This window comes from Rhinatrema bivittatum, chromosome 1 (assembly GCF_901001135.1).
Source record: "Rhinatrema bivittatum chromosome 1, aRhiBiv1.1, whole genome shotgun sequence".
Classification (NCBI taxonomy): Eukaryota; Metazoa; Chordata; class Amphibia; order Gymnophiona; family Rhinatrematidae; genus Rhinatrema; species Rhinatrema bivittatum.
The window spans coordinates 81,511,247-82,664,679 of NC_042615.1; the positions used below are offsets into that span (position 1 = coordinate 81,511,247).

The following is a 1,153,433-nucleotide window of genomic DNA, read 5'->3' on the forward strand; positions in this document are numbered from 1 at the left end:
GCTCTTTCCACATGGAAGGTAGCAGTCAGCTCTGGAAGATGCAAGGCCTCCGGAAGCCAGCTCTCTAAAAAGGCGCCCAGATTGCTTTCCACTAGAGATTCCGGGAGGCCCATCACTCATATATTAGATCTTCTTGCACGATTTTCTAAGTCCTCAAGTTTAGAGGTGTGCGCTTCAACCAATTTCTCCAGAGCCGCGATTTTGCCCGTGAGCGCTAGTGTGTCATCCTCTACTAGGCTGACTCTGCCCTCCAGTCTGTCAAAACGCGGGTTTATTTCGTCCAGCACCGATTTCACATCCGCTATCTGAGTGGAGATGGCCCCGAGTTTAGAGTCTAGAGCTTCCATAAGAATTGCCTTAAAGTTTTCCGTCAAGTCCGGTTCTGGGCCTCGCTGCCCCGGCGGCGCTGAAGCCGCCGCCATTTTGGGTTCCCCAACACTTGCCTTATCCTTGTCTCGTCTTCCGGATCTGATCGGCATAACCGTGGGCGAACGATTCATACGTGATCCAACCCTTCAGAATTTTTACACCATATAACTTCAAAGGGCATGGAACCACACAAACTCAAACTGAAGGAAGGAACATTTATAATGTTGCTATGAAACTAGAATCCTAAAAAAAGACTTTGAAATGGAACAAGACTGGTAGTTAGGAAGTTGTTTTCCATGATGATAGATCCTGAAATTACAGGCAGCTTTCAAAGAAATAGTGTTTATTCCTGAAATGACATAGAGCCCATCAGATGCATATCTGATTTTTTTCAATAGGTGAAAACAAATCCCAATTAGACTTTTATATTCTGTTTTATTCATAAAAATGTGATATTCTGCTTTTTCCTTAGGCACAAAGCAGATTGAGGCATGAGTATATAGGTAGTAGCATAAAGTATAAACTGATCACAAGGTGGATTACAGACAAGCTAGAGAGATGTGCACATAGGTAATGTTGAATAAGCTAATCACAAAGCTGATTACATTCAAATAAGGATGTAGTTGGTCACAAGATGGATTACATAAAAGAATAAAAAATATGAGTACATAGGTGATGCAACTATACATAATGACCTAACTATAGGCCTGATTCAAGAACCATTTTTCCCATAGACGCAGAATGGGAGAAAAACCTTATATGAGATAGGTTGCAAGTATGTATTTTGGGTGTAGATAACACAACCAGTTGATAGAAGATGGTCCATTCGGTACATTGGGAAACAGTAAAGGAAAAAGACTAACAACTGTAAAGAGGGTACGGATAACAAACGCATGGGGCTAAATTAGCACCTGGTTCAGAGATACTAAGGATCAATTAAGTAGAAGTGGCCCAGAAGAAGAAATTATGGGTTCCTGATCCAGAAGAGTTCAGGTAGTTAAGTAGATGATAGAGTCTTTGATGTGGAGTCTAGGGGAAGGCCTGGCTTCAAGCAACAACTATAAACAAATTAGAAGGCCAGACTATTGACCAAATTTGTAAGCCTCTATTTCACATGGATAGCATTACTTAGCTTTTCCTAGAGGGAGACTTTTTGATTGTGATAAAGTCTTTGATGAAAACTAGAAATTCTGTATTAAATAGGGATGTGAATCATTTTTATAATGAATTGAAATATCGTATGATATTTCTTAATTCGTTATATATCGGTTAAAACATGAAACAAACACTTTTTCCCTCAAATTTTCATGAAAATCATTTTTCAGGTTAGTGCGCATTAACAAAATAACATTTATTTTTGTTATTTTTAAAAACAATTTTTTACTAAAAAAAAAAATGCCGATCTGCGGGAAAATGAGATTTTCCCATGGCCACACAAACCCAAAACCGCAAACGATCGGGCACCTGATGCACATCCCTATTATTAAATAAGTAAATAAAGATATTAATAAATAAAGATATTGATTTGACCATGGATGTTTTATAGGTCTCCGTTAGTATTAAGTGATTTACAGTAATTAAAGTAGATACTTGGCAATAAATACAGAGTAGAAGTTGCTTGGGCACAATGTATGTTCTGAGATAGCACCTTCCTAACAGAAAATAGCAGTTGCCACTAGAAGTGCTTAATGCTTTATTTTGTGCATTTGAAATGTACTTATTTGGATTCAGATTCAGGAAATGTTAATTTTATGACAATTTGTACCTGCATTGCCAAAGTAATACAAAGTACTACTGCATTAATATCAATACTTTATTAGTTATGACACATTGCGATGATTTTGCAGCTTCTTCTCAGTTGCAAAAAGCAGTAATACATTCCTACAACAACTGTGTGGTTTGTTCTCTTTGTCCAATGAACAAATCCTTAAATGGGAGTAATTTGATATGTTGACTGGGGAAGAGCTGCAATGAACTCTTCGACTTGTTCTTGGAACCCCTGTGCCACCTTGTTGTTAAAAGCCATTGACTCCAATATTAGCAATATCTTGACAACTATTACAAATTTATCATTTTCAGAAGGGTTATGCCAGTGAGATTGAAACAGACAATTATTTGGCCAATCTTAAAAAAGCCTTCACTTGAACTGCCATGTTTTAGTTACTAGCGCCCCCATATTTTCCCTTCCTTTCTTTACACAATCAATTGAAAGTGCCCTACTGAAACAATTAAATGACTTTATTGAGGACAACTGTATATTAGGTGAATATCAGTTTGGTTTCCTCAAGTCATTTATAGAGTCATTCTTTATTCTGCGATGAGCCGTTATCATAGAAACATAGAAATGACGGCAGAAGAAGCCCAAACAGCCCATCCAGTCTGCCCAGTAAGCTTTGCACTTTTTTTTTTCTCATACTTCTGTTAGTCTTGGCTCTTAGTAACCTTTTGGATAAGTGTAAGGTGATGCATATAGGGAAAAATAACCCATGCTATAATTACACAAAGTTGGGTTCCATATTAGGTGCAACAACCCAAGAAAGAGATCTAGGTGTCATAGTGGATAACAGATTGAAATTGTTGGTTCAGTGTGCTGTGGCAGTCCAAAAAGCAAACTGAATGTTGGGAATTATTAGAAAGGGAATGGTGAATAAAACGGAAAATGTCATAATGCCTCTGTATCGCTCCATGGTGAGACCGCACCTTGAATACTGTGTACAATTCTGGTCGCTGCATCTCAAAAAAGATATAATTGCGATGGAGAAGGTACAGAGAAGGGCTACCAAAATGATAAGGGGAATGGAACAGCTCCCCTATGAGGAAAGACTAAAGAGGTTTGGACTTTTCAGCTTGGAGAAGAGATGACTGAGGGGGGATATGATAGAGATGTTTAAAATCATGAGAGGTCTAGAACAGGTAGATGTGAATTGGTTATTTACTCTTTCAGTTAGTAGAAAGACTAGGGGGCACTCCATGAAGTTAGCATGGGGCACATTTAAAACTAATCGGAGAAAGTTATTTTTTACTCAACGCACAATAAAGCTCTGGAATTTGTTGCCAGAGGATGTGGTTAGTGCAGTTAGTATAGCTGTGTTTAAAAAAGGATTGGATAAGTTCTTGGAGGAGAAGTCCATTACCTGCTATTAAGTTCACTTAGAGAATAGCCATTGCCATTAGCAATGGTAACATGGAATAGACTTAGTTTTTGGGTACTTGCCAGGTTCTTATGACCTGGATTGGCCACTGTTGGAAACAGGATGCTGGGCTTGATGGACCCTTGGTCTGACCCAGTATGGCATTTTCTTATGTTCCTATGTTTGGTTCTATTTCCCTTCCACCCCCACCATTAATGTAGAGAACAGTGTTGGAACTGCATCTAAATGAATATCTAGCTTAGGTAGGGGTAGTAACCACCGCAATAAGCAAGCTACACCCATGCTTTTGTTTACTCAGACTATGTAATTCAGTCCTTGTTGGTTGTTGTCTGGATATAGATCCACTTTTCTTCATTCCCCCTGCCATTGAAGCAGAGAGTTATGCTGGATATGCGTGAAGTATCGGTCTTTCTCCCCTGCCATTGAAGCAGAGAGCTATGCTTGATATGCGTGAAGTATCGGTCTTTCTCCCCTGCCGTTGAAGCAGAGAGCTATGCTGGATATGTTTGAAGTATCGGTCTTTCTCCCCTGCCGTTGAAGCAGAGAGCTATGCTGGATATGTGTGAAGTATTGGTCTTTCTCCCCTGCCGTTGAAGCAGAGAGCTTTGCTGGATATGCGTGAAGTATCGGTCTTTCCCCTGCCATTGAAGCAGAGAGCTATGCTGGATGTGTATTAAAGGTGACGTATCAAGCTTATTTGGTTTGGGGTAGTAACCGCCATAACAAGCAAGCTACTCCCCACTTTTTTGTGAATGCAAAATGTCCAATGTCCGTAAATGAATTAGTAATACCTGGTAGTTCATGGAATCAAAAGCTGCTATGATATCAAGTAACATTAGAATGTAACTCAGGCTACTATGAAAGCCATGTCTAAAAAGGTCCAGACTGGAGAACAGCAAGATCTCCAATCTAACCCCTAGATTCATCATTCTGCTATATTTATAATGAATCACGAAAAAAAGAGCTGGGGGGGGGGGCAATAGTGGGCAGCTGGCCGCATTGCGGTGGTGCAGTTTCGCCCGCTGTGGTGCAGCTGCGTCACACACTATTTCCCCTATAGCACCACGGGAAAAGCTGGTGTTATTTCCCATGGTGCTGTGCTGGCAGGCCATAACTCTGCCCAAATCCCACCCAAATCCCACCTTTTTTCCACTTTTCCTCTTGCCGTTGAAGCTTAGAGCATTGTTGGAGTCGCATTAACTGTGTGAATGTTTATTGAATAAGGGTATTATCTCCAGGCAGTAGCTGTTATTACCGCAAGCCACTCACTCTTCATTCACGTCCTTTAGACTTTATGGATCCACAGTGTTTATCCCATGCTCCTTTGAAGTCCTTCACAGTTCTGGTCTTCACCACTTCCTCCGGAAGGGCATTCCAGGCATCCACCACCCTCTCCGTGAAGAAATACTTCCTGACATTGGTTCTGAGACTTCCTCCCTGGAGTTTCAAATCGTGACCCCTGGTTCTTCTGATTTTTTTCTGACGTAAAGGTTTGTCATATTCTTTGGATCATTAAAACCTTTCAAGTATCTGAAAGCCTGTATCATATCGCCTCTGCTCCTCCTTTCCTCCAGGGTGTACATATTTAGATTCTTCAATCTCTCCTCATAAGTCATTCGATGAAGACCCTCCACCTTTCTGGTCGCCCTTCTCGCATGTGTTAGGGCCTTTTCGCACGTGATAAAGCCCTACCGCACATGATAACAGCCTTATTGCGGCGATGCCATACTAATTAGGGGAAGGGGAGGAATGTGGGTGGGATTTGGGCAGAGTTATGGCCTGCCAGCACAGCACCATGGCAAATAACACCAGCTTTTCCCGTGGTGCTATGGGGGCAATAGTGTGCGGTGCGGCTGCACCACAGCAGGCGAAACTGCACCACCGCAATGCGGCCAGCTGCCCACTATTGCCCCCCCCAGCTCTTTTTTTCGTGATTCATTATAAATATAGCAGAATGATGAATCTAGGGGTTAGAATGGAGATCTTGCTGTTCTCCAGTCTGGACCTTTTTAGACATGGCTTTCATAGTAGCCTGAGTTACATTCTAATGTTACTTGATATCATAGCAGCTTTTGATTCCATGAACTACCAGGTATTACTAACTTGATTTACGGACATTGGAATTTAGCACAGTTTTAAAATGGTTCACATCTTATCTTTCAAATGAGTCATGTCAAGTGAGAATTGGTTCATCATCATCATTATCATCATCATCATCATCCTGATGACAGGCCAACTCTGATGTTCCTCAAAATCACCTTATTGGCTCTGCTGTGTAATATTTATTTATTTATTTAGATTCTTTTATATACCGAAGTATAGCAGGCTGCCTTCACTCCTGTTTACAATGTAACCAACATCATACATCATACATAAAAAAATATGTAAAATACCTATTTGTAAATTACATTCAGAATTAGGCGTGGGCTATTGTATGTGTGCAGATGACATACAGTTTTTGCACCAACAATGTCCACTTTGTCATCAACAGTTAGTATGGTCTCCATTTGTTCAGGCAAGCTTTTGATAAAGCTGGTTAAACATGCTTGCAATTTAGAATTTTAATATTGTACATTTACACTCATGTCCATCTATTTTTGGCCTGCTGATCGAGAATGTAGTGATGTATTACATTTATTAGTTTGGTCAGTTTGCATTGAATTTGCTCAAAAGATTGTAATACATTTTGGTGTTGATCATATGGATATAATACTGTGTCCCGTACTGAACTTTAGACTAGTGTGGGCATGGGCAATAAGGTCTTTTAAATAAACAAACAAACAAACAAACAAATAATCATCAAGAGCCCATATTAAAAAAAAACCTATCAATTAGGTAAGATAACAGGATAACTTTATCAGTTGTCTTTATCCAGATACTCAGTGGAACTTATCCAGAAAAGTATTCTACTGAATATCCAGATAAAGTTATCCAAATAAGTTATGCAAATAACTTTAGGCCTGCTATTTGTGTGGACCATTTTGTCCGCACAAATTTAGCCTGAGAGTGCTCAATATGGCACTATGTGGCCAAATTTGTTAGCTTGCCCTTACCATAGCTCCAGTCTTGCCTCCTTTTTGTCCAAATAACTGTACAAAAATTTTGCATGGACAAAGTTACCTGGACAAAGGGTGTAGGAAAGGGATGCTTTTAAAGGACCAGATTTATATGGTTAAAAACAAATTTTCTCTGCATACATCTTTTGATTGTGGATCTCAGTGTAGTTGAAAAAAAAGAGAGAAAACTATATAATAGTGATAACAACAATAACATAAAATTACAGAGTACAGAAAGAAAAATAACAAGGCAATTCCAAGGTTCTGGTGCTGGTCCATATTGCCCTGGCCAGATCACGTTTCTGACTTGGTAGCAGGATACAACATGTATTGCGACTAGAGCTGCTGTTTCTATTATTTCTCCAAGGATTATACATATTTTTTCCTGCTTATTTTGTTGATGGAAGACTGATTTTTTGGGAAATGGGCATTTTGTATTTTACACTGCACAGGAGGAAATGTATTTCTGTTTCTCTTTCTCCAGTGCTGCATTTCATGCAGAAGCAGGCTTTTTGGGGTTTCCTTTTCAGTTTTTATCTGCATATTTCTATTTGTAATTTGTGATCACTTATATATTTGGTGAAGATTTGTCTATATGTTGCATATGTGAACAAGGTGAGGTATTCTTTTCTGAATAGGGATCTATAGCAGTCCAGATGGTTCTGTTTTCCAATCTGCACGTCCCAATAGGAGGGATACTGGTGTTCTAGGGCATGTTGTAATATGAATATATGTGTAGTCTTGATGCTGTCTGAGCCCTGGAAGTTAGTGCCTTTTTAGTGTGGCAGATTTTCTACATAGGTTCTGAGTCTGGGGGTATTTTTGTTGGGTTTTGTGTTGCTTTACAGTTTGTCAGGTAGTAGAGGAATTCACTATAACTGAGATGACACCAACATTTGAATATAATATTTTTGCATGGTTAGTAGTAAAGGGAAGCATCTAAATTCTGCTCTGCACTATCTGACAGATTTCATTGCTTTAAATATGAGGGTAAAATTATTTACTGTTGCCATGTCTCACTTTAATCTGTCAGTCTATTAGCTTCTTATATAAAAGTTCTCAGTTTAGTATTTAAAAAGCAGCCACTGAATTCTCAGAACATCACAGGGCACTTTCTTCTTACTTCAGTTGCTCTCAGCTAATGATGATAGTAAGTGTTTGTAACTAGCATCCTCTTTATGTAGTGACACTAGTGGTTTAGTCAAAAGACTGAAAATGCAAGTAAATGGGCAAGTTATAGAACAGTTGGTGATTTATTTTCAAATGACATCCAATATCAAATGACTCTTATCTACAGCACACACATGTTTTTAAATTGACAAAGCAACAAGTGGAAGGCATGGCAAGGCTAGGCTAAAATGAGAGGACATTCCTTTCTGATAAAAGTGGTGACATCAACAGCCATGCTTGCTTTGAACATGGCAATTAGTAAAAGAATGTCACTTTGTTATGTATGTTTCCCTATAGTGTAGAACTGTTAGGTCAGAGAGAAAGCAACAGGAATTGGTGGTCATTCTTTCATTTACTGGGCAAGTTAATGGAATAGATACTAGGAAAACACCTAGGTTTAGCAAAGAAACAAGTTAAAATGTAGGGGTTGGGAAATACAAGAACATCTTAGAGACATTGGTGCCCACTTTAAAAAGAAAAGCAAGTCTGAAAAACTGTTTTCATCTAGGATGAAACATACACGGGAACAAACAAAAGGCAGTAGATCGCATAATGCCAATTAAGAGGGACATAGCTTTTATCATAAGTACAGTAACGGTGGTGTCAGCATGGGCAAGCATCATCCCCAGGATGGAATGTGGGTAGGTTAATTAAAGCTGTTAAAAATAATTGTGCTAAGACAATGCTATAATTGCTGGAGTATTTTAATCTCAAATTACAAAATACAATAGAAATAATTTTGGGGAAAACAATAGCAAGTATTATCTGGGTTGAGAGGATGGAATTGAGTAAATTGCTAATCCCACTCAAAGTAGGGCCCCACCACAACTGACAGCTAAGAAACAAGGGCGCAAACCCCAAATTTGGAGAAATGGCAGGCCTAGGTTTAACATAGAAGAACATGGGGCCATCTGCTCATTATAGTAGAGGGCAAAATGGGGAAGATGGCAAGCAGGCTTGTTTGCTACGGGGCACTCATAGGAAAAGGAGACAAAGATAGCCAGTTCTGTACAGGGGAATGGCTTCATTATATTCTCAGGTATCATATGAGGGAAGATGGGAAGTCACTCAATTTGTACAGCAAGATGGCATCATTATACTTATTTTAATAGCAAAAGTATATGGAGTAACCATCTGTAAGCAGTTGTTTGAATGAATGGCAGCTGCAAGAGCTCCTGTATGGTTAAGGAATGAATGAACTGGTTGCCATTGTAAGGTTCACTACATTGTTGGGAGGAGATAGTGCTGATAGGGCGAGCAGGGCAGGCCAACATGCAATGAGGAGATCCTACCAGCCAGGTTCAGCACCAGCACAGATCCCTGTGGTGCATGCATAAGTGGCAAATCAGAGTTTCTTAAATGTCCGTGCATGCCGCATCTCAAGCCTTGCAGACCCAGACTTGGCCACAGTAGATGGGGAGGAGCAGTGGGAATCCATACCACCATTATTGCTGCTCCTCCCTGACAGTGCCAGCCCTGTGAGAATGTTTAAAACTAACAACTGGCATTTCCTGTTGGGAGAGGCAAGAGAGAGATGGACAGAAAGGGAAAAGCAGAAGGCAAATGCTGAGGATGGAAATGAGTTAAAAGGCAGGAGAGACAATGCAGGAAATGTTAAGAGGCACAGGGAGGATGCTGGGAGTGGAAGTAAGAGGAAGGGAGTGGATGCTAGTGGAGGAGACATCACCGCTTCCACTGCTCTCTTGAAAGGTTGCGAACAAGCCCTATCTTTGCCCCTTCTGCCCACCAGTCCACACTAAGGAGAGTAGGATGAAAATAATTTGGAGTGAGGGAGTGCCATCAATAATTTTTGCTCAGGGTGCCATTTGCCCTAGAGCTGATCTTGGGAAAGATTATCTTTTTTGCAAGGTGTTCTATATTTATGCTGTTCTTAAACAACAGTATCTGTATAATGGTAACATAGTAGAAGATGGCACAAAAAGACCAGCCCATCCAGTCTGCCCAATTATTCATGTTTACACTGTCATTCAGGGGCAGTTCTATAATAAGGCAGGGTAAGACAGCTGCCTCAGGCGGCAACATTTTGGAGCAACGAAAAGTGCCCCCCAAACTTTCCTCTGGTGGCTGCCTCACCTTGCCAGTAGACAGATTTTTCGTTATGCCCATGTGGTTCCTATCCCCCATGTGGATGGAAGAAGAGGCATGGCATGCCGTGTGGTTCCCACCTGCAGGTCAGCGGTGTAGGAAAATGATGTACCCACGAGGATAAGAAAGAGCAATGCTTACTAGTCAATAGTGGTTCCTAAGCTGCCAGCAGCCGAAAAAGAGAAAAGGCCCAGTGGACTGCCATTGGAACCCAGCCTGATAGCGATGAAGAAGAGAGGATGTCCAGCTGACTGCCAGCAGAGTCCAACCTAGAGGCAGATAAAGAATGAAGGATACCCAGTGGGCCAACAACAGAGCCCAACCCACTTGTGGCTGGAGAAGTCCTACAGGCCGTCGGCAGAGTCCAACCTCCCAGGAGTCAAAGAAGGAAGGATGCCCAGCAGCTGCCGGCAACAGAAGAAAATGAGGCTACCTGCTGCCTGCTGAGCTCATCGTGCCCAAAGCTGAAAGGGAAAGGCATGTGTGAGTAAGGTGGAAGGAGAGTGTGTGTGTGTTTTAAGAGAGCATGTGTATGTGTATAAAAGAGTATGAATGGGTGAGAAAGCATGTGTGAGAGTGTGTGTATGTGTTATTATGTGAAAGCATCTATGTGTGTGTGAGAACATACATATATGAGAGCATCTACAGATGTGTATAAAAGAGCATGTGTAAACATGTATGTATGTGAAACAGCATCTGTGTGTGAGAACATGTGTGTGTGTGTGTGTGTGAGACATAGAACATAAGAGCATAAGCATATAAGATGTTGCCATACTGGGTCAGAACTAGGGTCCATCAAGCCCAGCATCCTGTTTCCAACAGTGGCTAATCCAGGTTACAAGTACCTGACAATTACCCAAACATTAAATAGATCCCATGCTATTAATGCCAGTAATAGTAGTAGATATTCCATAAGTCGACATAAGTCAATTTATGGACTTCTCCTCCAGGAACTTATCCAGCAACTTACCTGAGAATATAACAAAGCCATTCCTCTGTACAGAGCTGGCTATCTTTGCCTAATTTCCCTGGGAGTGTCCCTCCCAGGGAAATTAGGCAAAGATAGCCAGCTCTGTACAGCAAAATGGGGAAGATGGCAAGAAGGCTTGTTTGCCATAGCAAACAAGCCTTCTTGCCATCTTCCCCATTTTGCCATTTTAGCTACACTAACTGCCCTAATCACATCCTCCAGCAATGAATTCCAGTGCTTACTTGTGCGTTCAGTGAAAAAGAATGTTCTCAGATTTTTCTAAATGTGCTACATGCTAACTTCATAGAATACAACCTTCTATTATTTGAAAGAGTAAATAACCGATTCACATTTATCTATTCTAGTCCTCTCATGAGTTTATAGACCTCTATCATATCCCCCTTCAGCTGTCTCTTCTCCAAGCTAAATAGCCCTAACCTCTTTAGCCTTTCCTCATAGGGGTATTGTTCTATTCCCTTTACAATTTTGGTTGTCCTTCTCTGTACCTTCTCCAATGCAACTATATCATTTTTTAGGTGCTTCAACCAGAATTTCACACAGTATTCAGGGTGCAGTTTCACCATGGAGCGATACAGAGGCATTCTGACATCCTCCCTTTTATTTTCCATTCCCTTCCTAATAATTCCTAACATTCTGTTTGATTTTTTGACTGCTGCTGACAATTTCAAAGTATTATCCACTATGACACCTAGATCTTTTTCCTGGGTGGTAATTTCTAAAATATGGACCCTAAGATCATGTAACTACAGCATGGGATGGTTTATTTTTTTCCTATAATTATCACCTTGCACTTGTCCACATTAAATTTAATCTGACATTCAGACACCCAGTCTTCCAGTCTCGCAAGGTCATCCTGCAAATTATCAAAATCACTTGGGATTTAACTACTCTGAATAATTTTGTCATCTGCAAATTTGATCACCTCACTCGTCGATCCCTTTCCAAATCATTTAAAATATATTGAAAAGAAGTGGTCCAAGTATAGATCCCTGAGGCACTCCACTGTTTACCCTTTTCCACTGAGAAAATTGACCATTTAATCCTACTCTCTGTTTCCTGTCTTTTAACCAGTTTACAATCCACAAAAGAACATTGCTTCCCAACCGATTACTTTTTAGTTTTCTTAGAAGCCTCTCATGAGGGACTTTGTCAAACACTTTCTGGAAATCCAGATACACTACATGCAGCACATTTGTGAGACAAGACTTCCCTTGGGTAAATCCATGCTGTGTCCCATTAAACCATGTCTATCTATATGTTACATGATTTTGTTCTTTAGAATAGTTTCCACTATTTTTCCCGGCCCTGAAGTCAGGCTCATCAGTTTATAGTTTCTTGGATTTCCCAGAGAAATATTTTTAAATATAGGAATTATATTGGCCACCCTCTAATCTTCAGGTACAATGATTGATTTTAATGATGGGTTACACATTTTTATTACTAGGTCTAAAATTCCAATTTTGAGTTCTTTCAGAACCCTGCTATGTTTACCATCCGGTCCAGGTGATTTGTTACTCTTCAGTTTGTCAGTTTGGTCTACTACATCTTCCAGGGCCACCATGATTTGGTTCCGTCCATACAAATCATCACCTTAGAAAACTGTCTCCTAAACTGATATCTCACCAACATCTTCATTAGTAAATCAAAAGCAAAGAATTCATTTAATTTTTCTGCGATGGCCTTATGTTCCTGAAGTACCCCTGTTTTTTCACACTTACAGGGGCAGCTCAAGGGAATCTGCTACCTGAGGCAAGGGATGAGACGGAGCCCCCATCTTGCCCTGCCCCCTTCCCTCCTCTCACCTTGCCCCCCTGCCCCCTCATCCTGCCCCCCTGCCCCCTCTTCAGCCACCGCTGACCTGGCCGGCCCATAGCAGCATCCCGTCTGTTTTCAGCCACCGCCATCCTGGCCTCTGGTGGTGGTGTCCTGCAGCAGTGTTCCTCCTGTCCAGCCCACAACAGCCTACAGCATCTCTCAGCTGCGGTAGGGGCAGGCAGTGTGAGGCGGGTACCACAGCGGCGTTCTAAAAGAGGCATTTTATGCCACCTCAAATTTCTGCCACCAGAAGTGGCCGCCTCACCTTGCCTCATTATAGAACTGCCCGTGCACACTTACCTCAGTTGTCAGTAGTCTAGACTATAATGCTATTGACATTCTGTTCCATACTCCCACCCACCAACCCAATATATTTTACTCACCTCTGTACTATACTTTATGTATCTGACAAAGTGGACTCTGTCCTCCTGCCTCAATAAATTGGTTAGTCTATAAGGTGCCACCTGCCTCTTGTCATTTCTGCTAGTGTGTAGTTTCTGTATAGGGATCGATAGCAGCTACACTGTTCTATTTTCCTAATAGGAGGTATATTGGTGTTTAAATTCTGGTTTAATATTTGCAATGTTGCCTTTTCATTATTAAGAATTTTACTGTTGAGTGCTGACAGTTAGTTTTCTTTTAGAATGGGAGGTTTATTATATTCTAATTGTAATTCAGTTTACTCTTGGCTTTCTGAGGGCACTCCAAGTGTGTTTATTGTAGGGTTGTAATATTTTTACCTCAGAAGACTATATTTTCAATGTCCTTTTTCATGCAAAATTGTTTATTATAAATGCTGAGTTTGTAATTGTGTATAGTGTGGGCAGAGGGGCGCAGGCAACAAGGCTATAAAGTTTGTCTATGGTGGCTAATGCCCTTGCAGCAACCTGGACAGTGTGTCAAACACAAACACCCACCATTCACCCATATCCCACTTCTCCAAAGGAAAATCCTGGGGAAAAGGTGGGAGGCAGGTCTTAGAGTTCCTGGGAGTATGGCAGGGTTGCTAGCTTCCTAGAAATATCACTGACACCTTGCCATTCCTCTGGGAATTCTGATCCCTTATTTCCCCCCTTCTGCAGCATTTGAAATCACCAAAATGGCCAGACTACAAAGAGACATCCCCCCTTGCCCCTCTTGATGACTTAACCCATGCTGTGCCTTGAGGGGGGTGGGAGGGGTGGGGGGAGCACTATCGCATCCCTCACCTCAAGAAACAGATTGATTTGAGCCATCCCTGCTGACATTGATACATCCCAGCTGCCAGCCACAGTGTGTGGCAGCCTGCAGGATTTCTCTCCTTGTCTAGGATAATTTTTTTTGTCTTTCTTCTTGATAATCCATCATTTCAGGTAGCTGACTATAAAATATCCACTTTTCGTTCCCTCCTGCACCCCATGTGTTTCGTATCTAACCTCAAAACACCATCTGCTCTGGAGGAAGGCAACACATTGGTGACACAGAGAAGTGTTGTCTAGGCCAAGAATGTCAATTTTAGTTGACAGAAAATTAAAGATCCTGGAAGGCCTATTTCTGGGCCTCTCAGCCTCTGGGCCTAGATCTCAGGCCTGGGCCTAGGCCTGGGCCTAGTCTAGGCCTGTTCCCAGGTGATTGAATCCAGCTTTAGCTAAGCCTTGGTGACAGGACCCAGTGCAAGCCAGGCCCTGGCATCAGGCCCAAGCCTAGTTCTTGGGCCTGGGCTTTGGCAACGGGGCCTGCATTTGCCGGACCCCAGTCTTTGGTCTGGGCCCTAGGGTACTCAGTCAGATAACCAAAAAATAGACTGAGAAAATAGTATAAACCAAAACCAGAGAAAGGCAGATTGGACAAAACTTCCTCCTCCAAACAAAAGGTTTCCCACAGACATGGTACATTTGGAAAAGTCACTCTTTCTTCTTTACTCTACCCTAAGGAAAACTAAACAAAAACAGGTGCAGCAAAGGGATATGCTATCCCTAGAAGAGCTAACTGAAAAATCCTCAACCTAAGATGGTGGCAGAGGTTTATATACTCTGAGAGCTCACCATCTCAGTCTCCCACATGGGGGAGCTAAAATGTGCAATATTAATGTTTCTGTTCCCCCCTATAAAGATGGACTATTTCTCTTAGTAGTGTTCTCTACATACAATCAAGGATCCTCTGTGCTCTTAAATTCCATTACTGTTTTAGCCTCCACCACTTACCCTGAAAAGGCATTCCATTCATCCACCACCCTCTCTGTGAAAAAGTATGTTCTGACAATGCTCCATAGTCTTCCACCTTGGAGCTTCATATGACCCCTTGTTTACAACTTTCTTTCCCTTGAAATAGGTTTGATTCTTGTTCATTATTAATGCCTTTCAGGTATTTAAATGTCTCTATCATATCTCACATATCCCTTCTCTACAGTATCTATGTTTAGATTTTTAATTTTTATCTCATAGGGCTTTTAACACAGACCTGCACTATTTTCATAGCTCTTCTCTGGTCACCCTTTTCTGGTTGCCTCCACTCTATCTATATCCTTTAGGAGGTAAGGCCTCCAGAACTGAACACAATACTCCAGGTGAGATCTCACCAATGGCCAGTATCATGGTATAATAATTACCTCCTCTTTTCTACCACTTATATCTTTTCCTATGCACCTGAGCATCCTTCTAAATGGAGTGGGTTGGGGAGGTTGTTGGGAGCTTGGGATGGGGACTGTTGAGTATTTTAATTTACTTATGTTTATATGTTGTTATTAATTATGTTTATATGTTGTTGTATATTGTTATGCAATCTGTTTCCACTTCCTAGTAAGAGTAGTGAAGAGACAGTCTGTAATAGGAATTTATAGGAATTGATTTCTTACTTTTGCCAATATATCCTACTTACTAGTTGGTATTCTTAGAAAGGCTTCCACTTTGCCATTCATTCTGGCATCTCCAACACCCATTGTTGAATTAGACTAGTATGGCATTATAACCACTTAAACATGTGCAACCAAGGACCTTGTGTGCTCATCCCAATCCCTATTCCATACACACCAGGAAAATGTGCAATTGATCTTGTTGTATTATGCTTAAGTCATTATAACATGCATTGAGTACTGGTTGGTTTATCTGGAGAAAGGCATGACTCAAACTGAAATTGTGAGGTCAAAATCCAAAGGCTTTGCCAGGTAACTTTTGGAATTACCCGTACAAATTTGAGATTTTAACATTTCCACTGCTTCCCAGCTAAATTTTATGCAGCTATGTCATAATCCACACAAACTGTTGCTGGTAAAAAGAGGCAGCATTGGTGGCATTCCAGGGGCTAAACTTCAGCCGGTGAGCCCTGATATTCATAAAGTTAGCTGAGTAAGTCTGATCAGAAAAAATGGCTGTCCTAAGGTTACCTGGATAACTTTAGGTGGGTATATTCAGCCAAACACTTATCCGGCTATGCTCTGCTGAGTATCAGGGTAAAGCTATAAGTTACCTTATTTTATTTATTTATTTGCAGTTTTTATATACCGACATTTGTTTAGTAACCTCACATCGGTTCACAATTAATAGAAACATTGCAGCTGTGCCAAATAGAACGAACATGTGCAACAGTGCTTTACAAAAAATAATAAACATTTACAATAAACAATAAACTTTACAATAAACTTGTTAACGAACATACGCAATAGTGCTTTACAATAAACTTGTTAACTGGGGGGGGGGAGGGGAGAGAACAGTAGAACAATGAAAGGGAAAAATTATATAGTGGTACAAAGCAAATTGATATCTCACTGAATTTATAAGTCTATAAATAAATAGAATGAATTTTGTAAAACACAATTGGAAAAGAGAAAAGCTGGGTATGAGAGAAAGAAATGGGATAGAAGTCTTATATACAATTGATATACAATCGATATACAATCGATATGAATAATTGCCAACAAAAAGTTAGGTGTGGTGAGAAAGAAATAGGGGATGTACATTTAAGTACATTAGTGGGCAAGGCTGTAGGAGTAAAGGAGAGAGGAGAGCGTAAGGGTTAAGTATAAGCCTGTAGGAAAAGCCATGTTTTCAGTTTTTGCTTAAATTTTATTGGGCATGTTTCTTGCCGTAACTCCGGTGTCATATTGTTCCAACAGTTCGGTCTGGCTATGGTTATTGCACGCTTGGGTGTGTAAACTATCGTGAAAAATCGTTAAAATCGTGAGCCGGCACACTGAACCCCCCCCCAAATGCTTTAAATTACCTGGGGATCCGGCGGTGGTCCAGAACGGCGGCGGTCCGGAACGGCCCCCTCAATAGAATCGTGTTGTCTTCAGCCGGCGCCATTTTTCAAAATGGCCGCCGCAAAATGGCGGCGGCCATAGACAAAAACGATTCGACGGAGGAGGTCATTCCGGACCCCCGCTGGACTTTTGGCAAGTCTTGTGGGGGTCAGGAGGCCCCCCCAAGCTGGCCAAAAGTTTCCTGGGAGTCCAGCGGGGTTCCGGGAGCGATTTCTCGCCGCGAATCATTTTCGTACGGAAAATGGCGCCAGCAGGAGATCGACTGCAGGAGGTCGTTCAGCGGGGGTTCCGGACCGCCGCTGAACGACCTCCTGCACTCGATCTCCTGCCGGCGCCATTTTCCGTACGAAAACGATTCGTGGCGAGAAATCGCTCCCGGAACCCCGCTGGACTCCAAGGAAACTTTTGGCCAGCTTGGGGGGGCCTCCTGACCCCCACAAGACTTGCCAAAAGTCCAGCGGGGGTCCGGAATGACCTCCTCCGTCGAATCGTTTTTGTCTATGGCCGCCGCCATTTTGCGGCGGCCATTTTGAAAAATGGCGCCGGCTGAAGACAACACGATTCTATTGAGGGGGCCGTTCCGGACCGCCGCCGTTCTGGACCACCGCCGGATCCCCAGGTAATTTAAAGCATTTGGGGGGGGGGGGGGGTTCGGGAGGGTGGGGGATTTAATTTAAAGGGTCGGGGTGGGTTTTAGGGGGGTTTAGTGTGCCGGCTCACGATTTTAACAATTTTTCACGATAGTTTACACACCCAAACGGCAACAATACGATTCCCTCCCCATCCCAGCCGAAATCGATCGTTAAGACGATCGAGGACACGATTCACATCTCTACTAGACAGCTCATGGTGTCCTCTCAAATCATCTGCTGGGAAAAATATCCACATGAGCCATCCAGTTCATCCCACACAGCCCTTTTAAAATTTACCTCACAGCTGGGTCTGTCTGCCAGGCTACGCAGGGGACCCAGGAGATCTCAGGTTTAGGCAATAACCTTCTAGTATTTAGATTATTACAAAGATTTGATTTTAGACATGGGAAGGAAGGGTACTATTTGTGAACTATCTAAATATCTACTCAAGTCGGTGAAGTACAAATGAAGAAAATATAAGATGTCCTGGATAAAGAGAGATATCTTATGGGAATTGCAATCTAATTTTGTGTGTGTGTGTTTTGATTTTTTATGTTGTTTGCTTTTCATTTTTTGAGTTTTTATTTTACTTGTTTTTATGTGTTTTCTTTTTAATTTTTGGGAAATAAGGCACACAGTGCGGGGCGGATTTTCAGAACCCTGCTCGCCTAAATCCGCCCAAAACCGGGCGGATTTAGGCGAGCAGGGCCCTGCGCGCCGGTGAGCCTATTTTACATAGGCCTACCGGCGCGCGCAGAGCCCCGGGACTCGCGTAAGTCCCGGGGTTCTCCGAGGGGGGTGTGTCGGGGGCGGGCCCGGTCGTCGCGGCATTTCAGGGGCGTGTCGGCAGCGTTTTGGGGGCGGGTACGGGGGCGTGGCTACGGCCCGGGGCGGTCCGGGGGCATGGCCGCGCCCTCCGTACCCGCCCCCAGGTCGCGGCCCGGCGCGCAGGAGGCCCGCTCGCGCACGCGGATTTACTTCTCCCTCCGGGAGGCGTAAATCCCCGGAGAAAGGTAAGGGGAGGGTGTAGACAGGGCCGGGCGGGTGGGTTAGGTAGAGGAAGGGAGGGGAAGGTGAGGGGAGGGCGTTAGAGGATTCCCTCCAAGGCCGCTCCGATTTCGGAGCGGCCTTCGAGGGAACGGGGGTAGGCTGCGCGGCTCAGCGCGCGCCGGCTATACAAAATCGATAGCCTTGCGCGCGCCGATCCAGGTTTTTAGCAGATACGCGCGGCTCCGCGCGTATCTACTAAAATCCAGCGTACTTTTGTTTGCACCTGGAGCGCAAACAAAAGTAGGCCTATTCGCGGAGTCTGAAAATCCGCCCCTTTGGTAATAGTGTGACTCATTTGCAAATAGGTCTCACTATTTTACAAATAGGGGGTCTCATTTACTAAACATTTTTTCCATAGACACAGAATGAGAGAAAAGCTTTAGTAAATCAGGCCCAGGGCATCCTATTTGCAAGAGGGGCAAAGTATTTCCCCAAAACAAAAAATGTATTCAATTTTGTAAAAAGAAAACAAATTTCAGTGCATTTGAAACAAAATGAAAATAGGTTTATCCATCACATTTTATGTTTTTTGTTTCAAAAAATGCACATCCCTAATATCTTAAAAGTGGCCATGCTCTATAACTGGCAGCTGGGATATATCCTTGCAGTGTAGACAGGAATAGCTGAGCAAACTGGATGGGTCTTTAGACCTTTTTTTCAGTCATCTACTATATTACTGTGAATTGACCACCTCTATCTTGCCTTGGATGCCGTGTTATAATTTTTTTTCACTAGCTTAAAATATCGAAGCAAATTTATCCTTGAAATGTGCTGAATATTTGAAACCTATACAATGTGTGGAAGCCTGTACAACAGCAATACAGACTCCCACACATGGCTCTGGGAATCACTTTGACTCATCCGGCATACAAGAGTTCCAGTTGTGATGCTAGAATAAGGGAGGTGAACACCAATGCACTTGGAATTGGACTAAGATAGATAACTATTGTAAACAGTTCTTTGGAAAATAGGGTTGTTCTGGCTCATATTTCTCATTGTGTATTGATACTGCTGTGAAAAAAAAAAGAAAAAAAGATCTTGATGTTGCCATCTATGCCACTTATAGACCAGTATTCAGTATTCCATTTTTGGCTAAATTAATTGAATGAGAAGTTATGATCCAATTAACAACATTTTTGGAGGAAAGTGGCTCTCTTGGTGCTTTCCAGCAGCATGGAGTCAGTGCTTATAGCAGTGGAGAATGAGGTTCTGCACTGTTTGGATTAAGAAGAGAATGTTCTTCTCATTCTTCTGGAAGCTAGCCTCTACATTCAATTTAGTTGACCACTCAATTCTTCTTAAGACATGTCATCAATGAGAATATTACAGTGGCTGGTGACTTTTCTATCTATGATAATTAGGATATCTTTTCCTTTTTCAATACCGTGTGGTGTGCTGTTTGGGCCAGCATCATTTTTTAATATAGTTTGTTGGGCATGAGCAAACAGGCATCGTTGCTAACCCTTTCTTCACTAGCCACACCTCGTAAGTGAAAGCCATAGCGGTCCCTGGCTCTGGCAAGCATTAGGAAGGAGGATCAAAGGGGCCCAGTGAGGTCCCAGCTAGGCTTGGTTTAGCTCAGTCCAACCAGATAGGCCCAAGCCCTGAAGCTTGTGTAGCAGGCAGGAATGGGAGTCAAAGGGGCCCAGGGAGGCCCCAGGTGAGCTGGGCCTAGACCCCAAGGCTCCTCCTTCTTCCTCCCCAAGGCTCTCTTGGGGAGGAAGAAGGAGGAGGGATGGAAGGCCAAACTCTCTTCCTTTTTTATTTAATTATTTTTTTTTTTTTGGGGGGGGGCAAGTGTTATATTTATATTTTGGTTTTGGAAACAGAATTAAAAAAAAATTATTAACTGACCTGAAAAAAAACAACCCTGAGACAAAAAAGCAAACCAAAAAAATGTGTGTTTGGCTTGCACATCCCTAATGTGGACATTACATTGAAATAGCTCAGTGTACAGTAACAGTCAAAAAAATCAAATAGAATATTATGCATTATTCAAAAAGAAATAGAAAACCTGGGAATATAACATCTCTGTATCAATCAATGGTGTGATTGCACTTTGAGAATAGTGTGCAGTTCTGATTGCCACATCTCAGAAAAGTATTCGAGAACTAGAAAAGGTATAGACAAGGAAAACAAAAATAATAAATGATGAAATGGCTCCCTTATGAAGAAAGGCTAAACAGGTTAGGACTATTCAGATTAGAGAAGAGATGACTGCTAGGGGATATAATTGAGGTTTATGAAATTATGAGTGGTGTGGAACAAATATATATGGAACCATTATTTACCCTGTCAAATTGTTCTAGGCCCAGAGCACATGTCATGAAACTAATTGATTTCAGATTTTAAAAAATTTAAGAAAGTATACTTTGAATCAATGCACAATTAAATTGTGGAATGTATTGTCAGAGAATGTGGTCAAGTCTAATATTACAAGTGAGTTTAAAAAAAAGTTTGGACAAGTGTCTGGATTTGCTGGGTGTTTCCAAGATACCCAATCTGGCCATTGTCAGCTAGGATGCTGGGCTCAGGAATATGTATACTTTAAAAGAGAGATGAGACGTGGGGATATTATACTAAAGAGATTTAGATATCTGAAGGATATTAATGCAGAGCAAGCCAAGCTTTTTCAATGGAAAGAAAGATGTAGAACTAAGGGGGTCACAAAATGAAGGTCCAAGGGAGTAGATTTAGGAACAATGTGGTTTCATCAAAGCTCAGATGTACACAGTGCCTTGATTTTGTTGCTGCCAGATATGGCAAACAAGTTTTTTGCATGGATATGTTGACCCAAAAGGGAGTAGAATAGTGATAGCTTTACCTCCAAGATGAGCATTATCATTTCGAGCTGTAGTTTAAAATTGTGACAGGGATTTCCTGGAAGTTCTGTTTGATTTCAAAAGAGCTACTTTGAGGTTGTTTGGGAGATCTGCCTTTGCAATAAGTCTGCTGCATCAAATGGTGAACAAATCATTTTTACCTTCGAGTCTTCAGTCAAGAAGGAGAAATATGATTCAAATTCTAACTGTATTGTCTCCAAATGAGTGATGACAACATTTTAGAATGAATTTTAAAAGCCTGGCATGCCAAAGCCGGGAGATGCATGCACAAGTTGAGCCAGTGTGCGTTACACGGATTTTTAAAGGTGCCCACATATGCATGTATTTATAGAAACATAGAAATGATGGTAGAAAAAGACCAAATGGTCCATCCAATCTACCCAACAATCTTAAGGAAGTACCTGCTGCCCACATGCTTATCAGTTTCCCAGACCATAAACGTCAGGGCGCTTGTTGGTTGCTGTTGGAATCCAATTCCCCATTATGCCTTGCCATTGAAGCAGAGAGCAATGTTGGAGATGCATCGAAGTATCAGGCTTATTGGTTAAAGGTAGTAACTGCTGCATCAACAAGTTACTCCCATACTTACTTGTTTCTCCAGACCATAAAGGTTGGAGCCCTCTTTGGTTGCTGTTCAAATCCAATTCCCCTTTTCCCCCTGACTTGGAAGCAGAAAGCCATGATGGAGTTACATCAAGAGTATGAAGGCTTATTGATTAAGGGTAGTAATCAGCTCACCAGCAAGTTACTCCCATGCATTCATTTCTTCATTTCCATCCTCTCACCTTTAGGGATCCACAGTGTTCATCCCATGCACCTTTGAATTCTTTCACAGTTTTCATCTTTACCACCTGTTCCGGAAGGGCATTCCAGGCATTCACCACCCTCTCTGTGAAGAAATATTTCCTGACGTTGGTTCTGAGTTGTCCTCCGTGGAGTTTCATTTTGTTATTTTTTGATATTTTCAATAAGTTAACTGATTTCTTTCCAAAGGAAAAGGTTTGTAAAATGTGCATCACTAAAATCTTTTAGGTTTCTGAAGTTCTGAATCATATCTCCCCTGCACTTCCTCTCTTCCAGGGTATACATATTCAGATCTTTCAGCCTCTCCTCACAGGTCTTCTCATGCTGGCTCCATCCTTATTTGTCTCTCTTGAGATACGGACTCTAGAATGGAGCATAGTACTCTCAATGAGACCTCATCAAGGACCTGTACAAGGGCATTATCACCTCCTTTTTCTTACTGATTATTCCTCTTTATTTGCAGCCCAGCATTCTTCTGGCTTTAGTAGGGGTGTGCATTCGTTTTGAACTTAAATGGAAAACGCAACTTATTTTTTTTTTAACTTAAAAAAAAGATGAGGCTTAAATGATCGGATTTCCAACTTATTCAACATAGCTATGTTGAATACGTTGGAAATCGCGATTGTTGATCTAAATAAAAATTTAAACCCCTCACCCTCCTTAATCCCCCCCCCCAAGACTTACCAAAGCTGGCCAAAAGTTCCGGGAGGGTCCGGGAGCGGACGCGTGGGGAATCACGTGACGTCCGCGTCACTCTGACGTGGCGCCGACGTCACGTGATTCCCCTCGGGTTCGCTCCCGGAGGGCCAGCTTGGGGGGGTCAGGAGGCCAGCTTGGGGGGGTCAGTTGGAAATCCGATCATTTAAGCCTCATCTTTTTTTTAAGTTAAAAAAAAAAATAAGTTGCGTTTTCCATTTAAGTTCAAAACGAATGCACACCCCTACTAAAGCCAGAAGAATGCTGGGCTGCAAATAAAGAGGAATAATCAGTAAGAAAAAGGAGGTGATAATGCCCTTGTACAGGTCCTTGATGAGGTCTCATTGAGAGTACTATGCTCCATTCTAGAGTCCGTATCTCAAGAGAGACAAATAAGGATGGAGCCAGCATGAGAAGACCTGTGAGGAGAGGCTGAAAGATCTGAATATGTATACCCTGGAAGAGAGGAAGTGCAGGGGAGATATGATTCAGAACTTCAGAAACCTAAAAGATTTTAGTGATGCACATTTTACAAACCTTTTCCTTTGGAAAGAAATCAGTTAACTTATTGAAAATATCAAAAAATAACAGCTTGGGGGGGCCTCCATTCAAAACGAATGGAGGCCCCCCCAAGCTGGCCAAAAGTTCCTTTTGAGCCCAACGAGGGGTCCGGGAGCGAACCTGAGGGGAATCACGTGACGCCGCGTCACTCCGACGTGACGCCGACGTCACGTGCTCCTTGCAAAGGAGTTCAGGAATGGCGTCCTGACCCCACTGGACCACCAGGGAGTTTTGGTAAGTCTTGGGGGGGGGGGGGGATTAAGGCAGGTGAGGGGTTTAAATTTTTATTTGCACATATGGACATAGACTCAACTTATGGAATTCTCCATATGTCCATATTGACCGCAAATGGGACCCCCTTTCGACTTATGGACTTATGAACTTAAACTTTTGGTCTGCACATCCCTAGGCTTTAGCTATCACCTTGTCACATTGCTTTGCCATATTCAAATCTCTTTGTCTGTGCATATCAATTTTTCACTCCTCATCACATACAGCTCTTTTGGATTATTGCACCCCAGATGTTTAACTCTACACTTCTTGTCATTGAATCTGAGCTGCAAAATCTTTGAGCACTCTTCCAGCTTTCTTAAATCCCTTTTCATTCTCAATAGTCCTTCAGGCATGTCCACTCTATTGCAGATCTTAGTTTCATCCACAAATAGACAAATTTTACCTTCTAACCCTTCCACAATATCGCTCACAAAGATATTGAATAGAACCGGTCCCAAACCGAACCCTGTGGCAAGTAGGTTCCATTTACCATTATACTCTTTCTCCTATCAGTCAACCAGTTTGTAATCCATGCTACCACCTTGGCACTTACTCCCAAGCTTCTCATTTTATTCCCAAGCATCCTATGTGGAACCATACCAAAAGCTTTGCTGAAATCCAAGAAGATCACATCAAGCACTCTTCCTGGATCCAATTCTCTTGTCACCCAATCAAAAAAAAACCAATCAGATTTGTCTGGCAGGACAATCTGCTTCAGGTCCAGCAACCCAACAGCTTGTAGATAGTTCTCTATCCTTTCCTTCAGCAGAGTCTCCATTAATTTTCCCAGCATCGAGGTGAGGCTAACCAGTCTGTAGTTTGTGGCCTCCTCTCCACTGCCACTGTTCTTCCCCAGTTCTGCAGCACCACTCCTGATTCAGGGATCTATTGAACAGATCCTTCAGTGGCCTGCCAGCACATCTCCGAGCTCTCTCTTTATCCTGGGGTGTATCTCATCTGGCCCCATGTCCTTGTCCACTTTCAGTTTGCCTAGCTCCTCCCATATATTCTCTTCTGTAAATGGAGTTTCGTCTACTCCATGTCCATCTACTGTCTTATTAACTTGCAATGGTCCTTCTCCAGGGTTTCCTTAGTGAATATCAAACTGAAGTATTTGTTTAATATCTCTGCCATGTTTTGTCATTCTCTACACATTGTTCCTTGTTACCTTTCAAATTCACTATATCACTTTTGACCTCCCTTCTTTCACTGATATATCTGAAAATTGTTTTGTGTCCTCACTTTACTTCATTGGCCATCCTTTCTTCAGCTTGACATTTTGCTTTCCTTATTTCTTTCTTTGTCTCCCTCAGTTTTGACAGATATTCTTCCTTGTGTTCTTTTTTTTTGGGATACTTCATACTTTTTGAATACTATTTTTTTTTGCCTTTATTTTTTCAGTCATCTCCATAGAGAACCAGATTGGTTTCTTTTTCCTCTTACTCTTGTTTACTTTTCTAACATATAGATTTTTTGCCTTTGCAATAGCTCCTTTTAACTTGGCCAACTGTTGTTCAACCTCATTCATTTTATCCCAGTCTTCCAATTCTTCCTTCAGGTACGTCCCCATTTCGGCAAACTCAGTATTTTTGAAATTCAAAACTCGGGTGTGACTTCTCTGTGTCTTATTCGCAAAATTTAACCACACCATCTGATGATCGCTGGTGCTCAGGTGAGCCCCTACCCAAGCATTAGAGACATTACCATCATTTGTGAGCAACAGATCAAATATTATACCTTCTCTCATGTGTTCCATTACCATTTGTTTCAGCAGAGCTCCTTGAAGGGCATTGACTATCTCTCTACTTGTCACAGATTCCACAGAAGGGATACTCCAATCCACATCTGGAAAATTAAATCTCTAATGAGCAGCAGTTCTCTCTTTTTTCCCACCTTTTGGATATCTTCAATGAGTTCACTGTCCACTTCTTCTGTTTGAGTTTGTGGCCTGTAGATCACACCAGTAAAAATGGAAACACCTTCTTTTCTTAGGACAGTCCACAATGCTTCTTTTCTACCCCACGTCCCTTGCAATTCAGTTGCTTGTATATTTTTTTGATATAAAGAACTCCTCCTCCCCCTTTTCTGTCTTCTCTGTCCTTTCTTAGCATGTTATAGCCCAGAATGGCCATATCCCAATCATGAGAATCAGTGAACCAGTTCTCCATAACAGCAACGATGTCCAAGTCTGCCTCCACCATTTGGGCCTGCAGGTCTGGGATTTTGTTGCCCAGACTTTGAGCATTTGTAGTCATAACTTTCCAGCTCCTCTTCACATTCATCTTTTCTGCTTTTTTGAACTGATTGATTTTACTTCCTCTTCTCTCTTCCTGTTTTGTTTGGGGGGGACATGCCAAATTCACTGGCAACCTTCTGCCACCCTGCTCCCTAGTTTAAATGCCTGATAATGTATGATCTGAATTTTTCATTTAGCATCCTTTTTCCTGCTATTGACAAATGTAGGCCATCCTTACCATATAATATTTTATTGATCCATACATGTCCCCAGCCTCCAATGTATCCAAATACACATTCTTTACACCAGGTTTTGAGTCAGGCATTTCTTCTGAAAAGGTATTAGCCTTTGCACATGTCTAATCTTTTTCCCTAGATTTTAGAAATCTTTCTGTACTTTATGGACACCGTTTCTAGCAAGGTCATTGGTCCCCAGATGGATGATAACAATGATATCAGAATTCTTACTTTCTTTTATAATTGTGTTCGTCACCTGGTTTGCATTTCTGTTAGCTGAGGATCCTGGAATAAGTGTTGTGTCCTCATCAAAATAAGTTCCCAAACTGGTTCCTCTGATGATTGAATCTCCCAACAGAAGCAGCTTTCTTTTATGACATTTGATCGCATTGAAGGGTTTGTAGGTGCATTGGGTGACTATTTCCCTTTCAGACCTCATTTCATATTCTTCATTCTCCAATGCAGAAAATGCATTATGTAAGGGTAACAGCGGGAAGAATGGGTGTACATGCACAACATTTTTTTTTCTCAGTAAAAGGGCAGGGTGTGGGTGGGGGATGGCCTTTCCAGGATTTATGAATGAAACCAGTGCATAAATACTTACGCCCACAAGCAGGTGCCGGGTTCCCTACAGCGTAACTTTACTTCTGCTATGGATGGTGTGTAAGTCCTAAAACAAAAAAAACTAGGCTAATCAGCAGGGTTGTAAGGATAGGATCTAACAGGGTAAAAGGGAGGCTAATTAACTAAGTGGGTTAGTAAATCCTATCCTTTACCTGGGCGAACTGGGAACTAACTGGAGAAACTGGTAATTGCATCGGTGCACATCTGCTATAATCCCCCCCACTTACACGGTAGAGGCAGCAGTTGTGCACACATGCACATGTGCATATAAAATTGTGCGTACAGCCTATTTTATACCATGTGCGCACATACGCACATATATTATAATATTCTTGTGTGCTTTGGTGCAAGCCAGTATATGTGTACATGTGCACCTGTGCAGCTGTCTCAAATTTACCCTCCCTGTATATGCTTGCTTCTTTCATTCTCTTCAACAAACAATGCCAGGATAGAGAAGGATGTCAAATTTATTGAAACACATTTTTATTACCAAAGAGAATTTATTTTTGGGAAAAGCATTATTTTATCTCCTCTTGAGAATATGTTATTCTAAAAGCCTTGTTAGCCTTTGAAATGCACCTGCCAAATAGGCACTTGTATAATGTCACACACAATCTTTGAACTTTTGTAGCAGGGCTCCCAGGTCCGTTATGCCAATGTTCAAACAATCTCAGCATTTACATTTCCCTAGGATAGCTAAAGGACCTCGGCGTGTAATATCTCTTCTTCACTTGATCTTGAAATCTGAATTTGGCAAAGCAAAAAAACATGCTCTGTGATGTTATCCTTGTCTGGAACCCAAATGAAAACCAGCAGCTGTGCAAAACCAGATACTTCAATGCTCTCATCTAATTGCAATAAGATATTGTTCTGCTTCCAAAATATTTCCCGAAATTTGGTCAATCACATCAGCAGCAATTCTTCATTGCAGAATGATGCCCAAACAAGGGCTCCTCTTGATTGCTAATGGTATTTTGTTATCAAATATAATAGAAGCAATTGTAAGTGCAGATGTAATGATTAGCTCTTTCTAGTGTGCGATTTGTTATTTTGGCTACTAACCAGAAAGCTTTTTGATTAAATAGATGCTCCTTTCTTGAGTAGAATTTGTCTTTTTAATAATGTGGCCTTTTTTGACTCAAACAATGCTATTGGCTTTCTGGCAAGCTCCTTATGTGTCTGAAGAAAAGAGGATTTCTTATTCTCATTATAATTGCACAGAACATGCTCACATACTAGAAACATGATAGCATACACACAAAGGAGTTGAATTACCACCGTATTCCTGGTTCTTCTTATTGATGAGAGCATGACATGAGCAAATGAAAGGTTCACGTTAACTTTTGAAAGATTTTCAGTTTTATTTTTAAAGTAATTGATTAATAAAAGATTCACACTACTACTCACGAGTTTCAAGCTTGTGCTAATTCAGCTCCTTTGTGGGTAACACTCTGGTTATATAAAGCTTACAGAGGCTGTTGTCAGCCTCCAATTTCAAAAGACTAAAGTCATATTTCAGATTTGAGGTAGAGAATTTTATTTTCAAGGGAAATTGTCCCACTTTCACTAACGACTCTTTTAGTGATGATTCACTCTTTTTCTAGATTGGGATTCTCCAATTTCTATTACAAAAAATTTCTCTGAAGTCTGTTCATTAGGTGGAAGGAACTGCAACACAATTTTGTTCAATCAGGCTCAACTTTAAACTTCAAAACCTAATTGGTCAGAATGGCTGTCACTTAATTTGGGGATTTATTTTGCTCTGGTTTCTAGGTGGCTGTGCTCCCTATTTATTATCTTCATGCTACTCGGCTCTAAGAATTTTGCACTGCACTGTTATAAGAGACAGACATGCTTACAGCAGAGAGTGAATGTGCTCAGCTACCTGACAGAAAGACAGAGAGCAATTTTTCATAGCACTGGGGAGAGCTGTTGATCACCCTTCTTACAGCTACAATTGAAAGACAGAGGAAACTGATAGGGCCATTTATCATTTTGCCATAAGGGCTTAATGCCTGCATTGGGACCTTGATATGCACATTCATTATTGCAATGCTTATTAATATGCAAATTATGCAATAGTTATTCATGTGGGAGGAATGATAATGTGTTTTATCACAGTAAATAACTACACCTAGTTCCCCTGCATTGCGGCCATGATAGGACCAAAAATGCTGTCACTTTGCTATTTATAGCACTATTATAGGGTGGACTTAAAACACGGGATGAGGGGTCGGGGATGACGAAGGCTTGGGGGGCAGTTTTAGATACACCGTCACAGGTACAAACAGCACAGTAGACACCTGTGATTGGATATCCATTGAGAGTTGAAAGAAAACTAGATTTGTACACTGTACTCTCTACCTATCCTAACTGCATGCGATAACGCCCTAACACACGTGATAATGGCCTCTCTCCTTTTAATGAATGACCCTGTATGTTTGAAGTTATCTGGGCAAAGGTACTCTGATAATTTTAGTCCTGATCTTCACCATAACCAGATTTATCCACCTAAAAGCACATTCACCTCACTGGGCAGTTCTGACTAACGGCACTATCTGGCTAAGCTGAAATTCTTCCCCTGGAACTCCCCTGAACCACCTCAATTTTATCCAGGTACGTTTTAGCAAAGTAATGATTTATCTGGTCAATGGTGGGAAATGTGTGAAAGCTAAGATTTGTCCAGCGAAGTCCCTGTCAATATGTACTTCTCAATGAACATGAACTTTTTTTTATACTGACCTAAATATACCACATGATTGCCTCTTTTTAATGTTGTTTAAAGTACACCCACTATGGAACCCCTACATACTTTTAGCTGCCTTTGAGGAAGGAAATTTTCTGTCGGGCCATTTTACCCGGGTAAAGCCCCATTTATTTATATATTTATTTAACTGAGACAGACTTTCCTTGGTAAAAGAACAGGTCATTTGCCTCTTACTGACATAGATGTAGCCATATCAAAAAGAATTTAATGGAGTGCCCCCAATCCTTCTCTTATCTGAGAGAATAAATACCTGATTCACGTTTACTCATTCTAGACTGCTCATGATTTTGTAGACCTCTATCATATCCCCCCCTCAGTAATCAGCACATAGTTAAGCTCTGGAATTCATTACCAGAGGAAAAATCCATAAACTACTATTAATTAATAAGCAATAGTAGCTTGAGATTTATTTAATGTTTGGGTACTTGCCAGTAGGGATGTGCAGAGCAAAAGTTTATGTTCATAAGTCCATAAGTTGAAAGGGGGTCCCATTTGCGGTCAATATGGACATATGGAGAATTCCATAAGTTGAGTCTATGTCCATATGTGCAAATAAAAATTTAAACCCCTCACCCTCCTTAATCCCCCCCCCCAAGACTTACCAAAACTCCCTGGTGGTCCAGCGGGGTCAGAACGCCATTTCTGACCTCCTTTGCAAGGAGCACGTGACGTCGGCGTCACGTCGGAGTGACACGGCGTCACGTGATTCCCCGCGGGTTCGCTCCGGGACCCTCGTTCGACCTAAAAGGAACTTTTGGCCAGCTTGGGGGGGCCTCCTGACACCCCCAAGCTGGCCAAAAGTTCCTTTTGGGTCGAACGAGGGTCCCGGAGCGAACCCGCAGGGAATCACGTGACGTCGGCCCCCCCAAGCTGGCCAAGGATTACATAAGAACATAAGAACATGCCATACTGGGTCAGCCCAAGGGTCCATCAAGCCCAGCATCCTGTTTCCAACAGTGGCCAATCCAGGCCATAAGAACCTTGCAAGTACTAGAGATATGCAGTCGTTTATCACGAATTAGGCAATTACAATGAAATTGCCTAATTCGTAGTGGTTCGGGGGCCCCGAAACCCAAAAAGGATTTTCCCCGAACTTCGGGGAAATTTCGTTTTTCGGGTTTGCATGGGGAGAGGGGCACATTTTTTTTAAAAATTAAAAACCACCCCAAACCACCCCAAACATTTAAATTAACTATAATACAACACACCCCCCCCCCATCCCGATCCCTCCCCAAGACTTACGAACATCCCGGGTGCCATTTGATCCTCCGTGCCCATGTGCGCCATTGCCAGGCTTGCTCAAAATGGTGCCGAATAGCCTGAACTACCATGTCACAGGGGCTACCGGCGCCATTGGTCAGCCCCTGTCACATGGCCATTGGCGCCATCTTGTGCTCCTATCATGTGACAGGAGCTGACCAATGGCGCCGAAAGCCTCTGTGACATAGTATGGGCAAAGGCTATCGGCGCCATTTTGATTACTGGCAGCCGATAACAAAATCGCTCCCGGACCCCCGCTGGACCCCCAGGGATTATTTGTAAGCCTTGGGGGGGTCAGGATGGGGAGGGGAGTTTGTATGTATGTACGAAAATGCTTTTAAATGCTTGGGGTGGGTTTTTTTTTAGGTTCATTTCCCGCTTCGTTTTTTGGCCCGGTTTCGGGTTTCCTCGTTTTGTTTTTCAAAAAAATTAAACGAGAAAACCCGAATTTTACCACGAAGTATCCGAGTCAAAAAACGACCCGGTAGAAAAAAACGAAGCACATCTCTAGCAAGTACCCAAAAACTAAGTCTATTCCATGTTACCGTTGCTAGTAATAGCAGTGGCTATTTTCTAAGTCAACTTAATTAATAGCAGGTAATTGACTTCTCCTCCAAGAACTTATCCAATCCTTTTTTAAACACAGTGGACCCAGATAAACTCCAATGTATTTGTGACTGGCCTCAGCCGGTTGGTCTGTGGGCCTTACAAAGGTTCTTAGAAATCATGAACTATTACTGTCACTTTATCGCAGACTATTCCACACTGACAGCTCCACTCACCACCATGACTAAAGATGTGATCTCCAGGAGTGGATTTCCAAAGCCCAATCCACCTTCCAGGCACTTAAAGAGGCCTTTCTTACCGGCCCATGTCTCCGCCATCCAGATCCGAACCGCCCCTTCGTCATTGAGGTCGACGCATCTGCCATTGGCATCGGGGTGGTCCTTAGTCAATACTCCTCTAAGGGAGCCCTTGTTTCATGTTCATTTTACTCTCACAAGTTTATACCCAATGAATGCAACTACACAATTGGGGATCACTAACTCCTGGCAGTGAAGTTGGCCCTCCAAGAGAGGTACCCCTGGTCGAGGGGGCCCAGCACAAGTTCACCATTTACACCGATCATAAAAATTTGGAACATCTAAAGGAGGTCCAACTACTAAACATTAGGCAGGCCCACTGGGCTCTCTTCTTCGCACATTTCAACTTTGCACTGCACTATCACCTGGCTGAGAAGAATCTCCGGGCTGACGCACTTTCGTGGTCAGTAGAGCCAGAAGGACCAACCGTTCTCTGAAGGCCTTCCTCTAGTCCTACATTAATGACCAGCAGGATAATTGGGTGAACCTTCTTCCATGGGCGGAATTGTCACATAATACCCACACTGCCTCTGCCACCTGCATGAGTAACATGCAATGAATAGCCAAAAATACACATTTCTCAGGTTGCATGAATAGCCAATGAATAGCCAAAAACATGCAATGAATAGCCTAAAATACACTGGATTTCAAGTAGACTCAAGATTTAAAGTTATCTGAAACAAACAAGTTTTAAAAAAAGTTTCTTAAAAGCCTAAATACACATTACAGTTTAGGTAGACTGTTCCAGAACCCTGTCATGTCATCTTAATAGAGGGGACTACAAGTGTGTGTGAAGAGCGAAGTACGTGTGGACAGTTGTATTTTCAACAAAGTGCATACCAAGAGGAAAGTCAGGTTGTAATGAGGTGGTGACCTCATTAAGGAGGAGGAGCTACAGACAGAGGGAACCCTGGTGAAAGTAGACAGTGGTGAACCAAGAGGGATGCTGTGCTTTGTTACTTCAGTGATATTATGTGGCATACACCCATCTACAAGGAAGTGGGAGGCTTTAATATATGCATGAAATATATTTGTATGCACTGCCTCCATTGTATACAAATATATTTCAAGCATATTCATTATGAATATCCAGAAAACAGGACCTGTTTCTGGCTCTTGAAGACCAGTGTTGACTACCCCTGTTATAAAAGGTAACACCAGGTGTCACCGACCGGGGTGCTGGAGAGAGGCAGCAAGTGCTTGTATTCTCTAGGGCTCCAGGAAAGGAGAGGGTAGATTGCCTTTTCCCTTCACTGAGAGAATGTGTTTACTTTTTCAAACTGGTTGAAGTGAGTTTCAGGAGGAACTTGGTGGACAGTGCTCCAGAGGATACTTTTTCCCAAGTCTGACGGGGAGAAGGAGACTCATTTGAGAGGGTAATTGCAACCAACCAGATATTTTGATATCAGATATCTGAAGGAGAAGAGAATTTCAAGTTGCAAGTGGAATCCTAAAGGAGAGGAAGCCCATAGGGAGCAGAGAAAGTCCCACTTCCCTCATTTATCACTCATGCAGCCTGAGAAATGTGTCTTTTGTGATTTTTTTTCTTCTGATTGATTGAGAATGTCTACCATTTGGGTTCTGTGTAAAGAACTATCTTGCAAGTGCCTTTCTATTTTTCTGCCACTGAAATTTCTGGTTTTAGTAAAGTAAGTTTTGTTTTGGAATACAATTCACTGTGTGGACAGTTTCCATAAGACACTTTGAGGTAGATTTTTAAAGCGCTGCTCGCGCAAAACTGCCACAAATGCACGTATGCGGTCCACGCGCAAGCCACGCACATTTTAAGAAGTCACGAAATACAGTGTACATACCTGTGCAGGCGTCAAGAATAAGGGGGCAGAAAAGAGGCAGGGAATGGGCGGGGCATGGGCATTCCGAGGTGGGGCCAAGACTTATGCATGTAACTCTGAATTTTACAAAAGCTGACCTTGGCACATGTCCACCTTAAATCCCATAGGAAGTGGTGTTTATGTTTAAATTGTGTTTGTTGTTATTTTCAGATATGTTGTTGACCAACCCCTTTGAAAACTAATACAAGTTCAACACAGCTCATACACTGCAGCTATGTTACTAGACAGTAGACACATTGAATGCACTGAAGTTATTTTTGCAGAAGTGGCATATTAAAACATGCTGTATATTATGCAATTGCAGTGATTTTACATTGATGTGCTATTGTGTCCCCTGAAGAAGCCAGCTTTGTCGACAAAACTAGGGTCCTTAGTTGGGAAGTTTTAAATCTGCAGTATTGGATATTATAGTGTACATGTGTTTTATGTAGTGTAAATAAGTGTGTTGATATGCTTTTTTAATGAAGTATACATTAATTTAATTCAGTAACTTTTTGTTTGTCATAAATCCCTAAGCCATGATGCTTTGTTATGTATTAGTAAATTATTGAGGATTGATAGACAGCTGCAAGCAATTAAATCATGAGGCTGTAGATGTAACCTCACCTCAATTATCTTGACAAGATGCATGAGCAAACCTTCTCAGTTGTGGGCCAAGTGTTGTTAAATTCTCTCCCTGAGGCAATAATGAATGAATCTTCCCTGGGCACATTTTAAAAATCGGCTGAAAGCATTCCTGTTCAAGCAGGCATGTGAAGCAGGTGCAGACTAGTTGTATTTTATTTGCTAATTACTTGTACATTGTATCAACTTTTTTAAGCAATAGGAGATATAATCAGTTACCTAGGCTTAAGAGATCTCAATATTAATTAGCTGCGGGCAGGCAGGTTCGTAGAGCTGTAATTTTACAGCCCTACTGTCTTTTTGTTTTGTTGGTTTGTTTTTATGTTATTTAGATGTGTTGTTTTGGTCACTATGCATGTTCCTCTTCTACCTCACATAGTACCTTTGAATAGAATGAGTAATAAATCGTTTAATAAATAAAAAAATACATTACAGCAACCAGCAACACTAGCTGAGTGTCCAGCTACCCAGGTCCCCTCAGCCTTGCTGAACAGTGCCTGGCCACCACCAATCCACTAGCACTGACCTCTGGTTTTAAACTTGTCTAGCTAATTTATCCTATATATAAAGCCTATATATTCACCGGATATGTTTTCCAGCTAACTCAGTTCCTCCCAGTTACGCTCCCCAGAACACCCCTGACTTATCTGGCAAGATTTTAGCTGTATAAAGAGTTATCCAGCTAGAATTTAGCTGGGTAAGTGCCCAAATATTCATTGAGCTAGGTATCTTCTGAGTTATCCGGCTAAATGTTTCTGAATATGGACCTCTGTGTGTCCCAAGCATGTTTAAACCATGTCACAGATTTGGTTGCCACTACCTCTGCCAGTAAGCTAATCCACCACCCTCTTGAAAGTAGAATGTTCTCATTTTTCCCCTAGTAAGTTCACATCATGATCCCTAGTCCTTGAATTTCCTTTTTTATGGAAGATTTTACCTTTCTGTACTTTATTAATGTTGTGTCGGAGGTGGACCCTTGGGCCGAGGTGGGGTTGATGCAACTTGTAGGTAGGGGCCTATGGGTCCCCACCATTGGCAGGTGGCATGGGCTGAAGATAGAGGACACTGGAGCTTCACCTATACCAGCCTTTGTTCCCCGCGGGTTGAGCCTTTGGGTGCTGGGGCCGGCAGGACTTAGGTGGGCCTCGAGGTTGGTTCGTGAAGTAAGGCCCAGAGACAGCAGTTGATAGGTGGCGTAGTCCTACCCTGGACTGGGTTCATACAGGGACTCAGGCAGTAATGGAACAGAAGGTAACTGGAGGCGCCTGAGCAAAGAGAGGCCAAAGCCTTGTAAGTCCACGTCCAGGAAATAGGCTGGAGGAGGTGTCACTGACAGGCTGGAGTCAGGGCTGGCGGCAAGCGAAGGTCATGGCAAGTAATGTAGAACTCTGGACATGGAGTAATCTGTAGCGTAGTCGATCAAGGCAATGGTCAGGACATGGAGAAGGCAGGCCTAGTCAATTAAGGCAATGGTCAGGGCACGGAGAAGGCAGGCATGGTCAAACGTAGCAAAGGTCCGGGGTTGGAGATAGGCTGGTCAAACATAGCAAAGGCTGAAGAGTAGTCAAACAAAGCCAAGTTGAATCCAGAAAGTCAGTCCAACACATAGACAGGGCAGGAACGAAGAAGACAGGAACCAGGAACCACAGGAGACAGGAACAGCAACAAGTACGAGGAGAACAAGGAGACCTGTTGCAAAGGCAATGCTATGGAGCAAGGCCTGAGCTTATATACGCTGAAGAGTCTGATTTCAGCATTCGGGGCCATGGCCAGGTTCCCACCGCAGGCCCTTTAAAAGAATCAGTGATGCGCGTGCGTGACCAGGGTGGTGTGCGGCGCCGATGGCAGCGTCTCTCCGCAGGCTACATGGAGAGGCCCGATGAGCAGGGACATCTTAGCTGGCAACACTGGGGACCATGGCAGAGCCAGAGGCACTGGAGGCAACCCGAGGTCGGAGCTGGCGGCCCACCACCGCCAGTGAAGAGGAACTAGGGGAGTCCATACAAGAAGGTGAGAGGGCCACACCATGGGTCTGCCGCAGGCGGCATGCTTAACAGTACCCCCCCCTTTACACCCCCCTCTTGGAGGTCGGGGTTTGCCCAGATGGGCACGATGGTAAATTAAGAGGAGAGTCTTGTCTAGGATATTTTGAGCTGCTTCCCACAAAATTTCTTCAGGTCCACATCCTTCCCAGGAAAGGAGGTATTCCCACCGGCGTCCCCTATGGCGGATGTCTAGGATTTCATGGACCTTATACGTCGTATCGGTTTCTGCCACCAAAGGAGGTGATTCAGGGGCTTTCTGGGCAGGCCAAGATAAAATCACAGGTTTTAAGAGTGATACATGGAATGTATTATGTATTCCCAGTGTAGCAGGCAGCCGCAGCTGATAAGTAACAGGTCTGATGCGTTGGGTAACAGCGAAGGGACCGATGTATCTAGGAGCGAATCTCTGAGATGGAATTCGAAGTCGGATATATCGAGTACTTAACCAGTCTTTCTGGCCAGGGAGAAATTCAGGAGCTGAGCGACGTCAACTATCAGCAGTTCTCTTAGCCCGGGAAGTAGCCTGAAGTAAGCGGAGATTTGTCTGCTCCCATAATGTTTTAAGGGCATCCACAGTAGCCTGTACTGCAGGGGATGTCACAGTTAGAGGTATGGGCAGTGGTGGTCATGGTTGTTTCCCATAGATGACTGAAAATGGAAGATGTTCCAGTAGCAGTGGCAATGTGGGAGTTGTAAGAAAATTCCGCCCAGGATAAGAGGTCTGATGAGTTATCTTGTTGGTCATTGATGTAAGTGTGCAGGAAGGCCTTCAAGGAGCGATTCATCTGCTCAGATTGCCCATTGGCTTGGGAATGATAGCGGGTTGTGAGGCTGATGTTAATGCTGAATTTTTAGCAAAGGGAGCATCAGTACCTGGCAACAAATTGAGGACCTCGGTCTGCAACAATGTCCGTGGGTAAGCCATGCAGTCTGAAGATATGGTGGAAGAATAATCGTGCTAGCTCTAGAGCAGATGGTAGGCCCGGTAGAGGTACAAAATGGGCCATCTTTGAAAAACGGGCTATGGTGACCATTATTATGGTGTGACCCTTAGAAGGTGGTAGGTCTACGATGAAATCCATAGATAAGTGAGTCCACAGTTCTTCAGGTGCTGGAAGTGGTTGTAAAAGACCCCAAAGTCATCCGCCTTGTGGTTTTTGCTGTGCACATACATTACAGGATTCGCCGTATGCATTCGCGTCGTAGACCATGGTAGGCCACCAGAAAAACCACTGGAGCAGTGCCACAGTTCGTGCTTGTCCTGGGTGACCAGCAAATTTGGAATCGCGAGCCCATCAGAAAACTCTTTCTCAGAATCGTCAGGCACAACTGTCTTACCAGCTGGACCTGGATGGGTGGCAGATAAGCAAATACAGGTCGGGTCGATTATATGAGTTGGTTCTTCCGGAGTGTCTTCAGGCTTGAAGGATCATGATAGGGCATCTGCCCAGAGGTTTTTATCGGCTGGGCGATAACGAAGTTCAAAGTCAAATCTGGAGAAAAGAAGGCCCATCGAGCCTGGAGGGCGTTGAGTCGTTGTGCTTGACTTAAACGTTCCAGATTCTAATGATCAGTGAACACAGTGAATTTGTGTGTGTGCCCTCTAGCCACGGGCGCCACTCTTCGAGAGCCAATTTTATGGTGAGCAGCTCACGATCCTCGATGCTGTAATTTTGCTCTGCGAATGAAAATTTTTGGGAATAGAAGGAGCAAGGAATTACAGTACCAGAGGCAGTGTGTTGACTCAGGACCGCCCCAGCTCCCATGGCGGAGGCATCAACTTCAACTAGAAACGGGCGGTTTGGGTCAGGATGGTGCAGACAGGACCCCTTCTGGAAGGCTTCCTTCAGATGATGGAAGGCGGTAATGGCCTCAGGGGGACAATTTAGCATGCCTTGGCCTTTACGGGTCAAGGCTTCAATGTAGCAGCCAAGGTAGAATAGTGTGGGATGAAGTGACAATAGTAGTTGAGGAATCCCAAGAAGTGCAGGAGTGCTTTGAGGCCCACAGATTGTGGCCAATCCCTGATTCCCTTTAGTTTGGCTGGATCCATAGAGAAGCCCTGCCAAGAGATTATATAGCCAAGAAAAGGTAGACTAGATTTCTCATACAGGCATTTGTCCAATTTTGCAAACAGATGGTTTTCATGGCGACACTGGAGGACGGTTTGTATGTTGGCACGATGAGCGTCAAGGTCTTTGAAAAGACGAGGATATCATCCAGATATGCCACTATTTGGTGTATAGTAGGTCTCTGAAGATTTCATTCATCAATTGTTGGAATACTGCGGGCACATTACAGAGGCCAAAGGGCATCACCAAGTATCCATAGTGCCTATCCTGGGTATTTAAGGCAGTTTTCCAAATGTCATCAGGACAAACTTTACCAGGTTATACGCCCCACGTAAATCCAGCTTGGTAATATGGAGGCACCCTGGAGATGGTCAAATAATTTGGTTATTAATGGCAAAGGATATTTATCTTTACGAGTGATGGTGTTGAGGCCGCGGTAGTCAATACACGGCCTAAGTGACCCGTCCTTCTTGGTCACAAAACAGAATCCCACCCCAGCGGGAGACGTGGATGGGTGAATGAATCCCTTCGCAAGATTTTCCTGAATATATTCCATCATTGCTTTTTTCTCGGGCAGAGACAGAGGGTAGGTGTGTCCATGAAGAGGCGTGATTCTTGGAAGGTGGTCGATTGGACAATAAAACCTTTAGAGAGGTGGAAGGAGGTCAGCCTTCTGTTTAGAGAATACCTCCGCAAAGGCCGCAAACAGAGCAGGTATGCCAGAGGACATAGTAGCCAGAAGGACCACAGGAGGTGGTGTCACTTTCTGAAGACAGGACTGGTGGCAAATGGGACCCCACTCCACCAGTTGCAATGAACCTCAGTTGAATTGGGGAGAATGCTTCTGTAGCTAGGGGAGTTCAAGCATTATGGGATGGATGGATTTCTCCAATACAATAATTCAAGTTCCTCGGTATGTAAGGCCCCAGTGCATAACTGGACGGGTTCCGTAGTCAAGGAAATTCGGCTGGGTAATGGCTCTCCATAGATAGAAGCAATGCACAGTGATGTGTCAAGTGAATGGGTCTTTATACCCAAAAGCTGAACAAGGTCCTTGAGAATAAAATTACCTCCTGCTCCGGAGTCTACCAGAGCAAGAACCGGGAAGGATCGAGAATCCCAGATCAGAGTAACTGCTACAGATAACTGAGGGGGCCGGCGAAGTTGCACCCAAATTCAGGACCCCTACTGAACTTGGGCCAAGGAGTTTCCCAGATGGATCGGGCAAGTCTGTAAATGGTGGCCAGGTGCTCTGCAATACAGACACATACCGCCAGAGACGATCTTCCAGTGTCAGTCGCCCATGACCCAACTGCATAGGCTCTTCCGATTTGACCTCTCTGGTATCACTGCTGAAAGCAGGGTTGAAATGGGTGGTGAACGGGAATGAACCCACGAGGTTTCTTGGGCATCCGACTCTCCCGGTGAGGCTCTTGAAGACGATGGTCAATTCGGCCTGCCAAGTCTATAAGGTCCTCCAAAGAGGAAGGGAGCTCCCGTGCAGCCAGCTCATCTTTCAGCTATGGGGAGAGTCCATCCAGGTAGATAGCTTGGAGGCAGTCTTCCTGCCACGTGAGCTCAGTAGCCAAAGTCCGAAACTCAATGATATAATCAAAGAGACTTCCTTGAACTTGTCAAGGTGTTGTAAGCTGGTGCTTGCCACGGCATGTTGCCCACGACCATCAAAAGTTCATCTAAATAACATATACGTGCATATATGTGTATGTCATAAAACAGGCTGAACGTGCACACGTGCACGCAGTTTTAAGTGGGTGCACGCCTATGTGCGCAAGTGCTATGTCTACTGCATAAATAGGGGGATTTTAATAGATACGCGCTGACGCAATTGCCCGTTTTCCTAGTTCATTCCCAGTTCGCTCAGGGCAGGGATAGGACTTCCAACCCCCTCTGCTTTAATAGCCCTCCTTCTCTCCTCTTAGCCCCGACCCTTAAAATCCTGCTGAACTGTGTAATTTTTTTGTTTTATGTCTTACACGCCACCCAAAGGGAACTCCAGTGCTTGCTTGTGCACGGAAGTATTTATACTCTGGTTTCAATGTGAAATCCATGCCCAGACCACATCCACACCCCGCCCCTTTTTTGAGACAATGTTTTGTGCATGCAACAGGAGATACGTGCATACGTAGGCACCTTTTAAAATCTGCTCAGTGACCGCTGGTCTGACATATTCGCATATCTCCTGGTTTTGGCATGCGCAGCACTTTTAAAATTCACTTTTAATAATTGATTATCTTACTCCAACTACAGATAAGATAGGCAGAGTAAGAATTTAAAGGATTCTGCTTCTCCTTAGTTTTCCTAATGAAATGATCTTTTAACTCATTTTCTAACATGTATGCCCTCCACATACACATATACAATTCTGTAGATCCTTTGTGTCCCAAGGTTAAACTATGAAAAGAATTTCATTCAGACTCACAGTTCCACTTTTATAGAAATTGTAGAGATGAATGTAATTTCGTAGTCCTCCCAGGAGCTAAAATAAACTAGTCAGGGAGCTCAGTCACCACTCATTCTGAATTAAATCAGGAGCTTCTTCCCTAATCTCACCAGTGCTCTTCACATAATCAATACTTACTAAACACAATTGCAAAACATAACATCTCCCACTGAAGAATACTCACAAAGATGTTTGGACTTTACCCCTAGGATCTCAAAACAAGGGGTTCACTCTGTGTGGGACATATCACGTGGTATATGGGCCACAAGGAAAATTTGACATTTATGAGAGTAAATTATGCCTACATTAGCTTAATAAAGATTTTAAAATGGAAGCTTTGGGGACTATTAGGATTTATTCCTCAAGAAATGCCTGCATTTTATTTACAAGTAGGATTATTATTTTATTATTATTTTTTTTATAATTAATAGCATTCAGCACTTTTCTACACATCTACAGAAAAATCCATGCACAATAAAAAAAAAATCAGTAAAACAAGAAGTTCCACCCAGAATTAAAGACAGCATTCTATGAAGCACACATGTGTGTGTCTGCGACCCACGTAAATCTATAAATCTGTCAAAGTCCTCATGTTTCCCCTGACATTCTGAAAATATGGTGTAGGATAGGACACTAAAGAAAAATGTTATTAAGGACACACGTGCACAAACACATACACAAATGAATCTTCCTATATAGAACAAGGAAATATTGTTCCCTAATTTTTATTTCCTTTTGTTACACAATAATTATCTGATATTAACAAATAACTGTTGTCTTTCATCTTCCAGAAGCCTGCTCTAGTACATCATTGCTTATAATACATAATCAAACCATCTTCTTTTATAAATAATATAGTAAAATAATTTAGAAAAAGCTTTTTTTCCCCAGTATTTAACATGGAACCTGAATAATGATATGTCATTAAAATGACAATGATTTCTTAGTTAGCCAGGGATTAAATGTACAAATAACTACAAAATTTTGCAAAGGATCTTTCAGAAATCTTTAAAATCATCTGTTTTTCAGCTTTCAAATTAGTAATGAAATGTAGAATATTGCAATGCCTAAATGTAAAGACCTTTGTCCTTTTAGAAGTAAAGGTCAACAGATCATTATCCTTAATTACATTGAACAAGCTACCTTCCTCTTGAAGGTAACAGGATCCTCATGGTTTATTGATGGATTCTAGAAGCTTAGGCTTTGCAATTACAGGCACGACTTTCTTCTTTGTGCTCCAGAGAAATATATATATATATATATATATATATATATATATATATATACTTTTTTTTTGATGATTAGATTCAGGACCTATATACACAATATTTGTGCTGTAGTTTTTCAAAGTCCAATACAATACCTAGCATGAAAAATCAATGTAACTTGCAGCTTATAAGCAGAAGTCACAATCATCAAGAGTGAATCCATACATTGCATAGAAAAAACAGGTGATAAAGAGTAGAAGATAGTGCACCAGAGTAAACAATGATTAGAGAAGAAAAGAAATCAGAGTGAAGGGTAATCAAAAAAAAATCATGAATAAAAATGAAAGAGGTGTAGTTATTGGCCGTGTTAGGAGCCGCGATAACACTGCGGCTGTTTCATGGCACACGATAAATTCTCCCTACTTTACATTTGCTCTGCCCCAACTCCGCCCCCTGAATAACAAAATTAAAAATTTGCATTCACAAATCGCGTTAATGGCTGTTAGCGCGATTTGCGGAATTATCACCCGCGGTAACTCCTTGGAAAATGACCCCCTTAGTCATATTGTCCAAATGCTCCCTTAGAAAACTGTATAAAAAAAAGGGGTACTTAATCCTACTTATACAAAGCAAAAGGGATTAGTACACAATGTACATGCTGCAATTAATTTTAAACAGTGCAAGATTATCATACTTTAAGTCTAAAACAGTGTTTTTTAAAATTCCTTCCAGGGTCTAGGCAGGTAGGTAAATATTTTCACCTTTAATAGTGATAGTAATGAGGAGCCCCAGCTGACTCATTGATTGTTGATGCCACTGTCCTACCTCTATTTGCATTGCCATTTGTACTATATTATTTCTTTAAAAAATATTTATTTAAATCTTATATTCCACAATTTTGAACAATGTTGTACAATATAGATTACAATTAAAAACATTTAGCATTATGTCCACAATTAGAAATTAGACATACATTACTAACAAAACAGATAGATGGTATTATTGCTATGATATATTGTGATCAGCCACACAAAGGATGTTGAATGCTCAGAATGCCCTCCTCGAGGATGGAATAAAGGATTGCCCATGAGATAAAGAGAGGTGACAAAACATTTTTCAGATATATAAGAGAAATACAGAAAGCCCAAAGTGGTATAGTGAAATTGAAAGGTGATGCAGAGACAGACAAGGAAATGGTGGAAATATTAAATAGATTCTTCAGTTCTGTGTTCTTCAGTTCTGTGTTCACTAAAAAAGACCCTGGAGAAGGACCGTTGCTGGTTGACAAGATCATAGAAGGGAATGGGCTATATACAACTCCTTTTACAGAAGAGTATGTATGGGAAGAACTAGGAAAACTGAATGTGGACAAGTCCATGGGGCTGGATGAGGTAATCCCAGGATACTACAAGAATTCAGACATGTCCAGACAGGTCCACTAAATGACCTGTTCAATAGATCCCTGGAAACAGGAGTGGTGGCGTGAGATTGGAGAAGAGTGGTTGTGGTCCCGCTTCATAAGAGAGGTAGCAGAAAGAAGGCTGGAAACTACAGCTAGCCTAACCTCGGTAGTGGGAAAATTAATGTAGATGCTGCTGAAAGAAAGGATACTGAACTATCTACAATCTGGTAAGTTGCTGGACCCAAGGCAGCATGGATTCACCAGAGGAAGGTCCTGTCAGACAAATATGATTGATTTTTTTGATTGGGTGACTAAAGAATTGGATCAAGAAAGAGTGCTCAATGTCATCTATTTGGATTTCAGCAAATCTTTTGATACCATTCCACATAGGAGCCTTGTGAACAAAATGAGACGCTTCAGAGGGAGTGCCAAGGTGGTGGAGTGGATTACAAACTGGTTGATTGATAGAAGACCATGTCTTTTGGTAAATGGAACCTACTCTGAAGAGAGAGAGCCATATTAAGTGGAGTGCTACAGGGATTGGTATTGGGACCAATTCTGTTTAATATCTTTGTTAGCGTCATTGTGGAAGGGATAGAAGATAAAGTTTGTCTATTTGAAAATGATATCAAGATCTGCAACAAAGTGGATATGCCGGAAGGAGTAGAGAGAATGAAAAGTGATTTACTAAGGCTTGAAGAGTGCTTGAAGATTTGGAAGCTGGGGATCAATGCCAAGAAGTGCAGTCATGCATCTGGGAGCGGTATGAGATGGGGGAGGGGGGGGGAAGGCTGTTGTGCATGGACCAAGAACGGGATCTCTGGGGTGATAGTTTCTGGCAATCTGAAGATGGCAATGCAATGTAACAAGGTGATAGCTAAAGCCAGAAGAATGCTGGGCTGCATAGAGAAAGGAATAACCGGTAAGAAAAGGGAAGTGGTGATGCCCTTGTACAAGTCCTTGGTGAGGCCTCACCTAGAGTATTGTGTTCAGTTCTGGAGCCCTTATCTCAAAAGGGATAGAAACAGGATGGAAGCAGTCCAGAGAAGTGCTACCAAAATGGTGTGGGGTCAGTATCAGAAAACCTATGAGGAGAGACTGAAGGATATGAATATGTATACCCTGGAAGAGAGGAGGCATAGGGAAGATATGATACAGACCTTCAGATACCTAAAAGGGTTTAATGATGTGCAAATGTCAAACCTTTTCCATTGGAAAGAAATCAGTAGAACTAAGGGGTCACAAAATGAAACTCCAAGGAGGATGCCTCAGAATCAATGTCAGAAAATATTTCTTCATGGAGAGGGTGGTGCATGCCTGGAATGTCCTACCAGAGAAGGTGGTGAAAACCAAAACATTGAAAGAATTAAAAAAGGCTTGGGATACTGTGGAACTCTAAAGGCTAAAGGCTAATGAAGAAAAGAGTGCATGGAGTAACTTGATGGTGCAGCAGTTATTACCCTTAACCAATAAGCCTACATACTGTTAATGCAACTCTATCATTGTTCTCTGCTTCAACGGCAGGGGTAAAGGGAAATTGGATTCATTCAGCAACCGAGGGCCCCAACTTTTGTGGTCTAGGGAAACAAGTAAGATAACTGGGCTGACCTCCTGCCATGGGCAGAACTATCCCATAACACTCATATCACCTCTGCCACAGAAATTTCACCCTTTGCGGTAGTCTTTGGCCGTCAACCACACCTATCCCTTTCGGTTCCACTCAATGTACCCTCACCTGCAGCCCAATCTACAGCACAAACCATACGCCGGCTCTGGAACCAAGAAAGGGAATGGCTCTGTCAAGCAGCTGACCGGGTCAAACGTTTTACAGACACCCATCGTTGGACTGCGCCTCTGTTCCGGCCTGGACAGAAAGTCTGGCTTAGTACTAAGCACATACAGCTAAGATTGCCTTCCCAACGGCTAGCCCCCAAATTTATTAGTCCATTTCCCATTCTTCGATGCAAAGGATCAGTCACCTACCAGCTCCAACTTCCAGCTTCCATGGGAATTCACGATACGTTCCACGTGTCATTACTTAAATCTTTGGTCCTATCCTGGCCTTCCCAAAGGCGTCCTTCACCTACACAATATTCAGCAGAACCTGAAAACACCTTAGGAAAAGAAGTCCTGGATGTCTGACACCATTGAGGCCACTGGGAGTACCTCCTGTCGTGGGAGAACTTCGGCCCGGAAGAAAACTCTTGGGAGCCCTCTCACCACATCCTTGTCAAAAACCTGCTCCAGGAATTCCATTGAGACCACCCAGAAAAAACCCATACCGGTAAGGGAGAGGCCTAGAAGGGGGGATACTGTTTTATGTCCCGGCTGCATGGGTAACGTGACCGGGCCTGGTCTCGCTGCTGCTGCTAGTTCCTGCCGTCCCCATTGCTCACCACGGCCTCTCTGGCTTCCTCCACACTGTAGGCCTCGCAGCAGAGCTCCCGCTGGGATTCCACATCTTTGGCCGCCTCGGCCCCACCCCTAGGCGTGCACGCAGCATACGTCTTGCTATTTAAAGGGCCAAGCAAGGGAAACCCGATCTGGACACGAAGTGATGACATCACTTAGCATGACTATAAATAGCGAGGCCCTGTCCCCAGGACTTCGCCTAGGCAATCGGGTTGACACCGTGGTGTAGTAATCTTGCCTAACCCTGCGTTCCAACTGTCTCTTTGTTCCAGCATCTCCTTGTTCCAGCATCTCCCTGTATTCCTGTATCTGTACTCAGGTAGTACCTCCTCGGACTGATCTCTGGTACTGACCTCTGCCTGCCTGACCATTCTCTTTGTCTGCTGCCTGGAACTGACCACTGCCTGCCTGACCATTCTCTTTGTCTGCCGCCTGGAACTGACCATTGCCTGCCTGACCATTTTCTTCATCTGCTGCCTGGAACCGACCCTCACTTGCCTTGACTACGCTCGGACTGACCTTGGTATTTGACCCCTGCTTTGGCTGACCACTTCTGGACTGATACTCTGGCTCTGACCCTTGCACTTCACTCGGACACTCTCTTCTGGCCTACTGAGGCTACCAGACTAACCTGCTTGGAATCCACCCGTGGCCTTCACCTGACTAGACTCGCAGGTGCTGCCTGCGAGTCTGTCAGGTAACAGTTCAGTTCCTGAACTGTTACCTCCCTGAGGTCTCCGGAGCTTCCAGTTCGGGTCTGATCCATCACCTCTACATCAGCCACACATCCTTGCTTGTGGTGGGCACACCCCTCCGCTACCTCTCTGGGAGACCATCCGAGGCCCACCTAAGTCCAGGCGGTCCAGGTACCCAAGGGCTCAACCTGTAGATACCCCGACTGTTATTGGTGAAGCTCCAGCTAGCCTTGTGTGCTCCACCTCCTGGTGGCAGGTGCTCTCTGGGTCCGACCAGAGGGCCGTACCAATCCTGCACCAGGCCAAGTGTCCACCTCCAGTGCAACAGGTATAATCTTCCCTGGAATGATATTGAAGAGTATACTATAGACAAAAATCTTGGCTGTAAGGGCAGAATATAATAGCTTCATCATTTGAATAAATTTAGGACCAAACGCAAAACAATGTAAAACATAAATTAAATAATCCTATTCAACCCGATCAAAAACATTCTCAGCATCCATCCAATGAGAAGGCAACCAAAGGTGTTACTTGAATATTGGAAAAATAAAGTATGTTACATAGTAATCTGGAATAAAGCCATTCTGGTGTTGGTATATGATAGTGTCAATAACCTTAGCAAGCCTTGAAAGTATTTTCTTAGCAAAAATCTTACAATCTAAATTCATGAGAAAACTAGGTTGATAATTTTGAACAAATTTTGGATCTTCATCAGGTTTTGGAAGAACAGTGAGGTCAATATTCAAAACTAAAGATTTAAATGGAGTTAGATGGATAACTTGTGAGTTTGATGGATAACTTGGAGTTAGATAACTTCTGAGTAAGATGGATAATGTGTAAGTTAGATGGAAAACTTTAGAGTTATCCATCTAAATGGCTTTGAATATTGACCTCAATGTTTCTATCTTCTGCAAATTAACCTGCAACTTTGCCTGATTGTTGGAAACCCTGGAACAAGATTAACAATTTAAGAACTAACAGTATGCAAAATACCTTATAGAATTCAACAAAAGACCATCTTATCCTGGTGATTACCAGAAAGCAGTGCATTTATCATAGAAATAATTTCCTCCTATGTAATGTCACAATCCAATGCTCTCAAATGGTTAGCAGAAATCTTAGGGTGATCAAGGTGGTCCAAAAACTCTTCTAACCATGCACCTGAAGTAGCAGATTCTGATGGATAAAGTTCAGAGTAAAAGATACTAAACTGCTATAAAATATCCATATCCTTAAACAACCTCTTCAGAAGAATGTACACTCTTTGACGAGCTTTCCTGCTTGTGTAAAGGTCTCAGGTGCCCTAGGTGGAGCAGAGTGCTCACCCTCGTGTCTCTCTCTCTCTCCTTCCCCCCCCCCCCCCCCCCCCCCCCCCTCCGATGCTGCTTACTTCCAATGCGTGCATCCAGCCACCGCTCTTACTCTACCTCCATCCAGCCCCATGACACAGACTTCTTATGACCGTGCCAGCTGATCATTATAGGTAGGAGTTCTAGGCCACCCCACCCAAACTTCCCATGCTCTAGGCAGTTGCCTAGTTCCATCAGCCCTGTAATAACTGAAAGCAAAACTTGTCAAGGCCTAGAACATCTAACAGCAACCTTTGAGTTTCTATCCAATATTTATTTATTTATTTAATAGATTTTTATATTTCACTTATATTGGATAAACCATGCTAAGCAGCTTACATTATATACATAGAAATAAATAAGACAGCACTAAACCATGCTAAAACAAACAAACATCAATGGAAAATTAAAATTCCTGCCAACACAATGGAGTATATCCCAATCTCTGTAATACATTGAACAAGTCCCTTAAAAAAACCCAGGAGAGTCAGCAGTTGGAGCATAAATGTTAACTAAAACTAAAGTGACCCTATGTATTTGAGCCACTATTCTCCCCCAGTGACCTTGATTGTCCATCTTTTGCAAGACTACTTGAACACCAAGATTTTTATTGCATAAGATTAGGACACCATTTTTCTTACCTGAAGCAGAAGAGAAAGCAAGGATTGTAAAACCCATACTTGCTAATTTGAAGGATTTCATATGATTTAAATGTGTGTCTTGGAGATAAACAATACCAGCTTTGGGATTTTTAAGATAAATCTCTTTCTTTTGATTGGATTGTAGAGGCCTTTGACATTTAAAGACAAAACCTATATATTACAAACCATATCGGAACATATATTCTATGTTTAGTAACTGAAAAGAGTCAGGAAATAGAAACCAACATCATAATAATTCTGAGAACTTCTGACTTCATTATCCACCCCTGAAAAGTATACATGTGGCATCCTCAAACTGCAATGCAAGATTACCAAACTGTGTGCTGTCAAATAGGGATGTGAATCGTTTTAGGACGATTAAAATTATCGTCCGATAATTTTAATATCGTCTTAAACCGTTATGGAACACAATACAATACAGATTCTAACGATTTATCGTTATAAATCGTTAGAATCGTGAGCCGGCACACTAAAACCCCCTAAAACCCACCCCCGACCCTTTAAATTAAATCCCCCACCCTCCCGAACCCCCCCCAAATAACTTAAATAACCTGCGGGTCCAGCGGCGGTCCGGAACGGCAGCGGTCCGGAACGGGCTCCTGCTCCTGCATCTTGTCGTCTTCGGCCGGCGCCATTTTCCAAAATGGCGCCGAAAAATGGCGGCGGCCATAGACGAAAAAGATTGGACGGCAGGAGGTCCTTCCGGACCCCCGCTGGACTTTTGGCAAGTCTCGTGGGGGTCAGGAGGCCCCCCACAAGCTGGCCAAAAGTTCCTGGAGGTCCAGCGGGGGTCAGGGAGCGATTTCCCGCCGCGAATCGTTTTCGTACGGAAAATGGCGCCGGCAGGAGATCGACTGCAGGAGGTCGTTCAGCGAGGGTTCCGGCGCCTCGCTGAACGACCTCCTGCAGTCGATCTCCTGCCGGCGCCATTTTCCGTACGGAAAATGGCGCTGGCCATACGCGTATGGCCGGCGCCATTTTCCGTACGAAAACGATTCGCGGCGGGAAATCGCTCCCTGACCCCCGCTGGACCTCCAGGAACTTTTGGCCAGCTTGTGGGGGGCCTCCTGACCCCCACGAGACTTGCCAAAAGTCCAGCGGGGGTCCGGAAGGACCTCCTGCCGTCCAATCTTTTTCGTCTATGGCCGCCGCCATTTTTTCGGCGCCATTTTGGAAAATGGCGCCGGCCGAAGACGACAAGATGCAGGAGCAGGAGCCCGTTCCGGACCGCTGCCGTTCCGGACCGCCGCTGGACCCGCAGGTTATTTAAGTTATTTGGGGGTGGGGGATTTAATTTAAAGGGTCGGGGGTGGGTTTTAGGGGGTTTTAATGTGCCGGTTTTTCGATTTTTCGATTTTTCGATTTTTTAACGATTTTTCACGATTTTTCACGATATTTTACCCCCCCAAACGGCAACAATACGATTCCCTCCCCCTCCCAGCCGAAATCGATCGTTAAGACGATCGAGGACACGATTCACATCCCTACTGTCAAACATTTGGAAGGCACGCCAAGAAATCAATATATTCTGTGATTTCCCATCCACAGTAGTCACTGCACATTTTCCCAATAAATAAACGAAAAGAAAAAAAAATAAGAAAAGAGGCGCAACACACTATCCCAGTCATCCATTTCCTGAATGCACCAGGGATGCATTCAAACATTTATCTATTTATTTAGTTAGTTAGTTATTTTATATACTATCATTCCAAGTGAAGATCACAGTGGTTTACAAAAGTAACATTTGTCCTTTAGGTCCTTATATTATGGTGTAACACATATTGGTGTAACGCATACTTTAGTAAGATACATTTTGGTATTACATATACTTTGTAAGGTAAGACAGATTCACTAGAAGAACTTTATAGGGTCATATGAATCTGGGGTGAAGTTTTTATATGTCTCAACTGAGGAAGGGAGCAAAAGGTTAGCAGGATAGAAAATCTGTTTTGTGATTTACAAGGCTGAGGGGAGTTGTCATGAGTTACTTTGTTCTCTCATTATTTGGTATTGTTTTTTATTCTTGTTATTGTTAACTCTGCATCCAAACAACTTGAGGTCAATATTCTCTCTGCATCCAAACAACTTGAGGTCAATATTCAAATGGGAACCCGTGAACTGCAGTCATTGGAGAGGTAGCAAAGCAATCAAAAAGGCACAAAAAACTCAACATTGCAAGATAAACATCAGACGCATCCAAATTGTCACAAAAAGTACCTTCATTTATTCATTGTTAAAATACACACAAAGGGATTCTTACAATCATGACATTGCTATCCCAAGCACACAGTCCTCCTCCCAACTTCCATGTGCTCATTATACAACAAAAGTGACCAGAATTATTGACCAGTGAATAAAGCACAAGTTACAGCAAACTATACAGAAATATAATATTCCAGAGATAAATAAGAGTATCATTGCAGAAACATATCTTAAGCAGATTAAATATGACTACCTCATCATTGTAGCAAGATTGTTAACAAAACCCTATGGAATCTATAGAGAAGAACTTGAGATAGTCCCATAAAGTCATCAGTATAAACTTAACTAAGACAATTGTAGAAGTAAACCATGATAAATTCCCTGAAACTAAGGAGTAATGGCAACGAGCACTGCAGCATCTTTGTTCACTTGTGTTACAGTTCCGGCTGCTATGCACCATCCCCTCTACCAGAGGACACCGGTGAGCCCCGCTCTGGATCATACTCTCCAATATGTCCCTGGTTTCAGATCCCAGCCAGTCTACAGCCTCCACTTCACCAGGGGACCTCCACAAGCACACTCCCCTGGCTAGTCAAGCCCCTCTTGCCTGCCTGCAAAACACCCAGACTCCAGCCCTACTTAACCCTGTCTGTCCCTTGCCTCAATGCTTCAGCATCAGTTCCATTTAGCTCTAGCCACTTCGGCCTTGCGGCCTTTTCAGGCAATTCCTTGTTTTTCTTTGCAGGCTTTGGGCCTTTTGACAACATCCTTGCCTTGTCTTACCTTGTGGCTTCTCGTACTTCTGTTCCCAGTCTAGCTTTGCTATGTAACCTTAGGGTTCATGGCCATTTCCTTTTTTGTGGCCTACCTAGGACTTCCCTGATTTATGGCCTAACCAGGCTTTGCCTAGCCCTGATGCTACTCTTGGCCTTTCCCTGTTGCTAGGCCTGTCCCTGTCCTGCCTCTCGGTGCCTTCCTGCATTGTTGCTCTCAGGCTTGTGTTTCATGTTCTGTGTTGTCTTTATCCTGTCCTGTCCTATTTTAGTCCTGAGTTCCAGTTCACTCTTACCTGCATGCAGTTTCAGTCTGTTATTGAGTTCCAGTTCACTCTTACCTGCACTCTGTTTTAGTTTTCCAGTTCCACTCCCACCTGCACTCTGTTCCAGTTTTCCAGTTCTGCTTGTATCATAAGAACATAAGAACATGCTATACTGGGTCAGACCATCAAGCCCAGCATCCTGTTTCCAACAGTGGCCAATCCAGGCCATAGGAACCTGGCAAGTACCCGAAAATAAAGTCTATTCCATGTTACTGTTGCTAGTAATAGCAGTGGCTATTTTCTAAGTCAACTTAATTAATAGCAGGTAACGGACTTCTCCAAGAACTTATCCAATCCTTTTTTAAACACAGCTATACTAACTGCACTAACCACATCCTCTGGCAACAAATTCCAGAGTTTAATTGTGCGTTGAGTGAAAAAGAACCTTCTCCGATTAGTTTTAAATGTGCCACATGCTAACTTCATGGAGTTCCAGTAGTCCAGTTCTGTTCTTATCTGTCTTTACATTCCAGCGTTCCAGTTTCACTCTTACTGGCACTCTGTTCCTGAGTTCCAGCCTTTCCTTCATACTGTTCTTGATTTCCAGCATTGGTCAAGCCTCACCGGACTGCTGAAATCTAGCCCTAGCCTCATCATGCCATCCTGTGCCATGCTGGAGGTGGTGTCCACCATGTTCTTCCAGCATCAGAGCCAGAACAAATTGACTTCCATCTATGTGGCTAGCAGGCCTTCATTTTACTCCTGCAATGACTTTGGATCCTCAAAGGTTTTAGTGGAGTTATTAATGATTGCTGGATAAAACAACCAGTATTATGTAGAGATTTCAATTGATCCTTTGTTTAAATCAGGTAAAAAAAGAATGGTTTTCCCATCATATCTCAGTGGTGCTTTGAGCTTTGCTCTCTAAACATCTGAAATGCCTAAAGGTAGCACAAAAGATGGAGCATGATAGGCTGCAGAAACTTGGAACCAGGAGCTTGCATGGATGGTGACCAATATGCCCTTTCAGTCTCAAAGTATTTATCAAAATTTAAATCCAGGAGATTAACAAGAAATATTTTAATAACCACAGATTTCTCATCCTGATACTACATTATTTTTCTAATCTTCTATGCTGGAATTCGCAGGAAAATATGGCTATGAATAGACTTGTAAAGAATAACCTGTCTAATGTGCTACAACAGAAGTTCCTAGGGGACCCCCAGCCAGTCGTGTTTTCAGGATATCCACAATGAATATGCATGAGATAAATTTGCCTGCACAATCTCCATAGCATCACATTTTATCTCATGCATATTCATTGTGGATATTCTGAAAACCTGACTGGCAGGGGGTCCCCTAGGAACTTCTGTTGTAGCACATTAGACAGCCCATTCTTTACAAGTCTATTCATAGCCATATTTTTCTGCGAATTCCAGCATAGAAGATTAGAAAAATAATGCAGTATCAGGATGAGAAATCAGTGGTTATTAAAAGGTTCTTGGGAGGAGATTTCTCATGCAGCCATTCCATGAAATATTCACCAGAGTCCCCCAGCTATTATATTTGGACAATGTTAGGTTTTGCTGGTTTTATCTGATTTTAGGTTTTATGTATATTCTTATGTTACTTGCCCAGAGCTGCAGATGGAGCGATATAAAAATATTTAATAGAAATAAATAAAATAGCAATTACCGCATGTAGTTTGGAGCTCCATCCTGTATGTCCTTTCTCGCCCCCCCCCCCCCACACCAGTAAAATGTATGCATGAAATAGATAATATGCTCATACTCTTGACATTTATAAAATATTATATACGCAAATACATGTTACTTATGTGCATATAAGCATGTGTTGTTTATCCTGCTTTGTCTAAGATGGTTCCTACAGCATGAAAGACTGTTGCAGCAGAGTCAAGGCTACAGCAGGTGAGGATTATATCCCTCACAGACTCAGAAGGCAACAAGGGGAAGCTAAGAGCAAAGATCAGGATGGATACCTTTGCACCTTTGATCTGGGAACCTCTGAGATGGCTGCTCCTGAATAATGTAGCTGGAACAGACACAGTGGAAGGAATCAGGTATTCTGATGAATGGGGTCCAGGGTGATAGTTTTGATCCCCTGAAATCTATTAGCTGACCTACTCTGATGGTCATTCCTGTCATTGCTGTGGTTATTCTGTTTAATGACTACAGTAGGTGTTGAAGACTTTAGTATGACAAGAAATCAGGGCATTTATGGCTTTTTAAAGTTACAATTGTTTGAGTTTGAAAGTGTAGCTCTTTTTGTATAGGTCTGAAGCCCTCACTGATTGTGACATTGTACCATTACTGATTCAGCTCTACAGGAAAGTCATACAGGAAGTATGCTTAGATGATGTTGCTCTCCTGATTTAGGGCTGTCAGATTCCTCATAGTCATAACTGGGAGAGATCTGAAGGGGCTGGATCAGACCAGGTAATATCTGAACCCAGTCCTTCTCTTTCTTACACTATCTCCAGGGCATGGATAAGGCATCAATGGTATATTTGGTACAGGCTACTGGATAAAGCCATTGCCTGCCTCCTTTGATTCCTTTATCTCAGTGGCAGTTTTGGAGTCCATTCGCTTACATGTGGGAGACTGGGATGTTTATGGCAGCCACAAACTCTCCTGTCTTGTAATCTATAAGTGGCCCACTAGCTCTCCCACCTTCCTAAAATATCTAGGCCCAGTTTTCTCCCACCCTTTCCAAAAGGTCCCACACTTACTAGGCCCCCAAATCAGCCTAAAGTTCCTCCTTCTGGTAGGCATGTAACCTTCTACAGCCTCCAAAGACTGGCTTATTTTATTTATTTATTTATTTATTTATTTATTTATTTATTTAAAAGAATGTATAAGCTGCACTATGCCAGGGTTCAAAGAGGGTAATATCAGTGAATATTTAAGTTATTGAATATAACATGCTAAGAACAATGTTAAATGAATGAGGCAGGCTATGCATTTTTAAATAAATAAATCATAAAAGTTATATTAAAAAACAAAACTACATGTAACCCTTTTTTGGTGGATTGCCTATAACTAAAGAGCAATAAATCATTTCTTCTTTGGGGCTCTATCCAATTGTTATTCTCCCAAGATTCTTGTCCCAATGGGTGGGTTCTTTTCTCCTGGGGAGAAGGATGACCTTCTAGGCCCAGGCAGTTAAAGGGATCCGCAGTTAGTTGGGTCTTACTCTGGCTCTTCAGGATAGGTACATGAAGAAACCAGGATGGACTCACTGGATGGGTGTTCAAATAAATGTTTACTGTGATTTGTTGTAAAGTAATAGAAAGGTATAAATAAGAACATGCCATACTGGGTCAGACCAAGGGTCCATCAAGCCCTGCATCCTGTTTCCAACAGTGGCCAATCCAGGCCATAAGAACCTGGCAAGTACCCAAAAACTAAGTCTATTCCATCTACATCCAAGTATAGTAATGGTAGGAGAGTACAGGTTTAAAATCTCTCTATCCTTGTATAAATGTCTCTCTGTGTAGAGTGTTAAGATTTGCTTATCCTCCAAGAGATTGAATGATACATGTCCCAATGTGGCTCGGGTGTCCTAGAAGTAGTTACAGTCCATTTTTCCCACTGTACCTGAGGTCTACAGAGTAATCCCGATCTCTAGTCTGCGTCCCAGGGTGGAAACTCAGTTGGGATGTCTCCAGGTGTCTTCCTCCTCTTCTCTCCCTTGAACTCCTCTTCACAAACGGATATGCAGGGTAGGGATGTGAATCGTTTTCCATATCGTCTTAACGATAGAAATCGTGTGGCAGGGCAAGAAAATCGTGTTAGGCACGATTTTTTAGTTAAAAAATCGTTAAAAATCGTTTTTTCCGATTAGTGCGCACTAACGGAGAGTTAGTGCGCACTAACTGAAAATGATACAATTTGACACTTTTCAGGTCAGTTAAGGTCAGTTTAGGAATGAATATGTATTCCTATTGGCTGCCCTCTTATTTATTCATGTTACCAAGCTTCCCACTGACAGTATATGGGGGATGGGAAATGGAAACAGTTGGTAGCTTGACAAAACAAGTAATGTGATCAGTCAATGTGACTAGAACTTGTGCCCTAACCCTGATACCAGGGGTATTGTGATCTTCCTGCACACAGTGCCCTATTCCTGATACCGGGGGTGTTGGGATCTTCTTGCACACATCCCGGTATCAGGGATAGGGCACTGCATGCAGGAAGATCACAACACCCCTGGTATTAGGGATAGGGCACTGCGTGCAGGAAGATCACAACACTCCTGGTATTAATAGGGATAGGGCACTGCATGCAGGAAGATCACAACACCCCTGGTATCAGGGATAGGGCACTGTGTGCAGGAAGATCACCCCGGAGGAGTGAGGGTCAGGCAGCTCCCCCCTGTCTGTGAAGCCAGCCTCTCACTAGTAATGCAGGGAGGGAGCTGTCTCAGACTTCACCATCCTCCCCCCCCTCACCCACACACCATTCACTAGCTGGGACATGGGGGAAGTCAGGAGTGAGGGTCAGGCAGCTCCCCCCTGTCTGTGAAGCCAGCCTCTCACTAGTAATGCAGGGAGGGAGCTGTCTCAGACTTCACCATCCTCCCCCCCCACTCACCCACACACCATTCACTAGCTGGGACATGGGGGAAGTCAGGAGTGAGGGTCAGGCAGCTCCCCCCTGTCTGTGAAGCCAGCCTCTCACTAGTAATGCAGGGAGGGAGCTGTCTCAGACTTCACCATCCTCCCCCCCCTCACCCACACACCATTCACTAGCTGGGACATGGGGGAAGTCAGGAGTGAGGGTCAGGCAGCTCCCCCCTGTCTGTGAAGCCAGCCTCTCACTAGTAATGCAGGGAGGGAGCTGTCTCAGACTTCACCATCCTCCCCCCCCCTCACCCACACACCATTCACTAGCTGGGACATGGGGGAAGTCAGGAGTGAGGGTCAGGCAGCTCCCCCCTGTCTGTGAAGCCAGCCTCTCACTAGTAATGCAGGGAGGGAGCTGTCTCAGACTTCACCATCCTCCTCCCCCCCCCCCCCCCCCACCCACCATTCACTAGCTGGGACATGGGGGAAGTCAGGAGTGAGGGTCCGGCAGCTCCCCCCTGTCTGTGAAGCCAGCCTCTCACTAGTAATGCAGGGAGGGAGCTGTCTCAGACTTCACCATCCTCCTCCCCCCCCCCCTCACCCACACACCATTCACTAGCTGGGACATGGGGGAAGTCAGGAGTGAGGGTCAGGCAGCTCCCCCCTGTCTGTGAAGCCAGCCTCTCACTAGTAATGCAGGGAGGGAGCTGTCTCAGACTTCACCATCCTCCCCCCCCCCTCACCCACACACCATTCACTAGCTGGGACATGGGGGAAGTCAGGAGTGAGGTCAGGCAGCTCCCCCCTGTCTGTGAAGCCAGCCTCTCACTAGTAATGCAGGGAGGGAGCTGTCTCAGACTGGTATCAGGGTTAGGGCACTGTGTGCAGGAAGATCACAACACCCCTGGTGTCAGGGTTAGGGCACTGTGTGCAGGAAAATCACTTAAAATCTACACTTACCAACAATCAATTACATATATTTGAACTGTGTACAGTTCCAGCCAGGACCACCTTTCTAAAATGCACAGTGATTGGCAAATTCAACATGCACTAGCATTTCAGGTGCCTGCTAACAAAAATAATAAACAAACAAGTTCTAGTCACGTGAGTGCTGATCATTACATTACTTTTTTTGTCAAGCTTCCAACTGTTTCCATTTCACATCCCCTCAACCATTACCTCAGTGTTAGCCTTGGCAACATCAATAGATAAGAGCACAGCCAGCCAATAGGAATACATATTCATTCCTAAGTGACCTTTACTGACCTGGGAAGTGTGAACACTTTGTTTCATTTTCTGTTGGTGTTCGTTAGTTTCCAGTTCCATTTCCCATCCCCCCAACCATCACCTCAGTGGTAACCTTGGTAACATCAATAGATAAGAGGGCAGCCAGCCAATAGGAACACATATTCATTCCTAACTGACCTTCAGTGACCTGGAAAGTGTTTATTTGTATCATTTTCAGTTAGTGCGCACTAAATCGAGTTAGTGCGCACTAACTGGGAGTTAGTGCGCACTAACTCCCGTTAGTGCGCACTAACACGATTTAACGATTTTTAACGATAAATCGTTAGAATTTCTATTGTATCGTGTTCTATAACGATTTAAGACGATATTAACATTATCGGACGATAATTTTAATCGTTGAAAAACGATTCACATCCCTAATGCAGGGATCTTCCTGGAGGAAAGGTCTCTTATGGAAGCAGCTATTAAAGTTTCCAATTCTGGATAAGGAAAGGAGCGGTGGGAGGCGGGGGGGGGGGGGGGGGAGAAAAGTACTTCCTTCCCACTTAGAAGGTAAAAACACAATTTTAGAAGAAAAATATTAGAGCTTCATGTTGGCCTCTGCAATCTCCTTTTGCTGGGGTGAAAGGATGTATAGATTCCCCCTGCACTCCTGGAGGGAGGGTTTTTGCCTCCCTGAAGGCACAGATGTCAAAGAACAAAATCTCACTAATTTAGCCAAAATTACAAAAATCTCTCTCTGTCTCCCTTCCTTCCAGTCTTTAGCCAAAGACCTGGCAAGACAGTATCTCTCCCTTCCCTAATTAGACAAAAAGTATACAAAAACACTCCTCCAAAACAAAATCTACACTGCCACACCATCCTAACTCTTAGGTTCCACGTCTTTATTGGGATTCTACCATCTCAGCCATCTTCAGGGGGAGGTACTGTAGGGATGGTATCTACCTCCTAGATGACTAGGTCAAGGGCAGGGATCTAAGGCTATCTAGTGGAGCCCTAGGGCTATCTATATACAACAAACTGCATAGCTCCTTTGCATACCTCTAGAATTTATAGAAGTAAAATTAATTATAAATTTGACAACTACATTCTTCATCTTCAAAGAAAGTAATATATGTCTAATTTTGTCTATTACATTCCTGAGGGACAATCCTGCAACAACATGCTACCAGATTTCTGCTGTGTTTCTTTTTAATGTACTTATAATACAAGTAAGTTCAATTGGACAAAGTTGAATTTATGTAAAATGCTAGATAAGGAAGAGGCAGCTTAATAACATATGTCTTTATGACACATTCAGGCCTAGCAGATCTGGCTAGCGAGGCTAATCAAGCTGCTTTGTCCAACTAATTTTATATGGGTCTGCCTGCAAAACTTAGAGAGAAGGTTCAAAATGCCTGCATTGGCCTACAGAAAAAATAGCAAAAATGTGAGGAGTAGTGCAAGCATGTTATGAGTAGATGAATGTGGCTAAAGCTGCTCAGATAGACAAATGGATGGCTCTATAAATTCAATTGTTCAGTATGAGCACAGACAGGGATCCCACAGTAGAGGTGTATAGAGATGCAGAGGTAGAAAGAGAGTAGGTGGAGCAGCTCCTCAGGTAAATGGAGGCAAGCAGTTGATTTGTTTTCATTGTAAACAGGTGGGGCATGGGATTCGCAAATGTCTTTCTTGCCCCCACCCCCCCCTGCCTCCACATGCACTATCATCTCATGCACCTGAGTTTGCTTCACCACCATCACCCTAGGACTTTGCCCCTTACCTGTAGTAAACTTTTGTCCTGAAACAAACCAAAGGTAACCCTGACAGCCTCTGGAAATAAGATGCAATATCTTGTAGATACCAGGGCTGTTTGGTCAACATTACAGGTGGCATCTGCTCCTCTCCTACCAATTTCTACAAAGAGCCTCACAAATATTACAGAGACATTGCCTTTGTCAGATCCTGTAAGTGCAATTGGATCCTTTACAGACTTCTCATGCTTTTTCTACATCATCTCCGGTAAATCTATTAGGAAGGAATTTGTTATGCAAATTAAATTATACTGTCCATTGCACTCCACATGGAGTTTTTTTTATTAGTTCCAGAACACAATCTCTGTTCAAGCTGCCTTGGACAAGGATATTTTCACTTTCCCTTTTTCAGACGCTGAAGCCATTTGTTTCATCCAGACAGAAGAACTCAATTTTGATTTGTCTGACATCCCTGACTTCCTATGGGCAGTGGGGAATAATATGTTGGACATCTGAAAATTGATCGAGTTACCATAGCAGTGAGTCCTGCAAAATATTTACCTGGAAGCTGCAGTTTGATTTAAAACCTGAGGCTACAGAGGGGATATGTCAAGTGATTAAAGATTTACTTCAACAAGGTGTGTGAAATTTACTCTGGAAGCTGCAATTCCCTGAAGTTCTCAAAAATTGCCAGTTTTGAAATCTTATTCTAGAAAGTGGAGGTTGTCCAAGATTTGAGGGCTATTATTTTTATTGTAATTCCTAGTATTCCTATTGTGCAGGATCCAAACGTTATTGTCTCATATTCCTCTGGATGCCAAATTTTTTACAATTATTGATTTGTGCTCCGCCTATTTTGCTATACCAATAACAGAAAAATCTCAATATTTGTTCTGTTTTTTGTTGGAGGGACAGTGCTATATGTGGTCACACCTATCAAAAGGATTTGTTCACTCTCCCTCTATATTCTCTCAAGCACTACATGCTGTTTTGGAAACATTTGACTTCCCATATAACTCTGTCTTTTTGCAATTCATTGCTGATTTGTTATTATGTTCTTTGACCAAAGATGATTCTTATTTTGAGACTTGACAGCTTCTCATGCAGCTTGCTGCTACAGGTCTGAAGGTATCTAAGTATAAATTGCAATTATGCTCTCTCACTGTAGTTTGTTTGGTTTTGCATTTCACAAGGTTCCTGTGACATGACACAAGACCGCATACAGGCTATTCTCAATATACCAAAACCTAATACAGTAAAACAGTTGCAGTTATTCCTGGGGTCAATAAGTTTCTATAGATTCTGGACTTTGCATGTAAGAATCATCCCTTGCATGACATATTGAAAGATTCCCAGAGTCAAAATAACAAAACTCTCAAATGTAGGGAATATCCCAATTCTTGCTAACAGGACAAGCAATTAAGATGAACTCCCTGATGTCAGAAAAATGGACATTGGCCTGTACAGATATCTAAAGTCAAATGTAGATATGATATAGAGACTTTGCAGTTGCTGTGTAAATGACCAGCTTGACAGATTTACAGGATCTGCCCATCTGGATGCAGCCAGTGAGGCCAAGAGAAACATAAGGACAATTGGTACTCTGTGAATCTGTGTAGCCAGAATACTAGGGATCTCCTTTTTATGGCTCTGGGGCCAATCATAGAGCAGGTCTTATCAGTTCACTGTTAGATGTGAAAAACTGGCAGTTGTCATGCTGACTGCTCCCTGAACCTGGAGAAAAAAACAAAGGACTTATAAAAGGGTATGAAAAACAGCCTATCAAAACCTTAATTGTGCATTCACCTGACTCTACATGAAGCTGATGATTCATGCATAGGTAAGCCCTTAAAGCAGCAGGGAGGAAGCATTCAGCTCATCAATCAATCGTTACCTATCCAGAAGAAGAAAATGACCCATCCAACTGCTGCTAGCTCCCCTCTGCTTTGCCTTTCTGCACCTTGGGCAGAAGCAACTTGCAGAGACATGGACACAGAAAAGCCAGTCCTGCACGCTACAGATACACAAGACTGAGAGATGAACAAACCCTGTTGATTCAGTGACAGAGGCTGCCCTCTTTAGTTCTGTGCTGAAGATCTGAGAATGGCCGAGAACACCAGAGCAAGGACTCAGACAGTGTAAGTCACTGTAAGTCCCATATTGGTGAGAAACTGTGGGCTCCAATCTCAGTTTAGTGGGTTATGTTTAACCCTTTACATATGCAAGTCCAAACTAGAGAAATAGTTTAGACTTGCATATGGACTTGCATAATATAGTCCAAACTGATATTAGCATTAATTCTGTAATCTGATAAGCACCAGTTGTCAAACATGTTTTTGTAACTGCTGTCTTCTTATTTTTTTGTTTTCCTAATGATAAGTACTGTCCCTATTTTAGTGACCTTATAGTAGCTCTGGAATAAATTACGATTTTACTCAAACAAATGCTCAGGATGTATTTCTCATATTAATTGAAAAGATCACTGGAAAAAGGAAGCAAGGTATAGGGGGGCAAGACCCAGAAATCCCCCTACATCTAGAGTTCCCACATGAGATTGATTTATGCATGCAGAGTGTCCTGAGAAAGAAATCATAGTAGCTAACAGGAAAGAGTTAAACCATTAGGAAGCATGGACAATGCAGAAGCATTTGCCAGCCGACCAGGCTACATGGTGGGAGACTCTAATAGATTGTAATGAAGGGCAGGAATGTTTGATGTTTGAAATACAAAAAGAGAAACCTTACAGGAAGTCCTAGTTAACCAACAGAGAGAAAAAGACATCTTAAAAACATTACAGGAAGCCCAGGATCAATTAAGCAGGTCTGATGAGGTATTTGATTTGTTTATGCAACAGCTGTTAAAGGTTCAAACAGATCAATCTGAACTAAGGTACACCAGCAGAGTCTTATAGAAATGCTAGAGTCCTTGATCAGAAAAGTGCAGAGGGGTGGAGGCTTACCACCTCATCATAATCAGTTTGAGACAGGATGAACCCGTAATAACAATTAGAGCAGGTTCTGCCTGGCTCCCCCCCCCCCCCTCTTTGCAGCCAAACTTTGGTGGCCATGGAGCCCTGACCAAGGGGGAAGGAAGACAGGAGGCTCTCTCCTGTACCACCCAGCCCTAGAGAATATAAAATAGAATCTGATGGACAGAGGTTAAATCCCAGGGTCATTGATCAGGAAATTAGCTGCAGCTTCCAGCAAACAGGTAAACACTCTTTCCTCATTCCCTGAGAGGAAGGACAGAAGACAGGGGCATAGCTCTCCTGGTTACAGAACACAGAGGCCAGCGAGGTTACTGGAAGAGCTATCTAGGAATTGGTTTGGAGTCCACTCCCCAAGCTACCACCCTACCAGCAACCACTAGAGGGAGCTGAACCACACCAAAGTTTAGTTAAACAGATTATGGTCATGAGGAAGCTGGTCCAATTATTTCAGGAGAGGTCTGAGCTTATCAAGTTTCCTGTTCAGGTCCATGGTAATCCTTTCCTGAAAGATACCACTGAAGCCTTGTGTGGTATATCCCCTGATAATATCTGAGAAAAATATAAGATTACCATGACAAAGATTGATTAATTCTTTGAGACCAAGGTTACTGTAGTGGATAATGTTGGTTGGTTAGTGCCCCATTGCAGGAAATCACTATTTCTAACAAACATGATGTTACCAGCAAGGTTCCCTTGCTAAACCATGTTCTCTAATCATTGTGCCAAAAAACTCCATAGTCACTGTGTGTGTGTGTGTGTGTGTGGGGGGGGGGGATATCTCTATGCTACCTTGAACCTGACTTTGTCTCCACAGAAATAGAAATCCTAGCTGTGTTACTGGATATGACATTAACTTTGATGAAAACATGGTATATCTTCTAGACTATAAAGAATCTCACACTGACTGTGGACCATTGCAGACTACAATTAAGATTCCATGGATGTGTATATTTTGCAAACAGACTTTGACATCACTTATGCTCTTCCTGCCCAGCTGTAGTTCACTTGTTTCCTCTTTAGGAAGGTTATAACTCTAGTCAGAATCCCAACGGGAGATTCTCCCACTGAGGTCAGACATTTGTATGACTTATCCCCACCGGAGTCTCTGGAAATGTATTTTAGCTTGGCAATTATATGTATCATGTAGGGTTACTCAGGAATGAGCCATGTACAATCATGAGATTAGATTGCATAATATGTAGATTAGGCCCGTGGCCAGGCCCTCTTACCCTCTGCTGCCTACTCCAGCGTCTAGCTCTACTTCCCTCATGGCTATCGGCCGCCGTCTCCATCCTCTGGCCATTTCCGCCGCTCCTGTTTCTGCGATGGACTCCTGTGCTCCACAGCGGGCCTCCCAGCATGGTCCACGGAGAGACGCCGCCATCCCGCGCCACGCCCCTCTCATCTCAGTTCCTTATGAAGGGCCTGTGGCGGAAACTTGGCTGCGGCTCCGGATGATGATGTAATTGAAGCTCCAGTATATAAGGCTGGGCTCAACTTCTGTTAGTCGCCTTTGCAACAGGTCTCCAGCTGGACGTATACTTTGTTGCCTCCTGGTGTTTCCCTCATGTTCCTGGTTCCTGTTCCCTTCGAGTTCCTGTTCCTGGTTTTGTCTTCTCCATTCCTGAGCTTCGTACTAACCAGCTTACCTCTATGGACTGATCTCCTGGACCTGACCACTGCTTTGCCTGACTACGGTATTGATCTTCTCCTGGACCCGACCACTGCCTTGCTTGCCTATGCCACTGATCATCTCCTAGCCCTCACCTCTGCTTCATCCGACCATGCTACTGACTATCTCCTAGCCCTGACCTCTGCTTTGTCTGACCACGCCATTGCTTATCTCCTGGACTTGACTTCAGCCTTGCCTTGCCACCACTCCTTGATTGACACCTGCCCTGTCTTCAGCCTGTTCTATGATGCCTCTACAGTCTTAGGTCCTGGACTTGGCCTTTCAGGCTTCAGCCTGCTCTTGTTCGGGCGCCCCCTGTCTGACTTGTTCCTATTGGCGCCCAGATCTCCGGGACTCCACCTCGTCCAATACAGACTCTTCAGTTCTGCAGTTGCTTTCCCTAGGCTGACCTGTCCATCTTCTCATCAACAACCATGCATGGAGGCCCACCTCACTCCAGCTGGCCCTGATACCCAAAGGTTCAACCCGCAGGGAACGAGGGCTGGTATTGGCGAAGCTCCAGCCGGCCTCCGTCAGTCAGCCCACTCCGCCTGCTGATGGGGACCTGTAGGACCTCTCCTTAGTGTAGTGTCAACCCCACCTCGGCCCAAGGGTCCATCTCCTGTGCAACAAGATCTAAGATTGACCTCACTACATCATGGCCATACACACATGGTGTGACCTATTATTTTTATTTCTTTGTTTTCTTCCATATTGCTGTTACTATCCTTTCTTATTTCCTTCTTATTTCTATTATTATTATTGTTATGAATTCCACTATTATTAGTATTATTATGTCAATATTGTTATTATTATTCACTAGCATTATTATTTAATTATTACCATTCACCAGTATTATTTTCTATGTATTATTGCCTTATGGTCAGAACTATGGCTTGTTGGCTCATGTAATCTAGCCAAGACTTGTGCAGTTATTCTGGTAGTTAGGTTTAAACAGTGATGTGCTCTCTTGCCAGCACCTCCCTGTTTAAAAACGGTAAATATGAGGAATATCCCAATTCTTCTAATAATACAAGCAGATAAAATGGACTCTCTGATGTCAGAAAAAGCACATTGGCCTGTATGGCTATCTGCAGCCAAATGTAGACATGAGATAGAGACTTTGCATTGCTATGTTTGTGACCAACATAAATTTACAGACCTTACCTACCTGGATAGAGCTGGTGAAGCTAAGAGAAACACAAGTACAATTGGTGTTCTGTGAATCTGCACAGCCAGAATTCTAGAGGCCTCTTTTTATGACTCTGGGGCCAATTACTAAGCAGATCTTATCAGTTCACTTAGATGTGAAGTAGCAGTTGTTATGCTGACTGCTCCCTGAACCTGGAGAAAGAAACAAATGTCTTGGAAAAGGATATGAAAAACAGCCTATCAAAACCTTAATTATATATTCACCTGACTATTCTTGAGAGGAAAATAGCAGGGTGGATATTGATCATTGTGGTGGGATTGGTAGGACTTCTATTATGCTGTGTATGTTGCCAGTGTATTTGGTCCCCGTATAAGAAAAATGTGACTACTACATCTCTCATTATGGCAATGAAAATATATGAAATGAATATAGATTTGCTTAAACAAATAAGGATTCAGAATTGGCAGTGGCCATAGAATTTGGAGATGGAGAGAATCAGTGTTCAAATTGTGGGATGCCAACATCTGATTTGATTGAACCTTGTATTCATTGGGGGCTGTAGTATCTGACCTACTCTTTGAGATCTAAGAAAAGGGAGGAACTGTAGAATCAAAGTAGAAGTGGCTCTCAAATCTAGGGCCTTGCAGGTTCTTAGATCTCTATGTAGGCCAGCTAACCAAGGGTCACATGATGGCACAGCAGTTCCAGTTAGTGCAAAAAGAGCTGTTTATTTCATGTCTTATGATCTAATGTTGCAATCTTGCTGTCTGCAATGTGGATCAAATTTAGATTTGCACCTGGGATCCAATAAGAGTGAAACTATCAGTCTTCTGTTTTATGGAGATGAAAACATGTTTTTGAGTTAAGGTGAAAGAAAACATCACATGATGCCTTATTTAAAATGGATAAATAGAATAAAAACACTGGCAGTTATATCAACATATCACAAAACCAAACAAATTATACAAAAATAGTGACATATAATTAATTGTAATAATCTTTATTTTATACAAAAAAATTTAAATAAAACATTTTTACAATGTCTTCTTTTCTTCGGATACACAGAGTAAACTTATATTCCAAAAAATAACATATCACTTAAAACAAACATTCATACACTCATACATACATATTACATTTTTTTTCTTTTCCCCTATTTCTAGTGAAAGTTCTTTATAATGCTATTCTATCAAATCTTGACACTCCCAACATGTTTCGCCATTCAATAGGCTTCCTCAGGGGAGCATAATTCAAATCACTACTATTCCCAAATCTTCTGCTGCTTTGTCCCTTTATCAGCGCCTTGCGGTTTTTTCTGACACTCTTTCTGCTTGCTGTGTTCCCCCTTCATTATGCTGTAGGATGTTGATGCCACTTGTCTTGCAACTTTGCCTGTCGTGCTGCCTTCGAGGGTTCATGCAACTGTTATCAGTGCTCTCTTTTGAAGCTGTGGTGTGTTTTTGACACTCTCGCTGCTGTTTTGCACCTCTGTTAAAGCACTCTTGCCACTCCTGGTACCCCTTTGCTCCTTTACAGTGCCTTAGGCTATTCATGCCACTTTGGTGCTACTTTGCCATGTAAAAGGCACACTCCTCTCTGCCTTAGCCAGCAGCGCTTGGATATGACTGCGACACTGGTTGTAGAGGCTGGGGATGACCTTTCTGCTAAATGTTTTTCTGAAGGGGACTTTGCAATTTGGAACTAAGACCTTCAGCAAATGCTTGAAACCCACATTCTCCACTATCTGCAAGGGCTGGTCATCAAGGACAATAATTTCCTGAATGCTTCTGGTTACAACTTTTGAGGCTGCCTGCCTCCTATTCTGGGATAGCGTTACTGAACACCACCCCATTTCCTCCATGCTGGGTTGTTGCTTCTGCCACATGGAAGGGGGCTGCTGGCCTGCCACCTGACTGCTAGAAGGGGCTGAGGTGTGGAGTGACTATGTTCCTTTTCAACCACTTTACGCTGCCTGGAAAAAGGGGTCCCCTGACTGGTACTGCCACCATCCCCAGATGACAGTACTGTTGGGTGTTGCTTCTGCATATGATGCATCATGCCAAAATTAGTTAGATGTCCCATTTTCATGCCTCTGCTAATAGCCCTGGCACAGTAATTACACTGATCAAAATGCGGGTCCTCCATCACTTTAAAGTGGCTCCAGATCGCAGATTTCTTTTGTGATCTCTTCTCTATAGTCTTCGGGTTGATGCTGGCACTGGAGCTGAAGTAGTGGGTGCACCCTGAGAAGCAATGCCAGGGGCATCAGTCCCACTCTGTGCCTGTGCTGACTGCTCTTCCTCCTCCTCATCATCAGTTTTATCTCTCCCCTACAGCACTGAAGTGGAGGCTAAGACAGAACTAACTAATCCTCCTAAGCCTTCCTCAGCTATTACTTCTTCCATTTCTGATGATGAGAATCCCACACTTCATCGGAATCAGAAGCAAACAGTGCCTGCGCTACATTTTCAACTATAAGTCGAGCCTGCTCTCACACTGCTGCTTTTGGGTGTCGACATTTTGTCTTGCATGACTCAGCCTCCCCCACACCTACAAAACTACAGGGTCAGAAACAGGTGGTGGCGATGCATCATCTTTAAATTTCATTTTTTTCCAGATGGAACTACCTGCTCCTCCAGAGATTTTAGATTGGAACAGGTCCCTTTTTAACTTTAATGGGGGACTGACACTGCCTTTTGAAGTGCCTCCTCTGCCAGTGCCTCCTCTGCCAGTCCCAATCACTCGACCATGTCTAGCTTTCCCTGACATTATGGATTTAATGTCACTGCCTACTAGGAATTTCAATTAAAAGAATTATTTCCAAAAGAGGCCTACTGGGGATTTGGCTTCAGAGAGCACCGCTGTCCCAATATACATGAATCTGCAAAACTGCCTAGAGGTCCACGAGGCAGTGCCTGGATGTACACTACAACTGGGACTGCTGTATGTGCACACACTAAACTTGTAACTACAAAAGAGGCCTACTGGGGATTTGGCTTCAGAGAGCACTGCTGTCCCAATATATGTGATTCTGCAAAACTGCCCACAGGCCCACTGATGCGCAGTGCACTGCTTTCTTGGCTTAAAAGAGCAGTGCTGTCCCAATATATGTGAATCTGCAAAACTGCCCACAGGCCCACTGATGCCCAGTGCACTGCCTTCTTGGCTTAAAAGAGCACTGCTGACACAATATATGTGCAAAACTACCCACAGGCCCACTGATGTCCAGTGCACTGCCTTATTGGCTTAAAAGAGCACTGCTCTACCAATATATGTGAGTCTGCAAAACTGCCCACAGGCCCACTGATGCCCATTGTACTGCTTTCTTGGCTTAAAAAAGCACAGAGAGACAGTCTGAGTTCAATAAAAGTCTGAGATTGGAACAATCGACTCCCACCTTTAAAAAGAGACTCAAGACTTGGTTGTTTAATCAAGCATTCTCCTAATCCCAATAACTATTCTGATCTTTTCAATATTCGACCTCAGGCCCGACTCATTCAATTCCGAACATATATTCTCCTAAATTATTTTGTTATTTAAATTGTACTCTCCTTGCTCCATTGAAGTTATTTATTGTTCTCATTAAGTTATTTTATTTTATTTTTCCAAGTTAAATCTTCCCTGTTCTCTGTAAGACATTATTCTACATTCTGTCAATTTTATTGTTACAATGTAAACCGAATTGATTAGTAACTTTGTTGCTAGAACTTCGGTATATAAAACTGTTAAATAAATAAATAAATAATAAAAAAAACTGCATTTAAAAAAAAACCCTGGCTTGGCACAGCAGCAAAAATGAAGAAATATATTTTTCAATGGAAAATTCTATTAAACTAGCTAGAAATTGAATATATCTTCCACCCACAACACCCAAATCCTGCTGGCAACCTACTCCAAGGGGTAAAATATAAAAATAAGCAGCAAAATGCCACTGCTAGCAGCTTGTCTCAGTGGGACAGACAGAGAGACCGTCTGAGATCAATAAAAAAAAAGTGTGTTCAAAAAAAGCCTGACTAGTTGGCACTGCAGCAAAATCGAACAAATATCTTTTTCAATGGAAAATTCTATCAAAGTAGCAAGCAACTGAATACAGATTTGAGACACTCTTAGCTCTGAGTAAAGCCACATCCCCGGACCACCCCCGCAAAGAAAGAGCATCATCAGTAACAGCGTCACAGAGCACTGAGTTAGAGCAGCGATTGGCTGCATTAGAAAAATGCTTAGCTCTGATAGGTTGCATTCTCATCTCCTTGGCACCTGTCTGACCCACTCTATGACAGGGCTGCGAGGTCACTTATGACTCACAGGAAAAGGCTGGTTTTTGCTATGGATACTCCCACATGGCCTTCTCCAGTTTCAAACGGCCGCTAAGAAATCACTGTGAACCAAAAGAAAGAAACTAATATGATATGTTTTATTCATGGGGGATCACGATGCGTTTTGCGAACCCATGAATACAACAAATAGGGATTTATGCGAACGGATTGCCCATGCGTTGAAAATGAATGCACATCCCTAGTGGCCAATCCAGGGCACAAATTCCCTACAAGATCCCAAAGAATAGATGCAGTCATTCTTGTCATAACCAGGAATAAACAATGGCTATTATGACTGTATTTTTGTAACCCACCCTGAACATTGGAGGGCGCAGGTAATAAATTATTTTAAATAAAAAAATAAATAAAATAAATACATGGCTAATAATTCATTAATTTTTCCTCCAGGAACTTGTCTAAACTCTTTTTAAACCCAGCTATGCTAACAGTTTTCAGCACGTCATCTGACATCAAATTCCACTATTTATTTGTATACTGTGTTGCGGTCTCCACCGCTTCCCCTTCCTTAGCTCTGAACAGGGCTCACCTCAGCTGCTGGAAACGCCGCGTTCCGCATGCCCGGGACTCCTGCGGCTCTGCCGGTTCCATGTGGTGGCCGCCATTGCTTGCCCGTCTCCCCGCTGCCTCGCGCGCGCGTGAGGACGCACACTATGTGCGCACAGGTCCCGGAAGTCTGGCCCCGCCTGTGCTAATGACGCCACGCCCTAAGCCTGATATAACCGGCGTCCGGACGCCTTCTCTTTGCCTTGCAACGAGGTTCACTACTGCCTAGTAGTTCTGAGTTGCGCTTCATCTGTTCCTCGTTCCTGACTTGACCTTTGGATTGCCTTTGACTTCGCTTCAGCCTGCCGCCTGCCTCCGACCTTGGTCCGTTCCTGACTTCGCTTCAGCCTGCCGCCTGCCTCCGACCTTGGTCCGTTCCTGACTTCGCTTCAGCCTGCTGCCTGCCTCTGACCTTGGTCCGTTCCCGGTTCCGCTACAGCCTGCTTCTGTTCCGAGTCAGCCACAGACTCCATTCCAGTCTACAGCCTGCTCCAGCTCAACAGCCAGCTACAGACTCCATTCCAGTCTACAGCCTGCTCCAGTTCACAGCCAGCTACAGACTCCTTTCCAGTCTACAGCCTGCTCCAGTTCACAGCCAGCTACAGACTCCGTTCCAGTCTACAGCCTGCTCCAATCCGCAGCCAGCTGCAGACTCCCTTCCAGTCCACAGTCTGCTATCGATTCTACCTCAGCCTTCAGCCTGTTCCCGGTCCAGTATTCTACAAACCCTGCCTCACGGTCCGGCTTACTACAGGTACCACTGCTGCCCGCTGTCCTGTCATCAGCTGGCCCTCGACCTGCACTGCCGGCCTACAGACTCTTTCACTCTTTGGACTTTTCCTACTACACTCCCTGCCCAGGCTTTTATCTGCTATTGACTCTGAGCTGATATCCCAAGTCCCAAGGTTCCAGGACCCTACGGGCTCCTCCTGGGGGGCTCCTGGTTCCCGGGTGAACACCGCCAGCCTGTGGCTCTGCCTCCTGGCCTACCCTGTCACCCTGGGTAGTCCGGCCCAAGGGTCCACTATCCTGCCTGCAGCACCCAACTGCAACATACTGAGAGAAAAATATACTTTCTCAGATTTGTTTTAAATCAGCTATCTATTAGCTCCATGGAATGTTCCCTAGCCCTGGGGGTAAATAATCATTCCTTGCTAACCTGTTCCACCCAAGATTTTAAATAATTATATTATATCTCCTCTTAGTCATCTGAAGACCCCTCACCTGTTTAACCTTACCTATCCATAGAGATTCCACTTTGCATTCTGTCTCCTGCAGGACTTTTTTGTTGATTGACTCCACACCATCCTTAACATATAGCACCACACTTCCAGCAATCTGACCTGACCTATCATTTTGAACTAATTTGTAGCCTTCAATTTGTGATGCAGCCTGCTGCTTCTCCTCCTCCTTTATCTTTTCTTCTTTATTCTATTCACCCTGCTGTACCTCCCCAAACTCATAGGAGACACATTTTGGGATATGCTTGACTCTTTGATGTCTCCTCCCTTTTCTTCCCCCCATCCCTTCCTTCCCCTCTTCTACCTGGTATGTACCTCCTCTACCTCTGTCCTAACAATTCTGACTGTGCCACAGCCCCACTTCTTCCTTCTCCTTCTCTGTTTCTGCCTGTTGTAGATCTCTTTCTGCAGCCTCGACTTCTCCTTCCTGTAGCTTCCCCTTTCCTCTCCTCCCTGCTTGACTTACCCACATGTTTTACTCTCGTGTTCCTTCCGTACCCATGCACACCCCCCAGTCACTCAATTCTTTCCACATTCCATTCTCTCCCCAAACACATTCTTTCGTTCAAGAACCAAATTTACACCTAAGGCAGATGGTGATGTTTTGGGTCTTGTCTTCCTCTTCTACTCTGTATCATGATGGATGTTTCGTGCTTTTAAAACTGGCAGCCTACCTCTGGGTGGCAGGGGTGGAGGATGCAGCCCAATGAATTGCTGCTCCAGTTCTTCTCTACTTGCAGGCCCAGATCATTGGTGAGGTGTGGAAGTATAGGAAGGGGATCATGAGGGGATGAAAGCAGGATCAGGGTGGGATGAAAGAAGGGGATGAGAGGGGATCATGGGTGGAATGATGAGGGGATCATGGGGTGAAAAGGGGGATGAGAAGGGAGATCGTTGAGAGAGGTTAGGAGGGGCCGAGAGATGGATCATTAGTAGTGTGAGAAGGAGATGAGAGAGGGATCCTTGTGGGAGCTGAGGAGAGGAAAGAAGGCACAGCAGGGGGGATCATTGGAGGCTGAGAAGTGGTTGAGAGGGGAATTGTTGAAGCTCAAGGAAGAGCTGGGGTATGAAAAGGCAATTATTGCTGAGTGGTAAGAAAAGGCTGATTGATTGGAGGGAATTCAGCTTGGGAGCGGAGTAAAAGAGGGGACTGACTGGGGGGATATAAGTTTGTGAGAGAGAGAAGGGAAGTGAGGAGGGAAAAATATGTGCGAATCAGAGAGAAGGGATCAGTGATTGTGTATATGTGTATGTCAGTTTGGTCGGGAGGTTTGCAAGCAAGAGGGAGCAGATCTAAAGTAGCAGTAGGGACACCACCCTTCCTTGACATGGGATTCTATCCCCCAGATCTTTGAACTTCCTTCTTTCCCTTCCTATTTTTCTTTTTTTCCCCTCCCAGATCATAAAACCCTGTCTCCAATGCCAAATCCCAAATCCTTCCCCTCCCTTTTTTCCTCTCCTCAATCTCAGAATCTCCTCTCTCCATTATCTTCGCTATCCCAGGTTACCAATGTTCTCCTCTCCCATCCTCCCCATCCTCAGTCATGTCTCTCTCTCTCTCTCTCAACCCTCGGTCCTCTCTCCTGACTCTTTTCCCCTACCCCTGGACCTCTGTCCTTTCTCCTCTCCATTTGTGTTCCTCCTGCTCTCTTCTCTCCATCTTCAAATGGCCTTTACCCATCCCCCCCCCCCCAATACTCGCTCCTATCTGCTCCTCTTCTCTTCCTATTCCCCAGATTCCTGTACTGAACTTTGATACTTGGGATACCCTTATGTCACCCAATAGAAACAAAAAATATTATAAAGACACACAAGAAACATTGGAAAAGTACTTTCATCATGAAATAGCAATAATGCAAATGTTTCCCATCATGCTGCAGACTCTTTTAATTCTTCCTGCAGAATCTACTCCTGAGCTGCAAAGGGAAATGGGAGCTCTGATTTAGACCTTCTACTCCCTATTGATCAATCTTTTGGGGGACATGGGGGTGGGGGGGGGGGGGGGGTGGACGGACAATGGCACCAACAGTGCCAAAAAGCAGCAAAATCCTAAATCCATCCTTGACAATATATTCTAGATGTACTCTCCAGTATTGTGTCTTACTGACAATACTGTAATTGTCTTCTCTTTCAAGGCTGTCTTATGTAAAGCAATTATTACTGATGCTAGTTTCTATATCTTGGTGTGTCAAAGTTTTAAAACATTAAAATATTTAAACTCTTATAAAAGCAGCTCCAGTTATCACAGTCCTTTCCTGCTGCATGTGCTTTGTACTAAATCACTTTTGTATAAAAATAATTATACATTGTAGCATTAGGCTATACTATAATAAATCTCTCAAAATCAATTATTTTGCTCCTGAATTCAAATCACGACACTGAGACCTTGTCTCTGAAATACCTAGAGGAAAAGCTTTCACAGTGGCGTAGCCAGAACTGAGTTTTTGGGTGACCCCAAGGTTATAAAGGGTGGGTTATAAGCATACAGGTCTGAACCCTAGTAGTTGTACTCTTATTGATAAATAATACCTTAGCATACTCCTTACAATGGGTTCCTAAGTAGTCTACAACAGCCCTTATCCATCAGGAGTGAAACTTTTTAGAATATTTTAACTCTTTTATTTCAAGCACTTACCAACATTAAAAATTCCTTATTAATCCCTATTAATTTATTTTATAAGAACATAAGAAGTTGCCATACTGAGTCAGACCAAGGGTCCATCAAGCCCAGCATCCTGTTTCCAATAGTGGCCAAACCAGGTTACAAGTACCTGGCAACTACCCAAATACTAAGTAGATCCCATATTTATTGCAATTTATAAATACACAAGAATAATAGGTAAAAAGCAAAGAACACATTAAATATCAGATCCAATCAATCATGTCATAAAAGAAATATCAATATATTATTTCACAAATCCTCTTTCCAGAAAGGCAGAGATCACCATAACTACAATAAAATAGTAAAACTATGACAGTTCTCATTACAACTCAACATGAAAAAAAAAATCTATATTCAAATTCTGGAGTCACCTCAGCAAAAACCAAAAAATAGACTCCCTCCACTGCTAAACATTTTGTGAAGTAATACAAACACCTGGTGCTGCATAAAAAAAAGGCACCTAGATCCTTGCCATACCATATCATAACAGCACTGCCTCTCAGAGATCATATAACAGCTTCCTTATGAAAAAGCAGCAATGTGAATACTACACCAGGACCTAGAACATTACTACACCATCTATTGGGATAGTAGAACAAGCCAGACTGCTACAAATCCCTTCAGAGAAACTACATATTAGCAGCAATACTGCACCATAGTCACACACAGGCAGAACACAGACCAACCCTTATCTAATATAGAAATAAGGGACTACAATTTAAAAATAGAAACATGCAAAGAAAACCAAAATAGAAAGCCTGAGAAACCAGACTCTGGACAGTGGAATGATAAATACAAAATTATAAGAAATGCACATACCCAAAGATGGCATATTCCAATTATTAAAAAAATAAAAAAAATAAAAAATGCTACTTTTGATTTTTCTAATCGTTTAATTCCAATCTCTTTTTTTCCACTTTCCTTTTGTCAGTCTTTTCCTAATTCTTTCTCCAGGGTCACTCTTCTCTTTCTGTTTCTTCTCTCTCCTATCTTCTTCCCTTTCTCTCTCTCACATACACACAAAGGCTCATGTTTTCTCTCACAAACTCCCTTACACACACAAACTCTCTTTCACAAGTTCTACCACACACACAAGCTCTCATTCACCCACCCAGCCTCCCATTCACACACACACACACACACACACACACACATACACACAACATTCAGACTCCCATTCTTACCCCCGCACACACACACACAGGCTCACATTCTCACATGCACACACCAGGCCTCACTGCTAAACCCCTTCTTCTTCCATCAACGGGATGGGCTCACGCCACGGCTTTACACCAGTGGGCGTTCTTCACTGCAACGGGGATGGGCTCCTGTGGCAACCTTGCTTCAGCAGGACTTCTTCTTTGCCACCATGTGGATAGGCTCCCTTAGTGGCCTTGTTTGGTGGGACTTTTTCTTCACTGCCACGAGGATGGGCTTCTGTGGCGACCTTGCTTCAGCAGGACTTCTTCTTTGCCACCATGTCGATGGGCTCCCTTAGTGGCCTTGTTTGGTGGGACTTTGTCTTCACTGCCACAGGGATGGGTTCCCATGGTAGCCTTGTTTGGTGGGACTTTTTCTTCACTATCACAGGGATGGACTCCCATGATGGCCTTGCTTTGGCAGGACTTTTTCTTCATCGCGACTTTATCTTCACCGCCATGGGGATGGGCTCCCATGGTGGTCTTGCTTCAGCGGGTTTCTCCTTCAATCACTGAGGATGGAGTCAGTGGTGCCTTGTGTGACAGCCCTGATTGGGTGGGCCATGGCCCACCCATGCCAACCCGTGTCTACGCCACTGAATCAATAATGTCAAATGCAGCAGTGATATCTAGAAATATCATTAAAAAGTGGTTACTCCAAAGAAACAAGATTAATCGGTGGAGTGCCCAAAGGTTCAGCTTTTGGGCAGGTTCTGTTCATTAGTTTAATAATTGAAATTTCAGAGGAATAAGAAAAGAATGTATACCTTTGGCAGATCACACTAAGATCTACAAAAGATTAACATTCCAAAGAGAATAGAAAAAACGAGGAGGACATTAAGAAAGTCTTGTCAAACATCATATCTAAAATGAAATGCTAAAAAGTGAAGAATAAACAGTTGAGGTATTACATAGAAACTCCAAGGATAGATCTGGCGGTAACCATATCTGGTAACCTGAAGGCCATCAATCTGTGTGACAAAGCAGTGAGGAGATTCAGTGGAATGTTCTGGTATATCTGGGTATTATAACCAGCAGAAAAAAAAATGATAATGGAACTCCTTCACAGAAAGGATGGTGAATGCATGCAATGACTTCCCAGAAGAGGTAGTGAGGACAAAGATGGCAATGGAAGTTAAAAAGTTATGGGATAAACACAGAGGATTCATAGTGGCTAGATGATGATGACGAAGAAAAAAAAAAGCCATATTTACTGGAGGAACCTGCACAGAGCAACAATTACCCTAAGAATAAAAGAAAAAATAATAATAATGATTGCTGGGCAGACTGGATGGACTGCTTGGATTTTTTTTCTGCTGACATTTACTGTGTTACTGTATTACTGGTTTATAAATCATTGATAAGATATGATCTAGAATATTCTGCTCAGTTATGGAGGCTATACCTTCAAAAGGACAGAGTAAAGGCAGTGCAGAGGAGGATTACCAAACTGGTGTAGTATGGACTATTCTTCCTATGATGAAGTATGACAGAAATATCAATAGCCTGAAGATGGACGGGAAAGGAGGCTATAGATAACATATTAAAGGCAAACATTTTTCAGTGGAAAAAGTTCTAAGACAAAGGGATATGAGCTGAGGCTTATGTAAACTAGACGTATGAGTATTGTAAGGAAGCAATTCTTTAAAAAAAAGAGTGATTGCTCTGTGTATCTATCGCCAAACAGAGGTGGTGAGGGTACAGGTAACAAGAACAGAAAGTATATTCCCACTGAGCGTATACACATGGGAGTGACATTCTAGTCCTTACTATTGCTTGTCCGTTTCTTTTAAGATTCCCAATGCCTCTGTGTCTCTTCTCACAATATGTTTTCCTGCAGTCCGTTCCAGTGGCGCTTCCCTTCTAGCATGGAATGTATCATCCCACGCTGTAGTGTCTTTGATGGTATAATGTCAGTGGCATGGCTTTTAGGTGCCCATGGGGTCCTAGAACTGGTCTGCAGCTCTGATCCATACCTCCCACAGTGGTAACATTCTAGGTTTCCAGCAACCAAATTACAGTATCTACCATTTTGAAACTTCAGGATGTGTTGAGTCCAGTACTACTGCTATTGTATGCTTTAAACCAGAACACTGTAGGTGCTGCAGTTTGGTGGGGATACTGAGTCACAGATAGACAGATGGAGGCAGCATACCCTTAAGGCATTCTTTATTACTCTCTTGAAGAACACCTAAAGATAGTTTCAGTATTCAAGAAGGCTTGTAAAAGGCTTAGAGGATCCTTAGCCATGGAAAAGCAAAGGTTATGCTGGAAATCAAGCAAAAGCTAAAGTATTGCAGTAGGTAGAGAAAAAAGTAGGCTGAGCAGGGCTGGATTCTTAAGAAAGCACTGAATATTTCAATGTAATTCCTTCATTGTGATTGTTTGCTTAAGGTTGTGTCTGATACTTGCATCCCAGTACAAAGGTATAATTTAGATTCCAACTCTCTAAATTTACATACAAAATAAATAATTACTGGGGGTAGGCCAACAGGATTACTGGCAGCACTGTAAAAGGACTCAGAGCTTTTTTTCTGTTCATTATGCTGTCAGGAATGGATCAGGAGATACTATGAAGGCAGTATTCATAGTCATTGCTCAATAGGGATGGGCATTTTTAAAAAATTGGTTTCAGTTTGTTCATTCATTTTGTAATTCATAGTTGATTATTAGGTTTGTCTCAAATGAAAAAAAAATCATTTTTTCTATTTGGTTTTAATTTTATATTGAAATCACTGGGGAATGCAATTCTTAGGCCTTATTGACTACACAGTAAAACAAAAAATGGACCAGGGCAGGTCCTGTCACCAAGGTCTGGATCTAGCCTCAAGTACAACACAGGGACTCTCTCAACATGGAGGTCCATACCCGATGCTCATTACCAAGGCCTAAGCATAAGCCTAGGCCTGATGCTGAGACCCAGCCCAAGGCCAGATCCCTGTTGCATCCGTCGGTCTCAGACGGACTCAACCTTTGTGCCTCACCTTTCTTCCTTCTCTCTCCTCAAGCCTTGGGAGGTTGGCTGCCACCACGTCTTCATGCCACTCTCCCCAGCGTCCCCGGATCGGCAATGGTGATGGCGTTCGCCATGTTTCTCATAAGGGCCTCCTAGGGTGCGCGCGTGCATGCCACCCACGTCTTTATTCACGTCATGGCGGGAACCTCGAGGGCGTCCCCTCTGAGTGACATCAGCACATCCTGGTATTTAGCCTGCCCTTCGTTTGCTAACAAACTGAGGGCCTTATTTTCCAATATCGCATTGGTAACGCATTAGGGGGCGTTACCAATGCAAATGAGGCTTCTTTCGTGCAGTGGGGAAACATCGTGTGCGGCGATGTTTTCGCCATTCGCGAAAACATTAGCGCCGCACGCGATGTTTTCCCACTGCACGATGATTCGTTCAGTGTTTTATCGCGGTGCACGATATTTGGCACTTTTTGGAGAGAGAGAGAGAGAGAGAGAGAGAGAGAGAGAGAGAGCCTTACTATAGTGCCTATGCCCTACATAGGTATTTTAACCCCTATAGGAGGGCCACCTACTAACTCGGGGTGGGGATTAGGTATGAGCGTCGGGGGTTGGGGGCCACTTTCGCATTCCACATGAGACCTACGGACTGAACAGTGGTCTCTAGTGCAGATTTTCTGGCTGTCGGAGTGAGGACGCTCACTCCAAGAAGTGGTTTGGGCAATGTTCTCTCTACCTAGCTTGATGGACACTCTACCTGTGCAACAACATGCTAGGTGGAGAGAATGTTGGCCAAATCTCCGCTTGGAGTGAGCGTCCTCACTCCGACGGCCAGCAAATCTGCACTAGAGACCACTGTTCAGTCCGTAGGTCTCATGTGGAATGCGAAAGTGGCCCCCAACCCCCGACGCTCATACCTAATCCCCACCCCGAGTTAGTAGGTGGCCCTCCTATAGGGGTTAAAATACCTATGTAGGGCATAGGCACTATAGTAAGGCTCTCGCTCTCTCTCTCTCTCTCTCTCTCTCTCTCTCTCTCTCTCTCTCTCTCTCTCTCTCTCTCTCTCTCTCTCTCTCTCTCTCTCTCTCTCTCTCTCTCCTGTCCGGACCTACCGTGGATGGCGATAATCCTTTTCTGGCCCGTAGCGCAGTCCATAACGCGAGGGTTGGAGTTGTAGTTAAAATCCGCGATAGCAGCCGCGCTACCACTGCGGTTGTTTCGCCGCACACGATACACAGGTTCCCGCTTTACATATGCTCCGCCCCAACTCCGCCCCCTGAATACCAAATGACTAATTTGCATTCGCGAATCGCGTTAACAGCTGTTAACGCGATTCGCGAATTTATCGCACGCGGTAAAGTGCTTTGAAAATGAGGCCCTGAGTTAGCAAGGATTGGATTCGCTCTGGTCTAAGCTGCTCTGCCACTTCCCAGCAACTGCTGGAAGCTCTCTCTCTCTGCCCTTCGGGGTAATTCATCACTAACCTGGGTACCCGCTCCTTGGGGTCCCATCTTCTCTCTTTCAGGTACCTATCTGGGAAACCGGGTACTCACTCCTCGAGGGCCTGTGCTCCCTACACTGGTGCCTGCAACTACTTCACTTCTGCCTGCCAGGATCTCCATCAATACAGCTATTACTCTGTGAGTACTAATTCAGTTTGTTCCACCTTCAGCTTCAGCGCTTGGAGTCTACATCCGGGTCCTGCCCTTGCTACCCTGCACTGCCTTTCATCTACTCAAGAGGGGGACTGGTCTCCTCTGCTGAGGACCCCTGGACTGTCCACCCCGGGCAGTACCATCAAGCTGCATAATAAATACAAATTATCTGTGTCTGCGTGTATAGAGTCTAGCCTAGTACTGCGGTTCCTCATGGGGCTCCTCCCCATGGGAGTGGCCATCTCCGCAGTACCCAAGAATCCACTTCAACACCTCAAAACGCTAACAATCCCACTCCAAGGCCAGGTCCCTTCTCTGAGACCCAGAACCGAACCTGGGGCCCAGCATGACTCCAGGTCCCATCACCAATTCCAAGGCCCAGCTCAAGGTTGGGTCCTATAGACAAAACTGAGACCTTGGCCTAGGCCTGAGGCTAAGACCTGGTACCAAGACTCGGGTCTAGGCCTATGCCTGACACCTGGGTCAGGCCTGAGGATGGGTTCTATCACCAAGGCCCATGACTAGGCCTAGGTCCAGAGGTCCAGGACCAGGTCTTATGATGTCTTCTTTATTCTTGAATCACCCAAATATTATGCTGTCTGGTGAAAGGATGTGCTGCAGTGATGCCATTGTGGCACCTACCTCCTGAGAAGATGGCTGTATATTGATGTATGGCTGTCAATGGCCATATATAAAAATATCTCCATCCACAAGTATTTCATTAATGTACACCAATAAAGGTTAGTAACAACACATGATGAGACTTTGCAATTTATAATCTACATATCAACAATCAAAGGCAATGCAGGAATGGTAGGGACTATGAGGATGGCTGCCTGGTCACAAGCAGCAGCAGACTTCATCACTTTCTGCTTGTAGGCAGTGTGTACTCTCTATTCTCCACAGCTCCTTGACTCCTCTGTTGTCACACTGACTTTCCTGCATGACACTGTATTCTAGGAGGTGACAATTACACTGAGGTCCATATTTATTAGGCTGGCTGGTTGCCAAGTTATTCGGCTACAGTTAGCAGCAGAACCTGTCCCATATATTCAGTGGCATAAATGTGCTGCATTATCTAATCACCATAAAGTTATGCAACTACGTAATGTTGGGTAACTGTAGGACTAACTGGGCAGCATGTAATTACAATATCAGCATGTAATTACAATATCAATTTAGTCTTTGACCCCCATCCCCTCTGTATATAAGTTCCTGAATAGTTCGTTATCGAAACTTAATTAGTCATGATTGTTTTCTGTAAGCTCCTCTAAGCTCCTTTATGCTCCTTTATGTTTCTCTGTTAATTGTTACAATGTAAGCCGCCCACGAGGCAACAGTTTTACTTCCTTGTACACCGGTGTGATATGTATATTATACAGGAACATCGGTATATAAAAACTATAAATAAATAAATAAATAAATAATTATGACATAATACGTCTAAACTGATCCGGCCTTGTGTGGCTGGCTCATTGTCTACTTACCAGGCTATCTTCTCCATATATGTGGGTAAGTGGCACTCCTTACAGAAAAACATTATATAAAATGGTGGTCCTTGCAGACCTCCTCCCATCCCCCCCCCCCACCCCCACCAAGGTCTCCTTGACCCACTGCCCCAGACTCCACTCACCATGGCTTTATCATGTGAACACGATCACTTGACAGCGCCATGCCAAGACTGGCCCTCCCCCTTTCCTCCTTCCCTGTTTAATATTACAAATAGAAATAATTTACTGCTTCCCCAAACCACCACTTCCTCCCTGGCACCTGATGCTCTTCCACCCACCCATCCAGTGCCAAAACAAATAGACCCACATAAGGGACTGGATGGGAGAGGATCAGGTGGCTGTGTGTGTGTGTGTGTGTGTGTGTGTGTGTGTGTGGTGGGGGTTGAAAACTCTAGCCAGATAACTACTTATGAGGCTGAGATAAATGGCTGAATATGCCACATGAGACATTTAGAGCAGTACCTTTTGACTTCTCCATCTAGATGGCTTTTAATTATGGACCTCAGTATATATATTATCTAGTAGTACAGAGAAGATGGTGTATAGTATACCCACTAGTCATACACCCAGCTGACTGTTATACAAGCAAATCTCACAAGCTTTCTATGTGTTCCTCAGCAGCAGAACACCACACAAAATAGTAGCTGTGGTGGGTGTACAGTTCAGTTACATTGGAACACACAGAAATCTTTAGCTACCGATGTGCTACTCCCACAGAGTAGGCTTGCATTGCACAAGTGAAGTTAGGGCTAATTGGCATAGCAGGACATATTGTGGGAGCAATGTGTGAGTCCCAACACCCATGGAGTTTTGGCATTGGCTGCCCAGTCACATCCAAGCAGCGCCTTTCTGGCCTGCTCACCTTCAGCTCACCAGTATGCATGATGACCCAGTGCGGCCTTCTTTGCCATCTGGTGCAGCTGTAGCTGAACCAGCAGAGTATACATGTAAAGCAAGGTATTCATTAGGTGACCTCCCCCAAGAGTGCACACTGCGCTGAAAAGCCATAAGATGCTTGTAGACTTTCTGGGAAACGTCTGCTTACAAAGACAGGAACAAAGTAGCTGATGAGTAGGTAGAAAATTCCCCAGAGTTGTATTAACATTGTCCTGACATTTGTATTATGTTCAGAAATGTTGTCTTCAAAATTATAATCTAGATGAATGCTGATAATGTATCAATAAGATCCACACCACTAGTTTTAGCTATTTAAATGCAGCTGATGCTGTATGTTCAGCTGTCTTATTCTGAGTTAAGCAATTAGACTTGACAGAGTGTATGTTGCTGGTAGATATCAGCATGAGCCATGTGATATCTACCATGTGATATCTTAAAGAATTTGGATCTAACCTGAAACATTTTGCAGGGATATTGGCAGTCAGTCACAGCACGAGGTTTCTTCTTACCTAAACAAGTAACAAGGCAAAAAGAAATGTAAGCATTTTTTGATGAGTTTCAATGTCTTATTTTTTTTTTGTGAGGCATGACAGCAAAGGTCACAAATTGGCATGATCTATTTATATATTTATTTAGTATTTATTTAAGCGCTTATGTACCACCTTTCCGTGCTTTGGAAGGTTGCTCAAAGCAGTGCACAAATTTAAAACCAATAATGTACAAAAACACAAAATAAAATCACATCCTAAAATAACAATTTCAATTATAAAAAGATTATTTATTTCTTGGACTTGGGTCCTCTTCTGTCACCTCTGAAAGGGCAGGCCTTTGGTTTCTCTGCCAGCATTATTAATGCAATCTTCATTCAACATTTCAGGATTCCAGCTATCTACAAGAATTCTTCCATGCCTGTAGAGACCATTGATTGTTCTGCCCTGTCTTCTGGACCTGTTATATTTGAATTAACTGCACTCATCTTATTCAGCATGCATGAAAAATAGGAGTCCATTTGCTTCAACTTGATTTGCATACCATGCATTCCTGTTATCCAGCAATGGGTATGATTACATTGGTATGATCCAATGTTCACCTGCAAACACTGTCAAGTTACATTCCAATCTGCCTTCTGCTGTCAGAATTGCTGCAAGCATTGCCACTGGAAAGATCCCTTCCTCTGCAACCCTGCCAGTTAGGGAAAGTGTCTAAGGTCATGTCAGAGTCATCTGCTAAGTAAGAATCAGGTTTAATGGTGCATGTCTGTCTTGACTCTCTCCTTCCCAGTTTGAGCTCAGTTTCATGCATTAAGGAAGTTCACATCCTTCTTGCCTTTCCATTTGTCAAACAAAGCATATTTTCATTTCAATAGTATTTTTTAGTAACTAGTCTCTATTTTCTTATTAGCTTGTGTCAGTTTTAAGAGTTGCTCTTGTGCAATGAAAAGGAGTACTATCAGACTGACTGGGTGGTCTGATCCAGCAGTCTGCAGCTTCCCAGCTCACAGTTCTACATAATAAACTAGCCAGCTCTTCTCTTTTCCTGAGAGTTTTCATTTGGAATCTCCCTCTGTAATGTGATTGGTCCACTAGAAAAAGATGATAGTGTACACAATTAAGCTCTGGAATTAATTGTCAGAGGATGTGGTTACAGTGGCTATTTATTTATTTATTTAAATCTTTTCTATACCGTCGTTAAGAAGGGTCCGTCACATCGGTTTACAATAAGGCACATAAAATAAGGATGCTGAAATATATTAATTTACACAGGTGCCATAATGGTTCGGTACATAGTTTTTTAAGTTAGGTTAGTGTAACTGGGTTTAAAGAAAGATTGGATAAGTTCCTAGAGGAAAAATCCATAAAAAATCCATAAATTTCTATTAATTAATAAGCAATAGTAGCTTGAGATTTATTTAATGTTTGGGTACTTGCCAGGTACTTGTAACTTGGATTGGCCACTATTGGAAACAGGATACTATGCTTGATGGACCAAGGGATACCATTTGACTTCTCCATCTAAATGGCTTTTGATTATGGATCTCAGTATATATTATATAGTAGTATAGAGAAGGTAGTGTATAGTAGGGATGTGCATTTGTTAAGGATGAATTAGGCAATTTAATTGAAATTGCCTAATTCATCCTGGTTCGGGGACCCCAAAACCCGAATTAATTTTTCCTGAAATTTCGGGTTAGCGCACATAACGGGAGTTAGTGCGCTCCAACCCCATTAGTGCATGCTAACCCGAAATTCAGGTCCCCCGAATTTCAAAGGCCTGAACCGCAGGAAATACGATATTTCCTGCAGCGTGTCAAAAGCTTCAGGCTTTGCACATCACAAAACTCATAAGAACATGCCATACTGGGTCAGACCAAGGGTTCATCAAGCCCAGCATCCTGTCTCCAACAGTGGCCAGGCCATAAGAACCTGGCAAGTATCCAAAAATTAAGTCTATCTCATATTACTGTTGCTAGTAATAGCAGTGGCTATTTTCTAAGTCTATTCCATTCAAATTCAGTCCATCCCTCTCCTCTCTTCAACACAAAGGGACAGACTAACAAGTCAAGTGCACAAAAACTAACACTCTTCTTTCACACACTGATAAACACAATAGACAAAGGTAGAGGGAAACAGATAATAAACAATAAACAGGACAAGTCACTCAGGTAATTGCTAGAACTCTCCTACTAAACTTCAACTAGCTCTCCTCTCTCTCCAATTCCTGACACACCCTCAAAGAGGCAGCAGCATGAAGTTGGCTATATAAAGAAAAAAATATTACACAATGCATAATCCAGAGCATAAACTGGCATGCAACACAACAATGTATCACAAGATATGACCATGAAGTGCATCAAACATAGATTGGTGCGCAATGCGAAAAGATCTCGTGAAACGTGATCTTTTGGAAATGTCCCTAGCCATGCCCGTATATTTATTGCAAGAGGCTAATGCATCATAAATCTTTATTATTTACCTCGGCTTGATTCATCTAGGGGTAAGTTTGTACCCGAGGTAAATTTGATCACCTGTGCATGAAGGTAGCCAAGTTAAGAAATGTATTAATTCTTTCATTTTTTAAATTTCCTTTATATTCTGCCTTTCAGCCACTTCAAAGACGATTACAATCATGTGGCCAAGGATGCTTATTGTCATGCTAGGTGATTTGCCATCTCCCCATGATTATACCATAGCTCCAACCTAGGGGACCCTGCCATTTCTTACTGGGAACTTCAAGCAGCTGTTTCACCAATTTGTGCAAGTCAATTTTGTTGTCCCTCTTTGGCCCTCTAGCATTCTGGGTAAATGAATATATTAGTTTCCATTCCTAAATTGACACCCAGACCCTCATCCCTATAACCCTTCTTTTCCATCACACATGCTCTTGCCATTACACTCTGTAGCTGACTCGGGCATGGTTACAAATACATTCTATCACTGGTTTGGTTACTATCACCTCTGCTGGGAGGCTATTTCAGGCATCTGCCAGTCTCTCACTAATGAAAAATGTCCTTATATTCCCCTGAACCTCCCTCCTTCAAACTTTAGATCTTGACCCTTCATTCTTGGAATTTCTTTTTTTTAATGGAAAATTACTATTTGTATTTGTATTTTATTTTCTTGAAGCATGCTAGATAGTTTTAAATCAGATACACATTTTAATCATATACCCAATGGGTTATTTTTATATCATGTATCCCTTTTCCTTCTTTCCTCCAATGAGTACATTTTAAGTTCCTGAAGCCTCTTTGTGTAGGATAGGTGATACAGACCTTGTGCCATCTCTTACTCGTTCCATCCTCTAGAACTGATCACAGTACTGAAGATAAGAGTCTCAGTGGTGACCTGTACAAGGACAATATTTAATAATTGTTTTATCTTTCTGGTGAGACCTCTCCTTATGCACTCAACCATACTTTAAGCGTCCCCAGAAATTTTAATGTGCTGACTGGAAATGTTCAGGTCATCTGTGATGATTGCTCCTAGGTCCCTTTCCTGTTTGGAATTTGCTAGTTCGAGTACTCCTGAGAAGTGACTAATGGATTTATGTATCCTGATGCATGATTCTATACATTTTTGCAGTGAAGCACAACTTCTAAACCTCTAACAATTCCTACAGTATTTTAAAGTCCCACTTTGGTTTTTCACCCCTCCTAGAGCAACTACCTTGTTACATATTTTTACAAGCAGAACTATTTTTCCATAAGTATCTCTGCAATATTGCTAATATAACTTAAAGAACCAACTTAGCACTGTACTCTGAGATACCCAACTGGTCAGTTTATTATCACCACAGTGGAGTTCATTAACCCCCCACTCCCTGTGTTTAACCTGTTCCTCACAGATGGTCAGATGTACTAAAAGGGTTGTTTTTTTTCTTTTTCTATTTTGTGTCTTTGAGAAAAATACTTAGTACCTCTGCCCCACAGTTGGCAACTTTGAAGTCCATATTGAGTAGTGTGTAGTGAGCAGGAAATTAGCCAGGTAAAGTTTGGGGGAGCACAGCCTATATTAGGGATGTGCATTCGAGTTCGGCTTCGCGCATCTCTAATATTTATCCATATAGTGCTGGTAATCAGTGCTACCTGAATACATTTAGCTGGATATGACTGGTTAAGGAAATCACTGTCCTAAAGTTACCTGGGTAAGTCTACCACTGAATACACCCACCTAAAGTTAACCAAGTAAAGTTACTACTATTACTACTGCTTACTACGTCTAAAGCGCTACTCAACACATGTGGCGCAGTAAAAAACATATAAGAGTCAGTCCCTGCTCAGTAGAAGTTATAATCTAATCAAAACAAATATACAGGGCAAAAGAGACTTGGGGAATTTCTTTTATTAAGGTAACCCCTGGGCTAAAGTCCTCAATGAGGAGTCCAAGGGTTTAAGCTTTCCAAATTTCCTATATCTTCCATAAATTCACTACTTTCCAGGATTCCCTGTTAGGGGGAGAGATTATTGTCCAAGGCCCCCCCCCCCTCCCCCCTTAACATTTACAGAAATAATCATGCTGGATGATGAATGTGGTTCCAACATAACTGTACTGATGATAATCAATGTAGAAATGAAATGAATGACAATATACAAGCCTTTGTTCAATGCAGTCCATTATATAGTTTATAGTTTATTGACTTTCTAGACTGTCACATCAGCCGTAGCCTTCACAACGGTGTACAATTTATAATTAGAATAAGAAATACAATAAATTTATAAAAGATAACAGCTAAAAATACTAAAAGATGAAGCACAGAAATAAATTAGCTGTTAAAATTACTTCAAAATAGTAAAATATCTAAAATAAACACAATAAAATTCATAAACAAAGTAAATAAAATAAACAACCATCAGCTCTTGTACATATTAAAATTAAGGGCCTCATTTTCCATCCGGATTGCATGCGATACCAAAATGGGGGTGGAGTCGGCCCCGGAAGAGGAGGAGTCGGGGCGTCACCGGGGCCGACTCCGCGAAGACGCCGCGGACGACGAAAAGGTAAGGTCCTTTTCGCGTCCGAGTTCACGCCCAATAGCTACACCTTCTATGGTGGCGCGATTGGGTGCGAAACCGGCAGCGATTGCACCGCGACGGTGCAATCGCTGCCGGCTAGCGCAGGCCCGCCCCCCCGTTTCGGCCCCCCGCCCCTTATTCCCTAAAGTATCGCAGGCCTGCGATACTTTAGAAAATGAAGCCCTAAGAGAGAAAGTAAAAGCGAATTAGAGATCTTGTATATTTTCTGCATATGCTTGTTTAAATAACCATGTTTTTAACTCTGCTTTAAACTTTTTCTTATCTGGCTGTAATCTCAATGAAACGGGTAGAGAGTTCCATACTTTTGTTCCTGCTATTGATATAATTTGTTCTCTTATTTGGCTAAGCTTAGCAGATTTAATGGTCGGTACTGTAAGTAGTCCTTTGTTAGCAGATCTTAAGTTCTTTTGAGGGATGTGGAGGCGCATAGTTGTATTCAGCCATTCTGTGCCATCTCCATGAATGATGTTATGGATAATAGCTGCAGTTTTATATTGGATACGATGAGATATTGGGAGCCAATGCAGTGAGATCAAAGTAGGCGTTATATAGTCGTACTTCCGTTGACCTGTTAAAATCCTTGCTGCTGCATTTTGTAATATCTGGAGTGGCCTAGTTGAGGACGCTGGAAGTCCTAAGAGCAGAGTATTGCAATAGTCTATGTTTTCAAAAATCAATGTTTGTAGTACAGTTCTAAAATTATTATGATATAGAAATGGTTTTAATTTTCTTAAGGTCAATAATTTGAAGTAGTCGTTTTTTAATTTGTTGGCAATATGTTTTTTCATGGAAAATTCAGTATCTAATATAACTCCCAAATCTCTGGTTAAAAAAAAGGTGTAATCCTAATATTATCATCCAATTACACATCTGGAAATGTTTTATGACAGCATTTCCACTCAAATAACAAAATTTCCATCTTATCCATGTTTAAAATTATCCGTAAATGTTGCAGTAATTTTTTTATAGCACTTATGTAAACTTTAATAATCTCGAGAGTATGTTGTAAGAATTCTCAATGGGGACTAGAAATTGAATGTCATCCGCATAAAGGAAATATTTTACCCCTAAACCATTAAGCAAGTGACAAATAGGTAAAACGTAGATATTAAACAGCGTCGCTGACAAAGTTGAACCTTGGGGTACACCAGTATAAAGAGGTATTCTGTCAGAGGTTGAATTTTTAATGCTAACTTGATATGAACGATTTGATAGGATTTAAACCATTTGAATGGTATGTTGGTAATCCCTAGTTCTGATAGGCGAGTGTGTAAAATCTCATGATCCACTGTATCAAAAGCGGAAGAAAGATCTAAAAGATCTAAAAGAAAGATCTAAAAGAAAGATCTAAAAGATCTAAAAGATCTAAAAGATCTAAAAGTGTGTTTATCAGTGTGTGAAAGAAGAGTGTTAGTTTTTGGCCTACATCAAAACCTCTTAAAACAATATCCATAAGAGAAGTAAAAGTGTTTCCGTGTTAACATTTTTTCTAAAACTGAATTGGTTTGGCAATAAAATATTGTTAGATTCTAAAAATGTGTCAAGCTGTTTTTGTAGAACTTTTTCTTGTGGGGGGCGAGGGACGTTATGATGAAGCTGCTGAGAGAGAGAGAGAGACAGACAGACATTGGAAAGAGCATGGGAGGGAGAAAGAGAGGGAGGGAGATACTGGTCAGACTAGTAGGGATAGGATTGGGTAATTGAGAGCAAGGTATGGCTGTGGGAGGATTGGGATAGGTTGAGACAGAGAGAGAGAAGTTTGGAATGGGGTGGGGGTATTGAGAGAGATTCTGGTAGGGATGAGGAGGAGTTGCTGGAAAAATGTAACAGTGGGCAAGGGTTTCTTTGGCACCACCATCCCCTTTGGATTTGGATGCTTGCAGACCTTCTCAAAATGACAGTGAGGTGTTCCCCCCAGCTTGGCATCCTGGGTGGTTGCCTTACTTGCCATCCTTTGCAATGGTCCTGCTCCTCGAATTGGCCCCTCCCGTCTCTTCAAAACATGAGGCTCTTTGGTATTGTGCAGTCTGATTCCTTGCCTCTTGGTGCATGAAATGTTGGCCACCCCTGTTCTATTTGGAGGCATTATGGTATTCACAGTTCTATTCTTCATTCCTTTCCGAATAATTCCTAACATTCTAGTTGCTTTTTTAACTGCAACAGCACACCAAGCTGAGGACTTCAACATATTTTCCACAATGACTCCCTCTCCTGGGTGGTTACTCCTAATTCAGAACCCAGCATTGCACTGAGATACTTTTTCCCCTTTGTGCATCACTTTGCACTTATCCACATTAAATTTCATCTGCCATTTAGATGCCCAGTTCCTCAGTCTCACAAGGACATTCTGCAGTTCCTCACAGTCTGCTTATGTTTTACGATGGTAGCAGAATACAAGAAAGCATAGGAAAAACACACAGAATCCCTTTATTGGCAAGACGTCAGGGGGGGGGGGGGGGGGGAAATACTGGGCAATGGAGCAGCAGTTCGATGCAAAACCAGATGGAAATGATTGTATTGTGCTTCCAGGAATGGCGCAGGGCAACCTGCACAGATCTGCAGTTTCAACCCTAAGCTGATGGCACTGGGGTAGTTGCAATCTTAAACGGAAAGCACAGAAGTAACTTGCATTATGTGGCAGTTACAACCCTAAACAGAAAGCACAGTGGTAACCTGCACCAAGTGGCAGGCAGAACCCTAAACGCCTTGCTTGGCAGAATGGATGGGTAAATTGGGTCTTTTTCTGTCATCATGTTATAAATTACTATGCTTGTGTCATCTGGAAATTTGATCACTTCATTTATTTCCCTCTTTTCCAGATCATTAATGTATAAAGAAAATATATAAATAAAAAAAAATCACCAATTTACTATTTAGCCAAACGTTTTCATCATTATTCATTGTATATTTTAAATCCTTGCCTTTCAGAATATATTTACCTCTGTCTGGATGCATGCAACATTCTTAAAAGCATAGAAAGTATCGAAAGGGGCACATACATGGTACCCACTGCGTTAGACAGTATGAGCAAATTATGCAGCAGTCACTAAATAGTGATATTTATTTAACCTTTCTCATTCGGTTTTCAGTGATGAAGAGGCTCAAGGAGCAACATTGAATTGTTATCTTCGTTTTACTTTAGTATTTGCGTCACGGATTCCCAAACGTGCCCCACCAGTGCCAGGTTTTCTGGATATCTACAATGAATATGCCTAAGAGAAATTTGCATATACTGAGTCTCCAATGCATACAAACATATCTCATGCATATTCATTGCGAATATCCTGGAAACCAGGCTATAAATTACCAGGACAGATTTGGGAAGCCCTGATTCAAGCAATAGTATTGTATTCTCTTTTGTTTTCAAAATACTGGGTTGAGAATTAACCACACTGAGAAGGTTTTGTGGCTCATTAACCACCAATTATCACTGAACTTCAGCATCTTCAGATTCATAATAACAGTTTACCTAAATGCATCCACCTACGGGCAGTTTAATAATAATTTCCAACAATCACATTACATATAAGTAGAACCATGAAACAATATACACCTATATGTGAATTTTGCAATTATCATTGTAAGCAAGGGCTAGAGATCATTGTAAATATAATGGAGCTGTTGCTTCCTAATTTAACTGCTGTACAGTACAAGAATATTTTGGGGGAGAAAACGACGGCTTTTTCTAATTAATGTTAAAGAGGGATCACTATGCTTGGTGTTCTTCCGAACAGCTTGGAAAGAGTTAATCTTTTAAGAGTCTAACTCTTAGCTGCAGTCCTCGCAGCCCTATGAAAGTCAAGCCAGTCCAACAGGAGAAGAGCCCTGAGAGAAAGCAGCTGTTAACCTCTGGCTTTCACTAGGGGTCGCAGGATGTCAAAAAATCGATCAGCTAACAAGGACAACCGTTAAAATTCCATCCCCAGAAAGCAGGTTCATTTAAAGCAGTTGCAAAGAAAAAAGAAAGGGAGTCTTAAAATATCGCATTTTGGAAAAGTATTATCGGTTTTGGAAAATGCTTCCAAAAGATAAAAGAAATCTGGTTTCACACATAAATTTCGTTTGCCTTGATAACAAGTTCTTGCAAGATCGTGATTTACACATGCATGGTGCTTAGTAAATGTGGATTGGGAAGGCTTGCTGTTCATAACTGAGCCAATTGCTTTTGTTTTTGAATCAGGCACAAGTCTTAATAAAGTCCATGTTACACTCTTGAGTGTTTCAGGGTGCAGTGACAAATCACAGAAGCTGTAGTTGTTTTAAAATGTAACTGTTAATGCAATTTTCTTTTCCAGTACAATTTGTTTAAAATCTGATTTTGCACCTAAGGTGGAGCGATCAGCACCTTAAGAAAAGCTTAATGCAAGGTACAAATTCAGACATTTTTTTTAAAGAAAAAAGGATAGGATTAATGACACACACACACCCACACAACCCTCTTCCAATCCAGGAGCTTGACCACAGGGAGCAGAAGGTCTAAGCACAGTTCCCTAGTTTTCTGTGGCAGGTCAGAGGTAGATCCTGAGTCAAAAATAAAAAAAAAATTCTGAAGGAAATTGGCAAACATTTCCAGCTTTTACATTAAATTATAAAAATAGTCTTCTACTGTAATTATTAATATAAGGCATTTTTATTTTATTGGGACAAGAATTTAAGTATCAGAACAGGAAGGAGTCTTCACTGATGGGGAGAGGAAGGGAGGAGACTCTGGAATGGAGTGAGAAGAAAGGAAGGAGAGTGAGAAGGAAAGAGGACTAGGGATGGAGAGGATGGGAGATGGGGAAGATTAGGAATCTGGGATAGGGAAGAGGGGGGGGGGAGAGAGAGAGAAACTCTGGACTGAGAAGGGAGGAGGGAGTAGAAAGGTTGAGGAATGGGTTCCAGATTCTGGGAAGGAAGGAAGGAAAAGAGGTTCCAGGATCTGGTGGGTAGAATCCAAGATCAAGGGAGGGAGGATTTGAATTGAATTGGGTGGGGAGAGGAGGGAGGTATTTCTAGTCCTGCTCATCCTTGCATCCCCTCGCTATCATCCTATCCAATATGACACTCACACTTGACACAATCCTTTCTGCCTCACACATAGGAACACTGTCCTCCTACCCTTGTTCCCCTCTCTCTTTCAGCCAAACCTATGCCCCCCAGTGGATCCTCCTCTCATCCTCTAGCCGTTCTTCCCACCCTCTAATGATCTCTACTCAGCCCCCCCCCCCCCCCCCATCTCCCCAAAGTGATCCCCCTTTGCCCTGTCTGCTACAGGCTTTCCTGTTCCCGGCATGTTGCCTGGAGGGGAGGGGCTGGATCAGGAAACAGAGTTCTGTCCGTCCCCCCGTCCCCCATCTCTAGCATTATGTGCCTATTGACAGATCTAGGCCTGGAGCGGAGCACTCTTGTGACAGGCTGGGCCCGCTGAAAACACTGCTTGCACTTTGAAAGAACTGATATCTCAATCGAGTCACTTCGACAAAACCTAGGAGATCACATCAGCTCAGGGCCATCAGGCTTAACCTTCTTCCTGCAAAAATAAACATAACAAATCTTGAAGTCAATTTCAACAGGTTGTTTTTTTTTTTTTTTTAACAAACTGGAACTATAGTTACTGGTGGTTCTGCTGCACTTCCTTGCCAAGTCGAAGCTGGACCAACCGGCTCCTGCGGAGGAAGGAGACCCGAGTGAATAGTAGCTCCCCTGGCATTTGTTTGCCTCGAGATGGCAGGGGTTCCATCTAAGCAAAAGCCAAGATAAGAAGGGGGGAGAGAGAGAGAGAGCTCCTGGGTGGCGGGAGGTCTCCAGGCCCAGCTGCCCCCTTCCAGTCCGCTACCTGCTGCTGCTGCTGCTGCTAGCGGTGATGCTCGGGTCAGGGGCAGAGGTGCCGGCTGGAGGCTGAGGGTGACGTCAGCGCCTACCTTGCTGCGTGAATTAATCTCCCGGGAGGGAGGGGAAGAGAGAGAGAGAGAGAGAGAGAGAGAGAGAGAGAGACTGTGTAATCCTCATCTCACTGGGGAGATGGGCACGTTTGGCATCACGCACAGTCTGTATACTCTTCTCATCCTGCAGCCAGCCAGCTAGACAACAGCGGGCGAGCACCACCATTAAAGGACACTCCTCCCTGCCAGAAGTAAACACATCTGTTACAGGTCCAGGTGTGGGCTCCCGAGCAGCGGCCGCCAGCAAATTAATGCTTCTAAGGTAAGGTCGAATTGTACAACTGCATTTCATCAAGCCCCGAATAATCATGTGTTGTCTGCAGCAGTCAGCTTGATTGAGAGAGGGGGCGGAGAGGATTTGTTTTACAGATTCCTTAACTAAGCAGGGAACCGGGATCTTGCTTCTTTGCCCCAAAGAAAACTTCTTTTGTGTACTATGTATTTATGTCCAAGAGACTGGGTGGTTGTTTTTTCTGCTTAAAGAAACTGCCTTTTTTTTTATTCGGTACCATATATAATAAGCACGTCCAAACCATACAGGAAAGAGCAATATTTTACTTATAAAATATACCTGGATGCTGTGCCAGAAATAATGAATTAGAATCTACTGCAACAAATATTTGCTGTTGTTGTGCAGTCAGGTGTCTGGAGTTATAGCCCCAAAGCACGGTTGGACCTAAAGTTTAGCGGAGCTGTGGGCCGATTCCTTTCTAGCCTTAACATGTTAAAATACTGCTCGCAGATAGGAGCAGACGGTGCAACTAACCCAGCCTGCCAGCTCTCATGAATTCCTGCCCGTCATTGCTTAGAGGAAAAACACACAATTCCTACCCAATTAATTTCTGCATAAAGCATGCAAATTTATGCGTGGCTGTAAGATTAATAATGTCTTCACTAAAAGACAAAATAAAACTTTTGAAGACAATTAAAAAAAAAAAAAGCCAACACTGCTGTATTCTACACTTGAGCAAACATCAAACAATGGCGGTGGATCTTTGAAATAGGCTGGATGGTGTCCAGAGGTTGTTTATATTATTAATTGCACAGATGTGATATCTTATTCATACAGAGGAGAACCTTGGCTAGTAAAACTGGGGTCTAGGAACAGTCCCCTGTTTCCATCAAACTTTTGTTTGCTCGACGTTTTTCCTTTACTAATCAACCCACATTGTTCCATCTCTACTTTTATCCGTCAGAGCTCATTTTAAAAGGGGGGGGGGCAACATTTTTTTTTTCAGTTACAGCACAAACGTGGGGGAGCAGATTACAAGGCTAGTCCTCCATCCATTTAGCAAACCCAGCAGCATAAGCTTTTAAAGAGGATCGAAATACTGCAAGCAGGGAGAAAGCAAGCTAGAACAGATCGTTCCAAAGATAAGTTTTTTTTTTTTTCTTTTCTGCAAGCCAGGTTGTGCTTTACTAAACATATAGGCAACGCACAAGCTGTAAATCCCACTTACAGATCCGTATTATTATTATTAATAGTATAGTTTTTGTTTATCATAGGTAGACATGGGAGCCTGGTGGTGGTGCTGCTAATGAAGTCTGATTCTCTCCCCCCACCCTTCCCTACACAGTCAGGGGTAGAAGCAAGAATATACCGTCCCTATGATCTGAAAAGAAAAAAAAATAAATAAAGATGCAGCAGACAAGAAGAGATTTTAAACTGCTTGTGCTAAATGTGACACCCCGGCGGGATTAGAGCAGAGCCTCCTCCCGCCACTGGATCTGGGGGAAAGGAGGAGGAGCAAAGAACTGATTACTGCAAGTCTCACCTCAGGCTGAAGCTACTTTCAGAGGACAGGGCTCCAGCTGGTTTAGTATGCACATATGTGACGGTTTGCATTCAGTCCTCTTTCAAATGTATTAGAGGAGCATCTTTTAAAGGTGACAAAAAAAAAAAAAAAGAAAAGAATTAATATCTCTTGATCCCATCGCATAAAATCGCATTGGCGTGCTGATGCTGAATTTATACGAAGTGGCATTTGAAAAAGTAGGAGGGAGAAAAGTTTTCTTTTAAGGCAGACCTTAACCTTGAGCAGTGCGGAGGCAGCGAGCAATCACAACAGATGCTATAGTGTTCACTTTTTCTTAAACTGACAGCGACTATTTATTTATTTATTTCTTTTTTTTTTTTTTTTCATCGTACATTCCCCCTATGAAACTGCTCCGTCCATGCCCTTTAGTGGAGACGAGAAGGGGGGTCCCTTTTCCATGCCCTTTCCCTACTCGGTGTGCGCGTTTTTTCGCGCGCTGCTTAACAGTAAGGAGCATAGGTAAAGCGCGGCAGACAGCGCACCTCAGCCGGCAGCCTCCAGCGCCCCCCCTTGGAGTGGCTTCCAGAGAAATGATCTGCGCGCGTGGATGTGTTGTCTTAGTGCTCCCCGGGGACCAGATCCTGGGCAGCCCCCATCCTGACCCCGTGACTGGATGAAAAAAAAAAAAAAAAAAAAAAAAGTGAGCAGGATGCTGACGATGGCTATTAGATGCCTACGAGAGCCGTTTATTATTTATTTAAAAGGAGTTAAATGACAAGGGCGCGCGAGAGAGAAAAGATCCGGAGCTTTCATTAGCCCGGCAGTGCTTTCCGATGTTTTGATCGCAAAAGGTTTCTCTGGTGGCAAAGCCATTACTGAGTCCACTCTTTCTGTTTTGTTTTTTTTCTCCCTCTTTCCCTTCTCCGGCAGTTCAGACGGTGCAGCTCGGATCCCCGGGTTACAGCCGGATCGCTGCGGAGCGGGTTGTGAGAGAGCCGCGCTAGCCCCGGAGCGCTGCTGCTATAGCCGGGAAACCCTCCTCCGGCTCCCTCAGCTCCGCCGGCGGCGGCGGCGGCTGCTGCTGACACTCATCAATCAACCAATTGCAGATCGGCCCTGACAAGCCCGCGGGGGCGGCTTTTTTTTTTTTGTGTGTGTGTGTGTGTCTTTTCGGGGAAGAGTCTGCACCGCTACATCCCTCCACCGGCTCATCTTCAAACTTGCCTCCTTTCAGGAGATGTGTGGATAGAGAGTTGATGCGTCCCCGATGCACCCGAGCGCCGATCAGCTCCAGCGGGTGTAAGGAGAAAAAGAGAGGACCGACCAGCCCCCCCCTCCCCCCCCCTGCCGACTTCTCTTGCCCGCGCTGTCCCGTAACACTTTGCTAGAATGAAAATGCCGCCCTGGGTCGCCTTTTTCTTGGCGGGATTGACTTTCCGTGGGACGCTCCTTTCCTGCCACGGCCTTGATTATGATTACACGGACGATCCCGGTGAGCAGGAGAGAGCCGAGGGCATCGATTACAAGGATCCCTGCAAAGCCGGTAAGTGACTTTCCCCCCTCTTCTTGCTGTCGTCAGGCAGTCGGGATGGTGTCTTGTGCTTGTGAGAGGACTGGGGAGGCAGAGGGGGAGAGGAGGGAGCTCACCTGTCTCGTTCCTTGCTGAACTTTGGATTGTGTAAAGTGCAGAAAAAAAAAAGAACCTGTGCCTAATGTGACCCCTTGGGGGGAGAGAATCGCCGGGGAAAGCGGCGCATGCACTTTGGAAAGCGCAGGAGTGGAGGAGTAGCCCAGCCCAGGCAGATGCAGCGGCAAGGCTGAGAAGCAGGCAGAGGGCAGCTGCAACTGCTTGGGCAAGTCACTTCACCCTCCAGTGCCCCACGTACGACTTTACTGAATATAACTCACCTTGCGCTACGAAAGAGAAGCATGGGCTAAAATTAAGTTGTGATTTCAGTCATAGCTGATGTTTCATAGGTTCTATGTAAATCACTGGGAAAAGCTCTTGTGAGGTTAATGAAATGCAAAACCTCATTACATACTTTTTTTTTTTTTTTTTTTTGCTTTTCACGGTTTTTTTTTTTTTTAACACCAGAAGTGCTGAATTCTCCTATCAGTTATCTCCTGTTTCCTGCATGTTCAGAAAACGGTAGAACTTTGGCAGAGGGTTGAACACAAATCTCTCCCAGTGCAGGCTTGGGCTTCTGTGATCAGTTCCTGATCCGGGCACCTTGCATCCTCCTGCTGATTCCCTTCTTTTATTTGTTGCTGCTCTCACCTGTGTTCTGACATTGTCTTAGTGCCAGATATGCACCTTTAAGAATATTTTTCAGCTATTCCAGGGTTTAGGTGTCACTGTAAAACGTGAAGTAATGAAAGTCAGAAAAACAAATTACAGATGATCTTTTATTTATTTATTTATTTATTTATTTATTTATTTATATATTTTTTTACTAACCTGACACTTTTGTGATTAATCTTCTGGCGTTAAAACTTGAAGAAGTTGTGCCCTGCATGATGGAAATTGTGGAAAGTAAAACCTGTGCTCTGCTGTGTCCTGCCACTGGTTGTGTAAGGTTTGCTGTTGACCTTCTTGCAGGAGTTCTTGGATTTAGCTCCTTCAACTCTGGATGGCTTTCTCTAGGTCCCATTCCCCAGTGCCCCAATAATAAGGAAAAACATAGGCATGCATGGGGGACATCAATGAGATCCATACGTCTGAATGCCTCAAATTTTAACTCTTCAAGCTGGTCCTAGCCTTCTTCATAAACCACATCTGGATTATATATTCCATTATGAAAAAAAGTAGGGAAGCATTTAATGAATAAAATGAACTTTATTAGAAATGAAAGTGCCTCTATTGCCCCCACCAACCAAAAACATCCATGATAATCAAAATAACATTTACAGGGGGCTGATGATCTTGTTCTGGGCTTGAACCTACTCTCCTGTCATGCCATTAATTCTAGAAGGCAGCACATTTTTCCTTGGGGAACTGGAAAAAGCAAAGAGCAAATTCCCCAAAGAGGCCAGCTAGATCATGATAATTTCTTCTGTAGGAGTTCTGCCTCTTCCCCTTCTGGCCACAGGAGACAGAACCCAGTTTCCTCTCTCTCAAACCCAAATCTGAGTTGGTTGGATTTCCTCAATTCTGTCATGATCATTACCCTCAATAATGTGATTGCCTTGGTGTCAGGGGGTCTTTTGGGACCAAAATAACATAATATAAGGAACTTAAAAAAAAAAGTACTTAGTGTATGTGTGTATGGGGGGAGGGAGCTCCTCTTAGCTGGATAGCTCGCTCAGCCAGTGCAGATCCTAGTCTCCGGAGAACACCTGGGAAAGGAATCCTGTTGGAGTAAGAGGCTGACTTGACTGTCAATCAAACCAAGTGCATGGGTTGGGTCAGTAAGGGGAAGGGAGTGGACACAGTTACCTATGCTATAGAGAAACTCTGACTGGAACATAGCATGGGAGAATCTGCACAGACTACGACCTGAATAAGCAGACTGCTCTTCTCCGCCAGACATTAAGAGGTCCATGAAAAAGATAGGAGGCTGGGTCCCCTCTGGCACCACCGTAACTTGATCATTGTCCTGTCCCCTCTTCTACTCCCTCATATGAAACAATCCCCAGATAGTGGTTCTTTTCCCTGCATCTTTCTGCTTCTCTTAGGATTATTTTTTCCACTGTTTTAATTGTGCTGTACAGTGGTCTCTTGTTTATATAAACCCCCTTTATAACAAATTGAAGTCAAGGGTCCCAAGGTATATTTCCTTGGGACCCTTGACTTCAATGTTATGATGGTATAATATGGCTCTGTGAGACTTGGGTGTCTGGTAATGTGGCTTCCTGAATGTCAAGGGTTGGAAATCGTTGCTGTAAGATGAGAGAGAGAGAAAGAGAGAGCACTGTCTGACATGGTGAACAAGTGTCATCACCTTCAGAGCAGCAAAAGCATAGTGTTACTGTCCATACTGTGAAAGATACACTTATTAGCAACAGCACATATGGGAAGAAAAGAAAAAAATCATAAGAAGAAGCATGACTTGGAGTAATCTTTGGTTTCTCCTCTCACTCTTTCAAATTGTGAATAATGCCTTTGTTGAACTGCTCTCCATGGCATCTTGGAGATTAGAAAAGCAGTAGGAGTCCAGCTGGTCATATATTGCTGAATGAGTTGCAAATTCCTTACACTTATGTTGCGTACAGTGTGTGCTTTTGTAGGGGGCTGGAAAAGAGCTACATAATTTAACTGCCATGGTAAAATTCACCACTGATTGTTTAAAATATAAGATGTTGTAAAGCCCTTATCAAAATGATATTTTAGATGTGTCATAATAAGCTAATAGTTGAAGTCATATACTGAATGTCATTATATCGTTTTTAGCAATTTGTTGATGTAGACCGTGATATAGGTTGAAAGATACGAGCTTTGGATTGGTGGGTCTTTAGGAAGAATGGAGGCATGCAGAAACAGTAAACCAATCATTCTGTACCCTGAAAGAACATTTTCTGTGAAACTGATACTGGATCATTGTGCACCTGTTGATCTGAATACCAAATCATTTTGTTAGCATTTTGATCGGTAAAAAATGTGTGAATGACAATGATGTCCTAAATTTATCATTCATGAGTTTGGCACCACTGAAGTCCACTCATGTAGATGCTGTTGGGGGTAATAATGATCATCTTAAAATTAATATCAAGCACAAGATGTTAGTGAAATGTGCTACTATCAGCAGATGACTGTAAAACTAACTGAATATATGACTAAGTCCTCCACCCACGTCAGGCTAATTTTAAAAGAAAGCTTTGCCCCTCTCTATATGTGCTGTTTCAGAAATCAAATGGAAAGTAGCAATACCCATCTCATGTCAATGAAAATTGTTACTATACATTCATTATTTTGATATTTTTCAAGTTAATAATATTACTCCATTTGAAGCTGCCAAGTTAACAAAGAATCACACATTTTTTTTTTCACATGGATTGTATTTAATTTGACCATATTGACTAATGATGTTATGAAAATCATCACACACCCAAGCATGAACCATGTCTGTGAATGCGATTAATGACATGCACAAAGACAGTTCAAAGGAATTGCAGTGGTTTATCTGCAAGGCAAAGTTCTAGAAGGTACATTGGTCCTGGAGTAAATCTGATATTTTTTTGTAATGATGATACCATTTATCAGTTCAGCATAGGAACTATATTGCTGTATACATAATCATTCAAGGCCACACAGATCACTGCTTTAGATGTCACGGTTCATATTAAAGACCTTAACATAATAATGAATGAATTGGTAATGTTCCTTTTTAATATTCTGTATAACATTCGGGAAGCAGAGCTTTCTCCTAACTAAGACACCACACCCCTCTTCCCCGCAGAGAAATGAGGGGTGCTCCTTTTCTTGCTAGAGTCTTTGTCTTTTTAAATGTCTGATGAAGGAAGGGAATTTAATTTTAGTTTCTTCAGGTTAGCTGAGAAACTTGGGAAAAGAAATTAAAAAAAAAAAGAAACTTTAAAAACAATTATTTTTTACTTCACGCCTTTCATAAAGACCTGTATCCCAAAGTGTTTTACAGAGAGGCAGACAAAGCTGTCATTTGGTATGGAAATCAGGTGTCACCGCTGTATGTGCCAGGCCTTGCACTTCCCTAGATCATGTGGTTAATCACAGTACTACAGGATGGGGACTATGCACTCGCAAATGGTAGAAGAACTCTTTTATGCAGTCCGCTCTGCAGGAGAGAGGCACTCGGAAGACCGAGACCTATATTATTTTGTTTCAACCTCACTGGGCTCCCTGTCAAATATAGGTTTCAGTTTAAACTTGTACATAAGGTTCAAAACTCTGTTGGTCCTGTTTCATTGACTAATAAAATCAATAGATAGGTCCCATTGTGGGCCTTACGCTCAGCAGGTAAGAGCTTACTTTTTGTCTCTACCGTTAAAACTTACCATCTTCAGACCATCAGTTCCAGGGCCTTTGCTGTCTCTGGACCTACATTATGGAATGAGCTACCAGTGTGGACCACTGAGGACTCTTTCTGATTACAAATCTTTTAGAAAAAAGTTGAAAACACCCTTTTTTTCATTTGGCCTTTCCTTGACATTTCTATTGCAATGTTTTTTTTTTAATTATGCTCTGTTTGTGTTTTTTTGTTTTCATATGATTATGTATTGTTTTGCTTATCCAATGTTCACTGCTTAGAACAGTATCTCTGCTATAAGTGGTATAGAAAAACCTATAAATAAATAAATAAATAAATAAATAAATAAATAAATAAAAAAGCACTGCATATCTGTGTGACTTTCAGTTGCTTCCAAGAAATGAAAAGTTCAAAGATTATTTTAATTTGTCGTTCCTTGCTCTCCAAAGAACTTTCTTTGTCAGTGTAAATCAGATAAATATGTCTTGCATGCTCCATAGAAGTATGTGGGCTACAAATGGTAACACCAAGTTTGTTGAACAAAGCTTACCTTTCTTAAATCATGAGAGCATACACATTTCATTTTGAAACCTGCGCCGCAAATTACAGGTATCACAGCAGCAGATTTTGCATCATCTGATGTGGCTGTTCTGTCAGATTTGTTTTTGTCCTCTGGACAGAGAGCAAGTCCATACAGTGCAACTAAGACAGAAACAAAAGAATAAGTATTAAGGGCCATCATTAAGTACTGGGCATAAAAGTTCAAAAATCCTATGAGACAATATGAAAATGGTGCATCTGAAACCCAAGATTTTCAGTGTCTTGCAGTTTAAGGTAGGAAATAACCATGCAAGTAAAATCTTCTACAAAATGCACTGTGGAGACTTGTGCCATGAAAGAGAGGCAAAGATCCCACAGGGCTTTCTTTCCTCCTTGGTTTTTCTTCCTAAAACATTTCATGATGTGTTAAAGATTTGGTGGAGGAGGGGAAATTGTGCTTCACAATTAGCATATTTAATGTAGCAGTTTTCTACTAGCATTTTGCTTTTGCTGAATGGATGCAATAAACAGTGGCTACTTACACCTCTTTGAAGGAGACTTCCTGTAAGATGCAGATGTGAAACCTTCTCATTATGTTGATATAAGAGGTGTGAGTACTGCTCAGGTTACCAGATGGTCCCAGTTCATGGAAGGCAAGCTGAGCCAGTCCTGTGTTTTTAACTCTCACCCAACTGCATGGACAGTGGAAAGCAGAACTACCATTCTTGCCTTAGGGAAAATCCCATATTGCAATGTTGGCAGAAGTAAAAAAAAAACAAAACTAAATGAATAAAAACAGGACTGGCTTAACCTGTCCCAGATGATATAGAGTCATCTGGTAACCCTTGCACACCCACGACAAGGGCTTAACTGTGGTGTAAGTAGATCTACAGGTATGGAATTGGGATACTTCTGACACTCATGTGTTTTTGCTAAAGAAGGTGAGCATTAAAATCAAAGTTTAAATAGTTTGGTATCAGCCATATTACAAAGTTTTGGGCCGATCCTGGGGATTAGTAAAAATGAATTCTAATTTCATATAATAGATATGGTGCTTTCTGGAAGAAAGGTGCTGGTACTCACAAACAGGATGTATGGGGTTTTGTTTTGTATTTTTTGAGGGACCACAAGGGTAAATCAAGCAGGTAGAGGAAAAAGGTGCCAATATGCCATCCTGACAAGTACCCCCTGGAAAAAAAAAAGCCCTGTCTGTAAGAGAGCTTATATGTTCTTGCTTCTATTAGGCACAGTGCAGAAGCCTTTTCCCATAGGCAGAGAATGGCAATAGGGTGACCTGTAATCAGTGCTTTTATATATATTTTAGAACAGGCAGATCCATTCCTAGTTTTATCCTACAGCATGCATGCACTTGTAGCTCTGATTTCCTTAATGATATCAGGATTTACATTTCCATGTTTGTAATGGGGTATACCCAGGACTGTGTCTGCCTGTATTAAAAACCAAAACAAAACAAGTCAGCTTGTTATGCCAATTATGGGAAACGGGTCTCATGAGGTTTTTTTTTTCACAGTAACACTTTTCAGGTATCTGCTCATCCAGAAAAGATCCTTAAATTATTTCACATCTCTTTACTTCTTGGAAAGAGCAGTGGATGCATGGTATTAAGGTAGTGGAGGCAAACAAGTTTACTGAATTCAAGGAAGCAAAGTGGATGCCTACTTATGAAGAAAATGCCAGAGATCAACTGGGGCATTGTACCCGGAAGTGAACTGGGCAGATTAGATGATCATCCTCTGCCATCCTATTCTGTGTCTGTGTTTTGGTTTATCTTGTAGAGGGAACTTAGGGACAGTGAGGTGTCCCAATATAACCATCTAAAGACTCACACAGTTAGACATTTTGGTGCTCCCTGTCCATCGCCTTCTGGCACTCGTAGCAATAAGTTATGGAAAGGTGACCAAAGCTGATGTTAAGATACCCGTGCACAGCCAAAGTGGAGAAAGATACTTTCCACATCTCAGTTTACCAAATGCCCATTAGGATGGCTGCATTTCTTTCTTTCTTTTTTTTTTTTTCTTGATTTGGGGAATTTATGCATTTTGTAATGATATAATCTGTGTTGATAGATAATTTATTTTATGCTCAAGCGTTTTGCATTATTAGCTTTTTCTGAATTTTTCTACTTTTGCTGCTGTATCTTGATTTATGACATAAAGCACTCTGGGTCCTTGGTGAAGAGCAGTATTGAAACAGAAATAAAAGATGCTTAGTATATACAGGCAGACACAGATTAAGAGGTTGGTTTACAATATACATGTGTCGGAGAAGTTCAGCTTGCTATGTAAAGAAAAAAAAACAAACCCACACTTAGCAGAGGACCAGATATACCAGAGGATTCTTTTTCCCCCATTTTATGTTTATGGGAAGAAATAAGGGCCAACACACAAGTTGTAGGTGACACCTTTTTATTGAACTAACTGAATACATATGTGACTGTCTCTTGTGTCTGTGGGAGAAATGGTTAGTACATTTGGCCTGTCGCGAGGGTTTACTGCTCCCCTTTCTCTTCATTCTCATCTTGTAAAGATCAGGACCCAGGGGGCCCATTCAGCTTGGAAGACTGGCTTGCAGCTTTTCGTGGCTTTGAAAACATCGATATATTATTACAAGAAACACATAACCCCGTGCTTCACATTTTGCCAGTGTGTGCATATTGGGTATAGCATAAAGGAAACCTGCTTTCCTTTCACTGCCAGGACTGGCTTTACAGGTGTGCCACCTGTGCGCAGCACGGTCACTTCAGGGGTGCAGCTGCCCACAGCAGTCTGGGGAATTCCCCCCCCCCCCCCCCCACACTGCCTATGGCGAACAGAGTGTATGGTGGCAGCTTCTAGGGATGTACAGAAGGACGCCATACGTTGCATTCGTGATTCGGATTCGTCGGGGAGCAGATACATTGCATTCGGCCATATGGCAGCCTGATGCGTTAATACAGCGATTTCTATTCGTGTCCCAGCTAAAATTAAAATTAACTACAACCCCCCACCCTCCTGACCCCCCTTTCCCCAAGACTTACCAAAACTCCCTGGTGGTCCAGCAGGGAGTCCGGGAGCAATCCAATGCACTCTCACACCCTCGGTGCCGGTTTCATCATGGGGCCGATAGCCTTTGTCACAGGGGCTACCGGTGCCATTGGTCAGCCCCTGTCACATGGTCATCGGCGCCATCTTGTGCTCCTACCATGTGACAGGGGCTGACCAATGGCACCGGTAGCCCCTGTGACATAGTATGGGCAAAGGCTATCGGCGCCATTTTGAGTACTGGCATCGGGCGGCCGGCGTGCAGGAGGTCGCTCCCGGACCCCCGCTGGACTTTTGGCAAGTCTTGTGGGGGTCAGGAGGCCCCCCCAAGCTGGCCAAAAGTCCCTGGGGGTCCAATGGGGTCCCGGAGCGACCTCCTGCACTCCGGCCATCCGATGCCAGTACTCAAAATGGCGCTGATAGCCTTTGCCCATATTATGTCACAGGGGCTACCGGTGCCATTGGTCAGCCCCTGTCACATGGTAGGAGCACAAGATGGCGCTGATGGCCATGTGACAGGGGCTGACCAATGGCACTGGTAGCCCATGTGACAAAGGCTATCGGCGCCATGATGAAACCTGCACCAAGGGTGTGAGTGCAGGGGATGGTTCCTGGACCCCCAGCTGGACCACCAGGGAGTTTTGGTAAGTCTTGACGGGGTTCAGGAGGGTGGGGGGGGGTTTGTTTAAATTTTTATTTAGGTGGCTGTATAATTCAGCGAAGATTCGTGTATTCGTGGGGAATCGCGATACGTTTCACTTGTCCATGAATACTACGAATAGTGCAATATACATTGTGGATCGCCAATACGGTGAAAACGAATGCACACCCCTAGCTGCTTCAAAGAGAGCATTATAACCTGTGGCACTGCAGAGGGAAGCCATATCCACTACCTCAAATCAGGAGGCTGTTGCTCCTTACACATCTGTATTTATTTAATATTCTGCTCTTTCAGGCACCTCAAAGCAGATTACGCTCCGATACTGTTGGTATTTGCACAGTGCACCACTGGTATTAAAGCCAGCCCGGATCACTGCTTTGCTAGAAATTTGCTGCATTTAGCTCCTCCAAGCATACATATTTGGGGCCTGATGTATAAAAGATTTTCTCCCATTTTGAGGCTATCAAAAAAAAAATTTCCTTACATAAATCACGCTTCCAAGTGCCTAACTTCAAGAAAAGACAGGAATGTGATATGATTGCTGCAAAACCCTTTAAGTGCCATTTCATCAGCATCGAGATGTGCATCAGATTAGATATCTCAAAAGATTTCATTATGCTACTTTAACTGATTGCAAATGCTGCCTTGAGTTATTTTTATAGTACTCCCTGGTTGGATAAAAATGCAATATGCCCATAGTTTGAAAAGTCTTAATATTTCAGGGCTGGTGCCTGCTCCTCTTTTTCCGTTATGGGATGGAAGCCTGCAAACCGGTAACCTCATGCTGGAACAAGCCTGTGAGCCCTGGGCAGGAATAAGCCCTTGGGAACGTGAAGGGGAGGGGTAATGGGCATGTGTGAAGGAACAATGGAGGAGAGAGAGTGAGGGTGGACACAATAGTCATGTTAGGCCTGATTTGGCTGTGACACCAGCCCACCAATCCCCCTGGAGTATCTCTACTGACCTGCCAGCACTCATTCCATCTCTTGGATTGAAACATTGCAGCCTGGCTCCTACATTGAAAAATATTTTTCAGCCACTAAATATATCGTTGTGATGACTGAGAAGAAAGTGTTGAACTCAGATTAGCTTGTTTAGTTTATAATCTGGCATTATTTCTTCCTCATGTGCTCTTCTAAACTCATGCTGCAAGGCTGTTGTCAGGCATTGTCTTGGAGATGTATTTTTCAGTGGTGTCTACATGATAAACATTCTTCTTTCTGGTCTCGTGAGCCTGGAAAGCACATTTTGACTGTGTTCTGGCCTTGCTCCTGTCAGTTCTGCTGCTCTGCCAACTTCCTTCCTTATGCAGACATAAGTCAAGAGAAGAGGCAGCTGGCTCCCTTACAGGGTAAAGGGCTTTCATCTTTCATATCATTTTATTGGCATAATTATGTTATTGGCTTCATTCAATGATTTCAATTTGATCAGGCAGGATTTCCTTGATGGTGATAAGACTGGGAAAAAATAAACAAGTTGGGAAAATCTCAGGAAGCTTTACAAAGGATCATGTTGGGGACTTTGTAACATGCCCTGTGATTTTTCCCAGATCATTTAATTTCCTTCAGTATGAGTCAGCAATGCCATCTGGCAGGTATGACCCTGATAGTAGGCGGTGCTTCAGAGCACAGTCACACAAAACCATAGAACATGATGGTAGTAGATAAGGCCTTGCTAGTCTCCCAAATTACTTGCTGTTGCAGTACCATAGACCATGGAAGGGGCGAAAGTGACTGACCAAGTTGTCAGTACAGCAGCATGGGCCTGGGTCCCAAACCAAACCCCATCCCCAAAAAGGGCCAGGGCTGGGAACCATTCTGTCCTCCACTTACCCATTCCATGGTGGGGTCCTGCATAGAAAAAGGGGCAGGAGGGATGCTCAATCGTCACCTGCCCCTCTGACATCCCTTAAAAATAGCACCAGCTGACTGTGAGAATGGTGCCATAGTGACATGAAAATTGCGCTCGTCTTAGGGCCGCCCAGCGCCATTTTGTTGTATGGCTATGCAGAAAATGGAGTTGGCTATTCTTGAGACCAGCACCATTTTGACCCAGGAGAAGCTCCAAAGAGGCATCAGGTCAGGCCCAGGGCTGGTGCAAGGGCTTTAGAAGACCTAGGTGAACTTTATGGCCTTATTCACACTCCCTGCCCCCCACCCTCAGTTGCACCCTCCTCACACACAATAAAAATATTATGCATTTATAATAATAGATTTTTACGTAAAATAGGACAGTCAAAGTACAGTATTCCGAGGCAAAAATATCACTTAATAACATATATTTTCAGGTCAAAATTCAATAAGGTTAGTGGACAAGTTATCCGGCTAAAGTTAACCGGATAACTTGTCCTGTATATTCAGCGGAATAAATGTCCCGCTGAATATACTTGTTTAAAGTTATCTGGCTTCATATACCCGGATACTTCAACCCTAACTGGCCAGTGATTGAATATAGCCGGTTGGGCCTAAAGTTTTCCGGCCTCTTGTGGCTGGATAACTCACTACTTACCCAGATATTTTCAGAGATATCCAGGTAAGTAGCACCTCTTAGAAAAAAATATTCCAGTCGTGGGTCTCCTGGCCGAATGCCCATGCCCCCTACACTACCTGCATGTATCCCCTCCCCCATTGGAGGTCCCCACAAGCTGGCCCAAACTTTTCAAATTTGAAAAGTTTAAAAGTTTCATCCAGCGATCGTCACCAGCATGGGCCTCCCCCTCCCTCCTTCCTCTCACCTCCCTGTTAAAAATATTTTAATTGCCCTTCCTCTGCCTCCCATCATCCCCTTCCCCCACCCCTGGCTGATACCCTTCCACCCACCTATTACCTCCAAAACTGGCCCCTCTGTGCTGGGATCATTCTTCTCGGTGATCCTGGTCGCTTGTAGCGTAACGTCAGCGATTACCTAAGTAACGTTTCCGGTGTTATAAAGTAATAACTCTGGAAGCATACCGTTTAGTGTAAAACTATGCTTCCAGCATTATTACCTATGTAACATGCTTTAAGTGGCCAGGATCGAGCAGGTCTAAAGTGATGCGGCTAACTTAGCCGGATATACCTGATATTGGGCTAAGTTAGACAGAAAATGGGACCTTTCCCTGGAATGCCCCAGAATGCCCCTTTCATATGGTGCTAAATTAAAGTCAGAGAACAACATATCCAACAATAATTTAGGAGGATAAGAGGTTGAATATGCTGTATAAGCCATTTAGACAGATAATGTTTGAGTTATCCGTCTATAAGCTTTTGAATTTCTACCCCTATATTTACATGCACTGTTGTGGTGCTATTCAGAAGACCCTGCAAAACAACACTTGCGACTCATATAGTATTAGGCTTTTTGTTAGGTATGGGCTTATCCCTTAGAAAGTGCAGAGTAAATTGAATTACAATTACAATATAGCAAACATCCCATGCTGAAACAGCACTAACAGCCAGAACTGCAAATATTACACCAGGCCCTAAACACCAATACACCTCCTATTAGGAAACTCAGAACAAGCCAGACTGCTAGAAATCCCTACTAGCAGAATACCTCACATCAGTTCATCATGTAAAACAATGACTGACCCTTAGCTAATAAAGAATAAAGACACCATAAAACATAAATAGAAACATGGAGACAAAATAATCTGAACTATTAAGCCACAAGCCATACCCTGCATACAGTTCCTCAATGAAAAACAGAAACATCACTAATAGTAAAAACATGAAATAAAAAGCCTCAGTCATAATACTAGAACCATACTAATAAAAAGAGCAAAAACTTTAAATCAACTGACAAATAGAATAACATCCCATTTTATACCTTTTGGAAACAAATTTTTCAAGTCTTGTCCAAATTATTTAGGACAATTATTCACCTATTCTAAGTATTCTAGGCAAAGATCTCGATGTCCACAGTGCTGGGACTTCATTTCTTTGTTTTTGAGTAAGTGTTGCTTAATTGCTAAGAGGTGCATGATGTTGAAATGATTATGTATTGATATGTGGAGAGCAGAAATGATTGAGTTATGGGGTATGGAATTTAAAGCCTTCTATCCAAAGCCAAAGGCTTATGCTGGTAAACTTTTGAACATTTGGGCTACCTACATTGGTTCTTTATCTGTTGATCTGCATTCAGTGTTACTGTGGAAATTTGGAGCTTGAAATTCCTCCTTTTGTTTACCTAACACTCAAAATGAAAGATTACTACTTTGTTACTTGATAGCTGTAACTGTATTTGTTTATGGTTGGTTTAAAAATTAATAAAAATATAATGGGAAAAAATCTTGTAGAAAAAATTTTCAAACATCTATAAAATTATTCAGACCAACAGACCCAAATAACATCTAAAAATTAAAACAAAGCTTTAAAAAAAATCCCTGATCTCCATACCTGGGGACTTCTGATTTCCACTTGCCATGAGATTATCTTGGAATAGCAGAAAAGAGAGAGGGTTGCTGTGCACAGACTTTCTCCTCTCTCTTTCACACACATACACACGCACTCACAAGCTCTCTTGCATTTACACACACACACACATGAACTCTCGCTTTCACACACATACATGATCTCTCTCTCTCTCTCTCACACACACACACACACACACACACACACACATGCACATGCTCGCACACATGCTCTCTTGCTCACACACACACACACACACACACTCTTTTGCTCACTCACGAGCGTCTGTTTTCCCCTGCCACCGGCACAAGATACACGGCGTGGACCATCTATCTTGGGTGTCCAGATTTTTTTTTTTTCAAAAAAATTGTTTTTTTTCAAATTTCAATCTGCTTTCCGTGGTTTCTCCTACTTAGTATCATGACGATACTAAATGGAGGAATCACAGAAAGCAGGAATTTTTCTTTTTTCCAGCGAGCTCTTGAGCGCAGCCTACCCTTTACGGGGTGGTGGAAAATTTGCCGTGTTGCAAGGGGCGCATTGGCTGCGCAGGAAAGTTTTTGTTTTTTTTTAAATTACTGGGATTAGCTAATTGCCTCGTCTACATGGAATTTACATGTGATGAGCGCTATTAGCTATGTGCTCGATTGGACGTGCGTTTTGGATGCGCTGATCCCCGTATTGCATTGGGGGGTTATGGACACGTGTCCAAAAAGCGCATCCCTTCGCGTGTTAAGCCATGCGCTGGCCGCAGCACATGGTATTGCATTGGCCTGTTTATTTGCTCAGAGTTATTCTGCTCTCTGGCTATATGCACAGCAGCTGCAGTGGAAACAGTGATGCAGAAAGCTGAGCAAGGCATTTTGTAAGCAGTGGAGATGCTTTTAGAAACCAGCCCACAAAGGATGCCCCTAGAACAGGGGTGGATATTGTCTGCATCATGGGCCTAGGGAGGAGAGGAGTCCTTCTCAGAACTTTGGTCAGGGATCCGATGAGGGGGGGTGGATTGTCCCCCAGAGCACCAGAATGGGGCATATCCCTCCCTCCCGTTACTCAACTGTTGCAAAGTTTTAATTACAGGCTCTTGCCTCAAGAAAAGACACTGCTTATAATCTCAAACTACATCATAAAACAAAAATTGAGGCTTTGCAATACTTATTATACTCACCAGAATTGTAGCTGTAGAGGAACATTTTTTTAACAAGCATTTTGAAGTCTCAAATGTTTTTTATTATGTAGCCTGGAAGTATAATAAAAAATATACTGAGCTTTTGCAATTAAACCTACAGGCTAAAGAATCAAGAAAACCTATCAAACTTTTTTCTAGGATCTTGCAGTGACAGCAATGATTTTTTTCCTTTTGCTAGCTTTTTTTTTTTTGCAGAAGAGTGAAGCACATCATTCATTCCACCCCTTCCCCCCACTTTCTGATACTTCCTCTTTTTAACCCAGGTGTCTGGCTTCCTCCTTCCTGCCTTGTGCATGGAAACTGTCTCCCCGCTATTTTGCTGCATGTTGGCTGCCTCTGCCTTCGCCTCAAGCCACTGTTTCTTCCTTATCCTTCTACAAGATGTCTTATCTCCTGCTACTATCACTTGATGCCTTCCTGCCTCTTCTTCTGCCCACACAGCCCCTACCTAACTCTTCTTCTGCTTGTACAGTTGTTGCCACCTCCTTCTGCCATTTGGCTACTCCCCTGGTGGAGAGAGCAGGGAAACATGGATGTCGAAGCTCTGTAGCTGTTCCTGCCAACATCATTATCAAAGATAGCAATGTTGGGCCTTTGATGATGTTGGCAGGGACATCCGTAGAACTACAGACTGGCTGACCAGTATCCTCATTCATTCAATCAGAACATTTTTAATGATAAGTGTGCTCAATTAAAGTGTCCCATGGGTTAATTTGCCCATCCTTGATATAGAAAGTTCCTATTCTATTGGCAGTAGAAAGCTATATCTGCTAAATATCTCTGATGATGTTCTATGCTGTTTAATAACATAGTGAATGTTTGCAAATAAAGACCAAAATGGTCCATCCAGTTTGCTCAAAAGGTTTTCTTTAAAAAAAATTAACATTATTATTATTAATATTTTAAGGGTAGTAGCAACTGCCACTCCATGCAGGCTATCTCCAAGCAGAATTGTGAATTTTAGGTGTAATTGTAAAATTACCCCATGACTTCATTTCCATTCACTAGCCAGCAGAGATCTTCTGTGTTTGTCACATACCCTTTTGAATTCCATTACCATTCTCATCATCACTACCTCTTCTGGGAGGGCATTCCATGCATCTACCACCCTTTCTTTAAAGAAATATTTTCTGATATTGTTTTTGAGTCTTCCTCCTTGGAATTTCATATCATGACCACTAGTTTTGTAGCCTCCTTTCCATTGATTAAAAAAAAAAACAAATTTTTTGTACATCATTAATTTCTTTCAGGTATTTGAAGTTCTGCATCAAACCTCCCCTGTATCTTTTCTCCTCCAGGGTATTCATATTAAGGTCCTTGGGTCTCATTTCATATGGCTTTCCATACAGATCTCACACCATTTTGGTTGCCATTCTCTGGACCAGTTCCATTCTGTCCTCATCCTTTTTGAGAAGAGGTCTCCAGAACTGAACACAGTATTCCACGTGAGACCTCTCCAAGGAGTGGCATTACCGTCTCCTTTTTCCAGTTGGTTATGTCTCTTTGTGTTACATTTAGGGCAGTGGTCCGGTGTTGTGAACACCACCTTCAGGAGTGACTCCAGGTGGAGAGAGACAGAGACAGCTGAAAGGTCTGTGTTAAATGGCTGGGAAGGAATGAGATGCAGGCAAGAGTGAATGGAGCTGGGCGATGGCTGAGATATGGAGCAGAGTACTGGCTGGGAACAAAGTCAAAGTTCAGGCAGGGTCAAGGCAGGCAGCAGGCAAACAGAGTCAATGCCCAGGCAGGGTCAAGGCAGGCGGCAGGCAAACAGAGTCAATGTCCAGGCAGGGTCACAAGAACCTTATAGCAAGACAGAGAGCCCGAAGGTCACACACACACACACGACTAGGCAGAGAGCCCGAAGGCCACACACACACACGGCAAGGCAGAAGGCCCGAAGGCCACACACACACACGGCAAGACAGAAGGCCTGAAGGCCACACACACACTGCAAGGCAGAAGGCCCGAAGGCCACACACACACACACAGCAAGGCAGAAGGCCCGAAGGCCACACACACACACACAGCAAGGCAGAAAGCCCGAAGGCCACACACACAGCAAGGCAAGGCAAGGCAGAAGGCCCGAAGGCCACATACACACACAGCAAGGCAAGGCAAGGCAGAAGGCCCGAAGGCCACATACACACACAGCAAGGCAAGGCAAGGCAGAAGGCCCGAAGGCCACACACACACACACACAGCAAGGCAAGGCAAGGTAGAAGGCCCGAAGGCCACACACAAACAGCAAGGCAAAGCAAGGCAAGGCAAGGCAGAAGGCCCGAAGGCCACACACCCACAGCAAGGCAAGGCAAGGCAGAAGGCCCGAAGGCCACACACACACAGCAAGGCAAGGCAGAAGGCCCGAAGGCCACACACCCACAGCAAGGCAAGGCAAGGCAGAAGGCCCGAAGACCACACGCACGGCAAGACAAAGCAAGGCAGAAGGCCTGAAGGCCACACACAGCAAGGCAAGGAAGGCTAGAGCAGGGAGCCCAAACGAGCTCGATGCCGAAGCACTGGAGTCTAGGGTAGGCAGGGTTATAAAGGAACATCCAGGACATAGAGCAGATGGATTGGGCCAGCCAGGAGAGCCTGCACTTGAGGGACCCCTGGTGGTGAGGTGGTTGCACAGCAGCCATAGCCGTAACACTTTGAATGCAGCCCTGCATCCCTCTGACATTAGCATTCTCTTGTAACATTGCTTTGCCACCTTCAGATCATCAGACACTATCATCCCAAGGTCTTTCACCCAGTTCGTGCACATAAGTCTCTCGCCCCCAATACATACAACTCCTTCAGATTGCCAGCCCCCAAATGCTTGACTCTGCACTTCTTGGCATTGAATCCCAATTGCCAAACCTTTGACCACTTCTCCAGCTTTTCTAGCTCATTCTTTCCACTCTTTCAGGCATGTCCACTCTGTTGCAAAAAGATAATATTACCTTCTAATCCCTCTGCAATATTGCTCACAAAGATATTGAATAGAATCAGTCCTAGAACAGAACCTTGAAGAAATCCACTTATCACTCTTCTCTTTTGAGTATAGGTTCCATTTACCATTATTCGCTGATGTCTGTCAGTCAGCCAGTTTGTAATCCATTCCACCACCTTGGAATCAACTCCCAGGCTTCTCATTTTATTTATGAGCCTCCTATGCGGGACTGTATGAAAAACCTTGTGGAAATCCAAGTAAAGGTATTTGCACAAAAGGCAAATCATTTAGAATGGAAAGTAAGTTCTGGATTTAGGGGTCATGATATGAAGTCCCAAGGAGATACACTCAGGACCAACTTCAGAAGGTATTTTTTTCACAGAAAATGTTTAGATTTTAATTAATGTAAATATTAATTGTATACTCATTTTTATTTTATTTATTTGGTTGTAAACTGGTATGATTGATATATAGAATATTGGTCTATAAAACAATATAAATAAATAAATACCTAATTTGGTCATTGCAACAATGGTCCTGGGCCAAGAACCAAGCACCAGGGCTCCTCCCAAAACCCTGTGGTTCTGAGCCCTGAATCTGGCCAGTAAGTGTCATCCTTAAGCAATGAACATGAGCGCCTCCCTCCCAGAGGGCAGGGAATGCTGCTTCTGCAGCTCCCTCAATCCCAGCTGACATGAAGAGTAGAAGGACCAGAGGCAAGGATTGAACCAGAGACCTTTCTCATGGCAGCCATTGTCGGCCATGGTGATAACTTTTAATTGGGCTTAATACATTTCTGACTAGCTTTTGAGCATTATCTTCCCCTCATCAGGTCAAAGCAAAATGAGTTGGTTAATGCAAAGCAAAAGTTGCATGAATGTGTTTGTTCACCTTTATTTCGACATTTCTTGAGAACTGAAGGGGTATGTACAGGTTAACTGCTAGTCATGTATGCTCTGTCATTATTTAAGTACTTAGCACCTAATTTAAGAGTCCTAATTCAGGTTTTTGGGATCTCCCTCACAGTACCCCTACTTTCTGTTGCTTGCTGTCTGTGCAATACAGGGTAGCAAAATGAATGGGAACGTATCTGTGGAAATAGTCTTTTTTTCCCATTGCATCTAATTGTAAAATCTGTTGCAGAAAAGTTTATTAGGAAGGGGTTATACGTCTTGTTGCTTTGGATAGTTTGAAAAAAATCAAAAGTGCATTAATAAGTGAAATCTGAGTTCCTGTTTCTTGGTAAACTGCATATATTTTATTTGTGGCTTCACATTTACTTGAAAGAATGTATATGGAGCCTGTTCTGTTTCTTTCACTTTGTCCACTCTGTACCTTTAAGCTACTTTAATAAAGAGAAATTTTCTTAAAAGCTGTTAGGCTTCTGTGTACTCAGCCGAGAGATGCTAAACAATCTATGAAAATTGTTCATTTATTATTTGATTTCAATCTTGTCTTTCCTAATAGCAACAGAGATAATAACATCAATAAAAAAAGAAAACATTAAGAACAATATAATCCATACAATACAACACAATGCAAAACAAGAACACTTCACAATGCAACAGCACAAAACCAGCACAATTATACCAGTCTTGCAAAATTAAACATAAACCATGACCCACCCCATTTCTGACCCTATGAATAATCCAGGTATGATAAATCAGTAATATAGATCAAACTAAATGAAAATAACTTAACTTCTAAGCTGCATCCTCTCATCAAATAACTCAGCAACTCTAAAGTTTAATTAGTATTAAAAAGCCACATCTATAAGACACATCAAAAGGTCATGAGATCGTTGAAAGAATGAATATCCTGTGGTAGCACCTTCCAGAGATATGGAACAGCACAGGAAAATGCCTGATCTCTAAACTTAGATGATCTTTTGGCTTTTAAAAATGGAATCTTAGTAAGCTGTCTCCTTGTGGGTTACAAGTATACTTTTACATGCACTGAGCACCATAAGAACATATTAACATGCCATACTGGGTCAGCCCCAGGGTCCATCAAGCCCAGCATCCTGTTTCCAACAGCGGCCAATCCAGGCCATAAGAACCTGGCAAGTACCCAAAAATTAAATCTGTTCCATGTTACTGTTGCTAGTAATAGCAGTGGCTATTTTCTAAGTCAACTTAATTAATAGCAGGTAATGGACTTCTCCTCCAAGATCTTATCCAATCCTTTTTTATACACAGCTACACTAAGGGGTAGATTTTTAAAGTTATGTGCGGGCGTAGATTTGTTTGTGCAACCCGGTGTGAACAAATCTATGCCAAATTTTATAACATGCGTGCGCTGCAGCGTGCATGTTATAAAATCCAGGGTCGGCGCGCACAGGGGGGTGCACAATTGTGCAATTTGCACACGCCGAGCAGCCTGCCTCAGTGGGAACTTTTCTTCTGGCCCCCCCCACTTTCCCCTTCCTTCCCCTACCTAACCCACCCCCCAGCTCTAACTAAATCCACCACCCTACCTTTGTTACGAAAGTTACGCCTGCCTGAGGCAGGCGTAATTGCGCATGCTGGCCGGCTGCCGGCGCACCATTCCCCGGCCTGGGGGCTGGTTCAGAGGCCTCGGCGACACCCCTGGAACGCCCCCGGGCCAGCACCATGCCCAAGGCCCCACCCCCAGAATGCTCCGAATGCTGCACCGCCCCTGACATGCCCCCCAAGTAAAGCCCCGGGACTTACGCACAGCTCGGGGCTTTGCGCTCGCCGGTGGCCTATGCAACATAGGTGCGCATGTCCCCAGCACGCGTAAATATGGCTAGATTTACATGCACAGGGCTTTCAAAATATGCCCCTAACTGCACTAACCACATCTTTTGGCAACAAATTCCAGAAATTAATTGACCATTGAGTGAAAAAGAACTTTCTCCGATTAGTTTTAAATGTGCCACATGCTAACTTCTAGGGCTGTGCATTCGTATTGAACATAAATGTAAAACGCTACTTATTTTTTTTTTTAACTTAAAAAAGTGATAAGACATAAACGATCGGATTTCCAACTTATTCAACATAGCTATATTGAATAAGTTGGAAATCGCGGTTGTTGATCCAAAATAAAAATTTAAACCCCTCACCTTCCTTAATCCCCCCCCAAAGACTTACCACAACTCCCTGGTGATCCAGCGAGGAGGGAGGACGCCATTTCTGAAAGCCTTTCCGAGGAGCAAGTGACGTCGGCGCCACGTCGGAGTGACGCGGCGTCACGTGATTCCCCGCGGGTTCGCGCCGGAACGCTCGTTCGGCCCAAAAGGAACTTTTGGCCAGCTTGGGGGGGTCAGGAGGCCCCCCCAAGCTGGCCAAAAGTTCCTTTTGGGCCGAACGAGGGTGCTGGAGGGAACTCGAAGGAAATCACGTGACGCCGCGTCACGCCGACGTCACGTGATTCCCCGCGGGGTCGCTTCCGGGATCCTCATTCGGCCCAAAAGGAACTTTTGGCCAGCTTGGGGGGGCCTCCTGACCCCCCCAAGCTGGCCAAAAGTTCCTTTTGGGTCGAACGAGGATCCCGGAAGCGACCCTGCGGGGAAACACGTGACGTCGGCGCCACGTCGCAGTGACGCGGCGTCACGTGATTGCCCGCGAGTTCCCTCCGGCACCCTCGTTCGGCCCAAAAGGAACTTTTGGCCAGCTTGGGGGTGTCAGGAGGCCCCCCCAAGCTGGCCAAAAGTTCCTTTTGTGCCGAACGAGCGTTCCGGCGCGAACCCGCGGGGAATCACGTGACGCCGCGTCACGTGCTCCTTGCAAAGTTGGTCAGAAATGGCGTCCTGACCCCGCTGGACCACCAGGGAGTTGTGGTAAGTCTTGGGGGGGGGGGGATTAAGGAGGGTGAGGGGTTTAAATTTTTATTTGCACATATGGACATATACTCAACTCATTGAATTCTGTTTATGTCCATATTGACCGCAAATGGGACCCCCTTTGGACATATGGACATATGAACTTAAACATTTGCTCTGCACATCCCTACTAACTTCATGGAGTGCCCCCTAGTTCTTCTATTGTCTGAAAGGGTAAATAACTGATTCACATTTACCTGTTCTAGACCTCTCATGATTTTAAACACCTCTATCATATCCCCCCTCAGCCATCTCTTCTCAAGCTGAAAAGTCTCAGACTATTTTGTAACAGCTTTTACATACATAAAATCAGGCCAAAAATCTGCAAAACTGAAATGCTACTGGACAGTCTATAGTACTAAAACCTAAGATAAATGTGCTCAGAGAGAATGATTTTTACATTTAAAATGTATTTCTTTATTGTTTTATGACTTGCGTCTCGGTTTTATACACCTTGCTATCTTTAACCCCCTAAAACAATGTCTTAGGGAGTCACTGCTCAGGTAGGCAGCTCTTTGCCAAACACCCTAGAGGGGCTAGGAGCACCACAGAGGAGAGAATAAGCCTTCCTTGATATTATCCAAGTTCTGCATCATACAGAAAATGGTACATCTGAAAGCTATTGTATCTATTATATTAACACACAACTGGAGTCTGAAAGCATTTCGACTGTGCCAACATTGTGGGTCAACAAAATTGAAAAACTACTTTAAACATGGTTTGAAAAACCACAGTACTTTAATTTCTGTCCCATAATTCAATAACAAGTTAACAAATAAAACCAAATATTTATAGCAGATGAAACCTTTTTATTGGATTAATTTAATACATTTCTGACTTGCATTCAAGCACTAATACTCTCTTCTTCAGGTCAGAATTCAATGACCAAAAGATGACATTTTACCATAAAATACAGAGTAGTGTGCCTGCCATAAGTGAATCGTAAAAGGCATTCCAGTGATAGGAAAGGGTGAGGGGGGTTTGATGGGTAATCAGAAAGTGACAAGCAGTAGAATGTTATAGCACCTAGTTGCTTCATCTATAATTCAAAGGAATGAATACACAGGGTAGGCTTGGTGAATCACTGCCATGTAGAAAATCTGGGTTAAGTTTCAGGTTCAGGTCTTCTGCTTTCTGGACCATCCGGGGATGATGTAGAGGCAGCATTTTCAGTCCCTGAGTTTCACCTAGTGACAGATTTAGGGCCCATGGTTGCAGGGTTTCGGAAGGAGTGCTGGTGCATGGCCCAGTGTGAAGAGCTGTCACTGGGATAATTGGGCTAGAAGAGTTGGGAAGAGATATAAAATAGGAGGAAGAAAGTCTTCGCTGACAGGGAAGAGACCTATCCCTATTCAGCACTCACTGACAGGGAAGGAACCAATCCCTGTTCAGAACTGGGTTCTGAATGGGGATTGGTGTATACACCCCGGAGTGAAGTAAATAAATGAATACTAAGTACCAGTACCTGCCAGCTATACAGACTCTTAGTATTCAGTGGAACAGAAAGAGGTTAAAGGAGAATAAAGAAAAGAGGAATTATATTCAGACAACAACCAACAAGGGCTGAATGACACAGGCTGGGTAAACAAATAAGCGTGGGAGTAGCTTGCTTATTGCAGCAGTTACTACCCCTAACCAATTAAGCTAGATATTTCACTTAGATGCAGCTCCAGCACTGCTCTCTACATCAATGGTGGGGGTGGAAGGTAACTAGAACCAAAAAGTTACTAATAAGGGCCAAGAATAACAGATAAGTATGAGAAAAAAAAAGTGTGAAAGCTTGCTGGGCAGACTGGATGGGCCACTTGGTCTTCTTCTGCTGTCATTTCCATGTTTCTATGTCCAAAATGAGGTAACTTAAGTTTTCCAAAAACTGAGAAGCAACCCATTTGTATTTTTAACAGAGATCTTGTTCCTTAAGACCCAAGTATTCTCTTCTTCAAAACAGAAGGAACAAAACCCTGAGCAGAAAAACCTCTATCCTGCCTCCTCAAAGGTGAACTAAAGAATCCAAACTACTGTCTTTGTTTTTGTTTTTTTTTTTTTACAAAGTTAGGAAATTTCCATTTCAGCAACCCTCATGGGGGGGTTATACACCAACTTCTTCTCTACCCACATAGTTGGAATATTCCTTCTAGCAGAGACCCAGTAGGATTCTCTAGACATGCACTAAATCCACATTCAAAAAGAAACTTAAAACCTGGCTCTTTAAACAAGGTTTTACAGGACCATAAGCACTTTTTTCCCCTACAGCCAGTAAGAGTTCCTCACCATCGCATTCCCCAGGTTCTATACTTCTTCTCGACTCTTTATCCAATCTTTTGCTACAGGACTCATGTGGCATTTACTGTTTTGCTTTTATGTTTTTGTTTTTACTGCTCAATGAGACTTGTTAGCCAATATGTTTACATCACAATGTTAATTTTGATCTAGTTTACCCTGTTCCAAGTTCCATAACCTTGTTCTATGTAATGCCTCTAGGCAAAAATTTATGTTCTGTTTCAATGTAAACCGATGTGATCTGCATTTCATACAGGAACACCGGTATAAAAAAAATAAATCTAAAAATAAATAAATAAATAAAACTTACAGTCATACTGTCATACAAGCATGTGCTGCAGTCAGACAGCATATGATTTCAAACTAGCAGCCAATTACATATAGTACTATTACTATCAATTACATTTGATACAAAGACAGAAATGCCTAACACCCATAACATGTCAGTTTTGTCCCCACCCCTCCAGGTGAGGAGAACCCTTTGGGGCACACTGACATCTTGTCAATCTTAGGCCCAGTATCCTAGAGGCAGAGTGTTCTTACTACTCCCCTAGACCAGGAAGATGTTTCTTGCCTTTCTAGTCTGGGTTTGAAAAACAAAAACAAGGAAAAGGTTTTCAGGCAATGTATATTCACAAAATGCACAATCTAAGATCAAATGTAAAAAGTGACAAAGATACTTAGCAGGGGTAGAGAGGAGATCTCGTCCATAGTACCTCCTCTCGGTATCAGTGTTCTTCTCAGAGAATCAGCTGGAGTGAGGAGGGCAGCTTTGGCCTTGGATAGTTGAACTGGCAAGTCCTGTTGCAACTGACTTCATGATCAATCAAGCAATGGAGACGAGAGTATGACTGGTGTGGCATGAGTACTCTGTATGTGACCACAAGGGTGGTACTGCAGAGACATTTATGTAGCCTATACCTAATTTGCACAGCTGATATTGATGATGGGATAATGAATTTCTGTAAAGAAAGCCCAAGGAATGTGATCTGAAGTTCTGCCCACTTGGTCTATTCACATTTGATTCATGTTTGATGTACATGAATTTGACCCTGCAAGTGATTTTCAAGTTTTATCAGCATTCTAAGAGATATTTATTTATTCGTAAGCAACCTTTGGTTTTCTTACCAGAAGGAATGTTCTGTGTAGATGGGGAGGTTCAAAGAGATTTAGTGAAAATCCCCCATGTGCAAGCTGCAGATGGTGTGCTCTAGCAGTATACATACCAATTGCCACCATCTTAAGGTGTGGATTCTTAGTTGGATGTTTTAGTTCACCTTTCAGAGTGCAGGAGGTTTGTGTCTCATATTGATATTTTGTCAGTTTTTTGGAACCCTGAGTTGTCCTCTTGGGGATCAGTCTTTTGTCTGCCTTTTTTGGCTTATTTACTCTTTTTGATCTATTTTAGAAATCTTCCCTGTGAGATCCTTGGTACCACTTTACAGAAGATTTGGGGAGGCCATGCATAAGTTTAGATCGGGGGTAGGGAAGATTCTGCTGCTCTCTAGCTCACCTCAAGTGGATAGATCAGTCAGTGATCCTGTGCAGCGGAGTTTCACTTTGAGTTGTTGTTCTTCAGTGACTGTCTTCTCTTTTTGGGACTTAAGGAAGTTTTTCCACCTTCTTGTTTCTTCTTTAATTTTGTTCCTTTGGGACTAAGTGCCCTTGGTACCAGAGACTCAGTTTCTAAACCACTGGACGAAGAGGTGTCTTTCACCAAGGAAGAGACTGAGAAATTTAGTTTCATCAGAGAGGAATGAATTCCTGTCCATTGCTAGAGGGAAGGAGTTGAAGGTATTGTTCAAGAGCTGTTTTTTTCTACTCTCAAGTGTGCTGCACTTTGGTGCCCATTGGTGCTTTCACAAGGAGATCTAAGTTATTTAAGAAGACTACAGGAGAGGTATGGGAACTGGGACTTCTTGTGCTCTGATTAGTACTTTGCAACTAAATTAAAACCATTCTACATTGATTGAGATACATTATATAGAAGATTGAGATAAATTTGGGAGTTGAAAAAAAGGCTTATGCTTTCTTCAATCTGAGTAATTGAAAGGAGAAGGAGATAAATTACTAAGGAATTGGCTTCCATAAATTCAGAGACTTTAATAGAAGAGTGGTCACAAATTTATTAATCTTTCTTCTTTATTATTGTTCAACAACTTCATTTCAAATTTATGTGCTGTAAAGACTCTTTATCCAAATGATCAACTATTAGTGAAGCATTTGGAAACCACATTGCTTCTCAGTGTGATTTTGCTGCAACAGATTGTAGAGCTTATCAATGCTGTTTACAGAGCCTGGGAAAAGGGCTGTGGTTAATGCAAAAGGTCCTTGAAGCTATGTTTCCCCTCCAGGGAGCCCTGGACCTCAGAAGTAAAAGCTATCCATGGAGAACTGATTGCAGACAGGGTCTATTTTATTTCTATTTGCCTTTGGGGACAGTATCAGGGCTCTGTCTCACCCAAGGGTTACATATTTATTTGATTTCTATTCCACGTTAGGGATGTGAATCGTTTTTTGACGATTTAAAATATCGTCCAATATATTTTAAATCGTCAAAAATCGTTAGGGCCACGATACAATACCAATTCCCCCGATTTATCGTCAAAAAATCGTAAATCGGGGGAAAGGGGAGGGCAGGAAAACCGGCACACTAAAACACCCTAAAACCCACCCCCGACCCTTTAAATTAAATCCCCCACCCTCCCGAACCCCCCCAATGCCTTAACTTACCTGGGGGTCCAGCGGCACACTAAAACACGGCACACTAAAACCCCCTAAAACCCACCCCGACCCTTTAAATTAAATCCCCCCCCTCCCGAACCCCCCCTCAAATGCCTTAAATTACCTGGGGGTCCGTAGCGGCGGTCCATAGCTTAAATTACCTCCGTAGCTAAATCGGGGGAAGGGGGAGAGCAGGAAAACCGGCACACTAAATCGTGTAGTCTTCAGCCGGTGCCATTTTGCAAAATGGCCACCTCAAAATGGCGGCGGCCATAGACCAAAACGATTCGACGCAGGAGGTCGTTCCGGACCCCCGCTGGACTTTTGACAAGTCTTGTGGGGGTCAGGAGGCCCCCCCAAGCTGGCCAAAAGTTCCTGGGGGTCCAGCGGGGGTCAAGGAGCGATTTCCTGCCGCAAATCGTTTTCCGTACGGAAAATGGCGCCGGCAGGAGATCGACTGCAGGAGGTCATTCAGCGAGGGTTCCTGACCCCCGCTGAACAACCTCCTGCAGTCGATCTCCAGCCGGCGCCATTTTCCGTACGGAAAACGATTCGCGGCAGGAAATCGCTCCTTGACCCCCGCTGGACCCCCAGGAACTTTTGGCCAGCTTGGGGGGGCCTCCTGACCCCCACAAGACTTGCCAAAAGTCCAGCGGGGGTCTGGAACGACCTCCTGCGTTGAATCGTTTTGGTCTATGGCCGCCGCCATTTTGCGGCGGCCATTTTGCAAAATGGCGCCGGCTGAAGACTACACGATTTACTGTGCCGGTTTTCCTGCTCTCCCCCTTCCCCTGATTTAGCTATGGACCGCCGCTACGGAGGTAATTTAAGCTATGGACCGCCGCTACGGACCCCCAGGTAATTTAAGGCATTTGGGGGGGGGGGGATTTAATTTAAAGGGTCGGGGTGGGTTTTAGGGGGTTTTAGTTGCTGTGTTTTAGTGTGCTGCTGGACCCCCAGGTAATTTAAGGCATTTGGGGGGGGGGGGGGTTCGGGAGGGTGGGGGATTTAATTTAAAGGGTCGGGTGTGGGTTTTAGGGGGTTTTAGTGTGCCGGCTCACGATTTTAACGATTTTCACGATACTTTACACACCCAAACGGCAACAATATGATTCCCTCCCCCTCCCAGCCGAAATCGATCGTTAAGACGATCGAGGACACGATTCACATCTCTATTCTATGGTCCAGGCCCAGCGTTATGGGCAGGCATTAGGAGGCATTGAACTCACCCAATTCCTCTGCTTGCAGGATAAGTTTACTCTCAGCCTGTGTCCCTGGCTGGGCAGCAGTATTGCCAAGTCCTTTCAGAAAGAAGCCAGGGACTTGCAGCAAAGAAAAGTTATGGGGGTGTTAAAATAGAAAAAGAAAGACTTATAAGGAGAAGCATAACAGTTTGTTAATCGCTTCATCCTCTAATGGCTGTGACTGGCAGAGGAAAGAGAAGAAGAGCAGTCAATGAGAGAGTCTTCTACTCTCTCCCTTGCCAGAGGGAACTTAACCTCAAGCCCCACTGAAAGGGGAGAGAGCTGAAGGGCAGATCTGAAGATTACCAGCTCAGGGGCCTGTCAGAGGTGGAAATTCCCACTATTCGCCAGTCCTGCTTTGCAGAAACAAGAGAGAGAGCCTTCTCTGTGGCAGCCCCAGCTACAAATTGTAGAACTCTCTTCCTCAGGAGCTGTGGCTTACAACCTGTACCAAGACCTTTAAGTCTATGTTAAAAACATTTGTTCAGGCAAGCATTTTTGCAAGTATTCCTGTGGCAATGGCTATTTTTTTCATTTATAGGATAGGGGATGAATCAAGTCAAAATTATTTGATAGATAGTAAGAACAGAAGACTGAGTTATCAAGAGTAGAGAAATGCCAATAGTGAATTATTACATATGTATTAAAAGTAATGTATGTGGAATACATTATTCAATAATTTAAATGCTAAATATTCTGATATCTAAACTGAAATAGAGTATTTGTCCACTATTATTTGTTGTTAAAAAAATGACTGCCTGTGTTTCAGGATGGGCAGGCAGAGCTTTTTATATCTTCTGAGGGTTTAGATGTTTCAGAACTACAAGTTTTTTCTCAAAAAGAGATAATATCAAGAGGGAATTTGTTACTTCTGCTGTAAAGATTGACAGAGTCTTGATTATGAAATTTTACTTTAAAATCAGAATTTCTGAATTTGTCAAAGCTAATTTGGACTACTAGGAAAGTCTTTTTGGGTCTAAAGGGGCAGGTGTTAGTGTTGTGATTGGGGCACAGTGAGTTAGCCGTATAAGTTATGCGACTAACTAGCACTATTTAGTCTTAGCCATATAAGTTAATGTGCCATAGGGCAGGTTTAACTTTGCCTATATAAGTTATTCGGCTAAGCTTGAATTTATATGTGTATATTCAGTGGTTTAGCCATTCCGCTGAATATCGTGTCATAAGTCTATGTGGCTAACTTAGAAAAATAGCTGACTCATGAATATCTACCCCGCTACTTTTAATGTTGCTCTGTTAGACCTTGCCTGTAACATCATCTTCCCTTTTTTTATGACCTTGAGGCCATTTCATGCTTATTTAAATTGTGGCGCCCCCTTGGGTCAACCACTAGATGGCATGAGGTCCTTGTTTAGAACCCTAATATCTATGTACCTTCCATCCCCCTCTGCCCCTCCCAACCTGGAGTGCTTGGATTGGACATCTCAGCCATGTTAGTGTTCAGTGTAGTCAGTTTTAGAAAGACTTGTAACAGTGAGGATACCTTGCTTCTACTCTCTGGTGAGGCCTCCCAGCATCACCCTGTGCCTCAAGTTTGAAGGGACTCCTCACTGTGCACTTCTTGCCAGAGGGTCCTGCTTCTATTAATTTCAGAGAGATAGATTTTGAGCCTGATTCCCTTTTATTTTATTTATTTATTTCAAACTTTTTCTATACCGACATTCATTTGCTTATCATATCGGTTTACATGGAACAGATTTAACAACCAGGTATTAGAATTACATGGAACAGTATTTTAACAGCAACATATAACAGTTTTTTAACAGCAACATAATACAAAGTTAAATTGAACTGGTGTAACAGTGATGTGAGCATAGATTGAACAGGCAGGGACATGGAGCTAGAATAAAAATAGGGGGATATAAATAAGGCATGTTGAAGGGGGGAGGTCAAGTTTCAAAGTCCATGAGGCAGGTTGCAACAGCTTACACTACAGAAGTTAATTGGAAGGGGATAGGTTAAAAGGGTGGGAAGGCATAGATGAACTGTATGCAGCAATTGTGTAAAGAGGGTTATAGTAGTGGCATTATTTAATGTAATATTGAGGAGTTAAAAGTGTGGGTGGAGTCATGCGAATGCTTGCTTGAAAAACCAAGTTTTCAGGGTTTTTTTTTAAATTTCGGAGTGCAGTGTTCTTGGCGTAGATCAGGAGGCATTGAGTTCCAGATGGATGGTCCTGTAATGGATAGAGCACGTTCTTTCGTTGCGTTCCTATGAGTGAGGCTGGGAGAGGAAGTGTGTAGAGTTCCCTTGTAGGAGGGTCTGATAGGTCTGCGGGAGGTGTGGAAGTGAAAAGAGTCATTTAGCCAGTGCATGTTTTTGTTTTGTGTAGGGTTTTATGTATGAGTGATAGAGCTTTGTAGAGGATTCGGAATGAGATTGGGAGCCAGTGGAGATCTCTGAGGATGGGGGTGATATGGTCTTTTTTGCGAGTTTTAGTGAGGATTCTAGTGGCAGCATTTTGAAGCATTTGTAGAGGTTTAATGGCAGCTTTAAGGAGGCCTAGAAGTAAGGCATTACAATAATCAATTTTGTCTCTCTATCCAGGAGACTGAAGACTCGTGAGCACCACCTCTGTTCCCTAGGTGGGCAAGACTGGTAATAGCTCCTTCTGAGAGAGCTTGTGATGGCTGAAGATATATCTAGCTTTACCTTTAAAAATGTTTTAGGAAAATTGCTTTGTGGGGAGGTTATTTCTGACTCACCTCTTCCCATGGGATGCAGAGCTAAGGCAGCCTGATCCCCCCCTCCCCTCTTTTTTTTTTTTTACTTTTCCTTCAAGAGAACTCCCCAACAACAGAACTAAGGAGAAAGTGCAAGATTGGGAGACCCCAATCGGATCTCCACTTATGGGACCAGGATGAGCTTGGGGTCCATGAATGATATGGATTCAGATAAGACTGTTTTGCTGTAATTAAGGGGACCCTGGTTAGCTGCTGGATGAGCTTTGTGCAATTATAATCACCATGGGAAGCTCTACTTAGATGTCTGAAACAAAGGGCACCTACATAAAAAGGAATACACACATGTACCAACAGTCAGATGTACCTTCAATTTTATGGACAAATGGACTTTAATTTAATTGTTGCATAAACAGTAAACTTTTATTTAACACCCAGTGCCTTGCCCTGCCTTTGTTTGTCCCAGTATGCCACCCCTTGGGGTGCAGCTACTAATAATACATACAGGGGGAAGAACAAACCACTGTCTGGGCCATAAGCGAGAGCTTCCCCCCACAAAAAGAATCCATCCTAGGATAGCGAGTTGAGCATGGGAGTTAATTGCTAGCTGGAGCAGCCCCAAAGAGAACAAATAAGTTTGTGTGCCCTTGGGTTACAAAATATTTATTTTTTCCCGTGTTGTTTTTCTACATGGATTTTGGTATTTCTTTAGATACATATAATGGATGTATTTATGAAAATATTAGCAATAATAATACAATTAAAATACTTCTCTACCTTTGCTTTCTACTTTTCATTATACTGTTCTTGATCTCTCCTACGTTTACTTTGGCTGTGCCTCCTGACCCCTTTTTATGTTTAAACAGTTTTTATTGAGTTTGCACAGAACAACAAAGAACAACATTGGTAGGGGAGGGTGGTTTCAGATCCCCCCCCCCCACCCCAAGCCTCAACAGATACAGCAGTTTTTTTTCCCCCAACCCCTCCCCCCCCCCTCCCCCCTACCCCCACAGTTAGCAGGTCACAGTGATGAGTGGATAAAAGAGAAGAGCCAATCCAGGTGAACACCGAGAGCCGCCGGGTCTGTGCACACCTGTGACCTATAAATCGTTCAGCACAAGACTTCGCGCCCTGGGAGATAGCTGTTGAAGATATAAGGTCCAGACACTTAAGAAGAGACGCCGTCGCTGTGGAGAGCCTCGCGCCGCCATGCTTTCCATCGTCATCAACGAGTGCAGTTGGTTCCTCCACACCCAGAAAGACGGGACATCCGGGGAGCGCCAAACCAACAATATGGACTTCTTTCCCACAAGGCTCGCCTTCTGTAAAAACAGGCGCGAACCAGGATCCCGGACTCTAATCGGGGAGATGCAGCCAAATAAAAACCACATGGGAGAGACGGGTAACACTATATCTAGAAGATCTTCCAAATAGGCGATCACCTTGCGCCAGAATCTATAAACCTTGGGACACGTCCCAAAAACGTGGGAAAGGGTACCCACGACTCCCTGGCAACGAGTGCACAAAGGTGAGGGGGCAATAGTCAGCCTAAAGGCCACTTGGGGAGACACGTAGGCCCGGCTTAAAAATTTAAATTGCATCTCCCGAAAGTACATGGTGGCCGAGATCCTGGTGATACGCCGAAAACAGGTGCGTAAAATACGAACTGTTAAACAAAAATCCCCATCCCGATTCCAGCGGGCCACAAGGCACGAAGCGACGTCCACCTCCGTGCGACGCCGCAAGGCCCCGTGATAACCGGAAAGGGAGGGGGCACGAGCACTGGCAAAATGGAAAATGCTGTCCAACGTTTGAAACTGGGTGATGGTCTTAGAAGCTTCCGGCAGAGATCGGGTGTAGTGGCGCACCTGCAGGTACGGGAAAACCTGACTAGCCCCCAAGTGGTAGACGGCCTGAAAATCAGGAAATGGCATGAAAGTCCCCTCCGGAGTCCACAAGTGGCCCAAGTGAGTAATGCCCTTGGTCTCCCATCCCCTAAACAGGGCAGATTGTGAGCCCGACGGAAAGTCGTCATTCCCACGGAGTGGTAGGAGATAAGCACAAATCGGATGGATCCGCAAGAGCTTGGTAAGACGTACCCAAGACTGTCGCAAAGGTTGAAGGAGTGCGGATTGAGTGAGACACGAAGGAAGGCGACCAGAGCCCGCCTGCACCACGTAAGAGGGGGTCCGAGGATACATAAGAGCGTGGTCTACTGACAGAGAAGCATAGTGCGAAGTCCCCAAAAGCCAATTACGTAAAAGCCGCAGATTACAAGCTAAGTTATAGCGAGCCAGGTCGGGAACACCCAGACCCCCCGCCCTCCAATCATTCTGTAACCACCTTAAGGGAAGACGAGCCCTCCCGCCCCGCCACAAAAATTTACGCAACGCGCTTTCCAAGGTAGCAAGGTCCCGCCGTCTGAGCCATAAGGGCAAGTTTTGCAAGAGGTATAGCCACTTCGGGAGGAGGACCATCTTGAATAGCGCAACCCTCCCCGTTACCAAAAGCGGCAAGGACCGCCAACGAGCCAAGGTCTCCTGGGTCTGACGAAGTAAACGGGGGATATTAGCCTGATAGCGTCGGGAACTGCCGGAAGATATACCCCCAGATATCGAAGGCTATCACTCGCCCACTGCAAAGGAAAAGGGGTTGGCCAAGAGTCCCTCAAGCCCGGCGGATAGGCCAGCACCGAAGACTTGGATTCGTTAAGTTTCAACCCCGAGAAAGTCCCAAAGGTCCCAATTAAGCGGAGGAGCGGAGGTAAGGAAGAATGGGGGTTGGTAATAAAAACTAGTAAATCATCCGCGAAAGCAACGTATTTAAAAATGTCAGAGCCCATACGAATACCTCGAATCTCCCGAGTTTCATTGATGGCGTGTAGTAAGGGTTCCAATTGTAGGAGAAATAACAAGGGCGAGAGAGGACAGCCCTGTCGGGTGCCCCGTTCTACCAGAAAGGATTCGGATTGGGCACCGTTAGCAATGATGCACGCCCTGGGTGCGGAATAAAGGAGCTGGACAGCTTGAAGAAAGAAACCCTCAAATCCCAAACGGCGCAACACAAAAAAAAAGGTAATTCCACTCCACCCGGTCAAACGCTTTCTCCGCGTCGAAGCTGATAGCCAGGTAAGGATGGGACATCCATTGGCTCATGGACATTGCCGACATAATTTTCCGGATGTTTGCGAGGGCATAGCGCTGGCGGACGAAACCAGCCTGGTGGGAGCCAACCAGCGCAGGCAGCAGAGGCGCCAACCGATCCGCCAGTATCTTAGCCAGCAACTTGTGATCGTAATTAAGAAGAGAAATTGGGCGGTAGGAGTCTGGCAGAAGGGAGTCCTTACCGGCCTTGGGTATTAAAATGATGTGTGCTAGGTTAGAGTGCTCTGGAAAGGACCCCTGAGCCACCAGCGCCAAAAACATAGAAGCCAACGGCGTGGCCACGTGGCCCACTAAGGCTTTAAAAAATTCCGCGGTAAAGCCATCAGGTCCTGGGGCTTTAAAATTCTTAGAGTGTTGAATGGCAAGACGCACCTCCGTGTCGGAAATGGGGGCATTTAATAAGGCCCTCTGGTCCCACGTCAACCGAGGGAGGGGCAAATCATCGCAAAACCCTTGGCAACCCTCTGTGTCCCACCCTCCCGAAGCATAGAGAGAAGAATAATAATCCCGAAAACTTTGGAGAATAGAGGGGACCGACGTACTGCCGGGATAAACCGACGTACTGCCGGGATAAACCTACTGGACCGGGAAGATTTGATGAGGTTGGACAGCATTTTCCCCGCCTTGTTACTATGTTGGTAAAGTTTGAACTGATAATAAAGGTAACTTTTTTTGGCCCGCTGGTGTAGAAGGGAGTTAAGTGCATGTTGATAAGACATATAAGAGGCTCGTGCTTCCTTCGTACGTAAACGAGATAAGTGGGCCCGGGCCTGAGTCACCTGGGAGTTTAGCAGCAAAATGCGACGGTCCAAAGCCTTCCGCCTGTGGGAAACATAAGAAATTATTTCGCCCCGTAATACCGCCTTAGCAGCATTCCAGAATAAAATTGGTTGCGAGACATGATCCTGATTATTTGCCACATATTCCTTCCATTTGTCCGTAAGAAATTCCTTAAATTTGGCATCCTGGACCAAGAAATACGGGTAACGCCAAATTTTAGGTGTAAACGAGGGGGGGAGCCATCCCAATAGCCACCCACACAGGAGCGTGGTCGGAAATAACAATATTGCCTATACCCGCGTCCAAAACCCGGTGAAAGGCATGGGCGCTCACAAGAAAGTAGTCAATCCGCGAAAAGGAAGCATGAGCTCTGGAAAGATGTGTGAAGTCGCACTCAGTGGGGTGCAAGGTCCTCCACACATCTAACAAATGTAGGTGAGTTTCCAACATAGCTGGCCCCTTACCCATGTTCACGTCCCAGGTACGGCCTTGGGAAGCATCTAGGTGCGGGTCCCTAATAGTGTTGAAGTCGCCCCCCACAACTAAAATATCCGACAAATAGGGCAATAAGTGAGAGTACAAGTCCCGATAAAATCGAGAAGTATAAACATTGGGGGCATACACGTTGCAAAACACCACTATTTGGTTATACAGTGTAGTAACCAGGATTAAGTAGCGCCCCTGGGGGTCCTTAATTTCCTTACTGATAGTAATAGGAAGTTGCTTACGGAGTAAAATTGCTACCCCCGCCGATTTAGACGTTGCCGACGCGTATCGCACCTCCCCCACCCAGGTACGTCGAAGCTTCTCATGTTCTTTATCAGTTAGATGGGTTTCCTGCAAGAAAGCCACTGCAGGCGACTGCTTGTTCAAGAAAGAAAGCACTTTAGTGCGTTTGATTGGGGAGTTAAGGCCACAGACATTCCATGACACAATTCTGGTAAGACTACTCATAGCAGAGAAGAAAAAAAGGATAAGTACCACTCGAAGGACGAATGTTGGCGGTGACGACCCTCCCAGCCGAGACCCCCACCACCCACCACATAACCCAAGCCAAGTCAGCCCCACAGCGACGGACTATCGCTAACCGGACCCAACCATCCATCCACTCCAGCCTCATACAAACATTGACACTTCCCCCTGCCATCCCATGATTCCCCCTCCACCTCCCCCCCTCCCCACCCCCACCCCTATCCCCCCCCCTCTTCCTGAAACGTATTAACTTCCCCCCCCCCCAAACTCCCCCCCCCATCTCGTTCATCTGACTAGGTCCTCCAACTAAGGAGACCATGGGGATCCAGTATTGATGTGTCAAGGACCCCACTCTAACAGCAGAAATAACAGTCGCGTTAGCAAAATAAAAACAGACAACAAGGTGCAACGCTATACGGCTAAGCCCAGGAAACAGGTAAATGTAACCAACAAAAAGTATAACGGTCCCCCACAAAAGAACCAGAGCAGTAAGGCAGCTGTCCTCGGATTCCGGAAGCATCACATCGTCACCAGGCGGCGGGCCAGAGGAAAGAAAACAAAGCCAGTCCAATAGCTGGAGGTGAAGTGGGCAGGGCCACCCCGGTAGCCTTAGACATTACCTGACCCCTTTTTTTGGTTCTTCATTCCATTTTTCCTTTCTTTTTCATATATGCCTCTTTTTATCCCATTTTTCCTTCTGTCTCTGCCTCTGTAACATCTTTCTCTCCCTCTTTCATTTCATATTGTTCTCTTTCATCTTCTTGCCTTTCTTTCCATTTCTTACCATTCTATCTCATCCTCTCCATTTTTCTCACAGACTGAATATTTCTCATGGGACATTCATGGGCTGCCTGTCCTCCATCCCAACTCAAGATATCTAAATTGGACTTTCCAAGAGCCTGAGCACCATCAGATCGCAGTCAGAGATAAGGGCAGTATGAAGAAAGCCTCTTCCCTTCTCATTCTTTCATTTTCCATTTCTACATTGCCAATTCTTCAGCTATTCCTCCATAGTTCTGAAACTTGTTCATTGCCCTGATCAGAAAATGGTCGATAGTTGTGATACGTAAGATGCAAAATCAATTCATTATTTAATTAATTTCTTAATTGCCCTCTTCAACTTTCCTTCCCCTTCTCTGACTGTGGGCTAGTGGTAGCAGCAGTATCTCAGATGTATGAAATTTTCTTTATTCTGGAAGTGTGTACACATCACTCAGCTCCAACTAATTCTAAGAAGTCAGATCCAATCAATTGATTATATTTGGTGACTGTGAGAAACTGATTTTAGGGTTCATTCATAGAATTTGCACACCCAGGTACTGAGCATACAGTTTGGTGACTGGCTGACTGTTTATCCAAATTTGGTGATGTGGCTTTTTTTGGTGCATGTCACGAGAATGCCTAACTGTTATGTGATTTTCCAAATATTAGGCTTGATTTACTAAGTGACTGTGGAGAAAGTTTAGTAAACCAAGCCTTTATGAATATGGTCCCTTTATAATGAAATTAATTGCAGCCCCCAACTACAATAATTTTCGTGCTTTGGATGAGTCAGTTCATGTTTTAGTCTACTTTCAGTCTCTATTTAGGAATTTGGTTTTGATTTTATGATTGGCAGATATCAATATTGTGCAATAAATTAATGGACTGCATCGGTTTATGAACTCAAAATAAAGAATAGAATTCGCCTTGTTCCTTAAACTGAAAAAGTTCCAGCATTTTGTCTCTCTCCTGTTGTATAATTTTTTCCTCAATATTCATCTTCATTAAATGACTATCTTTATTTCACAGTTTCTGGGAAAAAGTAGATGTAGCCAATTGATTAGAGCAAGGGGCATTTCCACTGGCACTTCTTGGGCAAGTCGCTTCACCCTCCACCCTTAGATTATTTTATTTATTTAGATTTAGCTCATACCTTTTTATTGGTAGCTCATGGTGAGTTACATTCAGATACATTAGATATTTCCCTGTCTCCAGAAGGTTTACAGTCTAAAGAGCATATTTACTAAAGGCTGTCTTCCATTGTGTGTCTACAGCCTTGGTAAATCAGGCTCGAAGTAATATTATATGCCCTCTGGGTCAGGGAGTTGCCTATTATACCTGATTGTAACTCACCATGAGGTGCTATTTGGAAAGGTAATTAAAGCTAAGAAAACATTGTTCACCTAATTTTGCAATTCCAAAACTAAAATCTTTGTTTTAATTGTCTTTAACAGATGATATCTCTGCTCAAATGTGATTTTCAAATACTTAAATGTTTTCCTCTTTTCTTGTGAAGATTATTGAATCCTCAGTACTAAAACAATAAAATTATTTTATCGATGAAAATGTTTTAGACACATAATCTAGGTTTCGTAAGTAGTACGGAAACATTATTAGTATCTATTGTTGACTCAATTAGAAGTGTGTGCAGGAGTGTACAGAAAACTCCCTCAGACTACCTTAAAGGATGGGGCACAGTTGTCTTGCCCAGTCCTCCTTGAGACCTGCAGGGAATCCTGGGTGAAGGGAGGAGCCCGTCACCAGACTATAAGACTTCAGGGCCTAGAAGTGTTAGACAGGCCCTGGGAAGCAGAGAGAAACACACCAGACGTTAAAACCTGTTATGTCTAAAGGTGAGCTGCACTAAACGATTTTGACCTGAAGTTAAGGTGAACTGCACTGTATGTTTTGAGACTTGAAGTTAAGTTATGCTGCCCTTTTCATTTTCTGTGTGTGTTTTTCCACTGTAAATAAAGTGAACTGAAGGAACAGCCAGAGTCTGTATCCTATTTTCTCTGACTGAGTTACCACAACTTGGCTTTGATAGTGAGACCGGCAATATTATGGTTCTTTTAAACATATTAGCTGCATTTGACACTGTTGATCATTATATTTTATGAATACGTTTATGAGAAACTGGGATAGCGGGGACAGTTCTGCAGTGGTTTGAATCTTTTCTTTATGACAGGGGTCAGCAAGTTAGGATTGGTCAATGTACCTGTTCACGGTGTTCTGGGGTCCCATGGGGTTCCGTCCTATCTGTTATGCAATTCAACATCTATTAGACTCTCTCTGTAAACTCTTTTTGGGATTGGGAATTAATTATAAGTTGTATGCTGATGATATTCAGTTTTTTTTTTATACCTAATTCTTCATTATGGTATGCAACATTAGATCTGGCCTCAGTTTGTTTATCTGCAGTTAAGTCTTGGTTAAACAACAGACTGATACTAAATGTAAGTAAAATTGAAATATTCATTTTGAGTAGATTTTCAATGTTAGACTGCCCAGGTAGCTTGAACTTTGAAGGTGTGGATATGCTGATTTTTGGCTACGTACATAACTGGGAGTTTTACTAGAGTCTGTCTTGTTTATGAAAAACATAAAACAATAGTTAAGACTTAGAATGATTTCATACTGTACTTCAAATGCTTGTACTCACTGCATTGGATTATTGTAATTCTCTTTTTAATGGATTACCTTCTAGTATTATGAGAGCTCTACAGATTACGCAGAATACCACAGCCAGGGTTTTAACTGGGATCACTTTTCACAAACACATCGTGCTAGTTTTTTGATCTCTCTTTAGGTTACCTATCCAGTGGGGAGTGAAATATACTAGAGATGTGAATCAGAACCGGTATCGGTTCGGATTCCGGTTCTGATTCGCATCGTGAAATTTTTATCTTGCAGTCCGATCGGGATCTTTTTTATCGGCTGCGCCCGAGCCGATAACCAAAAAATACAGCCGACTCTTTAAAATGAGTTTGTTAGTATCCCCCCACCCTCCGGACCCCCCCCCCCAAATTTTTTAAATAACTGGTGGTCCAGTGGGGGTCTCGGGAGCATTTTAAAATGGCACGGGCCATCCAGTGCACCTACCATGTGACAGGGGCCGACCAATGGTACCGATAGCCCCTGTCACATGGTAAGAGCAAAGGGCCATCGGCGCCATTTTGATTAGTGGCAGCCGACAGTCCGAGCGAGGGAGAATGCTCCCGGGACCCCCGCTGGACCACCAGGTATTTAAAAAATTTTTGGGGGGGTCCAGAGGGTGGGGGGATACTAACAAACTCATTTTAAAGGGTCAGGTTGTGTTTTTAGGTTGTGTCCTTTCTTCCCACCCACCCCCCCTTAATGATAAGAAAACCCACTAAATTAATCGAGGGGTTTCCTATCGCTATCGGGGACCCCCCAATATCTGACGATATTTTCAATCGTCAGATAAACGATTCACATTCCTAAAATATACAATGGCGATGTTAATCTATAAATTGATACACAACACACTCATTTGGGTTAGTTCTGTATTACACATTTATGTTCTTTCCCAAAGGTTGAGATCAGTTTCTCATAGATTTATTGAAGTTCCATCTCCTCAAGTAGCTCTCCTGTAAATACCTACAACAGAGTTTTTTCTGTCACAGGTCCATTATTGTGGAATTTTCTCCCTGAGGAATTACACTCTACTATCTCTAGTCAAACTTTTAGGAAATATTTTTCTTTATAATCTTTTCTTTATAATCAAGCTTTGAAAGGAATGGTGTGAGATTATCCTGATGGTACATGTTCTTGATTTGTTTGATTGAAATTATTTGCAAGATGACCAATGAATCACTGTTTCTGAAATTTCTAGGTAAGGCTTTGTAAAATCGGATGGAAGATTGAGAAGGATATTTATTTATACCAGTACCTGAATGTAATCTGCTTTGAAGTGCTAAAAGGTGGAAGATAAATATATTAAATATATTTATAAAGAAAAAATAATGCAGCATTCAGCTTTATGTATTGGTTTTTAGTTATGTCTTTTTATTTATGTTATTGAGTTTTATGATTTTTATTGTAACCTGCCTTAAACTGTGCAAGAGATGGGCTATAAATGCTAAAGAAAAATACATAAATAAATAATACCCATAATGAATATGCATGAGATAGATTTGCATATATTGAAGAAAGCTTGAAAACCCAACTGGATAGGTTTGCCTCCGGGAGAGGGTTGGAAACACAGACTAAATAGATTGCACTTAAATCAGTTTTTGTTTTTTCTATTCCTACCATAATCACCTAACATATGAGATTCATATGAGTCCATTTCTTACTAAATATATGAGAATATGCATCATTGTAAACACTGCTGCCACATCTGTAGACAAAAAAAGTATAGCAGCAAAAATATTCAGCCATAACTCAAGCTTGTTAGAAAAGAGGTCTGATGTGATTGATGGTTAGACCTCCTCCAAGTGAGTACCTGGGCCAATTTTAGATGCACTGAGGCCCAGGTTAAACATTTGGGAGGGGGCCCCCTCTTCTTCCTCTTTCCCCCTCCTATGGCTCCTTTCTCCAGCAACACTGATCCCTTCAGTCCTTGAGTCTCTCACCTGTTAGATCCTTTCCCACTGCTGCCACTCCCTATCCTGAGTCCTCTCCCTTCAACTTCTCTTCCCCCTCCCTGTGGCTCCTTCTCAGATCTTCTTCTTCCTCTCCCCCTTTAGCCTTTTCCTGGGTTCTCTCACTCATATCCCTACTATGGCCTTTTTCTGAATCCTCCTTTCCTATCCATTCTCCCCACCATGGCCCTTGCCTTGGTTCTCGTCCTCCTTTCTCATTCTCCATGGCTCATTCCTAGGTCATCTGCTCCAGCATGGATCCTCTTCTTCTCCTCCTTCCTTCTATCATCCCTTCCTGGGTCTCCTACCTCCTATCCTTTCTTCTTAGCTCCTTCCTGTGTATTCGGTCCTTTTCAAGTATACCCTTCCTGAGTTCCTTCCCTGTTATTCTTCTTTGTAGCTCCCTCTTATGGCTCCTCTTTCTCCTACCCCTTGCATGAACTCTTTCTGGCTTCTAACCCCCCCCCCCCCCCCACACACACACACACACTCACATACACACAAGGTCCCTTCCCAGCTCTTTTTCCTTACTCCCCCATGGCCCATTCCCAGGTCCCTCTCTCCATCTCCATTCTTCGTCTTCACCTCATTTGGTTGGTTGGTCTTTGGGCAAGCAGAGATCTTCAGGCGATGAACATGGCAGCAGTAGAAGAGACCATGAGCATGAGGCCTGTGAACTGATTTGCAGGCACTGTAGCAGATTAGCGACCCTTTCCCTCATATTGGTTTTCTCAATAACAGGAGGAAGTCCATGTAGGAGGAGGGGATGTAAGCATGCCAACTCACAGGCCCTGCACTGATTTCTCTACAGTAGTTGCACTCTGAGGTTCACTGCCAGGAACAGGCTGGTCTTAGACTGAACAGTGTCTATTTCTGCTCTAGGCAGGCCTATGGGGCTCTGTGTGAAATGGGTCTATGTAGTTATCTGGTTTCTGCAACTCCCCTTCAGCTTGAAAGAGAGACAGGTGAGAGGGGACATGATAGAAGTTTATAAAATCATGAGTGGGGAGGAACAGGAAAATAAAGGACAGTTATTTGCCCTTTCAAATAATGCTAAAACAAGGAGATATTCCATGAAACTAACAACCAGCAGATTCAAAACAAATCACAGAAAATATTTTTTCACTCAGCGCAGTATCAGGCTGTGGAATCTATTTCCAGAGGAAGTGATCAAGGTGATTAGCATAGTGGGGTTTAAAAGAGGTTTGGACTAGTTTATGGAGGAAAACCCATAACACATTATTAGTCAGGTAGGCTAAAGAAAATCCTGGGAGTGAGTAACAGGAATTAGATCTCCTTTATGGAATCAGCCAGGTACATGTGACTGGGATTGGCCACTATTGGAGAGAGAATGCTGTGCTCAATGAACCTTGGTCTGACCCATCATGGCAATTCTAATGTTCTTAATACTGGCCATGGTGGGTACTGAGATACCTTGAGGGCACGAGAGTGTTCAGCAGTTCAGGGGGAGAGGTACTGCAGCATGATCTGTTTCTACATTCCAGCCTGACAATAGAACATGCTGAAACTGCTCAAGTGGCCTGAGGTAGAAGCACCTTTCAAGAGAAATTGTGAAAATGAGTGAAAGATTAACAGAGAGCAAGTTGTTGGACTGGCAAATCCCAGCTGAGCTTGAAATTTTTCTAAATTTGCTATAAATTGAAAGGCAAGAAGGCAAAAACAACATGAGTTTGCCTTTTCAGGCTTGATCTTCATGGTTGGCAATCATGTTTTGCCTGAAACTTTCTCAATCTAAGATAGAGCAATGGTACAATATTCTAACTTAACAATGCCAGCTGCTTCATTAGATAAGTAAGCCAGTTAGAAAAGATTTTTATTTCTGAGGAGCTGTCATTGTTTACAGTTTTCGAAAGCTCTTCCTACTTAGCTAATGCCATTGTTATGAATCCAAATAAATGATGGTGCAGTGGTGCTGAGTCTTGGCATCCCAGTAATAAATCTGCAGCCGTGGTGTTTGAACTGGTGCAAGGTTCCCCATCCCCCAACCAGTTGGGCTCTCAGGATATCCCTAACGACTATGCATGAATATATATTTTTGTACACTGCTTCCAATGTATGCAAACATATCTCACGCGTAGTCATTCTGGATATTTTGAAAACCTGAGGGGCTAGGAAAGACTGGTTTGAGCACCACTTATCTGAAGTATCAGTGTAGCCCAGCCAGCTGAAGGGTGATTTTAAAAACAAGAGGGCATATATTTATACAAAGAAAAAGAAAATGTATGCAAGTATAAGAAATGCAATATATCAGAATAGAAAATAGGGGGAACTTTACGTATAGGAACATCAAAGGAGTAAGAAAGTGAACCAAGAAACAGCAGGCAGTTAATAGTTTGCACACCTAGTTAATTTAATACTAGATATTTGCATGTCCTCTCATACTGTCTGTGCTGTGAGTTGTCTAGTTTGCTGGCCCTGTTAGTGGTTGGCGTATGACGCAAATATAAATAACATTAGTGATTTCTTTTTAAGCTACTCCTCTATGATCATAAGCTGAAACATTTTCCTGCCAGTTACAATAATAGGAGCTAGTGTCAGAGTTTGAATTACTATGATTAGTGGAGCAGTTTTCTGAACATTACCACAGTCCGCAACTAGCAATCAGTTTTTACAATCTTAAACCAGCAACTGCATATTCTACTATCTAGAATCTCCAGCTTGCCTCTTGTCCATGGGGTAAACTTTTCTTGTGGACATTGCTCTGTCTTAGCTTGTACTTGGTATTCTGCAACTCAGCTTCCTATTACTAAGAGAGAGTCATCATCATGTATAAAATAAACTTCTTCTTTTTTTTTTTTTAATGTGTTACTTTTGAGGTAGGGACCGGGTGTCAGAAGCATGTCTCACTTTCCACCTCCAAGTGTAAGTGCATCACAGATTTCTTTCATCAATTTGTGTTTGTATGGTAGTTTTGATGCTGAGCTGGAGTGAACATATTTCAGCGCAGCTTGAGCGATTGTCATACTGTTCCTGAGAGGTGCTAGAATTCAGATTGCTGTAATTGCTTCTCAAGGCCTAGAGGAACAGCCTTCTTTATAGACCTCGTAATCATTTGCATCTATTAAAAACAACTTCATCCAAACAGGAAAGCAGCATGATTTATAATAAGAATGCATTAAAACGATAGGCGGACAGCCAGCAATCAGGTTGATGGTCACTGCACAGATGCTTCTGAAGGGGTGAGGGAATTAATAAAAAACCTCATCCTCCATTTACACCTGAGCTGAACTCAAGCAAATGGAGATAAAATGATGCAGTGGAATACTCAAGTGTTGACCCTGTAAAGTCCTGCTTCCATGAGTTCCCCACAAGCCCAGACTGGTGATCAGCATAAAAGCTAAGATTTGAATGGTCTGCCCATATATTTTTCTACACTACTTATTATGCTGAAAGTAATTAACATGTATGTATTTTAATGACATATGCCATCCTATGAAACTAAAGAGAGGGAGGTTCAAAAGGAATGCAAAAAACTACTTTTTTACTATCAGGGTGGCAGACACCTGGAACAGGCTTTTAGCAGAGGTGGTAGGAGCCAAAACAGAGACAGAATTCAAAGAGACCTTAGTGAGGGGGGAAAAGTGGGAGAAGACCATAGAACAAGTAGAAACTGTGGCAGCAAAATAGGCAGGCACATGGGCAAAGTGTGTGGATCCTTCTCTGCTTCTCTATCTTTTATATGCTGGAAATAGCTGTATTTGTAGATATTAAAAGCGGAATGACTATTGCATAGCTGATTCCAATAGTTTTAAATCTCAGATACAAAATTTGCGACAGCAAATTTCTGCATTATCATCTGCAAAAATGGACACTTTGAAGTACATATTCAATTGGTTTGTCTGGCTAAGTTTGGGATATGAATTTTCCACTGTACAGACTCCCTTCAATTTATCTGGGTAAGCTTTATCCATCTAAAACTTACCTGTATAAATCAGAGGCATTCTGGGGCAGGGCTAACTAATCCAGATAACGCTGAAGCATTTACTGAGTAAGTTGTCTTGGTAAGCCTGGTCATGCCAGGCATCAAGCCTAAAGTTACCAGGATAACTTACCTGATTGCCAGCTATCTGAATACAGACCTCTTTATTATTGCATATAATCACAGAAGCATGTCAGACCTTTTCATAATTCAATATTTTTATGTTTTTTTTCCAAGTCAGGCTGCTTGAAAAATACTATTTCTCTTTGATTAAGCATAAGAAATTCAGAGGAACATTTAGACAATTTACAAATAATTGTTTTCCACTGTAAGAACATAAGAACATGCCATACTGGGTCAGACCAAGGGTCCATCAAGCCCAGCATCCTGTTTCCAACAGTGGCCAATCCAGGCCACAAGAACTTGGCAAGTACCCAAACACTAATTAGATCTCATGCTACTGATGCTAGTTATAGCAGTGGCTATTCCCTAAGTCAACTTGATTAATAGCAGGTAATGGACTTCTCCTCCAAGAACTTATCCAAACCTTTTTTAAACCCAGCTACACTAACTGCACTAACCACATCCCCTGGCAACAAATTCCAGAGTTTAATTGTGCGTTGAGTAAAAAAGAATTTTCTCCGATTAGTTTTAAATGTGCTACATGCTAACTTCATTGAGTGCCCCCCTAGTCCTTCTATTATCCAAAAGTGTAATTAACCGATTTACAGCTACTCATTCAAGACCTCTCATGATTTTAAAGACCTCTATGATATCCCCCCTCAGCCGTCTCTTCTCCAAGCTGAACAGCTCTAACCTCTTTAGTCTTTCCTCATAGAGGAGCTGTTCCATCCCCTTTATCATTTCGGTTGCCCTTTTCTGTACCTTCTCCATTGCAACCATATCTTTTTAGAGATGTGGCGACCAGAATTGTACACAGTATTCAAGGTGCGGTCTCACCATGGAGCAATACAGAGGCATTATGACATTTTCTGTTTTATTCACCATTCCCTTCCTAATAATTGCTAACATTCTGTTGGCTTTTTTGACTGCTGCAGCATACTGAGCTGACAATTTCAAAGTATTATCCACTATGATGCCTAGATCTCTTTCCTGGGTTGTAGCTCCTAATATGGAACCTAACATTGTGTAACTATAGCGTGGGTTATTTTTCCCTATATACATCACCTTGCACTTATCCACATTAAATTTCATCTGCCATTTGGATGCCAAATTTTCCAGTCTCACAAGGTCCTCCTGCTTGTGATTTAACTAATCTGAATAATTTTGTATCATCTGCAAATTTGATTACCTCACTTGTAGTATTCCTTTCCAGATCATTTATAAATATGTTGAAAAGCTCGGGTCCCAGTACAGGTCTCTGAGGCACTCCACTGCTCACCCCCCTCCACTGAGAAAATTGTCCATTTAATCCTATTTTCTGTTTCTGTGTTTTAACCAGTTTGTAATCCATGAAAGGACATTGCCACCTATCCCATGACTTTTTACTTTTCTTAGAAGCCTCTCATGAGGAACTTTGTCAAATGCCTTCTGAAAATCCAAATACACTACGTCTACCAGTTCACCTTTACCTACGTGTTTATTATCCCTTCAAAAAAGTGAAGTAGATTTGTAAGGCAAAACTTGCCTTGGGTAAAGCCATGTTGACTTTGTTCCATTAAACCATGTCTTTCTATAAGTTCTGTGATTTTAATCTTTAGAACACTTTCCACTCTTTTTCCTCACACTGAAGACAGGCTAACTGGTCTATAGTTCCCAGATCACATAGTGAGTTAGTTTAGTTTGATTTGTGGAATATCCAGATGCCAACAGCTCAAGATTACATATTGTATGATTCCTCCTCCTGCTGCAGACGTTGACTGCCTTCCTCTTAAAATTGGTCATTTCTATTGTGCCAAGCTTTTGGGGTTCTTTAGCATTACCATAAACCTCTCTGGCTCTGAATTTTTAATTGCATTTTTTCACTTGTATTTATTTCTTAGTTCAAGATTGCTTGCAATCATTTCTATGGCCTGTAATGATTTTGACCTATGTAAGGGTGCCATATTAAATCAAAATAAAGAAAAAAATAAGAACCATATATTGTGAGGTGTGTAAAGTAACAATGGCCATATCTAGGAATGTTTGATTTCCTGTCACCCTGAGATTGTCGCAGATTAGCAGGGGGTGGGAGTGAGGGGAGTGCATGCACACAAAATTTTTCATATATGTACAGACACTAACACACTCACATGTTTGCTCTCATACTAGACTTTCAGAATATACAAGGTCACTCTCACTTCTCTTATTATCCCACACATGCTTGCTCACTAACTCACTTCACTCCCACACACACACACACACACACACACACACACACACACACACACACTCTTCTCTCCCTCTTACACCCATACCCTTGCTCACTCACAATCTCATTTCTCTCCCTGTCTCACACCCACTCTCACTCCGTCTCGCTCACTCACATGCTCACTTATCTCTCCTCACCCCAAACCCACTAACAATAGTGGCTTCCTCTTCCAGGGTGGACGGATCTCCTTCAAATTCTTCCCCTATGTGGGCTAAATGAATCTTCTTCTCTTTCCTTCTGTCATAGGGGCCCATGTTTTTACTCCTTGCAGCCATGTGACCCGCTGGATCTCTATCTTATTCGGGTATGAAGGGACACACAGTCCTCATCCTTGCATACATGCAAATACTAGGGATGTGAATCGTTTTTCAACGATTAAAATTATCGTCCGATAATGTTTATATCGTCTTAAATCATTATAGAACACGATACAATAGAAATTCTAACGATTTATCGTTAAAAATCGTTAAATCGTGTTAGTGCGCACTAACTCGAGTTAGTGCGCACTAACTCCCCGTTAGTGCGCACTAACTCGATTAGTGCGCACTAACTGAAAATGATACAAATAAACACTTTCCAGGTCACTGAAGGTCAGTTAGGAATGAATATGTGTTCCTATTGGCTGGCTGCCCTCTTATCTATTGATATTACCAAGGTTACCACTGAGGTGATGGTTGGGGGGATGGGAAATGGAACTGGAAACTAACGAACACCAACAGAAAATGAAACAAAGTGTTCACACTTCCCAGGTCAGTAAAGGTCACTTAGGAATGAATATGTATGTATGTATTCCTATTGGCTGGCTGTGCTCTTATCTATTGATGTTACCAATATGGTTGGGGGGATGTGAAATGGAAACAGTTGGAAGCTTGACAAAAAAAGTAATGTAATGATCAGCACTCACGTGACTAGAACTTGTTTGTTTATTATTTTTGTTAGCAGGCACCTGAAATGCTAGTGCATGTTGAATTTGCCAATCACTGTGCATTTTAGAAAGGTGGTCCTGGCTGGAACTGTACACAGTTCAAATATATGTAATTGATTGTTGGTAAGTGTATTTTTTAAGTAGCCACACTGGCACCAGTATGTTTACTTTTCCTCCTACTTAACTCACTAGCTCAGCTTTGTAAGAAGGGCTTCTCTGCTTGTGTGTTGTTTTTGTTTGGTGTGAGGAGAGCAGAAACATCAGATCTTTATTCAATCTACTACAGTCATCTCTTACAGTGCCCTATCCCTATTAATACCAGGAGTGTTGTGATCTTCCTGCACACAGTGCCCTAACCCTGATACCAGTCTGAGACAGCTCCCTCCCTGCATTACTAGTGAGAGGCTGGCTTCACAGACAGGGGGGAGCTGCCTGACCCTCACTCCTGACTTCCCCCATGTCCCAGCTAGTGAATGGTGTGTGGGTGAGGGGGGGGGGGGAGGATGGTGAAGTCTGAGACAGCTCCCTCCCTGCATTACTAGTGAGAGGCTGGCTTCACAGACAGGGGGGAGCTGCCTGACCCTCACTCCTGACTTCCCCCATGTCCCAGCTAGTGAATGGTGTGTGGGTGAGGGGGGGGGGGGAGGATGGTGAAGTCTGAGACAGCTCCCTCCCTGCATTACTAGTGAGAGGCTGGCTTCGCAGACAGGGGGGAGCTGCCTGACCCTCACTCCTGACTTCCCCCATGTCCCAGCTAGTGAATGGTGTGTGGGTGAGGGGGGGGGGGAGGATGGTGAAGTCTGAGACAGCTCCCTCCCTGCATTACTAGTGAGAGGCTGGCTTCACAGACAGGGGGGAGCTGCCTGACCCTCACTCCTGACTTCCCCCATGTCCCAGCTAGTGAATGGTGTGTGGGTGAGGGGGGGGGGGAGGATGGTGAAGTCTGAGACAGCTCCCTCCCTGCATTACTAGTGAGAGGCTGGCTTCACAGACAGGGGGGAGCTGCCTGTCCCTCACTCCTGACTTCCCCCATGTCCCAGCTAGTGAATGGTGTGTGGGTGAGGGGGGGGGGGGTGGATGGTGAAGTCTGAGACAGCTCCCTCCCTGCATTACTAGTGAGAGGCTGGCTTCACAGACAGGGGGGAGCTGCCTGACCCTCACTCCTGACTTCCCCCATGTCCCAGCTAGTGAATGGTGTGTGGGTGTGGGGGGGGGGGGGGGGAGGATGGTGAAGTCTGAGACAGCTCCCTCCCTGCATTACTAGTGAGAGGCTGGCTTCGCAGACAGGGGGGAGCTGCCTGACCCTCACTCCTGACTTCCCCCATGTCCCAGCTAGTGAATGGTGTGTGGGTGAGGGGGGGGGGGGGGAGGATGGTGAAGTCTGAGACAGCTCCCTCCCTGCATTACTAGTGAGAGGCTGGCTTCACAGACAGGGGGGAGCTGCCTGACCCTCACTCCTGACTTCCCCCATGTCCCAGCTAGTGAATGGTGTGTGGGTGAGGGGGGGGGGGGAGGATGGTGAAGTCTGAGACAGCTCCCTCCCTGCATTACTAGTGAGGGGCTGGCTTCACAGACAGGGGGGGGCTGCCTGACCCTCACTCCTCCGGGGTATTGTGATCTTCCTGCACACAGTGCCCTATCCCTGATACCAGGGGTGTTGTGATCTTCCTGCATGCAGTGCCCTATCCCTATTAATACCAGGAGTGTTGTGATCTTCCTGCATGCAGTGCCCTATCCCTATTAATACCAGGAGTGTTGTGATCTTCCTGCATGCAGTGCCCTATCCCTGATATCGGGATGTGTGCAAGAAGATCACAACACCCCCGGTATCAGTAATAGGGCACTGTGTGCAGGAAGATCACAACACCCCCAGTATCAGGAATAGGGCACTGTGTGCAGGAAGATCACAACACCCCTGGTATTAGGGATAGGGCACTGTGTGCAGGAAGATCACAACACTCCTGGTATTAATAGGGATAGGGCACTGTGTGCAGGAAGATCACAATACCCCTGGTATCAGGGTTAGGGCACAAGTTCTAGTCACATTGACTGATCACATTACTTGTTTTGTCAAGCTACCAACTGTTTCCATTTCCCATCCCCCATATACTGTCAGTAGGAAACTTGGTAACATGAATAAATAAGAGGGCAGCCAATAGGAATACATATTCATTCCTAAACTGACCTTAACTGACCTGAAAAGTGTCAAATTGTATCATTTTCAGTTAGTGCGCACTAACTCCCAGTTAGTGCGCACTAATCGGAAAAAACGATTTTTAACGATTTTTTAACTAAAAAATCGTGCCTAAGACGATTTTCTTGCCCTGCCACACGATTTCTATCGTTAAGACGATATGGAAAACGATTCACATCCCTAGCAAATACAGCCTGATGTATCTCTTTGTTCCAGAACAGGGCCCATGCTCCATCTCCTTGCATGCATGCAGGCATGGCCCAGTAAATCTCTTCCTTCCAGCACAGGGTCCATAGTAGGGATGTGAATCGTGTCCTCGATCGTCTTAACGATCGATTTCGGCTGGGAGGGGGAGGGAATCGTATTGTTGCCATTTGGGGGGGTAAAATATCGTGAAAAATCGTTAAAAATCGTGAAAAATCGAAAAATCGGCACATTAAAACCCCCTAAAACCCACCCCCGACCCTTTAAATTAAATCCCCCACCCTCCCGAACCCCCCCCCAAATAACTTAAATAACCTGCGGGTCCAGCGGCGGTCTGGAACGGCAGCGGTCCGGAACGGGCTCCTGCTCTGAATCTTGTCGTCTTCAGCCGGCGCCATTTTCCAAAATGGCGGCGACCATAGACGAAAAAGATTGGACGGCAGGAGGTCCTTCCGGACCCCCGCTGGAATTTTGGCAAGTCTCGTGGGGGTCAGGAGGCCCCCCACAAGCTGGCCAAAAGTTCCTGGAGGTCCAGCGGGGGTCAGGGAGCGATTTCCCGCCGCGAATCGTTTTCGTACGGAAAATGGCGCCGGCAGGAGATCGACTGCAGGAGGTCGTTCAGCGAGGCGCCGGAACCCTCGCTGAACGACCTCCTGCAGTCGATCTCCTGCCGGCGCCATTTTCCGTACGAAAACGATTCGCGGCGGGAAATCGCTCCCTGACCCCCGCTGGACCTCCAGGAACTTTTGGCCAGCTTGTGGGGGGCCTCCTGACCCCCACGAGACTTGCCAAAAGTCCAGCGGGGGTCCGGAAGGACCTCCTGCCGTCCAATCTTTTTCGTCTATGGCCGCCGCCATTTTTCGGCGCCATTTTGGAAAATGGCGCCGGCTGAAGACGACAAGATTCAGAGCAGGAGTCCGTTCCGGACCGCTGCCGTTCTGGACCGCCGCTGGACCCGCAGGTTATTTAAGTTATTTGGGGGGGGGTTCGGGAGGGTGGGGGATTTAATTTAAAGTGTCGGGGGTGGGTTTTAGGGGGTTTTAGTGTGCCGGCTCACGATTCTAACGATTTATAACGATAAATCGTTAGAATCTGTATTGTATTGTGTTCCATAACGGTTTAAGACGATATTAAAATTATCGGACGATAATTTTAATCGTCCTAAAACGATTCACATCCCTAGTCCATAGTCCTCCTTCTTCCAACCATGCAGACTCAATGGACTTCCTTCCAGCTGTGGACCCAGGTGACGTTTTTTCTTCTGGGATCTGCTTCTGCAGCAAGACCTGAAGTTTTCTGATGTTGGCCTGGAGATCCAGCAATTCCTTTAGAATTCTGGAGTCTCTGAACCAAATACATAGAGTACCCAGGTATGACAGTGGCTCAAACTTTGATACCATATTTTAGATGCTGAAATTCTCTTCACAAATACCAATTTATGTGATACAGGAGAAATTTATTAAATAAATCCCATACTCGCTGTTCCAAATCTGTATAAAGTTGGTTGAATAAACCTGTCAGAGTTGGGATGATTATTGTGGATCACTAGGGTAGAAATCTTCTTCCATAGTGATACAGGAGGTAATGGCAGAAGAAGACTGTTGCTGTGGGCCAAGAGCCCATTCTATAAAGCTGACCGCCAGCATGGAGTTGTGCATGACCATGGACATTGTCCCTCCATAGGTGACGCTCAAAACCTAGAGACCTGGTCAAGCAGCCACGTCATTGCTGGGTTTCCCACAGATCTTGCTCTTATTTAGAGTCATGGACTCTGGAAAGAAACCCACAATAATTCTTTCTCAAAATGTTTTTCTGGGCATGGCGTATATGGCTGTAATTAGGTTCTGTTGAGAGAGTTTCTCCAAATTTTGCGCATACCTTACAAGGAATGAACCTCATTCATAAACCAGCATATGCTGGGAATAATCTCAATCTCTCAAATGTATTGCTAATGCCTTTAATATTTGCATTGTGCCAAAGAGAGCCTCCTTCTGCAGGTCATAGAGTGTAATTTTTATAGGCAACATAACATACTATACTTGGAAATTCTTTAGTTGGGACTATTTTTGTATCTTTCTGTCACATTTTCTTGGACTCTGATTGCATCTCTTGGTATTTGAGGATCTTAGCTTTCTCCTTCCGATTCACAGAACCGTCACTGGGTAGTGACACCTCAGCAATGCTTTTTCTTGTGTGTTTTTCTCCTTCACCACAATAACTGGTTTTACAGCATCAATCTTCCTGTTGGTGGGAATAGGAATGTCCCAGGTGATCACAATTTCTTTGTTCATTTCTATCCTATTAAAGTTGCTTACCAATGTTATAATATTTACACTGTCTCCAGTGAATAAGCCGTGCCACCTTAAGTCCTCTGACATCAGCACATCACAACCAGCAACGAGATATATTTATCGTTCTATTTTTCAGAATCTGAATTTGTCCGTTTTACCAGTCTTTTCTATCCTGGCTGTAATCCATTTTGTCCATAGTCCACTATCCTGTGCTGCAATTACCAGTCTCTCATCTATAGATCTGAATTCACCAATCCTTACCCACTGCTGTGTCAAATCTTGATCCATATGGGGTTTCTGCAGTGGCTCTCGATACAGCCCACTGTATTTGTGCTTCTGCTAGTTATCCTTGTTTGCTGATCTGATTCTTTAAAGTTTTTTTTTCTCTTGTTTTGCTAGATCTATAGCTTCTTTACCTTTGTGTACTGATGGATTTTCAGCCATTCACTCTATTCGCTGGAACAATTTCCTAGCTTAAGGACTGAGACAGATGATGCTTGCTGATTTTTGCACTTCGGCACTATTTAGGTTAGTTGATGCCATTAAGTATGCCTGAAGGCCTATTATAGTAGCTCTATATGTGTAATCTATTTCTATAAGACCTATACTGCCTTCAACTCTAGGGATGTACAGTCACTGAATGCACTGGCTTTTATAGATTACTTGATGAATGTGGAGAAGCTTTTTTGTTTTTGCATCCAATTATTCAAGATACTTATGGAGCTAGTCTACTATTCCAAAACTGTATGATAATGTAGGATTTGCAAGCTGATTAATAGCTTGTATCTTATTTTTTGCTTTTAAGGCACTCTTCAATATCAGCTTTACTCTCCTATATTCTTTACTGATCATTTCTCTTAGTACTTTATACTGTATTTTTCCACCTTCCTCTATTCCTAGATATGTTTATTTACCTTCCTGCTCCAGTTCCTTTATATTGCATTCTTCATAAAGGAAAGTTGCTTATGCATATTTAACCAGGCCAAATACTCTTATGTGCCAGCAAAGCAAAATCTTACACATAGTCCTTCTGTAGCCTCATGATTTGAAGATAGATTTTATCAGCAGTTCTGAGGCGAGAAATACCATGATGACGCCAACTTAAGAAGCTGACCAGTGGTTACATTGCAACTATGTAACCATGCTTACATTCACCTTAAACTTTCATAACTGTGTAAAAGAACTTGGCCTTCGTCATTAACATAGATCCAGACATGGACATCCAGACACCTTCACCGTGATGTTGGCAGAATCATACATACAGTATGCTGACCAAATCCAAATTCTGAGGCTCCCATAATGTTCCCATTACAGAGACACTTTCAGAATAAAACTTCAAAATCTTGTTTTGTCTGTGCATTTAAATCATAGATTGTCATAGGCTAGTAATATTTGCCTCATGATCAAGGGTGGACAAGGCCCATTATCAATTATTACTTAGGTAGATGAGGCTAGCCATTTAGACTGAACAACATGGAATGATGGATGTCCCCTTTGGGATCTGCCGGGTACTTCCCAGTGACTCTCGGACTGGCTACTGTTGGATTCAGGATGCCGACCTCAATGGGCAATTGGTCTAACCCAGAATGGTACTAATGTAAATTATTTTTAAAAACAGAAAATGGTTTATAGAAGTTTGGGGCACAAAATAAAAAACCCAGCACTGTAATATTTTCTTTTTAGGGTTCTACTTTTATTTCTCTTCACATTAAGGCTTTGGTACAGGTGCAGACTGCCCAAATTATACCGTAAGTGCATGGACTTGTACAGCCTGCACAGCACCACTCTTGCCAGGGAAGGTAGCTGGTTTTTCATTTAAGTTGCAAGCGTATGTAAGGGCTAGTGGAGATGCTAATTATATTAACTAGCCCTACACTTTAGCCTGAACAAGTAAAGACTTATTCAATGAGAATTCCTGTTCTCCACTCCTTTGTTTACACTAGCCTGGCTTGCTGAAATATGCAAGCTCATCCACCTCAGGTGAACACATAGGCTGTGTGAAAAAAAAGAGATTCAACTGTAAAACACCAAAGAGTCAAACCTGGATGGGAGTCCCTAGTGTTTGGATGCATGAAGAGCTTGATTTTTAGAGATAATTTATTTAGGGACTGGTGGAGCCAGTTGAAAATGCAGTATACTCTTATTCTGATCTCTGCATTTCCTTTATACTGTCCTGTCATTTGGTGAGTGCATGCCATGTAGCTCTTTGGACTCGTGCTGGTGAAGTTCCTTTATTTATGTTTTTCTGCTCTGAGCATCCATATCACCAAAGTGTTTTTTGGTCACATGCCACCAGAAAACACTTATACTGTACATTTAAAAAAAATGTATTGACAGTGGCTTTTTCACAATGTGGAAAAATGAATTGGTTTCATGAAAAGTTATTGCAATTTCATTCTCAAATGGAAGAGACCAAGTTGCCTAATTAGAATTAAAGATTCACATGCCCCCAAATGCTGTTTCTTTCCAAGTGCTAGAAAGCAGTTCATATTTACATATGTTGTAGCATTAGTGGCTGCAAACAGCCTGCTGTTAAATACTGACTTTTATTGTCTTGTCTTCCTCATTCTCCATAGTTTCACATGTAGATTTTGTATGTAGAATATCTTTGCTTATATTGTATTGTGTGTGTTTGAGACATTTGTTAGCCCATAGGAATGAGCTAGTAGTGAAGTTACTCCATCTTTGATGACTCTTAGAACATAAGAAGTTGTCATAATGGGTTAGACTGAAGGTCCATCAAGCTCAGCATCCTGTTTCCAATCCAGATCACAAGTACCTGGCAAATACCTAAACATTAAATAGATCCCATGCTACAAAAGCCGGTAATAAGCAGTGGCTATACTTTGTCTAATTGATTAATAACAATTTATAGACTTCTCCAGGAACTTATCCAAACCTTTTTTAAACCCAGCTATGCTAACTGCCTTAACTACATCCTCTGTTAATGAATTCCAAAGCTTAGTTGTGTATTGTGCTTCTCGCTAACTTCATGGAGTGCCCCCTAGTCCTTGTATTATCTGGAAACGCAAATAACTATTTCACATTTACCTGTTCAAGTCCTTTATGATTTTGTAGACCTCTATCATACCCCCCTCAGCTGTCTTTTCTCCAAGATGAACAGCCCTAACATTTTTAGCCTTTCCTCACAGGGGATTCATTCCATCCTCTTTATCATTTTGGTCACCATTCTCTATACCTTCTCCAGTGTAACTATATCTTTTTTGAAAGGCGGCAGCCAGAATTGCACATTGCATTCAAGGTACAGTCTCACCATGGAGGATACAGAGGCATTATGACATTTTCTGTTTTATTAACCATTCCCTTACTAATAATTCCTAACATTCTATTTGCTTTTTTGATCGTGGTGGCACATTTAGCCAACAATTTCATCCATTATGAAACCTAGATCTTTTTCCTGGGCGGTAACTCCTAATATGGAACCAAACATTGTGTAACTATAACATAGTTTATTTTTCCCTATATGCATCACCTTGTACTTGCCATATTAAGTTTCATGTGCCATTTGGATGCCCAATCTTCCAGTTTCGCAAGGTCCTCCTGCAATTTATCACAATCCAATTGTGATTTAACTCTAAATAATTTTGAGTCATCTGCAAATTTTATCTCCTCACTTGTCATATTCCTTTCCAGATCATTTATAAACATATTGAAAATCATCGGTCCAAGCACAAATCCTTGAGGTACTCAACTGTTTACCTTTTTCCGCTGAGAAAACTAACCATTTAATCTACTTTCTGTTTCCTGTTTTGTAACCAGTTTGCAATGCACAAAAGGACATTGCCTCCTATTCCATGACTTTTTAGATTTCTTAGAAGTCATTCATGAGGGACTTTGTCAAATGTCTTCTGAAAATCCAAATATACTCCATCTACCTGTTCTCAGGTATGTCAGTAGTCTGTGCTTTACAATTATTTCAGCATTAATATGCCATAAAGAAATAGCTTAATCTCCAATCACTAGATGCTGGAGATGAGAGAGCATTTATTTAGCATTTTTCAGCAAAGCATATTTGCAAAATGTGTAAATATGAATGCATAGTTGTAGGGTGGAAGTGACAATATCTGTTAAATTACTGGTTTCTAGCTTTTTTCTAATTGAAGTCAAGACAGCACAATCACAAGGCCCACCTTAAATCAGAAACTGTGATTTGCAGCAAATATACCTGTTCCTTTCTATAGTTAAGAACATAAGAAATTGCCATGCTGGGTCAGACCACGGGTCCATCAAGCCCAGCATCCTGTTTCCAACAGAGGCCAAAACCAGGCCACAAGAACCTGGCATTTACCCAAACACTAAGAAGAACCCATGCTACTGATGCAATTAATAGCAGTGGCTATTCCCTAAGTATAATTGATTAATAGCCATTAATGAACTTCTCCTCCAAAAACTTATCCAAACCTTTTTTGAACCCAGCTACACTAACTGCACTAACCACATCCTCTGGCAACAAATTCCAGAGCTTTATTGTGTGTTGAGTGAAAAAGAATTTTCTCCGATTAGTCTTAAATGTGCTACTTGCTAACTTCATGGAATGTCCCCTAGTCCTTCTATTATTTGAAAGTGTAAATAACCGAGTCACATCTACTCGTTCAAGACCTCTCATGATCTTAAAGATCTCTATCATATCCCCCCTCAGCCATCTCTTCTCCAAACTGAACAGCCCTAACTTCTTCAGCCTTTCCTTATAGGGGAGCTGTACATTCTCCATCGCAACTATATCTTTTTTGAGATGCGGTGACCAGAATTGTACACAGTATTCAAGGTGAGGTCTCACCATGGAGCGATACAGAGGCATTATGACATTTTCCGTTCTATTAACCATTCCCTTCCTAATAATTCCTAACATTCTGTTTGCTTTTTTGAATGCTGCAGCACACTGAGCCGATGATTTCAAAGTATTATCCACTATGATGCCTAGATCTTTTTCCTGGGTGGTAGCTCCTAATATGGAACCTAACATTGTGTAACTACAGCAAGGGTTATTTTTCCCTATATGCAACACCTTGCACTTGTCCACTGCCATTTGGATGCCCAATCTTCCAGTCTTGCAAGGTCCTCCTGTAATGTATCACAGTTTGCTTGTGATTTAACTACTCTGAATAATTTTGTATCATCCGCAAATTTGATAACCTCACTCGTCGTATTCAGTTTCTTGTGGTGAATTCTGTTAGTCTTGAAATGCTCATACTTTTAGATGATTACATGTCTTTTGATTTTTCTGGATAGGCATCATCTTGCGAACCTCTTTTAAATGTTGACTTTTGTAGCCCATTATGCTTAATGGAGTTTGAATCCACAGCCCAGGGAGAATCAGGCTGTTAATTTATTATATAGCTGAAGAGAGCACTGTCTTACCAAAGAAACTGAATAGGTTTACCTTCTACACTATGGAGAGCTAGCTAAATCGCTTCAGCAGTCCAGTTGGACCAGTGTGCCCCAAAATAAGGCCAACATATAAGGCATGCTCAGAAGCACACAGTGCTGGTCCAACCAACTTCCTTGGCATCTGTCTGGCCTCTGATCCTGACTCTGTTTCTAGTATGCCTGCCTAGTAACCTTTTTTTTTTCTAGTGCTCTTGCCTAGTAATCCTGTTCCAATGTTCCTACTGTTCTATCTAGTTCCTCTGCTCCTGGTCCCAGTGTTTCACCACTGTGCCTCAGTCTGCCTCTCCAGGTGCTCTCCTTCCTGCTGGGAAGGCCTTTGACTGCTGAGCCTTGATAGCCTTGACAGTTTGGAGCAGCCCAAACCAGAGGCAATGTTTGGATGGAGCAGTCCTAAAATTTCAAGAGACTTCATGAAAAGTAGTTTTAGAATTTTCCATCTAGTCCCCTATCTTTGAGTGAAAGGTGGTCCCACTCAGTTAATTTTTTTTAGAACCATATATGCTGTTTTCAGGAAAAGTTAAACCATTTGAGAAAAAAAGTATCATGAGTTCCTTTCTGGTGCCTGTGGCTCTATATGAAAGCAAGATCTGTGCGGAACACAGCAACAACGTGGCTGCCTGTCTAGACCTTATACTTATGATTGTCACCAAGGAAGAGATGAGGGACAAATGGCCATGGTCATGAATGACTCCATGCTGGTAGTCAGCTTTATAGAATGGGCTCTAAGCCCACAGCAACAGGTTTCTGTGGCTCCGTTCTGGGTTATGCCAGCAAATCTACTCTGAAGAGAGAACTGTATTAAGCAGAGTGCTACAAGGATCGTTTTGTTCAATATCTTTGTGAGTGATATTATGGAAGGGACATAAGGTAACATTTGTCTATTTGTGGGTGATACTAAGGTCTGCAACAAAGTAGACATGCCTGATAAAGTCAGTGCTTTCTGTCTGTACAACTTCAAATTATGTTCCTGCATCCATGAATCCAGCTCCAAATGATCTCTATAGCTCCAGTGCCTGCTTCTGCACTGATAAATTCAGCATCATCCTTCTATATAGTTCCTGGCAAGGAGTCTTCTTACCTCACTTGCCCCAGAAACTGCAACTATTTCAGATCTCATTCCAGCTCCAAACCCCAGGCCAGGCAATGATTCCAGCCTGGCAAAATCCATTCCCATGTCTACTCTTAGCTGTGAATTTCTGCATTGGGTCTGGGACCCTGGAGGTCACTGGGGTGTCTGGAAATACCCATTGGGGTAGAGGCTTTCTATCAGGGTTGATGGGGGTTTGAACTCATGGCCCTAAGAGTTTCAGGCTGGGAACCTGCTGCAGAGCTAGCTGTCTCTCCAGGTGTTCTAGTATTCATACTATACTATACTATACTATACTATACTATACTATACTATACAAAACTGAACATGCCTCTGCAGCAATCCAATTGGATCAGCACTGGGTGCTCCCCAATTTGAGCCCAATATATAAGGCATGCTCAGAAGACAGACAGTGCTGATCCAACTTACCTTCTCGACATCTGCCCCGCAGAAATGCTATGTTACTAACCCAGAGGAACTCGGCTCAATTTAAAGCCAACCATATATTTTATATATATTTATTTCCAAACAACATCTCATACAATTTAACAGAAAGTGCTAAGTGCAATACATAATATCCCCGTTAAAAATCTTCCACACCATACTCACATACACACCATACATACCATCATATCCCACCTCATACTAAAAAACCCAACTGGTACATAAACAACGCTGGTACCCCCCACTATATACCCCCAATGTTACAATACATCCTTATTTCCAAATAAACATTCACTGTTGTTACCGATACCAAGTATCTGTTATTAATTAACATGTATTACATTGTATCATTTTTAAAACACAAAAAAAACTCTTAGATGTCATATCAGATACGAAGTATCTACCATGTTAACACAATCATTGATTCAATTTATACAATATGATATCTGATGTTCTAATGCCCGACGGGACATCTGATATGACATCTAAGAGTTTTTTTTTGTGTTTTAAAAATGATACAATGTAATACATGTTAATTAATAACAGATACTTGGTATCGGTAACAACAGTGAATGTTTATTTGGAAATAAGGATGTATTGTAACATTGGGGGTATATAGTGGGGGGTACCAGCGTTGTTTATGTACCAGTTGGGTTTTTTAGTATGAGGTGGGATATGATGGTATGTATGGTGTGTATGTGAGTATGGTGTGGAAGATTTTTAACGGGGATATTATGTATTGCACTTAGCACTTTCTGTTAAATTGTATGAGATGTTGTTTGGAAATAAATATATATAAAATATATGGTTGGCTTTAAATTGAGCCGAGTTCCTCTGGGTTAGTAACATATAATGAGATTAACAGAGGATGCACTTTAGCATACAACCTGATCAGGTTACCCCATGGTGCGGGTTGTTAGTGGTAGATACCAACCAGTAGACTTAGTTTCAAATATTAATCATATTGTTGCTGAATGATTAACATAAGATAAAATGGATAAGATGCATAGTTACACTGAGGAAGCTTCCGCTGAAATTTTGGCAGGATTCAGATTATTAGATACACCAGTAGTGACAACTTCCAATGAAGGGGATTGGAATGTTTTAATTAAGGTGAAGAGAAAATTAATACGCATGGAACTCCATGCTGCGACTTTGGCTGAGTATTGCCACATGAACAGGATACCCAGAGGGCTTAGGATCAATAAAGAACCTCACCTCTTTTCTAATGAGGACTCATTCGTAGAATGTTGGAATGCTATTCTCAACAAATGCAGTCATGACCTTATGGTCTTAATTGTATCCACCACTAAAGTGCAATTAGAGGGTGTGCATAAGGAAATAGATGATGAAGTCCTTAAATTACAGACCAACTTGTCTATGGAGGAATTTGATACCCAGTTAAAAGAACATAAAAAATTATTGGACACTTATCGGAATGAGATAAAGGAGATTAAGATAAGTAAACTGCAATGTGATGAGAAAGATTATACTAGCGGCTATGTCTATCCCTGGATGCAACCAAAAAGGTTTAGATATAGGAGCAAGGGAGATTTTTTGTCATCTTCAGAAGAGTCTTCTGACGAAGATAGACATAGTTATGAAAAAAATGCACATGATAAAAGTTCCACCCAAAGAGACAGTGCTAGACAGGTTCGATTTAATGTCCCTTCGACATCACACGATGAGAACCGTCCCAATAAGGACGGACCGTCAACTAGAGGCAGAGGATCTAGAGGCGATTTTAATTACAAGTCATACTACATATAGTTATCGGGAACCTTATAATTTTCATTGCTAATGCACAAAATTATAATTCGGATAGTGAAGAGGGAGACGAATTGAATGTGGTTAATTTATCTTCCAAATCATTCGATGTTTCTACTTTGCAGTTTTTGAGTAAAGGGTTATCGTTCGTGCCAGTTACTAGACATGACAGTTTTTCCACACGCATAGACCTCAAAAGATTTTTCAGACGTTTGAGGTTGCGGGATTTTTTCGGTGTGGAACAACAAGAACATTTTAAGGATAAACTTTATAAACCCTCCAGTTGGATTCCTCCTGATCCCCCCAACCCATTGATTACAGCTTTTGAAACAATAGTTATCCAGGATGTTGAGAATATTGAAGCACACAATGAATGGATTAACTATAATACATCGAGAGATGATATGAGGGTAATCCAAAATTTGAGGAATGACCCTAGTATTAGCATTAAAGGGGCAGACAAAGGGGGTGCATTGGTCATCATGGATATGTCTGCGTATGAAGAGGAGGCATGGAGACAATTGAATGATGTACAGTTCTATGAACCTGTAGATCAAGATCCGGGATATGACCTTAAGTTGCATATGAATGAGATCGTTACGAATGCCAGAAGATTGGGACTCATTAGTAATAAAGAGGCGAAGTTTTTACAGGTTGATACGTTTTCTACTCCTTATATCTATTTCGTCCCTAAGATACATAAATCGATGGTGAAGCCTCCCGGTCGGCCCATTGTTTCAGGTCGCGGATCAGTTTTTGAAAAGGCTGCTAAATACATTGACAACATCTTACAGCCTTTAGTGACCAACATTAGGTCATATGTTAAGGATACTACTTCCTTTATTAATATGGTTGAACAATGTGGTGAAGTTGATTATCATAGCATTTTGGTTACAGCGGATATTACATCCCTGTACACAAATATCCCGCAACCAGCTGCGATGTCCATAGTAGAAACATCTTTGGACCAATTAGGAATCCGTACTTCTAAAAAACATTGTGATGCAGTTAGCGGAGATAGTGATTACCAAATTTTATTTTCAATTTCAAACCAAACTGTTCAATCAAATTAAAGGTATCCCGATGGGATCTCCTCTAGCACCCTCAGTTGCATGCTTGTACGTGTCCCTGTATGAAGATAAATACGTGTACACTTCACGATATTTCTCATATACTTGTTTGTACAGGAGATACATAGATGATCTTTTCTTTATTTGGACAGGCAATGAAGGAGATTTACAGCAGTTTGAACATGACATGAACTCCTGCGATCCAAATTTGAAATTTACCATGCAATACAATAGGCAACAGTTACCATATTTGGATATGTTGGTAAAAATTTGTAATAATAAACTTATTACATCTGTGTACATTAAACCTACAGACAGGAATACCACTCTCCACTTTCAAAGTTTCCACCCCAAAAAATTGAAGGAGAGTATACCTATTAGTCAGTTTCTGAGGTACAGACGCATTTGTTCAACAACAAATGAATTTAAAATCCGTGCGGAAGAGCTTAAAGATAAATTTAGGGCACGAGGGTATCCCCTCAAAATTATTAAACGCGCTTACAAAAGAGCGCTATACGCCAATCGCGATAATTTATTGCTCCCGAGCCCCCGGCACCAGCTGAGTAGAACTATATGTACTTTACCTTTTTCAACGAAATCCCATGCCATTAAACAAAGTATCCTTCAACATTGGCGGATTTTACAATCTTTACCAGGGTTTGAGGAACCGCCAATTTTTTCCATGAGAAAAGGCAAGAATATAAAATCTTTATTGTCTAGAACCAGGTCAGAACAAGAGCAAGAGGATTGGGGACAGACCAGGTGTGGATCTTGTTCGGTATGTCAAAATGTGTTAGACATCAAAGAGTATAAAGTACCACATTTACCTTACCCACACCGTTTAAGAGGTTGCTTTACATGTTCTTCTACGATGGTCATCTATGCTATTATTTGCCCATGCGAGCTGGTATACATTGGTTATACCAGCAGACAGATCAGGCAACGTATCATCGAGCATAAAAGTAGATTAAGGACACACAAGAGTGGAGCGCCACTTGTATCGCATTGGGAGTCCGCTAAACATCGTTTAGATGACCTTAAGTTCTTTGTTATCCAACAGTGTTATGTGCGCCAGCAAGGTGATGTGAGTAATATACTCAGAAAAATAGAACAAAAATATATTTATTCTTGGCAAACCGTACATCCGCTGGGATTAAATGATAATATAGAATGGGACGCTTTTTATAGCGGGTAAGAGTTGTTTGATAGATGGTTCCACAGTGTGGAGCAAAATGGTAATTTCCTGCCTAGGGACTGATGAGTTTGCTTATTTTAAGGGTGTATAGTTTAAAGCAGGGATGGACGATTTTTTATTAAAGTTGAGTCCCTATTTGAAGTTTAGTACGCTACGGGGTGCTGCATTAGAGAGGATTTCCTATTTGAAGTTCAGCACGCTACGGGTAGTTTTTCATCAGTATCACGTCAGGGACGTCGTGACGTCAGGGGAGAGTTAAAAATACGGATATTACGTTTCCAGGATAGACTTCCTTGAGAAGTTTAGGACATGGCGGCGGCGTCTGGCGTAGTAAATTTATTGAACTGAGTGTTGCGATTTGTAGCGACTGTTAGGCATCATGATGGGCAATAAGTTCTGTTAAGGTAAGTTTGGAAAGTTTACAGGTTATCCATTGTGGTGAGGGTGAATTGAAGTACAGACAGCAGTGGTATACGGGGTCTGACTAAAGAAGTTAAATGGTGAGGTTGACTTGGAGTATAGATTAACGTTGTATTATAGGTTGAATCCGTGAGGTTGAATGGGGAGATAATCATTACAGTGTGGATGAATTGGAGTACAGATAATGTCAGTATATGAGGTTGTGTTGGTGAGGGAGAAGCATAGATAACTTTAGTATATAATGGTGTCATTAGGTTTGCCGAAAGAGACAGGGGGCGTTAATTGATAATTTTAATAAGTTTGATTCAAAGAGCCGTATATGTGTAAGGTTCCTTTTTTTGATATTACTAATGATGAGACACATGGGAACATGAACTATTAAAGGAACTATTGATCTGATTTTACACAGATATTGAGACAGTTCGGGTCTTTGTATCGTGAGATCAGCAATGATGAAATGATAACGCATGCCCTGCATTTACAATTACGAGTACCTTTGGCAATCAGCGGGAAACAGTTTCGCCGGTTTGAATATATCTGGTTGGTATGGTTTAAGGTGATGGTGTAGAGGGTGGTTATCCCTGACATAAAACAGACATTCTTTTTTAATTTTATGAAATATATTCTTTTGTTAGCTGGAAAATTGACGGCTGCGTGCAATTGATATCCTCCCAATGAATTGGAGTTCAATATCACTATATGAAAACATGGACATTGATCAATACATATGAGGAAGATGATGATAGAGGGGGTATGTGTATAATACTGAATTCCATCCCTGAAAAAGCCCCAAGGAAGGGGTGAAACGGGTGTCCCGTCGGGCATTAGAACATCAGATATCATATTGTATAAATTGAATCAATGATTGTGTTAACATGGTAGATACTTCGTATCTGATATGACATCTAAGAGTTTTTTTTGTGTTTTAAAAATGATACAATGTAATACATGTTAATTAATAACAGATACTTGGTATCGGTAACAACAGTGAATGTTTATTTGGAAATAAGGATGTATTGTAACATTGGGGGTATATAGTGGGGGGTACCAGCGTTGTTTATGTACCAGTTGGGTTTTTTAGTATGAGGTGGGATATGATGGTATGTATGGTGTGTATGTGAGTATGGTGTGGAAGATTTTTAACGGGGATATTATGTATTGCACTTAGCACTTTCTGTTAAATTGTATGAGATGTTGTTTGGAAATAAATATATATAAAATATATGGTTGGCTTTAAATTGAGCCGAGTTCCTCTGGGTTAGTAACATATAATGAGATTAACAGAGGATGCACTTTAGCATACAACCCGCAGAAATGCTATCCATTTGACCTCTGATCCTGATTCTAGTGTTGCTACCTAGTAATCCTATCTAGCTCCTGGCTCTTGTCTAAACCTGGGGCTGCCCCACTGTACCTTGGCCTTTCCTCTTCAGGTATACACCTTCCTTTTGGTGTGGCTTCTGATTGCTGAACCCTGATAGCCCTTAAAGGTTCCAGCTCAGATCTGTGATTTACATGAATCCAAACCAGTCAGAGTGAACCTGGCAAAATAATAATAATAATAATAATAATAATAAATTATCATGACTGTATTCATTTCAAAGCTGATTCTTGATCATTTAAGAAAACTCAAGTCAAATATTTGCCAGTCTGAGCCTCACATTAAACTGGATTGGAGGAAGTTCAGCAACCTTGTTAATGGCACATGAAACACCTGTGCCACATGGAATGTCCCAGAGAGAATGAATCCCTGTATCCTGAGTCCTAGTGGTAGCGACCAAGAGATGTTTTGAGTACACTTTAGAAGGAGAGAGTTCAGGCAATCTGGAGTTGGATTTTGGTGAGGCAGGGCATATAAACAGCGGTATCGAGTGGAGCAGAAAGAAAAATTCATGGGAGAAATAGCTGTGAGATACTTCCAACCTCCTAGTGAAGCCTTGAGCTCCTGGAACAAGTATAGAATCCCAACTTTTGAGAATTTTCAGTCGGAGAAGATAATTGGAAGGGTGAGTAAAAGGGGATCCTTCCAACACCTTCCCCAGGAGAATGTGAAACTCTATGTCTGAAATAGAAGGATTCGCTGGTTAGTACCTTAAGGAGACATTCAGTAGAGAATGAGTCAAAAGATCTTTTCTTTGGTTAAGCTGGGGAGGGGGAACCAGAGAACCCATATGCTTACAACTCCCTTTGCTTTACTCTGGAAAAGAACATCTGAAGTTTGAATACATGTATCAGTGATATGTGTATCGAATTGATATCCATGATCCCAAAGCTGTGAATGAAAGCCATAACAGTAGAAAAGTTTTCAAAGAGGGGTCATTTGTACGATCTGTGAGCTGAGAAATGGGTTGTTGAAGAGGAATCCACTCTGCTTGGTACAGATAATTTAGACCTGTGTAGCAGTTTGTAAGTATTTGGCTTGTAAATGAAAATCATATCAGTTGGAACCACGGAGTTGTCAGAAATCATTCCAGGCCCTGACTAACGTGCATTAGAACTGCCACAGAGAAGATTTGATCACTTTTGAGTACTTTTTCCCATGGTTCACTACACTATTTGCTCGACTACACTCCAAAAAAAAAAATAGCTCTTAAATCATCAGGAATTGACTCCCCCTGAGCGAATGGTTACATGCCCACGCTGCTTCAGTCCAGCTACATTATTAATAAACTGGACACATACTGTCTGTTAATTAAAATGAATAATAATTAAAAACCTGACTTAAAAAGAACAGTAACATGAGGAATACCTCCGCAAGTTTATTCACCCCCCCCCCCCCCTTTGGTTTTTCATATTCTGGTTTTCTTTTCCTTATTACTCATCCTGCGGTGAAATAATGGTGCAATCTCTGAGATATCAGTATGTTGAATTAAGGTCACAGTCGGTCCGCGTTTCAAGTTGGAACTTCTCATCACTTTTCAGCAGCAGCAGCAGCATTCTTGTTTGAACTTGCTTAGTGCTCAGATTGGTTTTCCTCTGTTTGTTCCTCCGATAAAAACCTTGTCATCCTGATCCAGGCTATTAACCATTGCCTGGTTTTGGAGGCTTGCTTGTGCAGGCTCCTGTCTTTCTGGGCATTCTGAAAAGGGTATTCACATTCTTGCATTTATGAGTTGGAGGAAGGAAGACGAAGGCAATACTGCCTTGTACCAAATGGTTAGGATACTTTGGATACAGATATTAGTTTATGAAAGGAGAGTTGTTTTGTTTTTTTACAGCATATAAGATTTATAGACCCATGAATAATCTGTTCAATAGAATCAATTAAATATAGATATTCAACTCTAAAAGTAAGAATGCATGAAACTATTAAGACCTAGCTCTAGGAAAGAAGAACAATTATCAGTATGGCTTCAGCTGCAGTTAAGTAAAGAAACTGCCAAGTATGCAACAACTGGGAAGGATCAGATATCTCTTTGACTCCTAGGCTATGCAGCATATGGTTAATAAGGACAAAGGCAATGCCTCTCTCCTTTTCCCACTGTGGACCAAATGTACAAAACTGTGATAACATCGTCCAGTAATGCAGGTAAAACCATTGTTTTTTGCATGTATTAATAGCCAGTGTTAATGAGATGCAAATGGTGCACCCATTACTGCAGATAATAAAGTCTATGTTTACAAGTACATACATATATGTGGATAGTTTTGCAAAAATGTAAGTACGCCTCTACAAGGTGTAGTCATTTTTCTTGTTAAAAGTGTCTGAGATATAGTTTTTGTGTCTGAGGGGCTATTTTGCATACTTTTGTATCTCATGACCTAATTAACATAAAGGTGAATTTTAAGGCCTGCATGCAGGAGCACATGTATGTGTGTTTCCCGGCTCACGCATACGATTTTATAACATACGTGCGTATATGTGCGCATGGTATAAAATTGGCTATATGCGCGTACATGTGCGCACAATTTTACATTGACGTGTGCATCTGCGTGCAAATGTCACCTTGATTGCGAAAGTGTGTATGGGGGGATTTTAATAGATACGCTCGCTGACGCAATTACCTGTTTCCCTAGTTTGTTTCCCTTTTGCCCCAGTAAAGGAGAGGACTTCCTAAACCACCTAGCTAACTTGCCTCTCTTTTACCCTATTAGCCCCAACCCTTTATACCCTGCTGAGTAGCCTAGGTGTTTTTGTTTCATAACTTACATGCCATCTATAGCAGAAGTAAAGTTACGTGGATAGGGACCTCAGTGCGCGCTGGTGTGCGTAAATACTTATGTGCTGGTTTCTTTGATATTTCCTGGGTCGCCCATGCCCCATCCAGATCACGCCCATGTCCCATCCCTTTTATGAAAAACAATTTTATTTGCATACCAGGAGATATGCACATACCTGGGCCCCACTTAAAATCTGTGTATTGTGTGCTGGGCCGATATACAGCTTTGGTGTGTGTAGGGCTTTTAAAATTCACCTGATAGATTTCATGTTATCACTGTCACAAGCCTGTTTAGGTGCATTATCTGGGCTGAGAGAGAGAGAGAGAGAGAGAGAACCTAGCCATAATGCCCTCATACTACGTAGGTATTTATACCTCTATATGAGGCCTACCTAGTCACTCGAGGTGAGGTTTAGGTATTAATGTAGGGGGTTAGGGGGCCACTTTCACATTCAAAGTGAGACGTTAAGATTTGATTACCTTCAGAGTGAGAAAACTCACACAGAGATGAGATTTGTGCAATTTAGCTTGATGTTATCCCGGTAGAGAGTCCATCAAGCTAGGTTGAGAGAACACCGCACAAATCTCATCTTTGTGTGAGTTTTCTCACTCAGAAGGTCATCAGATCTTCACAAGAGAGCATTGTTCTGTTCATACATTTCACTTTGAATTTCAAAGTGGCCCCTAACCCCCTACATTAATACTTAAACCTCACCTCGAGTGACTAGGTAGGCTTCATATAGAGGTATAAATACCTACCTAGTATGCAGGCATTATGGCTAGTCTCTCTCTCTCTCTCTCTCTCTCTCTCTCTCTCTCTCTCTCTCTCTCTCTCTCCTCAGTGGTTGTAGAAGGCCCCTGTTAGGCTGGCTCTCCAGGAATATAAAGCCCTATCACACAGCTTTACACAAATGAAAAAGGTGTAGAAAGCCATGCAGTATGGCTTCAGAAATCATGGCCAAACTCCTCCCCTTTTTCTAATTTGCATCACATTATGGTGTTTTTGCATGCATTAAAGGTGTTTTTTGCATGCAAAACCACCATATAGCAGTTTGATAAATGACCCCCATAAATAGTTAATGAGGTAAAATGTGGACACCTTATATAAACAGGAGCATACAGTAAAAATAATAAAATAAAAGGTACATGATATAAAAAGGTACATAACTCAAACTATGATATCCAATTGAAATTACAGAAACAAAATTAAAATTACCATAGAAAGCCACACATAAAAAAATACCAATTAAGAAAAAAACATCTCTGCAGGTATAAAAACTGTTGCACTTCCTACCGCGGCTAGAGCCATGGGAGGCCACTTACCTTCGCGGCTGGAGCCACCGAAGTCCTGGATCCCTGCGGCCCAACCATCATCTTGCCGGAATGGCAGGAGCCGTGCTGGGCTTCTCCTGCATGGCAGAGGCCACCGCCACCGCCGTTATTTGCTTCGTGGCCCAGAGGCCGCCGAAGCCAGGACCTCTGCTGTGCCCTACTGCCCTTGCCGCCCTCGGATCTTCTCTTCATGGCAAGATGCCGTTGATGACGTCTGGGCCTGCTCCATGGTCCTCCTCCAGCTTCAGTGCTTCACCAATGGCTGCAGGCCACTGTCCAGGGTCCTGCTTCCTGCTCACTTCCTCCTAGGGGCAGGCCCGCAGCTTCCTTGGAGATTTAAAGGGCCCACGGCCAGATCCGCCCCAGGCCCCACCTGCAAGCTCCTCCCAGGGAGTTGCCTCCTTAGCCCTACAAAAGGGCTTGGTAGTCAACCTTTACCTTGGAATCAGGTTGTTCCTCCTAGGACATGGGTCACTCATGCCTGACTGCTGCTCGCCCTGGATCATCTTCTCTGCTGATTGTTCCCGGAGTGCCATTCCGTCCATTGACTCCTTTCCAGGTAGTGGGAACACTGGTCCGGCAGGACCTTCACCGAGCTCCCTCGTCAGGTCGTCACACTTGTGCCTCCTGTTCCAAGTGTCTTCTATCCCAGCGTCTCCTGTTCCAATTTCCCTGTTCCAGCATCTTCTCCTCCAGTGTTCCTGTTCCGTGTCTTCCTTAATAGTACTCCCTGGACTGATCTCTCGGTACTGATATTGCCTGCCTATGGACCATGTTGGATTGCTGCCTGACCTGACTTCTGCTTATGGCCTGACTTCCTGGACTGACCTCTGGTAACCGACCTTTGCCTTGGCTAACTATTCTGGACTGATCTCTGGCTCTTGACCCTTGCTATCCATTGGACTCTCCTTGCTGGCCTCTCATGACCTCCGGCCTTTCTCCTCGGATAACAACCCCGCACCCTTGTATAGTGGGCACTCTTCTAACTGTCTCTTGCAAGATCCCATAAGGCCCACTTCAGACCATCTTCTCTTGCACTCCACCTCCTAGTGGCAGGCGCCCTCCGGGTCTGACTGGAGGACCATACCAACCCTGCACCAGGCCAAGGGTCTACTCCGTGCGCAACAGAATTCCAAGGCCATGGACTCGGCAAAATCTCCCGCCATTCTTCGCCAGCTCTTCTGGAGCATCTCTAGCATTCCAGGTTGGGGTTCCAAGACCTGCAGGAGGCACCTGCACCCCATCTGATGATTTCTGCTACCGGCTAATCCCACCCTGAATTCCCTCCCTGGTGTTCTCTGTTTGTTCCATTGTTCCCTTGTTCCTTTGTTCTTTGTTTGCTCTCTTGTTGTTTTTTTGTTTGTTCTCTTCTTCTCTGTTTGTTCTTTGTTCATTCCTTTGTTCTCTGTCCTTGCTTGTTCTCTGTTCTTGCTTTGTTCTTTTGCTCTGTGCTCTGCTCTGTTTCTTGCTCTGTGTTTCTTTTGCTCCGCTGTTCTGTTTCCTGTGCTCTGCCATTTCTTGTTCCCTGTGCTCTGTTGTTTCTTCTATTTGGTTCCTTGCCTGTTCTCTTGTTCCATTCCTTTGTTTCCGTGTTCCTCTGTTTCCGTGTTCCTCTGTTTCCGTGTCCCTTGCTCTGTTCTGAGTTCCTTGCTGTGTTTCCATGTTCCTTCGTTTGTTGTTCCTGTGTCCTTTTTTCCTCGTTTTATTGTTTTTTCCCATGACCTGCAGGAGGTGCCTGCACCTTGCTCCCAGTTCCAGATGTTTGTTCCTGGATCCTCGATCTCTCTTGGAGGGGAGGGGACCCCCTTTAAAGGGGGGGGGTGTACTGTTGTGCTTTCTCCTGCGGACGGAGCCACGGGAGGCCACTTACCTTTGTGGCTGGAGCCGCTGACACCCTGGATCCCTGCAGCCCGACCGCCATCTTGCCTGCATGGCAGAAGCTGTGCCGGGCTTCTCCTGCATGGCGGAGGCTGCTGCCAACGTTGTTCAATTTGCGGCCCAGAGGCCGCCCAAGCCAGGATCTCTGCTGCGCCCTTGCCGCCCCAGACCTCCTCTTCAAGGCAGGATGCTGCCGATGATGTCGGGGCCTGCTCCGCGGCCCTACTCCAGCTTCTGTGCTTCACTGATGTCTGCAGGCCGTTGTCCAGGGTCCTTCTTCCTGCTCACTTCCTCCTAGGGTTGGGCCCGCACCTTCCTTGTAGATTTAAAGGGCCCACGGCCAGATCTGCCCTGGGCCCCACCTGCAAGCTCCTCCCAGAGAGTTTCCTCCTTAGCCCTACATAAGAGCTCTGTAGTCAGTCTACCTTCGCCTTGGAAACAGGTCATTCCTCTTAGGACATGGGTCACTCCTGCCTGACTGATGATTGCCCCAGATCGTCTTCTCTGCTGACCGTTCTCGGGGTACCATTCTGTCCGTTGACTCCTTTCCAGGTAGCGGGGATACCGGTCTGGCAGGACCTTCACCGAGCACCCTCATCAGGTCGTCACACTTGTGTCTCCTATTCTGGTGTTCCCTGTTCCAGCGTCTTCTCCTCCAGTGTTCTGGTTCCGTGTCTTCCTTGGTAGTATCCCCTGGACTGATCTCTCAGTACTGACGGGTCGGAGTCTGGGTCCGACTGGAGGACCATACCAACCCTGCACCAGGCCAAGGGTCCACTCCGTGCGCAACAGAAACATCATATCAAGAAAGTTTTATAAAAAGACAGTAAAATCTATTTCATGATTGAGACCATTTGGTATTAAAGTATTAAAATAAAAAATTAATTTCTGTTCGAGGCATAAAAGGTTATTATCAAAGTTACCCCCTCTCCAACTAGCTTTAAGTTTTTTGATGACACAGAATCTATAATCCTCAAAACTGTGTCCAACTTCAATACTGTGAGCAACTAATGGTTTACCATCTACTTTCCTATTGATTGCACTTCTGTGTTCAATTATCCTTTTATGAAGTGGTCTCACAGTCTTGCCCACATACATCTTTTTACATTGACATATGGCAACATATATCACACAATCGCTCCTACAGTTAGTAAAACAATCCAAATGAAATTCTTTATCACTGCCACCAATTTTTATACTTTATACCATATTTACATTGCATACACTGCACCGTCCACAGGGTCTATGTTCAACTGGCCTAATGTCTTTGGGTCATTGTATGGGCAGGGCTGATGGTGAAAGAAAATCCTTTAAATTTTTATCACACTTATTGGCGATCATCACCTCTCTATCTCTGAACACAGGTAAAACCTGCAGAACATACCAGTGTTTCTTCAATATTTTACTAATGTATGTTATCGGGCAAACAATTTTAGTATTCTTAGGTTTAGTCTTGGGAAGCAAGAGTGTGCATTGATTACTGTCAGATACACGGGTAAAACCAATGTCAATGCAAGTTTCTGGGTAACCTTGAGCAATGAAACGTGCTTTCATTTCAGCAGACCTTTGCTGAAAAGTATTTTCTTTTGTGCAAAGCCTTTTTAATCTTAAAAACTATGTATATGGTAAATTACGTACCAATGGTCTACTATGGCAGCTGTCATATTTTAACAATTTATTTGTATCTGTGGGCTTTCTATAGATATCAGTTTTGAACCCTTTTTGAGTGTGAGTAATGAGTATATCTAGAAAAGGAATCTTGCAGCGATCGTATGCCATATTAAACTTCAAATTGCTGTCAAGATTATTTAGCCAATCTCTGAATGAAAGCAGTTGATCTTCTTCACCAGCCCAAATCATGAATATATCATCTATGTATCTTTTCCAAATAACTACGCATCTTTCAAATTTGTGACTGCTAAGATATAACTCCTCGAATTTGGCCATATATAAATTAGCGATTGAGTGGGCCATGGATGGTAAACCATTAGTTGCTCACAGTATTGAAGTTGGACACTGTTTTGAGGATTATAGATTCTGTGTCATCAAAAAACTTAAAGCTAGTTGGAGAGGGGGTAACTTTGATAATAACCTTTTACGCCTAGAACATAAATTTATTTTTTATTTTAATACTTTAATACCAAATGGTCTCAATCATGAAATAGATTTTACTGTCTTTTTATAACTTTTTTGATATGATATTTTTATACCTGTTGAGATGGTTCTTCTTAATTGGTATTTTTTTATGTGTGGCTTTCTATGGTAATTTTAATTTTGTTTCTGTAAATTCAATTGGATATCATAGGTTGAGTTATGTACCTTTTTTATATCATGTACCTTTTATTTTTACAGTTTTTCATTTTTTCATTTTATTATTTTTATTATTTTTACTGTATGTTCCTCTGTTTATATAAGGTATCCACATTTTTTCATATGTGACCGTTTTTATTTACTAGATATTTGCATTTTATTGAATCCTTTTTCACTCATCTGCCTTCATATACAGCATCTTATTATTATTTTTTATATAGTTCCTAATTTTTATAGAATTTTTATAGAATTTTTCAATGATTTTAGGTTTTTATTCATAAACTATTTCTAGTTTTTGCCCTGGTTCATTTTGAAGCATACTCCCGATTTTGGCCTGAAACACAGCCATTTAAACAGTAGTAAGCTGCACGCAGTTCCTCAGTTATTTAGCGGCGGACAGCCTCTAAACGGCGTTTGAAACTCCCAGTATGTTGTTGTCAACTCGGCTTAATGAAATATATATTTTTTAAAATAGTTAGTTGGGGGATAAGGATCTATTATTTATTACTTTTTAACTGATGTGAGCCTTTCTTTATTATTGCTAGCACACAGGTAGCTGACTTAAGAGATTTTTATAATTGTAAAATGACATTTATGTAGGTTTTAGCTATATGTATTTTGTATGTGAGAGGTTGTCATGTAATACACGAGGGTATTTTTTGCAAGCGGGTTCCCTATGTTTTTACTTTTGCCATAAGGAGGTTAGATAGATTCTTAAACTTAGCCTTTTTTGTGTTTCAGTATGTAATTTTATGGTTATGATATATGTGAGGAGCTTTGGTTGTGTAAGCTTTTTTATAGATTGTATGATCCAAGTACTATAACTTTAGTAGTGCACCATTGTCAAATGGAGTATGTTATCGGTAAGCCTTAGGCTTTATGAAGCTCTGTTGTACATCCTGGCTTGCAACTAAAGCATCAGGTGTTGATCTCCTTTATATTTATTAAGAATTTTAAATAGTCTAGTTTAGTAGTGCATAAGTATAAGTCTTATAGCATACTTTCTAACCGGGTTTGATATTGTTTCCTATTTTTAATACACTTGTGTGTTTTTGGCCTTTGAATTGATTTCCTTTTTTTCTTCTAGTATCTCACATTGGAAATGAATGGAGTTTTAATTGGCAGTTCTAAGGAGCTCTCCATTTAGGCTACCACCGGCATTATACGGATAATAGTGCTTCTACATTAAGAGATGACAACTTGCAGAAATCATGAGTACCCAGTCTTAGGCCTGGATTCACTAATGCCACAAGGCATAGTGAATCCCGGCGGTAATGGGGGGCGAAGCAGGGGGCGGTCCTGCACTAACCGGCAGCGATCGCACTTCTGCGGTGCGATCGCTGCCGGTGTCGGGCCGAATAACTACACCATAAAAGGTTTAGTTATTCAGCACAAAATAGGCAGCGATACGGAAGCTTACCATTTCACTGTCCGCTCTGTGTTCGCAGAGTCGGCCCCGGTGCCACCCCAACTCCTCCTCTTCCGGGGCCAACTTCGCCCCAATGTTGCTTTTGCACACGTGCGATAACTTTAGAAAATAACCCCCTTAGGGCCTCATTTTCTAAAGTATCGCAGGCCTGCGATACTTTAGGAAATGGGGGGCGGGCCTGCGCTAGCCAGCAGCGATCGCACCATCGCGGTGCGATCGCTGCCGGTTTCGCACCCAATAGCGTCACCATAGGAGGTATATCTATTGGGAGCGAAATAGGACGCGAAAAGGATCTTACCTTTTCGTTGTCCGTGGTGGCTTCGCGGTGTCGGCCCCGGTGACGCCCCGACTCCTCCTCTTCCGGGGCCGACTCCACCCCCATTTTGGTATCGCATGCGAAAAGGGACATTTTGCGTGTGAAACGTCCCTTTACCACGTGCGATTTATTTATTTATTTATTTTAGATTTTTTTTTTATACCAGTGTAAGGCCCTTAGTTTGGTTAGTATTACTTCACATTTAGATCGAATTCTCTGAGTAGCCGCATCCCTAATTTTAATTTATATGGAACCATCTCAATCATATATTTCTTGGATGAGGGTTTTTAATGTATTTTTTTGAGATATTTACACTTTTTAATGAAGGTTTCTAGTGTTTGTTTTTAAGATATTTATACCCTTCAAATATACATACACTATTGGTTGGTCTAAATGTTGACACCTGAGTTTTTTCTTTTTACAACTATATTAAGGTATGTGATCGAGTTCTTTCTACTCTGAAGTCATTGCATAAGATCGTTATAAGGATTCAACCTATTTAACTACAATACCATCATAGGTAAACCCTGCTACATTGTTATTTTTCCATCTTCTGTATGTCACAATTTATGCGTTTTTCATTTTTTTTGGCTTATATTCATTTTTTTTATCTTATATTCATGTTTTTATTTGTTATGTCTATTAACTTTTATTATTTATTTAATTGTGTCTGTGCATTTTAATGTTTATATGTATGATTTTTATCTGTTTATTTACAATAGCCCCTGAAGCAGCTCATGTATGAGCGAAACTCGGCTTGAGTCGGGCTGTTTATGACGATTTGTGCTAATAAAGAATCCTTGGTGTTCCACCGGTCTTCTACTTTTGGTTGTGACTTGCAATATTGGATTGGTTTCCGGTTTGTTTCTTTGGCAAGGTGCAGTGTCATAGTGTGGGTGTCTTTGTGAAAATAAACAAGATAGTTGGACACAAGTGAGACGTCCCATGTGTTTACTGAATCTCATATGCATGAGAAGTGCAGTGGCTGACAGCAGAAAGGAGAACACCTGTGGTTCACCCTTCAGACTGTGAGCTCTTTAGAAGATAGAGGGAGTGGTTACACTAAGAAAATGTTTTGAATAAAACTATATACAATACTAAAATGGGTAAGATGATATGCAGTATATTTTTTTGTAACTTAGGGGTCTGTGTAGTAACCAGCATGTTAACATGTGTTACCTGTCGGTTTTAATGCCAAAAGTACATCAGGCTTTTAGGCTTAGTCCCTAAGTATGTTAACACATTTTGTTTGGAGGAATTCACCATCTGTTTAACAAATATTGTATTACATTGTGCATTGTTTAAGCATAAAGCTCAAATGGACTCTGACTGGAACTGTTAACCCTGTATATCTCATCCGAGCAGACATCTCACATCTCACATTTTATGGCTTACACACACTTTCACTCACTCTTTCACACACACACACAACTGAAGATCAATGTAAAGATCAGTGCAAAGAAGACCTTATAGTGTGTGGCAAGTGGGAATGACTACCCCTGACTCAGTAGTCAGAAGGGCTTTGCATTTTCTTCTGATCATCAGTGAGCGTTTATGGGGAGGCACACAAGGCAGCCATCAGCTTCTGCTCTGTTGCTAGCAATTTTCAGATGTGTTACAGCTGCCACCACCACCCTTCCTGTTCCACTTGATAGTGCCCCTCATGGATGCACTTGAATGGTCCTGCTCCACCGTAGGACCTTCCTTGGACCCATATTTTTACCAAAATCAAGTTGATGGGAGCTGCTGCAGTGATATTCCCCTCCTAGGTAATGTCTACCCGCACCTTTCACTGCTCCCTTCCTGAGTCATTAGCTCGCTTCCACCTTCCAATGAAAGCAAAGAGCATCCAAGGCTATCCAGCTTGCTTAGAGACGGGAACTCTGGATGTTCACATCAAAGATTTTCATTTTGGTTTGTTTTTCTTTTTTTCTGGAGATGTGGTTATTTTATTCGGGTTGTGGTTTCTTAAATGATTGTTTTGGCTCATTTCATTTGCCAAAGCAAAATAAATGTTAAAAACAAAACAAAACAAAACAAAAAAATTGAACTGAAATGAGGACTTCCAGAGCCCTCCCTGCACTGCCACTGCCGCTGAGAGTCGGGGCCTATCCAAACGCTCCTTGCAAGTGAGTCAGGATAAGGCTGACCCTCTGCGTCCCCCCACAAGCAATCCAGAGCTGGGGCCTCCCCAGCCCTCACTTACCCCTTCTGTGGGGATGTCAATGTAGAAAGGGGCAGGAACAATCCAGAGTTGCTTCTGCTCCACCAGCTCCCACTGAATAATGATGCCGTTGGCCCTGAGATCTGTGCCAATGTTTCACTGTTGTAAACCATACTGCTATTTAAAAAAATGGCGCTTGACTCAGGGCCAGCCAGCAGCCCATACAACAAAATAGCACTGGCTTCGTGACTGGCTGGTGCAATTTTGCACTGGGAGCTAGAAGAGCATAAGATACTGGGGATCATTGTTTCACCTTTCTACATTGAATCCATGTAGAAGGGGTAAATGGGGGCCAGGAAGGCTCCGTTTCAGTTCTGGCAGGACAGGAGGCCCTGTATTTTTTTTTTTAATGTAACCCTTAGCAGAGTTGTTAATCCCAAGGGCCTACAAACAAATTTATTTCTCTTCGGGGGGGTTGTATGGCTAGCACACTACATCCCATGTTGAATCCTAATCCCTGGGGGGGATTCTTTTTATGGGGGGAAGTTCTCGATTATGGCCTAGATGATGTTATGCTGCTCCCAGTATGTATGTAGATTGTAGGTTCATCTCCTGAGGTAAGAGGCTATGAGAAATCAGACAGGACCAGGTTCCGGGTGTTAACTAAATTTTATTGATTGGTAATCATAAATTAAAGTCCATTTTCCAGAGGTGTGAATTTACATTTGACTGCTGGTACATTAGTGATTTTTTTTTATAGGTCCTTTAATCAGACCTCTGGGTAGAGCCCATGGTGATATTTAATGCGCTAACTCTCCCAATGGTTGTCTGGGAATCTTATTGGTGGTGTCCCCAACTTTATTGCAATAATCCTACCTTAGTTCATATTCTTCCTTAGACACCCAGCTCATCCTGGTCCCTTGGTGTATGTGTGAAGATCCAGTTGGGGGTCTCCTAATCTTGTTCTTCCATCCTCAATTTATAGATATTTCTGGGGGATGGGGAAAGGCCAAGTGGGATCAGGCGAGTTCCAGCCCTGCAATCCCAGTGGGGAAGAGGGATCCAAAAACTCTCCACGCTGCTCAAGTCCAAAAAATATTTCTTAAAGTTAAACTGGATACATCTTCTGCCCTTACTGTCTCTTGCAGCAGGATCCATCACTAGTGCTTGTCTTTGGTCCCCTGTAGAGAGCCCTGTAGAGAGTCCTTTTGCCCCAAAAGGGTATTAGGCTTAAAATTCTATCTCTCTACAAATTAGTAAAAGAAGTTCTTATGTTCTTAAGGACTCTCTGGCAGGGAGTGCTAACAGAAGCTCTATTTGGGTGAAGCGGGGAGGCCTCACCAGAGTGTGAAACTGAAAAATCCTTACTATTCAAAGGTTTCCTTAAACTGATCCCACTGTGTCTTAAAATGACTGGGCTAAATAGTGTTGAAGCATCCAATCCAGACCCTCCAGATGGGAGAGACTGAGGGATATGGATGACTCTTGTTGAGTGTTCTAATACAGGGACAGTGACATCTAGTGGTTAGACCGGGAGGGTCTGCCACACATAGAAACAAATATACATGAACATTTTCAAATAGTTTCTGATAAGTTGATTCTCAGTTCATTCCATTCATAAAACCAATTTTTTCATTCTGGAATGTGCATTAGTTTTAAATAAATGTACATCTCTAATGGGAATTCCATAGACATTGGACCTTGCTACCTGGCCATGCAGTTGTGCAATTGTATCCAGCTCTCCTGAGAGGCTGAGGATGGCTTCAGGTCTTGTGATGGCACAGACCCTTTTGTCAACTCTATTGAGATGATTTAGTTAATGACCAGCTCACATAGTCTTACCCTAATGTTGGCTGCCTTCTCCCATGGCAAACTTGCAGTCCTGGGATCAGCATTTAATGTACTTGATGGTTCAGGGTACCACTTGTAAGCTGCAGGCTTCTGCTGCTATTAATTTCCAGTCATGCTGCTTCACAGACAGGGACTTGAGTGATGAATCTTTACCAAACAGGATATAACTGTCTTGAATGTGTTCCAAGATCTTGTCTTTTCTCTACTCTTGGCTGAGGTGGAATATCTACAATTGTGCCATTACATTGCTGGTCGTGCTGTTAGGCCTTTCTGCTTCCTGTCTTCTCCTCCTGTGCCCATATCTACTGGGCCTTAAAAATAGACTATTTCCTCTCTTTACTATTTCCTCTTTCTCCACACTGACCTGCATTCCACTGCTCTTCCTCCTAATTATGACTTATCCCTTCATGTTCATCTTGCTCTCTCATCTCACCACTTGTCCTTCTAATCAAATTCTCCACACTTGATCTGCTATCATTTCCATCCATTATAGACAGTTATGAGCATCCTGCCATAATGCCATGCTTTTCACTTTCACACGTTTGCATTCCTGTTTTGCAAACTTTTATACAGACACTGGCAATATTTGACACAGACAGAGATCAACAGACAGACACTGACCCTCACAAAGACCAAACAGTAGGAAGGAAACAGAAGAGGAAGCAAGAAGCACAAGACATAACACAAAACACTCTTCCCAAATCTCCTGTCTCTATGCCAGGGTACAGTTGCTTTCCCCTGCATGTCTGTATCTTAGTGAATAGCACTAGTGTTTTATATGGAATGGGGCCAGAATATTTGTATATTAAATTATGTTGATATGACCCAAATTGGCAACTGAGATCAGGTCAGAAAGCCTTGTTATTCCTTCCTGGATTCAGGGAAATAAGATTAATTAGATCTTGGGCTAGATCATGCTCCATGATAGTGCCTGTCCTCTGGAATATACTACCTATAGATATTAGGCTGGAGACAAACTAATTTAACTTTTCATAAAAAAGAAAAGACCTGGCTTTTTTTTTTTTTTATCATTGATTTTATTTATTTATTTCAGATTTTTATATACCGGCATTCGAGACAGCAGTCACATTATGCTGGTTCACATAAAACAGGGGTGCATAGTAAACATAACTATAACAGTGGTGCTGAAAAGGCAGTTACATATAACAGGGTGATAAGAACTTGGCTTAGAAGAGAAAGGACAGGTTATTAATTCACACAAGTAAACGATAGAAGATAAGGTTAACCATGGTGTAGGTGGAGATTAGGGGTGGCTTGGAAGTGTTAGATCAATTAGCGTCCGGGAAGGCTTGTATGAATATCCAGGTCTTTAGTCTTTTTTTGAAGGTTGAGATGCATGGTTCTATTCTGAGATTTGAGGGGATGGAGTTCCATAACGGTGGGATGGCTGTAGAGAAAGCTCGGTCTCTTAGTGTGCTGTGTCTGGTGGATTTGGGCGGTGGTACCTGTAGCGAACCCTTGTATGCATCTCTTGTCGGTCTTGACGAGTTGTGTAGTCGGAGAGGGATCTGTAGGTCAATGGGAGCCAGTTGGTGGATGTTTTTGTATGTGGTAAGAATGGCCTTGTATATTATTCTAAAGTGTATAGATAGCCAATGGAGGCTCTTTAGAATGGGGGTTATGTGGTCCCTTCTCCTGGTATTTGTCAGAATTTGTGCAGCTGCATTTTGCACCATCTGAAGCGGTTTGGTATATGAAGCGGGAAGGCCAAGTAGGATGGTGTTACAATAGTCTAATTTTGCTGTAACACTGTGATTTTGCTGTAACACTGTGATTTTGCTGTAACACTGTGATGGTGAGGCACAAATGTATGTGAACTTCTCAAGTGTAGTTATGGGGAAGTTTATAAAAGTGCTAATTATTTTTTAAACGAATTTGAATCTGCTGGGTTGGTTTAGGCTGAGATAACTATTAATGCTTCTCTTAGTATGTGTAATGTAGTCAGTGTTTTATGTTTGGATGATGCTTTCTGATTTGATAATATGTTTTATGGATGTGTTGATTGTACACTGTTTTGAATGGATCTTTTTAGAGTTCAGAAATTGGTAAGTACGTAATTTTAAATAAATAAATGCTGTAAAAACAAGGAAATGTGAATATTAATTACTTTTGCAGGCATTTTCTACTTGTTTACAGCCAGTAGAGTAGTACTCCATGTGTTTTAAAAGATGTTAAATTTTCCCTTAATGTTGCTGATTAAAATACTTTGGTTTGACTGTTAGTATCAAAGTGTGACATCATTGATCTCCATGAAAGCAGTTTTCCTTGTAATCTCAGTCATGACTAATTGATCCGAGATGGCCTGTTTTATTAGTGCATTCCTTTTTTAAAACAGTAATAAATTCTAGAAATATAACTATCTGTTTTTACATCTTGGGGATAGTAATGGTAAGTAGTGAGCTGCACTGATAGTTCTTTAAAATCACTGCTCACAGATGGGAGTAGTTCTAGAGGACTAGAGAAGGGCAAATGTTCCATTTCAACGAAGTGGAAATAAGGAGAAGGATGGTACCTACAAGCTAGTTAGTCTGACTTCAGTGGTGTTAAATTAAAGGCAAGGATTGTGGAATGTCTTGAATCCAGCAGGTTGCAGGTGTGAAGGCAGCATGGCTTTTATCAGAGACAGAACATGTCATGAATTTTCTAATATCAATTATTTTGTTGTATAGACTTGATGGACCTTGCAGTCTTTATCTGTTTTCATATTCTGTTTCTGTTTATTTACAGGTTGCTTAGATAAATAAAGGCTTGCTATATGATAGGCCATAGACTGTGTGAAAGGTTTTATAAAATAGGCAATATAAACTGAACTTTCAGGTTGCTTGTGAGCTCCTCCTTATGGAGGTAATTTTCAAAGGAGTTGCACATGTAAATGTGACATACTATCGTAGCGATTTTCAAACCCATTTCCATGCTTAAAGTGCATTTACACATGTAAAACCTATGGACAATTCAATGCCATATATTGTAGCAATTTTCAAAAACCCACTTACACACGTAAAGTGCATTTAAGCGTGAATATCCTTTTGAAAATGACCCTGTGTGTATAGATCTGTATCACTGCATAGATCATTTCTCGTTTTCATTCCTGCTGTTGTCCATCAATCCTATAGCAACAACAAAACAATCCAATTGATCAAAATGTTCACAAAGCTATAAAATGTTTAGTAACCAATTAGAAAAACTCAGAGAAAAAATGTCACCCCCTCATTTTTAATTTTCCTATATTTGATTTAGACATTTTTATTGTTTTGCAGCTATTTTAATTTGTAGGCTTTAGGTCTCTACGGAGCTACTGGATGCTTCAGGAGACTTTTTGTTTATACTTCTTAGGGATAGTTCTTAGGGACACTCATCTTTGTCTCACCAGTAAGCTGCAATAACTTATTGCAAGAGGGGCCAAATATCACAAAGTGGAGGACGGACCCAACAATATTTGGTTGCTCCCCGACAAAGTGGTGTGATTTTATCGTGGCACAAACACGTGACAAAAAATTGCACCACAGGGCCTTCCTGTACGATGATGACCCACCTCGGCCGGGGTTGCCATTTCTTAAAGGGCCCAAGGCCCTAAAAATAGCCTCCCCCAAATAGAAAAAAATACCCAGGGGTCTTTGGACACCGCCACCCTCCTCCCACTGCCCTGGCCCCCAAAAGTAAAAAAAAAAAACTTAGGAAGTTGCGTAGCAATGACCTACTCCCTTCCCCTAGTCCTCCCTCAAATTCCAGAAAAGTATCCCATTAGGCTTTAGGCCTCCCACAATATCTCCATCTCTTCTTCACCCCCTCCAAATAAATTAATATTCCTGGGATATAGTGTTCCCACCCCATCCCCACTACAAAAAAATGTCCCTGGTGTTGTGGGGAGGGGCAGGTGGACCTCTCCCACCACTTATACCCCTCATTCCTCTAAAAGCAGTCTTTGGTAGTCCTTAAGGGCCTAGAGCACCCCTAGCTCTTGGCCCATTGATGTCATTTTTCAAAATGGCGTCTACCTGAACCTTGCTGCTATCACATGATAGGGTATGAAACATAGAAACATAGAAGTGATAGCAGAAAAGGACCAATGTACCATCCACTCTGCCCGTCAAGTTTATCGTAGTTTCTGTTGAGTCATACGTCCCCTCATTCTTATCAGTTTACCATGATTTACCATGTCAAACGCTGCACTGATATCCAGTTGTACTAACATTCCTGAGCTGCCTCACTTCAATTCACAATAAAGAGTTTATAATAAAGAAAGCAAGAGGGTTACCATGATTCTTATGAAATCTATATTGCGATTATCTAAAATATTATTTTCCTCTAAACTTTCCTCCATCTGTAACTACAGACATTTCTGCATAATTTTACCTAAGGTAGGAATATTAGAGATGGGACAAAAGTTGGAAATAATTTCTAAAGATACTGCAGGAAAGTTTTGTATAGGGCGAACCATTGCTCTTTTCAATCAGTCTGGGAAAAATCCTTAAACTCAACATTTTGTTCACCATATCACAGATTATGCCATAAGTGTAAGCTCTGCGGGGATAGGGAAATACCTATAGTACCTGAAGGTAATCTGCTTTGATGTACACTTTTAAGTGCTGAAAAATGGAATATAAAAATCTAAATAAATCTAACATTAATTCAAATAGTCACTGATCTAAATGATGTCCAATTGGCACATTGGACCAAGGCAACATTTGCAATTTCTCTAATGGGATCAAACTTTAATATTATATCATAATGTTTTCTTGAAAGTAATTGGCCAAAAAATTACATCCTGCCATCCCTTATACATTTCTTAATTTCTTGCTCATATAATTGCTTTACTATCGTAAAAAGCTCCAATGGAAGATTTAGCAATTCATTTTTTTTTAATCTTAACAAGAACCACAGACCTCTGAGTTTCACAAAAATAACTTTTATACTTATTCAATTGAGACAGATAATTCTGCTTGGTAGTCCTAGTAGGATTCTTCATTCTTTCTCAGTCCTGTGTAATAGGAGGTTAGGGGTGTACCACCAAACCCTCTCTCACAGGTGCGTGCTACATTATCATAGCAGAAGTTCAAACATTATACCATAAGTCACACATTTATCACTAGAATAATTATATATGAAACGTTGTAGTAAGGTAAATTTTCATTTCCAGGAGGTGGGGGGGGGGGGGTAACATTCTTCTTAACCACTCCCAACATCACAGCCCCTTTCTTTAGTAAAAGTCTGAAACAAAACTCAAGGAATGATCACACCACAGAAGCTCAGAGACAGGAGGGAGAGTGAATTGATGCCTCCAAGATTCATGGTAAAAGACAAAACCTTAAATATACCCCACTTTATGGGTTAGAGCATGCACAGCTTGTACATAGCCTAATGAGGGCATGTGCTCATTTAGTTCTTTTACATTTTTAGATGTACCATCATCCATATGAACATTAGTGTCACCACTTATGAGAAACTTCCAATATCTTAAATGCAAAACAGCCAGCTGCTCACTTAATTGAACAATATAGGGAACATAACCTCCTGGTGGGAATATAGCAAGCAAATAACTCAAATATGAAGATTTACAACCAACCAGGACTTCACAGCGGGGCACAAATTCAAAGTCCACAGCACGTATCTTCAATAGGGTCTTATAAATAAGCAAGAATCTACCACCTTGACCCATTACACGGGACTCTTCCAAATAACTAAACTCAGAAGGGCATAGCTGAGATAGTAACATAACATCGTAATCATGATGTCAAGATTCAGTAATTAGCAAAATATACAACTTATACTGAAGAATCAGATTGACTATAAGAGACTCCTTCCATCTCACAGAATGAGTGTTGCAATAGCCAACTTGCAATGTGCAATTGTGGGATTTTGCTGTAGATATTAAAGTAGGTCTTATGGGGATTAATACAAGTTCCCTAAACCCAAAACTTTATTAGTACTTAAACTCCCTTACCTCTCTTGCCCCATTTTACTAGATATAGCCATACCTAAAATAAAAACATAAAAAAATAAGAAAGCAAGGAAGCAATCTTCTGGTCAACTTCAGTGAAATAAAATCTTTATCATGGTATTCATGCAAAATACATTTATAGTCAGATGGCTCCTTTTGTCAGACAAATCAATGATTTGTGCATCCCCTGACACGGTTCTGTATTTTGCCTGTAGGCTGCATCGGGAGGGATGAGAAGCAGCACTCCTAAACCATTCTATAAAAAGACAAAAACGCAAGAGGTATGTAAAATAATAGGAACCCAATAGGGATGAACAGCTAGAGGAATGTATAAAAGGAATCAAATATACATACCAGAGAAATATTGAAACAGCAATAAAAGGAGCCCTACAAATTAGAACATAAGATGTGCCATCCTGGGTCAGACCAAAGGTCCATATCAACAGTGGTGAATCATTAGGAAGTATCTGGCAGATGCTCTTAAAAGATAAATGGTGGCTTTCTCTTAGTGTACCTGGCTAATAATTATTTATAGGCTTTTCCTCCAGGAACTTAGTATCTAAATCCATTTTAAGCTCTGCTATGCTAAATCATTTTTCTGACCATGGCAAGAGCACCATCTGTTGTTCCAAAAAATATTTTTTTGATATCTACTTCACATCTTTTAAAGTGATTCATAAAAGTTTTCACAAAACCTTCTCCCTTTTTTGTGCCATGCAGAGGTTTTAGTCAGCAAAATTCTTCTTTGCATTTGTCCGAAGCACAATATCTTGAAACAGTTGTCAAATATGCATCATCATTTCTATCCATGCTCTCATCAAGTGCCACATTAAACATCACTCTATCTTTTAGTGCAGTCATTAACGTTTTATAACATTTTCACTCATGCATCTCAACTGTTCTGGTGGATAACAATATTTGGGATACATTCATATCTTTGTTTAGAAGATCACTAAACACTTTTAAATGATGAGGAAAGCTTTTGTATATATATATCCCAATCTTTAAATGTTTGTCTGTTTTTTTGCAATGCACTCTGTAATTTTGAAACTTCCTTTTTTGGCTCAAGTTTTATTTACAATTAAGCACTAGAAAACACTAGTTTGCTTCTTGTATAAGAACATAAGATATGCCAGACTGGGTCAGATCAAGATGTCAGTTAAGCCCAGCATCCTGTTTCCAACATTGGCCAATCCAAGTCACAAGCATCTCGCAAGTACCCAAACATCAAATAGATCTCAAGCTACTATTGCTTATTAATTAATAGCAGTTTATGGATTTTTCCTCTAGGAACTTATCCAAACCTTTTTTAAACCCATTTACACTAACAGCTGTTACCACATCCTCTGGCAATGAATTCCAGAGCTTAACTATGCTGTGAGTGAAAAATAATTTTCTTTGATTTGTTTAAAAGAGCTTCTTGCTAACTGCATGGAGTGCCTCCTAGTCCTTCTATTATCTGAGAGAGTAAATAACTGATTTATATTAATCTTTTCATTATTTTGTTGACCTCTTTCATATCCCACCTCAGTCATCTCTTCTCCAAACTGAACAGCCCTAACTTCTTTAGCCTTTCCTCATAGGGCAGCCATTCCATGCCACTTATCATTTTGTTGCCCTTCTCTTCACTTTCTCCAGTGCAACTATATCTTTTATGAGATGTAGTGATCAGAATTGCAACAGTATTCAGTATCCTGCTCCTGCCCTTTCGGTTGATTCAATCTTGTCCGTTTTTGTCAAACGTTTTTCATGCTTCATTTCAAAATATTGAACACTAAGGGGTAGATTTTCAAAGTCCACGCATGCGTCCATGTGCACATGTTTCCCAGCATGTACACATAGACGAGGCAATTTTATAACATGCGCATGTCGCCGCACGCATGTTATAAAATATGATTCCTGCGTGAACATGTGCGTCCGATTTTAATATCGGCACACGCATGTGCAGGTGGGTGGCGTCTTGAGCATGCAAGGGGGGGCAATTTAAAAAAATAACGCACAGTGACATGATTGGCTGTATCCCCCTACCTAGCCTTCCTCCCTTTTCCCCTCTTTATCGACTCCTAAACCTACCCTAAATATCATAATTTTTATCTTTTGGAACTTATCCACTCCTCTGAGCTGACTGTCACATGCTTCCCTGGGTCAGGGCCTAATGTCCACTGTCCCGGTCGGCCCCCTCCCGACCCTGCCGCTTTCAAGGAGCCCGGCAATTTGGCGCATATCAGGAGATGTGTGAGTGGCCGGGCTATTTTTAAAATGCGCTTGGAGCGCGCATGGCCCAACCACGTGCATATCCCCTGGTTTTTGTGTGTGCTGGGCTTTGTAAATTTGGGCTTTAGTGTATGACAAACATTATTTTCACAACACAAATAGCAAGGTCCTTTTGAATGAATCCAAATTTGTCTGTCCAAGAAGGCTAATTTGAATGGAATTCAAGAAGGTATGGGTAAACACAGAGGATCCCTGAAGGAGTTGTAGAGATCATAAATCTGAGTAGTTGAAGTGGCTGGGCATACTGGATAGGCCATAATAATCTTTTTCTGTCATCATGTTTTTATATTTCTATCTGCCTTTGCTTTTTTAGGAACTGACATCTTCAACTTAGTATAAAAAAAAAATCAAATGTGGTATGCTACTGATGTAAGCAGGAAATCAAGACATAAACTCTCCTAGTAGTAATTAGTGCTAAGTAATGAAGTTCCTGCTGCTTATATCACAACAGGCACTGGGAAAAGGAATGGTTAGTTAAGAATGTATGATTCTGACTCTCCATGTCATCTTGCAGAATTCATGACATAAGCAGCAGGTACTTCCTGCTCTTCAGACTTCAGGAAATTTAAGCAACATAGGGAGGAGGGGAGGTGTCACCAGAGGAGCAAAGGACAGGAGATGCCTGTCATTTATATCACAGCAGGGTCTGGGAGAAGGAATGGAGTCCACCTTGGCAGAAAACATGTCACAAAATAACAGAGCAGGTCTGGGAGGCAGGGTTGTTGTCACAGCGCCTAAGGCACAAATGTTAGCTGCACGGGGTAGAGGTAGGCTTAGCGTCGCCATTAGCTATAGCTACCCCTAGGATCATGCTGTGATGGACTGATGGCAGAATTGTTCACATTTGTCTTGCTACTGAATTGGAGCAGCAGTGGGTATACCAATCAAAATCATCTTGGGTGCCACCTTTGGCACCTGTTCCCTAGGTTGCCTATCCCTGTGTTATCGGTTATAAAGATACTTGAGGTGTACTGCTATTGCCCAATTAGTTCTGGTTTTCCCATCATTGACCATATTGCACCAGTACTGGAGAACCTATTGGTTACCTGTTGCCAAGAGAGCAAAATTCAAGATGTTAACTTTAAACTATAGGGCCGTGTGGGGGAGGCTGGAGAGGGGGAGATCCTATGTGTCTTTATGATTTACTTTCTTCTATGGATCTGGGCTTGCTTTCTATTCTAAACATGAAAGATGCACCTCTGCAAGAAATGCATGAAAGTGCATTTGCTGTTGCAGGTCCAGTCCTTTGGAATGGTTTTCCTTCTGAATTGCATCAGATACAGGATTATGTGGTGTTTATTTATTTTATTTATTTATTTATCGAGTTTCATATACCGTACGTTTGGTTTTGCCATCACAACGGTTTACAAAGTTTCGATGTTTAACAGAGAGTTCAAAAATTCAGACGCTTGTTAACATAGTTCTCTTATTCGTTATAAATATAGCTTGGTTGTAAATTGTACAGTTAAATTATGTGTTTTGGATTGGGTCTGCATGTTTATCTGGGTCGATAGGGGGGAAAGATGTATCAAAGAGTCATAGGGTGTTTTGGTAGGCTTTGGTGAACATCCAGGTTTGTAGTTCTTTTTTGAAGGTTTTTAAATTTTGTTGTGTTCTCAGTTTGGTTGGGAGGGTGTTCCATAGTTCGGGGCTTCCTAGGGATATGGCTCTCTTCCGAGGTGAGGTAAGTTTGTGACGAGCAGGTGGAATTTTTAATAAACCTTTGTTAGCTGAATGGAGATTTCGGTTTGGTGAGTGTAGTTTTAGGGATGCACTTACCCAATTTGTTTGTTTTCCATATATTATTTTGTATATTATGGATAGTATTTTATAGTCTATCCTGTATTTTATTGAGAGCCAGTGTAGTGATACAAGTGTCGGAGTACTGTGATCATATTTTTTCGTTCCTGTGAGTTTTCTGGCGGCTGTATTTTGAAAGATTTGGAGTGGTCGGATGGTGGTGAGAGGTAAGTTGAAAAGCAGGGAGTTGCAGTAATCCAGGTTGGAGAAGATGAGTAGTTGGAGGACTGTTCTGAAGTCGTTGGGGGAAAGGAATGGTTTTAGCTGTCGTAGGGTTAAGAGTTTGTGATATCCGTCTTTAAGAACATAAGAACATGTCATACTGGGTCAGACCAAGGGTCTGACCCAGTATGAGTGAAAAAGAACTTTCTCTGATTTGTTTTAAATGTGCCACATGCTAACTTCATGCAGTGCCCCCTAGTCTTTCTATTATCCGAAAGAGTAAAAAACAGATTCACATCTACCTGTTCTAGACCTCTCATGATTTTAAACACCTCTATCATATCCCCCCTCAGCTGTCTCTTCTCCAAGCTGAAAAGTCCTAACCTCTTTAGTCTTTCCTCATAGGGGAGCTGTTCCATTCCCTTTATCATTTTGGTTGTGCCCTTCTCTGTACCTTCTCCATCGCAATTATATCTTTTTTGAGATGCGTCGACCAGAATTGTGCACAGTATTCAAGGTGTGGTCTCACCATGGAGCGATACAGAGGCATTATGACATTTTCCGTTTTATTCACCATTCCCTTTCTAATAATTCCCAACATTCTGTTTGCTTTTTGACTGCCGCAGCACACTGAACCGACAATTTCAATGTGTTATCCACTATGACGCCTAGATCTCTTTCTTGGGTAGTAGCACCTAATATGGAACCTAACATTGTGTAACTATAGCATGGGTTATTTTTCCCTATATGCATCACCTTGCACTTGTCCACATTAAATTTCATCTGCCATTTTGATGCTTAAATTTCCAGTCTCACAAGGTCTTCCTGCAATTTATCACAATCTGCTTGTGATTTAACTACTCTGAACAATTTTGTATCATCTGCAAATTTGATTACCTCACTTGTCGTATTTCTTTCCAGATCATTTATAAATATATTGAAAAGTAAGGGTCCCAATACAGATCCCTGAGGCACTCTACTGCCCACTCTCTTCCACTGAGAAAATTGTCCATTTAATCCTACTGTCTGTTTCCTGTCTTTTAACCAGTTTGTAATCCACGAAAGGACATCGCCACCTATCCCACGACTTTTTATTTTTCCTAGAAGCCTCTCATGCAGTCCATGTACAGGTGCATATCTTCAGAAGGACACGGATGTTCACTGTGGAATGAGCCTGATAAATGTCTACTCTAAGAATGATATATTTTACAGTCAACCTGTAGATTGACACTGTGCCTTAGTGTTTCTTAGCTACCTGGGTTTGACATGATGTTAAGATGTGCCCCTGCCACAGACTTACCCAGGCCCCGATGCTCCCTTGATGCTCCAGATCACCGTCACTGATAGCGGCAGCGCCTCCACTTAAACTGCGTGCTGGCACCAGCACGCTGCCGAGGCGCGCCTTTATGCGCTGGCCTTGGAAGTCTCCTGAGATGGATATCAGCAACAGTGGCCCTTTAAATGGCCTCTTCTCCTGCTGCTCCTTACCTCAGCAATGGGCTTTGTGAGTTCCTGCTCTGTGTTGCTGTTTCTGCGATTCTGCTCTGTTTTGTCCCTGCCTTGTTCCTTCTGCCTCCTGGCTGCTCCTTGCCTGTTCCTGGTGGTTCCCCTTGTCTGTGTGCTCTGGTATCCCCGTGCTTTCTCCCTCCAAGCTTTTTTGTTTTGACTTCGGCCTCCCACTGGATCTTCTGATCGCTGCCTACCAAGACTGTTTGCCTGCCCTCTGGATCTTCCGTCTGCCGCCTGTCTTGACTATTTCCTGCTTTCTGGATTTATCAGTCTGCTGCCTGCCTTGACCATTTGAGTGTCTCTGGACCTAAAGGTAAAAGTTTCTGACTGTCCTCCGGTGAGGTTTATCCACCTGTGGTAGAGAGTCTCTACCACTCTAAGGTCCATGCAATCTAACACATGATTTCTAGAGCTGGTGGCCTCCATGTTCCAGGCCCTGCTGGAGTCCCAGCATAGCTATGCCACTATGACTGCCACATGTCAGGTCTGAGTCCAAAACCTAGGCCCAGCCAGCCAAATGCAGCAAGCCAGGGCAAGCTATGTACGCTGTGTTGGCAGGCCTAAACGGACACTATGTAGAGACCTGGTTCTTTTACAGTCACAATCATTCTGAAAACCTTTGGCCAGACTCATGTATTTGTTGTTCTCTTTGCTTGGTGTACTCTTTTTATAGTACATTGTCAAGATGAACCATAACTAGTCCAACGTGATTTCTTCACACATGGCACCAGACAGAGGAAGCTTGAGTAAAAGAAAGATTGTCAGTAGGAGAGCTGATGAAAACACTCTGCTTGGCTCTCTTACATGGAAGAAGGGGTAGTTGATTGCTAACAGGCAAAGTGGCATTGTATCAGGCTTTGGCAAAACTAGCCGCCACTCAGCGTGGTGTCCTGGCCTTCTGCTGGGTGGACATGATGGATCCTGGGGTAGGTTCTAAAGTATTTCTATTGGTAGATCATGATGTAGGGTGAGATTATGGAATACACAGCATACGAGCTCCATATTCGCTTCTCTGGGTGGTGCATACATTAAAGTTCCATCCATTTTGCCCAAACAGTAACATCTACTTTTGAGAACTCTGAAAGTGCATTCTATTACACAGTGAGTTGAACATAGGGCCTGACTGTACCTCATCTCAGCAGGCGTGTTAGGAATAGCAACGGAAGTGAGAAGCCAGGTCTGGAAACCATATCCTAAATCTCCTGCGGAAAACACAGAATGACTGTATCATGATAGAAGGAACAAGGCAGGGACAAAACAGAGCAGAATTGCAGAAATTGCAATGCAGAGCAGGAACTCACAAAAAGCCCATTGCTGAGGCAAGGAGCAGCAGGAGAAGTGGTCATTTAAAGGGCCGCTGCTGATATCCGTCTCAGGTGACTTCCAAGGCCAGCGCATAAAAGTGCGCATTGGCGGCGTGCCGGTGCCAGCATGTGGTTTGAGTGGAGTTGCTGCCTCTATCGGCGATGGCGATCCGGAGTGTCAAAGGAGCATCAGGGCCTGGGTAAGTCTGTGGCAGGGGCACATCTTAATGTCATGCCATGTCCAGGTAGCTGAGAAACATTAAGGCACTGTATCAATCTACAGGTTGACTGTAAAATATATAATTCTTAGAGTAGACATTTAAAAGGCTCATTCCATAGTGAACATCCGTGTCCTTCTGATGATATGCACCTGTACATAGGATGCATTGTGTCAAAAGGGCCTGTAAAGACACTGATGCCATCGCTGCATCAGCTGTGGCAGAGCCACTGCACACCTCAGAGTTGGACATATGAATAGCAAGCCACAACATGTTATAAGATGGTGTAATGTTATCTCTCTCTGTTAGCTGGGCTTTTCAAATACTGTTTCCCTACTCTAAGTCCATGCCACTTTGTTGACAGTATATGGACAGTATAGGACTTGCACATTCTGTGTCAGCTCTTCCCGAATGGGTAACTGCATATGGGGTTCCTATCAACTGTGTGCCCGTCACTCTTAAAGAAGCAAACAGTGCCACTTTGTAGGAGTCATCAAACCATGGAGCTGTACCTCACAGCTGCCAAACATGTCCTAGGAGAAAAGCTTCAGGTCCCTGGGATGACAGTGAAAGTCCCATGCTGCTCGCTATATGTCCTCTCCAAATACACATTGTTCTGACCCGACACAGTGAATATGCTAGTCCAAATAATGTGCATGCTGTAGCTTTTGTTTTACCTGTGTCATGGTCAAGACAAACTGCGGATGAGATCCTTGCTGACCGATGACTAACCGGCCACACAGGCGATCTAGCAGAGTAGATACTAAAAGCATGTGAGTAAAGAAACACATTTCTACTGCTAGAAATGTGAGGCTTGGAAAGGACAAATGTTTTAAGTGAAGCCTTTGAAACTGTGTAGTGGCTGCCCACTCAGAAAGCTGAAGCTGCTCTGTGCCTGGCCAAAAAGGGAGGGCCGCCCACGCTGGCTCTCCCTTTTCTACCCACTCCCGCCCCTCCCCCGGCCCCCGCCTAGCCCTGCCTACCTTGCCTTCCACGCCCCCATTGTGTCCTGTTTCCTTAGCTTTGAGTCGCAGGCTCTTTAGCAGGCCTCTCCAGCATGTGGAGAGAAAGGCACACCCTGGTGCTCTGGTGTTTCTACACTTAACAGTACAAGCCATTTGGCAGGTAATCAAGGCTGTTACCTCCCCCAAAGCCCCACCCCCTTTTTCCAGTGGGTTGATGCAAACACAGAGCCAGAGAGTAATTATTAAAAGAAGCATGTGTCTTACCTACAAGCCAACCATCACCGTAGAGGCCATCCTCAAAATCTTCAAAGAAGCCTGATTGCTTAAATATAAAGGAATTATGCGCAGATCCCGGGTACCTGGCCACGACATCGAGGATGCGCAGTTGTGCGTCACAGACCACTTGTACGTTGATAGAGTGGAGAGCTTTCTATGCAGTAGATCTCCTCTCTATTATGTGGTGGGATCATGGTTATGTGAGTGCAGTCTATAGCTCCCATAACATTTGGAAATTGTGCAATGGTGTAAAAGGCACTCTTGATATCCATCAAGTGCTGCCTGTCCTGAGGGAATCTATGTAGGGATCAAGGGAGTCTAATACAGCTGTTATGACTTGGCCCAGACAGCGGGAAAAAGTGTTTTGGGACATTCCCCCAACTATCCTGACTGTCATTTGGAAGGAGCCAGATACCAGGAAATGCAGGGTGGCCAATAGCTGGTGAGGCCAGGTATAGCATGAGACCGGTCCATGACCGTATCCAGATCCCCTCTGATTTCATCTTATAATTCCATGATAGCTCGAGAGGTGAGGTGATATCTGCTTACCACATAATCTTCTGGCATGCCCAGCAAAGAAGTTTGTGGAGGGAAGATGCGCTCCCCTGTATCTCCTGTGCTGTGGCTGCCTGCGTGGCAGATGCTGTTGTGGGCCCCTGATGATCTCTCTGCAGGGCCAGTGGCTCACACCCAGCTGCTGGGACTTCCTGAGAAGGGGGCTGGATATTCCCTTTCCTGTTCTGGTTGTGTTAAGCTCTCCTCCTCCTGAGGGAAGGAGTTAGTAGTCTGCTAACTCCTTCCCTCTGGAGGAGGAAAGTGTAACAATCTGCTGTCGCTCACCCTGCCAGAAGGGCGGAGTTAGCAAGCTGTTCTGCTGTTCTCCTGAGAAGGGACAGAGTAGCGATATGACATGACCTGCTCCTCCAGAGGGGAGGAGTTAGCTCTGTAGATCTGTAGCGAGCTGCTGTTAGATGCTCCTATAAGAAAAGGAGGTAGCAATCTGATACCAATCTGTTAAGGTGTAGCAATCTGTTATGGATCAACTCTCCAAGGAAGAGGAGTTGGCAATCTTGTATAATGATACTCTTCTGAGGAGAGGAGCTAACAATAGGTATACTGTACTTCGCTACTGAGATAGCAATCTATCATGCCTCCACTACGGAGTAGCAATCTGTATATATATAAGTTGCTGGCAAGTCTCAAGTAAGAGTAGTAACTGACTATATAATACTTCCGTGAGCGGTCTGTAGTGGTTGGCTCCCACAGGGTGACAATAGTGAAAGGAATGACCACTTGGAGGAAATGGTGAATCCCTGGGATGATGGCAGATGACAGCGCCCTCAGGAGGAGATCCTGAGAGGAACCACCAGCTAGGCTAGAATATGAGATAAACACAATAGTTCTTTATTAGACTGGAAGCTGGACCACCAGGGGCGGCAGTAGTGAGTCGCTGTGTTTGGCAAGGCTGAAGTCCTTCTAATACTGGAATATAATCTCTGGGTCGATGAGCTGTAGAGAGAGACTAGAAGTAGTGAGTAGACAAGGTTTACTGGATACAAGATGGTACACTCACAATAGTAGATGTCTGCAATGGTCTCTATGCCACAGAGAGTCTTCAGTACATTCAGGAACAGGAGCCGTAGGCGAGCGCTGGTTCCCACAAACAGTCTGTAATATGAACTCACAATGGCTGTATATGAAATGGCTTCTAGAGTAGAAGAGAGTCTGAAAAATATTTTAGGAACAAGGGCCCTCATGGATCGAGTACCGGTTCCTATCTGCAATCTTGCCAATGTAACTCTAGATCTCTGTACCTGCGATACTGTCTTGGACGGAAGAGAGTCTTCAGAGTAATAGGAATGTAGGCTCTCGTGGAGTGAGTACCGATTCCTATGTAATAGAACTCACTGTGTTCACGTTCGCGATTGCTTCCAGGTAATTTATTTTATTTTATTTATTTAAGGCTTTTATATACCGAATTTCTTGATACAGATCAAATCAACTCGGTTTACATCGAACTAAGCAATTAACAGAAACAACAAGAGACAAATTTGAGGAAGCATAAAGTTACATTGTAACACAGGGCACGTAAATTGGGGAAAAGAAATAAAGAGGGGAGAACAAAGATAAATTACTATCTTTGTTATGAGGAGTAATGAGGTATCTTTGTTATGAGGAGTATCTTTGTTATGAGGAGTAATGAGGAGGTAATGAGGAGTCTTCCAAGTGTTCTGGCAATCTGAAATCAAGAAGAGAGAGTGGAGCCCCTGTGGAGCGGGTATTCCTGGTAAGTTTGAAAAGGCCGAGCAGTGGAGAAGGATTCCCCTCGCTGACGCGGATCGTTGTTGCAAGTATTGTGGACTGCCGAAGCAAGTCCTGTTGGAGTTCCTTGCTAACTCATTAGAGGTTAGCAAACAAAGACCTTTTAAAGTACAAATGGATGATATCACTACGGGGAGATGCCCCCGAGGTTCGCACCCTTGCTGGTACAAAGTCTGGAGCGCACGAGTGCGCCCTTACGTCGTCGGGAACATAGCAGATCCGTACCGTCAGGCCAGCCCGGGGGAACCGGGAGCAAGAGGCGGAGAGAAGCCGCAGCTGCATCTGTCCGTCAGAGCCGAAGGGAGTCGCATCCCAGGTAAAGAGGGTGGAGCGAGGGGCGAGAAGAGGCACAAATGCAACAGGTTGTTGTTGGTCTTCTTCTTCGTCATCCTCTTCTTGTTGTTATCTGTGGCAATCCCTCTCAAGCATCCAGTATCCCATCACAAGTACACTTGCCATAAACATAATGAATCTAGGAAAGAAGGCCAGGTGGGAAAAGCTGTTTTTATTGGCCCAGGAGGGCCTAGTAGGTATGTTTGCAATAAGGCCCCAAATTATTGTGCAGAGTAATAGGTGCGAACCACGGTAATGGCCGAAAGTGTGCGACAGTTACTTATCCCTAAGAGAAACATGGGGGTAACCTGCACAGAGTGGCAGTTACTACCCTTAAGAGAAACGTGGGGGTAACCTGCATGGAGCGGCAGTTACTACCTTGGGAAGCTTGCTGGGCAGCCTAGATGGACCATTTTGGTCTGGTTCTGCCATCATTACTATGTTACTATAAAACCTTTTTTCCCTGTACCATAAAAAAAAAATAGGTGTAGTTATTTCTGACGTTAAATCCTGAATTATTGTGCATTAATCAGCTGTGGGAAGCGGTAGAAGACCCTCTTTTGCATTTACTCCTCCCACTCTCCTCAACTTGCATACTCAATTGTATATTTGCATATGCATTTTTGTTGCAATATTTATCATGTTATCACGTGCATTAGGCCATTATCGCGTGTGTTAAGGCCCTATCACAAAATGCTAAATGACCTGGTAAGTCTGGAACACGCTAATAAGGAATGGTTACTTACATTATCAAACATTTCTAGGACTACGGACACCCCCCTGTAATAGGTAACAGATTTAAAACAAAATTATAAAAATATTTTTTCATTCAATGCACAATTAAGCTATCGAACTTCTTGCCAGAAAACATGGTTAAGGCTGGTAGTATAACTGAGTTAAAAAAAAAGGTTTGGACAAGTTTCTGGAGGACAGGTCCATAAATAATTAGCCAGAAAGACTTCAATTTTTCCACTTCTTAATTCTTGGAGAAAACAATATGAAATTAGACTGGTCACTGTTGGAGACCGGTCACTGGGATTGATGGACCACCTGTCTGACCCAACATGGCATTTCTTATGTTCTTACTTATGTGCAATATACCGAATTTCATGACAGCCCAGTCTCCCAGAAAAAAGTCAGTTATAGTAGAATTATTGCTGGGATATATAATCGATAAATGCAGGACTCGATGCAGCATCAGTCTGCGCATCTGTTCCTCCCATGCTCTAAACTTTATGGTATTTGGTGATCCTGCACGCAGAGGAGGTGGAGCGTCCAAAACCTCCACACAAAAGGCTGGGAAACAAACTTTGTAATCTACCAGTTTTGCTGATCAAAGAATACATTTATTAAAGTTTATGAGAGGATTAAATCAGCAACAAAGTGAAACTAAGAGTCCCCCAACACGGAGCGTGTTTCTCCAAAATCTGTCGGGGGACCGCTAGTTTCACTTTTTGTTGCTGATTTAATCCTCTCATAAACTTTAATAAATGTATGCTTTGAACAGCAAAACTGGTGGCTTGCAAAGTTTGTTTCCCAGCCTTTTTTGATTTGATTTGGTGATCCTGCCCATAAATGGGAGCTTTTCTTTAAGTATACGAGGCATAGTTTGTCCAGTTCTGATTAAACCCCAGGGTTCTGATCTATAAGTTTTTCCTCCTAATATTGCTTATGGGAAAATGTCCCTTACTAGATTAAGCTCTGGAATGCTCCTTGCTAATCTTTTGATTGCTTCATAAAATGTTAAAACATTATTAAAGCAAACTAAAATTTGCCTTGGGGGTTCCTTATTGTTAAAAGAAGACTTGCTTTTAAGTAACCTTTTTGCCTTCTCTTATACAGTTTTGCCCTGGAAATAGATGGAAGTCAGTATTCAAAAGTTATCCATCTAAATGTCTAGCTGAGGATATTCAGTGCCATATACACCTAAATTGTAAGCGCACATAACTGGCTAACTCTGAGATAGCCAAGGATATTCAGTGGCGCAGCCGTACCGCTGAATATCCCAGTTACATTAGCCAGATAGTTATAACTAGCCACTCCGCAGCTGAATATTGACCTCATTATGTTTTAGTTGCTTATTTAGTTCGACCAATTCTGTACATACTCTGTAAACTTTACTGTTTAATTTAGTTTGATAAAGAAATAATTAGAACAATATTAGTTGATTCATTACATCTTTCTACTTTTATGTGGCTAGCTTCCATCTAACCATGGCTCTTATCCAGAATTTCCAATTCTGAAATATCTTCTCTGTGGTTTACCTAGCTGGATGAATTACTTCTTGGCTTTAGACTTCGATTTTAGGACAGCAGTTTTCAACTTATTTTGGTTAAGGGACTTTTGGTTAAGGGACCCCTTGAAACCACAGTGAGCAAGTTTCCCCTTGGAATGAAAGAACCCTATAAAATTCCCCTAGTCTTAACCATACCCTTTTAGTGCCCCCTCTCACTAGTCTCAATCATCCCCCAGCCTCATTCATCCTCCTCAGTGCCCCTACAACCTCATTCAGTGCTTCCCCAGCCTCAGTCAACTCCTACTCAGATTCTACTAATCTGTTCCCATCTCAGCCTACCCCAGTGGTGTAGCCAGAAATTATTTTTTTTTTTTTTGGGGGGGGGGGGGCAAAATTAACATGGGTGGACAGTTGACTTACTGGTCTAGGCCCTACTAGTTGTACTCTTATTGATAAATAATGCCTTAGAGTGCACCTGACAATGGATTTCTAAGTAGTTTCATCATGACTGATGCTTTAAAATAGTTTAATTCTATTATTTCAAGCACTTACCAGCATTAAAATACCATATTAATCTGTATTAATTTATTTTATATTTATTGCAATTAATAATGTTACGGCCACTGGCCGTGGCAGTCCGCGACCGGGGCCAGTCATCTACCCGTGACGTTGGGTTCGGCCGGGGATGCCCGCAGGAGCCGGCAGCCGCCGCTGAAAGTCTCTTCGCGGCTGTGCCATGTCCAAGATGGCCGCCGTCCTAATGACTCTGCCCCCGCCAGGCCTCCTAGAGCCGTGCGCGCGGCTGAAGATAGGATTTAAAGGGGCCACGACAGGAAGTTTCGTGGCTCCCTCATGAGACTCCTCCTTCAAGTTTAGGTATTTAAGGCAAGGTCTGCTCCTCAGGCCTTGCCTTGGTATTGAGGCTTGTGCCTGGTTTCCTGTTCCCGCTTGGTTCTTCATCCCGCTTCTGCTTCTCCTTCCTCGCTGGATTGATTCTTTGGCTCCTGACCTTCAGGCCGGCTGTGGTGAGTGCTTGGCATTGACTTCTTCTGTGTTGTTCCAGGACTGGCTTCGGACCTCTCTCCCATCTGTTCCTGGACTGGCTTCAGACCTCTTTCCCGTCTGTTGCTGGACTGGCTTTGGACGGCTTTCTGGACTTCAACCCCTGGACTGGTTTTGGATTCTCGTTCGACTTCTACTCCCGGACTACTTACAACCAGCTGGAGGCGCCAGCCGTCTGGAATCCATGACCTGCAGGAGTCGCCTGCGTCCAGACCTTCAGTAGTCTTCAGGGAGTTCTGTAAGTCCCAGTGGCCAGATTCCTACAGGCTCCTCCTGGGGGGATCACGAGCTTCCAGGGTGAAATCTTCTTTCAACACTCATCTCACCGAGCCTTGTCCTCGGACGATAGAGACCTAATGGGTTCTCTGTCTGTTTGGGTAGCACCAACTCTACCTTGGAACAGGGGTCCACCTTCTGAATTCATAACAGAATACCAAGGCCATGGACCCAGCAAAGGCTTCCATTTGTCAGGCCATAACTGGACTAGCCCAAAAGGTCATGGAGCAGCAACGTATCCTTGAATCTATGGCGTCTTCCCTGGAACGACTCAATGCCCGGCTCGATTCTATGGCCGTGGCTCAGGCTGTTTCTGCACCTGTACCCTACTACCAGGGATTCAGAGCAACACTCGGACCATGATTCCGTTACCTATTCCTCCACGTTATGAGGGCAAGCCCAGGTTATGCCAAGGATTCCTTGATTAATGCAGTATGCATTTCCACCTTCAAGCTTCATTGTTTCCGGGCAACCTTACAAAAACCACCTATATCCTGTCTCTTTTAGAAGGCAAAGCCCTGGCCTGGGCTTCTCCTTTCTGGCAATGGTCTGACCCAGTCTTACAAGACCTTCTTAAGTTTTTGGACTTATTTCAAATAGTATTTGACGATCCAGGGAAACAAGTGGTTGCTGGTTCCAAGCTTCTGCAACTTCGACAAGGCAATCGGCCATTGGCTGACTACACTATTGAATTTAGAACTCTTGCATCCAAACTCCACTGGGAGGAGAATTGTCTTCGGTCTATATATTTGGAGGGTCTGTCATCTCGAATAAAGGATGAAATGGCAGCCCAGGAGTTACCATCCTCATTGGACTCTATCATGGACTTAGTGACTCGTATTGATCGCCGGCTACAGGAAAGAGCACGAGAAGGATCAAGCAAGAGAAGGCATTTGGCGGTAATGACCCCTTCTCGCTCATCTGCTCCGGTCCCTCGAACCTCATCTTCCACAGAAGGGACTATGGAGGAACCCATGCAATTGGGCCGGGGCCCCCTCTCTCCAGAAGAGAGGCAAAGACGGCGCAAGGCAGGCTTATGCCTATATTGTGGAGGAGCAGGCCATCTCATCGCTTGATGCCCTACTCGTCCGGGAAACTCCCAAGCCTAGGCTCCATTGGGGGAGTAACCCTAGGCATCGCGTCCCCAGCTCCCCCACTAACCCTGCATGTCACCCTGTGTTCTGGAGATCACAGACATCAATGGTATGGAGGCACTTTAGACTGAGGGAGGACTAGCATATTGCAGAATGCCTTCACTATAGTCAAGTTATCCATCTAACTGTTAACCATCTAAAGGCTAGTTATTCATCTGGTATCATAGGAAAACAAACTTCCTCCAATGCCAAACATTTTGGGGCGGATTTTAAAAGCCCTGCTCGCGTAAATCCGCCCGGATTTACGCGAGCAGGGCCTTGCGCGCCGGCGCGCCTATTTTCCATAGGCCTGCCGGCGCGCGCAGAGCCCCGGGACTCGCGTATGTCCCGGGGTTTTTTGTCGGTGGCGTGTCAGGGGCGGGGCCGATCGACGCGGCGTTTTGGGGGCGGGACGCGGCATTTCGGGGGCGGGCCCGGTGGCGTGGTTTCAGTCCGGTGCGGTCCAGGGGCGTGGCCGCGTCCTCCGGAACCGCCCTCGGGTTGCGTCTCGGCGCGCCAGCGGCCCGCTGGCACGCGTGGATTTACGTCTCCCTCCGGGAGGCGTAAATCCGTGGACAAAGGTAGGGGGGGTTTTAGATAGGGCCAGGGGGGTGGGTTAGGTAGAGGAAGGGAGGGGAAGGTGAGGGGAGGGCGAAAGAGAGTTCCCTCCGAGGCCGCTCCGATTTCGGAGCGGCCTCGGAGGGAATGGAGGCAGGTTGAGTGGCTCGGCGCGCGCCGGCTGCCCAAAATCGGCAGCCTTGCGCGCGCCGATCCAGGATTTTATAAGATACGCGCGGCTACGCGCGTATCTTATAAAATCCAGCGTACTTTTCTTTGCGACTGGTGCGCCAACAAAAGTACGCAAACGCGCATTTTTTAAAAATCTACCCCTTTGTGAAGTAAGACAAATCCCTACAAAAAAACACAAAACAATGTCTAGATCCTTGCCATACCATACCATAACATAACAGTAGTAACTTTCAGGACTCAAACAGCAGCAACCATATCTATAAAAAGCCAGCAAAGGCAAACTTTACACCAAGCCCTAGAACACTAATGCACCACCTACTGGGCAAACAAAACAAGTTGAACTGCTACAAATCTCTACAGAGAAACTACATGCTAGCTAAAATACTGTACATCTGTTATACATGTATAATACAGACAGACCCCCTACCCAATACAGAATAAGGGACTACAAATTAGAAACAAACATGCAGACAAAACCGAAGTGGAAAGCTTGAGAATCCAGATTCCGTGAACACTAGAATACTGAACAAAGAGCAAAATAGAAATATATAAGAAATGCACATTCCCAAAGATGGCATATTTCAATCACTGAAAGTCAAAATATATATATTTTTTACCATAGTTGTCTGATCTTATTTTTCTAAACGGTTGGTCCCAGTCTCTTGATTCTCCTTGCCTATCTTTTCCTAATTCCTTTTTCAGAGTCTCTTTTATTCTTTCTGTTTCTTTCTCTCCCTTTTTGTCTTCTTTTCTTACTCCTTCATACACACATACACACAGATTCTCTCTCACAGGTGCTCTCTCACACACAAACTCTCTCTCACTCAGGCTCCCACTCTCATATGCTTTCTCTCACATGCAGGCTGGACTCTCACATGCTCGCTTTAACATTCAGGTTCCACTCCACACAGGCTCTCGCTCTCACATGCTGTTTCTCAAAATCAGGCTCCCATTTCCCCTTACAGATACACACAAGCTGTCACTCTTAGATTCACATTCCTACACAAACACACGTTCTCATAAGGTATCTCAAACATGGAGGCTGCATGCACCACACACACACACACACACACATACATATGCTCTCAATCTCATAAGCAGGCTGCCACTCCACACACACAGAGGCTTCAATTCTCATGCTCTTTCTCAATATTCAAGGTACGGTCTCATCATGGAGCGATACAGAGGCATTATGACATTTTCCATTTTATTAACCATTCCCTTCCTAATAATTCCTAACATTCTGTTTGCTTTTTTGACTGCTGCAGCACACTGAACTGATGATTCAAAGTATTATCCACTATGATACTTAGATCTTTTTCCTGGGTGGTAGTTCTTAATATGGAACCTAATGTCGTTGACAGCAAGGGTTATCTTTCCCTATATGCAACACCTTGCACTTGTCCACATTAAGATCATCTACCATTTGGGTGCCTAATCTTCCAGTCTCACAAGGTCCTCCTGCAATATATTACAATCCACTTGTAATTTAACTACTCTGAATAATTTTGTATCATCCACAAATTTGATAACCTCACTTGTCGTATTCCTTTCCAGATCATTTATATATATATTGAAAAGCACCGATCCAAGTACAGATACCTGAGGCACTCCACTGTTTAACCTTTTCCACTGAGAAAATTGACCATTTAATCGTACTCTCTGTTTCCTGTCTTTTAACCAGTTTGTCGCCTTCTATCCCATCCCATTTTCTTAGAAGCCTCTCATGAGGGACTTTGTCAAACGCCTTCTGAAAATCCAAATACTGCAAACATTCCCGCTACATTATGCTGTAATAATGTGCTAGAGACAGCTAGGGACAGCAGCTGAATTAAGACTAAGAAGGGACAGGCATTGAAAAGGTTCTTTGCAAAATAACAAGAAATATTGATGTGTTTAGGGGACAATAATTGAACTGAGGACATAGGGAATAAAATAAGAAATTCTTTGAAGTAATATGTTTACATTGTAATTAAATTAAAGGGAAATGTTTACATTGTAATTGGGGTTTATTGCAATATTTGTGTAACATTTATGTGTTTGATGTTAACTTTTAAAGGATTGTATATAATATGGTGTTTAGTTGAATGAATGGATGAATGAGTGTATGCAAACGTAGGGTATATTTTATGTATGTTTTTTTAATAAATACATGGAATAAAATATGTAATATATTTAAGATGTGAATACGGGTATATTGTTTGTGAATCTATCATATAGAATACCTGTATTGAACCAAGTGCAGGGAAACATACTTTTATTCCCTAAGTAAACCTGATTAATAGCAGTCAATGGACTTCTCCTCCAAGAACTTATCCAAACCTTTTTTGAACCCAGCTACACTAACTGCACTAACCACATCCTCTGGCAACAAATTCCAGAGCTTAATTGTGGGTTGAGTGAAAAAGATTTTTCTCTGATTAGTCTTAAATGTGCTACTTGCTAACTTCATGGAATGCCCCCTAGTCCTTCTATTATTTGAAAGTGTAAATAACCGATTCACATCTACTAGATCAAGACCTCTCATGATCTTAAAGTCCTCTATCATATCCCCCTCAGCCGTCTCTTCTCCAAGCTGAACAGCCCTAACCTCTTCAGCCTTTCCTCATAGTGGAGCTGTTCCATCTCCTTTATCATTTTGGTTGCCCTTCTCTGTACCTTCTCCATCGAAACTATATATTTTTTGAGATGCGGAGATCAGAACTGTACACAGTATTCAAGGTGCGGTCTCATCATGGAGCGATATAGAGTCATTATGACATTTTCTGTTTTATTAACGATTCCCTTCCTAATAATTCCTAACATTCTGTTTGCTTTTTTAAATGCTGCAGCATACTGAGCCGACAATTTTAATGTATTATCCACTATGATGCCTAGATCTTTTTCCTGGGTGGTAGCTCCTAATATGGAACCTAACATCGTGTAACTACAGCAAGGGTTATTTTTCCCTATATGCAACACCTTGCACTTGTCCACATTAAATTTCATCTGCCATTTGGATGCCCAATCTTCCATTCTTGCAAGGTCCTCCTGTAATGTATCACAATCTGCTTGTGATTTAACTACTCTGAATAATTTTGTATCATCCACAAATTTGATAACCTCACTCATCGTATTCCTTTCCAGATCATTTTTATATATATTGAAAAGCACCAGTCGAAGTACAGATCCCTGAGGCACTCCACTGTTTACCCTTTTCCACTGAGAAGATTGACATTTAATCCTACTCTCTGTTTCCTGTCTTTTAACCAGTTTGTAATCCACAAAAGGACATCGCCTCCTATCCCATGACTTTTTAGTTTTCTTAGAAGCCTCTCATGAGGGACTTTGTCAAAGTCCTTCTGAAAATCCAAATACACTACATCTACCGGTTCACCTTTATCCACATAGTTTATTAACCCCTTCAAAAAAATGAAGCAGATTTGTTAGGCAAGACTTCCTTTGGGTAAATCCATGTTGACTGGGTTCCATTAAACCATGCCTTTCTATATGCTCTACAATTTTGATCTTTAGAATAGTTTCCACTATTTGTCCTGGCACTGAAATCAGGCTCACTGGTCTATAGTTACCTAGATCACCCCTGGAGCCCTTTTTAAATAATGGGGGTTTCATTGGCCACCCTCCAGTCTTCAGGGTTATAGTTTCTTTTTTATTTACTTTTGGATCCTAATATCTACAGCATTTCAGAGATTACATATAATTAATGATCCCACAATAAGGGAAAAGTCAGCACTCAAATGTACTCACTATTAATAACACCAATATGCTTACTATTGCTTCTAACCTGCATCAGAATTCACAAAGATTCACACACATGAAATAGTGCAGTAAGAAGGTCCATCATAACACCCATGTGGGGAACTATACATTTTTCTTCTTTGTATCGTGCCTGGGTCATAATTAAGCCTCAATCCGGGTCGAGGCCCCATTATTGGGACCCAGCCTCTGGGCCAGGCCATGATGTCAGGCATGGGCCTGGGCTCTGGTCTAGGCCAAGGACCAGGCATCAGGACCTGGTCTCAAGGCTGAGCCCCAGATTGAGGCCCCATTATCGGTACCTGGAGTCCAGGCTAGACTGCGGCATTGGGCCTTGGCCTGTGCTTCGTCCTAGGCTGAGGCTCAGGGGTCATGACTCATCCTCCAGTCTGGGCTCTGGCATCGGTCCTGGATCCAGGTCAAGGCTGAGGCATTGGGACCTGGCCTGGCCACTTCTGCAGATAGCTGACAGATAAGGTACGTGATTGTTTGGGAGGGTGTCTCAGGTCTCGGCTGAGGCCCTGGTATCAGCCTAGGCCTAGGCCTAGGCTGAGATCCCCTTGTTGCACTCGGGCCTAGGCCATGACCCCTTGCGAGACCCTGGCTTTGGGCCTAGCCCTGATGCATTCATTAAAAATGAATGCAATAAATAAGGTTTGTTTAATTCGGAGGGCCCCTTGATTCATTTCGGGACCCTCTGAATGAAACAAATTGTCCTTATTCATCACAGTTTATGCATTCATTTTAAATGAATGCACCTCCTTAATAGATAACTCCCTTATCCGGAACTCTTTCCATTATCACTAAAACCTTATGAATCCCTGAAAGTTAATCTCTCTAATTCTTCCATTCTACAAAAGTCAGCAAGAACAGTCACCAAACTATATGTTAAAAATTGACCAGCAAAAGACGGAACATAATATTGCAACTAAGAAATGGAAAATGATCCTGAGACTCTAATCCAAACTGGACCTGCAGTTCTGTGAAAGATAACAGATGACCCTCATCACTCAACACATCCAAAAGCTGACAAATTCCTTTTCTGTTCCAACTACGAAAAAGCTTAATTATTTTTTTCTCTGGGCTAAAGTCCAAGTTTCTATTTATTGGCAGAAATGGTGTTATCTTAAAGTCCCAACAAAGCACATGGGTGCTATAAGCAAGAGCATGGGTGATATGAGCAAACTTCTCTGATTAGTGTTTGGCAGCTTATCAGATGTTGCATGTAGTATGTAACAAGGATGGCACAGTTTAACCCACCCTGCTTTCCAATTCCCATGCAACATAACAAGAAATACCAACAATCTCTCAAAATAGGCTAACAAATCCTCACCGTATATTTGTACACTGAATCAACAACAATAATGAGGAATTTCAAGCTATTTAAAAATATTTGTTGACCATTTTTTCATTTAAATATTTAGGGAATTAGTATCAGATTTTGACGTGTTCTCATATGTACAGTCGTTTGGTTCTTGCCCGCAATGGGCTACAGCCAACTTCTTGTGTAATGGCACTTAATTTTACCTCATTTACTATTTCCCAACATTTTTAACTGCTTATTTTTTTTAAATTATTAAAAGTGCATATGTTTCAACTTATCTTAATTTTTTCTCGTGATTTCACCGACACCCCAGTGTTCTTCTTGCCGTGACTCAACATACACCGCAGTGTTCCCACACTTGATGAAAAACATCATTTTCATTCATTTTTCTTTTTTTCTTTCAATACTGCCCTCCACGTTGCCGGCATTAAAAAATGATGTTTTTTGTCTGAGTGTGGGAACACTTAGTTGTATGCTGAGTCACGGCAAGAAGAACACTAGGGTGTCGGTGAAATCATGAGAAAAAATTAAGATAAGTTGAAACATATGCATTTTTAATAATTAAAAAAAATAAGCAGATAAAAATATTGGTAAATAGTAAATGAGGTAAAATTAAGTGCCATTACACACTTACAGGCCGATACTGTAAAGTCTGCGGGAGAGCGGGCAAATGCCCGCTCTCCCGGCGCGCGCACCGGCCACTCATCGGTGGGCATGATGCAGTATTTAAGTTAGGTCCAGCAGTAGATCCGGGCAAAAGGAGGCGCTAGGGACACTAGCGAATCCCTAGCACCTCCTTTTTGACAGGAGCGGCGGCTGTCAGCGGGTTTGACAGCCGACGCTCAATTTTGCCGGCGTCGGTTCTCGAGTCCGCTGACAGCCACGGGCTCGGAAACCGGACGCCGGCAAAATTGAGCGTCCGGTTTTCGGCCCGACAGCCGCAGGCCGAATTCAAATTTTTTTTTTTTTTTACCTTTTTTTACTTAATATCGGATATTAAGTCAGAGGGTGCACAGAAAAGCAATTTTTACTGCTTTTCTGTGCACTTTCCCGGTGCCAGAAGAAATTAGCGCGACCTTTGGGTCGGCGTTAATTTCTGAAAGTAAAATGTGCGTCTTGGCTGCACATTTTACTTACTGTATCCCGCGTGCATACCTAATAGGGCCCTCAACATCAAATGCATGTTGAGGGCTAATAGCGCCCTCAACATGCATTTGCATGTTGAGGGCGCTATTAGGTGCCGTGGGTTGGACGCACATTTTCCTCCCCTTACTGAATAAGGGGTAAGGGAAAACGCGCGTCCTAGACCAGGCTAACAGTGCGCTCCAAAGATCAGGTAGAAAATTCCTCCCTAATTTCCAATCATTTCACAATGTCTTCAACTTTATTCTTGGCTTACGTCTAGTTCTTAAAAAGCATAGCAAGAACCTCTCATGTATTTTAATATTGCATTTTAAGAGGAGAAACAGAAGGAGCTGAGGAGCTGTAGCTTATGTAGCCATTTCAGAAATAAAACAATTTTGTTTAAATTTACTATTCTTGCAAGAGAAAGAGGCAAAAATTGGCACTGTTGAAACCTTGTTCTTGTATATTGCATTAGGTCTGCTACATTCAAAACATAAATCTCACCTGGTTCTTTATCTAATATAACCCCTAAATAATAAAGGGCCAGGTATTCCTGGATTCCTGGATTCCAGGACCTCAACCCTCCCATACTGCATCTGGAATAGGTAAAGCCTTAGATTTATCTAAGTAAAGCTTATATCAAGAGAATAAACCACTACCTATTCTGCAAAAACATTCCACGATTTTAACTTCTTTTAAGCGCACTTTTAATATTTATTCTCTTTTAATTCTTAAATGTAACCTTATCATGAATATTATTGTCTTTTTATTTATTTTTACCATGTATAGTTCTTATTTGTGTTAGAAACTGCTTTTCTCATGCTTTGTTAACCGTTGTGATGGCTACACCGAACGACGGCACACAAAAAACAACAAATAGATATGTTTGTTTATTTATTTATTTATTTATTTATTTATTTATTTATCAAACAGCCCAAGAATTGTTTTGGATTAGTTAAGTTTACCAAGATGTCATCCACAAATACGGTGATCTTAAAGTGTGTACAAAGGACATCAAATCTCACTTTTTGCTCACCTAAAATATGATGAAGCAGGGTAAGCAAAAGCAGGCACCCCTGCCTAGTCCCTCTACATAGCTCAAATCTGTCCCTTTTCTCGCGCCTTCTTTTGTGGACGCATGCGCAGATACGTGCGTATTTTTCTGGTTTTCAAATAAGTGTTGCTCACACTCGGCCGTATATGCTCGCATATATGGGTCTTTTAATGTGAGTGACTATTTTAAAATGAATCCCTAAGCGCTTTACGTGCTAGAATTTCCACTCCCACCTTTTCTCCCACTTCTGAGTCAAACCATACATTCCCCAACCACCATTTTCTCAGCTTTTCCTGCTCAATTATTGTAAGACTCACCCTTTGCTGCTTCAGCTGACTCAAGATCTTTTGCAGCTTAATCACTGAATTTATCCCACCCATATTCTAAGATAATATTTTAAAGTCTTTCATCATCACCCCATTTAAAGGACAAATAAACAATTCATGATAGTGAGGACCAATAAACAATACATGACAGGTGTTAGTGGGGCATATCCAGCATAGCCCTCTGCTTCAATGGCAGGGGAGCAAGTCTGATATTTCACTTTCAATGCAAAGCCAGCATAGCTCTCTGCTTCAACGGCAGGGGAGGAAGTTTGACACTTCATGCATATCCAGCATAGCCCTCTGCTTCAATGGCAGGGGAGCAAGGCTGATACTTCACTTTCAATGCATAGCCAGCATGGCTCTCTGCTTCAACGGCAGGGGGAATGAAGAAAGGTGGATCTATATTCAGGCAACAATCAACAAGGACTGAATTACATAGTCTGAATAAACAGATAAGCATGGGTGTAGCTTGCTTCTTGCGGTGGTTAATACCCCTAACTAAATTAAGCTATTTCACTTAGATGCAGTTCCAACACTGCTCTCTACATTAATGGCGGGGGTGGAAGGGAAATAGAATAAAAAAAGGTTACTAAGAGCCAAGAGAAACAGATAACTATGTGAGAGAAAAAAAAAGTGTGAAGGCTTGCTGGGCAGACTGGATGGGCCGTTTGGTCTTCTTCTGCCGTCATTTCTATGTTTCTATATGTTTCTATATGACAATAAACACAATTTTAATTTACCAAAAAGGATTAGCTGAGAAGAGTATTAGGCAAGATTTTATAACATGCGCGCGGGCATAGATTTGTTTGCGCAACCCAGCGTGAACAAATCTATGCCCGATTTTATAACATGCGCGTGCAGCCACGTGCATGTTATAAAATCCAGGGTCGGCGTGCGCATGGGGGTGCACAATTGTGCAAATTGCATGCGCCAAGCCGAGCAGCCTTCCTCCGTTCCCTCCAAGCCCGCTCTGAAATTGGAGTGGCCTCAGAGGGAACGTTCCTTCCGCCCCCCCCGCACCTTCCTCTCCCTTCCCCTATCTAACCTGCCCCCCAGCCCTAACTAACCCCCCCGACCTTTGTTGGAGAAGTTACGCCTGCCTCTGGGCAGGCGTAACTAGTGCACGCCGGCTTTCCATCTCCCGGCCCGGTGGCTGTTCCAGAGGCCTCAGTCCCGCCCCCGGAACGCCCCTGGGTCGGTGCCCCACCCACGGCCCCGCCCCCGGAATGCCCATTTTTTCAAGCTCCGGGACTTACGTGTGTCCCAGGTCTTGCGTGAGCCGCCGAGCCTATGCAAGATAGGCTCGGGAGGCAGGGGTAGGTTTTCGGGGGTTGCGTGTGTATTTTACGCATGCAACCCCCGAAATCACGCATGTGATTTCATAGGTCCTGAAATCACAAATCCTTTGTATGCAATTTTTTAAAAATTTTTTGTTGCAATTGCATAACTTAATTTAAAAGTGAGTGAATGCACAACTTCTTAAATGTTGACACTCTCTTCTCTTGAGCTATGCAGTTTGATCCACTGGTTAAAGGCAGTATTGCCTTCCAGTCAACAGTCTAATTTACTGGAGGGAGATGCTAGTAGCTAGGGTGCAGGCACAGAAGCACCAGAGGCAGAGGGGCAGAGGTGATGCAATGCAGGAAAGAGTGGTTTGCCGCCTTACCTCTCACGTTGTCCCTTGGAAGTTTATGCCACTGTTCTTACTGCTTTATGCCCTCACTCCATACTTTGGAGTGTTTATGCCACTATTCTCTCTGCCTTATCCATCACTCTATGCCTTGGGATGTTTATTACACTCTTCTTGCTGCATTGCTCTATGCCTAATGTGTAGAATTTGAATTTTAACCCCAGTGTTACTATTGCTTAGAATCTCTCTTCGTGCCTGGGGATATTTTTGTCTCTGTTTCTGCCATCTTCAAAGTTCTTTTCAAATTCCCTTACTAACTATTGGTCCTACCATGTTGATCCAAGGCATTATGAAATTGCAGCACCTGTCAGGTTCCCTAGGCAGAGCCATAGCCAGGCCATGTGACAGCGATGGCCAAGTGAAAAAGTGAGCCGTCATCCTGAGCACAACACACAACACCACGAGCTGGGAAACTGTCAAATGGAGGAGGCTTTGAGTTTTATTTTCACCCAGCAGTTTCCTCTGGTTCCTTTGGGCTTCCAACTCACACAGAAACAGTAGAGAGATCCTGGTGCCAGGAGCCTTCATTCATGACTCCCGGGGATCTTTTTTCACCTCAACTTTCTTTAATCCAGTCATTCCAGTATCAGTCCTGGGCTGCGAGGCCTTGCACCAGGGCTCCCTTCAGAACCCTTGCAGTCATGGGCCCCCAATCCAACCACTAGGTATTACCCCCTCCTAGTCAGGTCCTCCCATCACAATTAAAGATTATTCAGATTTTACATGAAAAAGGCCATTCTGAGCCGGCCAACGGCACGGATACCCTGTCACATGGTAAGGGCAAAGGCCATCGGCGCCATTTTTATTAGTGGCAGCCAATGACCCGGGAGTGGGAGATTGCTTCCAGGACCCCCACTGGACCACCAGGTACCTGTAAAAAGTTTTTGGAGTGGTCGGGAGGGTGGGGGAAGCTAAGGGATTAGTTTTAAAGGGTCGGGGTGGGTTCAGGGGTTATTTTTGTGTGCAGTTTTTCCCGCCCTCCCCCAAAATGATAAGAGAACCCCCAAGAACAATTTTGTGGGGTTTTCCTATCGTTTTGGGGGAAGTCCCCGATTTCTGACAATTCTGAAAATATTGTACGATATTTTCAATCGTCCGAAGCCCGATTCACATCCCTACTAGCTACAGCTCTGTCTCTAGGATATTTTATGCCAGTCTTGATACTGCTTTGCCCCTCTTTTGGTGCCTTGGGCTTTTGATGTCACTCTTCTTCCTGCTTTAGCCCTCTGGGGATGTTGATACCACTGTGTGCTCTTGTTTTTCCTAACAAATGTGACTGTTTGCTGTGTGTGTGTGTGTGCGTGTCCATACTACTGTGTGACCTGTGCTGTAACACTAAAATCCCCTAGCTTGCTGCTGTCCCCTTCACTTTAAGCCTTGGGATGTTGATGTCAGTCTTCTTGCTGCATTGTTCTGCACCTATGGCGTGGGGTTTTAGCCCCAGTGTTCCTGCTGCTTTACACCTGTTTTGGTGCCTTGGGTTGTTTTTTGCCTCTGCTTCTGCCATCTGCAAAGTTCTTTACAAGTTCCCTTATTATTACTCTTGGCATGCCGCTGCAATGCTTTACACACTTGTTACACTTCTCACGGTATCGTGGGGGTGCTTTTGCCACTGTTGGGACCTCTTTCCCCCCTCATTTGTTGCCTTGAGGTGTTACTACCACTTTTCTCTCTGCCTTGCTCTGCACCTATGGTTTAGGGTTTTAACACCAATGCTCCTTCTGCTTTCCCCTATTTTGATACCTTGCTATATTTTTGCCTCCACTCCTATTTCCTTGTCTTTTATTCAACTTCTTCTTGGGTGTCAGTCTTGGTTACACATGACACAGGCTCTAGTGATCTGCTATCCCAATCTGACCAAATGCACCATCTGTTTGAAACCTCTGGGCATACTGCATGGACCTTACCCATTTACCTTCAATGTTCTCATGACCTGTAGGACTCTTTCCTCAAACTTTTTTTCAGTACTTACAGACTCTATGTCTCATTCAGTATTTAGCCTTTATAAGATTATACCACTCATTGTAGGCTGCATTTCCAAGCAAACCAACTATGAGAAGACCTGATCCTTGTTAGCCATGGGCCATTATTGGCCTAACATCATCCAAGATTTGAGCCTCAGTCTGAAGGACTTGGGCACCACAGTGGCATAGAGGAGACAGTCTTCTCTGTGCTATATTTCTTCCACCTGCTAGATGGGAGGGGAATTGTCACTGGGCTTTCTTGTTGTTTTGAGGTGCTTTTATCTCAGCATAGGCATACTAATGGGAAACTCTTACTTCAAACCTGATTCCCCAACCCCTTCCCCCATTGACACCAAAGAGAAATTATTTCAAGACTGCCACAGATGTCTTTCAGAGACTTCCTCTGCCTTCTTCCTACTCAAGGATAGTAACTTTACCATCATATCTATGCTAGATGGTTTGGTTAGTCTCTTGCCCCATACATAGATCTGAGGTCTGATTTGCACATCAAGACCACTGTGAGCTCCAGAGATTTCCTCTGGCATTGCCCTGGCCAGGGATAGTAAATTCACCATCTTCCAGTTTCTAAATGGTTAAATTAGTCTTTTACCCTAAATCTAGATCTGAAGACTGATTTGCATATCAGGTCTAATATGGGCATTCTCTGGACTTTTCTCTGGCTTGAAGTAACTGTGATGCTTTGCCCCCCTCTCATAATACCACTTTCATGTTCTTTGCCACTTATTTGGAGCCTTGGGGTTCTTGACACTATGGGTGCTGCTTTGTTCCTCTCATGATGCCTTGGAGTGTTCTTGTCACTATTGGTGCTGTTTTGATCCCCTCACAGTGCCTTTAGGTGTTGATGCCTGTGTTGGGCTGTTTTACACTGATATGTTTCCTTGACTATTCCTACCATTCTTGTTGCCACTTTTCCCCAGTTTTGGAATCTAGTAGTTTTTCCTTTGATTCTGATGCCTGAAAGTTTCATTAAAATTAGATAGAACAATTTTAGTGTTAAAATATAATGCATTGCTCCTTGTATTCATTTTAATGGAAAACAAATGACATGAAAAAATGAATACATTTTATGGCACAAAAAAAAACTGAATTGATAAACTAAACCAAAAATCTTTTCCACGCACATCCCTAATGTAGGTTCATTAACGTTACTGATTGCCTAACATTTTTCAATACATGGTAATCCCAAGGAATGCAAAAGAATACTGTGAATCCATAACCAACTCTTGAATCTTTTAAAACTATCCATCCAATTAATTTGGCATTATAATTCTCATCTCTTCCTTAGAGATTCCCAATATTTATCCCATGCTTTCTTGAATTCAGATACTGTTTTTGTCTCTACCTTTCCACCAGAAGGTTGATCCATACATCCACCACACACTCTATAAAGAAATATTCCCAAAGATTATTCCTGAGTCTGCTCTCTTCAACCTCATCTCATGACCCCTAGTTCTAGAGTCTCCTTTCCATTGAAAAAGGATCACCTCTTGTGCATGGAAACCTTTGAGATATTTAAATGTCTATATCATATTTCCACTATCTTGCTTTTTCTCTAGGTTATACATGTTTAGATCATTAAACCTATCCCATTATGTTTCTGAATAAAGACCACTGACCATTTTAGTAGCCACTCTCTGGACTGACTCAAACTCCATCCTGTTTATATCATAAGAACATAAGAACATAAGAAATTGCCATGCTGGGTCAGACCAAGGGTCCATCAAGCCCAGCATCCTGTTTCCAACAGAGGCCAAACCAGGCCACAAGACCCTGGCAAGTACCCAAACACTAAGAAGATCCTATGCTATTGATTCAATTAATAGCAGTTCCTATTCCCTAAGTCAACCTGATTAATAAGCAGTTAATGGACTTCTCCTCCAAGAACTTATGCAAACCTTTTTTGAACCCAGCTACGCTAACTACACTAACCAAATCCACTGGCAACAAATTCCAGAGCTTAACTGTGCGTTGAGTGAAAAATAATTTTCTCCGATTAGTCTTAAATGTGCTACTTGCCAACTTCTGGAGTGCCCCCTAGTCCTTCTATTATCTGAAAGTGTAAATAACTGATTTATATCTACTCGTTCAAGACCTCTCATGATCTTGAAGACCTCTATCATATCCCCCCTCAGCTGTCTCTTCTCCAAGCTGAACTGCCCTAACCTCTTCAGCCTTTCCTCATAGGGGAGCTATTCCATCCCCTTTATCATTTTGGTTGCCCTTCTCTGTACCTTCTCCATTGCGGCGTCCAGAATTGTACATAGTATTAAAGATGTGGTCTCACCATGGAGCTATACAGAGGCATTATGACATTTTCTGTTTTATTACCAGTCCCTCCCTAACAATTCCTAACATTCTGTTTGCTTTTTTGACTACTGCAGCACACTGAGCTGATGATTTCAAAGTATTATTCACTATGATACCTAGATCTTTTTCCTGGGTGGTATCTCCTAATATGGAACCTAACATCGTGTAACTACAGCAAGGGTTATTTTTCCCTATATGCAACACCTTGCACTTGTTCACATTAAATTTCATCTGCCATTTGGATGCCCAATCTTCCAGTCTTGCAAGGTCCTCCTGTAATGTATCACAGTCCGCTTGTGATTTAACTACTCTGAATAATTTTGTATCATCTACAAATTTGATAATCTCACTCGTCGTATTCCTTTCCAGATCATTTATATATATATTGAAAAGCACCGGTCCAAGTACAGATCCCTGAGGCACTCCACTGTTTACCCTTTTCCACTGAGAAAATTGACCATTTAATCCTACTCTCTGTTTCCTGTCTTTTAACCAGTTTGTAATCCACAAAAGGACATCGCCTCCTATCCCATGACTTTTTAGTTTTCGTAGAAGCCTCTCATGAGGGACTTTGTCAAACGCCTTCTGAATATCCAAATACACTACATCTACCAGTTCACCTTAATCCACATGTTTATTAACCCCTTCAAAAAAATGAAGCAGATTTGTTAGGCAAGACTTCCCTTGGGTAAATCCGTGTTGACTGTGTTCCATTAAATCTTGTCTTTTTATATGCTCTACAATTTTGATCTTAAGAATAGTTTCCACTATTTTTCCCGGCACTGAAGTCAGGCTCACTGGTCTATAGTGATCACGCCTGGAGCCTTTTTTAAATATTGGGGTTATATTGGTCACCCTCCAGTCTTCAGGTACAATGGATGATTTTAATGATAGGTTACAAATCTTTACTAATAGATCAGAAATTTCATTTTTTAGTTCCTTCAATACCCTAGGATGCATACTATCCAGTCCAGGTGATTTACTACTCTTTAGTTTGTCAATCTGGCCAACTACATCTTCTAGGTTCACAGTGATTTTGTTCATTTTGTCTGAATCATCACCCTTGAAAACCATCTCCAGAACTGGTATCTCCCCAACATCCTCATTAGTAAACACGGAAGCAAATAATTCATTTAATCTTTCTGCAATGGCCTTATCTTCCCTAAGAGCCCCTTTAACCCTTCTGTCATCTAATGGTCCAACTGTCTCCCTCACAGGTTTCTTGCTTTGGATATATTTCAAAAAGTTTTTATTATGTGCTTTTGCTTCGGTGGCCAACTTAATTTCAAATTCTCTCTTTGCCCGTCTTATCAATGTTTTACACTTAACTTGACAATGCTTATGTTTTATCCTATTTCCTTCAGATGGATCCTTCTTCCAATTTTTGAAGGATGTTTTTTGGCTAAAATAGCCTCTTTCACCTCATCTTTTAACCATGTCGATAATTGTTTTGCCTTCCTTCCACCTTTCTTAATGTGTTGAATACATCTGGTCTGCGCATCTAGGACTGTATTTTTAAACAATGTCCATGCCTGTCGAACACTTTTAATTTTTGCAGCTGCACCATTCTGGTTTTTTTTTTAACTATTTTCCTCATTTTATCAAAGTTTCCCTTTTGAAAGTTTAGTGATAGAGCTGTAGATTTACTTATTGTCCCCCTTCCAGTTATTAGTTTAAATTTGATCATATTATGATCACTGTTGACAAGTGGCCCCACCACCGTTACCTCTCTCACCAAATCCTACATTCCACTAAGAATATGCAGTCTCCAGAATTGTACACGGTATTCCAAGTGTGATCTCACCAGGAACCAATACAAGGCAATATCACCTCTCCTTTTCTACTGACCATTCCTCTCCCTATGCAGCCAAGCATCTTTCTGATTTTTATCGTCATTTTATCCACCTGTTTGGCCACCTTAAGTCATCAGATACAGTTACCCCCAGATTCCTCTCTTCCTTTGTGCTTAGAATTTCACTTCCAATACTGTACATTTCCCTTCGGTTTTTGCATCCTAATTGTGTTACTCCACATATTTTAGTATTAAATATTAGCTGCCAGACCTTAGACCATTCCTTGAGCTTCACTAAATCCCTCCTCATGTTTTCCACGCCTTCCTGGATAATTCATTGAAATTGTTGGCTCAGTGTGCTGTGGTGGTAAAAAAAGCAAACAGAATGATAAGAATTATTAGGAAGGGAATGGTGAATTAAATGGTTAATGTAATAATACCTCTGTATCGCTCCATGGTGAGACCACACCTTGAAAATTGTGTGCAATTCTGGTCACAGCATATCAAAAAAGATATAGTTGCATTGGAGAAAGTACAAAGAAGGGTGATCAAAATGATATAGGGAATAGAATGGCTCCACTATGAGGAAAGACTAAAGAGGTTAGGGCTGTTCAGCTTGGACAAGAGAAGGCTGAGGGGGCGATATGATAGAGGCCTTTAAAATCATGAGAGGTCTGGAATGGGTAAATGTGAATCGGTTATTTACTCTCTCAGACAATAAAAGGACTAGGGGGTACTCCATGAAGTTAGCAAATAGCTCATTTAAAACAAATTGTAGAAAGTTCTTTATCATTCAATGCATAACTAAGCTCTCAAATTCATTGTCAGAGGACATAGTTATGGCAGTTAGTGTAACTAGGTTTAAAAAAGGTTTGGATAAGTTCCTAGAGAAGAAGTCCATAAACTTCTATTAATCAACAAAGAATAGTAGCTTGGGATCTATTTAATGTTTGGGCACGTGCTAAGTACTTGTGACTTGGATTGGCCATGTTGGAAACAGAATGCTGAGCTTGATGGACCCTTCGTCTGACCCAGTATGGCATGTCTTATGTTCTTATGTTGTTGGCTGTCCACCCTGTTACAGATTTTGATATCACTGGCAAAAAGATAAATTTTTCCTAAAAGCCCTTCTGTTATGGCTCTCATAAAAATGTTGAAAAGAACCAGTTCAAGGACCAATTCCTGAGGCACACCACTAGTAACAACCCCCTCCTCAGAGAAAACTCCATTTACTACTACTACTTTTATTGCTTCCCTCTCAGCCAGCCAGTCACTCTAGGATGCATACCACGGACGCACAATTTATTTATAAGTCTTCTATACAGAACGAGGTCAAAGCACCTAGTTCCCTGTTCCCTCCGAGGCCGCTCCGATTTTGGAGTGGCCTCGGAGGGAACAGGCAGCGTGCGCCGGGCTCGGCGCACGCAGGTTTCACAAATTTGCACCCCCTTGCGCGCTCCGATCCAGGATTTTATAAGATACGCGCGGCTATGCGCGTATCTTATAAAATCCAGCGTACTTTTGTTCGCGCCTGGTGTGCGAACAAAAGTACGTGCGCGCGTAAATTTATAAAATCTACCCCCCTGTCTAGCACTCTTCCTTGATCCAACTCTTTGGTTACCCAATAAAAAAAAAAAATTGATCAGAGTCATCTGACAAGATTTACCTCTGGTAAAACCATACTGCTTCAGATATTGCAATCTATTGGAATTCTGAAATTGCACTATCCTCTGTTTTAGCAGTGATTCTATTAGTTTGCTCCCCACTGAGGTCAGACTAGCTAGCCTGTGGTTCTCAGCCTCCTCCTTACTTCCATTTTTCTGAATAGGAAACACATCCGCTCACAGTCCTCCAGAAATACTCCTAAACATTGAAAAGGTCAGCCAGCAGAGCTGCCAGGATATCTAAGTTCCCTTAGGACCTTCAGGTGTATCCCATCCGGCCCCATTGTCTTATCTCCTTTAAGTTTAATTAGCTCCTCACAAACACACTGTTCTGAAAATTGTTTGAGGTTTACCTCAATTCCAATCTTATTTGTGTTGTTTTATGTGGTCTTGCTCCAGGTCTTTCCACAGTGAGCACCGGACAGAAATATTTGTTAAGCAATTTTACATTTTCCTCATCAGCCTCTACATAATCCTCCCCTTTACCTTTGAGTCTCACAATGCCACTTTTGCACTTCCTTCTTTCACTAATATTTCTAAAAAAATGTTTTCTCTACCCGTTTAACCATATATACTATTATTTTACTATTTCAATCTTTGCATTCCTGACTACTTTCCCAGCCACACTTAATTTTTCCAGATATTGTCACCGGTCTTCCTCTTTCTGTGATCTCTTGTAGTTTATGAATGCAATCTTTTCTCCTTTACCTTTTCAGATATTTCTTTAGAAACCCATAAATGCCTCTTTATTCTCTTCCCTTTATTTACATTTCTAGCAAAAATATTAGTTGCCCTTATGATATCTCCATTTAGTTTTGCCCACTGATCTTCTACTATGCCTACATTTTCCCATCCAGTTAATGACCCCTTGAGGGCCGCTACCATTTTGAGAATGATAGTTTTCCTGACGTCTAGGACCCTTGCCTTAGAATGAACCTTTTTCTGTTGCATCCCAATATTGAACCATACCATCCCATGGTCACTCCCAGATGATCATCCACTGCAACATCAGAAATACTGTCCCTGTTGTTAAGCACCAAGTTCAGTATCGTCCCCTCATGGTTGAGTTCCGTTGCAAGTTGACTGAATCCTGTATTCTTGCAGAGAATACAGGATTTCTCAGCTTCTAGAAGATACTGCAGTTGGAATGTCCCAGTCAACATTTAGAAGCTGCACCTCCCACTTCACAGCAATTCTGTGAACTGAATTGTATGACACATTTCTGTTTACAACTCAGGAACAGTTAGCCATTTTTGGTATTAAAGTTAAATAAAGGAATCAGTAGTCAGCAATCATACCTTTCTGTAAAAAGTACTTACACTTTTTTTTTCTGCTTTATATGGGTCACATTTTTTTTTTTTTTAAATCTCAAGATGAATAAAGATTTAGCACCTTCTAGAAATTCTAACGGTCTCATTGATTACTTTTCCCTAATTACAAATGTTGTTTGTCAGCAATGCATTAGGTCTTACAGTTCTGGGATAGAACCAGGATTTTGTTTTGGGAGGAACCAGCCTCAAGTGAGGCAAATAAGCAAAATGAGCTTGCACCACAGGAACCTGAAAGGCCACATGTTTGACATTTGTATTCTTTCCCGTTTCTCTCTATCTAAAACTGCTGTCCATTTATTTTTCTTTTCTCTTTCATGTTGATATCATCATGATGTCATGGCTCCATTTCCTCTTCTCATTTTCTCTACTCACCTCCACCCTTCTTCCTTTTCTGTATCACTCCCTTTTCCTCTCTACCCTATTCTTTATCATCCCTCCACATCTCTTTACTTTCTTATTCACTTTTTCCTTTGTCTCTCCTTACCATTTCTTTTCATTGCCCATTTTCTCTGCTCCTCTTTCATACTCCATTCTACATCCATTTCGCTCCCCCTTACCTTTTTATAGTCCCTCACTGTTGATCTCATTTTCCTATTAGAGACTGGTTCCTTTTTTTTTTTTTGCAGTGCCTTGAGTACACAGAGGAAACACCTGATAATAAAATATTTCAATTCCAAGAAAGTTCATGTTCTAAATTGGTATTGTACATGAAGCACATTGAGTTCATAAATTATATAGGAAATAATGTCAAAGAGATGATATATAATTTAAATACAATTAAAAGTTGTATTATACAATGTTGCGAGCTCTGAAATGCCAGCATAAGAATTAGTGGGAGGATACTGAACTGACAAAGGCAAAACTGTTGATAGAGCTATCATCAGTTCAGAAAACCGTCATTTTTTTGTATTTTACAAATATCTAATTGGTAGAAGTAAAACATTTTAGTTTTTACAGAAACTGTTAATGTAATGATATGGTTATTGTTGCGGTTCTGGCCGCGAGCGCCGTGACCAGACCCTTACCTCCGTGCTCCTGGACCTATTCCCGCTTCTGGAGGCCTGGTTTGCGCCCTGTTTGGCGGTGTCCCCGCGGGGGCTGCGCCGCCGGGAAGCTTCCCATGGACGCCCTGCTTCTAGGCACGCACGCGCGCCACTTGGGCGCTTTTCTAGGCCGTTTCCCACCAGTGGTGACTCCGCCCAGTCCCTGATGTCAGACGCTGCGGCCTTGATAAGCCGGCCGCGGACACTCAGTCTTTGCCTTGCAATGGGTTTACCTCCTGGTTCCCTGTTGCGTCGTGCCCCTGAATGAGCTGCCTTGCTACTCGCTCCGTTCCTGCTTGCCTGCTACAGTTCCTGCTTGGTTCCTGCTTGCCTGCTACAGCTTCTGCTTGGTTCCAGTACCTGAGTCTTGCTACAGTTACAGCCTGGTTCCATTACCCAAGTCCTGCTACAGTTCCTGCCTGGTTCCAGTACCCGAGCCCTGTTACAGTACCTGTCTACTGTTCTAGTCTGGTTCCAGTTCTTAGTCCTGATCAAAAACCCGCCTAAGTCCCAGCTGCTGGGCCCCTATGGGCTCCTCCGGGGGGGGGGGGGGGGCTTCGGCTTCCAAGGGTGAAGCCGCCTAAGTCCCAGCGGTTGGGCTCCTACAGGCTCCTCCCGGGGGAGTACCAACTTCCAGGGTGAAGGGCACCTCTACGTCCTGCCTGAACATCTGCCTCCCGGCCTGCCACATACTAGAGACATTGACCACCTTTCCCAGTCTCCTGCAGGTCGGCGCAAGGGTCCACTAAATTGAGACTCCATAACAGTTATAACAAGTGCACATTAATTAAGGCTTCTGAGTAATGGTTGCCATTGCATTCATAACTCAACAGTCTTTTGCACATATTGATATCATGAATGACTATCGAAGACTTCAGTTTGCAGGGTTTCTGCAGGTCCCAAGTGTTTTATAGACTGTGTTTCATGATAGCAAAAGTTATCTTATTCATTAGAGTAGCCTCATTTCCAAATTTTGGACTTGATTTACTAAGCTAAACACAGAAACGGAGAAAAGCCTTAATAAATAGGCCAATTATCTTTTGATCTTCATTTTGAGAAGAAGAAACATGGAGTTAGGCTAAGTTGTGAAATACAACTTAGCCAGTGCAATAATTTAAAAAATGATAAGGGAGGCACTCAGTAAGATCTCAAAGATCCAATCCCACAAATTTGAATTCCCTGATCCTTTCCTATTGGTTATCATAAGCCACATCTGAGATCTATACATTCTAGTATGGGAAAAATTAAGGAAGCATTTAATGAAAGACAAAAACATTGAGGTCCATATTCAAAGCATTTGGTCATCTAGCTCAGAAGTTAGCTGGCTAAATGAATAATTGGATACATATTCAGCTAAATTCTAGCCAACTAATAAATAAGGTAGATAGAATTTAGTTGGCTAAGGTCTAGATTAATCATCAAATTGCTATAAATATAGTGGAAAGAGTGCTATTGCTAACAAAATGGGAATGAATATTCTATTTTCATGTATATCAGATCGCATAGGAAATTATCACATGTTGCTTGCTTAAGTGTGTCGTGCATTGCGTCAGTGTGTCACATGTCATTTTATGCGGCGTGCATTGATTTGTACATGGCACATTATTTTTCTTATATATAATGGCTTCCTGCAGCTGCCTCTTTGAGGGTATGTCAGGTGTTTGGAGAGAGGAGACTAGGTGGGTTCTTGGTTGGAGTATAGTGGATTTAGTGGATAGTGACTTCTGAGTGAAGTGTCCTGTCTTCTGTACTCATCTGTTGTCTTAACCTTTGTCTCTGTGTGTGGAAGTGTTTGTCAACTTTGTCAGTTTGTGTATGGGTGAGGAGGAGTGGTGAGGCAGAGAAGGAGTGATGAGTCATGGTGGTGAGGCTGAGGAGTGGTGATGAGTAGTGGTGCAGCATGGTGGTGAGGCGTGGTGTTGAGGAAGAATAGAGAGGCATGGTGGTTTAAGCATTGGTGGTGAGGCAGAGGAGGAGTGGTGAGGCAGGATGGTGAGGCAGAGGAATGGTGAGGCATGGTGGTATTGAGGAGTGGAGAGGATGGAGTGTGAGAGACAGGGGAAGAGAGGAGAGGAAAGGTGTGAGGAGAAGAGGGGAGGAGGTGGGAGGATGAGGGCGAGTGCTAGGGGAAGGAGTAGGAGTAGGGGGAGGGACAGGAGTAGAGATAGAGAGGGGGAGGCATAGGAAGAGGCAGGAGGGGGAAGGAGATAGGCAGGCAAGTCTGGTGGAAGGAAGACGACAGGGGAGGGATAGACAGAAAGGGCAGAAGGGAGGGAATTTGGAAGGGCAGGTCCAGGAGGGGGGAAGGGGGGAAAGGAGTGGGAATGAGATTCAGGAAAGGAAAGATACCTTTCCAGAAGTAGAAGTGGCACCCCCTTCAGGCAGCCAAGTAGCAGGGTGTGTTTGTCTGAGGGCATTGAATTTCAGCCCAGAGGACAACGAGATGATCATTGCTGGGGTCCTGGAACATTATGCCATGCTCTTTGGCAATCGTACAGCCAAGACTTTGAGGGCAGCAATGGGCCAAATCTGGTGCACCATTGCCCAGGCTATCTCAAGGTGCAGTGGCATGAGATGCAGTGGGGAGCAGGTGGCCCACACATACCAGAACATAAAGGCCAAGTTTAAGATAAAGGTGGTTAACTGCAACACAGTTAAGCTCCAGGGACCAGCAGTGAAGAGCCAGGGACCAGGCATGCAGCAGCACTTTTCCATGCCCCCTTGCTTATTGATACTCAGACACAGCTCAGCGAGGTGAAGGAGCAGCAGCAACATCTTCATCAGCATAGCCAGATCCTGCAAGTCCTTGGTTCAGCAAGCCTACTGAATGTGAGCTTAAACCTTTCAAGCTTCATGGAGGAACCCAACCTGCAGTGGCACACAGATGAGCCAGTGCAACCTCACTCCAGCACACCACATGGGCAGCACAAAGGAGCAGACAGTGAGCCAGAGCAGCCCACCAGTCCCCTCATGCCACTTTGAGGCTCAAAGCTCCACTCCAGCCATGATGAGCACAGCACTAGGACCAGCTCTAGCACTACCACTGGCACTGATTGAGGCCTCAATGCACAAGCAGCTGGATCAGCTGAAAAGGAGCCATGGTGTCCACCTGCACATCATATAGGCTGAGCTAGTGCACCTGAGGAGGGCTGTGAATGGGCAGACGCGGGCCCTGTGTGACCAGATAGCAGCTCACACACAAGCTCTCATCACAGTGGCTACATCAATAAATAACCTCACCAGCGCCCTCATCCAGTTTCTCCAACGAATGGCGGAGCCTCCACCAGTGCCTTCCCCAGCATCCCAAGACTCAATGCCCTGGCCCAACAGACATGCCACATAGCAGTCCCCAGGCCCCCCAGACATGCCACTCCTAAATGGCAATCCATGGTGTGGCAAAGGGCCATGAAGGTTCGCAACTGATGCCCTGTAAGCTAAAAACAAGACTTGTTGAACAAGCGAGGCTGGGCCTCTGGAGACAGTTCCTGAGCCGGCCAGATGGAAGGAGACTGCTGGGCCCATCCTCACCTCAGAGTTCCTGTGCTGGTTTGCTGAAGGGGATGGCCCTCTGTCTGCCACTATTGTCCTGCTGTCTAGTTGTAAAGCCATTGATTTTAGGGGACAAGTTTACCAGCTGGTTTTCCCTGCATCACTTATCCTATAGAGGACTGTGATCAGGGATAATGATATTTGGTTGCCACTGACATTTAAAACCAACATTGATCATTGATTTTCCCATGGATTTTCATGTTGCGCTGGAGAAAACATTAATATGTAAAGTTTTTGAAAGAACCTTGTGTTTAGCCACTCCCAACACTATGCATTTCACTGTATTTAAGTGCTACTGTCCTAATTCTTACCAAAAACATTTGCAGGTTGATACATGTAAAAGGACTATAGCAGGAACAGCTAAAAATGGTACTGTCAAGATTATTTTTTTCAGTCAGTGGCCAGAGCTGTAATAAGAGCTGCACACCTTTTATTAAAAAGGATGTAAAATAGAAGATTCCATAAGCATGACATAGTAAAGGGTTCCCTCTACCCCACTACCTTGTGTCCATGGGAAAATTAATTAGTAGACATGACCCATTATGCTAAGACATCGAGAGAGGACAAAACAGGCGTATGCATGGATTTGGAGCATTTTTCAGCTTTGGGTTTATTAACTCTGTTTCTGAATGGATGGATTTAATTAGCACAGAAGCTTTTTTTTTATATGAAAGCTGAAAAGTACTAAAGAGGAAAGAGTAGAACGAGAAGAGAAAACATATAAGTCAAGAAATAGGCAAGCAAGTTGATATTTTGATTGATCTAACAAGTACTACTGCTATAATTCACTAGCTAAAGTTATTTTGGTTTATTCCTGTAACTTTCAGAGGCTGGAAGTGTGCCATTCCAAAATACGCATGTTGCAAATTTTGTAAATTGGTACAGTTCAGGCCCTGCTGATTATTTGTGTGCTCATTTGGTACAATTTTCTTCTCACTGCTGTAATGCTGTTGCTGGATTAGGACTTGCCAGAGTGGTAAGGGTAAAGACCCATTAAGCATGTTTGTTTACCTCTGTTGGTTAAGCAAACATTACCAAGCTTATCTCCCTAAGGCAGTATTTAAACTGAGTCTTATTTTTCTTGTTGTGGAAAATTAGATCTTAATGAAGTTTGTTTTTATTTGTTGGGAAGCCAAGGCTCTGCAACTTGTTGTTTTAAAAGAAATTAGCAAGTGTGGTAACCTCATTGTTCCTAATAAAAGGATTAATAAAGATATAAGAGGATTAAGTTTTTTTCAGCTCTTGTGACTTATGCTTAATTTAGCAATAGTAGTCTAAAGCCAATACACCTTGTATGTAAATTGCTGAGATCTAAGCTTTGATGTAATTCCAGAAGTAGTCTTACATGAAGATTAAATTGTTCTCACCTATGTGGTATTTGAAATTACTGCTCTGCCTCGTAAACCAGAATTCATCATGTTTGTGGGTTTTTTTTTTTTTTTAATTGCTGGACATTCAAGGGCACCTGTTTACTAGGACTAAACTCTTTGCATCTTCAAATAAAAGTACAACTTTCTGAGTTTGATAGTTCTCTTTATCATAAAATCTTGAGACCTGATGTTATGGGTTTGCCATAGTATGTGACAAAGTAATTCAGTGTGCCTAGACCGGACACATCAATTTGCACTAGAAAACAGGATATCACCTGAAAAGGCCAAGAAGATTGAAGGTTGACATTTCAACTATGCTGTCTTCAGGCTATGAAAAGGTGAAGATTGTGGTGTATTATTGTGTTCCAGTTTTGAAAGGTCCTGTAAATTCTTTATATAGCCATGTGTTTGTGCAGTTTACGTTTTGATAGTTTTAAATGAAGATGTAGGGTTGACACTAAATTCAGTTGTACACCGATATTCTACCTTTTTTTGTTAAGAAATTGATGAGAGGATGGGTGGGGGTCCCTCTCATAATAAAGTGTGTGTCCCTATAAAAGCCTCACAAGCCTCAACTGCCCTCCCACCAGCCTTAATCACCTACCATCTGTGTTCCCTTCAGCCTCAAACATCCTCTCTCAGGGCCTTCCCTCAGCCTAAATTATCCTCCAGACAAGCTCCACCAGCCTGTCCCCCGTTCACACCAGACCAGTTCCCTACCCTTCCACCCCAGCAACTTTTCTCCAATGCTTTTGCCACCTCCGCGCTCTCAGAACAGCTCTTCCCTTCCAGCACCATGTGGCTTCTCTGTGATTCTAGCCTTCTGGGCCTGGACTCTCACACTGCTCTCATTCTAATGAGAGCAGCGTGGGATTTCAGGCACCGCAACACTCAGTCACTGAGAGCTGCGTGATGCCGGAAGGCAACTGCTGTTCTAGGGATGGATCTGGCAGCACTATGAAAGCCTAGGGGTAACCTCATGGAACTCTTGAGTACCATGGAGCTTTGGTTGAAAACTGGTGCTACATAGTCAAGGAAACATGGCAAAGAACAGTAGAGAAATAGAGGAAGGCATTTGACCTGGCATGGGATGCTGGCATCATGCAGGTCACATAGCAGAGGTGGCTGTTATTCATGGAAGCCCTTTGTGGCATCCTAGTCATGAAGTAGATTGAATGACGTTTGAGCTACTTATTTGGATATAGATATGCTAATATATGAATATGAATCATACTTTATTTGCAAACAGTGTAAACAGCTGAAAGGGTCACCACCAATTCTGTTTTACCAGAAAAATAGGCAATTGTGCCAGACTTAATTGTTAGTGACTGTTTGAGTCAGTGTCAAGCTCTTAATAATTTTCTCTCCAGTCTTCTGCCAGGAAAATCATAAAAAAGTAGCATACAATAGGTTTAAAATAAAAAGTACTGGCTTGGCATAATTCCAATTATAAATAAATATCAGCAAACACTTGTATAAACAGGGTGTTAGGCTACCCAACTATTGAGCTATTGGAAAAAAGCATGTAAAACTTAGCAAAGGAGCACTACTTTTTTGGTGGCCCAATTTTTGGCCTTGTTTTTATCTCAGTGTTTTTTTTTGGTTTTTTTTAAATCATTCACATTCAGCTGAGAGCTACCCTTCCCAACTAAAGCTTTGGATTTAAAACTTGATTTTTAAAAGATCATAGGGCTCAGGATACTTCCAGCCAGAGACTTGGAATCCCCCAGGCTTAACATGTGGCTCCACACATCTGGGGGGAGAGGTCTCTTTGGACATATCTTTTTTTTTTTCAGAAAAATTGGAACTATAAATCCACAAACGCAAAAAGGTGAAAGCAGGACTGGATCATCCTAAGCTGCCTTGAGTCCCTCTGTTGGACAGGTGGATAATGTAAGAAATAAATGAATAAATCATGTCTAGATGAATGAGCTGATAATCCTAGTCTTGCGACATCAGCGGGCATCCTCTTGTTTCCTCCAGCTCTCGGCCTTTTGACACCGCAGGAAGCAGGAAAAGGCGCATCAGGGCCCTCATCTAAATCAGTCGGTGTCCCTTACTCACCCTGGCCCAAGCTGCATGGTTATTTCTATCTTTTGTCACCAAATGTTTTTTTGTTTGCTTTAATTATTTCATTTCTACTTAGTTTTACAGGATGAGGAGCAGCTCCGAATCTGGAACTTACTGAATTTTCTCAAGAATTGTTAAGAAATTTAAAAAAGAGTTTAAAGATTTAGGGTACATATATGGTGTTGGGGTGCATGACAGGAGGCAGACAAGTCCTTCCTTAAGGAGTCAAATCGCTCCCACAGTCTTCAGCATCCCTTAGGTGAATAACAGGGGCTATTCTTATATTCCTGAGTAGGAATTGTTATAAAAGAGTCAATCTGGCAGCTATTCAAAAGGATAGAGAATAAGACATTTGGTTAATCCATAGCCTTCTTGCCAGGTTCACAAAAAGGATATAACAGTAATGACGGCAGAAAAGGACCAAATGGGTCATCCAGTCTGCCCAGCAAGCTTCTTATGGTAGTATCTGCTGCACCATGCAGATTACCCCATGTTTCTCTTAAACAAAGCAAATGCCTCTCTGTGCAGTTATTCAATGAGCCTTCTTGAAAATTCAGACAGTGCTGACGTGTTTTGCTTATGGACTTGGCCTTAGAAGCAGTCCTGTCTTTTTTCACTAATGTCTGTGTACCAGTACCCAGACTGTAAAAGTCAGGGCCTGTGTTAGTGTTCATCTGAATCCAATTCCTCTTCTCCCTCCACACCACTATGAAAGTGGAGAGTGATGTAGTTGCATCAAAAGCATCAAGGCTTATTGGTTAAGGGTAGTAATCCCTTGCCTTCTGTTAAAGGTAGTAATTGCTGCTCTGTGCAGGTTACCACCATGCTTATCAGTTTTCCAGACCATAAAAGTCAGGGCCCTCAGTTGTTGTGTGAATCCAACTCTATACATGTTATCATGCTAGGAGGACTGGAGTAGCCCATCTGCAGAATCAGTAAGAAGTAGAGAGAGTTTGGATGCCCTTCAAGGGCCTCTGTTCAAACAAATGGTGATGAAATTCACAAGGGTAGGGGTAATACTAGACCTAGTACTCACAGATGTAGACAGTGTCTCTAATGTCCATGTAGGTGCCTACCTGTGCACCAGTGTTCATCATATGGTATTGCTTGAAAAACAAGTCAAGGTGGCGAGAAGTCGCATGAAGCTCTGGATTTCATAAATTCTGACTACATAATTAATCTAAACTAAACTGATATATCAAGTTCTATTAAACTAAAATGTGGTACCTTGAGGATGAACTGACAGGTGATGTGGAAGAACAGTGGGCTAAAGTAAAAGGAGCTATAATAATGGCGACAAATCTTTCTGTAAGAAAAATAAATAAGAGTAGGAAAAAAAGGAAATTGTTATGGATCTCCAAAGAGGTAACTGAAAAAATAAAAGCAAAAAGATCAGTATTCAAAATGTTCAAAGGATCTCAAAAAGAGGAGCACAGGAAAGACTTTCTAATGTAGCTGAAAGAGACAAGGAAAGAAATCAAGATAACAAATAGGAGAGAGGAAAACAGATTGCTAAAGAGGTAAAGTGAAATGATAAAACCTTTTTCAGGTATGTCAGAGAAAGAAGGATGGCCAGAGGTGGTACTGGAAGACTGAAAGGAGATAATGTTTGGAGAGAGAAGAGGAAAAAGCAAAAATGCTAAACAAATTCTTTTGTTGGGTTTTCGCTGAAGAGATCCTTGGAAAGGAACCACTGACAGTACATTTTCCAAGGAGAATTCTGCACACAAAAATTCAAAATTCTGGGCAAATAAAAATCAAAATCCTGCAACATTTTGCAAACATTATTTGTTAATGAAACACAATATACTCACTGTCTGAGTAATACATTTAAAATTCAGTACAGAAATAATTATTACTCTGATACTCGGATTCCTCTAGGAATAAAAAGCACATCATAAGATCCAGCCTCTCTCTCCAGCTTAGTCTCTTTTCTCCCCATCTTTGGTTCAACCCCCCCACCCCCAGCTCTCTCTCTCTTTCTCCCCTTCCCTCACACCCTCCAGCTTTCACTTTCTTTCTCCCAATGCCTGGTCCAAAGCACTTAATCCCAGCTCTCTCTCTCCCTCTCTGGCGTTCCGGGGAGCGTGGCAGGGCGTGGCGCCGGCCTGGGGGCGTGGTCGAGGCCTCCGGACCAGCCCCTGGGTTGGGTGATGGCGCGCCAGCAGCCTGCTGGCGCCCGCAGAGTTACGCCTGCCTCTGGCAGGCATAACTTTCCCAACAAAGGTAGGGGGAAGGTTTAGATAGGGCCGAGGGGGTGGGTTAGGTAGGGGAAGGGAGGGGAAGGTGCGGGGGGAGGGTGGAAGGAAAGTACCCTCCGAGGCCGCTCCGATTTTGGAGCGGCCTTGGAGGGAACGGGCAGCGCATGCAGGGCTCGGCGCACGCAAGTTGCACAAATGTGCACCCCCTTGCGTGCACCGACCCCAAATTTTTTAAGATACGTGCGGCTACGCACGTATCTTATAAAATCCGGCATACTTTTGTTCGCGCCTGGTGCGAAATTTGTAACCTATCATTAAAATCATGCATTGTACCTGAAGACTGGAGGATAGCTAATTAACCCCAATATTTAAAAAGGGCTCCAGCGGCGATCCAGGACACTATAGACCGGTTAGCCTGACTTAAGTGCCAGGAAAAATAGTGGAAAGTGTTCTAAACATCAAAGTCACAGAACATATAGAAAGACATGGTTTAATGGAACAAAGTCAGCATGGCTTTACCCAAGGCAAGTCTTGCCTCACAAATCTGCTTCACTTTTTTGAAGGAGTTAATAAGCATGTGAATAAAGATGAACTGGTATATGTAATGTGCTTGGATTTTCAAAAGGCGTTTGACAAAGTTCCTCATGAAAGGTTCTAGGAAAAGTAAAAAGTCACTGGATAGGTGGCAATGTCCTTTCGTGGATTACAAACTGGCTAAAAGACAGGAAACAGAGAGTAGGATTAAATATACAATTTTCTCAGTGGAAGGGAATGGGCAGTGGAGAGCCTCAGGGATCTGTATTGGGACCCTTACTTTTCAATATATTTATAAATGATCTGGAAAGAAATACGACGAGTGAGGTAATCAAATTTGCAGATGATACAAAATTGTTCAGAGTAGATAAATCACAAGCAGATTGTGATAAATTGCAGGAAGACCTTGTGAGACTGGAAAATTGGGCATCAAAATGGCAGATGAAATTTAATGTGGATAAGTGCAAAGTGATGCATATAGGGAAAAATAACCCATGCCATAGTTACACAATGTTAGGTTCCATATTAGGTGCTACTACCCAAGAAAGAGATCTAGGCATCATAGTGGATAACACATTGAAATCGTCGGTTCAGTGTGCTGTGGCAGTCAAAAAAGCAAACAGAATGTTGGGAATTATTAGAAAGGGAATGGTGAATAAAATGGAAAATGTCATAATGCCTCTGTATTGTTCCATGGTGAGACCGCACCTTGAATACTGTGTACAATTCTGTTCGCCACATCTCAAAATAGATATAATTGCGATGAAGAGGTACAGAAAAGGGCTACCAAAATGATAAGGGGAATGTAACAGCTCCCTTATGAGGAAAGACTAAAGAGGTTAGGACGTTTCAGCTTGGAGAAGAGACGGCTGAGGGGGGATATAATAGAGGTGTTTAAAATCATGAGAGGTCTAGAACTGGTAGATGTGAATCGGTTATTTACGCTTTCGGATAATAGAAAGACTAGGGGGCTTTCCATGAAGTTAACATGTGGCACATTTAAAACTAATCGGAGAAAGTTCTGTTTCACTCAACGCACAATTAAACTCTGGAATTTGTTACCAGAGGATGTGGTTAGTGCAGTTAGTATAGCTGTGTTTAAAAAAGGATTGGATAAGTTTTTGGAGGAGAAGTCCGTTACCTGCTATTAATTGTTGACTTAGAAAATACCACTGCTATTACTAGCAATGGTAACATGGAATAGACTTACTTTTTGGGTACTTGCCAGGTTCTTATGGCCTGGATTGGCTGCTGTTGGAAACAGGATGCTGGGCTTTATGGACCCTTGGTCTGACCCAGTATGGCATGTTCTTATGTTCTTATGACTAATACTTTTTGGGTGAGCATCAGCTTATCACTTTTTATATTTGGACATTGATGGACTTCTGAATACGATTTTTGGACTTTGAACTTGACCAGTCTGAAGGGAGGGGTATACCCACAGTAACCGAAAGGATTGGGGCAAGGATCATGTTTCCTGAGTGACCTGAAAATGCAAAGGTAAGAAGAAATTGTGATGTTGTGAGATAAAGACTCAAAGGGCTAACCCCTATTGAGAGTTTTCCCAGTTGAGAAAGAAGTTGAAGAATTTGACCAAAGTAGATTTTTGGATATTTTTGTACTTGGGGACAGTAACTGCAGTTTTTGTGTCTAGGGATATTCTTCTACCATGTTTTGACTTTATGCTGGAACCCCTTTCCAGTTACCCAGCATTTCAGGGTGAGAAATTCTTTTTCATAGATAATGTTGCAAGGGAAGTGAGAAGAGAATTGACAATAATATTCATTGCCATCATATTTCTGATGCTGTTTTTTATTTTTGGTTTTGTGGCCTGGCTCATCCTGGGTTTTGTTTTCTACCATTTTACCCCTTTTTGCCTTACTAGAGGATGGAGGGACCACTTTCTTTCTCCAGGTTTCTTCCTGTTCTGATTTTTACTTCCCTGCTATTGTTCCTCACTATTTGGCACCTCCTGGTGAACTTTGAATTTAATCATGAAGATGTAGCAGAGGTGATGATAGATGCTAGGTGTCATAGAAGGAATATCTTCCTCCAATCCAGACCTAAATGTGGACCCATAGCACCCATAGTCTAGGATAAAGCACCAAAATGGGGGAATTGTTACATTTATTTACCCTTTCAAACAACACATTGTTGTTGATTAATGGCAAGGAGGAGGAGGGGTGGTATGCACACAAATATTCTATTGTCTTATACACACACTCTTACACTATCATACAGATACACACACATTCTTACTTACATGCTCACTTACACACTCAATAGAAATATAATACTCTAATGGAAGCCAAAACTCCACGACAATCAAACAAACGATGATTTGGCTGGGAAAAGAACTCTATTTGTGTTCTCTAGCAACCGTCATACATGGCCACAGTGAGCTGAGTGGCTTATATATGCAAGCTCGTATAGCTACTGGGCTTGAATAATCATAGGTTGCAGATAAATTTTAGGAGTGCTGACACTGTGTGCAAACCAACTACTGTGTGAGCACTTATCTGTTTCCACATGTAGCAACTTGATGCGTGTAATCCTGAAGGGCTGCTCCAACACTGCGGTGTTTCGGAGTATTGGACTCCTTCCTCAGGGATCCTCCAGGTAGAAATATACTTATAATTCTGTGTGGAAACAAAAGCAGTTCTTAATTATGCCTGCAAGGCTAAGAGTAACAATGGGACATTATCAGGCTGGTGAGAAAAACTTACGGAGCCTTTTGGTTGCAGTCATTATGTGCGCTCGTGGAATATCGCTGAAAATGCAAAAAGTAATGAATGTCCAGATATTATTCCGTACAATAGACAAAGGCACAGTAGCTACGAGAAACATCACTGAAAATGCAAAGTGAAGAAAATGTCCTGAGTTGTTATAATGTCTGCCCACACTGGGCTGACGACAAAAATCGCTAAAAATGCAGGGTGCGGGAAATGTACGTCCCAAATTTGTTATAATGTCTGCCAACACTGGGCTGGAGGGCAGAGCGCCTTTGAAAAAGAATTGTACTAGGATATGCTAAGAATGCCTTGTGAAATGAAGTACTTACGTGCACTTGGGTAGTGCAGCCTCACGGCGACTGTGCTGCAAAATGACAGGCGAGGCGCTGGGAAAAAACGCCGGTTTTAAAGGAGAATCCTCCGTGTTGAAGTGACAGTAACCGGAAATGACGTGGGTGAGCCAATTGCAGGGATGGGCCTTAAACTCCATATAAGGGCAATGACGTAAAAAAGGAGGCCATTTTGAAAAGGAATTGCAATGGGGAATACTATGTGTTAATAAACTCACCATATAAGGGTAATGACGTCGAGAAGACGGCCATTTTGAAAGTGACGAGAGAAAAGGGGGAATACTGTATATGAATGGACTCCCTGAATATGGACAATGACGTGTAGAGGATGAACACAAAAGAAAAAAGATACAAATTTAGACTATCAATATCTGGAAAAGCTATGTGTGGATGTATAAATGGCTCAATCAGGCTGATCCACATCTCAAATTCAGTATAACGTATCATCATGATACTGCATTTTATATACCTGAAAAATATTAAAAATGTACAAGAGACAAACATTTTCTAATGGAAAGGAAGCCTTAGAACTAGGGCTTAGGATATGAAACTTCAGGTGATTAGACTAGGGAATTTCAAGAAATATTTTTTCATGGAATGGGTGGTGGACCCCTGGAATACCCTCCTGGAGGAGGGTGATGAAGACAAGAACAGTGACGGAATTCAAAAGAATATAGGATAAACAAAAAGATGGAAATGAAGCACTGAGGTAAATGTGGTAACTTTTTTATATAAGGTTGACCTGCATGGAGCAGCAAATACAACTCTGAACATCTTGCTGAGCAGACTGGATGGACCACTTTGATCTTTATCTGCTATTATTTACTACTATTAATAAAATTACAAATAAAATTGCAAGGATGGGGAAATATTGTGAAGTATAGGAAGTGCTTTGAGATTTGTGGTGGTAGAGAGTATACACTGAGCTCTGTTGTACCGTGTGATAGTAAAGAGGGTATCATCAACTATTCAGAGAGATAGTGGGATGGAGCTGGAGAGTACAGCTAGAGAGAAGGGTGGAGCTCAATTTCCATATGTGCTATTAGTTAATGATCTAACTAAAGATCGTACCATACCCCATTGAGCTAAAATTCATACTCCGCCATTAACGAGTAATTATTTTGCAAGCTTTTTTAAAGAAAAGATTGCAAAATGAACTGAGGGTTTACCACCTCCATGTTTCAACAATAATCCCTCTCACATATTTGGTACTACCAAGTGGCCAGAATTTGAAGCAATTTTTCAATTTGAAATACAACAAATTATCAATAAAATGAATCTGACAATGCACCCTGATGATGCTTTTCCCACCAAATCAATAAGATTAATCTCAGAAATTCTCACCCCTTGAATAACAAACATTGTGAATCTCCTGTTATGCTTAAATGTGCATCAATTAAACCCATCTTAAAATCAAACTATACCGATAAATATAATTTAAACAGTTATAGACCATTATCCACCTTAATACTATTCGCAAAAACCACAGAAAAAGTAGGCCATATGCTATTATCAGAATTCTTAGAGGACCACAATATTCTTTTCTGAAATCAATTCGGATTTTGGAGAAAGCAAAATATGGAAACTTCACTTTTATCTATGACTGATTCAATATTACAAGGATTCAACACTGGTCAAGCATACCTGTTTATTTTATTAGACATATCAGCTGCATTTGACACCGTAGACCACCTCATTCTTGGTCAGAGATTAATTGAAATTGGTTTATGTGGGAATGCATTAATCTGGTTTAATTATTTTCTAGAAAATAGAAATTTTAAAGTAGAAACAAGTAATAGTGTGTCAAATAGTACAACTATGAAAACTGGTGTTCCACAGGGGTCCTCACTACCGGCAACATTATTCAATATATACCTACTTCCACTCTGTGGATTACTTGCAGGTTCAGGCATACATTTTTATGTTTATGCCAACAATGTTCAATTTCTAATACTAGTTGACACTTCAATTTATCACACGCTTAACAAACTAAAAATTTACTTCACAGTTATTCAGAAATTTCTAGCACACACAAGATTGATTTTCAACTTACAAAAAACAGAAATCTTGTGGCTAGATAGGAAAAGACAATAAATTCCTCTCTGTCTTTTCCTATTCAATCACAAAATATCAAAATTGTTGACTTTTTAAAAGACTTGGGAATAGTAATTGATTGAAATAGTAATTGAATGAAAAAACACATCAACAATGTGATTAGAACAGGCGATAACAAACTGCGACATTTAAAAACTTTGTTGTTCCAAGAGGACTTTTGCAATATTGCTGTTGTTGCAATTCTCTATTACTAGGACTCCCAACTTCCTCCATCAGATCCCTGAGGACGTTACAAAATGCCACGACAAGGGTGCCTACAGAAAGCAAGAAATATAATCACATCACTCCAGTTTTGAAATACATTGGTTACACATAAAATTTTGCATCCACTATAAAATATTATATTTAATACACAAAATAATAAACCAAAAAGACAGATTGGCTGACTGCTACAATGCACTTTCATACCCCACAACACAATCTGAGATCTGCGAATAAAGGCTTACTGAGTATACCTTCACTCCATAGTGCTCACTAAAGTGAGGTAAGAAAGAGAGCATTGTCAATAGGAGGCCCAAAACTGTGGAACACCATGCTAATGGAACTAAGGGTACAAAAGGAATTTAAAAATTTTAAAAAAGATCTAAAAATATGGCTTTTGCTTCAAGGTTCAGAGAGTGAACCAACTAAATAAGGAAGGGAGAAATAGAATTGGTATGAATTGTAGTTATTTCTTGATATGTATTTAGTTTTCTTTTTATTGAATTGATTATTTTATTTCAATTTTTATGTCAATTTTATTTTATTTTAAATTCTATGTTGTTATACTTGCCAGTTGATAGTTATTTTATTTAACTGGTTGATTGTAAACCAGCTTGATTGAAAATAACAGAATGATGGTATATAAAATAAATAAATAAACAAGTGAGGGAGAGTTGTCCTCTCCTCCACTCCCTGTTATATGTATTTTCCATCTTTTGTTTGTGTAAACCGATATGATGTGCCTACTAATGTCGGTATAGAAAAGCTGTTAAATAAATAAATAAATAAAATAAATAAATAAGCAAGCAAATAAATAAATAGAGAGTGGATTGGACAATACAGAGATAGAGAAGTGGCGTTAGAGAATGGGGTGGACCTCAAGGGTAAAGGGAAAGAGGTGGAGCTAAATTCCCATACAGAGAGAGAAAGAGAGGGGTGGAACAGGAGAATACAGAGAAGGAGAGGAGTGGACCTCAATTTGCATACTGGCTATGCAGATTTGGGGCAACTTTCTTCTTTATTATAGTTATATGTTACTATGGAAGAGCTATCAGTGAAACAAATGTGAACATTGTGTTATTTAGCACATCATTTTATACACACAGTCACACAGTTATTGTCATTTGATGTACATCTGCCTTGTCAGTTGTACTACTACATAGTTTTACAGATTAACTCAAAGAGATGTTTCATACAGAAGCTTAGAAGACCATATGTATTTCTTCCTGAGTTGAAAGAGAAACAAACATCATAGACTTACAAAGCGTCATATAATGAGAGCAGACATGTATCCACATGTTTGCACTGTCCATAAAAGGAGAAACAATTAGAGGTTTTGCTTTGTGTTGTAATGAGTTTCCATGATTTATGCAACATTTTATCCTTCATTTTTTAATGAATTCTGCAAGATGTTGTTGCTTTTTGCCTTTCTATGAATATTATTTCAATTTTATTTCTAATTTGTGAATTTGTCCATTTTATAAAGAAAGTAAATAATAAATAATATTTGGGTGTTCTGTTCTATGAACCACATTTTTTAGAAAATGCAGAAAGGAACAAATTTTCTTGGATTCAATCACAAGAAAAGAAATGTGATTTTTGTTCATTTTTAATGAGAGGTGCATCCTTTTATATTTTTACACACATATTCTCTGTAACTATAGTAGTGAAGTGTTGCCAAACATCTAAGGAAGAGACCTTTTTTATTTTTGTAAGTTTTTTTTTTTAATAAAATAACTTTTTAGCTAATACAACAGAAGATTATATCTGTGAAACATTGTACTGCATTTTGCTAAAGACATCTTCAGTGCTATATTTTCAGTTTTTAAAATTTGCTTGAAAAAAATTAGTGTTCAGTTGTGTTCAAAAATTCACAAGGAGGGTAAATGAGATGGGATATATGAGTTTGGGTGCAAGGGGGTAATTCTTGTCATTGTCTGTTTAAAGACAGGTCCTGAAGTGTCCTGTCCAACCTTTTATTTTCTTAACACAATCATTTAAATATTTTTATGGCACAATGCATCAGGGAAAGGAAGAGGATGGTGCTGACTAAGGTGATTACATTAAGTTGGCAGAGATCCTTACTTTAGCAATGACTCTGACTCACTGCCACACAATGACATAAAAAGCTTTATCAAGGATACTAGGAGCATATTAAAATTAAACAGCAAGTGCATTCCCCAAAGCACGCTATGTCAGAGGCAAGCTTAGTTCAGATCGGTTTTGGAGAAGGCTTCCCTTTTGACAATTTGCCAGCTAGGGGTTCCAGACTGGACAGTGTAGCCACTACATTTCATGTGGTGGTAGGGAAGAGAGAAATGTAATCTAGGTTTCCTAACTTGACCCTCACATACTGCTATCCTTTTTCAGTGATTATATATATATAATGAATATTAACATGTTGTAACTATTATTTATATAATTCATCAGAGAACATAGTTGTAATCAGCACAGACAGTTACAAACTTCAGATAACCCACAGGCCATCTGTTGACAATCTGTGGGCACCTGAAGGAAATCCCAGTGCTTTAAATGAAGCCATCTCTAGTTTGCCCAGAGCTGCCTGCTAGTCTACAAAGATTCACATAGATATGTGATACATTGTAGTACTAATATATATATATATATATATATATATATATATATATATATATATATATATATATATATATATATATATATATGCTATTTTTTCACAGGATTTAAAGACATCAACTCTTTTCCTTGGATAGTTTTAGCACTTTAGTTTCATGTTGTGAAACTATGCTCTAAAATACTTTATTTCATTTCAAGATTAAGTCATAACTTACAATCAGGCTGATGCAAAAGCGTGCGCTAGATCTCACGCATGGCTTAACATGCGATTGGACGTGTGTTTTGGACGTGCTAGGAGAAATTGTGCATCTCCTAGTGCCTCCTTGGCACCGGACAACCAGGAAAGGTGGCTGTCAGTGCAGTTTAGGAATACTAGAGTCTGTTTTCTCCTGCTATCAACACAATATACACCCACAATATACACAGTCTGGACCAAAAATATTGTGTATATACATTGGGCGTCCAGAATTTTTTTTTCACAACTTTTTTTTTTTTTTAACATGATTCCACTTTCTGTGGACCGGGAGAGGTGGATGGACGCGCCTTAGGGAAGTGGGTGCTCAATCATGAGCAACCATTTTACACGTGCCTATATTGCATCAACCTGATAGAATATGCTAGTCCCAAAGGCCAATCTAGTCCACCCATGTTCCTTCTTACTGTGTTACCAGAGACTCTATTTTAAGTCTGACTTTACATTCAATTTCGAACAACTAAAGAACCTAGGCTTTCTTAAATTCACATTTACATTGGAAGGCTGTTCCATATACCCAGCACCTCTTTTGTGAAGAAATATTTACATTTATTACTTCTTTGTCTTCACCCTTTCAGCCTCCTGTGATTATCGCTTGTTCTAGAATTTCCTTTCCACTAAAAAATGTTTGACTCTTGTGCATTATTTATGCCTTTGAGGTATTAGAATGTCTTTAACATATCCTCCCTTTTCCCTTCTCCCTCCTATCCTCCTTAGGTTTCTTTATTATGTCAATGAACTGTAAAATGCATCATCCCTGCACTTAGATTTGCTTTGTGAAAAATGAGCATAGACCAACAAGAGAGAAAGAAAGCAAAAGGCGTGTGTTAGGGGACTGGGCAATAGCAGCTGGTAAGAAAGGGAAGAATTAGAGGTGTTGGACAATTTTGATGCTGGAAAGGGGGCGTGTACAGAAGGGGGAGTTGAGTGGCGATATTTAATTTAAAAGATAGTCCCATTGTGGCCCCATGGGTGCCGCAGGAAGTATCGGGAGGGAGAGAAAATATTTAAGGAGTGCAGGCCAGGGGGGGGGGGGGGGAGGGTGGCTTTCTTCCTGCTCCCAGATCTTGGCAGAGCTGCATCTCTCCTACCCGCCCTTGTGTTTTTATTTTCTAATATGGGTTGCTAGGTTTTCCTTTCGCAGCTTGGTGAGGGCGGTTTGCCCAAGCCTCATTAGTGCAATGTGGTGGCTTGATGGGTAGCCAGTTTGGGCATTAACAGGCTAGGGCAATACCTGTTTGGTGAAAGGTTGTTCTGGACTTGGCTCCTTGCTGGTTGGTAGTGGGGGTTGGAGGTTAGGTGGCGGGTTGCTGCCTAACGGAAGTTGGCCAGTTGGTCTGCGGTGGGGTAATCTTGCTGGCTTATGGTGGCTCAGGCTGGTTATTTGTTCTGTTTAATAAGGCTGCAGCCTTGTTGATTCCCATCTCGGAGTATGCTGTATTTATTATGATGTGTTATTGTGAAAGGGCAGAAAGAGAGGCGACGTGAAGTCCTGGCTGCGCCTGTTATAGTGTGACCATTATTGCTTCCTGATGTGGGTAGGTTACAACAGTGTTTCTCAAGGCAGTCCTGGAGTACCATTTAGTCATTCTGGTTTTCAGAATATGCACAATAAATATGCATGAGGTAGCTTTGCAAGCACACTTTCTATTGCATGAAAAGCTATCTCCATTTTATTCATTGTGGATATCCTAAAACACAGACTGGCTAGGGTGCAGTGCAAGACCAGCTTCAGAAACACTAGGCTACAGTATATGAAGACACTCTACCTATCCGGCGGAGTCAGGTTAAATGACAAAGATCTACACACATAGCATAAATAGTAAAATAGCAGATGATGAAAGATAAAGAACAAATTGGCCCATCGATTCTGCCCATTTGAGATTCACATACTTAGAGAACAGAGGCAATTAGCAAGAACCTTTAAGAAATGTATTCAGTAGCAAACTACAGCAGCAGGTAAGGGAATTAAGGGCCATTCTATGATCTTTGATGTTTGTCAGCTATAATGTTTTTGGATTTAAGACTGAATTTCCTGTTGCAGTTAATGACAGGAATTAGAGTAGCAACTCTATTGTACTTCTTTTACTTATTATGAGGGGGGTTTTTGTAGCAATTTTTGAGCCATGAAGCGAAATCAGAATGAATATGATTTTTGAATAAGTTTTCAAATGTAAGTTGTGCTTGTTAAGTACTACTAGAATTGGAATGCAGCAGGAGCTACCACCCAGGAAAAGGACTTTGGAGTCATGGTGGACAATATTTGAGATCCTCAGTTCAGGGTGTGTGGATGCCCTTCAGAGAGCTTTGCTCAAACAAATGGTGATGGAACCCATGAGGGAGGAGCGCTAGTGGATCTGCTACTCACAAATGGAAATGGTATTTCCAATGTCCAGGTAGCTGCCCACCTATGCACCAGTGGTCACAGACAGTATGGCTCGACATATCAGCCAAGAGGGAGGGAAGTCCTGGATTTCAGAAACACAGTTTTTGGTAAAATGGCAACATACCTCAAGGAGGAGCTGGAAGGCTGGGAGGAGATGAGTGAAGTGGAATAACAATGGTCCAAATTAAAAGGAGCCACAGTATAACAAAGGTGTCAAACCCTTATGTATAAAAAATAAATAAAAGTAAGGAAAAAGAGAATCTGATATGATTCTCCAAGGTGGTAGCTGAGAAAATAAAGGCAAAAGGAGTGGTATTCAAAAAGTACAAAGGAACACAAAAAGGCACAGAGGAAAGAATATCTGGTAAAGCCGAAAGAGACAAGAAAAGAAATCAGAATGGTGAAAGCTCAAGTAGAAGAAAAGATTGTCAAAGAGGTGAAGTGTGGTAACAAAATATTTTTCAGATATATATTGTATAAAAGAAGGAAGACCAGAGATGGCATTGTAAGATTGAAAGAAGACAAGGACCAAGGTGTGGAGAAAGATGAAGAAATAGCAGAAATATTAAACAAATACTTCATTTTGGTTTTTACTAAGGAAGACATTGGGAAAGGATCATTGCTGGATAGCAAGAGTACTGATGAGAGTGGGATAGCTACATCCCCTTTTACAGAAGAGAGTGTTTGAGTGGTACTAGGAAACTGAAATCGAATAATGCCATGGGGTTGGATGAGCTACATCCCAGGATACTGAGAGAGTTCTGAGAAGTGCTGGTGGGTTCACCGAAAGATGTGTTCAAAAGAGCTTTGGTTATGGGACTGGAGTAGGGTGGTTGTAGTCCCATTTCACAAAAGTGGTAGAAGGGAGGAGGCTGGAAACTACAGTCTTTTTTAGCCTTATCTTGGTGGTGAGAAAGTTAGTGGAAGACTGCCAAAGAAAAACATAAGGAACTATTTGCAATTCAATGGATTACAGGATCCAAGGCAACATGGATTTGTCAAAGAAAGGTCCTGTCAAACAAATCTGATTTTTTTCATTGGGTGACTAGAGAATTGAATGATGGAAGGGCACTTGATGTGGTTTACTTGGATTTTGGTAAGGTTTTTGATATCGTTCCGTATAGGAGGATCATAGCTAAAATGAGAAGCCTGGGAGTGGGTCTCAAACTAGTGAAATGGATTACAAATTGACTGACTTACAGATGTCAGTGAGTAGTGGTAAATGGTACCTGTTCTGAAGAAAGAATATGTCCAATTCCTCAGGAATTGGATCTGGGGCCAGATTTGTTCAATATCTTTGTGAGCAATATTACGGAGGGATTAGAGGGTAACATTTATCTTTTTGCAGATGACACTAAGATCTGTAACAGAGTGGACACACCTGAAGGAGTTAGAAGTGACCTAGAAAAACTGGAGAAGTGGTCAAAGGTTTAGCAGTTGGGATTCAATGCTAAGAAGTACAGAGTCATGCATTTGTGGCATGGCCATCCAAGAAATTGTATGTGTTGTGTATGTGTGTGTGTGTGGGGGGGGGAGGGGGGGAGGAGGGTTGTGTGTGTGTGTGTGTGTGTGTGAAAGACTCATGTTCATGAAAGGGAGAGAAACCTCGCAATGTTAGAGGCTGATGATCTGAAAGTGGCAAAGCAATGTGACATGACGGTGGCTAAGACCAAGGGGATTCTGGACTGCATTGAAAGAAGTATACTAGTAGGAAAAAGGAGGTAATAATCCCACTGTACAAATCATTGGTGAGGCCTCATCTGGAGTACTGTGTTCAGTTCTGGAGTCCACATCTCAAAAAGGATAAAGACAGAATGGAAGCAGTCCAGAGAAAGGTGATCAGAATGGTGTGGAGTCTGTACAAAAAGCCATATGAGATGAGACTGAAAATCCTTAATATGTAATGTATACCCTGGGAGAGGAGACAGGGGAGATATGATACAGACCTTCAAATCCCTGAAAGGAATTAACGATGTGCAAAAATCAAATCTTTTCCCAAGGAAAGGAAGCTACAAAACTAGGGGTTACAAAATGAAATTCCAAGGAGAAAGACTCAAAAACAAGAAATATTTCTTCATGGAAAAGATGGTAAATGCATTCAATGCCCTCGCAAAAGAGGTAGTGAAGACAAGAACAATAATGAAAATCAAAATGGCCTGGGACAAACACAGAGGATCCCTGAAGGCTAGAGAGTGGAAATAAACAAATAGAGTAACTTTACTATTACATGTAAAGTTTACATTTCTGCTTAGGGATGGCCTGCATGGAGCAGCAGTTGCTACTACCCTAAAAAAACAAAACAAAACTGAATAATAAAAAAACGTACTGGGCAGACTAGATGGACCGTTTTGGTCCTTATCTGCAATCATTCACATGTTACTACAAGGGCCATATTCAGATGCATTTAGATGGATAACTCAGAAGTTGTTTGGCTAAATGAATATTTAGACACTTATCCAGCTAAAATGAAGCTGGTTAAATTAGGGGCATTTCGGGGAGGAGTTACATTAGCCGGCTAAGTTATAGAGTTACCCGGAAAACTTATCTGGCTAAGTGTGGTTGGCCCAAACAGCTCTTCTAAAGTTGGCCAGTTAAGTAAAGCTGTCAGGATAGTGACTGAATATGGACCGTTCTGTTACTATGCAACAAAAGGACAATAGTGTTGAGTAACTCACTAGGTAATGTGTACATGACACACTAAGGTTTGATCCAGAGCAGCGATAAAGAACTGCTGGATAGCAGGTCTTCAGTCAATGGATAAAAAGTACAGCGATACTGCACAGAGAAGAATGTTAAAGGACTAAAAGTTCATAAAGGTGAAAACATATTTTAATTCTGGTACTGTTTTGAGAGATCTCTTTCTGTATGTACTTGTCCCTGGATGTTGTATTGCTTGCTTTTGTACTACATCATATTGATCTTGGAGAAAACTGGAATTTTTTGCAAATTATGATATCTTTTATTGGACCAGTATAGGAATTATGCAAATATAATATTATATATAAGCTTTGTGGATTACATGTGGATTGAAAAAAGGGCCTGTTTGGTTTTGAAAGCACATGTATAGATTCTGTGGATAATTTTTATATTGAACCATAAAAAGCTATCATAGCCTCCGAAGACTTCAGTTTAATGATATTGATATATATTTTGCATTGCACAGCCCATTTTTTTCAGTGCAAACACATTTTGACTGCTTATTAATGACTTTGCCTCGTTCTTGTCACTCAAAAGCTCCTGTAGACCTTTCAACCAAGATTTCAGTTTGGAGTTCTTCATCATTTAACTGACAATCAACACTACTTTTCATCTTTGCTTGACAATACAATGTTGCCTTGAGTTTATAATTGTGGAAATGATGTTATAGTTGGAATTTGTGGTTTGGCTATAGCATGATGCGCTGCAGTGCCAGGTCTTGGGTTCTGGTCTGCTTTCTGTAAGTGTTCGGACTGATGGGCATGTCCCTGAGATGACACACTTGTATTCCTGGATGGGAGTAGTGGTCAGAGAGAGCGGCCACCAGAAGAGGCACTAGTACAGAACCTTATTGGAAGCTTCTCAACTAGCCCTGAATTGCCTAAAACAATGAATTCAGAGCCTTGTTTCTGGCATGTTATTCCAAAAGTACACATAGAAGCTATTTTGTTATAATACACTGAATATTTTTAATACTTTAATATTCAAATTGTATCCTTTCAGCCTCATGAGCACACATAGCCAATGGCATGTAGGAAAGAATGAAACTATTGTCAACCTCTGTGTAGGCTTGTAGATAGGAGGCAGAAAGGTTTTCATATCGCTTAGCAAATCCTAACAAACTTTTTCTCATCTTCCATTTTGAATCAGTCACTGGAAATTAACCCTGCCTAAAATAGCAAAACATGAGCGCACCAAGTGGAATGTCCCCAGACACTCCCATACTGAGGGCAAAGATTGACTGTGGGTCCTGCTGTTCTTTCCTCCATCAGCAAATATTCAATTTTGTCTGGAACTTTAATCCCTTATTTGGTAGCATAACTCATTTCCTCCATGCCAGTGAACCAGCCCATAGTTCACAATTTCTGATGTAAAAAAATATCAGTGCTTTCATTAATCATGCCACAGTTCATTTTTCTTACATGTATACCTTTTCAAGTGAGCCAAAATACAGTACAGTTTTAATTTCACTTTTTTATAATGCATTCAAATCAAAACACATTTCAAACTAGTTTTAAATGCATTGATGACAATTCATTAAAATGGCTAAAAAACTGGCTAAAAAAGTAAATGACTATTGTATTTTTTTTTTGATCGTCTTTAACCTTGAAAGTTGAACTTGTTCTCAAATCAAGGTAAGTCACATAGCTGTCTAATGGAAGCAGAATCATTTGGATGCATTGGAGGAAAAACTATTCTGGGGTTTGTCTTCATGGCAGTGCATCTTCCACTACTGTTTGGCTGTGTGCATGGATGAGCAACATGAAAATTACTTCCTTCCTGGCTGCTAGAACTGGCTGATGGACCCTTGCATGCTCACACCATGATGCATGACTTTATCAGACCCAAGGAAGAGTCCTAAAATATGGCTGCACCGAGGGCTAATTTTGTTAAAGTTTTCTCCCAGAGGCATAAAATATGTAGTCCAGTCATTTTTAAAGGAAGTGCCAGATGTCCTGCAGGATACATTTGTGTATTTTTTGAAGCGGGAGAAGAGACAAGTTTGCAAAATATGACTTAAGGAAAATGGATCACCACTTGCAAGAGAGAAAACTGAGATTTTGCATTGAATTGGAAAGATGACTCATGATTTTAGCAGCCAACCCCATCTTTCAAGTAGCTCCCTTCTTAGTTTCTCACAAGTAGATATGTTCAGAAACAGTGTCACAGCCTGCAGTACCTCATTTGTACTAGACCTGATTGGTTCTTATAGATTTTTATAAATGCAGAGGAGTTTCTTGTGTACATTCAGTGAACCCACTCAGTTTTGCTGGCAGGGAGAGATCCTTAAAGTTCATTCATAAAAAAAAAGCAAGTTTTTTTTCCCTCCCCATAAAGCCACTATTCAAAATGATGGACAAAAAAAAGAGCAGCAGTAGATTAATGAAGGACATTTAACATCCCAATAAATCTGTAATCTGAAAAATGTTATGGCAATATTATCTTTACAGAAAGACGATCAAGAAAATAATTTGAAATAAATAAATATTCATCTTAGAGAGCAAATGGTTCAAACTGGAATCAGTTCCAAAGAAAACAGCATGAAATCTTTAACACTGCCAGGTATTCCTGTTCATGTTATTGTTAGGAAAGACATGATGTGAATATTTGGCTGTTTGCTTATCTGATAGCATCTCTTCTATTAAAGAGCAAAATGCACATTGCCAACCTTTTGTTATCTAATTTCCCAACTGCCGTACAGTATTAGGTCCTGCCAAAGTTGCTTACATTTTACAAGCACTCGCCATTGACTTAGTTATCTCTTCCTGGTAGTCTGTATCCTGCCTCTTAGCTGGAAATGTCACACACACTTGCTCATTCATGCATCCTACTAACAGTGTTCCTTCAAAGTGGTATACAGAAAGATACAACATTGAAATGAGTTAGCACTGTCCTGCTTGATTTGTTGTTGTTGTTACTATTGATTTAAACTTTCTTAGCAAAAGCACAGGCTCAACTAAGCAAAACGTTATTAAGACTGGCAAACAATAGAAAAAAGGGATAGACTGATAGGAAGGAAATGCAGCAGCACTGTGACAATCTGAATGCAATCAACTGATGAAAGTTAAGTTAGCTGGCTGAATTCTGTAAAGTTAGCTGCATTCTGTGAACTTAGCTGCAATGATACTAATACTATTTTATATAGATTTTTAGGCCTACAACCTGCCCGGTGGACATGTGTCTTTCTTGGCTCATAAAATCAGCCAACAATGGCTTAGTGGGATTGCTTAAATTGATAGTTAATGCTTCTTTGAAGGTGAGGATTATGCTTTGTATGCTAAAGAAAACCATAATCTGTTCTTTGTTACAAAAGACCATACAGTAAACCCTGAAAGGTTAAGAAACTATAAACCAGCTTCTAATATTTCTTTCATCGAGAATGTGATCAAAAGAGAGATGGCCATGCAATTATTGGAATTATTATCAAAAAAGTAGAAGGAGGAGGCTGATAACTGCAGACCGGTTAGTGTTACCCTCTGGGGGTGAGCAAATTAATATAAAACCACAAAAATGGGACGGAATAAATGCACTCCAATTAATATAATCAAATTAATATAATCATTGCAAAACAGAGGAGAGTGCGATTTGCCGATTTCTAAAATAAAATGGACTGCATGATCTGAGGCAGCATGGTTTTACCAGAGGTAGATCTTGTCAGATGAAGCTGATCAATTTCTTTACATGGATGACCAGGGAGTTGGATCAAGGGAGAGCACTAGATGTAGTGTACTTTGTTTTCAGTAAGGTCTTTGACATGGTTTCCACAAAGATGACTTATAAGTAAATTGAGTGCTCTTGGTATGGGCCCTAGTGTGACTGACTCGATTAGAAACTGGTTGAGTGGGTAGCAACAAAGGGGAGTGGTAAATGGAGTTCACTCTGAGGAGGGAGGCTTTACTAATGGTGTACCTCAGGGATTGGTCCTTGGACCTGTTCTTTTCAATATTTTTGTGAGCGACATTGTAGAAGGATTGTTGGGAAAGTTTTGTCTTTTTGCCAAGGATACCATAATTTGCAAGATAGACATCCAGGCCCTGAAAAAGGGGTGGGCGGGGGCATGGTCTGGGTGGGGAGGGGTGGGGTTTGTCGGAGGCCAGCCGGGACAGTGGCCATTAGCTGCTGTTCTGGGTAAGCACGCACTGGCTGCCAGCCGGCGCGTGGAAGTTGTTTCTGCTCTGACGGAGCAGTAAGTAAAAAAAAAATAAAAAATGGGGATAGTTAGGGTTAGGTTAGGGGTCAGGGTGGAGAGGGGAAGAGGTAGGAAGAGTAGGGTTAGGGATAGAAAAGTTCCTTCCAGTCCACTCTTTAATTGGAGCGGACTGGGAAGGAACTAGGGAAGGCCCGATTGCATCACCGCACGTAATTTACTAAAATTCACCGCCCGCACATGCGCATGCAGATTTTTAAATCCGGTGTGCATGTGCATGCAGCCAACAGATTTTATAACATGTACATGCTGGCATGCACATGTTATAAACTCAGCATGTCCATGTGTGCGCACTGGGAACCATGCGCAAATAGATGTGCGTCTGCTCCTTTTAAAATCTACCCCTTAGGCTGCAAAAATCCAAGGGAAAGACATATTATTGGTTGAAATTCTTCTAAGAACACCAGAAGAGAGGCATTTGGGTGTGATTGTATCTGATGATCTTAAGTTGGCCAAACAGGTGTATAAAGCGATGACAAAAGCCAAAAAAGATGTTTGCATAGGGAGAGGAATGGTCAGCAGGAAAATGGAGGTATTATTGCACATGTATAGATTCCTGGTGAGACCTTTTTACAATTTTGGAGACTGCACCTTCAAAAGGATATAAATTGTTTGGAGTTGGTCTAGAGAGTGGCTACTAAAATGGTCAGTGGTTTTCATTCTAAAGCATATGTGAACAGACTTAAAGATCTAAACAGGTATACCCTGTTTAGATCTAAACAGGTATACCCTGTTTAGACCTGTTTAGATCTTTTTAGATCTGTTTGGTGAAGTGGTGAAGACCAGAACTGTGAAGGACTTCAAAGGGGCGTGGGATAAACACTGTGGATCCATAAAATCAAGAGGCCGTCAATAAAGAGTGGGTGGCTCGCCAGAATGACGGCTACTGCCTGGAGATAATACCCTTATTCAATAAACATACACATGGTTACTGTGACTCCAACATCACTCTAAGCTACAACAGCAAGAGGAAATGTGGAAAAAAGGATTCACACTCACAAAGTGGGGAGTAGCTGGCTTGTTACGGCGGTTACTACCCCAAACCAAATAAGCCTGATACTTCACTTTCAATGCATATCCAGCATAGCTCTCTGCTTCAACGGCAGGGGAGAAGAAAAACTGATACTTCACGCATAGCTCTCTGCTTCAACGGCAGGGGAGAAGAAAAACTGATACTTCACGCATATCCAGCATAGCTCTCTGCTTCAACGGCAGGGGAGAAGAAAAACTGATACTTCACGCATATCCAGCATAGCTCTCTGCTTCAACGGCAGGGGAGAAGAAAAAAGGATTCGCACTCACAAAGCGGGGAGTAGCTGGCTTGTTACGGCGGTTACTACCCCAAACCAAATAAGCCTGATACTTCACTTTCAATGCATATCCTGCTTCAACCGCAGGGGAGAAGAAAAAACTGATACTTCACACATATCCAGCATATCTCTCTGCTTCAACGGCAGGGGGAGAAGAAAAACTGATACTACACGCATATCCAGCATAGCTCCCTGCTTCAACAGCAGGGGAGAAGAAAAACAACCAATAAGGGCTGAATAACACAGTCTGGGTAAAACAAATAAACATGGGTGTAGCTTGCTTATTGCGGCGGTTACTACCCCTACTACCCCTAACTAATCAGCTTGATATTTCACTTGGTTGCAGCTCCATCACTGCTCTCTACATTAATGGTGGGGGTGGAAGAGAAATAGAACCAAAGAGCAAAGAGAAACAGATAAGTATGAGAAAAAAATGTGAAGCTTGCTGGGCAGACTGGATGGGCCGTTTGGTCTTCTTCTGCCGTCATTTCTATGTTTCTATGTTTCTATGTTACCCTAGAGGAAAGGTGAGATAGGAATGAAATGACAGACATTTATATACCTCCAAGGTTTCTATGCACAGGAGTCAAGCATCTTTGAATAGAAAAGAGGCTCTAAAATAAGGGCTTATGGAATGAGGGTGAAATGGGGTAAACTCAGGAGTAATCTTAGGAAATACTTATTTACAAAGAGGATAGTGGATGCATGGAACAGCCTCCCAGTGGAGGTGGTGGAGAGAAAAACAATATCTGAATTCAAGAAAGAATGGAACAAACACAGGAGATCTCTGAAGGTGGGAAAGGAATTGTAAAGTTAAGTTAGTTGGGCAGATAGGCAGACTAGCTAGACCATACGGGCTTTTTCTTACCTATTTTCCAATCTCATTTCAGACCAAGATGTTGTAATGAAACAACACTTGTGGCTCTGGGGGATGTCCTCCCTGAAGATTTGGATAGGAAAATTGACTCCATCTAGTTTTCATAGCTCTAATAGCAGGATTTGAGACTGTGGGTCATACCATTTTGATTAGTCACCTGTTGGAGTTAGGCATAGGAGGCACTTCCCTATAATAGTTTAGATTCTTAAATGTGAGAGTTCCGGACATGATTTTAGGACATTTGTCTTCCTTCTCATGGCCATTATTTATGTGACGTTTCACAGGGCTCCACCCTTTCTCTAATTTAAAACTACTAGGGTAAATAATCCAGGAATTTTGGATTCAATACCATTTTTATGCAGACGATCTACAGTTTATGTTGCAATAGACTCACATTACACATACACAATAAATAAGTTGAATTCATATTTAGAATCCATTACTTATTGATGGGTTTCAATAAACTAAAATTAACCCTGTTTAAACAGAAATGCAGTCAGTGAATACCCTTCAATTTTGGTTCTGAATATTCCTCCAAAGATTGATGGAATGACTCTTCCATCAAAGAACCAAGTGTGCTGGTTAAGACTAATCCTTGATACTGGATTGAAGCCCAGATTTTAACTGTATCTAGGAGTTCCTTTGCACAATAGAAATAACTTCATCAACTACACCTTTTCTTTGAATAGTGCTATTTTACATGCATAATCCAAAGTCTTATAATTCCCCAAACAAATATTATAATGTACTAGGTTTGTCATTTCCGAACATCTGGACAATACAAGTAATACACACACAATGCAGCAGCTCACTTACTGATAGAGTCTGGATTTAGAGCTAATATTCTGCCAATCAAAGACCTGCATTGACTATCAATTTCTTTCATATTCAATTTAAATTATAGGTATTAGCCTTTAAGACTGCATGGACTAGGCACTAGCTATTTGAAGGACTGGATATTGCATTATGTCCCATCTCAGTCAGAGCAAAGCCTTTTTTTGGATCCCAACATTATATGAAGTGAGGCTTTCTGGAACACGTGAATTGGCTTTTTCAATTATTGCCTCACATCTTTGGAATCTGTTACCAAAATAAATTGGTCTATCACTGGATTCTGTGACATTTAGACATAGGGAGGGTAAGTTTCAAAGCCATTTCCATGGTTAAAATGCTTTATCTGTGGAAAGGGACTTTTTAAAAATTTCCCACCTAAAATGTACATAAAAGCCTGTGCAAAGAGACTATTCACCTAATTTTACTCACAGTAAGCAGAGGTTGGGGAGAGATTTGCATTTACACGCTTGCTTTTGCATTCTTCCTTGAAAAAGCTATGGGCAGATTTTCAAAGCCCTACGTGCGTTGGGCCTATTTTCAAAAGGCCCGGCGGCGAGTGTAAAACCCCGGGACGTGCGTATGTCCCGGGGTTTTTCTGAATGGGTGGGCAGGGGGCGGGACGGGGGCAGGGCAGACGGTCTTGGGGCATGGCGGGGCAGTCTGGGGGAGGTCCGGGAGGCGTGAACGAGGACTCTAGCACAGCGGCCCTTTGCCCTTTGCGCGCGCATGTTATAAAATCGGGCGTACTTTTGTGTACGCCAGGTAGCGCGCACAAATGTAATTTGCGCGCTTAACTTTTATAATCTGCCCCTATATGTACACATTAGCAGGTGTAAAGTCTGGGGGTAAAAAGTACCCTGACTTTACACCAATACAGACAATTTTAAAATTACCCCTTAACAAAATCCTGATTATTTTAACAGGCTTTTCTTAGATAATTTATTCTATTATAGATATTATGACTAGTTAATATTTTACCTTTTAAAATAACAACAGTACCTGAATTGTAAGTGCCTTGAGCTCAGGTTTGGAAAAGGTGTGTAATTAAATCTAAAATTCATATCCAAATCCAAATTCAGAATTCTTAACTTTTTAAATATGTATTTTATGATTGTCAGGTCCTTATATGTATATATTTTTTTTGCATATAAATTACTAACTTATTTTTATGATTCTAATTATTTATTTTAGTGATTTTAGATTTTTCATTGAATTTATTGTATATTCATGTTTTATTTTTTATATTCAATCTGTTATTCCTTGTCTTGAACATACATTGGAAGGTGGTTGAATATTTAAAAAGACAATTGGAATTTTAAAATAAACTACTTTCAAATAACCATCTACCATGAATAGATGTTAACAGCAACAATGTCAGGGCCAAGGTCAGTCTGAGTAACTGATGTATGGAAAACAGATAGGGGCGGATTTTAAAAGGCCCGCGCGCGTAAATCCGGAAGGATTTACGCGCGCAGGGCTCTCGCACGCCGGCGCACCTATTTTGCATAGGCTGCCGGCGCGCATAAAGCCCCGGGATGCGTGTAAGTCCCGGGGCTTTCGAAAAGGGGCTGGAAGGGGCGTGTCCAGGGGCGTTCCCGAAACGACGCGGCGTTTTGGGGGCGTGCCCCGGTGTTTCGGGGGCGGGCCCGGGGGCGTGGCGCCGGACCGGGGGCATGGTCGAGGCCTCCGGACCAGCCCCCAGGACCGGAGGACGGAGTGGGGCTGCCAGTCAATGTGCGCAAAGTTATGCCTGCTGAAAGCAGGCGTAACTTTGCCGACAAAGGTAAGGGGGGGTTTAGATAGGGCCGGGGGGGGTGGGTTAGGTAGGAGAAGGGAGGGGAAGGTGGGGGGAGGGTGAAGGAAAGTTCCCTCCGAGGCCGCTCCGAAATCGGAGCGGCCTCGGAGGGAACAGGCAGCTCGTGCTGGGCTCAGCGTGCGCAGGTTGCACGAATGTGCACCCCCTTGCGCGCGCCGACCCCGGATTTTATAAGATATGCACAGCTACGCACGTATCTTATAAAACCCAGCGTACTTTTGCTCGCGCCTGGTGTGCAAACAAAAGCACGCACTCGCGTATGTTTTAAAAATCTGCCCCATAACTATGGGAGCTTGCTGGACAGACTGGATGGGCCATTAGGTCCTTTTCTGCCATCACTTCTCTAATTACCTATGTTTAGGGTCGGTGTAAGGGTATTAGTCACCCTAGGTGAACCTTCTGCCTTGCACCCATCCTCCCTCTCCCCCCAGTCCAGGACCCAGCTCAGGCCCCAACCTCATTCACTCAGACAGGCCCCATCTCTTACACATACTTAGGGGCTGATGCAATAAAAAGTGCGGAAAGCAGGCGCTGAAAAGTCAGTGCCTGCTATCTTAATGCATGCATGGAGCCTGAAAGGGGGGTGCCATGCTATATTATAATTAAGGGGTCACGTTAGCAAGGAGGTGCTAGGGTCGCGCAAGCGCGGTTATCTGCGGTCTACCGGTTATGAACACCGATGCCGATAAACTTGGCATTGGTTTTCATAACTGCAGGCTGCCAGTCATGAAAACCGACGCTGAGTTATCGGCATTAGTTTTTCATAACGCAGCTGGCTGGTTATGAAAACTGACACCGAGCATATCGGCATCAGTCTTCAATGCGTTGGCTGAGGTTTTTTTTTTTTAAACTCACATTCATCCCTCAACATGGAATGTAGAAAGGACCCCACGGCAGACCGACAGAATCGGAGTTATAAAAATCTACATACAAACCACATGATCCATCCACGGAGGCTCATCACCATACCCAACAAACCATTCACCAAACTCACAGCACTCACCACAGTAACCCTCCTGCTACTCAACGCACAATCTGTCTCTAAAAAGATTCCTATAATTCATGACCTACTAGTTGATACTTGACCCAATGTATTCTGTCTGACAGAATCCTGGCTCAAAAACTTGGACATTGCCCTCATCACCCAGCTATCCAAATCAACCTACGATATTTTCTCCATTCCCAGACTGAAAAGAAAAGAAGGCGGCCTCCTTTTCATGGCATTAAAAAAACTCAAACTCAAAATCTATACCACCAACCTACCTCCCCCTATTGAACTCAGCCTATTCAAATCCAAACCACTACAAATCCTCCTACTTTATGCCCTCCCTGGTGCACTACAACACAACCTATCTGCACTAATTGAAACCATTACATCTAACCTCAGCATGGACATCCCCGCAATAGTTCTAGGTGACTTTAATCTACACATGGATAAAACACCCCTTCCACCCAACTGTGAACTCCTACAAAATACAATGACAGCGATTGGCTTCACACAAATAATAAACACCCCCTACCCACAAGACTGGACACCACCCTAGACCTGACCTTTATCAATGACCAGATCTCACAGAATGCACCACCTAAGGTCTCCCCTATCCCCTGGTCAGACCACAATCTCATCCAGTCCAACCTACATCTGAAACAACAATGAACAATGAATAATAATCACAACAAATACATCAAATTCACAAAGCTATGCTCCATTGACGACCTAAATGAAATACTACCAGACACACTAAAATCTATAAATATGAATGATGCAAACTCCACCGTAAACTCCTGGATCTCAATCAACTCACAAATAGTGAAAACCAAGTATCCAACATCAAAAAGAAAATCACCACAACCCCTAAATACAAAGGCCCCTGGTATACCCCAGATCTAAAAAATACCAAATGTCTATTAGGACAAACCAAAAAGAAATGGAGAAAGGACCCAAGCCCCCAGCTCAAAGATAAATACAGAACCATTCTATTTATCTACAAAACTGACACAGAAAAAACCAAACGTGAATACTACACCAAAAAGATTCATGATTATCAATTCAATCCTAAAGAACTATTTGCATTTGTTATGGATTTGACTCAACCTACAGACAACACACCCTCCCATGCAGCCTCCATGACCAACTGTGAAGATCTCACCCAATACTTCAAGGACACAATTGACAAAATAATCACATCAAACCCGACCACAAACAAACCACTACTAATCTACCCCACCCAACCACTACTACATGGTCTCAATATGAAACAGTTGCATCAACCGAAATTGAACCAATCATCCAAAACCTTAATCCCGCAGTGCACTCCCTCGACCCCATCCCAATAAAACTATTAAAAAAAATCCCTAACACCATCTCCAAAACTATAAAGTATAATCAATCTCTCCCTCGAATAAGGCATCTTTCCAGACAGGCTCAAATGCGCCATCATCAAGCCAACCCTCAAAAACTTGACAATACTGACCCATCAAACTATAGACCTATTTCCAACCTTCCATTTATTGCCAAGATCTTTGAAAAGATCGTAAACTGACAACTCACTGAACACCTGGAAAACCATAATATACTATCACTAGCACAACATGGATTCAGAAAGCATTTCAGCATGGAAACTCTACTCATCACCCTCACTGACACCATCCTCAAAGGTCTTGATAGTGGTCACTCCTACCTACTGATTCTACTTGCCATCTTGGCAGCATTCGACACCGTCAACCATGAAATGCTCTTAACCAGACTGAAGGATATCGGCCTATGCAATGCCACACTTAATTGGTTTAAATCATACCTATCAGACAGATCCTATAAAGTCAAAATGAACTGATCAGAATCTAAACCAATCCCCCTTCCACACGGCGTCCCTCGGCTCCTCCCTTTCATCCACCCTCTTCAATATTTACATCCTCCCCCTCTGCACTCTCTTATCCGAATTAGGACTATCATACTACATATACGTAGATGATGTTCAAATTCTGCTCCCACTGAATGAAATTCTTGAAACCACCATAAAAATCTGGAACACACACCTGTAGAAAATAACCCAACTACTATCACAAATATCTCTCTCCCTCAACCATAAAAAAACTGAGAGTCTACACATAAAAAAAAACCAATCACGACACATTAAACACACAAAACTGCACAGGTCTTGAAACAAAGAAACAAACAATTACCACTGCTAAAGACCTTGGCATTATCCTTGACGATGACCTAAACTACAAAAAACATATTAACAAAATACTACGAGACAGATTCACATACTACAAATACTAAAGAAAATCAAACCTCTTCTATATACCCATGACTTCCGAACTGTCCTCCAAGCACTTTTATTCTCCAAATTGGACTATTGTAATGCCCTCCTGCTTGGCCTCCCAACAACCACTCTCAGACTGCTGCAGCTACTTCAGAATGCAGCAGCAAGACTACTCACAAACAGCAGAAGATCGGACCACATCTCACCAATCCTCAAAAACCTATACTGGTTACCCATTCAATTCAGAATTCATTACAAAGTCCTCACCCTCATCCACAAAGCTCTCTATACTGACCAGTTCAACTGAACACATCCCTCTACTCCTGCAACTCACAAAGGAATTTCCGCTCCAACACTGGTCTCATCCCAATCCCATCTCCAAAAATATTCCACCTGATCACAATAAGAGAATGCGCTCTTTCCGTAGCCATCCTTATCTCTGGAATAACTTACCATCACATCTAAGGCTGGAAACAACAACGCAAACCTTTAAAACAAAACTAAAAACATGGCTTTTTCAAAAAGCATTCACAACAACCACCTAATATCCCTTCCGATGCCACCATACGAAAAGACACTGTCTAAGCACATACAAGTTACAATTCAATATTCACTTTTAATACAACAAGACACACCATAAGCTGCATTGTTACAAATGATCCAATTAATGTCATTTACAAGAATTAATGTTAAAGCCACAATTATAAGATGCCACTTAGGACATACTGGCGACAGTCTCAGGTTTAATCTCCTAACAAGAATTAATAAAGTTTAAAAATACAATGTTAAATAAGTTAATTACAATATTAAATAAGAGTTAATTACAATGTTAGTAAGAACTAGTTACAATGTTAAATAAGATCTACTGTAAAACAAGAAGAAGTTATAAGTTATAATGTAAAACAAGAAGACTCTTCTTCTTGTTTCTTTATTTATTACCAGTTAAAATATTATTACTTTATTTAGCACTATGTTAAATTGTCAACCAGTTATACTGTTCCATATGTTATACGGTTCCATGTAAAGCTCCGCTCTTTGTTGAGCAGTTCTTTGTTGTATGTAAACCGGAGTGATTTGTAGTCCCTACAAGAACTTCGGTATATAAAAAATTAAAAATAAATAAATAAATTCTTGAACACAGTTACAATGTAAACCAATGTGATATTACAAATTGAACACCAGTATATAAAAACTAATAAATAAATAAATAAATAAATAAAGCCGGGCGTACCTGCAGCAATGGTAGTGGTGGCTTCTCGTTCTGAGCCTCCTGCAACAGCAGTATCCATCACAGCTTTTCCTTCCATATTAATGGAAGCTAGGGATGTGCAGAAGGAAAAAAATCATTTTGATTCGGTTTTTGCTTTACCGGGACCCAAATTCATTGCATGTTTCATAAGGGGAAAACCAATTCATTGATTAATTTCATTCATTGTCCGTTTTCCCATTAAAGTCAATGGGGGAAGTATTTGCAGCCTATTTTTGGCTGCAGAACTGGGGTTTTCTTATCAATTCTGATGAAACATCTGGGAAGCAATCATCAGAACGAGAAAAGAGCTCCAAGGCAATTAGGCTGTGGCAAAGTGGCACCAAAGTGGCATGAATAGCCTAAGGCACTGTAAAGGGGCAAAGGGGTACCAGGCGTGGCAAGAGTGCTTTAATAGAGGTGCAAAGCAGCAGCGAGAGTGTCAAAAACAAATCATAGCTTCAAAAGAGAGCTCCAATAACAGTTGCATGAACCCTCGAAGGCAGTACAACAGGCAAAGTGGCAAGACTAGTGGCATCATCATCCTACAGCACAATGAAGGGGGAACATAGCAAGCAGAAAGAGTGTCATAAAAAACCACAAGGCACCAACAAAGGGACAAAGCACCAGAAAGAGTAGCACCAACACACTGAGGAACTAGAGATGTGGTTCATTTATCACGAATTAGGCAATTTCAATGAAATTACCTAATTCGTCGTGGGTCGGGGGCCCCAAACCCACAGGGGCTATCAGCACCATTGGTCAGTTGCTCCTACCATGTGACGGGGCTGACCAATGGTGCCGGTAGCCCCTGTGACATAGTATGGGCAAAGGCTATCGGCGCCATTTTGGTTACTGGCAGCCGATGGCCCGAGGGCAAGAGATCACTCTGGGACCCCCGCTGGACCCCCAGGGACTTTTGGCTAGCTTGGGGAGGCCTCCTGACCCTCCAAGACTTGTCAAAAGTCCCTGGGGGTCCAGCGGGGGTCCGGGAGCGATCTCGTCGTTGGCTGCAGTAATCAAAATGGTGCAGATAGCCTTTGCCCATACTATGTCACAGGGGCTACCGGCGCCATTGGTCAGCCCCTGTCACATGGTAAGAGCACAAGATGGCACTGATGGCCATGTGACAGGGGTTGACCAATGGCACCGGTAGCCCCTGTGATATAGTAATTCAGAGGCTATCGGCGCCATTCTGAGCGAGGCAGGCACGCTGGGCACAGAGGGACAAATTGCTCGTGGGACCCCGCTGGACCACCAGGGATGTTGGTAAGTCTTGGGGAGGGATCGGGATGGGGGGCTTGTATTTAATGTTTTATAGTAAGTTTTAATGCTTGGGGTGGGTTTTTTTTAGCTTCATTTTCCCACGTCATTTTTTGAGCCAGTTTTGTTTTGCTCTCTTAGTTTTTTATTCGTTTGTCAAAAAAACTAACCAAGGAAAACCAAACTTTACCCCGAAGCGTCCGACTCAAAAAACAACCCAGTAGTAAAAAACGAAGCACATCTCTGTGAGGAACCATGATAGTGGCAAGAACACCACAAGGAGTAGAGTGAGTCATCTGGTGTATGGCAGCAAGGCAGAGTGGAAGAAAGTTGATAGGGGCAAGACAGGCTTGCAGAGTGGAGGTAGTCTGGTCCTTGCGGTTTTGGTAGGGGCAAGACAGGCTGGCCCTAGGGAGAGTTCTTTTTTTTTGTGCAGGAAAGGGCTCCCTAGAATGGGTTCACCCCCTAGAGAGGGGTGTTTCCGTTGGCGTCTAGTGAGCTCTCACTGGTCTTTTAAAATCTGGTGAACGTAGCAGATTAATTTATTTTTATTTATTTATTTGTTTTTATATACCGACATTCAACATATGTTATCACATTGGTTTACAGAGAACAAGTTAAAAAAATATGTTATAATGCAACAGGGTGTAGTAAGTTGGAGAGCAAAACAGGGGGAGAGAGATTTAGTAGATAGATAAGGCAAATAAAGATAAGTTTAAGAAGCAAATAAATCAGGTAAAGAAAAACTTGAGGGGGTTCTTTTATGTTCATTTAAGTATGCGGAGGATAGGCATTCTGTGTTATTTTAGTCACATAGGATTGATGTAGGAGTGCATTGGATAGATAGGGGGGGATTGGAGACTGGGTATTTCATGGAGGAGATGGGTTGGTGAGTGTAGTAAGGGGTTAGTGGGCGATTGAAAGGGAGGGAGGATACGATAGGGGGTGGGGGAGGAGTGAGTGTGAGTGAGTTGAGTGGTGATTGTTCTCATGATGTTGTGAATGCCTTTTGGAAGAGCCATGTTTTAGTTTCTTTTTTAAAGTTTGTGATGTTGGCTCAAGTCTTAGGTTGGTGGGGAGGGTGTTCCATAGGGGTGGTCCTGCTATGGAGAAAGCATGTTCTCTGGTTGAGTTGCCGTGGGTTAGTTTTGGGGTGGGAGTTGTGAGAAGACCGGTGTTTGTGGAACATAGATTCCTTTGTGGATTTTGGAAGTGAAGTACGACATTCATCCATTCCGTTTTGTTATTGTATAATGCTTTGTGGATGCGGGATAAGGTTTTATATTGTATTTTGTAGGGGATCGGTAACCAATGAAGCTCTTTGAGAATTGGGGTGATGTGGTCAGACCTCTTGCTGCTGGTGAGTGATCTTGCCGCTGCATTTTGTAGGAGTTGAAGTGGTTTAAGGGTGGAAGCTGGTAGATGTAGGAGTATTGCATTGCAATAGTCTGGTTTGGAGAACAGGAGGGCTTGTAATGCTATTCTGTAGTCCTGAGGGTTTTCCTTTCATTTTGTCAGTCCCCCGAAATGCAACGAAATAGGAAATATCGTCTTTATTTACTATTTTGTTGCAAATGAATGCACATCCCTAGTATAAAGGGCATCATTCAAAAAATAGAAACTGACACAAATGAAAAAAATTGACAAGGACATAAGTATTGGCAATAGTAAGACAGACCAAGAGAGAATTTGAGAAGAAGCTTGCCATAGAGACAAAAACGAATACAACCTTTTTCAAGTACATTTGAAGCAAAATGCTTATGAGGAAATAATTTGAACCGCTAGATGACTGAGAAGTAAAAGAGTTACTAAAGAAGTACAAGAAATAGCAGAAAAACTAAATGAATTATTTGGTTTGGTTTTTATTGAGGGATATATTGGAAATATTCTTTGATTGTGATAATTATGAGCAACTAAACTAAATCTATGTGATAATGGATGATGCAATAGATCAACTTGACAAACTAAAGAGTAACAAATCACCAGGACTGGATGGTCTGCATCCCAGAGTTCTGAAATAACTCAAACATTAACTAGTAATCTGTAACTTATCATTTAAAACAGGCAAAAACCATGAAGGGAAGTATTGCCTTACAATTCTATTAAATGTGTTTGAAATTGCAAATAAGTAGATAAAGTTGAGTGGGTTGATATAATGAATTTGAATTTTCAGAAGGTATTGGTCAAAATCCCGCAAGAGATACTCCTCAGTAAATTAAAAAAGTAATGGGACAGGAAGCAGTGGTAACTGGTTAAAAGATGGAATACAGAGGATAGGACTAAATGGTCAGTTTTCCAATGGAGAACGCTTATTAATGGAGTGTCACAGGCATCTGTACTGGGACCTGTGCTGTTTTAACATATTCATAAATAATCTAGAAAACAGAACAACAATTGAGGTGATCAAATTTGCAGATGACACAAAATTATTCTAAGTTGTTAAAACAGCAGAAGAATATAAGGAACTGATAAAGGACCCTAGGAAACTAAGAGACTGGCCATATAAATGGAAAATGAAGTTTAATATGGAAAATGCATACAGGGAGAAATAATCCCAATTACAGAAACACATAGGTTAATTTTCTCATCATCTATAAGAGATGGCTAAGAATAATATGAGGAAAAGTCCATTAACCGTTATTAAGGTAGAATTGTAGGAATCCACTGCTTATTCCTGGGATAAGCAGCTTGGAATCTGTCTACTCCTTGGGATGCTGCCAGGCACTTGTGACCTAAATTGGCCACTGTTGGAAACAGGATACTGGGCTTTGATGGACCTTTGGTCTGACCTAGTATGGCAAATCTTATGTTCTTATGATACAAGTTTATATAATCATGAACCTGGTGGAATTGGTAAACAATGGATAGTTATTTATCCTTTCAAATAATCCTAAAACAAAGGGACACACCATGAAACTAACAACCAGCAGATTTAAAACAAATTGGAGAAATTACTTTTTCACTCAACACACAGTCAAACTGCAGAATCTGTTGCCAGAGGACATGTCAAGGCAACAAGCTTAGTAGAGTTTAAAAAGAGGTTTGGACAAGTTCCTGGAGGAATATTACATAAAACAGTATTAATCGTGTAAACTAAGGAAAGCCAGGGCTATCACTGGGAATACAAGAAATGGTAGGGATGTGCAGCAGGGATGGATTCGTCCCATTCGGTATTCGTATTCGTCAGGACCCAAATCCGTTGCATCTGTTCTTGGGGGAGCCCGATCCGTTCATTAGTTACATATGTATTTGTTTCAAAAAAAAAAAAAACCCATCCCAACCCTTTAAATTTAATTAGCTACAACCTCCCACCCTCCTGACCCCCCAAGACTTGCCAAAAATCCCTGGTGGTCCAGCGGGGGTCCTGGAGTGATCTCCTGCACTCGGGCTGTTGGCTGCTGGACATCTTGTGCTCCTACCATGTGACAGGGGCCGACCAATGGCACCGGTAGCCCCTGTAACATAGTAAGGGCAAAGGCTATCGGTGCCATTTTGAATACCGGCAGTCAACAGCCCGAGTGCAGATCACTCCAGGAACCCCGCTGGACCACCAGGGACTTTTGGCAAGTCATGAGGGGGTCAGGAGGGTATGGGTTTATTTGTTAGTGATACGTTGTATTCGTGTGGGTTCACCATAAGTTTCGTGATCCCCACGAATACAAAGAATATGGCATATATGTTGCGGATTGCCAATACGTTGCAAACAAATGCACACCCCTAAGAAATGGGTTCTGCCAGGTGCTTGTGACCCCGACTGGCAATTGTTAGAGACATGATGCTGGGCTCGATGGACCTTAGTCTGACCTAGCTTGGCATTTTTTATGTTTCTTATGATTACTGTTTATTTAGAAGTGCATCTTCTACATTCTTCTTTGAACCCTTACAAATCCTTGGGAAAGCAAAGTTTAGGAAATGTGGCCTTGATTCATTTGGAGACTGCATGTGTACCTTAATTTCACTTACCCACTACTGTTATTCTTTATGGGTGGGTGGTTATTCAGCACAGGATAGCATTTGATTGCTATGCCTTTAAGTAGGTGTGTTGGGAGAACTTACCTCTAGATCAGATATGGCCTTGTATATACTGTATGTCTGAGTTTCTGTGTGCAAAGTTTTGTTTTGGTTTTTTTGGGGGGGTGTGTGTGTGTCTGAAAAGAGTCTGCAGTCAGAACTCAAGGGAACAGGACCTGTTCTGGAATTCTGATCATTGCTCTAAGATATTCTGGTTTTCCCAGTCTAGAGTCAGTCTTAAGGGTCTGGCCAGTTATGACGTGGTGCCAAAATCCTGTTTGTACGTGCTAAGGTCTAATCTCTACCCAGGTAGACCAGGAGGAGAAATAGACACAGATCTCAGCAAGAATCATTTTCCTGCCTGGGACTTTCCTCACTTGATCAAATCAGTGATTATGAGTGAGTAATCCTTGTGCTATTTATCATTTATTTATTTATTTATTTATGTGTGTATTCCTTCTGTGCTACCAGGGAAGACAGTCTAGATACTTTATTGTTTGATTACAGCTGAGGGAACATTAGAGCTGAAGGAGCTCTAGTTGTTCGCTGTTAAAGGACTAAGTTATTTTTTTATTGCTCTGGCTATCTGTGTTATGTGATCCTTTGAATTATGGTTCCGTATATTTCACTGCTGATTTCTCAAAAGATGTAAATACGTTATTTCTAAGTTGGAACCACCAAAACTCTGTGTGGGCATGAGTTATTGAATCCCAGGTTATGGGTTCATGACCCAGCATCTGACCATGAGAAGGTGAAGGTGGATGTATAGATGTGTTTACTTGAGATCCTTTGTTATCTTGCTTTCCTTTGTGGTAATTGGATCTTAAGCAAACCAATCCCTGGTCTTTCTTTTCCTGCCTAGAGTTAGTGATGTCACAAAGGACAGTAATGTTCGCTATTCTTAGAGAAGCTGCTTTAAAGCAAGAAAGGCAGTAGGAAGTGAACTAAGAAAGTAAGAATCTCTAAAGATTGTAATTGATCCTTTAGAGATCAGGCCCTTTATAGACATTTTTAATTCAGTTACCGAATTGGAATTTTTGCCACAGCAGTACCTTTTTTTTTTTTTTTTACCAGCATCACTGCATAAAAGTAAGACAATGATAGATAATGTACCTCTCCAAAGAGACAGAAGAAGGATTAAGCAAGTTGCTTCAATTGATTTTTCTTTAGTGAAAAAACAATCAGATAGCAGTTTTTAAAACTGCTCTCAGAGTAATAGATTCTTGCCTTGGACATCAAAAGAGTGAACCCACCACTTTCTCAGAGGAAACTGGCAAGACATTAATCTAAAAATAATTCTAGTTGAGCAAGGATTTCAGAACGATTATTTGCCAATCAAGTGTCCAGTGAATTATTTGAATGATCCTGGGATGTGTAGGAAAGTGAGACATACATATACAGGGAGGATAACTTTCAAACAAGTGCATGCAGCACCTTTTACACACATATATGGTGCCACATGAAAGTACTCTTGTATTTTTTTAATCTGCACATGTACACATGTGCAGACTATAAAGTACATAAATCTTTTATATAAAATATAAGCATGTATATGAACTACTTGTGCACATGTTGCGTGTGTAGGAACTCATACACATGCACATTTGCACAAGAAAAGGTAACATGCACGTGTACATTTTTCTGCGTACTTGTGAACTTCTGATTTTTCTGGGGTGGGCTCATTCCAAAATGGCTCACCCCATTCACCAGCCAAATTTTACCACTAGGTTCATCTACTGACTGGGGTGCCTGGTAGTGAGGCATGAACATCTGTTGTTCACCAGGATGGGGGATAAGGTAACACAACGCCAAGATGAGAAGGGCTTGGAAAGACTTCCAGACCCTCTACAGTCACGGAGCAGACTACCCCTGTGGGGTAAGTGTATAGTGGGAAGTAGACATGTGGGTGGAGGTATGGTTGGGGTGGATGTGAGTTAGCTTTCTTTGGGAGCAAATTGGGGGTGGGGATGGGGTGTCAGGATGAGTAGGGTGGGCTAAAGGGCAGTTGGGGGCTCAATTGGTGGACTGAAAATGAGGTGAGGGTGGTGGGAAGGGGTTGGGCAATAGTGGTACATCAGGGGGATGGGGTGGGTAAGGGGAATAAATAGGGGTGTGGCTTTGGTGGCAATAGGGAATGGTTGTTAGTGGTGGAGTAAGGTGATGGGAAATAGAAAGATTGGGTGAGTTGAGGGTACATTGGAGGCAACTGGAGGATGGATTATGGGTAGCAGGGGAAAACGGGGGGAGGGGTCAATACTGAACAAAATGCTTACTATTCCTATTTCTCTATATAGACTGAGGACCTCAAGAAGAAGGACTGGGAGCTCTGAAGGAAAGAAAGAGAGTAGCTGATCTAGGTGCCTTCTTGCACCTCCTCCTTGGGAGGAGGCGCAAGAAGGTAAGTTCATAGTATTACCATCAGGGATTTATCTATTTTAATGTAATGCTTACATCAATGGTCCCATTATTGTGAGGCCATGCTACAGAGTCCTGTCTTTGCCTACTGCTCATGCACACTAGCTTTTTTTGCTTATTCTCTGGCTCACAGGGAGCACTTGTTGTGTACTCACCAGCCTTGCATTGAACTCCTCATATTTTTACCAGCCACACTGAGTGCCTATCATTCTACAAACATCTAAAGATTAGAATAGTGGCAGCATCCCAGCCATTGATGTCCCAAAATAAACTATGATAATCAAGATATATAAATAAATAAATAACACCCCAGTGAATTTTAAGTTTTACAAATTATTAAATTATTAATAACAATTCTCTGCTCGCAACCAAGTCTTTGTTTAAATAACCACTAAAAGATTTTTTTTGAAAGGTCAACTGCAATGTGTAATGAAACACTTGCAAGCTACCTAGTTTGCTGAGACCGCAAAATTTTTAGACAAGTAGAGGAAGGGTTTCATATATAATTGTTTCAGCCCAACACAAGGTCTGATCGGTTTCCATGTATAATCATCAACCAATCCTGGTTATTTAAACAAAGACTTGGTTGCGAGCAGAGAATTGTTATTAATAATTTAATAATTTGTAAAACTTAAAATTCACTGGGGTGTTATTTATTTATATATCTTGATTATCATATTACCAATTCCCCAGAACATTTTGGTGCTGTTTTGAAATTTTTGGTATCTTACCAAAATAAACTATGACACTGAGCCTACCAGTGAGCCCCCAACATTCCCTAGCCATCATGTATAACAATACAGCTTTAAAGAACTTTATGTATTACAGGGAACCGATTTATGGTTTTTCACCCTTTATAGGACATGGGAGTCACACTGCTAGCACAGTACTTATCATCACTTCCACCTCTCCCACTAATGCAATGCCCCCTGCTATTAGATCAGGCACATCACACCCTGGATCATATGAGATGAATTGACATACAGTTTTGGTCTTCTTTCAAGAACATCTGCATGTACTTCTCGGAGGAAGAGGAAAAGGAAGAGGAAAGGAAGAGAAAGAACTGTAGCTGCGCCTGCACCAGCTGTTGGGGAAAAGCAGCCATCCCATCAGAACTACCCAAGATGGCCCTAGCAGCAGTGGACCAGCCACTCCTCCCCCTGTGAGTGGCCCTGGGTCACCACCACAGCCATTCCTCTCCCGTACTCTGTAAGGCCTCTTCCCCTTTTGGTCCTGGGAACTCCGGACTTGGTCCTGAGCTAGGCCAGCCCTTACTGGCTGAAGAAAGTTTGAAGGTCCCTGGAGATCCTCTCCTAGATCTTCTGCATCTTCTGCATTGTCCCTTGGCAGCAGAGGCTGTCTTGGGAGCAGGAGCTCCCACATGTGTGTCAGAGTGGACTCTAAATGTCATAGGGAGAGCTGTGGTGAGGATGGGGATGGAAATCCTTGGCCTGCAGACATTTTGGTCTGCTTCCCCATTTGTAGTACCACAGAACAGTAAGACCAGGAGCAAACATGAAGTGGCCATTTCCACCTCTACACATCTTACAACAAGAAGATGTATCATATAGAAGTAATGATAAGAGCTCCATTCATCTGAAGCTGGCTGCTGCTGCTAATTTACCTAAATCTCTTCAATATCCCATAACATGTAGATATGAAGAAAAAGACAAACAATTGTTCAGACTCCACAGAAATGATGGACTATCTGGATGACTAAGGTGTTTGAAGTATCTATAGCTATAAGCCTAATCTTTTCCCTGATTACACTGGTTCTCTTCACTTGTAATGTACTTCCACAAGGCTCTCTGCTTCCACCTTGTAATGCCTTCATTAATCCCACATTTCCCATACTGTGAAAGATGACCCACCTTTCACTGAGAGCTGCCTGCAAGAAGACTGGTTGCCCTATATGTTGCTATAGATGTAGGATTGTGTCTTTTTTTTTAAGGACTCTCAGTCAAATGCTCCAAGCTGTAAGCTTTCAGGGACTCTTGGCATTTTCCATGACTTTGCCCCCTCACCCACATCTACTACCTGTAATCTATTAGGAACTCACACTGCCCTGTATGCAGCTAGTCATTACTCATTAGAGCTTTCCTATCACCTGAACCTAGGTATGAACTGTAATTTCCCCCAGCTGCTGACCTTTGCAACAATAAGTACTAGGGATGTGAATTGTTTTTTGACGATTTAAAATATCGTCCGATATATTTTAAATCGTCAAAAAATCGTTAGGGCCACGATACAATACCAATTTCCCCGATTTATCGTTAAAAAATTGTAAATCGGGGGAAGGGGGAGGGCAGGAAAACCGGCACACTAAAACCCCCTAAAACCCACCCCCGACCCTTTAAATTAAATCCCCCACCCTCCCGAACCCCCCCCCAATGCTTTAAATTACCTGGGGATCCGGCGGTGGTCCAGAATGGCGGCGGTCCGGAACGGCCCCCTCAATAGAATCGTGTTGTCTTCAGCCGGCGCCATTTTTCAAAATGGCCGCTGCAAAATGGCGGCGGCCATAGACAAAAACGATTCGACGGAGGAGGTCGTTCCGGACCCCCGCTGGACTTTTGGCAAGTCTTGTGGGGGTCAGGAGGCCCCCCCAAGCTGGCCAAAAGTTTCCTGGGAGTCCAGCGGGGTTCCGGGAGCGATTTCTTGCCGCGAATCGTTTTCGTATGGAAAATGGCGCCGGCAGGAGATCGACTGCAGGAGGTCGTTCAGCGGGGATTCCCTCCCCCTCCCAGCCGAAATCAATCGTTAAGACGATCGAGGACACGATTCACATCTCTAATAAGTACATCTTGAAGAGTTTATAGGGTAGAAGAAGTTACAGATACCCACTAGAAACTGTTTTCCATACATACATACATACATACATACATACATATATATATATATATATATACATACACACACACATTCCCAACAGGAACACTTTCCTTTTGTACTCTCTCTGTTAGCACACTATGAATGAATGTCATATTACATAACAGCTATTTGTTGGTTCATTCTGAGTTTTTTTTTAAAGAGGTATTCAACTTGCAGCAATCGGAAAGTTTGTACATCATTGTATGTTATAGAAATATCTTGGATATTAATCACACAAAATATGCCCCAAAAACCAAATGTATTCCAGAACCCTCACAAACTGTAAACACACATCAAAAAAAGGGGGTATAACTGGTCAAAATTCATATGCAAAGAGATCACCAACCACATGTACAACACTACAATTGTTTATTTGTAGGACCTATAACTGATGAGTTTGACTGGCATCCAAACTCATGCCCAGGTAAACAGGTCCATTTTACTTTATTATCAAACAACAAATTTGTGTAGTTTTTTTTATTTTTTTGGACTCACACCGAGTTCATTTGTGATAAAATACTTCATCCATAAACTGAAGCTGGCACACAGACTTAATGTCCCCATAGGCTCACTAAGAAGAAACTCGCAAAAATCATATGTCTTCTTAAAGTTGCATAAATACATCCAATTGCCCAAATATTTTTAATATTTGGGCAATTTTTGGACTCTGTGTGAGTCCAAAAAAATAAAAATACACAAATTTGTTGTTTGATAATAAAGTAAAATGTGTGTTTATAGAAATATCTTGCCCATGTATAATTTTGGCTAACAGTCTATGTAGCTTTGTATTCCTACATCTTGGATTGTGGAACTGCATTCAAAGTATAGTATCTCATGTGGTTAGATTAATTATTGTATAGATAAAAAGTAACATGTTTCATGATGCTAATAATGTGAGACATTGTTTCTAATTTTCTCAATGGAACATTAGAGTCACCTTATATTAGGTTCAATTAGGTTCTCATTGTTAGAATATCAACATTTAGTATTTTATCTTGTGTGTACATATATGAATAAAGATTTGTAGTAACAACATTATTCTTTAACTTGCATTGTAGTTAATTGATCCCATAAGTGTTTTTGTCCCTCTCTTCTAGGAGTGTATTGTTTGTTTTATAACAAGCATTGGTTAGTGGTACATATTGCCTGGTTTTGACAGTTACTTCCCTAACTATAGGGTTTATTGTGTGTATATATATTATACACACACACACACACACACACACATAAATATATACATTAACAGCTGTGTATGTGTATCAAAAGCTGTGAATTTTCTGACAGCTGGCACCATCTTAAAAAATGGCATGGGCTATCCATTGCTCCTACCATGTGACAGGGGCCGACCAATGGCACCGACAGCCCCTGTCACATGGTAAGGGCAAAGGGCCATTGGCGCCATTTTGATTAATGGCAGCTGATGGCCCAAGAGGGGGAGGTCATTCCTGGGACCCTGCTGGACCACCAGGGACTTTTGGTAACTCTTGGGGGGGGGGGAGTTGGGCAAGTCTTGGGGGGTCAGGATGGTGGGGGGGTACAATTAATTAAATTTAAAGGGTTGGGGTGGGTTTGGGTTTTTTTTTAATTTTTTTTAATGTGCCCTTTCTCCCCCCTGAAATATGATAAGAAAACCACACGAAATTTTGTGGGTTTTCCTATCATTTCGACCCCCCAAAACGCGACGAAATAGGAAATATCATCTCTATTTCCTATTTCTTTGCAAATAAATGCACATCCCTAATAGAGAATGCCCTTTCATATGTCTCTGTTAGGTGTGCCTCTCTTGGGGATAAAACATCCAGTATCTTTTGATTGGCAGAACAGAGGGACTGAATGGTAGTTTAAATTCTGAGAATTTCATCGATCCTTGGTGTATTTACATTCATTAGTAAATTGTTTATGATGACTGTTATTTTACATGTTAATCTCCAGTGCACTGGGAGCCAATGGAGTGACATTAACATGAGGGTTACATGATCATGAGGGCTCTTTCCTGTTAGTACAGAATGCAGCATTATGAATTCTATCTGAAGAGGATGCAATGTGTTGGCAGAAAAGCCAATGTAAAGAGTTGCAATAATCTAAACTAGTGGTTACTTACAAATGATTGAGTACCGTACAGAAATTTTCAAATCAGAGAGCTTGAGCAAAGTTTAATGATGTCTTAATAGATGTAGTTTGATGAATGATGACTGTATGATGGTCTTGACATGTGCTCACATCAACAGTAGTGAATCAAGAATAACCCCCAAATTTCATTCAGCCTATAGGGTGGCTATATTGTGAGTGTCAAAGGTGAAAACCAGGGGTATGTTTGATGATGGAAATTTGCTTAGAATTAAGATCTCGGTCTTATCTATATTAAGCAATAAATGGTTATGATGCAACTAGCTACGAACTGAAAGTTAGCGAATGGTTGAACAATGAAATATAGCTGATCAGGATGTTTTTAATGGGGAAAAAAACCTAAATATCATCTGCATATAGTTATATAAACTCTGAGATACTCAGAGCAGCAAGTAGTTTGCATAGTGGAGATATGTATAAATTAAACAAGGCCGCTGAGCATGGGCATTCCTGGGGCATATCGGTAAGCATTGTATGCCAAGAGGATACTTCAGACTGTAGGGAAATCTGCTGAGACCTTTCATGAAGGTAGGACCTGAATCAGTTCAAAACTACTACTCCTATTCCAGCCTGAACCAAACGCAAAAGTAAGATAGCATGTGTATCAAAAGCTGTGAATATATCAAGTAAAACTAACATGTATTTTGCACCAGAGTCAAAATTGCTGTCAAGGCTGAGAAGGAGGGTTTTGGTGCTTATAAAATACAAATTGATGTTAGTCTAGAATGTAATGGTTCTAAAAAAAAAATCATAAAATTATGTGAGAACTGTGCTCTCTATCACCTTTGCTAGGAGGGGTAGAGATGAAATGGGACAATAATTATTAAATTCTTTAGGATTGGCAAATAGCTTCTTTAAATCGGGCAAACTGAAGCTTGCTTCAGTGATTTCAACAGAGTTAGATTTACATTCCTGGTAATAACCTCAAGGATGTCCTCCTGGATAAATTTTAAATAAATGGTAGGATAGGGATTATTTATTTATTTATTTTTTTAATATACCAACATTTGATCTGAGATATCACATCGGTTTACATTCAGGTACTGTAGGTAGGTATTCCCCAGAGGGCTTAGAATCCAGATTTGTACCTGAGGCAATGGAGAGTAAAGTGACTTGCCTAAGGTCACAAGGAGCGACAGCGGGACTTGAACGCTGGTCTCCTGGCTCATAGCCCACTGCTCTAACCACTAGGCTATTCCTCCTCCAAAAAATAATAATATAATGCACCAAATAAGAACATAAGAAATTGCCATGCTGGGTCAGACCAAGGGTCCATCAAGCCCAGCATCTTGTTTCCAACAGGGGCCAAACCACGCTACAAGAACCTGGCAATTACCCAAACACTAAGAAGATCCCATGCTACTGATGCAATTAATAGCAGTGGCTATTCCCTAAGTAAACTTGATTAATAGCCGTTAATGGACTTCTCCTCCAAGAACTTATCCAAACCTTTTTTGAAACCAGCTACACTAACTGCACTAACTGCATTAATAAAAAAATATACAGTAACAGTTCATCCATAAAAGTGTCCTCCCCATCCCCTGCTCTGACTAGAAGAGCAGTAGGTCAGACCACTAAGAAATATCACTCTCTCTCAGCAATATCTACCTAGCAGTATTCAATTTCTGTATAATCTCTTGTATTTCAGTTTGAGTAACTGGAGAGAATTGGTCCCTTTTCACTTCAGCTGTCCAACCATATCAGGAACAGAAACTGTAGAATTTGAAGAAGTACCACATATCTTTGTCACCTTAGCAAGAATGAGGCAAATGCCTCACTAAGGGGGTCATTCTCTAACGCTATCGCACGTGATAGCTAGCTCAGGGTGGAGTCAGCCCCGGAAGAGGAGGAGTCGGGGTGGCACCGGGGCCGACGCTGCGGACACATCACTGGCGGCGAAAGGTAAGATTCCTTATCGCCGCCAGTTTCGCAGCAAATAACCTTTTATGGTGTAGTTATTCGGCATGAAAGCCAGCAGCGATCGCACCGCGGAGGTGCAATCACTGCCGGCTATCGCAGGACCATCCCCTACTTCACCCCCCACCCCGTTACCGCCGGATTCTCTAATGTCTGCGACCTTAGAGAATCCAGGCCTAAAGCTCATGTTGCAATTAAAAATAGGAAACATTACCTCAGGTACAGTATGATTGGTGAGATGTCTAATTTTAGCAAACAGTTCATCTGAATATGAGGCCAAAGTCATAATACAACTGATAAAATGTTTTTTTAGAATCATTGGTGGATAATCTATACTGATTTAGTTGGACTTTATAGTCAATTAAAACACAAATCAAGACACCTTTTCTCTAGCAGACTTCCAAGTTGCAGAGAGTATAATTTTGAAGCTGTTATTCATGAGTAAACCAAGGTGCATTCTTTTTTTCATTTTAGAAGTGTTTGCGTTAGAGGAGCTAGAACATTTCCTACTATTTCTAATGATTCATGCCAGGAGTTTACTAAATCAGAAAGATTTATGTCAGAAATCTCAGCAAATAATGGCTTTATCTTTTCTTCTCTAAATTTATCAGTAACAATGTGGCCCCACCTAATACAAGTTGATAATTCGGCCAGTATTGCCAGAGATTCATCTGCTATCCCAGTTGTTAACCGAATCAAAAAGTGGTCAGACCATGGGACCTTTATTTGTAAATTACCTTGATTGAATATAAAAGAAGACTGATTCAAAAAGACAAGGGTCAGACTGTGACCTGCCCTATGAGTGGGACGGGTGATAATCTGGTCCTACTCTTAGGCTGTCATTGTATCCAGGAAGGTTTTACATGAGGTCATGAGCAGAATTGATTGACATGCATGTTTAAATCTCCTAGGACCATGATCTTCATAAGGTTTATATTCATACATGCTATTTCAAATAATGGGGAAAAATTGTAAGCCATTAAACCAGGGAGAACATGTCCTATTTTTTATATTTTGGCTTTGCTATATTGTATCACTTTGTACATTTTTTTATTGGTATATGGGTTTACTATATTGTATTACCTTTTACATTTTTACTGTTACCATTTTGATGTGATTGCAAAAATCAGTTTATCATAAATAAATTACCATTACCTAGAAAAAAATAATTTGATTTGACATTAGAAATAAGATCTCATAAGCAGCAGGGGTAATAGCTAGTATTTGAGTAAGTCTTAAAGATTCCTGAAATATAGCCAGCAACCTTCCTCCTCCATATCCCAACCTAGGCTGAGAAATATAATCAGGAATGCAACAGAATCTTGACCTGTAAGATCAATTTTTGCAATTAAAAAAAAAAATCTGGCTTCTGAGATTGTAAAATGTCATAGATCATGGCAGTTTTCTTGGATACCAACTGAGCATTTAAAAGAAAAATATAAAATGCAGTAAAGTCAGCAAATCTGTAGGAAAAGGTTATATTGATGAGTGAAAGTACCTGCACCATGGAAGAGCATAAGAGCTATATCTTATTTATTTATTTATTTATTTTAAGTCTTTTCTATACCGTCGTTTGGTGGGGACCGTCACAATGGTTTACATTAAGCACATAAAAGTAATGATACTACAATTTGTCCGTTTACATATGTGCCATAAGGTTCGGTAACATAGGGGGTCGTTTATCAAAATGCGATAAGGCGTTTTTGCATGTGAAAAGTCCTGTTAATGCATGTGATAGCACCATATCGTATGACGCGATGCAAATTCCGAAAATAGGAGGAGTTATGGGTGGATAGTGGGCTGGGTTAGCCTGTCTGTGAAGAGCTATTGCACAGCCATAATGCTGATTTTAACAACACCTCTTTGAATTGTGTTAGGCTGAGTGGTAAGTTTCATTGCTGTTTGTGATGTCTCCTGTAAGGCCTATTTCAGGTGAATGGAAGGGCTGAGAGAGAGCGAGAGACAGTGAGAGAGAGAGAGAGAGAGAGAACCTGGCCATAATGTCATCCCCATAGGTAGGTATTTCTATCCCTATGGTAGGCCCACCTAGTAACTCGAGGTGGGGTTTAGGTATGAGTGTAGGGGGTTAGGGGCCACTTTGACATTCTACGTGACACGTACGAACAGAACAGTGGTCTCTTCTGAAGATTTGATGGCCCTTGGAGTGAGGAAATTCACTCCAAGATGAGATTTGGGCAATGTTCTCTCCACCTAGCTTGATGTTACCCAGGTAGAGAGTCTCTCTCTCTCTCGCTCTCAGTCCTGCCTAGTAACTCGATGGACTCTACCTGGGTAACATCAAGCTAGGTGGAGAGAACATTGCACAAATCTCATTTTGGGTGAGTTTCCTCACTCCGAAGGTCATCAACTCTTCACAAGACAGCACTGTTCTGTTTGTATGTCTCACTTTGAATGTCAAAGTAGCCCTAACCCCTACACTAATACCTAAACCTCATCTCGAGTTACTGGGTGGGCCTCTGATAGAGATATAAATACCTATCTAGTGTGAGGATATTATGGCTAGGTGCTCTCTCTCTCTCTTTCTCTTTCTCTCTCTCTCTCTCTCTCTCTCCCTCTCCCTGGAGGGCCCTGACATGCTTGGCCAAAAATCCCACCCCAATATCCTCCCCTTTTTGTCATTTGCATTGCACCATGCATTATGGTGCTTTTGCATGCGTTAAAGGCGTATTTTGCATGCGAAAATGACCCTCTTTGTTTGAACAGCATTTTTATTAATATTTCTTTGACAGCACTAATTGACTTTTTTTGTATCCTTTTTGTGAAACATTATCTTCCATTTTGGCTCCCATTGTTATTGTACATCTTAAAGTAGGAAGCATAACCCAGGATAAAGACGTTGTTTGTCACTAGAGACTAACATTATATGCATGAAGGAATCTGAAATGTTGATGCTTTAAATTAAAAGCTTTCATAGAGTGTCCTAAAAGAGCCATTTAATATAATAAATGCTATGTGGCATCTCCACTTCATATTAGTTGTTTGTCTGCAAACTGTTGAAAGGGGAGTAAGAAGTGGAGCAATGCTCTAGAGTCATTATGTAGGAAGAAGGTCTCATGATTGGAGATCATCAACCGGGTGCATCAGGAAAGGATACTTTAGCAAGGACCTGCTCTCCAGGTGATGCATTGTCCTTTCGCACTGAGGATATCTCCCCAAGGCCTACTGCCCAGGAGGGAAGGGTTAGGTCAGCCGACATAGTTGGTGATTCGATTATTTGGAATGTAGACAGCTGGGTGGCTGGTGGGCATGAGGATCGCCTGGTAACATGCCTACCTTGTGCGAAGGTGGCGGACCTCACACGTCACCTAGATAGGATTTTAGACAGTGCTGGGGAGGAGCCGGCTGTCATGGTACATGTGGGCACCAACAACATAGGAAAATGTGGGAGGGAGGTTCTGGAAGCCAAATTTAGGCTCTTAGGTAGAAAGCTTAAATCCATAACCTCCAGGATAGCATTCTCTGAAATGCTCCCTGTTCCAGCGCAGGTCACCAGAGGCAGGCAGAGCTCCGGAGTCTCAATGCGTGGATGAGACGATGGTGCAAGGAAGAGGGATTCAGTTTTTTTAGGAACTGGGGAACCTTTTGAGGAAGGGGGAATATCTTCCGAAGGGATGGGCTTCATCTTAATCAGGGTGGACCCAGACTGCTGGCGCTAACCTTTAAAAAGGAGATAAAGCAGCTTTTAAACTAGAACAAAGGGGAAAGCCGACAGTCGCTCAGCAGCTCATGGTTCGGAGAGAGGAATCTTCAAAGGATACTAATGATGCATTAGAATTAGGGCATCCCGACAGTGAGGTTCCAATAATAAGAAAAGTAGTCCAAGTGCCTGTAACTAAAAACTCACTTGAGCTAAAAAATTCTAACTTATCCCTATCAATTAAAAAGCAGAATGAAAATACAAACAGAAAACAAACTTTGAAATGTTTGTATGCTAATGCCAGAAGTCTAAGAAATAAGATGGGAGAATTAGAATGTATAGCGGTGAATGATGACATAGACTTAATTGGCATCTCAGAGACATGGTGGAAGGAAGACAACCAATGGGACAGTGCTATACCGGGGTACAAATAATATCGCAGTGACAGAGAGGAGCACCCGGGAGGCGGAGTGGCGCTTTATGTCCAGGATGGCATAGAGTCCAACAGGATAAACATCCTGCATGAGACTAAATGCAAAATTGAATCTTTATGGGTAGAAATCCCTTGTGTGTTGGAGAAGACTATAAAGATAGGAGTATACTACCATCCACCTGGTCAAGATGATGAGATGGACAGTGAAATGCTAAGAGAAATTAGGGAAGCTTACCAAATTGGTAGTGCGGTAATAATGGGAGACTTCAATTACCCCAATATTGACTGGGTAAATGTATCATCAGGACATTCTAGAGAATGGAATAAATGATAGCTTTATGGAGCAATTGGTTCAGGAACCGATGAGAGAGGGAGCAATTTTAGATTTAATTCTCAGTGGAGCACAGGATTTGGCGAGAGAGGTAAAGGTGGTGGGGCCACTTGGCAATAGTGATCATAATATGATCAAATTTGAATTATTGACTGGAAGAGGAAAAGGTATGCAAATCCACGGCTCTCATGCTAAACTTTCAAAAGGGAAACTTTGATAAAATGAGAAAAATTGTTAGAAAAAAACTGAAAGGAGCAGCTACAAAAGTAAAAAGTGTGCAAGAGGAGTGGTCATTGTTAAAAAATACCATTCTTGAAGCACAGTCCACATGTATTCCACACATTAAGAAAGGTGGAAAGAAGGCCAAACGATTACCGGCCTGGTTAAAAGGGGAGGTGAAAGAAGCTATTTTAGCCAAAAGATCTTCATTCAAAAATTGGAAGAAGGATCCAACAGAAGAAAATAGGATAGTGCATAAACGTTGGCAAGTTAAATGTAAGACATTGATAAGACAGGCTAAGAGAAAATTTGAAAAGAAGTTGGCTGTAGATGCAAAACTAACAGTAAAAACCTTTTTAAATATATCCGAAGCAGAAAGCCTGGGAGGGAGTCAGTTGGACCGTTGGATGATCGAGGGGTTAAAAGGGCACTTAGAGAAGATAAGGCCATCGCGGAAAGATTAAATGATTTCTTTGCTTCGGTGTTTACTGAAGAGGATGTTGGGGAGGTACCCATACTGGAGAAGGTTTTCATGGGTAATGATTCAGATGGACTGAATCAAATCACGGTGAACTTAGAAGATGTGGTAGACCTGATTGACAAATTGAAGAGTAGTAAATCACCTGGACCAGATGGTATACACCCCAGAGTTCTGAAAGAAGTAAAAAATGAAATTTCAGACCTATTAGTAAAAAATGTGTAACCTATCATTAAAATCATCCATTGTACCTGAAGACTGGAGGATAGCTAATGTAACCCCAATATTTAAAAAGGGCTCCAGGGGCGATCCAGGAAACTACAGACTGGTTAGCCTGACTTCAGTGCCAGGAAAAATAGTGGAAAGTGTTCTAAGCATCAAAATCACAGAACATATAGAAAGACATATTTTAATGGAACAAAGTCAGCATGGCTTTACCCAAGGCAAGTCTTGCCTCACAAATCTGCTTCACTTTTTGAAGGAGTTAATAAACTTGTGGATAAAGGTGAAGCGGTATATGTAGTATACTTGGATTTTCAGAAGGCGTTTGACAAAGTTCCTCATGACAGGCTTCTAGGAAAAGTAAAAAGTCATGGGATAGGTGGTGATGTCCTTTCGTGGATTGCAAACTGGCTAAAAAACAGGAAACAGAGAGTAGGATTAAATGAACAATTTTCTCAGTGGAAGGGAGTGGGCAGTAGAGTGCCTCAGGGATCTGTATTGGGACCCTTACTTTTCCAATATGGAGAATCACTCATACGAAGTTTGAAAACAATCAATCCTATTTTAAACAAAATACTTTCGGTAACTGATTACCAGTTTCCGAAAGGATTTTGTTTAAAATAGGATTGATTGTTTTCAAACTTCGTATGAGTGATTCTCCATATTGGTTTAATGCTCTTTTGAGAATTCACAAACCAGCTAGATGTCTGAGATCTTCACAACTGAACTTTCTTGAAGTTCCTTCTATTCGTCAAGCTCGTTTGTTCAGTACTAGAGAGACTTCTTTCTCAGTTGCGGCGCCCTCCCAATGGAATTTGATTCCTCTGGATTTAAGATCTCTGGATGATGTTAAGAAATGTAAAACATCCTACAAAGATTTTCTTCTTACCCGTGTTTTTGAGACGTAATGTAATGAAGTTAGTCATCTAACTGATTAAGAATTTCTTCCTAACCGTGTACTTGAGATGTAATGTAATGAAGTTAATGTCATCTGACTTCATATACAAATGTGACAATGGTTTGTTTGTTAGCCTTATTTTGATGATTTTTATTGTTTATAATATTTGTTAGTTTAAATTTTATTGTTGAGTTTAGTTTCTGTGAAACTTTTATATTTAATTTTATGTGTGTAATTATGTACATCGCTTAGGCCAATTGTGTTAAGCGATTAATAAATTAAAAACAAAATATATATATATTTATAAATGATCTGGAATGAAATACGACGAGTGAGATAATCAGATTTGCAGATGATACAACATTGTTCAGAGTAGTTAAATCACAAGCAGATTGTGATAAATTGCAGGAAGACCTTGTGAGACTGGAAAATTGGGCATCAAAATGGCAGATGAAATTTAATGTAGATAAGTGCAAGGTGATGCATATAGGGAAAAATAACCCATGTTATAGTTACACAATGTTAAGTTTCATATGAGGTGCTACAACCCAAAAAAGAGATCTAGGCACCATAGTGAATAACACATTGAAATTGTCGGTTCAGTGTGCTGCAACAGTCAAAAAAGCAAACAGAATGTTGGGAATTATTAGAAAGGGAATGGTGAATAAAACAGAAAATGTCATAATGCCTTGGTATTGCTCCATGGAGCGACCGCACCTTGAATACTGTGTACAATTCTGGTCGCCGCATCTCAAAAAAGATATAATTGCGATGGAGAAGGTACAGAGAAGGGCTACCAAAATGGTAAGGGGAATGGAACAGCTCCCCTATGAGGAAAGACTAAAGAGGTTAGGACTTTTCAGCTTGGAGAAGAGATGGCTGAGGGGGGATATGATAGAGGTGATTAAAATCATGAGAGGTCTATAACGGGTAGATGTGAATCGGTTATTTACTCTTTCGGATAATAGAAAGACTACGGGGACTCCATGAAGTTAGCATGTGGCACATTTAAAACTAATCAGAGAAAGTTCTTTTTTACTCAGCTCACAATTAAACTGTGGAATTTGTTGCCAGAGGATGTGGTTAGTGAAGATAGTATAACTGTGTTTAAAAAAGGATTGGTTATGTTCTTGGAGGAGAAGTCCATTACCTGCTGTTAATTAAGGTGACTTAGAAAGTAGCCACTGCTATTACTAGCAACGGTAAAATGGAATAGACTTACTTTTTGGGTACTTGCCAGGTTCTTATGGCCTGGATTGGCCACTGTTGGAAACAGGATGCTGGGCTTGATGGACCCTTGGTCTGACCCAGTATGGATGTTCTTATGTTCTTATGTATGTGTCTGGGCTCCCCCCCTCCCCCAAAGCCAATCAAGACAAGAATGCTTTATTATTTTCCTTAGAGATGAAAACAAAAGCAAAACAAGAAAGGGGAACCTTAATGCTTTTTGGTTCTCTAATTAGTTCATTAAGGACCTTATTTTCCAAGGCTATTGCAGACTTGCACTAACAGCGCAAGCCTGCAATACATCGGTGCGTAGTCGGCCCTGGAAGAGGCGGAGTCAGGGCATCACCGGGGCTGACTCTGCGACGACGGTGTGGACAGCGAAAAGGTAAGGGCCTTTTCGCTGCCTATTTCGCACCCAATAACTACACCTTCTAATGTAGAGTTATTGGGCACGATGCCGGCAGCGATCAAACCGCGGAGGTGCGATCGCTGCCATCTAGCGCAGGACCGCCCCCCCCCCCCCCTCATTACCACATTTTTCTAAAGTATCGCAGGCCTGCGATACTTTAGAAAATGAGGCCCTATGTCTTGCCTATCTGAACTAGCGCTTTGGGCAAGTTACATCAAAATAAAAAATAAAAATTAATTATTTGACATGCCATTTTTTGTACTGCTGCTTTCAGGTGTGTACCTTCAAATAATATTTTGGAAGTCAGGAAGATATATAAGAAAATAACGTTTGTGAAGAAGTATGGTTAAATGATGTGTAAGGTTAAGGCCAATGAACAACTTCTCTTTGGCAGAGTGCAGATGGAGTACTTCCTTCTACCCCAACCAAGCAGCATTTGCCTAGATCAGGGTTTTTCAACTTGGGATCCACAAGCTAAAGAAAAAGCTATTTATGCTTCATTCTTTGAATATAGATGCATTTTCTAAGAATGAGCATCTAGCACACTCTGAAGACCAAACAAAAATCTTTTTAGAGTAGCTACTATATAATATTTTGAAGAACATCTTTTAATTACCTTCAGCTCTATTGCATTATCTCAAGTTTTTAGAGAAATTCACTTCCTGGTACAAAAATTCAGCTACAGTTATTCAGTGCGCCTGTTATTCGGCGCTCTTCCTAGCAACTAAATTATGAGCAGATGGGCTTCCTTCTACCATTACAGCAGTTGCCAAAGCTTTTAAATGATATTTGTTAAATGAAAACCAACAGCTTCTACTTCAGTAAGAAATAAGACATAATAGTGTGTGAATTATATACTGTAATAACCATTCACCGTTGCTCTGTCATGGAACATGGAACTGGAATTGTTGCACTACAACTCATTAACCTGGAAGTAGGATGACTGCAATACATCTTGTGTGCTACCATATTTGATTGCATTTGTAAAATATTCTGAAGCCTAGAGAACACAGAACAGCTCATGAATATTTCCTTTGGAGGTAGAAGTTTAATATAAGGAAAATTTAAAATCCTTAAATTGAATCTTTATAGAGAATTTTATAGAGAATTTTCTAGACTTTCCATTTTCTTTGTCACAACAACATCTGATTGAACTAACTTTTGTTGAATCTTTTCAACTTTAGTAATTCTTGTTTCCAATTCCACAACTTTAATTTTCTGTTGCTCAGCTTTGTTTTCTATTACTTGCATTCGATGGTTATTTTCCATAATTATATCAGTTAAAGATAATATAGCTTTTTCCTCTGCAATTAACGCTGTCCATACATTTTATAATGTGATTTCTTTAGATTTTTCAAACCTAGAAATCAGCTTAAAGAATACCTGAGACTTCTCCTTCTCCCATAGTACTGCCTCTCTTTACAGCATTTTCAGGCAGCTTTATTACATGAGATAGGCCCTTGGAATCCATCTCAAATGGATTTTTCAAAGGTAAAAACGCAAAAGTTTCCCTTCTCAAGACTGTAGTTGTAGAGATGTTACTCACATCCAAATTCTACGATAGTAAGGCTTCAGGAAGCGGAGGTATGTTCGGTTCACCCGGGCTTAATGATATTGCCTCAGACAGTTTAGACGGTGAACGCTTAACATCAATCTGCACAGCAGCTCTCCCCTCCGGCGTCGATATTAGAGGTGCTGTGAAAAAGGTTTCAATCTGTGATTGTAAATGCTCAGGCATGGGGGAGAACTTGATACTTCTCTCAGATGAGCTTTCCTCTTTGTATGCGGAATTATTCCAGGAAAAACAAGTAGCAAGAAAAAGGGCAGAGAGAGAACCCTCCTTCAGTGTGTGGATCAGTTGGCGGCTATCTTGCTTTCCCCATGGATGAGTTTTTATAAAAGATTTGTTCAAGTTTCTGGAAGATAGGCCCAGTAATAGTTGTTAGGCAATGAAATTGCCTAATTCATCGTGGTTCGGGGGCCGCGAACCACGAAACGGTTTTTCCCTGAACTTCGGGGAAAATTCGTTTTTCAGGTTTGTTTGGGGGGAGGGGAACATTTATTTAAACAAAATCCTTCACATTTACTATATTACAACCTCCCACCATCCCGATCCCTCCCCAAGACTTACTAAAAGCCCTGGTGGTCCAGCGGGGTCCTGCGAGTGATCTCTCTCTCTGGGCCATTGGGCTATCGGGCCTGCTATGAATCAAAATGGTGCCAATGGGCCTTTGCCCTTACAATGTCACAGGGGCTACCGGTGCCATTGGTCGGCCCCTGTCACATGGTAGGAGCAATGGACAGCCCGCGCCATCTTGTGCTCCTACCATGTGACAGGGGACGACAAATGGCACCGGTAGCCCCTGTGACATAGTAAGGGCAAAGGCTATCGGCGCCATTTTGAATACTGGCAGCCGACGGCCCGAGTGCAGGAGATCGCTCCGGGACCCCTGCTGGACCACCAGGAACTTTTGGCAAATCTTGGGGGGACTACCAGTGCCATTCATTGGCCCTTGTCACATGGTAGGAGCACAAGATGGCACCGGCCGTCCATTGCTCCTACCATGTGACAGCGGCCGACCAATGGCACCAGTAGCCCCTGTGAAATCATAAGGGCAAAGGGCCATTGGCACCATTTTGATTCGTAGCAGGCCTGACAGCCCGATGGCCCGGAGGAAGAGATCGCTCGCGGGACCCCGCTGGACTACCAGGGCTTTTAGAAAGTTTTGGGGAGGGATCGAGATGGTGGTGGTGGTGGTGGGGGGGGGGCGGGGGGGTTGTAATATAATAAATGTGAAGGGTTGGGGTGGTTTTTTTTGCGATTCGGATTTTTTAAAATTTAATTTGTTTTTCCGGTTTTGGGTTCCAGCTTCATTTTTGCCGAAAAATGCCCGAACTGAAACCCGACCCGAGCCAGAAAAACGAAGCTCATCTCTACTGTATATTGATCTGACCCAGCATGGTACTTCTTCTTAAATGTGCACAGCTGGTAACCTTTAAGAAGACATACTTCCCTGGGAAAATATTTAACCCTTTGGGTACTATTTTTTACTATTTTCATGAACTAAAGTAGTGATTTACTAAGAGTATTTTCCATTTTTTTTATCTATGGGAAAGTACCCATAGAACCCCCACCCAAAAACCTCCAGAACTGTGGGGAGTCAATCAACAAGCCAGGTTTTAAAATCGTTTACCAAGTGGCCTTGGCTCCTGCAGCAGAGTGCTCCTCTACTCTTACCAAACCTAAACTCACCTGAGGACTTATACTCCTCCTGCCACCATGTTAATGGTGGCAAGGGCAGACTAAGCCCCACCCAGCCTTGTACATATTTTACTTCTGTTTTTGTGTGGACAGATTTTGCAAAGAAAATAATGCTTGTAGAATAGTCTTCAAATCTGTGTCATGCATATCTCCTGGAAATGCTTCCCCTAAATATGGCTAAAAGGAAGCATGTTTGTGCAGCAGGGTGCCACATTTAGCCATATAATACAAATAAGTGCAGAAGTCCAAATGCATTTAGGGTGTAGAAATCCAAAGGAGCAGTACATTATGGCAGAAAGTGAGAGACTGTTGTGCACAGTCTGGGAGAGAAGCCTCAACATCATAGTGTCTGATGATCTGAAGGTAGTGAAATATTGTGAAAAGCAGGTGACCAGTACCAGAGGGATGCCGAGCAATAGGAATGTGATTTTGTTTGAAACAAATGGGTAAAATGCAACAAATAAGTACATTTTTGTTTCATTTGTGGACCCCTGAAACTAATGGAGGATGGTCACAAATGTAAACAACATTTTTTGTCTTATTTGTTTATTTTTCCCATTCAATTTTATGGCTTATGTAAATCTATGGCCGAGCTGAGTAAACAAAAATTGTTATCTATAGCAAACAACTCTTCCCGATATGACATCATAGCCTCCTCGGCACCAAGGCAGGACAAATTGGCAAGGAGTCCAGATAGAGGACAAATCACAGTGAAGCTTCTTTTTAACTAGCCTATAACTGCCACATGGATCAAATAATTCTGATATCCTCCTACTGAAAGGTTTGAGCATGTGCAAGAAACTCTCTATTTTCTTTCTGGCAGTTGGCAGAGAAGAATTTCTTTCCAGAACCTCTCTCAGAGTTAAAAAAAACAAAACAAAAAAGCTTTTCAAAAAGCTTTACAAAGTAGGCTTTGGTTCTGGTAAAGGGCTATTTCTGATCTTCTCTGCTGCAATGGTCTGTCATTCACTCTGTCAGAAACAAAGAGAGAGAAGCCCTTTTTTCTGTGTTCTGTGTAGGAGTGGAATGGAGTGGAGGTTGAAATAGTGTCAATATTTTTTTCTCTGTCTGACGTAGCACAGTGTTGTTCAGTGAGGTTAGCAGACAGACTGAAGTGAAGAAGAGCCTGCCAGGCTGCCAGCCTTCTTGGTTTTGTTTCAGTTTTATTTGTGTAAAAGTAGTCAGTAAGCAGTGCACACATATAATGTATATGTATTTGTGTGTGTGTGTGTGTGTGTGTGTGTGTGTGATGGACATTTTAGCACACACTATAGTGGTACTGTGAGTATTAATACAGTATCATTAAATTCCTTTGTGATATGAAAACCCCAAATAAGCACTTCAAATTCCATCATTCTATTGCAAGGAAAGGGCATAGGATTTGCAGCAGATCATTCGCAGTTTACTAGTAGAAGTGAGAAAAAGGCAGTACTGTCCCTAAACTGAAAAAAGACTTTTTTTTAGCTGCAGACTACTAATTGTGGAAGCCAGCTCAAGCCATAAGAAATGGAAATTTTAAGAACATGTGCCACTGCTTCCTCTAATTTTGGAGCAAGTCAAAAACTGGAGAATCATCTAATGTTAGCATTAGCAGGGCAGGGGTATAGACAGGTGTATAGGAAGTACAAAGTCAAAACCTGTGTGCTCCTTTATGTTTACTGCTCTCAGGAAATGGAGGCTTAATTTTCAACAATTGATTGAGGAAGAATCGTGTCTGGGATTTTCTGAATCAGAAACTGAAGAGCTAATATCTGAAGAAAATTTGGGAGTTTAGTCAGTAGCATCTTAGCCTCCAGTGAGATGATGGAGGAGATAGATGAAACTGAAGGTGTTGAGGGCAACCACCAGGAAGGGCAGGCAGTGCAGGTTGAGAGCATAACTGATGTCCCTAGCCTTTTTCCTCACAATACAACCTCAAATTCAACTCCAGTGCCAGCATGAACATAAGAAGTTGCCATGCTGGGTCAGACCAAGGGTCCATCAAGCCCAGCATCCTGTTTCCAACAGAGGCCAAAACCAGGCCACAAGAACCTGGCTATTACCCAAACACTAAGAAGATCCCATGCTACTGATGTAATTAATAGCAGTGGCTATTCCCTAAGTAAACTTGATTAATAGCCATTAATGGACTTCTCCTCCAAGAACTTATACCCAAGGATACAGAGAAAAGATCACACAAGACATCCATCCCTTGTCTGGAATCAATTTAAAGTGATGGAGGACCCCTGTTTTACTTAGTGTATTCACTGAAGTAAGGCCATCAATCAAGGAAATGTACTGGGGCATCTGACAAATGCATGCCATACAGCATCACCTGCAGAAGCAGCACCCACTAGCATTGCATCAGGGAACAGTGGGGACCCCCTCTGCCATTCAATGCAAAAGTAAGAGGAAAGGGGTTGCAAAGGAAAATACTTTTCCCAATACTGAATCCAAGGCCCCATCCACCATTCAGGAGCTAGGCCAGCAGCCCCCTACCATATAGGGATATGCATCATTTTTCTGATGGATGAAAATATCATACAATATTTTCTAATCCGTCAAGTAACAGGGGGGGTCCCCGAAAGCGATAGGAAAACCCTACAAAATTTTTGTGTGGTTTTCCTATCATTTTTTGGGGGCAGAAGAAAGGGTACACAGAAAAAAAACCCCAAACCCACCCGACCCTTTAAATCTAATTATTTAGAATCCCCCACCCTCCCGACCCCCCCAAAACATTCCTAAAATACCTAAGGGTCCCAGGAGCAAGCTCACGCTCTTGGGCCATTGGCGCCGGCCATTCATTGCTCCTGCCATGTGACAGGGGCCGGCCAATGGCACCAATAGCCCCTATCACATTGTAAGGGCAAAGGGCCATCGGCGCCATTTTGTTTACTGGCAGCTGACAGCCCGAGAGTGGGAGATTGCTCCCAGGTCCCCCGCTGGACCACCAGGTACGTTAGGAACGTTTTTTGGGGGTCGGGAGGGTGGGGGATTCTAAATAATTAGATTTAAAAGGGCGGGGTGGGGTTTTTTTTCCCGGCTCAGGACAGCTGAAAAAAAAGCGGTCAGAACTGCAGGAAATGAAGATTTCCCGCGGTTCTATGAACACGATACCGGAAATGATTCCTGAACTGATTCACATCTCTACTACCATGTATCTGAAGTGGCAACCCATCATAGATGTAAAGAGGTGGTGTTCTGTATCACTGACCTGGGGCATGAATAGGCAGCATTGAAAGAAGTAATGAGGTGTATTAGGGAAATGATTGCCCTGAATAACAAGCCCCTGCAGCATCGAGTGTAGATGGCTTGTTTTTACCTGGAGATCCCTGAGGAAGGAGTATAAGACTCTGAAACATTATAGTGTCGGAGGCAAACTTCAGGACGTCTTAACCCACCTGCATCTACGTGGATTCAAGTTAAGTGCACACACTAGTTCACCTAAATTGTACAGTGACTGTGCTTCGGCTTTCTATATCACCATATGGTGCATAATGAAATACATATGCAACCTATGATTATACCAGCCTAAAAGTATTATAGGCTTTGCCAATAAGCCACAAGTACATTGAGGCCATTTATGACGGTTGCTGTATACACCCTTTAATGAGTTCCTTTCCAGCTGAATATTTATATTGATTTAAGATGCTGGCACCTTCTGGAATTCCACCTATATAATCCTGCAGAGAATAGTGGAGCAGCAGATATCTCTTCATGATATGTCTCTTGAAACAGAGATATGTGTGGATTGTCTCCTGGGCATCATGATTTGGTAGTGATGAGGCAGCTGATACAAATCCTAAAGTCCTTCAAAGATTCCATGAAGGATCTGAGTTTGAGAAGCTCCACCGTTGGTAGGGAAATCCCTATAGCAATTATTCTGGAAGGAAAGTTAAAGGGTTTCCATGAGGAAGAGGGAATAGAGGCAGAGGTGTTGCAGTTTGTTGATTCCTTGTAGAAGCAGGTGCAAGTGAGACTGAAACCTCTGAAAAAATACACACAAGCTTGCCACAAGCTTTACCCATGGATCACAAGCTTTGTGATCCATGGGTAAAAGGGAGTCTTGCCCTCCAGTCCCAATATCTCACATACATGAAGGAGATACTGAAAGCTAGGATGCATGAACAAGAGCACTAGAGACAGAGGAGCAATGGGAATGTAGTACACAAAAGAGTGATCACCCCAGAGAGTATTGCAGGCATGAGTAGTACTCTGTCAATTAGCATGTCCTCCATAACTCAAAATGCCTAAATCATATCACCCCACAGTACTGTCTTTCATGACACAGGCATTAACTATAGTGAATGTGGATTCTCAATGGCAGGAAATTTCAAGAGTCATCATCATTCAATGTTGGCACCTGATTTGATAAAAAAAAAAACAGCTGGTGTTTTTGGAAATTAATCTGCCTTTGCTGAGTTATCCAGATTTTCCATGCAAGTGGCAGGTTGAAAGCATCTTGGGGATCTTGCTGTCATTCTGCCAGTCCTTTATGGTACTCATGGGGGGTCAGGCTGCCAATATGACTAATTGTCTTACTCCAGATGTACCACTTTGGGGGTCTTGCTTTCACTATTTCTACCTGCCATGCCTCCTGATATAACATCTTGGGGATCTTGCAGCTACTAAACCTACCTGCTGTTCCCCAAATGGACAAATGAAGAACATTGTTCTAAGTATGCCTAGATGCCATGCCCCTGATATACCTCCTTAGGGATATTGCTACTATTATGCCTACCTGCCTTGCCCCTGATGTGCCGCCTTTGGGGTCTTGCTACCACTATGTGTAGCTGCCATTCCACAGATATACAACATTGGGGGTCTTGCTGTCACTATGTATAGCTTCTTTGCCTATGGTATACCACCTTGGGAGCTTTGGTGCCTCCATGTTGTTTGCCATTTAGGTCCAAGCCTAGTTCTCCAACCCTACTTCTTTCTTTGTTATACTGGTGTGTTTTGTTTGTAAAACAAAAATGTGAATAAAAGAAAAAACACATCTCTTCTCCTACCTCACCTCTTTTCTGGTTTTCCACCTTCTTGTCTAGGCCTCTTTATGCCTTTTTGTGTTTGTGATTTTGAGCACGTTAAGCTAGGGGGTTAACGTACACGTTAACCTACGGAGTTTTGACACATTTATGCTACTTGTGATTGACTGTAATCTATGCTTTGTGAGTTTTGACACCTTTTTTTGTTTACAATTGGCTACACATTACACCTTAGTGAATTTGATACTTTTGTGCTGTTTACAATTCTTTACATCTTGCGGGTTTTGACACCTTTTGGCTGTTTCCAATTCCCTGCACTGTACCTCTTGTTGGTTTTGATACCTTTGTACTGAGTGTGATTCTCATACTCTAAGCCTTGGGATTTTCATGTTATTGTGCTGTCTGTGATATCTCACAATCTAACCTTTGAGGGTTTTGATGCTTTTGTGCAGTTTGTGATTCCCTGCACTGTATACTTTGGAAGTTGTGATACCTTTGTGCTGTTTGTGATACTCTGCACTTTAAGCCTTGAGGGATTTGATGCCTTTGTGCTGTTTTTGATTCCTTGCACTGTGTACTTGAGGCTTTTGATGCCTTAGTGCTGTTTGCAATTCTCTGCACAATATACCTTAGATGTTTTCATGCATTTGTGCTATTTGAAATTCCTCACACTGTACACTTTTGATGTTTTCATGTATTTGTGCTGTTTGTGATTCCTCAAACTGATGCCTTTGCACTGCTTGCAATTCCCTATACACTAAGCCTTGGAAATTTATTTTCAACTCTTTGGGGTAGATTTTCAAACCCTGGCACACGGCTGGGCCCTATGCATTCCAGGCCCATTTTCAAATGGGCCTGGCCACACACATAATCCCCAGGATGCATGTAAGTCCCAGGGCTTTAAAAAGGTGTGGTCTGGGGGGTGGGGAGGGGTGGTCCAGGGGTGGGGCGGGGTTAGAGGCAACCGGCACAGCATCCATTTGCTGCTGTACCAGGGGATTGCGCGCCAGCAAGGTGCTAGCTTGCACAACTTGATCTTGCTCCTTGGCAGGAGCAAAAGGTAAAATAGAAATATTAGGTGTAGTTATAGGGATGGGGGAGGACAGGATAGGGGAAGGGGTAAGGAAGTTAGGCTCTGGGATTGGGAAGTTCCCTCCCAGTCTGCTCCTTAATTGGAGTGGGTGGGGAGGGAACTGGGGAAGAACCCGATGTGTCACCATATATATTTGCAAAACTATACCCCCCTTGCATGTGCCGATCCAAAATTTTATAACATGTGTGCCAGTGCACGCATGTTATAAAATCACACATCCATGTGTGATTGGATGTGCACGTGTACATTTTCAAAATCTTCCCCTTTATTTATACAGTTTTCACATGGCACAGAAATAACAAGGATGAGTCCACCAAACATTGTATACTTCCACTGTTCATAGTTCATCCAAGTCTTGGGGATTTTGTTGCCTTTGTGCTGTTTGTGATCCCCCCACTCTGTATGCTATATATACATTTTTTTTGCCTAGTACTGTTTCTAATTCTGCACACTTTAATCCTTGTAGTTTTTATGCATTTGTGCTATTTGTGATTCCCTACACTGTATACATTGAGGGTTTTGGTGCCTTTTTGCTGTTTGTGATTCCCTACACTCTATGCCTTTGGAGTTTTGATATGTTTGTGTTGTTTGGGATTCCCTGAACTGTATGCCTTGAGGAATTTGATTGTTTTGTACTGTTTATATGTTTTCATACTCTACACTTTGTGGGTGTCGCTGTCACTCTGCCTGCTACCATACCCATGATGTATCACATTAGGGATCTTGTTGCCACTAGATAGGGCTGCCATGCATCTCAGTGCCTCCTTGTTGCTTGCCTTTTGAATCCTAACCTATTTCTCCCTCTTTACATCTTTCTTTGTTTTACTGGGATGTTTTGTCCTCTAAAAATATGGAAAAAAAAAAGAAAAAAAAACAAGTTTCTGCTCCTACCCCCTCTCTTTTCTGGTTTTCTGCCTTACTGTTTTCTTCTACCTCTCTACAATCACAGCTTAGTTCTCCCACCCTGCTTTTTTCTTGGTTATACTGGGGTGTTTTGTCCCAATAATAAAAATGTGAAAGAAAGACAAGTTTCTCCTTCCACCTCACCTCTTTTTTGGTTTTTTGTCTTCTTGTCTAGGCCTGTCTAGGTCTTTGTGCTATTTGTGATTTTCCGCATGCTATACATTTGGTTTGTTTGACAATTTTGGGCTATTTGAGACTGATTATGCTCTATGCCTCAGGGGTTTTGACACCATTATGCTGTTTGCTATTGACTACACTCTGTACCCTGGGGATTTTGAAATCTTTTTGCTGCTTGTGATTGAACTCACTTTACATCTTGAGGGTTTTGACGCTTGTGTGCAGTTTTCAATTAATTACATCTTGGGGGTTTTGAGACCTTTGTGCTGTTTGTAATTGACCGCACTTTACGCCTTATAGATTTGACATGTTTGAGATTCCCTGCACTGTATGCTTTGCAGTTTTTGATGCCTTAGTGCCTTAGTGCTGTAGGGCAGCAGCAGTAGTGCAACAGCAGGCTACTTTTATGTTTCAATGGCCAGGGTAGTCCCTCTGTATAACACAAGAAGGAAAGAATAAATAAAGTTGGGAAGGTCTCATCATAATCAGCTTTGATGGCTTTGATGGGGCCTTTTTACCCTTAGGATAATTTGCACTGAGGAGGGAAATTTTCAGACTGCCAATATTGTCACATACATGACTTTGAAAATTATTCTCTGGAAGGGCAATTTCCAAATCCATTTACCCAGGTAAATTGGCTTCTTGAAAACTGCCCACTCCTTACCAGGCACATGCAGAGAGCAACACAATGCATGCTTTTACCTGCATAGTGAGTAGGTGTTCCTGGGATTATGCACCTGATATAGAGTATAATGTTCAGTAGTTCAGCATTTGTAAAGTTCTAATGGTCTGTGATAATAAAGTTGTAGGTAAAGATTATAGGGCACTAAAGGATTCTGTCATAAATAATAAACAAATTTGCTGTTCCTGTTCAGACTCTGTGGGTGAATATTTCTTGGATGGGGCCTAGGTTTACCTAAATAAAACACACAGGTGTACCTAAATAAAACACACGGAGGATAACTCAGAGAACCTCATGCGACTCCAAATACATGCATATGACCATGTAGATGACAGCATTTTATAACCTGTATATATAAGGTTAGTGTAGACTATAAAATATTCATATGTCTACCCACCAAAATATGTGGATTTGTTTGGTTATGCACAAACACCTATACTGAATTGAAAGCACATACTTTTGCTGTTTTATAAACATACAGACTGTGTGTATATTAAATGCACAAAATAATTAACTTGTTCATGTCAAATCTTGATTTATATGTGGAAGTCAGTATATTTAAAAGATATGTGTGTAATTGAAATCATCAGTTTGCCGATACCTCCACCAATTCACCCTTTTTGGGGTCATTAAGACCCTCCTAGTGCTTCACTTTAAACCCCTTCCCCCCCAAGTTTACCTAGACCTCTTACCCAAACAATAGCAAACATCAGATGATTCTGATATCAATTGTGTGAGATAATGAGCAGGGGTAAAGTTGCACAAATAAGTTTCTAAATGTACTTGTGTAAGTTTATTATAAAATATCAACTTATTCATGTAACTCTTAACTGTCCTAGAATTCCCCTAATTAATCTGGCTAACTTACATCAGGATTTTATGTATGTTTTTCAGGCTATATTCCTCTCCCCCCAGGTAGTTCATTTACCAAGACAGAAATTTTATTTTTTATTTTATTTTCCACCCCTGGAAAATGGCCACCAGCCTTCAAGACATACTTTTGGTTTACTCCATCCAGTTTAAATAGAATGACTTAGTTTGATGTTGTTTCTTACCACTTTTAAAGTGACAGTACCACAATGATTGTCTTTCTACTCCACAACATCTCCACATACTATCCACATATGGCCCCCCAGTTTCCTGTCATTCATATTTATGTCTTACAACCGCATGCACTAAAAACTGTGCACTAATCAAAATGAAACAAAACTAGTAACAGCACATTTGTTACAAATTTTTGAATCATCCTCAAAAACTTTTTCCCATAGCCCTTCTGTAATATTGCTGACAAAAAATGTTGAATAGAACTGGACTAAGGACCAATCTTTGTGGCACACCATTGGTTACCCTTCTTTCCTCACAGTGAATTGTTTACTACTATATTTTGTTGCCTCCCATTCAACCAGTTTCTAACCTAATCAGGCATTTTAAGGCCTATTTCTAGGGTACTCCGTTTTGTTTATAAGTCACCTATATGGGACTGGATCAAAGTCTTTGCTAAAATCCAAATACACTACATCTAATTAAGTCCCTTCATCTGTCTTTCTGGTCACCCATTTAAAGAAGTTGATTAGATTACCCTGACAAGACCTACATTTGATGAAATTATGCTGCCTTGGATCCTAGAATTCTCTGTTTTAGCAACAATTCCAATTATTTACTCTTCTTCATGCAGCAAACTAGCAGTCACCTAGAGAGCGAACATTTTGGGGCACAAAATCCTGCCGGCATAAAGTTCAGAGGGGGTTGTGCCAGATCAATACTGACAAACAAAAGATCACTGTGCTGGAGCCAGTGCTACCATAAGAGGCAATGTTGTACGAGATCTGCTGCCAATAGTTTAGTTGGGGGAAGAGGGCATGACCGAAGGTTCACCTAGGATACCAATGCTCTTGCATCAACTGTGTTCATCATTGAGGTAAGACTAAGAAGCATATAGATCTCTTTATTCTTCTTTTGTGAAAAGGAACCACATCTGTCTTTCTCTAATCCTTTAAATCACTCTGAACTCTTAAGAAGCATAGAAAAGGTTAGAGAGTAGAACTGCTAGAACATTTCTAAGATATCGTGATACCTTCAAATGTTTCCCATCCTGTCCTATTGTTTTATCCACTTTTAGTTTTGCTAGCTATTTGCATACACAGTCTTCTTAAAATTATTTGAGGCTACATCCTTTCCATTTCCATTTGTGACATTTATCTGTGCTCCTATTCCAAGCTCTTATTCCAAGCTCTGTGAACCCTGAACAAAGTATTTGTTAAGCAATTCTATTTTCTCCTTATTAGCCTCTACATATCACTCCTTTAATTTTAAGTCTTATAATCTCATTTCCTTCTGTCACTAATATATCTAATAAGAGTTTTGACCATTTACTGTAGTTCCTATTTTCTATTCCATTTGAATCTTGGCTTTCCTGACTACTTTCCCAGTTTGACTAAGCTTCTATAGATATTTTTGCCTTTTTTTCTTTCTGCAATTTCTTTAGTCTATCAACACAAACCTTTTTCCCTCATCTTTTCAGCCACTTCTTTAGAAAACAAGGATCTCTTTTTCCTCTTATCTTTTATTTACATTGCTAATGAAAAGATGTGTTGTCTTTACAATATCTCCTTTCAATTTTTCCCACTACTCTTCTTCTTAATGACTCCTTGAGATACTCCCCCATCTTAACAAAGTTAGTTTACCTGGATTCAAGGCGCTTAACCCTTTGAAAATCTACCCCATTGTGCATATTCTGAAAACCCAATTGGCTCATGGCAGAAAAGAATTGCCTACTCTTATATTAGTCTTTAAAGAATCTGCAACCTTCTTTAACTCTAATACTGGCTCAATTAAGTTTCAAAACATTGTGATACTGTAACAAAATGCAAAATGAAAATTGTATGAAGGGAGTCTTATACAATTGTATATCCTTCAAAATGGCATCAGCAGGTCTCCATGTTTGCTGAACCATTTTATATATTTATTTATCTATTTATTTATTTAGGACACATTTATTTTTTTATTGTAGACATTTCTAAACCAGCTTTAACAAAATAAAATTGACCAAATGGTTTACAATGGTACTTTTCTAGGAATAAATTGCAAGAAACACATCACAGAATCATTTCAAAGGGTATGTCCCTGTATTCTGTTGTTCTTGAAGGTGATCTAAAGTCAAAGCTCTTTTAGGGTATTACTGAAGATCCATGTGACCTATAAGAAAAGACAGTTGGCAATACCTCCAATTACGATCTTCCACAAACAAAGCAAATCTAGTATGAAAAATGCCAGGAAACCATGGAAGACAATATATACTGTGTCTAAAACATATTTTGCTAGGTCTTCTCATAAGATCCACATCTTCGACCCAACTTCCTGAACCACCTACAAAGGACTATGTTATAACAACAGAGACACAACTGGGTCTTAAAACTCTACCCAAATGGGATTTATTAAACGGGATCCCAGTGTTTCATTAATTACAAATTCAGATTTGATGATAAGCTGTTCTATTGTCTCTGTTTATTTAAATTTATTGTAATCTACCTAGGGAGACCAACTTTGGGAAAAGGTAGAATATCAAATGGTCATAAATCAATGAATAAAACAGAATACACTGCAGTCAGAGCCAAAATTATGCAATTTACCCAGACAATGTCCTAAGGAGAACAATTTTCTCAAGAACTTTCTGTTGATTTCCAGGTATCATTTTTGTTATTCCAGGTATGACCATGGTATTACTAAGCTTCATTTTTATAAGGAAGGATATTTTAAAAGCCATTCCTGTAGAATGGGCTTTTGAAACATTGCCAGCCCTATTCACAGGTAAAAGCACTTTTGTAGAGCCTCTCTAAATGCAAATTTACCTGCAGTGAATAGAGCTTATATTAGGAGGTAAGGCTGAGGAAGGGGTTTGGGGCTATACACATGGAGTAGATTTTCAAAACTAGCGCGCGCGCGCTACCTAGCACGCACACATGGACACACGATTTAATAACGTGCACGCATGTTATAAAATTGGGGGTCGGCATGCACAAGGGGGTGCACATTTGTGCAATCTGCAAGCACTGATGCCCGCGGCCTTCCTCAATTCCCTCCCAGTACACTCCAGTTTAGGAGCAGCCTGAGAGGGAACTTCCCTACCTCCTACTCTAACCTTCCTACCCCTTCCTCTAACCTTCCCACTTTCTAGTCCTGTCCTAACCCATCCAAAAAAATCTTATTTTACCTGTTGCACCTGCTTCATTCAGGTGTAGGTTGTGCGCGCCAGCACGCAATCCCCAGCACAGTGGCAAATGGCCACTGTGCTGGGAGCCTCTAGCCATGCCACGCCTCACACCCGGACCTCCCTTCCCCTTTCCCGAGGCCCCTGGACTTACACGCATCCCAGGGCTTTATGAGCACGGCCGAGCTTTTGAAAATAGGCCCGGTGTGCATAAGGCAATTTATTCATTTAAGGTTTTTAAAATCTGGCCCATACTTTCAGCATTTTAAAAAGTATGATAGAGTTTTTCTCTGGAAAATTGCCCAAATAAATTAGTCGATTTAAATGTGTGCAGGCAGTTTTATTGGACTAATTTTCCAAGTGAAAGAACATATGTACTTTCACTTTGAAAACTGGTGCAAAGTCAATGGGTTACAAAATTAGCCCCTGAATGTTTAGCTGATAACACTAGACAAGGGAAAGTGAAAACCAAAGAGGGAGAACTCTTTTAGCCAATCCATCTTTTAAAGGCATCTCTTTGAAAATTGCTTGGATTGTTACTTCTGGATCCAGGGTTATTCATGTACTGCAGAATTTCTTCTGTCCTGCATGGAGTTAATGCAAGCTTATGCCTTATTCAGCAACAATGATCTTTGCTATCTAGAAACGATCTTGCTACAATTTTCCATTCATTAGTTATTACAAGGATCAATGATTATAATAGTCTGTATCACAGATATTGTTAGTGGTCCCCAGGTTTGGTAATTTTAAATTGGTTTCCTCAAAACAAGGGTTTTTCTCTTATTACACGCCTGTAATTTGGAATGGAGCCCTTCTTGAGTTATGGCAGGAGTTCAACTATCTGAATTTTAGCTAAAAATTGAAGTTTTTATACTCAAGCTTTTGGGTAAATGATCTGGATATTTTTTTGTTTTTTTTGCCTGGTAGTCACTAGGGTAGGTTTTACAAAGTTATGCACACGCGTACTTTTGTTTGCGCACCAGGCACAAACAAGAGTATGCAGGATTTTAATAGATACGCGCGGCTACGCGCACGCAAGGCTGCCCAAAATCGGCAGCATGCACATGCCGAGCAGCGCAGCCTGCCTCCATTCCCTCTGTGGCCGCTCCGAAATCGGAGCGGCCACAGAGGGAACTTTCCTTCTGTCTCCCCCCACCTTCCCCTCCCTTCCCCCACCCCCCCCCAGCCCTATCTAACCCCCCCACCTTTATTCCAGAAGTTACGCCTGCTCGAAGCAGGCGTAACTTGTGCGTGCCGGCTGCACGATTCCCCGGCCGGGAGCTGTTTCGGATGCCTTGGCCACGGCCCCGGCCGGAACAACGCCTGCCGCCCCACCCCCGAATGATGCGCCACCGCGACATGCCCCCCCGAAATGCCACCAACACACCCCCCCCCCAGGAAAGCCCTGGGACTTACGTGCTTCCCGGGGCTTGCATGCGCCACCGAGCCTACTCAACATAGGCTCGGCACACGCAGGGGGGACTTCAGGCAGGTTTTCGGGGGGTACGCGCGTATCTTACACACATACCCCTTTGAAAATCTGGCCCTCAATGCGAAGATGTTTTATGGGATGATGATTTTGTTTGTATGGGGGAGGATGTTATTTTTTATGCTTGATATTCCAATGCTAACTTGTACTGTATCATTTATTTAGGTTGTATTTTATACAATATGTTATTTATTGTAGCCCATTCCAAGCTTTTTAGATGAAGTGGAAAATTAAATATTAATAAACATAAAACAATGTGGATACAAATTTAAAATGTGAAGCACAACTATTTAGGAAAGATATATATAATAACGAAATATCTAGAGCTGTTTCAAAGGTTTTCTATTGTCCTTAGAAAGCTTATAGTTATGTATACATGCAGTCACAGGTTTATTATCAATCATTGTAAAAGATAGCCTTATTCCATAGGATGTAACCTTTTTTTTTTTTTTTTTTAAATTTATTTTTTATTGCATTTATTATAATTATTACATACAGTAATTTTGATACAGAGGTAAGGTATGAAATAAGGAAATTCAGTTACAATTTAAAGTGCAAAATTCCCTCAAAATAGTATCAAATCTAGGATAATACTTAAAGTAATATTAACAAACGTTATCAAGAATTAAGTATAATTTTGGAGCAAAACCAGGAATTTTAACAACTTTGGATTTCTCATTGTACTCCCTCATATAATCCTTTATTTCCCCCTAAATACAACTTTTAGGAGTGTGTATCAAGAAATATTCGTAATTGGTCTGGAAAATTAAAAATATAAGAGTTTCCTTGATATTTTATATAACACTTACATGGATAACGTAGGGAGAATTGTGCTCCTCTATCTTGTACTTCTTTTCGAAGTGCTATGAAATTTTTACGCCTAATCTGTGTTTTACGTATGATATCTGGGAAAATTCTCACTGGGGCTCCATAGAAGTTTAGTTTTTGTTGTCTAAAATGAAGCTTTAACACTTCATCTCTATCAGAATAGGATACAAACTGTACCAGAAGAGTTGCTCTTGTCTCAATAGATGTTTCAAACGATTTTTCCAGAAATTCTGTCAAATTAATACTTTCTTTAGATTTTGAATCAGTTTTTTCTTTATTCTGCTGTTGAAAGTAATACGCTTTTGATATTTTGGGAAGTGAATTTTCAGAATACTTTAATATGTTCTTTAAGTAACTATTAAATATGTCCACTGGGGTAACCAGATGGACTAATGGGAAATTTAGTATTCTTAAGTTCAATTTCCTGTTCTGATTTTCTATCATTTCTAACTTCCCATCATGTTCTTGAACTGATTTTATCAAATTCACCTGTGTCTCTTTTATTTCAGCCATTTTTACATCTACCACAGTTATATTTTTCTCTAAACTTTCTATGCTTCCTTGCATACAGACATTCTTATTCAATACTTCCTGCACATTTGAAGTTAGATTATTTATAGATTTCTGCATTTTCATAATCATCAGTCCCAGTTCCTCCAGAGTAAGCTTCTTAGGGATAAACTCTTTTATTTCTTGCAGTTTACTTCCTGATACCCAATCTCCAGGTTGTAACAGAGACTCAGTTCCTCCTCCACGATCAGGGCCTTCCCTGAATACCCCGGACTTTTGATTTTCACTGTCCTCAGAGTTTTTCGTTGGATTTCCAACCTCTGTATGGGTATCAGGTGACGCTCCAGCTGTTATTGGAACATGCTCCAGTTCTATAAAAGGAGGAGCCGGTTTCTGCGGGGCACCGGGGGTTAAAGATATTTCGCTGGCCAAAGCAGAAAGCTCCTGCTCCTGAGCTATATTGCTAACGGCCCCCTCCGGTGTTCTTTCTGAGGGAGTTTGAAAGCAGTCCGGAATAGTAGACTGGTATAACTTAATAGGGGTAGAGGTCATAGATAAATCTCTTAATTTTGCCTTCCTCTTAGAGTGGGGCATGGCATTTAACAGTAATAGTCACTTTACCCAGAGGCAATTAACCGTCGCTGTTCTCAAATTAAACAATGAAAACTATTTACTTATCTTGTTGTCGTTTGTTAAGGCCGCAACTTCTCTTTATCGACCAAGTCCAGTGGCGCCCGATACGTCCGATCCGGACGGAGCCGGACAGAGCCAAGCGCGCCCCTTCACCGCGCGTGGCTTAACCGTCGCGCCGGCGGCGTCGCGCCGGAGTAGAGAGGATGTTATACTCTACCCGGCTCCTCCTTCTCCGACGTCACCAGCGGCAGCAGATCCGGAAACAAGCAGGAATGAATGCAAAACGGGCCTCTCAGCCAGGCAGGACCCGAAGAAAGGTGCGGCAGCGTCTACCGGGGCAGAGAGGATGTTATACTCTACCCGGCTCCTCCTTCTCCGACGTCACCAGCGGCAGCAGATCCGGAAACAAGCAGGAATGAATGCAAAACGGGCCTCTCAGCCAGGCAGGACCCGAAGAAAGGTGCGGCAGCGTCTACCGGGGCAGAGAGGATGTTATACTCTACCCGGCTCCTCCTTCTCCGACGTCACCAGCGGCAGCAGATCCGGAAACAAGCAGGAATGAATGCAAAACGGGCCTCTCAGCCAGGCAGGACCCGAAGAAAGGTGCGGCAGCGTCTACCGGGGCAGAGAGGATGTTATACTCTACCCGGCTCCTCCTTCTCCGACGTCACCAGCGGCAGCAGATCCGGAAACAAGCAGGAATGAATGCAAAACGGGCCTCTCAGCCAGGCAGGACCCGAAGAAAGGTGCGGCAGCGTCTACCGGGGCAGAGAGGATGTTATACTCTACCCGGCTCCTCCTTCTCCGACGTCACCAGCGGCAGCAGATCCGGAAACAAGCAGGAATGAATTAGGATGTAACCTTTTAAACTATTATAGGAGGGAAGCTAATGTGGCCACGTAGAAACAGAAAATATTGCTTAAAAAGGAATCAGAATATTTGTATGCTATCATGAAACAACTAATTTATAAAAATAACTCACATGATTTGTAAAACCAGTAATTACTTTTTATCTTTTTCTAGCACATTATTGGCAGGTGTACAGTCACAATCACAGCATCTATTATTGAACATGGGATTATGGTATATAATAACATAGTAAATGATGGCAGAAAAAGACCAATTAGCTCATCCAGTTATTCTTGTCCACCACATCCAGCAACCATCCCAATCTCGTTTTCTGGTTACCTAATCAAAGAAATAGATCAGATTAGTCTTACACGATCTCTCTCTGGTAAAACCCATTGGATTCCAGATGCTTCACTTTAATTTCTTTCAGAACAGTCTTTATTGATCTTTTACCATGGTTACACTGACTGGCTGAAATTTCCAACTTACTTCCTATTAACACTTGTATAAGGAGAGGCAACATCTACCCTTCACTAGTTGCACAAACCACTCTGGTAACGCACCAGTCCATCAGTGCCACTGGCTATGGATTCAATAGAAGATTTTACCCCATTTAGCAGTAGCATAACACTAAGTCAGGGAAAAAATCTAGAATAAATAATGAGAGAAAAGCAAATGGGCAGATTTTACTATAGAACTATGAAAGGAATGAAAGTTAATATAGCTTGCTTAGAGTCATTAGAGAAGTAGAAGCAGTATTGCACAGAACTAGAATAGAACCAAAACCTGAGTGCAGTGGAGATCTATAGGATGGGTGTTACCACTCTGTATAAATATACCTGGAACATTATAGTACCCAAGATTCTAAAAATCAATAAAACAAATGCATTGAGTTCAGAGATGATTTCTTTTTCCAAGGAAATAGCATTTGGAAGAAAGGGGAATGGCCATCATCATCCAAGCAGGCTAGATGAGAACTTATCTATGCACATAGCAACTGGTGAGCACAGTATAGTTCTGCCTGAAAACTAATTTTAGATGTACTAATTCAACATAATGCACATCTACATTTATCAACCACGCATATCAAACAGATGGCCTGGTGAGCTGTTTAAGAAAATATCAAATCTAGAGCAGATACCTAAAAAAAGCGCACTTACTTCTGAGAAACAGCTACATAATGAATCTTTCATGAACAAATCTGATGTGCAAAACCACTTTATTCATAATATTAATGCCAGAAAGAGCCTTACAGAAAATGGTTTAGTCAATCAGAGGTTAACTATCATTTTTTCTTCTTTCTGAAACATATGAAAAATTAAATTCCATTTCCCAACAATATTCAGTTGTGTTATGCTAAGCACTAAGCAAGTTAATTCACGTTGCAACCCTGTCCTATTCTCAAGAAGCTTTCAGCTTTTAAAAGCCCGGTGTATGCCAAAACCAGGAGAGTCTCTCTCCTGGTTTTGGCATACATGTCTCGTGCAAGTTGGGCCGGAGCATGCCGAGCAGATTTTAAAAGCCGCTTGTATATGCGCGTACTTGCCGCTACGCACACAAATGAAAAGTTCAAAAAAGGGGCAGGGTATGGGCATGGTCTGGGCAGGGCAAGGGCATTCCTGGATTTTAACTTGAAATTATCATGTAAATGCCACGTAACTTTACTTCTGTTATGAATGACGTATAGGTTATAAAGTAGAGATAAATACACAAATCGGCAGGGTTTTAGGGGTTGGGGCTAACAGGGGAAAAGGGATGCTATTAAACTAGGGGAGTTTTGAAGTCCTATTCCTTAGCTGGGTGAACTGGGAACAAACTGGGCAAGGTGGTAATGGCATTGGCATGCGTCCCTTTTAAAATCCTCCTACTTATGCAACAGAAGTGGCATTTGTGCACATAGATGCGCATCCTGTTAAAATTGCATGCACATGAGCAGACGAACATGCATATATGTGTGCATGTTATAAAATGGCCGCAGCCCTGATCATAGGCTGATGAACATGCACACGTGCTCCTGCACGCTAGTTTAAAAGTTGTTGTCATAGCATTTTTGTGTAAAATGTCCAAGGTCGACTACTAAAATTGGTGAATAAAAGAATGGAACCAAGGTCTCCTGGTCTGTAAGGATGTGCTTTATCCACAGCTAGACCATCAGCCCAGCATGAAGGGCTCAGAAATAAATGTGGAGAGGAGAGGATCACCGTACTGGTAGCTGAAAAGTATCAGTAAGTACTGCTTGGTAGGGATATGAATTGTTTTTCTGACGGAGGAAAATATCGTACGATATTTTCTCATCCGTCAGGATATCAGGGGGTCCCCGAAAGCGATAGGAAAACCCCATGAAATTTTCATGGGGTTTTCTTATCATTTGGGGGGGGGGGGGGCGGGAAGAAATGGCACACAGAAAAATAACCCCCAAACCCACCCAGACCCTTTAAATTGAATTATTTAGAATCCCCTACCCTCCTGACCCTCACAAAATTTTCTAAAGTACCTGGTGGTCCAGCGGGGGTCCTGGGAGCGATCTCCCGCTCTTGGGCTGTCAGCTGCCACTATTCAAAATGGCGCCAATGGCCCTTTGCTCTTACCATGTGACAGGGGCTATTGGTGCCATTGGCCGGCCCCTATCACATGGTAGGAGCAATGGATGGCCCGCACCATTTTTTAAGATGGCGCTGGCCGTCCATTGCTCCTACCATGTGACAGGGGCCAACCAATGGCACCGATAGTTCCTGTCACATGGTAAGAGCAAAGGGCCATCGGTGCCATTTTGTTTACTGGTAGCCAACGGCCCAAGAGTGGGAGATCACCAGGTATTTTAGAAAAGTTTTTGGGGGTTAGGAGGGTGGGGGATTCTAAATAATTCAATTTAAAGGGTCGGGGGTGGGGGGGGTTTGGCTTGGGACAGTCGAAAAAAAAAAGCGTTCATAACCACGGGAAATGAAGATTTCCTGTGGTTCTATGAACCCGAAACCAGAAATGAGTCCAATACCAATTCACATCTCTACTGCTTGGGGAAATTTTTAAAACTTAAAAGTATTGGGGAAATGTAAACTATTGGAGTATATTATTAAGTGTGTTTGTGTGTCTGTATTGAATAGCTAATCAGAGGGCAGGCAAAAACCAGGAGTTTTATGTGTCTTGTATTAAATAGGTAGTCAGAAAGTCAGGGAAAAACAAAAGTTTGTGCGTTTTGTATTAAATAGGTAGTCAAGCAGGCAAAAACCATAAGTTTGTGTATTTTGTATTAAATAGGTAATCAGAAAGGTAGGCAAAAATCAGACGTTTGTGTGTTTTGTATTAAAAGGAAGTAGGCAGAAAAAATCTAGGAACAGTGTATTCCTAAGTGAAAAGGTTGAAAAGGATCAGTTACTCACCTTGGAAATGTGTTAGGGTAGTGTGATTGACTTGATTAGGTACCAACATTTGTTAATCAATGAGTTATTCAGGCAAAAAAAACAGAAGTTTGTATTAAATAGTTTGAAAGGCAGGCAAAAAAAAGAAGTATGTGTGTTTTATATTAAATTGTCAGAAAGGCAGGCAAAAAACAGAAGTAAGGATCTGCTGTCCAGGTGGTGCTGACAAGAGGAAAAGGCGGCAAGGTTTGAAAGAATTTAACAAGTTATGTGGAGATGATGAATCTAACCTTTCAGTGATCAGTACAGAAGCAATTACTTTTGTTACAGTCCCTGAAGCAGCTATGTGAAACGTGCATTGGACTGGATTTTGAAAACAATTACCTTCTGAATGAATCAGCCTTATGAAGTGCAAAACTCCAGCTTGCCTCTGTCTTCCCATGTGCTCTGCCTCCTGGCAGCAGGAGCCCTCTGAGGCCACCCAGAGGGTAGCACCAATTCTGCTCCAGGCCAAGAGTCCACCCCGCAGTGCAACAAAACTATTACTAGCATAGCTAAAAAGTGAGGTGAAAGAGGCTATTTTAGCCAAAAGATCTTCATTAAAACATTGGAAGAAGGATCCAGCAAGTTAAATGTAAGACATTGATAAGACAGGCTACGAGAGAATTTGAAAAGAAATTGGCCATTGAGGCAAAAACTCACAATAAACGCTTTTTAACATAAATCTTAAGCAGAAAGCCTGCAAGGGAGTCATTTGAACTGTTAGATGATCGAAGGGTTAAAGGGGCATTTAGGGAAGTTAAGGCCATCGTGGAAAGATTAAACAATTTCTTTGCTTTGGTGTTTACTGAAGAGGATGTTCAGGAGATACCCATTCCAGAGATGGTTTTCAAGAGTAATGATTCAGATGAACTGAACCAAATCACGATGACCCTGGAAGATGTGGTAGGCCAGACTGACAAACTGAAGAGCAATAAATCACCTGGACTGTATGGTATATACCCCAGGGTTCTGAAAGAATTAAGAAATCAAATTTCAGACCTATTTCAATTAATTTGTAACCTATCATTAAAATCATCCATTGTACCTGAAAATTGGAAGATGGCCAATGTAACCCCCATATTTAAAAAGGCTCCATGAGTGATCCAGGAAACTATAGACCGGTGAGCCTGAAAACATTTAGATAGACATGGTTTAATGAGACACAGCCAGCATGGATTTACTCAAGGGAAGTCTTGCCTCACAAATCTCCTACATGTTATTGAAGGGGTGAATAAAAATGTGGACAAAAGTAAAGCAATAGATGTGGTGTATTTGGATTTTCAGAAGGTGTCCGATAAAATCCCGCATGAGAGGCTTCTAGGAAAACTAAAAAGTCATGGGATAGGAGACAATGTCCTTTTGTGGATTTCAAGCTGGTTAAAAGACAGGAAACAGAGGGTAGGGTTATATGGTCTGTTTACACAGTGGAAAAAGGTAAACAGTAGAGGGCCTCAGGGATCTGTACTTGGGTCGGTGCTTTTCAATATATTTATACATTATCTGGAATGATGAGTGAGGTGATCAGATTTGCGGATGACACAAAATTATGCAGAGTAGTTAAATCTCAAGCGGATTGTGATACATTACAGGAGGACCTTGCAAGACTGGAAGATTGGGCTTCCAAATGGCAGATGAAATTTAATGTGGACAAGGGCAAAGTGATGCATATAGGGAAAAATAACTCTTGCTGTAGTTACACAATGTTAGACTCTATCTTAATAGTTATCACCCAGGAAAGACATCTAGGCATCATAGTGGATAATACATTAAAATCATCGACTCAGTGTGTTGTGGCCATCAAAAAAGGAAACAGAATGTTAAGAATTATTAAGAAGGGAATGGCAGAATGATGGATATCATAATGCCTCTGTATCGCTCCATGGTGAGACTGCATCTTGAATACTGTGTGCAGTTCTGGTTGCCGCATCTCAAAAATATATAGTTGCACTGGAGAAAGTGCAGAGAAGGGCAACCAAAATGATAAGTGGCATGGAATGGGTGCCCTATGAGGAAAGGCTAAGGAAGTTAGGGCTATTCAGTTTGGAGAAGAGATGACTGAGGGGGGATATGATAGCAGTCTACAAAATCATGAAAGGACTTGAACAAGTTAATGTAAATTGGTTATTTACTCTCTCAGATAATAGAAGGACTAGGGACACTCCATGAAGTTAGCAAGTAGCTCTTTTAAAACAAAAGAAAGAAAATTATTTTTCACTCGGCACATAGTTAAGCTCTGGAATTCATTGGCAGAGGATGTGGTTACAGCTGGGTTTAAAAAGTTTTGGATTAGTTCCTAGAGGAAAAATCCATAAACTGCTGTTAATTAATAAGCAATAGTAGCTTGAGATTTATGTAATGTTTGGGTACTTGCCAGGTACTTGAGACTTGGATTGGCCACTGTTGGAAACAGGATACTGGGCTTGATGGGTCCTTGGACTGACCCAGTATGGCTTATCTTATATTTTTATGTTCTTAAACCACCTTAATGCCATCCAAAAATAAATAATTGGTGATGTTATCAGGTTCATTTGGATAAAAAGCAAACTTTTTCACCACAAGGAAAGGAAGTTTAAAAATGAAAACTTAAAAAGTAGTGTACTATATTTATTGTGCTTTGTTTTTATACACTGTAAAGGCAGAGTTCACTGTGGGAGAATATTCAGAGGAGTCTTCACATTTCCTTCTGTACCAGTCTGGTTGTAACGTGAATCCATTTCCTACAGCAGCCCATAGGCATCAGAATTTGAAAAAATGAATGGTAAAATTATTCACATACTACAGCAAATAAGTAGCATGGTTGTATGAAATTTGCATACAAAGAACATCTGTACAATTTTTGGACAATTTTTATTGAAAATCCAAGTTTAAAATATTTTCTTTGAAAAGAATTTCCTATCCTTTTGGTGTGTGCTTGAATGATTTGTTTTGTTCTTTATTCATTTTTTATTTTCAGTTTTTCATTATTTCCTTTTTCTTTTTTCTTTTTCTTTTCCTTTTATCTTTTGACCTACTGTCTTTCTTCTTTACATCTGCTGACTCCCACTTACTACTGTTTCTCTTCCTCCCGAAGGTGCTTTTTTTTCCCTTACTGCTTCATCTTAATTAGAGATGTGCAGCCCATGCAATATTCTTTATTCACATTAACAGCATTTTCAATGTGATAAATTAGCTTGCAAAAACCTTAATGCTATTGAAGCATATCCGATATATAAGATAGATGGATAAGACTTAAATAGTTAGAATTTAAAAGCCTGGTGCAAGCCTGACCTGTGCGCACATCCCCCAATGGACCAAATTTTAAAAGCCGACCAAATTTTAAAAGCCACCCACATGTGTGCATATCTCCCACTGTGTGCACATTTCACTCAATTTCAAAAAGAGCATGGTGTGGGGAGTGGTCTAGGCAGGGCGTAGGAATTTCAGGGTGTGGCCAAGAGATGTGTGTATAAATACTTATGAACCCAGCTCATCTGCTGTATAACTTTGCTTCTGCTATGATGGAGGTGTAACTGTAAAAAAACAAAATAAAAAAAACAACCATTTCAAAGGGGTTTAAAGGGTCTGGGTAATTCAGGGGGGTGGGGGAGGGGGAATACAGTCAAACCAGGGGGTTTTGGGAAACATTGCTCAAGAGTGAGCAAACTAGTGGACAAATTAGTGAAATTGGTCTTGGCATGGACATGCACTGGTTTTAAAATACCCAAACATACACAGTTGAAATCCAATTTAAGCGCCTGGATGTGTGTATGCTTAAAATTGTGCACAGCCATTCTATTTTATAACATATGCCCATACATGCATGAAAGTTATAAAATGACTGAGTATCTGGGCATGCTCTAGTATACAAGTGCAAAAGTGTGCCCGCGTGCCAGTTTGAAAGTTACCATCCCTGTTGGCTAACTTACAAAGGATATTCAGCAGCATGGCTCTGCTGCTGAATAACCCCATAAAAGTCAATATTTTACTAATTTATTTATTTATTTTATTTAAAATCTTTTCTATACCGTCATTAAATACCATCACAACGGTTTACAGGAAGGCACATAAAATAATGATGATAAATGTATAGAAACATACGTTCTAGACAGGTGCCATTAAGATTTGGTTACATAGTTTTATGATCAATGCTATTTGGTGAATGTGGTAAGTCTTGTCCTTTAATACAGGTATCATTTTATTTACAAGCATAATTTTATAAGTTGTATATTTTATGTTAGCAGTAAGGTAAAATGATAAAATGCGCACAAATTAGGAGCTGTGTGCAGATGTTCTACTGCCTGTCCCCTTCTGCTTTCTTTTCCCCATTCTCTTTGTGATAAGCTTGTTTAAAAGCCAAGTTTTTAAACTTTTTTTTTAAATATTTTAAAAGATAGGTTTTATCTGGCTAACTTTAGTCCTGCTATTGAGCAGGTGTTACTTATTTGGTTAACTTAACTGGATAAGTCTAAATATCTGGCTAAGTTAACCAGATAAGTAGCTACTCCACAATACTCCCATATCTCTCCCACCACTTATCTGGCTAACTGCTTAACCAGATAAGTGGTGATTGGTGACCACTGATTGCAATATTCAACTGCAGCTAACCTGATCTTCCCACCCCTTCCCCTAACCTTTCCTCCCCCTAGCTCTACTCTAACCCCGCCTCTGGGCACAAGTTGTGCTCGCCGGCAGGCTGCCGGCACGCGATCCTTCGACACAGTGGCCGCTGTGTCGGAGGCCTCTGGGCCCACCCCCGGTCCGCCCCTTTAGTAAAGCCCCAGGACTTACATGCATCCCGGGGCTTTACGCGCGTCGCCGGGCCTTTTTAAAATAGGCCTTGGCGCGCATAAGACCGGTTACACACGTGTAACCTTTATAAAATCCGGCCCATGTAGTCTTGTGTTTTCTTGAGCCAAGAATCTGCTCTATACACATAAAGGTGGCAGTCTGGCTGATTCTAGTTGTGACCCCCCCCCCTAGAGGTGTCTGGAAGGTGCTGGTGGCCAAAAATGTCAGGGAAGCAGTGACCTTGATGTGTATTAGCAAGGTCCTGCATGGGAACAGTATGTTTTCCTTGTTGAATCTGAACCTGTGCATGAATTGTTCCACCTACAGATTTAAAAACTGTGCTCTAGTCCTGTATATTCTCTATAAGATATACCTTCTCCTCCTCCTCCTCTGTTCGCTCTGCCTCCTCAACCATTGTGCCATAAGTATCTATAAGGCAAGGCTTCCCAAACCTGTCCTGTGGTCCCCACAACCAGACAGATTTTCAAGATATCCATAATAAATATGTATGAGATAAATTTGCATAGCGTGGAGACTCAGTATATGCAAATTTATCTTAAGCATATTCATTGTGGATATTCTGAAAACCCAACTGGCTGTGGGGTCCCCAGGGCATATTTGGGAAGCCATGCTAGAAGGCAATTAGAGACATTTTGAAAAGGTTATCCCCACTACTGACTCTCACCCCCTTGTAGGTCCCAGTATGTCCCAGTAACATGCACTCCCATCCCCTGGCATAGCCCTGTATGTCCCATTTCCTCCCAGTTTGTCTCGTTTATCCCCAGTATGAGCCAGTGTGTCCCAGTTACCAACCAGTATGGCCCAGTCTAACCCAGATACACCTACTCCCATCCCCTTTTTTGACACAGTTTGTCCTAGTGACCCCCCCTGAATGACCCAGATATGATCCAGTTAGCTCCCAGTTAGCTCTCTGGTTCACTCTCTCCCCTACTCCCTTGCTTGCTGCTGTGCCTACTCGCTCAGAGAAGCCAGCCCGCCAAACACCAAATTCAAAATGAAAGTGTGACCTTGAGTGCATAAATGAGCAGCAGTAAATGTTCTCGCATAATTTTGATGATGTTCATGAATATGTAGCTTTTAAATTAGCTCATTATGCATGTACGTGCATACCCCTCCTGACACTCCCTAACAGGCCTCATTTTTACGTGTGCCCTTTTACTCGCGAACAAGCATACATGCGCATATGTGTACCTTTTTAAAAATGCACATCATGGGCCACATACCTATGTATATGGCCTTTATTCCATACATAAGTCTTTGAAAATTCACCTTTAAGTATCAACCATTCTAAGTAATCAAGTGTCTGTGTAAAGGTTCAGCACTTTGGAGAGCTTAGGGAGCTTTCACATTCAGGATGGAATGTTCAGCTGGTGTAAAGTCGGAAGGAACTTTTTTATTTTTACTTGCATTCCTTACACTAATTTTCAAAGAGAAAGTACATGCATACTTTGCCATTGAAATGTATCCCTGCAAAACTCATGTACACAGTGACACCTGCTCTTTGTTTTTTTGAACTCTTTATTTATACAATTTCAAATGTTAAGGAAAAAAAAAACTTTATTGGAAATAGTACAAAGAGATCAAAATATACAATAAAGAAAAAGCATTTGAGGAAATAATAAATCTCAAGTTCTTTGTCAGACCACATAAATTGGGGAATCCAATACATAGTAAGAGAAAAAATAAACTACAACTAAGAAATCAGTCGAATGCTAAGGAAGAATCTTCAAATTGTTTCATCACCCTAAGCCAAGGAAATTATAGACTAATTGCTGGAGGCAATATCCTATTAATGGACAAATTTTCAAAGCCCGGCGTGCACAAATATTGGGAGATACGCGGATGGCCGGGCCCTGCACACGCCAAGCGCATTTTAGAAAAGGCCTGACCATGTGCGTATCTCCCTGTATGCGCAGAGGTGCTGAGCCAGTCAAAAGGGGCAAGTTGGGACGGGGTCTGGGTGGGCCGGGCGGGGGCATGGCAGGGGCCAGCCGGGACAGTGCCATTTTGCACTGTCCCTGAGACGCACACACTGGCAGCTGGCCGGTGCACACAACTTACTTCTGCTCCTTACAGGAGGTAAGTTGAAAAAGAAAAACATTTAAAGGAGTTAGGGTGGATTTTAGGGGTCAGGCAGGAGAGGGGAAAAGGTGGAAAGGGTAGTTAGGGGGACAGGAAAGTTCCCTTGCAGTCCATTCCTTAATTGGAAAGGACTGGGAGGAAACTGGGAAAGAACTATTCGCATTGCTGCACATTATTTTTTAAAATCCTCCCCTTGTGTGCATGAGAGGCCACCCGCCTGCACATGCATGCGCGGATATTAAAATCCGGAGTGCATTTGTGCACAGGAATCAAATTTTATAATATGCGTGCGGTAAAGTGCACATGTTATAAAATCACCACATCCAAGTGTGCGCCAGGAACTGCATGCACATGGATGCACGCATGCTTCTTTGAAAATCTACTCTTGTTGGGAAGCATCAAAGAAGACATATTAATACCCTGGTATTCAACAATACACTTGCAAGGAAAAAACAACCAAAACAGAGCCCCCGAATTCAAAACAGCAGGACACATCGATAGAAAGCATTTCCTCAGATTGGGTGACTTTAGCTACATCTGGAAACATATGAACTTTAAGCCCTAAAAAGAGAGTATCTCTCTTACGAAAAACAACTTCAAAATAAAGACACGATCAGAGTCTAAAGCAAGAGTAACAATCAGAGTTGAAGGATGAATTTCTTTATCCACTGATCCTTCAAGAATTGAAGAAAGATGTGAAGAGTCTAATAAAGTAGCAGCAGCGGGTTCTTCTTTAGCTTGAGTATATTTCTGACTCACTGGAACATAATAGGCTTTCGATATAGGAGGAAGCAAATTTTCAGTGATAGCTTGATTTTCCAATAAATATTTGTGTAGCATCTCTACAGGAGAGGTCATCTTCTTCTTAGGAACATTAATAATCCTAATATTCCAGCGGTGAACCACATTTTCAAGATTTTCAATCTTATTTTATAAATATAAATGACCAGAGAAAACCAGTTCAATAGACTTTTGCAAAACTAGGTCCTTAGTTTTCCAGGAATGAACTCTAGGTGAAATATCAAGTAGTTGAGAATGTGAAGCTTGAACTGAATTAGAAAGATCTCTTTGCTGGGAAAGTAGAGAGATTTGCTATAGCTTCCCAAATAATATCCAATGTAATATTCGGTTTAAGCAAAGGAGTAAACTGTACTCTTTGAAGATAGTCCCTTCCATAGAATTAGTAGAAGAAAAGGAGGCAGGTAAGGATTCAACTCCCTGCACATCCCAGCTGGAGAAACCATGACTCAGCTCCATTATTCGGGCACCTCCCAACACTGCTGGAGCAGATGTTCCGTTGTCATCCACTCGTAATGGAGGTGAAACACTCCTGTCGGCAGCAGTGAGGGGAGGCCCAGGTTGTGGAGGAATTTGGCGTATCTCTGAAGCTAGAGATGATTCCAAGCCTGGGACTGCCTCTGGCAAACCTCTGTCCGGCAAGCTGTCCAATGATGCCTCAACAGAAGTGCATGTCTTTAGAGCTCAACTTTCAAAACAGTCTGCGTTTCACCATTTGCACTCATAAGTCGATGTGCAGAGATGTATGTACAGCTTATAAAATAATACATATTTCTGCCCCAAAAGTATGCAGCTATATTGCAGTACACACTTATTTTGTAAAACAGAAACATGTCCACTTTTTCAACCCATTAAAAACCCCCCACACATATATTTTAGCACAAAATACTGTCTCAGCAGAGAGCTGAGAGCGGGGAACTAAGAGTATACATTATAGCAGTTTTACTTGTTTTTTTGCTTTTAGGGAGAATTTATCCTAATGTAATTAACATACTTGTATTTTCTGAATAAACATGTGCTCACTTGTGCTCACTTTTAAAATATCAGTTTCCCCAATGAAAATGTTTAAATTTATCAAAAACATAAAAAAATCATTAATGACTGATTTTCAAAAGCATTTACATGGTTAAAACTTGGTTTTACACATGCAAATCCTCTTTAACAATGTAAGTGGGCTTTTGAAAATTGCTACAATATATGCCATTGCATTGTCTATAGGTTTTACTAGTGTAAAGTGTACTTTTGGGGGTAAATGACTTTTGAAAATTTCTATGAAAGTATGTTAAATTTACATGTATTACTCCTTTTAAAATTTCACCTAATGAGGTAATTTTCAAAGGAGTTACACGTGCAAATGTAAAATACTATATCATAGCATTCTTCAAAATACATTTCCACATATAGGGGCAGATTTTTAATCTTACGCACGCAGGGTACATTTGTGCGCGCTACCTGGCGCACACAAATGCACACCTGATTTTATAACATGCGCGCACTGCCGCGTGCATGTTATAAAATCCGGGGTCGGCGCGTGTCGAGCCCTAGGGGAGGCCTGATGGCTTTCCCCGTTCCCTCCGAGGCCACGCCGAAATCGGCGTGGCCTCAGAAGGAACTTTCCTTTCGCTCCCCCCACCTTCCCCTCCCTTCTCCTATCTAACCCACCCCCCTGCCCTATCTAAATCCCCCCCTACCTTTATTGCCGGCGCGCCAACCCTTGGCACAGATGCTGTGCCGGAGGACTCGGGACTGCCCCGGACCGCCGCCCCATCCCCGCCCTGCCCCTGGACTGCCCCTTTTTCAAAGCCCCGGGACATACGCGCGCTGCCGAGCCTATGCAAAATAGGCTCAGTGTGAGCAGGGGTAGGTTTTAAAGGGTTACGTGCGTAACCCTTTGAAAATATACCCCATAAACTACACTTACATGTGTATAACCTATGAACATTTCAATGGCATATATTGTAGCAATTTTCAAAAGCCCACTTACAAGGGTAAAGTGCAATTACATGCGTAAAACCCTGAAACTTTACAACATATGATTAAGCTATTATCATCTGAAGATATTCACATTTGTTATGGACACATTTTCTCTGATTAAAAGGATATGCAATTGAGTTACAAGATAGTTCCATTTTAATAAGTTTGCTGAAATTTTTTGTATGCAACCACCGTGAGTGTTAACACAGCCCACGATTTGTATTTTTTGATTCACTTGGTAGCTTGTCTGCCTGGTGTAAAGATAGCAGCTTTCTAGTTAAGATTTTAGAGAGTGCTAGGAATGAGACAATTGTCATAATACATGTGGGCACCAACAACATAGGAAGGGGCAGGAAGAAGATTCTGGAAGCTAAATGTAGGCTTTTAGGTAGGAAATTGAAATCCAGATCCTTCAGAGTTGTATTCTCCGAAATGCTTCTTGTTCCATGCGCAGGATTCCAGAAGCAGGCTGGGCTCCAGAGACTCAATGTAAGATGAGACAATAGTGCAAGGAAGAGGGCTTTAGATTGTTAGGAACTGGGGAACAGTCTGGAGAAGGGGGAGCCTATTCTTTGCCCAGGGTAGAATCCAGCAGCTAGTGCTAGCAGTTGTGAGCATGGATACTCAAGAGCTTGAGCCCCGGTGCCTTGACACGGCCAACACAACCCTGGGGCTGGGCAAGGTCCACACCACTGGTGGACCAGCTCATCCAGGCATGGGCTGGCTGAAACAGGAACACTCTTGACTTGGAACAGGAACAATGGGGCATCCAACACGCACCAGGAACTGAGAACCAGCAACCCTTGCTGGTCTCTGGAGTAGCCCTCCGGCCACTCCAAAAGCCCTGTCAGACTACTGCTTAGGAGCGGATGTGCATGAGGACAGATGGAGGCAGAGGATTCAGAAGGTTACTCTGGAGATATGGACAAGAGACTTGGAATTAACACTGAAGACCTGGACGTGATGGAGGCTGAAGACGTGGATATAATGGAGGCTGAAGCATGACTGAAGCATGGCTTGAAACTGGAGTAAGATGAGGGCTCAGGGCTTGAAATAGGCAGGTGGCTGGAACAAGGAGACCAGGGACAGAACTCAGAGACAAGATGCTGGACTCAATGGACCTGGAACTAATGGAGAATGACTTTTCTTTTTTTTTTATGTTCTCAGTCACCTCATCATCCTTTCCCTTCTGTGTAATTCTTCCTAGTCTATTGTTCATTCTTCCCCTTCTATTAAACTCCCACCCAGTCATCCCACAATCATCCTTCACTGTGTAACTTTCTCCCATTCTCTCATTCATCACCTCACCATTCTGTAATTTCGTAGTTTCTCTTTAAGTTTCCCCACACCATTGCAAAGTCAATATTTTCTTCATTCATTTTGTTTATGATTCAATCACAACTCTTGTTAAGAAGAAAGAATATTCATTCATGTCATTAGTAGCCTAGCAGATGACCTCTTAGTTCAGAGAAGAGCCGGGTGAACTACCTGCACTTTGTGACATGCAGCTCTGAGATGACCTTGCTCATAGCACATGAAAGCAATGCAACAGTAGAAAGTTTCTTGTACATGAACTGATTCTACCCTTTTTTTGTTCTGCCTGTGGATATGGTATGCAGAAGAGAGAACTTTCTTTGCTCTAACTCTATTCACATTTACGACTTTACTTACGACCAACCTAGAAGTCATTTCAAATCTATGCATTAGAAGCCTCAGTGGTGTTTTTTTTTCCCATCTCTCTCTCTCTCTTTTTTCCTTTTCATCACTGTAAGATGATCAAATAGTTATTTTTTATTCTTTCATAAAGACAGTCCCACTCATCCTTAGCTTTCTAAAACATGATGATTGCTTTGGATGAAAACTGACAGCTAAAATAATATGCATTACAGGATAGTACAATATGACAAGTCTAAATCAAATAGATGGAAATTCAGTAAATTACTAGCAGCTTTCTTAATCATTTCCATGAAGGATGCCCTGCAGTTGGATAAGTTCAGCTAACCTATTACCATCAGCTGCTTTGTTTGGGACCTGAATCATCACCACCATCAGTTTCTTTTTTATTCACACCATCCTAATATATATGCCCTTGGCAGCTTGCCAGCCTTGTACCAATCAGCACCTTGGACCTATTTCTGATGCTGCCTCAGGCCTGCCACTGCCTTGGACCTGCAGCTGGTGTAGATCTGCTGTTGCCTCCCCCACCACTGCCCCCCTTGCCACTACCTTGGACCTGCTGCTTCCTCGGGCATGCCGCTGCCTCAGACCTGCTGTCATCTGTATTTTAACTCTTTCTGATTCCCGCATCTTTCATTCTTTATTATTGTGGCAGTTTTCATACAATTCATGGGCCTGCAAGTCATTGTTGAAAGGAAACCCTGAGTGATTTTCTCATAGAAAACTGAACTGAGCACAGGAATGGAGCAGCTTCTCTCTACATACGTTTGCACCTGCTTTGAAGCAGGTTTAAATTCGCCAACCTCTCTCTTCTCCTTCCCTGTCTCTTTTTGGATGTGGGCAAAAGTACCCAGGCTGTGAATAACACCACATGAGGGGGGAGGGTACAATTTTCAGCAGTGCTTTTTCCAAGGGTAAACAGCTATTTATCAATGGGAAAAGCTTTGGAAATTGCCTTCCCAGTGCTTAATATTATAAGTAAAGATATCCAACTTTTCCCACTATCTGACCTATCCCAGGTCCCAAAATGGTTGGATAATGGATTCATTACAGTAACTGAAAACAAGTTTTAAAGCATGCATACGTTGAGAAAAATGCAGAACATGCATGTTTTTAAAATTTAATAAATATAGGGACAATTACTTTCAAACCGGCGCGTGGGCGCACATTGGCACACGTACATCAGCCCATGCCTAGGGATGTGGCCATTTTATAACATACACATGCATATACACGTGCATGCACATGTACGCCAAATTTTAAGTGGGTGCATGCAAATGCCACTTCTACTGCGTAAATTGGAGGATTTTAAAAGGGACACATTGTTGAGACCGTCGCTGCCCGACGTCTCCACTCCGTCCACCTTACCTCTTTTGCGACTCCCTCTTGGTTTGATGGAAATTTGGCTGCCGCGGCAACATCTTACCATTCTCCTCCGGCGTCCCTGGACTGACTGGATGTTGCCTTCTGCCATGTTCTCCTTAGGCCTAAGGGCGCACGTGTGGCGTGGCCACGACTCAAGTACCAGCAGTGGTGCGAACCTCAGGGGCGTCCCCCTGAGATGACGTCATCAAGCCCGGATATTTAAGATCTTCGTTTTTACTAGCTATTCGAGTTAGCAACAGTTCAGTTACGGGGGATTCTTCCAGGTATCGCTGCGGATGGGATTCGCTCTCTGCATATCTTGCTACTCTGCCTCCTCGGACTTTACCAGGGGTACCCACTCCTCGGGGGCCTCGGTCTCTCTCTTGCTTTTCAGGTCGCAGTCTGGAACCGGTACTCGCTCCTCGAGGGCCCACGTTCCCGGACCTGCTACCGATTACTACTTCTGCTAGGAAGTCACCGCTGCCTACAACACCAGTGAATTACCATTTCTCTCTCAGAGCTTTCCCTGGAACCAGGTACTCGCTCCTCGAGGGCCTACTTCATTCCAGCCTCTGGGCTGCTTCAAGAGACTATTGTGTGAGTGTTACCATCAAGGTTCTGTTCCTGAACTCTGCATACCCTGCCTACTCACTATATCTAGTTTCTCTACAGCTCAGCCATCCTGGGATCGCTGTTCCAGTGCCTGAGGGACTACAGCCCACAGTCTAATAAAGATCTAGTGTGTGTCTGTCTCCCAACTCTGAGCCTGACCGGTGGCCCCTCTCGGGATCTTCCCCCGGGGGCGTGGTCATCTGCCACTGGCCCAAGGATCCACCCAGAATTATCACAAATAATAAACCACATGCTGATGTTTTTCCCAGTTTATCCCCAGTTTGCCCAGTTAAGAGATAGTCCAAAACCTCCCTATACTATAATAGCCTTCACTTCCCCCAGTTAGTTCCGATACATAAAACCCTGCAGATCTGCCTATGTTTCTTTATTTTTTTACATGCCATCCATAGCAAAAAATAAAGTTACACGACAGGGAGCCTTGGCGCACATAGGGAGCCTTGGCACAACTGGATCATGTAATTAATTACATGCACATCTCAGGTTCATGTCTCACCCATACCACACCCATGCCCTACCCCTTTTGAAATCTTCTGAGATGCGCGCACTCTAGTAGATACATGTATATCTTGGCAGCTTTTAAAATTCACTCAGTGCATGCAAGCCCGATGAATTGGCGCATCCCCTAATTTATTTGCATGTCTGGCTTTTAAAATTCACCTTGTATTGTAGAAATTTTAGTTAGAATCTGGTGAAAGATTCTTGGCATGTTGTTATGTTGCAACCATCCCATCTTTTTTTAAAAATGAGATCAACTCCGATGACCTATGAACAGAAATGTAGCTGTCATGGGCTTTCAAATTAGGATTAGAACAGTCCCATTCCTTACATTTTTTTAAATTATATTTTTTGAATTGTAACCAGGACACTTTTCATTTTCTGTTTTCAACCTGTGTCCTTTGCTCTGTCTTACCTTGTACTGACCAGCTGGTCTGCCTAGATACTGAAAAAGGTGGCGTCAACACCATGTTTAACTGTAGAAATAGTTTGGAGATGCAAGACCAAAGCAATAGAGTTTGAGGAAGCTCAGAGTTGAAGTGGGTTCTTGTGCTTGCATTGCCTTTTTGGATGCAGAAGTTGAGAACTGTTTAGCATACTCTATTTATTATGATGGTGTTTGAAACTTTAGACTCAATAAATTTGTGCATTGCAAGGTTACCATGCAGCCCACAAATTCCAGAGCTCTTTTGTGATGTCCCTGTGGTGAGGGGGAAAAGTGCCATGGATCTATGAAAACTATTTTTCATCAAAAAGCTAGAAAACCTGTGCAAAATGTGACCTCATCAGTGCAATTGAAGTTTTGAGGTTGAATATCACATTTCATGATGTTTTGACCTATGAGCATGGATGTAGATGTCATGTACTTTTGGTGATGCCTAATTTATCACAGTCAGGACAGTAGTTGTGGAGTTATAGTCTGAAAATGGAGACTATTTTAAATGTATAGAATGCAACAATGCTTTCATTCATGCGTGGGGAACACCCCCATCAAGAAGTACCAGAGCTTTGTCTCTAGTTGCACTAATGAATGTCTGCAGAAATAAGAATTATACAGTCACTAGGGTTTCACACGGGCATAAAATTTCACTAAGGCACCCTTTGCTAGTCTTCATGTAACTAAATACTCTGTAATTATATAATGGCTTCCTGTTTAAGTGAATTTTTTAAAGAAAATCTTATACATTCCCTGTAAGAAACTTTGAGAATTCATAATTTAGATGTAAAATATATTAGTTCAAATAAAATTAATTTTATGAATTTAGAACTCTGTGCTTTCCACCTTGCTGTACCATGCTCCCTCTCTAGCCTTATTCAAATCCATTTGCAAAAACATTTTTTGAGGCTGATTTTAAACTTAACTCTTGATTATCTTGCTCACAGCCTTATTCTTTATATCAGTGGCCAATCCAGGTTACAAGTACCTGTCAACTACCTAAACATGAATAGATCCCATGTTACCAGTGGCTATTCACTAATGGGTAGATTTTAAAATGACCACATGTGCGCTCATCTCTTTGCAAATTATGCACTTAGGGCCAGATTTTCGTTTCTACGCCCAATTTTATAAGATGCGCGCGCAGCCGCACGCATGTTATAAAATCCAGAGTCGGTGCGCACAAGGGTGTGCACACTTGTGCACCTTGCTTGCACCAAGCCCTAGGGGAGCCCCAATGGCTTTCCCCGTTCCCTCTGAGGCCGCTCCAAAATCGGAGCGGCCTCGGAGGGAACTTTCCTTCCGCCCCCCCCCCCAACTTCCTTCCCCTATCTAACCCGCCCCCCAGCCCTACCTAAATCCCTCCCTACCTTTATTATTTAAGTTGAGCCTGCCTCCGGACAGGTTGCGCGCGCTGGCTAAGTGCCAGCACGTGATCTCCCGGCCTAGCAGGCCTTCGGAGGCCTCTGGCCACGCCCCCATGAAACCCTTTTAAAATCCACCACTGTGTCTCTAAAATATTATTAGAGAGAGAGAGAGTCTTTATAAGGCTCTGACTGACTCTATATATGGATCATCATAGGGGAGTACTTTGATTTGGAGTGAGCTTTTGGGAGGTAGTTGGAAAATTAGGGGCTACACACATCAGTGCTGGCCCCACCTCTGGGACAACCATGCCCTACTACTTTTTCTGGGCGCATGTACTTGAATGTATGCGTGGCCTTCCTGGCTATTTAAAATTCATATAGGGGTAGATTTTCAGAGGGTTACACGCGTATGTTACACGCGTAACCCCCAAAAACCTACCCCAACCCCCCCCTGTGTGCGCCGAGCCTATCTTGCATAAGCTTCCGGCGTGCTCAAAGCCCCGGGACGCGCACAAATGTACGCCCGCGCGTACGTCTTAAAATCCGGCCCTTAATGTGCCCTGACTAGTTGCACTGGAGAAGGTACAGAAAAGGGCAACCAAAATAATAATGAGGAAAGGTTAAAGAGGTTAGGGTGGTTCAGCTTGGAGAAGAGATGGCTATGGAGGGATATGATTGAGGTCTTTAAAATCATGAGAGGTCTAGAACAGGTAGATGTGAATTGGTTAATTACTCTTTCATATAATAGAAGGATTAGGGCACTCCATGAAGTTAGCAAGTAGCACATTTAAAACTAATTGGAGAAAATTCTTTTTCACTCAATGCACAATTAAGCTCTGGAATTTGTTGCCAGAGGATGTAGTTAGTGCAGTTAGTGTAGCTGGGTTTAAAAAAGGTTTGGATAAGTTCTTGCAGGAGAAGTCCATTAACGGCTATTAATCTAGTCAACACTAGCATCAGTAGCATGGGATCTACTTAGTGTTTGGGTACTTGCCAGGTACTTGTAGCCTGGTTTGTCCACTGTTGGAAACAGGATGCTGGGCTTGATGGACCCTTGGTCTGACCCAGTATAGCAATTTCTTATGTGATAGTATTTGGTGAGCTGAAGGCAATGAATTAATGTGACAAAAGCAAGAGGGATGCTGGACTGCATAGAAAGAGGAATAACCAGCAGGAAAAAGGAAGTAATAATGCCCTTGCACAGGTCTTTGGTGAGGCGTTACCTGGAGTACTGTGTTCATTTCTGGAGATCTTATCTCAAAAAGGATAAGTATAGGATGGAAGAAGTTCAGAGAAAAGTGACCAACATGGTGTAAGGTCTGTATCAAAAGCCATATGAGATGTAACTGAAGGACTTGATATGTATACCTTGGTGGAGAGGAGGTGCAGGGGATATACAATACATACCTTCAAATACCTGAAAGGTATTAATGATGCACAAAAAAGCCTTTTTCACTGGAAATGAAGCTGCAGAGCTAAGGGGTCATCTTATAAAATTCCAGTGAAGGATGACTCAGAATCAACATCAGGAAATATTTTTTCACAGTTAGGGTGGTAGATGCATGGAATGCCATTCTGGAAGAGGAGGTGAAGATGAGAAAAGTGATGGAATTAAAAAGGAGCATAGTATAAACACTGCAGATCCTTACAGGGTAGGGGATGGAAATGAAAAAAAACAGGGTAACCTATATTAACTTTAGGTTTAACACTTCTGCATGGGGTTAATCTGCACAGAGTGACAGTTACTACCACCCTTAACAGAAGGCAAAGGTGTAACCTACACGGAGTGGCAGTTACTACCCTTAACAGTAGGCATAGAGGTAATCTGCAAGGAGCGGTAGTTTCTACCCTTAACTGCTGCTCTGTGCAGCAAGGAGTAAACTGCACAGAGCAGCAGTTGCTACCAAAAGCAACTTGCTGGGCAGACTGGATGGGCTTTTGGTCTTTATCTGCCATCATTTACTATAGGTTACTATGTTGCGATATAGTATGGTGTTCCTTTCCTGTTCCTCCTTCAAATTATTTAGAAGAAAATAAAAAAGCTTAGCTAAAATATCCTAAATATTTTTGGGACTTCAAGACTCGTATTTTCAAAGCACGTTCATTCTCACGTTATCAACTTTGAAGATTTCCCTTCCATTGTACAGTCTAGGAAATTAAATTAAACAGTTGCAAACAACAGTTTCTGAAAGGGGAGAACAGGTTATTTGAGCTAAGAGGCAGACTTTTCATTTAGGATAGGCCTGGTAAGGATGGCAGACGTAGGATTTTAAACCTTGCCCTCCAGGTTTCACAGCACTGGACCCAGATCCTTGGACAACATTCTAAGCAAATATTACACCGTAATTAATTTGTGATACTCACTGACATCTAAAAACACTTATTGCAAACTTAGATGCAATTGTTTAGCATATACCTGATGGATGTATTTAGTTTATTCAGGTAACAATTATCATGGATGAACTGGGTATTAAATTATAAATATGATTTCTGAAATAAATATGCTGTATTTTGTTACACTCAATAAAAAAGTAATTTTTTTTCAGTGTTAAGTGGCAATAACCAGTAGAGATGTGCATTGTTCTTTAGGTTTGTTGTGGGCTTTCTTTTCGGGGAACCGCGGGAAACTTCGGTTTTCCCGTGGTTTGTTTTTTTTTACCCTGGGCCCCCAATTTTCAGATTAGCGCACGCTAACATTTTAAAGTTAGTGTACACTAACTCCCCTTAGGGCCTCATTTTCTAAGGCTATCGCACACTGGTGCTACCAGTGCCAGCGTGCGATAGCTAAAAATCTTAGCACACGCCTGCGAAGGGGACATCGGGGCGGAGTCGGCCCTGGAAGAGGAGGAGTCGGGGCGTCACCGGGGCTGACTCCGCGAAGGCGCAGACAGCAAAAAGGTAAGGAGCCTTTTCGCTGCCTATTTCGCGCCGAATAACTACACCTTTTATGGTGTAGTTATTCGGCGCGACGCCGGCAGCGATCATACCGCGGAGGTACGATCACTGCCAGCTAGCACAGGACCGCCCCCCGCTTTATCCCACCGCCCACCGTTATCGCCAGGATTCACTAAGCCTTGCGGCATTAGTGAACCCAGGCCTTAGTGCGCGCTAGCCCGAAATACAAATGTTTCCGAAATTTCAGAAAAATTCTTTTTGGTCTTCATTGTCCCCCGAACCCTGCTGAATTAGACAATTTTGTTGAAATTGTCTTATTCGGCAAAAACAAATGCACATCTCTAATAACCAGAGAACACCTCTATGGGTAAAATTGTGTTTTACCTAAGGGAATGGGTTCTTTGATTGCTACCCATACAGTATGCAGGTAAAGCATGCACATTTTTCATCAACATACATACTTTTTCTGCATACTGCAGAGATACTGAACATAAGAAATGCCTTACTGGGTCAGACCAAGGTCCATAGAGCCCAGCATCCTGTTTCCAACAGTGGTCAATCCAAGTCTCAAATACCTGACAAATTCATAAAGTAGACCTGTTTCCTATTATTCCCAGGGATAGCAATAGTTTTCCTGAGTCCAGCTGGCTAATAATGTGCTATAGACGTTTCTTCCTGGAATTTGTCCAAACCTCTTTTCAATACCATCATGTTAGTCACCTTGACCACATTCTTTGGCATCAGATTCCACAGAGTGTTTTATTTATTTTTATTTGATTTTTTTATTCTGCTTTTTGACACTTCAAAGCAGATTACATTCAGGTACTGTGGGTATTTCCGGGGCAGGGGATGGGCTGAGAAGAAAGCAACATATGTAATTTCAAAAAAATCCTCACAGAAAAAACAGGTGCAAATCTTTGCAGGTACATTTTTTTTTGCAATAATCAAAGCAAAACTGCTGCTGCTGTTGTGCTTTGCTTGTTGGTGCACACCCTGTGGAAAAAGTACATATAGAGTTTTTTTTATCAACGAAAACCCTTTTGATCATTGCCCAGTAAAGGTGGCATGCACCAAAATCGGGAGATATGCGCTCATCTAGCACATGCACATATCCATCTGATTTTATAAGCCATTCACATGCATGCACAATTAACAATGCACAAATATCTCACATCATGAAAAAAAAGAACGGAATGTGGGCAGGATATGGGCATTCCAGGGCGGGGCCAAGAGATATGCACGCAAGTATCTACACACCTGGGCGCACCCAGGTAGTTTTCAACACACATCTGCTGTGGAGGAGGTGTAAGTCTGTCTAAAACAATTTCCAGGCATCTATGAAGTGTTTGAGGAGTCTGGGTTATCTGTGGAGAGTGCAGGCTCTAGAATCAGGGGGGTTTGGAGGGTCTAGCTCTACACTGTGCAAACTGGTGAAACTGGTCATGACCTGAATGTGCGTCTGTTATAAAATTCCCTCATTTGCATGTCCCAAAGCTGACTTATGCTGCTGTGCCTGTACAAGCTTAAAAGTTAGGTGCACACATACACAAGCCAGGGTTATTTTATAATATGTGCATGAATGTATGTGCAGGATATAAAATTGCCGCATATCTAGCCACATGCCCATATACATATGTATATGTGCACTCATGCCAGTTTGAAAGTTCCTGTCCTTGTGTTTTAGTAAGGTTTTCTGGGTTTTTTTATGCAAAACTTGTATGAATAGATTTTCTAGGTACTATTCACAGCGAGTTCAATTAAATAAATTGTATTTAGTAGGAATATGAGTTTATGTGTGATCACTGATGTAAAAGATCTTGTATATCATATATTTACAAAGAAATAATCTTGGTAATAGTGCAATATATTTTTAAACTGATAGTGTGATTAAAGTTTCATATAAAATTGATCAGTTACTGATTACTGTCAGGCACATGAAGAATGCATAATGGGTAAGTGTGGTTTGTAGGGTGATTTGTAGATTTATTCTCAATTATTCCCTCTGATCTCTTTATATTATTTTTATTTTATATTAAGGATGTGAAGCCATATTGTTTTTTAGTACTATTAGATTCATTTGTATTCAGGTCATTTTTAAATTCGAATTTCATTTTGTGGCATTCTTTTTTCATGTATGTCATTTGCAAATAATACATGCTGTTTGACAATTATGCATACTATTTTATAAAAATTAAAGACTCCAAATTTATTTTTCAAAGAGGTTAGGCATTCATTTTGGGATAATATAAACCAAAATGAAAATGGCCATTTCGGTTTGGATTTCCATTCATTTTTAAACAAACTTATATCTGTAGTTTGAATATCTCTAACCAATGTGGTAAAATAAATAATTAGTATTATTTAAAAGTTACTTTGAACATTTGTTTCTCATTAGTTATGATTGTGCAGCATTATTTTCTAAGTAAACTTGCAAATGTTAAGCGTGTGCTTTAAAAAAAAATGCTATAGTACTAATTCTTACCATACTTTCTTTATTTGAAGCTGTCTTTTGGGGAGATATTGCGTTAGATGAAGAGGACCTAAAAATGTTTCAGATTGACAGGACTATTGATCTTACACAGCACTCAAATGAAAGATTGGGGCATACCACAGGTAAGGTTTTATTTAGTTGTGATTGATTTTTAATGTCTTTGTTTAGTTATGGTCAGTATCAATAAATGTATTATTTTAACAGGGTCCTTGTCATTACACAGTTGGGTTTAATTTGATAGTGCAATATTGTAGGAATGTGGAAGCCTTTCCTCACTGATATTTCTTATTGTCATTCTGCAAATGTTTGAATATAAAGAAAAAATATGTAGTTTTAAACGTCTCAGAAGTGTAGCAATAGGCAATATAATCTATCTGTTGAAAGAAGGTCTAATATTTTAATATGTAGAATCATCTCCACAGGAGAAAATTATGATCAAACAGCACTGATAAGGAACATAAGAACATAAAGTAAGCCATGAAGAGTCAGACCATAGGTCCACTGAGCCCAGCCAATCAGGGTTACAAGTTACCCAGTAGATCCCAGAGTAAATCCATTCTTTGTTGCTGACTTCCAGGGATAAGCGATTGCTTTCCCAAAATCTACTGGGATAATGGTTTATGAACATTTCCTTCAGGAACTTGTCCAAACATTTTTTAAACCCAGCTATAATAAATGCTATGGCAACTAATTCTACAACACAATTGTGCACAAAGTGAAAAAATGCTTTCTCTGATTTCTTTAAATCTGCTACCTGCTAATTTCATGGAGTATTCCCTTATCTAGGTACTATTTGAAATGGATAAATGCTATTGATTTTTTTTAATCTATTTCAGCCCACTCATGATTTTATGCCTCAATAATATCCCCTCTCAGTCACCTCTCCTCCAATCTGAAGAGCCCTAACCTAGGCCTAGATTTAAGGCATAGGCAACATAGACAACTACCTAGGGTGGTGGATTTTGAAAGTTCCAAATAGATGATATTTCTGTCACCATGACACTCAATGAGCACCACAATCTTAAATCTGACCCTGCCCAAACCTGGTTAACTTATTTATGTATTTATTTATTTTCTATTCCACTTTGTCCTTATTAAGGGAGTCATTATCCATCCCCCCTTAATATTTTTGTTGTCCTCTTTGTACCTTTACTAGTTCCAATTGATCTTTTTTAGGATGGGGCAACTTCAATCTTTTTTTGAGAACTGCATACAGTCCTCAAGGTACTTTCGCACAATAGATCTGTATAGATGTAGTATGATATTCTCCATTTTATTTTCCATTCCTTTCCAAATTATCCTAACATTTGTTTTGTTTTGTTTTGTTTTTTACTGCTGTTGCACACTGTGTTGAAAACTTTGATGTATTATCAACCCTATTTCCTCCAGCATCAGAGTGAACAGGGCTGATTTATCCCCCATGAATGCTGCTAGCCACGAAATGGAACAAGTTGTTATTGGCACATCACTACCCTATAGTTTGGCATACCTAAATGTGAGATCAATTATGCAGATTTAATTTTCATTTTATTATCTGACTGAGATATTGATCTTTTATATATTACTGAGTCTTGGCTTTCTGTAGTGGACAATGTTTTGTTTAATCGGTTGTGTCCATCTAGCTATACATATCATTCTAGAGACAGAAAAAAAGGGGAGTTGTTTAATACAAAAGCAAAGCATTCAAATGGTACAAGTTTCTGTGAAAATGGTGTTGGGTTGAAAAGGCTTAGTGATTAATCTTTACTTATTGTCCTCTTGACACAATTGAAGATAATTTTTCACATATCTTGGAGTTTCTCATTCATCTGTGTCTTCAGGATGATAACCAAATGATTCTTGGAGATTTTAATGTTCATCTGGACAATCCATCAAAGGCTGAAACCCAGGAGTTTTCTACTTTACTAGCAGCCTATAACCTGACACAAGTTTTCAAGGGGCCCACACATTAGAGGTATGGGGGTGGGGGGGGGGGTCATGAGCTCACGCTAGTAAATGTTCCCCAATACTTGGGCATCTGAGGGGAAAATTTGTAGCCTAACTCTTGAAGCAGTAGGATGGCCTGACCATTGACTTATTAGGTTTAAGTTAAAAAGGATGTTAGCTAGAACTATAATGAAGATGATAAGTAAGGGCCCTAGTCACTCTTCTTTTGATTTAGATAAGTTTGCACAGTACTGGTCTACATCCCCTTTGGCAAATGATGTATCTTCAACAGAATCTCTAATATTGTCCTTGGATTCCAAATTGACACCTGTGATCACTATGGGGGTCATTCATCAAATCACGTTAGGGCTTTATCGCCCTAATGCCTACAATAACTATTACATCTCAAATTGCATATGCAAATTCATTCAAATGGGAGGAGTTTGGTCAGAGTAAATGGAAATGAGGGCTGTTTAATGCTGTGTGCAATAATATATCGTACTCTATCACAGGGTTTAACACTGAAAATAACTACATCTTTTTATTTGATATTATGCCTGCAATAGCTGTGTATTACAGCTGAAACAAGATTTATCATAAATTCCATTGAGAGAGAGACAGAGAGAGAGAGAGAGAGAGTGAGAGAGAGAGAGAGAGAGAGAAATAGAAAGAGAGAGGGAGCCAGCCTCTGTGGAGGCCCAGTGATTTTTGAACTCTTTATACCAATGTAAGAGGGGGCATTATGAACTTGTGGTGAGGTTTGTGGGGTGAGTTAGGGTTTAGGGGTCAGTTTTACATGCACATTCATACTTACGAAAGGACAGTTACTATCAGTGAAGATTTAATGTGATTTGGAGTGATAAAAGATGAAAGAAGAGTAGATTTGCATCATGTTCTCTCTAGCTTGATGCACTCTCTACCTAGCTGCAATGAAGCTAGATAGAGAGAACATGGAAGAAATCTACTCTTCTTTCACTTTTTATCACATGAAATCACATTAAATTTTCACTGATGATGACTGTGCATGTAAAACTGCCCCCTAAACCACAGTTATTTGGACTTATCAGGTTATGTTAACTGGTTAACTTAGACCTGCTCAATAGCAAGTATAAAGTTAGTCTGATAAGACTCATCTGGCTATCTAGCAACTTATTTGTGGATATTCATCAGCATAGCTGTGCTGCTGAATATTCCATGTGAGTTAGCCAGATAAGTCTTATCTGGTTAACTCATTTAAATATTTACTGTTGAATATCTACCCCATTATATTTAGCCAGTGTGGTTGCATAAGAGGGCTTGGATTCCATCCAAAAAAATACAAAAAAAGTAAAACCAAAAAAATGCACAACAAAGGAAAACATTTGAGTCTGTAAATGTCAGAGCCAAAGCTAACAAGGAGAGCCAAGGGCAATAAAACACATACCTGATGAACCCCCCCTAAAAAAAACAAAATTCATGGAGAAGAAGAGACTTCCAGGAATGAAGTCAAATCGAACAGAATCAAAGAAAAAAGCATTATATATATAGACATCAACATCAGTTAACATAAGAAAATAAGACTTGCCATACTAGAGCTGACCAAGGGTCTTTCAAGTCTATCCTGTTTCCAACATTGGCCAATCTAGGTCACATAAACAATACATAGATCCCATGCTGCTATCACCCAGGGATATGTATTGGCTTTTCCTAAGTCTGATTAATAACAGTTTATGGACTTCTCCTCCTAAAACTCTCCACATGTTTCAACTTGTTAGAAATAAGTTATGCAGTATATAGGAGAAACAGTCTTTGTGAAATCACACATGAATGTGGTTGAGGGCTGGTAGCACTCATCCAAACAGTAGTACAAGAGGCCTACTCACCCCAGAACAGGGCAATCCCAGCCCCTTTAATCAAAGATGGCTACAGGACAGCTCAGTTAAAACACACTGCTCCCAATTATAGCAGCAGGAAAATTCATGGAAGCAATAAAATGCCCTCTCAACCCATAGGCCTGTACTTAGCTGTATGTAAACAATAGTATAGCTGCACCCAGGAAATACAGGTTTAAATATACAGCAAAATGGCAGCTCAGGAGGAAATTCAGGCTCCGCTCCAGCAAATCACAATAAGGAGAAGTCTTCATGCTGCAGGACTAAGTGAACAATGCGATGGAAATATAAAGAAGTAGCATGTCTGTGCCATGAGCGGGGTGTGTTGTATGTCAGGCTCCACTCAAGCATGTCACAGTGATAGCAGACCTCCACATTGCAAAACAGACTAGCATGCACAAGTTTCATCCAGTGGATCATCCAGCACTATTTAGCCCATCAGACACCAGGTGAAATGAGCACACCAAAAAGCATATCAATACCCAACTAAAATGAGAATTATCCAATTCTCTGTTGGGAGGCAGGAGATAAGGATTCACATCCATCTTGGGTTTGGCCCTCTAGTGCTTCCCCCACCCCACCCCCCTTTTTTCTTATGTATGTTTATGAATATGAAAATATTTGAAAATTGTTGGTTTGTTACATTTGGAACAAATCTAAAATGGTCTCATTTGCTGAATATTTGGCATTTGTTAAAAACAAATTTATTATCACTACCATCCAGTTTGCCCCGTTTTTCCAGTCTACATTGCTAATGTAGCGGTTTCCCCGTTTGGGCAGTGAGGATTAACCAGAAGTGCTATGAGTCCGGGTTCCAGACCACATGGGCGGGGGGTGGATGCTATTGCCCAGAATAGATGCCTGGTAATTTGGCAGGTAAGAAATTACTGCAACTAAATGAATGAAGACCTATCTTCCTGGGGCCCCTGGCACAGTCAATTGATAATGAATACAATGACTTACACTCCAGCTGGATGAGGTTCCAAAGGTGCAGCAAGCCCCAAAATAGGATCACAGAGGAAAGAATCAGCAAAAGGATTAGGTAGTAATCATCCCAAAGTCCATCCATTCAGCCATGGGTACTAATGAAAAAATAACCAAACCAACCTTAAAGATAAGTATCTAGGCCAAAATAGAAAAAAATAAAAATAGCATCAAAAATAAAATAAGAAAACCAAAAGATTCCTTATCCATTCCAGGTCTTTTCACTAATCTCCCTTCTCCTGCATTTCCCTCCATATCAAAGATATCCTCCCCACTGAGGGTCGGATAAGTGTAGTTCCAGCATACACTGTTCCAAAATAGGAAAAGATCGCCAAGTTCAAAAATATTAGAAAATCCAACTGGTAAAAAAATTCTTAAACTAATCCAACTCTTAAATTTTCTCTCTTGCCAAGAGTCCTTCTTCTCACCTTTGCTTTCTCTGGTTGCTCGGGCAAAAAGATCTTTGAAACAGCCTTTCAGGATCCAGGGGGAGACCCTTCCCTCCAGACTGAATAAATATTTTCACAAAAACATCTCCAAAATCTCCAAAATGAACTCTACTCCAAAAATCCAAAAGGTCCAAGCTATAGATCCTACCGACCAGGGATGAGGAAAAAGATCCCACAGCCTAGCTCCTTCCTCTATCTCCAACTTCTTGCCTAACATCCAAACTCCTCAATTGCTTAACCCACCAAAGTCTGAGCATGCCCATGAGGATTTTCATATCACACCAAAAGTGGGGGTTATGGCAAGGGGAGAACGCAAAAAGTATCAAAACCCCCACCCACTTCTCATTGCAGGAAAATTACTAAGGGAAAAAAAACTTAGTGACTGGCAAAGCCTCACCACACTAAGATATATACTGTATATTCCAGCTGCAGGCCTTAAAAGCTTGACAGCCTGCAAGATGTTGCTCCTTCAATAAGTCCATTTTTTTGTATTCCTCCTTTGTTGTCCTCCATACATAAATGAACACTTACGTCCACCATCCTCTTGATTTACCACCATGCTATGTAAAACTAGTGAAGCTGTTGCTAACAAACCAGTCCTTTCTGTTCAATGAACAAAACTACTGAAAGGACACCATATACTAATACATTGAACCAAAGGCTAACACATTAAAAAACAATTTTATGTAAGAAAAACCGCATCAGCAAGCCTGACAACGAGCAGTGCCGTAGGCAGAGCCGCCGGTCTTCTAATCATTTGTGGTATTAAATAGGCATATGGAAATGCTTCGAAAAATATTTTAAAATTATTTTAAGGATTTTTAGTTGGATAAGTCCGTCTTTGCCAGTGTAAACAGAGTATTGAAGAGATCCGACAGCGGCCGGTGTTTTGCAACACAGAGGTTGCTTCTTCAGGAGTCACAATGAAAAATGGGAATTCAAAAAATTGCACAATGTAAAAAAGGGGAGAGCAGGACTTAATATATCATACCAAAATATATTAATACTTAACTTATTATAGCGGCATCGCCAACCTTTGCATTGCTAGATGATACATGGCCACCAGAAAGCTGTCAGCATTGACCCAGCTAGTTTTTGGGGAGTTTTAACCTGTTGGTTCCAACCTGGCTTTCCGTGGCCTGATAGGAATTAATCTATCAGACGATCATTTGAGCACAGTTGAACACTTATTTTAAACATTGTTCCCATTTGATGCACCAAGTCCAGTATCACTCTCTCCCTTCTTGATTCTGATCAATTGCCTGGCGAGATCTTATTGAAAGGTGCCAATATCTTTGCAACTGATTTCACATAGGGAAATTAACATTATCCAACAGATTAAAATTTCCCATCACCAATAGCTTCTCCTTCTTTGCAGTCCCATGTATGTCATAAGCTGTTTGTCTCTTCTGTCTATGTTTGAGGTCTGCAGCTATGGTAGATAGAAATTCCATCTCCTTCTATTTCCTTATACCTTTTGCATGTCAGTGGTTTTAATACTGAGGCCAATATTCATTGCCACTTAGCCAGATAAGTTCCAGCTTATCTGGCTAAGTGGCACAGTTTAAATATTTGGTTGCAAACAGTGACCACCATTTATCTGGGAAAGTATTTATCTGGCTAACTTGCAGAGGGAGAATGGGCATAAAAGGGAGGAGTTGAGTTAGCTGGATAAATTATCTGGCTAACTTCAATATTCAGAATTAGTTGGATAATTTGTCTGACTTTATCTGGTCAACCCATACACCTGTGCTAAAGTTAGACAGATAAACGTATGGCCATATCTCAATCATGAGGCTCATTGAATCACATCACAATATCTAGTAGATCTTCCTCTGCCATTAGGGCTTGCAATTCTGGAATTTTAGGGCCAGATTTAAAAAGGGTTACTCACGTAAACGGGTCTACGCGCGCCGGGCCTATTTTAAAAAGGCCCGGCGACACGCGTAAAGACCCCAAAACGCATGTAAGTCCCGGGGCTTTACAAAAGGGGCCGTCTGGGGGTAGGGCGGGGCCAGAGGGCTCTGACAGAGCGGCCATTGCTGTTGCGTCGGAGGATCTTATTTATTTTATTTATTTAAGGGTTTTTTATATACCGAGGCACGTTTGCAAAACATCACCTCGGTTCACAATGTAACATAACTTAGCAACTAGCTTTACAATAAAAACATTAACAGGGAGAGGGTTAACAAGGGCAGGAGATGATAAAACGAGAATTATATACAAATGTACAAGTTAGATTTAACAAGAGAGTTAAACAAAGCAGTCAGGATAATTAGGAGGGTGAAGTAATGAAGGGAAGGGGACGGGGGGGAAGGAAGTGGGGAGTATACCCACTAGGGGTGTGCATTCGGATTGACCGCATTAGTAAAACGCAACTCATATTTTTTTTTTACTTAAAAAATTGATTCGACATAAACGATCGGATTTCCCACATATCGAACATAGATATGTTCGATATGTGGGAAATCGCGATTGTTGAGCCAAAATAAAAATATAAACCCCCTCACCCTCCTTAATCCCCCCCCCCCGACTTACCACAACTCCCTGGTGATGGAGCGAGGAGTGAGGACGCCATTTCTGCAATCCTTGGTGAGAAGCATGTGACGTCGGCGGCACGTCGAGTGACGCCGGCGTCACGTGATTCCCGGCTCGTTCGCGCCGGACGGCTCGTTCGGCCCAAAAAGAACTTTTGGCCAGCTTGGGGGGGCCTCCTGACCCCCCCAAGCTGGCCAAAAGTTCTTTTTGGGCCGAACGAGCCGTCCGGCGCGAACGAGCCGGGAATCACGTGGCGCCGCGTCACTCAGACGCGACGTCACGTGATTCCGGCAAGTTCGCGCCGGACGGCTCGTTCGGCGCGAACAAGCCGTGAATCACGTGACGCCGACGTCACGTGATTCCCGGCAAGTTCGCGCCGGACGGCTCGTTCGGCCCAAAAAGAACTTTTGGCCAGCTTGAGGGGGTCAGGAGGCCCCCCAAGCTGGCCAAAAGTTCTTTTTGGGCCGAACGAGCCGTCCGGCGCGAACTTGCCGGGAATCACGTGACGTCGCGTCTGAGTGACGCCGGCGTCACGTGATTCCCGGCTCGTTCGCGCCGGACGGCTCGTTCGGCCCAAAAGAACTTTTGGCCAGCTTGGGGGGGTCAGGAGGCCCCCCCAAGCTGGCCAAAAGTTCTTTTTGGGCCGAACGAGCCGTCCGGCGCGAACGAGCCGGGAATCACGTGGCGCCGCGTCACTCAGACGCGACGTCACGTGATTCCCGGCAAGTTCGCGCCGGACGGCTCGTTCGGCGCGAACAAGCCGGGAATCACGTGACGCCGACGTCACGTGATTCCCGGCAAGTTCGCGCCGGACGGCTCGTTCGGCCCAAAAAGAACTTTTGGCCAGCTTGGGGGGGTCAGGAGGCCCCCCCAAGCTGGCCAAAAGTTCTTTTTGGGCCGAACGAGCCGTCCGGCGCGAACGAGCCGGGAATCACGTGACGCCGCGTCACTCGACGTGCCACCGACGTCACATGCTTCTCGCCAAGGATTGCAGAAATGACGTCCTCACTCCTCGCTCGATCACCAGGGAGTTGTGGTAAGTCTGGGGGGGGGATTAAGGAGGGTGAGGGGGTTTAATTTTTTTTTTTGCACATATGTACATATACCCAACTCATTGGATTTTTTTTATGTCCATATTGGCCGCAAGTGGGACCCCCTTTCGGACATAAAAAATATGAACATAAAATTTTGCTCTGCACATCCCTAATACCCACAGTGGGTGGGAGGTAGGGAGGGAGAATAGAGAGGGTGAGTGTCAGAAGGGCAGTTATGTCGCATCTTTGGGGAGAGTCAGTTCGTTAGTCAGGGTACGCTAGTTTGAACAGCCATGTTTTAAGATTGTGCCGGCAGGCTGCTGGTGCGTGCAACTTGTGCCTGCCCAGAGGCAGGCACAAAAGGTAACACAAGAGTCGGGGGGGGGGGGGGAGGGTTAGAATAGGGCTGGTGGTGGGGGAAGGTTAGGTTAAGGGGAAGGTTAGGTTAAGGGGAATCAATGTGTAGGCCACTCGTGCTTCTTTAAAAATCTACCCCTGTCTAGTCTGTAAGCATTTATGCTTATAACCTTCCAGGAACATCTGTTTTCCTTGTCTTCCCATGGATTAAACATCATAGAAGCAAGTGTACATAATTATGTTGCACAATAGATAATCAAAAAAAGACAAGAAACCTCGACAGCATATTTAGAAATTAAAATTATAGAGTCTCTGGGTTAAATACAAAAGAAAAATCTACATAACACTATTATTTAATCATTGTTACTCTTAGGATAAGTATTAGTTGCAAATCCAGAGTACATATAATGGAAAAACGAATTGTTTTGTTTTGCTAGTGATTGCCAAGCATTTTTGGGAAAATCAATTATATTTATATATATATATATATATATATATATATATATATATAGTTGCTGGATAGGTCTTACAATCTCATGGGAATAGCAGTGTTAAGTTGGCGTCCTCCGTGGCATCGGCCCTGCCCCTAGGCATGCGTGCGTGGACTGCCTGGCCCCTTAAAGGACCAGGGGCGGATCCCAGCTCCGCGGTGCTCCCTGATTGAGTCTAGTATAAAGGAAGCCCCTGCCATCACTTCCTTGCCTTGGCATCAGGTCCTTATCTGGTGTCATGTGTCGTTCTACAGCTCCCTGTTCAGATGTTCATTGGGACACTCTCCAGTCAACCACTCCCTGGAACATCTGTTCTGTCCAGTGTCCGGTTCCACGGTGGCTGGGATACAGGTCTGGTGGGCACCTCACTTGGGTCGATCACACTGTGATATCAAGTTTGCCTCTGCATTCCAGTCTTTGTTTCCAATCTCGTTCCAGCCTTGTTTCCAGTCTCGTTGCAGCCTTGTTACAGTTTCATTCCAGTCCTGTTCCAGTCTCGTTCCAGTCCTGTTCCAGTGTCCTTCTGTTCCAGCATCCTTCTGTTCCTGCATCCTCCTGTTCCTGCGTCTCCCCAGGTAGTACCTTTCGGACTGTCTTCTCAGTACTGACCTCTGCCTGTTCTTGACTACATTGATCGCCGCCTGGATTTGACCTTTGCCTGTTTCCTCGACCATGTCTGCATGCTGCCTGGAACCGACCTCTGTCTGAACTTTGACCACAACCACACGCTGCCTGGAACCGACCTCTGCCTGACCATTGACCACGTCTGACTGCTGCCTGGATCCTGACCTCTGCTTGCCTGACTACCCACAGACTGATCTCTGGAACCTGACCTTTGCTTTGGCTGACTACCCAAGGACTGACCACTGGTATTGACCCCTGCTTTGGGGTCTGATTCTAGCCATTCATTCCGAGACTCTCTTTTGGCCCTCTCTGGCACCCCGGACTCATAGCCTGAACATCGACTGCACACACTTGATCGTGGTGGGCACACCCCTGAACTTTCCCTCAAGGAGATCCTGCGAGGCCCACCTAAGACCAGGTGGCTCGAGTAACCAAGGACTCAACCCAAGGGAACCCTGGGTTGCTAGTGGCGAAGCTCCAGCTAGCCTCTGTCTCCTCCTGTGCTCCGCCTCCTGGTGGCAGGCGCTCTCTGGGTCCGACCAGGGAACCTACTGATCCTGCACTAGGCCAAGGGTCTACCTCCCGGCGCAACAGAAATAGACTTTATAATCATGATTATGCAAGAGATGTAGCATTCAGTAGCATTTCAAACCACTTGGTTGCTCCAATCTACATATTTGATTTTGTAGTAAAAAAGATATGATTTAAAAATTGTCTTGTTGACGTATACCATGTTTTTAATTGGTTTTAAACAATGTTTGTTTTACTGAGAAGAGCTCAGGAAGCAGGGTTGATCAGCAAAGTGGAAGCAGGAGAATGAATTGATTAGTCAGTAAATTGTTTCTTATAAGGTTTGTATGTATCTTCAGCATAGAAGGGTAACATATGCTGCTGAAAATAAAATTAGCCAATGATATTCTCCACTTTAGCATTTTCAAATGGGTAGCAAATGATTGTGAGGAAGATACACAACCAGGGGCATTTGCTTGGGATCTTAAATATTTTTTCAAAGCCAAAGCTGAGAAAATCAACTACTATTACTACTACTACTAATAATATTTATCATTTTAAAATGCTACTAGAAATGCACAGCACTGTACAGCCCCTGCTCCATGGAGCTTACAACATAGTCAAGGCAAATGTACAGCGCAAAGAAGAATCTGTGAGAAATGTATTTATTGTAGAGAAGTATTTAGGATTTAAAAGCAACTTCAAAATGGTAAGTTTTTAATTTGAATTTGGATTTGAATACAGATAGAGAGGGAGCATGATGCATAGACTCCAGAATTATATTCTAGGCATACAGCATAGCAAGATAGAAAACACAGAGTAGTGTATTTATGGTGTTGGAGGAGAAGGTCAAACTTAAGATTGACTTGTTGGATAAATGGAATTCACAAGGAAGGGTGCAGGGAGAGGGAAGAGAAGATAGATAATGAGCAGTTGCAAAGTGAATGCATTTATAGATGAAGTTGTATGTACAAGTGGACAAGAAGCAGGTATAGCAACTTGAGAAAAATAGTTACATGGTCGTAATAACGCTGAAGATAGATAAGTCATGCACCTGTATTTTTTATAGAATGCACTGGAGAAAGATGGTTCAGCAGGTGCAAGTTGCAGTATTCAAAGTGGCAGGTAAATGAGTGTTTTCGTAACATGCTCAGAAAAGAAGGGATAAATTATTGCACTTACAGAGAAAGATTCAACCACTTTAGCAGTGTACAGAATGTGCATATAGAAGAAAAGAAAGGCATTAAAGAAGATCCCAAGAGAATCGAGAAGATGAGTGTGTCATCCACCGAGATAGAAAAAGAGGGAAGAGAGGAAGTGGGTTTTGGTAAAAAACAAGAAGTTCCACTTTGGTCATGTTAAGGTTACAGTGGGACATCCAGGTAGTGATATCAAACAAGCAGGTTGAAATTTGGGACTGGATTTGTGCTGAATTATCTGGTATGGAGAAGTAGATCTAGGAGTCATCAGTAAAAAAGTACTAAGGGAAGAAATGTATATAGAAAAGCAAACAGGGCCCAGGACAGAACCATGAGATACACAACCAAAGATTAGCTGTGGAGGAAGAACCATCAGAGGATATAGTAAAGCATGTAGTAAAGTATGATCAGGAAAAAGTAAGAAGAAAACCAAGACAGAAGAGAGTCACAAAATCCAATAATGTACAGCAAGTCAAGGCATAGACAGTGATGAATAATGTCAAAAGCAGCAGACAGGTCAATGAAGATGAGGACTGAGTAAAGGCCTTTGGTCTTGGCCATAAAGGGATCACAGAAATGTCTATTTCTTCCTTATTGTCTATATTATATGTATAGGTCCTTTACTCGCGCCAGAAGAGGAGCTGCAGGAGTAGCCGCTTGTAATGCACGGAGCTCCACAGACCGCTAAATACAGCGGAACAGTCCACATTAAATGAATGAACATTGTCATTACAATACTGCCATTATAGCACAATCAATCTTAGTTCCACAAGTCTCTCTTGAGAATTTTCAGCCCTTGAAGAAGGAGCCAGTCTCCGAAACAACTGGATGTCGGCTGTGCAAGACCGACTACAGAACAGAAGATAAGTGACATTAATGGCTTTATTTCAGATGCCATCAATGCAACAATTTGGAAGTGGACTCATCAGCATTAAGAGCTACATTACTGAGGTACCTAATGATTTTGAAGCCTTGTTCTAGGCTCACAGACACGATAGCTGCATCACTCAAACAGCATCGTATGAAGGTACACTCAGACTTCAAACTGACATCCATATAACAGGTCTTTGTTCATTTGGTAAATTTTTGTATGCACAAAAAAGCATACACACAAAATGTATGCATTTAGAAGGGGATATATTCAAAACCTTTTTGTACCTGAAACTAGAAAGTCACATACACAAGGCTTTGAATATTGTCCACTCTGTTATCACTAGCATCGGATGAGTATTTATTTTATGTCAAATTCAGTTTATAGAGACTGATACATTGCAAGATCTATAAAATTTCCCCGTCTATTGCATATCATTGAGAAATAGAACATGGAAACTCTCACGAAAATTGTTTCAGGTATCGATGAAAATTTACCTCTAAATTTCCAAATGTGGGTGCAGCAGTGGCAGCCATTCTCCCATCATGTATGTAAACCCTGATCCAATTCTTCTCCTGACTCTGGGGCACATCTGGGAGCTGAGAGGCTATTAAAAACTCCATGGGCTCTTTCAGCAGAAGGGAAAGACAAGCTTTTGAGGCCCTTAGGCTTTGGATGTCTTGTGGACCTCTCGGTACAAATCACACAGCTACACAAGTGAACTTTGTTCCATAAATAAAAGATTACTGAGGTACTTGGTAAATTTGGATGACTTGACAGGTAGCACATTTTCATGCAGTGCAATATCTATACAGAAAATAAAAAAGAATCCAACACACAATAGTTTATAATCAAAGAATCTGCAGACTTGAGGATTTTCTCCTCTCACCCTAGCACAGTACACTTTAGATATGCTCCTTCCATTGGGAATTTCTCTTTATTGGTACCTGAGTAAAGTATGCAAATTTTCCTGTCCTGCACAAAAAGAGCTTGAAATTTCTTCTGATTAAAAATGAAATCCTCAATTTACATAATACTCAGAAACACACTTTCTTTCATTTTCTTCTGCCTCTTCTTAGAGCAATAACTCCTGGAGTAAAACCACAGATCTAATAGCATTTTCTGTTCCTGACTACAAATCCACCTCAGGACAGACAAGGTAATCACCTCTGGAGTCAAGGAGGTCCACATTCATGCCACTTACCCAGATAACTTTGACTTATCCGGCTAAGTAGTGGCAGCTGAGTATGTGTCTGGGATGAGCAGTTGCCACTTAGCCAGATAACTACTTATCCAGCTAGTTAGCCAGCAAAATGGTGAACAAGGTGAGGGTGCAATTGGAAGGAGCTGAGTTAATGGATAAATTATTCTGCTAACTCTGATATTTAAAGTGAGCTGGATAACTTAGCTGACTGAATCTGGTCATCCCGCAGATCTGTCCTAATGTTATCCAGACAGACATAGTATGAATATACTGGATATATTCAGTGGTGCATCCGTGTTGCTGAATATACAGGCTATGTTGTCTGGATAGGTTTATCTGGCTAACAAGCCAAGCAGAACAGCGGCTGAATATGAAACATAAGAATATAAGAACATAAGAACATGCCATACTGGGTCAGACCAAGGTTCCATCAAGCACAGCATCCTGTTTCCAACAGCAGCAAATCCAGGCCATAAGAACCTGGCAAGTTCCCAAAAACTAAGTCTATTCCATGTTACCATTGCTAGTAATAGCAGTGGCTATTTTCTAAGTCAACTTAATTAATAGCAGGTAACAAACTTCTCCTCCAAGAACTTATCTAATCCTTTTTTAAACTCAGCTATACTAACTGCACTAACCACATCCTCTGGCAAAAAATTCCAGAGTTTAATTGTGCGTTGAGTGAAGAAGAACTTTCTCTGATTAGTTTTCAGTGTGCCCCATGCTAACTTCATGGAGTGCTCCCTAGTCTTTCTATTATCTAAAAGACTAAATAACCGATTGACATCTACCCTTTCTAGACCTCTCATGATTTTAAACACCTCTATAATATCCCCCCTCAGCCATCTCTTCTCCAGGCTGAAAAGTCCTAACCTCTTTAGTCTTTCCTCATATGGGAGCTGTTTCATTCCCCTTACCATTTTGGTCACCCTTCTCTGTACCTTCTCCATCACAATTATATCTTTTTTGAGATGCGGACACCAGAATTGTGCACAGTATTCAAGGTGGTGTCTCACCATGGAGTGATACAGAGGCATTATGACATTTTCTGTTTTATTCACTGTTCCCTTCCTAATAATTCCCAACATTCTGCTTGCTTTTTTGACTGTCGCAGCACACTGAACCGACAATTTCAATGTGTTATCCACTATGACGCCTAGATCTCTTTCCTGGGGGGTAGCAACTAATATGGAACCTAACTTGTGTAACTATAGCTTGGGTTATTTTTCCCTATATGCATCACCTTGCAGTTATCCACATTAAATTTCATCTGCCAATTTGATGCTCAATTTTCCAGTCTCACAAGGTCTTCCTGCAATTTATCACAATCTGCTTGTGATTTAACTACTCTGAACAATTTTGAATCATCTGCAAATTTGATTACCTCACTCGTCGTATTTCTTTCCAGATCATTTATAAATATATTGAAAAATAAGGGTCCCAATACAGATCCCTGAGGCACCCCACTGCCCACTCCCTTCCACTGAGAAAATTGTCCATTTAATCCTACTTTCTGTTTCCAATCTTTTAGCCAGTTTGTAATCCATGAAAGGACATCGCCACCTATACCATGACTTTTTACTTTTCCTAGAAGCCTCTCATGAGGAACTTTGTCAAATGCCTTCTGAAAATCCAAGTACACTACATCTACTGGTTCACTTTTAGCCACATGTTTATTAACTCCTTCAAAAAAGTGAAGCAAATTTGTGAGGCAAGACTTGCCTTGGGTAAAGCCATGCTGTCTTTGTTCCATTAATCCATGTCTTTCTATATGTTCTGTGATTTTGATGCTTAGAACACTTTCCACTATTTTTCCTGGTACTGAAGTCAGGCTAACCAGTCTGTAGTTTCCCGGATTGCCCCTGGAGCCCTTTTTAAATATTGGGGTTACATTAGTTATCCTCCAGTCTTCAGGTACAATGGATGATTTTAATGATAGATTATACATTTTTACTAATAGGTCTGAAATTTCATTTTTTAGTTACTTCAGAACCCTGGGGTGTATACCATCTGGTCCAGGTGATTTACTACACTTCAGTTTATCAATCAGGCCTACCACATCTTCTAGGTTCACCGTGATTTGGTTCAGCCAATCTGAATCTGTTATTACTTGTGATAATTGTGGGTGGTTCCTTGGGCCAGTGGCAGATGACCATGCCCCCGGGGTAAGATCCCGAGAGGAGCCACCGGTCAGGCTCAGAGTTGGGAGACAGACACACACTAGATCTTTTATTGAACTGTATAGTAAACCACCAGAGGTAGAAGTAGTGAGCTGGAAGAGCCCGGCTGGGCTGTAGTCCCTCAGGCACAGCAATCCCAGGATGGCTAAGCTGTAGAGAAACTGAAGATAGTGAGTAGACAGAGTTCAGGAACAGAACCTTGATGGTAACACTCACACAATAGTCTCTTGAAGCAGCCCAAAGGCTGGAATGAAGTAGGCCCTCGAGGAGCGAGTACCTGGTTCCAGGGAAAGCTCTGAGAGAGAGATGGTAACTCACTGGTGTTGTAGGCAGTGGTGACTTCCTGGCAGAAGTAATATTCGCTAGCAGGTCCGGGAATGTTGGGCCCTTGAGGAGCGAGTACCGGTTCCAGACTGCGACCTGAAAAGTAAGAGAGTGAGGCCCCCATGGAGCGGGTACTCCTGGTAAAGTCCGAGGAGGCAGAGTAGCAAGGTATGCGGAGAGCGAATCCCATCCGCAGTGACACCTGGAGGAAGCTAGGTAAACCATAACCGTTGCTAACTCGAATAGCTAGCAAAAACGAAGACCTTAAATATCTGGGTTTGATGACTTCATCTCAGGTGGACACCCCTGAGGTTCGTGCCACTGCTGGTACTTGAGTCGGGGCCGCGCGCACGCCCTTAGGCTTCAAGAGAACATGGCGGAAGGCAGCATCTAGCCGGTCTGGGGACACCGGAGGAGAACGGCAAGATGATGCCGTGGCAGCCAAACTTCCATCGACCAAAGAGTGAGTCGCAAAAGAGGTAAGGTGGGCGGAGTGGAGACGTCGGGCAGCGACAATCGCAACTGAATCATTATCCATGAAAACCTTCTCTGCAACAGGTAACTCCCCAACATATTCTTTAGTAAACACCGAAGCAAAGAAATCATTTAATCTTTCCGCGATGGCCTTATCTTCTCTAAATGCCCCTTTAACCCCTCGATCATCTAACGGTCCAACTGACTCCCTCACAGGCTTTCTGCTTTGGATATATTTTTAAAAGTTTTTACTGTGAGTTTTTGCCTCTACGGCCAACTTCTTTTCAAATTCTCTCTTAGCCTGTCTTATCAATGTCTTACATTTAACTTGCCAACGCTTATGCATTATCCTATTTTCTTCTGATGGATCCTTCTTCCAATTTTTGAATGAAGATCTTATGGCTAAAATAGCTTCTTTCACCTCCCCTTTTAACCATGCTAGTAACCATGCTAGTAATTGTTTTGCCTTCTTTCCACCTTTTTTAATGTGTGGAATACATCTGGACTGTGCTTCTAGGATGGTATTTTTTAACAATGACACACTTTTTACCTTTGTAGCTGCTCCTTTCAGTTTTTTTCTAACAGTTTTTCTCATTTTATCAAAGTTTCCCTTTTGAAAGTTTAGCACGAGAGCCGTGGATTTGCTTACTGTCCTCCTTCCAGTCATTAATTCAAATTTGATCATATTATGATCACTATTGCCAAGCGGCCCCACCACTGTTACCTCTCTCACCAAATCCTGTGCTCCACTGAGAATTAGATCTAAAAGTGCTCCTTCTCTTGGTTCCTGAACCAATTGCTCCATAAAAATGACATTTATTCCATCCAGGAACTTTATATCTCTAGCATGTACCGATGATATATTTACCCAGTCAATATTGGGGTAATTGAAGTCTCCCATTATTGCTGCACTACCAATTTGGTTAGGTTCCCTAATTTCTCTTAGCATTTCACTATCAGTCTCACCATCTTGACCAGGTATAGTCCTATCACTATATTCTTCCCCGACACACAAGGGATTTCTACTCATAAAGATTCAATTGTGCATTTAGTCTCATGCAGGATGTTTATCCTGTTGGACTCTAAGCCATCCCGGACATAAAGCGCCACACCTCCTCCCGACTGCTCCTCTCTGTCATTGCGATATAATTTGTACCCCGGTATAGCACTGTCCCATTGGTTATCCTCTTTCCACCATGTCTCTGAGATGCCAATTAAGTCTATGTCATCATTTACTGCTATACATTCTAATTATCCCATCTTACTTCTTAGACTTCTGGCATTAGTATACAAACATTTCAAAGTTTGTTTTTTGTTTGTATTTTCATTCTGCTTTTTAATTGATAGGGATAAGTTGGAATTTTTTAGCTCAGCTGAGTTTTTAGTTACAGGCACTTGGACTACTTTTCTTATAATTGGAACCTCACTGTCGGGATGCCCTAATTCTAATGCATCATTGGTATCCTTTGAAGATACCTGTCTCCGAACCATGTGCTGCTGAGTGACTGTCGGCTTTCCCCTTTGTTCTAGTTTAAAAGCTGCTCTTTCTCCTTTTTAAAAGTTAGTGCCAGCAGTCTGGTTCCACCCTGGTTAAGGTGGAGCCCATCCCTTCGGAAGAGTCTCTCACTTTCCCAAAAGGTTCCCCAGTTCCTAACAAAACTGAATCCCTCTTCTTTGCACCATCGTCTCATCCACGCATTAAGCCTTCAGAGCTCTGCCTGCCTCTGGTGACCTGCGCGTGGAACAGGGAGCATTTCAGAGAATGCTACCCTGGAGGTTCTGGATTTAAGCTTTCTACCTAAAAGCCTAAATTTCGCTTCCAGAACCTCCCTCCCACATTTTCTTATATCATTGGTGCCCACATGTACCATGACAGCCGGCTCTTCCTCAGCACTGTCTAAAATCCTATCTAGGTGACGTGTGAGGTCCGCCACCTTTGCACCAGGTAGGCATGTTACCAGGCAATCCTCACGCCCACCAGCCACCCGGCTGTTTACATTCCTAATAATCGAATCACCAACTATGATGGCCGACCTAACCCTTCCCTCCTGGGCAGTAGGCCTTGGGGAGATATCCTTGGTGCAAAAGGAGAATGCATCCCTTGAGAACAGGTCCTTGCTACAGGTTCCTTTCCTGCTGCATCAGGTTGATGATCTCCATCATGAGACCTTCTTCCTCCAAGGCAGCACCAGGGCTGCCAGTCTGAAGTTGGGAGTTGGCTACTATGTCCCTGAAGGGCTCATCTATATACCTTTCTGTCTGCCTCAGCTCCTCTAGGTCTGCCACTCTAGCCTCCAGAGATCGGACTCGTTCTCTGAGAGCCTGGAGCTCTTTGCATCGCATGCACATGTACAATTTCTCACCGGCCGGTAAAAAATCATACATGTGACAATCGATGCAAAAAACTGGAAAGCCCCCCTCTTGCTGCTGGACTGCTACCTTCATCTCAAATTTGTTCAGTTCCTATTTAAGTTTTAGGTTGCTATGGGAGTAGGAATGTGTCTAATTAATGTCCTTTAAATATATTAGTGAATTCACTATATGTCTAGTAGTGGCCTACACGGGAATGATCAAACTCTCAAGAAGGTGTTTTTTTTTTAAGTGACATCTGCCTATAAATTAAAGGATGAGCTAGGGCGGGTGGCTGAGGGGTGGGAGGGTTGGGAAATACAAACAGTCTAACTTCAGTTAGTCAGCCAGAATGACTCACTGCTCTCTTGATTAACAAATGTTGGTCCCTAATCAAACCAAATCACACTACCTCAACACCTTTCCAAGGTGAGTAACTGAACTGAACTTTTCAACCTTTTTACTTAGGTATACACTGCTCCTAGCTTATTTCTAGCTTCTGGCTACTTTTTTTTTTTTTTTAATATACAAACACTCTAACTTCTGCTTCAAGAAGTACAGGATGTACATCCTTTCACTAAGGATCATCTTTTGAATCTTTCATTTAGAATCCTCCTGGACTCCAAACGGGGGATCTCTGCTCTTCAGACCCAACCACCTTCTTTGGAGGCATGCTAGAAGGAAAGAACAAGGAACCTTCTGGGCTCTTCTGCTATATAGAAACCTCTTCCCTCTTACTAAGACTACTCCCATAGAAATGTCTGAAACACCAATGCACACTCATTGTCACTGACCTCAAAACACATAATCTATTAGCACGTGGCACTTTTGGTACACACATGTAGGTAAGATGCTTGATACTGAATAATTCCCCCGTCTTTTCACAATTAATGCATGAACAGCAATTATTTATAAATACATATTTGTGGTGTATTGAAACTGGATGCAAATTGTTAACATTTTTATAATATGAAGGGTAATTTTATAACAACCTGCGAAAGTTATGCATTTCTACATGCATCAACAAAAACCTTGCAAGACAGTGTGTCATGCACAATTTTGAGTTTGTTATCTACGGTCTATGGGTTTCATTATCTGCAGCTTCATGGCTGGGAAACATTTCAGAGAAAATTGTGCAAGCAAAATCTTACACAACCATAGGAATTTTGCATTCAGGGACTAAATATAAGGAGAGGACAGAAGGTCCACAGTGCTTCTTGTGTAGCTGTTTTTAACTAGTTTACTACCAACATTTTTAGCAGTTTTGTGTTTTGATATAAAGTTTTCAAACCACACCCATATAACATCTGTACTTAGGAAAATTGTACCTTTTCAGCACAACCGGGAATGCACAGTTCTTCTCTAAACCTTTTGACATTTCTGATTTTGTCTGGTTCCCCTCCACACATTGCTTCTTATTCTTGGGGTGGGCAATTTTCAGATGCCCTTCCTACCTGATGAGTACTGATGTAGCTGGTTAAAAGGCTCATTAAAGTTGCCCACCCTTAGCCCATCAGCTATATACTTGCGTGGAGTTGTAAAATCTATGCACCTATAGCCAGGAGGTGGCATTCTCGGAGATAAGTTTAGGGAATTGATGCACAAAGATTGCATCTTGTAGTCTATGTGTGTTATTAACTGCAGGGATAAACTTTAATACAGGATAGTAGCTCTGCTACTTAGACATGCTTCAAATACTAATTGGAGAGGAACCCAGCAAACTTCACATCCAAACCACTTCAGGAGTGGAAGACTTGGTCCAGGAAGTAACATAAAATTTCCTCTGACCTTATGGTGAAAAATTTTACACTCATTCTATCCTGCTGATTACATATACACAAAATCACTTGAACTATTGTACAAAGCAGAGTATCTTTACAGTCTGCTTCATTCCTTTTTTTTTTTTTTGTTTTGTTCTCCTGCATGTCTTTCACGGGCAAGTGCAAGCGAGGCTGCAGTCTATCTAAGGAAGCCTACCATCTAACTAAGCATCAACAGAAACCTTTCCTTCCCTAGAATATATCTGAACCCTGTTTTTGTTCCTATTGGATTGCAAGCCAATTTTCAAAAGGATACTCACTGCTGTGGGATTCTCTTTGAAAATCCCACAGCAGCTGGTACCCTGCCCCCTGAGCTGTCCTTTTACCCATGGGGAAAATATGTGCGCTGTGAACAGTGTGTGTAATTTTCCTACTCAATAGGACTTTCTCTTGCAGGTAAATATCCATATACTGATGGGGAATTACTTTGAAAACTGTCCCCATTATAGACACATATACCCCATTATAGACACATAAAATAGGTCCCTTCCCCAGAGAGCTTACTTTGGGGCAGGCAATAAAGAACCTTTGCTTTGAATTATTATGAGACTTAACATAAAAGCAGGACTGACTCTACTTGCACCTGGTTATATTAAGGTATTTGGCCCCTCAGTGTAAAGAGTGAAGAAAATGTTACCTCTGAAAGTCAAAGTGCAGCCAGTTTCGCAAAGGGCATGATAATTGTCCCGTTAACACATTTTAACAGATGATATTAATGAGGGAACTTAATAACTGATCTACTAAAGAGTGGAGCACTTCCAAACTATGAACATACAGCCATACAAGCCAATGGAATTGGCTGGCTGAGTAGGTCCCTGGCCCCAGTTGATATGCAGGGGATAGGAGTGGAGATCGGAGGGGTGGGGAAGGCCCGGCTGGTATTGGCTCAGCCGAGTCAGATAAACTCAGACCCTGGCTTTTTGGCAGTAGGTGGGAGGGATCAGAAGGGCCCTGGGAGGTCCCAGGAAGTGGTGGCAGGAGTCCAGGGAGGGGGCCTTGGAAAGCCCCATTTTGTTTTTTGTATAATGTTGTGTCATCTGCAGTTTTGATCACTTCACTCATCATTCCCTTTTCCATATTACTTATAAATATATTAAAAAGCACTGGTCCCAGCACAGATCTCTGGGGCACTCCACTATTACCGTTCTCCATGGAGAGAAATGACCATTCAGTCCGACTCTCCGATTCCCATCTTTTAGCCAGTTACCAGTCCACAATAAGACACTGCCTCCTATCTCATAACTCTACTTTCCCAATGAGTCACTCATTAGGCAATATTTACACAAGCTTGCCATAGTCATTTTGCAAACCTGGATAGAATGGCAGGGTTGAGTAGAAGTGAGGGTTCCCATCTCCCAAAGACCAATTGAAATGCAATGGTATTTCAGTTCCTCAGCCCTTAACATCCAGTTGCATAAATACCCCAGCTTTCTGCTGGGTTACTTTAAAACATGGAATCTCCAAAGGAAGAAGAGGAAGAATGAAGTATAAGAAATTCAAGTTAAATTAAAGCAGGTAAGTTATTCTGGTTTACAGCATCATTACTTTCACATTAGTTCTATTTCTGCTATGTAAGTCAAAAAAGACATAATGTGGATAAAATAATTGTTTGTATTTTTCACAGGAGCACTTCAAAATTTTTTTACAGTTTCAAAGAATATTTACCGGTGAGTATATAATAAGTTTTTCTATATACGTTAATACATTTGAAAGTGTACTTAAAGAAGACAATTTACATGGATAAATACCTGTTTACCTGCATAAAAAAGGGCCACTGAGAATTGACCTCCCTTGATTCAGTATAGGTTCGTCTTCCCACAGCAAAAAAGGGGGTGGGGGTTAGGTCAGGGGAGGGGAGGGGAGGGAGAGTGCATGCTGGGCTTTCATTTTGAAAGGCCCATGCATACTTTCTGTGTGTATCTTTGTATCTGCTTCAAATGTACATGAGCACCACATAAACGCTGGAGGATATCTGCCCAGCTTTCAAAGGGGAAACCTGCAAGGATTGGGGAAAGGCTCCTTTGAAACTTATCTTGTAAGCCTACAGGCACATGCAAACGGGAAGCAGCAGCTATATAGCCATTTAAGACAGTACTTGCATGGCTATCTGGCACAGTTCACCATTACTAAGCCGGATAAAGTAGATATCTGGCTAAGTAATGGTGCACTGTATAACCCACAGTTGGACGTGGTTTGTGTGGGCACTAACTAATCCCCTTATGCAATAAGGGGAGTAGCGCCTCTACAATGCACGTCCAACACAGAGTGAAACTAATAGCTCTCATCACATGCTTTTCTGTACTGCCTCCTACTTAATAGAATTGGGATATTAAGTAGGAGAAACATCTCTTTAAAAAAATTTTAAAAAAAAAGTTTACAAAAAGTGTTGGCGAGGTTAGGAAAATGGACGCTGATAAATTCAGCATCCATTCTCCAAACCTGACTACCGGCACCAGAAGGAGTTAATAAATCAATATTAAAGTGTCGGGCACTTAATATTAATTTATTCACTCCTTCACTTATTGCCCATTGGTCCTTTCACTGACAAATGGAAAGCCTTCTGAAAGAGGATTGGTCTTTTCACTGACATGTGACAGTAAAGGGACCAATCAGCAATAAGTGAAGGAGTGAATAAATTAATATTAAGTGCCCAACACTTTAATTTTGATTTATTAACTCCTTCTGGTGCCCATAGTCAGGTTCAGAGAATGGACGCTGAATTTATCAGCATCCATTTTCCTAACCCCTGAATGTGCGCTGGTTAGGAAATTCAGAGTCCGTTTTCTTAACCGGCGGACAGCCACCGACAGCGGACCTCTCTCCGGCTCGCGCTGTCAAGGAGGCAATAGGGGTGTGCAATCGCCCTTAATGCCTCCTCGACAGCACGAGCCCTAATTTAAATATTACATCACGCCCCCAGGAGAGGTGCCTGGGGGCGCATTATGAAAGTGGGCGCTGAACACACAGCGGCCGCTTTCAGAGCAACTTTTTTGCATCAGCCCCTAAGGAAAGTAGCATTATAAGTACTGATTTATGCATCTATCTGGGGGATTTTTTCTGCTGCCAGATAAATAAATCAGTAGTTATCCAGGTAAGTGGCAGTAGCGGATGTTGATAGCCTATTAAGAATGCCTCCATCCCCTTCCCTAGCAAGTATGAGTTTAACCTGTGCCAAACATACATTTTACAGTTTTTTACATGTTTGTTTCACTCCCGATGCATTAGCATATCATTAGCTTACTGCATCAGAAGTTAACAAAAAAATAATCTTGATGCTAAAAATGTGCACTGAAAACCAGCACACATTTTATTAGCACCAAGATTATTTCATGTGCCTGAAAGTACAGTAGTGAACTTTTAAAAACACCCTAAATGACAAAAACTGGTAAAAAACCACCAGAATAAATAATTACGATCATTTTAAAAACAGTTTTTGAAAACTTAGGATAAAAATGATTGTGCATGTGCAAAATTAAAAAAATGTAATTAAAAATAATCTGATCAGATGAGGTTTAAAACATGTTTAGGTGAATCCATGTGACGCCTGTTTATTCTTTTCCAGATACTACTCCAGATTTGTAAACTATGCCACTGGAGATCCATCGCTCGGATACGTAGAATGGTGCAGGCCTTCACTGCCAGATTATGGACTACCTATCCCTTTATACTAATAAATAAAAATAAAATTAGCTATTCTTGACTATGCATGTGAATCTTTCGCTAATAGTCCCTAACATGCTGTAAGCTTCTCTATGTGTTTGTATGTGTGCTTAGTACCAAATGCAAGTAAATCTGGAAAAGACCAATTATGATTTTCATGAAAAGACCAAAATAATCTCCAACACAAATTCAAATACTTTCTAAATAAACAAGAAGTTGATCTGCTCTAGAATATACATTCCTTGGCCTGAAATTAAGTGCCCCTGGGAGTTAAAAACCTGTTTTAAAGACAGGAGTGTCCTAGCGGTTCAAGCAGCAGGCTGAGAATCAAGGAAACCAGCATTCAAATCCTGATTATGCTCCTTGTGACCTTGTGCAAGTGACTTTATTGCCTCAGGTGCAAACATATTGGCCTGATTTACTAACCTATATCACAGAATGAGAGAAAAGCCTTAGTAAATCAGGTCCTTACTGTTGCGGTTCTGGCTGCGAGCACCGTGGCCAGGCCCTTACCTCCGGGCTCCCGGTCCCCCAGTCCTGCTCCTGCTTCCAGAGGCCTGGTTTGCGGCCTGTTTGGCGGCGTCCCCGCTGGGGCTGCGCTGCTGTGAGGTCTCCCATGGACGCCCGGCTCCTAGACGCGCGCACGCCACTTGGGCGCTCTTCTAGGCCGTTTCCCACCAGTGGTGACTCCGCCCAACTCCTGACGTCAGACGCCGCAGCCTTGATAAGCCGGCCACGGTCATCCAGTCTTTGCCTTGCAATGGGTTAGCCTCCGGTTTCCTGTTGCGCTGTGCCCCAGAGTGACTCGCTTTGCTTCGTCGCTCCATTCCTGCTACAGTACCTGTTTGGTTCCTGCCTGCCTGCCACAGTACCTGCTTGGTTCCTGCTTGCTTGCTACAGTACCTGCTTGGTTCCTGCTTGCCTGCTATAGTACTTACCTGGTTCCAGTACCCGAATCCTGCTACAGTTCCTGCCTGGTTCCAGTACCCGAATCCTGCTACAGTTCTTGCCTGGTTCCTGTACCCGAATCCTGCTACAGTTCCTTCCTGGTTCCGGTACCCGAGTCTTGCTACAGTTCCTGCCTGGTGCCAGAACCCGAGCCCAGTTACAGTATTGCTACTGTCCTAGTCTGGTTCCAGTTACCTGTCCTGATCCACAACCCACCTAAGTCCCAGCGGCCGGGCCCCTACGGGCTCCTCCCGGGGGGGCTTGGCTTCCAAGGGTGAAGCCACCTAAGTCCCAGTAGTTGGGCTCCTACGGGCTCCTCCCGGAGGAGTACCAGCTTCCAGGGTGAAGAGCATCTACGTCCTGCCTGAACATCTGCCTCCCGGCCTGCTATTCATTAGAGACATTGACCACCTTTTCCAGTCTCCAGCAGGTCAGCCCAAGGGTCCACTAAACAGAGACTCCCATAACACTTAGATTTTAAGCCCTCTGGGGTCAGAGAAATGTTACAGTACGTGAATTTCACTTACTATGAGATACCAATGAAAGGCATGAGCTAAATAAATAAATACAAGAAAAAACTGTAAGGGCCCTATATGCAGCAAAGAAACCTCTGGACTGATATAACTCCGCCACTGAAACTACTATTGGTATTATCTAATAGGGATGTGAATCGTTTTAGGACGATTAAAATTATCGTCCGATAATTTTAATATCGTCTTAAACCGTTATGGAACACAATACAATACAGATTCTAACGATTTATCGTTATAAATCGTTAGAATCGTGAGCCGGCACACTAAAACCCCCTAAAACCCACCCCCGACCCTTTAAATTAAATCCCCCACCCTCCCGAACCCCCCCCCAAATAACTTAAATAACCTGCGGGTCCAGCGGCGGTCCGGAACGGCAGCGGTCCGGAACGGGCTCCTGCTCTGAATCTTGTCGTCTTCAGCCGGCGCCATTTTCCAAAATGGCGCCGAAAATGGCGGCGGCCATAGACGAAAAAGATTGGACAGCAGGAGGTCCTTCCGGACCCCCGCTGGACTTTTGGCAAGTCTCGTGGGGGTCAGGAGGCCCCCCACAAGCTGGCCAAAAGTTCCTGGAGGTCCAGCGGGGGTCAGGGAGCGATTTCCCGCCGCGAATCGTTTTCGTACGGAAAATGGCGCCGGCAGGAGATCGACTGCAGGAGGTCATTCAGCGAGGGTTCCGGCGCCTCGCTGAACGACCTCCTGCAGTCGATCTCCTGCTGGCGCCATTTTCCGTACGAAAACGATTCGCGGCGGGAAATCGCTCCCTGACCCCCGCTGGACCTCCAGGAACTTTTGGCCAGCTTGTGGGGGGCCTCCTGACCCCCACGAGACTTGCCAAAAGTCCAGCGGGGGTCCGGAAGGACCTCCTGCCGTCCAATCTTTTTCGTCTATGGCCGCCGCCATTTTCGGCGCCATTTTGGAAAATGGCGCCGGCTGAAGACGACAAGATTCAGAGCAGGAGCCCGTTCCGGACCGCTGCCGTTCCGGACCGCCGCTGGACCCGCAGGTTATTTAAGTTATTTGGTGGGGGATTTAATTTAAAGGGTCGGGGGTGGGTTTTAGGGGGTTTTAATGTGCCGGTTTTTCGATTTTTCGATTTTTAACGATTTTTAACGATTTTTCACGATATTTTACCCCCCCAAACGGCAACAATACGATTCCCTCCCCCTCCCAGCCGAAATCGATCGTTAAGACGATCGAGGACACGATTCACATCCCTATTATCTAATACCATCATTCAACCAATCCTCTAAATAGGAGTGAGGTCTGGGGTCTATCTTTAACCCCAAACTATGGAGACTGGGACAGAACCCCCAACAAAAATCCCATACCTCCAGTTCTGCAAAGCACGACTTCATTAACACATAAACACCCCTAATAATGGATACAGAGCAGAATTAGCATGCTTCCGCTTACTGCTTACTATACAAAGAAGAATATTCAAATTATGGTTTCATCTCAATAGCATCAGTACAAACTCCCTCCAATACCGGACACTCTGTGAAATACCAGACCCTGTAAAATACCAGGTACACTGAAAAAAACACACTCAACACATATATAGTAAACATGCAGTATGAAACCAGCACCAGTAAACATGCAGTATGAAACACTCAAAACTCAACAGCTATAACCCAGCCTGTGAAAAAACAGAAATCCAAATATTGCATTGTGCCCTTGAACACCAATACACCTCATGTTGGGAGGTGCAGTTTGGAAAACAGAATAAGCTGGATTCCCAGAAACTTAGAAGCAGAGAAATATGATGGCAGAAAAAGTCTGCCTATTCACCCAACTAATTCAGTTTTACAATTCCTACCACTCAGAGATCCCTTCTTCAGTTCAGATACTGTTCTGGTTTCCATCACCTCCATGGGGAAGCTGTTCCATGCATCCACTACCCTTTTTATAAAGAAATATTTTCTAAGATTACTCTTGAGTCTACCTTCTTTCACCCTTATCCCATGACCTAAAGCCTCATTTCTGTTGAAAAAGGTTTGCCTCCTGTACATGGAATTCTTGAAGATATTTATAAATTGACTCTCATATCTCCCCTATATTGCTTTACCTCTATGTTTAGATCTGTTCTCATATGCTTTAATAAGAAGACCATTGACTATTTAGTAGACAACCTCTAGACCAACTCCAACTGGTTTATATCCTCTTAAGGTGCAGTCTCCAGAATTGTATTCTAAATGAGGTCTCAACAGAGACCTATTCAAGGGCAGTCACCTCCCTGTTTTGGCTGACCATTGGTCTCCCTATGCAACCAAGCATCATTTTGGCTCTTGCTGTTGCTTTATCCACCTGTTTGGCTACCTTAAGATCATCAGATATGTTCATGCCAGATCCCTCTCTTCTTTCTTGCTTAGAAGTATTTCACTCCCTTTAATGTTCCTCTCTGTTGGGTATTTGCATCCTAAATACATAACTGCATTTTTTTTAGCATTAAATCTTAGCTGCCAGACTCTAGATCACTTCTTGAGCTTCACAAGGAATGATCTAGAGGAGCTTCATATTTTCCATACAATCCTGGCTGTCTAACCTATTGCAGATTTTGGAATCATCAGCAAAAAAGACAAAACTTATCCCAACAATCCTTCCACAATGTTGCTCATGAAAATGTTGAAAAGAACTGGTCCAAGGACTGATCCTGAGGCATATTGCTAGAAATGCCCTCCCTTACTCAAAATGAACTCCATTTACCATTACCCTATGTTGCCTCCCGCTCAAGCAGTTTCTAATCCAGTCAGTCCAAGAAATCGATCAGATTCACCTGACAAGACCTCTGCTGCCTCAGATCTCACAATCCATTTGGTTCTAGAAACTGTGCTATCCTATGTTTTAGCAATGATACCATTAATTTGCTCACCACAGAGGTCATACTAAATGACCTGTAGTTCTCAGCCTCCTCTTCACTTCCATATCACTACACAGAGCCACAAACTAGGAGAATATGTTACCTTAGCCACACATGCAAAACACAGACCCTCACTAAATGCAGAATAAGTGACCACAGACTAGAAATGAAAAATAATGACAAAATCTGTAAGCAATGGAACATCAGAGTGTTACATATACTGCAAAGAGGCATTTTGGGGGACGGATTTGGGATGGGAAACAGAACATTTTCAAAAGTATGCCCATAAATACATGCACACACATTTACATCATTGCTGTTCAAAAATTTGCACACCATAGCCACGAACGTGGCTCTTTTTAGTCAATGGAAATAAGCTGTGGTGGAGATACTCGCTGTTGTGCAAAATGTTTTGAGCAGCAATGATGTACACAGCATACCATTTGGAGTTTAATGTTGCGGGGACCCTATCATTTTTTAAAAGATCAGAAATCGCATCTAGTAAAATTGATTCATACCAATATCTTAAAAAAAAAAAATCCCCTGATGCAGTCGATGTGCGAAACTCTGCCAGAGTTGGGCTCTGTTTGAATTTTAATTATATATGTGCAAAGGTAAGGCACCTGGTCTGTGTTGCTTCTGCCTTCTGGCTTCAACAGACCATCTTCCATTCAGCTTTGTGGGACCCCCACTATTTCAGACAGTGCACATTATTACAAAGCCAGATAGTGCATACGAAGGGGCAGATTTTCAAAGGGTTACGCACGTAAGACACGCACGTAACCCCTGAAAAGCTGCCCCTTCCACCCTCTGCGTGCGCCGAGCCTATCTTGCATAGACTCGGCGGCATGCGCAAGCCCCGGGATGCGTGCCAGGGCGCGTCAGGGGGCATGTTGCGGCTGGCGCATCATCGGGGGGCGTTCTGGGGTGGGGCCGTGGACGTGGTTCGGACCCAGGGGCATTCCGGGGGCATGGCCATGGCCTCCAGACCGGTCCCCAGACCGGAACATGGCGCCCCGACAGCCAGCCAGTGCGCACATGTTACGCCTGCCTTGGGCAGGCGTAACTTGTAAAATAAAGGTAGGGGGGGAATTAGTTAGGGCTGGGGGATGGGTTAGATAGGGAAAGGGAGGGGAAGGTGGGGGGGCTGGAAGGAAAGTTCCCTCCGAGGCCGCTCCAATTTCGGAGCGACCTCAGAGGGAACGGAAGATGGTTGCGCGGCTTGGCGCGTGCAGGCTGCCAATTTTGGGCAGCCTTGCGTGCGCAAACCCTGTATTTTTTAACATGCATGTGGCTGCATGCGCATGTTATAAAATCGGGAGTAGATTTGTTCGCGCCGGGTTGCACGAACAAATCTACTCCCACGCGCACCTTTTAAAATCTACCCCCATCTCAATTAGTGCCCATAAATTGAAATATTGTTCACAAAATGAAAACATTTAAAAAAACAAAAAAAAACCTGTATGAAGAAACATAACACGCAAAAAAAGAGGAAAAACGAAACTAAACAGCAGTTTTATTGACCCTTAATAATTGCAGAGAATTACTCAGTGGTTCAGCCATTAAAGCATACACTTTCTTCAAGCTCTGACTTCCAGCAACAGCTCAGTAATCTGCAGGTCCCTTAATTATCTCTCAGGGCAGACTCACTGGAAGTTTCAAAACACTCACTGCTTTTGTTAGTTTTTACCTGAGTTTCTTTAGACCGTGTAGCAAGGAAATGAGACACTTTTTTCCCCCATAGATTTCCCTGCAAATATTTGATATATTTTCAGATAATAGATGATCTATTTGTGATATCTTACAATTAAGATCTTTTATGGAAACTATGAGCATTTCTCCTTCTAAAGGTGCATCTTCGTCTCCTGTTTATCACAGGTTTGATAATGGGGGTGAGGGCGTGGTTTGACCTTGTTCTTGTTTGTGTAATGTTAATAGTGTTGTACTGGGCAGGCAGTTGTCTATTTCCTCATTATTTTATTGTGGGGCTGTGTTAATTTGTTCTACTGATCATTGATTTGCTTTGCTTGGACTTTCACTTATAGATGATGGAGAATCTTGCATTTATTTGCTTTTTTTTTCTTGTTTCTTAGTGATATTTTAAGTAGAAGAGCTTTTCCCTTTTTCCCATGATATTTCATTTCTTTTTCAATTTATGTTTGAATTGTAAATTTATATTCTTCTGTAAACAGAAAGTAAATAAAAATATTGCAGCACAATACACAGAGATCTGATCAAATGCTGATAGCTGAGTTCCTTTTGATATTACTCTGAATGTATTTACATTCTCTTTCTTAAAATACATGACATAAACATTGATATAACCAAAGTATGCTAAAAATGTAAGGCTTTTAGTGACTTTTTTATTTAGCAAGGACAGATGTTTAGGTTTCATATCATTTTTACAGAGTTTTCTTTTTATGTGTGTAGTTTTTCAATAAATCATGGACTTCAAAGGCTATTTAATTCTGCATGTTCTTTACTAACAAAGTATATACAGCTTTGCTAGAAAAAAACCACATTGAAGTATTATCTCATTCTTTTTCTATGCAAAAACCCCAAAATACATTCCCAAGGGTTATAGCAACTATTTGATAAAGTAACCCTGCAATTAGGCACATAATTATTTGGTGAACAAGCTTTCTTTAACATATTTACCTTATATGGCATTATCTATTCTGTCATCTCTTTACAACGGCATCGACTTGGAGCCAGTTTGATGGTGCCCTGCCCCACAGGAGACCCAGATTCAGTTCCTGCATCTGGTTCCCACTTCTTTGGCTGGCCTAGCCTGGGAAAGTTGTAGAAATTTTATTCATAGCTCCTATAGAAGGGGTGACCAATTCCCGTTCTCAAGGCCCACAAACAGGTCAGACTTTAGCATATCCACAGTAAAAATGCATGAGTGAGGTTTGCAGGTACAGTTCCATTGTATGTAAATATACCTAATGCATAATCATGCAGGTATTCTGAAAAGCAGATCTGTTTATGGCTCTTGAGGACTGGAGTTGTTACGTATTAGTAATAATGGATGATTGAAGATTGCACATACTGATCTTGAAAGGGAATTGTAGACCAAGGACCATCATAGCAATTGAAAGGCTGGGGAAGAAATAGGAGGGATAATTTTCAGTAGTGTACCAAAATCAGCACATACATGCATGGTTAGATGTGCCTAAAGTTATGCCTGCATAATATAAACTGAGTAGCCGGTGCCACAAAATGTATAAAATGCTGCTTATTACCACCCTGAAAGTACCATGGGGCGATGCAATACAGTGCAGTCGGACGTGGGATAAATAGGCGCTAATCTACCCCTAATGCAATAGGGGATTATCGCCTATTTAACATGAGTCTGACGCAGAGTGAATAAGATAGCGCTCATCACATGCAAATGCATGTGAATGAGCCTATTACTCATTCCGCCGCATGCACAAAGATAAATGTGTGTCTCAGATGCACATTTATCGCTCAGCTAGTAACACTGTACTTCTTTTACCTGGCCGGCACCATCTTGTGCTCCTACCATGTGACAGGGGCCGGCCAATGGCACTGGTAGCCCCTGTGACATAGTAAGGGCAAAGGCTATCGGCGCCATTTTGAATACCGGCAACCGACAGCCAGAGTGCAGGAGATCGCTCCAAGAACCCTGCTGGACCACCAGGGACTTTTGGTAAGTCTTGTGGGGGTCAGGAGGGTGGGGGGGTTTATTTGTTAGATACGTTGTATTCATGGGGGTTCACCATAGGTTTCGTGACCCCACGAATACAACAAATAGGGACATATACGTTGCAGATTGCCAATACGTCGAAAACGAATGCACACACCTACCAACTTCATCCCTTAATCCCCACTCTTTTTTTCCATCCCAGAGCTCTCAGATTCCACTCCTCTTCCACTCCCACCTCATCCCCCCCCTACATACCTGAGTTCCCAGCTAGAAGGCTGCTCCTCCAGTCTCCTGGTACCTCAAGCTTTCTGTCTCTCCCTCTCTTTAGCTTGTTCAGCAGGCGAGCAGAGCTGGCCAATGGGTGTCTCTAGCTGGTCCTGCTGCTGCTGGCTCCTCTCCCTCTGCTGATCAGATCAGCTGACTACAGCAGCTAAAGTCGGTTAGAAGGCCTGACCACCAACCCTCATTCTCCCCTGTGATTCTGCCTCTCACTTTGGTGATTCCAGCAAGCTGCAGGGAACAGTGGCAGTAATGGTGATTTGATCCCTTCCAGGTTGGCTCAGAGGGAAACAAGTGTAGTGGCATGAAGGGAGGGGAAAAGATGATAGTAGTGACTGTGGTGACTGCGGCTCTAGTGGCTCTGTTTGGCCCTGCTGTAGGATCAGATTGGAGGCAGGGAAGCAGTAGGGTTTTTTTTTTTCTTAATTTGCTAAGGGCCCCATCAGGCACATGGTCAGTGGCCATGGCAGGGCTTCCAAAACCTGTCCTGGGGATCCCTCAGCCAACTGGGTTTTCAAGATATCCCCAATGAATATGCATGAGATAAATTTGCATATGCTGAGCCTACATAGGTCAAACCACATTTTATGGGTGCAAATTCTTTATAAAATTATCAATAGTGAGACGACAGTCTTAGTTCTTAATCAGAAAGGTCCATGTGTTAAAAATGAACAAAATAAATGTTTGACAGTTGGCCATTTCCTTACCCATTTGCACACGTTGGACAATATTTCAATTTCAAGCAAAATTAGGGAAAAACATTCCACAGAAAATATGTGTGCAAGCAAAAATCTTCCAACTGCTGCTTAAATTAGCCTTTTCAGGTAAAAGTCCCATAGTGCTTTATGTGGCAGATTTTTTTACACAATTTTTTCTGTGGAAGTTTTTTCACTGTTGCCGGAAGTGAATCCTTGGGACAAGAAAACGACCAATTGCAAAATTGTCCCAGCAAGCAGACTTGTATGCTGTTTGCACATTTTTGTCCCACTTCTGTTCAAAATTTAAATCTGATCCCTATTGGTTTCATAAATTCAGAATCTTGGAATTTAAATAGATGCAAAGTTAATAAAACTGTGGATATAGCAAAAAAAGAATGCAAAAAGAGCTGACAGAATTACCTTGGTTGGCCAAATGCTTCATTTCTTTTTATTTTTTTGCAAACAAGAGCCCAAAACTTATGGAAATGTTACATCGCTTAAAACCTGTAGTGAAGCCACTGATTTTAGTCACATTCCTGATTCAGTCACCCCCCCCCCCCACCCCCTAGCATGCAGAGATGGCATTTTCCTGTCATTGTTTTAATCTGACGTTATGAACTGCCAATGGGTTGTCAGAAGCTTGTAAAGTTAGAAAACAATGTTGCAGGCTTTTTATTTACCATATGGTTTTCTATTGGTTTGGTGATGGTTGGTTGAAACAGGTTTCCTTTCATATAGAGGGCTCTGTGTCCTCAGTCTGAGGGGAGGGGGTGACTGAAATGCTAGTTTACTGCACAGCTGGAGTCTCATCTGTCTCTCACAGGAGCTTCATCCCTGCCTCACTTACCCTGCATCTCCAGCAGTCCTGTAATGAAAGACAGGATTCTGCCTTCATCCATCTCACTTCAGCAATCACTTTGCCACCTTCAAAGAAGTCCACAAGCATGATAAAAACATACTGGGATAAATGGAATGGGCATTTAATAATAAGACCAAAAGGACATTGCAGAATCAAGAAACAGATAAGCTCATGTGCTGATTATTCTTGGTAGCGGTGATGTTTATATGGCAGATACATTTCTGGATGTCTTTTAAACTTAAAATAAAATCTAATGTTTAATTAAAGTTATCAAAAGCTCCTGAGGCAGATCTAGAGGAATTTAGTGAATGGATATATGTCAGAACACAGATTTTAAGAAGACAATGAAACTCTGGCTGTTCCTTTGGGTGGTTCACTTTTCAGCTTTCCTCTTACTTATTGATTATTGGGTCTACACAGTCAGGAATGCCCTCAAGGTCTTATTACAATCTTGAAATATCTGCTAGGTTAGCAACTACTGTGTGATTAAAGGCTGTGTGTGTGTGCTTTTTTTTTTTTTTTTTTTAAAGGTCTGTTGCAAACCTAAGAGAAGATTCAAAAATCTGTTGGAACATTTTACATGATCTTCATTGCTAGCATTTGTTCTATTATGAAATTCTTCTTGGGTGGGAAAGTGTATTCTGAGGAGATAAAATAAACTGATATTGGTATGCATGAGAACAGGCTTTCTGACTGTCAATCAATGTGGTGCAAAGGGTGTCAAGTTCACAATGAAGAAGAAAATGCTTCAAATAATCATGAGATGATGCAACTGTTTTGACTTTGTCTGGATAGTAAAGATGTTAAGGTTGCAGCCTGCTGTGCATTTTCAGAAAGAAAAAAAAAACATCCTTGCAAACAGATTTTGCATTCCTGTTTTAAGAAGTTGCAAATAATATGGGTGTGGGCAACCAGATCAACTCTTACAACCTCATTATTATGTTATTATGTTAGAAGGGTTGATCTGGTTGCCCACACCCATATTATTTGCAGCTTCTTAAAACAGGAATGCAAAATCTGTTTGCAAGGATAGGTTCCAACTTCCATGGAGCAATCCGTGATCTCTTTCTTTCTTGCACACAGGCTGAACAGTGTGATATCTGTGAATAAGGTAAATTGTTTTCCACTCTCTCAGTATTTTATTTTATTTTCAAGGTGGCCTTGGAGAGCAGGACCTGTCAAGAACAAGAGGTGCCCTCTATCAACTTATAGACAGGATACGAAGATTTGGCTCTGGTATTTTCAACTGTACTATTTTAATTGACAAGACCGACTGAAGTCGTTTACAGCCAACATTATACTCTGGAGGGTTTTATCCATTTTTATTTTATTAGCCTACTCCACAGCGGAGACCTCGTTCAACTTCCGCCCTCGGATGGAAAAGCATTCCATTAAGGTTTCAAAATCCTTTCAGCAAGCAGGTTTGAAAGTGAAATGAAATGTTTTCAGATTCATTTGAGGGAAAGATAAAAAGGAATGGTGGGCATGGAGGTATTGTAGAGCACCATATCTCCATTTCAGTGAAGAGGTCTGGGATGCTTCCCTGTTAGCAGTGTTAAGGATAATATAACTTTTTTTATCAATTTATATTATACAATGCTCATGTGAAACTTGACAGCTTTTACCAGATAAGTCACTGGTATTGTTAATTGCTCAAGAGTTATATGAGTTTGGTTGCTGCCTTAGTCCACTTCAATGCATACAAATAAAGGCCAACAAATAATTTGGAGATGATACTTTTGCACTGAACTAATTTAATATATCTGTGACTAGTTTTCAAGTCATCAGCTCAGTGTACTCTCAAAGACCCTTGTGCAGGTCAGTAGTGAGTGGGATCCCTGACTTGAACATCGCATTCAGTCCTGAAGGCCATATCTTCATAAGGTCATTGATGAGAGGGGAATGATATAGAAAATGGCCACTAAAATGATTCAAGGCAAATCCTATAAAGAGAGGCTTAAGGCACTTTCCAGGAAAGAAGTGGTAGTGAGCATTTGACAGAAACATTCAAATAGTTGACAGGTTTCAGTAAAATAAAGGAAGGTGAAATTTTCTTAAGAAAACTCAAGGACGAAAGGAGATGATATGAAATTGCAGTTAGGAAGGTTCAGCACAAGCATGAAAAAAAAATGCTTCTTTCCTGAGGAGGCCGGTAAGAGCTTGCTGGTAAGACAGGGGCCTGAGTGTTGGATTCAGCCTGGATCAGCCCAGCAGAGGTGGTAAAGGCCAGCAGTGTAATGAGATGTAAACATGCTTGGGACCATATAGACGGGTTGCGAGATTGAGTGAAAGACAATGGGGAAGAGAGAGAAGCTGGTGCTCGGTATGAGAGTTTATATTCTCCTCTACTCTGAGCGAAAGAGGACTGGAAAGGAAGACCACTGGGCAGACAGATTGGGCCAACTGGTGCTCATCTGCTGTCATCTATTAAGTTGCTTGGTTATTCCAGTAAAAGGCTTCACCAGCAACTTATTTGTTAACCTTATTTTCAAGATTTAAAGAAACTTTCGGTGCACCAAACCCTGACAGTTCTGAAGTGCTTGCCCATGGCTTTAGAGAGCAAAAGACATGGCAATATATTCCTTCCTAAGGCAAAAGGTACATTTTTAAACTATTTTGCTTACAATTTGGAGGGTTTCTTACAGTTGCCATGATTCATGCCACATCTCTCAGGGAGCAGAGCCAGGAGAGCGAGAGGGAATCAGATTACTGCCTGGAATGAAAGCTAACAATTCATGCTGTGCACTAAAAGCTTCAATATTGTAATTACGATATTTTACAAATCAGAGTCTCAGGAGATTTGATTTTAAATGTCTTCTTACTAAGAACACACTTGGGGCCTAGTTCACTAAATCTTTTCTCCAAATTTTGGGGCTATATGGGAAACCATCTTGATGAATCAGGCCCTGGGAATTTGCTAAAAGTGTCTATTAAATGTACAATAAACATACTGAGATTTTGCAATACATGAGAACTTCAGTGCAGTTTTTCTGTAATAAAAATGTTGCTGGGAATGAACCCTATAATTGCTTATTATTGGAGCCTGTGATTTAAGCAGCAGCAGGGATTATTTATTGAAAATGTATACCAGTTTTGCTGTAGTGCAAACATTGCTGCAGACTGAGCAGCACAAGCATCCCATTATTCTCCATGAGAGGGTGGGGAAATAGCAAACAAATGAACCCCCTTTTTTGTAATAGATTTCAGAATGAGGCTTGCAACTGATTGCAGCGGAATGGCAATGGTGAGAAGTGAGCTGCTGATGGCAGAGTAGGAATGCAGCTCCATATATGGAATTGCAGTGATGCCAATGCAGGAATTTCATGCTAGAGGTTTGAAGCTGGGCTGCCGCTACTGCAGCGAGGCATGAAAATATTTAGAAAGGAACCCATTTTTAAAACTGCTGCTGCCGCCAAAATCACAGTCTCTAAAATATCTGCCATGATTCTCCTTTAATAGTGAAGGCATGTGCCTAATCAGGGAGTTTGGGCAAAGAAATGAAACGACATAGCGGGCCAGAGCATGGCTGACACTGGATATTTAATGTGACACATTGGTAATTTACTATGCCTTCATGTAAAATGTATCTATTTATGTATTTATTTACAGCAATTTATAACCCACCCAATTACCAGACCACATTGTATTATGCCGAGTTCTAACGCTTTAAGTGGAGGAGTGGACTGAGAACTTGGGAATCCAGGGTGTAAATCCCACTTCTCCCACTGATAACTCCTCTGACCTTTATCAAGTCATTTCAACCTCCATAGCCTCAAGTACCAATAGGTACTTGAGGTACTTTCACTTGGGGGGGGGGGGGTCAACTTAGGGCCACCACAGGCCCTTTAAGAAGCATCCTTGCGATATTGGGATGCATGTTAATATCCTGATGCCCCTGGGATCAGTTATCTACAACTCCTGAGTTATTGTTAAAATAACACAGCTGGCTTGTTATGAGGGAAACCACATTATTTTATTACCATAAAATCGACTATTAGTGAATGTTTTGCATGCATTTTAAATATTATGCACACAAACCGCATGCAAAGCAGCTCCATTTTAATAGGGACTGCTTTAGGCCTAAATATCAAGCTATATCACAAATATATGGGTACATTGTGCTATAAACAGCATTTCATGCATGATAAACACTGTTTTTCATGCATTATAACCATATCATAGCTTTTGTAAATGAACCCCTTAGATTGTAAGCCCTGTGGAGCATATAACTGCCTACTCTACCTAGATTGTAAATTGTTGTGAACATAGTTTAGGAAAGGCAAGTAATTCAATCCCAAATCTAATACAGCATATTGGTTTACATTTAGAACAGAGCTGATCTATGGCACACAAAAAATGACTTTGCACAGTTATATCATTCTGGTAATCAACTTTCCTGGTACATTCTTAATTTTGAGAATGTATTTAAGATCTGCTTAGAATTGTCATGATAAGGTCTTTGTAAGGCAATTGGATTATAAATGAACTCATTCATTTAGAGGAAAGATTCATACTATTGGATGCTAAAGTCCTTTATTAATCAATAATAGATGCAGCAGGGGCTAAGTCAGTGATAGCTTCTCTGTATTGACCTTTTTCCGGTCAGGACACACCTGACAGATGGTTCGCACATGTGCACACTGAACATGTGACCGCCACGGGACTAAATGTAAATATGCACTCTGTATCTACAGGAACCCCCCTCGACCCCCAGCAATGGGTGCAGAGCAGAACTAGAACATTCCCCGTTCAATTTACCATACAAAAAAAGATATTTCTGGTGACATCTCAATAACAGCAACATAAACACTCTCTCCTACCAGGTGCAATAGCCCTCCTTATGAAAAACAGTAATTTACCACCAATGCATGTTCTATTGAGAAAACACAACAAATAATATTGATACAAATGCCTACATGCTTGTAAAATACTTCATCTCGGTCACACACAGAATCAACCTTCAACAAGTACAGAAAGAGCACAAATTACAAATATGGAAACAGAAACTGGAATGGAAACCCAAAAAAGCCACTCTGCATTCTCTGCAAAACAAAAATATAGCACCTAACAGACTTCCAGGATCTGCAATAATGCACACACAAACTAATGCGCACAAAGTTACACCTGCATTATAGAACTCAAACAGTTAGAACTCTACCTATGAAAAGGCAACACTGCAAAAATTACATCAGGCCCTAAACAGCAATACACCTCCTATTAGGAAAACAGAACAAGCCAAGCTGCTATAGATCCCTACCAAGAAACTACAAGCTCGCAGAACATCCTTAGCTGGGTCACACATGCAGAACACAGATAGACCCTCAACAAATACAGAATAACGTGACCATAAAGCTAATGTTTTTGTTTTTGCGTTATTTTACTGCATACAGAGTTTGGCTTCTTGCTGTTTCTAGTTCAGTTTTTGTCTCCACATTTCTATTTATACATTCCCTGAGAAATATAAAATAATTCTAAAACTAGAATATAATAAATTATTCAAAACAACTGATAAATGGAACATCCAATCATTAAAAATTTTCAAAATTATTAAAAATTCTCCAGACACCAATAAAATATTTCTCACATAATACCTAATAATTAAAATGGCAGTCAATCAAGAAAGATAAACTTAAAAAGCTACCTTTACTTCCCTCTCCAGTAACTCCTGTACTCCTTTCCCTTGTAAGCCAATAGCACATACCAGTAGCAGGAAGGGCTGCTGTAGCTCTGTCCTCTTGCTTTTCTTCCTTAGGGCACATGACTAGTCTTTTTCTCTCTCTCTCACACACACACACACACACACACATACCAGTCACCTGCCTGACCAATCTCCCTTTCTTTCTCTCTCACATACACACACACACACATACACACACACCAGTCACCTGCCTGACCAATCTCTCTCTCTCTCACACCAGTCACCTGCCTGAACAATCTCTCTCACACACACACACGTCACCTGCCTGACCAATCTCTCTCACACATAGACCAGTCACCTGCCTGACCACACACACACACCAGTCACTTGCCTGACCAATCTCTCTCTCTCTCTCTCTCACACACACACACATACCAGTCACCTGCCTGACCAATCTCTCTCTCTCTCTCTCTCTCACACACACACACACACACACACACACTAGTCACCTGCCTGACCAATCTCTCTCTCTCTCTCTCACACACACACACACCAGTGACTTTCCTGAGCAGTCTTTTGCTCTCACACATTTCTCTTAATTACACACGTATTCTCTCATACACTTACACACATGCTGACTCACTCTCTGTCTCACTCACCCCCACCCACAGCACACATAGCAGCTACAGCACAAGGTAGCCGGTATGCTGCTATTAAAAGCAGAGTCCTGACAGGTTGGAAACTGCAGCAGGAGTGACCTCTCCAGCCTCAAAATGCTAAGAAGGCAGCACTCAGCTGCTTGCTTGTGCTGTGATCGATCGTGGCACAGAGCAATCAGCTGAGAATGTAATTTTATACTTTTCTCCCCACCCCAGCCTTTTTTTTTTTTTGCAGTTTGATTATTATTAAATTTATATTTTATTGCTGCTGGCGAGAGAAGGGGAGGTCGGAGCCGGGGGGGGGGGGGGGACGGACGGACAGACGGGGGGACAGTGGCACCGTGCTCCTTCTGCAGCATGCAATGTTGGGTTCCATATTAGGTGCTACTACCCAAGAAAGAGATCTAGGCGTCATAGTGGATAACACATTGAAATCGTCGGTTCAGTGTGCTGCGGCAGTAAAAAAGCAAACAGAATGTTGGGAATTATTAGAAAGGGAACGGTGAATAAAACAGAAAATGTCATAATGCCTCTGTATCGCTCCATGGTGAGACCGCACCTTGAATACTGTGTACAATTCTGGTCGCCGCATCTGAAAAAAAGATATAATTGCGATGGAGAAGGTACAGAGAAGGGCTACCAAAATGATAAGGGGAATGGAACAGCTCCCCTATGAGGAAAGACTAAAGAGATTAGGACTTTTCAGCTTGGAGAAGAGACGGCTGAGGGGGGATATGATAGAGATGTTTAAAATTATGAGAGGTCTAGAATGGGTAGATGTGAATCGGTTATTTACTCTTTTGGATAATAGAAAGACTAGGGGTCACTCCATGAAGTTAGCATGGGGCACATTTAAAACTAATCGGAGAAAGTTCTTTTTTACTCAACGCACAATTAAACTCTGGAATTTGTTGCCAGAGGATGTGGTTAGTGCAGTTAGTATAGATGTGTTTAAAAAAGGATTGGATAAGTTCTTGGAGGAGAAGTCCATTACCTGCTATTAAGTTCACTTAGAAAATGGCCACTGCCGTTAGCAATGGTAACATGGAATAGACTTAGCTTTTGGGTACTTGCCAGGATCTTATGGCCTGGATTGGCCACTGTTGGAAACAGGATGCTGGACTTGATGGACCCTTGGTCTGACCCAGTATGGCATTTTCTTATGTTCTTATGTTCCCGCATACCCGGTAAACATCACTTCCTTTTCCGGGCCACAGGGGCGGGAAGAAGAAAAGGTCACAGTCCTGTTGCCGGCTTCCACAAAACCCTGCTGCCGTTACCCCTTGGGGCTTGAATGTGCTGATAGCCCGGGCAGGAATGGCAGCAGTGTTCGTCTCGCTGAGGTGAAAGGGTTGGCGGGGGGGGGGGGGGGGAAGAGCAGCGGGTGCGCGACATACTTGCCGGTGCTTCACAACACACCAGTTGAGAACCACTGGTCTAGAGGGATCTGTAGAGATTAATTCAGTTCTCAAATCCATTCCAGTTTTCAGTTTTCTACTTCCTAGTGCCATTGGTGATGGTGATGTCAGCCATGTCACTTCAACATAGGCTTCCCATTTGACTTATAAAAAGCATCACCTAAAGTTTGTGAATTGACCTTTATTGGTACCCCATAAAAGAATAAAGGAGAGTTATGAGATACCTTAGTAGTGCAATTTATTTAATCAATTATTTGCAATTTTTGATCCACACAGCCAACATTAAAATAACAGCTGACAACCATTAAAATTGTCACTTTCAGACCAGTGCAAATGCTCTCCATCCCCTTATGACACAAAAGCACAGTCTCATAAATTATCTCTATTACTTCATGCATACAGCCTTAGCTAAACTGCAGAATAAACTTCAAATAATTGAAGCTGATTAACAGACAAAACACAAGATATATGCTGCTAAAAGATTTGACAGAACTGAAGGGGGCTCCAAAAGTTGAAAGAATTGACTAAATAAATTGCATTTCCAATGTGTTGACTTAACTCATGCTGCATCAATACTTGATTAAAGGAGAACTTTAGCATCCAATACTACAACAGCATCAACTTTCACAAGTACAAAAATTAAATCAGAGAAAATATATGAAAAAGGTAAATGCTTATTTATTCAAACTGGTTTAATTCATAGTTTTAGAAAAGAAAAGTGAGCTGCCATATTCCCATGTATAATTCGGGCTTTAAAGCTTCCATGTAGGTTTGAAAGAATTCCAAAATATATAGAGTGTGTTTACAGGATATTAAGCATTGAGTCATTGAGAGATATACTCAACGCATCCAAGATGCTTGCTTTTTGTTCCCCGCTCTGCTACATGGAAATTCTGATGCTGTAAAGGCTTTATTCTTTTCATTTACCCATCTTTAAGAACTTTCAAACTATAGCCCAGATTTTAAAAGGCCACACATGCAAAAACTGGGGTTTATGCGCGTGGTTGGGCCTTGTGCTAGTCGCTCATATTTTAAAACGGGCCCAGCCATGCGCATAATCCCCGGTATGAGCACAAGTGCCGGGCCTCTCCAAAGGGGCGGGCTGGGGGTAGGGTCTGGATGGGGGTGGGGGGGGGGGGCGAGCCGGGACAGCACCATTCTACGCTGTCCCGGGGAAGCATGCGTCAACAGTTGGCCGACACACGCAGATTATGTCTGCTCCAGAGGAGCAGTAAATAATAAAACAAAAAAAGTAAGTTGATAGGAAGAGTTTAGGGGGTGTGGAGGAAATGGGAAGAGGGGAAGAGAGAGGAAGTTTAAGTAGGGAGTAGGGAAGTACTCTCCCAGTTCGCTCCTTAATTGGAGCGGACTGGGAGGGAACTGAGGGAGGCCCGATTGCGTTGCTGTGCGTATTAATCAAAAATTCAACCCCCTGCATGCGCCGCCCGCACATGCGCGCACAGATTTTGCAGCCATCTAATTTTATAACATCTGCATGCACCAGCATGCAGATGTTATAAAATGATTGCGTCCATGTGCATGCGTCGGGAACCGCACGCACATGGACAGCCACACACACTCCTTTTAAAATCGACCTCTATATGTATAGAGATATGTTTATCTTTGGTCAGAAAGGAAGTTGTTTTCATGTGTAACTATTTTGTCTCACACAATATTTTGTCTCACAAAACATCATTTCAGGTTATGAGCAAGCTAACACAACCACGGAAAGATCAAATGTAAAAAACTCAGGAAAGAGCGAGAAAAATCGATTTCCTAGAGCTGCTACTTCACGAACTGAAAGAATATGGCCCGGAGGCGTCATTCCATATGTTATTGGAGGCAATTTCACTGGTAAGATACAGTACTACTTTGTAGTTTGACAGGAATATCCTAAAACAATTTACACAATAAAACCCACTACCAATTTACTAAGTGTTCATTTTCTGTTCCAGTTTGCCTTTGCTAAATGATTAACATTTTATATTCTTCAGTTCATTTTTTCCATTTAAGTTTCTCCTTGCTTGCTTTCATGAGCTACATCACACAAGCCTGTGCATGCATTTTATATTTTGTGTTGATTACACTCTGTTTAACAAAAACAACAACAACAAAATTAAATGCATATTGTTAGTTCCTATTAAAGATGACTTTTTCTGTGTACATCGATGGGGTCCATATTTAGTGGCATTTCGCCGGATAACTTGTGAGCTATCTGGCTAAATGCCAGCTACTAAACATTTCAGCCACATATCCAGCTAAAGTTTAGCCAGATAATGTAGGGGCATTCTGAGGGCGTTCTGGGGAGGAGTTAAATTAGCTGGATATGTTATCCAGCTAGCTCCCATATTCATAGTTAACTGTGCACTCTGGTCATACTGTAGAGTAAGTCCTAAAAATAGCTAGATAATGTTATCTGGCTAACTTTAAGATAGTCAGGTATATCTAATGGTGCAGCTGCACCGCTGAGTATCCTACCAAAGGTAGCCAGATATGTTTATCCGGCTAACTTTGCAAGCCAGCCAGTGGCTGAATATTACCTCCATATATTTATTGAACTCAAAATAATTTTTTATATAAAATTTGAACAAAACAATAGCTCATCTGGGAAGGCACTGTATACACTCTTCTGACATACATAGTAACATTCTTTAATATAAACATTCTTTAATATAAACATTTTGGCTTGTTGCTAACACTTTGAACCTATTTTGCTTGCCAAAATACAATAACATATTTTTGAACTTTATGGACATTGTGGAACCTTTGAAGCCCTTCTTCTTTTCATTGGTTATCCAATGTTGATGGTTGGACTGTTGCCTTAGACTATTATTAGCTGGGATTCAATGCCAAGAAGTTAGATTGTGAGCCCTCTGGGGGCAGGGATATACCCATAGTACCCGAATGTAATCCGCTTTGAAGTGCTGAAAAGTGAAACATGAATCAAAATAATTAAGTGCTGAGTCATGCATCTGGGGTGCGGTAATCTAAAAGAGCTGTATGTGATGTGGGTTGAAAGACTGATGTGCACATACCAATACAGGGATCTTGGGGTAATAGTGTCTGGTGAACTGGAGATGGTGAAGCAAGGTGACAAGGCAATAGCTAAAGCCAGAAGAATGCTGGGCTGCATAGAGAGAGGAAGAACAGTTAAGAAAAAGGAGGTGATAATGCCCTTGTAGTGATCTTTGGTGAGGCCTCACTTGGAGTACTGTGTTCAGTTCTGGAGACCGTATCTCAAAAAGTATAGAGACAAGATGACAGCGGTCCAGAGAAGGGTGACCAAAATAGTATGGGGTCAATATTGGAAGACTTTTGAGGAGAGGCTGAAGGATCTAAATATGTATATCCTGAAAGAGAGGAGGTGCAGGGGAGTTATGATACATATCTTCAGATACCTGAAAGGCTTTAATGATGCATGGACTTCAAATTTTTTCCATTGGAAAGGAAACAGTAGAATGAAATGTGAATGGTAGGGAGGAAATGTGAATGGTTGGAAAGGAAACAATAGAACAAAACGAAACTCCAGTGGGGACAACTCAGAATCAACGTCAAGAAATATTTCTATATGGAGAGGGTGGTGGATGCCTGGAATGCCCTTCCGAGGCATGAGATAAACACTATGGATCCCTAAAAACTAGAGGATGGAAATGAAGAAAAGAGTTTATGGGGGTAACTTGCTGGTGCAGCAATTACTACTCTTAACCAATGCTTTTGATGCAGCTGCAGCTGCATCATTGCTCTGTGCGTCAGTGGCTGGGGAAAAGTGGAACTGGATTTACACAGTAACCAAGGAGAGCCCTGACTTTTACAGTCCGGGGAACTGATCAGCATGGGGGTAATCTGCTCAAGCAGCAGTTACAACCCTTAACTGAAGGCATGGGATTCCTACCCTTAACCAATAAGCGTTGATGCTTTTGACTCAACTGCAACATCACTCCTCTCTTTGACAGTGGGGTGGGGTGAGGTGGGGGGGGGGGAGAAGAGGATTTGGATTCAGATGACAACCAACAGGGTTCCTGACTTTTATTGTCTGGGGTATTGATATGCAGACATAAGAGAAAAAGCACAGGACTGCTTCTACAGCCAAGTCCATAAGCAAAGCACATCAAACAGCATTGTCTGAATTTTCAAGAAGGGTCGTCTACCTGTAAAAATGTTTCTAGCAGTAAATTTATTATGGGTTGTCATGACCCTTGGGAATAAATGTATGGAGTGGCAGTTGCTACCCTTTGGAGAAACATGGGGGTAACCTTCACGGCATGAGAGATACTACCTGTTGCAGATTTTACTATCATCTGCAAATAGACAAACTTTACCTTCTATCCTTTCCACAATGTAGCTTACAAAGATAGTGAATAGAATTGGTCCCAAAACTGAACCCTATGTGGCACTCCACTTAACACTGATCTCTCTTCAGAGTAGGTTCCATTTTCCATTACACACTGTCTCCTATCAGTCAACCAGTTTGTAATCCATACCATCACCTCAGCTCTCACTCCTAAGCTTCTCATTTTATTCACATGCCTCCTATGCAGGACCATATCAAAAGGTTTGCTAAAATCCAAGTAGATCACATTGAGGCCCTTCCTTAATCCATTTCTCTAGTCACCCAATCAAAAATTCAGTCAGATTTGTCTAACAGGATCTTCCCCTGATAAATCCATGCTGCCTTGGGTCCAGCAACCCACCCATATATGAAAAATGTTTAGTTACCTTGGCTTTATCACTTTGGCAATCCTTTCTTCAGCTTGACCTTTTGCTATTTCCTGATTTCTTCCTTCATCCCTCTCAGTTTCACCAAGAATTCATCCCTGTGCTCTTGTAGTTCTTTATAAATTTAATTTCCATTAATTGTGACAGAAATGTTTCCATAAATGTCACTGGATCATCACCATTCATTTCCTGTAGAATCCCCAGAAACCGCAGACTGTTCCTTCCACTATTATTATTTGAATATTTAATGTGTCATTTCAGTTCAGCAATGATTTTGACTTTGTACAGTAGCAGTGTCAAAGTATCTTCCAACACAAAAGCCCATTCCTTCATTTCCTTCAGTTCATCCACTCTTGAAATAATGAGAATTGCACTGGAAGGAAAGCCACCTCCATTTTAATTTTTTGGGTTATATCATGAAAATCTTTCATTAGTACTGTTACAAATGGTGGCTCCAGCCTGTCCCACTGCAGGGTGCGTCTGCCAGCTATTGACATGGGCCTAACGAGCTCGCCCACTAGGCAGTGCCAATCATGCCACAGCACTAAGGCCCACCAATACCAAGCTTGTTACAAGGATTGTATCTCCTTTGTGATCATGTTAAGGGAGATTTTAGTTTCAGTTTACTTGCCATCGGTCTTTTTCTGTGATTATTAAGGGTCTTGTTTTGACTTTTTGACATTTGTGATACTGCAAATGTCTACTTGTGATACTGCAAATGTCTGCTTCTGCAGCATCACACAATCTACTTCTGTTAATTACTGTTATTTCTTGAGATAGGTTTTTGGAAAAGACAACAATTTACCTTGATTTTTTGCTTGTTCTCCAGAGAGAAGATCTCTCACCTACTTTTCTGGCAGAAATCTCTCTATCACCTTCCCCTCCCCCCCATTAAGGACGACAAGTAATACTAGTGTAAAAGTAGGAAGTAAGGATTTAGAGTAAAAGCATGCTATGGAGACAATATAGTAAATGTCTGCTAATATTGGTGCACATTTCTTGGTGCATCTATTAAAATCTAAAATAAGTATCAATGTACTAAAGAAGGCTGAGAGCATGCACTCTGAAGATCATTACCTTAATACATGTTTCCAAGGGCTGTGGTAAACTGCTAGTATTCCAGTTCAGCAGTTTAAAAATAGTAGAGGGGCTTTCCTCCCAACAATATGGCACTCCACCACATTTCCCCGCCTGGTTCTGATTTTCTTCCTCGCAGCTACTGCACCTCCTGCCTTTCACCCACCCCACACATGACCCCACATATGATCCCTCCCATTCACAGCCTCTCTCTCTCAAACTCACCAGGCCCTACCCGGACCTTCCAGTACCTCTCTCCTTCCAATCAGTTGGAGAATCTTCTCTTATCTCCTGCAAAATCCATTGCTAACTGAGGGGGTCATTTTCCAAGTGGATCGCACGCGATAAGGGATGTTTCGCAAGCGAAAAGTCCTTTATCACGTGCAGTAGCAAGATGGGGGCTGAGTCGGGGCGGCGTCAGTCCCGGAAGAGGAAGAGTCGGGGTGGCACCATGGCTGACACCGCGAAGACTGCGCCGACAGCAAAAGGTAAGCACCTTTATCGCTGTCAGTTTCGCGCCGAATAACTACATCTTTTATGGTGTATTATTCAGCGCGACGCTGGCAGCAATCGCACCACGGAGGTGCGATCACTGATGGCTAGCGCAGGACCGCCCTCCACTTCGCCCCGCCCCCCCATTACCGCAGGATTCACTATGCCTTGCGGCATTAAATGGTGCTGATAGGCAACACTGGGCACTATGACCACACAGTGCATCGTCCTACTACATTCACCATTTGACAGTTAAAACTGGAACCAGAAGGAGGTAAGAGAAAATTCTCCTTTCAACAAGGAGGGGCATAATAGTGGGAGGTTTGTTAGGAAATGGTGCTGGAGAAATTGCAGGGAAGGCCTGGGAGGGTCAGATATTTTGATCAGGTGATTGAACTTGGGATTTCAAATAAAGGGGAAGCAACAGGTCTAATTCTGGAATGAAACCTCTATCCTAAAGCTGAAAGATATTGCAACATAATTTTTGAATACTTTTCTCTGCTATTTGTCCTCCTTTGTACTGTATGAGGACAATTTTTAAAAGTTATTTACTATGTGCAGGGATCTCCAATGCATCAGCTTTTAGCAGTGGTAAGAGATCAGAGGCAGGGATGGGAAAGAGAAGTCAATAATGTGCATAATTTTGTATTTTCAAACTATGCAAATTTTCTTCCAGAGAAAAGCAGATGCACATCTCTATGGTTACATTTTCCCTAGGCAATTTTTCAAAAGGAAAATATGTGCAAACCTTCCCTTTGAGATCTAATACAAAGTACCCACAGACTTTTCAACTACCTATGTATTTTTGAAAATTGCACCCCCCTACACACCTTGGGGGTCATTTTCAAAGGAGTTACGCATGTAAATGTGACATAGTATCGTAGCAATTTTCAAAAGCTATTTACTCGAGTAAAGTGCACTTACTTGAGTAAATCCTATGGACAATTCAATGGTATATATTGTAGCAATTTTGAAAAGCCCACTTACTTGAGTAAAGTGTATTTACTCGAGCAAAAACCAGTTTTGCTCGAGTAAATGCTTTTGAAAATCTGGCCCCTTATGCATAGTATACATACTCCAACATAGTAAATAACCATTTAGATGTAACTATAATATTTTTGGTACAGTAAAGGATATTCATTAAGACCACTGTTGGGTGATATACTTTTTTTACATTTCTTTTAATACCTGATTTCCTTTTTTTATGCAGTTATTATCCCTGACATGAGGCTGGTAGTGGAGTATCTCCTCTAAGAATTACCCTCAGTGCCTTTCCTTTGACCAGCAGAGTTTAGCACTGTAGTATCAGTCATTTTTCTTCCCTCCTCAGGATAAAATATGTCACCCTCATGGCAACTCATAATATTTAGTCTCCTGTGCCGCTGCACACAGAGCTGCAGGCTAAGCTGAAAGACAAGACCCATTAAGTCAGAGGTTACTGGTATTTATTGATTGAGGCTTTATTATAGTGCATGTGTGTTGCTAGAATTTAGCTCCTAACTTATCTTCAGCTTTCACTGTTCACACTTAGAAGTAAAATTTAAGATGAGAGAGAAAGAGAGAAAGAGAGAGACCAATATGTAATAGGGATGTGAATCATTTTTTGACGATTTAAAACAATCGTCAGATATATTTTAAATCGTCAAAAATCGTTAGAGCTGTGATACAATAGCAATTCCCCCGATTTATCGTCAAAAAATCGTAAATCGGGGGAGGGGGAAGGGCGGGAAAACCGGCACACCAAAACAACCCTAAAACCCACCCCGATCCTTTAAAACAAATCCCCCACCCTCCCGAACCCCCCCAAAATGTTTTAAATTACCTGGGGTCCAGTGGGGGGGGGGGGGTCCCGGCGTAATCTCCCGCTCTCGGCCACGGCTGCGTTAATAGAAATGGCGCCGGTGGCCCTTTGCCCTTACCATATGACAGGGCAAAGGTAGCGCCGGCGCCATTTTGGTTCCTGTCACCCGACGTCACGAGTGCAAGAGATCGCTCCCGGACCCCCGCTGGACCCCCAGGGACTTTTGGCCAGCTTGGGGGGGCCTCCTGACCCCCACAAGACTTGCCAAAAGTCCAGCGGGGGTCTGGGAGCGACCTCCTGCACTCGCGCCGTATTGCCAATATTCAAAATGGCGCCGGCACTACCTTTGCCCTCACTATGTCATACGACCCGGCGCCATTTTTATTAACGCAGCCGTGGCCCGAGAGTGGGAGATCGCGCCGGGACCCCCCCCCACTGGACCCCAGGTAATTTAAAACATTTTGGGGGGGTTCGGGAGGGTGGGGGATTTGTTTTAAAGGGTCGGGGTGGGTTTTAGGGTTGTTTTGGTGTGCCGGTTTTCCCGCCCTCCCCCGATTTATGATTTTTTATGATTTTTTAACAAAAAAAAACATGACGATCAGATTTCCCTCCCCCCCAGCCAAAATCGATCGTTTAGACGATCGATCACACGATTCACATCCCTAATATGTAACTTTGCTATTTAATACTTTAGTAAGGGGGGGGCACTTTTAACTCAACGTTGACATCACTGGAGATTTTCTGTCATTTGGAGCCATGTAAGGTAAAAGAGGAGTTGCAGCTAGGTAGAGAGTGCATCAAGCTAGGTAGAGAGTATATTGTACATATGAACTCCTCTTTTACCTTACATGGTTCCAAATGACAGAAAATCTTCAATGATGTCAATGTTGTTGTTCATTCATCCCTCTGACTGTGTATGTAAAACTGCCCTTCCAAACCTACCTGACCCCCAAACCCCACCCTGAGTTAAAAGTGCCCACTCTTATAGTGGTATTAAAAAGCAAATTTACATATTGCTCTCTCTCTCTCTCTCTCTCTCTCTCTCTCTCTCTCTCTCTCTCTCTCTCTCTCTCTCTCTCTCTCTCTCTCTCTCTCTCTCTCTCTCTCTCTCTCTCTCTCTCTCCTATTTTTACTTTATTTACAGCATTTTGATAAATCTAGGGGATAGAACCCAGCATTGTGTAACTATAGCTTGGATTATTGTTCCCAGGGATGGTAGCTTTCATACCAGCGTGCGGGTGCACATGTACGCACATTTGTTGGCCTGTGCCCAGGGACATGACCATTTTATAACATACAGGTGCACATGTTATGGCCTGTCCACGCACTCATATGCGCCCAATTTCAAGCTGGCATGCGCCTGTGTGAGTAAATCCCGCTTCTTCCATGTAAATGGGGGGATTTTAATAAACATGCATTCTGACGCCATTGCCAGTTTTCCAAATTCTGTCCCAGTTCTCCAAGTTTAGAGATAGGACTTCTAACCCCCCCCCCCCCTAGTTTAAGACCATTCCTTCCCCCCAACAGACCCAACCCTTAAAACCCCACTGATCTGTCTAGATTCTTTTGTTTTATTACTTACTCGTCACCATAGTAGAAGTAAAGTTATGCGTGCCAGCATGCGTAAGTATTTCCATGCTAATTTCAAGTTAAAATCCAGGAATGTTCCTGCCTATCCCACACCATGCCCCCTTTTTGGAAACTTTTCATTTGTGTGTACACTGCAGTGGCATGCACAAATCTGGGTGCCGGCCTAACATATTAGCGCATCCCCTAATTGATGTGCACGTTGGACTTTTAAAATTCACCTGTACATGCATCACTTTGCACCTTGTCCACAATACATTTCATCGGCCATTTAGATGCCCAGTCAATCCCCTCAGTCTTGCAAGGTCCCTTTGCAATTCCTCACAATTGATTTGTGATTTCACAGCTTTCAATGATTTTGTCTCAGCTGCAGATTTGATCAGCTCATTCATCATTCCCTTTTCGAGATCATTTATAAATATATTAAAAAGCACTGGTCCAGTGCAGATCTCTGGTGTGCTCTACTATTCTCCTTTCTCCTTTGAGAATAATGAGCATTTAGTCTTCCCTCCTGTTTCCTGTCTTTTAGCCAGTTACCAATCCACAGTAGGACATTGCCTCTTATCCCATGACTCTTTAAATGCTAATCATTCACAAGCAGACCACGAAGCTGTAGAAACATGCTTTTTTTTTTCTTTTACATTGTGTCTGTTACTTAGATGTTACGTAGATTTACGCAGAAATAAACTTTTTATGATTCTAAACAAAATTAAATTATAAACATTTGCAGACTTAGAAAAAGGATTTGTAATAACATATTTTGTACTTATTACAGAAATCTTTAGTAAATCTGATTTTAAGAGTTTACCCATGGTTAATCTCTGTACTAGTAAACCGTCTAACAAGGGCAGATCCTTGTGCAATTAGAAGCCAAGGATTAGCAAATAAAAGAGGTAGTTAGTCTCTTTTCACTTCTCAGTAGGAAATATGTGTGTGCTAATGCCTCCCTTCCCATTGGCTGAGGCACACATATGATTTTCCAGCCATATTTTAATTATTTCAAATGAAATTGGGATTTTAAAAGTAAATTAAATTGTATAATGTATTGCTTTACTTCTGCAATGGCATTAACACTCAATAATGACAAATGAGTAGAGCAGTAAAGGTGCCCAGATTCACAAGCATGTTAATAGCACTTTGGTTTCATGGGTCCAGCCTTAAGTTTTCAAAGTTTTTCCCTGTAATGTAGCTCCTCTTTTCTTCATGTAATAATGATCTAAACTAAGGCAGTAAAGACATGGAGGTATATACTCAAATGGTAGATAGCCAGAAGTGCAATATACGATCTATTTATTTATTTATTTATTTGTTTAAATTACTACTATCCCTTGCCCTCTAATGTTGGGGCCAGGTTACATAGGTAACAAACACAATTAAGATCACTATGAACAGATAAAATTAACAACAACTAAAAAATGATCTTCAGGGTACACTGCCAGAAAAACATAACATAATATTTGAAAAGCCTGCGTGAATAGGTAATGTCTTTAGGGCCTTCTTGAAATCTTTTTGGTTTTGAATGGAGTACATTTCTAATGGAACTGAAATCCAAGCTATTGGCCCTGCATTGGAAAAGCTCTTTCCCGTGTAACTTAGCCTGATATATTTTGCAGCTGGAGTGTCAAGAAGCAGTACTTACTACCTGGCTATCTAGGGCTGCTGAATATCAGGTTTTGCTCAGCGCCCGCTAGATTGCAGATAAGTCACTTATCTGGATATCTGGTTAGCTGGATAAGTAGTGGACAGGCAATGGGCGGATCCAGGTGGTGCTGTTTAGCCGGATAATTTATCTGGCTAAGGCCTGGATTTATCAAAATGCGATAAGTATCGCATGCGATAGCAAAAAGGGCATGTTTTAGTTTATCACAATTTACACTAATACCTATGCGAAGAGCTAAGTTAGCGCAAATTGCGATAATGTTTTCACACTTTGCGATAAGTTTCCTGCAGACAACCACTGGGGACCATTTTTGAGGGAGAAAGAGAGAGAGAGCCTAGCCATAATGCCCTCTCTCCACCTAGCTCGATGTTATCTAGGTAGAGAGTCCATCAAGCTAGGTTGAGAGAACATTGCACAAATCTCATCTTTGAGTGAGTTTCCTCACTCCGAAGGTCATCAAATCTTCACAAGAGAGCACCGTTCTGTTCATACGTCTCACTTTGAATGTCAAAGTGGCCCCTAACCCCCTACACTAATACCTAAACCTCACCTTGAGTTACTAGGAGGGCCTCCCATAGGGATATAAATACCTATCTAGGGAGAAAGCATTAAGGCTAGTCTCTCTCTCTTTCTCTCTCTCTCTCTCTCTTTCCCCCCCTCTAGATGGCTAGGCTGGTGCTCCAGGAGCTTCAAACCTACTAAAACGGGTCTTTGAGAGACATCATGCCCAAACACCACCCCTAACTCCTCCTCTTTTTCAGATTTGCATCGCACCATACAATATGGTGCTATCGCATGCGTTAAAGGCTTATTGCATACAAAAATGCCTTAGCACATTTTGATAAATGAGGGGGTAATTTAGAACTGCTCAATAGCAGGTCTATGCTTAAATAAGGCTTATCTGTCTAAGTAGCACCAAATATGGGGGATATTCATTTCATAACTGTGCTGCTGAATATCCCCTCTATGTTAGCCGGATATGACTATCCGGCTAACATAGATAACTGGCTAGGGTTTTAATATTGACCTCTCAGAATCTAAAGACTAGGCATATATTTGCTGTTGCTCTATAGATGTTAGTCTGGTCAAAGTTTAGCTAATATATGTTTTGCTTTCCAGTTTTCTTTTTTCTTTTTTTTTTTTTGCAGGGAGGGGGGTGGGGGGCTCTGTCAGGTTTTTCATCTGCTCCTTTGGGCTGCAGCTCAGTCAGAGCCAGCCTTTGCTGGGCTATAGCACCAGGAAATGTCATTCACAGCTACCCAGGGATATTGTTTTGCCCCTTTTATAACCCCTCCCAGCTCACACAGCGGAGCAGCAGCAGCAGTCATCAGCTGCAGACTCAGGCATCAGGAATGGGCTCAGATCTAGACACAAGGTGTCACTCTGGCCCAATGACTGAGACTTCCTCCCCCAGGTTCTGTGAATGCTGCCTCCGCAGCATCCCCAGCTCCTGTCACTTCAGGAAGTGGAAGGTGTGACCTGGGAATTGAAACCCATGTCTTTTTCCTGGTGTATTACAGCATCCTCACTGAGCCACTAGGCCAGTCCACAGTTGCTTTTTTAAGCCTCCAAATGTCCTTTTTTATTGATGGCTAACTTGTGCTATCTTCAATCTAGGGGATAACGGTTTCTACTGCTCTCAATCTTGCAACTTTCATGAACATCAAATTCACTAGAAAAAAATATATATATTAAAAAAAAAAAAAAAGATTGATTCCACAAGAGAAACTTAATTAAGGCTAATTAATAGATGCTGCCACATGATGAGACCAACCATGGCAGTCTGATTCAGGCATAGTTATTTTTCTACTATTTTTGCCCTGCATTCTGTATCTTTTTCTTTAAAAAAAAAAATCACTGCAAGTCCAAAATGTAATGGAATAATTAAGATAATGAATACTTGATGATTCTGGTAAGAGTGATCTCTTGCTGGCAACAACATTGCAAGTACTTGGAGTAAAAATCTTATCCTCTAGGTGGTAGTGCTGCTTTAAATTCAATGCAAGTCAAAAAATGTATTTTTAAGGTGCTTTCTTATTTTTTCACAACATGCATTTTTTCTAGGCAGCCAGCGGGCGATGTTTAAACAGGCCATGCGGCACTGGGAAAAGCACACATGTGTGACATTCATTGAACGCATAGATGAAGAAAGTTACATTGTGTTTACATATAGACCCTGTGGGTAAGTATTTGATGGGAATGTGCTTAGTAATGTTCCTTATGTAGCTTTCTGTAAATGTGGCTATTTGATAGAATTCAAAATACTAAATACTCGAGCAGGTTTATTGGCTTCTTGTATAAGGCTAACACTGCATATATAATTCACTCAACCTGTTGATTTGGCTGTTTATCAGGCATCTGGTTAATATTTCAGCTCTGAGAAAATCTGCCTTTTTACCCAGAGCAAGAGCAAGTTGTACCTATGTGCACGTATTTTTCATATGACTTGTTTCCCATAATACTGTAATTCAGAGCATTGCAAACCTGGTGAACTCACAGCTAGTGATATCCAAAATGAATATAAATGAGATAAATTTGCATACACTGGACCTCATACATATTAATTGTGGATATGCTGAAAAACTGACTGGAAGTGGGGGGGGGGGGGGTCATCAGACAGGTTTGGGAAGCTGCTGCTCTAGCTCTACATCTACATTCAATCACTGTCTTTTACCTAAAGCAATATGACTCAGTCTTGGAAGAAATGTCAATGTGACTATTCATTTGTTTCAATTGTTTGGCAAACAGAAGCTGATTATGACTGTGTGAACTTTCAGTTACAATTGCTGCAAATATTAACGCAAAATATAAAGGATAAAAAGTGCAGCCAAGAACCACATTAACAGGCCGATTTGATAAAGCAGTGCGAAAATGGGCACTCAGTTTTGAGCGCCTACTATTATAACGCATCCAGCCACCTCTCCGGGGTGCGCGATTGAATATTTAAATGAGGGGTCGCACTGCCAAGAAGACGTTAGGGACAAATGTGTGCAGTGGTTGCCCACAGCCATGGGTTAGGAAAATGGACGCTCGTTAATTGATCGTCCTTTTCTTATCCTGACCGTGACATTTTTAAAAAAAATGTTTTACATTTCTGCCCTTTTTGTTCCTCTGACTGGCAGGTGTTAATTTATGAGGGTAAAAATGAGCGGGTTGATGGGGAGAGAGAGGAGGACAATATCTTCTTTCCACATTACCTGACTTTTGGGTGAAGGGAAACTTGGCCTGAATTGTCTTCTTTACCTTTAACTCTCAGTGGGTGAGGAGGAAATCCCAGCCCCATACCGAGACTGCAGCATCCTGACGTCATCGGGGGAGGGACTAGTAGGTTCAAAACCGGCCCCCCCCCCCGTGGTGCAAACTTGGGAAGAGAGAGGAGGACAATTTCTTCTTTCCATATTACCTGACTTTTGGGTGAAGGGAAACTTGGCCTGAATTTATTTCTTTACCTTTAATTCTCAGCGGGTGAGGAGGAAATCCCAGCCCCATACCGAGACTGCAGCATCCTGACGTCATCGGGGGAGGGACTAGTAGGTTCAAAACCGGCCCCCCCTGCGGTGCAAACTTGGGAAGAGAGAGGAGGACAATTTCTTCTTTCCACATTACCTGACTTTTGGGTGAAGGGAAACTTGGCCTGAATTGACTTCTTTACCTTTAACTCTCAGTGGGTAAGGAGGAAATCCTGGACCCATACCAAGGCTGCAGCATCCTGACGTCATCGGGGGAGGGACCGGTAGGTTCAAAACCGGCTCCCCTCCCGCGGCGCGCAGACGCTGCCGGCGCGCTGCTGAAGCCACACGTGCCAAAGGGGCGCGCAGCTTTCTTTGAATTCTTTCAATTCTAACATCTTTTTCTTTTATTATCTCGGAGTAATATGTTGTAATTACATATTGGATATTTTTCTGATATTGGTTTCTAGTAAGGAATTATTTTTATTATCTTTATTGTCTAATACCCCCTAACAAGAGATAATAAAATAGATAATTGATTCAGAGATAAGCATAAGGGTAAGAGGATATTTTTTCTCTAGTTCTTTGTTTTTAATACTTTAAACTGTTATGCCTCATACTAAGAGGAAGGCTCGAATTAGGGAGACTATGTCTTCGTCTCCTTTAATCGGTCCATCTCAGCCTCAGATATCCTCATTCTTTATGGCTGCAGCAGAATTGGTGCTGGAGGAGAAGGCTGCATTTGAGTTGGTTCCTGAGCGAGAAACCAACTCACAGGCTGAAGTCATCTCATTGAGCCGCGGCACTCCCTATACCCTTTTCCCACTCCTTCCTTTGTTAACTGATGTTCTAAATCCACTTTCTGCTGAAGAAAGTTCATTAGAAATTAATACTCAACCTATAGAAGGGTTGGGAAATGGGGACCAAGCTGCAGGGGGTGATAAAGAAGGAATGCCTGTGTTAGAAATAATTATGCCTTTAAAAACAACAGAAATTACCATGGATACACTATGGGCTGTGATTAAGTCTCTAGAAAATGCTATTATAAAATTGACTAATATTAATGTAAATTCACAACAGAAATTGTTAAAAGTGGAAACTTCAGTATCTCAACATAATAATGAAATATAAGTACATGAAGAGAGGTTAGGAAATGTTGAGACTGTACAGAATAACTTAGTCAAGACAGAACTTTCTAATTTTAAAAAATTAGAATATTTAGAGAATAATTTAAAATATGCTAATCTTAGGATTATAAATTTCCCATGTCAGAAATTGATCCCTGCCAGGGAAATGTTTAGGGAATATTTACAGAATATACTTAAAATACCATCTCAGTCTATCCCTGCTATTGCTAAATTTTATTACTTACCTAAAAAACCAGGAGTAAGAGATGCACAACCAGAGTCTTCCATGAATATTTCTGAAGTTTTAGAAACTACTTTAGATACTGATATTCCTGTAAGAACACTGATATTGGTATCATTTATGTTTCCAAATGAAAGAGATTCTGTCTTCCGTCTATTTTTGAGACATAGGATGGAAACATTTCATGGGCAACAGATCTGGATTTATCCAGATCTGGCCAGAGAAACCCAAATTAGAAGGCAAGAATTTCTTAAATTAAAATCTAAAGTTCTTGCCAGAGGTGCTAGATTTCTGTTAAAATATCCCTGTAAATGCCAGGTGTGGTTTAAAGAACATAAATATGTTTTCTTTGAAGTAAAGTCCCTTCAGGTATTTCTGGAATCTCACCCCATGGATGCAGAGAATGGTTAGAGAGCATAAGTAAAATACTGCTGATATCTCTGTTTGTAAGGGAGGAGATAATTTATCTTCTCTTTTTTTCTTTTACTTCTTTTCATGTCACTCATTAATACATATTATATATCTCTTGGATTTCTTTTAAGAAAAAACTGATATATATATATAAAAAAAAGTGTTAATAAGTAGAAATTAATGATATGGATACATTTTTGTGATTGCTTATGTATCAGTATACATTATTATGTTTATGTATAAAACATATAAATGTAATAAATTATAAAATAAAAAAAAATGAGCGGGTTGGGCTTACATTTTTTTTTTTTGGATTGAGGGAGAATAGCTAATAGCCTCATCAACATGCAATTGCATTTGATGAGCGCTATTAGTTTCATGGGGGATTGGACACATGTTTTGGCTTTGCTAATCCCCTTAAGGAATAAGGGGTTGTGGATGCGCATCCAAAATCCGCGTCCAACTGCGGGTCACACAGTGCGCTCAGCTGAGCGCACTGTAATGGATCGGCCTGAAAGAATGATAAACTGTAGATAAGGTCTTCAGTTTGTACTGATTTTGTAGCTGCAGCACCTGCCAGAGATTTTGCTCATTGCTGCAAAATAAAGGTAAACAAAACAAAGGCAGCCGAAGCCCAGAGATCTGCAGAATTGTTCTTCCCACAGTACCTGGGCCCCCGCTGCCTTTCTGTCTCCCGTTATGTTTTACTAAGGCTCAGTACTGCTACTTGTCTCCCATATCTGTTCTCTCTCTCCTTTATCTAACTTCCTGCAACTTCTCCCCCATGGCATAAGCTCTGTACTGTTCCAAATTGTGGTTGCTGTGGGCCAGGGCTGCAGGTTCTCTCCTTCAGACCTCCATGGGCATCCATTTCAGGGTTGCTTCTGCAGGCCACCTAGGACCACTATACAGCCTCTTTGCTGCTGTTACCCACAGCAAGTTCTCTTGGGTTAGAGTCTCCACCTGGGTCAATTTTGCACATCGACAGCAAATAAGAAGTGGAGATGGGATAGAGCTAAATGTTCACAGATCCTTATATTGGATTAATCAATAAATGAAGCGAAGAGAACAGTAAACTAAGCGTTTCCACCTTGACCGAAACCTCCTTTCAATTACTCATGAATAATTCATTGGATTGTATATGTTTGATGATGAATAATTCATGAGTAAGGAGGTTTCGGTCAAGGTGGAAACGCTTAATTTACTATTCTCTTTGCTTCATTTATTGATTAATCCAATATAAGGATCTGTGAACATTTAGCGTTATACCATCTCTATTAGTTTTCACATACCATGACAAGAATGAAGTCACTTGCCAGCCAGCCTATGTTGGGCATGATCTGAGTCTTTCAAAGGTACTGCTAGTGCTCTTCTTAATATTTGACTTGTGCCAAAGAGAGCTCTCTGGGTGTAGTGCCTCGAAATAGGTTAGCTTTGGGCAAACCATGATAGGAATGAAGCTCATTCATAAACCAGGATTTATTAGGTACAATCAAGGCTCTCAAATTCACTGCTAGTGTTCTTCCTACTACATGCATTCTGCCATATTCATCATCAAACATACACAATACAATGTAAATAATGAAAAAAAACCCCAAAAAATAATACCAAAATGAATTCTGCATAAAAATAAATATCCTATACAAAATATTCATTACAGTTGCCTCATTTAACAGCCCTCTCTCTGAACCTCATCTATCAAAGAAGAGCCAGGAAAACTCACCACTTAATGCAAATGAAAGCTCCATCCCTATCACTATTCCTAACACCCCCCCCCCCCACCCCACGTAGAATTCCTAATCAATTGTTACTTCACCCAACAGCCCTAGCCAATGACCCAATGGACTCAAGCATCTCCCCAAGTAGCTTTCAAAACTGTCCTTTCCCTTTGGATCACCCCTTTGGAGGTGATCTACCAGTAGTGTCAGTAGGTGTCTTTTAAAGCATCTGGGGCTCCCATTGGAGGAGGTGGAGCCGAACCAGTTGGGGTTACTTGGGGCTCAGTGAGGGAAAGAACACTAGCATCAGAATCTGAGCAGGGTGAATGATGACAAGAAGCCCTACTCCTGCTGAGGCTGTGAGCTCTTCCTGCTGACAAGGACAGGTCTGAGGCTCATATTTGGTAGGAGGCAAGGTGAACAGTGGTGGGCACAGACAAACCAGTTGTGGTTTCTCAGGGTTCAGTCTATTATTGAAGGAAAGAACGCTTTCATTGGAATCTCAACAGGAAAAGGGTTCTAAGCAGGGCCAAAGATTTTAAAGAAAAACCTTAACTATTTTTTCTAAAGAAATACGTCTACTATGTATTTAAAGTTTTTTAAACAGAAATAGCTTTCATGTTCATATTAATATTCAATCATATGTGCATATTCTGCAAATGTACTTCCGAATCACTGCAGGATCTAAAACAGATGCTGCGGAATTTTCAATTCCTTGCCGCTGATCCTACCCTTGTGCTGCAACAGGAAACCAGGAGCTTTGATTATAGTCAGCTGGAAACATTGTTTTCAGTGGTGGACATGACAGATATGGTGTTTTCCAGTATTTTATATTTTAATCTGCAAATTGGTAAATGAGTTAGCATGCTGCATTAACTACTAATTAGAATCAGTAAGCTGATTTGTTGAATGATAAAAACACTTTGGCATTCAGTGACTCTAGCTGAACCCAAACGAGGTTCCACACTTCCAAATGGCATTTAGTCATATGGCATTAACAAATAATACTGAGGAAGTGGAACAGAAGAATTAGTCTCATGGTTTTGGCAGTGCAACATGTCTTTGATCTGACTTTGCATGGCACTGTTCATTATCAGCCAGCTTATTCACATTTTCCGTGACAAATTTCTGCAATACATGATTTATTATAATTGTTGTTGATTTCCAGTTGTAGAGTACTGGCAATAATGAAAACTCAAACCACTTTCACATGCTGCATTACCATCTTTAGCCCCCTATATATTCATTGACCATTTGAACCAAATGATGAGCTTGGACACAAGAAGCCTAATTTATCAAAGCCATTTCCCATCAACTTAGCCTGGGAGACAAAACTTCCTTGATTAGACTCTAAGCATATGGCAAATAATCTTTGCAGGCACATGCATATCTTTTATGAAGCTACATTTTGGCTTCATATTGAGTTTTGTGGGCTCTTTTGTGGTTTTCTGTCACACAAAGGAGTAGTGTGCAATTGATTTTTTCTATTTATTTATTTAATTGCTTTTATATACCAACATTCGATCGAGATATCACATCGGTTTACATATAACTAAACAAATAAGGTCGGAACAGCTTATTTTACATTGTAGCAAGGTAACGTGGAAACATGGTAACTTGTAAAAAATAGACATTGTAACAAGGTAACTTGTATAGGGTGCCAGAGGGAGTCTCTTATGTTAAGTAATTAGAACATATAACATTGTAGCTAGGGGGGGTTTTGGGGAGGATAACTTGGGTGGAGACTTGGTTAGGGGATTCATATGAAGCTACATGAGTGATGTGAATTAATCTCTTTGCAAACAAGGTGAGAAATTGTACATGTGCATGTGATGCAAAGAGCTCCTGGCTCTCAGAGAACGAGTCCGATCTCTGGAGGATAGAGTGGCAGACCTGGAGGAGCTGAGGCAGACAGAGAGGTATATAGATGAGACCTTCAGGGACATAGTAGCCAAGTCCCAACTTCAGACTGGCAGCCCTGGTACTGCCTTGGAGGAAGAAGGTCTCATGATTGGAGAGCATCAACCTGATTCAGCAGGAAAGGATCCTGTATCAAGGACCTGCTCTCCAGGTTGTGCATTGTCCTTTCACACTGAGGATGTCTCCCAAAGGCCTACTGCCCAGGAGGGAAGGGTTAGGTCTGCCGTCATAGTTGGTGATTCGATAATTAGGAATGTAGACAGCCGGGTGGCTGGTGGGTATGAGGATTGCCTGGTAACATGCCTACCTGGTGCAAAGGTGGCAGACCTCATGCGTCACCTAGATAGGATTTTAGACAGTGCTGGGGAGAAACAAGTTGTCGTGGTACATGTGGGCACCAGCGACATAGGAAAATGTGGGAGGGAGGTTCTGGAAGCCAAATTTAGGCTCTTAGGTAGAAATATTAAATCCAGAACATCAAGGGTAGCATTCTCTGAAATGCTCCCTGTTCCAAGAGCTCCTGGCATTTCAGAGACATGGTTAAAGGAGGACAACCAATGGGACAGTGCTATACCGGGGTACAAATGATATCGCAATAACAGAGAGGAGCACCCGGGAGGTGGTGTAGTGCTTTAGGTCCAGGATGGCATAGAGTCCAACAGGATAAACATCCTGCATGAGACTAAATATTTATAGGTAGAAATCCCTTGTATGTTGGGAAAGAGTATAGTGATAGGAGTATACTACCATCCACCTGGTCAAGATGGTGAGATGGACAGTGAAATTCTAAGAGAAATTAGGGAAGATAACCAAATTGGTAGTGTGGCAATAATGGGAGATTTCAATTAGCTTGGTCGCACACAATGCTGCTATGGCGAGCTACAGGAACGGGAACCAATGAACGTGGCTATCAGACCCACGTCATTGGTTCACCTGTAGCCTTGGCGCCATTGCCATTCTTTAAATACCTGACAGCGTTCAGAGTAAGCGCGCTCCCTGTCAAAACCAAGCACATCAGCTGTCAGGTAAGAGTGGTGTTTAAACCTGTTTGTATTTCTTTTTCGGTTGTAAGTCCTATATAGCATCCTGACTTGTGATTGATTTAATTTCAGTATTTCATATGTGAATTCCTGCTGGCGAGCCCTCCCGATGCAGCCCTAGGCGAAACACGGGACCGTGTCGGGGGACGCCGTAAAGCTACTTGCGATTTAAATCAGTGGAGCTGCCTAATGAATTAATAAAAACCCATTTCACTTTTGGAAGTCCGCTTTGAGTCCTTTGTCAGGATTGTCAGTTTACCTGCACTTCTTGTACTATGTGATATTGCCTCAAAGTGCAGTTTGCTCTAGCATGTACTTTTGGTCCTAGATTTCAATTACCCCAATATTGACTGGGTAAATGTATCATCAGGACATGGTAGAGAGATAAAGTTCCTGGATGGAATGAATGAAAGTTTCATGGAGCAATTGGTTCAGGAACCAGCAAGAGAGGGAGCAATTTTAGATCTAATTCAAAGTGAAGCACAGGATTTGGTGAGAGAGGTAACGGTGGTGGGGCCGCTTGGCAATAGTGATCATAATATAAACAAATTTGAATTAATGACTGGAAGGGGTACAGTACGCAAATCCACAGCTCTAGTGCTAAACTTTCAAAAGGCAAACTTTGATAAAATAAGAAAAATAGCTAGAAAAAAACTGAAAGGAGCTGCTACATAGGTAAAAAGTTTGCAAGAGGTGTGGTCATTGTTAAAAAATAACATCCTAGAAGCACAGTCTAGATGTATTCCACACATTAAGAAACTGGAAAGAAGGCAAAACAATTACTGGCATGATTAAAAGGGGAGGTGAAAGAAGCTATTTTAGCCAAAAGATCTTCATTCAAAAATTGGAAGAAGGATCAACAGAAGAAAATAGGATAATGCATAAGCATTGGCAAGTTAAATGTAAGACATTGATAAGATAGGCTAAGAAAGAATTTGAAAAGAAGTTGGCCATAGAGGCAAAAACTCACAGTAAAAACTTTTAAATAAAATATATCCGAAGCAGAAACCCTGTGACGGAATCAGCTGGAACATTAGATGATTGAGGGGTTAAAGGGGCACTTTGTTGCGACCGTCGCTGCCTGACGTCTTCACTTCGCCCTCTTTACCTCTGTGGTGACTCCCTCCAGCTCTGAAGGATGGCTGGCTGCCGCGGCATCTCCCTGCCATCTCTCTCCGGCGTCCCCGGGCCGGCTGTATGCTGCAGATCCGCCATGTTGCCTGAAGCCTCGGGTGCGCACTCCGAGTGAAGTATCAGCAAGGGTGCGAACCTCAGGGGTGTCCCCCTGAGATGACATCATCCGCTTCCCATAATTAAAGATCTCTGATGTCACTACTAGTTGAGTTAGCAAGGAATGGACAGGTTTGGGCTAAGGTTCAGATTAGGTTCCCTGCCTAAGCTACTCTGCCTCCTCGGACTTACCAGAGGTACCCGCTCCTCGGGGGTCTCGCTCTCTCTCTTTGCCTTTCAGGTTACAGACAGGAACTGGTACTCGCTCCTCGAGGGCCCTCGTTCCTGACTATCTGCTGATTCTCTTCTGCCTGGAAGTTATCATTTCTACATCATTGTGAGTTACCATCACTCTCTCAGAGCTTTACCTGGAACCAGGTACTCGCTCCTCAAGGGCCTATCCTTTCCAGCTCCTGAGCTCCCTGAGACCAATATGTGAGTGTTGTCATCTAGTTATGTTCATGAACTCTAGGGATGTGAATCGTGTCCTTGATCGTCTTAACGATCGATTTCGGCTGGGAGGGGGAGGGAATCGTATTGTTGCCGTTTGGGGGGGTAAAATATCGTGAAAAATCGTGAAAAATCGTGAAAAATCAAAAAAACGTAAAATCGCAAAACCGGCACATTAAAACCCCCTAAAACCCACCCCCGACCCTTTAAATTAAATCCCCCACCCTCCCGAACCCCCCCCCAAATGACTTAAATAACCTGCGGGTCCAGCGGCGGTCCGGAACGGCAGCGGTCCGGAACGGGCTCCTGCTACTGAATCTTGTTGTCTTCAGCCGGCGCCATTTTCCAAAATGGCGCCGAAAAATGGCGGCGGCCATAGACGAACACGATTGGACGGCAGGAGGTCCTTCCGGACCCCCGCTGGACTTTTGGCAAGTCTTGTGGGGGTCAGGAGGCCCCCCCCAAGCTGGCCAAAAGTTCCTGGAGGTCCAGCGGGGGTCAGGGAGCGATTTCCCGCCGCGAATCGTTTTCGTATGGAAAATGGCGCCGGCCATACGCGTATGGCCGGCGCCATTTTCCATACGGAAAATGGCGCCAGCAGGAGATCGACTGCAGGAGGTCGTTCAGCGAGGCGCCGGAACCCTCGCTGAACGACCTCCTGCAGTCGATCTCCTGCCGGCGCCATTTTCCGTACGAAAACGATTCGCGGCGGGAAATCGCTCCCTGACCCCCGCTGGACCTCCAGGAACTTTTGGCCAGCTTGGGGGGGCCTCCTGACCCCCACAAGACTTGCCAAAAGTCCAGCGGGGGTCCGGAAGGACCTCCTGCCGTCCAATCGTGTTCGTCTATGGCCGCCGCCATTTTTCGGCGCCATTTTGGAAAATGGCGCCAGCTGAAGACAACAAGATTCAGTAGCAGGAGCCCGTTCCGGACCGCTGCCGTTCCGGACCGCCGCTGGACCCGCAGGTTATTTAAGTCATTGGGGGGGGGGGGTTCGGGAGGGTGGGGGATTTAATTTAAAGGGTCGGGGGTGGGTTTTAGGGGGTTTTAGTGTGCCGGCTCACGATTCTAACGATTTATAACGATAAATCGTTAGAATCTCTATTGTATTGTGTTCCATAACGGTTTAAGACGATATTAAAATTATCGGACGATAATTTTAATCGTCCTAAAACGATTCACATCCCTAATGAACTCTGCATTGTCTACAGTTTCTCAACATCTCAGCCTTCCAGGGATCGCTGTTACAGTATCTGAGGGACTTCAGCCCTACCGGGCACTTCAGCTCACTACTGCCACCGCTGGTGGTTTCAAGACCTGTTTAATAAAAGAACTAGTGTGTCTCTGTCTCCATTCTCTAAGCCTAGCCAGTGGTCCCTCTTGGGATCTTCCCCCGGAGGTGTGGTCATCTGCCACCGGCCCAAGGATCCACTTACTACTATCTCCGGCAGTCTATAACAACAGATTGCTAAGTCCTCCTATGGAATACATCAGATTGACATTTCTATCTGATTGCTCCTCCCATCAGCATAGTGGATCATTACAGATTGCAAACTCCATGGACCCGGCTTAACTCCAGGACCCGGCATAATCCATGGATCCGGCACAACTCTCTGCTTTGCAGGCCATACCGGGCCTGGCCCTGCACATCTCGGAGCAGCAAGATGCCTTGGAGAAACTTACTGCAGCATTTCATCAGCTACACACACAGAAGGTTCAAGGCACAGCTTCCAACCATGAAGGTCAGTTACAGGAGGTAACTTTGAAGACTGCTGTACCACTGGCAGCTCCAATCCGTTTTTCCTGAGAAATCCAGAAGACCCAGTGCTTTTTGAACCAGTGCTGCATGCACTTTAGAGATGTGAATCGTGTGATCGATCATATTAACGATCAATTTTGGCTGGGGGGGGGGGAGGGAATCGGATTGTTGTGGTTTTGTTTTTTTTTTAAATCATGTAAATCGTAAATCAGGGGAGGGCGGGAAAACAGGCACACTAAAACATCCCTAAAACCCACTCCGACCCTTTAAAATAAATCCCCCACCCTCCCGAACCCCCCCAAAATGTCTTAAATTACCTGGGGTCTAGTGGGGGGGTCCCGGTGTGATCTTCCACTCTCGGGCCACGGGTGCGTTAATAGAAATGGTGTCGGCGCTACCTTTGCCCTGTCATATGACAGGGCAAAGGTAGCGCCGGCGCCATTTTGGTTCCTGTCCCCCGACGTCACGAGTGCAGGAGATCGCTCCCGGACCCCCGCTGGACTCCCAGGGACTTTTGGCCAGCTTGGGGGGGGCCTCCTGACCCTTACAAGACTTGCCAAAAGTCCAGCGGGGGTCCGGGAGCGACCTCCTGCACTCAAATCGTATTGCCATATTGCAAAATGGAATAAAGTCAGCATGGCTTTACCCAAGGCAAGTCTTGCCTCACAAATCTGCTTCACTTTTTTGAAAGAGTTAATAAAGATGTAGATAAAGGTGAACCGGTAGATGTAGTGTATTTGGATTTTCAAAAGTCATTTGACAAAATTCCTCATGAGAGGCTTCTAGGAAACGTAAAAAGTCATGGGATAGGTGGCGATGTCCTTTCGTGGATTACAAACTGGCTAAAAGACAGGAAACAGAGAGTAGGATTAAATGGACAATTTTCTCAGTGGAAGAGAGTGGACAGTGGAGTGCCTCAGGGATCTGTATTGGGACCCGTACTTTTCAACATATTTATAAATGATCTGGAAAGAAATATGACAAGTGAGGTAATCAAATTTGCAGATGATACAAAATTCTTCAGAGTATTTAAATCACAAGCAGATTGTGATAAATTGCAGGAAGACCTTGTGAGACTGGAAAATTGGGCAGATGAAATGTAATATGGATAAGTGCAAGGTGATGCATATAGGGAAAAATAACCGATGTTATAGTTACACAATGCTAGGTTCCATATTAGGAGTTACCACTTAAGAAATAGATCTAGGCTTCAAAGTAGATAACACATTGAAATCATTAGTTCAGTGTGCTGTGGCAGTCAAAAAAGCAAACAGAAAGTTGGGAATTATTAGAAAGGGAATTGTGAATAAAATGGAAATTGTCATAATGCCTCTGTATCGCTCCATGGTGAGACCACACCTTGAATACTGTGTACAATTCTGGTTGTTGCATCTCAAAAAAGATATAGTTGTGATGGAGAAGGTACAGAGAAGGGCGATAAAGGGAATGGAACAGCTCCCCTATGAGGAAAGACTAAAGAGGTTAGGACTTTTTAGCTTGGAGAAGAGACGGCTGAGGGTGGATGTGATAGAGGTGTTTAAAATCATGAGAGATCTTGAACAGATAAATGTGAATCGGTTATTTACTCCTTCAGATAATAGAAAGACTAGGGGGCACTCCATGAAGTTAGCATGTGGCACATTTAAAACTAATTGGAAAAAGTTCTTTTTCATTCAACGCACAATTAAACTCTGGAATTTGTTGCCAGAGGATGTGGTTAGTGCAGTTAGTATAGCTGTGTTTAAAAAAGGATTGGATAAGATTTGGAGGAGGTCCATTACCTGCTATTAATTGAGTTGACTGAGAAAATAGCCACTGCTATTACTAGCAACAGTAATATGGAATAGACTTAGTTTTTGGGTACTTGCCAGGTTCTTATGGCCTGGATTGACCACTGTAGGTAACAGGATGCTGGGCTTGATGAACCCTTAGTCTGACCCAGTATGGCATGTTCCTATGTAAGGTCCTACTGTCTAACCTTATATGAGCTTGATATACAGCATGCCAACAAATGGGTAACTTCGCTAAATAAAGTTATCTGGATAACACTCTCAAGAGATTCAGCAAGACTTATCTGGATAAGTCTGCCACTGAATATATTCAGATAAAGATATATAGATAATTTAGTTTATCTAGATAGCATAAGGAGAACAAATCTGCCCAGCCACAGAACTTTAACCAGACAGTGCTGAATATTATCACTGTCCTGCTAAAATTTCACCACATACCAGGAACATCTCCATATTCTCTTCTTCTTATGCAGCTAAATTTTGAGCCAGCAGTGGGGTGGGTTTGGTGTGGGGCGGCTTAATTTTCTGCTCAATGGGAGGGGGGTCAGGGCTTAATTTCAACTCTGTAGACCCTGCACCATTTTTGTATCCTTTCTCTGGACTGACTCTAGCCCCTCTATCTCCTTTTAGAGGTATGGCCTCCAGAAATGGACACAATATTTTAGGGGAGGACTCACCAATGGCCTGCACAGAGGCCTGATACACCCCAGCCACTTGCTTTTATCTTATCACACAATTTTGCTACCTTGAGATCATCAGGCATGATCACCTTGAGGTCTCTCTTATGGTGATCCGTTTCTCACTCCCTTCCCTGTAACCGCTCCCTTGGATTTCTGAATTCCCGATGTGTTATTATGCTGTTCTTACCTTGAAGTTTAACCACCAATCCTCAAGCTTTTCTGACATGGCTTGTCATTCTGTCTGCTCCCTCAGGGATGTTATCTGATAGAATATAAGAGGAGGGTTTATTGTAGATAATGTTCTTGTTTTTTGCCAAACATAAAAAAAACATTTCATCATGTCAAAATCATTCACCTAGTAAGTAATGGGAGCTGTGTAATTGCTGCAGTGCTTTGGACTTATGGGAATGGGAAGAAGGAAAAAAATATATTCAGGTTTAAGAGCTGTAAGAAGCAATAAAAGGCAGGAATGTATTTGGGTGAACTATTTTGTAGCAGATTTGTGGATGGAGTGGGGGATGTGAATGGAGTGTATATGGTGGTGTGTCCTGCACATTTCAAATGATCTTATTTCATGCTAAACATCCCTGGAATATATGCTTTTACAATGTTTGCTATTTGTTGTTTATTTGGTTTTTTGTCTGCTAGTGGCCCTCCACATCTCAAAAATGTTTTGTTGTCATTGACTGATGCACCTCTACAGAAAGATGACATCTCCTAATGCTCACCTTCTGACTCAGACTGAGTTTTCGGGCAATTTTATTCACAGGAGCTTTATACACAAGATTTTTATCAGAAATAGGAGCAGATGCTAATTAGCAAAAAACTATTAAATAACTTTGTGATTTTTTTTGGTCGTATATCCCAGAGCTATATATGTTTTTCCACTTTGTTGCCAGATAAATGATTGCGTAATGGTAAAGCACAGGATGTCAGTTATCGTTGTACATAGTATAATTATAATACCTTGCAGTTTGCAACTTTGTAACATAGCAGTTTCACATTATTATAGGATAAAGCAATACCTCCAATTACTGCCTCTAATTCCCACATTGAAACATTATGATTCCTTGACTCCATCAGTTCTGAAAAGTTTGGAGTTAGAGTCAGGGAAATGGGCCATAAATTCAGTCACACCTCTATCTCCTGGCCAGGTGCTTTTTTTCCCTTTGCTATTACTGATCAGTTAAATGGATTAAGTGGAATTAAAGATTCATAAATAGTTACTGACTTGAAGTGCTGTCTGATGCAATAAAGATTAAAGAGATCCAGGAGCTTTAAAGTCCATCCATATAGACTCCAACTGATGGGAATGACAAGCAATTGCATTTTTTGAGAAAAACCTGGCCCAGAGACATGCACACCTAGCGATATGGTTTCAAAAACAAGTTTGTGACCTGCTCCTTTGATTTATTGCTGATCCTTTGACTGGCAAGGAGTTCAAATCCAGCTTGTCTCAGCAGGTAAATCACAAAATATCATAACATTCCATTTAGCTATTCTCCTCCTAAAATAGTTATGGCATTTTTTTAAATAAATTGTATATGGACATTATAAATATGATTAGATTTAAGTATCAATGGTTATTTTACAGAGATTGCTTCCATTCAGTAGGGCAAAATTACTGAGAAAATATGAATCAAATAATTAAATGCTAATTAGCTTTAAAATACAGGAAATGCTATTAAAGATGTGAGGCCTTATTTCTTGCATTATTGGCTAGCAAAACCCTTCATTTATGAAGCTGTAGAACATTCAAAAGATAGAGAGAAACACAGAAATCATGCATGCAGTGGGTATATTCTCTCCCTTGCATCTTTACTTTCCACTGTTGACCTCATTGGTATTTTTGTACTTCTATTATTGGTGTTTATACTGGGTCATATAAATAATCTTGTCTGCCCCAATGAGAGTTGTAATTACAGTTCTGAAAATAGGCCTACACGTTTCAAACCAATGAAGTTGTGAGGGATCAGACACAGTCTCAAATTAAAGTGAAGAAATGAGATTAGTTTTAGCTAGTAAAAGCGTGGTTGTGGAACTATTTATGAGATGTTTCAAGTCTTTTTCTTTTCATATAGGGTATATTAGAGAAATATCCCGACAGATATGGGGATTCTTACAGTGTAGTACTTGTTGACACCCAGACACTGTTTCTTCTCATGTTTTGAGATTGTTATGAGTGGAAACTTTGAATAGTTCTCTTTCCCTAGAGTTCCCTGTTCATGCATCTCTTGAACTAAGCAATGAATTTATACTAAAAAGAAATGATTATTTAAGTGTAACTAATCAACAATCAAGGAAAATGGACATCTAATTTATAAATATATTTTACAGGCCTAAGAGAAAGAACTGCAATCCAGCTCACAAAAATTGATTGGGATTTATTAAAATCTAAAATAAGGTTTATGCCAGAGGTTCCCAACCCTCTCCTGGAGGACCCCCAGCCAGTCAGTGCATGCAAATGTATCTCATGCATATTCATTGTGGATATCCTGAAAACCTAACTGGCTGGGGGTCCTTCAGTACAAGGTTGGGAACCACTGTTTATGCAATTATTCTAAAATAACTTTCACGAAAGACTGGCAGTGCATGTTTTGACACAGTTATGCTTCCTGGTGATTTTCAACCTGATTCCTCTAATTGGATGACAAGTTCCAATTCAAAAGTAGTATTTTTTTTTTTAAATAAATGCATTGTAGGCATATAGATATAAGGAAAAGCACTTAAACATTGCAACGCTGCTGAAATTGTAATGTAATTTAAACTGCAGATGTCAGACTTTCAAGCTTATTGAATACTGATGTGCTTAAAGTCATACATATTTATGGAATGATTGTTCTTTGTTCTAGGCATATTGATCATCATTCATGCACCTTTTCAATCATTTGATGTAGTGAATAGTTTGTCTTCTGCTTGCTAGTCAGCAATAAAACGGATGTGTTTTTGGCCAAAGGTGAAACCCACTGGACAGAAGTAAAGTAGGTGCATTTAGTCCCTGACAGGAGAGGCTGGTCCTCGGGCATTGATTTTACATACCCTATATTTCTTCTTCACAGCAGCATGCAACAAATCTCATTTCCTTTGAAACCTGGTAAATGAATGGAATTTATATATGTGTCACTATTATGCACCAGCTATCCCTCCCCGAAGAGGGTTGTAAATGCTCCTATTGAAGCATCTCCATCCCTGCTGACATAGGACCTAGAAGCCAGGATCAGAAATCTAAACCATTGGCACATATATTAGAGTCCAATGTTGGTTTTTTTTAATAATCTTTTTTATCATCCCTGGGAATATACCTTCACTTAAAGGTGTGTTAACAATCAAGGTTATTCTATTCTCTCCAGCATTCTTTACCAACCAAGATAGAACATAGGCTTAACCTTTACCAGAATTTTTCTTTTCTTTTTTTTCTAACACCAAACATCTAGTCACTATTTACACAGAGGCATTAAAGATCTCTCTAAAATCACTCTGATCAGCATCTTTTCTAATATCCACAATTTTTCTCTTAAAGAATTCCATTAACTTATTACTAATATTACTACTACTTAACACTTTTATAACACTACTTAACGTACGCAGCACTGTACAAAAACATATAATAGACAGTCCTTGCTCTATGGATCTTATACTCTAATCAAGACAAACAATAAACAAATAGTCTATCATCGTGTGATAGAGTGGGGTTATTCAGTTTCCTTGCCACCTAGAATGGTTGCCTTGACCCATTGTGAGCAGAGGAAATAACTGAATCAAAGTATTTCTTTTTCTCTTTAATCATATCAGGTTTACACTGCAACTTATATAATTCAAAACATTTCTAAGAGTAATTGAATGCTTTGCCCTTAAGATGCATTGCAAAAAAAATGCACAATCATGCATTTGGGTTGGACCTAACCAAAAGCCCTCTGAAATGACACTTAAGGACCTAAATATGAATACTTTAATGGAGAGGAAAGATGGGAGAAATTGAAGAGATATTTCAATTACTCAAAAGTGTGAATGTAAAAGGAACAAATCTTTTTCTGAGAAATAATGCTTTAGAAAAGTGGTCTCCAAATGAGTAAAGTCAGGAAAGCATCAAAAATTATTTTTTCATGGAAAAAGGTATAGAGGATGCATGAAAAAGCCCTACAGTGGATGTACTGGAGGCAAAACTAGTAAGAGAATTAAAAAAAAAAAAAAAAAAAAGCATGGTATAAGCACAAGAATTCTTAGATGCAGATTTCAACTAGGGTTTATGGCATTGCATTAGGAAACAAAGAAGCACAGAATATGATGACAGATGTTAACCAGATGGTCTAAATACTCCGATCAATGTCATTCCTAATGTAATATCATGGGCAAACTAAATGGGCCTCATGTTCCTTATCTGCCATCATATTTTATGACTCGAAGCTGCATCCAAGGAGGAAGAGAGAGCTTTTCCCTGTGCTAACCATATCAGAGCATGATCATGCTCTTTTGAGAGGGTTCTTCTATATGCCCGTACTCTGTATATAATCAAAGCCTACCTACTGTAAGCTTTCAAAATAATGTGGACTTCATGGTAATGTTTATAATAATTTTTTTGGGTGAAAAGCATTTTAGCCGCATTATACGTTGACTGTCTGAAAATGTCCTACCCTTGATATACAGAACACATAGCTTCTTAGCTGTGTTGAAAAGAAGCATGTTTGAGTTCGGTGAGGGAATGCTACATGTATAGATTGCATTTTCAAATCTATGTGCAAAATTCTGCCCTCACAAAGGGCAGGTGCAAGTGAGAGGACATACTTTGTACTCATGGCAGCTTTCAAAGAGAAACTACGTGTATACTTTTGCTTCGAGAATGAGTTCAAAGGCCGTAGGTAAAAAGTACAGGTAATCTTCATCCCTATGCAGACAGTTTGAAAATTACCCCCCTCCCCCCCCCCCCATTCATTGTCCCTTTATCTTAAAGGGGACAATTTTCAAACTGCCCAGTTAGGTGCAAATTCTGCAGGTATTTATTTTTTTTTTTACCTCTGGACCTCATACTATAGATAATTTTCAAAGCAAAAGTTACACGTGACATTAATGAATTGGTACACAGAAGAGTCCAAAACAATGAATATTTACCTAAAGATTCTCCACTTAAGTACATGCATTAGGCTCTAGGCTGTGAAAAACCTCAATGTGTAATTATATGGACCTTCATAATAAAGGCACTCAGCTCATCTGTGCCAACAAAGGCATATCGAGGCAACAGTGCACTCGTCCAAAATGTTAATGTTTCTTTTTCTTTATAGATTTTCTAGTATATGCAATTTAGAACAAAAAATATCAGCAAATAGTAATAACAGCTTCACAAGAATTTCACAATAGTCCAACACGATACTGCATTCGAGATTTTTAACTTATCTCTGCATCAGGGTGTTGAAAATGTGCAGCATGAAACTTCTTCCTGTAGCTCAGGAAAGGAGACCACCATCTTGCAGCCAGACAGTAAATACAATGCTGTATTCCAGTTCATTTAAAAAAGGAAGAAAGTAAATTGGTGCAATATTCCAGCTTCCACCCAATATCAAACTCCACCACACTGTCCAAATTCTTGTAGTCCTACCAAACAACTAAAGGACTACTTCGAAGAGACTTAGGGGTAGATATTCAGAAGCCATTTAAATGGATACCTGAAAAGTTATCCATCTAAATAGCTAAACCATGATTTTAAAACTCTTACCTGGCTATATATATATATATATATATATATATATATATATATATATATATTTATTTATTTATTTATTTATTTTTAAATGTCTTTTCAGTATCCTTTGAGTTAGATGTTGTGTCTTTAAAGACTGATGCAGTTGTTGCTGTTGACAACTTCTCATCAGCCTCAGATTCTCTCACAGTAATAACAGGGCAATATTTTTATTCATATAGCTCAAATTGCCACAAGGCAAACATTTTATTGCAGCAGTAGGGTAAAAGTCATTAGTTTATATGATCAAGCACCACAGTGAATGCACCTCCTATTCTAGCATTACTGTTGAAAATCATATATTATTTGTCTCCCGAAAGGCAGAACATGACTCAGTTCTCTCTTCTGCTTTCATGTAGTGAAGAGCAGACACAACTTTTCCACAAGATATCGAATTTTAATTCCAACTGAACTGAGGTATGAAATGAAAAGAGAGCTGAATTGGGAGCAATCATATATTTATTTATATTTAATACTCCAAAATGAATTTGATTTGTGGGGCTAACCAGCATAGTCCTAGTTTAACTAGAGATATCTCAGGATATGAGCTGTCCATTTTTGAATTTTGAATTATAAATCACCAACAAACTATGGGGGTCATTTTCCAAAGCGATCGCACGCGAAAAGGGACTTTTTGCGTGCGATCACTAAATCGGGGCGGAGTCCGCATCGGAAGGGAGGAGTCGGGGCGGACTCCGTGACGACTTTGCTGACTCCGAAAAGGTAAGGGCCCTTTTTGCTGTCACTAGCGCGCCCAATAGCGCCACCATTTATGATGGCGCTATTGGGTGCAAAAGCCTGCAGCATTTGCAACGCTGCTGGCTTTCGCAGGCCCCCTCCCCCCCGCTTCGCCCCCCCCCCCCATTACCGCCGGATTTTCTAAGGTCTGTGACCTTAGAAAATCCAGGTCTATATGTGCTTAAAAAAGAACAAAGACATGCTAATTCACTGTGTGCAATTGGATTTAAAAGGATTATGTGCCTTTCCTTGGTAAGCATATTTGTCACCTTTATTTTTTATGCTTGGAAGACTGGTGATGTATCTGGGTAAGTTTATCACATTTTAACTAACAGATTGGGTTAGTTTAGAACATTTTAACTAACTGATGAATGGATAAACCTTTGATAACAACTTCTCCAGAGGGTGAACAGTGACAAGCTCCACAATAAATACAAACAGAACAATGTTTGTTTTTTTTCCTTTCGTTCTTGCTGTGGCAATGACATTTTCAAAATGAGTTAAATGGAAGGAAGGATGCTGGGATTGGGCAGTATTATGCAAATTTAGAGATTGGGTGGGGATTACGGGGACAGCAGGGATTTAGGAGAGTGGGAATTTGGGGATATAGGATTTGAAGATTGTGTAGGAACTCAGGAACTGGGAACAATGGGGTAGTTGGATGGTAAAATGCATGAGGGGTGCATTAGATGGGCTAAAGAGTATCAGAGGGGTATGTGAGACATGGCAGAGATAGGTGGAGAGAGGCCTAGAAATAATATGAAGGATATGAATGCCTGGTGAGGGAATAAGAGGGAAAGAAAGTAGATGAGATCTTGAGAGGGTGTATCTGTGTTCTGCATGTGTGATAGACATGAAATATTTACAAACCAAAAATCTATACACCTACAAGATGTACTTCCAAGACACTGTGCGATATCAACAATGTTCCAAACTCAAATATAAAGTGTCCGTATATTTTTACTCAATGATATATTGAATACTTAGGGAAAAAAATTCTCCTGTATTGTTATATACTGCTTATAATAACAAAACTTATAAACGACAATTTTTAAAGGGGGAAGTGGAATGTTTCATAAATTTTTCAGGCATTACTGGCTTGTAATGCCTTTAAACAGCGCACTCTATAAATTTTTAAAAAATTCAAATAAGGTCGGAGGTGGAAAGTTTATGATTAAACCAGTTTAAAGGCATTACAAGCCAGTAATGCCTGAAAAATTTATGAAACATTCCACTTCCCCCTTTAAAAATTGTCATTTATAAGTTTTGTTAATTTAAGCAGTTTATAACAATACAGGAGAATTTTTTTCCCTAAGTATTCAATATATCATGAAATATTTACAAGCATTTAAAGGTGAATTTTAAGAGCAAGATGCACGCATCAATTAGGGGATGTGTGCACAAGTTGGGCTGACATGCGCCCACCAAATTTTAAAAGCCTCCAAGATGCACGTGTATCTCCGGTGGTGCACACATCTCACTCGAATTGAAAAAGGCTTGAAGTTTGGGTGGAGTCTGGGTGAAGTATGGGCAGTTTAGGGTAGAGCCAAGAGCTGTGCACAAATACTTATGTGCCTGGGCGTGCACCCAGGTCAAGTGCCGCCTAAATTTACTTCTACTATGAAGAAGGTGCAAGTTAAAATTACAAAAAAAACTAGTCATCCAAGAGGGATTTTAAGGGTCGGGTAGCTGGGGAGATTGTAGGCTATTAAACTGGAAGGGGGGTGGGATTGGAGGATCTAGCTCTTAACTTGGTGAAGTGGTGGATGACTTGGTGAAACTGCTAATGGTGTGGGCACATGGCCCTTTTAAAAGACCTTGACTTATGTGGTAGAAGTGGGGTTTGCATGCCTCCGTTCACATGTGCATGCGCCCAGGTTATTTTATAACATGCGCACATATGTGCATGCTAGTTTTAAAATGACTATGAGCTGGTTTGAAAGCTATCATCCCTATTTCTATGTATGGATCTATAGCAGTCTGACTGGTTCTGTTTTTCCACTGGGAGGTGTATTGGTGTTCTATGAACTGTTTCTACATTTGTGGTGCTGACTTTTCATAGATAGGGTTGCTGACATTGTGACATTTGAGTTGGTGTGCTTGTGCCATAAGGATTGAACAAACTGAAAAGTGTGCCCTGAAACTAAAAGGTTTGAGAAGCATTGCTCTAAGGAAGCCAGCAAATGCAGTTTCCAGGTAAGTCATGCTTCCTTGTTTGTTTTGAACTTTCTGTAAGTGCAGTAAAATTCACAAAATGAATCTTGCACATGGGATTCAAGTTCACAGTTCAGTTTTGTTAGTCATTATATACATTTACCACCTCAAAGATAAACATATACACTGCTTAATTCTCTATTAATGTCAAGAGTTCTCTCTGCTTTTGCCCTTGCTTCCAGCCAGGCAAAAGAAGCAGAGTGACCAGCCATAGTAGCAGGTGCAGCAGCCACTACAGGAGCTTTCAATGAAGAGCTAGAAGCACAATAAGTACAGAACTCCTACCAACTTCCCAGCACCATGCCATTCCTGCCAGACTTGAGTCATCCCTTGATCACCCTTTTCCTGCTTCACTACCTGTCATCTCCCTGCCAGGACGAAGTCTATCAGAAAGGGTAATCACTGAAGGGCAAGATCACTTCAGGATGACCATCCAACAGAATCTGGAAGCCCTCAACCAAAAGTGAGACAACCAAAATGCACCATGAAAGAGGTATGATGAGTTTTCAGCCAAAATGGAGACAGCATTGTAGCCTTGGCGGGAACCATTCAAAATCAAATAGGGAGCTGGTGACTAGCCAGTGGCATTAAGGCCATGAGCAGTTGGAGCCTTCTACACCATCAGTGGAGTCTTCCCATACCCCGAAAGGCAGTCTAAGATGGCAAGGACTTCAATTCAGGGGTGGCAAGGTGGGCCAATCAAAGGTTATTTCACTTTGGGTGGGGGAGGGGACAATAGACCCCACCTCCTCTGAAGCATGTGAGGAAAGAGAATGCAAGGAATGTTATGTCTCCCATGATTGGATTTGTCGCTGTGCCTGTACAAGTTGTGCAGATACATTGTAGGGAAGACTTTTGCTTTCACCTACAGTAGGCACCTTTAACCTCTGCCTTAAATGTATGATGTTCCTTCTTCTGATATATTTAGTTCTTTTTGTAGCTCTTGAAATGTTTGTGCTGTGTAAGACATGCATGCAAAAATGTAGTACATACCTGTACTCTTTGTCCTACAGAGTAACAGTTGATGATACTTTTTTTTTTTCTGTGAAAGACATTGTAATGATTATATTAAAATGTAATAAGACCCAAGGTGAAATTTGAGCTAGTTGTCTGCGTGTATTTTTTAGCGTGTACGGCAAAAGCAGGTGCCTCCACAGGATGTAATAAAGGCTGGGTATGCAAATGAGATGTGTGCAGAAAATCCACGCAAAAGTCAAACGCGTAAGGCACTATTTAATAAACCGAGGAGAAACCCACGCTGAAACCCACATTAATGTGGTGACCCCCTTTCATAAAACAATGAAGACGGTTGTGGTCCAGGGGTGGGATTAAAGTTGGCTAGAGCAATATCTAACCCCTTCATGTTCTGTTTCTGATTGCATGGCAGTTGTACCGGCGGATGCTGGTAAGCGCAGGAAATGCAGCAGAGATTTTTTTCTGCTGACCCGCAAAATATACCATATCATTCAGAAAAAGTGAAGGTAATCCATGATTATCCCAGAGCTGCACGGACACCCAACCAACACTAATGCCAGCAATGGAGTAAACCAGCCTTCAGACATAGGCTTTAATTTAACCCCTGCCCTGATCCATGCACTAAAAAACCTGCATACAAAAACTGCACTAACCGATGCATGACTCCCTGCATAGCCCATGAATAATTAATAATTGCCTCCTTTGCATTCCATTTGCAATTTTGCATGCACTCGTGCGAAACCAGGTTCTAAACAGGTTTATGCGTGCATTTTTCCTGCACTGACTAAGTTATTACATACAGTTGTAAGACTAGCACAGGAAAAATACAAGCAAAAACCCTTGCAAGTACGCGCAAAATCCCGCGGCAGCTTTAGCGCAGCTTATTACATCAGCCCCTTTATCTCCAAACAGCCTTCTGGGTGGAAAGTTGCAGCCCCTGCATATTGGCTGCTTCCATACTGCATCAAAACTTGAATGTATGAGTAGTGGCTTTATTTTTTTTTTTTTAACATGTTGAGCCTCCTGAGGTAATATTACCCTTTAGGCAATGAGATGAAAATTGCAATCAAACATACACACAAAATAAAACAAACAACTAAATAATTATTTGTAATTTCTAGCACAGTTTATTATAGTACATATCCTAGGAATACCTAATCAGCTCATTATACATCATTAGCATGCACACTGATATATTTACATTGGAAATCACTTCAACTCTTATCAAGAGCACAAAAACCCATTTATCATGCTTTAGTAGATGCAATAAATGATTCACACATAGGATGATGTGTTTATAGTTCAGTAAATGTGCTGTTGCCTTTAGTACATTGACCCCTTAATGCCTTCCAGGCTTTGGATGATGTGGCAATAAACATAACTCACTTATCAAAGGGAAAATGAAACACATCTTTTCAACACTTAAAATAGCAAAGATATTTTTACCATTGAAAATATTTTATCTTGTGGGAATATTTGAAATTCAAAGATTTGGGGGTAACTATTCAGCCGCTAAGTTGGTAGTTAAGTTAGTCGGATACCCATATCTGGCTAACTTAACCATAGATATTCAGCGGCATGGCACATCTAGAGAGCCTGTTAAGTTAACCGGCTAACTCAGGTCCTCTCCGAAATGCCTACATCCTGCTCCTGGAATGCCCCTGACTTACTCAGCTGCATTCTAGCTGGATAACAAATTATCTGGCTAGAATTTAGCCAGCTAAGCATTTTTTAAATGTGGTTAAGCCATTTAGATGGATAACTTTCCTATCTGTCTAAATGGCTTTTATACCGCTTGGTTTCTAAATATGACTTACTTCCTTCACAATTTTAAGCACATTCAACAATTATTTTTCTTTTTTTGAGTAACTGTCTGTTATATATTTAGCAGTTCAGTGTTCCATATGAAATTCATTTTCTTTCAATAGTTTTTTTAATTTAGCCTACAGGACCATGATATTATCCAAACTACTGCAATTAAGGAATCCCTATTGATAGCTCAGGCTCTTCATATTTGGAAATATGTATTTTTTTATGATGTGGATGCTGAAAATTGACCATACTTTTTGGAACAAGTCCATAATTACTTCTTAGTCACCAGCTGTAACCAATGATTTATACTTCTATGTTTACAGATACCATATTATGGAATAGTGGCTAAATAATATGTGTCTTCTTCACTATTTGAGATCAAGCATGAAACATAGAAACATGGAAATGATGGCAGAACAGGTCCAAATGGTCCATGCAGTCTGCCCAGCAAGCTTATGTCAGTATCTGCTGCATCACAATTCATCCCCATACTTAGTTTCCCAGACCGTCAAAGTCATGGTCCTTGTTGGTTGCTGTTTGAGTCCAATTCCCTGTTACCTCTTGCCGTTGAAGCAGAGAGCAATGTTGGAGTTGCATCAAAGGTATCAGTCTTATTGGTTAAGGGTAGTAACAGCCACATCAGCAAGTTACCCTCATGTTTATTTTTTTTTTTCCCAAACCGTGAAATTCAATGTCCTTATTGACTGGTTTCTGAATCTAATTCCCCTTTTCCCCCTGCCATTGAAGTAGAGAGCAATGATAGAATTGCATTAACAGTATGAAGGCTTAGGGCCAAATTTTCAAAAGGTTACACACTTAAATCCGTCTTACATGTGCCAGGCCTATTTTAAAAAGGTCCGGCGACACGCACAAGTTATAAAATCAGGTGTACATATGCATGCGCTGGGTAGCACGTGCACATGTACGCCCACGCGCTCCTTTTTAAAATCTACCCCTTATTGATTAAGGGTAGTAACCGTCACACCAGCAAGTTACCCCCATGCACTCTTTTCTTTATTCCATCCTGTAGCCTTTAGGGATCCACAGTGTTTATCCCATGCCCCTTTGAAATCTTTCACTGTTTTTGGACTCACCATCTCCTCTGAAAGGGCATTCCAGACATCCACCACCCTCTCTGTAAAGAAATATTTCCTGATGTGGTTCTGAGTTCTCCTCACTGGGGTTTCATTTCGTGCACCCTAGTTCTACTGATTTCTTTCCAATGGAAAAGGTTTGTTGTTGATTGTGCATCATTAATATCTTTCAGGTATCTGAAGGTCTGTATCATATCTTCCCTATACCTCCTCTCCAGGTTATACATATTTAGGTCCTTCAACCTCTCCTCATAATTCATTTGATGGAGAACACCCACCTTCTCTGGACCACCTCCATCCTTTCTCTGTCCCTTTTGAGATACTGTCTCCAAAACTGAACATAGTATTCCAGGTTAGGCCTCACCAAGGACCTGTAGAAAGGGATTATCACCTCCTTTATCTTACTGGTTATTCCTCTCTCTATGCAGCCCAGCATTCTTCTGGCTTTAGCCATGCTGCACCACCTTCAGATCACTAGATACTATCACCCAAAGGTTCCTCTCTTGCTCCATGTACAACAGCCCTTCATCCCCCATCACATACAGCTCTTTTGGATTAATGCATTCCAGATGCATGACTCTGCACTTTTTGCATCGAATCCCAGCTGTCATATCTTCAACCACTGTTCAATCTTTCTTAAATCATGTCTCATTCTCTTTACTCCTTCTGGCATGTCCACTCTGTTGCAGATCTTAGTATCATCCACAAATAGACAAACTTTACCTTCTATCTCTTCCACAATTCGCTCACAAAGATATTGAACAGAATTGGTCCCAACACTGATCCTTGTGGCACTCCGCTTAACATATTCAGAGTAGTTTCTGTTTGCAATTACTCACAGTCTTCTATCCATTAACCATTTTGTAACCCATGACACCATCTTGGTGCTCACTCCCAAGCTTCTCATTTTATTCACAAGCCCCCAATGCTTCAAAAGCTTTGCTGAAATCCATGTAGAACACATCGAGTGCTCTTCCTTGATCCAATTCTTTGGTCAACCAATCGAAAAAATCAATTAGATTTGTCTGACAGGACCTTCTCCTAGTGTATCCATGCTGCCCCTGACCAGTTGAGCTGGATGCTTTGCTTGAGTGCAGCTCTGGCACTGCTCTCTGCATCGATGGCGGGGGTGGAGGGAGACTAGAACCGGGGGGTTGCTGATGGGGGCCAATAGTGACAGATAGGTATGAGAGAAAAAAAAAGGTTTGGGGGCTTGCTGGGCAGACTGGATGGGCCATTTGGTCTTCTTCTGCCTTCATTTCTATGTTTCTATGTTTCTGTTTCTATAAATCCTCCAGACTGTAGATAGTTTTCTATCCTTTCCTTCAGCAGAGTCTCTATTAATTTTCCCACCAGCTCAGTGAGGCTAACTGGCCTGTATTTATTTATTTAGTGATTTTTTTTTAATATACCGCGGCACGTTAATAACATCAACTCGGTTTACAATAAACAAAAAACATTAGCAACAAGCTTTACAGACAATTAAAAAAAAAAAGTCAGAACACATAACTCCTGTTCTGAAGAGCCTTCACTGGCTACCGGTCAAACAATCCTACACAACGTGATTTACAGATCAGATAACACCATCCTCGATAACATGCTCCAAACACACAAACCGCAACGCACGACAAGAACCTCAAGCAAACTGCTCCTAGCCATACCTTCCCTACCATCAGCTAAGCACTCCAACACAAGGAACAGAGCCTTCTCCATTGCAGGACCAAAAGCATGGAACTCCCTACCTGACTACTTAAGTTCACTCAGAGACATAAAATCCTTCAAAAAAGAACTCAAAACATGGATATTCAGACAGACTTTCACTGATTTATTTATTTATTTATTTATTTATTTATTTCAGATTTTTATATACCGGCATTCAAGACAGCAGTCACATCATGCTGGTTCACATAAAACGAGAGTGCATAATAAACATAAACTAGAACATTGGTGCGGAAAAGGCACCAATGTTCTAGTTTATGTTGGCTAAGCATACATCAAACATACACACCAGAGACTCACTGACTTTACCCTGTTTTTCATGGAACTTATGCATCAGCACTCGTTTATACCCTGATTAGACAATATTTATACATAGTCAGAATTGTTTCCCTCAAATCTTTCTATGATGTTTCCGTTATGTCTACTTAACATGATACCCGTTTTATTGTTCGTTGTCTGTATCAAGTTCTTTACCTGTATCAAGTTGTTATACTGTAAACCGGAGAGAAGGCAGATTGCTATTCTTCGGTATATAAAGATAGACTATTGTAATTCTTTGCTGCTTGGTTTACCCGCAAACGCTCTGAAACCTCTGCAAATGTTACAAAATGCCACTGCGAGGATCCTAACTAAATCTAACAAAAGGGACCACATTACTCCCATCTTAAAGAACCTTCACTGGCTCCCTATCCAACACAGAATCCTCTATAAATCCCTATCAATAATCCACAAAGCCATCTATAACTCCACTCCAATGGACCTCACCATCCCTTTACAGCTTCACTCCACCTCCCGTCCGACAAGACAAGCTCAGAAAGGCATGCTAAGAGCCCATCCTCTCAAGACTTCACTTAGCAAAAGAGCTATTTCCACTGCCGGTCCTAAACTTTGGAACTCTCTCCCACCAGATCTTAGAATTGAACAATCGACTCCCACCTTTAAAAAAAGACTAAAGACCTGGTTGTTTAACCAAGCATTCTCTTAATCTTAAATTCAATATCTCAGCTTTGATCTCCATGACGGTCCACTACTTTGTATATAATTACTCTCCTTCCCCTTTTTAAGTTATTATTATTTATGTTTTCCAAGTTCTATTTACCTTGTTCATTGTAAGACATTATTCTATATACTGTCAATCTATTGTTGTAATGTAAACCGAAGTGATTAGTAACTTTGTTACCAGAACTTCGGTATATAAAACTGTTAAATAAATAAATAAATAAATAAATAAATATAAAATACTTTAAATAAATAAATAAAATAAATATGAAATAATGCGAACGTATTATATATCAATTAAGAACAAACATAGTAACCGAGAACGATAAAACTAATGATATTAATATTCCAATGTTCAAGGTCATTTTAGTAGTAAATTGGAGGTAAGAGGTCGTAAAGTAAAGATTAGCAGCGGGATAAAATAAATAGTCGAGTGATAAAATAAATAGCCGAGTGATAATGGCTCAGTGAATAAGTAATTGGCGTTTCAGAAACAAATGTAGTTTCCAGCTTCCTCTTTGCTACCACTCTTGTGGAGCAGGACTACCACCACACTTCTCCAATCCCTTGGTACCACTCCTGTTTCCAGGGATCTATTGAACAGGTCATGCAGCGGACCCGCTAGCACATCTCTGAACTTTCCTCAGTATCCTGGGATGAACCTCATCCGGCCCCATGGCCTTGTCCATTTTCAGTTTTCCTAGCTCTTCCCATACATTTTCTTCTGTATACGGAGTTTCATCTACCCCCATCTCCATCTATGATTTTTGTCAACCAGAAGGTGTTATAGGCCATATAGGGGACAAGCTGAGGGACAGCCATTGAACCTGGGGAATGGTGAGAGCAATCTAGAGGGGCCCAGGCCTTATGATGGAAAAATTCTGCACAAAACATTTAAAGTTCTGCAGTTTATAATAATAATAATTTTCTGTATTGCATTATAAATTAATTATTACTCAAAGACAGAGATTATACGGTGTCATTTGAACAAATAAAGTCTGCACAATTTTAAATCTTTGTGCACAGAATTCCCCCAGGAGTACATCTTAGCCTCAGACCTCCTTCCTTTACTATTAAGAGTAAGAAGAGTCGGGGGCAAGATTGTGGGAGAGAAATTTTCAAAATGTATTTTAACAGCCCATAAGAAAACTATGTGAAAACTACAACAGCTAAGTGGAGGTAGAAAGGGCAGGAGGGAAAGAACAGGAAAGATTTCATTATGAAACCCCTACATGTACTTTAAAAAACATGTGCTTTGCACCTTCTTAAAGGAGGTGCAAATTCTGCAAGCGGGCCAGGGCTAGTTTTGAGCCTGTGTTGTTTGGGTTTTGGCGCTAGGTTTAGGGGGAGAGTCATTTGCACTCCAGGGAATCCATAGTGTTTCTCTGTGTTCTGGTTGGCCCAGCAGGGACCAGCCCTGTTTGGCCAGGGTATCTCTTCCCCACCTTGGACTGTGTTCCCTGGCAGGTTCATTGACTGGTAATGTTACTTATTCCATGGATGCTCTGCTGTACTGCCTTTCTCTTGAGCAGCTGGAGCCCTGCACCAATCCTGGTTTTCCTTGTAGTCCTGTGCCATATGGTATTTGGCCCATTGTAAAGTGTGTGCGATATGAGCTTGGCTCTCAGAAAGCCATGAGTAAACTGAATTATTATAATATAGTAAATCTCCCATACCGAAACAGAACTTAATGCCAGCACTCAAAAAGTAACAAACCTACCTATGAAAAGACAACACTGCAAATATTACACCAAGTACTAAGACACAAATACACCTCCTATTCCTAACAAGCCAGGCTGCTACAGATACATACACAGACCACAGATGGACTCTCACCAAATATAGAATAAAGACACCATAAAGTATAAATAGAAATTTTCAGACAAAAGCAGAACTTGAAATTGCAAGAAGCCGCTCTATGCAGTGCAACAATGGAAAAACAGAAATGCTGTCATTCCTCATAAAATAAAGAACTATAAATGATCAATCAGAATAGTAGGAATAAATATTTCAAAACAGCTGATGAACATAACATCATTCAATAATAAAATCCCAAAAGAATTTTTAGAAAGTTCTCAAAAACCAATAAAATGTATCAAAACAACAGACATCAAATAACACACAACAATTAAAACTAATAAGAATAAAAAAGTGATATATTCTCCATATATGGGATCTTTTGATGTCCAGTCACCCTGAGATTGTTGTGGATTTGGAGAGGGGGCCACACAAACTTTATCCTCTCTATCTCTCTCTCAGATGCACCACTTACACATATCCTCTCTCTCATATACACATATGCATGGCCTCATGCATATTCCCTCTCTCTCACAAACACAGGTTTTTACTCCTTCATATGCATGCACTCACAGCCCTTCTCTCTCTCACACACATACACACACATGCATACAGGCTTTCACACATAACCTCTCTCTCTCACACACACACACACATACATACATACACGCAAGCTCTCATGTACACCATCGCTCTCTTTCTCACACACATATGCACACAGGATCTTACACAAACCCTCTTTAATATATACCTTCTCTCTCTCTCACACACACTCACATGCACTCACACAAGTATACAGGCTTTCTCACACTCTTTCTTTCTCTCTCTCTCTCTCACACACACTCACACACACACACACACACACACACACACACTCACATATGCATTCAGGTTCTCTCTCTTTCTCAACAACAGACACACACACACACACAGACACACATACACATATGCTCTCTCACGCACATATTATTACTTTCACACACAGATGATTTCACTGTCTCTTACACACACACACTCTCTCTCACGGTCTCTCTCTCTCTCTCTCTTTTCAGGCTGCAGCAGGATGGGCTCTGCCAGGTCTCTGTCTTTGGGACGGGAGGATGGGGTCAGTCTTGCTGGCCTTCCTCTTTGGGCTATGGCAGGATGGGGTCTGCTGCAGCTTCTTTTTGGAATCATGTGGCAAGGTGAAATGTCTGACAAGAGTGTTTTGTGGGGGAAATCTTTTGCCACCTTCATAATTTTGCCACCAGAGAAGGCCACCTCAACTTGTCTAATTAAAGAACTGCCCCTGGTAGATACTTAGAGACCGTCATTTTCAGTTTCTATTATATTTTTCCCTAAAATGTATTGGTATTTATTGTAACAAACAAAAACAGAAGAAAAATCAGAGGAAAAAAATGATTAATGTTTTCCACTAAAGTTCTCTCCTTTATTCGTTATAATAAATAAATAAATACTGAAAAATTCCTGGGAAAAATAAAATAAAAACTGAAAAAGATTCCTAATTATATTTGAGCACCTGCATTACAAAATATGCTGTGCTATTTACCCATTATAAACCAGATCTGATATAACACAAATGAACTCTCTGGCTGGAAAATGTGCCATTAATAAACATTGATGATGATTATTTCAAAGACGACTTTTACCAGCATTGATAGAAGACTTTACCAGAGGCGTGATTAGGTCAGAGGAGGAAAAGTTCATATGCGGATGGCATTTAGAAAGTTACCTATGTGTTTTCAGCAAAATTCTCCCTGAAGATACAGCAGGCACAAGTGGCTGCATGTGCTTTATACCAGTGGCATGCTCTTCCCATTTGAAAACTGGTGCAAAGACTGTGGATAAAAAGTACAATTCATGAAGATGAAGACAATTTGAATATTGTAACTTCATTTTAAAAGGCATTTTGGTTTTGTAGAATACATGTTTGGATAATTTAGTAATTGTCAAATGACTTTGTATACCTTTTTACAATTATTTTAATAGGTAAGTGCATGGAAAAGATTTTTATTTCATTTGTTTTCAGTTCAAATGAAAATTTCTGATATTTGTTCTGAAAGACCCATTCATTTCATTTGTTTTTGAAGTTTATACATGGAAGTGTCATTTTACATGCATAAAACTGAATTCTATGAATAAGGTGCACGTATACATAGGGAGATTAATATTTGTAACAGTGTGTTGCTTATGGCTGAAGTCTGCATGTTTAAATTACATGAAGACCTCAACTCAAATTTTCAAAGCAGACACTTATGGGAGTATGTCCATTTTTGAAAATTAGGAGGTAACGGGTACCTAAGCATGGCGAACCCAGACACCTTTAAAACTGTTAGAGTGCAGGTGTAAATATGAACACATATATTTATGCTCCTACTTTTATAAATTGAAAGTAGGCACTTAAATGGTTTCCCTTTCCCAACTCTTCTCCCTGGAAAGCATTTTTGCAGTGCATGTAAAAGTACACAATGAATCCCTTTTGCATATTCTTGTATGATAACAAACTCCTGCTGTACTAAAGATAGATTTAGTCTAAAATGATTAACACCAGGTTGTTATAAAATCTGTAGTCTTGTATGTTAAATATGAAATACTTCTTTTGAGATCAAATATCATATTAAAATCCTGATTTCACTTTGTTCTGCTTATACCGTAAAGCAGAGCATATTACATTTCCATGCTCTCTGTTTTTTTGATATCTATTCTCAGCTGCATACTTTGCAAATGCTTTTATCTCTGTTCTTACATTACCAACAGATGCTGTTCCTACGTGGGTCGAAGAGGTAATGGGCCTCAGGCTATTTCTATTGGCAAAAACTGTGACAAATTTGGGATTGTTGTTCATGAACTGGGACATGTGATAGGCTTTTGGCATGAACACACACGACCAGACAGAGATGATCATGTGGCCATCATTAGAGAAAACATCCAGCCAGGTAAGAGATAAGGTCTCAGAGCTTTAGAAAAATGCCAGTAGTAACTCCATTCTGTGCTTCAGATTTCTATGTGTACTTTTAGGACTACTTTCACTAAGTTGGACCCAAAAAAATAGAATGGCATCCAAACCGGGACTTTAAAATATAAATAATAATTTTTTACTATCTGTAATAAAAGCAATCCAAAAAATTCATAATAAGGAACAAAGAATTACTTCTTTCTAATAAAGCAGGAAATATATATCAAGTATAGTTTGACTTTTTTTAAGGTGGATGTTAGGGAATGTCAGTTTAGTGGACCCTTGGGCCAACCTGCAGGAGACTGGGAAAGGTATTCTAAAGTCTCTAGTATACCATAGGCCGGGAGGCAGATGTTCAGGCTGGACGTAGAGGTGCTCTTCACCCTGGAAGCTGGTACTCCCCCGGGAGGAGCCCGTAGGAGCCCAACCGCTGGGACTTAGGTGGCTTCACCCTTGGAAGCCGAAGCCCCCCCCGGGAGAAGCCCATAGGGGCCCGGCCGCTGGGACTTAGGCGACTTGTGGATCAGGACTGGGAACTGGATCCAGACTAGGACAGTAGGTCAGTACTGTAACGGGGCTCGGGTTCTGGAACCAGGCAGGTACTGTATGTAGCAGGTAAACAGGAACCAAGCAGGTACTGTAGCAGGCAGGCAGGAACCAAGCAGGTACTGTAGCAGGCAAGCAGGAACGGAGCAATTAGCAAAGCAGGATGCTCCGGGGCACAGCGCAACCGGTAGGTAAGCCCGTTGCAAGGCAAAGACTGGGTGGCTGTGGCCGGCTTATCAAGGCCACGGTGTCTGACGTCAGGAATTGGGCGGAGTCACCACTGGCAGGAAACGGCCTAGAAAAGCGCCCAAGTGGCACGTGTGCGCGCCTAGAGATAGGGCATCCATGGAAGGCTTCCCGGCGGCGCGGCCCTCTCCGGGATGCCGTCGAACAGGACAGGAACTAGGCCAGTGAAAGTGGGAACAGGTCCAGAAACACGGAGGTAAGGGTCTGGTCGCGGTGCTCGCAGCCAGAACCGCAACAGTGGACATCAAGATGAAGTGACAGAAAAGGTGAATTGTATTTGAGATCCAGCCAAGATCAGTGTTTTCCTGGAGAAATAGTAAATCCTGTTAAATTCTTGAAGAGAGACTTGATTTCTGCTAGTCATGGGATCACTTCTTCCAGCATATTATAAAGATACTGTCATTTGGATGTATTTAACTAAAAGGATTGATATATACTAATTGCATCATGACATGGCTTCTTAAGAAGTCAAATCATTTTATTGGATGTTGGAACTGCTGACATTGCAGTCCTCAGTCTGATCCCAGGAACTGAGTAATAGGCTGCACTACTTATATATTAATTTAAAAGTTATTCAAAGACAAATTAACTTCTTCCAAAAGCTTTGCTGCGCTGTTGTAAAGAGTCGTTTTAACAATTAGATTAACTATACTAATATGTCTATATTGACTGTTCTTCCAGTGAACATGAAGATGTATTGTCCTTTGAGGGAAGAATAAGCCTTGGTTTTGCCTCTGTCAACATTTACCTTTTCAGTCAATACATATTGATGTTAACCGCAACAAAAGTCAATACGGTATTTGCATAGTGTTTACTGAAACAGATGTCAAAATAACTATATTGTTATACATTCTGTTCTTTTATTATTTATTTATTTTTAAACATTTAGATCCTATTTCTTTCACTGTTTGAAGTGGGTAACAATTAAAAAAAAACAAAAACCTCTACTGTATTTAATAATGAATGAATTTTCAAGTGCCAGCAGAATTATAGGTTTTTCTGAATCCAATCAAAATCCAGCAGAAGAATGAAAGGATGGATCGGTTAAAATGGACTTTATTGAAACTTGCCCGACTCTGGCCGAGTTTCGCTCTGCCGAGCTGCCTCAGGGGCTGTGGCACATAAATATAAACAATTAAAAATACACACAAACATAAATATTTGTATCAACATATAAATATGATATAAAACATATTTAAAAAAATATATTAAAAAAATATATTAAATAATACAAATACACAAACGCTTAAACAAGGGGACAATACATGTTTTGTGTGCATAAAATGATGATGTTGCATAAAAAATTACGTGTTTGAAAGTACAGATACCAATATCTGAAAAATCAATTGAAAACTGCGGAGAAGAGTGAAAACAAATCTTGCAAAAGAAATGGTCTATGACAATCATCACAATGCATAATGCACTTCATCAAACAGCATATGGCTAATACATGCAAAATTTGTAGTAAAAGGAAGGTGAGAAAACGAAAAAAATATGAAATGGAATGTATTGTTGAGGAGATCAATGTATATAATTATTAATAAAATAATTGCGTTAAAAATTCATATAGATTGTAGTGTATAAGGATAGTAAAACTTAGTCTTGTACCTTGTTGAACCAGAAACTTGGCTCTATATACTTTTGCTGATTTTCAAGGATGAAGGAACATGAGTAAACACACCGAATCCCGACTTGTCACTTGTGATTCATAAGTCACTTGTGTGAGCAGTGTTGATGCGATTCTTATGGAACAAAAATTCTTAGTTAACTTAATGAACTCGACATGTTCAACATCATTATCGGGAGTTGGTATAAATGAAAGATGAACTCATACATTAATTAGCCTCAAACTTTGAATGCCTTCATTCTAAAATTCTTTTACATACAGAGCGCAATGCTAACATCTTATATCATTATTATCAGGCTATTATATATCTCCCTATAGAACATGCTCATCTAACTGTTCACAAATCGATAGAGAGTTAACAATAAAATAATAAAATCTCATCACATCGTGAATTAAATGAATGGTAAACCTTACTACGTATAAATACAAGCAGTAATTTTTAACACAGTGTGTTAAACCTTGATCTGGTAATTTACAGGGGCTGTTTCCACAAACGCCCGTGAGATCATTCCAAACGTCATATGGTGACGGAAGCGAATCAAATATAAAGTAAAAGCTGGATGAAGGATCACTATATTGTTCTAAGAGAAATGACATGCAGTGACTATTCACAAGGTACATAAAAGTAAAGCCAGCAATAAAACAATACAATTCTGACACTCGCCAAAAAATAAATAAATAAGTAAAATCCGCTCCAATTCAATGCAAGCAATGATTCTTATAAACAGTATATAAAAAATTAATCGGGTAGTATACGGGGGGACATATATCAAACCGATTCAATTGTCGTGTGATAATGAAATTAATACACCAAACTATAGTTAAAATTCGCTGCATTTCTAATATATAATGGTGCTTAAGTCGAGCGGCATGCTGTGGCTGTCCACAGGTATGCATCCAATGGAAACTGTGTCACGTTGAATACAAAGTGTACACTTAGCAAAAAAATAATAATGAAATCACTAACTATTGAAACTAGTATATGATGGTGCTAAAGTCGAGCGGCATGCAGTGACTGTCCAAGCACATGTATTCAATAACAACTGTGTCATGTTAAATACAAAGTATACACTTTAGCAAACAATTAAAAATGAAATCGCTAACTATTGAAACTAAAATGAACATAAGCCAATAATATTTTACCTTTGTTGAACTAGCACCCGGTCACATACCGCTCTGACAAACGCTGCAAGAACCAATCTATACCTGTATTGAACCTTTATCTATCTTTACGTAGCCAAATTCGAGGAACTATATCTTACCAATTGCAAGTACAGTGAAAACATCCTATTGTGGAAACGTTATATCGACGACGTGTTCCTTGTATGGAAAGGCAGTGAGGAGTCTCTGTTGGAATTCAAAAACTGGATAAATAGGTTGGATAGTAATCTTAAATTTAAGATGGATTTCAATAGGGAGAAAATCGCGTTTCTAGATATTTTAATTACGAACACTCCTACAGGGTTCATGACGGACATATACCACAAGCCCACGGACATGAATAAACTCCTCGCATATGACAGTTGTCACAATAAATCTTTAATACGCAACTTGCCTTACAGTCAATTCCTCCGCCTAAAAAGATTGTGCACTGACGACAAGACATTCAAGATTAGGTCATCTGAAATGAAGAATAGGTTTAGGGAAAGGGGTTATCCGCAAACTTGTGTGGAAAGTTGCTTGAACAGGGCTAAAGCACAGGAATGCTCTGGTTTGTTGCAACCAAAAAAGAAGATCACTAAGAATGAGAAGATTATTTGTCCCCTTACCTTCACAGGACTCTCACATGACATCATTAAAATCATCAAAAAACATTGGTACATCGTACAGTCTCTCCCACAATTTAAAGGAAAAGAAGTCATGGTTGCAAACAAACGCGATAAAAACATAAAGGAATATATTTCACCTTCAGCCTTACCATCCATTAAACACATTAGCAATGATCAGACAGGACATGGTCCTTGTGGGAACTGTAGCGTATGTCCAGTTAATCTCAAAACACGATCTATACTCATCCCTAATACTGGTAGAATCTTCAAGCTCGGTAGTCGTACTAATTGCAAAAGTGTAGGCGTGATTTACATAGCTAAGTGTCCATGTGAAAAAATATACGTAGGAAAAACTGTAAGACAGTTCAGTAGAAGAATTATAGAGCACAAGAGCGCTATTAATAGAAAATGCGAGGGTAAACCATTGGTCACACATGCAATAGAGATGGGCCACAGTTTCACAGACTTCAGATTCTGTGTCATCAAACAGCCGCTAAGGAATTGGAGGTGGGGTGACTTTGACAATTTGTTACTAAGATTGGAACAACAATTCATTTTTTATTTTAAGACCCTTTCCCCCATGAGTCTCAATGGTGAAACAGATCTCAGTGTATATCTGTAGACCCCCATCTTACATTAATTATATCCCCTCCTGTAGTCAATCTATGGCATATATTTTATATAATTTTTTAATTTTTAATTTTGGAAAATGGTGTTCTCATATTTACATTCATGTTTACATGCATTTTTTGTCGTGCTTTTATTTTTTTGTTCCCTTTCCCCTCCCCTCTCCCATACCCTGCCCCCATTCTTCCCTTCCTTTCATCCCCTTCCCCCCTCACCCTTTTCCTCTTTTTTCCTTTTCCCTCCCTCCTGTCTCCCCCTTCCCCCCCTTCCCCTTTTCTTTCCCCCCCGTCTGTTCCTTATCCCCTTCCTCCCCTTCCTCCCCCCCTTCCCACTTTTTATGATTTTATCTAATTAATCTACACTTCATGCTTGTTTCCTTCTTAATGATGCAGTCTTTAAGAGTGTTTGTGATTATACATGTTTACATTATTATTTGACCGTATATCTGCTATCTAGCAGTTGTATAATTGAAGGAATATGAGTCAACCGCAGATATTTGTTTATTATATTTTTTTTCCTCTTGCCAATATATTTTACATGCTGTACTTTTGCATCACTTCATAGATTCGATCAGTACCAATTGATCAATTCGTTTTAGACACACAAGAGTTGTTACGAGGGGTTGAAGTTATGTTTCTCACTATTCATTATGTCTGTGAGCCAATCTGTCCACACATGCGTCTACTCTCGCGAGATTTTAATAGAGAAGCGGGATAGATAAAGGTTCAATACAGGTATAGACTGGTTCTTGCAGCGTTTGTCAGAGCGGTATGTGACCGGGTGCTAGTTCAACAAAGGTAAAATATTATTGGCTTATGTTCATTTTAGTTTCAATAGTTAGCGATTTCATTTTTAATTGTTTGCTAAAGTGTATACTTTGTATTTAACATGACACAGTTGTTATTGAATACATGTGCTTGGACAGTCACTGCATGCCGCTCGACTTTAGCACCATCATATACTAGTTTCAATAGTTAGTGATTTCATTATTATTTTTTTGCTAAGTGTACACTTTGTATTCAACGTGACACAGTTTCCATTGGATGCATACCTGTGGACAGCCACAGCATGCCGCTCGACTTAAGCACCATTATATATTAGAAATGCAGCGAATTTTAACTATAGTTTGGTGTATTAATTTCATTATCACACGACAATTGAATCGGTTTGATATATGTCCCCCCCGTATACTACCCGATTATTTTTTTATATACTGTTTATAAGAATCATTGCTTGCATTGAATTGGAGCGGATTTTACTTATTTATTTATTTTTTGGCGAGTGTCAGAATTGTATTGTTTTATTGCTGGCTTTACTTTTATGTACCTTGTGAATAGTCACTGCATGTCATTTCTCTTAGAACAATATAGTGATCCTTCATCCAGCTTTTACTTTATATTTGATTCGCTTCCGTCACCATATGACGTTTGGAATGATCTCACGGGCGTTTGTGGAAACAGCCCCTGTAAATTACCAGATCAAGGTTTAACACACTGTGTTAAAAATTACTGCTTGTATTTATACGTAGTAAGGTTTACCATTCATTTAATTCACGATGTGATGAGATTTTATTATTTTATTGTTAACTCTCTATCGATTTGTGAACAGTTAGATGAGCATGTTCTATAGGGAGATATATAATAGCCTGATAATAATGATATAAGATGTTAGCATTGCGCTCTGTATGTAAAAGAATTTTAGAATGAAGGCATTCAAAGTTTGAGGCTAATTAATGTATGAGTTCATCTTTCATTTATACCAACTCCCGATAATGATGTTGAACGTGTCGAGTTCATTAAGTTAACTAAGAATTTTTGTTCCATAAGAATCGCATCAACACTGCTCACACAAGTGACTTATGAATCACAAGTGACAAGTCGGGATTCGGTGTGTTTACTCATGTTCCTTCATCCTTGAAAATCAGCAAAAGTATATAGAGCCAAGTTTCTGGTTCAACAAGGTACAAGACTAAGTTTTACTATCCTTATACACTACAATCTATATGAATTTTTAACGCAATTATTTTATTAATAATTATATACATTGATCTCCTCAACAATACATTCCATTTCATATTTTTTTCGTTTTCTCACCTTCCTTTTACTACAAATTTTGCATGTATTAGCCATATGCTGTTTGATGAAGTGCATTATGCATTGTGATGATTGTCATAGACCATGTCTTTTGCAAGATTTGTTTTCACTCTTCTCCGCAGTTTTCAATTGATTTTTCAGATATTGGTATCTGTACTTTCAAACACGTAATTTTTTATGCAACATCGTCATTTTATGCACACAAAACATGTATTGTCCCCTTGTTTAAGCGTTTGTGTATTTGTATTATTTAATATATTTGTTTAATATATTTTTTTAAATATGTTTTATATCATATTTATATGTTGATACAAATATTTATGTTTGTGTGTATTTTTAATTGTTTATATTTATGTGCCACAGCCCCTGAGGCAGCTCGGCAGAGCGAAACTCGGCCAGAGTCGGGCAAGTTTCAATAAAGTCCATTTTAACCGATCCATCCTTTCATTCTTCTGCTGTCCGCTACATTGGATCGGTTACCGGTTTGTTTTCTTTGTCCAATCAAAATCCATGCATTGAGAGAGAAGGCTGTATAGTATTAAAGATTTTTGTGTAGCCCATACAATGCCTCTGCTGTCTTTCCTCCTCTCTTCCAAGGCAGTACCACCATTCTTTTTCCTCCTTCCAATCTGGTTCTGCTGCTATGTATTAACCCATGTTCATTTTTTATCTAGTGCCACTGCCCTCTCTTTCTTCTCCCTCCAAATGGAGTCACTGTTCTCTCCTCCTCCCTCTGCACCCCACCTGATATCACTGATAGCTTAACTCCTCTCCCCATGCAGGAGTTCCATTCTCTCTCTTCTACCCCATCTGATACTGCCACTCTTCCTTCCCTTGCACCTGCTGTTGCCACTTTCCACCTGATTTCACCACTTGCTATCTTCTTCCCTGCCCCTACACTGGATGCTGCTACTTTCTCTCTTCCTCCTCCGTTTTGCTGCTACTGCCTCTGTTTCTTCCCGCCCCACCCTGTGAAGACACTTCTTTATCCCCACCTGGTGTTACCATTGCTTTCTTTCCTTCCTCATCCATAGTTCCCAGTACCATGGAGCTCAGCTGAGCAAGTCTGAATCATGTAGCGAAAATAGTCTTGTGCTGTTCTCCCAGTGCTGAGGGAAATCCAGCATTCAGTGCTGCAAGTGTGGAACTTCTAGTACTGTTTAGTTCAAACTTACTCACTTAGGGGTAGATTTGTAAAAGGTTGCGTGTGGGCGTACATGTGCGCTCATTACCCGGCGTGCACACATGTATGCCTGATTTTATAACATGGGCATGCAGGCACGCGCATGTTATAAAATCCTGGGCCGGTGCACAGAAGGGGATGCACATGTTGTGTTTGTGGCATTGTGGACCCTTGGTCGCTGTGGAGATGACTCAGCTCATGGGGAGGGGCCCCGTGGGGAACCACAGTGATAGGCTAAACTCAGATAGCAGACACGGAATGAATGGAAGGCTTTATTGTACTGCTGTAGACAGATGGTATGAAGCAGGAAGGTAAGGCACTGAGGTTCACGAGGTGCCAATACGTTCAACAGTCTCAGATGTAGAATCTCACCCAGATGTTCGAGAGGTGGGGACCCGCAGTGCGGGCAATGCCGAGCCTGGTGGGTGGAGTTGGAGCACCGGATCGTAGAGGTACTCACAGGGGTGTAGGTGTCTTCCTGGTAGTGAGATAGTGGGACCGAAGGTCCGTGATACAGGATACATAGACTGGTAGGCCCTCGAGGAAACCTGATAGTCCAGAGATCCTGAAAAGAATACCCCGAGGAGCGGTTGTCTCAATTAGGTGAGGCCCCGAAGGGTGATGGAAGCGAGAGACCCCCGAGAGTGGGTGTCTTTAGTTTATAAAGGAGTGAGGCGCTTGGAGTGTAGAGCGGCATCTAAGCGTGCAGCTTAGAGCGGTCAGAGTAGCTTAAACCAAAATCCTTGCTAACTCAAATGTGGTAGCGAAGTGGAGGCTTTAAATACCCGGAGGTATTGACGTCATACGGTGGGGACGCCCCCAAGGTTCCCGCCATGATGTGTATTTGAGTGTAGGAGATGTACATGTGTGCGCCCTCGGAGGCCACAGGAGTGAGCATGGTGGACTGGAATGCCCATGCCATGCTGGAAATGCCGAGGCCCTCGGCACTCGGCACCGGAGGCAGCCATCTTGCCCAAGGAGGAGGAAAATAGAAGAAAAGAGGTAAGGCAGAGTGGTCGCAGCCATCTACGACCGACGGACACAACAGCACAATTATGCACCTTTCGCACGCTGAGCCGCACTGCCTTCCCCCATTCCCTTCCTCCTAGCCTGACTTTCCCACTCCTTCACCTAACCTTCCCCCCCAGCCCTACTCTAATCCCCCCTGACCTTTATTTTACCTTTTGCGTCTGCTTCTGGGCAGGCGCAAGTTGTGCACGCTGGCCAACTGCTAGCATGGGATCCCTGGCACGCGGCAAATATATCCGCTGTGCTGGGAGCCTGGCCCCGCCCATGGCCCGCCCCTTTAGTAAAGCCCCGGGACTTACATGCATCCTGGGCTTTACACGCATCGCCAGGCCTTTTGAAGGAGCCAATGCAATTATGTGCACTGAAAGTGGGTGCTGTCTTTTCAGCGCCTGCTTTTTTAATGCACACATGGCACCCGCAAGGGGGGCGCCATGCAATATGGAAATTAGGGAGCCGCACTAGGAAGGAGGCGCTAGGGTTGATTGCGTGACTTTAGTGCCTCCTTGCTAACACGACCCACCGTGGCTGCCGGTTATGAAGACCGACACCAGTAAACTCGGTGTCGGTTTTCATAACCTGCCTGTCTGCCAGTAATAAAACTGGCTGCCAACAAACTCGGCGATAAACTCAGCCGATAAACTCGGCTGAGCGCACTGTACTGCATCGGCCCTGAAAATAGGCCCGGTGTGCGTAACCTTTTTAAAATCCGGCCCTTAGCGTGTGGTTTCAGGATCCACAGAAGGGAACCAAAAGTTCAGGGAAAAGCGAGTGAGAAGAAGGCAGGGGTAATCAAGCCAGGAGAGAGAAAGAGAGAGAGAGAGAGAGAGATGAGAAAGAAAAGGATCAAGAAGAAGCAGAAGATAAGCAAGGAGGAAAGAGGAAATGAAGTAGCTGTGAAGGGAGAGAATAATGTCAGGAAGATTGACCTAGAGAAGAGGGACTGAGGGAGGGGAAATCAGGAAGATCTGCTGCAGCACAGTATGGAAAGGATGTCAGTGAGAGCTGGTGCAATCTGTCCTGCTAGTCCCCATACAGGGTTAGATACTGGGGAGGAAAGAGGAGCTGCTGGCTCCTGAAGAGATCTTTCTTACCAGACACCAGCAGAAGCAGATGCTATCAGAAGCCTAAGCTGTGCCACATTTATAGTGAGGGCTTTGATTACTTATTGTGCCAGATGCCAAGCACTTTTGAAATAGTGCCTGATGTATATCACATTGGGGGCCAAATTTTCAAAAGGTTGCAAAGAGGTCAGACATCTAAAATCTTCATCAGTTAGTTGTCTAACAGATTGTCAAATGTCCCCAGTTTTACAGCACAGAACCTTCTAACTTTATTCATCTAAGTGTATGTTCTAGAGACGTGATTTCTGACAAGATATAATTTAGCAAACATTGAGGGCATCATTTTTTAAAAGGATTTAAATGCATAAACCTGGGTTTTTGTGAATAAATTGACTTTTAAAAATTATCCTGGGGGTTGTGTGGGAAAAAGTAGGCATACACTTGCTGAAGGCATTCCAGGGAGGTGGAGCTGGGGCAGGAAAAGCATTCATGCACATAACTGTTTATTTGAAAGTATGAGCACAAGTATACATGCAGAAAGTTACACTGGCTTGGGAGGATGCGTTACTTCCTGCGCATACGCATGTTACATACCAGCACAGCCCAGGGATTTTCAAAGTGCACAAATCCGCTTTGGAAAATCAGGCTACAGAACCTACAGACTTTAGCCATATGCTCGTTGAGGAAAATTATCCTCCCTATGTTAAAACATAGTGACATTTATGTGCCTAAACTTGTTGTGAGTATTACAGCATCTAAGTAGGATTGGTGTTTTACTTGTTAATGTTTCTATTTATTTTCATTTATTTATTTAAAATAATGTATAAATTGCCTTCCAGATTATAATAAATCCCCCAAATTGATATAGATCGATAGCTTTTTATTTAATTTCTAGCAACAATCTGCATCTACTTAAGATGAAACTGTGTTTAAATTTCTAAAGTTTGTCAATAATTCCCCTAGCCTTTGCTCCGACAATGTGGGGCAATTTTTAAATTACCTGCAGGCCTTGACATGCAACTGCAAGCGCATTTTCCTAAGGAAATTCTGCATAAGATTTCCTTTGAAAATGTGGGCCATCAGGGAACAAGGGTGCAATTTGTGTGCATAAGGAGCCCCTGCTTTGGGGTTGTAACAGAAATGGTGCAGAGGACACACTCAGCCTCGGTGCCAAGTCCTCACACAGTCTCACAACAGCCCTGGCGGGTGGATTCTCCTAATTGGGGGGGGGGGGGGGGGCAGGGAGGCTGAACCTCCAGGCCCAAGGCTTATCAGGGGAATGTCTCTCTTTTTCTCTCCCTTGGATGTACTCATAGTTTGATGATTCTTTCCATACAGTCTCTGCACCAGTGCCAAGGATTCCCAGGACACTCAAGTGGGATGTTCCAAAACATAATTTAATCTTCTAAGTCAATCACAGGGATCCTCTTTGTTAATCTTCTAAAGCTCAAATCCAGGTAGAAAACAGTCCCAGTCCTGTTCCTCCATGTGAGTGACCCTAAGGTTGGCAGAAACTAGCAAAATCCTCCCTTCCAGGTGGTGGAACCAGGCTCTAGTGGGGGCTACTATTGTGATCAATGTGCCAAGGGGACCTCTCTGGTAGAAAGTCCAACAGGCAGCAATGTGCCCCTCAGCTCCTTCTCCCAGGCAGGAATGGTGGGCAAAGATTCATCCCAACAAAAAGGAACACAATTCCTCTCCAAATGCAGCAAACTTCTCTGATGGCAAGGCATCTGCTGTCCCTCATTGTGCTACATATAGGGAACGATAGCTCTTGCCTTTGACCTCCTCCAGGCAGGGGGAAGCATCCTCTTGAAGCCAGGCAGAGATTTTCCTCAAAGACAAAATTCTACAACAATCTTTCCCTTTACTGAAACACCTCATTCCAGACTGGTTGGGTACTAGATAGGGATGTGCTTCTTCCCTTTCTCCTGGGTTTCAGGCTGTGGGGCCTAATTTTGAAGTCTGGGGGAACTCCAATCAATACACCCTCCTCTTTCCACAAAACTAACTTAAAACTCCCACACTGATTTCTCTCGCTGCTTGCTTTCATACATGCTGAAGCCCTGGGTTAGGATTTAGGGATAGGAAAGGGGAGACCGTTAACTGACCAGCACCTTCAATAAGGCTGCTGGACTGGACCACCCAATAGGGATGTGCATTCATTGGGCGGTTCATTTTATGTTTCAGCGGTACACGTGTATTTCACAAATGGATAGTAGGCGTGCAAAAAACTGATGGTATTCCTGTATGTGAATGGCTGCCTACATTCACGTATGCCATCCATGTTGCATGCCTACTATCCTTTTGTGAGATATGTGTGAACGGCCGAAATGAATGAAACAAATCGACCAACAAATGCACAACTGTACTGGGTGGTCCAATCCAGCAGCCTTATCGAAGGTGCTGGTCAGTTAATGGTCTCCCCTTTCCTATTCCTAAATCCTAACCCAGGACTTCAGCTTGGGACTTTTCGTGGAGATGTAGGAAGTCTCTACACAAACATTTACAACTGCTTTGAAGCAAGTGCAAATGCAGCTGCAAAATGGCCATTCTGGGCTTTCAAAAAGAAAACTCCATGCAGGCAGTCCCGCCCTAGATTACCCTCCACCCCCAACCTTTCCCCTTTATAGACAGGGTTAAAAGTACACTGTGAATAGCATATGTACCAGCAGTGGGGGAGGGGCTGAACATTTCAGTGGAGCTTTCCCTACAAGTAAACACTATATTTACCCACGGCGAAAGCTCCATAAATTGCCATTTCATATAATATTTTATACAATATGCTTTTTTAAAATAATTGTCTTGAGTCAGGTTCTAATAGGTTTTATGGGATTTTTGGTTCAACATCACTTAATTTAGACCTTGAATTTGTGGGTATAATAATAGATGGGAAATGGTTTAGCTCTTTGTTAAAACCTTCTGTTTGAATGAGACAATACTTATTTTAAAAATGGATAGTCATTTCTAACCTGTACCAATTAGTATATTGGTTTTATAATAGTTTTGTGCTGCTCTGAATTGAGACAGTATTTAATAACCTATGCAACAAAATGCCAGGATATCCAATTTTAGTGAGGGTTTGCAAAAACATTAATGGGCACATTAAAAAACAACTTAATGTTTGAAAAAGATTTAGTGCACGTGCATTTAAAAATGTCAGAAATAGTGCATGCTGTTTTCATACATGGAAACCGGAAAATATATTGGCAAAATAGCTTGATTTATAAAGGACATGCTAAATACTGAGACAGTGTTAAACTGAGCATACTTAGTTCTCTTTTTCTTTTCCTGGCTTCCAAGAAATATATAACGGTCTGGAATATGGGGGTTAGTTGTCATTGCAAACAGAAGAAGCGAGAGAGCTAGTACATTCCAGATAGGAAGTTCAAAGGAGAGCAGAGAGTTCCAGGAGATTGGAGAGCAGAAAGTTGACATGAGTGCTTGCTTTCATCCAACTGTATTATGTGTCATTAAGAATCTTCAGAGTTTGGTGTAAGAGGATATGAGCGGGGACTGAAGGGAGTATACTAGAGGGAATCCCAAGAGGACTTAAGGGCAATGACATCTAACCATTCCCTCATTTATGACCACCTTATAATGTAAGCACCTTAATGGCTGTACCACCCAGTCTGATACTGCCCCTTGATTTCTACACTGCAACTAAAAGAAATGATCAGTAAATAATACCTTTCAGGCTCAGTCTGATCTTCAGTCTCTTGCCTGTGAAAGATCTTTGGCCACAGCAAAAATATCAATGGCAGCAAGGATCTTTTTCATTTGGTAGCTTATTGTTGGGAAATTGATTAGACTTATGTAAAGAAAGGTAGATTTATTTTTAAAGTGCTCAAGTGTGTTCCTTCTGTCATCTCCTTTTCTCCATCAACCTCTCTCCCCTTCAAGTCTCATCTATAGTTGGTAGATTGTAAAAAAACCATTCATTCACATTAGAAAGGGAGTGGATAATGGACTGGGTTGCCCACTAACTAGTCATTTGCTTCAGGTGAGACCCCCACCCTGTATGGGAGGTCCCCTGTTTTTGTGACTAGACAAGGTATGGGACTGAGACCCCTATAAACACTGCTATTCAGGATGACATATCTTAAACTTGCAGTGCTTAGTGGGCCCAACTAACCACAGCAAGGATCCAAAAAAATATGTCAAAACTGTGGAGTCTGTCCATCTCCACACTAGTATGAACCATCTGTGTCTTGTACATTGTGAGCTGTGAAGCAATGCTAAGAGTCCCTGTGATTTCTCATTGTTTTGTCTGTGAAGAAATATGTGTTATATGAATATGTGTATATGTGTAAGAATTGCTTCAAAAGTGTTTGTGGTCAAATATATTCGTCCCGAAGGGCCTATGGGTAAAATTGTACAGTGTCATTTCCTGTCCATAGCCTTCATTTTCATGACAGCTGTTCCCAATTAGTTGAACTCTCTCAAAGAAGCTCAATGTAGTATGTTACACTATTTAGCTTGCCCTTGTTAAGTATCATGTTTATATTAATAAGTTAATATAAGGTCCTAGCAGGTATAAAATAGCATCCAATCAAAAGGAGCAATTGTGTGCTACGATAACACTTATAGTGGATTATTTTGAAAACAATAAATAAAGAAAAGATATTAACAGAATAAATATATTACAACATACAACATCTTGTGTTATGATAGTTTTAATTGAAAACAGTTTTCAACAGATCTAATCAAATTTATAAAATAGTCGCCTTAATGTTAAAGAATTCAGTCCCCCGACATGGGACCATCTTTTACAGAGCTGCACTGGAGAGAAAAAGGCTGAGTCTAAAAGTGTAGAGTATATTCTGGATTAAATGATGTGCATAAAAACATTGAGAAAGTAAAAAAAAAACTATAAAGCAGTATATCGCACTGGGGTGAATTGTCATCTGGGCTTACAAAGAATACCAATGTGAGTTGTTTGAAAAGCTTGGAAATGGAGCTATGTCATATCCGCAGTGATTCATTTAAGGCAGCAGTGGAGCTGTGCCATGATTGGCTTAGAAAATATATTGGGATACTTTGTAAAATCACAAAGGTTTCAATGTGAGATGTCTGAAACACTATAGGCAAGGTAACACTATCCCCAGAGTGATACACCGGGCAAAGAAAGCAACTTGAAGCAGCTTTGAAGTCATGTTCAGAGCAGTTTGGAGAGTGGATGTCTAAATATTAAGGACTCACGCCCATGTGGAATTATTTAGACGTGGCAATACTGAGCGTTTCAAATAGGTTCAGCGTCCAGCTTACAAATTCTTGCTAAATAGCGTGGTCTAAGCATATTCTATTTAGCATTAATTCAGTAACCCCTCATTTGAATATGATCTTCCTTCATTTACATGTTCAAGCAGACAAATTTTGCATGCTCTTCTTAATGGCTTTTTAGACCATTTTGACAAGAATGGTAGGGCCTTCCTGCATAGCTCAACATTTTTGTGTGCATATGATGGTCTTGCAGCTGAATTTTGGATAGACTGTAGCAGAGAAAGGCGGTTTATCAGCAGTCCTTCAAGAAAAAGGTTGCAGCAGTTCAAGTGAGATATGACAAGCATGGATAGGGTCTTAGTATGTTCAGAAAGGAACAGCAGAATTTGGTGATGTTATACAGAAATAAATGACATGTTTTAGCAATATTTCAAGGAGAGTAGAGAAGGTTGGGGACAAAGAACCAGGGGGATGACAATGTTATCTACTAAGACAGAAAAATGTGGAAGTGATAAAGTGAGTTTGGGAGGAATAGAAGTTCAGTCTTCTCCAAGTTATTTTTAAGGAAGCAGTGGGACATCTAGGCGACTTTGTCAGATAAACAAGTCAAGATCTGATACTGGATGCCAGGTGAAAGTTCCAGTACAGAAATAGATTGTGATTCTCATCAGATAAAAATGGTATTGCAAGCCACAGGAGATCAGATAATGAAGGGAATGAATGTAAAAAGAGAAAAGAAGAGGTCCCATAACAGAGCCTTTGGGCATACTGACTGATAATCAAATAGCTGTAGTGGAGGATCCACTAAACGTACACTGAATGGTGATGGAAGGGGTAAGAGGTGAATCAAGATAAAATGAAGTCCCAGAATTCAAGTGAGAACAGAGATTCAAGGAGAAGACTGATTAACAGTAATAAAAGCAGCATTCATTGAACATGACAGTTGAGTAGTGGCTTCTGACCTTAGCCATGAACATAAGGACATAAGAATTGCCATAATGGGTAAGACCAAGGGTCCACAAGTCCAGTATCCTGTCTCCAACAGTGGCCACAAGTACATCCTATCCTGTTAATGCCCGGGGATAAGCAAACACTTTTCCCCAAATCTATCTAGTTAAGAACAGTTTATGGACTTCTCCTCCAAGAACATGTCCAAACCTATTTTTAAGCCCAGCTATGTTAGCCACCTTTACCACATCCTCTGGCAATTAATTCCCGAGCTTAATTGTCTGTTGAGTGAAAAAAATGAAGATGTCAGACTATACGGCACTGGATGGCTGGCGCCATCTTTAATGGCGCCGGCCATCCAGTGCTCCTACCATGTGACAGGGGCCGGCCAATGGCACGGATACCCTTTCACATGGTAAGGGCAAAGGGCCATCGGCGCCTTTTTTTTTTTAGCGCAGCTGATGGCCTGGGAACGGGAGATCGCTCCCCGTGGCCCCCCCTGGACCACCAGGTATGTGTAAAATGTTTTGGGGGTTGGTCGGGAGAGTGGGGGAGGCTAAGGGGGTAATTTTAAAGGGTTCGGGGTGGGGTTTTTTTTTTTATCAGCGCGGGCCTCACTAAAAAAAATTAGTGATGTGAATTGGAATCGGAACTGATCCCAATTCACATCTCTAACGATCAGATTTTTCCCCCCTCCCAGCCGAACCCGATCATTAAAACGATCGGGCACACGATTCACATCCCTAGTCTGTACTACAGTGTTGTAAGAAGATGCTGCCTGATTATCAGAATGTGATTGGGTAGCAGAGAAGAGAGATTTAACCAAAATAGAAAGGTTGCATGGAGCAATAAATAGTCTAGAGATTCCTAATGGTACTAGATGCAGTAACAGTGCAGGTCTCTTGGGGAGAAAGATTAAAAGTAATCAAATGATGGCCAGAGAAATGAAAATCTGAGGTATAAAAGCTAGAGGTGCCATTTGGAAAAAAGGGCTATAAATCAAGACATAGTAACCACAGTAACTAGTAGTGCAGCTGCGGACATTAGCTTAGGCACAGTAGCTCAGTGCACATTCTGTACACAGATTAAAATCTCAGCTAACAGGAAGTCTACTGTATTTGATCACCGCAGGAATTTTAAATTTACAGTACAGAACAGCACAAATGCACAAGTCAGCGTCTCAGCATACTGGAAGTAGCTGCACTACTAGTTATTGTGAAGGAATTAACATTATTTGAATGGTTATCTTCTTTTTCATGTTGTTCTTATATATGTAGCCCTGAAGCAGTCCAAGTTGTATAGGCAAAACTCGGCCCGAGTCAGGCATTGGTTTTTTCCTTTTAATTAAAGTATTTCCTGAACCGATCTAATTTTGTTCTTGTTGATTTTTCTGCTACATTTGATCAGCTTCTGTGTTGTTTTCTGGGACCATCCCTAAATCAAGACACAGGCTATGCTGGTGAGTGGGAACAGTAGAGCGTAGTTGGAGGTTGAACAAAGAGGTTAAGACAAGGAGCTTTGCAACAAAGAAGATGGGTCATCAGGATGGAGGTTAAAATCCTCAGGAAAAATGGAAGGGGAAGATGGGTTATGGAAGAAGGAAAGCCAGGAATCAAGGTTAGTAATGAAAGGTGAGGGGAATTTGTCAGGGGACAATAGATAACAGATATTAGGGGTGTGCATTCGTTTACAACGTATTGATAATCCGCAACGTATAGGGCAGTATTCGTTGTATGCGTGGGGAAAGAAATGTATCGCAAATTTAAACAAACCCCCCATCCTCCTGACCCCCCCAACTCCCTGGTTGTCCAGCGGGGGGTCCAGGAGCCATCTCCTGCACTCATGCCATCTCCTGCCGATATTCAAAATGGCACCGATAGCCTTTGCCCTTACTATGTCACAAGGGCTACCGGTGCCATTGGTCGGCTCCTACCATGTGACAGGGGCTAACCAATGGCACCGGTAGCTCCTGTGACATAGTAAGGGCAAAGGCTATCAGCGCCATTTTGATTACTGGCAGCCGATGGCCCGAGTGCAGGAGATTGCTCCTGGACCCCTGCTGTACCACCAGGGACTTTTGGCAAGTCTTGGAGGACCCTTTTGACTCCCACAAGACTTGCCAAAAGTCCCTGGTGGTCCAGCGGGGGTCCTGGAGCAACCTCCTGCACTCAGGCCATCGGCTGCCAGTATTCAAAATGGCACTGATAGCCTTTGCCCTATGTCACAGGGCCTACCAATGGCACTAGTAGCTCCTGTGACATAGTAAGGGCAAAGGCTATCGGCGCCATTTTGAATATTGGCAGCCAGTGGCCCGAGTGCAGGAGGTCGCTCCCGGACCCCCGCTGGATCACCAGGGACTTTTGGCAAGACTTGTGGGGGTCAGGAGGGTCTACCAAGACTTGCCAAAACTCCCTGGTGGTCTGGACCACCAGGGAGTTTTGGTAAGTCTTGGGGGGTCAGGAGGGTGGGGGTTTGTAGTTAATTAAATTTTATCCGGGAAACGATTAAGAATGAATGCATGAATGTATCGGGGGCCCCCCCCTTGCCGAATGCAATGTATCTGTCCCTCGACAAATACGAATACCGAATGCAACGTATTCGGTCCCTCTGCACATCCCTAACAGATATCTGAAGGGATTGGGGGGAGGGGCAAATAGGTGGATGGAATGAACTTCATAGGAAGAAAAGGAGTGGGTCTGAGGAGGGAAAAGGAGCGAAAATTTGGAGGAAGCTAGAGTAAGAAGCCAATATCACCACCACTACCAACAGAGTGAGGAATATGAGAAGTTTATTGCCTAGGCCCCATAGTGTTTCATTACTTGAGAATAGAAAAGTTGTTCTTTAGGAAGATAATAATCTTGCAGCATATGTCCAGAAATGTCAAGCCTTATAGATTTATAGAATTGGAAAATGGAAAGGGTGGTTTTGTAATTCCATGCATAAGGCTGAAGTCTGTGTTTAGAAAGTAAGGCTGCTATGAAAATTATAGGTGTATGCGGAACCCAGCACGTCATATACTATATGTGCACATTAATGCCTGCTTCTCAGCAGCTGTAAATGTGCATGCTTACAGTTGCGTGCATTCTTTCAAAAATCAAAATCATGAGGTGAATTTTCATAGAGTTACATACAGAAAAATCAGCATATATGTGCATATGAAGCCTGCATTTGTGTAATGGGTATTTTTTAAAAGTTGAAAGTATGCTTATATTTTACATTTCACACACACAAATACATATATATAAGAAAGGGGTGGTATAAGAGCATTTCAGGACATAAGTCTCTATTTTAAAAGACACATTTGCATATTTGTCAACTTACTTGCATAATTTTACCCCTGCTTATTATCTGGTGTAATTAATATTAGACTGTTTATGATGTATTGTTGGCTGGGTGGAAGGTCTGGTTGACCTGGGAGAAGTTCAGGCTGAAGAACCAGGAAGGTCTCATGTTCTTGGGAAAGGACTGGGAGAATGCTGGAATAAATGGTAAACTAGACATTTTAATTACACACACATTATAAAATATACTGACTTAGCGTGTGTAAATTAGGATTTTTACGAGTAGGTCCTACTTTATTTTCACATATTAAATAAATATATGTCTATTTTTTAAATAGCTAGGGAAAGCAGATACGATCAATGCATTGAAATACTCGCTTTCAATGCATTGTATATATTTGTGTATAAGCGTACATATGTGTGTATATTGCGGAGTAAAGATACACACCAGTTATCTACGTGCAGCCATAAATATTGGTATATAAAATGCCAAATAAATAAATAAATAAATAAATATATGCACATACATGCAGCTGTGCACAGTTGTTTAAAGTTATCCACCCTGTGCATAAACGGTTTCCCTGCCCCAACCCCATCTCTGGGAATGCCCATTTCTAGTTCACGTAAACGTACATGCAAAATTGTTTTTACGTGCACAACCCCAGGGCAATTTTCTAAAAGGCTATTTATGCACATAAAACTACATTTTATGCCTGTAAATGCTTCCGAAAATTAGGCCCTATATTATAATAGTCCATTGTTTTCAACAACTTTGATATTGTTTTCCTCCTTTAATAAATGATCATTTGAACATTAATCAACTAAAACATATTGCATTTAAGGACCCATATTTTCTCGTATTTATCAAGTTCTTTTTACTTGTGTTTATTAGCGATTCAATAGAAAATAATCTTCTTATTTTTGGCATGCACTGAAGTATGATTGTAGAAATAAAAGGAAAGTTTATCTTATGGTGTGACCAAATTGCAGTACAAATCAGCCAATCTGATCTCCCCTAATGGATAAACTAGGAAGAACCTAATATGACTCACAACAATCTTTGCATTATTCCTTTTTTGATTGTACAGTGTTTTAAACTGAAGTACTTTTTTCTTGTACAAAGACACTCCGTACAGCTAATTGGCAGACTTTGCTTTTTCCAGTGGAATATAAACTAATATGCCACTTTCAGAATGAAGTATAATTGATTATCACAAAATTATAACTTATTTTTTAAAAAAAATTGGGCCCATCAATCTGCAGTCATAAGAGTCTTCCACCTCTGGAAGAGAAAAAGTTTCAAGGAATGTAACTTATTTTCCAGGTGGAAGGTACTTGACCTTTGGTTTCATGTTTTGCCACACATCCGGGCATGAATCCAAAACCAAGAATGCCTGCTCTACCATGCATAACTGTTTAATTTGTGTTCACTTAATTATAATGCCCAATTTGTCCTGTGTTACTAAATATTTAATTAGTCCTTTTTTAATTGTAAGGAATAAACAAGAAGTGAATATTCTTGAGAAAGCTAGCACCATGAAAGAGTTATCAAAATATTTTCTCTTGGAACGATTACAGGTCAGGAGTACAACTTTCTGAAGATGGAACCTGGAGAAGTGAATTCCTTAGGGGAATCATATGATTTTGACAGCATTATGCACTATGCCAGGAACACCTTCTCAAGGTTGGAATCTCAGGTTATACCTTTTGACTTTTAATTCCATTTTTCTGTCTGACTGCATTTGGTTTATGTGGGGCACCGTACCCTTTTCCAGGATCTAAGTTAACATTTTTTACGCTTGTAATATTCAAATACCTTAAAGATATATACAGTAAAAGAAGGTGGATGAAAGTACTGGGAGCACAGGGAGGGCAACAGCACCTAGGCACTGCAGTGAAGGCTCATGTGCAGGGCTCTGGCAGAAGAGAGGAGCAAGCAGAAGGACATTGATTAGATTCCCTCCGTGATGCCTTCTCTCTTGTTTTCTCTGGCTTCAGTCAGCAGAGAGGAAGGCCTGTTAACAGCTGCCCTGCTTCCCATAGCTGATTGGCTCATGCAAACAGAACAAACCAATCAGCTGTGAGAGATGGTAGAAGGAGACTTATGCTAGGCAGGGCTTTTTTAAATCCCTGTATCCGTTTGCAGGAGTTAGAGCAAGAAGAAAGAACTATAGGGATCACTACATTGGGGAGAGAGAGAGAGAGGGGGGAATTGAAGTGAGAACATAGAGAGAATGGAATGCATTGTGTAGAATTGCTGAGAGAGGGGGAGGGAGGAGGGACAAGAGGTATCAGAACAGAAAGGAAGGAGTGCACTAGGGGAGGGATTGGAGAAGTGTGAACGTACTGGGTGGAGGTCAGAGAGAAAAAGAGCATTAGGTTGGGTTTGGAGAGAGAGAGAGATGAGAACACATAGGAGGGAAGACAGGAGAGTTATAGGGGGTAGCGAGTGATGAAAGCACTATGAGAGGGAGAGAGGGGTGAGAGCACTGCGCAGAGAGTGTAGGGTGAGAACCATGAGCATGTGGGGAGAGCAGGGAGAGCACATTGGCTGGGAGCATATGAGGTGAGAGCATTGTGTGGGGTGGGTGGGTAAGAGCATTGAGCAGAGGAAGAGAGATATGAGATCTGATATAGGGGAGTGTTGGATGAGAGCACTGAGCAGAAAAAGGGTGAGGTGATACATGAGTACTGGGCAGGTGGAGTGCTGGTTGTGAAGACTGGGCAGGGAGAGAGAGGGGTGAGAGTATTGGATATAAGAGGAAGTTTGGGATGAGAGCACTGGGTGGGTGAAGAGAGAGCCCTGGGCAGGGGAAGGAAGAGTAGGGTGAGAGCATTGAGTAAGGGGGTGAAAGCATTGGGTAGAGGGGTAGTGTAATCTTAGAGCACTGGATGGATGGGGAGTGTGGGTTGAGAACACTGGGCAGGGGGAGAGAAGTGAGAGCACTGATTGGGGGGGGGGGCTGGGGTGAGAGCACTGAGCAAGAGGGGAATATAGGGAGAAAGCATTGGGTGGGGAAAGAGAGTAGTGAGAGCATTCACCAGGAAGCAAGTGTAGGGTGAGAGTCATGTGGGAGCTTGGGGCTGAGAGTGGTGGGCAGAGTTGTGTATGTGTGAGGTTAGAGCACAGGGGCAGGAGTGGGAAAATGTGGAGATGGGATCCCTGGGCAGAGAGGTGTGGACTGAGGATGAGAGCACTGAGCCATGGTATGGTGAGTGTGGGGAAAGAGCACTGCTTGTGCTGGGGGTAATGTGGCCTCAGCACACGGCTTGAAGGAGAAGCTGATGTAATGTATTTGAGTTGGAAGGAACAACATGAAAACTTGTACCAGTGTCTAAAAGATCTTTGAGTCACCACTGAGTAAAAAACCTCATTATAATGTCCGCAACTATCTGGAATTGTCAACAAACCAGTATCTTATCTCATCCAGGATTTCAAAGATGAAAGGCTGGGGGATGACAGGAAGAGAGGGCTTGGTCTAGGGAGCAGAGTAGTTTTCCTCTGCTCTGCTCTGTGCTCTGTCCACTCCCTGCATCACCCCCTCCTCTCTTGTTTCTTGCAAGGTGAATGGGGGAGGGGAAGGAAAATAATAGGGGGTGGGAGTTGGATTAGGGAACAGAGAGGTCTGTTTTCAGCCACTGTCTGGCTGACCAAGTTAGCCGGATAAACATATCCGGCTAACTTGGCTGGGATATTCAGCACAGGCCCAGCACAACTGGGTGTGCATATCATGCATTTGCAGGGTGGCACACCCGGGGGGACGGTAGTACAGCGGCAGCAGGAGAGGCCGTGGTACCACTGAGGGAGTTCAACCTGTCAGTGGCTAAAGAAGGAGAGAGACCGGCGACGGGATGAGCTCTGCCAGCAGCCTCTCCTTCAGCCTCCAGCAGCCTGCGGCCTCTCTCCTTCCTCACCACTGGTGGGTATCCCTTAATGGCCAAATCTCTGCCATTGTCAGTTTTTATTTCTATTGAAGTCTGGAGCTGGTAGAAGCCACCTAGAGGGGTGGTGTGTGTGGGATCCTATGTGTGTGTTTGTGTGTCTGTGTGAACACATATGTGTGTGCGTATGAGAGCCTCTGTGTTTGTGTCTGTGTGTGAGCCTATGTGTGTGTTTGTATGAGTGCCTATGTGTATGTGTGTGTCTGTGCGACAGCCTATGTGTCTATGTGAGCACATATGTGTGTGCAAGAGTGTATGTGTGTGTTTATATGTATCTGTAGGAGAATCTATGTGTGTGTGTGTCTGTGTGAGAGCCTTTGTGCCTGTGAATGTGTCTGTGAGAGCCTGTGTGACATGTGTGTGTTTATGAATGTTTGTGTGCCTGTGAGAGCCTATGTGTCACATACAGCTCTCACAGGCAAAAACACACACACATACATAATGTATCTGTGAGGGAGAAGGAGCCTGTGTATGTGAGAGAAGGAATGTGTGAGAGAATAAAGTTGTTATTTTGTGTGTGTGTGAGAGGGAAGATGCAATTTATATAGCCCTACCTCCCCAATCTACGATGATTTCAGGGGGACTGGAAATCAAAAGATCCCAGGTATGGAGAGCAGGAGATTTTTAAATCCTTATTTGTTTTAATTATTGGGTGTAATTTGATGTTTCTGATTTTTTGAAATATTTAATTTTTGAGGGGCAAATAGATCAATTTTTAATTATTGGATTTTTTATTCATCAAATGTTTTGAAATATTTGACTGGCATTTGGGAAATTTTGGATATTCTTATTCATTAACTGGTTTGAAATATTTATTCTGTTTGCAAATATGATTTTACTATTATGATTGATGCTTTATATTTCTTAATTTTATTTTTTAATGTTTTATGAAGAATGGTAATGTTCCTGTTTTTCCACTGTTGCTCTGCATGTAGAGGCGGGCTTGTTGTGGGTTCCATTTCACTTCTTCTCAGCATGTTTCTGTTTATACTTTCTGATCTCTTCATTCTGTATTCGGTGAGGGTCTGTATGAGTTCTGAGGGGGTGGGGGCATGTCAGTTTTTTAAAATATAGATTGTAGGAGGGAACTTGATGGGCTGAGAAGGAGACTGGGGGTGGGGGGGATCAGCACAGTAATTGTTCTCACAGGGCAGCAAAAGCCTAGCACTGGCCCTGATTCAGCGGCACTGCCATGTCACTTAATATACCCAGCTATCTAATAAGCCATATAAGGTTATCTGGCTAACTTTAGACCTGCTCAATAACAGGTCTAACTTACCAGCCAGCTTAGCTGGATAAGGCTGTATATCCACACTTATAAGTAGTTCTGCCATGGAATACCCCTGTCTTGCCTCCCACTTAGTTGGTTGTCTGTGGCTAAGTGGTGGCCAGTGAACACAGCGAATATTGAATCAGTACCACTTAGCCGGACAAGTTTGAACTTGTCCGGCTAAGTGGTGCTTAATATTAATCTTAGAGTAACTCTGCTCTGCTTTGTTCCCTACCCACTCTAGCGTCATTCCTTCCACTCCTCTTCCCTGCAGCTACTGCCTGGAGCAGGAAGCAGAAGGCTCTCAGATAACTGGCATATTCAATCAAATGGCACTGCTTATTCCCCATGCATGCCACTAATGGGACTGTTCGATGCACAAGAAGTAAACATTTGTCAGCAGAAAGGTTAACAAAATGAGGCTCCAAGAGGGTAGAATGAGAAGCAACACGAGGAAATATTTCTTTACTGAAAGAATAGTGGATAGATAGAACAGCCTCCCTGCAAATTAGTAGCAAGTAAAACCTATACTGGAATTTAAGAAAGTAAAGGATAAGCATTGAGGATTGTTAGTTGCAAGGAAGTGAAGATCAAAGTTGCAGAGAGGGTAGCTTTCCTGCTGTAGTTGGAAGGATAAATAGACTGACAGCCCCTATCTGCTGTCAAATTCTTTGTGTTTCTAATTAGGGTATACAATGAATAATTAAATTCTAGTCTTGGTTTGTTCCTTAATGTAAGTAAAAACTACCGACTAGATATAATCGTTGCCGAAGCGTGGGTCTCTTCTGTGTCATAGCCTGTCGATTGCTGTGCTACCCTGCAGTCCTGTGGCTGTGCTTGTCAGAGCCCCATGGCTTTGCAGACTGTACTAGTGCTTGTGCTATTCGCAAAGTACAAGCACCGTAGAGCACACAGCACCCCCTCACAGCCAGGTGCTGATGTGAGAAGACCTGCATGCAGAAAGGCACAGTAAGGTGGCATGACTCATCCACTGGAAACTATTTTAAACACTATAACATCACCATAAAGCACTGGGATCATGGCCCTGAGAGAATTATAGAGACTGAAGATGTTGTGATCACCTGGGACAGTCCTATTCCAACAGATAAAAAGCTTGGTGCAAGGAAACTGGATAGCATGGTAAAGGAGAAAACCACAGGGAAAGGATTGTTCATAGATGTGTCAGTTAGGGATGTGCAGTGCTTTTTTCATTTTGTTTCTTTTTAAGCTAGTGCACAATAATGTGAGTTAATGAGCGCTAACTCAAAATTATTGCAGACTAAAAATGAAACAACATTTTAAAAAAAGTGAGAAAAAATAGCAAATGAAACGAAAAAACGTTATGACATTTTTTGGCTGCACATCCCTAGTATCAGTACCAAAAGACCATTCTGTAGACTGTAGGGAGAAAGAGAAGATGTTCAAGTTCCAAATAGGAAACCAAGAAAATGTGGCAGAAAGATACAGAAATTGAACCAATTGTATTGGGAGCCAGTGGCCTGATTACAAAGAACTTCCAGGTACATCTAGCTGTGTTGCCTGAGCACACCATGAACTCTAGCAGAAAGCTCCCTTTGGCAAAATGCATATATTAGGAAGGGAATTAGCAGTAAATCTGAGAGACTGAGATCAGATTCAACATTACCCTGGCTTATGAGTGAGGTTCATTCCTGTCAAGGTCTGCACAAAATTAGCTCATTTGGAGACATTACCTCAAAGTCCCAACAACACACATGACAGGTTCTTGACAGACAGATGCCACCATCGATGGCTAAGTGTACTTTATATATAGATTGTCCACCTAAAATATGTCGACGGCCTGGAAAATATAAAATCTGGTCTAAAGTAAGATTTAATATTACTTTCATGTCCACCTAAGGGCAAATTAGGGTTGCCAACTGTCCGGATTTTCTCCAGATTGTACAGTGTCCGGAAAGCAGGAGGGGAACTAAAATGTTCAGAAATTGTCCAGATTTTAGCCCTCCAGGTGCAGCTGGAGGGGGTCTACCCAGCATCTCTGTGTCCTCCAGGCTGTTCCTCCTCTTCCTGCCCAGTGCCAGTGCCTCGTCTCTCCTTCCTGCAAAGCTATTTGACCCACTAGTACCTCTCCATAGCTATGAAGCCCCCTCGTGGTTCAAATAGTCAGCGTTTGCTCTGTGCGCGACAGAAGAGACAAGAGGCCTCAGCACTGGCTGGAGGAGCAGCACCTCATTCATCCCGCCTGAGCGGAGGTAGTGGCCGCAGGCCAGCAGGATTAAGATGATGTCATTGCCAAGGTAGGAGCCAGGTGCAGCAGCTGTGGAGCAGCCTTGGAATGCAGGGATGAAGAGGAGCAGAGGCGCAAAAGGCCAAGCCATGTCGGGCTCGGAGACGTAGGAGGCTGTGAGGGGTCAGGCCCACTGCGCAGAAATAAGGCAGAGGAGCAGGAGCTTGATTGGCAGCAGCCTCAGCCCGCCTGGCTTGCTGCCGCCCCAGCTTGAAATACATTGCATCAGGTTTGGTTAAACAAACGTCTTCCCAATCCGATGGCATGAAAAATCCCACAGCATTCCTCCCGATCCTCCCCTGGACTGGAAGCAGGAGCAGCAACAAATTGGATCTCTTATTGCCACAGGACCTGCCTCGCAGTATAGGCTGCGTGGTTGGCCCCACAGCAATAGAAGATGAGGCCCAATGAAATGCTGCTCCTGCTTCTGGCCCAGGGGAGGATCGGGATGAGGGCTGCCACAGAGGAAGAGTCACTGATGGTTCAATGAAAGGGAGGGAGGAGGAGGGAAAATGAGCCCTGGGGTGGCATCTGGGAGAGGGAAGGGGCTGTGAGAAGGCAAATGAGCCAGGCTGGGGTGCATCTAGAAGAAGGGAAGGAATGTGAGAAGGAAAAAGAGAGTGAGGGGCAGAAAGCATGTAGGAGGAAGGGATGAGAGCATGGGAGAGGTGGGTGAGAATGGAAAAATGCCTGAGTGTGAGGGTGAGAGCATCTGGAGGAAGGGAGTCAGAAGGGGGAAAGAAACTCTGGAGAAGAGGGAAAAGCCTTGGAAGAGAGATGAGAAAGTGTATATGCCTTTTAAGACAGCGTTAAAAAGGAGGGTCAGACAAAAGGGCCATTAGGGTCAGTATCCTGATTCAAACAGTGGCTAATCTAGGTCACTAGTACCTGGCAGGATCCCAGGGATAATCAATGGCTTTCCTCACATCTATCTGGTTAATAACAGATGATTATTTTTTAACCCAGCTATGCTGACTACATTTCCGATATCCTCTAGCAATAAATCCAGGGCTTAATTGTGTGTTGAGATAAAAACATATTTTCCTTGATTTGTTTTAAATGTGCTACTTGTTAACTTCATGGAGTGTTCCTTAGTCTTTGTATTTATTGAAATTGTATACAACTGATTTGAAATTACCTGTTCTATAAAATCATGAGTGAAGTATTTCCCCCTTACATCTCCCCCTCAGCCTTCTCTTCTCAAAGCTGAAGAGCCCTTATCTCATTAGGCTTACCTCATAGGGGAGCCATCCAATCCTATTTATTATTTTGGTTACCCTCCCTTCTCTGTGCATAAGGAATTTCCATATTGGGTCAGACCAAGGGTCCATCAAGCCCAGCATCCTATTTCCAGCAGTGGTCAATCCAGGCTGCAAGTATCTGAAAAGTACTCAAAAACTAAGTATATTCCATGATACTGATGCTAGTAATAGCAGTGGCTATTTTCTAGGTCAACTTGATTAATAGCAGGTAATGGACTTCTCCTTTAAGAACTTATACAAACCTTTTTTAAACCCAGCTACCCTAACTGCACTATACACATCCCCTGGCAACATATTCCAGAGTTTAATTATGCATTGCGTGGAAAATAATTTTCTCCCATTAGTTTTAAATGTGCTACATGCTAACTTCATGTAGTGCCCCCTAGTCCTTCTATTATCCGAAAGAGTAAATAACTGATTCACATTTACCCTTTCTAGACCTCTCATAATTTTAAATACTTCTATCATATCCCCTCAGCTGTCTCTTCTCCAAGCTGAACAGCCCTAACCTCTTTAGTCTTTCCTTATAGGGGAGCAGTTCTAACCCCTTTATCATTTTGGTTGCTCTTCTCTGTACCTTCTCCATCGCAATTATATCTTTCTTGAGATATGACAACCAGAATTGCACACAGTATTCAAGGTGCGATCTCACCATGGAGCGATATGGAGGCATTATGACATCCTCTGTTTTATTCACCATTCCTTTCCTAATAATTCCTAACTTTCTGTTTGCTTTTTTGACTGCTGCAGCACACTGTTTCAAAGTATTGTCCACTATGACTCCTAGATCTGTTTCCTGGGTGGTAGCTCCTAATATGGAACTTAACATCGTGTAACTACAGTATGGGTTATTTTTCCCTATATGCATCACCTTGCACTTTTACACATTAAATTTCATCTGCCATTTGGATGCCCAATTTTCCAGTCTCACAGGGTCTTCCTGCAATTTATCACAATCTGCTTGTGATTTAACTACTCTGAATAATTTTGTATCATCTGTCGTATTCCTTTCCAGATCGTTTATAAATATATTGAAAAAGCCCAGGTCCTAGTGCAGAGGCACTCCACTGTATGCCCTTTTCCACTGAGAAAATTGTCCATTTAATCCTACTCTCTGTTTCCTGTCTTTTAACCAGTTTGTAATCCACGATTTTTATTTCTCCTATATCTTTTTTGAGGATGCGGTGACCAGATTTGCACAGATTGTGTGCATCTTGGTGTGGTCACACAATGGAACAATACAGAGGTATTATGATATTCTCTGTTTATTTTCCATTCCTTTCTTAATAATTACTAATATTGTATTTGTTTGTTAGACTGGCACCACACACTGAGCTGAGGATTTCAAAATATTGTCCACGAGACTTCTACATTCTTAGGTGGCAACAATATGGAGCCTAACATTGTGTAGCTACAGTTTGGATTATTTTCCTTATGTGTGTCACTTTGCACTTGTCCACATTAAATTTGATCTGCCATTTGGGTGCCCAGTCTACCAGTCTTGCATGATCCTTTTGCAATTTCTCACATTCCACTTGTGATTTAACAACTTGGAATGATTTTGTGTAATCTGCAAATTTGATCACTCACTCTTTGTTACCTTTCCAAGTTTATTTATAATCATGCTAAAAATCAGCAGTCCCATTATACATTTGTGAGGCATTCCATTGTTTACCTTCCTCCATTGAGAAAATAGACCATTCAGCCCTACAGTCTGTTTCTTCTCTTTTAACCAGTTCACAATCCACAATAGGACATTGCCTTCTATCCCATGACGTTTTAATTTCCTGATGAGTGCCTCATGGTGGACTATATCAAAAGACTCTGAAAATCCAAATGCACTATATCCACCAACTGGTTATTGTCCAGATATTTATTATCCCTTTCGTGCTAATGTACTATTTTCTTTAACATATGGTATTTTGTCAGCTTAGTTCTCCTTTTGATCTTTAAAGCTCTCCACAGTCTGGCCCCTCCAGCCCCTGTGTCTTCTATAAGCAGACACTGCCCCATCCACTGCCTTCACTCCTCATCAGAACATTTGATTCTGACTCCATCGTTATCCCTTAGCAACTTCTCGCAAGCGGATCTTTTGTATTGCAGGCTGCTCTCTAGAATAGCCTTCCTGCAGCTATTAGAGCAGAGAGTGATCTTTCTCAGTTTAGGAAGATCTTAAAGACATATTTCTTTTCTCTAGCCTTCCCAGTCTTAGTATTGCTCGATCTTGTTATGTTTTCTTTTCCCCAAGAGATTTATAGCAATGCTCTTTTTAGTTGTTTTGGCATGGTTATGTTTTGTATTGCGTAAGGTTTCGTTATGCTTGACTATAATCCACTGAGATTGGTGGATCAATGGAATAGAAATTGTGGAAATAAATAGATAAGAAGGGTAGCAGATTGATGAGCTACTTCCGTTGGGTAAATCTATGTTGGCTACGTCCTATTAAGCCATGTCTAGCTATATGCTCAGTAATTTTATTCTTTAGAATAGTTTCTACAATTTTTCCCAAACTTATATCAGACTCATTGGGCTATAGTTTCCTGGATCACCACTGGATTCTTTTTAAAATTTGGCATTACATTGGCCACCCTCCAGTCTTCAGGTACATTAGATGATCTTAATGATAGGTTACAAATTACTAGTATAGGTCTGAGACTTTGAAAAACAAGAGCAGTGGCTAATATAAAATATAAAAAGTGAATTCATGTTACCTTTATTAATGTGAAAATTCTAAGAAAAATATACTAGTAGAAGACATGAAACCTAGAAATAAGATAAAAAAAGATAGAGGAATGAAGACAAAATTTGATAAGTTGATACTTAAAAGATTATAATAGTGCTGCTGCTTCCTTGTTTAAAAATGTAAATAATTTTAACTTGTGCATTGTGATCACTCTCCAAGTGCTAGGGACTAAGTTTTTATTCTAGATAAGGGAAGGAATTCTTGCACTCCTGCCTTGGGTGACTAGGCCTCACAGCCTGATAGGACCAGCCCTTATTCCAAGACAGGATGTAAAGTCCTGAAGTTGTGAGTGACTCCTTTTTATTTATTGTCTTTGACCTATGAACTCTTGTTTAATGGGACACAGCCATACAGTTAGCCCTTTGCTACACAGGGCTCAATGTGAACTCAGGTTCCATCCACAGGGACAGTCCTAATGGACTGCAGAGTAAGAATCACTGTGTCCATAGAAAAAGAAGCAAAGCAATTGGCAGCCTTGCAGCAGTGGCGTAGCCACGGGTGGGCCTGGGTGGGCAGGTGCCCACCCAACTTAGACCCAGGCCCACCCAACTGGCACCGGAACTGCAAGGGTGTCGCGGGATCCCATCCCCGCGACAGCGAACAAGAGAACCCACGCCTCGCGCGCCATCACGGCACACGTGGGGAAGCGCTGCTGCGGCCGTATGGCCAACCGGTCTTCCTGTTCGGGGGGGGAGCGGAAGCGCCGCGCGCAGCTTCAGCTTCCTCCCCCCAATGCAGGAAGATCAGCTGTCTCTCCTGCTGCCACCCGTTCTCCTGCTATCTTTGGACCAAACAGCCCGCCGAACTTCCTGTTTGGGGGAGCGGAAGCGCCGCGCACAGCTTCCGCTTTCTCCCCCAAAGCAGGAAGATCAGCTGCCTCTCCTGCTGCCACCGGCCTCCTGCTATCTTCGGGCGTCGGGCCGTACTGCCCGCCGATCTTCCTGCTTGGGGGGGCGGAGGGAGGAAGCGGACGTTGTGCGCTGCGCTTCCGCTCCCCCCCCCGACAGGAAGTTCGGCGGGCAGTACGGCCCGACGCCCGAAGATAGCAGGAGGCCGGTGGCAGCAGGAGAGGCAGCTGATCTTCCTGCTCTGGGGGAGAAAGCGGAAGCTGTGCATGTGCTTGAATGTGTATGTGTGGATGAGAATGGGAGTGTGTGTGGGTGAAAACTGGAGCCTGGGTGTGTATGTGGGTGAGAATGGAAGCTTGAATATGTGGGTGAATGGGAGCTCGAATGTGTGTATGTGTGGTTGAGAATGAGAGCCTGGGTTTGTGTGGGTGGGTGAGAATGGAAGCTTGAATATGTGGATAAGAATGGGTGCTTGAATGTGTGTATGTGTGGGTGAGAATAGGACCTTAAATGTGTATATGTATGGATGAGAATGGGAGCTTGAATATGTGTGGGTGAGACTAGGAGCATGGGTTTGTGGGTGAGAATGGGAGTCTGGGTTTATGTGTGTGGGTGAGAATGGGTGCCTGGATGTGCGTCTGTGTGTGCATAAGAATATAAGCCTGGGGAGGGGTGAGAAAGTGAGAACTTGAATGTGAGCTTGGGGGGGGGGGAGAGCATATGAGAGTGAGAGCTTGAGTGTGTGAGAGAAAGCGTGTATGTGTATGTGTGTGTGTGTGTGGAAGGGAAGAAGACAGTAATAGAAGAAAGACACTGAAAAGGAATTAGGAAATGAGCTATAAGGGAAAAAATGGGAAAAAGAGACCAGGACCAACTGATTAGAAAAATACAAAGATCAGACAACAAAGGTAAAAATATATATCTATATTTTGAGATGTTAGCAATTTAAATATAAGCAACACAACCGCTCTCTCAAAATTTATGAACAGGTAGGAGCCGTGTATAAAATCGTAATAATAAGAAGGCTAAAGTACCACAAATCACCGTGAATTATGTTTGTATCATTAAGTAAACCTCATACTTAGGCGTAGATGTGAATGCTATGCTGCATAATTTGGCATTATTTATCAGTAAAAAAAACAACTAGTAGACCTGCATGCCTACAGCCCACCCATGTTAACCTTGTGCCCACCCAAAAAATCAATTCTGGCTACGCCACTGCCTTGCAGGCTGCTTTGTACTTAGGCTTGGCACAGTTGAAAAATATAGCAGTTTAAAGGAGCTGAAAGCGTGCAGTAGTCCAATGAACCCAGAGCAATGGAAAGCTTAAAAGTTACAGCAGTTTAAACTCACGTGAAGACAGCTCTCTCTGCTTTCTAGCTGCTGTATTTTTGTTTAGGCAGACCTTGACCCTAGCTCCTGCTCCAGTTCCTAATTGGAGGCAGCTGGATCTCTGTAGCCAGCCCAGGCTTATTTGCTTGAAGTTTTCTCCAGCAGGTTCCAGTGTCTTGAATCTAGTGGGTTTTCTTACTCTACTACAAGCACAAATGGGGAAAAGTCTTTTAGATACAAGTCAAGTCCTTTAGCGGTTCTATACCAATGGACATTAGTGCTAAAATCCATATTAAGCATGTGCTAAAACAGACATTAGTTAACGCAAATGTACTATCTTCTTTAACATATGGTATTTTGCACAACTTAACATTACTGATGGTTCCCCAATGGAAGAGCTAATGTACATGCAAATGACCTTAAAAATTTAAAATTTTCTTATTAGGCAATAATTCTGGAGGTGCTATCCAGTGTTAATACCTAAGACAATTAACATAATGCAGTAAAGTAAACTACAGTCAGTTAACACTGCCACCCTTGAAAGACAAAAGTGATCTTCCAGGCTGTAGTACCCTACACCCCCTGAAAACTGTAAAGGTCTCCATGCATTGAAATGACATCTCAGTCCTTCTCCTTCCATCCATAAAAGACAAGTTAGGGCCTCGGGGCTCAATAATCCTCCCACCCCCACCTCCAAGATAGAAAATGGTTACAGCACACAGAGCTCCCTTCAAAATGTAAATGATGTCCCCCATGTCCCCCCAGTACGACCCCAACCCTTTGTCAGACAAGACCTCCAGATCCTATACCGTCCTCCCACACTCCTGCCCAGCTTAAAAACTCTCCCCACATCCATTCCCTCCCTGGAAGAAAAAAACAAACACCTGGAACCTTCTCCAGCAGGAAGAAGTTTGTCCCCCTTCAGGCAGCAGTGACACTTCTTCCAAAATACTGGTCTGTGCACCAATGTAAATGTTTTCTTGTCACGATATAAAGGAAATGGTCTTCTATGTTATTTTTAGAATTTACTGAGTATGTGTGTCCACCACCCTACAGGCAGAAAGACAGACAAGCAGACATGAGAACTAGGTGTAAGTATAAATATTATGCGGCCTTCCTTACTGTTCTTCAACTGTTGTGAAATGAAACATCACATTTTTAGCAGCAGTGCAAAGTCAAAGCAGTGTTCATACAGCAGTACAGAAGTCAAGTAAGCAAAGCATTTATATTAAAAATGGAGCAAACGTGCATTTCTTATTAACAAGTCCATGAAATCAAGGGGAACTGTCTAATATTTATAACCAGTTCCAAAAGTTACCCGGCATGGATTACAACTGAAGTTCTGTGTGAATTGGAGGAAGGCAGAAAAATGGTAAATGGGGCACTAATGCAATGGCAGACAAAGCATGTTTTCAGAAACGCAATGCTTCTGCTAATTGGTCTGTTCTACAGCTTTATCAGTCAGTGGATGAATTAGAGCAGTGAGCCGGAAGCATAAAGCAAAATATGTTTTCCCCAACAAAAAGTAAGCAAAAAGGTCAGGGACAAAAACTTGTCCTGACAGAACCTGGGAGTGATAAATACAGAACTGGAGAGAACGTAGTCAGACTGAACTATTTACATGTCAGTTGCTATCTTAGTAAGCAAATGACATACATTCAAAACTACCTTTCCCCGAGATTCATCATTCCACTATAATTATAACGAAAAAAATGGGTGGGTGGGGCAATAGCATGCAGCCGGCCACATCGCGGCAGTGCGTTTTCGCCCGCTGCGGTTGCAGCTGCGCCTCACACGATCGCCCCCTTGCCGCCCCTGCAAAAGGTGCAGTCATTTCCGTCACTACTGCCGGCAATAATGTGTTAAACATTATCACCTGCAGCGCAACGGGGGCCCCACATTTTTTAAACCCCGCCCAAACCCCGCCCTAATCCCTCCCCCTTTCCCTCATTTAAATGTTATCATCACGAGGCAGTAGTTATTGTGTTTTGATAAATGACTCTGTTAATTCTGAAAACAAGCTTTGTCATCCGTGTTCCATATCCTGCTTCACCTTTCACCATGACACTAAAAGATTTAAGAAATATTAAAGATATTAGAGTACATCTGAGATAGCTACAAGTCCCTGAAGATGCCAGACTGTGGTAAATAAACTTCAGATTTTTACATTCTAAAATTAAAAGGTGGCACTGCCCACACGGTTCACACAGAGTGAAAGCCAAGAAAGATCTTTATATCTGTCATAATGATGTTTCATTGGATTCCAATTCAGAACAAACCAACAGATGGGATTATGAACAACACTGAGCTTCCTGAACGTTTCTTTGAGGGTAGTGGCTGTCCATAAATTACATCTCCCGAGTTCCAAATCAGTCAGCAGTGATTTTATTTCTGCTGCAGTGCTCTTGTTACAAATTGGAGGCAATGAGCAGCTTTATTGGTCTTCGAGCATTTTATGAAACAGATAATTGACTATGTCACACTGCAGGGTATCGACATTAAAGGGAAGAGGTTCTAAAGTGTGATGCATTTGGTGAAGTTACAATCAGCAAATTATGAAGATTATTTTGCAGAAGAATCAGTCATATCACAATATCATTGTCAGTGCTGTGAAGATGGTGTTGATGATTATTAGACTCAGATATAGAGGACAGGTTTGTCTTTAGATAGAGAGAGAGAGTGAGAAGTGAGATTGTTTTTTATTGTGCTGTCTATGATTTCTCTGATCCTTTTAGTGTTTCCTTTCCTTTTGGCTTGTCTTTGCTGGATTACTTGAGTGTGTGAAAGTCTCTGTTGTTTCCTCTTCATGTGTGTGCATGGATGGAGCGTGAAAGGTCTAATCATGACTGTGTGTGTGCATGGAGTGTGCATGGGGAGATAGAGGAGAAGAGAAGGGAGGAAAGGAGGTGGTTAATAGAGATGTGAATCGTGTCCTCGATCGTCTTAATGATCGATTTCGGCTGGGAGGGGGAGGGAATCGTATTGTTGCCGTTTGGGTGTTTGAAGTATCGTGAAAATCGTGAAAATCGTGAGCCGGCACACTAAAACCCCCTAAAACCCACCCCCGACCCTTTAAATTAAATCCCCCACCCTCCCAAACCCCCCCCCCCAAATGCCTTAAATTACCTGGGGGTCCAGCGGCGGTCCGGAACGGCAGCGGTCCGGAACGGCTTCCTGCAATTGAATTGTGTTGTCTTCAGCCGGCGCCATTTTTCAAAATGGCGGCGCAAAATGGCGGCTGCCATAGACCAACACGATTCGACTGCAGGAGGTCGTTCCGGACCCTCGCTGGACTTTTGGCAAGTCTTGTGGGGGTCAGGAGGCCCCCCCAAGCTGGCCAAAAGTCCCTGGGGGTCCAGCGGGGGTCCGGAAAACGATCTCCTGCCGCAAATCGTTTTCCGTACGGAAAATGGCGCCGGCAGAAGATCGACTGCAGGAGGTCGCTCAGCGGCGGTCCGGAACCCCCGCTGAACGACCTCCTGCAGTCGATATCCTGCCGGCGCCATTTTCCGTACAGAAAACGATTCGCGGCAGGAGATCGTTTTCCGGACCCCCGCTGGACCCCCAGGGACTTTTGGCCAGCTTGGGGGGGCCTCCTGACCCCCACAAGACTTGCTAAAAGTCCAGCGGGGGTCCGGAACGACCTCCTGCAGTCGAATCGTGTTGGTCTATGGCCGCCGCCATTTTGCGCCGCCATTTTGAAAAATGGCGCGGGCTGAAGACAACACAATTCAATTGCAGGAAGCCGTTCCGGACCGCTGCCGTTCCGGACCGCCGCTGGACCCCCAGGTAATTTAAGGCATTTGGGGGGGGGTTCGGGAGGGTGGGGGATTTAATTTAAAGGGTCGGGGGTGGGTTTTAGGGGGTTTCAGTGTGCCGGTTTTCCTGCCCTCCCCCTTCCCCCGATTTACGATTTTTTGACGATAAATCGGGGGAATTGGTATTGTATCGTGGCCCTAAAGATTTTTGACGATTTAAAATATATCGGACGATATTTTAAATCATCAAAAAACGATTCACATCCCTAGTGGTTAAGGAGAGCAAGAAAGGAGAGGAAAGAAGGAGAAAAGAGGAGGAGGAGGGAGAAGGAGCAAGCTCCCACATCAGCTTGAACTGCTGTATGTGAAAGTGGCATCGCAAGCAGTGACCATCACAGAGAGACCCCGACATCCAAATCAGGGTGGATGAGAATGACTTTCTTTTCAGCAAAGTATTGGAGCACTGACAGAGGCAAGCAAAAGATCCATTCAGGCAAAAGACACATTGTGGCAGAAAATCACCTTGGCTATCAGCAGTTTAGAGATGTCCAGACATATTGGACATCATTATAACAAGAGGTGCAGGGACCATATAAGACGGTAGCTAAGATTCAGGCCCATGAAATGAAGATGGGAGGTGAGAGTGTATTGCCATAGATGTTGAACACTGTCCTGAGATTTGAGCAAGTTGAAGTATTCTTAAGAATATAAGAACATTACAAATTGCTATGCTGGGTCAATCAAGGCCAACATCCTATCTCAGGTAGTGACAATATCCAGGACTCAGTACCTGGCAGATCCGATAAAGTAAATCTAATTCTTCTTACTCACTCCTAGGGTTAGCATTAGCAATAGCTTTCTTTAGTTTACTTGGCTAATAAGGTGTTATGGAATTTTCTTCTGGGAACTTGTCCAAATGTCTTTTAAATCTTGATTTGTTAATTGCCTTGTTCACATCCTCTGGCAATAGGTTCCACAGCTTGATAATACATAGAGTGAAAAAGCACTTTTGTAGTTTCATGGAGCGACCCCTTATATTATTTGAAAGGGTAAATAGCTCTCCTTTAAGTACCAGTTCCAACCCACTTGTGATTTTATAAACTTCTATCATGTTCCCTCTCAGCCATCTTTTATCTTTTATCATAGTGCTGAACTACCTTAATTCTATAGGTGAAAGTATATAGAAAAAGTTAAGGGCCCCTGTGACATAGTGAGGGCAAAGGGGATCGGCGCCATTTTGAATACTGGCAGCCGATTGCCTTTGCCCTCACTATGTTACAGGGGCAGACCGTTGGTACCTGTGACATAATGAGGGCAAAGGCGATCAGCGCCATTTTGAGTACTGGCAGCGGTCGGCTGGCATGCAGGAGGTCGCTCCCGGACCCCTGCTGGACTTTTGGCAAGTCTTGTGGGGGTCAGGAGGCCCCCCTAAGCTGGCCAAAAGTCCCTGGGAGTCCAACGGGGGTCCCGGAGCGACCTCCTGCACTTTGGCCGTCCGATGCCAGTAATCAAAATGGCGCCGATAGCCTTTGCCCATACTATGTCACAGGGGCTACCGGTGCCATTTTGATTGCTGGCATCGGATGGCCAGAGTGCAGGAGGTCACTCCGGACCCCCATTGGACTCCCAGGAACTTTTGGCCAGCTTAGGGGGGCCTCCTGACCCCCACAAGACTTGCCAAAAGTCCAGCAGGGGTCCGGGAGCGACCTCCTGCATGCCGGCCGACCGATGCCAGCGGGGGTCCGGTGCCATTGGTCTGCCCCTGTCACATGGTAGGAGCACAAGATGGCGCTGATGACCATGTGACAGGGGCAGACCAATGGCACCGGTAGCCCCTATGACAAAGGCTATTGGCGCCATGATGAAACCGGCACCGAGGGTGTGAGAATGCAGGGGATGGCTCCTGGACTCCCCACTAGACCACCAGGGAGTTTTGGTAAGTCTTGGGGGGGTCAGGAGGGTGGGGGATTGTAGTTAATTTTAATTTTAGCTGGGACACGATTAGAAATCGCTGTATTAACGCATCGGGGCACCAAATGGCAGAATGCAAAATATCTGCTCCCCGACGAATCCAAATCACGAATGCAACGTATGGCGTCCCTCTGCACATCCCTAACCTCTATCATATCCCCCCCTCAGCCGTCTCTTCTCCAAGCTGAAAAGTCCTAACCTCTTTAGTCTTTCATCATAGGGGAGCTGTTCCTTTCCCCTTATCATTTTGGTAGCCCTTCTCCAATTTGATCTTCCCTAACATACTGATATTATTTATACCCTACTATCACAGTATCTTTTGATACATGAGACAAATATATGCAGTCACAGGTGAAAACAGGTGAGAATACTTGCTTTACTTACATGCCGCTAGATCCATGGGATGGGGAGCTTCTACCTTATACAAGTGGGTGGCAGAGTGAGACTCAAATGTCTTAGTGGCCTTCAGTTTCAGAAGCCTTCACATAGAATAAGAGCACACTGTTAATGCAGACAATCAAGAAACACTACTTTGGCTTAGGGACACACGTTTCAGGAGAACATTTATAAAATTTTCCCTCATTTATATCTCCAAATCACGATGAACACAACCATACACAGATATTAGGCTTACAGGAGAAATGGGCCCTAACATTTTCTTTATACTTTCACCTATAGCATTAAGGTAGTTCAGCACTATGATATATCACTAATAGGCTCAACATGTTAAGAAATCAACAAAATTTTCATTTTACATTTATAGTCGCCTTTGTTCCTTAAGGTTCAAAGTAGCTAAAAACATTATAGAAGCATAAAGTATATAATAATGCAAAATATGCCGGAGATGGAGTTCAACTATGGAGCTGGAGGAGTAGTAGCAGGAGCAACCTAAAGAGCATGACCTATTTATCTTCAGGCTGTTCCTGAGTGAGCCTCAGCAGGAAATGGAGAATGGAGGATGGAGGATGACCTTTATGCCCTCAATTGAGCCAATCCACACCTATAAGAAGGCCAAAATGTAGGAGTCCCCAAAACAGAGGTAGTTAGGGAGTTTGAACAATCTTATGATGCACTTATTGGAGACAAGCACTGGAATCAGAACTCTGAGATAACTGTAAAGATTAGAATGAAGAAGTTGTGATCACTTGGGACATTCCTATTTTCACTCATAAAAAGCTTGATGCAAGAAAACCAGACACTGAGGTAAAGGAGAAAAACAGAAGAATATCATTGATAATAGAAGTGTCAGTATCAAGTATTCTGTATAACCTGTGGAAAGAAAGAAGATCCTCAATAATCAAAAGATGAAATCAGAGACCTAGAAAATGTGGCAAGAAAGATATAGAAATAGTCACACCTGTATCGGGCACCACCGGCCTGACTAAAAGGAACATTCAGATGCACCTTGATATCCTGCTTATACATATTATAGCTTATGAAATCCAGAAGGAAGTAATGAGGTGAAGAAAACTCTCTCTGTTTTCTAGCTGCTGTGTTTTTATTTAGAAAAACCTTGCCCCTACTTCCTACGTAAGTTCCTAATTTGAGGCAGATGGATCTCTGTAGCCAGCCTGGGCTTATTTACTGTAAGTTTGCTTGAGATCACATTCATTATATCCTGGCTTATCTGTGTGGTTCATTCTGGTCATGGAGTGTGCAAAACAAACCAATTTGGAGACTTTATTCCAAGAGAAAAGGTTGTACCATTGATAAAACCATTACAGTTACCTTTGCTGCAATTACTTACCATGGAATCTCCGCTGGGTGCTCTACCTCTCAAGTTTATTTTGTCACAAACTTTCTGTTGAGGACCCAGTCTCTCAGAACCATCATTTATTGTACTTTGCCTAGCATGGCTTTGTTATAAGCAGATGCTCAATATTTTTAATAAATAAATAAATCATGCTATGTGGTGCCACTCCCAGGTTTTGAAGCTGCTGTACCTTGCTTTCTAACGGGCCAATACAGTAAAGCGCGGCCATAGTTACCCGGTTTTTAACCCGCTTTGGATGCACGTTTTGGACGTGTAAGGTGTACCCGTGATTCAGTATCGACTTTTATGCATCCTTACCGCTTGCCGAAAAGGACGCGTATCCATTTCCGCCCGCCGCATGTATATGATATGTTAATGATCGGATTAGCTATTCCCTCCGATACAGTAACGTGCGCCCAAATTATCGCCCTTTTAACCAGCTTATTTACCGCATCTTTAACCTGAATACTTACCGCCTACCCTGTCCCTGGCGTTAGATGGGAGTCGCGCCAGGCTACGTTTAAACTGTACGTCTCTGAGGCTCCGGACATGGATGCCTCTACGGACACTGGAGAGATGGGCATCTGCTAGGGATCCGCTAGGTGTCCTGAGGCTCCAGGGGTCCAGCGGAGACATGGACACCTATATGGATGTCTCTACGGATGCCTCTACGGACGCCTATATGGACATCTCTACGGATGCCTATATGGACGTCTCTATGGACGCCTATACGGAGCCTTCCTCCTGTGTCTAGAATAAGGCTGTAGTAGATGCTGAAATAAGAATGCATAGCTGAGTTGAGAATGCAAACTTGAGAATACACAGTGTTGCAAATCCATGTATGTACTGTTAAATAATTTTTATGTGCTGCCAGTCAAACTGTACACCAGAGAATCCACAGTGTGGCATATCCATGTATGTACTGGGAAACTTGGACGTCCGGCCGGGTGCTCAAGGCAGCGGGGCCTACAGGCGGGAAGGTCTATGAACGGATGCCGTGACCTCGGACATCCAAGGTCACGGCGTCCGTTCATGGACCTTCCCACCTGTATCCGGGTGTCCATGATTGGAGGCACCGCTGCCTTGAGTGCCCAGCCGGACGTCCAAGGTCGCAGCTTGGACGTCCGGCCGGGCGCTCAAGGCAGCGGGGTCTGTAGAAAAGAACCATCCACTTACCTGGTGGAATGACATTTGAAATGACATTTGAAATGACAGGTACCAGCGCACCCTGGATACTGTATAGGCGCTGCATACCACTCTATACAGTAAAATGGATTGCGAACGACTACCGCTTCATTGATGCACTTTGGACGCCGCTTGGATTTGCGTCTAATTTGAATACTGAATCGAGCGGTATGTGAACCAAAATATGCACGCGGCAAACGAGCGGGCGCCCGGCACTGCCACACTGTTTCTTACTCGTCCTTACTGTAACGGCCCGTAAGGCAGTAGTTCCTGATAATAGATCATCACTGATTATGTACCAGTAGATTGTGCCTTGTATCTGCTTCTATATACCTTATTTGTTAAACATACTTTACATTTCATTTGTATGCCCTTTGCCATTGTTTTAACACTCTGCCATGCAATAAAAGATGACTGTTGTGGAAGGTCATATAGTGGACAACTTTCAAACTGTGCAAACTTCACATCAAGTTTCAAATGGAAAGCTTTCCTGTTGAAACCTGGGTTAGAAAAAGTAGTACATGCCCAGATTTGCACCTATTATTTGTACAGGTACATTTTTCCAACAAAATTCTGCACATATGAATATGTGTATGTAGGTTACAGTGTGCATATGTGCACACTGTAACCTACATAGTGTTCCTTGGCTCTGCCCACGCATAACCTACATAGTGTTATGCATGAGCAGCGTGGGCAGCTCATGCCCACACCGTAACCTTCATAGTGTTCCTTGGCTCTGCCCACGCATAAAACAGTTTTACATGCAGAATTATTTGCCTTTGAAAATGGCCCTAATGTTGTCAGCATATCTTGGGGGTTTGAAGGAACGGGCACCCTGACAATATTGGATGGGAACTGAGGAAACATTAGTACCTTCATTGGTTATGACTTGGCTTACTTACACCAACCCTGATTGAATGATAGACTGAAGATCTCATCCTTGATGGGGCAGCAGCAGAATCGGGAGGAGATTGGAGGAAATATGCAGCATACTGTGAAGAAAGAATATTCAATTAAACCAATAAGGCTTTTAGTTTTTCCACCCCTTCAGTCTTAGATATATACCTTGAACATTCATACACATACAGGAGCAATATTCCACAATCATTTGTGCTTGCAGCTGACTCCCACACATTGCGGATTCCCTAACTACAGCAAAAGGCACAGGAAATCATCTTCTAGACCTGAGTTCATGGCTGTTGGAATGTGCTTCTTTATTGCAGTATTATAAAGCAGGCACTTTGGCATTAGGGTCAGAGTGACAGTGGCACCGTTTTGATTTTGGAGACAGCAAACTTGCTTGGAGTGGTGGGGGGCACAGAGGCCCATTCAGTTTTTCAGGGGTATGGGTAACGAGGGCGATCAACCCTGAAACCCGAGACTGTTTTGGAGGGGAAGGGAAGTCCCCTTTCAATTTGGGTCTGCTGCATGGAGAAATCTGCTATGTAGAACACAAACGCATTGCTATAGCTGTTCTCTCTTTAATGTGGCCATGGTATGCATATCATCTATTTGGTACCTTGGGTGCTAAAATCTGATATACCGTCAACGTTAAAGCTGTCAGGGAACTCACATTATCATGCTGGTTTTAACACAGCTTAGTTTACAGCCCCCTCCCCCTCCTGCACAGTGTTATTGTGGTCATGATACTGCCATTTGTCACGTTTTATGAGGAGTGACAAATGGTTAATATAATGGTAAATCACCTGGTAAATATTTTTTACCATGCTATAAATACCTCACTGCATTTTAGTACCTATACCCTTTCATGAATTATTTTGAAAGACTTTCACCATTTTGAACCCCACCATGCTAACACTCTTGAAATGATTTACTACTACAATATTCAAAGAATTAGCTTTCCTAATTTTGGCTTTTTTCCTCTCGGTTTCTTGCTCTTAATTGTAGGATTTATTTCCTCTCCTATTTATTTATTCTATACCTATATTAACATTTTCTTAAACTAAAATGCATTCATTTTTTTTATTCTGATCAGTTCCCCTTGTTTTCAGCCTCTCCTTCTATCACAAGTCTCTCAGTTGCCACAAGCTGGATTATTCAGGGCAATCCTGGTACAATTGTTTGACGATAATTAGTGCAGAAGTAGGCTGGCTTACCTTTCAAACTGTGGTCCATGACCCCAGATGGGATCATACGATCAATGGCTGCTGCCCCCTTTCCCACACCCGCACCTGGACGTCCACTCCTCCTTCATGCCAGACTCCCACTGCAGCCTGCAACCAGCAGCAGCAGCAGCAGCCTGCACCGAGCCTGGGAGCTGGGGCTGACTCGCAGGCCCTGCACTGACTGCTTCTGCTTTCCTACTTTGCCTGGGTAAGGAGCAGGAGCTGGAGTGCCGTTGTTTTGATTTGACCTTCATCCAGGGTCATATGAATTTTAAAATGTTAAAATGGGGTAATTCTGGATAAAAGTTTGGCAAATGTTGACTTATTTACCAATATCTATAGTGAGGAAGGGAAAGAGTTTCAGAAACGTCACATTTCATTTCTGGAGTGAAATAAAAATTAGACGTGGAAACGAATATAGTAAAATGTCTAATTTTTCTAACTGATGACTGAAGATTTAAACTTTTTTTTTTCTTTTCTTTTCTTGTCATTGAGGTCCTGTCTGTATTGCAACTTTTAAACTGATCTGGGAAGTTTGAATCAATTTATAGTTGACAATAAAAAAGTTCAGATGTGAAGCAGTTTTTGAGGACTGTTTACCAGATCCGCTTAATAGGAAATGAAGGCTCAGAAATGGTTAAACTGAATACATCTTATTACACTCTGTTGTAAATCAAGTGCAGAGAGGGCAAGAGCACCATAAAATGAACTTGTTCCTCCCTGAAGGCTAATCCCTACTCCAACAAAACACTTGGTTGTGCCCCTTGCAAGCAAGAGTTCTGAGTCACATAAATCTGTTTAGCAAAACCAGCTTTGTAACATTGACAAGGCCTAAATAACAAAGTGGAATGTAAGTAAACACCATCAGGTAGAAAATATGTAAGGAAAACATTAACCAGTGGCCTCTTGTCTGGGTCCACACAGGAAAAGTCGCAACAATGCCCCCTGCCTCTAGCCTTGGCAGGGGAAGGGGTGGCAGTATCTACTTGGCCAGATGGAAGAGGAATCTGTGCACCACGTCTGGGCCAAGGAGAAGTCAGAGACTGCTGGCTAGTTTTTTTTGTTTACTATACTGGCCTGAATATAAGGGAGACTTTTAATATTTGGTCCAATATGATAATTTTAAAGAAACAGTCATACTTAAGGGAAGCAATGAGAGAGAGAGAGAGAGCTAGGTAGAGAGTGCATTGTACAAATCAGCTTCTCTTGTACCTTTCATCAATTCAAACAACAGAAAATGTTCAGTGATGTCAACTTTGTTTTTTGTACCTCCTACTGTGTATCTACCTCCCCCCCCCCCAAACCTCACCCCGAGTCAAACGTGCTCCCTCTTACAATGGTATAAATAGTAGAGTAATCAAAAATTATTTCTATATGCAGGCTTCAAAGTCCTCTCTTGATTTTTATTTCTATTTTCTATTTTTTATTCTATGTAAACCACTTTGACAAAACCGATTTTATAAAGTGGTATATAAATACTCTTAAATAAATAAATAAATAAACTATTCAAAATTAACCATCGCTTATGAAGAACCAAATCTTGTATACTAAATTAATTTAAATAATATATTCTTAGGGAAATCTTATCAGAAAATAATGTGCACACAGTCTGGCTCTTGCCCACAAAGAGCTGCAACCAGTATCGTGTATATGGCACTTAAGATCACCTCATTTACTCTTTCCCAATAGGTTTTTTATATTTTTTTAAAATTGCTTCAATCATGCATAGTGTATCACCAACTTTACAATTAGAAGAGTTGTTTAATGTGAGAGTTTCAATAGGACTGGTCAGGTCTTTTACATATGAGAATAGAGCTCTAGGGTTATATTGAAATTTATTTATTTTGTTAGAATTTTTTTCTTTATTGGTGGCTTTGTTGTATTTATGTAATAGAGATTTGTAGTTAGCTAGTGTTTCGGTGGAAAGAGAAGTTCTCCTATGTCTCTCAGCTTTTCTTAGTGTTGTTTTGAATATCCTTAATTCATTGTTGTACCATGGGGTGTGGTGTTTTTTGTTGATGGAAATATCTTTTTTATAAGTGGGCAGCACTTATCAGCTACTTTTTTTTTGTTAAAGAGAACCATGAATTGATTGCGTTATCACTGTTTGATGTGTCTATGTCATTCAGAGCTTTTGAGAGATGATCAGTTAGGGTATCTAGTTGCAAAATTCACCTAGTTATTAGTGTGTGGGCACCCATAAAGTTATCTACTTCTAGGAGTTGCTATCTCAAACGGAAATGATTATTTAAAATTTATAAATTTTTAAACAGCCATGTAATTTAGTGAAATTTTTATTGAAAAGGAGTAGACCTCAGCACCGGCTCAATCATTCTGTTAACAAAACAGTGATTAAATGATTGCAAAGCCGAGTTGGTACAATCACTGGTCTGCTACCTCAATTTTTATTCTGAATTTATTGAAAATATATTTTTTTAAAATTTTTGACTTTATAACTCTTGATTTCTAATATTGTGACTCCATCAGAGCCTAATAATAGTTTTCCAGATGAACAACTCTTGATTTCCAATGTTATAAATCAATCAAAGCCTGACGGGCTTCTAATGTTGTAACCAAACAACTGCAGTAGTTAAAATGAATTTTTTGTATTTAACTTGAATTAAGAGCCTGCCGGCTTCTGTTCTTCTGCTCAAAAACAACTGCAGTATTCAATGGTGCCCGACAGAGTACAGACAGTAACCTGTTCAAAAGGGGCAAAATAGCCTCTCGTATCCCGACTTCCACGTTCCAACAATTTCTAGTGACTTAAACCAAATGTCTTATTGGCTAATAAAAACTTATCTTGAAATTTTTTTTTGCCGATGGTCTTTTCGGCCGAAAGCCGCTTCAACTCCTCAAATTGAAGCTGCTATAACCGCTTCCATTTTCTTTCCATCGGCAAAAAAAATTTTCAAGATAAGTTTTTATTAGCCAATAAGACATTTGGTTTAAGTCACTAGAAATTGTTGGAACGTGGAAGTCGGGATACGAGAGGCTATTTTGCCCCTTTTGAACAGGTTACTGTCTGGACTCTGTCGGGCGGCACCATTGAATACTGCAGTTGTTTTTGAGCAGAAGAACAGAAGCTGGCAGGCTCTTAATTCAAGTTAAATACAAAAAATTCATTTTAACTACTGCAGTTGTTTGGTTACAACATTAGAAGCCCGTCAGGCTTTGATTGATTTATAACATTGGAAATCAAGAGTTGTTCATCTGGAAAACTATTATTAGGCTCTGATGGAGTCACAATATTAGAAATCAAGAGTTATAAAGTCAAAAATTTTAAAAAAATATATTTTCAATAAATTCAGAATAAAAATTGAGGTAGCAGACCAGTGATTGTACCAACTCGGCTTTGCAATCATTTAATCACTGTTTTGTTAACAGAATGATTGAGCCGGTGCTGAGGTCTACTCCTTTTCATTAAAAATTTCACTAAATTACATGGCTGTTTAAAAATTTATAAATTTTAAATAATCATTTCCGTTTGAGATAGCAACTCCTAGAAGTAGGTAACTTTATGGGTGCCCACACACTAATAACTAGGTGAATTTTGTTGCTTTGATATTATACTAGTTATATTCCCTTAATTTCATTAGGGTATCTAGTTGACAAGGTTTCCTGTATTCAATTCTGGTCTTGGTTGCTGAGGGTGTTACGGTTGAGTATTGGATATTTATATCACAGGTAATTAATTTATGATCAGACCATGGGACTGGGGAAGTAGTAGGACTGAGAGTGGTGTTGAGAAAAGAGTTTATGAATATTAAGTCTAGTGTGTGTCCTGCTTTGTGGGTTGATTGACTTACTATTTGATGAAAACCTAATGCTGAAATTGAGTTTAAGAATGTGTCACAGTTGTGGGATAGAGGGTCTTTATCGACATGTAAGTTAAAATCACCGAGTATGATGGTAGGAATTTCAGTTTTAAGTTAGTAACAAAAAACTAAATTAATGGAGAGACATCCGCAAAAAGACAAACCTTGCCTTCTATCCCGTCCGCAATGTCGCTTACAAAGATATTGAACAGGACCAGTCTCAACACCGATCCTTGTGGCAATCCGCTTCACACCGCTCTCTCTTCAGAGTAAGTTCCATTTATCTTCACACATTGTCTTCTGTCCATCAACCAGTTTGCAATCCAGGCCACCATCTTGGCACCCATTCCCAAGCTTCTCATTTTATTCACAAGCCTCCTGTGCGGGACTGTATCAAAAGCTTTGCTGAATTCCAAGTAGATGACATCGAGCGCTCTTCCTCTATCCAGTTCCCTAGTCACCCAATCGAAAAAGACAATCAGATTTGTCTGACAGGACCTTCCCCTGGTGAATCCATGCTGCCTCTGGTCCAGCAGTTCTTCCGAATGTAGATAGTTCACTATTCTTTCTTTCAGCAGCAACTCCATTACCTTTCCCACCACCGAGGTGAGGCTAACTGGCCTGTAGTTTCTCTGCTCCCTCTCTTGTGAAGCGGGACCACCACCACTCTTCTCCAATCACTCGGTACCACTCCCGTTTCTAGGGATCTGTTGAACAGGTCACTCAGTGGACCCGCCAGCACATCTCTGAGCTCCCTCAGTATCCTGGGATGGACCTCATCGGGTCCACTTTTATTTTTCCTAGCTCTTCCCATATATTCTATTCTGTAAAAGGAGTTACATCTACTCCCCTCCCCTCCAGTTTCTTGTTAACTAGCGACGGTCCTTCTCCAGGGTCCTCTTTAGTGAACACCGAGCTAAAGTATTCATTTAATATTTCTGCCTTTTCTTCTTCTCTCTCCACACATTGATCCTTTTCACCTTTCAATTTCACTATACCACTTGGAGCTTTTCTCCTTTCTCTGATGTATCTGAAAAATGTTGTCACCTCACTTTACCTCTTTGGCAATCCTTTCTTCCGCTTGGCTTTTTGCTATCTTGATTACTTTCTTCATCTCCCTCAGTTCCATCAGATATTCTTCCTTGTGCTCCTCCTTTTGGGATCCTTTATATTTCTTGAACGCTGTTTTTTTAGCTTTTATTTTGTCAGTCACCTCCTTGAGAACCATATAGGTTTCATTTTTCTTTTGCTTTTCTTTACTTTTCTGACATATAGATTAGTTGCCTTGGTAATTGCTCCTTTTATTTTGGTCCTTTGTTGTTCCACATCTTCGTTGTTCTGCCATCTTTCTAGTTCTTCTTCCAGATACTTCCCCATTTCATCAAAGTTTGTGTTTTTGAACTGCAAAACTCAGGTCTTCGTGTTACTTCTCCATATCCTATTTGTGATATGAAACCATACTGTTTGATGATCACTGGTGCTGAGGTGGGCACCCACCTGGACATCAGAGACATTATCTCCATTGGTGAGCACTAAATCGAGTATAGTTCCCTTCCTCATGGGTTCCATTACCATTTGTTTGAACAGAGCCCCTTGCAGGGCATCCACTATGTCTCTACTATTGTTAGATTCCACTGAAGGGATTCTCCAGTTTACATCCAGCAGATTAAAATCAACAATTACCACTTCTCCCTTCTTTCCCATCTTTTGGATATCTTCAACCAGATCTCTGTCAAGCTCTTCCATATGATTTGGAGACCTGTAAACTACTCCAATAAAAATGGATGCCCCATCCAAGTCAGTGAAGGATAATGTGACTTTTGTTTACAAATATATAAAAAACAAATGAGCTTTTTTAAAATGAAACAATAATTTAAAAGAACTCATCTTTTGCTCAATTGTTACCATTCATTGGAAACAATGTCTCATGATTTTCAATATGGAGAACCTCAGGGGGAAGCCCTTTTCTGTAGGTGCTATTCATAATGAACCTGTGATGTAAATATGTGATGATGTCAACCTACGTCAACAAATTCATAATCTGGGAATCTAATCAGCTGATCGTGTTTTGCAGTATAATTCCAAAAAACGTTTCAGCCCAGAAATACATTTAAATCAAGTTTGCAATTTTAAACCCCTGGTGTTACAGTTTACAATTTAAAACCCCTGGTGATACAGTCCTCAGCCTGTATATCCAGCATTGTTCCAAATGTAATAATTTCAAATCAAGGTTGCCACCTCACCAGTTAGGAGTGACCTGATCAATGACACAGAAGTGAAGATCCACAAACACATGGGTAAATTCATCACAGTGTGAAATCAGAGGAGCAGTTACCCAGTGATGACCCAAACTGGATTGATGTTCTATCATCTTTATCATTCTTTTAGTCTTCCCCACTTAAAATGTATTGCATGGGCATTTTATGATGTAGATCACTCCCGATGAGATGCATATAGTCAAAAATTTCAGTGATAATGTAAAACTGGCCGAGTCAACAAAATTAGATTAAATATGCATGGAAACATGACATACAGAGCAGCTTCCACATGGTTGATGACATTTGACTAGAATTGTAGAAACAATGGGAAGTTTCTTAGAAAAATCTGAATATACCAATTGAGCTCTTTATCTGGATCTTCTTGTACATGTAACACGGGGAAGATCTTCGAATCTATCTTGTATTTGTGGAACTCTCCAATTCCTCATAACAGACAAGTGAACAAAACAGGATTGTGAGGAAAATGGTAATTTGCATGTCATGCACTATGAATTTTCCCAGACCTGCAGGACAAACAGCCACTCATGATGGCAGAATTTTGCCCATAGATTAGCTTCATTACATATGATCTTGGGTATCCCCTCACACAGAATTCTTTCATCATTGGTTTTGCCTCATACTGATAGTCTACAAAGGAAGAACATAGTCTCCTGAATCAAAAAAATTGACTTAGGGGCAAACTTTGTTTAAGTTCCTGTAGGTGAGCACTATAAACGTTTAATAAGGTATTTGAGCATACCAGCTTTCAGTACAAAGAAGTGGTGAAGCCCGTTGAAGTCTTGAATATACATATATCTAGAAAGGATATGTGATGTTCTTGTATGTCAACAATAAATCTCAGGTGTTGATTCAAAGAATCAGGCAAGTCACAAAATCAAAAAACAGAATTTATGGCTCTTTCCACTGCAAAAAAATATAATCAATGAAATACTTCCATGTCAGCACATGAGATTAAAAAGAGTGATCTGTTAACCAGTGGGCTTCAAATGATCCCATGTAAAGGTTGGCTAAGTCTGGGGCTATAGTGGCCCCCATGTCCATATCACATATCTGCTGGTAAAATCTCAAACCAAAAGCAAATTTTTTTGTCAAAACAATTTCAAGAAGGCTTATCAGGAACGAAGTCGGTATTCTTTGGGGATGTGGGCATTACTCAAGTAAAGCAATAGCTACTGAAATTGCTTCTTGTTGTGGTATAATTGTGTAGAGAGCTTCTACATCAGGGATGGCCAAACATAAATCCGAAGTGTCGAGGTGTATTTGTTCCAGATAAAATATCATATTTTGTGAGTCTTGTATTTATTTAGATTTATATTCCACTTTTTGCACTTTTTTTCAGCACTTCAAAGTGGATTACATTCAGGTACTGTAGGTATTTCCCTATCCCCAGAGGGCTTACAATCTAAGGGGGTCATTTATCAAAGGCTTATCGCACGCGATACAGCCGTGTCGCGTGCGATAAGCCTCTATCGCACGCGATACAGCCGTGTCGCGTGCGATAAGCCTCTATCGCATGCGGAAAGGGCCTTTTTGCATGTGATATCATGCAAATTAGGGGGTAGGGAGGAGTCGGGGTGGGGAGGGGGGCAGAGTCGGCAGTGTCTTCACTAACATTATCGTCGGCAGCAGCACGCCGAATAGCACCACCTTTCATGGTGGCGCTATTTGGTGCAAAAGCTGGCAGCCAGAGTACCACCGTGGTGTGAAGGCTGCGGGCTTTTGCAGGCCCGCCGCCCCCCCATTTTTGCAGGATTCATCATTCTCCGAAGAATGATAAATCCTGGCCTAAGTTTGTATACTACGACAGAGATGGAAGAAATCGAGCTATGAAAAAAAATCAATGAATTGGAACAATGATTCAAGAAGCAAATCTTTTCCCAATACTATTGAGCATCCTGGTGGATCAATCAATCATAAATTTATTTTTGGTTACACATAAAAGACAGGGTACTTTCGGATATGATTTTCTAATAACAGAAGCCTCCTTAGAAGCTAGAAAACCAGTCATAAGAACCGACATAACAAGGCCATCAATCTCTTCTTGTAAAACCGGTGTGGGATCTTGTGCTAAAGGCTTGTAATAAGAAGTGTCACTTAATTACCGAAGAACTTCAGCCTCATATTTTTCATGCTCCATTGCAATGATTTTCCCACTTTTATCCACTGGTTTTATGATAAAAAATGAGGCCCTCTGTAATTCTTATACCGCTTTAAATTCAGATCAGTTTAAATTACAATAATCATTTCTATTGTGATCAACAGATAGCTGTTGTATGTCCTAAATAACCAATTGATGGAAAGTCTTAATAACTGGATATTCTAGTTCCGGTGGTAACCATTTAGAAGGATTACTTATAATCAACAAATCTGGAGATGTCTCTTGTGATGCAAAATATGCTGAATATGTTAGGTACGAACAAAACCTCTATTGCAAATGAATCAAATCAGAGTGTAGGGACAAAAGGCAGTCCCTTCTCCAAAGCCTGCTGTTGCATGGGTGAAAGATCATTTGATGAAATATTTCAATATTAGAGTCCTGGACAACTGAGATTGTGCCCCTCTGTGCAGGGGTTCTGTATTGTCATTCTGATGTACTCTGTTCTATCGGTTCCTGTGTAGAATGATCTCTGCCTACTCTGATTAGCTGACCTAAAAAATCATTGTTTTTATGTACTCCTTCTCTAGTATACCAATTGCTTTCCCATAAATCTTCATCTCCTGAGAAATCCTCACCAGTGAAGTCAAAGGTGAACTGTCTCCTTTCAGTCCCATGGTCCTAATTCTTCCAGGGATAAAGTGTGCCTCTAGAATAATCACATTCATCTCTACTCCTCCACTAGAAACTCCCATAGTTTCAAGAGACACTCGTGTTTGAGGATAAGTGGCCTCTTAGTTGATCAATATGATGACAACAAATCTGTCTATAGATGGTCTGGATCTTGTATGACAGATGTCCAGAGATCTCAATGATGGAAGCAGGGACCCACTTTAATCCTTCCCCCATAACCTCTAGGAAACATAGGGCCTTGTAGTGTAAATGAGAACAAGGTAGATGAACCCAGATGGGAGTCTAGCTCCTGATCCTGCCTGAATTGTAATGCCTCAGTGAGGTCAGAATTGAAAAGGTTTAAGCATGACTTCATGTGATGTCCCATAAGCAGTGTTCCAAAGCAAGAATGTGTGAATAAATATTAAACTGTTCAATCTTTAAATATTCCACAATTGCAAGTAACAGTTTCAAAAGTACTGGCTATTTATTTTAAAGATGATTCACATCGAGATTGTACCAACTATGGAATATTTAAAGACTGAACAGTTGAATATTTATTCACACATTTTGTATTTGTTTTATTGTTTTATGTGTGATTTTTTTTTTACTCCATCTATGCTTTATGCCATAAGCAGTATTGCCATACTTGAGCCCCATTGTTGATTAAGGCGCAACATATTGCAAGATGAGGAATCACGCATTCTCTTTAATGTATCTTTTGTTGACTGTTCCATGTGTTCTGCATCAGTGAGATGCAATAGTGACAGCTGTAATGAGGTTGCTTTGTACAAAGTCCTTGAAGTCATTGGATGTGAAAGCAAACCCATTCTCGCACATGATTTTGTCCAGTAGCCCATGAGCTACCAACAGCTGTCAAAGTACTATAATTGTTGCAGCAGTTGTTTGTGAGGATACTGAGATCACCTTGAAGCTCCTCAGATAAGAATCTATCAAAAGGAAGTTATTCCCTTGAAATGGACCTACCTAGTTAATGTGAACGCTTGATCACATTTTTGTAATCATTTCCTAAGGGTATGAGGGCTTTTGAAGGGATGTGTCTAGACATCTGGCAATGTCACATTCTTGACAGCCTTTTCTATGTCAGCATCTATCCTTTGTGCTTCAATTGAGCATCTATCCTATCCCAGGCTATCAGACTTAGATCCTGGCCCGGACCTTCATGCATAAAATTCCAGAATGTGTGTCATGTGACATGGTTAGAGTGACCTGATGACCTTTCCTTGAAATAACAACACAATTTTCCCAAAGGAGATATCCCTTATAGGCTGACAGTGATAGTGCCTGCTTGAAAATGGTCTGAATTGCTCAGGCAATTTACTCCTTTGACCATTCTCTCCCCAGTTCAGGATATGGGTAGAGATAGGGTAAAATGATAATTGTAGTGAGAAATATACCATTAGTAGTGCTATAATTTTCTTGTACATCATAGTGTTTGGCAAGGCTGGTGAGACCAATGAACATGATGGTGGATGTTTTTTCCCTACACAGGTTCTAGTGAACAGTCCATTTCTGTTCAGGGATCTCAGTTTTATTTGCTTCCAAACAATCTAGCTGTATAAGCCTCTCAGGCATTGGGCTGTCCCTCATCAAATAGCTGAATGTGACCAAGAGTAGCTTTAGCTGCAGGTGAATGTGTTGCTTTAATTTCTAAACACGGTTCTGCCCTCTGAGTGCTGGCTCATTGTGCTGGCCCCACTAATCAAGAACTATACACTCCTCCTTCCCATGCACATCAGCAGTAGCAGGATTCCATCCTCGTGGGTATAAAATATTATGTGGAGCCAGCAGATATTAACCATCTTGATTATGTATACCAGCATCCGCCTAGAGGGGAGCTGCACAGCTAGAAAAGATCAAAGTCAGGAACAAGAACCATGGTAGTGTCCACTACAGAAAATGAACATTGTATACAACTCACTACCTGGTGTATACATAACATGAATGAGTTACCTTCAGTTGTTTTGCTCCAAACATTTGGAATTTAGTCCCATTTTAATCTAGAAACAAAACTATCTAGATGCCCATATTCGAAAGAGTTTGGTTAAGTTCAGACTTAGATGGACAACCTCAGGTTTTAAATATACTTCCTCCTCTCCCCAGTAGATATATTTTGGCTGGCAAAGTCATTGCCCAGCAAAAACATATCTGGATAAAAAAAAAAGGTAATTTAGGGGCGTTTCAGGGCCTGGGCTTAAATTGGGAGGTCATATGCTTCCAGTTCTTCCAGCATCTAGCATTGCTCTGACAGCAACATTAATAGCTATTCTTTATCTCAGGTATGATTTCTTGGAAGTGAAGGGAGTGGTGATGGGAATTGGGAGGGGATGGAAAGGGGATATCATCACTGCAGCCAAATGTGGATTCTGGCCAGAGGGTGGATGCCTGGCCTCTCTCCCATCATTTTTAAAGGCACAGGTTTCAAGGGAGGAATGCTGGGGGCCTGATGGTTCTCCCTGGCAGAACGTTTTTACTTTATAAAGAAGACTTAAGTGCTTCTCCTCTTCCTGCTGAGATAATGCAAGACTTTGGGAGTTTTGTGAGGAGATGGAGGTAGTGCCTCAAGTTTTGTGCACAAGGAGGTCTTTCGTTTTGCTAGCTATTCGAGTTAGCAAGGGCTTTCTCCAGGTATCGCTATGGATGGGTTCGCTCTCTGCATATCTTGCTACTTTGCTTCCTCGGACTTTACCAGGGGTACCCACTCCTTGGGGGCCTCGCTCTCTCTCTCGCTTTTCAGGTCACAGTCTGGAACCGGTACTCGCTCCTCGAGGGCCCACGTTCCCGGACCTGCTACCGAATACAACTTCTTCCAGGAAGTCACCACTGCCTACAACACCAGTGAGTTACCATCTCTCTCTCAGAGCTTTCCCTGGAACCAGGTACTCGCTCCTCAAGGGCCTACTTCATTCCAGCCTCTGGGCTGCTTCAAGAGACTATTGTGTGAATGTTACCACCAAGGTTCTGTTCCTGAACTCTGCATACTCTGCCTATTCACTATATTCAGTATCTCTACAGCTCAGTCATCCTGGGATTGCTGTTCCAATGCCTGAGGGACTACAGCCCAGCCGGGCTCTTCCAGCTCACTACTGCCACCTCTGGTGGTTCACTTTACAGTTTAATAAAATATCTAGTGTGTGTCTGTCTCCCAACTCTGAGCCTAACCAGTGGTCCCTCTCGGGATCTTCCCCCGTGGACGTGTTCATCTGCCACCGGCCCAAGGATCCATCCACAATTATCACAAATAATAACAGGGTGATAGTGTCTGGTGGTCTGAAGGTGGTGAAGCAATGTGACAAGGCAATAGCTAAATCCAGAAGAATGTTGGGCTGCATAGAGAGAGGAATAACTAATAAGAAAAAATAGGTGATAATGCCCTTGAACAGGTCCTTGGTGAGGCCTCACCTGGAGTACTGCATTCAGTACTGGTGCCCATATCTGAAAAAGGATAGAGGCAGTCCAAAGAAGAGTGACCAAATTGGTGAGGGCTCAGCTTTGGAAGACTTATTAAGAGAGGCTGAAGGATCCACATATTTATACTATGGAAGAGAGGAGGTGAAGGGGAGATATGATAGAGATATCTAAAAGATTTTAATGATGCACAATCTTCAAACCTTTTCTATTGGAAAGAAATCAATAGAAGAAGAAGACATTGAAACGAAACTCCAGGGAGGGCAACACAGAACCAATGTCAGAAAATATTTCTGACATCGGTTCTGTGACATTTCATCTACACCACTTCCTCCATGGTGAATCCATGGAGGAAGTGGTGTAGATGAAAACAATGAAGGAATTCAAAATGGCATGGGCTAAACACTGTGGATCCCTGAAGGCTAGAGGATGGAATTAAAGGAAAGAGCGCATGAGAGTAACTGGGGGTAACTTGCTGGTGTGGCAGTTTCTACCCTTATCAAATAACAGTATCAAGGCTTAATGCAACTCCATCATTGCTCTCTGCTTCCATGGCAGGGGTTAGGGAAAATTGGATTCAGACAGCATCCAAGGGCCCTGAATTTTACGGTCTGGGAAACTGATAAGCATATGGGTAACCTGCACAATGCAACAGATACTGGCATAAGCTTGCTGGGCAGACAAGAGGTTTTATTTGTCCTTTTTTGCTGTCATTTCTATGTTTCTATGTTTTTATGTTTCTATGTGCGTATGGCCAAGCTATTTTTATCACACAACAAAACCCACCCACACCAACTGGTGTATTCTAGTACACACCACTGTCAACAACCAAAAATAAACTGTGTACTAGTTACAGAGCTAACATAACACCCAAAAAAACGCCAAACAAATTTTAAACAAATTTTGTAAGACCCTCTATTCACGAGAAGACATATTATGTGTTCAACTCGTTTCTCATAGGGGTCACTATTGCTTTTAATCATTCAAATATTCAATTTTTGTTATCTTTTTCAAAGTTTTTTATAACTATTATAAGCTATTTTTATAACATGCATGCATATATGTGTGCAAGTTATAAAATAGCTGCATTCCTGGGCATGGGCCGACACACATGAGCAAATGTGTGCTTGCACGCCTGTTTGAAATTTACCATCTTTGGTTATCAAATTTACGTTCAGTCGTTTTTCACCTCTCTTAAGACTCCAGCAGCATACCTATCCTTCTCACATAGAACAGGAGTTCAATCGCCAAGACTTTCATCTCCTGTCTCCTTTCTTCATCCTGCCTCCTGGCCTGACCCACCCCATCCACCTCCTGCCACAATGTACTCCCATCCCCCAGGGACACCATCAGTTGCCTCTCCCACCTTCTCTGGCCATTTGGGCACCCCTAATTCTGTGGACTTCATTTATTTGGATACCTTGCTCTTCACCTTCGTGCTCTTCTTGAAGCCCATGCCCCAGGGTCACCTCATCAGTTGCCTTCCCCACACTCTCTGACCTTTTGGGCACCCCTACTCCAGTGATCCTTGTTTGTTTGGGTGTCTCATTTTCTTTTCTCTTCCTTCTTCTTCCTGGCCTGTTTTGTACTGGTCTCTGGTACCTTTACTGTGATGTCCTTTAATCACTCTGATACTTCGCCCCTGAGGTTCCTATCCACATTTACTTCTTTTTCAGCTTCATCCTTCAGTTGTGTTACGATGTCGTCACTTTAGTATTTATGATCTATCATCTTGCCAAATAAAGACCTACAGTTTTTATCTGTTGCTTTTTGCAACATTTACTTTCTTCCATTTTTTGGTGGGCTCACTTTGTTTACTCCAGAGGCTTAAAAATGTGGCATAAAATAACAGTTGTCTTCGGGGGGGGGGGGGGGCATCTAGTAGTTTATAACTCATTTAATTTTTTTTTATTACCTTCTGTGGTTTATTGGCTGCTGCAGAGAATCCTTGGACAGCATGACCATGGCCTAAAGCTGCACCAGGGATTGTATCTTTTTTTGTGTGTAGATTTTTGCCTGAAGATTCAGCACTATGGCTACCACCATCATTAGTCCTAGTGCTTATACTAAGGGTGGGAAACTTTTTATCCTGGGTGACGTGTGGCCAGTATGAATTTTTCTTTTTGCTGCATATCATACTTCAATGTTAGTAGTCACCTGACTGAGCTTCAGTTTAGATATTGGGGCAGATTTTAAAAGTTACACGTGTGGCCTACATTTGTGCGTGCTACCCGGCATGCACAAATGTACGCCCGATTTTATAACATTCACGTGCAGCCGCGCGCACATTATAAAATCAGGGGTTGGCACATGCAAGGGGGTGCACACTTGTGCAACTTGCGCGTGCCAAGCCCTCGGGGAGACCAGCTGGCTTTCTCCATTCCCTCCGAGGCCGCTCCAAAATCGGAGCGGCCTCGGAGGGAATTTTCCTTCCCCCCCCACCTTCCTCTCCCTTCCCCTACCAGTCCCGCCCCCCCAGCCCGAAACCCCCCCGTACCTTTGTTCTTGAAGTTATGCCTGGCAGAGGGAGGCGTAACCTTTATGCGCAGGCCAAGTGCCAGCATGCGATCCCCCAGGCCAGCGGCTGTATGGAGGCCTCTGGCCATGCCCCACCCCCACCCCGCCCCCCTGGACCACCCATTTTTTCAAGCCACAGGACTTAAACGCGTCCTGGGGCTTTACGTGCACTGCCAGGCCTTTTGAAAATAGGCCCGGGGCCCGTATCCCCCCTACACGTGTAAATCCTCCTAGATTTACGCGCATAGGGCTTTGAAAATCTGCCCCATTATGTAACAGGTTCACCATGTGAAGGCACTCAGAAAGTCTTGGTGAGAGACATTCCACGTCATATGATTATTCTCCCACCTCTAGACTCCATTCATTGTTTACAGTGTTATTATACCAGTGTCTTCCTGCATGCTGTAACTTGCTAATTCACCCAATTAGCAAACAGATGAAAGGTTCCCTTTGATCAGCCCTTGTTACAGTTCAAATGTATTTTTATGGCTACATTTTATCAAATCAAAGAACATTTATTATTGCAGCCACCTGAGAGCTTTCTATTTTATATTGCTGTTATCCCAAAGGAACACAACATTTGAATGATGACAAGCCTGCACGGTTTCAGATTTCTTCATGGTGCTGAACACCACTGTGGAATCTGAGTATAAATATGTTTATTCATTAACTCTGACTGTCTTATGATTTCGGTTCATACCTATATTTGCAATTGCAGAAACAAGGCTCAGATTTTCCAGTAATCTAGATCATTGCTGGAAATGAGAACAATGAGAGGGGAATACATTGTGATAACCGAAATCTATGAGCAAATTTAGCAGTTACTGTATATTCATGATTCTGTGTTTCAAAGGCTGAATAGCATCTCTGAATTATGCTGATAATAATTAAAAAATGAACATGTTATTTGTTGAAATAAAACTGATGTTTTTACTTCAATCTGTCATTTTAGGGGTATGTTTCTGGATACGATTCTCCCTTCCCGTGATGAAAATGGTATACGGCCTCCCATTGGTCAGCGTACACGCCTGAGTAAAGGAGACATTGCACAGGCAAGAAAGCTGTATAGATGTCCAGGTATTGCACTGTAAGAAAAATATGCAAGCATCGGTGTGATGTGCTTGACTTTAATATTCAAGATAAACAAGCATTCCATCTCGGCAGTCATTTCTCAGTTTGTTACCATGCTGGCAAGTACACAGTTCAACAGTCAAGGGTCATAAAAAATTACAGGTGAAGACTGGAGCACAACAAGCTGGGGTAAAGGTAAACTGCCTGAACATAACACTTTTCTTGCTAGTTTTATATATTAATTTGATAACTGAAAAAAAAAAAAAAAAGATCCTGTATGTATTCTGTGTATCTTCAGTGTCTTAGGCTATGCTCAGATAGAAATGGCAGGGACATTTTTATTATGTTGAAAGCAAACCATTTGTGCAATCTTAAATACAAGTAGAGGTGTAAATGTATTTATTTAAATTTAGCAGGGGGTTTAATCCTTCTGCTTTTGCAATGATTATAACATATTTAGGTCCCCGATGGAGTTGGATGTCAAAGGCGTTAATGCCTCTCCTCCATATTGTAAAGGTTTGAAATCTCAGCCAAAATCCATACTTCATAGCTCCAGCCCTGTAGTTGGATCTTGGCCAGAAAGGAGTGCTTACAGCATGGCTAATAACATTCTCCCTGAAAGGTAGACAGTCCAGGTAGTGACTGGAAGATGAGAAAGTTCAGAAAGCTTGCTTCCCAGAGTATGAATTCTAAGACCCACAGGAGCCATATTTCAAAGGGTTTATGTGCCTAACAATGGGACTTAGCACCTATTTATTGATTTTCTGCTTGACAGGCACTTCAGAACAGATTACATTCGGTGTTAGCTTTTTTGCTGCCCTGTACGAAAAATTAGCCCCCGATTCATTCACTGTCTATCCGGGGGCCCATCAAATAAAGCCCAGCTCCTCCAGAAATCTATATCTTTACAAACTGACACTCCCCCACCACCCCAGAACCCATAGGGAAGGGTATTAGGTACCCTTGCACACACACACCCCACCCCACACACCCCACATCCTTTACAGACACACCCAATTAAATTATGCATTTATAATACATTTTACATGAAAAAGAACATTCAAAAGTACAGACTGCTGAGGCAAAAATACCACTTACAACCTGCATGTTATATTTACATGCAGTCCTGTGGTGTGAACCAAAGAACTCTGCAAAAAAGACACTTGGAACTCCTATGGAATTAGACTTTTTATAATGTGTATTGGGTGTGAGAAAGCCATGAACAAACAGAATTACCATTACAATATAGTAAACATCCCATACCAAAACAACCCTAACAACCTTATCTATGAAAAAGCAACACTGCACACATTACACAAGGCCCTAGAACCCCAATAAAATGCTTATAAGGAAATCAGGCTGCTATAGATCCCTTCACAGAAATTACCTGCCAACAAAATACCTCACCTCAATCATAAATGCAGAACAGAGACAGATCATTACCAAATACAGAATAAAGAGTTCAATAGGATGCTGAGAATAACTGAACTGGAACCCACAACAAGCCAATCTTTACATGCAGAGCAACAATGGAAAAACAGAAACATTACCATTCTTCATGAAAACATTAAATAATAAAATCAAGAAATATAAAACAATCATAATAGTAAAATCATGTTCACAAAGGGGCAGATTTTAAAACCTGCGCATGGGCGCAGATCTGTTCGCGCAACCTGGTGCGAACAAATCTACGCCCGATTTTATAACATGCGCGTGCAGCCATGCGCATGTTATAAAATCCAGGGTCGGCACACACAAGGGGTGCACAATTGTGCAACTTGCGCATGCCGAGCCGCGCAGCCTGCCTCTGTTCCCTCCGAGGCCGCTCCGAAATCGGAGCGGCTTCGGAGGGAACTTTCCTTCCACCCCCCCACCGCACCTTCCCCTCCCTTCCCCTACCTAACCTGCCCCCAGCCCTATCTAAACCCCCCCATACCTTTGTTGAAGAAGTTATGCACGCCGGCCAACGGCCGGCCTGCGATCCTGGGCACAGCGGAAAATGGCCGCTGTGCCTGGAGACTCAGGCCACGCCCCCTCCCTGCCCCTTCCCACCCATGCCCCGCCCCTTCCCGCACACACCCCGCCCCTTTTTGCAATCCTCGGGACATACGAACGACCCAGGGCTTGCACGCACCGCTGAGGCTATGCAAGATAGGCTCAGCGCGCGCAGGGACAGCTTGGGGCAGCTTTTCGGGGGTTATGTGCATAACCCTTTGAAAATCTACCCCAAAACATAGAAACATAGAAATGAAGGCAGAAGAGGACCAAATGGCCCATTCAGTCTGCCCAGCAAGTTTCGCACTTTTTTTTTTTTCATACTTATCTGTTTCTCTTGGCTCTTAGTAACCTTTTGATTCTATTTCCCTTCCACCCCCACCATTAATGTAGAGAGCAGTGTTGGAGCTGCATCTAAGTGAAATATCTAGCTTAATTAGTTAGGGGTAGTAACCGCCGCAATAAGCAAGCTACACCCATGCTTATTTGTTTACCCAGACTACAGTTAATGAATAGAACATACAAAATTTCCCAAACACCATTAAAATATTTCAAAACATCTGATGAATTAAAAATTCAATAATTAAAAAATGTTCTATACCCCCCAAAAATTAAATACTTCAAAAGAGCAGAATTATCAAATTACACTCAGTAATTAAAACTAAAAAGGATTAAAAAATATCTCCCACTCTCCTGATCTTCTGATTTCTAGTCACCCTGAGATTGTTGTGGATTGGAGGAGGTAGGGACGCCCACATTTTAACTTCTCTCTCACATATTTGCACAACACCACATTCATTCTCTCACATACTCCTTCTCTCTAACATACACAGGCTCCCTCTCCCTCACAGGTAGGTTATGTGTATATGTGTGCCTGTGAGAGCCTATATGTGACACACTGGCTCTCACAAGGACACAAACATACACAGGCTGTCACACAGACACACACATACACACAGACACACACATACATGCACAAACACACAGACTCTCAGACACACACATGTTCTCAGTCACTCACACACATACACACTGTGCCTCTTGGTATTTTCAGGCTGTGGTGGGATGAGCTCTACCACAGCCCCACTGCAGGGCAGATTGCGGGAAAATATCAGCCTGGGGGATTTTTTTCAAAACTTGTGCACTTTCCCTGCAGCGCATGCTTCGACAGCTCCCAAAAGCAAGCCAAACTGACCTTTAGGAGATATATCATGTGATCTAGAGCCTGACAAAATTGGGTGAAAAAATTTCCAAGATAAATATCCTAAATAACTAAATAGGACAGCTCACCCTAGAAAGGGGCGAGTAAACAGACGCAGTCATCGTTCCACCCATTCAATTGGTTGGTCCCCTCCCACCCACAAAGTTTGGTTACATCTCTCATATAATATCCTGGATTCCTGGTCTCATGTTAAAGCGTCTTGCTAATCATTCAGTTCTTGAACTAGTTGCCAATTCGTGAAACAACCATGCTGCCAGTCAGTGTCAGACACCCACCCATATTGTTTTCTTAGATACAAACACCCACTTATCTGTATCTGAAAGTGTGTGTGAGCATCTCTCTGACACAAAGACACACACACATTCTTGCTCTCAATGTGTGGTCATGACTTTATGTCACAGAGAGAGAGAGAGACAGTGTGTTACCCCCCCCCCCCCAACACACACACACACACACACACACACACATTGTATCAGAAAGAAAGACACTCACCCACACACTCTCCCAGAAACTATTTGTATGTGAGCAGATTTCTATGACACACACACACACACTCTTTTTCTCGGACATGCACATGCCACTGTTGTGCTGCTGTTCATGTACTCAAACAGTGAATACCCCAGCTCCAGCACTGTCATGTAAAGTTTTTGCTTGCTGCCCGACCTTCCTCAGCCCACAGCGGTTCTCCTTTTTCCCATTCCCATCCTTCTTGGCATCCCTACTCTCCAGGAAGCTCAATGGGTTCACAGCCAGCTGCCACCTCTCAGAGCTCAGCCCAGTCCCTTCAAATAGGTGCCTCCTCAACACTGCACAGGGACTTTCTCGTGGACACACCCTCCACTTCTCCATGCCCCACCACCCCCAGGGCATTCCCATTGACTGTATGTTTTGCAATGCCTGCTGCTTTTATGGTTCCCCAGGCTCTGTTCTGCATACCTACTCCATCAGAGAGGGGGAAAGAAGTGATTCATGCTGTCCTCCAGGGCTATAAAAAGAAAAAATAAGCCCTGGCCAAGACTGGGGAGAGCTATTGAACCCAAAGTAGTACAGCTCCACATTGAATCCTGCATTCCCACATGGAGATAGTGCAGCCAGGGCTGATGCAAGGGTATTTGGTGCCCTAAGCGAACCTTGTAACCTTGCACCCTCCCAACCCTCCTCTCTCTCTCTCACATAAACAGTTAAAAATTATGAATTTATAACAGATTTTACATGGAAAAGGATATTCAGTTTTCTGAGGTAAAAATATCATAGTATGATTATTATCATACTATCCTTATATTAAGGAAATACGCAATGTAAATTGAAAATTGTAAATTGTTAATTGTTTTTTCTCTTGTTATGACTTACTTGTTTTTCTATCTTTCTTACCCCATTGGTTACCCCATCGCCCAGTTTTCTCTCCCTGTTGAAATGTACTCTCCAAGCCTGCAGTTATTATGTGAACCGGTATGATGTCCCCACAAATACCGGTATATAAAAGTTTCTAAATAAATAAATAAATAAATAAATATTTAAATGCGCTTTCGTGATACCAATCTAAAAATCCTGCAAAACCCCCCAAAAAGGACACTTGGACCCCATTTCACATTAGGTGAAATATAATGAGTGTTGGGTGTAAACTTGACCCTCAGAAAGCCATGAGTAAACTTAACTACAATTACAATATAGTAAACTTCCCGTAACAAAACTGCACTAACTGCTAGCACTTAAATAGTGATAACCCTACCTTTGAACAGGCAACACTGCAAATATGACACTAGATCCTAAAACACCAATACACCTGCTATTAGCAAAATAGAACAAGCCAAGCTGTTATAGAGCCCTACACAGCAACTATATGCTAGCAAATTACCTCACACATATGCAGAATGCTGAAAGACCCACACCAAATACAGAATGAAGAAACCATAAAGTATATATGGAAACCTGCAGACAAAAACTGACCTGGAAACCACAACAATGGAAAAACAGAAACATCACCATTCCTCACAAAACATCAAAACATCAAATCAAGAAATATAAATCAATAGTAAACCCATATTAATAAAAAGAATAAAGATTTCAAAATAACTGATGAAGAGAACATCCATTAATTATAAACTCATATATACATTTTTTAACATTTCTCAAACACCAGTAAAATATTTTGCAACAGCAGACACATGAAAGAATACCCAGTAATTAACTAAAGATAAAAATATACCCCACTCTCAATACCTAGGAGCTTTTGATTCCAGTCACCATGAGATTGTCATGGACCAGGTAGGGGCGGGAATGAGGAGAAGACACACAAACTTTCTCCTCTCTCATATGCTCAACCATACTCTCTCTCTCACTCACTCACACATACACACACACACACACACTCTCTCCCTAACACATAAACATTCTCTCACACACACATGCTAGCTCCCACACATAACGCACTCGCTCACATGCTCTCTCTCATGCTAACATACACATGCATGTTCTCTTTCAGGCAGACAGACATGCATGCTTGCTCACACACTCTCTCAAATTAACACACATGCCTACTCACTCACTTGCCTCTCTAATTCACACACACATGCAAGGTCATTCACTATCTCACTAGCATTCCATCTCATTTTTTGCCCCCTTGGCCACTGAATAAATAAAAAAAACCCACTTTTACTTACACTGATCTGCTGTTGTTAATCCTGGCGGTATCCATAATGTGGGAAGGGGAGGGCTGAAAGGCCCCGATGCTTTGCGGGTGGGGGGGGGGGGTAAAGACCTAATTTTTTTGCCATGGCCGAGCATTACGAGGGACTGACGGAAGACAGCAGTGCAAGAGATCTGCTGACTGCATCCCGCCGGCATAGGAAGAGACAGACAGAGAAATGAGAGGAAGCTGTAAGCATGCTGTCGCAGTTCTTTAGGGGGGAAGAGCACCTGAGACGAACAAGCCCAGGCCCTTGCTACAATGATCCTGGTTGGGGAAGAGAGTGGGCAACTGGCCCATGTTGCCATGGTGCTGGTTGGGAAAAGGGAAAGACAGCAGGAAGCCAGCCCAGCTGCCATTGCTGTTGCTGTTGCTGCCTCAGTAAGCATTAGAAGCAGTCCACGAGACTCAGGGGAAGCTCCAGCTGCCTGAGAAGAGATATTGCAGGACTGGTATTGGTCGCAGCAACTCCACGAGCTGTGGTCAACACCAACCCACGTGATTGGCCAGATTGGCCCACCGGGGCAAGCCTGAAGCCCCAATAGGCCAATTTGCCCCTCCTGTGGGCCTCCTGACGACTTCAGGCCATGGAAGGATGAGCTCCACCAAGGCTCCGTGGGCTTTCCTGATTGGGGGGGGGGAGAGTAGAAGCTGTGTGTATGCGCAAGCATATGGCACATGGCCTCTCCAATGGCGATGGTGGCTTCAGTGCCAGCGGCTTGCAACCTCCTCATGTATGGCTGCCGGTGGCCCCATGGCCTTCCTGCTGCCGCCGGCTCACCACCTCCTTTAAGTGTACCATCCCAAGCAAATGCTGGGCCTGTCTAAGGTATCATTTACTGAGTGTTCTTCCCAATGACACAGAGGGGCCAATATTCAAAGCATGTTCAGCGCTATTTAGTTGGTTAAGCAGGACTTATGCGGCTAAGTAGTAGCCGCTGAATATGCGCCTTTGTACCGCAGCCAAAGATTAGCCATATAAGTCCCTTATATGGCCAAAGGTTACATTCAAAGACAGTAAGGATGTACTGGGTAGATCAGGGGCTGAGCAAGTTAGCCTATGGCTAACTACTGATATTCAGAGTTAGCTGCATAAGTTGTGGGTATTTTTTTTAATTTATTTAAAAGTTCTTCTATTCTGCCTATTCAAATATAGGTCTAAACAGTTTATAATATTAATGTACATATTAAAAACAAGGTCAAAAATAAAAATAGTAAGACATATAGGTTAAAATAAAATATAGACTACAGATTGAATTATTAACAAAAAACATAATAGTGACAAAAAGGTAAAGCAACACAAATAGTTATGGAAAGAATGTTTTCAGGTTCTTTTGAAATTATGATTGAAAGTGGAGAGAATATTGCGATTAGAACGTTTTAAAAATTGTGGAGCATAAGAATGACTTTAAGTTTTTTTGAATTCCTTTGTGTTGCTTAATAGACGTAAGGGAGTCGGGAGTGAATGTCATAATATAAGTCCAGCCAACAGAAAAAGCACGTCTACGGGTGAGATCTAATCTAGCTATTTTAATGTTTGGAATCTCAAGGTAATTTTTATCTATAGAACGTAAGTGACATGGAGTTGATAGAGGCAAAGAAAATGGCATAACCAAATTGCCAATGGATTATAAAGTAAGGTGTGAATGATGGTAAGAATCTTGTATAAGATACATTGGCATATCGGTAGCCAGTGAAGATGTTTAAGAATTGGGGTGATGTGATCTCTTCACTTAGAATCTGTCAGTAAATGGGCTGCAGCATTTTGAACTAATTGCAGAGGATGTAGAGTATTGTCAGGGAGAATGAGATAGACAGAGTTGCGGTAATCTAGATTGGTTAAGATTAGAGTTTGTAGCACTGAGAGGAAATCAGGTGGGTGAAGGTTTTAGTTTTTTAATAATTGTAATTTGTAAAATGAATTTTTGGTTACAAAGGAAATATTTCTGGATATAGATGTCGGCATCAATGATGATGCCTAAATTGAGAACTTCTCTAGAAATCAGAATTTGAATGTCATCAAATGTGAAGACAGAAGGTGGAGCACAGGAACTTTTTGGAATGGTTGCTAAATATAGGATTTCAGTTTTGGCAGAGTTGAGAGTCAATTGATTATGTGACATCCACATTTTTATTGTGTTTAAGTAGAGACAACAGTAAAAATGTATTACTCCAATAAGTGTTATAAGGTAGAATGAATTAGATGTCATCAGCATACATTTTGAATTTGATATTACGTTCAGATAAGAGATGGCAGAGAGGTAACATGTAAATAGAAGGGCAGATAAGGCAGATCCTTGTGGGACTCCAGTATCAGTGTTATACCCCAAAAAATGGCATTGTCCTATATTGATTTGTTGTGGCTTGTGAGAGATAAAGTATTTAAACCAGTTGAGTACGGTACCCTCAATGCCAATATGTTGAAGATTAGCACATAGGGCCAGATTTTCGAACCTATGCGCAGGCATAGATTTGTGTACACAACCCGGCGCACACAAATCTACGGCCGATTTTATAACATGCGTGCGCAACCATGCGCATGTTATAAAATCTGGGGTCGGCACGTGCAAGGGAGTGCACACCTGTGGACGTGCCAAGCCCTAGGGGAGCCCCCGATGGCTTTCCCCATTCCCTCTGAGCGGCTTCAGAGGGAACTTTCCTTTTGCCCCCCCACCTTCCCCTCCCTTCCCCTATCTAACCCACCCCCCAGCCCTACCTAAATCCCCCCCTACCTTTATTATTTAAGTTGCGCCTGCCTCTTGGCAGGTGTAGGTTACGCGCACCGGCCGGCCTAGCAGGCCTTTGGAGGTCTCTGGCCACGCCACGCCCCGGACCGCCCACTCACTGCCCCTTTTCTCAAACCCCGGGACATATGCGCATCCTGGGGCTTGTGCACATCGCCGAGCCTATGCAAAATAGTCTTGGCGCGCGCAGGAGGGGTTTAAAAGGGTTATGCGTATATATTACGTGCGTAACCCTTTTAAAATCTGCCCCATAGGATGTTATGATCTAAGATATTAAAAGCAGCTGAAATGTCAAGAAATATTTTAATATAATCTGTATTTGAATGAAAATTACGAATTATAGAGTCAAAAGAAGAGAGAAGCAGGGATTCTGTACTATATCCTTTACGGAACCCATGCTGATCCGGATGCAAAATATTATTGTCATAAATGTATTCAGTTAATTGGTGTAACACTACAGATTCAAATATTTTTGCTAATGAAGTTAAGGAAGCTATTGGATCAGAGGGGTCATTGGATTTTTTTTTTGGAAAAGGAAAGATCGAAGTTTGTTTTAATATATCTGGGAAAAGACCTGAAGATAAAGAGGAATTAACCAAGTGTGCCAATGGAGGAGAGACAAGTTCTCTGATTTCTTTTAATAGTTTTCCTGGGCATGAGATTTTGAGTTTTACATGATTAATGGTGGTAGGGGTGTCAATGAAAATTCAGTCCATGAGCTGATTGCTGGCGGAAGGTTACTTATAGGAATGGGTAGTTGCGAAAATTTTGATGAAAGTTTTAGAATTTTGTCGTTAAAAAATTGAGCTAAAGTATCACAGAAGGAATTGAAGAGATGGTCTGAAGATGGATTTTTTTATGGTATTAAGAGATTTTACAATGTTAAATAAAACATTACAGTTGCCATTGGCAGCTTGTTTTTTGTCAGCATAATATGATTTTTTTTGCTTGATCTATAAATTTTTTGCAATTATGTAGGTATGAAAAATATGCATTTTTCCTTTCAGGCAGAGGATTTTTGCGCCAGCATCTTTCCAGACCTCTTAATTTAGTTTTCATCATATGGAGTGTGGTTTAGTAGAAATAGGGGTAGATTTTAATACCTATGCATGTGCGTCCATGTGCACGTGCTGCCCAGCGCGCACACATGGATGCACAATTTTATAACATGCACACGCAGGTGCACGCATGTTATAAAATCGGGGATCGGCACACAAGAGGGTGCACAATTGTGCAACTTGCATGCGCCGACGCCCACGGCCTTCCTCCATTCCCTCCCAGGCCGCTCCTATTTCGGAGCAGCCTGGGAGGGAACTTCCCAACCCCCTAACCTAACCTCCCTTCCCCTCCCACACCCTAGCTCTCACCTAGACCCTCCCAACTTTTACATGTTGCGCCAGCCTCCGGGCAGGCACAGGTTGCGTGCACCAGCAGCCTGCTGGCACATGATCCCCCAGCCCAGCAGAAAATGGCCGCTGTGCCAGGAGCCTCTGACCATGCCCCGCCCTGCCCCCCACCCCACCCCTTTTTTGAAGCTCCGGGACATATGTGCTTCCCGAGGCTTTACGCGCGTGGCTGGGTCTTTCTAAAATAGGCCCGGCATGCGTACGGCCTCCTATGTGGTGTGCATAAATCCTCCAGATTTACATGTAGGCATTTTAAAATCTGGGCCATAGTGCATAAATGTTTGTGGGGCTAACTTGTCTAATGCTTGTGAGAGTAATTTATTCCAGTTTTCAGTTTCTAGAATTGATATTAACTGACGGGTCAGTGTTTAAAAAGGAGGGTATTTTGGGAAGAATTAAACGAAAGAAAGATTCAGGAGGAAATGTTTTCGTTTATAGATTTGTTTTGGTGTGGAATTGATACTGGGATCAGTTGTACAGAGTTTATCATTGGCTTGAATTATGAAATGATCTGACCATGGTACTGTTTGCATAGAAACAGTTAGTGAAACATGTTCAGGATTCTAGAATAAAAGATCAAGTGTTTGTCCCAGTCTATGGGTTGGTTCATTAATTATTTGAGACCATCCTAATCCTAATAAGGCTTCAGAAAGATGTACTACAGCTAAAGGATGAGGATTTGCAGTGTAATGTAGATTGAAATCCCCAGTTATTATGGTTTTGGTTAGGTCCACAGGTAAAGTAGTCAAAGATTCAGGAATGGTGGATGTATCATGTTTGAGAAGTCCAAGTGGACAATATACAATGTAGAAGTTTAGTAATGTGGTAGTTATTAACATAATTTCAAAAGAAGAAATAGATGTTATCATTGCTTTTTAATAAGAATTAGGGATTCACAAAGGATTGCCAGCAAACCTCCACCAAATCTGTTTGGACAGGGTTCAGAAAAATAACAGTAACCAGTGTGACATAAATTATTAAGAATAACATTGTCTTAATCTCAAAGCCAGGTTTCAGTGATGATAACTGCATCGGGGGAGTGATGTGTAAGCAAGCCTAAGTTTAGATGCCCTATAGAACAGATCTAAACTTAGCCAGATAGACTTATCCAGCTAAAATGGAATTTTAAAAGCTTGGCGCGCACCAAAACTAGGAGATACATGAATATTTATTGGATTTTAAATTGGATTTTAAAAGGCACCCGCATATGCATGTTCTTGCCGCTGTGCATACAAATGAAGAGTTCTGAAAAGGGGGCGAGGCCTGAGCGGGACCTGGGAAATCCTGGATATCACATTGAAATTAGCGCATAAATACTTACGCACACAAGCATGTGCTGGGTCCTCTGCTGCATAACTTTACTTCTCCTACGGAAAACGTGCAAGTTGTGAAACAAAATAATATAGTCAGATCAGCAGGGTTTTAAGGGTTGGGTCTAACAGAGGAGAAGGGATACTATTAAACTAAGGAGGGGTTGGAAGTCCCATCCCTTAACTGGGCAAAATGGGAACAAACTAGAAAATTGGCTAATGGCATTGGCGCACGTGGCTTTTAAAATCCCCCCACTTATGTGGTAAAAGTGGAATTTGCGTGCCTAGGTACATGTCCACATTTGCACACGATCAGGCTAGTTTATAATTTGCACACATATACACGCATTTGTTATAAAATGCCTGTGACCCCTGGCGCAGGCTGATGAATGCGTGCACAAGTGCTCCTGATTAAAAGTTACAGTCTCTGTACGCACATGTACATTCAGTGTCTTTGCTGTGCCACTGAATATACATCATAACTTAGCTGGATTAATCATATTTGGCTAAGTTACTTCTGGCCAGCACTGAATATGGGGCCCAGAATGGGAGAAAAGCCTTAGTACAACAAGCTCTAAATTTGTACTCGAGGCAATGAAAGGTGACATGGCTTGACCAGATCACAAGTAATAGCAGAGGGATATGAGCCTTGGATTCCCTATTTCATAACCTGCTGCTCTAACCACCGACTAGGCTACACCTCCACCTAAATGTGCCCCTTTGAAAATTTACTATGACCAGTATCTAAATTCCTCCCCTAAATTAAGAACCCTAAAATGTGGGTGGCTATAGGGTGAAGTTAGATCTTATAAAAGGAAGTTAACACTGATTTTCAGTGCTAGGCAACTAATAGGGGCATGCAGGCAATCCATTTACAGTAATTTGTTTCATTGGGTGTGGGGAGTAGTTCTGGACAAATTTAATTTTGTTGGGTTTTATTTTATTTTTTTCATTTTTTTTTTCGGGAGCGGGGGGGTTATTTGTTTCAGGAAAAAAAAAGCATGCACTAGTTAGAAATACTGTGCACTAGTTTCACATAAAATATATTATTTCCTGAAACAAATAACCCCAAAGTATGGGTATTTTCCATATTACCAGGGATTTGTTTCAGAAATGAATCAAACTGAAAAAGGGTATTTTTAGTTTTAAATCCCTATTTGTTTCAAAGGAATGCACATCTCTAGCCCTTAACATACAGGGTAATTCATCAAATTGCTTTAGGGACTTATGATGCGATAATAGGCTCTAATGAACATTATAAGAACATCACAAAAAACTAGAAGCTATCACCTCTCAAATATATCTCTAAATAAGAACAATTCAATCATGGATCGTTTCAGACGCTTTGGTGCCATGATTGAATTTTGTGAGAGACGTAAAACTAAGTCCGGGATTACAGAATATTTTGCCTTCATGTAATTTGCAATATTCCCCTGAAGAAGAGTGATGTGCAGACGAAACATGATTCATGTCGGGATGAACATGTAGAACATATAGAAAGACATGTTTAATAGAACAAAGTCAGCATGACTTTACCCAAGGCAAGTCTTGCCTCACAAATCTGCTTCACCTTTTTGAAGGGTTTAATAAACATGTAGATAAAGGTGAATCGGTAGATGTAGTGTACTTGGATTTTCAGAAGGCATTTGACAAAGCTCCTCATGAGAGGCTAATAGGAGAAGTAAAAGTCATTGAATAGATGGTGATGTCCTTTCGTGGATTACAAACTGGCTAAAACCAGAGAGTAGGATTAAATGGAGAATTTTTTCAGAGGATGGGGGGAGAGGGGGCAGTGGAGTGTCTCAGGGATCTGTACAGTAGAGATGTGAATCGTGTGATCGATCGTCTTAACGATCGATTTCGGCTGGGGGGGGAGGGAATCGGATCGTCGCGGTTTTGTTTTTGTAAATATCGTGTAAATCGTAAATCGGGGGAGGGCGGGAAAACCGGCACACTAAAACATCCCTAAAACCCACCCCGACCCTTTAAAATAAATCCCCCACCCTCCCGAACCCCCCCAAAATGCCTTAAATTACCTGGGGTCTAGAGCGGGAGTCCCGGTGTGATCTTTTACTCTCGGGCCTGCGGTGCGTTGTAGAAATGGCGCCGGCGCTACCTTTGCCCTGTCATATGACAGGTCAAAGGTAGCGCCGGCGCCATTTTGTTTTTTGTCCCCCGACGTCAGGAGCATAGGAGATCGCTCCCGGACCCCCGCTGGACCCCCAGGGACTTTTGGCCAGCTTGGGGGGGCCTCCTGACCCCCACAAGACTTGCCAAAAGTCCAGTGGGGGTCCGGGAGCGACCTCCTGCACTCGAATCGTTTTGCCGTATGGCCGGCGCCATTTTGCGCAAAATGGCACCGGCCGTACGGCAACACGATTCGACTGCAGGAGGTCGTTCCCGGACCCCCGCTGGACCCCCAGGGACTTTTGGCCAGCTTGGGGGGCCTCCTGACCCCCACAAGACTTGCCAAAAGTCCAGCGGGTGTCCGGAACGACCTCCTGCATCTAGTGGGGCATTGGATTTGACCAATGGTCAGGGAAACTCAGTCAGTCATGAGGTGGGCTACCTTCTCCCTCCTGAATTCTGAGCAGAATTTCTAATAAAGACTTCTTCCCACTAACAACTTAGGTCCTGGCAGTCAAATAGACTTGTAAGGCTTGAAACATGAGACTCACAATCATACAGCTTATTATTAATCTAATTCTTCATACAGCAAACAAGAAAAGAGGAGTACAGAACTTCTCTCCAGCTTTTCGCAAATCTTTCACTGAAGGCTATACTCTAAAGCCAAAGTACATAACAGCACTTATCAAGCTAGTCCCAATTAGAGCCAGGTTGGGGATGCATGCAAGCATGTATCGCGAGGAATGGGCTGATGACCCATGCTTTAGCTGAGTCCAATCATCTTATTTATTTTTTTTGCATGCATTTAAGACAACACACAGAGATTCTAGCTAGGAGGTAGTTGATTACAATTCAATAGAATCCCAAACTGCTGAAGCCTCAAAAGATGTTAATTTTGCCTGATGCAATTATGTCATCCAACATCAGGCATATTGTTTATTTAAACTGAGATTTCACTAAACAGTACACTAAAGCAATGTTTCCCAACCCTCTCCTGGAGGCATAGTTATCCAGTCGGGTTTTCAGGATTGCTTCAATGAATATGCATGAGCTAGATTTGCATACTTTGGATACTCAGGGAATTCAAATCTATCTCATGCATATTTATTGGGGCAATCCCGAAAACCTGACTGAATAGGTGTGCATCTTGGAAAGGGTTGGGAAACACTGAATTAAAGTAACCCATGGTGCTTTCAAAAATATGGCTTCCTCCAAGCCTCAGTAAGAGGAGTCCAATTAAATTTGTTGGCATCTTCCTCCTTGAAGCTTACAAATGTTCTGCAGGGAGCTGGGTCACCTAAGGCTGCATGCTGGAGAGAGATAGCTTATGTGTTCCTGAGCTCTCAAAAGAATGACTTCACTAAAGTTGAAGCATGCTCAGATAAAACAATATAATACATTAACAATATCACTAGGGGCACTAGATTATCATTTTAATTAGTTACCATGGGTAACATGTGCATAGTTTGAAAGTTGCCCTCTTGATTTTTAATTCACTTTAATTTAATTTTGACATTTTTAGGCACCCTTTCCATATCAGTGGTCAAGGTGGAAATACAATTAAAAGAAAAACTATTACAATTAGATAATAAATATACAACACATAAAAATATGTAGATTGTGAGTACTTTTCAAACAGCTTGCATAGGGGCAAAATCTGTGGGTGCATTGTACCCATAGACTGTAGCCCAGATTTTCAAAGTGGACCTCTGTGTAAACATTTGCTTTGAAAATTCACTGGTCTTTGTGTGAGTGTGGACGTACCCAGCATGTAGACATATCCTTTGTGCATGAAGATTTATGTACATATTTTTGAAAATTGAAAATATACATGTAAATGCTTTCTCTGCCCCAGACCCTAGAATGCCTACTGCGTGTTTGAGTAACATATTCACAAAATCATGTTTCATACATACTTTTACATGCGTAATCCCCTCTATTAATTTTGAAGCCTCCACTTATGCACATAAAATAAGCTTTTATACATATGTCACTTTGAAAATCAACCCCAATAAAATAAACAATCTTAATACAGATACATTTAAAGTGAGTATCTAAAATGGAAATAAGACATTAGTTATGGCCATCTTGGATTTTGGCAAACTAAGGGCTGGATTTACTAATGCAGCAAGGTATGGTGAATTCGGCGGTAACAGGGGGCGGGGGGAAGGAGTGAAATGGGGGGGGGGGGTCCAGTGATAGCCAGCAGCGATCGCACCTCCGTGGTGCAATCGCTGCCGGCGTCCCGCCAAATAACTACACCATTGCGTACAATCCGCTTGGAAAATGACCCCCTAAGTCATGAACATTCAAATACATCCTGAGGTACATCATATCAGAATCAACCGGGCTTATGTAATTAATTACAACTAACCCAAAACCCCAGTTTGCAGGGGCCTGGTATTAAATCGTTGTTTTTTCCATCCCTTAATTCATATGGTAGAATCTCATATACAGTATTTTATTCTGCTGGTTAAATAGATAGTTCCTCATTTTGGCCTAGATTGTCTCCTGTTAAGTGTCGGATACTCTTATTTTGCCCTCCTTTTTGGCAAGAGCATTGCATCTTTAAATGTTCAGATCATGGCTTCCTTCTGTTGCAGTTGGATGAAATATTGAATGCATTCAAAGACAGCCCCTGACTGTCTTTTACAAATGCAGTCTTCTCCCTTGTCCCCTTTTTAATCGAAGATTTGTTGATCATTTATCATGCATTCGGATTCTAATGATATGGTGCGGTCACTTGCCAGCAGCCACAGCCCTGCCTTTTCAAAGTGGTTCAGCTCTGATTACAGTGTCTGTCACGGATGTATTATTCTCAAATTCACATCTCTCGGGTCACAAGTATGACGTTGATTAAATATCACGTGGTGATGTTTCTGCTTGTGAAAGCCTACTAAAATCAGCTTTAATGACAGGGAATGGCAGCAGCCTACCTATGATGATAAAATACAATGGGAAGAAATAATTATTAATCAGTTCCCCAGCATCCAGTCATATGACTGATGACTGACGAGTAAAATATAACTGATAGCTTTTCTGCAACATAAAATATCAAAGTGTCAGTGTTGTGGGTCTTTATAAGTGCTTCCACATGTAAGCAAAACTTAATTCTTGAAGTTAAGGTTTATGTAGATTTTCATTTGTGAGTATGAATGCATAATAAGCTTTATTTAGAAATTAGCTCATTGAATTAAATCACCTTGCTGTGTTCTGTTGATTTCACCTAAAGAAACAGTTTGGGATTTGTGTTCCTCAGAGACTGTTGGCACTTGGAGGGAAACTGACGGCTTCTCTTTCTCAGTTTTATTTACCCAAAGAAAAAGATGATCACATGCATGAATTCTGTAGCAGAAACATAACTTCATTTTGTTTTTTTAAAGTCAACAATGTTTAGTCAGAGCCTCCTATTTTTCTTCAAATTATTTTTTTCATTTCTGAGGCGATGGTGTTTTAAACATGTTTTTTCTTATTGCTGGTCATCATTCAACATCTAATTAAGTTAAATGCTGCTATGAAGACTCTTATCAAAACCCCTCACACAGATATAAGCACAGGTCAAACATATGTAGGGCCCCACTCTAGATCTGTATGAATAAATATAGCCTAGTAGTTAGGTCAAGACAGTGTAGAGTAGAAGAATGAACCAGCCCTGCCACAGCACCCCCATTAGAAGCTGCTGCAATGTTTTTTTCTTGCTTGCATATAAGCAAGTGATTCCAAGTGTCTGTGTGGATGTTTTAGTTTGGATATGAAAGAGTAGGAACTTTCTCTTTTATTTCCTGTAAGTTTGAATAGTACAGGTTTTCATGAGCTTCTCTCTCAGAGAGAGATAATATTTATCTTTCTAAGGAGAGTTGGTAGAGATTTGGGGATTGGAGGAGTAACCAAGTGGTTATAGCAGTAGAGTAAAAACCAGGGAAGACAGAGTTCAAAATTCTCTTAACATAAGAACATAAGATTTGCCATAGTGGGTCAGACCAAAGGTCCATCAAGTCCAGTGTCCTGTTTCCAACAATAGCCAATCCAGGTCAAAATATCATAGCAGGATCCCAAGGGGTAGATAGATTCCATGCAGCTTATCTTAGAGATAACCAATGGATTTCATCAACTCCACCTTAATAATGGTTTATAGACTTTTCCTCTACGAACTTGTCCAAACCTTTTTTAAATGCAGCTATACTAATAGATTTTGCCACATCCTCTGATAACCAAGGGAAGGTCCTGTCACACAAATCTGATTGATTTTTTTGATTGGATGATTAGAGAATTGGATTGAGGAAGAGCACTTGGATTTCAGCAAAGCTTTCGATATGGTCTTGCATAGGAGGCTTGTGAATATGTTGCGTCGGAGGTGGACCCTTGGGCCGAGGTGGGGTTGATGCAACCTGTAGGTAAGGACCTACGAGTCCCCACCGTCAGCAGGTGGCGTGGGCTGATAGACAGAGGCCGCTGGAGCTTCACCTATACCAGCCCTCATTCCCCGCGGGTTGAGCCTTGGGTGCCGAGGTCAAGAGGACTTAGGTGGGCCTCTGTGTGTAGTCAAAGTAAGAGTTGGTTCAGCCCAGAGACAGCAGGTGAGAGATGGTAATGTCCTGGAAATTCGGACACTAATGGAACGGAGGCAGACAGCGTGCTCTCAAGCAAAAGCAGGCCGAAGCCTGAAGAAACTGCATCCAGGGAGTAAGCTGGAGAGGCGTCCAAGGGCAGGCTTGAGCCAGGGCTGGCAGAAATCCGAAGGCAGTGGCAAGCAAGGCTGAGGTCTGATCATGGAAATAGTCAAGAGTGTAGTCAGGCAAGGCAGATCTTGGAGATGGTCAAGAGCGTAGTGAGGCAAAGCGGAGGTCTGGGTATGGAGATAAGCAATAGCATAGTCAGGTGAAGCAGAGGTCCAGGTCTGGAGATAAGCAGTAGCATAGTCAGGTGAAGCAGAGGTCTGGTTCTGGAGATAGGCAGTAGTGTAGTTAGGCGAAGCAGAGGTCCGGGCTTAGAGAGAATCAATGGCGAAGTCAGGCAAAGCAAAGTCAAAGTCCATGTAGTCAATCCAAGGTATGAAACAAGGTGGGAACGAAGAGACAGGAACCAGGAACAACGAGGAGCAGGAATACAGGGATGAGATGAATCTCTAGGAGGCAATGAGTACTCGACCAGCAAAGAAACATGTTGCAAAGACAACGCTAGGGAGCAGAGCCTGAGCTTAAATACTGTTGCTAAGTTGACATCATCATCTGGGGCCACGGCTAGGTTCCCCTACTTAAGGATCAATGGTACGTGCTCGCCTAGGGAGTGGTGCGGCACGAGTAGCAGCATCTCTCTGTGGGCCACACGGAGAGGCTTGAGGAGAAGTGGTAGCAAGACTGGGAACGCCATGAACTGTGGCAGAGCTGGAGACATCAGGGGAGGCCTGAGGACGGAGCTGACGGCCCACCGCCGCCAGGGAGGAGGAACCAGAAGCTGGAGTCACTGTAGAAAGGTGAGGGGGCTGTGTCGCGGGTCTGCCGCGGATGGCACACATAACAGTACCCCCCTTTACGCCCCCCTCATGGAGGTAGGGGTTTGCCCGGATGGGCACGATGAAAATTCAGGAGGATGGTTTTGTGCAGGATGTTCTGAGCTGGTTCCCAAGAGTTTTCTTCGGGTTCATAATCCTCCCAAGAAAGGAGGTATTCCTACTGGCGGCCCCCTACGGCGAACGGCGAAGACTTCATATACCTTGTACATCGTATCATTCTCAGCCATCAGTGGAGGTGGTTCAGGAGCCTTTCGGGCAGGCCAGGACAAGACCTCAGGTTTTAAAAGAGATACATGAAATGTATTATGTATTCCCAATGTAGGAGGCAGCTGAAGCTGGTATGTAACTGGTCCAATGCGTCGGGTGACCATAAAAGGTCCAATGTACCTTGGCGTGAACCTTTGAGAAGGTATTCTGAGTCAGATATATCGAGTACTTCACCAGAATTTTTGGCCAGGAAGGAATTCAGGAGCCGAGCGTCAATGACTGTCAGCAGTTTTCTTGGCCCGGGAAGCGGCTTGACATAAGTGAAGATTCATCTGTTTCCATAAAGTCTTGAGGGCATCCGCAGTAGCCTGCACTGTAGGGGATGGTACTGACAAAGGTAAGGGCAGCGGTGATCATGGTTGCTTTCCATAGACGATGGAAAATGGTGATATACCTGTAGCAGTGGCATTGTGGGACTTGTGAGAAAACTCCGCCCAAGGGAGAAGTTCAGACCAATTGTTTTGGTGGTTGTTGATGTAAGCAGCAGGAAGGCCTTCAAAGAGCAATTCATTCGCTCGGCTTGTCCGTTGGCTTGAGTGTGATAAGCAGTTGTTAAACTGATGTTAATACCGAATTTTCAGCAAAGAGCGCGCCAATATCTAGCAACGAACTGTGGACCTCTATCAGAGACAATGTCCTTGGGTAGGCCATGCAATCTGAAGATGAGGTGGAAGAATAGGCATGCCAGTTCTAGAGCAGATACTAGGCCCGATAGAGGGACGAAATGGGCCATTTTTGAAAATTGGTCTATGGTTACCCATATAATGGTATGACTCTTAGATGGAGGCAAATCCACGATGAAATCCATAGACAAATGGGTCATGGTTCCTCGGGAGCTGGAATTGGTTGCAGAAGACCCCATGGTTGGCCGACCGGAGGCTTTTGCTGTGCACAAGTGTTACAGGATTTGACGTATGCTTTAGTGTCAGAGACCATAGTAGGCCATCACAAGAACCGCTGGAGCAGTGCCAAGGTTCGTGCTTGCCCTGGGTGACCAGCAAACTTAGAATCATGTGCCCAGTAGAGGACTCTTTCTCTGAGTCGTCGGGGCATGACAGTCTTCCCAGCAGGGACTGGGTGAGTAGCAGACAGACAGATACAAGTTGGGTCTATTACATGACTGGGTTCTTCTGGGGTTTCTTCAGGCTCGAAGGAGCGTGATAGGGCATCTGCCTGGAGGCTTTTTTCAGCTGGTCGGTAATGAAGCTCAAAATTGAACCTGGAAAAGAACAGGGCTCATAGTCCCTCACGGGCATTGACACGCTGGGCATGGCTCAAATGTTCCAGGTTCCTATGGTCAGTGAACACAATGAACTTATGTTGCGCACCCTCTAGCCATGGGTGCCATTCTTCAAGGGCTAATTTTATGGCAAGTAACTCGCAATCTCCAATACTGTAGTTCTCTTCCACAGATGAGAACTTGCAGGAGTAGAACGAACATGGGACTGTAGAACCGGAAGCAGTGCATTGACTCAGGACCACCCCAGCTCCAATCGCGGAGGCATCCACTTCCACTTGAAAGGATTCAATGCCAAGAAGTGAAGAGTCATGCATCTGAGGTGAAGTAATCCAAAAGAGCTGTATGTGATGGGTGGTGAAAAATTGTGCACTAACCAAGAGAGGGATCTTAGGGTAATAGTGTCTGCAGATCTGAAGATGGCAAAGCAATGTGACAAGGTGATAGCTAAAGCCAGAAGAAGTTTGAGTTGCATAGAGAGAGGAATAACCAGTAAGAAAAAGGAGGTGATAATACCCTTGTACAGGTCCTTGGTGAGGCCTCAGTTGCAGTAATGTGTTCTGGAGTCCATATCTCAAAATGGGCAAGGTCAGGTTGGAGGCAGTCCTGAGAAGAGTGACCAAAATAGTGTGGGGTCTGTATGAGAAGACCTAAGAAGAGAGGTTGAAGGATCTGAATATGTATACACTGGAAGAGAGGAGGTGCAGAGGAGATATGATACAGATCTTCAGATACCTGAAAGGTTTTAATGATGCACATTGAACAATAGAACTAGGGGTCAAAAAATGAATCTTTGGGGAGGATGACTCAGAACCAACGTCAGGAAATATTTCTTCACAGAGAGGGTGATGGATGCCTGGGATGGCCTTCCAGAGGAGGTGATGAAGACGAAAACATTGAAAGAATTCAAAGGGGCATGGTATAAACCTAAGTGTCCTTAAATGCTAGAGGATGGAAATTAAGAAAAGAATGCATGGGGTACCTTACTGCTTCAGCGGTTTCTATCCTTAACCTATAAGCCTTCAAATATTTGATACAACTTCATCATGGCTCTCTGCTTCAACAGCAGGGGGAAAAAGGAAATTGGATTCGAACAGCAACCAGTGAGGGCCCTGAATTTTACAATCTGGGAAAACAAATAAGTATGGGGGTAACTTGCTGATGTGGCAGTTATCACCCTTAACCAATAAGCCTGATACTTTAATGCAACTCCAACATTGCTCTTTGCCTCAATGGCAAGGTGTAATGGAGAATTGGATTCAAACAGCAACGGACAAGGTCCCTGACTTTTACAGTCTGGGAAACTGATAAACATGGGGATAAGCTATACAGTGCAGCAGATACTACCATAAGCTTGCTGGGCATACTGGATGAACCATGTGGACATTTTCTGCCCTCATTGATATGTTTTTATGAATTTTGGTACTTAATTATGTATTGAGTAAAAAAAAAAATATTTTCTTTTATTAGTTTAAATGTACCACCTAGTAATTTCATTGTGTATCCCCTGGTCTTTAAATTCTTTGAAAGAATAAACAATCGATTAATGTTTTCTTGTTCCATTCCACTCGTTATTATATAGACTTCTATCATCTCCCCTTAGCCATTTCTTCTCTAAGTTGAAGAGACCTAAACTCTTTAGTCTTTCCTTAGAGGGGAATCATTCCATCCCCTTTATCATTTTGGTTGCCCTTCTCTGTACCTTTTCTAATTCTGCTATTTCTTTTTTGAGATGTGGTGACCAGAACTGCACACAATACTCAAGCTGAAGTAGCTTCATGGAGCAATACAGAAGCATTATCATATTCTGTTTTATTTTCCATTCCTTTCCTAATAATTCCTAGCATTCTATTTCCTTTCTTGGCTGCTGCTGGACACTAGGGATGTGAATCGTTTTAGGACAATTAAAATTATCGTCCGATAATTTTAATATCGTCTTAAACCGTTATGGAACACAATACAATAGAGATTCTAACGATTTATCGTTATAAATCGTTAGAATCGTGAGCCGGCACACTAAAACCCCCTAAAACCCACCCCCGACCCTTTAAATTAAATCCCCCACCCTCCCGAACCCCCCCCAAATGACTTAAATAACCTGCGGGTCCAGCGGCGGTCCGGAACGGCAGCGGTCCGGAACGGGCTCCTGCTCCTGAATCTTGTTGTCTTCAGCCGGCGCCATTTTCCAAAATGGCGCCGAAAAATGGCGGCGGCCATAGACGAACATGATTGGACGGCAGGAGGTCCTTCCGGACCCCCGCTGGACTTTTGGCAAGTCTCGTGGGGGTCAGGAGGCCCCCCACAAGCTGGCCAAAAGTTCCTGGAGGTCCAGCGGGGGTCAGGGAGCGATTTCCCGCCGCGAATCGTTTTCGTACGGAAAATGGCGCCGGCAGGAGATCGACTGCAGGAGGTTGTTCAGCGAGGCGCCGGAACCCTCGCTGAACGACCTCCTGCAGTCGATCTCCTGCCGGCGCCATTTTCCGTACGAAAACGATTCGCGGCGGGAAATCGCTCCCTGACCCCCGCTGGACCTCCAGGAACTTTTGGCCAGCTTGTGGGGGGCCTCCTGACCCCCACGAGACTTGCCAAAAGCCCAGCGGGGGTCCGGAATGACCTCCTGCCGTCCAATCGTGTTCGTCTATGGCCGCCGCCATTTTTCGGCGCCATTTTGGAAAATGGCGCCGGCTGAAGACAACAAGATTCAGGAGCAGGAGCCCGTTCCGGACCGCTGCCGTTCCGGACCGCCGCTGGACCCGCAGGTTATTTAAGTCATTTGGGGGGGGTTCGGGAGGGTGGGGGATTTAATTTAAAGGGTCGGGGGTGGGTTTTAGGGGGTTTTAATATGCCGGTTTTGCGATTTTGCGATTTTTCGATTTTTCACGATTTTTCACGATTTTTCACGATATTTTACCCCCCCAAACGGCAACAATACGATTCCCTCCCCCTCCCAGCCGAAATCGATCGTTAAGACGATCGAGGACACGATTCACATCCCTACTGGACACTAGAGATGTGATTCGGCTGAACCTTTCGATTTGGCCTTCGTTATCGACCTGCCGTGGGAAATTTTGTTTCCTGTGGTTTGGGCCAATTTTTTTTTCGACTGTCCCGAATGAGACATTTCCTTAACAAATGGCACGGGCCATCCATTGCTCCTACCATGTGACAGGGGCCAGTCAGTGGCACTGATAGCCCTTGTCACATGGTAAGGGCAAAGGGCCATCGGCACCATTTTGATTAGTGGCAGCCGATGACCCGAGAGGGGGAGATCGCTCTTGGGACCTCCGCTGGACCACCAGGGACTTTAGGCAAGTTTTCGAGGGGGTAGGAGGGTGGGGAATTGCAATTAATTAAATCTGAAGGGTTGGGGTGGGGTTTTTTTATGTGCTCTTTCCCCCCCCCCCTGAAAATGATAAGAAAAACCACAATAAATTTTGTGGGTTTTTCTATCATTTCGGGGACCCCCTCGAACCGTGACAAAATTGGAAATATCACCTATATTTCCTATTTCGTCGCAAACGAATGCACATCCCTACTGGACACTGAGCAGAAAATGTCAACATATTATCAATGATGACACCTAGATCCTTTTCCTGACTTCTAATGTGGAACCTAGAATTGTGTAGCTATAATTTGGGTTATTCTTCCCTAAGGGGTAGATTTTAAAAGAAGCGCGATCAGCCTACTTTTGCTTGCGCATCAGACTCAAGCAAAAGTACGCTGGATTTTAGTAGATACGTGCGGAGCCGCGCGTATCCACTAAAATCCTGGATCGGCGAGCGCAAGGCTATCGATTTTGTATAGCCTGCGCGCGCCGAGCCGCGCTGCCTCCCCCCGTTCCCTCCAAGGCCGCTCCGAAATCGGAGCGGCCTCGGAGGGAACTTTCCTTTGCCCTCCCCTCACCTTACCCTCCCTTCCCCTACCTAACCCCCCCCCTTACCTTTGTCGGGGGATTTACGCCTCCCGGAGGGAGGCGTAAATCCCCGCGCGCCAGCGGGCCTCCTGCGCGCCGGGCCGCGACCTGGGGGCGGGTACGGAGGGCACGGCCACGCCCCCGTGCCGTAGCCACGCCCCCGTACCCGCCCCCAAAACGCTGCCGACACGCCCCCGAAACGCCGCGATGACCGGGCCCGCCCCCCGACACGCCCCCCGACACGCCCCCCTCCGAGAACCCCGGGACTTACGCGAGTCCCGGGGCTCTGCGCGCGCCGGGAGGCCTATGTAAAATAGGCTTCCCGGCGCGCAGGGCCCTGCTCGCGTAAATCCGCCCGGTTTTGGGCGGATTTACGCGAGCAGGGCTCTGAAAATCCGCCCCTAAGTGCATTATTTTGCACTTTACCATATTAAATTAAATTTTCTATTTGCATGCCTGGTCTCCTAATTTTGGAAGGTCCTCTTGCAATTTCTCACAATCCACTTGCGATTTAACAACTTTCAATAATTTTTTGTCATCAAAAAATTTGATCATCTCACTCGCTGCCATTTCCTGGTCATTTATAAATATATTAAAAAGCAGTAGGACCAGGACAGATCCCTGAGGCATTCCACTATTCACCATTCTCATTGGGAAAATTTACCATTTAGTCCTACTTTCTGTTTTCTATCTTTTAACCAGTTCCCAATCCTCTGTTTTATAACTCTTTCATTTCCTAAGAAGTCTCTCCTGAGGGAATTTGTCAAACACTTTCTGGCAATACAGATATACTGTATCAGCTAGGTTACCTTTCTCCACATGTTTATACCTTCAAATAGATTTAGCACATTGGTCAGGCAAGATTTCCTTCGGCTAAATCAATGTTGGCTTTGTTCCATTAAATTATGACTAGTATCTATATGTTCAGTAATTTTGTTCTTTATGATAATTTCTTCGATTTTGCCTGGGACAAATGTCAGACTCCCCGGTGTTACATTGACAACCCCCCAGTCTTAACGTACCATTAACAATTTTAATGATAGTTTACAGATTACTCATAGGGGTAGATTTACAAAAAGGGCGCCCTCGCGTACTTTTGTAGGCGCATCAGGTGCAAACAAACGTACGCTGGATTTTAGTAGATACGCACGTAGCCGCGCGTATCTGCTAAAATCCTGGATCGGCGTGCGCAAGGCTACCGATTTCGTGTAGCCGGCGCATGCCGAGCCGCGCAGCCTACCTCCGTTCCCTCCGAGGCTGCTCCGAAATCGGCGTGGCCGTGCCCTCCGGAACCGCCCTCCGGGCGGTTCCGGAGGGCACGGCCACGCCCCCGGACCCCCCCGGGCCGAAACCACGCCCCCGGGCCCGCCCCCGAAACGCTGCGTCCCGCCCTGAAAACGGCACGCCGCTCGGCCCCCGCCCCCAACACGCCCCCCTCGGAAAACCCCGGGACTTACGCGAGTCCCGGGGCTCTGCGCGCGCCGGTAGGCCTATGGAACATAGGCGCACTGGCGCGCAAGGCCCTGCTCGCGTAAATCTGGGCGGATTTACGCGAGCAGGGCTCTTAAAATCCGCCCCATAGTATGTCTGCAATTTCATTTTTCAGTTCTTTTAGCACTCTGGGATGTATACCATCTGATTAGTTGATTTTCTACTCTTTAGTTTGTCAATTTACTCTATTACATGCTCCAGGAACTCTGAGATTTGTTTCAGTTCTGTTGAATCATCACCTTTGAATATCATTTCTGGCATGGGTATCTCTCTTACATCTTCCTCAGTGAAGACCAAAGCAAAAAATGAATTTAATCTCTCTGCTAAGGCTTCTCCCACTGATGTTCCTTCTGATGTTGGTCACTTCATTGATTCAGATACAAGGTTAGGGGGTCATTTACTATCTTGTAACCCATACGGTTACAAGATATCTTGTTACTATCTTGTTACTATCTTGTAACCCACAAGGTCCAACACCCATCAGTAGCGTCTCATTTTTTCGCCTCATGGAGAAACTGTTTTCCGGTTAATTTACGCTCTCTTGTAACTCGCCTTATCGACTTATTTAAACAGTAACTCGCCTTATTGACTTCACTGCAAATATAGTATTCATTGTATATATTTTTACCATGTTCGCAACTGCTTTTGCTTACATGCGCTGCTCTCCAATTAGAAATTGTTAATCTTTCCTTTTACTTCTCTTCTAAAGCCTTGTTGTATATTCCCTGTTGTAATGTAACTTTTCGCTCTCAATGTTTTTTACTGGTTTAAATGGTTTACCCCCTAGTTTATTGTAAACTCGTACGATAAGACCTGGTCTTGAGCATCGGTATATTAAAATAACTTAAATAAATAAATAAATAAATAACCTATGATATTTTTCCATGGAGGGAAAAATTACTCGGGGAATTCCAAAGCTGTGGTACTGGGTACCAAAGTTGTGGGACCTGTGTGATTTTTTGCCCCATAGAAAAATTTGCAGGAAAAATATATTGCTGGGAACTACCTAAAATATCACATAATGGTGGTCCCTTTCACCCAGGACCACCATCGTTTTAAAGAGCCATGACAGCAATAAAGCCCCCCAATACATAAAATCCCCACCCAGTGGTCTTGCAAGACCCCTGCCTACCACCTGCTGCCTCTAGAGCTGTCCTACAATTGAAATATGTAGAGAAAAATAAATGTAAAAATTTGTGTGGTGATGTCCTGCCCCTAAGGAAACACCCTCCTTTCCACAAAAATGGTGGCCAGCTGGCTCAGTTTCAGATTCAGCAATTGACTGGCCTAGAGCCTAGGAGGCACTTCAGGCCCCACTAAGCCAGGGAGGTGGGTTAGGGTGGGTTGGTATTGCAGAGGGTGGCAGCCTGCTTTTGTGGAGGGAGTGTATTTGGATTGGTGGTTTGCCTTTTTTGGAAAAGGGAATATTTGGATACGGGGCAAGGCATAGCCTCTTGACTTTAAAATTTATTTTCTCTGCATTTTTCAATTGTGGGCTGTCTCTAGAGGTGACAGGGGTGGGTGGTGGTCTCTCAAGACCCCTGGGGGGCTTTTACAAGTTAGGGCCTTTGTGGCCTTTTAAGAAGCATCTTTGGTCATTAGAATGTGTATTAGTGTCCTAATGCTCCCTGGAAAGGTTAGCTATAACTCCTGAGTGTAGCTAACCTTCTGGAACATAACATGGCTTGCATTTTTTGAGGCAAGCAGTGTTATTTTATTTATATAAAATTAACAAATAATGAACTGCTTTGCATGTATTTGCAAAGGTTATGTATGCAAAGCAGCTCATTAACATACCTGTGATATTTTAGATAAAACTTTGCACATTATTTAAAATATCATGTGATATTGCTGCAATATGTGTTTATCACATATTGCAGCAATATGCATTGCATTGTCAATATAAGCCTCAGATTCTATGCTCTCTATGGCAAGGAATTTGTTACTATACCTGACTGTAATTCATCATGATTTAGAAAGGTGAGTAATTAAATGTAAAATAAAAATCTTTTACAACTATATTCCAATACCTGCACTCCGCCAAAGAAAACACATTCCCTTTCCATCAACAATTTAACTTCTGTAGGTGATAGAATCCTGAGAAGGACGCCATTTTTAGATCTTAGTATTCTCGCTCGAGTATTCCAATGTAAGTGATCCCACAAGTAGCTTGGGCCAACCCATGAAGAGCTTTGAAGACCAAAATCAGGAGCTTAAAATGAGCCAATGAAGCTTCCTCAGCATAGCTTTAATGCTATCTATCTTCCTCAGCCTTGTTAAAAGATGAGCCTCAGAATTATGGGTGAGCCATAATTTATGCATTGTTTTATGTGGATACCCAATATATAAGAGTTTGCAGTAATAAATTCTAGAGCAGATTACAGCATGAATGATGGATGAAAACCTGTCCTGGTCAAAGAAGGGACATGTTTGGCATAATAACTTTAAAGCAGATATATAAAATACAATCAGTCCAGCATCAGCTTTCTCTGTATGTATCCAAATCAGCTCTCTGTGCTATGCTAATCTACTTATTCTTTTCAGAAAGGCAAATGCTATCTGTCTTCAAGGGAGAACCTTGTCAGAGATCAATAATCTCTGCAGAGATTGAGGCCTGAACTCTGTGGCTTTGCTCACAAGGTCAATCAGCCTATGGCCTCTTTCTATTACTGGAAAATGCAAAGCATATAGGATGATCTATGAAAGAGTGCAAACTTGTTTTTTGCGCATGCCATTTTTCTACCAGGACTTCCATGCTAATAAGCCCGGCAAAAAATAGCACAAGTAGTTTAGCAACAAATGTTTTCATAAAACTTTAACTACATCCATTGTATGTAACATTTTGACAATTTACGATTTATGAAGCTGTTTTTGTGCATAGTTTTACTCTGCACTTATAGTTCATGAGCCGCTTTGTTTAGTTTTGAATCACAGTCACTAATCAATCAGGCCGATACAGTAAAGCGTGGCCGTGGTTACCCAGTTTTTAACCCGCTTTGGACACACGTTTTGGTCGCGTAAGGCGTACCCGCGATTCAGTATCAGCTTTTACGCATCCTTACCGCTTGCCGAAAAGGACGCGTATCCCTTTCCTCCCGCCACATGTATATGACATGTTAATGATTGGATTAGCTATTCCCTTCGATACAGTAATGTGCGCCCAAATTATCGCCCTGTTAACCAGCTTATTTACCGTGTCTTTAACCTGAATATTTACCGCCTACACTGTCCCTAGCATTAGTGTGGTGTTCAGTCAGCTTTGTACCGGACAGCGCCATGGACAACATGTATATGCCGGCTCTGGCGTTATTTTTCATTCGGTTGAGAAGCAGAATGAGAAATGCTCGGCAGATTGGAGAGGCGAACAGGGATGCCCAGCAGCAAGGAGAACCCATCCGACCGGAGAACCCAGCAGCAAGACCAGAGGAGGTATGTGTTCTGTTTCGGTTCAACTGTACTATCCATCTCTGGGCGTCTCTGATGCTCCGGACATGGATGCCTCTATGGACATGGGAGAGATGGGCATTCGCTAGGCATCCTGAGCTTCCAGGGTCCAGCGAAGACATGGATGCCTCTACGGACGCCCATACGTGGCGTCCGTTCATGGACCTTCCTGTCTGTATCCGGGCGTCCATGATCGGAGGCCCCGCTGCCTTGAGCGCCCGGCCGGACGTCCAAGGTTGCAACTTGGATGTCCGACCGGGCGCTCAAGGCAGCGGGGTCTGTAGAAAAGAACCATCCACTTACCTGGTGGAATGACATTTCAAATGACATTTGTAATAACATTTGAAATGACAGGTACCAGCGCACCTTGGATACTGTATAGGCGCTGCATACTGCTCTATACAGTAAAATGGATTGCAAACGCCTACTGCTTCATTGACACGCTTTGGACGCCGCTTGGATTTGCGTCTAATTTGAATACTGAATCAAGCAGTATGTGAACCAAAATATGCGCGCGGCAAACAAGCGGGCGCCCGGCACTGCCGCACTGTTTCTTACGCGTCCTTACTGTATTGGCCCGTATGAAAATAAATAACATTTTTCACAGTACAGACAAAAAAATAGCAATTTGTTAAGCAAATAGCAAAATGTTGTGTGCTCAAAAGGCAAATGGGTGTGCTATCATAAATAACATGCACTATTTGTGCTTTTAGGAGGCAAAACATGCTTTGTGCAATTTTGTGCTCTTTAATACATCAGCTTCTCAATGTTTATGCCAATATTGCTATTTCAGAAAAGTTCCAGTAAAGTTCTTTGAATCCTCTCTAGAAGGAGAGGAGGTAGTTTTAAAACAGCTATATTATATTTTTATTTATAAACATTTATGAGTCACTTCCCTGGTCCCTAAAGGCCCGCCCCCCCCCCCCCAAAGTTGTGTAGAACATTGATGGAAATAAATGGTTTATTATTAGTACTCATTCCCTGAAAGAAAGACTGGATAAATACCTATGCCACATCTGTAATTGTCCTTTAACTTTATCTAGGATTCCCTCCCAGCTATGTTGAAAATTAGCATCATTCCCTAAAAGCTCATGCTCTTCTGTGCTTGGTTGGTGGCCTGATCCTTTCATGACCGTTTTCAGTGTTTTCCACGGTTTTGTGAACTGTTTCTGGGCCCCTGATGCTACCAGGTCTAGGTCTGAAGTCCTGCCTCCTGTAAGTCATTTCTGGGCTGGTGCTATTAAAAGCCAGCTTGGTTCTAAGCAGCGAGTTTGTCGTTGGCAGGTTCACCGCCTTAGTGAGCCCCTTTGGGTAGCTCCATAGCACTTTGTGTATATGTATGTGTCTGTGAGGGGGGTGGAGGGATAGTGGGAGGAGTGTGAGTGTGATATATTTGGAGAGGTTGCTTTTATCACCTCTCATTCTATTATTATATCATGATTTTGTTTGGGATTGGGGGTACAAATTAATGATGTATACCAAGCTGAATATTATTTCTGTACTGGAGGGGAGAAGGAGATTGCAATTCAAAAGGATATGTTTCTCTAGCATTTTATCACAAATACCTCAGCTGCCACAAAAGGCTAAGACCACATTAGAGATGACTGTATAGGAGGTATTAAAGTGGGATTACTAAATATAAGATCACTAAGCAAAAATGGATGCCAAGTCCAGATCTTATCTTTAAATATAATCTTCATATCTAATGTTTGACCAAGACATGAATAGGAGAAGGAGATTTAATTAGTTTAAAGGAGATGTACCCCCTAGGTTATTTCTGTTTTCACAGGTCAAGGGATAGGGTTAGCGGAGAGGGTTCAGCTATAGATTTTGCCAATTCATTATAGATTAAGTTGGTGGTGTCTTCACAAATCCCTCTGCTGCCACAAAATCTCACAGGTGAGGGATAGGAGAGAGGGTTTAGCTATAGTTTTTGCCAACTCATGTCTGACAGATTAAGGTGGTGATGTTTTCTCAGGAGGGAGACACTGAATGTCTGGTTTTAAATCTTCCATCTCAGGAGATTATAGACCTGCCGATAGCCTATCCCCATCCATCTTCTAAATAATTCTTCATTCTTGAGCTGGCAGAATTTATCTCTGGGTTTGTGTTACAATAAAAAGAGTGCTTGTTTTGGGGGGATGTTAATTTGGCTTGGGAGGGTCCAGTTTAAGTGCACTGGAAAATTTAAGTGTTATGCAACCCATCAATGGGCCAAACCATGTGAAAGGCAGCATCTGAATTTGATTTTTAGATTTGATTCTACTCTGGAAGAAAATGCTAAGATCGTTTCTATTCCCTTGCCCTGGGCAGGCCATTTTTTAAAATTGAAGTTGAATTACATTATAGCTGGGGCCACTGGGGTAAAAAAAACCAACCAAAAACAGTGCTTCCTCGGTGTATGCAAAATCTGACTCCTGAAAGTGAGCGTAGCCATTTGGAAAACTTGAATCTGTGTTTGACTGTCCTTCACTTGATACAATAATGGATTCTAGGAATAATAATCAAATTTATGAGACACTTGCCCTTGAACAATTCTAGGAGATTACATTTGTTAGAAATTCCCTATGGTTTTACAAAGGCCTTTTTCTTCCTAAATGCCAGGTTTGACAATGGGAGAGGAAGTGTCAAAAATGTAAGTCTGAAGAGGTTTGAGAAACATTATAAGGTCTCAGGGGTAGATTTTCAAAGGGGTACGTGCGTATCCTACACGCGTACCCCCCGAAAACCTACCCCAAACCCCCCCCCCCCGCGTGGGCGAGCCTATTTTGCATAGGCTTGGCGGCACGCGCAAGCCCTGGGATGCGCGTAAGTCCCAGGGCTTGCATGGAGAGGCGTGCCGGGGGGCGTGGCGGTCGTGATGCGGCATTTTGGGGGCGTGGCGCGGGTGACGCGACGTTTCGGGGGCGGCACCGTGGGCGTGGTTTCAGCTTGGGGGCATTCCGGGGGGCATGGCCCCGCCCTCCGGAACAGCCCCCAGGTCGGCAGGCTAAAAAGCAAGTTTTTTTCAGCATACTTGTGTCTGCTAGTACCCTCCTAGAATTTTATTCCAGTTGGTTAGATCCCCATCTGGTAATCAGAATTCTTAAGTGATGAGTCGGGATGTGAAGATTTTCCCAAATATTTTAGACAAAGATTCGTAATATATACAACTCCTTGTAAGCAGAGATCTATCCCTCGTACGGTTAGGCTTCTGGGATAAATTAGGCAAGAGAAATATTCTGAAGAGTGTTTATCTCAGTTAAATACAGTAACCAAGTAGGTGATATAGAGGATTCTTCACAGTGAGGATTTTATTATGGTTATGCCTTATATAATTGTGAGAACTGGCACAGGGTCTCTTTTCATCTAACCCTAGAGCTGAATTAGCTGATTTGCTGGAGCAAGGTTCCTTCTTCATAGAACATGAATTCTCTGACGAAGCTGAGCTATATTTGTCTATTACATCAAGATGAGGGGAAGAAGTGGAGTATGTAGATAGTGAGGGAAAGGTAGCGCCGGCGCCATTGGCAATACGGGGCCGTATTGCCAATCTTCAACATGGCGCCGGCGCTACCTTTGCCCTCACTAGGTCATACGGGCCCTCACTATGTCATAAGGGCAAAGGTAGCGCCGGCGCCATTTTGAAGATTAGCAACACGGCCCGCATGCAGGAGGTCGCTCCCGGACCCCCGCTGGACTTTTGGCAAGTCTTGTGGGGGTCAGGAGGCCCCCCAAGCTGGCCAAAAGTCCCTGGGGGTCCAGCGGGGGTCCGGGGGTGATCTCCTGCACGCGTGACGTCAGGAGCCAGGAACCAAAATGGCGCCGGCGCTACCTTTGCCCTGTCACATGATAAGGGCAAAGGGCCACTGGCGCCATTTCTCAATGCAGCCATGGCCAGAGGGCTGGAGATCGCGTCGGGACCCCCCACTGGACCCCAGGTAATTTAAAACATTTTGGGGGGGTTCGGGAGGGTGGGGGATTTGTTTTAAAGGTTTGGGGTGGGTTTTAGGGTTTTTTTGGTGTGCCGGATTTCCCGCGCCCTATTTAACGATACAATACAAATGCCCCTGACGATAAATCGGGGGCATTTGTATTGTATCGTGCACTCTAACGATTTTGGACGATTTTAAAATTATCTGACGATAATTTTAATCATTCAAAAATGATTCACATCCCTAATGGTATATACTCCAGAGTTCTGAAGGAACTAAAAAATGAAATTTCAGACCTATTAGTAAAAATTTGTAACCTACCATTAAAATCATCCATTGTACCTGAAGACTGGAGGATAGCTAATGTAACCACAATATTTAAAAAGGGTTCCAGGGGTGATCCGGGAAACTACAGGCCGGTTAGCCTGACTTCAGTGCCAGAAAAAAAATAGTGGAAAGTGTTCTAAGCATCAAAATCACAGAACATATAGAAAGACATGGTTTAATGGAACAAAGTCAGCATGGCTTTACCCAAGGCAAGTCTTGCCTCACAAATCTGCTTCACTTTTTTGAAGGAGTTAATAAACATGTGGATAAAGGTGAACCGGTAGATTTAGTGTACTTGGATTTGAAGAAGGCGTTTGATAAAGTTCCTCATGAGAGACTTCTAGGAAAAGTAAAAAGTCATGGGATAGGTGGCAATGTCCTTTCATGGATTACAAACTGTCTAAAAGACAGGAAACAGAGAGTAGGATTAAATGGACAATTTTCTCAGTGGAAGTGCCTCAGGGATCTGTATTGGGACCCTTACTTTTCAATATATTTATAAATGATCTGGAAAGAAATACGATGAGTGAGGTAATCAAATTTGCAGATGATACAAAATTGTTCAGAGTAGTTAAATCACAAGTAGATTGTGATAAATTGCAGGAAGACCTTGTGAGACTGGAAAATTGGGCATTGAAATAGCAGATGAAATGTAATGTGGATGTGCAAGGTGATGCATATAGGGAAAAATAACCCATGCTATAGTTACACAATGTTAGGTTCCATATTAGGTGCTACCACCCAAGAAAGAGATCTAGGTGTCATAGTGGATAACACATTGAAACCGTCGGTGCAGTGTGCTGCGGCAGTCAAAAAAGCAAACAGAATGTTGGGAATTATTAGAAAGGGAATGGTGAATAAAACGGAAAATATCATAATGCCTCTGTATCGCTCCATCGTGCGACCGCACCTTGAATACTGTGTACAATTCTGGTCGCCACATCTCAAAAAAGATATAATTGCGATGGAGAAGGTACAGAGAAGGGCTACCAAAATGATAAGGGGAATGGAACAACTCCCCTATGAGGAAAGACTAAAGAGGTTAGGACTTTTCAGCTTGGAGAAGAGATGGCTGAGGGGGGATATGATAGAGATGTTTAAAATTATGAGAGGTCTAGAACGGGTAGATGTGAATCGGTTATATACTCTTTCGTATAGTAGAAAGACTAGGGGGCACTCCATGAAGTTAGCATGGGGCACATTTAAAACTAATTGGAGAAAGTTCTTCTTCACTCAACGCACAATTAAACTCTGGAATTTGTTGCCAGAGGATGTGTTAGTGCTGTTAGTATAGCTGTGTTTAAAAAAGGATTGGATAAGTTCTTGGAGGAGAAGTCCATTACCTGCTATTAAGTTCACTTAGAGAATAGCCACTGCTATTAGCAATGGTAACATGGAATAGACTTAGTTTTTGGGTACTTGCCAGGTTCTTGTGTCCTGGATTGGCCACTGTTGGAAACAGGATGCTGGGCTTGATGGACCCTTGGACTGACCCAGTATGGCAAGTTCTTATGTTCTTAACATAGACAATGTCAACAATATTGTCTATGTCAATTCTTGTCAATTTCAAAACAAAACAATAAAAAATCATATTTTGTGCTTTTAGTTCTCACGATTTCTGAATAGTGCGCTCTATTTCCAAAACTTAAAAAAACCAAACCCAAAAACCCCCAAAACATTAACGGCAATGAAGACAACATGACACAACGTGAAATGACTTATTTTGCTAGCACATCCCTAGATGCTTACTTCTATTTAAGGATTTACAAACTTTATTCAATATTATAGTCTGTACGATTTTTGTTTGCAAAACTCTGACATTGATGCTTTGCTTAAAATGTATTGAGCAGAAATCAGAAATAAATTTAGGTCTGTGAAAGTACTTTTTGGATCCATATATGATTTCCTTTTAGCCCCATTGAGAAACATATGTAGATTATATATATATTTTGTAGTGAATAACTGCCATTGCTCATTAGTTAAATCAGAACTCTGGGATTCAGTGACCTCCTCCTAACACTCAGACTGCCGAACTTTTGGCCGAACTTTAAAACAGCCACGTGCGCAAATATCATCACTTATGGGCGTGGCTGGGTCCTGTGCAAGCTGCATGCATTTTCAAAAGGGCCCTGCCATGCGCGTAAGTACGACATGCGCACAATAGCCGAGCCCTGAAAAGAGGGCAAGCTAGGGGGCATAGTCTGGGTAGGGAGGGGCGGGGCAGGGCGGCATGGAGGTCGGCTGAGTGGCGCCATTAGCTGCTGTCCTGGGGAAGCACGCACTGGCAGCCAGCCGGCGCGCGCGCGCAAACTACTTTCTGCTCCAGGGGAGCAGTAAATAGTAAAACAAACCAAGGTAAGTTTCTGGGACGGGTTAAGGGGGTGGAGATCTGATGAACACTCCAAGCTAAATCCTCTAGTACAAGAAAGAAGTAAGTTAGTCTGAAACCAAAGATTAAAGGACAAAGCTTCTTAGACAGAAATATAGCTGTGTAATGTATACTTTGCTTACTTCATGTGTGATTTTGGAAAAAGTTGATACATTTTTTAACTGCTAATTTTTCTGCAGGTACTTTGTGAGGAATAAAATTGTAAAAACTGAGTTTGTGTTCAATTCTTGTATTCATCTGACCTATCTGTTATACTTACAAGACCCTGACTTCACTTTCTACTCCTGGGAGGCTAGTTGAGTGGGTTCTATTCCTCTAGGTTCCTTCATAAGGGAAACCCCCAACAGGAAGGAGGGCACTTTTATTTTCTTCTCCTCGCTTTTGTGGTAATGGTGATTTTTGGAATACCTCCATACTGCCATTATATTGCAGCCAACGAACAAATAAGGATTTGGCTGAAGCAAGAACTCTATGTATGTTCTCTAGTAGGGATGTGAATCGTGTCCTCGATCGTCTTAACGATCGATTTCGGCTGGGAGGGGGAGGGAATCGTATTGTTGCCGTTTGGGGGGGTAAAATATCGTGAAAAATCGTGAAAAATCGTGAAAAATCTAAAAATCTAAAAATCGCAAAACCGGCACATTAAAACCCCCTAAAACCCACCCCCGACCCTTTAAATTAAATCCCCCACCCTCCCGAACCCCCCCCAAATGAGTTAAATAACCTGCGGGTCCAGCGGCGGTCCGGAACGGCAGCGGTCCGGAACGGGCTCCTGCTCCTGAATCTTGTTGTCTTCAGCCGGCGCCATTTTCCAAAATGGCGCCGAAAAATGGCGGCGGCCATAGACGAACACGATTGGACGGCAGGAGGTCCTTCCGGACCCCCGCTGGACTTTTGGCAAGTCTCGTGGGGGTCAGGAGGCCCCCCACAAGCAGGCCAAAAGTTCCTGGAGGTCCAGCGGGGGTCAGGGAGCGATTTCCCGCCGCGAATCGTTTTCGTACGGAAAATGGCGCCGGCAGGAGATCGACTGCAGGAGGTCGTTCAGCGAGGGTTCCGGCGCCTCGCTGAACAACCTCCTGCAGTCGATCTCCTGCCGGCGCCATTTTCCGTACGAAAACGATTCGCGGCGGGAAATCGCTCCCTGACCCCCGCTGGACCTCCAGGAACTTTTGGCCAGCTTGTGGGGGGCCTCCTGACCCCCACGAGACTTGCCAAAAGTCCAGCGGGGGTCCGGAAGGACCTCCTGCCGTCCAATCGTGTTCGTCTATGGCCGCCGCCATTTTTCGGCGCCATTTTGGAAAATGGCGCCGGCTGAAGACAACAAGATTCAGGAGCAGGAGCCCATTCCGGACCGCTGCCGTTCCGGACCGCCGCTGGACCCGCAGGTTATTTAACTCATTTGGGGGGGTTCGGGAGGGTGGGGGATTTAATTTAAAGGGTCGGGGGTGGGTTTTAGGGGGTTTTAGTGTGCCGGCTCACGATTCTAACGATTTATAACGATAAATCATTAGAATCTCTATTATATTGTGTTCCATAACTGTTTAAGACGATATTAAAATTATCGGACGATAATTTTAATCGTCCTAAAACGATTCACATCCCTATTCTCTAGCAACCATCATACATGGCCACAGTGAGCTGAGTGGCTTATATATGCAAGCTCGTATAGCTACTGGGCTTGAATAATCATAGGTTGCAGAGAATGTTCAAAGTGCTACCACTAGGTGCCAAACAACTACCATGTAAGCACTTATCTGATTCCACCTGTAGCAGATTTATGCATATAACCCTGAAGGGCTGCTCCTCAGGGATCCTTCAGGAAATGTGCTTGTGGTGAGAGCCTTTTGGTTGCAGTCATTAAGTATGCTCGTGGAATTTCAAGGCACTTGAATAGTGAAACTTCACGGCGACTTTGCTGCAGGATGACAGGCCTGTGTGGACTTTTGGCTTTTACAAGAGTATCACAATTCTATTATATTGCAGCCACCATAGTGGGGAAGTCACTGCCTCTTCAGGAGTGGGAGTTAGAAGAGGGTACTTCATATTTGGAACTCCTTCGAAGCTGCCATAATTCTCCACTGGCATGTCATCCCGGTTGCCTGTAAATTCTGGTGGCCAGAATGGAGCCAAGATGTAACAGAATATGCCACCTCTTGTGAAGTATGTGCCTGGAACATGATACCATGTCATCATCCTCATGGATTCCTCTTTCCATTACCAGTACCCTTGAGACCATAGAAATGGACTTCATTACCAATTTACCATCTTCACAAGGAAAAATCACAATTCTGGTGATGGTGGATTCATGTACCCAGTTGGTCTATTTAATAGCCACTGCAGGTCTTCCCTCTTCTGCTGGATGAGGCGCTCCTCCATAGGTATAAGCATAACTGGGCATGGGTCTCCTCCGCCAGTCAGTCAGAAGTACTTATTTCTGCTGTACCCCATCTTTAATTAGGCATTTATTTATTTTATTTATTTATTTATTTAAATTTCTTATATACCGGCATTCGCGATGGGAGTCGCATCATGCCGGTTTACAAATAACAAGGTGTGACAACAGAATAAATACTTAATAACTTAAAAACATTAACATGTGATAGAAGAATAAGGTAGCAGTTACAATAAAACAGGGATAAAATGCAACTTGGAATGAAGAGAAGGCAAAAGAGAGATTAACACTGAGATAACAAAAGAATGACCAAGGTAAATAAAACCAAGGTAAATAAACCTGCCTCATTAAAAAAGAGAGAACATTATTGAGTTGTCAAAGGTTGTTGATTTATGTCCCAGTACCTGTGGCACTGTGCTGGACACCGCTCCACCATGAAATTGCCTCGGAAATGGTGTGCCAGATCTAGCCCTTGGATGCCTTGGAGGTCTTGTTGGCACAGATTGCCTACTGCAACCCAGAACCCCAGCAATAATCATTCATTGTCCTGAATGTTGAACTTAAAAGCCCTCAGGCAAGAGCGTTTTGCTGCCTGGCTGGCAGAGGAAGGTGCCACTTCTGCTTCTGGAGAGGTGTCCTCCTCCTTTTCCTCACTCTCCCTCCCACTCCCCTCTCCCCTCCCTTCCTCCACCATCCTGCCCCTGCCTTGCCAACTCCCTTCCCGTCTGCCCTCTCTATCCCTTGCCTGCCATCCTCCTCTCTCAATCCTCGCCCGCCTATCCCCTTCCCCTCCTGCCTCCTCTTATCCCTTCCCTCCTGCCTCTCTCTACTCTTGCCCCTGTCCCTATGCCTATCCCTCCTTCCCCTTGCCCTTCTGCCCTTGTCCTTAGCCTCCTATCCTCCCTCCTCCCCTTCCTCCCCCTCCTTTCCTCATGCCTCTTCTCTTTCCCCATGCCTCTCACGCGCCATCCTCTCCACAACCTCCACTCCTCCACTCACCTCCTCACTCCTCCACTCCTCCTCCACATGCCTCCTCACTCCTCCACTCCTCTCCTCTACATACCACCTTCACAGAAAAAGACAGACTGAGAAACATAACAAACAAACAAAACGTTCACACACACAGATAGACAAAAGACAACGGTCAAGGTAAACAGAAGAAAAACAGTAAAGAACAGGACAACGCACTCAGAAATCTCAAGAACAACTAACTTCTTATCCTCTAACCACCAGTCACCTCCTTTCCTCTAACCCATGCCTTGACACACCCTCAAAGAAGCATGTATTTATAAACTGAAAAAAATAATACACCATGCACTAATTTTTGCTAGCCGCATAGTGACGGAACATACAATGCACTAATGCAACGCCCCGAGCGCTGACACAATGCCGAATGCGCTATTTACCGATGCGATGAGGCAAGCTGCTAATTTTCCTAATCACACCTCTTTTTGATCGCGGATGCTAGCTTTGCTATATTTATAGCAATTTCATAAATCTAGGTTTAAGTTAGTTGGATAAATAAACCCATCCCAGAAATGTCCCCAGAACACCTATTTTTTGCCTGGCTAAATAATAACAAGATAAGTCATTATCCAGCTATAATTTAGTTGGACAAGTGGCTGAATATGGCAAATCTTGCCATTTTGACAGATAATTTCTGAGTTATCCATCTAAATGGCTTTTGAATATTGTCGTGTCCCCCCCCCCCCCCCCCCCCCCCGACTACCAGAAAAAAAAATGTCTGCTTCAAGAGGTGTAGTTACATTTTTGTAACGGTATCAGCAGGAATATTTGGTAACATGCACATTAGTTAACATGCCTGTTGATATCCTGACCCTGATTGCCCCACTCACCAAGATATTGTAGCCCACTGTGCCCCAATGACTCCTCCTTGGATGGTGCACTCCTCAATTAGTAATTAGGCATCTCAAAATGATTAAACACTTTTAAACGAAAATAAGGGGGACTTACTTCAGAAATTGGTTTCCTCACCTGTTACCAAACATAGGGCCTGATTCACTTAGACATAGGGGCCGATGCAATACAGTGTGCTCAGCCGAGTGCAGTTTAACCCGCTGTCGGAAGCAGGTTAAATAGGCGCTAATCCACCCCCTAATACAATAGGGGGATTAGTACCTATTTAACGCGCGTCTGACATGGAGTGAATGAGTTAATGCTCATCACAAGCAATTGCATGTGAATAAGACTATTACTCATTCACTCCAAATGCAAAAAGATAAATGTGCATCTCAGAAGTACCTTTGCTCAGATATTAACACCTGCCTGGAGCAGGCAATAATCGTTGAGCACATTGAAAAGACGTACAGAAAAGCAGAAAAAACTGCTTTTCTGTACTTTTTTCTTAAAGTAAAAAAAATAAAATAAAATAACTTTGCAGACCGCCGAGTTATGAAGACTGATGCCGGTAAACTCAGCGTCGGTTTTCATAACCGGCCGTCTGCCTGTAATAAAAATGGCAGCTGAGATTTTCATTAGTGGCAGACAGGCAGGTTATGAAAACCGAGGCCGAGTTTTCCGGGGTCGGTCTTCATAACCGGCAGCCGCAGTGGGTCGCGTTAGCAAGGAGGTGCTATGGTCGCTCAAGCGACTCTAGCGCCTCCTTCTTAGCGCGACCCCCTAATTTACATATTGCATGGCGCCCCCCTTGCAGGTGCCATAAGTGCATTAAAAAAGCAGGCGCTGAAAAGTCAGCGCCCACTTTCCACGAAGATTATTGCGTCGGCCCCATAGAATGGGAGTAAAGCCTTAGTGAATCCAGCTCATAGTTCTCCGTAATTGTAAATTCTATTATTTGCCTCCTTCAGCTTTTGCCAGGCTTTTGTTAACCCATCAACTCCCCAAATCATTATTTTACTTTATAACGTTTTACAGCTTTGAAAATGAACATGAACACCAACACCATAACATGAACACCAACTGCCTATAATTTACTCGTTTATTCAGGCCTCATCATCCATATATCACCCTCCTCAGGTAAGGGGACCACACTTCCCAGTCCTGAGGAGCACTGGACAACTCGATGCAGGGTGAGGGAATGTGAGCTCTGTGAGTTGGGGGCAGGAATACTGTCCACTCCAAAATTTGTGCTCCAATAAAGAAGGAAAATTTACACTATAAGTAGTCAGATACAAGAACAATTGTAAAGACAAAATCCCACAATGTAGATATCAGAATATTCCATTCTTTCTCCCAAAAACCTTTTGCTTCTAAGCCCCAGGGGGACAAAAAACAAAACAAAATGAATAGGGGGGGGAATGGGGATCACCATTCATCCTTCACCTCAGGCAGCATATTGCCATAAGCCACCCCTGTATGTCCCCCTGCTCCACCCCTCATAGCATGATTCCCACCTATTCCTTTGGAAACAGGTCTTACCAGTTTGGAAGGGAGGGCTCTTCATGGGCAGGAGGGATATCTGACTATAGCACATCTGTTGGTGAATGATGCCACTAGGGGTGCTTTATATAGAGGGGTGTGACTCGTGTGGTGTTCTTGCTATTCTGGGGTTAGGGATGATGCTTAGGGGCTAAGATTTAGGAAGGAGTCATTTTGTGTTCATGGGTTTTGGGGGAAAAGGACTGCCCCAAGCTATCCTGGTCATAGTGAAAGGGCTCATTAGCATGAAGGATTTTGGCCTGCATCTACATGGATGTTAAGCAGTTTTGTGCTAATGGCTACATCAGTATTCTAGCCATGCTACTGAGGGCATGTTTTACCATGCACTCAGTAAATATTATTGTAGAACTTAATAAAGCTCATTTTAATATGCATATGAACATTTTACTGAACTGTAAAGTAGAATATCTATCTAACTTATCTTGGATATTCAGCTGTACAATCGTGCCACTGAATACATCTGAATAACTTTGAGTTAGCTGAATAAGTTTATCCTGCTCACTTTAGACCTGCTCAATAGCAAGTGTAACTTACCCAGCTAACTTATCTGGCTGAGTCTGAATATCGCCACTTATCTGGCTAAGATACCTGGATAAGTAGCTCCTTCCTGGAATATCTCTGTCCCACCTACCACTTGGACAGATAACTATTTAGTGGTGGCCACTAAACACAGCTGAATATTGAAACACTGCTAATTAGCCACATAGGTTCCAGCTTATTCATATGCGCTGAATATCAAACCCATTCATTTCACATTCATTCTTTATGTGAAATATTCTACAAAGACAACTATGTATAGACTTTAGGAGTTAGGTACCTACATTGAAAATTGAGTAGCGTTGAGCATCTAAATTAAGGAACCAAAAAGTGGATATCAACAGGGGTAGGTAAAAATGTTAGGTGCTTAGCTTGGTTTTCAACTAGGTTAGGCTCCTAAATCTAGGCAAATAGTGGTCAATTTTTAAAAAATGGTCAGCTTCTAAATTAGATACCAAAATTTAGGGAGATTTTCAGCTTAAAGTAGGTGACAAAATTTTCAGTTGATTTCACCTATATTTAGGTTCTTAAAGCTTAGATCCTACATTTAGACCTGCAATTAATTTGCCTAGATTTAGGAACATGTTTGGTACCTACTGATGAAAATCAGTGCTAAGTGCCTAGTTGTGTTTAGTTAACCAGGCTCCTAAGTTTAGGCACAAGCCCTAGTACGTTTTCAAGAAGGCTAATTTAGGTACCTACCTCCCAAAGTTGGGCACCTATATTCTTGGAAATGTGTCCCCACAGAGGTCAATTTTCAGACTCCCCATGTAGCTGTTATGGATAAGCAGTGTTTGGGTGGATTCTTGGGTATTGTGGCAGATGACCACGCCCACGGAGAGGAGCCCCGTGAGGCACCACAGTACTGGGCTAAACGCAGGACGCACAAAAACAGAGTTAATTCTTTATTTATACAGCTTGAAGTGTACCACCAGAGGTGGCAGTAGTGAGGTAGTCTGGAAGTAGTAAAGTAGCAGTCTCAGGACCCTCGGCATAGGGGATCCTTCTCACCCCGTTGGTTTAGGGGGATTCCAGTGTAGGTTTCCCAGCAAGGCAGTACTGTGGATGAGCTACCAGGTTTTAAAATTGTGCTAATAAGGCCAGTAGGATCTCAGTCACACTGGTGCCCTGTGTTTTTATAGGATCTGTCTCGGGGGGGGGGGGGGGTGAGAGCTGATCAGGATAATTGGATTTAATTATCAAACAGTCTGGACCCAAGCCCCTTGAGCCCATGCCCTGAGAATTTTTAGTGACAACAATGGAGGTAATTTTAAAAGGACTTACACGTGTAAATGTAGTATACTATCATAACAGTTTTAAAAATCCATTTACGTGCGTAAAATGCACTTACACTTGAATATCCTATGGGCAATTCAATGGCATATATAGTAGCAATTTTCAAAAGCCCACTTACTCGTGTAAAGTGTTTACCACTATATTCCCTTTCTTTCCCCTTTTCTCCTTCCCCTCTGCGATTTACCTTAACTTCCTTAGGTGCGCTTCTGCACCTCTTCCTCAATCCTTTGAGTAGGGCCTTGACTTTTCCTCTCTGTGTCCCTCTGTCCTATTCCTCATGCTATCTCTGTCCCTCTCCTCTTCTTACTTACGTCACCCCTTCCCCATGCCCCTCTATCCTTCCATCCTCCCTCCTCTGAATCCCTTTGACCTATTCCTCCTTTACTTCATTGTCCTCTTCTTTCCCTGTTCATCCTGTTGGTTCCTTCCCATGTTCCTCTGCCTTTGTCCATCCTCTTCGTTCCTTCCCGTGTTCCTCTGCCCTTGTCCATTCTCTTCCTTCCATTGTGCTTCTTTGTTCTTCTCCCCTTCCCATGCCTGTGTGACTGTCCCTTCTCAGTGCCCTTGCCCTCTTCATTTCTCCTTTGTGCCTTTCTGTCCACTCCACCCCATACACATTGCTATGGGAGAAGAAGACAGCCTCATCCTGCGTGCTCTAATGGCAGTTGCTGCGCAGGCTGGGAGAGAGAATAGGAGAAGCAACAATACATGCAAGAGAGAGAGGCTTTTTCCTCTCACATGATGCTTTTAAATTGCTGCATTGCATGAAAATTTCCATTTTTTAAACATGCCTTAGTCTTGTATAGATGCTGTTTCTGTCTAGTATACACTTTTGTTTACCTTTAAGCTATTAAGTCCCTCTCTCTATTTTTATTCTCTGTGTTCTTCCTTGTAGGTTGTGGGGAAACACTACAGGATTCCACAGGCAACTTTTCATCTCCAGGTTTCCCAAATGGTTATCCTTCATATACACACTGTATATGGCGAGTGTCTGTCACACCAGGGGAGAAGGTACTGAAAGCATTACATTCTCTAATTTTCTACACTTTTCCTCACTTCACTCCTATACATCCAGACATACACTTAAAAATCTTATTTATATAATAATGTATATGTGTTTACTTTATTTCTCCATGAACATATACATTCATCTGTTTATGGAACTATTTCTGTGAAAGCTTTATTTTTTCTTTTTAACTTCTATACTCCCTTGGAAATCCAGTGCCAGTTTCATTTTTATTAATCAAAGAATGGTTATGTCATAACATTTGTCAAATCATCTGTCTGGAACAGGAAGGACCATTAGCTTCATCACATACTAGCTTTCAGTTTTTGAGGTAAGATTGACATGCGGTAGATGATTACAAAGGGAAATCCGGGTCACAGAAGTGCTTGCACTCTGAAATAATTTTGGATGAAAAATAGGAGAACTGAGAAGATGACAGCTGGCATAGGATTGACTAAGTCTTTTAGGGGAGAATAAAATATTTTATTACTTTAACTAGGAGTGTGCAAAGGAAAACTTTTTGTTTTGGTTCATTCATTTGTTTTGTAGGACAACACCATTCATTCCATTAGTTTCAAACAAAAATTTTTTGTTTGCTTTATTTGTTCATTTCTTAAGGCTCTGAAAGAGAAGCAAAACAGCAGAAAAAATGGCCAGATCTCCCCAAGGCTTCAGAAATGGGCTAAAGGGCACCAACAACAATGACATAAACCTCCCCAAAGCTGTATGAGAGGGGCAATGTGGCACCAAGTATGGTATGAATAGCCCAAGACACCATGGATGAGGAAGAAAACATCAAAAGAGGCAGAAAACCCTCAAAGGAAGTGATAGAGGATCAAAGCAACTGAAAGAGTAGCATGAAGACCCCAAAGCTTCATGAGAGGCACAAACCAGCCACCCAGAGTTGCAAGAACATCCAAAGGCTCCAAATGAGGTGCAAAGGGCACAATGTATAAATCTCTAGGCAGGGAGAAGCCAGAGGAAATTTCTGGAGGAGGTCTGATGTCATTTCTGAAAGAGTTGGCTTTTTGGAATCGGAGTTGGTCTTCACTTGAGGCTAATATGATACTGATGAGAGACACCAAATGCTTTTTAACCACTAGCTGTTTAATATCCTGTGATTCAGAGAATCCAGGACATAATTCTTCTTATGAATCGGTTTTTGCAAATACTGCCTCAGAGGTTGCCTCAGATGTAGTAATCATGAGGAAGCATGGCCCTGGTTATTCTGGGTGCTTCACTTCTTCAACCCTTGCCTTTTGTTGTGGTATAATGCATCAAAAACTAATAATTTCAAGAACCATAAGGGAACAGACTTTGAAGAAAATGTCCAAGAGAGAATGAAACCATTAAAGATGATTGGCTGATAAGATGTATATAAAGTATCAGATGTAGAAGGCAAGAGCAAGTGTCAGTAAGTACCATGTAGAAAATAGAAAGTAAATGTTGAAGTAACCTTGTAGACAGCTGGAGAAGCAGAAGAAGTACCCTAAACTGCCAAGACTAGCATGGAGCTGCGGTGGCAACAGTTGTATTGGTTATTATTAAAAACTGAAACAGTAGGAGCAGAGCAACACAGGATGAAGACTAGCTTTAAAACCCTCAAGGTGTACCCTTGGACAGAATTGGGAATAGAGATCATAGACAAGTGCCTAGAATGCCAAATTCTGAAGGCACACAAAAACCGCTGCTGTTTTATTTCTGGGGTGAAATTTACCACTTCCAGTATTCTGCGTTTGGGCACCATAATTTTATATCCAGCCTTGGATATACCTCAAGGTTTGAGGTGGAGGAAGAAGGGTATCAAAAGGTTTGAGGTGGAGGAAGAAAGGTATCAAAAGTGGTGCAGCAGGTTTGCAAGCAATAAATGGCCAGGTAAGAGCAAGGGTAGGCAAGGGGATTTGGAAGAAATCTCTTGGATAGCATGAGCAACAGAGGAAGCACCCTTAGTTACCAAGCTGGCTTGGAACAATGGTGGTAGCAGTGGTACTGGTGATTATTAAAAACTGAAATGGTAGGAGCAGAGCAATGCAGCTAGAAGAGTAACAGTAGAATCCCCAAAATATACCTGGAAGGTTAAAGTAGAGGAAGAATGGTATCAAAATCCTGAGGAGTGGTACAGCAGGTATGCAAGGCAACAGATGGTCAGGGCAAATAACTATTTGGTAAGGACTTTATGGAAAGTGGATTTGGACAGATGTTCAAAGACAGCTGGAATGAGAGATTACTGTCTCAGTAGGAGGAATGTGGTTTATCCTACGAGTAGACTAACAATTCTCTGTCAAATTGTAAAGATCGAGCCGTGAATGTGTTATATACATATGGCTGGTAAAGGGAAACTGTAAATGGCTCAATAAATCAGTTATGGGTCCATCTGTTAATAGTATAACTGTGGTGGTTGAATATAGTTCTAATACATGCTGACAAGCACTGACCCACAAGACATAGTGTGGGGAATCACAAACTCATGCTTATTTTATTTATATTCCACTTTTTGACACTTCAAAGCAGATTTCATTCAGGTACTGTAGATTTTTTCCTGTCCCGAGTGGGCTTACAATTTAAGCATATCTCCTAAGGCAGTACATCTGAGGCCTGACACATAGGCAGAGTAGTAGTAGCAAAACACCTAAGGTGGTACATCTGGGCATGGCAGGTAGGCAGAGAAATAGCAGTAAGACCCTTAAGGTTATATATAAGGGGCATGGCAGGTAGGCATGTGGTAGCAAAACTCCTAAGGTACATGGCAAGTAGTAGAGTAAGAGTATTAAGATCTCTAAGAAGGTATATAAGGGATATGGCAGGTAAGCATGTGGCAACAAGTCACCTAAAGTGCTACAGGGAACCTATATGGCAGGTAGGCACAGCAGTGGCAGAAGCATCCCTAAGAAAGCATATAAGGGGCACGGCAAGTAGGCAGAACAGTAACAGCAAGACCCCTAAGGTAATACATCCGGGGTATGGCAGGTAGGCAGATTGGCAGCAAGATCTTCAAGTTGCTTTCAGTCATGTTTCCACTTGCATGGAAATTCTGGAAACCTAACAAATGAACATTGGGTTTGAAAAATACTAGCTTTTCTATTAACTATGACACTAACCTTGAGCAATGAGGGTTCATGATGTCCTCTGCCATTGAGAAGACATGTTCACTGGGCATGCTGGTTGGTGGGCAGGAAAGATGTGGTAGATCTGGCCAGACTGGACTTGTGTGCAGTGCATCAGTGTTCATCTCCTTGATGGGCTCTGTGAGATAGCATTTTACAGAATTTATGCTGTGATCTCCTTTGCTGGGGTGGGGTGAGGGTTTGTGTTGCCAGCTGTTTCTCCAGGTGATATTGCATACAAATATTTATTTATTTATTTATGTATTTATTATTTAAAAGTATTTATATACCGTTTTTTAAAATGTAAGTTTTATCAAAACGGTTTACAAAAATTATAAAATAAACGAGATTAGAAAATAAATTAAAAAGAGTAAAAATATACAAATTGGTATATAAACAATAATGTAACTAATTTTAAAAAGAAAGTCTTAATAGAAAAAGATCTGTGCCATAGTTCGCCTTAACAAATAAGCGGGGAAAAAAGTGGGAGAGGGGGTAGAAGGTATCTGGAGGGGGTATTCTAGAGGGGGGGAAGGGATGAATAAATTTGTTTTGTTGAAGCGGGTCATGAAGGGAAGTACTATAGGGAGGAGGTGAAAATGGGGGAGTTGTTTAGTTGATGTTAAGTATTTGGTGAGGTATTAAATGCTAATTGGAACAGATATGTTTTCAGGGATTTTTTAAAGTGAAGTGGATTTGTTAATAAACGGAGTGGATTTGGTAAAGAATTCTAGAGAGAGGGTCCTGCTACAGAGAACGCTCTCCTTCTGGTGATGTCTAGTCTTGCCAGTCGAGGTGATGGAATGTCTAATAGATTTTGTGTTAGTGATCTTAAATGCTGAGTGGGTTTATAGATACGAAGCATAGAACAGAGCCAGGTAGAAGAAGAGTTGTGTATTAGACCATGGATGATGGTGAGTACTTTATATTTTATCCTGAATTTTATGGGTAACCAATGAAGGGATTGGAGAGTAGGTGTGATGTGATTTTGAAGAGAGATACCAGATAAAATGCGAGCTGCACTGTTTTGAACTAGTTGGGATATCTGACAATATTTGTCAGATATCCCATTTTCTTCCCTTGACTGATATCTTTACTGCTGTGAATACACTGAGCAATACACAATTCCTCAGTCAATTTAAAGTACTCCAGATCATAGATGTCTTCTACAATCTAATCTCTACATCCTTGGGAGCTGATGCTGGTACTGAGGAAAAACGCAAAGGGAATTGTTCATACTCTCTACTTGAACTGCCTACTCTTGCTGGGGGTTGCTCTTATTACTGTCAGTATCATCATCATCATCATCTAGCTTTCCCAACACTGAGCTGGAGGCTAGTATGCTAATAACTAATTGTTGTGTTTGAGGCATTGTGGACCCTTGGTCACAATGGAGATGACTCCGCCCACGGGGAGGAGCCCTGTGGGAAACCACAGCGATTGGCTGACACAGTTAGCAGACACAGAATGGATAGTCTTTATTGTACTGCTGTAATAGATGGTAATGCAGGAAGGTATGGCACTGATCCACGAGGTGCCAATACGCTCAACAGGCTCAGTAGTGTAGTCTCACCCAGATGTTCATGATAGGCAGGAGCCCACAGAGCGGGTAATGCCGTGGCTGGTGGGTGGAGTTGGAGTGCCAGTTCGTAGAGGTACTCACTGAGATACGGCATCTTCCTAATGGTAGAATGGTGGGACCGAAGGTCCGTGGTGCAGGATATGAAGAGGATAGGCCCTCGAGGAGCGAGTGCACAATGGTCCAATATCCTGGAAAGAATAAGAGACAAGACCCCTGAGGAGTGGTTGTCTAGGTTAGTGAGATCCCGAAGGGTAGTAGGAAGCGAGAGACCCCCGAGGAGCACGTGTCTAGAGCTTCTGCTGGAGCGAGGCCCTTAGCGATAGGAAGCATCTAAGCTGGCAGCTTAGAGCAGGCAGAGTAGCAAAGCAAAGTCTTTGCTAACTCATTTAGGTAGCGGAAGTGGAGGCTAGGTATACCTGGAGGTACTGACGTCATGCGGTGGGGCCGCCCCCGAGGTTCCCGCCATGACGTGTATTTGAGCGTCAGAGATGTGCGCGCTCGTGCTCTAGGAGGCCACGAGAGTGAGCATGGCAGATGGGTCAGGGAACCCCAGAAAAGATTCTTCTTCAGAATTAGTTGTTGAAAATATTGTCTTCATTGCCTGAGTACTAGTAACCAATGCAGAGAAGCATGCAGCTGGTTTTAGATGTTGCACTTCTGTTGCCCCAATCCATGTCCCTGCCCTGTTATTTTCAAATTTGGATGGCTCTCTCATCTGTTCCCTCTGCTCCAAAACAAGAGGAGGAGGAACAGGCCGCGGTGGCATTTGTCCTTCAAATTTCAAATGATTCTGCCTTGAGCTGCTAGCACTTTCCATTCCTGCCATTCTATTTGGAGGCAGGATTAGTGCCTTTTTTATTGCTGCTACTAGAAGAGATGGCCCCACCACTTTCTCTGCCCCTGCCAAAGCTGCCAACCCTGCCAACATTCACTCCTCTTCCTTTTGATGATATGATGGAATCTGTTGAAGTTCACTGCCTACTGGTGGGTTTGTATATTTTAAATTAATCTATTGATACTGTAACTGTACCCCCACTCACAGTTCCACTCACTGTGTGGAGAATTGTCTGTCACATACATATTCACACTCAGACGCATATACAGGGAGGTCAGTATTCAAAGTGCATTCAGTGCTATTTAGCTGGATAAGCGGGACTTATGCAGTTAAGTAGTGGCTGCTAAATATGCACGTACATTCAGCAGCCCCCATTTGGCCGTACAAGTCCCTTATATAGCTAAAATGTACCAACAGTAAAAGTGGGTGTGTGGATCGGGGGTGGAGTGAGTTAGATGTATATCTTATATGCCTAACTACTGATATTCAAAGTTAAATGTATAAGTGTTCATCTAAGTTTAGATGCCCCATAGAGCTTGTCTAAGCTTAGCTGGGTGGACATATCCGGTGAAGTGCGCACATATACGAGTATAATCAGTGGCTTCACCATGCTACCAAATATACATCATAACTTAGATAAGTTATATCCGGCTAAGTTACTTAAACATCCAGCTTTGAATATTGACCTCAGGGTATATGTACTGTGCTGTATGCACTAGTGCTACTGCTTCCACATACACACAAAAAATTGTTAAGCACTAACATAAAAAAATGTTAGCCTGGTAAGACTCTGCTCTACATTCTGAGTGCACTGCTCACCTCACTAATGTCCAGATAGGCAGAGACAAAAAAATGTTTCCAACCCTGAACTTCCACCAGTAAGGAAAAAAAAAATCAAAATCCATAGTAGTGCAGTACATCTCTTTCTGGCACAGTGAGGGAGAACACTACAGTGCAGAGAGGACCAGAAGCAGGGGGGGGTGGCCCCTGAAAGAAGCAAATCTTATTCATTCATCTTGTTTTAAACTAATGATTCGGGCCTAGGTCTAGGCCCAAAACAGAGTCCATGGCTTAGGCCTGATCATGTCGCCAGGGTCTCGGTAGAGGCACAGCTGACACTGGGGCCTCGGCCAAGACCCCCAAAAACAAAACAAACAGAAAAAAACCTTACCTTACCTATTGGGTATCCTATGAAGGCCGGATCCTTATACCAGAGCGTAGATCTGGACCCAAGCCCAATGCTGAGACCCAACCCGAAGGCCAGGTCTCAACGCTCTGGCCTAGGCACAAAGCTGGGTCCTGACACAGGGGCCTCAGCCCAGACACAAGCCTGATGCCTTGACCCGGCCCAGAGGATGGGTCCCGACGTTGGAGCCTCAGCTCGTACCCAGGCCCGACACCATGACCCAACTTGGTGCCTCAGCCTAGGCTCAGGCCCAGGCCTCGGAGGCTCTTCTTTATCCTCTTCTTTATTTGGCACTTGCAACCTAAATATTGCCATCCCCTCGGTTTGTGCAAGGCCTGGGATTGGGCTGAGAACCCTGGGGGTCAGGTTACAACATCAGGCCTGGTGCCAGGTCTAAGCCCTGGCATCATGATACAACCTCCCGGTGAGGCAAAGGCTGAGGCCTTGAGTAGGCCAAGGTCACAGCGATCTACTGTACCGTCGGCCTAGTTAAAGAGCTGTGACATAATACTGTGCAATTTCAACATCCTAATGTGAAATTCTCCTAAAAGAACTCGTTCACCAATCTCATTCCATAATGTCAACATTCATTTGACTGCTTGCACAGTAACATTCCACTACAACCAATCCTTCTTAGAAAATAGCAAACTGATTTGGAATAGGGACTAGGAGGCACTCCATGAAGTTAACATGTGACATATTTAAAACTAATCGGAGAAAGTTCTTTTTCACTCAACGCACAATTAAACTCTGGAATTTGTTGCCAGAAGATGTGGTTAGTGCAGTTAGTATAGCTGTGTTTAAAAAAGGATTGGATAAGTTCTTGGAGGAGAAGTCCATTACCTGCTATTAATTAAGTTGACTTAGATAATAACCACCGCTATTACTAGCAACAGTAACATGGAATAGACTTAGTTTTTGGGTACTTGCCAGGTTCTTCTGGCCTGGATTAGCCACTGTTGGAAACAGTTGGAAACAATATTTTGAGAGCCCCCCAAATGAAACAAATCTTATTTGTTGCATTCATTTAAAAAGAATGTATCAGGCCTAGACCTAGGCCCGAGGCCAGAACCTCCCAGGGCATAGGTCAAAACCCAAAGCAGAGGCACTGGCCTACTCCTGAGCATGATGCTGTTGCCTCATCCTAGGCATAGACCCGAAGCTAGGGCCTTCCCTAGAGCACTGGCCATGGCTCAAAGCAGAGGCCACAGCCTATACCTGAGCGTGACATTGGTGCCTCAGTCTAGGCCTACGTCTGAAGCTGAGGTCTCACCTAGGACATAGGCCAAGGCCCAAACCAGGAGCAATGTCCTGGGCTCAGGCATGAGGCAAAGGTTTCAGCCTAATCCCAGGCCAATGCTGTTGCCTCTTCCGAGAACTGAGCCACAAAAAAATTGTACTTACCTGATCCGTTGGATATCCTAAAAAGCTGGCATGCTTTGTCCTTATGACAGAGCCTCTACCTGGACCCATGTCAACGCTGGAGACCAGCCGGATGCCAGGGCTTTAGTGTAGGCTGGAGCATGAGCCCATGTTTAAAACTGGGACCTAAACCTGGAGCCAGGCCCAATGCTGCAGCTTGGCCCAGAGGCCGGGTCCCAACACCTGCACCTCGGCTTAGGCCCTGACGTCGCTGCCTTGCCCAGATGCCAGGCCCCGATGCCAGGGCCTCAGCATGGACCCAGGCCCAATGCCGGGGCGTGGTCCAGATGCCGGGTCCCAATAACGGGCCTTGGCCCAGGGTCAGGTCCAGGCCTGGAACCCAAGCCTCAGAATAGTGACAATTGCATTCTCTAAATGTATTTATTTATTTATTTATTTAAAACCTTTTTTATACCGGTGTTAGTGTGAACATCACATCGGTTTACAATATAACAAAATGAATAGAAAATACAATTAACAAGGGAATAAAACAGGTGGGCGAAGAGAAATGCGGGAAAGCAGCATAGAAAGATAGTACAACTGGTGTAGAGTTCTTAACATAGGTAACTATTGGAACATATCATGTTGGATAATATCATGAATGCTAGTTATATACATTATATACATTAATAGAACATAAAGCTCACAGTGTACGATGGTAGAAGAAGATGATTGATGGTTATAGCAGGGGGGTTTGCTAGTCAGGAAATGCTTGTTTAAATAACCATATTTTTAGTTTCTTCCTAAATTTGAGAGAACATGATTTGAGACGGAGTGCTGAGGGCAGGGTATTCCAACGTGAGAGGCCTGCAGTAGTGAGGGCACGTTCCCTTGTGGTGGAAAGGTGTGCTGTTTTTAGAGAGGGCACGTGAAGGGTTCCTTTGTTCTAGTGGGACGATTAAGGTGTGCAGAGGTGAAAGGAAGGTCAAGCCAGTTGGAGTGGTGGGAGTAAATGGCTTTGTGGATGATAGTGTTTTGTAAAGAATGCGAGAGGGGATGGGGGAGCCAGTGGAGGTCTTTGAGAATGGGGGTTATATGGTCTGTTTTACGGGCATTTTATATGACTCTTGCCATAGCGTTTTGGAGCATTTGGAGAGGTCTTATTGTGGAGTACGGGAGGCCCAAGAGTACAGAGTTGCAATAATCCAGTTTAGATGTTAGTGTGGTTTGGATTACTGTCCGGAAGTCATGGGAGTGTAGTAAGGGCTTGAGTTTTTTTAGTACATTAAGTTTAAAGAATCCTTCTTTGAGGATGGAGCTGACGTATCTCTTGAGATTTAGTTATTGGTCCAGGAGTACTCCAAGGTCTCTTACAACTGGTTGCGAGGAGATGAGCTTGAAGGCTGTGTCTAGAGCAAAGGGTGGTTTAGTGCTGGTGTGGTGGGAAATGAAAAGTAGTTCGGTTTTTGTGGTCTTAAGTGCAAGGTGGAGATTGGTGAGGAGAGAGTTGTTAGATTTAAGGCATATTATTTAAGGCATAGATTTAAGGAATATGGAGATTTAATTCTCCATAGAGGTTGCAGTGACCTACCAAATTGACTTGAACAACTTTCAGTGATCAGACCTCGGCCACATGGAATTTAACTCTCTTTCTCAATGGGTTTGAAAGTTGTCAACATAGTTACCTTCAGCATTTGTAGAACACATCTAAAACTGGTTTAGAACTGATTTCAGAAATAAAGCACAGTTTCCTTGAGTTATAAGAAAACTAAATGAAAATAGGGCAATACTTTTAAAGCCACAACCTCCACTTTCTTCTTTAGTCTTGACTGCATTCTGTGTGGTTGGGCACTGTTCTGTAGTTTGAAAAAGTTGAAAAAGAAATTTAGCGCTTCATTCTCGAAGTATATGTTTGCCTATTCATCTAATCTGAGTGGTTTGAAATCCTTTTATAACCTTAGAATTGCAGATAATAAAATTGCTTCCTATAGGACAGCAAACTGCCTCATGCTAATGATACTACTGCCTGGAAACCTGTGCAGAAAAACAAACTCTGATAGTAGCTGTTTTACACTCTCTTCCATTGCAAAAGCAAAGAAGTGCAGAAAATAAGTCTTTGACGGGTGTACGTTAGCAGGTGCAACCTCATTGAGTAGCATGCTTTGCTCGCCTCCATGTGTTATATACCACACACCCACTAAAAGGTAAATTTTAAAAGAGATGAGTGCACACATAGTATCAGAGGTGCGCATATAGGGCACATTCGCGGAAGTGGTGTTTTATAAACCTTACACATACACATGCAAGTAATGATGCGTGAATAATTGTGCTCATGTAAAAAAGGGGTGGGCAGGGCATTCCTGGGTGGGGCTAACATTTATGCACATAATTTGCTATTTTATGACCATCGAAAGTGGCACACGTTCAACTGTTACCTACGCATATTTACACCTGCTATTTATCTGGTGTAAGCCAGAATAAAGCTATTTATAGACAAGTAAAGGGTGAGGGGTTGGAGTAAATTGGGGGAGTCCAGGCTGAAGAACCAGGGGGTCTTGATGACCTAGAGATAGACTGGGAAATTGGTGGACTAATTGGTAAAACTAGTACTTTCCTTCATGAGCGCATGTTATAAAATTGGATGATTTGCACACATAAAAGCCAACTGAGAAGGAAAACATGTGAATTACATTTCCTCGTGTAAATGATTGAAATTTGGAGTAGAAAAATGGGCATAGCAGAAGTCATCACTTATCTGGATAATTTTTAGGGATGTGTATTCGTTTAAAACAAAAGTTCAAAATCCAATTAATAAGGCCGATTTGTTTCATTTGGGCCTGGAAATGAATCAGGTCCCTGAATAAAACAAACTATATTTGTTCAATTTGCTTTAAACTAATGAATCGGTTTTAGGCCCAAAGCCGAGGCCTTGGCCTATGCCTGAATGCGATGCCAGTGCCTTGGCATTGGTCTAGGCCTGAAGCTGGGGCCTCATCTGGGAATATGTCGAGGCCTATAGCAGGGGCCACAGCCTAGGCCTGAGCACTGTGCCAGGGTCACAGCAGAGGCCTGGGCTGATGCTGGGGCATTGGCCGAGACCCCTAAAATTGAAAAAAAACCAAACCCTTACCTGATCCATCAGGTATCTGACAAAGGTGAGGTACTGACGCCTTGGCCCCAATACCGGGGCCTTGACCCTGACTCAGACCTGAAGATTTAACCTGAACCAGAGGCCAGGTCCCAATGGCTGGGTCTTGGCCTAGGCAAGGGCCCAGGCCCAGGGCAGATGTAGAGACAGGGCCTCAATGCCAGGGCCTCAGACTGTATCCTTGACCAGCTCTGGTTTCCAATCCAGAGGCTGGGTCCTGACACCTTAGCCTCGGCCTAGGCCAGAATCAGAACCTAGGACCAATGCCACGACCTAGCCCGGAGGTTGTATCCCCATGCTGGGGCCTGACACCATAGCCTGACTCAGAGGCTGGGTCCCAACGCCTGGGCCTCAGCTTAAACCAGAGGCCAATGGAGCCATTTTGATGTACGGCAATGTCATACAATTGTCATACATCATAATGGTGCCGTCCGCTGGGGTGAATGCACTGGAATCAGTTAACTTTGGCATGACCCCAGAGCACGGTGTCAGAAGAGAGAAGATGATGATGTGGGAGTTGCTATGAGGCCTGAGCTCTGGGCCTGGGCCTGACATTATGCCATGGCCCAGGTATTGGGATCCAGCACACCTGGGTTAGGTGTCGGCTGGGTCATGGTATTGGGCATGTGTCCAGGCTGAGGCCCTGTCATCTGGACCTGGCCTCCAGGCCAGGCTATGGCATTGTGCCTGGGTCCGAGCTCCGGCCTATGCCGAGGTCCAGGCATTGAGATCCGGCCTCCAGGACAGTTCATGTTGGTGGGTCTGGGTCCTGGCTGATTCCCCGGTGTTAGGACCCAGCCTTCGCACTGGGTTGTGGCATCTGGCCTGGGTCTGGGCCTCTAGGTTGAGTCACAGCATGGGGACCTTGGCTTGAGCCTCGACCTAGGCCGAGGCGCAGGCATTGTGACCCATACTCCAAGTCAGATTACAGCATCTGTCCTGAGTCCTGACCAAACCCCTGCCATTGGAACATGGTTTCCGGGCTGAGCCTTGGCATCGGGCCTGGGTCCATCTCAAGGCCTCGGTGTCAGAATCTGGCCTCTGGGCTGGGCCGCAGCATCGGGCCTGTGCTCTGGACTTGACTAAAACCTCAGTATTGGGTAGGCTAAGGATGAGGTTGTGGCAACCTACTAAGCCCTTGGCCTATGCAAAGGCCTGGACCTAGGCTGCGGTGTCATGCTCGGGCCTCAGGTGAATCCTTGGCATTGCATAGGCCAAGATGGCAACAAACTACCAAGTCCTTAGACTACACAAGGCCGAGGCTTTGGCTTGGGCCTAGTCTTCACCAGCAAATCATCATGTGGGAGCCAGGGATAATCTTGTCCCTGTCATTTTTCTTAGTGGGACGGTGGGTTGTAGGCCCATTTGGTCCCATTTTTGTCTTCTGGTCTGTTTTTTGGGTTAGTTTTATTAAAATTTTTAATTTGCTTTTTCTCACAAATAAAATTAATTAAGCATTCCAAGAACCAAAATTTCTGGTAAAAAAATCTCCCCAAAATGAATCGAAAATGAAAATGATTTTTTTTTTCCCTGCACACCCCTAATCATTTTTTACTTATCCAGCTAAATTTTAAAAAGCGTTAAATAGCCAAATAAGTAAGATAGCTGGATAAGCCAACATTTATGTGGGTATGTTTAAAATACATGCCGTGTATCACAAACATGTTATTGGGTAGACTTGGGTATATGTTATATAATGTGAATGCATTTGCACACATGATACAAAATATGGGTGTATCCATATGCATGTTTTAAAGTTATCATCCCTGGCTTCAATTTTAACACCTTCCTTGGTCCCAGTGTTAATTTTTTGTGTGCTTGCTATTTCAAGTACTCAGTTAATAGCATGCTTTCAGAATTACTGATGGAGAACATGGGCTGTTAGAGCAGGAGATATTGTGGGAGGTGTGCAGCAGAGGATGAGGGTGATGGAGAAAAAGGAAGAGGCCAATGAGAGAAAGAGAGAGGAGGAAGAGGCCAGAGAGAAAAGACACTAATACTCAATTGAGTATTTTTTAAGATGGTGCCGGCCGTCCATTGATCCTACCATGTGATAGACGCTGGCCAATGGCACCGATAGCCTGTCATATGGTAACGGCAAAGGGCCATCGCCGCCATTTTGATTACTGGCAGCCGACAGCCTGAGAGTGGGAGATCGCTCCCGGGACCCCCACTGGACCACCAAGGAATTTCAGCAAGTTTTTGGGGGGTCGGGAGGGTGGGGGGGGGGGGTTTGCAATTAATTAAATTTGAAGGGTTGGAGTGGGTTTGGGTTGGTTTTCTTTTACAAACCCATTCAAATTAATTAAATTGGAAGGGTCGGGGTGGGTTTCGGATATCGTTTCGGGGGCAGTCGAATTAAAATCGGCTCGAACCATGGGAAAACAAAAGTTCCCGCGGTGGGCCGATAATGAAGGCCAAACCAAAAGGTTCGGCCGAATCACAACTCTATTACTTGATATGCAAAGTTAAGAGTACTGAATCTTGGGCAACTAGTCAATAGAGTTTGATGTCAAAAGGCGTTAAAGGCAAGGTTAGAAACAGGAAAGTAGATTAGTTAAGAGGGCCAATTATGAATCTGCTTGCAGTGTGAATCCCTCAGAGGAGATTGTTTTTGAAGAATTTTTGTTTTAAGTAATTACCTTAGAAGCACAGATGTATAAGAAAACAAAAATTGAGTAATCCTCATTCCAGAGGGAGTGCTGATGCTAAGTAGGACTAGCTGAGAAAGAATGCTTAAAATATTTAAAACATTTCTTAAAGGGTTAAACTATCACTGGCTATGTATACTGTATGTAGATTTTAAGGCTTGTATTTGCAAATGTTAAGAATTGTATGTGTTTAGGGAAAACAGACTTTGTATAATTTTGAGAGCTAGTAAAAGTTAATATTTGCAAGTGTAAAGTATTGTGTGTGTTTTAGATAATAGACTTTGGATTGATTTGTGAGCTAAGGTTAGTATTTGATTGTGTGTGCTTAGGGATAATAGACTTTGGGTTGATTTGTCAGCTTATAAAGTTCAGTATTTGTTTGAAAGTATAAAGAATTGTTTGTTTAAAGATAATTCATTTTGTGAGTTAGTAAAGTGGAGTAGAAGCCTAGTGTTTAGTAGAGATGTGAATCGTGTCCTCGATCGTCTTAACGATCGATTTCGGCTGGGAGGGGGAGGGAATCGTATCGTCGCCGTTTGGGTGTTTAGATTATCGTGAAAAATCGTTAAAATCGTGAACACACACTAAAACCCCCTAAAACTCACCCCCGACCCTTTAAATTAAATCCCCCACCCTCCCGAACCCCCCCCCCAAATGCCTTAAGTTACCTGGGGGTCCAGCGGCACACTAAAACACCCTAAAACCCACCCCCGGCACACTAAAACCCCCTAAAACCCACCCCGACCCTTTAAATTAAATCCCCCACCCCAAATGCCTTAAATTACCTGGGGGTCCGTAGCGGCGGTCCGTAGCTTAAATTACCCCCGGGTCCGTAGCTAAATCGGGGGAAGGGGGAGAGCAGGAAATCCTGCACAGTAAATCAGCGGCGGTCTGGAACCCTTGCTGAACGGCCTCCTGCAGTCGATCTCCTGCCAGCGCCATTTTCCGTACGGAAACGATTCGCGGCAGGAGATCGCTCCAGGGGCCCCCGCTGGACCCCCAGGAACTTTTGGCCAGCTTGGGGGGGCCTCCTGACCCCCACAAGACTTGCCAAAAGTCCAGCGGGGGTCCGGAACGACCTCCTGCGTCGAATCGTATTGGTCTATGGCCGCCGCCATTTTGCAGCGGCCATTTTGCAAAATGGCTCCGGCTGAAGACACCACGATTTACTGTGCCAGATTTCCTGCTCTCCCCCTTCCCCCGATTTAGCTATGGACCCGGGGGTAATTTAAGCTACGGACCGCCGCTACGGACCCCCAGGTAATTTAAGGCATTTGGGGTGGGGGATTTAATTTAAAGGGTCGGGGTGGGTTTTAGGGGGTTTTAGTGTGCCGGGGGTGGGTTTTAGGGTGTTTTAGTGTGCCGCTGGACCCCCAGGTAATTTAAGGCATTTGGGGGGGGGGGTTGGGAGGGTGGGGGATTTAATTTAAAGGGTCGGGGGTGGGTTTTAGGGGGTTTTAGTGTGCCGGTTTTCCTGCCCTCCCCCTTCCCCCGATTTACGATTTTTTGACGATAAATCAGGGGAATTGGTATTGTATCGTGGCCCTAACGATTTTTGACGATTTAAAATATATCGGACGATATTTTAAATCGTCAAAAAACGATTCACATCCCTAGTGTTTAGAGCAGTGGACTGCAGAAAGAGAAGCCAGGATTCAAATCTTACTTTTGCTCCTTGCAACCTTGGAAAAGTCACTTCACCATTCATTGCCTTAGGTACAAGGTTAGATTGTAAGCCCTCTGGGGACAAGGAAATACATTCAGTGCCTGAATGGAATCCACTTTGAAGTGCTTGAAAGGTGGAATATAAATAAAATGGCATTTGTTTGTAAGATTTAGAGTTATGAGTTTGCAAAGGTCACTTACTTGATCTGAAAAGTATTGGTTCCTGGGCAATTAGTCACTGGTTTGATTCCTTCCCATCCCAGTCACCTTTTTGTTACATAGTTTATTTCCCTCCACCCATCCACTCTAGTTAGAAGGAAAGTTTTCAAAATTACAAGCAAATAATAATTTAGAATAACATAAAATTAACCCTGATCTTAGTGATTGACTAACTTTAGTCTTGTTGCTGATCTTTCACAAATTAACATAATCTTCTATTTATTAAAAAACTTAGATTTATAAAACATTAAATAAAACATTGAAAAAATTAAATTGAGAGCTGTACCTGCGCCTTAATCAGCTTTTATAACTTTATTAACTCAAAAAAATTAAGATACAGACAGAATTCCAGCAGTGATTTTGGGCTTATCCAATCTTTTGCACCGAGTGCCACAAGTATATTAATCTACATGTTGGTGTGAGGTAGTGAGTATGCACCCAGCGCAAAGAGCTCCTGGCTCTCAGAGAACAAGTCCAATCTCTGGCAGACCTGAAGGAGCTGAGATACATGGAGGAGACCTTCAGGAAAATAGTAGCATGGTCCCAACTCCAGTCAAGCAAACCTTGTGCTGCTTTAGAAAAGCAAGCTCACCTGGCAGGTGACTCACACCTTGGTATAGCAGAAAGTGATCCTGTAGCTAGTACTTGTCCTCCAGTTGATGCTTTATCTTCTTACACTGAGGATGTGCATTCAGGAGCATGTGACCAGAAGGGAAAAGTTAGGACGGCTGTTGTAATTAGGCATGTAGATAGTTGGGTGGCTGATGGGTGTGAGGATCACTTGATAATTTGCCTGTAGCAGACCTCATGCACCACCTAGATAAGATTTTTTTTTTTTTACTTTTTATTTATTATCATTTAAATTTACAAGTCAAAGAAAACTTGACATTCAAGAAAAATGGGATAGTTTTAGAAAATAAAAACCCTGAGAAGAAATAAAAAAAATATAACCATAACTCAGACCACATCAAGTGGGAGGGGAGTTATCTGGAAAGAGTGATGCCCTGCCGAGGATCAAATCTAAATGAGAAAAACTGGTGAGTCAGAACATCTCAGATGAACACGGGGGGGCACATTTTTTCTCGATTATCAAAAAGTAGTTCTATTTGTGTTATCTGCCAGGAGTCCAGTTATAAAATTTTGCATCACTGGTATTACTGTTTCAAAGGGGGGTGTTAGCTTAATTTGTCATAAATTGGTGGCAGTGAGAAGGAATATAGCATGCCACTGGAGATCTTCTTTGGTTCCCCCTATGGTAGAATGGGTACATCTACTGTGGAGATTATATAGTATGGAATGGATTACTTTTCAGTTTAGGATTTCTTTTCAAATATACCAAAAATCTGGGAACCCTTTTTGCTTAATGTACACCTGTTCCTTAAAGAAATGCATTGACTAAGTTTCATTAATATCCTCACCTGCAGATTTTAATGTAATCTGGTAAAGGACTCAGGCTATTATTTAATTTAATTATGGTTATTAGCTCTGTGTCAATGTGTAATTGACAGTGTGTTTGACTTTAGAAAAGAGTAGTGTGAGGATTACCATATGATGGAAGAAAAGTTAAGAGTTCTTGGTGCTATGTTATTTATATTATAATTGTTGAATTGTAAATATGATCTAATCTGGTAGTCCTGTAATTTTTAATGTTAAAATTTTAATAAAAATAAAAAGGCAATTAAAACAAGGCATCAGAGGAATAGCCTGTCCAAAATTGCTAGTATCAAATTAAGCCATGGCAATGCTTTCTTTATGCATGACTCTCAATTTGAGGCAGTTCTAATTTGCAGAAGCCCCTCCAACTGAATAGGATCATAAAAAATATATATTTGCCTCTTTCCCACCTAACCAGACATTTGCAAGGAAATCTTACGGTAAAATTAGCACCAAGGGCAATAACCCTAAAAAATAATTATCATCTTTGCTGGGTGGTTCTAGCAAATTCTGAAAATACAAATACTTCTGGTCTAAAAAGAAACAACTTTTAATATGAAGAAATAACTTCAAAGTCTACTCCTTATTGGGCACAAAAGCAAAAAAATACTAATAAGTTTTCCCAAGTTGAAACTTCCAGTTGAGAGTCTTGCAAAATGGAGGTAAAATCTAAACTATTAGAAGTTATATCTACCTTGCATATATTTTCCTTATCATCCCTAACTGTGAAAATAAAAAGAAATTGATGGAAATGACTCAGCTGGTACTTTCAATACTTCCAAATAAAATATTTTCAACATGTCTAAGGGAGATATCAACCCAGATTTAGGGAACATTAAAAAAATCTAACATGTAATCAAAAGTAATTGTCCAGGTTCTTAAGCTGACATTCAATTCATTCTTTACCTTTAATTAAGGATGTCTGATACTTCTATTTTTCTCTACAACAAGAATCTAATTCATGGATCTTCTCCTCATGACCCTTAAGAATCTGATCACGAGAAGCAACTTACTTTTTTAAAATACCATGGATGCCAAGATAAGATTTTAGAGAGCACTGAGAAGGAACCCACTCTCATGATACATGTAGGTATCAGTGACATAGGAAGTTGCAAGAGAATGGTTTGGAGGCTAAATTTAGGTTCTGAGACCTAGATTCATCAGTTTGCTATAAATATAGTGAAAATAGTGCCCATGAGAAAAAAAAAATAAAAGGGGCATGTTAGGCTAATTTTCCTGATACTGCATTGCATGATACCATCATTGCATCGCAGCTGCATTACCAGCTGAAAAGCTTTTTATTGTGAATGGTGGTTCAAGAGAGAGAGAGAGAGAGAGAGAGAGAGAGAGAGAGAGAGAGAGAGAGAGAGAGAGAGAGAGAGAGAGAGAGAGAGAGAGAGAGAGAGAGAGAGAGAGAGAGAGAGAGAGAACACCTTTGTAGAGGCTCCCAAAAAAGTTAACTAAGTATACCACTGTACGAGGGAGCACTAGTAACTCAGGGTGAGGTGAGGTGGGTTTTGTGAGACAGTTTTACATGCACAGTCATACATATGAACAGCACAATTATCATCAGTAAAGATTTAATCTGATTTGGAGTGCTGAAAGGTGAAAGAAGAATAGATTTGTACCATGTTCTCTCTCCCTAGCAGCAATCAATCTAGATTAAGAGAAATGGTACAAATCTACTCTTCTTTCACCCTTCATCACAACAAATCAGATTAAATCTTCACTGATAGTAACTGTGCTGTTCATATGTATGACTGTGCATGTAAAACTGCCTTCCAAAACCTATCCCACCCCAGAAACCTCACCCTGAGTTTGTAATGTCCCCCCTTACAGTGGTATAAAAAGTTCAAATGTAAGTGAACCTCCACAGAGGCTCTCTCTCTCTCTCCCTTCCCTCCCACCCTCTCCAAACTGGCATTTACAATAAATACCATTTTGGCCTCTAATGCAGGCATAACACAGAGAAAATAGGTGTAGTTAAATCTCATGATAGTGTGGGCCACTTTATTGCACACCATGTTAACCATTCCTCATTTTTATTTACTCCACCCAAACTCTTCCCACTTGAATACTCATTTAAAATTTGCATATGCATGTCACAATGCAGTATTTATCACATGCATTATAGCATTATTGTGGGCATTAGCGCTCTAATACATTTTGATAAATGATCCTGTTAGGTAGGAAACTGAAAGGCAGAACCTCCAGGGTTGCATTCTCAGAAATGTTCCCCATTCCATGTGCAGGACCCCAAAAGAAGGCTGACCTGCAGAGTCTCGATGGAATCTGGTGCAGGGAAGAGGGTTTTAGATTTGTTAACAACTGGGAAGCATTCTGGGGAAGAAGGAGCCTATTCCAACAAGATGGTCTCTACCTTAAGCAGACTGAAAAAAGGAGATAAACAGCTTTTAAACTATACTGGAGGAAATCTGTCAGTTGCTTGAATGAAAGCATATGGTTTGGAGTGATGTATCTTTCAAAAATACTTGCAAAACAGGGAAGTTAGAATATTCCAGTAAATAAATTTGATTAAGGATGAAGTAGCCCAGGTGGACTTGTAAAAAGATTACCCAGATGTGAATGACTCTAATCTGCCTGCAGCATTTGTTAACAAGCAGAGCAATGATGGAGTTGCATTAGGCCTTGATACTGTTATTTGTTAAGGGTAGCAACTGCCACACCAGCAAGTTACCCTCTAACCTCTGCCCCTTTCAATTCCTTGACCGTTTTCACTTCACCACCTCTTCCGGAAGGGCTTCCCAAGCATTCACCACACTCTCTGTGAAGAAATATTTCCCTGGAGTTTCATTTCATGACCCTTAGTTCTATTGATTTCTTTCCAACAGAAAAGGTTTCATGATTGTGCATCATTTAAAACCTTTCAGATATCTGAAGGTCTATATCATATCCCCCTGCACCTTCTTTCTTCCAGGGTGAACATATTCAGATCCTTTAGCTTCTCCTCATAAGTTTTCCAATGCTGTCCCCTCACCATTTTGTTCACTCTTCTTTGGACCACCTCTATCCTGTCTTTATCCTTTTTGAGATATGGTCACCAGTATTGAATAGGGATGTGCATTCGTTTGCGACAAAATAGAAAATATAAATTATATTTCCTATTTCGTCGCGGTTCGGGGGGGGTCAACGAAATGATAGGAAAACATGAAATTTTTGGGGTTTTCTTATCATTTTTTTTTGGGGGGGGGGGGGAGAAAGGACACATTAAAAAACAATCCACCCCAACCCTTCAAATTTAATTAATTGCACCTCCCAACCCCCCAAGACTTGCCTGACCCCCCCAAGACTTACTGAAAGTCCCTGGTGGTCCAGCGGGGGCCCAGGAGTGATCTACCCCTCTCAGGCCATCGGCTTCCACTAATCAAAATGGCGCCAATGGCCCTTTGCCCTTACCATGTGACAGGGGCTATCAGTGCCATTGGTCAGCCCCTGCCACATGGTAGGAGCAATTCTCTCTACTCCTTCAGACATGTCCACTCTGTTGCAGCTCTTAGTATCATCCAAAAATGTTGCATTGGAGGTGGACCCTTGGGCCGAGGTGGGGTTGATGCAACTCGTAGGTAGGGACCTACAGGTCCACCATCGGCAGGTGGAGTGGGCTGAAGATAGAGGCCCCTGGAGCTTCACCTATACTAGCCCTCATTCCCTTCCCCGGCACCCAAAGGCTCAACCCTTCAGGTTGAGCCTTTGGGTGCCGGGGCCAGCAGGACTTAGGTGGGCCTCGAGTTTGGTTTGTGAAAAGAGGTGGTTCAGCTCAGAGACAGCAGTCGATAGGTGGCGTAGTCCTACCCTGGACTGGATTTGATACAGAAACTCAGGCACCAGTGGAACAGAAAGTAACTGGAGGTACTCAACCAAAGAAAGGCCGGAGTCTTATAAGTCCATGTCCAGGGAATAGACGAGAGGAGGCATCACTGACAGGCTGGGATCAGGGCCGGTGGCAAGCGGTGTTCGTGGCAAGCAATGTAGAATTCTGGACACAGGGAAGTCTGTAGTGTAGTCAATCAAGGCAATGGTCAGGGCATGGAGAAGGCAGGCATACTCAAACTTAGCAGAGGTCCGGGGCTGGAGACAGGCTGAAGAGTAGTCAAGCATAGCAGAGGTCCAGGGCTGGAGATAGGCTGAAGAATAGTTGGGTGTAGCAGAGGTCCGGGGCTGGAGATAGGCTGAAGAGTAGTCAAACAAAGCAGAGTCGAAATCCAGAGAGTCAGTCCAACATATAGACAGGGCAGGAACGAGGAAGACAGGAACTGGGAACCACAGGAATCAGGGAAACGAAGTAGAGAGGATTCTCTATCATCAACGAGTACGAGGAGTATGAGGATACCTGTTGCAAAGGTAAAGCTATGGAGCGAGGCCTGAGCTTATATTCACTGAAGAGTCTGATGTCAACATCCGGGGCCATGACCAAGTTCCCGCCGTAGGCCTTTTAAAAGGATTATTGATGCGCATGCACCTAAGGAGGGGCATGGGGCCGATCGCAGCGTCTCTCTGCGGGCCACACGGAGAGGCCCGATGAGCAAGGGCATCTTGACTGGCAACACTGGGGACCATGGCAGAGCCGGAAGCACTGGAGGTGACCCGAGGTCTGAGCTGGCGGTCCACCGCCGCCAGTGAAGAGGAACCAGGAGCTGAAGTCCATGTAAGGTGAGAGGGCCATGCCATGGGTCTTCCTCGGGCGGCATGCATAACAACAAACAGACAAACTTTACCTTCTATCCCTTCCACCAGGTCGCTCAGAAAGATATTGAACAAAACTGGTCCCAAAACATATCCCTGTGGCATTCGACTCAACACCATTCTTTCTTCAGAGTAGGTTTCATTTACCATCACACACTGTTTCCTGTCCGTCAACCAGTTTGCAATCCATGCTACTACCTTGGCTCCCACTCCCAAGCTTTTCGTTTTGTTCTTGAGTCCCCTATATAGGACTGTATCAAAAGCTTTACTAAAATCCAAGTGAATCACATTGAGCACTCTTCCCTGATCAAATTCTTTAGTCAACCATTAAAAAAACCCAATAAGATTTGTCTGGTAGATCCTTCCCCTGGTGAATTCATGCTGCCTCAGATCAAGCAATCCACCATATTGTAGATAAGCCATTATCTTTTCCTTCAGCGGGTCTCCATTAATTTTCCCATCACCAAAGTGAAGATAATTGGCCTGTAGATTCCAGCCTCCTCTCTGCTCCCACTCTTGTGAAGCGGGACCACCACTGCTCTTCTCCAATCATGTGGCAGCACTCTTGTTTCCAGGGATCTATTGAACAGGTCCTTCTTGGACCCTCCAGCACATGTCTGAGCTCCCTCAGTATCCTGGTATGTACCTCATCCAGCCTCACGGTCTTGTCCACTTTCAGTTTTCCTAGCCCTTCCCATACATTCTCTTCTGTAAATAGAGTTTCATGCACAGTCTTGTTAACTAGCAACATTCCTTCTCTAGGGTCTCTTTAGTGAACACTGAACTGAAGTATTTGCTTAATACAAGGGTAAGTCAGTAAGTAAGTCACAAATATACATGGGATTAATATTCATGAAATTTATTTAAATGCAAAAGATGAATTATTCACTGTGAAATATACAGAATATAGTCACAAACAGTTTTTCTGGAAAAACCAACTACTTTTCAACGTAATCGCCGCGAACATTTATACATTTGTCCCAGCGTTTGAAAAGTCCGTCAAAACCTTCTGGGTAAAAGTCTTTTGGCTGGCATTGTAACCAGCGCTTCACCTCTTGTTCCACTTCTTCATCGCTGGTGAAATGTTTATCACTGAAATGGCTTTTCAGTTTGCCAAACAAGTGAAAATCGCTGGGTGCCAAATCTGGACTGTATGGTGGATGTTCAAGAACTTCCCAGTGCAGGTTCGCAATTGTCTGACGAGTCTCATTCGAAGTGTGTGGTCTGGCATTATAGTGAAGAATCAGCTCTTTTTTCCAGATCTGGGCATTTTCTACAAATAGCTCCTTTAAGCTTTAATAGAGTAGCACAGTAGGAAGCCGAATTAACAGATTCACCACGCTTCTGAAAACTGGTTAAGAGTATCCCATCTCGGTCCCAAAACACAGTCAACATCACCTTTCCTGAAGGCACAAGCTTGAACTTTCTCGGTGTCGGTGATAGTGGATGCTTCCACTGCATGGAATCGCGTTTCGCTTCTGGTTGATAGTGGTGCACCCACGACTCGTCACCAGTAAAAATACATGCCATCATTGATTCACCTTTGTTTGCATAATGGCAGAGATTTTCCAAACAGACACCCATCCGGTTGTTCTTATTGTCTTCGGTCAGCTGTTTGGGAACCCATCTTGCACAGACTTTGCGAAAGTTCAATGCATCTTGCACTAAGGAATATGCTAATCTGTGAGAACACCCAATTTCTTTGGCAACTTCGTCAATTGTTACCCTCCGGTTAGCGCGAACCATCTCTTCAACCTGCTTCACAGTTGCCTCTGTCGCAATCTCTACAGGTCGACCAGGTCTGGTTTCGTCGTTCATGTTGGCACGTCCTTGTGCAAATTTATCGGTCCAGTTATAAATTGCTTTACGCGAGAGACATTTCTCTCCATATACTGGATACATTTCTTTATGAATGTCTTTTGTCACTAAGCCCTTAGCGCATAAAAATCAGACAACAGCACATTGTTCTTCGACCGTACAATCTGTCAACATGGCAGCCATTTTCCTTGTGTACACAGCCCCTGCGCATGCACAATTTAAATAACTATTTATGTACATAAGCACTTCTAATGTGCTGCCATCTATGGAATATGACATTACAGATATATGTTTTATTACCTTAGTAGAGAGATTTGTGACTTACTTACTGACTTACCCTCGTATTTCAGCAATTTCTTTGTCTCCACACATTGATCTTTGTCAACTTTCAATTTCACTATACCACTTCAGACCTTTCTCCCTTCTCTGATATATCTGAAAAATGTTTTGCCACCTCTCTTTACCTCTTTGGCAATCCTTTCTTCCACCTGACTTTTAGCTTTCTTGATTTCTTTCTTCATCTCCCTCAGATTAACCAGATATTCTTCTCAGTGTTCCTCATTTTGGGTTCTTTAATATATCTTGAACGGTTCTTTTTGCTTTTATTTTATCAGCCACCTCCTTTGAGAACCAGATTGTTTTCTTATTTCTTTTACTTTTGTTTACTTTTCTGATATAGAGATTGTTGCCTTTGTAATTGTTCATTTTAATTTTGCCCACTGTTGTTCCACCTCTCCCATTTTCTCCTAGACTTCTATTTTCACCTCCAGGTACTTCCCATTTCAACAAAGTCCATATTTTTGAAATTCAAAACCTGGATCTTCATGTAACTTCTCTGTATCCAATTTGTGATATCAAACCATACCATTTGATTATCACTAGTGCTGAATTGGGCACCCACCCGGATGTTAGAGACATTATCCCTGTTAGTGAGCACTAAGTTGAGTATCACATCCTCCCACATGGGTTCCATTACCATTTGTTTGAACAAAGCCTCTTGCAGGGCATCCACTATTTCTCTGCTTCTTGTAGATTCCACAGAAGGGATTCTTCAGTCTATGTCTGGCAGATTAAAGTCTCCAACAATTAACACTTCTCCCTTTTTTCTCACCTTTTGGATGTCTTCGACCAGATCTCTGTCTAGTTCTTCCTTTTGAGTCAGAGGCTGTAAACCACTCCAGTAAAAATGGATGCACCATCATCTTTTTTTTTTTTTAGGATGGCCCATAATGCTTCTTCTCTACCCCATATTCCATGCAGTTCAGTTGCTTGGATATTGTTTTTGACATAAAGAGCTACTCCTCCACTTTTTCTGACCTCTCTGTCCTTCCTTAACAAGTTATAGCCCAGTATGGCCATATCCCAATCATGAGAATCCGTGATCCATGTCTCTGTACCACTGTGACCACAACAATGTCCAAGTTCGCCTCCACCATTAGTGCCTGCAGGTCTGGGATTTTATTGCTCAAACTGTGAGCATTTGTAGTCATCACTTTCCAATTTTTCTCTCTTGATTTGTTGCACTTTCTAGTCACCTTTTCTGCTTTTTTTTGTGCTGATTGATTTTGTTATTTTCTCCTCCCACTTCCTGTATTGCTTGGAGGTGACATGTTAATATACGAAGTGGGAGAAGGATGTTGGGAACATATCCATACCTGGAGATTCTGAGCAAATAAAACAAATATCTATGACAATGGAGGATGTAAATGATCAGATGACAAACAAAAGAATAACAATTCCCCTGGACTGGATAACATCCATGCCAGTGTTCTTAAATAATTAAAACATGAAATTGCTAACATGTTAATTTTAATCTGAAACCTATCAATTAAAACAGCAATGAATCCTGAAGATTGTAAGGTGACCAATGTGACACCAATTTTTTAAAATTTAGAGGCAATCTGGGAAACAATAGGCTGAGCCTCACACTGGACAAAATGGTAGAAGCTATTCTTAAAAACAAATAGACATGGCTTCATGATTAAGAGTCAACATGGATTTAGCAAGGGGAAGTCTTGTCTTAACTTTCAGATATTTTTAAGCTGTAAATAAACATGTAGGTAAAGGTGAGCCAATTGACATAGTGTATTTGGATTTTCAGAAGGTATTTGATAAAGTCCCTCATGAGAAACTCCTCAGAAAATTACAAAATCATGGTTTGGAGGTAGTGTACTATTGTGGATTGTTAACAGCTTAGAAGATAAGAAACAAGGGGTAGGACTAAATGATCATTTTTCAAAATGGAGAAAGGTCATTAGTAGTGAACCACAGAGATTGATACCAAGACGTATACTATATAATATATTATAAATGATCTGGAAAAGTGCCTGAGTGTAGTAATTAATAGGGGTGTGCAGAAGTAAAACATTTGTTTCATTTTTCATTTTGTTTTTTTGGAGGGGTTCCCAAAAATTTTGTTTTGATTAATGTTTTATTTGTTTCTTTAGTTTAAAAAAAAAAAAAAGCAAATATAAAAACAAAAACAAACAAAAAAATAAGAAATGGGGTCTCCCAAGTCCTCCTGTCACTAGTAATACCCCTCCCACCCAGAAAAATGCTAGGGCCAGGTCCACTGGTGAGGCCTATACCCTGTGTAGGCCTAGGCTGCAATAGGTCACCGAGACTTCGACCTAGACCCTACAAAAGGCAGAGGCTTAGAGGCCTGGACCTGATACCCTGGCCTAGGCCCAACACTAGGCCTAGGTACTGACTCCTGGACTTTGTCCAAAGCTAGAGCCTGAGCCCAGGCCTGACACTGGGACCTGATCCAGAGACTCCGAACCAACGCCTGGGCCTTAGCCTAGACTTGACGCTAGAGCTTTATAATGAATCCCAGCCTGGAAGCTAGATCCTGATGTCTGGGCCTGGGCTTAGGTCACAGCTTGGGACCAAGCCCAACATCAGGGCCAGGCCCAGAGGCCAGGTCTAACATCTGGGCCTCAGCCTAGGCCAGGGCCCAGACCCAGGATTCATTTACATTGGGGGTCCTCTCAATTTGTTTTGTGCCTCCCCTCCCCCAAAAGAAACAAAGTGTCCCTATTTATTTAGTTTTCCTAATTCATTTCAAACTATTGCATATCCCTAATGATCAAATTTATAGATGATACAAGATTATTCAAAGTTGTTAAAACAGTGTTGCATTGCGAGGAACTGCAGAGGGATATTATGAGACTAGGAGACTGGGCAATTGAATAGTAGATGGAATTTGATGTGGAAAGGTGAAAAGTGAAGCAGATAGGGAAAAATAACCCCAATAAGGAATTCCATATTGAGGTTAACAACCCGGGAAAAGGACCTTAGAGTCCTTGTAGACAATATGCTGAAATTCTCAGCTCAATGTGCAACGGTGGTCAGAAAAGCAAATAGAACATTAGGAATTATCTGAAAAGGAATTGAGAATAAAACAGAAAATATCATATTGCCTCTGTATTAAGCCATGGTATGACCACACCTTGAGTATTGTGTGCAGTTCTTTTCGCCCAATCACAAGAGAGACATAGAAGAACTAGAAAAGTTGCAGGGGATGGAACATCTCTCCTGTGATGAGAGGCCCCATATGCTAGGGCTGTTCAGCTTGGAAAAGTGATTGCCGAGAGGTGACATAAAATTATGAGTGTGGGGGGGGGGGGAGGGAGAGGATGTTTATTTACTCTTTCAAATACAACAAGGGGACACTCCACGAAATTAACAACCAGCAGATTCAAAACAAATTGTAGAAAGTACTTTTTCACACAGCGCACTATCAAGCTGTGGAATCTGTTACTAGAAGACATGATCAAACCTGCTAGAACAGCAGGGTTTAAATGAAGTTTAGACAAGTTCCTAGAGGAAATGTTCATAAAACATTACTAGCCAGTAGATTAAAAATAACTATTGCTATCTCTGGAGTGAGTAACAGGAATTAGATATATTTTATGGAATCTTCCAGGTACTTGCAACCTGGATTGGACACTGTCACAGACAGGATGCTGACCTTGATTCACCTTGGTCTGACACAGCATGGCAATTTTTATGTGCTTATGTTCTAATATAAAATACAAAAATCTAAATTAATAAATAGATTCTTATTATAAAAGGTTACTAGCCATATCTAATCAGGTTTAAGGACCTGAAATGGTATATTTTCAACTTGCCCCTAAAAGTAAACTAATCCTCTGATAGTCAAATATGCAGAGTAAGGCTATTCCTTAGCTTTGGAACCTGACACCTAAAGGCTGTCTGTCTGGTCCTAAGCAGCCTAATCTGCTTCATGGAAGGCTCAACTAATAAAGTTTCCTGTAAAGAACTCAATGTCATGTTGGGTGATACCACTGTAATAATTCTTCTAAATATGCTGCACCCAGATCCCTCAAGGATCTAAACAGCAGGCAAAAAAAATCTTAGGCTTCTTGTACTCCACTGTAAGCCAGTAAAATTCTGCTAATTCAGGACTTATTCTCTGCCTCAGCTCACAGTCCATAATAATTACCTGGGCTACTACATTCTGTGCCATTTGTAGACTATTACCCAAATAAGGAGAACCTTATATCATATAACAAACGTCATTTAAAACACACATTTATTTAAGAAAGACACCACTTGATATAAACCCACATATACAATCACATATTTAAAAACATCACAAACATGAATGTCATATAGGCAGAAAAATATTTATAAATATGATATCATCATAAACATTATAACCTCCAAAGAAATTGTGTTAAAGTGCTTCAGAGTGCCAGTTCTCGTAGCTTTCAACTTCACAGATTGTTTCCATTAAATTCTCATAATATTTGAGCTTCACAGTTCTTCTTCAATAATCGCTGCCATAATGAAATTCACTCAAATACTGCCCGTCACCACTCCCGATACTGATCCCGACGAAGATCTCCGTTTCACCTGACAAGCAGGCTTCTTCAGGGGAAACGTCTAATATCTCTGCAACAATCAGACATAACCATTTACCTCCTCCACATAAAACAAATAACCCCATATCGTTTAAACTATAAATCCTTACCATGTGAATCCAACCACGGGACACACAAAAATCGTTTATCCAAAACACGAATTTCTTCAAAATTCTTTAATTCACTTAACTTCATCAAAACTTCATATCATTTCTTCAAGCTGGTCACAAAACTGCAAACCAAAAACGTTATTTCCAATCATCAAAACTTTAGAAATATAAGAAATGGAAGACAGCATACAACCTGAGCCAACGCTACCACCACGTACCTTCAAAAGTGGAAGTGACATCATCACTTCCTTTCTGCAAGGATCTCCATACTGCACACCCAATGCTCTGCCTACTCTATATATAGTCCTCAACCACCGCGATTACCAATTAAGGAACTTAAATGAATTCACTCACTCATCAACCCTATTCCAATGCTGCAAACACCAGCGAAAACCACACAATCAACTTATGGCAACAAATCTGCACCAAAGCCCTTGAATAAGATAGACAATAAACTTCAACAAAACCAGAATAACTTCCAACCCTTCAATTATTTAATGAAAGCTCCCCACTCAATTGGACCATTGAGTCCATGTGGACTCACAGTGCCCCAATTGAAAATATAACGTTGTTCAAACCCGTCTTAGAATAGCTGATAAATCACCCCCAAACTGCAATTTAATCTTTTTAATAATAAAGAATTTTAATTCTTCTATCGAATGACTATTATCACTCCAATGTTTGACTAATGGAGCATTCTCAACACCTAACCTAATCCTGCTTCTATGTTCCCCAATACGTAATTTAATAGCTCTGGTAGTTTGCCCAATATAAATGAGCTGACATGGACAAATGATTGCATAAATCACGCCATTAGAAGTACAAGTAAACCTTTCTGGAATCACATAAGGCTGACACAAATTCGGATGATGAAACACTTTCAAAGGTAACACATGTTCACAAACAGAACAAGATCCACAGGTAAATTGACCCCATTCAGAAACCACTCCACTATCCAAACTCCCACCAAGCTTTAAATTATCATATAAGTTTTTCCGTTTTTTCAAAGAAAAAATAGGTTCCTCAACAAAAATATTTAATGGAGATAATACATGCCAATATTTTTTAACAATGTCTCTAATCTGGGCAGCCTTAGTTGAATAAGGAATAGTACAAACTAATCGGGAAAGAGGCTCCTTCTGCGAATTGATCAACAAATTCTCCCTGTTAGAAAACAGAGCACGTTTGTATGCTTTCTTTAAAACAGAGTTTGAATAACCACGGTTCTTAAATCTGGTCTTCAATTTTTCAGATTGTATTTTAAATTCATTAGTGGAGGTACATAGGCGTCTGTATCTGAGGAACTGTCCCACAGGTATATTATTTTTCAACTGCAGCGGATGAAAGCTACGAGAATGCAAAAGTGTGTTTTTTATCCGTGGGTTTTCTGTATACAGAAGTCATTATCTGAAAATCCTGTAGAAATACCTTCATATCTAAAAAAGAAACCACATGTTTATCCATAGTCACTGAAAATTTCAAATTTGGATCACCACAATTAATGTCATGAAAAAAATTTTTAAGGTCCTCAACTTCCCCTCTCCAAACCATAAAAACGTCATCTATATACCTTCCCCACCAAAGAACCTGTGTATACCAATTGGACGAATAAACTACTCGTTGTTCAAATGCTGCCACATAAAGACATGCTAAAGTGGGCGCAATAGGTGAACCCATAGGGATTCCTTTGATTTGCAGAAAAAATCGAGATTTATATGAGAAATAACTGTTGAATAATGTAATCTCTGCTATAGTCAACAAAAATTGTAATTTTTTCCCCGAAAAATCCATGGCCCCAAGTAGATCTTTAATAATATCAAGGGCAGCGGACTGTGGAACATTAGTATAAAGGGCAGTGATATCTGCTGTAACCAAAAGCCAATCTGATTCAACCTTGGGCAGTAACTTTAATTGGTTAAGAAAATGAATCGAATCCTTTATATACGAAGGAATAAGAAGTGCTCGAGGTTGTAAGATCTTATCTAGATATTTTGACAGTGGCTCAAAAATTGAACCTATCCCGGACACTATAGGTCGACCCGGCGGGGACTCAAGAGACTTATGAATTTTTGGCAAAATAAAAAAATGTGGAATACATGGACAAACCACTGTAAGATAATTAAACTCTTTGCTAGAAATAATCTTTTCCTTAAATGCTGTCTGTAAAATATTGTTAATCCGCGTGTGAATGTCACACGTGGGATCGGTATCTAAAGCTGTATAATATTCAGTATCTTCTAACTGTCTGAGCACCTCAATGTCATAATCCACTTCATCTAGCACCACAATTCCTCCTCCCTTGTCTGCTGAAACAATTCTAATGGAACTATCTTTCTGTAATTCTTTTAAGGCTAACCATTCATTCTTAGACAAATTATATTGTGGAATTTCCCTAGTTTTATCCAAATATTCCAAATCATTCAAAACCAAAGTTACAAAAGCTTGAATCAAAGTACTAGGAGGTGTTGGTGGAGACCATCCCGAAGGTTTAAACAAAACATTTCTATCAGGGGTGTAATCACTTGGTCCAAAAAACTCCCTAATATGGAGTCTACGAAAAAATTTTTGTAATTCAATACGAGTCTGAAAGGGATCATATCTAGCAAATGGCGCAAAAGAAAACCCTTTATCCAACACATTAATCATAGAGGCAGAAAGTTGTTTCGAAGATAAATTCACAACAGCCTCACAACCATTGTTGTGACATACAACAGTGTCTCTCGCATATCCATCTAAATTTGGCCTCAACGACGTAGATTGTAATTCGTCTGCGTCCTTGTATTTTTTGGTGTACGAAACGTTTTTAAATTTTTGTTGCCTTGGGTCCGGGCACCTAAAAAAGACGATGAAGAATGTTCATCTCTATTCTCAGAACCAGAGTCCTTAAAATGAACATGCCGAGAATCTAATTTGTTTTTCACTATATTTTGGCCACTATCATCTCCTGAATCATCAGAAGATGAAAAGTCCCCCCGTTTCTTAAAGCCCTTCTTTCTATTCACATTCATCCACGGATAGACATAGCCACCCGTGTAATCCCTTTCATCTTAACCAATTAAAGTTACTGCCCAAGGTTGAATCAGATTGGCTTTTGGTTACAGCAGATATCACTGCCCTTTATACTAATGTTCCACAGTCCGCTGCCCTTGATATTATTAAAGATCTACTTGGGGCCATGGATTTTTCGGGGAAAAAATTACAATTTTTGTTGACTATAGCAGAGATTACATTATTCAACAGTTATTTCTCATATAAATCTCGATTTTTTCTGCAAATCAAAGGAATCCCTATGGGTTCACCTATTGCGCCCACTTTAGCATGTCTTTATGTGGCAGCATTTGAACAACGAGTAGTTTATTCGTCCAATTGGTATACACAGGTTCTTTGGTGGGGAAGGTATATAGATGACGTTTTTATGGTTTGGAGAGGGGAAGTTGAGGACCTTAAAAATTTTTTTCATGACATTAATTGTGGTGATCCAAATTTGAAATTTTCAGTGACTATGGATAAACATGTGGTTTCTTTTTTAGATATGAAGGTATTTCTACAGGATTTTCAGATAATGACTTCTGTATACAGAAAACCCACGGATAAAAACACACTTTTGCATTCTCGTAGCTTTCATCCGCTGCAGTTGAAAAATAATATACCTGTGGGACAGTTCCTCAGATACAGACGCCTATGTACCTCCACTAATGAATTTAAAATACAATCTGAAAAATTGAAGACCAGATTTAAGAACCGTGGTTATTCAAACTCTGTTTTAAAGAAAGCATACAAACGTGCTCTGTTTTCTAACAGGGAGAATTTGTTGATCAATTCGCAGAAGGAGCCTCTTTCCCGATTAGTTTGTACTATTCCTTATTCAACTAAGGCTGCCCAGATTAGAGACATTGTTAAAAAATATTGGCATGTATTATCTCCATTAAATATTTTTGTTGAGGAACCTATTTTTTCTTTGAAAAAACGGAAAAACTTATATGATAATTTAAAGCTTGGTGGGAGTTTGGATAGTGGAGTGGTTTCTGAATGGGGTCAATTTACCTGTGGATCTTGTTCTGTTTGTGAACATGTGTTACCTTTGAAAGTGTTTCATCATCCGAATTTGTGTCAGCCTTATGTGATTCCAGAAAGGTTTACTTGTACTTCTAATGGCGTGATTTATGCAATCATTTGTCCATGTCAGCTCATTTATATTGGGCAAACTACCAGAGCTATTAAATTACGTATTGGGGAACATAGAAGCAGGATTAGGTTAGGTGTTGAGAATGCTCCATTAGTCAAACATTGGAGTGATAATAGTCATTCGATAGAAGAATTAAAATTCTTTATTATTAAAAAGATTAAATTGCAGTTTGGGGGTGATTTATCAGCTATTCTAAGACGGGTTGAACAACGTTATATTTTCAATTGGGGCACTGTGAGTCCACATGGACTCAATGGTCCAATTGAGTGGGGAGCTTTCATTAAATAATTGAAGGGTTGGAAGTTATTCTGGTTTTGTTGAAGTTTATTGTCTATCTTATTCAAGGGCTTTGGTGCAGATTTGTTGCCATAAGTTGATTGTGTGGTTTTCGCTGGTGTTTGCAGCATTGGAATAGGGTTGATGAGTGAGTGAATTCATTTAAGTTCCTTAATTGGTAATCGCGGTGGTTGAGGACTATATATAGAGTAGGCAGAGCATTGGGTGTGCAGTATGGAGATCCTTGCAGAAAGGAAGTGATGATGTCACTTCCACTTTTGAAGGTACGTGGTGGTAGCGTTGGCTCAGGTTGTATGCTGTCTTCCATTTCTTATATTTCTAAAGTTTTGATGATTGGAAATAACGTTTTTGGTTTGCAGTTTTGTGACCAGCTTGAAGAAATGATATGAAGTTTTGATGAAGTTAAAGTGAATTAAAGAATTTTGAAGAAATTCGTGTTTTGGATAAACGATTTTTGTGTGTCCCGTGGTTGGATTCACATGGTAAGGATTTATAGTTTAAACGATATGGGGTTATTTGTTTTATGTGGAGGAGGTAAATGGTTATGTCTGATTGTTGCAGAGATATTAGACGTTTCCCCTGAAGAAGCCTGCTTGTCAGGTGAAACGGAGATCTTCGTCGGGATCAGTATCGGGAGTGGTGACGGGCAGTATTTGAGTGAATTTCATTATGGCAGCGATTATTGAAGAAGAACTGTGAAGCTCAAATATTATGAGAATTTAATGGAAACAATCTGTGAAGTTGAAAGCTACGAGAACTGGCACTCTGAAGCACTTTAACACAATTTCTTTGGAGGTTATAATGTTTATGATGATATCATATTTATAAATATTTTTCTGCCTATATGACGTTCATGTTTGTGATGTTTTTAAATATGTGATTGTATATGTGGGTTTATATCAAGTGGTGTCTTTCTTAAATAAATGTGTGTTTTAAATGACGTTTGTTATATGATATAAGGTTCTCCTTATTTGGGTAATTGTGTATATTGGGGAACCAATTTTTGATTATTCTCCCTCAGTTATTGTATACCATTTGTAGACTATGCACAATCTGTTTAGAAATACCAACTAGAAATGCATTGAAATAGTATTACCTGCAAAGTACTAATGCATGCATTACTAGCAAAGAATTTAATATGAAGTTAGGAATTATAGAGGTAATACAGGCATCCCGGTGGTAGGGGTGCCTGACAGCCTGCCATACTAGCTGTTGTTTCTCTAGGTTCGTTAGTTTTGGACATTCCATGACAGAAATGAATCTCACTTGTAAGTCAGGCTATTTTAGGGGGTCATTTATCAAAATGCACTAAGGCGTTTTCGCATGCGTTAAGGGCTTAGCGCATGCAAAAAGCCCCGTTAACGCATGCGATATGCCCTTACCGTATGCGAAAACGTTTTTAACGCATGCAATAGCACCATATCCTATGGTGCAATGCAAATATGGAGGAGTTAGGGGCGGGGAGTGGGCTGGGTTTGCCTGGCTGCAAAGAGCTATTGCACAGACTTAACAACACCTTTTTGAATTGTGTTAGGCTGTGACCGGTTGGTAAGGTTTTATCACCTTGCATGATAGCTCCTGCAAGGCCTATTTAGATGACTTGAAGCCCCCAGAGCATCCAACTAGCCTTCAGGGATATATGAGAGAGAGAGAGAGAGAGAGAGAGAGAGAGAGAGAGAGAGAGAGAGAGAGAGAGAGAGAGAGAGAGAGACTGACTTGCTATAAAGCCCTCATACTAGGTAGGTATTTATACCTCTATATGAGGCCCACCTAGCTACTCGAGGTGAGGTTTAGGTATTAATGTAGGGGTTAGAGGCCACTTTGACATTCAGAGTGCGACATACGAACAAAACAATGCACTCTTGTGAAGATTTGATGACCTTCGGAGTGAGGAAACTCACCCAAAGATGAGATTTGTGCAAAGTGGAGAACATTTGTGGAGAACATTGCACAAATCTCATCTTTAGGTGAGTTTCCTCACTCCGAAGGTCATCAAATCTTCACAAGAGTGCATTGTTTTGTTCGTACGTCGCACTCTGAATGTCAAAGTGGCCTCTAACCCCCTACATCAATACCTAAACCTCACCTCGAGTAGCTAGGTGGGCCTCATATAGAGGTATAAATACCTACCTACTATAAAGGCTTTATAGTAAGTCTCTCTCTCTCTCTCTCTCTCTCTCTCTCTCTCTCTCTCTCTCTCTCTCTCTCTCTCTCTCTCTCTCTCTCTCTCTCATGCAACAATTCTGGCACTTAGTGCAAAAAAGTTATCATAGTTTGCACTAATACCTTTACAAAGCACTAAGATAGCACACTTTATGATTTTATTTAAGGGCTTTTAATATACCGGCGTTCGTGAAGCACATCACGTCGGTTCACAGTAAACTCAAGAAAGGAGGAAATTACAAAAAACAGGGGAGCAGGTGAGAAAGGGATTAGAGGGGGTGGGATAAAAAGAGCAAGGAGGAAGAAAAGGGCAGCTGAGAAAGAAGAAAGGGTTAACCAAAGAGCAAAAAAGGGAACTTATTTACAGCAATTATATAAGATACATCACAACATTGTTTAGCATGAAATTGTAGAGTTACATCCAATAAAATACATTGCATCCAGAAACGTGAGTTGCATTTCAGCAGGGGGTTTGCTCATTAGAGGGGGAGACAGGGGTGGGGGGTGGTGGGAGGGGGGTCTAGGGAGGATTTTCATCAGAGTAGGCCTGCTTAAATAGCCAGGTCTTGATGCCTTTTTTGAAGGTGTGTAAAGAGGGTTCAAGACGGAGGTGTGTGGGGAGAGAATTCCAGAGGGTGGGGCCTGCAATGGTGAATGCTCTTTCTCTGGTGGTGGTACGATGTGCAATTTTAAGGGGAGGTGTATGTAGGATGCCTGCAAGAGTGGATGTTGAAGGACGATTAGAGGAGTGGAAACGAGGCATTTCCTTGAGCCAGGCGGGGGTGTTTTTGTGATGTTATGAAGGATGGTGAGGGTTTTATATTGAATACAGAAAGGGATGGGGAGCCAGTGCAGATCCATAAGAATAGGAGTGAAGTGTTCTCTTTTATGGGAGATAGTATTCTCGCCATAGCGTTTTGTAGGATTTGTAAGGGTTTGATAGTGGAGTATGGGAGTCCTAGAAGCAGTGAATTGCAGTAATCCAGTTTCGAAAGTATGGTAGACTGCAAGACTAGGCGGAAGTCCTGTTTGTGTAGTAGCGGCTTGAGCTTTTTAAGGATGTGTAGCTTGTAGAAGCCCGTCTTTAGGAGGGACCTGATGTGCAGTTTGAAGCTGAGGTGTTGGTCTAGGGAGACTCCGAGGTCTCTTACAGAGAGGGGTTGGGGATGGGATAAGGTAGGAACAGGAGAGGTGGAGGAAGGTGTGTATATGGATATAATGAGTAGTTCAGTTTTAGCTGTATTGAGTGCGAGGTGGAGATTGGAAAGGAGGGAGTTGATGGAGACTAGGCAAGATTCCCAGACTTGTATGGTTTCTATGAGTGTAAACAGCCTATTACCATAAAACATGCCCCGTTTCCTATCACGTGTGATATTTAGTGCATTTTGATAAATCCAGGCCTTAATTAGATCAAACTAACTTCTAACTCTGTCTAAATCCAAATCATGCTAAAAAAGTACATGTAAAAGAAGCAGAAAAACATATATCATTCATAGCTCACCTGACATTGTTGAGACAACCAATTCACTGTCCAGATCCAGTTCCAGTAAAGAACTTCAGAGAAGAGACTGGAGGTAATATTACCAATGAATTTTTACAATAAGATGAAATTTCATCATGGTAGGAAACTTGATCTGAGAGCATTTTGGCAAAGGTGAGTACCAGCTATGCTTTGTGAATTTTTGTTAAACATGCCAAGGTTCATCATGTTTGCCGCAGAGATGAACAGACTGGAAGGTTCAGCGAGCAAATAATGTGATACTGTCTCAGTGAGTATGCAAGATCTTGGATTAGTCAAAGATTTGTCCTGTAGGCAGGGAGTGAGATGAATTAGGTCTCATATATTATAGTAGCTAATGACAAACTGCTTTTTTGCATGCAGGTTGCAATCATTTATGATCTTTTATAGTTTTGGCTTGCTAAACTCATTAATGAGAACTATTGCGACAAATCTGTTCAAAGTTTAGCATAAAGAATGCATGCTAAAAATGTCGGTGTACTTTGCATATTGCTATTTTGTGCAGGCGACCCAATGAGGGCATGTCTTCTTTTGAAAATGTGAAGTACCTGCGCTGTTTTTCTTTGCGAGCTAAACATGCCTAGGGAAATGCTGTTTTCAGCTACAACTTAAAGAAGGTATACCAGGGAAGTCCAGGCAACTTTTCAGCCAGACAGAGGAGAGCAATTTGCAAACATGGAAATGATTCACTATGGGTTTTACCCATAGACACAAAATGTGAGAAAAACTTTAATGAATCTAGCCCTAAGTGTGTTACTCCTTTTGAAATGTGATCTCATATTCCTGATGTTCGATGGCAGTAAATTATCAATTGTCCAGAAGCCTGGGACCTTGGAATTATTCTTGAGAGTAATCTAAATATGAGATCTCATATCGGAAATGTATCTTGCTCTACTCTATTTAAAATTTGGATGTTGAGGCATTTAAAACCTATATTATCGCGCAAGGATTTTCGTTCTGTGTTCCAAATGCTTGTACATAGCAGCTTGGATTATTGTCGTTTCTTATATCTTAGTGTGCCTGACTCTTTTCTTAAACCTCTCCAGCTTGTGCAAAATATGGCAGCTCGGGTTCTATCTTGCACAGGCCGTAGGCAACATATAACACCAATTTTACAAAGCCTGCACTGGCTGCCAATTAAATATAGAAATAAATTTAAAGTCTTGACTATAATTCACAAAGCAATGAATTCTCCAGAAGTAACCAGTCTGAACTTCATTCTACGTATCTATCATCCTGGAAGATCTCCACGCTTCACTAATAAAGGACTTTTGGAAGTACCATCTTTACCAGGTGCACAATTCAATAAAACCAGAGACTGGGCATGTTCAATTGTGGGACTTGTTGTCTGGAATTCTTTTCCTGAGCAGTTACATTTAACCAGCTGTCCTAACCAATTTCAAAAGCAGCTAAAGACTTGCTTGTTTCAAAAAGCTTATTCTGTTTGATAGTCTACACTGTGATTTTCGGTAACTGTTTGTTATTCTGTCGTCAAATAATGTAACATGGTATTTTTATTCTGAATATTTTTTGTTAGCTGCCATGAGTATAAAGATAGGTGCGAGATCTAAGTTTGAAAAAAACAAAACAAAACAAAAACAAATAAATAATGTCGAAAGGCTCTACGTTAGCTTTTTTCTTTTTTCCCCAGTTCCCAAGACGGCTCTTGTTTATGCTTTCTTTGGTTTTCCTCACTTCTTAGTACGACAAACAGAGTTCCCAGAGAAGCTAAGCATAATGTTTTAATTTGAGTGCCGATGAAGTTTTATATCCTCTGATCCTTGTAATGCCTTTGCAGCCATGCCAGACTGTGACGCTCGTGCAGGGTGCTGCCCGCTGAAAACAGAAATTCACAACTGAACTAGAAAGTGGCAAATGTGCTGCCCCAAGTTTGTTACTGAAATTGTCATACTTATTATGGGAATACCTTGGAACCCCCTCCCCTATTTGTGGCAGGGGGCACCTCGGCATCTCTTTCTCACTCTTGTTAGGCTGCAGTAATTATAAATGCATTACAGATTTAACAGCTACATCAGCACATGACTGCATTAAGGCAGCATGTTTGGTTCTGACTTTGGAGCACCGTGCAGTACAGTAAATCTCTTTTACACCCAAAGGGAGTTTCCTCCCAAGGAATCAGCTGCTTCCAAATGGAACAACAGGAATTTTGGTGAACTTGCTCTGCAAACAAGCTTGTGAACATTTTGGAAGTTTAGACCAAAATACTGGCGCCATAATGTTCATGGAGATTAGGTGTGGCCAGTCAGATACTGGCAGATACTCTCAAATGTTGTTTTCTTTACAGTTTCTTCCAAGTTTCTATTTGCCAAATATATTGAATTAAAAAAAAACAAAACATACCCAAAGGCTGCTTAGAGGCATTTCACCTGCTTAATGCTTTCCTATGTATGGTATGTCATAGAATGAGCACAAATCTACTACTCAAGCTTCTGATTTGAGCTTAGACAATCATTTGTATAATTTTCTTTATCCCTAGAAGCAGCTGTCCAGAGCTTAAACATGTAAAATACCTGGTTATTAACTGAGGATAATGATGTTTGGGTTGGTTTTTCAAAAATTCTCAGTTGAACATGGACTCACTTCTCTGTCCATTTTTTTTTTTTTTTGCAGATTGTTCTGAATTTTACTACAATGGACCTATACAAGAGCAGTTTGTGCTGGTATGACTATATCGAAGTGCGGGATGGCTACTGGAGAAAATCACCTCTTCTGGGTAGGAAACTATATTTGGAAAAGTGTTGTCTACAATTACCATGAAGTCAGGGCTGGCTCTTCTGGTCATTCCTGGTTAATCCGGGTTTGGTTTATGCAGATGTTTTGGGTCTCCATGCCCTGCAGCCAGCAGCAGCTGCAGATCAGTCATAATCCCTGTACAGTACATGAATAGATTTTCTTTCCAGAAAAGGGAAGGCTAATGCATTCATTAAGTAGAGAACAAAGTCATTAGCAAGAAGTTTGAGAGGGCTTGACAAACAATGGCAGCCTGAAAGCACATGTGCTGGTAATGACTGCCTTACCACTGTGTTTAATTAAACATAATCAAAAAAATCCCCTCAGCAATCCTAACTTTCATGAGAGAGAGAGTTTGAGAACTAAGCCTTGGTCCAGACAATGGAGTATAAGGCAGCCAGTGAAAATGTATATGCACTATGACATTAATCAGGAAATGTAAATATCTGCATTCAGTTTTGTTCTGAGCTTCACAGTAATGAAAAACATTTTTCTGTCTCATTTATTTAATTGAGAATGGAATCATTAAAGGAAAACACATTTGTTTTTGTCAAAATATTGTTTTGATGACTTATAGTATCATGCCCTTGTAAAATCATGTAGTAAAACATCAGGACCTCGCTACTTACTACAGAATTTAAACTTGGCTGAGAACAGCATAAGGTCTAAAACATTTCAGATGGTTTTATTTTCTTTTTGTTTATGGGAAAGCTGGAAAAAAAAAAAGCTTTATTAACTATAGAAGTGTTAAAACATTTTTTGCGGGAACCAAGAGCTTGTAAATTAATTATATTTGAAAATAACACCTTGCTTTTATGCATAAGCAATCTAAAATAATTATTGGATAATTTTCTAGTACAGGGGTAGGCAGTTCCGGTCCTCGAGTGCCACCAACAGGTCCGGTTTTCAGGACATTCACAATGAGTATGCATGAGATACAATAGAAACAGTGCATGCAAATATACCTCATGCACATTCATTGTGGATATCCTGAAAAACAGACCTGTTGGTGGCACTTGAGAATAGGGGTTGCCTTCCCCTGTTCTAGGATCAAGGGTAACACAGAGCACTTTTTGCTACTTTTTTCCATTTATGGGAGGACCCCCAGCAAGGATGTCTGGGTGCCATGAATAACCGGGTGCCCGATGAATCCATGTGGGCACCACCCCGCCATGCTGGGCTTACCAGTAATGTGTGGTGGGGAGGGGGGTTCCTTGCCCCCACTGCGATGGTGGTAATGGCACCAGCCGCATCCACCCTGCAGCATGGGCGGAGCTCTTTCATCCATCGGGGTGGTGCGGCTGGTAACGGCGTTCCTCCTGTTTGGCCCGGCGTCGGGTAGGGTAAAGTCATGATAATGTGCCCCGATGCCAGACTACTCAATTTGTGCGGAGGAGCGGCGTGATTACATTGGGGGGGGGGGGGGGGGGGGAGATGACCGGTGAGAAATTTAAAATACGCTGGCTCCCCTAAGTCCATCCTCTTCCTTGGCCCGACGCAACGCAATTCAGCACTACTTGCTGCAATTGCACGATTGCGACGCTGGTTCAAAGTCCCACTGCAATCACCTGTGTGAGTAGTGTTAAAGCACTTCCCCACTTTAAAACATTTAGAAAATCTTTTATTACATTTAAAAAAAGGAGAAATGTGGACTTTGCAGGCAGCTGACACTATTTAATATAGCTGCATGCTTAGTTTTTCCTGGCTTCCCGCGCAATTCCTGTTTCTCGAGACTTTGAGCTCCCGCATCTTGCACGCTCCTAAAAAAAATCTATTAAAATAATAATAATAAATAATTTAGGATTCTGCCGATCCGGAGTAAGTGAGCACATGGTGAAGCCAAGGTACTGCCAACCTTTGTTACGGATGTCCCTGAGGTCCAACTCCTTGGCTGTGGCTCAGCAGGTGCCAGCACAGTGCGTTATGGAGGTTCTAGGCAACCCTGTCCTTGAGGTTCCCATTCAGGTCCCCTTCCTATGGCCCTCCCACCCGCTGGCATTTCTGACCAGAGGGGAGCTAGAAGCTGACGGGGCCACTTCAAGGAGCGAAGGCGGATACGAAAAAGTCAGGGAACGGTGGGAATAAGATAGGAAGGACTCTGAAAGGCAAACAGAATTTGGATAATTCTGCAAAGCAAGGGGACCAAGGAAGAAAGCACAAGGGAGAGTCAGCAACAGTTCTGGCACAGTCAACACAGAGATGCCACAGCCCATGGCTAACACGATCAAGGACCATGTGGTTCTCTTGTCAAAAGTCGTTCCGCCATTCCTCCCTACTCCAGTACCAGAAATAGGTGCACAAAACCTGGTTAACTGTGAAAAACATGCCTCTGCACCTTCTCGTGAGCCCAGCATTAGGAGCATGCACGAGGAGCCATGGTACAGATCCCCATCCTAGCCAGATTCCTGCTCATCTTCTGAGCATTTCCATAGAAGTCCTAGTTTGCAGCTGTTGCAAATCCCCGACACTGATGCTGTCAGCAGAGGTTCCCACACCAGTGCCACGGCCAACTGAGGAGCATAAGTCTGCTTCGCAGAACGTAGATAAGGTTTCTCAAAAGGAATGCAGAGGAAGGGATAGATGCAAGCGAATGAGGCACAGGCAGTCTTCGTCTTCCTCATGCAGCAGTTCATCCAGTTCATCTTCCTCGTCATCCAGAAGTTCATGTTCCCCTTCTGTGGAAAGTAGATTAGACAGATTCCCCCCCACCCCCCCATCCCGAGAACTGCCCAGAGTAGAGCATGAGCTTTTGGAATTTGTTTCCAAAACTCTTAGACATTGCATCAGACACAGGCATGACATTGACTTGTTCTGGTTGCTGGAGGGGCATGGGAAGCAAAGCCAGACTAAGTGGGAGAGGAAAAAGTAACTGGAGGCAGCTAAACCCACACAGAGAGAGACTGTTAATTGGGTACATGCATTCACTCAAATGGCTTCTGTAGTTGTGCGTGCAGAACCTGCTGCAGTGCAGCTCCTTGTCACATACTTGTTCACTATTTTGGATGCTTATAAAGAGCACAGTGGATTCACATGGCTTAATTATAATGAGGCCTTTTGGGAGAAAAAATGGCCAGTAAGTCTGATATGTCTTGGGGAAGATAGGATGTCAGCCTTTGGCTCTCAAAAATGATGGTATGGGCATTTGACTCCAATGCGAGCTCGCAGTCCTTTCGTAGTGAGCAGGCACATGGCAGAGAATCCAAATGCACCCAAGCCTCTGATTATGTCTGCTTGAGGTACAACTGGGGGGGCCTGCTTTGCTACCAATTACAGATATAAGCACATCTGCAATCAGTGTGCAGCACCTCACCCGGAAAACAAATGCTCACGGAAGGATAAGTAGAGGGTGGGGACAGGTTATTGCCCTGACCCCTGTAAAATGGCAGGCAATGCTTCCATGGTTGGCGCAGTACCCTAATAGGGTGGGGACGAATACTTTACTGAGCAGTTTCCAAGATGGTTTTCTTATTCCCCACATAGGTTAGCTGCAATGTGTCAAAGTGGTCAATACCCCTTCAGTGCGCAGTCTGGCCGGCATTGTCAGGGAGAAACTCAGGAAAGAGGTTTAGCTGGGGTGGATTGCCAGTCCTTTCAGGGAGCCCCTATTGTAGCATCTTGTGTTGTCCTCTTTGTAGTCATTCCAAAAAAGGAGCCTGGAAAATACAGGCTTATACATAATCTATCTCATCCTGTGGGGGCTTCCTTTACTGACCATATTCCCTCGGAGTACAGTGCGGTACCATATTCATTCTTTGATGTTGCATTAGAGCTGCTAAGCTCCTGTGGACAGGACGCTCTTATGGCAAAAGCGGACATCGAGTCTGCTTTCCGGCTACTACCAGTTCACCTGAGCAGTTTTCCACTACTCATTTTCCATTTCAAGGGGGACTTCTATTACGACAAATGTCTGCCAGTGGGATGCTTAATTTCATGCACCTACTTCAAACATTTAGTTCCTTTCTACATTGGGCAACTGCAGATGCAGCTGTTTATAGGAAGGAGAGGTACACATGAATGTGTCAAGTTGTTTGACATGTTTCACAAGCTTGCATACAGGTTTGGCATCCCTTTGGCAGAGGACAAGTCTCGAGGCCTGGTAATGGTCCTTACTTACTTAGGTATCGAGCTTGATTCCACCCGAATTGAATCCAGATTCCCTGACAAGTTAGTGAAACTGGCCGATCTGGTGTCTGTCACCATGAGCAGCAAGAAAATCATGCTGAGGCACATGAGATCCCTCGTAGGCATCCTGGCCTTTGCCGTGTGAGTTATTCCTATGGGCAGAATTTTTTCTGCACCACTTAATCCAGTCCACGGTGGATGACCACCACCTCTTGGGGATAAGCAAGCCAATTAAGGAAGACATAGCTTTATGTAAGTTTCTCAAGGACTTCAATGGTGTTTCAGCATGGCTTCCTAGACCAGTCAGCAGTGATGACCTTCAGCTATACTCTGATGCGTCAGGAGGCATTGGTTTTGGTGTTTATTTCAAAGGAGCTTGGTGCCCAGAGTACTGGCTGGATCACTAGACAGCGAGCGGCTTAGCCAGGAACATCACATTTCTTGAACTGTTTCCCATCATAGTTTCCGTACACATCTGGAGTGAGGCGCTTAGTTGCCAACGGATGGTGTTATGGTGTGACAAAGCAGCGGAAATCCGGTCAATAAACAAGCATACTTCCAAGTGTCTATTGGTGTCAGAGTTGCTGAGGAGTTTGTGATATGCTACTTGCGCAAGAACATTGTGGCATAAGTGAAGCATGTTCCCGGAATGTGCAATGAGATAGCAGATTCTCTCTTTCATTGCATTTGGTCCCTGTTCAGGAAGCCGGCCCCACAAGAGAATCTTATCAGCAGAGAGGTCCCAGAACAGCTATGGTCATTCGGAACCAGATGGCGTGCGAGGTTCTGTGAAGATCACTCACTCCATACACATGGAACACTTACATTTTCAACAACAACAAAGTAAAGGCACTCCACATTGCGAACAGCTGGTCTAGTTACCGGGTACCTGAGGATCATTTGATCAGCTACATAGTATACGCCAAGCAGCAAGGGCTGTCCATGAACATGGTTCATTCACACTTAGCCGCTCAAGCTTTCTTCTCAAAGCTGGAAACGGGATGTGCAAAACAGTTTTTTACCATCAAAAGGATGATGCTGGGCTGGGCAAGGGAGTTCTTACCTCAGCAAACATGGAGACCGCTGACCCATGACCTCCTATTATTGCTTTGGTGCATCCTGCCCATAGTAGCTGCAGAGGAGTTTGAGACTACTCTCTTCCGGGTTGCCTTTGCGCTTGCATTCTTTGGAGCCTTGCGCATTAGTGAGTTCACAGCACCATCTCAGAATGCATCACAGCTATGGGTCTTGCTGCAGGAGGATATCAGTGTATCAAATGGCACACTATACCTAAGATTGAGACAGTCCAACACTGATCAAGGGGAGTGTGGTCAATTCATCACTTTAACAGCAGTTAAAGGTCTGGTAACATGTCCAGTTGAAGCCGTGACTCCACATTTGACCTTACGCCCAGAAGGGGACGGCTTGTTTTTACTGCACCAGGATAAATCCCCATTAAGCTGAATCCAATTTTCGGCAACTTTCAAGAAAACACTGGTGAAAGCTGGGCTTCAGAATGAAAGTTTCAGAATTCACTCACTCCACATCTAACGCTGCCACTGCTGGTCTCCCATAGGCTGTCATACAACAGATATGGAGGTCAAGAGCTTTTGCATCATACATTAGGTATGTTGACAGTTCCCCTGCACTTACGCCAGATTGGTTGCACACCAAGACTTAAGTTCTCCTTTCACTTGCAGCTGCCATCTGTTGTTATTCTGCATGGATCGTTGGCCCCTCATTCCACACACATACACATAGAAGGGCTAAGAGTGGGAAATTTGGGCCCGACCTTGTGTTGTCAGGAAGAGGCTGGACCATCAAATGGCTGGGTCAAGGAGGCATGCGCTGGCACCAGCTTTGGCCCATGCTGCAGTTGAGAGGGATGGGTCTGGCCCTGCTAGACCTTATTGTCAAACACCTTGGTGCAATGATTTAGGGAATAGCACTTCTCACTCTGCTGAACACAATCAGAGATAACTTGAACTGATTTGCCTCATCATGACCGTCTTAAAAAATCTGCTGGTCTGAAATTATACCCCATCAAAAAATGTTGGTCTTTGGATGGTGGGGAAGATACCATGCCAAGTTTAACTGGAAGGTAGTCAAGGCCATTCAGCTCATGGGGAGATATCATCTGAGGTATAAATGGGTGGACATGCATTGTACAGAATTGTATGCTCTGGACGAGTGCATTTGTCAAATATGGGAAATAATTTGTTTCTGCAGGCTTTGCAGAGGTTATTCATTGGTTTCATGCAGGAGCCGTAGTCATTTGGTATGGGGGGTGCATGTCCTGCATGGGCGCAAGGATGCTTCCTGGCCCTTGAATGATGGGATCCTTGTGGCAGCGGCAACTGAGTCCAGGAAAAGCTATTGTAATGCTGGAGGTATTAAAAGGAAGAAGGGAGGTGCCAGTAAGGAATGGAGGGGCCTTGGGGCCACCACTCTTTGAATGGCCATGAATGACGAATGTCAGGCCTGAGGATTGGGCCTTGACGGATCGACGGCCAGGCATGTATGAGAGGGGTTCTTGTAGGGTCTGCTGCATGGTGGCCTGACTGGACCGCTCCAGTGATGGCAGTCCAGCAGTCCGGGGGTTCAAGGGGAGTGAAGGCCCCCAGTTCCGCTTGGATGGAATGAATCACAGAATTCGGCACCTGCCCAGTGGTTGAGAATAGGCAGTGTTGGCAGGACTCGGCACCTAAATTAGACTCTTCTGTTAGGGTATTCTAATAAACGGCTGTGGCCATTTGCATCCCAGCGATGTGTCATGTTTTCTTTGTGTGTGTATTGTTTGGTTACCAGCCGGGATGGGAGGGGGCAGGATAGAACTACAGGTGTCTGGGCTTTCTGGTTATGTCAGGAGCTTTTGGCTGAGATGCAACATTTCTTTGATGCCTGTCCAAAAGGGGTTTCCCATGCTCTGCTTATGGCACAAAGGGTTTTAAATGAAAGCCAGGATGATTCTGGGAATTTCATGCGATGACTTTTTCCCCTCAGAGTGGGTTTAAACCTTTTTTTTATGCTAAAAGCAATTAAAGTTCATTAATAATCAGTAATAAACAAGTGGGAACCAGGGATAAATAATGGAAATGCTTTCCTTTTTTGAATGCATGCCCCTGCTTGCTCTCCCTCCTGCTGGGTCCAGGGATGGCATGGAATTTCCTGGTCTTCTGCCCTCTCGCTCTCCTTGGTGGGGAAGAGAAGGAGGGAATGATTCATAGTGGAGTTTTACATAAATCATGTAACTAATAAGCAATTTTCACACCTCACTTGTTGGAAACATGAGTCTTTCTGTGAGAGACGAGTCTTCTGGATTAAGAATTCTACCTGGTCAATCTTTTGTCAAACACCCTGAAATTGCTTATTTAATTATGTGCAGAAAAGACAGGAATTATCTTTTGTGATTATATTTGAATAAATATATTTGTATTCACAATATTTACACTTCATCCTATTTTAAGCTTTCCACTAGGCTCAGTGTGTCCCTGATCTAAGTCATGTTTTCATGCTGAGCTGCTGTCTTGTGTTTTGCTCCCTTCGTTGTTTACTTTTAAAAGGTAGTGCAGACTACAAAGATGCCAGTAGAGATTCTTATGTCTAGCGGAAACTTGAGAGACCGGCATAGCCTTAGTCATGCTGCTCTTGAATTTCACTTCCCCAGGCCCAGTGCTGGGAAGGAGCTGGCAGAAATCTCTTTCAGTCACAATTAGTTATTAAATTGGAGGATTTTTTTTTTTTTGTCAATGTTTGACTCATTAGGATGCTATTCTTCTGTAATCACTTTTATTGGTAGCAAAATACAATTTCTTCTTTATGTAATGAAACATAATGGAACATGTTTTATTAGCCAAAGAACACATGCTCACAGGGAGTTTGGCAGTCCAGTGGGTTAGTTGTAATATCCACCAGCAGGGTGGCATTGTATTCTAACTTGCTTCACCAGTGAAACAAATCTTGTGCATTAAACTTAGTGGTCTTAATCCAGCTACGGGCTGTATTTGCTCACATCACCAAATCACCATCAGAGGCCACGTACTAAAATACGCTGGATTTCACCAGTCCGCTTCGTATGTAAAAATTGGCATATAGAGCACATAAGTTTGACTTTGGTGCACAGTTTTCCCATGTGAAGAGGACTTTGTGAATTGTTTTGGTTTTGCATGTAATAAGCTTATGTGCGTAAGTTTACTCTTGTCAACTTTTAGGAAGATTCAAAGTGAATGAGCTGCTGAGCTGCAGATTCATGCAAAATAGCTCATTAACTATGTTCGCAGTGCTAAAATACACGCAGAAAAGACTTAGACAGTTTTTTGCAAAAAAGATAGCACCTTTTTTGTGAAGCTATTTGTAGGAAACTTCTGTGTGTAAGTTTTCTATCTGTTTATTTGCATATGAATCACAGTAGAAATTTATGCACATAAAATCATGACTTCAGCATGAAACTTGGCACCCAGTAGTATATCAGCATCTCAGCCTTTGCTAATTTCTGTTTATAAAAAGCCCAGGTCTAAAAGGAGAGAATTTTATTTAAAACAGAAATGAGGTACCAGGACAGAGCTGTGTCAGGAAGCCCAAAAAGGGAGAAGGAATAGCCTAGTGGTTAGAGCAGTGGGTTATAAACCAGGAGACCAGGGCTCAATTCCTGCTGTTGTTCCTTGTGGCCTTGGGCAAGTCACTTTACCCTCTATTGCCCTCTGGGGATAGGGAAATACCTACAGTACCTGAATGTAAACCAATTTCAGTATATAATAAATAAATACAACCAGTACTGCTAGTCCCTGATGAACACTGAAGGTCATTATGTATTGTGTAACATTAAATACACTTTGAAGTGTGTTATAAGGTACCAGGTGAAAAGTTAAGTGTCTTCAGCTAAGAAAAATGTCATAAACCATGGAAACTGAGCGAGGAAGTATGTTAACATTATTACACTATAAGAAATCAAGCTAAATGAGGCTGATGTGAGAGGGCAGAGGTTTATGGTTTAGAATGTGGAGTACCCCAGGGCCCGCCTTTATAGCCATGGGTTTTTAATATCTTTCTACAACCATTGGGGGCTTTGATTCACAGTTTGGGGTTTACGGGTTATATCCATGTGAACGATGTCCAGGTAGTTTGCCCTTTGGAAAAGGATCCAGTAATGAACCTGGCTAGGGTTCAGGATGCTTTGCAAGTTTTAGGAAAATGGTTGGAGGAGAACAAGTTGAAATTGAATGAGGATAAGATGGAGTGGATAGTTTTTGTGAATGTAGCTCCTGAGTGTAGTTTACAATTAAAGGTTGGGAATAAAGTATGTATTAATACTCAGGAAATTTGAAATTTGGGAGTAATCTATGATGATAAATGGATATTTACACTACATATTTCCCTGAAGGTGAGAAGGATATTTTTAAAGTGATGGCAATTAAGAAAGATAAGGAATAAAGTGAGTGTGGGGGTCTTTTGGACAGTAGTCCGGACACTGGTTTTACTGCTTTTTGACTATTGTAATGGGGTACTGGTGGGGATTACAGGGAAAAATTTGCAATGACTTCAAGTGATGCAGACCATGGAAGCCGACTTGTTTTTCGACTGCCCTAGAAGATATAGTGTTAATCCGTTGCTTAGACATCTGCATTGGCTTCCAGTGAGAGAGAGAATAGTATTTAAAATTGTGACTATCATGTATAAGATCCTTCATGCTAAGGGTGTGGTCTGTTTGATAAATAAGATGCAGAAATATGTTCCTAGGTGGATGTTGTGTTCCTCAGTGGATCCGCTTTTTGTAGTAGCAGGGCTAAAGCAAGTGAGAAAAGAGAGGCTCGGGAAGAAGATATTCTCAGGGGGGGCCTAGAATATTGGAACTCTATTCCTTTAATTATTGGATTGGAAACTAATTATTTGGGCTTCAGGAAAAGGGTAAAGTCATGGTTGTTCTCATGTTTTAATTAATTTTATGTGATATGATTGTACGTATTTTATTGTTGTAAGCCACCTTGATCAGTTTATTGTTAGTGTGGTAAAAAAGTTTATAATAAAATAAATAAATAAATACATCTACTAAAGTGCGATGAATTTCGTGCAGCAGTTGCAATTTTTCATGCCCAAAAATTACACAAAGGAGTTTCCTACTACAATCTCATTTAGGTGTAGTTAATTTTTTTTGCAAAAACCATCCTGCAGAGCACTTTTTACATGTATGTTAGCATTGTGAGCATAGTTATTCAGCTGCTTTACATGAATTTGCAACACAGTAGCTCCTTCATTTTGAATTTGCATTAAATTTCACAAGCTTATATTTACATGCATAAGTTTACTACATGCGAAACCAAAAGAGATTGCAAGTCCATTTCATGCATAAAGAGGAATAATTGTGGTCGTAAGCCCAGCAGTGGCGCACAAGTTGCCATTTTTATGCATGAAGGGAACTTTGCTAAATTTGGTGAACTTTGACATTCGTTTTCAGGTAACCCACATCCAGTCTTCACACTTTTTTCTTGCAGGAAGGTTCTGTGGTGACAAACTGCCAGACTTCCTTACAACCACAGACAGCAGGATGTGGGTAGAGTTTCGTAGCAGCAGCAACTGGGTAGGGAAGGGCTTTTCAGCAGTTTATGAGGGTAAGTCACTTAAAATGTAACTATTGCACTGTTGCATTGCTTTGATTAAGCTTTCTAATTGGAAATATATGTTTCAAAATTACCTTTGGAATTGGAACAATCATTACTTGAAAGAAATGTATGAAAGAAGAATGCCCCTTGTAGAAAATCAGAATTATTTCATGGGAGCAAAGTAAAATTAGAATAACATAGCATTCCTTCCAAATTTAATTGGTAAAACACTAGATGTTCTGAATCTCTTTGGACCAAATAAAAGTATTCTTAAAACAAGAACTTTTATGAGTATAATCTACTGTATGTCTTTATAGAATCAAATAATAGCAAAAAGATAGTTGGAAGAGGATTGGTAAATCTATTTCAGTATTTAAAATTTTTAATCTAATTACAAATGTTTATTAGAGTTGTTCATGGGTGAAAAAATTTCCTTCGTTTTGCTGTTTTTTGTTTTTTTTTGGCGGGGGTTCCATGAATTTAGTTTCATTTAATATTTATTTCATTTCTTTAGTTTAAAAAGGCTGGATCCTGACAAGTGAATCAAGGCAAAGCCAAGGCCAAGGTCCGGGCCTAGGTCCTACGCCAGGGCCCAATGCAGAGGCCAGGTCCTGATGCCTGGCCCTTAGACCAGGCCCAGGCCTGATGTCGGGACCCAGCTCAGAGGCTGGATCCCAATGCCTGGGCCTTGGCATAGGTCAAGACTTGGGCCCAAACCCGATGCCAGGGCCTGGTCTGGAGGCCAGATCTCGATGCCTAGGCCTTGGCCTAGACCTAAGCCTGGGCCCAGTTCTAATGCCAGGCCCGGTCTGGATGTCAGGTCCCAACACCAGGGCCTTGGCCTAGGCCTGATGCCAGGGTCTAGCCTGGAGGCAGGTCCTGACGTCTGGTCCTTGGCCTAGCCCATACTTCTTTGTTTATATATTATCAATATATCCACAAGGGCGGAGCTCCAAAGCCATTTTAAAAAGTCATCTGTTATAGAAAGGTGTACACAGAACTAACATGGTCTTAATATATTTTTCCAATAAAGATCTGTCTTTATAAAAGGGACAAGAAGAGTGGCAGTAGTCATCTTCCTGATGTTTTGTATCTTTTCTGCATCTTATGCTTGCCTACTTTAAATGCAGTATTCCTGTACATAGAGAGCCGGATTTTAAAAAGCCTACGTGCATAAGTGGGGTTACGCGTGCCGGGACTATTTTAGAAAGGCCCAGCGACGTGCGTAAAGCCCCAGGATGCGTCTAAGTCCCGGGGCTTTGGGGTGGGAGCAGGGAGGGGCAGTCTGGGGGGCAGGGCAGAGCAGGCACAGAGGCCTCCGGCACAGCAGTAATTTGCCACTTTGTCAGAGAATCACGTGCTAGCTGAGTGCCGGCGCGCGCAACCTGTGCCTGCCCCTAGGTAGGCGCAGTAGGTAAAACAGTTTTGGGGGCCCTAGATTATGGATAGGGATGGGTTGGTTAGGGGAAGGGGAAGGGAGGTTAGGGTAGGGGGTTGGGAAGTTCCCTCCCAAGCCAGTCTGAAATCGGAGCGACCTGGGAGGGAACGGGTGAAGGCCGCGGGCCTTGGTGCTCGCAGGGTGCACAATTGTGCACTCCCTTGTGCACGCTGACCCCCGATTTTATAACATGTGCGCAACATGATTTTGCAGATTTGAAAAAGGCTATTAAGGTTCAAATATACTGTAATGAAAATGATAATGAATTGCATGCCAGAAAAAGAGAGCCAGCCTTAATTGTCAAATAAGAGTGGTATATTCAGTTTTACTGGGACACATGGGATCTCATTAGACTTTTTCAAACTGAAGTTATAAATATTTTTTCCTGAAGTGCATATAACTCTAACTTTAAATTGTTCTAGGTCTCATATAGGAGTGTATCAAGCCCTAAATAATCAAAAAACTGACAAAAATCATCCAAAAATGAAAGCATTGGGAAAAATTTGATTAAAATAATATAAGTAATATGCTATTAATTTGTCAAACATATACAAAAACATAAATAACTAAGCAATTAAAATGTCAAAAAGTGATCATAAAATCTATAGGTTTAGTGTACAGGATATCAAAGAAGGTAGCATAAAGTAGCCCAGACATGCTATTTAAAGAGCTAACAGCTAAATAATCATTTCATCATATGGAAATACAGTTTCAGTAGTAGTCATTGGTTACACAGTTCCCATGGATGTTGTTTTCTGAAAGTGAAGAACCAATCACCCATTTGTTGACTAAAATCGAATCATTTCACCAAAGTACTATTGGATGCCAGGGATTATCTGAACTCTATCCATAAAGAAGTGTTTTGATGACTTTAAGTTTACTAGGACTTGAAAATGCATACTCTTCAGGTTGTATATATTCAGGTCCTTCAGTTTCAAAGCCATATGACATGAGATTGAAGGATCAAAATATGTATATCCAGGAGGAGAGGAGAGACAGGGGAGATATGATACAAAATTTAAATACCTAGAATGTATTAATGTAATGATGCACAGCAAAAAAGCTGTAGAACTAGGGGACATAATATGAAGCTCCAAGGGAGTAGACTCAGGACCAACTTCAGTAAATAGATCTTCATGAACTGGATGGTGGATGCATGGAATGCCCTCCTGGAAGACATAGTGAAGATAAGAACAGTAATGTAATTCTAAAAGTCATGGGATAAACACAGAGGATCCCTTGTGATTAAAGAATGGAAATGAAGGAAAGCTGTATCTTATGTTAACTGGGAGTAACCTGCATGGAGCAGCAGTTACTACCTGGAACAGAAGATATGGAGGTAACCTGAACAGAGCGGCAGTTACTACACTTACATTAAAAAAAAAAAAAGAAGCTTACTGGGCAGACTGGGAAGACCGCCTGGGCCTTTTTTTGCCAAATAAATAAGTAAATAAATAAATAAACATTTACTATGTTACTTTGTTGCTATAGTGACAAGACTTTGCCATAGAGGAAATTGCCTGTTGATTGAAATAGTAAGTGCTTAGTGATGTGGAACAAATAAGTTTATTCTCATAAATTTTCTTTAGAGCATGCTGACAGAATGATTAAAACAACACTTCATTAGGATATTTTGCTTGTTTAATTCTTCAGATTCCTTTTGAAATCTAAATCAAAATTGGATGAGTTATGTGAAGGCAGCCTTTATTATATTAGTTTTGTTAATCATTTTCATCAGTGGATACAGAAAAAAAATTTTTTTTCAGAGTTTCCAATGAAACATGTAATAGACAGTCAATTTACTCTTGAGGGCCCATATTCTGAAGATTTGTCTGTGTAACTTTAGGAGTTGCCCAGACAAATCTTTGGTTTTAAAAATCCCCCCACCCTCCCTGTACTACTCTCTGTTTAAATTTTGTCAGATAAATCATTGCCTGCACAAATGTTTAGCCAGATAAAAAAGAGGCGTGATGGGGAATTAAAGGGTGGAGCTTAACTTTAGCTGGATAGCACTGATATTCAGCCTCAGCACTGTCCCAAAAAGGTTATCTACATAAGTCTGCCCTTGCCAAAGGGATGACCTAAGGTTATTCGGATAACATTATCTGGGTGCCTGATTTTATCTAGGTATACTCAGGAATGTTCTGCTGAATATTTGAGTAAAGTTATCCTAGTAACTTTTCCTGATAACTTTCCTGCTCCCCAACTTACTTAATATGGACCTAATTTAATTAATATGGACCTAATTTATTACCAGTTGTTAGCTGATGATAATGTGGTAAGTTTCTGCTTGAAACAGAGCTTTTCTGCTTGAGACACATTTGACTCAGGAGTTATGGCCCTGTATTCATTTTTATAACTACTATTTAATTTTAATTGGCGCTTCTATATGAGGATTGTTTAAAAATGTGACAACCATTTGGTGAACTAATTATGTAATCACTAACACCTTAACCAGTAAGTTGGTACTACTTTGTCTTACCTGGTATGATAAATTGTCCACTAAAAAGCTGTACATTTTGTGATCAATTTTTAAAATTATATAATTAGTCACATTTTGTCTTTATTTGAGAACATGCTGCTTATTGAAGGAATTTCCTATGGACTTAAAACCTATGGATTCTTTAAAAAATGTATATTAGATCAAGCAGTCTTTCTATGAAATGTTTAACAATGACTGACAAACTTTCTCAGATACTAAGCATATAATTACAGAAAACCATTCACTGAACAAAGAAGACAAAAGGGTGAGGATTAGCAAGAGTAGGTGTAAACTAAATTTGAAGAACCTTAATTGTCCCCAATGCTTGTCATTTACTCTGTTATATATTAAAGACACATGTCAAACTACTTGGTATTCTTTGACAGTTAGAAAAAAGAGAATTTCATAGGTTCCATAGAACAAAACCTTTCCCCCACTAAAATTAGGGAGAAAGTAGTCCAGGGCTTGGTAATTGAACTATGAGGAAGGATTACTCTTGCGATTTAAGTTCAAATCCCTTTTACCAAGTGTGATAAACTTGTGTGATGTTACAAAATTACCTACTTAATGCATCAGGAAAAATAGGCAGCCAGATCTTGGTTGGGTATACTGTCCACATAGAAATGCTATGCTAGAAATGCCTTAAAAGGAGATGAAGATGTATACTTGTTCAGAAATGGCTTTTCGGTAACAAACTCTCCTTGAATTTTTCTAAATCAGAAATTGTTTTCTCCAGAAAAACATATGCAGAAGAGTTTCCTCCTTTTTCATTTGATGGCAAGAAGATTGCAGTTTCCATAATCTTACAGGGTCATTCAACAAAATGTGTTAGGGCCTTAATGTGGGGGTTAAGGTCCTAATGAACATGAAAACGCCTTGACACATGCATTATTTTTCACTTCGTAAGATGCTTATGCAAAATTAAAAAATTTAGTAACGGGGGAAGAGTTTATAAAATGAGGGGTGTTTAAAATTGCATGCGATAACATAACACATGTTTTAATGCCAGAGATAACTGCACCTTTTTTCCTGGCGTTATTTTGTGCAATATCCCAAACCAGGATTTACAATATTTATCACAAATCCCGTTTCAGTCAGGAAAGTGGACAGAGAGAGAAAGAGAGAGAGACTCTGGGGTGGCACCCATATTAGTCAACTTTTTATACCACTGTAGGAGAGTCAACTAGTAATTTGAGGTGAAGTTTTGATGGTGGTCTAGGGTTTGGGAGACAGTATTATATGCACAATCAGAGGTATGAACAGCACAGTACAAATCAGTGAAGATTTGGTGTGATTTGAAGTGAGGAAAGGTACACAAAGATGTATAATATACTCTCATTCTAGCTTGATAGCAGCTAGGTACAGAGTGCATCAAAGTAGGTCGAAAATACAATGTACAAATCTCATCTATATTTCCTGGATTGCCCCTGGAGCCATTTTTAAATATTGAGGTTACATTGGCCACCCTCCAGTCTTTAGGTACAATGGATGATTTTAATGATGGGTTACAAATTTTAACTAATTGATCAGAAATTTCATTTTTTAGTTCCTTCAGTACCCTAGGATGCATACCATCCAGTCTAGTTGATTTGTTACTCTTTAGTTTGTCAGTCTGGCCTACTACATCTTCCAGGTTCACAGTGATTTGGTTCAGTTTGTCTGATTCATCACCCTTGAAAACCATCTCCGGAATTGGTTTCTCCCCAACATCCTCATTAGTAAACATGGAAGCAAAGAATTAATATAGTCTTTCTGCAATGGCCTTACCTTCCCTAAGAGCCCCTTTAACCCCTCGGTCATCTAATGGTCCACCCGACTCCCTAACAGGTTTCTTGCTTTGGATATATTTTAAAACATTTTTATTATGAGTTTTTGCCTATACAGCCAACTTCATTTCAAGTTCTCTCTCCGCCTGTCTTATCAATGTTTTACACTTAACTTGACAATGCTTATACACTATCCTATTTTCTTCAGATGGATTCTTCTTCCAATTTTTGAAGGATTTTTTTTGGCTAAAATAGCCTCTTTACTTCACCTTGTGTTGTGGTGACCTCTGGACTCCTCTCCCGGGGGATGTTGGAAACAGTATACAGATGAGCCTTCTAGTCCCCTTCTACTGCAAAGAGTGCAGGGCCTAATTGAAGCTGGGGCTGTGTAATTCACTCCCTGGATCGCTTGCGGTGACTTCTGGACTCCTCTCCCGGGGGATGCTGTGACCAGTATACAGATGAGTCTTCCAGACCCCTTCTACTGCAAAGGGTGTGGGGCCTCTGGAAGCTGGGGCTGTGGAATTCACTCCCTGGATCGCTTGCAGTGACCTCTGGATTTCTCTCCCGCGGGATGCTGGGAGCAGTATGCAGATGAGCCTTCTGGTCCTCTTCTACTGGCAGTGTTCATTTTTATCTATGTAGTCATTCTAGCTGAAATGCATTTACCATATCATTTTTATGTATTTATTTTAGTTATGTGCCCCAGGATGCCTGTATGTCCCAGGGCTTTCAAAAAGGAGCGGTCTGGGGCGTGGCAGCGATCCGGGGGCATTCCCAAATCCTCTGGCACAGCAGCCAGAGGTTCGCACACCAGCAGCCGGCCGGCGCGCGCAAGTTACGCCTGCCTCAGGCATTGCCAGAGAATGTGGTTATGGAGGTTCATGTAACTGGGTTTAAAAAAGGTTTGGATAAGTTTCTAAAGCAGAAGTCCATGAACTGCTATTAATCAATAAGGATAGTAGCTTGGGATCTATTATTTATACCCGAATTTTAAAAACCTGACGTGTGTAAGATTGGGGGAGTCATGCATGTGGCTTGTCCTTGTGCACACCACACACATTTTACAAAGGGCCCAGCCATGTGTGTAACCCCTGTTACGCGCCAAAGTGCCTGGCCAAAAGAAAGGGGTGGGCCAGGCAGGGGGCGGTCTGGGCATGGAGGGATGAGGCGGGGGGGGGGGGGGCGGCTGGGACAGCACCATTTGACACCGTTCCTGGAAAACATATGCTGGTAGCTGGCCGGTGTGTAGAGATTACTTCTGCTCCTGGGTACTTGCCAGGTTCTTATGGCCTGGATTGGCCACTGTTGGAAACAGGATGCTGGGCTTGATGGACCCTTGGTCTGACCAAGTATGGCATTTTCTTATGTTCTTATGTTCTGAGGAGCAGTAAGTAGCAAAAAAATAAATAAATACAAATAGGTGATTGTTATGATATTTTAGGGGTCAGGGAGGAGAGGGGAAGAGGGAGGAAGGATAGGGTTAGGGATAGGGAAGTACCCTTCCAGTTCACCCCCTGCTTTGCCTCCCCATTCCCCTGTAGCACAGGGTTCATCATTCTGCATGGAATGATGAATCCTGGCCTAAGATGGAGGAAAGTGGGTGTACTAATCACTAAATTTTTATATAAGAACATAAGAAATTGCCATGCTGGGTCAGACCAAGGGTCCATCAAGCCCAGCATCCTGTTTCCAACAGAGGCCAGACCAGGCCACAAGAACCTGGCAAGTACCCAAACACTAAGAAGATCCCATGCCACTGATGCAATTAATAGCAGTGGCTATTCCCTAAGTAAATTTGATTAATAGCAGTTAATGGACTTCTCCTCCAAGAACTTATCCAAACCTTTTTTGAACCCAGCTACACTAACTGCACTAACCACATCCTCTGTCAACAAATTCCAGAGCTTTATTATGCATTGAGTGAAAAAGAATTTTCTCCGGTTAGTCTTAAATGTGCAACTTGCTAACTTCATGGAATGCCCTCTAGTCCTTCTATTATTCGAAAGTGTAAATAACCGATTCACATCTGCCCGTTCAAGACCTCTCATGATCTTAAAGACCTCTATCATATCCCCCCTCAGCCGTCTCTTCTCCAAGCTGAACTTCCCTAACCTCTTCAGCCTTTCCTCATAGGGGAGCTGTTCCATCCCCTTTATCATTTTGGTAGCCCTTCTCTGTACCTTCTCCATTGCAACTAAGAGCCCCTTTAACCCCTCGGTCATCTAATGGTCCACCTGACTCCCTAACAGTTTTCTTGCTTTGGATATATTTTAAAATATTTTTATTATGAGTTTTTGCCTCTACGGCCAACTTCATTTCAAGTTCTCTCTTCACCTGTCTTATCAATGTTTTACACTTAACTTGACAATGCTTATGTTTTATCCTATTTTCTTCAGATGGATCCTTCTTCCAATTTTTGAAGGATTTTTTTTGGCTAAAATAATCTCTTTCTCCTCACCTGTTAACCATGACGGTAATCGTTTTGCCTTCCTTCCACCTTTCTTAATGTGTGGAATACATATGGACTGCACCTCTAGGATTGTATTTTTAAAAAATGTCCAAGCCTGTTGAACACTTTTAACCTTTGCAGCTGCACCTTTCAGTTTTTTTCTAGCTATTTTCCTCATTTTATCAAAGTTTCCCTTTTGAAAGTTTAGTGCTTGAGCTGCAGATTTACTTATTGTTCCCCTTCCAGTTATTAGTTTAAATTTGATCATGATATGATCACTGTTGCCAAGTGGCCCCACCACTGTTCCCTCTCTCACCAAATCCTGCATTTCACTAAGAATTAAATCTAAAATAGCTCCCTCTCGTGTTCGTTCCTGAACCAATTGCTCCATGAAGCAGTCATTTATTACATTCAGGAACTTTATGTCTCTAGCGTCCTGATGTTACATTTACCCAGTCAATATTGGGGTAATTGAAATCTCCCATTATTATTGCACTGCCAAATTGGTTAGCTTCCCTGATTTCTCTAAGCATTTCATCATCTGTCTGAACATTTTGTCCAGGTGGACGGTAGTATACTCCTATCATTATACTCTTACCTAACACACATGGGATTTCTACCCATATAGATTCTACTGAGCATTTAGTCTCTTGTATGATCTTTATCCTGTTGGACTCTTTACCCTCCCGGACGTAAAGTGCCACACCCCCACCAAGTTGATCCTCCCTATCATTGCAATCTAATTTGTACCCTGATACAGCTCTGTCCCATTGGTTATCCTCCTTCCACCAAGTCTCTGTGATGCCAGTTATGTCAATCTCATCATTTGCTGCTATACACTCTAACTCTCCCATCTTATTTCTTAGACTTCTGGCATTGGCATACAGAAATTTCAAAGTGTGTTTTTTGTTTGTATTAACAACCTGCTTTTCAGTTGCTAGGGATAATTCGGAAATCATTAGCTTCGGAGATTTTTTACATATAGGCACATGAACTATGTTTGCTTTTAATGGAACCTCTCTGTTGGGTTGCCCTAACTCTCCTGTTTCATTAGTATCCTTCAAGGATACATTTCTCCAAACCATGCACTGCTGAGTGATTGTTGGATTTCCCCCTTGTTCTAGTTTAAAAGCTGCTCTATCTCCTTTTTGAAAGTTAGTGCTAGCAGCTTGGTTCCACTCTGGTTAAGGTGGAGCCCATCCTTTCAGAAAAGTCTCCCCTTTCCCCAAATATTTCCCCAGTTCCTAATAAAGCTGAATTCTTCTTCCCTGCACCATTGTCTCATCCACGCATTGAAACTCTGGAGCTCTGCCTGCCTCTGGGGACCTGCACGTGGAACAGGAAGCATTTCAGAGAATGCCACTCTGGAGGTTCTGGATTTCAGCTTCCTACCTAAAATCCTAAATTTGGCTTCCAGAACATCTATCCCACATTTTCCTATGTCATTGGTGCCCACATGTACCACAGCCAGACGATCGAAATCGTCTGGCAGGAGAAGAAAATCGTGTTTGGCACGATTTTTTAGTTAAAAAATCGTTAAAAATTGTTTTTTCCGATTAGTGCGCACTAACTCCCGTTAGTGCGCACTAACAGAAAAAGATACAAATTGACACTTTCCAGGTCAGTGAAGGTCAGTTAGGAATGAATATGTATTCCTATTGGCTGGCTGCCCTCTTATCTATTGATGTTACCAAGGTTCCCACTGAGGTGATGGTTGGGGGGATGGGAAATGGAACTGGAAACTAACGAACACCAACAGAAAATGATACAAATTGTTGACACTTCCCAGGTCAGTAAAGGTCACTTAGGAATGAATATGTATTCCTATTGGCTGGCTGTGCTCTTATCTATTGATGTTACCAAGGTTCCCACTGAGGTAATGGTTGGGGGGATGTGAAATGGAAACAGTTGGAAGCTTGACAAAAAAAGTAATGTGATGATCATCACTCATGTGACTAGAACTTGTTTGTTTATTATTTTTGTTAGCAGGCACGTGAAATGCTAGTGCATGTTGAATTTGCCAATCACTGTGCATTTTAGAAAGGTGGTCCTGGCTGGAACTACACAGTTCAAATATAGGTGGTAATTGATTGTTGGTAAGTGTATTTTTTAAGTAGCCACACTGGCCACCAGTATGTTTACTTTTCCTCCTACTTAACTCACTAGCTCAGCTTTATAAGAAGGGCTTCTCTGCTTGTGTGTTGCTTTTGTTTGGTGTGAGGAGAGCAGAAACATCAGATCTTTATTCAATCTACTACAGTCATCTATTATATTAACCTACTCAATTTTTTAAAATGATTTATTATATCACTGAATTAATAATTAATTATTATTAGGTGGTTGTGAATGTCTGACTAGGCTACTAGCCTAGTGTCACTGGTGAGGCTAGTGGCATTTTAGCAGAATTATAATTTATTTTTATTAGTACTGCAGCATTAATATATTCAAGCCTAGGTAGGCAGGCAGTGCACCACTCCAGCAGTCACATCATTGCTTCCTGTGCATTGCATTATGTGCACACATTGACTCCAGCTTGGGGACAAGGCAGGTCTCCTTTACTGCACACATTGACTCCAGCTTGGGGAAAATGGCAGGTCTCCTTTACTGCACACATTGATTCCAGCTTGGGGATAAGGCAGGTCTCCTTTACTGCACACATTGACTCCAGCTTGTGGAAAAGGCAGGTCTCCTTTACAGCACACTGACTCCAGCTTGGGGACAAGGCAGGTCTCCTTTACTGCACCCATTGACTCCAGCTTGGGTACAAGGCAGGTCTCCTTTCCTGCACACATTGACTCCAGCTTGGGGAAAAGGCAGGTCTCCTTTACAGCACATTGACTCCAGCTTGGGGAAAAGGCAGGTCTCCTTTACTGCACACATTGACTCCAGCTTGTGGACACGGCAGATCTCCTTTACTGCACACACTGACTCCAGCTGGGGAAAAGGCAGGTCTCCTTTCCTGCACACATTGACTCCAGCTTGTGGAAAAGGCAGGTCTCCTTTACTGCACACATTGACTCCAGCTTGTGGAAAAGGCAGGTCTACTTTACTGCACACACTGAATCCAGCTTGGGGACAAGGTAGATCTCCTTTACTGCACACACTGACTCCAGCTTGGGGACAAGGCAGGTCTCCTTTACTGCACACATTGACGCCAGCTGTGGAAAAGGCAAATCTCCTTTACTGCACACATTGACTCCAGCATGTGGAAAAGGCAGGTCTCCTTTACTCCACACATTGACTCCAGCTTGTGGAAAAGGCAGGTCTCCTTTACTGCACACATTGATTCCAGCTTGGGAAAAGGCAGGTCACCTTTTCTGCACACACTGACTCCAGCCTGGGGATAAGACAGGTCTCCTTTACAGCACATTGACTCCAGCTTGGGGAAAAGGCAGGTCTCCTTTCCTGCACACATTGACTCCAGCTTGTGGACAAGGCAGATCTCGTTTACTGCACACACTGACTCCAGCTGGGGAAAAGGCAGGTCCCCTGGTATCAGGGTTAGGGCACTGTGTGCAGGAAGATCACAACACTCCTGGTATTAATAGGGATAGGGCACTGTGTACATGAAGATCACAACATCCCTGGTGCCAGGGTTAGGGCACTGTGTGCAGGAAGATCACAACACCCCTGGTATCAGGGTTAGGGCACAAGTTCTAGTCACATTTACTGATCACATTACTTTTTTTGTCAAGCTACCAACTGTTTCCATTTCCCATCCCCCATATACTGTCAGTGGGAACCTTGGTAACAAGAATAAATAAGAGGGCAGCCAATAGGAATACATATTCATTCCTAAACTGACCTTAACTGACCTGAAAAGTGTCAAATTGTATTATTTTCTGTTAGTGTGCACTAACGGGAGTTAGTGCGCACTAATCGGAAAAAATGATTTTTAATGATTTTTTAACTAAAAAATCGTGCCAAACACGATTTTCTTCTCCTGCCAGATGATTTCGATCGTTAAGATGATAGGGCACACGATTCACATCCCTACAGACCAATATGCATTCAGTACATTGCAGTCTGTTTCTATGCATATGCAAACTGACTAAACCTTATGATATCAGAAAAGCAGCAGATTGGTAATCATCACTGATTACAATCCAAGTCCTTGAAGAAGTGGTCAACTGATCGCCACATAGCCAACTGTGCAATCGCTGATATCTCCTAGCCGCCTCCTTCTCATACCGACAATATAAACAGACAGTGTGCCACCAGAAAGTTGCATTCAAGTTAGTAGGCTTTTTCCAATTGAGAAACACCAGTTGAGAGCTAAAGATAGCAAAAACATGAGTAACTTCCCACTTGAAGGAGATAAAGGTGGCTGAATGCAAGAGATTTAAGAATGACAAGATTATAAGACATGGCCATGTTATATTTAACATTTTGGAAATCATATACCATACACCTTGCCAAAAGGGAGTTGTAACTTGATAATGATAAAGAAGATGGGATAAGGCAGTCTTGGGAACTCCACAGGACCAACAGTGATGAGTATCAGAGAGGACGGCTTTATATGGTCAAGGTATCCAAACTGCACAGTAGGCAAGAAAAAACATGCACTGAATGAGATGAGAACAAAGAGATACTCGTATAGATTTATCCCAACATATAGTCCAATTTACAGATCATGGCACAGACACCTTCTAGGCCAGTGCAATATGGGAAGGAGTGAAGTTTGAAATATTTATAAATGTGTGATGCTCTATGACCATTAAGGGTTAGGGATTAAGAACTTTAATTACATGGGGTATTTGAGAAATCAAATTATAATCTAATAAAATATTACTAAATCAAGAAATTAATTCGGCCCAATAAAGAAATTGAGAAGAAGGGAATTGATTCTTGGCCTGCAATTGTGCAAATGAAAGAGGCAGATCTTTCTGAAATTGATGGGTAGGAGACCATATACCTGCAACGTGCCATATGGGCCAATTAATTGGTTTTCGGGCAATCTTGAATTTGGAATTCAGTCATAATGATACCAATGCCGATGACGTCCATGGCACAGACAAGTGTGGAACTACATTTTGCAAAGTGTGAAAGGCTGTATAAGTAGTTAACAGGATGGGGTGAGAACAAAGGAAGTCATTGTGGCCAACCCTGGCACAGCAGATAGAGGGACTGGATTAGTTATAGCTTGTTCCAATGGAAGACATACTGGGAGAGAAGAGAGATGAACACCTTCTGAGATCCAGGCAAGAACCTGCTGCAAGATGAACAAAAGGTGATAATAACAAAAATCTGGAAAGTTAACTCTCCCTTTTTGCCTAGGCAATTTGAGAGAACGCAATTCTATAGATGGAGGTTTATTATTCCATAAAAAGCATGATAGTAAATCATCTGCTCTACAGTAGAATTTACAAGAGAATATAATTGGTAACATGCTAAGCATAAAATTGATCTGAAGGGCAAGCACCATCTTAATAGTGTCCAATCGACCCTGCCATGAAAGGAATAGGGGTGACCATTTAGTAACACTCTCAGTTACAAGAGTGAGGATGCTGTCTTCTGTTTTTGGCAATTTCCGAGGCAAGGAAGTATAAAAATACATACAAAGGTATTTGAGACCGTCAGGGAGCCATCAAAACTGGTGAAATTGGGAAGCAATTTCAATGGCTCATCTGTTGAGAGGCATTAATTCAGATTTTCTCCAATTAACATGATATTCAGAGATGGATGAGAAAGAAGAATTATGCTCCATGAAATATTGGAATTGTATCTAGAAGTTGGCTGATAAACAAGAGAACATCATCAGCATAAGCTGTCAATTTAAATTCCACCCCTCAAAATCAAATTCCGGTTATGGCAGGGTCTTGCCGAATAGCTAACATATTCAACATGTTTGAAAGCCTTTTGGCAACAAGCGATAGAGCTGCTAGGGGCTCTGGGATACACTTGGATATTTGCAATAGATTAAGAAAAAGTCACGCATTATCTGTAATGAGTTGAACTTTCATAAATCTAGATTGAGTTACATGCAATAATTTATTAACCGCACTACTGAATCTTAACGTAAGCAATTTTATAAAAATGTTGTAGTTAACATTAAGATGGGAGATTGGCTTATAATAAGATACCTGTAATGGATCCTTGCTCGGTTTTGGTGAGGGGCAGCCAAGCCAGAAGTTTGCATGATCGCATATAGAGACTCCAAAGGAGGCAGGAGCGGAGAGACAGAAGCTTTATAAAACTCCACTGATATCCTATTCAAGCCCCGTGCCTTCCTTGATTGGAGTGAAGAAATGGTTAGCCATATTTCAGACTGTGTGATCGGCTTATCTAACCTTTCTCTATCTGCAATAGTGAGATATAGAAGCTCTAGGGAAGAAAGAAAATTAGTAATAAGAGAAGGATCTTTGCAGGATTCAAAAGCATAAAGGGATAGATGATACTCTTGAAACTCACAAAGAATTTCAGCTTTCATGGAACGCATTGCACCATTCTTGGATTTGAGAGCAACAATCTGTTGATGATCTTTACAAGCCCGGAGATATGTAGACAATAGTCTACCAGACTTATTTTGCTCTGAATAGTTCCTAGATTCTTAAAGAATATAGGGCCTTATTTTCTAAGGCTATCGCAGGCTTGTGCTAACAGCTCAAGACTGCAATAGCTGGCGAAGGTAGCGCACGCCTGCGCTACCTACATCGGGGCGGAGTTGGCCCCGGAAGAAGAGGAGTCGGGGCATCACTGGGGCTGACTCTGCGAGGATGGCGCAGACAGCGAAAAGGTAAGGAGCCTTTTTGCTGCCTATTTCGCGCCCAATAACTACACCTTCTATGCCTGCAGTGACTGCATCATGGAGGTGTGATCACTGCCGGCTAGCGAAGGACCGCCCCCCGTTTCAGCCCCCCGCCCCTCTTTACCGCATTTTTCTAAAGTACCGCAGGCCTGCAATACTTTAGAAAATGAGGCCCATAGTCTTATCCATCTGACTACTTAATAAAGTATTGTATTGATACTTCAATTTGAATAAATTTTGCAAGAGGGAATTATCTAATGAGCTAATATGCACCTGCATCAAAAGGGAGATCTGAGATTTTAAATCAGCAAGTTAAGTCTTGAAAACTTTACATGCAGGCACTGAGTAACTAATGATTTTGCCATGCAAAGTGGATTTGAATGCTTCCCATATAGTTTGCTGCAGCATATCTTGAGGGTTGTTAAGAGTAAAAAAAACTCCTCTATGAAAGCTGTGATTCGTGATTGAAAACTGGTGTCTTATAACAGAGTTGCATTACATTTCCAGCTGAACATATTGGATGGGGATAGATCCCAATGCAAGAATAGAGATACCGTAGCATGATCAGATATTAGTATTGGGAAAATTGTAGAGGTGAAAGCAAGCTGCATTAAAGAGCTGGAAATTAAAAAATAACCAATACAAGAGTAGGAGTGATGAGGAAAGGAAAAAAAGGTATAATCTTTATCAGTAGGATGCAATAACCTCCAGGGCTCTACTAAACCAAAAGTAGAGATAAGATTGTTGACTGCCTTGTGAGAAGCAGTGGAACTAGCGTGGTGATCAGATTGACGATCCATGATCAAATCCACAAGTTGATTAAAATCACCTCACAGCAGTACAGGAATATCAGCATGAGTACATAACTGAATAGAAATATCCATATAAAAGGCATGCACATCTGTGTTCAGAGCATAAATAATTAATAGTAAAAGTTTGGTATTATGGATTGAAACCACTGCAGCAATCCATCTGCCTTCGGGGTCTGATTCTTGTTGAATTAGTTGTAGAGACAGGGACTTATGGACTGATATGGCAATTCTGTGTTTCTTGTGAACCTCTGGAGCAGAAAAGACGGCCAACCCAACCCTGTTTAAGCCTGAGGGATTCAGAATGGGCCAGATGTGTTTCCTGTAGAAAAACTATGTCAGGATGGAGAGATTTAAACTGAGTAAGGATTTTTTTTTTTCTCTTGATGCAGTGGTTCAACTCATTAACCTTCAAAGTGAACATTTTTAAGTCAACTGCCATTGTACAGTAAGGGAAAAGGGATAGAACCTATTGGGAATACAGAACAAAAAGAGAAAGAGACCAAGGAGTAGAGGTCCAATTGGACAGCAAGGTAAAATAACTCCATGGACAAGGTAAATATAAAGAAAAACATAAAAAACAAAAAAATCAGCACACAAAAAAAAGTGGTATGCTTCCACCCACGTCGACTTTGGGCCTTCCTAGGTGCACATGCATGCCACTGGGCCCTCCTTTGAAGCCTCTTCGTCGGGAACCTCGGGGGCATCCCTGATTGATGATGTCATCGGACCTAGATACTTAAGCTCCACATTCACCCCCAGCTAGCCAACTTGGCAACAAGTTCCATGCATCTCTACAAACTCCTGCCTTCGTGTTCCTGTGGCTATGCTATCGGACTCCTTGGACTTGGACTCTGTCTGGTACCCACTCCTCGGGAGCCAGTGTGCGCAGTTTACATGGTTTGGTCTCCTGGCCTCCCCCGCTCCTTGGGCTGCCCTGTGCCTCTTGGAGTTCTACCCTGCAAGGCTCCCTGCTCCTTGGGTCTGCCTCTGGAACACCTCTGCCACTCAGGAGTTCTACCTCAGTGCTTCCCCGCTCCTCGGGGCTGCGCCTACGTGCTACTCAAGACACTGTCAGTACTTCCCCACTCCTCGGGGCAGTGCTCTCATGCTAAACTGTGACTGTCCATGCCTCCTCGCTCCTCGGGTTCATGCCTACGTGCTGTACTGAGACTGCCAGCACTCCTCCGCTCCTCGGGGCAGTGCTTCCATGCTATACAGAGACTGTCAGAGTTCCTGCTCCTCGGGGTTGTGCATACATCATCAGTGGAGACCTGACTCGGGCTTCCCTGCTCTGCTGGTTGGCCTACGTCATTACATCAACACCTCCTACATAGCACAGCTCCACCTCTTGGGGTTGCCTCTCCGAAATACCTCCTGCATGGTCAGTCTTGTCACCCACTTTGCATCTGTCTGGCGCCTACCCCTTCAGGGTCTCTGCTCTGGTATGATCTCCAGCCAGTCACCCTACTGGGGTAATTCTCCTAGCTCCTTGGGACATCTCCATAGCCTCACCCAGAGCTCCCCACTGTGCCTGACCTTGCCTCTCCATGGATTGGACCTGTGGGGCTCCTCCCCACAGGTGGTAACAACTCCCATCTCAGGCCAAGGGTCCACATACCCACAAACCATAACAAGATTCCCAGGGACATGGGAAAAAAATAGGTAGACAAATGTGGTGAGGCAAGGAAACAGGCCTCTCAGTCCTCCAGCAATGAGAAAAGAAACATTAAAAAAAAACAAACTCAGTTGCCTGAGTAGGATAGAGAATCAACAGACATCAATATCAACAAGTAATAGGAGAATGAATGCTAAGGAAACACAAACATATGGTATATATAATTTATAGATTGGAAGTTGTCCCATCAGAAGCCAGGCCTGAATATCCTTTGAGAAAAACAAGTAGATGGTATCAGCAAAATTGGGGCCACAGTGTCCAACACCTCCAAACCGGAAGTGGGGAAAAATAAATTAGCAAATACTAAAAATAAAAAATAAAGTTGTAGAATTATATAAAAGATACTATATTAGTGTCAGCAAATAAAAAGAAGTGAAGAGATGCAACAAGAGATGGGACCCAACAAGCCAAAATGAGGTGGCAACCATCTTCCACCACAATGCAGATGAAAAGAGAGAAAAAGGCATAATGTAGAAAGCCAAGTAATCATGAGAGGACAATTTGAGGCATTCCAAGTAGGCAATTAGCTCCTTATGGTCCTCATAAGAACAAGTTGAGTTATTATGGGTGACCCTCAACCTGGCAGGGTAGAGCAGGTTGTACTGAGCTCCCACCTCTCTCAGACGTGATCAAAGTCCCAGAAAGGCCTTCCTACAAGCGGCTGTGATTTTAGCTAAATCCAGTATGAAGGTGAGATGCATTGAGTCATGGGTGATTGGTGCCTTGGCTTTGGTAGTCATCAGAATTGCCAGAACTTGTTGATAACGTAAGATCTTCAGAATTATCGGTCACGGGTGCATTGCCTGGGGTGTTGGCCTTGATGGAACGCGATGGGCACATTCAATCTCTAGCAGCAAGTCAAATTGAAGGCTCAGACTTGCAGGAATCAGTTGTTGAACAAAGAACAAGATATCAGGGCCCTCTCTACCCTCCGGTATGCCGAGGATAGGAATATTGTTGCACCGGTTATGATTAGACAAATCCTTGAAATCACGCTGAAGGGAGGTGAATTTCTGCACCATAGCTTGACGCTCAAAACTACCGCTTTACACAAATCCATCCTTTGTTCTAAGGAGTACAAATGGGACGGTATGGCACTGACCGTAATGGCCAAATCTGATAGCTCTAATTTTATGGCGTAAGTAATTTCGGTATTATGGTGCAGAATTTCTTTTAGCTGCTGTAGCTCAGCCAGAATTGGATCACAGTCCATCAGCACCTTCCCAACAGGGCTTTCTCCAGTGAGGGGGGATCATGTTTTGTTCTCTTTGACCCCAAAGTGACAGCAAAAGCTGCCTCAATCTTCCCAGATTTTGGCACAGACATTATATAAGACCATCCAAATATAGCAGGAAGGAATGAAGCAAAAAAATAAGGCAACAGTAGGCTGAAATAAGGCAAAGAGTTCCGAGGAGCTGAGTAACTAAGCAGCCATCTTTCTTGGTGCTCACCAGCGCTCATCCTCCCCCCTCCCTCCAAGCTACTAATCTTACAAGATCATCAGCCAGGGAGTGATGGCCAGCTAGTTCTGAAAATGTTTGCAGTACCTTAAGCTAGCATCAGGTATCTTTCCACTCTCTCCAGAGCTTTAAACTGGCAAAATCATGAGAAGAAAAAAAAAAAAAAGAATTTACTGCAATTCAAAAAAGTTTGGGGTAGGTTACAAAGTGTGATCCAACAAAAAATCATCACTGTGCCTATTTTCCTTCTCTTCCCTCTTGTTTTGTGAGGCAGGTATATCTGAGATAAAGTGCTTTTAGGGGCTAATATTATAAGTTGGCTGGTAAATACATGCTTAAGTTTCACTAAATTTCAAAGTGGATTTAACACTGCATAAGTTTGCTTTGAAATAATCCCACCAAATGTACTCATTCACAATCACTCTTGTTTTGTGCATGGAAATTTTTTTAGGAAAATGTACACGCATAATTTAAAATAAAATGTGAACGTATGCATACAAGTCTAACCCCTCCCCAGTTCTGTTCCTGGTAGTGCTTCATTCGATCCAGGTAATGTTGTGCATGCAAACAAGCAGTATGTGTATACGTTTACCTGCATATTGGGTAGGGAAATTTGTAAAAGGTCATTTCTATGGGTAAAACACTCTTTTACCCTCAGAAATTCCTCAGAAAATTCCTGTTTTAATAAAGGAAAGCTGGAAAATGTGAGTTAGCCCTGAAAGCTTAAGCTTTGATGCATGCCTGGTTAAGCCATACAAATCTATGAGTAAGGATGCACTGAAACGAGCAGGACTCATCCAGGTTGCTGTGTTTTACCACTCTACTTGTAGTGTTGATACAATGCGCTAAGAAAAGATATTGAACAGAGGACATTCCTCCCTTAGCTCCATGAGCTCATCCAGTTGTCATTCCCCTGTGTGAAGTGACACTGTAAACAAGATCTGGGAGGGGGAAGTTCATTCTGCACATAATGGTGTTTTTACTGTACAGCAGTACATTAGTAAGTACATATATCTAGCAAAACAATGGAGGTCCTTTTCCTCACAACTCGTGAAGACAAATTATAATCTTTGGGGGCCGTCACTTTTCAATTAAGATTGAAAGTTGGATTTTGGTCTGTCCCTGCAGGTTGCCCATGTCTTCCACCTTGTCTTTATGACTAGTCAGCTCTCAGATGTTCCTCTCATGGCCTCCACTATACATTACCCACATAGTCTCCAGTATTTTCAGCACTTAAGGATCCATTTAATATATCTGAGTATGCAGGAAAATCAGCAGGTCTGTGGTAAAACTTCAAAAACTCTTCTGCATAGTTGTTTCTGGCAGAAGTGCTAATTGGTGGTCAAAAGGTGCTATTAATCAGAGCGATTTTTGTGATTTTTTTAAAGATAAATATTATATTTTGCAGTTACAATAAAATTGTTTTAATATTAAACAGAATTGTATCTTTATTCAGTATGGATGCTGAAATGTCATAGGTATAACTATGTATTATATTACCCTTTGATAAACATGACCAGTCCTTTAAAACCACCACCAGTCTGCAGTAACAGTGGATATTTGTAGTAACCTGCACTTATTTACAGCATGAATTTCACCACTGAAGTGTATGGAACATTTCCTGAATATGTACAAATTGCTGCACATATTAGAAGCTTGAGTGGAGATTGCTGACATTTTTAAAGGCCCAGCAATGTAATACATGTTTACAAGGCATTGCCATCACTATGCCTACCTCTGGGCAACCCATTAATATCTAGTTATTGACTGGTTGTTGGCTCCACTAGTTTCTTGCATTTGTCAGTGCAACTTCAGTCTATGGACTGATGTAAAGGCCTACTAGTTCTTACTTTAACTACATTGTAATTTCTCTGTAAAATGCCTGCAACACTGCCAGTCAACAGTCATTTTCAAAAATAACTTTTCCCTGTTATGTGCCATGAAAAAATACCCAAACCTTTATTGACTGGGATCTGAAATTTCATAGCATTGAAGGCAGTAATGAATAGTCCAGATTATAATGGTTTGCAGTAGTTATTCACTAATATACTATATACAGTGGAACTCATGATTATGTTGATCGTAGGTGATATAGAAAAGTCATAAAAATGTTAGCTAAAGAACCGATGGAAAATGAAATGTCATTTCTGACTTCCTGCTTAGTCTGAATTTTCTGCTTCCATTAGCAATCTGTGGAGGTGAGATTCACAAAGACGCCGGTCAAATCCAGTCTCCCAATTATCCAGATGACTACAGACCAATGAAGGAATGTGTGTGGAAAATAAAGTATCAGAGAACTACAATGTTGGATTAACCTTTCAGGCGTTTGAGGTAAAGCTTTTTTAACTGATCTCAGCACACCATTCAGGGGATAGATGGCATTGGCATTTACGAGCCTCCTCCCAACAATGAAGCACAGCATTGTCTATAAAAAAAAACAAAAAAACTCTAGAGTCAGTTTGGCTTTCTCCAGACCTTTCCTCTTGCATAATTATTCTAGAAGATTAAGGGGATTTCACCTTATCTGTACTTTTTGAATCAGAATGTTTAAAACACCGACAATATTTTCCTTTGTCAAATGTAATAATCTGGTACCACTGGTTCCTTGTGGAATCCTTTAAATAATGGGGCCATTACTACTTTTCTAAATCTGTTTGTTACAAAATGGAATGTTGTAAACAACAACAAAAAAAAATCGTACTTTTAATATTTCAACAAACCTCAATGAGACAAGCATTGATGATTCTTACCTAGGTGAGCTCCACAATAGAGAACAATCTTTAACGAATACAGAAATACACAGTATTTGAGCAGTGGAGTACAATAGTGAAGCTTTTTTACGAACTTTAAATACATTACTTTAGATTTATGCTGTATCTGTGAGGCAATTCATATAAGCATCTCTTGTGGCTCTCTGGCAATGTGTAAAATATAGAATACAAGCCGTTAAGCCCGTTAAAACGGGCTACATCCCTCTGTCTCTCACCTCCCCCTCTTTCTCTCTCCCCTCACTCTTCACCACCCCCTCCCTCACCCACTCCTCCCCACCCTCCCTCTCCTATCACTCAGTCCCTCCCTCCCACTCAGTCTCACTCACTCCCTCCCCCTCTCTCCCTCCCTCTCACTCATTCAGTCCCACTCACTCTCACTCAGTCCCCCTCCCTCCGTCCTCTCCCTCAGTCCCACTCCCTCCCTCCTCTCCCTCAGTCCCACTCCCTCCCTCCCTCTCTCTCCCTCAGTCCCACTCCCTCCCTCAGTCCCTCCCCCCTCACTCAATCCCTCCCTCCCCCCCCCTCCCTCTCACTCACTCAGTCCCACTCCCTCTCCCTCAGTCCCACTCCCTCCCTCTCTCTCCCAGTCCCACTCCCTCCCTCAGTCCCCCCTCTCCCTCTCACTCAGTCCCACTCCCCCTCCCTCGCACTCAGTCCCTCCCCCTCACTCCATCCCTCCCTCCCACTCAGTCCCTCCCTCTCACTCAGTCACTCCCTCCCACTCTCTCTCTCCGTCCCTCCCTCCCACTCAGTCCGTCCCTCCCTCTCTCTCTCTTCTCCCTCCCTCGCTACCGCCCGCTACCGCCGTCGCTACCGCCGCCGCTCGCTACCGCCGTCGCCGCCCGCTGCCGGTACCGCCGCCGCCATTTTTTTTTCTTTCTGAAGCTGCCTCAGAGCGACGTGCTCGCCCGCACATGCGCGGTAGAGCTGGTCTCTACTGCGCATTTGCGGGCCGTCGGTCACAGGCCATTTATAAGGTAGATAATGCCCGATACAGATTGTAAGGGCAATCTAGTCTCCTTAAATTGCTACTCATTACATGATTCATCTATGGCTTACCTTCATTGTTTTGCAGCTGTGCTTATCCCATGCTTTCTTGAATTCTATCACTATATTTGTCTCTGCCACCTCTTGGAGGCATTTCCATGCATCCAATACCCTTTCTGAAAAGAAGTATGTTCTAATATTACTTCCATATTTGCCTTGTATCGTGACCTCTTCTAGAACTTCCTTTTCTTTCTTTGTGTATTATTGATACCTCTGAGGTATTTGACATCTGTATTATATCCTCTCCCTCTCTTCTCTGCTCTAGAATCTACATTTGAGCATAAGTTTAGCTACATGGGACTAAAGTCTGTTTGTATGTTCTGCCTGCAGACTTTTGCCTGAATTTTCAGAGCAAACATACGCATAAGTTCACTTTGAAAATCCACAGGTGGCTTCAGTGCACACGCCGACTCACGTGTGGAGATTTATATGAACATTTTCCAAATCTGAAAGTATGTGGGTAAATGTTTTCCCTGCCCTTCTCTCCCCATGCCAGGTTGTATGTTTATAATTGAGTTATGCGCATTCTTTTAGTTCACACAACCTCCTGAGATGATTTTCAAAAGCCAATTTATGCGCATAAAGCAGGGTTTATGAGCATACATCCTTTTGAAAAATACCCCCAAAAGGTATGCAAAGTATAGCAATAGAAAGAAGAGGGATGCTATGTTTGTATATAGCCAGAGTTTGTAAATATGATCGTGTATTCCAGTCTTCCAAATTCAAGGCTAAAATACAATTGAATGCATTTTGTTACCAAAAACAGGAATGATGAAACATTTCAAATACAGTAGTCATGTTTGCCTTAATTGCAATTCTGCATCTTATACTTCATGGTAACTAACTATTACATCATTGAAGTCAGATGCTCACCACTGTAAATTTAAATCAACCAACTTTATTTATCCTATTTAAGAAGCAGCTTGGAATCTAGAATAAGCGTCTAGTCCCCAGGCATGTTTCACAGACATCTCTACTAACTTGAAGGGCCCACTTGTCAACTTGGCACTAAACAAGAATATTACCCATTACTTGCACAATAGCATAAGTTTTATATCCAAGCAGATTATTTGCTTTTTTATACTGAAGATGACTCTTTCCTATCTCAAAGAGCAGTGATTAGGTAAATTCTAGTCATGGACAAATACTCTGATTTAGATGGAGTTTAGGATTATTCTTCAAATTTGCAAATTTTCTTTCCCCTATCTCTGTTGTATAATAACTGTAGGGGTTTATTTACTAAGCTATGTTCTAATTAACACGTGTTGTTTTGAGCAATATTATTTACTTTTTTGATATTTAGTTTATGCCTTTCAGCATTATCATGGGAAAAATCCAGTCCAATGTAAAGCTAAATATAAGGAGCTGCATTACATGCAAATACATGCAAAGCAACTCATTATATAAAAGGAATAATCTTCACAAGCCTCATTATTCAGCGAACATTAATTATATTTCCATAGATCTAATTAAAGTTCTCCAGGTAGTACTAGCATGAATCCCACCCACCTCCATGTCTAATAAACTCTAGTGGTCCTCCCATCATCCCCCCCCATACTTAAATGTCAAAAAATGTATGCCCCATGTAAACCCCACTCTCCCAATCAAATCCCTAACTTCACCCTCCCAAATCCCTCCATGCTTACCAGAAACTCCTTAAGAGTCTAGTGAAGGCAGGAGTGATCCCTACTAGATCCTGTCCTATCAGTAGTACCATCTCTCATCCTCCCCATCCATACACAGAGAAGCAAATATTGCTTCTCTGTGTATGGAGGGGGAGGATGAGAAAAAGGGTACAGGAACTTCTGGGGGTCAGTTGATGTTATTTTAAAAAATGTCACCAGTGTACCTGAGTGAGTGGGGATCACTCCTGCTTTCACTAGACCCTCATGGAATTTCTGGTAAGCCTAAGGATCCAGAAGGGTGGGGATCTGGAAGAGGGGGGCACTTCTTTCTATGGAAGTAGGGCTTAAGGGGGGGGGATCTAAATATTTTTTAAATTAGCATGGATGGAATTTGGAGGAAGGTGGGAAGGCCTCTACACCTCTAGGGATTTTGAGACACAGGCGTGGGTATATTTTCATTAGTGTTGCAGCTACTTTAATAAATGATATCCATGAATCTGGCTGTAATTTACTTACAATAAAGTTAAGATATAAGTTGGTTGGATAAGTTAACTCAGATATTCAGTGGGATAGAAGTCTGAATATCCCTGAATAAAGTTATCTGGCAAAACCTACCTGGATAACTTGCAAACTAGCCAGCTAGTTTTGAATATCACTTTTAAGGTTGCAAAGTTATTCAGATAACTTAAACTTAACCAGTGATTTTCAAAGAATATCGCTGAGTAAGCTGTTGTAAAAAAAAAAAAAAAAGAAGCTCCTACAAGGATCTTTTGGCCCAATCCAGCAACTCACACTCTGAAAGAACCTCGAGTGCCCCCAGAAAACAAAATAAAGTTATGGGCCACCAAGCACAATAATTATCCCACCCCTCCCACTTCAAAATTTACAAATTTTTGTGCTGCTGCTTTGTTATCCCTCTCCTCTCCCATCCTTACTACAAGCTTTGGGGCAGATTTTCAAAGGGTTACGTGTGCAACTTATGCGCATAACCCCGAGAAAGTGCTTCTGAGTGCGCTGAGCCTATTTTGCATAGGCTCGGCGATGCGCACAAGCCCCGGGACACACGTATGTCCTGGGGCTTTGAAAAAGGGGCGGGAAGGGGCGGGGGCGTGGGTGGGACGCCAGTCTGGGGGCGGTCCGGGGTCGGGACTGAGGCCTCCGGCACAGTAGGGGAGGTTTAGGTAGGACTGGGGGGTGGGTTAGATAGGGGAAGGGAGGGGACGGTGGGGGGGAGCGGAAGGAAAGTTCCTTCTGGGCCACTCCGATTTCCCTCGGAGGGAACGGGGAAAGCCATCGTGGCTCCCCTAGGGCTCGGCGCATGCAAGGTGCATAAGTATGCACCCCCTTGCGTGTGCCGACCCTGGATTTTATAACATGCGCGCGGCTGCATGCGCATGTTATAAAATCAGGCGTAGATTTGTGCGCGCTGGGTTGCGTGCACAAATCTACACCCGCGCGCATGTTAGAAAATCTGGCCCTTTATGTCCATTCACAGTCCCCCTGTTAACCTCCAAACCTTGAAGGTGGGCCGGGAGTTTGGATCTTATATCCGGCTTCCAGTACATCCCCTGTCCCTTTGATGGCCCTGTTGGTTGTGTAAACTATCAGCATAGCGGTCAAAGCAAATACAGGAACACCTGTACGGAAATGATGGGTTACTGAGCTCACTCTAAATACCATGGTAAACTCACCCTCTGCATAATTTTGCAGTCATTCACTATTTAATACCTACCTAGAACTGATGTTAATGTAATATGAGCCTGTTATTTACTGAGGGGAAACCAAATAGTGTGATCATTCTAAACTGAACTTGCTCAGTTTTCTTCTTCCCTTGACTCTTTCTGCTAGCTTCCATGGGGTATATATACTAAATAAACCTGAACATGGTTGGAACTTTAACTAGAAAGCTAGATGAGAACACCACTTGTACACCATGTTCTCAGTGCCATCAGAGCTTTTTGATTTACTTAGAATCATGTATGGTAGTATCATTGACACCCATATGGATAAATAGCATGGGGTAATGGTCATAGGATCTGCTGAGTTTCAGCAAACATTTGACTTTCTTGTATTCAGGCTCCTGGCAGGCAGCATACCTTGCTGCATAGTAGGTCTGAACAACAGATGGGTCCCTCTATCTCACATAGAAAGAAGTCACTAATAGCAACATCCCTTCTATTTCCCTTTGTTATGACCTCTTGAGTAGTCTGCTTTCCATCCTTTGTGATCCTCCTCATCCTCTGATTCTAGGACAGTGCATCAGTTCTGTCATTGAATCGATGCAGACTCAGTAGTAGTGTGCTTTCTTTTGCTAGAAGAGACTATGCTCCAGTTTCCATGTATCTGGAAAACAATGTTCTCGTGTTTTATCTCTTGTCTTCTCTAGCTGACTCTTCATCATAGACATTGAGGTCTTCCCCGAGCGGTCACTTGGCTTTAGTCCTCACTCTTGACACAAGTTATCTCTGTAAACAGGTAGAGAGATGGTATCAGTACAAACCTGGGATTTCATTTTCACTTTTCAAAACAAAACATTATAGGTAGGCACTAGGGATGTGCAGAGCAAAATTTTATGTTCATATTTTTTATGTCCGAAAGGGGGTCCCACTTGCGGCCAATATGGACATAAAAAAAATCCAATGAGTTGGGTATATGTACATATGTGCAAAAAAAAAATTTAAACCCCCTCACCCTCCTTAATCCCCCCCCAGACTTACCACAACTCCCTGGTGATCGAACGAGGAGTGAGGACGTCATTTCTGCAATCCTTGGCGAGAAGCATGTGACGTCGGTGGCACGTCGAGTGACGCGGCGTCACGTGATTCCCGGCGAGTTCGCGCCGCACGGCTCGTTCGGCCCAAAAGAACTTTTGGCCAGCTTGGGGGGGCCTCCTGACCCCCCCAAGCTGGCCAAAAGTTCTTTTTGGGCCGAACGAGCCGTCCGGCGCAAACTTGCCGGGAATCACGTGACGCCGTGTCTGAGTGATTCCCGGTCAGGAGGCCCCCCCAAGCTGGCCAAAAGTTCTTTTTGGGCCGAACGAGCCGTCCGGCGCGAACGAGCCGGGAATCACGTGACGCCGGCGTCACTCGACGTGCCGCCGACGTCACATGCTTCTCGCCAAGGATTGCAGAAATGGCGTCCTCACTCCTCGCTCCATCACCAGGGAGTTGTGGTAAGTCGGGGGGGGGGGGGGATTAAGGAGGGTGAGGGGGTTTATATTTTTATTTTGGCTCAACAATCGCGATTTCCCACATATCGAACATATCTATGTTCGATATGTGGGAAATCCGATCGTTTATGTCGAATCAATTTTTTAAGTAAAAAAAAAATATGAGTTGCGTTTTACTAATGCGGTCAATCCGAATGCACACCCCTAGTAGGCACCATTGAACAATAATTTAGACCAGGGCCCTACTGGTCTGGCAGGATGCAAGAACCCTGTCCTCATCATCACGGCTAATTCCTCAATTTTAAGTAGGAGTTGTGTCTAGAAAGCTTGCAGTTAAGGGTTTTATCCTGTGCAAAGAGTCTGGGAGTTCAACTTTCCTCCTCCTCCTCTGGTCTGGGTTTTAAACCTTCAAAAAGAAAACTTTACTTTCTGAATCAGCTACTTTTCTTTTTTTTTTTCAGTCCAAGATGTTTTATTTCATAAGTAATACAGTGAAAAATACTAATACAAAAATAACCCAAGCCCAGGTAAATACTCACAAGGAACCAGTAAAAACATCAAAAGGTTTCTGCCATGTTTTGCTTTCAGTTAAGGTGACAGGTCTAGTTCTCTTCTGTGGTTCTTTAAATGTGAAGCAGCCTCATTTCCCTTCCTGTTCCTTACAATATCCAGGCAATAAAATCTTCATCCTCCTGGATAGTCCTAATATGCTGTGATAAGAGGAAGTACACCCAGTGCAGCTCTACAGAGCTGTCAGTATTACATATTGTAGTAAAACTGATAGTATGAGCACATATTTGATTGTGCTTTTATGTTTGAAGCCATGTGAAAACAATTCCACAAAACTGAGCAAACAAGAATCATGCATCCAACTTATTGCCAAATTCATATCAGAAGCATTTAATCAAACAGTGATGAAGACAATCTTCTGAAACCTTTCATCAACTTTGTGGCACCAAAATTGAGAAAATACCCTACAGAAAAACATTCCATGTGCATACAATATGAGGTTTCTAGTTTATATCAGAGGAAAACATTTGAATGATTCATTCAGGAGGTATTGGGAGATGCAAGAGTGGCGGGGGAGCAAGCTTACCTCATTGCTATGTCCTTATGTCTATTCCTTGTTCTGCCTGTCTGACGGTACACAAAAGACATCCTTTCTTTTATACCTAATTTTAAAAGGTTCATTAACAATCGACCACTTACTCCTCATTGGCTCTGGTCCGGGATTACACCCCCAAGTTCTGTTTACAAGAATTGTCATAAGTCCATTCAGCTCAAGGTTTTCCTTCTGCCAAAATATTCAGTTAACCTAAGCAATTGTAGCCAGGTCCACTTGGTGTCAATGCAGTCCAAGAGATAATACCACCGGCGTCTGGCCATGTCACTCCCCTCCCCCCCCTTGTAGTGAAACCAGAGGGTAATTTAACATTTGTATGGTGGAAAGGACTTCTGTGGGCTTGAAAGGAAAGCATTTGCGAGGCTACTCTCTGTCTGACCACCAAGGTACTGTCACCATTTGCCAGTCAGAGCAAGAACAATCTCTTAGCTTCTGGTTTAAATTCCTCCCTGCTAAGAATTAATGTTGTCCCCAACATTAACCCTAAAACTCAACATGATAACATCATAAACAAATCCACAACTCTTTGGCATACAAAGAACAAACACAGTCACTCTGATTGCACTTTCATCAGAATAACTTCACAGAAAAGCAGCTTTATACCACTTATCAACATAAAGGGGTAGATTTTAAAAGATGCATGTGTCCATGTGCGCACGGTTCCTGGCGTGCACATGTTTTAAAATAGGGAGGCTGCGCACACATGTGCACCAGATTCTACAATCCATGCGCGCATGTGCAGGTGGTGCGCGCATGGGGGGATGGACTTTTGCAAATTACACGTGGCAAAGCAATCGGGCCTTCCCCAGTTCTCTACCCTCCTAACTGAACTCCCTCCCCACTCCCTAAACTCTACCTATCTATCCTTTTTTTTTGTTTTGTTTTGCAACTTACTTCAGTACTGGAGCTGAAGTAAGCTGCGTGCGCCGGCCGGCTGCCGGCGCATGAGTCATCTGAGCAGCATACAATGGTGCTGTCCCAGCCCACCCCTTTGGAGAGGCCTGGCAAGTGTGCATTTCCCAATGTTCGTGGCTGGGCCCCTTTGAAAATTCCTGAGGCACCCCCGGGTGCGTAAACCCCAGGTTTTACACATGCAGGCCTTTTAAAATCCAGCCTTTAATGTTTACCTTCAGAGAGCAACACTGATAAACCCAATAGTGTTCCTTCAGATAACTGGACATTTTCCCTTGGTTGAACCTGTCTGTCTTTCTGACATTTGACTGTGAAATTGGCTCAGAGCTCCCAGAAGCCCTGTCTTCTCTTGGGGTTTCACTTTCAAGTTCCATCTCTCCCTCTGGGCCTTCAGATTCTATGCCATCAGCACTATCAAGTTCAGTTCCTGGCTTGCCACCTGGATCTCCTGAGTCTCTTAGTACTAACCAGATTTGATCAGAATCTGAATCATCCTCCCCTAACATCCCAGAATTTTGTGTCTGCCAGGTGGGTTTTATGTTATCACTTATTGCTCCAGCCTCTCCTCCCCATCCCTGGGAGGCCCTTTAGTTGTGTGGGTGGATTGCATGTGTCTGCTGCTAAACATACATCTGAGAGGTGGAGTCCTTTTGTCGCCCATCCCGCACAGGGGAGAGGTTTACAATGTGTTGACCTAGAATATGTATGCATATGAACTAGAATAGGCATTTGCTGTAATGTTGACCTAGAATAGGAATGTTGACAAAGTATGTGAATGTCAACCAAGAATTTTAATGCTGATTTTGTAAACCCTTGTGAACTTCTTTTGGAACGATGGTATACAAAAAGGACTAAATAAATAAATAAAAATAAAGAGTGGGGTCTGCAAGCAAATCTGTCTTTCTCTTTCCCCTGAAAAAGCTGGATTAGACCACAGCTCAGTAGGACTGAAATATTAGGCAAGATTCCACAAACATTTTGTAGGGCTAATAGAATATGCTTTTTGTAAAATATATGATCTGGCATTTGGACAGTAGTTTTGAAGTTATCCTTTTCTATGTATGTATTCACAGGTTGAGCGCCATGACAACTGTGCTTATGATTACCTTGAAGTCCGGGATGGAATCAGTGAAAACAGCCCTCTAATTGGCCACTTTTGTGGCTATGATAAACCAGAAGATATCAGATCTACCTCTAACACCCTCTGGATGAAGTTTGTTTCTGATGGAACAGTTAATAAAGCAGGCTTTGCCGCTAACTTTTTAAAAGGTGCAGCATGGGACATGATGAACAATGCCGTTTATTTTCTAAATTGTCCTCAGCTGATATTGTTTGAATAAGCCCCCTCAAATCTATCAGAAAATATGTTAGAGATGTTTTTAAATTGCAGCATAACAGCAATATAATTTCATAATTTTCATCCCAAAAAATGCACTTTTGTTTTTTTTTTCATGGATAACCCTCTCCTTCTGGGGCAGATTTTATAAAACTACGCGCGCGCGTACTTTTATTTGCGCACCAGGCACAAACAAAAGTACGCGGATTTCAATAGATACACACGTAGCCACGCGTATCTGTTAAAATCCGAGGTCGGTGCACGCAAGGCTGCCCAAAATCGGCAGCCTGCGCACGCCGAGCCGAGCAGCTTGCCTCCATTCCCTCCGAGGCCGCTCTGAAATCGGAGCGGCCTCGGAGGGAACTTTCCTTCCACTCCCCCGCACCTTCCCCTCCCTTCCCCTATCTAACCCACCCCTCCAGCCCTATCTAACCCCCCTACCTTTGTTGCACAAGTTACACCTGCCCGAGGCAGGTGTAACTTGCGCGCACCGGGCCGGCTGCCGGCGCACCATGGTCCGGTCTGGGGGCTGGTCCGGAGGCCGCAGCCAAGCCCCCGGTACACCCCTGATGACACGCTGGCAGTGACACGCCCCCCCCAGGAAAGCCCCGGGACTTACACGCGTCCCGGGGCTTTGCGCGCGCCGGCAGCCTATGCAAGATAGGCTCGGCGCATGCAGGGGGGGTTTGGGGTAGGTTTTTGGGGGTTATGCGCATAACCTACGCATGTAACCCTTTGAAAATCTACCCCAATATGTTTAGAGCTAAATTTTACAACATAGTACTTTGGGTTGAAAGCTGTGTGTACTTTGTACTCACAAATTTCAGTCATAATTTTCAAAGCAAGTTTCCACATGAAATTCTGCTTTGAAAATGAGCTGGTATGCGAGGCATACACGTGTACATTTTGGTCTCCATGGGAGCAGGTGTACATGTTCATGTTTACATTTATATCCATGGTTTTGATATTAGAAAGTGCGCACATATATAGATTCCCCACCCTAATTCTGCCCCCAGGACTACCTCTTTCAAGTATGCATAAAACTACATATACTTTTATGCTTATAACCCTAAGACAACTTTCAAAAGTCATATTTACCTTGTGTAAAGCAGCATTTTACACTCACATATGATTTGAAAATTCATTCTTTATTGAATTGCAGAGGTCTCAGTTGCGATCCATGCTAATCTCCACTTTAATTTGGCAGGCAGCGAGATCACTACCTACATCTGGAAATGAGCAGCAGGGAAGGAATCTTCCCATTACTATTTGCTGGGTACTTCCAAGATACCCACATTGGCTACTGTCAAAAACAGGATGCTGGGCTGGATGGACCATTGGTCCTACCCAGCATGGCACCACTTCAGAGATTTATCATCCTTAAACCTGATGCTTTGCACAATGTATTAGTTTATTTATTTAAATATGTATTGCTTTATAACTCACTTTTCCAAAGACCGCCCAGTATGACTCATAACAATGTACCATAAATGAAATTATCAACAAAATCTGCAATATGCAATAAAATAGTAGCGTAAGAAAGTCATTCTGTTATACAATAAAGATAACAACAGGTATTAAATAGTTTTAACAAATAATCTTTTAATACTTCATATAAATACAATAACATACTCATAGAACATAATAAACATTTAAAAGAATAATTGTGTTAAGTTGTGGAAGAAGTCTTAATCGCAGGCAGCGTATTTTTGCCTTTTCTTTCTAAATATATTTTCTTTCATTGGGCCATGAAAGTTGCTTTCTTTTTTGCATCAATTACAAGAAATTTTGGAAAACACTTTATCTTAAATGTTCCATAGAAACATAGAACCTGATGGCAGATAAAGTCCATATGGTCCATCCAGTCTATCCAACCACATCTCCTGCTCAGCTTTGGAGTCCCTTCCTCTCCCTCAGACGTCCTCCTTGCTTGTCCAGTGCTCTTTTGCATTCAGATTCTGTCCATTCCTCCACTTTCATGGTGAGGTGATTCTTTGCCCCCACCACACTATCCGTAAAGAAATATTTCCTTAGATTACTTCAGTGTCTATCCACTTTTCACCAAAATTCCATGATCTCTTGTTCCAGAGCTTCCTTTATTTTGAAGTAGACCTGCATTGTGTGCATTTATTATGGGAGATTTTTAAATATATCCTTCATATCTTCCCTTTTCCTCCTTTCCTCCAGGCTATACATACTCAGATATTTAAGTCTATCCCAATATGCTTTATTTGAAGACCATTGACCATTTTAATAGCTGCCCTCAGGTCTGACTCTATTCAGCTTATATATGCTTTTGAAAGTGTTGTCATCAGAATTGTACACAATACTCTAAATGTTATGCTGAGTTACTGCAAAACCAATGGCATTTTAAATGAATGTGAAAGAGCAGCCAGTCATCCAGCCAAACACACCTCTAAAAGAAATTCCACCTTTCAAAAGCTGTTCAATGGAAATGATGTTTATTTCATAAAATATGATAATTTTATTCCAATTAACTGATAACTAATGGGAGAGTTCTAAAAATGTTTTTTGAAGTTTAAGAATTAAGAGTAAGCTTTGTTTTCCTTTCGAGGTATTGGACTTTCCATTTTTCATATGTGTTTTAATATAAAAACGCAGAGTCTTTTGATCAGTAAACCTTCACAATCGTATTACTCTGCATGCCTGCAGTTTATTGTTCCCTCAATAACAGAAGAACGAGGAGTTTACATTTAAGGAGTCCATTAATTTATTTCGGTCTACAAATTCAAGATAACGCACAAATCATTTTGCCAGAGATAAGATGCCCTCCAAATGACCCTGTTCAAGTTTTCTACCATTCTTTCTGTAGCTTGTACAACCTTTAGAGTGACACTGTCTAAATTATTCTACACTGTCCATAAGGTGCTTATAAATTAAGTTGAAGCTGTCACTTGCCTTTGTTGAGAAAAGAAGATATGGGTCTTATTTTCTCAGGTTGCATGTATTTAGCATTTTAAAATGTCACAATCATCAAAATTAAATAATCCCACACAGTAGGAATGATAAGCATGCAGCAGTTTGCTTCTGGAACTGTGCCTGTATATTGTTTCGCAATCAGAGGTGAGGGAAAATATGGAAGTTTAATTAATGTCTTCCGATTCCTCCCCGTTTATCACAGAGGAAGATGAATGTGCCAAAGCTGACAATGGAGGGTGCGAGCAGCGCTGCGTGAACACACTGGGCAGCTACAAGTGTTCTTGTGATCCTGGCTACGAACTTGGACCAGACAAGAAAAGCTGTGAAGGTATATGGCAAAACTTTGCAAAAAAGTGTTTACAGCAAATAGAAGACCAGTTCATGTCATGCCCCTGCTACTTGATAAAGTAGTATCAGCATATATTAGTGCTAAGATTATTTTAGCTGTACTGATGTAGAAACTGTATCACTGATGCACATTATGCAACAGAAAATATAGTTTGCATTGATGTATTTTCTTGGGTTGATGTTTTTGGTTACATTGATACCTGTTACACAAGCAAATGACCTGTTGGCAATAATCAAAACTTTTTACCCATGTAGAAATGGGATTAGATTGTTGACCCTTGTGAATGTGGCTAAGAGTAAACACACTGGATGACGGCACATACCCATAGCTGCACTGAAAGTGAGTGGTGCTGGGGGCAGAGTTAGATTGAAGTCAGGAAAGAATTCATGGGGATTTCATTTTTTTTTTAAACAACATGCTTACTTTCAACATATACTTTTTGCAAGTGCACCAAAGCAGGTACAAACTACCCATGGCTAAAAGCCTGGCCCAGATTTTCAAAGGAAAAACTCTAAGAGAAATTTCCCTTTGAAACATGCTTACTGTCCAGTGGCAATTTTTAAAATCTTCAGTAGCCCACCTTTATTGAAAAGTACATGCTTACCCACTATATCTATGGACCTTGTGGCCAGTCTTTATAATGAAGCAACCTAAACAGTTTCCCTCTGAGAACTGTCCACAAGAACAGACAAAAATGTGCATGTATACTTTGCACCTCCTATGTCCACTGGCAGAGGAATCGGGGGGGAAACATTGCATATACATTTGAAAATCCAAATGTGCTCATGTGTACTCCCCCTACCAAAACACACCTCCAAAATGCCTCTTTTTAATCCAGCTAAAAGTATGTAAATTGTGGAAATTCACAAGTACTTTTAGCTGTGCGGATGGAGACAATTTTAAAACAGGGCAGTCTAACCAGATAACTACTTAGTTATGTAGCTAAATCCCTTTGAAAATTGTCCTATAAATATTTTTGATGCACATATTTTGGAGTCCATATTCAGCTGCTTAGCAGCTAGATAAGTTACATCAATCTGGCTAACTTAACCAGGATATTCAGCGGCACAGAAGCACTGTTGAATATACCTGGCTTTCTTAAAAGTTAGTCGGATAAGTATATCCGGTCAGCTTTAGACCTGCCTGCAGCACAGCCAGAGTTAACGGTTAGGTTCACTGGCTAACTCTTTTCAGTTAAATGTGTAAATGGCGTGTGAATATCTACTCTTTTGAGTTTTAAAGCATGGATCTCATACTTAGGCTCCTCCATTCCTTTGAAAGAAGAGGGAAAATGGGAGTCCAGGAGTACATCGTAAGCCTTTATTGTTCTGTTATGTAGAAACGTAGAAAATGATGGCAGAAAAGGACCAACAGTCCATCCAGTCTGCCCAGCAAGCTTATGGAAGCATCTGCTGCGCCATACAGGTCACCCCTTTATTTAGTTTCCCAAGCCTTCAAAGTCAAGGCCCTTGTTGGTTGCTGTCTGAGTCCAATTCCCTGTTACCTCTTGCATTGAAGCAGAGAGCAATGTTGGAGTTGCATCCAAAGTGTCAGGCTTATTGGTTAAGGGTAGTAACAGCTGCATTAGCAAGTTACCCCATGCTTATTTGTTTTCCCAGACCATAAAATCCAAATTCTTTGTTGGTTGCTATTGTGCTTGGAGGTGGATCCTTGCCCTGGAGCAGTGGAGAATGTCTCCCTGTTATGGACCTGGAAGCACCTGCCCCCAGGGGGAGGAGCACAGGAGAAGCAGAGGCTAGGATGAGCTTTACCACTGGAAGCCCGTGGTCCCCCCTGGTGGAGCCCATAGGGACCCGGGCCACTTGGACTTAGGTGGGCCTCACAGGGAGGCATGCCCATGAACAGCAAGGGAGTGCGGTCAGTCACTAGGCTGTAGGTCTGGAGGAGCAAGGAATGCCCATACAGCGTAGGTGATGACAAGGCAAGGAACAAGCCAGAATCAGGAGATGTGGTCAATGGCAGCCGGGGTCAGAATCCGAGGATCAGTCCGAGGAGTAGTCAACGAAGCAGGGGTCAGGTTCCAGAAGTCAGATGAGGTCACAAGAGGCAGAGGTCAGGATCCAGGCAGTGAACAGAATGGTCAAGGAGCAGGCCGAGGTCAGTACCAGAGGGTACTACCTGGGGAGACAGGACAGACAGACGCTGGAACAGAAGGACGCTGGAACAAAAGGATGCTGAACAAGACTGGAACAGTAGGATGCTGGAACAAGGCTGGAACAGTAGGATCCTGGAACAAGGCTGGAACAAGACTGGAACTAGACTGGAACAAGATTGTAAACGCGGAGACAAACTAGTACACTTACAGTGCCGACCCGATTGCCAAGGCAAGGAAGTGCAGGCAGAGACTTCCTTATAACGTACGTTCAATCAGGGTGTGCTGCGAAGCTAGGACCTGCCGCTGGCCCTACAAGAGGCTGGGTGGTCTGCACACGCACATGTAGGGGTGTGGCCAACGCCACTGGGGACGCCTAACTCCGGTGTGATGCCTGGTGTGCAGTGGAAGGCCTGGTGACTGCCGCTGTGGGACGCCGAGGCCTGGAGGAGCTTGTGGCTGCTGCTGGGGAGGCTGACCCATGACCTGCAGAGGAGCTAGCAAGGTGAGCAGGCCTGTGCATGGTCCAGGTGTGGATGGGTGTGCAACAGTTGCTGTCTGAATCTAGTTTCCTTTTTCCTCTCTTCCCCCTGCCATTAAAGCAGAGAGCAATCATGTAGTTGCATTAACAGTATGAAAGCTTGTTGGTTAAAAAAAAATCTAAAAATAAAATAAATAAAGGGTAAGATCATCTCCAATTAGTCGACTTCCAATGCAGCCCATAGAGAATTGCTGCTTAGAACTGAGGCAAATTCTGCCCTGTGTATCATACTTATTGTGGTGAGTTGTGAACAGGCATTATATTGGTGGTAGCAGGAAACTTCCAACAGGATATCCTTGGTATTCTCAATATATATCCATTTTATTTTCTCATAGAAAAGCACAAAAGGGTCTATATTCAAAGGCATTTAGGGAGGTGACTTGTGAATTATCTGGCTAAATGGCAACTTTAATTTTTTTGGAACTTATCTAGCTAAGGGGTCATTTATCAAAGTGATATATGGTGTTTGCACATGTGTTAAAGTGTTTTCACATGCAAAAAATGCCTTTAACGCATTCAAAAACACCATTCAAGTGTGTGAAAGCACCATAACGTGTGATGCGATGCAAATGAGAAAAAGGGAGGGATTTTTGGCCAAGTGGGCTGGGCTTATAGTTTTGTGAAGTTGTATTGCTTGGCTTTAATGTGAACTGTAATTACACCATTTTTATTTGTGGTTAAGTTCCTGGAGAGCCAGCCTAGCTAGCAGGACTCTCCTACTACCACTGGGGGAGAGGAGTGAGTGGGAGAGGAAGTGAGTGAGAGAGAGCCTACATGTAATTTCCTTATACTATATAAGTTTTTATATCTCTATGGGAGGCCTTCCTAGTAACTCGAGGTGAGGTTTAGGTATTAGTGTAGGGGTTAGGGGCCACTTTGACATTCAAAGTGAGACGTAAGAACAGAGCAGTGCTCTCTTGTGAAGATTTGATGACGTTAGGAATGAGGAAACTCACCCAAAGATGAGATTTGTGCAATGTTCTCTCAACCTAGCTTGATGTTACCCAGGTAGAGAATCTATCAAGCTAGGTTGAGAGAACATTGCACAAATCTCATCTTTGGGTGAGTTTCCTCACTCCAAACGTCATCAAATCTTCACAAGAGAGCTATTCATATGTCTCACTTTGAATGTCAAAGTGGCCCCTATCCCCTACATTAATACCTAAACCTCACCTCAAGTTACTAGGTGGGCCTCCCATAGAGATATAAATACCTAGCTAGTGTGAGCACATCATGGCTAGTCTTTCTCTCTCTCTCTCTCTCTCTCTCTCTCTCATATATATCCCCCCAGTGGCTGGATGTAGGAAATACAACAATTCTGGCAGTTATCACACATTGCACAGGTATTAGCATAAACTGCCTATTACCCTAAAACACACAGTTTTTCTATTGCATGCAATAAATCCAGGCCTAAAGTTTTACTGGATTTCTAATTTTCCACTAAAATGTAGCCAGATAATGTAAGGGTGTTCCAGGGCTGTTTCTGGGCAGAGAAAGACAGGCAACAAAATCTGGAAAGCTAAGAGAAGCTAGAAAAGTAGTACAAAATGCAAAAAGTCAAATAGAAAAAAATAGCAAATAAGGTAAAAATGGATACAAGACTTTTTTTTTTAGATATATTAATGATAGAAGGAGGTACAAAAAGACATTTCAAAACTCAAAGGGGAAAGGGAGGAAATTGTAGATGTTGATGAGGAAAAAGTGAAATTGCTTAACAAATATTTATTTTTGGTGTTCACTATGGAAGGACCAGGTGTAGGACCACATAAAATGAACACAAATAAGACTGGAAGAGAGGTAAATATTAATCAATAGCTAACTAAACAATTTAGTTAAGGTAATGGGGCCAGATGGGATATATCTGAGGGCTGTAAGGTAGGGATGTGAATCGTTTTAGGACGATTAAAATTATCGTCCGATAATTTTAATATCGTCTTAAACCGTTATGGAACACAATACAATACAGATTCTAACGATTTATCGTTATAAATCGTTAGAATCGTGAGCCGGCACACTAAAACCCCCTAAAACCCACCCCCGACCCTTTAAATTAAATCCCCCACCCTCCCCAAACCCCCCCCCCATAACTTAAATAACCTGCGGGTCCAGCGGCGGTCCGGAACGGCAGCGGTCCGGAACGGGCTCCTGCTCCTGAATCTTGTCGTCTTCAGCCGGCGCCATTTTCCAAAATGGCGCCGAAAAATGGCGGCGGCCATAGACGAAAAAGATTGGACGGCAGGAGGTCCTTCCGGACCCCCGCTGGACTTTTGGCAAGTCTCGTGGGGGTCAGGAGGCCCCCCACAAGCTGGCCAAAAGTTCCTGGAGGTCCAGCGGGGGTCAGGGAGCGATTTCCCGCCGCGAATCGTTTTCGTACGGAAAATGGCGCCGGCAGGAGATCGACTGCAGGAGGTCGTTCAGCGAGGCGCCGGAACCCTCGCTGAACGACCTCCTGCAGTCGATCTCCTGCCGGCGCCATTTTCCGTACGGAAAATGGCGCCGGCCATACGCGTATGGCCGGCGCCATTTTCCATACGAAAACGATTCGCGGCGGGAAATCGCTCCCTGACCCCCGCTGGACCTCCAGGAACTTTTGGCCAGCTTGTGGGGGGCCTCCTGACCCCCACGAGACTTGCCAAAAGTCCAGCGGGGGTCCGGAAGGACCTCCTGCCGTCCAATCTTTTTCGTCTATGGCCGCCGCCATTTTTCGGCGCCATTTTGGAAAATGGCGCCGGCTGAAGACGACAAGATTCAGGAGCAGGAGCCCGTTCCGGACCGCTGCCGTTCCGGACCGCCGCTGGACCCGCAGGTTATTTAAGTTATTTGGGGGGGGGTTCGGGAGGGTGGGGGATTTAATTTAAAGGGTCGGGGGTGGGTTTTAGGGGGTTTTAATGTGCCGATTTTTCGATTTTTCGATTAATGGGCCAAGCATAACGATTAGCGACGTGTAAGAAAAGACTAGGTAAGGAATTTAGAGAAGTTCTAACAGCTCCCCTGGCTGACCTTTTCAGGGCTTCTTTAGATTTGGGACTAGTTCTGGAGGACTAGAGACAGACAGATATGGTTCCTATTCATAAAAGTGGAAATAAGGAAGAGGCTGGGAGCTACAGGCTGGTTGGTCTACCCTCTGTGGTGAGCAAATGAATAAAATTGTCATTAAAACAGAGGATAGTGCAGTTTCTGGAATCCAGTGGATAGCAAGATCCAAACAGCATGGTAGTACTTGTCAGGTAAATCTGGTTAATTTCTTTTACTACGTGACCAGAGAGATGGATTAAGGGAGAGCACTATATGTAGTATACTTAGATTTCAGTAAGCCTTTAATATGGTTCTGCATATGTTACTTATAAATAAATTGAGCACTCTTGGAGTGGACCCTAGAATGAAAGACTAGTTACAGTCTGGTTGAGTGAGAGGTAACATAGTGTAGTAGTAAATGGAGTTCACTCTGAGGTGGGAGGGATTACTAGTGGAGTTCCTTAATGATCAATCCTTAGACCAGTTCTTTTAAACATTTTCATCAGTGATATTGTGGAAGGATTATAAGAAAAGGTTTGTCTTTTTGCAGATGATACCAAATTCTGCAATAAGGTAGACAGCCAGGAAGGTGTAGAAAATATGGATCTAGCGAACCTTGAGGAATGGTCTATGGTCTGGAAGCTAAGATTTAATGCTAAAAAGTGCAGTTATGCATTTAGGATACAAACCCCCAAGGGAAATGTACAGTATTGGAGGTGAAATTCTTTTAGGTATAAAAGAAGAGCAGGATCTCGGGGTGTTTGTATCTGGTGATCTTAAGGTGGCTAAACTGGCGAATAAAGTGACAGCTAAAGTCAGAAAGATGGTTGGCTGCATAAGGAAAGGAATATTTAACAGAAACAGAAGGTGATATTTCCCTTCTATCTGACCCTGGTGAGACCTCATTTAGAATATTATGTACAATTTTGGAGACTATACCTTCAAAAGAATATAAACCAGTTAGAGTTGGTCCAGAGGATGACTCTTAAAATGGTTAGTGGTTTTCATTCTAAAGCACTAAAGCATATGGGGACAAACTTAACGATCTAAACATGTATTACCATTGAAGAAAGGTGAGATAGGAGAGATATAATAAAGACATTTGAATATCTTCATGGTTTCCATCCACAGGAGGTAGGCCTCTTTCAATGGAATGCAGGCCCTAGAAAGAGGGATCATGGGATGAGGGTGAAAGGGGGTAGATAGATTCAGGAGTAATCTTAGGAAATATTTTTTAAAGAGAGGGTAGCGGATATATAAAACAGCCTCCCAGTGGAGAGGGCTGAGACAAAAGTGATATCTGAATTCAAGAAAGCATGGGATAAACACAGGGGATCTCTGATGGAGTGTTGGGAATTATACAGCTAAATTAATCGGGGGTATGGGCAGACTAGATGAGCCATACATTTTTTTTGCTGCCGTCATGTTTCTATATGGTAAAGTTATGCAATATTCAGAACTAGCTCGATAATTTAATCGGCTAACTCTTATGCCATTGATAGCCCTAACGTCAACTGGATAAATTTATCCGGCTATCCTTAAGATTGGCATGTATGTTCAATAGTGCATTTGTATCACTGAAGTTTTCACCAAAGTTAACTGGATAAGTTTACTGGTTAACACTGAAAGCTAGCCAGTGGCTGAAAATGGACCCCATGGATATTAACACATGTGCTTTCAATCTGGCCAGTAGGTGTTACTATTAAGTACTGGATGAACTCCTTTCATCTGAAGGCAATGAATGTATACCCTGAAGCATCCCAGCCTCTACTGCCCCAGGAAGTAACCCAGACCCCATAGCTGGTAGTGTACAGTACTGCTACTAAGCTATTGAACTGGCCCCCTAAAATAATATTAACATTTCCTTTTGTATAGCCAGATAGACTCAGGACCAATGGGTATAGTGCACTCCTGATAGCAGATGGGAGACGGAGTCAGATTTCAAAACTGATGTCAGCCTACATATACCTGTGCAGGAAGCTCAGCTCTTCAGTATTTCTCCGTCTCCTAAGCAGATAGGGACACTACACACACTAGAATAGTGTTAGAAACTTTAAACCAAAGAAGAAAGAAAACTTACCACTAGAAGAAGAGCCCCGCTCTCCTGCAGTGATACCTAAGGGGCCCTCCCCCAGTCAAGGTGATTTCTGAGATCCCTCAGAGGCAAGCCTAGGTCCGGTAGCCGGCTCCCAGCATGGACTTAGCCCCCTGGGTGGCTGAGAGGCAGTGGGTGCAGAATCGAGCGTGGCGGTAAAAGTAACTCCCTCTCCCCCCGCAGCAGGAGACTGCCGGGCACGAGACCGGGAAATGCCGAGACCAGGTAAGGTAGAAACCTCTCTTAAGTCTCCGGTCTCGAGGCTTGAATAGCTGCACAGATCATAAGAACATAAGAACATGCCATGCTGGGTCAGACCAAGGGTCCATCAAGCCCAGCATCCTGTTTCCAACAGAGACCAAACCAGGCCACAAGAACCTGGCAATAACCCAAACACTAAGAAGATCCCATGCTACTGATGCAATTAATAGCAGTGGCTATTCCCTAAGTAAACTTGATTAATAGCCGTTAATGGACTTCTCCTCCAAGAACTTATCCAAACCATTTTTTAACCCAGCTACACTAACTGCACTAACCACATCCTCTGGCAACAAATTACAGAGCTTTATTGTGCGTTGAGTGAAAAAGAATTTTCTCTGATTAGTCTTAAATGTGCTACTTGCTAACTTCATGGAATGCCCCCTAGTCCTGCTATTACTCGAAAGTGTAAATAATCGATTCACATCTACTCGTTCAAGACCTCTCATGATCTTAAAGACCTCTATCATATCCCCCTCAGCCGTCTCTTCTCCAAGCTGAACAGCCCTAACTTCATCCTTTCCGGTGTCTGTTAAATCGGATTGAGCAGCCCCATCTGGGCTAGACCCTGATCCGGTGCGAGGGTCCACAAACGTGGAGACCCTCCGTGGGGTCGCCATCTTGTCCATGTGGTCTTCGGTGCTATTTCCTCCTCTTGACCACCGTATTGTCTGATCAGCTGAGCCGTGCGCACAGCGGCTCACTCAACCGACTTGTGCGCACAGCTGTGCGCACATCTGTGCTGTGCACACAGCGATGCGCATAACGGTGCTGGGTGCATAGCAGTCCACATAAATGGCCCGAGCGCACAAATATTGCTGTGCACTCAGTGGCACGCACATCTCAGCGGCGCGCACATCTTTACGCATTCCGCATGCGCATTCTTGGCGTAACTGGAGTGCACAACCAAGCCTCCCGGCGTGCACACCTACATGCACAGACGAGTTTTGAAGCTCCCCACAAGCACAAACCATGGCACCAGCTGCCAAGAAGGCCAAGGGACAAGCCCTCTGCCCAGCCTGCCACCTGAGAGATGTGCAACCTGAAGTGGCCTCCTCCCTATGCCAGCAGTGCAAAGAGGCTCAGAGGAAACGAAAGCAAGGTCCTTCATAGCCAGTAGAGGGATCCGGATCCACTAATGATAGTACCCCTGACCTCTGAATCTCCAACTCGGCATCTACACAGGAAGGCACCTCTGGGGCCTCCACTATAACGCTGCCTGGAATCAACATGGACCCAGGGACTTTTACCTGGTTGGAATTCTTCAAAGGGCTATAAACCCTTGTCCAAGCGCACTCAGTACTGGCTGTGACTCAGTCCCAGTCACCACCAGAAGTGCAAGACATTCCAAGCACCTCTCGGGTCCTTCGAGACGTGCCCTTCCTAAGCAAGAGCCTCCCTACCAGGGATACAGACACCTCGGAGGACGAGGCTGACTACCTGGAGGAAGTAGAAATCCCCCCAGGGATGGAACCATATCGAACCATGCTGCAATTCTTCTCCAAAGATGAGTTACCAGCTCTTGTGTCCAGACCCTGAAGACGCTGGACATTCCAGGCACTGACACTACAGTGGAACCAAAGATAAACCCCATCTTGGTCTCCCTCCATCAGGCCTCATGCTATTTTCCAATATTGCAAGCCATATGGCAACTGATTGACCTGGGATGGAATGCCCCAGAGGCCAGCTGCAAAGGAGGATGGGCCCTATATCCCCTGGTACCTGCGGCTAAGGAACTCCTGCGGTTCCTGAAGGTGGACGCCATGGTCTGCACAACCTCCAAGTGCACGACCATTCCCATTGAGGGAGGAGCGGCACTAAAGGATGCCCAGGACAGATGACTGGAATCCATCCTTAAACAGTCCTTTGACGTAGCAGCAATGATTCTTCAGATCGCTTCCTGCTGCGCCCTGGTGGCATGTTTTTGCTTGTTCCTCTCCAGAGATGCAACCACGCCCAGTGAGACTATGGAATCTTCGGTATCCTTCCTCATGGATGTGACCTCAGACCTAGTCTGCACCTCAGTCAGGAACGTCGCCTCAGCAGTGGCAGCCAGAGGACATCTATGGCTCCGAAATTGGTCAGCCGACGTGACATCCAAAGCAAACCTCACGAGGATGCCCTTTAAAGGATCTTTCTTTTTCGGAAGCAAATTGGAGAAGCTAGCCAACAAATGGGGTGAATCTCCAGTACCTCGTCTACTGGAGGACAGGAACAAAAGAAATAAGCTCTCCTCCCTCTTAAGAACCAAGGGCAGAGGAGCTCAGCGCTTTAGACCATACAAGAACACACACTACCAAGCACCTCACCCCGCAGGCAGGGCTCAGTCCTTTCGGAACAGACACAACAAGAGGGGAGCAGGCTCAGGTACAGGCCCCGGCCGCACCCCACAATGAGAATCAGCAGACCCATCCACAGGAAGAAGTCATAGGGGGCAGACTTACCCTCTTCTACCAAAGATGGGTCGAGATAACATCAGACAAGTGGGTCCTAACCATCATTCGAGAGGAATACTATCTGGAGATCCACAGCATCCCTCCAGACAAATTTGTGAGATCACCATGCCACTCCCACTCCAAGAAGACAGCAGTGGAAACCACACTGGCAAGGCTACTCAGCTTAAAGGTGATAACCTCAGTTCCCTCACACCAACAAAAGTCTGGTCACTATTCCATCTATTTTATTGTTCCCAAGAAGGAAGGAACATTCCGGCCCATCCTGGACCTCAACACCATCAATCATTAACTGAGGGTACCTCACTTCCACATGGAAACCCTATGCTCAGTCATAAGGGCAGTACAGCCGGAAGAATTCCTGACCTCAATGGATCTATCTGAAGCCTATCTCCATATCCCGGTCCATCATGACCATCAGCGCTTCCTACGCTTTGTGATACTGGACCATCATTACCAGTTCCAAACGCTACCCTTTGGACTAGCTACCGCCCCTCGGACCTTCACCCCTTACAATCCCTCATTCCTACCCCCTCCTTCGGAATTCCTTGTTACCCCTAAAAGCCAACTCTTATCAGTTCTTACCAGTTTTGACACGTTACTCCCCATGCTTAAGCTGTATCCAAGTTTTTATCTCCCCCTGTTCTATGTAAGACAACTTTGTCACTGTTTTATGTTGCAATGTAAACCGGAGTGATAATTAACTCTGTTATTTGAACTTTGGTATAGAAAAGTTATAAATAAATAAATAAATAGATAGATAAAATCATGGTGGTAGTGGCGGCAACACTGAGGAAAGAAGGAATCCTCGTACATTCTTACCTGGATGATTGGCTGATCAGGGCAAAATCTCCAGAGTCAAGAATCTGCTGCAGAATCTCGGGTGGGTCGTCAACACAGCCAAGAGCTGCTTGCAACCCTCCCAATTGCTAGAGTACCTGGGAGTCCGGTTCGAGACCAAGCAGGACAAGGTTGTCCTTCCCCCTCCAAGGAGAAGGAAACCGATGGGTCAGCTGCAAAAACTGTTAACTATGCTCATCCCAAGGTATGGGACTACCTCCAAGTCCTCAGTCTCATGACATCAACCCTAGAAGTTGTTCCATGAGCAACGGCCCACATGTGCCCACTACAACATTCCCTACTGTCACGAAGGAACCCGATGTCCCAGAACTACTCCATTCTCCTCCAGCTACCAGCAGAGTTTCAGACCCAGCTCCAGTGTTGGCTTCAGGAAGACCATCTGAGCAAGGGAGTAAAACTATCCCCACTGAACTGGATCTTGATCACCACGGATGTGAACCTGCGAGGATGGGGAGCCCATTTTCAGGACCTGACGGCCCAGGGACAATGGGACAAGGAGGAGGCGGGATGGAACATAAACTGACTGGAAGCCCAAGCAGTCAGACTAGCCTGTCTATGATTTGGCCACAAACTCCGGGGCAAATCTGTCAGAGACATGTCAGACAACATCACAGCCGTTGCCTACATTAACCACCAGGGAGGAACCAGAAGCTTACAGGTGTTCCTGGAGATAGTCCCACTCATGGCGTGGGCAGAAATAAACCTGCAAGTGATCTCAGCCTCCTACATTGCGGGAAAAGACAACGTCTCTCCGGACTACATCAGCAGAGAGAGCCTAGACCCAGGGGAATGGACGCTGTCAACCACAGCCTTCCAATTGAGAGTAAACTGCTGGGGAACCCCAGCCATGAATCTACTAGCAACACTGTTCAACGCCCAAGTTCTCAAGTTCTTCAGCCGCAGACGAGAACCACAATCCTGGAGAATCGACACCCTCATCCAGACCTGGCCACAGGAAGACCTGCTGTATGCCTTTCCCCCATGGCCACTACTGGGAAGGATCATCCACAAGATAGAAAACCACAGGGGGCTAGTACTCCTAGTGGCCCTGGACTGACCAAGAAGGCCATGGTACGCAGACATGCGAAGACTTCTTGCTGGGAACCCTCTGTGCCTACCTCCACACGGGGACCTTCTCCGGCAAGGACGATCCTCCACGAAGACCCAACTCGATTCTCTTTTACGGTCTGGCCCTTGAGAGAACTCACCTGAAGAAAAGCGGATACTCTAAGGCAGTGATTGACACCTTGCTTCTAGCATGCAAGTTATCCACATCACTAGCTTACATATGAATATGGAGAGTATTCGAAGCCTGGTGTGAGGACCGCGAGATCCTTCTGTGGACAGTCAAAATCCCCATGATCCTGGAATTTCTGCAGGACGGCTTGAAGAAGGGGGCTGTTTCTTAACTCCCTCAAGGTCCAGGTGGCCACCCTGGCCTGCTTCAGAGCCAAAGTGGACGGCATCAGTCTATCAACCCATCCAGATGTTTCTCCCTTCCTGAGAGGGATAAAACAAATCCGACCACCATTAAAGTAGCCAGTGCCCCTATGGAATCTCAATCTGGTACTAGACTTCCTAGCGGGAACTTCCTTCAGACCAACACGCGGACTGTCACTACGGCTCCTGATCTTGAAGACTGCACTCCTAGTGGCAATTTGATCAGCCCGTCGCATCTCCGAGCTTCAAGCACTATCCTGTCAGGAACCATTCCCCAGGTTCACACCGGGAGCCATACAGCTACACACTGTCCCCTCCTTCCTACCGAAAGTGGTTTCTCAATTTCATCTAAACCAAACCATCTCGCTGCCATTCCCAGACGAACATAAGGACTCAGAAGTCTCATGCCTTCTTTGCCATCTAAATGTCAGCAGACTCCTAGACTGATACCTGGAAATATCGTAATCTGTGCGAAAGACGGACCACCTATTCGTCCTTCACAGTGGGAAGAAACAGAGGGAAGCGGCCTCGTGGGAAACCATAGCCCGCTGGATCAAAGAAGTAATCAAGGCGGCCTATGTAAGGCAGGGAAGCCCCCACCTCTGCAAGTCAAGGCCAATTCAACAAGGGCCCAGGCAGTGTCCTGGGTGGAAACCAAGATGCTGTTGCCCGCCGAGATCTGTCGGGCAGTGATGTTGTCCTCCATACACACCTTCTCCAGGTTCTACCACCTGGATGTCCAGGCCCAGGAGGACACAACCTTTGCAAGGGCAGTACTAAGTGGGCCATGGGCAGCCTCCCGCCCTCTTCGGGAGTAGCTTTTATACATCCCATTGGTTCTGAGTCCATCTGGCTACATGCTAGGAAATGGAGAAATTACTTACCTGATAATTTTGTTTTCCTTAGTGTAGACAGATGGACTCAGCACCCCACCCAAGGCTGACCCAGAATCCGGGAACCTCGAGTGACAAACCCCGAGAACAAGACAAGCACGGGTAAGCCAGATATTACTCCTAGTTCAAGACACCCATAGTTGCCGGGTGTCGGTGTTACCCGATTGAGTGCACTGGCGGTCCACAATTTGGAAATCAGTGGAAACAGCCCTAGTTAATGAAGTTAATCAAGTCAACCAAGTTAATCAAGTTATGAAAGCACACATATATCCACAATTGCTTTTTGAGGAGAATACTGAAGAGCTGAGCTTCCTGCATGGATATATGTAGGCTGACGTCAGTTTTGAAATCTCACTCCATCTCCCATCTGCTATCAGGAGTACACTATACCCATTGGTCCTGAGTCCATCTGTCTACACTAAGGAAAACGAAATTATCAGGTAAGTAATTTCTCCATTACAATTATCTTGTTTAGCTTTATCTTATTTTAGAAAACCCAAATGAGAAATTTATAACAGTAGTGATGACCTTCAAAGATAAACATTTCCTGTTGATAATGCCCTGTCAAATTTAGAGCCTTTGGCTTTTCTTCTAGCCCTAAAATCCTTCCACCATGACAATAACAGACAGGAAATGTCATTTCTAATGATCATTGTGATTTAATTGTTTCATTTTTTTCTGGGCAGTTTTGAAAGATTTGTGATTTCAGAAGGTCATTCAATGAGCTCTGAAGAACCTCAAGTCACTCCTGTTTCCCCAGTTGAATAACACTGCCCAGTAGAATATAATATTGGGTAAAAGACAGTGATAATGCTTAAAACAGATTTATGCTGCACAACCAATAAGAATCAGGGGTGATTTTTTTTTTTATAGTGAATATAGTGTCCATCCAGTATCAAGTTCTTGCATTTTGTAGGTGAAGTAAAATTATGATAGAGTATTGACTGAGTACTTGTATAGAATGTTGTTACCTATTCAAATTCAAGGTTCCTTGATAACTGATGTGCCCACACAATTTTTCTTTGTAGCCGTCATAGACTGGAAAGAATGTAAATGCATCCTTGTACATGTTGGTAGAGCTTGCATATGCCTTGATGTTGATAGACAGCTCGTTATGTTTAATTTATGCTTTACAAGACTTGATGGTGGGGAATGGAGAAGGGTCCTGGCTAGGAGCTGAGCTGGTAAGAACCAAAGAAGATGACAATGCCTGTAGAAAGGGCAGAAGTCAATAATCTTAACAGAATTTAAATTTGCTTAGGACTGATATTGAGGACAGAGTGGGAACAAGATTGGGAGTCTGGGAAAAAAGATGTATGTGTGGTATGTGTGTGGTCAAGGGTGAGTTGATGTTTGCTTAAGCATGGAAATGTGTATATGCTCACCTACCTAAACTGGTAGAGAACCAGAGAGGAAGATAACTGGGAAGATTGGGTGAGTCATTTGGTAATTATATGGCATCATCTACTTTATTTCAATATTACTGTTTTATGCCCTCCTCCACCAGCATTTTTAAAGAATCACCATGAGATGGCAGTCTACAGTGTACCTCTGTGTTTCTGTTTGTAATAATCAAGGGAAACTGGCAAAGAGATGATGCCTTTCTTCCTTTCAATTTGATTACAGCTGCTTGTGGAGGACTACTAACAAAGATGAATGGGACTATAACTACGCCAGGGTGGCCTAAAGAATACCCTCCAAACAAACACTGTGTGTGGCAGGTGGTGGCTCCCAATCAGTACAGAATTTCTATGAAGTTTGAACATTTTGAATTAGAGGGCAATGAAGTAAGTAAACACTGGCTGGAACATCAGTAACCAGATTAATTATACTGTAGGATAGTTGTGCAGTTAAGCTGCAGGGTACAAACTCCACCTGTTCCCTGATAGTACACTAAGACATAGATAGGTTTACATTTTGCAATTTGCATGTACAATTGTTTGTTTAATGAAGCATTATTTCACAATAGCTGATCTGATTTTTATTACATGGAAATAATACTCAGGCATGGGCAGATAATACTAAGTAATTTGTTTTGAGCCAGTTTATAACATCTCACATTTTTGGACAGATTTTCCATTCTTGAATTCAAATCTCATGTTTGATCCTTACTGGGCCCTATTAAGAAGCAGCTCCTGGAAGCAGACTGCCTGCTAGGGTCAAGAAAGGGCCAGTCCAATGCGAGTTTGCTGCTGTGAGTTGTTCTAAAGGCAATAAAGCAAAAAAACAACAGATTGCCTTTGACAAATATATTTATTTATTTACTTATTTTATTGTGTTCTATACCACCACTACTGAAGCCCTGGATGGGCTAAGTAAACACTCGTGGGGATTGCTACTAGAATTGAAACATTTTACTGGACAAGAAGCCTTTTGAACACATAGGAGCCAAGAAATCTATATGTAAGTCAGTTTTGCTGAAATGATTGTCTAAATTTAGCTTTCTTACCGGGAGATGCATTAAGCTACAGCTGGGCTCTAATATGCATTAAACAGCATATATCACACATTTTAGCAGCAATATCATGCAATATACGTGGTATTTTGCATGGCCCTGCCTAGATTTCCTCCCCTATTACAATGAGCTGCTTTGCATACAATTTGCATGCATAAATAATGCAAATGTATGCAAACCTGCACATTACTAGATAATTTCATGTTAATATTTTATTGGGTTGGACTGAGAAAGTGGACAGTCGTGATAAAATACATCCTGGGGAATTAATAAATGTAACATGGGACCTCTGGGACCCTAAGATGGGTCCCGAGGCTCCCACTTTACATTTAAAGGCCATGCAAAAAAACCAAAAACACAGAACTGCCACAGCAAAAAATAAAAGTTGATCGGGGTCATGGAAGACCCTCGGCTCAATCTGGGGCCACCTTGAATGTAGCCATGCACCCCAAAGTTTAAAAAAAATGATTGAACTTCACATGTGATGATGGACCTGCCCCCTGCCCCCACACCCACTAACCCTGTCTTCACAGAATACAGAGTGCCTCATTCCCCTTTCCAAATATCGAAATCATGACAATGGTACCCCCTCTTCCTACCTCCTCACTCCAATAGTGATCAAAAATGGTTTGGGTTATTGTGCCCTCCCCCAAATTTATAAAAAAAACCCAAACATTGAGGTTCAGTGGGACCCCCACCCCTTGAATCCCCTCCTCTACCTCCCAAACCTTCAAAGCTTGAAGAAGGTTCCTTGATGAGGTTCAAGGTGCCCCCTAGCCCCGGACCTGGTAGTCACCATTTTTCAAAATGGCGCCAACCTGACCTTGTCCAAGCCCCATTGAGGAAGCGTCTTCAAGTTTTGAAGGTTTAGGGGGCTGTGGTATGGGAGTCGGGGTGTGGAGGAGAGAGGTCCCACTAAACTCTAATGCTTTTTTTTTTATACATTTGGAGGTGGGGGAGTGGGCCACAACACCCCCAATGATTTTAGATCATTATTGGGGTGGGGCCAGTGTCAAGATTTCTGTATTTGCAAAGGGGAGTGGGGACACTATTTATTTTGTGAAGACAGGGTTGGGGATGGGTGGTCCATTGCCACACATGAAGTTCAATCTTTTTTTTTTTTTAACTTTGGGGTGTCAAGGCCTGCTCGAGTCACAGCCTCAGGATGAGCCAGGTGTCTGCCTTGACACCTGCTCAACATTTCTTTTGGAGGCACCTTTTTAAGCAGTTGGCCCTTTAAGGTTGGGGCTGCCATCACATCTAATGGGCCACTACCCACATTCTTTTGTCCCACGGTGTTTTGCCGTGAGTCAAAAAATGCGCCATACAGCAGCAATATTTTTTCAGGGGAGGAGCCCACTAATGTAGCACCCCTCCCCTGCGATAGTGGGAACCCTCTCACAAAAAAATATAGCAGCTTAGATCACCCTTTAGAGGAAAAATATATAATTTAGTGGGAAAAATACTTTTCAAATAATATCCACTTTAAAGTTTTAGTAATTTTAAGGGGGGGTTTTTTGTCCTATTCCTATATCACAGTTTAATAAGATGTTTGCGAAATGGTAAAGAGCTTTTAGTAAGTAACAGTTATGCACATGAGAGAGACTTTGAGCCACTACCACTTATTAATCCCATCCCCCCACTAAGCATTTGTGCTGACAAAGAAAAACAAAACAGAAAGAAAAGAGTGGAATAGAACTTTATAGTAAGCGCAGGAGTGGGATCCAGCACATGCTCACAGTATCTGCAGGAGCCCCATTTCCTTCTTCCTCAGGTGCAAGTTACCTTGTCAAACGAGAAAGGAAGGTGCAGGGCTGCTGCGGGGATTGTGCTCGCGTATCAGCTCAAGGTCCTATGCCCAGAACAATCTTCCTATTGGCTCTGTTGCATAGAGTAGTGCCCTATACACCTTTGCCAGGATGCAATTGGAGGTAGAAGCAGCCACAACCAGGGCTCAAGAGTGCCACCTTGCAGTTTGTGACCTTGCAAAAGGGGATTCTTGAGAAGGGGTGAGCATATGAAAACGAATCATTTTGTTTTGTTTTTCACTTTGTTGCCTCTTTAGTCCATTCTGTTCCATTTACCCAAAACGAAACCAGACAAACTGGAAAACAAACTGAAACAAGTCACCCCCTCCTCCCTCCATTCCCCAAACCTACATAAGGAAAGGTTCTCTTCCACTCCAGACCACCAAACTCCCTGACCTCCCCTCATTCCAGCTCTGGCTCTTCCAGGTGCAGAAGCAATCCTCAATTGCTCCTGCCTCGCTTCTCTGGATTTTCAAAATGGCCACCGTCAATCCCAGGCTGGAGCCATTACACTGTATGGCAGAATCTGATGGACAACAAAATGGCGCTGGCATTGGATTGACCAGAGGCCATTTGAAAATTCAGAGCTGCGGGGCAGAAGGAGCTGGGAATTGCTCTTCCCCCTTGGAAGATGCACAGAACTGAGATGGGGTAAGGGCTGGGGTAGGGGAAAATGGGGTTTTCTTTAAAGCATGTTTCGTGGAAGAGGGGAGGGATCAGGACCCAGCGCAGAGTTGTTTTTAATTGGCCACAGTTAAATATCCAAAATGAAGCAAAAGCAAAAGAAAAAAAAAACAAAATTTCATTCCTTTTTTGTTCTATTTTGAAAATGAAATAGGAAATGTCATTGTCAAATGACAGCACATCTCTTTTCTTCATTGTTGTATTAGTTCTTGAGTGGTTTAGGATAAAAGGCTTACAATTTTAAGATTTAGGAATACTGGATAATCCCCATTATTAACCATAGATCTTCTAAAGCATCATCATTCCACTAAGAGATCCCACTAATGTATACCAGGATTACACAGCATGTTTTTGAATTCACACACAATCAGCACTGCCAGGATTTCTTTGCTAGCTGAAAAAAGAGCAAATTCCTGACAGACAGAGACCACTTAAAAGATGTGTGTCTGTCTCGTATTAACTGTTTTCAACATCTGTGAAATACAAAATATGATTCCAATGACCACATACACTTTCATCATCACACAATTTGATTAAATAAAAAAAAAATGACACAGTATCACAAATCATTTTAATAGAAACTGAAGGGAAGCTGGAGTATTGGTCATACAAGTCTTTATTGTAAAAAAGTATTGGTTTTTTTCTGACATGTTCCATAACTGTAAAAATCATAATTTGGAAACGTTAACCTTGGATCTAAAGCAGCAGTTCTCAACCTGTGTGTCATGACATGGGAGGTGTGTCACAGACCAGGCTGAAGTTCACTCACTGCTAAGAGCCTGAGCAGGACATGGCAAACTCTTACTTCAACCTGGCTTAAATTGTGGCTGACATAACTAACCTACCTCTCTCCTTCCCTAGACTGGGGGTACATGCCTTGTTGGACATGCTGACACTTTCAGCCATGCAGGCACAGAGCTAAGCATGTGCAGAATGGATGCAAGGCAGGCAGGGAAACAGGAACCGCTGCCTGCCCAAGAAGTATCCCAGCATATCCAGTCAGTGCCAGCATGTTGATGCACAGCTGGCTGTACCAGGCGGCGAGAGAGGATGGAGGGATTAAAGAACCTGCTGACAGGCTTCTAACTGTTGGGGTGAGGCTGCAGCACTCATCTAGCCTGCTGTCACATCTGCCTCCCTTCCTCAAGCAGTCCCTGGAGCTTGAGCTAGATCTGAGGGCCTAACAGACTGCTGCAGAATACATCCCATGGCAGCCGATGGAAGGCCTGACTGGGCTGCCATAGAGCCCATCCTGCAGCAGCTAAAGACAAGACCCAGAGAGGCTGCCATGGACCCCATCTTTTGGTGGCCAAAGACAAGACATGGTGGGGCCACATCAGAACCCATCCCACTGCGGCTGAAGACAAGGACCAGAAGATAGAAGGCCTTGAAATCTTGTGTGTGTGTGTGTATGAGAGCCTGCATGTGTGTGTGAGAGCCTATATATGGCAGAGAGCCTGCATGTGTGAGTACCTGCATGTGTATGAGAGACACAGCCTCTGTGTTTGTGTGCATGTGCGTATGTGTGCGTGCGTGCGTGTGTGTGTGTGTGTGAGAGAGAGAGAGAGAGAAAGAGAGCCTGCATACGTATGAAAGCCAGTATGTTTCTGAGTCTGCATGTGTATGAAAGAGAGAAAGAGAGCCTGTGTGTGTGTGTGAGTGTGTGTGAAAGAACCTTCATGTTATGTGAAACAGAGAACCCACATGCATGTGAGTCTACGTATGTATGAAAGAGAGAGAGAGCCTGTATGTGTGTGTGTGTGTGCGCATGTGAGAGAGAGCACCTTCATGTGTATGAGAGACAGAGAGTCCAAATGTGTGTGTGAGCTTGCATATTTAACATAGTAACTTAGTAATGATGGCTTAAAAATGCCAGATGGGAAGGAGAGAGAGGACTGAGATTTGTTCTACCCGGGGAAGTGCACCTCAGCCCTAAGAGACGATTACCTAGACAAATTCCTGGAATCGGAGGGTGAAGAGAAGTCCCGGCCCAGATTCGACGCTGTCGCACCTCTGACATCATCAGGGGAGGGTTAGGGAGTTTAAAAGCCGGCCCCCCCCTCAGCGCGCAGATGAGGAGAGAGAGGACTGAGATTTGTTCTACCCAGAGAAGTGCACCTCAGCCCTAAGAGACAATTACCTAGACAAATTTCTTGGAATCGGAGGGTGAGGAGAAGTCCCAGCCCAGACTTGATGCTGTCGCGCCTCTGACGTCATCAGGGGAGGGTTCGGGAGTTTAAAAGCCGGCTCCCCTCGGCGCGCAGACACCGCCGGCACGCTGCTGAAGCTGCTCGCGCCAAAGGGGCGCGCGGCTTTCTTTGAATCTTGGACTATTTGAAATTTTATTTCAACTTTTCGAGGAATAATGAGACTTCTCAATTTAGTAAGTAAAATTTTACTTTGTTCTCCTCGCTCTCCCCCAACACCAAAAGATACTAGATTTTAAAGGAACTACAGAGATATCCATTAAGAAACAGAGGCACCGATTGGTGTGATCTTTGAATTAACACTTCATTTGACTAATATGCCCCACACCAAATACAAGGCCCGAATCAGGGAGGCAACAACCTCGTCTCCCCTACCCGGACCAATTCAGCCTCCAATATCATCTTTCTTTATGGCTGCAGCTGGAGTAACACCGGAGGAGAGAGCCGCAGTGGTGATAGTTCCAGAGCGAGAATCTATACCAAAGGCTGAAGTCATCTCACTGAGCCCCAGAGCTCCGAATACCCCTTTCTCTGCCGATTTCTTAAAAAAAAAAGTGTGTAGACCCCTTCCTAGGTGAAGGGAGTTCTCTAGATTTAAATGATTTACCTAGTGGTGTGAGAGATGGGGGTGGTAATGAGGATAATCCTGAATTAGAATTATACCTCATACGGCAGAAATTACAATGGATACCCTTTGGGCAGCGATCAAGTTGCTAGAAACAGCTATTATAAAATTGACCAATGTTAATGTAAATTCACAACAGAAAGTACTGGAATTGGAAAATTTTACAACTCAATGTAGTAATAAGTTGGTAGAAAATAATGAAAGGTTGGAAAAATTAGAAATATTTCAAAAACATGTTGCTAAATCTGAGTTATCTAACTGTAAGAAGTTAGAATATTTAGAAAACAATTTAAAATATTCCAACCTGAGGATTTTAAATTTCCCTTTCCAGAAACTGATTGCACCTAGAGAAAGGCCCTTTGCCCTTACCATGTGACAGGATATCCGTGCCATTGGCCAGATCCTATCACATGGTAGGAGCACTGGATGGCCGGCGCCATCTTGTGCTCCTACCATGTGACAGGGGCTGACCAATGGCACCAGTAGCCCCTGTGACATAGTAAGGGCAAAGGCTATTGGCGCCATTTTGATTACTGGCAGCCGATGGCCTGAGTGCAGGAGATCGCTCCTGGACCCCCGCTGGAACACCAGGGCTTTTGGCAAGTCTTAGGGTACCCTCCTGACCCCCACAAGACTTGCCAAAAGTCCAGTGGGGGTCCGGGAGCAACCTCTTGCATTCGGACCGTCAGCTGCCAGTATTCAAAATGACGCCGATAGCCTTTGCCCTTACTATGTCACAGGGGCTACCGGTGCCATTGGTCAGCCTCTGTCACATGGTAGGAGCACAAGATGGCGCCAGCCATCCAGTGCTCCTACCATGTGACAGGATCTGGCCAATGGCATGGATACCGTGTCACATGGTAAGGACAAAGGTCCATCGGCGCCATTTTGATTAGTGGCAGCCGACGGCCCGGGAGCGGGAGGATGGCCCGGAGCGGGAGATCGCTCCTGGGACCCCCACTGGACTACCAGGTACCTGTAAAAGGTTTTTGGGGGGGTCGGGAGGGTGGGGGAAGCTAAGGGGTTACTTTTAAAGGGTCGGGGTGGGTTTTTTGTTTATCGGCTTGGGCGCAGCCGATAAACAAAACCGTGATTGGGCCCGATTGAAAAAACCCCACATGTGAATTGGAACCGTAATCCGAACTGATTCCGGTTCCTATTCACATCTCTATTAACTAATATTTATTTATTTATTTATTTATTTATTAACTTTTATTTACCGACATTCGTGAAACACATCATGCCGGTTTACAAAAAACTCAAACGGAGGAAAGTTACAATATAACAATAAAACAATAAAACAGTAAAACAGATAAATAGATAATAAAACAATAGCACAATAGAGCAATAATACAGGGGGAGGGGAGTGGGAAGCGAGGATACCGGAAGGGTGGGAGAGGGGGAGCTAGAGGGGAGGGCAAGGCTGGACTGAAGGAGTGAAAAAACACAAATAGATGCAACTATATACAGTTGACGATAAGTACAGTTACAATCAGATTGTAGAGCTAATGAGGTGTTGAGAGACATTTGCTTAACAGTATTCACTTAAATATGAGATAAGAGGGGTTAGAAGGATTTAACGGGCGGCATTGGAGGGAAAAGGGGGGTCAAAGGTTAGCAAAGGAGGGTAGAGGAGAGGCAGGGTGAGTAGGGCGGGGAAGGGGTACAGAGGCTTAAAATATACAAGGATCTCTTTAACTACGTAGAGATACGGAGGGGTTGATGGTCGTTGGTCATTGGGAATCACAAGAAAATAAGTTTTTCTTTTTTGTTTTTGGGTGGTAAAAGGGAGTTGCGGGGGAGGGGAATACTAAGGGTGGAGAGTCGGCTAGGTGACAAGGGATAAGGGGAGAGGCTGAAAGGGAGGAGATGAGGGAAAAGTCGAGCGGAGGGGGTAGGGTGAAAGGTAGGAGGCCGAAAAGGGAGGAGCTGAGAAGGGGGGGAGTAGTAGAGGTCGAGCAGGGGGAGCTGAGGGGGGAGATGTTAGGTTTGGTTTGTGTCGGGGTAGGCCTGTCGGAAGAGCCATGTCTTGACTCCTTTCTTGAAGTTGTGAAAGGATGTCTCTTGGCGTAAGAAGGTGGGGAGGGAGTTCCAGAGGGTGGGACCAGCAATGGAGAAAGCTCTCCTTCTGGTGTGAGTTGAGTGCGCTGCTTTGAGGGGTGGGATGTGGAGGGTGCCTGTATGGGTTGTTCTTGTGGGTCGGTCGGAGGAGCGGTGACGAGGCATTTCATCGAGCCAGGTGTGATTGTGTTTATGTAGGGAGTTGTGAAGGATGGTGAGTGTTTTGTATTGAGAGCGGTAGGATATTGGCAACCAATGTAGGTCCTTTAGTATAGGGGTGATGTGATCCCTTTTGCGTGTACCGGTTATGATTCTAGCCATGGAGTTTTGTAGAATCTGAAGGGGTTTGATGGTGGATGCAGGGAGTCCTAGTAGCAGGGAGTTACAGTAGTCTAGTTTCGTGAGCATGGTGGTCTGTACGACTGTACGGAAATCGCGGGTGTGGAGGAGGGGTTTGAGTTTTTTTAAGATGTTGAGTTTATAGAAACCCCCCTTTAGGAGAGATTTGATGTGGGGTTTAAAGTTCAAGTGTTGATCTATGAAGACGCCCAGGTCTCTTACAAACTGGGTCTGAGCGAGGGCTGTGGTAGGGGTATGGGGGGTGTCCTGTTGCAAGGGTATAGTGAAACGTTCGGGTTGATTGGAGATAACGAGTACTTCTGTTTTGGAAGTATTTAGAGCTAGATGGAGCTTGGATAGCAGGGTGCTTATAGTGGTGAGGCAGGATTCCCAGCGTTGCAAAGGTTCGTTTATGGACCCTTGAAACGGGATGAGGATCTGCACGTCGTCTGCATACAGGAAGAATTTTAGGCCTAGGTCTGAGAGGAGGTGGCATAGGGGTAGGAGGTAAATATTAAAGAGGGTGGAGGATAGAGATGAGCCTTGGGGTACACCTTGCGTGATAGGTATGCGTGAGGATTCGTGCTCGTCGAGTTTTACTATGTATTCTCTGTGTGTGAGGTAGGAAGAGAGCCATGAAAGGGCTGTACCGGCGATACCTATTTCTGCTAGGCGGGTCATTAGTATTTGATGGTTGACTGTATCATAGGCAGCTGAAATGTCTAGTAGGGCGAGTAGGTACGAGTTTCCATGGTCCATACCTTTGAGTATGGTATCTGTCATGGATAGTAGTAAGGTTTCGGTACTTCGGGCTTTACGGAAACCGAACTGTAGGGGTGTGGAGGATATTGTGGTCTTCTAAAAAGTCCGTCAGTTGTTTGTTAATAACCCTTTCTAGGACTTTGGATAAGAAAGGGAGATTGGAAATTGGGCGGTAATTGGCAGGATCGGTGGGGTCGAGGGTGGGTTTCTTTAGGAGGGGCTTAACTATGGCCAGCTTGAGTGGGTCTGGGACACTGCCTGCGGTGATAGAGCAGTTGATAAGGTCTTTAATAGGTTTGGTGATGGCGGGTGTAATGGAGAGGAGTGTTTTTGAGGGAATGGTGTCAGAGGAGTGCGTGGCGGGTTTCATCTTCTTTAGGATAGCTTCTACTTCTATGTTGTGGCGGTGTCAAAGGCTCTGAGAATGATCTTTTGTCATTGGGAATGGGGGTGAGGGGGGTGGTGTTGGCAGGGAAGCGAAGTAGGATATTGTCGATTTTGTTTTTGAAATAGGTAGCTAGTTCTTCGCATCTATTGTTGGAGATGGTTTCGTTGAGGGTGGGTGTATTAGGGTTGGTGAGTTCTGTGATATAAGTGAATAAGGTATTTGCATTGAATTGGTAGTCATGGATCTTTGCTGCGTGGAAATCACGCTTGGTTTGGGTGATTGCATGACGGTATGCGTGTAGTGAGTTGTAGTAGGTAGCTTTTAGAGTGGCGGATGGTTGTTTGCGCCATGCGCGTTCTTTAGCTCTTAAGTCTTGTTTCATGGTTTTTAACTTGGTGGAGAACCATGGTTTCCTTTTCTCACAGTGTGCAAGGGGTACTTCTTTGTGGATAGTGGGGCATAGGTCGTTGGCTATGGTCGTTGTAAGGTTGTTCCAGGAGTGAAGTGCGGTGTCTGGATTGGTGAGGTCGATGTTGTTGGTTATTTTGTCGAAAGCTAGGGTAAGCTCCTCTGTACTACAGTGTTTACGGAAGGAGATAGTTTTGCGGAGTTTTTGTGTGGAAGGCGTGGGGGATTTGGTTTCGAGGGTAGCATTAATGAGGAAGTGGTCGGACCACGGTACTGGGGTGACTACAGGGGGGGTGGCAATGGTTATTTTGGAGTTCACAAAGATTAAGTCAAGTGTGTGGCCCGCTTTGTGTGTGGGTTCGGTGATGATTTGATTGAAACCCAGGGCTTTGAGGGTGTCCAGTAGGATCTCGCAGGTAGGGGTGGTGGGGTGGGAGTCCACATGGAGATTGAAATCCCCTAGTATAATGGTAGGAAGGTCTGTTTTGATGTTGACTGTGAAATATTCGGTGATGGGTGAGGGATCTTGTTCAATTAGGCCTGGGGGGGCGTAGACTAGGCAGATTTGTAGGGATTTAGATGTAAATAGTGCAATTTCTAGTTTGGGTGGGGGTTGAGTAGATTGGAGTTTGAGGTTAAGCCTTTTTTTGGCAGCCAAGAGTAGGCCCCCACCTGTCTTTTTGGTCTTGGGATGGAGAGGAGGTCGTATGTCTTTGTTGGGAGCTGGTTGAGGAAAACCTGGTCGGTGGATTTTAACCAGGATTCGGTAATGGCACATAGGTCGGGATTGTCGTCTGTAAGTAGGTCATTTAGTATAGGTCCTTTTTTTTGGATGGATTGGGCATTGAAGAGGGTAATGGCTAAGGTAGTGAGACCTAGGAGTTGTGAGAAAGGTGGGGTCGTGATAGGTATGAGGGATTTGCGAGGGTTGGGTGGGTGGGGGGGTATTGTAGGGGGCTTTCGTAGTAGCGGGCGGTGCCGTCTTGGGATGGGGAGAAGGCACATGGTTCTAGTAGCAGGGAGGGGACTAGGGTAGTGTGGGCTTGAAGTAAGCACCAAAGCACCGGGGGGGGGGGGGGGGGGGGGGGGGGGGCGGTGGTGATACTTGGAGTGTTAGGGTGTAAGAAGCACAGATAGATTACAAGGCAATTAGGTTATAACGATACGTTGGGTACACTCAAAAGCATGGTACGCTCGAAAGGAAGCGTTGGATGATTCAATTGATTGACTGACGATAGTTTGCTTAGGGCGGATCAAAGATACAATGACAATACAGAGTGATCAAATGTAACGACCATTCAAAGGAAGGGTGCTATCCAGAGAGACTGTTTTAGAATGTTGTTAAAAACACCATTAAGTTATATCCCCAAAACAGGTAGTATGGTGATCGAGGTGGGTCTAACGCTGTGGGCGGGTTAGCAGGAAAAAGGCTCTTACCCCGAGTGGGTGGCGCCGGCCGCGCGAGCCCTAGTAAGAGGAGTGATGAGGTGTAGTTGTGGTCGGGAGGTGGAGCGTTGCGATACCCGTTGCAACCCGCCTGGTTTCGGATATTTTCTTGTTGGTCACGGATTGTATTACGGTTAGTCTGTAGTCTCTTTGTGGTGATGAGTTGGGTTCCTATGGGGCGCCGACGAAGGGGCGAGACAAAGGGGCAGGCCCCTTTGTCGTGCTCCTTCGTGCGCGCGACGCCCGGCGCGCGACGCCAGGGAGAGTGGTAGTTTAAATATCCCGCCGGTCGCGCCTCTGACGTCACCGCCGCGACGTTGTTTGTGGGCGGTTCGGGGCTCGGCTTGCGGCTCGGGGCCCGTTGGAGGCGAGGGCTCGTGGTCCGGGTCGGGGGCGGCTGGATGCGGCGAAACGCGGCTCCGATCTCGGCCGGCTGGAGGCGGGGATTCGCGGCCCTGCAGGTAGGAGGTAGCTTTAGGGCCAGGCCCACGGTCAGCGAGGGAGCCCGATCGGGGTGAGCGGAACAAGAGGCCTTACCCCGACGGGCTTCAGCGCCGATCGCGCAGGCCTAGTTCACCGCTGGGACCCCGTGGATGGTAAAGGAGTTTGTGGAGCAGAGCGGCAGTTTAAATATCCCGCCGGTCGCGCCTCTGACGTCACCGCCGCGACGTTGTTTGTGGGCGGTTTTTGTGCAGAAAAATCATTCACAGAGAGAGCAGCTCCATATACTAAAAAGCAAATGTTCTGAATCTTGTGAACTATATTCTACCTTCAGGAAATATTTCCCTGAAGCAGTAATCAAGTGTGCTGAATTTTGTGGATCACATTCCACCCAAAGATATATTGCACTGAAGCAACATTTATTGCAAAACGCAGACCACCGTCGATATGGCGGTTTAATTCAACATAAAAGGAATTTGTACCTATGAAAGAGATGAGTTCTTAAAAAATTATTTTATTATATACCAAAAAATTCTAAAAATTTGTTTGAAATAAATAAAACATATGGTTGGTATTGGAGGTTTTTTGACCAGTGATAAGATCATCTTAGGCAAGTTTAAAATTTGATGTGCCAGATTCTGAGGTCTTTTCCTCCATAGTGTTTTCAGCATATAGCGGTAGAACACTTGGTATCTCACTAACAGGACCTTCTCCTTCAGAATCCATGCTGCCTCAGGTCTAGTAAACCACTGGATTGTATATACTTCACTATCCTTTCCTTCAGCAGAGTTTCCTTTAATTTTCCCACCACAGAGGTGAGGCTAACCATCCTGTGGTTTCCAGTTTCCTTTCTGCTACCACTCTTGTGAATTGGAACAACTGCCACTCTTCTTCAATCTTGTGGCAGAACTCCCATTTCCAGGGATCCATTGAACAGGTCTTTTAATGGACCCACCAGCACATCTTTGCACTCCCTCAATATCCTGGGATGTACCTCACTCGGCCCCATGGCCTTGTCTACTATCAGTTTTCAGCTCTTCCTTTACATTCTCTTCTGTAAATGAGGTTGCATCTACCCCACTGCCATCCATAGTTTTGTCAGCCAGCAACGGTCCATCTCCAGGGACTTCCATAATTAAATCCAAAAAATCAAACTGCATTCACCAAACCACTTTACATTATCTGCAGAAAAATATAAGCATCAGCAAAAGAATAGAAAGATCATCATAACACCCACCAGCATACAAGCAGATTTTTAAATCAAATGCTTAAATGGGTCATCAATAATCATTGTTCTTATATCACAGATGCTTTTTAAACTATTTTTTTTTCTTTTTGCACATAAAATTTAAAGAAAACTCACTTCCCTTCATAGAAATTGCTTCTTCTTCTTCTTCTTAAAGTGGAGGAGTGAAGATTAAGCACTTGTCAGGGGCAACCCGTAAAGATCCAACATAACGTTATGTTTTGAACTACTTCTGCATCAGCGGTACACCTTATACTCAATGTCACTCTTTAAACTAGAAGCAAGAAGAGAAAATGCAAATATAAATCATACATTTAAAAAGAATATTCTCACCCACATCTCACTGTACCGCCATAAGTTCTTACTGGCATCTCAAGTTTCTGTGCTTGTTTATTTATTTATTTATTTATTTATTTATTTATTTAACATTTTTTATATACCGAGGTTCTGGTAACAATGTCACCAATCACTTCGGTTTACATATAACATTAGGATGACTAAACATATGAGTCTTACATAGAACAGGAGAGTGAACTTGGAAAAAATTGAATTAAAAATAAGGCATAATAATACAACAAATAAGGCATAATAATACAACAAATAAATAACAACAATCTTATAGACAGGCAATTAGAATGAATCAATCAAGTATCTAGTATTTGTAACTTGTCTAGATGGATAAGCCATTGGCTATAGTATTATTGAACCTTGAACAACACCACAGCCATAGTAAGATAGTATTGTTGAATATTGAACAACACCACAGCCACTGGCTATTGTATTATTGAATCATGTGATATGAAATGAAATTGACCCGGAAAAGGGGGGAATTGAGAAAGGAAATGTTTAATTAGGAAATGTAGGCGTTCCGCCATTATTGGTTTTTAAAGAAAACTCACTTCCCTCCATAGAAATTATCTGGTCTCCTGATCCTGACATGGCATCCTACTTAAGTTTAGCTATAATTTTTTGTTATTTGTACCCTTAAATTATGTTATTTGCACTCTTTGATACCAGTTCCAGTATCCCTTGTTCGATGTAATGCATTTGTTTAATGCTGTTTCTCGTTTCACTGTAAACCAATCTGATATGTTCTTTGCACATGAATGTTGGTATAAAAAAAGTTTAAAATAAATAAGTAAATAAATAAATAAATATTGACTAGTTTTTAAAGAGGAACATATACATGATGACATCAATCAACGTCAACATGTTGTCAGCTGGAAGACTCCAGGCTGTCAAAAGATACAACTCACTCTATATCAATGTTCAGACCATGAGGAAAAATGGAATTCATAGCAAAAATCCATCGTTGCTCGCGTTGCAATAACATTTTTTACTCTTCCTTATTTAAAACTGAATTGAAGTATTTGTTTAATATTTCTGCCATTTCTTCATCTCTCTTCACACATTGCTCCTTGTTACCTTTCAATTTCATTATACCATTTCAGACTATCCTCCTTTCTTTGATATATCTGAAAAATGTTTTGTCACCTCACTTTACCTCTTTGGCAATCCTTTCTTTCACCTAACCTTTTGCTTTCCTGATTTCTTTCTTTGTCTTCTTCACTTTCACTATTCTTCCCTGTCTTCCTCTTTTTGGATCCTTTGAACTTCTTGAATGCTGTTCTTTTTGCCTATATTTTTTCAGCCAACTCCTTTGAGAACCAGATTGGTTTCTTTTTCCTTGTACTTTTGCTTACTTTTCTAACAAAGAAATTTCTGGCCTTTGTAATAGCCCCTTTTAATGTGTCCCACTGTTTTTCCACCTCACACATTTTCTCCCAATCTCCAGGTATGTTCCCATTTTGACAAAGTCCATATTTTTGAAATTCAAAACCAGGATCTTCATGCGACTTCTCTTTATCCTATTTGCTAATATCAAACCATACCATATGATGGAGCTCAGATGGGTGCATACATAGACATTAGAGGTATTATCCCCATTAGTGCACATCAGGTTAAGTATCACACCCTCCCTCGTGGGTTCCAATACCATTTGTTTGTGCAGAGCTCCTTGAAAAGCATTCACTATCTCTCTATTTCTTGTACATTCTGCAGAAGGGATACTGTAATCCACATCAAGCAGATTAAAATCTCCAAAGAATAACACTTCACCCTTCCTTCCCACCTTTTGGATGTCTTTCATCAGATCACTGTTGTTAGGCTTACCGCTCTCAGACACGGGCTGCTGCAGTCGTCCCTGTCAGCTGCCAACATGCTGGCTCCCTCCCAGCACGGGCCGTGCTCCCCGGGTCCCTCCAACAGGGACAACTGCCCTGCACTCTGCCAGGGCTGTGTCAGCCTCTCCCTGCCTCAGAACACCACCGACTTGAGTCCTCCCTGACTTCTTCCTAGGCACGCACGCACGCCACCTAGGGCTTCTTAAATGGTCTGCGGCAGGAAAGTGCACTCAGCCCCTCCTGATGACATCATTTCCACTGGTATTTAAACCTGTCCAGCCACTGTAGCAAGCGACTTGGCTACTGGTCCGTTTTCTCGGTGTTCTGCTTTGGTCTCTGATCCAGCGTGTTCCTGTGCTCCTGTTCCTGTGCTCCGCTCCTGCTCCAGCTCCCTATTCCGGATCCTGCCCATTCTTCTTCCTGCCCTTATTGCTTGGGACGGATCTTCAGGCTCTTGAACTCAGACTGGCTTTGGATCTCCCTCTGGCTCTTGACCTCGGACTGGCTTCAGATCTCCCTCTGGCTCTTGACCATGGACTGGCTTTGGATCTCCCTCTGGCTCTTGATCTCGAACTGGCATTTGGACCTTCTTCTGGCCTTCTGACCTTGAACTGGTGATTCTCTTCTTCTTCTTCCTTCTGTTGTCCCAGGGGTCCACCTAAGTCCAGCCGATCCTGGCACCCAAAGGCTCGACCCGCGGGGAACGGGATTGGTATTGGTGAAGCTCCAGCTGGCCCCTGTCTTCATCATCCTTGCCTCCTGTCGTTGGGAACCTGTGGCATGCCTGCCTCCCAGGTAGCATCAATTCCAACACAGGTCAAGGATCCACATTCCACCAAGGTTGTAACAACTGTCAGGTTCTTCAGTTTGAGTTGAAGGCCTGTAGACTACATCAGTATAACTGGAAGTGCCATCTTCTTTTTTAAGAACAACCCATTATGCTTCTATCCTACCCTATGTCCCTTGCATTTCAGTTGCTTGAATATTGTTTTTGACATAAAGAGCTACCCCTCTCCCTTTTCTGACCTCTCTGTCCTTTCTTAGCAAGTTACAGCCTGGGATGGTCATATCCCAATTATGAGACTCAGTGAACCAAGTTTTTGTAACAGCAACAATGTCCAAGTCTGCCTCCACCATCAAGGCCTGCAGCTCTGAGATTTTATTACCCAGACTTTATGAATCTGTGGTCATAGTTTTCCAACTTTCATGCCTTGGCTTTCTGCTCTTTGTAGTAATCTTGTTTGCTTTTTTGAGCGATGTCCTTTTGTAGATTACAGACGGGTTAAAAAACAGGAAACAGAGAGTAGGATTAAATGGTCTGTTTTCACATTAGAAAAGGGTAAAGGGTAAATACAGAGATCTGTACTTGGACTGGTACTTTTTAATATATTTATAAATAATCTGGAAAGGGGTACGACAAGTAAGGTGATCAAATTTGTGGATGTCTCAAAATTATGCAGAGTAGTTAAATCTCATTCAGATTGTAATAAATTGCAGGATGACCTTGTGAGACTATAGGATTGGGCTTCTAAATGGCAGATGAAATTTAATGTTGACAAGGACAAGGTGATGCATATAGGGAAAAATAACTCTTAGCATAGTTACTAGAGATGTGAATCGGAACCAGAATCGGTTCTGATTCCTGTTCCGATTCACATCGTGCATTTTTTTTTCGTGCGGCCCAATCGGGGTTTTTTTTATCGGCTGCGCCCGAGCCGATAAACAAAAAACCCACCCCAACACTTCAAAACAGCTCCCTTAGCTTCCTCTATCCTCCTGACCCCCCCCAAAAAAACGTTTTAAATCACCTGGTGGTCCAGTGGTGGTCCCGGGAGCGATCTCCTGCTCTCGGGCCGTCGGCTGCCACTAATAAAAATGGTGCCGATGGCCCTTTGCCCTTACCATGTGACAGGGTATCCGTGCTATTGACCGGCCCCTGTCATATGGTAGGAGCACTGGATGTTCTGTGCCAAGAGTCGGGCCTTCAGCGGGCCATCCAGTGCTCCTACCATGTGACAGGGGCCGGCCAATGGCATGGATACCCTGTCACATGGTAAGGGCAAAGGGCCATCGGCACCATTTTTATTAGTGGCAGCCGACGGCCTGAGAGCAGGAGATCGCTCCCGGGACCACCACTGGACCACCAGGTGATTTAAAACGTTTTGGGGTGGGGGAAGCTAAGGGAGCTATTTTGTTGGGGTGGGTTTAGGGATTGTTTTTTGTGTGCCGTTTTTCCGCCCTCCCCCAAAACGATGAGAACCCCATGAACAATTTCGTGGGGTTTTCCTATCGGGTTCAGGGAGCCCCCAATTTCTGACGACTTTGAAAATATCATACGATATTTTCAATCGTCAGAAATACGATTCACATCCCTAATAGTTACACAATGTTAGGATCCATATTAGGAGCTACCACCCTGGAAAGAGATCTAGGCTTCATAGTGGATAATACATTGAAATTGTTAGCTCAGTGTGCTGTGGTGATCAAAAAAGCTAACAGAATGTTAGGAATTATTAGGAAGGGAATGGCGAATAAAATGGTGGATGTCCTAATGCCTCTGGATTGCTCCATGGTGATACCTAACCTTGAATACTGTGTGCAATTCTAGTTGCCGTATGTTAAAAAAGACATAGTTGCATTGAAGAAAGAACGATGAGTAAAATGATAAAGGGGTGGATGACTCTCCTATGAGGAAAGGCTAAAGAAGTTAGGGTTTTTCAGCTTGAAGAAGAGATGGCTGAGATGGGGTATGATAGAAATCTACAAAATCATGATAGGACTTGAACAGGTAATTGTAAATCATTTATTTACTCTCTCAGACAATAAAAGGACTAGGGAGACTCTCCCTTCTTTCTTCTATCATTGCTTTGACTACCTGATTTTTCATTTCTATTTGCTGAGTTTCCTGGTTTGCATTTAACATTTGTGTCCCCATTGAAATGAATTCCCAAATTGGTTTCTCAGTTGATCGAGTCTCCCAACAGATGAAGCTTTCTTCTATGACATTTGATAATGCTTAAGGGTTTCTGGGTGCAATGGGTGACTACATGCCTCTCAGAAATCACTTCATATTCTATTGCTGGAGCTTCTGTGTTTTCAAATAAGAGAGAGAGCCTGAGTATGTATGTGGGTGTGTGAGATGCTTCATGTGTATGAGAGAAAGAGAGTCCACATGTGTGTGAGCATGCATGTGTATGAGTGACAGCCCACTTGTGTATGAGAGAAAGAGAGAGAGAGAGAGAGAGAGCCTGTATATGTGAGTGGGTGTGTGAGAGCCTTCATATCTATGAGAGTCCACATGTGTTTGAGCCTGCATGTGTAAGAGAGAGAGAGAGAAACAGAGAGAGCCTGTGGATGTGTGTATGAGAGAGAGGATAACGTTTGTGCAGTTCCCCTTCCTCCAATCTACAGCAATGTGTGGGTGACTGAAAATAAAAACATCTGAGGTATAGACAGCTGGAGAATTTTTAATCGTTATTTATAATTTTTGAATGTTATTCCATGTGTCTGATGTTTTGAAATATTTTATTAGTGTTTAGGAAATAGAGCAAATTAATGTGAGTTTTCTTAAATTATTGGTTGTTTGTCAGCTGTTTTGACATTTATTCTTTTTATTAGTGTAACCAGTCCCTAGGTTGGCTGCATTATCTGTTCCTTTGGGTGGTACGGGTCCAGGTTCAGTTGGACAAGGAGGATGAATAATCTTCCAGGGCCCACTGTGTGTCTATCTACTCTTCACTCTCAATGCTCACACTGGAGGTAGAAGACCTCATAAAGGTGCCAAACTGCCATAGGAGAAACAAGGAGGTTATTACCAGCAGAAAGAAAAATTAACTTTTATTTTAGCTGTTATTACTATTTTATTGAATGTTTTATTGTATTTCTTAAATGTATTTAAAGTACAAACCGTTGTGAAGGCCTCGGCTTGTCATGGACCCTACCCGCGGAGCTAATCCCCGTGAGCAGGCACTCTCTTACCCTTTGCTGCTTCTACTGCCTGACGCGGCTGGTGCCGCTGGAGTCGGGCCTTCAGTGCAGCCAGAGCCGCGGACTGGAGTTCCTCACGTGGCCCGGAGGCCGCCCCTGGTATCAGTCTTCACGGCGGCCGGAGCCGCGGACTTCCCTGCTCCTCTTCGCGGCACAGGAGCCGCCGCTGACGGTGTTTCCATCTTCACAGTGGGAGGCCACATCCCCGGGCTCAATTGACGGCTGGAGCCGCCCCCGGGGCTTCCTGCAGCGGCTGGGGCCGCTGCCGTCATCGGGGTCTGCATTCAGGCCCAGCCCTGCTGCTACGCTACAGATGTCAGTGCAGGACCACTGTCCACTGTCCTGCACAGTCCTGCTTCCTGTCTCTAGGTGTGCGGCTGCGCCTCTCTATTGAATTTAAAGGGCCAGACACAGGAAGTGTGCTGGCCCCTCCTATGGACTGATTTCCTGTGCTAGCCCTATAAAAGGGCTGTCTTCATATTACGTCTTCGCCTTGTATTGGAGTTACTTCACTCTGGAGGCTCCTGCCTGCCAGAGCTCTGTCAGGTCTTCTGTCTTCTCCATGGAGTTCCTCGTCTCGTCTGTTTCTCGTCATGCCATGTCTTTGTGTTTGAGGTCCTCGTCCAAGTGTCTTGGTGTTTTGTCTCCTGGTGTTTCTCCTCCTGGTGTCCTGCCCTTCTTGGTGTTCGCTTCAGGGCTCCTGAGCCTTCTGGTCCTGTCAGGCCTTGGTCCCACGGATGACGTCTTTCCCGAGCGTGGAGTGGCCTGCAGGTGGAATTCATTCTTGTGCTCCTGAGCCGTCATGTCCTGCCAGCCTTTGTGGTGCTTCAGACGACATCTGGCTCCGTCGTCGGAGTCCCACCTCGACTGGATTCTTCCCTGTGCTTGTCCCTGCTCTCTGCGTGGTCCATGACCAGCCTCCTCGGGCTGTGTAGGGTGCACAGTGGGACAGGGTGGTCTGCAACCAGCCCATTGGGTCCGCCCCTGAAGGTGGGCTGAGTAGGGCACCCTGAGAGACAGTGCCAATGTCCTCCTGCCCAGCTTCTCGTCTCATCTGGACTTTGTCAAGTTCCTCGTCATGTCTCTGATGCCATTGCATTGACCCTGGTCCGGGATGCCATCGCATCAACCCTGGTCCATGATATCTTCGCATCAGCCCTGGTGTCATGTCTTCAATAGTCCTGGTGTCATGTCTTCAACAACCCTCGTCTGTGATGCCGTTGCATCAACCTTGGTGTCATGTCTTCATGTCAAGTCCCGTCTGCCCTCGTCCTCAGGCCAGGCCTGCTGCTCCATGCCAATCTAGCGGCAGGTCCGAAAGGGCTCAGAATGGTCGGAGGACCATTCAACTTCAAACATCATGTTGTTGGCCTTGGGAGCTTGCAGGCCTGGCAGAGGGTAAGACCGTCTGCCATGCTCGAACACGCCGTCAACCCTCAGTTCGGCCCTGGATCCATCTGGGGTCGGGCTGAGGCCCAAGGGTACACTAAAACACCCCATTATGTAACACAGCTAATGTGACGGTATATAAAACAATAAACCATAAACAGATTCACTGCAGGGCTCAGTCATACAGTTGAGTTCTGACAATAGATGGAGCAGCAAAATAGAATAAATCATTCTCAGGAGCCTACATGTATTATTCAAATAAAAATAGTCTTTACTGTAACTTAAATAAAATAATCCAAACCACAATGCCAAAAATAAAGGACAGCATGAAAAATATATTAGGGATGTGCGAAGCCTGAACATATCGGTTCAGGCTTCGTTTTTGGCCCACCGCAGGAAATTTCATATTTCCCGTGGTTCGGCCCTTTAAAATTCGGGGAGACCCGAATTTTGTTTTAGTGTGCACTAACGGGGTTAGTGCGCGTTAACATTTTTTCGTTAGCGCGCACTAATGGGGAGTTAGTGCGCACTAACCCCATTAATGCACACTAAACCTGAAAACAAATTTTTCCCGAAAATAGGGAAAAATTCCTTCAGGTTTCGGGATCACCGAACCAGGACGAATTAGGCAAATTCTATGAAATTGCCTAATTCATCCTGGATGAATGCACATCCCTAAAATATATTAACAATAAAGATGATTGTTAATTTTCCATCTTAAATGTTACCTCCCTTCTCACTTCTCTTGCACCATTATCCCTGGAGAAAAACATCTCCCCTTGCAATGTGGGAAAACTGGAAAGGGGTTCCAGCATGAAGTCAATCAGCAAATAGAAGAAAATCCCCAAGCATAAAAACTGCAGGACAACTGTCCCCACATACAAAAAATATCCAGCTTTAATTAGTCCAAATTTTAACTTTTCTTTAAACTGGAAAACTGTATCACTATGTCAATGAGGTATGAACATCGCCTATCAGGTGTGCCCCCAACAGAGAAAAGGTTGAGAATCACTGGTCTAAAATGCTGCTTAAGCTTTGAAAGAATGCTTCTCACTGTTCTTAATCTCTGCGAAGTTTGAAATGTACAGACAGCTGGATTGTTCTGCTTAAATGATTTATATCTCAGTTTCAGACAATTATATGTTTGAGGGAGGGAGGGCAGGTTCTAAGGGGCCATAGGATTATGCAAAAATGCATTATTTTAGGTTTCATATCCATTAGTGGATTTTTCATTAAGGGGTGATTTCTTTGTCATACAGTATAGTCTACCAATATGAGTTAATTCTTTATATATATATATAGAGAGAGATATAAAATATCTATAACTATGTGGACTAGTTGGTAGGGGGCACTAGGAAGTTGTACTTTATCAAATCAATTGCAAACCTGATTTCGATTTTCGCAACCAGCCTCTGCTCATTGAGATAGCATGGCTAGAGATACTGTCCAGGCAGTGCTCACAGACCCTGTGGGAAAAACAGTTTAAGCCATGGCGTTACAGTGCCATCTATGGTTGAGATTCAGGATGCATGCATACTGGGTGCTGAAGGGAGCTCTGGTTTGTGGTTAGGTTACAGAAGGATAAGGGTGGGGGCCTATTCAAAGGGAAAATCCTGGCAGGCTGCGTCATAGTCCCCATGGTAAATGACAGGGTTTGGAGCAGGTTCTATCTAGGCCAGAAGCTCAGGTACGGAAGAAGGCATTTGAAGGGGATATGGATGTTAATAATGCAAAAAGATTGGAGACAGATTTATTTGAGGATTGCACAGAATTCCTTCTGTGCTTTTTTTTTTTTTTTTTGGCATGTTTCAGTTTTCACAATCTTTTCCTTTTTTTTTTCATTGTTTTGTGGCGTGGCAACATTATTACTTAGGAAAAATGTGTGCTATTGTTAAATTTCACAAGTTTGGGATTTTGAGTTATTTTTTTTACAGGATTTGCTAAAGCACTTCAGTTTTAAGAAAGCTCTATCTGGCTTCCAAATGCGATTTAAGCCTTGAGAAAGAGCTGAGTAGCATTCCATTAATCATCTTTTATTTTTTATTTTTTTTAAAGTTGCTCAGAGTGACAGCTTCTTAGGGAAATCAGTGAATTTTGCAATTTTAGCAAATTTTTCATGACAAAACTATACTAATTGAAAGAGAGAATTTAAACAACATTTTTCAAATGTTTATTTTGAATAAAATTTATAACAGCCTGATTCCAAAATATTATTATTAGCAGGGTTGACTATGTAGGCCAACCTTATTGAATATGTAAATAATGTTATCTTCTTTTGGAAAAACAATTCAGAATTAACTGTGTGCATAAGATGTTTTTATTGAAATCTGATACTTTTTTTTTAATGTACCACTGCTGGTGAAAATAACTGCTAAATTACAAATTTATTAATAACCTGCTAGCTGCATGCATAAAATCACCTTAAGTAGCAACAATAATTAATAGGATGGGGGTGGGGGATGGCATTGGGGGGGATCTCTGTCACTTGAGTAGTTGGGGGGGGGGGCGGGGGATATGACAGTGAGGTGGATCTCTGTCACTTGGGTGGGTGGGTGGGAAGGATGGCAGTGGAGTGCCAGGGCCACATTTTCTGTTTAGGTTTTGGTGAAGATTAAGGGGGGGGGGGGGGCAGGGCCATCGCCTCACATTTCCTTTTTTTTATATTAATATTTCGGGGGAATCAGGGGCTGCCTCAACTGGCGGCCCTGAGTTGAAACGAGGGTCAGCACTGACTCCCGCTCTACCTCCCTATTTACACACAACTTTTTTTTCTGCCACTGTGAATGTGTCAGGTTTCCCGCCTCACGTCTAATGCATTTCAAATAGGTTTTGTTATTTTATCATATCTTACCATTTCTTGGTCGGCTGCACTAACATATTTACAACAAATTGACTAGCAATGACCTTCTCTGCATGCATTTGTATTATTCGTGCATGCAAATCACATGCAAAGAAGGTCATTGTAAAGGGGAGGGAATCTGGGTGGGGAAATGCAGATTCTTGCATTTGGCAGCCCCTGTCACAAGATAGGGGCAAAAGGCAGTCAGCATCATTTTGAATAATGGCAGCCGCCAGGCTGGGAGCAGGAGGGCACTCTCGGGCCCCTTGCTAGTCCACCAGGGAAATTTTGGTGATTCCTCGGAGGTTCGGGAGGGTGGGCTAGTATTTTAATAAACAGGTAGGGTTGGGGTGGGTTCTGGGTTGTTTTTTTTTTCATTAAACAAAACAAATAAAAAAAAATACAATCCAGGGGTGGACCTGAAATGGCTTACCTCCGCAACAATAAAAAATAGGAAGTGAAAAAATGTTTGCCTACCACCCCTAATCTCTAGGTCATCAAGACCCTCTGGTTCTTCAGCTTGAAGTCTTCCCAGTTTACCCTGACTTCACCCATTCAGTGCTTGGCTATAAAGAGTTTTATTTTCACTTACACCAGATAATTAGTAGCTGTAAATATATTCTGGTAACATACATTCGTGCATTGCTTTCGCAGGTTATAAAATAGCAAGTTATAGGTGTAAATGTTGGCCTCACCCGAGAACACCCCTGGCCTGACTTTTTTTTATAGAAGAAAATTTATTTGCACAATAATACTTGCGCATGTATGTCAGAGGTTTATAAAATAGCATTTACACAAATATATGCTTTGTGTGTGTGCATCTGCTAATTTCTACATGTGCAACTCTTTCAAAATTCATACTCCAACCTCGCGGTATGGACTGCGCTACGGGCCTGAAAAGGATTATCACCATCCACGATAGTCCCAGACAGCCTGTTTCAGAGAGAGAGAGAGAGAGAGAGAGAGAGAGAGAGAGAGAGAGAGAGAGAGAGAGAGAGAGAGAGAGAGAGAGAGAGAGAGAGAGAGAGAGAGAGAGAGAGAGAGAGAGAGTTGTGCCTATGCCCTACATAGGTATTTGAATCCCTATGGGAGGGCTACCTACTAACTCGGGGTGGGGGTTAGGTATGAGCGTCGGGGGTTGGGGGCCACTTTCGCATTCCACATGAGACCTACGGACAGAACAGTGGTCTCTAGTGCAGATTTGCTGGCCGTCGGAGTGAGGACGCTCACTCCAAGAAGTGGTTTGGGCAACGTTCTCTCTACCTAGCTTGATGGACACTCTACCTGGGCAACAACATGCTAGGTGGAGAGAATGTTGGCCAAATCTCTCTCTCTCTCTCAGGCTGTCTGGGACTATCATCGTGCAGTGGGAAAACATCGCGTGCGGCGCTAATGTTTTCGCGAATGGCGAAAACATCGCCGCACGAAAGAAGCCTCATTTGCATTGCGATATTGGAAAATAAGGCCCCATATCTCCTAGGAATTTATGGGGACCCATTTAAAGAACCAAAGATGGGAAATGGCCTCTTTTTTATGGACAATATTAAATAATGCACATTTTATTTGAGCTCTTTAACTGAATAGGTCCCATGTACAACCAGGAGACAATTTTACAATAGCCCGCACTGGTGCAAAGTCCACTGGCACTGTTTATGCACAATTCTCAAAGGGAAAGTACAAGCATGCTTTTCTGTTGAAAATTGCCACAGGTAATTTTTGCCTTCATTTTCTGCAGGTTCTTTATCCATAGAAAATAACAAGTGTTGATTTGAAAATGCAATCTACTCACATTATTTTCCTCCCCCAACCTAAATCTACCACCCTGGAATGCCGTTTCTCTATGCAGATAAAAGCATGCACTTCATGGAAGAAGGAGCACTCTAGTGGCTAATTGAAGGAAGAACAGTTTTCTGATGACAATTTTACCACTTGATACTTTGACAGGAACGAACCTTAGACATAAGCCAGATTGGGCCGGATTTTCAAAGGATTTACGTGCGCCGAGAGGGTAGGGTCAGAGGCTCCAGGCACAGCAGCCATGTGCCGCTGTGCCAGGGATCGCGCGCTGGCCGACTGCCTGCGTGCGCAACTTACTTCAGCCCCAGGGCTGAAGTAAGTTTTGGAATAAAAGAAAAAAAAAGGTAGGGGGGAGAAGTCTATTAACGACTATTAATCAAGTTTACTTAGGGAATATCCCTATCTAAACCCCCCCTACCTTTGTTAGAAAAGTTACTCCTGACTGAGGTAGGTGTAACTCGCGTGCGCTGGCCAGCTGGCCGGCGCGCAATTCCCCAGCCCAGGAACAGTTTTGGAGGCCTCGACCATGCCCCTGAAACACCCCTGGACCGGAACCATGCCCGCAGTCCTGCCCCCGGATGACATGCCACCGCGACACGCCCCCCCAGGAAGGCCCCGGGACTTACGCACATCCCGGGTCTTGCGCGAGCCGCCAAGCCTATTCAACATAGGCTCGGCACGCCTATGCATACCCCTTTGAAAATCTGCCCCTTAGCATATAACCAATGGGCTAAAATCTATTTATGTATATACATTTCTTATCTACCACTTTCTCGTCCAAAAAACAATCAAAACAGTGTACATTAGATGAAAAATACAATACATAAAACACAATAAACCATAATAAAATACAATACATAATACACATTAAAACAAAATTAAAAAAATAACACACATCCATTATGAATCATACAAATTCATTCACTACAGATAATTAATTTAATCTAAAAGTCTAATACCAGCCATTCTTCTCACAACACAGGTCACCAGCCTCCCAACCTATCCAGATATAAAACATTATCAGTTTACATCAGGGAGAAGCCAGGTCTTTAATTTTTTATGAAAAGTTAAATAATATAATTCTTGTCAGATATCCATTGGTATAGGTGCCACCACAGAAAAAGCTCTCAATCTAATTAGCCTTAATAATAAGCTTTAAAGACAGGAGGGATATTAACAACCTCCATTAAATATATTTTAAAGATATCCAAAGAAGATATTAACCTAAATTGTGGAAAATTGATCAAACACAAATGTTTATATTGAATAACATTTCCAATGCTTCAACTTTGCTGTACAGAGCAAGATTATTCTTAATCAAAGCTCGTAAAAGTACCTCATCAAAGCTGAAAAAGTACCTTCTAGGTACACCTGGCCAGAACCTACATCACTAAACATTTGTACTTATTTTTTTATGATTTAATGTAACCGAAACTTAATGGCACCGGTTAGAATGTACTACTGTACGCTTACTCCAAACTTAATTATGTGCCTACATGTAAACCGTTGCGATGGTATATAACTTAGTGATGGCATAGAAAAGACTTTAAACAAACAAATAAATAAATAAATAGTAATTGACTTTCCCATTGAAACTTAACTGCCTCATCAGTGGTAAACGTGCATAACTGAGTCATACATCCTGAAAGAATATCCTTCTTTCACAAAACTATCCACACTTTCTCTAAGGACATTCTCCTAGGCATCACTTGAGTCTTCCCCATTACTTCTTTAGCAAGACTCAGGAATAGGAAGGACAGCATCCAGAATCCTGGCCTATGAAGCACCCAAAATTTCATATCCCAAGCTGTAATCGCTGCCCAATGAAACTGCAGACAGCACAGTTCCCAGAGGCCTACCAAAGACGGCTTCTGGAGAACTCACATTTCCAATCCCTTTTGTTAGTACTCTTGACTTCCCTCTCACCAAGCAATTGATATTCCTCCCTCCTATTAAACCAACATCTTGGTCACCTGCATTAGAGGCAGGTATAGAGGAGACACTGGATCACTGAATACTTTCTGGAGTCAATGGTGAAGGTCATAGGTCAGGAGTCAGAGATACTTCCAGAATTGAGAAGTCTGCAGTATCTCCAGACTCACTTGGCCTTCCTACAGTCAGACCTTGTGGCACTGAGGAGCTCACAAAAGGATCCATGGGTCCCTGAACTTAAATCAGAGGGTCTGCAAGGTAGGTTTGAGATTTACCTTTGCATTTCACTATAATAATGGAAATACTTAGAAAAAAGAAAGCAAAAAGACATGAAGATTTCAGAGCTCTTTCAGCATACTAATTCTGGGTTGACACACTCTTGGTACCTGACCTTTTTAAAAGTTGAATATCATGCAGAAAAGTGGTAATGTCTCTTTAAAAATAGCTTTTCCATTAAGAAAATACAATCCCATTTTTGTTTTCAAAAAGAATGATTTTTCACATTTCTCTTTCATGACATGTGATAGAGTAAACCAGCAAAGATTATTGAAACTATTTTCCTATTTTTATCAAGAGAGTAAAAATAAAAAATTGTTCTCATTGACAATAATGAGAATTGTACAGCTACAGCAGTGTTCCATCCTGGAGGTAATCTAATCTGAGAGGGTATTTGAGTTTAAAAGTTCCATGGAGTCAATCAAAGGTGCATAACTGGGTGAATAATCCTTTGTAGGTTGGTTTGTGGGCAGAGCAAAGGGCATTAATAAAGCATCTATGATGGTTCTGCCTCTTGAGCGATACAAATAACTTGTTTTAAGCTATGCTGAATATCTTTCTGAAACTGTAATCTAAGAGATCCCAAGTAGCCCAAGGTAGTCATCTTCTGGAGCCAAAAAAAGATAAGAGGTAAATAAAGTCCTTTGGGATAAAAGGGACAATGAAGGTCACGGGGATTATGGTGTAGAGGATGAATCATTAACAAATTCAGAGGGGGCTGCCAATTGAAAAACCCACATAATTGGGGGTTTCACAACTCTTATGTGTTACATAGAGATTATGCTTTTTTTAAACATGGGTTGTGATTAGTTTTATTTGTGAAAGCTAACAAAATTTTTGAAGTTCAGAATTTTGGTAAATCAAACCCATTATCAAGGCTAAACTAGCACCAGCATCTCGAAATAATAAAACAGAAAAAAATCTATTAACATACCTAAAACACACGATTTTTAATAAGGATCTTCATGTTAAATCTAGGCTATTCAATATTACGATTTTCCTTGACTGCATTAAACAAAATCATTGATTCCTATGTAGCAGAAGTAAGCAGCACAGTATAACACTTATACCATGAATATTTCTGAAAACCACTCACAGTTAAATGAGATGCCAAAAAATTTTGAAAACAAAAAAAATGGTAGTAGAGTGCAAGTTATAATCCCACATAAATCTGACATTCAAATTTTACTCACTGACAATGATGGTTAATGCTTTCTGCCACTGTGCTAGTGGTTATTGTGGGCTGGATTTTCAAACTCATTTACGCCTAAAGAACCTCAGTTTTATATCCGTGAATGACCTCACTAAATTAGCCTGGGATGCAGTTTGCATAAAAATATGAACATAATCCGAATACACGCATGCTTTAATGTGAATTGAGGGGAGACCTTCCAGAGGACAGAGTTGGAATGGAGTTTGGACCTATGTGCCTACTTCGTGATTTTATAGAGTATGAGTGTAAGTTTCCCCACATAGGTTTTTCTCTCCGAAGAGCAGGAGTAGCATTCTGCAGTGAGTTTGTGCATATAAAATGGCACCTCTGTGCATATTTTGAAAATCTGGGGTAAAGTCTGCATGTAAAAGCTGTATGTAAACATTACCCTACTGCACATAGTTATACACTTGCCCTCCCTATATTTTGTATGTACATGCAACGAAGGCAATTTTCAAACTGCCTGCAGAAAGACAAAGGCCAGGATTCATCATTCCATGTGGAATGATGAAGCCTGCGCTAAAGGGAGTGGAGGGGCAAAGGAGAGGGTGGGTGGGTGATAGCCCGCAGCCGATTGCACCAATGTGGTACGATTTTGCCTGCTGCGGTGCGGCCGGCTACAGGCTATCGCGGGCATAGCGCCAGCGTAAAAGGTGGTGCTATTCCCCGTGCTACTGCCGGCGATAATCTTCGAAACATTATCGCTGTGCCGCCGCCGACTCCTTCCTAACTCTGCCCCGATTCCACTCCTCCACCTAATTTTAATGTTACTGCCATGAAAAGGCCATTTTCGCGTGCGATAGGGCCTTATCGCGTGCATTAGTGTTTAGAAAACGTGCGATAGGGCCTTATCGCGTGCATTAGTGTTTAGAAAATAACCCCCAAAGTTTGCAGGTACCAATTACCTCTAAACCTTTCACCAATTTTCAAAGGAAAACTTTTTTTCCTTTGAAAAATGCCTATCAAAACGTATTCGCAAAACTTTGCACCTCCTTTTTGTGCAGATACATTTTTTGAGTAAAACAAGATATATACTTTTGAAAATTAAAAAAAATATGTATGTTGTTTCAGTCCCTGTACCCAGGAATGCCTCCCCCAAATGTGAGTAAAATTGGGCATGTAATTGCACCATAAGTATACCTTTACCTGCTTAGAGGATGGGCAATTTTTAAAAAATCCATTTCCTCAGGTAAAGCACTGTGTTGATGACAGAAATAGCATTGAAAATTGCTCTTGAATACGATTGTGATTCAAAACATGGATACCTCAGTGTTGACAGAGGATTTAATTTATACTGCCTTTTGTACAAATAATATAACAGCCAGAAGAGCATTCACATACGTGTTAAAACAGTTAATAGTTTGAAGAAAATTTTGTGTCCTGATATGGTTTCCCTCAAGAATTAGAGCAGGGTGGAGGTAAGTCTTATTATCACTTCCATATGTGCTTACTAAGCATGAGAAATTTGATTTTCAAATGACGCTCACATTATTTATTTTGATATTATCTGAGAAGAAATGAGTAAGGTTGCATTTAATAAGGATCGCTCCTATAAGCACAAATGGGAGGAAGTGTTCTGTGAAGAGGACCCAGAAGACTGGGAGGAGGCAATGGAGGCTTCCAGAGAAAAGACTGTGCAGGAACAGAAAATAAAAGCCACCACCCTTTTGGAAAGGGAGGAGTAGGGTTGTTTGTTTTGCTTTTCTTTAAGTACAAACTACTCACTATTCAGTTGGTTGAAGTCAATCAACCTTCCATCTTATGCCTTACGATGTAGAACAACAAAAGTATTTTTGCCTTGTCACTGTAATATTTTATAATGTCAAAGTTCATATTTTAACCAAAACAATGTAACATTTTAGATATTAATTTTCTTGTAAAATTGTGGTTAGTATATCTGAAGGGTCATTGAACTCAAGTGAATGAATCTAGTATTGCTATATATAAAGAAGCTGATGTTTTACATATGGAGTGAGTTTCATTAATGAACTGGGTAGATATGAAATTGTCCATGCTATATGAGAGAGAGAGAGAGATGTAAATTTACTATTTATACCACTGTAAGTGGGGGCGCTTTTAGCCTGGGGTGAGGTTTAGGGGATGAGGTAGGATTTGGGGAGCAGTTTTACATACACAATCAGAGGTACGAACAGCAATGTTGACATCAGTGAAGATTTTCTGTCATTTGGCATAATGAAAAGTAAAGAGGAGTGAATTTGTACAATGTATTCTCTACCTAGCTTGATATACTCTCTAACTAGCCGAAATAAAGCTAGGTAGAGAGTACATTGTATAAATCAACTCCTCTTTTTCTTCTCTCTCTCTCTCTCACATTTGTCGGTAGGCTAAGTTTTGGGGGACAGTTTTACATGCACAGTCAACACAGCACAGTAGACATCAGTGAAGATTATATGTGATTTGGAGTAATGAAAGGTATAAAAAATGAAATTTGTATAATGTACTTTCAACCTAGTTTGATGCACTCTCTACCTTGTACTGACCCAGTATCGTAGGCCAATTGATATAATTGGATTAGGAAGGAATATTTTTCATAAAGCTGCAATGCTGACTGCAGCAGAGGTGCTTTTTGGCTTCTTCTGGATTATTATTTATTTATTTATTTATTTAACATTTTTTCTATACCGACCTTCATGGTTAAATACCATATCAGGACGGTTTACATCGAACAGGGGTAAAATAACTAGATAAAGGAAGAAAAAAACAAAGTTACATTACAACGAGGACTGTGAACTTGGAAGCTTAGGAAGCTAGAAGAGAAATATAAAGTTAAGTTAAAGGGAGAGAAACAAATTCCGGACTAGAGGTAGTCCAGACTAGAGATAGTCCACATGTTAGAGTCGGTATCCATGCTGTCAAGGTATTCAGAGGAGGGGAGGATCCATTAATCATGGGTAGATAACGCCTAATGTGTATCCCAGGGTTCTGGGAAGGCTTGGCGGAACAGCCACGTTTTGAGTTTTTTCTTAAAAGTTAGCAGGCAAGGTTCCAGCCTAAGTTCTGCAGGGAGGTTGTTCCAGATGGCTGGGCCTGCTGTCGAAAATGCTCGGTCCCTGGATGCGATGAGTCGTGTGGCTTTGGTTGGAGGGGCTTGTAGCGTTCCTTTGGATATTTCTCTCATTGGCCTGTTAGAAGTATGGAGTTTTAATGGAATTTCAAGGTCGAGATAAAGGAGATTATAGATGAATTTGTGTATTAATGTTAAAGATTTGTGAAGGACTCTGTAATTGACTGGTAACCAGTGTAGATTTCGGAGGATGGGTGTAATATGATCATTCCGGTTGGTGCTTGTCAGGATTCTAGCTGGGAAAACAGGTAGAAAAAGGATAGACTCAAAGGTCTTCTTCTATCTTAATCAACTATGTAGACCAGAGGTCCCCAAAATTGGTCTTTGAGGGCTGCAACCCAATCAGATTTTCAGGATGTCTTTAATGAATATGCATGAGATCTATGCATGCATGTCCTCCATTGAATGCAAATAGATCTCATGCATATTCATGAGAGCAATCTTGAAAACTTGATTGGGTTGTGGCCCTCGAAGACTGACCCCTAAATTTATCAAATTGCTATAATTATAGTGGAAATAGACCATACGATAAAAAAGTATATGGTAAGGCTAATTACCCTCCTCCTGCAATTTCCGCAAGGTGCAGGAGAAAGAGAGAGAGAGAACCTCTGTATAGAGTCAGTCTGACACTCTCTATATATGTATCACTGAAGAGGTTTACTACAAATTTTTAGTGATGTCAATTTTACTATGAATACCTCAGAATGTTTCTGTAACACAACCCCCTTAAACCCCCCCAACCTTCCAAAATCCACCCTGATTCAAATTGCTCCTCTACAGTGGTACATATATAGAGTGTGAGATTAGCTCTATACAGAATCTCTCAGTCTTCTCTGTCTCACTCACTCTCTCAGTCTGATATAGACTATGGGCTGATTTATTAAAGCCTTTGGGCATAACATTTATAAAATCAAGTCCTATGTAAAGATCCTCCATGTATCAAGAGCAATTCCTTTCTGTATAATGCACCCAAGCACAGTCTTTTTCAGATTAAATAAACATCTTATTTTATTGTAGGTTTGCAAGTACGATTATGTGGAGATCCGCAGTGGTCTTTCATCTGAATCTAAGCTTTATGGCAAATTTTGCGGTGCAGAAGTACCTGAAGTTATCACCTCACAATACAACAACATGAGAATTGAATTCAAGTCCGATAACACAGTCTCAAAGAAAGGTTTCCGGGCCCAATTCTTTTCAGGTATTTCACATCAGTTTTCTGAGAACATGACTTTAGAGCGTATTTTCAAAAGCATTTTCAGAGGTAAAAGTGTGCTTTATTTCTGGAAATGTTTTTTTTTTTTCTTTTAATTGTCCGCCGGATATGTGAATGAAGTTATGTGCATACTGCCTGTTGGCATGTAAGTTTGCCTGGACTGAGCAGAAGTATTCCCAGGGGTTTAGTTGAGAGACGTTAGGATTTATGCACATACTTTCGGAGTTTCAAAAGTATGCACATAAATTTTCAAGGGAAAATTTTTGCGGACTTTTTAGTAGGTGTGAGTAGATTTGGTGGGGAATTTGCAAAGCAGACTTATGTGCATAAATCCACTTTGAAACTAGTATAAACTGTGCACATATTTGCTGGCTAACTTACCCAAAATATTACAAAATGACCCCCTTTCTTATTAAGGAATTTTGCAAATGCCATAAATGTACTTGCTCAATAGTGTCTATTTATAATACAATTGTTTAGTACATACTGGCTAAATGTAATAATTGTTGTTTTTAATTCCCTCACATTTTAAAGATACACAGAAATGAATGCATACATTTTTGAAACCAGGCTGAGATGTGACACTATGAGCCTTCATTTGTAACTACCTTGGGATTTTTCCCCCCATTTTATATCCCCTCCCAACTGTCAGTCCTTAGATGGGGAGAGTGCACTAGGGGTCTTCTGACATCTTGCAATCATAGGCCCTAAATCCAGCCACTAGGTGTTGCTATTGCATGTTGACTATGAATTACTCCCTTCCAGTGGCTGCAAACACTTCTTCACAGCATCTCCATCCCTACCCAACCTTAGAAGTAGAAGACCTGAGCCAGGAATTGAACCTAGATCCTTCTGCATGGCATTATGCAACACTACTAAGTTGGCTACTGAGCTCTGAGGCTGACCTTGGTTCCTATTTTGAATTATTTTTGTTTTGTATGTTATATAAACCATATCTCATTCCCAAGTGATATAGCATTTCTGTGACTTCTAGGAATCGCATTATATAGTTATATAACATAATTCCTTTCTTTGGATTAAATTCAATAAAAGCATGTATACACAGAAATCTGTGAGGTAGAAAGGATAGATAAACCAGTACTAAGGATGTACATGTAGGTTTTTGTGAGGCAGAAAGCCTATACATGCATACCAGGTTTTGCATAATGATACCATGCTTTAAGTGTTTCATATATGGTAAATATGAGCTGCCTGTGAGAGTAATAATAGAAAGTACTGACCTGAGGAAGGGAATAGTGGCTGATGGGACTGTATTGCTGAAAACAGAAAAGGATTCTACAGCCAGTGGAGGTTATTATCCTATCATTGTTTAGTCTGAGTAGAGAGCTAATTTCTCTGAGCTTTGAGAATATTGCAGACTGTATGTTGCAACCATTGTGGTGCCTATACTACAGGGTGTCTGTAGAGGAGGGATGGTCAGATATTGAGTTAGGGCAGCCAGATTCCTCCCTGGGTATCCCCCTTACATACGTTCTTCTATCCACAACCTTGTCTTCTCATACTGCCCTTTGAAGATCCTTACTGACACAAAAGACAGATGGTTCTTAACATGCAATCTTGTTAGTTTTCTGCTTAGATAAAACTCTCTGCTCTCTTGGGAACTCCTCACCTTGAGCACACTAGCTCTTCCACTTTTTTCCCTCTGCACTGACAAGTAAATCCTATGTGCCAAAGTTACTTGTACTCCCCTTGGAAGCCAGCAGGAAGAGTCAAAAGTAAAAGAGAACTGAGCCTGCGCAGTTTATCATACTCATCAGGGATGTGAATCATTTTTATAACAAATTGAAATATCATACGATATTTCTTAAATTCGTTATAAATCATGAAACGGACATTTTTCCCCCGAATTTTCGTGAAAAATAATTTTTACTTTTTATTATTTTTTGTTAGTGCATGCTAACTCCCGTTTGTGCGCCCTAAGCCAAAAAATGATTTTTTACTAAAAAAAAAAAAAAAAAAATGACGATCCGCGGGAAAATGAGATTTTCCCACAGCCACACGAACCCGAAAGTGCAAACAATCGGGCACCCAATGCACATCCCTAATACTCATGGTACTTAGCTTTCCCTCAGAAAGCCAACTATTTGTGCCACCACACTTAGGAAAACAAAGTTATCTGGTTAGATCTGAATACCCTGCTAACCACATAAATTCAAAAACCTTCTCCCGGGAATGCCCTCACCCTGTGGCCACTTTTTTATTCAGCTAAATCTGTGCCCGCAGTGATTTTTTGCACACAAATTTAAATGGACAACAGAGGGATTTTGAACTGGTGAAATTTAAACCGTATTCCTCTTTTAAATATCAACCCCCTATACTACTATGCTATTATGTGAGTCACAGGGTTACAACAGTATCTGTAAAAGAATTATCTGTCCTGCATAATAATGTTTCCACTCTTACAGTCTTTTATAGTGTACAATATAGCTTGAAATCACATGGCATGACTGATATGAAATTGAAATGGAAAACACAAGTAATTTAGAAGATGTGACTAATGATAATGATTGTCTTTTATAATTTTGAAACTCAAAGCTCCTGCTTCTAATGCTTTCTTTATAAGGTTTATAAATTGTATAAAAGATGCCATTCAAGAAGGGGACAATGCAAGTGTTCTGTCCTGATTGTTGTCAATAAAATGAGTGCAGATAGAACTGTACAGATTAACTATTGATCTTTGCAATGGGGAAATTCTATGGCTGTGCACCTATGGATGGACATTTTCAAGCCATTTACCTGGGTAAATTGTCCTTTTTGAACATTTCCCTTCTCTCTCCAGCTAAAAAATATGTGCTGGTGTCCATGGTTCACCTACTTTTCAGCCAGGTTAAAAAGAAGCATCTAAGGGGCATGTTTAGGTCAGAGGAGAAAAATACCTTAAATTCCTGCAATCTTCAAAAAGAATCAGTGAGCAGGGGATTTTAGCACAAATGTAGGCCGATGCAATATCAGCACGTGTTAAACGGGCACTCGTGATTGAGCGCCTGCTCCCTTAAAGCATAGCAATCCACCTCTCCCAGGGTAAAAAGAAAGCGCTAGGGGAAATTGCGCACCCCTAACGCCTCCTCGGCAGCAGGCGCCTGGGAGAGTTGGCTGCCAGCCAGTTAGGAAAACGGACGCTCATTAATTGAGCATCTTTTTTCCTAACCTTACCACTGGCACCCTTTTTTTTTTTTTGGGGGGGGGGGGAGATTTCTAATGTTATTGTTCCTTTTACTTAATATCACCACGATATTAAGTCGGAGGAAGTTACAGAAAAGCAGTATTTTCTGCTTTTCTGTACAATTTTTGAGCTCCTCCAAAATTAACGCCTGCCCAGGGCAGGCGTTAATTTTTGCGAGTAAAAATGTTTACGTCAGACGCACATTCTTTTTTGTGTCGGGGAGAATAGATGATAGCCTCCTCAACATGAATTTACATGTGATGAGAGCTATTACCTACGTGCATGATTGGATGCGTGTTTTGGATGCCTGATCTGCCTGGGTAGTTTTTATTTAAACAGTAGCTACAAAGTCTGCATGGTAAGTGTCCATGTACTTTGCAAATATGTGGTCTACCCAGAATTCTCCCCTTGAATACCTAATAAAAGGTAATTTTTGATAAGTCCCATAAGCCTTAATAAAACAATTTGTTCCAGGGGTTCTAGTTGAAAGGCTGCATTACTAAGCATTTTTTTTTAAACAGGATGGGCTCAATGACTTCATTTGTATAATTATATTCTAACACATCCAATATCCTAGCAAGTGTTTTTACATATTCCAGTGTTTGCAGACACTAATGCAAAGTTTATAGAGGGATGGTTATTATGAAAGAATGTGAGATTAAAGTATAAAATTCATTATTACAGTATGCCCAGTAAAAAGTATTACTTTTTAATCTTTTAAATATGTTTTTATGAAAGAACTCTGTGTGTCAAGTGTCTCATGAACAAACTGGGAAGATGATAGCATAAGAAAGAATAAGTTGATTTTAAAAAGAAGGCAAACATGCATATGGCTTCAGTTTCTAATGTGACATCATCATTCAGTATTGTTTCGACTTCTGTCCTCATTCTTAGCTCATTACTGTTATTGTGATTGTATTAAGCAGAAACAGTATTTTGGCAGTGCTGTGGCTTTAGGGAAAATTTCTTGCATCCAGAAAATGACTAGAATTTTCGAAGGATTAGTCAGATAGTTGCCTGGAATGTGTTTGTATCTGTGAGGCAAACTTGAATTACGTGTTCTTATTTATTCTAACTAAGGTTATACATGGGACCAAGGTTTCTGCAATTGCTTAGGAAGTAGAATGCTTTTTGTTTGCATACTGAAATGCAAATGGAAGAAGAGCAGGCATATGTTTAATAAATAAGATTCCGTGTAGACACAGAAAGGTAGTTATACATCCTCCCCCACCCCCACCCCCTCCCACCAATTCCCAAATCAGCAAAGGCCATGGGATCAAGAATCAGAGTAAGATGCTAGACCATTTAGGCAGGAGGCCTGAAGAAGATCACTAGGCCCATGAACAACTTCAGCATTCCATGGCATTCTGAAGGTAGCCACGATCCATTTAAGTTAATGGAACCACAGTAGGTTTACAAAGCATTCAGCAGATATGCCATGGTGCAAGCCAGAGCCATTGGCCAAAATTTGTTAACAGACTCTACTATACGAACAGTTTTAGGAAATTAACCTGAGAAACAACAAAGGTGTCTGGGAGTTATAAAAAATGCTCAGGCAATCTCATACATTGGGCATTCTTGGAAAACTGCGTAAAGTGACAAGTTAGCTACATAAACTCACACTGGCCCATCCCAAAGCCATGAGGATTCACTATGCTTCAAGACTCGAAAGATGCAATTGACCTTTTGCCTGAGAGTGAGTCAGCCTTCTCTAGGGACCCAGCTAGTGATATACTATTCACAGAAGTGGAAAGCCTAAAGTACAAAGGCAGCACATAGATAATGAAAAATAGGCAATGAAATTCTCACCAATTGTAATATTGCTTTATAATTATGTGTATACCCAATCAAACAGACTGAGACATTTGATGTTAAATAGGGTATAAACATAGGAAAACAAAGAAACCAAGGGCTAGAAATCTGATGGCCTAACTAATAAAAGATCCAGAAGCAAGTCTTCAGAAGCTAGTTGTGGTATTTGAGAAATGGCCATTTGAGAGACCACAAGCAAAGGTCTGATGTTGCTGAGAAAGTTTCAAGAGTATTGCTTTCAGCTCCTTAGTAGCTTACAGGACATTTTTCAAAAGCCTCTTACCTGGGGAAAATGCCTATTTAACTCGGTAAACCAGCTATTTAAAAATTGCCTACCTCTTACCTAGGTAAATGTACGTGTGGATCAAGAACGCGCATACTTTTATCCACAGAGTATACGTTCCTGGGGATGTGTTTAGGTCAGAGGAAGGATATAATGCATGCAGATTTCATTTTAATTTACATGTTATTTTGTATGGAAAAGGTCCCAAAGATAGAGAATTGCAGGAAAATATCAGCCCGGAGGAGAATCTTCGGTTGACACCCTTTTGCTCTTTCTCTTGCAGGATATATTTCAACAGTTCCCAAAAGCACACCAAACTGACCCTTCAGAGGTACCAAGTCAAATGATGTACATAAATTTCACATTTTTCCTAAATAACTCTAGACCTGAGGGTGAGCAAACAGAGTTGTGGGCCCTCTTCCATCCATTCATTTGGTTGTCATATGCCCCAAGTTTTGTTATCTATCTCACATACAGTATATCTTGGATTCATGGTCTGATATTAAACTCTTGCCAATCAATCAGCTCTTGAACCAGTTGCCAAGTAATATGGCAAACAACTGCCAGCCAACGTCAGACACAAACACCAACACACACTCTTTCAGACACCACTTTGTGCTTGAGAGTGGGGGTGTATGGGTGTCTCTCTCGGTCTTTGACTTGAAGACACTCACATACACACTCTCACTTTCAGTGTATGGGTATGTTATAAAGAGTAGGTGTGGTTATCTTTCTGTGTCAGGGAGAAAGACACCCACACCCACTCACTCCTCCTCTCTGACACACAAAGTCCGTCATTATGCTGCTGTTCTTAGGCTCACACAGCGAATGCTCCCACTCCAGTACTGCCACAGCATTGCTTGCTTCCAGCCCTTCCCCAGGCTGCAGCAGCCCTCTCCCTTTCTCATTCCCTCCCCGCACCCTTCTTGGCACCCCCACTCCAGGAGACTCACTGGTTCCACAGCTAGCTAATCCTTTCAGAAGGAAAGACCAGCCGACAGAAGCCACTGCACGTGCACTTCCTCTTGGTTCACTCCATTTCTTTTTGTGACTGTAGCTTGCCTCCACTTCTCCGTGCCTCCGCCACCATTCTGGCACATTGCCATTGACTGACTGCTACAGAATCTGCTGCTGGGGTGTCTACCCACTCTAGGGGAAGGGTGGGGAGAGCAGACATATTATCTGTTCCTCCAGGGCTTAAAAAGAAAAATGAAACCCTGGAAAAGACTGGAGAGAGAGCCACAGGACCCAAAGCAGCGCAGCTCCAAAATCTTGCTTTCCTACGTGAAACCAGTGCAGCCAGGGCTAGTGCAAGAGCATTAGGCATCATAGGTAAACCTTATGGCTTTTTACCTCCAACGCCTTCCTCCCCATACACAATTAAAAATAATGCATTTATTACTGTTTCTACATTGAAAAGGACTTTCAATGTACAGTCATGAGGTAAAAATATCACTTACAGCATATACATTATATGCATGCACTGCTGTGATGCCAAACAAAATAAAAACTAAAGAGACATTTGGATCCCATGTTGCATTAAGCCTATTGTAACAGATGTTTGATGTGGGCTGTAGTCTCCGAAATCCTTGGGTAAACTGAATTCCTATTAAAATATAGTAAAACCCCAATATCAAAACAGCAATAACAGCCAACATTCAAAAGTGCCAACTCTACCTGTGAAAAGGCAACACTATACCAGGCCCTAAAACACCAATTTGGAAACCAGAACAAGCTAAGCTGCTATAGATCCCTACACAGAAACTACATGCTAGCAGAACATGTCTGTCGCACATGCAGAACACAAATTGTTCCTCACCAAATTCAGAATAAAGAGGGCATAAAATATAAATTGAAATGTACAGACAAAAACTGAATTGGAAACCACAACAAGCTAGATCCTGTATGCAGTGCAACAAAGGAAAAAGAGAAACATTAGCATTCCTCATTAAATATCAAATAGTGAAATCAAGAAATATAAATCAGCAATAGTAAAGCCATATTGATAGAAAGAATAAATATTTCAAAACAGCTGAACATCCAATAATTAAGCTCATATAATTTTTTTTAAAATTTCCCCCCAAAAAGTAAAATATTTTAAAACAGCAGAAACATCAGAGAACACCTAATAAAACCAATAAGATTTTTAAAGATCCCCCCACTTTCTGTACTTTCTAGTCACCCTGAGATTGCTCTAGGGATGTGAATCGTTTTAGGACGATTAAAATTATCGTCCGATAATTTTAATATCGTCTTAAACCGTTATGGAACACAATACAATACAGATTCTAACGATTTATCGTTATAAATCGTTAGAATCGTGAGCCGGCACACTAAAACCCCCTAAAACCCACCCCCGACCCTTTAAATTAAATCCCCCACCCTCCCGAACCCCCCCCCAAATAACTTAAATAACCTGCGGGTCCAGCGGCGGTCCGGAACGGCAGCGGTCCGGAACGGGCTCCTGCTCTGAATCTTGTCGTCTTCAGCCGGCGCCATTTTCCAAAATGGCGCCGAAAAATGGCGGCGGCCATAGACGAAAAAGATTGGACGGCAGGAGGTCCTTCCGGACCCCCGCTGGACTTTTGGCAAGTCTCGTGGGGGTCAGGAGGCCCCCCACAAGCTGGCCAAAAGTTCCTGGAGGTCCAGCGGGGGTCAGGGAGCGATTTTCCCGCCGCGAATCGTTTTCGTACGGAAAATGGCGCCGGCAGGAGATCGACTGCAGGAGGTCGTTCAGCGAGGGTTCCGGCGCCTCGCTGAACGACCTCCTGCAGTCGATCTCCTGCCGGCGCCATTTTCCGTACGAAAACGATTCGCGGCGGGAAATCGCTCCCTGACCCCCGCTGGACCTCCAGGAACTTTTGGCCAGCTTGTGGGGGGCCTCCTGACCCCCACGAGACTTGCCAAAAGTCCAGCGGGGGTCCGGAAGGACCTCCTGCCGTCCAATCTTTTTCGTCTATGGCCGCCGCCATTTTTCGGCGCCATTTTGGAAAATGGCGCCGGCTGAAGACGACAAGATTCAGAGCAGGAGCCCGTTCCGGACCGCTGCCGTTCCGGACCGCCGCTGGACCCGCAGGTTATTTAAGTTATTTGGGGGGGGGGTTCGGGAGGGTGGGGGATTTAATTTAAAGGGTCGGGGGTGGGTTTTAGGGGGTTTTAATGTGCCGGTTTTTCGATTTTTCGATTTTTCGATTTTTCACGATTTTTAACGATTTTTCACGATATTTTACCCCCCCAAACGGCAACAATACGATTCCCTCCCCCTCCCAGCCGAAATCGATCGTTAAGACGATTGAGGACACGATTCACATCCCTAGATTGCTCTGGTTTAATCAGGGTGAGGGAGTGCATACTTTCTCTTCCCTTATACGCATGCTGACACACACACACACACTCCTTTGTACATGCTAACACATTCACTCACTCACGCTCACATACACGCATGCACCTGCTGATATACAATCCTACACACACACTTCCTCACACTTGCTGACACATATACACACACACTCTTCCTTGCACCCACTGATCCACACACACACACACACACACACACACACACACACACACACACTTCCTCGCACCTACTGACACACATGCTCCCTCACACCCCCTAACACATATACACACATCAGACACATCTACAGGCTCAAACAGACACACACACACACATATATTGCCTTGCACCCATTGACACATATGCATACATGCATGGTGCCTCACACACTCCCAGTCTCTCCCTCTCTTTTCCACTGCCACCTCTATGTAAAAAATATGTGTTTTCACTGGTGGGCAGGAGGGATCAAGGCAGGGCTACCAGCTGATGGCCCTGTTGTGGGAAGAGGGAGATATAAAAGCCTGATGTAACAGGGCGGTGAAACATTTTGACTTGGTCCCAACATAAGCGGGGGCCATTGACAGAAATCAGTCAGAGGCCTTCAGCTGTGGTGAGGCAGCAGCGGGAGGTCTGCTGGCTGCCTCACAAGGCAAAGAGAATGACTGGGCGGTGTGAGGGAAGGCCTTGGAAGCATTTTCTGCCACCGTGGTAGTGAGGGGAGGGGCGGAGAGCATTCCCACAGAGTTTTAGTGATGTTGTGAGAGAGAACCCCCCCCCCCCCCCCCCCAAATGTAGGCCTATAGAGCCACAGTGCAGCCATGAAGACAACAAATAAAAGAGAAGCCACGGAATTGCGGCTGCAGCCACTGGAAACAAAACAAAAATAGAAATGAGCGAGAGCCTCAGTGGAGGCTCCCGCTGTGCTATAATAGCTTGCTGTGGGGCCGAGTGTTAATTGCAGTGAATGCGTGGGAGAGCACTTGGCTGGCTAGCACTGATTTTCAGCACTAGTGGGCTTAATTTAAGACCCTCAGGTTTAGGCACCAACCAAAATTTAAGGCCCCTAAAGTCAGCTGAATTTAGGATGCTAAACTAGATCCCTAACTTGAAGACCTAAATTGTTGTTCTGAATGTCCTTGAAATATTGGGCTCACTATTCTTTAGTTGTCTGCTTTTCAGGGCTGGATGTAAGATTCTGTCTTTGTAGGCAGGACTGAAGAGCGAGGCTGGATGGACTGGAGTACTGTGGGGGTGGCCCTTTCAGACAGGTTCTTCTTCAGTCTGGGCATTTGGTGCCTTTAAATGTGGTGTCCTAGGCAGTTTCCGATGCCTAAATACAGGCCTGCTGGTTCGGTTTCAGATCCCTTTTTGTAAAGGCACCACATATGCTTTATTCTAGCCCTCATGCATCTTGACTGCTCTGAGGGAGAGCTGGAAAATTAAGAGCAATTTTATTTGGTGAACAAAACTGTAATCTGAAAACTCGTAATGCTTTTAAACTTCATTGAGTAGTACTGGGAGACTACAGCCAACAATGCAGTGCCCAGTATTCTGATTGTAATCGCAGAATATCTAACTTGGTTTATTCTTGGTTTCTAGATCCAAACAATCCCCTGACTGATATTCTCTGTTTTGGCCCTACCTCTGAAGAATTTGACATGCTTGTCTCTAACTTGTAACATAATAAATAAGCAACAGTAATTTTAAGCTCATTAAATTCTATTTTCCAGCAAGGTAATGATATGCATGATCAATTTTCTAAGAAATATTATCTTATTTATTTATTATATACCAACATTCAATCTGAGATATCACATCAGTTTACATTCAGGTACTGTAGGTATTTCTCTATCCCCAGAAGGCTTATAATCTAAGTTTTTGTACCTCAGGCAATGGAGGGTAAAGTGACTTGCCCAAGGTCACAAGGAGCAACAGCAGGACTCGAACGCTGGTCTGTAGCCCACTGCTCTAACCACTAGGCTATTCCTCCTCCTTTGAAACAGTCTTTGACTGAAAGCAGAACATCTTTGCTTTGTGTGATGAATTTATGAGCAATAATTCAGTTAACAATGTTTGTGCCCTTGAGCGGAAACATCTGAGTGCCCACTCACTTCTGGTGCCATTCTGGTGTATCTTCTTCCACAGACAAGAAAGCTGCCTGCAAAGAGAAAATATTTGTTTTTGAATCTTGCAAGGACTTGATACAGGTTGGCTCTCCAGGCCAAGCACATAGGATTGGCAGATTCGTGGCCTCTGAGGGTCTCAGAGGTATGGCAATATAATCTCCAATCGGTTTTAATCTAGCTTTTGGGAATGGTTCTTGCCTTACTCTGTGAACTAAAAAGATAACCATTCAAAACTGGGAGACTGGATTCTGTCAGACAGTACCACAAATGGTTTTGTTATCTCGTAACAAAATATTATTTTCAAGATCTAATTCAAAGGAAAGACAAGGTATTTTGTTGTTTTTTTTTGGGGGGATACACTTTTTCTGTATTTGGAAGCTTTGACTTAGAAACATGAGGACAACATGTGTGGTTGCCTTTGCAAAAAATGTGCTTTAGGAATTTTCACTCAGTATTAACATTCATTATAAATCCGAGTGAAACATTCAATGCAAATCATATCTGCTCATTGTTTGCTATTACAAGCACTATTTTATTGACCTATTGCAACAACCTGCCTATGAAAATTAATGTTCCTTTGGTGCCTGGAATGTATCTCAAGCTACACGAAGAATGTAATTATCCTATGATCATTTTTTTAAAAAGGGTTTATAATAGCAATAATCAACTTTGCAAAGGGTTTTGTCTCAGATCTCAACTCCTTCTGACTCAGGGCCTTGCTTCATCCACAATTTTTTGTTATGTATATTGCAACTAAGCTATGGTGCAGACTGCTTAAAAACTACAAATTTGAGGGTCATAAGCATCCACAGCTGAATCTACTGCTTTTTAAGGGTCTCTACTCTTTTTCTCTGTTTCAGATTTTGCTTTTCTGCATTGCAGTTCACATTATTCCTGCCTTCAGTTTTTCACACACCACTGCAAAACCTTTCCTTTTACCAGTCTGTTGTATTAAAAGATAATTCCACATAGTAATTACTTTTTTTTTTCAGGGAAAATTATTTTCATTTTATTTGGAGAGATTTGGTAGAAGAAAAAATGATTGCGTTTTTAATTTTTTAAAATTTTAATAGGCCCAGCAGTTTTTCAGATCACCGATCACATTTCTGAGGTCATTCGAGTTTCCCTTCCATTCATTTTATTAGCTTGATGGAGAATGCTTATATATTCTGGAGGGCAATATACTACAGGGTTTGGGTTGATTCCTGTTTCAATCAGTTTTCTCTTTTGCTATTACTTCTGCAAGTTCGCAGAAGGAAATGACTTACTAATGCATGTCTTCTTACATTATAAGAAAAATAACTTAATTTAAGATAGAGACATATGCTACTGATTTTTATTTTTGTGCAAATTAAGTAGTGACCACTTTAATTAGTAAATATTCCCTCACATGATGGAAATATGATGAATATTATAAAACTGTCGTGTAACCCCTATATGGGACATTAAGGGGGCAATTTTCAAAATAGCACTGGTACTTGCAAAATCTGCAGGTACTTTTAATCCATGGACTTTGCGTCAGTTCCAAAGGGTAAGTAGATGTGTACTTTTTCTTTGAGGATTGCTTAGGGAAAAAGTACAAGTAGAAATTAGCACCTGATTTTTCCCTTCCAGACAGCACCTGGATACTTTTCCCTTCCAGACAGCTTTCCTTTCGAAAATACAAAGCTACATGTGTTGTTGTATTCCTTGCCATAATTCCCGCTCCGGGAACGTCCCCACTCAGTGCGAGTAAATGTGTTCTTTTTGTAGAAAAATGTGGTTGCATTTACCTGCAAAAAGGCTGGGAGGTTTTAAGAAAGGCACGAGAAAATAGCCATTTATGTTTCAATGGAAATGGCTTTAAAAAATGCCTTCCAAAGGAGAGCTTGGTCTCCTAAGGGGCAACCAATGAACAATAGCATTTATCCAGGTGGAAGACTCTAATTGGCTAGGTGTTTGGTTTTAATAAGAGATTGGAAGTAAAGTGCCAAGGATTACTAGCTGCATCCATTTTGTGCATAGCAGTGGCGGCCCAGAATGATATTGCCTCATTTAGCTGAAGGGTAAGGCGTTCGTCTTACCCTTCATAAAAATCAACCATTATCTGCTATGGTTGATTTTTATGAAAACACTTCCTGTGAAAGCTTGTAGACCATAGGGATGTGCAGAGGAGCCGCATACGTTTCATATGGCATTCATATTCGTCGGGGCCAGATACGTTGTATCCGTTCAAAGGAGCCCCCCGATCTGTTGATACGTGCCATTCTTATTCGTTTCCCTTTTAATTTAATTAACTACAACCACCCCCCCCCCCCCAAGACTTGCCTAAATTCCCTGGTGGTCCAGCGGGGGTCCCGGAGTGTCTCCTGCCCTCCCTCCGTCGGCTGCCAGCGCCATTTTGTGCTCCTACCATGTGACAGGGGCCGGCCAATGGCAGCAGAAGCCCCTGTGACATAGTAAGGGCAAAGACTATCGGTGCCATTTTGATTACTGGCAGCTGATGGCCTGAATGCAGGAGATCACTCCCGGACCACCAGGGACCACCAGGGACTTTTGGCAAGACTTGGGGGACCCTCCTGACCCCCACAAGTCAGGACCCCCATATTACTGACAGCCAACGGCCCGAGTGCAGGAGGTCACTCCTGGACCCCCACTGGACATTTGGCAAGTCTTGTGGGTGTCAGTAGGGTCCCCCAAGACTTTCCAAAAGTCCCTGGTGGTCCAGCGGGGGTCCAGGAGTGATCTCCTGCACTCGGGCCGTTGGCTGCCAGTAATCAAAATGGTGCTGATAGCCTTTGCCCTTACTATGTCACAGGGGCTACCGGTGCCATTGGTCGGCCCCTGTCACATGGTAGGAGCACAAAATGGCCCCGGCAGCCGATGGAAGGAGGGCAGGAGTCACTCCGGGACCCCCGCTTTACCACCAGGGAATTTAGGCAAGTCTTTGGGGGGGGGGGGGGTCAGGAGGGTGGGGGGTTGTTTAAAATTGCCATTTCAACAGCCGAATGATTCGGCCGTGATTCGTTGTATTCGTGGAAAATAGCGATACGTTTCGCGACGCAACGAATACAACGAATCTGGCCATATATGTTGCAAATGAATGCACACCTCTAGTAGACCATATTATTCGGGTTTCTCTTCAAATAGCTGAAAGTACTATACATTTGAGCCTGCTATTTCAACATATCTCTCAGGCGTTAAAAGCACTCAGTTTTTCACCTGACTCTTCATAATGCATTTGTCATTTTGAGCAAAATTCTTAACATAAGAACATGCCATACTGCGTCAGACCAAAGGGTTCATCAAGCCCAGCATCCTGTTTCCAACAGTGGCCAAACAAGGCCATAAGAACTTGGCAAGTACCCAAAAACTAAGTCTATCCTATGCTACTGATGCTAGTAATAGTGGCTATTTTCTAAGTCAATTTGATTAATAGCAGGTGATGGACTTCTCCTCCAAGAACTTATCCAATCCTTTTTTTAAACCATCTACACTAACTGCACTAACCACATTCTCTGGCAACAAAATCCAGAGCTTAATTGTGTGTTGAGTGAAAAAGAACTTTCTCCGATTAGTTTTAAATGTGCCGCATGCTAACTTCATGGAGTGCCCCCTAATCCTTCTATTATCCGAAAGTGTAAATAACCGATTCATATTTACCCATTCTAGATCTCTCATGATTTTGAACACCTCTATCATATCCTCCCTCAGCCATCTCTTCTCCAAGCTGAACAATCCTAACCTCTTTAGTTTTCCTCATAAGGGAGCTGTTCCATACCCATTGCCTTTCTCTGTATCTTCTCTATCACAACTATATCTTTTTTGCGATGTGGCGACCAGAATTGTACACAGTATTCAAGGTGCGGTCTCACCATGCAGCGATACCGAGGCATTATGCCATTTTCCATTTTATTCACCATTCCCTTGCTAATAATTCCGAACAATCTGTTTGCTTTTTTGACTGCTGCAGCACACTGAATCGATGATTTTAATGTGTTATTCACTATGACGCCTAGATCTCTTTCTTGGGTGGTGGCTCCTAAAATGGAACCTAACATCGTATAACTATAGCATGGGTTATTTTTCCCTATATGTATCACCTTGCACTTATCCACATTAAATTTCATCTGCCATTTGGATGCCCAATGTTCCAGTCTCACAAGGCCTTCCTGCAATTTATCACAATCCGCTTGTGAATTAACTATTCTGAATAATTTTATATCATCTGCAAATTTGATTACCTCATTTGTCGTATTCCTTTCCAGATCACTTATAAATATAATGAAAAGCACGGGTCCTAGTACAGATCCCTGAGGCACTCCACTGCCCACTCCCCTCCACTGAGAAAATTATCCATTTAATCATACTCTCTGCTTCCTGTCTTTTAACCACTTTGTAATCCTCGAAATTACATCACCACCTATCCCATGACTTTTTATTTTTCCTAGAAGCCTTTCATGTGGAACTTTGTCAAATGCCTTCTGAAAATCAAAATACACTACATCTACCATTTCACCTTTATCTACATGTATATTAACCCCTCCAAAAAAGTGAAGCAGATTAGTGAGGCAAGTCTTGCCTTGGGTAAAGCCATGCTGACTTTGTTTCATTGGACCATGTCTTTCTATATGTTCTGTCATTTTGATATTTAGAACACTTTCCACTATTTTTCCTGGCATTGGAGTCAGGCTCACTGGTCTGTAGTTTCCCGGATCGCCCCTGGAGCCCTTTTTAAATATTGAAGTTACATTAGCCATCCTCCAGTCTTCAGGTACAATGGATGATTTTAATGATAGGTTACAAATTTGTACTAATAGATCTGAAATTTCATATTTTAGTTCCTTCAGAACCCTGGGGTGGAAACCATCTGGTCATTGCTTACTTATGGCATAAAGATCCCCCTTCATCAACATTTGTTTCCATATAAAAGGAAATCTCTGGTGAATCAGGCCCAAGAAGCTATATTGTTGCACGCTAGCTTAGCTGCTGTATTTTTTGTACACTATGGGGTAGATTTTAAAAGGGTTACACGCATAACTTATGTGCGTAACCCTTTAAACCCCCCCCTGCACGCGCCGAGCCTATTTTGCATAGTCTCGGCGATGCGCGCAAGCTCCGGGATGCGCGTAAGTCCCGGGGCTTTGCTAGGGGGGCGTATCGGGGTGTGTCGGGGGGTGGTGCAACTTTTGGGGCATTCTGGGGGGGCATGGTTCTGGCCCGGGGGCATTTCGGGGGCATGGGCAAGGCCTCTGAAATCGCTCCCAGGCCGGGGAATCGTGCGGCGGCGGCCAACCAGCATGCGCGAGTTATGCCTGCCTGGGGCAGTCGTAACTTTTGCGATAAAGGTAGGAGGGGTGTAGATAGGGCTGGGGGGTGGGTTAGGTAGGGGAAGGGAGGAGAAGGTGGGGGGAGGCTGAGGGAACGGGCAGCGTACGCAGGGCTCAGCGTGCGCAAGGTGCACAAATGTGCACCCCCTTGTGCGCGCCGACCCCGGATTTTATAATATATGTGCGGCTACGCATGTATCTTATAAAATCCGGTGTACTTTTGTTTGTGCCTGGTGCACGAACAAAAGTACATGCAGGCGTACTTTCCTAAAATCTACCCCAGTGTTCAAGAGTATAGCAATGAACATATAATGGGAATAAGCATTATGGGAATAGGATTCCTGTATAATACATTTAAGTCCTTTGTTTTCAATTTTTATTTTATTTTTCCTGGGAATTTTAATGTTATAACCGAAAAAAAATCAGTGAGAAAATAGATTTTTTTTCTACTCGTATCTAAGCTATATAGGAATCCTATATAATTGTCCCAATATGGACAGCTTTGTATGGCATCCTTCTAATTAAAAAAAATGTATACAGTGTTAAGGAATTTAAAAAAAATTTGCAAGCAAATTTGCCTCTGCTTTTATGTGCAGTACCTTGGTAACGCAAAAATGGTTGCAGGGCATTTTATTTTGCAAATAACATTATTCAACTTGCTTGATAGATCCTACTTATATTAAAGTAAAGATCCATCTGTAAGTAACATATTTTCATCACTATGTAAGATTTCCTCTCAATTAAAACTAGGGGCCTACTTAGTAAATCAAGATCAAATACCACATTTCTGCACTATTTTACCACAAGTTAGTTCCTGTGGAATAAATTGTGGTACCTCAGTACTGCAGTTTAGTAAATGTTTATTTATTTATTCTCCCCATCCTGGTTTTAAGTTTTTACCGCCTTTCTGTTACATTGTAGACCGACATGATGTACCCATGAATGTCGGTATATTTAAATAAATAAATAAATAAATAAATAAATAAATAAATAATAAAGTGATAATTGCCAAAATCAGAATCTCTGGCATGCAAACTACTTATCACTACTTAGTAAATCGGTCTCTTAAAGCATTGTGATAGAGTTTATAAATTAGATTTTACTTTTTGTTCCCTAGCCATTCTTATTGTGCCAGAGCAAATGAATTGCAAATAAGCCCCACAGTCTTTATGCATTTTAATGAGATGTTGTTTATTAATTTTATTTGTTTCTTAACTGATTTTATATACCGTCATTCAGTAATCCATCACCACGATTTACAAAGTAAAACATAGTGTTATAAAAGAAAACAGAGTTCATTTCTATCCCTAAAATAATTAAAATTAAAATTACAAAGATAAAATAAAAGATAATCAAGAACAATAATTGTATTACAAAAAATCAAAAAGTACTAAAATATGGGAAAATAAATCTGGTGCTGCCTACAGATTATTTTTTTATTTCTCCTGTTCCCTGCCTACAGATTGTTTTTATCCTGTTTCATGATAGGCTGTTGTAAAGAGCCAAGTTTTTAAATCCTTCTTAAAGGTCTTAAAGTTTGATTGTAGTCTTAATTCAAATGGCATTGTTTTCAGTAGAAAAGCACTACCAAGGTAGGAAAAGTGCCATGTAAAAGAATAGCTATCAAATTAGTTACAACTTTGTTGGGGTCTGGAAATTCAGGCATACTTTGTACCAGGTACATTCATTTTCAAACTGTGCCACTATGTTTCAATTTTCTACACAAAAGTAAATGCCTCCAATGGCTTTGATAGTTGCCATGGATAAAAATTATTCACAGCAATTTGCCCCTGTTTTTTTCAGTGGGTCATTTTTTATTGCAAGATAATGCACCTAGAATTGAAAATGGAATCCACACCCATCCATTTTCTCTCCAGGCCTATATAAACCCCCAGGAATGCTGTCTCCAAATGCAACTAAATGTATATTTACAATGGAACAAAGTGCAAACTTTTAACTACATTGTGGGAAAGCAATACTTAGACCACCATTCTATGAAGGTGAATCACTATCCCCATGCATAAATGACTTTGAAACTTGTACTCGTCAGGAATAATGGCACATTTAGTATACACAGAAGATAAGGGACATGTGTTTTTCATAGGGAAGGGTCTAGGCTGTAACATCCATTTTCACATCTACTTCCCTGTTATATGATTGCAGTTCTTATTTATGTTTTTTTTTTAATGTTGAAGCAACAAGTGGTCTGTGCAATTTGGTGTTTTGTATATATGTTAAGAACAGTCTGCCAGTTTTGATTTAATGGACCAACCAACTCTTAACTAAAATGACAGCTGGCGTAAAGGAATGGACGCCGACGGCCCTCTCTGGAATGATCGCCTACTAATGGAGTTTGGCTTTTTTCCCCCTGTAGTGAATTTGCTGACCGCTTTTAGTGCAGCTCATCTTTCATCCATTAACCTCCTCTTTACATCTAACACACTAAAACCTCTTTCAAAGTATTATATGTTAATATACAGAAGTGGCTGCTGTTACAGTTGCTTTGAATGGTAGACAATGACATGCCTTTGTATCTCACTGGGTGTTCTGAAATGTCCAGATTATATAAAGCATATTTGTCAGACAGGTGAAAAATAATAAAGAAACAATTCTAAATTGTTATCCTGGCTAGAATTTGAACAACAATGCAGAGTCTGCAGCCTTGTTGTTTTGAGTTGGCTCCATCTGTACTTAACTGTAATTATGTAACACTTACAGTTAAAGTACCATTGGGCAACAAAAAAAAATAGAGGTCTCTTAGATATGTGGCATGGGGTTATTTTAAACCAATTTTTTAAATATAAGGATTTTGTTTTCGGTTGAAAAGAACCTCAGTAACTATGCCAGTCCAATTTGACGTGATCTGTGATGCCATGGCTCAAGGTTGCAGACTGAGCAACAAAAGGGTAGAACTAAGTTGCAACATGGCTGCCACATCAAGAACTCTGACATAGAAGGCATGCCTTAGTTTACCCAGATCTGCTACAGTGAAGCTCTTTCCTGTCCTTAAGAAGTAGTCAACAAACCTTTAGGGCCTGATTTACTAAGGCTTTTCTCCCATTCTGTGTTTATAGGGAAAATGTTTAGTAAAGGACCCCCCCCTTAGAGACTGATTTATTAGCTATTTTGCCCATAAGACATAGAATTGGGAAAAAGCATTAGTGAATCAGGTCCTAAAACAAATTTGTATTTGTTTGTTAATTGCCTGTAGACAAAGATGAGTGTTCTAAGGACAATGGTGGCTGCCAGCATGAATGCATCAACACCATAGGAAGCTATGTCTGTCAGTGCCGCAACGGATTCGTGCTCCATGAGAACAAACACGACTGCAAAGAAGGTAAGTGGCAGAACATTTGAATAGGGTATGTAAAACATATGTTTAGCCTCTTCCTATTCATTTCAAATATATTTGTGTATACAGTCATCTCTGGAGACATGCCCACTCATACAGTCTTTCTGCTTTTCTTTGTTAGCAGTTGCAGTACTGCGCAGTCTCTAATAGTTTGAATGCTGCTGCAGGTTTTATGGTGGTGTTTTATCTGAAGATATCAGTTAAATATCTTGAGAGGAGAAGTGAAAAATAATCCTCATTTCACCAGGAAGAGGGAAGAGTACTCACTCCTCCTCTCCAAAAAAAAAAGTATCCAGAATAATCTCTGGCAAGCGAGAGACAGTTCCCCTCCTGCAGGAAGCAGCTGCAAAGGTCCAAGTGTTATCAGAGCCATTTTGGATTTTGTGCTGCTGCTGCCAGCGGGAAGGAAATCAATTCCCTTCTGTTGGTGAAGAGTCTGCATAGTTTATGGAGGGCCCGTGGGTTCTGTGGGTGGATGTGACCCAAGAAGGATCAATGCTACCCGTTTTGCTTCATTGTGCAAACAATTATTGTGCTGGCCCCTCTTGTGGGGTGGCATTGGCCGCTGGTGGCAGAAGTCAAGGAGTACGTAGCCTTTGAGCCACTGCTCGCTCAAGAAGAATGAACAGAAAGGGTACAAATGTACATGAGGAGGAGTGAATGGAAGGGGAGCAATCGACTGCAGGAGGGGCGGGCAGAAAAGGGTTTGGTCAGCATGTGCTTCTAAGCTCTTCAGTGCCCCCCCCCCCCATTCCTTCCATTTGCATGGGCTTTCTCTTCATTAAGAAAACCTGGAGGCAGGGCCACTGAAGTGATTTGGGTGCATGGTGGCAAAGAGGCCCCATGCTCCATGATGTCTGCCACCACCACCAACCATGCCTACACTGGCCAGTGATACCTGAAGTTCTGAAATAAACACATAATATTAAAGACAGCATTAAAGAAGTGCTGAAGCCAATTATTTTTTAATAATGAGTTTGCATTCATATAGCATCCTTTATCTTTTAAACTTCATTCCAAAATGCTTTGTAGTTAAAACATTTCAGAAACATGCACACTGTTATCCTAAGGAGGGGATAGCTTGGCAGCAGTTATTGCAACTATTAAAGTTGGAAGGCAGACGAGACAATGCCATTGATATTATTTATTATCCCTACTCTTATTATTCATTTACAGATAAACTGAGGTACAAAGATTACATGAATATGTGGACAAAGTTGCAAAGACAATAGAGTAACATATCACATTCAAACACATATATTTTGAAACTCTTTTGATTCTATAAACACTAGTTTACATTTCCTCCTATCTTAGGGTGAAGAAGAAAAGTATGCAAATACTTGCCTAAATACAACAGTTCTGTATTATGCTATATTATGCTACACTCATTTTACATACACAATATATAGTGTGCTTATGGAAGTTCAACTCATCCATTGTGAATAGCTAACATTTCTTGTCATTAACCCTGAGAACAACTAAGCCATGATTTTTTTTATTTCAGGAGACATCCCACTCTTGTGGGGAAGCATTACCACAATACTGAGGCCCCTCCCTGAGAAATGATTGCAGCTCTATGTCATGTTCTTTTGTCTCGTGGCCAAATACCATAGGACAAAAGAACATGGTGAGCGGCCCTTTAGATACGATGGTGGCTCCAAGCTAAAGGGACTGCCATCACCTTAAAGGGCCGGCCGCTAAAGAAGTTGCCCACTGAAAATAAAAATCTGAATGAGGAGCAGGTCTGACTCCCAGCTCAATGTGAGGTGGCCCTGACTCCTCAAATAAAAAAAAAAAAAAAAGAAGTGTCATGTTCACAAATGGTGAGGGGTCCCCTGAAAGGTTATAATAAAAGTCATAGGGGTTTAGGATTCCCCACCACCTCAATAGTCAAAGAAACCTATTGGGGTATGGTGCTCACCCCTGGACACCTCACTTCCCCCAAAGATATAGTTTAAATTGATTGGGATTCAGTGGGGGTACCCTTTCTCCCTCTCTCTCAACCTCTCCCTCCCCACCAAATGTAAAAAAAATCTAATTGGGTTTCAGAAAGCTCACCCATCCCAATCCCTGACCCCCATCCTGCACCTACAAACCTTAAAAATGAGCTGAAGGTCCCATGATGGGGCTAGGATACCCCCCAGCACCCTGCTCAGTTGACACCATTTTTCAAAATGGGCGCTGAACTTACTTTGCCCCATCATATGTCAGGTTGGCGCTAGGAAGTGCTCCAGCCCCATCGTGGGACCTCTATTGCATTTATAAGGCTTTGGAAGTGTGTGTGTGTGTCTGTGGGGGGGGGGGGTGTCAGGGGGGGGTATGTCGCAGTTTGGGGGTGGGGGTGAGGGTGGGGGGGGCTCCCTGAACCCAATGAGATTTTTTTTTACATTTTGGAGGAGGGGGAGGGAGAAGAGGTACCCCCACTGAACCCCCAATGATTTTTAATTATACTTTTGTGGGAGGTGTGCCCAGGGGGCACTATACCCCAACACGGTTCTTTGACTATTGGGGTTGGGGGCGGGGAGAGACCATAAACCCCAATGACTTTTATTGTAACCTTTAGAGGGTAGGGGTGGGCTGTCACCACATGTGAACATGACACCTTTTTTTTTTATTTCAGGAATTTGGGATGCCTCGAGTGGCAGCTCTAGGTTGAGCTGTTCAACTTTATTTTTTAGCCATGGCCATTTTCTTTTCACCTTTACATGGCCCTTTAAATCTAAAATGGGATCCTCAGGGGTCCTGGGGCTCCCACAGTTCATTTATCAAAATCCCAGGAGATGCTGTTATTTTATTACATCTGACCATTTTCTTGGTTGGCCACCATAGAATATTAACATAGAATTACCTATTAATGACTTTCTTTACATGCAATTGCCTCATTCATGCTTGCAAATTGCATGCAAATCAGGTCTTTAAAATAGGGAAGGGAACCTGGGCAGAGCCATGTAAATTATCACATATGTCATGCGATATCGCCACTGCAGTATCACACAATTTTCACTGTTTAACACATATTAGAGCACTTCCACGGCTTGATGCATCACCAGTAAGAAATAAAACACTGAGTAGTGATGCTTTCTGTATATACTGAAAGCTATGAATATAATAGAATATATTATTAGAACTATAAAAATAGAAAGATAGATTATCTAGATTTTGGAAACACTCCCATTTCTTTGATACCTAACTGATTTTATCATTGTCCATACAGCTGAGTGTGAGCAGAGTACCCATAGTCCGAATGGAATCATTACAAGCCCAAACTGGCCAGACAAGTATCCCAGTCGGAAGGAATGTACATGGGAAATCAGTGCTACTCCTGGTCACAGAGTTAAATTAGTAAGTGTTTCAGCAATATACCTGGGCTCTTTACTTGATTTCACACAGTAAAATGCAATTGCATGAATGTTGTTGAAGATAATGCATTTGTAAGCCAATGCATTAATCTATGTTAAAAATCAACCATTAGTGCATGTTAATGGATGATTTTAATATGGTCATTATCTCTCACAAAACACTTTTAATGAAAGTCACTAAGCCCAAGGTTTTATGGGAGATAATGCTGATGTGTTACCACCAGCATTATTACATTGAGCCCAATATTCAAAAGCTACTTAGCTGGATAAGTGGCAGCTGCTGAACATCTGGATACATTCAGCAGTTGCTACTAAACCAGATAAGTCTCTTATCTGATTAAGTAGATAGCTAGTTACTCAGTGGGCTGTAGGAATAATTGGGTGGCATTGCTTATCCAGCTAATTTACCCTTACATGCATCAAGCTGTGATGTTTTATCACAGGAGGAGTCCCACTCTCATGGGAGTGGGGTCTCCACAATAGTGGGGCTCTGCCCCTGAAAAAATATCGTAGATCTATGGTGTGAATTTTTGTCTCACGGACAAACACTGCAGTACAAAAGAACGTGCCTAGTGGCCCTTTAATGTGATGGTGGCCCCATCCACAAGGGACCGCCATCATCTTACAGGGCCTCTGACCCAAAGAAAAAAAAAAGTCATGGCCACAAGGGAAGGCTGAGTGGGAATCAACCAGCCAGTTGAGGTGGCTCTAACTCTCCCAAAATGTTAGAAATAAAAAAGAACAGCAATGCAATGGCACCATCTCCCTTTGACCTCTCCTAAGCACAAAAGACAAATGTGCCCCAGCCCCTGATTCCAATACCCCCCACCCCCAAGTGACTTTCCAATCCCAATAACATCCATCCACCAAGTGCATCCGATCCTGATTCCACCACCCCACAAGTGACATCCCAGGCCCCACCCCACCCTCTTTCCCAGCCCCTCCAAATGGAAAAAAAAAAAAAGTTATGTTCCAACCCCCACACCCTTTCCCCCTCTCCCCGGCCATTACCCCCTCCCACACACCCCCGTACCTAAAAACTGATCCCACTTCGGGACCGGGTCCACCCTCACACCTGGCCCAGTTGGCCCAATTTTACAAAATGGCACCAACCAGACCTTACCCGAGCCATGTGACAAGGGTAAAGTCTGGGGACCAAACCTAGGCCATATTTGCCTAAATTTTCAAGGCCATTTTTTGTGTATAAACCCGTGTTTTAAGCACATAAATGGCTGCTAGAAATCAGCCCAGTGTTCTGTGTGCATAAATGTTTGCACATCACCAGGTCACATGTGTACTTTTATGTTAACTGGCAATAGGCATTGTGGAACTTACACACATATGTTTTAATTTTAAAATGCATACACATACAGGTAAGTTTCCCTGAACAAGTTATAGCCTCTAAAAAAGGCAGCATAACTTTGTGCAAATTTAATCTGTGTATATACTAAAACAATTACCTCTGAATTTTCATAGTGGACTTATGCATATAAGTTTGCTTTAAAAATTTGGGGTAAAGTTTAGGCTAAGCATACATTTTATAACTATGTATATTCAGATAATGTCCTGCACCGCTATCCCCCCCTCCAAATTTATCCTTCTACCAATTCCAGCCTGCGATTACTTATCTATTGTCCTCTCTCTCTTCACATCCCCACTTTTCCTCTATCCCCATCCTCCCTTAAGAACATAAGAACATAAGAAAATGCTATACTGGGTCAGACCAAGGGTCCATCAAGCCCAGCATCCTGCTTTCAGCAGTGGCCAATTCAGGCCACAAGAACCTGGCAAGTACCCAAAAACTAAGTCTATTCCATGTTACCATTGCTAATGGCAGTGGCTATTCTCTAGGTGAACTTAATAGCAGGTAATGGACTTCTCCTCCAAGAACTTATCCAATCCTTTTTTAAACACAGCTATACTAACTGCACTAACCACATCCTCTGGCAACAAATTCCAGAGTTTAATTGTGCGTTGAGTGAAGAAGAACTTTCTCCGATTAGTTTTAAATGTGCCACATCCTAACTTCATAGAGTGCCCTCTAGTCTTTCTACTATCCGAAAGAGTAAATAACCGATTCACATCTACCCATTCTAGACCTCTCATGATTTTAAATACCTCTATCATATCCCCCCTCAGTCATCTCTTCTCCAAGCTGAAAAGTCCTAACCTCTTTAGTCTTTCCTCATAGGGGAGTTGTTCCATTCCCTTTATCATTTTGGTAGCCCTTCTCTGTAACTTCTCCATCACAATTATGTCTTTTTTGAGATGCGGTGACCAGAATTGTACACAGTATTCAAGGTGCGGTCTCACCATGGAGCGATACAGAGGCATTATGACATTTTCCGTTTTATTCACCATTCCCTTTCTAATAATTCCCAACATTCTGTTTGCTTTTTTGACTGCCGCAGCACACTGAACCGACTATTTCAATGTGTTATCCACTATGACACCTAGATCTCTTTCTTGGGTTGTAGCACCTAATATGGAACCCAACATTGTATAATTATAGCATGGATTATTTTTCCCTATATGCATCACCTTGCACTTATCCACATTAAATTTCATCTGCCATTTGTATGCCCAACTTTCCAGTCTTACAAGGTCTTCCTGCAATTTATCACAATCTGCTTGTGATTTAACTACTCTGAACAATTTTGTGTCATCTGCAAATTTGATTATCTCACTCGTCGTATTTCTTTCCAGATCATTTATAAATATATTGAAAAGTTAGGGTCCCAATACAGATCCCTGAGGCACTCCACTGCCCCTTCCACTTAGAAAATTGTCCATTTAATCCTACTCTCTGTTTCCTGTCTTTTAGCCAGTTTGCAATCCACGAAAGGACATCGCCACCTATCCCATGACTTTTTACTTTTCCTAGAAGCCTCTCATGAGAAACTTTGTCAAACGTCTTCTGAAAATCCAAGTATACTATATCTACCGGTTCATCTTTATCCACGTGTTTATTAACTCCTTAAAAAAGTGAAGCAGATTTATGAGGCAAGACTTGCCCTGGGTAAAGCCATGCTGACTTTGTTCCATTAAACCATGTCTTTCTATATGTTCTGTGATTTTGATGTTTAGAACACTTTCCACTATTTTTCCTGGCACTGAAGTCAGGCTAACCGGTCTGTAGTTTCCAGATCGCCCCTGGAGCCCTTTTTAAATATTGGGGTTACATTTGCTATCCTCCAGTCTTCAGGTACAATGGATGATTTTAATGATAAGTTACAAATTTTTACTAATAGGTCTGAAATTTCATTTTTTAGTTCCTTCAGAACTCTGGGGTGTATACCATCCAGTTCGGGTGATTTACTACTCTTCAATTTGTCAATCAGGCCTACCTCATCTTCTAGGTTCACCGTGATTTGATTCAGTCCATCTGAATCATTACCCATGAAAACCTTCTCCATTTCGGGTACCTCCCCAACATCTTCTTCAGTAAACACCGAAGCAAAGAAATCATTTAATCTTTCCGCGATGGCCTTATCTTCTCTAAGTGCCCCTTTAACCCCTCGATCATCTAATGGTCCAACTGACTCCCTCACAGGATTTCTGCTTCGGATATATTTAAAAACGTTTTTACTGTGAGTTTTTTCCTCTACAGCCAACTTCTTTTCAAATTCTCTCTTAGCCTGTCTTATCAATGTCTTACATTTAACTTGCCAATGTTTATGCTTTATCCTATTTTCTTCTGTTGGATCCTTCTTCCAATTTTTGAATGAAGATCTTTTGGCTAAAATAGCTTCTTTCACCTCCCCTTTTAACCATGCCGGTAATCATTTTGCCTTCTTTCCACCTTTCTTAATGTGTGGAATACATCTGGACTGTGCTTCTAGAATGGTATTTTTTAACAATGACCACGCCTCTTGGACATTTTTTACTTTTGTAGCTCTCCTTTCAGTTTTTTTCTAACAATGTTTCTCATTTGATCAAAGTTTCCCTTTTGAAAGTTTAGCACGAGAGCCTTGGATTTGCACACTGTTCCTCTTCCAGTCATTAAATCAAATTTGATCATATTATATTCACTATTGCCAAGCGGCCCCACCACTGTTACCTTTCTCACCAAGTCCTGTGCTCCACTGAGAATTAGATCTAAAATTGCTCCCAGTACTACCACAAAATCCCTTTCCCTTTAAAAAGAACCACATATATTAAATGGACACTGGAATGTCGGAAAATAACTTTATTTTTATAAAGTAAAATACACATATTAATATGCAAAAAGATGGAAAATTATATACATTTGTGACAGAATTTGCTTACTGTTGCCACAGAATCTTGAAACCTTTGCCACAGGAAACTAGGAACACTGCCTATAGCATACTATTCACAGCTTCCTACACAGTCAGCATATTGGTGTGGGGCCACATGCTACGTGTTGTCTAATCTACCCATAAAATATACATTGGAAATATATTCAGAATGTTTAGTTTTACAGTGTGCCTGAAAGGGAAATGGAGAATCTGATCTCAGACACATTTTGCTTGCTTTGCAGACCTTCAGTGAGTTTGAGATTGAACAACATCAGGAATGTGCTTATGACCACTTGGAGGTGTTTGATGGCGACACAGAGAAGTCACCTATCCTGGGACGATTATGTGGCAATAAGATACCAGAGCCCCTTGTTGCCACTGGAAACAGAATGTTTCTGCACTTTGTTTCAGATGCATCAGTACAAAGAAAAGGCTTCCAAGCCACACACTCTACAGGTCAGCAAACATTAGGCACTTAACTCAGTTTCCCCTGGCACAGATATGCATTGCTAGCTTCCTACTTTTGCAGAACTGTCTGGTAGATAAACAGCATTGCTAATAAGTCATTGACGTCAATAAGTTAAAACTAAACTTAGCAATGCAGGAAAAACTTCAGAATGTGTAAATTTCTATTTCTCATTAAATTATAGTTTGTTTTTTTTTCCTTCTGGATGCTTGAACTCTACTGACACTTTGCTTTCCGTTGAATAGATATACTAAAGGGCAGTAAAGCATTTATCATATGCTGAAGCCATTTACTGCATGATAAATCCCTCCCTCTTTGTGCTAACCATTTATTATGGTTCTCTATGTAAACAGGGTAATGGCAATACAAATGAAGAATAGTGAGCTGATTAAGTATTCTGTGGGTGTATACTAAAGTGTGACAAGCAGCATGGTATTTATTAAGTTGAAAAAAATCTTGCCTGCAATAAATGCAGATTGCATGTGCATTTGCAACTTGCATTAAGTAAAATCCCTCATCTGAAAGGATGACTTCTTTTACCAACATGGAATCCTTTCTTGTGTTCTGATGCAACAGCAGAGGCAAAGGGAGAAAAGAGACAGAGAGGTAGGGGAAGAAGAGAGAGAGTCAGAGTGGAAAGAAAGACAGAAATAAACAGAGACCAATAGAAACATAGACATATCTAGTCTGCCCTTTCACACCAACTACTCAGCTTCATAATCCTTACCACTCCAGAAGTTATCTTCAGGTACAGAATGAGTTTAAATGTCATTCTGGTCAGATATGGCAGACCTCCTGCCATACTTGTCTTTGTCAAGCTCTTGAGCTCATTACATTTCCTATCATCTGGAGTCTTTCAGTCTATTATGGCTGTAGTTGGTAGAATGGAATAGTCTCTCTTCCTCAAATGTTTCAGGCAAGTATTATAAAGCCCTGAGATAAATTCGGAATTATATCAGTTTTCCTTACCAGAGGAAATGGCAAGGTTTCAAAATGGGCATGCATGTTTTTAGCAGCTTACCTAATGTGATGGGTGCTCTCAGTTATATATATATGCTGTGCTGCTGACATATCATGAAAGAGATGTGGCTGACAGAATCACTTTCATTCCTTGAATATTGAAGTGGTTTGGCACATATGCATGAAAATTCTGATGGTGGTCACCAAGCTCCTAAAGTCATGCCATGATTTTTATATCTTGCACAATGCCATTCTTCTTAAGTAATTTGAGGAAGGCATGTGTGGTGTGAGATGACTCCTTGGTAAGTATGCTTTATTTTATATTAACACTTTATCTCACATACTGTTTCTTTGGCCAAAAGCAAGACATAAGCCAACACCATGCATGAACTGAGATATTGCAAAGACTACATGCTTTGCAATAGTCAGATTTTTTTTTAGTTATTTAGATTTATATTCTGATTTTCACACTTTTTTCAGCGCTTCAAAGGTACTGTAGGTATTTATCTATCCCCAGAGGGCTTCCAATCTGAAGGGGTCATTTATCAGTGCTATATGGTGTTTTCGCATGCGGAAAACACCTTTAACGTATGTGAAAATGCCATAATGCATAGTGCGATGCAAATTAGGAAAAAGGGAGGAGTTTGGGCTGGCTTTGTAATTTGTGAAGCCATATGGCTTTAATGCACTTTTGCAAATAGGATTTTTAGTATTTTAAGCTGCTGGAGAGCCAGCCTATCTATCAGGGTCCTCATACATGTGTGTGTGTGTGTGTGTGTGTGTGTGTGTGAGAGAGAGAGAGAGAGAGAGAGAAACTAGCTATAAGGCCCTTCTAGTAATGAGGTATTTATACCTCTATAGGAGCCCCACCTAGTTACTTGAGGTGAGGTTTAGGTATTAGTGTAGGGGTTAGGGGCCACTTTGACATTCAGAGTAAGATGTACGAACAGAACAGTGCACTCTTGTGAAGATTTGATGAACTTCTGAGTGAGGAAACTCACCCAAAGATGAGATGTGTACAATGATCTCTCAACCTAGTTTGATGGACTCTCTATCTGGGTAACATCAAACTAGGTTGAGAGAACATTGCACACATCGCATCTTTGTGGGAGTTTCCTCACTCGAAGTTCATCAAATCTTCACAAGCGTGTACTGTTCTGTTCGTACGTCTCACTCTGCATGTCAAAGTGGCCCCTAACCCCTACACTACTACCTAAACCTCACCTTGAGTAGGCCTCCTATAGAGATATAGCTACCTAACTACTAGAAGGGCCTTATGGTCTCTCTCTCTCACTCTCTCACTCACTCACTCTCTCTCTCTCTCCTTGCAATGTGAAAATATCACAGGTGGAATTAATTTAACACATATTGCAGTAAAACAGGTATCAGGAAAATTGCCATGCCTGTTTTTTTAATCACGGTTGGTATTTTAGCTATATTTATCGCAAAATGATAAATCTAGGCCAAGTTTGATGATGTCATCAAGATAAATATTGGTCAGTTCATGAACTATTGTCCCTATGGCCATGCGATTCAGATGATCCAATATAAAGCTTTTACAAATATAAATTTTATGAATATATAACTTAATAAAAGAAGGCATGTTATCTATCTAAATTCATTCTCTCGTTCATTCTATTTTTTTTTCTTCCAACAGAATGTGGAGGCAGATTAAAAGCTGAAGCAAAACCAAGAGATTTGTACTCTCATGCTCAGTTTGGTGATAATAATTACCCAGTCCAAGCAGACTGCGAGTGGCTTTTAGTGGCAGAAATAGGATACCGAATAGAATTACATTTTCTCACTTTTGAGGTTGAAGAAGAAGCAGACTGTGGTTATGATTACATCGAACTTTTTGATGGGCATGATGCATCTTCTGCGAGGCTTGGTCGATTCTGTGGTTCAGGGGTAAGAAATGGAAACTAAAGTTTGATTGTTCACACTGTTCACATATGCTAAAATAACCATGTGCTAAGGAAACAAAAATGTCCTAAGAAAACTAGGAAGAAAAGTGTCACGAAGTCTGATGCTCAAAGTAGAACAATTGCATTTCAAAAGCTCTTTTATCCAACAGAATATTCGGTATGAATAAATTACAGTAAAATGCAGACTGGAAATGGGTTTGTTCTTGCAACCCAGTAACTCCAGTCAAGGACTTACATTTTTATGGCCTGGTTTACTGGTCTCTAAAATCCAATGGTGACACTAACCTTAAAGAGGAGGGGCCAGCTGTAAAGACATAGGTAATGCCCACCCCTTTGACTTATTATTGAAGTAATCAAAAAAATGCCCCACCTCAATGTAACAATCCTATGAAGCAATCTGTATTTATGTTATTGAACTTTGTGAAAGGTTAGTATGACATTATCATTTTCATATGCTTGTCTAGAGGGTAATTTTCAAAGTCATTCACTTACGTAAATTGGCTGTCTGATAATGGTCCCCACTCTATTTGGCTCAAAGGAATAATGTAATTAACTTTGAGAAATTAAGTATAAAAGTTTATTCAGGTTCTTTTTATTAGAAAAAGGGATCTGATTGTCTAGAGTAAATGAAATATTTGTTTAATTTGATCAATTAAATTCAATAATAGAGTTTTTAAAAGATACAAATTAGGCAATTGTTATGTTTGGCAAAATACGTTTTGGCATGTTCTCACATGTTTCAAATTTATACCCGCAGGTTAAATAAAAGCTAAAATCGTGCCTCAGAAATTACTATGCCTAGTTAGATTAATTCTCAAAGCTTAAGACATCAGATATTGAGTCCTGCAGCATCTTTTGTATCCTGAGAAATTTTCCTCTCAATCAAAGCAATTTGGCAGCTCCTCAGCTTCAAGCAGAGTCAGATAAGATAGATTGTTTTTGTACAGCCCAGACTTCAGACCTCAGATCTTGGCTACCCACAAAGGGGCAAGAAGATGGTAAAAAGGTTTTCTTCTTTTTTCGTCCTTTTTTATAATAAGTCTTGACATCAGATTTTACATATGTATGTAATCAGACTTATTTTGTTGGTTCACAGCTTTCTTTTCTCAATCATTCTTGAGTGCTAAAGGTTTATTTCAGACACTTGTTTACTAAGGAGCCAATATTCAAAACTCTTAAAAAGAGTAATTTATCTGTCTAAAGCCGGATAACGTATCCGGCCTCATATGGACAGATAACTTTAGACTTAACTGGCTAATTCAAACGAATAAAGCTGGTTATGTAGCCATATGCATTTTTTATTTTTTATTTTTTGCTGGCCTAGCAGCTCAAATCACAGCTCCCATTCAAAGTTACAAAATGGGTACTACTGGGCCAAGCCCTCCAGCCCATCAAACCCCTCCAATTAATGTATAAAATTAAAAAAAACAGGGTAAGGTTGCCAGACTACCACCCTTCCTCACCCCGTCCCTAGTTAGGCAACTCTGAAAGTAATCCTCTCTCTGTGCCTCTCCTCTCCCTCCCTCCCATCCATCACCCCTGCCTCAATGCTTATCATTCCACCCACTTGGTAACTTTGCACAAGATTGCTGTACATTTGTATGTTGATGCTGATAGCTCCCAGCGTTTCTTTGACAGTAATACCCACAATGTAAGCTACCAGTGTTGCTGTAGAGAGATTCTTTGCATAGCAATATTCTTAGTTAAGCTTCCAGAGTTGTTGTCAGAGTAGCACTGAAAAGCCCTCAGGATCACTGGCTTTGAACCGTCAATAGAACACTTTAGAAGAAACTCGTATATTAAAAAGTCAGTGTATAACCAATTCATTTCACTTTAATGACCTAAAAGAAGAGCTATATTCTGCTATGGAAGTAAGCACCATTTGATTCCTTGGCCCTTGCTGTTCCTTGAACTAGCTTGATTGGGGAATATTGTAGTGAGTCTTATTCAGCTGAAGGGCATCTACAGTCATTTTTCTGTGACAGATTGAGGCTGAACTTGAAATGGTGCTTGCAGAAATATGTGATTCATGCATGACACATTGGTTTGAACCCAAATGATGAATCTGCTCTGGATGTTTTAGCAGGACATTGACTTGGTAGTTGGAAGGTAGGGAGAATATGAGTGAGATGGTGAAAATAGAAAGCATTATATAAGGCCTGCTGTGAATATAACTTCATTAGATTAACAAGAGGATTCAGATTACTCAGGGATAAGGATCAGAAAACCTTGTTCTCAAATCTGAAAACAAAAATGTGAAAAAGAATCAGGTTTTGGACATTTCATTTAAACTTGAGTATGTAGGTGCACCCGTGAGTCTCTGAAAATTTGACCCTGATGATCTTTTGTATAATTGACAGTTGAGATCAGAGAGGATTCATGTGTTCTACAATTTATATACCAAATGATATACTATGAAAAGAAGAACATAAAGCACATTAAGATATGGCAATAGAGAAACAAATACAGGTTGGAGTAGTTACTTATTGAGATCTCCCAACTATCTGTAATGTTAATGGTGTACGGAAAATCATCTTTGTTGCTAAAACCTTTTGATTCTTTTTTAGCCACCAGAAGAGATCTCATCAGAAGGGGATGCGGTCTTTATCCACTTCCACACTGATGATACAATCAGCAAGAAAGGATTTCATATACGATACAAAAGTATAAAGTTTCAAGACACCTTCTATACCAAATAATACCATCTCCACCTCTATGTCAGAAATTAAAAAGAGAAAGAGATTAAGAGGAAGGAAGGACAAATGGAAGATGCATTTTTTACAGACGTTATAAGTACCAATGTTTTATATAAGTACAAATGGAAGGATACTAGAAGACCAGGAGCATCTCAGCTTAAAAAGTGATGTTCTTCTATCCCAGGGGCACAGTGGGATGGTGGTGGTGGAGGTGATGACGAAGACAATGATAATATGCACACATCATTCTTGAACTGTGTCTAGAATGGTAGTGAAAGAGCATTGCATGCTTTCAGGGAAACTAAAAAAAAACTTTTGTTCAGAATTCAACATTGGTGAGATACCTGCAGACTCAATCCATTCAATACAGGGGACATGGCCCTGCATTTGCTCTTACTTCTGATAGTTTGGTGTCCAAGGATAAACTATAAAAATAGCCTGCAGGTCATACTATTAAATTGCTGTCCTTATACCTTAGTCAGGATGATAAAGGTCTTCTAAGGGTGGCCTGAACTTGCTAGGAATTTATCTGTTCAATCAATTTCTTATAGATGTTTGGGAACTGGAATATTTTGGATTCATTGTTTTCATATATATGTCAGTCTTACCTCCAAGCAATGAACTGATCTTTTGTGAATTTTGTTCTACCAACATTATGAAAACTATCACCATTGTTACTTTCTGAATTTGGATGCTTTAAACACGTAGATATGTTCAATTTCTCAGTCAAGTATGTCATTTGGGTAATGTGCAGTTAATTCCTACCAGACCTGATCAGGGACCGGCTTGCATTCTACATATTTGTTTCACAAATCAAGCTCATTAACAATTGGGAAACAGAAGATGAAAAAGTGGTAATGAAATAATTCTTAAAAAAGCAAACTGTGGATTGAATTTTCAGTATTATGATTGTAAACGCTGCTACAATATATTTCTTTCAGGCCTTTTGTGGAGAAATGTGTCTGCTTTTTTTTTTTTTTTTAAGCTAATGAATAAAAGGAGCAGATCAGGAGGAATAACCCCCATGATTGGACATAAATGAAAAAGAACTTGTTTTCTGGGAAAAAATTAAAGGATTGTTGAAGTAACAAAGGAGTATATGGTTGCAAGAGTATTCATATGGTGCTATTCTGTGAACACAACAAAGGTTTTTAAACGTTGAGCCAACAAAACTGCAAATCATGAATGTCTCACTACGTCTGATTGCATATGAAGAAAAAAGACTTACCAAACATATGAAGAGATCATTGCAATGACAGCAGTAAGTCCTGTGGAACAACAACTATTATTGCCTTAGTAATCTTGCACATGATCAAACAGAACTTCCTGCAGAAACATATTTGATTTGATAAATAATTTGACAACCTGAACGTTTATATGTATATTACAAAAGATCTTCAGACACACCATTTGCATAGTTAGATGTTTGCTGTACATATAACAACCTGAGTCTGATGTAGGAATAGGTTCTTACTGGAATGAACAATTAAATGTGCTAGGTCTTACATGATGTGTGCTATGTAACTATGTATGAATGAATACTCCTGAAGGATGAAATATGTTGTACGGTTGCCCAGTTAAATTGTTGCTTGATGTGCCAAATTCTACCAAGACCTTATGCTTTTTTTTTTCAAGATTTTGGCAGCAGATCACAAGAGTTCAAAGTCATTAAGTATCACTTTAAATGAAATATTATATTTCATGTACAAAAATATTATTTTAATATCCTTTGATGTAGATTCCAACCCAAACTAGCATCAGTTTATCTGTTATCATATAATGCACATTCACTGGCACTAATGACATTTTTTAAACAAAAATAAAAATTAGACAGATGTATAGCCTGTTCTGGCTATCTCAACACCAGATGTAGTGTTTTGCTCTTATTATATGCTCACATGTGAAAACTGCATTCTGTTCATTAGGAAAATCCTGTAATACATTTTTTAAAGAAAGTTTTAAGTAAATATTCCAAGGAGAAATACCAATTTCACAGTTGCTTCATAGGTCTTCCTTTTGTGTACAGCACAGCATATTTTTTGGCATAACATAACATATGCTAGCTCAGGGGTGGCCATCCTTGGTTTTCAGCAGCCACAAACTCCCTGGTTCACAGGATATCCACAACAAACATGTAAGAGATAGATGTGCAGATACTGCCTCCATTGTATGCAAATATATCACATGCATATTCATTGTGGCTATTCTGAAAACCAGGTCTATTTGTGGGCTCTGCAGACTGAAGTTGGCCACATCTGCTCTAGCTTTTGAAAAAGCATGTTTCACCTTGAAGTTTTCATTATGGTGCAAAATCAGAGATTAACACATAATTGTGCAGTACCAAAAACACAACACAGTTATGCTCAATGTGAAATTGTGCACAGGCAACAGGATTCAGAGTTTGTCAGTTAGGCATTATTTGGTGTCATAGCTCCCACACTGGGCTTGTCTTCATGTATGTGTTTTAGGGAAAATGACCTCTGCAAAAGCTTTCCATTGCACATTTAGCTAAAAAAGACAATTTCCAGAAAAACATTTCTTATTAAAGAGCATTGAAATGGTATCCAGGGTGCAGATGAATCTTTAAAAGTACAAAAGTGCCATCTTTAAATATTAAAGATGAAAAAGGTGTTAGAAATTTAATCCAGTCAGAAATTCAGAAATACATGGACAGAAACAGTGGATCCTTAACAATAGGAAAGTAAGAAGAAAACAGTCGAAGTAGTGCATAAAGATAAGCAAAATGTGAAGAATACATAAGCATTTACCTTGGCGACCTTGTGGACAATATTTCCACAAGGTACCCACTGCTCACTGCTCACTATCCAGAACCCAGCCAGAGGAAAACAAATACTCTCTTCTGACACTTTAGGCCCTCTGCCACTCTCTGCACTCTCTCCCTCCTACACACAGACTTGCTGCACCTTCACCCAGAGGAGAAAAATCACAGCAGCAAAGCACTTGTTTTCCACAGCAGTGCAGCACTATTGAGGCAGCAGGCCAGGCAACCCAATAAGTTTTAACTAAAATTCATGAAGAATTGACCTGTGAGAACAGAGCACAATATACAGTCTCCTCTCAGAAGAAAGTCTGAGAAGAAATGATACAGCCCACCAGTACCGGCAGGATCAGGATCACTGGATCCAGAGAGCATCTATAGGTCAGAATTGAAAAAAACTTCACTCTGATTATGTTGCGTCTGTGGTCTCCTTGGCAAGAAGTCTGACACAGTGTCATTCAGGCGATCACAAGGCTGTGACGTCACGCATGATTCACAGGACAGGGTTGGTCGCTATACAAAACTGCTATTTAGCTGGATAAGTAGACATTAGGATAAGTGGCACACTACTGCTTTGCATGTATATTTTTACTTCCTACTTTAAAAATGTATGCAGGAGTATTTTACAAGTGTTGCAGTCATGGAACCTTGATCTGAAGTGAGGTTGGAACTGCCCAGAGGGAGGAGCCCTGCAGGTCCTCACCATCAGCAGGCAGAGCTGGCTGGAGCAGAGGCCCAACAGAAACCTCACCAATACCAGGCCTCGTTCCCTCAGATCAAGCCCTTTGGTGCCGGGGCCAGCTGGACTTAGGCACCAAAGGGCCTATATGCATCATCTTCACTTGTCCACATTAAATTTCATCTGCCCTATAGACATTCAATCTTCCAGGCTTGCAAGATTCTCCTGCAGTTTATCATAATCTGCATGTGATTTAACTATGCTGAATAATTTTGTGTCATTTGCAAATCTGATCACTTAATTTGTCGTATCCCTTTCCAGATCATTTATAAATATATTGAAAAGCACCGGTCCAAGTACAGATCCCTGAGGCACCACACTTTACCTTTGTCCAATGTGAAAACTGACCATTTAATCCTACTCTCTGTTGCCTGTCTTTTAACCAGTTAGCAATCCACAAAAGGACATTGTGTTGCGCTTGCCGGCCGCGGAGTCCTGCAGCCGGCTTCTCTTACCTGACACTGCTCCATGGCAGGATCAGGCCCGGGCTCCTTAGCAATGGCAGGAAGCCACTGCCAAAGTGCAGTGCCACCTCCAGTTACAGTCCACCTCCCAGATGCAAACCCCACTGATGCTGCCAGCCCTTCTCTCTCCAGGATTTGGATGCCACCAAGATCCTCCAGTGAGGGACCTCCATCTAGGTGCATGTCTTTTAAAGGGTCCGCAGTGGGGAAATGCAGCCGGCTCTCTCTCTGATGACATCATCCCTGGGACAATATATAAGGCTGGATCTTGCTTCCAGCCTTTGCCTTGACAACAGGTCTCCTAGCTTCCTGCAACCTGCGTGTTGTTACTCAGTTCCTGCATTCTGACCTCTTTCCTTTAGTTGTTGGCTTTGACTTCAGATGGGACTTGACTATGAGCTATGCCACCTGCTATGACCTTTGCCTGGACACCAACTACGAGCTACACTGCCTGCCACAATCCTTTCCTGGATACTGACTACGAGCTTCGTTGGCTGCCTGCCTATGCTCTGGACCTCCATCTTCATGGAGACCCCACGTAAGTCCAGCCAGCCCCAAGGGATCAACCTGAGGGGAACGCGGGCTGATAAGTGTGAAGCTCCAGTGGGGTCTCTGCTAGTCTTCTGCCACACCTACCTATGGTGGGGACCTGTGGGGTTCCTCCCCACAGGTGGTGACAACTCCCCCTTGGTCCAAGGGTCCACCCTCAGAACACATCATCTCCCGTTCCCTGTCATTTTAGATTTCTTAGAAGCCTCTCATGAGGGTCTTTGTCAAATGCCTTCTGAAAATCCAAATATACTACATCTACTGGTTAACTTTTATGCACATATTTATTAACATCTTCAAGAAAATGCAGATTTGTTAGGTAAGACTTCCCTTGGGTAAATCCATGCTGGCTGAGTTTCATTAAACCATGGCTTTCTCTATGTTCTGCAATTTTGTTCTTTAGAATAGTTTCCACTATTTTTCCAAACACTGAAGTTAAGCTCACTATGTTGTAGGAGTCTCAGTTTAGTGGACCCTTGGGCCGACCTGCTGGAGACTGGGAATAGATGGTCAATGTCTCTAAAGAATAGCAGGCTGGGAGGCAGATGTTCAGGCGGGATGCAGATGCTCTTCACCCTGGAAGCTGGTACTCCCCCGGGAGGAGCCTGAAGGAGCCCAACCGCTGGGACTTAGGTGGCTTCACCCTTGGAAGCCGAAGCCCCCCCCGGGAGGAGCCCGTAGGGGCCCGGTCGCTGGGACTTAGGCGGGTTGTGGTCAGGACAGGTAACTGGAACCAGACTAAGAAAGTAGCAATATTGTAACTGGGTTCGGGTACTGCAACCAGGCAGGAACTGTAGCAGGTAAACAGGAACCAAGCAGGTACTGTAAATGGCAGGCAGGAACCAAGCAGGCATTGTAGCAAGCAGACAGGAACCAAGCAGGTACTGTAGCAGGCAGGCGGGAACCAAGCAGGTACTGTAGCAGGAATGGAGCGACGAAGCCAAGCGAGTCACTCCGGGGCACAGCACAACAGGAAACCGGGAAGCTAACCCATTGCAAGGTGAGGACTGAATGACCGCGGCCGGCTTACCAAGGCCGCAGCGTCTGACGTCAGGAACTGGGTGGAGTCACCACTGGCGGGAAACAGGCTAGAAAGGTGCCCAAGTGGCGCGCGCGCACGCCTAGGAGCAGAGCGTCCTCAGGCACCTTCGCGGCGGCACAGCCCCAGCAGAGACGCCGCCAAACAGGCTGCAAGCCAGGGCTCCGGAGGCGGAAGCAGGTCCAGGAACAAGGAGGTAAGGGCCTGGCCGCAGTGCTCGCGGCCAGGACTGCAACACACTGGTCTATAGTTTCCTGGATCAATTCTGGAGCCCTATTAAAATATCGGAGTTACATTGGCACATGTTGGAAAATCTGATGATATATACATGGAAAAGCCACATTAAAGGGATAATTGCATTTAAATTATGATTGCTGTTGCATTTGGCTGGTTGTGGGTCTGCCCTGCAACCGGCCACTCTCACCTCTGGTCCTAGAGGAGCCAGACAGTGCCACAGCAGGTGAAGACATGACTGACTGCTGAGCAGGGCCGATGCGATGCCACTCAGCTGAGCAAGCCTCCCTAGGCCCGTGCATGCATAGCTCAGCGCCTTTTAAAGGGCTCACAGCAGGAAAACCATTGCAGCACTTTTGGATGTTGTCACAAATCTCCTATGTTTTAAAGCCTGCCCTGCATCAGAAGCTTCATCAGAAGGTCAATCTCCTTGGAGAATCTTTGCCACATTGTTCCTGATTCCTGTTCTTGCTTCCTCGGAATTCCTGTGTCTTCATCTGGTAATTCCCTCAACTGTCTTCATTCCCTCCTTGATGTTCTGCCTTCCCTATCTCCCTCTGAATTGTCACCTAGCTTAACCTCGGGTTGGACCCAGGCTCCATCTTTGTTTGGATTCCTGGCTTGACTTCAGACCTTCTTTGACTTCGGTGGATTGCTACTTACCTTGACCTCGGTTTGTTCTTGTTTCTTCTGTCTGTTCTCTTCCCTGAACTCTTTCTGGATTGTCCTTGTCTTCTTCTTGCTGGCCTATTACTTCTGTGATGGAATCACAGGGCTCAAACTGAGGGGCTCAAACTGAGGGGGCTCAAACTGAGGGGAACAAGGGTTGGTATTGGTGAAGTTCCTGTTGGGCCTCTGCTCTAGCCAGCTCCACCTGCTGAAGATGAGGACCTGCAGGGCTTCTTCCTGTGGGTAGTGCCAAATTCACCTCAATCCAAGGGTCCATGACTGCTACAGATTGCCGAGGCCATGAATCCAGCGGATCTCTCAGACCTCCAAGCCATTCCCTGCCTGGCACAGAAGATTCAGCAGGAACTTTTGGCAGGGTCCATGGAGCATCTTAAAGCCTGTCTCAATGCCACTGCAGCCTCCACAGTCTCTCTGCCTCCTGTTATACCAGCAGCTACAGTGGTCCATGGTGCACCTCCTGGTACCTCCCCAGTATGCGGGAGACTCCAAGCAGGGCCATGGTTTCTTAAATCAGTGCTACATGCATTTTTCACTCCAGCCTGCACAATTTCCCAGAGACACTATCAAGACCACCATCATCCTCTCCCTTCTGGACAGAAAAGGAGCATTGGGATGTACTTCTGAACGGGAGAGGAGAGTTGGGACACATTTATCCAGGACTTAGAACAGTTTGTCAAAGCATTTAAGTTGGTGTTTGATGAACCTGGCCAGCTGGTTATGGTAGGATTGGACATCCTACAGCTCCCGCAGGGCCCTTGACCACTGATGGATTATGCCATCGAGTTCCACACCATGGCCACTGAGTTGAATTGGAGGGAGGACAACCCATGGAGTATCTTTTTGGGGTGAAGGATGAGCTAGCTGCATGAGAGCTTCCCAAGTCCCTGGATGCACTCATTGATCTGGCTGGGTGGATCAACCACTGCCTCCAGCAATGTACTCGGGAGCTGCAACCTCTGAGAAGGCCTTCTTTCTTCAGTACCAGCAACACCTCCTACTGCTGTAAGGCCTGATGAACCCAATCAACTTAGACAAAGTCACCTCTTTCTGGAGGAGAGGCTCCACCATCACACTATCTACTGTGCCTGGAAGGGGCACCTATTGACACACTACCCTCAGAAGCTGGGAAACTCAGAAGCTGGAAAACTAGGAAGCCTAGGAGCTAGTGTGGAGTTGATCCAAGGCTATACCACTTCTGCTCCCCAACTTACCCTTCCAGTGATTTGCGCTGTGGGCAACCACAAGTTTCCCACTCTAGCATTGATAGACTCCGGCACGGCAGAGAACTTTATCATGAAGGCCCTCATGGACCATCTGAAGCTGCCTATGGTCCCCAGAGAGACACCATTAGTTATCTCTTCCATCCACGGAGAACCACTTCCCAGTCAGCCACAGCTCCTCTGCAGCTCCGCACCAGCATCCTGCACATGGAAAATATAATCTTTTACGTTATCAAGAAAATGGTGCATCCCATCATGTTAGGGTTGCCCTGGCTGAAGCTCCACTCTCTTTAATTCAACTGGGGATTGCTTTATCTGATGAGCTCGGGGGCTCGTTCCCATGATTCATGCCTTCTCCGAATAGATCCCCCATCAACTGTTCTCCTGGCCACGACCTCATTAGGACTGCCACCTCAGTATTTGGATTACACGGATGTGTTTTCCAAAAGCAAAGCTGAGATGCTGCCCGCTCACTGAGTGTTCGATTGTACCATTAATCTGATACCCAGTGCCAATCCTCCACGAGGAAGAGTATATTCCATGTCAATTCTGGAGACCAAAGCTGTGTCTCAGTATATCAAAGAAAACCTTGACTGAGGTTTCATTAGTTCTTTTATGTATCTTGCTGTGGCAGAGTTCTTCTTTGTGTCCAAGAAAGATGGTCCCCTGAGCCCTTGCATCGATTATCAGGACCTGAACATGATAACAAAGAAAGATCATTACCCCTTGCCACTCATTTCAGAGCTTTTTGACCGCCTCCAGGGAGCCAGAGTGTTCACGAGGTGGAATCTCCAGGGGGGGCTACAATCTCATTCGAATAAAGCATGGTGACGAATGGAAGATGGCGTTCAACATGCGGGACGGCCATTATGAATATCTAGTGATGCCCTTTGGCCTGTGTAATGCCCACATGGTATTACAAAATATGATGAATGAAATCTTCAAGTGTCTTCTATACATCTGTGTCATGGTTTACCTCAATGACATTCTCATCTTCTCAAAGAATCTCTCATCTCATTGCCAAGATGTTCTTCAAGTCCTCCAATGACTATGGACATATAAACTATACACCAGACTGGAGAAGTGCATCTTAAAGAAGGAGAGCCTATCCTTTCTGGGATATATAGTTTACAGCAGCACCTTCCATATGGATCCAGAAAAGGTGAGCTGTATCCAGGATTGGACACAACCTTCTGGCCTCCAGGCATTTTCGAAGTCTTTTGGTTTTGTGCACTACTATCAGCAGTTCATCCCCAATTATTCCCAGATCATGGCCCCACTCATGGGACTCACCAGAAAGGGAGCCAACACCAAGGTTTCACCTCCTGAAGCATTTGCTGCCTTCCTCGAGTTGAAACAGGCTTTTCTCCAGGAACTATGTCTCCACCATCCAGACCCCACATGTCCAATCATCCTAGAGGTTGATACCTCTTCCTTGGGCATAGGTTCCATGCTGATCCAACACTCCAGTATAGGGATTCTTTGTCACTGCTCCTTCTTCTCCTGAAAGTTCTCTTCCGCCAAGTAGAATTATGGAATTGGACACAGGGAGTTGCTAGCCATTGAGATGGCAATCAAGGAGTGGTGACAGTGGTTGGAAGATTCGAAACACCATATTATGATATACATCAGCCACAGAACTTGGAACATCTCTGCCATGCCCAATTTCTGAATGCTCTCTATACCCGATGGTCCCTGTTCTTCGCGCATTTTGACTGTGAGGTGCGGTATCGGCCTGCAACCAAGAATGCCCGGGTGGACACCCTCTCTCGATATTTTGAGGCAGAAGACATGTCTTATCCCCCCAGGTACATTATCGATCCAGCCCAGAATTTCTTGGCCTCCTCATTGACCATCCCCTTAGGAAAGATGGTCATTCCACGTCATATCCGATAGAAAGTATTGGAATGGTCTCCCAAGTCCAGTGTCACAGGTCATCCTGGACAGGTCTGGACTCTCACACTGCTCCAGCAGTATTACTGGTGGCCCAGATGCAGAAATATGTCAAGGCTACTTGGACTCTTGTCCTACCTGTGCATAGCAAAAAACACTGGTGGGATGATTTCGGGGGCTGTTTCAGCTGTTGCTGTCCTCCAGGGAATCCTGGACCCATCTGTTCACGGAATTTGTGGTGGACCTTCCCCTCTTTAACAGCTGCAGCACCATTTGGGTCATTATCAACCTATTCTCTAACATGGTGCACTTTGTTCCTCTCCCGGGCCTTCTCTCTGTACCTGAACTGGCATGGCTGTTTACAACCCACATCTTTCACCTGCATGGCTTGCCCAAGCATATCATTTTGGATTGAGGTACCCAGTTTACTGCCAAATACTGACACTCACTTTGCTGGAAATTCAACATCACATTGGATTATACTACTGCCTACCACCCTCAAACCAATGGGCAGTCGAAGCAAACAAATTGGACTCTGCAAGGCTTCTTGAGGGCTTTTACCAATGAATGCCAGGACAATTGGGCTACCCTCCTTCTGTAGCAGAATTCTTCCACAATTCCCACACATTAGTTCTGCCACAGGGTCTTCCTATTCAATGCTGCTCCACCAAGGGGAGGAGCTAGCAATTTGTAATACTCCATAGGCAGAGTTAATGATCTATTTTGGGTGGCTCCCACAGAGTGGCAGTCTGTATGATACCGCTCAGCAGTGTAAGGAATAAACACAATAGGGATGTGAATCGTGTCCTCGATCGTCTTAACGATCGATTTCGGCTGGGAGGGGGAGGGAATCGTATTGTTGCCGTTTGGGGGGGTAAAATATCGTGAAAAAATCGTGAAAAATCGTTAAAAAAATCGAAAAATCGAAAAATCGAAAAACCGGCACATTAAAACCCCCTAAAACCCACCCCCAACCCTTTAAATTAAATCCCCCACCCCCAAATAACTTAAGTAACCTGCGGGTCCAGCGGCGGTCCGGAACGGCAGCGGTCCGGAACGGGCTCCTGCTCCTGCATCTTGTCGTCTTCGGCCGGCGCCATTTTCCAAAATGGCGCCGAAAAATGGCGGCGGCCATAGACGAAAAAGATTGGACGGCAGGAGGTCCTTCCGGACCCCCGCTGGACTTTTGGCAAGTCTCGTGGGGGTCAGGAGGCCCCCCACAAGCTGGCCAAAAGTTCCTGGAGGTCCAGCGGGGGTCAGGGAGCGATTTCCCGCCGCGAATCGTTTTCGTACGGAAAATGGCGCCGGCAGGAGATCGACTGCAGGAGGTCGTTCAGCGAGGCGCCGGAACCCTCGCTGAACGACCTCCTGCAGTCGATCTCCTGCCGGCGCCATTTTCCGTACGGAAAATGGCGCCGGCCATACGCGTATGGCCGGCGCCATTTTCCGTACGAAAACGATTCGCGGCGGGAAATCGCTCCCTGACCCCCGCTGGACCTCCAGGAACTTTTGGCCAGCTTGTGGGGGGCCTCCTGACCCCCACGAGACTTGCCAAAAGTCCAGCGGGGGTCCGGAAGGACCTCCTGCCGTCCAATCTTTTTCGTCTATGGCCGCCGCCATTTTTCGGCGCCATTTTGGAAAATGGCGCCGGCCGAAGACGACAAGATGCAGGAGCAGGAGCCCGTTCCGGACCGCTGCCGTTCCGGACCGCCGCTGGACCCGCAGGTTATTTAAGTTATTTGGGGGGGGTTCGGGAGGGTGGGGGATTTAATTTAAAGGGTCGGGGGTGGGTTTTAGGGGGTTTTAGTGTGCCGGCTCACGATTCTAACGATTTATAACGATAAATCGTTAGAATCTGTATTGTATTGTGTTCCATAACGGTTTAAGACGATATTAAAATTATCGGACGATAATTTTAATCGTCCTAAAACGATTCACATCCCTAAAACACAATGTAAATTGGTGAATCCTTGGGCCGATGGCAGATGACAGCGCCCCCAGGAGGATATCCTGAGAGGGACCACTGGCTAGGCTGAAGTATGGAGACAAACACAGATAGCTCTTTATTAGACAGGAAGTAGAACCACCAGAGGTGGCAATAGTGAGCAGATGTGCCTCACAGGGCTGAAGTCCCTCAGATACTGGAATTTCAATCTCTGAGTTGCTGAGCTGTAGAGAGATACTATAGTTAGTGAGTAGACGGGGTATGCAGGATATATAACCAGTAGTAGATGATACACTCACAATTGTAGATCTCTGTAATGGCTTCTATACAACAGAGAGTCTTCAGTATATTCAGGAACAGAAGCTGTAGGCGAATACTGATTCCTATATGCAGTCTGGAATAAGAACTCACAATCTCTGTACCTGCGATAACATCTTAGACATAAGAGAGTCTTCAGAAATTAGGAACATAGGCCCTCGAGGAGCGAGTACCGGTTCCTATCTGCAATAGAATTCACAGTGTTCACATCTGCGATTGCTTCCAGGCAGTAAGGAGTCTTCTGAGCATTAAGGAACGTAGGCCATCGAGGCACGAGTACCGGATCCCGTCTTAGCAATCCGAAATCAAGAAGAGAGAGCGAGGCCCCCGAGGAGCGGGTACCCCAGGTAAATACAAGAAGGCAGAGTAGCTTGGGCGAATTGTAAAAGAGAAGGGTATGATTCAAGTCCTTGCTAACTCGATTCGTAGTTGCAAACAAAGACCTTTTAAGTTGGAAGCGGATGATGTCACTATGGGGGGACGCCCCCGAGATTCACGCCCGTGCTGGTACAAATTCTGGAGCACGCACGCGCGCATGCCCTTACGTCATCAGGAACATGGCGGATCCGCAGCATCAGGCCAGCTCGTGGATTCCGGATAGATGCAGAAGGGAGACGCTGCAGCAGCAGCTGTGCTTCAGGCCTGGAGGGAGTCACCACACAGGTAGAGAAGGTGGAGCGAGGGCAGAGAGCAAGCACGAATGCAACACTTCCCCATTTCAGATTGTATATGGGAAACAGCCTTCCCCTCCATGCCAGTCCCGTTATTCATCCCTTCTTCAGTAGCCCAATTAACTGCATGAGAGCTCCAGGAACTCTAGGTCCATAGTAAAGAGATGATTCAGAAAGCCACACAGAGTGCTAAGAAGGTGATGGATGCCCACCGGTGACTGGCACCACAATTCAAACCTGGGGACAAGATTTGATTAAGTACCCACCACATCCAGCTCAGAGTGCCTTCCATGAGGCTCATAACTCTCTACATTGGCCTTTCCCTGTTTCTCGTCAGGTGGGCTTGTTACCTACCAATTGTGCTACCCAATTCTCTGGGAATCCACAATGTTTTCCACATCTCCCTCCTCAAGCCTTTAATTCTCTTATGTCCATCCTGGAGGATACCCTAACCCCAAGAGGTATCCACTGAAGAGGACCAGTCTATCAAGTAAGCCAAATACTGGATGTTTGGTGTTGGAACAAAAGGTGGGAATACCTGATCACCTGGGAGGGGTATGGCCCAGAGGAAAACACCTGGGAACATGCCTAGAATATCTTGAACAAGAACCTCCTAAGGGCATTCCATTCACATCTCAAGAAATCCAGGCCCCTTGGAGGGGCGAGTTAAAGGAGGGGGTAGTGTTGCATTCTCACCTCTGGTCCCGGAGGAACCCACCGACACCTCAGCAGGTGAAGACATGACTCACCACCAAGTAGGGCTGAGGTAATGCCGCTCAGCTAAGCGGGCCTCCCTAGGTGCTTGTGTGCATGTGGCTTGTACCTCTTAAAGAGCCTGTGCGGGAAAACCACAGTGGCACCTCTGGATGAAGTCACAGGGCTCCTACTATTTAAAGCCTGATCTCCCCTGCCTCAGACATCTCGCAATAGGTCAATCTCCTTGGAGAAGCTGTTGCCACCTTGTTCCTGTTCCTGCTTCCTTGGAATTCCTCTGTCTTCATCTAGTGGTCCCTCATCTGTCTTCATTCCCTCCTTACTGTTCCACCTTGCCTTCCTCCCTCTGAATTGACTCCACGGCTTGACCTTGGTTTGGACTCCGGCTCTATCTTCCTGAATTCACTTCAGACCTTCTTTGACTTTGTTGGATTGCTACCCACCCTGACGTCGGTTTGTTCTCACTTCTTCTATCTGCTGCCTGCCCCGACCTCTGCCTGGACTGACCTTGTCTTCTACTTGCTAGCCTAATAACTCATGCTGACTTACATAATGTTAGCTTCCATATTAGGAGTTACCATCCTGGAAAAATATCTAGGCATCTTAGTGGATAATACATAAAAATTTTTGTCTTAGTGTGCTGTGGCAGTCAAGAAAACAAACAGAAAGTTAGGAATTATTAGGAAGGGAATGATGAATAAAATGAAGAATGTCATAATGGCACTTTATTGCTCCATGGTGAGAGGGTTCTGTGCAATTTCATCTCAAAAAAGATATAGTTTCACTGGAGAAAGTACAGAGAAAAGAGATCAAAATGATAAATGGGAAGGAACAGATCCCCTATGAGGAAATACTAAAGAGGTGAGGGCTGTTCAGCTTGGAGATGAGAAGGCTGAGAGGGGATATGATAGAGGTCTATAAAATCATGAGAGGGCTAGAATGGGTAAATGTGAATCAGTTATTTACTCTTTCACATAGTAGAAGGTCTAGGGTGCACTCCATGAAGTTTGCAATTAGCACATTTAATCAAATCAGAGAAAATTATTTTTCACTCAATGCACAAGTAAGCTCTGGAATTTGTTTCTGGAGGATGTGGTTAAGGTAGTTAATGTAGCTGTGTTTAAAAATAGTTTGGATTCATTTCTGGAAGAGAAGTCCATAAACTGCTATTAATCAAGTTGAGTTAGGGAATAGCCACTGCTATTACTGGGATTAGTAGCATGGGATGTATTTCATGTTTGGGTACTTGCCAGGTACTTGTAACCCGGATTGGCCACTATTGGAAATAGGATACTGGGCTTGATGGACCCTTGGACTGATCCAGTATGGAAATGTCTTATGTTCTTTTGTTCTTAAGAATGGTATCAACATCCTATGGTACAATGAAGGGGGGGGGGGGGGAGGAGTGGGAGAAAGCAGAAAAGGTAGCAGTAAAAAAAACTCAAGGCATGGATAAAGGGACAAAGCTTCATAAAGAGTGGTATTACTATACCAAAACTACATGAAAGGTGTAAATCAACTACCCAGAATGGCAAGAATACTCCAGGTGTAGAGTCTGGTGTATAAGAGCAAGGTAAACTGACAGCAAGACATTCCTGGTACAAAGTCTTTGTATGGCAGTAATGCTGAAGTAATACCCTTAAGGTGTAGGATAAGGGGTAGCAAGGCAGAGTGGTATGGGAGATGTCTGTCTTCCTATAGAAGCATATTCCACTTGTCAGATTTAATACAAGAGAATGATAGGTCATCAGTATCACTTTTGTTACATATTCTTTTATTATATTCCCTATTTGAAATTGATTTTGATGCCGGGTAGAGTTTTGGGTTTCTTGTGAAATTTGCTTTCTGATTGAAACTCTTCTGACAATCAGAAGATTTAAATGGTTTCTCTTCAGTGTGGCCTTCTTGGTAACTTGTGATGTTTGCTTTATTAGGAAAGTTTTTCCCATATTCTGTAGCTGAACAGAATCTCTTCCTTTAGGGCTGTATTAGTGTTGCTTCTTACTGAAAACTTTACCGCATTCATAATATAGAAAACATTTCTCCTCTATATCTTGTCTCTTGTGGCTGTATTTCTTCTTTCTGATTTAGAGTTTTTGGGGATAACAGAACCCAGTATAACCAAGAAAGAAGAAGGGTGGGGGAACCAAGATGGATTCTAGAAATTTACAACAAACCAGTATGATAGAGAACCAGAAAAATATGGGGTAGGAGGAAAAATTTGTATTTTTTTCTTTTTCAAATTTTTTTCTTGGAGACAATGCACTCCAGTAAAACAAAAAAATGAAGAAAGGTGGGATAACCAGGCTGGGATTGTAAAATAAAACAAAGAATCAGAAAAGAGATAGTTCAATAATATACTCTAAATGATAAGTGGGTTGAGGTTACTATTTATATGATTGATGGAATAATCATATATGTGTATACTGTTTTTAATTTAATATTTAATTATGGGTAAAATAATAAAATTGCCAATTCCTCCTTTTTATGGTAACTTTCAGCTGTATGTTGTTAGTCAGTGCACTCGTGAAATGCTTTTTTGAAAAGCCAAGTTTTTAGGCCTTTTTTGAAGAGTTTTAATTCTTTCATTAGTCTCAGTTCAAGTGGTAATGCGTTCCATAATAATGGCCCTGCCAAAGATAGTGCTCTCTCTCTAACTTGGGTCAACTTTGCTATTTTGACTGAGGGAATGGTTAGTAGTGCTTTATTGGCCGACTTGAGATTTCTTTGAGGGACATGTAATTGTAGTGCAGTGTTTAGCCAGTCGGCGTTTTCGTCATTTATTAGTTTATGAATTGTGTATAGTGTTTTGAATTGTACTCTTTGTTCTATTGGGAGCCAGTGTAAATCCGCAAGTGTTTGGGTGATATGATCTCTCTTGCCTTTTCCAGTAAGTATTCTGGCAGCTGAGTTCTGTAGTATTTGCAGTGGCCTGATTGTGGTATATGGTAATCCTAGGAAAAGTGTGTTACAGTAGTCCGTGCTAGCAAATATTAGTGCTTATAGCTGGATAAGTGGCATTTTAAGTCTTGACTGGATAAGAATGACTTTGCTGCTGCTTAGCAGGATAAATTGGAACCTTCCAGATAAGTGTCAATACTTAGCCGGATAGGTCGGAACTTACCAGATAAATGCATGACGTATTCATGCGTAATTTTTCACATGTGTGTGCATTAAAACAAAAGGGTGTCTTGAAAAATATTAGTTCATTTCCTTTGAGGGAACCTGAAATAAATGGAGAGGGACCACTGAATTTAACAAATCCTATATGTATCATTTGTTTTCAAATTAATGATTTCTATGAGTCATAATGGCCTCATAGAAATTAATGGGAGATCAATAGGTCTGCAGTTAGCAATTGTTACAAAGTAATTATAGAGCAGCCAGCCAGCAGACATGGATAAGATGGACATGTTGTCAAGGAGATAACAGAAATCTATCACAGTGAATCATTTTTCCAATCCAACCTATCTCTGCACACTGGAAACCGTGACACTTATCTTGAAGAGTGAGCATATCTGAGATTTGCTGTGCATTCCTTCTGAAGAAATTTTCTGTGAAGCACACTTTTGAACTCTTTCTGAGTTCCTAGTTAACTTTTCCCAAACAATTTTGTGGCTGCAGCCCATTTTAGGCTATCACTGTGTCAGTCATTAGAAAAAGTCAGCCAGGCACTGTTGCAGCTATTCTCTGTCAGACTCATGTTGCTGTTTTTTCTCTCCTTGTGGAATGTAGAGGCAGTGTGTGAAGAGTTACTTGCAGAGCTGCTGTTGATTATGTCTCTGTTTGTCTGGGCAGTTGGCAGTAGGCAGTAGGGATGTGAATCGTTTTTTGACGATTTAAAATATCGTCCGATATATTTTAAATCGTCAAAAATCGTTAGAGGCGATATATAATAGGAATTCCCCCGATTTATCGTCAAAAATCATAAATCGGGGGAAGGGGGAGGGGAAGGGGGAGGGCGGGAAAACCGGCACACTAAAACAACCCTAAAACCCACCCCGACCCTTTAAAATAAATCCCCCACCCTCCTGAACCCCCCCAAAATGTCTTAAATTACCTGGGGTCCAGTGGGGGGGTCCCGGTGTGATCTTCCACTCTCGGGCCACGGGTGCGCTGATAGAAATGGCGCCGGCGCTACCTTTGCCCTGTCATATGACAAAACAGCAGCTCACCCTTCTGTCCTCACTAGAGGTGAAGTAATGAAGGCAATAGCATCCTCCACTGATTCAGACAAAGGGTCTTTGCTTGGAAAGTCTGAATCAGAAGATATTGAAGAGATACTAGAAGTAGAACATTTGGGAGACTTATACAATAGTGTCCTAGCATCATCCAGTTCATCAATGGGGTAGATAGTGCAACATGAGGATAGTGATGAAGAGCAGGCAGCACAGGTAGAAAGTGCATCTTACTTTAGCTGCAATGCCAGCATCCTCTGCCAAGCATGTAAAGGTGGGATTGCAGAAGAAATCCGTGATCTGGAACTATTTCAAAATTAGGGAAGACCCTCATTTTGTGAAGTGTAATCATTGTGCAAAGGATGTCAATTGAAGAGAAGAGAAGCAAATGCGGCACCTGACAAACACCGGTATACACTATCACCTGCATCTAATAGTATTGGCATCTGGGGAGGGTGAAATTACTAGTAGTATCCCAGGGACCCCATTTTCCAATAAGGGAAAAGTGGTGGACCCCAAACTTATCCCATGATCTCAACCCCTTCCAGCAGTCAGGTATCAGGCAGCAGCCCCCTGCCAAGCATCAGAAGTGATAATCAAATGGATGGCGTTTGGTAGCACTGTCCTGGGTTAGGAGACAGGCAGCATTAAAAGTTATAACAAGAAACATTACTAAAATGATTGCCTTGATGGCCAGTCCCTGCATCTAGTGCAGAATGTGGGCTGGCATTCCCATATTACAAAGCCCTCTCTAGGACGATCTTTAATAGGAAGGACATCCCTAGCTTGTACAACCACTCACATCCAGGTACTGCCTGGCTAAGGCAGAGGGTAGTAGCAATCATTTACTAATAATATCTGGACCTCCATGAATGCTCTGCACTCTTGTCTCTCTCTGACAGTACACTGGTGGGATCTGGTGGAGGCTGGGGCATGCAGCAGCTCTAGCAGGGACAGAGCATCAGGGTACAGGTGGGCTTTTCTGCACAATGGATGAGTCCCATACCTCTGCCAATATTCTATCAGCCATAAGAGAGATGTTGGAGGATTGGCACCTAGACAGGAGGGCTAAGAGTTTAATGCAGGTTTGCAACAGACAATGGCATAAATAATGTTAAAGCAATACACAATGGGGAATTAGAGGGTAACTGAGAATTTGCACACTCTGCATCTAGTAATGAAGGATGCCCTTTGGCTGGGGTCCAAGGCCTATGTTAATGAATACTTGGCAGGTTTTTTAGAGAAGTGCAGGGAAAATGTGGGGCACTTCCACAGAAGTGTAAATGCAGGGCAGCTTCTTTGAGAGAAGCAAGAGGAAATTGGGATGCCTCTCAAGCACCTCATTGTTGATAATGGCACCTGCTGGAATTGAATGGACCTGATACTGAAGAGATTAGTAGAGCAGTAGACACCTATTCATAATCTGTCTCAGGAAACAGGGATAGGTGTGAATTGCCCCATGGGTCATCTTGATTTGGCAGATATGAGGCAGCTGGTAGATATCCTGAAGCTCTTCAAGAATGCCACTGAGAACATGAGCTCCAGAAGCACCACCTTTGTTGATCTGGTCCCAATGGTGAATTGATAGAAATGTTGGAGGGCTTCCAGCAGAACATGAGAATGAAAGCAGAGGTGTTACAGTTTATGGACTGCTTGCTGTATCAAGTGTATGAGAGACTGATACCTCTGCCGGAAAAAAATGTATTCAAGCTTGCTACAATACTTGATCCTGGAGTCTGAATGTCTCACACTGATGAAGCAGATGCTGGAGCAGTCAATCTATCAGGAGGAACACCAGAGGCATGACAGAGCAGGAGAGTAGCACAAGAGAAAATAGTGGCTACCTCAGAAAATAGTGCAAGCAGGAGCAGCACCCAGACAGCTAGCACTTCCTTCTCCACCAAAATTTGCCATAGCCATGTAACCTGCAAAGAATCACTATTCCTGGCACAGGTCAGAGTGAAAACAGCTGACTGGAAGAAAGGCTTTCGATTCATCCACACAAAGAACTCAGTGCAAAAGGTCCGTGACATGCTATCTTACAGAGTTCCTAGAAGACGCAGTCATAGAGGTGCTTGCATATTAAGCACATAAGTCCACAATCTGACCAGACCTAGCCAAAGTGGTGAAGTGGTATCTATCTTGCCCACCAACCAGTGTCCCTAGTGAACGTTTTTCTTTATGTTTTTGCAAAACAATTTTTATTGAATTTTCAAATAAACAGTACAACATCTTTCAAGTATCCAGGTTCTTTACAGTCTATACAATAATACACTAACTGATATCCAAATAAAAGAACCATATATCATATCACAGCCAGCAACATTTTTACAGGATTCCTGATACCTGCCGATTTTTCCTGTTTAGCCATAACTTACCCATCACTACCCTGCACCCCCACCTTCCCCCTTCCCCATTATACCCACTTAATACTCTACATTCCACCAACTGTCTCTTCATATTATACACAATTGGTCTAAAACCAATAGACTAGAAAATGGTATGGAAAATGACAAAAACATCACATTGTAAGTATGGCTTCAAATAATTAAGAATGCTATTATACACTGTCAAAGACTAAACTGAGCTCATATTTGTAAATTAATTCTTCCACATTTTGAATGGTTTCCAAATCAATTATTTTATTTATTTAGATTAATATTCTGCTTGTCTTTCAGCACTTCAAAGTGGATTATATGGAGGTATTGTAGGTAATTCCCTATCCCCAGAGGGCTTACAATCTAAGGGGGTAATTTATCAAATTGCTATAAGGTGTTTTTGCATTAAGGCGTTATCGAATGCTAAAAGCACCATTAACGCATGCAATAACTTGTTAACAAAAGCAGAAAGGGCTGTACTACAGATCGCGATGCAAATTTTAAAAAGGGGAGGAATAGGAGAGGAGTTGGGGGAGGTCTAATGTAAAGTAGGAGATTCTATCGCAGTTTGTGATAAATTTTGTCCATTATCGCAGGCCCATTAACGCGGAAAATAACTACACCTTTTTTTATTTGCGCTAAGGACTTATCGCATGTGATATTGCGCACCGCTGTATTATCGCGGCGCATACTGCGTGCAATAAAAACTCAAAACAGCTACCCAGCCTTCCTGGACCAATAAAAATGCTTGAATTTAGTAGGTGAACCTTCATGAACCTTAAACATGGCAACTTCATGCCTTGCCAGTCCTGTCACAGACCACAGCATGTGGAAGCAGAGCAACATGAACAACAGGCCAGGCCACATCCAAGCTATCACAAGGAGTTACCAGCAGCGCAGAAAGAGGCTGCACTCCCTCAGGATCACAGGCCTGGTCAGGGCTGGCCACATGCCTGGGCCCAGCCAAGGATAAATAGGGACCATATATTTCCTCCACGTACTTTATTGGAGGGCATGCCTGAGGACTTAGTGGTGAGCAGGTATCATCTCAGCTCTCAGGCAATACATGAATTATATGAAGAGATGCGAGTTGATCTGGATACTGCAACCACAAGGTCCCAAGCCATCCATGGCATTTCCAAACTGTTGGCTGCACTCCTTTTCACTGCCAGCGGTTCCTTCCAACCACAGTTGGAGTTGTGGGAGGAATGTCTCAAAGCACTTTTTCACGCTGTCTGGATCAGGTCATTGAAGCAGTCATGGACCACATTGATCACTACATATACTTTCCTTGCAACAGGCAGGACTTGATGGACTTGAAGAGAGCATTTTATGCCTTTGCACACTTCCCCAATGTTATTGGAGCTATTGACTGTACTCATGTGGCCATCATTCCACCACGTGAAAGAGAAGAGGTATACCGCAACAGAAAGCTATTCCACTCCCTCAATGTGCAAATGGTCTGTGATGCTGGAATACACATTCTGGATGTGGTGGCTAGGTACCCGGGAGGAGCACATGATTCCTTTATACTAAGGCAATCGGTCCTTTTTGACAATTTTGAGGCTGGCCTGTACGGTGATGCTTGGCTTGTAGGTAACATACTTTTTCCTTTATCTATTCCATGTCATGCAATGTTGATGTATGTAATATCACCCAAATTGGGGGGGGGGGGGGGGGTGTCATAGTTGCGGGGTTGCCATGGGCAAGTTGAGTGTTCCAAGCCAGTATACATGGCTTATCAGGGTTCCTAAGCAAGTAGTACGGTAAATGTATGCCTTTTGAAGACCCTTGTTCAGTGCCCTACTGAAGTTCTATGGGCAAAGGAGTCAGTAATGTTGTGAAATATGAAGCTGTATCTAGGTTCCTAGTACTTTTTATCTAAAAGCTCTGTGGATTTGTTAGCCTGCACACTGCACACTGCTGCCACACTACCTGTATGTGTGATTATATACCGAGCCATTTGGGACATAGGCAGCAAGTGTTAATGTGTACCCTTGCACTCCTGTACTCCAAGTGTTGTGCCCTGCATGTTGCAGGCTTCTGTTATTGCCTCTATAGGTTATTTTGCCACAACTTGCCAGACAGCACAACCTTCACTGGACAATCACCAGAACAACATAAGCTACGGTCAAGCCTTTCACTGCAGGTCTCACAGCTGTAATGTTTGTCTTTAAAATTGGCAGGCAGCTACACATCAGGACCCTTTGCTAGATTCTGAGGGCCAGTTAGGCCACCCTTGCCAGATGCACATCCAATGTTGTAGTTATGAGCATATCAGATGGTTAGCGCTATAGCTGACAACACCTAACTATACTGCTATCAGGCAACACTAATGAGCTTTTAAGGCTCAGAAAAGTTCCAGGCTATCTTGGTTTGTCTTACTGGATATTGTGGGTAGGCAGTCACATGTGGCTATAACATAGTAAACAGTAATGTGTATCTTATGTCATTGGTGCAGGAGATTCAGGTTATGGTTGCAGGCCATGGCTTCTCACTCCCATACGCATGCCTAACACGCCTGCAGAGATAAGATACAACGAGGCTTTATGTGGTACCCGCGCAGTCATTGAACGCACCTTTGGCCTTCTTAAAAGCCGCTTTCGCTGTTTGGTCAAGATGGATGGAGCTTTAAGGTATGCCCCAAACAAAGCTGCCAAGATTATCCTGCTGTGCTGTGTTTTCCATAATGTGGCAGTACGTCATGGACTAGCAATGGATATACGTCCAGATCTCCCACAGGATCCCGCATGTGCCAATGCCTAAGCCCAGGAAACCCTAGCGAGTGGCAGCCAGATTCGCCAGAACCTTATAGTTTCACACTTTGCCTGATGGGCCTGGCCTATGGAATTTACTTGCATTGGTAGGTCTGGCTGAAGATTATGGGCTGCGCTTCCACTCATGATGCATTTTTGTTGTAAATGTTTATGCCTAAGTATCAGGGCAAATTTCATTTATGTCTTGATTATGGACCATTGCACTGTCATTGGAATAAAAGCTGTCCTGCCAATATAATATTTTTAACATGATGTAGCCACCTTCTGTTCTGCCTGCATCTCACAGAAAAAGAGGCTAGTCTGTTAACACAGTCTGTCGCCTACCTAGAACCATGTGGGCTGACAGCCATCAAGGGTGCACCTCTCACTCATTTTGGAATGTGCATGTCACAGTGTTATAACTGTTGAAATGGAGAACATGCTTCACGACCATGCACAGTGGAAGTTGTACAATTGGTGTGTGTCTGTGTGTATTGACAAGGACCTTCCCAGTTAAATGTGAAACCTGGCCTTCCTCAGATTACCTATGATGTCACACATGCATGAAGAACGGCATAACACAGGTACACATCCTATTCCCTACATGTGTACAGGTTTAGAAAGTGTGGATACAATAAACCTTGATCAGACAGTGCATCATATACTTTGGAAGTGTATACCATGGGTGCCCTCAATACAGCACACATCACACACTTTGCTCTCTCACCTTTCCTTATAAGCAGGCTGAAGATCATGGTGCTATTAGTGTCAGGTATAACAATGTGCATAGCTCCTTTGAACCTGCCATTGGCCTTTCTGAATCCAAGGTTTCCTGAGTAGATAGCCGCAAGGTCAGGCTATTGGCTGTGGTGATATAATGCTGGTATGACAGGTTTCCCCTCATCTAAACATGTGAATATCCACATGCAGGACTGTGAAGGCACATTAAGCTATGCCACTCTGCATTAGTCACATGACACACCAGTCATACAGCTGCCTCTAGTTTCATAAAAAGATTTTTGCATCATGCAGACCAAGGGTTAACCATCCTTTCAGTTGTCTTTCTCACGATGACTCACTATCATAAACCTATGGCTGACTTTTATAAAGTCCGATTCATTACACTGGGTCAGCTATTATTCTGCTGTAATAATCTGCACTTCTGCACGCCGGGTAGCGCGCACAAATGTACCCCACGCGCGTAAGAATAAAAATCTGCCCCTAATTGTACTGCTAACAACTGAATGCTAAACCCTTGCAGGCTTTCACCATTTATAGCTTCAGCTCTTCCACATGTGTGTGAAGGTCTGTGAACAGCAGCAAAGCTGAACAGTGTTGAGTAAGTGCTGTAACCTTTTCCCATTTTTATGATTATTAACCTGTCGTTTGGTCCTATCCAGTCCATGCAGGGAGGCCTATATGGCTTTCTCAGCAGCCTGTGGTCAAGTGAACCTGATAGACTCAGCAAGCATTCTCAGATGCACTTCATTCTCATTTGCTAGGGCTACTGATACCACAAATGTCAGGAGTATATCATGCTTGATGATGTCCTTAACATGTTGGCATTGTGCCAAGCTGCCCTGTACAGTGTGTTAAACCATTCTGTTTCCCTTTAGGCAATCTTCCATTAAGTTCATGTGAAAAATGGCTGTGACCGAGGTGTTTCCTGAATGCAGCTATACTTACTGTTTGTGGAGGAGGGAGTTTCAATGATCGAGAACCTGTTACAGTAAGCTGACAATAAGCACCTTCATCCATATTGACATGCTTGGAATTAACAGAGTACCGTTGGACAATGTATCTGTGAAGGGACTGCAAACTGTACTGGGTACTGCTAACATAGATGAGCTTGATACGTAGGTTATGTTGTTCTGAGTGCAGCTTAACATGACTTGTTGTGTGCGGGGTCTCCAGCTTTTGGCCCTTCCACCCTCGTGTGTATTTAACATAAGAGTATAGCATGCAATCAGGTTCTAGGTCCTTTTCAGAGTGTTATCATTTTTAGTGCTTTGAGCTAGTAGAAGCTCTCTGTAGCTCTTGGCCCTCTGACAGTGACCCAATATGTACTGGGGTCAGTATGGTACAAATTATTACCATGAAATTTCAATAACTTATGAAATCACTCGGATAATGTGCTGTTCTTGCAGGTGCAGAGGTGTGGCAGTGGCCATAGTGACATATGAAGTAGTTAGGCATCATCTGGTATATTGACTCAGTTTGAACTGATGAGCACCACAGCAAGGGTTGGGCCGCAAGTGCTTGTATGAAATCACCTCATGTAATGTTTATGTGTACCTTGGCCAAGCCACCTTTCACATTCCATTTAGTATTTTTGCTGGCAGCTTGTATACTTAATTACAAGGCACATGACTGTGTGCATGTTGTGCAGCCTGGAGAGTCACAGTAAATAATGAATATTTACTGCTTGTACTAATGATAGTTTTCACAGACTTATTCCCAGCATGCAGCTTCACACACTGCATGTACATAGAAAGGTGCCCCATTCCCTTTCTGTGTGTCTGGATGGGCATTCTATAACACTCCAGACACCCGGATTGTGCAAAAGCTGTCACTCAGTACAATTTATGTATTTATTTCTGATCAGACGGTATGGCCATTAGAGATGTGAATCATGTGATCGATCGTCTTAACGATCGATTTTGGCTGGGGGGGGAGGGAATCGGATCGTCACAGTTTTGTTTTTTTTTAAATCGTGTAAATCGTAAATCGGGGGAGGACGGGAAAACCGGCACACTAAAACAACCCTAAAACCCACCCCGACCCTTTACAATAAATCCCCCACCCTCCCGAACCCCCCCAAAATGTCTTAAATTACCTGGGGTCCAGTAGGGGGGTCCCGGTGTGATCTTCCACTCTCGGGCCAAGGGTGCATTAATAGAAATGGCGCCGGTGCTACCTTTGCCCTGTCAGGGCAAAGGTAGCGCCGGCACCATTTTGGTTCCTGTCCCCCGACGTCACGAGCGCAGGAGATTGCTCCCGGACCCCCGCTGGACCCCCAGAGACTTTTGGCCAGCTTGGGGGGGCCTCCTGACCCCCACAAGACTTGCCAAAAGTCCAGCGGGGGTCCGGGAGCGACCTCCTGCACTCGAATCGTATTGCCGTATTGCAAAATGGCGCTGGCCATACGGCCATTTCGCAATACGGCAATATGGCCATACGGCCGGCGCCATTTTGCAATTTTACAATACAAAATGGTGCCGGCCGTATGGCCGTAGCCATTTTGCAATACGGCAATACGATTCGAGTGCAGGAGGTCGCTCCCGGCCATACGGCTGGCACCATTTTGCTTCATGCTTCAGCTGTGAGTGTGCACAAATTCCCCAAGATTATTCAACCAGTGCTAGACTGAAGCTCTAAAAAATATTAGAACGGCATGTGTACAATGTAGTGACCTGTAAATAGTGTTATAGGCAAATAGCATAGCTGTTTGTCATTAACTAGCAAGCTCTTGGAAATAAACGGATAAGGTAGCACATGCAGTGTAAGGGTATATTGTAGACCCATGTGAATCTGCATAGCACACCATGCTCTTTGTCTGATGCATCTTAGGCAGGGAGTTAATGTGCTGTTAGGAATAAGTCAAATGGCATTCTCCCATGCCCAAAAGGTATGGACAGAAAACATGGCTTGTTTTGAAAAAGTATATTTGAACAATTAAAGAGCACCTTCCATGTACTACCACTATCATTTTTTACATTTTTATAAGCACCTTCATAGTCACAGTGTCTCTGGCAATGTACACAGGTCACAATACAGTGTGACACACACCATGCCTTCTTACTGGCAATCAATATTAACTACACTACTTGGTTGTAGAACAACAACATTACTAGTATCTTGTGCCATACCCTTGGACTGGAAAATTCAGACCTTTCACATAAAGTCTACTGTACCCTCCTTGAAACTCCACCTTCATTGCCTTCAACACTCAGCCTCTAAATGCATACTATATGAAGTGCTGGTATCTAAGGTACACAGCTGTGTCACACAGGAGAATGAAAGCCACATTAACATTACTTCTGCCATGTGCAACCCTTAACAATAAAGAAACACAGTGAAAGCAGAGCTACATCAAGATCCCTTATTCAAGCTGTGTGCAGTTTATTAACACATTGTGGTATTGCACTGCTGACAATAATGCCAATATCTTAGGTAATCACAAACTGCCAGGACAAGTGAAGAAACATCTTAAATTTATCCATGTTAAGTGACCAGCACTTTCATTATGAACCTGTACCAAAAATATATGCAAACAGCATAATTACATATACAGGTATAGCATGTTAACCATATCGCAGAATCATGATTACACAAAGAACATCTAGAAACTGGAAGTGGCACCCCTAAAGCTAAAGTACTGCTGGTAAGAGATAAGTACATGATGCTGTACAATGTGAGCAAAAGCAAAGGCCCCAAACTGTCCATGTTGAAAGAGTGCACTGAAAGGGGACAGCCAAAGCGCCACGGCAGCCCAGTTCCAGCAAAGGCCCCAGACTGTCCATGTTGAAAGAGTGCACTTAAAGGGGACAGCCAAAGCGCCACGGCAGCCCAGTTCCAGCAAAGGCCCCAGACTGTCCATGTTGAAAGAGTGCACTGAAAGGGGACAGCCAAAGCGCCATGGCAGCCCAGTTCCAGCAAAGGCCCCAGACTGTCCATGTTGAAAGAGTGCACTGAAAGGGGACAGCCAAAGCGCCATGGCAGCCCAGTTCCAGCATGCAGGCAGCAGGAGAACAAGCACAAGGTCCAGCAGCAGCCCTGATGGAGCAGGTCAAGGCACAGTAGAATGGGAGCAGGAGGCCCAGGATGAGACACAAATGCACATCCCTATTAAAGAATTTACTCTGCTTCTGGTATGGAGTAAGTTATTAGAGAATAGTTATTTACTCATAAAATAATATTAGAGCTAAGCGATACTCCATGAAACTAAATGACGGCAGCTTTACAATCAATTAAAATATTGAATTTGTTGCCAGAGAAATTGGTCAAGGGTAATAGTTTAGATGAGTTTGAGAAAGGCTTGGACAAAGATCTAGGAGGACTGCTCCATAAATAATTATTAGACAGATAGACTTGAGTATCTCCACTGCTTACTTCTAGGAATGAGCAGTATGGAAAGCACTTTCCTATTGGCATCTGCCAGGTTCTTTCAAACGACCTGTTGGAAACAGGATGCTGTGCTCAGTGGACCATTCATAAGTCCCAACATTTCATTTCTTATTTTCTTATGAAAGAGGAAGTGTTGCTGGCACTGCCCCATTCAGTTACAGAATTTACTAAATATTACCAACTATTACTATTACTTATCATAGCACTACTAGATATATGCAGTACTGTACAGATGCACATAAATTACAGTTCCTAATTGTGAATCTTGCAGTCAAATATATCATATAGAGAGATTATTTTGGAGCTTTGAGAAGAATGTGCACATATAAATGTATTTATTTTTTATTTATTATAACTTCTAATATTACAGCTATATTGAATCAATCATAATAAAGCTAATATTGACTGAATGAAGAGCAAGTTATGTAATTTCAGTTTAAGTTAGCAGTTATGACTGTTCTGTGTACATCAGCAAGCCATACTATGAAGTAATCTCAAACAGATTTTTTGTTAGGCTATAGAATGTGGTGGATGTAGGGGATGAGGGAGAAAGATTCATTTTTACAAGTATCAAAATCAGGTTGTCTGGGGAGTAGTTCAAAAACCAAGAGGGGTCATATTGTTTTTAATAACAGTGATCTTAAGGAATTCCATGGAGTAAGCCAGGACAAACTTACTGGAATAAGCAAAACCTTACAGGGATCATATCTTGCTATTGTTTCCTACAAAATGCCACATATCTCATAATGTAGGAGAAGATAAGGTTTTGAATAACAATTAGAGTGTTATGACTGTCAGTCGCAGATGGCTGCGACCCATTCAACTCACGTCATGTGTTGCCCTGCTCTCCTCTCCGGGTCTACTCATGACTGGGGCTAGCCGCTGCCGCTGCCTACCTCCAGTTTCTCAAGGCTCCTCATGGCGGCTGGGACACTGCTACCACCCACGCCAACTCCGGGGCTTCTTAGGCGGGAGCATGGGCCACCGGGCCTCCCTTTAAAGGCCCAATGGCGGGAACCTCAGGTGCGTCCTCGATTGATGAAATCACAAGGTTGGGATTCATAAGCACCTCCCGCGCACTTTGCTAGTTGACTTGGCAAAGAGTTCCTTCACCTGGTGCTTGCTCCTGTCTCCTTGATCACGTGGTTCCTGTACTGGATCTATTTGAGGCTCTGGACCTTGGCTCAAGTACCTGCTCCTCGGGGGTCTGCTCACTCTTCAGTTGGAGACCTTGTCTCCAGACTTCACTGCTCCTCGGGGTAGCCCCTGCGCCTTCCAGAGTTCCTACCTGCTGGCTTCCCTGCTCCTCGGGGTGGTCCCTCGAACTACCTTGCTACTTGGAGTCTAGAATCAGCGCTCCCTCACTCCTCAGGGCAGTGCCTATGTTCTGCATCAGTGAGTGCACCCTGCGCTTCCCCATTCCTTGGGGCAATGCCTATTAGTGATGTGAATCGTTTTTTGACAATTTAAAAAAATCGTCAGATAGTTTTTAAATCATCAAAAATCGTTAGAGTCGCGATACAATAGAAATTCCCTGATTTATCGTGAAAAATCGTAAATCGGGGGAGGGCGGGAAAACCGGCACACCAAAACAACCCCTAAACCCACCCCGACCCTTTAAAACAAATCCCCCACCCTTCCGAACCCCCCAAAAATGTTTTAAATTACCCGGTGGTCCAGTGGGGGGGTCCCGGCGCAATCTCCCGCTCTCGGGCCATCGGCGCCATTTTGGCTGCCACTAATATAAATGGCGCTGATGGCCCGATAAAAAAAACCCCACCCGACCCTTTAAAATTACCCCCTTAGCCTCCCCCACTCTCCCGACCCCCCCCCCAAAACTTTTTACACATACCTGGTGGTCCAGGGGGGCCACGGGGACCGATCTCCCGTTCCCACGCTATCAGCTGCGCTAAAAAAAATGGCGCCGATGGCCCTTTGCCCTTACCATGTGACAGGGCAAAGGTAGTGCTGGCGCCATTTTGAATATTGGCAATACGGCCCGAGTGAGGGGATCGCTTCCGGACCCCAGCTGGACCCCCAGGGACTTTTGGCCAGCTTGGGGGGGCCTCCTGACCCCCACAAGACTTGCCAAAAGTCCAGCGGGGGTCCGAGAGCGACCTCCTGCACTCCGGCCGTATTGCCAGTATTCAAAATGGCGCCGGCGCTACCTTTGCCCTCACAATGTCATAGGGGCCAACGGTCGCCCCTGTGACACGATTCACATCCCTACTGCAGACTGCAAAATAAATTAGATATATAACATTTCTGATCTTGTTAAAGATATTGAATGTCTACATTTTTACTGACTGATTTGGAGGAAAACTAGCCTAGTCTCTGTATCAAGACTACAGTACCTGATTGAATTCTGCTCTGAAGTGTTTGACCACTCATGAAAGGTGGAATATAAATCAAAATTAAAATAAACTTAAATGTATCTGTTGTTATGTGGTAAGTTGGAATCTGACATTTCATCTGTAATAATGTTACTTAAATAGAACTGAGGGATAATTTTCTGTATTTGGTGCTTAATTAAGTCTGTCATGTTCAGCGATTAATAATGGTCTAGAAAACAGTGATTCACAGTGCAATCCTGATGTTTACCATGTAGAATAAATGAGCACCCATTACTTACAGAGTATCTTCACTTCAGGATATCTTCCTCTTCAGTTTTCACTTCTTAATTGGTGTTAAAATCAAATTGGATTTGCTTCTGCCCTTCATGTCTTTCCTTTCTTGTGGGTATACATAACAGTATTTTCTCAAGAATTGGTAAGATCATATTCCAATTCATTTACCATCTATCATTTATTTTTACTGACTTATGTTTCATGCATTATTTACCCTATTAATTAGAACAGAAGGTAGACAATGTTATTGGTTGATCCCAAACATTTAATGTTAGTCTCTTCTTTGATGTAATGTCTGTGTACTTGTAACAGATGCATAAATATCATAATCCCTACCAAAGCAATTAAAAAACAATTACACAATTATATTTAATTCAGGAATAAGCAAATATTACATCTCTCTTCCATTGTTTTATTTTGAAAAACCAAGTTCTGAATTTTACTGTGTAGTCCAACAGGTAAAATGTGATGGTGTCCAAATAGGTGCCCAGTCTTCTACTGCTATTGGCTACTGGAAAATAATTGTCACTACAACATTAGGTGCATAATCGTTACTGTACATAGAAGATAAGTGTCCAATTATTAAAGCAGACATGTGACAATTCAATGACAAGGAACAGATGCAATAATTTTGTTTTCTTTTGTTTTGTTTTTTTTGATCTGGGGAGAAGGGAGGTTCAATTTTTCATTTTGTTTAAGGTGATTTTTTGTTTAGTTTAGTTTATTTCCCATACTAAAAAAAACCCGTTTCACTTTAAAACCTCCAAAAGCTCCCAAAAAACACAACACCTTAAAACTCCCCAAACCTTCACAACAAACAAAAAAAAATTGGAATGAGCCTCTCCAATATTTTCTGCTCTCTCCTTCTCCTCAACAAAGAATGGGCATGGCTCAAACCAGCCAGGTATCCCCAAAAGCTGGCTTTGCAAGGGGGAATGGAGTCAGGGCGCACAGGCAATTTCCATCCTGGCATGGACCATACCCCAAGTCTTTGCTTGAAGGGGTAGGAGGGAGTGGAAGGCTTCAGGGAAGGCATTTTTATTTTACAAAAAATGAAAATGAGCGTAACTTATTGGGTATTTTCATGTGAGACCATTTTCAGTTCATAGAAGCAAAGAAACATAGAAATGACGGCAGAAAAGGACCATACCATCCAGTCTGCCCAGCAAGCTTATGGTAGTATCTGCTGTGCCATACAGGTCATCCCCATACTTAGCAGTTTCCCAGACTGCAAAAGTCAGGGCCCTTGTTGCTTGCTGTCTGAGTCTAATTCCCCGTTACCTCTTGCCGTTGAAGCAGAGAGCAATGTTGGAGTTGCATCAAAAGTATTTGGCTTATTAGTTAAGGGTAGTACCAGCTGCATCAGCTTATATGTTTTCCCAGACCATAAAATTCAATGTCCTTTTTGGTTTCTGTCTGAATCTAATTCCCCTTTTCCTTTTTCCCTCCTGCCATTGAAGTAGAGAGCAATTCCCCTTTTCCTCTTTTCCCCCTGCCCTTGAAGCAGAGAGCAATGATGGAGTTGTATCAACAGTATGAAGGCTTATTGGTTAAGGATAGTAACCGCCACACCAGCAAGTTACGCCCATTAACCCTTTGCTTCATTTCTATTCTCTAGCCTTTAGGGATCCATAATGTTTATCCCATGCCCCTTTGAAATCGTTCACTGTTTTTGTCTTCACCACCTCCTCTGGAAGGGCATTCCAGGCATCCACCACCCTCTCCATGAAGAAATAGTTCCTGATGTTGGTTCAGAATATACTGACAAAACTTTATTTATCACATTTTACAAATTCATTTCAAAAGAATGCATATCCCTACAAGGAAAATACAGGGTTATCAAATAAGGCTGATGTATAGAACACATGTATTAAGTGTCCTTAATACATGTGTTCATGGAACAAATAATCTCTTGTAATAATGCAAAGCGTTATTTCTATGGTAAAACCTGATTTTTGTCCAATAAAAATCTCCACAATTAAATAATAAGGTTATATTGAGTTATTTCAAATGTTACAAATATCGAAGATGCAGTAAATTTTATACTAGACTGGCAGATCTTTTCTCAATAGTTTATTTCAAAAGCAAGTATTGCACATGTTTTCACTAAAATACAATATCAATCTTCCTCAGAGGTGGTTTATGCTTCATGAGGTGATGGATGAGGTGGCAAGCACCATCCCACACTCAACTGCCAAGATGGGGGAGTCCCTCCTTAGAGTTGTGCTGAGCAGAAGCCCCTTGGGGTCTGGTCCTTTTGGTTATTTGAAATGCTGGGGAATAGGAGAGGCAGGGGTCAGGATTCCCAGAAGTGGGGTAGACTGAATATCAGTAACAGTATTTTTAGGAAGCTGACAAACCTGTCACATTCTCTGGAATCCTACTACCTGCCTCTCTCTTCTCTAGCATCTGCACCTTGGAGAAGCAGAGAGCTGGATGAATGATGGTGGTGGTGGTGGTGGATGTGTGTGAGTGTGTGTGTAGCATACTTGCACTCACAAAACCCCAAATAATCTTAATCACTTTCTACTGCCCTCCCCTTTCCCCTACTATTCCTCTCTCTTTTCCCCTCATTTTCTCCTCCCCTTCCCTTCCTTTATCTCTCAAGCCACAATCCCCATTTCCTTCCCTCACTTTCCATACCCTTCCCCCTTTCATTTCCTTCTTTCTCTCTCTTTTTCCCCTATCCATACCTTCCTTCTCACTCACAGAGTTACCCTTCCCTTTTCCTTCCCTTTACTCTCACACTGACTCACACCTTCTTGATTACTCACGCTCCTTCCCCTTTCCTTCTTTTCCTTCTCACAGCCACTAATCTTTCATTTTCTTTCCCTTCACTCTCATAACTCGCAATCCTTTACTTCCCTCTCTCACCATCCACTCTCCCTATTTTATTCCTCCTTTCACTCACACCCCTTTTCCTTCCTCTTTTCTTTCCTCCCTCTGCTATATTCACACCTCCCTACCCTCTGTGCTAGTCTTCTGGTTGGTGAGGAGTTGGGAGCCTTGCTAGCATAAGCAGAACCATATTACTATGTGGTTCCTCTTCATGTTAGTGAGAATCATCATGGGTGATGATTCAGATCAACTGAACCAAATCACGGTGAACCTGGAAGATGTGGTATACTGATTAGAGATGTGAATCGGAACCGGAATCGGTTTGGATTCCGGTTCCGATTCACATGTGTTTTTTTTTCATCGGGCCCGATCGTGGTTTTGTTTATCGGCTGCGCCCGAGCGATAAACAAAAAACCCACCCCGACCCTTTAAAACTAATCCCTTTGCTTCCCCCACCCTCCCGACCCCCCCAAAAACATTTTACAGGTACCTGGTGGTCCAGTGGGGGTCCCGGGAGCGATCTCCCGCTCCCGGGCCATCGGCTGGCACTAATAAAAATGGCGCCGATGGCCTTTGCCCTTACCATGTGACAGGGTATCCATGCCATTGACCGGCCCCTGTCACATGGAGGGAGCACTGGATGGCCGGTGCCATCATTAAAAATGGCGCGGGCCATCCAGTGCTCCTACCATGTGTCAGGGGCCGGCCAGTGGCACAGATACCCTGTCACATGGTAAGGGCAAAGGGCCATCGGCGCCATTTTGATTAGTGGCAGCCGATGGCCTGGGAGATCACTCCCGGGACCCCCACTGGACAACCAGGTACCTGCAAAATGTTTTTGGGGGGGTCAGGAGGGTGGGGGAAGCAAAGGGATTAGTTTTAAAGGGTAGGGGTGGGTTTAGGGGTTATTTTTGTGTGCCATTTTTCCCGCCCTCCCCCAAAATGATAAGAGAACCCCCACAAACAATATTGTGGGGTTTTCCTATCGTTTTGGGGGAGCCCCCGATTTCAGACAATTTTGAAAATATCAACGATATTTTCAATCGTCCGAAGCCCGATTCACATCCCTAATACTGATTGACAAACTGAAGTGTAGTAAATCGCTTGGACCAAATGGCATACACCCCAGGGTTCTGAAAGAACTAAATTATGAAATTTCAGACCTATTTCAATTAATTTGTAACCTATCATTAAAATCATCCGATGTACCTGAAGACAGGAAGATGGCCAATGTAACCCCCATATTTAAAAAGGGATCCAGGGGTGATCCGTGAAACTATTGACCAGTGAACCTAATTTCAGTGCTAGGAAAAATCATGAAAACTGTTATCAAAAATAAAATCACAAATCATTTAGATAGACATGGTTAGATGGGACTCAGCCAACATGGATTTACCCAAGGGAAGTCTTGCCTCACAAATCTCCTACATCTATTTGAAGGAGTGGATAAACATGTGGACAAAGGTGCACTGGTAGAAGTGGTGTATTTGGATTTTGTGGCCTTAACAGGACAAATATAATATTTAATTGCTGTCTAATCCCAGACAATGGTAGCAGAGTTTGTATTCATCATCATGGACATTTTTCTTCCACAAACAATCCTTAAATCCATTGACTATCTTTTTTCTCTTCAGGATGTGTGAAAAGAAACTTTCTATGTAAAAAAAAAAAAAATAGAATGGAAACGTGCTGTATGGGGGCTACTGAGGCAGTGAGGAAACTTCAAAGAGAAAAGTAATGCAAATTTTTATAGACAAAGAGAGCTAGGGGTACACATCCATGCTAGTGCTTGGACAAAAACAAGACTAAGAAGGCTCACAAGGCAACGCCCGAGCAATGTCACCCATATGTAATGGCTAATTCAGTCACGCTTATTGACAGAAAACAACATTCAGTGAAATGGAACTCAAACAGGATATATCTGAACTGGAGAAAGTGCAGAGAAGGGTGACCAAAATGATAAGGGTATGGGACGTCTGACCTATGAGGTATGGCTAAAAAAATTAGGGCTGTTCAGTTCAGTTTGGAGAATAAACAACTGAGGGGGGATATTATACAAGTCTACAAAATCATGAAAGGACTTGAACAAGTTAATGTAAATTGGTTATTTACTTTCTCAGATAATAGAAGGACCAGGGGACATTTCATGAAGTTAGAAAGTAGCTCATTTAAAACAAATCAAAGAACATTATTTTTCATTCAGTGCATAGTTAAACTATGTAATTCAGATGTGCTTAAGGAAGTTAGTGTAGATGAATGTGGTTAAGGATGTTAGTGTAACTGGATTTAAAAAAGTTTGGATAAGTTCCTAGAGGAAAAATCCATAAATTGCTATTATGGTAATTAATAAGCAATAGTAGCTTGTGATTTATCTAATGATTGGGTACTTGCCAGGTACTTGAGACTTGGATTGGCCACTGTTGGCAACAGGATACTGGGTTTGATGGACCCTTGGGCTGACCTAGTATGGCATATCTTATGTTATATGTTACGTTATTTCCTTCTAAGAGAAAAATCATCTCTCTGTATCTCATCATCTGTGGTTAGTTTTTAACTTGCACAGAATTTTCAGACTTTTCCTTTATCCTTTTTTGTCTCATAGTAGAGGACTGAAAATCTCTTGCATAAGTTCTTATGGGGTCTCATCTACAATCATGCCTTAGAGCTTGATCTAAAGTAGCAAAAGTCATGCTTACTGAACAAATACATCATTATTTACATTCAAATTGTAAGGAGGATTTCAAATCATGAAATAAAAGAAGGTCAATCTAATATTCTTGAGATTTTACTATCATCTAAAAAAACCTCCATGGCAGTAAACTCAGTAAGATCCATATTCAGTAAGCTGGCAACCGGACAAGTTATCCTGCTTCTGGCTGCCAACCCTCCAGCATCTTTCTAATGGCTGTTAGAATATTGCATAAGGTATGGGGGCTACATATCACCTGGGAATACTGCAAAGCCCTCTTGTGACTAGATTTTCCATATCCACTAGAGATGCTGCCAGTCCCTGCACTAGCTATATCCCACCAGTGTGCCATCAGGGAGAGGTAAGAGTGCATAGCATTTATTCTTGCCCAAATATCATTGGTGAAATTCAAGCTACTCCTCTCTGTACCTGCACATAACTATGGTACTGGTTGTATAGAGTGCTGATGACTTTTCTACTATGTGTAATCTTGAAGGGCACTTTGTAATTTGGGTCTAATATATTCAGCAGATGCTTAAACCCATGTTTTCCCCCACCTGCTGGGGACTAGTCATCAAGGGAATTGTTTCCTCAATGCACCTCTTAACTCTTTTAAATGCTAACTATGGAAAATGACCTAATTTCCTCTATGGCAGTTTTCCACTTTGATTGCATGGCTAGGGCCTGTTGGCTTGCCCTTTGATTGCTAGAAGGAGCTGTGGGATCACATTGGAGAAGTCTTATCCTTTTCAATTCATTTCCTCTTGATACTACTTGCAGTGGAAGAAGGCATCCCCAGGATAACACTGCCACCATCCCCTGATGCCAATGCTAGTGGGTGCTGCTTCTATGGGTAATGCTGTATACCAGCATTTTTTTATTTATTTATTTATTTTATTTATTTAGAGTTTTTCTATACCGGCATTCGTGATTAGAAACCACATCATGCCGGTTTACATACAACGAGGGGGTGTGAACAAAAAACGGAACATAAACAAGTGCAAAGAGATCAAAAGTTACATTACAACAAGAGTCTTATAACTGGGGAGAGAATTAGAATAAGAAAACCGAGCAGTTAGGATTAAATTATTTACATTATATTGTGAAGTCTCTTATAAAATTTGCTATCTCTTATAAAAGTTGCTATCATTCAATTGTTTAAATAACAGAAGTACAAAGTAAACAACTAATAAAAACCTAAAAAACCAGCAATAAAAAAAAACATTACATTTACAGAAATAATTAAAAGTAACCCCCCCCCAAAAAAAAACAAAACTCAATAGAAGTATAACCAGGTTTTCTACTAATTTGCTTTAGAAGCACAAGACATATTGCAAGGGAAGAGCTCTGTAATCCACAATCCAGTGGGAGTACTGAGAGGAGAGGGTCACCTTGCTGGTGGCTGAAAATAATCAGTAAGTACTGCTTTGGGAAATTTTTAGAACTTAAAAGTTTTGGGGAGAATTAACGACTGGGGTATATTTTTTATTGTGTTTTTGTGTCTGTACCAAATAGCTAAAGCAGGCAAAAGCCAAGGACCAAATTTTAAAAGGCTCACACGTGTAAAAAACGGGGGTTATGTGTGTGGCTGGGCCTTGCACGCACTGCGCACATTTTCAGAAGGGTCTGGCCATACGCGTAACCCCCGTTATGCACCAAAGTGCTGGGCCTCTCAAACAGGGCAGGCTGGAGGTGGGGTCTGGGTGGGGAGGGGAGGGGAGGTGCATGGCAGGGGCAGACCGGGACAGCGCCATTACATGCTGTGCCAGGTAAGCGTGCGCCAGGAGCTGGCTGGCATGCAGAAGATACTTCTGCTCCAGAGGAGCAGTAAGTATTGAAATAAAACAATTTTGGTTTTATTTTTGATTTTAGATACCTTTTCCATCAATTGCCATCCTTCCTGCAGATTAGGGAATTCTTCCATGATCACTTCTCTACATTCTTAGAGGCTGATGCTGGCACTGGAGTTGATATAGAAGATGGACAAGTAAAAATGCCAGGGTCATTACACATACTCCCTACCTGTTCTGCTTGCGCCTGCTGGGGATTGATCTATCCACCACCAACTCACTGGAGGCTAATATGTTACTGACTAAACTTCTTAAATTCTCTTTGGCTTCTAGCTCTTCCATATCTTCTGATACAGAGAATCCCAGACAAAATTCTTCCTCTGAATCACTTGGGGCAAATACTGCATTCACTGCCTAAGAAGCAGGAACCAAAAAGGAGTAGAATGCTGGTTTTTGGGTGTTGAACTTCTGCTACTTCTGCCCTGCTAATGCAGTCTTGAATTACTATCCCACCTTTTCCTTTTGCTCCAAAACAAGTGGGAGAGGAACAGGTAGTGGTGGTTCATGCTCTTCAAAGTTTAATTTCTTTTGCATTGTGTTGCCTTTCTGTCTTGTCATTTTGGACCTAAAAAAAGTCCTTCTTCAATTTAGGTGCAGGACTTCCATTTTTATTGTTGCCCGTACTAAAGCTTCCAACTCTACCAACATTCCCTTCTCTCTCTTTTCATGACATGATACAATTTGTTGATGTGCACTGCCTACTTGGGGTTTGCATATTACAATGGAATTTATTGATACTGTGGGTCTATCCCCACTCATGCTCCCACTAACTTTATGACATACTATTCCACACATGCATATACAGTGTATGTATGTTATGGAATGTGCACTAGTATACACTGACTACACAAACAAAAATAAACCTGTTAAACACTAACAGACAAAATATATCAGCAGATGTCTTTTTTTTCTCAGTCTATGAGCATGCACTACTTACCTCAGTTGTATCTAGACAGAGATAAAAGAAAATCATTAGAACTTCCACAACTGCAATATCTATATTGTCTCCTTCCATGACCATAGTCCTGTGAAGATAAAAATCAAAATCAGCAGCAGTTTGCTCCCTCTTTTTCTGGCAAAGTGAGAGTTTGAGACTGCTGTAGCCAAAGAAGAAGAAAAACAGCCCTTTACATATCCCAAAGTTTTAAGCTTTTCTAAAACTTTGTGAGAGCTTCTGGAAGTATGCCATGAGCTAGAACAGGAATTGCATAGCTTACTGGACATGCTCAGACTTTATAGTTGTAATGGTCAGCATCAATTGATCAAGATTCCTGCTATAAGCTAGATGAAAAGATGCTGCGCTGTGATTTGTTCTCTGACTTGTCCTGCATTGGCTCTATCAAGGCTCTGACAAGGAAGTGAGGTCATACAGCAAGAGCTTGTTGCTATAGTTACCATTTGTTTTTTCTCTCTACAATACATAGCCATAGACTTCAATGGTCCATAGAATTGAATGGGATACATAAACAAATGGGACAAATGGACCCATCCATTTGCATCAGGGGGCAACAAATGAAATTAATATGGGCATATTTGTTATGTTTGACCCATTTGTTTCAAAAAATTCACATCCCTAACCATAAATGTTGTCTCAAACCAGATAAATACTCCATGATATTTGTGATGAAATCATGGTTGGAATCCACTGCACTCTTAAAAGTATGGTCTACTAGAAAATGAATTATTGCAAATCAGAAAAGGGGGCAGAAGCAAACTGGGTCTATTATCCAGATTCAAACAAAAGCTAAGGCAAATTGTAATCTTCAGTATCTAGACTTGATTATGTAACTGAATGTCTTCATATATATTTCTTCAAATGTGAGATAATATCTTCCATATTCTACAGTATCTGTTAGGGATGTGCAGACAAAAAGTTTGCGTTGATAAGTTGATAAGTTGAAGTTGAGGGTCGATTTCGTTCAATATGGACATATGGAGAATTCCATAAGTTGAGGGTCTGTCCATAAGTTCACCGTTTCCCTAAATAAAAATGTAAACCCCTCACCCTCCTTAATCCCCCCCCAAGACTTACGAAAACTTCCTGGTGGTCCAGCGGGGAGTCAGGAAGCCATCCCTGTATTCCTTTGCGAGGAGCATGTGACGTCGGCGTCATGTCAGAGTGACGCGGACGTCACATGCTTCTCCGCGCCTCCGCTCTGGGATCCCCGCTGGACCCAACCATGCTGCCATTTTTAGCCTATGTACACTGATGCAAATCTTCGAAGAGAAACTATAAACATTAATCTCTGAAAATTAGTAACTGCAAAGTAAGGGGGTCATTTATCAAATCGTGTTATGTTACCCAGGTAGAGAGTCCATCAAGCTAGGTTGAGAGAACATTGCACAAATCTCTTCTTTGGGTGAGTTTCCTCATTCCGAAGGTCATCAAATCTTCACAAGAGAGCACTGTGCTGTTTGTACGTCTCACTTTGAATGTCAAAGTGGCCCCAACCCCTACACTAATACCTAAACCTCACCTCGAGTTACTAGGTGGGCTTCCCATAGAGATATAAATACCTATCTAGTGTGAGGGCATGACAACTAGGTGCTCTTTCTCTCTCTTTCCTTCTCTCTCTCTCTCTAAAAAAAAAAAAGGAAACTGCTTATTACCGTAAAACACACCCCTTTTCCTATTGCATGCAATATTTAGTGCATTTTGATAAATCCAGGCCTAAGTGCACTAAAATCGTTCACATACTCAGTACCTATTTTTTGTGTGTGAGGTCAATTGGGGGAGAGGGGACCAAATACCATACTTATGTTACAATATCATCATAACATGGACTAACAATACTCATATTAAAAATTACATTTCCATATCCAAACAACATAATTCTCATAATTTTGAAAATTTCTCATCTCAGAATGATTCTTCATACTATTGTGAGAAGGAACTTAATTTATTCAAAGGAAAAAAAATGAGGATTCAGCAGGGGTCTTCTAATTCCAGCTTTTCAGGAATATCAGAAGTTATGAGAGAAGCAGGTAAGTACAGAGAATCTTTAAGTCTGGGGAAGTGAGGTAGTCTGTAGTATATAACATAAGATAAAATGGACAGACTGGATGGGTCTTGTGGTTTTTAACTGCTCTCATAGTCTATGTTTCTATGGAATGAACAGAAAAAAGGTTTGTAGTGGAAATCACTACTTGAATAAGCTGAAAATGTTCACCAGCAATTTGATAGCAACTTGAATCTGCTGAAAGACAACACACCATTCCCTTCTTTATAGAATTCTCTGATAGGAGAATTTCATTTCAAGCAGCATGGCAGTCTGTTATTGTAATGTTTTTATTTTCCTAATGGTACTTGTCTTGTTCTGACAAATACCTATAAAGCGACTATAGTTTCCAAGCATTCCTATTCATTTCTGTTAAAGGATACAAAAACATCGGTGATTGAGACACAAAGACCTATTCACATTTTTCATGTGGATGGTGACCTTCTTGACTGGATTTAAAAATAAATGGAGCACAGAAAATTACTACAATCCCTGAGCGTGTTCTTGCAATTGTGCCAGTGAAACATTTATTTACTTTATACGGCTTGAAGAGCAGAACCTGAAGGCTTCAAGAGATGTAGAACATCCATAAAACCTTGACAGAGGCAGAAAGGACGGCCCTTATGTATAATGGGTTGTAGTACTGTACACTTTCTTCCCTGGGGCATTTCAGAAAATATGAAAAAATCCTGTCTTCTGCTCTGCCACTGTCAGAGGGAGAATGTAAAGGGCATACAGAGCCCTGTTTTTAGAGCAGAAAGAGAAGCAGAAAACCTCTTTGAGGTCCACAGTACAAGGCATATTAATGTTTCCTTGCTTCAGTACCACTGCAGCACTTTTCCACTGTTTGCCACTTGCTAGAATTTTTTTGTAAGACATGATGTTCAGGAGTAACAGGCCTATCTGTTCTGAACAGCTAAACAATAAGGGGTAGATTTTCAAACCGCGCGATTTGGCGTACTTTTGCTGGCGCATCAGGCGCCAGCAAAAGTACGCGGGATTTTAGTAGATACGCGCGTAGCCGCTAAAATCCTGGATCGGCGCGCGCAAGGCTATCAATTCCGTATAGCCGGCGCGTGCCGAGCCGCGCAAGCCTACCCCCATTCCCTCCGAGGCCGCTCCGAAATCGGAGCTGCCTCGGAGGGAACTTTCTTTTGCCCTCCCCTCACCTTCCCCTCCCTTCCCCTACCTAACCCACCCGCCTGGCCCTGTCTAAACCCCCCCCTTACCTTTGTCGGGGGATTTACGCCTCCCAGAGGGAGACGTAAATCCCCGCGCGCCAGCGGGCCGCTAGCGCACCGGGACGCGACCTGGGGGCGGGTCCAGAGGGCGCGGCCACGCCCCCGGACTGCCCCGGGCCATAGCCATGCCCCGGGCCCGCCCCCGGAACGCTCCCAACACGCTCCGAAAACGCTGCGCGGTTCGGGCCTGCCCCCGACACGCCCCCGACACGCCACCCTCAGAAAACCCCGGGACTTAAGCGAGTCCCGGTGCTCTGCGCGCGCTGGTAGGCCTATGTAAAATAGGCTCACCGGTGCGCAGGGCCCTGATCGCCTAAATCCGCCCGGATTTGGGCGGATTTAGGTGAGCAGGGCTCTTAAAATCCGCCCCTAAATGCATTCAAGTCCTTCTGAAGACATTTTCAAAGTCATTCATATGTCAGTAGTGACTTACCCACATAAATTGACTGTCTGAAAATTGCCCTGCTTCAGTATGGATAAAAGTATATGGAGTGTAACACAAAGCAGAAACATTTAGCCACATTTAGAGAAAGTGTTCCTGGAAGCAGGTTCTGGATGGGTTTGAAAAATACACAAAGTTATCCAGCTGGACTCAAGGTCACAGGTGATCCCCACTCCACTCCATGCAACCCTCAAATAAATCAAGGTTGCTTTGAGTTATGGATAAGTACATGGCTACAGGTGTATTGATCTGAATCCATTAGTTCTCATTATATCTAGCTAGGGGTTCATTTGGGATATTATTAAATTTGATTTTTTTTTTTTAATGTAGTTTAACATAATTACAAGAAACCATCTTGTATGAAATATGGGTAATGTTGCAGTTACATGTAAAATATAAGAAAGATCAAAATTATCAGAAATAAATGATCACATATACCCACATATTCCTAAGGAAAAAAGTGGAGAAGCCTAGCATTAGAGCGTTTAAACAATGAAAAAATACAAGTAAGTCATTGAGCATATTCCCCATTAATCTACCACAGCTGGTTACTAGGTGGACTCCATCAACTCCCTTAACTGTTCTGATTCTTGAAAATCATATTTGGTATTCCTATAGTTCTCAAGACATCTACATAGATATTGCAGGAAGAATTGTCCTCCTTTCGCCAATACATCAGATATTAATGCCAAAAACCACTTCCTCCGGCTCTGTGTAGCCCTTGTGAGGTCTGGGAATACCCGAATCTTCTGCCCATAGAATAGTGATGTTCTTACTCTAAAGAAGAATTTTAATAATTGTTTCTGTCCGATTGAAATGTAAAAGTAACCAATAAGGTTCCTCTTTGCATTATTTCCATATCTTGTGAATTTTGCAAAAATTCAGACAAATTCAAGTTCAAATTGATTTCCTTTACTAATGTTCCTTCTTTCATGTCGGCCTGCTGAGCTTGATTTTGAGTCCTTCTGTTTCCCAAAGGCAAATAGAAAGCTTTGCTCACTATAGGCATGCAGGTTTCCGGTATTTTAAGTGATGGACGAACATATTCCTTAAACAAATCAATTGGTGCATCTGTGTTATAAAAGAAAAATTTAGAATACACAAGTTCAATAACCGCATATTATTCTCCAGATATTCCAGTTTTTTTTCTATATATTGATTCAGACTGAATTAAATTGGTTTGTATTTTCTCTATTTTGTTCAATCATATTTCAACTTCTGATATTCTTTGTTCTTGATGTTCTATCAAATCAGAATTCTTCTTAAGAGTTTTATTTGTTTCCAATACTACACCCGTCAGTGATGTTACTGCTGCCTCGAGCCTCGCTATCGCACTCCATAGTATATCTAAGGTAATATTCATAGGTTTTGTAATCTTAATCTTACCACTCGGGATTTTTGATGAGTCCCCATCGGATCGTGGACTAACAGGTTCAAGGGCTCCACAAGATAATTCTCCCAGACCTTCTGGGGTAGAAGTAAGTAAATTTGCCATCTGTTTGGAAGATGGCATCCTTGCAGTGGCCTGCAACTCCTCTGCGATTCCAGGAATCTTACCAATTCTTCCAGCTTTCTCTTCTTCAGTTAGCCTCATTTCCATGTTCTCTTGAAGCCTCTCCGTTTCTGGAGCATCTTTGTCCAAGACCACTCCCAGAGGCATAGGTATTGCCGGCACTCTCGGGGTTAAAGAGATCTCCTCTGCCAAATAAGGAGTACCTCATTCTAGGTACTCCTCCACAGTGGCAGTTGCTCCGGGCGTCTGAACGGGGGTTGCCAAAAAACAGTCTTCAATTGTCTTATGAACCATCTCTAGTTGTTTGGATTGCATAGGCTCTACTCCTTGGTTTAGCCTTACGCTTTGTATGAGGCATCAAGGCAATAAGTGAAAATGTTTTCCGAGGTAAGAGGAATGTTTTTGGCGTGTTGCTCAATGGGCAGCCATTTTGCTTCTCACCTAAATTTGGATTTTTTAATTGATTTGTAGTTATTGCCTTGTCCAGGGAGGTGCCCTTATGGCCAACCAAGGGGCAAGGAGGGCACCTGACCTCCATTCACTTTTGTAATGGAAAGCATAAATTTGAAGACAAGGAGGCCCCATCCAGCCATCCCAGCTCTGATTGGCCCAACCTTCCCCCATTTATCTTCTTGCAAATGTATGAAGGCCCCACCCATGCAGTAATGGCAAGAAGTAGCCAGATCTTCTGGTCAAAATTTAAAGTTTGTGTCTGGTTTACCTCAGCGGTACATGGAAGGCCTGTCCAGAAGATGCCCATGCTCACTTGACATTGTGTGACAAGGTATGCACCTAGCCGTACGTTGAGATCCACCAATTCTAATCTATTAGTTATATCCTCTGTGAAAAATTGCAGAGTGCAAATTATGCGGGATAGAACATTCTCTTTCATAGCACCGAAACGTTGGAACAGATTGCTAGGTGAGCTATGTGTGGAAGTAGCTATTACACTTTTTAGAAAGCAACTAAAGGCTCTGTATTTTAAAGAGACTTTTCATTTAAGTGACACTGTAAGTATATAATTTAGTTTAAAGATGTACTATATTTAATGTTTGTTTTAATATGAATGTTATCACTTTTATATGTATTATGTATGCTCCTTTGTACTCCATATTTAACCATGCTGGAAAACTACAGAATATAACTAAATGCTAAATAAATAAATAAATGTACGTTAGCAGGCCTGGCCATACTTCATCATAGGTGAAGTGTGACAACTTTATTGGAACTCAACAGATAAGCAAATAAAAAGTACAATTGATGAACTCCCATTTTCCACCATGTGCTCTTACTTGTTGGAGACTGACTTTTCCTAGTTCTTTTGGCCATGCCCTGCAATACTAAAAGAATTGCCTCATAACTGACTTCCAGGGATATATCCAGACCAGTGATCATTAGATGGACTCCATCAGGCCTATATAAGGTGGGTGTGTCTGCTGAAAGATGAAGTGTAGTATATGACAGAACCACCATTGTGCTCAATGTGTCTGGATAGTCATGTGTTCAGCTTTCTTTGGATTCAATCAATGGCTTCCCAGTTCCTTGACCCATGCCATATGATCCACATGAACAAACAATTCTTGTCTGTGGGAACATTTCCATTATCTGTGTGAAATCCTCTCAGTGCATTCTTCCAGAACTCATTGCTGTGGGCTTGCTACACATCATTGCCTTCAAAACAGTTTATTAGAGCATTCAGAGGGGTACTCTTCTGCTCTTGTGCAGCAAGGTTGGCAGCAGCTGATCCCATAACCTCCCCCAGAATCAGACAAGTATAAGCATGTTCCCTGGTTCTATAGGCCAAAGTGTTTTCCTGTAGATCCCACAGCTGCCTTTTTGGGCATCTAGAAGATGTAAGTGTGACTACATAGCCAAGGGTAGTCAATTCTAGTCATTGAGAGCCACAAACAGGCCAGGTTTCCAGGATATCCATGCATGAGACAGATTTGCATACACTGCCTCCATTGTATGCATATTCATAACGGATATCCTGAAAAACAGGCCAGTTTGTGGCTCTCGAGGATTGGAGTTGAAGACTCCCGATGTAGCCAAACCAAGTAGATGTGCATTGGGACCTGTGCTTTTCAATATATTTATAAATGATCTGGAAAAGAATATGACGAGTGAGGTAATCAAATTTGCAGATGACATGAAATTATTTAGAGTAGTTAAATCACAAGCTGATTGTGATAAATTGCAGGAGGACCTTGTGAGACTGGAAAATTGGGCATCCAAATTGCAGATTAAATTTAATGTGGATAAGAGCAAGATGATGCATATAGGGAAAAATAACCCATGCTATAGTTACACGATGTTAGGTTCCATATTAGGAGCTAACACCCAGGAAAGAGATCTAGGTGTCATAGTGGATAATACATTGAAATTGGAGGCTCAGTGTGCTGTGGTTTCAAAAATGCAAACAGAATGTTAGGAATTATTAGGTAGGGATTAGTGAATAAAACGGAAAATTTCATAGTGCCTTTGTATCGCTCCATTGTGAGACCGCACCTTGAATATTGTGTACAATTCTGGTTGCCGCATCTCAAAAAATATATAGTTGTGATGGAGATTGGTACAGAGAAGGGCAACCGAAACAATAAGGGGGATCGAACAGCTCCCCTATGAGGAAAGACTAAAGAGGTTAGGTCTATTCAGCTTGGAGAAGAGACGGCTAAGATATGATAGAGGTGTTTAAAATCATGAGAGGTCAGGAACAAGTAAATGTGAATTGATTATTTACTCTTTCGGATAATAGAAGGACTAGGGGGCACACCATGAAGTTAGCATGTAGCACATTTAAAACTAGGGATGTGCAATTGTTTTTGCCGAATTGGAAAATTTCAAAGAAATAGTCCAAATCGGCATGGGTTGAAGGACCCAAATCTCGAGATGGATTTTCCCTGAACTTCGGGGAAAATTCATTGTTTGGGTGAGTGAGGGGGGGGGGGGGGGGGGAGGGGCACATTTATTTAAAAAAAAACCAAATGCACCCCAACTCTTCAAATTTAGTTAATTACAACCCCTCCAAAACTTGCCTAAAGTCTCTGGTGGTCCAGCGGGGGTCTCGGGAGCAATCTCCTGCTGCCAGTAAACAAAATGGCGCCGGTGACCCTTTGCCCTTACCATGTGACAGAGGCTACCAGTGCCACTGGTCGGCCCCTGTCACATGGTAGGAGCAATGGACAGCCAGCGCCATCTTAGAAAATGGTGTGGGCCATCCATTATTAAGTCGGAGGCCCCAAAAGTTAAAAAAAGTAAAAATAAAAAAAAAAATTTAAAATGGGCCCGTGGCTCGCGGGTTGAAAACCGGACGCTCAATTTTGCCGGCGTCCGGTTTCTGAACGCGTGGCTGTCAGCGGGCTCGAGAACCAACGCCGGCAAAATTGAGCGTCGGCTGTCAAACCCGCTGACAGCCGCCGCTCCTGTCCAAAAAGAGGCGCTAGGGACGCGCTAGTGCCGAACACGCCTGCCTGCAGCATCACAGAAGTGACATGGGACAGGACTTAAAAAGCCCGTCGGTGAGCCTTACACTGCCCCCCTGTCTCCCTATGCGCTCCTCTATACAGCTACCCTACCCTTACCCCTACCCTGCCACTACCATCTCATCCTGCCACCTCCTCACCAAGACGCCAACCCACCCTTTCCCTCTCTACCCACACACCTTTATTTAAAGATCCAACCTCCTCTTTGCTCTAGTGTTCTTCCCATCCTGCCTGCCCACTCCACCTTACCGCATCCCCTCCTGCCTCATCTGCCATTGTCTCTCCAACTATCCCCCTCCTCCCTCAGCGAAGATTCCCTCCACACATCCCAATACAGCTCAGACACCCACGCATAGTTGCTCAACATGCTGACACACCCCATTCCCATCCTCAATTACCACCCTCACAACCTCAGGAAGCCTTTATTAAATACTCCCATCCCACGCCCCAGATCCCTGCTACCTATCATATTATCCCCCATCACGCAGCTTCTTGGTCTCACTGCCTTTACCCTCTTACACTGTAACTCACAATTTATCTCCAAAAAGACACCCATTCTCATGATATTCTGCTAGACTCCAACCCTGATATTTGTGCCTTAACAGAATCCTGGTTGAAGGACACAGACTCAGTCCTCCTGAACCAACTGCCTTTACACAGCTATGACATTTTCTCACTACCTTGACCAAAAAGAAGAGGAGGAGGTCTTCTGCTTGCAGCTAAGAAAGAGCTCAGATTCTCTGCCCACCCTGCTAATACAGTCCCCAAGCTTGAAATTGGCCTATTCAAGTCTACACACTTACAAATATGATTAGTCTACGCACCCCCAGGCTTCCTTGAAAACAACCCCTCCCCACTCATCAAATTCATAACAGAAAACATAGATTTGGAAAGCCCCTCCATCATTCTCGGGGACTTCAACCTCCACGTCGACTCCATCCCACTCACCCCCACATGCGATACCTTCCTTACTTTGCTTAAAGTGATGGGTTTCAATCAAATTATAACCGACCCCACTCACAAAGCTGGCCACACCCTTGACTTAATATTCATAAACTCTCAGATCCTCACCACCAACGCCCCTTCCTGCACCCCTGTTCCTTAGTCTGACCACGCACTCATAGCAACCTCCCTTTCTATAATAAATAAAGCCCCTCCCCTTTACTCTAACAAAAAACCCATACAATTCAGAAAACCTTGCACTAGAGACTAACTCATCACCTCCCTCTCCAATGGCCTGGAAAAACTTGATCTCACTGACCCTGAAGCAGCACTCTCTTCTTGGAATGAGATTACTATTAACATTGCAGATATCCTCTGCCCACAAACCACGAAAGTACTAAACACCTGCAATAACCCCAAAAAAAATCCTGGTACACACCAGAACTAAAAAAACTTAAACATGCTTTGAGATGCCAGGAGAAGAAATGGTGCCAAGACCCCTCTCCACTCTAATTGGCAAATTACAAATCCACCTTGCACATATACCGCACAACTATCTCTACTAAAAAAGTCTTCTACGCCATTAGAAACCATGACTTACAATACAATGCTAAAGCCCTCTTCACATACGTCGCTGAGCTCACCAAAAGTGCTACCCCCACCATGCCTGATGAAGACACCCAAACCAAATGTGATAACCTCACACTCTTCTTCTGCGACAAAATCTCCAAACTCATGCAACGCTTTCCTTCCACATCCCAGCCCACTAAACCTCTCACAATAACCCCCCACGCCACCCTTAACTCCTTTGAACCCACCTCCTCCTCTGAGACAGAAACTATACTAAAGAAAATGAAACCAGAACGGGACCCATCTGATACCATCCCCACTAAATCCATCTTGTCCATCCCCAGTACAATAGCCAAACCCATTGCTGATATCATTAACTGCTCCCTTACCCTTGGAAATGTTCCGTCACCCTTAAAGCAAGCCACCATCAAACCCCTACTCAAAAAACCCAATCTTGACCCTACTGATCCCTCTAACTTCCAACCCATCTCAAACCTACCCTTCTTGGCTAAAGTACTTGAAAAAGTAGTTAACATCCAGCTTTCAGAACACCTCAAAAAACATAATATCCTTTTCCCGTCACAATTTGGCTTCCGCAGATTCTTCAATACCGAGACGCTCCTCATCTCCCTCACTGACGCCATTCTAAAAGGTTTTGACAAAGGCCAATCATACTTACTTGCCCTACTTGACATTAGAGATGTGAATCGTGTCCTCGATCGTCTTAACGATCGATTTCGGCTGGGAGGGGGAGGGAATCGTATTGTTGCCGTTTGGGTGTGTAAACTATCGTGAAAAATCGTTAAAATTGTGAGCCGGCACACTAAACCCCCCTAAAACCCACCCCGACCCTTTAAATTAAATCCCCCACCCTCCCGAACCCCCCCCCAAATGCTTTAAATTACCTGGGGATCCGGCGGTGGTCCAGAACGGCGGCGGTCCGGAACGGCCCCCTCAATAGAATCGTGTTGTCTTCAGCTGGCGCCATTTTTCAAAATGGCCGCCGCAAAATGGCGGCGGCCATAGACAAAAACGATTCGACGGAGGAGGTCGTTCCGGACCCCCGCTGGACTTTTGGCAAGTCTTGTGGGGGTCAGGAGGCCCCCCCAAGCTGGCCAAAAGTTTCCTGGGAGTCCAGCGGGGTTCCGGGAGCGATTTCTCGCCGCGAATCGTTTTCGTACGGAAAATGGCGCCGGCAGGAGATCGAGTGCAGGAGGTCATTCAGCGGCGGTCCGGAACCCCCGCTGAACGACCTCCTGCAGTCGATCTCCTGCCGGCGCCATTTTCCGTACGAAAACGATTCGCGGCAAGAAATCGCTCCCGGAACCCCGCTGGACTCCCAGGAAACTTTTGGCCAGCTTGGGGGGGCCTCCTGACCCCCACAAGACTTGCCAAAAGTCCAGCGGGGGTCCGGAACGACCTCCTCCGTCAAATCGTTTTTGTCTATGGCCGCCGCCATTTTGCGGCGGCCATTTTGAAAAATGGTGCCGGCTGAAGACCACACGATTCTATTGAGGGGGCCGTTCCGGACCGCCACCGTTCTGGACCACCGCCGGATCCCCAGGTAATTTAAAGCATTGGGGGGGGGGGGGTTCGGGAGGGTGGGGAATTTAATTTAAAGGGTCGGGGGTGGGTTTTAGGGGGTTTTAGTGTGCCGGTTTTCCTGCCCTCCCCCTTCCCCCGATTTACGATTTTTTAACGATAAATCGGGGGAATTGGTATTGTATCGTGGCCCTAACAATTTTTTGACGATTTAAAATATATCGGACGATATTTTAAATCGTCAAAAAATGATTCACATCCCTACTTGACATATCCTCTGCCTTTGACACTGTAAACCACAACATCCTATTATCTCGTCTCAAAGAAATTGGAATATCTGGAACCCCCCTCCACTGGTTTGAATCGTACCTAATCAATAGAATGTACAAGGTTAGGATAGACGACAAGGAATCTAACCCTATCCACCTATCCAGGGGTGTTCCTCAAGGCTCCACCCTCTCCTCTACCCTCTTCAATATCTACTTGCTACCGCTCTGCCAACTTCTTATCGATTTAGGACTCACGCACTTCATATATGCGGACAATGTCCAAAATCTCACCCCCATCACAGACTCCTTAACCAACACCCTTAAAACTTGGGAAAATGCCCTATCTTTGATCAACAGCCTCCTCACCAACCTGAACCTGGCCCTCAATACATCCAAAACGGAACTTATTATCATCTCGCCACCCCATAACTCAATAGTGCCCTTCCCCAAGCAATTACTTTCTCGCAGCAAGTACAAGACCTTGGTGTCACCATAGATAACTATCTCAACCTAAAAAGATTCATTGGTGTTACGATGAAAAAATGCTATTTTAAACTTAACACCCTTAAGAAACTCAGACCACTCCTCCACCTTAATGACTTCTGCACTGTACTGCAAGCCACAATACTTTCCAAAATAGATTACTGCTACTCCTCGGTCTTCCCAAAGCCTCTATTAAACCTCTACAAATGATTCAAAATTCCACCACCAGAATACACACAAATACCCGTAAAAAAGAATATATCACCCCCATACTCAAAGATCTCCACTGGCTCCCCACTTCCTTCCATATTATCTACAAAACACTCACCATCATACATAAAACTCTATACAACCAGAGCATGCGCTGGTTAAACGACTCCTAACAGACCAACCAGATCATCCTATAAAGGCATTCTATGCATTCCTTTACCTAAGCTTTCCCATCTTAATACCACAAAAGCATGTGCCCTATCCATTGCAGGTCCTTTACCCTGGAATGCCATGCCTCCTAATATCCAACAAGAATAGTGCACCCAGAAATTTAAGAAAAAACTCAAAACCTGGCTCTTCAAACAAGCCTACCCTTATTAACTCTTACTCAAACCCTTATTACCTCTTAACTCCTTGTTTGTTGCACAATCAATTGTTTTTGCCCTACCCATTGTTTGACCTTTTTCCATTGTTTAGCCAGATCCATTGTTTTGTAGCATCACTGTTGGTTCCTACTTTCCCTATGTTCTCTTTTGTTAGCATAATGCTGTTTACCCTATCTCTAATTTCCACAAATTACTCAACTCTCTTGTTACCATTATTATAGTTTAATGTAACTCATTTTCCTGTTAATACTGTTCTGTAAACCTGCATGATGTACCTACAAATGTCGGTAGATAAAAACCATAAATAAGCAAATACATAAATAAATAAATAAATACATAAATAAATAAATAAATTCTCTGCTTTGAAGCTGTGTATATATAGTGGACTCCATATTTATACTGTACATTTGTATATAATTATCCTCCTCTATCTCTTTTATTTCTTACAATCCCAGTTCATTAGCCCTTGTTAATTGTAACTGCTTCTCTTCTTCACGTTTATTTATGTTTTTGGTTATATTTTGCACCCCTGTTTGCTGTAAACCGACATGATGAGAACGAGTTCTTGAATGCCGGTATAAAAAAACCTTAAATAAATAAAATAAATAAAAATAAATTACATCAGTAGCATGGGATATACAAAACACTACTAAACAGACTCATAGAAATCAGACTATGTGACACCACCATCAAATGGTTCAAATCATACCTCACAGACAGAACCTTCAAAATAAAAATAAATGCAACACCCCCACCCCCCTACCTCCCTCACCCCTATTCTGCATCACCTGGTCTCTCCCCCCCCCCATTCCTTCCCCATAGATACCTTCACCCCTCTTACAAAACAGCCCCTCTTAACCTGGAAATGTAACTCGTTCCTAATCTATGTTCCCATGATACAAGCCCCCAATTTCCTTGCACATGTATTATATGTACTATAATTAGTTTTTGTTAACCACGCCTCTATTTATTTATTTACTTACTTATTTATAAGGTTTTATACACCGACATTCATGTGGAACATCATGCCGGTTTACAATTAACAATAAAGTTGGAGAAATTACAATAAACAGGGAGGGGGGAGGGGGAGAAGGCTAGAAAGGGAGAGAGGGAGAGTAAAGAGGGAAAAAGAGCTGGCGATAGAAAATTAGAGGAACAATTATATGATAAGAAGTGGGGAACATAGCTGCTATAAGTGATTACAAAAAACCAGAAATGAGTATAAACAAAATTACAATATATACAATCTTATGATTAAAAAATAGCCATGGATAAGTAAAAGCAATCATACACTATATACTGTCTAATGTAGATGCGGTGTTCGAATACTAGGTGGGAAGGAAGGCCGGGGCCTGAGGAGGGATAACGTGTAAGGAGGGGCGGATGATTGACTGAGGGAGTGAGGAAGGTAAGGGTTAGACTAGGTTTGATTCGAATTGGGGTAGGCCTGTTTGAAATGTTATAATGTAAAAAATAAGCAGCCCATGTATTATATTAAGCGGCACATGTTTTATAATTAGTTACTTGCTAACTGTTCTAAGTTATACTGTAAAAATAAGCAGCCCATGTCTTATTTACTGTTCAGTTGCATGTGAACCGATGTGATATCTCAATCGAATGTTGATATAAAAAAATTAATTAAAAATAAATAAATAAATAAATAAACTTAGTTTTGGGGTACTTGTCAGGTACTTGTAGACTGGATTGGCCACTGCTGGAAACAGGATGCTGGGCTTGAAGAACCCTTGGTCTGACCCAGTATAGCAATTTCTTATGTTCTTATGGTTGATCGAGTGAGAGACAAAAATAATGAAAGAGAAAAAAGAACAGTTGGTTAGTAAAAAACACCATCTGGATGCACATAGGATTTGAAACAATAAGCCTGCCATCTGCCTAGTGCCATAAAAGCCTCTATGGCATCCTAAAAAATGCTGCAGAGTGGCTGCACTTATCCAGAAGGAGTATGTTCCAATCTGACTGGGGAGCAGGCCCAGTTTGGATAATGTCATCTTCCAAATCTTATGAAACTGCAAAATGAGTGGCAGTGCTCCATTCACATGAACTAGGTGCCAAGGGGCAGAGACCCATCTAGCTGCTTGGAAACTGGTGAAGTTCTATAATGCATAAGAGGACAAGTTTTTGACACTGCTCAACACTATGAGAATTCCTTGGCCCTCCTCATCAGTTTTGAATCTGTGTGGCACAATCCGGATCCTCTCTTAGGACACTACCACATCTTGTGCCAAAATGCCAGATGTGACAGGGCATATTTTCCTGAGGTAACCATTTCGCTGATTCTAAAGGCTCCAAAGAATGAGGGAAAAGGCACATACAAATAACATAACTGTGGTAAATCAAGTGGTAGCAGCATGGAAACAGCCAGAGAAAAAAGAAGGCACATTATGGCTGTTCCTTAAGTGCTGTTTACTAGAGATGTGCATCAGGTGCCCGATCATTTCTGCTTTCGGTTTTTTAGCGGTGGGAAAAGCTCGTATTCCCGCGGATAGGCATATTTTTTTTCATATAGAATAGTTTTTGTTTTAGCGTGCACTAGCTCCCATTAGTGTGCGCTAACACAAACCTGTTAGCACACACCCCGATCCTTCACATTTAATTATTTACAATTCCCCACCTTTCCGACTCCCCCAAGACTTTCCTAAAGTCCATGGTGATCCAGCCATGGTGGTCCAGCCAGTCGGCTGCCACAAATCAAAATGGCCCCGATGGCCCTTTGCCCTTACCATGTGACAGGGGCTATTGGTGCCATTGGCCAGCCCCTGTCAAATGGTAGGAGCAATGGATGGCCCGCGCCATTTACAGAAAGGGTGGTGGATGCATGGAACTGCGTCCTCATGAAGTTGGTGGAGAGGATAGTATCTGAATTCAAGAAAGCATGGGATAAGCATTGAGGCTCTCTGAGGGAGTGGTAGGGATTGTAAACAGCCAACTAGTTGGTGAGAATGGACGGACTAGATAGGCCGTATGGTCTTTTTCTGCCCTCACGTTTCTCCTTTTTGATGTTTCTTACAGCTGGCCCATAGATTTGAATTCAAACCTCATAGTATTTATCTATCGATAGAGGAAAGCCAACCTATTTCATTTATTTACTTTTCTTTAAATGTGGGCTCAAAGCCCAACATAGGAAAGGGATTTTTTGGCTTATTTACGTTTATAGTTCAGTACTCACAAAAAAGTGTATGTCCCTCTTTTTAAAAAACTTTTAGAAGCAGCAGCCAGCTCAGCTCCATTAGCCTAAAGGAACAATGTGGCAGGGGCAGAGTTAGGCACTGGAGGAAGATCAGTCAGATTAGGCAATGAGGCAGAGTAGCAATGGCCCACCAGAAAGCCAGTCAGTGCCATGGAAGGAATTAACCCAAAAAAACAGTATGTTGAGAGCTCTAATGGCACATTTTGACAGCACATTGGATTAATGAGAGCTTTTGTGGCACAATTAGATGGTACTTATAGAGCAGTACTAACTATGGGTTATGCTGAAGTTGTGAGTTCAAACCTCACCTGGAGCATTACTTTCTTTTGGAAAAATAGAAAAAAACTGAAAGGAGCTGCTACAAAGGTAAAAAGTGTACAAGAGGTGGACATTGTTAAAAAATACCATCCTAGAAGCACAGTCCAGATGTATTCCACACATAAAGAAAGGTGGAAGGAAGGCAAAACGATTACTGGCATGATTAAAAGGTGAGGAGAAAGAAGATATTTTAGCCAAAAGATCTTCATTCAAAAATTGGAAGAAGGATCCAACAGAAAAATAGGATAAAGCATAAGCACTGGCAAGTTAAATGTAAGACATTGATAAGACAGACTAAGAGAGAATTTGAAAAGAAGTTGGCCATAAAGGCAAAATCTCACAGTAAAAACTTTTAAAAATATATCTGAAGTAGAAAGCCTGCTAGGGAGTCAGTTGGACCGTTAAATGATTGAGGGGTTAAAGGGGCACTTAAAGAAGGTAAGGCCATCGCAGAAAGATTTCATAATTTCTTTGCTTCGGTGTTTACTGAAGAGGATATTGAAGAGATACCTGTTCCAGAGAAGGTTTTATTGAGTAATGATTCAGATGGACTGAACCAAATCACAGTGAACCTAGAAGATGTGGTAGGCCTGTTTGACAAACTGAAGAATAGTAAATCACCTGGACTGGATAGTATACACCCCAGGGTTCTGAAGGAACTCAAAAATGAAATTTTAGATCTATTTGTAAAAATTTGTAACCTATCATTAAAATTATCCATTATACGTGAAGACTGGAAGGTGGCTAATGTAACCCCAATATTTAAAAAGGTCTCCAGGGGTGATACGGGAAACTACAGACCAGTTAGACTGATTTCAGCACCAGGAAAAATAGTGGAAATTGTTATAAATATCAAAATCACAGAATATATATAAAGACATGGTTTAATGGAACAAAGTCAGCATGGCTTTACACAAGGCAAGTCTTGCCTCACAAATTTGCTTTACTTTTTTGGAGGAGTTAATAAACATGTGGATAAAGGTGAACTGGTAGATGTAGTATACTTGGATTTTCAGAAGGCGTTTGACAAAGTTCCTCATGAGAGGCTTCTAGGAAAAGTAAAAAGTCATGGGATAGGTGGTGATCTCCTTTCGTGGATTACAAACTGGCTAAAAGACAGGAAACAGAGAGTAGGATTAAATGGACAATTTTCCTAGTGGAAGGGAGTGGGCAGTGGAGTGCCTCAGGGATCTGTATTGGGACCCTTACTTTTCAATATATTTATAAATGATCTGGAAAGAAATACAATGAGTGGGGTAATGTGCAGATGATACAAAATTATTCAGAGTAGTTAAATGATAAGCAGATTGTGATAAATTGCAGGAAGAACTTGTGAGTCTGGAAAATTGTGCATCCAAATGGCAGATGAAATTTAATGTGGATAAGTGCAAGGTGATGCATATAGGGAAAAATAACCCATGGCAATGGATGGCCCGTGCCATTTTTTAAGATGGTGCTGGCTGTCCATTGCTCCTACCATGTGACAGGGGCCGGCCAATGGCACCAATAGCCCCTGTCGCATGGTAAGGGCAAAAGGCCATTGGTGCCATTTTTGTTTACTGGCAGCCGACGGCCCGAGAGTGGGAGAATGCTCCCGGGACCACACTGGACCACCAGATACTTTAGGAAAGTTTTTTGGGGGTCAGGAATGTAGGGATTCTAAATAATTAGATTTAAAGGGTCGGGGTTGGTTTTTTTTTTTTCGGCTCAGGACAGCCGAAAACAAAAACTGTCCAGACCCGGGGGAAACAGAATTTCCCATGGGTCCACAATCCCGAAACTGGAACCGATTCCGGCACCCGATTCACATCTCTAGTCGCTACAGCTCAAAAAAGATGTAGTTGCGATGGAGAAGGTACAGAGAAGGGCGACCAAAATGATAAAGGGGTGGAACAGCTCCCCTATGAGGAAAGACTAAAGAGGTTAGGACTGTTCAGCTTGGAGAAGAGACAGCTGAGGGGGGATATGATAGAGGTGTTTAAAATCATGAGAGGTCTAGAATGGGTAAATGTGAATTGGTTATTTACTCTTTCAGATAATAGAAGGACTAGGGTGCACACCATGAAACTAATCAGAGAAAGTTCTTTTTCACTCAATGCACTAGTAAACTCTGGAATATGTTGCCAGGGGATGTGGCAACAGTAACATGGGTTAGACTTAGTTTTTGGGTACTTGCCAGGTTCTTATGGCCCGGATTGGCCACTGTTGGAGACAGGATGCTGGGCTTGATGGACCCTTGGTCCTTATATGTACATTTCTCAAAGACCAAATCAGGCTGTAAGGAGTTAATAAACGTGGATAAAGGTGAACCGGTAGATGTAGTGTACTTGGATTTTCAGAAGGTTTCCTAGAAGCCTCATGAGAGGCTTCTAGGAAAAGTAAAAAAGTCATGCGGTAGGTGGCGATGTCCTTTCGTGGATTACAAACTTGCTAAAAGACAGGAAACAGAGAGTTGGATTAAATGGACAATTTTCTCAGTGGAAGGGAATGGGCAGTGGATTGCCTCAGGGATCTGTATTGGAACCCTTACTTTTCAATATATTTATAAATGATCTGGAAAGAAATACGACGAGTGAGATAATCAAATTTGCAGATGATACAAAATTGTTCAGAGTAGTTAAATCACAAGCAGATTGTGATAAATTGCAGGAAGACCTTGTGAGACTGGAAAATTGGGCATCAAAATAGCAGATGAAATTTAATGTGGATAAGTGCAAGGTGATGCATATAGGGAAAAGTAACCCATGCTGTAGTTACACAATGTTAGGTTCCTTATTAGGTGCTACAACCCAAGAAAGAAATCTAGGTGTCATACTTGATAACACATTGAAATTGTCGGTTCAGTGTGCTGCGGCAGACAAAAAAGCAAACAGAATGTTGGGAATTATTAGAAAGGAAATGGTGAATAAAACGGAAAATGTCATAATGCCTCTGTATCGCTCCATCTTGAGACCGCACCTTGAATACTGTGTACAATTGTGGTTGCCAAATCTCTAAAAAGATATAATTGCGATGGAGAAGGTTCAGAGAAGGGCTACCAAAATGATAAAGGGAATGGAACAGCTCCCCTATGGGGAAAGACTAAAGAGGTTAGGACTTTTCAGCTTGGAGAAGAGACGGCTGAGGGGGGATATGATAGAGGTGTTTAAAATCATGAGAGGTCTAGAATGGGTAGATGTGAATCGGTTATTTACTCTTTCGGATAATAGAAAGACCAGGGGGCACTCCATGAAGTTAGCGTGCGGCACATTTAAAACTAATCAGAGAAAGTTCTTTTTCACTCAATGCACAATTAAACTCTGGAGTTTGTTGCCACAGGATATGGTTAGTGCAGTTAGTATAGTTGTGTTTAAAAAAGAATTGGATAAGTTCTTGGAGGAGAAGTCCATTACCTGCTATTAATTAAGTTGACTTAGAAAATAGCCATTGCTATTACTAGCAATGGTAACATGGAATAGACAGTTTTTGGGTACTTGCCAGGTTCTTATGGCCTGGATTGGCCACTGTTGGAGACAGGATGCTGGGCTTGATGGACCCTTGGTCTGACCCAGTATGGCATGTTCTTATGTTCTTATGAGATAGGCTGGGGCAAGCCTTTATCAACAGTGTGGAAGGGGGGCTGACCTTCTATACTGACCCAGTATGGCATGTTCTTATGAGATAGGCTGAGGCAAGCCTTTATCAACAGTGTGGAAGGGGGGCTGGTTGGTCAGGCTGCATGGAAACGGTGCACTGGACCTTCAGCAGCTTCAGCAGTAGTTGGAGAGCAGATGGCTAATTGGACTGTACAAGAGCAGAGAGAACCAATGGCTGGTAAGGCTGAGCATAACTCAGATCAGATCAGATAGCAGGTATATAAAATAAGAAGCAGGTAGTCTGTGTTTTTTTTAAAGTTATGTTTTGAGAACTAACCACACAAACAGAAAAAGCGGGCAGGAGGGAAGAAAGAGGCTGAGGTTTGATGTTGTTCCGTTTTTAACCTTATCACCAACCTCACCCTGGCCCACTGCCTCTTTGATGACCATTGGTCTGACTGGGCAGCCTGGCTCTGCATCCCCATCATGTGTATGTGCCAAGCATCCTAGATCAGGGTCAAGGGCCAGCTAACCCCAACTCCAGCGTTCCCCTTGACCAATTGGATGGGCATCCAGGTTGGTCTCAGGGGCTGTTAGATTGTATCCTAAAGTCTACCTGTGTTAATTTCTTTACATAGTCTACCCACACAAAGGAGAGGTACTTCCTACCCATGGCAAGTTTCAAAGGGAAAGAATTCTCATACGTTCTCTTTCAATTTGGAGCAAAATAGAAAGTAATTATGGACCTTTCCCCAAAGTGGGTGTTCTGAAATTTTCCTTTACTAAGCCTTAAAGAGATTGCGAATCAGCATTATGAGCTTTATTCAATTAAGTTTTTCCTATAGTCACAGAATAGTAAAAAGTCCTTTGTGGAAATGGAAATGGAAATTCAAAATGTTAAAATTATTGGATACCAAAGTGCTGCTCATAATTTATCTTTTATATATTTATTTTCCATTCATTCATTGAAATCTTAGGGGCTTAAATATTTGACAGTTAAGATTGAAAACAAAAAGTTGCAGAATCATGTATTTGGGATGCAGAAATTTGAGGTAGCAGTAAATGATGGGAGGAGAGAAGCCCATGTGCACTAACCAGCAGAGTGTCTGATGATCTCAAGATGGTGAAACAGTGAGATAAGGCATGGTCAGTGCCAGAATGATGCTGGGGTGCACTAGCAGAAAATAAGTGGTGATAATGTTTCTGTACAGGTTGAGTTGAGACCTTACCTAGAATATCATATTCAGGTCTGGAGACTGTACCTCTAAAGATACTAGAGGGATTGGACAAATAGCCATAAGAAAGGAGACTTAGGGGGTCACTTTCATTGCGTGCGATAGCTAGATCGGGGAGGAGTCAGGGCAGAGTCGGCCCCGAAAGAGGAGGAGTCGGGGCGGACGCGGCAGAAACTTCGCTGGCGGCAAAAAGGAAAGAACCCTTTTCACTGCCAGTAACACGCCCAATAGCACCACCTTTTACGATGGCGCTGTTGGGTGCGAAAGCCGGCAGCGATCGCACCGCGGAGGTGCGATCGCTGCTGGCTTTCGCAGACCCTTTCCCCGCTTCTCCCCCCCGCCCCCCGTTACCACCAGATTCTCTAAGGTCTGCGACCTTATAGAATCCAGGCCTTAAGGAGCTATGTCTACCCCAGAGGGGTATAAGACATATTGTACATTTAAATACCCAAAAGATACTAATAATGCATAAGAAGCAACTTTTTTAATGGAAAAGAAGCTCCAGATTTAGGCATCATGAAAAATAGCTCCAAGAGAGTAGACTAAGGCAAACTGGGGGGCTTGAGTTGTCTTGAAGGGGGGCGCACTGGATGCTCAAACAGGAAAGAAAAAAATGGACATGCTGTTGAGTCTGAATGCCATGGAGGCACTGCAAGCTCAGGAGAGAGGGAGCTGCCAGAATATTATAAACATGCTATGTGTCTCTTGGTGGACCAAGGACACGACCTGCTTCTGCTGTGGTGGGCCAGGTAGGGAGAAAGCTGTGGAAGAATTGGACCTGGAAATAGCCACTGTGGTTTTATGCAACCCAGGAAGAGCTACCATCCACATGATTTAGTCTAACTAGTGTTTCAGCAGTACTGTTGAAGGTAGAGATATCAAGGTTTGAGAAACCTTAGAGAGCTTCAGTAGTACTTTTACTGGAAAGAAAAAGCATTGCTGACATTGTCTAAGCGCAAGCAGATTGATAACTCCTGCATGGGAGGACTGATGACTTATTGTGAATATTTTACAGTGTTTGAATGGAATTCCTATTTGTAGACCGATGATAGCAACATACTCTGTTTATATCCTATTTAATAAATTTACTTCTTAATATAGTGAGATTGGAACCACAAAAAATGTATGATATGAATTCATAGAAGAGAAAAACAGTACAAATTTGCATGAAGAATTGTATGCATATATTTTTTCCTTGCCTCCTGTGGTTCACTATATCATCTGCTTGATCAAATGTGTGAAGAACTCACAAAGCAATTTTAGGACTCCTGGAACAAAAAGACTACACTTCTATTTCTGAAGTTGTTGCATACTTATTCCTTTGAAATCAATATTCTATTCTTAGATTTAAAATGCAGTAATAATTGAATGGAAAATGCTTCACATAGCTCTCTAACACTAGATGTCACTATTGTTCTTTTTTCTAGAATGTTGTGGGCTTTGCAAATGGCAATCACAAGCTTTTGGCAAATTCTTGCTGAAACCAGACTTTACATACAGTTTAATTTTGTAAACTTTCAGTCTCAAAGATTTTTCATGGCACTGTTTTCCCCATTTTCAGTAATTTATACTTGAACAAAATATATTCTTTACTGAAGAAAGGCACAATGGAAATATGACTATCATGTAGTCTTTTCTGGCATAATTTTGTTGCTTAGAAGATTCATAAGATACCCATTTATAGAGTTAAGATAATTTTATCTTTATCAAGAATTTATTAATCACTTACACCAAATGGTTCTAAGCAATTTACAGAGTAGAACATACATAACCAATAAAAATGAAAAAGTACAGTTAACATTAAGACATAACTAATATAAAAAAATTCAGAAAATCAGTAAATAGAATAATATAATTACATAAATACAATTATACAGATAAAATACAGAGCATCAAGTCAATAGAATTCAAAACAATGACATGTCTAGATTAAAAGTAAGCCTGCTTAAATAGATGTTTCTTTAAAGCCATGTTAAAAGTTTTAAAATTCTCTTCTAAATGCAAAGCCTGAGGCAAAGTATTCCAAAACACTGGTGCTGCTACAGAAATGGAGGACTCATGTGTGGACTCTAGACGTGCAACTACAGGCAGCCTAATAATTTACCCTCCATTGCCTCAGGTACAAAATATGGATTTTAAGTCCTCTGGGGATAGGGAAATACCTACAGTACCTGAACATAATCTGTTTTGAAGTGCCGAAAAGTGAAATTTAAATCAAATACATAAATAAATTTCTGGCAGAAATATATCTGGCTTTGATTCTTTGTGGTGTTCTGTAACATCATTGTTATTGAAGATTTAAGTTACAACAGCATGGGACATATATTGTATGTAATGTAAATGTGTTGAAAGACGAATTAGAGTACATAGGAAACCTCCATTACAAAATATAAATAAAAAATGGAGAAAAAATGTGATCAAGGTGAAGTGTATCTTTCCAGTATATGTTATTGTAATATTTCTATTTCTGCATATTATTCTATCACTAAAGATGCTACTAGTTCTACAAATAACGAGGTTGATATTCAAAGCATATGTCCAGCTAACTTTTGGTGTTAGCTGGACAGAATCTGAGACCTGAATATTTCTCCCCACTGACCAGCTAAATTTTGTCCAGGAAAATCATAACCCACATAAAATTTTGCCAGACAAAAAAAAAAGTGGTTTTAGAGGCATATTGGGTCAAGTTTAAACCATGGCCAGTCAGCACTGATATTCAGTGCTTTCTAGTCAAAGTTACATGGTTAATTCTGGTCAGCCACATACTAATAGGCCTAAAGTTAACCAGACAATTCTGGCCAATGTAAAAAAAAGCAAGGCTGTCCTGAGACCAGTTCCATGTTCTTGCTTCCCTCCCTCCCAGCCTGTTGTAAAAAGCTTTCCTGCTTTCTTCCCTCCTAGCCCGATGTAAAAAGCTGCCCTTTCACCAGCCTTCCTGCCAGATGACCCCTAAAAATAAGTTTGACTGGGTGGTGAGAGGGGTGGCTGGAGGGGAGGCATAGGGAATGAGCCTATGTTCCCTTCCTCTCTCCCTCTGTTCCCATTAGCCTGATTGCAGAAATAAGAAGACCCTTCTTTCTTGCGCTTCCCGGCCACCGCAGGCCCGCAGCCGGGTTCACTCAACCAGATGCCAGCTCTCCGGTTCCCACGCCCGTTCTGCTCTCTCACCTTCCAGAGTACCCCGCTCAGCGTGGAGTCCCTCCAGGCCCACCTAGGCCTCTCCTCCGCCATGCAGCCAGACATCACCGCCACCTCCTCTCTGGCCTGACGGCATTAGGTGCGCGCGTCCTTCTTCTGAATTTAAAGGGACCACAGTGGGTAAGCCACCCATGGCCCCTTCTGATGTCGTCTACATAAGGCAGGCTCTGGCAGTCAGAGCTTGCCTTGGCAACAGGTTTCCATACTGTTCAGCTGTGCTTTGTGTTGCCTGTGTTCCTGATCCTGCTTTGGTTCCAGTTCCTGATCCTGGTCGTTCCAGTTCCAGTTCCTGTCTCCATTTCCCTTTCGGATGGATTCCTTGGTTCTGATCCACTGCCTGTACTTGATCTCATGCCATGCCGCCTGTCACTCACCCATCGCATGGACTTGATCACGTGCCTTGCCGCTTGCCTCTGATTCATCACCAGGACTCAACCTGAACCTGCCTCAGGTTCTGACTTCCCATCTAGACTTTTCTCTGCACCCAGCTGCAGCCTTTTGCCAGCCTCCTGGCTCAGCCTCTCAGTCTCACCAGCTGCTGTCCTGCAGTTGGACCTCTTTGATAGCTGCTGTCCTCTGGTGTGTCACCCTCAGGCCATCCTTATGGGATCATCCACCTAAGTCCAGCCGGCCCCGACACCCAAGGGCTCAACCTGCAGGGAATGAGGGCTGGTATTGGTGAAGCTCCAGCTGGCCTCCGCATCCCATTTGGCCTCACCTCCCGATGGCACCAACACTACCTCAGGCCAAGGGTTCACTTCTGCAACATTCTTCCAACTCTCAAAAATATGGGGTAGATTTTCAAAAACGGCGCGTTCGTGTACTTTTGTTGGCGCTCCAGGCGCCAACAAAAGTACGCGAGATTTTAGTAGATACGCGCGTAGCCGCGTGTATCCGCTAAAATCCTGGATCGGCGCGCGCAAGGCTGCCTATTCTGTGTAGCCGGCGCGCGCCGAGCCGCGCAGCCTGCCGCCGTTCCCTCCAAGGCCCCTCCGAAATCGGAGCGGCCTCGGAGGGAATTCGCTATCGCCCTCCCCTCACTTTCCCCTCCCTTCCTCTACCTAACCCACCCCCCGACCCTTTCTAACCCCCCCCCCTATCTTTGTTGGGGGATTTACACCTCCCGGAGGGAGAAGTAAATCCCCGCGCGCCAGCGGGCCGCTGGCGCGCCTAGACGAGACCCGGGGGCGGTTCCGGAGGGCGCGGCCCAGGTAGAGTGTCCATCAAGCTAGGTGGAGGGAACATTGCCCAAATCTCATCTTGGAGTGAGTTTCCCCACTCCGAAGGCCATCAAATCTTCACAAGAGACCACTGTTCTGTTCGTACGTCTCACGTTGAATGTGAAAGTGGCCCCCAACCCCCTACACTAATACCTAATCCCCACCTCGAGTTACTAGGTGGGCCTCTCATAGGGATACAAATACCTGTCTAGGGAGTAGGATCTATAGTATGGTGCTCTCTCTCTCTCTCTCCCTCTCTCTCTCAGCCTTTTGGAATTGTCATGGACCATGATAAACCTTTACTGGCCTCTAGCGCACAATGTAACGCGAATGAAAGGGTTGTAGCTATGAGACGCGCTAACACTGCGGCACATGATAACTGTTTCCTGCTTTACATATACTCTGCCCCCTGAATTACGCATTCGCAAATCGTGTTAGCGCGAATTTATCTCCCGCGGTAACTCCTTGGAAAATGACCCCCTTAGGTTCTTTAGTTGTAATGAAGAAATGTATCACAAAGTATCAATTCATATATATAGAGTTAGTAAGACAAAGATTGTTAAATATTGTTAAGTTAATGCATACCTGATAATCTGTTATCGATAGTAGGTTTAATGCTTATTTTCTTGAGTTTTGTTTAATGATAATATCAAAGAATAATAAATAAGACAAATAGAAGTTAGAAGAATATAAAGTATTGTTTCGCTATAGGATGTTGATATGAATGATTGTTTTGCATAAATATAAATTACACTTTGAATACAGTTGGACTCAGTATAAATATTATCAAAAATAAGTGTTTAATGTTGAACTGTAAGACTGGCATAATATCATTTCACTTGTGGACTGATCACGACTATACTGTTTAACACCTACTGGTCACGATGCAAGCTTTCAATCTACCCACAGTATACGGTTTACAATAAGTAGTTACTAGAAGTCTCTTTCCTTGATAAACCATATTGGTGCACATATACCTTACTAAGCAGCCTGGCACTGGATCATAAAAGGATGGTTGAGAGAAAAAAATCCTTTCACTTCTTTACAAGATAAACTATGGATACAATCTATTTGTGGTATTAAGGAAGATGTAATAGAGGAAAACATAGAGCAGGAAGCACATCTAAAATATCTAAATATAAATGACTGCAGGCAACTTTGTCATAGAAGTGATTTGAAAATATCTCACATTTCATGAACAAGTAAACTTCATTAAATGTACAGTCAGGTAGCATCAGAATGTTCTTTGCAATCTTCAGAATCTCACAATTTGCATCGGAAAAATATTTCTCTTGTCTTCCATCACACTCTATTGTAACATATTCTGTAATACCTACATTTTGCATTTTCCAAAGTAATCCACAGTTTAACCATTCCCTCTCTAAAGATTTGATTTTCAAATATACTTACATGCTTAAAACTAGATTTTTTTATGTCCAAAAGCACTTTACCTGTGTAACTGGGATTTTGAAAATTGCCACAATATGTCAATGAATTGTCAATAAGTTAGATTCACATTAAGGGGTGGATTTTAAAACCCCTGCGCGTGTAAATCCTTCTGGATTTACGCGCGCAGGGCCCTCGCGCGCTGGCGCGCCTATTTTGCATAGGCCGCCGGCGCGCGCAGAGCCCCGGGATGCGCGTAAGTCCCGGGGCTTCCTGGCGGGGGCGTGGCGGGGGCGTGACGGGATGATGCGGCGTTTAGGGGGCGGGGTGTGGTGTTTCGGGGCGGCGACATGGGCGTGGTTTCAGCCCGGGGGCGTTCTGGGGGCATGGCCGCGGCCTCTGGAACAGCCCCCGGGATAGGACCACGGAGCAGGGCAGCCGGCCGATGCGCGCAAAGTTACGCCTGCTTTCAGCAGGCGTAACTTTGCCGACAAAGGTAAGGGGGGGGGGTTTAGATAGGGCCAGGGGGGGTGGGTTAGGTAGGGGAAGGGAGGGTGAAGGGAGGGTGAAGGAAAGTTCCCTCCGAGGCCGCTCCGAAATCGGAGCGGCCTCGGAGGGAACAGGCAGCGCGCGCTGGGCTCTGCGTGCGCAGGTTGCACAAATGTGCACCCCCTTGCACGCGCCGACCCCGGATTTTATAAGATACGTGCGGCTACGCTCGTATCTTATAAAATCCAGCGTACTTTTGTTCGCGCCTGGTGCGCGAACAAAAGTACGTGTTCGTGCAAGTATTTAAAATCTACCCCTGTGTACTTAACACAGATTTTGAAGACTGCTACAATAGTATGTCACATTTACATGCATACATTCATTGAAAATTCACCTGACAATGCTGTACATCAAAATGACACTGTCTGCTGTGGTGAATGCACCAGAGTTAACTGCGGCATGACCCTAGCGGATGGCATCAGTTGCAGAAGAGGACATCATTGGAGCTGCTCCGAGCCCTCGGCACCGAGCCTGGGCCTGATCTGAGGCCTGGTCCAGGGAGTCGGAACCCAGCCTCCAGGCCAGGCCCTGGCTTTGGACCTGGGGCCAGGTCAAGGCCCCAGTGTGGGGACCTGGCCTCCAGGCTGGGGTGCAGTGTCAGACCTGAACCTAGGCTCTGCCCTAAGCCAAGGTCCAGGTGTTGGGATACTGCCTCCAGGAGGTAGGTTTATACCCAATGGATCAGCTACATTATTGTTTGGAGGAGCTGAGACCCCAGCTTCCTGCTTGGTCCTAGGCCATGGCCCCTGCTTTGGGCCTTTGTCTATGCCCTAGGCGAGATCCTAGCTTTGAGCCTAGACTAAGGCACTGGCCTCGGGCTTATATCTAGGCTCCATGAATTAATTTAAAATGAATGCAATGATAAAGGTTAGCTTCATTTGGGGGGGCACTCGGTTTGTTTCAGAACCCCCAAATGAAAGAAATTGCCCTTATTCATTGCATTATGCACATTCATTTGAAACAAATGCATATCCTTATTTGTGGGGACTGGGCTCTCCTTATCTCTCTGTCTCTCTTGATCTCTTTCTCTCTCTGATAGTATTAGCTGGACTTTGCTGTAGAAATTTCCAATAATTATTCCAGATCCAGGATCTCTCCATGTTTTCAGTAGACAGAAACAGGTAGCATTGGAATTCCTCTCAAAAACAAAGAACAAAACTTTCTGCAAAAATTCTTCTCTTTTATTACTGTCAGCTCACTGCAGTCCCTACTTATACTCAGGGCAGCAGAAAAATGTATCACTGTGTCCTGACCTTCCACTTGTGAGGTGGAAATCCTCCCAAAGCAGGATCTGGCTCTCAAAAAAGCAAGAAATCTCAAAAAAGTAAACAAAAACTCTACTCAGAGCTCCTCTTCACTGTCCCAAGACAATCTCTTTCAGACCTGGGGGTACTAGCCAGGGTAATGTCCCTTTCCCTTGGATAACTGAATGTAATCTGCTTTACAGTGCTGAAGGCAGAATATAAAATTAAATAATTCAGGCAGGAGGACCCAATAATGGGGACCCATAGAATAGATACAGCTCCTCATCTCCAAACTTCAACTCAAAAATCCAAACCAAAAACCTATGCTTCTCCTTTTGCACAGGCTGGTTTTAAGGAGCTGTCTGACTAATCCAGGTAAGCTTCTGTGGAAGCACCTGCAAGGGCTACTCTGCAAAATACTGCATCCTAGCCTAGGGCTTAATTTAGGGACAACTTACCCCCTCATTTATCAAAATGCGCTAAGGCATTTTCGCATGCAATAGCACCATATCGTATGGTGTGATGCAAATCTGAAAAATAGGAGGAGTTAGGGGCAGGATTTACTGTTTTGTGAAGCCCTGTTGCATGGCTTTAATGCCAATTTTTTCAGGAGTTAAGCTGTGTGATAGCTGATTCACCTGTTCTGATGTTTTTGGTAGTTTGATGCTCCCAGAGTGTCCACTTAGCTATCTTGGATATATATGAGAGAGAGAGAGAGAGAGAGAGAGAGAGAGACTAGCCATAATGCCTGCATACTAGGTAGGTATTTATACCTCTATATGAAGCCTACCTAGTCACTCGAGGTGAGGTTTAGGTAGTAGTGTAGGGGGTTAGGAGCCACTTTGACATTCAATGTGAGATGTACAAACAATTGGAGGGGAAACGGCCCGAGAGACTTTCCAGAGCCTGGGGAACATCAAAGCCACAGCCCCGAACAGAGCGAGTTGAGCCACGCCCCCTGAGACGTCATCTACCTGTGTCCTGCAACTGGATAAAAACCAGGGTCCTGCGGCAGGTCAGTGGAAGCCTCTTCGAGAGAACCACCCTCAATTGGAGGGGAAATGGCCCGAGAGACTTTCCAGAGCCTGGGGAACATCAAAGTCACAGCCCCGAATGGAGCAAGTTGAGCCACGCCCCCTGAGACGTCATCTACCTGCGTCCTGCAACCGGATAAAAACCAGGGTCCTGCGGCAGGTCAGTGGGAGCCTCTTCGAGACAACCACCCTCAATTGGAGGGGAAACGGCCCGAGAGACTTTCCAGAGCCTGGGGAATATCAAAGCCACAGCCCCGAACGGAGCGAGTTGAGCCACGCCCCCTGAGACGTCATCTACCTGCGTCCTGCAACCGGATAAAAACCAGGGTCCTGTGGCGCGCAGCCGCCGGCGCGCTGCCAAAGGAGCGCGCCTAAGGGGCGCGCTTCTTGTGGATTCGGCGAGTTATACAACTGACTTCCTATTAAACATCTATGGGCAGGAAAAGGAAGATAAAATTTCCTGAAGTTTCTACCCCTCTATCAGTGAGGGGCCCTATGGACACACATGTAGTTCGAGGGAATTTGGAAGTACAAAATCCAGACCCGGAAGTCTCCTTTTCTTCTGGCTCAATGCGGAGTCTCGGCCAACATTCACCTTCTCCAAGTATAGGACCTGTTGGTGAGCATAGTTTGAGTATGGCAAGTAACTTATTAGATGACTCTATTCCATTGCATGCGGCCCAGACTGGAGGAAATGCAATTCCTCCTTTGTCTAGTCCAGTTATAGAACTTATGGGAAAAGGGGATAATGTAATTGATGTTAAAGATGTCACATTATTAGATGTATGGAAATCTGTTAATAATATGCAAAAAATGTTAATGCAAACAATGAATCAGTTTCAAACTTCTAGTATTGAAATTAAGCAAACATTACAAGAACATGTTTTAAGATTGGAAAACTTGGAAGGAAATTTTTCCACAGTAAATTCATAGATACTGAATATACAAGCAGCAAATACATCTTTTATGAAAGATAGTTTATCGACAACAAAGCAATTAGAATCTATGGAAAACTTAATAAGATCCAAAAACCTTTGATTTTTGAATTTTCCAATTTATTTATTTATTTTTAGATTTTTTTATACCGGTGTTCCTGTATGAAATACAGATCACATCGGTTATTGTCACCTTTAGAGTTACTGAGAAAATATATGGGTGAAGTGTTACAGATTTCTTCCTATAGAGAAATTCTGATTTCTAAATTGTATTACATCCCTAAATCCAGGACCTCCCCACGTCCAGAGGCAGGAATGGATACAATCCAAGAAAATAGTCCAAATTTGACATCATTTCTTGAAGCGTCTGTTGACGATATCCCAATTAGGGCAACTCTATTAGTAACTTTTGGTATTGAAAGTGATAGGGTTATGGTGCTACAAAAATATTTTAAAAACAAAGATTTTTCCTTCTGTGGGGGGAAAATTCAGGTATTTCCTGATGTGGCCAAAACCACACAATTAAAACGGAAACAATTTTTGTTATTAAAAAATAGAGTTACCTCTTTGGGAGCATCATACGTACTTAGATTTCCCTGCAAATGTTGTATTATATTAGCTGGGAGCAAGTTTATTTTTTATGATCCCCTGCACCAGAGACATTTCTTTTGTATAAGGAGTCATCTAAGAATAATTAGACTATACTAGAGGTATATGGTGAAGTTAAAATATAAATATATATCTCTATAAATGCATTTAATATGCTATTTTCTTTAAAGATGTTTCATTTATATAGCTCCTCAGTGTTGTGGACTAACAAAGGTTTGTATTATGTGTGAATTAGTCTTTCTTATGTATTGGAATTGGAAATCCTTTATTCTTCTGTATTTTATTAATGTAAATTGATAAAAACTCAATAAACTATAAATAAAAAAAAAAATGAATGCCTTATCCCACTTCTGGTATTTCTTCTAAACTCTGCCAGTTGCAGTCTCTGAGGGGACTGAGAGTTTGGCAATGGAAACTATTCCAGTTCGTATAGAAACTGAAGCCTGCGAGGGTATCTTAGAAAGTGCTATATTGAGACAAACTAAATGGAGGGATGAAAATTCCTAATTTACTATGGTATTATGTTGCAGCTGTAATAGGGGTGGTGATTGGCTGGCATGCCCAAAAGGTTCAGAGACCCTGTATCTCTATCACCCAAACAGTATTGGGAGATTTCCCCTTTGGAAGTGAGGGTATGACAAATAGGGAACCTGCTGACTACAAGGGTGACACCTTTCTCCAGGTTGGTGCTAGAGGTATGGAAGAAATGGAGAGTCAAGTTGGTAGGAGAAAGGCAAGTTTTTCACCACACTTCCTTTTTATTTAATAAATATTTTGGACCGAGGATAGAGAAGAAAGAGATAAAGAGATAGAGCGAGAGGGGATTAACCAGATTGAAGTAAATATGGGATAGACAAAAGCTGATTCCTTTTTCAATTTTAAAGCAATCATATCCTTTGACACAGAAAGACCTATTATCTTATAATCATCTGGTTCATTATTATTGTTCAGAAAAATTCCACTCTGAGCTGAAAAAAGGGAAAACACTTTCTGTAAATTTTTGTGAACAAGCGGATAAGTTTAAAAGGCCTATAACCCATTTATATATTGTTAAATGAAGAAATAAAAGGGAAGGTGGCCTATCAACTAGCTTGGGAGGCAGACTTGGGAGAGGTACTGGAAGAAGGGGAATGAGATCAATGTTATGTAGCTGTTGGACGGAATTCAGTTTCAGGTCAAATAAAGGAGAATGGGTAAAACTCCTAGTTGGTATCTGACACCAGCTTGGTTATATAAAATGTCTCGAATGAATTGTGATATTTGCTGGAAGGGATGTGGATGTAGAGGTACTTTCTTTCATCTATGGTGGTCTTGCCCTAAGGTGGATAGTTTGTAGGGCAAAGTAATGGATCTTATAAGGGAAGTGGTGAGGTTTTCATGTTTGTTAATAATTCCATAGGGGTGGGTACTGAACCTCAAAAGCGCTTGATTACTAAATTAGTGATGATGGCTAGATGCAAGATTGCTTATTGGTGGAGGAGATCTGAACTGTCTTCTTTGACTGACATCCTTTCCAGGATTGACAAGGTCCAATGTATGGGGGCAACCTACAGCCATTCGAAATGATAGATTGGATAACTTTGAAAAAATGTGGGAACCTTATTTGCGATGGAAGAGTAAAGGGCACCAAAGATAACACTGTTGCGACCGTCACTGCCTGACATCTCCACTCCACCCACCTTACCTCTTTGGCGATTCCCTCTTTGGTTGATGGAAGTTTGGCTGCCGTGGCGTCATTTTGCCGACCTCCTCCAGCGTCCCCGGACCGGCTAGACCCTGCCTTCCGCCATGTTCTCCTGAGGCCTAAGGGCGCGCGCGTGGCGTGGCCCTGACTCAAGTACCATCTGTGGCTCGAACCTCAGGGGTGTCCCCCTGAGATGATGTCATCATCACCAGATATTTAAGGTCTCTTGTTTTGCTAGCTAATCAAGTTAGCAAAGGGTTTCCTACCTAGCTCCCTCCAGGTATCGCTGTGGATTGGATTTGCTCTCCGCTTACCTTGCTACTCTGCCTTCTCGGACTTTACCAGGGGTACCCACTCCTCGGGGGCCTCGCTCTCTCTCTTGCTTTTCAGGTCGCAGTCTGGAACCCGTACTCACTCCTTGAGGGCTCACGTTCCCGGACCTGCTACTGAATATAACTTCTGCCAGGAAGTCAAGGCTGCCTACAACACCAGTGAGTTACCATCTCTCTCTCAGAGCTTTCCCTGGAACCAGGTACTCGCTCTTTGAGGGCCTACTTCATTCTAGCTCCTGGGCTGTTCCAAGAGACTATTGTGTGAGTGTTACCATCAATGTTCTGTTCCTGAACTCTGCATGCTCTGCCTACTCACTATCTCAGTTTCTCTACAGCTCAGTCATCCTGGGATCGCTGTTCCAGTGCCTGAGGGACTACAGCCTAGCCGGGCTCTTCCAGCTCACTACTGCCACCTCTGGTGGTTCTCTAAAACAGATTAATAAAAGAACTAGTGTGTGTCTGTCTCCCAACTCTGAGCCTGACCAGTGGTCCCTCTCGGGATCTTCCCCCGTGGGCGTGGTCATCTGCCACCGGCCCAAGGATCCATCCACAATTATCACAAATAATAACAAACATAGGGGGGTAGAAGGGTTATTAAGATGGGAAGAATTGGGTGTGGGGGGGGAGTGGAAGGAATGTGAAGAATTGTGCTATATGATTATGTTGTGTATTATGTTTAAGAGGAAACATTTTTGGGTGACCATATTTGACGGGATTTCATAGTATTGCATCTGGAAGATTATGGGATTTTCTTATCATATTATATGTCAAGTCTGGATGGAGACTTGTTGATCGGGTATATTTGTATAGGTGGACTATACTAAGCTGCTGTTGTTATGCTATTACCTTCTTCATAGTCTACTAATAAATGTGAATTATAAAAAAAATGAGTGGAAATAGACAGTTCGGAATAAATCTGTGTATCCCTGCATTCTGGCTCACCACTGAAGAGGGGGATAGAATACTATCAATTTCTTCTTTGACCTAGATAGTTTTAGAAACTCATAAAAATATATTTAATTTGAAAGTGAAGAAAAAGTGGTCTAGCCAGATATAGACCTAATCAAAGGCTTGAGCAACATTACTGCAACTATAAGATCTAGGATGTGACCACTTTCATGTGTGGGGCGCTTCACATACTGAGAAGAATGACATCACAAACTCAGAAAGGGCGGACACAAGGGATACACTTGAGCCTGAAAAGGAAGTGGCACCAAAAGCAACCATTTTATCCACTGATTGCCCTGAACTAAAAAACACAGCTATTTCGGCTCCTCTGCATGAAAGTTAAAATCAGATAGAATAATTAAAATCTTAACTTGCAAATCAATTTCTGAAATGAAAAAGTCAGTGAATCTTGTATAGCATGGAATTAATCTCCTGGAGCCCAATAAATAAGAAAAAAGAATATCATTAATGAGGACTCCCACATCAGCCACAGGCATCCACAGACTGTAGGTTGAACAAGCACATTTCTTATGTAACCCCAGCTTAGGGCACAATACATGATGGAAAGATTTTCCCTCTTGAAAGAAGGGTCCATCTCTCAAATTTATTTAGTGAGTTCTGATTTATGAGTCATGAAAATGGTGAAGTGAACCTGAATGGAGACATCAGGGTAGTTTACAAAATCTCTGGACTGGCCAGGGAGAACCACCACCAGCCTCCCGACCATGAACTCAAGCTCTTAAACTATCCTATAGTGCTGGCAGCAATAAAGTATTAAGTGGAATCACACCACTTTTAGATAAACACAAACTCTTAATTTTATTTCTGGTTTTAATTGAGCCACTATGTACAGGAATTGCGCAGTATTCAATACTGAATATACAGAGTTCATAGGATACAAACAGTCAGAGTAATCTTCCTCAAAGTATACCGTATGGTACTCTTCAGGATGAGTGTACCAATCAGCCTACACTTGAAATCGGTTACATCTCCCAACTCCACTTTTCAAAACCATTCACAAAAATATAAAGTTTACATTCCCACAGTATATTTCTCCCATTTTCACACCAAGAGTTACTATTTCTTTTCCATATCTCAACCCACTGCAAACCACAAGGGACAAGTACCTTACTCCCAGATCCCTCTCCATTTTAAACACCAGACTCAAACCCTTTGTGGGAAATGAGGTTGACCCCCCCTTGGAATCTATTCATAACTCCCTCTTCGCTAGCTCCTCTGCATGTCATGGGTCGGCCTCCCCAGCGGCAGCCACGAGCTCCTCCAGGCCTCGGCGTCCTGCTGCAGCGGTCGCCAGGCCTTCCACTGCACACAAGGCCTCTCACCAGAGTTCAGCATCCCCAGTGGTTTTGGCCATGCCCCTACACACGCATGCATGCGGACCTCTCAGCCTCTTGTAGGGCCAGAGGCGGATCTTAGCTCCGCGGCATGCCCTGATTGAATGTACAATATAAGGAAGTCCCTGCCTGCACTTCCTTGCCTTGGCAATCGGGTCAGCACTGTAAGTGTACTAGTTTGCCTCCGTGTTCACAGTCTTGTTCCAGTCTTGTTCCAGTCTTGTTCCAGCGCCCTACTGTTCCAGCGTCCTACTGTTCCAGCGTTCAGCATCCTTCTGTTCCAGCGTCTTTCTGTCCTGTCTCCCCAGGTAGTACCCTCGGACTATCTCTCTGGTACTGACTTCAGCCTGCTCCTTGACCATTCTGTTTGCTGCCTGGATCCTGACCTCTGCCTGCCTTGTGACCTCATCTGACCTCTGGAACCTGACCTTCATTGACTACTCTTCGGACTGATCCTCGGATTCTGACCTCGGCTGCCATTGACCACGTCTCCTGATTCTGGCTTTGTCCCTTGCCTGGTCATCGCCTATCCTGTACTGGCCTTCCTTGCTCCTCCAGACCTACAGCCTAGAGTCCGACCGTGCTCCCTTGCTGTTCATGGGCATGCCTCTCTACTACCTTTCCAGGAGACCCTGCGAGGCTCACCTAAGTCCAAGCGGCCTGGGTCCCTATGGGCTCCACCCAGGGGGACCATGGGCTTCCAGTGGTGAAGCTCATCCTAGCCTCTGTCTCCTCCTGTGTTTCACCCCCTTGGGGCAGGCGCTTCCTGGTCCCTAACAGGGAGCTGTTCTCCACTGCTCCAGGACAAGTGTCCAACTCCAAGCACAACAAAATGTATGCTTCCCATGACAAAATATGTCATTTGTTTCATTCGTTTACGTTTCTCATAAAGAATAATAGCTGAGGAGGAAGTGACGTCAGTGAGCTATATGGCTGCCTGAAAAGGGAGCTCCTCGGCAAGCCGCTCTTATTTGCGAATTTTTGGGCATCCCCCGAGCTGAAACACAGATTTTTCGCTGCAAAACGACGCTAAACAGGTCAGGATGACTTCTAAAAAGAAAGGGATTGATCTACAGTCTTTCTCTTATCGCAAAGGTGAAGTGTCCGGTACGGCTCACGAGGCGGGGGAACAAAATGGCGCTGACGCGGTAGAGCTGGCTGGCGCGCTGGATGAAGATTCAGCCCCCCTGAACGCTGATGAAGTCCCGACCAGGAGGGAATTTCGGGAATGGTTTGGGGAGATTAGAAATGACTTGAAATCATATAAAAAGGAAATTGCGACGATCATTAATGATTTTCAAGAAGAGCTCTCTTCCGTGGGCCGTCGGGTCGATGATATTGACACACGCCTTGATTACCAGGAAGAATTCTCTAAAAATCACACCGAGCAGTTAGCGGATCTGCAAGAGGAAAATGCGACCATGAAATCTAAGTTAGCTGATCTCGAAAATCGGGCTCGCAGGGGAAACCTTAGGTTCAGGGGATTTCAGGAAACCCCTGAAAATGCCGACTGTAACGCCCTCGTTCAGCGTTTCAGCTTATTTCTGCTGCATTCCACGGTGGAATTTAAGGATGCTAGCCTGGACAGTATTAAATTAGATCGTGCACATAGAGTGCTTCGAGCACCGGGCACCAATCAGTCACGAGATGTCATTGTTTGCTACCACGACTACGCCATGAAAGAAAAGATAGCTAATATAGCCAGGAAACAAGCCCGTTGGGCCTGGGAGGAACAAGAAATCTCGGTCTACGCGGACTTGTCACAAGCCACGCTATCGAATCGGCAGGAGTTGAGAGAGGCCACGGCCTTCCTCAGAAAGGAAAATGTAAAATACAGGTGGCTGCACCCGTTTGGCCTTCAGTATACTTGGGAGGGTAAATCCTCTCGTATTCTTACAGCAGGGGAGGCAGCTTCACAGCTAAAAGGTCGAGGCTTCTCCCCAACTGGATCACAAGTAATGGGGCCTGGCAGGATGTCATCTAAGCAGCAACTCCCCTGCTGGCAACGGGTGGGGGCCAGAAACAGCCGTCTGAAAAGAAACTCAGATCATCGGAGGTCCCCGGAGATGACTACTTGACATTAAGCCCACGGCAAATGGGTTTGATAACTGTTTTAAGGCCTTAAACCGGCAATCCGGTTTAACTGAGCAAGTTCTCTTGTTAATGTTTTCTTTAGTCGTTTTGTTATCATGCTGGCAACCTTTACTGCTTTTGCAGCACAATAGCCCATCCAGATTTTCTATATGGCTGGTGGACTGAGGGAGCATGCGGCTCCTGATTGATATATTCCTCCTTAAAAAGGGTTTCAGATGAGCCTGCGTGGAGCTATTAGCAGGCTAAGAAGGGGAGGTAGGGAGGGGTGGGGAGGGATGTTCGGGACTTTCTGTTTTATTATTTGCTTGTTTGAGGGGAAGCATCAAACACTGTCCTATGAACTGCAATCCATGTCTATCCCTGTTGTGAGTTCTGACTTCATTATGCTGCTTGTGATATGTATGTACTGCTTACTTGAGCTGCACAGTTTGCTAGGGGAGGCGGAGAGAATGGGACTTATTGTATCTTGTATGCTATGTGAGATGCATGGTGGAGGACTTTGGCTTATCTTAATCTTTGATTCCAGGTCATGGCCTCATTTCGTGTAGTATCCCTTAATGTTAAGGGATTAAATACCCCATTTAAACGCCATAGCCTGTTTAAAGAATTAAACATGCTGAAAGCAGATGTGGTATTTATACAAGAATCTCACCTAAAACGCAAGTATGAGGGCCTGCTTAAGCATTCGCAGTTCCCTTATCAGTTTTTCTCTCCATGCAAAACCTCCACCAAATATGCAGGGGTCTGTATTTTGATCGCTCAGCACCTGGTGTTTGAGGAAAGAACCTGTATAACTGATCCGAAGGGACGTTACTTATTACTGAGGATTGTGATAGATGGTCAAGAATATACTCTGGTAAACTTATATGCCCCTAATCAGGACCAGGGCTCCTTTTTCAAGGAAATCAACAATTTGCTTCTGCTTCAGGGAAGAGGGCATCTGATCCTGGGGGGAGATCTCAATGTGGCTAGACAGCCAGGGCTAGATACCTCAAGGGGGAGTGCGTCCTTGGCACCTATCCACAGGCAACAGCTACAGAAGCTGATGGACGATTGTCAATTAGTGGATGTGTGGAGAATGCATTTTCCCAAATCCCGTTCCTATACATACTACTCAGCCACTCATACCACATACTCCAGAATTGATTATTTAATGGTAGACAAGGCCATACTGTCTTGCATCTCCAAACCTGATATTCATCCAGTAGCTTGGACAGACCATGCCGCGGTTCTGATGGATATCAGTATACCGCATTACACCAAGGGGACGAGATTCTGGCGCTTAAATGACTCCCTATTGTCAAATGAGGCTTTTACTAAATCCCTTATTCAACAGACTCAGGAATTTTTCAAAATCAATGACACTGGGGAGGTGAACTCATCAGTAGTTTGGGATTCATTTAAGGCCTACATTAGGGGTCTATTAATCTCCAGGGCGTCTTTTCTCAAGAAACGAGACACCCGGACGGTAAGCGAGTTGCGCCAAAGATTAGATCAACTTACCCAAGCCCACCAACGCACAGGGGCTAAGAGACTTTGGCGGCAAATATTAAAGGTTAGAGAGGAACTATCAAGGTTGGGGGCAGCGTCTTTAGCGCACTCTTTGAACGTAGTCAAGCAGGCCTATTTTGAAGGGGGAAATAAGGCAGGTCGGACCTTGGCCCGTAAGCTTAAACAAGTCACTTATCAGAATACTATCTCCAAGATAAAAAATGGACGGGGGGAGCTACTTACCACCAATACTGATATTCGTGCCCGATTCCTGGAATTTTATGGTCAATTATATGCTTCGGAGGGTAATATTAGTAACTCTGACATAGACTCCTACTTGGATGGGGTGCACCTACCCACTTTAACACCCGAAGCACAGGCGCGGTTGGATGATGAGATATCATCCGCTGAAATTCTACATGCGATTAAGACATTAAAGAATGGAAAATCACCGGGCCCTGACGGGCTTACGGCTAAGTTTTACAAATCATTTGCCCCTTCTATAGTAGCTCACCTCCAAAAAGTATATAACTATCTGAGAGAGGGAGGGTCCCTGGCTCACAATTCTAATCTTGCTGGGATTACCATCTTACTTAAACCGGGCAGGGATCCCACCGTATGCGGTTCGTATAGACCCATATCATTAATAAATCTTGATTTGAAGATCCTAGCGAAAATAATTGCAGCTCGCATGAACTGCTTTATCACATCATTAGTGCATCAAGACCAGGCGGGCTTCATGCCAGGTCGTTTGGCGGGGGATAATCTACGCAAATTGATTGACTTAATGTGGTGGGCTCATCATCACCGACAGGAGTCCATATTCCTCTCTATAGACGCGGAGAAAGCGTTCGATATGGTCCATTGGCCTTATCTATTCAGGGTCCTGCAAAAGATGGGGTTTGGTCCACACTTTCACGCCTGGATATCCAGTCTCTATAATAATCCTAGGGCATGCCTAAAAATTAATGGGGGCTATTCTGATACTTTCCAAGTAGCCAGAGGGACGAGACAGGGATGCCCCTTATCGCCCCTATTGTTTGCCCTATTTCTCGAACCTCTGGCCATTACCATCAGAGATAATGCCAAGATAACAGGATTTACATTTGATCAACAAGCCTTCAAAATAACGTTGTTTGCTGATGATATAATGTTTACCCTGACCAATCCCCATGACTCCCTTACGGCTATAGAGGACGATCTTCGATGTTTCAGCCATGTTTCAGGTTTCAAAGTAAACTGGGACAAATCTGAAATTCTCAATGTCACCTGTAGCCCTAGCACTGTTCAAGCGACTCAACCATGCCATCCATTTCGTTGGGCAAAACAAACAATAAAATACCTGGGGGTCCATCTTGCGTCCCATCCCAGGGATTTATATCGACTCAACTATGTACCCCTAATGCAGAAATTAATGTTGGATATGGACAAATGGGATAGTCTCCCAATCTCATGGTTGGGTCGAGTGGCCATATCTAAGATGAATATTCTCCCGCGGTTACTATATCTATTCCAATCCCTGCCAGTCCCGATTCCGCCTGAGCTCTTAAAGCAATGGCAGCGTAAATTAATGAGGTTCTTGTGGAAAAGGAAGCCTCCCCGGGTGGCCCGTAGGGTGCTATACCAAACTAAGATGGAAGGAGGTCTTGGTGTGCCGAATCTCAGTTGGTACTATGTAGCAGCACAACTACGTCCTCTGATCCTCTGGCACCAGTCCCGTGATCCTAAACATTGGGCGATAATAGAACAATCACAAACTCCCTTGATGCCTTTAGCCGCCTTGGCGTGGCAGGACCCTAAGTCTTGGCGGCCTACGGGCCACATGCTACCTACCACCAGACACACATTAAACATCTGGAAAAGATGGAAAAGTAAACTTGTGGGTGACAAATCATGTTACCATCTTACCTACTTGTTTTGTACCACTAAGTTCCAGCCCGGAATCCCACAATCGGCTTTCACTCTGTGGAAAGCTTATAATATCAATAGGTTCGAGGATGTCTGGGGTGGGGCAGACTTTCTATCCTTTGCATCTTTTCAAGAAAAGTACAATATGTCGCCTACTGAGTTCCTGGCATATTCCCAGCTACGTCACTTTTGTCAGGGGGAGCGGGTTAAGGTGTGCTTAGCGAAGGGAAAATCGCTGTTTGAAGGTTATTGCTCTGTTCCCAGTCAATATCAAGGTCTTATTGCAAAAGTGTATAAACTATTGAATGCAAAAATATTGGACGATACCTCACATATCCGGGCGTGGAAGAAAGACTTACCCAGAGAATATTTGGACTCGGATTGGGAAGCCCTTTTTGACTCTCTGCGTAAAGCCTCTGTATCATCGGCATTGGTTGAAAACGGATATAAACAATTGTACCGATGGTACCTCACGCCTGAGCGCCTGGCCAAAATCTCCCCGAATAACTCTCCTTTGTGTTGGCGAGGGTGTGCATCCGTCGGAACCTATATTCATATGTGGTGGTCGGGGGCTTGCATAAGGCCGTTGTGGAAGCAGATTGAAGACCATTTAACTAAGATATTACATACACCGCTACGAATACAGCCAGATACAGCACTTCTGAATGCGCCAGATAGTGGCCACCAACCGGCTCATCATGCATTGGTGGTACAGACTTGTATTGCAGTGAGGCTGGAAATAGCAAAGGACTGGAAGACACCACGAGGTCCAACCATGGCGGCGGTGCTGGCAAGACTTGATCACGTCTGTACCCTGAGTAGATTAACAGCAGCAAAGCATCATACCATTCAACGTTTTCAGAAAACTTGGCAACCTCATCTGACTTGGCTCACTCACCAGAAGGCGTGAGCGTCCACTCTTCAGTGTACAATACTCCAACCCACAGCTCTGTTGGCATGCACGCATTGATTTCGACTCACAAGGCACGCTTATGAATCAGCCGCGTCCTGATTCTATTTTTTTTTTTGGGCTCATGTAGCCAAGAAGGGACATTTACTGTTTTTTAGTTAATAAGCAGTCATATCTGATGGGGGACGAGAATGACTCCTGCTTTCTAACCGGACATCCAGTTTGGGGGAGGGGGGGAGGGGGAAATAGGGGGGGTACTGTCAAGAGTATCAAAATTGTATACACAGTTTGTCTTTGTATCTAACTTTTTGTTAATAAAACTTTAAATGGAAAAAAAAAGAATAATAGCTACATTGTAAGAATATAGCCTGTCTGAGGCTGATCATGTGGGAGGCTTCATAAGAATCAGCCCTAATGCCTATGTCTCATGTATGAGGTCAGAGAATCACTGGGATCTGTTGTCAAGGAAATCAGACTGACAATGTAAGGGAATATATCAAAGTGAAACATTTTTCTAAATCAGTGAATCACTGCTCTGTGTATTCTTTTTATAGTAAGTGGAGACTTTTTAAACTGCTCTTGAATCTTTCTTCTGAAGAAGATGGTGCTTAGATGTTGAATTGAATTCTGTGTTCCATAACATTCTGAATCAACAGAATGCTCTTGTTTAACATTAAAAACATTCAATTCTCATCCTTTTGGCTGCTGTGTTCATTTCCACAGGTTTTATCACTGCCAATGACCAAAGAAGATTTATGTTTTCAAGCGCCCCCCCCCCCCCCCCCCTTTGAAGGGAATGGCAGTGGTTGTCTGTCTGCAGTGATTTCATTTTAAAATTGTTGCAGTGATCCAGGAGCACCTAACGTTAGCTGTGCCACAGTGCCCAGGTTAGAGGGTCTTTTTTAATGTTCTCTGTCTATGTGGGTCTGTGCACCAGAGTCAGTGCATCAACAAAGAAAGCAGGCAGTCACCAGTCACAGGTACAGACATCCACTTTGTGAATTAATTTTGTTGTTGCAGTTCTAATATACAGCTGTACTCATGCACATAATCATATTAGAGTATTAGTCATCATTCTGTGCTTTCTGTGTATATGTTTGTGCAGTGCACTAGAGTGAAAAGGAAAATAATACTGTAGTGTAGGAATGTGCAGAGGGACGCCATATGTTGCATTCGGGATTCATATTCGTCGGGGGGCAGATACATTGCAGTTGGCAAGGGGGGCCCCCGATACATACATGCGTTAATTCTTATTCATTTCCTGGCTAAAATTGAATTAAGTACAACCCTCCACCCTCCTGACCCCCCCAAGACTTAGCAAAACTCCCTGGTGGTCCAGCGGGGGGTCCGGGAGCCATCTCCTGCACTCACACCCTCGGCTTACGGTATTCAAAATGGTGCCGATAGCCTTTGACTTTGTATGTCACAGGGGCCACCGGTGCCATTGGTCAGCCCCTGTTACATGGTAGGAGCAATGGATGGCCGGTGCCATCTTGTGCTCCTACCATGTGACAGGGGCTGACCAATGGCACCAGTAGCCCTTGTGACATAGTGAGGGCAAAGTCTATCAGTGCTATTTTGATTACTGGCAGCCGACGGCCCAAGTGCAGGAGATTACTCCCAGACCCTCACTGGAACACCAGAGACTTTTGGCAAGTCTTGGGGGACCCTCCTGACCCTGTCACATGGTAGGAGCACAAGACGGCGCCGGCCATCTATTGCTCCTACCATGTGACAGGGGCTGACCAATGGAACTGGTAGACCCTGTGACATAGTAAGTCAAAGGCTATCAGTGCCATTTTGAATACCGGCAGCCAAGGGTGTGAGTGCAGGAGATGGCTCCTGGATCCCCCGCTGGACCACCAGGGAGTTTTGGTAAGTCTTCAGGGGATCAGGAGGGTGGGGGTTTGTTTAAATTGGCTTCTTTAGATGGCCGAATAATTCGGCGAAGATTTGTTGTATTCGTGGGAAATCGCGATATTTTTCGCTTCCCCATGAATACAACAAATATGGCCCTATACGTTGCGGATTACAAATACGTAGGAAAAGAATGAACACTCCTACTGTAGTGTATTGTCTCTGTGTGATGTTCAACTTTACACACAGAGTGATTACTTCAGTCAATGTTAGTCGTATTTCCCATGGTTCGGGCCTTTAAAATTCGGGGAGATCCGAATTTCATTTTAGTGCACACTAACCTAACTCCCTATTAGCGCGCACTAACTCCCGTTAGTGCGCACAAACATTTTTTCATTAGCATGCACTAATGCATGCATTAAACCCGTTAGTGCGCACTAAACCCAACATTTTGGGAAAAATTCCTTCAGGTTTCAGGCTCCCCGAACCAGGACGAATTAGGCAATTTCATTGAAATTGCCTAATTCATCCTGGACGAATGAACATAAACATAGAAACATAGAAACATAGAAATGACAGCAGAAGAAGACCAAATGGCCCATCCAGTCTGCCCAGCAAGCTTCACACACTTTTTTCTCTCATACTTATCTGTTTCTCTTAGCTCTTGGTTCTATTTCCTTTCCACCCCCACCATTAATGTAGAAAGCAGTGATGGAGCTGCATCCAAGTGAATATCTAGCTGATAAGTTAGGGGTAGTAGGGGTAGTAACCGCCGCAATAAGCAAGCTACACCCATGCTTATTTGTTCTACTCAGACTATGTTATACAGCCCTTATTGGTTGTTTATCTTCTCCCCTGCCGTTGAAGCAGGGAGCTATGCTGGATATGCTTGAGGTATCAGTTTATTCTTGTCCCATGCTGTTGAAGCAGAGAGCCATGCTGGATATGCATCGAAAGTGAAGTATCAGGCACATTTGGTTTGGGGTAGTAACCGCCGTAACAAGCCAGCTACTCCCCGCTTTGTGAGTGTGAACCCTTTTTTCTTCTCCCCTGCCGTTGAAGCAGGGAGCTATGCTGGATATGCGTGAAGTATCAGTTTTTTCTTCTCCCCTGTCGTTGAAGCAGAGAACTATGCTGTATATGCATAGAAATAGAAGTAACAGGCTTATTTGGTTTGGGGTAGTAACCGCCGTAACAAGCCAGCTACTCCCCGCTTTGTGAGTGTGAACCCTTTTTTCTTCTCCCCTGCCGTTGAAGCAGGGAGCTATGCTGGATATGCGTGAAGTATCAGTTTTTTCTTCTCCCCTGCCGTTGAAGCAGAGAACTATGCTGTATATGCATAGAAATAGAAGTAACAGGCTTATTTGGTTTGGGGTAGTAACCGCCGTAACAAGCCAGCTACTCCCCCCTTTGTGAGTGCAGATCCTTTATTCCACATTTCCTCTTGCTGTTGAAGCTAGAACGATGTTGGAGTCACAGTAAGCATGTGTATGTTTATTGAATAAGGGTATTGTCTCCAGGCAGTAGCCATCATTCTGGTGAGTCACCCACTCTTCATTGGCGGCCTCTTGACTTTATGGATCCACAGTGTTTATCCCACGCCCCTTTGAAGTCCTTCACAGTTCTGGTCTTCACCACTTCCTCCGGAAGGGCATTCCAGGCATCCACCACCCTCTCCGTGAAGAAATACTTCCTAACATTGGTTCTGAATCTTCCTCCCTAGAGCTTCAAATCGTGACCCCTGGTTCTGCTGATTTTTTTTCCTACGGAAAAGGTTTGTCGTTGTCTTTGGATCATTAAAACCTTTCAAGTATCTGAAAGTCTGTATCATATCGCCTCTGCTCCTCCTTTCCTCCAGGGTGTACATATTTAGATTCTTCAATCTCTCCTCGTACGTCATCCGATGAAGATCCTCCACCTTCCTGGTCGCCCTTCTCTGTACCGCTTCCATCTTGTCTTTGTCTTTTTGTAGATATGGTCTCCAGAACTGAGCACAGTACTCCAGGTGAGGCCTCACCAAGGACCTGTACAAGGGAATAATCACTTCCCTTTTCTTACTCGATATTCCTCTCTCTATGCAGCCCAGCATTCATTTCATTGAAAATAATAGAGATAAAAACATTTTTGTCCATCATTTAAATCCCATCAAATCAGATAAAGGTACTAAAGGCCATGGCAAGCCCACAGTTTCAAAACGATTTTTTTGTAAGACAACAGTGAGTCCACAAACAAAATAAAGAGGTATTTATTTCAAATACAAAATGGCAGGAGAAGCAAGCATGTCAAGCTGTAAGACATTGAAATTTGTGGAGGATATGCCAGCACCAGCTGTGTTTGTGCCAGAGGGAAGTGCATTCATTTGCAATGTATTGGCAATCCGCAACATATACTTCCCTATCCGTTCTATTCGTGGGTTCGCGAAATGGATCGCGATCTCCCACGAATACAAACATATAATACGTTTCATTCTTTTGGCTCACAGTGATTTCTTAGCGGCCATTTGAAATAGGCAAAGGCCATGGGGGGAGTATCCATAGAAAAAACCAGCCCTTTCCTGTAAGTCATAAGTGACCTCACAGCCCTGTCATAGAGTGGGTCAGATAGGTTGGCAAGCAGACCAGAATGCAACCTATCAGAGGTAAGCATTTCTCTAATGCGGCCAATCACCGCTCTCACTCAGTGCTCTGCGGCGCTATTCCTGATGATGCAGCACTATTTATAAGGTAAGCACGCAGCATGCCACACATTTTCTTGGCGGGAATGGTGTAGGGAGGTGACTGAACGTCTCAACTCTGTATTCAATTGCTAGCTACTGTGATAGAATTTTCCATTGGAAAAGATATTAGTTCTATTTGGCTGCAGTGCTGCCGCTTTCTAGCCATACTATTTTTTGACCGCACTTTGCTTTATTGGTCTGGTACAGCAGTGCTCTTTTAAGGCAAGAAGGCAAAGCACTGCCTGCTCATGGGTGTCTGTGGGCAGTTTTCCAGACTCACCTATATTGGTATAGCAATGCTCTTTTAAGCCAAGAAGGCATGGCACTGCCTGCTCATGGGGGTCTGTGGGCAGTTTTCCAGACTCACCTATATTGGATATAGCAGTGCTTTTTTAAGCCAAGAAGGCAAGGCACTGCCTGCTCATGGGGGTCTGTGGGCAGTTTTCCAGACTCACCTATATTGGGACAAGGGCCTGACCTGAAATGCTGTGCCTGTCCATCCACTGTCTAGGCCATACGTCCCTAAAAGGGCCTGACCTGAAACGCTGTGCCTGTCCATCCACTGTCCAGGCCGTATGTCCCTACGAGGGCCTGACCTCAAAAGCTGTGCCTGTCCATCCACTGTCCAAGCCGTACGTTCCTACAAGGGCCTGACCTCAAACGCAATGCCTGTCCATCCACTGTCCAAGCCGTATGTCCCTACAAGGGCCTGACCTGAAACACTGTGCCTGTCCATCCACTGTCCAGGCCATACATCCCTACAAGAGCCTGACCTCAAATGCTGTGTCTGTCCGTCCACTGTCCAGGCCGTATGTCCCTACAAGGGCCTGACCTGAAATGCTGTGCCTGTCCATCCACTGTCCAGGTTATATGTCCCTTCAAGGGCCTGTCCTGAAATGCTGTGCCTGTCTGAGTTTAGTTCTGGTATTTCTAATTTCTGTTTCATGTATTTGTGCATCACTTCTTTCCAGAATATTCTTTTCCTGTGTTGCAACATTTAGAATGTAAGAACATAAAAAGCTGACTTCAGATGTTTAGAGCTTGCATAGTTCATATGCTCAATAGTTCTCCTGACCTTCATAATATAGGCCATGTTCCCAAAATCTTTCTTAGATGCCAACAGTAATGTTTCTAGTACTATAGAAAACTAGTGGTAGTTGCACTCTAGATCATCCTCTGTCTTCCCATAGTTTACCCAGGCATTGTGTAAACCACAGAGTCAACATAGGTTGATATTGTAGATTTGGACGTGAGTAGTGGATTTCTTATTTATCAGAGCTCTTCATGTTCCTTTGTCATCAACTGAAGTGCATAAGGACAGTTAATAGCTTCTGGGTATTCACAAATAATCTCCAGTTCAGTTCTTGATTCACAAATGGCAGTCTCTATTGCTCTAAAAGCATCCTCTGTTGAATTATCTTTCAGAAATGAAAAAGATGACATTTTCTTCTGGCAGTGAACCAATTCAAGAAGAAGTGACAGATCAAACCACAACATACTTGCAGAAAGGAAATCCTCTAATGCTGTGCCTGTCCATCCAGGCCTTATGTCCCTACGTGGGCTTGACCTCTATCCTCGAATGCTGTGCCTGTCCATCCAGGCCTTATGTCCCTATGTGGTCTTGACCTTGAATGCTGTGCCTGTACATCCAGGCCGTATGTCCCTACATGGGCTTCACTTCTATCCTTGAATGCTGCGCCTGTCCGTTCAGGCCTTATGTCCCTATGTGGGCTTGACCTTGAATGCTGTGCCTGTCCGTCAAGGGTTTATGTTCCTACGTGGGCTTGACCTCTATCCTCGAATGCTGTGCCTGTCCATCCAGGCCTAATATCCCTACAGGGGCTTGTCCTCGAATGCTGTGCCTGTCCATCCAGGCATGTCACTACAAGGGTTTGACCTCTAATGCTGTGCCTGTCTGTCCGGGCTTTATGTCCCTACATGGGCTTGACCTGTAACCTCATATGCTGTGCCTGTCCATCTAGGATTTATGTCCCTAAAAGGGTTTGACCTTGAATGCTGTGCCTGTCCATCCAGGCCTTATGTCTCTACGTGGGCTTAACCACTATCCTCGAATGCTGTGCCTGTCCATTCAGGCTTTATGTCCCTAAAAGGGCTTGACCTCTATACTTGATTGCTGTGCCTGTCCATCCAGGCCTTACGTCCCTAAAAGGGCTTGACCTCTAATGCTGGACTAGGGGGTAGGGGTGTACATTAGTTTTCGACATATTGGCAATTCGCAACGTATAAGTATATGTTCATTGTATTCGTGAGGTCACGAAACGTATGGTCACGAAAAGTATGTCAAACCCCCACGAATACAAAATATCTAACGAATAAACCCCCCACCCTCTTAACCCCCCCAAGACTTGCCAAAAGTCCCTGGTGGTCCAGCGAGGGTCCTGGAGTGATCTCCGGCACTCGGGCTGTCGGCTGCCGGTATTCAAAATGGCGCCAATAGCCTTTGCCCTCACTATGTCACAGAGGCTACTGGTGCCATTGGTCAGCCCCTGTCACATGGTAGGAGCAATGGATGGCCGGTGCCATCTTGGACCACCAGGGACTTTTGGGAAATGAATACATACATAACTAATGAATGGATCTGGGTCCCCTGAGAACGGATGCAACAGATTTGACTTCCCACAAATATGAATACCGAATGGGATGAATCTGTCCCTACTGCACATTCCTACTAGGGGGTACTCCATGAATTTAGCAAGTATCTCATTTAAAACAAATCAAAGAAAATTGTTTTTCATTCAGTGAATAGTTAAGCTCTGGAATTCATTGCCAGAGGATGTAGTTATTCCAGTTAGTTAGACTGGGTTTAAAAACATTTGGATAAGTTACTAGAAGAAAAATCCATAAACTGCTATTAATTAATAAGCAATAGTAGCTTGAGTTCTAATTAATATTTGGGTACTTGCAGGTATTTGTGACTTGGATTGGCCACTGTTGTAAACAGGATTTTGGGCTTGATGGACCCTTGGTCTGACCCAGTATGGCATATCTTATGCTCTTATGTTCTTAAGTATCAGCTGTCCCCTTACATGCTTAGAGCATAGATATATACCTAACTATATTGTATATTTTGATTGATATTAATTTATTGTTCAGAACCAGTTTCTGTTTTCTCTGTTAAATACTTTTAATGTAACAGGTTGTTGTAAATGTAAATGTACTGGCAGCCGACGGTCCGAGTGCAGGAGATCGCTCTGGACCCCCGCTGGACTTTTGGCATGTCTTGTGGGTGTCAAGAGGGAACCCCAAGACTTGCCAAAAGCCCCTGGTGGTCCAGCAGGGGTCTGGGAGTGATCTCCTGCACTCGGGCCATCGGCTGCCAGTAATCAAAATGGCGCCGATAGCCTTTGCCCTTACTATGTCACAGGGGCTACCGGTGCCATTGGTCAGCCCCTGTCACATGGTAGGAGCACAAGATGGCACTGGCCATCCAGTGCTCCTACCATGTGACAGGGTCCGGCCAATGGCACGGATACCCTGTCACATGGTATGGGCAAAGGGCCATCGGCGCCATTTTGATTAGTGGCAGCCGACAGCCCGGGAGCGGGAGATCACTCCAGGGACCCCCACTGGACCACCAGGTACCTGTAAAATGTTTTTGGGGGGGTCAGGAGGGTGGGGGAAGCTAAGGTATTAGTTTTAAAGGGTTGGGGTGGGTTTTTTGTTTATCGGCTCGGGCGCAGCCAATAAACAAAAACCGCGATCGGGCCCAATGAAAAAAAAACCCACATGTGTCATAGGGGCCGACCGTCGGCCCCTATGACATGGTGAAGGCAAAGGTAGCGCCGGCGCCATTTTGAATTCTGGCAATATGGCCCGAGTACAGGAGGTCGCTCCCAGACCCCCGCTGGACTTTTGGCAAGTCTTGTGGGGGTCAGGAGGCCCCCCCAAGCTGGCCAAAAGTCCCTGGGGGTCCAGCAGGGGTCCGGGAGCGATCTCCTGCACTCAGGCCGTATTGCCAATATTCAAAATGGCGCCGGCGCTACCTTTGCCCTGTCACAGGGTAAGGGCAAAGGGCCATCGGCGCCATTTTTATTCACGCAGCCGATGGCCCGAGAGTGGGAGATCGTGCCCCCACTGGACCACCAGGTAATTTTAAAAGGTTTGGGGGGGTCAAGGGGGTTATTTTAAAGGGTCGGGTGGGTTTTTTTTTTTATCGGGCCATCGGCGCCATTTATATTAGTGGCAGACAAAATGGCGCCGATGGCCTGAGAGCGGGAGATTGTGCCGGGACCCCCCCACTGGACCACCAGGTAATTTAAAACATTTTGGGGGGGTTTGGGAGGGTGGGGGATTTGTTTTAAAGGGTCGGGGTGGGGTTAGGGGTTGTTTTGGTGTGCCGGTTTTCCCACCCTCCCCCTCCCCCGATTTACGATTTTTCACGATAAATCGGGGGAATTTCTATTGTATCGCGACTCTAACGATTTTTGACGATTTAAAAAATATCTGACGATTTTTTTAAATTGTCAAAAAACGATTCACATCCCTAATATGTATATTCCTAGCAGACACTACTGCATGATCTGTCTATGGAAATGGAGACAGTTGTGCAGGCTCCCTAGGGCATCATGATTGGTCAGCCATGAGACAGCTTGTGAAAATCCTGCAGTCCTTCAAAAATGCCACAGAGGAGTTGAGTGCCACAAGTGCCACCTTTGTAGATGTCATCCCCATAGTAAACATTCTGTTAGAAACGTTGGAGGGCTTTCAACAGAAAGAGGGGATGAGAGCTGAGATGCTACTCTGTCTTGAGTCCTTGGAAAAGCAGGTGACAAAGATACTAGGAACTCTGACCAGAAACCCAACATACATGTTCGCTACATTATGTGATGCCCGTGTGAAAGACACTCACTGCAGGCCAAAAATCTGACTCTTACTTCTCTTGGAGTTCTGCCATCTGTTTTCTGAGGGGGTTGAAATTCAGACATTTTTCGTACTGAACCGCTCATTGTGGATCAGGACATCTGTCTGGACAGCAGTGTCAGCTTTGGCAATACGATGTTTCCCAGCTATTTTTCAGCTGTTGGGAGCTTCTGGTACCTATTGATTAATATTATCTGATATAGGCTGTTATTTCCAAAACTTGCCCGGATCAGGACTGGATTTCTAATTGCAAATCTTTAATGATATGACTATGAGTCCTTTTGATATTTGATCAACAAGATAAGTGGCTTTTAAAACTATATTGATTTTACTTAGGTTATTGCAACAACAGTGTATTTTGCTGGGAATATTACTTTTTACATAGTTTAGAAAACTTAAAAAAACTCATACAGACTTGGGGAAGTAATGATTATAATTGTTTTTGGCAAGCAATTTTTCACCATAGCCAAAAAAAAATACATAATACATTGTTTGCATATGTGATTATAATATTTGTTGTTACTTTTTATTTTTGGTTTAATAGAGGTTGTTCTGTTTTATTTATTTATTTATTTTTAATTTGAGGAATGCACAATCAACTCTCATTGTCAGTAGAGCTATGACACAGTATTGGCAACTCACATCAGATCCATGAGATAAATGCGAATTAACAGCAGTTTTAGACTGTTTGTATGCTAAGTTTATATACAAAGATGATTATTTCAGTATTCTGAATGTTCATTCTAGCTGTGAAAACATGCTTTTCAAAATGGGATAATTGGATTACTGCAGCATTCAGAATACCATTTTTTGACATACTCAAACTTGATTAATCCAATGGTATGTTACATCAGAAGGCACAGGAATACATAGAAACATAGAAATGACGGCAGAAGAAGACCAATCGGCCCATTCAGTCTGCCCAGCAAGCTTTCACACTTTTTTTTCTCTCTCACATACTTATCTGTTTCTCTTGGCTCTTAGTAACCTTTTTTATTCTATTTCCCTTCCACCCCCACCATTAATGTAGAGAGCAGTGTAGGAACTGCATCTAAGTGAAATAGCTTAATTAGTTAGGGGTATGAACAACCGCAATAAGCAAGCTACACCCATGCTTATCTGTTTATCCAGACTATGTAATTCAGTCCTTGTTGATTGTTGCCTGAATATAGATCCACCTTTCTTCATTCCCCCCTGTCGTTGACGCAGAGAGCCATGCTGGCTATGCATTGAAAGTGAAGTATCAGTCTTGCTCCCCTGCCGTTGAAGCAGAGAGCTATGCTGGATATGCGTGAAGTGTCAACTTTCTCCCCTGTCGTTGAAGCAGAGAGCTATGCTGGCTTTGCATTGAAAGTGAAGTATCAGCCTTCCTCCCCTTCCATTGAAGCAAAGGGCTATGCTGGATATGCATGAAGTGTCAATCTTTCTCCCCTACTGTTGAAGCAGAGAGCTATGCTGGATATGCATTGAAAGTGAAATATCAGGCTTATTTGGTTTGGGGTAGTAACCGCCATAACAAGCAAGCTACTCCCCACTTTTTTGTGAATGCAAATCCTTTTTTCCACATTTTTCATTGCCGCTGAAGCTTAGAGCAATGTTGGAGTCGTATTAACTGTGTGTATGTTTATTGAATAAGGGTATTATCACCAGGTAGTAGCTGTCATTCCTGTGAGCCACCCACTCTTCATTCACATTCTCTAGACTTTATGGATCCACAGTGTTTATCCCACGCCCTTTTGAAGTCCTTTACAGTTTTGGTCTTCACCACTTCCTCCGGAAGGTCATTCCAGGCATCCACCACCCTCTCCGTGAAGAAATATTTCCTGACATTGGTTTTGAGTCTTCCTCCCTGGAGTTTTAAATCGTGACCCCTGGTTCTGCTGATTTTTTTCCAACGGAAAAGGTTTGTCGTTATCTTTGGATCATTAAAACCTTTCAAGTATCTGAAAGTCTGTATCATATCACCTCTGCTCCTCCTTTCCTCCAGGGTGTACATATTTAGATTCTTCAATCTCTCCTCATAAGTCATTCAATGAAGACCATCCACCTTTTTGGTTGCTCTTCTCTGGACCACCTCCATCCTCCATCGGAGATACGGTCTCCAGAACTGAGTGCAATACTCCAGGTGAGGCCTCACCAAGGACGTGTACAAGGGGATCATCACTTCCCTTTTCTTACTCGATATTCCTCTCTCTATGCATCCCAGCATTCTTCTGGCTTTAGCTATCACCTTGTCACATTGTTTCGCCGACTTCAGATCATTAGACACTCTCACCCCAAGGTCTCTCTCCTGCTCCGTGCACATCAGCCCTTCACCCCCATTGAATACAGTTCTTCCAGATTTCCACACCCCATATGCATGATTCTGAACGTCTTGGCATTGAATCTCAGCTGCCATATCTTTGACCACTCTTCCAGCTTCTTTAAATCCTGTCTCATTCTCTCCACTCCTTCCTTATTTAGCCTTATACTGTACAGTATAAGCAAAGTGTTTCAAATACTATTGCTCATAAGTTTCTGTGCAAGATTTAAGTTGTAATTTAGGTCAAACCTTCCAAATTTTCTAAAATGGGAAACATGGTGATGTAAGAATCATGATGAAATCTGTGCTAATTTTCTGCACGGATGTTTTTGGCGCACGTGGGAAAAAACAGTCACAGTATGGTATGTAATAACAGCTGTGTATGCTAATTAGATACATGCATAAAATACACATATACCAAACACACGTGCCTTAATGCATGCAGTAGCATGCATTTATGACCCTATGTAGTAAATTGCACAGACATTCACGCACAAACCCGCATGTATACCCATCGATGTGCGAATATCCACAATTGATTCTTGAGGCAAAAGCCTTTCTTTTTTTTTTAAAAAAGAATAAATTAGTGGTTTGGAAGTTCATGCGAATGTGGGTAGAGCAATATCTAACCCCTTCATAATCAAACTTCGATCATCGGTGAGAGTGTGAAATTAGGGATGCACATTCATTTAAAACAATAGTGCAAAACACGATAAATAAGGCTAATTTGTTTCTTTTGGGGGCCACAAACCGATTCAGAGGCCCCTGAATGAAACAAACCTTATTTGTTAATTTTGTTTTAAACAAATGTTTTGTGCCTAAGTCTAGCCCTAAAGCTGGGGCCTCGCCGATGACATAGGCAAAGGCACAAAGCAGGGACTGCAGCTTATGCCCAAGGCAAGGCTGCAGCTTTGGTCCTAAGCCAAGGCGCTGGCATCGCACTCCAGCATAGGCCGAGAACCAAAGCAAAGACTGTGCCCTAGGCCCAAGGTGATGCTGGGGCCCCAGCCAAGACCCCCCAAAATGAAAAAAACATAAAACCTTACCTAATCTGTCAGGTATTCATTGAAGGCTGGGTCTCAAAGCCAGGGCTTTGGCCCGAACCCATGCCCGACACTTTGACCCAACATGAAGGCTGAAGCCTGACACTGGGGCCTTGGCCCAGATCCAGTCCCAAAGCCGCAAACTGACCCAAAGGCCGAGCCCTGAGCCCAGGCCTGACACCATGTCTCAACCCAAAGGCCAGGTCCTGAAGAGGACATGTGAAGAGGAGCTCCCTTGCCTGAGCTCCAAGGCCTAGGCCTGATTGCGCCTCTATGACGGGTTATGGCATTGGGCCTGGGTCCAGGCTGAGGCCCCAGTATTGGGACCTGGGCTCTGGGACAGGTTGCGGGGTCAGGCCTAGGCCTGGGCTCCAGCCCACGGCCTAGGCCAAGGTCCCAGCCTCCAGGTCGGGTAGAGATATTGGGCCTGGGTCTGTTCTGAGGCCCCAGCATCAAGGTGCAGCCTCTGGGTCAGGTTGCGGTGTTGGGCCTGGGTCTGGGCCTCAGCCTAGGCCAAGGCCTTGGCATTGGGACCTGGTCTTCAGATCAGATCATGGCATTGGGCCTCGAACTACACAAGTTCAATGCTTCGGCCTAGTCCTAATGAGCGGATCCCCGTTGGACCAGGTAAGGTGCGCTGGAGGGATACTTGCCCCTGCATCTTTCTGGAAGGGTGGGAGGGAAGACTCGTTTTCGTATTTTGGCCTTTGGGGAGGGGGGTGGGGTTATTGCTTGACTTGTTTTTTTCCACATGAATGAAATGAATCAAGAAACCCACAAACCGAAATTTGTGGGGAAAAAAACATCTTGAAACAAATCGAAAAATGAAAACACATTTTTTTTCTCTGTACATCCCTACATGAAATGCAGATCGGCAATTCTGCCTCATTGAGAAGCAGCTTTCTCTCTACCTGTTCCGTCTGCTACTTGGCTGACCTGCAAAAGCATAAAAAAACTGGTTTCCACACCAGTACTTTCATTTAATTCCTGCCCTGACGCAGGCGCTTAAATCCTGCATTAAAAAAAAAACGATCTCCCTGCTAGTGTGGCTTCCTTCATTGCCCATGATTAAATAATCTTCTCCTTTGCTTGCTATTAGCAGGCATTCACATAGAACAATCTGCAGGTTGGTAAGCGGGTTTCTATGTGAGTTGTTTCCCTTTGCACAAACTCTTATTACATTCCTGTCTAGGGTTTGCATGGGAAACCTGCGGTAGCATCACTGCTGCTTATTACATCAGCCCCCATAAGAAGCAATCTACAGCTTGCTGTCAGTACTGAAAGAGATGAGAATGCCTATAAAAACTGGATGTAATAGTCAGTTTCTATCTTGTAGTATGAAGCTTTTAGAAAAAGTTCTTTTTTAAAAGACTAGAAATTAATCCTTGTAATTTATCTCACATGTATACAATTTTTCTTATTAAGCATCAATCAATTAGATATTTAATCAAATAGGAAATTGCATAAGAGACTTTTTTAAAAAGGGAATTCTGGAGAAGAAATTCTTACTGAGGTATACGTATAAATGTAATATGTCAGAATCCAATTTCCAACATATAGGACTATAAAGATTTGGTGTCTGAATTTCAATTTTTCATTACATAAGGGCTGAACATGTACTCTTACTTTTAATAGAACCCCATTGTTATTTATCTTGCTCACAAGTTATCCAACTAACTCCTAGTTATCCATTTAAATGTTTAGTTTTGAATATTGAGCTTTTAACGTTGAGCAGAATCCAGATAAATTTATGCAGACAAGGATGACTAGCACAAATAAAGTTAAAGTTATTTAGATAACATTGTCCAGTTACCTTTAACTGGATAATCAGCAGAACATATATCCAGATAAGTTCCATTGAATAGCTGGATATAGTTATCCAGAAAACTGTGTCTGGATCTGGATTACCTTACCATTGGGCTGGATTTTGAATATGGCCTCCTGGGTTCTTATATTTTATTTTGTAATAGTTTGGTTGCTATAGGAGCTCTAAACTAGTCTAAATCCAAGAAGTCGTAGATTATGGAAATGTGAGATTTTAATATATTGTAAACATTTCATTGACTCAGTTTTACCTGCAAATTTGCCTGCAAATTTACATTACAAGTCAGTTAAAAATAAATGATGCCCGATTTATATAAAACAAAGATACGTGGTAGAATTTATATTTAATTAGCACAAAAATCACAAAATCTTTTAGCATCGCTCTGCTAGCACTACTAATTCTCAACTCAGCCCCCAAGAGTAGAAAGATAGAGTAGAAAATAATTTAGAATTCAAAGTAAGTATTTGAATACCAGGTTTATCATTCCCTGTACTGTTTGATTATTATTCACGATCAACATAAAAACTGAAATACAATTATCCAAAGTCATTTAAATTTTGCAATTAATTTTACTAATCAAACATTTATTAGTAATAGGCAGGAGACAATTTACCTTACACGGATCTGTCCATGTTAACACAGCACAGAATTCGATCTGAAGAACTTAATAAAGTACTTTTATTACTTCTCAATTACAATGAGGTAGGCTGAGTCACAGGGAAAAAAGTGCCAAGATCCCATAAAGGGATAGGGCAGGTAGCAGAAGTCATGTTGTACTGATCCGACCATCCCGCAGTGCTGAGTGGTGAGTGCTGCCCAGGGCCGAGATAAAAGGAAGGCAGTAGGGGGGCTAAAGAGGCATCTGCCCTGTGCTTAGCAGTGGCATCTTCCCCCTATCTCTGGGGATGGGGCAGGATTGATCACCAGTTTTTGCTATATAATAAAATGGCACTGGTATCAGGGCTGGCCAGAGCAATTTTGAAATAGGGACCCAGCGGGGTAGAAACAACAGTATATCACTACTGCTCCATTTGGACTTTTGCAATCCATAGATAGGGTAATAAATAATATGCCTCGGAAGATGGGGAAAGGGTATGGATTTCAGGCATAGAGACTTGATTTTTTTTAAATTTGGCAGCGCTGGAGTTTTTTTGAGGGGTAACTGGGCTGGGGGGGGGGGGGAACTAGTTAAGGCTGTTTCTGGGTTTGAAAAAGGAAATGGAGAGGGGGGACTGCTAAGTTTGTGGGGTGGAAAGAAAGATAGAGGGGGATCGGGGCTGGGAGTGGGATGAGAGAGAGAGAGAGAGGGAGCTGCTGGGGTCCAGGGTTGGAAAGACAGAGGGGAGATGCTGCTGCACTGGATAGTGAGATGATCTAGATTCTAGGGAGAGAGAGACAGAAAAGATTCTGTTATTTGATGGGGGTGAAGATCTGGGCAGGGGATCACAGAAAAAGAGAAAGAAAGATAGAGTCACTAGACAGGAATTGTGTGTATGGGGGGGGGGGGGGGGGGGGGGGAGATAATGAGAAAGCAGGTCATGCTATAATGGAGCTGCCACTGCCAAAGGAAAAACTGATATGCCAGAGATGCTGCCTGGATCTTATGCAAAATTTCTAAGTTTTATGTGCTTTACCTATTTGCTGGGGTTGATTTATATATTTACGTTTTAAGTTTTACGATATGTTATTTTGATATTATTGAGCACTAGTGAAAAGTTCATTAAAATGACTGGAGGAATTGGGCATTGGTGGAATTGTAGGTTTGTTTTGGATTGGCTCATTTGAGATGATGGTGAATGCGTGTGAAGTGTTTGTTGTTGATTAAGGTTGATGAGGTGATGATGTTTGTAGTTTCAGGATAGCTATGTTGGAATTGTAGTTTCAGTATGTCAGCATGTGTGTCTGTCCTGGTGCCAGATAATCTGGGAGAGAAGACGGATAGATCTGGTAATGATTTATAGTCTATTTGGAAGAGTGAACATGACTAGAGAAACAGTCTGATGGTGAGGTTGGTTAATATATGTTTTATGTCAGGCAGAGATCTGGGTATTGTCATTGTATCTGTGTGTGGCAGTAATGTGTGCCAAGGTTGAGATGATGTTTTTAGCATGCAGTTTGCTAAGTGAAATGATCCACGGTGTATAGTATGTTAATCGGTGAAGTCAGAACTTAACATATAACAGCAGTGTGTGTTATGCTTCCGGGGTGTGAACCCTTGGTCCAGCGAAGAACGAATGTTCACTCGCTGATTGGCGAAACCTCGACTCGGACTATCACGAAGATCTGGATGCAGGCACCTCCAGCAGGACGAGGTATAAAGCTGAGCTGGCGCCTCCAGCAGGTCGTGGAAAGTAAAGCTGAGCTGGCGCCTCCAGCATGTCGTGGAAAGTAACGCTGTACTGGCGCCTCCAGCAGGTCGTGGACTCAATAGGTAAAATAGTTCAGGGAATGAGAGTTTGAGGGAGTTCCACAGCCAGTTCAAGGGTCGAGAGCCAAAGAGTACCTCGCAGCCGGTCCAGGGGTCAGATGCCAGGGAATACGCCAAAGCCAGTCCAGAGGTCGGAAGCCAGAGAAGATGCCACAGCCGGTCCAGGGGGTCAGATGCCAGAGAATACGCCAAAGCCGATCCAGGAATCAGGAACCAGAGAATACGTCACAGCCAGTCCAGGGGTCAGGAGCCAGAGAAGAAGCCACAGCCAGTCAGAAGTCACTACCAAAGATCAGGAACCACAACAGGAACAAGCCAGGAGCCAAGATGAAGTCAAGGCAAAGTCTGAGGTGCAGGACCTGCCTTTAAATAGCTCCCACCAGCTGGCACACCAGGGGAGAGCCAATCCTGATGCAGGAGGCATCCTGCAGCAAATCAGAGGCAGCGATGTAAGCCCCTGAAGGGGGGCGGAGCCAGCAACCCGGAAGAGGAGCTGAAACGCCGGGCCATGTTGTGCCGCGGTCTGCGGCCCCGGACCCAAGACCCAGCACCTCCTCAAAGTAAACGCGGCGGTCTGCCGCGCTGGTAAGCGGCGGTTTCCGGTTGCGGCTCGCCGCGAGCGCGGCTCCTAACAGTGTGTCAGCGATTGTGGTCAACTGGAGGGGGGAGGATGTGCACAACTGAAGGGTTGCCCAGGTTATTCAATACCTTAAGAACATAAGAAATTGCCATCCTGGGTCAGACCATCAAGCCCAGCATCCTGTTTCCAATAGAGGCCAAACCAGGCCACAAGAACCTGGCAATTACCCAAACACTAAGAAGATCCCATGCTACTGATGCAAATAATAGCAGTGCCTATTCCCTAAGTAAACTTGATTAATAGCCGTTAATAGACTTCTCCTCCAAGAACTTAACCAAACCTTTTTTGAACCCAGCTACACTAACTGCACTAACCACATCTTTTGACAACAAATTCCAGAGCTTTATTGTGCGTTGAGTGAAAAAGAATTTTCTCTGATTAGTATAAAATGTGTTACTTGCTAACTTCATGGACTGTCCGATAGTCCTTCTATTATTCGAAAGTGTAAATAACCGACTCACATCTACTCGTTCAAGACCTCTCATGATCTTAAAGACCTCTATCATATCCCCCCTCAGCCGTCTCTTCTCCAAGCTGAACAGCCCTAACCTCTTCAGCTTTTCCTCATAGGGGAACTGTTCCATCCCCTTTATCATTTTGGTTGCCCTCCTCTCTGTACCTTCTCCATCGCAACTATAACTTTTTTGAGATGCGGCAACCAGAATTGTACACAGTATTCAAGGTGCGGTCTCACCATGGAGCGATGTAGAGGCATTATGACATTTTCTGTTTTATTAACCATTCCCTTCCTAATAATTCCTTACATTCTGTTTGCTTTTTTGACTGCTGCAGCACACTGAGCCGATGATTTAAAAGTATTATCCACTATTATGCCTAGATCTTTTTCCTGGGTGGTAGCTCCTAATATGGAACCTAACATCGTGTAAAGACAGCAAGGGTTATTTTTCCCTATATGCAACACCTTGCACTTGTCCACATTAAATTTCATCTGCCATTTGGTAGGGGTGTGCATTTGTTTCCTACGTATTTGTAATCCGCAACGTATAGGGCCATATTCGTTGTATTCGTGGGGAAGCAAAATGTATCGCGATTCCCTACGAATACAACAAATTTTCACCGAATTATTTGGCTGTCTAAAGGAGCCAATTTAAACAAACCTCCCACCCTCCTGACTCCCCCAAGACTTACCAAAACTCCCTGGTGGTCTAGCGGGGGGGCCCAGGAGCCATCTCCTGCACTCACACCCTTGGCTGCCGGTATTCAAAATGGCGCCGATAGCTTTTGACCTATTATGTCACAGGGGCTACCGGTGCCATTGGACAGCCCCTGTCACATGGTAGGAGCAATGGATGGCTGGTCTTCACTTATGCTTACGATTTGAGTTAGCAAGGACTACGAATCGAACTCGGTCAAGGAATACAAATTCGTCCAAGCTACTCTGCCTCCTTGGACTTACCAGAGGTACCCGCTCCTCGGGGCTTCACTCTCTCTTCTCTATTTCAGATTGCAGATAGGAACCGGTACTCGCTCCTCGAGGGCCCATGTTCCTGAATACACTGAAGATTCTCTATTGCCTGGAAGCCATTACAGATACAGACAATTGGGAGTTACCATCGCTCTCTCAGAGCTTTCCCTAGAACCAGGTACTCGCTCATCAAGGACCTAATCCTTTCTAGTTACTGAGCCTTCTTAAGAATCTATGTGAGTGTGTCATCTACTACTGGCTATGTATACAGCATACCTATCTACTCACTATCTATAGTCTCTCTACAGCTCAGCAACCCTGGGATCGCAGTTCCAGTATATGAGGGACTTCAGCCCTGCCGTGCATATCAGCTCACTACTGCTACCTCTGGTGGTTCTACTAACCTGTCTAATAAAGAACTGTCTGTGTCTGTCTCCATACCCAAGCCTAGCCGGTGGTCCCTCTCAGGATATCCTCCTGGGGGCGCTGTCATCTGCCATCGGCCCAAGGATTCACCTATTTACATTAGAGTGCTCACTCCTCCCACTTCAGGAGCTGAGCACAACAGACTGCTAACTCTCATCTGCTTGCTCCTCTCATCAGCATAGCAGATCCTAACAGATTGCTAACTCCTCCCCTCTGGAGGAGCAGATCCTAACAGATTGCTAGCTCCTCCCCTCTAGAGGAGCAGATCCTAACAGCTTTGGCATCAGGCCTGGGTCTGGGCTAGGCTGAGGCCCCGGTGTTGGGAGCTGGCCTGGCCCTCATATACCAACAGATTAGGGAAGTGACTGATCTGGGGGGCTCAGGGCTCATCCGAGGCCCTGGCCTAGGCCCAAGCCTAGGCCAATACCCTGGTGTCACATTGGGCCTAGGCCATGGCCCCTGCTTTGGGCCTTGGCTTATGCCCTAGGTAAGGTCCTGGCTTTCAGCCTAGGCTGAGGCACCGGCATTGCCCTTGAGCGTAGGTCACTGCCCTTGCTTTGGGCCTCAAGTCTAGGCCTAGGCCCAATGCATTCATTTTAAATGAATGCAACAAATATTCATTTCATTTGGGGGCCCTCAATTCATTTTGGGACCCCCCTAATGAAACAAATGTCCCTTATTCATCGTGTTTTTGAAAATCATTTAATTTGAATGCATATCCCTAGTAGCTGCCTCTAACTGTGGTGGTCCTGGAAACAAACATATAAATCATGAAGTAAACTTGGGTCCATTCACTAATCCTGCTATGGATGGATCAGCTGGGACTTCATTGACTCCTTTCTAGTGAGTTGGCAGCATTGATCTAAAATGTTCTGTTTTATTAATGCAGAAAGACTTTTTCCCACTCTACCTTTCTATAAAATAGATCCCTGTGTATCTAGAGAGCAGCAGAGTACAGTTTTCTTTTGTAAGTGTGAATAGTTCTTTATATAAGTCCCTAAAGCATTATCCTGAACAATAAGTAAGTGCTATGAAGTAAATTTTGCTTCCCTCTTATACATTCTTATAGCTTAAGGTTAGAAGCAATATCACAAAGGGCAACTCACAGGGGAAGGCTTCTGCCAATCTATTGGTCTATTAATTAGCCTGTGAAGGCCAGAGGGTTTGCCTTCAGAGACCCACTTCTTCATTATATGCAGTTTTCATTTCCCAAAAATAAGCATTGCAAAAAATGTTTGTGAACTTTGTGTGCAATGTAGTCTATATATCATCCAACACCAATTTATTTGTCTAAATAAAATCTACATATTGTTCCTTGTTTAAACAAGCCTCACTCCATACAATCACCATAGTAGTTTTATGCCCTTTACGTTTATTAAAGCATCTTTATTTCCTTCTTCATTATCTCATTCTCATTATGTAATCATCATACACAGCTTATTGCATTTTCTCTGTTTTTCCTTTTGCCAAGTAATTGCAGCAGCAGCTAGAAAGAGATATAACTTTTACACATATACCTCATCTTCTGTTCTTCAGTAGGTTTTCTGGCTTCACCATAAGAACAATACTTGCATCAGCCCTCCCTTTAGGACTTATAATGTTATCCTAAAAAACAGAAGCTTGAGCTGAGAATCATCCACATTCACTTCTCTCCCTCTCACACCTATGCTCATTTGCACTCTCACGTCTCTCCTTATCCCCCCTTGTCTTCCCCGTCCCGACACACATACTAATTCATTCTCCCTCTCTCCATCCCAAACACATCATACAGCAGCAGCCTCTACCTTCGGACCCACTTGGCTGATGGGACTCCTCCTCTTCCTTACAGACATGTGGGACAACACTTCTATACTCCTTCTGTTCACATGGCTGATGCTTCTCCTTCCTATGGCTCTGTGGCTGATGTTTCTCCTTCCTGGCCATGCGGTCCCAGGTAATGTCTTCTAAGGCTCTTGTAGGCTGTTTCAACTGCAGTACACACATAATTTTTTACAGTGTTTGCCTGGAGACCTAGCAATTCCTTTAGAATTCCACTGTCTCAGAGCCAAATCCAGAGATTTTCCAGGTATGGTAGAGGCCACACAAAAAAAAAAAACAAACAAACATGGATCACATTTAAAGAATGGGCAATAACAAAGCAAAAATGAGGGAAAAATATCTAAGTCAGTTTGCTTGTACAATTGTGAAATAATGCATCGTTTATACAAGATTATGAAAAATCATTTCTTCCCTAAAACAGGTTTACTTAGAAGGAATAAATAGTCACAGGATCTCCATGTATCTTTGATAAAGATAGTCTCAAAAAGGCTAGGCAGTAAAGAAAATAAGAGGGCCATAATCAGCTATTATCTTGCTGCTGAGCTAGTTAGCCGGATTAACCTATTGGGCCAATTTAGCTGGGATATTCAGTGGTGCGACTCGGGTGATGAATATACCAAGCTATCTAAAAGTTAACCAGATAAGTTATCTGGCTAACTCTACTTCTCCCAATTATTTCCCCACCCACCATTTAGCCAGCTAACTATTTAACCAGATAAGTAGATATCCAGTTAATTGGTGGCTGCTGATTCCAGGCAGATATTCAGCTGCTACCGCTTAGCTGGATAAGTCTAAACATACCCGATTATGTGGCGTTGACTATGGACCAAATTTACCTCTATGAAAGAATCACCAATTAGGAGGACACAGCAAGAGTCCAGAAATGTTTCTTATGGAATTGTCTCACAGACCACTACTAGTCTATCATGGTTGTAGAAGGTTAAAAGCTTAGTGGATGAAGCAACTTTGGGCTGGTTTGGGGGCCTATAAGGTGCAGATCCAGTTGCAAGGACTGGGAGAAAGCCTGAGCCTTGATATCTCTGGAGGGGTAGGGATTTCTTAGGGCCCTCATATTTTACAGCTGGGAAGATGGAAGGAGCTTTGCTGTAGATCAGGAATCCCCAAACTATGGCACGATGACTGGATATGGCCCTTGGCTCAATTTCATCCAGTACCCGGCGTCAATGGCAGAAAGAACTTGTTCTGTCCTATAATGGTGGTGGCAAGAGCGCATTTAACCACCACCATGAAGTCAGATACTTAAAGTCAGATGTGGTAGCATGTCAGAGTTGCATGGGTGGGCACGGCATGCCAGTGCAAGCCAACCACTGATTGGCTGCATTGTGCTTTGTAGATGTTAGTGCTGCTTGCACAGGTGGAGGCTCCAGCACAGCTATAAGGAGTTTTCAGCTGCTGTGGAGGATGGGGCAGTCTGCAGTGTTAATACTTTTTGATTTTTAAAAGTGTGCACATACATTTTCAAGGCAAAAATACATGCATTAAATATTAGGTATAATCGTGTGTGTGTTGTTCTTTCAGGGTAATTGATAATTTTCAAAACAACTTAGGTGCATAAGTTTGCTTAGAACACTGTGAGCATATGATGAGGAAAAAATGTGAAAAAACAAGTAGATGGACTTTTCCATGCCATGTTGTTTTCTTTCCAGGTGACTTGACCCTCTTCTGGACCCAAGGAAGGATAGGGAGGCACTCCAACCATAAGAAATATCAGTGACCATTCATTTGACCGCACACTATTCCTAGTGCTGCAGCTCAAGGACACTTAATCCTGCTTCTAAGACAGCCTTGAAGGAATTCACTAGAATATTATTCCCAGTGCAGATAGGTGGAATGTTATTCCCAGTGTTGGATAGGTGAACCCTGTTCAGTCATTACAGTCCAGAACATTTCTGTTGGTAAGGCTGTGGAATTATCAAATTAAGGAATCCAAGCAATGTCAAGTGCATAAATATACAAACTCCCAAATATCATTCACAACACTTTATAATTATTTTCACTCATGAATTCAAATAAATTACTTATAAATTTGAGCCTTTTAAACTGTAAATATATAAAATGTTTTTCAAAAGGGAACTACTGAACCTCACAAGTTGTTAAAAGGACCTTCATACCAACTGTGTACTTATTTGTTTATTTATTTGAGCATTTTTATATATCGCGGCACGTTGGGAACATCACCTCACTTTACATGTACCATAATGCAGCAACAGGCTTTACAAAAAACACAAATAACAGCAAACTGATTAACCATGTGCGAGATATGTACAAAAGAACTTTGAAAGGAGGGTTGTTAAGGTTCAAGAGGATAAATTGAGGGGTGATATACAATTGGACAGGGTTACATGGGGTAATAGGGGACGTTTTGGCAGAGCAACTGCATATAAGGTATTAACAGAGTATTACAGGGTTTTAGAGAAGATGTGTTCACAGGGGAAGAATTTACCGAAGAGATGAATTTGCAGAGAAATTACGAAAGGAGAATTGACAAGAGAAAATTTACAGAAGAGGGGGCAGAGGAGGCATGGGGGGGGGGGGGGGGGGGGTATAGGGAGAGATAGTTCAGGTGTATGCCTGTTTAAAAAGCCAGGTCTTGAGGTTCTGTTTGAATTTTTTTGGACACAATTCCTGGCGAAGGATGGGGGGGGCATGTTGTTCCAGAGAGCAGGTCCTGCGAGGGAGAGTGCATGCTCTCTGGTGGCGGTAAGTTTTGTGAGCTTGGAGGAGGGTGTGTGCAGCATTGCCAGATATTGAGTTCTGATGTGTCTGTCAGTGGTATGATAATGGAGTTGTTCATTGAACCAATGCATGTCTGGGTTGTGGAAAGATTTATGGATGATAGTGAGGGACTTGTATATTATCCAGGATGTGATTGGAAGCCAGTGTAAGTGTTTGAGGGCAGGGGTGATATGATCAAATTGGTGGGCATTGGTGAGGATGTGGGCGGCCACATTCTGAAGCATCTGCAGGGGTTGGGTGGCATTTTTTGGAAGGTCTAGGAGGATGGCATTACAGTAATCGAGTTTGGATAATATAGTGGCTTGGAGAATTGTGCGAAAGTCATTTATTTTATTTATTTATTTAGCGTTTTTCTATACCGGCATTCATGATTAGAAACCACATCATGCCGGTTTACATGAAACAGGGGGTGAGAACAAGAAACGAAAAACAAGTGTAAGGAGAACAAAAGTTACAGGAGAGGTTTTAGTTTTTTTAGCATGTGAAGCTTGAAGAAGCCATCTTTTACGGTGGCGTTAATGTACTTTTTTAGGTTGAAATGGCTGTCTAGGGTGATGCCAAGGCTACGGACATTTTGGGAAAAAGTGGTGGGGAGGGTGGTGTTTTGGGCAGGGGTAAATTGAAGTTGTTATGGTTGGGCGATATGATTAGGAGCTCTGTTTTTGAGGTGTTGAGCGCAAGGTAGTTGTCTGAGAGCAGGGAGCTGATGGCTGCGAGGGCCGAATCCCAGGTCTTCATGGCGTAAGGTATGGTGTCAGTTATAGGTATAAGGATCTGGATGTCATCTGCATATATGAAGTGCGGAAGACCAAGTTTGGATAGGAGGTGGTGGAGGGGAAGGAGGTATATGTTGAAGAGGGTAGAGGACAGTGAGGAACCTTGGGGTACACCATGCGTCAGGTTAATTGGTTTGGATTCACAGTTTCCAATTTTTACTCTGAGTAGTACAACTGAGTAGTGCTATAGGTCACATGTAATCACTAGTACTGCTAGTCCATTTAATTTTTAAGCACTTTTAACTTGCAATTAAGAATAAAATGAGGGTGAAAAAATCACTTCACATTACTTGCACAATGAGGAGTTTGAGCTTTCTCACAGCAAGGAATTTGCTTCTCAAACAATGAACTTGTAGTGTTATATGGCAAATGATTATACTGCACTTCTCTTCTTGCTATCAGAGTACATTTCACTTCAACTGTGAAATTTCCACTTCATATAGGTAGAACATTTATCGCTTAATCTGAATGTCTAAAGGCCTGGCATTGTATCATGGACTTCCTGCTTCAGGGCATCTGGCTCAAACTGCCAACTTACTGAAAATAAAAATATATAGTAAGAAGATTGAAGAAAAAATAATTTTGCTATTACATTAAATTACCTTCAACATCTTAAGCAGACACATACTTTAACATCCATCTCAGCCACCATTTTTAAAGCCCCCACATACTCACCAGCTGTTTAGACTGCGTTGAACATAAACTAGAGTTGATGTCACCATGTACACCAATAAGTGTGACTTTGCCAAGCTTGTCAGGAGCATAACATTTAGAAAAACACAAAGCATCTTATCAAAATAAATATTTTTAAAACAAGTACCACACAATATCTAAATTTAGACCTCTAGTGTGTGTTGAATGCATATGATAAATCCATTGTTATTCTCTGACTCAGCATTTTCACCCTTTCCTTTCCCTGCCAGTGTGCATGTTCATGGTCTAATATTGTCCATTTAATATCTTCATTTGTGAAAAGTGTGCAGATAGTGGAGCATTCTGCCTAGATGCACGTAGGCAACTCTTATGGTCTATTAGTCTAGTTCTTAAATTTCCATTTCATTTTGCCCACGTTATGTAAGTTACATGGGCATATGATTAAATAGACCACAAACATGGCTATGCAATTCCAGTCATATCTAATAGTGATGGTTTGGCCATTGGGTGATGTCACCTCATCATTCCTCAATGTTGCATTTGGAGCCTTGCAGGGACTGGCCAAAAGCCATCACCTTCACCGTCAGAATACTTCAGCCAGCTGCGCTGTCTCCAACGCAGACCCCTCTTGCAGCAGGAGGCCACTGAGCACCCTTTAGGCACATGTGCACCTGACATTGGGCTTCTTAAAAGGACATGGTGGGAAAGTGCCTGCGGCCACTACTGATAATGTCATCCTCTTCACCCAATAAAAGGGCAGCTCCCCCAACACACTCTGCCACAGCATCAGGTCCTTCTATGTTCTGTAGTGCGTGTTGCTTCCAGTCTGTCTGCCCAGCCTGTTCCAGTCTTTATCTGCCCAGCTTGTTTCTGCTTTTGTCTGCCTAGCCTGCTCCAGCTCTATCTGTCTCTCTTCCTCTCCCTTGGACTGATATATGGTTCTGACCCTTGCCTGGACTCTCAATACACTTGATCATTGCCTGCCTCTGACCATTGCCTGGACACTCGGTACACCTGACTGCCACCTGCCTACAACCTTAGCCTGGCCTTGGACCATGTCCCTTGTAATCAGCAGAGATCCTTGCCTAAGTCCTGCTGGCCTCACATCCAAAGGCTCAACCCGAGAGGAACATGGACTGGTAAAGGTGAAACTCCAGACCAGTCTCTGCTTGCCTGGGTCTGTCTGCTGATGGTGAGAACCTGCAGGGCTCACCCCTGTAGGTAGAGCCAATCTCACCCCAGTCCAAGGGTCCACAGATACAACACTCAACTTCAACAAGCATAAAGTACAGTCACTACAATATGATGTATAATCAGTTTCTTCCATCCCTGAAAGTTAATGTAAAGAAGAACAAATTATAATTTCTTTTATATTGCTGCTCTTGAAAAGTTCAATGAGCTTGAGTGATGAGGAGGCAAATTGTAGCAGCGTTGCAATTAATATTTATAATAATCTTCTCTAATGGGGGTTATAGAGGAGAGAGATCTAGGAAATTAGATCTAGGAAATTAACGCCTACCTGAGGCTCTATTCTTCTAGGAAGTCCCATCAAGGTCCAATCAAAAAAATACCACAAAGTTCTCCTAGGGCGAATCCAGCACATCCAAATGAGTCCAAATGAATCCAGGCGAAGCCAGGCAAAGCCTTCGGTGCCACACCAGCGACTGCTACGCGCCGCAGTAGAGCCGATTTTATGGTCTCCTTCCGGTCCCTCTTGAAGTAGGAAACAGAAAACAGATGAACCCCGTCAGGGCCGGAATCGCTCCTACCCCCAGAAAGGCTCTGCTGCTGTAAAGGTCCTTCTCTCCTCTGTCACCCCAAGGTAATCGCCGCAGTAGGGCTGGTTCTATGTTCTCCTTCCGGTCCCTCCTGAAGCAGGAAACAGAAAACAGCTGAGCCCCATAGGGCCGGAATTGTTCCTACCCCTGGAAAAGCTCTGCTGCTGTAAAGGTCTCTGTTGCCCCCTGGAAAAGCTATTTAGATGATATTTTCATCTTTACAGGAGTTTTATCAGTGGTTGAATCAATTATATGCTCCATTATGATTCACACTGAATTTTCATCTTGATAAGATTTCTTTAAGACATTCAAGTTTGGAAAAATCAGGAAATTCTGGTAACTTCTTTATATTCCCTATATTCCACTCGTTATGCTTGTTCAACTACAGTTCTACTCTAGTACAATTTTGTTAATTATGTTCTTATTGTTGGCTGTACAAGGTTTAGTTAAATTATGTTCTTATTGTTTGATGTAATTTCCAACTGTTGGTTCACTGTAAACCGAACCGATATGTACTTGTACATGATCTTCGGTATAGAAAAGTATTTAAAATAAATAAAAATAAATATATAGAAAACCACATGAAAGGAATCACTTTTTGTTATTCACTAGTTTTCACTCAACTCTTCTAAAAAAGAAACTTCCACGAGGGCAATTTTTGAGTAAAAAGACTTTTTTGAGATGCTGAATATTTTAAACATCAGATGCAATTCATGGCTCATCAATTTTTAGAGCATGGATATCTGTTTTCTTATGTGAAAAATGAATACTGTCATGCCTTTTATACTAATCATGACCTACTGATGACTCAGACACAAAGCGAATGCTCAGATCGAAAACATATATTCTGAGGTGCTCAGTAGAATCTATATGGGTAGAAATCCCATTTTTGTTGGGGAATAATATAGTGATAGGAGTATACTACCGTCCACCTGGTCAAAATGGTCAGACAGATGATGAAATGCTAAGAGAAATCAGTGAAGCTAACCAATTTGGCAGTGCAATAATAATGGGAGATTTCAATTACCACAAAATTGTAACAAAAAAGAGTCAATAAGTAACCCAATAGGTAAATTGTCAACAAAAAGGGAAAACTGATTCAAATTTAAATTTTTGCCTATAGTGACGGTGTCATCAAGCCAGACGTTGTGATTTCCACCCAAAATCCAACCGGACCTCTAATCATTCACCATCACTCTAAAATCTATATTTATTAGACTAATTTTTTTTTGTAGATTTTTTTGAATTTTCAAATATATCATAAAAATTCAGTCAAGATGACTTTCAGAGAAACAAATTTAATTGAATGTTCCACTCCATTGACAATGTGAAGAAGGTAAGTTGATGAGCACTCTCTCAATACAATATATAAACACAGCCTGTGGGCTGTGTTAATACATCTATAAAATCGACAAAAAAAATTAGTCTAATTAATAAATATAGATTTTAGAGTGATGGTGAATGATTAGAGGTCCGGTTGGATTTTGGGTGGAAATCACAACGTCTGGCTTGATGACACCATCACTATAGGCAAACATTTAAATTTGAATCAGTTTTCCCTTTTTGTTGACAGATTTCAATTACCCCAATATTGACTGGGTAAATGTAACATCAGGACTTGCTAGAGACATAAAGTTCCTGGATGTAGTAAATGACTGCTTCATGGAGCAATTGGTACAGGAACCAATGAGAGAGGGATCTATTTTAGATTTAATTCTTAGTGGAATGCATGATTTAGTGAGAGAGGTAACAGTGGTGAGGCCTCTTGGCAATAGTGATCATAACATGATCAAATTTAAACTAATAACTAGAAGGGTGACAATAAGTAAATCTACAGCTCTAACACTAACATTTCAAAAGGGAAACTTTGATAAAATGAGGAAAGAGATATAAAAAAACACTGAAAGGTGCAGCTGCAAAGGTTAAAAGTGTTCAACGGGCATGGACATTGTTTAAAAATAAAATCCTATACACACAGCCAAGATGTATTCCACGCATTAAGAAAGGTGGAAGGAAGGAAAACGAGGTGAAAGAGGCTATTTTAGCCAAAAAAAAATCCTTTAACAGTTGGAAGAAGGATCCATCTGAAGAAAATAGGATAAAGCAAAAGCATTGTCAAGTTAAGTGTAAAACAGGAGAAGAGAGAATTTGAAATTAAGTTGGCTGTAGAGGCAAAAACTGTTAATAAAACTTTTAAAAATATATCTGAAGCAAGAAACCTGTGAGGGAGTCGGTTGGACCGTTAGATGACCGAGGGGTTAAAGGGGCTCTTATGGAAGATAAGGCCATTACAAAAAGACTAAATTAATTCTTTGCTTCCGTGTTTACTAATGAGGATATTGGGGAGATACCAGTTCCAGAGATGGTTTTCAAGGGTGAAGAGTCAGATGAACTGAACCAAACCACTGTGAACCTGGAAGATGTAGTAGGTCAGATTGTTTACAATTCTGGTTGTCACATCTCAAAAAAGATATAGTTGTGATGGAGAAGGTACAGAGAAGGGCAAGTAAAATGATAAAGGGGATGGAACAGCTCCCCTATGAGGAAAAGCTAAGAGGTTAGGGCTGTTCAGCTTGGAGAAGAGACGGCTGAGGGGGGATATGATAGAGGTCTTTAAATTTATGAGATGTCTTGATTGAGTAGATGTGAATCGGTTATTTACACTTTCGGATAATAGAAGGATTCGGAGGCACTCCGTGAAGTTAGCAAGTAGCACATTTAAGACTAATTGGAGAAAATTATTTTTCACTCAATGCACAATTAGGCTCTGGAATTTGTTGGCAGAGGATGTGGTTAGTGCAGTTAGTTTAGATGGGTTCAAAAAGGTTTGGATAAGTTCTTGGAGGAGAAGTCCATTAACTGCTATTAAATAAGTTGACTTAGGGAATAGCAACTGCTATTAATTGCATCAGTAGTATGGGATCTTCTTGGTGTTTGGGCACTTGCCAGGTTCTTGTGGCCTGGTTTGTCCTCTGTTGTAAACAGGATGCTGGGCTTGATGTACCCTTGGTCTGACCCAGCATGGCAATTTCTTATGTTCTTATGTACCCTGTTCCTTGAAATGTGAACCAGCATTAGGAAACATTGGTCAGTCTTGAGTGGTCACTCACATTTAAGTCAAGCTTCCTAATTTTCCTTTTCAAGAGGCAGCAATATAAAAGAATGAATAATTTGATTTCCTTTAAGTCAACCTCCAATGATGAAAAAAACTGATTATAGATCAAATTGTAGTGACTGTGTTATATACTTGTTGAAGCTTAGGAATGATCATAAAATATGAAGCAATGGTCAAACCATCACCATTCTATATAACTGGAATTGCAAAGTCATGTCTGTGGTCTATTTAATCATATGCCCTTGTAACTTAAATTATGCGGTAAAAACAAAACAGATAATAAGAACTAGACTAACAGAGCTTAAGAGTTGCCTATGAACATCTAGGCAGAGTGTTCTACTAGTCCCACACTTTTCACAAATGGGACATACTTTTGAGGATATTTAATGGACAATATTAGACCATGTACATGCAGATTGGTGGGGAGGGGATAGGGTGAAGATGCTGGGTGGAAAAGAACAATGGATTTATAACATGCACTCAACACACCCTCAAGGGCTAAATTAATTTATTGAGTGACTTATTTTGACAACATTTATTTTGATAAAATGCATCTTAATTTTTAAAAAAATTGCTCTTTGGAGAAGCTCAGCGAAATCACATGTGGTGACATCAGTTCTAGCTTCTAAACACAACTTATACAGTTTCGGAGTTTGTGGGCAATGTAAAATGACAGCCAAAATGAATGTTACAGTATGTATCTGCTTAAGATGTTGAAAATAATTTAGCATAAGAGCAAAATTATTTTTTCTTTCGTCTACTTACTTATTATTTCTATATATTTTTATCTTCAGTAAGTTGGCAGTTTGAGCCAGATACCCCTGAAACAGTGAGTCCACGAAACATGATATCATGAGGGCCTTTGGTGTTCAGCTGAAATGATACATGTCCTGCCTACATGAAGTGAAGCCTTCACAGATGAAGCAAAATGTGCTCTGTTAGCATGAAGAGAAGTGAGGTAAAATCATTAGCTGTACAACACTATGGGTTTGTTGTTCGAGAAGCAAATTCCTTGCCGTAAGAAGTAAAGCTCAATCTCCTCATTGCAGAAGAAATGGGAAGTGATTTTTTCCCACATTTTATTATTAATTTGCAAGTTAAATTATGCTTAAAAATATATAGACTAGACTAATATATAGACTAACAGTACCAATGAAATTTAATGTGGATAAGTGCAAGGTGATGCATATAGGGAAAAATAACCCATGCTAGAATTACACGATGTTGGGTTCCATATTAGGTGCTACAACCCAAGAAAGAGATCTAGGTGTCATAGTGGATAACACATTGAAATCGTCGGTTCAGTGTGCTGCGGCAGTCAAAAAAGCAAACAGAATGTTGGGAATTATTAAAAAAGGAATGATGAATAAAACGGAAAATGTCATAATGCCTCTGTATCGCTCCATGGTGAGACCGCATCTTGAATACTGTGTACAATTCTGGTCGCCGCATCTCAAAAAAGATATAATTGTGATGGAGAAGGAACAGAGAAGGGCTACCAAAATGATAAGGGGAATGGAACAACTCCCCTATGAGGAAAGACTAAAGAGGTTAGGACTTTTCAGCTTGGAGAAGAGACGACTGAGGGGGGATATGATAGAGGTGTTTAAAATCATGAGAGGTCTAGAACGGGTAGATGTGAATCGGTTATTTACTCTTTCGGATAGTAGAAGGACTAGGGGACACTCCATGAAGTTAGCATGGGGCACATTTAAAACTAATCGGAGAAAGTTCTTTTTTACTCAACGCACAATTAAACTCTGGAATTTGTTGCCAGAGAATGTGGTTCGTGCAGTTAGTATAGCTGTGTTTAAAAAAGGATTGGATAAGTTCTTGGAGGAGAAGTCCATTACCTGCTATTAAGTTCACTTAGAGAATAGCCACTGCCATTAGCAATGGTTACATGGAATAGACTTAGTTTTTGGGTACTTGCCAGGTTCTTATGGCCTGGATTGGCCACTGTTGGAAACAGGATGCTGGGCTTGATGGACCCTTGGTCTGACCCAGTATGGCATTTTCTTATGTTCTTATTACATGTGATCCATTGTATTAATAAGTTGATCTGACAGAGGTACATGGGTGGTATGAAGGTACTTATGAATAGTTTGTGAGGTTCAATAGTTCCCTTTGAAAAACATTTATATATTTACAGTTTAAGAGGCTCAACTTTATAAGTAATTTATTTATTTCTATGAGTGAAAATATTTATAAAGTGTTAGGAATGCTGTTTGGGACTTTGTTAACGCTATGGACCATTACCAAATCACTAAACAGACATGAATTTTAAAATCTCTCAGATGATTTATCTCTGATATTTGTCAATCTTAGGGTTGTCCACCAGTCACTACATATGATATGGTAAATCATTGTTGCTGACTGTTCACATATAATCATTTTCTCTCAGATTAAGCACAATTGCGATAGGTAGAGGGGATGAATGACTGATCTCCAATACAGTTGTTATTTGCCAACTCCAAATCATCCCTCTTCTTCTGAACCAAAGGATTCATATGCTTTTTGCAGTGAGACAGAGATTCTTACCCATCATCTGTCTAGGGCCCTCTTCTTAGCCCAGAAGATAAAGTCATACCTAAAGAGCAAGTGTTGTAAATAACAAGTACCTTGCACAGCTACAATGCCCCTAAACTAAACTATGCTAAATCCTGTCTAATATATCCCTTATTATCTACATGATGACCAATGTGTTAATTTGTTTAATAGCCTCAGCTGTCAAGCATTTTGAGGCAGCAACTGTTGTTGCACCAATTTGAAATGAATGTGAACTGAACTGTTGTGGGTCCAATCCAATTATCGCAACACATTTTTTTTTAATACTGCCGCTAACTGAAATGAGGACAGATGATGTGCCTCCAAGTGTACAAGCCGCGACTCCTCACCCATCTCAATTCCTTCCTTTATCCACAGGAATCTACAATTATTGGTTACTGCACAATTTGCCAACATGAGAAACGACTACAGAAAAACCAATCAACTCTTTCCTTGCTAGTTGGTCTTGGACCTCTGAATATTAGGGATGTGAATTGTTTTAGGACGATTAAAATTATCGTCCGATAATTTTAATATCGTCTTAAACCGTTATGGAACACAATACAATAGAGATTCTAACGATTTATCGTTATAAATCGTTAGAATCGTGAGCCGGCACACTAAAACCCCCTAAAACCCACCCCCGACCCTTTAAATTAAATCCCCCACCCTCCCGAACCCCCCCCCAAATGAGTTAAATAACCTGCGGGTCCAGAACGGGCTCCTGCTCCTGAATCTTGTTGTCTTCAGCCGGCGCCATTTTCCAAAATGGCGCCGAAAAATGGCGGCGGCCATAGACGAACACGATTGGACGGCAGGAGGTCCTTCCGGACCCCCGCTGGACTTTTGGCAAGTCTCGTGGGGGTCAGGAGGCCCCCCACAAGCTGGCCAAAAGTTCCTGGAGGTCCAGCGGGGGTCAGGGAGCGATTTCCCGCCGCGAATCGTTTTCAATGGAAAATGGCGCCGGCAGGAGATCGACTGCAGGAGGTCGTTCAGCGAGGCGCCGGAACCCTCGCTGAACGACCTCCTGCAGTCGATCTCCTGCCGGCGCCATTTTCCGTACGAAAACGATTCGCGGCGGGAAATCGCTCCCTGACCCCCGCTGGACCTCCAGGAACTTTTGGCCAGCTTGTGGGGGGCCTCCTGCCCCCCACGAGACTTGCCAAAAGTCCAGCGGGGGTCCGGAAGGACCTCCTGCCGTCCAATCGTGTTCGTCTATGGCCGCCGCCATTTTTCGGTGCCATTTTGGAAAATGGCGCCGGCTGAAGACAACAAGATTCAGGAGCAGGAGCCCGTTCCGGACCGCTGCCGTTCCGGACCGCCGCTGGACCCGCAGGTTATTTAACTCATTTGGGGGGGGTTCGGGAGGGTGGGGGATTTAATTTAAAGGGTCGGGGGTGGGTTTTAGGGGGTTTTAATGTGCCGGTTTTGCGATTTTTAGATTTTTCACGATATTTTACCCCCCCAAACGGCAATACGATTCCCTCCCCCTCCCAGCCGAAATCGATCGTTAAGACGATCGAGGACACGATTCACATCCCTACTGAATATGCAATACCACCCTGTTGCTTGAGATCCATACATCACCCATTAAGAGGATCTGGAGGAATACTGTGCTTGGAACTAGTCTACTCACACTTAGGACAAAAAAAAAAAAAAAGGCAAATGAAAATACTGCCTGTAACAGTATCATCTCTACTGGGGAGGAACAAATTAATCCTGCTGTTTTCCAGATTATGACAAGAATGTTGTGAGTGATAGGCTGGTATATTCACTTGGGTGTGGTGGCCCTGGCTTCTATGAGAAAACCTTGTACTAGATTCCTCATCAAAAGGACTTGCTTAGTGGACATGTCCACTTAGCTTTGTGAAAAAGGTGATTCCAAGCATACTGCCAGCCATACAGCTAGGGGACAAGCCTGTCCCCCTGATGAATTCTACAAGCTGGCTGGAGGTGATGGGCTAACTTTTGGCATGCCTCTGCTTAGCTAGAATGTTCAGAACACCCTCCATCCCAGCTCACCAGATGCTTGGGTCTACTGATAAGTGTTAGCAACCCAAGAATTCTTTCAGGATGACATCCCAGAAATGGAGAGATACATGCTGGAGTATTGTTGTGCTCCCAGAGCTAGGAACCATTTAGGGGACCAGGGGGCTGTGCATCAAGCTTTCCTGAAGTACAACTCTAGATTCATACATGAATAATTCAATGACAGAATTGCATACAGCTGGAATCTGCCAGATTGACACCAGCTCAAGGATCTAATCCATATGTCCATATTGGTGTTTATTGGCCTGGACATTCAAATGAAATGGTTCCGTCCCACTATACCACTATTTACTCTGGCCAATCGCCTAAAGACGAATATGAAAAAAGGAAAATGGATAAGCTATAAAGGATATTCAGAGGGATAAATGTCCTGATGAATATTCTCAAATAAAGTTATCTAGGTTTACATAGCCAGATAACTTTGAAACCTAACCAGCTGTGTTTGAATACCGCCAGTTAAGTAGTGATGCAAAATAAAATAAAAGCCTAGCAAGCCCACCAGCCCAATTGCTTAACCCCCAGCCTGGTGAAACAAATGATTTGTGTTTCATCTTTTGTTGTGTATGTTATATTGTGTCCTTGTCCCAAGATGTATTTGGGGAAAACAAAAATTAATGTACAAGAATGGCTGAACATATAATCAATTGGTTCCCTGAAACAGACTTTTACTGGTGAAAGATGGCAACATCAGAGCACTAGATAAATAATCCTGTTGAACATTTAAGAACATTCAGGAACTGTAGCTTTTTCCACAGGATTCTAAAATAAGTTATATTGTGGTTATGATATAATGCATTAATGGTATCAAACAATTAAATGACATTCACTGTGCATGGAAGCACTTCATTTTTTAAGGAGGTATTATTAGACTGGTGATTATTGCATGCCTTAGAACAAGTGACAACTTGTAAATGGCTATCTGAAGTCTTTTTTCCTCTTTTTAGTGTGTGTTTTTTTAGTTTTGTTGGTGAGGTGTCTGATATTTTGCAAAATCAAAATTGGTGACTTGGTGCATCATAGAAATGATTGCCCTGGGATCATCTTCCCCTGAGGATTGTGGAGAATGTGGTATTTAAGTTACTGCTGTCCCTCATTGTCCCCAAACTACATTATACCCTCCTTGACCACATTCTGTGGGTAGGTTATCCCCACTCTGCACACAACATCATACTTGTATGCAGATGCAGCTGGCCACGGCAGAAGAGAGTCGCATCATCAATTTCACCAATGACATATGGACTAATCAGAATGCTACATATGCCTACCTCTCCCTGACGGCACATTGGTGGCAGATGGATGAGGCAGAGGCAGGAAGAAACAACAGTGTACATGTGATGGATATTAGCTATACCTCAGTCAATATGTTAACAGTAATAAGAAAGATGATGGTGGAGAGCTGGCAGCTACACCAGAGAAATAGAACTGCTGCTCCTGTTTTTTTAGTTACAGTGGTGCAAACAAGAAAAAAAAGCAGAGGGATCTATGAAGGGATCCATTACTTTGGACATTTGCTTCAACCAGCTACAAGTGATTCTCTAGGACTGATGGTCAAGAAATATAACAGTTCGGTCCTGAATGACTTGATTGAGAGGTGCAGGAAAATATTGGGGCATTTTCACTAAAGCGTGGACAGCAGCTCCAAGAGAAGCAGCACGAAGCGGGGATGCCTCTGCAGTGGCTGATTCAGGATGTAGGCCTCGGGTGAAATTCCATCTTTCTGATGCTGCAGAGGATGGCAGATCAAGGGACAGCCTTTCATGTCTTATCTCTGGAAACCAAGGTAGGCGTGGATTAGCTCCTGATTGGCCATGGATGATTGAAATGATGAGATCCAAAGCCCTTCAAGAATATCACTGAGAATATGAATTCCACAAGAGCCACCCCGGGTGAGGTCACTCTCATAGTGTATATACTGGAGAAGAAGTTACAAGGTTTCCATAAGAAACTAGAACCATCAGCAAAGGAATTGCTATTTGTGGACTTCTTGCGGCAGCAGGTGATAAGAGAGGCTGAAACCCCTCACTGAGAAAGATACATATTAGTCATGCTGTGTGATCCATAGGTGAAAGGGAGTATTGCCCTCTAGTCTCTCAGTCTAATTCACTGAAAGGGGATACTAGTGGACAGGGTATGGAAACGGGTGTACCAGAGGCAGAGGGTCAATGGAGACACAACACAAAAAAGAGTGGCTACTCTACAGAGTGCTATCAGTATGATCAGCACTGGTTCAGATGCCACTGCTTTCCCCTCTTATGTATCATATCCCCATTGCCCCCACAGAAGTGGTTCTCTTGACAGAGGCTATAGCTATTGTTGTTGGTAACAGACCCTCATACCCCCTTCCCTCCACCAGCAAAGGAGACCCCAGCACTAATTACACTGACACACTATCTTGCAGAGCACATTGAGATCATGCCACAGATCCATTGGCATATTGGGCACACAAAGCTGCATTCTGGCCAGATCTGGCCAAGATGGCCCAAAATTTCCTTTCCTACACACACGCCAACATGCTTTGTGAATGTGTATTCTCAATAGCAGAGTACATTGTTCACAGCTGGCACTAGAGTTGGTAAAAAGGCTGGTCTTCATTAAAATTAATCTCCATTGGCAGTGTTGCCCTGAATTTTGTGTGCAGGGCAGAAGAACTGAGTGCACAGTTATAGTGAACCAATGCCGAAGAGTTTTGCTCTCAGCCACTTACTGCCCTGCATGCTCCTCATTCCCTGTTTTTCTCCTGGTTCAGTGCCTTGCTGTGATGTCTTAGTACCTGGTCTGTTCCTTTGGTTATGCCTCTCTCTTAGTTGTACTGATGCTGTTTTCATCTGCAGAAAGAAAAAGAAAAACAAGAGAGAAAACATTATCTTCCCCTGCCCCTCTCTGGATTCCTTGTCTTGAGATGCTCTTCTTGGAGCCCTGGTTCTGATGCTGCCTAGCTTACTCTTGCTCCTGCTCCTACTGCCACTGCCTGGCCCGCTCTTCATGCTTTTCCTCTTTCCTGCTTCAGAGCATCATAGAACCATCAGAGGTGGACTGCAGGAAAATAACAGCCAGGGGGATTTTTTCAAAACTGGACCGTGGGGTATCTAAAGTCCTCAAGCACTCTTCCTGCAGGGCATGTGTCAACAACTCCCCCCAAAGCATGCCAAGTCAACCCTAGACCCCAGCAGAATTGAAGCAAAATATCACCAAAATAAACTTCATCTTTCCTAAATAACTAAGAAGTTGAGCACATTCCAGACCAGGGGTGAGCAGAGCTGTAGCCCTGTTCCATCAATGCAAATCCCATGGGCCCCCTACAAATCTGCTTATATCTTTTACAAAAATGGCGTGTTAACATCAAAATCAGCTGTATACACAGATAAGTGTCTCACCGACATGGGCCCATGTTTCAGCGGATTAACTTCTGCATCAGGGAATCAAATTACCTAAAATGTAGGAACATACAGACATTACAAATATCATCAAGAACACTTTTCTGTGAACACAGCTGATTTTGATGTAAACACGCCATTTTTGTAAAAGCTAAGTGTTATTCATTTTTGTTTTTTTGAGGGTTAGAGACGGGTTGCGGTTTATAATTTAGACATAATGGGATAGATTTTCAAAGGGGTATGCACGTAAGATACGCGCGTACCCCCCGAAAACCTACCCCAAACCCCCCCTGCGTGCGCCGAGCCTATTTTGCATAGGCTCGGCAGCACACGCAAGCCCCGGGACTTATGCGCGTCCCGGGGCTTGCAAATAGGGGCAGTTGGGGGTGTGGCCAGGGGGCGTGGTTTGGGATAGGGGGCATGTGGGCGGAGGCAGTAGTAACTTTTCCGATAAAAGTGTGTGTGTGGGGGGCGTCTAGATAGGCCCAGGGGGGGTGGGTAGGAGAAGGGAAGGGAATGTGCGGGGGAGTAGAAAGAAAGTTCCCTCCGAGGCCGCTCCGATTTCGGAGCGGCCTTGGAGGGAACGGGCAGCGCGCGAGGGCTCGGTGCGCGCAAGTTGCACAAATGTGCACCCCCTTGCGCGCGCCAATGCTGGATTTTATAAGGTATGCGCAGCTATGCGCGTATCTTATAAAATCCAGTGTACTTTTGTTCGCGCGCGCGTAAATTTATAAAATCTACCCCAAGAAATGTAAATTTGAACTAGCAAATGAAAGAAAGCCTTTATAACTATTTCTTGAAGCCATTTGTAGCCCATTGTGAGGCAAGAGAAGGTAGATTGAATCTTGGCACTTTAAAATTTATCTGATGCTATGTTCGTTTTTTCTTAGAAGTATATATATTTTTTAGAAATTATTTTGAAATAGATTCCTGAGAATTATATTTTTTGGAACTTATTCTTTTTTTGTGTGGTACTTATATTTGAGTTTCTTGCTCATTTTTGTTTTTTGATATTAGGACTATTGTATACATGTCAGCCTTCAGAAAGCTTTGAATAAATGGAATTATAATATAGTAAAACTCCCTTATGAAAATAGCATTAATTGCCAGCACTCAAAAAGTAACAACCATACTTATGAAAAGGCAACATGGCAAATGTTACACTAGGCCCTAAAACACCAATACACCTGATATTGGGAAACCAGAACAAGACAAGCTATTATAGATCCCTACACAGAAATAACCCGCTACCAGAATACCTCACCTCAGTCACACATTTTTATGTACCTAATGTTGTGGAGCGCTAGGAGAGCGATCCCACTCCTGGGAGATGTGTGTGCCCTTGGGCCGCGACTCGACTCCAGAGGGGTCTGAAGAGGTGCCGCGGGAGGCGTGGCATGCCTGAGCATGGGCTGGACGGGAGCAGGGCTGGAGTGAAGACTGGCTGACAGGCCCTCCTCCGGACCTGCACGCTTCGGAAGACCCAACAACGCAATGTTGGTCTTGTGAACAGTCCTCCGACCGTTCCCAGCCCTTTCGGACCTGCCGCAGGGTACGGCACGAAGCGGCAGGCCAGATGGAGGCCAGGACAGTGAAGACTGGAACATGGATTCAGGAACGACGTAGACTCAGGAATGAGGTGCAGGATGCAAAGACGTTGACTCAGGACGAGGTACTGGATACACAGACGTGGAGACAGGAACGAGGTATGATGCATACAGGAGACTCAAGGGCGAGGTACGAGACTGGCAACATGAAGCGCCCTACACAGCCCTCCCGTGGGGCTGGTCACAGACCACGACAGGGGTTGCCGCAGGATACCAGGCTTTCAGAAGATTCAGGAACAAGGTAAGGCATTCTCACGGACTTAGAAACGAGGTGCATGGCTTGCATCACGAAGCGCCCTACACGGCCCCGCCCCGTGGGGCTGGTCACGGACCACGACATGGCTTGCCGCGAGGCACCAGGACATTAACCAAAGCAGGAACAAGGTGCTAGCTTACAGGAGACTCAAGAACGAGGTACTTAGCTTTCAGGCGAATACAGGAACAAGGTTTGCATCATCAGGCTGGAAACATCAGGAGAGGAACATCAGGACTGGAACATAGATACTCAGGGCTGGAACATGGACATCAGGAACATCAGGACTGGATCAAGAGACAGACCTTGGGACTGGAACGACAGGCAGACATCAGGACTGGACGAGGAGCTCCAACAGAGAACATGAAACAGAGGACCTTGCAGAAGTGCTGGAACACGGACGACTTCCTGGAGCAAAGGATCTCAGGAGTGACCAACTCCTTGCGAAGGCAAAGACACAGTGAAAGCTGAGCCCTTTAGTAGAGCTGAGGTGGACCGCCCAGGGAGGGGTCAGCAGGGGGCCACACCTGGCTGGCCCTTGAAGAGAAGCAGAGAGGAGCGCGCTCGCGCCCTAGGAGGCTGGAGAGAAGAGCTGGAAGCTGGTGGCGTCCTCAGCCACGTGGAGGGCCCAAGGAAGCCGCGGAGCAGCCCTGGACTGGAGCTGGGTGAATGCAGGTCGCTGGAGCGGCTCCCAGCCACCAGGACTGAAGCAGAGAGAGAGAAGTGCTGGCTGCATGACGAGCAGGGAGCTGTAGCAGGCTGCAGGCAGAGAGGTAAGACTGGCTGCAGAGGAAGCGGGGGAAGGGCGGACTGCAGGAACGGTTCCATGCCGTGAAGACAGCCCCAGAAGCAGAGGTAAGAGTGCAGGCACTGGCAGGGACGGCTTCCCAGCCAGGCAAGGACCCGGGCTGAAGCAGGCACTGAGAGAGACGGTCTCGCTGCTGGCTGGAGGTCCTGGGATCGCAGCAGCACGTCGGGGGAAGGCAGGAACAGGAACAGGAGCAGAGAAGCAGACCGCATGGCAGCAGCTGTGAAAACGGCCCCAGTTGATTCAGGGAGAAAGAAGCAGCCAGACTGGCTGTGGCTGTAACACGGTAAGAGCCTGCCCATGCTTCTTGTGGGCAGGAGCATAATACATAAAATATACACATATGTTTATAAAATCAGTAGAGAAAGTTTGCATTTTCAAGCATTGGAAATATTTATGCATACTGAAACCTAGATGTGTACTTTTGTAGCCGAACTACATGGAATATTACAAACTGTGCAGTTCCTGCCACATAGTTTATAAAATGTTAACAGTTATCTCTATGCCTCCAATTACATGCATAAATGCTGTACTGCAGATAATTTTCCCCATCCAGAGTCTCCCCCACAGAACAGTTTATGCCTCCAAAAACATATCTCAAAGTTGTACAGCAGATAGTTTTGAAAGATAGGCTTTCTGCATGTAAATTCTTTCCCCATTCAAACCCTGCCCCTCAGAGTACGGGGAGTACATGTAAAAGTATTGGGGTTCATGTGTACTTTTACAGAACCGCCAGTTTATTTTCAAAAAGGGGTTTATGCATGCAAAGTGCTTTGGAAATCAATCCCTAAATCTCTTAATTTTGTTACACAGTTGTTCATATTTGATTTCTCATAAGTGAACACTAGTAAAGAATTGATTCATCAATAGGTTATATTTATAGTCCAATATAGCAATTACCAGGTGATCTAATTCTAGTAACCAATTATTTAATGCTTGAATATATCGACTCACATGATATTTGTTGAAATAAACTTTACATTAAACTATAAAACCACCATAGTAGCATACAGTACATTTACAGTTCCATAAGGAGCTTTAATTTTAAGATATCTTCACTATGCAACATAGTGAGCTCTGTATTTCATCAGATCTGCATATGATAAGTGATTTTAATTATGTTGACTGAAGTCTTAAAGCAAATCAAGATAATGGTTCAGTAATGACTGCATCTTGTTACTAAATAAGCATAATTTCCCTTCTCATTAATCATTCATGCAAAATTATTGGTTTGATCCTGGTCATCAGTTCTAAATATTTTAATATTAGAGTAACTGAGTGGGGCACTAATAATCATTTTGCTGCACAGTAGATCTGATCTTACAAAAATTCTAAGGCTTCCACCCACCAAATAAATGTTTAATGACCTTCAATCTGTTCAAAGTTTCATATTTGACCTTATCCTATATTTTAGCCCCTGAAAATCTCTTTCAGTAGCAAAGCTCTTGATCTGCTTGCCTACATGATTATAAAAGAATTACAGATTTGGCATTTCAATGTCTTACAGCACTATGTTATCTTTAGTAGCAGAAAAGATTCACCCAGGTTATAATTACCAGCAACTTCTTATGGACTATATACTTACTTCACCTAGGGGCTGTTTTAGCTCCAAGCAGTAAATATCTCCAGATACTATGGGGCAGATTTTAAAAGGTACGCCCAATTTTATAACATGCACGCGCAGCTGCGTGCATGTTATAAAATCAGGAGTCGGGCGCACAAGGGGGTGCACACTAGTGCACCTTGCATGCGCCGAACCCTCGGGGAGACCAGCTGGCTTTCCCCGTTCCCTCCGAGGCCACTCGCTTCCCCTCTCTTCCCCTACCTGTCCCGCCCCCCAGCCCGAAACCCCCCGTACCTTTATCTCACAAATTACGCCTGCCAGAGGCAGGCGTAACTTGAGTGCGCCGGCCAACTGCCAGCGCGCGATCCACCAGCCCAGCGGCCTTGCAGAGGTCTCTGGCCATGCCCATGCCCCGCCCTTAGACCGCTCTGTCCTACCCCCGGACCTCACATTTTTTCAAGCCCCGGGACTTACACGCGTCCCGGGTCTTTACGCACACTGCCGGGCCTTTTGAAAATAGGCCCGGCATGCATAACCCTTTGAAAATCTGCCCCTATGGTTTTTCTGAACAGCAAATGTCATAGAAAAGATAATCAGGAGACATTTGAGATGATCATAAAGTTATTCATCCCAACTGAATGAAAGATAATTGGAACCAGCAAGAGATCCACACATTTGATGTGGAAAAAAGGTATTATAGTTCTTTATTATTTAAAAAATAAAATTTGTAATGTGTTTGTTTGTGTGTGTGATATCTCATGAAGCATTCAACACACAGCAACAAAATTATCAGGACAGATCTAACTATACAAGATTAATAACCAAAATAATGTGGTCTTAGAAAACTTAGGCCTGGATTTATCAAAATGCGATAAGTATCGCATGCGATAGCAAAAGGGGCATGGTTTATGCTAATAGACAGTTTATTGCAATTTGTGCTAATTACCTATGCGAAGAGCTAAGTTAGCGCAAATTGCAATAATGTCTTCAGACTTTGCTATAAGTGCCAGACCTGTGTATTTCCCGCATACAACCACTGGGGGACCATGTTTAATGGAGGGAGAGAGGGAGAGAGAGAGGGAGAGAGAGAGGGAGAGAGAGTGATAAGCCCTTACGCATGCGAAAACGCCTTAACGCATTTTGATAAATGAACCCCTTAGGCAGCTAGCCAAAAATGAAAAAAAATATTTGATTTTCCCTTCGAACATATGGATGTGTCCATCTCTCTCTGTGTACATAACATAAGAACAATGGTATGTGCTATACTGGGTCAGACCAAGAGGTCCATCAAGCCCAGCATCCTGTTTCCAACAGTGACCAAGCCAAGCCACAATCATCTAGAAATTATCGAAACATTAAATAGATCCCAAGCTACTGTTCTTTATTGATTAATAACATTTTATAGATTTCTCCTCTAGAAACTTATCCAAATCTTTTTTAAATCCAGTTAAACTGCCATAACAACATTCTCTGGCAATGGATTCCAGAGTTTAATTATGTATTGAGTGAAAAACAATGTTCTCCAATTTCTTTTAAATCAACTATTTGCCAACTTCATGGAGTACCCCTAGCCCTTTTATTGTCTGAGATAGTAAATAACCAATTTACATTTACCTGTTCAAGTCCTTTCATGATTTTGTAGACTTCTATCATATCCCCCCTCACAGCTCTTCTCCAAGCTGAATAGCCCTAACCTCTTTAGCCTTTCCTCAAAGGGGAGCCATTCCATGCCCTTTGGGGTAATTTTTCTAAATCTATGTGTGCGCGTACTTTTGTTCGTGCACCAGGCGCGAACAAAAGTACGCCGGATTTTATAAGATACGCGCGCTGCCCGTTCCCTTCGAGGCCGCTCCGAAATTGGAGCGGCCTCGGAGGGAACTTTCCTTCTACCCCCCCCTGCACCTTCCCCTCCCTTCCCCTACCTAACCCCCCCCCCCCCCCCCCCGGCCCTATCTAACTCTTCCCCCTACCTTTGTTGGCAAAGTTACGCCGGCCGGAGGCAGGCGTAACTCTGCGCATGCCAGCGGGCTGCTGGCGCACCATCACCCGACCCTGGGGCTGGTCCAGAAGCCTTGACCACACCCCCAGGCTGGTTCCAAACCCACACCATGCCCCCCGGAACACCCCAAAAATTGTACCGCCCACCAGGCACGCCCCTGACACGCCCCCCTTGCGAAGCCCCGGGACTTACGCAACATGGATATTCAGAGAAAAGTTGTTGATGCCCATAAGAGTACTTAGGAGGCAGCACGAAGGAGTAACATTTAAAAAATTATTGCAGTGGTAGGTCTAATCACTCATATATTCAATGGTTAAATCCAAAGCTACTTGGGGAAGCTAGGACCATCATGATGACCAAAGCATGGACCAAACCCGTATCCAAGGAAACATGCCGATGAGTTCCCTGACAACCAGTGATGGGGCAGAGGCAGCATCACTTTAGAAGGTCAAAGAACAAGGGAAAATAAGAAAATCAGAAAGGAAACCATAAAAAGTAGAAGTAATAAAAATTAAAAGATAGCACTAGTTAAAGACCCAAGCAAGAATGGTAAGCTTTAAATCTGATTTAAGGAGCAGACTAAGAAGTGACAGGGTCTATTCTCTCTGATGACATCAGTAAAAGCTATGATCTACTAAAAGATATAGACTGGTGTCAGTTTAGAGTTATGGGAGAAGCCTAGTCTGGTTTAATGCGAGCAGAAGCATGTTACTGCAGCTCATCAGCAAGACCTGAGAGTAACAAAAAACACGATTTTACTGACAAGGCCAGTGGGGAAATATCTGTATAAGTATATAAATGAATGAAATGAAAACATTTAACAATAAGTATCAGTTAAGGTAAGAAAACATTTTGCAAGATAGTTATTAAATAGCTGACTCGCAAGTTATAGTCTCAGTTAAGATAAGGCTTTTGGGTTAAGGAAAGCTGAGTCTGTACTGAAGATTATATATAAAAAATATATATATGATTAAAAGTATCCCTGATTCCAAATGTCCTTTTGAATAAGGGAGACTGCTATATATAAAAAAAGTTTACTTGCAAGTGATATCAAGAAACAAACATAAAGAATTTCTAGCAAGTCACGGCCCTTCAAGGCAGGACCAAGTTATTCAGGGTGAAAAAAAGAAACATTCACACAAAACATCACTTAACAGAGGCAAAGGAATTTTGAAAGTTTTCTATAATGATCACATGAAGCACATAGTGCTAGTAACTGCCCTTGTCAATAGCTAGGGAAACTTCAATTATTCTTATTTATTTTCAGTAAACAACAAGTCGTTGTGGACATTACCCCACAGTGAACTCACTGATACTAGTATGCAGAAGAAGGGATGGTTTCAGGGAGGTAGTTTCTCTTTTTATGTTTGTTATATAAATAGTGTAGTAGCATAACAAGAAGTCAACAGGATAAAAATCAATTTAAGGAGAAAAGAATAAAAAGAAAGAGAAAGAAACACTGAAAAGCTCAGTGTGTGTGCACACACCATCATCATCACACAAAAAGAAAATACAGCAGAGCAGAACAAGAAAGGAACAAAGAAAAATAGGTAGATATAAAGGAACAGAAAAAGACATAAACATAAAAGAAAGTAAAAGAAAGAAAGGAACATGGAACAGTTTTATACTAACCAAGCTGGGATTCGAAGGAGTTTGGTTGACTGAAAAATATAAAGGTTATACAAAGAATAATTTTTTATATAAGATATAGTGTTAGTAGTATTTAAGAATGTTCTTAAAGATTAAAGAGAAAAAAGATAAGAGACACTGGGGTAGATCTTAAAAAAATACGCGATCGCGTACTTTTGTTCGCGCACCAGGCGCGAACAAAAGTACGCTGGATTTTATAAGATACGGATGTAGCCGCGCATATCTTATAAAATCCGGGGTTGGCGCGCGCAAGGGGGTGCACATTTGTGCAACCTGCGCGTTCCGAGCCCAGTGCGCGCTGCCTGTTCCCTCTGAGGCCGCTCCGATTTTGGAGCGGCCTCGGAGGGAACTTTCCTTCACCCTCCCCCCACCTTCCCCTCCCTTCCCCTACCTAACCCACCTCCCCGGCCCTATCTAAACCCCCCCTAACTTTGCGTGCGCCGGCCGGCAGCCCCGCTCCGTGTTCCGGTCCCGGGGGCTGGTCTGGAGGCCTCGACCATGACCCCGGGCCGGCGCCACGCCCCTGAGCCCGCCCCCGAAACGCTGCGGCACGCCCCTGAAATGCCGCGTTGTTTCGGGAACGCCCCCGACATGCCCCCTCCCCGCCCCTTTTCCAAAGCCCCAGGACTTACGCGCATCCCGGGGCTTTACGCGCGCCGGCGGCCTATGCAAAATAGGCGCGCCGGCGCGCGAGGGCCCTGCGCGAGTAAATCCAGAAGGATTTACGCGTGCAGGTCTTTTAAAATCCGCCCCACTATACTTATCTGATACTTGCGCAGTTGTAGAGTTTAAAGAACTGATTCTATAATAAAAAGAAAAGATGTAAGTTAAATAGAAATTAAAACTGTTGTAAAGTATAATAAAAATGGCTAATATTGGATAGAATATCTGGTATTGTAAATTTGTTTGCTTTTTGTCATTCCCTTACCCTTTCTTTGTTCCCGCTCTTCTTCCCTACCAATGGAGACTAGACTGGGTGGGCTATAGGCCTCTTTTGTTAAACCTAATAGGAGAGGGAACTTGTGGCAGTGACCCCCTTGATAGCAACATCAGGGAACTCCCATATGAAATCCTCGGCTAAGGACACCTGTAACAATGTGGGAGGGGATTCCATCTCACAGGGGTGGTTTACACCCAGATGATTTAGAATGAACACCACTGATCATTTTACTAACTGTCTAAATCAACTCAGACTGGTTTATGAAAGAGTAGTGGATCCTTGTTCTATGGCACGGTTAACACAGCCCAGTAGGTGAACCTACTTGGCCCTCACCAACAGCTGGTGAACATGCCCTTGTCTGGGACAAGGTTGGAGCTTCACCTATACCAGCCCCAGACCCCTGCAGGTTGAGCCTTTGGGTTGCAGGTGTTATGGTTGAGCAGTGTTTGGGTGGATCCTTGGGTACTGTGGCAGATGACCATGCTCACGGGGAGGAACCCCTTGAGGAGCCACAGTACTAGGCTAGACTCAGAATGCACAACCACAGTTAGTTCTTTATTATACAGCTTGAAGACTACCACCAGAGGTGTCAGTAGTGAGGCAGTCTGGTAGTTGCAGTCTCAGGGACCTCGGCAGAGGGAGCCCTTACCCCGTTGGTCTTGGGAGGTTCCGATGCAGATTTCCCAGGAAGGAAGTACTGTGGATGAGATAGACTGAGAGTTAGAGTACTCACTAGGTGTTTGCTGTAGGTATGCAATTCCACCAGGTTGTAGAAGGAAGTACAGGCACTGAGGCAGGGAGAGCAGTCCCTTGAGGAGTGAGTACCTGTTCCCTATAGGGCACCTGAAATGAAGCAGAGGGCCCCAAGGAGCGGGTACTCAGGTTAGCAGTTACTCCGAAGGGCAGAGAGAGAGCTTCCAGCGGCAGCACGGAAGCGGCAGAGTAGCATAGACAGGAACGGATACAAGTCCTTGCTAACTCAATGAGCTAGCAAATTAGAATAGGTTATATACCCGGATGGCGTGACGTCAGCAAGGGGGAATGCCCCCGAGGTTTGCGCCAAGGTTGGAATAAAGACGTGGGTGACACGCACGCGTGCACCCTAGTAGGTACCTGGGAGGAGCATGGCAGGAGGCTGCATCATAGCCGTTCTGGGGATGCCGGAGAGTTCGGCTTGTCGATGCGGCGGTAGCCATCTTTCCTAGGTAAACGGGAGGAGCTGTGAATAAGGTGAGGCAAACAGGGCAAAGCCGTCTAGCACCGACGGAAGCAACAGCAGGAGTCAGCATTCTTAGGTGAGGATCCCTGCAGAGTATATAGGGTAAGATAGTCTGAGACTAGGCCAAGATCAGGGCAAGTTTTGTCAAAGAATAACCAGTAGCAAAGCGGAGGTTGAGGCAGGCAAGATGTAGGTAAAGTCCAAAGCTAAGGTCAGTAGCAAGTGGCAGACAGGAGAGTAGTCCGGGTCCATAGCAGAGGTCAATACTGAATTCAGTCTGGAGGATCTGGACAAGGTGGGCTGGATGAGACAAGGCAGGCTGGACAAGGCAAGGAAGGCTAGGCAAGGTGAGGTGGGCTGGACAAATCAAGGCAGGCTGGATTAGGGAAGGCAGGATCAGGAACCAAGGCAAGATTAGGAATGCAGGTGCAACACTTACTGCAATCAAGCAGGAAGACCTGCTACTGAGGCAAAGTAGGGAGTGTGACTGGTACCTTTATACCCACCCATGTAATTTCATCAGAGTGCACCAGTTAGGCTGTTTCCTGCCATGGGGACTACAAAGGGTGCTGCACTGCGCACATGCATACCTAGGGAAGCTCGAGAAGCAAGGGGCTGGTGGTATCATGGAGACATCTTCTCCACTTCAGGGGAAGTTGCCATCCTAGAGTGAGTGCTGCCAGAGGCATCTGGGTAATAGGAATCCTGGTGGCATCATGGTGGTGTTCTTGCCACTTTGGAGGCAGTTCGCATCCTAGGATGAGTGGTACTGAACACAGGACAACCCCACAACCAGCAAACATTACAGTTTATATACTTTTGAAGGTGTGGTCTCCAGGATTGTACACAGTATTCCAAATGTAGTCTCACCAGGGACCAATAATGGGGCCATATCACCTCCCATTTTTTGCTGACCATCCTCTTCCTATGCAGCCAAGCATCTTTCTGGCTTTTGCCATTGCTTTATGCACCTGTTCGGCTTCCTTAAGATCATCAGATACATTCACCCTGCTCTTTTTCATGCTTAGAAGAATTTCAGCTCCAATACTGTACCTCTCCTTTGGGATTTTTCAGCCTAAATGCATTAACATAAAGACTCAATAAGTGCGCTCCACTGTCAGTCCTTCCCCCTCCCCCCCCCCCTTTCCAATAATACACTGAGACATTATGTGGTATTAAATTCGGCCACAGTTTTATTACCAACATGTAACCCGAGCCCTCCAAACAACAAATTTAACCAATAACATGATGGCCCCTCCCCCTTTCCCCCTTCCTTCCCTTTCTCCACCACCTTGAACCCCAGTGGCGAATATAGTTCCCTCCCATCCTCCCCCTGCCTCCTCCGCCTTGCACCAGCGAGAGCAAGCTCGAACCGGGAACTTGGCCCCTCCGTTCGCCGGCCATCCCCATGTAGCGGCCCCCCCCAGCTACACGAGGCACACCTCCCCTCCTCCAACCATCAACCCCACAGCATTTCAATAAACCTGGGCTCGGGTTAAACCGCCACCACTGTGACAAAGCATTTTACATACAAAACTTCCTCCATACTTAAACAAAATAAAGGCTGGGCGGGCGGGTTCAAAGTTAAGCGCACCTTCTGCTTGCTCTGCCTGACCCGATGTGGCTGTCTCCTTCTTTGGTGTCACCACCTCCCCACCAATCCTGACCCTGGATTTCAAATCTGCCACTTAACCGTCGCTCCCCTGTTACCCACTCTTGTCTTCCCGCCCCTTACTTTCCTGCCCTTGTGGATCTCTTCTCCTTCCCTTAGCCTTCTTACTGACTTCAGTTACTGCTCATTAATCTAATGTTATACTCGCGGCGCTGGATGAACCAGCACCGCTGATGTTTTCCCTACATTTTATAGTAGTAAATCTTACCTGCCGGCCTCTAGACTATTATCTGAGCTTCACAAGATTCCTCCTCATGGTTTCCATACCTTCCTGGCTGCCTATCTTGTTGCATATTTTGGTATCATTGGCAAAAAGACAAAACTTTCCCGACATTCTTTCCACTATTTTGCTCATAAAAATGTTGAAAAGAGCCGGTCCCAGAACTGATCTCTGAGGCACACTACTAGTAATGCCCCCCTCCTCAGAGTAAACTTCACCTACCTTTTGTCAGTTTCCAGCCCACTTTAGGTTCCATACCAAGGGTGCTCATTTTATTTATAAATCTCCTGTGAGGAACCATGTCAAAGCCCTTAATAAAATCCATGTACACTCTGCCTAATGTGCTCCCTTGATCCAATTCTCTGGTTAACCAAGCAAAAAAATTGATCAGGTTTGTCTGACAAGATTTACCTATAGTAACCATGCTGCCTCAGATCATGCAATCCACTGGATTCCAGAAACTATACTTATTCTCTGTTTTAGCAGCGGTTCCATTAATTTGCTCACCAAGGAGATAAGACTGTAGTTTTCAGCCTCTTCCTTACTTCCACTTTTATGAATAAGAACCACATCTGCCCCTCTCCAGTCATATGGAACTACTCCTGACTCCAAAGAAAAAGGTTAGCCAGCGGAGCTGCCAGGACTTCTCCCTTATTACCCTCAGCTGTATCCCATCCAACCCCCACCACCTTATCTACTTCATCTGGGGGTAATTTGTTTAATAGCATAGGTACTTTTTACCCCCAGACTTTAATTTGAATTTTCAAAATGGCTTATGCACTTTGAAAATGTGTGTTGTCCCAGTATGCACCTACACATATACACAGAAAATTGCACCTATTCCAGAGCAGCTGTATCTTTTTTGAATGTACACTTATGCACATGCTTTAGAAACATGAAACCTACCCACAACTCCATCCTCCGCAATGCTTAGTATGAATCAGTGCACATGATTTGGGGTTTCATGCATACTTGTATATGCACAGTTCTCTAATTGAATTACAAAGTGCTACTTGCAAGATTAAAACAAGGTTTTGTATTTGAAAGTTGCTTTAAAAATCAAGTTCATTATATCCCGTAGAATTCAATCTATAGCAAATAAATTTTCAGGAGAGGTTAATCTATATAAAATCTACATATTAAAAATGATGATTCACATAAAATTTATGGATGTAACCCAAAATTAAGAAAACAATATTTTCTCACTAAACCTGCCTATGTATACATTGTCTTTCTAATCATATAACCTACAGCAACTATATTTCCAGGTTAGGTAAATCAATATAAAACCTAGAAACTTAAATAACTTTTCCCCACAAAACCTTTGGATCAAGACCAATTTATCCTTCCCAGTGATCTAAGAGCAATATACTAGGGATGTGAATTCATTTAAAATGAATTGGTAAAATGCAATGAATGAGACCATTTTTGTTTCATCATGGACCCCCCCCTCCCCCAAGTGAATGAGGGGTGACCACATTTTTAAACAAAAATGTATGTTTTATTTGTTTATGCTTCCCATTCAAGTCTATGGCACATTAAAAAGTGCTGCAGTGAGAAAGTTGCAGTGAGACCAGTAATTACAATGTGAGCCAGCAGCTGGGTCAGAACTGAGGGGAAAGGACTAGGCAAGAAGTCAGGATGAAGGACTTATCAAGGTGAATAATTTTTTAAAATAGCCTATAGCTGTCATCTGAATCAAGTGTTGCTGACATCCTTCCACTGATAAGTCTGCGCATGTGCATAGAAACTCCATTTTCTCTGTTGGATTTTGCAGATAAAGCTTGTCTTTTCAGAAGCTGTCTTAGAATCACTAAAAGCTTTAAAAAGGAAAGGTAAGAAAATTGGCATTGGTAAAGGACTTCTTTTTCTGATATTCGCTGCTGCTGTCACTGTGTTCTCATTCACTATGACAAAAAGACAGAGGCCCTGCATTCTGTCTCCTCATTTGGACAAGATGGTGGACTGGAGATACAGAAGTAGTGAACATTGATTTGTTGTGTCTTTCTGACTCTGCACAATGCACTGCACTTGTTATCTACAGACAGGATGATGTGAAGGCTTCTCGGTTTATTCTCTTTCTAACAATTTATTTTACTGTGTGCAAAAGGAGGCAGTAAACAGTAAAAACACATACACTATGTGTGTGTATGTGTAGAAACATTATGCACATACTGTGAAAGAGATAGACTGCGTTCGTACCACTAGCAAGCTGCCTACTTTGCTTGTTGGCAAGCTGGAATTGTGCTTGCTATTCACTAACATGAACTCAAAATGTGTATTTTAGCCTCTCAAAGCCAGGTGTGGAAGCCAGTTCAAGCCATAAGAAATAAGAAATTAAGAGAACATATATCATTACCATCTGTTCCTATCCCTCTTGCATTGGAGCATGGGCAAAAAGCAGAAGAGCCATCCAAGGCTGGCCTTATCAGGTCAGAGGCCTGGGCAGGAGCAGCAGAAGCACAACACCCAAAACCAAGAACCACACTCCTCCATGATTACTGCTTCTGAGATAATGGAGGCAGAATATTCAAAACCTGATTCTGAGGAAGAATCATGTCTGGGATTTCCTAAATCAGAAGATATCAAAGAGCTAGTAGCTGAATAGAATTTCAGGGCTCTAGTCAATAGTATCTTAGTTTCCAGTGAGAAAATGGAGGTAAATGATATTGATGATGTTGAGAGCAACCCCCAGGAAGAGCAGATAGTGCGCGCCATGCTTTTGCTCTTTTATTTCACAGTCAACCTCAACCTCAACTCCAGTGGAAGTAGTAGCCATCAAGGATGTAGAGGGGAGATCATTCAAGACATCCCTGGTCTGAGAGCACTTTAAAATGAGGGAAGACCTGTGTTTTACTCAGTGTATTTACTTCAGTGAGACAATTAGACAAGGGAATTACTGGAATATCTGAGAAATACTGGTATACAGCATTACCTACAGACGCACCACCCACTATATTGGCAGCAGGAGAGAGTAGTAGCACTAGCCTAGGGACCCTTTCTACACTTAAAGCAGAAGCCATAGAAAATAAGTTGAAAAGTGGAAGTCAGTTAGCCAAGCTGAACTCATGGCCCCTTCCATTAGTCAGGTGGTAGGCCAGCAGCCCTCTGTCATGCATCTGCAGTGGAAAAATAATTATAAAGGAAATGGGGTGATGTTGTGTATCACTGTCCAGGAGCAAGCACAGGCAGCATCCAAAGCAGTGAAGAGGTACATCATGGAAATAATTGTCATGTATGACCATTTACTGCAGATAGTGGAGAAGCTGGGTTTTAAGGATCTACTACAGCTCCTGGCTCCATTTACAAAGTGCCCTCCAGAACTACATTAAGTAGGATGTTTATCCCCACCCTGTACAATCAGTGCCATATCATATTGTTGTGTCCGTCGCTGCCCGATGTCTCCGCTCCGCCCACCTCACCTCGTTGGCGACTCCCTTCGGGGTTGATGGAAGGCTAGCTGCTGCAGCATCTCCATGCTGTCCTCCTCCGGTGTCCCCGGACCGGCTCGACGCTGCCAGCCGCCTTGTTGACCAGATGCCTAAGGGCGCGCGCGCACAGCCTGACTGATGTACCAGTGTTGGCGTGAACCTCAGGGGCATCCCCTTGAGATGGCGTCACCAGCTCCAGATATTTAAGGTCTCAGTTTTCACTAACAAGACAAGTTAGCAAGGGATTGGTTTACCTAGCTTCCTCCAGGTCGCTGCGGATGGGATTCGCTCTCCACAACCCTAGCTACTCTGCCTTCTTGGACTTCACTAGAGGTACCCGCTCCTCGGGGGCCTCGCTCTCTCTTTTTCTTTTCAAGTCACAGTCCGGAACCGGTATTCACTCCTCAAGGGCCCACGTCCCGGACTTGCTCCTGAATATCACTTCTGCTAAGAAGTCATCCCTGCTTACAACATTGTGAGTTTCCATCTATCTCTCAGAGCTTTCCCTGGGTCCAGGTACTTGCTCCTCAAGGGCCTAATGCATTGCATACCATCTCCTGGGCTGCTTTAAGAGACTATTGTGTGAGTGTTACCATCAAGGACTTGTTCCTGAATGCCGCATGCTTGCCTACTCACTTTCTTAGTTTCTCTACAGCTCAGCCACCTGGAGATCGCTGTTCCAGTACCTGAGGGACTACAGCCCAGCCGGGTGTTTTCAGCTCACTACTGCCACCTCTGGTGGTTTACTATATTGTCTAATAAAAGAACTAGTGTGTGTCTGTCTCCTACACTAAGCCTGACCAGTGGTCCCTCTCGGGATTTCCCCCGAGGACATGGTCACCTGCCACTGGTCCAAGGATCCACCCACAACTATTCTAAATAACTACAGATTGCTAAATACCAGCTTTAACAACAGAGCTTTCTGACACATATGCTGTCTATAATGACACACAGATAGGAACTGACTAAGGCAGGGCCAGGCAGCAACTCTGGTAGCTGGGCCATCATTATGGAATGCATTACCTGAGAGGATAAAGAATCAGACCTCGGTCATCAGGTTCTACAAGATCTGGAAAGCACAATTGCTTAATCAGGCTTTTGAGAAACAATCTGTCTGGCCCTATTGATTATGAGCAGCTGTTTCAACTATGTTTTATTAATTTTTTTTTAGTTATGTTTTTTATATCTATGATTTTATTTGATGTTGTTATTGTGTTATATACCTTGTGAATATTTTATTATTATGGATGGTTTTTTTTGTTACCCACTTAGAATTGTAGTTAGGCGGAACTATTATTTTTAAAACAAATAAAAAAAAAAAATCTGTGCTGGTGGGCTGTGCTGTACACCTAGGGGATGAAGAGCATCCATACCTTGTGCAATATCCTTACCATCCAAAATAAAGTTGCTGAAGAGCTAGCAGCTAGACCAGAGAGGTAGGGGTGTTCATGCAGGTTTATCTGTGACAGACAGTGGCACAAACACAATAAGGGCAATGAAAGATAGGGCTATCAGGGGATCTGCTGTTTCACACACTTGCTTTGCATGGTACTGAGGGATGCCCTGGGGCTGGGGCCTAAGGAACAGAGGATTCCAGTACTGAAGGACCAGATAAAGAGGCACAGAAAAATAACAGGGTGTTTTCATATAGTATGAAGCGTGGGCAGTTCCTCTGTGAGAAACAGAAAGAATTTTAGATGCCTCATAACTTATGAGGCATCCAAAATTCTTTCTGCTTTTCATTTGTTGGCAGCTTCTGGAATTTCACTTATTTGATGCTACAGAGGTTTGTGAAGCAGTAGACAGCCCTTTGTGACTTGGCTCTGGAGATAGGTATAGATTGCCCATGGGGCATCATAATTGAGTATTGATGATATATATAGTTGATGTATATACTGAAGCTTTCCAAGACTGTCATAAAGAATATGAGTTCCAGAAGCACCACCCTAAATGGGGTTATTCCCAGAGTAAATATTCAGAAGGAAAAGTTACAGGGTTTCCATGAGCAAGAGAGAATAGAAGAAGAGATATTGCATTTTGTGTACTCCTAGCAGCAGCAAGTGTAAGAGAGACTGAAAGTTTTGACAGAAAACAATGCTTACATGTTTGCCATGATATGTGACTCAGGGTGTGAGGAAGTCTCGAACTCTGGTCCCAGTGTTTCACTTATATGAGGAGATACTGGGGGCTGGGGTACAAAAACAGGAGTGACAGAGGGAGAGGTGCAGTGCTGCTCATTAGTTCAGGAGCCCAGGAAAGCGATCTAGGCGTCATAGTAGATAATACTATGAAATTGTCGGCTCAGTGTGCTGTGGCAGTCAAAAAAGCAAACAGAATATTAAGAATTATTAGGAAGGGAATGATGAAAAAAACGGAGGATGTCATAATGCCTCTATATTGCTCCATGGTGAGACCGCACCTTGAATACTGAGTACAATTCTGGTTGCCGCATCTCAAGAAAAATATAGTTGCGATGAATAAGGTACAGAGAAGGGTGACCAAAATGATAAAGGGGATGGAACCATTCCCCTATGAGGAAACACTAAAGAGGTTAGGGCTGTTCAGGTTGGTGAAGACATGGCTGAGGTGGGATATGATAGAGGTCTTTAATATCATGAGAGGTCTAGAACGGGTAAATGTGAATCGGTTATTTACTCTTTCTGATAATAGAAAGACCAGGGGGCACTCCATGAAGTTAGCATGTAGCACATTTAAAACTAATCGGAGAAAATTCTTTTTCATTCAACGCATAATTAAACTCTGGAATTTGTTGCCAGGGGATGTGGTTAGTGCAGTTAGTGTAGCTGGGTTTAAAAAAGATTTGGATAAGTTCTTGGAGGAGAAGTCCATTACTAGCTATTAATCAAGCTGACTTAGAAAATAACCATGCTATTACCTGCATCAGTAACGTGGGATATACTTAGTTTTTGGGTACTTGCCAGCCTGGATTGGCCACTGTTGGAAACAGGATGCTGGGGTTGATGGACCCTTGGTATGATCCAATATGGCAATTTCTCATGTTCTTATGTTCTTAAGGTTATGTAGCATACAGCAGGCTAGAAAGAACTCACACACTTTAAGGGGGCTGTAAAGAAGGCATCCTCCAGATCTGTCCAGACAGTGGAAGTGTGATTTAAGTAAGCCAAATGTTCTCTCTATAACAGCCCTTGTCTTGTGGTGTGTCCTGTGTGGCAATGGAGATTATGAGCCAGGTTGTCAGTGGATAGCCTTTGTCACCTGTAGGTGGAGAAGGCACAGAAAATCAGGATTAAGAACATAAGAAAATGCCATACTGGGTCAGACCAAGGGTCCATCAAGCCCAGCATCCTGTTTCCAACAGTGGCCAATCCAGGCCACAAGAACCTGGCAAGTACCCAAAAACTAAGACTATTCCATGTAACCATTGCTAATGGCAGTGGCTATTCTCTAAGTGAACTTAATAGCAGGTAATGGACTTCTCCTCCAAGAACTTATCCAATCCTTTTTTAAACACAGCTATACTAACTGCACAAACCACATTCTCTGGCAACAAATTCCAGAGTTTAATTGTGCGTTGAGTAAAAAAGAACTTTCTCCGATTAGTTTTAAATGTGCCCCATGCTAACTTCATGGAGTGCCCCCTAGTCTTTCTACTATCCGAAAGAGTAAATAACCGATTCACATCTACCCATTCTAGACCTCTCATGATTTTAAACACCTCTATCATATCCCCCCTCAGTCGTCTCTTCTCCAAGCTGAAAAGTCCTAACCTCTTTAGTCTTTCCTCATAGGGGAGTTGTTCCATTCCCTTTATCATTTTGGTAGCCCTTCTCTGTACCTTCTCCATCGCAATTATATCTTTTTTGAGATGCGGCGACCAGAATTGTACACAGTATTCAAGGTGCGGTCTCACCATGGAGCGATACAGAGGCATTATGACATTTTCCGTTTTATTCATCATTCCTTTTCTAATAATTCCCAACATTCTGTTTGCTTTTTTGACTGCCGCAGCACACTGCACCGACGATTTCAATGTGTTATCCACTATGACACCTAGATCTCTTTCTTGGGTTGTACCACCTAATATGGAACCCAACATTGTGTAATTATAGCATGGGTTATTTTTCCCTATATGCATCACCTTGCACTTATCCACATTAAATTTAATCTGCCATTTGGATGCCCAATTTTCCAGTCTAACAAGGTCTTCCTGCAATTTATCACAATCTGCTTGTGATTTAACTACTCTGAACAATTTTGTGTCATCTGCAAATTTGATTATCTCACTCGTCGTATTTCTTTCCAGATCATTTATAAATATATTGAACAGTATGGGTCCCAATACAGATCCCTGAGGCACTCCACTGTCCACTCCCTTCCACTAAGAAAATTGCCCATTTAATCCTACTCTCTGTTTCCTGTCTTTTAGCCAGTTTGCAATCCACGAAAGGACATCGTCACCTATCCCATGACTTTTTACTTTTCCTAGAAGCCTCTCATGAGGAACTTTGTCAAACGCCTTCTGAAAATCCAAGTATACTATATCTACCGGTTCACCTTTATCCACATGTTTATTAACTCCTTCAAAAAAGTGAAGCAGATTTGTGAGGCAAGATTTGCCCTGGGTAAAGCCATGCTGACTTTGTTCCATTAAACCATGTCTTTCTATATGTTCTGTGATTTTGATGTTTAGAACACTTTCCACTATTTTTCCTGGCACTGAAGTCAGGCTAACCGGTCTGTAGTTTCCCGGATCGCCCCTGGAGCCCTTTTTAAATATTGGGGTTACATTTGCTATCCTCCAGTCTTCAGGTACAATGGATGATTTTAATGATAAGTTACAAATTTTTACTAATAGGTCTGAAATTTCATTTTTTAGTTCCTTCAGAACTCTGGGGTGTATACCATCTGGTCCAGGTGATTTACTACTCTTCAGTTTGTCAATCAGGCCTACCACATCTTCTAGGTTCACCATGATTTGATTCAGTCCATCTGAATCATTACCCATGAAAACCTTCTCCATTAGGGGTACCTCCCCAACATCCTCTTCAGTAAACACCGAAGCAAAGAAATCATTTAATCTTTCCGCGATGGCCTTATCTTTTCTAAGTGCCCCTTTAACCCCTCGATCATCTAACAGTCCAACTGACTCCCTCACAGGCTTTCTGCTTCGGATATATTTAAAAAAGTTTTTACTGTGAGTTTTTGCCTCTACAGCCAACTTCTTTTCAAATTCTCTCTTAGCCTGGCTTATCAATGTCTTACATTTAACTTGCCAATGTTTATGCTTTATCCTATTTTCTTCTGTTGGATCCTTCTTCCAATTTTTGAATGAAGATCTTTTGGCTAAAATAGCTTCTTTCACCTCCCCTTTTAACCATGCCGGTAATCGTTTTATATATACCTTCAGGGTTTCAGAGTGGGACAGCTCACAGGGCTAGTTTAGAGCAGCCCTGCAGTGGCAACCTATGTATAAGGGAGACAAAAGTAAGCAGTGAAATGGGTATGTGTAGAAAGTGATCGGTGCCTTCCTACCTAGAAGCCATCCCCAAGTGGTGTGTCCTTGCTGGAAGTGGTCATGGATTCTTGATTGAGAGAGAATGTAGGCATCATAAGTGGATCCTGGAAACCAGGGCACCACATTCATAATGATGCCCTTGGCATTGCAGACCACTTGCATGTTTAGGGAGTGGAATCACTTGCAGCTGCGGTATGTGACTTCATCGCCTCCTGGTGCCTTTATAGGGATGTGAGTGCAATTCATAGCTCCCAAGACTGAGGGGAAGTATGCGATTTGATAGAAATCAGTCATTATTTTTTGTTGTTCCTGTCTTCTGCAAGGGAAAGATAGAATATTGTGTTTTCCTCAGCAAGGCAGCCAGCATCTGCTCTATACAACTAGAGGTGGCAGACTGAGTGATTACAGATGTGATCCCTAGAGGGGTTTGGAAGGTGCCGGCAGCAAAAAACACCAGGGTGGTAGTGATCTTGATATATACTGGCAAGGCATGGCCCTTTTGGGTGGTAGGTTGTAGTTTTGGCTCTAACAGTTGGCATATGTACTGTATGGTTTCCTTGTTAAATATGAACCCTATGCAATACTTCCTCTTTGGACAGATCCAGAAACTGTGTCTGAGTCCTATAACTCTGTGTAAAGGCTACCTTCTCCTCTGCATTCTTCTTCTCCTCTTCTCTCTTTCTCTTCTGAGCCATATTGATCTGAGTACCCATGCAGCTATTGTAATCATAATGTTGAAAATATACACCAATTATGACTATCCCCCTCAACAGCTTTAGGTACAACACTTAATTCTCACCTCCTGTTCCTATCTCATCCCTATGTAATACTTAAAGCACCAATACATACATGAAAATCTGATTCCCTGCCTTAGCTTTTTCAAACCCGCATCCAAAACCTGCTAACCTGACAAACTTTCCCACCCTCCACCAGTAAGTCCCAGAAACATTCCCTCCCACCTTCTGCCCTGTCCCTGCATCCGTTGACCCAGAGCGAGGAGGCCAAACAAAGGCAAATACCCGAGCAAAACTGAATGTTAGCACTGGCTCATGTAAACATGCAGTAGCAAATATACGCACGTCTGTGTGCTTGATCGTGACATCTCATAAGCGTGTAGCCTTTATAAAATATATTTGTGGTGTCTACCCCAGTACGCCTCCGACCTGCCCCTGACATGCTTCCGACAAGCCCCTTTTTGACATGTGCAAGTTTGTACGTGCACGCGTACATACGTGAACAACTACAAGTTACACAAAATAACATGTGCTCACATCGCCAATACACATACACGTGACTTTGTGCACACAGCGCTTTGAAAATGTAGCCATTTGTGAGAGGAATATAAGAGTAGATATCATCTGAGTTTTATGATATACAATGACAATGGAAAATTGGCAAGAATACGACGTAGGTGCAGCCAATTATAAAACTGAGAAGCAGGCAAATGAAATTTAGCCTGTAGTTGTGCAGAGGTGAGAAATTGTCCCTTAAATATCAATTACCCTATTCTCCATACCCCAGCTTTTTGGCAGCATTGCCAATTCACCTTCTTCCATTGTTTGTAAGAGTAAGGTTGTACCACAAGAAGTAAAGCTAGATGTTTTAAAAATAGGGTTTGGATTGGATAATACTTTTTCAATTTCCTAGTACACCCTATGGGTGGATCTCACAAGTAGAAAATATTTTGAGGTCTTAGGAACTGGGATGCTTAGTAAGGGATATAGTGGCGTCGGGTGTAATTCGTTCTGCTCTAAGATTAACCATAAAGGGTAATGCTTATTAGGGATGTGAATCGTTTTTTGACGATTTAAAAAAATTGTCAGACATTTTTTAAATCATCAAAAATCATTAGAGTCGCGATACAATAGAAATTCCCCCGATTTATCGTGAAAAATCATAAATCGGGGGAGGGAGGGGGAGGGCGGGAAAACCGGCACACCAAAACAACCCCTAAACCCACCCCAACCCTTTAAAACAAATCCCCCCCAAAAAAATGTTTTAAATTACCTGGTGGTCCAGTGGGGGGGTCCCGGCGCGATCTCCCGCTCTCGGGCCATTGGCGCCATTTTGGCTGCCACTAATATAAATGGTGCCGATGGCCCGATAAAAAAAACCCACCGACCCTTTACAATGACCCCCTTAGCCTCCCCCCTCCAAAAAAACCTTTTAAAATTACCTGGTGGTCCAGCGGGAGCGCGGGGAGCGATCTCCCGCTCTCAGGCCATCGGCTGCGTTAATAAAAATGGCACCGATGGCCCTTTGCCCTTACCATGTGACAGGGCAAAGGTAGCGCCGGCGCCATTTTGAATATTGGCAATACGGTCTGAGTGCAAGAGATCGCTCCTGGACCCCCAGGGACTTTTGGCCAGCTTGGGGGGGCCTCCTGACCCCCACAAGACTTGCCAAAAGTCCAGCGGGGGTCCGGGAGCGACCTCCCGCACTCGGGCCATATTGCCAGTATTCAAAATGGCGCCGGTGCTACCTTTGCCCTCACTATGTCATAGGGGCCGACGGTCGGCCGACGGTCATTTTTGATTATCGGATCGGTCGCAGCCGATAATCAGAACTCAAATCGGGCTGGGCGATAAAAATTTTAAGATTTGGATCAGAACCAGAACCGATCAGATTCCGGTTCCGATTCACATCTCTAATGCTTATAGTCCAAAATTCTGAAATCTATGTTAGTCCTTGTTGCATAATAAAGATTTCATGACAAGTATAGAAGTCCATGAAATTAACTTTACCTTTATCTCTGGGAAGTTTCAACATTTTCAAAGCTATCAGAAGAGATTTCGCACATTTCATTGCTTTCAAAAAGTGCCCGCACAAAAAGCAGATGCAAATTTATGTGGATACCTTCAAGGGGCCAATAATTAAAGCAAAACTACTGGTGTGATTCTGCTTTGAGTACTGGTGCAAATCCAGTTGGTAAAAGTACCAGCAAAGTTTGCAACAATGCATCCAAGTTTGATTATTTACCCTATTATATTTTACCTAAGTATTCCCTTTAGGAATATCTCTGTGCATACTATAGAAATGATTTCCAGATCATCCTATTTTATTTTATTTCCCCTTCATTTATACATGCTCACAATCCCATCACACACATTGATTTTTTTTCCCTAAATCTATTCCATTATATTCAGATACACTTCAGAACTTTATTATTTGTAAACCCATTTAATTCTCTGATGTTTCACTCACATATACAGCTTGCTTGGCCAATGAAGGACCTGTAAAATTAGGGTTAGAAATAGTCCTGTAAAATTAGAGTTAGAAATAGTCTGGTAGACTGAATGGCAGCTTCCACTGAGTCAACCTCTGTGCCACTATTGTGTTTTAGCTCATGGGATGCAACTAATTCTGCCTTGATGGTGCTCATAGGCACTCCAGCTGTGTCTTTGTGCTAAGTCCTTTAAGCCAGAGAGGGTATTTTTCTGTTACTACAATATTTTGGACTAGCCACAACTGCTAAACCTAACTAGTAAATGAACTATCCTGAATTCTGCTTTCCATTTTTAATTGGTTAATGGGCTCACACTTTGCAGAAATCTATGAGAAAATCTTCCATGGCAAAATATAGATATTTTTTAAAATTTCACTCAGGCCTTTATGTATTACAACAGAAAAACACCGGTCTTCATTTGGGACAATACAGTGCTCTTTCTGGTGATTGCCAGTTACAACAGAAAAAAGTCAGGTGAAAGAATTGCTGAATATCTGTGTTCATGAATTCTGGGGAAACTTCAAGGTAAGCAAAAATAGAGGAATACAGTTAAACTGTAATTTTAACTTTCTATGGAATGGGTAAGCAGCTTTGGTCCTTGAGTGTTGCAAGGCAGTCAAGTTTTCAAAATATGGTCAATGAATATGCATGAGATGCATTTTTATGCAATAGAGGTGGTGCATTTAGACAAAAAGGATTGGCACGGAGTAAATACGCCGCAAGAAGAAGATGTTTTCTACGATTACCTGAATTAGTTTCCTCCTTTTCCCCTGAAGCAGGACAGCGGTCCAAAACATGGCCATGTCGGGTTACCTGGGACCTTTTCAGTGCGGATAAGTACCCGTTTTTTATTTTGATTGGGAATTGCCCTATAGTTTTTGAAAAAACTTTGAAAAACAAAAAATTGAGTTTATGGATGACTATGATTAAAGTAATAGTGACCCCTATGAGAAACGAGTTGTACACATAAAATGTCTGCCCGTGAATAGAGGGTCTTACATAAGTTGTTTGGCGTTCTAGGTGCTATATTAATTTCAAGACTAGTACACTGTTTATTCTTGGTTGTTTATATTGGTGTGTACTGGAGTACACCAGTTGGTGTGTGTGGGTATTTTGTGTGATTGATATCGGCATTTAGATATATCCCATAAATATTCAGTTTGGATGTTCTGAATATACATTTGGCTTGTGGCACTCAAAGACTGGAGTTGCCTATCCCTTTGCGATTGAATCTTTCTTATAGGCAGAACCATAACGTGAGTTATCTGGCTAAATTCCTCTGAATATGGACCTACATGTGTTAGAAAAGCAAAGGTAAAGCCAAAGATATCAAGAAAGGTTGCAGGATTACAGAAGGAAGGAAAAAAGAGCTGACCAGATGATCTTGGGATTGTTATCTGTTGCCTTAACTTATATTTCTTTCTGTACTGTATTAGCCTAGCTCCTCCTTGAAAACTGTCTCACAAAGAACAAGATTTTTCTTTTTAGCAAAGATGCCAAGTAACATTTTCTAGAGGGAGACTGTGGTACCTCAAGCTGTCTATGGCAAGGCAGGGAATAGATTTAGGCTAAACTCTGGCTGGTCTCCCATAAATGTATTAATTATAGAGAAACAAAAACAGAAGCAGCTCTGCTTACCTTAGCAATTCTCAAAACAAGAGACAGTAATACAGTTCATAGTTCATCAGTATTGGCCTTCCCTAGGCTCCTTCTCTTCCCTGTGGCCCCTCTTCCCTCCTGGGCCTGGCTAGCTATTCCCCTTCCCTAGGGAGATTCTCCAGGGCCAGGATTCCCTGCTGTTAAAGGGTTTAAAGTGGACTGGACCAGATCTCTGGAGCCAGTCCTTTAAGGTATTTTGGGGTTTTTTTTTCCCTGTACACCCCTTTACGGAAACATTTTCTGATTTTTGAACTTGCATTATGGTCTGTTATGGTATTTGTAATCTTGCTCCTTCCATTTGATATAAGTACTACAGAATATACTGTATCAAGAGAGGATGTAAAAAATCCTAGCAGATCTTTTGTCTCCCTCTAGAAAATGGGTGACAGATCTACTCTGTTCTATCTTCCAATAATTTGGATTTTAAAAATATGTGTCCATCAAATTAGAAACCACTGTTTATTCTGCTGTTCATACCTCCCTATACTCATTAGTATTAGATATTGATTTTCATGTAAATAACTAAATCTGATGGCAGCCTTTTCTACAGCAATTTCATTCAGACAGTAAATTAAGTTACTGTCTGATCAGTTACTAAGATTTTGATTCTGCAAGGGAGAAGCTCATGCTATTGCACTTCTTTCCTTCCTGAATAGTTACAGCAGCCTGAGGCTGGCCTGAGAGCACAAAGGCAGTGCTGCATGTTACCATGCAGAGGACCTGATTCTTATGCACACTGGACTGGCCAGGGCTAGAAGAACTATAGAGGCAGTGTTCCTAGCTCCGTGGGAAGGAAACCCCATTCAATTCATCCTGCATAAGCCCCATTATTGCAGGGTGCCAGAAGGAGCCTTGGCACGTGGTCCCTGGCTGAAAATTGTCTCTGCAAAGACCGGGCTAAGTGAGTTGGGCAAGGAAACAAATTGGAGGGGGGGAGGGGAATCCCAGATAGTTGTAAAATGAAAGTTCATGGTTCCAGATGCCAGCCCTGGTTCTAAGTAAGCTGTCAGCCAAAAAAAAAAAAAGGAGCAAGAACATGCCATGCAAAAATAAAAAGTTACAGCAAACTGATACCCCCCCCCCCACCCGAAATAAACAATTAATACTGTTTGCTTACCAACAAAGTTTTAAATCCTGTATTGACCAGCATCAATTATAATTAATGGTAGTCCTAGAAAGGATTCAAAATTCCCTGTGGTGAGACCCTTGAATAAAGGAATAATTGTGCATGTATGCAAAAGGTCTGTGCACTTTCCACAGAGAGAGAGAGAGAGAGAGAGAGAGAGAGAGATAGAAAGAGAGAGACAGAGAGAGAGACTGGTGGCACTCTTACAAAATGAAATTTTGGAGTGTACAAGCACAGCCAGAACAATGTGCCAGGAAGAAGCCTAATAGATCTCTGGCCTGTCTACCAACAGATGGTTGGGAGGATTATGAAATCCCATTGGTAGAAACATTTTATGTACTGAGATCAATATTTGGAGCCTCTTGGAAACTGTGAGTACAGCAGAACATATTCCAGCTTGGTAGTAACCCTGTGACCCTGACACAGCCTTGGCTGCAGTATTTTTCTCAAGCATTCTCATTGTGTGGAAGCTGAACTATCTGCTTTACTACTACTTGTATCACCATTTATAAGATGAAATGGTTTAAGCTAAAGTACCCACTTCATGCACTATAATCATGTGGAAATTGGAAACTGAACCTGCTTCAGTATTAAATGTTTGCTACAACTGAAGTTAAAGTGCTACAACTTTAAGAGAAGATGGGGACTATGGAACTCATTATTCTGTGTCTTAATTGAATAGGTGATGATAACATAAATCAGACCTGCTTGGAACCAATTTAGATTACCAAGGCTGCATATGTGAGTATGCCGTTAGTGGAGATCCACTAAAGAGAACATTTTCCTGGTTCTGAGGGGCCACCTTAGCTCCACCTTGAGATCTACCCACCTTGGAAACAATCACAAACTGTGAACTGTTTAGGTCCCCTATGAACCACAAGCTATATGACATTTGAAGCTTATTTATTCACTTACCTCTCTGACAGTTCAAATAGTGCTTCCTCATACTTTCATTGAAGAAGATTGGTCATTTCAGCTGCTTCTTCAATGCTTTTCAGTGTAGGAATCAGTGCTGTCTTTTGATTTACTGAGCAACACAATAAAAGTAAGAGCCTGCCAATATTGTTGGCATATTGATTCAATCTGAGAGTCCAACCATGAGCATATCCCAGTAACATTGTCAGGTGTATTCTTTGTTCCCTTATTCCGTAAAGTCAAAACAAAATGCCATTTTCTTGCTGAAATGATATTGAAGGAACAGCTTCTTTAGTACCTGATGTGCAAGGGGAAGAACAATGCAGTCATGACGAGACAGAAGTCTGTAAAGTTTGCATCAGTTTCTGATAGTTGTAAAAGCAGGCTGGCAAGTTGCAAGCAAAACTAGAAAAGTCTGATATAATTAGGGCAGTATTTAGGCATAGATACTGAAAATCACATTCTTTGCCATACAATACAAGAAACAGTACCTTTTGGAGGTTATTGTTATTAGGCTTCAATTTGTTTAGTTTTATAAATTAATTTGATAATGACTAACTAGTTACATGAACCAGGAAGTAGTAGTTCTTCACAAAAGTGGAAATAAGGAGGAGGCTGCCAGTTAATCTGATCTCTGTGGTGAGCAAACTAATGGAATCACTGCTAAAACAGAGGCTAGTGCAGTTCTGGAATACAATGGATTATGAGATCTAAGGCAGCTTGGTCTCACCAAAGGTAGGACTTGTCAGATGAATCTGATCAATTTCTTTTTTTAAGTCGCCAGAGAGTTGGATTGGGGAGAGCACAAGATGTAGTATACTTGGATTTCAGTAAGGCCTTTGGCATGGTTCCGCATAGACAACTTTTAAATAAATTGAGCACTTTTAGTATGATTGGGGGGTGACCTATATGGCATGGTAGAGATATTAACACATTCCAGACATTCACCACCCTCTCTATGAAGAAATATTTCCTGATGTTGGTTCTGAATCATCCTCCCTGGAGTTTCATTTTGTGACCCCTATTTTTACTGATTTCTTTCCAATGGAAAAGGTTTGTCGATTGTGCATCATTAAAACATTTCAGGTACCTGAAGGTCTGTATCATATCTTCCCTGCATTTCCTCTCCTCCAGGGTATACATATTTAGGTCCTTCAACTTTGCCTTATAAGTCATTTGATGGAGATCCCCCCCCCCCACCCCCACCATTTTGGTTGCCGTTCTCTGGACTGCCTCCATTCTTTCTCTGTCCCTTTTGAGATATGATCTCCAAAACTGAACACAGTACTCGAGGTAATGCCTCACCAAGGACTTGTACAAGGGTATTAACACTTCCTTTTTCTTACTTTCGGTTCGAACTTTGTTTTTGGTCCGCCGTGGGAAATATCTTATTTCCTGCGGTTCGGGCCTTTGAAATTCAGGGAGACCAGTTAGTGTGAGGTTTGGGAGGAGCATGGGCATTCCTGGAGTTCACATTGAAACCATTTTATAAATATACTTACATGCACAAGCGCTTGCTGGGGTTCAATGCTGCGTAACTTTACTTCTGCTGTGGATGGCAGGTTAGTCATTAAAAAAAAAAATCACAGATCTGTCAGTGGTTTCCCTCTTGCTCATGGAAACCCTCTAAGTTTTCTTCCATAATTTTACTATAGAGATGACCCCATTCAGAGTGGTGCTTCTGGAAATCAGATTCTCTGTGGTATCATTGATTAGCTTCAGAACTTTTATCATCTGCCTCTGTTTTCAGATGCAGGTCTTGAAGGGATGTCTGCTGCTCCCCTAAACTTAACATCATATGAGTGGAGTTTCATTGGGTGCCAACATCTTAATTTAACTGCTTATGAGGCATCCTGAATTCTTCTTGCTTCTCAAAGACAAGCAGATCCTTCCTTCACTACAGCACTGAATGTACATGGTGAGGATAGCCTGCCTACTGAATGTAGCCCTGGAAGGCAATTTGTCATTGGAGGCTAAGAGGATTTGGACATTTCCCTGATGCACCTCATCACTACTTTGGATGCTGCTTGCCTCTTGCACTGGGACAGTGCTAAAGGACACCACCACATTTTATCTGTAGTGGTTTACCACAAGAGACACGTGGCAGGGTCTGCTGCCATCTTACTTGTGGAAAGGGCTATGGGGTTAGCTTGGGGGAAAGTCTTTCCCTTTTAAATCCTGAGTGGCAGAGAGGATACCCAGGCTAGTACAGCCACCTCCTGCACTCCGGCCGTCCGATGCCAGTACTCAAAATGGCGCCGATAGCCTTTGCCCATACAATGTCACAGGGGCTACCGGTGCCATTGGTCAGCCCCTGTCACATGGTAGGAGCACAAGATGGCACCGATGGCCATGTGACAGGGGCTGAGCAATGGCACCGGTAGCCCCTGTGACAAAGGCTATCGGCGCCATGATGAACCCGGCACCGAGGGTGTGAGTGCAGGGGATGGCTGCCCCGCTGGACCGCTGCCCCGCTGCCCCGCTGGACCACCAGGGAGTTTTGGTAAGTCTTGGGGGGGTTCAGGAGGGTGGGGGGTTTGTTTAAATTTTATTTTGGTAGCCGGATAATTCGGCGAAGGTTCATGTATTCGTGGGGAATCGCGATACATTTCGCTTTCCCACGAATACTATGAATATGCAATATACGTTGCGGATCGCCAATATGGCGAAAACGAATGCACACCCCTCTTGGTAAGACAAGAATTCCCTTTAATAAAACATATTGATTTTCAGAAGGCATTTGACAAAGTTCCCCATGGGATAATCCTCAGGCAATGAGTGGGCCCATGCCCAGAGCCCACCTATAACTGCACACAGGTAGAGAGTCCATCAAGCTAGGTTGAGAGAACATTGTACAAATATCATCTTTGGGTGAGTTTCCTCACTCCAAAAGTTCATCAAATCTTTTCAAGAGTGTACTGTTCTGTTCGTACATCTCACTCTGAATGTCAAAGTTGCCCCTAACCCCCTACACTACTACCTAAACCTCACCTCGAGGTACTAGGTGGGCCTCATATAGAGGTACAAATACTTACATACTACAAAGGCCTTATAGCTAGTCTCTCTCTCTAAGAACATAAGAAAATGCCATACTGGGTCAGACCAAGGGTCCATCAAGCCCAGCATCCTGTTTCCAACAGTGGCCAATCCAGGCCATAACAACTTGGCAAGTACCCAAAAACTAAGTCTATTCCATGTTACCATTGCTAATGGCAGTGGCTATTCTCTAAGGGGCAGATTTTAAATACTTGCGCGAGCACGTACTTTTGTTCGCGCAGCAGGCGCGAACAAAAGTACGCTGGATTTTATAAGATACGCACGTAGCCGCGCGTATCTTATAAAATCTGGGGTCGGCGCGCGCAAGGGGGTGCACATTTGTGCAACCTGTGCGCGCCGAGCCCGGCGCGCGCTGCCTATTCTCTCCGAGGCCACTCCGATTTCGGAGCGGCCTCGGAGGGAACTTTCCTTCGCCCTCCCCCCACCTTCCCCTCCCTTCCCCTCCCTAACCCACCCCCCCGGCCCTATCTAAACCCCCCCCCTTACCTTTGTCGGCAAAGTTACGCCTGCTGAAAGCAGGCGTAACCACGGAGCGGGGCAGCCACGGAGCGGGGCAGCCCCCGGGGCTGCCCCGCTCCATGGTCTGGTGCCGGGGGCTGTTCCGGGGGCCGCAGCCACGCCCCCAGAATGCCCCCGGGCCGAAACCACACCCATGTCGCCGCCCCCAAAATGTCGCGCCCCGCCCCCTAAACGCCGCGTCTTCCCGCCATGCCCCCGCCACGCCCCAACAGGAAGCCCCGGGACTTACGCGCATCCCGGGGCTCTGCGCGCGCTGGCGGCCTATGCAAAATAGGCGCGTCGGCGCGCGAGGGCCCTGCACGCATAAAGCCGGAAGGCCCTGTGTGAACTTAATAGCAGGTAATGGACTTCTCCTCCAAGAATTTATCCAATCCTTTTTTAAACACAGCTATAAAAACTGCACTAACCACATCCTCTGGCAACAAATTCCAGAGTTTAATTGTGCGTTGAGTAAAAAAGAACTTTCTCCGATTAGTTTTAAATGTGCCCCATACTAACTTCATGGAGTGCCCCCTAGTCTTTCTACTATCCGAAAGAGTAAATAACCGATTCACATCTACCCGTTCTAGACCTCTCATGATTTTAAACATCTCTATTAGGGGTGTGCATTCGTATTGAACATATGTACTTTTTTTTTTTTTTTAACTTAAAAAAGTGATGAGACATAAACGATCGGATTTCCAACTTATTCAACATAGCTATGTTGAATAAGTTGGAAATCGCGATTGTTAATCCAAAATAAAAATTTAAACCCCTCACCTTCCTTAATCCCCCCCCAAAGACTTACCACAACTCCCTGGTGATCCAGCGAGGAGTGAGGACGCCATTTCTGAAATCCTTTGCGAGGAGCACGTGACGTCGGCGCCACGTCGGAGTGACACGGCGTTACGTGATTCCCCGCGAGTTCCCTCCGGCACCCTCGTTCGGCCCAAAAGGAACTTTTGGCCAGCTTGGGCGGGCCTCCTGACCCCCCCAAGCTGGCCAAAAGTTCCTTTTGGGCCGAACGAGCGTTCCGGCGCGAACCCGCGGGGAATCACGTGACGCCGCGTCACTCTGACGTGGCGCCGACGTCACGTGATTCCCCGCGGGGTCGCTTCCGGGATCCTCGTTCGGCCCAAAAGGAACTTTTGGCCAGCTTGGGGGTGTCAGGAGGCCCCCCCAAGCTGGCCAAAAGTTCCTTTTGGGCCGAACGAGGGTGCCGGAGGGAACTCGCGGGGAATCACGTGACGCCGTGTCACTCCGACGTGGCGCCGACGTCACGTGATTCCCCGCGGGGTCGCTTCCGGGATCCTCGTTCGGCCCAAAAGGAACTTTTGGCCAGCTTGGGGGTGTCAGGAGGCCCCCCCAAGCTGGCCAAAAGTTCCTTTTGGGCCGAACGAGGATCCCGGAAGCGACCCCGCGGGGAATCACGTGACGCCGCGTCACTCCGACGTGACGCCGACGTCACGTGCTCCTTGCAAAGTTGGTCAGAAATGGCATCCTGACCCCGCTGGACCACCAGGGAGTTGTGGTAAGTCTTGGGGGGGGGGATTAAGGAGGGTGAGGGGTTTAAATTTTTATTTGCACATATGGACATATACTCAACTCATTGAATTCTGTTTATGTCCATATTGACCGCAAATGGGACCCCCTTTGGACATATGGACATATGAACTTAAACTTTTGCTCTGCACATCCCTAATCTCTATCATATTCCCCCTCAGCCGTCTCTTCTCCAAGCTGAAACATCCTAATCTTTTTAGTCTTTCCTCATAGGGGAGCTGTTCCATTCCCCTTATCATTTTGGTAGCCCTTCTCTGTACTTTCTCCATCACAATTATATATTTTTTGAGATGCGGCGACCAGAATTGTACACAGTATTCAAGGTGCAGTCTCACCATGGAGCGATACAGAGGCATTATGACATTTTCCGTTTTATTCACCATTCCTTTTCTAATAATTCCCAACATTCTGTTTGCTTTTTTGACTGTCGCAGCACACTGAACCGACAATTTCAATGTGTTATCCACTATGATGCCTAGATCTCTTTCTTGGGTTGTAGCACCTAATATGGAACCCAACATTGTGTAATTATAGCATGTGTTATTTTTCCCTATATGCATCACCTTGCACTTATCCACATTAAATTTCATCTGCCATTTGGATGCCCAATTTTCCAGTCTAACAAGGTCTTCCTGCAATTTATCACAATCTGCTTGTGATTTAACTACTCTGAACAATTTTGTGTCATCTGCAAATTTGATTATCTCACTCGTCGTATTTCTTTCCAGATCATTTATAAATATACTGAAAAGTAAGGGTCCCAATACAGATACCTGAGGCACTCCACTGTCCACTCCCTTCCACTGATAAAATTGTCCATTTAATCCTACTCACTGTTTTCTCTCTCTCTCTCTCTCTCTCTCTCTCTCTCATTTAAAATAGTGAAAATGCTGTTTGCGAAAACATCACAACGTCATGCAACCTTCCTCCATTCCAGCGAGGCCGCTCCGAAATCGGAGCGGCCTCGGAGGGAATGTTCATTCCAACCCCCTCCCCCCCACTTCCCCTACATAACCCGCCCCCCAGCCCTACCTAAATCCCTCCTTACTTTAACTTAGAAGTTGCGCCTGCCTCTGGGCAGGCATAGGTTGCGCGTGCTGGCCAACGCCCGGCCCACAATCCTGGGCACAGTGGCAAATGGCTGCTGTGCCTGGAGGCTCCAGCCCCTCCCCATCCCCGCCCCCGGACCACCACACCCCGCCCCCTTTTTCAAGCCCCGGGACATACTCGCATCCTGGGGCTTGCGCGTATTACCAGGCCTATGCAAAATAGGCTTGGCGCGTGCAGGAGGAGTTTTAAAGGGTTACGCATGTATATTACACGCGTAACCCTTTTAAAATCCACCCCATATTGCACAGCTTAACACAAATGTAAAGAGTGTAGTTATTTCCCACGTTAAAACTGTGCAATATGGATTCACAATTTGAAAAGCCAGCCCACTTGACCAGAAATCCTGTCCCAAACTCCTCTCCTTTTCCAAATTTGCATCATACCATGCATTATGGTGCTTTTTGCATGTGTAAACGCCATAAAACACTTTGATAAAAGACCCCCTTAGCTCTCAAAAAATGGTGGCATGTCATTTTTTGAGAGCTGATTCTGCTCCATGTTAACTGTGTTTTTTAAACATGTTTTGACCTCTGATGAAGAATCATTGAGCTGTTAAAACACTGGCCATGTTGGGTGATGCAAATAATGATGTAGGTGCTGGTCATCATGTTTTAGGCACCAGTTTTAATATAAGTAAAAATGTTGAAAAATTATTCATTTATTGGTTATATATAGAGGGACATTAAAATATTTATAAAATTTGATTAAGAAGATTGGTATATGATGTGACATCTTACTACTAGTGTTTGACAACCTCTTGGGGGTCTGTTGTGGATGAGAGGCTGTAGATTTTATCAGTTCAGAATATATTTGATACCATTCTTCTATAACACTAGATTAGATTTTTTTTTGCACCTCTTTTTGTTTTTTTATTTGATTGGTGAGGTGTTCACTCTTTTGTTAGATATCTAGTTTGTACTATAATTATGATGTACCATTCACTGAACACCAATAACAATACATTGCATAAGAAAAGTTTAAAAATAAATAAATAAATGAAGCTCCTAGCATCTACCAAAGTGATAATCTATTCTATGTGAATAGGAAACAAGAAATAGGCCTTAAATACCTAGATCAATGATATTCACTCCCAGCACTCAAGGGCTGCCAACTGATTGAGTATTCTGTTCTGGATATCTCTAATAAATATACTTGAGATAGATGTGCATGCACATTTTCTCCATTGTATGGAAACCTATCTCATGTATATATATTAAGGATATCCTGAAAACCTGACCTGTTGGTGGTTGACTTAGATACATTTGTTATTTTATTTATTTGTTTGTTTATTTTAAGTTTCAATACTGCTAACTACAAAGTTATTTTCTAAGTGGTGTACATCATTTACACAAAACAAAAAATATAAAACAGTATATCACAAAAATTACATTGGTTACATACAGACATATTACAAAACATTATGTTTAATACAGTCATTATTGGTTCCTAAGGTTTCAATGAACAAATAGGCCTTTAGTTAATTACAAACATTTTTCACATCATCAATCAATCTCAAGGACTGTGGAAGAGCATTCCATAATTGTGTCCCAATACAAGAAAATGCATGATTACTTGTCTCAATCAATATTCCTTCAAAGAAGACAGAGATATAAGAAAATCAGCTTCTGAGCATAAAGCTCATCTAGGAACATATTTATTTAATAACATTGACATGTAAAATGGGCCTCTATTTTTCAATGCTTTGAATACCAGTAATAGAGTTTTAAATGTAATTGTATACTATATTAGTACCCAATGTAATCACTGAAGCAATGGTGTTACATGGTCTCTGATATTGCTGCACAAAAGAATGTATGCAATAGAATTCTACAGCATCTGAATGACCTTAATACGATATTTCAGTAAACCTATTAGAAGTGCATTACAATAGTCTACTGTTGTTAATAAAAGTGTCTGTTCTCACACAACATGGAAAAGAATAGACTTTTAATTTCTTTACTACAGTATTCTTTTAACATTTTGTTTCAAAATAAATATTTTTTTATTCCAGGAGTATTTTGCCAGGGCAAAATCAAGCATATAGTCTGCCAGTAAGGAGACAAAAAATAAACAGTATTTTCTTTCTTTGTAATCTTTAGGGTTGCCAACTGGCTTCAGATTTTCAGGCCAGATTGATCCAGTCCTGGTTTTACTCCTCTGCTTACAGGTACTTATAGACTTGCTTTTCTTAGGAATGCAATAGAGAGATCAGATTAAGTTCCATCATGCAATGGGGTAAAACCAGAACTGGGTCAACCTGTCCTGAAAATCTGGAGATAGTTGGCAACCCTAGTAATCTTTAGAGATGTGAATCGGAACCGGAATCGGTTCGGATTCCGGTTCCAATTCACATGTGTTTTTTTTTTTATCGGGCCCGATCGTGGTTTTGTTTATCGGCTGCGCCCGAGCCGATAAACAAACAACCCACCCTGACCCTTTAAAACTAATACCTTAGCTTCCCCCACCCTCCCGACCCCCCCAAAAACTTTTTACAGGTACCTGCTGGTCCAGTGGGGGTCCCTGGAGCGATCTCCCGCTCCTGGGCCGTCGGCTGCCACTAATCAAAATGGCACCGATGGCCCTTTGCCCTTACCATGTGACAGGGTATCCGTGCCATTGGCCGGACCCTGTCACATGGTAGGAACACTGGATGGCCCGCGCCATCTTGTGCTCCTACCTTGTGACAGGGGCTGACCAATAGCACTGGTAGCCCCTGTGCTCCTCTTCTGTTGGGGTCCTTCTTTGGTTTTGCTGATTTTGACTCCTTGCTGTTTGCTCTCCACATGTGCTCCTCTTCTGTTTTGTTGATTTTGACTCTTTACTGTATGCTCTGTATGTGCTCCTCTTCCTTGTTTTGCAGAGTTTGACTCTTTGCTGTTTGCTCTCCACATGTGCTCCTCTTCTGTTTTGCTGATTTTGAGTCTTTACTGTATGCTCTGCATGTGCTCCTCTTCCTTTGGGGTCATTCTGTTCATGATTCTCTCCATTCATTAATCCCTTTCCTCAGACTTTTTCTCCTATTCAGACAATCATGCCAGGTAAACATTCCATTGCACGGGTTGAGGCAGAGTCCGGAGATCGGCAACCACTGGAAGGCACTAGTTCAGACTCTTGCTTGATGCTGTCCATGGGCCTCTCTTGTTTCTGGTTCACAATTTTTTTCATTTATTCTGCTTTTGTCTATTTCTGTCATGCTGTCTCTACATTCATTAATCCCTGTTCTTTTTTTTCCCATTCAGGCATTATGATGGCTGGAAAATGTTCTATTGCGCACGTCGAGGCAGTATACAGTGAACATCAACAGCTGGAAGGCACAAGTTCTAGCCAGCTGTCCAAAAAGCGAACCCATAATGCTCACTTCACAGATGAAGAAAAAGAGTTACTGTGCCATGCTGTCTGTGACAAATATAAAGTTCTCTTCCAGTCTAAGATTTCAGGCTCCATAAAGAAACAGAATTGGGAGAAGATCGCACAGGATGTGAGCTCCCTTTCTGTCACGCCTAGGGACATAAAACAGGTACAACACCGGTGGACAGAGATGATAGAAAAGGCTGCCAAAATTGACGCGGCAGTAAAGAGGACTGGTGGAGGGCCACTTTGTCATATAGTGTTGACACTTGTGGAGGAGCTGGTTCTCAGTACTGTGAGGCCAGAGGTCAGCGGCGGCATGTACACACAGTTCGGGGTTGACACAGGAGCAAGTTGAGGTATGCATAAACATATATCTTGTTTGCATTGCATGTTGACTTTTGGGTTCATGAGGGATAAACTGACAACTCTAACTGCAACCTCTTTCTCCATCTTTCTCCACAGATCAAGTGAACAATGGTGATGTAACTAGCGACAAATCCAGTCCCACACCTGACAATTTGTATTCCTCTTGTCGAACGCGGACTCCCCCAGCCAACACGTCTCCACAGAGGAAGTGGTCACACTTAATCTGTTTGATGTGTCTCCTGAGAGCCAACAACCTGAGGCATCTAGATCCCTGGAACCATTTCTAGCATCAGAACCATCTCCGCTACAGGCTGCTGCTCCACTGGCACAGGAAATGGCCTCAGTTTCACAGGACCTGGAACAGGCATTATTCAGAATTGACGGCCTAAGCGAGCAGTTTATGAATGGAATCATCTCTCGACAGGATCAACACAATGACTTGATACTCCAGGAAATGAGGTTGATCCGAGCCGACATCAATGGTGCACTGGCTTCTCACATGATTTTGATGAAGGAAATGATGACAGAATTGATCGGTGCCATTAGAGATGTCACCTCAGCTTTTCGTTCCATTAACCAATAATTTTTAAATAAAACTTTTTTTGTACATAAACTGATGTTTCTTTTTTATGTGGCATGCCACTCCTCACAACACACAATAGTTTCATTCAAGAAGTATTCAAAATAAATTGGTTAAATGAAACTCGTACAATTTTAACATCCAAAATATATATATATATTTTAACTATTTACAGAAATTATTTATGAAAAAATATATATTTTGTATAATGGGATGGGGAAGGGACCATGCCATGTGGGAAGAGGAGAATCATCGTCATTGACGTTGATCAGACAGTGCTCGCCCGCAGGTTCCCACGCCATGATGAGCAGGGATTGTGCTCCTGCCATTGTGCGCAGGAATTCTATGATCTCCCGCTGGCCATGGTGCAGGTCATGCAGGATGGTCACTGCCTGCACTGCCAGTCCCTCCTGGACATCCAGGATGTGGATCAACCATACCTGGAGAGCCAGCACAGCATCTAGGCATCCCTCAAGGGCTGAGGGCCCTTCCCCGGCTGCTGCGCTGGCCTCCGGCCATCGACCCACACCTGGATGCTCCGGAGAGACTGGGTTGACAACGGCAATGATGATGTCATCTCCCATGGCTGGTGGGGCAGGAGAGATGGGGGGTGGCTCAACAACGGGGGGTGGCTCAACAACTGGGGGTGGCTCCTCGCCTTCCTCCTCTGCCGATGTGTCTGAAAAGAGAAAAAGCGAAAGCGTTACTGCTGCCGCCCATGCAAACATCCAGAGCGGTAGGAAGGATAACTTGCTTATAGCCATTTTTAAACAAGACCCTCACCTCTAGCATTACCGTAAGCATGACATTTAAAAATGCAAATGTGAGCAGTGTGCCACACGGCATAAAACATTCATATACTTTTACAAGGCCGATACTATTAAAGGCTCACCTTGCTGTTCTGCTGGCGTGGAAAGCGGAGGAGCGGATTCGGAGTTCGATGAACCCTCTGAGGTGGTCTCTGAAAACAGAAATAGCAAAAGTGTCACAGCTGCGCATGCAAAGATCCAGAATGGTAGAAATGATAAATTTCTTATAGCCATTATTAAAGAAGACCTCGCCGCTTGCATGGTAACCATGACATTTCAATTGCTAACTGAAATACCTTCCTCTGCTCTGTGGTGGGCCCGCAGGTATTCAGGCTCCTTCCATCATATCCGCCTCGCCTGCTTTTTCAATGCCTCAACCTGGCGAGAATAAAACACAAATAGGAAACACAAGTTGATATTAAACTTTTACTTTGCTTTTGAGGCAAAAAATAATTCTAACCAAACAAGTCAAGTATCAGTTTTTCCTTTCTGACTTCCAGCAATACAAAACAACACCAAAATACTAAATCTAATTTAACTTGTTTTTTTTTCCTGCTAGCTAGAAGTAAAAGCTGTGTCATTCCTTACAAGCAACATAAACCAGACCTTGGCCAACCACAACATAGGCCTATGAACTTACCTCCCTCGGGTAGGATGACTGGGCATTGAATTGTGTCCTGAGTGCCTCATCGGCCCGGACCTGATCCTGTGGGCACCCAGGATGGAAGTACATGTGGGCTTCATCAGCAACTATTAGAGATACCAGAAGCTGGACATCCCCCTCTGTAAAATTGGGAAGCCTCCCATGCGGCATCTTAGAAGTCAGGGTAGCATAAACAAAATGGCCATCCGGGCATGGCGTTCCACGTGCAAGCGTCCTGCGTCCTTCTCCTGGTGTCTGTACAGGTGATGGACCCGCAGAGCCACAGGGACGCCTAATTGTATATGCTGGAAGAAGGCCTGGCACGGCGTCCTTCACCCAGCATCCATACAGGCATCCATGTCTGCGATGGACCCGTGGAGCTGCAGGGACACCTAATTGTAGATGCTGGAAGAAGGCCTGGCGCGTCGTCCTTCACCCGGCATCTGTACAGGCGTCCATGTCTGTGATGGACCCGCGGAGCCGCAGGGACGCCTAATTGTAGACACCGGAAGAAGCCCTGATGCGGCGTCCTTCTCCCAGGGTCCGTAGAGGCATTCATGTCTCCGCTGGTTCACGGAACATCATGGACGCCGAAATAACATAACGTAAGAAGCTATAATAAAAGGAAAGGAAGCAATTTATTGAGGATTAAATGGGAACACAATTTATTGATTTTATACTTCAAGAACTATAAATGATACAATGGAAAACACTGAGAAGACAAGGATAAATTCCAACTAATTTTATTTGTTTCACTATTATTTGTTATTTTAAATCAACTTCTCTGCTTGCTGAGAAATGGTTTGATGGATGTATCACAGCTCCTGAAAGAAACATAACACAAGATTAAACATACTGTACAGTCATAAAACGATTATATCTCAAATTTTGCAGAGCTATGTACTACAATAAAAGCGCCACATCAGTATGGAGAAATGAATGTATAACAGTTAAGAACTTACACAAGAAATAAGATTCGATGATCCTTCGTCAGACATCATTCCCCCTTGTGGTGTTGTCCACCTCGGCTGCCGGTTCCACAGGCGGATCTGGCGGCAAGTTTTCTGCTTCCTCTGCATGCACACCAAATCACTGACAAATGTTGTGTCACATGCAGCAGGCAACAATGATGTTCGCCACCTTTTCTACACTGTACTGCAGGGTTCCCCCAGAGTGATCCAGACATCGGAATCGTCCTTTCAGAACTCCAAACATCCACTTGATAACATTTTTGGTGCTGCCATGAGCCTCATTGTAGCGTTTTTCTGCCGCAGTGCGTGGAGACTGGAGTCTAGTTAGCAATCAGGGCTTACAGCCATAGCCACCATCACCTATAGGGGGAATAATCAGGAATGCATCAAAAACAACTTTACAGCGCTTAACAACTTAAGCACATCACATATATAAATGCACACATATTGTATACCGAACATCCCAGATATAGAATCCCAGGCCGTAGCCGATGTCACTTACCAAGTAGCCAGCCTTCACCATACTTCCCCTCTGGGAAATGGGTGTGAGAATGTAGGCGTCATGGCAGCTCCCGGGATACTTCGCTACAATATTTAGAATCCGAAGGTGTGCATCGCAAATGACTTGAACATTCATTGAATGGAAGTGCTTGCGATTCCGGAATGAACTCTCTTCCTCCGACCTGGGGTAAATGCAATATGGGTGCAGTCTATAGCACCCAACATGTTAGGCATCCCTGCAATACCTATGAACCCACTGCGGATCTGTTGCAGCTCCACTGGATCTGTAGGATACACAATGTACTTTCTCATCCACTTCATCATGACCTTCAAGACCTGTGCCAGATGCCATGAGAAGAAGGCCTGTGTCATACCCACAATGACACTCACGGGGGTTTGAAAACTTCCGGTACCAAAAAATTTAAGGCACCAAGAAGTTTCGTCAACCCTGGCACAGCATGGTGGCAATTGGCCAGGGGCTCAAGGTCGCAGCGCAGATCTTCATAGAGGAACAGGATTGCCCGTGAGCTCAGCCGGTAGGTTCGAACTACATCTCGCTCAGACATGCCAAAGAGAGTCATTTGTGGGTGAATGATACGTCCAGGTCTGCCGATGGCCCGTCCTGGTCTACTGATGTCCCTGTCCTGTGCACGGACAACTCTGTCCCACTGTGCCTGCATGAAAAACAACACAAGAAAATCAGCATAACCTAATACATCTTGATTATTCATTTAACAAATATAGAAGCGGAGCCTCAGGGATGCCTAATTCTAGACACCTGAGGAAGGTCGGGTGCAGCGTCCCTCTCCTGGCATCCGTACAAGTGTCCATGTCTCCGCTGGACCCGCGGAGCCCCAGAGATGCCCAGACAGAAAAATGCTACCATTGGATATTCAAAAACAACACATATACATACCTCCTCTGGTCTTTGTGCCGGGTTCTCCTGTTGGCTGTTGTCTCCAATAAGCCGTCTAGAATTCGCTCGCAGAGTATTTCTTAATCTCGTTCTCACCCATAGAAAAAAGATTGCCAAACCCAATATATACATGTAGTCCATGACACTGTCCGATGCTGTCCGTTGGATATTCACTGACTGTCAAGAGCACAGCACCTGTCAGGGTAGGCAGTAAAAATAGAGGGTAAAGACGCGGAAAATGTGCAGGTTAAAGACGCGCTATTTTGGGCGCTTGTTACTGTATCGAGGGGAATAGCTAATTCGGTCATTAAATACCATGAACATACCATCTACTTGCGGTGGGCGCTAATTGTAATGCGTCATTTTTGGTACGCACTAAGGACGCATTACAGCATATACTGAATCGCGCGTCCGTCTTATACGCCTAGAACGCACATCTAATTCGCGTTGAAAAGACCGCGCTTTACTGTATTGGCCCTTTTGAGAATTTTACTTCGCTATTATCTCCAATATATTATTTTGTTCATTAGTTATTTGCAAATGAGTTTTAAATGTATTTTGCCCAGTATACAATCCCATAGCACAATAATCTTTCACAAAACAAGGGAATGTAAAGTCTGCTTGAACATCTTGAATTCTGCCAGGACTGACTTGTTGATTAATAAAAAAAAAAACATTTTTATTTCAAACAGGAACTTGAATTTCTTTGACTTGTACTGTAATTTTGCTTTTGTTCAATTATAGATTGAATTATGTTTTGTTTTGTTTTTTTGGTTCATTGCCAAGCCTTAACCTAATTGGTGAAAATGTCCCTTTGATTGAATATCAGCTGCATGACATTTGTAGGGTTACAGAAGAAGCATGATTAAATTGCCAAGCCAAACTTTCAATTAAACACTTTAAGTTTCCTGAAATTGCATTGCACAACCTTTGTACCACACAGTATATATAAAAGATAGCTTCCTTTCACATATAGATCTTTCCAAAAAGCCCTAGGTCTGTTCTCAGAGATTGATCAAAATCCATTTTATTTCTTTAAGACCTTGGTTTAATTATACAATAAAAGTCACAGGAAATGTTTTATTGGTTTATTAAGTTATACCATAGGTATGCTACGAGGCAGAAGGCTGAAAAACTCAACCTGTATGCATTATTACTTATGTAACAGTAGCAATGATTTTCTTTGCACATATTCAATTTTAGTTTTTTTTAATGGCCCATAATAAATGGTATTACTTTTGCCTGGTCGATACAACATTGTTAGAACAGTTTCTAAGCATGGTAGTCTTACTAACCATTTAGATTGTGCTTTCAATATTTGTATTTAACTTTACTATAGTCTTTTAACTTTACACAGTTGTGTCTGCCAACATTTACAGGATATAATGTAACAAAAAATGGTACAGGAATCTGTGTATTGTTATGTTTTGATTAAGTGCCTCAGGGGCATTATAAGGCACGGAACTGAGTGATTTCAACCTTCAACATGTGAGGGACAGAAAGACTATAATCGTTAGCGTGCACGATACAATACAAATGCCCCCGATTTATCGTCAGGGGCATTTGTATTGTATCTTTAAATAGGGCGCGGGAAAACCGGCACATCAAAAAAACCCTAAAACCCACCCCGAACCTTTAGAACAAATCCCCCACCCTCCCGAACCCCCCCAAAATGTTTTAAATTACCTGGGGTCCAGTGGGGGGGTCCCGACGCTATCTCCCTCTCTCTGGCCACAACTGCGTTGAGAGAAATGGCGCCGATGGCCCTTTGCCCTTATCATGTGACAGGGCAAAGGTAGCGCCGGTGCCATTTTGGTTCCTGGGTCCCGACGTCACGCGTGCAGGAGATCGCCCCCGGTCCCCTGCTGGACCCCCAGGGACTTTTGGCCAGCTTGGGGGGGCCTCCTGACCCTCACAAGACTTGCCAAAAGTCCAGCTGGGGTCTGGGAGCGACCTCCTGCACACGGGTCCTATTGCCAATCTTCAAAATGGCGCCTGCGCTACCTTTGCCCTCACTATGTCATACGGGCGACGGTCACCCGTATGACATAGTGAGAGCAAAGGTAGCGCCGGCGCCATTTTGAAGATTGGCAATATGGCCCACGTGCAGGAGGTCGCTCCCGGACCCCCGCTGGACTTTTGGCAAGTCTTGCGGGGGTCAGGAGCCCCCCCCCCCCCAAGCTGGCCAAAAGTCCCTGGGGGTCCAGCGGGGGTCCGGGGGCGATCTCCTGCACGCGTGACGTCAGGACCCAGGAACCAAAATGGCGCCGGCGCTACCTTTGCCCTGTCACATGATAAGGGCAAAGGGCCACCGGCGCCATTTCTCTCAACACAGTCGTGGCCAGAGAGAGGGAGATTGCATCGGGACCCCCCCACTGGACCCCAGGTAATTTAAAACATTTTGGGGGGGTTCGGTAGGGTGGGGGATTTGTTCTAAAGGTTCGGGGTGGGTTTTAGGGTTTTTTTGGTGTGCCGGTTTTCCCGCCCTCCCCCGATTTACGATTTTTAATGATTTAAAAAAAAAAAAAAAAAACACGATGATAAGATTTCCCTCCCCCCCCAGCCAAAATCGATCGTTAAGACGATTGATCACACAATTCACACCCCTATTTATAAATATATTAAAAGCACCAGTCCAAATACAGATCCCTGAGGCCCTCCAAGGTTTACCTTTTTCCACTGTGAAAACAGATGATTTAATTCTACTCTCTCTTTCCTGTCTTTTAATCAGTTTGTAATCCACAAAAGTCATTGCCTCCTATTCCATGACTTTTTAGATTTCTTAGAAACCTCTCATGAGGGACTTTGTCAAACGCCTTCTGAAACTCCAAATACACTACATCTACTGGTTTACCTTTGTCCACATGTTTATTCACCCCTTCAAAAAAATGTAGGAGATTTGTGAGGAAGATTATGAATCAATCTCATCTCACATAGAAAACTTTTCCATGAGTATGGCACTACCAAGAAGAAAACCCTCCTTCAAGCAGACTAATGGCTTGCTTGTTTATGTGATGGAATCACCAGAAATCAATCTCCTTCGGACCACATGCTATGATCAGGCACATATAGGCACAGCTGTTCCCTAATATATGCTAGGATAAGGCCCTCTAAAGATTGAAGGTCAAGCACAGTACTTTAATTGTATCTGACTCAGCACTGTAAGTCATTGCAGTGCCTTAAAGTGCAGTAGTATATACTTGAGCATTTTTGATCATATACAAATGACTGATATCCTTCCTGGCAAGAACATGGGATATAACAGCAACATATAACCTAATGGAAAAATCATTCTTGGTGATCTAGGGCATAAGTTTTTGGGAGGAAAGCTTCAGATCCCCCTCTAAGTTATTCCAAATTAATTTCCTCAGTCTTAAATAGAAGTCTGACTCCATTCATCACTAACTGCACTGTCAGCCTAGCACATGACTTTTTTTATTAACTATCAGGATTTCTGTTTCCTCCGGGTTTAGTCTTAATTAATTGCTTAAAGATCAGTTCTATATTGCAGCTAAGCAAGCATTTAGATTTTCTAAAGTCTTTCCATCATCCACCCCCATTTATTTATTTATTTGGAAACATTGGAGATTCTTTTTTTTTTTTTTTTTCAAACGTAGGCCCAAGGTGGATTTCATAAAGTAACAAGGATTGAGTACATAAGTATTAAATAAATGCAGATTTGATATAACTGTTGATTTATTTCCATAATAAATTATAATAGTGGTTTAAGGAACATGTTAAAAATTACATGGGAGACAGCAGGGAGCCTTTGGATATCCCAAATGGTAGGGTGGAATGTGAGGATTAACACTTACCCCGTCTTTCCGATATTGCCTAAAATAATTTACACAGTTCCATGTAAACCTAAGTTTGGAAGCCTGGCTAGCAACAGCTTCTGATCCACCAGGTCATAAGCGGCAGAGAAGTCCAAAAGCATCAGTTCTGAGAGCAGGCCCCTGCCTGCAACCCAGCACAGGTCATACTGAAAAGCTACCAACAGTATCTCCATCCTGGGACCAGCCCAGAAATCAGACTGGCAAAGGTGTAAGCTGTTATGTTCACAGAGATCTTTCTGGGCTTGGGAAAGCACTACTCTCTTCATTGGCTCCGCTGTAACAGAGGTTAAAATTTTAAGCTTTCTTTTTTTTTTTTTAATTTTATCTGGTAGGTGGGAGCTTCAGTGCCCCTTTGGTGCCCTGGAAAAGCTGGCAAGGCTGGCTGAAAAGATGAGATTGACACTGGCTGTGGTAAGCTAGTGTTGGCTGAAGCTGGCCGTGGGACTGACTGGACTAAACAGGAGTACCAAGTGCTGGTGGGCTGATAAAAGGGGGCTGAACCTACAGGAGGGTACCAATGGCAGGAAATACCACATCCTGCTGCATAAGGAAGAGGAGAGCTAGCTGCAGCTGCTGAATGTCCCGCATGGCAATGTGAATTGGGAGGGCAGAGCAAGCATCTCTTGCTGAAACTGAAGGTGCTGCTAACAATAAGTGTCTGGAAGACTGGAAATCGCTGCAAGGGTTCTGGGGAGGCCTCAGTTACTCTGGTGAAGCTGAGTCAAGCTGGGTCGAGCTGATGTCATTGGCAATTACATTAAAATCCAGTAATGAACTTGTTTGTGACACTGTTAGGGGGGGGGGAGGGAGAATAAATTAAATTAAAGTAAAATAAATACATGTAGGGCAAAGCAAGTGGCAGGGGACCTTGAAAAGCCCTGCTGCACTGCTTAAGCACTGAAGTGAACTCAAAAGAATGCTTTTTTGGCACTATTGCAGGGGTAAACAAGTAAGCAAAATTAAAATAAAATAAAGACAAGAGGGGCATGATGAGGAGATAGGGATCTTGAGCAAGTACCCACTGCATTGATAAATCATCCAGTCAAACCTGGAAGTAAGTTGCCAGGGCCACTGTGGGCTACATATTTTAAACAAACAAACAAACAAATAAATAAATAGGGAAGTACTGATGGTAGAATGACCTGGGCAGGTCCCCACCACTTCTAAATGTGCTAGGAGACATTTTGTTGAGGTTGAGGTCGCTAGACTAGCGACCGGGTCCTTACCTGCCTTTCCCCGCTCCAGGCTCCATGAGAGAGACGCCGCCGAGGCCCGCTTCTGACTCCACCCCCTCTGAGGCATGCGTCATTTTAAAGGTCCAGCACCGAGAAGTGCTGGACAGCCCCCAAGATGACGTCAGATGCTGGCAAAGTATTTAAGCCGGCGTCTGCCTGCATGGAGCTGCCTTGCAACGAGGTCTCTCTGGTGAGTGTCTAGTTACTTCCAGTTGTCCCTGCGCTGGATCCTGCTGTTCCTGACTCCGCTCCTGCTGTTCCTGACTCCGCTCCTGCTGTTCCTGGGCCGACTTCTCCTGATCTTGATCCAGTCCCGATTTATTACTCTGGCTTCTGGCCCCGGCTTGCTTCTGACTCTCCATGCCTGCTGCCTGCCTCAACCTTGGATCATCTTCTCTACTCGTCTCACTGCCGTCTCCTAAGTCCCAGCGGTCCTGGTCCCTACGGGCTCCTCCTGGGGGGACCTTGGATCTCCAGGGTGAAGACTCCACCTGTACTTCCACTGTGGTTCCGCCTCCCAGCACAACCTTCTTCTGCTGAGCTCTCTATTCTGCCAGGCCAGCCCAAGTGTCCATCATCCAGTTTGCAACACATTTATTTTAGCCATGGGGCAATTACATAAAATGGGCCACAGAAAGGGTGCTCATGTTAAAGCAGACCCACAGGCAAAGGAAGCAAAAAGTACAAAGGTTCCACCTCACATTAAATTTCCCTGCAGCCTGATTTAAATATTGCCATAGCAATGAAGTCTGCAAAAGTAGCAGTTTTACTGCAAATGAGCCTTACGGCTGTGAACGTAAAAAAAAAAAGAAAAGAATATGAAATACTAGAAAAGGAACATCAGGGAAGCTCAGATACCTCTCTAGGGCTTTGTTGCCAGTTCAGTCAATTCTGAAAATATTAGAGATGTAAATCGGAACCGGAATCGGTTCTGATTCCGTTTCAGATTCACATCGTGATTTATTTTTCGTCCGGCCTGATCGGGTTTTTTTTATCGGCTGCGCCCGAGCCGATAAACAAAAAAAATACCTTGACCTTTTAAAACTAATCCCTTAGCTTCCCCCACCCCCCCAAAACCTTTTACAGGTACCTGGTGGTCCAGTGGGGACCCTGGGAGCGATCTCCCGCTCTCGGGCTGTCGGCTGCCACTAATAAAAATGGCGCCGAAGGCCCTTTGCCCTTACCATGAGACAGGGTATCCGTGCCATTGGCCGGCCCCTGTCACATGGTAGGAGCACTGGATGGCCCGTGCCATTTTTAAAGATGGCGCGGGCCATGGTCAGATGTCAGTTAGAAAGTGAATTCTGACAGAAGCTACTTGTCTGCTTTTTCAATGCTAGTATCAAAAGTTTAAAAAAAATATAAGGGACAATGTATTTAATTCTAAAAATAGAGCAGGAAAGTGGGAAAATGTTTCCCTGCTCTTAAATAGTATAGTTTGTAGGAGAAAGTCTGAGAAGAAAATTCAAGAGCTATTTTAGCCAAAAGATCTTCATTCAAAAATTGGAAGAAGGATCCAACAGAGGAAAATAGGATAATGCAAAAGCATTGGCAAGTTAAATGTAAGACATTGATAAGACAGGCTAAGAGATAATTTGAAAAGAAGTTGGCTGTAGAGGCAAAAACTCACAGAAAAAAACTTTTTAAATATATCCAAAGCAGAAAGTGTGTGAGGGAGTCAGTTGGACTGTTAGATGATCAAGGGGTTAAAGGGGCACTTAGAGAAGATAAGGCCATCACAGAAAGATTAAATTATTTCTTTACTTCGGTGTTTACTGAAGAGGATGTTGGGGAGATAGCCATACCGGAGAAGGTTTTCATGGGTAATGATTCAGATGGACTGAACCAAATCATGGTGAACCTTGAAGATGTGGTAGGCCTGACTGACAAACTGAAGAGTAGTAAATCACCTGGACTGGATGGTATACACCACAGGGTTCTGAAGGAACTAAAAAATGAAATTTCAGTCCTAATAGTAAAAATTTGTAACCTATCATTAAAACCATTCATTTTACCTGAAGACTAGAGGGTGGCTAATGTAACCCCAATATTTAAAAAGGGCTCCAGGGATGATCTGGGAAACTACAGAATGGTTAGCCTCACTTCAGTGTCAGGAAAATTAGTGGAAAGTGTTCTAAATATCAAAATCATTGAGCATATAGAAAGACATGGTTTAATAGAACAAAGTCAGCATGGCTTTACCCAAGGCAAGTCTTGCCTCACAAATCTGCTTCACTGAAGGAGTAAATAAACATGTAGATAAAGTGAGCCAGTAGATGTAGTATATTTGGATTTTCAGAAGGCGTTTGACAAATTTCCTTATGAGAGGCTTCTAGGAAAAGTAAAAAGTCATGGGATAGGTGGCAATGACCTTTCGTGGATTACAAAGTGGCTAAAAGACAGGAAACAGAGTAGGATTAAATGGACAGTTTTCTCGGTGGAATGGAGTAGGCAGTTGAGTGCCTCAGGGATCTGTATTGGGACTCGTACTTTTCAATATATTTATAAATGATCTGGAAAGAAATACAACGAGTGAGGTAATTAAATTTGCAGATGATACAAAATTGTTCAGAAAAGTTAAATCACAAGCAGATTGTAATAAATTGCAGGAAGACTTGTGAGACTGGAACATTGGGCATCAAAATTGAGGATGAAAATTAATGTGGATAAGTGCAAGGTGATGCATACAGGGAAAAAAAAAAACATGCTATAGTTATACAATGGGCTGTATTTTAAGAGGTACACGCGGGCGTAGATTTGTACGCGCAACCCGGTGCGCACAAATCTACGCCCGATTTTATAACATCTGTGTGCATGTTATAAAATCCGTGGTCAGCGCACGCAAAGCGGTGCACGCTTGGGCACCTTGTGCGCGTGGAGCCCTAGGGGAGCCCCGATGGTTTTCCCTGTTCCCTCCAAGGCCGCTCTGAAATCGGAGCGGCCTACGAGGGAACTTTCCTTCCACCCCCTCCATCTTCCCCTTCCTTCCCCTACCTAACCTGGCCCCAGCCCTATCTAACCCCCCCCCCCGACCTTTGTTAAATAAGTTGCGCCTGCCTCCGGGCAGGCATAGGTTGCGCGCACCGTCTGAGTGCCGGTGCATGATCCCCCGGCACGGCCGCTGTGCTAGGGGACTCGGCCCCGCCCCCGGACCGCCCTGCTCCACCTATTCTGCACCCCTTTTTTCAAGCCCCGGGACATACGTGTTTCCCGGGGCTTGCATGCATTGCCAGGCCTGTGCAAAATAGACTCGGCGCACGCAGGAGCGGGTTTTCGCGGTTACGCACTAAGGGGTAGATTTTAAAAAGCATTTACTCGAGCAAAATGGGTTTTTCAAAATTGCTACAATATATGCCATTGAATTGTCCATAGGATTTAGTCAAGTAAGTGCACTTTACTCGAGTAAATAGCTTTTGAAAATTGCTACGATAGTATGTCACATTTACATGCGTAACTCCTTTGAAAATGACCCCCTTAATATACACGCAAAACCCTTTTAAATTCAAACCCAATGTTAGGTTCCATATTAGGAGGTAGCACCCAAGAAAGAGATCTAGGCATCATAGTGGATAACACATTGAAATCATTTGTTCAGTGTGCTGCGACAGTCAAAAAAGCAAACAAGAGTGTTGGGAATTATTAGAAAGCGAATGGTGAATAACATGGGTCTTTAAGATCATGAGCGGTCATGAATGAGTAGATGTGAATTGGTTATTTACACTTTCGAATAATAGAAGGACTAGGGGGCATTCCATGAAGTTAGCAAGTAGCACTTTTAAGACTAATCGGAGAAAATTATTTTTCACTCAACGCACAAAAAAGCTCTGGAATTTGTTGCCAGAGGATGTGGTTAGTGCAGTTAGTGTACCTGGGTTCAAAAAAGGATTGGATAATTTCTTGGATGAGAAGTCCATTAACGGCTATTAATCAAATTTACTTAGGGAATAGCCACTGCTATTAATTGCATCAGTGGCATTGGATCTTCTTAGTGTTTGGGTAATTGCCAGGTTCTTGTGGCCTGGTTTGGCCTCTGTTGGAAACAGGATGCTGGGATTGATGGACCCTTGGTCTGACCCAGCATGGCAATTTCTTATGGAAAATGTCATAATGCCTCTGTATCGCTCCATGGTGAGACCACACCTTGAATACTGTGTACAAGTCTGGTCGCCGCATCTCAAAAAAGATATAGTTGCAATGGAGAAGGTACAGAGAAGGGCAACCAAAATGATAAAGGGAATGGAACAGCTTCCCTATGAGGAAAGACTAAAGAGGTTTGGACTTTTCAGCTTGGAGAAGAGATGGCTGAGGGGGTTATGATAGAGATGTTTAAGATCATGAGAGGTCTAGAACAGGTAAATGTGAATCAATTATTTACTGTTTTGGATAATGGAAAGACTAGGGGGCACTCCATTAAGTTAGCATGTGGCCACATTTAAAACTATTTGGAGAAAGTTCTTTTTCATTCAAAGCACAATTAATCTCTGGAGTTTGTTGCCAGAGGATGTGGTTAGTGCAGTTAGTGTAGCTGTGTTTAAAAAAGGTTTGGATAAGTTCTTGGAGGAGAAGTCCATTATCTGCTATTAATTAAGTTGACTTAGAAAATAGCCACTGCTATTAATTGCATCAGTAGCATGGGATAGACTTAGGGGTAGGGGTATGCCCGATTTTATTGCATGCATGCACAGGCCTTCCCAAAATCGGAGTGGCCTGGAAGGGAACTTCCCTTCCCCCTAACCTGACCTTCTCACCCCTTCCCCTAACCTTTCCTCCCCCTAGCCCTACTGTAACTCCCCCAAACATTTTTAATTTACCTTTTGCGCCTGCCTGCCAACTGCCGGCACGCGATCCCAAGCACAGCAACAAATGGCCGCTGTGCCTGGAGTGTCTGACCTCACCCCTGCCCGCACCCTGCCCCCTTCCCACCTCTTTAGTAAAGCCCCAGGACTTTCACGCATCCCAGAGCTTTACGTGCATCGCCGGGCCTTTTGAAAATAGGCCCGGCGTGCATAACCTTTTGAAAATCCAGCCTTCATTGTTTCCTTTCCAAGTAGTAAATTATTCTCACTAAAAAATAAATAAATAAATACAAATCTGGTTTCCTTTGGAATAGTGATTGGAAGTTGTCAACTGAAAAAAAAAAAGACTTTTGAAAACTATAAACAAATGCTTGAATGAGAAAGTATGGATGTGTGAACTGTTTGTATGGGTAAGAAAAAAGCACATAGAATGACTTTCTAAAACATAAATTTGAGGAAATTGCAACTACAGTTTAAGAGAAAGATAAGGATTAAAAATTTCACATACTTGATGTATAGCTTAATCCAGGAAGAGAGTCTGAAAGAAAAAAATAACATAATTGTTATTTATATTAAAAGTACTTTGCTCCAACAAAGAGGTTTTTAATGTATCAAAGTTTTAAATGTTTTAAAGTATTTTAGAAAAGCCTTTTTAATGTAAAGTGGATTTTTAAAATGTTTTGAATTATGTATTGAGTGGTTTTTAATTGTTTATTGTCTGCTGGTAGTGTTGACCTTTTACAGTATAATACATTTTAACTAATTTTGAAATATCATTCTGAGAATTTAATCTATTTAATTGTATTTATTATTTTATATTCTTAACTCCTTGCTTTCCCTCTCTATCCATGAAAAAAAAGTATTTGGCAGACACAGAATAGATAAAGAGAAAGCAAACACAAATGACAAAGGAGAAGGAAAAGTTCCCTTATGGAGAAAGGATAAATAGATTAGGCCTCTTTAACTTGGGGAAGAGACATGAGAGGGGATGTGATTGAGAGTTATAAAATAATGGGTGGAGTGAAACAAGAAAATAGGGAATAGTTATTTACCCTTGCAAAAAGTACTAGGACTAGGGCACACTCCATGAAACTAGCAACTGGCAGATTTAAATCAAATTGTAGGAAGTATTTTTTCACCCAGGATACAATCAAGCTATAGAGCATGTTGGCAAAGAATGTAGTCAAGGCAGGTTCAAAAGAAGATTGAAAAAGTTCCTGAAGGAAAATTCCATAAACAGTTATTAGCTAGGTAGGCTTAAGGAAGCCATCTCTTATCCCTGGGAGTGAAATAAATCAGCTATTGGGGATCTGTCGAATACTTGTGACGTAGACTGGTCATTGTCAGAGAGAGGATGCTGGGCTTGATGGACATTAATCTCACTCAGCATGGTACTTATGTTCTTGTGGGATTCTTAAGAAATTAAACTCAGTAGGAAAGTGAGGTCAGCTAGTAGCTAATCTCATGAGCTCATTATCTAGGGACCTTTTAGGAATATACCATCTATTTACCCCATCACACTCAGCTACTCACAGCAGAAAGGTCCTTGCACTGGAGGGGGGCTATTACATTGCCATGAATGAGCCATTGCAAACTGGTAAAACATTTTCCAGTACACCTGAATCTTAAGATGGCTTTTTCAGCATCAGTTGGCTAATCAGTTGCTTGAGACCAGAGGGTACTACTTTCTTTCTCTTAAAGTGACATTAATAATTGACCCTAACCAACCACGAATAATTTCCTTCAGCAACTTCATAAATTGAAGTAAAACAGGATCCAGCAATACAGCAGAAGATTTAGTAGTTAGTATGTATTCTATCACCTCAATATTTTGGCCTGGCTGAAAAAAAATAAAGCATTTGGTTTATTCTGGGTTTACTCTTTAGTGGTACATAGGCCTCAGGACTATTTATAGGCTCTCCAAGAAAAATAGTAACTATCAATTACAATACAGTTTCATCTGAGACACTATAAACAAAAAACATGAATTTGTGATATTTATTTAATTTGAAAGACTTTCTTAACCACTCACTGCACAGATCATAGCAGCATATATTATAACATACATAATCATATGATAAACATAAAAACATAAAAATATACAACATAAAAAAGTATTAGCACTTCATCAAAACAACCACTTGTCACACAGTACCCCCGTCTGTCTTTCATAGTATCAAGATATCTGTTCCATTCATGTAGCAAATGCCATAGATCTTATCGGATGAAATTGGGGTGCTGAGAGCAAGGCAAGCCTAACTGGATGTGGCAGTGCTAAGTGTTTGCCACTGAGGACCACTGCTGGTGGAAGGACATGGAAATCTATCATACATTACATGTGTTAAAGGCATTTTCTGCATGCGAAAACGCTAGGGATGTGAATCGTTTTTTGACGATTTAAAATATCGTCCGATATATTTTAAATCATCAAAAAATCGTTAGGGCCACGATACAATACCAATTCCCCCGATTTATCGTTAAAAAATCGTAAATCGGGGGAAGGGGGAGGGCAGGAAAACCGGCACACTAAAACCCCCTAAAACCCACCCCGACCCTTTAAATTAAATCCCCCACCCTCCCGAACCCCCCCCCCAATGCTTTAAATTACCTGGGGATCCGGCGGTGGTCCAGAACGGCGGCGGTCCGGAACGGCCCCCTCAATAGAATCCTGTTGTCTTCAGCCGGCGCCATTTTTCAAAATGGCCGCCGCAATATGGCGGCGGCCATAGACAAAAACGATTCGACGCAGGAGGTCGTTCCGGACCCCCGCTGGACTTTTGGCAAGTCTTGTGGGGGTCAGGAGGCCCCCCCAAGCTGGCCAAAATTTTCCTGGGAGTCCAGCGGGGTTCCGGGAGCGATTTCTTGCCGCGAATCGTTTTCGTACGGAAAATGGCGCCGGCAGGAGATCGACTGCAGGAGGTCGTTCAGCGGCGGTCCGGAACCCCCGCTGAACGACCTCCTGCAGTCGATCTCCTGCCGGTGCCATTTTCCGTACGAAAACGATTCGCGGCAAGAAATCGCTCCCGGAACCCCGCTGGACTCCCAGGAAAATTTTGGCCAGCTTGGGGGGGCCTCCTGACCCCCACAAGACTTGCCAAAAGTCCAGCGGGGGTCCGGAACGACCTCCTGCGTCGAATCGTTTTTGTCTATGGCCGCCGCCATTTTGCGGTGGCCATTTTGAAAAATGGCGCCGGCTGAAGACAACACAATTCTATTGAGGGGGCCGTTCCGGACCGCCGCCGTTCTAGACCACCGCCGGATTCCCAGGTAATTTAAAGCATTTGGGGGGGGGGGGTTCGGGAGGGTGGGGAATTTAATTTAAAGGGTCGGGGTGGGTTTTAGGGGGGTTTAGTGTGCCGGCTCACGATTTTAACGATTTTTCACGATAGTTTACACACCCAAACGGCAACAATACGATTCCCTCCCCCTCCCAGCCGAAATCGATCGTTAAGACGATCGAGGACACGATTCACATCTCTAGAAAACGCCATATAGCACTTTGATAAATGACCCCCACTGCAAGCTCTCACTTTTTAAGTGTAATTAGTGAACATGGAGAACCAGCGCTGCCAGATCACTTTCTTAGCAGTGGCAAGTAATATGTATAGAGAGGCTGCAGTACAGGAGAACAGGACTGGGCATTGCACAGATCTTTTTCCTTCTACCATAACAAAAAAGGGAACACACATGTACAAAAAGGACATGTAAGGTATGTATTTATGAAGAATGGAAAATTGTTGCACATCCTGCATAGCTGTGGCCTGCCTTCTTCCTAATCATTACAAGGCATGGGAGTTCTGACATGAGTCCCAGATACCCTACTTGATAATGCACATCGGCAAGCAAATCCCTTTATGCTACTATATTATCATTATCATTTGCATCGCAACCATACAGCCACCACCAAGCTGTTCCGGCCGACTCATACCTCAACATCTCATCACAATCGGCGTGAGTGACCCATTGGAGTCAGAGCCCCAACGTGAATCTACCCCCTATCTTCAAGCCTCGACCCATGACTACTGACTGGCTGATCCTACCAGGACATTACATCTGGTTCGGTGAGGCTGTAAAGGCAAACCACTGGCTTCCCACTACACCACTCTCACCCATCATTCTCCAGATATTTCAATCCTCCTCATCCTCCCTATTCTCCTTACTAGCCCCTTCAAGCAACTCAACTATAAATATGCAGATTCACAACATACCAATACTCAAACACTACAATCACAGACCCCCTCCTCCGTACCACTATCAGCACAGCTCATACCTCAAAACACTCCCCCCCTCCATGATCACCCCCCCCCCATTTCCCAATTCATTGGTCTGACCATTCTCTCCCTCATCCTCCTCAATGCGCAATCATTAGGCAAAAAAAATGCTTATCCTTAATGATACTCTCTTAGACACCAACCCAGACATCTGTGCAATTACTGAAACATGGATTAAGGAAACCAACATTGTCCTCCTAAATCAACTCCCCACAGACACATACAACATCGTCTCTGTTCCCAGACCCAAAAAAAGAGGCCGAGGAATCCTCTTAGCAACAAAAAAGGAACTCAGACTCTTACACCAAACCATTGACTTCCCACCTAAACTTGAGATTGGCCTCTTCAAATCTCCGTTTCTCCAAATCTGCCTATTATGCCCCAGGGACATTAGACACAAACCCCTCCCCCCTTATTGAATAAATCGCCAAGTATATTAACTAGGGATGTGAATCATTTTTTGACGATTTAAAATATCGTCCGATATATTTTAAATCATCAAAAATCGTTAGGGCCACGATACATAGAAACATAGAAACATAGAAATGACGGCAGAAGAAGACCAAATGGCCCATCTAGTCTGCCCAGCAAGCTTCACACATTTTTTTCTCTCATACTTATCTTTTTCTCTTAACTCTTGGTTCTATTTCCCTTCCACCCCCACCATTAATGTAGAGAGCAGTGATGGAGCTGCATCCAAGTGAAATACCTAGCTTGATTAGTTAGGAGTAGTAGGGGTAGTAACCGCTGCAATAAGCAAGCTACACCCATGTTTATTCCCTTTACCCAGACTATGTCATACAGCCCCTATTGGTTGTTTTTCTTCTCTCCTGCCGTTGAAGCGGAGAGCCATGCTGGTTATGCATTGAAAGTGAAGTATCAGGCCCTTTTGGTTTAGGGTAGTAACCGCCGTAACAAGCCAGCTACTCCCTGCTTTGTGAGTGCGAATCTTTTTTTTTTTTTTTTCTTCTCCCCTGCAGTTGAAGCTATTCTGGATATGCGTGAAGCCTCAGCTTTTCTTATTCCCCTGCTGTTGAAGCAGAGAGCTATGCTGGAAATGCTTGATGTATCAGCCTTTCTCCCATGCCATGAAGCAGAGAGCCATGCTGGATATGCATCGAAAGCGAAGTATCAGGCACATTTGGTTTGGGGTAGTAACCGCCGTAATAAGCCAGCTACTCCCCGCTTTGTGAGTGCGAACCCTCTTTTCTTCTCCCCTGCCGTTGAAGCAGAGAACTATGCTGTATATGCTTGGAAAGTGAAGTATTAGGCTTATTTGGTTTGGGGTAGTAACCGCCGTAACAAGCCAGCTACTCCCCTCTTTGTGATTGCAAATCCTTTTTTCCACATTTCCTCTTGCCGTTGAAGCTTAGAGCGATGTTGGAGTCACAGTAAGCATCTGTATGTTTATTTAATAAGGGTATTGTCTCCGGGCAGTAGCCATCGTTCTGGTGAGCCACCCACTCTACATTGGCGGTCTCTTGACTTTATGGATCCACAGTGTTTATCCCACGCCCCTTTGAAGTCCCTCACAGTTCTGGTCTTCACCACTTCCTCTGGAAGGGCATTCCAGGCATCCACCACCCTCTCCGTGAAGAAATACTTCCTGACATTGGTTCTGAATCTTCCTCCCTGGAGCTTCAAATCGTGACCCCTGGTTCTGCTGATTTTCTTCCTACGGAAAAGGTTTGTCGTTGTCTTTGGATCATTAAAACCTTTCAAGTATCTGAAAGTCTGTATCATATCACCTCTGCTCCTCCTCTCCTCCAGGGTGTACATATTTAGATTCTTCAATCTCTCCTCGTACGTCATCCGATGAAGATCCTCCACCTTCCTGGTCGCCCTTCTCTGTACCGCTTCCATCTTGTCTTTGTCTTTTTGAAGATACGGTCTCCAGAACTGAACACAGTACTCCAGGTGAGGCCTCACCAAGGACCTGTACAGGGGAATAATCACTTCCCTTTTCTTACTCGATATTCCTCTCTCTATGCATCCCAGCATTCTTCTGGCTTTTGCTATCGCCTTGTCGCATTGTTTCACAGACTTCATATCATTAGATACTATCACCCCAAGGTCCCTCTCCTGCTCCGTGCACATCAGCCTTCCCCCCCCCATCGAATACATTTCATTCGGATTTCCACTCCCCATATGCATGACTTTGCATTTCTTTGCATTGAATCTCAGCTGCCATGTCTTCGACCACTCTTCCAGTTTCCTTAGATCCCGTCTCATTCTCTCCACTCCTTCCGGCGTGTCCACTCTGTTGCAGATCTTAGTGTCATCCGCAAAAAGACAAACCTTACCTTCAATCCCGTCCGCAATGTCGCTCACAAAGATATTGAACAGGACCGGTCCCAACACCGATCCTTGCGGTACACCACTTATAACCGCTCTCTCCTCAGAGAAGGTTCCATTTACCATCACACATTGTCTTCTGTCCGTCAACCAATTTGCAATCCAGGTCACCACATCGGCACTCACTCCCAAGCTTCTCGTTTTATTCACCAGTCTCCTGTGCGGAACCGTATCAAAAGCTTTGCTGAAATCCAAGTATATGATATCGAGTGCTCTTCCTTGATCCAATTCCTTGGTTACCCAGTCAAAAAATCAGATTTGTCTGACAGGATCTTCCCCTGGTGAATCCATGTTGCCTCTGGTCCATCGATTCTCCGGACTGTAGATTGTTCACTATTCTCTCTTTCAGCAGTGACTCCATTACTTTTCCCACCACCGAAGTGAGGCTAACTGGTCTGTAGTTTCCAGCCTCCTCCCTGTTGCCACTCTTGTGAAGCGGGACCACCACCGCTCTTCTCCAATCACTCGGCACCACTCCCGTTTCTAGGGATCTATTGAACAGGTTACACAGTGGAGCCGCCAGAACATCTCTGAGCTCCCTCAATATCCTTGGATGAATCCCATCAGGCCCCATGGCTTTGTCCACTTTCAGGTTCTTTAGCTCTTCCCACACATTTTCTACTGTGAAAGGATTTTCATCTATTCCACTTCCCTCCAGTTTCTTGTTGTGTAGAGATGGTCCTTCTCCAGGGTCTTCTTTAGTGAACACAGAGCTGAAGTATTCGTTTAATATTTCTGCCATTTCTTCGTCACTCTCCACACATTGATCATTACCACCTTTCAATTTTGCTATACCACTTTGGACCTTTCTCTTTTCGCTGATGTATCTGAAAAATGTTTTGTCACCATTTTTTATCTCCTTGGCAATCCTCTCCTCCGCTTGACTTTTTGCCAACTTGATTAATTTCTTTGTCTCCCTCAGTTGATTCAAATATGCTTCTTTGTGCTCCTCCCTTTGGGATCTTTTATATATCTTGAATACTGTTCTTTTAGCTTTAATTTTGTCAGCCACCTCCTTTGAGAACCAGATAGGTTTCAGTTTCCTTTTGCTTTTCTTTACATTTCTAACATATAGAGCAGTTGCCTTGGTGATTGCTCCTTTTAGATTGGTCCACTGCTGATCCACATCTCTCTCGTTCTCCCATCCTTTTAGTTCTTCCTCCAGGTACTTACCCATTTCCTCAAAGTCTGTGTTTTTGAACTGTAAAACTCGGGTCTTTGTGGTTCTTTTCCCTATTCTTTTATTGATATTAAACCATACCGTTTGATGGTCACTGCTGCTGAGGTGGGCGCCCACCTGGACATCTGAGACATTATCTGCATTAGTGAGCACTAAGTCGAGTATAGCTCCTTCTCTCGTGGGTTCCAACACCATTTGTTTGAACAAAGATACTTGCATGGCATCCACTATCACTCTACTATTTTTAGTTTCTGCAGATGGGATTTTCCAGTCTACATCTGGCATATTAAAGTCACCCACGATCACCACTTCTCCCTTCTTACCTATCTTATGGATGTCTTCAACCAGCTCTCTGTCCAGCTCTTCCTTTTGGTTTGGAGGCCTGTAAACCACTCCAATATAAATGGATGCTCCGTCATCTTTTTTTAGGTCGAGCCATAGAGCTTCTTCCTTACCCCAACTTCCTTGTAGCTCAGTTGCTTGGATTTTTTGTCTGACATAAAGAGCCACACCTCCCCCTTTTCTATCCTTTCTGTCCTTCCTTAACAAGTTGTAGCCTGGTATTGTTGTATCCCATTCATGAGATTCTGTGAACCATGTTTCTGTTATAGCAACAATGTCTAATTCTGCCTCAGCCATTAGGGCCTGCAGATCTGGGATTTTATTTCCCAAACTATGAGCATTTGTGGTCATTACCTTCCAGGTACTCTCTTTAAGGTTATTGCATTTCCTGGACTCCTTATAAGATATTAGTTGAGATTTGTTATTCACTTCACTCTTTCTTTTTGTAGTTGTGCCATTGTTGACAGAGTTATTCCTCTCAATTAGATTTTTCTTTTGGTTATGGATCCTGAAATACTGCATGCATTGTGTTTTTTCCCTCTTTTCTGGTAACACTTCAATGTTTTTCTCATGAACTTCTTCAGTTTTTAATATAGAGAAGGCTTGTTCTTTTTGCATTTGGTACATGGTGTGTCTCCTCATCTCAAGTCTAATTCTACCAGAGCCCACTGTATTCCTGGATTTTAAAGAGTTTCTTAATGACCTGTTTGAGTGGCGGGGTATACCTGTTGACTGCTCTTCTGTCAAGAATGGGTGACTGTGGGTCCTTCCTGAGCCTAATGAATTTCCTTTTCTTGACTCCTGGTTTTTCTGTGATATTGGGGAATTATTTTCTAAGTAATGTAATGTGGGTGTATTATTTTTAATTGAAGCTAATTGATTTTTAATGTCAGTCAACTCCTTTTTCAGGGAAGAGAGTTGTGCACAAATTGGGCAAGCTCTAAGTTTCCAGATGCTTTCCCTCAGAATAAAGGCTCCACAGCAGTTACATTGGATAGTCCTCATCCTGGTAATTTATGATTTGTATGTCCTTGACTGTTACCAATGTACTAATTTATGTCGCTGCCTATGGCAAGTTAGCAGTCTTTATTAGAAAACAAGCCCCAGGGGTGGGTGGGTACAGGGGTAGGGTGGGTGGGAGTTAAACAGTTAAGCCTGGGACAAGCTGGGTAAAGCAGGGCACTTCTGGACGGTTATCTTTGCTTTTTGGTCAATTGTTTTAAAAAACAGTCTTTATGCCCCAATATTTTAGTTTGAATAGATTATTTCTGCCAGCTAACCCCAAAACAGAGAGATTATAACAGTTTACAAGCTGGAGACAGTTTTTGTTGGGGGGGGGGGTTCTAACTTTGTGCAACAAACAGCAATTTAACTTACTAGAAAATTATTATCTTACTATAAAGAAAATTAAAACAGTCAGGAATTAGGCACAGAGGCTTTCTGCACAAATACAAAGCAGTAAGCACTGTGCAAGCAAACAGCAATGAACTTACTGGAATAATATCTTACTATAAAGAAATGAAACACACTATAAATAGGCACAGAAGCTTTCTACACAACTTCAAGAATAATCAGAAATACTTAGCCACGATGCAGGTTCAAAGCAATAAGCAGAAATACTTAAGCCACAATGCAGATTGCACAATGAATATACACGTCCTCCAAGGACCGTAAATCAGGGGAAGGGGGAGGGCAGGAACTTACTTACTTGCCCTAAACCAATGGCAGGAAAACCGGCACACTAAAACCCCCTAAAACCCACCCCCGACCCTTTAAATTAAATCCCCCACCCTCCCGAACCCCCCCCCCCAAATGCCTTAAATTACCTGGGGGTCCAGCGGCGGTCCAGAACGGGCTCCTGCAATTGAATTGTGTTGTCTTCAGCCGGCGCCATTTTGCAAAATGGCGGCCGCAAAATGGCGGCGGCCATAGACCAACACGATTCGACTGCAGGAGGTCGTTCCGGACCCCCGCTGGACTTTTGGCAAGTCTTGTGGGGGTCAGGAGGTCCCCCAAGCTGGCCAAAATTTTCCTGGGAGTCCAGCGGGGTTCCGGGAGCGATTTCTTGCCGCGAATCGTTTTCGTACGGAAAATGGCACCGGCAGGAGATCGACTGCAGGAGGTCGTTCAGCGGGGGTTCCGGACCGCCGCTGAATGACCTCCGGCAGTCGATCTCCCGCCGGCGCCATTTTCCGTACGGAAAACGATTTGCGGCAGGAGATCGTTTTCCGGACCTCCGCTGGACCCCCAGGGACTTTTGGCCAGCTTGGGGGGGGGCCTCCTGACCCCCACAAGACTTGCCAAAAGTCCAGCGGGGGTCCAGAACGACCTCCTGCAGTCGAATCGTGTTGGTCTATGGCCGCCGCCATTTTGCGGCTGCCATTTTGCAAAATGGCGCCGGCTGAAGACAACACAATTCAATTGCAGGAGCCCGTTCCGGACCGCCGCTGGACCCCAAGGTAATTTAAGGCATTTGGGGGGGGGGGGGTTCGGGAGGGTGGGGGATTTAATTTAAAGGGTAGGGGGTGGGTTTTTAGGGGGTTTTAGTGTGCCGGTTTTCCTGCCATTGGTTTAGGGCAAGTAAGTACTTCCCTCCCAAAGTTGATGAAGTATTAAGACATTTGGGGTGGGGGATTTAATTTAATGGGTCGGGGGTGGGTTTTAGGGGGTTTTAGTGTGGCGGCTCACGATTTTAATGATTTTCACGATATTTTAAACACCCAAACGGCAACAATACGATTCCCTCCCCCTCCCAGCCGAAATCGATCGTTAAGACGATCGAGGACACGATTCACATCTCTAATATTAACATAGACACCCCAGCCATCATCCTTGAAGATTTTAATCTCCATGTCGACTCCACACCTCGTTCACCCTCTTGCGACACCATACTAGAGTCACTAAATGCTATTAGCTTTAGACAGATCATAAACAACCCAACACATTGCGCTGGACATACCCTAGACCTAAACTTCACAAACTCTCTCATACTCCATGACCCCACTACATGTATTCTAGGGATGTGAATCGTTTTTTGATGATTTAAAATATCGTCCGATATATTTTAAATCGTTAAAAATCGTTAGAGCCACGATACAATAACAATTCCCCCGATTTATCGTCAAAAAATCGTAAATCGGGGGAAGGGGGAGGGCGGGAAAACCGGCACACTAAAACACCCTAAAACCCACCCCAACCCTTTCAAATAAATCCCCCACCCTCCCGAACCCCCCCAAAATGCCTTAAATTACCTGGGGGTCCAGTGGGGGTCCGGAACGACCTCCTGCAATCGAATCGTGTTGTCTTCAGCCGGCGCCATTTTGCGCCGCCATTTTGCAAAATGGCGGCGCAAAATGGCGCCGGCCATAGACCAACACGATTCGACTGCAGGAGGTCATTCCGGACCCCCGCTGGACTTTTGGCAAGTCTTGTGGGGGTCAGGAGGCCCCCCCAAGCTGGCCAAAAGTCCCTGGGGGTCCAGCGGGGGTCCGGGAGCAATATCCTGCCGTGAATAGTTTTTCCGTACGGAAAATGGCGCCGGCCATGCGTATGGCCGCCGCCATTTTGCGCCGCCATGTTGCAAAATGGCGGCGCAAAATGGCGCCGGCCATAGACCAACACGATTCAACTGCAGGAGGTCGTTCCGGACCCCCGCTGGACCCCCAGGTAATTTAAGGCATTTTGGGGGGGTTCGGGAGGGTGGGGGATTTATTTGAAAGGGTCGGGGTGGGTTTTAGGGTGTTTTAGTGAGCCGGTTCACGATTTTAACGATTTTCACGATAATTTAAACTTCCAAACTGCGACAATACGATTCCCTCCCCCTCCCAGCCGAAATCGATCGTTAAGACGATCGATGACACGATTCACATCTCTAATGTATTCCCATCCCCTTTACCGACCACTATCTCATTAAAACCTCCTGCTCCTTCAAGAACCCTCTCACCCCCACAAATTCAAAAACTACCATACACTTTAGAAAAACATGCAAAAGAGATGATCTCATCACAAGCCTCGCTGACACCCTTGACAATTTAGACCTCTCAGACGCAGACTGTACGCTTTCATCATGGTACAACTTAACGAACACAGTGGCTAATAAAATATGCCCTATACAAACCAGAGAAATAAACCCCTTGCAAAACACTAAAACAAAACCCTGGTACATGCAAGAATTAAAAAAGATGAAACTCAATCTTAGAAAAATAGAAAAGAGCTGGCGCAAAGATCCAGCACCCATACTCCTCACAAAATATAGAACATCCCTACATAACTACCATAGAATGTTAAACAAAACTAAAAGAGATTTCTACACTACCAAAATCCACCAACTACAATATAATGCCCAAGCCCTTTTTGAATTTGTCGCAACCCTAACTAAAACACCACTTGCTCATATTCATGATGACGAAGCCAATACAAAATGCGAAGACCTCACACTTTACTTCCAGGACAAAATCAACAAATTGTTGACACGCTTTTCCTCAACCCCCCACCCAGGAGTGCTCCTCCAAAAAACCTCCCCACAGAACTTAACTCATTCAAAACCACCGCCACATCAGAAATTGAAACAATTCTAAAGAAAATTAGACCATCCTCTCATCCCTCAGACATCATCCCTACAAAATATCTCCTCTCCATCCCTAATTTAATTGCCCAACCTATAGCCAACATCATAAACATCTCCATCACTCTAGGCTCAGTCCCCAACCCCCTTAAACAAGCAATCGTCAAGCCTATATTAAAAAAACCTAAGCTTGACCCTTCTGACCAGTCCAACTACCGCCCGATCTCCAACCTACCCTTCATATCCAAAATCCTTGAAAAAACAGTCAATCGACAACTCCAAGAATATCTCGACAACCATCTACTCCTTTCTCCTTCACAATATGGGTTCCATAAATACCACAGCACCAAAACCCTCTTGCTATCCATAGCAGATCACAACATTAAAGACCTAGACAAAGGCCATTCGTACATCTTGGCCCTCCTAGACATATCCTCGGCCTTCGACACCATCAACCATCACATTCTCATTCAGCGCCTCAGCGAAATCAGAATTGCTGGAGTGGCACTCAGCTGGTTTAAATCCTATCTTAGCAACAGGCAATACAAAATCAAAATTGGAAACAATGAATATAAAGCAGTCCCCCTCAATCAGGGTGTCCCGCAAGGCTCCTCCCTTTCCTCTACCCTATTCAACATTTATCTACTGCCCTTCTTCCACGTCGTCTCTAATCTGGGTCTTCCATACTTCATATACGCAGATGATGTTCAAATACTCATACCAGTGACTGATTCCCTACCCATGGCCATCAACACCTGGGAATCCACTCTTCTCTTTATTTTTTTTTTTTTGAGTTTAAATCTTTTTTATTAAGAAATTATGTATACATGGTGCCATACAAGGTAAAATCAAACATGATATATAATGTACAGCCATTATAGATTGAAAAGCATACAAAAACTAAGAAATGCGTACATACCTCAAGTATAGCCGCGATCATGAGACATTTAAAAAGTAACTTGACCATGAATAAAAAACATTATTAGCAAGGTGACTATGCGAAAATGGCCAGCAGCAAAGTAGGCACCAGTAAAGAAGGAATGAAAATACAATTGAGAAAGAGAGAGCGAGAAGTAAAGATGAGGAGAAAATAGAAGATAAAAAGGAGGAATAAAAAGAGAAAGACAGAAAGAAAGAAAAGAAGAAGAATGGAAAGAGAAGAGAGGAAAGAAGAAAGTGAAAGAAAGAGTGAAGACCCAGAAATTAGTGAATGGACCAGCTAGCAGGGGTTATTAAGAGACATGATTAGGGTGAGAAGTGAGATAAACGTCCATAGGTTTCCACACTTGTGACCAGGAAGCGAGGCGTCTAGCTTTAATAGCCATAGCTTTTTCATATTTCACAAAAAGACAGACCGAGTTCCACCAAAGGGACTCGGATAAAAAATCACTCCGTTTCCAATTGGATAGAATGTTATGATGCGCAACTGTGAGAAGAAAATCGAGAAGTTTACATTGAGCTGGAGATAAAGAAACAGCTGGATGTGCTCCTTTTAAAATAGTGAGGGAGGAAGATAATGGAATATCCAAATTGAGGATAGTAGAAACATAATGCCAAATTTGTTGCCAAAAGGAGAGCGTATATGGGCAAGAGTACAGCATGTGTTGTAAAGTGGCTTTTGGGTGATCACAGGACCAACAATTACGAGTAAGAGATACTCCGGCTCGGTGAAGCTTCCACGGAGTCCATAACGCCCTATGCATAATAAAAAAAACCGATTGGGTCATACTCGTTGATAAAGAAATACGCATCATAACATTCCAAATATGTTTCCAAGCATTTGGGGAAATAGGAATATTTGCTAGGGATGTGAATCGTTTTAGGACGATTAAAATTATCGTCCGATAATTTTAATATCGTCTTAAACCGTTATGGAACACAATACAATAGAGATTCTAACGATTTATCGTTATAAATCGTTAGAATAGTGAGCCGGCACACTAAAACCCCCTAAAACCCACCCCCGACCCTTTAAATTAAATCCCCCACCCTCCCGAACCCCCCCAAATGAGTTAAATAACCTGCGGGTCCAGCGGCGGTCCGGAACGGCAGCGGTCCGGAACGGGCTCCTGCTCCTGAATCTTGTTGTCTTCAGCCGGCGCCATTTTCCAAAATGGTGCCGAAAAATGGCGGCGGCCATAGACGAACACGATTGGACGGCAGGAGGTCCTTCCGGACCCCCGCTGGACTTTTGGCAAGTCTCGTGGGGGTCAGGAGGCCCCCCACAAGCTGGCCAAAAGTTCCTGGAGGTCCAGCGGGGGTCAGGGAGCGATTTCCCGCCGCGAATCGTTTTCGTACGGAAAATGGCGCCGGCAGGAGATCGACTGCAGGAGGTTGTTCAGCGAGGCGCCGGAACCCTCGCTGAACGACCTCCTGCAGTCGATCTCCTGCCGGCGCCATTTTCCGTACGAAAACGATTCGCGGCGGGAAATCGCTCCCTGACCCCCGCTGGACCTCCAGGAACTTTTGGCCAGCTTGTGGGGGGCCTCCTGACCCCCACGAGACTTGCCAAAAGTCCAGCGGGGGTCCGGAAGGACCTCCTGCCGTCCAATCGTGTTCGTCTATGGCCGCCGCCATTTTTCGGCGCCATTTTGGAAAATGGCGCCGGCTGAAGACAACAAGATTCAGGAGCAGGAGCCCGTTCCGGACCGCTGCCGTTCCGGACCGCCGCTGGACCCGCAGGTTATTTAACTCATTTGGGGGGGGTTCGGGAGGGTGGGGGATTTAATTTAAAGGGTCGGGGGTGGGTTTTAGGGGGTTTTAATGTGCCGGTTTTGCGATTTTTAGATTTTTCACGATTTTTCACGATTTTTCACGATATTTTACCCCCCCAAACGGCAACAATACGATTCCCTCCCCCTCCCAGCCGAAATCGATCGTTAAGACGATCGAGGACACGATTCACATCCCTAATATTTGCATCCTCCGACCACACTTTAGACAGTGTAGAGGAAAATGTAGTGGGGGACAAATTTCTGAGTAACTTATATAACCTGGAGGCCAGATGTCCTTGCGGACCATGTTCTCCGTAAATCTCCAATAAAAAAGGAGTTGCATTAGTGTATATAGTAGCGCCTTGCAATGACGAGAAAGTGTGTTTGAGCTGCATCCAGGCAAAAAATTGGGAGTGGGGTAAGGCAAATTGATCTTGCAAAGATGAAAAGGAGCGGAAATTAAGGCCATCAAAAACATCAGATACTAACCAAATGGAAGCTCCGCTCCATAAAGGCCAATGAAAGGGATGGTTGTTAATACAAATAAGAGGGTTATACCAAATCGTACTGTACTTTGTGGATTTCCAAGTATATCGTTGTGGCAGGCGCAGCCTTTCCAGGTCCCCAAATGCTTTATGTAAGGAGCACAAGATAGGATTTGAGTCCTTAAAGAAAGAGAGCAAAATACCAGGAAAACACTCTATAGGTAGCGGAGCTAAAAGATTGCGTTCCAAGACAAGCCATCTGGGACTTTCTAGAGCAGGGAAAAAGCGAGAAAAGTAGAAGAAGCCAGGTTGCAGTATAAATGCTTGATGATATTTATAAAAATCAGGAAAACCGACTCCTCCCTCCTGTTTACTCGCTTTCAATTTTCGTAAAGCGATCCTGGGAGTTTTAGTACGCCAAAAAATGAGGTCAAGATCCTGTCCACATGGGAGTAAAAATCAGCCGGGAAGAAAATTGGTATCATAGCCAAAATATAATTGAGTCTAGGGGCAAGTACCATCTTTATTGTTTCCAAACGACCCCACCAAGTTAAATATAAAGGAGACCATTTAAGTGTGGCATCTCTAAGCTGTTGCAAAATGGCTGATGCAGAATGGGTGACCGTATCATCAGGATCTGTGAAAAATCGAATCCCCAAATATTTCAGACCTTGTTTAACCTTCTGTATCTGGTACTGTGAAAGATCTATTACTGAACCAGTATAATTGAGTGGCAGCAGCTCTGTTTTATGCCAATTAATTTTATATCCCGAGAGGGAAGAATATTCAGATATAGTCGAGAACAGTGCAGGCAAGGAGGAGTCAGGATTCGTGAGAAATAGAAGAACATCGTCAGCATAAGCAGACAATTTAAACTCATCAGTGTTTACCTTGATTCCCGTAATATCAGGGTTAACACGTATGGCAGTGAGTAGCGGTTCCAAAGCCAGGTTAAAAAGGAGTGGGGATAGGGGACATCCTTGTCTCGTTCCTCTATAAAGTGGGAAATGAGTAGATCGCCGGTTGTTAATGTATAAAAACGCAGAAGGGCAATGATAGACATGTTGGATCCAAGAAATAAATGTGTCCGACGCCATACCATTGTAAAATATGAAATAAGTAAGGCCACTCGACTCTATCGAATGCCTTTTCTGCGTCTAACAATACTGCTACTGACGGTATAGATGAATGAAATTGGGAGTGTCTAAGTTGGAAGAAGAGCCGGGAATTATTAGTAATCAGACGGCCTTTTATGAAACCGGATTGGTCTAGATGAATGACAGGGCATTAAAGTGGACAGCCTGGTAGCTAAGATTTTTGCAAAAATTTTGTAATCTGTGTTAAGAAGGGAGATTGGGCGATAATTAGCAGTATCTGAATCATCTCTCCCTGGCTTTGGAAGCACTATCACTGACGCTTCAGTGAAGACAGTTGCGGAATGTGGATAACCCAACATAGAAGAGTAGTACTTATGTAAATAAGGAGCTAAAGTAGTCTGGAAAGTCTTGAAAAAGTCAGAGGTGAAGCCGTCCGGTCCCGGAGCTTTCCCTGACGACAAAGAGGAGATAGCCACTTTCAGTTCCGATAAGGTAATCGGGGCGTCCAATGGCGTCGATTGAGCGTCTGAGAGTGGGGAACGCGGCAGTGTATGGAGAAAGTTGGATAACTGTGTTGGAGAAAAATCAATCTCTGATTGGTATAGAGTCGCATAAAAGTCTCGAAATGCTTGTAAGATGTCAGCTTCTGAGGTCAATAATGTTCGAGATGAAGATCGAATTTTTACAATCTTCTTCTTGTCTGTTCGTTTTTTCAAAAGAGAGGAAAGAAGATGACCACATTTATTATTTTCTGCATAGTATCGAGCTTTTGTATGAAATAAGTGAAGCTTCACTTGTGCACTAAGAGACTGATTATACCGGTAACGAGCAGTGATTAGTGTTTTTAGAGTAGTAGGAGATGGATTCTGAATGTGAGCTTTTTCCAACCTTTCTACTTTGTGGGAGAGAGCTGACATTTCCGCTTTATGAAGCTTGTGTTTATAGCTGGTATAGCTTGATAACTTCTCCCCTAATAGTTGCTTTAAAAGCTTCCCAAACGGTAGGGAAAGGGGTATCCAGTTGAATATTAAGATGAAAGTATTCTTCCATTTTGTGTTGAAGAGAGGTAACAAAGGTCTGTTCGGCCAGAAGAGAAGAGTTAAAACGCCATTGACGATCTATCTGGATAGGAATTTGAAAAGCGCATGTGAGGGTCGTCGCTGCATGGTCTGAGACGAGTATGGGATGTATCTCAGTATCTTGAATCCTAGCAATCAAGGCGTTGGAGACCAAAAAATAGTCTATCCTCGAGTAGGAGGAGTGAGGAAAAGAAAAGAAAGTGAAATCAAGTGACGTAGGGTTGAGGATCCTCCAAGGGTCGGATAACCCATATGTGCTAGCCAGATGTTTAAGGACTTGTGTAGATTTAGATATTGAGATTTTAGCATGTGATCTTTTATCAAGGAATGGATCCATAGGTTGGTTGAAGTCTCCGCCAATTATAAATGGAGCTGGATCTAGATCCAATAAGTGAGTAAATGTTGTTTGGAAAAAATTGGGATCGTCCTGGTTAGGTGCATACAAATTGAGAATGGTAAACTTCTCATTCTGCAGAAGGATTTGCACAAGATTCCAACGACCTTCCAGATCGGACTGTTGATGAACAACTTGAGCTCCCAATCGTTTGTGTAGCAGAATAGCCGTGCCCCGCTTTTTCTTGAGTGCAGGACTAAAGCAAACCTGTCCAACCCATTGTTGTTGTAGCTTTTTCGATTCCACTGGGGTTAAATGAGTCTCTTGGATCAATGCTATATCCACTTGAAGTGTATGGAGATAGGTAAGAATTTTCTTCCTTTTGATGGGGGTGTGAGAAACCATTGACGTTAAGCGATACCATCTTGAAATTAGAGATTAGAGTCGCCATAATATGAAACTACTATGAAGAACAGAGCAACTGGGCCTTCTTGAAAAAACGTGAAGAACAAATGAACCCATGGGTCTTCAAAGGAAGGAAAAAGCAGAAAGTTGAAGTAAAAGTGCAAAGTAGCAGAGGAAGAGCTTCCATCCATAATTCCTGGGTTTGCCAAGCAGAACAAGATCATTGATGGAAGATTCAATAGTGAAGATACAGTGATGTAACACATCCAACAGTATAAAGCAATGAGCCTCTCCGCCAACAAATGGCTCCTCACCTTCCGCATCCATGTCAGCAGAGTAGCTATCATAATATCTTCACCACATAGCCTATGAACCAATGCCAGTAAAGGAAAAATAATGCAGACGGAAAGAAATCAGCTGCCGTTAACAACAAATCAAGGCAGTATAATACCCATCAGGAGTCTGGTAGTCAAAAAACAAAAAGAAAATAATCCCAGTCCCGGGGAGTTGAAAGAAAATACCATAACACACAGAGCCTTAATGCAGGCAACGTCTTTTGGAAAATATATTGAAACCAAAAAATCAGCAGTAAATGCATCCAGGAATCTGAAAAGAAAGTAGTACGATTCTTTTGCATCGTGCAGCTGAGAACAGTTAGTATGCCGAGAGATCCTCGTCAAACGGCATAAGGAAAGAAAAAAATACCCAAATCAGCATTTAGTCAAGTTATCATTTCGGCAGCTGCGTCGTGTTCTGTCAAAAATTGTTCAGCATCAGTAACTGTGTGGAACAATTTCGTTTGGTTGGAGATAGTAATTTTCAATTGTGCAGGGTACAGAATACCATATTTTGCCCCCATAGCTTGTAGGCGCAGTCTCATGGCAAGGAAAGCCTTCCGGCGGTCCGCTGTCGATTTTGCTAAATCAGGCACAAACAGTATCGATTGCCCTTGGTACATAAGAGGGGCCTTAGCGCGAGCCGTGGTTAAGATCTGTAGGGCTTGCGGATATCTGAGAGTCTTGAAGATAATCGGCCGAGGAAATTTTGAGGTACGTGGGTTTCTAGAAGGAACCCGGTGTGCGCGTTCTATTTCGAAGGGTTGTTCAAAAGTAAGATGCAGTAAAGATGGAATACGCTCAGTAAGAAAGGTAATCATATCCGTACCTTCAGCTCCTTCTGGTATGCCCAGTATCCGCACATTACTCCGACGATTTCTGTTTGATAAGTCTTCAACTTCCTTTTGTAAGCGTTCGATATCTTTTGTAATACGCGGCAGTGGTGCAGTAGCTACTAGTAATGACGCAGTTTGCGTTTCCAAGTCGTCTAGTTTGAGTTGGAAAGAACCCAATTGCGATGTCACTATCTGTAACTCCGATCTAATCGCTGATGTTGCATCAATATTAACTTGAATCATCTGTTTAAGTTCGGCGAGCACTAATTCTGCGGACGCCATAGATTTTGGCGGTGGGGCCTTGTCCGGCGTAGGCGGATCTTGTTTAGCCCTTTTAGTACCCGATGCGGCCGCGAATGCAGCTTTTATCTTACCAGGCTTTGGAGTAGTCATCGTCAGCCTGGTGCTAAGATAAAAATAAAGGAAAATATATACAAAAATATAGGCTATGTGGCACAGAATGGACGGGAGTCTCACGGAGCAGAAGGGTTAGGCAGCCATCTTGTTTCAGCGCGAGAGCGCCCCCCACTCTTCTCTTTATTAATAAGCTTCTATCCAATATCCATCTTGCCCTCAATACCACCAAAACAGAACTTGTGCTCATCTCACCACAAAATACACTAACATCTCCCCCTACACCATTCGCCTCCCACCTCAATTTCCTTCTCACAGCATGTAAGAGACCTAGGTGTTACTCTAGACAACCAACTTAACTTTAAAAAATTCATCAACTCTACCCTTAAAGAATGCTTTTTCAAATTACATACCCTAAAAAAACTAAAGCCCCCTTCTGCACCTTACTGACTTTCGTACTGTACTAAAAGCTACCATCTTTTCGAAAATTGACTATTGTAATGCCCTCCTCCTTGGTCTCCCCAATAACACTATTCACCCACTCCAAATCCTTCAAAATGCTGCAGCCTGTATCCTCACTACCACTCAGAGAAATGAACACATATCACCCGTCCTCAAAGAACTACACTGGCTCCCTATTGCTTCCCGGATCCAATACAAGACCCTCTCCATCAACCATAAAGCAGTACACAACCCCGACATGAAATGGTTCTTCCTTAATATTCCACACCACTTCAAGACCGACCAGAAATCAATACCTGGCCACCCTACGTACCCCCTCTCCCAAACTCATCAACCTTGCAACCACAAAAGCCCGGGAGCTCTCCATAGCCAGTCCTAATCTATGGAACACTATGTCAGTTGATTTGCTCCTAGAACTCTGCCCAAAGAATTTTAAGCAGAAACTAAAGACCTGGCTGTTCAAACAGGCATATACCTAATCCCTGCCCCCCCCCCTCCTCTGTCCACTCCTCTCTTTGCTTCAAACCCCTTTGAGTTCCATTTACACCATTCCCAGTGTATCCACCCTCCCAGTTTACCTTGCACATCTCCTGCAAAGACCTCCTTGAATAGTCAGATCAACCTAATAACCTTGTTTATTGTATATAATTACCAAGATATCCAGTTATTAACCTGCTGTCTTCATCTGTTAAATCAGATAACCATGTACATAGTTATCTACTTACCAGTTTTCATTTTGTCATATTTATAAAGTTCTCTTTATTGTATTTATAAAGTTGTATTTATAAAGTTCTCTGTAAAGCTTGTTAAGCTATGTTCATGTTGAATGTAAACCGATGTGATACTACCAATGAATGTCTGTATATAAAAGTACTAAATAAATAAATAAAGCATTAGAGATTTCTAGCAAGGAACAGTGCAAAAGTTATAAGATGCAAGCACATCTTCTTATTTCTAACAGTATACTGAATGATATTAAGTGTGGCTCCATTATGTCGGCATTTGATTTGCAACCAAAATTAACTATTTTAGAGTTAAGATTTGCTATTATAGAACAGGGTAGTACTTTACTGTGAGTGATTTGTTACTGCACTCTCCCTGTCCTATCACTAATAAAGCAGATGATTTGTTATTGCGTTCCATGAATCCCAACCCTCTTACAATGTGACCACAACCTTGGAAGTATTATGGTTTACCTCATGATTGGAAGCATCATGGATTTTTATATATAGAATTATTAATATATTTAAAAATGCATGGTTTTCCCAATATCCATGGAATGTTAAATAGATAACTTGTGGCAAGTATTTTATTAGTACCACTACATTTAAAGTAATTACAGGGATCATAAAACAGATATTATAAACAGAGAATCATGAAAACATACAATTATTTTTGTAGCACCTGCTTGTTAACGAATGCTGTGTATTTCATTCAGCTTAATATTTTGCATTTCTGTGTGCCTTATTATTTAATAGGTTATTTTCAATACATCCTGGATATCTATCTGCTGATTTATAGGGAGATTAAGTGCTAACATATTAGATGATATCTAGAATGCCCTTCTGATTTGAATACTAAACTACAAGTTAGGACTATTGTCATTAGTGTATTCACATAATGCTTTTGTCTAAGGTATTGTACAAAGTGTAAAAAGTGTTGGATATTGTACACAAAGAATTTCAAGCCTATACTGTCATTTAACTAGGATGTTTGGGTAGCATGGCTACTCTTGTGAGAAATATGAATTGATTTTATGAGCTTCATATTCAAAAGTTAATGAAGACTTACACATGTAAGAAAATAGAGTTACCTCCTTAAGGGGTCTATTTACTAAGCTTTGCTTTTTGCCTGGAGCAGAAAATACAACAGGATTCACTTACCTATGATACTGAATACCACAGGTTTTTGAATCCCATGGTATATTTTCCTCAGCAGTAAAATACCACAGGGAAAAAAGATGGCACTTAGCTTACCCGAGTGCACACCAAGCGATAGTAGCCCTACATCACAGGGCAGCCAACTTTCAGAAAGGGCTGGTGGTACCCTTGGTGCTTCCACTGGCAGGTTGATACCCCCTCTGCCTCCAGCCCCCTGGCCACCCCCCTGAATTTGACAAATTTTGAAAATGTAAACCAAAAGCCCCAAAGTTTGCCCTGCCCCAAGCCAAAATGTCTGCACCTGTTTAAAAAGTACTTCTGCTCCCCTCCCCTTCTGCTCCCCCATCCTTCACCCTCAATCATTTTGGTTCCTCCACCACTATTCTAGTCCCCTGGTGTACATATTTTAATGCCCTGGTGGTCTAGGGTTGAAGATCACAGTGCCCCATGCTCAAGGATGGATACCATATTCAAAATGGCTTTGACTGGCCATAAGCACTATTTTGTAGTGTCATATGATAGAAGCAAAGGAGCGCTTGAGGCCAGCTAGCATCATTTTGGATATGGTGTTGGCATGGGGGCACTGTAGCCTCCATTAAAGAAAGTGCACCAGGAGACCGGGGAGTGGGATCCAAGAGGAGGTACGGTACTCTTTTTACCAAAGGGAGGAGTTTTAAGCCAGGTTGGGGATAACTTTAGGCATTTTGTTTACATTTGGAACATTTGGCCTCCTCAGCTGTAGTGGGGATAGGCGGGGTCTCAGACACCCACCACCCATCCCTCTGGGAGCATCAGCATCCACACTGGCTCAATAAAGATCTAATCCTGGGAACATGGTGTTGCGCTCGGGGTTGGACACCTGGCCTGAGGCAGAATGGGAACTGACCACAGGGGGTGGAGCACTGAAGGAGACAGAGGCAGTATAGACCTTCACCACTGGAAGCCCGAGGTTCCCCCCGGGAGGAGCCCGTAGGGACCCGGGCTGCTGGGACTTAGATGGGCCTCGCAGGGTCTCCTGGGAGAGTCTGAGTCTGGCGTGCCCACAGGGACTGGAAGAGCGCTATCGGGTTCGAGGCTGGAAACAGGTTGGAGATAAGCAAACCAGAAGTGTGTTGGTGACGACAAGGCTAGGGACAGAGCCAGAATCAAGCAAGGTCAGGCGAGCAAGGTCAAGTCCAAGAATCAGTCCGAGGAGTGGTCAACGAAGCAAGGGTCAAGATCCAGAGGTCAAGCAGGGTAGAAGAACAGGCAGAGGTCTTGGGCAGGCGGCAGGCAGGCAGACGAGTCAGGAACAGGCTGAGGTCTTTGGCAGGCAGGCAGGCAGGCAGGTCAGCAACAAGCTGAGGTCTTTACCAGAAAGGCAGTCCGAGGTAAGACCAGGAAGACGAACAATGAAGACAGGAACAAGCATGGCAAGGGAGCAGGAAGAAGCAGGAACGGAACTGGAACAGAAGGATCCTGGAACAAGACTAGGAACAGGCAAGCAGGAACACGAGCAAGGGCAATCTCAGGAACAAACCAACCCGATTACCAAGGCCAGGAAGTGAGGCCAGGAACTTCCTTTTAACATCCATTCAATCAGGGTGCGCTGCGGAACTAGGCCCCGCCCTAGAACCCATATCAGGACGGCTGGTCTGCGCACACACGCGTAGGGGCATGGCTAGCTGCTGGGACTCTGAGGCCCGGCATGGGCCCTGACATGTGACTGAAGGCCTGGCGACGGGATGCCAGGGCCTAGCTGGGCTCGCGAGGGCTGCGAGGGAGACAGGATCGGGACCCGATGTGTGACCCCGAAGGAGAGCGGTCCCGAGCGCGGAACGACCGCAGATGGGGCACCTAACACATGGGATACAAATTGTCACTATACTCTCAGGAAATGTTGGCTACACCTCTTGAGATTAAAATTGAATATTATGCAGCTTGTGAATTTTGAGGCAAATAGCATTATTTGATTTGCATTACATTTCCCTATTTATGATTTGCATTATATTTCTTCCATTTAGGCTTTTCATGTGTTTGCATGCATTTTCATGCAGATCAGCTCATTTGAGGCGGGACTTTGCGTGGTTTTTGAAATCTCTTAGAACCAGGAGGTTGAGATTAGTGGCAGCAATGTCATATTATTTATATAATCTATTTAAAATAATTTATATTCTACCAATTCATAAATCTTGGCTGTTAACAATAATATATACCCTATCATAAACCAAAAGTGACAGAACATAGTAATCACAATAAAATTGACCAAAACATTATCTCTTACATGGTAATATACAATAACAGACAAAAACTATAGAATGTAAGTAAAATAAATAGGTAAAAATATATTAAAAGTATGCCAGATCTCTATGCTAGCGAGGGATACAAACAAAGCTCCAGGGAGTTCATGGAGGGAATGTCAACAAAAAAAATATGCCTTAAGAATTCTCTGAAGCACATTAAATCCTTTTCTGTCATACTTTCTTTGGGTAGATTATTCCACATAGGAATATAGATAGTTAAAGAAAGGAGTCAGTATGGCTATCAATTGAATGGCAAATTGCTAAATTGCTTGTCATATCACTAACAGCCCTTTTGCAGTAGTTCCAGTACCAGCCCCTTTATGTCCCTTGTAAACAGCACTAACAATAACCACAGACCTTTATATCCAAAAAGCACACGGAGAAGCAGTGTGGGTTCCAACTTCTTTACTGTCCAGTAACCCTGGGAAGTCCCATGCCTTCTCCCTTGCGTAGCAGACCTTTAACTTGTAATTATAAGCTGCTTCAAGCCTGATCACTGTGAGCACTGGAGCAGCAGCAACTAGTGAAGGCAAACAAGGACAGGACAGAGTTTGTGCATGATCTTCTTCTAAAGCCTGTCATAACCCCACCCCCTTCTGGTGGGAAACAGGCCAGAAGATTCTCTCCCATCCCTCCCATCTTTACTAATTGCTGCTACATCCACCAAAGTAATAGAGCTCAAAGCAGCTTATATTTACAAGTTATGGGTCTGCTATGGGGAACAGAAGCAGTGCATGCTGGCCATTCTAGAGACCTGTGATTGGCAGAAAACTGCATTTACTTTGGTTGTTTTTCTGGTCTGCTGATTGAAGTCTCCCCTTGAGATAAATGGCCAAGCTGGTTAAATAATGGTCAGTTGACAACTCAAGGCCCAGACTGGGAAAGCTCATTGCTGAATAAGGACCAAAGAGATGAAGAAAATTAAAAATTAGGTTTGTGAATCGGTACCGGACACGTTTCCGGTATCGGGTTCGGGTAAAAACCGCGGGAAATCTTCGTTCCCACGCTTTTTACCCGTTTAAATCGGCTGTGTTATGCCGAAAAAAAACCCCACCACGACTGTTTAAATTTAATTCTTTCTAATCCCCCACCCTCCCGACCCCCTCCAAAACTTTTTTAAAGTACCTGGTGGTCCAGCGGGGGTCCCGGGAGTGATCTCCCGCCATCGGGCCGTCGGCTGCCAGTAAACAAAATGGCGCCGACGGCCCTTTGCCCTTAGCATGTGACAGGGTATCCGTGCCATTGGCCGGCCCCTGTCACATGGTAGGAGTAATGGATGGCTGGCGCCATCTTTAAAAATGGCACGGGCCATCCAGTGCTCCTACCATTTGACAGGGGCCAGCCAATGGCACGGATACCCTGTCACATAGTAAGGGCAAAGGGCCATCGGCACCATTTTGATTAGTGGCAGCCGATGGCCCGAGAGTGGGAGATCGCTCCCGGGACCCCCGCTGGACCACCAGGAACTTTTAAAATGTTTTGGGGGGTCGGGAGGGTGGGGGATTAGAAAGAATTAAATTTAAAGGGTTGGGGTGGGTTTGGGGGTTATTTTTAAGTGCCCTTTCTTCCCGCCCCCCCAAAATGATAAGAGAACCCCATAAAAATTTTTGTAGGGTTTTCCTATTGGGTTCGGGGGCCCCCCGAATTCTGATGAGTTTGAAAATATCTTCCGATATTTTCAATCGTCAGAAAAATGATTCACATCCCTATTAAAAATTGCTTATTTCTAAATATGTATATTTCCCGTGCTTGCAAGAATGCTTAGAGTATCCTAGCCACCCTCTCCTTTTGGTTTTTTGAATCTGAGTTGTACACTTTTGCTCCTGATTTTGTTTTCTTGCAAGAATTAAATATATAAGAGGTTAAACTTGTGAGTGTTTTATTTTGATCTTGATTAGTTGTGGTAATTTATCAAATTGAAATATACTGCTTTGAATGATTGAAGAGGAGTACAGATGAGATTGGCACACATTATTGGCATGGGCTGTGATTGAACTAATTATATATGCTCATCCATTATTTCATCAGCCCAAAAGTCTTAGAAGAATTGACAGTTTGAAAAATATTGTTTTTCTTAAAAATACGGAACACAAAATTCAACAGAAAAAAAATAATTGCAACAGGTTTGACTGGTGCTTTGCTCAGGGGTGTCAGGTTTCTGCCGATGTCCTATTGATTTGTTTGCTCTTTGTAGACATTCTATTCACATACTTTGATGGATGACCATGAAGGACACGCTTTTCATAAAATGAAGTTCTTTAAAAGAAGCTTCAATGACAAATTAATGCATTTTTAGGGTACAGTTTCTAAATTAAAATGATTAAGGAAAATGTTTAGAGGCTTAGGAGGCTATGTAATATAGTTTAGCATGCATTCCAGATATCTTTTGCATACCATGTAATAAAGACATAAAGGTGAATATTAAAATCCTGACATGCACATTAATTAGGGAATGCGTGAATATGTAGGGCTCATGCTTACCAAGCGGATTTTAAAAGCTACCGAGATATGCGCGTACCTCCCGGAACACACACATCTCGGAGGTTTTCAAAAACAGTCGGGGTGAAGGCAGGGCATGGGCATTTTGAGGCATGAGCCTGAGATATGAGTGTAAATACCTACACGGTCCGGCGCATGCCATATAACTTTACTTTTGCTATGGATTACATGTAAGTTAAAAAATAAAGAAAAATAGGCAGTTCTGTGGGGTTTTAAGGGTCAGGGATCACTGGGGGAGTGAAGGCTATTAAACTAGATGGATTTGGAGGGCCTCTCTTTTAACTAGGTGAAATGGGTCAAACTGCTAAAACTGGGAGTAGCGACGGCACTTGCCCTTTTTAAAATCCCTCGATTTAAGCCGTAGAAACAGCATTTGAGCACACATGCATGCACCCACTTAAAATTTGGTACACATATGCATGAGGCCCAGCTATTTTATAGCATGCACGCAAATTTATTCATGTTATAAAATGGCTGGGTCCCTGGGCATGGGTTGACATATGCACTTCAATGTGAAAAGGCGCATGCCGGTTTGAAAGTTACTGTCCCTTTGTACACATTAAACTAGAGTTAGAGGATGCTAAATGCACATTTTAAAAGGTGCACTTACCCGAAAACCAAATTTTCCCAAAGTTTCGGAAAAATGTGGTTCGGTTTTCGGGTTCCCTGAACCAGGACGAAATAGGAAATTTCGTTGAAATTTCCCAATTCGTCCTGAATGTTTGCACATCCCTACTACATAATACTATGGACTAATTATCATTAAGTGGCATTTTTAGCCTGAGAGTTTTTGCATGGGCCCTTTTGTCAGGTTTTACGAAGGTATAATAGAGGGTAAGTGGTATATTTCAATTCAATCCACACAATATATATTTTCAAACTGTAAAAAGAACCTGCATGTTTCCATTCACTAGTTAAACTGGCATTTCTACAATAATCATATTTTCAACATATAGTACATGCATGTAAGCATATGTGCTAAATTTTGAACCATATAAGAGCATGCAAATTTTTTTCTTCTTTGAATTGGTGACTTGCAGTTAGAGCCTCAGGCATCCTATAGCAAATATTTCAAGATTCTGTGGCAAGAGTTAGCAAATTCTGTGGCAGACTTTTCAAAATTCTACAATTATGTGGTAAATTTGCATAATTTTGTCTGTATTTGCAATTTAAAACACACTTTTACTTTATAAACATAAACTCATTTTCTAACATGATTCCCTCACTCATCCTTCTTCATACCCTCCCTTCCTCCTCATAATCCACTAACTCACCCTCCTTAACTCCCTCTCCTACTCAATCTCAATCATTCCCTCCCCCATGATCACTCATCCTTCTTCTCTCTCTCTCCCATTTCACTCTCACTGACTCCCTCCCAACTACGATCTCCTCACCCATCCTCCATATAGGCAAAGAGGAGGACAATGGTTTTGCAGTACCTCTAGACACATCTTCCTCCTCCGCTGTCAGGGCCTGAGTTGCATTATGAACCCTGTGGTTCAGTGGTCCCAGCAGCCGAAGAGGAGGATGTGGCTAGAGACTCAGAATGCTTCTGGCCTTCTTAATTTTCCCAACAGGAGGGTAAGTGAGGGTATCTGGGCAGAATGGCACTAGAAGCAAGGCCAGTGCAAAGGTATTAGGCACCCTAGGCAAGTCTTCTGCCTTTCGCCCTCCCCTCCCCCTGCTCCTAATCCAGGACACGGCTCCAGCCCCAACCTCATTCAGACAGGCCCTCTCCCTTACACACACTTAGGTTCCTTGTCTCATTCACACTCAAACCCATACACAGGCTTCCTTCCTCTCTCTCACTAACACCATTATTTTGTCGTACATGCACAATTCCTCTCACTCACCCACATACACAAACAGAGGCACTCCACTCACGGCTCACCGAGTCTCTATTCTTCCTGGCCTAATTCATCTATTGGGATGCACTGGCCCTGACCAGAAGGGAAGTAATGCACCATCCCACTGCCACCAATGACACTTCTCTTCTGAAGGGTGGTTTAGCAGAAATGGAAGCAGTCCCGCTATTGCCTTCTACTGCTACATATGCCCTTCTCTTCCTTGCAAGACCTGGTCTCCATTCTCCCATAACAATTTGGCCAGGACTAGCCAATACCATGGCAAGGGTTGAATCTTGCAGCTCTTACCAAGTCCGTGGAATAACCGCAGACAGAGGACCCTGCTCACAGTGTGGTGTTTATGGTTTGTGTGTTTCCAGAATGTGTTCTCCTATATGAATTTAGACTCTTATACATCAAATGAGGCAGAGGTAGAATAAGAGAAAGAGATATCTTCTAGAAAGTGTTTATAGGCATAGGGATATTACCTTATAAGCACGTGTTCATTAAATATCGATTTGATAAACTTTTAATATCTCTGACTGGAGTTAAAGAGGGATTTAGAAAGTCCAATTCAGAGAAGCTTTGCTTTGCCTATGGTTTTTAATTTACAGCATCCTCAGGCTTCTTACCTACAGGCAGTGTTCAGACCACTGTGGAGAAGACCACACTCAAGTAAGCCACTTCTCACTGATTAGTTCTCCTGAGAATAGTATCAATCAAGAAATGCAGCACCTACATCAGTGGTGCTGAAAGTGAAAGTATTTTATGATTTTCCAATGTTCCTTCAGTGTTGGAGGCAACTGATTATACTCACATTGTAATCAGACTACCAGCTGCTACTGGCAGGAGCTACAGGAAAGGGAAAATCATCCATTCTTTGGTGTGCTATGCCAGTGGTCTCAGTTTTGATATACTAGTGTAATATCCTTTCACATCATGATTCTTTCATGCTCTGGAGAGCTTTTTTTCAGATGTACAGAAATTCCTCACCTTTACATCACCTGACCTGCGACATTCTGGGTTTACAGCTCTTGAAAATTTGTACCCCACTTCATACATATAAAGGCCCATTCTTCTTTCTGATGCTAAATATGGCTGATATGCTGATGTCAGTGCATCCCAACCTGACCCTAACTGCTGAGCACCGGAACTCAGTGGCTCACAATCCCCAGTACTGCTCCAGTACCTGGAGGAAGCTACAAGGGAAAAGGCCTGGTCAGTGCTGAGGTAAGCTTAGGCTTAGGCCTAGGCTGCTCCCACTTTCCTGCCATTGCTGTGCTGCACATGTTGTGTCCCAGGCAGCGGTGAAGCAGCTACAAGATTTTAGGGAGGATGGAGAGGGGGGAGGGAGAGACACTTACCTGATCTTGGTAGTTCTAGCAGTTTGTTATGTATTTCTGAAGAATGGAAAAATTGTTGCATAAGGATTTGTTTTAGCATTAGACATTAACCCATTTCTGTGTTTAGAAGGAGGTTGAGTCGAGTTTAAATTAAATGATGAGTCAGTTTTATTCTTTTTAGATAAAAGTGAGATCTCTATGTATAACATATTCTCTCTCCCTCCCTCTCTCTCTCTCTCTCTCTCTTTCTTGCTCAGCATCCTGTTTTCAACAGTGGCCAATCCAGGCTACAAGTACCTGGAAAGTACCCAAACACCAAGTAGATCCCATGCTACTGATGCCAGTAATAGCAGTGGCTGTTCCTTAAGTCAGCTTGATTAATAGCAGTTAATGGACTTCTACAAGAACTTATCCAAACCTTTTTTAAACTCAATTACACTAACTGCAATAACCACGAATTCTGGCAACATATTCCAGAGTTTAATTGTGCATTGAGTAAAAAAGAATTTTCTCCAATTAGTTTTAATTGTGCTAACTTGCTAACTTCATGGAGTACCCCCTAATACCTTCTATTATCTGAAACAGTAAATAACCGATTAACATCTACCTGTTCTAGACCTCTCATGAATTTAAAGACCTCTATCATATACCCCTCAGCCATCTCTTCTCCAAGCTGAATAGCCATAACCCCTTTAGCCTTTCCTCATAGGAAATTGTTCCATCCCCTTTATCATTTTTGTTGCCCTTCTCTGTACCTTCTCCAGTGCAACTATATCTTTTTTGAGATGTGGTGACCAGAATTGTATACAGTACTACTGGTGCAATCTCAATATGGAGTGATACAGAGGCATTATGACATTTTCCTTTTTATTCACCATTCCCTTCCTAATAATTCCTAATATTCTGCTTGCTTTTTTTAGTTCTACAGCACACTGAGCTGACAATTTCAATGTATTATCCACTATGATGCCTAGATCTCTTTCCTGGGTTGTAGCTCCTAATATGGAATCTAACATTGTGTAACTACAGCATGGGTTATTTTTGCCTATATGCAACACCTTGCACTTGTCCACATTAAATTTTATCTGCTATTTAGATGCAAGTTCCTCCTGCAATTTATCACAATCTGCTTGTGATTTAACTGCTCTGAATAACTTTTACAAATAGCTATCCTAAATCCAGCCAGACAAATTGTCTGAATAGGATTAAGAAAATTTTGAGATGCAAACCTAGCTGGCCAAGGCCTTTTTAGAAATGAGATTTAGGGTTGTCTTTATTTGTGAAAATTTACTGCCACATTTATTGTTAAATTTAATGGAATGAATTTTGTCTTTTTTTTTTCATCATGGTTAGAGATATCCTAAAAGATCATTCAGCAAGTTTTACTTACATTTTTTATTATGGTATGGAGAATATTTTTTCCTTCTTTGGGGCAAACTCATATATGGGGCAGTTTTCAAAACTGCCTACATTGGTTCAAAGCCTGTGGGTAGGTTTACCCCTGGCTATATACCAGATTTGTAAGGGGAAGTATGAGGAGGAAGCACTGTGACTATCCAAGAGATATCAACCTGAATTTAATCTGCTTTGAAAGTGCCTGAAAAGCGGAATGCAAATATCTAAAAATAAGTACAATTAATTAATGAAAAATGCTTCAGAATTATCTATAGGGATGTCTTACCTTCAAAATCACATGTCCCAGGAAACACTTTCACATCATGTGGGTGAAAGTATCTGTGTTGTGAAACAAAGAACATACTTTTTCTGCATTGGAGAGTAGGCAGGTTTCAAAAAGCCCTTTTTTACCTAGCTAAGTCGTTATTTACATGGGTTTTGACTTATGAAAATTGCCCTGCCTGTGTTAAAATGGGACCTGAATATCATTAATTTTTAAATAGTAAACAAAGTCACCGAAAAACTACCACTAGAATGCACAGGAAACCAGAATTAATGTTTAGGAAAAATGCATAACGACCATCATACTAAGCACTCCCAGTCTTAAAACCTCATTGCTTTTTACTTAATCATCAGTCCAAATATTTTTTTATTTTTTGCAAATAAAATAGAGAAGAACAAGTACTTATCTTTGTCCTTTTTTTTGTTAGTATGAAAATCCCAGCAATCCTGACACATGCCGTGTTTCGAGGTGAAACCGCAACATCAGGGGATTATCTTAAATCACACCAATCTTTTATATAAATAAAAATGTAAATGTTCATTTGTTCAAAATCTTAAATCTCCGAAAGTTCTTCACCGATTGCTTTGAAATTTTGACACAACGTTGTATTCGAATACGTGCGTGTTTTTATATACCTATATTATATAGATGTCACACCTGTGACAGGTAAAAACATGCCATGCTTTTTTGGAAAAAGAGCACCATCTGTTGGACATAAAAGCAACACATGCTATCTACAATATAAATGGGCTCTGACCGACAGCCCGCAAATGCACAGTAGAGAGCAGCTATACCACGCATGTGCGGACCATTGAGCTCTGCGCTACGTGCTGGGTGTCACAGAGGGGAGGAGGAAAGGGCAGATGAGTTGCCGCTCCGAGAAATGGCTCAGCCCATTCCTCCCCCACTGGGGAAGGGGGGAGGGAGTAGGGACTGATGGACAGTTACACACAGGAGGAGGAAAGGGTAGAAGAGTCACCGAGCCAGTCCGTCCACCGCCGGGGAAGGGGGGGAGGGAGTTGGGATGGCCGGAACAGAGCAAATGCAGTAGAAAGCAGCTGTGAAGAGATCACTAGCAGCTGCAGCCTGCAACAGCCAAAGTGCAAAGAGCTGAACAGAGAACAGCTTACCCTCCTCCCCTGCCCCCTGAGTCCCGCAGATAAGGAGAAGCCAAGTAAATATCCCACAACTGCAGGGGGGGGAGGGGGAAGGCAGTGCTGTCAACCTGCCCATGGGTCTCAGCCGCCACGGGAAGAGTTTACATGGGCATCGCTCCATTCCCACTCCCAGCAAAGCACCCTGATGAAAGTGAAAGCCAGAGCCCTGCTCCCTCTTCCCTCTCAAGCCCCCGATCGGATTTCTTAAAGCCACAGGTCTCCCAGAAAGAGCAAAGTAAGCTAGGCAACGTGTCCCAAATCTGTTGCAGTGCCTGCTGCCTGCCCTTTGTGAGGGGAGAGGGACGGAGTGTTTTCCTCACTCTCCCAGACACAACTGGCGTGGGAACTTTGCAAGCTCTTGTGAGTGCAGAGCAAAGATTTAAGTGGGGAGGGGACAAAATCCTGCCCGTTTTAACTGTGTGAGAGAGAAGTGTGGTAATGTGCGCTGAAGGTGAGTGTGAGTGCCAGAGAGAGAGGGAGACTACGTGAGGGATTGTGTATGTATGTGAGAGGGATTGGGCGTGCGTGTGTGAGGGACAGAGGGAGAGTGTATGTGCAAGAGAGAGAGAGAGGAAGCCTATGTAGGGGGCTGTATGAGAGAGATTCTCTACCCCCCCAGCTCTCCACTTATTCGTTACAGTGGAAGGGGTTCAGTGTAGAGGGGAATGGGAGAGCAAAGGAGTTCGGGCCTGTAAGGATAGAGTGAAAGGGGTCTGAGCCTTCCTTCCACCACTAGGGAAGGGGGGAGGGAGTTGGGATGGCAGGACCATTAAGCCTCGCGAGATCCCCCTCGGCCACCACTGTAGCTCCTACCACCGCCGCCGCCTCTGGGTCTTCATGGTGCTGGGGGGGGGGGTGGGGGGGAGGAGTGGAGCAGAGCAAAGACGTAGGAGGAGAGGGGAAAAAATTCTCGCCGGTTTTAATGGCCTTAACGGCTTGGACTACATATTTTACAATTCCATTTCAATGTTTCTGATTGCATTGTTAAATTGAATTTTCATAGATTTCGATTTATTTTCATTTTGCATGTGACATTGCGTTGGAATTGAGCTGTGTCGTTTACCATACCGTTCATTTAGTGAGTATAGTTTATGTTTTTTCTTTTTTCTTTCTTTTTCATTTCTAGAATTATGAGGTTTACATCTAGACATGGATTGCTTCTCACATGGACAATTATTTTGCGTGTTCTAGAGTCTGCAAACCAGACAATCTCTATATCTGCACAGACAATGGAACACCAAAAAATATTGTATACCCACAAGCATTGTGAAATTAAACATATTCGAAACGTGCGCTTTCTCTTTTCTTTCTTTTCCATTTAACCAGACTGAGCTACAGCAATGTGTGGCCGGGTACAGCTAGTACTGAAATAAAAAGAAAGCAGTAGAGATCCAGCTGAAACATTTTGTATAGCTTTGTTTGAGGCCCTAGTGAATATTTACACACAATTTTATTCAATTGAAGGAGGTAGAGCACAGATGATGTCCTAAATTGTTCCACTTGGCATGGAATGTGCCATGTCACAGATGCTTGCCACAGTCATGGGTTGAATGGGCTCACTGCTCTTCAGTCCCTATACTCTGAGTCTAGCCAGCGAGGATGACCTTCTTCAAAAAATTAGGGTTAAACACAGTCCCTTCTATAAAAGAGTTCTCCCAGCCTTCAAACACATCACACAGCTAAGACTGTCACAGGTGCTTGCCACATTCAGGGAGTGAATGGGCTCACTGGTCTTCAGTCAAGGAGTGCAAGTTCCAACAGGACTCAGGCCAAAAGCTATCATTACAGAGCAGACATTAAATACCTAGAATCCATTGGCAGGTTGTGCACAGTGAACCCCCCTCCAAAAAGGAAAAATAGTGAAGCAGAAAGGCCTCACCAGGGAGGGCCAAAAATCTATATCTTTCCAGTTTTGTGTTTGCTCTGATCTGACTCTGGCCCCACTCTGGCTGATTATAGAAGGCATGAGCAAGCAATCCCAGCTCTCAGTGAGAGGATGGATAGCTCAAAATGTTTAAGAAAATAGGAAATGGAACTAAGGCATACAGTAACGGACTGGGGAGGGGGGGAGGTTCAGTTACATGTCAATAGCAATCTGGGATTTGTCTGCTTAGGCTGCCCTTGGCAAGATAAATTTACCCCGGGGGTACCTTTCACACCCTTGCATAAAAAATGTGTTACCTACCCCCCTCTGCCCCCCAAAGGTCTCTAGTCCAGGATGTATATGCATTCCAAATAAAAAAAAACAAAAGAAAAACGAGGCCTGTCTGTGATTGAGACCTCAGTGATAAACCACAAAAATAAGTTGCTGCTGTGGTTTGATTAATGCAGATTGTTCAGGAAAAGACTCCAGAATTAGGAATGCTCAACAGGGAAGAACAAACTGGATCCCCAATACTTTAGTAGATATTTGAAAACCCCTAGTTGATTTCTGCTTAGCCAGTGACTAATAATTGTTATGACCATCGGTCGCAGACAGCTAAGACCGCTCTTACTAACTTCATGTGCTACCGCTCTCTCTTCCTTGGGTGAACTTGCGGCTGTGGCTAGCCGCTTCCGATGCACTTTGCTCTGTCCCAGGACCCCACATGGCGGCAGGGACGCCGCCGGCCGCCATGTCTCCTCCTGGCCTCCCTAGGTGCATGCGCGCGCTACATGGCCCATCTTTAAGGACACCAGGGTGGGAACCTCAGGGGTGTCTCCTCCTGATGATATCACTAGCCCTGGACTCTTAAGCACCACCGGGGCCTGGCTCTAATCAACTTGGAAATGAGTTCCCTCATTGCTGATTCCTGCTGATCCCTCCTCGGACTGTGGCTCCTGTATCCTGCACTTCCTGGCGTGAAACTCTCCTCGAGTACCTGCTCCTCGGGGGCTCATTCCTGTCTCCAGCTATCTGCTACTCAGAGGGCCCGGTGCCTGAGTTGCTTTCTGCCAGCTTCCCCGCTTCTCGGGACCACTCCTGGAGCTACTCTGCTTCATGGAGGCTCAGCGTTGGTGTACCCCGCTCTGCAGGCCATTGCCTTACTACTCTGCCTCATGGAGACTCAGCATAGGTATACCCCACTCTGCGAGCTATTGCCTCTTCCTTCAGTGACTGTGCTGTGCTCCCCGCTCCTTGGGGCAGCACCTTGACTACTTCAGTGACTGTGCTGTGCTTCCCCACTTATCGGGTTAGCGCCTTGTGTATTTCAGTGACTGTGCCATGCTTCCTCGCTCCTCGGAGCTGTGCCTGTGTACTACAGTGACTGTTCCTCACTCCCCGCTCCTCAGGGCGGCGTTCTGCTTCAATGTCAGAGACTGTGCTCGCACTTCCCCTGCTCCTCGAGGTAGTGCTCCGTACATTACCAGAGACCCCTGGGGCTTCCCTGCTTCTCGGGTAAGCCTACATCATTCCTCCCATGCTGACTCACCATGGCTCCGCCCCTTGGGGTTGTTACCTCGGCACTCCTCCATACCTTGCCTTGCATTCCATGCTCCTCAGGGTTTGTCAGCACTTCACCACTGGGAGTTCCTACTCTGGCATTCTTACCCACACCACAGTTTCCAGTTCTCTCCACACTCCCTGGGCTGTGTCATCTGCTGCTACAAACCTCGCCTCCCGACGGTGCCCAGGGCTCCTCCCCATGGGCAGTACCAACTCTCACCTCAGGCCAAGGGCCCAATAACTCACAAATCCTAACAGATTGCCAATTCCATGGACCAGGCAGAGGTCTCGGTTCTCCAGGCCATCCCTGGCCTGGCACAATGAATTTCCGAACAACAAAAATTCTTGGAAACTCTGGCAGCTGCCATAGATAACCTGAGTACTCGGTTGGACTCCACCTCGAAGTCTACCAGACCTATTCCCGCTACCTCTATACCGGTTCACCAGCCTACCGTGCCCTTGCCGGCACCTCCGCGTTTCTCAGAAGTCTCTCTTAAGTGCTGGGGTTTCCTGAATCAGTGTAATATGCACTTTTGCCTACAACCAGCGTATTTCACAGATGTGATCAACAAGACGACTTACATCCTGTCCCTTCTGGATGGTATGGCCCTGGTCTGGGCATCACCCCTCTGGGAGCGAGCTGACCCATTCTTCGAGACTTGCCAGGCTTCCTTGCCTTATTTCATTCCATCTTTGATGACCCAGGTCGAAGAACCATATATAGAAACATAGAAACATAGAAATGATGGCAGAAGAAGACCAATTGGCCCATCCAGTCTGCCCAGCAAGCCTCACACTTCTTTTTTTCTCATACTTATCTGTTTCTCTTGGCTCCTAGTAACCTTTGGTTCTATTTCCCTTTCACCCCCACCATTAATGCAGAGAGCAGTGATGGAGCTGCATCCAAGTGAAATATCTAGCTTGATTAGTTAGGGGTAGTATCCGCCGCAATAAGCAAGCTACACACATACTTATTTATTTACCCAGACTATGTTATTCAGCCCTTATTGGTTGTTTTTCTTCTCCCCTGCCATTGTAGCAGAGAGCTATGCTGGATAAGTGTGAACTATTAGTTTTACTTCTCCCCTGCCGTTGAAGCAGAGAGCTATGCTGGATATGCGTGAAGTATTAGTTTTACTTCTCCCCTGCCGTTGAAGCAGAGAGCTATGCTGGATATGCGTGAACTATTAGTTTTACTTCTCCCCTGCCGTTGAAGCAGAGAGCTATGTTAGATATGTATTGAAAGTGAAGTATGCATTGAAAGCCACATTATCTATCAACAAATATTGAATAAGCCTAATAATTGGTAATACCTATAGCTTATGAACTCTTCGTTAATTTTACATACTCTTGCCCACCCCTGGTTTTTTTTTTTTTGGTTTTTTTTAAATATGGAGATGGCAGGCCTCCATCCTTCCGCTTCGTGAAGGTGGAACACCAACCACTGGCCACTGGCATTCCGCTCCGTGAATGCCTCTGTGGCTACTGCCGCTCCGTGCAGTGTTTTGCTGCCTCCTCTTTATACACTTCCTCTAGACCTGATGGATCCAGAGTGTTTATCCCACGCCCTTTTGAAGTCCTTCACAGTTTTGGACTTCACCACTTCCTCCGGAAGGGCATTCCAGGGCATATATGGGTCTTCCCTTCTATATCTCCAACAAGGCTGCAGGTCACTGACTGACTACATCATTGAGTTCAGGACCCTTTCATCTGAACTTCACTGGAATTCGGATTGCCTAGGTACTATCTTCCTTGAAGGCCTCAGCCCCCGGATAAAAGATGAGCTGGTGGCCCGGGAACTTCCAGAATCCTTGGACTCCCTGATGGATCTAACTGGTCGCATCGACCGCTGCCTTCGAAAATGTTCACAAGAGGCGAGAGTATCCAGGAGGATTGCACCGAGTTCACCCCAGATTCAACGTACGCACTCTCCTAAGCCCAACAGCACTCCGAGTAAAGAAGTGGAAGAGCCAATGCAGATGGGTTGAAGTAGGCTTTCCCCAAAAGAAAAATGCCGTCACCAGCAATCAGGCCTCTGCTTATATTGTGGCCAACCCGGACATGCCATAGCTGTCCAGGAAACTCCCAGGCCTAGGTTCTGCCAGAGGACTACTCCTATGCCTGACCTCACCCTCTCCTCCATTGACCGTGCCAGTCTCCATTAAACTATACAATCAGGAATTTCACACACTAGCTTTGGTGGACTCTGGGGCTGGCGGAAATTTTCTTCTGTAACAGCTTGTTGAACATCTCCGAATTCCCACCATCTGCTCCCCAGTTCCCTTACTTCTCTCCTCCATTCATGGAGAACCACTACCAGGTGAGGTCACTCACTCCATGTCCCTTATCCAGCTCCATTCTGGGTCTCTTCATGTGGAGACCATTTCATTCCTCGTCCTGGATAAAGCAATACATCCCATAGTCTTAGGACTGCCGTGGTTACAGCTACATAACCCGCAGTTTGACTGGGTCACATTACAACTGTCTCATTGGGGTAACTCCTGCCATGACAAATGCTTGGAGTCCATATCACCTGATCCTTGCCTAACCACATCTGCCTCTCTTCTGGTCCTTCCTCCGCAGTACTTCTCATACGCGGATGTTTTCTCAAAAAGGCTGCGGACATCCTACCTTCACATCGTTCCTTTGACTGTGCAATACATTTGCTGCCTAATACGGAACCTTCTCGGGGTAGGATTTACCCATTGTCCTTGACCAAAATGCAAGCCATGTTGGAATATATTTGGGAGAACTTGACCAAGGGCTTCATCTGGCCCTCCAAATCTCCTGCTGGAGCAGGCATTCTTTCCGTGAGAAAGAAAGACGGCTCACTCTGGCCGTGCATCGACTACCATGGCGTAAACGAGATCACACTGAAGGATCGCTATCCTTTAACCTTGATTTTAGAACTCTTCAACAGACTCCAGGGAACTAAAATCTTCACCAAATTGGACCTTAAGGGACTTACAACTTGGTCCAGATCCGCCAGGGCGACAAATAAAAAACCATGTTTAACATGCATGATGGCCACTTTGAATATCTTGTGATGCCGTTTGGCCTTTGTAGCGCTCCAGCGGTTTTTCTAATATGATGAACGAGGTCTTTAGGACATGCTCTACCTATATGACCTATGTGTCATAGTGTACCTGGATGACATCTTAGTCTTCTCTCGAGACCTTCAGAGCCACCGTCAGGATGTCTGCAGTGTTCTTCAGCATTTGCGGGACAACCGGTTGTATTCCAAACTGGAGAAATGTTGTTTTGAACAAGAGTCCGTTCCTTTCCTTGGATATGTGGTTTCCAGCTTCGGCTTCCAAATGGATCCCCAAAAATCCAAAAGTATCCACAACTGGTTTCAACCCAAAGGCCTCAAGGCCCTGTGGAGATTTCTCGGCTTCACCAATTACTACAGGTCTTTTATTCACCACTATTCTACTCTGACTGCTCCCCTCACGGCCATGACTTGAAAGGGGTCAATCCGTCTCAGCGGTCACCTGAGGCCATGACCACGTTCCATGATCTCAAGACTGCATTCCTCCAGGAGCCATGTCTGCGCCACCCGGACCCCTGCTAACCCTTTATCGTCGAGGTCGACGCCTCCGATGTCGGTGTTGGAGCAGTGCTCAGCCAGTATTCAGCTTCTCAGACCTTACATCCGTGTTCATTCTTCTCCAAATGCTTCTCTCCATTGGAACGTAATTATGCAATCGTGGATAAGGAGTTGTTAGCCATTAAACTAGCTTTCGAGGAATGGCGTCCCTTGCTCAAGGGAGCACAACAACAGATTACAGTATTTACCGACCACAAAAACCTTGAGTATTTGGACCATGCTAAACGTCTAAACCATTGACAGGCCCATTGGGCCCTTTTATTTACTTGATTTAACTTCCTATTATGATACCATCCAGCCAATAAGAATTGCCTTGCTGACCTACTTTTCAGGTCTTTTGACACAGAGAATGTTCCCGATGTTCCTCGACACATTATCGATCCAGCTAAAGTCCTCTTTTCTGCTACATTCACTTTTCCACCTGGGAAGACTGTGGTTCCCCGACAACTCCAATGAAATATACTTCGGTGGGCTCACGACTCCGTGACTGCAGGCCACCCAGGTCAGTCTCAAACCTTCTCCACTCTCCAGAGGTTCTACTGGTGGCCCACCATGAAGAAGGACACACAGGCCTATGTCGAGTCCTGTCCCACATGTGCTCGTCATAAACCCCCGCAGGTCATCCTTGGGGTCTCCTGCAACCACTTCCTGCGCCTAATGAACCGTGGATGCACATAGCCACAGATTTCATTGTGGACCTTTCCCCTTCGAATGGCAATAATACCATTTGGGTCACCGTGGATTGATTTTCAAAAATGGCTCACTTTGTGGTGCCTCCTGGCCTTCCTTCAGCACCAGAGCTAGCAAACCTGTTCATCTGCCACGTAATCTGTCTCCACAGCCTCCCTAGACATATCCTCTTAGATTGGGGAGTACAATTTACCACCCAATTTTGGAAGTCCCTCTGTAAAAAGTTCGACATCTCACTGGACTTCAATTCGGCTTACCATCCCCAAGCCAATGGTCAGTCGGAGAGAACAAACAGGACCTTAAAACAGTTTCTTCAAGCTTGTCAATTCATGGCAGAACGATTGGTCCGACCTTCTGCCATGGGCGGAATTCACCTTAAATTCCCACCAGTCTGCACCCACTGGGTCATCACCCTTCCAGGTGGTCTATGGACGCCAGCCGCTGCCTCCTCTTCCGCTCTCGCTATCTGTGCCATCCCCAGTGGCGCAGGCCACCGCACAGGAGTTACATCAACTCTGGGACCACACCAAACACCTTTTTCAGCAAGCCGCTCAAAGATCAAAGAAATTCTACGATGCTCATCATCGTGAAGCTCCTCAATTTAACCCTGGAGACAAAGTGTGGCTTAGCACCTGGTTAATTCGTCTCAAATTGCCTTCAGCCTGCTTAGCTCCCAGATACATTGGGCCTCTTCCCATGCTTTGCCAGCTGGGCCCAGTGTCCTACAGTCTTTGACTGCCTTCATCTCTTAAAATACACAATGCCTTCCATATATCTGTACCAGAACCTCTGGTATTATCCAACTTTTCCAAGAAACCACCTGAACCCTAACCTCTGTCTTCAGAGGCGGACGTCACCTTTCCAGTACAGGATGTCTTGGACATCAGGAAGCATGGAAAGAGGTGGAAGTATCTCCTCTCATGGGAGGGCTTTGGGCCTGAAGAAAACAGTTGGGAGCCTGTGGCCAACATCCTTGACAAGGATCTAATCAAGCAGCTTCATGCCACTCACCCTAGAAAACCCAAACCCCCAGGGGGGCCTTAAGAGAGGGAGTACTGTTATGACCGTTGGTCGCAGATGGCTACAACCGCTCTTACTCACTTCATGTGCTACCACTCTCTCTTCCTTGAGTGAACTTGTGGCTGTGGCTAGTCACTTCCAACGCACGTTGCTCTGTCCCGTGACCCCACATGGCGGCAGGGATGCCGCTAACCACCATATCTCCTCCGGGCCTCCATAGGCACGTGTGCATGCCTTGTGGCCCGTATTTAAGGATGCCAGGGCGGGACCCTCAGGGGTGTCTCCTCCTGATGACATCACTAGCCTGGACTCTTAAGCACCACCAGGGCCTAGCTCTAATTGAATTGGCAATGTGTTCTCTCATTGCTGAATCCTGCTGATCCCTCCTCGAACTATGGTTCCTGTATCCTGCACTTCCTGGCATGAGACTCTCCTCGAGTACCCGCTCCTCGGGGGCTCATTCCTGTCTCCGACTATCCGCTCCTCAGAGGGCCCTGCACCTTGGATGCTTCCTGCCAGCTTCCCCACTTCTCAGGGCCACTCCTGGAACTACTCTGCTTCATGGAGATTAAGCATAGGTGTACCCCGCTCTGCAGGCCATTGCCTCTTACTTCAGTGACTGTGCATGCTCCCCACTCCTTGGGGCAGCTCCTTGACTACTTCAGCTCCTCAGAGCTGTACCTGTGTACTACAGTGACTGCGTCATGCTCCCCACTCCTCAAGGCAGCTCCCCACTCCTCAAGGAGTGGGGAGCTGCCTTGAGGAGTGGGGAGCATGCCTTGGAACGCTAGGAACCTAGGAAGTGCCAGAGAATTATTGTTAGGATTAGTTAGGATGCTCCCCACTCCTCAAGGCAGCGTTCTGCTTCAATGTCAGAGACTGTGCTTGCACTTCCCCCGCTCCTTGGGGTAGTGCTCCATACATTGCCAGAGACCCTTGGGGCTTCTCCGCTTCTCGGGTAAGCCTACGTCATTCCTCCCATGCCAACTCACTGTGGCTACGCCCCTTGGGGGTTGTTCCCTTGGCACTTCTCCATACCTTGCCATGCACTCCCTGCTCCTTGGGGTCTGCCAGCACTTCACCACTGGGAGTTCCTACTCTGGAATTTGTACCCACACTCCAGTCTCTTGTTCTCACCGCACTCCCTGGGCTGTGTCATCTGCTGCTACAGACCTCACAATGGTGAGGCTCAGTGGGGTTCCTCCCTATGGGCGATACCAACTTACACCTCGGGCCAAGGGCCCACTAACTCACTAATCCTAACAATAATTCTCTGGTAGTTCATTGGTGAAACCGTCTAACAGACATTGGGGCTGTAAAAGAAGCTTGCTGGTTTCCAGAAACCTGCAAGAGCTAAGGAAAAGTAAAAAAAAGGAAAAAAAAAACAGTGCTGGAGGGGAAGAAACAGAGGAAAATGAACATTGTTTGGGAGATCAGCCAGAGAGACAGAGAGCTGTGACTTATACCGGGGGCCGAGCCGCAGAGAGATTTCCCTCACCTTCCCCATAGCTACCTGGAGCCACTGTGCACAGGAGGAGTCTCAGGATATTTTGCTGCAGGAGCTGGGAGTCCGTCTTCCTCTTTCAGCACTAAGATAAGCTAAGTAACCATAAATGTTTCTGATATCAGTACAGAGGAAATAGAGTGTTGTTTTCTTTGTCCTTAGCCAGAACTCTTTCCCTTGATTCATCCCCAGAGACACTGTCCTCCCTTTATTTCCCCATGGGAAAAACAAACCCAATGTACCTTTTTTCCCCATCTGGCTCTCCATTGGCTAGGCTGCCATTGATTCTGCTTCCTGAATCTCTGTTGAGTTCCCATTCATTGACTGACAACATGGCACTTCCTAGGTTGTGGCAGTCTCAGGGAGGCGGGAGGCTTCTTGCTCCTTAGATTACGTCTTCCCAAACCTGTCCTAGGGCTCCTCTTCCAGTTGGGTTTTCAGGCTATCCACAATGAATATGCATGAGATAACTTTGCATATCATGCAGGCTCAGGTTATGCAAATTTATCTCTCGCATATTCGTTGCGGATGTCCTGAAACCCAACTGTCTGTGGGGTCTCCAGGACAGCTTTGGGAAGCCCTGACTTAGGTCCTCTCCTGAAGCATATGGTCTTGAAAAAGTACAACTGCTGCAGTGAAACAGGTCTGTTAGCACCTACAGACAGTTTCCTCTGGTTTCCTTTTTTTTTTTTTTTTTTTCTTCTTTCTAGCAGTAGACAGCTAAAGATTGTCAGTGCCTCCCTTTTTAGGAAATGGGAGGCAGTCCAGCAATTCCATAGAACTCATTGTCCAGGCCATGCCCAAGCCTCACACAAATACACGCTCATTGAGGCAGGGACCTCATTATAGGACCCTGCCACATAACCCTTTGGTGAAAGCAGCAAGGACAGAGTTGAGAAAAGCCAGTAAACTGCTAGTTACTACTTCTCTAGAAGCTGTCTTCACCTGCATCAATTTAATGTGTCTTGATTTGGATACCAGTTTATGGTATCCATTCCTTGTCCATATTAACGTAACAGAGACGTGGAGGCTGAATTGCAGAGCACATTGGTTCTGGGATGTCTGTGGCTTTTGGATATAGTGATTACTTTCCTTTTTACAAATATATTAGGAGAAGCTTTCTATTCAGCACTTTTATATACAATGAGCTGGGCACATTTTTACTGCAATTCAAAAATTATAAACTCAATATTTTTCATTCTGTATGATGACATCCCTAATGACGGAATCAGTTCACTTCTAATTTTCCTAATATGCTGCAGTTGCCCCCCAAAATTTTAAATATCCAGGTTATTACCAAATCTGTTGTATTTTATTAAAAGAAATAACACTATTCATGATGTAAAGTATAAGAAGTACCTGAACATGCCTTTTCCTACTGCCTAATGGAAACACCGAGAGATGCATTTTTTTTAGTATCCAAACCCCTACTTCCAGGAAGAAAAAGTAGCCTGCAGGGCTCCTGACTTCTTAAGAATGACCCATTTCTTGCAGGTGCCGGGACCTTGATCAGCCCTCTCAGTTTAGGGACTGGAGATATAAAGAGGTTATGACTACTGCCAAGTGACTGACACCTTCATTGGACTATAATTCAGTAGAGGTCCTAGGACATAAATTCAAGGTCCCTTGCCTCCCCCACCCACACCCTCTGTCAGCAACATTCTGTGGCATTTGGGGTAAATAACTTAATCCCAATTTGTCTCCAGGATCCAGTTCAAAACAAGACTATTGACCTCATTTCGATTTCCTGGTCAGCAAAAAAAATATATATTTCAGTTGCAAGAATTGGTTGGTATTAATGTGCTGCTGTTTCTCTCATCTTCAATTCAATATTATTTTGGATAAAGCAGACACTTCATGCTTTTAATCCTACAGTTACAACACCACTTACTTTCTGTTTATGTATCTTTTCCACAACTGATGCTCTGTTTCAAATCAGCACCTTCAATGTGTTTAGAAACATTCGCACAGATCCTTTTATTATTATTTTTTTCCTGTTCTCCTTCTGCTGCTGAAATCCATGGCAGCTTGCAAGTGGGCTGACACTCTGAAGATTAATTATCTTTTAGACACAGTCTGCATGAGGAAATAAGATATCACTTGGGAGCTGGATACCTAGCACTCATTCAAACCATCAATTTGTGCCCAAGCTTTTGACCTATCTGTAGTGCATGAAGATTAGGCACAATATTCATTAGTGTTTTATTCATCATGATTGGCAGTTATGACTTTCGCATATGAGTAGGTGATTGGGTACTCATACACAGAGAAAAATTACTTTGACATTCTTATTAATTGGTTTAATAACTTTTAAATGTTACTCTAAAAAAAAAAAAAAGCCCTCACATTTTGCAATTCCTTTTCTCTGTCAGTCAAACTGCTGTTCTTGCCCGCCTCTTTCCACATTGTACTCATTTACATAATTAGTGATACCCTGTTCTTCCATTAAGTGAATATATGCTTTAAGCTTTTTTCAGAGGATTACATTATTTGTCTTAGCAAAAGATCTTCCTCACCATTTTGATAACTGCTGAATGTGAATCTGTCCTGCTGAATGAGTAATAATTTAAAAATGCATTAAGCACAAACTGATGTAATGTGACATAACATAATTTATAAAAAGAAATAGAGACAAAAGAAGAAAGGGAACTGACCAATCCCAGTAAGTTCAAAACTCTAAAAAGGCCAATATGCCAAGAAGTGGAAATGAGCATTACCACATGATAAACACTTTGCCTTATATTCTAAACAATAAACATAGGGAGGGTAATTTTCAACAGTGCATGTAAGTCAACACAAAAAACAAAGCGGTAGTCGATCCAGTGAGCTGTGTAGCAGTGACGACAATAGGAATCGGATAAAAGCAAGCCCTTTATTAAAACGCCCGACTCTGGCCGAGTTTCGCTCCCTTGCACAGAGCTGCCTCAGGGGCAACTAGAAATGGACACATAAATAATTAATACACATATATATAAAAAAATGAAATATAAGTTATATATATATAAAATTTATAAATATACACCCATTCAAAGTATATCATAAAATAATCATATTGAAAAATCATAAAAATTAAAATAACAACATATATATGTGTATAAACTTATGAATACAATAACTTAAAAGACAACATATATATATGACAAACATAAATGATAAAATACAAAGAATTGAGGGGAGGCGACTTTGTGTCATATGTATGATGAATCCCATGGAGTCAATATTGGTTCTAAATCAAATTAATGAGATAATTTGTAAAAACTGAATGTTTTAGTTGCAATGTATCTAATGCTTACATTTCATTCAACCAGGACTTGAATTAGTCAGTAGAAGATATCACATTGATAATCCTAAGCAAACAAGAACAAATGAATCAACTAGATGAATGTGAAAAAGAAAAAAGGAAATTAAAGAAAAAGAAAAAAATAATCAAAAACAATGTGAAAAAGAAAATAGTGAATGATTATTGAAAATATCTACCTACAGCGTTGATGATTTCACACCAAAACAAACGGGTTTTCTCTAATTCACACAGCGATGCTATGTGATACCGGCAATGAAGTAAAAAGTATTCAATATATATCAACTGTAATGAACAAAAGAATAAAATATGATAATGTCATTTATACATTTCTTGTGTATTCAAATGATTTAATAATTTAGCGAAAGAAAAATTAACATAGAAACGGCTTGTGCGTGTCCTTTGACTATATTACGATAACTGTGGTTCAAACGATTACTCTGTTTCGGACTGCCAACTCAAAAGAAATGCGGTACTTATAAAAGTCAAAATAAATGCGGTACTTACAAAAGTCAATCTCAAAAATTCATACTATAAACAATGCCTGCTTATTTTTGACTACTAAACACACAATTTGTGTACATGCTTTTAAAATTAAATCCTTAAGAGGCTGTCAACACGTCATAAATACGGAATGTATACTCCAAAAGATGAAAATTAATACTATCAATGAAGCCGGCTTATTTTGTAACTATCAAAAACACTATTAATTTGAATGCTAACTGATCTGACAAACATCCTTTTAGATAATGTAGAGAACGGAATCAATACTTACATCCAAAATAACGAGCAGTCTTACAACCTGTCAAGAACCAGAACGCCGCTGATGGCGTTATTTATACAGAATCTCGCGATAACTGTGACGATTTTCGCGCCAAAAAATAAAAAAATAAAAAAATAAAAAAATGAAAAATCTAAAACTCTGAATCATGCTAGAAAGTGATAAATCCTAAGAGATTAATGTGATTGTGTAAAAGAATTACCTGATTGATTAAGCCGGAGGATTTTTAGTACTGTAATAGCACAACTGCTGATGGCGTTAAAATTTTTTTTAAAAGACATTGGGGCGGATTTTCAGAGCCCTGCTCGTGTAAATCCGCCCAAAACCGGGCGGATTTACGCGAGCAGGGCCCTGCGCGCCGGGAAGCCTATTTTACATAGGCCTACCGGCGCGCGCAGAGCCCCGGGACTCGCGTAAGTCCCGGGGTTTTCGGAGGGGGGCGTGTCGGGGGGCGGGCCCGAACCGCGCGGCGTTTTCGGGGCGTGTTGGGAGCGTTCCGGGGGCGGGCCCGGGGGCGTGGCTGCGCCCTCCGGACCCGCCCCCAGGTTGCGTCCCGGCGCGCAGGAGGCCCGCTGCCGACAAAGGTAAGGGGGGGGTTTAGACAGGGCCGGGCGGGTGGGTTAGGTAGGGGAAGGTGAGGGGAGGGCAAAGGAAAGTTCCCTCCGAGGCCGCTCCGATTTCGGAGCGGCCTTTGAGGGAATGGGGGTAGGCTGCGCGGCTCGGCGCGCGCCGGCTATACGAAATCGATAGCCTTGCGCTCGCCGATCCAGGATTTTAGCGGATACGCGCGGCTCCGCGCGTATCTACTAAAATCCAGCGTACTTTTGTTTGCGCCTGGAGCGCAAACAAAAGTAGGCTATTCGCGCTCGTTTTAAAATCCGCCCCATTGTGTGTTATGACGTAACTTGAAACGAAAAAACAAAAACTAATACATCATGAATAACAAATATACCCTCATAAAAATGGTCACCAATGTATGATTAGCACTTGTGGAATTAATACTGAAACAGTGAATGAAGCTGAAGGTAAAACATAAATAAATGAATAATAATTCATGATGATAAAAAATAATAAATTAAAAAATTAAAAATAAAAAATAAAAAAGATGATGAAATGAATATGATGAAAAAATGATGATACATGAGAACTTCATATAAAAATGAATTAAAATGTACAACATATCAAAACCATAGTGACTCCTGTGAAAAACATAAAAATATTAAAAATGACACAAAGTACATATCACAGATACACACCCAGATCTAATTCACTATTAAGACCGGCTGGTGTCATGGTGTTGAATTCGTAAATGAATTTTTGTTCATTCCTGAGTAGTGCACTGTTAAAATCGCCGCCCCTCCAGTTTGCAATCATTTTTTGTATCACACAGAATCGGAAATCTGTAAATTTGTGACCAGTGTCAATGCAGTGTGCAACCATAGGTTTGCCCTCTTTTAGTCTATTGATTGCGCTCTTATGTTCTATAATCCTGCGGTTGAACTGTCTAATGGTTTTTCCTATATACCATTTATCGCAGGGACATATGGCAACATATATAACGCCTGAGCTTTTGCAATTACTTGAATGATTGAGTTTAAAGATCCTATCTGTATTTGGAATTTTCAAACTCTGTGTTCTGAAATTCACAGTGCAAACGCTACAATCACCACATGGGCTATGTCCTACTGCTCTCTTTCTCTCTGTCTGAGGCATTGGTAAGACTGAAGGAGCTAGAAATTCTTTTAAATTTTTCTCACGTTTATTTGCCACCATTACTTGTCTGTCTTGAAAAACGGGGAGAGCTTGTAAAATATGCCAATGTTTTCTAATAACTTGTGTGATGCTGTGTGATAAGCCAGTGAATGTGAGTGGACATATTATCTTTTGCATTTTTTCTTGTGTCATAGTTTTATTCCGAGGTTGTAGTAAGGCAGTGCGTTGTTGTTGATCTGCTCTCGCAAAACATTCGTTTACTGAATGTTTTGCGAGAGCAGATCAACAACAACGCACTGCCTTACTACAACCTCGGAATAAAACTATGACACAAGAAAAAATGCAAAAGATAATATGTCCACTCACATTCACTGGCTTATCACACAGCATCACACAAGTTATTAGAAAACATTGGCATATTTTACAAGCTCTCCCCGTTTTTCAAGACAGACAAGTAATGGTGGCAAATAAACGTGAGAAAAATTTAAAAGAATTTCTAGCTCCTTCAGTCTTACCAATGCCTCAGACCGAGAGAAAGAGAGCAGTAGGACATAGCCCGTGTGGTGATTGTAGCGTTTGCACTGTGAATTTCAGAACACAGAGTTTGAAAATTCCAAATACAGATAGGATCTTTAAACTCAATCATTCAAGTAATTGCAAAAGCTCAGGCGTTATATATGTTGCCATATGTCCCTGCGATAAATGGTATATAGGAAAAACCATTAGACAGTTCAACCGCAGGATTATAGAACATAAGAGCGCAATCAATAGACTAAAAGAGGGCAAACCTATGGTTGCACACTGCATTGACACTGGTCACAAATTTACAGATTTCCGATTCTGTGTGATTCAAAAAATGATTGCAAACTGGAGGGGCGGCGATTTTAACAGTGCACTACTCAGGAATGAACAAAAATTCATTTATGAATTCAACACCATGACACCAGCAGGTCTTAATAGTGAATTAGATCTGGGTGTGTATCTGTGATATGTACTTTGTGTCATTTTTAATATTTTTATGTTTTTCACAGGAGTCAATATGGTTTTGATATGTTGTACATTTTAATTCATTTTTATATGAAGTTCTCATGTATCATCATTTTTTCATCATATTCATTTCATCATCTTTTTTATTTTTTAATTTTTTAATTTATTATTTTTTATCATCATGAATTATTATTCATTTATTTATTTTTTACCTTCAGCTTCATTCACTGTTTCAGTATTAATTCCACAAGTGCTAATCATACATTGGTGACCATTTTTATGAGGGTATATTTGTTATTCATGATGTATTAGTTTTTGTTTTTTCGTTTCAAGTTACGTCATAACACACAATGTCTTTTAAAAAAATTTTTAACACCATCAGCAGTTGTGCTATTACAGTACTAAAAATCCTCCGGCTTAATCAATCAGGTAATTCTTTTACACAATCACATTAATCTCTTAGGATTTATCACTTTCTATCATGATTCAGAGTTTTAGATTTTTCATTTTTTTATTTTTTTATTTTTTTATTTTTTTATTTTTTGGCGCGAAAATCGTCACAGTTATCGCGAGATTCTGTATAAATAACGCCATCAGCGGCGTTCTGGTTCTTGACAGGTTGTAAGACTGCTCGTTATTTTGGATGTAAGTATTGATTCCGTTCTCTACATTATCTAAAAGGATGTTTGTCAGATCAGTTAGCATTCAAATTAATAGTGTTTTTGATAGTTACAAAATAAGCCGGCTTCATTGATAGTATTAATTTTCATCTTTTGGAGTATACATTCCGTATTTATGACGTGTTGACAGCCTCTTAAGGATTTAATTTTAAAAGCATGTACACAAATTGTGTGTTTAGTAGTCAAAAATAAGCAGGCATTGTTTATAGTATGAATTTTTGAGATTGACTTTTGTAAGTACCGCATTTATTTTGACTTTTATAAGTACCGCATTTCTTTTGAGTTGGCAGTCCGAAACAGAGTAATCGTTTGAACCACAGTTATCGTAATATAGTCAAAGGACACGCACAAGCCGTTTCTATGTTAATTTTTCTTTCGCTAAATTATTAAATCATTTGAATACACAAGAAATGTATAAATGACATTATCATATTTTATTCTTTTGTTCATTACAGTTGATATATATTGAATACTTTTTACTTCATTGCCGGTATCACATAGCATCGCTGTGTGAATTAGAGAAAACCCGTTTGTTTTGGTGTGAAATCATCAACGCTGTAGGTAGATATTTTCAATAATCATTCACTATTTTCTTTTTCACATTGTTTTTGATTATTTTTTTCTTTTTCTTTAATTTCCTTTTTTCTTTTTCACATTCATCTAGTTGATTCATTTGTTCTTGTTTTGCTTAGGATTATCAATGCGATATCTTCTACTGACTAATTCAAGTCCTGGTTGAATGAAATGTAAGCATTAGATACATTGCAACTAAAACATTCAGGTTTTACAAATTATCTCATTAATTTGATTTAGAACCAATATTGACTCCATGGGATTCATCATACATATGACACAAAGTCGCCTCCCCTCAATTCTTTGTATTTTATCATTTATGTTTGTCATATATATATGTTGTCTTTTAAGTTATTGTATTCATAAGTTTATACACATATATATGTTGTTATTTTAATTTTTATGATTTTTCATTATGATTATTTTATGATATACTTTGATTGGGTGTATATTTATAAATTTTATATATATATAACTTATATTTCATTTTTTTATATATATGTGTATTAATTATTTATGTGTCCATTTCTAGTTGCCCCTGAGGCAGCTCTGTGCAAGGGAGCGAAACTCGGCCAGAGTCGGGCGTTTTAATAAAGGGCTTGCTTTTATCCGATTCCTATTGTCGTCACTGTAAGTCAACACATACACGCATAAGAGTGTGTGCACAAATTTATGCCTGCATGTATATAAACTGTATTCCAAAAAGAAAGTCACATAAACCTCATGGTTATTTCAATAAGGTATACCCTCATACCTGGGCTAATGCACACTTCCGCCTGATGGCGTTTTTAACTTTTATGTACAAATGCCAATGTGGCTGCCCTTTTCATAATGCAATCATAGGGTAACCCTTTTTTTTGAAAACCATGTTAAATACTGCCGCTTATTTTTAAGCAGGTTTTTAAATTGCACTTTTCAAATTCCACCGCCTTCTAAACCACCTTTCTTTTTGAAAAAAGTATTTTTTCTTTTTTTCTTTGCCTTTTTACTTTTTTCACTCAAAATACTTTCTTAGAGATAATCAATATACTTATCGCTTTACAATAGAGCAAAAGTCCCAAAAGCTCATCTGCTCATAAATACACTTATCTCTTTTTTGATGGAGCAAGAGTCTGTCCACTCTGCAAGCATGCCCTTTCTTCGTCAGGGGCTAAATGCTGAAAAGATGAAAAGGAAGCATGAGACACATGACTTTTAAATGTTACAATCCCTTCTTCTAAAACTCAGAGACTTACAGCATTGAGGAATGGAACGGTTCATGCGGCAAATGCAGATCTGCCATTTTGACGCTGACATTTTAAAGACACGTTTAAATACTAATTTTTTTGTGTATATAAACTGTGCCTCAGGAGCCACAATTTACAAAATGTATCTCTGTCCTGAAAGTACGCATGTATGTTTCAGCATGCATAAATGTTTGAATTCAGGGAGCCGCATACTTTCAATATTTATTTTACAAATGTGCGCACATATATTTTACACACAAAATCATTGCAACAGGTTCACGTGATTACTTTATTTTATAAACTGGGTGCATATTCCACTTATGTACTTACTTGTGCACATACTGTTAAACACCAGTTTGCCATCACCTCTACCAGTTCATTTAGACGTTCTGCTATGTCACCCTAAACCCCATCACTTAACCCAGTCCTCCCACTCAAAAACTGTAGATAAAAGGCATTCCATGATTCAATTAGCAGTTGCAAAGGCACGAATAGAAGTTTGCTAATGCATGCACGTATGCAGTTACAAAATAGTAACTTGTGCTTCCCTGAACTGCTCCTTTTATAAACTGCCCCTTTTTTTCCCCCTTTAACATGTATGTGTGACACTGCTAGTGCATGCATACATCCAGCTTTTGCAGAATACTACTTATGCACATGAACATGTCATATACACTTCCAATTTTACGCACTGACATTTTTTGAACATTAACCCCTTAGAGTTCCTATGTGAGGATGGCTGAGAAAAATTCCCTTTCTGTAGTCAGGAAACATGCTGAATCCAGCTTTTCTTCCTGCAACTTTAACTTTTATTCATACAAACAGCAAAATTAAATAAAATACCAGTAGACTGCCTACCTTTGCTGTATACTTACAATACCTTCAACTTAGGTCAGAAATATTTCAGGAGCTGCCTTCTCCTGGAGACATTAAAGCCTCCTGATCCCAACTGGGCTCACATTCTTATTTCCCTTCCAGCAGGGTCTCACCCACAGAGCTCTCGCCCTCCATAGGAGTTAAGGTGGACTAAGCTAAATACCTGGTCCTGCACATGAAAAAAGGGAGAAACCAGGGTCACTTCATCACAGACTGTTAATAAATGATTATTGGTATTGCTATGGGTGAAATAAGTGTTATTATGACTGCCTATACTAACATAGAAATAAGAATTTCAATTAATTTCAATTAACTGATTTTTTTATTCCATTTGCATATACTAAAATGTGATAAGAGTTGAAGTATTTACACTGAGTTAAGTCAGAAAAAAAGACTCACCATGAACAGATTGCTGCACGTTTAACAATGCACACCTGACAAAAAGTCTTTTTTTGCTATCAGGGGGTTGTTTTCTATGGCTATTGCATGCGAAAAGTCCCTTTTCGCGTGCGATAGCTTGCCGGGGGCGGAGTCGGGGCAACGAGGAGGCGGATGCGGCGCTATCTTCGCTGGTGGCGATAAGGTAAGACACGTTATCGCCACCAGTAGCGCGCCCAATAGCACCACCTTGCACGGTGGCGTTATTGGGTGCGAAAGCCGGCGGCGATAACACCGCGGTGGTGCGATCACTGCCGTTTTTTTGCAAGCCTGCCCCCCTTTCCCCCCCCCGCCCCCTTACCTCCAGGATTCACCATTCTCTGTGAGAATGGGAAATCCCTGGCCTTAGCGACTCTTTTGGCTCATAGGCAGCAACTGCAAAGGCCAAGGGAGGAAGGACTGAGGGAAAGACAGAAAATGAGGGAAGGAATTGGAGAAAAAGAGAAAGAGTCAGAGTGAGAGAGAGAAGAAGGGATGAGAAAAGGAGGATAAAGATAAAGCCTGATTTATCATCAGCATTACTTCTGGCAGGTAACTTGCATTACCATGCTGATGTTAATGCTGCTGAGTAAATAGACACCTTAGTCACTAGTTTTATCCTCGCTTCCTTTCCAACAAACACCAAAAAGACAGAAAATATGATGGTAGAGAAGGACCGTGACATACATTTAGTTTGCGCATTCTTCAGTGCTTCTCCCTTGTTGCTTTCAGGGATCATAGAAACAGTATTTTATACTAAAAGAGTGGTTATGCATCACTAGGTTCAAGTCACCTTTTTAAGACAAAACACATCCTATCTAAGCAATGAAGTGGAAAGCTTATTATTAAGGACTGAATGTCATTGGTGACCCTGGTGTCAAAGGTTTGAATCAAGCCCTGCCGTGTTAGCAGTGTTAGGTTTGGAATCTTTCTTATTTATGTGTCCAACCTAAGATTTGGTAGTGCACTCTCCATAACTGATATTTGACCTTGAGTTTCTGTTTTATAGCCCTCATAAACAGAAACATATTTCTGGCTGCATACTTAGCTGTCATCATGCTAGAGGATTAGCATTTACAAATGATTGCCAGATCCCCTTCATACCAAAACCACCTAATTCAGCAAAGCTGTCATCAAAAATGTGCTCATTGGTTCTTTTGTGAGTTTTTGAGGTCTTTGTCAGTCTTCATAAAGAAAAGAAGTGAACAGCTATGAAAAAAAAAAATGCCTGCACTGCAGCATTAAAAAGCAAAGAGAAATTCTAAAGGCACCTAAGGCATCTTTGGGTGACTCAGGCAATTCATAAAGAAAACATAATTACAAGGTCTCAATACACCTGTCATAAAATCAATATTTAACAGACCGCTTCACATTAAGTCTCTTTGACAAGACAGATCAAAAGTTATGTAACTGTCTCTTGAGAAGAGAAACCCGAAGCATATTACTGAAACAGCTCTGTACAAATGACTTAGGAGTTCTGTCAACAGTCAACACAGTTACAGCACCAACAGTCTATTCCTAATAACCTTGCTCAGTATTCCAAGATGAACAGAGATATTAAAAAGCAGCACTTAAGGAAGTTTTCTCAGTAATAACCAAGGCACTTCGTGTGGTGCCTGCAGTTTCACTTAACAGCATGTATAGCCGGAGCAATTCAAGGAATAATTTTTAATATTATGATTTATGAAATAGTTTTTCTGCAAGAATCATTAGATAGATAATGCATTGGGGAAATCCAGTAAGAGAGACTGAATGATGTACAGCACAGCTTGCAGCGATACAAATAACTGTATATACATATTCTATGGTAAGAGATGAATATTTGTAATACAAAAATATAATTACCCAGGGTAACGTCCTTTGTTAGTATTATTCTGGTAATAATTTTCAATTTAAACAGAGATGTGAATCATGTGATCGATCGTCTTAACGATCGATTTTGGCTGGGGGGGGAGGGAATCGGATCGTCGCGGTTTTGTTTTTTTAAAAATCGTGTAAATCGTAACTCAGGGGAGGGCGGGAAAACCGGCACACTAAAACAACCCTAAAACCACCCCAACCCTTTAAAAGAAATCCCCCACCCTCCCGAACCCCCCCAAAATGTCTTAAATTACCTGGGGTCCAGTGGGGGGGTCCCGGTGTGATCTTCCACTCTCGGGCCACGGGTGCGTTAATAGAAATGGCGCCGGCGCTACCTTTGCCCTGTCATATGACAGGGCAAAGGTAGCGCCGGCGCCATTTTGGTTCCTGTCCCCCGACGTCACGAGCGCAGGAGATCGCTCCCGGCCCCCCGCTGGACCCCCAGGGACTTTTGGCCAGCTTGGGGGGCCTCCTGACCCCCACAAGACTTGCCAAAAGTCCAGCGGGAGTCCGGAAGCGACCTCCTGCACTCGAATCGTATTTGCCGTATTGCAAAATGGCGCCAGCCATACGGCCGGCGCCATTTTGCAATACGGCAATATGGCCATATGGCCGGCGCCATTTTGTATTGCCATCCCGGACATAAAGTGCCACACCTCCTCCCGAGTGCTCCTCTCTGTCATTGCGATATAATTTGTACCCCGGTATAGCACTGTCCCATTGGTTATCCTCTTTCCACCATATCTCTGAGATGCCAATTAATTCTATGTCATCATTCGCTGCTGTACATTCTAATTCTCTCATCTTACTTCTTAGACTTCTGGCATTAGCATACAAACATTTCAAAATTTGTTTTTTGTTTGTATTTTCGTTCTGCTTTTTAATTGATAGGGATAAGTTAGAATTTTTTAGCTCAGGGGAGTTTTTAGTTACAGGCACTTGGGCTACTTTTCTAATTATTGGAACCTTACTGTCGGGATGCCCTAATTCTAATGCATCATTAGTATCCTTTGAAGATACCTCTCTCTGAACCATGCGCTGCTGAGCGACTGTCGGCTTTCCCCTTTGTTCTAGTTTAAAAGCTGCTCTATCTCCTTTTTAAAGGTTAGCGCCAGCAGTCTGGTTCCACCCTGGTTAAGGTGGAGCCCATCCCTTCGGAAGAGACTCCCCCTTCCCCTGGGATAAGCAGCATGGTATCTATTAGAGATGTGAATCGTGTCCTCGATCGTCTTAACGATCGATTTCGGCTGGGAGGGGGAGGGAATCGTATCGTCGCCGTTTGGTTGTTTAGAGTATCGTGAAAATCATTAAAATCGTGAACCGGCACACTGAAACCCCCTAAAATCCACCCCCAACCCTTTAAATGAAATCCCCCACCCTCCCGAACCCCCCCCAAATGCCTTAAATTAACTGGGGGTCCAGCGACGGTCCATAGCTAAATCGGGGGAAGGGGGAGGGCAGGAAAACCGGCACACTAAAACACTCTAAAACCCACCCCCGACCCTTTAAATTAAATCCCCCACCCTCCCGAACCCCCCCCCCCCCCCAAATGCCTTAAATTACCTGGGGGTCCAGCGGCGGTCCGTAGCTAAATCGGGGGAAGGGGGAGGGCAGGAAAACCGGCACACTAAAACACCCTAAAACCCACCCCCGACCCTTTAAATTAAATCCCCCACCCCCCCGAACCCCCCCCCCCCAAATGCCTTAAATTACCTGGGGGTCCAGCGGCGGTCCGTAGCTAAATCGGGGGAAGGGGGAGGGCAGGAAAACCGGCACACTAAAACACCCTAAAACCCACCCCCGACCCTTTAAATTAAATCCCCCACCCTCCCGAACCCCCCCAAATGCCTTAAATTACCTGGGGGTCCAGTGGCGGTCCAGAACGGTCTCCTGCAATTGAATCGTGTTGTCTTCAGCCGGCGCCATTCTGCGCCGCCATTTTGCAAAATGGCGGCGCAAAATGGCGGCGGCCATAGACTGCAGGAGGTCATTCAGCCGGGGTCCGGAACCCCCGCTGAACGACCTCCTGCAGTCGATCTCCTGCCGGCGCCATTTTCCGTACGGAAAACGATTCGCGGCAGGAAATCGCTCCCGGGCCCCCGCTGGACCCCCAGGGACTTTTGGCCAGCTTGGGGGGGCCTCCTGACCCCCACAAGACTTGCCAAAAGTCCAGCGGGGGTCCGGAACGAACTCCTGCAGTCGAATCGTGTTGGTCTATGGCCGCCGCCATTTTGCACCGCCATTTTACAAAATGGCGGAGCAGAATGGCGCCGGCTGAAGACAACACGATTCAATTGCAGGAGGTCATTCCGGACCGCCGCTGGACCCCCAGGTAATTTAAGGCATTTGGGGGGGGGTCGGGAGGTGGGGGATTTAATTTAAAGGGTCGGGGGTGGGTTTTAGGGGGTTTTAGTGTGCTGGTTTTCCTGCCCTCCCCCTTCCCCCGATTTACGATTTTTTGACAATAAATCGGGGGAATTGGTATTGTATCGTGGCCCTAATGATTTTTGACGATTTAAAATATATCGGACGATATTTTAAATCGTCAAAATTCCTCTCATAAAGGTCCTATGTTTTTTATAATATTAGTGAGCCTCACTTGTTATGGAATTCTAATTGATTCTTTTATATAGTAGGCTGAGGTCTGATCACGGAGATAATCAAGAGCATAGTCAAGCAAGGTAGAGGTCTGATCACAGAGATGGTCAAATGCTCCAGAAGGGGCAATTTCCGTGGTGGTCTAGTGTTTTGTTTTGTTTTTTTTGTTTTATCTGTTCTGGGTGAGAGGTTGGTGGTTAAGTTTTTGGGTTCCAACCCTCTTCGCCTTTTTAAGTAAAGTTTGGTTGTTTAGGCTTGGGTACAGGTCAAGGGCCACTATAGCATGCTGGCTAAAGGAAGCTATTGTTTTGGCTTACCTTGTTCAGGGCCGTCCAATTCCGGTTGGTCTTAAAGCTCATTCTATTTGATCGCAAGTGGCCTCATGGGCGTAATGTCAACAGGTGTCGCCGCAGGAAATTTGTTAACCTTTTATCCTATATACATATACGAGGACTGATTTGGACAACATGACTACCATAGTCCTTTTCCAGATTTTTGTTTAGCTTCAGATCACAGTGTGTAATTGAGTTTCCCCTGCCTTGGTGATTCGGAGGTCCAAGCAGGCAGCACAGCTTCTTATATAAATGTCACTGAAGAAAGGTACTTCAATTGACCTTTTGCAACTTTCAGAGAAACAAGTATGGAGTGATGAGGGGGGAAGGGGACACCTACCTTGAATCTACCTTAGTGATCAATGGGGTGACAGACGTCAATGCCAGAATGTCCTCACATCCCTCTCACAGTTTCTATTTTTCATGTCAGTGTTGTTGGTGCCCCTTTTTTCCACTTTTGGGGTTGATTTGCTTCTCTCACAGTGCTTAGGTGTGTTGATGCATCTATGCTACTTTGCCCTGTAAGAGTGCCTTGGGCTTTTCATGCCAATCTTGCTGCCACTTTGAATCTCTCTTGGTGCTTGAAGTAGCCTTCCCTATGCTGCTGAATAAAAAAACCCAAATTTGGAATCCTATGTGGGATGGTGTGGACTGCAGTGAGTGTGGGGGGGGGGGGGGGAAACCCATGTGATTTTTACACAGGGAGTTTGGGGGGCAACTTTAAATGCTAACCTCCATGAACATAGCCAAATACATTAATCTGGTGATGTTCCTGGACAAAAGTTAGTTATTTCTCTTAAAATGTAGCTAGTTTTCTAGAAGTAGTGTAGTTGGAATTCTTATTTGCATGGAGAGTCATTTGCATTGCAGAGTCATGCATTTGGGGAGCAATAATCAAAAAGAGTGGTATGTGATAGTGAAATGCATAGACTGGGAGATGGACCTTGGAGTAATAGTGTCTCGCAATCTGAAGTTAGTGAAGCAATGTGACAAGGTGATAGTTAATATCAGAAGAATGCTGGGCTGCATAGAGAGATGAATAACCAGTAAGAAAAAAGAGGTGATAATGCCCTTGTAGATGTCCTTGGTAAGGCCTCACCTGGAGTACTGTGTTCAGTTCTGGAGCCTGTATCTCAAAAAGGATAAGGTCAGGACAGAGGCAGTCCAAAGAAGGTGTGGTGTCTGTATTGGAAGACTTATGAGGAGAGCCTGAAGGATCCATATATGTATACCCTGGAAGAGAGGAGGTGCAGGGGAGATATGGTACAGACCTTCAGATACTAGAAAGATTTTAATAATGCATGAATTTCAAACCTTTTCTGTTGGAAAGGAAACAATAGAACTATGGGTCATGAAATGAAACTCCAGGGGGGATGACTCAGAACCAATGTCAGGAATTATTTCTTCACGGAGAACATGGTGGATGCCTGATATGCCCTTCTGGAAGAAGTAGTAAGGAAAACACCAATTAAAAAATCAAAAAGGCATTGGAATAAAAATTGTGAATCCCTAAAGGCAAGAGGTTAGAAAAAGGGTGCAAGGGGGTAACCTGCATGAAGAGTCAGATACTACCCCTAACAGAAGGCATGGAGATTACTACTATTAATCTATTAGCCTTGATACTTTTCACAACACTGAAACATTGTTGTCCACTTTGATAGAGTGGGAAAAAGGCAAAAAGGGGAATTGGATTCAGATGATAGCCAATCTGGGCCCCAACTTTTACGATCCAGGGTATAGATATGCGGACATTAGGGAAAAAGCACAGGTCAAGTCCGAAAGTCAAGAAGGCTGCTCACCCCATAAAAAGTTGCTAGCTGTAATTTTAATATGGGTTTAACAGTTGCTTGGTTTTGATTATAAATATCACTAGCCTTAACATAAGGCTTGGGGGTACCCTGCATGGAGTGGAAGTTACTACCCTTAACAGAAACAAGTGAGTAACCTGAATGGAGCGTCAGTTACTACTATAATAAACTTGCTGTGCAGACTGGATGGATCATTTGGTCTTTTTCTGCCGTCAGTACTATGTACTATGTATGTTATGTTATAATAAGCTGCCATGAATGCATTTGCATGTAATGTAGTACATTTGCATACCCAGGCTGTGCAGGATTTGGGGAGACAGGAAATAATACAACAGGACTTGCGTGTTCCATGTATTATTTACATTTTTGATGTGCTAATGCATTTTACCACATGGTGAATTCTGTTTACCATGCACAAATGCGTTAGCACATCTCAATGATTAGGCCCCTTATGTTACAAAACTATATTTTAGGGTTGCAGACCGTGAATGTTATTCTGTAAAGATTTTCCAAAGCTAGAAAATGGAGAAACCCTCACATTATTTGAGCTCTGAGAATAAAATTACTGAGTAAAATTACTGAGAAAATTTACCAAGAGAAATTGAATTACATGAATGCAATACATTTTTTAACAACATTGTATAATCTGATTAAAGAGGTCAAAGGCAAGATGTCTTTGAAGTCAATCTTACAAATGTATTGCTTTCTTTCCCTGAAGAGCTTATTTGAATTATGGTATGCCTGTTTTTATTTAGCTATTTTGTATTCACAAAATTTATTGATGGAGCTTGGATATCATCTGACACATACAGAGACAGGGCTACATGAATGGTTTACTGGAGTTAAAGTGAATTATTGCAATCTATTTACAGCAGATAAGAGAATGTTCCAGAATGAAGTGCTTCTATCTTTTTCAAAATGCTTTTTTATTCTCAGAGTCTTTCAGACAGGACACTGGTTTTGAAATATATATTCATATTACAGAAGTGATTGGTACAGTTGGTGCAATTTTTTGACCCCTACAGTTCTCATAAAATTGAAGAGTTCAAGAAAAGGTATGAGAATGGAGAGGTAAACAGGGCAATGAGCCACAGGAGTGTTGATTCAAAATATAAAATGCTCAGTTTTTGAAGACTGGCCTGTAAAGTATACTGAGCAGTAATCTGGTCCCACAGCTGGCTTTGAGTGATTGTTTTTTCAAAGTTATGTTTGTGTTACCAGATGACTCCTTGTAAATAAATTCATTCTGGGTTCAATGAAACCCAGATCATTCTGGCCTCGGAAGGCAAATATCTGCAAAATTCAAATAACAATTGCCCTAAATGCAGTCATTTGGCAAATTAAGAAAATAATCACCACTGCCTGAAAAAGAATATTAAGAACATTCAGAAAGAACCATTTTTTCATCATTCATCTCTGCCCACAAACATACCTTCAATTACTCATTCACCCTAATACATAGATACCTTTTAATTACCTTCGTGTGCCGCGCTAGAGGCGGTAAAGGTTTATCGTGGGGGGGGGGGGGGGGGAGAGAGAGAGAGAGAGAGAGAGAGAGAGAGAGAGAGAGAGAGAGAGAGAGAGAGAGACTGACTTCTCCCTAGACAGGTATTTGTATCCCTATGGGAGACCCTCCTAGTAACTCGAGGTGAGGGTTAAGTATTAGTGTGGGGGGTTAGGGGCCACTTTGACATTCTACGTGACACCTACGAACAGAACAGTGGTCTCGTGAAGATTTGCTGGCCTTCGGAGTGAGGAAACTCACTCCAAGATGAGATTTGGGCAAGGTTCTCTCAACCTAGCTTGATGGAACATCAAGCTAGGTTGAGAGAACCTTATATGTCTACGCCCAAATATATGCTATGCAGGGTTCTGCGAGCACCCACTAATTTTCAACACAGAAAGTATAAATCCACTTTGAACGTTCAGACTGAACTCTGTGTGTACTTTCTTTACATATGAATTTCAGCCCTAAGTGGGCTGTTATAAAATGACCTTTTTTTTTCTTTTCTTTTTTTTTTTAACTGGAGAACTGTCGCTAGAAGATTTTGAAATGTTGTGGTTTTTCTCCTTATTTTGACTTCTGCATATTTTGGGGTTACTAAGCATTTGGAACAGATTTAGCATGTTGATTGCAACTGCTCATAGATTGGTCAAAATGTGGCTTTTGCGCTAAGCTGATTGGCATAAGATCTAACACCTCAGTTGTCTTTAGAAACCATTTCTATTTTTGTCACAGCTGGTTGGTTGCCATGTGCCGATTGGTTGATTGATTTTTGCTGTAAATTGATTAGCTTACAGACCTAACTCTACTGCTTTTCTTAGAGACCAGCTTTGTTTTTGTCAACCATTTTGGGGGTGGGTCAAAAGGCACAGGTCCCACACCTGTTCTTAGAGACCAGTTCTGTATAGCTTAAACTGGCAAGTTTCCTTGTTTTGCATACCACTGACTCCAACTGACATTGTCTTTCTTCAGGTAGTGATACTAGAGAGAAACTCAAGATTTCCCTAATACTTAGACAATCATAACAATTATGGGGATCATATATTGTTTTACATATCTTTAAACATTTTCTATCAAATGTCTCAAATGCATCAACTCATTGTATCAAAGTATACATAATATATTTATTAAATCTCCAAAACAATTTCAGCCAACAAAAAGTTTAAAAATTCTCATACATTTAACAGTGTTTACACTGTATTTCAATGTTTATACATATCACAATGAATAGCTGCTCATAGACATTGTACAGACACTGAGAACATATATCTCATGCCTGGACATATCAACTGTGAACATAGATTTCATACTTGAACATATCAAATACCATATTAGTCCCAAATCCCAACCCCCATAATCACACACACATACTCTCACCAATCATATCACATTCACTGCAGTGAATCATGTCCAGGATTTTCATTCTTAGAGGATTAGATCAAGTAGCTGAGGAGGATTTGAGAAATCTATTTACTAGCATACTATCAAGTGAGCTGTGGGAGGCAGTAAGTGATATTGTTAAGGCCAAGAGTAACCATCAGTTAAAGCAGGTACTGAAGAGTATGAGAGATACCCCAAGCCTTTTGTCTCATGCTCTACCCCCAATGCCAGCCCCAGAAATCAAATTTGACATAATCACTAGAGGAGAATAATATATAAACCTACCATAGTAGCATTTAACTTTAAAAAAAAAAGAATATAATAAAATAAGGAAACTACTTAGGACACTAAAAAGAGATAATTAAAAATCTGCATCAAACATGGAGACTTGGAATCCTAGATAAAATATATTCTACAAGGTATTATATAGGTAAAAAAAAAAAAAAAGAAGAAACCTGCCAGTTTGGCTGAATAGTGCTGTTAAAGAGGCTGTTAAAGTCAAAATGGCATCTTTGTAAAAAAATAGAAAGCAGAACCTATTGATGGAAATAGAAAAGTGCATAAGTATTGGCAAATTAGATGTAAACATTAATGTCAGGCCAAAAGAATTTGAGGAAGGACTTGCCAAAGAGGCAAAAATGAATTATAAAAAATGTTTTCAAGTCAGTTGGGCCATTAGATGACCAAGTAAAAAGGGTGCTTAGGGAGGGTAAAATCATACTAGAAAATCTAAATGAATTCTTTGCTTCAGTTTTATTTTTCAAAATTCAACCACTGACCAAGTGAAAATCAACTAACAATTGAAAATATAATCACTTGAGATGGCACAACTAGGGGGGTCATTTTCCAAGGAGTTACCGCAGGAGATAATTCCGCAAATCGCGCTAACAGCCGTTAATGCGATTTGCAAATGCAAATTTTGTATTCAGGGGGGTGGAGTTGGGGCAGAGCATATGTAAAGTAGGAAAGAGTTATCGTGTGCGGCAAAACAGCTGCAGTGTTAGCACGGCTCCTAATAGCTACAACCCTTTCATTTGCGGTATGTTGTGTGCTAGAGACCAGTAAAGGTTTATTGTGGAGAGAGAGAGAGAGAGAGAGAGAGAGAAAGAGACTTGCTATAGATCCTACTCCCTAGACAGCTATTTGTATCCCTATGAGAGGCTCACCTAGTAACTCCAGGTGGGGATTAGGTATGTGTAGGGTGTTGGGGGCCACTTTCACATTCACCGTGAGACGTACGAACAGAACAGTGGTCTCTATCAAGCTAGTTTGAGAGAACATTGCCCAAATCTCATCTTGGAGTGAGTTTCCTCACTCCGAAGGAAAGCAAATCTTCACAAGAGACCACTGTTCTGTTCGTACGTCTCACGGTGAATGTGAAAGTGGCCCCCAACACCCTACACTCATACCTAATCCCCACCTCGAGTTACTAGGTGAGCCTCTCATAGGGATACAAATAGCTGTCTAGGGAGTAGGATCTATAGCAAGTCTCTCTCTCTCTCCCTCTCCATATAACAGCTGTTCATGCGATGATTCTTTGGTTTTTTATCGTGCACCGCGAAGATGTTTTCGCGAATACATTTGCGCAAATCGCGAAAACATCGCTGCACGCGAAGTTTGCCCGCTGCACGAAAAAAGCCTCATTTGCATGGGAAACGCCCCTTAATGCATTACCAATGTGATATTGGAAAATGAGGCCCTAGATAAGATATGAAAAATAGAAAACTGATAAATTACGGACAGATTTTAACCCCCTCCCCCGCGCCTAAAAAATGGGGGTTACGCGCGCTGCGTGCATTTTAGAAGAGGCCCGGCCGCATACCACTGACTCCAACTGACATTGTCTTTCTTCAGGTAGTAATACTAGAGAGAAACTCAAGATTCCCCTAATACTTAGACAATCATAACAATTATGGGGATCATATATTGTTTTACATATCTTTAAACATTTTCTATTAAATGTCTCAAATGCATCAACTCATTGTATCAAAGTATACATGCACAAAAGCCTGGCCTCTATCAAGGGGCGGTCCCAGGGGTGGGGAGGATCAATCCAGGGGGGTGGGGAAGGTGGAGCAGGAGGTTGCCGGTACAGAGGCCATTTGCCATTGTGCTGGGGGATCACGTGCTGGCAGCCTGCCAGTGCGCACAAGTTACTTCAGGTTGGGCCCTGAAGTAACTCAATGGAAAACAGGTAAACAAAAAAAAAGGGATAAAGAGGGTGGGAAGGAGAGGAGAAGGGAAATTAGGGTAGGGGGTTGGGAAGTTCCCTCCTAGTCCAGTCCTAAATTCGAGCGGACTGGAAGGGAACTGGGGGAGCCTCGGTGCCTTATTATAGTCATCTAGCTCCTTCCTACCAGCCCATAAATGTACTTTTAAAATATTTTCTTTTAAATTTTCTTACAATTAAAACCTTTACTTGTGGTTGGACAACAAATATTCTTATAAGCAATTGAACTTGGCTTGAGATTATGAAGTAAAGCTGAGCTATTGTTAAATAATATTTACAGTACTAAAAGCACACAAACATTTTTGTATCAGTGAGTTATTTAGCTTATGGTAGAGATTTTCTACTGTTTCAGTTTGTCTCACTACTGCCTAACACTCACTGGCCACGTTTCAATGATTCGTCATTAGGGGCAAATATTATAATGCAACTTTTCTTCCACCAAATGCCAGTCATATACTGACTCCCTGGAATGACCTCTCATATATGTGTTGCATGTGCTGTCTGCGGCAGACCCACGGCACAGCCCACTCACCTTTCTACAGTGACTCCAGCCTCTGGTTTCTCCTCGCTAGTGGCGGTGGGCCATCATCTCCATCCTCGGTCCTCCCCCAGTGCCTCCAGCTCTGCCACAGTCCCCGGTGTTCCAGGTCCTGCTTCCACTTCTCGTCGGGCCTTTCCACATGGCCCGTGGAGAGACACTGCTACTCGTGCCGTGCCCCTCCCTAGGCGCGTGTGCGCGCAACATTGATCCTTAAGTAGGGACCACAGCAGGAACCTAGCCGCGGCCCAGGATAATGACATCAATCTAACTACAGTATTTAAGCTCAGGCTCCGCTTCCTAGCGTTGCCTTTGCAACAGGTCTCCTCGCTGGTCGTGTACTCATTGCTTCCTAGAGATTCGTCTTATCTCTGTGTTCCTGTTCCTCATTGTTCCTGGTTCCTATCTCTTCGTTCTTACCCTACTTCATGCTTCGGATTGACTACACAGACTTTGACTTTGCTTTGCCTGATATTGCCATTAATTATCTCCAGCCCAAGACCTTTGATTCGTCCAACTATGCATTGCCTATCTCCAGACCCAGAACTCTGCTTTGCCTGACTACGCTTTCGACCATCTCTGTGATCAGACCTCTACCTTGCTTGACTATGCTCTTGATTATCTCCGTGATCAGACCTCAGCCTTGCTTACCACTGCCTTCATATTGCCACCAGCCCTGACTCAATCCTGCCCTTGGATGCCTCTCCTTCTTACTCCCTGGATGTGGTTTCTTCAGGCTTCATCCTGCTTTTGCTCAAGTGCTCCCTGTGTGCCTTTGTTCCATTGGTGCCCAAGTTTCCAGGACATTACCGGGTCCAGAGTTAGACTGTAACATCTCTCACCTGCTGTCTCTGGCCTGAATCAACTCCTACTGCAACTACATACAGACGCCCACCTAAGTCCTACTGGCCCCAGCACCCAAAGGCTCAACCCGCGGGGAACGAGGGCTGGTATAGGTGAAGCTTCAGCAGCCTCTGCCTCTCAGCCCACTCTGTCTGCCAATGGTGGGGACCCATAGGTCCTTACCTACGGGTTGTGTCAACCCCACCTCGGCCCAAGGGTCCACCTCCGATGCAACAATATGTGCCTACTATATAAAAGAATCAATTCGAATTCCATAACAAGTGAGGCTCACTAATATTATAAAAAACATAGGACCTTTATGAGAGGAATTAAGATGGAATATCAAATTAAAGAAAAACAATCTAGTCTTTATTTATTCCTGAAGTACTCTGCAATTTGTAGATCCAAAATTGTTCACAATAGTTTAGCTTTGTGAATCTGTCCCCTCTTCTCTTTGACTTGTTCAATACCATTCACTTTAGCTGGCAAAAATCCTGATTGAAATCAACAAAATGCTGCACCTTTGAAGCCTGGAATTTTCTGGTGCTAAGACAGCTCCAGTGTTCTATTAATTAAATGCAAATTGCTCTAGTAGTTCTTCTGGCTTATACTTTTGGTCAGGGACAAATGACAAAGGAAATAATATTAGACACACAGCTGTGGAATGTCATGAATTGATGTAGCCATTCTTTGCCTGTGATAGTGGTAAATTATAGATCACATTGAGAAAACACACTCAATGTTCATGAATCTCCTGTGCCAAATTGTCTGTTGGATCAGGTAGAACAGTATGTACAATGAAATCACATACAGAAGCTTGGGTTCTCAGAAGTATGTTGTTAGATGTGGTTATTTAAATGCATCATGTAATGCTAAGACATTAGTAATGCTGGCAGCTTTAGTACTATAAAATAAAATGCATATTGCTCTTAACTAAGATCTCCAAAGTTTATAATCCAACAGGCTGGTATGATCAGCTAATCTTGCTCTATGTTATGCTTGTTGAATAATTAACCTGGGATAGCCACATTCTGATTTCAAGATATCAGCTTGATTTCTAACCTCTTCCAGGTCTTAGCAAATCTGACATACCCAAAATAATTGTTTGATTGGACGTCCAGCCTTAAAGAGGTGAGAATGATGGCTGCCAAATTTGAGAAGGTTATTCCTGTCTATTGACTTCCTGTAGATAGTGATTGAAAACACACTCTGTTTGAAGCAAACTAAAAATGAAAGTTGATGTTTGTGGCTTGTCATAGTAAATGCCAAATTATTATCCAGGATGTTTATTCATTGAAAAAAAGTAATTTAAGACTCAGTGTTGCCATTTATTAAAAGAATATGAAATCAATATACCTGAATTGCAAATTACTACAGAAAACATAGGGTTCTTTATATTGAATGCACATGTAAATACTAAAGCATCATAAGCATTTGAAAACAATTCTGTTTAAATCCCACACACCATCAAAGTATTTCTACATGTTATACAATATCCAGCTGTATGCATTAAAAAGGCCTATTGATGGGCATTATATGCAGATAGATCTATTTTGATAACACTTATAAATAGAGAAGCATCGGAGCTGCAAACGTGTGCATTCAGGCATTCCACCCTCTCACCTAAAATTTATTTCATCATAAGGTAACATTGGAACTTTATTGCATCACATTCAATACTTGACAATTCACTGAGTTTTACCTTCCCAAGGGGGCAAAACATCAGCGAACAAGTTATACATTACTCTATGGATTCACAACAGTAACTAATATGAGAACAAGAAGAAGATCATACAACTTTTCTGGGATGTGTGTTATGCAATTTAAAACATCAGCATTAGCATGTAACCACACATTCAAGGTTCCAAGTTGATTTGAAATAAGGATTTAGATGTAAATCAAAATTTGCAATGTATTTGATTACATACCCATGTGGTTTAAACGATATCCGGCAAAACCAAATGAATGCTTTGAACAAGATTTACTGAATATAAGAGTAACCTGAAGACTTGTAAACTAGAGGATCCTTTAGTCAAGCATTTCATGGAAAAGAGGCATGTATGTGCATCCTCATTGGTGAGGGGGAGACAGGTTAGGTTTACTAAAAAATAAAAGAACAGAAATGGATATTTCACATGGATTCAGTATGCGCTAAGGGACTTAACAGATGTTTAATGGCATCTAACATTTTGAATTGCATTTTTCATGTATCAGTGATTGGCATCCCATTTATGTAAATATAGTTTTCCTGCAGCTAATTATGTGCAGCCACATCAGTAGAAGTAAAAGTAACAAACATATTTAAGATTGATTTAAATGATGTGGGTGAATTAGTTTCCAGGATATATATGATTTTTAATAGATATACGATCTAGTGTAGCCAATTATTCAAGCAATTTACTAGGAAATATGGATATTAAGTCACAAAAATTGCTGTATTCTTCTGGATCAATCAGCACCCGGCCATCTCAGCAAAATAATAGCTGGCTGTTATTGACTGCATTCACTATGGCAGTGATGACAATGGGAGTGGATGGAAGCATTTTCAGTTTTAAGTGTAGACAAGAATGCAATAGGTGGATGATTTGCTTTAGTGAATGCTTGAACAAATTAATCTCCTGGATACCCTTGATTATTTTAGATATACAATCCTGTGCAGACAATTATTTAGTTCATTAACTTGGGCACTATCAATAAAAGCTGATGCATTGTTCTGGACCAATCAACATCTAGCCATGTCAGCAATATAACAGCTGACTGTCACCAATAACATTCAATATGGCAACGATGAGAACAGGAATGGACAGATGCATTTTCATTTTCTGAGAACAGTTTAAAAGTGCTTTGCATGGTTAATGCAATGGGTGCATATGTTGCCTTTGTAAATCTATACAACTGATGAATTCTACTGAGATAGTTGAGATCGATGTATCCCATATGTATATGTATTTTTCAGAATGATGTGTTGAAATAAGTATGCAGAAACGAGAATCACCATTTTAGTAACGAGAAATACATCGATGGTTGAATTATGAAGGTTGGTCCCTGATGCAGAGTATACAAAACATAATATCACGTCGGGTATCCTGTTCGTCTCTTATCATAAAGGGATGTACATTTTCTACTTTTCCATCTTTTCTTTGCAAGTAAAAATATATAAATAAAAAGGAAAGCCATATGTAGAAAATGGACATTGGGACCAATGATTTAAAATGACTCATTAATGTTAAAGGTGAATGAAATATAGTAACCAAATCATGGGTGTTATGTAGGTCCTCAACTAACCTATAGAAATACTTTAGTGGTGTGTGGGATTTAAAACAGAATTGATTATCAAGTGCTCTTGATGTTTATCACTATTTCTGGGTAATACCACCGAGATGATGTTTATTTCAAAGGCAGTTACATATAAAATGGCAATGCTAGGGGCCAAAGAAGACCCCACAATGATGCTGTGTACCTGGAAGTAAAACTGATATTGAAATTGAAAGAAATTTTGATATAACACCAAATGTGCCATATCTACAATGAATCCAGCCAAAGTTTTATGAAGACCAACTTGTTGAGAAGCTAAATGATATCATTTCCAAAGCTGCAGGTTGCAGAATATTAGTGATTTGTAGCTAATTTTCATTACAATAACAAGGCTTGTGATTTTTCAGGCAAGTTGTGTTATTTAATTTACATTAAATTGCCTATTAACAAGCTGCTTTGCATTAATTTGCAAAGTATTTGCATGCAAAGCAGCTCATTACCATACGTGGATTATTGAAAGTTAAATAACACATTATATTTAAAATGTCATGTGTTATCACTATTGCAAGGCATTTACTGTGTGGTAAACACCTAATGAAACCCCCTTAGAGTATTAACACTCTACAGACAAAGAAATACCTACTGTGTCTGAATGTAACTTGCCTTGAGCTACCATAAAAAGGTCTTAAGCTAAATATAAATATATATGTGACACAGTGTTGAATTGTTAAAGAAACTGGCAGGGGGTAGGCAGGTAAAATGACTAAATCAGGGTTTCCAGGGCTATAGAAATGAGGGGTAGATCTTAGCTCATTGCTGCCTTGCTACCAATCATACAAGGATCTGATTGTTCTATTCAACCATTTTTCTCCCCCATGATCTTTTGCCCAGATGTTCCAACTGGATCTGGAGACTCCTTATTACTGCTGACTACTGATATTGTCTTGTCTGGCTCTTTGGACTTCATTGGTGGTGAGAAGGCCTGTTCCCGGAAGCATTGTGGAATTATTTTAGCCTTTGAGTCCCTGAACTACTCAGGAAGAAAACAGATCATACATTCTTCAGTGATGTCATTCTCCCTGCTTTCTTCTTCTACAGAAGAGGGAGTTTTCATCTTCCTTGTCTGCTTCCTGTTGAGTTGAAGTCCAGGGATAAGATCTCTGGTATCATTTCCTCAAGGAAAATAAAAAGACCATTACATAGTGGCATTTCTCTAACTATCTAAAGAATGATATTTATCACATGCTGCATATCTAGGGGCTCTGGAGGAGAGGAAAAGGAAAAGAGGGGATTCTACAATAGTAGATAACGAATTAGAGAACAACAAGCCTAGAGATGAAACTGTGAGGGGCGAGATTTAAGATGTGCTATAAAAAAGAGGTCTTTATATAGCGAGGAGGCCAAGGGCTGAGGTATATACCCAGGTGAGGTCACATTCATACAAGGGAGCGGGTATGTCAGAGACTGACTGAGCTTTCAGGCCAAATAAAAAAAAATAGAAATGAGGGCTCACTACAAGGGTTGTGAGTCCCTTGGCTGCTATATTGCCTGAAAAGATAGTTTTAATTAGAAAATTTCAAAAAAATATTCATTCATTAATTTAATATTACTTAATAAAATCAGAGGAGGAGAATGTGAAACCACCTGAAAAAGGCATAGGTAATAGCCAGCTTCTTGTGGCCTGGTTTGGCCTCTGTTGGAAACAGGATGCTGGGCTTGATGGACCTTGGTCTGACCCAGCATGGCAAATTCTTATGTTCTTAAAGATTGGGGCTGATATGCAGCCGTGGAGCAGCTAGTTAAGTTAGCTGAATAGAGCTATCCAGCTAACTTAGCAGGGATATTCAGTGGCATTACCACACTGCTGAATATACCCTCCTATTTTAAAGTTAGCCGGATAAGTATATTTGACTAACTTTAGGACAACCCGAAGGCATGACCAGAATTAGCCATATTACTTATGTGGCTAACTCTGGCCCATTCCCTTCTACCCGCCTCTAGACCACCTCCAATTTATGTGGCTAAATTCTAGCTGCAATAGAGTAGTCCTAAAGTTAGCTGGAAAAGTTATCTGGCTAATTTCTAGATTATTGGGTATATTCAGTGGTTCTGCAAAAAATTAACCAGATAAGTGGTTCTGCAAAAATTAACCAGATACATTTATTTGGCTAACTTTGCAAGCCAACCAGTGGCTGAATATTACCTCCCCTAAACAAACAAATGTAAAAATGAAGACATGATGAAGTGGAGTTATATGATTATAGAACCTACCTTGTAAAGTCAGTGAATATTCTGATTGTGCATTAAACTTTCTCTAAATGTAGCTCATAAAAGAACATAGGATCCTCCTTCAGAAAGAATGTGGAAAGCTGATTATAAGTTGCAAAATAAACTCTTCCCAAAACATTTTATGCAAAATTCCCAAGGCAACCAACATAACCTTAGTTTTTAAAAGCATCACATTGGTGTATTTTATTGAAAGGACCATCATAATCATGAACTGACCATTAACTTGTTATTTTTAAATAATTGTATTTCTATCATTTTAATTTCACATCCAGGAACATAAGAACATAAGAAATGCCATACTGGGTCAGACCAAGGGTCCATCAAGCCTAATATCCTGTTTCCAATAGTGGCCAACCCAAGTCACAAGTACCTGGCAAGCACCCAAACATTAGAGAGATCACAAGCTACTATTGCTTATTAATTACCGTCATATTGGTTTATGGATTTAACCTCTAGAAACGTATCCAAACCTTTTTTAAACTCTGTAACACTTAGGGGCAGATTTTATAAATCTGCGCACACGCATACTTTTGTTCGCCACCAGGCGCGAACAAGAGTTCGCGAAATCGGAGCGGCCTTGGAGGGAACTTTCCTTCACCCTCCCCTCACCTTCCCCTCACCTTCCCCTCCCCTCCCTTCCCCTCCCTAACCCACCCCACCGGCCCTATCTAAACCTCCCCCCTACCCCTATCCAGAAAGTTACGCCTGCTGGAAGCAGGCGTAACTTTTCGTGCGCCGGGCCGGCTGCCGCGCTCCATGCTCCAGTCCGGGGGCTGGTCCAGGGGCCGCTGTCACGCCCCCGGGCCGGAACCACGCCCCCGGACATGCCCCTGAAATGCCGCGTCACTCCCGGCACGCCCCCCGACATGCCCCTCCATGCAAGTCCCGGGACTTGCGCGCGCCGCCGAGCCTATGCAAAATAGGCTCGGTGCACGCAGGGGGGGGGTTGGGGTAGGTTTTCAGGGGGTACGCACGTATCTTACGCGCGTACCCCTTTGAAAATCTACCCCTAAGTGCTGTAAACTAGAACATACTTGTTGGGAAACAACATGAGAGATGGAAAACTATTCTAAGAAAACAAGCAGAAGAAATATACTATTCTCAGAAGTCAAATCAGACCACAGTACATAGGTAGAGACTAGGGATGTGAATCGTTTTAGGACGATTAAAATTATCGTCCGATAATTTTAATATCGTCTTAAACCGTTATGGAACACAATACAATAGAGATTCTAACGATTTATCGTTATAAATCGTTAGAATCGTGAGCCGGCACACTAAAACCCCCTAAAACCCACCCCCGACCCTTTAAATTAAATCCCCCACCCTCCCGAACCCCCCCCCAAATGACTTAAATAACCTGCGGGTCCAGCGGCGGTCCGGAACGGCAGCGGTCCGGAACGGGCTCCTGCTACTGAATCTTGTTGTCTTCAGCCGGCGCCATTTTCCAAAATGGCGCCGAAAAATGGCGGCGGCCATAGACGAACACGATTGGATGGCAGGAGGTCCTTCCGGACCCCCGCTGGACTTTTGGCAAGTCTTGTGGGGGTCAGGAGGCCCCCCCCAAGCTGGCCAAAAGTTCCTGGAGGTCCAGCGGGGGTCAGGGAGCGATTTCCCGCCGCGAATCGTTTTCGTACGGAAAATGGCGCCGGCAGGAGATCGACTGCAGGAGGTCGTTCAGCGAGGCGCCGGAACCCTCGCTGAACGACCTCCTGCAGTCGATCTCCTGCCGGCGCCATTTTCCGTACGAAAACGATTCGCGGCGGGAAATCGCTCCCTGACCCCCGCTGGACCTCCAGGAACTTTTGGCCAGCTTGGGGGGGGCCTCCTGACCCCCACAAGACTTGCCAAAAGTCCAGCGGGGGTCCGGAAGGACCTCCTGCCGTCCAATCGTGTTTGTCTATGGCCGCCGCCATTTTTCGGCGCCATTTTGGAAAATGGCGCTGGCTGAAGACAACAAGATTCAGTAGCAGGAGCCCGTTCCGGACCGCTGCCGTTCCGGACCGCCACTGGACCCGCAGGTTATTTAAGTCATTTGGGGGGGGGGGTTCGGGAGGGTGGGGGATTTAATTTAAAGGGTCGGGGGTGGATTTTAGGGGGTTTTAATGTGCCGGTTTTGCGATTTTACGTTTTTTCAATTTTTTACGATTTTTCACGATTTTTCACGATATTTTACCCCCCCAAATGGCAACAATACGATTCCCTCCCCCTCCCAGCCGAAATCGATCGTTAAGACGATCGAGGACACGATTCACATCTCTAGTAGAGACCCAAAACCCCAAACCAGAAGAAATTAACGATAACTTACAAAATTAGACCACCGGCTGAGGTGACCTTCCATACAATATAGTGTCAAACCTAAATAGGGGACAAAGTATCTCTTGGGTCTGGAAGCATAGGAGCATTATCCTGGGCCTGCCAGCCATTAAGAAAATAACTGGAAAGAGTAAAAAAAAAAAATCATATTTCACCCCTTTAAATGTACCAATACATTTATAAGGAAAATTGTGCTAAACAAGGCTCCCATATGAATAATACCAGGTCTAGGAATTAAAAATCTTCACCTCTTCATTTGAGACATCATTGCAACATCTGGGAAAATATGTATTTTTAAGCCCAAAACAGGGACATCCCTTTTATGGAAAAATACTTTTAGTATATAGTCACGATCAGAGTCCAAAGCAAAGTTAACAATAAGAGTAGCCTGAGATACCCCTATGTTATAGAGCAGTGGAAAAATCATGATGTTGAAAATAACTGTGAAGGTAACTTGTGAAAGCAACTGTGAAAACAACAATTCAGCACTAGGTAAATAATTATTTCCTCTTCTTACTGTTAAACTACTCCTGCTTCTCTTCTTTTTCCCCCAGTTCCTGCTTCCCCTGTTTTATTGTAACTTTCTTGCTTCTCTCCACTTGTTTAAATGTTCAAGGTTATCACTCCACCTGTTACTTGTAAACCAGCATGATGTGATTTTATCATGAATGCCGGTATAGAAAAGCTTTAAATAAATAAATAAACTTGGTGACAACAGGTTAATATCTAATCTCTGCCCCCTCCTTTTTTCCTCCTGCCATACCCAGCCCTCATCCTACTCCGAACTCCATTTACCCCATTCCTAGCGTATCCACTCTACATGCCTTCCCCTGCACATTTTATGTAAATTCCTCATTTCCTCTCTCTTTTCACATAGTCAGACCTTCCTGGCCACTTCCTACTCTGCATATAACTCCCCAGATATCCAATTAAGAACTAGAGATGTGAATCGTGTCCTCGATCGTCTTAACGATCGATTTTGGCTGGGAGGGGGAGGGAATCGTATTGTTGCCGTTTGGGTGTGTAAAGTATCGTGAAAATCGTTAAAATCGTGAGCCGGCACACTAAAACCCACCCCGACCCTTTAAATTAAATCCCCCACCCTCCCGAACCCCCCCCCCCAAATGCCTTAAATTACCTGGGGGTCCGTAGCGGCGGTCCGTAGCTTAAATTACCTCCATAGCCTTAAATTACCTCCGTAGCGGCGGTCCGTAGCTAAATCGGGGGAAGGGGGAGAGCAGGAAAACCGGCACACCAAATCGTGTAGTCTTCAGCCGGCGCCATTTTGCAAAATGGCCGCCGCAAAATGGCAGCGGCCATAGACCAAAACGATTCGACGCAGGAGGTCGTTCCGGACCCCCGCTGGACTTTTGGCAAGTCTTGTGGGGGTCAGGAGGCCCCCCCAAGCTGGCCAAAATTCCTGGGGGTCTGTACGGAAAACGATTCACGGCAGGAAATCGCTCCCGGACCCCCGCTGGACCCCCAGGGACTTTTGGCCAGCTTGGGGGGGCCTCCTGACCCCCACAAGACTTGCCAAAAGTCCAGCGGGGGTCCAGAACGACCTCCTGCAGTCGAATCGTGTTGGTCTATGGCCGCCGCCATTTTGCGCCGCCATTTTGCAAAATGGCGGCGCAGAATGGCACCGGCTGAAGACAACACGATTGAATTGCAGGAGGCCGTTCCGGACCACCGCTGGACCCCCAGGTAATTTAAGGCATTTGGGGGGGGGGTGAGGGAGGGTGAGGGATTTAATTTAAAGGGTCGGGGTGGGTTTTAGGGTGTTTTAGTGTGCCGGTTTTCCTGCCCTCCCCCTTCCCCCGATTTAGCTACGGACCGCCGCTGGACCCCCATGTAATTTAAGGCATTTGGGGGGGGGTTCAGGAGGGTGGGGGATTTAATTTAAAGGGTCGGGGGTGGGTTTTAGGGTGTTTTAGTGTGCCGGTTTTCCTGCCCTCCCCCTTCCCCCGATTTAGCTACGGACCGCCGCTGGACCCCCATGTAATTTAAGGCATTTGGGGGGGGTTCAGGAGGGTGGGGGATTTAATTTAAAGGGTCGGGGGTGGGTTTTAGGGTGTTTTAGTGTGCCGGTTTTCCTGCCCTCACCCTTCCCCCGATTTAGCTACGGACCGCCGCTGGACCCCCAGGTAATTTAAGGCATTTTGGGGGGGGGGTTCGGGAGGGTGGGGGATTTAATTTAAAGGGTCGGGGGTGGGTTTTAGGGGGTTTTAGTGTGCCGGTTCACAATTTTAACGATTTTCACGATACTCTAAACACCCAAACGGCGACGATACGATTCCCTCCCTCTCCCAGCCGAAATCGATCGTTAAGACGATCGAGGACACGATTCACATCTCTAATGTATAGATTTGCTATGATGGATGCCTTCATGGCACTGATTGCAAAACCATGAATCTCTATAAAATATTCTCGCTGAAAGGCAAAATAGTTGTTGAAATGTACCATTCAAGCCAATTCACAGATTGTCTGTAGGAATCCAATGAAAATGAGAATGGACTTCTAACATAGATCTAATAATAGAGTCACTTCCTGAGTTATATTGGTATAAGACTCCATATCTAAGGTGACTAGAATCATATCTGCTGTAAGAAATTGCATCTTTAGTAAAAATTGTAACAAATGCAAATCTAGATTATGATACAAAATGTTTAAAAACCAAATCTATAAATACTGATAGAAGCTCTAATAAAGATCCCTTTGATATGATAGGTCATCCCAGCGGAACAATGGTTTATGGATGTTAGGGACATTATATATGTCACAGGTGTCTGAAGAGACTTAAGGATGAATTTTAAAAGCTGTACGCTTGGCCAATCCAGGAGATACATGTATGGCTTGAACGCGTGCAGGCCACATGGATTTTCAGAGACCCATAGCCAGTGCACGTATCTCTCCCGGTACACAAACAATGAAGGTTTGGGGAAAATGGGTGGGCCAGAGGCGCAGTGTGGGCAGGGCATGGGTGGACTGGGACAGTGCCAGCAAGTCTGTGTCGCGAAGAAGTGCATGCCGGGATTGGACACTGGGTAAGTATTAAAACCAAAAAAATCTAGGGTAATCAGTGGGGTTTTAGGGGTTGGGGCTGGTAGGGTAAAAGGGAGGCAGGTTAGGAAGAGGGTTTGGGAAGTTCGCTCCTTTACAGGGGTGAACTGGGAGGGAACAGGGAAACTGGCCTTTCATGTTGCATGTACCTGCTAAAATTCCCCACCCCTTTATGCGATTGAGATGGGATTTGCACGTTGTGTAAAATCGTGTACGCATGTGCCGATTTTATAACATCTGTGCAAAAACATGTGCATGTTATAAAATTGACACATTGATGAGCATGCCACAGCAAATGTGTGGGCACGTGCGCCCACCTAGCGGTTTGATAATTACCGTCTCAACTTTTAAAAGTCTAGATTTACAATTAGAATACCCTGTTTCAAAGAACAAGTAATCAAATCAGAACTCTGTATCTTAAGCTGATCTGTATGATCATGTTCTATTTTTATGAAATAAACTGTATTACTGAATTGTTTATATATTTCAGTACAATATTGCTGCCGACTTTATATAACAACTCTGCCATCTTTATAACATCGGCAGCTTGCACCCTCGTGTGCCCTCTCCCCCACCCTAGGCCATCCCAACATCAATATACATAACACATGTACTCCAAATTTGGTGAAAAACAGGCCGCAGCTTTATTGATTATTAACATGAAATAAATGTATTGGTACCCGAGTGGTTGTGCGTCCCTTAATATTACCGTCCGTGCTTCGTGCTGGCGTCCGCCATGTAAGCCAGTCCACCAAAACCTCTTACCGGCCCCCCGCCGTGTTCAAGCCATGGGGCCATTCCTCCGGGTAGCACACGCCCACCTTTACGCACTTTCCAATCTCCTAGGACCCTGGTTTGTCCACCGTGTCCTCCCGGCCCCCACCTGGCCTACCCACTCGGGTACCCCCGCCACCAGGCTGGGATAGTGTTAACTTGTCCCAGGCCCCCCCCAACTCCCTTACTGTGGCCATTACTGCACCCTTACTGCATCCTTACTGTGGCCATTACCTTTTCCAAAGCTTCTTGTATGGCGTTATTAAACAGATCATACCCCACATCTGACAGGTGTATCAAATCCGGCTGATATAAACCCAAGCATGGCTCATCCGCCCACTCATGCCTGATGGTCAGTCTGATGGTCAGCCAAGATGTCCCTGTTTGTCGGGCCTCTCCGCATGACCCGCGGAGAGATGCTGCTATCGGCGCCATGTCCCTTCCTAGGCGCGTGTGCGTACATCATTAGTTCTTTTAAAGGGCCCGCAGCGGGAACCTGGCCGTGGACCCGGATGCTGACATAAGACTCTTCAGTGAATAAAAGCTCAGGCAATGCCTTTGCAACAGGTCTCCTCGTACTCTGAATACTCGTTGCTGATCTTAGATTCATCTCTTCATTGTGTTCCTGTTTCCTGTTGTTCCTGGTTCCTGTTGTCCTTGTTCCTGTTAGTCTATGTGTTGGACTGACTCTTTGGATTTGACCATTGCTACGCCTGACTATTCTTCAGCTTCTCTCCAGCCCTGGACCTCCGCTACGCCTGACTACTCTTCAGCTTCTCTCCAGCCCTGAACCTCTGCAACGCCTGACTACGCTTCAGCTTCTCTCCAGCCCTGGACTTCCGCTACACCTGAACAATCTTCAGCTTCTCTCCAGTCATGGACCTCCGCAACACCTGACTATTCAGCTTCTCTCCAGCCCCAGACCTCCTCTACGCCTGACTACTCTTCAGCTTCTCTCCAGCCCTGGACCTCTGCTACGCCTGACTACGCTTCAGCTTCTCTCCAGCCCTGGACTTCCGCTACACCTGACCACTCTTCAGCTTCTCTCCAGTCATGGACCTCCGCAACACCTGACTATTCAGCTTCTCTCCAGCCCCAGACCTCCGCTACACGTGACCATGCTTGCCTCTCCATGCCCTGACCATTGCCTTGATTGACTACACCTGCCTTCTCCATGCCCTGACCCTTGCTTTGAACGACTACGCTACAGACTTTCCTGTGTCCAGAGTTCTACATTGCTTGACACAACTTCCATTTGCCGCCAGCTCTGATCCTAGGCTGTCAGTGACGCCTCCTCTCGCCTATCCTCTGGACGTGGACATACAAGACATAGGCCTTCCTTTGCTTGAGTGCCTCAGGTTACACATTGTTCCTATGGCACCTGAGTTCCAGTACCGAATCCAGTCCAGGATAGGAATACGCCACCTACCGGCTGCTGTCTTTAGACTGAATCACCTTTCATCTCCCACTAACCTTGAGGCCGACCTAAGTCCTGCTGGCCCCAGCACCCAAAGGCTCAACCCGAGGGGAACAAGGGCTGGTATAAGTGAAGCTCCAGCGGCCTCTAGCTTCAGCCCACTCACCTGCTGACAGTGGGGACCCATAGGCCCTTGTCTACAGGTTGCGTCAACCCCACCTCAGCCCAAGGGTCCACCTCCAATGCAACAAACAAGTGGAAAGAGGAAGAAAGACCACAAGGCTCTTTGCAAACTGCTGTTTTCTCTTTAACACAGGCAACAGAGACAAAACCAATTACATTTACTCCTTTGTGTTTTTTTTATCTCAATCAGAGGGGAAGAAGGATTTTACCACTGCAGCCGTTAACCCCAGCAGTTCCCCCTTTTTCTCCTTCCCCACTGGTCTGCCACATGGAGACCAAGCCAGTAATCCAACCGGCAGCCTGCCTATCCAACCGGCAGCCTGCCTAACCCCCAAGCGGCAGGAGATAGAGGCTGAGATAACCCATGCCTAAGTATTTATATCTGTTCCCAGTCTCTCTTGGGCAAGGCCTCCAATGAGGCAATGGCTTTCCTTGGCACATGGGCTATCATAAAGGGCACTGGAAGCATGGTGACTTTTGATCCCAGTGACCCTTACCTCCTCCCTCTCTCCAATCTTGCAGGCAGCTGTCATGGGTTGATGACATAACCTGTGACAGCCCTTAGAGAGGAGTTTCATGATGCACTGATGCAGTGATATCACAGTCAGCACTAAGAATGATCACTGCTACGAGGCTTCCCCAATGGAGAAAAATATGTTGCTAGCCAGCTGGTGCAAAGGCACCTGGTTACAGGCATTGCTATGCATGTGGGTCAGTACGGAATGTTTGTTACTATTGCTGATTGTTTAATTTAAAAAAATGTAAAGTACAAGATATTTACCATTTTTTTACAGTAAAACCATGCCACTCAGTAAACCAGATAGTGAGATTTCCCTCCCAGCATGATATTCATGCTCCTTTCTAATATTCTCCTGAATAATGAAAATAAGAGAAGGAGACAATATAACAATTTGCATCTCCACTCACCATAAAATATTAGGTGAGCAAGCAAACCTCAGGCTGTTTATTCGTGTTATAGAATTTAATATAAGAACAAAAACCCACAGCCGTTGTAGATAAGAATTACTTTCTTTATTGTCACTACTCGTTACATTTATCCATGTTATAAAATCACCAGTTTCACAAATGTATTCAAATGCATTTTTTTCAACTAAATCACTTTAAGTACTTCAGACTTCCAAATACAAATATTGAATGATTTATGACTGGCAACATATCGAAAGTTAAATCAAGATAAATTAGGCTGCTGATTTTTATCAGGAAACCTATGTGAATACTGAAATCCTCTTCCATCCTAATAGTAGAGTTTTCAAGTAATATGCAATTGGCAAATTATTTATGCTTGATAGTCTGTTCACACTCAGGTCAAGCTACTTCTGGTTCTAAAAATATTGCCAGAATACCGTGGAAAACAATCCAGGTCATTGCTATTTAAATATGACTCAGTGAGCTTCTGGGGAAGGCTGACAAGTTCTATATAGTTATTTTAGAAAGTCTGTTGTTTAATATGTGAAATAATATCAGGTTATGAAAATGCTTATAGAGTTTTTAGCAGGTATCAGGCATTGAGGACAGAGAAAATGATGCTATTGGAATGAACAGTCTGGTCTTTTGTAACCTAATATAACTGCAGAAGAAAACTTTTATATTGTGTTTGAGAAGTTTTTAATCCCTTGGGAGTGTCAATAGGGATTCTAATGCTTTATAATATTTTTTGCATTATATTATTCTAGGTATGCACAACACTGATACATTATCAAACTGGCTGACAAAATGGTTGTATGTTTAATTCAAGAATCCAATAAATGGCAGTGTACAGAGGAAAAAGAGTTCAGAACAAATTAATCATTATTTAGAGTCAAGAAAGTAGCAAATGAAAGCTGAGAAGCAGGGGTGAATCAAGGCAATCTGCTTCCTTAAATGAGGGATGAGATGGCATTCATTCCTCTCCAAAGCACAGTGTAGGTCAAATCACCAAGAGAGCCAAGTTGAGGTGGGATGGGGTGAAGGGGGTCAAGAGTCCCAATGAATTCTGGCCCATCTGGTAATTTGAAATGCTGGGGAAGGGGAAAGACAGGGTCAGGGTCCATTTGGAAGGGTGGGGGAAGTGTGGGAAGCAGGTAGTAGATTTTATGGGAATGTGGCATTCCCAGTACCCTGAAAAAATGTGATAAAAGAAAAATATGTACAAGATTCTTCTCCCACCTCTTTTATGGTTTTCCATCTTGCTGTAAAGGCCTTTTTAGGCCTTTGTAGTTGAGATACTTTGTGTTTACAATTCACTTCACGCCACACCTTGGTTGTTGAGACAGTTTTGTGCTGTTTTTTATTAATAATACTCCTTCCCTTGGGAGTTTAGATACCTTTATGCTCTTTGTGATGGACCACACTTCATGTCTTTATAGTTCACATACCTTTGTGCTGTTTGTGATAGACCGTACTCCATACCTTGGTGATTTAGACAACTTTATGCTGTTTCTAATGGACCATACCCCATGTTTAGGAGGTTTTACACTTTTGTGCTGTTTGCATAGGATACACTCTATGCCTTGGAAGTTCAGACACATTGGTGTGGTTTGCAATTAACTTCAATCCACGGAGATCACGTGACACGTGAGAGGGAGTGGATGTAGCCGACCCTCTCGGGCTCCCTGATTTCTAATCTAACCCCATCCGGCCCTAATTGCTGTTCATTTTTGCGTGGAAGTCTCTCAATATCCCAGCGGCTATTATTGGTGAGCGGAACGGTAGCCAGATGTCGACCCGCACGGCGCGCAGGGACAAGGATTCGGCAAAAGAAAAAGTCAGGCCTACTGACTCGGCCTCTGAGGAGGAACACAGCATGGCAGACCTACCGGCACCAGCGAGCTGGGCAGATCTTCGCACCGCGGTAGTAGAGGCACTGGAGCCAGAGTTTAAAAAACTTTCGTCCCAACTCGGCGAGGTGACCACAGTGCTTGCTGGCTATGAAGCGCGATTCTCAGCCCTAGAGCAACGGGTTTCGGACGGCGAAGATGGCGCCCAGGCCATGCGGTCAGAGGTAGCGGAGCTACGTGCGGAGATCACCCGACACACAGCGCGTATTGAAGACCTTGAAAACAGGTCCAGGAGGTCCAATCTACATCTGGTAGGCCTCCCTGAGGAAATTGCGGATCGAGATTTGCCCCAAAAAATAGAAAACTGGTTGATTCGCGAACTGTCTCTGGGCACTGAGCACGGTCCCCTGAGAATAGAAAGAGCTCACCGGTTGGGGCAGAAAAGGGCTCAGCAAGAAAAACCACGAGTAGTAATAATAAAACTGTTAAATTATGCTCACAAAGTAGCGATCCTGCAGGCCAGCCGTCGGGGGGAAAGCGTTGTTGTATGAGGGAAAGAAGATTCTGATCTTCCAAGACTTTTCAGGGGCCCTATCTGCACAGCGCAGGGCTTTCTCCCCATTGTGTACACAGTTGTTTAATCTGGGTCAGAGAGCTGTGGTAGTATACCCAGCGAAGGTCCGTGTAAGTACACCTGGAGGACCCAGATGGTTTAGTGAGGTTGCTGACTTAAAAACTTACATTGGAACCCTGGATCGTGGGGCTGGAGAAAGTCCGGGCGGATGCAGCCCTGGGTCGGATACTGGAGACGACTGAGGGGGGATATGAGACGACTGAGGGGGATATGAGACGACTGAGGGGGGATATGAGACGACTGAGGGGGGATATGAGACGACTGAGGGGGGATATGATAGAGGTGTTTAAAATCATGAGAGGTCTAGAACGGGTAGATGTGAATCGGTTATTTACTCTTTCAGATAGTAGAAGGACTAGGGGACACTCCATGAAGTTAGCATGGGGCACATTTAAAACTAATCGGAGAAAGTTCTTTTTTACTCAACGCACAATTAAACTCTGGAATTTGTTGCCAGAGAATGTGGTTCGTGCAGGTAGTATAGCTGTGTTTAAAAAAGGATTGGATAAGTTCTTGGAGGAGAAGTCCATTACCTGCTATTAGGTTCACTTAGAGAATAGCCACTGCCATTAGCAATGGTTACATGGAATAGACTTAGTTTTTGGGTACTTGCCAGGTTCTTATGGCCTGGATTGGCCACTGTTGGAAACAGGATGCTGGGCTTGATGGACCCTTGGTCTGACCCAGTATGGCATTTTCTTATGTTCTTATGTTCTTATGTTCTTAAATGTACAGGACAGGCAGCCAGCTACTTAAGCTGAGAAGTTTCTACCGGCATGGCATGCATTGCCTAATCTATTGCTTATGGGGGCAGGGGGACCTGCACCCTTTGGTTACTTAATATTTGACAGTTAAGTCTGTTCACTGTTTTTTTTTTTCTCTCTTTTTCCAAGTTTCTGGCACATGCTGAAGCGGTGTGAACAGATCTCCACTTTGTGCTGCAATGGGATATTGGTATACTATAGGTGTTTAAATATTGTATTGTGAAATTGTTTATAGGGGGGAACAAAAGCTGTTATTTGTTCAACTGTTATGTTATGTTATTTCTATGGAGTCCCATCCCTTGTTATGTTGCTGCAAGCTGGATGGGGGGTGAAGAAAGGGGGGAGGGGGCAGAGGAGCCCGAGTGTCTTAACAGGATCTCTTAGGTGGGGAATTAGTTGAGATGAGACTTCTGGGGAGTCTAATTAGGGGAAGGGGGGTGGGGGGGGGGGAAGGGGGGAGGAATGGAGCGGGGAGGAGGGTCAGGGAAAGATACAAGGTGCTGGCATGATACAGATTTCAAACATTTTGGTGGCATGTGGCGTGGGGAAATCACATTCACAGGGAGATGGCCAGAGCTGGGGTGGTCATCATTCCCTTGGAGTTGGGAAATTCTCATTGTTCAAATTACTTTTCTATGGCGTGATATGGGGTAAATGGCTATGCGTAATCTCAAATTGATATCCTGGAATGTATGTGGTATTAATACACCTGTCAAACGGTCGAAGGTATTACAGGCCTTGAAGAGACAGGCTGCGGACATAGCATTCTTGCAGGAAACCCATCTTACAGATGTGGAGCACCTGAAATTATGTCAGTCTTGGGTGGGTTCGGTGTATTATGCCTCCGCCACCACGAGGTCAGCGGGGGTAGCTATCCTGGTGCGCAAAAATCTCCCGCTACAAGTTCTTTCTGAACATAAAGATCCTCAGGGTCGCTTTCTTATTTTAGAAGTAACAATTAATCAGATGCCTATGGTGTTGTGCAACCTGTATACCCCAAATTCTCAGCAAATGCCTTTCTTTCAGAATATACATAAAATGTTACTTTCATATATGGACAAATTCCTGGTAGTGGGGGGAGATTACAATTCTTTACAGGACCCCGAATTAGATAGCTCTGCCACTCTGCGGCGGACGGGGGTCAAGGGTCGGGGGATACAGCTCCTTGAACAGAGTTTGCACCTGGTTGATGCATGGCGAGCTCTAAACCCTTTTGAGCGGGAATTTACACATGTCTCCAGAGCTCATTCCACACAATCCCGTATTGACTATTGGTTAGTCAGCACACATTCCTTCTCCAAAATTTCAGGAGTAGGAATTGGAGACATTATTGTCTCAGATCATGCCCCAATTTGGGTGGATCTGGCAGTGCTCCCTCAAGTGAGTGACTGTAGGGGCTGGCGCTTCCCTTATTATCTGGCAGAGGACACAGCGTTTCAAACCTTTTTATTGGAACGATGGACAGATTTTGCAACCCTAAATGCCCAACATAGCAGTGATCCAGTACTGTTCTGGAACACTGCTAAAGCTGTCCTTAGGGGAGATATTATCTCGTATATATCACATCGGAAAAAAGTGCTAAATAATCAATTATTGACCCTGACAAAGAAATTGCAACAGGCTAAAGGGGCACTAAATCGTTCTTGCACATCAGTAACCAAGAGTGATTATAGAACCATTCAATCAGCTTTGAACTCACTGCTACACCAGAGGGCTAAACACAGCATTCTATATCACCAACATAGGCTCTATAGATATGGTAACAAATCTGGGAAGCTTCTGGCCAACTTAGTTAAGTCTAATAGAGGGTCCCGGCATATCACGGCTCTTCGTACGCCACAAGGCCACATAGTTCATGAAACCCCTAAAATCCTAAAAGTTTTTCGGGATTATTATGCGGCATTGTATCGGGCTGAGGGCTGGGACTCAAGTCAATGGGACTCATTTAGTGCCGCGTTAAACCTCCCTATCCTGACCCAGGCTCAGCAAGAGGGGCTTAACCGACCCATTACGGAGGATGAGGTTCGACAGGTTATTCGGAGTTCCCCAAGGTTTAAGGCCCCAGGGCCGGATGGATATAGGGCAGACTTTTATAGGTGTCTTTCAGAGCCCTTCTCCCCCTTGTTGCCATTAGTTTTTACAGCACTAATCTCGAAGGGAAGTTTTCCGGTGCATGGGAATAGGGCCCACATCACTCTAATTCCCAAGCCTGGGAAGGATACCCTGCACCCTGCTTCCTATCTCTTTATTAGATGTGGACCATAAACTGTTGGCGAAAATTATGGCAGATAGATTGAGTGCCGTTTTGCCACAGATGATTCAACCGGGCCAAGTAGGCTTTGTGAAAAAACGCTATGCCTTGACTAATATCCGGAAGCTAACAATTGCTATGCATCTCTGCACCAGACACAATATTCCCTTCCTCATTGCTAGTCTAGATGCAGAGAAGGCTTTCGACCGGGTGGAATGGGGGTTTATGTTTGCCCTATTGAGAGACATGGGATTTGGAGGTTTTTTCTATCAAGCCTTGCAACTCCTATACTCGGGCCCGGTTGCCTCATTAATGGTGAATGGTCAATTTTCCCCTGAATTCCAGGTCTTTCGGGGTACCCGACAGGGCTGTCCCTTATCCCCTCTCCTTTTTCTCTTGACCCTGGAGCCTCTATTACTGGCTATTCAAACGTTCCGAGCGATCCGAGGGGTGTTATTTCAGGCGCCAGGGAAAAAGGAGATTTTCAAATATGCCGCGTTTGCGGACGATCTCTTGGTATTCCTTACTAATCCAAGAGACTCCTTGCCGGCCCTTTTGGAGGTGGTTAGGGACTATGGTGGTATTTCGGGTTTTCGCATTAATTGGGAGAAATCAGAGGCCATGGGATTCCCGATGTCTATACAGGAGCAGTGGGAGGGCCCTTTCCCACTGCACTGGGCGAACGGTGTAATAAAATATTTGGGGATTGATATAGCCTTAGATTTATTTAAGTTATACGACTTAAACATCCAAAAATTACTGAGACTCACGAGAGATAAGCTCAAACTTTGGAAAAGCCTCCCTCTTTCTGTAGGGGGGCGAGTTAATTTGTTTAAGATGATCATACTACCTAAATGGTTGTATGTGTTGCAGAACCTACCTCTTATTCTAAAACGTAACGATTTGGCCGCCCTTCAACTGATGATGCGGGCATTTCTTTGGCAGGGGAAAAAGGCGCGCATACCATTGTCCTGGCTTATGTTGCGTTGGGGAGCAGGGGGAATGGGAGTTCCCGACCTTCAGTCTTATTGTGTGGCGGCCAACCTCCAGATTGTTAGGGAATGGATATTGGGAATCCCCTTTTGTATTGACTTGGTGGCTGAATCCACATTGGTGGCCCCCTTCGTGTTGACCTATGTACTGATGGGGCCGGGGAAGGAGCTACCGTCTGCAATCTCTCGGAATCCACTGGTTGTCCCGTTTTGAAAATCCTGGCAATACCTTACAAAGAAGTTGGGACTGCCTCGATGTAACCCTTACCTTCTCCCAGTTCAGGGCAACCCAGAGTTTTTACCAGGATCCCAAGATGTTAGTCTGCGGGGATGGGCCTCGAAGGGTATCACTCATTTGGGGCACTTGGTGAACCCGGAAGGGATACTAATGCCGTTCCCCACAGTACAACGTATATATGGTTTGACCCGGGTCCAGTTCTTTGGGTATCTACAAATCCGACATTACATATTATCACTGCAGATTGGTACTCAGACTTCCACACATTTAGCGGCGTTAGAATCCTTTTTTCAGTTGGGAAGGGAGCGGCCATTATCTCTCTCGACATATTATAGGGCTCTTCAACGAGGTATGTCACAGCGTACCTATGAGACTTCAGTAGAGTGTTGGACCAAAGATGGAGTATTCACGGTTACAGTGGCAATCTTCTCTGCATGTATGGGGAATTTAAAAAGGTCCAGTGAAAATATGTATTACCGGGAAATGCAATACAAGTTTCTGCGGAGGGCCTTTGTCTCTCCACAGGTTGCATGGAGAGCGCGGCTCATAACAGATTCGACATGCCCTCGTTGTCACCTTGCAATTGGCACTTTGTCTCACGCATTCTGGGCTTGTCCCCTTGTTCAACAGTTCTGGCAGAAAATTGTAAATTACTTACAACGCCTCCTGAAAATACGTTTTCCAGTTACCCCGCAGCTGATTCTTTTTGATTGCATTCCCCAGTCGGTTATAAGAAAAGCAGGATTGAGAACTCTGATTAAAAAGGCCTGGCTGGTGGGGAAAAAAAGTTATTCTACTTAATTGGTTGGAGATATCTGCACCATCGTATTGGACTTGGCGTAATCATTTTCATCGAATGATGTATATGGACAGTTTTACTTCTAAGTTGTCGCCATCGCACCGAAGACTTTTCTTGGAGACCTGGGAGGTATATGTGCAGACTTTGCCACATCGGGCTCGCAGCTTGATCCTCAATGCCTGATGTTTGTTTGTTCTTCTTTTTTTGTTTTTTGGGTTAGTGATAGACCCATGCCTTCAATGTTATGATTGGACTCTAGTATACATGGATGTCTCAACTGGTTTGTCAGCCAGGCCTTGGGTAGGGGAAGGGGGGGGGGAAGGGGGGTAAAGGGGGAGAAGCGGGACGGGGAGGTTTGGAGAGGGTGAGGGTTTGGGGATAAGCATACTGGACTCCTGTTCCTTCTTGTTTAAGCAGAGCTAGCCCGCTATAGTTGTTCAATATGTCAGACTGGGGGAGGTATCAGAGTGCAGCCTCTCCTAGTTTGTTGGCGACATGAGTATTCTCTAGGGTGGCTCTAGAGATGTCTTAGACACAGTTATAGATATCTGGAAGGGGGAAAAATTGAGGAGTGTTTCCTCATGGTTCTGTGATTTGTGTCATCAATATCGTTTGCTGTATTATCTTTGCTTGTCTGTTATCGGCAAAGTTTCATATTGTGTCTGAGGATCACTCAATAAAAATTGTATTACAAAAAAAAACAAAAAACTTCAATCCACATCAGATTTGACAACTCTGTACTGTCTGAGATTTTCTGCACCATGTGCCCTGAAGGTTTTGGTGTTTGCAATTTCCCACACTGTATGCCTTAGGGGGATTTGATACCTTTGTCCTGTTTGCAATTCCCCGCATCTATGGGGTTTTGCTGACACTCTGCCTACCTGCCATGAAACAGATGTACCACAATAGGGGTCTTGCTATCCTTGTGTCTAAGCTGAATTACCCCTGATCTACCAAGAGATATGTGCATGCCCAAGTCCAGTGCCAAGTTAGTGTACTTCTGCTATGAGGAGGTGTAACTTAAAAAATAAGAAAAAACTAATTTCTTTTGGGTTTAAATGGTCTGTGGTAACTGTGTATAAAACAAATGAAATGAAATGAAAATGTTTTCTCTTCACACTAGGAATGTGCAGGGGAAAAAATTGTTTTTGTTTTCAGCTCATCTTTGAAAATTGTTTTTCTGCTGAATTTCAGTTTGTGGATTGTTTGATTCATTTCTTTTGTGAGAAAAAAAATGAACCAAACAATTTAAAATAAATCCCCCCCCCCCCCGCCCAAATGGCAAAAAAACAAAAATAAGTTCTCTCAAGACCACCTGCCAGCCTGGAAAAATGCCAGGGCCAGAATATCCCCCAGACCCCAAATACCTGGTCTGGTGAGAATCTGCCGGTGAGACCTAAACCCAGGCTGAATCCTCAGCCTTGCTTAGGCCTACACAAGACCGATGCCTTGGCTGAACCCAGATCTGAAGTCTGGTCCTCAGCGTAGGCAGGAGCCCATACCCAGGCCCAACACCACAAGCTGACCCAGAGGCCGAGTCTAAATGCCTGTACCTTGGCCTAGGGTAGAACCCTGACCAAGACCTGCAACTGAGCTTCATAAAAAGGTTTTTTCTCTCTCTCTCTTTCGTTCTTCCTCTCCCTTTCTCTATCTCTCTCTCTCTCTCTCTCTCTCACCAGACTCCTGCACTCAGCAAGGAGCTGTGGCACACATAAAGTATGTGCACACAGCTGTAGACCTACCACATGTAGGTTATAAATGAGAACATCTTTTTGTGCACAGCAAGATGCGCATATTTGTGAGTGCATGTGTGGCCCTTTTAAAATCTACCCTTTATGTATTTTAAAAAGAAAAATACTAAAAAATTTAAATGAACCAACACAATGCATGACATTTTATATTTTTCTTGTTTTGTGGTGCTCCATTGATCATAGTGATAACCGTACCAGAAATTACATTTTTGTGTATATCATCAATAAGTCCATGATACCACATACAATACATTTTGGATTCTGATTATTTATAAAATCAGGACATTCTTTTGAATATTTATCGCATTCTCATTCAGAATCTCTAATGGAGTTTTCTCCAATTTTGTTAATAAAAAATGGGTTTTCTAAATGATGTTCTTATAGTTAATATTTCATATCTATTTATTTATTTATTTCCAACAATTTATATTCTAGGGATGTGAGTCAGGTGCCTGATCGTTTGTGCTTTCGGGTTCATCTGCCCTTGGGAAAATCTCATTTTCCCACAGATCGGCATTTTTTTTTAGTAAAAAATCATTTTTCGGCATAGTGGGCACTAATGGGAGTTGGTGCACACTAACGGCGAGTAGTGCACACTAACGAGACTTATTGCGTGCTACTGCAATCATCAGTATACTAGAGATGTGCACATCAGTGCACTAGAGATGTGAATTGGAACCGGTATAGGTTCGAATTCCGGTTCCGATTCACATTGCAAAATTTTTATCTTGCAGTCCGATTGGGTTTTTTTTTATCAGCTGCGCCCGAGCCGATAACCAAAAAATTCAGCCGACTCTTTAAAATGAGTTTGTTAGTATCCCCCCACCCTCCGGACCCCCCCCCCAATTTTTTTTAAATACATGGTGGTCCAGCGGGGGTCCTGGGAGCTTTCTCCCGCACTCGGGCCGTCGGCTGCTAGTAAACAAAATGGCGCTGATGGCCCTTTGCCCTTAGCATGTGACAGGGTATCCGTACCATTGGCCAGTCCCTGTCACATGGTAAGAGCAATGGACGGCCGGCACCATCTTTAAAAATGGCGTGGGCCATCCAGTGCACCTACCATTGACAGGGGCCGCCCAATGGCACCGATAGCCCCTGTCACATGGTAAGAGCAAAGGGCCATCGGCGCCATTTTGATTAGTGGCAGCTGACAGCCCAAGCATGGGAGAATGCTCCTGGGAACCCCGCTGGACCACCAGGTATTTAAAAAAAATTTTGGGGGGTCTGGAGGGTAGGGGGATACTAACAAACTCATTTTAAAGGGTCCAGTTGTGTTTTTAGGTTGTGTCCTTTCTTCCCACCCACCCCCCCCATAACGATAAGAAAACCCACTAAATTAATCGTGGGGTTTCCTATCGCTATCAGGAACCCCCCGATATCTGACGATATTGAAAATATTGGATGATATTTTCAATCGTCAGATAAATGATTCACATCCCTAGTGTGCACTACCTCATCGGTAGTGCGCGATAAGGCCCGTTAATGCATACTTCTGAAAAATGTTACTTAATGGTTTTAAAGTAACAACTGAGAAAGTGTTCATTAGCTAGAGGCATTCAGGTCTGAACTTCTGAACAGACAGCTGTCCTAAAGCATATACTTTTTTTTCATCTTTTTTATTTTCCCACTGTAGAATGGAACTTGACAGGGAGTCATATTCCCCCCCCCCCCCCATCCTCTTCCAAGGTGGTAGCTAGTGGCAAATTCATGTCTAGGAAGCCCCGCTTTACTCATGCTGAAGTGGACCTCCTAGCCAGGCTACTCCTCCTGGATGAGGAGAATCTTTACACCCCCCCAGGCTCAGGCCTAACCTGCAAAGGGAGTCTTCTGCCTGGGCTTCTCTCCACGAGAAGCTCTGCCGGAGAGCCTCTTACCCTCGTGAGATCAAAGATCTCAAGATGAGCGATAATAATGTTGGTCATATTATTAATTATTTATATTTAGTATTTGAAAATTGAATAGAGTATGAGTAGTAGTAGTAGTAACATAGAGTGAGTTATATAAAGTTATCAGTACTAATAATTTAAAATAAATATATTTTAGAAGAACAGAAATAGTAGTAGTGTACCATCCTTACCCTATATAGGGTAAGGATGGTACACGCACTACCGATGACTACAAAAGAAAGAAAGTTATCTGTGGTATTAATATTAATATTTATCATTTTGAAATGGTGGTATTTGGTATTTTGAATGCTATATTGAAAGATAACTGTATAAAATACTATTTTTTTATTACTGACTTTTCTATGATGCATAAAAAATAACCTAGTAAATCAAGGCAAAACTTGGCATGTTGTAATTATTAATCAGTGTCATTCTTTTTCCTTTATCCATCTAATTCTCAGGTCGTCACCTACGACTTCACAAGGGTGAGTGGCTCAAGGAGATCCGCAGAACCCTGTATAGGGTAAGGATGGTACACTACTACTATTTCTGTTCTTCTAAAATATATTTATTTTAAATTATTAGTACTGATAACTTTATATAACTCACTCTATGTTACTACTACTACTACTCATACTCTATTCAATTTTCAAATACTAAATATAAATAATTAATAATATGACCAACATTATTATCGCTCATCTTGAGATCTTTGATCTCACGAGGGTAAGAGGCTCTCCGGCAGAGCTTCTCGTGGAGAGAAGCCCAGGCAGAAGACTCCCTTTGCAGGTTAGGCCTGAGCCTGGGGGGGTGTAAAGATTCTCCTCATCCAGGAGGAGTAGCCTGGCTAGGAGGTCCACTTCAGCATGAGTAAAGCGGGGCTTCCTAGACATGAATTTGCCACTAGCTACCACCTTGGAAGAGGATGGGGGGGGGAATATGACTCCCTGTCAAGTTCCATTCTACAGTGGGAAAATAAAAAAGATGAAAAAAAAGTATATGCTTTAGGACAGCTGTCTGTTCAGAAGTTCAGACCTGAATGCCTCTAGCTAATGAACACTTTCTCAGTTGTTACTTTAAAACCATTAAGTAACATTTTTCAGAAGTATGCATTAACGGGCCTTATCGCGCACTACCGATGACTACAAAAGAAAGAAAGTTATCTGTGGTATTAATATTAATATTTATCATTTTGAAATGGTGGTATTTGGTATTTTGAATGCTATATTGAAAGATAACTGTATAAAATACTATTTTTTTTATTACTGACTTTTCTATGATGCATAAAAAATAACCTAGTAAATCAAGGCAAAACTTGGCATGTTGTAATTATTAATCAGTGTCATTCTTTTTCCTTTATCCATCTAATTCTCAGGTCGTCACCTACGACTTCACAAGGGTGAGTGGCTCAAGGAGATCCGCAGAACCCTGTCCCGTCCCTTGCTTGGTAGGTTTTTTTCAGAATACTACACAAGTTCACAAATATTATTCAATTAATTGTAAAGGAATTTGTGTTTAATAATGTTTGTTTATTATAACAGTGAATGAATGCTTGTGTCTGATCTCATTCCTGTTTTTAAAATTTTAACTGTTCTCTGAATTTTGATTTTTCTTGTACAGAACCACACTGCGGCAGGGATGAGTCTAGAGATGCATACGTTTTATATCATACACGTGTACTTGCATGTTATAAAATAGACTGGATGTGTGTACATGTGCATGTAATTTTAAATGGATGCACGCATGTACATGTAAATGCTGCATCTACCACATAAGTAGGGGAATTTTAGAAGGGATGTGCACCGGCACTATTCACCATTTTCCCAGTTCATTTCAAGTTCACTCAGTTAAGGATTAGTATTTCCAAATCCACCTAATTTAATAGCCACCCTTCCCCTCTATTAGCTGCAACCCTTAAAATCCTGCTGACAATCCTAGATTTTTTGTTTTAGTACTTCTATTCCATCAATAGCAGAAGTAAATTTTCACAGCAGGGGAGCATCTACAAGGGTACATAACTATTTATGCACACATTTCTTGGCCAGGCTCCAACGCACCCATGCCCCACCCATATCATGCCCTTGCTCTACCTCTTTTTGGAATCTTTTCACTTGGGTGTGTATATCCCCATTTTGGCACATGCAAGGCTTTTAAAATTTATCTTTAAGGAAAAGCCACAGAACTGCTTTTATAATCAAAACGAAAATGCATTCAAGCAGCATAATATATATTATCAAAAAGACTGCTCACCTTGTAAAATGTTGCTAACAGTAATTTTTGCTCTGGGTTTGACAGTTGCTTGGTTTCAATTATTAATATTTCTATCCTTAACATAAGGCTTGAAATAACCTACATTGAGAAGCAGTTACTACTTTCACAAACCTGCTTGGCAGACAGGATTGACTATTTGGTCTTTTTCTGCCATCACTGCTGTCTTACTGTTAGGCCGATACAGAAAGAAATGCTCTCCCGGCACGTGCACAGGCCAGTGTCCTGGGTGCGCGATCCAGTAAAGAAAAATATGCTAGCGTGTCCCTAGCACCTCTTTTTTGACAGGAGCGGCGGCTGTCAGCGGGTTTGACAGCCGACGCTCAATTTTTCTGGCATCAGTTAATGAGCCCACTGACAGCCACGGGTTCGGAAACTGGACGCTGGCAAAATTGAGTGTCCGGTTTTCAACCCGTGAGCTGCAGGCTGATTTAAAATTTTTTTATTTTTTTATTTCTAATTATTTTTAAGTTTTGGGACCTCTGACTTAATATCGCCATGATATTAAGTCGGAGGGTGTACAGAAAAGCAGTTTTTAATAGGGATGTGAATCGTTTTTTAACGATTAAAATTATCGTCCGATAATTTTAATATCGTCTTAAATCGTTATAGAACACAATACAATAGAAATTCTAACGATTTATCGTTAAAAATCGTTAAATCGTGTTAGTGCACACTAACGGGAGTTAGTGCGCACTAACTGAAAATGATACAAATTGACACTTTCCAGGTCAGTAAAGGTCAGTTAGGAATGAATATGTGTTCCTATTGGCTGGCTGCCCTCTTATCTATTGATGTTAACCAGGTTCCCACTGAGGTGATGGTTGGGGGGATGGGAAATGGAAATGGAAACTCAGGAACACTAACAGAAAATGATACAAATTATTGACACTATCCAGGTCAGTAAAGGTCAGTTAGGAATGAATATGTATTCCTATTGGCTGGCTGCCCTCTTATCTATTGATGTTACCAAGGTTCCAACTGAGGTGATGGTTGGGGGGATGGGAAATGGAAATTGTTTGTAGTTGACAAAAAAAGTAATGTGATCAGTCAATATGACTAGAACCTGGGCCCTATTCCTGATACCAGGGGTGTTGTGATCTTCCTGCACTCAGTGCCCTATCCCTGATACCAGTCTGAGACAGCTCCCTCCCTGCATTACTAGTGAGAGGCTGGCTTCACAGACAGGGGGGAGCTGCCTGACCCTCACTCCTGACTTCCCCCATGTCCCAGCTAGTGAATGGTGTGTGGGTGGGGGGGGGGGGGAGGATGGTGAAGTCTGAGACAGCTCCCTCCCTCCATTACTAGTGAGAGGCTGGCTTCACAGACAGGGGGGAGCTGCCTGACCCTCACTCCTGACTTCCCCCATGTCCCAGCTAGTGAATGGTGTGTGGGTGAGGGGGGGGGGGGGAGGATGGTGAAGTCTGAGACAGCTCCCTCCCTGCATTACTAGTGAGAGGCTGGCTTCACAGACAGGGGGGAGCTGCCTGACCCTCACTCCTGACTTCCCCCATGTCCCAGCTAGTGAATGGTGTGTGGGTGAGGGGGGGAGGAGGATGGTGAAGTCTGAGACAGCTCCCTCCCTGCATTACTAGTGAGAGGCTGGCTTCACAGACAGGGGGGAGCTGCCTGACCCTCACTCCTGACTTCCCCCACGTCCCAGCTAGTGAATGGTGTGTGGGTGAGGGGGGGGGGGGGGGAGGATGGTGAAGTCTGAGACAGCTCCCTCCCTGCATTACTAGTGAGAGGCTGGCTTCACAGACAGGGGGGAGCTGCCTGACCCTCACTCCTGACTTCCCCCATGTCCCAGCTAGTGAATGGTGTGTGAGTGAGGGGGGGGGGGGAGGATGGTGAAGTCTGAGACAGCTCCCTCCCTGCATTACTAGTGAGAGGCTGGCTTCACAGACAGGGGGGAGCTGCCTGACCCTCACTCCTCCGGGGTATTGTGATCTTCCTGCACACAGTGCCCTATCCCTGATACCAGGGGTGTTGTGATCTTCCTGCATGCAGTGCCCTATCCCTATTAATACCAGGAGTGTTGTGATCTTCCTGCACGCAGTGCCCTATCCCTAATACCAGGGGTGTTGTGATCTTCCTGCACACAGTGCCCTATTCCTGATACCAAGAGTGTTGTGATCTTCCTGCATGCAGTGCCCTATCCCTGATACCGGGATGTGTGCAAGAAGATCACAACACCCCCGGTATCAGGAATAGGGCATTGTGTGCAGGAAGATCACAACACCCCCGGTATCAGGAATAGGGCACTGTGTGCAGGAAGATCACAACACCCCTGGTATTAGGGACAGGGCACTGTGTGCAGGAAGATCACAACACTCCTGGTATTAATAGGGATAGGGCACTGTGTACATGAAGATCACAACACCCCTGGTGCCAGGGTTAGGGCACTGTGTGCAGGAAGATCACAACACTCCTGGTATTAATAGGGATAGGGCACTGTGTGCAGGAAGATCACAACACCCCTGGTGCCAGGGTTAGGGCACTGTGTGCAGGAAGATCACAACACTCCTGGTATTAATAGGGATAGGGCACTGTGTGCAGGAAGATCACAATACCCCTGGTATCAGGGTTAGGGCACAAGTTCTAGTCACATTGACTGATCACATTACTTGTTTTGTCAAGCTACCAACTGTTTCCATTTCCCATCCCCCATATAATGTCAGTGGGAACCTTGGTAACATGAATAAATAAGAGGGCAGCCAATAGGAATACATATTCATTCCTAAACTGACCTTAACTGACCTGAAAAGTGTCAAATTGTATCATTTTCAGTTAGTGCGCACTAACTCGAGTTAGTGCGCACTAATCGGAAAAAAAGATTTTTAACGATTTTTTAACTAAAAAATCGTGCCTAACACGATTTTCTTGCCCTGCCACACGATTTCTATCGTTAAGACGATATGGAAAACGATTCACATCCCTAGTTTTTAATGCTTTTCTATACATTTTCCCAGTGCCAGCAGAAATTAATGCCTACCTTTGGCTAGACGCTAATTTATGAAAGTAAAATGTGCGGCTTGGCTGCACATTTTACTTACTGAATCGCGTGGGAATAACTAACTAATAGGGCCATCAACATGCATTTGCATGTTGCAGGTGCTATTAGTTTTGGGGGGGTTGGCTGCGTATTTTTGACACACTATTACCCCTTACTGAATAAGGGGTAAAGCTAGCGCATCGAAAATGCGTGTCCAAATGTGGATTAACAGAGCGCACTGTGCTGTATCGGCCCGTGTGTTACTAAGTTAATTTAGAGGTAACTTATTTCAGCACAATTATCTGAAGGGGATTTGGAGTCAACATAATTTCTTGACCAGCAATAATGCATAGTGTCACTCCTTTGGAACTTGCTGAAAATGCACTGCATATTGCTGAAAACATACTGATCCATACCTCCAATTTGATAACAAATAATATGTCGATTCAACAAATCATATCTGACCACAGCCGACATCTGGGCCACTGCTCCACCAGAGAACCCTCTCTGGTGTGTTTGCCATAAATGATAACACTGTACATTGATAGCCACATACTGCTGCATTGTGTTATAAATATGATGGTCAGATACCCCACATTGCATAGTGAATACTGTATCCTGCCAAAATAAGAAATCCCTTCTAGCTCAGGCAGCATCACAAGAGGCTGAATGTGACAACTTCTGTCATTATGTGTCCATATGAAAACTAAAACAGCAATTCCATGCCCCATGTCAGCATGTCTACATGCCAGAAGTCCAAGAGAGAGAAAAATACAGATTTTTATAAACAGAGGTGAGCACATGATACTCTTTCAGCCCAGAATTCTGATAGCAATCCAACATTAGCTGAGAAGACAGAGCCAGCCAATAGCTGGAGAATTGCTTTGGGGAGTCATGCAGCAAGCAAGCAAATTATACTGACATTCAGAGTAGTGTGAAATTAAAGTGTACCTAGCAGACATTGAACACAGTGTAAATGGGAAAATCCTTAAAATGTGTTTCTGCATTTCCTTGCAAATGGTAAAAAACCTAAAGTGCATTTCTGTGATGGGAAGAAGGCACACTAAGGTATGCAAGTACTGCTGAGTGCAGGTACAAAATGCTATGTATGTACATACTAGGTAGGGGTGTGCATTCGATTTCGCCCTATTGGCAATCCACAACGTATCTTGTAATATTCATTAAATATGTGGAGAGGTGAAAAGCATCATGACTTCCCAGGTATTTAACTTATTATCCGTTTAATTCGGTGCGCCCCATGGCGCGTGCTTTTGTTCGCCCCCATTAGCTACTAGCTAGCTATGATTTTCACAAAATGGCAGCGCCCATGCCCTACATTACGGTATCCATGCCGACCTGTCCGACCCTTTCCTATGAGTCACTGTGACTCACAGGAAAGGGTCAGACAGGTCGGCATGGATACCGGAATGCAGCATATCCGCGCTGAAATTTTGTGACATGTGCTGAATGCAGCCAGTCGCGCTATTCAGTGCTCTCTGTCGATTTTACTGATGAGCCACCACTATATAAAGATCAACACGAGGAGAGCAACACATTTTATTTCCAGCAATGCTGTGAGGAGGTGGGCTTGGTGTAAGAGGAGGCTGTACTGAGAGATAGGCTAGTTAGAAAGGGAAAGAAAAAGCAAATTATTCTTTATTTTGCTGCAGTGCCAGTGTCAGCTAGTTCTGTATCTTTCAAGCTATTTATTTAGGTGATCTGACTGAGACACTGTTCCAGGGAGAGAAGCAGCTAGCACTCACATTAGGGTGTTGTGGCTGGCTGGGAGATATGTATTATTGTCATCCATTTTTCTGGATTGACAAAAATTCCAGCTTTTTTAAACTGAGTTTTTTTAATTCAAGTCACTTAGTCTCTCTGTGCACTGGCTTCGATGGGTAGTGGACTAACAGACTGAACCTTATTATTGGGTGGGTCTGTGCAGTCAAGTGTCCAGGGAGTCTGACTCTTTTGTGCTTACAAGCAAGCAGCATCTGTGTGCTCACCACACACATTAGTGCACAGCCAGGCACCATGACAGTGGGCAGTGGGTATTTTTAACAGACTGGACCTTATTATTGGGTGGGTCTGTGCAGTCAAGTGCCCAGGGAGTCTGGCTCTTTTGTGCTTACAAGCAAGCAGCATATGTGTGCACACCACACACATTAGTGCACAGCCAGGCACCGTGATAGTGGGCAGTGGTAGGCACTACTCAGTGACATTAAATCCGTAATGTCAGGGAAAGCTAGATGTAGTTGAGTGATTGGGACTGGCAGAGGAGGCACTTTAAAAGACAGTTGTGCAACACCACCAGTACAGTTAAAAAGGCACCTGTCACAATCTAAACTCTTTGTAGGGGCTGGCAGTTCCATCCTGAAAAAAATGAAATCTGACCATGATGCATTGCCATGGACACCACATGTTTCTGGCCCTGTAGTTTTGGAGGTGAGGGAAGGGGAGGCAGAATTATGCCAGACAAAATGTAGATACCCGAAAGCAGCAGGGGGACAGAAGTCTTGACTAACACTTAGCATTGGCAAGGTAGCGCAGTCACTGTTTGCTTCTGATTCAGATGAAAAATCTTCTTGTGTGGGATTCTCATCAGAAAGGGAAGAAGTAATATTTGAAGAATCTTCGGGAGGATCAGTTAGTCCTGTCTTAGCCTCCACTTCAGTGCAGCAGGGGAGAGATGAAAGTGATGATGAGGAGGAGGAAGAGCAGTCAACACAGGCACAGAGGGTGACTGAGGTCCCCCCGGCATTGCTTCTCAGGGTGTACCTACTACCTTAGCTCCAGTGGCAGCTTCCACACTCAAGGCTTTAGAAAGGGGAGGATCACGTAAGACATCTGAGATCTGGAGCCACTTTAAAGTGACAGAAGACCTGCGTTTTGCTCGGTATAATTACTGTGCAAGGGATATTAGCAGAGGCAAGCAAATGGGACATCTATCTAATTTTGGCATGAGCCATCATATGAAGAAGCAACACTCAACAAGATTACTGACATCTGGGGATGCTGGCAGTACCAGTCGGAGGACCCCTTCCAAGCAGTGTGTAGTGGTTCAAAAGCAGCAGATTCAGCCCACGCCCTCATCCCCTTATAGCAGTCAGGTGGCAGGCCAGCAACCCCCTGACATGTGGCAGAAGCGTCAACCCACCATGGAGGAAATGGGGTGGAGTGCGGTAACGCTATCCCGGAGTAGGAGGCAGGCAGCCTCAAACGTTGTAACCAGGACCATTGGGGAAATATTGCCCTTGATGACCAGCCCTTGCAGTTAGTGGAGAATGTAGGTTTCAAGCGTTTTCTGAAGGTCATACTTCCAAATTAGAAAGTCCCCTCCAGAACCACATTTAGTAGAAAGGTCATCCCCAGCCTGTACAAGCAGTGTTGCAGTCGCATACAAGTGCTGCTAGCTAAGGCAGAGGGGAGAGTGCATTTCTCCTGCGATATCTGCTCCGCCATGAATGCTGCACACTCTTACCTCTCTCTGACAGCACAATGGTGGGACATGGCTGAGGCAGGGGCAGCCAGTAGCTCTATTACTGAAGAAGTATCAGGGTAGAGGTGGGCTTTACTGCACCTGATGGACCAGGCCCATACCGCAGCCAATATTCTAGCATGCATCAGACAGATGCTGGAGGGCTGGCAACTACACCAGCGAGACAGGGAAATTCAGGCAGGGTTCTTTGTCACAGACAATGGTGCAAATATGGTTAAGGCAATAACCGACGGGCGCTTTAAGAACAACCGATGTTTTGCACACACACATGCCATACTGGTTCAGACTAGCATCCTGTATCCAACAATGGTCAATCCAAATGACAAGTACTTGGAAAGTACCCAAACATTAATATATATCCCAAGCTACTATTCCTTATTGATTAATAGCAGTTATGGACTTCTCTTTTAGGATCTTATCTAAACCATTGTTAGGATTCTGTGATATCAGTTGGTATGTGAACCCTTTGAAGTGAGAGGTGGTACCACCTATGGGGAGGAGCCCCGTGAGCCTCACTGTCAGAAGGCTAGGTCTCAACTGAGGATAGACACATAAGCAATAAGAGTCTTTATTAAACAGAGAAGCACTACCCGTGGAGCGGGGGATGCCAGGGAGAGTCACAGACCCCGGGACACAGGGTCGATGGAATAGGGAGTGCCCAGAGGGAATACCTCCATAGTGTTGGTAATAGTCCGTGGGGCGAGTACACCGAAGAGACCTCCTGTAGAGATGGTAGTGGCCCGCGGGGCGGGGTACACCAAAGAAGTCCTCAGTAGAGATGACAATAACCCGCAGAGCAGGATATACTGGTGGGGTCTTCTGTAGAGGTGAAAACAGTCCACAGAGCAAGGGTGAGGTTCAAGGTGGAGATTGTAATGGCCTGCAGTGCGGGGTACACCGGTGAGGGCCTTTGGTCAGCCAGGCACAAGGCGGGGGGTGCCTGTGAGTTCCTTGAGAGCGTAGGAAGGTTCGGGTGCCTCTAGAAGGAGTTCTCTGTAGGGCTGATAATGGCCCTCAGGTCGGGGTACACTGGATAGACACTTGAGGGTGGATTTTAAAACCCTGCGCGCGCTGAGCCTATTTTGCATAGGCTCGGTGGTGCGCGCAAGCCCTGGGACGCGCATAAGTCCCGGGGCTTTGATATGGGGGGAGTGTCGGGGGCATGTTGGGGGGGCGGTGCAATGTTCGGGGCGTTCCAGGGGGTGTGGTGCTGGCCCAGGGGTGTTCTGGGGGGCATGGCCGAGGCCTCCGGACCAGCCCCCGGGTCGGGTGATGGCGAGCCAGCTGGCCACCGACATGCGCGATTTACGCCTGCCTCGAGCAGTTGTAACTTTTGCGATAAAGGTAGGGGGGCTTAGATAGGGCTGGGGGGGTGGGTTAGGGAGGGAAGGTGGGGGGAGGTGGGGGGAGGTGGAGGGAACGGGCAGCGTGCGCAGGGCTCGGTGCGCGCAAGGTGCACAAATGTGCACCCCCTAGCGCGCAGAGCTACGCGCATATCTATTGAAATCCGAGGTACTTTTGTTTGCGCCTGGTGCGCGAACAAAAGTATGCGCTCACACTTTTTTTAAAAATGTACCCCTTGGTAAGCAGAAGTGATCCGCAGAGCGGAATACTAACGAAGAGCAAGTTGATTCCTGGAAAGCCCCGGGAAACGGAGCAGGCGAGTTCCAGGAGAAGTGGATAGCCAGGACGAGAGAGAGGAACCCAAGGAGTGGGTACCTGAGATGTCCACATCAGAATAGGAATTGGAACTCAGGGTCCTCAGGAAGTGAGGCAGAATTAGCAATGGCGGTAATCTTTGCCAAATCATCTTCGGATACGACCAGCAGGTTTAAATATCCAAGGATACTGACATCATCGGGAGGGGACGCCCCCAAGGTTCCCGCCATGATGCGGATAAGACTGGCGCGTGTGTGTGTGCGCCTAGAGGGACTTGATGACAAGATGGTGGTCGGTGGCATCCATGCCATCCTGGGAGGCCTGGGAGTGGCAGACAGCTCATCAGTAGACAGCAGAGGCTACCAATCTGCCCCATGGAGTCAGGGAAGCAAAGAAGGAGGTGAGCAGAAGTGATCGCAGCCGTCTGCGACCGACGGGCATAATAACCATTTCTAAAACAAATTCCACTAACTGCTGTAACCACATCCTCTGGCAATGAATTCCAGAGCTTAGTTATGCATTGAGTGAAAAATAATTTTCTCCAATTCGTTTTAAATTAGTAACTTGCTAACTTCTTGGTGTGCACGCTAGCCCTTTTATTGTCTGAGAGAGAAAATAACTGATATCTATTTACCTGTTCAATCCTTTCATGATTTTGTAGATATCTATCATATCCCCCCTCATCCATATCTTCTCCAAGCTGAACAGCCTTAACCCCCTTTAGCCTTTCCTCATAGGGGAGCTCTTCCATCCCCTTTATCATTTTGGTCACCCTTCTTTGTACTTTCTCCAGTACAACTATATCTTTTTTGAGATGCGGTGATCAGAATTGCACACAGTATTCAAGGTATGTCTCACTATGGAGCGATACAGAGGCATTGTGACATTCACTGTTTTATTTGACATTCCCTTTCTAATAATTCCTAATATTCCGTTTGCTTTTTCAATCACCACAGCACACTGAACCTACAATGTCAATGTATTATCCACTATGATGCCTAGATCTCTTTCCTGGGTGGTAATTCTTAATATGGAGCCTTATAATCATGTAACTATAGCAAGGGTTATTTTTCCCTACATGCATCACCTTGCACTTGTTCACATTAAATTTAATCTGTCAGTTGAATGTCAAATCTTCCAGCCTCACAAGGTCTTCCTGCATTATATCACAATCTGCTTGAGATTTAACTACACTGCATAAATGATTATCATCCATAAATTTGATCACCTCAGTCATCGTACCCTTTTCCAGATCATTTATAAATATTTTAAAAAGCAGTAGTCCAAGTACAAAACCCTGAGGCACTCCACTGATAACATTTTTTCACTGTGGAAACAGACCATTTAATCATAGTCATGATTCTTATTTATTTATTTACTTATTTATTTATTTATTTAAAGAGTCTTCTATACCGATGTTAGTCGAAACATCACCTCGGTTTACATGGAACAAAAGCAACGAAAATTACAAGTAACAGGGGAAGGGTAAGGGGGTACAAAAAACCAATAGGAGAGTATAGGAACAATTAACAAGTGAACTATAATGTCATAAGAACAAGTTCATAGTCAAATTCAGGTCATGATCCATCACAATTCAATATTCATCAAGGGTGTTGGGGAAAGGCTTGTTTGAATAGCCAGGTTTTGAGCTGGGCTCTGAATTTGGTGATGCAAGGTTCAAGTCTGAGGTGGGTTGGGAGTGAGTTCCAGTGCATAGGTCCAGCAACGGAGAGCGCCCGATCCCTTGTAGCTGTGAGGTGTGCTTTCTTTAGGGATGGCACATGGAGGGACCCTTTGTTAGTGGTCCTTGTCTGTCGATTCAAGCAGGCAAATTGGAGGGGATCTACCAGCCAGTTGGAGTGATGGGAATATAAGGCTTTATGGATAATGGTCAGGAATTTAAAGAGGATGCGGGAGGGAATAGGGAGCCAGTGTAGGTCCTTCAGTGTAGGAGAAATATGGTCGTATTTATGAGCGTTGGAGAGGGTTCTGACTACAGTGTTCTGTAGCATTTGGAGGGGCTTTAAGGAGGAGTAGGGTAGGCCAAGAAAGAGGGAGTTACAGTAATCCATCTTAGATGCCAGTGTAGCCTGGACGACAGTGCGGAAGTCACTAGCGTGAAGGAGAGGTTTCAGGTTTTTTAAGACTTTAAGTTTGAAGAAACCCTCTTTGAGTATGGCACTGATATGTTTTTTGAAGTTCAGTTGTTGGTCGATTAGGACACCCAGGTTCCTTGCGCAGGGCTGTGCATGAGGAATCTTGATAGCAGAGTCAATTGTGAGTGCGGGATTGGTACGGGGGTGATGGGATATGAGGAGGAGTTCAGTTTTGGCAGTGTTTAGAGCAAGGTGGAGCTTGGTAAGTAAGGAGTTGATGGCAGCGAGATGGTTTCCCCAGGATTCAAGGGTGTCAGAGAGGGAGCCTTGAATGGGTATGATGATTTGCACATCATCAGCGTAGAGAAATAATTTGAGGCCAAGTTCTGATAAGAGTTTGCACAAGGGGTGAGGTAAATGTTAAAGAGGGTAGAAGAGAGGGAGGAGCCTTGGGGGACTCCTTGGGCGAGGGCTTAGTGGGAGGACTCAGCATTGCCTATTTTCATGGAGAATTTCCTATTGTCGAGGTAGGATGAGAACCACTTAAGGGCTGTGCCGGAAAGGCCAATGTCGGTTAGGCGGGCAAGGAGGTGGGTGTGATTTATGGTGTCAAAAGCTGCTGAAATGAACAGTAAAGCAAGAAAGTAGCTGTGACCTTGATCCATTTCCCTGAGTAAGTAGTCTGTCAAGGAAAGTAAGAGGGTCTCAGTGTTGAGGTGTTTACGGAAGCCAAATTGAGAAGGGTGGAGAAGGTTGTGAGTTTCAAGGAATTCTGTAAGTTGCGAGTTGACGACCTTCTCCATGATTTTTGAAATGAAAGGGAGATTGGAGATAGGGCGAAAGTTGGCAGGGTCCTTGGGGTTAAGTGCTGGCTTTTTGAGCAGAGGTTTGACCACAGCATGCTTGAGTGGGTCAGGGACAATGCCTGAAGAGAGGGAGCAATTGATAACATCGGCAATGGGTTTGGAAATGATGTCAGGTATGGTGAGGAGGGCTTTGGTGGGGATAGTGTCTGATGGATGAGTCGCAGGTTTCATCTTTTTGAGAATAGATGTGATTTCAGTGGATGAAACGAGTTCAAGGTCGTTAAAGGAGGAGAAGGGTGGGACAGTGCCTGTGTCATCTGGGAGCGAGGAGGGAGTAGAGGGAAATCGGAGAAGGATGGTTGCGATTTGTCATGAAAGTGGCGTCCCAGTTCTTCACATTTGCTGCTAGCTTCGCTGTCAGGAATGGGGTGGGATGTGTGTTTGGTAAGGGAAGAAACATAGGTGAAAAGGGCTTTGGGGTTATATTTGTAATCATGGATTCTTAGGGCGTAGTAGTCTCGTTTGGCTTTAAGGGTGGCTAGCCTGTAGAGATGTAGTGAGGATTTGAATATGGATGCTTTGTCTTTTCTTGTCTTTTAACCAGTTTTTAATCCATAAAAAGACATTGTCTCCTATCCCATGACTTTTAGTTTTCTTACAAGCTTCTCATGAGGGACTTTGTTGAACACCTTCTGAAAATTAACATCTGCTGGTCCACCTTTGTCCACATGTTTATTCATCCCTTCAAAAAAATGTAGGAGATTGGTGAGGCAAGTAGGGATGTGCAGAAGGAAAAAATTTGTTTCAATTTGGTTTTCGTTTCACTGGGACCCAAATTCGTTGCATTAGTTTCATAGGGGGGAGGGAAACTAATTCATTGATTAGTTTCATTTGTTGCCCATTTTCATATTAAAGTCAATGGAGGAAGTATTTGCAGCCTATTTTTGGCTGCAGAATTGGAGTTTTCTTATCAATTCTGATGAAACTTCTGGGAAGCAATCATCAGAACAAGAAAAGAGCTCCAAGGTTCTTAGACTGTGGCAAAGTGGCAAAGTGGCATGAATAACCTAAGGCACTGTAAAGGGGCAAAAGGGTACCAGGAGTGACAACAGTGCTTTAATAGAGGTGCAAAGCAGCAGTGAGAGTGTCAAAATCACACCACAGCTTCAAAAGAGAGCACCGATAACAGTTGCATGAACCCTCGAAGGCAGCACGACAGGCAATGTGGCAAGACAAGTGGCATCAACATCCTACAGCACAATGAAGGGGGAACATAGCAAGCAGAAAGAGTGTCATAAAAGAATACAAGGCACCAATAAAGAGACAAAGCAGCAGAAAGACTAGCACCAACACACTGAGGAACCATGATAGTAGCAAGAAAACCACAAGAAGTAGAGTGAGTCATCTAGTGTATGGCAGCAAGGCAGAGTGGCAGAACGTTGATAGGGAAAAGACAGGCTGGCAGAGCTGAGGTAGTCAGGGCCCTGTGGTTTTGATAGGGGCAAGTTCTCTTTCCTTTACGCAGGAAAGGGCTCCCTATAATGGGTTCACCCCTAGTGGGGTGTTTCCGTTGGAATTTAGTGAGCTCTTGCTGGTCTTTTAAAATCTGGTGGACGTAGCTAATATATAAATGAAACTTTTCAAGGCCGAGGGGGAGGAGGTTTCCATGTGAACAGCAGTTCAACATGGGTCAGCGGGTGTTAAGAGAGAGGCTGGCTACACCCAGGGAGAGTTCCCTTTCCTTTGTACAGGAAAGGGTTCCCTAGAATGGGTTGTTGGCCCCTAGAGTGGAGCACAAGCCTTCAAGTGTGGCGAGTTGACATGGAGGTTTCCATGTGAACAGCGGTTCAACATGGGTCATCGGGTGCTAAGAGATAGGCTGGCTACACCCAGGGAGAGTTCCCTTTCCTTTGCGCAGGAAAGGGCTCCCTGAAATGGGTTGGCCCCTACAGTGGAGCATGAGCCTTCAAGCGTGGTGAGTCGACATGGAGGAGGTTTCCATGTGAACAGCAGTTCTGGTTGAACATGGGTCAGAGGGTGCTAAGAGATAGGCTGGCTACACCTGGGGAGAGTTCCCGTTCCTTTGCACAGGAAAGGGCTCCCTAGAATGGGTTGTTGGCCCCTAGAGTAGAGCACAAGCATTCAAGCGTGGCAAGTCATTGTGGAGTAGGTTTCCATGTGAACATTGGTTCAACATGGGTCAGAGGGTGCTAAGAGTTAGGCTGGCTACACTCGGGGAGAGATCCCTTTCCTTTGCACAGAAAATGACTCCCTGAAATGGGTTGGCCCCTAGAGTGGAGCACAAGCCTTCAAGTGTGGCGAGTCGACATGGAGGAGGTTTCCATGTGAACAGCGGTTCAACATGGGTCAACGGGTGCTAAGAGAGAGGCTGGCTACACCTGGAGAGAGTTCCCTTTCCTTTGCACAGGAAAGGGCTCCCTAATGGGTTATTGGCCCCTAAACTGGAGCACGAGGCTTCAAGCATGGCGAGTTGATGTGGAGGAGTTTTCCATGTGAACAGCAGTTCTGGTTCAACATGGGTCAGAGGGTACTAAGAGATAGGCTGCTTACACCCTGGGAGAGTTCCCTTTCCTTTGCTCAGGAAAGGGCTCCCTGAAATGGGTTGGCCCCTAGAATGTGGTGGTTCCATTGGTATCTAGTGAATACCCAGAAGCTATTAACTGTACTTATGCACTTCAGCTAATGACAAAGGAACTTGAACAGCTCTCAGAAATAAGAAAACTGCTACTCAAGTCCAAATCTACAATATCAACCTATGTTGACTTTGTAGTTTACACAATGCCTTTGTAAACTATGGTAACACAGAGGATGAACTAGAGTGCAACTATCACCAGTTTTCTATAGTACTAGAAACATTAATGTTGGCACCTAAGAGAGATTTAGGGAAAATGGCCCATATTATAAAGGTCATGAAAGCTATTGAGAATATGAAATATGCAAGCTCCAAACATCTTAAGTCAGCTTTTTATGTTCTTACATTCCAAATGTTGCAAAACAGGAAAAATAATATTCTGGAAAGAAGTGATAGAAACATAGAAATGATGGCAGAAGAAACCAAATGGCCCATCCAGTCTGCCCAGCAAGCTTTGCACTTTTTTTTTTCTCATACTTATCTGTTACTCTTGGCTCTTAGTAACCTTTTGGTTCTATTTCCCTTCCACCCCCACAATTAATGTAGAGAGCAGTGTTGGAACTGCATCCAAGTGAAATATCTAGCTTAATTAGCAAGCTACACCCATGCTTATTTGTTTACCCAGATTATGTAATTCAGTCCTTGTTGGTTGTTGTCTGTATATAGATCCACTTTTCTTCATTCCCCCTGCCGTTGAAGCAGAGTTATGCTGGATATGCATTGAAGTGAAGTATCAGACTTTCTCCCCTGCCATTGAAGCAGAGAGCTATGCTGGATATGTGTGAAGTATCAGACTTTCTCCCCTGCCATTGAAGCAGAGAGATATGCTGGAAATGCGTGAAGTATCAGTCTTATGCCTCTGCTGTTGAAGCAGAGAGTTATGCTGGAAATGCGTGAAGTATCAGTCTTTCTCCCCTGCCGTTGAAGCAGAGAGCTATGCTGGATATGCATTGAAAGTGAAGTATCAGGCTTATTTGGTTTGGGGTAGTAACCACCATAACAAGCAAGCTACTCCCCGCTTTTTTGTGAATGCAAATCCTTTTTTCCACATTTCCTCTTGCCGTTGAAGCTTAGAGCAATGTTGGAGTCTTAGAGCAATGTTGGAGTCGCATTAACCATGAGTATGTTTATTGAATAAGGGTATTATCTCCAGGCAGTAGCCGTCATTCCCGCGAGCCACCCACTCTTCATTCACATCCTCTAGACTTTATGGATCCACAGTGTTTATCCCATGCCCCTTTGAAGTCCTGCACAAATACATGAAATTGAAATTAGAAATACTAGAACTAAACTCATACAGGCACAGCGTTTGAGGTCAGGCCCTTTTAGTGACGTAAGGGCTGGACAGACTGGCACAGCGTTTCAGGTCAGGTACATGTGCTGATATTATCTGGAGCATAGGAGGTGGTTGGAGCTGCTGCAAGGCTTTCAATTGCTTTTATTCATCTTGCCATTCACAGGGAAAATTTGGAAATCCAAGCAAAGACATGTTTATTTTAATAAACACTAGCATTTCCAACAACTCTGGTGCCAGCCTTGAGCGATGAGGGGTCATGATATCCCCTGTCATTGAAAATACACGTTCACTGGGCTCACTGGTTTGTGGACATGACAGATATCACTGACCCACTTTGGCTAGGTGTGGCAGGACAGTGGAGTTGTGTGCCTAATATGTCAGCAGATCTGTCTGCATGTCCTCTGTGGGCTCTGAGAAATACCATGTCACTGACATTTGTGCTCATGTCTCCTTTGCTTGGGTGGGCTAAGAGTCACTCATGACAGCTACTTTCTCTCTAGCCCGTTCCAGAAGAGATTATTATTTATGGGCAGCATGGCTTTGGCATACTGAAGTGGAGGAGGAATTACTAGCTGTTGCTGACAAAGTCCTGCTCCTGCTTGGGCTTGCACTACTCTCTGAAGTGCCTGCTGTTTCCTCCTCTGCTTCATGCCTAATCTGTCTCTGCCAATGGTGCTCCTGTTCAAGGACTTTTACTAACAGCAGGTCCTTCACCAATAGGAGACAATCATACTGTAGGGCGAGTTTCCCTTTCACACGGGGATCACAGACTGTGGCGAGCATGTATGTGCAGTCTTTTGTTAAAGGTCTTAATCTCTCTTGCACCTGCTTCTTCAAAAAGTCCAGACCATGCAGCACCTCTGCTGGCATTCCCTCTTCCTGTTTAAAGCCCTCCAAATTTTCCTCCAGAAAATTAACTATAGGGATGATGTCAGCCAAGGTGGCACTTCTGGAACTCTGAAGGGCTGCAGGATTTTTACCAGCTGACTCATAACTAACCAATCATGATGCCCTAGGGGATTGTGCACACCTATGTCCATTGTACCAGAAAGTTCATGAAGGGGAGGCTGCAGCTCCACTAACCTCTCGAACATCATAAAGGTGGAATTCTACCAGGTGGCAATGTCTTGAATGAGATGCTTGTGAGGCATCTCCAAATCATTCTGCTTTTGTCGGAGAACCTGCCCCGCCTTCACACTTCTGTGGAGGTGCGCTGCTATGTTCCTGCACTATAGAGATGTGAATCGTGTGCCCGATCGTCTTAACGATCGGGTTCGGCTAGAGGGGGGAAAAAATCTGATCGTGGGTGATGTGGGTGATGTGAATCGGAATTGGTTCCGATTCACATCGCTATTTTTTTTGTAGTGAGGCCCGACCCTTTAAAATTAACCCCTTACCTTGCCCCACCCTCCCGAACTCCCCCAAAACTTTTTACGATTACCTAGTGGTCCAGTGGGGGCGCGGGGATCAATCTCCCGCTCTCGGGCCATCGGCGCCATTTTGGCTGCCACTCAAAAATAGCGCCGATGGCCCGATAAAAAAAAAACCCACCCGACCCTTTAAAAACGACCCCTTAGCTTCCCCCACCCTCCCAAGCCCCCCAAAACATACCTGGTGGTCTAGTGGTGGTCCCGAGAGCAATCTCCCGTTCTCAGGCCGTCGGCTGCCACTCATAAAGATGGCGCCGATGGCCCTTTGCCCTTACCATATGACAGGGTATCCGTGCCATTGGTCGGCTCCTGTCACATGGTAGGAGCACTGGATGGCCGGCGCCATCTCTAAAGATGGCGCAGCCATCTTTATGATGGCGGTGGCCATCTTTACGAAGGCGGTGGCCATCTTTAAATTAAGCCCTAATGCTTCATTTGTATCCTTCAAACATACTTCCTTCCACCCCATGTGCTGCTGAGTGACGGTCAGCTTTTCCCTTTGTTCTAGTGTAAAAGCTGTTTTATCTCCTTTTTAAAAGTTAGCACCAGCAACCTGGTTCCACCCTGGTTAAGTGGAGCCCATTCCTTTGGAAAAGGCACCCCCTTCCCCAAAAGCTTCCCCAGTTCCTTAAAAAACTGAATCCCTCTTCCTTGCACCATCATCTCATCCATGCATTGAGACTCCGGTGCTCTGCCTGCCTCTGAAGACCTGAGTGTGGAACAGGTAGCACTTTAGAGAATGCTAACCTGGATGTTCTGGATTTCAGCTTTCTACCTAAGGCTTCCAGAACCTCCCTCCCACATTTTCCTATGAGCCCACATGTACCATGATAGCTGGCTCTTCCTCAGCACTGTCTAAAATCTTATCTAGGTGTCACATGAGGTCTGTTACCTCCGCACCAGGTAGGGATGTTAACAGGTGATCCTAATGGCCACCAGCCACCCAGCTATCTACATTCTTAATAATTGAATCACCAACTATGATGGATGACCTAATCCTTCCCTTCTGGGCAGTAGCCCTAGGAGACACATCCTCGGTGTGAGAGGGCATGCATCATCTCTGGAGAACAGGTCCTTTCTACAGGATCATTTCCTACTGTACCAGGTTGATGCTCTCTGGCCAGGAGACCTTCTTCCTTTAAGGCAACACCAGGGCTGTCAGACTGTAGTTGGGAATGGCTGTTATGTCCTTGAAGGTCTCATCTGAATACCTTTTTGTCTGCCTTAGCTTCTCCAGGTCTGCCACTGTAGCCTCCAAAGATATGACTCATTCTATGAGATATAGGAACTGTTTGCACTGGGTGCACACATATAGCCTCTCACTGGTAGGTAAAATATCATACATGTGACGCTTGATTGAAAAGACTGCAAGGCACCCCTCTTGCTGCAGGACTGCTGCCTTCATCTTAATTTTGTTGAATTCTTAGTTACGCTCATAAGTTTAGGTTGTTATGGGCATTGGAATGCATACCATTAGAGTCATTTAAATGTATTAGTGTATTCACTATTTATCTGGTAGTGATCTAAAATTGGGTAATTAAATTCTTGATAAGGCCTGGGGCAATCCTGAGTTTAAGTTAAAAGGCTAATTATATATTTTTTTTTAAATTGAAAATGTCTCCTGCCTGTAAATTAAAGGATGAGCTAGGAATGGGTGGGTAAAGGGTAGGAAGATAGAAAAATAAACACATAAAACTCTTAACTTTTGCCTGCTTCTGACTAGCTATTTAATACAGAATCAAAAACACAATAAAAATAAACCCCAATAGTTAATTCTACCCACAACTTTTAATTTCTAAAAATTTCCCAAAGCAGTATTTACCAGTTCTCTTCAGCTACTAGCAAGGTAATTTTCTCCTCTCAGTGAATGCTACAAAAGTCACCGGGAAAGGAAAATCCTTGTGAGGATATAAACTCCAGCTTCTTTACTTCTAAGCCCACTGCTTTAGCTACTAGGCTACATATTAATGCTGTGTTAGGAATCACAGAAATATTTAAAAGTGTGAGTACTGTGAGATGGCCCTGTATCAGGAATATTACTACACTGCGTGATTGCTTGGTGCCTATCATGCATGCACTACAGACTAGACAATGTTAAGAATCTTTGAGTGTGTGAAAGGAAATACTCAAGCATTATATTTTTTGTCTGCAGAAATGAGAGACTAAAGGAAAACAAAGACATCAGCCACAACTCAAACTATAATATTTCTGTGGGAAAAGGTCAGGCTCTTTGGGAACATTTATGACAGATTGCTACATGTACCTGCCCAAAAACGGAAGTGTATTGTTCATTACATGCATGAGAAGCAAGGGGTTCACTGACTTTTACTGCCAATATGCTAATAACATTAAGAACAAGACACGCAAATAAGCACTAGGGATTGTATAGGACACAGAATCAGTTGTTAAGGGTGAGGGAGCTAGAGCAGATAATCTACTCATACCAGAACTGCAAACACCTACGCACAGACAGATAAGGGAATGAATGCCCAAAGGCAACAAATGATTTGCTGGCCTAGACAGATGAAAAATTGGTCTAAAGATATCAACATTCAGAGATCCAGACATTCAATTTCATTTCATTTAATATTTATATATCGCACATACCAAACTTACAAAGCAGATCAAGGAGGTTTATAACAAATAAAAGCATACAAACAATTTCAACATTAAAACCTTGCAATTCCACATCCCCACCCCACTTAAAATACAAGTTCCTTTACACCTCCCACCCAGATTTCTCTCCTGCCCCACAGAGAAATGATATTACTGACATGCCTCTGCCTCATCCTTTATTCAAGCTGCCTCTCAGAGACTTCTACAATACTCCTTTCCCAACCACAGCCCAGATATTATTTACTGTCTAAAGAGCCATGTTTTACCATATCCTAAATAGCAAATAATCCTCCACTAACCTCCACTCCTTCAGTGTCAAATTACAAAGTTCTGCTCCATCAGTGAAAACATGCTCTTATGGCTTTTCACCTTTCATCCTTTTCTCCAAACTGGAGCTTGTAAGAGGTTTTCATTTTCTGACCTAAGCTTTTATGATGGTGCATAAGGTTTCATCATTCACTACAAATAAGTATTCTGCCCCCTTTCGCTTTACTGCATTAAAGATCAAAAGCATCACTTTGAATTTTGACCGTATTCTCACTGAAAGCCAGTGTAACTGAAATAGCAGTGGTATTTCACTCACCCTCCTTGAGCAGTCAAAAATCAGACATGCTGCCATATTCTGTACCATCTGCAATCAGCGAATGGACCTATCAGGTAAGCATCTCAACACAGCATTACAGTAATTTAATACAGGTGTAAAGTAGGCTTGAAGAACTTTATGAAAAGTAGGTCTGCTCAATAGAGCTTGTAAATTGAGTAATTGACACAGTTTAAAAGATGTTCTCTGTACCATTCTTGAAATATTCACATCCAAATTAAAATGATCTGCCTTAAGAAGCAAGACAATAGGTGAGACCCTGCCACATGCAAGCCTCAGCAGAGAATAGATGACTGGATGCAATAAGTCACTTGCTGATGAAAACTAGTGTGGACAAAGATATAGCCATGCTCATGGATGATGATATGCATGTGCTGTTGAAATAGCAAGTAACATTAGAATCATAAATCAGAGGCAAAACATGGCAGAACAAGTCAGTTTCTAGGTGCCAGACCACAGTGATTTGTAATTTGTATGGACCAAAGTTAGCTACTCTTTCTAGCAAGGAATACCTACCTACTGACTTTATTAATGATCACTCAAAGTACATCAAAACTTAAAGTACACTACACATGCTCTTCTTCTGAGATTCAAAACTGACAATTCTGAAACTTTTGAAGTATGTGGCCTTGACAAGCAAAAAGGGAAAGGCTCAAAGTAAACTTGAATCAGACATGGGTCATGAAGGAGAAAAATATATTAATAGAACAAGTACAGTGTATCTCATGTGACATGGTATTTAGCATCAGGCCATGGTGTCCTATGCCCAATCATAACAAATTAATCAAGAAGAAGTGCTGCACACCAATAGAGATGGCTGCAAACTATATCTGAAGGACCCACTTTCCCTCAAGAGAAACATGGCAGAAAACCTCACATGAATCACCTGTTGCCTTTGGCTGATAGGCCTATCTATGTATTCTCCATGGTGCACATTTTATGAGGCTGGAAGAGCCATACAGGATATGCCAGAAGGGATAAAACAGTTTGAATTGGGAGTACCAGCTTCTTTCTGCCAGAATTCAACCAGGTGATAATAAACCACACTGTGGCTTTAATGATACATCCTTGTCCTGAGAACCTCACAATGATTGTGAATAAATATGAGGCCATCAAATCTGATATTACTTCTGGTACCAAATGAGTCAGGTTGCAAAATCAGGTTGCTGTGGTACCATGCATCATTGCAGAAGGGAACAAATAACAAAAAGGTGAACAACCAGCTGATACAATGAATGAGTAACCTTTTAGACAGCAGAAAAAAACTAGTGTAGTGCCTCTTAGTTGCAACTGGTCGAAATGGCAACTTTCTTCTGCTATGGTGGTTCAACACATTGCCTTCTTCCCAACTAGGTAATTTAGAAGAAACAGGAAATCCCACCCAGCCAGTGGAGCTCCTGTACGTTATGAGGGGAAGCAAGGAATAAGAAAGATATTATGTAGGAAAGAATCATTTAAAATTAACAAAAGCTTTATTGTGGTAACAATTATGAAATGCAAATAATAAAAAAAAATGTAACCAGCTGGCAATGATGTCAAAACCAGTTTCAACAGCTATTGTGTACCGTAAATGTAGTTTACTTTAAATCTTTTGCACTTGAGATATCAGAACAGTTATCAGAACAGTCATTACCAACTAAGTCACTATGGTAATTGTTACGTTCTGTGTGTCTAGAACTAATAATGGGCCCTTGGTTAGTGGCGAGTGAACACCCACAGGGAGGAGCCCTGTGGGCACTCACCACAACAGGCGAGGTCTCAGCAGTGATGGACAACAGAGGAAACAACTTTATTATTCAGCCAATGGTGATCCAAGGAGTGGATCAATAGAGTAGTCCAGAGAGTATGACCTGCAAGCTGATCAGTCCAATTGTAATCCACAGGATGGAGTAGTCTGATGAATACCTTCTCTAGGCGTAGCTTGTGCTGACAACTCCGGTTGTGGTCCACAGTGCGAGGTAAGCCGGAAGTCGATGAAACAGTTGCACAAGACAGGAGGGATCCGGTAGTGGCCCGCAAGCGGGGTAACTCAAGAATCCGTGCCACAAAAGTAGAAGATCAGGTTCTGTACTCGCATCGGTACTGTGGAAGTAGATGGAAGATCAGGCACCGAGGATGCCCAGAATAGGAACAGCAAGGTCATCTGAGAACGATGCAGGAACTCACTGGTAACAAAGTGAGGTAGGTAGTAATGGCTCTCCAAGGAGCAGATAGCCCTGAGTGCGGCAAGGCCCCCGAGTAGCGGGTACTTAGGTCACCCAGAAAGGACAGCGAGGCGAAGTCCCAGAGAAGTGGAAATAGCAGGACAGGAATTCTTGCTAACTCATATAGCAAGAAGTCAGCTGAGCTAAAGTATGGTAAATGGATGACATCATGCGGTGGGGTTGCCCCCGAGATTCCCGCTATGACACATTTAAGAAAGGGGCAGGCATGTGCGCGTGCCTTAAGTATCCCTGGATGTAAGATGGTTGCCAGGAACGCCCACGCCATTTCTGGCATGCCATGAGGGTTGGCGTGTGGAAGCGGAGGCCGCCATTCTCCCCACTCAGAGCTGCATAGAGAAAGGAGGTGAGTAGCAAAGGTCGCAGCTGCCTGCGACCGGGTGCAACAGTACCCCTCTTCTTAAGGCCCCTCCCCAGGCGTTTCGGCTTCCTAGGATGAGCAAGGTGGATGCAATGTAGCATCTCTTTGTCCAGTATGTTGGCAGCAGGTTCCCAGCTTTTTTCTTCTGGTCCATATCCCTCCCAGGAAATGAGGTACTCCCAGTGCTTTCCTCTTTTATGGACATCCAATATATCATCCACCTTGTACGCGATGTCATCTTTAGTATCAAGGGGTAGTGGATCAGGAGAGGATAAGTGGTTTCAGGAGTGAAACGTGGAAAGCGTTGTATATTTTCATTGAGCGTGGCAACCTCAAGCTATAAGTCAAAGGTCCCAAACGTCGGAAGACAGTGAAGGGTCCAATGTATCGCGGATGAACTGTTTAATGGTTCTGTTTATTCTCACCGTTTGTCCATTAGATTGGGGGTGATATGTAGAAGTCAAGTCCAAGGAAATATCAAACTTTCGACACAGTGCCCTCCAGAACTTGGCGGTGAACTGGACTTCTCTGTCTGATACAATGTGTTTTGGCATCCCATGTAACTGAAAAATATGCCGCATAAATAGTTTGGCTAATTCTGGGGCAGATGGCAGTCCAGGTAGAGCAATGAAGTGTGCCATTTTAGAGAACCAGTCCACGGTAACATATATCATATTGTTCCCACTAGAAGGGGGTAGATCGACCATGAAGTCAGTTGCAATATGCATCCAAGGTTCATCAGGAATGGGCAATGGTTGGAGCAGACCCCAAGGGCGACCAGCCGGAGACTTTTGGCTTTCACAGGAGGTGCAGTATTCCACGTACATTGCACGTCTTTTCTCATAGAAGGCCACCAATAGTATCACTGTACGGTAGCAAGGGTATGGGCTTGTCCTGGGTGGCCTGCTAACTTAGAGTCATGAGCCTAATTCAACTTCTTCCTTAGAGACAGTGGAACCACTGTTTTACCTGTGGGAACCGAATGGGTAGCGGACAGCATTATCTTCTCCGGGTCAATGATGTGACGTGATTCATCTGGAACATCATCAGGAGTAAAGGACCGGGAGAGAGCATCTGCCCAAACATTCTTCTCAGCAGGACAATATTTGATCAGGAAGTTGAACCTGTTAAAAAACAGTGACCATCTAGCTTGGCAATGATTAAGCCTCTGAGCATGGCAAAGATATTCCAGGTTCTTGTGGTTGGTGAACACGGTTATCTGATGTTGGGCACCTTATAACCAGGAACACCACTCTTTGAACGCAAGCTTGATGACAAGCAGTTCCTTATCGCCGGTGCCGTAATTCCTCTCTACTGGTGAGAAGCATCTCGAGTAGAAAGAGCAGGGATGTAGAATGAGTGTGTCTCTGTGCTGGCTAAGTACAGCCCCAACGCTGACATCTGAGGCATCCACCTCAACAATGAACGGCTTGTGAGGATCAGGGTGGCATAAGCAGGGTTTCTGGAGAAAGGCTTTTTTGAGCACTTGGAATACATAGATGGCCTCTGGAGACCAGTTTGAAGGGTTAGCCCCTTTTTTCATCATAGCGGTGATACAGAGATGGCCTCTGGAGACCAATGTGAAGGGTTAGCCCCTTTTTTCATCATAGCGGTGAGAGGAGCCGTCAATGTTGAGTAGTCCTTGATAAAGGTGCGATAATAATTTGTACAGCCAAGGAAGCGGCATAGAGCCTTGATACTGGTGGGTTGAAGCCAGTCTTGTATGCTTTTTGTCTTCTGGGGTCCATCTGATATCCCTTACTGGACACGACGTACCCAAGGAATGGAACAGAATCTTGATGAAAGGCACACCTTTTGAGCTTGGCATACAAGGTGGTTATCCCAAAGCTGCTGTAAGGCAGTAATGACATCAGTTTGGTGGGTTTGCACATCTCAGGAAAAATGAGAATGTCATCTAAGTAAACGTCTACACATTGGTACAGTAGATCTCGCAAAATGTTGTTCATCATATTTTGAAATATGGCCGGCGCATCACAGAGGCCAAAAGGTATTACCAAATATTTGAAGTGGCCATCGCAAGTATTAAAGGCTGTTTTTCACTCATCCCTTTGGCGGATACAAACGAGATTGTAGGCGCCTTTTAGATCCAATTTTGTGAAAATCTTTGCTCCCTGGAGCCGATGAAATAATTCTGAAATTAATGGTAAGGGATACTGGTCTTTGATGGTGATCTCATTCAAACCTCTGTAGTCAATGCAAGGGCAGAGGGATCCATCCTTCTTGCCGACAAAAAAGAATCCGGCTCCTGCCAGAGATTTGGAGGGTCTAATGAACCCGTACTACAGATTTTCTTGGATATAAGCCGACATGGCCTCAGTTTCTGATAGGGAGAGTGGATAAACTCTTCCTCTGGGAGGCTCAGAATTGGGATTTAAATTGATTGCACAGTCAAAGGGTCTATGTGGTAGAAGCACATCTGCAGCTTGCTTTGAGAATACATCTTGAAAGGAAGCATACTGTGGTGGTAGACCAGGAGGAGCAGAAATAGTAGCCATACATGGCAGTGGAGTTATATTTTTTTAAGCATCTGTCATGGCAGTCAGGGCCCCATTGAGATAGCTCCATAGAAGACCAATTAAATTGAGGAGAGTGATCTTGTAGCCAGGGTAAACCAAGCACTATGGGGTGGATGGCCTTTTCGAGAACCAGGAATGTGATGACCTCTGTATGCAAGGATCCCATGTGGAGGCAAACAGGCTGTGTCATGAGCAAAACTTTTCCGGGCAAGGGCTCACCATGAATGGACAAGAGGAGCAGTGGTATGGGTACTGGCTTAGTAGGAAGTTGTAAGTGTTCTACCAATCTTTTGAGAATAAAGTTCCCACCTGCACCCAAGTTGACCAGGGCTTGTGGCAAATTCGAGAGGCCCAGAGATGATGGAGACAGGAAGAGTCAGTGGAGGATAAGGAGCAGTTAGATCTAGGAAGAGTCCTCCAGAGGATCCTAGGTCTGCGTGTTTCCCGGACAGATACGGCAGGTTTGAACTGCATGGCTGGTTTTCCCACAATACATGTACAGGCCCATTTTTTTATGAAAGCACCTTTCCTTGGCGGTCAGATGACTACGGCCTAATTGCATAGGTTCATCTTCTTCTTCAGGGCTAGGTGCAGCCTGGACCAGAGTAGGTGGAAGATTCCTTGAACAGATACCACTGGATACATGCTTCTTCAGAGGTTTAACCTCAACCGAGCGTTCGCCTATATGGTGGTCAATTCGCCTAGCAAGGTCCATCAGTGAGCTTAGAGTGTCAGGTACTCCCGGGCTGCAAGTTCATCTTTTATGCGGGAATTGAGTCCTCATAGAAATATAACTCTTAGGCAACCTGAATCCCATAGGAGTTTGGAAGACAGGGTCTTGAATTCAATCATGTAGTCCGGGAGTGACTTGGTTCCCTGTTGTAGATCCAGGAGTGCTGAACTGGCAATGGACTGGCAAGTGGGGTCATCAAAAGCTGACTTAGAGCCAGAAACCCAGGCAAGTCATTTAGGATTGGGTCATTGCGTTCCCAAATGGGTGAAGCCCAGGCCAGGGCTTTCCCCTCCAACAGGGACAAAATGTACGTATCCTTGGTAGTAGTAGTAAGAAAGTAAGCTGGTTGTAAAGAGAAGTGCATACAGCATTGATTGAGGAAGCCCCTACACAATAAGGAGTCTCCTGTGAAATGCATGGGGGCTGATAGAGGAACTGTAGTTCACCCGGTAACCACTGGGGGCGATGCATTCTTGCTGGAAGTAGAAGAATCCTTCAGTCTGGAATTCTGCAGGTTAACGGTGACAGTCAATGTATCGAGATTCCTCTATTGCTCGGTGATCCATTGGGCCAGGCCAGGAATGGCCTGCAAGGCTGAGAGCTGAGCCAGGTCCATGGAGTTAGCAATGTTACGTTTTGTGTGTCTTGAACTAATAGTGGGCCCTTGGGTCATGGTGAGTGAATATTCCACCCACAGGGAGGAACCCTGTGGGCACTCACCACAACAGGCCACAAAGGTAGAAGAGCAGGTTCTGTACTCACACTGGTACTGTGGAAGTAGATGGAAGATCAGACACTGAGGAGGCATGGAACAGGAACAGCAAGATCGTCCGAGAACATTGTAGAAACTCACTGGTAATGAAGTGAGGCAGGTAGTAATGGCTCTCCGAGGAGCGGATAGCGCTGAGTGTGGCAAGGCCCCCGAGAAGCGGGTACCTAGGTCACCCAGAAAGGACAGCGAGGTGGTGGAAATAGCACGACAGGAATCCTTGCTAACTCATATAGCAAGAAGTCAGCTGAACTTAATTATGGTAAATGGATGACATCATGCGGTGGGTATGCCCTCAAGGTTCCCACCATGACACATTTAAGAAGGGGCAGGCGTGCGCGCTCATGCCTTAGGTAACCCCGGAAGTAAGATGGCTGCCAGGAGCACCCACACCATCCTGGGCATGCCATGAGGGTCGGTGTGTGGAAGTGGAAGCTGGAATTCTCCCCAGACTCGGAGCTGCATAGAGAAAGGAGGTGAGCAGCAAAGGTTGCAGCTGCCTGCAACCGATGGGCGCAACAGTAATTAGCATTTTCTTCTAAGTCTCTCTCAAAAGAAGCAAGATGCATTCAAAACAATAATTCGGGCAAGACATAATATTGTCCACTCTTGTTCTTTGTACTGTATTTTACTTAACACCAGTGCATTCTCTGAAATTGATCCTTTGTACTGTTCTCTAACTTGGAGTATCTTTGAACATTTTCTCTTAGGTAAGTATAATTTTCTTCTTGTAATTCTTTTATGTATTTCTTTTGTTTTTGAGTGAATGTCACTAATGTCTGGCCAGACATAGGCTGTTGGGAGACTGCAAACTTAGCTGTAGGATGCAGGGTGCATTGTCTCTGCTTCAAATAAGTACTTGTGGCACTGATTGAGAGTGAAGCACTCCAGGTTTTGTCACTCTGGCCCTCTTCGGTTGCCTTCCAGGAACTGCAGAACAACCTATTGGCCTGATTTTAAAAAAAAATTAAAAAGTGAAATTATCTGCCTCTCACCATATATCTTTTGGCAATCTAACAATGTCACCCTATTATTATTATTTTTTTTTAATTTTCTCTTTATTGACATTTAATCAAAATTACAAAGGTTAATCACTTTGCACAGAAACCAAGAAATAAACATCATTTTTCCACAACTTACACAGTTATGCTTCATTAAAGAAAAACAATATAATTTAACTTGACCCCAAATACTTTCAAGAAGGGAGGGGGGCTTACTGCCAGATATATGAGGAGATAATCACATCAAGAAATTAGACAAAAGAAGAATAAGCTTTGTGTATGATAACTATTCTCTTTCTATTGACTCAACAGTAGTACCTTCTTGGACTAGGAAAATGGGGATTAATCTTCCTATTTTCAAGCAAAACCTTCAATTGTTCAGGAACGAAGAAAATATAAGTGATAATATCTAAATTTAGTATACAACGACAAGGGTACCTGAGCATAAAAGTTGCCCCAATAGAGCGGGCTTCCTGTCTCATTGACAGGAACCTTCTCCTTTCCTGAGTCGCCTTGGCCAAATCTGGGAAGACCTGCACATTTTTACCCATAAATTCTGCTCTCATATTTTGAAAATAATTCATCATCATAATTGCATCTAATGTAGGAAGATCGGTATATAAAAACCAAAAATAAATAAAATAAATAAATTATAAGGCTAAGATCTTGTGAATAAATGAAGGAAACTAAGAGAGTAGACCTCTCTATTATTTCAGTAGTAGAAGTCTCTAGAAAAATTATTAAATTTGCCAGATCAATCACTGGGGCAGCTTCTGCTTCTCTAGGCCTTGCATGTGGCATGAAATATACTTTCTTCAAAATAGCAATATTTTCTGGCGCTATCTTTAAAATGCCCACCATGTATTTCCTTAGCTTTGTTCTGGGTTGTTCGCCCATGACCTTCGGGAAATTTATAAACCTCAGATTTAAGTTCCTTGCCTTATTTTCTAACTGTTCCAGTTTTCTATTTAGGGCAATATAATCCTTCACCAAAGCTGCTTAAACATCTTGAGTCTTCCTTTCCTATTCTTCTAATCTCTGGATCTTTTCTGATGTTCTAGGTATTTTGTATTGAATTCCTGGGTAGAAATTTCAGCTTTTAAGGTAACCTTTGCTTGCCATTGAGAGTACTTATATAATGCCATCCCCAGTTTGGCCATCAGCTCCTAGAGAACGTCCATGGTCACTACTTCAGGTTTGGGGAATAAGGCATTACCTGCTTCTGGCTCAAATTGAAAAATATCTTCACCATTTAAAGCATTCAAAGTGGAAACAAAGTCCTGATTTAAGTTTGCCATTGGCAGCCTGCCATCCCTTCCTGTGCCCCATCCAGGCCTTGAATCTGACTCCCACTTCCCACAGTGACTCCTGCAACTGCATCCCGAGGCCCTGTCTGGACCAGTACAGCACTCACCGGGATCGAGAAGCTTTGGGGAATCGGCGCTGGAGGCATCCGCGAGTCTGGAGGGCTCAAGCTGGTCTCTCCAGGGTCGACCAAGGCTCCTCCAATTTATAATAGTTTGATGCCAGCTCCGTTATAGTTCGCTGTCCTGGAGGGAGGGGTGGTGCTGCAGGGTAAACGCGGACCCGTCCTTTCCTTTTCTGGGGCATGGTTAGCAAGAAACAAGCGCTGTTCCAGGAAACAAAAGGACAGCGACAGAGCTGTGCTGCTACATCGCCACCATCTTGGTGCAACAGGAACCTGCCATGTACTGCAATTCTAACTAATAAAATAAAAGGATAATCAACTGTCCTTTCTCTTCCTTGACAGAGGATTTTCTTATTTTCACAATCTCCTCCACTCTTTGACTGGCTCGGGCTTTAACAATGATAGATTTTCTCTCTCTGTTCCCACTATATTTGTCTCAAACAGGGTTTTCTCTTTTTTCCCTGATTCCAAGGCAGAGCTCCAGTTGTAAGCTCCTGCCTCTGCACAAGACCAGTCTCTTTCTGCATCATGGCTTTGTTTCCACAAGGAGGATTACTGCTCTGGATGAGGTCACAAACCATAGAATAGTTCCTCACATAGTACTAATATTTCCTTAAACACTTCTTAATGGAATCCTTTATAATCTCCTTAAGATGGCAAAAGTCTGAGAATTAACATCATCCAGTTAGAACTTTTGTTAAGCATAGTACTAGACATTTATGAAACACAGTCAACTCACAGCTTCTTGATTCTTCCACAGCCTTTTTACAGTAAAACTAAACACGAGGCTTTCTTGCAGCTAATATCAGCATCCATGCAAATTAGCTGGTCACAGGGGAACTACTGACATCTGGAACCTTGTGGTGCCAGCTGAATGGTGCAGCTCCTTGACCTCCCATAGATTTGTATTGTCTCCAAATGCTTCCTGTGAAACACCATCCAAATGTATCTTCTAAAACGTTTTTAAAGCTTCGTTTTGAAATAAAATTTATATGAAGGGATTGTTCAATGCTTGCTCACATCTAGGCTGGAACTGGTTTCAATACTTTTGTTCTGGTTTTCTCCAAATGATTTACATTACTGGAGATCTGTGCTGATGTCACTTCATTTTTCCCTTCCCTGTAGACCTGGGGAACTCAAAAGGTACAAGTGTAGCTTCCTTACTGCACTCTGTGGTTTGTTGTTCTGTGAATCTTGCTTCCTCTGTAATAACAGGAGCTGAATCCTTTCTTTTTTTTTAGTATTAATATTTTATTGAAAAAGTCAAAAAATAACATTACAAGTGCCAACATTATGCAATAAAGAAGATCCAACGTATACATTAACACATGTATGCACTAGCATGTATAAGCGAAATATAAAGCCAACCCCCTCCCATCCCTTCCCCCCCTCCCCCCTAGCAGTGTGAGCACGATAAAGGAGAAACGGGACACTTATCTATAATTATGTGTCCATATTGTCACCAAATCTGCCAACCGGAACCCTTATACCCCAATAGACAGTTGGGGATTAAGTGAGGCATCTGGATCAACCCCTGTCACTTTCTCTTGCCAGTCCCTCAGTGGCTGCCAAATATTCTGACGTCTACTTGCTTCCCTCGGATTAGCGCACCCCATCTTTACATGCATGAGGTGCAGTTTACGCAATCTAGTGGTCACCTTCCCCACTGACAAGTAGCCCGGCTGTCTCCACACCAAGGCCACCTCACATTTTGCTGCCGATAAGATAAAGGACAGCAACTTTCCCTGAGCTACGGGGACATCATAAGGCAGGTTTAGTAAAATGTGCTCCAGAGTGAGGACAACCTCTATCGTCAGAATGTCCCGGATCAATTGATTAACCTGGGTCCAGAATTGCTGGAGATAAGTACAAGACCACCACATGTGGTAGAATGTGCCCTCCAAACCGCACCCCTTCCAACATTGTGCACTGTACCTAGAATTAAATCTATGTATTTTAGCTGGTGTACAGTACCATCGCAAGAGAATCTTGTACCTATTCTCAGCTAAGTGAGAGTAGGGTGGGCCCCGCTTGGTATGAAGGAAAATTTGGTCCCAAGAGTCCTCTGACAAAGTTCGACCCAGGTCGCTCTCCCAGGCCTTCATAAATGCCGGCTTTTGCTGTGGATCTTTATTAAGGTAAGAATAGACCTGCGAGATAGCCCTCCGCAAGGTATCGGCCTGATCACACCAGGCTTCTATTTGAGTTCTTCCCAGGGCCAATTCTTGCTCCACCAACTCAGTCTGAAAGAAGTGGCGGATTTGTAAGTAAGGAAATACATCCAGCCCGGATAAGTCAAATTTGGTTTGCAACATAGGGAAAGGAGCAAGCCTATCAACATCCCAAAGCTGCCCAAAACAAGTTATACCCTTCCTGCTCCATCGGTGAAAAGGGCCAGATGATGCACTCGCGGGGAATAGGCGATTAGTAAAAAGATCAGAACTAAAAAAATACCTCCGGGATCCTAGCAATTGTTTACGCCATTGTGCCCACACCGTGAGAGACGTCTGGGTCGGAGTTGTCACAGCACACCAGGGAAGCAATGTATTTTTGGGTCGCCAGATTACAGATCTCAAAGGAGTCCCCCCAAATATGGTTTGCTCTATAGTCACCCACTGTTTTTGTTCCCTTCGTCTGTTCCAATCAAAAATGGCTCTGATTTGGGCAGCTGCGTAGTACCATTGCAAGTTGGGGACACTCAAGCCGCCTCTCTCTTTCGGTCGATACATAACCCCTTTAGACACCCTCGGTGGTCGCCTCTTCCAAATGTAAGAGAAAATACGTCTCTGCCATCTAGTAAGTACTGCGTTTGGAATAAGGATGGGTAGTGCCTGAAATAAGTAGCCCAAACGGGGTAAAAGGTTCATTTTCACGGACGCAATCCTCCCAAACCAGGATAGGTAGAGCCCCGACCATCTATCCAAATCAGCGAAGATCTGGTGTAGGAGGGGTGGGTAATTAAGTTTAAAGAGATCCTCCGGGTCCTTACTGATATACACGCCTAGATATTTGATTTTAGTGGAGGCCCATCGGAATTGAAATTGGGTTTGCAATGTCTGGAGCTCAGGGGCATCGAGCGTGACATTCAATAATTCGGATTTTTCGATGTTGAGCTTGAAACCCGACACTGCTCCAAATTTACTGAGTTCTGCAAGAGCCCCCTTCAATGAAGACCCTGGCTCAGTCAAGGTAAACTAAATGTCGTCTGCGAATAAAGACATCTTGTAAGCACTTTCCCCTATTTGTACGCCTGTGATAGCACAATTGTCTCGCACCCTAATGGCCAAGGGCTCTAAAAACAAAGCAAATAGGAGCGGAGACAGAGGGCATCCCTGTCGCGTCCCTCTCTGAATATGAAAGGCCTCGGAGTATACCCCATTGACCTTTACTCTCGCTGTGGGTGCGTTGTATAACTGCTGGAGCCAAGTTAAAAATTTGTCCCCAAAGTTCATGGCTTTTAATGTGGAGAACAAAAAAGGCCAGTGCACCATGTCAAAAGCCTTCTCTGCATCCACTGAGAGTAGGACCATGGGTATATGTCCCTGTCGGGCCCACCACATCAGGTTGGTGATCTTATGGATGTTATCCGCTGCCATCCGGCCAGGGACAAAGCCAGCCTGATCGGTATGAACAAGCTTAGTCATAACCCTGTTCATTCTATTTGCCAGTATTTTGGCAAGTATTTTAAGGTCAATATTGATTAGGGAAATGGGCCTGTATGACCCACAAAGAGAGGGATCTCTCCCAGGCTTTCCCAAAATAGTAATCCCTGCCACATTAGAACCGGGCCACAGCTGCTCACCCTCCCTTAGGGAATTAAACAACTTTCGCAAAGGTTCCAAGAGAGAGGTAGAAAATGTCTTATAAAACTGAGGCGTGTAGCCATCAAGGCCGGGTGCTTTATTCGACTTGAGGTCCCCTATAGCCTGCTGGATTTCGAGTAGAGAGATTTCCCTATCTAAAACATCTCTCTCTTCCGTGGCTAACGACGGAACTGTGATAGATTCCAAATATTCCTGTACTTGGGCTGAGGCAATATGTGTGGATGCTGCATACAGTGAACCGTAAAATTCCTGAAACCTATTGCGTATGGCTGGGGGAGATGTTAGTAGTTCCCCCGCTGTATCCCTGATGGTTAATATTTGGTTGCGCGTTTGCTTGTGTTTTAGGAACCTGGCTAGTAGTTTTCCCGATCGATTGCCCCATTCATACTTTTCTACATTTAGTAAAAATAATTGGGCTGTCAGTTCTGTTTCAGTCAGCGCCCGTAACTCTTCCCTTGCTTTCTGTAGCCGACTATAAATGCGGGTAGATAGCGTTCGCTTATGTTCTGTCGCTAATCTGGTGATGTCCCCCATTATTCTTTGCTTCACCTGCCGTTGAGATTTCTTAACATATGTGCCTCTGGCTATAAATCTGCCCCTCAGCACTGCTTTCAAGCAGTCCCACAACAGAGCCGGCGTCCCATGGTTGGTATCATAAAACTCCCGCATAACATCTTGTATCTGTTGGCATAAATTTGCGTCGTTCAAAAGAGAATCATTTAATTTCCAGGATTTGAAACCCGTTTCATCTGGGGTCGTCAGGAGCACGGTCGTTACGGAGGCGTGATCAGACCAGGTGATTGGATTAATATCCATATCACGAACCCTGGGCATCAGGGCCCTGTCAATCAAATAATAGTCTATGCGGGAGTATGTACGATGGGGGGAGGAAAAGAAAGTATAGTTTCTGGAGCGGGGATTCCGCTGTCGCCAACCATCTACCAGATTCCATTTGGACATCAACGATTTTAAGCACTTTTGATGCGGTTTGGTCCCCTCGTGTGTGCCCCCTGAATTATCTAGACTTGGGTCTATCATAAGGTTGTAATCACCCACTATCAGGATCACTCCTGTCCCTTCCTTGTCTAATAAAGTATCAATTTGCTGATAGAATGCCCGCTGGTTAGTATTGGGAGTGTATATGTTCAACAGAGTATAAGTAGTACCCTGGTAGTCGAAGCAAACTAATAAGTATCTGCCCAGAGTATCGCCTATATGTCTGTGGACTATAAAATCCTGTCCCTGCCGGAACAGCGTACAGACTCCGGTGTACTTAGATGACTGGCTAGCCGCAGAGAAGTATTTATGAGAAAACATAGGCCAATTAAGGAGATGCTCGTAGCGTTTTTTTAAATGCGTTTCCTGTAAACATATCACTAGGGCCCCCTGATCCAAGATATCTTGTTTGAGTAAGTGTCGCTTACGGGGGGTCTGCAGCCCTTTAACATTAAGAGAATAGAAACTCAGTGCCATTAGGAAATAGTAAAGTTGCCTAAGCTATATAGTGCGGCTTGATCCCAGCCCCGCGGCTTATCTCCAGTGTCAGGGAGATCCCGCACCCCCACCACCTGCAGCTGGATGGCTTGATAAGCATGTAGGAGTTGCCCTAGTAAATGAAAACATTTTGAATCGTGCCCACTTGAGACAATTGCAGTCGCCTGCTCACACTCCCCGAACCCTCTCCCCTCCTCCCCCCCCTGCCCCCCCCTACTTGTGCCCTCCTGCATACAGCAATTCTGCATTGTCCTGCAGGTAAGGTGTTTGAGAGCGGTGAAGTCATAATGACAGGGTTCTCAGACTCCAGTACCGCCTATATCCGCTCAGATAACAATCCACCCACCATCATATCCCCTACAAACCGTTAAACTGATAAAGAAGTATAAAGTCTCCAACCACCCCAACCATGACTGTATGAAAACCCGAACCAACTGTTTAACACATGAACCGTGCTTATATGGTGTCTACACACGAACTGTATGCTCCCCAAGGACTCTCCCCATTGGCAATATACTTAAGGTTAGCAGTCCAGGTTATCAGTCCCCTTCTGGACGCTTTGATCCGCTGACATTCCGTCTCAGTCTACGTCCGCCGTTCTCCACTCGTTGCCAGCGAGGTCCCTCGGTCCTCTCCCTCTGTTGCTATGGCGCAGTAACTTTAACCTGGAACCCGGCTGAATTCAAGATGGCCGCCGCGTCCACCACGTTGGCTGCTTTCGAGGTGATGCCCTTGATTGTGATCGAAATGCCGGCGGGAAACATCCATCTATATCAGAGGTTTTCTTGCCTGAGTATGGAAGTCACCGGTTGGTAAGCCTGCCGCCGTTTCAAAGTTAAGGGGGAGAGGTCAGCAAAAACTGATATTTGGTGGGACTCCCACTCCCACGATTTCTGCTTCCTCGCCACAGCCAGCACGCGTTCTTTCAACGGGAAACGGAGAAAACAAGCAATAATGTCTCTCGGCTGATTGCCGACACGGGGTCCCAAGGTACGGTGGGCTCTCTCAATGTCTATTTCCTCCGAATTCTCGGCGTGTTCTCCCGGAGGTTCCAGCGCTAGGAAGAATCTGCAGAGGGATCGAATCACGTTGAAACAGTCGCTGTAGGAGTCCGCCTCCGGTATGCCCCGGAATCGAAGGTTACACCTTCTGTTCCTGTTCTCCAGGTCTTCTAATTTGGTGGAAATATCCTCCGTTGTCTGTAGCAGGGAGATGCCCTGTTGTTGAAGCTTATCGATTCGGACTTCCTGGCCATCCAATCTATTATCGCAGTCGTCCACCCGTCGGCCGATGTCCGCCATGTCTTCTCTGATCTCTGCCATTTTTTCAAGCATTTCACGTTTATTATTTTTCATATTGCATCGTAAATCCTGAAACCATTGCCTAAATTCTGTCCTTGTAGGCATGACAAAGTCCGGGGCAGGCTGTGCTTCTGTCGGGTCTTCATCCAAGACAGTTTCACTGTCCTGCATCGTTGGTCGATCCTCCTCCGGTGAGGCTTCCGATCCGCCGTCCCCCTTCTTATATGAAAATTGTCGCAGATCAGTGCCTTTTTTTTTAGATGTCATTGAGGCAGTATGAAGTTTGATTGTTTTGAGGGAAATTCAGTCCGCTTTAGAGTGGATGGATGGTGATTGATCGTGCTGATTGCTCTAGGCGCTCTGGAGCTCCGGAGTCAAGCTGCCATTCAGGCTCGTGACGTCACCGTCCTCGAGCTGAATCCTTTCTGTTCTGACTTCTGACGTGACTGAAGCCTGCTTTTTGTTGTCCTTTCAGAATCATAGAAGGTAATCAGGCATGGATGAGATAAAAACACAAGCTGGCTCTCTCATCCTGTCTTTCCCTGTTTTTATCCACTGCAGTATTTCTGGGATTTCTTTCAACCAGGCATACAGAATACAAGAAGTCTTTCACTTATTTACACTAGCTAAGACGAAGGAGGCCAGCCGAAGAAGGTGAATTACAGAATATTCTCCTCCTTGCCTATAGAGTTGTCCATACTAAGCTTACAATCTGTACAGAACAACATTTTATTTATATTTTTAATTTCAATTCTGCTTGCCTTTTATATTGAAATCTTCATGGACTTATGGGAGGGCCTGTTTGCTGCATTGACCTTCACCTCCTCTTGTTGTTAACATTAAGGTTTGCATCAAGATGAGGCTGCACAGAGATTACCACAATACCCACAGAGCATTTTCGCTGTGATGAGCACTTCGCCATCATTGCCATCTTGAAATAGAGGCATTCCTTTTTCTGAACAGGTGACCCTGATTATGGGCAACAGAATATTGTGTAACAGTTGTCCCTACCTAAATTGTTACCGCTGAAGCAGGAGGTGGCATCCGCTGAAACTTGGGCTCATGTTGGGTGGCTAGAGTTTTGAAAAGTTAGTAAGGAGGGATGTTATTGTGCTTCTAAGATATATTGTATTTGGAAGATACAGCAAGATAAGTATTTTTTCTGAATTTTTCTCAGGATTTAAAAGTGGTGGGATATAAGTTTGGGGTACGTGCCTTGTACTTTATTTAGATTTATTTTTATAATTGTGGTTAATTGGTAATTGCAGTTTGTATAAAAAATTGTTTTTGAACCAGCAAATGAATGATATCCTAGGTGTCCATTGCTGATATTGCTTGTGGCCCATTGCGAGGCAAGGGGCAGTGGATGTACATTAAGTTACTCCAGCATTTTCTGATACTATGTTCTTTATGGTTGATGGTTTTTGAAGTTATTTTACTTTTTGTTGTTTGTGCCCTTTGTTTCTTGTTTTTTTTTATTATATTGAAGGGATCTCTGCTTATTTAATTTGTTTTTCTGATTAATTGAAAATATAATGTGAAAGCAGAGAGGATTAGGTGCACTTTGATTTCCCATATAATGTTACATTTTTTATTTTTTTTTATTATTTAATTCCCCCATGACTCAATAAAAGTAGGCACTATGCTGTTCTTGCAGGCCCTTTCCCGAGGATCACTGCTGCCATAGCATTTCAAGAAGCATATTCTTGAAAGAGCTACTGCGTTTTTTCTTCCACTTACCCCATGCAAATATGGCCACTGTCCTTCCTATCAGTAATCCTCTATTAAAATGACTGCACCAGTCAAGAAGCAAGCTACAAATGGGGCAGATGGCTAAAACCAGGGATAAGAAGATGCCACTTAGCTACCATCATATCTGACTGTTTTGTACTGGCTTCACTAGCCTCTAATGACTGGCTGAGTAGGGAGCTGGGGGAAAGCAGACCACCACCTGTGGCCTCTCATGTGCAGCTTCAACTAACCCTTAACATGCCCACATGGCATGCATATGAGTGGTCACACAATGCCCTGGGTTAAGAGGGGCCAACAGTAATTAACCACTATAATTCAATCATGCATTTCTTTTCTGAAAATATATCGTCTTATGATGGCTCAAAGCTAAAATGGAAGCTACCAGCAAAAGGGGGTGGAGGGTCACTATGTCTGAAACTGCATCAAGTTGGTGTCAGTATGCATCCCAGCATCTGATCAGTCACTCATCTTAAACCCAAACCTGGATAAGTACTGGTACTGGGGGGGGGGGGGGGGGGGGAGAACAAGAGCCAAGAACAGAACCATGAAATAAAAAATCATTGAAAGAAGAGGATGATAGTTATGCTAGCCTGCAATAGTATTGTAGTCATCGATCCACCCCCAGCCTTCCACCTGATACCTGAGCTGTCCCCTGGGTTCTGGAGGTGGAACATCATTCTTGTTTTGGCCTGTTCTATATGTGTTATGTGTTATCTATAAGAATTCTCGTTGAAGATCATTAATGTTAAATTGTTTGTGATGACTGATCATACATATATATCTAGATATATATATACATAATATACATATATCTTTACATAGATATAGTTATATATAATATAGATAAATATAGATATAGATAATATATAGACAGATAGATATAGATATATATATGTCAGAGAACCCTAAAATAGAGTAAGTAACACCACTAATTTTTTAAATGATTTGAAAGATGCTTAATGTTGTAAGCTTTATTATACAATGGCAAAGAATATCAAAACTGTTCAAAAAATAATTCAAAAAATTTGCACAATAACACACACATTAAATTAATTGCCTTAGTAAATGATTCCTCATTCACACCACTTCTAAACACTCTATAGTGTTATGCATTTATAACATGTATAGCTATTGACATAAAACTGTCAAAATATATACAGAGTGCTTGTAATGAAACGATGACTCACTTGCAACAGAGCTGGACTTCAAGAAAGATACTTTGTGAATTGCAAATGAGTCACATGGAAGATACCTTCATTAAAAAATGATACTTTGTTATTGTTTCACAGGACTGCTGTTCCAATAATATTTCTCTATTCTCTGTTCTACTTCTGCTACCCCCATGAACAATTCCGTGGGGTTTCCTATCGGTTTCGGGGAGCCCCCAATTTCTGACGACTTTGAAAATATCGTACAATATTTTCAATCGTCAGAAATACAATTCATATCCCTAATATGTATATATATATATATATATATATATATATATATATATATATATATATAGGTAGCTAGATAGATATAGAGAGATTATAGATATAGATATATAATATAGATATAGATATATGTATATTATGTATATATTTATTTATTTAAAGAATTTATATACCGGGGTTCCTGTATAGTATACATATCACCCCGGTTTACAAGGAACCAAAACTATCGCTAAGGAACCGTAACTATCGCTTCATTTAGCGGTTTACATTGAACATTTAGCGGTTTACATTGAACATAGTTAATTTGAGAAAACATAAATAAACATAAATAAACATAAAATAGTTAATTTGAGAAAAGGTATATAATATAAGCTGGGGAAGATATGGAGGATATGAAATGCCTTTTTTCTTGCTCATTAGTTCTATGGGAAAGCTTGTTCAAACAACCAAGTCTTAAGTTTCTTTTTAAATGTAGCGTGGCACGGTTCAAGGCGAAGGTCCGGAGGGAGCGAGTTCCAGAGAGAAGGGCCCGCTGTGGATAGAGCACGTTTCCTCAGGGAGGATTTCGCCTGTTGTGTGGTTAGTCTGTACTGATATGCGCTTCTAGTTGGTTTCACTGATGTGTGTAGCTGAATTTGAAATGTTAAATTGAGTGGAGCGATATTATGTAAGGCCTTATGTATCATCATTAAGGACTTGAAATGGATCCTGTATTTTATCGGGAGCCAGTGTAGATGATGCAGGATTGGGGTGATATGGTCTCTTTTTTTGGCATTTGAGAGAATTCTTGCCGAGGCATTCAGGACCATCTGAAGTGGTTTTGTGGTGCAAGCTGGTAGGCCAAGGAGGAGAGAGTTACAGTAGTCCAGTTTTGGGAGTATGATGGCTTGTAGAACCATGCGGAAATCTCTGTACAGAAGGAGTGGTTTTAGTTTCTTTAAGGTTTGTAGTTTAAAGAAACATTCTTTTGTTGTGTTATTGACGAATTTGTTGAAGCTGAATCCACCGTCTAAGATGACTCCCAGGTCCTTTACTTGTTGAGAAAAGGTATCCGGACTTTGGTTGGCGTTCGGAGGAGTGGATGGGACATAGTTTTCCGGTGCTATAATGAGGATTTCAGTTTTGTTTGTGTTTAAGACTAGGTTGAGGCTGGTGAGAAGGTTGTTGATAGCTGCGAGACATTTACTCCAGTGTGACATGGCTTTGTGTAGTGTGTCCTCTATAGGGATGAGGATTTGTATGTCATCCGCATATAGGAAGTGTATAAGCTTGAGGTTGGTGAGTAATTGGCAGAGAGGGAGAAGATATATATTGAAGAGAGTCGGGGAGAGGGATGAACCTTGCGGAACTCCCCTTTTAGATTCGATGGCACGAGACTCTTTGTTATTTATCCTGACCTTGTATGATCTGTCCTCCAAAAAAGATTTGAACCAGTTGAACGCTGCTCCTGTAATCCAATGTCCGTTAGGCGTTGCAGGAGGCACGGGTGGTTTACAGTATCGAACGCTGAAGAGAGATCCAGGAGAGCGAGGAGGCAAGGTTGGCCTTTTTCTAGATTAAAGATAATGGTGTCTGATAGTGAGGCTAATAGCGATTCTGTGTTCCTAGTCTTACGAAAACCAAATTGGTTTGGGGTGAGGATGTTATTTTCTTCAAGAAAGTCTGAAAGTTGTTTGTTAACCACTTTTTCCATAGTTTTGGCTAACATAGGGAGGTTTGCTATAGATCTGAAGTTGGCTGGATCTGAGGTGGGAAGGTTGGGTTTTTTGAGGAGCGGTTTGAGCATGGCTAACTTGAGTTGGTTGGGAACTTGACCTTGAGTGAGAGAGCAGTTGATGATGTCTGCAACAGGTTTGGCTATGGTGTTGGTGATCATACTTAGGGTGTTTGAAGGGATATGGTCCAATGGGTGAGAGGAAGGTTTTATATATACACACACACACCTATATATATATAGGTGTGTGTGTGTATATATATATATATATATATATATATATCAGTCATTGCAAATCTAACATTGATGATACTTCTTGTTTGAAAAATATATATAAATCAAACTGGATAACAGATATTCATATAAATGCTAACTAATAAGTGCTCTTTTTTCCTAACTCAAGGAACTAGCAGAACCAGTTCTGAATATAAATAAATATTACATAAGAACTCTATTAGTTCCTTTCTTTAACAATGGACCATTAAATGTCATGATTTAAATCCATAGCTGTTTAAAGAATCTTATTCTTTGTGTAAAATCTTGTTTTTTTCCAGATATTACTAGAACCATCTGACAAATGGTACTATGAAAAGAAGAATTACCAGGATATTTCTCAGGTGATTTGTTAACTATTTGGGTCTCTCTTTCTCTTTCTGTCTCCTCTTACTTCTGTCACTATTCTGATTTTGTTTTTTTTAATGTTTCAACTTTCTTTCTTTCTATATAGGTTGTTTTTACTGTTGTCTTTTCTGTTTGTCAGTATCCTTTTTTTAACTTTACCCTCAGCAGGTAAAAATGTCTGATGGTGGTCTAGCTAGACTTTTTCTGGCTGTGAAGTCACACTTATCTGTGGCTTTGTTTGTTGAGTAATTTAAGTATAACATGCTTGTGTTAAGGTGTGCTGGTTTACATAAGAACATAAGAAATTGCCATGCTGGGTCAGACCAAGGGTCCATCAAGCCCAGCATCTTGTTTCCAACAGATGCCAAACCAGGACACAAGAACCTGGCAACTATCCAAACACTAAGAAGATCCCATGCTACTGATACAATTAATACTCCAACTTAAACATACAAGGGAATGTTTGCTTGGTGGTAATCTTGTACGGGGGTTATTCAATGAGGATAACCGATTTGCAGTTATCCTCTCATGAACCTCCGTCTATTATTCTTTTATTAAGTTGAACAATATCTCACGAACTTTTTTTATATTTTTCAATTTTTCTAAAAATCCCTTCTCCCCTGCTGCTTTACCGCCCCACTAATGTCTTGTTACATACTTATCGGGACGTCGCCTCTGCGATGTATTATGGGTGCGGAGCTGCTTGTCCGACACGGGCCATGTTTCGGCACAGTGTGCCTGCTTCAGGGACTATGGGAGAACATGCTGTGTCCGATACTGGGTTCACAGCGTGTGGGAGACCTTTAATATATAAAAAGGTTAATTTTAAACAGCTAAGCCTTCTGCATGCTTTATCTCTTATTCATTAATAATACTTGAATTAAGACCCACCTTGCCATTGAAAACTTACTTGTGTGTAGCTTCTTTCTGTCTCACGGGCGACGCCTATTGTGCTTGTCTGGGCGTCGGAACTGTTCTGACTCTTTATATATACCTGCCTGGGAGACCTACCTCCTACTCTTTTTCAGACCGAGGCTATCTTGGACGTGTGCAATTCTGCTAATTATGTTGTAGCGGACCTGACAGGGAACTATGTCTGCTGAGGGATGAGCTTCTGCTTCATGAGGCGGACTTGGTGGGGAACTGGTGCTCACCACGTCCGCTAATGCTATGTTTGGTTTTTTCTTTTTTTCTCTTTTGAGGGGCGGCATAAATTAGACTGAGGGCGTTTTCCGGGCGGGGCTAACTATTTGTGATAGTTGCTAATCTGGTGAAGGGCGTTTCTCGGGCGGGGCTGACAGCCGCGCCTGTCTGAAAAATAACTTTCCCATATCTCTTAATGATCTGCCTCTTTTGAAAGATGAGTCTTACGAGTTATTCAACTCGTGAAGCTATTTTAACACTTCTGACGGCCCGCTATGCAAGTCATGAAGGTACTGCTCAATCTTTTCAATGTCTCACTTACCGGCGCCAGCAGTCCCGCCCATTTGACTGCTTATAGTGCATCATGTGTTCCTTTGTGGAAGGCAGACCTGATTGTAAACTAGTTCTTGCCACGTCTGCTGGAACTGCTGAGGCTTTTTATCTTTTATTTACAGGGGGCTACTTCAATCGGACTGGGAGGCGCCGTTCTATAAACTAACTGCTTTCCTAGTGTATGATCTTCAATTTTTACATGCTTGTGTAGTGACTTTGATGTTTGTAATGCTATTTTGCAAAAGGCTATCTATCATACTGTCTGTATGACTTATGATGATTTATCAACCTAAGATCAACTGCCATGGTGCCTGGGTGGCTACTGTAATATCTGTGTGGCTACTACTCCATTTATTTGTGTTTTAGCTAAACTGTTAGGGAACTACTGATCCTACATGATTTAATGCATAAGTTCAATGTGGAAAATCCACAGCTGCTGTCCTTTTCTGAATTGTGATCCTTGTGGCCTGGGTGGCTACTGTAATATCTGTGTGGCTACTACTCCATTTATTTGTGTTTTAGCTAAACTGTTAGGGAACTACTGATCCTACATGATTTAATGCATAAGTTCAATGTGGAAAACCCACAGCTGCTGTCCTTTTCTGAATTGTGATCCTTGTGGTTGAACCTTTAGCGTCCCTATTCATTGATCATGAAATCCGAATGATTTCACCAAAATACTGTCCAGTCGATTTCTCGATTGAGCCCCTTCGGAGCCACTGTGCCCCAGGTGTATATATACTTCTGTTCCATCTGTATTAGCTTTGTGTTCAGGTCGCCTCCCCTCGGGTGTTCCTGTAATTGAAAGAGGACCGCCGCTTTGAACTCTTCCGGTGGATGACCCATTTGTTGCCAGTGATCTGTTAAAGGAGCCCCTTCAATTTTGTGTCTCAGTCGACTGGCATGTTCTTGAAGCCTGTTCTTAACTTTGCGCATTGTCTTGCCAATGTATACCTTGTGGCAGGTGCACCAGAGTGCGTAGATCACTCTTGTTGAGTCGCAGGTATAGAAACCTCTATAGTCGACTGAGACACAAAATTGAAGGGGCTCCTTTAACAGATCACTGGCAACAAATGGGTCATCCACCGGAAGAGTTCAAAGCGGCGGTCCTCTTTCAATTACAGGAACACCCGAGGGGAGGCGACCTGAACACAAAGCTAATACAGATGGAACAGAAGTATATATACACCTGGGGCACAGTGGCTCCGAAGGGGCTCAATCGAGAAATCGACTGGACAGTATTTTGGTGAAATCATTCGGATTTCATGATCAATGAATAGGGACGCTAAAGGTTCAACCACAAGGATCACAATTCAGAAAAGGACAGCAGCTGTGGGTTTTCCACATTGAACTTATGCATTAAATCATGTAGGATCAGTAGTTCCCTAACAGTTTAGCTAAAACACAAATAAATGGAGTAGTAGCCACACAGATATTACAGTAGCCACCCAGGCCACAAGGATCACAATTCAGAAAAGGACAGCAGCTGTGGATTTTCCACATTGAACTTATGCATTAAATCATGTAGGATCAGTAGTTCCCTAACAGTTTAGCTAAAACACAAATAAATGGAGTAGTAGCCACACAGATATTACAGTAGCCACCCAGGCACCATGGCAGTTGATCTTAGGTTGATAAATCATCATAAGTCATACAGACAGTATGATAGATAGCCTTTTGCAAAATAGCATTACAAACATCAAAGTCACTACACAAGCATGTAAAAATTGAAGATCATACACTAGGAAAGCAGTTAGTTTATAGAACGGCGCCTCCCAGTCCGATTGAAGTAGCCCCCTGTAAATAAAAGATAAAAAGCCTCAGCAGTTCCAGCAGACGTGGCAAGAACTAGTTTACAATCAGGTCTGCCTTCCACAAAGGAACACATGATGCACTATAAGCAGTCAAATGGGCGGGACTGCTGGCGCCGGTAAGTGAGACATTGAAAAGATTGAGCAGTACCTTCATGACTTGCATAGCGGGCCGTCAGAAGTGTTAAAATAGCTTCACGAGTTGAATAACTCGTAAGACTCATCTTTCAAAAGAGGCAGATCATTAAGAGATATGGGAAAGTTATTTTTCAGACAGGCGCGGCTGTCAGCCCCGCCCGAGAGAAACGCCCTTCACCAGATTAGCAACTATCACAAATAGTTAGCCCCGCCCGGAAAACGCCCTCAGTCTAATTTATGCCGCCCCTCAAAAGAGAAAAAAAGAAAAAACCAAACATAGCATTAGCGGACGTGGTGAGCACCAGTTCCCCACCAAGTCCGCCTCATGAAGCAGAAGCTCATCCCTCAGCAGACATAGTTCCCTGTCAGGTCCGCTACAACATAATTAGCAGAATTGCACACGTCCAAGATAGCCTCGGTCTGAAAAAGAGTAGGAGGTAGGTCTCCCAGGCAGGTATATATAAAGAGTCAGAACAGTTCCGACGCCCAGACAAGCACAATAGGCGTCGCCCGTGAGACAGAAAGAAGCTACACACAAGTAAGTTTTCAATGGCAAGGTGGGTCTTAATTCAAGTATTATTAATGAATAAGAGATAAAGCATGCAGAAGGCTTAGCTGTTTAAAATTAACCTTTTTATATATTAAAGGTCTCCCACACGCTGTGAACCCAGTATCGGACACAGCATGTTCTCCCATAGTCCCTGAAGCAGGCACACTGTGCCGAAACATGGCCCGTGTCGGACAAGCAGCTCCGCACCCATAATACATCGCAGAGGCGACGTCCCGATAAGTATGTAACAAGACATTAGTGGGGCGGTAAAGCAGCAGGGGAGAAGGGATTTTTAGAAAAATTGAAAAATATAAAAAAAGTTCGTGAGATATTGTTCAACTTAATAAAAGAATAATAGACGGAGGTTCATGAGAGGATAACTGCAAATCGGTTATCCTCATTGAATAACCCCCGTACAAGATTACCACCAAGCAAACATTCCCTTGTATGTTTAAGTTGGAGTATTTTTGAGAAGGGAAGGAGGTTGGTTAGTGACTACTGATACAATTAATAGCAGTGGCTATTAGGGATGTGAATTGTATTTCTGATGATTGAAAATATTGTACGATATTTTCAAAATTGTCAGAAATCGGGGGCTCCCCAAAACCGATAGGAAAACCCCACAAAATTGTTCGTAGGGTTCTCTTATCATTTTGGGGGAGGGCGGGAAAAACAGCCTAAACCCACCCCGACCCTTAAGAACTGCTTCCTTAGGTTCCTCCACTCTCACGACCTCCCCCAAAATGTTTTAAAATTACCTGGAGGTCCAGTGGGAGTCCCGGGAGTGATCTCCCGCTCTTGGGCCGTCGGCTGCCACTAATAAAAATGGTGCTGATGGCCCTTTGCCCTTACAATGTGGCAGGGTATCTGTGCCATTGGCCGGCCCCTGTCACATGGTAGGAGTAATGGATGGCCGGCACCATCTTTAAAAATGGCCTGGGATATCCAGTGCCCCTACCATGTGACAGGGGCCAGCCAATTTCACGGATACCCTGTCACATGGTAAGGGCAAAGGGCCATCGGCGCCATTTTTATTAGTGGCAGCCGACGGCCCGAGAGTGGGAGATCGCTCCCGGGACCCCCACTGGACCACCAGGTAATTTTAAAACATTTTGGGGGAGGTTGGGAGGGTGGGGGAACCTAAGGAAGCAGTTTTAAAGGTTCGGGGTGGGTTTCTATTTTATTGGCTCGGGTGCAGCCGATAAAAAAAAAAAAAAAACCCGATCGGACCGCACGAAGGAAAATTCATGATGTGAATCGGAACCAGAATCAGAACCGATTCCGGTTCCAATTCACATCCCTAGTGGCTATTCCCTAAGTAAACTTGATTAATAGCAGTGAATGGACTTCTCCTCCAACAACTTATCCAAACCTTTTTTGAACCCAGCTACACTAAGCACTAACTGTATCCTCTGGCAACAAATTCCAGAGCTTAATTGTGTGAAAAATAATTTTCTCTGATTAGTCTTAAATGTGCTACTTGCTAATTTCATGGAATGCCCCCTAGTCCTTGTATTATTTGAAAGTGTAAATAACCGAGTCACATCTACTCGTTCAAGACCTCTCATGATCTTAAAAAACTCTATCATATCCCCCCTCAGCCTTCTCTTCTCCAAGCCGAACGGCCCTAACCTCTTCAGTCTTTCCTCATAGGGGAGCTGTTCCATCCCCTTTATCATTTTGGTTGCCCTTCTCTGTACCTTTTCCATTGCAACTATATCTTTTTTGAGATGCGGTGACCAGAACTGTACACAGTATTCAAGGTGTGGTCTCAGCAGAGGAATTATGACAATTTACATTTTATTAACCATTCCCTTCCTAATAATTCCTAACATTCTGTTTGCTTTTTTGACTGCTGCAGCACATTGAGCCAACAATTTTAAAGTATTATCCACTATGATGCCTAGAACTTTTTCCTGGGTTGTAGCTCCTAATATGGAACCTAACATTGTGTAGCTACAGCAAGGGTTATTTTTCCTTATATGCAACCCCTTGCACTTGTCCACATTAAATTTCATCTGCCATTTGGATGCCCAATCTTCCAGTCTTGCAAGGTCCTCCTGTAGTGTATCACAATCCGCTTCTGATTTATCTACTCTGAATAATTTTGTATTATCCGCAAATTTGATAATCTCACTCATCGTAATCCTTTTCAAATCATTTATATATATATATATATATATATATTAAAAAGCACCGGACAAAGTATAGATCCCTGAGGCACTCCACTGTTTACCCTTTTCCACGGAGAAAATTGAACATTTAATCCTATTCTCTGTTTCCTGTCTTTTAATCAGGTTGTAATTCATGAAAGGTCATCGCCGCCTATCCCATGACTTTTTAGTTTTCTTGGAAGCCTCTCATGAGGGACTTTGTCAAATGCCTTCTGAAACTCCAATTACACTACATCTACTGGTTCACCTTTATCCACATGTTTATTAACCCCTTCAAAAAAATAAAGCAGATTTGTTAGGCAAGACTTCCCTTGGTAAATCCATGTTGACTGTGTTCCATTAAACCATGTCTTTCTATATGCTCTACGATTTTGATCTAGAAAATAGTTTCTACTATTTTTCCTGGCACTGAAGTCAGTTTTTATCCTCTCACTGGATCTGGGGTCAATATTAAGTGCCAATGTTAGGGGCCAATTTTAGGGGCCACTGGTTGAGTTCCCTGCTTGAGTAGCTGAGAGGCACTGGTACGTTTGATTTCAGGAGCTCTTCTTTTTACCATGTGCTGATCTTCTCCTGTGTTGTATTTAAATAACTGAAAAACAGGATTCCTGTCTACTCTGGAACAATAAAGTTTTCCAGTAGGAAAACAAATGTATACTAAGGGCCAGATTTTCAAAGGGGTACATGCATAAGATACGCGCGTACCCCCCGAAAACCTGGCCGAAGTACACCCTGCGCACGCCGAGCCTATGTTGAGTAGGCTCGGCGGGCACACAAACCCTGGGATGCGCGTAAGTCCATGGGCTTTCCTGGGGGGGGGGCATGGTGGGGGGGGGGTGTCACGGCGGCATCTCATTTGGTGGCGGGGATGCGGGCATGGTTCTGGCCCAGGGGCATTTTGAGGGCATGGCCGAGGCCTCCAAAATGGCTCCCGGGCCTGGGAATCGCTCCCTGGGTCAGCTGCCAGGCAGGCATAACTTTACAACAAGAGGTTGGGGGGTTTAGATAGGGCTGGGGGGGTGGGATAGGTAGGGCAAGGGAGGGGAAGGTGGGGGGAGGTGGAAGGAAAGTTCCCTCCAAGGCCGCTCTGATTTTGGAGCATCCTTGGAGGGAATGGAGGCAGGCTGCGTGGCTCGGCACATGCAGGCTGCCAATTTTGGGCAGCCTTGTGTGCACCGATCCCTGATTTTAATGGATACGCGCGGCTACACGCCTGGTGCGTGAACAAAAGTATGCGCGGGCGCAGATTTATAAAATCTACCCCTAATTGTTGTCTCGCCAGTTTGGTGTCACTTACTACTAGCTAGAGATGTGCGAAGCCCAAACATTTTGGTTCGGGCTTCATTTTTGGCCTGCCGAGGGAAATTTCATATTTCCCGCGGTTCAGGCCTTGTAAAATCAGGGGGACCCAAATTTCAGATTGGGGTGAACTAATGGATTTAGTGCGCAATAACTCCCCATTAGAGCACACCAACTCCCATTTAGTGCGCGCTAACATTTTTACTTTAGCGCACACTAACAGGAGTTAGCATGCACTAATCCTGTTAGTGCTCACTAAACCCGAAAATGATTTTTTACTGAAATTTCGGGAAATACCCATTTGGTTTTCGGGCTCCCCGAACCAGGATGAATTAGGCAATTTCATTGAAATTGTCTAATTCATCGCAGACGAATGCACATTCCTACTTCTAGCTATGACTTCAAAAAGTAAATGATAATTAAGTATTCCTGTTTGTATTAGAACAAAGAGGGAGGTTGCAGAATGTATTGGCAGTGCTGACTCAAACACAGAGAAAATTGTCTCAATTCAAAGTCATCACAAGTCTTAAAGGTTTAGGAGCAGATTTTAAAAAACTATGCGCGGGTGCAGATTTGTTCGCGCATCCCGGCGCAAACAAATCTAAGCCCGATTTTATAACATGTGCGCGCTGCCGCACACATGTCATAAAATCCAGGGTTGGTGCATGCAAGGGGGGTGCACAATTGTGCAACTTGCGCGTGCCGAGCCGCACAGGCTGCCTCCGTTCCTTCCGAGTCCGCTCCAAAAATGGAGCGGCCTCAGAGAGAACTTTCCTACCACTCCCCCCACCTTCCCCTCCCTTCCCCTATGTAACCCACCCCCCACCCTAACTAGATCCCCCCCTACCTTTGCTTCAGAAGTTACACCTGCCTGAGGCAGACGTAACTTGCGCACGCCGGCACGCCATCCCCCGGCACAGGCTGCTGTGCCGGAGGACTCTGGACCGCCCCCCAGACCGCCCCTGAACCTCTGCCATGCCCCCGGACCGCCCCCTGACCACCGGACCCACCTCCGGACCGCCACCACGCCCCGGACCCGTCCCTTCCTGCCCCTTTTTTTGAAGCCCCAGGACATACGTGCATCCCGGGGCTTGCACGTGCCACCGAGCCTATGGAAAATAGGCTCGGCATGCGCAGAGGCAGATTTTCTCGGGTTATGTGCATATCTTACGCGCGTAGCCTTTGAAAATTTCCCCTTAACTTATACAGGTAATACAAGTGCAGCTTTGGATTTTAATGTGACTTTTATGTCCTGCCAGTGCAACTTATCTTGCACTTTTTATTTTCCAAACATACCAGTGTTTAAATCTGAAAAACCCTAAGATCTTTTTATTCTGTGTCTATAATCAGCCAGCGATCTCTATTCTTCTTTCTCCTTATGTTTGTTTTTCTATCAGAGGTGGCACTGCAGTGATATTTATAATCACTTTCACATAGATCACCTTTTCCAGCATTCAGGATAGTGCATTTATTTAGCTTCACAAGTTATGATAATCAAACCTGCTTTAAATTTGGAAGGCTTATTAACTGAAAAGGTGGGATCTTACTCTACCTTCTTATAGAGCATATTTATCTTTTCTGGGATTTTAACATGCATATTGGCAAAATTGCAGTTTATATTCCTCGAAGGAAATTAAAAAGTGTTTTTGTCTCAAAAAATGGTTATGAGCTAAAGTGTCTCTGAAGCTCATAGGCTAAATACTCATGCCTTAACAAAAATGATACATCCCACACTTCCAGAATGTTTTTGCCTTTCACACTTTTCCTAACAAATGGCAAGGAAATTTTCTGCTCTCGCCCTGACTCTTACCTGGACAATTTTCTTGAAATTTGCATTTAAACATGGTAAGTTTTACACACACGCACACACACACACACACATCCCATTCAATCTGTAATGAGCCTATACCTTACCTCAGTGTCTTTTTACAGTAAAAGTGGCACTTTAACAGCTTCTGTAAGGGAATAGCTGTGCTGAGCTCCTTCTCTGAGCTGTGCCAACTGTCTGTCGGTCTCGATCACCGATTGTCACAGTCCAGAGGATCCTTACACTGATGCTGACACCAGCTTAATTTGTCCCTGGGAAGTCTTTGAGGAAAGTTTTATTATTGTTTTAATTATCCTAGTATCCCCCTTTTTTATATGGTGAAATGGAAATAAGCTTCTAGAAATTTTTAAGCATTTTTATGAATCCATACAAGGTCCAGATAAAGTTGCTACTAGCTAGAAACTCAGGCGTATGCATTCACCTGCCACTTTACTATAGATTTTCACAATTTTTTCATGAAATGGTGATTAGATAATTCGCATAGACATTAACTGAATTCTGTAGCAGTCTTGCCTTGAAATGGAGTCTGCAGCTTCAAAATCCTGAACTGTATCAGACATTGTCTTACACAGGTCAATTTTTCTCAAAAGTTTGAACTCATATCAATTGTCCTATTTCCAGCTGATCCTTTTGGCCAGTTTAAAGTGTTTCACCAAATTGTCTAGTGTCACTGGTCTTTAATTCACTTTTGCCATAAAATTAACAACATGATCATAAAATGTACCTTTTCCCCATAACTTTCCTTCAAATAAATAGTCTCTTAAACTCTCGCAGGTGGTCCTCAAGGAAACTTTACCTGTAAAACATTCTTAGAGCTCTCTCTCTCTCCCCCCACCCCCAACCTCCCAGTTATAACCTAATTAATTTGTGCCTCTTTAAGTTCTTTTAATTTCCATTTAAGATCATCTTAGGTGTAAAGAGCTTGTCATCACTTCACCACCCCAATTAAAATTAGCTATTTAAAGCAACAGGATGCCCATTTTTCTTGGGTCATTACAATCACTTTGGGAGTTTGAAATCCACAGGAGGCCCCCCCCTGACCTGTTTTCAGTATTTATTTTTATTCATTTTTAAATTTTAAAAGAGATCTGGGACAATTTTTTTTTTTTTATGGGGTCAGGTGACTTTCACCCAGAGCTTCCAAATTATTGTGGGAACTCAGGCTAAGGTCCCACCCAGAACTGGGCTTTCTTTTAAATTTTTGCTGATTAGATATTATTTATTTTATTTTAAAAGTGGCTCCATGGCAGCCAAAAAACCCAGATGTGGCTGATGATGTCACGCCCAGATTTGCCTCCCCACTGGGCATGCCAGAGTTCTTCCCATGGGTTCCTGACACGAAATCCACCTTCTTGAGGCAGTGGCAACATCCCCAGTGCTGCTGCTGAAGTATTGACAGTGCCTTGGGGCAGCCCAGCATGACTGTGTTGAGCGTGGCTTATGTCTTCCAACTCCTGTCAGCCTTTCCACTGCCGTGGCCTGATCACCACTTTGCTGGCTCCATCCCCCTGCAGCCGTGAGAGAGGGAACCATTGCAGCTGTGAAAAACAGCTGGGCCCCCTCCTCCTCCTTTGAACCAGGGGACTCAGGAGCAGCTTCTCTTCTGCCTCTCTCCTTCCTGCTGCTTGTACTGCAGCAGTCTAGTTGCCGTTTCCCAAATGCCCTAAATCAAACTCGAGGCACCCCTGGCTCATGGTCTTTTCAGCATGGACTATGACAGCCCCACACTCACCAGTCATCCAGCAGCATTTCAGCAGTTGCAGGGATTCATCCGGGTAAAATAAGAAAAATTCCTTTTATTTATTTGCCAAGCCTCTCTTCTTTATTAATCAAAATAAATAAATTATACACTCCCCTCATTTTACTTAATTATTTATTTAACCCCAAAGGTTACAGCCACACCACTGTTTATATCCAGCTATTTTAAAGTTAGCTGGGTACGGTTATCTGGTTAACTTTAGGGCAGCCCCATAGGTCAACCAGACTTAGCTGGATAAGTTATTTGGCTAACTCTGAATATCTGAGTTTGTGGATAACTTATCCGGCTAAGGCCTGGATTTATCAAAATGCACTAAATATCGCCTGTGATAGAAAAAGGGGGTGTGTTTTATGGTAATAGGAAGTTTGTGCTAATACCTATGTGAAGAGCTAAGTTACTACAAATTGCAATAACTTTGTCATAAATGCCAGAATGTGGTATTTCCTACATACAACCACTGGGGGGAACCATGTTTAATATCAGGACCAGGGGAGGGGGAGGGAGAGAGAGAGAACCTAGTCATAATGCCTGCACCCTAGATAGGTATTTATATCTCTATGGGAGGCCCACCTAGCACATCGAGGTGAGGTTTAGGTATTAGTGTAGGGGTTAGGGGCCACTTTGACATTCAAAGTGAGATGTACGAACAGAACAATGCTCTCTTGTGAAGATTTGAGGACCCTCGGAGTGAGGAAACTCACTCAAAGATGAGATTTGTGCAATGTTCTCTCAACCTAGATTGATGCATTCTCTGCCTGGGTAACATCAAACTAGGTTGAGAGAACATTGCACAAATCTTATCTTTGGGTGAGTTTCCTCACTCCGAGGGTCATCAAATCTTCACAAGAGAGCATTGTTCTGTTCGTACGTCTCACTTTGAATGTCAAAGTGGCCCCTAACCTCTACACTAATGCCTAAACCTCACCTCGATGTGCTAGGTGGGCCTCCCATAGAGATATAAATACCTATATAGTGTTATGGGGCATTATGGCTTGGTGCTCTCTCTCTCTCTCTCTCTCTCTCTCTCTCTCTCTCTCTCTCTCTCTCTCTCTTTCTCTCTGTGTCCTGCTTCCACAGCACCTTTCTAAAGCCTGTAAAGCAGCCATTAAGTACACAGACAGTGACAAACATATTATTGCCCAGCACCCAGATACTATAAAAATCAATTCTCCTAAAGCTTTTACCTCTGTCTCAAAGGACAATGGGGAGGGAAATAGAACAGATAGCATTGCAGGAAGTCATACCGAAATCTACTAAAGTTTGTGGAGAAGGACATAGTGGTAGATCCTACTTAAAAATATGCTTCTTAATATACATCCTAAGGGTCAATCAGTAAGGATGTAGGCAATCATGGATGATCAAAGTGTAACTCCTTTTTTGGAAGTATCCTTCAGGGCACACAAGTAATTTATATCTTCAGTGGCTGCTTCAGCTAGCAAATTTCATCCATGCTTAAATCTTGATCCCTGTGGGGGATTCTTTTTATGGGGCTAAGCTGTAGCTTGTGGCCCAGATGATGTTATGTTGCTCCCACTGTGTGTGTGTGTCTGTGTACTGTAGGTGCTTCTCATGTGATGAGAGGCTGTAATAAAGTAGCCAGGACAGGCTCTGGGTGTTAAATAGAAATTTACTGATTGGTAATTATAGATTAAATTCCATTGTCCAGAAGTGTAAATTTACATCTGACTGATGGTACATTAGTGATTTTTCTTTGTAGGTAGATGTCCTTTATTCAAATCTCTGGGTAGAGACCCATAGTAATTTTTAATGTGCATAATCTCTCAATGGCTATGCAGGAATTCTTTTGAAGGGGTCACCACCTTTACTGCAGAATCCTACCTTAGTTCATCTTCTTCCTCAGACACCCAGCCCGTCCCAATCCCTTGGTGTCTCCTGATCTTGTTCTAGCAACCTTAGTTTATTGATATTTGTGGTGGATTTCTCTTGGGGAAAAGTCAGTGAGATCAGGCTAGTTCTCAGCACTGCAATGTCAGTGGGGAAGGGGTATCCAAAAACGTCCCCACTCTGTTTAAGTCCAAAAAATACTTCTTAAAGTTAAACCGGATACATCTTCTGCCCTTACTGTCTCTTGCAGTGGTGTTTGCTTGCCTACATAGGGTTTAGAGTAGGTTCACAGGTCTTTGGTCCCCTGGTGAAAGTCCTTTCACTCCAAAAGCATGTCAGGCTTAAAAATGTATCTCTCTGTAAATTAGTAGGAGAAGGGCCCCCTGGCAGGGAGTGCACAATAAGGTGTCACTTCTAAAAGAAACTTCTTCAAGGTGAAGCTTGGAGGCATCATCAGAGTATGAAACTTAAATGTTCTTCCTGTTCAAAAGCTTCCTCAAAGTGATCCCAAGGTGTTCTAAAATGGTTGGGCAAACTAATATTCAGGCATCCAATCCAGACCCACCAGGTGGGAGAGACTGAGGGGTATGGATGGCTCCTTAGTAGTGTATACTAATACAGGGACAGTGACTCTGGCCAGATTGTTCTTTGACTTGTTTAACATCAAGAAAATAATGTGCACAACACACTAAGAACATGTGCAGAGACAATAGAGACTACTGGGAAGTAAGTGAATGATACATGATAAAAGCTGTAGATGACAGCTTTGAGCTACCTCTCCCTACTCTTATAGAATGCAGTCAGTTACCCAACAGAAATAAAATTCCTATACCGGGATCACGTGGGGGGATGAGTTGAGGCGGACGCGCTTTGCTTCGGCTCCCGGCTCCACAGCCAACAAACAACGGCGGAATTAAATTCTGAGGGCTCAGGCAGATCTCGGCAGCTTATCTAACTCCAGCACATGTCGATAGTCAATTATATGAATCGCTCACCGGGGATAATGGCCTCAAAAACCACCCAAAAAGACAAAGAGAAAGCTAAGTCCGTGCCGGAACCTAAAATGGCGGCAGCGGCAGCAAATGACGGAGACTCTCCTTCTGCAGGCACAATTACAGCAGCGGCTATCAAAGAAATCATAGCGACAGCGTTAGATGAAAAATTAGCCAGTATTTCTGAGAAGCTGAATGAGGTGAGAGAAGCGATCACGGAATTAGGCCCTCGGCTCGACCACGTGGAGGGGCGCGTATCGTTGTTAGAAGATGATGTGACGGCTTACACGGGGAAAGTAGATACACAAGAAAAGATGTTGAAAGATGTCCAAAATAAACTTGAGGACTTAGAAAACAGGGCAAGGAGATCAAATTTACGTTTCCTTGGTCTCCCTGAAACCGTGGATCAATCTGGGCTGGAAACCTTTTTGGAAGCCTGGTTGCCAGAAGCAGTGGGGGTACCGGAACTGAAAAATCAGGTTATCATAGAACGGGCCCATAGAGTAGGAGCAAGGAAAGAGACGGATCCGAGACCTCGCATAGCTATCGCCAAAATTTTGAATTATGCGCATCGTCAAAAACTGTGGGTAGCATCGAGAAAGACTAAAGAAATTCTATATCAAGGTACTAAGATACGAATTACCCAAGATTTCTCTGCGCGGGTCTCACAACAGCGAAGGGCTTTTTCGCCGGTTTGTGCTAAATTGGTGGATAAGCAAATTAAGTTCGCAGTCCAATTCCCGGCAATCCTGAAAATTTGGGATGGCGGTAAAGGGTACACCTTTGAGACCCCAGAAGCAGCGCAAAAATACTTGGAGGCTCGAGGCGACAAGGCCTGAAATTTGTCTAGCAGCCGTACCTTTTTGTAGGTGGCGCTTCAGTTTAGTGCCATTATAATCAAGTTGCCATAACATCTTTTCAAATTAGTAAGAAGGAGGTGGATTATGTGTTTCAAATGCATATTGCCTTATAGGATTTCAAGTTGGCTGGGGAGTGGGAACACTCCAAAACGTGATCTCTAGCGCATCAGACGGAGGGATCTTTGTCTGCGTGACGCACCTAGGGAATAGGTTTACTATTTGGGAAAGGGAAGGGGATGGGATACGGGGCTGGGGGGACTGGGAAGGGAAGACACTATGTGAACATGGACTATATCAAGAAGTTTGATTTATATGTTATTGGGAGAATTGCGGAAAGGGGGGGCTGCGGGCTAGGCTGGGGGCCAGCAGCTCTCTATTTTGTGACTCAGGAAGCTTCAGTCGGCATGGAACTAAAATGGTTGGAGCATGGGTAAATACAGGCTAGTTTCATGGAACGTTGATGGCTTAGGAACCCCAATAAAACGTAAAAAAAATTTCCAACACTTACAGCGCTTAAAAGCTAACATCGTATGCCTACAGGAAACGCACTTATCGGAGGTGGAGAGTGCAAAGTTGCGTAGAGAATGGGTCTCGGATTGCTACTACTCTCAGGCAGCGGGCAGGAAGGGTGGGGTGGCCATCCTAGTTAATAAAAACACTCCTTTATTAGTAACGAAAGAGGTTAAGGACCCGAATGGACGCTTTATTCTCATACAAGGCACTTTGGCGGGCAAACAAATAACTCTTTGCAACATTTATGCCCCAAATGTACCTGACGGACTATTTTACTCTCAATTGATCTCCTTAATACTCGCTAACGTCCAGGGAGACCTGCTAGTGGCTGGGGATATGAACAGTACGATTGATGCACAATTGGATAAATCTCACATACCTCAGGGATTCCGTTCATCTACCACCTCAGGAGTGGTACAACTGAGTAAGCACCTGGGCCTTGTTGACCCTTGGTGAATATTGAATCCAACCACGAGAGAATATACGCATGTTTCTCGGGCTCACGGTACCCTCTCTTGCATAGACTATATACTCTTACAGGATCGTTTATTCTCTCAAGTGGCAACGGCGGAAATAGGAGCCATAGTAGTGGCGGATCACGCGCCAATATGGATAGATTTGTGGGGTTCTTCGGTGCAACCCGGGAAAAAAATGTGGCGGCTCCCAGGTCACTTGATGAAAGATGTGGAATTCCATACGTATTTACGCACTAAATGGGAAGAATTTCAAGAGAATAACCAACAACACCTGAATGACCCTTCTTTATTCTGGGAAACTGGAAAAGTTGTCATGAGGGGAGAAATAATTGCCTATACTATTAAGAAAAGTAAGCAACTTAATAATACTATATTAACGCTGGAAACTCAATTGCAGCAGGCAAAACAACAACTAGCAAACTGTCCTTCTACCGCCAATAAAACGGCATACTGGGCTTGTGTCCACTCGCTTAATGCGCAGTTGCATCTGTGAGCACAGAAAGCTCTTCAGGCTTCAGATCATTATTTTTATAGATATGGCAACAAATCGAGCAAACTGTTGTCCAGACTGGTGGCTATTAAACGGAGAAAATCATATATTACTGGTTTGAAAACTAATACTGGTGCTTATGTAACCAACACAGCGGATATTCTTGAAATGCTTCGACAATTCTATGAATCCCTCTACAAGGAGGACAGAGAAGGAGGCCAACAAGACGAGGAGGCTTTCTTCACAGATATTAGCCTACCACGAATTACTGATCCCCAAAAAGAAATGCTGGCACGCCCTATCTCGGTGGGGGAAATTGCCGGGGTGATAAAAACAGGAAAATGTAATAAGTCGCCGGGCCCGGATGGATTCCCAGTGGAGTATTATAAGATTCTGGGAGATGGTTTGGTTGATAAACTTGCTCTATTCTTTAATAATGCATGGTTGGGAGTTGGCTTTCCACCTACCTTTAACGACGCATTCATTACAGTATTGCCCAAACCGGGAAAAGATATTCAACAGGCAGCGTCGTATCGACCAATTTCATTGCTGAATACAGACTTGAAGATGTATGCAAGAATATTAGCCATCCGAATGGGAGCAGTACTACCATCGTTGATTTCTCCATTTCAAGCTGGCTTTGTAGGAGGCAGAAATGCCGGAGCCCATGTTTTTCGACTGATAACAGCCTTGGAAACATCTCACCGATTACAGCAGCAGGCGATGGCTGTGGGCTTCGACTCGGAGAAAGCGTTTGATCATGTATCTTGGGACTATATGTTCTCTGTAATGAAGCGATTTGGATTCCCGGAGTTGATGATTAAAGCTATCTCCATTCTCTATAGCCAACCAAGATCCTACATTGTGGCGAATGACTCCTTGTCTAATGAAGTCCATATTCAGCGGGGAGTTAGACAGGGCTGTCCCTTGTCTCCAATCCTGTACATTCTCTCTTTGGATCCCCTGCTCCGCAAATTGGCTCAAGCGCATGAATTGAAAGGACAGCAGATAGGTGAAGACAGTTTTGTAATAGCCGCCTTTGCGGATGACATGCTCGTTTATTTAACAAATCCAATTCAAGCTCTCCCACATGTACTAACTGTTCAACGAGCCTTTGGTCGCTTTGCAGGGCTAAAGATTAATGTAGACAAGTCCGAGGCATTGGATGTTTTTGGAACTTTACAATCATCTTGGCCAGGTCAATTTCCTCTAAAATGGGTCTCTAGGGCGCTCAAATACCTAGGCATATATATACCAGCAAATCCGAAGGATGTGTACTCTCTAAATGTAACACCTCTAAAGAAGAAACTGGTACAGAAACTCCAAACCTGGCATACTTTGCCACTTTCCTTGTCGGGGAAAATACTACTTCTGAAGATGATGGAAATTTCTAAATGGCTTTATTTATTTAGTATGTTACCCATCTGGCTCAGAGCACGAGATGTTGCAGAGATTGACAGAGCATTTAACAGATATTTATGGTCTGGCAAACGGGCAAGGATCCCTCTGAAAGTTTTAATGCGGCCAAAAAGTGCTGGGGGTTTAAATTGCCCTAATTTGAAACTATATAATTATGCCAGTTTACTTCGGCATCTCAGAGACTGGATTCTGGTCACTGACTTTTGCTCGCCTATGGACTTTATTCAGCACTGGTTGCATCCTTTTTCCCCGGGGGCGGTATTGCAAGGTGATTCTAAATCACTCCCACCCTCCTGCGCTACCAGTATTCTTCTACGCCCTCTTCGCTCAATGTGGAATCTTCTCTGTAAACTTCACCAAGTACGTCCAGAGAGTACGGTCTGTCAACCTATAACGGGTAACCCTGTATTTCCCCCGGGAATGGTTAATTTTTTGTTCGCTAGGTGGGCAAGATTTGGCCTAAAAAATATTTTTCAACTGTTACATTTCGAGGCAGGATCAGCATATGTTCATAGTTTCCAGGAACTCCAACAGCTTTACCAGATTCCTCATACGGACTTCTATGGCTATTTGCAATTGAGGCACTTTATCCATGGTCAGCTACATAACAACGCAAGCTTTACGCAATCTCACCATCTTCTTACACTTATTAAAGGTCCTTTGGGAAAACGCTACACATGTTCACAGTATTATTTAGCTCTACTGCAACTGATATTAACGCCAGTATTTACCAATGTCTTACAAAAGTGGAATAAAGCATTGCCGACACCTATCACTATGGAAGATATTAAAGGTTGTTTTCAACGCATACCTAGCATATGTGAGAACGTGATTTTGAGAGACAAACAATACAAATTTTATCATCAAGCATATTACTCTCAACTGGCAGCATTTCATATGGGCCTAACACCTCATCATGACTGCTCTAGATGTGGAGCTAAAAAACTGGACTATTATCATAACTTCTGGGCATGTGAAATAGTGCAGGTCTTCTGGAAACATCTACAAAACCTGTTACATAAGCTTTGGGGTTTTACCATACCACTGGAACCGAGGATTTGGCTCTTTGGTCTTGTGTCATATCTGGATGGACACTTAAGTAAATCCCAACTTTTGTATTTGCATAAACTGATACTTACAGCGTTGGATACATTACTGAATCAGTGGATAACTCCAGTTCCACAGTACAAGACGGTGTGGAAACAAAAAATACAACAGACGTTACATTACGAATACTTATCTGCACGTCAGAAATCTGCTAAACACCGGGACAGAACTCTTAGTGTATGGCAAGACTATGTGACTTCTTTACCTAAGGAAGCTGTTGCATTTCTTCCCTCGTTGAGGGAGGAAGTCCAGACTTAAGGTTCGGCACTTACGTAGGATGCCGGCCCAGGACTGAGGGGAGGTTTGATAGGGGCATACTGTTGTTTTTCACTGCATGTTGTCAAAATGTTTTTTTTTAAACTGTTGAATACCTAACAATGCAAGTTAATGAAGACTTTTCTTTCTGTAAAGTGTACAGTTCTGTGACTATATGATCTCCAAACTTCTTGATATGTATAGCGGTTTGTTCGTGTCAAAGTTTTTTTGGGGGGGGAGGGTAAGAAGGAGGATTAGAAACTTTATTAATAGTATTCATGTTACAATGTACGAGGGCGGGCAAAAGGGGGGGGGGGTGGTGGATAAGCAATACCAGACTAGTCAGAGGTCTAGTAAAAAAAGAAAATCATATAATAGCATAACCATATACGGCATACGTTCCATAGTCAATTGTTAAAATTTTATTCCACATGTATGTTCTTTCTAGTGTTCTGGGAGTTGTCCAGGATGAGAAATCTTTGAGATACATAATTGTTACGCGTAATATAGTTATCTGTTAGTACACTACTATTCAGATTATTGATGTATACTACTTGGATGTAGAGCTGGTACACGCAGTTTCTGGATTTCGTTGCTCAAAAGCCATAGGTGGAGAGGGCAGGCTTTCCATTGCTCAAATAGATATATGGACGATAACATCAATGATATAGAATTGCAACTCCAATAGTTATAGCCTTATGATAGATGCATGAGGATTGTCATGGCTTTATATGTTGTCTTGATGTCCTTGTTTATATCATGGTTTTGCTGTTAATAAACAAATTTAAACCAAAATTCCTATACCAGAGGCTGCATGATATAGCCCCATCTGAAAGCTACAGCTAATTGCATTCCACTTTCAGATCCTACTTCTAATTGGTAGGGTATACTGAGACTTCACAAGGTTTGTCAGCAATGCAGGTGTTCTTGCAACACTCTTTATTCTCAGAGACTCTAACTGCTGACATTCAACAAATCTACTATTTTGTGGTCCAAGAAGATAATATGTATTGCTTAATATTCCTATGGTACCATGACAATAACATCAGTAATGACATTATCGAGTACTGTATGAGAGCGCATGACTTTGGCAACAGTCCATCACGAGACATGGCTACCTACTGACTCAGAAGAACAGCACAAGAAGGAGAAATGGTACAGATGCCAGAGAGTTTAGGGAAAGCAGAGACGGATTTAGGATTTTTCCACCCCTACTGATGGTGCTATGCTCCCCCTCCCCCAACCTGGGAAAGGTTGAGCAACAGGGAATGGGTCTAAGGCACAGATCATGAGTTTCCTGCAGCAGCTCAGGGGTAGAATCTGTAGCAATAATGTAAAAAGTCTGTGGACCCCCTGGCAGGGAGTGCACAATGAGGTGTCACTTCTAAATGAAACTCCATCAGGGTGAATTTAGGAGGCCTCATCAGAGTGTAAAACTTTAATGTCTTTTCTGTACAAAAGCTTCCTCAAACTGATCCCAAGATTTCCATCTTTTACATTATATTATAAACCTTGATTAAGTTGGAATAATTTATTTCTCTTTTATTGAGTGAAGAAAATGGATTTCAAATATCTCCACAGGGAAGATATCTCAAGGATGAGGAGAAGGAGAAAGTGGGAGGTCCAGGAATTTGGAAAGGTAGGGAGGAGGACTGGAGATTGAGAAAAGTGGGGAGATTAGGAATCTGGGATGGAAGAAAAGCAAGGAGAGAAACAAAAGTTGTGGGATTGAGGAAGGGGAAGGGGCTGGATAAAGAAGCTGAGAGGTATTCTCTGCTGAATGAGATTCAGCACAGCTGCAAAGCAATTAATCCTTAGGCAGCTTGCCGCCCTAGGCACAGGCCTAGTGTGCTTATTGACAAATCCAGGTCTGATGGAAAGGGATTTTTATAGGGAAGATAAACTCATCCGTGCCTACAGAGGAAGAAGCCACTGACCTGCTGAACAGAACACAACAGATGTTAGCTGCCTCTAACCTGAGATTGCATAAAATAGCTTCCAACAATGCAAAAATAATAGAGGCATTATCTTCAGAGGACCCTGCAAAGGATTTGAAGGACCTAGACCTAAGAATCGACACACTATGAATTCAGCGCAGCCTTGGTCTCAAGAAAGACACATTTGCCTTTTGGGTTTCAGTTCAACAAAAACTATATACCAGATGGAGGATTCTATTGATGATGAAATACCTATATGATCCACTTGGATCTATAGACCTAGTTACTATAGAAGGGAAATCTTTGCTAAGAGAACTTTCAGCAGAGACATGAGAATAGGACACCCTACTGCTGCTAAGCAAGAAAGGGAAGTGGGAGGCATGAAAAGTCTATCTGCAAGCTCTTGGTCAGTTCCTGATTCCATGCATGTATTCCTCTGTTTCTGTCACTGTAGCAAAATACAGGAAAATATATGTCTTTTAAGTTGCCTCAGTGAAAGTCATAGCTGCAGTGGTCTACTTAAAGAATTGTAGTATGAAGGTAAGCCCTATGTGGGATTTATCCTTGGTAAGGCTAAATTAGCTCCACAAAATAACCACACGATCCCAAGAGTTGAATTGTGTGGAGCAGTGCTAAGCAGTGGAAATTGCTGAACCGGTGCCAAATGACATAGTCTTACAACAAGACATGTTTAAATTTTACATTGACAGTAAAGTGGTTTTGGACATATATAATCAGAGCAGGAGATTTTATGTGTCTGTGAGCAGCAGAGTTGAAAGCATCAGAAAATCAACTGAACCAGAAAGTGTCACTACATTCCCATGGAACTGAATACTGCTATTCATGCTACAAGGTCGGTCTATGTAGCTCACTTACAGGCTGATTCAATACTGTGAAGAGATGTGAAAGTCTGGTTTGGGCCTTGTAATTTGGGGGTGCGTGCTAACCTGAAAACCGAAATTTCGGGAAAATTTGGTTTGGTTTTTGGGTTCCCCAAACCAGGATGAATTAGGAAATTTCAACGAATTGCCTAATTCATCCTAGACAATTGCACATCCCTAATACTGTGTTCTGATCACCACATGGCTCAAAATATGACTGGATGCACGTTTTGGACATGCATCCATAACCCCTAATGCAAAACAGGGGTTAGCGGATCCAACCAAGTGCGTAGCTAATAAAGCTCATCACATGTAAATCCATGTTGATGAGGCTATTAGTTATTTCCCCCGAAGCAAAAAAAAAAAAAAGTGCACTCAATATGCACATACTTACCCTAAAAAATTAACGCCTGCCCCGGAACTGTCACTGCAGCACAATACAGGAAAATATGTCTTTTCAGTGTCTCAGCAGGCGTTAATTCTTGAGGAGCACAAACAGATTACATAAAACCAGAAAATACTGGTGAATAAAACAGAAAATGTCATAATGCCTCTGTATCGCACCATGGTCAGACCGCACCTTGAGTACTGTGTACAATTCTGGTCACCGCATCTCAAAAAAGATACAGTTGCATGGAGAAAGTACAGAGAAGGGTGACCAAAATGATAAAGGGGATGGAACAGCTCCTCTGAGGAGAGACTAAAGATATGATAGAGATCTTTAAAATTATGAGAGGTCTCAAATAGGTAAATGTGAATCAGTTATTTACTTTTTCAGATAATAGAAGGATTAGGGGGCACTCCATTAAGTTAGCAAGTAGCACATTTAAAACTAATCAGCGTGTAGCCAGATGGACTCAGGAACAGTGGGTTATGTGGTGTTCCTCTGCTAGCAGAAGGGAGACAGAGTCAGGTTTCAAAGCTGACATCACCCTAGATATACCTCTGCAGTGACCTCAGCTCTTCAGTATCTCTTCATCTCCTAGCAGATGTGGACGCTATCCCCACACAAGCACAGTGTTAGTGGGATTGCAGCACAAATAAAGACATTTCTTACCTCCACTTTAAAAGAAGATTGAGCCCCACTCTCCTGTGGTGATACCTAAGGGTACCTCTCCCAGTTGAGATTTCCTGAAGCAATTTCAGAGATCCCTCAGAGGTGTGCCTTGGTCCGGTTGCTGGTTCCCGGCGTGGACTTAGCTGCTGAAGCAACTGAAAGGTAGTGGGTGCAGAAGCGAGTGTGGCGGTGAAGGCCAAAGCCCTCTCCCCCCACAGCTGGAGACTGTCTCTGACTTCAGCCAGTAAGCACTGAGACCAGGTAAGTAGAGAAGAACTCCTCTGATCCAGAGATGTGGAAGGGCTTCAGTAAGTCTTTCCTCCGGTCTACTTGCTCAGCGTGCCATACCGACTTTGTTCCCAGTCTTCGTTCGGAAGAGGGAAGGGGGGTTCTGAGCAAGTTGAATGGCCCACTAATGGGCTAAGCCCAATTTTAGGCTCGGTCGATCATCCATGTGGCGATCCGCGGCGGTGCCATCTTGCATGCGGTTTGGTGAGGTGCCATTTACCCCCTTCAGCCATCGGTATGCGTGGTGTGGGCAGGCCTTCTGTGCATCTAACATGCATTGTAAATACATGCATAGCTGCACACATAACTTTGTGCACAACCAACTGCCTAGTCATATGCGCCGAGGCAAGTCGGTGTGCGCACGGTAGACAATAACTGGGTAAACGCACAAACCAAACAGGCTATGGCCCCAGCAGCAAAGAAGCTCAGGCGACACTCTCTCTGCATTACCTGCCATATTAGAGCCGCAAGGTCTGACCTGGAATCCTGCCTGTGTCAGCATTGTGAGGAGGCCCAGGAAGGGCTGGATTCTCAAACATTCTCCAAGCCCAGCCCATCCCATGCCCGGAACTGGGCAATTCTGGGATGGCGTCCTCCCTGGGAGAGGTCAGTTCAAGGGCCCCTATCCTGGTTCCCCCTGGGGCAAATATGGACCCGGTGCCTTCTCTTGGTTAAAATACTTTTAGGGCCTCCAAGCATTTGTTCAGGCGCAGTCATCCTCAGTCCCTGCCTGAGTTGAGCCCCAACGGGGGGAGGGCTTGCTCTCCCAGCCCTGCCTGCAGGCCATAAGACTTGACATGCCTCACCAAGTGTATCCCTGAGAGAGACCTAGATACCATGGATGATGACGGGGATCCACTGGAGGACGTAGAAATCCCTCCAGGCCTGGAACAATACCAGACCATGCTTCATTTCTTCCACAGAGATGAATTACCAGCCCTAGTCTCCCAGACCCTGAAGGCTCTGGGATTTACAGGCACAGACCCTTTGGCAGAGCCAAAGAAGAACCCTATCCTGGTGTCCCTTTGTAAAGCTTCTTGCTACTTCCCAATGCTGGAAGCCATCCAGGAGTTGATTGACCTGGAATGGGATGCCCCAGAGGCAAGCTTTAAAGGAGGTCTGACCTTGGAAGCCTTGTATCCCCTGGACCCAGCGTTCAAGGAGTACCTGCATTTCCCCAAAGTGGACGCCATGGCCTGTGCCTTCTCAGAGCGAAGAACCATCCCTGTTGAGGGAGGGGTGGCTTTAAAGGATGCTCACGATAGGCAGTTAGAATCCATCCTTAAGCAAGCCTTCAACGTGACAGATCGCTTTCTGCTGTACCCTGGTGGCTCACTCCTGCTTGATCCTCATGAGAGAAGAATATAGCTCTGAGGCGCATGCTGGAAAGGTGATTGAACCCGCCGCAACCTTCCTGACAGATACAAGCTCAAACCTAATACGTACCTCGGCCAGAGGACTTGCCTAAGTGGTGGTGGCCGGAAGACAGCTATGGTTGTGGAAATGGTCAGCGGACATAACCTCTAAGGTGAACCTCACAAAGATTCCCTTTAAGGCAGTGGTTCTCACCCCTGTCCTGGGGACCCCCCCAGCCAGTCGGGTTTTCAGGATATCCACAGTGAATATGCATGAGAGAAAATTTGCATGTTATGGAGGCAGTGTATGCAAATTTTCTCTCATGCATATTCATTGTGGATATCCTGAAAACCCGACTGGCTGGGGGGGTCCCCAGGATAGGGTTGAGAACCACTGCTTTAATGGATCCTTCTTACTTGGAAGCGAGTTGGAGAAGCTAGCCAGTAAGTGGGGTGAATCTCCAGTGCCCTGATTACCGGAAGACAGAAAAAAGAGGTCTCAGCCCCCCTCTCCCATGAGTCCAGGGGCTCCCTGCACTTCTGGCTCTACAGAAGTCCATCGTTCCAGTCACCTTGACACTCGGGGAGGACTCAGTCCTTTCAGAACTGGCAACCCAAAAGAGGGACAGGTTCAAGCTCAGGCTCAAACCAAGCTTTCCAATGAAGCTGGATGGGTCTGACCCATCCACGGGAAGAGGAAATAGGGGGTCAACTTTCCCTCTTTTACCATAGGTGGATGAAGATCATGTCAGACAAATAGGTACTGGACATCATATGAGAAGGCTACGCTCTAGAATTTTGCAGCATCCCTTGGGACAGCTTCATAATATCGCATTGCCACTCCCAGCTCAAGAAACTGGCAGTGGAATCCACACTGATAAGGCTTCTCAGTCTGAGGGCTATAACTCTAGTACCCACACCCCAAGTAAATAAGGGGCGTTATTTCATTAATTTTATCATGCCCAAGAAAGAGAGTTCATTCTGCCCATCCTGGATCTCAAGAACATTCTCCACAATTATGGTGGTTGTGGTGGCAGCACTGAGGAAAGAGGGGATCCTGGTGCACCCCTACTTGGATGACTGGCTGATCCAGGTGAAGCCAGTGGAAGATAGCCTCCAGGTGACCAGCAGGGTCAGGTCCCTCCTACAGGAACTCGGTTGGATTGTGAACATTGAAAAGAGTAACCTCAAGCCCTCCCATTCCTTAGAGTACATGGGTACCTGATTCGACACTAAGAAGAACAAGGTCTTCCTCCCTCCCCCGAGGAGGAGGAAACTGATGGACCAAGTATGCCGGCTGACGACCACAATGTGCCCCAAGGTGTGGTTCTATTTTCAAGTCCTCAGCCTCATGGCATCAACACTGGAAGTAGTACTGTGAGCGAGAGCTCACATGTGGCCTTTTCAACGCTCCTTACCATCATGCTGGAACCCACTGTCCCAAGACTATTCGATTCGCCTCCACCTACAAACAGAAGTATGCTCTTGGCTCCAGTGGTGGCTACAAGAAATCCACCTAAGCAAGGGTGTAAGCCTATCCCCAACAAGATGGATCATCCTCACGACAGACACAAACTTCCAAGGGTTGGAAGCCCACTGTCAGGAAATGGCAGCCCAGGGACAATGGACCAAGGAAGAGGAAAACTGAAACCTAAATCGCCTGGAAGCTCAAGCAATCAGACTAGCATGCCTGCAGTTCAGCCACAGGCTTCAGGGGCAAGCGATCCAGGTGATTTCAGACAACGCAACAACGGTTGCCTACATCAACCACCAGGGAGGAACCAAGAGCCATCAGGTGTCTCTGGAAATAGACCCCCTTATGGAATGGGTAGAGTTAAACCTACAAGGGATCTTGGCCTCCCACATCGCAGGAAAAGACAACATCACAGCGGATTTCCTCAGCAGGGAAAGCCTAGACCCAGGGGAATGAACACTGTTGAACAAAGGCTTCCAGCTTCTAGTAAATCGCTGGGGTCTCCTGGCCATGGATCTACTGGCCACATCTCACAATGCATAAGTCCCCTGGTTCTTCAGTCGCAGATGAGATCAGCACTCCCAAGGGATTGACACCTTCGTCCAGACCTGGCTAGAGGAGGATTTACTGTACGCCTTCCCCCCCATGGCCTCTACTGGGCAAGATCATCTGCAAGATAGAACACCACAGAGGTTTAATTCTCCTAGTAGCCCTGGATTGGCCCAGACACCCTTGGTATGCAGACATGCGAATGTGCCTCCCCCCACAGAGGGACCTTCTCCAGCAGGGCCCGATTCTTCACGAAGATCCGTTTCATTTCTCTCTTATGGTCTGGCACTGAGAGGGCTCTCCTGAAGAACCGCTGTTAATTGGCCACCATGATCACCACCTTGCTTTGCTCTCTGAAGTTCTTAACGTCTCTGGCAAACATACGGATCTGGAGAATATTTGAGGCCTGGTGCAAGGACCATGGGGTGCCCCCACAAATGGCCAAGATCCCTATGATTCTGGAATTTTTACAGGACGCCTGAAGAAAAGGTTGTCCCTCAACTCCCTAAAGGTCCAAGAAGTAGCCCTCTCCTGCTTCAGAGCTGAGGTAAATGGAAACCGTCTGTCAGCACATCTGGACTTTGGCCCATTTCCTAAAAGGGGTCAAACAACTCCGACTATCCTTAAAGTGGCCGGTCCCCCTATGGAACCTCAATCTAGTATTGGCCTTCCTAGCAGGACCTTCCTTCAGACCAATGCGCAGTCTGTCGGTAAGCCTATTAACACTAAAGATGGTATTCTTGCTGGCAATATGCTCGGTCCATCACATCTTGGAACTACAGGCACTATCCTCTCGGGAACCATTCCTTTGATTTACTCCAGGAACAAAACCGCTTCGCACTGTCCCCTCCTTCTTACCAAAGGTAGTCTCGGAGTTTCACTTGAATCATTCAATCTCCTTAATATCACCAGAGGGACACAAGGACACAGAAGACTCCTGCCTTCTTTGCCATCTAAACATTGGCAGACTCCTAGTGTGGCATCTGGAGCACGCGGAACCTGTGCGTAAGATAGATCGCTTGTTTATTCTTCACAGTGGGAAGGAACAGGGTGAAGCAGCTTCGCAAGCTACTATAGCCCGCTGGACCAAGGAAGTAATTAAGACAGCTTACATAGAGGCAGAGAAGCCTTTACCCCTTCAGTTCAAAGCTCATTCTACTAGGACCCAGGCAGTATCCTGGGCGGAGGCTAAGCTACTGTTGCACACTGACATCTGTCGAGCAGCGATATGGTGTTCTCTACACACCTTCTCCAGGTTCTACCAACTGGACATCAAGGCTCGAGAGGACGCAGCCTTTAGAAGGGAGGTGCTAACTGGACCACGGGTAGTCTCCCGCCCCATTCAGGAGTAGCTTTTGTACATCCCACTGGTCCTGAGTCCACCTGGCTACACGCTAGGAAATGGAGAAATTACTTACCCGATAATTTTGTTTTCCTTAGTTTAGACAGCTGGACTCAGCATCCTGCCCATGGCTGCCCAGGAGATGCACCAAGGAATCACCCAGGAGGCAAACTTTGATTCGATATGAATACGGGTAAGCCGTTGCCCTACCCCTAGTTCAGAGCATTCACAGTATGGCTAGTTTCGATGCTTATATTGGTTGAGTACACTAGCAGTCTCCAGATTTTGATCAAGTTTTTAAATCATGTTTTGTTAACCAAGGCTTTCATCAAGTTGTATCCAAATTCTAATCAAGTTCTTCGATATATATGTCCACAATGACTTTTTGAAGAGAATACTGAAGAGCTAAGGTCACTGCAGGGGTAAATCTAGGGTGACATAAGCTTTGAAACCTGACTCTGTCTCCCATATGCTAGCAGAGGAACACCAGATAACCCATTGGTCCTCGGTTCATCTGTCTACACTAAGGAAAACAAAATTATCAGGTAATTTCTCCATTTCACTCAATGCACAATTAAGCTCTGGAATTTGTTGCCAGAGAATGTGGTTAGTGCAGTTAGTGTAGCTGGGATTAAAAAAGGTTTGGATATGTTCTTGGAGGAGAAGTCCATTACTGCTATTAATCAAGTTGACTTATGGAATAGCCATTGCTATTACTGGGCATTAGTAGCATGGGATCTACTTGGTGTTTGGGTACTTTCCAGGAACTTGTAGCCTGGATTGGCCACTGTTGGAAACAGGATGCTGGGCTTGATGGTCCCTTGGTCTGACCCAGTATGGCAATTTCTTAGGTTCTTATGTTCTTATACTAAGGACATTTATTGTGAGGCAGATGGGAAGAGGGTGATTACCTTACAAGAGGATCAATGTCCTCAAGAAAGGATGAATGAACTATTTGAATTATCCAGGAAGATGAATACAGATATCTATCTCACTTGGCATTGTAAAACATTAATGTACATCACGTGCTGTTTATATTATAGGAAAAGCTATTTGTAGTTTCCCTTTCGCTGAGAAATTTCTAGTTAGCGTCATTTGCTGCTAATTTCTCTGTCCCTACACAGCTCTTATTTCTTTTTATTTGCCTTTGTTCTATTCTTCTAGTATAGGAATTATGATATTGGTTAGATGTGGTACAGAGATTCATTTTAAGAACTCTGTTAATTGCTCACTCAACTGAGGTTACAGCAATTTAGCAGATTTATCATTTGTGTCATGAAAATGTTCCCCAAAACAATTTATCACAAAATCAGTGCAGGTGCTGTCTCTGATCAGTGAATGAAGAACAGCTCTGAAAATGAAATCAGAAAGATTGTTATCTGCAGACTTAATAAATTGAATAATTTGCAGCCCCTTGTAAGTAAAACCTTTGATTAATATTTGCCAGTTACAATAGATGCCAACAGCATTTGCAAGGTTCATTAAGAAAGGCAGTCAAGATTAGAAATGCAGTATTTAAGAGAAAAATGTAAAAGACATGCAGACGTCTATTGAAAACATTAGCCTGCCCATGGCTGTTGTAGAGAAAAGTGAAAATTGACTGCTGCTAGATTTTTCTCTTTTTCTTAAGATTCAGTAATGAGAAAATGACCATCTACAGAACATTAATGAAAACTGCAGATCAGGATACCGGAAGGATCCAGGGTATGAGGAAAGGGGCTAATTTAAAATGTCAAATCCCATTGATGCCTACAGTCATGATGAAGTACATTTTCAGTAAGATGCATAACTGCAAAGTCCATGAATATACTTGAAAGCCTACACAGAACAAAGCCATTTTCAAACATATTGACTTTGAAAATTGGGTTGCCATGTATGTTCATACATTTAAGTGAAGTAAAAAGAGAATGTAAGGTTAGTCATGTTAACAGTGTCCTGTCTGCATATGCAACTTTTGAAAATGGAAGGTACGCACATATATGTAATTCACCCCAGGAGAATGCCTTCTATTGCATAAACATTTTTTTTTTTGGGGGGGGGGGTCTGTAAAATGCTTGCAAATGTGCAAAATCGGTAATAGATGGGCATTTCTGCAAGATGTTTTTACACAAGAATCCTTGGTGCAACACAATTTTGCAAAAGTGTACTTTGCAGTAGTAAATTTGCTTTCTATAAATCTTGATTGACCACAAATCTTAATACAACAACAATGTGGTGTGTTGATGTGTTGTAATCATAGACCACTATGTACAAACGTTTATATTAATCCAAAACAATGAGCTGCTGTGAAGGAAAATCATGCAAAGCAGCTCATTACCATGGGATTTTGTAAAAATGGGCATGTGATAAAGGCTTTGCAAGCCTGTTTTCACAAAAACAAACAACAACAAAAAAATAACTGTAGGTATTATTTTAGGCCAGCCTGGTGGTTTATTCAAAGGAGGTTGTAGAAGCTATCAATCCCACCCCTCCGGTAGTCCCAAATCTCTGGTTGTCCTAGTGAATCTCCCAACCTGAATCCTGAGCCCCCCCCCCCCCCACGACTCCACTCCCCATGGGGTATAAATGTACAAAAAACCTGCCCTCCAGGTTTGGCTTCTTTGTCACAAAAATAACCTCAAAGGCCCCCCAGCACCTTTGTCCCTCCTTGAACTTGCTCCACATGGGTAAGCTCTACTGGGGGCAGGAGCAGTACCCACTCACTTCTGTCGGCCAGCACCATTTATTTTCCACTTGTATGTGCACTGGCCCCCAGGCTATTTTCAAAGAGCTCTTTATGCCCATAATATTTGATTTTATGCATGTAAATGCAATTGAAAATCACACCCTAAATTATCAGATATGACTGAAATAATGTTGAGCTTTTCCTTTGGAAATCTCACCTACAGGCATTTCATGGGTTCCTGTTTCCAAAGAAATGTTGCCATGTGCACAAAGTGCAAGAAAATGACAGGAAGTTGGGGTCGTTGGCCCCTTGGCCCATGCTTTGATTTTTGAACACCATTTGCTTAAATGTCTTAGTTATAGAGTCTATTTCTTGAAACAGCTGATGATTCTGCTGTAAAATATCGATGCCTCACTAAATCTGTGCCCTCGGAAAATAATGTTGCCATTGGGAATAGCTATAAGTAAGGTAATAAGGGCAGACAAATTGATAATGCAGCCAAGTTGTCTCATGCAACCTTGCATTTTTTAAAAGCTTGCATAACTATGTTTTTATGTTCCAAATCAAATGAGTCATAACTTAGATAAGTTTATTTTTCTGGATAGACACATTAGCAAAGTAGCTAAAGGTTAATGCATTTTGTGAACCTCAGTCCTTTACTTGGCATTGGTTCTACTGCTTTCATGAAAGATTTCATGTTTGCATTAAGCAAGGAAATTGCTCTCCTGATAAATAGAAAGCCAAAGCCATCACCAAATATACTGTCTTAGAAAATAGATTAAAATGATTTTCCTAACAACCTACAAAAAAAAAAAGGATATGCTCTACAATCTACATAGTTACATTTCAAAACATGCTTTTCAAGTAGTGATAAGATAGCCAATTACTTTTGAATTAATACAAATTTGAAATTAAATGTATTAAAAAAACAAAATGTAATGTAGTGCTTGGGTAGAGGTGATATCTTTATTGGTATGTGGCAGACCCACTGGTCAGCCACTACATGGCCCTAGCTCCTAGCCTTTAGGATTTATATTAGTTTAGGTAGAGACAGCATTTCTGCATAGGCCCTCTCCCAGAGGCAGCCTGGGAGTGATAATCTCCTAGCCCACAAAGGTGGGTTAGCCCTAGTTAGAGTGTGGCAGTGTAGATTTGATTTCAAGGGAAAAATAATATTTTCAGTGTGCTCTCCAAGTTAGACCCACAGCTTAGCAAAGAGAGGGAGAGACACTGCTCTGTCAGATTCCCAGAAGTGGACTGAAGGGAAGAGAGAGAAGTAGAAGGATTTTTGCAGTTTTTTCTAAAGTTTTTCATTGTTTTTCCATGAGCCTTCTGGCCGGCAGAAGCCCCAAGCACAAGAGGAGGTTGCAGTGACAGTGCAGAAAGAAGAGAAGTGTTTTGATGATAACCTGAGTTTTCACAACAACATAAGAACATAAGAAATTGCCATGCTGGGTCAGACCAAGGGTCCATCAAGCCCAGCATCCTGTTTCCAACAGAGGCCAAACCAGGCCACAAGAACCTGGCAATTATCCAACACTAAGAAGATCCCATGCTACTGATGCAATTAATAGCAGTGACTATTCCCTAAGTAAACTTGATTAATAGCCATTAATGGACTTCTCCTCCAAGAACTTATCCAAACCTTTTTTCAACCCAGCTACACTAACTGCACTAACCACATCCTCTGGCAACAAATTTCAGCGCTTAATTGTGCATTGAGTGAAAAAGAATTTTCTCCGATTAATCTTAAATGTGCTACTTGCTAACTTCATGAAGTGCCCCCTAGTCTTCTATTATCTGAAAGTGGAAATAACCGATTCATCTCTACTCTTTCAAGATCTCTCATGATCTTAAAGACCTCTATCATACCCCCCTCAGCCGTCTCTTTTCCAAGCTGAACAGCTGTTCCATCCCCTTTATCATTTTGGTTGCCCTTCTCTGTACCTTCTCCATTGCAACTATTTCTTTTTTGAGATGCGGCAACCAGAATTCTACACAGTATTCAAGGTGCGGTCTCACTATGGAGCGATACAAAGGCATTTTGACATTTTTTGTTTTATTAACCATTCCTTTCCTAATAATTCCTAATATTCTGTTTGCTGTTTTGACTGCTGCAGCATACTGAGCCAACAATTTCAAAGTATTATCCACTATGATGTCTAGATCTTTTTCCTGGGTGGAAGATCCTATTATCGAACCTAACATCGTGTAACTACAGCAAGGGTTATTTTCCCTATATGCAACACCTTGCAATTGTCCACATTAAATTTTGTCTGCATTTGGATGCCCAATCTTCCAGTCTTGCATGGTCCTCCTGTAATGTATCACAATCCACTTGTGATTTAACTACTTTGAATAATTGTTATGGGAGCACTGGGAAGCGGTCCCAATTCCAGAGAGGTAATGTGCCCTTGGACCATGGCATGACCACAGAGGGACTCCGGGGAAGCACCGAGGCAGGCAAGACTTATCCAAGCTCGAGCACACAGGCTGATGATCAGGAGCCCTTGTCTCTGCTGAACCTGAATGCATCAAAAGAGACCCAAAACGCAATATTGGTCTCTGGGGTAGCTCTCCTACCACTCAATAGCCATTTCAGACCTGCCGCAGGGTGCAGCAGATGCGACAGGACTGACAGAGTTTGAGGGGAGGAACAAGTAGTCTTTGACGAAGACTCAGGATATTCAGACAACTTGGACATAGACACAGGTTGCTTGGAGGTTTCAGGCAAGGTAAAAAATATGGAAAAAGTACTAAGTGAGTGCTGCATCACCACACACCCTATACAGCTGCTCGTGGCTGGTTGCGGACCACGCTGAAGGCGAAGCAGAATCTGACAAAGTCTTTAGGCATGGATAAGCCGGCACCAGGGACTCCAAAGACCAAGACAAGATTCAAGACTCGGGATTCAAGGCCCATGATTCAAGGCCTAGGATTCAAGGCTCAGGATCCTCAGATTAAGGCATTAAAAACAGGGTCTTCTGGAGGCTAGCACTGCTGACTGAAAAAGGCAATGCACTACCTCAGGACATAGAACATCTGGACTTCGCACCTCCAGTACACTCAGTAAAGAGCATAAAGGAGGCACCAAGAGACAGAACATCTGGACATCAGGACATCTGGAGAACAGAACATCTGGGACAACAGGACATCTGGACCTCAGACCTCCAAGGCACTGAGTCAAGAGCAACAAGGAGGCACTGGGAGATGGAACATCTGGACATTGAAACATCTGGAGAATAGGACATCTGGAACATCAGGGACATCAAGGCAATAACATCAGGAACCAATGAGATGCAGGATATGACAAGAGACCAGGGCATGGACCATAGACGAAAACAAGGAATTCCCACAAAGAACAGAATGCCTAGGAAAAGGTGAGATGATGAGAAGTCCAGGAGCGGCCTTGCTCCTTGCAAAGGCAATGGATAACTGATGACAGTCCCTTCTTATAGGGCTGAAGAGGAACACCCAGGATGACATCAGGAGGGGCCACGGGACTACTCCTACCATGGGTCCTTTAAGAACCGGAGAGAGGCACAGCCTCATGCCTAGCGCAGGACCCTGGGACAGCAGTGTCATGCTGTGAGGTAGAGCAGGAGCAGCACTAGGCTGCAAAACCAGGTCCCAGCACCAGTGGCAGCTTCCAGGCCGCAGAAAGGCGGCTCAGGTGGCACCAGGCCACAGTGAAGGTTGCTGATGTCGGCAGCCTTCAGACCACATGGGCGGAATAACGGCAGCTCCAGGCCATGTGGAAGCACAGCGGCAGCTCCCTGCCGCCGCACGGAAAGAAAGATGCCAGCGGCCTCCACACCGCATGGAGCTGGCATCGGCGGCCTCCTGGCCGCAAAGCTAAATGATGACGGCTCCAAGCCACGTAGAGACAGCGTCAGAGACTGGCAGCGGAGGTGAGGGGCTGCTCGCAGCACTAGCTGCAAGCCAAATCATAACAATAATTTTGTATCATCTGCAAATTTGATAACCTCACTCGTCGTATTCCTTTCCAGATCATTTATAAATATATTGAAAAGCACCGGTCCAAGTACAGATCCCTGAGGCACTCCACTGTTTACCCTTTTCCACTGAGATAATTGACCATTTAATCCTACTCTCTATTTCCTCTCTTTTAACCAGTTTGTAAAGCAAAAAAGGGCATCACTTCCTATCCCATGACTTTTTAGTTTTCTTAGAAGCCTCTCATGAGGGACTTTGTCAAACGCCTTCTGAAAGTCCAAATATACTACATCTACCGGTTCACCTTTATCCACATGGTTATTAACCCCTTAAAAAAAATGAAGCAGATTTGTTAGTTAAGACTTCCCTTGGGTAAATCCATGTTGACTGTGTTCCATTAAACTGTGTCTTTCTATTTGCGCTACGATTTTGATCTTTAGAATAGTTTCCACTATTTTTCCTCACACTGAAGTCAGGCTCACTGGTCTATAGTTTCCCGGATCACCCACCAAGAGGAAAGGAAGCAGTTTTTGCCACCCCCTCCTTGCCTTGAGCTGGAAGCTGTAAGGACTGCTTTCACTGGCTGGTCTTTCCTCCTTCTGTATTTTGAAAAGAGTCAGAAGGAGAAAAGAGAAGAAGGAAATCTGGAGACCCCCAATGGACTTTCCACCCTTGGGACACAGAGCACTGTCAGGTTGGAGTACGGGATTCTTCATGGAACTCAGTTACTGTGTAAGCTATCTGTCATGGTTAGGACTTCTCCCCCATCCCCAGCTCACTTGGGGAACATCATTCCCAGTCATGAAGGATAAGCCAGTCAAAGCCCCTGCCTGGAGGGACATATCCACAGAGTTAGAGATCAATTAAATCTGGCTTATGTAAATGTAAGGACAATGGATATAACTGGATATTTTGTTTGTAGCACATCTTGATTGTTTTTAACTCAATCCAAGTAAACTTTAATTTGAATACTCATCCAGAGAGTCCAGCCTGGTTTGAAAGTGTACCTGTCCTGAAGAGTAAGGGCCCAGGTAGGGTTGTGTAGTATGGGATACTACACAACCCTACCTGGCCCAAGAAGGTTTTCTTTCACCCCCACAGAAGGACCCACCCCTTGAGAAAAGAATGTGGGGCAAGAAACTGAGGAGCTAACCACGGTTAATAAATTATTTTATGGCCCTCTGGAATTTGACACATTCCCTAAGAAAGGATTACAGATATATTCCCCACATACACTTACATTCTTATTAAATGTTCAAAATTGCTAAATTAACCACTTTAAGAGGAAAAGACCTCAGAGCTAAGCATGCATTAGTTATTGAGACATTATTGCAGAGCTCCAGCAAAATCAATCACTAGTCAAAAGCCTCAGATATTTTCAAAACTTTTATTTAAAAAATCTCCTTGACTTATGTGAATACATTTTTTCCAATTGATTGCTTGAATTCGCTGATGTTGACTTTGTTGTTTCAAACAGTTGGTAAACAATTGCTAGCTCTTCTTGTTTTCTAAATAGTAGTGGGCATTTCGCAGAAAGATAGAGCGGCATGCATTTTTGCTCAACATTTTATTATAAGTGTTTTTAAGCTTGAGAATGGAAGAAAGAGAGTCATTACTCTTACTAAGTATGCTCTGAGTCTCAAGCAAATCAATTTCACCCTCTAGTCTGTCAAATTTAGCCTGAAGTTCCTTTTTTATGAACGCTGTGGCTAATAATAAATCCTTTGATAACCGGTTTAAAGGCATTCTGAGCCATCTGAGTTGAAACTTCTTCATTGCTGTTAACCGTGAAACAGTAGTAGTTCCTTTTTCATGGAGGCAATAAATTGAGAGTCTTCCAAAAAAAAAACCATGTTGAAACACCATCTCTTGCTTTTAGGTTTTTCCTCAGACAAGCTTAACATTATTAAAACTCCAGCATGGTCTAAAATCAGGACTGGAAAAATGTGTGCCTCATTGATGGAGGGAAGAAGAGTATCAGACAAGAAAAAATAGTCTATATGGGAATAGGTTTGATGGGGGAAGGAGTAAAAAATGAAGTTTCTGTCATTTGGATGTAAAAGACTCCAAGGATCAACAAGGCTGCTCTGCAATTGCTAGGATAGAATGGCTTGACAAGATTTGCTATCCAAACCTTTTCAAAACAATATCCAGAGGTTACTGAACTTACCTCCCGACATGATATCTACATCCAGGAATTCCAGAACAGTGTCAAATATACAGTGAAAAAGTTCATGAACATCTCCATTAGGAGCATAAAAATTGAACACAAAGAGCTCTGGCATGAATCTTGAGTAGAAACCAAACCCAGTGACCTTGTGTATCTACTGCAGTGGATAATATTTGTACAACCAGAGATTTAGCGACAAGAATTGATGCACCATTTTTCTTGTGGAGAGCAGGGCAAAAAAGCACTGTCCCTACCCAAGCATGGTGGAGCTTAAGAGATTCTGCATGGAACAGATGGGTGTCTTGGAGCAGGCAGATATCAGGATGTAGAGAGACTTGAGATAAGATAGTACCTTTCTTCAATGAATGGAGTGGTTAAGACTGTTCACGTTTAACGACACACAATGTAAGTTAGTCATATTGGAAACAACAAAACAACCCGTGATTCTGAGAACTCCATACAGCATAAAAACAGATTAGATGGATAAGTGTCATGTATGTTGGTGACCATCAACAGTTGAAAGAAAGGTCAAAAGTGCCAACAGAGGAGCCATATAAATTAGAGAAGATGGAAACGGGAAGAAAAAACTTATTGGGTCTGTGACTGTAAGGAGAACAGGCTGCAGATCAGTCGCTGATCCTTCTGTAATAAAAACACATAGCAGGTCACATGCAACTGAGGAATCACAATGAAATTAATTGCCCTTAAGCTATCAAATATCCAAATCTGAGTAGAAAGAGTGAAGTTCAAGTCACCATTGTTTCTGGAAAGTTATGCTGCTCAGGTAATTCTTAAGGAATTCCGGTATTCCGGTAAAAAGCATCCCAAATTATGCCTTCAAATATGGTTGGAGTCTCAAGAAAACCTTGCATTAAGCATAAGAACATAAGAAATTGCCATGCTGGGTCAGACCAAGGGTCCATCAAGCCCAGCATCTTGTTTCCAACAGAGGCAAAATCAGGCCACAAGAACCTAGCAATTATCCAAACACTAAAAAGATCCCATGCCACTGATGCAATTAATAGCAGTGGATATTCCCTAAGTAAAATTGATTAATAGCCGTTAATGGACTTCTCCTCCAAGAACTTATCCAAACCTTTTTTGAACCCAGCTACACTAACTGCACTAACCACATCCTCTGGCAACAAATTCCAGAGCTTTATTGTGCGTTGAGTGAGAGAGAATTTTCTATGATTAGTCTTAAATGTACTACTTGCTAACTTCATGGAATGCCCCCTAGACCTTCCATTATTCGAAAGTGTAAATAACCAATTCACATCTACTCATTCAAGACCTCTCATGATCTTAAAGAACTCTTTCATATCCCCCTCAGCCGTCTCTTCTCCAAGTTGAACAGCCATCATATTTGCAAGGTCCGGAACAAAATGAATTTTGTTCCCCTCAATTGTCAAAGAAAGCTTCTTCTGTGCTGTAGCTAGTATTTCCAGGACTTGAAGGTATAGCAGCAATTTTAGAACCACTGGTTTAAGATATTTAGAAATTTGTAGTTGCTATGAGGGTTCCTGATGGGCTTTTTCAATCTCCAATGGGAAGGCAAAAAGGATGCCCAAATGGAATTATAGAGACCCAATATTCCATCATATTTTTACTTTCTATGCCTTCTCTCAATCCTAAAATTCTATCATTTTGGCAATTTCTGTTAGCAAGGGCTTCCATATTTCATTGTAATGCCTCCACTTTTCCAGTTGCCACCTACAATTGTGTCACTATATCTTCCGTGGCGGAGGCACGGCACTCCAAGTTGTCCAGTCATTCCAAGAAAGTTGAGAACTTAACCATCAAGCCAGTTACCTCTATTGCACATGTGGTGTAAAAGGTTCAATTTCAGCATTTCTTTTAGCTACAGGAGCTTAAGCCATTACTGCATCTTGTTGTGGCGTTGCACCCTGTTTATTTGACTGGTGTTGCACCCTGCTTAGTTGCTTGCCAACTATTTGAAACAATAAATTCAACATTAGCGAATTCAAGCAATCAACTCTGGAAAAAAATGTATTCACATAAGTCAAGGAGATTTTTTTAAATAAAAGTTTTGAAAATATCTGAGACTTTTGACTAGTGATTGATGTTGCCGGAGCTCTGCATACTACTCCCAGCATCCCCCGGGAGAGGAGTCCAGAGGTCACTGCAAGCGATCCAGGGATTGACTTCCACAGCCCAGCTTCAAGAGGCCCTGCAAGGTTTCAGTAGAGGAGGACTGGAAGGCTCATCTGCATACTGCTCCCAGCATCCCCCGGGAGAGGTCACCGCAAGCGATCCAAGGATTGACTTCCACAGCCCAGCTTCAAGAGGCCCTGCAAGGTTTCAGTAGAGGAGGACTGGAAGGCTCATCTGCATACTGCTCCCAGCATCCCCCGGGAGAGGTCACCGCAAGCGATCCAGGGATTGACTTCCACAGCCCAGCTTCCAGAGGCCCCGCAAGCAATCCAGGGATTGACTTCCACAGCCCAGCTTCCAGAGGCCCTGCAATATTTGCAGTAGAGGAGGACCAGAAGGCTCATCTGCATACTGCTCCCAGCAACCCCCAGGAGAGGAGTCCAGAGGTTACCGCAAGCGATCCAGGGATTGACTTCCACAGCCCAGCTTTCAGAGGCCCCCCAAGGTTTGCAGTAGAGGAGCGCGTGAATCTCAAATCCTTCCATTAACTGAGTGAAGATTAATTTAACCGTGGTTTAAGAGGATTGGTAAGTATAGTTTTCAGAAATGTTTGGGCTTATAAAAGTTTGGTGAAAGGTGAAATTAAGGGATATATTCTTTAGAGTTTGTGTGTGTCTGAGGTAAAAAGCAAGCCAGAGATAGTTAATTCTAGTGTCTATCTTTCTCACCCACTCAACCCTTGATTTTTAGGCACAAGTAACTTTCCCACCCTTGATTTTTAGGCACAAGACACTTTCCCACCCACTCCACCCTTGATTTTTAGGCACAAGACACTTTTTCATTAAAAATCAATCAGGGTCTTATCAAAAACATAATATTGTACCAGCCCTTATTAATCATCCCCTTGTAGGAAACTAGTTGATTAATTACTAAAGTTGCCTGTAAATTTAAAGTATTCCAACTCCCTTAGTATCCTAAACTTAACTAGGAACTCAATAAAACTAAGATGAAGGCAGCAGTCCAGCAGCAAGAGAGGGGCTTTCCAGTCTTTTGCATTGAGTGTCACATGTATGATTTTTTACCTGCCAGTGAGAGACTGTATGTGTGCACTCGGTGCAAAGAGCTCCTGGCTCTCAGGGAACAAGTCCTATCTCTGGAGGCTAGAGTAGCAGACTTGGAGGAGCTGAGGGAGACAGAGAGGTACATTCACGAGACATTCAGGGACATAGTAGCCAAGTCCCAAATCCATTCTGGCAGCCCCAGTGCTGCCTTGGATCAGAAAGGTCTCCCAATAGGAGAAAATCACCCTGGTGTAGCAGGAAGTGATCCTATAGCAAGGACCTGCTCTCCAGGTGATGTATTGTCCTCTCTCACTGAGGACAAATCTCCCAGGGCTACTGCCCAGGAGGGAAGGGTTAGGCCGGCCATCATAGTTGGTGATTCGATTATTAGAAATGTAGATAGCAGGGTGGCTGGTGGACGTGAAGACCGCCTGTTAACTTGCCTGCCTGGTGCGAAGGTGGCAGACCTCACGCGTCACCTAGATAGGATTATAGACAGTGCTGGGGAGGAGCCGGTTGTCATGGTACATGTGGGCACCAACGACATAGGAAAATGTGGGAGAGAGGTTCTGGAAGCCAAATTTAAGATTTTAGGTAGGAAGCTGAAATCCAGAACCTCCAGGGTGGCATTCTCTGAAATGCTTCCTGTTCCATGTGCAGGTCCCCAGAGGCAGGCAGAGCTCCAGAGTTTCAATGTGTGGATGAGACGATGGTGCAGGGAAGAGGGCTTCAGCTTTGTAAGGAACTGGGGAAACTTTTGGGGAAAGGGGAGATTTTTCCGAAAGGATGGGCTCCACCTTAACCAGAGTGGAACCAAGCTGCTGGCACTAACTTTAAAAAAGGAGATAGAGCAGCTTTTAAACTAGAACAAGGGGGAAAGCCGACAGTCACTCAGCAGTGCATGGTTCAGAGAAATGTACCCTTGAAGGATACTAATGAAACAGGAGAGTTAGGGCATCCCAACAGAGAGGTTCCATTAAATGCAATCATAGTTCATATGCCTATGTGTAAAAAATCACCAAAGCTAATGATTTCCGAATTATCCCAAACAACTGAAAAGCAGGATGTTAAAACAAGCAAAAAACACACTTTGAAATGTCTGTATGCCAATGTCAGAAGTCTAAGTAGTAAGATGGGAGAGTTAGAGTGTATAGCAGCAAATGATGAGATTGACATAATTGGCATCACAGAGACTTGGTGGAAGGAGGATAACCAATGGGACAGTGCTATATCAGGGTACAAATTATATCACAATGATAGGGAGGATCAACTTGGTGGGGGTGTAGCACTTTATGTCCGGGAGGGTATAGAGTCCAACAGGATAAAGATCATACAAGAGAGTAAATGCTCAGTAGAATCTATATGGGTAGAAATCCCATGTGTGTTGGGTAAGTGATAGGAATATACTACCGTCCACCTGGACAAAATGGTCAGACAGATGATGAAATGCTAAGAGAAATCAGGGAAGCAAACCAATTTGGCAGTGCAATAATAATGGGAGATTTCAATTACCAAACACACAAAGTGCAGAGAGAATGTTCAATCCTGAAGTCAAACTCCAATACAGTCAAATAATTGTAACGATTTTATTGATTCAATAGGGCAACTCCACTGACTTATACATCAAGCATCTTACAGGCGTCCCCCGACACGGTCCCGTGTTTCACCTCGGGCTGCATCGGGAGGGCACGCCAACAGGGGTTCAAAGCAGAAGCTGACTGAAGAACGCACTTAGAACTGGCAGGGAGCTCCCTGCCAGTTCTAAGTGCGTTCTAAGTGGGATGCCTGTAAGATGCTTGATGTATAAGTCAGTGGAGTTGCCCTATTGAATCAATAAAATTGTTACAATTATTTGACTGTATTGGAGTTTGACTTCAGGATTGAACATTCTCTCTGCACTTTGTGTGTTTGGTGACATTATTCAAGTGCAGCACTGCTCTTCTTGTGTTCTTTGGTCTTAGATTTCAATTACCCCAATATTGACTGGGTAAATGTAACATCAGGACTTGCTAGAGACATAAAGTTCCTGGATGTAATAAATGATTGCTTCATGGAGCAATTGGTTCAGGAACCAACAAGAGAGGGAGCTATTTTAGATTTAATTAGTGGAATGCAAGATTTGGTGAGAGAAGTAACGGTGGTGGGGCCACTTGGCAACAGTGTTCATAACATGATCAAGTTTAAACTAATAACTGGTAGGGGGACAATAAGTAAATCTGCAGCTCTAACACTAAATTTTAAAAAGGGAAACTTTGATAAAATGAGGAAAATAGTTAGAAAAAAACTGAAAGGTGCAGCTGCAAAGGTTAAAAGTGTTCAACAGGCTTGGACATTGTTTAAAAATACAATCCTAGAGGTGCAGTCCATATGTATTCCGCACATTAAGAAAGGTGGAAGGAAGGCAAAACGATTACCATCATGGTTAAAAGGTGAGGTGAAAGAGGCTATTTTAGCCAAAAAAAATCCTTCAAAAATTGGATGAAGGATCTATCTGAAGAAAATAGGATAAAACATAAGCATTGTCAAGCTAAGTGTAAAATATTGATAAGACAGGCGAAGAGAGAATTTGAAATGAAATTGGCCATAGAGGCAAAAACTCATAATAAAAACTTTTTAAAATATATCCAAAGCAAGAAACCTGTGAGGGAGTCAGTTGGACTCCCTCACAGATTAGATGACAGAGGGGTTAAAGGGGGGCTCTTAGGGAAGATAAGGCCATTGCAGAAAGACTAAATGAATTCTTTGCCTCCGTGTTTACTAATGAGGATGTTGGGGAGATACCAGTTCCGGAGATGGTTTTCAGGGGTGATGAGTCAGACGAACTGAAAGAAATCACTGTGAACCTGGAAGATGTAGTAGGCCAGATTGACAAACTATAGAGTAGCAAATCACCTGGACCGGATGGTATGCATCCTACGGTTCTGAAGGAACTCAAAAATGAAATTTCTGATCTATTAGTTAAAATTTGTAACCTATCATTAAAATCATCCATTGTACCTGAAGACTGGAGGGTGGCCAATGTAACCCCAATATTTAAAAAAGGCTCCAGGGGCGATCCGGGTAACTATAGACCAGTGAGCCTGACTTCAGTGCCGGGAAAAATAGTGGAAACTATTCTCAAGATCAAATTCGTAAAGCATATAGAAAGACATGATTTAATGGAACATAGTCAACATGGATTTACCCAAGGGAAGTCTTGCCTAACAAATCTGCTTCATTTTTTTGAAGGGGTTAATAAACATGTGGATAAAGGTGAACCGGTAGATGTAGTGTATTTGGATTTTCAGAAGGCATTTGACAAAGTCCCTCATGAGAGGCTTCTACGAAAACTAAAAAGTCATGGGATAGGAGGCGATGTCCTTTCGTGGATTACAAGCTGGTTAAAAGACAGGAAACAGAGAGTAGGATTAAATGGTCAATTTTCTCAGTGGAAAAGGGTAAACAGTAGAGTGCCTCAGGGATCTGTACTTGGACCGGTGCTTTTCAATATATATATAAATGATCTGGAAAGGAATAAGACGAGTGAGGTTATCAAATTTGCGGATGATACACAATTATTCAGAGTAGTTAAATCACAAGCAGACTGTGATACATTGCAGGAGGACCTTGCAAGACTTGAAGATTGGGCATCCAAATGGCAGATGAAATTTAATGTGGACAAGTGCAAGGTGTTGCATATAGGGAAAAATAACCATTGCTGTAGTTACACGATGTTAGGTTCCATATTAGGAGCTACCACCCAGGAAAAAGATCTAGGCATCATAGTGGATAATACTTTAAAATCATCAGCTCAGTGTGCTGCAGCAGTCAAAAAAGCAAATAGAATGTTAGGAATTATTAGGAAGGGAATGGTTAATAGAACAGAAAATGTCATAATGCCTCTATATCACTCCATGGTGAGACCACACCTTGAATACTGTGTACAATTCTGGTCGCCGCATCTCAAAAAAGATATAGTTGCGATGGAGAAGGTACAGAGAAGGGCAACCAGAATGATAGAAGGGATGGAACAGCTTCCCTATGAGGAAAGGCTGAAGAGGTTAGGGCTGTTCAACTTGGAGAAGAGATGGCTGAAGGGGGATATGATAGAGGTCTTTAAGATCATGAGAGGTCTTGAACAAGTAGATGTGACTCGGTTATTTTCACTTTCGAATAATAGGACTAGGGGGCATTCCATGAAGTTAGCAAGTAGCACATTTAGGAATAATCAGAGAAAATTCTTTTTCACTCAACGCACAATAAAGCTCTGGAATTTGTTGCCAGAGGATGTGGTTAGTGCAGTTAGTGTAGCTGGGTTCAAAAAAGGTTTGGATAAGTTCTTGGAAGAGAAGTGCATTAATGGCTATTAATCAATTTTACTTAGGGAATAGCCACTGCTATTAATTGCATCAGTAGCATGGGATCTTCTTAGTGTTTGGGTATTTGCCAGGTTCTTGTGGCCTGGTTTGGCCTCTGTTGGAAACAGGATGCTGGGCTTGATAGACCCTTGATCTGACCCAGCATGGCAATTTCTTATGTTCTTATGTTCTTAATGCATGCTTAGTTCTGAGGTCTTTTCCTCTTAAAATGGTTAATTTAGCAATTTTGAACATTTAGTAAGAATGTAAGTATATGTGGTGAATATATCTGTAATCCTTTCTTGCGGAATGTGATCTGGAAATACTACCTACAGCACAGAATGTGACCTGGAAATACTAGCTACAGCACAGAAGAAGCTTTCTTTGACAATTGAGGGAAACAAAATTATTTTTGTTCCGGACCTTGCTAATATGATGGCATAATGATGCAAGGTTTTCTTTTGAAGGCATAATTTGGGATGGTGAGAATAGATCATGTTTTGATTTCTTGATGCCTGATGCAATTGTGAATGCTGCTTCTATTTTACCACTCTTGAGTCCTGACATGTTGAATAATAAAGTCCACCCATCCTGAAAGAAAACTAGAGGAAAGATTGCAATTTTTCCTGTCTTACACCAGATCTGGAGAAGTAAATGATTTATGCAGCCATCTTCCTGCGGCTCATGAGCACTCATATTATACGTTTTTTAAGGGAATGCATAGGGAAGACTGAACTAAAACTTCCAGAAAGCTTTTGGATACATCATGGACTATATCGACCTGTTCTGAAAATCTGGTGCCAGTTGGCAATCATAACCATAAGCCACATCAATTAATGAGTCATCTCTTTGTCATTGTGTGCTGATCTTTGTAAATGTGTCAAGGGTAGATTTAGGGACCATGGGAATGCTTTCTATACAGTTTGTGTTGTAGCTGGAGGTGCTAGCAAAGGACCCATGGAGCTATTTGGTTAGGCAGAAAGAATAGTCCAGTGATTGTGAAGAGAAGAAGCCACATAGCATATATATTTACAGTACATACCCCCCTTTTTTTTTTTTTTGCAAAGGAACAGCCACATGATGAATCTGATGTACTGGGACTCTGTGCTGCCTGCTAGCCTAGAACAGGAAATAGTCAAGGAGGTTGGAGCATCAGAGGAGCACCCAGTGACAGAGCATGCACACCTAGAGAATGAGGAGATAGAGATTCAGCATAATGTGACACATACCAGAGTTCTTGCAGAATGCAGCTGGACTGGAGGAAGGCAGCTACACTAAGGAGGACCTCATCTCTCAGAGGGTTGAGGAGGTACAGGCCACTTCAGTGGAGAGGAGTACAATTAACCTGAATGCCTGAGTAGTGGAGTAGATTGGTGGCAAGCATGACATGCAGTTATGCAGTTAGTTTGACGGATGTGGTCAAAAAAGAGATCCAGGGTATGTGGTAGGAAATGCGGTAGGAACTGCGGTAGGGTGTGCGGCAGAAGCTAAGGGGCATCAGTGAAGAATTGCAGGCCCAGACTAGAGGGAAATGCTGCAGAAGATACTGCAGAGGATGCAACCTGCCAGCCACAGCCTCCACTAGCTCTGTACTAAATGATGCCTCCATGGATGAAGCCCCTACTATCCTTGGCAGTATCACCACCTTGGATGGTGCCTCCCCAGGTCAGGGCCCCTCTTGTCCTGTGGGATGCCCATAGTGGTTCAACTTTTTCTTCTGCCACTATCACCACTACAATCAGAGAAAAATGCTCCCAAAACTTCAAGGATATTGTGGCTGCAAGGATAGGCTCACCTCTAATGCTGGTCCATTTTCTCATCTGCCTCTCAACCCTCCAGGCCCATATAGCAGTTATGCCATTGTGCCACTGATCCCAGGTCAAAGGTCTCCAAAGGGCAGCATACACTTTGATTGGACCCCACTGTGGAGAAGCCCATGTAAATAAATTAACTTTCAACTTCTAAATAATCTTTGTTCACATTGAAAATAAATGCACCTTAACCTTCTAAAATATCTTTGCATAGGAGTGTTCCTTTCCTCTATAGCCTGTGGTTGAGTCTGGAGCTATATCTCTTGTAATTCCTACTGACTCAGGTCATGTACCTCATTCTCCTCCACCCTCTTCTAGATCTCCTAGAGGAAGTTGGCCTCTGGTTTTGGCCAGGTTATGAAGCATGCAGCAGGCCTCAAAGATCTCACAGAACTTAGGGGGGTTGTACAAAAGGCATCTACCAGATTTATCCAAAAATCAGAAATACATTTGATTAGGCCAAAGGTTCTCTCGATGACTGCCCTGGTCTGCCAGTGGGCCCTATTGTAGTGAGCCTCTACAGCAGTCTATTGGTTAGCTAGCTGGATTATGAGCCAGGTTTTGAAGGATATCCTCTTTCACCTGTAGATGAGAACACAAAGAAGAGAAGAGTTAAATATCCTTTAGTGTTCAGCAGGGGTGTTAATTCCCTGGTTGAGGTTGGAGCCTTCTTCCTGGGCCAGTGTTGTAAGTCCATCCAGAGATGGACTTATATCATTGGCTCATGAGTCACTAGCTGGATGGTAAAATCTAGGGGAAGTAGAAGAGAAGTGGGTAAAACTGAAAGGAACTATTATAAGGGCAGCTAAACTTTTTGTTAGGAAAGTAGATAAAGGAAAGAGGAGAAAGTGGCCACTATGCTTTTCTGACAAGGTTGCTGAAAAGATAAAGGAGAAAAGTTTAACATTAGTAAACTACAAAAGATGGCAGAAAGAGGAAGACATACAACATGTGAAAAAGCAGTCAGAAATGCAAAAATTCAAATAGAAGAAAAAATATCAAATACAGTAATATGGGGAGACAAGAACTTTTTTTTAAGACATATTAATGATACAAGGGAGTGGAAAAGCGACATGAGAGTTCAGAGGTCAAGGGAAGGAATGTGCAGATACTGATGTGGAAAAATAAAAAAATGCTTAACAAATATTTCTGTTTGGTGTTTCACCTTGGAATGGCATGGATCAGGACCATATAAAACAAACACAAATAAGATTGGAAACCTCAATTGTCAGAATAGTATGTTTGTGAGGAGCTAAGGGCGTTATTTACTAAGCATTTTCCCCATAGACACAGAAGGGATAAAAAACCTTAGTAAATCAGGCCCTTTAGTAGATAAGGTGACGGGGTTGGATGAGCTATATATGAGGGAATTTAGAAATGTCCTTGATCTCCACAGGCTGACCTTTTCAATGCTTCTTTAGAGTAGGGAGTAGTTCTGAGGAATGTAGAGGGGTGGATGTGGTTCCTATTAATAAAAGTGGAAATAAGAAGAAGGCAGAGAACTGTGACCAATTAGTCTGACCTCTGTGATGAGCAAATTAATGGACTATCTGCTAAAAGGGAGGATAGTATAGTTTTTGGAATCCAATTGATTGCAAGATACAAGGCAGATTGGTTTTACCAGAGTTAAATCTTGTCTGATGAATCTGATTAATTTCTTTGATTAAGTTGGATCAAAAGAGAGCATTAGATGTAGTGTACTTGGGTTTCAGTAAGGCCTTTTATATGCTTCTGCATACGAGACATAAATAAATTGAACCCCATTTGTATGGGACCTACAGTGATTAACTGGGTTAAAAACTGGCTGAGTAAGAAGGTTTTCATGGGTGATGATTCTGATCAACTGAACCAAATCACGGTGAACCTGGAAGATGTGGTAGGCTTGATTGACTAACTGAAGAGTAGTAAATCACCTGGACTAGATGGTATATATGCCAGGGTTCTGAAAGAACTAAAAAATGAAATTTCAGAACTATTAGTAAAAATTTGTAACCTATCATTAAAATCATCCGATGTCCCTGAAGACTGGAAGATGGCCAATGTAACCCCTATATTTAAAAAGGGATCCAGAAGTGATCCGGGAAAATATAGACCAGTGAGTCTGACTTCAGTGCCAGGAAAAATCATGGAAAATGTTATAAAAAATAAAATCACATAACATTTAGATAGACATGGTTTGATGGAGTACAGCCAACATGGATTTACCCAAGGGAAGTCTTGCCTCACAAATATCCTACATTTTTTTGAAGAGCTGAATAAACATGTGGACAAAGGTGAACCAGTAGATGTGGTATATTTGGATTTCCAGAAGGCATTCGACAAAGTCCCACATGAGAGGCTTCAAAGAAAACTAAAAAGTTATGGGATAAGAGGTGATGGCTTTTTGTGGATTACAAGTTGGTTAAAAAACAGGAAACAGAGAGTAGAATTAAATGGTGACTTTTCACAGTGGAAAAAGGTAAGCAGTAGAGTGCCTGAGGGATCTGTACTTGGACCGTTGCTTTTTAATATATTTATAAATTATCTGGAAAGGGGTACGATGAGTGAGGTGATCAAATTTGCGGATGACACAAAATTATGCAAAGTAGTTAAATCTCATGGATTGTGATGAATTGCAGGAGGACCTTGGGAGACTGGAAGATTGGGCTTCCAAATGGCAGATGACATTTAACGTGGACAAGTGCAAAGTGATGCATATTGGAAAAAATAAACCTTGCTGTAGTTACACAATGTTAGGTTCTATTTTAGGAGTTACCACCCAGGAAAGAGATCTAGGCCTCATAGTGGATAATACATTGAAATTGTCAGCCCAGTGTACTGTGGCAATCAAAAAAGCAAACAGAATGTTAGGAATTATTAGAAGGGTTTGGAAAATAAAACAGAGGATGCAATAATGCCTTATATTGCTCCATGGTGAGACCACACCTTGAATACTGTGTGCAATTCTAGTCACTGCATCTCAAAAAGGATATAGATGCACTGGAGAAAGTGCAGAGAATGGTGACCAAAATGATATGGGGCATGGAATGGCTGCCCTATGAGGAAAGGCTAAAGAAGTTAGGGTTGTTCAGTTTGGAGAAGAGACGACTGAGGGGGTATATGATAGAAGTCTACAAAATCATGAAAGGACTTGAACAAGTTAATGTAAATCAGTTATTTCCTCTCTCAGATAATAGATGGACCAGGGGGCACTCCATGAAGTTAGCAAGTAGCTTATTTAAAACAAATCGAAGACAATTCTTTTTCACTCAGCGCATAGTTAAACTCTGGAATTCATTGCCAGGGGATGTGGTTTCAGCAGTTAGTGTTACTGGGTTTATAAAAAGTTTGGATACGTTTCTAGAGGTAAAATCCATAAACTGCTATTTCGGTAATTATTTATTAATTAATGTATTATTTTATTTAAAGGCTTTTTTTATACCGATATTAGTAGGTACATCATATTGGTTTACATCAAACAGTAGATGGAAAATACAAAAAACAGGGAAATGGGGAGGGGGCAACAAAGTGCAACAACTAGAGAAAACTAAGTTGGTGAGCAAGAAGAGAAGAACTGGAGAGGTGACATATTAACGTAATAACTTAGAAGGCATAAGTTAGTAGTGATGAGTTGATGTGCATGGACCTAGTCTGGGTAGGCCTGGTGGAAAAGCCAGGTCTTTAGCTTTTTCTTGAATTTGAAGGAGCAAGGTTCATGGTGAGGTTTGGGGGTAGTGCATTCCAGCGATTGGGACCAGCAATTGATAGGGCATGATCCCTTGTGGAGGTAAGGTGAGCATTCTTGAGGGATGGGATGTGCAGGGTGCCTTTGAGAGTTGCTCTGGTAGGGTGGGTGGAAGGTATGAATCGGAGGGGCTCATTGAGCCAGCTGGAGATATGTTTGTAGATGGATTTGTGAATAATAGTGAGGGTCTTATAGAGGATGCAAGATGGGATAGGGAGCCAGTGGAGGTCTTTAAGGAGGGGGATTATGTGGTCGGATTTGCGGGCATTCATGATGGTTCTAGCAATGGCGTTCTGTAGCATTTGGAGTGGTTTGATGGTGGAGAAGGTTAGGCCTAGATATAGTGAGTTGCAGTAGTCCAGTTTAGAAGAAAGGGTTGCTTGAATGACTGTACGGAGATCGTGGGTATGGAGTAAAGGTTTGCATTTTTTTATAACATTGAGCTTAAAGAAGCCATCTTTTAGGAGAGAATTGATATGTTTTTTAGGTTTAAGTGCTGATCAATTAGAACACAAAGATTTCGTACGGGAGGCTGTGAGGCAAAAGAGCTGGAAGCTGGGTCGCTTGCTGGGGAGAGCTTGAGCGTTTGGTGGTTGGAGATGAGGAGCAGTTCTGTCTTTGAGGAGTTGAGGGCAAGGTGGAAATTAGTGAGTAGGGAGTTAATGGAAGTGAGGCATTTTTCCCAGAATTTTAGCATTTTGGAGATGAATTCTTGTATTGGTATGATGATTTGAACGTCATCTACATAGATGTAGAATTTGAGGCCGAGCTCAGATAGTAGCTGGCAGAGGGGGTGTAGGTATATATTAAATGGGGTGGAAGAAAGGGAGGAGCCTTGAGAGACTCCTTGGGTGAGGCAGAAATGTGTAGATTCTGAGTTGTCTAATTTTACAGAGAATTGACCAGGTAGGATTTGAACCAAAGGAAGGCTGCGCCAGAGATGCCAATGTCAGATATGCGGGGGAGGAGGAGGTTGTGGCTTATTGTGTCGAACGCTGCAGAGATGTCAAGGAGGGCAAAGATATAACTATGACCTTGATCTAGGCCAATGAGGAGGGCATCAGTGAGGGAAAGTAAGAGTGTTTCAGTGCTCAAGTTTTTACGAAAGCCAAATTGAGAGTGGTGAAGGATGTTGTTGCTTTCTAGGTAGTCCATAAGTTGGGAGTTGACCACCTTTTCCATAATTTTAGAGATGAAAGGAAGGTTTGAAATTGGACGGTAGTTAGCTGGGTCTTTGGGGTCCAGAGAGGGTTTTTTGAGAAGGGGTTTGACAACAGCATGCTTTAAGGAGGCGGGGACTGAGCCGCTGGAGAAGGAGCAATTAATGATGTCTGCCAGGGGTTTGGCAATAATATTAGGAATGGTTAGCAGTGCTTTGGTGGGGATGGTGTCAGAGGGGTGGGAGGTGGGTTTAATCTTTTTGAGGATAGATTCAATTTCCTTGGAGGATGTGAGGTCAATAGAGTCTAGGGTAGCATTGGTGTAAGTGGGGTGGGGGGAGGGGTTCTTTTTGTCACTTTTGTGAGCATTATAGCATGAAAGGTTTGTCTTTTTGACGATGAAACCAAAATCTACAATAGTAGCTTGTGATCTATCTAATGTTTGGGTACTTGCCAGGTACATGTGACTTGGATTGGCCTCTGTAGGAAACAGGACACTGGGTTTGATGGACCCTTGGTATGGTGACAAAGTGAAGAAGTAAATGGATGATTTTTCTCTGAGGAGGGGCTTTTCATTAGGGATCATCTTGGACGGGTTCTTTTTGACATTTTTGTGAGCATCATAGCATGAAAGTTTGTCTTTTTGACGATGATACCAAATCTACAAAAAGGTGGATAGCCAGGAAGGTGTTGAAAACATGAAGATGGATCTAGTGAAGGTTGAGGAATGGTCTAAGTTCTGGCAGCTAAGATTTAATGCTAAAAATTGTAGACTAATGTAGTTAACATGTAAAACCTAAGGTACAATATTGAGGTGAAATTCTTCTAAGAATGAAGGAAGAGCAGGATCTTGCAATTTGTTTCTGATGACCTTAAAATGGTCAAACAGATGGATAAAGTGACAGAAAAAGCCAGAAAGATGCTTGGCTGCATAGGGAGAGGAATGGACAGCAGAAAAAGGGGGTAATATTTCACCTATACAGATCCCTGGTGAGAACTCATTTGGAATATTGTGTACAATTCTAGAAACTGTCCTTTCAAAGGTCCAGAGGGTGACTATTAAAATGGTCAGTGGTCTTTGTTCTAAAGCAAATAGGGATAGATTTAAAGATCTAAACATGTTCACCCAAGAGGAAAAGTGAGATAGTGGAGATATGATAGAGATTTTTAAATATCTCCAAGGTTTACATGCACAGAAAGTGAGCCTTTTTCAATGGAAAAGAACCTCTAAAATGAAGAGTCATGGAGTGAGAGTGAAAGGAGATAGACTCAGAAGCCAATCTTTTGAAATATTTCTTTACAGTGAGGGTAGTGGATGCATGGAACAGTCTCCTAGGGGACATGTGTGAGTATGTGGAGACAAAGACAGTATCTAAATTCAAGAGGCATGGGATAAAAACTTATCTGGCTATTTTCCAGCTGAATATCAAGTCCCCTGCAACCAATGAAATATTCTGGCACAAGTATTATTTTTTGAAGGAATATTAAATGAGGATTTCAAGAATGGTTGCCAATATTTTGTTTGCAAAGTCTTGTTCACTCAAAATCTCTCTTACATTAGAACATTATTTCTGTAAAATCATTCAATTGCATTATTCTTTGTGAAGATGGATTATGGGAAAATATTTTGCTTATTTATCAAAATGTGATAGCAAAAGGGGTGTGGTGTATTGCAATAATTACCTATGTGAAGAGCTAAGTTAGTGCAAATTGTGATAATGTTTTCAGACTTTGTGATGAGAGAGAGAAGCGAGAGAGAGACTAGCCATAATGTCCTCTCCCTAGATAGGTATTTGTATCCCTATGGGAGGCCCACCTAGTAACTCGAAGTGAGGTTTAAGTATTAGTGTAGGGGGTTAGGGGCCACTTTGACATTCAACGTGAGACGTATGAACAGGTCTCTTGTGAAGATTTGATGACCTTCGGAGTGAGGAAACTCACTCCAAGATTATATTTGTGCAATGTTCTCTCCACCTAGCTTGATGGACACTCTACCTGGGTAACATCAAGCTAGGTGGAGAGAACATTGCCCAAATCTCATCTTTGGGTGAGTTTCCTCTGTCTGTAGGTCATCAAATCTTCACAAGAGACCACTGTACGTCTCACGTTGAATGTCAAAGTGGCCCCTAACCCCTACATTAATACCTAAACCTGACCTCGAGTTACTAGGTGGGCGTCCCATAGGGATACAAATACTTATCTAGGGAGAGGACATTATGGCTAGTCTGTCTCTGTCTCTCTCCACAGATGGCTAGGCTGATGCTCCAGGAGCTTCAAATCTACTAAAACAGGCCTTTCAGGAGACATCACAAAATGCCCTGACACCTTACTGCCCCATAACACAAGCTATTGCACAGCTTAACACTACTGAAAAAGGTGTAGTTAAAATGAGCATTAAGTCTGTGCAATAGCACTTTGCAGACTGGCAAACCCAGCCCACTCCTCCTCTTTTTTGAATTTGCCTCGCACCATACGATATGGTGCTATTGCATTCGTTAAAGGTGTTTTCACATTTATTTATTTATTTCAGATTTTTATATACCGATATTCTTACATAAAATGTAAATCAAACCGGTTTACATAAAACAGTATAAGCAGGAAATGATGTACTAATGAGGCTCTTAACATGCGATAAGCCCTTAACACATGCAAAAACACCTTAGCACATTTTGATAAATGACCCCCTAAGTTTGTACCTGAGGCAATGGAGGGTAAAAGTGACTTGCCCAAGGTCACAAAGAGTGACAACAGGACTCAAACCCTGGTCTCTTGGTTTGTAGCCCACTGCTCTAACCACTAGGCTATTCCTCCTCCCCATAAAGAACAAAATTACTGAATATGTAGATAGGCATAGTTTAATGGGACAAAGCCAACATGAGTTTAGCCAAGGCAAGTCTTGCCTCATTAATCTGCTACATTTTTTTTCAGGGTGTAAATAAACGTGGATAAAGGTGAGCTAGTTGACGTAGTTCATTTGACATAGTCCCTAATGATAAACTTCTTAGGAAATCAAAACCTCATGGGTGTTGCGCCCATTGGTCATGACCAGTCATGCTCACATCTTTTTTTTCCTGTACCGTCAATCATTGGGAGAATGGAGGCCTCCGCTAACCAACGCCAACCTCCCCGGCATCCCCGGGATGGTGTGGGCACTGCAGACCGCCATCTTACTTCCAGAATCACCTAGGCGTGTGCACACTCATGGCCTCCTTTTGTATATGTCATGGTGGGAACCTCGGGGGCATCCCCTCCCGATGTCAGCCCGCTGGTGTACTTAAGCTGAACGGCCCATTGCTAAGATGAGTTAGCAAGGAGTTCTCTCGTTGTTAAATCTGCTCCACATCGGTATCCTTTGTTCCAGTATTTCCTCGTGGCATTGGACGGTCTGGGTACCTGCTCCTTGGGGGCCCTTCCGCGTTTTGGCTATCTGCTCCTCGGAGGGCCTTCTGCCTTGCACGTCTCCTGACCCAATCCTCAGGTTCCCTTTCCGGGGACTTCCTCAAATGAGTATCTTCAACTTCCTACAATATCTACATTGCTGGACTCTCCACGGTGTACCCCGTTCCACGGGCCACTACCATTCTTCAGCATAACTCTATTGCCTATCCTGAGCTATAGGGTATTGCTGCTACGAATCAAGATCCTCGGCATACCCCGTGCTGCGGGCCACTACCAGATCTGCACTCTGAGGTATCTACATCTACCCACAGGATTCTCCTGGTGTACCCTGCGCTACGGGCCACTACCGGACCTGCACATTTACAATATCACCCTGAGTTGATTCTGCTCAAGAACTCAAAGGGGCGTGGGATAAACATTGTGGATCTATAAAGTCTAGAGGATGTGAATGAAGAGTGGGTGACTTTCGGATATGACGGCTACTGCCTGGAGATAATACCCTTATTCAATATACATACATACGGTTAATGCAACTCCAACATTGCTCTAAGCTTCAATGGCAAGAGGAAATGTGGAAAAAAGGATTGTATTCACAAAAAGTGGGGAGTAGCTTGCTTGTTACGGCGGTTACTACCCCAAACCAAATAACCTGATACTTCACTTTCAATGCATATCCAGCATAACTCTCTGCTTCAACGGCAGGGGAGAAAGACCGATACTTCACACATATCAGGCATAGCTCTCTGCTTCAACAGCAGGGGAGAAAGACCGATACTTCACGCATATCCAGCATAGCTCTCTGCTTCAACGGCAGGGGGAATGAAGAAAAGTGGATCTATATACAGACAACCAACAAGGACTGAATTACATAGGGTAAACAAATAAGCATGGGTGTAGCTTGCTTATTGCGGCGGTTACTACCCTAACTTATTAAGCTAGATATTTCACTTAGATGCAGTTCCAACACTGCTCTCTGCATTAATGGGTAGAAGGGAAATAGAACCAAAAGGTTACTAAGAACCAAGAGAAACAGATAAGTATGAGAAAAAGAAATGCAAAGCTTGCTGGGCAGACTGGATGGGCCGTTTGGTCTTCTTCTGCCGTCATTTCTATGTTTCTATGTTTCTATATGTTTCTATGTTTCTATACGTTTCTATGTTTATATGTTTCTATGTTATTGCATTCCCCATTCCTCAGGTTAGGCATTATTCTTTTCTCCCTAATAAAGTCTCTCTCACAGCTGTGTCCCAACGGTGAGGCTCCCGGGGCTCCTCCCTGTGGGTGGAGATATCTCAGCCCGGGGTTCACAATTTCCTTCAAAACCATAACTGATTGCTAACTCCATGGACCCGGCTCAGCTCTCAGACCTCCGGGTGATCCATGGCCTGGCCCAACGTCTTGCCGAACAACAAAGGACACTAGAGACACTGGCTAACGGCTTTAATCAGCTGAACGCTCAACTAAATTCCACAGGAACGCCTGATAAGGCCATTTCTGCTCCACAGATGATGACTGTACATCTTTCTATGCCCTTGCCAGCACCTATACACTTTACAGGTGATCACCTGTTATGTAGGGGCTTTCTAAATCAGTGCTGAATGCAGTTTTCACTTCAACCTACTTACTTCCCAGATATAGTCTCCAAAACTACGTATATACTGTCTCTTCTAGATGGGAAAGCCCTGACCTGGGCCTCACCTCTCTGGGAACGCAATGACCCTATACTCAAGGACTTCATCACACTCTTTTGTTCTGTATTCGATGATCCCGCACGCCAGACTGTCGCTAGGTCTACTCTCCTGCACTTACAACAAGGTATCAAACCTTTAACTGATTATGTTATCAAGTTTAAAACCTTGTCCTCTGAACTACATTGGGACCTGGGTTGCCTGCGAGCTATTTTCCTAGAAGGCCTTAACTCTCACATCAAAGATGAATTTGCAGCACGGGAACTCCCCGATATTTTGGACTCGCTCATTGACCTTGCTGGGTGAATTGATCGCAGACTGTGTGAACGTTCACAAGAGATAAAAGGTCCTAAGAAGATGTCATCTGGAGTTCCTCATTCTTGTCCCATACCAGTTACTCAGGCCACCCCAACACCCACAATTGAAGAAGAAGAACCAATGCAGCTAGGCCGCAGCCACCTTATGTCGAAGGAAAGTCGATATTGAAAGAGACTTGGTCTCTGTATGTACTGCGGACAACCTAGCCATGCGGTGCCCTCCTGTTCTATCTGTCCGGGTCGTATGACATAGTGAGGGCAAAGGTAGTGCCGGCGCCATTTTGAATATGGCAATACGGCCCGAGTGCAGGAGGTCGCTCCCGGACCCCCGCTGGACTTTTGGCAAGTCTTGTGGGGGTCAGGAGGCCCCCCCAAGCTGGCCAAAAGTCCCTGGGGGTCCGGGAGCGATCTCCTGCACTCGTGACGTCGGGTGACAGTAACCAAAATGGCGCCGGCGCTACCTTTGCCCTGTCATATGGTAAGGGCAAAGGGCTACCGGCGCCATTTCTATTAATGCAGCCATGGCCCGAGAGCGGGAGATCGCACCGGGACCCCCCCACTGGACCCCAGGTAATTTAAAACATTTTGGGGGGGTTCGGGAGGGTGGGGGATTTGTTTTAAAGGGTCGGGGTGGGTTTTAGGGTTGTTTTGGTGGGCCGGTTTTCCCGCCCTCCCGTGATTTACGATTTTTTAACAAAAAAACCCATGATGATCAGATTTCCCTCCCCCCCAGCCAAAATCGATCGTTAAGACGATTGATCACACGATTCACATCCCTAGTAATTATAGCATGGGTTATTTTTCCCTATATGCATCACCTTGCACTTATCCACATTAAATTTCATCTGCCACTTGGATGCCCAATTTTCCAGTCTCACAAGGTCTTCCTGCAATTTATAAAAATCTGCTTGTGATTTAACTACTCTGAACAATTTTGTGTCATCTGCAAATTTGATTATCTCACTCGTTGTATTTATTTCCAGAACATTTATAAATATATTGAAAAGTAAGGGTCCCAATACAGATCCCTGAGGCACTCCACTGTCCACTCCCTTCCACTGAGAAAATTGTCCATTTAATCCTACTCTCTGTTTCCTGTCTTTTAGCCAGTTTGCAATCCACGAAAGGACATCGCCACCTATCCCATGACTTTTTACTTTTTCTAGAAGCCTCTCATGAGGAACTTTGTCAAACGCCTTCTGAAAATCCAAGTATACTACATCTACCGGTTCACCTTTATCCACGTGTTTATTAACGCCTTCAAAAAAGTGAAGCAGATTTGTAAGGCAAGAGTTGCCCTGGGTAAAGCCATGCTGACTTTGTTCCATTATTTATTTATTTATTTATTTAACATTTTTCTATACCGACCTTCAAGGTTGAATACCATATCATGTCGGTTTACATCGAACAGGGGTAGATCAGTGTAACATAACATAACAAAGGAACAACTTTTTATAATTAGTGGAGACAAAGCAGAAAAGTAAGAAAGTTACATAATAACAAGGACCATGAACTAGGAAGCTGAATTCAGCTGGAAAAAGAGAAACCTCTTTGTAACCTATCATTAAGAGTAGTAAATCACCTGGACTGGATGGTATACACCTCTTTGTAACCTATCATTTTTTCACCATGTATTTTAATTAAATTAAAATACATGGTGAAAAAGACCGAGCATGGTCTAGAGCTAGTTAGCTTATTAGGGTAGGAGACTAGTAACTGATGAGAATATTGAAGGGGCAAAGTTCCATATTCAATGCTGAGTAGTTGTAGTTGTCTAGTGAAAGTTTGAAGGATCAGGGAAGGCTTGTAAGAAGAGCCAAGTTTTGAGTTTTTTTTTAAATGTTGGTAGGCACGGTTCCATTCTGAGTTCTGCAGGTAGGTTGTTCCAGATGGCTGGACCCGCTGTGGAAAAAGCTCGGTCTCTGGTAGAGATGAGTAGCTTTAGAAGGTGGGGGTTGTAGTGCTTCTTTGTAGGTTTCTCTCATTGGTCTGTTGGAAGTGTGGAGTTTGAGTGGGAATTCGAGGTCAAGATGGAGGAAGCTATGAATTGATTTGTGAATTAGAGATAGAGCTTTGTGCAGAGCCCTGTGACTGACTGGTAACCAGTGTAAATTACGGAGGACGGGCGTAATGTGGTCTCTCTGGTTGGTGCTTGTTAAAATTCTCGCTGCAGCGTTTTGTATCATCTGTAAGGGCTTGGTTGTTGAGTTGGGTAGGCCAATGAGGAGAGAGCTGCAGTAGTCAATTTTGGCAAATATTAGGGATTGAAGAACAGTCCTAAAGTCATGAAAAAATAGGAGAGGTTTGAGTCTTTTTAACACGAAGTCTGTAGAAGCACTCTTTAGTTGTGGTTTTGATCATATTCTTTAGGTTAAGACGGTTGTCTATAATTACTCCAAGGTCTCTCACATGAGTGTGGGTGAAACCATGTCTTTCTATATGTTCTGTGATTTTGATGTTTAGAACACTTTCCACTATTTTTCCTGACACTGAAGTCAGGCTAACCGGTCTGTAGTTTCCCGGATTGCCCCTGGAGCCCTTTTTAAATATTGGGGTTACATTTGCTATCCTCCAGTCTTCAGGTACAATGGATGATTTTAATGATAGGTTACAAATTTTTACTAATAGGTCTGAAATTTCATTTTTTAGTTCCTTCAGAACTCTGGGGTGTATACCATCCAGTCCAGGTGATTTACTACTCTTCAGTTTGTCAATCAGGCCTACCACATCTTCTAGGTTCACCGTGATTTGATTCAGTCCATCTGAATCATTACCCATGAAAACCTTCTCCATTACGGGTACCTCCCATAATGGAGGTACCTGGCTCCAAGAAGCCAAAATATTCACTAAGCTGGATCTCAGAGGAGCTTATTATCTAGTTTTCATACACCGGGGTGATGAATGGAAAATGGCATTCAATACCCATGACGGCCATTTTGAATACTTGGTCATGCCCTTTGGCTTTTGCAATGCCCCAGCCGTGATCCAAAATATGATGTATGACTGTATAGTAGTATATTTGGCACTATACTGGTCTTTTCCCAGGACCTCCAGACTCACCACTTGGACATCTCCAAGGTTCTTCAAAGACTCAGAGATAACCATCTGTACGCCAAATTAGAGAAGTGTACTTTCCACCAGGAGTCTGTTCCTGTTTTGGGATAAGTCGTGTCCAGCCAGGGGTTCCAAATGGATCCACAAAAAACCCAGAGCATTTGGTCTGGCCCCAACCTACTGGTCTAAAAGCAATACACTGATTGGATTCACCAACTACTATAGATCCTTCATTCATTCATTCACTACTTCATTCATTCATCACTACTCCACCTTGACCACGCCTCTTACTGCCATGACGTGCAAGGGAGCCAATCTCTCTCAGTGGTCTTCTGAAGCTGTAACCACTTTCCAGGAACTCAAAAAAGCCTTTCTTCAGGAGCCATGTCTATACCTCCCAGACCCTCGACCACCTTTCGTAGTCATGGTAGATGCCTCAGACGTTGGAGTTGGTGCTGTCCTCAGTCAGCATAGTGACAACCATACACTACACCCATGCTATTTTTTTTCTAAGTTCTTTTCACCTGCCAAGCAAAACTATGAGATAAGAGATAAAGAGCTACTTGCAATCAAATTGGCATTAGAGGAGTGGCACCCATGGCTCGAGGGTGCTCAACACCAGATAACGGTTTTTACTAGAAATGTGAATCGGTACTTGACTCGTTTCCGGTATCGGGTTCGTAGTACTGCGGGAAATCTTCAGGTCATTGCTCATACTAATGTTGCCAAATATTATTGTTAGGACAATGTATAATATTCTTGACTGAACAGGAAGCCAGTATAGTGCTATCAGAGTTGGCGTAATTTGGTCGTATTTCCTTACTCCAATCAGAAGTCTGGCTGCGGCATTTTGCAGTAGTTTTAAGTGGCTAACCGGAAGTCCTAGAAGTAGGGAATTACAATAATCCAGGTTTGAGAAAATTAGAGATTGCAATACTGTTCTTGTCTGTAATGCTTAGGAAAGGTTTCAGATGGCTCAGGATTTGTAATTTGTAGAAACCAGATTTGATTAGTTTGAAAATGTGGGCTTTCATAGTTAAATTTTCATCGATCTGGACTCCTAGATCTCTAACTTGAGTTGCTGGGTTTAATTGGTGATTTCCAAGATCAATACCTGGTGGGAAAGATTTTGATTTCAGCTCAACCAAATTATTTCGTTTTTTTTCAAGTTTAACAAGTTTCAGTTGTGCACGTTTTTCTTTTATTGTGTTTATATATTCAGAGATGAGTGATGCTGTATTCTCAAATGAATTAGATAGGGGGATATAAATTTGCAGATCATCCGCATAAAGAAAGAAGTTTAATCTAAGGTCTGTTAATAGTTTGCACAAATAGGGTTGCAGATAGCTCGGAACCCTGTAAAACACCTGTTGTGCATTGGAATGTGTTGGATATGTGACTGTATAGTTTTACCTGGAAAGATCTATCAGCGAGGAATTTGGTGAACCAGCTTAGTACATTTCCATCAACCCCTATGTTTCTCAGCTAGTGGCATAGCAGACTGTGGGCAACTTTGTCAAAGGCTGCAGTTAAATTGATCAGCACAAGGCAGTATGATTTACTAGAGTCGAAGCCTCATAAAATAGGGTCCATTATGGATTGTAGAAGGGTTTCTGTTGAGTGATTCTTTTGGAATCCAAATTGGTTAGGATATAGGATCTTTTCGTCTTTAAGATGTGACTCTAATTGAGAAAGAACAGCTTTTTTGATCATTTTTGCAGGGAAGGTTAGGTTTCAGATTGGTTGGTAGTTATCCCACTTCAAAATTGGTTTTATAATTGTCTGTTTTACACTTAGGGGCATATATCCTTCTGTGAGGACAAGGTTGACAAGTGTTGTGATTGTGGGGGTTATTGTTTGGTTGACTTGTTTTAACAAGGAGGCTGGTATCAGGTCAAGGGGGTGAGTAGTTCATTTTACTTTTGATATGATTTTGCTTATTTCCAGTTTTGAGACTGTGTCAAAGGATGACCATGTACCATTTATTTTATTTATTTTATTTATTTATTAACTTTTATTTACCGACATTCGTGAAACACATCATGCCGGTTTACATAGAACTCAATTGGGAAATACAGTATAACAATATAACAATATAACAGTATGACATTGAAACAATAGGATGTTACTAAAACGAGAAGCAACAAACAGAAAAACCAAAAGCAAAATACAACAAAATAAATAATGTTAAAGGAAAACGAGGAGTGTAGGTTTGTAAGAAGGGTAGGCCGGGGGGTAGGGCGAGGGGGGGGAGAGGGTAAGGGGTAGAAGGTAGGAAGGGTGGGAAAAGGGGGATAAGTAAGGGAAAAGAAAGGTATAGATTGAGGAAAACGGGGAGAGAAAGTGGGAAAAGGAAAGGAGGGGGAGAAAAGGCTTGTTTGAAGAAGTGAGGGGAGAGAAAGGCAGAAAAGAGGGATACCATGTACAGATGGCTAATATACATGGACTCGCTTAACTAGGTAGGATTATGGAGAGTTGAAGTAGGTGGTATTCAATGGGGTAAAAGGTTTTCTTCAGAGGAAGGACCTGGGAAAGGGGGGGAGCAAGGGGTATAAGGTAGAGCAAGGGGGCTAAAGGGGATGTTAAATTTGATTTGTGTCGGGGTAGGCCTGTCGGAAAAGCCATGTCTTGACTCCTTTCTTAAATTTGTGAAAGGATGTCTCTTGGCGTAGGAGGGTGGGGAGGGAGTTCCAGAGGGTGGGGCCGGCGACAGAGAAGGCTCTCCCTCTGGTATGAGTTGAGTGTGCTGTTTTGAGGGATGGGATGTGGAGAGTACCTGTATGGGTTGTTCTTGTGGGGCGGTTGGAGGAGCGGTAATGAGGCATTTCATCGAGCCAGGTGTGGTTGTGTTTATGTAGGGTGTTGTGAAGGATGGTGAGGGTTTTGTATTGTGAGCGGAAGGAGATGGGCAACCAATGTAGGTCCTTTAGTATGGGGGTGATGTGGTCTCTTTTGCGCGTACCGGTTATGATTCTGGCCATGGAGTTTTGTAGAATCTGAAGGGGTTTGATGGTGGTGGCGGGGAGTCCTAGTAGCAGGGAGTTGCAATAGTCTAATTTTGTGAGCATGGTGGTCTGTATGACTGTGCGGAAATCATTGGTGTGGAGGAGGGGTTTGAGTTTTTTTAGGATGTTAAGTTTATAGAAACCCCCCTTAAGTAGAGTTTTGATGTGGGGTTTAAAACTTAGGTGCTGATCTATGAAAACGCCCAGGTCTCTTACAGACTGGGTCTGTGATAGGGTTGTGGTAGTATTTTGAGGAGTGTTCTGTTGCATGGGGAGAGTGAAACGTTCAGGTTGGTTGGAGATGATAAGTAATTCTGTTTTAGAAGTGTTTAAAGCTAGATGGAGTTCAGATAACAAGGCGCTTATGGTGGTGAGGCAGGATTCCCATCGTTGCAAGGATTCGCTTATGGATTCTTGAAACGGTATGAGAATCTGCACATCATCTGCATATAGGAAGAAATTCAGGCCTAGGTCGGAGAGGAGGTGGCATAGGGGTAGGAGGTAAATATTAAAGAGGGTGGAGGATAGGGATGAGCCTTGGGGTACACCTTGCGTGATAGGTATGCGTGAGGATTCGTGCTTGTCGATTTTTACTACGTATTCTCTGTTTGTAAGGTAGGAGGAGAGCCATGATAGAGCTGTACCTGCGATGCCTATTTCTGCTAGGCGGGCCATTAGTATTTGATGGTTGACTGTATCATAGGCAGCTGAGATGTCTAGTAGGGCGAGGAGGTACGAGTTTCCGTGATCCATACCTTTGAGTATGGTGTCTGTCATGGCCAGTAGTAGGGTTTCGGTGCTTCGGGCTTTACGAAAACCGAACTGTTTAGTGTGGAGGACATTGTGGTCTTCTAAAAAGTCCGTCAGTTGTTTGTTAATAACCCTCTCTAGGACTTTGGATAAGAAAGGAAGATTGGAAATCGGGCGGTAATTGGCCGGGTCTGTGGGGTCAAGGGTGGATTTCTTCAGGAGGGGCTTAACTATGGCCAGTTTGAGTGGGTTTGGGACACTACCTGCGGTAATGGAGCAGTTGATTAGGTCCTTAATAGGTTTGGTGATGGCGGGGGTAATAGAGAGAAGGGTTTTTGAGGGAATGGTGTCTGAGGGGTGTGTGGCAGGTTTCATCTTTTTTAGGATAGCTTCTACTTCTATGTTGGTGGTGAGGTCAAATTCTCTAAGGGTGATCTTTTTGTCATTAGGGATGGGGGTGAGGGGGGTGATGTTGGCTGGGAAGCGAAGTAGGATATTGTCGACTTTGTTTTTGAAGTAGAGAGCTAGTTCTTCGCATCTTTTGTTGGAGATGGTTTCGTTGAGGGTAGGTGTGTTTTGGTCGGTGAGTTCTGATACGTATGTGAATAAGGCAGTTGCATTAAATTGGTAGTCATGGATCTTAGCTGCGTGGAAATCACGCTTGGCTTGGGTAATTGCATGACGGTATGCGTGCAAGGTATTGTTGTACGTAGCTTTAAGTGTAGTGGATGGTTGTTTGCGCCAGGCGCGTTCTTTAGCTCTTAGTTCTTGTTTCATTGTTTTTAAATTGGTGGAGAACCAAGGTTTTCTTTTCTCACATTGTGCAATGGGTATTTCTTTGTGGATGATGGGGCATATCTTGTTGGCTATGGTCGTTGTGAGATTGTTCCAGGAGTGGAGAGCAGTGTCTGGGTTGGTGAGATCGATATTGTTGGATATTTTGTCGAAAGCTAGGTTGATCTCTTCTGTACTACAGTGTTTACGGAAGGAGATAGTTTTATGGTGTTTTTGTGTGGAAGGTGTGTGGGATTTGGTTTCAAGGGTTGCATTGATGAGGAAATGGTCGGACCAGGGTACTGGGGTGATTACAGGGGGGGTGGCAATGGTTATTTTAGAGTTCACGAAGATTAGGTCGAGTGTGTGGCCCGCTTTGTGTGTGGGTTCGGAGACGATTTGATTGAAACCCAGGGCTTTGAGGGTGTCCAGTAGGATTTCGCAGGCGGGGGTGGCGGGGTGGGTATCCACATGGAGATTGAAATCCCCTAGGATAATGGTGGGAAGGTCTGTTTTGATGTTGACAGTGAGATATTCAGTGATGGGTGAGGGATCTTGTTCAATTAGGCCTGGGGGGGCGTAGACTAGGCAGATCTGCAGGGATTTGGATGTAAAAAGCGCGATTTCTAGTTTGGGCGGTGGTTGAGTGGATTGGAGCTTGAGGCTGAGTTTTTTTTTGGCTGCTAAGAGTAGACCTCCACCTCTCTTTTTAGGTCTTGGGATGGAGAGGAGGTCGTATGTCTTTGTTGGGAGCTGGTTAAGGAAAACCTGGTCAGTGTTTTTTAACCAGGATTCGGTGATGGCACATAGGTCGAGATTGTTGTCTGTAAGCAGATCATTTAGTATAGGTCCTTTTTTTTGAATGGATTGGGCATTGAAGAGGGTAATGGCTAAGGTTGTTAAACCTAGGAATTGTGAGAAAGGTGGGGTCATAATAGGTATGAGGGATTTGCGATGGTTGGGTGGGTGGGGGGGGAATTGTAGGGGGCTTACGTAGTAGTGGGCGGTGCCGTCTTGGGATGGGGAGTAGGCACATGGTTCCAGTAGTAGGAGTGGACTAGGGTGAGGGCTATAAAACTAGATGTGGGGGGGGGGGGGGCTGTAGCGATAGCTGGAGTGGTAGGGTGTAAGAAGCAATGGTAAATAGAAGAGGTAACTTATAAATATGACAGGTGTGTTATAATGAAGTATTGGGTACATTCAGTAACATGGTACACTCGAAAGCGGTGTTGGATGAGTCACTAGCAAGGCTGACGATAGTCGCATAAGGGCGAGTAAAGCTACAGAGAAATACAAGGTGATCACCAATAAATGACATTCAGAAGCAGTGTACTGTCCTGAGTGGGACCTTAATCTGGTTGTTTGTGAAAGACACGTCCAGGCTGCCATGCAAGTTCCTAGTATACCCTTCTCAACACTTGTAATAAATACCGTAATGAGCAGGAGTTAAATAGGAGGTTGCGATGCAGAGGAGTCTTGTAGTAGTCTTGTATTGTTGTGGTAGTTGTGGTAGAGTAGTGAGGAAGTTCAGGCGTCACTTCAGGGCTGCACTAAGGGGCGCACAAAGGGGCAGGCCCCTTTGTCGCGCTCCTTCGGCGCGCGACGCCGTGGACTGCAGGGCCATTTAAATCCTGCCGGTCCCTGGTCGCTGACGTCACCCCTGCGCCCGGCTGGGCGGGCCTCGGTGCGTCGGGTCGGTGGGGGTGGGGGCTCGCAGCCCTGCGGTCGGAGGCAGGCCGATTCTCGGCGGAGGCAGGCCAATTCAAGCCGGAGGAGGGCCGGAATGCGGTGAGCGCTGAGGGGCTATCAGGTAAGTAAGTTTGGGATCGAGGAAGGCTGGTGGCCGGCGTGGGAGCCCGGTTGGGGAGGCGGAACAAAAGAGGCCTTACCCCGACGGGCTTTCAGCGCCGGCTGCGCAGGCCCAGTTCACCGCCGATCCCGTAGAGAAAGGAGGACGCCGGGGACTGCAGGGCCTTTTAAATCCTGCCGGTCCCTGGTCGCTGACGTCACCCCTGCGCCCGGCTGGGCGGGCCTCGGTGCGTCGGGTCGGTGGGGGTGGGGGCTCGCAGCCCTGCGGTCGGAGGCAGGCCGATTCTCGGCGGAGGCAGGCCAATTCAAGCCGGAGGAGGGCCGGAATGCGGTGAGCGCTGAGGGGCTATCAGGTAAGTAAGTTTGGGATCGAGGAAGGCTGGTGGCCGGCGTGGGAGCCCGGTTGGGGAGGCGGAACAAAAGAGGCCTTACCCCGACGGGCTTTCAGCGCCGGCTGCGCAGGCCCAGTTCACCGCCGATCCCGTAGAGAAAGGAGGACGCCGGGGACTGCAGGGCCTTTTTAAATCCTGCCGGTCCCTGGTCGCTGACGTCACCCCTGCGCCCGGCTGGGCGGGCCTCGGTGCGTCGGGTCGGTGGGGGTGGGGGCTCGCAGCCCTGCGGTCGGAGGCAGGCCGATTCTCGGCGGAGGCAGGCCAATTCAAGCCGGAGGAGGGCCGGAATGCGGTGAGCGCTGAGGGGCTATCAGGTAAGTAAGTTTGGGATCGAGGAAGGCTGGTGGCCGGCGTGGGAGCCCGGTTGGGGAGGCGGAACAAAAGAGGCCTTACCCGACGGGCTTTCAGCGCCGGCTGCGCAGGCCCAGTTCACCGCCGATCCCGTAGATCGGCGGTTAGGGTTCAGTATTGAGATAGGTGTGATTTGTATCTTTTGAGTGATGCATCCAAAGGGTTTTTTCACCAATGTTTTTCAAGTTTTCTTAGGTGTTTTTTTGCTTCCTTTAGATCTTAATTATACCAGGGGTTCATTTTTCTGTAATTATTCATATTTTTGTTTGTGTTTTTGGGTTGGGTTGGGCTATATTTATCTGCGATTTCTTTGATCATTTTTTCCCACAAATCAAAAGCTTCATTGCAACTTTTTAGAGTTGAGTCACATATTTTGGTCTCTAGAGCATTAGTTAGTGTTTCAAATTTGATTTTCCTTCTGAATGTTTGGGTGGTTATTTGTTCAGAGCTTTTTGCTTTTTGTATATTAATTCTGCTTTAATTAAGTGGTGGTCAGACCATCAGATTTTTGTGTGGTTAGTCTTTAGACTATAAATATTGGGATTTGCAAAGATGAGATTGAGAGTATTACCAACTTTATGAGAGGCTTCAGAGACATGTTGAGTCCAACCTAGGGCTTCCATTGCATCAAGGAACATGTCATAGGAGATGGATCTTGGGGACTGATTTACATGTAGATTAAAATCACCTAAAATTATTGTTGACTCTGGAGTAAGGAATTCTTTTGTGAATAGTTCAACTAAGCAGTGAGCAGACTTTTTGGAGAAGGCCAGGAGGGCAGTATACTAATCTGATATTGATTTGTTTTGATTTTAATATGGCATCTACATAAGGCAGGAATATTTCAATTTTCTTAAATGAAAATTTGAGTTATTTTATGCAGATTATTAGAAAACCTCTGCCTTTTCTTTTTTGTATTGGTATGTGGAATAGAATTTAATGTGGATGTGATAATTGGTTTAATTGTACATTGTCTTTGTTATTTAACCAAGTTTTGGTTATACAGAAAATTGTAGGTTGTTGTTCAATAATGATATCATTGATTAGAGGGATTTTTCTTGAAATTCATTGCGCATTCAATAGTAGTATGGTGAACAGAAGGCAAGTTCTGTTGTTTTGGTTTTTGGTATAGTAGAGTGATGTAAAATTTTATTAGTTTTGTTTGGGTTTTTGTTTATGTTGTTCCTTAGGTAAATGCTTTTTCTTTGGCCTGTTTATAGTGGTGATCTGATTTTTAATTTCATGTCTAACTTTGATATCATTGCTGAGGCAGATCAGCGGATGTCTATCTGAGGATGCTAGTGTTACAGTGATCCTGGTAGTAGGGATCAGATGGATTTCAGGTGGTTTGATATCACAAATAAGATACAGAGAATTCATGAGTTTTTAATTTATAAATGCACACTTTGTCAAAATGGGGATGTTCCTAGAAGAACTAGAATACTCAGAGATAATGAGTGAGGTAGAACAACAGTGAGGCAAATTAAAAGGAGCTATTACAAAAGCAACAAATCTTTATGTTAAAAAAAGTAAACAAAAATAAGAGAAAAAAGAAATCAATCTGGTTCTCAAAGGATGTGAAAAAAAATAAAGGCAAAAAGAACAGCGTTCCAGAAGTATAAAGGATCACAAAAAGTAGAACACAGGGAAGAAACTTAGGAAGATGAAGAAAGAAATCAGGAAAGCAAAAGGTCAAGTAGAAGAAAGGATCAAGAGGTAAATCGAGGTGACAAAACATTTTTCAGATATTTAGAGAAAGAAGGGAGGCCCAAAGTTGTATAGTGAAATTGAAAGCTGAAAATGAACAATAGGTAGAGAGAGATGAAGAAATGGCAGAAATATTAAACAAATACTTCAGTTCGGTGTTCACTAAAGAAGATCCTGGAAAAGGACTATTCTTGGTTTACAAAAGTGTAGATGAGAATGGGGTAGACAAAACTCCATTTACAGAAGAAAATATATGGGAAAAGCTAGGAAAACTGTTAGTGGACAAGGCCATAGGGCTGGATGAGGTACATTCCAGGATACTAAGTGAGCTCAGATATGTGCTGGTGCTATGTAATCGGAGAAGAGCTTTGGTAGTCCCACTTCACAAGAGTGTAGTAGAAAGAAGGCTGGAAACTACATGCAGGTTAGCTTTACCTTGGTGGTGGGAAAAGTAATGGCCACTCTGCTGAAGGGTGGATAATTAGCTATCTACAATATAGTAGGTTGCTTTATCTGGTGGAAGTCCTGTCAGACAAATCTGCTAGATTTTTTTGATTGGGTGACTAGAGAATTGGATGAAAGAAGAGCACTCAATGTGATTTATTTGGATTTCAGCAAATATTTTGATATGGTCCTGCATAGGAGGCTCGTGAATAAAATGAGAAGCTTGGAAGTCTTCGCCAAGGTGGTGGAGTAGATTAAAAATTGGTTGACTGACAGGAGACTGCATAATGGTAAATGAAACATACTCTGAAGAAAGAAATGGATTAATGGAGTGCCTCAGGGATCACTTCAGGACTGGTTTTGTTCAATATCTTTGTGAGCGATATTGTAAAAGAGATAGAAGATAAAGTTTGTCTATTTGTGAATGATACTAAGACATGCAACAGAGTGGACATGCTTGAAAGAGTAGAGAGAATGAAAAGTGATTTTATAAAGCTTGAAGAGTGGTTGAAGACTTGGCAGCTGGGATTCAGTGTCAAGAAGAGCAGAGCCATGTTTCTGGGCTGCGATATTTCAAAAGAGCTGTATGTGATGGGGGGTGAAAGACTAATGTGCACAGACTAGGAGAGGTACGTAGGGGTGATAGTGTCTGGCGATCTGAAGGCAGCAAAGCAAAGTGACAAGATGTCTGATAGCTAAAGCCTGAAGAATGCTGATCCTTGTAGAGAGAGGAATTAGCAGTAAGAAAAAGGAGGTGAAAATGCCCTTGTACTGTTCCTTGGTGAGGCCTCACCTAGGCCTGTGTTAGGTTCTGGAGATAGTATCTCAAAAAGGATAGAGACAGGTTGAAGGTGGTCCAGAGAAGGGTGAGCAAAATAGTGTGGGTTCTGTATCAGAAGATTTATGAGGAGAGATTGAAGGATCTGATTATGTTTACCATGGAAGAGAGGAGGTGCAGGGGAGATATGATACAGATCTTCAGATACCTGAAAGATTTTAATGACACACAAACTTCAAACCTTTTCCATTGGAAAGCAAACAGTAGAACTAGGGGGATCACAAAATGAAACTTCAGGGGAGACAACTCAGAACCAATATCAGGAAATATTTCTTCATGGAGAGAGAGGTGGATGCGTGGAATGCCCTTCCAGAAGGTGGTGAGGAAAAATCAGTAAACACATTCAAAAAGGGATGGGATAAACACTGTGGATTCCTAAAGGCCAGAGCATAGAAATGAAGAAAATGGTGTATGGGGTAACTTGCATGGACCAGCAGTTGCTATATACTTAGTTAGCTTTCATGATTTTGATGCTATTTACAGCATCATTCTCTGCTTCAACAGCGGAGATAAAAGCAGGGATAAAAGTTTCTATAGCCAAGTCTAAAAGCAAAGCACATTCAAGCTGCATTTTCTGAATTATCAAGGCTATTCAACTCGTAAAAAATGTTGATAGCATTAATTTTGTTCTGGGCTTGACAGTTCCTTAGTTTTGATTATAAATATTACTAACCTTAATATAAGGGTGGGGGTAACCTGCATGGAGCAGCAGTTATTATCCTTAGCAGAAATATGGGATAACTGGCTTGGAGCGACAGTTATCCTAGGACCATCTGGTCTTTTTCTGTCATCATTACTTTGTTGCTGATATGACTTTGGCCATCCTCTTTTTTTTTTTTTTTTTTTTTTTTTTAACAGTAAATACAAATGGGCCAATGCAATAATATATACTGACATTGGCGGGCTTTAACCTGTATTTTAGCATGGGGTTTTCTGCACTAACATAATTCTGGTATGTAAAATGGTTTTTAGCACACAAAAAATGTGTGATAAATCCTGGGTTAAATCCATGTTTGGAAATGCATGGGTACTTTCTAATTCAATGTAAATGAGGGTATTTGCTATTCCAGGCAATGCAGGGAGGTTCATTAGAGGGGAGACTGCCTAGTGTGCCTTTTTTAACTGCAGGAAACTCAGCATTTTCCCATTGACACAGAATGGGAGAAAAGCCTTAGTAAACCAGGCCTTTAATTCTTTGGTCTGCGCAGGAGTCAAACTTAATCCAGTAGAGAAGCAGCATTTTTGGAATTTAGAAGCCTTAAATTCTTAGAATAAAAAGACTTCAATTTAAAATGTTAACAGTTAAAATTATTATGCAGTGTTGAGGCAGATTAATTTTGGCCAATGAAGATTTAAAAGTTTTAATTCACCCTGTTTTAATTTTAGAAATTTCCTGGTGGATGATAACAAATCCAACACATTAATATTTTGTGGGTTGTTTCATTTTAAATATTGATACTTTATTGGAGTGGAGGAGTTGCCTAGTGGCTAGAGTTGGTGATCTAGGAATCAGGAAAACCAGTGTTCAAAGTCTGTGTTATTCATTGTGACCTTGGGTAAGTTACATTACCCTTCATTGTCTCAGGTACAAAATTAGATTATAAACCCTCTGGGGATAGGGGAATACCTGTAGCACCTGAATATAATCTGCTTCGAAGTAACAAAAAGTGGAATATAAAAAAAAATCTATTGACCAGTTTATTAAGTGGATTATTCATGCTCTTGGCTAAAAATAAAAGTGGCATTTAAAGCACTGCTACTGTTAATTTGTAGCAAAGACAAATAAAGGATCAAATGCATCAGCACCAGATAATATTGTTTGAGCTGAACTTTTTCTAGTATTGTAGATTTGCATGTGCTGTGTATTTCCTTGTGTCAGGCTCTGATCTTTAACAAGATCTGCTCATGAAGCCCTTGGACATGTGGGAAGGACTGTGCACTGAAGCCATCTGATTTGCTAAAAAACACATCTCCCCCCGCCAAAAGCTGAACATCCTCTGTCAATACCAGAAAATCCATTACTCTGATAAGTCCCACAGGGAAAGGAAAGCAAACCATTTCAGTTTTGAATTAAAACTCAGACTTTGCTTTCTCTAACTTGGCTAGAAAGGTTGTGCACTTCACCGGGGAGGCAATTCATTTTATAAACTGACAGCTAAAATGCACTCTCGCATTACAAGACTGTAAATTGTATATCTTAACCTGCTGTAACATGCTTTGAACTTTATGATTGGAAAAGCATCAAAGAAATAAAGTATGATGATAAAAATTTTTAAGGAAATGTCAGAGACAATGGTGAGCTGGATTTTATTTTCTATTTTAAATTGCAAACTGGAAGGGACGTCATTTCTCTGATGGCAGCCTAACTTGTGAGCTCCCAACCCAATTGTATTATATGTTCTGTTTCCTCTGCCATTGGTTGATAGTGAGCAAATTGTGCATCGTATAGCTGTTCCTTAGAAAGGAGTGATATCAACTAAAAATAAATAGTTTTCAAGCATTTCTCATATGCCAAGAACCCTGTAGAAGTTGGAAATGAGGCTGCCACTGAAATTCACCCAGGCTGTGAAACACCAAAAGTAGGCCCAAGTGATGCCGGAGAATCTAATAATGCAGCAGAGAGTGAGGTCCCTGAATGTCATAATAGGTTTTGCAACCTACATAGTAATATGAAAGTTATTAAGGCTGAAATAGTAGCAATGTTTGCAGACCTTAAAGAGGAGATGGTAGAAATCGGAAGGTGTGTGAAGAAATCTGAGAAGAGATTAGATGCTCACATGGAGAAATTAGTAAAACTGAGGAATGAAAACCAGAAACTGAAGAAGGAACAACATCTTCTCCATGATAAACTAGAAGACTTAGAAAATCACTTGAAGAGATCTATTCTGTAGCTTAGAGGGGTATCGGAAACCTCAGAATTTCCTGATGCAATGAAGGTGGTTGTGGACATTAGTAAATCTATCTTATAGGGGAGGATTGCTCTGATGGCAGTGAGGGGGCAATGCTTGAGTGCACCCACTGGGCAGTAGGCCCACAATCCTCAAACAGGCCACAGGATAACCTTGTTTGTTTCCACCAATTTTCTGTTTAAGAGAAGATACTAAACTGGCCTACCAAATGACGAACCTGGCAAGGTCATCCTATTTCTGTCATTGCTGATCTCTCCTAGTTCACTATGGAGGAGGCAAGAAATGCAGGGATTTGCATTTGGGAGAAACAAAATAGGAAATTAGACAACATTTCTTATTTTATTTCATTTCATTATCAAAGCAAAAAAATTGAAAATCCCATGAAAAAACATTGGTTTTCACATTTTGTTTTGAAAATAAAATTAATCTATTGGGCGTAGCCCAGGCCTGAGGCTGGGGCCTTGCCTATGGAATAGGCTGAGACCCAAAGCAAGGGTTCAGAGTTCAACACCAAGGCCAGGGCATTGACAAAGCATAGGTTATGGATCAGTGCATGAACCGTGACCTAGGACCAAACACAACACCAAAAATATAAAATCTTTTCTGCTCCAGGGACACAGCATCGCGGTCCAGGCCCATTCTTAGCTAATAGCAAGTGTTCATTATCTGTGTCCTTATGGAGAATGGATAAAAGTGCTTCTATGTTGGTACCTTACTCCAGTTAGATTACTCAACATTTTTTCACAAGTTTCTGATGCATGCTGGAGAGATTGTGGGAGAGAAGCACCTTCTATCATGTTTGGTGGGTGTGTCCCGTTATTGTATAATTTTGGGAAAACATCGCTTGTTTGATTATGATGATAACTGGAGAGAGAGCACCACGATTATCTAAATTAGCCCTATTGGGTATTAGTAAATTAGTGATCTTGACCTTTCATCTTCCTTGCTGCAGTTCATATTAAAAGTGTATCTGACAGCTTAAGAACATAAGAAAATGCCATACTGGGTCAGACCAAGGGTCCATCAAGCCCAGCATCCTGTTTCCAACAGTGGCCAATCCAGGCCATAAGAACCTGTCAAGTACCCAAAAACTAAGTCTATTCCATGTTACCATTGCTAATGGCAGTGGCTATTCTCTAAGTGAACTTAATAGCAGGTAATGGACTTCTCCTCCAAGAACTTATCCAATCCTTTTTTAAACACAGCTATACTAACTGAACTAACCAAATCCTCTGGCAACAAATTCCAGAGTTTAATTGTGTGTTGGGTAAAAAAGAACTTTTTCCGATTAGTTTTAAATTTGCCCCATGCTAACTTCATGGAGTGCCCCCTAGTCTTTCTACTATCCGAAAGAGTAAATAACCGATTCACATCTACCCGTTCTAGACCTCTCATAATTTTAAACACCTCTATCATATCCCCCCCTCAGTCGTCTCTTCTCCAAGCTGAAAAGTCCTAACCTCTTTAGTCTTTCTCATAGGGGAGTTGTTCCATTCCCCTTATCATTTTGGTAGCTCTTCTCTGTACCGTCTCCATCGCAATTTTATCTTTTTTGAGATGCGGCGACCAGAATTGTACACAGTATTCAAGGTGCGGTCTCACCAAGGAGCGATACAGAGGCATTATGACATTTTCCGTTTTATTCACCATTCCCTTTCTAATAATTCCCAATATTCTGTTTGCTTTTTTGACTGCCGCAGCACACTGAACTGACGATTTCAATGTGTTATCCACTATGACACCTAGATCTCTTTCTTGGGTTGTAGCACCTAATATGGAACCCAACATTGTGTAATTATAACATGGGTTATTTTTCCCTATATGCATCACCTTGCACTTATCCACATTAAATTTCATCTGCCATTTGGATGCCCAATCTTCCAGTTTCACAAGGTCTTCCTGCAATTTATCACAATCTGCTTGTGATTTAACTACTCTGAACAATTTTGTGTCATATGCAAATTTGATTATCTCACTTGTCGTATTTCTTTCCAGATCATTTATAAATATATTGAAAAGTAAGGGTCCCAATACAGATCCCTGAGGCACTCCACTGTCCACTCCCTTCCACTGAGAAAATTGTCCAGTTAATCCTTCTCTCTGTTTCCTGTCTTTTATCTAGTTTGCAATCCACGAAAGGACATCGCCACCTATCCCATGACTTTTTACTTTTCCTAGAAGCCTCTCATGAGAAACTTTGTCAAACGTCTTCTGAAAATCCAAGTATACTATATCTACCGGTTCACCTTTATCCACGTGTTTATTAACTCCTTCAAAAAAGTGAAGCAGATTTGTGAGGCAAGACTTGCCCTGGGTAAAGCCATGCTGACTTTGTTCCATTAAACCATGTCTTTCTATATGTTCTGTGATTTTGATGTTTAGAATACTTTCACTATTTTTCCTGGCACTGAAGCCAGGCTAACCGGTCTGTAGTTTCCCGGATCGCCCCTGGAGCCCTTTTTAAATATTGGAGTTACATTTGCTATCCTCCAGTCTTCAGGTACAATGTATGATTTTAATGATAAGTTACAAATTTTTACTAATAGGTCTGAAATTTCATTTTTTAGTTCCTTCAAAACTCTGGGGTGTATACCATCCGGTCCGGGTGATTTACTACTCTTCAGTTTGTCAATCAGGCCTACCACATCTTCTAGGTTCACCGTGATTTTATTCAGTCCATCTGAATCATTACCCATGAAAACCTTTTCCATTACGGGTACCTCCCCAACATCCTCTTCAGTAAACACTGAAGCAAAGAAATCATTTAATCTTTCCGCGATGGCCTTATCTTCTCTAAGTGCCCCTTTAACCCCTTGATACAAGGGGTTGATACAAGACAGCTTGATACAAGACAGCTTTTTGCTAGAAGCAGAAAGAATTTCCCAAGGTGGATCAGGTCATTCCAAGACTGGATAAGATACAACACTTAAATTAACTGTTATGAGAAGAAAGCTTCTGAACAAATTTGAGATTTGATTGTCCTATATATTTGTAAGAAAATCTGTTCATATTCAAACTCAGGCAATTAGTGAAGGTTTATAAGGTATGTGAAACCTTTTATGGCACTTTGTGGGTTTTGGGGCTATGTCATACTGTACCCTATCTCTTCCATCGGACATGGATACTAGTAGTTATGGTTTGGGCGATGAGATGTTTCTATTATAATTGTTTATCTACATTCTGTTGCTTACTGTATACGTTTTCTGAATATTGACATTGTATATGGATAACTATTCAATAAATATATAATTGAAACAAAATTGCAGTCTGTATTAGGGCTGAGGCAATATAGCAATGAAAATTATAAAAAAAATTGACTATGGAAGGGTTGGGAAGGAAATGAGATTTTGGTAAGTAAATGTTGCTCTTTATGTTTTCTGTTTGTGACTATGGAAGGATAAGGTGCACAGAGATCTTATTAAATTATAAACTGGTTGGGAGTCAAGATGGCTGCCGAGTAAGAAGCGTTGCAAGAGCTCTCCCTCCCTGAATTACCTGTTTGGATTTAATTTGTTCTAAAATGCCTCATACAAAGTGGAAGGCTAAGCTGAGGGAGAACATTACTAGTTCTCTCTTGCTGGATTCACATCAACCCCGGATTGAAGGGTTCTTTACCGCAACACCAGTAATTACTCCAGGAGCAATAGCTGATGCGGGGTCGACAATGAGTGTACACTGCCCCTGCTGGCTGAAGAGATCTCCCTTAGCCTCAGAGTGCTGATCACACCATCGCCCCCTCACTGTGGTTTACCAGTATTCTCAGACCTCTTACCGGGTTCCTTCTGGGTGAGTTGGGGAGCTCTGAATTTGAAAAGAGTGGCAGCAAAACAAGCTGGGAACTTTGTTTCATCTCTCATGATGGCGGTTCTGGTTATTGCTAGAGAGGAGTGCCCTGCTTTGGGGGATACTCAACTATTTTAAATAATTTCAGGCTAATATCTAATCTTTCATTCCTTTCTAGGGATGTGCAAATTTCAGAAAAAATTCATTTTTGAGTTAGCGCGCGCTATCTCCCGATAGTGCGCACTAACTTTGCCAGGTTAGTGTGCACTAACCCGAAAATTGGGGCCCCCGAAAAAAAACCCCGAACCATGGGAAAAACTAAATTCCCTTGGGGGGACCCCAAAATGAAGCCTGACACTAAATTTTTACCCGAAGCACATCTCTATTCCTTTCCAAAATGCTGGAAAAAGTAGTCAAAAAACAATTGAACTAAACTTTCCTTTCCTGAACTAAACTGATCCTATTCCATTATTAAATAGGCGCTCAGACTTTGCCTTATTCATGGTAATTAATATCTCTACCGCATAATCAATATCCCTACCTCTAAAGGACAATTCATTAATGCTTTAAGCACATTGACTGGCATTTACGTTCTCTCTATTTAATCCCCAGCTTCTTTTCTATGCTCCAAGTTGTATTACTCCCTTGTTTTATTGTAACTGCATACCTTAACCTTCTCTTGTTTAATGTTTTTTTTTTTATCATTATTATTACTACAACTATTATTATTATTATTATTATTAAGATAAATGTTAGTTTTTTACCGAGTTTTGTTACCTATCCACTTGTTAATTGTAAACCGACATGATGCGATATCTATTGCGAATGCCGGTATAGAAAAACTTAAAATAAATAAATAAATAAATAAATTGACAGAGCATCTTGAAAGAAATAATATTCTTTTCCCTGACCAATTTGGTTTTAGGAAAAATTTTAGTACGGAAACTTTATTATTAGCTTTAACAGATATGGTATTAAGGGGATTTGACAGTGGACAAAGCTACATTTTAATATTATTAGATCTCTCGGCTACATTCGACTCAGTAAATCATAGGGGTGTACATTCGTTTTTGACGTATTGACAATCCGCAATGTATATGTCTCTATCGGTTGTATTTGTGGGGTCATGAAACGTATGGCGAACCCGCACGAATACAATGTATCTAATGAATAAACACCCCACTCTCCTGACCCCCCTAAGACTTACCAAAAGTCCCTGGTGGTCCAGCAGGGGTCCTGGAGCAATCTCCTGCACTCGGGCTGTCGGCTGCTGGTATTCAAAATGGCACCAATAGCCTTTGCCCTCACTATGTCACAGGGGCTACTGGTGCCATTGATCAGCCCCTGTCACATGGTAGGAGCACAAGATGGCGTGTAACTATATTTCTATCTGTTTTTACTCTACCTTCTCGTTCTTCCCCAGAAGAGAAGTTGACACTTATAAAGTTAGAATTGTTTTTAAACTGATAATTCCTGGACAGTATTGTATCACAAACCAATTATATCATTTAGAAAACTATGTACTGAATCATTATGGCACGTGTAAATTAATATATCTCAGCATCCTTATTTTATGTGCCCTATTGTAAACCGTTGTGATGGATCCTTCTTAACGACGGTATAGAAAAGATGTAAATAAATAAATAAATAAATAAATAAATAAAGACTTGCCAAAAGTCCCTGATGGTCCAGCAGGGGTCCGGGAGTGATCTCCTGCACTCGGGCTGTCGGCTGCCAGTAATCAAAATGGCGCTGATAACTTTTGCCCTTACTATGTCACAGGGGCTACTAGTGCCATTGGTCAGCCCCTGTCACATGGTAGGAGCACAAGATGGCGCCGTCCATCCATTGCTCCTACCATGTGACAGGGGCTGACCAATGGCACCGGTAGCCCCTGTGACATAGGTCAAAGACTATCAGCGCCATTTTGAATACCAGCAGCCGAGGGTGTGAGTGCAGGAGATGGCTCCCGGACCCCCTGCTGGACCACCAGGGAGTTTTGGTAAGTCTTGGGGGGTCAGGAGGGTAGGGGGTTGTAGTTAATTTAATTTTAGCTGGGAAACGAATAAGAATTAACGTATAAATGTACCGGGGGGCCCCCTGTGCCGAATGCAAAGTATCTGCCCCCCAAAGAATACGAATCCCGAATGCAATGTATGGCATCCCTCTGCACATCCCTTCAATTTTATAACATGCGCACGCAGCTGCCGCATATTATAAAATCCAGGGTCGGTACGTGCAAGGGGGTGCACACTAGTGCACCTTGCACGCGCTGAGCCCTAGGCTTTCCCCATTCCCTCCGAGGCTGCTCCAAAACCGGAATGGCCTCAGAGGTATTATTCATTCCACCCCCCCAACCTTTATTTTTTAAGTTGCACCTGCGTCCAGGCAGGCATAGGTTGCACGCGCCGGCCGATGGCCAGTCCTCGATACCGGGCACAGTGCGAAATGGCTGCTGTGCCTGGAGGCTCCGGCCCCACCCAACCCTGCCTCCAGACCACCCTGCCCATGCCCCGCCCCCTTTTTCAAACCCTGGAACTAACGTGTCCTGGGCTTTATGCGTGCCACCAGGCCTTTTGAAAATAGGCCCAGTGCGTATAACCCCCCCCCCCCCCAATACGCGCATAAATCCTCCCGGATTTACGCGTCTAGGGCTTTGAAAATCTGCCCCAAAGTGGTTTTAGGCATGAAACCCTTTTGAAAATGTACTCCATACGGCCCAAGCCATGGTCTATTTTCTAACAACTGTTTGCAAGGTTAAAACACAGATTTTATGTGAGTAAATGATTTCAAAAATGTGCTAATCAGTATTCCTCTCACCCTTGAATCATAAAATAGATTGCCTCCCTTGTAAGTTGAAAATCTTTACCTTGGCTCCCAGAAAACTGAATCCAACTCCCAATAATCTTTGGAACAGCCCAGGGCTGGAAAAACTCTAAGACTGTCTCCCACAAGGTTTTAAACCTGCCTGACAGTTTCAGGAAAATGTATTTGCTTTAACCTATACTCTTATTCTAGGTGCAGAGCTACATTCCTGTAAATAGCCATATTGTTTGATTTTAACTGAAGGCATATTTGGGCTGTAAAATATTTTGTGAATCTGAATGGGCATGCTTGCAATCATTGATGCTGATTACTAAATGCAAACCCATGTTTATATGTCAAGTACTCTTCCATCTCTAAATATTACTTACCCTGCTTTAACCTCAATCATACAATGTGTAGTGGGGGAGGGGGACATGGATTTCTTGAAAAAGGCTTTGTGAACCAAAACAAACATTTTATTAGAATTATACAAATATGTCTATTTGTAATATTTTAGAACTCAACCCCAATAGTTAATATTTAAATGTGTTTCAACTGTAATGTGTTTCTTTACAATGGAGATAGGAATAATAATTTGCATCAAATAATTTCTAAAAATAACTAAGCTAATATTTGGAATTTTTGTGAAAAAATGCAAGGAGATATTCTGTCAGTCTGTTATTTTCACCCAGTCTGGCTGTTTTGGGAATATATTTCTGTTGGCTTACAAAATGAACAGGTCATGTCAAATTATATTGAAATACAATCAATATACTAAGAACAACTTATGCAAGCATGCAAAATAGCTTATCAACCAGAAATAGTTTACAGTCATCCAACGATGAAAGAAAAAGATAATGCAATGAATAACAAGAGATAACAGCATGACTTCTGACATCCAGCATCAAAAATAACTTGCACTGGTGTGAACACAAATGAGAAAACATTGATTATATATCATCATGAGTCTGACACATATTATTAAGCTTTGTGTTCTCTTGCCTTTACCTAAGCTTCTTCTGCATAACAAAGTGCCAGTGTGTATTTTTAACCAGACTTGAAAATCTGCACAGGTTTTCGGGGGGGGGGGGGGGGGGAGATTTTTAGCAACATAGGCAGCCCCAGTTTACGTGGCTATATTATACCAGGCTACATTTGTGAGCTAGTAGGTTATAATCAGTGCCAGCTCTAGGTGCCAATGATTTCCTGGATTGATGCCCCCTCTCCAACTGATCCCTGCTTCATGGGGGCAAAGGATAAGAAAGTTAGTCTGGGTGGGATGGGAAAAGGGCAAAATCCCCCCTCCCAGATTGACTTAAATTAGCGGCGGTGGGCACACTTTCTCCCCCCTGACCTCAGCATTCTCCCCATTACCCGTTACCCACCACCACAGATTAAAAAGATATGTGTTTTAATTTTATAATCAATCACACATCACCAGCAGAACTGAGCCAAAAAATCTCCAATACAAATTTCAAGTTTTGTCTAAATAACCAAGCAGTAGAGCATATCCTAGACTATGCATACCTTGGCCTGACATTAACTGTATCTGGCAACATGGCCATAAGACATTACAAGAAAAATTCCTAAGGGCCCTACATGTAATAAAGAGAGCCCTGAACAGCTGCAGGTACCTGGAAAAACTATTTTTAAAATAATCTTAGAACATTGCACCAACAATTTTAGAAAATGGATTTAAAATCTTATTCAGATGATATTTAAGACCTCAGAGATTACACAAAATACACCTACTGGTGTCAGTTAACTGTTGGAGACAAATGCAGAATAAAAAGACATTAAGGATTAATACATAAATAGAAATGTTCAGATAAAAACTGAAATGGAAATCATAGCAAGACAGAAGCTGTTCCAGTGCAACAATGGAAAAACAAAACATCACCATTACTCATAAAATATCAAACAAAAAAATAAAAAAAATATAAACAAAGAATCATAATTGTAAAACCATATTATTAAAAGAAATAAATATTTCAAAACATCTGATGAGTAGAACATCCAATAATTAAAATGATGTAATAAATTTCCCAAAACACCAATAACACATTTCAAAATAGCAGAAACAACAAATTAAAAGAGGTAAGGATAAAAAAGTCTCCTGTTCTCCATACCTGGGATCTTTCGATTTCCAGTCATCCTAAAATTGTCATGGACTTAAGGAGGAGGGCTACACAAACTTTATCCTTTATCACACACAATATGTGTGTGTATGTCTGAGCCTGTGTGCAACCCTATATGTTTGAGTGTGCTTGCATGTGAAAGCCTATGTGTGATACATAGGCTTTCACAAACATATGCAAACAGGCTTTCTCTCATGCACACACATACATATTTACATATTCATTCTCTCACACATTCCCTTTCTCATACATATGCCCATCCTCTCACACATACTCCCTCTTTCTCCCTCACACATACACAGGCTCTGGCTCTCTCTCACACACACACGCAGACTTGTCTCATACATGCACACATAAAATCTCTGTCTCTCTTGCACACACAGGCTCTGTCTGTCGCACATGCAGGCTCTGTCTCTCATACACATACATGCACACAAACGCATCCTCTGTCTCTCACACTCATACACATAAGCAAGCTCTGTCTCTCAAATAAACACACATACAAGCAGGCTCTGTCTCTCTCTCTCACACACACATGCACACACACGCATACAAGGAGGCTTTGTTCAGTGCCGCTGGAAGGATGTCCAGCTGCCTTAGGCAGTTATGTCGTCACCTGATATGTCTCTCTCTCATCACACATAACAAATAATCTCAGCTCCAAAACAGAAAATGCCCTCCAATTCCGTGCCTCACCCGCACCACTTCTTATCTTCGAATGTCCTTTCAAAACTGCCGCCCTTACAGGCTACTCTGCCACCTCACTCACTTCCAGTAATCAAAGCCACTGCCTGTCTCACCTAATGCTTCTGTTAGCCCTGGTCTGTTTCTCTCACATACACACAATGCAGGCATGTCTGTCTCTCACACACGCACACATACACAATCATTCAAGCTCTTTTTTCACACAATACACACATACGCACATGCTCTGTCTCTCTCATACACACACATACATGCAGGGAGGCTCTGTTTCTCTCTCACACACACATACAGACAGGCTTTGCTTCTCACGCATGTACATATGCACACTCATGCAAGTTCTGTGTCACACACATGCAAGCTCTGTCTCTGGCACACACACAATCAGGCAAGCTCTGACTCTCTTTCACACTCACCCCCCCCCCCCCACACGCACATGTGCGCTCATAGGCTTATGGCCTCCCCTTCGCCAATTGGCCTCTTCTTCAGTCACCAGTGGGATGGGCTCCGCTGGTGGCCGCTAGGTTGCAGCTCCTTTTTCATATTCTTTTTTGGCGTGGGCAGTAGGCGGTAGCATTTAATTAACATTATTTTCTTCTGCCATGGGGCCAATCTTGTGGCTGCTACCAAGAGATTGGCCCTGTGGAAACAAGGCCGATGATGTTTACTTAAATGTGACTCCTGCTGCTGGCTGGGGGTGGTGGGGAGGAGGATGGAAGCCAAGGGTCACTCAGATAAGGGGTCCAATCTGATATACAAAATTTGCCACTCCTTAACAGTGCTTCTTTAGTTACAGATCCATGTGCAATTGATGGGTCATACACCCCAAAAGCCAGCTATCATGGCTTGAGAGATAGGGAGTCAGTGTGTGCATGTGCCTTAGAGAAAGAGAAAGTGTATGCCTGTGTCTTAAAGAGAGTGAGGGATCAAGCGTGTGTGTGTGTGTGTATGACTGAGAAAGAGGGATCCATCATGTGTGTTTGTGTATCTGTTCCTGAGAGAAAGGGAGCCATTGCATGTGTCTGCCTGAGAGAGGGGAAGATAGCATGTGTATGTATATGAGCACGTGAGAGTGAGGGACCCAGGATGAGTCATATGGCATGTGGCGGGTTATGACTGAGAGGAAAGGGAAGGTATCAGCACTGCCCATTCAAGAGAAAGTCAATGCGGCAGTGTCTTCAAACATCACTGCTGTAGGGAAAAGTCCATGCAAACAGCTAAACCTAGATCTGGCTTGGTAGTCTGTAGGTAAAGTACTTTGTTGGTGATTCTTGCCTGTAAATGGGAAATTGTTTGCCAATATGGGAGACTTAGTATACATTTATATAAGCCCCGCTGTCATTGAAATGCATCTGCTGTAGATTGCTTTCACGAGCTTTCATAAGTCAACTGCAGCAATGAAAAATTACTTAATTCACAAGTGGAAGTTTGCAGGAATTTCACCAATATGTATTATTTTCATTACTGCAGTTAAATTATGAGAGCTATCTTCTTTCTATCTGTCTGCACTCATTATATTCTTATAAGCACATGGAGTTCCTTATTCAAAGTTCATGGATCCTTATCTTGAAAAATTCAATCAATGAAACTTGAAAATTAATTAAATCAACATATCCTTTGTTTATTAAATGATTGCTTGCAGACAAATCTTTCGGACCCCCGACACGGACCGTGTTTCGCCACAAGGACTGCATCGGGAGGGACAAAGCCCAATGGTAAAACGGTGAAGTCTGTAACCTGGAAATATAGAAAATGTTGAATGTATTGAGCCCTGCGGAGGGAATTCAAGACAGAAGTGTATTGCAGCAGCGTCTCCTTAAGGGAGGATTTCAGAAATTACCCTGAGGGAGGAGAGATGTGCAAAAATCTTTGCCGCCATACTTTTCCTTCGAATCCATGAACTCTTATAGCGCTATACTTCCCCTAATGGTCCACACATAATTGTATATCGCTCATCATCTCCACTTCTTATTAGCCTGTTCCTTATTCAAAAACATTTAGCCAGCTAGTTCAGAAGTTAGCCAGCTTAATGGATTTTCTGCGACCTTAAAAAATCCAGGCCTTAACCAGCTAAGTCTGGTTGGGCCAAAGAGCTTTCCTAAAGTTATCTGGCTATAGTTACTGGATAACAATAAGAAAGCTTGCTGCATTCAATAATGCAGCTACACTATTGAATAAACCTCCAAAGTTAGCCAGAATATGGACCTCGTTGTGACTGCAAATCATTGTTTATAAGCACGTTCTTTGAGCTTCAGAGCAATGGATGTGCAAGCATTTCATGATTTAAAAAAAGACTCTGGGAGCCTTTGTGATGACACCAGGCCTCATGCTCTGTGTTATGCTCAGGCTTGTGGACCCTTGGCCGACGAGAGGATGGTATACCTTTCGGAGGGTCCGTAGGCTCTCTTGTCGGGTGGCGAGGCAGAACAGGAGGCAGGACCAGCTGACCCTTGGCACTGGAGACTGAGGCAAACACGGAGACGATGAAGAGAGGAGATAAGGCGCTGTGTCTTCACCACTGGTGGTCTGTGGTCCCCCCGGGAGGAGCCCATAGGGACCCGACCGCTGGGACTTAGGTGGACCTAGGGAGGTCAGGGTGACGGTGCAAAGGCCAACTGGAGCTTCGCCCTGGAAGCCTGTGGTCCCCCCAGGAGGAGCCTGTAGGGACCCGGGCCGCTGGGACTTAGGTGGGCCCTTTGAGACGGAGTCTTGAAGGAGGCCTAGGTCGAGTGCCAGAGGATCGTCGCTCACCAGTCCGAAGTCATGTACCAGAGAATCACCACTTGCCAATCTGAAGTCAGGAACCAGAGAATCACCGTAAGCCAATCTAAAGTCAGGAACCAGTAACACCAAGACGGAACAGGATCCAAGACTCAAGGACTCACTGAAGCAAGCAGACTGGACAGCGCTGGAGGATGTTGCCAAGTCACTGGATGAGCAGAAGAAGCTGCCTTTTATACTTCCTCTGCCCTGGCTGATAGAGAACAGGTGAGGCCATTTAAAGGGATGGGTCCCTTTAATTCTGTGGAGGGGGCATGGCCTCATGCTTAAGCATGGCGGCGGCCATTTTGGATTTTCCCCACGGAGGGGAGACACCGCTGGGGGGAAGCAGGACGGCTTCCCCTGCAACGGGCAGCACCGGAGGCCATGCGGGCACGATGGTCCGAGTTGGAGTCCTCCCCCAGGGCTCCCGAAGCGCCGCAAATCAGGTAGGGGGCCGCGGTAATGGGGCGCCATGTCACGGAGCCCAACACTCTGATTTGTACACCATTACAGACATGGTTACTCCTTAGTAATACAAAGGCATAATTGATTTTTAGATGTGCCATTCACATAAATTGGGTCACCTTTTTCTATTTTTAATTGATTTACCTGGTGATTCTATTAGCCATTTTTGCGTATTTGATTTACCGTTCCTAAACATTTGCCAGAGCTGAAAGAGAGCAACTACCTGGGGACAGGGAAGGCGAGGACGGGATAGAGAGTGATTGCTTAGGACAGAAGGGGAGAAAGAATGACTATTGCAGATGAAGGAGAAGAGAGAGAGAGAGAATGTGTAACTGCTGGGGATGGGGGAAAGAGCTGAAGATGGGAGTATAGAGAGGAAAAAAGAGAGGAGGGATGAAGAGAGGGAGTAAGTTGTGGGGATGAAAGACATTTATAGAGCTTGACCTCTGGGGATAAGGGCGATAGAGTGCAACAGCTGGTAAGGAGTGGGATTGAGAGAGTGAGTAACTGCTGGGGATTAGGGTGCTTGCTAAAGAGTCAGTGCTGGAGATGAGGGTGATAGAAAGAGAGTGAGTGCTCAGGATGAGGGGATAGAGAAAGTGTGACTGTTAAGGAAAATAGGGAATAGATTGCAAGAGAGATTGGGTGAGGTCTCTGGAGATGACAAGGGGTGGAGGAGGATATTTTCATGAGTGTCCAGATTATCTATTTTATGGAACCTGCCCGGTATTTGCACTCTGGATTGACCACTCACAGAGACAGGATACTGGGCTTGATGGACCATGGTCTGATCTACCATAGCATTTCTTATATTCTTATGAGTGAAGGAGAGAAAGGGAAGGGATGAGGGAAGGAGGGAGTAGGAGGGTGGTGAGTGTAGTGACTGAGAGGGAAGGGAAGGGGATGAGTGGGGAGGGAGGGAGGGAGGAAGGGTTCAATTACTGAGAGAGAATGGGATGGGTGAGTACAGTGATTGAATTGGGATTTTGGTGCCCCTAGGCACTGTTGGTGATGTCGTCCCCTGTCATACTCCTCTTTCTCCACCCCCAATGCTGGACGATAGGGGACAGAAGGTCTGAGGCACAGTCCCCTAGTTTCCTGTGGCAGTTCAGGGGTAGATCCCATGGCAAAATATTAAAAATTCTGAAGCAAATTGGCAAACATTTCATTCTTTGATATTACATAATGAAACTAAAGTAGTTGTTTTTAGAGTGAATTCCTCTTGCTCCATCGATCGCTGCTGGGAAGGCCTGCGCAGTCGCGCCACAGACCCGCCGGGGTAAGGCTACTTAAATTGCACTCTTACCCACAGCAGGGCCACCGCCGACCATGAGATTCCAGCGCCGTGCAGCAGGCCTCTGAGCCGGCCCTCCAGAGCCCAGCCAATCACGGCGGCTCCCTCCGCGAGCCAATCACACGAGGCCCAAGAGGGGCTTTAAATTGAACTGCTTCACTGGTGCGAATTCCTCTTGCTCCTTCGATCGCTGCTGGGCAGGCCTGCGCAGTCGGTGCCACAGACCCACCGGGGTAAGGCTACTTAAATTGCAGTCTTACCCACAGCAGGGCCGCTGCCGATCACGAGATTCCAGCGCCATCCTCCCGTCCACGTCCAGTCGTGCAGCAGGTCTCTGAGCTGGCCCTCCAGAGCCCAGCCAATCACGGAGGCTCCCTCCGTGAGCCAATCATACGAGGCCCAAGAGGGGCTTTAAATTGAACTGCATCACTGGCGCCACGCGCCGAAGGAGCACAACAAAGGGGCCTGCCCCTTTGTGCGCCCCTTCGTGCAGCCCTGTAGTGCAGCCTTTTCAATCCTATTCCACTTCTCTTCACCTTCCTCCTTTTGCACTGACTATACCAGAAACCATAACAGGCCAATTAACTCCGTAGCTCTCCTCACCACTTAAAGATGCACTCCTTCACCATCCCCATCATCACCAAACACCTCAGAACTAGAGAGAAACTCCTTCCTATTCACACCATCCAGCAAAAGAGGCTAATTCCGATCATACTCTCACCGGTCACACAACTTCTGGGCCTCTTGCTATTCACATTGACTCTGTTCAACGCCCAATCCCTCTGCAAAAAATTCCATATTCTTAATGTTTATCTCTTGGAAGCCAAACCAGACATCTGTGCTATCACAGAAACTTGGTTGAAACCCACAGACACAGTACTAATAAATCAACTTCCCACACAAACTTATGACATATTCTCCATCCCAAGACTCAAGAAAAGAGGAGGCAGTCTTCTTCTGGCAGCAAAGAAAGGCCTAAATATAACCCTTCAACATTCAAACCTAATCTCTAACCTAGAATGTGCATACTTCAAATCCAAACAGCTCCAAATCTGCCTTATCTACGCTCCTCCCGGAAATCTAGAAACAGACCCATCTCCCCTCATTGAATACATCGCCAAACACATCAACTATGACTCCCCTGCAATAATTATGGGAGACTTCAACCTACACGTCGACTCAGACCTACGCTCCACCAACTGTGATAACCTCCTATCTACGCTCCAACACATGGGTTCCAACCAGATCGTCAACAGCCCCACTCACAAAGCGGGCCATACTTTGGACTTAATCTTCGTGAATGAAGGCATCTCACTCTCCTCTACTCCTATATGTACACCTGTACCCTGGTCGGATCACCAGATCATCACCACGGTCCTCAAGACATCAGACACCCTTCCCCCTTCCTTTCCCAAAACCACTGTCCATTACAGGAAACCCTGCTCCTCAGACTCCCTAAGTAGCCATCTCTCCAAGGAATTATCACATCTCGACCTCTCAGATGCAAACGCGGCTATCGCCACTTGGTATACTATCACCAATAAAGTCGCAGACCTAACCTGCCCCCTAATCACTAAAGTTCTACACCAGGTCCCGGACAACAGAAAACCGTGGTTCACACCTGAACTGAAGGCTATCAAACTTGACCTCAGAAACAAAGAACATAAATGGCGCAGAAATCCTTCTTCTATGACTCAAGCAACTTACAAATCCATCCTCAACAAGTACAGGAACACCATTTTTAGAACAAAGAAAGACTTCTTCGCTAAAAAAATTCACCATTTCATCTTTGACACCAAAGCTCTTTTTGCTTACATCTCTGCTGTCACCAAACCCTCCCCACCGACCATTCCAGATGACCAAGCACTCATCAAAGCTACAGAACTGGCCACCTACTTTGAGAATAAAATTATCAATCTCACCAGACCGTTCTCCGCCTCTAACCCTCCGCTCCCTCCCTCGGTCGCTTCCTCACCTCAACTGGTCACAAGGTTAGAAACTTTCGAGACCACCTCCTCACTCAAAATTGAAAACATACTCAAGAAACTCAAACCCTCCTCTCACCCATTAGACACCATCCCATCGAACCTCCTCATCTCAATCCCAAATACCATTGTGAAACCCATCGCAGAAATCATTAACTCTTCGCTAACCCAAGGTCTAGTCCCAGATTCATTAAAGCAGGCCATCCTGAAACCTCTCCTAAAAAAACCCAGTATGTCGACAGCAGAACCAGCGAACTTCCGTCCCATAGCCAACCTACCCATCATTGCCAAGCTTATGGAGAAAATAGTTAATAAACAACTCGCAGAATACCTGGAGGAACACAAGATTCTTGCTCCCTCACAATATGGATTTCGAAAATCACTAACATGGAATCCCTTCTAATCTCTCTCATTGACACCATCATCTTGAGCATGGACAAAAGACAATCTCACCTACTTATTCTCCTAGATCTTTCTGCAGCCTTCGACATGGTCAACCATTCAATCCTTTTAGACCGGCTCGTAGACATTGGTATCACAGGTACCGCACTCACCTGGTTCAAATCCTTTCTCTGCAACAGATCTTTCAAGGTAAAAATAAACAACAAAGAATCGTACCCGGTCAGCTCCAACCTGGGAGTCCCTCAAGGATCCTCCCTCTCACCAACCCTCTTCAACATATACCTTCTACCTCTCTGCCACCTCCTTACCAAGCTAAAGATCAAACATTATCTATATGCGGATGATGTGCAAATTCTCATCCCTATTACGGAATTGCTACATAAAACCCTAAGCTTCTGGAATAGTTGCTTCCCTGAAATCATCACGCTCCTCTCTAGTCTTAACCTAGTCATCAACAAGGATAAGACAGAAATCCTCATCATCTCCCAGGGGGACAGCCACTCTCTCCTTAACTCCCTGTCCGCTATCCCCGACAACTTCAAAAACGCGTCTTATGTAAGAGATCTAGGTGTGCTCCTAGACAACCAGCTTAACCTCAAAAGATTTGTAAACAACACGACTAAGGAATGCTTTTTCAAATTGCAAGTACTAAAAAAGATGAAACCCCTTCTGCACTCACAAGATTTCCGCTTGGTACTACAATCAATCATCCTCACCAAAATCGACTACTGTAACTCTTTGCTTCTCGGCCTTCCTGCTGTCACCATCAAGCTCCTCCAGATGTTACAGAACTCGGCCACCAGGATCTTGACGAACTCAAAAAGGAGTGACCATATCACGCCTATCCTCTACAACCTCCACTGGCTCCCTATCAAATTCAGAATACTTTACAAAGATCTGACCATCATGCACAAAACCTTACATAATCTCACCCCAATCGATCTCACCATCCAGCTGCGCCCTCACACCTCAGTCAGACTAATTAGAAGAGCCTACCAAGGCACTCTATATGCCCCCCTAGCAAAAACATCCCTAAGTAATAAAGCCCTGTCTACGGCAGGTCTGACGCAATGGAACGCTCTCCCACCAGACCTCCGACAAGACCCCTGCCCAATTTCCTTAAAAAAACCCCTCAAAACATGGTTATTTAGTTCAGCATTTCCAGAACAGTCACGTTAGCCAAACCAATTCACCATAGTTTGTCTTATGGCACCCAGCAAGTATTGTATATTGTAATTAAGTTTTATCTAGGCATTCATTAACCCTCTTGATTAATGTCACATATCTCTTCAAGTCCTGCCCCATGTCATTGTATCTCATTTATTAAGTCTTATGTATCTCATTTATTAACTGTTCATTCTTTGGCTCAATCAAGCCCCAACTGTTTAATGTTATTTAATTTTATTTAATTTTATTCAAAGTTTATTCCGTGTTTCATGTTCTATGTAACGCTCTCATGCAAGGTTATTGTTTCACTGTAAACCGGTTTGATTTGTATCCCATGCAAGAAGATCGGTATATAAAAGTTAAAAATAAATAAATAAATAAGTTGTATTATATTTATATTTATTAGCATAATTTATAGTATTTCTACTTGAAGACTGCAGATCTTCTGCTAGCCTTCTGCCCCCTCCCCACCACCAGATTTCTGCTGTCTCTAGTGTTCCTATTGACAAATCAAGCCCTAGGAGAGTGACTGAGAGGGGAGGGGAGGGCTGAGTAATTGAGGGATGGGGTAAATGATTGAGAGGGAAGGGAAAGTGAGTAGGAGTGAGAGGATGAGTGACTGGGAGGGAAGGGAAGAGGGGCTGAGTGAGTGAGAGGGAAGAGAAAAGGGGAGTTAGGAAGTGGAAAAGAGAAGTAAGGAGAAGAGAAGGTAGAAGGGTTGATCATGTATGTGTGTGAATTAATGAATTAATGCTCCCCCATCTCCTCTCCACTAATCCACAATAATCTCAGGGTGACTGAAAATCAAAAGTTCCAAGGTATGGAGAGAGGGCAATTTGTTATCCTTATTAGTTTTATTGTATTGAAATCTTGTATTCATTTTTAAGGAAATGTTTAAAGTTTCCTTATCCTTATTATTCTATTTATTAGTTGCTGGAACTGTCATCTGGTTTGAAATACTGTTTCTATTAATATGGTTTACTATTATGATTGATTTATATTTCTTGATTTCGTTTTATGAGGAATTGTGATGTTTCTGTTTTTGCATATTGCACTGCATGTGAGTCTGACTGTGAGGTCTTGGAAGGGAGAAGGAGGCTGCGGAGCAAAACTGCTGGGTATGGGAGGGGAGAGGGAGCAAGACTGCTGGTGCTTGAGAAGGTGGGGGAATGAGGCTGCTATTGCTTCTGTTCCTCTGAGATGGGAAGTGTCATTTTGGGGAAATGTGCGGCTTAATATATTTTTTTTAAGTACCGGGACAGTGTTATACTGCAGACATAGTCTGGCTTTGTGGGGTTGCCAGTTCAACTTTTGTCTCATTATTTCTCTTTCTAATTTGTGGTCAATTATTTCTTACTTGGTGAGGAGATGGACAGTGTGATGTAATGAGGCTGCAGTGATGTGTGCAGGTCTGGAAGAAAGGACATTTTGGAATGATTTTTCCTTTTTTTCCCTGATGTTCAGAAGTGGAAAAATTGGCAATTTTGGAAAAATTTACAAATTTTAAATCACATCCTTGACTCTCTGTCTCATTCTTTACGAGAGGCAGTTTTTGTTTGCTTGCAGTACCACAGAGGGAAGGGGCAAAGGAAACTAGTGACAGCCTGTCTGCAGGCAAGGAAGCTTTTGTTCCATAGGCAACTCACATCCGTCTCTCAGTTCTTTTCTTCTCTGGGGTTTGTATTAGTGTCGTTTTCTGTGACCACACACATTTCTACAAGGAGGATGGTTGGGAGGTAGGGGGGGAGAGTGCAGGGGAGGCAATACAAATGCACTGGACCCCCAGCAGCGGAGATCCTCGGTAGGCCTCTGACTCCTACAGACATTTTACATAGTGGGGCCGAAGCAAAAAATAGCGTGGAAAGCGGGCACTGAAAAGTCAGTACCAGCAAGGGGGGGGGGGGGCACCATGCTATATTATAATTAGGGAGTCGCGGTTACCGGCGGTCTGCCGGTTATGAACACCAACGTCGATAAACCCGGCATCGGTTTTCATAACGCACCTGGCCGATTATGAAAACCGACGCTTTCACTCAGCGGGACGGTCTTCGACGGCTTCGCCCCACCTACCTCTCTTTTCCACTTCCTAACTCCCCTTTCCTCTTCCCTCTCAGTCACTCAGCCCCTCTTCCCTTCCCTCCCAGTCACTCGTCCTCACACTCCAGCGGCCGGCTGTTTTTTTTTTTTTTAGAACTTTTAAAAGAAGTACAGAAAAGCAGTTTTTTCTGCTTTTCTGTACTTCTTTTCAATGCACTCAGCTATTAACGCCTGCTCCAGGCAGGCATTAATAGCTGAGCAATAAATGTGCATCTGAGACGCACATTTATTTTTTTGCATTTGGAGTGAATGAGTAATAGAAACATAGAAACATAGAAACATAGAAATGACGGCAGAAGAAGACCAAACGGCCCATCCAGTCTGCCCAGCAAGTTTCACACTTTTTTTCTTCTCATGCTTATCTTTTTCTCTTGGCTCTTAGTAACCTTTTGGTTCTATTTCCCTTCCACCCCCACCATTAATGTAGAGAGCAGTGTTGGAACTGCATCTAAGTGAAATATCTAGCTTAATTAGTTAGGGGTAGTAACCACCGCAATAAGCAAGCTACACCCATGCTTGTTTACCCAGAATATGTAATTCAGTCCTTGTTGGTTGTTGTCTGTATATAGATCCACTTTTCTTCATTCCCCCTGCCGTTGAAGCAGAGAACTATGCTGGATATGCATGAAGTATCAGTCTTCCTCCCCTGCCGTTGAAGGTTCCGTGCCGTTGAAGCAGAGAGCTATGCTGGATATGCGTGAAGTATCGGTCTTCCTCCCCTGCTGTTGAAGCAGAGAGCTATGCTGGATATGCATTGAAAGTGAAGTATCAGGCTTATTTGGTTTGGAGTAGTAACCTCCGTAACAAGCAAGCTACTCCCCACTTTTTTGTGAATGCAAATCCTTTTTTCCACATTTCCTCTTCTCATTGAAGCTTAGAGCAATGTTGGAGTCGCATTAACTGTGTGTATGTTTATTGAACAAGGGTATTTTCTCCAGGTAGTAGCCGTCATTCCTGCGAGCCATTCACGTCCTCTAGACTTTATGGATCCACCGTGTTTATCCCACACCCCTTTGAAGTGGGATAAGTGCTGAGCGCTATCCCATTCACTCCCATTCACTCCACGTTGGATGCGTGATAAATAGGCGCTAATCCCCTTATTGCATTAGGGGTGGATTAGCACCTATTTAACCCGCGTCCGACTGCGGGTTATACAGTGTGCTCGGCTGAGCGTACTGTATTGCATTGGCCTCATTGTTTACTTTCACAGGAGGCCAAATGCAAGAAAGGTTGAGACCAGGCTTTGTATTTTCTCAGCAGTAGTAAATGAATAAACAATGAAATACAGAGCTTGCCATTTAAAAATGCAAAATGTAAACCAGGATCAATCAAATGAATGCATAGCTTTTATTAGCATTCTTATCTGAGCATAAACAATTGGCACAAAGATTTACATTCTAGGGTTTTATTCACAATTTGTGAAATCAATTAAATTCACCATTTCAACAGGAGGAGTAAAAACCAATTGAGACTAATCAGATGACTGCATTGATTATTTTATAGGTAGTGAGAAATAAAGTGTCCAGTTCCCAGACTTTCATAAATCACATGCACAAAGCTTTATTTTTATACAGATACACAGAAAGAGAGAATATGAGAGCAGATAAGAACTGTGGAGCTGATATTCAAAAAAAGTTGTGCTCCTAAATTTAGGGCCCTAAATTAGGTCCTTAGGTTAGGGCTTATTTTCAGCCAAATTTAGAAGTCTAAGTTTTAAGCAGAAAATTCACATAAATATGTGACCCTAAAAGTTAGGGCCCTAAATTTAGGCCTGCTATTCATTTGCCTAGATGTAGGCCCCTAAATTAGGTGCCTGGTTCTAAAACTCAATGCCAAGATCCTAATTTTGTTTCCCTGCCCTAAATCCATCCCTGTAACCTCTGACATTTTAGGCTCCTTAGTTTAGGATCCTAATGAAACGAAGAACCTAAGTTTAGGGATTTAGGACCTCATTTTCTAAAGTATCGCAGGCCTGCGATACTTTAGGGAATGAGGGGTGGGGGCCGAAATGGGGGGGGGGGGCCTGTGCTAGCCGGCAGCGATCACATCGTCGCGGTGTGATCGCTGCCGGTTTCGCACCCTATAGCGCCACCATAGAAGGTGTAGCTATTGGGCGCGAACTCGGACGCGAAAAGGGCCTTACCTTTTTGTCGTCCGCGGCGTCGGCCCCGGTGATGCCCCAACTCCTCCTCTTCCGGGGCCGACTCCGCCCTCATTTTGGTATCGCACGCGATACGTTTAGAAAATGAGGCCCTTAGTCCTTGTATATTTTCAAAAGGGCTCATTTAAGATCCTAATTCCATAAGTTAAGAGAATAATTACTTTGAAAATGAGCCCTATATGATCCATACAGTCAGTCCAATTAATTTCTGAGGCAGTGCCAAAGACCCCCACTTTCTTTCTGTTTTTAACTTCACTTTCTTGCAGCTAAGGGTCATCTGTGCTTTTCACCAGTTTTCTTGAATTCTTTTACTATTTTTGCACCTACCTATCTCCACTGGGGGGCCATTTCATTCATTCATTCATTCACCACCTTGTTTTTGAAGAAATATTTTCTGAAACAACCCCCGACTGTTCCTTTGAAACCTCAAATCATAAAATCTTGTTTTAGAACTTTCTTTCCACTTAAAAAAATTGCATTTGGTGCATTATTTATACCTTTCAGGCACATGAATGTCTTTTATCTCTCTAGAGCAGAGGTTCCCAAACCTGTCCAAGAGGACTCCCTTCCATTCAGGTTTTCAGGATATCCACAATGATTATGCATGAGATAATATTTGCATGCTAAGGAGACAGTGCATACAACTTTATTTCATGCATATTCACCCTTGTCATAAGAATTTTGGTGCAGACTCTGCACCACTGTGGTAGCCCTTCTCTCAACCACCTCCACGCTATATTATTTTCATAATTTGAACACAATACTTCAAATATGGTGTCTCCAATTACCTTATAGAGGCATTGTTACTTCCTTTTTTCTACTGGTTGTACCTTTGTTTATATATTCTTGCATCCAGTGACATATTTAGGATTTTGGCAGCCCTAGGCACTGTTGGTGCTGTCACCCCCCCCCCCCCCCCCCCCCCCACACACACACCCAAGTTGGACAACAGGAAACCGAAGGTCTAAGGTATAGTCCCCTAGTTTCCGGTGGGAGCTCAAGGGTAGATCCTGTGGCATAAATTAAAAAAATTCTGAAGCAAATTGGCAAATATTTCCATCTTTTATATTACATTATAAAAATAAAGAAGTTTTATACTATAATTAACATAGTAACATAGTAATGGTGGCAAAAAAAAGTCCAAATGGTCCATCCATTCTGTACAGCAGGTTCCCTATGATAGTAAATGCCGCTCCATGTAGGTTTCTGCCAAGCCTTATGTTAAAGTTAGTAATATTTATAATTTAAATCAAGCAATTGTCAAACCCACAATAAAATCACTGCTAGTAGCATCTTTATGGGGTGAGCAGACTTTTTGATAATTCAGACAATGTTGCTTGAACACATTTTGCTTTTAGACTTCACCATAGAAACTATCCTGTGCTTTATCCTTAATGTCTGCATATCAGTACCCTGGACCATAAAAGTTGGGGCCCAAAGTTGGCTGTCATCTGAATCAAATTCCCATTTTTCCACTGCCGAAGCAAAGTGTTGTTGCAGTTGCATCACAAGCATCAAGAAAAATTGGTCAAAGGTATTAATCCCCAAATTTTATTTTTATTGGGTGCTGAAATATGATCTCAAGTTTCAATACAGGGAAGAGAGCTTAAGGAGGAGGAAAAGAAGGGAGGCCATTCAGGAATGGCGTGAAGAGAAAGGGGAAGGAGATTGAGTAGGAAAGAGAACTAAGGATGGGGAGCATGAGAGATGGAGGAAATTAGGAATCTTGGATTGGGAGTAGGAGGGAGAGAGAGGGAGATTCTTGATTTGAGGAAGGGGAGTTGAAAGAGTTGGGGAGTGGGTTCCAGGATCTGGGGAAAGAAATAGGTAGGAAGGAAAGGAGGTTCTAGGATCGGGGAAAAAGAATTCAAGATTGAGAGAGTGAGGATTTGAATTGCAGTGGGTGGAGAGGAGAGGAAGGCAGTGTCCCTACCATGCTCCTGACCTGCTCCTACTTGCATTCTCTAACATTCTACTCAATATAACATACACATACACACACTTGGCACCAATCTCTTCTCTCTCATACCCACAAACACTGTCCCCTAACTTTTTTCCTCTCTTTCTCAGACACAGACATACACCCCCCCCCCTGCCAAACCCCCTCTCTTCTCTCAGCCTCTCTTCCCACCCTCCAATGATCTCTACGCAGCCTCTCCTTATATCCCCAAAATGATCCCCTTTTACTTTGCCTACCGCAGGCTCTCCTGTTCCTTCATACTGCCTGGAGAGGGATTGGATCAGGAAGCAGAGGGCTAATCTCTGTTGAATAAGGTTTAGCACAATGGAAGGCAGTAAATCTTCAGCCAGCCTGCTGCCCCCCCCCCCCCCCCCCAATTCCTGTTGCCCTAGGCACAGACCTAGTGTGCCTATTGACAAATCTAGGCCTTTGTGCATCCCTCTACTTCTGCTTTCTGCATGTCACAGTATTTTGCTGCTTGACATCATTAATCTTGATCACCCTAAGAGTTCTCTGCTGGTTGATTATACATCAGTATATCATTCCCCAACATATTTATTTATTCATTTATGTATTTATGTATTTATTTATTTATTTATTTATTTGAGGTTATATTTCTCCCTTAGATATCTGTGCCCCAAATGCAAGGCCACATTTATTTATTTATTTGTAATTTCCTAAGCACTCATCTACTCCTAGAGCTTTTTAAGATCATTCATCTTTTAATCTACTCCATCAGGATTGTCCACTCTGTTTCATATCATTGTTGTTAAAAAAAAGAGAGAAACTTTCCTACTGCTTTTTCTGCAGTATTACTTCCAAAAATAGGGTCTAATTTTTAAAAAGCATGTATATGTATAAAACTGGGTTTTACACATATTAAAGCACTTTACTCGAGTAAGTGGGCTTTTGAAAATTGCTACAATATATGCCATTGAATTGCCCATAGTATTTACTTACATAAGTGTTCTTTACTTGAGAAAATGACTTTTTAAAATTCCTATGAAAGTATGTTACATTTACACATTTAACTCCTTTGAAAATTGCCTCCTTATTGAACAGAATCAATCTAAAGGTACTCCCTAAGATACACCACTGATTATCCTTTTTCCATCCCTGTTTACCACTACCTTCTTTTGTCTATCATTGAACAAGTTTCTGACCTAGTGTGCCAACTTTGGCATACATCTAAGATTCTCAGTTTATTTATTAACATCTAAGATTCTCAGTTTATTTATTAACCTCCTATTTAGGTCAGTGTCAAAAGCATTGCTGAAAGTCAAGTCTATCACATCCAGTTCCTATTCCTGATCCAGCACTCTGCTCACTCAATCAAAGAAATTGATCAGATTTATTTAGCACAATTTACATTTGGTATTATTATGAATTTTTTGATCCTGCATCCCGCTGATACTTCACTATCTTTTATTTTAGTAATATCTTCATCAGTTTACCCATGTGAGGTCAGACTAATTGATCTGGCATTACTGAAAGGGAAGTGCATTCATTTAAAACAAATGGGCATTCCAAATCAAATGGGACCCCATTTGTTTTTTTAGGGCTCCCCAAAATGAATGGAGGGGACCCCAAATTAAATAAATCCTATTTGTTCTATTCATTTTGTTCTCCATTCATTTCTGTGGGCTATTTAGTCTATGGCAGAGAGAAACCAATGGGGAGAAGGTGTCAGTTAGTAATGGCAACTAATTAGCAAGTTATCAGACAACCCTTTCCAGTGAGTTATGTTTGAGGCTATGAACTGTTTTCAAATAGACCACAGTACAGAAACAACTTATCACAGTGATCCAACCTATCATTGTTCTCCAGATCCAGTGATGCTGATCTTGAAGGCTGACTTTCTTCCTCATGTCTACCTGCCAAAACTCTAATATCACCATAGGGGACTTGCTATCACATGCCATATCCAGAAAATCATGAAAATAGAAAATAAAAACATGGATGAACCTAAGTTCAGGTATAAATATGGGAAAAATCTACAAAAACCCTCAGTCAGAAGGAAGAAATACAGACACATAAAAAAGATGCTGAGGAGAAACAACTGTAATGTTCAGAATGTGGTAAATGTATCAGTAGGGAGAGAGAACTCAAAAACAGAAAATCAAGAAATATACCAGCCAGAGTTTAGCTACAGAATACTGCAAAACCTTTTTAATAAAGCAAACATTGTATATGCTAGGAAAGTAACCCAGAGGAGAGACCATTTACATGTTATCAATGTGATACAATTTAAATCAGAAAGCAAATTTCAGAAGCTATCCACACTGCCAACCAGCGACTAGATCAAGTTCAAGTAAATAATGTAAAAAAACTTTATTAATAAAGCAAATCTCACAAATACTATGAAAGTCACACTGAAGAGAAACCATATACATGTTATCAATGTAACTATAATTTCAAATGGAAAGCAAAATTCAGAAGAAAATCATAATGCCACCCAGCAGCTACATGAATTTCAAGAAGGGAATATAGTAAAGACTTGTTTCAAGGGAAACAATTATACTTACCATAGTTTATTTTCTTGTACTGAATCTAACAATTGGTAAGTGTGCTTCAACAGAATGACTGATATCTCCCATCCAACTCTGCCTTGCTGCTGTACCCTTCATGCTACACCTTTAGGTAATCATTGTGTCACTCAGCCTTTCTGTCATGCCCAGACTTTATACCTTGGAATTCCTTCTGCTATTGTGCCTTGCTTCATACCCTAGACCTTATACCTTGATTTGTTTTTATCAGTGTGAGAAGCTGCTTTGTACCTCTCATGTTATTTTGGTGTCTTAAATCTACTCTTAATGAGGGTTGACTCCTTTTTCAGTGTCTTGGAGTTTTTCCTGCCATATATTCTGCTTTGTTTCCCCTTCATGGTGCTTTAGGATGCTGATGCCAATTTGGGTGCCAGTTTACCTCATGTGTACCATCAAGCATTCATGCCACTTTTGCTGGTGCCCTCTTTTGGAACTTTGGGGTGCTCTTCCCACACTAGCTTTCTTCTTTGCTACTCTGATAATGCCTTGGGTAACTCACCAATGCTAGACCGCTTTTCTCCTTTATGGAGCCTTAGGTTATGCATGCCACTTTTGGTACCACCTTGTCACAATTTAGGTAGCTTGGAGTTCATTTCCCCTTCTGTAGATTTCTTCCCACCACTTCTATGAGAACTGATAAGAAAATATTCTTTTATCATGCTAGCAAAATGAGGAGTTGGGAAATAGTTAAGTGATTAGAGTGGTGGTCTGTGACCCAGGTAAGCCATGGTTTAAATCCCACTGCTGCTGCTTGTGACTTTGAGAATTAAGTCACGTCACCCTCCAGTACCTCAGGTACATTCATAGATTGTGAGCCCTCTGGAGACAGAGAAATACCTAAAGTACATGAATGTAATCAACATTGAAATGCCTGAAAAGGTGAATATAAATAAATAGAACATACGAATGTACTCACCATTTACAAAACAGCACATCCATGTTTCTGTACATGATACTCATGCACATATATGCAATTGTTTTTCAATTGAAATTCCTTGGAAAATGTTCTCCTTTAATAGAATGGTCAAAATGTACTGATAAAAATTAGATCCTGCCTAGGAATTCCCAAATATAATGTATTTTTATATGAGCAGACTAAACTATACTTTTTGCATATCATAATTTTTTTTCTATTTTATTGTTTATCTGTAGAAATGAATGATGGTATTAAAATATTCAGTATAGGAGCAGAAATATTGTCATATATTCTATTGTGCTGCCAATAGAGACAGAGGAGACCTGATAACATACAACTGTAACAGAAAGTGAAATGAAAACACTAAATTTGAGATAAAGCTGTGTTGAAAGAAGACAAAAAAATTATAAGCCGAAAGCCCCCGGGGCAGTTAAAAGCCTAGGAAAGTCCTTGATGTTGTCTTGGATTCCAAGTGAAAAAACTAAAAAAAGGAAGATATGCAGATAGTAAAATTAAACTTTAAATAGTGTCCACTAAGATTTCCAGGTAATCTAATAAAATTAAAAACAAGTAACAAATGATAGCAAAAATACATCATCAAATGAAAGTAAAAATGAATAAATCACGCTTGCTGTATTACAAATCCAGGTGATGGTACAAAATAACTGGACTCATGTAAAAGCTGTGCACATCAAGATTAGAAGCTTCCAAGCAGAACCACTCCAGCTTACCTGTTTTTCCCTTGCAGAAAAAGTTTCCCTTCAGCTGCATGATAGAAAGCTGCTGAGAACAAAGGACCTTTCCTAATGAAGTGAAAAAATAGCTTCCTTCATTCCCTGGGTAGTAATGTTCCACAGACGAGGTATGCAAGCACAAAAATCATGATAGGCATAAACCATTGTAAAACATTGCTGACAGGAAATATAAAAATAAATGCAATCTTATAAGACATGAAGAAATTTCCAACTTTCTTCAGGATAAATGCCAGGCAGGGGCTCCAATCTGATAAAAAGCAGATCCATAACTCTTTTCTAAAATAATGTATCAGGTAACAAGCCTGATTTCAAATAGGTAAGTGGTTCTCCTTTATCTGACTACAGTACATTCTGCAGGAACCTTGCAAGAAGAAAATCTTGTTTTGACTGGCACTGGAATCACTAAGTACTCAAGAGTCTCAAATTCCTTGGGCTATGAATTTAGCCTTAACATAGAGACACATATAACATTGTTCCTACTATTTGCAGATGATTTGAAGCTTTACACCCCTTGTGATTTTCAATTAGTAGAACAACTCTGAGTAGCGATGAACTTCTCAGATGACATCGGAATGACATTTGACCTGGACAAATATACTAAGGGGACCTTCCTTAGAAGAAAGGGAAGCACAACTGAAGGCTGCGATATAAAGGACCTTGAGCAGGAAGGTGTATATAAATATCTAGGAGCAGATGAATATGCAAGAATCAAGCGCATCCACCAAGAGAAAGCATCAGCAGAAATGCTTCAGGAGACTGAAACTGATATTGAAAAGTGGTTTAATACCATGGAATAGGACACAAGCCATTTAGTTATTCCCATGTGTTCTGTTAAAGGTAGTAAATGCTAAACTGTGTTGGTTACCCCCATGTGTTCTCTTAAAAGCAGTAATTGCCATGCCATGCACATTATCCCCATGCATTCTTTGAAATATAGCTGCCATTCTATGCAGATGACTTCATTGCAGAAATGTTACACCTAAAGTTAACATAGGTTGCCCCTTTTCTGCATTAACAAACTCAAGCCTTTAGGGATCCACAATGTTTGTTGCATGCCCAAGATGTAATTTATGCAGTGATGAGGTTTTCAGTCCTGTATCTTCTTTTATCTATCAGTGACCATCAGACAGTATGGTTTGATATAGCAGACAAGACAGAGAAAAGTTACATGAAGATCAAAGTCTTAGATTTCAAAACACAAACTTTGTTGAATGGGGAAGAATCTTGAGGAGAAACTAGAAGAGTGGATGAATATGAGTGCATTGGAATAACAGTGGATTAAATTAAAAGGAGATATTATAAAGGCAACAAAATCTTTGTATAAAGAAAGTGAATAAAAGTAAGATGAATAGAAAACCAACATGGGTCTCCAAAGAGGTGACTGAAAAGATAAAGACAAAAAGATTAGCATTCAAAAAGTATAAAGGAACTCAACAAGAGCAGCACAGGGGAGCATATCTGGTGAAGCTGAAAGAAATGAGAAAATAAATTAGGATGGTGAAAGCTTGAGTGGAAGAAAGGGTTGCCACAGAGGTAAAGAGAGGTGACAATGCATTCTTCAGGTGTTTACCAAAGACCTTGAAGGACAACTATTGGTGATAGACAAGAATATGAATGGGAATAGAGTAGATACAACCCCATTTTTAGAAGAGAGTAATTTGGTGGAATTAGCAAAACTGAAAGTGGGCAAGACAATGGGGCCTGATGAATTATATCTCAGAATACTAAGGGAACTCAGAGAGGATCTGTTGGGTCCACTGAAAGACTTGTTTAATAAATCTTTAGAAATGGGAGCAGTGCCACAAGATTGAGGAGGGCAGTGATGGTCTCACTTCACAAAAGTGGGAGCAGAGAGGAGACTGAAAATTACAGGCCAGTAAGGTGGTCGGAAAATTATTGGAAACTACAATCTACAATCCAATGGGTTGCAAGATCTCAGGCAACATACGAGGAAGGTCAAGTTAAATGAATTTGACTGATTTTTTTTTTTGATTGGGCAACTAGAGATTTATGGCACTGGCCATCCAGTGCTTCCTAGCATGTGACAGGGGCCGGCCAATGGCACGGATACCCTGTCACATGGTAAGGGCAAAGGGCCATCGGCGCCATTTTGATTAGTGGCAGCCGACGGCCCGAGAGCGGACCACCAGGTACCTGTAAAACGTTTTTGCGGGGGTCGGAAGGGTGGGGAAAGCTAAGGGATTAGTTTTAAAGGGTCGGGGTGGGTTTTTTGTTTATTGGCTCAGGCGCAGCCAATAAACAAAACCACGATTGGGCCGGACGGAAAAAAAAACACGATGTGAATCGGACCCGGAATCCGAACCGATTCTGGTTCCGATTCACATCTCTAGTACCAAGTGGATTACAAACTGGTTGGCTGGCAGATGACAGTGAGTGGTGGTAAATGGATCCTATTCTGAGGAGAAAGAGTGATAAGTGGAGTGCTTCATGGATCAGTTTTTGGGCCGATTTTGTTCAATACCTTTGTGAGTGACAGAGTGGAAGGGTTATGTATTTATTTATTTAAAAACTTTTTGTATACCACTTATACAAACAATGTTAGATCTAGGTGGTTTACAAGGTAAAACATACATAATTGATAAAAAGTGAATTAACAAACAAATAAAAACAAGAAGGACAAATATGTTTAGAATACAGAAAAGTATGAAAAGGGAAGATTAAACAAACTTGAGGAGTGTAAGTGTGAGAGGTTAAGATTATGGAATGGGAAGGCTAATGAAAATAGGTAGGTTTTTATAGCTTTTTTAAATTCATGTTTGGTGGTGGATGAAGTTGGATAATAAGTTCCATAGTCTAGGACCCACAACAGGTTTAAGTTGTTTGAGTAAACAAATTTTATAAAAGGATGTTTTAGTAACAGCTGAAACATTTGGGGATATGGATAGTTTAGAATGAATTATAAAGCCTACGTTGTGTGCTTGAGAATGGCACAATTTTTGAAGACAAGTTCTTTTGGAGGGGCACATGTGGAGTTTGGAATAGTGGATAAATGTACAATTTTGTTTTTTGTTGCATTGAGGGTGAGATGATTATGTGTTAGCCATGTATTTATTGTCTATAGATAGAGGGTTGCGAGCAATAGGGTATGGTTCCAGGAAGTGTCATATGTGAGAATGAATTGGATATCATTGGCATATATTTTGAAGTTTATATTGAGACTTGATAGTAGATGACATAATGGTAAAAGATATATGTTGAACAGAATTACAGAAAGTGTGGAGCCTGCAGGACTCTGGAGTCAGTGTAATATCAATTTGAATGGTGGTGTCCAAAATTGATTTGTTGTGGTTGATGGTTTAAAAAGGACCTAAACTAGTCAAGAACTTTGCCGGTGATAACAAGATTTGAGCATGTTGTGATCTAAAGTATCGAATGCAGCAGAAATGTCAATGAGTATGAGAATGTAATCAATATTGGAATCAAAACCATGGATTATGGAGTCAAAGGATGAGAGGAGAAGAGATTTGGTACTATGACCTTTGTGTAAACTGTGTTGATTTAGGTATAAGATGTTATTTTCCTCAATGTAATCATTTAACTGGTGTTGGTGGTTAGAGAGGCAATTGGATGATAGTTGCTTAAGACTATGGCATCTATTGTTTTCTTTCTTGAAATAAGGAAGATGGAGGTTTGTTTGAGAGAAATAGGAAAGACGCCAGAAGTCAAAGATAGATTGATAGGAAGTTAAGGAAGAGGAAACTGACTCATGGATTTCCCGTAGTAATCTACCAGGGCATGCGTGTGCGCAAATTTATAAAATCTACCCCTGTATGTATTTTGTTTAGGTTGATTTGTTTTTTAAGAACATAAGAAATTGCCATGCTGAGTCAGACCAAGAGTCCATCAAGCCCAGCATCCTTTTTCCAACAGCGGCCAAACCAGGCAACAAGAAACTAGCAATTACCCAGTCACCAAGAAGATCCCATGCTACTGATGCAATTAATAGCAGTGGCTATTAGAGATGTGCATTTGTTTGCAACGGAATAGGAAATAGAGGCAATATTTCCTATTTCATCGCTTTCGAGGGGTGACAAAATGATAAGAAAACCCACAAAGTTTTATGTGGTTTTCTTATCATTTTTGGGGAGGGGAGAAAGGGCATATAAAAAACCGCCCTCCAAACCCAACCCTTCAAATTTAATTTATTGCAACCACCCATCCTCCCAAACCCCAAGACTTGTCCGGCCCCCCCCCCCACCCAAAGACTTACCGAAAGTCCTTGGTGGTCCAGCGGGGTCCCAGGAGCGATCTCCCCCTCTCGGTAAGTCAGCTGCCACTAATCAAAATAGCACCAATGGCCCTTTGCCCTTACCATGTGGCAGGGGCTATCGGTGCCATTGCTCGGCCCCTGTCACATGGTAGGAGCAATGGATGGCCCGTGACATTTTTTAAGACACAGTATTCTAGGTGCGGTCTCACCATGGAGCGATACAGAGGCATTATGATATTTTCCATTTTATTAACCATTCCCTTCCTAATAATTCCTAACAATTTGTTTGCTTTTTGACTGCTGCAGCAAACTGAGCCGACGATTTTAAAGTATTATCCACTATGATGCCTAGATCTATTTCTGGGTGGTAGCTCCTAATATGGAACCTAACATTGTGAAACTACAGCAAGGATTAGTTTTCCCTATATGCAACATCTTTCACTTGTCCACTTTACATTTCATCTGCCATTTGAATGCCCAATCTTCCAGTCTTGCAAGGTCCTCCTGTAATGTATCACAATCCGCTTGTGATTTAATTACTCTGAATAATTTTGTATCATCCTCAAATTTGTTAACCTCACTTGTCATATTCCTTTCCAGATCATTTATATATATATTGAAAAGCACCTGCTCAAATACAAATACCTGAGGCACTCCACTGTTTACCCTTTCAACTGAGAAAAAAGAAAGCATTCTTACGTTCAGATGGTGGGTTTTTTCACCAGTGCATTCTAGGCGGTGCCGTTTTGTTTTCATGAGGTGTAATTCTGAGGAAAACCATGAAGCATTTGTGTGTGAGTGAACTGGGAAAGGTTTTTTAGATGAAAAATTGTCAAGTGAGGCGGACAGTATATTGTTCCAGTTTTCAAATTTAGTATTGATGTCAGTTGGGCAGGTAACAAAATTAGTAGATTGGAGATTTTGAAGAAGAAATTTACTAAATAGTTCAGGATTAACCTTTTTTCATTTGTAAACCAGTTCACAAGGTGAACTTGATTGAGAAATGTGTGATTTGAGAAAGCCAATTATTTGAATAGCAAAATGATATGACCATGGTACAGGTGAGATGTTGGCAGTTAGAGAAGCAAAAGTAGTATTTTAGAGATCTAGGTCGAGGATTTGACCTTGTTTGTGAGTGGGTTGGTTAATTAATTTAGACCATCTAAGCCAGAAAAAGCTTCTGAGAGATATGTTATCATGGGAGGGATGAGGGTCTAGATTGTAATGTAGATTGAAGTCATTGGTTACAATGGTATTAGTTGCATCCCCCTCCTGTTCTACCTGTCCTTGGATACATATTATAATATCAACCCTTGAGAAAACCCTGTACAACACATACTGACAAACATATTAGAATAGTATCCCATAATAAATCCTTTCCCATCCCCCCTCAGTTAGCATTATCCCATAAGATTCCATTTTATATGGAAATACTAAGACCTCCAACACAATCAAAATAATACAAATGGCACAATATGGTCTTTAATTTTTCAATGTAAATACCACTATACTTTTGTGCTCAGAATTTAATGTACATATTTCAAATGTTTAATTACTGTTCTCAATGTTACTAACATTACTTACTGTAAAAATTGTTTTTAACTTTAATCGTTAATTAATGTAATGTTGTTTTAACTGTAAACCACAGTGAAGGCATTTGCCAAACCTCTGTATATAAAAACTAGGGATGTACAGCAGGGTTGGATTTGTCCCATTTTGGATCCAGATTTGTAGGGGCCCAAATCCGTTGCATCCATTCTCGGGGGCCCCCGATCCGTTCATATGTCAAAAATGCATTCGTTCCCCCCAAAAAACCCCATCCCAACCCTTTAAAGTTATTTATCTACAACCCCCCACCCTCCTGACCCCCCCAAGACTTTCCAAAAGTACCTGGTGGTCCAGCAGAGTTCCAGGAGTGATCTCCTGCACTCGGGCTGTGGGGCTGCCGGTTTTCAAAATGGCGCCGATAGCCCCTGTGACATAGTAAGGGCAAAGGCTATCGGCACCATTTTGAATACTGGCAACCCGACGACTCAAGTGCAGGAGATCGCTCCCTGAACTCCGCTGGACCACCAGGTACTTTTGGAAAGTCTTGGGGGGAGGGGGGTCAGGAAGGTATGGGCCTATTCGTTGGTGATCCATTGTATTCATGGGGATTTGCCATATGTTTTGGAACCCCCACAAATACAATGAATATGGCATATACATTGCGGATTCACAATATGTTGAAAACGAGTGCACACCCCTAATAAAAACATACAAATAAATAAAATTAATTCAGCTCTACTTATACAAATTTAGCTGGGTAAGTCTTAGAGATGTGAATCATGTGATCGATCGTCTTAACGATCAATTTCGGCTGGGAGGGGGAGGGAATCGGATCGTCGCCATTTGGGTTTTTTAAATATCGTGAAAATCATGAAAATCGAAAACCGGCACACTAAAACATCCCTAAAACCCACCCCGACCCTTTAAAATAAATCCCCCACCCTCCCGAACCCCCCCAAAATGCCTTAAATTACCTGGGGTCCAGTGGGGGGGAGGGTGGGAAAACCGGCACACTAAAACAACCCTAAAACCCACCCTGACCCTTTAAAATAAATCCCCCACCCTCCCGAACCCCCCCCAAAATGCCTTAAATTACCTGGGGTCCAGAGGAAGGGTCCCGGTACGATCTTTTACTCTCGGACCTCCGGTGCTTGTAGAAATGGCGCCGGCGCTACCTTTGCCTTGTCATATGACAGGTCAAAGGTAGCACCGGTGCCATTTTGTTTTTTGTCCCCCGAGGTCAGGAGCATAGGAGATCGCTCCTGGACCCCCGCTGGACCCCCAGGGACTTTTGGCCAGCTTGGGGGGCCTCCTGACCCCCACAAGACTTGCCAAAAGTCCAGCGGGGGTCCGGAACGACCTCCTGCAGTCGAATCGTGTTGTCTATGGCCGGCGCCATTTTGTGCCGCCATTTTGCGCAAAATGGCGCCGGCCGTAGACAACACGATTCGACTGCAGGAGATCATTTTGGACCCCCGCTGGACTTTTGGCAAGTCTTGTGGGGGTCAGGAGGCCCCCCCAAGCTGGCCAAAAGTCTCTGGGTGTCCAGCGGCGGTCCGGGAGCGATCTCCTGCCGCGAATCGTTTTTCTGTACGGAAAAACCAAAGGTAGAACCGGCGCCATTTCTACAAGCACCGGAGGTCCGAGAGTGGAAGATCACAGCGGGACCCTTCCTCTGGACCCCAGGTAATTTAAGGCATTTTGGGGGGGTTCGGGAGGGTGGGGGATTTATTTTAAAGGGTCGGGGTGGGTTTTAGGGTTTTTTTAGTGTGCCGGTTTTCCCGCCCTCCCCTTTCCCCCGATTTACGATTTTTTGACGATAAATCGGGGGAATTGTTATTGTATCGCGGCTCTAATGATTTTTGACAATTTAAAATATATCGGACGATATTTTAAATCGTCAAAAAACGATTCACATCCCTAGTAAGTCTGTTAAGAAAATGAGCTGTCCTTAAGTTATCCATTTAACTTCATCCATATAACTTTGGGTATATTCAACAGAACAATTATCTGGATAATTTCTACTGAATATCTTGATAAAATTTTCTGAGAACTTTAACCAGACAACTATCCTGCTCACCAGCTCCCTGAATATTGACTTCTAAGTTTCTAAATGAAGGCATAATAATAAAAAATGATTATGATTCCCTCATTAGGTATTAACACTAGGTGCATTATTCAGCATTAAATACCTTTGAGTGTTAATGCAGTCTGCTTAACACTGGAAAATTAACTTCAACTCCTGAGGTTTAGATAATTTTCTTTAGTGGGCTACACTGTGTTAACACTCAAACCCCTGCACCAGGACACTAAAATCATTAAAGTGCCTCTGGGCTTCATCCTTCTTGTCCTTCCCCCTAAAGTTTACAGAGAACCCATACATGTCCATCCCCCACTAATTCCAAAGTGGCTTCATTTGGACCCAAACCAAACTTATCCCTGTACACCCCCACCCAAATGCCAAAAATTTTAAACCTTCACACTGGTAGAATAAGCCAGTGTCAAAATGGTGCCACTGATTCTGACTTGCATGTGAAGACTCAGAGTCAGGATACTTGACCAGCAGGCCATCACATTCCCAGATACATGGGAAGAAGGATTAGTTACTTATAGGGTTATTCATCAAAATTAGTTATGGTATTATGTTCTCTCACCCTAGCTTGATAGTACTCTGCCTCAGAGTCCATCAAACTAAGGCGAGAGATGGACTCTGTAACAGAGTACTATCAAGCTAGGGCAAGAGAACATAGTAGAAATCTCATCTTTGTGAAACTTCTCTCAATCCAAATGGCATTAAATCTTCACTGAGGTGTACTGTATTATTTGTATGTCTCACTCTGCTTGTCAAACTGGCCCCAAAACCCTAAACCAAAACCTCACCTCGAGTTATTAATTGGCCCTCCTATAGTGATATAAATAGGTTACTACTATGAAGGCCCTTTAAAGACTCTCTCTTCTCTCTTTCTCTCTTTCTGTCTCTCTCTCTCTCTCTCCAAGAGAGCCACCCCTGATTGACTATGGCTAGAACATTTAAAGCCCAAGCTTCTCTAACATCCTTGCCAAAATCCTATGATGTGATTAAATTCCTGAGAAGAATCCTTCACCTGGACTCCAGCTTAGAATCACATTGGGTTCTCATTAACTGTGATCCAGAATTCTTCAGGTACATGTACATCCTGACCTTATCAGTTGCCAATGTGCTCTACAATTCCTAATATCAGAGTAGAAGTGACATCATTCTGAATTTGGTGCTGCTTCTGGAAGGTGAAAAACCAGCTCCCTTCTGACAATAAAGATTTCTAAAGACCGTTTGAGGAGATGAGTGCGATCTGGAGATGAGGTCTGGAAAGGGCCATTTTGAACTTCAGAGGGATATTTGGGTGATACCAGGCCCAGAGAAGGCCCACTTTGAACGTCAAGGTGGTGGTGGTAGAGGGGGAAGCAGTCTGGGCTTGAGCTAGTTACTTTGTACTTCAGTGGGTGTGGGTTTCAGGTTGAAAGGCCAATTTGAACTTTGTGGAGTGAGGGTGAGGATTTAGGAGGGTGTTGCCCATGCTTATCAGCCAATTCACTTTAGACTATGTGGCCTGCCTAAAACTGAGCTACCCAGTGCTGCAGCCTTATCATGGCTACACTATCTTTAACACCCTCATGTTAGTACTGTCATGTTGTGCATCTCATTAGCTTAATGAACGGAAATTCAGATAAACTTTAAAGCCTGTTTTATAGTTGACAGGTGATATAAAATATCCACCAGCTTTAATGCTGGTTACTACATAGACCCCCAAATCTTAGAAAGCAATTTTCAAAAACCATTTACCCAGTTAACAAGGTAATATGAAAATTGGCCACCCTGTATGTAGGTAAAAATGATGTACTTGGGTCAACAACACATGTGCTTTTACCACAGGGAAGTAGGTGGATCTAAGTTACAGAGGCTGCAATGTGTGCAGTTTGAAGGGGAAAATGTATCTGCAGAAAACAGGCACACATTTCTGCACCCTAGTCAAGTTCAACGGGAAAGCATACTTATACTTTCCCTTTGAGAACTTGTGGAAAGTCTGCTGGTAGCACTACCTCCAGATTTAACAGCTACCCATATCATTTAGAAAATTGTCCTGCCAATAAAGAACAAAGCAATTGGATTCATTTGATTCTTCATAAGTCTAGTACTGCTATAGAAAGGGACCGTAACTTTTAAATAGGCACCCAGGCACACATGTGCACACGTATGTCGGCCTGCACCCAGAGACGCTGCCATTTTATAACATACATGTATATTTGCGCACATGTTATAAAATAGCCTGAATGTATGCACATGAGCATGCAATTTAAGTGGGTGCACCTACGCATGCAAATGCCATGTCTACTGTGTAAGTGGGGAGATTTTAAAATGCACGGGCATTCCCAGGTTTCCTAGTTAGTTCCCAATTTGCCTAGGTAAACCCCTCTAGTTTGCCTCCTTTTTCCCACTTTTAACCCCAACCCTTTAAACCCCATCCATCTGCCTATTTCTCATTATTTTATTACTTACACATCTTCCATAGCACAAGCAAATTTATGCAGCAGAGGACCCCGGCGCACACCTCTGTACGTATTTACGTGCAAATTTGAAATTGAAATCCAGGAATGCCCATGCCCTGTGCAGACCACACCTACACCCACACCCCTTTTTTTGCAACTTTTCATTTGTGACAATAGTGGGAAATAAGTGCATATACGGGTAGCTTTTATAATGTGATCGGTGCTTGCTGGCCTGATTTGTACGTGTATCTCCTAGTTTTGGCATGTTCCAGGCTTTAAAATTCACCTTTTAGTGAGGCCAATATTCAAAACAACTGGAACGAATAACCTCTCCAGCTAAATTTAGCCGGATACATTATCCTGGTTATTCAGAGCGATAAATGTTCCATTGAACATCTAGTTCCTACCATTAGAAGGAAAACATTTAAGCCTAACTGGCTATCTTTCGAATATTGCTGGTTAGGTTTTTAAGTTATAATCCCAACAAAGGAGAAGGAGAAGAAATTTGCATTCCAAAAAATTATTATCCACACAACGAGGGAGATGCAAAAAAAGTAATGGTCCAAACATAAAATAAAATTAGTTCTTTCTTATTTATTTATTTGTTTATTTATTTATTTATTTGAAATCTTTTCTATACCGTCGCTAAGTTATATACCATCGCAACTGTTTACATGTAGGCACATATTTAATGTAGGTAAAAGTGTACTATAGTACATTCTAACAGGTGCCGTCAAAGGTTCGGTTACAATATATCATTAGACAAAATAATTTTTAGAGAAGTGGGTCATGACCAAGTGTACCGAAGGTATTTTCACGGGTAAATTTATCATACATGGTATTATCAATATGCTTATTGTGATGTGTAGTTCATGGACTACTCTACTGTACCGTCCTAAGTACTGTGTGTCGGTGCTTATCTGCCTATTCCTGAATAATTTCTATTCTCCCGTCTCTTTGTAAAATGCTTGTTTAAAAAGCCATGTTTTTAAACTTTTCTTAAATGCCTTGAGATCACTTTGTAATCTGATCTCTGGAGGCATTGTGTTCCATATTGTGGGTCCTGCTAATGGTAAGACCCTTTCCCTCACTTGGGTTAGTCTTGCTGTTTTTACTGAAGGAATGGTTAGGAGTGCTTTATTTGTTGATCGAAGGTTTCTGTGTGGGACGTGTACCCATAATGCTGTGTTTAGCCAGTCTGATTTCTCATCATGAATTAGTTTATGGATGGTACATAGGGTTTTGTATTTAATTCTGTGTTCAATCGGTAACCAATGTAGTTCTTCTAGGGTTTCGGTTATATGGTCCCTCCTCCTTTTTCCGGTTGGTATTCTAGCTGCTGTGTTCTGAAGTATTTGAAGTGGTCTTAATGTTGTATTTGGTAGTCCTAGCAGCAAAGCATTACAGTAATCCGTGCTGGAGAAAATTAGTGCCTGTAGAATTGTTCGGAAGTCATTTTGAGTTAGTAGTGGTTTTAGTTTTCTGAGTACCATGAGTTTTGCATATCCTTCCTTTACTTTTAGTGATATGTGCTGTTTTAGATTGATTTCAGGGTCTATTATTATTCCAAGGTTACGTACTTTTCCAGCTAGTTCAATTTTCTGGTTGTCTTTGAGGATTATTGAGGTTTGGCTGATTTCAGTATTTTTCCGTTCTAGGTGTAGAAATTCTGTTTTATCAATATTAATTACAAGTTCCATTTGGGTTAGTAGCTGTTTTATAATGCTTAGGTACATGTTAGCTAGATTTAATGTTTTCTCTATTGTGTCATCTATAGATAGAATTAAGTTGTCATTTATTATTTTTTCAACTTTTTCAAAATAAAGCGGCTGCTCCAGAACTCAACATACTGAATTATAGTCCTCAAACAGGTCCCCCGACATGGACCCATGTTTCGCTCCAAGCTGCATTGGGAGGGACTGATAATTATATTTAAATACTTAATGTAGATGTATTGTTGAAAATAGTTAGAGTAAAGTTAATCATGTAGCCAGATAACTTTAGTCTTAACTGGCGCTATTCAAAAGAATACAACCAGTAAAGTGATACTCAATAAAATAAAAAAGCTATCTTGCAGGCCTAGTGTCCTGAATGACAATCACTATCTCCACCCAAACTATGTCACCAATGGTTGAGCATCCCTATCCCCTAAACTCTTCTAAAGGGATTAAAAAAAAATAGGAAGTTGTATGACACCATCATGCCCCTCCCTCTCCAATGCATTCCTGTTCCTCATCTTTTTGGTTAGAAGACACCTTATTGGGCCTCCCTCCCCCTCCTATCCCCAACTCCCACCGCTAACCCTTCCACCATCCTGGTACCTTTAAGTTTGACGCTCTTCAGTGAAGATCGTGGTATGCTGTGATCATGACCTGGGCCTGGTGCTTTCTGCAACACTGGACGTGTATAGCTTATACCATTCTGAAATGACAGTGAATCCCTCCAACCAGAAGCTATGACCTCTGTCTGTATGGTCATTAGGTTTGACACAATTTGGCATTAAGTAGCAGGGCTAGAAGTGGACCTTTGGATCAATGAGATGGGAACGTGATAGAAGAAGCTTACCCCACTTGTGGCAGGCTCCAGGCAATACATGGTCTGGATACAGTCCAAGGTCGAGACTGGCAACAGGCAAAAGTGGTCAAGGTCCATACTGAGGTTGTGGCAGGCAGCAGGCAAAGTGTAATCAGGATCCAATCTAAGGTCGTGACAAGCTGCAGACAAAGCATGTTCAAAGTCTGTATCAAGGTTGTGGAAGGCAGCAGGCAAGTCATTATCAGGATCCAATTCGAGTTCGTGACAGGTGGCAGCCAAAGCATGGTCAAAGTCCTTTCCGAGGTCATGGCAAGCAGCAAGCAAATCTTAATCAGGGTCCAATCCAGTCTGGCAAGGGGGAGAGAGACCAAGAGTCAGAGACCAGGGAGACACAAAGACACAAGCACATCTTGCCTGTTCCTGTCTCTTTCCTGCAGGGCCAAACAAGGAAGGGAGCAGGGCCCTGCAAGGAAGAGAAAGGAACAGGCAAGATAAAGCAACTCACTCTGCAGGCAGGGGACTTGTTGATGAGGCGCTGGCGAGAAATGTGGCTGGGATTTAAATATCTATTCACCCTGATGGCATTTGCAGGTGCTGCAGCTACCACAGGGTCTACAAGGCTGGTTGAGGAGTGCAAGTATGCATGAAGAAGCAGTTTCAGTCTTGGCGGCATCCAGCGGTGTTGGGGTGAGTGAGACAGGCCACAGGGCTGTCCCATGTATTAGGAGAGTTTAAAATCCCCTGCTCCCACATAATATCGGGGGGGGGGGGGGGGGGGATCGAGATTGAAAGAAGTTTGACCAAGTTCCTCATGGGAGGTTCCTAAGAAAAGTAAAGTCATGGGATAGGTGGCGATATCTTTTCGTGGATTACAAACTGGCTAAAAGACAGGAAACAGAGAGTAGGATTAAATGGACAATTTTCTCAGTGGAAGGGAGTGGGAAGTGGAGTGCCTCAGGGATCTGTATTGGGACCCGTACTTTTCAATATATTTATAAATGATCTGGAAAGAAATACAACGAGTGAGTTAATCAAATTTGCAGATGATACAAAATTGTTCAGAGTAGTTAATCTCAAGCAGATTGTGATAAATTGCAGGAAGACCTTCTGAAACTGGAAAATTGGGCATCCAAATGGCAGATGAAATTTAATATTGATAAGTGCAAGGTGATGCATATAGGGAAAAATAACCCAGCTATAGTTACACAATGTTAAGTTCCATATTAGGAGCTAGCACCCAAGAAAGAGATCTACGCGTCATAGTGGATAACACATTGAAATCATCTGTTCAGTGTGCTGCAGCAGTCTAAAAAGTAAACAGAATGTTGGAAATTATTAGAAAGGGAATGATGAATAAAACGGAAAATGTCATAATGCCTCTGTATCGCTCCATGGTGAGACCGCAACTTGAATACTATGTACAATTCTGGTCGCCGCATCTCAAAAAAGATATAGTTGTTATGGAGAAGGTATAGAGAAGGGCGACCAAAATGATAAAGGGAATGGAATAGCTCCCCTATGAGGAAAGACTAAAGAGGTTAGGACTTTTCAGCTTGGAGGGGGATATGATAGATGTGTTTAAAACCATGAGCGGTCTAGAACAAGTAAATATGAATCGGTTATTTACTGTTTCGAATAATAGAAAGACTAGAGGGCACTCCATGAAGTTAGCATGTGGCACATTTAAAACTAATCGGAGAAAGTTATTTTTCACTCAACGCACAATTAAACTCTGGTATTTGTTGCCAGAAGATGTGGTTAGTGCAGTTAGTGTAGCTGTGTTTATAAAAGGATTGGATAAGTTCTTGGAGGAGAAGTTCATTACCTGCTATTAATTAAGTTAACTTGGAAAATGGGCCACTGCTATTACTAGCAACAGTAACGTGGAATAGACGCTGAGGTAGATCTTAAAAAAGTATGCGCACGCATACTTTTGTTCGCGCAACCGGCGCCAACAAAAGTATGCCGGCTGCGCAAAATCGGCAGCCTGCGCATGCCAAGCCGCGCAGCCTGCCTCCGTTCCCTCCATTCCCCTATCTAACCCACCCCCCAACCCTACCTTAATTCCCCCCTACGTTTGTTGTGCAAGTTACACCTGCTTGAGGCAGACGTAACTTGCGCGCCCTGCCTTGGCATCCCCCGGCACAGGCCGCAGTGCCGGGGACTTGAGACCGCCCTCCCAGCCTGCCCCCGAACTGTCACCATACCCCCGGACCCGCCCCTTACCGCCCCCTGACCCCGGACATGTCTCCTCCCGCCCATTTTACGAAGCCCCGGGACTTACGCGAGTTCCGGGGCTTTGCGGCGCCGGCGGCCTATGCAAAATAGGCGCGCCGGCGTGCGAGTGCCCTGCTTTTAAAATCTACCCCTTAGTTTTTGGGTACTTGCCAGGTTCTTATGGCCTGGATTGGCCACTGTTGGAAACAGGATGCTGGGCTTGATGGACCCTTGGTGTGACCCAGTATGGCATGTTCTTAAGTTAGAAATTTCAAAATCTAGAGTAATGATTAGGTTGGATCTATCTCTTCACAGAGAAGGCTCAGAGGAGTGGAGGAGAAGGATTCCAAGCTTGAAGTTTCCAGAAGTCTAAATGTTGAAGAAGAGGGTCCTGAAAGCTGGGGATGAGCGTAATTGGAGATGCCAGAGGAAGGGCAATTTGTCTAAGTCAGAGGCTGGTTCAGCTACAGTCAGCCTGAGACTCCTAAGAAAAGATTACAGCTACAAATCAAGTAGTGCGAATACCCAGAGTGGAGAGGGTACCAGTCCTAAAGAGCTGAAATATTTTGGATGAAATGGTAAAGAGAGACTTTGGACTTTGGTTTCTCTGGTGCACTGTGGATCTGTTTACTGTTTTAGACTTTATTTACCCTGCCATCAGTTCAGTTAAGTATTTTTATTTTTTAACAATGGCATCGGTGTGGATCGTGTCTTCTCTGAGAGTGCCTAGACTGGTGATCAGGAAGAGCCCCTGTGAGAACAAAACTCTAAGAGTCATTAAAAGAATATATTTTTTCCACCCTATGCAGGAATCCTGGTAGTTCATGGGGCCTTGCATGGTTCGTTGCCCTTCTCGTATGCTCCTATGCACAAGACCAGAACGGGATGAGTGTTACTCAAGTGCTATGCAATACATCACATTGGTTTGCAAGGGGACATGTTCTGTCTTAGAAAACCTGCTATTTGTACATTTGCAATGCATGGAGGCTCATGTTATATATGGCACACAAAGAAACAAATGTTTCAGTAAATACAATTTATAATTAAACTGTGATCAAATATTCACATACAGAGCACTTTCTCTGAGCAGCTTTATTATGTGTTTACTTTTTTTCTTGATGCACAGAGGTGCTCGTGTCCCTGACAAACTAATAGCTACCAAGAAAACCTTCACAATGCAAAATTGCTCAGCAAATGACTTTATTCACTGTATTTTGCTGGGGAAACAAATATAGCCCACAGACACTGAGACCAGCAGGGAATAATGAACAAAATTTGTCATATTCTCACTTTCCATCAATTTATTTGAAGCCTTTTAGGTCAGTGGTCTAAACTATTATGTGCCCCATTGGAAGCCTTTTAAAATAATTGAAAATATTTAGAACCTAAGTGGTGCTCTCTGCTCTAAATGAAAATAAATGCTTGAGTCATATGCTTTGTAGGCACATTTCCTTTTGTATAATAATTTACATGAATGTATCTTTCAGGCAAACAGTTTCAGCTTTGTATTTTCAGTTTTTCTTTTGATTGCATCAGTTATATGACTATGGTAGCTTAGTAGATACTGCAAATTCTGCATGAAATTCATATTCTTGCCAATTCTAGAACAGTTTAAATCAACATATATATTTAAAATTATAGCTGAAGCTGAAAATACTGATAAAGATTCTTCAGATTTTGTGCTTTCATAACTGATATTTTTCCTGGAATCAAATTAATAGAAACAAGAAATTTCCACTTAAAGAATGATTCTGAAATACTGCAAGACTCATTTACAAAGTTGGGAGCACTGACTGCTGTATGCAGTGCAGAATACTGATGGTCTGTGCCGAAGCAGTAAATTTACCACCTCAAAAATTCAAAAAAGGGGTGGACATTAATGTTATGCAGTGTAACCCCCCCAATTCAGGTGAACCTTAGAGAGTTGCAGGGCTCACACATTACCAGGGCTATGTCTCCATCACTTCCTTTCACTCTCTCCCTTGCCCTTAATGTTGGATTCTCTGTGAGGTGGGAGGAGGGAGGGGAAGGAGGATAAACTTCTATGGCCCTAGGCATTCTATTCTCCTTATCATGTAAGCAGCGTCACACCACTTTTAGATAAACACAACTCTTAACTTTATTTCTGGTTTTAATCCAGCCACTATATACAGGAATAGCGTGGGGTAGACATATAAATATACTGAATACACATAATTCATGGGATACTGGTATTCCACTGCATGAGTGTACCAGTCACTCAGCCTACACTTGAACATAAGTTAGATCTCTCAACTCAGCATTCAAAACATTTTATAGAAATATAAATATTGCTTTCCCTAGAGTAAAGTTTCCCCATTTTCAAATCAGTAGGTACTCTTCCTCTTCCATATCTCAACCCACTTCCCTCAACCATGAGGGACATGTACAATACTCCCACATTCCTCTTTCTTTTAAATTCCAGTCTCCAAATCATGTGGGAAAATGAGATTCACCACCCTTAGGGTTTACTTACAAACTCCCTCTTCACGCAGCACACCAATGCAATCTCTCCTCCTCTTCCCTACAGCAATGTACAGCTATCTCCAGCATCCTTCAAACCCTGGGCTTTTCCATGGGGCACTCCTCATCTCAGAACAACCCCTTTTCTCCTTCCTTTTGACCTTTTCCTCAAGGGGGAAGAAATGCCTCTTCCCTATCTTCTGGTTTTGGACATTTCCTCAGAAGGAGGAAATCCTTCTTCTACTCCATGCCCATGGGTCTCCCCATTTGAGGGGAAGAGCCCTGCAGGGCCCAATTTCTTACTGGCATGATCCTCAGACTCAACAGCCTGCAGACTGGCTTTTCCAGGCCACTATATCCTGGAGGTCCCTCTCACACCAACTCCAACCTGGGAAAGGGCAAACACCTGCCAAATCTTCCTACTTTTATAATTTTTGCTAAGAACATAAGAAGATAAGAACAAACATAAGAACATGCTATATTGGATCAGACCAAGGGTTCATCAAGCCCAGCATCCTGTTTCCAACAGTGGCCAATCCACGCCACAAGACCCTAGCAATTACCCAAAAACTAAATATATTCCATGCTACTGATGCTAGTAATAGCAGTGGCTATTTTCTAAGTCAACTTGATTAATAGCAGGTAATGGACTTCTCCTCCAAGAACTTAAACAAACCTTTTTTAAACACATCTACACTTACTGCACTAACCACATCCCCTAGCAACAAATTCCAGAGTATAATTATGTGCTGAGTGAGAAAGAATTTTCTCCGATTAGTTTTAAATGTGCTACATGCTAACTTCATGGAGTGCCCCCTAGTCCTTCTATTATCAGAAAGAGTAAATAATTGATTCACATTTACCCGTCCTAGACCACTCAAGATTTTAAACACCTCTATCATATCCCCCCTCCAAGCTGAACAGTCCTAAACTATTTAGTATTTCCTCATAGGGGAGCTATTCCATCCCCTTTATCATTTTGGTTGACCTTCCCTGTACATTCTCCATCACAACTATATCTTTTTTGAGATGTGGTTACCAGAATTGTACACAGTATTAAAGGGTCGGTCACACCATGGAGCGATACAGAGGCATTATGCCATTTTCCATTTTATTCACCATTTCCTTCCTAATAATTCCTAATATTCTGTGTGCTTTTTTGACTGCCGCAGCACACTGAGCCGACAATTTCAATGTATTATCCACTATGACGCCTAGATCTCTTTCTTGGGTAGTAGCACCTAATATGGAACCTAATATTGTGTAACTATAGCATGGGTTATTTTTCCCTATATGCAACACCTTGCACTTATCCACATTAAATTTCTTCTGCCATTTGGATGCCCAATTTTTCAGTCTCACAAGATCTTCCTGCAATTTATCACAATCTGCTTGTGATTTAACTACTCTGAATAATTTTGTATCATCTGCAGTTTGATTATCTCACTCGTCGTATTCCTTTCCAGATCATTTATAAATATATTGAAAAGCATGGGTACCAGTACAGATCCTTGAGGCACTCCTCTGCCCCCCCCCCCCCCCAACACACACACTGAGAATATTGTCCATTTAATCCTTTTCTCTGATTCCTGTATTTTAGCCAGTTTGTAATCCATGGAAGGTCATCGCCAACTATCCCATCACTTTTTACTTTTCCTAGAAGTCTCTGATGAGGAATTTTGTCACATGCCTTCTAAAAATCCAAATACACTACATCTACCAGTTCATTTTTATCTACTTGTTTATTAACCCCTTCAAAAAAGTAAAGCAGATCTGTGAGGCAAGACTTGACTTGGGTAAAGCCATGCTGACTTTGTTCCATTAAACCATGTCTTTCTATATGTTCTGTGATTTTGATCTTTAGACACTTTCCAATATATTTCCTTTCACTGAAGTCAGGCTAACTGGTCTGTAGTTTCCAGGATCAGCCCTGGAGCCCTTTTTAAATATTGGGGTTACATTAGCCACCCTCTAGTCTTCAGGTACAATGGATGATTTTAATGATAGGTTAAAATTTTTTACAAATAAATCTGAAATTTCATTTTTCAGTTCCTTCAGAACCCTGGGATGTATACCATCTGGTCCAGGTGATTTACTACTCTTCAGTTTGTCAATCAGACCTACCACATCTTCTAGCTTTACTGTGATTTGGTTCAATCCATCTCAAACATTACTCTTGAAAACCTTCTCCAGAATGGATATCTCCCCAACATCCTCTTCAGTAAACAAAAAAGCAAAGAAATTGTTTAATCTTTCCATGATGGCCTTATCTTCTCTAAGTGCACCTTTAATCCCTCTATCATCTATTGGTCCAATTGACTCCCTCACAGGCTTTCTGCTTCAGAAATATTTTTAAAAGTTTTTACTATGAGTTTTTGCCTCTACAGCCAACTTCTTTTCAAATTTTCTCTTAGCCTGTCTTATCAATGTCTTACATTTAACTTGCCAATGCTTATGCTTTATCCTATTTTCTTCTGTAGGATCCTTCTTCCAATTTTTGAATGAAGATCTTTTGGCTAAAATAGCCTCTTTCACCTCACCTTATAAACGTGCTAGTAATCGTATTGACTTCTTTCCTCCTTTCTTAATGTGTGGAATACATCTGGACTGTGCTTCAAGGATGGTATATTTTAACAATGTCCAGGCCTCTTGCATACTTTTTTACCTTGTAGTTTCTCCTTTTAGTTTTTTCTATTTTTCTCATTTTATCAAAGTTTCCCATTTGAAAGTTTAGCACTAGGTCCATGGATTTGCTTTCCAATCAACTCAAATTTGATCATATTATGATCACTATTGCCAATTGGCCCCACCACCATTACCTCTCTCACCAAGTCCTATGCTACACTTAGAATTAGATCTAAAATTGCTCACTCTCTCATCAGTTCCTGAACCAATTGCTCCATAAAACTGTAATTTATTCCATCCAGGAATGTTATCTCTCTAACATGTCACGATGTTACATTTACCCAGTTAATGTTGGGGTGATTGAAATATGGTGCAGGATAAATTATATCACCACCAAAAATTCCACAAGAGCTTTTATTGCGATTCAAAGCAAAGGTAGGTGAAACAATGTTGTAGTGGCGGCAACTCCATGAATTAAAGAGCACATAATTTAGAGCGATCCCCCGACACGGACCGTGTTTCGCTAGGCTGCATCGGGAGGGACCAGCATGTACATTAAAGTCTAAAATATAAACAAAGTAATATATAGTCATTACATGAGGTGGTGAAAAAAGGCCAAACAATTTTCTAAAACAAGCTTACATACCTTCTCAGATGTACAATGGAGCGCAAGTACCCTCAAAACTGACAGCCATTTAAAGCTAAAAAAGGCGCGAAAGCTGACATTCTCGCGTGAGCTGTCAGAGTTGATTGCTGACACTCTCGCGAGAGCTGTCAAGGCGGAATGCTGCAGCCAAATTGCGGGCTCAGTGAAACAAGTGCCACTCAATATCCTTGTTTAAACCTTTAGGGTAAACTGTATCCAAAGTAAAGATCCATTTCTGTTCCCTCCGACCCAGCACCCCAAAGGGGTGGCAACTACCCCGAGGTGCTGGGTCGGAGGGAACAGAAATGGATCTTTACTTTGGATACAGTTTACCCTAAAGGTTTAAACAAGGATATTGAGTGGCACTTGTTTCACTGAGCCCGCAATTTGGCTGCAGCATTCCGCCTTGACAGCTCTCGCGAGAGTGTCAGCAATCAACTCTGACAGCTCACGCGAGAATGTCAGCTTTCGCGCCTTTTTTAGCTTTAAATGGCTGTCAGTTTTGAGGGTGCTTGCGCTCCATTGTACATCTGAGAAGGTATGTAAGCTTGTTTTAGAAAATTGTTTGGCCTTTTTTCACCACCTCATGTAATGACTATATATTACTTTGTTTATATTTTAGACTTTAATGTACATGCTGGTCCCTCCCGATGCAGCCTAGCGAAACACGGTCCGTGTCGGGGGATCGCTCTAAATTATGTGCTCTTTAATTCATGGAGTTGCCGCCACTACAACATTGTTTCACCTACCTTTGCTTTGAATCGCAATAAAAGCTCTTGTGGAATTTTTGGTGGTGATATAATTTATCCTGCACCAGTGTACTCTGCTACTTGCGTATGTGCAAGGTTCTTTTGCTTCGGTTTTGTTTGGTGATTGAAATATCCCATTATTACTGCACTACCCAGTACCAATTTGGTTAGCTTCCCTAATTTCTCTAAGCATTTCACTGTCCATCTCACCATCTTGGCCAGTTGGATGGTTGTATACTCCTATCACTATACTCTTCCCCAACACACAAGAGAATCTACCCATAAAGATTTGATTGTGCATTTAGTCTCATGCAGGATATTTATCCTGTTGGAATCTATACCATCCTGGACATAAAGCACCACCCCACCTTCCAGATGCTCCTCTCTGTCATTGTAATATAATTTGTACCCCGGGATTGCACTGTCCCATTGGTTATCCTCCTTCTACCATGTCTCTGAGATGCCAGTTAAGTCTATGTCATCATTCACTGCTATACATTCTAATTCTCCCATCTTAGACTTCTGGCATTAGCATGCAAAGATTTCAAAGTGTGTTTTTTGTTTGTATTTTAATTCTGCTTTTTAATTAATATGGATAAATTGGAATCTTTTAGCTCAGGTGAGTTTTTAATTACAGGCACTTGGACTACTTTTCTTATTATTGGAACCTCACTGTTGGGATGTCCTAATTCTAATGCATCATTAGTATTCTTTGAAGATACCTCCTTCCGAACTTTGCACTGCTGAGTGACTGTCGGCTTTCCCCTTTGTTCTAGTTTAAAAGCTGCTCTATCTCCTTTTTAAAAGTTAGCGCCAGCAGCCTGGTTCCACCCTGGTTAAGGTGGAGCCCATCCCTTTGGAAAAGACTCCTACTTTCCCAAAAGGTTACCCAGTTCCTAACAAAATGGAATCCTACTTCCTTGCACCATTGTCTCATCCATGCATTAAGACTCTGGAGCTCTGCCTGTCTCTGGGGACATGCATGTGGAACCGGGAGAATTTCAGAGAATGCTACCCTGGAGTTTCTGGATTTCAGCCTTCTACCTAAGAGCTTAAATTTGGCTTCCAGAACCTCCCTCCCACATTTTCCTGTGTTGTTGGTGTCCACATGTACCACAACAGCCAGCTCCTCCCCAGCACTGTCTAAAATCCTATCTAGATGATGCATGAGGTCCGCCACCTTCACACCAGGTAAGCATGTTACCAGCCGATCCTCATGCCCACCAGCCACCTGGCAGTCTACATTCCTAATAATCTAATCATCAACTACGACGTCGACCTAACCCTTCCCTCCTGGGCAATAGCCCTGGGAGACACATCCTCAGTGCGAGAGGACAATGCACCACCTGGAGAGCAGGTCCTTGCTATAGGTTTTTTCCTGCTGCACCAGGTTGATGCTCTCTGATCGTGAGACCTTCTTCCTACAAGTCAGCATCAGGGCTGCCAGTCAGAGGTTGGGACTTGGCTACTATGTCCCTGAAGGTCTCATCTATATACCTCTCTGTCTGCCTCAGCTCTTCCAGATATGCCACTCTAGCCTCCAGAGATCAGACTCGTTCTTTGAGAGACAGGAGCTCTTTGCATTGGATGCACACGTACAACTTTTCACCAGCAGGTAAAATATCACACATGTGACATTCAATGCAAAAGACTGGGAAGCCCCCCACTTGCGGTTGGACTGCTGCCTTCATCTCAAATTTGTTCAGTTCTTAGTTAAGTTTTAGATTGCTATGGGAGTAGGAATATGTCTAATTAGGGTCCTTTTAATGTATTAGTATATTTACTATATGTCTGGTAGCGATCTAAAGGCCATATTCTACATAGTATAAAAACCATAACATTTATTTATTTATTTATTTATTTATTTATTATTTTTGTTATACCGAGTTTCATGATAGGGATCACATCAACCCGGTTTACAAATAACAATGTGTGCAAAGTATAGCGTAACGTAATAAATATTTCCAATACAAATTTGAACTTTAAATACAGAGAATCAATTAAAAGGTGTGAGAAAGTTACAATATAACAGGGAAAATTAACTTGGAACTGGAAGAGGGGAGAGGTTAAACAATGTAATATTTACATTTAACACAATTAAAGTGATAGTGCAGCAGAGTAAGTAAATAAGCCTATTTGCATGAATGTGACGGTACATAAATATGAGCGGTAATATAAACAAGAGAATCAATATGACACAGTAGAGTATGGTGATGATATGATAAAACTCAAAACGTAATAGTGATAAGATTATGATAGGTGGATTCTTATGCCATACTGGGTCAGACCAAGGGTCCATCAAGCCCAGTGTCCTGTCTCTAACAGTGGTCAATCAAAATCACAAGTATCTGGTAAGTATGAAAAACATTAAATAGATCCCATGCTACTAATGCTAGCAGCAAGTAGTGGCCTGGCTATCTCCTCCAGGATCTTATCCAAACCTTTTTTAAACCTAGCTACACTAACTGCCTTAACCACATCATTTGGCAACAAGTTCCAGAGTTTAAATGTATGCTGAGTGAAAAATAATTTTCTCCAATTTGTTTTAAATGTGCTACTTGTTAACTTAATGGAGTGCCCCCTAGAGTTTGTATTATTCTAAAGCATAAATAACGGTTTCACATTTACCTGTTCAAGTCATTTCATTATTTTGTCGACCTCTATCATATCCCCCTCAGTCGTTTCTTCTCTAAGCTGAACAGCCCTAACCTCTATAACCTTTCCTCATAGAGTCATTCCATGCTCTTTATCATTTTGGTCACCCTTCTCTGTACTTTCTCTAGTGCAACTATATCTTTTTTGAGATGTGGGACCAGAATTGCATAGAGTATTCAAGGTGCGGTCTAGCCATTGAGTGATACAGAGGCATTATGAAATCCTCTGTTTTATTTGCATTCCCTTCCTAATAATTCCTAACAATCTGCTTGCTTTTTTGACTGCCACAGCACACTATGTACCAATCATGTGCATGCATAAACTTAAGGGGACCAATACAATCCCTTAAACCCAACAGCATTAACATATCACATTGCTCAGCTCTCACAAAATGCCATCCAGTGGTCATTCAACATCATTTAAAGTGCAACATATAAGATGTTTGATAAAAATGAATAATTAACTCCACCAGTCTCCTACCACCCATTCAAACTGTCTTGTGCTGCTGGAATGGATCATGATATACTTGAAAATGGGGGTTCTCCTACACTTGTATAGAATGCGAAGACTCTTTGGGTAAGCTGGAATGGGTATTGCTTTCTAGGGATGTGCAGAGCAAAATTTTATGTTCATATTTTTTATGTCCGAAAGGGGGTCCCACTTGCGGCCAATATGGACATAAAAAAAATCCAATGAGTTGGGTATATGTACATATGTGCAAAAAAAAAAATTAAACCCCCTCACCCTCCTTAATCCCCCCCCCCCAGACTTACCACAACTCCCTGGTGATCGAGCGAGGAGTGAGGACGTCATTTCTGCAATCCTTGGCGAGAAGCATGTGACGTCGGTGGCACGTCGAGTGACGCGGCGTCACGTGATTCCCGGCTCGTTCGCGCCGGACGGCTCGTTCGGCCCAAAAAGAACTTTTGGCCAGCTTGGGGGGGCCTCCTGACCCCCCCAAGCTGGCCAAAAGTTCTTTTTGGGCCGAACGAGCCGTCCGGCGCGAACTTGCCGGGAATCACGTGACGTCGGCGTCACGTGATTCCCGGCTTGTTCGCGCCGAACGAGCCGTCCGGCGCGAACTTGCCGGGAATCACGTGACGTCGCGTCTGAGTGACGCGGCGCCACGTGATTCCCGGCTCGTTCGCGCCGGACGGCTCGTTCGGCCCAAAAAGAACTTTTGGCCAGCTTGAGGGGGTCAGGAGGCCCCCCCAAGCTGGCCAAAAGTTCTTTTTGGGCCGAACGAGCCGTCCGGCGCGAACGAGCCGGGAATCACGTGACGCCGGCGTCACTCGACGTGCCGCCGACGTCACATGCTTCTCGCCAAGGATTGCAGAAATGGCGTCCTCACTCCTCGCTCCATCACCAGGGAGTTGTGGTAAGTCGGGGGGGGGATTAAGGAGGGTGAGGGGGTTTATATTTTTATTTTGGCTCAACAATCGCGATTTCCCACATATCGAACATATCTATGTTCGATATGTGGGAAATCCGATCGTTTATGTCGAATCAATTTTTTAAGTAAAAAAAAAATATGAGTTGCGTTTTACTAATGCGGTCAATCCGAATGCACACCCCTATTGCTTTCCTTAAAATACCTGGGATCTAATGCATTAATTCTTCACACTTTTAGAGATTGGCATGAATTCTTCACACTTTTAGGGATTGGCATCTCTCTTACCACTCTGCCTTAATGCAATGCTCCTCATCCTATACCTTCAGATCCTTGTGCTGCTTGGTATTAATGACATATGCAGATTTTACACCTTGGGATTCTTCACTTCTTTCTGCCAGTACCTTCATGACATAGTCCAGTTTTTATACTATGACGTCTTCTTGCCAATCTTGAGTGCTATTGTGCACCTAATCCATGCTTTTGAAATCTTGATACCACTCTTTCTGAGTCTTGATCCCTGACTGCCAATAGTGTAAGCCTAGTACCTCTTTGTGGAGTCTTAGGCTACTATTTATGCCACTTTTGATGCCACTTTGCCACACTCTAAATAACTTGCAGTTCTTTCCCACTTCTGATTATTTATTTTCCTATTTCAATAAAATTGATTTAAAAAATTACTCTTCTGGAGCTCTTAATAGACTGTAATACATCCCCAATATGTTTTAATGGAAAATGAATGAAACAATGAAATCAATAAACAAAAAAAAAATGTTGTATTGAAACTAATGAAACAAATATGGGTCCCAATGAACCAAATGAATGAACCTAAACAAGTTTTTCCTCTGCATGTTCCTAATATTTGTCCAGTCTAAGAATTATCCAATTATTATACTGTATGTGAACATTTGAAAACATATGACTGCTTATTAGATGTTTCATCAGCCTATACAGAACCTATTCTTTGTAAGGGCAGATTTTGATTTTCAGTGCTGGAATCCAATATCTCTTTGCAGAAATAATATGGTCAACCAGGACTACCTGATCTTCTTCCTTCATATAACTTTCTACACAGAGTCTAAACATAAACACTCACAAATACACATGGACACTGACTTAGATATCAAGGGCTAGAGCTTTCTTACTGTTCATTAGACAAGCCCTTTATTTGCTCTAGTAGCCCATCCAACATGGCCTCAGACATATATTGGCCAGACACCTCCATAATCCAGGACCCTGATATACCACAGCAGAGGGCCCTCACTAGGTGTGACTGCACCCAATCACACCAATGATTCCCAGGGTCTTCTAATATTGTCTACTGCCAGCCAGGCAGGGCAGATTCACACTGGCCTGAACAAGAAATGGTTTGTGCATCCCATCACAGAATCTCCAAGCTGCAATTTACAACAAGTACATATGTAAGAACTATAATCAAAGAAAGAGGGTAGGTGCTTGTTGCTGCAGGATAGCAAAGGAGAAGAACCTTTTAACTCCCTCATCTTTATCCCTGAAGCAAGACCTCCCATCCTTATATTCCCAGGAGGCAAAACCACTAATCAGCAACCAGGATTCTTATGCCACATTGTACAAGGCATATGGGAACCATTGATTCCCTTATTTAGTATCCACCACCACTATAATCACTGCTGGGTTAAAAATTGCTTTCCAAGAAAGACCTGCAGGTACAAACATAGCGGCATCTTTCTTGCCAGCACTGTCCCATCCCCAGTGCCTCCCCTTTTTACTGGAGGCAGTGGAAAATTTTCAGATTTATCAAAATTCCAGATATACTAAAAGGGTTTTTCCTTATATATCAATGGAAATTATATCTGTGGGAAAAATGCACACACCATTTAATTTGCTTTCAGTCTTTCGTTTACCCTAATTCACTCATCTGTATTATCTCATCACTCCTGTGTATTAGTCGTCTATGGTTTAAGCAATCACCTCTCTTATTAATGCATATGTATATGGGAAGCAGCTGTGGATACAGCCGCTTCTAACTCTAAAGGGTTGCTTTCTGTGAACCTTCCATTATAGGAGAGCTGTTAGGTGAGGTAATGGTTACACCTGAGAGTCTCAGATAGTTCACTGCTGTGTGCTTTTCTGATAGTCTTTAAATACCTCTTTTGCTACGTGTCAGTTAAAGGACAGGGTCTCTTCAGGAAATGCTGTAAGAGGAAGCTGACTTTCATAGGCATGTGGAGCTTCCTGAGATATTTGTGTTGGAAAGATGATGAAGGGATTCATAACTGTGACATACGACAATTGTGGTGGAAATCTGGCCCCTACCTGTGTGGTGAGCCAGTGAATGTAGAATGTTGGTGAGGACAGGGCTGGAGGAACTACTAGGCAAGCTAGACCTGTGCCTAGGGCGCCCAGACTTAGGGGGCGTCGCGGCAGGCAGGCACCCTCCCGATGCCCCCCTGGTGGTCCAACGGATGGCCTGGGAACGATCTGCCGCCCCCGGGTCGTTGGCTGCCACTAACCAAAATGACGCCGGTGGCCTTTAGCCCCTACTATGTAACAGGGGTCAATCAATGGCACCGGTAACTCCTGTCATGTGGTAGGGGCTGAAGGCCACCGGTGCCATTTCGATTAGTGGCAACCAATGACCCGGGGGCGGCAGATGGATCCCGGGCCCCCCCGCTGGACCACTAGGTGATTTGTGAGTTTTCTTTTTTTTTTTTGGGGGGGGGGGGAAGGTGCAAGGTTGAAGGTGCCTAGGGTGCCCAATCCCCTTGCACCAGCCCTGGATGAGAAAAGGGCTTTTAGAAACTTGAGCCATTTATTTAACTCCTAGCTTGCCATAGCCACCATGGAGTAAGACTGGATTTAGGCCCTATTAATTTCCTTCAGATTTCCAGCTTTTGGGAGATAGATTTATATATATATATATATATATATATATATATATATATATATATATATAATTTTATTTATTTATTTATTTTGTTTATTTAGATATTTATATGTCACAAAATCCACAGCTGAGCAGCTTACAAGGTAACATACATAATTAAAAGAAACAGGTCAAAACACATTTTAAACACGACAGGACTACTGCTAGATCGAAACCTGCTAATAAAACTGCATAGCAGTTGAGAACTAAAAGCATAACAGCAGTCACTAAAAGCATGTTGAAATAAAAAGTCTTTGAGAACCTCTTAACTTGATGCAGACACCTTCTGTTGAAAAGAGTACCTATCTGCCTATTTATATAACACCTCTTCTGTATTAGAAGTTTTCCTTTTGTAGATAAACCATATTTCTTCAGCACCTAGTCTCCCCATTGTGCGATGGTGGTTGTGGTGTTGCTGTAAAAATATTACAATCTATAGGCTATCTCTCTGTTTGAGCATTACATCACACATTAGGGTTGAGCAGGGATAAAAATTTATTTAGGTTTTTAATTCATTTTTAGGGGGTTTCCTGCATAAATATCATTTAATTTAATGTTAAATTCATTTCTTTCATTTAAAAAAAAAATCAATAATTTAAATACAAAAAAAAAGGAAATTGAGCCTCCTAAGGTCTTCTGTCCCCACTATCCATCCTTCCTACCTGGAAAAATGCTGGGGCCAGGATCTCCCTGGCCCCCATTTGCCTAATCTGGTGGGGACCTGCTGAGGACTTGCACTAGCCTTATTGCAAGACTGAGGCTTTGAGGACTGATCTCAGTGCCTTAACCTAGATCCAATAACAGGGCCTAGGCCGGACGCCAGGGCCTCGACCATGGCTGGGTACTGATTTCTGGACCTCAGCCTAGGCTAGAGCCCAGGCCCTAAACCGATGCCAGAGCCCGGTCCAGAGACTGGGCCCCAACAACTGGACCTCAGCCCAGGCCCAGGCCCAATGCTAGAGCCAGGCCTGGAGGCTGAGTTCCCACTCCTGGACCTTAGCCTAGGCCAGAAACTGGACCCAGGCCTAACACCGGGGCCAGGGTCAGAAGCCAGATCTTGATGCCTCAGCCCAGGCCCAGCCTGGAAGCCAGAACGAGATGCCAAGGCCTTGCCTATGGTCATGCCTAGCCCAGAGGTCAAACCCTAGGCTGCATAGAAGACATCGTCATTCTTCTTTCTTCTTTATTTTCCAAATGGTGCCATCATCTGGGGACACACCAAAGTAAATTAACACTGGCACATCCTCCTCAGTAGAGGGCTCCATTTTCCATATTGCAGTTTAATTTACTGCCATACAGAAAAATGATGCCCTCTGCTGAGGAACATGCCCCAGAGTTAATTTATTCCAGTGCATCACCAGTGGACTGAGTCATTTTAAGAAGAAAGAAGAAATAAGATGTCTTCTATGAGGGGGGATCGAGAGAGAGGAGAGAGAGCGCCCTTACTCGTAAACCTGCAGAGCCAACCCAGTGAAAGCCGGTGAGAAGGGGGAACAGCTGAGGCGAGTTGGCTGATGTCATCGGTGCAGGCCCGCGGGAAGCTTGAAAACCCGCGGTTGAGAAGCGAGGTGTGGGGATCGAGAGAGAGGAGAGAGAGCGCCCTTACTCATAAACCTGCAGAGCCAACCCAGTGAAAGCCGGTGAGAAGGGGGAACAGCTGAGGCGAGTTGGCTGACGTCATCGGTGCAGGCCCGCGGGAAGCTTGAAAACCCGCGGTTGAGCGGCGCGCTGCCTAAGCCGCGCGCGCGGCTTTGATCGGCTTAGACCGCCTTCGATTGCCTTTGATAGACTGTGCCCTAATTCTATTTCCTTGAAAACTGTCTTTGAATTTATGGGTAAGAAACGCAAGGCTAAGGTCTATACCTCCTCTCCTGCACCAAATAACATCGGACCGATGGATGCCCACATAAAGAGAATGCCAAAAACGGACTGTGAAAGTGCCGCTTTAGAAGTGTCCTTGAGTCCGGGCAACAGCCCGACTACACCTCCACAACCTCCAGGATCTCTTTTGGTGGAAAGTAACCTTGAGGACAGCCAAAGTGTGAGTAAGGGGGACGGAGTTTGTTCTCCCCCTGAAAATTCTTTTGAAGGAATATCTTTAAGAACTGTAGAGGGACCTACACCACGAGACCCTAGTAAAAGCCTGTTGGGCTTAAGAGAGCCTCCAGACATTACGATGAGAGACTTGTGGAAAATGTTAGTCAGGTTAGACTCTAGTGTTCTGCAAGTAAATGAATCACTTATTTATTTATTTATTTATTTATTTATTTATTTGAGGTTTCTTATATACCGAGGCACTTACTTCTCTGGTTAATGTAAATAAGAGTTCGATAGAAGATCATGGTAAAAGATTGGTAGAGGTAGAAACAGCTGTAAAAACTATAACTGGTACTGTGCAAAATATACAAAATGCTGAAAGTATGCATATAGTAGATAGTTTATCATTGCACTCAGAGATAGAAAATGTGGAAAATATGTTACGTATCAAGAATCTTCGTTTGGTTAATTTTCCAATTACGAGACTTTTATCACCATATGAAATGTTTAGGAAGTTCTTGATGGAAAATCTTTCATATGATGCTGATAAAATACCAATAATATCTAAGATTTTTTATTTTCCCCTACAATCTAGAACATCACAAGATGGAGAAATGGAGAGAAGTCCAGGGATTTCCTCCTTTTTGGAGGAATCACTTGACATTATTAATAAAAGAACTACTTTATTTGTTTCTTTCTCTCTTGAGAGGAAGAAAGATCAAGTATTTGAGAAGTTTTTTAGGAATAAAGATCGCTCCTTTTGTGGGCAAAGAGTATATTTGTTCCCTGATGTCTCAAGGCCTACACAGGCACGTCGTAGACATTTCCTTGCCCTGAAAAGTAAAACCCTAGAAATAGGGGCAATCTTTTTCTTAAAGTTTCCTGCAAAGTGTTATATAAATTTTCAGGGTAATAAATTTATATTCTCAGACCCCTTACATCTGGAGACATTTCTTGCAGACAAATCTGAGCCTAATAGAGTTTTATAACATCTTAACATAAGGCCAAAATAATTTTGTAATCTCTCTCTCCTTTTTTGATTTGTGTGGATATATTATTATATTGTTATCCCCCAAATTATTTAGTCTTGTTCAACATACTTTAGGTTATGGTAACAGATTATGCTATATAAATGATATTGGATGTTGTATAACAAGATTTCTTTTATTTATTTTGGAATTATGTTGGAATATATAAAAAAACTTTCAATAAAGTATAAATTGAAAAAAAAAAAAGATGTCTTCTATGAGGCCTGAAATCTGACCTCTTGTCCTGGGCCTGACCCTGGACTGAGGTCCTGGTGTCAGGGCCCAGCCTCCAGTCTAGGCCTCAGCATTATGACCTGATCTCCAGGTTGGGCCCAGTGTTGGGCCTGGGCCCAGGCTCATTTTGCCTGAGGTCTAGGTATTGGGACCTGGCCTCTGGGTCTGTCCATGGCATCAAGCCTGGGCCTAAGCTAAGGCTCAAATATCAGGACCTGGTATCGGGTTCAGACCCTGGCATAAGCATGAGCCTGGGCTTTGGCTAGACCAAGGCCCTGGCAATCGGACCCAGCCTCCAGACCAGGGCCAGGATTTGGTCTAGGCTGAAACCTGGCTGTGGTGTCGGATGCCTGTCAGATCAGTTAAATGGGAACAGGGAAATTTACCAATCCCAGCAAACCTTTTTTGGGAGGGGGGTCTGGGACTTTGCTTGGGTTTTGACCTCGGCATCAAGCTTGGGCATAGGCCATTGTTTGAGTGTTTGAATGAATGCAGGTGGCTATCCTGTTAGGGGTTTGAATCTGGAGTGACAAGGCACCTAGCATGAAAAAAAATCAGCTAAACACAAAAGCTATCTAAAATAAAGGGTGGCCCATGGAAAAAAAAAAAAGCCTGCCTCCAATGCACTGGTATTGGAGGTGGGCTACTTTTCCATGGGCCACCCTGTATAATTTTTATGAATAAATAAAAAAGAAAATCCTTTAGAAAACAGTAATAAGAGAAGGGAGGAAAGGGAAGGGAAAATTTAGGAACATAACTATAAACAAAAATGAAAAGGACCCAGGAATCTCTGAAGGACTAGGGAGCTGGGGTGCTAGTAATTGGTGCATGCCAATCAGCTGAAGAGCAGTTTGAGGCCCTCTTGTGAGCATGGCACCCCACCACCGTTTCCAGCCTCCTGGACAGTGGGGCCTAGAGCCTACCTTCACAACAATGTGGTGCTGACCTGATTTGAAAGTAATTTGTCCCCCATTATGCTCACCTCCCACCCCTGGCAACTGCAGGACACCCTCAGGACTGGTGCCTTGACATTCTAGGTAAACAGGAAGGAAGCCATACAACTGGGACAGGAATGGAAGACTGGAGATCAAGGGCAGATCCAAGGAGAGCTGCCTGGGGAGGTATATTCTCAAGAAGCCCAGCATCACCCTGTGGTAGAGGGTCAGGCTGGAATGCCGCTGCAGGTAGTGTGGATGGTAACCTACAACCGGTCTGGAACTGCAGCTGCATTGGCAGGCTGGGCCTCTTCCATTTCCTCTTCTTTCTCCTCTTCATCTGAGGAGGAGCTGGTGCGTGTGAAAAGAGAAAAATGTCTGTGGCAATCCATCAGCTAGTGGGCACAGGGATGTGATGAGAAGCATTATAAAATCTGTAAGTGTGCAGCATTCCATTTATAAAAGAGGTAGAGGCAAAGGATTCTGATCCTTGTTGTGAGTCACCCATCCGCTATAAGGTGTTGCAATGCCATATACAGGTTCTAACAAAAAGGATGGCTTTTGTACAGCTGACCTGTTCAGCATGGTGCCCACATAGTGATAACGGCTCCAAAGTAGGCACTGAGGCAAGGTGGGTTTTAATAAGGTCAGGATGTTGCCACCAGGCAAGGAGACCTTGTAGGAAGGGAGGCATGGATATTCCCTGGTTTAGGTTTTAGAGATGAACCGTGACTGCAGTTAGAGTAGTGCCTCAAGGCAAGGCATACCATGACTCTGGGGTTGTGCTTTGGATATCATTCCACTGGATGGATTCCAAAAGAGTTTTGGATGGATGGAGATCACTTTATGTACATGAGGGAGACTTCAAACTGCTGCCTGTGAAAGAAAGAAATTGGCATGCAGGGCAATAGTGAGGTATATAATAGAAACTGAAAATAGAAAGACAATGTGTACGCCTCCCACATGAGCATTATGTGAACTTTACTCCAGTCTGCTCTTGCCTCATGTGAAGCCTCATGTGAAGCTGGTCCAGCCATTCCCCCTCCAAGCATTGCATCTCCCAGGCCTTCTTTTTGAGGTCTTCAATCTGCTCTGATAAATAGTTTGAATAATATGCTCTTAGTTGTATAATTTAGGTTCTGTGACATCCACAAAGGCAGTTTCTGTTTAGAAAGCTTTGTGCGCGCCGGGCCGGCTGCCGCGCGCCATGTTCTGGTCCGGGGGCTGGCCCGGAAGCCGCAGCCATGCCCCCAGAATGCCCCCGGGCCGAAACCACGTCCACGGCACAGCCCCCGTATGACGCGCCGACTGCGTCACGGCCCCGACACGCCCCCCCCCCCCCCGTTGACGCGCCGGCCGTGTCACGCCCCCCCGACATGCCCACCCCAAGAAAGCCCCGGGACTTACGCACGTCCCGGGGCTTTGCGCTCGCTGGAAGCCTATGCAGTATAGGCTCGGCACGCACAGGGCCGTTTTAGAAGGGATACGCGCGTACCTTATGCTCGTAACCCTTTTAAAATCCGGCCCTTGGTGTTTAGCGCTGTTAAAAAAAATTTTGGGCGGATTCCTTTTGTTGATTTGCAAAACATGTTCAAGCAGCATTTTCTGAATTATCAGGAAGGCTGCACAAATTGGAAAACTGTTGCTAGCAGTAATTTTGTTATGGGTTTTACAGTTGCTTAGATTTAAATGCAAATATTACAACCCTTAGTAGAATCATGGGCAACCTACATAGAATGGCAATTACTAACTACCATAAGAAATTTGCTGGGTAGACTGGATGGACCATTTGGTTTTTTTCTGCCATTACTTTATTATTATGTTAAAGTTTATCATGTGGCGCAAATCAATTTTCTGATAATCATCTTTTTTTTTTTTTTTTTACAGAAAATAGATCACAGCCCATTTTTCTGCAGGTCCCATTTATAACCATTGAAAAATTGGATACAAAATCGCTGATAACCCACATAAAATCTTGTGGATTAGTTCATCGGTATCCTAGTGATTGAAGCTCACAAAGAGACTTTTCTGGGTGATCAAGATTTTGGTTCATAAACATAGAAACATAGAAACATAGAAATGACGGCAGAAGAAGACCGAATGGCCCATCCAGTCTGCCCAGCAATCTTCACACATTTTTTCTCTCATACTTATCTGTTTCTCTTAGCTCTTTGTTCTATTCCCCTTCCATCCCCTTCCACCCCTTCCACCCCCACCATTAATGTAGAGAGCAGTGATGGAGCTGCATCCAAGTGAAATATCCAGCTTGATTAGTTAGGGGTAGTAGGGGTAGTAACCACTGCAATAAGCAAGCTACACCCATGCTTATTTGTTTTACCTAGACTATGTTGTACAGCCCATGTTGGTTGTTTTTTTCTTCTCCCCTGCCGTTGAAGCAGGGAGCTATGCTGGATATGCGTGAAGTATCAGTTTTTTTTCTCCCCTGCTGTTGAAGCAGAGAGCCGTGCTGGATATGCATTGAAAGTGAAGTATCAGGCACATTTGGTTTGGGGTAGTAACCGCTGTAACAAGCCAGCTACTCCTTGCTTTGTGATTGCGAATCCTTTTTTTCTTCACCCCTGTCGTTGAAGCTATGCAGGATATGTGTGAAGCATCAGTTTTTATTTTTGGTTTTTTTTCCCCCTGCTGTTGAAGCAGAGAGCTATGCTGGAAATGCGTGATGTATCAGTCTTTCTCCCATGCTGTTGAAGCAGAGAGCCGTGCTGGATATGCATTGAAAGTAAAGTATCAGGCACATTTGGTTTGGGGTAGTAACCGCCGTAACAGTTGGTCTTTCATGAACATAAGATATGTATGTAAAAAGTACCATAGAGCACCATTAATTCAAATATTTATTGACTAGTATCTCATTATCTATAAAAATTGTGGTCTCCGGTATGAGATCGATTTTCTGGAAAAATTTTGATTATCAGAAAATTGATTTCCTCCATATGATCTGATATCTAGAAAATATTCCATTATCTGAAATTATCCCAAAAATTCCTTATCTGGCCTGGCCATTTCAGATAAATGGTGCACTTCTGTATTTGTTTCCCTTTTTTGCGCTGTTCTTTTCTTCTTCCCCTATCTCTCATTGTTCTTCTCTTCCTCGCTGCTCCCTTTCCCTCCTCCTGTTCATTGTATTTCTCCTCAGTTTTATGTAAACCATTATGATGTTTATTCGAATAACGGTATAAAAAAACCCCAATAAATAAATAAAATAAATAAATTTGTATTATCTAAGATATCCTCAAAACCAGAACTGTTTATGGTCTTTGAGAAACCCTGTGTTAAGATTTTTGAAAGAGGGCTGAACATAATTAACAAATGTCTTTAAGGTCCATAAATATTATGGACCTTATTTACTATTGCCTGTTTTGTACCTATAGGCAAAACTGCCTCTATATGCACTATGTTCACGAAAGACCAACTGTCCTGCTCAAACCAGATCCCTTTTAATTTCAACAAGCACTTCAATTTGTTCAATCAAAAATATTGCATTGAAAATGGCTAATAGGCAATTCTGTTTTTATTTCCCAAGTTAGAATAGATTTCTGTTCACTGATTTGAATATCTAAATCTGCCTGCAGATACATTTTGAGATTTGCCTTTTAACAGTTTCTGCTTCTGCTTTACTTTTGCTATACCAGAATAATTGGTAAAATAAATCTATTTCCACCTTCTCCAAATTATATGAGGATTTAGGGAATTCATACATTTTATACTGTATTCCCATGCCTTGTTTATGAATTCTTAGCCTTTCAAAATATGCTTCTCCCATGCTCCTCTTTACTTTTAATAATGTACTATATTTTATTTGTTTTTCTTAGGAATATATATTTTAATTGGTTTAATTTGTTTTAAATAGTCACAGCAGAAAATTGCTCTACTTACTTCCAAGTGAAAATGCTAAAAATAACTTAAGCTCTAGTAATTTTATATTGTTTTATCCTAAAATCTGCAATTAAATATCACTATCAGGGGAAATAGTGAATCACTGATGGTAATATCTGCTTAGCTACATGTCTCCTCTTCTCTACCCTGAAACATTCATGTTTTTAATTTACTAAATATTGATGTATAAAATATAAAAATTAAAAAATTAGTTTGAAAGGATTCCCCAAATTTATCAATACATGAGAGAAAAAAAAATCAGGAGCCAAGATTAAAGAAATATCAGCAATTGGGACTAGAACATAAAACAGCCTGGTAGCACAGTTTCTGTGCAGCTCGAACCAAATATCCGTAAGTGTTGATGTTAATGAGAACAATAAAGAACCAGTCCTATGAGCTAGCTGTGTGGTCCCAAGTGTCCTTACCCTTACCTGTGTAAATTTTAACACCAATATTTAAAAATAGAGGAGGGGAACCTGCTTTTGGAGGTCACCTTGCTGAAGCATAATCAAAGTGCAGAGATCAAAGACTGAGGACACAGAATGGATCAGCAAATGAATTAGAAGATGCATATCAGCCTAAATGTGCATTACATGTACCAAAGTGGACTCTAGTGACAGATCAGAGGAATGTGTGCACTAAATTGGTTTGATTCATTTCATTGAATTCATATTTGGATTGTTTTTTGCCAGAAATTTATTTTTCTTGTTTTTTCATGCCAATTGGTTTTGGAAAATAGCATACAATGGGCCAAATTTTATAACATGCGGGTGGGCATACATTTGTGCATGCAACCTGGGGCGCAAACATCTACACCCAATTTTATAACATGCACGCACAGCTGCACGCATGTTATAAAATCCGGGGTCGGCGCATGCAAGGGGGTGCACACTTGTGCACCTTGCGCAGACCGAGCCCTAGGGGAGCCCCGATGGGTTTCCCCAATCCCTCCGGCTCGGAGGGAACTTTCCTTCCGCTCACCCCCACCTTCCCCTCCCTTCCCCTATCTAACCCGCCCTCCAGCCCTACCTAAATCCCCCCCTACCTTTGTTGTCTTAGTTACGCCTGCTTCTGGCAAGGGTAACTTGCACGTACCGGCCAGATGCCAGCGCGCGATCGTCCGGCACGGCCGCCGTGTCGGAGGCCTCTGTCCCAACCCCAGACCGCCCCAGGACCGGCGCCCTGCCCACACTCACACCCCTGCACCCTTCCCGCCCCTTTTTCAAAGCCCTGGGACATACGTGCGTCCCGGGGCTTGCGCGCATCGCCGAGCCTATGCAACCCTTTGAAAATCTGCCCCACTATTTGAAAATAGTGTATGCTATTTTCCAAGAAAGAATTGGCATGAAAATGTGAGTTTTTTTCTCTCGGCAGCATGAATTCATTTTAGGTAAAATGAATCAAAACAAAAATGGGCCTTTTTGTTCAGATTACTTATTTATTTTAAATGAATGAACAGTCAACTACTGAGTCAGAGCCATTGCCAAGCAATTTGGCGCCTGTGGTCAAGTGAAAAAAGAGCGCCCTCACCCCAAGCACACCACGACACAATGAGCTGGAAAACTCGTATTTTTCTTTTTTTTTTTTTTAAACCACAACACTATTACTATTATAATCTATAAGTGAACACAAAATTAACTTCAAAACATGAACTATGCATGAGATATAGTTGTGCACAACGATGGCAGGACCAGTTTGCGAAACATGCTAGAGCAGTGTGCCATGCACACTGGTGTCCTTTCAGACCTCATTTGGTGTGCCAAGGAAAAGTTACCACTGCCTGATGCTCAGATTTAGGCCAGTATGTGGACTTTGCTCTCAGCTCCTCACAGCAACAAGTGACCAGCAATGGCTCTTAACGCATAGCAGCTCACATCTGAGGACATATGTAATAATACATGCCTCATCTTTCTAACTACAGCATGAGTTATGTGGTACGTTAATTAAAGAGCAATTAAAAATTGTGCATTTCTAACAGATTTTACTTGAAAAAAAGGACAGTGAGGTAAAAACAGTACGTATTACATGCATATTCTATTTGCATAAACTAATATGATGATAACCAGACACTCTACAAACAAAAAAGACAGACACTTTGTTATGGATGTGGACCCTTGGGTTGGCTAGAGTGACTAGAGATCTACTAAAGGGAGGCCTACAGTGGTACTCGTAGCCAGGAGGCAGAACGGGACCAGGAGACCTGACAGGACCTTCACCTATACCAGCCCTCGTTCCCCGCATGCCCAATCAGCCTTCCACGCCCTAAAGGAGGCCTTCCATACTGGCCCTTGTCTACGTCACCTGGATCCTAACTGTCCCTTCATCATCGAAGTTGATGCATCTGCCATCAGAGCAGGAGTAGTCGAGTCAATACTCCACCAAAGGAACAATAGTAGCATGTTCCTTCTATTCACATATATTCTCCTCCACAGAACAAAATTATACCATAGGGGACCGTGAACTCCTAGCAGTGAAACTTGCCCTCCAGGAATGGCGTCCCTGGCTTGAAGGGACACAACACAAATTCACAATCTTTACTGACAATAAGAATCTAGAACACCTAAAGGAGGCCCAGTTATTTAACCCAGACAAGCCTGCTGGGTTCTGTTCTTTGAGCTCCGCTATCGCCCCGCGGTGAAAAATCTCCGTGCGGATGTGCTCTCTCGTTCCATTGAGCCAGAAGACACACCCGAGACTCCCAGGCACATTATTGATCCAGCTTGCACATCTATTGCACTCACCACCATGGTACCAGCCGGAAACACGGTGGTCTCTCGCCATTTCCGTGAGTGTGTGCTCCGTTGGGCTCACGACTCCAAACTGGCCAGCCACCCTGGCCGAGCTCGGACTCTCGAGATGCTCCGAAGGCACTATTGGTGGCCTGGTATGGTAAAGGACTCCCGTGAATATGTGGCCTCCTGCCCGGTTTGCGCTAAGCAAAACCCCCCGACTGGCCACCCATGGGGGCTTCTCCAACCACTTCCTGTGCCCACCGAGATCTGGTCAAGTCTCTCCTCAGATTTCATCATCAATCTGCCTCCTTCAAAAGGAAATACTGTAATCTGGGTCATCATTGACCGCTTCTCAAAAAAGGCCCACTTTGTCCCCTTACCTGGACTTCCATCGGATCCAGAATTAGCTCAACTCTTCTTGACCCACGTATTTTGTTTACATGGACTACCACAAGAAATCGTCTCCGGTCATGGACCCCAATTTGCTGCTAATTATTGGAGGTCTCTATGTAAAATGTTCAATATTACATTAAACTTAACATCAGCAAGCAAATGGCCAGGCCAAAAGGACTAATTGCTCTTTGAAAACCTTCCTACGATCAGATGTCAACGACCAGCAAGATAACTGGGCTGACCTCCTGCCATGGGCAGAACTATCCCATAATACTCATATTGCTCTGCCACGGAAGTTTCATCTTTTACGGTGGTCTTCGGTCATCAACCACGCCTACCCCTGCTGGTTCCACTCAGTGTACCCTCACCTGCAGCCCAATCTATAGCACAAACCATACGCTGGCTTTGGAACCAAGTAAGGGAAAGACTCTGCCAAGCAGCTGACCGGGCCAAACGCTTCACAGACACCCAACGTTGGACCACGCCCCTGTTCCGGCCAGGCCAGAAAGTCTGGCTCAGTACCAAACACATTCGGCTACGATTTCCGTCCCAGCGGCTAGCCCCTAAGTTTATTGGTCCTTTCCCCATCCTTTGGCGCATTGGAGCAGTCACCTATCAACTCCAACTTCCAGCTTCCATGGGAATTAACAACACATTCCATGTCTCACTAATTAAACCTTTGGTTATGTCCTGGCCTTCTCGAAAGCCTCCTCTTCCTATGCAAATGCACCAGAACCAGAGCATATCCTGCAAGTCAAGGAGGTTCTGGATGTATGACGCTGGCGAGGCCACTGGGAGTACCTCCTGTTGTGGGAGGGCTTCGGTCCGGAAGAAAACTCCTGGGAGCCCTCCCACCAAATCCTGGATAAGACTACCCCAGGACTTCCACCGCGATCATCCTGAGAGATGCAGGCCGGTAAGGGGGAGGCCTAGAAGGGGGGGTACTGTTGCGCATCCCCTCCACGCAAGGCCCGTGCCTGGGCCTGCTCACCTTGCTCCTGTGCTGCGGGCCCCGGGCCGTCCTCTCCTGCTGCCCCTGCCGGTGCCTCCCAACTGTGGCGCTCCACGGTGGCGTCTCCCAGGCCCTCCACCTTGGGCCTAGTTCCATGCTGGGGTGCGGCGTCCTCCCCGGCGCTGGCCCCACCCCTAGGAGTGTGCACGCAGAAGCCTAGCACTTTAAAGGGCCAAGGGCAGGAACCAGCTCTGCGGCGCAGCCCGATGACTCACGTAAACTTCGTATATAAGCGAGGGCCTGTCCACCAGGACCTCGCCTTGGCAATCGGGTCAACACTGTGGTGTTATTAGTTTGTCTAACTCCATGTTCCAGCATTTCCCTGTTCCTGAGTCTCCGTGTGTTCCTGCGTCCTTCCCAGGTAGTACCCCTATGGACTGATCTCTGGTACTGACCTCTGCCTGCCTGACCATCCTCTTGCCTGCCACATGGTACTGACCTCTGTCTGCCTGACCACTCTCTTGCTTGCCGCCTGGAACTGACCTCTGCCTGCCTGACCATTCTCTTGTCTGCTGCCTGGAACTGACCTCTGCCTGCCTGACCAATCTCCTGTCTGCCACCTGGAACTGTCCCTCGCTTGCCTTGACTATGCTCAGACTGACCTTGGTATTGACCCCTGCTTTGGCTGACCACTTCTGGACTGATACTCTGGCTCTGACCCTTGCGCTTCACTTGGACACTCTCTTCTGGCCTACTGTGACTACCAGACCAACCTGCTGGGAATCCACTCGCGGCTTCCACTCGACTAGACCTGCAGGCGCTGCCTGTCTCACCCGGAGAACCTTTCTGAACTGTGATCTCCCTGAGGCTCCGGAGCTTCCAGTTTGGGTCTAGTCCACCCTATCTGCGTCAGCCATGCATCCTTGCTCGTGGTGGGCACACCCCTCCGCTACCTTTCCGGGAGACCATCTGAGGCCCACCTAAGTCCCTGCGGTCCGGGTACCCAAGGGCTCAACCTGCGGAAACCCCGGACTGTTATTGGTGAAGCTCAGCTAGCCTCTGTCTCCTTGTGTGCTCTGCCTCCTGGTGGCAGGCACTGTCTGGGTCCGACCAGAGAGCCGTACCAATCTGGCACCAGGCCAAGGGTCCACCTCCAGCGCAACACTTTCCTTATTCCAAATCACATCAAATTTTCACTGATGTGTACTGTGCTGTCTATACCTCTGACTATGCATGTAAAACTGCCCCCCAAAAACTAGAACACTTCCTTGAGTTACTAGTTGACCCTCCTACAGTAGTATAAATGGTTGACTAATAGGAGAGCCTTAAAAAGCGTCTCTCACACTCACTTTCATCTGGGCACTTTCCAAAGTGAAATATTGTGGATGCAATAAATTGAATACATATTTCAGCAAAATATCTTGTGTTGTAGTATCTTGATAAGTACCCTAATCAAGCCCCCTTTTATAACAAAATGATGAATCTAGTCCATAGGTAGTGGTACATCTATTGCAGGCCTAAATCTAGGCAGCCTAATTTTGGCCCCTCAGATTTAGAAATATTTTCAGCCACAACCTTAGGCTCAAGTCCAGTTGAGATTTTTTCCTAAATTTAAGGGGCTATATTTTGACTGCCTAGATGACTCAGCTATTTTTTTTTTTAAAATGCACCCCTAAACATCTGCAGAAAGTATGCTTTGTTACAGTATCTGTCTTTGTATCCTAGAGCAGTGGTCTTCAACCCTGTCCTGGTGGCCCACCAGCCAGTTGGGTTTTCAGGATATCCACAGTGAATATGCATGAGAGAAAATTTGCATGCACTGCCTCCATAACATGCAAATTTTTTCTCATGCATATTCATTGTGGATATCCTGAAAACCCAACTGAGTGGTGGGCCCCCAGGACAGGGTTGGGGACCACTGTCCTCGAGAACTGACATGACAATCCTTTATTGCGGCACACTACAATCTTTTTACAAGCTTTGCCTTACTAAATGAAGCGGTGAGGTAAACAGGCTTGCTTTTATGGGATAGTGAAGATGCACTCTAGCTTCACTAATGGACTGACATTATTTTAACTAGACATTAAAAGCAGAGCTGTGCTTAGAAAAACTACTACCTTTTATCATCCTTGCTATTTTTTTCTAAGGTGCACAGTGGTTCAGCTCTGATAGTCTTTGAGAAAGGTAGAAATTCAATAAAAAAAACCCCTAAGATACCTATATGGGAGAAAAAACAAAGAGAAAAATCTTTTATCTTTAAAAACAAAACTATCCAGTAAAGCAGAAAGCACTTCAGCAAGAAAAAAAAACCTAAATACATGTGAAACACTTTTTCATCGCTGTAATGGCTTTATATAACAGAGATGAAAGGGCGGATGTAAGAGGACACATTTACTCACAGCATTACTTGCCTGAACAGCTGTAGGGTAGAAATATTAGGTTGTCTTAAATCTTTAAACATTTGTTTTTGACAAGGGGACTTTTAGGAGTTTTGCCATCTGTGGAAAAATTAGATAGTAGCACACAAATTGTTATGCTTGAGAGTACAAACATTTGGAAATAATTTTCCCAAGAGATTATTTTAGAATGTCTTCTCAAGAACTAAGTAAATGGCCCTTTTTTGTTTTTTTTCAGTACTTCATTATACCTTTTTTTGGAAAGGATTTAATAGTGCATCTAAGGTCATAATGTAATAAACATTGTTATGAAATTCTGTGTGCATCAAAATGGTAAGCATTTTACTTTACATTAATTTAGGGAAGTTAATAATTTTTACAACTCGTTTAAGACTGAAGTAAGACTTCAGCCCTAATTTTCAAAGCGGTCTCATGCACGTAAGTTTGCTTTGAAAACCAGCAGGTGTACATGGAACCTATCATGTCATTTGTGCACACGTTTATGCCTGCTTGGAAACAAGTGCAAATGTGTATGTGTGCACTTCTGTGCATACTTTTGAAAAGTGAAAGTATTTGCATAAATGGCTTCCCTGCCCTTACTCTGCTCCAGAGAATGCCTCATTCAAGTACACATAAGAGTACAAGTGAACATGCTTCATGCATACTTTTACATGCACAGCTCCCAGGGCAATTTTCAAAATGCATAATTTATGTGCAGAAAATCACATTTTATGTGTGCAAATGCTTTTGAAAATTATTCATGAAATGTATTGATACATTTGTATTTTAAATATGTTAAAATACTATTTCTGTATGATATGCTGAACACTAATTGATGGTAAATTGTGTAATAAATATTATTATTATTATTAGTAGTAGTAGTAGTAAAGCTAGATATTATCAGATTATCTACCTTAGTTTAAAAACATGAAATATTTATGTCAGAAAAAGATAACATTTTCATAGAACAGGTTAAGTTACATGTTTGACAATCAGCTTCAGGGCAGACACTAGGAAAATATGACAGCATTAATAGCAAAATGTATAGTTACAGCTATGATGGATACTCTTGCACACATTACATATTTTTTTAGACATATTTTTACATATGTTTGGACAAAGCTGTTATGCAATACAATAAAAGAAAAATGATTAATTTTTGAACTGGGCAAAATATTATTTTAGGAGATTTTAATTTGTATATGGAAAACCATATGTATCAAAGTTCTCTAGTTAGATGGAAGGGATGACCATGATGATTGGCTTCTTTAGTTGATGGACGATATGACCCATAATTCTATGCATTAGATCTTGCTTTTTGCCCCTCTGGACAATCAAGATAGGGATATTGAAATATTAAATATCTCCCTCCACTTTTGGACTAATCAATTTTTAGTGAAGTGCAGTATAGCTAATTTCTCCCAGCCCTTGACACTGGTTCCTACAAATAAACAGATTCAAGATAGGAAGACCAAAAAGATTTTTAAAAGAATTTAAGATTTCAGTACAATTACTCAAGTATTCTATAGAGGAATTAGTGATCCATAGGAATGAAGAAATACATAGAAAAATTCCTATTAGGAATGTTGTTTTAAAATAAAATAAAAATTATCCCTTGTTTTCCAGTTTTTTACACCAGATGAAAATGAAAAAGTGATAACTAAAAAAGAAATAGAAACAACCTTAATCAGAAGACATGATTTACTAAGCGTTTTTCACATAGGCACAGAATAGGAGAAACGCCTTTGTAAATCAGGCCCAGAGTTAGATAAGGTAAGATGTTGGATATTCAATAAGGATTATTAATTCCAGGAGGGACAACTCAGAACCAACATCAGGAAATACTTCTTCATGGAGAGGCTGGTGACCTGGAATGCCATTCCAGAAGAGGTGGTGAAGACAAAAATAGTAAATGAATTCAAAAGTGCATATGATAAACACTGTAGAGCCCTTAAGACTAGAGGTTGGAAATGAAGAAATGGGTGCATGGGGGTACCTAGCATGGAACATAAGTTTCTACCCTAAACAGGAGGTACAGGGATTTCTACCCTTAACCAATTAGCCATTTGCTTGTGACACATCTGCAAAATCACTCTCTGCTTCAATGGCAGGGGGAAAAAGGGGAAATTAGATTCAGATGACAGCCAGTACTAGGCCCTGACTTTTACGGTCCGGGATATTGATAGGCAGACAGTAAGGATAAAGCACAGGACTGCTTCTAAGGCCAAGTCCAAAAGGCAAAGCAAGTTCAAGCAGCATTGTCTAAATTATCATGAAGACTGCTCACCTTGAAAAAACTATTTTGCAATAGGTTTGATAGTTGCTTGGTTTAGATTATAAATATTGATACCCTTATTATAAGGAATCAAAACAAAGAATAGCCGAAGGTCCTTTAAAAAATATGTTTATTAATTGCCCGACTAGGCCTGAGTTTCGCCCAACAAAGGGCTGCTTCAGGGGCTTATTTTAGACTAAAATGGCATATTCATAGATGTGCTCTGTCCATGGAGGTTCATAGGCGGACTTACAAACAATTAATAAGCCTTCATATTCACAATATCCAATTGATTGTGCAAATGGTCTGTATTTGTCTACCATTAGAATTTCTCAATTTCAAATAAGGAAGCTCCAGACTCCAACGAGAGAAGGTGTACATACACGATGTAGCTGGTTTGCAGCGCTTGCCAAACTGTAATAGTATTCAATGCTCTCCTTGCAATCAAAGTACACGGATGTGTACTAAATTAATGAGTCCGCCTATGAACCTCCATGGACAGAGCACATCTATGAATATGAATATGCCATTTTAGTCTGAAATAAGCCCTTGAAGCAGCCCTTTGTTGGGCGAAACTCAGGCCTAGAGTCGGGCAATTAATAAACGGATTTTTAAAGGACCTTCGGCTATTCTTTGTTTTGATTCCTCACGGCTTTCTTAGACCGTCTTCTTCTGTGTTTTTTGGGTCCAACCCTTATCATAATGCTTTGGGGGTAACCTGCACGAAGTGGTAGTTGCTAATAAGAAACTTGCTGGGAAGACCGGATGGACCATATGATCTTTCTCTGCATTCATTACTATACTACTATGGTATGTTATGTTACTATATACAATCATTTAGAATAGCAAAGATGGGGAAGGGTGTGTGCTAAAGAGCAAGCCTGAGACGTTTGTTTTGGAAGAGCAGTAATAATGGGAGATTTCAATTACCGCAATATTGACTGGGTAAATGTAACATCAGGAACAGCTAGAGACAAAACATTCCTGGATGGAACAAACAACTGCTTCATGGAGCAATTGGTTCAGGAACCAATGAGAGAGGGAGCGATTTTAGATTTAATGCTTAGTGGAACACAGGATTTGGTGGTGGGGGCACTTGGCAACAGTGATCATAACATGACCAAATTTGAACTAATGACTAGAAGGGGGACAATATATAAATGTACAGCTCTAACACTAAATTTTCAAAAGGGAAACTTTGATAAAATGAGGAAAATAGAAAAAACTGAAAGGTGCAGCTGCAAATGTTAAAAGTGTACCACAAGCGTGGACATTGTTTAAAAATATAATCTTAGAAGTGCAGTCCAGATGTATTCCATGCATTAAGAAAGATGGGAAGACGGCAAAACGATTACCAGCATGGTTAAAAGGTAAGGTAAAAGAGGCTATTTTAGCCAAAAACACATCCTTCAAAAATTTGAAGAAGGATCTATCTGAAGAAAAATGGAAAAAGCATAAGGATTGTCAACTTAAGTGTAAAACATTGATAAGGCAGGATAAGAGAGAATTTGAAATGAAGATGGCCATAGAGGCAAAAACTCATAATGAAAACTTTAAAAAATATATTTGAAGCAAGAAACCTGTGAGGGAGTCGTTTAGACCATTAGATGACCAAGGGGTTAAAGAGGCTCATAGAGATGATAAGGCCATTTCAGAAAGACTAAATTAATTTTTTGCTTCTGTGTTTACTAATGAGGATGTGGGAGAGATACTGGTTCCAGAGGTGGTTTTCAAGGGTGATGAGTCAGATAAACTGAACAAAATCACTGTGATCCTGGAATATGTAGTAGGCCAGATTGAGAAACTAAAAAGTAGTAAATCACCTGGACCTGATGGTATGCATCCTAGCGTTCTGAAGGAACTCAAAAATGAAATTTCAGATCTATTAGTTAAAATTTGTAAACTACCATTAAAATCATCCATTGTACCTGAAGTATGGAGGATGTCCATGTAACCCAAATATTTAAAAAGGGATCCAGGGATGATCTGGGAAACTATAGACCAGTGAGCCTGACTTCAGTACTGGGAAAAAAAGTGGAAACTAATCTAAAGATCAAAATCACAGAGCATATAGAAAGACATGGGGCCTCAATTTCTAAAGTATCGCAGGCCTGCGGTACTTTAAAAAAATGTGGTAATGAGGGGCGGGGGCCAAAATGGGGGGGGGGGGCGGTCCTGCACTAGCCCAGACTGCCAAATGTGTAGTTATTGGGCACGAAATAGGCAGTGAAAAGGCTCATTACCTTTTCGCTGTCCGCGCCATCCTCGCAGAGTTGGCCCAATGACTCCCCGACTCCTCCTCTTCCAGAGCCGACTCCGCCCCGATGTAGGTAGCGCAGGCATGCGCTACCTTCACTAGCTATCGCAGGCTTGCGCTGTTAGCGCAAGCCTGCGATAGCCTTAGAAAATAAAGCCCATGGTGTAATGGAACACAGTCAAATGGATTTACCCAAGGGAAGTCTTACCTCACAAATCTGCTTCATATTTTTGAAGGGCTTAATAAATATATGGATAAAGGTGAACTGGTAGATATAGTGTATTTGGATTTTCAGAAGTCGTTTGACAAAGTCCCTCGTGAGAGGCTTCTAAGAAAACTAAATAGTCATGGGATAGGAGGTGATGTCCTTTCATGGATTACAAACTGGTTAAAAGACAGAAAAAAGAAAGTAGGATTACCTGGTCAATTTTTTCAGTGGTAAAGGGTTGCGCGCACAAATCTATGCCCGTGCGTATCTATTAAAATCCGGCCCTAACTGCACTAACCACAACAAATTCCAGAACTTAATTGTGCATTGAGTGAAAAAGAATTTTCTCCGATTAGTCCTACATGTGCTACTTGCTAACTTCATTGAATGCCCCCTAGTCCTTCTATTATCCGAAAGTGTAAATAACCGATTCAGCATCTACTCATTCAAGACCTCTCATGATCTTAAAAACCTCTATCATATCCCTCCTCAGCCATCTATTCTCCAAGCTGAACAGCCATAACCTCTTCAGCCTTTCCTCATAGGGCAGCTGTTCCATCTCCTTTATCATTTTGGTTGCCCTTCTCTGTACCTTCTCCATCACAACTATATCTTTTTTGAGATGCAGCAACCATATATCCTATATTTGCAACTTTGAGAAACTAGTAGAAACCACATGGTAACAATCCAATAAAATGCCAATATGGAATAACCCATAATTTAAGATTCAGAAGAAATTGATACATTGTCCAGATTGGCAGGTAAAAGGAATATGATCATTGAATCAGCTCATAAAAGAGGGGAATTAATGGTTTTGCAGGATTTAGTCAATAAATATGATTTATCAAGAATGCAAAATATAAGTGGCTTCAACTTTGCGATTGTATAATAGCTAATAAAATATGTATAACATCATTGAGAGAGGAGCCCGAGTATGTTCAACTATTTGCTGGGATAATATTATTACCAAAAATAGTTTCTATCTTTCAATACATTCAGACTAGCTATAAAACAAGTTGATTTGGTACTGAAAAGGTCTGGGAAAAAGATTTGAATTTGTCCTTAGATGATAAATTTTGGTCACTTTTTGGGGAACAAGATCAATGACAGTTTCATATGTGCATCAGTGATGCAGACGATATATTTTGGAACTCATTGGGCCATCTGGACACCAACAAAAGTGGCTACAGTTTCTAAAAAGGAGATAAATGCTGGGCCTGCATGCTTGAACAAGGTAAAATATCTCATATGCTATATTTCTGTTCTCAGTTGAAGATTTATTGGCATAGAGTATGGGAAATAGTTTCTATAATATTAAATATTTAGGAAACCTTTTCATATAAATTTAGGGGGATGGATTTTCAAAATGTTATATGTGAATAATCGAACATTTACGCACATGTGTGAAGCATCCATGCATATTCTATTTTTTTATAAATGGGTCACATACATGTGTATATCCACCATCATGTGTAAAAAGTATATGCAATAAAGTGGGCATGTTAGGAACGTGTCAGGGTATGGGTTACACGTATATACGTAATGAGCTATTTTAAAAGTGACAGTGCAAATGTCATCAACACTGTGCAAGTAGATTTACTACAGCTCATTTATATTCCAAGCTCAAACTTCTATGGTGTTTTTAAACTTGGCGTTTGGTGGCTCTCTTCTCTGGGTGAGTAGGCACAGAAGCAGGCTAGGGAAAGAGAATGAGTGTGACTGGGGCAGACTGAGGGATAGGAGTGTCACAGGGACAGACTGGGCCACACTGAGGGGTGGGACTGTCATAGAGACAGACTGGGCAATACTGGGAGGTGGGTGTTAGCATAACAAGGACAGACTGGGCCATATTGAGGGGTGGGAGATTTTTCAGGGTCAGACCAGGCAAAACTGGGATGTGGGAGTGAGTATAACAGGGACAGACTGGGCCATACTGGAAGGGCCAGAGTAAATGTAACTGGACCAGGCTAGGCCTTTCTGGGAGGTGGGAGTGAGTGTTATTGGTACAAACTGGGCCATATTGCTGGGGGTGTGTGTGTGAAAGTGATGTCACTAGGACAAACTGGGCCATAATGCGGGATGTAAATTGGTCAGACTGGGCCAGACTGGGGAGTGGGAGTCAGTGGTGGAGAATCTCTTTTCAAAATGACTCTGAGGCTTATGGATATTCATGGCACAACAGTAGAGGAGGGAGAGAGAACAGAGGAGAATAGGGAAGAGGAAGAGTTACCCTTTATAGAAGGTATACAGGACTAGGACACATTTTTTGGATCTGTCAGAAGAGTAGGGGTGTGCATTTGTTTTGAACGCATATCTAAAACGCAACTTATATTTTTAAAAGAGAAAAAAAAGGTTTGAGCAGAAACGCATCGCGAGTTCCAACGTATTCAACATAGCTATGTTGAATACGTTGAACCTAAATAAACACTTAAACCCCCCCACCCTCCTGACCCCCCCAAGACTTACCAAAACTCCCTGGTGGTCCAGCGGGGAGTCAGGAAGCCATCCCTGTATTCCTTTGCGAGGAGCATGTGACGTCGGCGTCACGTCGGAGTGACGCGGACGTCACGTGCTCCTCCGCGCCTCCGCTCCCAGACCCCCGTTGGAGGTCGGGAGCGACCTCCAACGGGGGTCCGGGAGCGGGTCATGTGGCAGGAGGTCCCGGAGCGACCTCCTGCCACATGACCTACCTGTCACATGGTAGGAGTACAAGATGGCGCCAGTGACCATGTGACAGGGGCTGACCAATGGCACGGCAGCCCCTGTGACACAGGCTATCGGTGCCATGAGGAAATCGCAGTTGAGTGCAGGGATGGCTTTCTAACTCCCCGCTGGACCACCAGGGAGTTTTGGTAAGTCTTGGGGGGGATTAAGGAGGGTGAGGGGTTTAAATTTTTATTTAGGGAACCGGTGAACGTATGGACAGACCCTCAACTTATGGAATTCTCCATATGTCCATATTGAACGAAATCGACCCTCAACTTCAACTTATCAACTTATCAACAAAACCTTTTTGTCTGCACGTCCCTACAGAAGAGAAAGTTGTGTGCAAGTTCAGATTCAACAAGGAAACCATACTGTAGTTATGCCAACAGTTAGATCAGGACCTGTAACCTTCTACCCACAGGAGCAACACCTTGCCAGTACACATCAAGGTAACTACTGCTCTGGATATTTTGGCCACCGGCACCTTCCAGACACTTCTAGGGGTCACATTTTGAATAAGCCAGTCTTTCACTTCCATGTGTATTGAGAAGATCCTATGTTTCTCAGCAAAACACACTACGATATATGTTTCCCTCAGAATGGACAGCAAAAGCAACAAATAATGACAGATTTCTACCACATTGCATGCTTCCCTTGTGGGACTATAAGTTGCACTCACATCCCTATAAATGCACCAGGGGATGATGAGGCCACCTATCGCAACTGCAAGGGCTTCCATTCCCTCAATATGCAGGTGGTCTGTGATGCAAAGGAGATCATCATGGACATTGTCGATAGGATTCTGGGATCCAGTCACAATACCTACCTCCTCTCACAGTCCAGAATTCATGACTATTTCTAGGAAGGGCATATGATCAGGAACTGGCTTAAGGATAGGAATGGAGTTATCACTACCAGCACACAACCTCTTATCTCTTCCTTTTTCTTTCCCTCATAACTAGGTGGACTTACAGCATTGGCCCAGGAGGACTGCTTTATCCTTTACCAGGGAATTACCCCACTGCTCAACACTAAGAGATATGTAACTCTGCCATTCTTTACAGGTGATCGAGGATATCCACTCAAAACCTGGCTCATAATATTCACTATGTAACCCATTAACTGCTGTAGATATTTGCTACAATAGGGCCCACCAGCAAACCAGGTAAGTCATTGAAAAAACCTTTGGCCTACTCAAAACATGATTCTACTGCCTGGTCAGATCTGGGAGATACCATCTCTAAAACCTTACTAAGATTTGTGAGATCTTTCTAGCCTGTTCATGCCCCATAACTTTACTAAAACCAGGAGTCTGCCTCCTCCAGAGGGATTAGAATATAATCTTTATGAAAAGGCACACAACCTGAGTCGAGGAATTTTTGGATATACAGACTCAACATTAAGCTGTACAGGAAAGGATCAATTTGATACAAAGACATTTTAAAAGATGAAGGTGCATTCATTTACAATAGTGACAGATGTACAGAAAACTTTATTTAGTCAATTCTTCCTTGGCTGCCCTTTTTCTTTCTGGCAGGGAAGCTCCGCTGACTTGGCCTGTCCAAATAGCATGCTCCTCTGCAGTGGGATCTAATCACTACAAACCATGCCATTGGAGGTCCTGGAAACTGGGGGCAGTGGCAGAAGTTGTTAGCTGCTGGAGGGGCATGGCGGGCCCCATTGATCCATCGAGGGGATGTGAGGCTGCAGCGCAGATGGCCTGGGAGCAGTGGTGGGCCTCTCCACTTCAGCTACTCCACTAGGTGAAGCCATCCCTATTACAGAAGAGGGTGAGGATCCCAACTGTGCCCTCAGAGATGGAGGGAACCTCTCTCAATGGTGATGGTCGTGTTGCTGGAAGCAGCATAAGTGCAGTTGGTGTTAGCACACGAGAAGGTGGAATTACCAGTGGTGGAGCAAGAGGGGGAACTGCCAATGGGGCAGGTGGAACTCTGGCATGGGGTGGCACTATCCAGGGTGGTGAGGCAGCAAAGGCTGTTGGAGGTTGCATCTAGGGAGGCAGCAGGTACCATGGAGTGTTCCACGGTGGCAGAAGCTGGCAGGGTAGTATCCTCTGCAGCATCTTGCTCTATACTGCTGTCTGGGTCTGCATTTCTTCCCTCATGCCCCTTAGCTCCTGCTGAGTGTCCTGCATCTTCTCCTGGATGACACTCTTCAGGCTTGAGGCCTGCTATCTTCTTCACTATTTGAGCATTCAATTGGAGCATGCACCTTTCTGCTGCAGTGAATTGCACCTCCTCTTCTCTTCCAGAGATAAGGTCTTCCTCTGCTGGGCTGCTTTCCTCTTCACCAACTGATGCCACCAGATGTTTGGTGTGCAGACTGGGTATGAGTTGGTGGGTCTTTGTCTCCTCCTCCTCTTTCTCCATGACAGGGTGGCAGTACTCTAGTAATGGATGATTATTAGCTTGTCCCTCCTTCTCATCTGTGACTTCTTCAGGGCATGAGGGCAGCACCTATGATTGCTGCTTTGCACATGAGAGACCATTGGATCCAGGGGCATCAGCATCCTCACTGGCTTTTTCCTTATAAAAACAGAAAGTGTGAATATTTTCAATATACATGCAGTCACTGGACTTTCTTTTTTGACTAACAGAACTGTTCTATAGGCTTGATGCTACACCTGCTGCTACTCCACAAACAGTATATTAAGGCTTCACATGACTGAGAAAGATATCATGGAGCCAGGGGTGGCTCAAGGCAATCTGCTGCCTGAGGTGAAGGATGAGATGGTGCCTCTTGCCCTGCTCTTGCCCAGCCTATCCCCCCCTCTTCCTGCCCAACCCCCTCACACATATATTGTTCAATATACACACATACATATTCTTATACACACCCACAACCTGTCTCACAGACACTGACACACTCAGGCTCTAAGACACTCTCTCTCCCCCTCACCCTCCACACACAAGCTCTTACTGACCCGGATACTCTCATACACACACACGCTCTCACTTTCACTGGCTCCTTCACTACACACACACACACACACACACCCGGGCAAGCTCTCATTCATTCTCACACCACTCCCCCCCACCCTCCAGGCATGCAGACATTCATTCTCACACATACACACACACACACACACACACACACACACACACACACAGACCCCAGGCAGGCATCAATTAATTTTCACACACCCACACCCAAGAAGTTACACATACACACCCACACACAGGCTCTCACCCTCTCACAATACACACAGGCTCTCACCCTCCTACAGACACATACACAAGGTCTCCCTCACCCATATAGCATCTCACCTACACACACAGGCTCTCACCCCCCTGCAACACACACACAAGCAATCAACCATCTACCCAGGCAGGCAGTCATCCACCCGCATACACACCCACACATACACACAGGCAGTCACCCACATACGCCCATAGGGTCTAGACCATTTTTTTTGCCACCGCATCCTCCTCATCTCTTGCATCGCCAGTCTCGTGGCAGCAGGTCATGATGAGTCGCATTTCTCCCAAACTCATCTCCTGCTGCTGCGGGGACAGTCTCGTGACAGCAGGAAATGATGAGTCGCGACTCCTTCTGCCCGGGATTGCCACTGAACAGATCGGGCAGGGATTTGGTTAAACCCTGACCAATCTGATGTTTGACTTTGGAGGTAGGGTGAGGCGGCGGCTAGCACACTTGTAAAGCACCAGCAAGCATGAACAGAAAAGGATTTACAAACTGGCATGGTATTTTACTGTTGTCCCTATCCTTGGCAGTTAAAGTATATTACAAAACTGGAAAAACAGTGAAGCAATTCTTATAAATACCTAGTTGAATACTCTCTGTCTCACCTTTAAATATGAAGCTGTTTTATGCAATATGGAAAGTGATTTACAAATTTATATTGGAAAATGTTCAGTAAGTTGGATGACTTTCAAATATGAATTTAGGTTGTGACACTCTAACAGTGTTTTGTGTACATTTATTCTATTGTTTTATTTTTATATTGTTCATATATTTTGTATTTTTTCTTAAAAAGCATGAATCTTAGTAAATAAATTGAACAAAAACAGAGTAGCAAAGATAGATTATTACTCTAAATGAATTTTGGAAGCACAGAATTCTGCAAAAGAAATATTTACATTGAATCTTCTACTATAGCCAGATACTACAAGATTGATAACAGCTCATTCTCAAGAGAATTGTGTGTGATAAGCTGTTTACTTATTTTTCACACAAGTCCTGCAAATTAAGAATCAGATAGCTCCTGTTACTGAGCCTGTGATCATTCAACCTTGTTAGAACTAAGGCTACCACTGTAATGAATGAGTGCAGAAAGATAGCTGGGAAGGATATAAAGGCAATCTGGAAGAGAACCAACTCACTCTTCCTCCTATGAACTTGACCTCTGACTTACATGGTTACTTAAAGGGGCGAGGGATAGTTTAACTGGTTGAATAGGTCACATTATTAACACTTCACTCCAAGAGTTATCTTATGATTGTGCCTAAGAAGACCTTGATTCATTCACTACTTAAGAAACTAGGAAGTGACCCAGGAAACCCTAGCCAATTTTACACCAGTTTTAAATGTTTCTCTGCTCTTTAAGTTCAGAAAACATGTAATAGAATTGCAAATGATGGAGTTTATAGAAAACAAGTGCTGTACATTCTCCATTCAAGACAAGCTAGATTTCAATGAAGACATAGTACAGAAATAATATTTGTTTCTTTGCTGGATTGCCTAATCCATTTAGCTGAAGGCCCTTCACCTTTGATTCTGTAATACTTGCTTAAGAGGCACATTCAATATGACTGATGTCTCCATAATAATTGAGCAGCTGCAGAGTTTTGGCTTCAGAAGAAAGGTAATTCAATGGTTTACACCATTCCCAAAGCAATTAATAACACTAGGAGAAAACAGTTCTTTTATTTGATTTGATTTATATTTCCACCTTTAAGGCACTTGAAAGTGGATTACATTCAGGTACTGTAGCATTTAAGGTTCCACTGGGATCACTAAGAGTGTGCATCAATGTTCCCTCTAAGCTGCACATGTGTGCACATGCACACAACCTCCGACATGACTCAAGTTGGTCTGTGCATGCTGTTCGTCACAGTGAAGGGGAGAGAGACACATGCCATTGCTCACTGCTCACTGAGTGCTGTGGGCTGTAACTTGCAAAGTGTTGTCCATCATCCTAGCTGGCCTGATAGCTTTTCCCATCCCTTTCTCTCCTAGACAGCTGCTGCCTACCTGTCTTTCCTCTCATCCCAGGTAGGGGCTTGGATCCTCAGATCTTGGTTCTAGAGCTTCCTCTACCTCCCCACTCTGGCTCTTCTCCAGCACATTGTGCTAATGGTGATGGCTGCGGTTCCTCGTGCATGCCATTCAACACCTAACCTGCTTGTGGCTGTGACTGAACTAGTAAGTTTGCAAATTAAGCCCCATGTACTGCATGTTGCTGTGTCCCTCTAACATTGAGACAGTCCTGGGCTAGTGTGGCCCTCCAGAATAATCCCTTCTTCCGTTCCTCTCACCTTCAGCAGCGGCACCAGCATGAGCCACAGCAGGCTCCATGCAGCTCAACATGGGATAATAAAAACTTTTTAAAATATATCCAAAGCAAGAAGCCTGTGAGAGAGTGGATTGGTAGATATCAAGAGGTTAAAGGGGCACTTAGGGAAGATAAGCCATTGTGGAATGATTACATAAAATATTTGCTTTGGCGTTTACTGAGGAGGATGTTGGGGATATCTGTTCCGGAGTTCATTTTCAACGGTGACGATTCAGATGAACTGATCCAAATCACGGTGAACCTGGAAGATGTAGAAGGTCAGATTGACAAACTGAGGAGTAGCAAATCATCTGAACCAGATGATATACATCCCAGAGTTCTGAAGAACTCAAAAATTAAATTTCAGTCCTATTACAAGTAATTTGTAACCTATCATTAAAATCATCTGTTGTATCTGAAGACTGGAAGGTGGCCAATACAAGCCCGATATATAAAAAGGTCCCCAGAGGTGTTCTGGGAAACTATAGATCTGTGAGCCTGACTTCAGTGCCAAGAAAAATCATGGGCACTATTATAAAGAATAAAATCACAGAACACATAGATAGACATAATATAATGGGACACAGCCAGCATGGATTCACCCATGGGAAGTCTTGCTTCACAAATCTGCTAAATGTTTTTGAAGGGATGAACAAGATGTGGATAAAAATGAATCAGTAAATGTGATGTATTTGGATTTTCAGAAGGCGATTGACAAAGTCCTTCATAAGAGGCTTCTAAGAAAACTAAAGTCATGGGATAGGAGGTGATGTCCTTTTGTGGATTTCAATCTGCTTAAAAGACTAGAAACAGAGAGTAGGATTAAATGGTCTGTTTTCACAGTGGAAAAAGGTAAACAGTGGAGTGCCTCAGGGATCTGTACTTAGACCGTGCTTTCAATATACGAGGGTAAGTCAGTAAGTAAGTCACAAACATACATGGGATTAATATTCATGAAATTTATTTAAATGCAAAAGATGAATTATTTACTGTGAAATATACAGAATATAGTCACAAACAATTTTTCTGGAAAAACCAACTACTTTTCAACGTAATCGCTGCGAACATTTATACATTTGTCCCAGCGTTTGAAAAGTCCGTCAAAACCTTCTGCGTAAAAGTCTTTTGGCTGGCATCATAACCAGTGCTTCACCTCTTGCTCCACTTCTTCATCGCTGGTGAAATGTTTACCACCGAGATGGCTTTTCAGTTTGCCAAACAAGTGAAAATCGCTGGGTGCCAAATCCGGACTGTATGGTGTTGTTCAAGAACTTCCCAGTGCAGGTTCGCAATTGTCTGATGAATCTCATTCAACGTGTGTGGTCTGGCATTATCGTGAAGAATCAGCACTCCTCTTTTTTCCAGATCTGGGCGTTTTCTACAAATAGCTCCTTTAAGCTTTAATAGAGTAGCACAGTAGGAAGCCGAATTAACAGATTCACCATGCTTCTCAAAACTGGTTAAGAGTATCCCATCGCGGTCTCAAAACACAGTCAACATCACCTTTCCTGAAAAAAGGCACAAGCTTGAACTTTCTCGGTGTCTGTGATAGTGGATGCTTCCACTGCATGGAATCGCGTTTCGCTTCTGGTTGATAGTGGTGCACCCACAACTCGTCACCAGTAACAATACGTGCCATCATTGATTCACCTTCGTTTGCATAACGGCAGAGATTTTCCAAACAGACCCCCATCCGGTTGTTCTTATTGTCTTCGGTCAGCTGTTTGAGAACCCATCTTGCACAGACTTTGCGAAAGTTCAATGCATCGTGCAATAAGGAATATGCTAATCCATGAGAACACCCAATTTCTTTGGCAACTTCGTCAATTGTTACCCTCCAGTTAGTGCGAACCATCTCTTCAACCTGCTTCACAGTTGCCTCTGTCGCAATCTCTGCAGGTCGACCAGGTCTGGTTTCGTCATTCACGTTGGCACATCCTTGTGCAAATTTATCGGTCCAGTTATAAATTGCTTTACGCGAGAGACATTTCTCTCCATATACTGGATATATTTCTTTATGAATGTCTTTTGCCACTAAGCCCTTAGCCCATAAAAATCGGACAACAGCACGTTGTTCTTTGACCGTACAATCTATCAAAACAGCAGCCATTTTCCTTGTGTACACAGCCCCTGCGCATGCACAGTTTAAATAACTGTTTATGTACATAAGCACTTCTAAGGTGCTGCCATCTATGGAATATGACAACATTACAGATATATGTTTTATTACCTTAGTAGAGAGATTTGTGACTTACTTACTGACTTACCCTCGTATTTATAAATGATATGGGAAGAGGTGTGTCGAGTCAGGTGATCAGATTTCCTGATGACACAAAATTATTCAGAGTAATTAAATCACAAGCAGATTATGATAAATTCTGCAGGAGGACCTTGCGAGATTGGAATATTGGGCTTCCAAATGGCAGATGAAATATAATATGGACAAGTGCAACGGGATGCATATAGGGAAAAATAACCGATGCTATAGTTACAGGATGTTAGGTTCCATTTTAGGAGTAAGCACACAGGAGAAAGATCTAGGCATCGTAGTTGATATTATATTTAAATATCAGTTCAGTTTGTAGTGGCAGTCAAAAAAGCAAACAGAATGTTAGGAATTATTAGGAAGGGAATGGCAAATAAAATGGAGGATGTCATGATGCCTCTCTTTCCTTCAAAACTGTGCATAATTCTGGTTGCCGCATCTCAAAAAAGATATAGTTACTGTGGAAAAATTACATAGAAGGGCGATCAAAATTACAGAGAAGTGCGATCAAAATATTAAAAGGTATGGAACAGCTCCCCTATGAGGAAAGGCTAAAGAGGTTAGGACTGTTCAGGTTGAAGAAGAGATGGCTGAAGGGGGATATGATAGAGGTCTCCAAAACAATGAATGGACCTGAACGGATATATGTGAAATGGTTATTTATGCTTTCAGATAATACAATTAGCAAGTAGCACATTTAAAACAAATTGAAGAATATTTTTTTTTACACTCAGGGCCCTTTACGCTCTGGAATTCATTGCCAGATAATGTGGTTAAGGAATTTAGTGGAGTTGGGTTTAAACAAGATTTGGATAAGCCCCTAGAGGAGAAGCCCATAATCTGCTATTAATCAATAGGGAATAAACACTGCTTGTTAACAACCAGGCCGATACAGTAAGGAGCGGTAGGAAGAGCTGCGTTAGTGCCGGGCGCACCTGCTGTTGCTGCACGCACAGTCCGGCTCACCTACCGCTCGATACTGTATGTAAATAGCTTGCAAATGCAAGCTGCATCCAAGAAGCGTCCGTGAAGCGTTAGGCCCGCGCAACCCATTTTACTGTATAGAGTGCTATACAGTATCCTGGGTGCGCTGGCCTAACGCTTCACGGACACGCTGGTATCTGTCATTTCAAATGTCATTTCAAATGACATTTGAAATGACAGGTACCAGGAAGTGGACGGTTCTCCTATGCTCGGGATTGCCAGTCCTCTCTCCCCTCCTCCCGAAGCAAGGCACGTAAAGCAGCCTTGCTTTGGGAGGAGGGGAGAGAGGACTGGCAGTGTAAAGCAACGAAGCGACTTACTTTTCTTGCAGCCCCCCTCCGGAGACGGACATCGGCGAAGACGGACCGTGGCTCACCTGCCTCCTGGAGGCAGCTGTCCGCGAAGATGGATGCCTGCATGGGCGAAAGCGACCCCTGTGCGTGCAATTGGGCCGCTCAAGACGTGACGTCACATGCCGTGACGCCAAACGTCGTGACGTCACGCCTTGAGCAGCACAGGGGCGCACAGGGGCCGCTTTCGCCTGTGCAGGAATCCATCTTTGCGGGCAGCTGCCTCCGGGAGGCAGGGGAGCTGCGGTCCGTCTTCGCCGATGTCCGTCTCTGGAGGGGGGCTGCAAGAAGAGTAAGTCGCTTCGTTGCTTTACACTGCCAGTCCTCTCTCCCCTCCTCCCGAAGCAAGGCTCCTTTATGGGCCTTACTTCGAAAGGAGGGGAGAGAGGACTGGCAATCCCGAGCATAGGATTGCCAGTCCTCTCTCCTCTCTCTCTCTCTTGCTACTTTTTTTTTTTGCTTTTTATTTTTTTTGCTTTTTCGCTTTTTCGATTTTTTCCACTTTTGTTGCTTCGGGAGGAGGGGAGAGAGGACTGGGGCTGCCCCGGAGACCGGTACCCATGGACGCGGCCAGGGCAGGTGAGCAGGGGGAAAGTTTGCCACCTACCCTTACTCCTGCCTCTAACGCAGGGGTAAGGGTAGGCGGTAAGTTAGCAGGTTAAATGTGCAGCAAAACGGCAGGTTAAAAAAGCGATAGTCAGGGCGCGTGTTACTGTATGGGAGGGAATAGCTAATTCGATCGTTTACATCTAACATACATGCCGCAGGCGGAAGGGGTTACCCGGTGATTTAAAGAGGCTGTAAGAGTGGGTTAAAGGGAATAGTGTATCGCGGGTTGGACTAACGTGGCCGAAAAGTGAGTAGAAAGTGGGTTAGGAGCAGGGTAACCGCGGTCACACTTTACTGTATTGACCTGAACATTAGTAGCTTGGGATCTATTTAATGTTTGGGTACTTGCCAGGTATGTGTGACTTTGATTGGCCATGGTTGGAAATAGGATGCTGGGCTTGATGGACCCTTGGTCTGACCCAGTATGGCATATCTTATGTTCTTATGGTAGGAAGAGTACTGGATAAATATTCACATAGTCCATAAATCCAAAGTTATTAATCAAGTCTTCTTTTATTTTACATCCGGCAACTCCACTGTAAACAATATTTAAATTCCAAAAGCGGGTCCCCCGACATGGACACATGTTTCGCCGAGGCTGCGTTGGGAGGGACACTGAGGTAATACCAACAATTCTACAAAAGAAGTTTAACAAGGACTATGTTAAAATGGTAACAGTGCCAGACGACAAAATGTATTGTTATAAAATGCTTACTCCAACATACCTTAGTCAGATTTCAATAATGGTTTGGCAGGGAGCGCGTCTAACAATGTAATGTTGATGTTATTTAAACTGTATCAAAAGAGCGCCAAAAGGTCGCGGGCCAATCAGCTATGAGACACATCCAGCAATCAGGATGAAGCACCTGATATCCAATAGAAATTAAGTGAAATGAAACCACGCTATTTCCTTGTTGAGACCAGCGGGGGTGACAGTATTCAACAAGTGAATCCATTTATGCTCACATCGGACCAGACGTTCATCGTAATCACCCCCCCCCCCCCCCCCCCCCCCGGCCGAAGAGTCATTACCTCCAAAACGAAAAAGAACAGGTCCAACTCAGTGTGTGCACATGTTAACCAATGATCCACTAATGGGGCCAGATTCTGGGAATGTTTAATATTTGACCTGTAAATGACTCTGCTGCGGATCTGCCTGATGGTCTTGCCCACATAGAATTTGTCACAGGGGCACCGTATGACATATATAACTCCTTCAGAGCTACAGTCGGAATTGTTATGTAAAGTAAGACATTTGCCAGAAACTGGGTGGATAAACAGGGACATGGTGGTGGTGTGTTTACAAACCGAACAGTTCCCACATGGTTTGTGTAAACCCACAGTGTTTCTGACAGACTGTCTAGGGGCTGAATCCGAATGTATTAGCAAGTCCCGCAGATTCTTACCTCTACGGTAAATAAATCTCAAAGTACCCTGAAACAGGTTTTGAAAAGATTACGCCTGCCAATGTCTACGTATGATTTGAGAAATAGGGTTGGTTAATGGTGAAAAAGGCAAAATACAATTCAAAATTTTCTGTGTGTTTTGTTGTGGTGGAAGGAATAATAAATCTCTATTTACGTTTAAAGTTTGTTTAAAAGCTGTTTTTAAAACTTTAGGAGGGTACCCTCTCAGCCTAATCCAAGAGGACATCTCCTTAGCTTTAATAACGAAATCAGCTTTCGATGAACACAGTCTACGTAAGCACAGGAACTGCCACATAGGAATGTTTTTCTTTAGTACCCTAGGGTGACAGCTGTCAAACTTAAGGATGGTATTGCGATCAGTGTCCTTACGGTAAATAGAAGTGGAAAAAGTAGGATTATCATAAGTAATTAACATATCCAAAAACGGAATCTGGAAATGGTGGATGCAAGAGTTAAATTGTAAGTGAGGGGTACATGAGTTTATCCAGGTGAGAAACATAAAGAATTGAATCTCTGTGGCCAACAAGACCAGAAAAATGTCATCAATATATCTAAATCCACGCAACAAAAATTTTGATTGATAAGACTAGTGCTTGGGTTCTTTGATTATTTGTTTATCAATATATCTAAACCAGGCATGTATAAAGCTGAACCAGACTGAGGGGTAAATGAATGTGTCTTCAAACTTTGCCACATATAGACATGCTAAACTGGGGGCCATTGTTGCCCCCATTGCTGTGCTTTTAATCTGTTGGTAAAAATCACCATCAAAACGAAAAAAATTCCTTGTGAGTGCTAACGTAGTCAATTGCATCAAAAATGATGTTGGAACCCGTATAGGTGCGGGACGGTGGTCCAATGTCTCTTCAACCACTAGCAATGCTTCCTGTTGTGGGATGTTCGAGTACAATGACACTATGTCTAAAGTGATCGAAATACAAGGGGATGGTGGAGGATCCAAGTCCTTCAACAAAGTGATCAAATGTGATGAATCACGGACATAGGATTTTATAGTTGGAACGAAAGGTCTTAGAAATATGTCCACAAATTGTGATAGGGGTTCTAAAACTGAACCAATCCCTGACACAATTGGGCATCCTGGAGGATTCTGTATGTACGATATAAAATACCGGTGTAATTGGAAAGTTAACAGATAGGAAAATGGCCTCACAATTGGTGATGTAATGATGTGTCAAAGCGTCCTGAACGAGTGTAGAGATTTCAAGCTTAAGAGTGTCTGTGGGATCCCCTGATGGGGTATATAAAAGGTAGTATCCCTGAGTTGGCGGAGGGCCTCGGTGATGTAATCTACCTTGTTCATGATGACAATTCCACCCCCCTTGTCTGCTGGTTTTATGATGACCGTAGGATCCTCTGCTAAGGAGACCATAAGGGCTTTCTCCTGTTTAGTCAGGTTATAATGAATGTGATGTTTACGCTGTAGAGTTACTGAATGTCATTGCGTACCAGTTTTTCAAACACAATTAACATTGGATCAACAGGGCCTGGGGGGACCCATCTAGACTTTTACAGAAACCAAAGACGTATCTTGTACAGGTTAATAATCTGAAAAAAACATTTTAAGCTTTAGTGATTTAAAAAACCTGTATAGGTGTATTTGTAAGTCAAAATTATCACATGTAGCAGTGGGAACAAATGACAAGCCTTTTGTTAGAGTTATGAGTTCTTTAGCAGATAAGACACGGGAAGACAAATTAAATACAATGTCAGAGTTTACTGCTATGGATCTGATTGCTGACGCATCGTGCAAGTTGAACGTTGAGTTTGGATGTTGTATGGACGGCCCCAGGACCGGGAACCCCAGTTGCTGTGAGGCGCCTGTCCTAAGTCTAAAAAAGATGCTGCTATGGATGAATAATGCCCAGAAACAGAAGGTACAAGCGATGTAGCAGATTGTTGTTCTCGAGCCGTATGTGTTATAACAGGTGCCATCTCTTCTCCTGATGAATCGTCTGAAGATGATTGGGCGAAAGTCACTGTTTTTTTCTGAAGTTTGTTCATGTTCATCCATTGATATACGAATCCTTTTTTGTAGTCTGTCTCGTCCCTCTGAAATTTTCTATACTTGACAGCTTTTAAGTCCTTCTTAAATTTTTCCAGATTTTCATCAAACTCCACCCGTTGTTGCTCATATAATTCTAGGGGAGAATTGCTTTGAATAACCTGAATTTGAGATTGCAAATCATCTTTTAGGGTGACTATCAACTCTTTAGTTGTCTCAATAATCAACAGCATCAAGTCAAAGGAGCATTTATTCAGTATTTGATTCCACCGTGTTATAAACCCAGGGATGTCAGTGTGTAATCTCAGTTCTTTTTGAACATGTAGTCCTCAGGGAATCCTTCTAACCCTGGAATATTCTATGAGGGTTGAGGCATGTAATTCTGCACGTGTTAGGCATTTTTGAGTATTAATGGCATCCAGCCATGGCACTGATGGTAGGTCTGCTATAGCTGAGTCCGTGAAGAAAGGGGCATCTGATAGAACAGCTTTAAACGCGTCTTCCGAGTAGCTGAATGTTTGATCGTCAGCACTGGAAGCCATTTAAATGCTCACATTTAAGGAGGAAAATCCAGAAGAACACACAAGCAAAGCCAGCACTCAGTGTATAAATATCAAATGCCAGGAAGAGTACTGGATAAATATTCACATAGTCCATAAATCCAAAGTTATTAATCAAGTCCCGCTTTTGGAATTTAAATATTGTTTACAGTGGAGTTGCCGGATGTAAAATAAAAGACTTGATTAATAACTTTGGATTTATGGACTATGTGAATATTTATCCAGTACTCTTCCTGGCGTTTGATATTTATACACTGAGTGTTGCCTTTGCTTGTATGTCCTTATGTTCTTATGGTAACACACACTTTAACCAGTACTCTATGCAATATTCATGCATCCTCATTCCAGAAGTGTACTCCCATTCTTCTCAGTAAGACATTCTGAACATATCTCCATCTTCA

General features: G+C 42.7%; 1 protein-coding gene and 2 long non-coding RNA genes across 3 annotated transcripts; all 3 read left to right on the forward strand.

Moving 5' to 3' along the window:
- Positions 1 to 96,537: 96,537 nt before the first annotated feature.
- On the forward strand, positions 96,538 to 683,093 carry TLL1 (tolloid like 1). The gene is given in 22 exon segments (XM_029571633.1): positions 96,538 to 96,911; positions 320,975 to 321,085; positions 356,828 to 356,908; positions 365,089 to 365,241; positions 376,785 to 376,902; positions 410,372 to 410,550; positions 431,782 to 431,887; positions 470,422 to 470,546; positions 515,065 to 515,180; positions 554,679 to 554,781; positions 565,409 to 565,525; positions 586,536 to 586,631; positions 586,634 to 586,680; positions 596,070 to 596,265; positions 599,475 to 599,600; positions 614,917 to 615,077; positions 647,879 to 648,059; positions 667,337 to 667,462; positions 670,692 to 670,819; positions 675,338 to 675,551; positions 678,179 to 678,429; positions 681,014 to 683,093. Coding segments are annotated over 22 exon segments (3,021 nt in total). The 5' UTR covers positions 96,538 to 96,757; the 3' UTR covers positions 681,146 to 683,093.
- Positions 548,581 to 549,151, forward strand: LOC115073355. Its single transcript, XR_003852000.1, has 3 exons — positions 548,581 to 548,628; positions 548,725 to 548,847; positions 548,927 to 549,151. It is a non-coding gene; the product is annotated as an uncharacterized LOC115073355 (long non-coding RNA).
- Positions 683,094 to 803,396: 120,303 nt separating the features above from the next.
- Positions 803,397 to 946,809, forward strand: LOC115073393. Its single transcript, XR_003852009.1, has 3 exons — positions 803,397 to 803,518; positions 945,821 to 945,882; positions 946,735 to 946,809. It is a non-coding gene; the product is annotated as an uncharacterized LOC115073393 (long non-coding RNA).
- Positions 946,810 to 1,153,433: the final 206,624 nt, after the last annotated feature.